The 1125602-nt window shown below is 40.2% G+C and overlaps 11 protein-coding genes, 5 long non-coding RNA genes and 6 pseudogenes across 30 annotated transcripts; 10 read left to right on the plus strand and 12 right to left on the minus strand.

Annotated features, from left to right (window-relative positions):
• Positions 1 to 4778: 4778 nt before the first annotated feature.
• Positions 4779 to 4938, plus strand: LOC148364945 (U2 spliceosomal RNA; annotated as a pseudogene).
• A 309-nt stretch (positions 4939 to 5247) lies between these two features.
• Positions 5248 to 5338, plus strand: LOC148364946 (U2 spliceosomal RNA; annotated as a pseudogene).
• Positions 5339 to 106472: 101134 nt separating this feature from the next.
• Positions 106473 to 106636, plus strand: LOC148364947 (U2 spliceosomal RNA; annotated as a pseudogene).
• A 38148-nt stretch (positions 106637 to 144784) lies between these two features.
• Positions 144785 to 194701, minus strand: LOC148364948 (uncharacterized). 4 transcript variants are annotated; one of them, XR_015850449.1, is made up of 6 exons: positions 193188 to 194701; positions 192866 to 193101; positions 190163 to 190310; positions 149005 to 149085; positions 147450 to 147515; positions 144785 to 147378 (listed from the first exon to the last, which is right to left on the minus strand). It is a non-coding gene; the product is annotated as an uncharacterized LOC148364948 (long non-coding RNA). The 4 variants fall into 4 exon arrangements; XR_015850450.1 differs by having other exon boundaries at positions 192913 to 194701; XR_015850448.1 differs by having other exon boundaries at positions 192866 to 194701.
• A 29495-nt stretch (positions 194702 to 224196) lies between these two features.
• On the minus strand, positions 224197 to 225106 carry LOC148364949 (RNA-splicing ligase RTCB pseudogene; annotated as a pseudogene).
• A 10067-nt stretch (positions 225107 to 235173) lies between these two features.
• On the minus strand, positions 235174 to 274617 carry mn1b (MN1 proto-oncogene, transcriptional regulator b). 2 transcript variants are annotated; one of them, XR_015850447.1, is made up of 3 exons: positions 270260 to 274617; positions 257927 to 258038; positions 237185 to 237331 (listed from the first exon to the last, which is right to left on the minus strand). XR_015850447.1 is itself a non-coding variant. In XM_088335306.1 (2 exons), the coding sequence occupies exons 1-2, from the start codon at positions 273720 to 273722 to the stop codon at positions 237126 to 237128; spliced, it is 3669 nt and encodes a 1222-aa protein (XP_088191432.1). In that variant the 5' UTR covers positions 273723 to 274617; the 3' UTR covers positions 235174 to 237125. The 2 variants fall into 2 exon arrangements, 1 of the variants encoding a protein (XP_088191432.1); XM_088335306.1 differs by lacking the exon at positions 257927 to 258038 and having other exon boundaries at positions 235174 to 237331.
• Positions 258446 to 258591, minus strand: LOC148364951 (5.8S ribosomal RNA; annotated as a pseudogene).
• Positions 274618 to 314065: 39448 nt separating the features above from the next.
• Positions 314066 to 334751, minus strand: LOC148364952 (phosphatidylinositol transfer protein beta isoform-like). The gene is made up of 11 exons (XM_088335307.1): positions 334632 to 334751; positions 331457 to 331487; positions 327007 to 327152; positions 325762 to 325853; positions 325635 to 325642; positions 325457 to 325531; positions 325279 to 325362; positions 320225 to 320302; positions 318555 to 318665; positions 318208 to 318330; positions 314066 to 315952 (listed from the first exon to the last, which is right to left on the minus strand). Exons 1-11 carry the CDS (start codon positions 334724 to 334726, stop codon positions 315905 to 315907), a joined length of 891 nt encoding a protein of 296 aa, XP_088191433.1. The 5' UTR covers positions 334727 to 334751; the 3' UTR covers positions 314066 to 315904.
• A 4219-nt stretch (positions 334752 to 338970) lies between these two features.
• Positions 338971 to 637131, minus strand: LOC148364953 (tetratricopeptide repeat protein 28-like). 6 transcript variants are annotated; one of them, XM_088335313.1, is made up of 24 exons: positions 636430 to 637131; positions 538885 to 539032; positions 523330 to 523602; positions 519056 to 519186; positions 474904 to 475411; positions 438095 to 438891; positions 433641 to 434185; positions 428617 to 429140; positions 404013 to 404122; positions 398661 to 398790; positions 398367 to 398585; positions 388623 to 388782; positions 383710 to 383850; positions 361072 to 361216; positions 360825 to 361007; positions 359987 to 360528; positions 355249 to 355496; positions 355040 to 355164; positions 354730 to 354961; positions 352982 to 353058; positions 352512 to 352535; positions 345532 to 345661; positions 345340 to 345447; positions 338971 to 341238 (listed from the first exon to the last, which is right to left on the minus strand). In XM_088335313.1, the coding sequence occupies exons 1-24, from the start codon at positions 636454 to 636456 to the stop codon at positions 339644 to 339646; spliced, it is 7122 nt and encodes a 2373-aa protein (XP_088191439.1). In that variant the 5' UTR covers positions 636457 to 637131; the 3' UTR covers positions 338971 to 339643. The 6 variants fall into 6 exon arrangements, with proteins under 6 accessions (XP_088191439.1, XP_088191435.1, XP_088191434.1 ...); XM_088335309.1 differs by lacking the exon at positions 636430 to 637131 and adding an exon at positions 562798 to 563071 and having other exon boundaries at positions 360825 to 361004; XM_088335308.1 differs by lacking the exon at positions 636430 to 637131 and adding an exon at positions 562798 to 563071.
• A 3821-nt stretch (positions 637132 to 640952) lies between these two features.
• On the minus strand, positions 640953 to 849992 carry LOC148364954 (tetratricopeptide repeat protein 28-like). Of its 4 annotated transcripts, none has more exons than XM_088335318.1 (3): positions 849560 to 849992; positions 841338 to 841640; positions 640953 to 641342 (listed from the first exon to the last, which is right to left on the minus strand). In XM_088335318.1, exons 1-3 carry the CDS (start codon positions 849587 to 849589, stop codon positions 641337 to 641339), a joined length of 339 nt encoding a protein of 112 aa, XP_088191444.1. In that variant the 5' UTR covers positions 849590 to 849992; the 3' UTR covers positions 640953 to 641336. The 4 variants fall into 4 exon arrangements, with proteins under 4 accessions (XP_088191444.1, XP_088191443.1, XP_088191442.1 ...); XM_088335317.1 differs by having other exon boundaries at positions 640953 to 641345; XM_088335316.1 differs by lacking the exon at positions 640953 to 641342 and adding an exon at positions 839405 to 839559 and having other exon boundaries at positions 841338 to 841637.
• LOC148364955 (U2 spliceosomal RNA) lies at positions 676794 to 676932 on the plus strand (annotated as a pseudogene).
• LOC148364956 (uncharacterized) lies at positions 835571 to 837009 on the plus strand. Its single transcript, XR_015850401.1, has 2 exons — positions 835571 to 835809; positions 836542 to 837009. It is a non-coding gene; the product is annotated as an uncharacterized LOC148364956 (long non-coding RNA).
• On the minus strand, positions 837093 to 838380 carry LOC148364957 (uncharacterized). The gene is made up of 2 exons (XR_015850400.1): positions 837887 to 838380; positions 837093 to 837468 (listed from the first exon to the last, which is right to left on the minus strand). It is a non-coding gene; the product is annotated as an uncharacterized LOC148364957 (long non-coding RNA).
• A 15353-nt stretch (positions 849993 to 865345) lies between the features above and the next one.
• LOC148364958 (L-serine dehydratase/L-threonine deaminase-like) lies at positions 865346 to 875709 on the plus strand. The gene is made up of 7 exons (XM_088335319.1): positions 865346 to 865544; positions 865612 to 865651; positions 867861 to 868000; positions 869087 to 869178; positions 870256 to 870483; positions 870555 to 870679; positions 875281 to 875709. The coding sequence occupies exons 1-7, from the start codon at positions 865392 to 865394 to the stop codon at positions 875472 to 875474; spliced, it is 972 nt and encodes a 323-aa protein (XP_088191445.1). The 5' UTR covers positions 865346 to 865391; the 3' UTR covers positions 875475 to 875709.
• Positions 875710 to 882704: 6995 nt separating this feature from the next.
• On the minus strand, positions 882705 to 926485 carry hectd4 (HECT domain containing E3 ubiquitin protein ligase 4). Its single transcript, XM_088335320.1, has 76 exons — positions 925823 to 926485; positions 921211 to 921764; positions 918591 to 918680; positions 918383 to 918510; positions 916106 to 916214; positions 914800 to 914938; positions 914541 to 914711; positions 914261 to 914453; positions 914001 to 914162; positions 913796 to 913909; positions 913581 to 913721; positions 913237 to 913472; positions 912980 to 913122; positions 912812 to 912882; positions 912631 to 912736; positions 912316 to 912436; positions 912103 to 912231; positions 911749 to 911873; positions 911332 to 911485; positions 911155 to 911255; positions 910841 to 911039; positions 910381 to 910500; positions 910197 to 910301; positions 909801 to 909964; positions 909388 to 909633; positions 908901 to 909093; positions 908496 to 908600; positions 908326 to 908414; positions 908066 to 908238; positions 907831 to 907966; positions 907611 to 907755; positions 907279 to 907445; positions 907051 to 907197; positions 906773 to 906957; positions 906528 to 906681; positions 906168 to 906448; positions 905907 to 906093; positions 905707 to 905788; positions 905440 to 905642; positions 905203 to 905338; positions 904356 to 904538; positions 904101 to 904265; positions 903838 to 904007; positions 903592 to 903707; positions 903422 to 903525; positions 903163 to 903324; positions 902945 to 903093; positions 902335 to 902414; positions 902048 to 902211; positions 901733 to 901970; positions 901475 to 901611; positions 901270 to 901396; positions 901042 to 901179; positions 900796 to 900932; positions 900542 to 900702; positions 900287 to 900468; positions 899997 to 900202; positions 899791 to 899921; positions 899499 to 899704; positions 899242 to 899421; positions 897664 to 899018; positions 897377 to 897584; positions 897075 to 897298; positions 896799 to 896944; positions 896611 to 896714; positions 896361 to 896478; positions 895909 to 896099; positions 895661 to 895807; positions 895446 to 895565; positions 895215 to 895370; positions 895035 to 895138; positions 892169 to 892390; positions 891905 to 892071; positions 891611 to 891806; positions 889805 to 890027; positions 882705 to 888073 (listed from the first exon to the last, which is right to left on the minus strand). Exons 1-76 carry the CDS (start codon positions 925967 to 925969, stop codon positions 887937 to 887939), a joined length of 13305 nt encoding a protein of 4434 aa, XP_088191446.1. The 5' UTR covers positions 925970 to 926485; the 3' UTR covers positions 882705 to 887936.
• A 1470-nt stretch (positions 926486 to 927955) lies between these two features.
• LOC148364960 (uncharacterized) lies at positions 927956 to 1007063 on the minus strand. Its single transcript, XR_015850452.1, has 3 exons — positions 1006886 to 1007063; positions 1004570 to 1004664; positions 927956 to 928103 (listed from the first exon to the last, which is right to left on the minus strand). It is a non-coding gene; the product is annotated as an uncharacterized LOC148364960 (long non-coding RNA).
• Positions 934205 to 988028, minus strand: LOC148364961 (rabphilin-3A-like). 3 transcript variants are annotated; one of them, XM_088335323.1, is made up of 18 exons: positions 987829 to 988028; positions 959654 to 959747; positions 956942 to 957073; positions 956709 to 956838; positions 952670 to 952753; positions 952452 to 952599; positions 951109 to 951147; positions 947926 to 948105; positions 946635 to 946775; positions 945125 to 945204; positions 944988 to 945062; positions 942289 to 942398; positions 940681 to 940807; positions 940541 to 940597; positions 939294 to 939448; positions 938269 to 938350; positions 938057 to 938153; positions 934205 to 937306 (listed from the first exon to the last, which is right to left on the minus strand). In XM_088335323.1, exons 2-18 carry the CDS (start codon positions 959662 to 959664, stop codon positions 937176 to 937178), a joined length of 1779 nt encoding a protein of 592 aa, XP_088191449.1. In that variant the 5' UTR covers positions 959665 to 959747; positions 987829 to 988028; the 3' UTR covers positions 934205 to 937175. The 3 variants fall into 3 exon arrangements, with proteins under 3 accessions (XP_088191449.1, XP_088191447.1, XP_088191448.1); XM_088335321.1 differs by having other exon boundaries at positions 946635 to 946817; XM_088335322.1 differs by lacking the exons at positions 959654 to 959747; positions 987829 to 988028 and adding an exon at positions 959535 to 959553 and having other exon boundaries at positions 946635 to 946817.
• A 4658-nt stretch (positions 1007064 to 1011721) lies between the features above and the next one.
• On the plus strand, positions 1011722 to 1038481 carry vps33a (VPS33A core subunit of CORVET and HOPS complexes). The gene is made up of 13 exons (XM_088335325.1): positions 1011722 to 1011865; positions 1012036 to 1012101; positions 1012975 to 1013102; positions 1013221 to 1013407; positions 1016611 to 1016727; positions 1016815 to 1016989; positions 1017073 to 1017266; positions 1017845 to 1017971; positions 1018050 to 1018117; positions 1018182 to 1018319; positions 1023795 to 1023932; positions 1024023 to 1024191; positions 1037142 to 1038481. Exons 1-13 carry the CDS (start codon positions 1011764 to 1011766, stop codon positions 1037333 to 1037335), a joined length of 1803 nt encoding a protein of 600 aa, XP_088191451.1. The 5' UTR covers positions 1011722 to 1011763; the 3' UTR covers positions 1037336 to 1038481.
• A 1358-nt stretch (positions 1038482 to 1039839) lies between these two features.
• Positions 1039840 to 1043482, plus strand: LOC148364963 (uncharacterized). The gene is made up of 2 exons (XR_015850453.1): positions 1039840 to 1040730; positions 1042002 to 1043482. It is a non-coding gene; the product is annotated as an uncharacterized LOC148364963 (long non-coding RNA).
• Positions 1043483 to 1044615: 1133 nt separating this feature from the next.
• On the plus strand, positions 1044616 to 1057127 carry LOC148364964 (serine/threonine-protein phosphatase 2A 55 kDa regulatory subunit B alpha isoform-like). The gene is made up of 10 exons (XM_088335326.1): positions 1044616 to 1045050; positions 1045258 to 1045335; positions 1051142 to 1051239; positions 1051354 to 1051519; positions 1051687 to 1051799; positions 1052135 to 1052312; positions 1054316 to 1054480; positions 1054662 to 1054831; positions 1054923 to 1055014; positions 1056690 to 1057127. The coding sequence occupies exons 1-10, from the start codon at positions 1045044 to 1045046 to the stop codon at positions 1056967 to 1056969; spliced, it is 1347 nt and encodes a 448-aa protein (XP_088191452.1). The 5' UTR covers positions 1044616 to 1045043; the 3' UTR covers positions 1056970 to 1057127.
• A 22548-nt stretch (positions 1057128 to 1079675) lies between these two features.
• bnip3la (BCL2 interacting protein 3 like a) lies at positions 1079676 to 1093246 on the plus strand. The gene is made up of 6 exons (XM_088335327.1): positions 1079676 to 1079834; positions 1081719 to 1081980; positions 1082056 to 1082137; positions 1086890 to 1086999; positions 1087107 to 1087256; positions 1091715 to 1093246. Exons 1-6 carry the CDS (start codon positions 1079768 to 1079770, stop codon positions 1091761 to 1091763), a joined length of 720 nt encoding a protein of 239 aa, XP_088191453.1. The 5' UTR covers positions 1079676 to 1079767; the 3' UTR covers positions 1091764 to 1093246.
• Positions 1093247 to 1099893: 6647 nt separating this feature from the next.
• Positions 1099894 to 1112874, minus strand: LOC148364966 (dihydropyrimidinase-related protein 2-like). The gene is made up of 14 exons (XM_088335328.1): positions 1112542 to 1112874; positions 1109586 to 1109674; positions 1108559 to 1108743; positions 1108255 to 1108419; positions 1107949 to 1108010; positions 1107740 to 1107820; positions 1107592 to 1107660; positions 1107384 to 1107504; positions 1107147 to 1107303; positions 1105623 to 1105764; positions 1105374 to 1105544; positions 1105074 to 1105253; positions 1104182 to 1104365; positions 1099894 to 1102129 (listed from the first exon to the last, which is right to left on the minus strand). Exons 1-14 carry the CDS (start codon positions 1112581 to 1112583, stop codon positions 1102038 to 1102040), a joined length of 1740 nt encoding a protein of 579 aa, XP_088191454.1. The 5' UTR covers positions 1112584 to 1112874; the 3' UTR covers positions 1099894 to 1102037.
• Positions 1112875 to 1125602: the final 12728 nt, after the last annotated feature.

Below are 1125602 nucleotides of genomic sequence, written 5' to 3' on the forward strand. Positions count from 1 at the left end.
TTTTTTCTTTGGTAACAGCTTCCGGCTGCATCTTTTTCCAAGATGCATTAAGGCTATGTCTGGTCACTTCCAGCCAGGCAATGTTGATCAACTTTAAGCTCCTTCTAAAACTCACAAAGGGTAAGTTGGGTTCTTCCTCTTTTCTCCTTGTCCACTTTCGTGCATGTCCACTGTGAATGTTAACTCTTTGGAGCGGTACCATACTGTAGTTTGTTTACAAAGCGGGAAGGGGATAAGAAGAACATGCCGTCACGTATACGCACTAAGGTTACCAGGTGTTTATAGATTGGTAAAGGAAAAAAAAGAGCATGCCGGGATTCAAGCAATAGGCATCGGTTGCCAGGTAGAACTCTGGGAGCGGCAAAAGTCAGTACTGAACTGTATTTTTGACTTTGTATCCTGAAACGCCTTCATAACTAGAGGCAATATTTTCCCGTTCGGGTATTTTGTAACCTGAAACTTTGGCATGTAGAGACATTCATAAGTAGAAGTACCGCTGTACTCCTAAAACTGCCAACAAATCAGTCAATACAAGAGCAGAGAGGCGTCAGGGTCAGGAACTTTACGAAAATCTTCCAGGCACGGGCACATTGATAGTACCTGCTCCTTTATCATGGGTGTAAACAACATGACAAAGCACAAGATTCTGAGGCAGTGTTTTTTTACGCAAGTGCCCTCAGGCTGTTTTCACTTCCCGTTGGAGTAAACCGTATCATTATTTATATTACCAATGCCGATGAGGGCATGAGTGCACACAGAATACACTACCAGTGACCATATTTGATACACAGATTACAAACGAAAACTCATTCATACACAAACGGCCTTCACATCGGGGATGTCAACGATCTGCTCACGGTTTGGTAGAGCCAATATTTAGAAGGGGCTCATATTCTTTAAATAGAGGGGGGGTTGATGTTGTAAACAGAATGAATATTTAATCCGGCCCAATATTCTGAGCCGGTAATGAATGCTTCTTGGCAGCCAATATCTCCAATGAAGGAGGCCCCTGGCTTCTGTTGCTAAGTTTCACCAATAAATGTTGTGCAGGAATCTGCCAGTTTAAACCCACCAGGTTGGCTGGCACACATACAAAAAGGCACAGTATACTCTTACAGTGGCATGTTTTCTCATGCAAAGTATAAACAATTTTATTTTAATATTTTTACACTGTTTTAGTAATTATCATGCTGTGATTTAATGTGTTTACTAGTAAAATAATAATAATAATACTAAGGATTATTGGTGCATGATACATTTTATTCCTAAATGATACCAATACTCTATTCTTAAGTAAGTATTGATATAATCTCAAATGGCTATTCCCCAGTACATATAGTAGCAGTAGTAGTAGTAATCCCCAAATAGTAGAAGGAAAAAAATACATAAATCATCACATAATAATTTTGTTAAGGTGGAATATCCTGCCATTTGTTCCTATAATCTTAGGTCCAGTTAAGAAATTAAGGGCAAAATGTAGTTGAATGTAGTAAAATAATCCTTATTCGATGTTTCACTGTCAAACAAACCCGCCTGTTATAGGTGTGCTTTTATTTTTTTCGATTTGGATTTTTAAAAAAAGATGATTATTTTACCTGTTTTTACTAAATAAAAAATTATAGCGAAATGAGATAATTTTGTTAATTACCTTTACTATTTTTGTTGCAATAAAACACTACCTCTACCACTGCTTTATTATAGGAGGTGAAAAATAAGTTAAATAAAGAAGGCACATTTTAAATTAGATATTTTCCCTTTTTCTACTAAATTTTTACTACATTTACTACGATAAAGTAATATCAATGTATTTATTTTAAGTACATTATTCTTATTTTACTAAAATACATTTTGAATTAGAATACAAAAAAACATTTTAAATTCAACAAAACTATAATCAATTTTCTATATCACATAATTTTGCTCGTCTTAAGTAATTTATTTTCTAATTCTCATCTCATCTCATCTCATTAGCCGTACCGCTCATCCTCATTAGGGTCGCGGGGGGGCTGGAGCCCATCCCAGCCATCTCTGGGCAGTGGGCAGGGGACACCCTGAACTGGTTGCCAGCCAATCGCAGGGCACACGGGGACAGACAACTCACTCGCTCATTCACACCTAGGGACAATTTGGACCGGCCAATTCACCTGAAATGCATGTTTTTGGAACGTGGGAGGAAACCGGAGTGCCCGGAGGAAACCCACGCAAGCACGGGGAGAACATACAAACTCCGCACAGGAAGTCCACATTTATTTTCTAATTCAACCGGACATTTTTTAATTATTATAAAAAGTTAAAAATATGATGAGCGAAAAACTAGAATGCATCGTCTTTAGCTATCTATAGCCGTGAGTGGGGGCCTCAAACTATCATCCCAGTGGTTGTGATTGGCTTCCAAGCCACAAGCTTGAGACATTCGCTATAGAACATTAAATTAACTGTTGTTGTTGTGAGCAACAAGAGTATGAGTATGGATGTTAAGAGAGGACTGTATGAGAGTGTGATTGTGCCGACTGTGTTGTATGAAACTTGGAGCCTGAACGCAGATTTGAGAAGGAAATTAAATGTTTTTGAGATGAAGTGTTGAGGAGTATGTTAGGAGTGACAAGATTGGATAGATTGAGAAATGAAATTGTGAGAGACAGATCTGGAGTAGTAATGGAACTGAGCATATGGATAAGAGAGTACTTGGTTGGTTTGGACACATGGATAGGATGGATGAGGAGCGAATGATGAAGAGAATCTACAGAGCAGAAGTAAACGGACAGAGACCAAGAGGAAGGCCGCAATTGACGTGGATGGATGGGGTTATGAGTGCACTGCAGGAAAGAGGTCTAAATATAGTGGAAGCTAGAGCTCTTGTTGGTGATAGGAATGAGTGGAGACATGTTGTAAAAGGATAGTGGGATGTTTAGAGGTGTTCTAAGGGATTGGCAGGGCACCCATATGATGCGGCAGGGGTAAACCAGTGAAAGCTGTCGGTCCCTGCTGTTGAACAGAAGAGTGTGTTGTGTCACCCTGACCCGAGTGACATGGCCACTTTCTTGTGTGCCGTTTCATCTGAAGGGACGAAAGCATGACCAACTTGGGTGCTGAGGTGCCTTGGGTGCTTGGGCATTTGAGTGGGCCATGTTCCAAAACATTTTGTCTGTGTTTTTTGCTAATTTTTCCTTTTTTGTATTTTCTTTGTTTTTGTATGTGCTTTGTCTTTCTGTCGGTCACCCCTCTCAAGGAATATGACCAGGGTAGATTGATAGATAGATAGCTGGTGCTGATACATATGTGCAGTATTGTGTTTTTTGGCTTATGTTCTTCAATGCTATGTTTTACATTTTCTGTAAAGATAAACGGTGTAAAATTAGATGTTAGTCAAGTGAAATAAATATGTGACTAGTCCTCAGAGAAACATTCTGCCACTCCTTAAAATTAAGGCCCTTCAGTGTAAATGGAGCCAGAGAGAGTGTGTAAAATAAACATGTATGATCTTCAGACTGAAAATACATCTCCTCCCACGGGAGTATTTCCCATCATATGGAAATTCTTCAATAGAATGGAAAAATAGTATTTAACTATGGGTCAAATTGTCAAATCTAAGCGCTTAATTTATTTAAGTAAAATAAAAATTAAAAAGCTAGAGTTTTCTGCCTTTTATGGGACTCTCTCCAGAAGTGATTAAATTACTGATTGATTTTAGCTCAATTCTTTAGCCCTCACTCCCCCGTCTCTTGTTATTGATCCTCACAGGGCTGCTGACTATGAAGTCAGCAGACCCATCCTGTTTGGCCCCCAGAAATGAACTTGGATGGACTTTGCAATTTATTGCCAGTGCGCTGGAGGTGTTTGAGTAATACTGCTTCCGCAAGGATGCAAATATATCACACGTTTCCCTTTATCTGTATGTACGCGCAAATCTGCAATGTATTTACCGTAAATTCCGGACTATAAGCCGCTACTTTTTTCCCAATTGTTCAGCCCTGCGGCTTATTCAGAGAAGCGGCCAATCTATGGAATTTTTCCAACGGCCACCAGCGGCGCTGGAGTATAAAAGGTAAGATTAAGACCAGTAGAATATGTGCGCCAAGAAAGACTGCAACCTCTAAGCATACATTGTCTGTAAAGTTAAGGTACGTTCCGATAATGAGGAAGACGCCCTTGATGGCGATAATTATGAGGAGGGAGTTGAGGACGATCAACCGTGAATTTCACAATTTCGGGATGCCCTCTTTTTAACAGGCACGTCTGATACATCGCGAGTGTGATCCTACTAGCGTGTTGGTACCTTTCAAAGGCACGGTTTGGGATGAAAGTTATATTATTATTAAAGCTTTGAAAACTCTCTCGGTGTACCGTCTTTCTTTGTAAATATGTGTAACCATGTATAATATGTATTTGCAACTGTATATTTTTGTAATGTATTTATTTTAGAGATTTATTCTGTTATGTGTTCTACGGACGAATCAAAAAGAAGGAGCGGAGCAAAAGTGGGCTGATGGGAAATGGGCTAAAGCTGAGTTACCGGTAGATCTGTCTGTTGTCGCAGCGGACAATAGTGGATATATATTTTTCCCACCCTTAACTTTGGAAATATACATTTTGTTTCCTTGGATTACTTTCAACGGGACCCGGACTTTACAAGTCTGCATGATACGCTTATCATGGGTATCATTTTCGATATATGTCAACTGTGGTTCTGGGGTTGTGTACTTTCGGGTCAATCTATTGTCTAGTGCAATAGTTGGGGCCGCTTTGATGCCAAGTCCTTAGCCTGGCCTTGATGCTAGGTCCTTAGCTTGGCCTTCTTGGCCTTGCTTGGCCTTTTGATGCTAGGTCCTTAGCTTGGCCTCTTTGTTTTTTGCATTTTGGAGATGGAATATGAGCTTGCTCTGTCCACTCCACGCATCGGCCCGGTATTGCAGTACCTCCGGGAACGGTGCATTCGCAATGATCGCAGCAAGGCTTTAGGGCTAGGACCTTAGCTTGGCCTTTTGGCTGAGAGTAAGTGTCCCGGCTCCTAGGCTTTGTAGCGTATTATGAACTGACCGATAACGGATAATGGATAATGAATAACGAAGATAGATCAATAACCCTTAAAAACCCCAAAACCCCAATAAATTTGTTCAAACCGGTGACACATTGGTTAGCCAATGAAACGCTGGTAAATAAATCCCAGCAAAATAAATCCCTGTCAGTGAGGTACATCCTTACCTGTTACTCAGCATAATTGCCGACTGTGGGTATCGGACTGTGCTGATATGATTTTTGCAATCCAGAGATGGAATAAGAGCTTGCTCTGTCCACTCCACGCATCGGCCCGGTATTGCAGTACCTCCGGGAACGGTGCGTTCGCATTGATCGCTGCATGGCTCTGTGGCTAGGACCTTGACTCGGCCTTTTGGCTGAGAGCAAGCCAAAAGGCCGACTCGGCCCCTTGGCTTTGTAGCGTTTTATGATTTGACCGATAACGGATAATGGATAATTGATAAAGAACATAGAACAATAAACCTTACAAAATCCTTCCCCCGTTGTTTCAATCATGGACATTGCAGCCTGTTCTGGATTAAAGTTGTGATTGTGTGTTTTAGCGCGGGCGCACGCGGCTAATACATGGTTGCAGCTAGTGTAAGTACAAAAGTGGCAAATCACCCAAAAAGCGGTAGGTGCGGCTTATAATCAGGTGCCCTCTATACTCCGGAATTTACGGTAATTTGCATGTGCGTGTGTATTTATGTACTATCTATAGCAGACATCTCAAACTAGCCAGTCTAGTCACATTTATTAGTATAGCCCTTGATCACAGTCTTAAAGGGCTGCTTAAACAACCATTGCAACATCACCTCTGAAACCTCCATGTAAAACCCACATATATAAACTGTATCATAGAGAAAAACCACAGTATGAGAGTTATTTCTTTGAAAACGTTGATACGTTATTGTTTGTGTGTTAATTAGTAACTCCAGGATTGACCGCCAGAGGTGGGGTATGGATGTTGTTGAGCCAAATCAGATTTTTCCACAATAAAACCTTTTCTATCTCTCTCTCTCCCTCTCTCTCTCACTCATATATATATATATATATATATATATATATATATATATATATATATATATATATATATATACACATACACAAACACATATCGGACTGCCCAGAGGATTCTCACTCAGGCATGGGGAGAACGGGCAAACTCCGCAGAAGAAAGCTGGCAAGTGGATTAGAGCCCATGACCTCAGAACCTTATCTACTGTCTCTCTCTCTCTCTCTCTCTCTCTCTCTCTCTCTCTCTCTCTCTCTCTCTCTCTCTCTCTCTCTCTCTCTCTCTCTCTCTCTCTCTCTTTCTATGTAAAAGTGTACACATCAGTGATAATTTGCAGGGGCTGCACCTATTACATTAAAGGGGCTATTATGACCAAAACGCAGCATTTGTCTTCTCAATTTAAGTACTTTAAAGCAAGCACGTTTATATCATAGTAAATTTATTTATTTTTTTGTTTATCTTAAAAACATTTTTGTTTAAATAAATAACTTTTTTACCACCAGGAGGCACTTAATAATAAACAGTCCCTTTAAACATTGATATAAAAGCGGCCCTGTGGTGAGAGGCCCTCTCCCCCTGGGAGGTGTGAGAATTCTCCCACCGTGGCCCGCTGCGTGTCGTAAGAGGAGACTAAAGTGGAGGGAGTGGGAATAAATTGATTGAGTTACGTGTGGAAAATTAGTTGTTGATTGCAAATACATTGTTTAAAAAGAGGGACGTGAATAAGTATACCTTTGTCAGAGTGGATGGTGGTGAGATGGTGAACAGAGCACTGATGGATTATATAGTGGTTAGGAAAGGGATGTTAAGTAGATTGTTGGATGTTCATGTTTACAGAGGTGAAATGAGTGGAATGTCAGATGATTTTTATGTGAAAGGAAAACTGAGAATAGATAGATTGTGGAGGGCTAGTTATAAAAAGAGTGTGAGGCAAAATGTGAAAATGTCAGAGTTGAATAAGGCAGAAAAGGAGAGAGTTTAAAGAGAGAATAGGGGTAGAGTATAAACAGATCAGTAGAAGAGAAGTGGAGAGTGTGGAAAAGTAATGGAAGTGGTTTAAAGAGGCAGTATTGAGGAGTGCAAAAGTAGTGTGTGCAATGAGAAAAGTTGGTTGAGGTATTAGGAAAGGAAGTGAATGGTGGAATGATGAAGTCTTAGAGGCTTGAGTCAAGAAAAGAGACGTGCCTTCGAGGAGTGGCTGGAAGATAAAAGTGGTGATGCGTATGAAAGGTATAAAGTGAAGAAAAGGTTGGTAAGAGTGGTAGTGGAAGCAGCGAAAAGGAAAGCAAATGAAGAATGGTGTCGAAAGATAGGAATGATCTTTGAGAAAAGGTGAAAAGTGTTCTGGAAAGAAGTGAAAAAGAGTCAGGAGAGGAAGAGAAAGTGAAAGATAAGGACGGTAGATTGCTAGTTAGCGGTAGTGCAGTCAGGATGAGATGGGCAGAGTATTTTGAGGAGTTGCTAAATGTGGAGGATGGGAGAGAAGTGAGAGTCTTGTTTGGGTGTTTGGGCGTTTGTTTTGGCCATGGTCAAAACAAACGCCCAAGTTTTTATCTGTGTTTTTTTCAACTTGTTTTTAATTTTAATTTTTTTTGTATGTGTTTGTCTTGCTGTCGGTTACCCCTTTCGAGGGATATGACCAGGGTAGATAGATAGATAAAAGCGGGGGCCGCAAACTGTCCTTTCGCAAGCTGCAATTAGCCCCCAGGCTGTGCGTTTGTGACCCCTGGATGTTGATAGTGTAAGATTTGTATTTGCATGTTACTTATTTGTATTTATTTATTTTTTAACTTTTTATTTCTCACACCAATTTTGACAGAGGTTTGATTCCACCATCATACATCAACACAAAATATATACACTTGACACACTCATAAATAACAGAAGGAACAACAGAGAAGAAAAAATACTATTACCGTAATTTCCGCACTATAAGGCGCACCGGGTTATAGGGCGCACCCGAAAAAATAGTTTTTGGTCCTATTTTTGACATACATAAGACGCACCGGATTATAAGGCGCTACAATGGGAACGTGGACATAACAGTCAGATAGTTCAGTCCAACTTATTACCCCCTTAACATTCCGAAAGCTTGCAAAGACGCAAATACGTGTCGAGAACACGTGCGGATGCGGTGTCCGTAAGATGTCACTCAAATGCATCGTTCCATCATTCGGAAGGTTAAAGTCTTGGGATTCAAGAAATGATAACCATTCCTTAGTATCTATTTTCTTTTTCGCTCGCAACTTTACTGTGCATATGACAATAAACACTTGGAATTGAGTTTAATTTAAAAATAGACACTCAATTCCATCCATTATCTGCACCGCTTATCACAGAAACATCGAGTTCAGTCTGAAACAAGATACAGGGACAATATAAAACCCGGAATAGCTCACCGAAGTTGTTGTGTTCATAATAATGTGCAGGCAATGTCCTCTTATATCCGTGAGGGTAGTAAATCCAGGAGAATACAATATTTACAAATACAGAATAGAAAAAAATGCTTTCTCTATGCCGTCAGCCACATGCTATACGCATTCATCTTTTTCGGCCAATTGCAGGCTTTGTTTCGCCGTTTAAGCCGATGGCAGCCTGTAAATGATAAAAAGGATCCGCCCCTTGACCTCCGAATAACTTTAGCCAATAGTGATTGATTCAACTGATGATTGACACATCTTTTTCGGCCAATTGCAGGCTTTGTTTGCCGTTTCAGCCAATGGCAGCCTGTAAATGATAAAAAGGATCCGCCCCTTGACCTCCGAACAACTTTAGCCAATAGTGATCGATTCAAATGATGATTGACACATTGGTTAGCCAATGAAACGCCGGTAAATAAATCCCAGCATACACCGCGTACTACTTGGCGTTCGGGGGAAAATCTAGTCGGCGGCTGCAAGTTAGTTGGGAAACTTTGCAACTTTAAAATTGATCCATAAATAAGGCGCACCGTATTATAAGGCGCATGGTCAGCTTTTGAAAAAAATAAAGGCTTTTAGGTGCGCCTTATAGTGCGGAAAATACGGTAATAGAAAAGAAGAATAAATGTTCATACAATACATCCATACAAAAAGAAATATATATATACATACATATATATATATACATATATATATATATGGGCAGCACGGCGGCGCAGTGGTTAGCGCTTGTGCGGCACAGTTAATGTCTCGGGAACCTGTCGTGGGTTCAAATCCAGCTCCAGACTTCCTGTGCGGAGTTTGTATGTTCTCCCCGTGCTTGCGTGGGTTTCCTCCGGGCACTCCGGTTTCCTCCCACATTCCAAAAACATGCATTTCAGGTGAATTGGCCGGTCCAAATTGTCCCTAGGTGTGAATGAGCGAATGAGCTGTCTGTCCCTGTGTGCCCTGCGACTGGCTGGCAACCAGTTCAGGGTGTCCCCTGCCCACTGCCCGGAGATGGCTGGGATGGGCTCCAGCCCCACCCGCGACCCTAATGAGGAGAAGCGGTACGGCTAATGAGATGAGATGATATATATATATATATATATATATATATATATATATATATATATATATATATATATATATATAAAAATAAATAAAAATATACACAAAAAAAAAAAAAAAAAACATCATAAATAGGGGGAGGTGTTTAGACATCAAGTAAAATTTGTGTGATAGGCTTCCATCTTTTCTCGAATTAGTCAAGTTTCAGTTGAAGTCTTGCAGTGATTTTTTCCATAATGTACATTTGCTTTAATTTGTCTCTCCATTGTTTTATGTCAGGAGGTTGTGGTTTCAGCCAGGACACTGAGATCATTTTCTTTGCTACCAGAAGCATTACCCTTAGTATATATTTCTGTTGACCAGATAGTAATTCTTCTGGCAAAATTCCTACTACGTAAGCCTTTGGGTCCAACCGCAACTCCCAGCCAGTAATTAATTTTATTTCTCTCTGGATACTTCTCCAAAAATTTAATATTACAGGGCAATTCCAGAAAATATGCGTAAAGTCTCCGACCCCCCCACAGTTACGCCAACATAGATTTGAGGTATTTTTATATTTTGAAGTGATAGAGGGTGTATAGAAGAATCGCATTTTTACTTTCCATTCAAACTCCCTCCAAGTCGGGCTGTTGGTTATTTTGTGTCCCTCTTTCAATGCTTTTTCCCATTCGTTGTCTTTTATCGCTACATTAGTTTCTTGTTCCCATTTTTCCTTAACTGCCATGTCCTCATTACTGAGATTCATTCTCAGGGCTTTATATAGTTTTGATATAACCCCCTTTATTGATTGTCCTTTTGTATATGATATTAATAATTCCTCAACCTTAGTTGGCTACTTACATATTTTCCCCCATTCCTCGTGTTTTTGGAGGTAATGCCTTAGTTGCAAATATTTGTAAAAATCATTTCTAGGTAGGTCAAATTCTTGTTGGAGTTGTTCGAATGATTTCATTGCCTGTGCTTCCAATACTTGGGTAATCAACATCAGTCCTTTTTGGGCCCATTTTTGAAACCCTACCTCCATAACCCCAGGTTTAAAGTCTGGGTTTTTCGCTATTTTGGTAGCCCTATTCACAGATCTTGATATTTTTAATTCTTTTTGTATTGTTGACCAAGTTGTAATAGTTCCCTTAATCCATTCATTCTGGATTTTTTATTTCTTCCACCTCGTGACTGATATGTATGGTAACGATTCCACAGGCATATTTGGGCAAGATCGCTGCTCCATGTCCACCCATATCGTATCTTTGTCTGTAGTAATCCACAAGATGAGTGCTTTAATTTGAGCTGCCCAATAGTAATATTTAATATTGGGTAGGTCTAGGCCCCCTTTTTCTTTAGGAGATAACAGGGTTTTGTATTTTATTCTAGGTTTCTTGTTTTGCCAAAGGAATTTTGTTATCAATTTATTTAACATTTTAAATGTGGATGCCGGGATCAGAATTGGAAGGGATTGAAACAGAAATAATAGTCTTGGTAATATGTTCATTCTAATTGTTTCTATCCTTCCGATAAGACTTAGGGGCAAAATTTCCCATTTTTCCAAAATCTTTCCTTATTTCTTTGATCAACATTCCATAATTTGCATCAAACAGCTGTGTGGAATGTGGTGTAATGGTCACCCCCAAATATTTAAACCCTTTATTTGTCCATTTAAAATCAAATCTTTCAATCACATCTGTTGGACATTTTCCTGATATCATCATTGCTATTGATTTGCTCTCATTATTTGAATACCCAGCTACTTCTCCATATATTTTAAGGCTCTCCAACAGTGGTGGTATTGATAACGAAGGTTCCTTCAGCATTACCAACAGGTCGTCTGCAAACAATGATATTTTATGTTCCTCCTTCATCAAATATCCCCCTTATTTGCTCATTTTGTCTAATTGATTCTGCGAGTGGTTCTATGCTTATTGCAAACAAGAGTGGGCTTAAACAATCCCCTTGCCGGACTCCTCTTTTGATATCAAAGAAATCTGAACAGTGACCATTTACTCTAAGACGAGATTTAGGATTTTTATAGATTATTTTCACCCATTCAACAAATTTTTGAGGGAAGCCAAAAGCTATAAGTGATTGATGTAAGAAGCTCCATTTCACCCTATCGAAAGCTTTTTGTGCATCCAAGCTCAGTAACATCGAGGGTTGGGTCTTAGATTTTGTGCTCGTAATTATGTTTAGTATCCTCCTAATATTGTTTGCACCCTGCCTTCCCGGAATAAACCCTGTTTGATCATTTCTAATTAATTCCGCTATAAATTTCTGCATTCTTTTTGCCAGTATGCTCTTAAGAATGTTTAGATCATTACAAAGTAAACTAACTGGTCTATAGCTTTCACACAATATTGGGTCTTTTCCTTCTTTGTGCAAGACTGTTATGATGGCTTCCGACCATGATTTGGGGGGGATCTCCTTTTGTTAGAGCATAGTTAAATACTTTATGCAGTACTGGTGTTAATTCTTCCTTAAAGCTTTTGTAGAACACCCCCGGGAATCCATCCGTTCCTGGTGATTTATTTATTTTTAAGTCATTTATTGTATCTTGTATTTCCTGTTTTGTAATGGGGCGAATAATTTCTAATGTATCCTCCCCTGTTAGTGTTGGTAAATGTAGTTTTTCTAAAAAGTTTTGTGCCGTGTAGTTATGTAAATCATTTTCTGAGTCCTTGTATAATTCTTTATAATAATCTGCAAATGCTTCTGCTATACCTTTGGGTTTTACTAAACATTGTTTAGGGATAGGATGTTTTATTTGTGATATAATTCTATCTGTTTGGGCCTTTTTAAGTTGGAAGGCTAGCAGTCGACTGGCTCTATTGCCCATTTCAGAGTATCTCTGGTTCACAAAGCGCAGAGCCCCTTCTGCTTTATTTGTCAAAAGTTGATCTAATTTGCTTCTGGTTGTTTTTAATACCTGTAATCTGGATTCATTTGGTGTTTTTTTATGTTCTTCTTCTAGTTCCTTAATCTTATCCTCCAATTCCTTCTGATTCTTTAAGCGTGTTCGTTTCAGTCGGGACGATATTTCAATTAATTTCCCCCTTATTACAGCTTTCCCTCCTTCCCATAATATTGATGGAGAAACCTCATTGTTGTCATTGATTTGGAAATATTCTTTTATACACCGTTTTATTTCCTGTACTACGTTTTTATCTGAGAGGAGAGATACATTCATCCTCCAATACCTAAAATGGGGTTCATTGTCTGAACTTAGTTTCAAAGTAATTGGAGAATGGTCACTTATAGTAATATTCTCTATACCACACTCTACTACTGTATGCATATGTTGTCTTGAAATGTAAAAGTAATCAATTCTCGAATAGCTGCCATTTGGGTTTGAATAGAAAGTATAGTCTTTAGTTTGGGGATTCTTCTCTCTCCATGGATCTATCAATCCCAATTCTTTAGTTATGTTATTCAACATCCTTGACCTCTTTGTATTTGTTCCATGTACTGAAGGATACTTGTCCACTTTGCCATTCTGTACAGTGTTAAAGTAACCTCCTATAAGTAACATTCCCTTCGCACAGTTGGTTATTACTTTAGCTAATACTTGAAAAAATGTCCCCTTTTCCTCAATTGGTGCATAAACATTCATTATTGATATTTCCCAACCGGCCATTGACCCTATAATCATTATATATCGCCCCAGATTGTCTTTCACTTCTTTTTCGACTTTAAACGCCACCCCTTTTCCAAGTAAAATTGCTACTCCCCTTCTTTTACCATAGGATGCGTAGAACACCTGGTTCACCCATTCTCTTTTTAGCTTCTTATGTTCAATCTCTGTCAAATGTGTCTCTTGTAATAAGGCTATTGAGCTCTGCAATGTCTTGAGTTGATTAAATATCTTCTTTCTCTTGATGGGGTGGTTTAGCCCATGTACATTATATGAAACAATATTTAGATTGCTCATGATTTGTATTGAGTCTCACTGATTTTTGAAGCATACAAAAACACTACATTAATTACTAACACCTCCATTGACAAAACAAACCAAATAACTAACAAACATATTGACAAGCACACATAATTCCCCACCCAAAAAAAAAAAACACACCCAAAAAACAAAAACCCATGTCTTCCAAGAGTCCAATCGGAGAGGCTACCCTCCTGGAAATATGCACTCAGTGCGTGAACAACTTTTGTACCGTCGTCCATAGTTATAACTAACAAAATATTTTAGCGTAGCTCTATGCCTATATATATATATATATATATATATATATACCAGCTCAGTAGCCTAGATGGTAAGGCGCCCGCTTTGAGACTGGGAGGTTCGGGTTCGCGCCCCGGCCGAGTCATTCCTAAGACTTAAAAAGTGGTCGGCGGCGCCCTCTCTTGGCTGCGGCTGCATCGGGTCAGATGCAATCGACATTTCGTTCTGTGTACATTGTTACACAGAATGACAATACAAGGAAATTATTATTATTATTATTATTATTATATATATATATATATATATATATATATATATATATATATATATATATATATATATATATATATATATATATATATATATATATATATATATATATATATATATATATATATATATATACATACATATTGTTTTAATTGAAAGATAACAATTTTACTTGGTATTTTACTTTCTTCTAACTTATTGAATTTTTGATAGAAAGGGCTGATATGGTCCTTACTCTTTCACCCCAAATCCGAATTTGGCTTTGTTTTGCTCCATGAGAGCTTGTAAGTCACCTTCTATAATGGGGGTGTTCCTTTGTCTTCCTCTCAATTCCGGTCACTGTGGTCCACATGTTCTGCCTGCTGCCTCCATCAGTGTAGAGAATGTTCTTATTCCTGAGTCCAAAAACATCTTCAGCTGGGCGGGATATGGGGATTGTGCTTTTACGTTCTTTTCCTTTAACTTTTTGATAACGTCCCTTACTTGTTTCCTCTTTTTTTGGATTTCTGTGGTGTAATCTTGGTTGAAGTAAACGGTCTTGCCTTCGTACGTTGTCTTCCGCTTCCATGCTTCTTTCATTACGGATTCTTTCACTATGTAGTCGGTGAAACGTACGATAATTGCCTGTGGCAGTGCTTTACCTTGAGACTTGTTCACCAGTGAGCGGTGTGCCCTCTCAATGCGCAATTCCATATGTCCTGTTGTCGGAATGTTCGATTTAATAAAGTTTGTTATGAAGCCGATTGTGTCGTTCCTCTCGGCGTTCCTCCGGAATGCCATGTATTCTAATGTTGTTCCGTCGTGATCTCGACTCCAAGTCCTCACACTTTGTTGCTAGTTTGGCGGTTTGTTGGAGCAAGGAGACTGTAAGTTGTTCTAATCTTGACGTTCGCTCTTCCGTGTTAGCATGAAGCTCCTCCATGCTTTCCACCCTCCGCTCCAGCAACAACGTGCGCTCCAGAAGCTCTTCAATGTTTTTTTCCAGTCTTGCCATAGCAATCTTGTTCTCACTGGCTGCTTCAGTGTGTTCTTGCCGTAATTTACGGATTTCATGGAGGATGGCCGAGTCACGTCCCTCGTCGACCGATGACATTCCTTCTGCTCCCTCGATCTTTTTCTCCTTAGCGCCCTTTTCCTCAACAAGTTTCCCCTTCTTGACCATGAATTTCTCTTTAATATGAGTCACAATTTGTACCCTTTCTGTCTTTCTCCAAGTATGTATTACATTGCTCTTTAGTGATTTTTGTCAGAGCTACTTTCCTTGCTGCCGTCTACCTCATTGCGCCACCGGAAGTGTCATTTGTATTTATTTTTGCAGTTGATTAGAAACTTATTGTGGTAGGAGTGGGCCATAGAGCTGCAATTACCAAGTATTTTATTATTGTAGCGAAGACAGGTGGTTTTCTGACTAACAATTTGTTGACCAAGTGAATTAAAGAGCCGAGTGTATTCTTTTCAAAACTCGATTTGCCTTTTTGGAGCACCACTTATGTTTTTAGATCATTATGTCAGGAAAAAAGATGAAAAAAATTGCTTAGTTATTCTGAAGAGTGGCTGCACACACCTTATTTGAATTCTTTTTACCATTTTTGATAGTTCAATATAGTTTAATCTAGACACACACACTCTTGAATTTATGGACTTTTCTTTTACTAATTATCTACTGAAGAAGCTTGAATAGAACACAAAACAGTAATAATTAAATAAAATAAAGACGACTAGAAGTTGAGAACTTAAACTGGCACCATTTGGATAGACAACAACATTGGCTTCATTGTTATGTAATAGTATTTTGATAGAGTCCCCCCTTTTACGTCACACCAATACCTAGCAACGATTTGTACTGCGAAGTTCTGTGTCGATGAAAATGACCGTCAAGTCTGTATGGCCTCGGCTGTAGAGCGAGGAGGAATACCAGTAGGCTTGAGACCCCGTTGGAAAAAGGACCATAGGATGAAGGGTTTTGCAGAGGTTGACTGCTGGTGGCTTGAGGCTTCTCTGAGGTTGCTGGCTTTCTCCCAATGGTTTGGCCGCTAGCTTGCTCAAGCTTGGCTGCTAACTTGGCAAGGTTTTCTGGCTGCTTGTTGAGCTGAAACTTGGTCCGGAACAGCCAGGATTTGGTCCAGTTGTTCTTGTTAGGATATGCTCTGTTGCCCTCTGGCTGGCTAAATTCAGACTGCCCTTGCGAGGTGAGATGTGTACTAGCTCTTGGTTCCGGTCTCCTGGAAGGGGCCAACCCCCTGTAGTGGAGTTGTCATGGCAACATTTGATGTGCAAATACAAGCTAACGCCCCCCTCCTCAACCTCACATTCCACCAGTATCAGTCAGATAACATACTGTATCTTTGTGATTGACTTAAAACACAGATTTCACTTCAAACGTGTTGACATTGTTTGATCATTTTCTGACATTACAAAAAGGAAATTCTGACTAAGCTTTTAATAATTGATTTTAATCAATATCATCAATTCTTTGTTGAAGCCCTAGTTGTGTTACTGGGAATTTTGTTATCAATTTGATTCAAGTAAATACATAGTAGTATTGCTCAATACTGATCTGGTATATATACTTTTTGCTTGGAAACGTCATGGTCATTGAATAATTAGCCCCATCCTCTCTTGAATTGACCTAAAATTACAATAAACACAAGCACAGACTTATGTCACTAAATGTTTTCTTTTTTTTAATTAAATACCTACAATTAGAAGAAACATGGTGAATTTTGGTCACTTTGAGTATATGTAGTTGTGACATCTATTGGTCAAATAATACACATTCTCCCTTTAACAGTATTATAAATTAATAAAAATAGTAAATCAGCAATAGAAAAAAAATACAAATACTGTATAAAAATCTCAACAAGACAATTAAAGTATCTTCCATTGCGCAGTCAGCGGTGCAAAAAAAAAAGTGTAAAGATTATTGATACAATTGCAAAGTTCTAATCTATGCACACTTTTCCATTTCTTTAACAGCATTTTCATTGTGCTAGTTAGGACTATTGATCCCAGGAGAATAGCATTGATCCATTCAAATATTAAGCTCAGTATCAATAATATTGACATTTGGATCGATTCGCCCACCCTTCAATAATAAAACATTGTGCAGTCCTTTTGGTTTTAAAATAACAAGTGGTTAAATAGTCCCACAACACCTGTGCTTTTATAATCTCTTCCTAACAAAAAAATCCTTAAGTCCTTTTACAGTGACTTTCCCAAGGTCATGTTTCTGCTCTTAAAGCAGCTTTGAAGATAGACTGACAAAGAAAATGTATAAAACCCTACTTAGGAGTCATAAAAACAAGGCTGATAGTGTTTTTTTTTTATACCTTGAATGCAATTTTGAGTTCCCCACTTGCTGACCAGCAAAAACAAAACAAGCTTTCCTTTCAAGGTCTTCTTTTCATCCTAGCTTCTCTTTATAGCGTCACTGTGTATGTGGGCTCAACTATAGAGCCTAATTCAGAAAACAAAAAAGCAATGTGTCTGTTTGCTGCTGTGTTTTTACTGGCAGTGTATCATTCACCATACAGTGAAGTGTTTTTTGAGAGTTCCTCCTTGTGCATGCCGGTGAGCCTCCTGCAGATCTGCTCATGTAAAAAGGCGCCAAGACAGAAGCTTGTCCTCTACTGCAGCCTCCCCTGACATATTGATTGGGTTCTGTTTAAAAGCCCTGTTCTCTCACTGTTATTTACTTCAATAGTAAATCTTTACAATGTTGTAAAAGACTGTTTTACACACTTGGTTTATACAATCTCCCTGCTGCAGCATCCAGACAGGCATGTGCCAGGGAACACAAGGAGAAGAGACCTTAAAACTAGGATTTGTATTTATGTTCAACACTAGAATCTGATAGCAAAAAAAGGATGTCAGATGACAAAGAGTAGGATAGATTTGAAACAAACACACATGGCTTTAAATGTAAATTTTACTTAGCAAAAAAAAGATCTAAGTACTATTGCAAAGTAAAGTAAATTTTCAAGGGAAAACTAGGCTTGATTCATATAATATTGAGCAGAATGGAATAACCTAATAAAGCAAACATTTAGGTTTTCTTGCATATAGCCATTGTCAAAACGATTGCTCAAAGCTGCAAAAATGAACGAAAACATTGCAATTTTAAGAGTTTTTTATTTATGTATAGAAATAAACCCTCCCTGTGTTTGAACTGAAAATAATAATCGCATTTTAGAGATTACAGTGGTACCTTCACTTTTAAATGTCCCTATATACAAAAGTTTCAATTTAAAAAGTACCTGATCGGGAAAATTTTCTCTCTAGTTACAAAGGCGTTTCAGAGTACAAAGTCAAATATAATTACAGTACGCGCGGCATATGCGTGAATCCCAGCATGCTCTTTATGTCCCCTTCCTGGTATGCCTTCCAAGTCCCCTTCTCGCTCTATAAAAGGTCGACTGTATGGTACTGCTTTGAAGATATAGCTTTCTTTCACAATGGACCCCAGTAAAACGCATTCAAAAAAAAATTGAGCTTTTTCAAGAAAGGCAAGGCAAAAAACACTGCTGAAACAAATAGGACAAATTAAAGTTAAATGCATATTTTCATTATCTCCTTTTTTATTATTATTTTTTGACATGATGTGCCTCATGTTTTATGTTTATTGCTCAGTAAACTTATTTTACAATGTATTTGTTTCATATTCTGATGCTCCTTTATTATTTATTAAAAAAATATGTGTCATATTTTAGCGACCTTGGAACGGATGAGCAAATGTTCATTCAAGAGGCGTTTCTTCCTACCAATTTTTCAGGTTACAAAGCTACTCTCAGGACAAAATAACTTCGTGAGTCAAGTCAAGGCATGCTTATTTGTATAGCCCTTATTCACAAGGAGTTTCAAAGGGCAGTGCAGACCACAGATTATTGCAGACTACAGACTAATATTACACCATCCCCTGAGCTAAAACCTACATGAGGGCAAGGAAAAGTTCAAAAACCTCAACTTGAGGGAAAAGAAGAAACCTTGAGAAGGGACCGCACACGAGGTTATCCCCCCTCCAGGATGACCAGGCTGCAACAAGATTTTGCGATCACAAATAATACACAGACATTGTCAATGTGAAAGATACAGTTAGCTATATAATAGATGAGTGTTTAAGCCCAGATTTAAACAGTTACACTGAGACTGCAGGTCGGATTTCAGTGGGCAAAGCATTCCACAGCAAATCAACATAAAATTGTTTATTTTGCCTTTTTTTAAATTTGGTAAATTATTTTTAATGTAACTATAAAAAACACTTAAAACTGTGGTGACAGAACAAAAAAGGGTAATATAGAGAACAATATGAAAAATAAAGTCATGCTCACTCACCAAACCCCACCTGTGTGGAGGCCCCCCCACAAGAGGAAACACCGAAATTTAGAAAAATTATCTAGATGATTGAAACATATAAGTGTGAAATAGAGGGCAAAATGTATCAAAGTAAATTGTATCAAAGTAAAAATTATTTATTAAAAGCCATACTAAAAAAGGCTTGAGCCTCCTCTTGAAAATATTATGGGTCCCTGCAGACCTGATGTCATCCGACAAAATGTTCCATAACCGAGGACTAAAGTAGTCGAATGTTGCCTCACCATTGGTTAGGAACAGGTTAGCAACAAACAACTGCAAGAGGACCTAACAGACCTGGAGGGCTAATATAATAATGTGATATTCAGACAGATAAGACGGCCCTAGACCTTTACGACACCTACAACAAGCAAAAGCACCTTAAAATTGATCCTGAAATGCATGGGGAGCCAATGCAGTCATCCCACCTTTCAGTCCTCAAATTCATATGCTGAATTCTACAATAGCTGTAGGCTTGAAATTTTATTTTTAGGGATAGCGGAGGGAAGGGAGTTATAACTAAGCCTGCATTTGCTCAGGCTTGAGCGACAATAGTCTCCAGCTCACTCAAGATCCTTTACTGAGGATAAGCAGTACAGAAAACGTATGGATGAACGGATGGATGGACGGATGGATGGATCCACAAGTGCTCACCAATGAATTCTCTGAGGTCACTGAACATCAATGTAAGTCATTCAGCTTAGACACACTCAAGGTCTTGACTTCATTAGAGAACATATGGTCCACTTGCTCCGATTGCCTTGCTTATTGCTGACCTCAGCGCCGCAACCCTACCCAGGGTAGGTGTTGCCATAATGCACTTGAGTAAGCCACATCATAGGTAATAATTACTTAATTTAGGAGCATGAAGGTGGACCCGCTATTGGTGTTTATTGGTGGTGACGCCCGGTGACTTCAAAAAGCTGGAAGGACTGTGATTTATCTATCTTATTGGACATGCTGTGTCACTTAGGCAATATTTAGAGGTAGGTAAACTAAGAGATGTCTATAAGTTGCTGCTTATTACTGCCTAGCTATTAACAACGTTTTTATTTTTTTTTATGTCAGTAACATGATCATTAAGGATGTCCCCTACTCACTCCCTCTTCTCGCTCATGAAAGCATCCTCGTTGGCTATTTCAAAATCAAACGCTACTGCTTTTATTCACGAGAGATGCCCAACTGAAAATGTAAACTCATAAAAAAGATCATTTGGAATAAACAATAAATAATTCATCAGACTAGTTAAATTAGTAATAGTGTGATATATTTTTTTCTTGCCATGCTTCATTTATTAATGGCCATAATAACTCCTCAGAGGTTTGCTTAAAGGGAATCCTTTTGGGGAACTTCTACTTCAAGCTCTGTTTTGTCCGTCTCTTAGGGCCCGGTCACACAGCCGTTTGCGTCTGTATCGAGGCTGAATCACGGCCAGAAATGTCTGCCTGTGAAGCGGGCGCTATTGAACGCTTTGAGATCGCCATACAGACGAGATACAGCAGTGCTTTACACGCGGTCGGAAATTCACACGCGGTTGGCAGCGCGAAAAAGTTTTGCGCTGCTCAAAACTTTAGGGCCCAGTCACACAGCCTTTCACGGGCGTATCGAGGCTGAATCACGGCCAGAAATTTCTGCTCGTGAAGCAGACGCTGTTGGACGCTTTGAGATCGCCATATAGACGAGATACAGCAGTGCTGTACTCGCGGTCGAAAATTCACAGGCGGTTGGCCGCGCGAAAAAGTTTTGCGCTGCTCAAAGCTTTAGACCACGTGTTAACCGCGGGCGGCACACGTGGTACACACGAGGTTATGACGCGGAACGACGTGCTATGGCCGCGGCCAGGGCGTGGTTACACGTGGGTAGGACACGAAATTTGAGCGGGTAATCGTGGGTGGAGCACGGTCATAGCATGTTCTGCGCCTGTATCGCGGTGTTATTACGTGAAATTAGCGTGTTACGCGTGTGACGGTCAAACGCCTTTCTCCGCGTATATACAGCGCGATTTGCCGAGCACACGTCAGTTGTGCTCGAGACGTCAAGAGGTGAACATGGATCCCCGTCACCGTAGTGACCTCGTCTTAATCCATTTTTATATCTTGACATTTCTTTTCATTTTATAACAAGAGCTCATCTCATCTCATTAGCTGTACCGCTTATCCTTATTAGGGTCGCGGGGGGGCTGGAGCCCATCCCAGCCATCTCCAGGCAGTGGGCAGGGAACACCCTGAACTGGATGTTCTTTTCATTTCATAACAAGATAATAAAATAAAAATGAAAAACTATTACAATAATAACATATTGGCTTCTTCGGTGCCATAGCTTGAAATCTTGATCTTCACGGGACTGTGTCTTGAGCGGTTATGATTTCTACAGCCCGGTGTTATGCCAAGAAATGCATCCCTGCCGAGATTTGCATCCCCTCGCTACTACAACCACTTTTACCTCGTTTTATCTCACTTTCATATCACTTTTAGGGAATGTAATGGCCAACATATAACCAAATCCACTTCGTCTTGCATTTGTTGGGAATGTAATACAACTTAAACCATTCCGTCTTTGTTTTTGTTGTGAACGTAATCGAACGGTAATGCACACCGTATATAAATCACTTTTGAGAACTGTTATGCACTCTACCGTAAAGCTCATTATGCAGAAATAAGCTCTATGGTAGAGTGCATAACAGTTTCAATAGGAGCGATTTGAATAGAAAAAGGCAAAATAAACATGTTACCTGCTCAAAAGTGATTTGTATACGGCGTGCATTACCGTTCGATTACATTCACAACAAATACAAAGACGGAATGGTTTAAGTTGTATTTCATTCCCAACAAATGCAAGACGAAGTGGTTTTGGTTATATGTTCGCCATTAAATTCCCTAAAAGTGATATAAAAGTGAGATAAAACGAGGTAAAAGTGGTTGTAGTAGCGAGGGGATGCAAAACCTCGGCAAGGATGCATTTCTCGGCATAACACCGGCTCGTTTGCTTTTATACCCGTGGTCCACACGAGAAAATGACGCGGAAATGACGCGATGAGGAAACGGAACAGTCGCCGGCGTCTGTTTTGCGGGCATACCACCGATGAACAGCGGGTTGGCCAATTTTGCGCATTTTCCATCGCGGGCAACCGCGCGCAAAAAAAAAACCCGCAAAATTTAACCCGCGATACAGACGCAAACGGCTGTGTGACCGGGCCCTTAGATGAAGGGACACAGAGTTCAGTAGACGTTTTTTTTTTTTGTTTTTTTTTGAGGGATAGAAAGGTGGGCGAAGGGTCATTGAGTGACATGAAGCAGCTGTGGAATCCTGATCATAAAGATTCCCCCAACTCTTTTTAACATCACACCGGCAGAAAAATATCCCCATCCTCCCGTAATGGTCATCCCAACAATCTTTCTCATCATCATCCACAAGAGAATATGCGGCTTCCCACAAGCGATAGAATGTCTCCACCGAGCGTTACTACAAATTAGGTGAAGGTGTCTGTGAAATCTCCTCAACTTAATTCCTCAACCAGGAAAGCACCAGCATGAGAGTGAATACGTAAAGATCAAGTCACAATTATGAGCTCAACTGCAATAAACAGCTTCAACGCGTATTTTAAGATACTCAGCTTTGACACAGCAATTTGGGATAAGAACCGTGAGATTTATTACATTTACACCACTTCCTTCGGTGTGGTGTTGTGTGAATGTAATAAATCATGAAGCGCTTTAATGAGATTGTGATTTAAATAAAATGTAAACTTTATTGGATTGTCTATTCGGCCCATTCTATTCCTTTTTGCAAGTCCCCAGTTAGGATACAGTTCATGGGTTCATCACTTAGGGAGCTGGCGTATGTTTTGCAGGTGGTGTCGTCAACATACCTGCTAATCACTGCACGACACATGGCTGCTTATCGTAGGGTCGTGATAATTGGAGGTAGCATCATACAAAAGGTGGTGCAAATATGCTTACAAACCAGGCGTACTCAAATTTACTTATAAAAACATTTATCATCTCATAATTTGCCAATTTGATGTATTTTTTACCCTTTCAAAGTATTCCATTTTGGTGCTAGATTTTGATGTTTTGTGCCCTCAATTAAACATGAACATAGTTCACCTTGATTTGGTGTGTTCAATCCCGTGATACATGGATTTTGCTCTTGTCCATATGCTTCCTAAAATATGGGGATGGTGTAATTGTAACCTGTGCATTCCTTTGAGACATATTCTGTTTAAGGGCTACACAAATAAATGTGACTTGACTTGACTGTTGCCCACTTCTCACAGGAACACACCTCCAACTAACACCCGAACGAGTATACTGGTTATAAGGACTAATAGAAAAGTGTTGCAGATAATGGATGGATGGATGGATGGACATGATTTATCATTGTGTCAAGCTATTCCTAAGGAAACATAGGTCTAAGATAATTTTGTAGAACTCAGTAATCTGACACTTCTAACTGATAATTTGTATCTCCATTCTGCACGTTGGTGCACAAGAATGCAAGCATCTAAAGAGTTTTCAAGAATAGAGGGGAGATGACAAAACCATCGCTGACCTGTCTTCTCCGGCCTGTGGCTGTCAGGAGGAGAGAACTTCTTTCACCTCCCATTTCCAAGTCCACAGGAGGCCCATCTCCACACAACCACTGACCCATCTGTCCTGCACAGCTAACTGGGCTCCTGTGTATTCATCCAGGCTGAGGAACACTGTGGCGGAAGGCGGGGTTGAGAAGGGTCCACAACATCTGGGAACAATCAAGCCGAAAGAGCCTTAGATCCTGAGATTCCAGTCTCCGACCTCTCTACTCTCCTTACCTCCCCCATTGCCTCTACACAACCCCTCCACCACCTCTTCCCCATCTGTCTCCCTCTTTCTATTTAATTTCTTCCCCCACCAAGTCCTCTTCTCCCTTCGTCTTGGCTGCCCATCATTTCCATGTGTCTTCGGAAATGGGCCTAATCTAAACAGGTTTTAACTGTTTCAAAAACATACTCTCCTTCTTCGCCCCTACCTCTCCCTGTCACCGTCCGGCCTTCATTGCAGGAAACAGATAATCTCTTTCATAGCGGAGGAGGTACTGGTGTCAGCCAGGTCTCGGTTAACAGGTTAGAGCCAGACAGAACCGTTATAGTAATAATGAGCGGGTCAGGCCCCAAAGTAATCTGGCAGATGCCTATTCAAGACTCAGACATCACACATAACACACCATCTACCCTGTTCCTCTTGCTACATTCCCATGAGGTCTGCAGCAGCTGGTCACATACTGTTCTGTGAAGACCATTGTTCCACCCATATCGTCCAGCTACCTAATACAGCAAGTACTGTGTTAGAGAGAGCTTTTTGGGAAAGTGCCCCAATAGGGGTTTCGGGGGCTTGGAGTTATCACGGGAGACCACCAGGATTCCTACTGGAAGGCATACTTGCATCAGAGGCCCCTCAACTCATTGATACTTGCTACAGTAATCTAGATTTTGTTTAGATAAATGTGCTGTCCTTGTTTTAACATAATTTAATTAAATTGCTATCATTTTTTGAGTGTGCGAAGCTTTTGTGTCCCCCATTAAAAATTTTCACATAATGAAACGTGTGGCTGCTTTTAAAAAAAAATAAATAAATAAAAAGTTTTGGTCGATGCAAATACTCAAAATAACCAGATTTAGGTAAAAAATGAAACGATCTATTATTTGGATCATTTTAAATAGAGCATATGAGAGAGAACAGGGTGTGTAGTGTTACCCAAAAAGAAAGTGCAATTTTTGTTGGTTTAACCGAAATTTGGTTAATTTATGCCATCAATATGCAAATATATACAGTATATTTCACAGTAGATACAAAATGTATTTTCATTCATGAGTGTCGTTTCAGGCGTGTTTGGTGCGCTTTTTTTTGTTGCACTACACAATGCAGTGACATTTACTGGTCAATTAATACACAGCAAAAAAAATAATTTGCAATTCTTAAAAAGCTTACTTAGAAAGTTTCAACCTAAGATGGTCGCTGAGAAGAGAATTGGTCATAAATATAGCAGGCACAGATCTCGATCCAAAGTTCTGTTTAATTGTGTAGCACTGAAATCTTTTTACTTGGGGTTTTCGGATATATGAAACCTGACAAATAAAACATGCACACTAATAGGGTTGCAAATTGTTACAAAACAACAAAATCACACTTAAGAAAACATGAATGTTTAGTGTGAAAGCCAAATAACCTGGTAAGATAAGGATACATGATGTGTGTTGATTTTAACCCAGTGCTGCTGTCTCTTTTTGGATTGTGATTGAGGGTCAGAGAGTAGTGGCCCGCAGATCAGAGGGTGGATTAATTGTTGACACTCTCCCAATCCAAACACAACCCTCACTAACCCTTCCACCACCCCCACTCCCCACACAAACACACACAGACACAACTACCCCCTTCAACTACATTGAAGTACTGACAGACACTTTGATTTATGTCCAGCCACCAACACAAAAAGAGACCAAAATCAATTGGCTGTTACCGCACTTAGCACTAGGCTGTCACCAATAGGGAGTAGGGTGTTGAAAATAAAAGACAGAGTCCATACATTTCCATAGCACCCCATATAACTCATCCAACTGGGGAAAAACAGATCAGAACTCAATCCACATATTCACAGTGAGTCTGTGAACTGAGTGGCTGTAACAATTGTAGTCAGAAGCAGTGGCAGAGGCTTGTGAGAGAAGTGTCAATTGGTACATTTCCCAGAAAGGTTCAAAATTGTGGGTGGAAAAAGCAGCGAATGCTGGCACTTCTAGTAATCAACAAGGCTATGTATTATGGAGGGTCAGATGCCTTTGCAAGTACAATGCAGTTGTTGCAAGTAAAACCATGTATCAATGAATATAGCAGTGTTGCAAAATTGCAAAGTACATTTTGTTCCAAGGTACCACAATTTGTGTTAAGAAGTGTTTTGACTCATCTTTCATTTTTTTATTGGTTTTCTGCTAAATGTTCAGCTCAGTGTTGCTAGAAATAGAGCAATCGGATAAGGGAAGATTCATAGCTATTTCAAAAAAGGTCCGGTAGTCCAAAAGCATGTGTTTATTTAGAAATCTCAATGAGCCGTAGGTATGAATGTGAATATGAACACGCATGCAAGCGATAAAACCATCTTTTTGTCTTCATCCTGCCAAGACTCCTCTGCGGAAATGCAAACCCAATTTGAGTTTGGTCCAAACAGTACTTTGCTAAACTAAATTCAAGTGTACCCCTCAGGGTAAATGCAGTCCTAAACGATATCATGTGAAGATAGCCTGTAAAGAAAAAAAGAAAAAATATCACATACAGTCCTATTTTCTCATCTCCATATACGGCAGTTGACTGTGGTAAAATGGAGCACATCTGCCGCCACACACACACACAATCGGCCCCTCACTCTTCCACCCCTTGCATATCGCCTTGTCCTGTGCCATAGAGAAACCATGTCTGACCCAACAACTGCGTGTCTGCCAACTGGAATTCAAGCCAGTGTAAGTGGCCTCTTAGGGACTATTCTGAGGGCAGAGGCTCATCTCTCTTCTAACCTTATACTGGCGTTGTGTGACTGTGTTTAAAAATGTTCTGATGTGCTCATGCCCCTAAAACACGATCACTCTCCCAGACATGTGCACTCACACACAAACCAGGCATAACTGGGAAGTTGTAAACTGTAAATCAAAGGATCTGTAACCTCATAATAGACCACATATTTCAAAAGGTAAACTTAGTTAGCGATTTTGCACTGGTATTCATATTTCAATGAGCATCATCAGAAATGAGCAAAGTGGTATTTAGAAATTGCTTTGTAGGTAGGAAATGTTATAAACATGCCCCGTTGGAAGACAGCGGTTAGCCCAGCAATGTACATGATACATGTGGATACACCCACATGTTCCAGTACATAAGTCCCAAAAACAAATCATACTCATTATATAGTACAGTTAAGGGCAAATTCTAGCAAATCATCTCTGTGCTGTTCCAAGTTCCAACCTACTGACCATACACTGTAAACACTGTGTACTTAGCGTTATCTTTAGAGAGCTGGTCTGCGTGAGTCCTTTTACGACATTGTAAACTTTTACTGCCTGGTTCTAAGTGTTCAAACTCCAGTCCAGCCACCCGAGGGACCCAGGGAGCTTACAGCGAGCGTTTATGGGATTGAAAGTGAGAGAACCGCTGTTGTCTGTCAGAGCAGAACCAGCGGCAGCAGCCCACTGACAGCTGTTGTAGGATTGCTATCTAGTCATTATGATGAGTAACTTGGCAAGCTGCCCTAATCAATTACATTCGATATTATTTTCTATGCTATGTTTAGTGTGTATACAATGGTCTTGCCAACATAAGGGGCCAAGGCAATGGCAATGCATTGATATTGTCTCTTCTTAAGACCCAAATTATTTATTTGTGTGGATGCTTTACTTGTTTTGTGTTTTCTTATTTCTTTTTTTCTTAGTCACCTTATTCTACAATATTTCACCAATTCAAACAATTCTAAATTCTAAATGTTACCTACCATGTTTTCCATTTAAATAATTTACAATTTGTCTATAACCCCACAAATCTGCAACAGCCAATCATATCTCTCATAATTATCGAAATCCCAAAAATAAGTGAAACACTCAAAATTCCATATTTAAATTTTCACTAATCTCATTTCACATAATTCCTTATAATTACTCATTTTAATGAGTGGACTTATGCAAATGCATTTTCTTCTTTTAGTTACCATTCGAAGTGTCAAGAACCCACTCGGAGCACTGTGGTAGAACAGTGCAGAAACACAAATTGGTACAGTAAGCAGTGTTATTTTTATCTGGGTAGATAGAGTTTGGTACGCGGAAAGTCAGGTATAGTGGCAACACTATCTAGTACACCAGAGGCAACAATCGTGATCCAAGAGGCATGCGAGGGATGGGTGTTCCAATAAACTCAAGCAAAGGCGACAGTTTAAGAGTTCATCAGGGCACTGGTGAATAAATGACAGGAATTCTGCACACTGGAAAAAAAATGAGTTCAGACAAAGGTGCTTTGGACATGACGAGGAAAACAATAGAGCAAGGAACCAATGGACGGAGTACCAGTAAGGAGAACAGGATGAGTTATGCTGGGTGGAGAAACCGAAGGGAAATCATGACAAGTAACCATAAATGTAAGAAGTAAACTTGAACCAGCAAGTGAGTGGCAAAATAAGGTAAGCTCAAAAGAAATAGAAGCAAGAGAAAACCATTCAAAGAAACAGTAACCATGGATTAATATATTTATGTGAGGCTACAGCTATATATAATGTGCATACAGTCCACGGTAACAGATCCCTTAACCACCAGGGCATTTAGCAATACTAACATTTAATCCTAAATCACTTGTGAGAAAATATTTTGTTCCGAAATGTTGAGTATCACATCGTACCACACGCGTTGCATTAGTTGTGGCTGTCATGTTTGTTGAAATACAACTTTTGTGGCAATGACATTACGTCCTTTTCCTTTTGTGACATATTATAGGCTCTTCATTTATATATATATATATATATATATATATATATATATATATATATATATATATATATATATATATATATATATATATATATATATATATATATATATATATATATATATATATATATATATATATATATATATATATTCTCAATACACAACTATATATGATCAGAAATAACTTTAGTACACCGTCACATTTGAGGTGCTGGCTAAATGTTATTTTAAATAAACTTAAGGATTTAGCAGCTGCAATATTTGCAATTGTATAGTTTCTGAGCTCTCTGATCTTCTTTCTGGAGTAGTTGCGTCATTTCCTTTACAGGGATCAGAATTTTCCGCGGATCCGCGGATTTCCGCTGTTTTTGAACCCCAAAGGTCATTCCCGTAAATCGTCTAAATTCGATGAGAAAATATTTTGGGGGGGTGAGGTATGATACGTGACTGTTTCATCACCCCAAGTTAGCAGTTAGAGATCGCGAGAAAAATCGGCAAAAAGAAGCGCAGCGCATTAGATCTATAACACACAACAAATGGATCGACTCCTACCATTGGTCGATAGGTTCGCTGATAACCAATCAGCGGAGCTTTTGTTCAGAGCATTGGCTTTCTCAAACATGGCGCTCCTTCCGGTCTTTTCAAACGGTGAAATGAGTGTTTGAAAAAGTAAATATGAAAATACTAAGAAAAGAAGACAAGGCTTTGGTCTCCGAGATTGATAAAGGAATCAAGAATAAATTTAAGTGGTCATGGCTGGAGAAGACTGTCACAGACTGACATGTATTTTCTTTAAGCATGTTCAGTTTGTGCATTCTATTTTCAAATTAATGAGGAATGGTTATTAATGTATATATTTTCATATATATTGTTGATTAGTAGCTAAATACAAGGTCCATCTTCATCATCAAAACACAACAACAATGGTGATGGTTGTAACATTGTAATCCCCCATTTGTTTTAAACATCTTAAAACTGAAAAAAATACATGGTTTCTGTTTTGTTGGATTCTAGTGCAATTTTCACATAGCAAATAAGATAAATGCTGTTGGCTTCAGGGGGGCTCCGCCCTGGACCTGGCCGGGGCCTGCGGCCCCTGGACCCTGGCTATTTCGGCTGAAAATGAAAATCTCCATTCTGATCCCTGCCTTTATATAAAGGCTCTATAGACTCACTCATGAATGAGTTTCATGCTACTCTGGCGAGTGTCCTGGATTCCGTGGCACCCCTAAGCTTAAATCACAACCTAAAAGACGCACTTGGTTTACTGATTAAACTAGATCGCTTAAGCGAGACTTCAGAAAATCTGAACGAAAATGGCGCGCTACCAAGCTTGAGGTTTTCCATCAAACCTGGTGTGACAGCTTGTTAAAGTATAAAGCAGCTCTTGGTTCTGCAAAAACAGCCTATTTTCCGAAGGTAATTGCGGCACAAAAGAATAACCCCAAAATCGTTTTCGACACAGTAGCATTGCGAACGAGGCAACAGCCTATTCCAGATGGTTCTACCCATTCAGCCCATGACTTTATGGTCTTACGGGGGAGGTTTCTAAAGACTGTGTAAATTTGTCACATATCAAAGGTTTTGCTATTCTAGATGCGCGACATTGTGGCTTTCCAGCGATTTTTTTTCCCAATTTAGTGATCTGTCACTTGATAATCTTAAACAGGTAGTGAATCGGGCCAAACCAACTACTTGCCTGTTTGACCCGCTTCTGGGTTTGCTGATTAAAGGTCTTTTTGGGGTCCTTGAACCTTCAGTTCTAAATATTATAAACATATCACTCTCCTCAGGTTTAGGTCCAGAGGCTTTTAAGTCAGCTGTTATTAAACCTACACTGAAACGACCCAACCTTAATCCAGAAAGTGTATGCAATTATAGACCTGTGTCAAACCAAAAGTTTCTTTCTCAAGTGCTTGAAAAAGTTGTGGCACAGCAGCTGAATGATTTTATATCCGAGAACAATCTTTTTGAGTCAGGATTTAGGGCTAACCACTCTACTGAGACAGCCCTGGTTACTGTAACCAATAATCTTCTACTGGCAATGGACTCCGGCGCTTCATCGCTCTTGCTGCTTCTGGACTTTAGTGCTGCTTGACACTCACGAGCTGCACCGCTTATCCTCAGCAGGGTCGCGGGGGTGCTGGAGCCCATCCCAGAAATCATCGGGCAGTGGGCAGGGGACACCCTGAACTGGTTGCCAGCAAATCGCAGGGCACACAGGGACAGACTACTCGCTCGCTCATTCACACCTAGGGACAATTTGGACTGGCCAATCCACCTGAAATGCATGTCTTTGGATTTGAACCCTCACAGGAGGTTCCCAAGACCTTAGAACTGTGCAGCACACGCGCTAACCACTGCGCCGCTGTGCTGACCCTGCTTGACACTGTGGACCATAATATCTACCTAGATCGGTTGGAAAAAATGGATTGGTCACTCAGGAACCGTCCTCTTATTGTTCAGATCCTACCTCTCATATAGGACACACTATTTTAAATATGGTGAAATGACATCTGATCCCTTTATTGTTACCTGTGGTGTTGTGCAGGGTTCAGTACTTGCCCCCGTTCTTTTCAACATTTACATGCTTCCATTTGGTGAGAGTTTTTCACAGGTATAATATCAGTTTCCATTGCTACGCAGATAACTCTCAACTATATCTTCCGATGGAGGAAGCAGCCATACTAAACTGTGAAAATTTGGAGGCCTGCCTCACAGAGATAAAAGAATGGATGTCACTAAACTTCTTGCGCCTTATTTATCTCTGAAAAAACATAAATGTTAGTTATTGGTTCATCTGTATGACATGACTTGTTCTCAAAAATTACTCTGAACATTGACAAATGTAATATCACCCAGAGTGACTTAGTCACAAATTGTGGTGTCACATTTCACCCCAATCTGTCCTTTCAAACACACGTTAGGAATATTACTAGAACAGCCTTTTTCCCTCTTCACAACATTGCTAAAGTTCGCCCTATGCTGACTCAGTCCGATGCAGAGATTATTATTCATGCTTTTGTTACCTTCCGTATCAATGACTGTAATGCTCTGCTCTCCGGTCTCCCAGTGTCCAATATCAAGAGCCTGCAACAGGTACAGGAAGTTTTATCACATTACCCCGATTTTAGCTAACCTGCATTTGCTCTCTGTTGGCTTAAGATATGATTTTAAGGTTCTTTTAATATTTTACAAAATCATGCATGGACCTGCTCCCTCATATCTTTCAGGTTTAATTTCCCCTTATGTTCCGGTCCGGAGGCTTTGCTCTGGAAATGCTGGTCTACTCGTGATCCCTAGGGCCAAGAAGAGAACCGCAGGTTCGAGAGCGTTCTCCAATGCTCTTCTCCCTGAGATTCGTTCTGCAACCTCAGTGGAACTGTTTAAATCTAGGCTTAAAACCCACTTCTATTCTATAGCTTATAAATGACCTATATTTCCTGTTGACAATATCTGTGTATTATTTGTTGTTGCACATGCATTGCAGCCTGGTCATCCTGGAAGAGGGTTTACCTCATGTGCGGTCCCTCTCAAGGTTTTTTCAATTTCCTCATGCTGAGGTTTTTGAGTTTTGCCCTCTTATAGGTTTTAGATCAGGGGATGGTGTAACCTGAAACATTTGTTGGAAGAAAAGCCTCTTGAATGCAAATTTGCTAATCCGTTCCAAAGGAGCATCAGAACTCGAAAAAAAAATCAATTTTAAAATTACATTACTGAGCAATAAACATACAACTTGAGGCACGTCATGTAAAAAAAATAATAATAATAATAACAAAGGAGATAACAAATATGCATTTATGTTTCAACTAGCCTCTTTATTTACCTCAGCAGTGTTTTTTGCCTTGCGTTTCTTGAAAAACTTCAAATTTTTTGAATGCCTTCCGTGGGGTCCATTGTGAAAGAAATATAGCTCTTCAAAGCGGTACCATACAGTAGACCTTTTACAGAGAGGGAAGGGGACTTGAAATGCATGCCAGGAAGGGGACACAAAGAGCTAGCTGGAATTCAAGCATATGCAGTGCGTACTTTAGTTATTTTTGACTTTGTATTCTGAAACGCCTTTGTACCTCGAGACAATATTTTTACGATCAGGTACTTTGTGAACTGAAACTTTTGTATATAGGGACATTTAAAAGTAGAGGCACCACTGTGGTGCAACTCTGGCAGACACACTAAACCGACAGGTAAACAGCACGGCGGCGGTGTCTGTCTATATGTAAACCCCCGCTGGTGTAACACAATTGTTGACAGGGAACAGCTGTGCAACACGGACATAGAATTTTTGGCTGTCGCCCTGCGTCCTTTTTACCTTCCCAGGGAATTCCTGCAACTATTCATCATCCTGGTCTGTATCCATCCCAAAGCAAGTGCATCTGTAGCCACAGAGCACAATCAAAGCCCACTGCACAAACTTGCCCTGGCATCCCCAGTCACCCCCAATTCATTGTGGGTGATTTCAACCACTGCTCAGTAGATGGATCATTTAAAGGATCCCATCAGTATGTCGACTGCTCAACTTGTCAGGGTAAAACGCTGGACAAATGCTGTGGTTCAGTCCCTGCCTATAGAGCTGTTCCTCTCCCTCCTTTCGACTCTGATGACCACCACAGCATACTTCTTGCCCCTGCATATTCACCTGCAAACAGTTAAGGTTGTCCAGAACATCAAACAGCGGACACCTGACAGCATTGACAGGCTGCAGGGGTGTTTCAAAACCACCGACTGGAATAACCTTGTGTCTTGTTCTATTAACATCTGTGGGCAGGTGGAAACAGTGTCAGCGTGGATAATGTTATTCCAGTCAAAAAGGTGACAATTTATCTGAACAAAAAACCCTGGGTATCTAAGGAGATTAAATAAATATCAAATAAGAAAAAGAGGATATTTTTCACAAGCTCTTACTGAGAAAAATGAGGTTAACAAAGAGGTCAATCGTGCCATTAAAATTACCAAGTTGAGATATAAAAACAAGGTGGAGAAGTCTTTCTCATAGAGGAACTTCCGCTCAGCCTGGCAGGGCCTTAAGAACATAGCAGCAGTGAACTATGAGTACACCAGCAGCAACCTGACATCACTCGCCAATTATGTCAACTCTTTCTTCACCAGATTTGAAAAAGACAAAACTGCCCAACTCAAGTCAGCCATCTCCAAACTCAGATCTGACCATCTTCAACCTGCCCTCCCCATCAGCACAGAACAGGTTGTGAGAGCCCCCAAGAGAACCAAAATTACCTCAGTCCGGGTCCAGACAACATCTGTGGGCAGACCCTAAGGTTCTGTTCAGAGCAGCTGAGAGGTGTGTTCCAGCATATTTTCCAGAGCTCGTTGACTAGCAGCACCGTCCCCGGGTCATGGAAACACTCCACAGTGATCCTGATCCAGAAGAAAGGCACCACCAAGGTCCTCAACGACTTAAGACCTGTGGCTCTCACCTCCGTGGTAATGAAAGCCATGGAGAGGATCATAAAAGGTCACATCACCAAAGCAACTGACCTGTTGATGGATCCTCTTTAGTTCGCATATCGGGCTGGAAGAGTGGTCGATCACTAACCACTCTACTGAGACAGCTCTGATCAAGGTAACAAGATTCTCTCCCTTGATACCATCCACAGGCATTTTGATTCCCCCTAACACCACAGCCATACTCCTGTATGCAGACCTCTCATCAGCATTCAACACCATGCAGCCTCACCTCCTAGCTGAGAAACTCCTCACTCCCAGCCTCATTGCCACACGGTTAAATTTTCTGACGACACTCCTATCTCTGCTGTCAGGTCAAACACACAGCCACAGTTCAGCTCTACTAGAGTTTTTAGAATGGTGTGAGAGCTCCTCTCTAGAGCTGAATGTTGACAAAACCAAGGAGATGATAAAAACCTTCTCCCCCAAGCAGAGGAAGTTTGCTGAGGCAGTCACCACCAACATCCAAGGGAAAGTGGTGGAGATTGTGGATATGTAATTCCTACTACTTTTGACAGCGTGCTGTGATTCTCTTCAAAAGTTGAAGAAATCCTCAAGAAATGCCAAGAAAGACTATCTGCTCAGGAAACTGAAATATTTTGGGTCAGTAGTAACATCCTCACCACCTTCTACTACTCCTTCACATCTCCTTAATTTCCTGGTTCCACTCCATCAGTATACAGAATAGAAACTGCTCCTTGAGCACTCCAAAAGTCTGCTCCAAAATAATAGGCCAGCCTCCAAGAGCTCTAACAACCCTGTGTGAGCAACAAACCACTAAATAATCTGCAGGACTACCTGCAGAATCCTTCAGGACCCTACTCACATCCTGTTCCCGGAGTTTGTTTGGCTACCGTCAAGATGCAGACTTCCCTGCCCCAGCAGCTGGACTCAAAGGTATAAGACTGGCTTCATCCCCAGGGCTGTTTCCCTGAATTCGCAGCCCCCTGCCCCCTAGTGTTCTGCCCCTGCATCATTCATCACAGTGCAATAACTTATTTATAAATAAACAATAATAAATAATTTATATTGGTACTTTTAATACATTTTATTCACTTATAGACATTTAGTCTTATTTATCGTATGGACTTCAGCACTTCATGGTTGAACATTGGATTATTCTATGTAATTGGGTGGGTGTTGTATGGTACTCAGTGTGCCTTTTAGTTGCCCCTTGGGGACAAATAATGTGTTGATTGATTGATTGAAATATAATGAGTTTATTGCGATACATGCAAACATCAGCAACGCCGCAGCGCTGAGAAGGGGGAGTCAGATATAGGCACAACACCAGCGGCCGCAATAGAGGGCGCGTGCTCCCTATGGGCTGGTGTGCCCTGTGTATGCATTAAATACAAGTCAAGTCATTTTTATTTGTATAGCCCTAAATCACGAAGAGTCTCAAAGGGCTTCACAGATCATTACACTATATTACACAGACTATTTTTCAGAATATTATCATACATTCCCCTGCTCTGGAGCCGACGAAAAGAGTAGGTTATACATATGCTATAGAGTAGAAGTGAGTTTTAAGCTTAGATTTAAACATTTCCACTGAGGTTGCAGATCGGATCTCAGGGGGAAGAGCATTCCACAGCACCGGTGCCCGGATGGAGAACGCTCTCGAACCAGCAGAACACTTCTTTGCTCTTGGGATCACCAGGAAACCAGCACTCTCTGAACGTAAGCTTCGGACCGGGACATAGGGGGAAATCAGATCTGAAAGCTAAGAGGGAGCAAGTCCATGTATGGTTTTCTATAATACTAAAAGAACCTTGAAATCACATCTTAGGCTAACTGGGAGCCAATGCAGGTTAGCCAAAATCGGTGTGATGTGATCGGACTTTTTTGTCCTAGTTAAAAGCCTCGCTGCGGCATTTTGTACCAGCTGAAGAGACTTGATTCTAGACTTCGGGAGACCAGAGAGTTTGCGCCTCAAAAAAACAATCCCAAAGTCCTCTTTGACACTGTAGCATCGCTTACAAGGCAACAGACTATCGCAGATAGTTCGACCCACTCTGCTCATGACTTAATGGTCTTCTTTACTAAGAAGATTCAATGCATACAGGAAGAAATTGCTAAAGACATTATTAATACCACACACATTAAAGAGCTGAAATCTACAGATGCACGACAGGGTGGCTGTTCAGGGAATTTGTCCAGTTTTAGTGAACTGTTACTTGATGATTTCAAACAGGTGGTGAATGCGGCCAAACCGACAACTTGCCAGTTCGACCCGCCCCCAGGTTCACTTATTAAAAGTCTATTTGGCGTCCTTGGACCTTTAGTTCTAAATATTAAAATTTCCACTCCACTACTTTCCCTTGGATGTTGGTGCATTTTCCCGTTTTTTTTTTCTAAACAATAAACATTTATTTTGCCCTCCCACATTCAGGGCAGCACGGTGGCGCAGTGGTTAGCGCATGTGCGGCACAGTTCATGTCTTGGGAACCTCCTGCGTGGGTTCAAATCCAGCTCCAGACTTCCTGTGCGGAGTTTGTATGTTCTCCCCATGCTTGTGTGGGTTTTTTCCGGGCACTCCGGTTTCCTCCCACATTCCAAAAACATGCATTTCTGGTGAATTGGCCAGTCCAAATTGTCCCTAGGTGTGAATGAGCGAGTGAGTTGTCTGTCCCCGTGTGCCCTGCGATTGGCTGGCAACCAGTTCAGGGTGTCCCCTGCCCACTGCCTGATGATTGCTGGGATGGGCTCCAGCAACCCCGACCCTACTAAGGATAAGCGGTGTAGCTAATGCGATGAGATCACTCTCCTCAGGTGTAGTTCCAGCAGCTTTTAAGTCTGCCGTTATTAAACCCACACTGAAACGACCCAACCTTGATCCAGAAATCTTATGTAATTATAGACCTGTGTCAAACCTACTTTTCCTTTCTAAAGTACTTGAAAAAGTAGTGGCACAACAGCTAAATGATTTCATAACCTAGAATAACCTTTTTGAATTTATGCAATCAGGATTCAGGGCTAACCACTCTACTGAGACAGCTCTGATCAAGGTAACAAATGATCTCCTACTGGCAATGGATTCTGGCGCTTCATCACTTTTGCTGCTGCTGGACCTCAGTGCTGCTTTTGACACAGTGCACCACAATTTCCTACTAGAACGGTTGCAAAAATGGATTGGTCTCTCAGTAACCGTCCTCTCATGGTTCAGATCCTACCTCTCAGATAGGACGCACTGTGTTAAGTATGGCGAAATGACATCTGAGCCCTTTAATGTTACCTGTGGTGTTCCGCAGGGTTCAGTGCTTAGCCCGCTTCTTTTCAGCATTTACATGCTTCCATTAGGTGATATTATTCGCAAGTACAATATCAGTTTCCACTGCTACGCAGACGACACTCAACTATATTTTCCGTTGAAGGAATCTGCCACACTAAACTGTGGAAATTTGGAGGCCTGCCTCATTGAGATAAAAGAGTGGATGTCACTCAATTTCTTGCGTCTTAACTCTGCAAAGACCGAAATGTTAGTCATTGGTCCATCTAAATGCCGTGACTTATTCTCAAAAACTGCTGTGAACATTGACAAATGTCACATCACACAGAGTGACTCAGTTAAAAATTTAGGTGTCTTATTTGACCCTGATCTATCCTTTGAAACGCACGTAAAGAAAATTACTGGAACCGTTTTCTTCCATCTTCGTAACATTGCTAAAATTCGTTCTATACTGTCTCAGTCGGATGCGGAAATTATAATTCATGCGTTTGTTACCTCCCGTCTCGATTACTGTAATGCACTACTCTCTGGTCTCCCGAAGTCTAGAATCAGAAATATAACAAGCTACTGAGACTGCGCCTTTTAACACAGTGCGTCCTATGCTCGTGATAATACTGTAGATGCAAAGACAAAGAACGGAAATTTGATTTGATAAAGAGTGGATTGAAAACTGTGGTAATAAGTGCAAAAGTTTGCACCTTAAAAATGGTGAAACCAGACTCAGTCAGGAGAGAGAAGTGCCATTTCAAGACTCAGTCATCCTTGACAGTGCTGTCATGAAGAGCCTTAATTAGCCAGGATTACTTCCTCACCTAATGAAGCATCCGCTTCTTCGTCTCAGCCCATATAGCACACTACTACCCCTTCCCCTTGTCTAATTTCCCCCCTCAGGTTTTTATCTTTCTCAATTTACATTGCTCTTTCTTAGGGGCGCCTTTCCAACTTGTTTATTTTCCTCTCTCCAGACATGCTGCACTTGGAGACTTTTCACATCCCCCATCAAAGCTCCTTTGTCACTTGCATTATCCAATGGGGAGTTGGCTCTCTCCACCCACGTTCCCTTGTTTTCTCTTTTGTGCCATCAGTGAGTATACGGCTATTTTTTATTATTAGAAAAAGCAATATTTAAGCACCATCCCCAGACAATATGTCTGCTGGTGTGGTTGTTTGATGGTAAAATCACAATATAATTTGGTGTGTCTCTCATGTCTTATACCAATTGTGACAGGCATTGTGTATTGTTAGCTTATTCTTGAGAAATATATTATCTATATATATTATCTGGATGCCTTTCTCCAAGGAATGTGTTCACAGTTTTTTACCCTGTAGCAAAAGTAGTTAATCAACCCCAAACATTTTTTTTGAAGGAATAAGATAGCTGTCCAAAATGTCAATGTAAACTTGAGCATTTACAGTATTGCAGATTTGCAGCCCTATACCATTAGGGACTGGGAATTATGATATTTTTTTAAGCAGTGCTCTTTGTTAATCTCGCAAAACGTTCCATCATCACCTTGTCCAATGCAGATCTGTGACTCATCACTGATGACAACCTTTATCCAGTCGTCCACAGTCCATGATTGCCTCTTCTTAGCCCATTGCAGTCTTGTTCTTTTTTGTTTAAGCGTCAACAATGGTTTTCTTTTAGGCGATTTGGCACAGTTCTGTCATATTCATTGACTCAACTTCCACCCATTTCCTCTTCATTTCTCTTTTTGTGCATTTTCTTTTTTCAAGACATATTAACTGTAGTTGTTTGTCTTAACGCCTACATGTCTTCCTTGGCCTACCAGTATGCTTGACTTTATTTATTTTGCAATTTGTGACAAAGCCCACATCAATGGCAACCATACGAGAAGAGCTACCTTATTTAAGATAATCAAGAAGCTTGACAATCCTGTTTTTGGTCTCAAGAGACACCTCTCTTGTTGGAGCCATGATTCTTGTCAATCCACTTAGTCCAGCAGCCCTCCAGGGTGTGATAACTGCACTGTTTTTTACTGCTGATTAATGAGGACCCTTAATTTAAGGTTCCCTATTAAGGAAAATACAATTATTTGGTGTGTCCTTATTTTCTGGTCCAGGTCACTTTGCACTGTAACATGTTTGCCCACCTTCCCCATGACTTCTGCTTCCGTAGTCAGACTGGCCTCCTCACCTGCTCTTCCTCCACATCTGCTCTCTCCTTTCTTGAGCCTGGCTCACATTGGATTTTGGAAAGAAGCCCAGACCTGCTCTCCCCAATGCCAGGACCCCAACCAGTGTCTTCTGCCTCAGGCAGGACTCTGCCACTACCACTTCTTTCTCAGTTCTCCACTTCCTTCCGGTCTCACTTCAACCCCAGTTGATGACACCTTGCTGTCCTTAGAATCCATATACTAAAGAGCCTCTCTAGTACGGGCCAGGTTGAACTCCTCAGTGAGCCCACTGAAGGGTAGCTGGAAGGTGTTGCTTGTCCCATACAGGGCAGCGCTCGAGAGGCTGCGGGGAAGTTCCAGCCGCTTGTGAAGCAAGCCACCGATCTTCCCTTGAGAAACTCCACAGTTGATAGCCGGACTGCAAACACCAAGAAAGGCCACAAGAATCTGGGTGTTGGTAGATCCAGGCTCTAAATGTACCAGGCAGGCTGGACTTGTTACACCTTGGTGAGCCACATTTCCGCTTCTTCACCAAACTCCTAGATGGCAGCAGAGTCTCTCAGAGTTGAGTCAAATAATTTCACCAGGCTCTTAACTGGTTGTTGTGAAATGGTTGGGATCTCAGTTCCAGAGATCAAACACCTGAACTTATCCACCACGTTCCCCCTCTTCAGAATCTTGACTTTGAGGGGTTGAACCACATCCTTGCCCACATGATGAGTCCCTTCAAACCGTTCGGGATCCATCTGCTCACAGGGACAGATGTTGTGGTGATGGTAAGGTCATCCATATGTGCTTTTACGAGAGGCTGGCAAAACCCTGATATGGATAGTGGCCCTCTACATTCCACCTCTGCATCTTTGACTACCATGTTCATTGCCAATGCAAAAAGGGTCATGGAGATGGTACTACCTGTTATTTAGCCTTTACCAAGTGAAGCCAGAAAATGGCATCATAATCCTGGATCGGGTGCTTGATCTTGTTCGGAATGTTGTGGAAGTGTAGCGCAAGCTCAACTAATTTGTGTGGAATGGACCCTGTGAAAAACAAGGTCTCCTGTTTTTGTGAGCTTATTTAAGATGTGTGACTACACCAGTGTGATGACTTTAACCTCCTTCTGGCTCGGCTTCGACACCTAGTCCACTATCGGTGGGGCAGCGTGGGTGAGTGCTTTGTTGGCACCTAGCTCTTCTTCCCTCATTGGGTCGGTCAATGTGTTCTTAAGGGAGAGGTTCAACTCCTCTTTTGAGCACACAAGCCAGCCACTTCACTTGTCCCCAACCAACTGCTTAGTAAAACAGAAGGGATTGGCCCGCTTCCTCGCCCTTTCCCTTCCTCGTCGCCTGTGCCTTTCTGCTCTTCGTAGAATTGTCAGCTGCTTACGCAGGATGTTACGCAGTTCTGCCAATGGTTTATTCTCCTCCTCAACGGGTCTTTTGAACTGTTTCTTGAGGCTTCAGAGCTCCTGGTGCAGTTGATGTATCTTTGGTTCATGGTGTAAGAGGTGCTCTTGGTGTTGCCCTCTGCCGTACAGCTTAATCTCTCTGACCCATATGGTCATCGCTTGGAGTCTGCTGTCAACGTGTCATTTGAGTGTGGCTTGGATGATTTTGGACATGTCCTCGTCATATTGCTGCCACTCGCTCCCTCTGTTTTGCTGGAGGCCATTTTATCCGCTTCTGTGGAACTCCTCTGCTGGGGTTGGGAGACGCTGGCACGTGGAGGGACTGGGATCTGTGGCTTGCATCCTGCCCAGGCACCTCCTGCGTCTTACCAGGTCCAGACCACAGGCCACTACTTTTTTTTGCTACATGTTAAAACCTTTGGCCCTAAAATTTTAGTTCTGCTTATTTTATTTTTTTGTAGTAGCATCGAGGAACACAGTGAGCTGATCTTTTCCACAATATTTGCGCTCTAAAAACAAAACGCTGCAGTTACATCTGGAAACATGTATGAAGCATTTATATCTCATCTCATTAGCTGCACCGCTTATCCTCAGAAGGGTCGCGGGGGTGCTGGAGCCCATCCCAGCAATCAGTGTTCAGGGGACACCCTGAACTGGTCGCCAGCCAATCGCAGGGCACACAGGGACAGACAACTCGCTTGTTCATTCACATCTAGGGACAATTTGAACTGGCCAATCCACCTGAAATGAATGTCTTTGGAATGTGGGAGGAAACCAGAGTGCCCGAAAGAAACCCGCGCAAGCACAGGGAGAACATACAAACTCCCCACAGGAAGTCTGGTAGCTGGATTTGAACCCATACAGGAGGTTCCCAAGACCTTAGAACTGTGCCGCATACGCGCTAACCACTGAGCATTTATATTAACATTTATAATATACATTACAGAAGCTAAATAGGAGGTTCAAGGTCATGTGTTCAATATTTAAATGGTAATTTATTATTGGACTGCATTTATATAGCACTTTAACCAGTAAATGAGGTCCCCCAAAGTGCTTTACAACACACTTCACACTTTTACCCATTCACACACACACTTCCACACACCGATAGCAGAGTCAGCCATGCAAGCCTGTTTATGTTACAGGACCCAGATTACCCCAGGTACCACACAACAATACATTTAAAGTCGCCTAGGCCTCACGCACATGGTTTTCTGTAAATGGAATACTGTACATTGTGTGTTGAAGCTTTGTGTACCACTTTTCTTTAATCCATTCACTGATATCATTTGATTTATGAAAAAGCAAAATAGTCTCCCTAGACAAGTTAAAACAAAACAAAAATGTGAACAGCAAAGCGTAGGAAATACTCAAATGCCTTGAAATGATTCAGTCCATTTCCTTCCAAGTATTGCTCTAAGCCTCCTCCCAGCGGCTCTTTCGCTCGGCTAGTGTCACCTGCAGCATGGCGGCAGAGTCTTAATTTTAAAGTGTAGTGTGGGATTGTTGAATAGAATGCAACATTGTCTAATACAGGGGTCTCCAACGTGGTGATCATGGGCAACACGGTGCACCCTGAGGACAGTTCCCCGTCAGTACCGGGTCATTGTGATTTTTTAATACATTTATTTTTTTATTGGTTGACTGAGTCTATTTTATTGACCCGAACTTTAAAAATTAACCCTGCAATAACATAAAAATAACATGATGAATAGTCATTTTAGAAATACAAATTCCAGTTAATGGGATTCATGGAAAAAAGGTATCTATTTAAGTATTGATCATTATTTTTTAAACAAATTATTAATCTAATAGAATGAGAATTTATTCATGTATCAAATTCATATATTTACTCACAATTGTATTTATCTATTTTAATGGAAATACAAAAAACCTAATTTCCACTATATAAGTCTTATAATGAGGATGAGCAAAAAATGTGATTTTTTTCCGCTAGCTGTCTGGCTACCTTTTTAGCTTTGTAGAGAATTATCTTTCTACATTTTTTGCTATTTGGTAAGCTATTAGCCAGCTTTTTACTTTTTTGCATGCAATCAAGCTATTATTTTATCTTTTATTGTTGCTGAGTATCAATCTACATTTGGCCTCCTTTCTAGTGAAATGAAAAAAAAAATGTTTAACCACCCTGACACTGGGTGCTTAGCACCCTCAAAATCTCTGTACCTAAAATTAAAATGTTAAAACATTAAAATGCTGCATTTCTCTTTCTGTATCATCAGTATTATTTGCAGGTCGTTGAAATTTTCTTTAATCCTTGAGGAACGATGACAACAAATGGAATTTAGTCCATTACCAGGGCAACCACTAATGACAAAAACACAGAAAAACACTTTGTCACGTCTGTGTTGTAATCTTGCACTATTCTCCACAGTATAGTTGTGCTGGCGCTGTCTTCTAGAAATATAGGGTTCACATTTTTCGCTACACAGCCCTTATTAAGATTTTCTTTCGGTGCAGTCGCAAATATGTGCTCGTCTTTGTAATGGTCATATTGAATGATCACCTGATCCAAAAACTTGTGGCATAAAAAACTAGAAGCCGAAAGGAAACCTGCACTGATGAAAACTGTAGGCAGAGGGGGCGGTGCTGTTGGCGTTTTGCAGCCAAAAGCATAAACAGAAGATTTCCAACGCGGTTGGCGCCTGTTGTGCATCAGGCTTAAAATGTAAGGAACGGACGTAAATCACTTAATTTATATGGCTTTTTAAGCTTGCAGCTTTAACACTACAAGTCCCAGGAATTTTCTTACCTCTCCAGAGTGACCAGCGGACACCATTGTTATGGAAATGCGCCATGGTAGGGTTGTTTAAATGGAATCTGGTGGGTGTGGTGTTGATAGATACCTAAAGATCTTGTGCACAGGACCCTTGCTCAAAAACTCACACAACTAAGAACTGAAGACTGTATTTATTATATGTTTATGTTTTTGTCAGGGACAGTGCAATAAACATAGAAATAAATCTGATGTGTTGCATAAGGAGTATTAAGCATTCTCCTAATTCGCAACCCTTGTCCCTGGGTGGGCTTTTCAGATAGAAAGCAGTGTTGAAAACATAACATAGCAACAGTTTAAAAGAACAGAAATCATATACATTACAATATAGATACACATTCACTTGTCTCCCACCGAACATTTTCTTTACATTAGCATAGTGAAGGATTTTTTATTTTATTTAATTGACTATAAGGGATTTATTATAATACAAATTAAATTTTGTTGAATGCAGTGGGGATTTTTCACAGAAGGCTGAAGGTCGCGCCGTTCAAAGTGTAAAGTGTTTTGGCTGGGGAATTTTGATAGCGGGGCGCTGATGTGGGAATTAGGCCTTGTTTTTGGCATTGCTTTGAGCTGATACGTTTTCTTGTTGTGAGCCCTCTAGACGTGGCGGCGTCATTCGGCGAGGAGGCGGCAGCGCGCCCATGGGGGGGGGAGTTCCTGGCCCGCCCAGGAGGAGGTGACGTTGGCACCTGGCCCGCCCCAGGGGAGGAGTCGGCGCGCCTCATGGGAGGGGCCGATGCCCCGACGTATCAAAAGGACGAAACACGGAACAGAGAGACAGACAGGATCGGAGAACGAGAGATGAGAGGCTCTACAAGACTAACTAGACTAATTTGATAATAATTAGGCAAAATTCGATGGAATTCACTTAAGAAATAAATTAAGAAAATAAATCTGCCACCATGTGGAAAAGCCTGTCTCTTGTCAATATGTTTCCCAAAAATCAAGAAAAAAAGCACGCAGTGTTAGGAGAATAAAGTTTGTGTTTGGTTAATGGAGTCAGATAACTAATTCGACAATTTGGTAAACGCTAAATTTTTAATATAGTTTTTTTTCCCCTAACAATTGGAAGGGCTTTACTGAGTGGTTCACACCAGAGTTTGCCTCATCTACAAATCAACGGTAAAACTAACCCAGTGAGTTGGCAAAAATACTACAAAACTAAATTTAAAATTTAGTGCTTCAAAAGAGGGAACGCTTATATTATTTTGTCCCATTCTGATGCAGATAATATAATTCATGTGTCCAAAGTCCAAAATCCTGCAGCTCGTACAAAATGTTGCAGCTAGCCTTTTAACTAAGACAAGAAAGTTTAATCACATTACCCCGATTTTAGCTAACCCATATTGTCTCCCTGTCAGCTTAAGATGTGATTCTAAGGTTTACTTGGTATCATACAAAATCATGCATGGACTTGCTCCCTCATATCTTTTAGATTCAATTTCCACATATGTTCCTGTCCTGAAGCTTCGCTCTAAAAATGCTGATCTTTTAGTGATCCCAAGAGCCAAGAAGAGATGCGCAGTTTCGAGAGCGTTCTTCATTCAGGAATGTTCTGCCCCTTGATATTCGATCTGCAACCTCAGTGGGACTGTTTAAATCTAGGCTTAAAACACACTTATATTCTATGTCTTATAAATTATATATATTTTATGTTGACAAAACCCGTGTATTGTTTGTTATTGCAACTTCAGTTCCAGCCTGGTCATCCTGGAAGCGGGATTACCTTCTGTGCAGTCCCATCAGAAGTTTTTTTTTCATTCCTCATGTTGAGATTTTTGAGTTTTTCTTTGCCCTCATGTAGGTTTTAGATAAAGGGATTGTGTAATAATAGTCTGTAGTTTGCAATAGTCTGTGGTCTGTGCAGCCCATTGAGACTCCTTGTGATAAAGGGCTATACAAGTAAACATGACTTGACTTCATTCTGATAAGAACAAATACCAAAGAAATACCACAAAAACAATGCTACAGTACTACTATGATACAAAAAAACTATTACAGAAATATTGCAACAACATTATTACCAAACATATCAAATACATTAATAGTAAAAATAATAATGAAATACTACAAAGATACTGGTATGGAAATACTTAAAAATAATTCTGCAGAAATGCTACAAAAATACCACCACAGTATTACTTCTTTCTTCTTCTTTAGTGCTCCAGCGAAGGTCGGGGGTCCCGTCGCTGTGCGTTGAGCCGACCAGATGAACCAGGTTTTTCCAATGCTGGCGGTCTTGTGCCAGCTGTTCTACATCCTCTACAGCAACTCCGTGTTGTTGGAGGTCGCCCGCAACGACGTCGAGCCATCGAGTGCGGGGTTTCCCTCGTGGTCGTCTCCAGCCTGCGGCCTTTGGGTCAAACTGGAGAATGGCTCGTGTCGAATGGTCTGGTGCTAGACGAAGGACATGGCCAAACCAGCGGGTGCGTCGTCGTGCGACCAAGGAAAATGCTCAGGGATGGCACGTGCGGGCTCTGAGCTCTTCATTGGAGACTCGCTGGGGCCACCTGATGTTCTCGAAGGTTCTGAGAGCCCTGCTATCAAAACCGTCGATTCTTGTGGCCAGGATGTTGTTCAGGGGCCATGTTTCTGAGCCATGAAGCAGGATAGAGAGTACAGCGAGGTTGTATATGCGGAGCTTCGTCTTGCGTGCGATGGTCTGGTGCCGCCAGAGTGGTTTCCAGAGAAACTGCTGAGCAGATGCTGCCAGGGCTCTTCTGCGGAGAATCTCTGGTTTTAGGTCCCCATTGTCTGTTACCATGGACCCCAGATACACAAAGCTCTTTACAGGCTCTACGATGTCGCTACCAATTTTGATAAGAGGTGGATCTGGTCCATCACCGACATACATGAACTTGGTTTTCGTCCAGCTCACTTGGATGCCAAGCAGCACTGCCTCTTCGCTGTAAATGCCCAGAGCGTCTCTCTGCTGGCTATAGGAAGTGCTGAGAATGATGGTGTCGTCAGCATGCTCCAGGTCAGCCAGGTGGTAGTTGCCAAGAGACACTCCGGGGATGCGCTCACTAACCCTGAACAGATGGTCGATGATGCAATTAAAAAGGAGCCACGCAGCCTTGACGAACGCCGCTGGAGATAGTAAACCAGTCGGAATCAATGCCATTGATACGGACACAGCTCTCTGCGTTGCTGTAGAGCAGCTTGAACAGGGCTATGATCTTGGGTGGTGCTCCGAGAGCTTGGAGGATGTTCCACAGTGAAGAGTGGCAGACGGTGTCAAAGGCGGCCTTCAGATCAATGAATCCGATATATAGATGGCGATCTTTACGGAATTCACGGGTCTTCTCTATCAGCAAACGGACGGCAGAGATGTGGTCCGTTGTGGAGCGGTTGGGCATAAAGCCAGCCTGCTGGGGACGGCGGCAGCTTCTGATTGCTGGAAGGGCACGGCTGAGCAAGATCCTGGTAAAGACCTTGCCTGGGATGGAGAGTAAGGTTATACCTCTGTGGTTTCCACAGACAAGCCTGTCACCCTTGCATTTCCAGAAGGGCATGATGACTCCTCTGGTCCAGTCGGTGGGCAGCTGCTCCGATTCCCACACCTGGTTGAATAGGCAGGTTAGCCACTCCACCATGCCATGAGCATCTCGCCGGTAATGGCACAGATGCCGGGGGCTTTCTTGGTGTTCAGCTTCTTCAGAGCAGCTCTCACTTCCTCGGGTGTTACAGGGTCTGTGCAGCAGGCGTCGCTAGGAGGTGCTGTGTTTGCAGCCACTAGGAGGGTGGGATCAGCCGGGATGGTGCTGTGCTGCAAGAGGAGGCTAAAGTGCTCCTTCCAGCGCGCGAGGCAGTTGGCTTCTGTCATGATAAGGTTGCCGTCTGAGTCTTTTACCAGGGCTGTCTTTATGTGTGGGCCGCTACGGGCTTTGCGTAGTAGACTGAATACGCGGCTCATGTTGTTGTTGTTGGCCGCGGACTCAAGCTGTTGGGCTTCTGCCTGCCAAAACATCTCCCTATCTTCAGCAATGGCCACATTGCGCAGGCGGTTCAGTATATATATATATATATATATATACCCCGCGACCCTAATAAGGATAAGCGGTACAGCTAATGAGATGATATATATATATATATATATATATATATATATATATATATATATATATATATACATACATACAATTATTGTATTATAAACAATACCAAAGTATTATTTTTTTTTTTTACGCGGCTCATGTTGTTGTTGTTGGCCGCGGACTCAAGCTGTTGGGCTTCTGCATGCAAAACCTCTCCCTATCTTCAGCGATGGCCACATTGCGCAGGCGGTTCAGTCTCCGATACTCCGTGAGGTCGCCTTGGAGCCGGGCCTCACGCCGCTGGTCTATGATGTTTAGTGTCCCCTCAAATATCCAGGGCTTTCTCGGGGAGGATCGTGAGCGTCCGAGGACATTCTGAGCAGACTGGAGGACACTTTCCTTGAAGGCCGCCCAGTCTGTCAGCTTGTCAGGAGCCAGGGCATCGAGAGTGCGGCGGATGGAGCAACTGAAGTCTGTGGCGATGTTGGTGTCGCTGAGTCGGGAGGAGTCGGGGCGAGGCAGAGTCTTGTGCTGGTTGGCATGGAGCTTTAGCTTGAGCTGGGCCACCAGCAGACGATGGTCTGTGTTGCCAAGCTGTGCTCCTCTGAACACATCAAATTTGGTAGCAAACGACTTCCAGCGTCGTGATATCAGGATGTGGTCCAATACCTTCCTGGTTCTGCCATCCGGGCTGTACCACATCCAGTGATGGATGCGTTTCCGGGGAAACCAGGTGTCAGCAACACAGAGGTTGTTTTGGTGGCAGAGGAGGAGGAGGCGGTTGCCATTGTCGTTTGTTGTACTGTCAAAGAAGGTGGTACTGACAGGTGAGCCATTGCTGGATATAGTGGCGTTGGCATCAGTGAGGATGATGATGACGTCGTGTGGTGGGGCTTGGCCGACAGCCTGGTGGAGTTGGTCAAAGAACGCGTCTTTCACATCCCCATCAGCAACATCTTTGGGGGCGTAGGCGACAATCACTGTCATCTTGCCGTGATGGTGGAGGAAGCGAGCAGACAGTAGTCTGTCGCTTATGGGTGTCCAGCTGATGAGGGACCTCCGGAGGGCTTTTGGAATGGCAAGAGCCACACCGTAAAGGCCGGTCTGACTCTCGGGGCCACTCCAGATGTAGCAATAGTTGCCAGCTGTTGTTTCACAACGTTTCACCATTGCCTTGCCATCGTACTTCACAGAGCCCTGCCAGGGTGATGTTATAGCGACAGAGCTCTCGGGACAGCAGGGTGGCAGCTCCAGGGCGAAGGAGTGTCTGGACATTCCAGGTGGCGACACGGGTCTTACGACGAAGGTTGATCCGTACTCGTTGGTCCGGGGCAGGCTGGGGTCCGCTACCGTGTTGACCAGTCCGGCTTCTTTCTCTGGTCAGTTTCGTAACAAAGGGGGTTTCTCCTGGGTGAGTTGTTAGCCCTCCGCAGGATAGTCGGTTGGTGGGGCTGCCACCTCACAGCGTACCGACACACTGGGGTCTTTGTCTGGAACCTACCCCGGAGACCGGCCCGCCATGGGTGACCCTACCAGGAGCAAGCTCCCGACAGTATCGCTCTGCAGCAAGCCCCCTCGCCGCATCAAGGCCAGTCCCATCCGAGGGGGACAGTATTACTATACTACGGAAATGTTGCTGCTTAAGAATTATTACAGAAATACTAAAAAAAAATACTGCCACAGAAATATTACAGAAATACTCCCAAAGTGCAATTACAATTTTATTTTGAAAATACTTCAGATACATTACAAAAAATATCCTATGGAAACATTACAAAACAAATTAAAGTAAAGTAATACTATAATAATACTATAGAAAAACAAAATACAAAAATCGGACTGCTGAAATACTTAAGAATTACCACAAAAATAGAACTGGAATAGTATGACAGAAATGTGGGCTGGTTATTAAACATTATTTTCTTCACATTAGCATGTGAAGGGTCATTATTGAAATGTGTTGTTCACACCAGAGATTGCCTCATTTGCTGATCAATGGTGTAACTAATCCAGTCAGTTGGCTGTTCTTTGGGTCTTCTGTGTAAGAAAGCCAAATGGCTTTGCTGTGGTACTGTACTTCTAGTGTTAAATCCCGGATGGCTTGTAAGAAAAAAAAAAAAAGTTTCATTCATAAATTTGATAATGCGTCTTTTAATCAGGTGCGTGCTGTAGTTTGTAATTAACGGTAATAGAGCAGAAGTTGGACCCACAAAAGGAGATGGTGATGTGGTGGAATAAATTTAGGGGAATGATAAAGAGACAGACTAATAAAGTGGTGGGAATATAGGCAGTGGTATGACAAGAGGAGAAGGTGGAGAGAGGAGAAGTGAAGGAGAGGTACAGGCACGCAAAGGCAAGAAGAGCAATTTGCCGCCACAGCGCACACAATGTCCCCTCCATGCCTGTGGGCCATGTGAAGACTGCTCCTTCAATTACACTTCACACAAGACACAGAAAAAGGAACAAAACAGACGAGCCGGAGATGCAAGAAGAGATCGACAGTAATATAGCTGCACAGAGCTAACATTCACGCGAAATTTAAAATACAGTAAATTGTTCTCTTTTTTAGTAGGTTTTACATCTCTATTTATTGACTAATCATGTATGTTAACTATTGTCATCACTGGCCTTTAAACATTTAGTTTTTTTTAGAATACAGTTATACTCCGATTATCGCTGGTAATAGGGTCCAGAACCCACCGCGAAAAGTGCAAATCTGCTAAGTTGCGTCGCATTTTCGTAAAAGACCATAAGGGGCAAACTTCATCCTTACCGACTGAGAGCATATGACTCTTCTTTTTTTCCTCACCTTATTTCCGACAGGCCCAAAGTACCGCCTGAGGGTCAAATACAGCCTATGATTAAATTTTTACTGGTCTGCTGCCTCTGTCAGAAAATTAACGATACAGTAATTACTTGGTTATAGCGGTTAATGGGGACCAAAACCACCCGCAAAAAGTGAAAATCCGCGAAGTAACGACGCCCGTTCAAAAATGCTTTAAAAAAATATTCATATTTTATTAATTATTTATTATGTTATTATTATTATTATTTAGACCTGCAAAACTCTGAACCCGCGAACGTGGAACCACGAAGTAGCGACGCCCCTTCAAAAATGCTTAAAAAAAAGACACTTTAAAAAAAAAATTATTTTATTTTATTATTATTTTTTTTTTAGACCTGCGAAGCTCTGAACGCGCGAACGTGCAACCACGAAGTAGCGACGCCCCTTCAAAAATGCTTTAAAAAAAGAATAAATTAAAAAAAATAGTATGTTTTTTAAAAATTATTTTAATTTATTATTATTATTTTTTAGACCTGCGAAGCTCTGAACCTGCAAACGTGGATCCACGAAGTAGCGACGCCCCTTCAAAAATGCTTAAAAAAAATATATATATAGCACAGCGGCGCAGTGGTTAGCGCGTGTGCGACACAGTTCTAAGGTCTTGGGAACCTCCTGTGTGGATTCAAATCCAGCTACCGGACTTACTGTGCGGAGTTTGTATGTTCTCCCGTGCTTGCGTGGGTTTCCTCCGAGCACTCTGGTTTCCTCCCACATTCCAAAGACATGCATTTCAGGTGGATTGGCCGGTCCAAATTGTCCCTAAGTGTGAATGAGCAAGCAAGTTGTCTGTCCCTGTCTGCCCTGTGATTGGCTGGCAACCAGTTCAGGGTGTCCCCTGCCCACTGTCCGATGATTGCTGGGATGGGCTGCAGCACCCCCGCGACCCTACTGAAGATAAGCGGTGCAGCTAATGAGATGAGATGAGATGAGATTTTATTTTTATTTTTTTTTAGATCCGCAAAGCTCTGAACCCGTGAACGTGAAACCGCGGAGTAGCGAGGTCCCACTGTATGTGGCCCACCAGTAATGATGACAGTAGTATTAAACAACATGTCCTAATAAGGGTATGACAGCATCTTCCTTGTTGTTACGTGAGATCTCGGCCGCCTCTTGGGTTGTACTCAAATTGAAGCTATAAAAGCGTTGTTATGTCTGGAGTTCTCTGAGTTCTTTGGGATGACGCAATAAAGAACTCCCCCTCATGGCAAGGCCTCCGTGCACTTGATTGAATCACGTAAGAGAAGACTTAAACGATTATCGAACCTGCATTTTCTCCTACATTTCAGTGGCGCCCAACGTGGGGCCAGTGAGCCTTTCATGATATGCGCCCTAACGTGTTATTTGGCTCATATTGACTTCTCGTCGTCAACGCTGCCCCGACGAGCGGTTGAGGTAAGGACAAGTTTTTTCTTTCCTTATTTCGGTTTGCTTGTCGGGGTAAGTTGAAGTGCATTTGGGGCCTGTGGCGTGAGGGCTAAATTTGGAAAGTCGTGCACGTGGATAATTCGTCTGTAGTCGGGCAACAGTTGGACGGATTGTATGAATTGAGTTGAGATTTATGTCCGGCAACAATCTTGTGCCAGGGATTGTTGTGATGTTTTTTGGACGGGCTCCGAAAGTATGGATAAGAGACAGCAGCCAAAGTGTCGGTATTTATACATTTAGAGATGGTTAATTCCGGTCCGTATAATTGTCTTGAGATCTGTGTAAATAGCGGTAGTGAGACGTCATCATTTACTGAAGTGACAGTTCGAGAGTAGACGATCTATATATAGTTCATACGGGGAATGTTTTTTTATGTGTTTCCCTAGTCGATTGAGGATTGGGAGACTGACATGCGAGTTACATTTAAAGAAAAGTGTGGTGCACCTCGCCATTTTCTGCAACCTGAAAGGTTATACCGGCAGTAGGAAAATGAGCAGATAATCAGATGTTGTATTATTGAGATAAGTTCGCGTATAAGAAGCGACTAAAAGACTGTATGTGTGAATTGCTGGCATATTTCCGCTCTGAGCGATGTCTTGAAAGGGAATTTTTGGGCTGTTAGTGTGTGTGAGTGAGGCTTGCGCTAATGGTGATGTGCTCTTTTGCCTTTTACGGTCTTGTATGTGTCTTTCGCGTGTCTTAAAGTGTGTTAGAGACGGGAGTATGTTTGAAACATGTGTAATCAGAGCGTGGAGTGGGCAAGTTAATTTAGCTATTGCTTTTCTCCCCCTTCTCCGTTTGACCCGTTATCCTCTCCACCCCCCATCTGCCTTCTTATCTCCCTAGACACTGGTTTCAAAACAAGGTGCGAACAAATTTTGTAAGAATTTCACAGAATACTCACGACAAGGGTACCTTTTTTGCCTTGGGTACAGACGGCAAAGGGGTATTTGGGACGAATGGTCGTGCTGTGTCTTTTGATGAATGTTTTTTTTCTCCTCGGCTACGCGTGTGAGTATTAACTGTTTGTGTGCTGAACAGGTTTGTGTGAGAGACGCGCAGGCAAATTAAATTATTTCCTTTTTTTCGGCTGCAAGCGGGGATTTGTAAAGGAAAAAAGGAAAACAAAAAAGGGCAAAATAATAAATAAAGGGTGGAGTGACTATTTTTATTACTATGCAAATCTCGCCCGCTTCGTCTGCGTGTGGCCTCTTGATTTGTGAGATCTTGTTCCGTTAAAGATGATATGATAGATAGATAGATAGATAGATAGATAGATAGATAGATAGATAGATAGATAGATAGATAGATAGATAGATAGATAGATAGATAGATAGATACTTTGTTCATCCCCGAAGGGAAATTCACATTTCCAGCAGCATAGTTTGGGTAAATTAAGAAAACGATTTGTCAATGGAGAGCATTTTCAAAAGACAATGAGGAGCAGATTAATCGATCTTGAGGAAGACCATGGAAAATTTAAGAATATAATTGCTAAGATAATGTCTGCATGGTCATTTAACATAGAGTAAACATCCGAGTTTGTAAACATGACCGATTTAACAGGATTCTGAAGTCAAACGGACTGTTGAAAAGGACTGAAGATGGACAATATACTGGTGGCTGTGAGGGGATTACAGCAGGAAACAGAAAAACAAACAAAAAACAAACAAAGACGTTCACTCATCCATTGTCTGCGCCGCTTGTCAACAGCAGGGTCGTGGGGACACTGGAGCACAGGGGGCAATCTGAACTGATTGCAGCCGGTTTCGAGAAGAAAGAGAAACACAACCGACGACGACCAAGGTCAGTGTTGCACTGATAAGGCTCATGGACACATTCCAGCAGCGGATTGCGAGTGAACGTCACAATGGACTGAGCCAGACGTCCAAGGCCGTCAACGAGGCGGGGGAAAACGAACAACACGAGTCTGCATTAAGTCACGTTGGAATCTTGTTGATTGACGAAGTGTTTACAAATCATCAAGGTGTTTCGACGAAAGTGGAACCAAGCGAGGCTTGAGGTACCGTACACCGTCATGAGGGCAACGCCGACCGCAGTCCAGGTCGAGGGCAGCTCAACCTGGTACCATCTGAACCACTGTACCAAGGCTCACGCTACCACCGTCAATGGGACCAACCAAGATCAACAGGGAAGTAATGTTAAATTAGGAAAACAAGATGTGTATGATAAAGTTGTGTGTGGTAATAAGTTGTTTGATATGGTTGTTACTAGGAGCAGAGCTCGAGAAATCGCGACGGCGGATGGAAATCGTGGGTCCGGAAGTGCAGCCGGAGATCCGAACAGCGGCGCTGCAGTTGCAGACCTTGACGCATCTAAGAGACAGCAGCCCGGTTAAGTGTGACACTACTGTACAACATGCCAAAACGGTTGAGAATTTGGAAAGTACAAGTACATTTTACCTCATGAAAGGCTCACTGGCCCTAAGGTATGGAAGCTCAAAAGTACCAAAATTAAATTATTACGGGAAAAAAAAAGTGAGATAAGACGAAAACGTGCAAAATGTAATTTCTAAAATATGGTGTCATAAGAAACATGCACTCCAAATCTTTTAAAGGGACAGTGTGTATAAATTGACCCCAAGATGTCTCTGTGTAGTGCAACCGAAATAAGAGTGCTTAACAGGAAAAATACAATGCAAAAAATAAATACATAAATAAAGAGAGTCAAAGTGCCCAAAGAAGCACTGTTTTCTTCTAATTATTGTGTCATATCCACTGCCTCTGGGTGATGCTCATGTTATGGAAAACTCCAGTAACTCCAGTTTACAGTCACGCTGTCACACCAGCAGTCCCCGTTTTGGATGTAAATTGCTAAAAATACTTTATAAGGAAGCTGATTAAACAATTTAGGTTCACTATCGAGACATTGTTTTAATAGAAACTCACAGGAAAAAAACTTTAACTCAAAACAAACGTTTTATCCAGAAGCTGTAGCAAAGCAACTCAAACGATTTGATTGGGTAAGTGTTAGGAACTATAAACAGGACATGCGCACTTTTACTCCATTGCTCAGCGCCTGTGCTAAAAGTAAATACGTAAGTATCTTCAGTTTTAGGAATTTTTGACATTTTCACAAAATAACTTTGCTTGCACCAGGTTTTATATCAATAATTTAAGACAAAATGACAGACAAAATGAGCCTCAGCACTCATAAGTGACGGCGGGAGGGAGTCGAATTTTAAGTCCTACACCTCTATTGATATGGAACCCTCAAACGTCACACAGTGAAATTAAATTCGCGGAAGGGAAAATACCGTAGAAATTTTACAAAAATACTACGACAGTAATACGGTAATAGAAAAATGCCACTAGAGATATACTAAAACATTATCACAAAACTAACGATTCAATATAGTGCTTTAAAACAGGGACATAGTATATGGTGTTGCTATAATTCTAAAAAGACCAACTACAGAAATTCTGCAAGAATACTGCTACAACACTACTACAGCATTAATACTAGCACTACTAAAGAAATCCTTCAAACATAAAGCACAGGTGTACTACAACCTACTTCGAAAATATTACAGAATCTTATTTTGTAAATATTATAAGATACTACTGCAGAAATTGTTAAATTAAGTGCAGACCGGACCAGAACTCAATCGCGTAATGACCAGTTACTTTTATTTAGCAAGATTGTCCAACACCCAGCTAGTGGACCAATTGGTGGGTCACTCCAGCACCTAAAGCGACGATACAGAAGAGAGTGGTAACGACACACCAAAAGATCAGAAAAACCTACACCCACGGCGACCATGCTGGACATGACAGAAATACTACATACATGCACTACAGTAACACAGTTGTACCTCTACTACTACGTTTAATTGGTTCTAGGAGTAAATATAAAATAATGATACCGTTGTAAATCGAAACACGTTATCCAATTGAAATGGATTGAAACGGGATTAATCCGTTATAGTCATGTTATAGTCAGCATGGTTCCATTCCACTCCATTTAGTTATTAATATATCGATACGACAAAACACGCACACGCACACACACATACTGCTTTCGTCTTAATAAAACTGAATCGTCTCCAAGTCTCTGCACCACACAACACAGTCGGCACAATCACACTCTCATACAGTCCACTCTTAGCATCCATACTCATTCTCTTGTTGTTCATCACTCTCCTCAGAGCACCCAAAACCTTGCTTCCTTGATTATGTAGAAAGACGTGTGTAATGGTGCAATTCGCAATAGAAGACAAATTTGAACTACTGAAATCCCGAGTATTATGGGATGAGTCAGACAAAAGAGAGACGTGCAACCAGTCGGAGTGCCGACTGAATACCAGAAACCAAATATGTTAACGACAGTACAGACTAAAGTAACGGATAATAAGCAAAACGCTAACAGCTAGTGGACCAATTGGTGGGTCACTCCAGCACCTAAAGCGACGATACAGACGAGAGTGGTAACGACACACCAAAAGATCAGAAAAACCTACACCCACAGCGACCATGCTGGACATGACAGAAATACTACATACATGCACTACAGTAACACAGTTGTACCTCTACTTATACGTTTAATTGGTTCTAGGCGTAAATATAAAATAATGATACTGTTGTAAATCGAAACATGTTATCCAATTGAAATGGATTGAAACGGTATTAATCCGTTCCAAATGTTATAGTCATGTTATAGTCAGCATGGTTCCATTCCACTCCATTTAGTTATTAATATATCGATACGACAAAACACGCACACACACATACTGCTTTCGTCTTAATAAAACTGAATCGTCTCCAAGTCTCTGCACCACACAACACAGTCGGCACAATCACACTCTCATACAGTCCACTCTTAGCATCCATACTCATTCTCTTGTTGTTCATCACTCTCCTCAGAGCACCCAAAACCTTGCTTCCTTGATTATGTAGAAAGACGTGTGTAATGGTGCAATTCGCAATAGAAGACAAATTTGAACTACTGAAATCCCGAGTATTATGGGATGAGTCAGACAAAAGAGAGACGTGCAACCAGTCGGAGTGCCGACTGAATACCAGAAACCAAATATGTTAACGACAGTACAGACTAAAGTAACGGATAATAAGCAAAACGCTAACAGCTAGTGGACCAATTGGTGGGTCACTCCAGCACCTAAAGCGACGATACAGACGAGAGTGGTAACGACACACCAAAGATCAGAGAAACTTACACCCACGGCAACAACACTGAAGAGTGAGGTTACAACGCTAACGGCCAAAAATGAGTACAATGCCAGTACGTAAAATTCAGGAAAATTGTGTAGAAAAGGAAAAAATAACCGAAACTCGGTAATTGTGTAAACGCATGGCTTCAATGTGCACTGACTTAATTAAACTAATTTGTGGGCCCTCTGTCTTGTCAAATGTTTTATGTTTGTTCAATGTTGTAAGTGGTTGTATTCTTTCCTGTATTCTTATCTTTCTTGTCTTATATGTTTGTCCAGCGCTGGCGTTTAATCGGCCCACGTAACTGAAAGAAAATAGAAAAAGATGGGAAAAAAACCGTCGCAGACGGAAGTGCTCATTGAAACGAGGAAAACGTTTTTTAAAGAGTATGACAGTTTAAAATGTATTGTTTTAGATGGAACCGATAGCACATCTCGTAAGGTATTGAAAACGTTCGTTTTTTGGGAAATCGGCGTTTGACGCTAAGGGTGTGCAACATAACGTCCGAGGGCCTATGGAGTTCCCAGAAAATATTTTTTCCCGGTCCAAAATGTTTTTTGTTTTTCAATTAGAAAACGATAAATTTTGGGGTGAAAAGTTTAGAAAAATTATGTTTGAGTTATTTTAGATGCATTAAATTAAGTTAATGCCAGGATGACACCAAGGAAAGATAAAACAGTAACAGAAAATAAATGAAAATATTTCGGTTTACAGTTCAAAATTGGAAAATTAAGGAATGTAAAGAGGAAGAAATCCAATTGAGTGAATTGGGATGGAGTAATGTGAGATGAAAGCATTGTTATACGACAGTAGTGAGTGAGTAAGATAACCCGTTGTAGATCAATGCACGTCATTTTCACATTGAGTAGGCGAAGCTAAAATAGTAGATTTAGCTGGTTTGGAAAAGGAATTAAATAAAAATAAGATAAAATTAGGTGTGATGGTTATATGTCAATTTCCCATTGAACTGGTGGGCTAAAAAGCTTTAGATTCCGGATTGGATTAATTACATTTATTGATTTATTACAACCAACAACGTTTTATTGATTACACTAACGAGGCCTTTAGTACAATAGGAGAACATCATGATTTTTATCTGGCAACATCAACAGTCGGGAAAACCTACACTAGATAATGGAGCATCTGCGGCAATTGACACATACGATGATCTGGACTAATTGAAATATCTAATAGTACTTTCGGTTGACACACAACACACTTTAGCGCTAGGAATAATAGCTACAACTATGTTGTTTTCTAATTGTGATTCTCTTGTTGGTATGTCACACTGCCGGGGAGTAAGCTGCTGTCTAGGATGGTCAGGATGCATCGTCGCTTCCACGTTTTGGGCTGCATGGAAACTGCGCGTGATGCCTGCTGGGATGATCTCTCACTCCAACATCTGACTTTACGACACCCGATGACGAATACGGCAAAGCTTGGTCTTCAAAATGTTCACGGAGGTCAGGCCAAAGGCCGACGCGTATACTGTATCACTATCCGACCATGCACTCATATTGAAATGTATCAACGACTATTACCAAAATAGTAATAGTCGTTGATACATTGCATTTGTAGAATAGATTTGCGTACATTTAGAAATGTATCAGTTCATTTATTCATTTACCTTTATCACGTACCGATCAACCGTCGACGGTCTACGTGTATAATCCAGTATGTACGGATAAAGATAAATGAAGGGGGGGTTAGTGCATGGGTCAGGTGTTTGGAGTGTTGGAGGTTTTTGTAATCAAAACATGAATAACAAGAGTTGGAATAATCACAGCAGGCTGACCGCCAGGATTTTATTTTTATTTTCGATTCGGGTAATTCTGTCCGTGTAGCTATGATTTAAGATATTTTACCACTACCCTGTATTGATTTTTCGATTTTAATTTCCATTCAATGTGGGAGATAAAAAAAAACTCCCAAAGGGGGGATATGTTGTGGAAAATAGACTTGCATTTGTAGAATAGATTTGCATACATTTAGAAATGTAGAGAGAATTGCTTACAGTTGTGAGAGAATGTTGACATCATTTCGGGAAGATCCTTGGCAGCCTTAAAAGGGCATGGGACCTGCAAGGACTCTCTGAGCAAACTGAGGCGAACAACATGTCCTAATAAGGGTACGACAGCATCTTCCTTGTTGTTACGTGAGATCTCGGCCGCCTCCTGGGTTGTACTCAAATTGAAGCTATAAAAGCATTGTTATGTCTGGAGTTCTCTGAGTTCTTTGGGATGACGCAATAAAGAACTCCCCATCATGGCAAGGCCTCCGTGCACTTGTTTGAATGACGTAAGAGAAGACTTAAACGATTATCGAACCTGCATTTTCTCCTACACTCTCGAGCCTGCAGACTTTTTGGCTCTCGGAGTCACAAGTAGACCGGCATTTTCAGAGCGGAGGCTCCGTGCAGGGACATAGGGGGAGATAAAATCAGAAAGATAAGAGGGTGCAAGTCCATGCAAACATTTGTGTGATAGTAAGAGAACCTTAAAGTCACATTTTAAGGGGACTGTGAGCCAGTGCAGGTAAGCTAATATTGGAGTGATATGCTCAAACTTTTAATCGAGGTGCAAACTTGACCCAAAAAGAGACCTGAAAGAAATACATTACAGTAATCACGCCAAGAAGTAATAAACACGTGAATTATAACCTCTGTATCTGATAGAGACAGCATCGGATGAAATTTCATATGTTACAGAGGTGGAAGAAAGCTATTCTAGTAATGTTTTTCACATGTAACTGATTAGGTTCAAATATAACACCTAGATTTTTGACTGAGTCACTACTGTTAGGTAAGGACCGTGTTGGCGGTTGTTCAGAAACATTCTCCAGTTTCAATGATTTGTCCCTTGATAGTCTAACACAAATTGTCAGTAGGGCCAAACAAACTACTTGCCTGCTTGATCAGTTTCCAGCTTCACTGGTTAAGGATCTGTTTGGTATCTTAGGACCATCAGTTTTAAATATTATTAATATATCGCTATCCTCGGGTATTGTTCCTGTAGCCTTCAAGTCTCCCGTCATTAAACTCACGATTAAGCAACCTAACCTTGACCAAGAAAGCCTAGGTAATTATAGTCAAAGGTATGTGTCAAAAATGTTTTTGCAAAGTTACTTGAAAAGGTCGCTGCACAGCAGTTAAATGACTTCATGTCAGAAAATAACCTCTTTGAAACTCTCCAGTCAGCATTTAGGGCAAATCACTCTCCTGAGACAGCCCTGGCTAAAGTAACCAATGATCTCATTTTAGCAATAGATTCTGGTCTCACCAATGTTACTGCTGCTGGATCTCAGTGCTGCTTTTGATACTGTCGACCACAACATATTACTTGTTAGTCTGGAATGCAATAGTATCTCAGGAACTGTACTCTCATGGTTTAGGTCCTACCTGTCAGACAGGATGCAATGTGTTAACTATGGCAATCTGACCTCTAAACAATCTAATGTCCCCTGTGGTGTTCCACAGGGCTCTGTACTTGGCCCCCTTCTTTTTAGTATTTATATGATCCCGCTTGGTGACATTATCCGCAAGTATAATATTAGTTTCCATTTCTATCAGATGACACTCAACTGTATGTGCCACTGGAGAGTACTGGACAGTTAAGTTGTAGAAATCTAGAGGCTTGCCTTACTGAGATTCAAAGATGGATGTCACTTAATTTTTTGCGCCTTAACCCAGAAAAAACTGTAATGTTGATTATTGGTCCAGCTCACTGTCGTGAGTTGTTTTACAACACTACCCTGTACAAATGTAATATCACCCATAATGACTCGGTCAAAAATCTAGGTGTTATATTTGATCCTAATCCGTCGTTTCAGTCACACGTGAAAAATATTACTAGAATAGCTTTCTACCACCTCCGTAAGATTGCGAAAATCCGTTCGATGCTGTCCCAATCAGATGCAGAGGATTCAATTCATGCGTTTATTACTTCTCGGCTTGATTACTGTAATGTATTGCTTTCTGGTCTCCCGATGTCTAGCATCAAAAGTTTGCAGCTGGTTCAGAATGCAGCAGCTAGACTTTTGACTAAGACCAAAAGGTTTGAGCATATTACTCCTGTATTGGCCAACTTGCACTGGCTCCCAGTCCACTTAAGATGTGTCTTTAAGGTTCTCTTATTAACATATACATATTTGCATGGACTTGCACCCTCTTATCCCTCTGATTTGATTTTGCCCTATGTTCCTGCACACATTTTTAACATGTTACCTCGTGTTTACTATGTTTGTGTACTGTAATGCTAAATGTAATTCACCCTGGTCATCCTGAAAGGGGGATACCACTTGTGAGGTCCCTTCTCAAGGTTTCTCCTTTTCCTCACGCTGAGGTTTTGAGTTGTTCCTTGCCCACATGTCGGTTTAAGATCAGGTAATTGTGTCACTGTAATCCTGTGCAGTCCTTTGAGACATTTTTGTGATTAAGGGCTCTAAAATAAATTTCACTTGACTTGACTTGACTATGAGTGATATTACATTTGTTCACGGTTCAGGGCAGTGTTTGAGAACAATTTATGACAATGAGCTGGACCAGCAATCAACATTTCGTTTTTTTCTGGGTTAAGTCGCAAAAAATTAAGTGACATCCATCTTTGTATCTCACAAATGCATGTCTCCAAATTTCTACAACTTACCTTACCAGTTGTCTCCAGTGGCATATACAGTTCAGTGTCATCTACACCAAGTGGAAGCTTATAAATACTAAAAAGCAGGGGGCCAAGTGCAGAGCGCTGTGGAATGCCACGGAAGATATCAGCATGTTTAGAGGTCAGATTGCCGTAGTTAACACATTGCGTCCTATCTGACAGGTAGGACCTAGACCATGAGAGTGCTGTTCCTGAGATACAGATGCATTTTACCATACTAACAAGTGATATGTTGTGGTCCACAGTTTCAAAAGCAGCACTAAGATCCAGCAGCAATAGCATTAACAAGGCACCGGAATCTATTGCTAAGAGGAGATCATTGGGTACTTTAGACAGGGCTGGCTCAATAGAGTAATTTGCTTTAAATGCTGACCAGACATTTTCAAAAAGATTATGTTCTGACATAAAGCCGTCCAACTGCTGTGCAACAAAGTAATTTTTCAAAAACATGGTAGGTTTGACCCTGGCCTATAATTGCACAGGCTTTCCATGTAAAGGTAAGGTCATTTATGCATGGTATTAATAACAGCAGACTCGGACTTCCGGTGGCGCAATGAGGTAGACGGCAGCAAGGAAAGTAGCTCTGACAAAAATCACTAAAGAGTAATGTAATACTTACTTGGAGAAAGACAGAAAGGGTACGAATTGTGACTCATATTAAAGAGAAATTCTTCAACAAAACATGGTCAAGAAGGGGAAACTTGTTGAGGAAAAGGGCGCTAAGGAGAAAAAGATCGAGGGAGCAGAAGGATTGTCATCGGTCGACGAGGGACGTGACTCGGCCATCCTCCATGAAATCCGTAAATTACGGCAAGAACACACTGAAGCAGCCAGTGAGAACAAGATTTCTATGGCAAGACTGGAAAAAAGCATCGAAGAACTTCTGGAGCGCACTGTGTTGCTGGAGCGGAGGGTGGAATGCATGGAGGAGCTACATGCTAACACGGAAGAGCGAACGTCAAGACTAGAACAATTAACAGTCTCCTTGCTCCAACAAACCGCCAAACTAGCAACAAAGTGTGAGGACTTGGAGTCGAGATCACGACGGAACAACATTAGAATACATGGCATTCCGGAGGGTGCCGAGAGGAACGACACAATCGGCTTCATAACAAACTTTATTAAATCGAACATTCCGACAACAGGACATAAGGATTTGCGCATTGAGAGGGCACACCGCTCACTGGTGAACAAGTCTCAATGTAAAGCACTGCCACGGGCAATTATCATACGTTTCACCGACTACATAGTGAAAGAATCCGTAATGAAAGAAGCATGGAAGCGGAAGACAACGTACGAAGGCAAGACCGTTTACTTCAACCAAGATTACACCACAGACATCCAAAAAAAGAGGAAACAAGTAAGGGACGTTATCAAAAAGTTAAAGGAAAAGAACGTAAAGGCACAATCCCCATATCCCGCCCAGCTGAAGATGTTTTTGGACTCAGGAATAAGAACATTCTCTACACTGAAGGAGGCAGCAACATTGTTAAAAGAAATGGGGATCGAAGTGGAAGAGGACAACACGGAGACACTGCAAAAGATGTTGTCAAACAACATTTGGACCACAGTGACCGGAATTGAGAGGAAGACAAAGGAACACCCCCATCATAGAAGGTGACTTACAAGCTCTCATGGAGCAAAACGAAGCCAAATTCGGATTTGGGGTGAAAGAGTAAGGACCATATCTGCCCTTTCTATTATAAATTTAATAAGTTAGAAGTAAGTAAAATACCAAGTAAAATTGTTATCCTTAAATTAAAACAACACATATATATATATATATATATATATATATATATATATATATATATATATATATATATATGTACATATATAAATATATATATATTGGCATAGAGCTACGCTAAAATATTTAGTTAGTTATAACTATGGACGACGGTACAAAAGTTGTTCACGCACTGAGTGCATATTTCCAGGAGGGTAGCCACAACTCTCCGATTGGACTCTTGGAAGACATGGGTTTTTGTTTTTTGGGTGTGTTTTTTTTCTTTTTGGTGGGGAATTATGTGTCCTTGTCAATATGTTTGTTAGTAATTTGGTTTGTTTTGTCAATGGAGGTGTTAGTAATTAATGTAGTGTTTTTGTATGCTTCAAAAATCAGTGAGACTCAATACAAATCATGAGCAATCTAAATATTGTTTCATATAATGTACATGGGCTAAACCACCCCATCAAGAGAAAGAAGATATTGAATCAACTCAAGACATTGCAGAGCTCAATAGCCTTATTACAAGAGACACATTTGACAGAGATTGAACATAAGAAGCTAAAAAGAGAATGGGTGAACCAGGTGTTCTACGCATCCTATGGTAAAAGGAGGGGAGTAGCAATTTTACTTGGAAAAAGGGTGGCGTTTAAAGTCGAAAAAGAAGTGAAAGACAATCTGGGGCGATATATAATGATTATAGGGTCAATGGCCGGTTGGGAAATATCAATAATGAATGTTTATGCACCAATTGAGGAAAAGGGGACATTTTTTCAAGTATTAGCTAAAGTAATAACCAACTGTGCGTAGGGAATGTTACTTATAGGAGGTTACTTTAACACTGTACAGAATGGCAAAGTGGACAAGTATCCTTCAGTACATGGAACAAATACAAAGAGGTCAAGGATGTTGAATAACATAACTAAAGAATTGGGATTGATAGATCCATGGAGAGAGAAGAATCCCCAAACTAAAGACTATACTTTCTATTCAAACCCAGATGGCAGCTATTCGAGAATTGATTACTTTTACATTTCAGGACAACATATGCATACAGTAGTAGAGTGTGGTATAGAGAATATTATGATAAGTGACCATTCTCCAATTACTTTGAAACTAAGTTTAGACAATGAACCCCATTTTAGGTATTGGAGGATGAATGTATCTCTCCTCTCAGATAAAAACGTAGTACAGGAAATAAAACGGTGTATAAAAGAATATTTCCAAATCAATGACAACAATGAGGTTTCTCCATCAATATTATGAGAAGGAGGAAAAGCTGTAATGAGGGGGAAATTAATTGAAATATCGTCCCGACTGAAACGAATACGCTTAAAGAATCAGAAGGAATTGGAGGATAAGATTAAGGAACTAGAAGAAGAACATAAAAAACACCAAATGAATCCAGATTACAGGTATTAAAAACAACCAGAAGCAAATTAGATGAACTTTTGACAAATAAAGCAGAAGGGGCTCTGCGCTTTGTGAACCAGAGATACTATGAAATGGGCAATAGAGCCAGTCGACTGCTAGCCTTCCAACTTAAAAAGGCCCAAACAGATAGAATTATATCACAAATAAAACATCCTATCTCTAAACAATGTTTAGTAAAACCCAAAGGTATAGCAGAAGCATTTGCAGATTATTATAAAGAATTATACAAGGACTCAGAAAATGACTTAGATAACTACACGGCACAAAACTTTTTAGGAAAACTACATTTACCAACACTAACAGGGGGGATACATTAGAAATTATTCGCCCCATTACAAAACAGGAAATACAAGATACAATAAATAACTTAAAAATAAATAAATCACCAGGAACGGATGGATTCCCGGGGGTGTTCTACAAAAGCTTTAAGGAAGTATTAACACCAGTACTGCATAAAGTATTTAACTATGCTCTAACAAAAGGAGATCCCCCCCAAATCATGGTCGGAAGCCATCATAACAGTCTTGCACAAAGAAGGAAAAGACCCAATATTGTGTGAAAGCTATAGACCAGTTAGTTTACTTTGTAATGATCTAAACATTCTTACAAGCATACTGGCAAAAAGAATGCAGAAATTTATAGCGGAATTAATTAGAAATGATCAAACAGGGTTTATTCCGGGAAGGCAGGGTGCAAACAATATTAGGAGGATACTAAACATAATTACGAGCACAAAATCTAAGACCCAACCCTCGATGTTACTGAGCTTGGATGCACAAAAAGCTTTCGATAGGGTGAAATGGAGCTTCTTACATCAATCACTTATAGCTTTTGGCTTCCCTCAAAAATTTGTTGAATGGGTGAAAATAATCTATAAAAATCCTAAATCTCGTTTTAGAGTAAATGGTCACTGTTCAGATTTCTTTGATATCAAAAGAGGAGTCCGGCAAGGGGATTGTTTAAGCCCACTCTTGTTTGCAATAAGCATAGAACCACTCGCAGAATCAATTAGACAAAATGAGCAAATAAGGGGGATATTTGATGAAGGAGGAACATAAAATATCTTTGTTTGCAGACGACCTGTTGGTAATGCTGAAGGAACCTTCGTTATCAATACCACCACTGTTGGAGAGCCTTAAAATATATGGAGAAGTAGCTGGTTATTCAAATAATGAGAGCAAATCAATAGCAATGATGATTTTAGGAAAATGTCCAACAGATGTGATTGAAAGATTTGATTTTAAATGGACAAATAAAGGGTTTAAATATTTGGGGGTGACCATTACACCACATTCCACACAGCTGTTTGATGCAAATTATGGAATGTTGATAAAAGAAATAAGGAAAGATTTGGAAAAATGGGAAATTTTGCCCTTAAGTCTTATCGGAAGGATAGAAACAATTAGAATGAACATATTACCAAGACTATTATTTCTGTTTCAATCCCTTCCAATTCTGATCCTGGCATCCACATTTAAAATGTTAAATAAATTGATAACAAAATTCCTTTGGCAAAACAAGAAACCTAGAATAAAATACAAAACCCTGTTAGCTCCTAAAGAAAAAGGGGGCCTAGACCTACCCAATATTAAATATTACTATTGGGCAGCTCAAATTAAAGCACTCATCTTGTGGATTACTACAGACAAAGATACGATATGGGTGGACATGGAGCTTGTCCAAATATGCCTGTGGAATCGTTACCATACATATCAGTCACGAGGTGGAAGAAATTAAAAATCCAGAATGAATGGATTAAGGGAACTATTAAAACTTGGTCAACAATACAAAAGAAATTAAAAATATCAAGATCTGTGAATAGGGCTACCAAAATAGCGAAAAACCCAGACTTTAAACCTGGGGTTATGGAGGTAGGGTTTCAAAAATGGGCCCAAAAAGGACTGATGTTGATTACCTAACAACAGCCTAACAACAGTAGCTGAGAGACAGGCACTGAAAAAGCTGAGGTCAATCATGGACAATCCATCGCATCCGCTTCACAGCATTATCTCCGGACAGAAGAGCAGTTTGTGACTGCTGTCACTGTCTTGTACTACGGACAGACTGAAGAGATCTTTTCTTCCTCATGCCATGAGGCTCTTTAACTCCACCCGGCAGAGTAAAGGCCCACATTAAACCACACCACCTACATTGGATATTACTGAATCTTACTGCATTATGTGTTCTGTGTAGCACTATTTGGTTACTCTATATAACATGCTAAAGTGGGCATTTGCACGTCACACTGGGTATTTGTATATTGTATTCTTTTGGCTTTATTATTGTACTGTTCTCAGCTCAGGGATGCTGCTGGAAATGTGAATTTCCCTTAGGGGATGAATAAAGTATCTATCTATCTATCTATCTATCTATCTATCTATCTATCTATCTATCTATCTATCTATCTATCTATCTATCTATCTATCTATCTATCTATCTATCTATCTATCTATCTATCTATCTATCTATCTATCTATCTATCTATCTATCTATCTATCTATCTATCTATCTATCTATCTATCTACCCAAGTATTGGAAGCACAGGCAATGAAATCATTCGAACAACTCCAACAAGAATTTGACCTACCCAGAAATGATTTTTACAAATATTTGCAACTAAGGCATTACCTCCAGAAACACGAGGAATGGGGGAAAATATGTAAGGAGCCAACAAAGGTAGAGGAATTATTAATATACAAAAGGACAATCAATAAAGGGGGTTATATCAAAACTATATAAAGCCCTGAGAATGGATCTCAGTAATGAGGACATGGCAGTTAAGGAAAAATGGGAACAAGAAACTAATGTAGCGATAAAAGACAACGAATGGGAAAAAACATTGAAAGAGGGACACAAAATAACCAACAGCCCGACATGGAGGGAGTTTGAATGGAAAGTAAAAATGCGATTCTTCTATACACCCTCTATCACTTCAAAATATAAAAATACCTCAAATCTATGTTGGCGTAACTGTGGGGGGGTCGGAGACTTTACGCATATTTTCTGGAATTGCCCTGTAATATTAAATCTTTGGAGAAGTATCCAGAGAGAAATAAAATTAATTAATGGCTGGGAGTTGCGGTTGGACCCAAAGGCTTACATAATAGGAATTTTGCCAGAAGAATTACTATCTGGTCAACAGAAATATATACTAAGGGTAATGCTTCTGGTAGCAAAGAAAATGATCACAGTGTCCTGGCTGAAACCACAACCTCCTGACATAAAACAATGGAGAGACAAATTAAAGCAAATGTACATTATGGAAAAAATCACTGCAAGACTTCAACTGAAACTTGACCAATTCGAGAAAAGATGGAAGCCTATCACACAAATTTTACTTGATGTTTAAACACCTCCCCCTATTTATTATGTTTTTTTTGTTTTTTTTTTGGGTGTATATTTTTATTTATTATTTATATATATATATATATATATATATATATATATATATATATATATATATATATATATATATATATATATATATATATATATATATATATATATATATATATATATATATATATATATATATTCTTTTTGTATGGATGTATTGTGTGAACATTTATTCTTCTTTTCTATTAATAGTATTTTTTCTTCTTAGTTGTTCCTTCTGTTATTTATGAGTGTGTCAAGTGTATATATTTTGTGTTGATGTAAGATGGTGGAATCAAACCTCTGTCAAAATTGGTGTGAGAAATAAAAAGTAAAAAAAAAATAAATAAATAACAGCAGACTTGTAGGCTATCAGAACTATACCCGAAAATGGCGATATATTAATAATATATAGAACTGAAGGTCCTTTCACCCGTAAAGCCGGAAACAGGTCAAGCAGGCAAGTAGTTCATTTGGCCCTACTGACCATCTGTGTAAGACTTTAAAGGGACAAATCACTAAAACTGGAAATTGTTTCTGAACAGCTGCAGACACACGGTCCTGACCCAAAACTTCTGCATCTTTAAGGTAGGACGGGGTTGCAGAATGTTCATCTACACTTTCATTCCAGATGAGTTAAATATTTTTATTAAAAAATACCACATTAGCAGCATAAGTAGAACTATTTGGGTTAAGTTGCTGTCTAGTAAGTTTCGCCATTGTGTAGAACAAAAGTTTCGTATGATTTTTATGTACAGCAATAATTTTAGAGAAAAACGTTGCTTTAGCTGAGGCAAGAGCTACTTTATATTTCAGCAAGCTGTCACACCAGGCCAGTCGGAAAACCTCAAGCTTTGTAGTGCACCATTTTTGTTTAAGTTTCCTGGAACCTTGTCTGAGTGAACTGGTTTCTTCAGTAAACCAAGGTGTTGGGTCAGAATTGAACAGGCAGTGCACATATGCATGAATACATGTTGGGAATTTCATTGGCTAAGCAGTTTTTTAATCATCATTTGAATCAGTCACTATTGGCTGAAGATACTTGTTTGCAAAAGTAGGTCATTTCCGTTTCTTCAATACAGACTATATAGAGCTGTGGACCGTGAAAAGAGCTTGCAATTTGTCGAGAGTGGTGTCAATCAAAAGGTCAGAAGCTAACAGCTATATTGGAAATCATCTTTCAAGTTTGTTTAATTTAAAAAGGGATTTATGGGGCAAATTGAAAGGTTTATAAATAGGATCACTATATGATGCAGAAATGTTTTAGGCAGATTTTTTTATCTGTTCGCACTATCGTGTGTTTTGGAGTAAATATCTTACATCGTTGGATTCACTGGACTGTCGTGAATGTAAAGAGACCATGTTTGCGTAAAATCGTGTCATCAGCTGACAACCAGAACATGTTATTGGTGATCTATACTGGCTTTATAGTTTTCGGGTATCTTGTTTCAGACTGATCGTAATGTGTCTGTGATAAGGCCATTTGAAATTGTCATCATATCTTGAATTCCAAGAGTTTAAGCTTTCCAAAGATATGTGGCATAATGCTTTTCAGTGACATATGAAAATACTACCATGGGAATACTTCAAAGTTAAGTCTACAGTAACACTACTTCACTAACACTCCCTTATAAGTCCCAGAGATGGAGATAACAATGAGATGTGGCTCTTGTCTCATGACCAGACCAAGTGTTCATTTTGCCCCTGAGGGGTGGTGGGTCCCAGGGACTCGCATGCTCGGGGATCTATGGGTCCCGGCAGAGATATATTGGCCCCCAGGATTTAGTGTTATCAAGGTTGAGGTTGTAAATCGGTGACAAATACATAGTAGAAATCTATATATTCATTCAGTTTTAACTGGTTAAGAGGGCACAGCAGCATATATTTCTTTTTGTATGGATGTATTGTGTGAACATTTATTCTTCTTTTCTATTAATAGTATTTTTTCTTCTTAGTTGTTCCTTCTGTTATTTATGAGTGTGTCAAGTGTATATATTTTGTGTTGATGTAAGATGGTGGAATCAAACCTCTGTCAAATTGGCCAATGTAACCGTGGTGTACGTGTCCCACCAAAGATCCACATTCACGCTGGACTGGATGATGAGGTTTTTATTATTACAGTTTCTGCAAATGGATGAGTCACAACATTAGCTTTTTCTGCTGGGTTTGATCTCTTTGATCTCTTTGTAGTTCTCTCTAGTAAGACAAACAACAAAGCATATCAAAGAGCTTTCTTTTCACTTTACAGAAAATACATTTTAGAATATCACAATACATTTTTACATCTTTACATTTTAAGAAGATACTTTTAACAAGAGATCGTATAGTGGATTTTTAATGTTTACAATGAATTCAACATGTTTTTCTTTAGTCTGAATTTTAACCAACATCATCCTTTTTTAATGTATATGAGAAAATAGGAATAAAAACAATAATGAGTATAAAAATGGGTACAATTTACCTGCAAATGGATGAGTCACAACATTAGCTTTTTCTGCTGGGTTTGATCTCTTTGATCTCTACAAGGGGAATTAATATTTAGTAAAACAGAAACAAAACAAAAATAAACCCAAACAGCTTGACAATATCAATCACATTACTATGCATGGTGAGAGATTTGTCAGCTGGGGTTATAATGTTTAAAATTAACTTCTTTTGTGGAGCACCAAAAGATATGTCTTACCTTTGTAGGTCTCTCTAGTAAGACTACCAACAAACCCCGCCTCCTGGTCACATGTTAGAAGCCAAAACCAAACCCCACCCCATACCAGCAGATGGCACTGTTGGACTCAGCATTGCAGGACATTTACCAAAAACTATACACATATTTCAGCAGGAATTTCAATAAAACAAAAGTTATTATTACACCCGTTACATACACCCCCCTGAAATTCTGCTAAATATGGGAGTGCTACACTAAATAGAAAAAAAAATCACATGCCAAAAAGGCAAATACTGATGAAAAAGAGGACACGAAAACTGGTACAGTATTACAAGGAACAAACTGAAGTGCATGTCAGTTCTAAAACTCTCCCAAAAAGGAGTGTGAAAAGAAAGGCGGCGATCAAACTCCTAACTAAGCACAGACTCAAAGATGCCTGTTACATCTCTGAAATATCAAACATTGTTCCTGTAGTTGTAAGTGCTCACATAGGCACAATTCTTGTTTCTTACTCAAGCTTTGTTACTCAAACTGAAAGTGCATCTCTACTGAACTTAAACTAGGAACTAGCAGATATTGCGGACAGAGAATTGTCACCTACCAACTGGTCATTCATCTGACAAATAAGACGACTAGGAGGCCTGATGGACTGGCGGACCCTAAGACCATAACGGTTAGGTTGAGCACAAATAACCTGAGCTTGAAGGTCTGGAAATCTATATATTCATTCAGTTTTAACTGGTTAAGAGGGCACAGCACCGCCTGTACTTCCTGCGGAGGATGAGGAGAGCCCACCTGCCCCCACCCTCCCTCATCACATTCTACAGGGGCACCATAGAGAGTATCCTGACCAGCTGTATCTCTGTGTGGTGTGGAGGCTGCAGCGCTACCGACTGGGGTAGTGTGAGGAGGGTAACGAGGACAGCAGAGAAAATAATCGGGACTACACTTCCCTCCATTCAGGACATTGGCCAGAAGCGCTGCCTATCCCATGCTAAGAACATTACCGGGGACCCCTCTCACCCCCATCATGGACTGTTCACTCTGCTAGCCTCTGGGAAGAGGTACTGCAGTGTGCGGTGCAGGACCACCAGGCTCCGCAATAGTCTAGTCCCCCTGGCCATTAGACTGTTAAATGGTCAATCTAACATATAGTTAACTTAAATTTAAACGGCTGCTAATCTGACTTTTTGCACTACTGGCAGTTTTTTTATAGCTTGCCACTCCTTGCACATTGCTCTCTGCACTATTGTAATTACAGCGTTATTGTTACAGTGTTAATGTTACTGTGTACCTGACTTGTTAAGCTGACTGCCCATTTTGCACATCTGGTTAGCTACTCTTCTTGCACTATCGGCACTATGGTAAAATACTATACGTAGCCAAAATACAATACAACTTTATTTATATCTGTACATTCAAGGAAACTGTGGGGGTCAGATGCATCGACATTTCGTTCTGTATACACGTGTACTAGAATGACAATAAAGTAGATCTGAATCTCTGAATCTGAATCTCTGAATCATCAAATTATTCATTCATTTTCAGCACCGAATTGTTGTTGGTAATGTACCGATCAGGGGGGTGGCCACAGGCCTGTCTTTTTTCATTTTCTCCTTTTATACCTCCTTTTTTCCTTAACTTTATACAACATAATTTGTAATATCAATCATCAAAGCAAGTGAGCCGTTTGAGAGCCGGCTCCCTTTAATGAGTTGAACCAAAAAAAGCCGGTTCTCTAAATAAAAGACGGACTCAACCTTTGCTCAACGGCAAGCACCACAACAATGACGTAATCTCAAAGTGATGAGATCTCGTTGGCCGAGATCGGCGTGCAGACGAAAACTCAAACCGCGAGACCAAAACAACGATGAAAAGTTTGGAGTGCAGTAAATCTTTGTTAAAGAGTAATTAGGTAATAATGACAATTTTGTGGCAAAAAAGTTGCGTCCCGGGGAAACACGTTGATTTGAGACGATGCGTCCCCAGCAAAAATGATGCGTCTAGCACGCAGGGACGTGGGCAAACGAAAACACTGAGTGTATAATACAAGGTAATTATACAAAATAGTTTAGAAAGAAAAAATATGTAAATAACAAGACTACCGTAAATTCCGGACTATAGAGCGCACCTGATTATAAGCCGCACCCACCACATTTTAAGAGGAAAACCAATTTTGTACTTACACAAGCCGCACCTGTCATACAGGACGAAAGGAAGACTGAGATCACTTGCGCTCGTTTCTTGGTTTTATTGAAAGGAAGGAAATGACAAGGTGGGATTCTTCGATCCGTTGGTTGGCGGATTGACGGAACTTGACAGGCGGGTGAAGGCTGTCAAGGAATGGTCGTGGACAGGTGTAATCGTAGTGTTGTTGGCCGGGGCTGGAGAAGAAGGGCGTCGTAGTATTCAGAAAAGAGTTCAGGAGTCAGACGGGCAGGGCAGGTCGTAGGCAATTACAGAAACGGGTCGGCAACTGAGATCAATCAGAAGAAAACAGGGAGCAGGCAAAGAGTCAGAGGTACGGGCTTACTGAGCTTAAGGCAACAGGTAGCGTGAGTACAGTCAGACAACTTGATTCCGGAAGCTGAGGAGTTAAATGGACAGGGTGCGCCAATCAGCTGTACTGGCTGTTGGCGCCAAAACCTGAGCACAGGTGTTCCCCATCCAGGTGATTGTGACAGCACCTGTATATAAGCCGCATGCACCCACATTAAAAAAATGTAACATAAAATTAACCGAGTACCGTGATTGTAACAGAATATCCTTCATTAAAGTACACAGTCCAAAAATCACAGCCGGCAAAATGAACGGAAAATGATACCGGTACTCAAGGTTTGATGCAGATCAGCAGAGTCCAGGTCCTGTTGAAAGCAATCCAAAGAAAAAAATGTATATTTCCACCTTTATCCGTCCCCACTTCCCGTCAGCCCGCGTTTGTTACGCACCTTCTTTTTAATTCGCCCTTCCAAAACATATCAGAATAAGTCTCTAAAATAGATACATTACAAAAATATACAGTTGCAAATACATATTATAAATGTTACACATATTCACAGAGAAAGACGGTACACCGAGAGAGTTTTCAAAGCTTTAATAATAAAAATATAACTTTCATACGGGCAGTTAATGGTAGCAACACGCTAGCAACACGCTTGCAACACAGTAAACGGGTCTGTTAAAAAAACGTACCGTACTTGTAAAAATCATGGTAAACCGTCCTCAATCTTTTTGAGATTTTTGATGTTTACGCAGAGTGAGAGTTTGGAATTTTGATGAGTTTAACCCAAAGGACAAGATCCCTTAGGAGGACAACTGATTCCACACTTAATTTTTTTAAGTATGAGCGTGTTACAATTGACAAATGATTAATAAATATGTAACAATTGCTGACTTGTAGTTTGGTTAAATTAAAAAGAAGCAATTTCTATGGAAAGAACATTTTCAGAAGACAATGAGAAACAGATTGATCCTTCCTGGAAAAGATTGTAGGAATTTGAAAATAACGGATTAATTGATTTCTAGACAGATCATGATAATTAAAAATATAACTGCACCGGGAAAAAAATGGATATAAATTAATTAAACTAAGATAATGTCTACATGGAAATTTATTTTAGAGAAAAATTTAGGCCATTGAATACTCCAGCTATTTTACCAAGACATCCCAGTACGTAAGCACGATGGACTTAACAAGAGTGCCACTGAGTTCCACTAAAGAGAAAAAACATTGTTTGAAAATCAATGAACTCTCCAAAGGACATATCAAACTGTCAAAAGGGGGGCACATCAGAATGAAGATGGACCAAATGTTATTTGCTGTGATGGGGAACACAGTTTCAGATTCAGATTCAGATCTACTTTATTGTCCTTCTAGTACACGTGTATACAGAACGAAATGTCGATACATCTGACCCGCAAAGTTTCCTTGAATGTACAGATATAAATAAAATGTTGTATTGAGTTGGAGTATTGAGTACTAATAATATACTTAATAATTATGGCTATGTATAGTATTTTACAGTAGTGCAATAGTGCAAGAGGAGCAGCTAACCAGATGTGCAAAATGGGCAGTCAGGTAAACAAGTCAGGTAAACAGTAACAATAACACTGTAACAATAACACTGTAAGTACAATAGTGCAGAGAAACAGATGTGCAAGGAGTGGCTAGCTATAAAGAACTGCCAGTAGTGCAAAAAGTCAAAAAAAAAAAACAACAGATGTACAGATTAGCAGCAGTTTAGATTTACTATGTGTTTGATTGACCATTTAACAGTCTAATGGCCTGGGGGACAAGACTATTGTGGAACCTGGTGGTCCTGCACCGCACACTGCAGTACCTCTTCCCAGAGGCTAGCAGAGTGAACAGTCCATGATGGGGGTTAGAGGGGTCCCTGATAATGTTCTTAGCTTGGGATAGGCAGCGCTTCTGGCCAATGTCCTGAATGGAGGGCAGAGAAGTCCCGATGATTTTCTCTGCTGTCCTCGTCACCCTCCTAACACTACAAAGACATCCATTGTCTGCGCCGCTTGTCAACAGCGAGGTCACGGGGGTGATGGAGCACACCCCAGCTGCTTTTTGGACAGCTAACAGGAGATACGTGAACTGTTAGCCAGTTGCAGTGTAACTGACAAAAGACAATGGAGTCATTTTATTTAGTTTTTGAGATGGACACATTTTGGAAAAAGATTTTTGATGGGCCAAGAGCAACATTCAAACGGTGAATGTAATGTGGAATACGCAATTCAAGGCCTGGAACACAAGAACATTCAAGAGTACGTCTGGTTGAAGTTACATAGAGTCTTGTAAATAAAAAGTGTATATATACATGAGGAAGATTGATAAATTTATCTTGCAAAATTGTATACGCTGCTTTATATCACTTATTTTCATAAAAGTTTAACTGAGTTTTGAACTCAGTTGGGGGGAAGTTTTTAAGAGGCTGGTAAATTCTAACTTCAGAATGAGACACATGAAATGTTATTGGTCAGACTTCAGTATAATAAGAGTTAAAATCTTGCACTAGTTTTGTCCGCAATTAATGAAAAATTGTCTTCTGAATAAGCTCTCCATATGATTGTTTTTTGAAATTCTAGCTATGACGTTTAGGACAGATAAAAAAATATTACACAAAAAGAATATGCTATAATATAAAACAAAAAAACAATCTAAATGTTTGTTAAATAGCTTAACAATAATCAATTACAATGACCATACACCGTATCGTATTAGAGTATCGCCCACATTGAAAACATTTTTGGGTGGCGTTTTTCATTTTGGCAGAGTCATTCACTTTGAGCGTGAATTACCTGCCTTATTTGTAAAATATTCTTATCTTAAACAAACTTACTTACTGAGAAGATAATGCATCGGTTATGATTTTTACAAAAAGCTAAACAAAGAGTGAATCATAACAGCAAAAGCGTTTTATTTGGCTACGTTGATAATTGAACTATCTACCCTGGTCATATACCTCGAGAGGGATGGCCAACAGCAAGATAACACATATAAAAATCAAGAGAAGAAAATAAAAATAAGAAGGGAAAATAGAAAAATACACACACAGAATTTTTGGACAATGACCAATCCACAAACAAAAAAACACCATGTCACTCAAATCAGGGTGAGTGATTCTGATGATGATAATAGTTAAACAAATTCAGTGACTGAAATGAGTAAAAAGCCAAATTTGAATGAATGAATGAATGAATGAATGAATGAATGAAAGAATGAAAATTTTATTTCGAACATAAAAATAAAAACAGGACAAAAACAATGAGTCAACAACGAAATAATGTCCCACAAAATGTTCGAAAAGGGGTAGTCAGAAGCAGATGCTTATTTTTCCTACCCCTTTATCTTCCCTATTAAATACATTTTATAGATAGCTCCCTCTTGTGTACAATACAACAAAATCTCATGGATATACTTATTACATAGGTCAGATATCAATAATTATAAGTTACAATAATCACATATTTTATACACTAATCTTCGCAATACCCATCCCTCAACGTCATAATGCGCATAATGTCACTGCGGCACCAGTGATAATATCAATAAAAATAAACACAATATTTATAACAGTTCTGATGTGATAATAGCACAATAACAACAAGTTAGCCATGGTTTGAAGTGCAGTATTTCCAGTCTCCCTCATATCCCATTTTCTTCATCTCTGTATTTCGCCAGTAATGCTTTTTTGTATTTAAATTTGAACACATGGATATTTGGACATTGTTTGATTTCATTTTGCAAATTATTCCAAAGTCTGACTCCACACACAGACACACACATACTTCTCCTGGTGGTTCTCACCTTTGGGATTTTGAATTCACCACAGCCCCTCAAGTTATAATTTCCCTCTTTCCGAGTGAATAATCTTTGTATGTTTTCTGGCACTATGTTTTTGTTGACTTTAAATAACAGTTGTGAAGTGAAAAATTTTATTAAATCATCCAGTTTCAATAAATTGGACTGCATGAATAAAATATTGGTATGATCCCGATATCCTACCCTGTGTATGGTTCTTATTGCACGTTTTTGAAGGATAAAAAGGGGCTGTAGTGAACTTTTGTAATTATTTCCCCAGACTTCTGCACCATATGTTAAATTTGAGATTTAGAGCTAACAATTTTGAAAAATAAATTGTTTATTTTTTATTTAAAGTCTTAGGATAAAGTGCTAAGAATGGATATTGCAACTTAAAGCGGGGATTTTGCCTTCACTAATAACAAATATAAAGATAGTTTAAAAAAATATCTCATCTCATCTCATTAGCCGTACCGCTTATCCTCAGTAGGGTCGCGGGGGGGCTGGAGCCCATCCCAGCCATCTCCGGGCAGTGGGCAGGGGACACCCTGAACTGGTTGCCAGTCAATCGCAGGGCACACGGGGACAGACAACTCACTCGCTCATTCACACCTAGGGACAATTTGGACCGGCCAATTCACCTGAAATGCATTTTTTTTTGGAACGTGGGAGGAAACCGGAGTGCCCGGAGGAAACCCACGCAAGCACGGGGAGAACATACAAACTCCGCACAGGAAGTCTGGAGCTGGATTTGAACCCACGACAGGTTCCCATGACATGAACTGTGCCGCACAAGCGCTAACCACTGCGCCGCCGTGCTGCCCTTAAAAAAAATATACGAATATATAAATAAATGAATTAGTTGATTTTCAGGTTAAATTGAGCCATAAGGAAATGTCTCAACAAGGGGGATAAACATCTAATTAGGATAACATAATTAAAAAAAAATGTTTAGGTCTCTCCATCCCTCTCTCTCTATCTCTATTTCTCTCTATTTATCTGTTTCTCTCATCCACACAGGAGACAGTGACCCCTGGTGATCTGATGCTGGTGGAGCGAGGGGCCTGGTCCAGTTCACGCTGGGACGGCCCTTGCAGGGTTCTGCTCGTCGCCCCCCACGGTTGTCGTGGTGCCTGGATTCACCAGGGCCACTGCAGGGGGATGGAAATGAGACAATCATCGATGCCCTAGCCACTATGAAGAACATCAGGAACACAATGGCCAAAGAAAAAGACATTCAACAGGGACGGCTCGATTGGCTCTACTCTGGCAACTGGTCTCAGGCGCTGATGAAGATCCTGTCGCCATTTTGCCGGAGTTTTGGTTTGGTAATTCCTTCTCCTGTGTGGCGTATGTTCCTGCTGTGTCGTGCCCGCAACTAAAAGGATGATGTCAAGAATGTTTGTTGCTCATATGTACCATTACAAATGTATTCCCGACCCACAAAACTCTGATGACGATACTGACCCAGACAGCGTTGTCTAAAGGACTTATCCCTACAAGCTAAAGGGAAACCCCCTCACTGTACAAACCACTGACACAAGTTCCTTTTTGTAGTTTTGTTTTGTTTTTTTGTTTGTTGTAATTCTCGTGGTCTTTATCAATGACCCTTATAGTTAACGATGGCTTACTACTTTGTGTTCGAAGAGATTTGTTTTTATTTTTGAGAGGAATGAAATACGCTGAAAAATAAGCGTTTTTTTGGTGACATTCCTGGGAGGAGAGATTTTTTTTCCTTTTTGAGGGTTTTCGCCTCTCCATGAACTTAACAATCTGATGTTTTTTTAATGATGTTTTAATTTGAAACCGCTGGTATTGTTTTTATTGATGTTCTTTGAAATTCACAACAGGGGGGAAATATAAAGTAAGCTACTTTTAGTAGTGTATTTCTCAGATTCATATGCTATGAAATTAACTTGTTTAACCTGTCTTTCTATTTTTAACATACAAGTATTCATCACACACACACACATATAGTCACGTTTCAAAGATCCATGTTTTCAGTCTAATTTCATTGTTTGTAATACGTTTTCAATGTTTTTCCATTGCATGTAATGTAATACGCATGCGCGACTCCATTGTATTCACTGCGCATGCGTGACCTTTCAATAAATACGTCTGCTGAACCGGATGTGGTCAGAACGGCCTGGGCAGCCAAGCAAGATGCCTGGCGGGCCGGGCTCACTGCATGCGCAGTAGTTAAACTCTATTTAAATGCTTTTATCTGAATACTATGGTCAGCAATGGGTTTATATCTTTATAAACTCCGACAGAAGACACGTCTTTGAATCTTAACATTCTGTCAGCCCACCGGGGGTCAGCGAAACAATAAGGTTTTAAAAAGCTTCAGAAACATTGGCGCAGATGCGGCATCTTGAAAAAGTTGTGGCAGAAGTCCTCAAAGTGTGCTTGAAACTGTTTACGGCCACACCAACCTAAAACCACCCAATCTCTGGAAGCTAAGCAGGGTCGGGCCTGGTCAGTACCTGGATTGGAGACTTCCTGGGAATTCTAAATCAGTCATTGGCACAGCCTGTGCTGCAACAGCATCGACAATTTTGGTCAGCGACACTTATCGACTGATCAATCATTGCATTCATTTTTTCCATTTGATAATAATCCGTCCAAAGAAGGTAATATAATTTATTATGTGATGGGTTTGACACCACACACGATTCCAAATACCCTAACATCCCAATCACAGAGTTAGTGAGGTAAGTCCGCAGTGAGCCAGACAGCCGGCATAGACTGACCTCCAGCTGACTGCTGGCAGCACGCCAGATGAAGAGACGGCTCACATGTAGTTTTGTAAAAACCAACGCGGCCAACTCGTATGAAAGCAGCATAGTGGCTGAGTGAGGGTGACAGGAGGACAGGCTACAGTCAGATGGAGGCCGGCTCCCTATTTCCACCCCTTCTTAATACATCTCCTCTCAAACATGCCCACCAGGCATGGGCCAGCTGCAGGAGCGGGGGGAGGAGCACAGAACGGGGTAGGAGCATGTGGGGATGGAGGCGTGGGGTGTCAGTATCAATCCATCATGTGCTGACAGAAAACTCCTGCGCCTGCCGTGGCCACAGGCTACTGACGGGAACCAGGCCAGCTTTGACCAGCACTACACTGTACGAGTATGCGCATATCATCTTTGTAACAATGGAACACATACGAACAGGGTTGTGTGCAATATCCCCTCTAAGTTGCGTGCTTGTACACCGCTCGGACTTTCTCAGCGCACAAGAAGATCTATCCAGCGCTTAAAAATTGCAAAAATAATTCCCTAGAAACTTCAACCAGAATTACAGTGCATTTGGGTAAAAACAAAATGGGTTTCCTCCGTGTGTTTAAAACATAGTATTTTGAAGTCAACATGAACATGAGATTAAATAAACAAAATTAGTGCGCCTGTAAGCTGGAGCTGGACAGAGGAGTGTGTGGTTTTATTGGAGAGGCGGGGGTAATAGAGGAGATCGTCCCAGCATTTGAATTGGTCAATGCACCTTGTATGTAGTTTTAAACTAGGTCTCTGCCATTGTGCAGTGTGTTAGACATCTTACTTTCTGCATGACCATGGTTATAAAACAACCTTACATTTTTTGCATATGTTCAGATAAGATAAGATAAGATTCATCACACAATGGGAGAATTTATTTTGCTACAGCAGGTAGACATTGAATGATGAAAAATGAATAACAGCTAGAATATGAACAACATAAACAAGTATTTAGAAATATAAAAAGTAAAAGAAACAAAACTGAATATTTTCAATGGCAGTTGTGCAAAATAGTTCAAGTAAAGTGGCCAGTACAGTAGTGTACAAATATGCAAATCATGGAGGGTGTGTAGTCTATTAGGAGCACTGCTTATAATACAGTCTGACGGCTGCAGGGATGAAGGACCTGCGGAAATGCTCCTTCACACACTTGGGGTAAAGCAGCCTGTCACTGAAGGAGGTCTCCAGAGCAGATACGTTGTCCTGCAGGGGATGGGAGATCTTCCTAGTCATGGATGACAGCTTAGCCATCATCCTCCCCTAACACCTCCACTAGTCGAGGGTATATACCAGGACAGAACTGGTGTTCCTGATCAGACTGTCCAGTTCTTTACTGTCAGTCGTTGAAATTGCTGCTTCCCCAAGCATACCACTGCCACAAGGGTGTCATAAAAGTTCTAAAGTGTGCCCCCTGAACTCCAAAAGACCTCAGCCTCATAAGCAGATTTTTTTCTCTGCCCTTTTTTCTACAGAGCAGTTGTGTTATGGGTCCAGTCCAGTTTATCATTCGGGTAAACGCCCAGGCACTTTAAGGATGTCACCCTTTCGATATCCGTTCCCTGAATATTCTCCATTGTTGGGGAGTGTAGTCTTTGTTTGCGGAGGTCCACCACCAGTTATTTAGTTTTTCCCTCATTTGATATGGAGGCAGTTCTGCTGGCACCAGTCCACAAATCCCTGTGTCAGTTCTCTGTACTCACTTTTGTCCCCATCTGTGATGAGTTATCAAAGAACTTCTGAAGGTGACAGGTTGGTGTGTAGTATAAAAAGTCCACAGTGTAGAGGGGGAAGAGGAACGGAGTCAGCACCGTTCCCTGCGGGGCCCCGAACTTCAGACCACTGTGTCAGACACACAGTCCCGGGTCCTTACATACTGTGGACGGTTGTGAGGACCCGTGACTGTGATGTCTAACGTCACAGGAGTCTGACTGTTCACATTTACATGAAAAATATTCTCTATCTTGGCTTTTAGGTTGCTGACAAATCTGGTTTCACATTTAAATCATTTGCAAATATATCAAGTCAATATTTTTCCCAACACACTGTCACTAAAAATGTGCAACCAACTAAATAAATCTACAAAAGGTTGGTATTAAGTAACAAAAGATCCTTGTTTTAAATGGAAATCTTATGTAAATGTTGTTGTCACAAAATGTGGGCAATGCAATCTATCCAGTAGTGTAATCACTAAGATTTGTACAGTTAGTAACATTTTAGTAGGTGTAAGGATTCCAATGTATAATAGGTGCTATTTACTTATACCAAAGGTGTAGACTACTAACCGGTTCATCAAGATTATTCACCATTAATGTATTAATTTGGGTAACTTAAGTCTGTCAATTATTTCCATTTATGTGGGTCATCAAGCAAGACACTTAATTACCAGCAGAACTATTGTTTAACAAAACACTGTAAATATTTTTCATTAGTAGTAGGTGTAGCAGTATCAGCAGATAAGCTAGCTAACTAAATTTAACTCGAGCTGATATTAACATTCTCTTCACTAAAATTTTCTTCAAATCAGATGTGAAAACAGCATTTGACATCCGCAAGGCAAAACTTGCATTGCAGTGTTGTTGTAAATTTAAGCGAAAATGGCGCTAAGTTTGTGGTTTTCTGTCCGCTTGCTGAAGTAGAAGGCCGCCCTTGCCTCTACTGAAACAGCTTAATTCTCTAAGGTAATAGTTGCAAAAAAAATTACCAAAAATCCTCTACGACACTGTAGCATCACTAACAAGGCAACAGATTTTTCCAGATGGTTCTACCCATTCAGCTCATGACTTTATGGTCTTCTTTAAAAAGAAGATTCTCTGCCCTTTTTTTCTACAGAGCAGTTCTGTTATGGGTCCAGTCCAGTTTATCATTCGGGTAAACGCCCAGGCACTTTTAGGATGTCACCCTTTCGATATCCTTTCCCTGAATGTTCACCATTGTTGGGGAGTGTAGTCTTTGTTTGCGGCGGTCCACCACCAGTTATTTAGTTTTTCCCCCATTTGATATGGAGGCAGTTCTGCTGGCACCAGTCCACAAATCCCTGTGTCAGTTCTCTGTACTCACTTTTGTCCCCATCTGTGATGAGTTATCAGAGAACTTCTGAAGGTGACAGATTGGTGTGTAGTATGAAAAGTCCACAGTGTAGAGGGTGAAGAAGAACGGAGCCAGCACTGTTCCCTGCGGGGCCCCGAACTTCAGACCACTGTGTCAGACACACAGTCCCGGGTCCTCACATACTGTGGACGGTTGTGAGGTTGTCAGCTCATGACTTTATGGTTTTCTTTAAAAAGAAGATTCAACGCATCAGGTAAGGAATTTAAAATGACTATGTATATACTGTATGTCTCATGTCAAAAGAACAGCTTTTTCCGTATCCAAAACATTGCAAATATTCGCCCTATGCTGTACCAGTTTGTTGCTGAGATTATAATTCTTGCGTTTGTTACTTCCCGTCTCCATTATTGTAGTGTACTGCTCACCAGTATCCCGATGTTAAGCATCAAGAGCCTACAGCTGGTAGAAAACCCTGCAGAAAAGAAAGTTTCATCAAATTTTCCCAACTTAAGCTGGCCTGCATTTGTTCTCTGTCATCTTAAAATATGATTTTAGGATTCGGTTGGTATCATACAAAATTATGCATGGACTTTGCCCCTCATATCTTCCAGATTTAATTCCCCCCTATGGTTTTGCTCAGAACTTTCACTGGAAAAATGCTTTTCTAGTAGTGATCCCAAGAGCCAAGAAGAGAATCGCAGGTTCGAGAGCGTTCTCCATTCGGGCCCCGGTGCCGAGGAATGCTATGCCCCTTGAGATTCAATCTGCAATCTCAGTGGAACAGTTTAAATCTAGGTTTACAACATACTGTTTCATTTTGACGATGTCTGTGTATTGTTTGTTGATTCTCTTGCAACATACAATGCAGCCTGGTCATCCTGGAAGGGGGATTACCCCATGTGTGGTCCCTTCTCAAAGTTTGTTCATGTTCCTCATGTTGAGGTTTTTGAGTTTTTCCTTGCCCTCATGTAGGTTTTAGATCAGGGGATGGTGTAATAGTCTGTTGTTTGCAATAAATTGTGGTCTGTGCAGCCTTTTGAGACTCATTGTGATTAAGGGCTATACAAATAAGAATGACTTGACTTGATTCATGAATTTAATTCGTTCTGGGAGTAGCTTTGTAACCTGAAACATTTGTTGGAAGAAACGCCTCATTTTCTAATGCTGAAGTTCTGAGTTCTCTCTTGTCCCCATGAATCGTTTATATCAGGGGATGGTGTAATAATAGTCTGTAGTTTGTAATAAATAATCTGTTATCTGTACATCCCTTTGAGGCTTCTTGTGAATTAGGGTTATACAAATAAACATGACTTGACTTGTCTTGAATTGGAGGCCTTATAGCAACTACACTAGGTGTTGTTTTGGTCTATGGATTTTGTGTGTAAGCCTCACCTTTTTCTGTTTGACAGTGGATTAAATTATGATAGAGACCATTCGTCTTTTGGCGCATTATGTGTATGTAAATATGCTTTTAAATAGAATTGTATTCCTACAAAGTAATCCTCTGTCATGTCCAGCATGGTCGCCGTGGTGACTGGCTGGCCCAGCCCCCTGGGCACCGGCTGTAGCAGATCGCCTAATTTGCGTGTGTGCTTCTTAAGGGGGGTTTTGGGTATTGCCGGTGGCTGGTTCATTGCGTTTTCTGTTCGGCATTAATCTGTTCTGTTTGACCTGAAGAAACCTGTGTTTGCCCGTTCTGAGTAAAAGCCTGTTTTGTGAGTAGTTCCTGTTTGCCTGTAAGCCTTTTTTTGTTTTGTTTTGTCCCTGAGTGTTGGACAACTTTTATTTTGGTAAATAAAAGTAACTGGTCGTTACGCGATTGAGTTCATCCTTCCTGCCTCCTGCCTCCGATCTGGTCCGGCCCCGAGACATCCTCATTTTCACTAAGAATACATTTGTCCCTAACGTTATCCTACTTGTAATTTGATACACAGTTTTCCCTTAACTCTGTCAATCACATTTTCTTTGGATCCTAATTACGTAACGCCATGTATTATCCCCCCCACCCCCACAAGCCTGTATACAGAAGATGCATATAAGTGTGTTGCCCCTTCCCTGTCCTAGAGTAGCTACCTTCTTTTCCATTGTTTTATTTGGCCTCCTTACCTTCCTGCCTGTCTATGACATCTTGCAAGTCAATCAATCAGTTGCAGCTTGCTGGCAGTGGAGCAGCATGTTTATCCAGAGCACAACCTGCCTGTCATACTTGCTGATGTATTTGTATTTAGACTGACCTTCAAACCAATGCTTTTTTTTTTTTTTTTTTTATCCCTCTATAGCGCCCGAGTGCAAGAACTGATAGGGGCTTCAGAGAGAATATGGTGGAAAAGAGGAGGCCCAGAACAACATCTGGTGTCTTTCAGTTACACCCTGGGCAGCTTTTACCTGGCCTCTTGGTATTTGAAAGGCTTCTTTGTATGCATCCAGAAAATGACAGCATTGTTTTCTCTGTATCTATTTGTATGTGTGGCAGCTGCTTTGTGTCCACCGGGGAACAGCTCACACATAGAACGCATAAATGAGTACGATTTTTGGCAGAGTACTCATGAAGCATTTATACAATATCAAAATGTCATTACGCAAGAAGCATGCATTAATCGTCGCTTTGCATGGTAAAAAATGGAAAAGTCCACCTTGTGGCAAACCACAAGAGTGCAAAATTTGTAGGAGCTTGTATTAATGAAATTCAAATTTACTCTGTTGGGTTTTAACCTCTTAACATTCCTGTAAAATTTGCTTAAAATCTTAGGTTATTGAATGCAGTTCTTGAACCAATTGGAGAATGTGGACAGTTTGGAAAGTTTTGACCCAATCTGAAATAATCACTGCAAATGTTACTGACATTAAGTTGGAACACACAGGAATAAAAGGTTTTCATTCTTGCCTGATTTTTTTTCCAATCAAATGCCTGCAGATGAGTCTAGCATGGGCATGTTACCTGGAAACCAGGCAAGACAATAGCTTAAAACCTTACTGGTACCTTGCCAAAATTGATTAGAATCTTAAGAAACAAACATTGTATTTTACATTTTTCTAAGGGTAGGTTTAGGCGTTACCAGAAGTGGCCATTTTGAGGCGACCATAAAACCTTCGCAAATGTGTATTTTACGCTGGCCATTTTTTTTTTTAGAGTTTTTGAAGTTGTAAATGTTTGACTTCTATGTCCAGAGGTCAAGAAATGAATTGCGGTTGCCGTTGCATATGTTAACTTAAGAATTGTATTACCTAACCAATGTGTCAATCATCATTTCATTCGGTTACAGCCGCCTAAAGATATTTGAAGCAAAAAAAAGGTGATCTTCCTTTTATCGATACAGGCGCTTATAGGCTAATGTGGGCTATGGAGATTAAAAGCCTGATTCATGTTTTTATCTGTCGGCATTGTCGTGCGTTTTGAAATAAACATATTACATGGTTGGATTCTCTGACTGGTTCTATATGTGACAAAGCCATTGCAAGGGGGACGTTTAAAAACCACACATAGTCGGGTAATTTTTATTTCTTCAGCCATTGTCATCCTGATTTTCATTTCAGTTTTCTCCATACACTCTCACCATCAATGTGACCAAGGTAGAAGAGGTAGGGTGCCATAATCTTGCCTATGGCTGGCCTTGAAGGTGTACTGAAGGATTTTGTAGGTGATTCTTTGGTTGATCGTGAGACAGTGGATATGTTGATGGACAGGAGTGATGTGATTGCAAGAGGGAGGTTTTCATTCTCCAGTACACAGTCCAAGGGCACAGAAAGAAAGGCAGACAAAAAGGAGCCAGGCCAACAACATCAAAAAATGGATTCGTGCTAGTTGTCCAGAGTTGCGTCCTCAGCAGTGCCCCGACGAACAAGGCGGGTTAAAGATCCTTGAACTATGGAATAATGTGGCAAAACATGTCAACTTCTACAAAGGGTTCCATTCAGGTGATAATCCATTAGTTTTCTTGCTGAATTAGTAGTTTTTTGATACATGAAGAGGTCGCTACGTAATACACGCCATGGTTTTAACAAATCCCTCCGAAACCTTTCCTCATCATTCCTTCTCCCCACCCACCCTTCTCTTCTGCACCACCACCCCCTCCGGCTCCTGAAAGAACCTCAGCGGGAAAGTGCAGCACTGATGGATGCCACAGATGGGCTTTCAGAGCTCCGAGCCTCCATGCGGTGTATGATCGGCGGGGTCAGAAGCTGGGCCTCTCTGTGAAATGTGTATCAGAGCAGGAAAGAAAAGACAGGCTTCATTTTCCGCTGAAACTCTCTTTATCCTCTTAAGTCTGCCCTCTCAACAGAAACAGGGGTGATTCTTGGAGCTAGCCGGGGAGGAGGAGCAAGACTTTAATGTGGTAGAGGGTTAATGCCTAAATGTCCCGACGGCCTGCCGGCGGGCCTTCGGGTTTTTGGCAAATGAAGAAATTTCTAAATATAATCATCACAGAAACATCACGATCCGTCTGAAACAAGATACTCGAAAACTATAAAGCTGGTATAACTCATCCAAAAGTCTTGTATTGATTCACTCGTGAAACGATTCCCCACAGACATGGTCTGGTTATATTTATGAGGGTCCAGTGATTCCAACCGTGCCAAATATTTTCTTCAAAACACTAAATAACGCCTACAAATTCATTTGACAATCATTTTTGTAATCCATCGGTGGTTTTAAAACAACAGACTCTTCAGATGACTTCTTGTACATCTCTTATTGTTCGACCTTTTCACTGACACCACTCTTGGCCAATTGCAAGTTGTTTTTTTTGTTTGTTTTTTTTATTTTATTTTTTTTGTAACAGCTTGTGACAACCTATGAAGGCCTGTATTGAAAAAAAATCGGATATGACCTTTTTGGCTTCAAAAATCTTTGGGCAATAGTGACCGATTCAAATGTGGTTTGATACAATGGTTGGCCAATGTAATTACCAACGAAATTTTATGCAACTTTACGATCTGTATTGAAAACAAAGCTGAAAATAAATATGGGCAATTGCAACCGAGGATATATTTTTAAGCATCATTGATTGACTTCTGGAAAGAGAAACATTTACAATGGTTTCAAATTTGTAAAAATTAGCCACTGTAAAATCCACAAATTCAAAGTTTTTGGGGCTGTCAACTGGTGGTCTCCAAATGGCCACTTTTAGAAACGGTTAGACCTACCATTAGAAAAAAGTGTAGAATACAATGTTTAGTTTTTCAGATTGTGTGTCAAATTTGACAAGGTACAAGGTAAGACTTTAAGCTATTCTCCTAGCTCTTTTCCATATAAGATCCCCATGCTACACTCATCTGCAGGCATTTGATTGCAAAAAAAAGAAATCAGGCAAAAATAAAAACCTTTTATTTCTGTGTGTTCCATTTCAGATTAGTAAATGTCGGTAGCACTTGCAGTGATTTAAGGTTGGGACCAAAACTTCAGAGCGTAACTTTTAAAAAGGACCAAAACTGTCTGTGTTCTCAAAAATGTTTAAGAACTGCATTTAATTTACTTTAGGTAAGTCTTGGATAGGGATTTTCGGTTAATTTTTTCAGGAACGGTGAGGGGTTAAAAGCTGCAAATGTGAGTTTGTGTGTGCCAGGTTTTATAAATGAAGGAGAGTTCTCTATTTTTTCCTCTTTGTTCCACCTAAACGTGTCCCAGTGTCTGTGTTGGTGTGTAGCATTCTCGCTGACACTCATTGTTGAGCTTTTATAATTGTGAGGCTCACGCATTCTGCTGCTTGTTGCGGGGGCGTGCAGTTGTTGCTGTGTTGAACATCCACCCACACCGTCCTCACATCCAATGCATGTCGCATGTTGTCAAGAAATCTTGACTGACAGAGGAAAAACAAAAATTTGAATAATTCTTACTTGTTATTAACAGGCATTGCAGTTGAATGAAAAAACAAGAGTAATCAACACAGCCCAAAAATAATTGGCTGTCCAGTCTGAATAACGTTGACACAGCAAAGCCATCGACATTTTAAAGAACTATTCTCACCCTGGCCACCACCTCTTTTACCTGTTCACCTCTCATAGGCATTCCTCTTTAAACAGGACAAATAGGCTTTGACACAGTTTCATCCCAAGGGTGCAAAACCGAACAATATATATGTTAACTTCATGCAAAAATGGCATTCATGATACTAACTTTCGAGAAAAAGGCCAAAAACTGTTACGTTCTCGAAAACAATATCAATTAATTAATATTGGTGCCCCCTTATAAGTTTGTAAAAACAATTGCTAGTGGATAATTACTTAAAACATTATCAAATGTGATACTTGGATTACCGTTTACAGTTTTTTAATGAAATGGTGGCCTTACCAATAAATGATTAATTTGCAGGAAAAATTGACGGAAAAAGTAGTATGCGTTATGGGCCATACAGTTATGTCAGTACCATAATAGTTGAATAGTTAGTCAAGGCCGTGCCAGCAATCCAATAATGGAATGTTAAATATTAATAATGTGACCCTATAACATACAGGGCACCTGTATGATGCGGCAGGGGTAAACCAGTGATAGCTGTCGGGCCCTGCTGTTGAACAGAAGAGTGTGTTGTGTCACCCTGACCCGAGTGCAATGGCCGCTTTCTTGTGTCCCGTTTATTCTGGAGGGACGAAAGCATGACCAACTTGGGTGCCGTGGTGCTTAACTTGTTTGGGTGTTTGGGCATTTTGTTTGGCCATGTTCCAAAAATATTTGTGTGTGTTTTTTGCTACTTTTTCCCTTTTTTTCCCCTCTGTTTTTGTATGTGTTTGTTTTGCTGTCGGTCACCCCTCTCGAGGGATATGACGAGGGTAGATAGATAGATATAAATATTAATAATTTCAAAGTCAAAGAGAGTATATAAATATGAACAGCTGAGACGATCTTCCCATTGCCCATGCATAAAACAAAACACAAAGAAATAATTAAGTGGTGCCATCATTGCATGAGGTTAAGATACTGTCTTGCCAGTTGCATCCAAAAATTTGGACCATTTTTAATTGAACCATTTTCAAGGTCCACTATTTTTTACTGCACTATTATTACAACTTAGTCTTCAAGCACAAGCCTTGTGAACAAATTGCATATTTATCCTGATTTTTTTTTATATCTTATTTTTCTCTTTTGAGCCTTAATTACTTTTTTACCTTTGAGTATCAATTCAAGTCATGTTTTTCAAGTCATGTTTATTTGTATAGCCCTTAATCACAAAGAGTCTCAAAGGGCTGCACAGACCACAGATTATTGCAAACCACAGACTTTTATTACACACCTGATCTAAAACCTACATGGGGGCGAGGAAAAACTCAAAAACCTTAACATGAGGAAAATAAAGAAACCTTGAGAAGGGACCAGACATTAGGTAATCCCCCTACCAGGATGACCAGGCTGCAATGGATGTTGCAATAGCAAATAATAAATAGATTGTCAACATAAAATATAGGTTATTCTTATGCTATAGAAACTAAGTGTGTTTTAAGCTTAGATTTAAACATTTCCCCTGAGGTTGCAGATCGAATCTCAGGGGAAAGAGCATTTCACAGCACCGGAGCACGAATGGAGAACGCTCTCGAACCTGCGGATCTCTTCTTGGCTCTTGGGAGTAGACCAGCATTTTTAGAGCGAAGGCACCGGACCGGAACATAGGGGGAAATCAATTCTGAAAGATATGAGGGAGCAAGTCCATGCATGATTTTGTATACTACCAACAGAACCTTAAGCTAACAGGGAGAAAATGTGGGTTAGCTAAAATTGGGGTAATGTGATCAAACTTTCTTCTCATCTCATCTCATCTCATTAGCCGTACAGCTTATCCTCAGTAGGGTCGCGGGGGGCTGGAGCCCATCCCAGCAATCATCGGGCAGTGGGCAGGGGACACCCTGAACTGGTTGCCAGCCAATCGCAGGGAACACAGGGACAGACAACTCATTCGCTCATTCACACCTAGGGACAATTTGGACCGGCCAATTCACCTGAAATGCATGTCTTTGGAATGTGGGAGGAAACCGGAGTGCCCGGAGGAAACCCACGCAAGCACGGGGAGAACATACAAACTCCGCACAGAAAGTCTGGAGCTGGATTTGAACCCACGACAGGTTCCCATGACATGAACTGTGCCGCACAAGCGGAGAGCAGTGCATTACATTTACCGAGAGGGGAGGTAACAAACGCATGAATTATAATCTCCGCATCCGACTGAGACAGCATAGGGCGAAATTTAGCAATGTTGCGAAGATGGAAAATAGCTGTTCCAGTAATATTATTGATGTGTGTTTGAAAGGACAGATTTGTGTCAAATACGACACCTACCTTTTTGACTGAGTCACTCTGGGTGATATTCCATCTGTCAATGTTCAGAGCAGTTGTTGAGAACAAGTCGCGGCATTTAGATGGACCAATGACTAACATTTCGGTCTTTTCAGAGTTAAGGTGCAAGAAGTTGAGTGACATCCATGTTTTCATCTCAGTGAGGCAGGCCGCAATTTTCCACAGTTTAGTGTGGCACATTCCCCCGTTGGAAGATATAGTTGAGTGCCATCTGCGTACCAATGGAAATTGATATTATACTTGCGAATAATATCACCTAATGGAATCATGTAAATGCTGAAAAGAAGGGGGCCAAGTACTGAACCCTGCGGAACACCACAGGTAACACTAAAGGGCTCAGATGTCATTCCACTATATTTAACACCGTGCGTCCTATCTGAGAGGTAGGATCTGAACCATAAGAGGACGGTTCCTGAGAGACCAATCCATTTTTCCAACCGTTCTAGTAAGATATTATGGTCCACAGTGTCAAAGGCAGCACTAAGGTCCATCAGCAGCAAGCGTAATGAAACGCCGTAGTCCATCGCCAGTCGAAGATCATTGGTTACCTTAATCAGGGCTGTCTCAGTAGAGTGGTTAGTGGATATAAAATCATTCAGCTGCTGTGCCACAACTTTTACAAGTACTTTTTTTCAAGAAAGAATTGTTAGGTTTGACACAAGTCTATAGTTACATAAGCTTTCTAGATCAAGGTTGGGTCGTTTTAGTTTAGGTTTAATAATAGCGGACTGAAAACCCGCTGGAACTACACCTGAGGAGAGTGATATGTTTATAATTTTCAGATCTGAAGGTCCAAGGACCCCAAAAGGACCTTTAATTAGTGAACCCGATAGAGGATCAAATAGGCAAGTAGTCGGTTTGGCCGTATTCACCACCTGTTTAAGATTATCAAGTGACAGATTACTAAATCGGGAAAAAATTTATGTGGTCTTTAGAAATCTCTTCCCGTATGCGTTGAATCTTCTTATTAAAAAGAATATGAAATAATTGTCTAAAGTGGTAGAACTATCAGGAATAATCTGTTGCCTTATTAGCGATGCTACTGTGTCGCAAAGGATTTTGGGGTTATTCTTCTGTGCCGCAATCACCTTCAAAAATTAGGCTGATTTTGCAGAGGCAAGGGGGGCTGCTTCATACTTTAACAAGCTGTCACACCAGGTTTGACTGAAAACCTGAAGCTTGGTAGCGCGCCATTTTCTTTCAGATTTCCTGCAATCTTGTTTTTAGCGTTCTAGTTTCATCAGTGAATCAAGGCGTGTGTCTTTTAGGTCGTGATTTAGGCCGCAGGGGCGCTACGGAATCCAGGACACTAGCCAGTGTAGCATTAAACTCATTCAAGAGTGAGTCAAGAGAGCCTTTATATAAAGGAAACGACGCAACTACTCCTGAAAAAAGATCAGAGAGCTCAGAAACTATGCCAGAGCAAATATTGCACCCGCTAAATCTTCTAGTTTCTTTAATATTTAACCAGCACCTCAAATGTAACTAAATAATGACCAGAAATAACAGTAGTACTGTTGTGGTTTAAAGACTGCTTACATTACGGGAAATTTTTGGCAAGCAAATATTATTAATGATCGCCTTGGACGAAGGACTGGTGTTTGTCCTGCCAAGAGATTCTGGCAGTGAGCAAGGTGACCCAAATCTTTTCAGAGAAAACTGAGAGATAAACATTTCCAAAGAAGTGATTGTTACAAATCCCCTTTCATGTGGCATGTACACGTGAAAGGGGACGGGCTATACTGTTTACTCATGCTGTGTTAAAACTATGAAGAGCCACTCATATCTGGAGAGACTTTGAGATTTTTGCTTTTTGCTTTTGAGATTGTTGCTTCAATAAATGAAATCTCCCTCTGACGTCATCGATTCTTGCATTCTCTTTGAATGCGTATGAGACTGTCCCGGCGGTCTCTCCGCGTTAGTACACGGTAACACCGTCACATCTGTGGTTGAAACTCCTCAAGTCAGAACCAAGTCCAGTGTGTTTCCATCTTTATGAGTTGGCAAATCAATTAGTTGATTAAAACCAAATGTGTCAATTAGAGACCGAAACACAACAGTAAGTGAACTGAGTGGGCAGTCCATATGAATGTTAAATTCCCCCATAATTATTAGTTTGTCTGCATAGGTTACTAGGTCAGACAACAGTTCAGAGCATTCATCCAAGAAAACTGAGTATGGTCCTGGTGCAGGATAGTTACTACATAAATTAAAATCAAAGAAGACCGCATGACAAGAAGCTCAAATGCCTTATAAGTAATAGCGGTATGGGGAGTAAGTTTGAGTATTTTTGTTTTTTTTTTCCCCCAGAAATAAGCGCTACACCGCCACCCTTCTTCAAAGAGTGTGCTACATGACAGCTCTTGAGGAGAAGCCTCATTTAACTCATCTGGTCTCAACCAAGTTTCACACAGAACAATCAGGTTAAGTTTGTGATCACATATAAGATCAACAAGTCGAGCTTTAGGAGCAAGCTATCTAATATTTAAAAGACCAAATTTTAGCTTTGCTGAATCTTTTAACTTGGCCGAAGTTTTTGTAGAAATCGCGACAAAATGTCGCCGTTCAGGCGTGTTGAGTCTGAGGTGTCGGTTGACAGGCAAGAACGATGAAGAAATCTCGGTGGAATTAGACACAAATCCATCATCATCATGTCCTTCTCTGCCGTCTCGCAGATGTAGAGATCCTGCAACCCTTTGTATTTCTTACAGGATATCAAAGGTGATATAAAAAGTGCCCAAAAAGTTCCTCCCGACTATATGTATTATTGGCCACGCATGTGTCAAGAAAATAAAGCAAAATAGACAGCAGAAGTCAAGTCAAGTCAAGTCATTTTTATTTGTATAGCCCTTAGTCACAAAGAGTCTCAAAGGGCTTCACAGGTTATTACACATAAGAAGTTTAGGTTATTCATATGCTATAGAGTAGAAGTGAGTTTTAAGCTTAGATTTAAACATTTCCACTGAGGTTGCAGATCCGATCTCAGGGGGAAGAGCATTCCACAACACCGGTGCCTGGATGGAGAACGCTCTTGAACCTGCGGAAGACTTCTTGGCTCTTGGGATCACCAGAGGACCGGCGCTCTCAGAACAAAGGCTTCGGGCCGGAACATAGGGGGAAATCAGATCTGAAAGATATGAGGGGCAAAGTCCATGTATGATTTTGTATAATAATTAGACAACCTTGAAATCACATCTTAGGCTAACAGGGAGCCAAGGCAGGTTAGCCAAAATTGGGGTGATGTGATCAGACTTTTTGTCCTAGTTAAAAGCCTCGCTGCAGCATTTTGTACCATCTGAAGACTCTTGAGTCTGGTCATCGGAAGACCGGAGAGTAGTGCATTACAGTAATCGAGACGGGAGGTAACAAACGCGTGAATTATAATCTCCGCATCCGACTGAGACAGTATAGGACGAATTTTAGCAATGTTACGAAGATGGAAGAAAGCGGTTCTAGTAATTTTCTTCACATGTGTTTTAAAGGACAGATCGGGGTCAAATGTGACACCTACATTTTTAAGTGAGTCACTCTGTGTGATGTGACATTTGTCAATGTTCACAGCAGTTTTAGAGAATAAGTCGCGGCATTTAGATGGACCAATAACTAACATTTCGGTCTTTTCAGAGTTAAGACGCAAGAAATTGAGTGACATCCTTTCTTTTATCTCAGTAAGGCAGGCCTCCAATTTTGCACAGTTTAGTGTGGCAGATTCCTCCATAGGGAGATATAGTTGAGTGTCATCTGCGTATTAATGGAAACTGTTATTATACTTGCGAATAATATCACCTAATCGAAGCATGTAAATGCTGAAAAGAAGGGGGCCAAGCACTGAACCCTGCGGAACAGCACAGGTAACACTAAAGGGCTCAGATGTCATTTCGCCATATTTAACACAGTGCGTCCTATTCAAGAGGTAGGATCTGAACCATAAGAGGACGTTTCCTGAGAGACCAATCCATTTTTCCAACCGTTCTAGTAAAATATTATGGTCCACTGTGTCAAAAGCAGCACTAAGGTCCAGCAGCAGCAAAAGTGATGAAGCGCCAGAGTCCATTGCCCGTAGGAGATCATTGGTTACCTCAATCAGAGCTGTCTCAGTAGAGTCGTTAGCCCTGAATCCCAATTGCATTGATTCAAAAAGATTGTTCTCGGATATGAAATCATTCAGCTGCTGTGCCACTACTTTTTCAAGTACTTTAGAAAGAAACGGTAGGTTTGACACTGGTCTATAATTACATAAGCTTTCTGGATCAACGTTGGGTCGTTTCAGTGTGGGTTTGATAACGGCGGACTTAAAGCCGCTGGAACTACACCTGAGGAGAGTGATATGTTTATAATATTTAGAACTGAAGGTGCAAGGAAGCCAAAAAGACCTTTATTAAGTGAACCTGGAAGCGGGTCAAACTGGCAAGTCGTCGGTTTGGCCGTATTCGCCATCTGTTTAAGATTATCGAGTGACAGTTCACTAAAACGGGACAAATTCCCTGGACAGCCACCATGTCGTGCATCTATAGATTTCAGCGCTTTAGTATGTGTTGTATTAATACTGTCTTAAGCAATTTCTTCCTGTATGCATTGAATCTTCTTAGTAAAGAAGACCATTAAGTCATGGGCTGAATGGGTGGAACTATCTAGGATAGTCTGTTGCCTTGTAAGCGATGATACAGTATCAAAAAGGACTTTGGGATTGTTCTTTTGTGACGCAATCACCTTCGAAAGGTAGGCTGATTTTGCAGAGGCAAGGGCCGTTTTATACTTCAACAGACTGTCACACCGGTTTGGTGGAAAACCCCAAAGTTGGTAGCGCGTCATTTTCTTTCAGATTTCCTGCATTCTTGTTTAAAGGATCTAGTTTCTTCATTAAACCAAGGCGTGCGTCTTTTAGGTCGTGATTTAAGCCGTATGGGTGCTACTGAATCAAGGACACTAGCCAGGGTAGCATTAAACTCATTCATGAGTGAGTCGATAGAGCCTTTGTATGAAGGAAAGGACGCAACTGCTCCTGGAAGACGATCGGAGAGCTCAGAAAGTATGCAAGTGCTTGTATTGCGTCCACTAAACCCTTCAGCTTTTTTAGTAATACATTTAGCTAGTACCTCGAATGTAACTAAATAATGATCGGAGATAACTGTAGTACACGGTAACACCGTCATGTTTGAGGTTGAATCTCCTCGAGTCAGAACCAAATCTAGCGAGTTTACATCTTTAGGAGTTGGCAAATCAACGACTTGGTTAAAACCAAATGTATCAATTAGAGACCGAAACGCAACAGTGAGTGAACTGAGTGGGGAGTTACTAGTTCAGAAAAAGTTCAGCAAATTCGTCCAAGAAAGCTGTATATGGCCCTGGTGCGCGATAAATAGTTACTACATAATTTGACAATAGAGAGGATAACAAGAGCCTCGAACGCCCTGTAATTATTAGAGGTACGAGGAGTAAATTTGAGCGTTTTTTCAGAAATTAGCGCGTTACTGCCACCCTTCTTCAACGTGCGTGCTACATAGCTACTCACGTAGTCTTGAGGAGAAGCGTGATTAGCGTTAAAAACTCGTCCGGGCGTAACCAAGTTTCACAGAGATCAATACAGTTAAGTTTATAATCGCGAATAATATTATCAAGTAAAGCTTTAGGAGCAAGCGATCTAACATTTAAAAGACCAAATTTTAGCTTTGCTAAATCATTTAACTTAGCTATAGTCTTTGGAGAGATCGTCACAAGACGGCGCCATGGGCTTCAGGCGTCGTTTGGCCCACAAGATCGATGAAGAAATAATGGTTGGATTAGAGACATCTTCATGTCCTTCTTGCTCCTTCGACTTCACACGCTTCCCTGCACGACAGCCCCGCTTCTGCTTTCTGTCTTTGCGCCGTCTTCGTCTTTTCTTAGGTAGAGTGGGTAGCCACGGAGAACCCGAGTCCCTTTGAAGCTCATTCGGGCTATCATGGGTGGTATAAAAAGTGCCCGAAAAGTCGAAATTTAGACGCCCACCCAATTGAATAAATTCCTCCCGACTATAAGTCTTATTGGCCATGCATGTGTCCAAAAAAGAAAGCAGGAGAACAATAGTAAATAGCAGGATAGCCAGATAGCAACTAGCCGCAACGTAAACACGTGCCGGCATGTTGGAACCGTAGCCGGAAGAACGGTAATAAATAGAAAATTAGGTAAAGAGCTGTGAGACGCTGCGTCCATGCGCGCCGCCATCATCGAACATTCATGTATCATGTTTAATTTTGTTGTCAATGACAATGAAGGCAATGTAGTTTAAAACAAACAGTATGAGGTCATTCCCCAATTCTTAGTGGCTATTTATGACTAATAACAAAATACACTTTAGTACTTACCAAATTCTGAAAGCTAAGCTTTGTAATTTAAGTTCCAATGAAGAAATAAACAAAATTAATATGTATGCAACATCCGTTGTTGCTAGTTAGTTATAATTTGTAATATTTACGTAATACATTAGTGCAGTCATTTATTGTGCAATTTTGCTGACCAAAATCACAAATTATTGCATATAACAGGAAACAAACACGTGTCACAGCAAGGTGACATACATAAAGGCATTCAATTTTGGCTCATGATCGCGCCATTTTTCCTGCGCCAGAAAAAAATGTAAGAGAATGCATACCATGTTTAGCGATTTTGGACAGCTATGTTTTAAGTTTGATTAATCATTGCACAAATTTGGTAGTATACTCAATAAATAGCGTAAGTATTTTCAAGTACAATGGGTTATAAGGTGCACTTTAAAATTGGGAAAAAAAAAGATTTTTTTTTTTTCGCCTTTTAGTCCAGGTATTAAAAAACGTTTACAGACTGACACCTTATTTTCAGAATGAAAAACCTTTTGGGGAATAACTAATAAAGTAAATCAATACCTTCAGACTACGGCGACATTCACTGAAGAAATGCATTATTTCACTTGATTAAGATTGCCACTCTGAATGAGAGGGCCAACTGTCCGGGTTATTTATTTGAGCCCTCAGCATAAGTAGCGGATGAATTGTCATAATAGCCCCATAGGCTGCTGAGATTTCACGCGGCGTTGCCGAGAGCAAACGGCCGTAGCTTTCGCGGGCAGTCAGATGAATTGGCAATATGCCTTGTGCACGTGGTTAGTTCAAAAGCAGCATGAAAGAAAGTAAATGCTACACTGCTTCTGGAACATATGCCCTGAAGAACTGATTCATCGTAAATAACTTTTACAAAAAAGGTTGACTTCTCCTGCGGTGCTCCGCTCTGAAGAGCTAGTTGTTTCGTGAACGAGGAAAACCAAGTAGCAAATCAGGGCCATAGCCAGACATTAGTCTAAGGGGTGGCATATCAAACACACGAAGGGGCCACGACTAATTTCACCCCCTAAAAAAAATTCTGTTTCTAGTGCCTTTCGGGGATGTCTTTCACATGTAGCGTTTTTGGAAATGTAGAGGTGTTTTGTAATTTATTTTTTGTCGCACTAAAAAGTCTATATTTTTAATAGACATTTTGTTATGTTACCCAGGGATAACATTTTAAAGTTGCCTGGTATAAAAAAGATGAAGTTATTGCGTTAGAGTGAAAAATATGAATATTATTTTAATTTAGTGGAATAATAGATTTTTCAAAAATGCATTAATTTATTTTGTGCAGAATGTTTTGCTGCTTTTAATCTTCATTTTTATTTAATATCCACATTTCTTTTCTTTTTTCTTCTTTTGTTTCTTATAATCCCTAGCTTTTTTTCTTATTTAGTACTCCATTTTCTTATTTATATTATTTGTTTCTTCTTTCTTTTGTTTTTTTTTCCTAGCTTTTTAAGTCATTTTTTCTTGTTTTCCCATTGTTTCTATTTTTCCTGCTTGTTTCATTCTTTTTTTTCTTCCTTTATTTTTTGGTTTCTTTTTCCCAACCTTTTTACTTTTTTCCTGCTTTATTATCATTTCTTCTTCATGGTCATCTTTTATTTTTTATGTCTTTACCCTAACTTTGACTTTTTCTCTTTTTTGAAAACAGACATTATTGGACACGAATGCAGACACAATCAAACGGAAAAACATGAAAATTAATAACCAAACGAGAAGAACAAAACAGGAAGCAAGCTGACCCCTAATCAGCGCCCCTGGTGTACTTAAATGCTATAAAAATGACTCAAAGAAAAAGAAAGGTCAATCGTTGGTGGCCCACTTTTTTCTTCCTTTCTAGCCTTTTTGTCATTTCTTTTTTTTCCAAATTAGAATATTTTTTGGTGGCGCATATAAATTTCAAGATCTTCTCTGCTGGCCTGTTAAATATATGAATCATGTGATGTTAATTATATGTCGTCCATGAGTACTGGTTAAGTAATTCAAATGTGTCTGTCAGTTTCCTTTCATTGCCTTACCCCTAGTTGAGCTGCTTAATGCTGTGTGCTTTCATATTTAAGTATTTAACCAATCACATTGCTAGCATCAACAATTTGCCCTGGGGGCTTGCACAAGCAGTACTGCTGGCCATTAAATAAGTGACAATAAGGCTGTTGGTTTTGCCAATCAGATTGCGAATTAGCGTGCCAGCGCAGTCTAGATGGCGTAACAACGCTCGCTTTTGCAAACTATAATTACCTACAGGGTGGTAACGAAAATATTAATACAAGTGACGAATTAAATTCCCTTTGTCCACTGTTTCTGTCGAACTGACTTTCTCAGCCCTAAATCAAAAATTATGCCAGAAATACAACGGAACAGGCTCAACTTTCAGTATTAGCTTCAATGGCAATAGAAAATAACTTCCTAATAGAACTGAAAGGCCTGAATAATCTGTATGACAGAGTAATTAAATTCTTTTTGGGGAAAAAAAGGCTGGAGGATTTTTTTAGCATGGATAAAGGATATTTTTTTTGTGAGTAAAATGTAGCCTAAATATTATTGCAATTTTAGGAGGTTAATATTGTTGTTTTTGATATGTGTCGCAGCTGTAACTGCAGTAAATGTTTTATAGCTCTAAAATGGTTATTGAGGGTTGGATTGATTCAGACGCACTATTGCACTATTGAAGACTAGGTGTGAAATGCACAGCCCTCCACTGCCTTGTACGATACTTTTTAAAATACTAAACTGAAAGTGGTGGTGACGACATGCTAAAACTAATGAACATTTGCTTTTCGATTGCATATATATATATATATATATATATATATATATAGAAAAGCAATTATTGCACACTTTCTGTAAATTCTATAAACTTCATTTCACTTCTCACTTCTGTTGATCCGAACAACAAATAATTTATAAAGGAAAATCTTGAAAATGATCAGGGGTGCCCAACTTTTTGCATACCATATATATATATATATATATATATATATATATATATATATATATATATATATATATATATATATATATATATATATATATATATATATATATATATATGAAAATGGCTTTGTTACATCCAAAACAATCCAGGAAATCCATCCATGTAAAATATCTACTCCAAAAGACATGATAATGCCGACAGAAAATAAAATATGCCTAAAAGAATGTCTGCTTTGTTCGACAGTCCTTCTTGTATTTTGTTTGTTTTGCTCCATAACTTCTCTTTAGAAATTAACAAACTCATAAAGTATCCCCAATATGGTAGTTATCCCCTGACCTTTTGATTGACACCATTCTCGGCCAATAGCAGGCTTTTTTTCACAGCCTGCAGCCCACATTATCCTATATGGGCCTATTTGATAAAACAGACATTGCCTCCTGTAGGACCGAATACCTTCAGCCAATAGTAACCGATTTTAATGTTGATTGAAACTTTGATTAGCCAATGAAATTCCCAACAAAATGATATGCTGTTTTCTGGTGGTGTATTCAAATCAGAGCCGAAAATGAACCTGCGTCAATGAACCCTGGGATCTATTTTTACCCGTGCGCACAATCATTGATTGGCTTTGGAAAGAGGAGTCAAACATTCGAAACTCTTTCACAATGTTTAAAAGAATGGCCAAAGTAAATCACACATATGCAATGGTTTTAGTGTTGTTAAACAGTTGTCTACAAATGGCCACTTTTGGAAACGCCTAAACCTACACTTAGAAAAATGTGTAAAATACATTGTTTAGTTTTTCAGATTGAGATCAAATTTGAAGAGATACCAGTTAAGGCTTCAAAGTATAGTCATACCTGTTTTCCAGGTGAGATGCCCATGCTGTACTCATTTGCAGGCATTTGATTGCAAAACAAATTCAGGCAAGAATAAAAACCTTCTATTTCTGTGTGTTAGAACTCAGATTACTCAATATAAGTAGCACTAGCAGTGATTATTTCAGTATTAGGACGAAACTTCAGGATGTTATCTTTCAAAAGAGAATAAAACCGTCCATATTCTCTAAACGGTTCAAGAACCGCATTCAATTTACCATGGGTGTGTCTAGGAATAGGATTTTAAGCAAATTTCACAGGAACGTTTAGAGGATTAATCTTGAGAATTGCAATCATTAAATTGGCTGAGGATTAGATGTATGTATTTGGATTGTGTTTTTGTGACCACACATGGCACTTCTGAGGTTAAATGATTGCAGAATATTCAATGCTTAATTGAACACGATACCTAGCTTTTTATGCTTTTTCACCCCCATGTTCTCACTCCAATAAATTAGTTTCCTTCTAATTGTCACGCCCCGTTTTGTTTCTCACCTCACCAATATATTGTAGACGTGAGAGAAAAGCTGCATAGCTTCCTGAAACACTTCCACAAATGGGAGCTCGTGCTTTCATAGTGTATTTGTTCATGCTGTTATATGAATGAATCCAGAGGGATTAGAAGGTGAGGCAGCTGTCTGTTTTTCACCACTCAACATGACGGTCCCTGCAGAGGACTGAGCAGACTTAACCCACTAACCTTGAAAGAGGTACATTTCTAAAAATAAGCCAGACCAATTAAAGCTGTTTTTCTGTGTCCCCTCCGCTGAGCCGGGCACCTTAAGTCCCTGACGACTTATCTGTGGAACTCCCGCGCTCGGGAGCCGACACCCTCTTAATTAGACTTGCTAACATTCATCTATCTCCCTGCTTGGACCTACAACCGAAAACCCAGCGCTGCAAATGCATGCCTGTGGCTCATATGTGCACAAGACTCACAAAAAGGTGATAAATAGTTTAACCTGTCATATGGAGATGACTGGCCATTTGTGGATGTTTTCTAAGGTGTCAAATGTAATTGATTCTGATACAACTAACTGATCATATAAATAACAAACAACTGTTTTAATAACCAGTGCTTAAAGGTATCCCCAAATTCTTCAACATGCCAAACGAGAGGAAATGATAAATGTTTTATATATATATATATATATATATATATATATATATATATATATATATATATATATATATATATATATATATATATATATATATATATATATATATATATATATATATATATATATATACACATATATATACATATAATGTGTGTGTATATATTTTGTTGGGAATTAAATATCAAAACGTACCGTTTACCAAATTGTTTGAATTAGTTATCTGACTCCATAAACTAAACACAACCTACATTCACCCAACAATTTATGCGCGCTCGTTTCTTGATGGAAAAGATCTGCCGTAATATATTCCAATTCACTCAATTTGATTTTTCCTACTCTTCCCAGTCCTTAATGTACAGTAAAAAAAAAATAATATTTGATCTTTTTTTGTATTAACCCGGCATTATCTTGAATTAAGTCAAGTCATTTTTATTTGTATAGCCCTTAATCACAAAGAGGCTCAAAGGGCTTCACAGGTTATTACACAGACTATTTTTTCAGACTATTATTACTCCATCCCTGATCTGGAACCAACATGAGAGCAAGGAAAAACTCAAAAACCTAGACATGAGGAAAATGAACAAACCTTGAGAAGGGACCGCACATGTGGCATCCCCCTTTCAGGATTACCAGACAGCAAAGGATGTTGCAAACACAAATAATACAGAGATATTGTCCAAGAAAAGTACAGGTTTTCATATGCTGTAGAGTAGAAGTGTGTTTTAAGCTTGGATTTAAACATTTCCACTGAGGTTGCAGAACGGATCTCAGGGGGAAGAGCATTCCACAGCACCGGTGCCCGGATGGAGAATGCTCTCGAACCAGCGGAACACTTCTTGGCTTTTGGGATCACCAGAAGACCGGCGCTCTCAGAACGAAGGCTTCGGACCGGAACGTAGGGGGAAATCAGATCTGAAAGATATGAGGGAGCAAGTCCATGAATGATTTTGTATTATACTAAGAGAACCTTGAAATCACATTTTAGGCTAACAGGGAGCCAATGCAGGTTAGCCAAAATCGGCGTAATGTGATCGGACTTTTTTGTCCTAGTTAATAGCCTCGCTGCAGCATTTTGTACCAGCTGAAGACTTATGATTCTGGACTTCGGGAGACCAGAGAGTAGTGCATTACAGTAATCGAGACGGGAGGTAACAAACGCGTGAATTATAATCTCCGCATCCGTCTGAGACAGTATAGGACGAATTTTAGCAATGTTGCGACAATGGAAGAAAGCGGTTCTAGTAATTTTTTCACATGTGTTTGAAAGGACAGATCGTGGTCAAATATGACACCTAAATTTTGAACTGAGTCACTCTGTGTGATGTGACATTTTTCAATGTTCACAGAAATTTTTGAGAGTAAGTCACAGCATTTAGATGGACCAATAACTAACATTTTGGTCGCAAGAAATTGAGTGACATCCACTCTTTTATCTCAGTGAGGCAGGCCTCCAAATCTCCACAATTTAGTGTGGCAGATTTCTCCAACGGAAGATATAGTTGAGTGTCATCTGCGTAGCAGTGGAAATTGATATTATACTTGCGAATAATATCACCTAATGGAAGTATGTAGATGCTGAAAAGAAGGGGGCCAAGCAATGAACCCTGCGGAACACAACAGGTAAAACTAACATGCTCAGATGTCATTTCGCCATATTTAACCTAGTGCGTCCTATCTGAGAGGTAGGAGCTGAACCATGAGAGGACGGTTCCTGAGAGACCAATCCATTTTTCCAGCCGTTCTAGTAGGATATTATGGTCCACTGTGTCAAAAGCAGCACTAAGGTTAGCCCTGAATCCTGATTGCATTGATTCAAAAAGATTGTTCTCAGATATGAAATTATTCAGCTGCTGTGCCACTACTTTTTCAAGTACAGTGGAACCACGGTTTTCAGTTCGAACAAATCATTTCTCGACCAAAAAATTTGAGAAATTCTTGCTTCGCTTTTCGTTCAAAAAATCGGAGTTTGAACACCGGTACGCTAGGGTGCGATGCTGAGCGGCGTACGGGTGTAGATTGCCCCCACCCCTCTTTCCGCTTTCACCTTAAATATCGGTGAACGGAGTGTTTTAGCCCCTAATTATGCCTCCGAAGAAGGTTGGTGCAAGCAGCAAAGTTGCTACAGGTGAAAAAAGAAGGGTAGTGCGTACAACTATTGCATTTAGGCACCTGATTATAAGCCGCACCCACCACTTTTTAAGTGATTTTCCACTTTTGTTCTTACACAAGCCGCACCTGTGCATAAGCCGCGTGCGCCCGCATTGAAACTTACAACACAATCACAAATTTAACCCAGGCCAGGGTGTGGGCTCCACGATTGTAAGTTTGTGGAGATGAATTGTTCAATATTCTTTATCAATTGTCCATTATTCTTCTAATCATAATTCACTACATGACCAACAGACCGAGACACTTGCTCTTTGCCAAGAGGCTGAGTCAAGGTCCTAGCCTCCTATCGACACAATCTAAGAGTCGATATCGCACAATCCTAGAACTGCAGTCGGCATCACATATGGAAAATGATACCCGTAATTATAGTATGATGCAGACTTGTAAAGTCCGGGTCCCGTTGAAAGTAATCCAAGGAAACAAAATGTTTATTTCCAAAGTTAAGGGTGGGAAAAATATATATCCTCTATTGTCCGCTGCGACAACAGACAGATCTACTCAGCTTTACCCCAATTCCCATCAGCCCGCGTTTGCTCCACCCCTTCTTTTTGATTGGCCCGTAGAACACATAACAGAATCAATCTCTAAAATAGATACATAATAAAAATATACAGTTGCAAATACATATTATACATGGTTACACATATTTACGAAGAAAGACGGTACACTGAGAGTTTTCAAAGCTTTAATAATAATAATATAACTTTCATCCCAAACCGTGCTTTTGAAAGGTACCAACACGCTAGTAGGATCACGCTCGCCATGCATCAAATGTGCCTGTCAAAAAACGAGCATCCCGTAATTGTGAAATTCACGGTTGATCGTCATCAACTTCCTCCTCATAACTATCGCCATCAATGGCGTCTTCCTCATTATCGGAACGTACCTCTACTTAAGAGACAATGTATGCATGAACTTAGAGGTTGCAGTCTTACTTGGCACACATATTCTACTGGTCTTAATCTTACCTTTTATACTCCAGCGCCGCTGGTGGCCGTTATAAAATTTCCATATACTGGCCGCTTCACTGAATAAGCCGCAGGGCTGAACATTTGGGAAAAAAGAAGCGGCTTATAGTCCGGAATTTACGGTAGGTTTAATAACGGCGGACTTAAAAACCGCTGGAACTACACCTGAGGAGAGTGATATTTTTATAATATTTAGAACTGAAGGTCCAAGGACCCCAAAAAGACCTTTAATAAGTGAATCTGGAAGCGGGACGAACAGGCAAGTCGTCGGTTTGGCCGTAGTGACCAACTGTTTAAGATTATCGAGTGACAGTTCACTAAAACGGGACAAATTCCCAGGACAGCCACCATGTCGTGCATCTATAGATTTCAGCCCTTTAGTATGTGTAGTATTAATCCTGTCTTTAGCGATTTCTTCCTGTATGCATTGAATCTTCTTATTAAAGAAGACCATTAAGTCATGGGCTGAATAATGCTAGGACCTTAGCTTGGCCTTTGATGCTAGGTCCTTAGCTTGGCCTTAGATACTAGGTCCTTAGCTTGGCCTTTTGATTTTTGCATTCTGGAGATGGAATAAGAGCTTGCTCTGTCCACTCCACGCATCGGCCCGGTATTGCAGTACCTCCGGGAACGGTGCATTCGCAATGATCGCAACAAGGCTTTAGGGCTAGGACCTTAGCTTAGCCTTTTGGCTGAGAGTAAGTGTCCCGGCTCCTAGGCTTTGTAGCATATAATGAACTGACCGATAACGGATAATGGATAATGAATAACGAAGATAGATCAATAACCCTTAAAAACCCCAAAACCCCCGAATGGATGGAACCATCTGGGATAATCTGTTGCCTTGAAAGCGATGCTACAGCGTCGAAAAGGATTTTGGGATTGTTCTTTTGTGACGCAATCACCTTTGAAAGGTAGGCTGATTTTGCAGAGGCAAGGGCCGCTTTATACTTTAACAAGCTGTCACACCAGGTTTTATGGAAAACCTCAAATTTGGTAGCGCGCCATTTTCTTTCAGAAAGAAAAAAGAAATAACTTTTTTTACAGAGCAGGCAAAATGTTTTTCACCAGTATGGATTCTTGTGTGTCTTTTTAACTTGACTCTTTTTGTGAATTTTTTACCACAAATTGAGCAGGTAAAGGGTTTTTCACCAGTGTGGGTTCTTGAGTGGCTTTTCAAATGTCCATTTTGGGTGAATTTCTGACCACAACGTATCCAAAATCATTCACTCATGTCTTCCTAACCTTCTCACTCATTAATTTATCGATTTCCGACTAAAAAAAACTTTAAAAAAAGATTCTGACCGCAAAAAAAAATATCTTTGGGACCACTTGTGGCCTGCGCTCCCTATGTTGAACACCCCTAGGTTGAAAACCAATTCCTCAAAAATTCATTTTTTTCCGACTCCTTACCATATGTTCTTTCAATTCTTCTTAAATATTGCTTTTTAATCAATATCAGCTCTTTTGAAAGTGTTTTTTTTTAAGTTTAAAAGCACAATTTTCTGAGCCTCTTTTTCTTTCTTTTTGACTAGTAGGGCACACACAAACATGTGAAATAAAAGTCAAGGTAAGTCAAATTTATTTATATAGCCCTTAATCTCTAAAATGTCTCAAAGGACTGCACAGGATTACAGTTACAAAATTACACAATTACCTGATCTTAAACCAGCATGCGGGCAAGGAAAAAACTCAAAAACCTCAGTGTGAAGAGAAAAGAGAAACCTTGAGAAAGGACCTCACATGTGGTAATCCCCCTTCCAGGATTGACCAGGGTGAATTACAATTAGCATTACTGTACACATAATAGTAAACATAAGGTAAGATGTTGAAAATGTCTGGAAAGTGCATGACATCAACGACGCCCCCAGCCTGCAAACCAGTCCAGAAAGTCTATGACGGCCACGACGCTGCCTCCCGTCTCTGCCTGCTGGTAAATGCAGGGGTTGACATGCTGCAGGTCAGACGCCGGTCCGCTGACCCATCCCAAATCATCCTTCTCCTTCGTATCAGCCAGGCAGGCGTCGGAAAAATACAGGACAAAACAGAATATGAGGTGGGCATCAATCATATGCTTTGGAATAGAAGTGTGTCTTAAGCCTCGATTTAAAAACTTCCGTTGAGGTTGCAGATCTTATCTCCAGGGGCAGGGCGTTCCATAACACCGGGGCCCGGATGGAGAACGCTCTCGAGCCCGCAGACTTCTTGGCTCTCGGAGTCACAAGTAGACCGGCATTTTCCGAGCGCAGACTCCGTGCAGGAACATAGGGGGAAATCAAATCGGAGAGATAAGAGGGTGCAAGCCCATGCAAACATTTATATGTTAATAAGAGAACCTTAAAGTCACATCTTAAGTGGACTGGGAGCCAGTGCAAGTTGGCCAATACAGGAGTAATATGCTCAAACTTTTTGGTCTTAGTCAAAAGTCTAGCTGCCGCATTCTGAACCAGCTGCAAACTTTTAATGCTAGACATCGGGAGACCAGAAAGCAATACATTACAGTAATCAAGCCAAGAAGTAATAAACGCATGAATTAAAATCTCTGCATCTGATTGGGACAGCATCGAACGAATCTTCGCAATATTACGGAGGTGGTAGAAAGCTATTCTAGTAATATTTTTCACGTGTAACTGAAACGACAGATTAGGATCAAATATAACACCTAGATTTTTGACCGAGTCACTATGGGTGATATTACATTTGTCTAGGTTCAGGATAGTGTTTGAAAACAACTGACGACAGTGAGCTGGACCAATAATCAACATTTCAGTTTTTTCTAGGTTAAGGCGTAAAAAATTATTTGACATCCATCTTTGAATCTCAGTAAGGCAAGCCTCCAGATTTCTAAAACTTAAATGTCCAGTTTTTTCCAGTGGCACATACAGTTGAGTGTCATCCGCATAGCAATGGAAACTAATATTATACTTGCGGATAATGTCACCAAGCGGGATCATATAAATACTAAAAAGAAGGGGGCCAAGTACAGAGCCTTGAGGAACACCACAAGGGACATTAGATTGTTTAGAGGTCAGATTGCCATAGTTAACACATTGCATCCTGTCTGACAGGTAGGACCTAAACCACGAGAGTACAGGTCCTGAGATACCAATGCGTTCTAGACGAACCAATAATATGTTGTGGTCGACCGTATCAAAAGCAGCGCTGAGATCCAGCAGCAGTAACATTGATGAGGCACCAGAATCTATTGTTAAAAGGAGATCATTGGTTACTTTAGCAAGGGCTGTCTCAGTAGAATGATTTGCCCTAAATGCTGACTGGACAGTTTCAAATAGGTTATTTTCTGACATGAAGTCATTTAGCTGCTGTGCAACGACCTTTTCAAGTAATTTCGCAAAAAATGGCAGATTTGACACTGGCCTATAATTACCTAGGCTTTCTGGGTCAAGGTTAGGTCGCTTAAGCGTGGGTTTAATGACGGCAGACTTGAAGGCTACAGGAACAATACCCGAGGATAGCGATAAATTAATAATATTTAAAACTGATGGTCCTAAGATCCCAAACAGATCCTTCACCAGTGAAGCTGGAAACGGATCAAGCAGGCACGTAGTTTGTTTGGCCCTACTGACCATCTGTGTTAGATTATCAAGGGACAAATCATTGAAACTGGAGAATGTTTCTGAACAACCGCTGACACAGTCCATACCTAACACCTCCACATCTTTGATATAGGAGGAGGAAACAGAGCGTTCTTTTAAAATTTCATTCCTGATTAGTTGAATCTTTTTATTAAAAAATTCCATAATGTCATTAGCAGAATAAGTGCAACCATTTGGGTTAAGTTGTTGTCTGGTAAGTTTCGCCACTGTGTCAAACAAAAATTTCGGATTATTCTTATGTTCAACAATAATCTTAGAGAAATACGAAGCTTTAGCTGAGGCAAGAGCTACTTTATATTTCAGCAAACTGTCACACCAGGCCAGTCGAAAAACCTCCAGCTTAGTAGTGCGCCATTTTCGTTCAATTTTTCTGCAACTTTGTTTGAGTAACCTAGTTTCTTCAGTAAACCAAGGTGTATTCTTCTTGGGTCGGAATTTATACTTTAGGGGCGCCACAGAACCAAGAACATTAACCAAAGCAGTATTGAAGTTGTTTGTTAGTGAGTCAACAGACCCAGTGTACGAAGGGAAGGCAGCAGTTACCGTAGGTAATAATTCTTTTAAGGCTAACACCGTTTTAGGGCGGATATTGCGACTGCTAAAGCCTAAATTTTCCTTATCACAGTAAACATTAAACAGCACCTCACATTTAACAAAATAGTGATCAGAGATGGCATTAGGATACGGTAACACTGTAACATTTGAGGCTACTACGCCACGGGTCAGGACGAGATCTAGAGTGTTCCCATCATTATGAGTGGGCACATCAACTATTTGATTGAAACCAAATGTATCAATCAGTGACTTAAATGCAATTGCAAGTGAATTTGATGGGGAGTTTATGTGAACATTAAAATCACCAATAATTACAACATTGTCCGCATAAGTTACTAAGTCTGTTAACAGTTCCGAAAATTCTTCCAAAAAATTTGAGTATGGTCCAGGTGGGCGATACACAACAACTAAATAAATTGGTGTTGACATTGAGGACCTCATAACAAGCGCTTCAAACGTTTTAAAACTAGTAGGGGTATTAGTAGTACATTTCAACCTATCTTCCGATATAAGAGCAACACCTCCACCTTTTTTGCATGGTCGTGCCAAGTGCGAACTCACAAAGTTAGGGGAAGAAGCCTCATTTAACACTACAAACTCATTTGGTTTTAACCAGGTCTCACAAAGGCCAATAAGGTTAAGATTGTGTTCATTAATAAGGTCATTGACAAGTAAAGCTTTGGAGGCTAGTGATCTAATATTAAGAAGGCCAAGCTTCAGCACTGTGGACTGAGCTGAAACCTTTCGCGAGTTTTGAACCTTAATGGCAGCCTTAGCGGTAACCACCACAGGATTAGACTGCCTGTCCCGAATTATTACCTACGGTAACTGCAGGTCTTGTGCCTTGCATGACGGCAGATGCGGCCCGAATTCCATACCACAGGAATATTGTTGACAGGTGGAGTAGCAGGATGACTATTGGTAGAAAATAATGTTATTTCTTCTCCCTCCTCACCTAACAAGGGAGAAACAGAGGTAAGAAGCACAGAAGAAGATGCTATAGAAGAGTATAAATCAGGGTGTATGGTGCAGTCAGTAGAACGCTCTAAACTACAAAAACTATGTGAATTGCATGAATTTAGCATAGCGCTAGTTAGCTCTAGCGTTACAGACTCCACACCCATGGTTACAGGTTCACTAATCACCTGTGACCTGGCCTGCACTAGTGTACCCTGTCATGGAAGGCTTAAACAGTAATCTATATTTTTAGAAAGAGTGAGAGCACCTTCCCAGTTAGGGTGAAGGCCGTCTCTCCTCAGCAGGTCAGGTCGGCCCCAGAAAGCAGGCCAGTTATCCACAAACCTAAATCCCTTCTGATTGCAAAAACTTGCCAGCCACCGGTTTAACGAGACTAGTCTGCTAAACCTCTCATCATTGCCTCTCGCAGGCAAGGGGCCAGAGACTATTACTCGATGCCGACTCATCTTTCTGGCGAGATTACAGGTCCTAGCAATATTTTTCTTTGTAATCTCAGATTGTCTCATTCTAGTATCATTAGAGCCGACGTGAATGACTATATCGGTGTAGCTAGCCCTGTCCTGGTGTCTAGGTTTGCTCGTCAGCTCCCTCAAATTAGCCTCAATGTCGGGTGCTCTGGCCCCAGAAATACACATAACCGTGGCTGGGGTGCTAAGCTTTATGTTACGGGTGATGGAGTCACCTATAACTAGGGTGCGGGAGCCAGTAGACCAGGGTGGAGTGGGACTAGCTAGGGGGCTGAACTTGTTATGCGTCTGAATTGGCTCACCGCGATTAGCATGCCGTTTAGGGGTAGTGCTAACCGGACTAGCAGGTTCGCTACAACCCACGCTAGCTCTAGCTCACGGACACGTCCCTCTAGAAGGGCTACTTGCCTACGGACACGGGAGCAACCTTTACAGCAACCCATACTCACTTGTAAGCGTCGGATGCCAAAGAGCGTCTTAGCAGCCGTGGGAGGGGATGCCCTTCAACAACGATCGGCAGCAGCTTCCGACTGTAAAACAATTGTGCGCGGCACTTACCTTGCGCCAATCGTCCGAGATGCTTACCCGAAACTTTTCAACTGTTCAAGATAAAAAGTCTCAATCCAGAATTCTGCTAATTCCTATTTCTCTTTTACCATTCCTTACTTTGTTTTACTTAAATGAAATAAAATTTGGTGCTTAAGGTTTCTGTTAAATTTTAAATTTGTGTTTAAATTGAAACGTGTACCCTGGCTCAATTTCCCTTCTGAATATGCAACTTGGTTTATTTTGATCACCGTTATTTTTATATTTCACTTTTTTTTCCACTTTATTTTTATTTTTTCACTTAGTCTGAGATTCGATCCTAGTCGAGGCTTCTTCTCCGAAACAATCTACCAATCTGCCGATATGCCCCTGTGTCTCCTGGCCAAATACCCAACAAGACAGTCCAAATTGTATTGTAACACTGCTTCCACTTTCACACTCTAAGTTACAGAATACAACTTCGTGATACGTAAATACCAAATTTTACACCGTATCAGAACCACGAATAGTACCAAACTATTCACGTAGGAAGTATACCAAATTTTACACTTTCCTACACACCACGAAACAGTACCAACACCTTCCTATTTCAGTAGCAAGTGAATACCAGATTTTACACCTTACTACCATCCACACATTTCTTACAATATCTAAACAAATTACCGCCGTTTTCCTCCGTTCAATTTAGTAGTCTCAAATTGTGCAGAATGTATACTTTAAATGACAAATATTGTGCTTACCTTAAAGAGCGTGGCCACCAAAAGAAAAACAGGTTGCAATTTGCGATGTCTAATTTACCAGGTCATCACTTGGGTGGATGGGGACAAACTCTGTGATTCTTTTCCTGAGGTCTCTCTTTTTCCCCCCATATCAAAATGTACCGTTTACCAAATTGTTCGAATTAGTTATCTGACTCCATTAACCAAACGCAACCTACATTCACCCAACAATTTATGGGCGTTCGTTTCTTGATGGAAAAGATGAACAGGAAAGCACATTTCCACATGGGGGCAGATTTAATTTCGTCAAACAATTTAACCAAGTCTACTCCTTAGAAAAACGGCCGAATTAGTGTCGTTTTAGTCCGTGTGAAGCCTTTTTTCTGAAGACCTTTAGCTCTCTCCTTATAGGCCCACGTCTCCCCGCAAGATGGTGTGCTGGCTCCTCGCATGGGCGTGCCAAGGAGCCCAACGTGGGCTCCACCACCTCGCCGCGATGTCTGGATGTGTTGATTATCTCATCAGCCCTTCGTCCCGTTCCCGCCGTTCCTGTAAACAATATTTCCTACCATGGTGCCCTGAACTTTCACTGCTCATTGAAAAAAGGCACAGTCATTAAATAAATACAGCATTTTATATATATATATATATATATATATATATAACCAGCTCAGTGGCCTAGATGGTAAGGCGCCCGCTTTGAGACTGGGAGGTTCGCGCCCCGGCCGAGTCATTCCTGAGACTTAAAAAGTGGTCGGCGGCGCCCTCTGTTGGCTGCGGCTGCATCGGCTCGCTACAACGGGTCAGGTGCAATCGACATTTCGTTCTGTGTACATTGTTACACAGAATGACAATACAAGGAAATTATTATTATTATTATTATTATATATATATATATATATATATATGTATATATATATATATATATATATATATATATATATATATATATATATATATATATATATATATATATATATATATATATATATATATATATATATATATATATATATATATTGAAGGATTTTGTGATTTTTTAGACATGGCAGCGATAGAATTCACTTAGTTAAATACTTTAATCTGCCCCCCGTGAGAAAATGCCGGCTATCTTTGTTCATTTTGCCATTAAGAAACGAGCATGCATTGTTAGGAGAATGAAGTTTGTGTTTAGTTAATGGAGTCAGATAACTAATTCGAACAATTTGGTGAACGACATATTAGTCATATAGTTTTTTCCCATATATATATATATATATATATATATATATATATATATATATATATATATATATATATATATATATATATATATATATATATATATATATATATATATATATATATATATATATAATTACAAATTTTTGTGCAGGTTTGGGGAGTAATGGAATACATGGAACGGCAAAAATTATGTTGGCAAGCTGTTTGGATTTATTTTAATTTTGTTTCTGTCGCATTTTATGTTAGTTTTGCCGGAGATCAAAGCCAAGAGAGAAAGCTTACCACGTGTGAGTCATAATTTTATTCGTATTTAGTTTATTTTGTCTTTTATTAGCATATTTGGTATTGGAGTAATCCAAAAGTAATTGAAAGTAATCAAGTTAAAGTAACCCTACCCAACCCTGTATCAATATATATATATATATATATATATATATATATATATATATATATATATATATATATATATATATATATATATACATCATCTCATTAGCTGCACCGCTTATCCTCAGTAGGGTCACGGGGGTGCTGGAGCCCGTCCCAGCAATCATCCGGCAGTGAACACCCTGAACTGGTTGCCAGCTGAACGCTGGGCACATAGGGACAGACAACTTGCTCGCTCATTCACACCTAGGGACAATTTGGACCAGCCAATCCACCTGAAATGCATGTCTTTGGAATGTAGGAGGAAACCGGAGTGCTTGGAGGAAACCCACGCAAGCACGGGGAGAACATAAAAACTCGGCACTGGAAGTCCGGTAGCTGGATTTGAACCCACACAGGAGGTTCCCAAGACCTTAGAGCTGTGCCGCACACGCGCTAACCACTGCGCCGCCGTGCTGCCCATAGATAGATAGATAGATAGATAGATAGATAGATAGATAGATAGATAGATAGATAGATAGATGGATAGATAGATAGATAGATAGATAGATAGATAGATAGATAGATAGATAGATAGATAGATAGATAGATAGATAGATAGATAGATAGATAGATTGATATAGAAAGAAATGAAATGTTTATTGAAGGTATTGTTGGATACATTAATCAAAACATGACACAAAAAGAAAAACTAATGCTGAGAGTGAGCATGGCCAAATATGGTCACCTTACGCCCCCTCCCCTAAGGAAATTTGACAGATCTGTTTCTGCCAACCTTTGCTTAAAGGTTTGCACCGTATTTGCACGAATAACCAGGTCAGGCAAAAAATTCCAAATTTTTGGTATCCTGAAAGAAATAAAGTTTCCATGCAAGTTGCTGGTAGGTCTAGGCACCTGTAACTTATATCTGTGACCACGTAAACCATCAACACGACAGAACTCAAAAAATTGATCAAAAGGCACATCGATCATTCCATGCAGTACTTTGAACACAAAAATTAAATCAAATCGAATTCTACGGAGCTCCAAAAAGTCCAAGTTCAGTCTTTGTAGTCTTTCCGGATATGACAAGCTGTGCATCCCAGGTATCCGCTTCGTATACCGTCGTTGAACTCCTTCCAGTAGGTTAATGTCCTTGAGTAAGTAAGGGTTCCACACAACGCTGTTATATTCTAACCCGGGTCTAACATAAACGCAAAACATTCGAACTAAGAATGCTGGGTTCTTGTTGTAAAAGTTACTGTAAATGTTTGATGCTATGTTATTGGCTTTGTTGGTAATTTTGGCGATATGCGTGATAAACTTTAAGTTTGAAGTAAGAGTGACACCCAGATCCTTACGTTCAGTAACAACATGCAAATCATGATCATTAATGTTATACAGCGGAACAGAACCATGTAAAAACGACTGTGCTAAGCATTTATGAGATGACAATTGCAGTTGCCACTTTTCGGACCAAAGAAAAACTGATTTAATGTCATTTTGGAGAGAATCAATTGTTCCTGTCACCTGGGTTTTTGGTAAGAAAGCCGACAGTTTAGCATCATCGGCAAAAATTGAGATGTCACTACTTTGAATGGCCTCAGGTAGGTCGTTCACAAAAAACAGAAATATTAATGGTCCTAGTACTGAGCCCTGCGGTACCCCACTACAAACTTCCGACCACGCTGAAAGAACATCATCAATTTTTACGCATTGTTTACGTTATTCAAGCAGTTTTCCCCTAATACCATAGCATTTCAGTTTTTGTAAAAGCTTGTTATGAGACACTTTATCAAAAGCCTTGCAAAAGTCTAAGTAAACAACATGACCAGCCATATTGTGAACAAAAAACATACTGGTAATATTATTCAAATGAGCTATTAAGTTAGTCATGGTAGAATGTCCGGACCTAAACCCATGTTGTTTAAACGTAAAAAGATTGTGCTCCTGTATAAATTTCCATATGGCATCTGAGATAATTTTCTCAAACACTTTACAGACGCAGCTAGTCAAGCTAACTGGTCTATAGTTGGCTGCACTTATTGTGCTCCCCCCTTTAAAAATCGGTATGACAATAGCACTAAGCCAGTCCTCAGGCAGCTGTGAATCCTCAAAAGATCTAGAGAACAGTTAAAATAATGGTTCACATAAAAAGTCAGCTAGCTTTTTAAGCAAGAAATTTGGAATTTTGTCAGGGCCGGCTGAAAATTTGCTGGGAAGTTTTATCAAGTATCTATGAATTAACTCCTTTGAAAGTTCCACAGAATTTAGAACAGCTGAAGTTCTGCTGGGAAAGTCGGGTGAAACCCCATTGTCACGACCAAAAACACTGGCATACTGATCATTTAATATACGGACATTGTCAGCATTATCTGTAGCAACGGTACCGTCAGATGCCTTTAGGTTGGGAATAGATGCCCTAGAAATTAGTTTACGGTTGATGTACGAAAAGAATTTACGAGTATTATTAGCCTCTAAAACTTTATTTTCCTCAGCCACCCTTTCCCGCCTGATGGCCCTCCGCAGTTCCCTTGAAGCATCTTGATAACTTTCCAAGTATGCCAACTGATCACGTTTATAAAGCTTGTGAATAAACTGCTTTCGCCTATGCAATTCAGCTATATCACGGTTGACGTGAGGTGTAACAGCAACTGAGGGTACGTATACAGATATCAAAGTGTAAACAACAGATTTAAATATTGCCCACATTTCTTCAATATTCCCACAATTATCAAATAAGAGGTACCAGTTGACACTAGACAGAAAGTATCTCATGCCATGTAGATCACAGTCTTTAAAATGTATGTAGTTCTGAGCAGCGGTATCTTTTTTAAGAGCCAGGTTAAGTTGGAAAGTAACAGAATCGTGATCACTGGTAGAGAAACTTGGCCCAACGTCAATGTTTTTAATCAGATATCTGTCAGTGGAAAACACAAGGTCTAATACGTTGGACCCCCTGGTTGGTTTATCGACATGCTGAAAGAAACCTGCATTTGAAACCAAGTTTTTGAACATTGAAGTTAGATTAGTATCAGAATTTTGAAGAAAACTGTGGTGAAGGTCAGGAAAGTTAAAATCACCCATAAGTAGAATTTGCAATTTAGTATCAAAAATAGAATTCAGATGTTCGAACATAGCGACGTTGGCCTGAAAAGAGCTCAGACCAGAGCGATATACAAGCACTATTCTCAGCTTCACCCCAGAAATAAGAAAATCACATCTCAATAACTCAATTCTATCGAATTGATAATTAGCGACAGAAAACACAGTTATACCATGAAAAACCATGAGCAAAACTCCTCCATGTTGGGCATTTTTACGGTCAGTTCTAATGGACTGATATTTCTCTATAGTTGGCCCTGTGTCACCAGCGGAGTACCAAGTTTCTGTAATTGCCAAAATATCAGGGGTGTAGAAATTGATGTACGAGACCAAGTCATCTGCCTTAGAAGTCAAACATTGGGCATTAATGAGATGAATCAAGGGGCTGTTCAATAAAGGCGAAGGCGACCTTAGGCATTTCCCGGCTTGACAATAATTTTCCCGTCCCGTATAATGTTTACTTCACTTTCGTCCCGACGGCGCTTAAGTTCGTCCTGTAGTTCCCTGTCGCGTTCCCTTTCTTTTGGTGTCATATCTGGACGAACAAATCCAGAAGACAACGTCGGGAAGGTACTTTACACCCGATTGAATCCACGGAGAAACGCCAGCCTTGATCTTGTATTCCGGAATCGGATCTTCACAATCCTGGGTTTACCATCATTCCTCAGCCTTCCATCACAAAAAACTTCCAGAATGTCCTGTTTCTCTGCTCCCGGGACTGCTTCGGCGACTTCCTGAAAGAGCTGGGAATCCTGGACAGCTTCCCCATTTTCTCGATGTGTCTTTGCTCCAACCACCACGAGATTATGCTTCCTAGCCTCCTTTGCTAGCATTTCCTCCATTAGGCTAGTCGACATTCTGGCAACTTCTGGCATCATCTGCGTCATGATCTCTCGGACCAAAGTTGGTACCATGGCCTTCACGGTTTCACGGACAGTGGAGACCAAATCAGCAGAGTTCAGGGCACCGCACGGCCCAGACGACCCGGATAGAGGCACCGGAGTGCTATCCACGTAGGTGAACACCGTTCCAGAGCTACTCAGAGAGGCGTAAGAATCCTTATCATCAGCGGATAAGCCGGGGACGCAGGACTTGCAGATGTAAGTAGCTTGCTTATCCTGTATCGCGAGGCTTAGGTCCGGAACTGACAGTCCAGAGCACTCATAGTGTATATAGTGTTTGCAGTGACTGCACTGGATCATTACTCCATGGTCCACGGCACCGCAAAAACATGGTTTAGAAACTGCCTTTCTAGGCGCCATATCAAATAAATCAAAAACTCAGTTCAATTATTGAGTAAAACAAAACAAAAACTTCGACTCGACTTCAAAATACGGCATTTCGGACCCGCCGCATTTTCGCGCTAGATAGATAGATAGATAGATAGATAGATAGATAGATAGATAGATAGATAGATAGATAGATAGATAGATAGATAGATAGATAGATAGATAGATAGATAGATAGATAGATAGATAGATAGATAGATAGATAGATAGATAGATAGATAGATAGATAGATAGATAGATAGATAGATAGATAGATAGATAGATAGATAGATAGATAGATAGATAGATAGATAGATAGATAGATAGATAGATAGATAGATAGATAGATAGATAGATAGATAGATAGATAGATAGATGCAGTCTGGGGTTAAATTGCCGGATGATCACAGAAGATTCCACATGACCAAAACACACCTTAATAGAAAAAAAGAAGAAAACAAAAACAATAAACAAATATCAAAAAGAAAACAAAAACGGACATACAAAAAAAGAGTATAGAAATAAAACAAAAAATAAAACTTAGCAAAAGAAAAAAATGAAAAGAAAAAGAAAGAAGAAAAAGGAGAAAAAGAAAAAAACGAGAAGAAGAAAAGAGAGAATTGTTTTTTTTAATTTTTGGTCGATTATCTCTTTAATTCCCTTCTTTTCTGTATTTTTTTCTTTTTTTATGTGGAAGTAGACAAATATTAATATATATATATATAACAAAACTAAATATACTGTATATACTGTATATACTAATAAGAAATATTACAACAGAAATACTACAAAACACTACCACAGTCATATTAATTAATACTAAAAAAATACAAGGATGGAAATACTTCATCAGAAAAGCTACAAAAACACCACTACTGTCACACTATAATACAAAAATACTGCTACATAAATATTATGACAGCAATACTACAGATATTGTACAAAATTGTACTTTGAAAATACTGCAAACATATTACTATAGAAACAAAACAACAAAATACTTCAAAATGAAAGTACAGTACAACTTCAAAGATACTACAGAAATACTCCAAAAATAACACAAATACACAACTCAAGTAATACGACAAAAATACAACTCAAGCAACACTACAAAAATACTGCGGATATACCACAAAGACTACTATGGGAATACCACAAAATACAACTGCAAAAAAAAAATACTACAACCATAGTAATACAGCAATACTACAAAATTATGACAACAGACATACTACAAATGTACAAATGCGGAAATATTGCAGAAATATTACGATGCTAGGAATCAAATGGACTGATCCATTTTAAGGCAGAGGAGTGTTTCTAATGCTCTGTAGTTCACATTTTTTCCAGATTATTGTTTTTTTTTGGTGTGTGTGTTTTCACTAAATTTAAGCCTATCCTGCCGTATGTTTAGAAAATGGGAGTTCTATAATTGTTTCGGGGTTGCTGGGGTTAAATTTAGGCTGGATACGCCCATGGTTTTGGCCCAAGTGTTTTTAAAGTGCATGTTTATGACATTAAAAAAATCTCATCGTAAGTAAATTGCCTGTGGTGGTTTTCATTCTCTTTGTGTATGTCTTTGTCCTGATTGTGAAATCGAGCAGTCAGATCTTGATGAAAAAAAGTGGCTGAAATGTAATAAATTCTATCTTGACTGTTAGTATTTGACCTGGGCTTGATCACAGGTTAACACCATTTCTCCCCAAAGACAGGTCCCATTAGCAATTATATTGTGCAGTAAAACTCACCGCAAGAGGTTATTGGTACAGTTTGTACATAGCTTTTATGTTGTTGTTTTCATAAGTGTTGACAGAGCCCACGCATAAAGAGTCGCAATGTATCTCACCAACAGGACACCGCCTGAGTCCGTCACTCAAACTCGATCTGTTGATCTAAGAAGCCTGCAGTGGGATATGTTGTGCTAAATGACATTTTAACACATTAGTGCATTTGAATACGCTAAGGGATGCAAACAGGATAACTACCCCAACAACAATGCACCTCTGCACTGACCACACGCTCACAAACGTGGACCAACAACCCAGGCTTTGACATTTGAAGTAACATTATTAACACTAAAGTACCACAGCCATGCCATTTGGCTCTCCTACATAGGACGCCCAAAGGACAGCCAACTGACTGGAGTAGTTTCACCATTGTTCTGCAAATGAGGCAGACTATGGTGTGAATAACACAACTTAGTATCGACACTTCGCATGCAAATGTGAACAAACTAATGTTTGCTGGTCGCGTAACCAGCCTGTATTTTTGTAGTACTATTCAAGTTGTACTTTTGTGGGGTTTTTTGTAGTATTTCTGCAGTCTGATTTTTAAGTAGTTCTGTGTACTTTTATAGTATTACTGTATTTTTTATTCTGTACTGTATCTGTAGTATTTTGGAGACTTAAAGTAGTTATACATTTGTAGTATTTCTGTCCCAAATTTTCTGTAGCAGTATTTTTGTACTGTTTCTGTCATAACATTATGCAGCAGTATTTTTTGTATAGTATTACTGTAGTGGTATTTTTGTAGTATTTCTGTAGGAGTATTGGATTGCATATTGCTGGAAATGTGAATTTCCTAACGGGGATGAATAAAGTATCCATCCATCTATCGATCGATCGATCGATCGGTCTCTCTCTCTCTCTCTCTCTCTCTCTCTCTCTCTCTCTCTCTCTCTCTCTCTCTCTCTCTCTCTCTCTCTCTCTCTCTCTCTCTCTCTATATATATATATATATATATATATTTATATATATATATATATATATATATATATATATATCTAATTACATAGCACTATGTTTGTCACATTTCTTTAATATCTTACTGTAGTTGAATTGTTGTCGGATTTCTGTTGTAATATTGTCGCAATAGTCATTTTGTGTCATAGTGTTACTGCAGTACTATTTTCGAAGTATTTCTATGTATTTTTGATTTCTTATAAAAACAAAGACACTGTTTTGAAGCACTAAATTATATATTTGGTTTTGTTGAAATTTTCTAGTAAATTTGTTGTATTTTGTAGTATTTTGCATGTATCAACACCGCACCCAACACATTCCATTTGAACAACCCTGCCTTGCTGCATTTACATAAGAATGGTGACAAGATGGGCCATTGAGTTGTCTGTTTTAAAACACACAGCCATTCAAGGGGTAGGGAAATTTCTGGGGCTTTTAGTGTAAAGGGGCTTATTTTGAAGAAAAAAAAGCCCCAGGTTGGAGGTTTTTTTTCATCAGGTAGCGCAGGATTGCCTGAGGGTAGATAGTCAAGTAGGACATTAGGGGAAGGGGGATATTCAGCATGGTGAGGTGAAAAGACGACTTGCGTCCATCCCTGTGGGTTTAACATTCACTATGCAGCAGACAACAGGGATGGATGCTGGCTCGCTTTCCATATTTGCGCGCATGTCAGCGCGTTTCCTTGCGCAAATGCACATCATTATATTTGACCTTTTAAGAAAGCACAGGTTAATACAAAATGGTACTTTTACATTAGCGTTACAGTGCTAAATCTAACCGTGAAAACGTACTACACTCTCGAAAGAGCAAGGTGAAAAATAATCAAATTTGGCTCAAGAGTAAAACAATCCAATACTTTGAACTTTTGCACTAGCAATGGTTAATGTGGGTAGTTTGGTTTATAACAGACGTCGGATTTGAGTTGTTTAGCAATAAACAGTAATAATGTTTTTTTTATCTTCCGATTTTCACCCTGTTTTTTTTTTTTGTTTTTTTTTCTGGAGCTCAGTGTATCTCATGGGGCTCCAACGTGCTCAGGTGCCCTTGGACCTGTTCTTAAAATACCTCACCAGTGCTGGATGATAGTGATTTTCTTTTAAAATGTTTTAGTGGTGTACTGAGTCTATTTAACTCTACTTCCAATAATTAAACTGGTAAACACATAGCAACAACAAAGTAATAAGATGATAAGTTATTTTGGAAATGCTCATAAAAACTCAATGTCCTTTGCGCTAATTAGTAGAAAAAAGTGTCCCTCAGCCTAAAAAAAAGTTAGAGACCCCTGGTGTATCCAAATTGAGAAGATTTATCGTTGAATCATAGCTTGATTATCTTTATGTCATAATTGCCCTATTTGGAACACCCGTGGCAGCTTGATTGGCGCCAACAGCTTGGACAAGCTGATTGGTGGCCACACCCTTCTTAAGCCCCCAACTTCAGTTGAAACTTTGTCAGATCGTTGCGAGCTGTTGTGTTTCACTCAGTAAGCGTTCCCGTCCGACTTTGTCCCTGTTAAAACCTGTTTCCTGCCTGATTCCCGTTTTTCGACACGTTTCCAAACCTGACTTCGCCTGTTTTGCCCGCCGCCTGCCGACGACTACTATTACGAACTCGACATCGCCTCTGATCTCCAGCCCTGGTCAAACGACGTGCCATTCCCGCCTGCCTTCTTCTGACACAGAAGTGTCACCCAATCAAGCAAGCCTTACTCTCACTCTCTTTCAATAAAATCTGATAAACACAAGCAATTGAGTCCTGTGTCCGTTCTCGTCTGTGACACTTCATTGGCGGGTGCATGTATTTATACCAAATCGCTTAATTTTAAATGTGCAAATAAATGCTTTTTAACTCATGAAAACTAAGGTTATGTTGTAAAAAAAAATCCGACAATGAAACTAACGTATTGTAAACAACCGAAAAATAGACTATTCCATTTGAAAGACATAATATGGCTTTACTTAAAACAAAAATATTTTGTAAAAGGCTGCATTTCAATTCAAAAAGTGGTCCTTTGTGAAGAACAACACTCCAAAAGTGGGACATAATGTTAAAACAATATTGCCTAGTTTTGTGCAAAACAACACACAATCAAATTAATCGAAATGGGACAATATTTTCCTAAATTTGGGTTTTTGTTCTTTTTACCAAATTTTTTTTTTTAATTCATAGCGTGTTGAATCTTTTTTTGTTGTTTTAATTCAAGAAAAACAAACTTGAACAATAGATAACTTTTTTGTATAACAACTGTATAGATAAAATAATATATAAAAAAAGATTAGCATTTTTATAATTCATCATGTGTCCTCTTGCTGACTTGAGCTTGTGCATTTGTGTACAAGGATGTGTGTGTATCATATAAACATACATTTTGTGTTCGGTTGTGTACAAATGTTTGTGTGGGAAAAGGAGTAGTGTAGGTGTGCGTGCAGGATAGATGGGGCTCACAGGGTCAAAAGATGCTGCAGGGCTCTGCTGACGGCCGCAAGAAACCAATCAACCTTGTCTGTGTATTCCCCGACCTGTCGTTTTCTTAATGACCTGCTATGACGGGCCCGCTGCAGCGCTGGCCAAACCTCCCTGTACCGCTCAATGGAGGACCGACCCCCATCAGCAACATGCTAATGACCCAGGAAGAAAGAACGGGGGAGTGACAGAAGGAAAGAAAGGTAGACAGTATATCTGGGGAAAAAAGGTAGAAAATTACTGCTGCAGTTAGCAATATGAAGACCCCTGCATCTGGTTACAGAAAAAAAATCCATTAGCGGCATAAATCTTGAAATTTCCAATATTTTGTGTACTGGAACTAATTTAATGTTATTAAGTTTGTAGTTTGGTAGACACTCAAAATAGGGAAAAAATACAACATACGACAACCAAAGTCAAAGAAAAGCTAAAGTGTATTACATTGTAGGGCTGATGCAAATAAAACTGACTTCACTCGGTTTCCGGTCGTGTACAACTTAAGGAATTGAATCATTCCTAAATGTTAGATATTGAAACGCGTGCCCCCTGCTTGTTTACAGTTGCATTTAACCCATTCAATGCCAGACCTTTCTCTCAAATAGGAAGTGCGAGTACCAGCCCAATTTTTTACGTTGCTTGCAAAATATAATTTTATTGCACGAACTTATGCATAATGGTGCATTAACTCTTTAGTGCCCGATGTTTCTGATGACTTGATCGCGCAATTTAGGTCACCATGGCAATCACGTTCCTGCAGTAATACACGAAACTTCATCCCTCTTCGTTATCTGCCCCGCCGATGACGAAGGGACTTGTCATCTTTTGAGAAAAAAAAAACAAAAAACATAACCGTTTGTACTTGTCCCTATCTTCGCTAGTCTAACCACACTGCTTCACTGCGCCTAAACTTGCCTTAGAGGGCTGCCGAAACACTTCAAATACAGGAAGCAAGACTAGGAATTGGGGTCCTCCATTGTGTGGATAATGATCTGTTTACAGCCACTCCTGCCATCTAATGGTGATTTATCATACTGAAGTCATTCCTAGTACTTACTGATGAGCTGCACCCTTTATAATAGTTTTAAAAATGTTTTTTTTTTTTTTTTTTTTACGTTTTTGGCACTTACGCTTCTGAAAACATTTGATAAATTAAAGGCGGGGTGCATCATGGGAAACCTTAAGACTTCAATCATGACTTTAAGCCAGGAGATAGCAACTAAGTAACATATGGTTTTGAATTGAATTGAATTTATAAACAACTAAATAAAAAGAGACTTAATTGTTTCAAAAAATTGCATTTTTCAATAAATTATTTTTCATATACAGCTACTTTTGCTCACAACTTCCTTTTTCATTTCGTCAAAATGTCGGGAACTTCATTGTGTCACTGCTCCAGGGCTTGACATGCTCTCTTCAGTGTAAATGTTAATTTACAATGCAATACAAATATACAATTGCTGTGCTACGGTGCCAGTCACAAATTCTAGCTGAGAATACATCCCTCTGTTACGTAGTTATTATTCACTAGGCAGACAATAGAGATGGTAAACAAACGATTTTTAGTTTGTTGTTGCACGATTAACCAATGTGTCAACACAATGACATGAGGTAAGGTTTACCTATGTTGACGGAACCCACAGGAACATCTTTCCAGCTTAACTTTGAATTACATGTATGAATAATTATAATAAAGGAATGAAAGGAGTGAATAACTGTTGATCCATCCATTTCGGAACATCTAGATCAGGTGTCTTAAACTCGCAGCCGCAAGGGCTAATTGTGAGCCTCAGGATGATAGTTTGACGCACCTGCCTTAATATGAAAGTTTAAACACATAGAACGAATAGAATATGATTTTAAGTAATATATAATTTAAAAGTGGTTCAATTACCAATATATATATATATATATATATATATATATATATATATATATATATATATATATATATATATAAATATATATATATATATATATATATATATATATATATATATGGGCAGCACAGTGATTAGCGCGTGTGCGGCACAGTTCTGAGGTCATGAGATCGAACCTCCTGTGTTAAGTTTGCATGTTCTCCCTGTGCTTGCGTGGTTTCCCCCGGGCACTCCGGTTTCCTAACACATTCCATGCATTTCAGGTGAATTGGCTGGTCCAAATTGTCCCTAGGTGTGAATGAGCGAGTGAGTTGTCTGTCCCCGTGTGCCCTGCGATTGGCTGGCAACCAGTTCAGGGTGTCCTCTGCCCACTGCCCGATATATATATATAATATAATATATATATATATATATATATATATATATATATATATATATATATATATATATATATATATATATATATATATATATATATATATATATATATATATATATGTATAGCGGGTGTAATAGCAATTTTTGTTTTATTGAAATTCCTGCTGAAATATGTTGTATAGTTTCTGTATAGGTGTCCTGCAATGATGAGTCCAACAGTGCCACCTGCTGGTATGTGGTAAGGTTTGGTTTAGCTTTAGACTTTGTGACAGGAAGGGGAGGGTTTTTGGCAGTCTACAAAGAGCTGCCAACGGTAAGACACGATCTTTTGGTGCTCCGCAAAAAGTTAATTTTAAACATTAAAACCACAGCTGACAAATCTCTCAACATGCACAGTAATGTGATTGATGTTGTCAAGCTGTTTGGATTTATTTTTGTTTTGTTTCTGTCGCCTTTTATGTTGCATGTTGTGCTAAAATACTAATGCCCCTTATAGAGATCAAAGCCTGCAGAGAAGCTTACCAAGTGTTGTGTTGTGACTCATTCATTTGCAGGTACATTGTACCCGTTTTTATACTCATTATTGTTATTATTTCTATTTTCTCATATATATAAAAAGGATGATGTTGGTTGAAATTCAGACTAAAGAAAGATATGTTGAATTCATTGTAAACGTTAAAAAAAAACACTATACGATCTCTTGTTAAAAGTATCTTGTTAAAATGGATGTAAAAATTTAATGCGATGGTTGATATTCTAAAATGTATTTTATGTAAACTGAAAAGAAAGCTCTTTGTTATGTTTGTTGGGCAGTCTACAAAGAGCTGCCGACGAGATCAAAGCCAGCAGAGGAGCTTACCAAGTGTTGTGTTGTGACTCATTCATTTGCAGCAACTATAATAAAAACCTCATCATCCAGTTCAGTGTGAATGTGGATCTTTGGTGGGACAGATACACCGCGGTTACATATATGTATGTATATAAATAAACACCCCCAAGCCTCGATCTCTGGACCCCGAGCGTTTCCACGTCATCAGGGCCGTCTGCGTCGAGAAGCGCTGATTATCTTATCAGCCCTTTGTCCCAGTTCCCCGCTGTTCTTGTAAACATCATTCGTCACATGGTTGCATTGACCTCGCCCCACCTCTCAGCCAGTGAATATCTTTTGCATTTAAATGTAATTTGTATTTGATCATACAAAATCCCTTATAGTCAAATGTATAATATCCTTCAATATATATATATATATATATATATATATATATATATATATATATATATATATATATATATATATATATATATATATATATATATATATATATATATATATATCGTAACGTACCGGTCAGACGAGGTGGGTAGTTCCTGGCCCGCCCAAGGGCGAGGGGCCGATGCCCCGACGTGTCAAAAAGACGGAAGACGGAGAGAGACAGAAAGGGAGCAGAACGTTACGAAGACTAATTAGACTAATTCGACAATAATTCGGAAAAATTCGATGGAATTCACTTAGCTAGAAAATTTAAGAAAATAAATCTGCCCCCATGTTGAAAAGCCTGTCTCTTGTCAATATGTTTCCCTAAAATTAAGAAACGAGCACGCATTGTTAGGACAATAAAGTTTTTGTATGGAGTCACATAACTAATTCGAACAATTTGGTAAACGCTACATTTAAAATACAGTTTAATTCCTAAATATATATATATATATATATATATATATATATATATATATATATATATATATATATATATATATATATATATATATATATATATATATATACATCCATCCATTATCTGCACTGCTTATCCTCAGTAGGGTCGCGGGGGTGCTGGATCCCATCCCAGCTATCCTCGGGCAGTGGGCAGGGGACACCCTGAACTGGTTGCCAGCCAGTCGCAGGGCACACAGGGAGAGACAATTAGCTCGCTCATTCACACCCTCTGACAATTTGGACTGGCCAATTAACTTAACATGCATGTTTTTGGAATGTGGGAGAAAACCGGAGTGCCTGGGGGAAACCCACGCAAGCACGGGGAGAACTTGCAAACTTCCCACAGGAGGTTCGATCTCGTCAAATGTATAATATCCTTCAATATATATATATATATATATATATATATATATATATATATATATATATATATATATATATATATATATAATCTCATCCCATTAGCTGCACCGCTTATCCTCAGTAGGGTCACGGGAGTGCTGGAGCCCATCCCAGCATTCATCGGGCAGTGGGCAGGGGACACCCTGAACTGGTTGCCAGCCAATCGCAGGGCACACGGGGACAGACAACTCACTCGCTCATTCACACCTAGGGACAATTTGGACCAGCCAATTCACCTGAAATGCATGTTTTTTGGAATGTGGGAGGAAACCGGAGACTGCCCATATACAGGGAGTGCAGAATTATTAGGCAAGTTGTATTTTTGAGGATTAATTTTATTATTGAACAACAACCATGTTCTTAATGAACCCAAAAGTCTCATTAATATCAAAGCTGAATATTTTGGAAGTTGGAGTGGGGCTTTTTTAGTTTTAGCTATTTTAGGAGGATATCTGTGTGTGAAGGTGACTATTACTGTGCATAATTATTAGGCAACTTAACAAAAAACAAATGTATACCCATTTCAATTATTTATTTTCATCAGGGAAACCAATATAACAGCTCAACATTCACAAATATACATTTCTGACATTCAAAAACAAAAAAACAAATCAGTGACCAATATAGCCACCTTTCTTTGCAAGGACACTCAAAAGCCTGCCATCCATGGATTCTGTCAGTGCTTTGATCTGTTCACGATCAACATTGCGTGCAGCAGCAACCACAGCCTCCCAGACACTGTTCAGAGAGGTGTACTGTTTTCCCTCCTTGTAAATCTCACATTTGATGAGGGACCACAGGTTCTCTATGGGGTTCAGATCAGGTGAACAAGGAGGCCATGTCATTAGTTTTTCTTCTTTTAGACCCTTTCTTGCCAGCCACGCTGTGGAGTACTTGGATGCGTGTGATGGAGCGTTGTCCTGCATGAAAATCATGTTTTTCTTGAAGGATGCAGACTTCTTCCTGTACCACTGCTTGAAGAAGGTGTCTTCCAGAAACTGGCAGTAGGACTGGGAGTTGAGCTTGAGTCCATCCTCAACCCGAAAAGGCCCCACAAGCTCATCTTTGATGATACCAGCCCATACCAGTACCCCACCTCCACCTTGCTGGCGTCTGAGGCGGACTGGAGCTCTCTGCCCTTTACCGATCCAGCCACTGGCCCATCCATCTGGCCCATCAAGACTCACTCTCATTTCATCAGTCCATAAAACCTTAGAAAAATCCGTCTTGAGATTTTTCTTGGCCCAGTCTTGACGTTTCAGCTTGTGTGTCTTGTTCAGTGGTGGTCGTTTTTCAGCCTTTCTTTCCTTGGCCATGTCTCTGAGTGTTGCACACCTTGTGCTTTTGGGCACTCCAGTGATGTTGCAGCTCTGAAATATGGCAAAACTGGTGGCATCTTGGCAGCTGTACGCTAGACTTTTCTCAGTTCACGGGCAGTTATTTTGCGCCTTGGTTTTTCTACACGCTTCTTGCGACCCTGTTGACTATTTTGAATGTAACGCTTGATTGTTCGATGATCACGCTTCAGAAGCTTGGCAATTTTAAGAGTGCTGCATCCCTCTGCAAGATATCTCACTATTTTTGACTTTTCAGAGCCTGTCAAGTCCCTCTTCTGACCCATTTTGCCAAAGGAAAGGAAGTTGCCTAATAATTATGCACACCTGATATAGGGTGTTGATGTCATTAGACCACACCCCTTCTCATTAGAGATGCACATCACCTGATATGCTTAATTGCTAGTAGGCTTTCGAGCCTATACAGCTTGGAGTAAGACAACATGCAAAAAGAGGATGATTTGGTCAAAATACTCATTTGCCTAATAATTCTGCACTCCCTGTATATATATATATATATATATATATATATATATATATATATTACAGTCAAATGAAAAAGTTTGGTTACCCCTGATCATTTTCCTTTTTAAATCATTGGTTGTTCGGATCCGCAATTTCAGTTAAATATATCATATAGCACACATACACAGTGATATCTTTGGTTAAATAAGGTTTATAGTATTTACAGAAAATATGCAATAATTGCTTTAACAAAAGTAGGCAGGTTCATAAATTTGAGCACCTCAACAGAAAAATTACATCAATATTTAGATGCTCCTTTTTCAGAAATAACAGCCTTTAAATGCTTCCTATAGCTTCCAAAGAGGGTCTGGATTCTGGTTGAAGGTATTTTTGATCATATTTCTTGACAAAACATCTCCACTTCAGTCAAGTTTGATGGTTTCTGAGCATGGACAGCCCGCTTGAAATAGCACCACAGATTTTCAAAAATATTCAAGTCGGGGGACTGAGATGGTCATTCCAGAACAATGTACTTGTTCCTCTGCATGAATGCCTTAGCAAAATTTGAGCAGTGTTTGGAGTCGTTGTCTTGTTGAAGTATCCAGCCCGGCACAACTTCAGCTTTGTCACTGATTCTAGGACATTGTTCGCAAGAATCTGCTGATACTGACTGGAATCCATGCGACCTTCAACTCTAACAAGATTTCCAGTACCTGCACTGGCCACACAGCACCACAGCATGATGGAACCACCACCAAATCTAACTGTGCATTGCAAGTGTTTGTCTTGGAATGCTGTGTTCTTCTTCCGCCATGCATACCGCCCCTTGTTATGTCCAAATTACAAAACTACATTTTAGTTTCATCAGTCCACAGCAACTTATTCAAAAATGAAGCTGGCTTGTCCAAATGTGCTTTAGCATACCTCAAGCGACTCTGTTTGTGGCATGTGCGCAGAAAAGGCTTCTGTCACATTACTCTCCCATACTGCATCTCCTTGTGCAAAGTACACTGAATATTTGAACGATGCGCAGGGACACCATCAGCAGCAAGATCATGTTGTAGGTCTTTGGAGCTGGTCTGTTGGTTGAGTTTGACTGTTCTCACCATCCTTCGTCTCTGCTTATCTGAGATTTTACTTGGCCTGCCACTCTGGGCCTTAGCTAGAGCTGTCTCTGTGGCTTCCATTTCCTCACTATGTTCCTCACAGTGGAAATTGACAGCTGAAATCTCTGAGCTATCTTTTTGTATCCTTCCCCTAAGCCATGATGTTGAACAATCTTTGTTTTCAGGTCATTTAACAGTTGTTCTGAGGCTCCCATGTTGCCGCTCTTTAGAGAAGATGCAAAGAAGAGAACAACTTGCAACTGGCTTCCTCAAATATGAAATGAAATGATCTGCATTTATATAGCGCTTTTCAAGTCAATGACTTCCCAAAGCTCTTTACAATGTGCTCCACATTTCCCAATAGCGGCCTTGTATTGCAGCCATGTAAGACGCTAACCTGCTTATTGGGGGTATTAGGGGTTCAGTGTCTTACCCAAGGACACTTCGACATGTAACACGGACGAGCCGGGATTCGAACTGTGATCCCTTGATCACAAGACGAGCGCTCTACCGCCTGAGCTACTGCCGCCCGAAATACCCTTTCTGATGATTGGTTTCACCTGTGTATGTAGGTCATGGGTCAGTGAGCTTACCAAACAAATTCTGTGTTCCAATAATTTGTGCTAAAGGTATTCAAATCCATAAAACAACAAGGGTGCCTAAATTTATGCACCTGCCTACTGTTTAAGTAATTATTGCATACTTTCTGTAAATCCTATGCACTTCATTTCACTTCTCAGATATCACTGTGTTGGTCTGCTATATGATATATTTAACTGAAATTGCGGGTACGAACAACCAATGATTTATAAAGGAAAATCTTGAAAATGATCAGGGGTGCCCAAACTTTTGCATACGACTGTATATATGAGTGAAACCCGCCTTCAGAAGCCTTCAATATGTCCTTCCATCTGTCCGTTATTTTGTCCAGGCGTCCTAGCGGGGAGCCAATGGACAAATTGTGCCGTTGTTGGCTTCTCCTGCATGCTCATTCCTGCTATTTGCTGCTGTCACTGGGGTCATTGACCTGAAATGTGATAGTAGCATGTGAGCTCACCATAAGAGCCACCTATATAAAATCAGGCTACAAGCACAGACACGAGATAGGTATATAGGAGGATTTCGCGAATAGATGGATGGAGAGGGGCATTCTATTTCAAGAAAATGAAAACAAAAACGTATCATTTAATATATTATTTCATCAATTTCAGAGATGTACCTATGTGTGAAAGTCATCATATTTTATTTCAAAGGTGTAGAGAGATTCATAAAGCCAAGTATGATTAAATATGTCTCTTGAATAACAACTATGTTTCAGTTCTTGTTTATTATGCTGCCAGTTAGCTTAGTGGGGCATGTTTGTATATAGGAGGGAGGGAGGATAAACCTAAATGCGGGTAGGTTTTCTTTCTATGCGTTTAGGAGCATCATGCTTTTTAGGGTTTAATGGAGGATTACCTTCTCAACCCTCTACAGCACTCAAAACAACTCCCCTGCAAGACCACATTCCTTCCACTTTACTGACTGCTTTATGGCCAAGAGTGATAACAAAGGAATGGGCAGAAGTTAAATAGCAGCCAGCAGAGCGGATTCTTAAATGTTTTTCTTTCTTATTGTAAAGTAGATACCACTTTATAGAATTTTGAGAAAGTCTGACTAAGGTGTTCCACCAGTACAACAAAACGGGCAACGAAGCGGGCTCAGCTTTGAAAGCGGCTGAACATCATCCGAGTGTCTTGTGTCTTTCACCCAAGTCCGAGTCGTTATTCAGGCTCGCCCTTCCACTCTCCCCTGGGATGTGGTTTTCTCTTTCTCTCTGGTTCACGTTGCAGGCTCGGGTGTCTGGATTCGACTCATATTACACTTCCTTTAATGTCCCTGCTTCTCATTTACCTACTAAGGTCATGAATACTATCCTCCGCTTGAGTCTTCATCAAGAAAACGATGATTAACTTCAAATAGACGTGGTCTCATAGTGACCTGCATGGTTTGGTCAACTGATGAACAATCAAAATGAAATGATAGTGCTTGAACAAGAGTAAGAAGATTGATATTCAACAGCTGTTCTTTACATTGTAAGGTGAGAGCTTCACAGTCAGGTGATGTTCTACTTAAAGTCTTTCAAAAGCTCTGCTGGATGCTGGCGGCAAGATACAACTGACAGCCTCTCAACAAGACTGGCAGGTAGATATATACATTCTGACTTAAGAATCACGACTCCCCCCCAAACTGTCTCTCATTCACACTTCATGCTCCCACTGCTTTTGAACCTGCCTGGTCATGAATCTATGCGCCCTAATATTTTTTTTAAAAATGTTTTCTGGACACAGACTACCGTATTTTCAAGACAATAAGGCTTATAAATAAAAGTCTCAGTTTTTCTTCAAATTGTGCAGCACGCTCTATCATGCATGTGTGTGATGTAATATAGCGGAAATAAACCCGCTCGGCGGCCTTAGGGTTGAGCGCCCGCCGCGAGATTGGGATGTCACAGGCTTTGGCTGAGTCATAGACTTATAAGATTCGTTCGGTGAAATCCAATGTTTTTGTGAGATATTTTGCACTTCCAACTAAATGCGACATGTAGGCAATCCTGTGTCTTCTATACATACAAAATGTGTTTAGCACCAGCTCTTTTTATTAAATTGTGTTCCATCAGTGTGTTTTACTTTGTAATTGATACTTAAATAAACCACAACGTAACTCAGGTTTGCTCCTGTTGTATTTTTAAATATGCAAACTTGTATGCTTGTCCTTGTTGTTGTACGGCGGCTGCAGAATGGGGAACTCACGCCCTATTGTGCTGTCTGCCCTCTGTAGTTTTAAATACAGAAATAGAAAAAGCTATGGAGACTGCGCCTTTTACCACGGTGTGACCTATGGTAGCATATATAAATCCTGCCCTGCTTATGACAATCTTTCCTAAGTTGAATTTGTTCTTAAGTTGCTTCAGAGGTATATATTGTTTAGAATGTGTGTTTAAGGTTTGTATAAGTATGTTTAAGGTTTATATAAGTATGGTTAAGGCTTGTATAAGTAATGTATTGTTTTGTACTGAAAAATAAACAATAAAATAATATGTCTATAAAAACAAAATAAAGGAAGTTTAACTTACTTTTGGAAGATGGGCTTTAAGAGTAAGGCTTCTTCCTGCTCCGTGTTAGAAAGTGGCCCAAAAAAAAGTGATCCTAACATTTTCTCAATCACATTAAGCTTCCTTATTCCACTTTCATTTCAAAAGAAACGGCTCGCCTCTTCTTTACATTTGAAACCAAACATATTGAATGGATGCACGAGATATCAAACAATAAAAATGTCAAAGTTCTTAGCATGCTGGAGATACAGTACAGTATGCTTACACACGAACTAGGACTCACTGGGCATGCTTAGCTTGAGAAATTGTCATCCCAGCATCCATAGCAGGAAAAATGCAAATAATCAACCTTTTTTTATTGCAGTGTAATACCATGTCATATATTTTCCAAATTATAATTTAGAAGAAAAAAATGCAAATTGTTGTGATAATAAAGTATTTATGTTTTCTCTCAGTTTTTAAATTATTATTTATTTTAATATGAAGTATTTGTTATCCACAGACCACTATATAATACTCAAATTGGTTGTAAAATTTAGAGAAAAGCTATGTCAGGTTAGTGTGTGCTATTTTTGGATATCCAATTAAAAACTCGATATAAAGAATTTTAAATAATAGCTTTGAAAAAAGATGACTGTTTTTTTAAGTGTTGTTGTGATGTGTTTTATTTGTGCTTGTCAACTGCCAATTCCCCAAAGGTATTCAAAGAATCGGATAATACGAGATGACGGACAGAGAGAAGGAGTCACTCCGATTTGGGTGAATTTGAGAGGGGTGTGAAACATTTGGGAGGGGCATTGTGGCTCATGTTTGGGGAATGGGAATGGATGTGTGAACTCAGCAGGGGGTTGAGTATCGCACAGGACAAGTCTTAGAGCAATGAACAACCCGAGGGCAAGACTGAGACAATAACCCGCGCGAATCTAACGTGATGGTAACACTGCACGGCATCAGCATTGTCTTTTCTCATTGCTTTGCCCTTGTTCGAATGCCACATTCTGGTCAATGTATTTATTTTTTTATTTTTTTTTAAGCAAAATTATGGGTAGTAAAGTTTAATCTAGTGTAATCCTGCATGGTAAAGACAAACAAAAGCCTAAGTTGTTTTTGTATGTGTGTGTGTGTGTGTGTGTGTGTGTGTGTGTGTGTGTGTGTGTGTGTGTGTGTGTGTGTGTGTGTGTGTGTGTGTGTGTGTGTGTGTGTGTGTGTGTGTGTGTGTGTGTGTGTGTGCGTGTGTGTGTGTGTGTTTTTTTGTTTTTGTTTTGTTTTTTGGGAGCAGCGGTAGCTCTGTGTCATTGCTTGCTAGGGTTGATGTGTCAGATGGGTGTTTCCCCAAATAAACCCAATCCTACACTAGGGCAGCCTTCAACCGCAGTGCACTGCTCAAGATGACATCTGCTGGGGGCAGGGACAGTCTCCCTCTATATTTGTATATGTATAATTTGTGTCTTCATTTCAAAATAGCCAAGAATACACACCCGCATGCCTTCTTATTTCCAATGTGCATACTTTTGTATTCACTGCGAGTGGCTCTGCGTCAGGCTGCCGGCTTGTTTGGCACGTCTGAGCATTCACACTGTACATGTATGAATGGATTTGGTTGTGTATGTATCCAGTCTGATTATAGTATGACACTGGTCCTATTGAGGCGAATGCAGTCGAGGCCCCTTAATTTAAAACTGATGTGGGGAAAAGTAGACTTCCGGCCCTCAATTTGGCATTGTAGTTTAAACTGCCGTGGGAAGGCAAGTATTGTTTTTTGCAGAAATATCATAAAAGTTGAGTATTTTTGAGTCCTTTTGATTTGAAAAAATTCAAAGAAACTGAGGTTGAAAGTTACAAGTAGTAAAATCCATTCATCTATTATCTGTACGGCTCATCTTTCTGACTCGGACGATAGTACCTAAACCAAGGGCCAGTGTCTTGAAAGCTGTATTACGGTATATGGATGGGAGAGGGGGGGTGTTTCTCAACACCGTTTTTGATATGACAGTACCAAGACTTCAGAGGGTCGGAGCTTAGAATTTTTCTTTTTATTTGAAGATTTCATGATCTTGTATGCCTGCACTCAGTTACTTCAACCATTAAGGTATCCAGGGAGAGAAAGAAAGTAAGAGAGACCGAAAAATGGAGAAAGAGTAAGAAATATAAAGAGCACGATAGAGTGATAAAGGGAGGAAAAATGAGAGAGAAAAAGAAAGAAATGTAGAAAATAGAGGGAAAGAGACAAAGAAAGAAAGAGAGGAAGAACTCTATGAAGTAGTCAAATTCAATTTTTTTTAAAATAAAGATCACTTGTAAAACCGCAGAAACCAATGTCATACCAATCTAAGAAAAAATAAAAAAGAACGATAAAGGCAAGGTTTAAAAAGACCGGAGAAAATAAATAAGTGATTCGATAGAAAAGTGAATCTTGGTGTGTCCTTTAAAAGTTTTAGATTTCTTTCTAGTCCTTGACAAAACAAAAAAAACAGTTAACAAGGAGAATATTGTGGTAGATAAAATCAAATAAAACCAACACAGAGGGGCCAAATTATGAAGTCTTTAATATTAGCTTTATATTGGGATGAAATACAGTGGGACCTCACTACTTCGCGGTTCGACGTTCGTGGGTTCAGAGCTTCGCGGGCCCCCCCCCCAAAAATAATATTTTATTTTTTATTTTTTTTTAAGCATTTTTGAAGGGGCGTCGCTACTTTGTGGTTCCACGTTCGCGGGTTCAGAGCTTCGCAGGTCTAAAAACTAATAATCTCATCTCATCTCATTAGCTGCACCGCTTATCCTCAGTAGGGTCGCGGGGAAAAATAATGATATCCATCCATCCATCCATTGTCTTCCGCTTATCCGAGGTCGGGTCGCGGGGGCAGCAGCGTTAAAAGGGAAGCCCAGACGTCCCTATCCCCAGCCACTTCCTCCAGCTCATCCGACGGGACCCCGAGGCGTTCCCAAGCCAGCCGAGAGACATAGTCTCTCCAACGTGTCCTGGGCCGCCCCCGGGGCCTCCTGCCGGTGGGACATGCCCGGAACACCTCCCGAGGGAGGCGTCCAGGAGGCATCCTTATTAGATGCCCGAGCCACCTCAACTGGCTCCTCTCAACGCGGAGGAGCAGTGGCTCTACTCCGAGTCCCTCCCGGATGACTGAGCTTCTCACCCTATCTCTAAGGGAAAAACCCAGCCACCCTGCGGAGGAAACTCATTTCGGCCGCTTGTATCCGGGATCGAGTTCTTTCGGTCATGACCCAAAGTTCATGACCATAGGTGAGGGTAGGAACGTAGATCGACCGGTAGATCGAGAGCTTTGCCTTTCGGCTCAGCTCCCTCTTCACCACAACAGACCGGTACAGGGTCCGAATGACGGCAGACGCTGCACCGACCCGTCTGTCGATCTCCCGTTCCATCCTACCCTCACTCGTGAACAAGACCCCAAGATACTTGAACTCCTCCACTTGGGGCAAGACCTCCTCCCCGACACGGAGGGAGCATACCACCCTTTTCCGACTGAGAACCATGGCCTCGGACTTGGAGGTGCTGATCCCCATCCCGGCCGCTTCACACTCGGTTGCGAATCGCTCCAGCGAGAGCTGAAGATCACGGGCTGAGGAAGCCAACAGCACCAAGTCATCTGCAAAAAGCAGTGACGCAATGCTGAGGCCCCCAAACCGGACTCCATCCCCGCCAAGGCTGCGCCTAGAAATTCTGTCCATAAAAGTTATGAACAGAATCGGTGACAAAGGGCAGCCCTGGCGGAGCCCAACCCTCACCGGTAACGAATCCGACTTATTGCCGGCAATGCGGACCAGACTCTGGCACCGGGCATACAGGGACCGCACAGCCCGGATAAGACTGTGCGGTACCCCATACTCCCGAAGCACCCCCCACAGGGCCTCCCGAGGAACACGGTCGAATGCCTTCTCCAAGTCCACAAAACACATGTAGACCGGACAGGCAAACTCCCATGCACCCTCAAAGACCCTGAAGAGTGTATAGAGCTGGTCCAGTGTTCCACGGCCAGGACGAAAACCCGAGATTCGACTTCCTGGCGGACCCTCCTCTCCAGTACCCCTGAATAGACCTTACCAGGGAGGCTGAGAAGTGTGATTCCCCTGTAGTTGGAACACACTCTCCGGTCCCCCTTCTTAAAGACGGGAACCACCACCCCAGTCTGCCAGTCCAGAGGCACTGTCCCCGATGTCCACACGATGTTGCAGAGGCGCGTCAACCATGACACGCCCACAACATCCAGAGCCTTAATGAAGTCTGGGCGGATCTCATCGACCCCCGGGGCCCTGCCACCGAGGAGTTTTTTGACAACCTCGGTGACTTCAACCCCAGTGATACGAGAGCCCAACCCAGAGTCCTCAGGCTCTGCTTCCCCAGAGGAAGACGTGCCGGTGGAATTGAGGAGGTCTTCGAAGTACTCCGCCCACCGATTCACAACGTCCCGGGTCGAGGTCAGCAGCGCCCCATCGGCACTATACACAGTGTCGATGGCACACCGCTTCCCCCCCTAAGACGTCGGATGGTGGACCAGAATTTCCTCGAAGCCATTCGGAAGTCGGCTTCCATGGCCTCGCCAAACTCCTCCCATGCCCGAGTTTTTGCCTCGGCAACCGCCAAAGCCGCATTCCGCTTGGCCAGCCGATACCTGCCAGCTGCTTCCAGAGTCCCACAGGCCAGGAAGGCCCGATAAGACTCCTTCTTCAGCTTGACGGCATCCCTCACCGCCGGTGACCACCAACGGGTCTGAGGGTTGCCACCGCGGCAGGCACCGACTACCTTGCGGCCACAGCTCCGATCAGCCGCCTCGACAATGGAGGCGCGGAACATGGTCCACTCGGACTCAATGTCCCCCGCCTCCCTCGGGACATGGGCGAAGTTCTGCCGGAGGTGTGAATTGAAACTTCTTCTGACAGGAGATTCTGCCAGCCGTTCCCAACAGACCCTCACAACACGCTTGGGTCTGCCGGGCCGGGCCGGCATCTTCCCCCACCATCGAAGCCAACTCACCACCAGGTGGTGATCAGTTGACAGCTCCGCCCCTCTCTTCACCCGAGTGTCCAGAACATGCGGCCGCAGGTCCGACGAAACGATGACAAAGTCGATCATCGAACTACGGCCTAGGGTGTCCTGGTGCCAAGTGCACATATGGACACCCTTATGTCTGAAAATGGTGTTCATTATGGACAGACCATGACGAGCACAGAAGTCCAATAACAAAACACCACTCGGGTTCAGGTCAGGGGGGCCGTTCTTCCCCATCACGCCCCTCCAGGTCTCACTGTCATTGCCCACGTGAGCGTTGAAGTCTCCCAGCAGTACGAGGGAGTCCCCAGGGGGCGCGCTCTCAAGCACACCCTCTAAGGACCCCAAGAAGGGTGGGTACTCCGAACTGCTATTTGGTGCATAAGCACAAATAACAGTCAGGACCCGTCCCCCCACCCGAAGGCGGAGGGAGGCTACCCTCTCGTCTACCAGGGTGAACCCCAACGTACAGGCGCCGAGCCGTGGAGCAATTAATATGCCCACACCGGCTCTGCGCCTCTCACCACGGGCAACTCCAGAGTGGAAGAGAGTCCAACCCCTCTCGAGAGGACTGGTACCAGAGCCCAAGCCGTGCGTAGAGGTGAGTCCGACTATATCTAGTCGGAATTTCTCAACCTCACGCACCAACTCGGGCTCCTTCACTGCCAGAGAGGTAACGTTCCATGTCCCAAAAGCCAGTTTCTGTAGCCGGGGATCGTCGCGCCAAGGACCCCTCCCTTGGCTGCTACCCAGCTCTCTGCGCACCCGACCCCTTTGGCCCCTCCTACAGGTGGTGAGCCCATGGGAAGAGGGTCCCACGTCGTCCCTTCGGGCTGTGCCCGGCCGGCCCCCGTGGGTAAGGGTCCGGCCACCAGGCGCTCGCCAGCGGACCCCACCTCCAGGCCTGGCTCCAGAAGGGGGCCCCGGTAACCCGTGTCCGGGCGAGGGAAATCGAGGACCAAAGTTTTCTCTCATCATTAGGGGTCTGTAATAATAATAAAATAAAATAATTTTAAAAATATATATTTTTTTAAGCATTTTTGAAGGGACGTCACTACTTCGTGGTTCTACGTTCGCGGGTTCAGAGCTCCGCAGGTCTAAAAAATAATAATAATAGAATAAATTTTTTTTATATTTTTTTTAAAGCATTTTTGAAGGGCCGTCGCTACTTCGCAGATTTTCACTTTTCGTGGGTGGTTTTGGTTCCCATTAACTAGGTCTAAAAAATAATAATAATAAAAAAAATGTTTGTTTTTTTTTCTTTTTTTGAAGGGGTGCCGCTACTTTGCGGATTTTCACTTTTCGCGGGTGGTTTTGGTCCGCATTAACCGCGATAACCGGGGTCCCACTGTAGTTTAATTTGTCCAAGTGAAAAAATCGTAAGGTCTACACAACCGCACTGCACCCAGATACAGTGATCACTCGCCATAACGCGGTTTACTTTTCACTGTTTTCAGACTTCACAGATTTGCATTGTGCATTATGATCTGCATTCTGATAGACCTAACAGTTCTGAAAATAGTAGTTATTGGTCAATGATAAATGTTTACACTGTACAGTCCTTTTTAAAATGAATGCTTGGTCCTTTAAAGGGGTATTGATCTTTGATTTCAATGCTTTGCAGAAAAATTTATTGTAGAGTAATAGCAAAAAATACCTTGTAAAATCAATTTTATGTTAAGAAGGTACGATTGTTGCAGCTAACAGTCTCCCCAGCAGAAGTATCTCACACCCCTTAACATGAGCGCGTATTTGCTTCTTCCTATGCTTCCTAACGCTAAATGAGTGTCACGATCATAATCGATATAATGTGTTTATTAAAGAATATTGATTGGCGTCATTAAAACCAAAAAATGAGTGCACATTCAAATGAAGAGGGGTTAGATTCTGCAGGGAATCAGATATTGGCCACAATGAGTTACGTCAAATACACTCAATGTATCCACTGTAGCTAAAATAAAAACGATAAACATCTTTGGTTTACAGTCGATTTGAGATTTGATGGTACCCTGATTAAAACATATAAGCACAAAAAAAAGAGGTGCCTCCCCGCATCAGTGAGTAACACATACCGGTAACCCAAATAGCTATGAAGAGCTGGTAGGCATTTAGACATTTAGAAGCTTTTAGATGAGCATCGGTGTGTGGGGATACTCCATTATGGCATATAGTGGTACAGATTGTGTGAACTGAAGTCAGGCAGAATGGACGATTTGTTTAGATTTGTGAACTTATCTGCAGGAAGACTGTAAAGGTCAGTACTTTGCATTGCTAATGGTATCCTCCGTTTCTCTAAATAGCGCTTTTTGTTTTTTCCAACAAGGTGAGCCACCTATTCCGACAGCTTCACAATATAGGTCTGACTAGTCATTGCCAATGGTGTTCAATTGTATAGCTTTTTTGTTGTTGTGTACTATTTACTGGCCTCGTCCACTGTTTACTACCGTCCATCACATCATGGTGTCGTCACGTGGTTAAGTCACGTGTGCAAAACCTCAATTGGGATTGTAGGTTGTTGACCATCCAGATTAATGCATGCCTAATGTGTGAAGGGAGGAAGCTGTTATTAGTGCAAAAAGAAGGCAAACACAATCTATCCATCCATTAGCAGCACCGCCTATCCTCAGTAGGGTCGCGGGGGTGGTGGAGCCCATCCCAGCTATCTTCGGGCAGTGGGCGGGGAACACCCTGAATCGGTTGCGAGCCAGTCGCAGAGCACACAAAGACAACTCACTCACTCATTCACAATTTGACAATTTGGACCGGCCAATTAACCTGACACTCATGTTTTTGGTATGTGGTAGCAAATAAAAGTGCCCGGGGGAAACGATCGCAAGCACAGGGAGAACATGCAAACTCCGCACAGGAAGGCTGGTGGGCAGATTTGAACTTATGACCCCTGAACTGTCCTGCGGACGCACTAACCACTCAGCAGCCGTGCCGCAGGCAGACACTCATACCTTCAATATTAATTTCCTTTAGCTGTGTCAGTCATACAATAATGCATGGGAAGGAGCTTTAGCGATATGTTTAACCCAGAATATACCTAAGTATGGATCAGTGGAACACCAAACTGTGTAACACATCCTCTCTTTGCAGGCTTGCTCTTCTTTTGACAGAAATACCGAGGATCAGGACGCCTCGGGCCTGTTGTGGCTGGATGCTGCTGTCCAAGACAGCATGTCAGTGCAAGACAGGCTCTCCCTGACCTCTCTTGTGCAGGGGGGGAGAACAATGGAGGGGAGGGCAATTGAGAGGAGGCAGCTCCACATCCCTACCAATTACTGACATCCTGCCGCCTTTGAACACACAGGAACCATAGTGAAGAATAGCAGAGGTCAAACTGCAGATGGAAAAGGATGGAAACGGAGTTAAGTAAGGAGGGAAAGAAAGAAATGACTGGAAAGCCATTTGTGTCATTGATTCTTCCTCCGCCAACCCTCTGTCCTTTTTTGAAGGCTCCTTTCTGAACTCTAATCAGAAGCAACAGTTTTAAAAACAAAGGCTTTGAAGGAATTTAGAGCTCAAATGGCACCGGTAACCAGCAATTGGAGCAGTATTATTCTGCCCCCTAATTAGAATTACAATTTGAATTGTTTTAATTGTCTCAAGTTCACATTGTGAAACATTGTATGCAACAAAATTACACATGGCAGATAAGGGTAAAACATGTAATACATAGACTTAAAAGACAAAAAATATAAAAGAGTATTAGGATGATTAGGTAAACCCCCCAAAAATACAACACAGTGCTTAGTAAAGCTGGCCTAACTTGTATAATAATGCAATGAAGAATAGAGCATTGTAACAACAGTGCAATGATGATAACTACAATAACATTTAGCAACAGCTGACATAGCTTCCGTGTTCTTCTAAATGGGTAATAAAGGTAATCCTAAACCTTTTTTTTTCCAATTAGACACCGAATGTGTAGTGTCCCTCCCCACAATTATGCAACTATGTCGCAAAGTATTCCACGCTTTTTGACCCATTTACTTTCTTTACTTCGTAGCTGTGACGTCATTAAAAGAGCACAACATATTCAAAACACAACATATGAGGCCAGCCGAGAAACAGAGAGCGATAGTAGTGAACAGTAATTGAATATTGCTCATTTCTGAATGGAGATAGGTGATTTTGGCTTTTCACATGTGCTTGTCCTTGCGTGTGTCGCTGTTAGAATTAATTTTTTGGGGGCTAGCTCCCCTAAAGCGTCGCGGCAGCCGAGGGCCTGCCTTCCTGTTTTTCTTTGTTCCTGGTTGGCGCTCGTTGGATACCCACCGTGTGTTGTTTGGCCGGCTAGCTTGGTGTTAGCGTTGATTTTGCCGTGTCCTGGCAGGCTTCACGTTTTTTTTGCCGTAGCCGCATTTGTTAGCCTAGCTGCTCTTTTCTTGTTTTTAATCAGCTGGCCTTGAAGTTTTCCTTGGTTTGCTTATTCTCGTTTGTCGTTGAAGCCGCTGCCGCTTTTTGTTGTCTGTTCCCAGTTAGCCTGGCTGCTACCTTTTTTTTTTGGGGTTGACCTTTCTTGCTTTTCCTCACTTTCCTTGTTCCCGTCAGGTTAGCCCCAGTTGACGGCTCTTTGTGTGTTTTTTTTAGCCATTTAGCCTCTTTTTGGCTGCTGGTCCTTTGTTTTACCAGGACTGCATCCACCCACGACACAAAACCTAGACATTTTCCACAAAACCTACCAAAACTACAATTAACTCTCTTTTTGTGTTAGTTTTTAGGAAGGATGCCCCATGTTAGAGGTTAGGTGGGGACCCATAACTTAAATCAGCTGTAAAATATGCTAAAAAATAGTATATCACCCATTGTTCCCCTAATCTCTTGGTTACCATGTTCGGTTTCCTTAATTAACTGCTGTTAAAAGTGTCGATATAAATTGTTCAAACCTCATATTGTTAGATTATGATATAATGAAATTGTGAATGTATTTAATTGCTGTTAAAAGTGTGGACAAAAGTTGTTCAAACCTCATATTGTTAGAATATGATATAATGAAATTGTGAATTTGTTTAATTGCTGTTCAAAGTGACAATAAAAAATGTTCAAACCTCCTCCATGAAAATAAATGTTCTTTCTTTTTTTTTGTGTGGGTCTCTGGTCCTTTTTTCTGCTAGTAAGTATCCCTTTAATTTTGACTCATTTAGTGCCAGTGACGATAACGATTAGCTAAATAATTAAAATTAAAAAAACATGCTAACACTGCACTTGATCACTTATGCTTAATCCTGCAAAAGACAGCATTTATCAGAAACAAATAAAACTTGTATTTTGAATCAGTAGCGTCTGAACCAACACTAGCAATTTGTTAAAAAATAAAACCAACATGCTGACAGCATGCACATTCCTTATCCTCAGCAAACAACACCAAGTATTGGAAATAAGCTCGCATTTTGGATCACAGTAATTACACATAAACTTACAAACGATTAAAAAGGATTATAAGATAATGATATGACTAAATAGAAGGGTTTTCTGTAACCTGACTGTTACTGAGGGGTATTACAACACATGTGCTAGATTTTTTTTAATATATATTAACTATATTTATATCAATTTTGGGGGTAGTTCGTGTTTTTAATCTTGTTTTAATATCCGTGTAAAAACCGAACCTAACAATACAAATGTAACAATTTAATTTGGAGCACTATAAATTTACAAATGTGTTTATCATTTGTCTTTATTTTGTTGAAATAGACATTACTTACAAAGTAAATGAAGCTTTAATGCAGTCAACAAATGTATGTGGTCGTTGATGACTCTAAAACAAGAGAGGGTTAAAACACCTTTTTGACTAATTGACACGTATGGCGACTGGCTTGCTAGGGTGCTGGTGTTCCTCCAATAATGGCATGCCTCAGGTAGAGAAAGGCAACACATGCTGCAAATGTATGATCTCAGAAAATATTTGGAATCTATTGTTAATATATATGTTGATTTAATGCAAAAAACATGTGCTTTTTCCTCACATTTTGGATGTTTAAGAGTTTGGGATTACCTTTGAAAGGCATCAGCATAATTAATCCAAAACTTGGCAGTTGTCAAAAAAGAAGAAAAAGACTCAGCATTTTTATATAACAAACGCATACCAAGCAAAGGTGAATCACTAATAAAGTATAAGTGGCAACAAGCCACTGTAAAATGATTGGAAAGTGTTTTCCGAGATAAAAGGATGCAAGTGCCGAAGAAAAAAATGGCAGCGGTGCTAGTTTCATATCAGTGCAAGTGTTGATGCAGACGGTGGCATATGAGTCGGGTTAGTGCGCCTGACCAGCGCCCAGTGCCCTTAAACCCAAATTAGCCTTTCACAACCCTAATCCTTACGGCACAATAAAAAAACAACACACACACAGAGCCCACAGACTTGCAACGACACACAGGCACATAAGCACTCATAATGTACTTAATAAAGAAAACCATTCCGATCACCTCACTTTTCCACACTGGCCTGAATACTGTCCTGCCAGAAATCCCTTTAAGGGGACAGTATGTAATATTTAATACCCCCTAGTGGTATAGTTGGCACTGTGTTGTCTGGTGCAAGCGAGGGGCTGTGCCGGCACTACGGAAACTCCAGGTGGACAAACAGCACCATGCTTTCCTCAAATGTACCTTGCCATTGTTGTGAGCTTTCCAGCACACGAGCATGAAGTCCTCACGAACAACTTCTAACATTCCCTCAAGTGATGATGTAAGTCCGTTACACCTTTTTAATAATTTGGTTGTCATTTTTCTCATAGAAAGTGCATCTGATATACTTTCAGACTTGTTTATGGTTATTTTAATTCATAGCGTAACAACCCATTGCAGAGCCACCATCAATGCGACAGGTGCTAATGTTAATAGCTACGTTCACATTTATACATGCAACTTAACTACGCTAAAGAAAATAACCCCCTACATCATTTTGTGTAGACTTTTGATACACCGAGGCAAAAAGAGCGGGGAAGAGGCAGGGAAAGATGTAGGGAGAGAACGCGATACTTGGGCATTAGAGCGGCGATAGTGGAGCCTTCGTCATGAAGATCTATCTATCTATCCATCTATCTATCTTTCTATCTATCTATCTATCTATCTATCTATCTATCTATCTATCTATCTATCTATCTATCTATCTATCTATCTATCTATCTATCTATCTATCTATCTATCTATCTATCTATCTATCTATCTATCTGTCAAATAAACATGACTTGGCCCTAAGGCTTGGGAAGGTTGGTCAGTCAAGTCACATAGATCACAAAATATCTCAAAAGACTGCACAGGTTACAATTACACCACAATTAAACCAACTTGCGGGCAAAGAAAAACTCAAAAGCTCAATGTGAGGAAAATGAGAAAATTTTGAGAAGGGGCCTCACAAGTGGTAATCCCCCTTCCATGGTGCAATAGATTTTGGATTGGGTAACAATATACAAAACATAGTAAGCAATAATAAGAAAAAAATAGGTAATATGTAAAAAATTGTCCGGAAAATGTGTGGCAGCAACGACTCCTCAAGTCTGTAAAATTGTCCAAAAAGTCCATGACAGCAACAATGCAGCTCCCCATCTCTGCCGATTGGTCGATGCAGATGATGACAGACCCCAGGTTGAGGCGCTGGTTTGCTAACTCATCTCAATTTGTCCTTCCTCATTTCACCACCAACCAGGCAGCTGTAAAGGATAAAGAAAGAAAAGTATGAGATGTGCATCAATCATAAGCTTTTCAATAGAAGTGAGTCTTAAGTCTAGATTTAAAAACTTTTATTGAGGTTGCACCTCCCATTCTGTGTAGCAGATGGATTAACTAAATTTTACACCGTTATACAAACATGCACAGTAGTTTTTAAATATTAATATACTGCAAAAAGATCAATGGCTTATTGTCTTCATTTGAGCTGCCTTGTCCTCATGTTCAGTTGAATATGTTGCAGAACAATCCCCTGCCCAGTCGATCCTGAAAGACACAATATTTTAACGAATAATATTTAGGAGAATAGTTTGTACCCATAACACACCATTACTTACATACTGTTTCTGAGGTCATTATATGTCTCTTCGTCATAATCTTCAGCAATGCTCATCTCACTCAGGCTGATGAATGAAATAGTAGTGTTTTTAATTGTCCATACAAATACAAGCCTCTTTGGTGTGCTCAAGGACTTCAATGTAAGGATTTACTACTCCCTGACGGACATCTCTGAAAGAGAAGACATGTATAAATATATATATATATATATATATATATATATATATATATATATATATATATATATATATATATATATATATATATATATATATATATATATATATATATTTGTGTGTGTGTGTGTGTGTGTGTAGTGGCTTGCGAAACTATTTGGCCGCCTTGAACTTTGTGATAGCAAACTCTGTCCATAAGTTTAGTGAGGATCTCTGAATGAGGATCTCTGAATGATTCCATGTTGATCTAAAAGACTAACGATGATAAATGGAATCCACCTGTGTGTAATCAAGTCTCTGTATAAATGCACCTGCACTATGATAGTCTCAGAGGTCTGTTTAAAGTGCAGAGAGCAACATGAAGTACGAGGAACACAACAGGCAGGTCTGAGCTACTGTTGTGGGGAAGTGTAAAGTTTGATTTTGATACAAAAATATTTCCCAAGCTTTAAACATTCCAAGGAGCACTTTGAAAGCAATAATAGTGAAATGGAAGGAGTATCAGACCACTGCAAATCTACCAAGATCGGGCCGTCCCCCTAAACTTTCAGCTCATACAAGGAGAAAACTGATCAGCATTTTTTGTTGCTTTGGGCACCTGTAGTAGTGCGACCTCAGACTAACATGGCGTCATTCCCCATGGGATTCAAATTTTTTGAAGAAACTAAAATTTATCGACCTGTGATTTTCTTTTAAGAAAATTAACATTGGTATGATAGTTCATGTATTTTTGCCTCGTATTCAAATCAGTGTTTTCCTTTTTACTGAAAGAACGTTTTTATCCGACCACTAGGAGGCACAAAATATTACATACTGTCACTTTAAGGCCACCCTTTCAGCCTATGAGTGCTGCTAACTCGTCAAATGAAGAGTGATTAAAGGGTCACAGTGAGCTGACATTACCCTATTTTCACGCCCATAAGGCGCACATAAAAACCATTATATTTTCTTAAAATTGTACGGCGCTCCCTATCATGCAGTGTGCTCTCTGTCTCATGTTGTGCGTCAGTCAAAGACAAGCTCAGTGGAGGGCAAGCAGACAGACAGATGGACAGACTGCGGATTGGGTAGGCGGAGAGAGAGAGAGAGAGAGAGAGAGAGTCTCTCATCTCATCCCCAGACCACTTTCAATAGGATATTTTTTAGAGCACCTTCACTCATCAGTTTCTGACTTTCAAATTCCCCTGTTCCAAAGAGCCATCGCCTTTAGGGAAAGAGTAAATAGGAGTCTGAACCGATGGTTTTCGACAGCAAGGCCTCGGCTGCACGTAACATCCCTGCAGCACCAGTTGACAAGGGTGGGGGCAAAAGGGAAGGCGTAGTAGTGGGTGTTGGGAATTATCGCGGGGTAGAGGGGTCTCTCAAACACACATCCCACCTGAATGTAACCTCACTCCAACTGGAAGAAATCACGAGTCCAGACAGAAAGGTAACAGCCGGCCGCAGGCACGGGGAGTTGCTAGGATACAAGAGAGCAGTGTACAGTGTGTTAGATGATGAAAATGGAGCTCACTGAAATGCCTGGGCACCATGACAACATGACCAAGGCACATACATGTTCTTCACTGTAAAAAAAAAATCCAGTCATCACATTTGAATTTACTGAAACTATGTATTTTTAGACTAAATTAAACAAAACTGGCAAAACCGCTCTCCAAACAAAAGCTATTATTTCTGCGCATTTTATTTCACTGTGTGACATTTGATGATTTGATATTATCCCCCCAAGGCTAGTTGAGGTGCCCGCGGACCTGTTCTAAAAACAGCTTGCTAGTGCTGGGTCATTGCGATTTGCTAAAAAAACAAACATTTTTTTATTGGTTTTATTTTATTTTTTAATAATTAAGCTGGTAATAACTTGACAAAAAAAGTATGTTCTAGTATTGAGAATTTATTTGTGCATTAAACAAAGGAATTTATTAATATTTGTAATGATTTGTTTTACAGGAAATATAACAAACTAAATTTATGGGTTTTATAAAGCAAATGAAAAACTGGTGGGGTGGAAAGAGAGATCTTCGAGATTGATGTGGGTACGAATAAAGAGGGGTGTAGAAGTATAGATGTTTATAAGTGCATATGGACCTGGTTCAGAAAGAAGAGCAGAGGAGAGAAAGGAGTTTTGGAAGGATTTGTCCGAATGTGTGGCAAGTGCGAAAGAAGGGTGGAAAGTGGTAATACTAGGTTACCTGAATGCTAGAGTGGGTGATGGGATGTTTGGAAATGGAAACGGAGTACCAGTAAGAAATGAGAGTGGGAAGAAATTGATTGAGTTATGTGTGGAAAACGAGTTGGTGATTGCAAATACATAGTTGAAATAAAATGATGTGTATTAGTATACTTTTGTCAGAGTGCATGGTGGTTATATGGTGGAAAGAGCACTGATGGATTATGTAGTAATTAGGAAACAAATTGTTGGATGTGCATGTTTACAGAGGTGAAATGAGTGGTATGTCTCATAATTTTTATGGGGAAGAAAAACTGAAAATAGATGGATCGTGGATGGCTAGTTATAGGAAGAGTGTAAGGGAAGAGGTTACAATGTCAGAGTTGAGCAAGGCAGAAAAGGAGAGAGTTCAAAGAGAGGATACGGGAAGAGTATGAACGGATTAGTTGAAAAAAGTAGAGAATGTGGGAATGGAATGGAACTGGTTTAAAGAGGCAGAGTTGAGTGCGAAAGAATTGTGTGGAATGAGAAATGTTCGTCGAGGTATTAGGAAAGGAAGTGAATGGTGGAATGATGAGGTCTCTTCTCACACAGAATGTGGTTTGAAACCACGCTCGAATAATACCATTGTTCACTACCACAGATGCTAGCATAGGCATACCGGTGTTTAATGGTGTGAACTACTTTCTGGCCAATGTTGTACTTCTACGTGGTGGACCACAAGGCGGCTTGTCATTCTCCTTGCCTTGTTGAAAGGACGTGAAAGGGAAGTGGTCGGGAACCTTTTAGACCCAAAAAAGATGGACAGACAGAGACAAATGACAGGAGAAAGGAGACAGACAGGCAGGCGGGCAGTAGGTAGGTAGATAGCCCCAGACCACGTAAAAGCAAAAATATGCATTAATATTTAATTAATTTTTTGAGAAAGCCACCCCATATTTTTAAGGCAAAAGTAAATAAAACCGCCAAACCCGCTCCCTAGACAAAAGCCAAATCTTCAGCGCATTTGATTTCACTGTGTGACGATGTTTTGATCAAATCTATGAAATAATAATTATGCTAGAGTCTGCGACCCATATCAATATAAATATACCACTTGAAATGTGTCTCCCTCCCACAGTTACTTTGTCATAAGTAATGGTTTCAAAAAATGGTTCAAGCCAAGTTCTTTTATAAAAACGTCACAAAATACTGCACTGAGGATACCAATGTATTTTCCTTCAGTGCAGCTGGGCAAAGGGTGAAGAGTGTGTGCACCCTGTGTATAGCTCCCCCCGCTCACCCAATCAAATGGTCTAGGTGGTTTTGGATGAACGTTTGTTTTGGGTAAAGTTTGTCCTGTGTCTTTTCATCATAAAGTGTCTCCACAATGAACATAGATTGTTTAATGAGCTTCCATATAAACCATTATTTAGCGATTCAAAGCCTATGTATACTGTCCTGAATTATTGGAACATTATTGTGTTTGCTTTAAATGTCCTCCAATCGGCCTTACATGAAACAATATCTTAAAAAATCGGAGCCATATGAATAAAAAGAGCCATAGATTACCGACCTCTGCTATACAATATACATGTGTCAGATGACCGTCTTCGAGGGCGGAAACTCTGCATGTTTTAGAGAAGGGACATTATTCATGCTGACAGTAGTTAATAACTGTGGAGGAGTACAAGCTAATTATCAAGCTGACATTTAATCGGACTGATGAAATGAAATGACCTGGGAGGTCGGTGGTTCGCGCCCCGGCCGAGTCATTCCTAAGACTTAAAAAGTGGTCGGCGGCGCCCTCTGTTGGCTGCGGCTGCATCGGCTCGCTACAACGGGTCAGGTGCAATCGACATTTCGTTCTGTGTACATTGTTACACAGAATGACAATACAAGGAAATTATTATTATTATTATTATTATTATATAGCGCTTTTCAAGTCAATGACTTCCCAAAGCGCTTTACAATGTGCTCCACATTTCCCAATAGCGGCCTTGCAGCCATGTAAGGCGCTAACCTGCTTATTGGGGGTATTAGGGGTTCAGTGTCTTACCCAAGGACACTTCGACATGTAATACGGACAAGCCGGGATTCGAACTGGGATCCCTTGATACCAAGACGAGCGCTCTCAATATGACGTCACCTCTTTTGGCCCAAAAAATATACCCAATGATTAGTCACCTGCTGTCACACTACAATATCCAATCAGCCGACACTGCTTGTGAGAAAGATTCCAAGCATTTAGTTTTTTTTTTTTTTTTTACAGAGTAGTGGCAGAATTTGGCCTCCTTTCGAGTGTTGTTTCATGTGTGCAAGGGGTGGGAGTATGTCGTGTGACTCAGCAAATACAGGCTGATGTGATTGTAAAGGCTTCTGAATTTTAGTCAATACAGTACATTGAGTTTTGTTTTGAGAATGTTTTTGTTGCACTCCTGTGTGTATGTTAATATCCATTTAACATTAGAAGTACCACAGCAACCGTATTTGGCTTTCCTACATAGAATGTCCAATGGACAGCCAACTGACTAGATTAGTTTCAATGTTGATCTGCATATGAGGCAAACTCTGGTGTGAACAACACAACTCAGTAATGACCCTTCACATGGCAATGTGAAGAAAAGAATGCCGAGTGGGGTGTAACCATCCTGTATTTTTGTAATAATCCTCTTGTATTTTTGTGACATTTTTTTAGAACTTCTTCAGTCTAATTTGTGTAGTATTTCTGTAGTATTTTTATAATAGAACTACTTTTATTGTGTGGTATTTTTAATTTTTTTTCTACAGTGTTTTGTGTCAAAACCCGAACAGACGAAGCGTTTTCACACAAGCTTTATTTTACGGGAACGGGGCAGTCATGCGTGGGAACACAAACGTCAGCGATTCAGCGATCGCTGGGCAGAAAAGATCGCAACCGGACAGTACAGACAGGATCGACACCAGATACAGGATACACGAGCAGATAACGGACAGGAAGGGACAGACGGGATCGATACTGTATACTGGAGACTGGAGCAAGATACCGGACAGGACGAGGCAGGCGGGATCGATACTGGATACACGATTAGGATATTGGACAGAGTCAAAATACAAGTCTTGCAAGTGCAGAGGTTTGCTGACGGACTGACAAGGAGTGAATGAGAGCACTGAATTTAAATAGGAGGCAAGCCAATCAGGCAACGAGCAGCAGCTGGCGCCAAACGGGCGGGCCCAAGTGAGGGCAATGGGCAACTGAGACAGTTTTGTAGTAATTCTATAAATTACTTTTTGGTTCATCTGCGGATTTTTTTCAATCAATTTTTAGTTAGCTGATAGCTTACTCATATGTTCATTTCAACCAGTGTATTCTAAAACAATTTTGATTAATGTATCATTTTACAAAAGAAACTAATGGTGATTAGGTTGATAATTTGGCCCTTAAAACTGATAAAATATTAATCGATACATAAAAAAATGGCTGCGTGAAAATATAGACTTTTAAAGGGACGCCAAAAATGTAAATATTATAATAATTAGAATTATATTATCTGTCATTAATTTAGTATTATATGGATTATTTGTTAATTATCAATAAGTTGTTGCATGTGTTCACTCTTTATCAGACTAAATTGATTGTTAGACATTCAATTAGAGGTCTTAAACTCAATTGAGTTGGGGGCCACTGAAGCTAGGATCTGGATGAGGTTGGGCCAATAGGGGTTTTCCACAAAAATACAGATGATAAAAACATTCCGTTTCTTAATGAGACAGTATTTTATATGTGTCCGCTAGATGTGGCTCTAATCAGTAGTGCCACCAAAAATGAATCCAAGAAAGACTGCAAATTACGGAGGCTGAAGTGAGCAAAGATCACCCTATTCTTCCAATCTTTACCCAGCATTTCTCAGAGAAAGACAAAAAGAGGGGATTTTTTTCAAGGAACAAAAAATAGGGAAGAAGAAATAAGAAAAACAAGTAAACAAAGGAAAACGAAAATTTAAAAAAAGTACAGAGAAACAAAGCAAATAAGGAAAATAGAGAAAAAGAAAGAAAAGGCAAAAAGAGAAATGAAAGGAATAAAGAGAATAAAGAAAAAACATTTTTTTCTGTGTTTTACTTTAAATTAATATGGTGTGTTTTGGTCTGAATCTCCATGTTTTGTCTTCTTCCGTTGTACTGTTAGCACTTTTTTTCGGTGGCATGACAGAATATGGCGACATCTAGTTAAAAAACAACACACACTGTCCCTTTAAGATTCATATCAAGGCTTGCGGCCTCGAACTATCATTCTGGGGGCTGCAATTGGCCCCCTGGCCACAAATTTGTTACCTCTGGTCTATTTTATTCAGGAGTAGTTTGCATTTTAATGTTGCCAGAAATTGGATGGTGTGCAGCCAGTTACTGGCGTGCACAGCATTGCTCAGCACTGACCTAATAGATGCATGGATGCACACAAGCAGTCGGCCCATTCCTTCAGGAAGTGTTTTATGATCGCGGATGATAAGATGGCTACTGGCCTCTCTCCTTGACCCACTGTTGAACCTGCCATAGATGACAAGACTGCACAAGCAGGTTGGGAAAGGGAGAACCAAATGCCAACCTTACTGTGCTCAGTCAACAAGAACGCTTTGGATTTGCTCATCTTTTCATTTTAGCGGCTCCCAGAATTCTTCACCCTTCAAGCACCATAGACACTACACGTTCTGGGGATTAGGTGTGGTATGATGCCTTTCCAATGATTTAGCACCATTACAATGTGGTGAGGGATTCAGTATGGTATGACCTAGCCTGCCCCACAGATAGGAGTTTGGATAGAGCGAAGGGGAGTCGAACTTAGCTTATCTAAATTATTTGTTAGGGAGGACATATGTCTTCCCTTCCATTATCTCAATATATAAACTAGCCGGCTCAGACACGGGGTGGAAGGCTGTAATTCATAAATCGGCAGCGGACAAAACATCTTGATCAAGGCGTGTTTACATCATTGGGTGGAATCAATCTGTTTAATTAGATTACTTTTGTCAAATGGATTAACGTAAATGGTGAATAGGTATATTTCAAAAGGGGGAGTGCAGGTGAACGTACTTACAGCTGACACTTTTGATTTAATGCTTTTTTGATTCAATCAGTCGGTTGCCCGCTTTGAGCGCCCAACGTGCCTGCCCGCCTGCCTAGTCATTTTAAAGATGGTAGTTTTTTGTTTTTGTTTTTTGTACCTGTAGCAGTAAGCATACATGAAAAGTACTGCACAGTGGCTTGTGAAACTTTTTCATTTTTTATTTGAAGATTAAAAATATCCAATAAAGTGTGTTCCACTTCATGATTGTGTCCCACTTATTGTTGATGCTTCACAAGAAATTATAGTTTTATATATTGATGTCTGAAGTCTGAAATGTGGGATACCATATAATTTTAAACAAAAATCAACAAAACCACCCAACTCGCTCTCTAGAAAAAAAGCAAATTTTTCAGCACATTTTATTATACTGTGTGACATTTGAGAAAAGACATAATAACAATAATGCCAGAGCCTGTGCCCCATATCAATGTAAAAATACCACTTGAAATCCATTTCCCTCCCACTGTTACTTAAGAATGAAGAAACGAGATAATTCTAAAAATGCTCATTTTGACTGTCTTTTCTGTCATAGATGAGCGTTTCAAAACAAGGTGCAAGCAGTTATTTTGTAAAAATGTCCCAACATACTGCAAACGAGAATACCAATGTATTTACCTTTAGTACAGATGGGGCCTGGCAAAGGAGATAGCGCCGCCCATTCCTACCACTCACCAAATCAAATTGTTTTAGGTGCCTTGCTAGAGCTTCTGGCTTAAACGTTTGTTTGTTTCATCGTAACTTGTCTCAACAATGAACATAAGTTGTTAATTGAGTTGCCATAGAAAGGATTATTTAGCGATATACATCCACAACTGGGTATGTTGCTGTGACACCTTGACTGTAAACTGGAGTTAATACTAGACCAAACCCATCATTAGTGTCTTGGCCTTGAACATGTGACAATCGGTTCTACATGATATGCTACATTAAATAATTGCACATGTGGTGTTTTATCTTTGTGACATATGTACTCATGAAAAGAGCCATACATGGCTCAGGAGCCATTGCTTTACGACCGAATGCATTATTATGATTATTATCATCATTACTTCACATACTTCAGAAATCATCAGTTGTCACACAGTGAAATAAAATGCCCTGAGGAATTTGCTTTTATCTGGGGATCAGGATTGAAAGCTTTGTTTAGTTTTGTTTTAAAATATCAGGTGGAAATTAATCTAAATATTTTGCTCTCGTAGCATTTTGAATCAAAGAGGTTCCCGACCCCTCATATATACAAATAATCTAGCTTGTGTATGATTCTCTCTTCTCCTAACACACGCGCACATGAAAAAAATAAGCCTAAATTATATCCAATTCATAAATTTCAACAAGGCACAATAATAAGTGGTCCATTCAAATTAAATCAGTAATGGCGTTGTCCATATTGCCAACACGTCATGTATTTTTATTTATCCAAAGATTTTCGACTGGTTGGTTCCGCTCACAATTATCTCTTTCATTAAAGAATGAATGTGCATGTCACGGCACCTTTTAGTATTTTCCTTTCTATTTGAAGCGGCCCCATCTCGCCTCCATTGCTGCTGCCCTCGCCATCACTGAGCGACAGTAAAGGTCGTTAGTGGAAGAGGGATGAGGCCAAACTTGACTGAGTCGAGCCTTATCTCTATTCTTTACACTCTCGCTTTTGTTTGAAGGGCTTTGTTTACACACGCCACATTAATCACCTTCTGCCTCACCACAATCCCCCAGCATTTAAAGGGGTTGCTCAGTCTCTTTGCAATGAGTGACATGGTGTAAATTACGTTGTTATACCCTCAAAGGAGGGAAATGAAAACATTTGCAAGATTCTGGTCAGAGTTTCTTGACACATTTCATCTCTTATTCGTATGGCCTTGATCATAATCCAGACCAAACCTGTCCCAGAGGGTTTTGATTATGCCAGGGTTTCAGGGGGGCATATTAAACTCATGGTGGGGCACAAATAATATTACCCCTATTATTGTTTATTATCTATTTGTGTTGCTTATTTTACCTATTAATTTATTTTGTGCAGAATATTGAATTATTAGTAGTTATGAATTAAACAAATGTGTTCCCCCAAACCTGATGTTTCCAGTTTTTTTTCCTCTTTATTATTTTTTTCTTTTATTTATCTCTTTTGTTTCATTTTTCCTAGCTTTTTTCTTCTTGCTTTTTTCTCTTTTTCTTATTTTTGTCCTACTTGTTTTTTTTTCTTTCCTCTTTATTTTCTTTTCTCTTTTGTTCTTTTGTTTCATTTTTTCCTTAGCTTTTTACTTGCTTTATTATTTTATTTTTTTATGTTTTATTTTTTTTTCTTTTTAGCTATTTTTCCTCTTTTCCTTATTTTTTCTTGTTCTTCTCAATTTTTTTTTATTCTTTTTTTTATTTTTCCCCAGATTATACTTCTGTTTTTTATTGCTTCATTATTTTTTTCTCCTTTTTTCCTTTAATATTCTTTTTTTCCTTCTTTTTGTGCTCTTTTTTATGTCATGATTACTGATTCGGGGCACCTGCGGCTGCCCCGTTGGCGCCAACAGCCCTGGTCGCTGATTGGCTCCTTGCCACTTTTTAATGCCCCCGGCTCCTTGTTACGGGCGTCAGACCGTCCTGCGAACCTACGCTTTTGCTAGGCAAGCACCGTACCCTCCGACAATCTCCTGCTCTGTTTTCTCCTGCCTGATTACCTGTTGCCGACCTGTTTCTGGACCTGTTTCTGCCATGCTCTTCCGTCCCGGCCATCAACCTGTTTTGCCCTGTTTCCTGCCTGATACTTATTGCCGAACTTTTTTCTGGACTCGATAACCGCCCTTGCTCCCCTGTCCCCGACCAGCTTTCCTCCCACCCACGACTATCCTCACTTGACGCGGAAGTGCCACTTCCGCGTTCCTGCCATCAGCCACCTGTGTCCAAATATCATCGGATCGTAAAAGCAAGCACTGCTCTCTATTTCAATAAGACTGAGTTTAACGAACGCTATTGGGTCCTGTCTCCGTTTCTGGCTTGTGTCATTTTATTTCATTCAGACCCTCGCTGCTACATCCAGTTTTTTTAGGTAGGCAGAGCATGTACACAGGTGGGCACTGCAACCCCCCTGGTAATTTCCCTAATTAAATACTGCCAAAAAACCTGAAAAGACAATGAAAATGAGTGACTGACAATACAAGGTCACCGCTGTGTGCATTACTGTAGAACCAGAACAAACACTTTGTCACCTTCCCTATTATAATATCCAATGTACATTTGTTTTCCCCTTGTAATTGAGAGCCTTTATTGCAGGGACCTTAAACTCAATTAGGTTGGTGGGTGCTGAAGCTTGGGTCCGGAAGAGGTTTGACCAAATGGGGTTTTCCACAAAAATAGCGCTGATAAAAACATTTTGCAATTCTTAAAGGGATAGTATTTTGTATTTGTCAATTACATGTCACTGTAATGCGTAGTGCACGACTCAGAACTTTTGGCACCAATCAAAACTTTTGTTCACAAAGGTATCATATGCACTTTATGACTTATGTGTTGTGTGTCCTAGCATAATGTTCTTTTATCTTGTAGACACTGAGGGTTGCAAGTAACACAATTTCAATTCTCTGTTTATGCTGCATAATTAACAATAAAGCTGACTCGTGCAACCAAAAGGAAGATTACAAAAAACGGAGACTAAAAGTGAGCAAAAAGCACCCTTTTCCTCCAATTTTTATCCAACATTTCTCAAAGAGTGGAAGCCCGAGGAACGCCATGGTGACTTAAATCGTGTGAAGGTTCTTGCAAAGATTATGCATTGTCTATGTATAGTTCAGCCATCAGTTCAGTTTTCTGACTAGCTTTGTAGCTTTGTAGCTAGCTATCTCCTTACCTTTTTAGCTGTTTACCAAGCTATCTAACTATATCTTAACATTGTTTGCATGCTAACTATATAACCTTTGATCTTTTTTGCTAGTTATCAAGTTACATTTTGGCTCCCTTTCTAGCTGGCTATTAAGCTACCTTCATAGCTATTTAGCAAGCCATCGAGATAATTGTAAAAATTTATATCAAAGTGGGTTTCTTTTTGAGCTAGCAAGTAACAAAAAGTAGCTTGAAGCTTCAAAAAGGTTAGAGGCCCCTGTCCTATGCCTATATAGCGACAGAACTACAATTTCTGTAGGCCATTAAAATGAGTCAAAATGGCACAAATTGGCTGGCAACAGCTCTTCCCATTTGAGAGAAACATCTGACGTTAAAAAAAGGGGTGAAATTGGGTGCACAGGATGAATGCTATTCCATATACATACTCCAAGCTCTCTATTCAGAATGGCGGTAAAATTCTATTTAGTTAAATATCCAACTAATCAACGGCTGCAGTTTATTCTTGCACTCCTGAAAAAAAAGATTAGTTCATATAGATAGTATTTGAACTAATATTTGCCCTTTGTAGAGCCAATAAATTAATACATCAGAAGTATTCAATATCTTAACTAATTTCCGCACATATATTTTGTTGCGCAGGCATACAAAGTATTTTTGTTCTGCTAGTGCACACCATTGTACTACATATGCGCAATGGCTGACCAGAAAACTCACCAAAATCGAGAACAACATTTGTTTTGTCAGCAAAGCCAAAATGCTCTGTAATACAGTTTCCCCCTTTACTGTCAAAAAATGTATTTTCAGTGATTGGTACTTTTTAAAGTTTGTATGTAATAGTCTCAACTGGTACTATAGGTGGATCATTGAGAACCCTCACCCAAGAAGAAAGAAAATAAATCGTTTAGAATGCAGTGGTAGATTGTGTGTGTTTTTTTCTCTCCAAATATCAAACGTTAATATTGGTGATTATCTTGTCATTACAATGTCCAACTCCCAGTGTACTCACTATACTCTATTAATTTGTTCTGTTATTGCAAGGTTGGGAGTTTGTGTTATCACTGACAGAAACAACTATACAGTTACTTATTGAGTATACTTTATTATATGTATTTAAAGTACATTTTGACTAAAGTACGAGCAACATGTTCGAAAATATATAATTTCCATATTTGTTTATATTAAATTAGAACAAAACGTTTTTTTTAGCCTAAGCACAATTAATTTTTAACATGCAATCCAGAATTTAATTTATCAATAAATAATTCGGCCCCTTTTTAGCTGTCTTTTTTTTAAAATAAAATAAAAAATCCTAGGATTTAATTTTTGACCTTTGAATCGGGCCGACAGCAGCGGATAGGACCAATTTTATTGTGTATAATTCTAGTAACATTTAATAAATACTTTTTGTTTATCTTGGACCTTTTCTGTATATTCCTTTAGTAATAGCCAAGTATAGCGCAGTATACATGTGTGAAGTTTATCAGATGTAGTATTTAAAAAGTATACTTCCTGCTTCTGCTCCAGATATCAATATGAATACTTAAGGTGTTCTTGAACCAAAACTTTTTTCTAAAGGATTAATTTTGAATTCCTCTAAACTACTACATTGTGGTTAGCCTCAAACTCCAACTGTTACCAGAGACAAAACGTCGTGACTTGTATTAATCGTTTTTTTCTAAGAATGTGCAATCGAAATTCTCAAAAAATAGCTTATCTTGCTAAGATTGGAAGAACAGTATTGTTTGATTAAAATTAGTGTAATGTAACTGTATTCAAATGTGTACACAAAATACAGTTATTATCACATCTAAGTAGTACGTGTAGCCACCCGGAGCTACCCGGAGCAATCCGGCTTCAACGCCGCTAAACAGAGACACGAAAGCTGGGGGAATCGGAGAGGAGGCGGACTTGCTAACACGAGGTGGTGTATCCCTGGATTTTCACAAAGATAAGTTTTCCATCTGCCGCAGGGATGTCGAATTTTTGGACTGGCGTGACGTCATCCACTTCGATACAAGCACCCCTAGGGCATCATGTTCATCTGTTAATAAACAACGGGGTAGACTGCTGGAAGTGTAAATTTCCCTACGGGGATGAATAAAGTATCTATCTATCTATCTATCTAGTAAAACAAGTTGTTGTTTTTGCCTTTGCAGAAACAATGTAGGCGAAGTGCATGCATTGGAGTTTGCTGAGAGTGCTTTAATGCATCGCTTTGTTAGATTGTATTTATGATTCAGAATGCAGCGCTTGGCTTAAATAAATGCAATTATCTGGTGAGGAGAACAACAAGATGTACAATGAATTTGTCTGTAATTTATTGTTTTGCACCGTGAAACAAGCGAGAGTGGCTGGAAGAATTAAAGCCAGGAGGAGAAAAAAAGAGTTGTAGAAGGTCGGAAAGAGGAAAAAGGAGAAGTGGGATTGGAGGAATAAGAGGCAAACACAAGGAGGGAGGGAGAAAATTAAGTGGTTTATGGGAGGACAAAATGGATGCAGGGAACGAATGGTTGAGAGAATTGAGTAAAGGACAGAAAATACAGGGAGGCCAAGGGAGTCTTGGAAGAGGAAAGTGAGGCAGCCAGGGAAATTGAGAAGAGATAATGCTGAAAATGCGAGATGAAGAATAGTAGTTGCACGGAAAGCGATGGAAGTCCATGCAAGGAGCTTTAGAAGAGCAGTGGCAGGCTAATATCTTTGTCTGAATTAGTGAAGGATCATACGATAAATGTGTGCGTATGTGTGTGTCAGTGCTCACATCCATTTATTTGAACACGGATTAGATTTTTAAAAGCAAGGCAAAAAAAGATTTCCACGAAACATATTTCTAAAGGTGAACACATGGAGGCATGGACAATTGAAAACCACTTAAAATGAATCATACACCTTCACATACATTCACATTTTCTCTTTCTCCTTTGACTTTATAGTATGACTAAGTATTGAAGAGAAAGCTTGCAGAGGACGTAGGGAGGAAGGAGGACAGTGTCTTAGGAAAATCTATTTCCCAATACTATCTAACTGCAGATTTCCTCCAATGGACTTTCATTCTTGGTACTGAATGTTTGGCATTGATTCTTTCTCAACATTATCTGAAAATCTATGAGCATAAAGGGCAGCTACGGAAAGTGCAACATGCATAAGTGCACATGATGTTATATATTGCCATCATAGGGGGTAAAATATTATTGTCTTTACTTAATTCTTTGGTCCATGACTATTTGTTGTCTTTGGTATACCCTTTCAATTTTTAGATCCAGGCCTCAACCACTAGGATGGAGAGATACAGTCAAAAAGGGGTGCTATGTAAATTAGGGGGTGGGAAATTGGCTGCGAAATCTCCTGGCAGAGTTTTTGCGCATGAAAGTAGTACATTGTAGGTCCACAATTTCTTTCCTTTTCACTTAGATCAGGGGTCTCCAACTCAATTGTATATATATTTCGGCCCAATGTGAGTTTGTTTTTCTGAAAGTAAACTATTATTTAACCCAGAGTGATTTGTAGTTGTTTTCTGTCCAACAGTCACATAGTTCACACACAGTATCTCACATTATGAAATAAACCACCAAGGTGTTACTCAAAATAAAGACGTTTATTGAATACTAATGCAGAAAAGCACAGGATGCAAATGTGGGTCCGACTTCCAGAGCCTGAAACATGGCTTTTGGGCAATTTATTCCATATTAACTGTGGACAATTCTGTGTACGGTGGACCTGGGAACACTGAAGACCCGTGACACCAAACGGTAGGACAGACCGTGGGCCAGCCAGTACACGTAGATCCGGACCTCCAGCCATGGTCCTGTTCCCTCTTCAGGAGCTCCTGCAGGGCCCACATGACCTTCATGCTCAACCTTAAGTCCTGAATGAGTTCTGACTCCACATCGAACCATAAGCACAGGATGGGAACATTCCAACCTGTCCATGCTTATGAGATGGCCACTCTGGAACACAACAGATAAGATAAACAATTTGGACATAAATGTGGGCATAGAAAAGAAAAAGACAGCTTTTACTGTGAGGTATGCATCATGAAAAAAATGAAATGAAATGATCTGCATTTATATAGCATGTAGAAATTATCTTTTTTTTATATCCAATGACAACTCTTTTGAATTAAATTCCTTATGAACTAAGGTGTTTGGGTCCTACAGGGAAGTTTGGTGACGATCATCTCAGCTTAAGGGTCAGGTGGACTGTTCTTGTGTTTGTTTACTTTTCATTGTGTCACACATTAAAGACCCCTACTATATGTCATAAAATGGCATTAAGATACTAATAAGTAGGTTGTCATTTATGTCTACACAAACATAGGGTGTTATGTGAACGTGCGTTGTACGTTAACCCTTACTGTATTTGACCGAACGGGTCATTTTTTTTAATGAGTGGACGTACCTTGTAAAGATGAATCAGTGCTACATAGCGCCGAAGCAGTCTTCGATATCGCGCATTTCTCCTCCGTTGATTGGAGACATTGAAAAGGTGATGAGCTTCCAGGCAATCGGTAATAACACAGCTGTAGCGGGCATTTTTAACATTGAACAGACTCTCCAACTGCCACACCACAGGTTGAGACTCAAGTTGTTTACATGTGACGTAGGCCAATACGTCATTGAGGTCTACAGCCAATTCGTATTACGGCCATCTACTGGACTGGCGTGGAACCTTGCAAGTCCCGTCCACTTTCTTAGGGGACAATCTTCACTTTGCACTCCACTCACCGAAAGGACTCCCCTATGGAGGGACCTCACTGGAGGGTTCTCAGGGCCAAGTGAGAGGAATGGGATTGGGCCTTAGAGTACGATCTTGTATTTAGTTCTCCACAAGTACGTTTCTTAAGGCAAATGGTTGTTCTGTCCTTTTTCACTTATGTCTAGACAAAAAGCCCTTAGAGAATGTGTGATTGTGGCACGGGTACAACATTCCTTGAACTCATCCATTTCGTCCCACAAACATTAAAATAGAGTCTGTGCCAAAGAAGCTCAATGTTTGGATTGTCGTAGTACAATAAATGTTTGCCAGAGATTTACTTTCTGACTTTGAAACCCAATACTTAACTCTGTAGGGTTGCTTAACATGTGTGTAACAACAATGTCATAAGATGCAGAGAAGAAGGACAAGTGTCACAGATTGTGCAAAATATTTCTGAAAAATTATCTGTCCTTGGGAAAGTGTTTAATTTGTCTGAAAAACAAGTGGCATGCTAGTAAACTTGCAGTTGTCGATCATTAGGTAATCACTATTATTTTTTCATTACAGACTCCCTTTGAGGCAAAAAGGGGGAATACATTTGCAGTTTTTGTACTTATAAACTGCGTTAATATGAATGGGGTGTGAACTAAGGTTTTAATTATTTTAACTTACCATATTTTCACGACTATAGAGCGCACATATGAGTCTCAGATTTTCTTCAAATTGTGCGACACACTCTATCGTGCAGCGCGCCCTGTGTGTGATGTCAATCAATGAGTTAGTTGAAGACACCGTGAGGCTGCCGTTCACACTGCATATCTTAATGCTCATTCCAATTTCTGGGATGAAATCCGATGTTTTTGTGAGATCATTAAAACTTCAGACTAAATTCCATGCATCTCCGTGTCCAACACCACCATATCCCGCTTGCATTGAAGAGGACGGGTGACGTCACATGCAATGCATTGTTTATGGAAGTGCTCATGGATGCTAATGCTGTTGCGCATCTAGCAATTTGATTTATTGTGCTACCAGAGACTAAACAGAGTTGTCCCCACAACTTCAAAGAATGGACTCTCTCTACACATTGCTGGTGCCAGGTTCCTGCTTTTCAATAGGAGGTTGTTTTTCCAACACCACGTTGTCAGTGACTCCACCTCATCTCTGTACGCCGCCTCGTCCCCTTCAGAGATGAGGCAGACCATGGTAGTATTGTCAGCAGACTTAACAAATGTGTTTGTGAGGTGAACAGTTGGAGGTGTAGAGGGTGAAGAGCTGGGGGCTCTGTACACATCCTTGTGGGGAGCCGATGCTCAGTGTAAGGGTGGGAGAGACGTGGTTGCAGTTTCACGGACTGTGGGCGGTTTGAAAGAAAGTCCATTATCCAGTAGCAGATGGAGGAAGAGAGTCCTAGGTGAGAGAGTTTCTCCACCAGGATCTCCGGGATAATGGTATTGAAGGCTGAGCTGAAGTCCAGAAAGAGCATTCTGATGTACTCCCCCGGTGCTCCAGGTGGCTCATGCAGTGTGAAGTGGGGTGTTCATGGCGTCATCAGTGGCGGTCCAGTGTGGGTGGTAGGGAGTCCCTGATGTGCTGGGACACCAACCTTTCAAAGCACTTCATGACTACAGGCGTAAGTGCGACAGGCCTGTAGTCGTTGAGGTTTTCCACTGCTGACCTCTTGGGAATGATGGTGGAGGTTTTGAAGCAGGGTGAGACGATAGCCTGTGACAGGGACTGGTTAAACATGGTGGTGAAGACCCCAGCCACCGGTTCGGCACAGTCCCTGAGGACCCTCCCTGGTACTCCATCTGGGCCAGCTGCCTTCCTGGGGCTTACAGTTCTAAGCACACGCCTTACTTCATGCTCCTGAAGTGTCAGTGTGTTGCTGCTGGTTGTTGGTGTGACTGTTGGTGGCCTTCTAGCTTCAAAGCGGGCAAATAACTGGTTAGGATCTGCAGCTAGTGAAGCATCAGCCCCAACAGTTGCCAGGTTGTTGCCTCTGTAGTTTGTGATGTGTTGTATACCCTCCCAAATCTTCCTTGAGTCATTTCTAGCGAAGAGGTGCTCGATCCTCCTCATGTAGGCTGCCTTTGCATCCTTAATGCCTCTCTTCAGGTCAGCCCTGGTCGTGCTGTAAAGATCCTTGTTTGCAGACCTGAAGGCGGTGTTTGAGGAGGGTGCGTACCCCACTGTACATCCAGGGTTTTGGTTTGGGTAGACCCTGGTTTTTTTAATTTAATGTGACGTTGTCCATACAGTGTCTAATATAAGATCAGTATCAGTGTAATCCTGGAAGTCATGATGTTCAAATACCTCACAGCAAGTCGGGTGAAAACAGTCCTGCAGCTCTGGGAGAGCTCCCTCGGGCCATGTTTGTATTGTCCTTGTTACAGGCTTTGTTCTTCTCCGTAGGGGGTTGTGTGAGGGGGTGAGGAAGAAACAGAGATGGTCGGATCCAGCTAGGTGGGGGAGGGAGGGGGAAGCTCTGTACGCATGTTTGATGTTACTGTATACATAGTCCAGTGTTGTTTCCCCCCTGCTTGCACAGTCCACGTATTGAAGTAATTTGGGAAGTACAGTCCTTAAGCATGCCTGATTAAAGTCGTCAGCGACGATAAAAGCTCCGTCAAGGTGTGCAAGCTGCTGTTTATTGATAGCAGCGAGCAGGAGATTTAGCGCTATGCATCCGGTGGAACGTAAACAGCAATCACAATGAGGCCCAGCAGCAACTCCATTTCCTGAGAGTGCTCAGGAAAAATTATCTGGAACAGAAGCTGCTGGTGTCCTTCTACAGAGCCACAGTGGAGAGCATTCTGGCATACTGCATCACGGTGGGGTATGCTGGGTGCACGGCAGCAGACAGGAAAACACTCTAGGGGGTCATCAACACAGCCCAGAGAATTGTTGGTTGCTCTCTGCCCAGTTTGGAGGACATTGCTTGCTCTCGCTACCTCAGCAGAGCAGAAAACATCATCGATGACTCTTCCACCACCTCTTTGACCTGATGCCGGCAGACGCTACAGGTCACACAAAAGAAAAACAAACAGACTCAGAGATAGTTTCTTCCCCAGAGCTATCAACACGCTAAATATACACTGCACAAAAAAATCCGAAACTCTCCACAAATGCTCTTTAAGGAGGAATACCAATGCAAACACACTAAAAATGCAAAATTGTATTCATGCCTATTCTTACTTTGCTCAATGTTGCCCATTTGCACTACTGCATATTGCACTACTACGATGCCCTGTAAGTAAACACTCAATGTAAATATCTTTTGCTTTTACATGCCCACACTTTGTTGTGTAAATATTTTGTGTTCATATATATCTAAATTATTTTTATCTTCTTTATCTATTGGGTTGTGATGTGGCTGCAGTTGGTGGAATGGAGTGTGAGGTATTGCACAGAGTGAATAGAAGTAGAATAGAATAAAATTATGACTCATAACACGTGGTAAACTTTCTCTCCTGGCTTTGATCTCTTCGATCTCCGGCAAAACTAACATTAAATGCGACAGAAACAAAATGAAAATAAATCCAAACAGCTTGCCAACTTCATTTTTGCTGTTCCATGTATTCCGTTACTCCCCAAGCATGCACAAAATTTAGTAATTTTATTTATATTTAGTTTCTTTTGTCTTTTATGAGAATATTTGGTATTGGAGAAATCCAAAAGTAATTGAAAGTAATCAAGTTAAAGTAACCCTACCAACCCTGGACCTCGGCATCTCTAAGAATTTTGAGGAAAACTGTTGTGCAGCAAATACTCTATGTGGCTACAGGATTTTGTGAGGTTTTACCAAGTGTATTATGTTTTCCTGAGATGTAAACCACACCACAAATACATGCAATTCACAGCCTCATTCCTTTATATTGTGGCACATCTACCTATGGATTTAATTCGTTCTGGGAGTACCTTTGTAACCTGAAAACTTCTTAGGTAGAGACACATTTTCTATGTACCGTAAATTCCGGACTATAAGGCGCACCTGATTATAAGCCGCACCCCCACATTTCGGGAGGAAAACGGATTTAATACACACATAAGCCGCACGCATCCACATAGAGAAAATAAGTCCTTTTTAACTGAACAATTTCAATGGGGAGAACCTGTATAAATTTGTTGCTTTTGCTTGCTAATTGTCAGACGTATTATACTATACCTCTAGCCACTAGGTTGAAATGCTAATTTCCAGCGAAAGGGCTGAATCAAGGTCCTGACCTGACCTACTCATGTTGACACTCCTAGAATCTCATGGTCGGCTGATTAAATGGAAAATGTTACCAGTGGTTATCATTTGATGCAGAATATATTTTGAGACAAAATTCAACAAAACTGCTGAACCCACTCTCCAGACAAAAGCTCATACTTGAGCACATTTTATTTCACTGTGTGACATCTGATAAGATTTATGAAAAAAATAAAGCCAAAAGCCGGTGTCCCAAAAATCCCACTCTAAACTTGTCTCCCTCTCGCAATTATCGTATTTTCACGACTATAAGGCTCACCTAAAAGCCTTTATTTTTTTTCAAAAGCTGACCATGCGCCTTATAATACAGTGCGCCTTATATATGGTTTAATCTTGAGTCGCAAGGTCTAAGGCAAGCAGCCGCCGACTAGATTTTGCCCCGTAGGCGAAGTAGTCCGCAATGTATGCTGGGATATATATATATATACCAGCGTTTCATTTCCTTAACCAATGTGTCAATCATCATTTGAATCGGTCTCTATTGGCTAAAGTTATTCTGAGGTAAAGGAGGCGGGTCCTTTTTAGCATTTACAGGCTCGCATAGGCTAAAGCGGGGCAATTTACCTGCCAAATCTGACTCCCCTGTTATATGGACCCTGTTTGAGATATAGACTTGTGACTTGTAGGGTACCCTGCTGTGACATAAATATGTAAGCACAATGATTTTGAAGAGCTTCAGAACGTTTCTCATAAGATTACTATTATTATTAATAATAATAGTAGTAATAAAACGAACTAGATTTGTTGAACACCTATTCAGTCACATCACAAAATAGAGGTATTTCTCTGTAGTTGGATCCCAAAGCCAAAAAAACATAATAGTTTTAAAGTGTGTCTTACTTTGCAAACAGTATAGGCAGGTAAATCCAATTTTAAATGAAAAAAAAGAGTTGTTTACACCACGGGATCCAATGCAACCAGGGTTTCATTCTCAATAAAATACATTACATATGGCTATTATAGTACATCAAATAAAGGCTATTTGTGTACAATTAGTTGTGATCATGGATATCATAGCGTACATTGATTCGTCTCTGGTGTTGGTGACTTTTTCTTCCGTGTTAACAAACGCATTTTGTAGAATACGATCGCGCTTTATTGTTTTAATAAACGCGTTATATAGACTACGTTCGCTTAATTGTTTTAATTAACTCGCTTTATTTTTTTAATAAACTTATTATATAGAATGCGATCGCTTTTGTCGGAGCGCAGCAGAATGCGCGATCACGCGAGGGGGGAGGATTTTGCAGGGGAAGGTTGGACGCCGCGTGTTTTAATGTATCCGCCTTTTTAGACTCGTCCTTGAATTCATGTTCATATTTTGTCTCGTAATGACGTTTAACACTTGACATGCGAGGTACAACACTCTCGGGGTATAATGCACAAACAGCACGGTCATTTTTTTTGCACAAAGCCCCATTCGTCTGTCCACGCTGGCTGGAAAGAACGAGATTTTTCCGCTCGAGGAGCCATCATGATTCGGCTGTCGTGATTAGTTCACTTATCACACGCCAGTGTTTCTGTGGGAGGGTTAAAACAGATCTCTCCTCCTCTGCGAGGCACCGCGCAGACACACACTCACCGTAAACCCGCTAATCAATGAAAGCACGCAATGAAAGCACGCAGTGAAAATGTCTGAATTTCAGGTAAAAATGCGCATTTAAAAAAAAAAATCACTGGTTAACCCTACGCGTGCCACTGCTGGGACGCGTGCCATAGGTTGCCGACCCCGGATGCTTCTCGGCAGATTTTTTTTTAAATTTGTCAGTATTATTGCGGTCACTTTTCGTCACTTTTGGCTAAAGTTACTCTGAGGTAAAGAAGGCATGTGCATTTTAGTATTTCCAGGCTCGCATAGCCTAAAGCGGGGCAAAACAAAACCGGCAATTGGCCAAGAAAGATTAATGTGAAACACACGTTAGGTTGCTTTACGGCATGGAGGAAACACTTTTTACTAGTCTGTATTTGTAAACAGGAATTATGGGGCTAAACAGACAGCTAGCAACAAGCAACGTCCATCGATGCAGATGCTTCTAGGCGGATTTTTCGTTTATTTGTCGGCAGTATTGCGTGTTTTGGAGTGTGTAAATATTTTACACGGTTCGATTAACTACACTCTCGGATGTAAGAGGAACATGGTTGCGTATTATTATTGAACGTGACAACTTTGGTGAGCTACCCCCGCTTTATATTTTCCCAGTATCTTGTTTCAGACTGATCTATATGTTTCTGTGATGAGTCTATTTTTAAATTCAATTCAATTCAAGTGTTTATTGTCATATGCACAGTTAAGAATCAGGTTTCCCTGCACAATGAAATTCGTACTTTGCTGTCGGCACAGTTGCATGCAAGAAAGAAAATAGAAACTAAGAAATGGTTGGCTTTTCTTGAATCCCAAGAGTTCAACCTTCCTAATGATATGTGGAATGACGCATTTGAGTGATTGATGACATCGTACAGACACCGTGTCCGTATGTGTGTGTCCGTACGCGTCTGAGACACGTAATTGCTTATTTGCGAGCCGTAGGAATAAGTTTGACTGAACTATCTGACTGTTTTGTTGACGTTCACACTGTAGCGCCTAATAATCCGGTGCGCCTTATGTATGGAAAATATAGGGGCGGGGGGGGGGATTATTTTTGGTGTGTGTGCCTTATAACCGAGTGCGCCTTATAGTCGGGAAAATACCGTACTTAAGATATTTGAGGCTCAAATTTCCCTCCTTTTCTCATAAATAATTGGTTTCAAAGCAAAGTGCAAGCAGAGTTATTTTGTAAAAACATCACAAAATTTCTGCAAACAAGGATCCCAACGTATTTAACTTCAGTGCAGACGGCGCGGGGGGTGCTTGCGCTCTTTGCAGAGATCTATTCATCCCCTACCGCTCACCCAACCCAATAGCTCTCCTCTGTGCTCCCCTGGCGTTTTGGCGTATTTTTTTTTTCTGTGGATATTCATCATAAAATCAATTATTTGTGACGTTACATATAAAAGATTCCTTAACTGTAATCTGTAGTTAAAAATGTGCCCTGCATATACCGGACTGTACCGTCATCAATCTCAGCGTTGGCTCAATAGGCTTCACTCACGCAAATTTTGAACGATATGAATAAAATTTGCATTGTATCAATTTTGGCTCCGGGGCACACGGCACTCACAAAAAGAGCCATATATGGCTCATGAGCCATAGATTCCCCGACCCTTGGTCTAAGCCGTGTCTGCATGGAAGACCAAACTGCATTAGGTCAAACCACAGGACATGTATCTTCTGCTGTCTACTGATTATTTCATTGACCTCTGCTTGTTAAGGTTAGCCCTGATTTGGAAATATTCTAAATGCACTGGATGCCCTTACCCATTTGTTGGTACAGCAATGAGTTTTGACTTACCGGGCTGTGAAATTCCTTCCTTCTAAACAGGAGAAATCCCACCTCATCACAGGAGGAAACAATGAATTCCACAAACCGAACCACAGGCAATAGGTCATTCTATCAACAGAAAGATTGGGCAACATGAGATCAACACTGCACCTCTGCCTGAATTCATCTACCACACAGGTGTCAATGAGTCAATGTGGGCAGCATTCAAGTAAGGTCACATTCTTCTGGACCAAAGAATCTTTCCCACCCCCAACCCTGAGGCAGCCAGCACCAACGAAACAAATCTTGCAGTGAGTGCATATCATCACATGCCGATCTAAGCGTGCAGTTGTTGCACCCTGCATTTTCGGAATATGGCTTGTTTGTACCGAAGCTCACCACTTGTCTGACTGGTCTAACCTTTCATCTCAGAAGCACTCCCAGGAGACATGTAACTACATAACACAGGATGTTCTTGCACCTTGTTGATTCGAGTTCAAACACCACAGAGACTACTTCTGAAATTTGATATGCCATATAAAAACAGTGACGTAATTTTATCTGACAAATCCAACCTGCCTGCAAAATAACTCTCATGTCTGATGGAGTTGTTCATAGCTCAGCATCTAAAACGGGCTATAGACAAACAGTTTGTGACACAACAAACTGCCCTGTGGTGAGCAAGTGGGCACGGAGCCACAGCTGTGTCTCTCGAAGACATGTCCACTAGAGGCCTGAAAGACAACAACTTCACTCTGGGAGGCCTTTTTTTCAACCCTCTGACACAAAGACACTTTTTCATGACTCCCACCTCATTTTGTTCAGATATTAGGAACAGAGAGGTATCTGTGTCCTAATGTGTCAATCCCACTATCCAGGAGCTTTGAGAAAAGTCCATCTTCTGCATTGAATGCAATCACACCACAATTAAAATGTCAATGATACAAAGGCCCTGCTTCATTATAATTAACAATTATGTGCATTTTGAGAAAGCAACCAGTCAATTGTTATATCAACTGTCTCGTGTCTCAAAGCATGGCACTCAAACAAAAGTAGTAACCAATTTCCACATGACTTTAACCACACAGTTTTATTTCTGGGTGAGACACTTCCGGCCAAGTTAAAACAAATTGAAATGTACTCCGTTACTACCCACTACTGCTCGCAAGTAGACCATAACAAATAACTAACCTTTAGGGGACACATCGTGCATGCTCAGTAACAATGTGTCATTATGGTTGTAGTGGTTCTTAAATTATTAAGCCCATAACATTATGTAAAGAGAGGAATTGGATAGTCACTTTATATTGTTTTAATGTTGACTTTTGTTGTTAACAAAATATTTAAAGGGCATTTGCCGATTTACAGTTGACCAGTGTTTCATGTTGTATTTGATTTTTTAATTTCACACTGTTGTGTTAACACACTTTATATTGTTGAGCTGTTTACTTTTGTTCTGTGAAATTCCTTCAAGTACATGAGCATAAGTCTACTTGCGCAGTTATCTGACAAGAGATTCTGTGATAAACCCTACAGAATGAAACTCAATTTATATTGTTTAACAGTTGACTATTGTTGTAAACAAAATATTTAAAGAGCAGTTGCCGACTGACGCTTGACCAGTGTTTCATGTTGTGTTTGATTTTTTATTTTACACTGCAGTGTTAACACACTTTATATTGTTGAGCTGTTTACTTTATTTCTGTGAAATTCCTTCTGTTTTACAGTTGACTAAAGTGAAAAGAATAAGATTTAATTTATTAAACTCATTTAATGTTTTCTGCTGATTGTTATATTATTGTATTGTTTACTGTTTATTTTTGTTACACTTTAAGTGTGGGATAAATCTGTTGCTGGTGAGTTGCAATAAATATTGCAAGGTCCTGACCACTAACCACTATGACTGACAACCACTAACCACTCTACTGAGACAGCATTGATTAAGGTATCCAATGATCTTCTACTGGCAATGGACTGCGGCGCTTCATCACTCTTGCTGCTGCTGGACCTTAGTGCTACCTTTGACACTGTGGACCATAATATCTTACTAGAACGGTTGAAAAAATGGATTGGTATCCCAGGAACCGTACCCATATGGTTCAGATCCTTCCTCTCAGATAGGACGCACTGTGTTAAATATGGTGACATCTGAGCCCTTTAGTGTTACCTGTGGTGTTTCGCAGGGTTCAGTACTTGGCCCCCTTCTTTTCAGCATTTACATGCTTCCATTAGTTTATATCATTCGCAAGTATAATATCAGTTTTCATTGCTACGCAGATGACACTCAACTATATCTTCCGATGGAGGAATCTGCCACACTCAACTGTGGAAATTTATGGAAATTTGGAGGCCTCCCTCACTGAGATAAGAGAATGGATGTCACTCAACTTATTGCACCTGTCAGGGACGACCAGAACAGAGCAGGAGACCCCAGAGCGTTCGTACAATTCTTTATTTGGGGAAGCGTAAGGGTTAGCGGGAGACGTGATCAATCGTAGCGTGGGACGAAGGCAGGTCGAGTTTACCAGGACTGAAGAGAAGATCGTAGCGTGGACGGAAGCAGGTCGGATCGAAGGCAGACGGGCAGAATCAAGTAAACAACAAGGCAGGTAATCGGGAGTGTCTTACGAATACAGGAGTAAATCCTCCGACCAGGAGTTCTCCGCGTAACGCGTTTAAAAGGGGAGCATTGACCAATCAGGAAGCACATTCCAGCGCGCCACATGATTACCCCAGGTGACTCCACTTGGGTAATCATGACAGAACCCCCCCCTCAAGGGACGGCTCCAGAAGTCCCCCAGAAAAAATAATAAAAATAAATTTAACCCAAGACACGTCACAGGGAAACACAGGCAGAATCAGAAGAGTCCAGACTCAGGGGGGTCGGATTCAGAAGAGTCCAGACTCAGGGGGGGTCAGATTCAGAAGAGTCCAGACTCAGGGGGGGTCAGATTCAGAAGAGTCCAGACTCAGGGGGGGTCGGATTCAGAAGAGTCCAGACTCAGGGGGGGTCAGATTCAGAAGAGTCCAGACTCAGGGGGGGTCAGATTCAGAAGAGTCCAGACTCAGGGGGGGTCAGATTCAGAAGAGTCGGACTCCGGGGAGCGGAAAGGGAACAGACAAGACAGGAGAGGAAAGACGGGACAAAATCAGGGCAGGCATGGGAGTCGAACAGGCAGGCATGGGAGTCGAACAGGCAGGCATGGGAGTCGAACAGGCAGGCATGGGAGTCGAACAGGCAGGCTTGGGAGTCGAACAGGCAGGCATGGGAGTCGAACAGGCAGACTTGGGAGTCGAACAGGCAGGCTTGGGAGTCGAACAGGCAGGCTTGGGAGTCGAACAGGCAGGCTTGGGAGTCGAACAGGCAGGCTTGGGAGTCGAACAGGCAGGCATGGGAGTCGAACAGGCAGGCATGGGAGTCGAACAGGCAGGCATGGGAGTCATTGCGCAGTCATACGGCCGGAGGTGCCTTAGCCAATTTCGCCACGTCGGAAATGACTTGCCGAACTGCACAACAGGAATCGCGCTGCTGATTCAGACTTTCATAGCGGTCAGGGGGCAGATGTACGAACGCGGGGTCCATTCTGGTCGGAGGATTCTGTCAGGGACGACCAGAACAGAGCAGGAGACCCCAGAGCGTTCGTACAATTCTTTATTTGGGGAAGCGTAAGGGTTAGCGGGAGACGTGATCAATCGTAGCGTGGGACGAAGGCAGGTCGAGTTTACCAGGACTGAAGAGAAGATCGTAGCGTGGACGGAAGCAGGTCGGATCGAAGGCAGACGGGCAGAATCAAGTAAACAACAAGGCAGGTAATCGGGAGTGTCTTACGAATACAGGAGTAAATCCTCCGACCAGGAGTTCTCCGCGTAACGCGTTTAAAAGGGGAGCATTGACCAATCAGGAAGCACATTCCAGCGCGCCACATGATTACCCCAGGTGACTCCACTTGGGTAATCATGACAGCACCCTAACTCTGAAAAGACCGAAATGCTAGTTATTGGTCCATCTGACTTGTTCTCAAAAACGCCTCTGAATATGACAAATGTAAAATCACCCAGAGTGACTCAGTCAAAAATTTAGGTGTCATATTTGACCCCGATCTGTCCTTTTAAACACACGTTAAGAATATTCCGAGAACAGCAACATTGCTAAAATTCGCCCTATGCTGTCTCAGTCGGATGCGGAGATTATAATTCATGCGTTTGTGACTTCCCGTCTCCAATACTGTAATGCATTACTTTCCGGTCTCCCGAAGTCCAAATCAAGAGCCTTCAGCTGTTACAAAATGCTGAAGTGAGGCTTTTAACTAAGGGCCCGGTCACACAGCCTTTCACGGGCGTATCGAGGCTGAATCACGGCCAGAAATTTCTGCCCGTGAAGCAGACGCTGTTGGACGCTTTGAGATCGCGATACAGACGAGATACAGCCGTGCTTTACACGCGGCAAGAAATTCACACGCGGTTGGCCGCGCGAAAAAGTTTTGCGCTGCTCAAAACTTTAGACCACAGGTAACTGCGGGCGGCACACGTGGTACACACGAGGTAATGACGCGGTACAGACGCGGAACGACGTGCTACGGCCGCGGCCAGGGCGTGGTTACACTCAGGTAGGACGCGAAATTTTAGCGGGTAATCGCGGGTGGAGCACGGTCATAGCACGTTTGTTCTGCGCCTGTATCGTGGTGTTATCACGTGAATTAGCGTGTGTAACGCGTGTGACGGTCAAACGCCTTTCTCCGCGTATATACAGCGCGATTTGCCGAGCACACGTCAGTTGTGCTTGAGACGTCAAGGGGTGAACATGGATCCCCGTCACCGTAGTGACCTCGTCTTAATCCATTTTTATACCTTGACATTTCTTTTCATTTTATAAAAAGATCTCATCTCATCTCATTAGCTGTACCGCTTATCCTTATTAAGGTCGCGGGGGGGCTGGAGCCCATCCCAGCCATCTCCAGGCAGTGGGCAGGGGACACCCTGAACTGGTTGCCAGCCAATCGCAGGGCACACGGGGACAGACAACTCACTCGCTCAGTCACACCTAGGGACAATTTGGACCGGCCGATTTACCTGAAATGCATGTCTTTGGAATGTGGGAGGAAACCGCATTGTCTACCGCGGGCAACCACGGGCAAAAAAAAATTGCAAAATTTTACCCGCGATACAGACGCAAAAAGGCTGTGTGACCGGGCCCTAAGACAAGAAAGTTTGATCACATTACCCCGATTTTAGCTAACCTGCATTGGCTCAAGCTTAAGATGTGATTTCAAGGTTCTGTTGGTAGTATACAAAATCATGCATGAACTTGCTCCCTCATATCTTTCAGATTTAATTTCCCCCCATGTTCCGGTCCAGAGCCTTCGTTCTGAAAATGCTGGTCTACTAGTGATCCAAGAGCCAAGAAGAGATCGGCAGGTTCGAGAGCATTCTCCATTCGGGCCCCGGTGCTGTGGAATTCTCTTCCCCCTGAGATTCGATCTGCAACCTCAGTGGAAATGTTTAAATCTAAGCTTAAAACACACTTTTATTCTATAGAATATGAATAACCTATATTTTATGTTGACAATATCTGTGTATTATTTGCCCTAATGTAAGTTTTAGATAAGGTGATGGTGTCGTAATAATCTATGGTTTGCAATAATCTGTGGTCTGTGCAGCCCTTTGAGATTATTATTGATTAAGGGCTATACAAATAAATAAACATGACTATGACACAACTACTTGTCTGTTCTCCTCCCTATTCAATTGACTAGAATACTGCTTAAATTCTATGACATAAAACTTCTTTCTAAAGTAACGGAAATAGTTGCTTTGCCTGGTAACTAGTTGTTTTTACTGTATAATAATTCAGTTACTAACTCAGTTACATTAAGGAAGAAGTAGTTGGTAACTATAACTAGCACTACTAATTTTCTTATTGGGCAAGGCCGTGAGAATTTTGTCAGAAATTGAACCGGTCCATGGTACAGAAAAGGGTTGGCGACCACTGCTCTAAATTAATTAATGAACAATCTAGTCGATCTCTCACCCTGATGATTAAATGGCCAATCTGTATTCAATTGTTCGATCTGTTTTCTCCACTTTATTGAGGATTAAATCTTCCATTTACGTGTTACAATAAATGCCACCCTAAACTTATCTTCTGCTTTCTCTGCGTCACTGTTCAAACGTTGCCATAGAAATTGTAGATTTCCACGTGTTTTTTTCATGACTTTGGCATCAAATGTCACAAAGGTTGTCTGTAGACTTTGATGGATCAATCTCTCTCACACCAGCCGTCCCTTAGGCTTTCATGTGCTTATCGCTGACCACTGTCTGTCTGGCTGACCGCCTCACTGCTCATTCGCACTTAGAGGCATCACACAGACCTTCAGCTCCCTCAAAAAAACTGCACTTACAAAACTCAGTTACCAAAACCATGAATGTTAGCCAGGTTCGCAGCACAAAAAATCCACTCCCCTGCCTCTTTTGTCTTTCGGTGGCAAAATTATTCAGTCTGATGACGTCAATGAATTGTCTCACCCATCTCTAGCTTTGCATTTATTTCAGGCACGCCAAAGTCCAGCCCGTAATTGATTTTTTACTTACCCACGGCCACTGTCATGAAATTGATTATATGTGGCCCTGTCAGCATTGTAGACCACAGTATAAAATACAGTTGTACAAAAACATCACAATCTGCAGGACCTGGTATTCCCAGGCGCTGTCCCATCCAAGCACTAATCAGGCCCGACCCTGCTTAGCTTCCGAGATCGGCATGTTCGGGGTAGTATGGCCGTAAGCCTCCATGATCTGGTACCTTATCGTGGTGGAGGAGTTTGTGTGTCCCAATGATCCTAGGAGCTATGTTGTCTGGGGCTTTAAGCACCTGGTAGGGTCACCCATGACAAACAGGTTCTAGGTGATCAAAAGACCTCTCATGATGACATGAAACTTTGGTCCACGATTTCCCACGCCCGTACACGTGTTACCGGGCCCCCACCTCTGGAGATAGGCCTGGAGGTGGGTCCCACGGGGTCCGGCCGGGCACAGCCTGAAGTGATGACGTGGGACCCTCTTCCCATGGGCTCACCACCTGTGGGAGGGGCCAAACGAGTCGGGTGCGTAGGGAGCTGGGTAGAAGCCAAAGGAAGGTCCTTGGGCAGCCGATCCCCGGCTACAGAAACTGACGTTTGAGACATGGAATGTTACCTCTATGGTGGGAAGGAACCCGAGTTGGTGTGTGAGGTTGAGATGTTCCCACTAGATATAGTCGGACTCAACTTCACACACAGCTTGGGCTCTGGTACCAGTCCTCTCCAGAGGGGTTGAGTCGGAGTGGACCATGTTCTGTGCCTCCATTGTCGAGGCGGCTGATTGGAGCTGTGGCCGTAAGGTAGTCGGTGCCTGCCGTGGAGGCAACCCTCAGACCCGTTGGCGGTCACCGGCAGTGAGGGATGCGGTCAAGCTAAAGAAGGAGTCTGTGGGACTCTGGAAGCAGCTGGCAGTTGCGGAATGAAACTTCGGCAGTTGCAAAGGTAAAATTTTGAGCATGGGAGGAGTTTGGCGAAGCCAAGGAAGGCGACTTCTGAACGGATTCGAGAAAATTCTGGTCCTAGAGGGGGAAGTGGTGAAAGGAAATGATCTGCATTTATATAGCGCTTTTCAAGTCAAGACTTCCCAAAGCGCTTTACAGTGTGCTTCACATTTCCCAACAGCGGCCGTGCAGCCATGTAAGGCGCTAACCTGCTTATTGGGGGCCTTAGGGGTTCAGTGTCTTACCCAAGGAGACTTCAACGTGTAACATAGAGGATTCAAACTGCGATCTCTTGATCCCAAGACGAGTGCTTTACCTCCTGCTACTGACCTCGACCCGGGACGTTGTGAATCGGTAGGCAGAGTACTTCGAAGACTTCCTAAATCCTCCTTTGAGGAAACAGAGCCAGGGGACTCCAAAGTGGGCTCTCATATCTCTGAGGTTAAAGTCACTGAGGGGGTCAAAAAGCTCCTCAGTGGCAGGGCCCCAGGGACTGATGAGATCCGCCCAAATTTCATCAAGGCTCTGGATGTTCTTGTGGTCCAGGCTCTGCAACATCGCGTGGACATCGTGGAGAGAGCCTTTGGATTGGCAGACTAGGGTAATGGTTTCCCTTTTCAAGAAGAGGGCCGAGGAGTGTGTTCGAAGTCCAGGCCTCCCTGGCAGGGTCTATTCGGGGGTTCTGGAGAGGAGGGTCCAGCAGGAAGTCAAATCTTGGATTCAAGAGGTGCAGTGTGGTATTAGTCCCGGCCGTGGAACAGTGGACCAGCTCTACACACTCTGCAGGGTCCTTGAGGGTGCATGGGTGTTTGCCTATGCGGTCTACATGTGTTTTGTGGACTTGGAGAAGGCAATTGACTGTGTTGCTTGGGAAGCCCTGTGAGGGGTGCTTTGGGGTGCTATTATTGAGAGATAAAATGTTGAACATAACAGGCAGTGGTACAAGGTTTTTATTTCTGCCCATTCCAAATAATAGATGGATAATAAAAACTTGTGATATTCAATATTTGCAATTATACGCTATACTCAATCTTCATAACAAAGCAAATTCCCCAAACATACAAGCATCTGAAATACCAAAACATAAGAAACAAAAAAATGCAATTTTTTAGCCTATAAAGGAACTCAAAGTATGGGTAAGCATTTTTGTTTGTGATGGAATTTTTAATGATGATGAGAGCGCCTAACCCTTACCACAGGTTTACCAAAGACATAGATGACAAAATGAATGAATAGGCATTGGGTTTTACCTTATCACTCTATGTTTAGTCCGCACTAGAGACAAATGTTAATTCCGTTTTGAATTTCACATGCTACAATTACAATAATTTTGTCACTCAAAATGCTTACAATGGAAGAACATAATATAACTTATTGTCATTGTAACACGTGAAACGCACAACAAAATTAACATTTGTCTCTGGTACCATAACTTCAACTAATGTGATAACGAGATCGAATTTACTGCCTCTTCACAAGTCATCTACACTGCTAATGGTCCAGTGCTCTGACAAGTAAGATATTCTTGGACCGGTTAAGACACGGCATGGCACAAAATACTTTTTTCTTTTTTTCTATGAACAACCCACAGAGTGATTTTTGGAATTATTTTTTTCACAAATAGTGTTATGTTTTTTCTGACATAGTCTGTGAAGAATCCAAAAGGGTTATTAGATTGTGGCTTTCTCCAAAATAATTTATTTTTATATTTATTTACTCCTGAAATAGTCACACTTTTCCTGTAACAAACTGACTCCAGGCCCTCATCAGAGAAGGAAAAAATGTATGTGGATCTCAAATAAAAAAGTTTGGGGCCCCTGTTTTAAACCAAGTTTCATAAAGACTCACTCTTAAACACTCATCTTTGTCTTTGTTCTTTCACTTTTTTTTTCATGGACATTTCCACATTCATGTATTTGCAAATGCTACGGAGGCATATAATAAAGGTGACTGCTGGGGGGTTTCTCTCCAGAGGGCCTTTTCAGCCTCAGGCCGTGGCCATGATGGGATTAAGAAAAGGCCGGGAGCGTGTCCACGTTTGGTGCCGAGAAGGACCATTCTGTGACGACTCACCAACTGCAGTACTATTGTTTCTCTTTTTAGAAGACCCACTCCAGGTGCCAGGCAATGGAGAAGATGCTCCAAACTTTCCCAGGAATGAGAACGACTGCCCAAAATAGTTCCATTTAACACCCCAACGTACGCCACTCAGGAACCTAAAGGCCGAAGGCTTGTCTTTCTTACTTTTTCTCTTCTCTTGTGCACTCACTCTTTTAAATCTAAATTTCCTCTTTTTTTGGGAAGCATTTGGGGCCCAGTGGGAGGACAGTTGTTTTGTCCCCGTCCTTTAGCTGATTTACATTTCCACAGCTTCCCTATCAAAGTGGCCATTGTCAGTTCTGACCTATGAAAATTACAGAGGACACTGGGGGGCTTTCTCCTTTGACAGGCTAGCTACTCCACAGATGAGGGTGCACACACTAAAATATACATAAACAGTATAAACACACACCCACAGGATACACCCTCCGCTTTTTGTTTATTCAGATTTTACGCAGATTCCGAGCCAATAGCCCTCTGCTCCGCTGTGCCGTTCTTTCTAAATAGATTTAAGAAGGAGGGAATGAGAGGGAGGAGCGAGTCAACCAGGAATAAGAAGAGGCGTCCATTTGCACACCAATTGTTTCTCCTTCTCTCTGGGCCAGGGAAAAGAGAAAGACTACCTCTCTCCCTCTGAAACCACCGTCCCTCTTCCACCTCCTGCTGCTCCTCCGCCTGCTTGACCCCCCTCGATTGTGAAAGCAGCGTGAATGGAGAGCTACATTCATTGGGGATGAATGGGATGGGATGGAAGTGGGGGGGGGGTCAATTCTGACCACCTCAGCCCTCCCATACCCCAACCACATGTGCAGCATATTAACATATGAAGCCCTGTCACTGCTATGCCATCCCTCCCAAATGACCCCATTCTCTTGCACACAGTACGGCTTTAAGTCAGGTGCAAAAACATTTTATCACCGGAAATCTCTGGGCATTGAAGGGCATGCGAATTGCGATCATTTTCAGGTAACACGAGTCGGCTGCAGCCCGTACATCGTCAACATATTTTCTTATCTCTTGGTTACCTTTCTTTTTTGTTGTAGGTCTTTGGGACTTTTCTATGGTGTTCAAATGGCTTTACTAAACCTGACTACTGTCACAATCACATGTATTGGGAACACCTGTGCTCAGGTTTTGGCGCCAACAGCCAGGACAGCTGATTGGCGCACCCTGTACATTTAAATCCCCAGCTTCCGGTAACACTTGGTCTGATTGTACTCACGCTACCTGTTGCCTTCAGCTCAGTAAGCCCGTACCTCTGACTCTTTGCCTGCTCGCTGTTTTCTTCTGATTGATCTCCGTTGCCGACCCGTTTCTGTAATTGCCTACGACCTGCCCTGCCCGTCTGACTCCTTAACTCTTTTCCGAATACTACGACGCCCTTCTTCTCCAGCCCCGGCCAACAAAACTACGATTACGCCTGTCCGCGACCATTCCCGCCATGCCTTCACCTGCCTGTCAAGTTCTGTCAATCCGCCAACCAACAGATCGAAGAATCCCACCTTGTCATTTCCTTCCTTTCAATAAAACCAAGAAACGAGCGCAAGTGATCTGTGTTCCTTTCGTCCTGTCTGACAACTATAGCCAAAACCTTTCTTTTTTGTTGTAGGCCTTTGGGACTTTTCTATGGTGTTTAAATGGCTTTACTAAACCTGACTATAGCCAATACTCTGATCATTTTAATTTTGAAATATGTTCAAATGAACCTAAAAAGTATTAACCATCCATCCATTATCTGCTCCTCTTATCCTCAGTAGGGCCACGGGGTTGCTGGAATCTATCCCAGCTATCTTTGGGCAGTGGGCAGGGGACACCCTAAACCGGTTGCCAGCCAGTCGCAGGGCACGCAGAGGCATACAACTCACTTGCTCATTCACAGCTAGGGACAATTTGGACCGGCCAATAAACATGTCATGCATGGTTTTTTGGGGGGAATGTGGGAGGAAACCGGAGTGCCCGGAGGAAACTGCTGCAAGCACGGGGAGAACATGCCAAATCCACTGGTAGCTGGATTTTATCCTATAACCTCAGAGAGAGTGTTCCAACTACAGGGGAATCACACTTCTCAGCCTCCCTGGTAAGGTCTATTCAGGGGTACTGTAGAGGAGGGTCCGCCAGGAAGTCAAATCTCGGATTCAGGAGGAACAGTGTTGTTTTCGTCCTGGCCGTGGAACACTGGACCAGCTCTACACACTCTGCAGGGTCTTTGAGGGTGCATGGGAGTTTGCCTGTCCAGTCTACATGTGTTTTGTGGACTTGGAGAAGGCATTCGACCATGTTCCTCGGGAGGCCCTGTAGGGGGTGCTTCGGGATTATGGGGTACCGCACAGTCTTATCCGGGCTGTGCGGTCCCTGTATGCCCGGTGCCAGAGTATGGTCCGCATTGCAGGCAGTAAGTCGGATTCGTTCCTGGTGAGGGTTGGATTCCGCCAGGGCTGCCCTTTGTCACCGATTCTGTTCATAACTTTTATGGACAGAATTTCTAGGAGCAGCCTTGGTGGGGATGGAGTCCGGTTTGGGGGCCTCAGCATTGCGTCACTGCTTTTTGCAGATGACGTGGCGCTGTTGGCTTCCTCAGGCCGTGATCTTCAGCTCCGCTGGAGCGATTCGCAGCCGAGTGTGAAGCGGCCGGGATGAGGATCAGCACCTCCAAGTCCGAGACCATGGTAGTCAGTCGGAAAAGGGTGGCATGCTCCCTCCGGGTTGGGGAGGAGATATTTCCCCAAGTGGAGGAGTTTAAGTATCTTGGGGTCTTGTTCACGAGTGAGGGTAGGATGGAAAGGGAGATCGACAGACGGGTGCAGCGTCTGCCGTCATTCGGACCCTGCACCGGTCCGTCGTGGTGAAGAGGGAGCTGAGCCGAAAGGCAAAGCTCTCGATCTACCGGTTGATCTACGTTCCTACCCTCACCTATGGTCATGAACTTTGGGTCATGACCGAAAGAACACAATCCCGGATATTAGTGGCCGAAATGAGTTTACTCCGCAGGGTGTCTGGGTTCTCCCTTAGGGCCCGGTCACACAGCCGTTTGTGTCTGAATCACGGCCAGAAATTTCTGCCTGTGAGGCGGACGCTGTTGGACGCTTTGAGATCGCCATACAGACGAGATACAGCAGTGCTTTACACGCGGTCGGAAATTCACACGCGGTTCGCAGCGCGAAAAAGTTTTGCGCTGCTCAAAACTTTAGACCACGTGTTAACCGCGGGCGGCACACGAGGTAATGACGCGGAAATGACGCGGAACAACGTGCTCTGGCTGCGGCCAGGGCGTGGTTACACATGGGTAGGACGCGAAATTTCAGCGGGTAATCGTGGGTGGAACACGGTCATAGCATGTTCTGCGCCTGTATCGTGGTGTTCTTACGTGAAATTAGCGTGTTACACGTGTGACGGTCAAACGCCTTTCTCCGCGTATATACAGCGCGATTTGCCGAGCACACGTCAGTTGTGCTCGAGACGTCAAGGGGTGGACATGGATCCCCGTCACTGTAGTGACCTCGTCTTAATTCATTTTTATTTCTTGACATTTCTTTTCATTTCATAACAAGATAATAAAATAAAAATGAAAAACTATTACAATAATAACATATTGGCTTCTTCGGTGCCATAGCTTGAAATCTTGATCTTCACGGGACTGTGTCTTGAGCGGTTATGGTTTCTACAGCCCGGTGTTATGCCGAGAAATGCATCCCTGCCGAGATTTGCATCCCCTCGCTACTACAACCACTTTTACCTCGTTTTATCTCACTTTTAGGGAATGTAATGGCGAACATATAACCAAATCCACTTCGTCTTGCATTTGTTGGGAATGTAATACAACATAAACCATTCCGTCTTTGTTTATGTTGTGAACGTAATCGAACGGTAATGCACACCGTATATAAATCACTTTTGAGAACTGTTATGCACTCTCCCGTAAAACTTGCAGAAATAAGCTTTATGGTAGAGTGCATAACAGTTTCAATACCAGCGATTTGAATAGAAAAAGGCAAAATAAACATGTTACCTGCTCAAAAGTGATTTGTATACGGCGTGCATTACCGTTCGATTACATTCACAACAAATACAAAGACGGAATGGTTTAAGTTGTATTACATTCCCAACAAATGCAAGACGAAGTGGCTTTGGTTATATGTACGCCATTAAATTCCCTAAAAGTGATATAAAAGTTTGATAAAACGAGGTAAAAGTGGTTGTAGTAGCGAGGGGATGCAAATCCCGGCAAGGATGCATTTCTCGGCATAACGCCGGCTCGGCAGCTTTTATACCCGTGGTCCACACGAGAAAATGACGCGGAAATGACGCGATGAGGAAGCGGAACAGTCGCCGGCGTCTGTTTTGCGGGCATACCACCGATGAACAGCGGGTTCGCCAATTTTGCGCATTTTCCATCGCGGGCAACCACGGGCAAAAAAAAATACGCAAAATTTTACCCGCGATACAGACGCAAACGGCTGTGTGACCGGGCCCTTAGAGATAAGGTGAGGAGCTCAGTCATCCGGGAGGGACTCTGTTTAGAGCCACTGCTCCTCCGCGTTCAGAGGAGCCAGTTGAGGTGGCTCGGCATCTGATAAGTAAGACTCCTGGACGCCTCCCTCGGGAGGTGTTCCGGGCATGTCCCACCGGCAGGAGGCCCCGGGGGCGACCCAGGACACGCTGGAGAGACTATGTCTCTCGGCTGGCTTGGGAACGCCTCGGGATCCCGTCGGATGAGCTGGAGGAGGTGGCTGGGGAGAGGGACGTGTGGGCTTCCCTTTTAAGGCTGCTGCCCCCGCGACCCGACCTCGGATAAGCGGAAGATAATGGATGGATGGATGGATGAAATAAAAAGCACAACAGGTCTAAACATAAAATATAAAGACCAAACAAACAACAGCCAAGAAGGACCAAAATCGATTACTTGTTGCAAAACAAATAACCAAATTAGAGTACAGGTCTGTGCACAATAACTTGCATGTGTATTCAAGGAAGTGCTAAGATGCATTTGTGTCAAAAGATTTTAACTTGAGTTATTGTTTTTGGGTTGTTTTTTTTTGCACAGATATTACTTGCACTATGTCTAGTCCACTTATGATTTCAGTTTTGGCTCTAGCTAGTGTTCAATAATTTTGTTGTTAAAGCTGGGTCGAAACCAACCCTAACATAACAAATTTCAATTAAACAATTTTATAATGTAGTGATTTTTCAAAATTGATTTTGTTAAAATATCCATTTATGACAAAGTCAAAGAGCCTTGATACACATTTCTGTGGTTTTTGAAAGCATATTACAACCCAAAACGGGTCTGTGACGACTTTAACACAAGAGGATGGTTAACAGCTGGGAGAACTATTGGAAAACAAGAACATCTTAGTGGCAAAAGGACTTGTCTCAAAAATGTTTTGAAAAAAAAAGAGTGAGAAAAGAGCAAGCTTCAGAACCGGAATTGAAAGCGGAACCGTTGAGCAATAAGCAAATCTAAAAACCATTGAGCTGTTAAGAAAACTGGAAAAACTTTCAAAATATGTGAGTAGAGGGCCAAAGAAAACGTACCTTGGGCCCTTGCTGCACAGTGACCTTTTTAGCCTGCCTTTCCTGTTAGACTTTCCCTAATCGAGACAGTGCGTCACACGCAGCAAGTCTCCAAATTCAACACGTTAACCCCTTGAAGGCTAAACAGCAGCCATCCACAGGGACTTTTAATGCACAATATTTGGCAGGAGCCAGGAACCACTCCACAGTACTTCCTCCAGGCTCTATTTGTTTTACAGCGCTGAGAATTTCATGACAATATTACATTTTTTTCTCTTGGATGTGGCTGACAATTGTTTGAAATAAAAATATTTGATTTAGATTCAAAATTCCAATTTCTTTAACATTTGGGGTAAGACATTAACTTGTGTAAGCAGACAGAGTGACATCTGTATTCATACCCTGAACAACGCAGAGATGGTGCTTTCACCGTACATATGGTAAATGGGGTATCAATGTATTCAAGTCAGGATTACGTGGAGATTGCCAACATAATAAAATTGCCACCACTTTTCAATGAATCAGTCCTGAAGATGCTGATTTCTGGACAAAGGAGGATGCGATTTATTAACACAAATTGGAAACACCAAACAAAAACAAACCAGGTATTAAAACAACTAGCAAAGTGTAAAAAACAAAAACATGACATGATAACCGAAGACAGGGTGTAGGTGGCATGGAAACAGACACGAAGATGACAATGACCCGGCCACCAAAGGGCCCATCAGAACCTTCCAATACCCTGTTCTGCATAATGTCTCAGTGTCAAGGGTAAGGTCCCTTGGCTGTTTCGCGAGGGAAAGGTTGCTCAGCCGTATCCTGTCCCGGCAGCGAGGGAAAGGTCCCTCGGGCACTTCTGAATCCTGTCCCAGCGGCGAGGGGGCGGTCCCTTGGCCGTCTCTTGTTACTGTCCTGTTGGCGAGAAGGTTCCTGTCCTGGCGATGAGAAGGTGACTCAGTTGGTTCTGGCCCGGTTTTGGCGGGACAGACAAGTACATTTAGACGTTCCCAGTCTGCTACAGCCTATGTTCTGGCAATCCTTCATTTTGGTCCACCTACATAACGTGACATAAACCAAATTGATTTATTCGAACAAAATTCTGCTCATGAGAGGACTAACTCAACCCTCTCAATAGGACAGCCAGCAGTCCGAATAAGAGCATCAGAATTCTATGGTGTCAAATGGCTTTACTAAACATGACTATAGCCAATACTCAAATTGTTGCCTGAGTTAGGGTGGACGCACCCTTAGAGCACATAGTTATTAATCACTGCCTGAGCACTGACATCAGGCAGCCAGTAAACATTAATTAGGACCACCCAATGGCCAGGTTGATGTCATTAGCTAAATGAGTTCGTTTATGTGTCTGTGTTTGCAGGGCCACAATAATGAAAAGGAGAGTGGGCAATGGGAAGTGAAAGGAATAGATTTTGGGGGAAGAAAAAACGAGATGTGGGATTATCTTATCCAATGCCCTGTTATGGTGACATGCCCTTCAGGAGATTCCACAGGGAGAAAGAGAGACATAGAGTAATGGAGCAGTGGTGTAGTTACACAAGCACATACACCACAAACTCTTTCCACAGGCAAACCATGGAAAGAAAGGCATCAAATTGGAACTCCTCCACAATCATTGAGTTGAGCCCCTCACAAACCATCAGCCACCCATAGTTTTACAATCCAGGAATCTCTTGGGTATTAGGTCAGAAAGCATGGGTTTTCTATGTTCAGTAGGACAGAGAGCAGCATTGTGTTGCATTCAATGTGGAAGCTTTAATGTTAACACCCCTGTGGTTGGAGGATGTGTAATGTGGCCTAGATTATTTTGGAACTCCACTCCACCCATGTGGGTTGACATCATTTGAAACCTCAGCAATATTGCGCAAGACAACACAGTACATCACCCTGACTTTTACTTAACTTTGCATTGAATTGCAAATTAAGTCTAAACACGTTATGATTTTAAGTGTCAGTAATGTTTAGGCCATGAATAGGGAACCAATTTGAGCTGGATGTCCATAATAGCAAAATGTTTTTCATTCATTAATTTTTTGAGGGAGAGAGACACACCTTATATTTTAAGAAATAATTCAGCACAACTGCCCAACCCACTCTCCAGACTAAATCTTTTTTATTTTTTTTATTTTACTTTGCACATTAGATGATTTGATACAATTTATGAAACAAGAATAACAACAATGCCTGTGACCCATATCAACAAATGTAACACTTTAAACTTGTTTCCCATCAGCAATTACTGAAGATCATTGAGGCTTCGGGGGGGTTTTTTTGTTCTGTTTTGTTTTTTATGGGAAAAAATACGTGCAACGGAGTTCTTTTGTAAAAATGTCACAAAATATTCCAAATAGTATATTGACATATTTACCTTCAGTGCAGTGCTGGGCAGAGAGAAGTGTGCTGAGTGGATAGCTTTGACAACTGATACCATTCACCCAATCAAACTTGGCTGGCGTTTATGGCTGTTAGCAGTTTTTTTGTGGGTTTTCTTCATAAAGTTTCTCAAAAGTGAACCTAAATTATTTAATGAGCTTCTGTTTAAAGTATTACTTAGGGAGGCAACAGCCTTGACTGAGTCATAGACTTGCAACATTTTGGGTGAAATTCGTTGTTTTTGTGATATCGTTCACATATCTCTATCTATATCTGTGACTTCTGTGCATCTCCTGTGTGAACGCGACAAGTGTCTCGCTTGTGCAGAGGAGGATAATTGACGTCCCACGCAATGCGTCCATTGTTTGCAGAAATGCGCATGGATGATAACTGCGTAGAAATTTAAATGTTATTGTTATTTTCTCAGTGCTTAATTTCATGAAACAGTGTAATTTTCCCATCCGGACCAGGACTGACTATATCTTAAAAGTATTACAACACATCTGCTATGTATGTTTTTTGTTAGGTGGCGCAGAAACTTATGGCTGATTAGAATGAAAATAAAGGATTGTTGACGCCAGGCTAACGTGTCTGTCAGGACTGTTGCTCGAGCTTTCACAAAAGACGGCATAATTTCTGATGAGCCGCACTGCATTGAAAGGGAACCTTTTGATGTTGATTTAATGAAGCTGTTCTGGTCAGAAATAGAGGATGAGGATTTGGCCAGTTTTGTTTGATATGCATGACCGGTATCAAACTCTGTTTTTCTCCAGCTCTGCAGACGGGCCCATGTGGAAGAGGCAGGAACTGCACGCACAGGTTGTCAAAATGAGTACGGTATTTATTGACAAAATCAGAACCAATGGACCAAACTGTTTGTTTCGTAGGCTCTAAACAACCAACAAAATGTCCAAACAAGAAACTACTAACAAAACCAAATTTGACAAAGTTCAAAACTAGAAACAACAACCAAAACAAAGTAACAAAAGAACCAGTAAACGAACCTGGCGTGGTGGTGAAAATGAAACTGAGGATGACAAAAATGCCCCGTATAGAGTTTGCTGGAAAAAAATGTCCTTTTAAAGGGTTCATGATGACTGGGCACAGGTGTGTGATAATTGGACACACCTGTGCCCAGTTCAAAACGCCTGTTGGGGCCTTCTGGTGGTGCGAGGTATGTCAGACCCTAACTAGCTTTTTTTGTATCCATGCCTTTTACTTTTTAATCAATACTTAAATAAACCACAACAAAACTTCCGTTGTATTTGAAATATGCAAACGGGTATGCTTGTCTATTTATAAAGCTGCACCTCCACCCTATCGTGCGGTGAGCCCTGTGTATTATTGAATACAGAAAACGGACCAGCTACGGAGACTGCGCCTTTTAACACGGTGTACCCTGTGGTTGTGAATATACGGTACTTGGTTAGTATCAATAATATCGCTAATTGGATCGATCTGCCCACTCTTAATGAACAGTAAATTCCAAAACATGTGGTATAATGCAGCGGTCCAAAGTATATTTCCATATTTGGTAGCAGTGAAATATGCTGCATACACTTATCGTAAGATTAAATGTCAATGCATGCATCAAGTACACACTTGTGTCTTCAGTCCTGCTCTGGTTTGTGTTTTACCTCAGCAGCTTCCCTGAGGTGTTTGGGAGGCAGACACTGTGTTGAAACGGTCTCCATGCATGGTTTCAGATGGCCTGGTGTGGCTGGTTGTGGTCACGCCTGTTGAGTCTGCCTCACCACCGCATGATGAATCACATCCCCGCTCCATCTTAAATCACATACACAAACACACAGTCAGAGTCAGTGCCGCCATTTTCTCGCATGTCTCGCAGTGGCAAAAACAAAAGAAACAAATGTTCATCTCCCCTCCGCTTGCATGTAGAATAATGTTAACAAGCGCAGTCAGAGCTTTCAGCAGCAGTGCACAGCCGAAAAGGCAGGAAAGCTACCGAGCAGCAAAAGAGAGAAAAGAGAATGCGGAAATTTGAACCTCAGACCTCTGCTGTCAGGGTCTTTTTCCTCTGATTTGTGCCCATGGCCTAGTCCGATCCATGCACCACAGATAGCGCCACTCATGCCCCAGTAGGCTTATTGGAGCAGTTGAATGAATACCGAGGTCTTTGCCTAAAAGCTAAAAGTGAGAAAATCAGGATGGACGGACAAAAAGTTATGTCGTCCAGTTTGCTTTGTAATTTTGTGCTCGTCCTTTCAAAATGCAACACAGCACATCAATCAATGGGATCAGATTGAGATTGAGATATACTTTAGTGTCATTCTTGTACACGTGTATACAGAACAAAATGTCGATACATCTGACGCGCACAGTTTCCTTGAATGTACAAATATAAATAAAATGTTGTATTGAGTTGGAGTATTGAAGTACTAATAATATACAAAATAATTATAGCTATGTATAGTATTTGCAGTAGTGCAAGGAGTGCAAGAGGAGCAGCTAACCAGATGTGCAAAATGGGCAGTCAGGTAAACAAGTCACTATACAATAACAATAACACTGGAGTACGAGAGGAGAACAGATGTGCAAAGGAGTAGCTAGGTATTGCCAGTAGAGCAAAAAAAAAAAAAAACAGATGTACAGATTACCAGCTGTGTAGGCTTACTATTATTGGTTAATGCTGGCAAAGGCCTTCCAGATTCACATCCAGTTGGTCAAAAAAATAAAAAGATCAGTGGTAACAGAAAGGAAGTAAATTCAAGGAAAGTATAAATCTGCTCTTTCCATTTGTTTCTGAGTAAATTGGCCTTTCTGTGCAAGTTAATACCAAAACCCTGATTCGTGGTCTGTTGCTCTGTTTTTTTCAGACACATTTAAATGTAAGGTTATCATCCCCCCAAAAAAGTTAAATGTTTTCTCTATTATGTATGGGTTGAAAATGCCTAATTGAGTTCAAAGAGCCTTTATGCTATTTTTTCACCACCACATGCTTTTGTTTACTTTTAGGAAAGCAATTCAGAGCGGAACACATTCGGTAGGAGGACTTGGAGGCCCAGGTTAGTGGTGGAGAGTCATGTCAAACTTGTCCCCAGGTTTTTTTGATGATTAATCGTTTGCTCAACATGTGCTGTAAACGGTAAGGTATTTTGAAATATTACACACTACAAAAAATACAAAAAGTACAACACTAAGCTGTTAGTTATCGAGGTAACATTGGCAGTTATGTAGTTTAGCACAGGGGTTGGGAACCTTTAATCCCTAATGCCCCCAATAAGCAGGTAGGTGCCTTGCATGGCTGACTCCCTATTGGTGTGTGAGTGTGTGTGCAAAGCACATTGTAAAGCGCTTTGGGAGGTCTTAAAAAGCGCTATATAAATGCAGACCATTTACATCTATTGTGATACGAATCCCTTGTAAGGCTTAATTTTTGGGCTGTAACATTCCTGTCCAGTGTCTGAATTTTGTTTTTTGTCTTTGAACATACTTATTTGCACGCACAACATGAAAGTGTTTCACAGAGGCTGCAGTAACGACAGAAGTCAGAGTTGGCGGCCGCGTGTAAAAACTTCTAAAGTCTGTACAGCGCCATTATACCAGAAGAGAGGGTGTAAATCAAAACTTCAAGGAATTTTGTATCATAAAAATATCCTTAAGGCTAACGGTGAATATGCATTTTATGTTTCCGCTAATAAGAGTAAATGCTTAGTGCAGGGGTCTCAGACTTGCGGCCCAGGAGCCAATTGTGGCCTCCGGGATGATAGTTTGACGCCCCTGACTTAATATGAAAGTTAAAAGAACAGTGTGTATTATTTACCCACTAGGTGTCGTTGTATTTTGTCGGGCCACTGAAAATGAGTGCAAAAAGCACAACGGAAGAAAAAAAATAGAGAGAGTCAAAGTGACAAAAACTCAGTTCATTACTATTGAAAGAAATATAAATAAGAAAAAAAAAGAAAAAGAAAAAAGGTGAAAAGAGAAATAAAGGAAAGAAAAAGAAAAGAGAAAAAAGAAAAAAAAAGAAATAAGACTAAAAGTAAAACAAAAGACATATATAAAACACTTTCCTTTTAAGAACTGTGGAATGTTTTAATCTTTGCTGTTTTTGTGGAAAACCCCTTTTGGCCCAACCTTCAAGTTTCAGTGGCCACCAACTCAGTTGAGTTTGAGATACTTGTTTCAGTGAATTCGGTATGTTTGTGCCATTGTTTCAGCTCTTTTGAGAGACAGCTGCCTCAAACAATATTCATCACATTTTTGGTGTCCAACTGCTAAGTGCCAGCTTGGTACTGTGTTTTTCCAATTCGCTCACTTGCTCAGTGTCAGGAACATCGTCCTCCATCTTGTACAGTAAAACAAAAGAACAAACGCACCTCTGAATGAAAATCATCCATCAGTGAGAATCCTGTTACCATGGCACCTGTGAAGCACAGTCCGCATCTTTTTGTCAGGCCCCAGAGGGGTGTAGGATCCCTGCGTGGGGGGTGCATCCATGAGAGACGTTTTTTTAGCAAGGCAGGTGTGTAGAGACACTTCCAGCTGGATGCTGGTATTCGGGGCAAAATCACTAAAATCAGCCTCAGCGTGTTGTATGGTTGTTGGAGCAAGTCTGAAAGAAGAGCAGAGTACAAGTGGGAACTCTTGGAGGTGAGCGAAGTGACAGACAGCTACTGAGATGCCTCCGTGCACACTCACCAGGCTGAAGCAAATTAAATGCCTGAATGTCATCCACACACGCGTATACATACTGCGTTTCTACAAATCCAAGTGCTTTCAACACACATGTGCCTCAGTTGAACAAAGACCTGGAAATTCTGAAGTTGGTCAGAGTAGGTGCGGCAAATAAGAAAAAGATGGATTAGATGTAATTTTCCCCATATGTTCATGCACGGAAAATGCTAGTCTACTTGTGATCCTAAGAGCCAAGAAGAAATCGGAAAGTTTGAGAGCGTTCTCCACTCGGTGCGGTGGAATCCTTTGTCCTCTGAGATTTGATCTGCAACCTCAGTGGAATTGTTTAAAAGTAAGCTCAAAACACACTTATATTCTATTGCTTATAAAGGACCTATATATCATAATGATTCAATTTGGCCACCTGTACCTCTGCTATAGTGCTATTTCGTAATATTGTGTATTTTATGTACAGTATGTTTTTTTTCTGTAAAAGCCCTTCTGGGGACAGACATTAAGAATTTGCCTTGGCTAAAATGCTATAGTATGTGGCATGAGTTTATGGAAGATATTGTACCTTTTCAAATAAACGAAGCTTGAAACTTGTAATTAAGGGCTATACAGATAAACATGACTTGACTTCACTTGACCTGGATCAAATGGGGATTTGTTTCAGTGGTAGTTCTCTCCAAATGTTCTGTATTCTATTCTTCCGATGTGTTTATTGATTTTTTTGCTATGTGGTAATTCTGAAAAGGAAATCAAAATGCAAACAATAAGGCGAAGTAAGCACTTATATTATAGATCCTACCACAATATATTACTTGTTCACGTAGAAAAATGCAAACAAACTCTCGTGGTTTCGGTCCTACCTGTCAAACAGGGCGCAATGTGTTAACTACGGCAATCTGACCTCTAAACATTCTGATGCCCCCTGTGGCATTCCCCAGGGCTCTGACGTGGCCCCCTTCTTTTTAGTATGTATAAACCTCGACAAATGTGATATCACCCATAGTGACTCGGTCTAACATTTAGGTGTTATATTTGATCCTAATCTGTCGTTTCAGTTACATGTGAAAAATATTATTAGAATAGCTTTCTTCCACCTTCGTAATATTGCGCAGATTTGTCCGATGCATTCTCAATCAGATGCAGAGGTTATAATTTATGCGTTAATTACTTCTCGGCTTGATGACTCTAATGTATTGCTTTCTGGTCTCCCGATGTCTAGAATCAAATGTTTGCAGCTAGTTCAAAATGCGGCAGCGAGAGTTTTGACTAAGACAAAAATGTTTGAGCATATTACTCCTATATTGGCCAACTTGCACAGGCTCCCAGTCAGCTTAAGATGTGACTTTAAGGTTCTCTTACTAACATACAAATGATTGCATGGACTTGTGCCCTCTTATGGCTCAGATTTGGTTTCCCCTTATGTTACTGCACAGAGCCTCCATTTGGAAAATGCCAGTCTACTTGTGACTCCAAGAAGAAGTCTGCAGACTCGATAGCTTTCTCCATCTGGGCCCTTGTGCTGTGGATTGCTCTGCCTCCAGAGGGAGATAAGATCTGCAAAGTAAAAAACTGCACGTTTTTAAATCCAGACTTAAGACCCACTTCTATTCAATAGCTTATGATTTATTCCCACCTCATACTTTTCTTTTCTTGTCTTTTTCCGACTGCCTAGCTGGTGGTGATACGAGGAAGGGATTTGAGATGAGTCAGCGGACCAACATCTGGACCTGAAGCATGTACGTCGCCTGCATCAACCAGCGGGCGAGATGGTGTTATGCTGTTATTTACTTTTCGGAATGTTTTACAGGTTTGAGGGGTCATAGCTGTCATGAACTTTCTGGACAAATTTCAACATATTACCTATAGTTTTCTTTTATTGATGTTCACTGTTTTTTGTACTGTTACCCAATGCTAAATCTATTGCACCCTGGCCATACTGTAAGAGGGATTACCACTTGTGAGGCCCCTTCTCAAGTTTTCTTTTCTCCTCATGCTGAGGTTTTGAGCTTTTCTTTGCTCGCATGTTGATTTAAGATCAGGCGATGGAGTAATTGTATTCATGTGCAGTTCATGGCGATTCAACATGGCGGCGCGCATGGATGCTGCGACTAGTTGCTCTCCAGCTAATCTTCTATTTATTGCCGTTCTCTTGTCTTTTTTGCTTTCACTTTTGGACACATGTGTGGCCAAAAATACTTACAGTAGGGACAAACTTATTCGGTTGGGTGGGCGTCTAAATTTCGACTTTTCGGGCACTTTTTATACCGCCTATGATATACCGAGCGAACTTCAAAGAGATCCGGCATCCTTATGGACAGCTATTCCTCCTAATAAACGACGACAACGGCGCCGTAAAGACAGAAAACAGAAGCGTGGTTGCCGTGCAGGTAGATGTGTGAAGAGTGCGAAGTCTAAGGAGCAAGAAGGACGCGAGGATGTAACTAATTCCACCATTCATTCCTCGCCGGACAACCGACGCTTTACACTCAGCGCTCACGAACGGCCCCAACGGCGGCATCTTTTGAAGATCTCTACAAAGACTACAAAGACTTCAGCTAAGTCAAATGATTCAGCAAAGCTAAAATTTGGTCTTTTAAATATTAGATCGCTTGCTCCTAAAGCTTTACTTGTTGATAACATTATTCGTGATTATAAACTGAACTGTATGGGTCTTTGTGAAACTTGGTTACGCCCGGATGAGTATTTAGCGCTAAATAATGCTTCACTACCTCACTACGCGAGTAGCCATGTAGCACGCACATTGAAAAAGGGTGGCGGTGTCGCGCTCATTTCTGAAAAATCGCTCAAATTTAATCCTCGTACCTCTAATAATTACAAGGCGTTTGAGGCTCTTGTGATGCAGTCCTCTCTATTGTCAATTTATGTAATAACACTATCGCGCACCTGGGCCATACACAACTTTCTTAGACGAATTTGCTGAACTTTTGTCTGAACTAGTAACTTATGCAGACAAAATTATAATTATGGGGGACTTTAACATTCATATGAACTCCCCACTCAGTTCACTTACTATTGCGTTTAGGTCTCTAATTGATGCATTTGGTTTTAATCAACTGGTTGATTTGCCAACCCATAAAAATGGAAACACGCTAGACTTGATTATGACTCGAGGTGTTTTAACCTCAAACATTATGGTGTTACCGTGTACTACCATTACCTCGGATCATTATTTAGTTACATTTGAGGTGCTAGCTAAAAGTAGTGTTAAAAAAGCTAAAGGATTTAGCGGACGCAATATAAGCACTGGCACAGTTTCTGAGCTCTTTGAACTCCTTCCTGGAGCAGTTGCGTCCTTTCCTTCATACAATGGCTTGATTGACTCACTCATGAATGAGTTCAATACCACCCTGACTAGTGTCCTGGATTCAATAGCGCCCATAAAGCTAAAATCACGTCCTAAAAGACGCACGCCTTGGTTTACTGATGAAACTAGAACCCTTAAACAAGAATGCAGGAAATTGGAAAGAAAATGGCGCGCTACCAAGCTTGAGGTTTTCCATCAAACCTGGTGTGACAGCTTTCCGGGCACCGGTGCTGTGGAATGCTCTTCTCCCTGAGATCCGATCTGCAACCTCAGTGGAAATGTTTAAATCTAAACTTAAAACTCACTTCTACTCCATAGCATATGAATAACCTACTCTTCTCGTCGGCTGAAAAATAGTCTGTGTAATATAGTGTAATAATCTGTGAAGCCCTTTGAGACTCTTCGTGATTTAGGGCTATACAAATAAAAATGACTTGACTTGACTCCTTTGAGACTTCTTGTGATTAAGGGCTATACAAATAAATGTGTCTTGACCTGACTATATGTTACGTTGGGCTTCATTTTAAAACTTAATGTTAAAATGGTGCATTTGGCATTAAAATTACTAAAGAATTCAAAAGATGTATATGAACAGCCTCTATATACTCTACAACTTACCTTCGGCAAAGACTACAATTTTGTAACACAAAAAGTATACAAATATCAAAACAAAATATAGAAATATTCCCAATGAAAATAGATTTTTTTAAGCAATGAATTTGAAATATTTAAAATATGTGGCAACAATGTCTCTGCAGATTTTAATTTGAAAACGGCGAGGTGTAATACCGTATGGGTATCAGTGTCAATAACTGCTTTTTGAAGTCATGGTTTTTTTGTGTATGGGCGGCACAGCGGCTGAATGGTTAGTGCGTCCGCGGCACAGATCTGAGGTCATGGGATAAAATCCAGCTCTGAGCCTTCCTGTGCGGAGTATGTAGGTTCTTCCCGTTTTGCGTGGGTTTCCTCTCACATTCACATTCTAAAAACATGCATGTTAGGTCAATTGGCCGGTCTAAATTGTCCCCAGGTGTGAATGAGAGAGTGAGTCTTCTGTCTCTGTGTTCCCTGCAAATGGCTGGCAACCATTTCAGTGTGTCCCCCTTCTCACTTGCCGAAGTTGGCTGGGATGGCCTGCAGCACCCCTGCAACACTACTGAGGATAAGCGGTAAATGGATGGGTTTTTGCATCAGTGGAAATATTTCACATAAACTTACAAATATAAACAGAATTTGTTCCATTAGTAAATTACCTTTTGGGGGGCAAGTCCAACCTAAACTTTTTTGGAAAAATGAGTCCAATATGACAAAGATGTAGGTTTAAAAAGTATCATTGTTGTTAATACAAAATGGCAAAAAGGTGAGGGTGTGTTTGTGCTTTAAAGAAACCCTCTGGTAGGAAGCTTTATGTGATAGTGGTATTATTGAAATTAGTAATGTTTTGGCCACTGTGGCAGTTATCACTCTTATTAATCAGTCAGATATGCAAAGATTTTTGACATTCTATCATAATGCATGACTCTGTACACGCATTGCCAAAATTTGCTTGCTGAACCCCAGAGATTATAATGCCTTAGGCTCTTATGTCAGTTTAAAATGGCACATTACATGGCCAAGTATATATATTGTTGCCCATACTGTTCTGTTGTCTATGAAGACAAAACAGCAAGCTGTTCCATTTCAACAACTTATTTGCAATATCTTAAAGATTATCAAGACTTCATAATCGCAATAATAAACTTAACATGACATTTTTATAGCGTTAGATTTCTACTATATGAGATCCTTGGTAACAAAGGGGCCTGAGCTCAATAAACCGACCTGTGTCATCGGGCATCTGTGGCCCCATTCCCCAATTAGTCCCCTGCTTAGGAGACCGGCCCGTTCTTCAGTATTAGGGAGCAAAGGGGAGATGGATAGAGTCGGATTATAGAGGAGTCTGGCCTCTTTAACAGGTAGACCCATGTGCTCCAGGCTCGGGGCCAGCACAGAAAGAGTGTTTCTTGTTGGCATTAGGACCTAAACGGCTTAATTTTTAGCAGAGGGTCGAGGACAAGGTTTTGACTTGATTCGGAGATCCAATGTGATTCAAGGATGGTTGATTAAGCCCAAGGCTTAATCAACCATCGAGGGAAGAGGGAAGTGAGATAAACTCAAGGGGTGCAGATGTTTGTCAAATTAATTATTTAGTTAGCTGGAAGAAAACACCTACTATTTGCCGCATTATTACACCTTCAAAAAGATATAAAAAGATTCATCCATGCAGAGCAAGTGACGCAAGGATCATTTAGAGCAGGGGTCTCGAACTCAATTTACCTGGGGGGCGCAGAAGGATAGGGTATGGTTTGAATTGGGACAAAACTGGTTTTCCATAAAAAAGGTTTTTAAAAGAATTAAAGTATTTAGAAATATACAAAATATAAAACTATATAAAAATATAAAGAATGAATATGAAAATAAATCAAGTAATCAGTTAGGAATTATTCCATAATCCGCTAAACTCAAAGGCACGGTGTGTATTGTTCAGTGCCTTCTCGGGGGGGGGGGCTTTAAACGTATACCTGTATACGTTTTTTTAAGCATTTTTGAAGGGGCGCCGCTATTTCGCGGATTTTCAGTTTTCGCGGGTGGTCTCGGCCCCCATTAACCGCGATAACCGAGGGAATACTGTAGCAAAATTAGACAATATATTTCCTTACCATGGTTTCTTATGATTATTTGCACATCACAGTGTTGTGCTTGTAAAGTAAGAGATGAAGATAAAGCTGACAAATTGTGTTATTCTTGGGGATTTTGCTACAGTTAAGTGCCATGGTGAACATATGTACACAAATTAAAACGGTAAACTCCACTTAGATTAAGTTAAAGTGATTCTGACAGACCGTGTCAACTGTGTGCGGAGCACCAGATGAAAAGGGCTACAATAATCCCTTCTAGCTCGTCGATTTCCCTAATCTCCGGCTTTTATTATCCACGGAGCCTTGAGGAGGGTGTGACAGGGTCAGGGGGAAATATATGAGCCTTTAAGGATAGCAGTGGGTAGAGAAGAGGTTTCATGCACCCATTAAGCTTTATACAGTACATACTAATACACTTTTATTGAAAAGGTGAACATCATCTTCATTTTGATTATTATTTGAACCATACATACGCAACCATTTAACCTTTTAACGCTGGACTTTTGAGTCTGTCCGATGTCATCATTTCTAAATGTGCTCATCACAGAAACATCACAATCAGTCTGAAACAAGATACCCAAAAACGATAAAACCGGCACAACTCACCATAAAAATTAGTTGAAAGTCCACAAAATTGGCCTTGTTTCATCCGGGACTATCCAGAGAATCTAAGTGTGTGAAATATTTTCTTCAAAACCCATGATTAATGCTGATAAATGGAAAAAAAATCACCTAAAAGCATTTCTGCTTTGTAGGACGTACCTTATAGTAATCAGTTAGTTTCGCTCCAGACTCGCTTTTAAGATAAACCGACTTCTACAATAATTCCCAATATGGTAGTCGCACTTTTTGATTGACATGATTTCTTGCCATTTCACCGTCCACAGCCCGCATTAGCCGATAAAACAGAGACTGCCTCCTGTAGTCTGAATATCTTCAGCCAGTAGTAACCAAATCGAATGATGATTAACACATTGCTCAGTCAATAAAATTCCCAACATAATTTTTTTTGCCACTTTCTGGCGGTGTATTTAAATCAGAGCCAAAAATGAACTTGCGCAATGTAATTCGGGATTTATTTTTACAGAACATTATTACACCATACCCGTCAACCTCCACAGCTCCATGCCCTTACAAACTGTCGTATTTTCCCTTACAAAATAATCTTACACCATATTTTTTTTTTCAAACGTGTTTACTGATTAACATGTTATATTGTACATGTTTTTTGTTGTATCATGTATATTGTTAATTAAAATTTTGTTGTGAGATACTGAGTTGCTTGACATGAATGAGGTTTATTATAAAAAGTTCAAAAATGAAGTAGCTTGGATGTTCACTGTAGAAGGAAAAAATACATGAAAATATAATTAAGTAGAATAATACATTTTCTTATTCAAATTATTAATTCATTTTCTGCATTAAATTATTGTTGTTAATATACCGATTAAAGAGATAACCACAAACCTGTCTTTTTTCATTTTCTCCTTTTATACATCCTTTTTTTCCTTAACTCCTTTATACAACATAATAATTCGTAATATAATGCATCAAAGCAAGTGAGCCGTTCAATGAGTTGAGCCGAAAAGGCCGGTTCTCTAAAAAGAGACGGACTTCCTTTCACTACACAACCCGAACTCGTTTGACTTGATTTGCCGTTTCGTGATAGTCGGTGTATACCGGATGGTACCCATAATTGACAAATTTGTGTTTTTCCGTACAGATTTTCTTGTACGTCGTACACGTCTTAAATGCATAATAAACGTACTTTGTATGGTAAAAACATACAGGTTGACAGGTATGTGACACAGTGTGTACAAAAATGTATTGTGCTCTGGAAAGAAAAGTCTAAAACTCTTTCACAATGTCTAAAAAAATGTCCAAAGTAAAATACACGATTGCAACGGATTTAGTGTTATAAACTGGACATCTGCAAATGGCCACTTCTGGAAACAGCTAGATCTACCCTTAAAAAAATGTGTAAAATACAATGTCTATTTTTCAAGATTATGATCAAATGTGACAAGGTACCAGGTAAGGCTTCAAGCTATTGTCTCACCGGTTTTCCAGCTAAAATGCCAAATGTTACACTCATCTGCAGATTTAATTGCAAAACACAAATTTAAAAAAATTTAAAAAAATCAAGCAAGAATAAAACCTTCTATTTATGTGTGTTCCATCTCAAAGAACGCAGTGTTAGTAGCTCTCGCAGTGATTCTTTCAGTTTGGGACAAAACTTCAGAATCTTGCCTTTCTAAAGAGACCACAACCGTCCATTTTCTTCAAACAGTTGAAGAACAGCATTCAACTTACTTTGGGTATGTCTTGGATTAGGATTTTAGGGGAATTTTATAAGAACAGTAATAGGTTGCACAAAACAAGTCTATACAGAGCAGATGTGAAAATTGCTCGCCTATATTGACTGCGATTTATTTTGTTGGTCGTTTTCCCTCCTGTTATAGGAGCACTTTTTTACCCCTTAATCAGAAAATGCCTGAAACAACAGAAGTAAACAGAGCCATGTCACCTAAGAAACAAAGGATATGTCAGAAGGACCAGAACAGAACAGGAAACCCCAGAGCGTTCGTTACAGTTCTTTATTTAGGGAAGCGTACAGGGCTAGTGGGAGACGCGATGGCTTTCGGACGTCGGCAGCGGAGCCGGGAAGGTAGCTTCGGAACACGTAGCCAAATGGAGTGCGGAAGTCTAGCAGGTCAAGTTTACCGGGACTGGAGAGAAGATCGTAGCGTGGGACGGAAGCTGGTCGGATCGGATGCAGGCAGAATCAGGTAAACAGATCAAGACGGAACAGGTAATCAGGAGAGTCATACAGGGTACAAACGTAATCCTCAGACGAAGAGGTCTGGGCGTAGCGTGCTTAAGAAGGGAAAATTAGCCAATCAGAGGGCGTCCATGTGATTGCTCCAGGTGACTCGAGTTAGCAATCACGACAGGATATGAAGTTAGAATCTGAGTCAGTTGATTTACCATACTAAGTTAGGTCCAAAAATGTGACCATGTGAATATTGTACATTTCTTAGCACAGTTGCATAAATGATGGGTAGAAAAAAGCAGATGGCAATCCTGCTCATGGGAAATGGAGTCTAAAATTAACTTTGAGCTTGACTATCTGTTTGCATGCACTTAGTTTGAGTTTGTGCTCCCTGCAAATTTCCGATAAGGGATAACGAGGCAACCTCTTTTGGAAACACAAACAAGACTTGCAACAGTTGAAGGGTTAACTTTGGTGAGTGAACACCTATCTCATTTATATATCTCATTTCACAAAATATACATACAGGGGCAATTTTAGGTTCAGAGTTTTGGTGTTGGTGAGCACCCACAATGTCTGGCTGGTTAAATGTTTTCGTTACAGTAATCCCTCGGTTGTCGCGGTTAATGGGGACCAAAACCACCCGCGAAAAGTGAAAATCCGTGAAGTAGCGACGCCCCTTCCAAAATGCTCGATTTAAAAAATATATATATTTTTTTTAATGTATTTTCTTTTATTATTATTTTTATTTAGACCTGCAAAGCTCTGAACCCGCGAAAGTGGAACCACGAAGTAGCGACGCCCCTTCCAAAATGTTTTTAAAAATGTATTTATTTATTTATTTTTAATTTATTTTATTTTATTATTATATTTTTTAGACCTGCAAAGCTCTGAACCCGCGAAAGTGGAACCACAAAGTAGCGACGCCCCTTCAAAAATGCTTAAAAAAAATAAATTTTATATATATATATGTATATATATATTTCTTTTTTTTTTAAGCATTTAATTTTTGTATTATTCTTTTTTTAGACCTGCGAAGCTCTGAACCCGCAAACATGGAACCACGAAGTAGCTACGCCCCTTCAAAAATGCTTAAAAAAATATATCTATATATATATTTTTTTTTTAATTCTTTTTTAAATTTTATTATTATTTTTTTAGACCTGCGAAGCTCTGAACCCGTGAAAGTGGAACCACGAATGTATATTTAAAGTCATTTAGGATCATTCAACACTGTTCAGGAGTGTCACTTCCCATTTATGAACAACACATTACACTTTGTGGTTAGCAAAAACACTATTACTAGGCTGATCATTGTTGCATTCGATTTAATGCAGGTAAAATGAGGAATGATATACGTTGATGATGACAAAGTCATTGTGTGGTAAAATAGTTGTTCAACATAACCACTGTATAACATACTCCCACCATACACAGGAGCCTCCATAGAGTCTGCCGCTAGCCAAGTGAAAGAGGAGCAGGGAGGAGGGAGAGAGTGGTGAAAGGAATCAAATGGACTAAACCATTTCAAGCCAGTAAAGTATTTCCGACACTGCATTGTTCACATTTTTTTTTCTTTTTTTTTTTTTTTTTTAATCCAGCATTTTTCATCATATTTAAACCTATTCTAGGATTTTTTTAAATGTCTGAATTTTGGGGCGTGCTTGGGCAGGTTACGCCCAAGTGTACATGGATATATAAAAAAATCATATTTGCAAGTTAAATACATTTCATTTTCTACTTTGACTTATAGAAAGGCTATGAAATTGTTGACGGAATTCTCCTGAATGCAGATCAACAAGTTTCAACAGCAAAAAAGTGACTAAGAGAATGACATCATCTTGCCTCACAAATCCAACTCACACTCTTTTTACGATTTTGAAAAAGGTGTGAAGCTCCCTGCCAGCAGCAAAATACCTGTGGGGTTATTACCAAACAGCCCAAAGCACCGGTAGACACAGGAACCGCCCGCCATCTGGTTTAAAACAACATCTGAGTCAAGGCACTAGAGAAATCCCCAGCCTTATGTATGAGAGGCGACTGAAGGAGATGAGGTTGCACGAGTATGTCTTCTCCCCTCTCAGCCCAGGGGGTGATAAGTTTAGAACAGTGGCTCGCATTGTTTTGCCCCATTGGACCCCCCTTCTTCTCCGCCACCCGGCCTCTTCTTCACCCTTGCACCCCGCCCAGCTGAATATCGGGTTAACTCTTGCCTGCAGTCAGTGCACCTCACAGGAATCCAATCCCCTCTCTCTTTCTCTTTGACGTCAGCCAGCAAAAAGTTAAAGCTTGAGTCCCTTTCTAATTCATTGCCACCAGGGTTTGACTGAGTAGAAGGGAAGCGGACAACATGAACTGCTGCACTGCTGTGAGCAGACAGCAGTCACAGAGTTGAGTGTTTTGATAAGGGCTTCTTTCAAGATACAATTTACATATTAAATGGAAATTCTGTATGAGCCTTTAAGGCAGTTCATCAAGTTGAAGACCCTCAAAATTACATAAATAATACACAAATAAATTAATGCAGGTTCTGTAAATAGAAAGTTTAAAACACAAATAAGATTCAATATCATTATTACATAGCTACATCATACCCTATACCAGGGGATACAAACTCACGGATCGGGAAGATGCCAAAATAAGGAGCTTCAAAGTGACCAAAACTCACTGTATTCCTTTTGAAAAGAACATAAATAAAGATAAATTTAAAAAAATTAGACAAAAAGTAGAACTCAAGAAAAAAAGGAAAAGAAAAATGAAAAAAAGAGAATCAGTTTTCTTTTCATTTTTGTCGTTTTTCTCTTTCATTCCTTTCTTTTACACTTTTTTTTTAATTTATGTTCTATTTTTTGGCCTCTTTTTCTTGTTCCCTCTTTATTCCTTTAAGAAAAAAATCATTTTCCTTTTGGTCTTTCTTTAAGAAAGACTGTGTAAAAGTTGAAAGAAGAAGTGTGTTTTTGCCCATTTTCAGACTCCATAGTTTTTAGTCTTCCTTGGACTCATTTTTGGTTACACTACACATTTAGTGGACAAATGTAAAACACTGTCCCTTTAAGAGCAGCGGAATGTTTTTATCAGCGCTGTTTTTGTGGAAAACCCTATTTGGCGACCCGTTGTAAATTGAGTTTGAGACCGCTGAATTTTTTTAAATTAATTATATATTATTTCAAACCCGAAGGGACAGTCTGTATTATTTGATCACTTGTTACTAAGTTGGAAGGTGTTCCAAAATAATGATCCACCCTTTTTCCCCGTGTCAAGGCAGAGCAAGCGTGCCAGTGCTAGGCCATTGTCTCATAAATCACAGCTGAGGAAAGGGAGGAACAGCTTAAACTAAGATAAAGACCCTTTAATTATCAGCTAAACAGCATAGTATCCTCTCTCTCCCAGTTCTATCTGTCACCCTTTAAGCACACCCACTGAGCACGGGCTGGGACTTTACTGCCCCTGCACACATACTGTCACTCTTATCAGAATGTGAACATGGCATATCATTTTGCACCGTTTTCTCTTATGGACTAAACTAACCCTTGTCAAAAGTATTTCAATCTGTCAAGTAGGGCTTCAACTAGCGATTATTTTAATAGTCGACTATTTACTGACTATTAAAACGATTAGTCTAATACACGGATAATTGTTCATTTTTTCTTAAATTTAGAATTAAATTGATTTAATTATGTGGAGGATGATAATAAATGCAAGGAAAATGGGAAGGGTAAAATCATAGATAAATATTGAATAGAGCTTGTATTGAACATACAGCAGATTCGTATTAAAATTACATAAAAATGTAAAATCAATTAGAACCAGTGATGGGTCAGTAGAGACATAAATGTGGAATGCTCGGCCCTCTGAGATCTAGCATAGCATCAGCCCGTCCCAGCTAATTATTGGGGTGGCTATGCCAGCCTAACTCCTCGCCGACAGTGTTTGCAGGTAGCTTGAGCTAATTAGCCCAACACTACCACTGTGCTTACAGCATTGATTGCAATGAGTTAGCATAGCATCAGTCTGTCCCAGCTAATATTTGGGCTGGCTACGCCACTGTGTTTACAGCAAAGACTGTTACAAAAGAACTTAAGGATTCTCAACAGTATGAAAAAAAACTGTTTCAACAACTGACATTTGTTGTTTTAGAGTTTTAACAGCTAAAATGCTCTCAAACTTTAGAAGTTTTAGTATGCGTAGTTGATGTCGATGCCACATTTCTCTGTTTATCTTAGCGCTCGATACAGAGACAAATGCAACGGACGACTCTCAGGACAGATCATATTCATGCAGAGATGTTTCAGTCTTTTGGATAAACGTGTCTGGTGTCAATAATCATCAATGGAATTCATCGTCGGCTATTTCCATTATTGATTTTGGTCGTCAGCGTCGACTAATTGTTGCAGCCCTAGTGTCAACTCAACAACCCTCACTCCCATCACCTTTTGACATGTGGCTGCCAATCAAATTACCCTGTAATGTATCGCCTCTTTGCATCTGTTAAATAGTCTCCCCCCTCAGACCTCCTCCCTTCATTTGCTCACTGTGCTTATTCACAACGCCAATTATCATTAGCCTTCTCAATAGCCCTTAGTAATCTCCTTCTTTAAAGGATATCTCTTACCTCACCGTTAGCCACCCCCCCCCCCTCAATTTGTGTCCCAATGAGACGTGCTGACATCTGTGCATGCTCGCTGTGCATGACACGATGTGAAGAAGAGCAAGCGTTCTCTGAAGTGGTAGAGAAAAGTTGAAAACACACACAGGGCTAGTGTGTAGTGTGTGTGCTATCTGCGGAGTAAGAGGATTTAGAATGGGTGTGAAAGAAGAAGAAACCCCAAAGCTCGATTTTGGCATTTGCAATATTTGAATGTTTTCTCACAAAATGTACTGTTATTTTTTCCTTCCTCACTTGTCTCTGAGGTAGACTATTGATTTTACAATTGGCCTAAGCTAGTATATGGCTGCTTTTCAGTCATTTGTTAATCCATTGCAGAAAAAAGGGGTAGAGAGCAAGCAAGTTAGATATAATACCACTCCATCAGATACATCCATTTCTGCATCGCTTATCCCCAGTAGGGTCGCGGGGGTGCTGGAGCCAATCCCAGCTATCTTCGGTCAGTGGACAGGGGACACCCTGAACTGGTTGCCAGCCAGTCTCAGGGCACACAGAGACAGACAATTCATCATTTCTCCAGATGATGGCAGTAGCCCTTTTAGCCACTTTACTCTTGGCTTTTTCTTAGAATTTTAGCCCACCCCATTTTCAACATGGCAACTGAAAATAAAAAAATAATAGTTGGATGTGATGGCCGCCTCTTCCAGGACTGAAATCCGAAAGAACTGTGTCTGCCTAATTTATAATAGCTAATTGCTAGCTAAAACTAAAAAGCATGCAAAAAATGTGAAAAACTAGCAAGATAGCTTGCTAAATAGCCAAAAATGTAGGAATATAGCTTGTCACAAAGCTAAAAAGGTAGCCGTATAACTAGGGAAAAAAATGTAAATTTTTTTGCTCATTCACTTCATGAAACCAATTAATACCTGTAGAGATTATTTTTTTTTGAACATGGAGACCATGAACGGGTGTTTATTTATTTGTATTTCTAAAAAATATTTTATGATCTTATTAAAATTTTGTTACCAGGTTAATTATTACAAATAGGGTTAAATAGATTCAGTCAAACAATTAAAAAAAAAAATACCCAAAAAATCACAATCATCCAGCACTGGTAAGCTATTTTCTGAACAGGTCCAGTGTGCCCCCTAAAGGGCAGTCAAAGTGCCCGCAGGCACCATGTTGGAGACCCCTGCACCATCTTGTTCAGCTAAGCTAACAGGAATATTTTTTTTTTTGGTAATAACTCACGAACATAATTTGATTATAAAACAACATAAATAGTATTCTGCTGGAGAGTATTACCCAAGATATGCTGGTCTGGCTGTAGTTGGATTACCGAATTGACATATGCTGTGTCTCAAGCGGTGCACATTTTGAAAATGTGTGAAATCTTCCTCATGCTTTTGAATTTCGTATTCAGATTTGGAAGAATAAATCTTGTGATCTTAAACGTGAATACTTTTTAACTTAATTTGCCTTAATTGTGTACCTTTAATGATATTTACATCTCAAAGATTATGACAATTTTTGAAACACCTTGTATTTTATAGGAAAGTAAGAAAAAAACATTAAGAAAAAATTAACATTTTTAAGAAAACCTTTTTCCATATTTTAATGTTTTTATTTTAGAAAAAAAACAGACAAAAAAAAACAGACAAAAGGCTCATTGTATTGTCATTTCAAAGCCACGACCTCTTGGCAAACCAAACCACCATCCCCCACCCGCTCCCCGCTTTCCAAGTCCCCCATCATTTGCCTCAGTCTTCATCTATAAAACTAAATGCCCCCCGGAGAGAAACGCCTCTGCCCCTTGTGATCCATTATCCATTCCATCATCTGCACCGCTTATCCTCAGTAGGGTTGCTGGAGCCCATCTCAGCTATCTTCGAGCAGTGGGCAAAGGACACCCTGAACTGGTAGCCAGCCAGTCTTAGGGCCCCATGTGTTCCAAAAAACAGAATTAGTTTCGTGGTGTCTTTCTTATTGCTGGCTAATAAACAGAATACACAAGCTTGCAGTTCCATCTCATTCTGGCCTATCATTCATTGATTTGTTTGTTTGTTGTGCAATTGTCTGTTGACAAATATTTAATATCCTGCCACAGTATTGATCACGTCTCTCTTAATGGGACACTAAATGGGGGTACATTTTCCCACAGAAGGTAATGTTCATATTTGCCCTTTCTGTGCTCTTAATTTACAAAATCAAGTAATGGGGCAGCAGTAAATGGTTTAAGACGGGCGTCTCAAACTCACCGGCCCATGTGACGATAGTTTGGGGCCCCTGCCTTATAAAAGTTTATATTAGTGTGGCCCGTACAAGTTGATGTGGATGCTGCCTACGTATCAATTAGCTAGACAGGGCTCGAATTTGGGGAAAAAAATCACTCAAATACACAGCCAATAATTACATTAAAATATCCTCATCTGCATTGACCAGCTGGCTGAGATGGGAAGCTGAGTGGTCGCTGTCTTTGACTTCTTGAACAATTTTACATATCACCTGTTTATTGTTGATGTTGACTAAGTTTTGTGTGTTGTTCATCTATTGCAGCCTGGTCCTGAAGGGTGTTCACTTCTTGTTTGGCCCCTTTTCAAGGCTTCCTATTTTCTTCATGCTGAATTTTTATTTGCCCGCATGCAGGTTTCATATCAGGACATGTTGTTGTTATGATCTGTGGAGTCCTTTGAGATTTTTTTGTGAACAAGGGCTTTACAAATAAATGGGACTTCACTTGACTGGGAAAATAAAAACATTAGATTGCAAAGTGCATCTTCCAGCTTAGATTGCAAAATGCATCTTGTACTTGGCTGGCCGTTACCATTGAAAGCATAAGGTGGAAAATAGAGAGACAGATGGCCGGACAGACAGAGAGTGTGCACATGTACTTTTGACCAATACGATTTTTCCATTCAAGTCTTATGTTTCCCTATTATTCCCTATAATATTATTTACATAATGCTGATTTATTTTCTAATCGACACTTTTACTTTTTTAAGTTGTATGTTCCCTATTATTATCATTTACCTATTGCTGATTTGTTAAATTTCTAATTAATATTTTTTAAAATATATATATATGTATATATAATCCACAAGAGCAATCACATGTCACAGACCAGAACGGACGTTTATCAGGTTTTATTGAAAGAGAGTGACATTTAGGCTTGCTTGATTGCTTGATCCGAGGACTGGCGAAGAGCGTAATCAAGCCAGGCGGGGGTGACACTTCCGTGTCGGAAGAAGGCAGAAGGGAATGGAAGCAGGAAGGATGGACGCCGGCCCCCGGGATTGGTTCTCCTTTTGAAACTGACGAGAGAGAGCATCAGGCTTAACGTTACGAGAACCAGGGCGATAGGAGAGGGTGAAATTAAACCTGGCGAAGAAGAGGGACCAGCGGGACTGTCTTGGTTTTAAACGTATTGCAGAGCGGATGTACTCCAAATTTTTATGGTCGGTCCACACCAAGAATAAATCGCCACCCCCTCCAGCCAGTGACGCCATTCCTCTAGTGCCAGTTTGATGGCTAACAGTTCGCAATCCCCCACATCATAATTACGCTCAGCGGGGGATAGACGTCGCAAGAAGAAGCTGCAGTGGTGCATCTTGTTATCATCAGCCGACCTCTGGGAAAGCACCACCCCCACTCCCATGTCGGAGGCATCCACCTCAACCACAAGTTGACGTTCCGAATCAGGCACTTGAAGGATAGGAGCCGTCGAGAAGCGGTTCTTGAGGCTGGCAAAAGCATTGTCGGCCGCTGCAGACATTCGGAACGCACCATTTGGACTTGTGAGCACTGTGAGGGGCACTGCTACCGTGCTGTATCCCAAAATGAAGCGACGGTAGAAGTTGGGGAAACCCAGAAACTGCTGACACCTTCGTGGGATCCATCTGTAGCTTCCCCTCCGCCACGATATATCCCAGAAAGGATACGGTCTGAGCATGGAAGTCACACTTCTCCGCCTTCACAAAGAGGGAGTTCTCAAGCAGTCGGCGAAGGACGAGTTGGACGTGCTGCGCGTGTTCTTCCTGGGACTTGGAAAAAATTAATATATCATCCAGGTAAACGAAAACGAACCTGTTGAGCACATCACGCAACACGTCAATAATGAGGGACTGGAAGACAGCGGGGGCGTTGGTTAATCCAAAAGGCATGACCAGGTACTGATAGTGTCCCGGACACGAACCAGATCCAACTTCGTGAAGACCGTGGCCCCTTGAAAAAGCTCGAAGGCGGAGGAGAGCAATGGTAAGGGTACCGATTCTTCACTGTAATGTCGTTGAGCCCCCGGTAGTCGATGCACGGCCATAAGGACCCATCCTTCTTTCCCACGAAGAAGAACCCGGCGCCTGCCGGCGAGGAGGATGGTCGTGTAATGCCGGCCGCCAGCGCATCGGATATGTACTCCTCCATCGCTTGTATCTCGGGTGCTGAGAGAGAAAAGAGTCGACCCCTAGGAGCAGGAGGTCGATAGCACAGTCGTAGGAGCGATGTGGAGGTAGTGAAGAAGCCTTGGCTTTGCTAAATACCTCTCGTAGATGGTGGTAGAAGGCAGGAACCTTGGACAGATCAGGGGGAGGCTTGGAAGCAACTGGTCGGTCGGGGTGAGATGAGGCGCGCAGACAGGTTCGATGGCACTCGACGCCCCATTCCATCACGGTTCCAGAACGCCAATCGAAGTGGGGGTTGTGCCGTACAAGCCAAGGATGACCCAAAATGAGTGGCTGACCGAGGATGGGAGCAGGTGGAACCAAATCCGCTCTTGGTGGTTGCCTGATAATTTCATCTCCACCGGTTCGGTAACTTGCGTGACTTTACCCAACAGGCGCAGGTCTAACGCTTGGGCAGTGATAGGGGACGAGAGCGGAACCAAGGGTATTCGTAATTTGCGTGCGAGAGTGATGTCTAAAATATTCGCTTCTGCCCCAGATTCGACCAACGCAGGTAGACTGGGGAATACCGGAAATCAAGAGACGGGCCTCAAGGACAGTTCTTGGGGTTCTGGAAGTTGGGATAATGGCTGAGCTCAATCGGATCCCTCCGCCGTCCGACGAGCTCTTTAACGATGAGATTCGATGTCCCTCGCCGCCACAGTATAGGCAAAGCCCGTCAGAAATCCCACGCCGGCGTTCCTCCGCTGACAGGTTCAGAAATGTGTCAAAAACAGGGATCGGGCAGAAAACAGGTTTAACAGGGACGGAGTCGGATGGCAACGCTCACTGAGTGTAAACACAACAGCTCTGACAAAGTTTGAACTGGAGACACGGGCTTAAGAAGGGTGTGGCCACCAATCAGCTTGTCCGGGCTGTTGGCGCCAATCAAGCTGCCACAGCTGTTCCAAATAGGACAATCATGACATCACATGTTTTTATCTTGTGTAATATTCTATCGCTTATGAATTACCCATATTTCATGTTGACAAAATCGGTGTATTGTTTGTTATTGCAACTTCCGTTGCAGCCTGGTCATCCTGGAAGGGGGATTACCTCATGTACGGTCCCTTCATTTTCCTCATGTTGATGTTTTTGAGTTTTGATTAAGGGCTATACAAATAAACATGACTTGACTTGACTTGGAATACACTTTACCTGGACCCAAACTCCCTGGGCCACCAACTGAATGAGTTTAAGAGACCTGGTTTGAAAAAAACGAGTTACCTAATCTGCTTGGTGGCTGGAATCAAGGTGCCCTGTAGCAAGGTGCATCCCTGTCTTGACATGCCTCTCTCTCTCTCTCTGAATTTTTTCTTGCATGGAGCATGTGTTTCATCTAGGGCTCCGCGTGGTGTGCAATACTAAATATACAGCACTGCTGTACAAGTGTGAGGCGAGGAATTATAATGAGGTCATTAAATAATGAAGATAATATAAAAAAAAAAAAAAAAAAAAAAAAAAAATAACATTTAATGTGTGATGTGGGGTTGCCACATAATTTGACACAACCTGCAACAGATTGCCTATTTTGGCCAATTTGCAGCAATGAAATTTGACACAATAGTGTGCAGTCCATATGTAATGATGAAATTCAACACATTTTGTTAGATTTCTCTCAACAAACAAAATCATTTTGCATCAGTTACACACACACACACATACACTAAAGCATCCATTAATGATATTGAGCAGAACATGATGAATATGTATGGATGACACCAGCAGGGGATTATGAACATTATTGGCTTGTTGCATCCAAACACATGTTAAAATGCCCCCTAACAATAATTCCAAAATAAAGTCAATATAATGAAAGCATAGCATGTGCTTCCAGTCTATAAATATTTTTATTGTACAAATACAATCTAACAGGGTTTTACAATAGAGTTCAGCTGCAGGAATGTTCCCTCTGATCTTCCATCAGGTCTGGGCTTTCAGACAAAGTCTGCGAACAACGGTGAGAAACATCAATCCCAAGTGTGGCAGCCAAAGTATTAGCAAACGTGTCCAAAACCTGACATATACCGTATTTTCCGCACTATAGGGCGCACCGGGTTATAGGGCGCATCCCCCAAAAATAGTTTTTGGTCCTATATCTTCCATAGATAAGGCGCTACAATGGGAACGTCGACAAAACAGTCAGATGATTCAGTCAAACTGATTACCCCCTTAACATTCCCAAAGCTTGCAAAGAAGCAAATATGTGTCGTAGACACGTGCGGATGCGGTGTCCGTACGATGTCACTCAAATGCATCATTTCAAATATCATTCGGAAGGTTAAAGTCTTGGGATTCAAGAAATGCCAACCATTCCTTAGTTTCTATTTTCTTTTTCGCTCGCAACTTTACTGTGCATATGACAATAAACACTTGGAATTGAGTTTAATTCACTCAACTCATCAAGTTCGTTTTAAAACAAGATACCTTGAAAATATAAAGCCGCATTACTCACCTAAGTTCTCACGTTCAATAATGATACGCAATCATGGTCTTCTTACAACCGTGAGTGTAGTAAATCCAGGAGAGTAAAATATTTACAAATACAGACTAATGAAACATGTTTCTTTATGGCGTAGTTTAGCAAGCTTGCTATTCAGTCATCTTTTTCGGCCAATTGCAGGGTTTGTTTTGGCCCTCTAGCCTATCTGAGGCTCCGAATAACTTCGGCCAATAGCGATCGATTCAACTGATGATTGACACATCTTTTTCGGCCAATTGCAGGGTTTGTTTCGGCCCTCTAGCCTATCCGAGGCTCCGAATAACTTTAGCCAATAGCGATCGATTCAAATGATGATTGACACATTGGTTAGGGGCCGGTCACACAGCCGTTTGCGGCTGAATCACGGCTAAAATTTTGCGTTTTTTTTTGCCCGTGGTTGCCCGCGATGAAAAATGCGCAAAATTGGCCAACCCGCTGTTCATCGGTGGTATGCCCGCAAAACAGAGGCCGGCGACTGTTCCGCTTCCTCATCGCGTCATTTCCGCATCATTTTCTCGTGTGGACCACGGGTATAAAAGCTCCCGAGCCGGTGTTGTGCCCAAATCCGACTCCTACGCAACCCCCTCCACCGCCCCCCTCGCGTGAACGCGCATTCTGCTGCGATCGCTTTGCATTGACGTTGGTGACTTTTTCATCCGCGTTAACAAACGCATTTTGTAGAATACGATCGCACTTTATTGTTTAAATAAACGCGTTATATAGACTAGGATCTCCCAATTGTTATAATTAGCTCGCTTTATTGTTTTAATAAGCGTTTTATATAGAATACGATCGCTTTTGTTGGAAGCGCAGCAGAATGCGCGTTCACGCGAGGGGGGGGGGATTTTATATACGGTGTGCATTACCGTTCGATTACGTTCACAACAAAAACAAAGACGGAATAATTTAAGTTGTATTACATTCCCAACAAATGCAAGACGAAGTGGTTTTGGTTATATGTTTGCCATTACATTCCCTAAAAGTGATATAAAAGTGAGATAAAACGAGGTAAAAGTGGTCGTAGTAGCGAGGGGATGCAAATCTCGGCAGGGATGTATTTCTCGGCATAACTCCGGGCTGTAGAAATCATAACCGCTCAAGACACAGTCCCGTGAAGATCAAGATTTCAAGCTATGGCACCGAAGAAGCCAATATGTTATTATTGTAATAGTTTTTCATTTTTATTTTATTATCTTGTTATGAAATGAAAAGAAATGTCAAGAAATAAAAATGGATTAAGACGAGGTCACTACAGTGACGGGGATCCATGTCCACCGCTTGACGGCAAATCACGCTGTATATACGCGGAGAAAGGCGTTTGACCGTCACACGCGTAACACGCTAATTTCACGTAATAACACCGCGATACAGGCGCAGAACATGCTATTACCATGCTCCACCCACGATTACCCGCTGAAATTTCCTGTCCTACCCATGTGTAACCACGCCCTGGCCGCGGCCAGAGCACATCGTTCCGCGTCATTTCCGCGTCATTACCTCGTGTGCCCCCCGCGGTTAACACGTGCTCAAAGTTTTGAGCAGCTCAAAACTTTTTCGCGCGGCCAACCGCGTGTGAATTTCCGACCGCGAGTAAAGCACTGCTGTATCTCGTCTTGTCTCAAAGCGTCCAACAGCGCCCAACAGCGTCAGCTTCACGGAAATTTCTGGCCGTGGTTCAGCCTCGATACGCCCGTGAAAGGCTGTGTACCCGCGCTCCAAAGAATTGAGCAGCGCAAAACTTTTTCGCGCTGCCACCCGCGCGCAAATTTCCGACCGCGTGTTAAGCACTGCTGTATCTCGTCTGTATGGCGATCTCAAAGCGTCCAATAGCGTCCGCCTCACAGACAGAAATTTCTGGCCGTGATTCAGCCGCAAGCGGCTGTGTGACCGGCCCCTTAGCCAATAAAACGCCGGTATATAAATCCCAGCATACACCGCGGACTACTCCACGTTTGGGGGAAAATCGAGTCGGCGGCTGTTGTGTAAGTTGCGAGACCTTGCGATTTAATATTGAGCCATATATAAGGCGCACTGTATTATAAGGCGCATGGTCAGCTTTTGAAAAAAATTAAGACTTTTAGGTGCGCCTTATAGTGCGGAAAGTACGGTAATCAAGTTACATTTTGCAGTTTTGGGCAATGGTAAATTTCCTTTTCACATTTTATTGAATTAGCTAATGTACTATTGGAAAGGTTGCAAACGTCAACTTTTTACTTCATTTTTCCTTGTTTTTTTCTTCTTCTGTTTTCTATTTTATTTTTCTCCTGTTTCTTCCTTTCTTCTTTTTTCCGTGCTTCTTAATTATTTTCTTGCTATTTTTCCCTCTTTTTCTTATTTTTTCCTGTTTTTTCTTTTCTCTATTACTTTTTATTTCTTTTTCTGTGCTCTTTTTTTCTAGCTTTTCACTTCTTTGTAACTTTTTTCTGTTTTGCTTTATCCCCGCTACACACCCCTTTTGTGCGTAACGTGACATGATAATTGTGAAAAGATAAATCAAATATCTGAATATATGAATATATGAATTAAAGTGGCGGCACGGCGGCTGGATGGTTAGCACGCAGCCCCACAGTGCAGAGGTCAGGGTTCAAGTCCAGCTACCGCAGCCTCCCCGTGTGGAGTTTGGATGTCCTCCCCGTGCCTGCGTGGGTTTCCTCCAAAAACGTGCATGACAGGTTAATTGGCCGGTCCAAATGGTCCTAAGGTGTGGATGAGCAAGTGAATCGTCTCTCTCTGTGTGCCCTGCGACTGTCTGGCAACCAGTTCAGGGTGTCCCCTGCCCACTGCCCGAAGATAACTGGGATGGCTCCAGCAGCCCCGCGACACTACTGAAGATAAGCGGCACAGATAATGGATGGATGTATGGATGACTGAATTAATGCATCAAAAGCAATCTGAAGAGCCATTTGGGAAACAAGCAGAAAGAGCCCCTTCTTTAAAAATTTTACTCGACTTGACATTAACTTCCCATTACTGCATTTAAATACTGCTTTTAAAACACACCGCTTTGGCAGTAAATCTGCAACCAAGTCAATTTACTCTGCTCCTTCAGCCATTGTGGGTTGACAAAACCGCTATTGAATCAACACAACAACATATTTGCTTGTGCAGCTCGGTACAGAACCAGTTTGCTAGCTTTGGCTAATACAATCTATCACAAGTCAAACAATCTTTTTCGTTCTGTCGAGTTTAATGGCGGTTGGCACCATCACTTTGGTGCATTACCGCTCCCTAGCCAATCATAGTTTACAAAACATTGACATTTCCCTACGCCAGCTACAGGGCCTTGGTGTCACCAACTCAAAATCTGATTTGTTTACATTTATGGACACTCTTTTGATGCCTGCCAAACTGAGCTGTTAACAAGTAATAGCTGAAATATGATTGGTTAAATGAGGCATGTCAGAAGTCCATCTGGGTCCAGTTACAGCCCATGATCAAAATTTCACTGGCCTATGGCTTCTGTCATAATAACAATCTTATGTGGACCGTCAGTAATGTTGTCTGCAGTATAAAATACATTTGTACAAAAAAAGCAAATTCACCATTTCATCAGATGATGGAAGTAGCCCTTTGGATTTCCGTGAAAAATTTAGCCCACCCCATTTCTGACATGGTGACTGTAAAAAAAAAGAAAGAAAAAAAAGGAAGTTGACTCTTAGGGCTGCCGCTTCCAGGACGAGTGTAAATTGGAGTATTTTTTCACTGAAATCACCCAAAACTGTGTCTGCCTAATTTGCCAGGCGAAAAAAAAATTATATCAAAAGGCACTGCCAGACCGCACATGCTGACTCAAAAAATCTTACTGGTAACTAACACTGTGAAAAGGTGAAGCAACTGCAAGCTGTGTGAAGGCACAACAGTGCTTTTTCACAAGACCCCGCGAGTCCAATAAAAATGCTACAAAAATGAGCTGCGGGGTCACAACACTGATCACCAAGGACTGCAAACCTTACATGAAGTGTGTATGTATTAAATACTGTGCAATAAAAGGAAGCTGACAGACAATTTGTCATTGGTTAATCAGTATTCATGGATAAAATATCATTCACATCAAATTATTCAGATACTTTTAGGCCAAACAAGAATGCCTTGCAGGCCCAGATGGCCAACCACAGATATAATCTTGTGGCTGGAGAGGTGAAAACAGAGACAGGAAAGTCTTAAGCCCAAAAAATGACCTCATTGGACTCTTAAGTTATTATGGAGCAGATTTTAAGGCCCAGACTGTGTTCTAGGACGGTTCATGCGCAAGATGGCGGCGCACATGGATGCTGCGGCTCATTGCTCTCCAACTAATCTTCTATTTATCACCGTTCTCCTGTCTTTTTTGCTTTCTTTTCTGGACACATGCGTGGCCAATAACACTTATAGTCAGGAGGAACTTATTAAATTGGGTGTGAGTCTGAATTTCGACTCTACGGGCACTTTTTATTCCTCCTATGATATCCCGAACGAGATACGAAGAGACCCAGGATCTCCGTGGTCGGCCACCCCACCTACGAAGCAACGAAGGAGCCGTAAAGACAGGAAGCAGAAGTGGGGCTGTCGTGCGGGGAAGTGTGTGAAGTGTGCGAACCCAAAGGAGCAAGAAGGAAACGAAGATGTGTCTAATTGCACCATTATTTCTTCATCGATTTTGCCCGTCAACCGACACCTGAAACTCAACGCACCCGAACGGCGACATCTTGTGACGATCTCTATACAAAGACTTCAGCGAAGTTAAACGATTCAGCAAAGCTAAAATTTGGTCTTTTAAATATTAGATCGCTTGCTCCTAAAGCTTTACTTGTTGATAATATTATTTGTGATTACAAACTTAACTTGATTTGTCTATGTGAAACTTGGTTGAGACCGGATGAGTTTTTACCGTTAAATGAGGATTCTCCTCAAGACTACGTGAGCAGCCATGTAGCATGCTTCTCTGATATTCGAGGTGCTAGCTAAATGTAGTACTAAAAAGCTGAAGGATTTAGCGGACGCAATATAAGCACTGGCACAGTTTCTGAGCTCTCTGATCTTTTAGGAGCACTTGCGTCCTTACCTTCATACAAAGGCTCTATTGAATCACTCATGAATTAGTTTAATACTACCCTGGCTAGTGTCCTGGATTCAGTAGTCCCCATACGGCTTAAATCACGACCTAAAAGACGCACGCCTTGGTTTACTGATGAAACTAGATCCCTTAAACAAGAATGCAGGAAATCTGAAAGAAAATGGCGCGCAACCAATTTTGAGGTTTTCCATCAAACCTGGTGTGACAGCTTGTTAAAGTATAAAGCGGCCCTTGCCTCTGCAAAATCAGCCTCCCTTTCAAAGGTGATTGCGTCACAAAAGAACAACCCCAAAATCCTTTTCGACACTGTAGCATCGCTTACAAGGCAACAGATTATCCCAGATAGTTCTAACCATTCAGCCCATGACTTTATGGTCTTCTTTATTAAGAAGATTCAATGCATACAAGAAGAAATTTCTAAAGACAGTATTAATTCAACACATGCTAAAGGGCTGAAATCTATAGATGCACGACATGGTGGCTGTCCAGGGAATTTGTCTCGATTTAGTGAACTGTCACTCGATAATCTTAAACAGGTGGTGAATACGGCCAAACCGACGACTTGCCTGTTTGACCCGCCTCCAGGTTCGCTCATTAAATCAGTTCTAAATTTTATAAACATATCACTCTCCTCAGGTGTAGTTCCAGCGGCTTTTAAGTCTGCTGTTGTTAAACCTACACTGAAACGACCCAACCTTGATCCAGAAAGCTTATGTAATTATAGACCTGTGTCATCGTTTCTTTCTAAAGTACTTGAAAAAGTAGTGGCACAGCAGCTGAATGATTTTATATTGGAGAACAATCTTTTTGAATCAATGCAATCAGGATTCAGGGCTAACCACTCTACTGAGACAGCTCTGATTAAGGTAACCAATGATCTCCTTCTGGCAATGGACTCCAGCGCTTCATCACTTTTGCTGCTGCTGGACCTTAGTGCTGCTTTTGACACAGTGGACCATAATATCTTACTAGAACGGTTGGAAAAATGGATTGGTCTCTCAGGAACCGTCCTCTCATGGTTCAGATCCTACCTCTCAGATAGGACGCACTGTGTTAAATATGGCGAAATGACATTTGAGCCCTTTAGTGTTACCTGTGGTGTTCCGCAGGGTTCAGTGCTTGGCCCCTTTTTCAGCATTTACATGCTTCCATTAGGTGATATTATTCGCAAGTATAATATCAGTTTCCACTGCTACGCAGATGACACTCAACTATATCTTCCCTTGGAGGAATCTACCACGCTAAATTGTGGAAATTTGGAGGCCTGCCTCACTGAGATAAAAGAGTGGATGTCACTCAATTTCTTGCGTCTTAACTCTGATAAGACCAAAATGTTAGTTATTGGTCCATCTAAATGCCGTGACTTATTCTCAAAAATGGCTGTGAAGATTGACAAATGTCACATCACACAGAGTGACTCGGTCAAAAATTTAAGTATACAGTAAGACCTCGGTTATCGCGGTCAATGGGGACCAAAACCACCCGCGATAAGTGAAAATCCGCGAAGTAGCGGAGCACCTTAAAAAAAATATATATACATATATATATATTTATTTATTTTTAATTATTATTTTTTTAGACCCGTTTAATGGGGAGCAAAACGACCCGCAAAAAGTGAAAATCTGCAAAGTAGCAACGCCAGTTCAAAAAGAAAAAAAAAAAATCTCGAGCGAGCCCCTAACCCTAAGAGCGCGGGTACTTTCGGGCGCGATACGCACGACACCGCGACAACCGAGTGGGTCGGGCGCTCCGCGCGGAGGCCGGCCTGCCGGGAGTGCAAAATCCTTCCCCCCCCCCGCGTGAGGGGGGGAGGATTTTGTACGGGAGTCGGATTTGGGCACAACACCGGCGCGCGGTTTTGGTGCGGCTTCCGCTTCACCGCCCCCTAACCCCACAGGTCCCCCCTACCCCTTTCCCCCGCGGCCCTGTCCGTCGCCCGGAGCCATCGAGGGCCGTGTAGCGCCATGTAGAGCCATCGCGGCCCGAGCCATCGCGGCCCAAGCCATTCTACAAACGCATTTTGTAGAATACGATCGCGCTTTATTGTTTAAATAAACGCGATATATAGACTACGATCGCCCAATTATTTTAATTAGCTCGCTTTATGGTCAATAAGCGTATTATATAGATTACGATCGCTTTTGTCGGAAGCGCAGCAGAATGCGCGTTCACGCGAGGGGGGGAGGATTCTGTACGGGAGTCGGATTTGGGCACAACACCGGGAAACGAGAACGGGTCCGGACCAGTGTGTGAAGTGCCTCCATTTTAAAGACTAGGGTCGTCGGCCGAGGGGGATTCACGCAAAAAGTGAAAATCTGCAAAGTAGCGACGCCCTTTCCAAAAAAAAATAAAAAATAAAATAAAATTTAAAAAAATACCATTACAGACCGCGAAGCTCTGAATCCGCGAACGTCGAACCGCGAAGTAGCGAGGTCCCACTGTATTCATATTTAACCCCAATCTGTCCTTTCAAACACATGTGAAGAAAATTACTAGAACCGCTTTCTTCCATCTTCGCAACATTGCTAAAATTCGTCCTATACTGTCTCAGACGGATGCGGAGATTATAATTCACGCGTTTGTTACTTCCCGTCTCTATTACTGTAATGCACTACTCCAGAATCAAGAGTCTTCAGCTGGTACAAAATGCTGCAGCGAGGCTTTAACTAGGACAAAAAAGTCTGATCACATCACGACGATTTTGGCTAACCTGCATTGGCTCCCTGTTAGCCTAAGATGTGATTTCAAGGTTCTTTTCGTATTATACAAAATCATACATGGACTTGCTCCCTCATATCTTTCAGATCTGATTTCCCCCCATGTTCCGGTCCGGAGCCTTCGTTTTGAGAGCGCCGGTCTTTTGGTGATCCCAAGAGCCAAGAAGTGTTCCGCTGGTTCGAGAGCATTCTCCAACCGGGCACCGGTGCTGTGGAATGCACTTCCCCCTGAGATCCGATCTGCAACCTCAGTGGAAATGTTTAAATCCAAGCTTAAAACACACTTCTACTCTATAGCAAATGAATGACCTATACTTTTCGTGGACAATATCTCTGTATTATTTGTGATTGCAACATCCTTTGCTGTCTGGTAATCCTGAAAGGGGGATGCCACATGTGCGGTCCCTTTTCAAGGTTTCTTCATTTTCCTCATGTTGAGGTTTTTGAGTTTTTCCTTGCTCTCATTTTGGTTCCAGATCAGGGGATGGTGTAATAATAGTCTGAAAAATAGTCTGTGTAATAACCTGTGCAGCACTTTGAGACTCTTTGTGATTAAGGGCTACACAAATAAAAATGACTTGACTTGACTTCATGATTAATGATCGGGGACGCGCCCCACTAATTGTTGCTCCTGACACAGGCACACGTCTGCACACAAAGCAGGACAGGGTCGAAGAGGGGGACCACACTCAATCACGTTCCAACAGAAAAGCCTCATTAAGGTCTCCATAAAGGGTTCGCAAAATATTAAGTGACGGCAACAACGTTCAGACACAAAAAAATCGAAGGTTGCAAGCTAGCGGACTATACGGTGGGAAGAGGGATTTACACCAAGGGAACACATACGCACAGTAAGCAAACCAATGGTAGACATGGAGAGTGAGAAAGTTACTAGACCTTACTTATCCTCAAAGAAATGTCCTTACTGGTTCGTATAACCTCTGCACCTGGTGCTGCTGAATCTGTGAGGACATTTTTATCAATAAAAACGTCATGCTTTATATTACTTAATATTAATATTAATTCTAATACTTCTCAAATGGGGCAGCACGGCGGAGCAGTGGTTAACGCGTTGCGGCACAGTTCTAAGGTCTTGGGGACCTCCTGTGTGGGTTCAAATCCAGCTACCGGACTTACTGTGCGGAGTTTGTGTGTTCTCCTTGTGCTTGCGTGGGTTTCCTTCCACATTCCAAAGACATGCATTTCATTTGGATTGGCCGGTCCAAATTGTCCCTAGGTATGAATGAGCAAGCGAGTTGTCTGTCCCTGTGCCCTGCAATTGGCTGGCAACCAGTTCAGGGTGTCGCCTGCCCACTGCCCGATGATTGCTGGGATGGGCTCCAGCACCCCCGCGACCCTACTGAGGATATGCGGTGCCACTAATGAGATGAGATGAGACTTCTCGAATGTGTTATGTAACAACCACTGTTTAATATTGATACATAAAAAAGCTCAAATAAAACAAGCAATTAATGTATCTACCCCACAAGGTTTTTCACACCCAACTCACTAAAAGACGTGCCTACCAAATTGCAAGCATGTAATTGCCAAATGCTCGTCTTAGTACATGCTAGTAACAGATAACAGGGTTATTAAAATTAGCTTGCACAAAAATTACATAGAATTTTCTTTGTCAGGAAAGTGCTTATTTAAATTGCTCTGTGCACAGTATGTAAAGAAATGTACAAAAATGAGCTATCCTCACTACTTCCGAAAATTTGGGTTGTACAAGGCAGCATTGGGGTTGTTTTCTTGGTTTAGTAGTGTGATGTTCACCAGCTGAGTTCTATTGCTACATTCATGCAAGATAGAAAGTGGGATTTATCATACGCGTACCGGTCAACCTGTACGTCTTTGCCGTACAAAGTACGTTCATTATGCATTTTAAGACGTGTAGGACGTACAAGAAAGTCTGTCCTGAAAAACGCAAATTTGTCAATTATGGGTACGATCCGGTATACACCGACTATCACGAAACGGCAAATCAATCAAGTCAAACGAGTGCGCCGCGGTAGTCTCTATCTCGGTATTGTTTTTTTTCGTTGCAAACAAAGCGAGCGATTTGATGATACTGTGCGCATGCGTCTGCCGCCTGGGGATTTCCCATCTTGCATCATTCCGATCACACGTGAACAAAGCGAAAGCAGAGCAGTAGGCCTACATTACAACATAGTTTTGAATTTTCTTTGGATACAATCATCAAGTCGCAATGGCTGAACCTGAATTAAAACGCCGTAAGTCATTCTGATCTGAAAACAACAGGCGGGGTTGATGGAGTAAATTTGAAATACATGTGGTCTTAAAAAACATCGAATTTCATGTGGTAGATATGTAGTAAAAGGAAGTCTGTCTCTTTTTAGAGAACCGGCTTTTTCGGCTCAACTCATTAAAGAGAGCCGGCTCTCAAACGACTCACTTGCCTTGATGCATTATATTACAAATTATTATGTTGTATAAAGAAGGAAAAAAAAGGAAGTATAAAAGGAGAAAATGTAAAAAGAAAGGTTTGTGGTTATCCCTTTAATCAGTATATTACCAACAATAATTTAATACAGAAAATGAATTAATAATTTGAACAGGAAAATGTATTATTCTACTAAATTATATTTGCGTGTATTTTTTTCCTTCTACAGTGAACGTCCAAGCTACTTAATTTTTGAACTTTTTTTATAATAAACCTCGTTCATGTTGAGCAACTCAGTATCTGACAACAAAATGATAATTAACAATAAATATGATATAACGAAACACATGTACAATATAACATGTTAAACTACATAAATAAACACGTTTGGAAAAAAAATGTGGTGTAAGATTATTTGGTATTTTGTAAGGGAAAATACGACAGTTTGTAAGGGCATGGAGCCGTGGACGTTGACAGGTATGCATACGGGCAAAGATTCTGATCGCTGCGGTTGCTGTCCTCCTTCATACAGTTATTAGAAAGTACATCATGCTGTGGTGATCTTGTCCCGCTTCATGGCCTTCTCCATGGCCACCAGAGCGTCCGTGGCCACCTGATGCCCGAGCCCTCTGCTGCCGCTGTGGATCATAACGCACACTTGGCCCTTGTGATCCACGCCCATCTTCTTGGCGGCGTACTCGTTGTAGATCTCATCCACCACTTGGATCTCGGCGTAGTGGTTCCCCGCTCCCAGCGTTCCCAGCTGGGGGAGGCCCCTCTTCTTGGCCTTGGACGAGACCTTGTTGGGGTCGGCCTGCAGCATCCTGCCGTACTCCTCGCAGTGCTCCTTGTCCTCGGCCCAGGCGTAGCCTTCTCGCAGAGACCAGTCCACGCCCATCTCCAGCGCCTCCTCCAGGTCCTTGGCCCCCATAGGGATGACGCCTTTGGAGCCCACGCCGACGGGGATGTGGTCGAAAAGCGACTGGGCCAGTTGCTCCTTGACGGGCTGAACATCTCGCTCGTCCAGGTTGATCCTCAGCAGACGGACGCTGCCCGGGGGACACCACGGCCTCCGGGTCCTTCATGTCGAAGGCCGCCATGTTTCCTATGGCGAAGCCGTAACCCGAGTGGACGTCCGGCAAGCCGATGGATCTATGGACGATGCCGGGGAGCGCCGCCACGTTTCCGATCTGTTTCATGGCAGGAAGGAAACCGCCCACACCTCCTCATCGGGACGCATTTCGCAGTTCCTCAAACATCAGTTTTTCCAGAGGCTCGTTCACATAAAACAGTCCTTCCACCTTCATGTTGGGAACAAAGCCCTTCTTTATTCTCCAGCAATTCGTGTCAATCTTGTCCAAATATTGTAACTCGTCATTGTAGTTTCTACTCATAATTGCGGGTTCTTACTTGAACAAACACGTTTGTTTTAAAACGTGCGTATTTTAACTCCGTGTTGTACCGTGTAGAATTTGTCCAGACCTACAAATACCTGGGTGTGCAGCTGGACAACAAACTGGACTGGACTGCCAACACAGAAGCTCTATGTAGGAAAGGGCAAAGCCGACTTTACTTCCTCAGAAGGCTGGCCTCCTTCAACATCTGCAAAAAGCTCCTGAAAATATTCTATGAGACAGTAGTGGCAAGCGCCCTCTTCTATGCGGCAGCGTGTTGGGGAGGCAGCGTCAAGAAGAAGGATGCCTCTCGTCTCAATAAACTGGCTAGGAAAGCGAGCTCTGTTGTGGGCAAAGAGCTGGACAGCCTAACAACAGTAGCTGAGAGACAGGCACTGAAAAAGCTGAGGTCAATCATGGACAATCCATCGCATCCGCTTCACAGCATTATCTCCGGACAGAAGAGCAGTTTCAGTGACAGACTGCTGTCACTGTCTTGTACTACGGACAGACTGAAGAGATCTTTTCTTCCTCATGCCATGAGGCTCTTTAACTCCACCCGGCAGAGTAAAGGCCCACATTAAACCACACCACCTACATTGGATATTACCGAATCTTACTGCATTATGTGTTCTGTGTAGCACTATTTAGTTACTCTATATAACATGCTAAAGTGGGCATTTGCACGTCACACTGGGTATTTGTATATTGTATTCTTTTGGCTTTATTATTGTATTGTTCTCAGCTCAGGGATGCTGCTGGAAATGTGAATTTCCCTTAGGGGATGAATAAAGTATCTATCTATCTATCTATCTATCTATGCTTTCCTCCTAATTATGCTGCTTTCAGATGTGCTCTTTCATAATTAAGGAATTACATTTCAGCCATTACTTGTTGCCAGATTAAGAAATTCGTCCGGACGCTTTCACAAGTAGATTACAGGCCCTCCTGAGACATAACAAGTGACGATGAAACAGTTGTTGCGAATCAGATTTCGAGTTGGTGACATCAAGGCCTACTTGCAGACGTAAGGAAAACGTCAGCTAGATGGCTGTAATGTACCAAACACTAAAATCCATTTTTCTACTAAAGTATAATAGCATTTTTTTACTCTACTGTGTACTTTTAACTCATTAAAAAGGAACTGCAAATGAGTGTACTAACAACAAAAGATAAAAAATATGTTGATAATTATGTAAATTTGCCTTGCCATACATAGTCTAACTCTCCATGGCCGTCACTATTACAAACACGAGTTTTATTTATTTGTTTGTTTTTTAACCTCTGAACCTCATTGTTTTAGTACAAATTTCTATACTGGAGATCAGAAAAGTCATTCGTCCTACCTTCTTCGAACCCAATGTGACATTATGATGTCATTTTCACTCAACATTAGGAGGCAAAATGGCCAACTCTCGAGGTGAATAAAGACAACTAGATAATGTGGCTTCACTTATATTTCAAAAATGCATAATCAATAGGAATGCTCACTCTTCAGTAGGGGATCGTGCACATAGAACATTATATAGTGAAAATTGGATTTCCCCTATAAGGGTCTCAATGTGTTAATGTCATAAGACTGATTTCAACAGTGGAAAATTTTGTATCAGACAAAACATTTGTGACATTGTGTTTATTTTCATTGTTACTATTGGAATTGAGAAAAAATAGTAAAAAATACTTGTCACCTCCAAGGAAAAATAATGAAGCTTAGAGGGCAACCATGGCCTGCATAATGTAAATGTTCCCAACATGCAAATGGGTTGCACTTCTTTTGCACCTGCCAGCTTTCCCGCCAGAAAAAAACAGGAGCGAAGAGAAGACGTATGGAAGTCATGAATTAGCTACAGGAAAACACTCCAGACTTTCAGATCAGTCAAGAAATCCCTTTATAAAGTGTCCGGCTGTTTTCATATTGTTCTACTAGCTAAGAGTGCCCAAAATGGGACAATCATTTGTGGGACAAGTCCCACAACCCTTTCTATCTCAATTGGCCTTAACTTTATTAACCAAATTGAGCACTCTCAAATATTCCCTTGCGCATATGTGATTGTGAACTCGGAAACTCAAATCTAAACGGATATTCCTGTTTTCTGTCCACCGGTTTAGGATTCGGGTTGGGGCTAGGGCTAGGGTTAGGGTTAGAGTAAGGCTTGGGGTTAGGTGTTAGAGGTCAGGGTCGTAGGGTTAGGGTGTTACAGTTAGGGGTAAGGGTTTAGGATTAGGACAAGGGTTAGAGGTTAGGGTTAAGTGTTAGGGTAAGAGGGTTAGGAGGTTCAGGTCAGGGTTATGGTTAGGGGTTCAGGGTGTCAGGGTTTAGGGTGAAGGTCTCGTGGAATTGCTATTGTAAGGCTGCAGATCCTTAATGGTACCTTTTCCTTGCTCCAAATGTTTCAAAACTAGGCCCCCTCAGTCCTGCTTTGGCTCCGCGGCCCCATGTGAGCTGCTGACAAAAAGTCCACAATGCTCCTCAGACAACGAGCCAAGTGACAAAGAGCACATTTACACAAGTGAGCTTTCTGTGAAAGCAAAAAAGCAGTTTTGGAAGATATCCAAACCTCCTCCTCCCCCCCAAAAAATGGAGGCCCTTTTGCCCTTCTGCACGACACCCCACATAGTTGATTAAAAAAAAAAAATCACCATTCCAGTGATGGAGACGTGGGAGACAAATATACTGCACAACCCGCCAGTCCACGAGCACCCCAATTTAGCCAAGCCCCTCTTTACAGAACAAAAGCCTTTTAGATGCTGAGTGTATGTGAAGGCTCCAGTGGATACCATAGTGGCTTAAAGACCGTGGAGGCCTCTAAAAGACACTTATTTTACTCCCAATCTCCTTCCATTTCGCTGTCCTTACCCTCCTTTCAGCGTTCTCATCTAAAAAGTTCAACAACCGCAAGAAAGTGTCAGAAGGAGAAAGCGGGTGTGGGGAAGGGGGAGGGGGTCAGGTTGTGTGTGGAGGGTCAACATTGTGAAAATTTCCCAAAGATGCTTACCTCCTCTATACAATTAGAAGTTATATTTAGAGGAGTGCAAGGAAAGATCCATGAGAGGAAAGTGTTTTGGCCCGGCTCTCTGATCACGACCCAGTTCAGCACCGTGGATGGTCTTGGTGGCCAGTCAAATTTTTATTCTTTGGATGTGCGTTGGCTGGGAAACACACAAGTTCTCAAGCGACCACACGGTGTCCACCAATACCCCGCCACCCGACCCCCTCCCAAAAAACACACACACTCCCCCAAGCCCCTCTTGGAATAGCCACCATGCAGAGGGAGCCCATTGAGGGGAAACAGCTCCAGAAGCATACATTTTGACTGGAGCCAATGCTCCAAGGACTCTTTGTCACAGTGTCCCGCATGTCTGAGGCTAATCTGCATGCATGTTCACAAAAACAGAAGGCCACTTCTCCCAGTAAACACTTTTGAAAATTGTACGTTAGATTATGAGAAGGGAAGTAAGAACCCGGTCTGATCTGTTGATGACTTGATTTAGTAAAAATAAAAATAAAATATGTATTTAACTCATTCCGTGCTATAATGTATAAATATGTTTAAATATGAGTGCCAAAACGCAAAAATATATTTTTTTTCTGGTTAAAAAAAAAATAAAAACATTCTAAAGCATGGGAGTCAAACTCATTTCGCATTGTGGGCCTTCCCCTCATCAGTAGATATTTAGTGGGCCGGGCCACTAAAATGGTTCTATACTCTGCTATAAATGTGTTTGTCCTTTGTTTTGGTGTAAAGAAGCACAAAAAAATTTGAAACATGAAATTCAATAAACATTCCTTTCACAAAATATTTGATGAAATGCATCTAGTCTCAACTAGTATTAAAACATTTCTGAAAAGTACTGAAAAGTATTAAAAATAATGCCAAATGTAAAAAAGTAGCGAACAGTATAGATAAAAACTGAAGTGCAAAAAACTGTAATATGTACTGAGAAGTAACGAAAAATTCAGAATGTATTCAAATGTATTGAAAAGTACTGTGAAAGTATGAAAAAGTTGTAGTAGTAAAAAATGAAATGTGAAAAAAGTAAAAAATTTACTGAAAATTCTGAAAAGGTTCTAATAGCATGTATCGAAAAGTGTAGGTGTTTTCTTTTTTACATCTGCACCTCTGTTTTTTGTGCTCCTCTCAATATTTGATCGTGGGCCGAATTCAATCCACGGGCGGTATTTTTGATACCTCTCTTCGAAGGGCTTTGGTGCTGCTGATCATTAAGTATAAAGCCTTTGGAATGATTTTAGTATGGTAAATCACCACTAAATGGCAGAAATAGTGTTGATCAGATCTTTGTCCACTCATTGAGGAGACCCCATTTCTTCATTTTGCTTTGCTTCCTCTATCAATCAGCGATTGAGAGTGTTTTGGCGACCCCTGAGTGACCGAAATCGTGCGATCAGGTTACTGAAAGGTTCTCGCAAAGTTCATGCATCGTTCATGCATTAGTTTAGTATTCTTGCAATAAAATTTTATTTTTGGAAGCAAAGTGCCCTAGTTTTTATGGAAAGCAATTTTAGATATTGGAGGTATCACAAATGGAGAAAAAAAGCACAAATGTGAAAGTTCTACTTTCAAGATACTTGGCTATATTAAACTGTTGTTTACTAAAAATTGTAAAACCTAGAAACTTACTATTTTTGTAAAGCCTACATATTAGCTACAGTAATAATTTTTCTGTAAGGGCCGTTAAAAAGGAGTCGGTAAGCAACCTAGAGCAATATATTTGTCTTGCATCTTTCGGTTTGAATACTGCTTTGAGTGACTATAGCAGGGGTGGCTAACCCGGTCCTGTAGAGCCGCATGTCCTGCATGTTTTGGAGGTTTCTCTGCTCCAACACAGGTGATTCCAATCACCTGGATCGTTATCAAACTCTCACAAAACCTGCTAACAAGCTGAAAATTGGTGTCACCTGTGTTGGAGCAGAGAAACCTCCAAAACATGCAGCACGTGCGGGTCTCCAGGACCAGGTTAGCGGCCTCTGGACTATAGAAATTATTTTTACAGTAGTTGTACTATAACTGCTCTGTTCAACACTAGTCATTTTGACAACTGTCTTTAAAAAGAAAAAACGAGTCTCAATCTGTGTTAAAGTGTGCAAGCTTCTGGACACACAACAAAACAGCAACCTAAAAATCGAAACCTGCGAGCACATGCTCGAGCTTCCAGGAAGGAACTTGGTCAAACCAGACAGACGGGTCCTGTGTCACTTTTAGGGATGCACAGGAATCCAAAACAGAGTAACCGTTCAAGCAAATATAACACCTTTTGTTTGCACAAGATGTTAATCAAAATTTGTAGCTTGTCTAGCCCTTTCTAACCCCTTACTGTTCCTGTAAAATTTGCCTATAAACCCAATCCGAGACATACCCAAAGTAAATTGAAATCTGGTCTTGAAACGTTTAGAGAGTATGGACATTTTTGGTCTTTTTTGAAACTTAACACTCTAAAGTTTTGTACCAAACTAAACTAACCACTGCAAGTGCCACTAACATTGTGTAATCCCAGAGGAAGGAAACACATTTAACCTCTGAACATTCCTGTAAAATGAGTAATGAGCACAATGTCACAAATGTTGAGAGTTGTAACACACAGAAATAGAACGTTTTTATTCTAGCTTCGCAATCATGTGCCTGCAGATGAGTGTAGCATGGGCATCTTATCTGAAAAACAGGTAAGATGGTAGCTTGATGCCCTAACAGTTAGGGCCTAACTGGTGCCTTGTCAAATTTGATCTCAATCTGGAAAACTAAAAATAGTATTTTAAACATTTTTCTAATGGTAGGTCTAGTCGTAAATGTTTGACTTCTCTTTCTAGAAGTCATGAATGTGCACACTTGCACAAAATAATGTTGCGTAAAAATGAATCACCATTGGCTTTGCGCACATTTACTTTTGACTTTGATCTGAATTCCCACCGTAAATGTGGACATATTTATGTCGGGAATTTCCCATTTGAATCCGTCACTATTAATTAAATATTTTTGAAGCCGAATTATACATGATTATTATTATTATTATTTTTTTTTTATTATTATTATTATTATTAGTATTTTATTTTTATTTTATTTTTTCAAAACAGGCCCACCTAGGTTGTCACAGCTAAGGGCCATAAAAAAGTTTACAATTGGCCAAGATTAGTGTCAACCAAAAGATAAGAGGCTAACATAAGTATTGAAAATAATCTTACGAGTGTGTTCATTTTTAAATAGGAGTAATGGAGCCAATCGGACAGATACAACAGAGATTATCAAAAAAGGCAGGAACGCTTTCAAGCGGATTTTTTTTTTTTTTTTTATCTATTGGCATTATCATGTGTTTTAGAGTAAATACTTTGCATGGTTGGATACACTGGACTCTCGTGAATGTCCCTACACCATATTTGCGGGGAATCGTGTCATGAGTAGAAGTTCCCAACACTTTTGGGAGAGTTATGCCAGCTTTATGGTTTTTAAGGTATATTGTTTCAGACTGATTGTGATGTGTCTGTGACGTGTATACATTAAAATGTCTTTTATCTTGCCTACCATGTTTTGAATCTCCAGTTAATGCTGACATCGTTAGGAGGTAGGGGCGGCGGCAAGGGGGCGGTAGGGGGGGCGACAGTCCGAAGTCAGAAGTTTGAATGTTTGTTTAAAGCTTTGTACACAACATGTTAAGGGCTGCACGATTAACCGAAATCAAATCGACATTGCAACATGACGTAGTGCGGTTGTGAAACCGCAAAGCACTGTGGGTTTTTTCAAGGTTTGTAGTGAGCGATGGTGTTTTGGCCAACCTCAATTGTTACTGTTTGATTTTTCAATGAGCCGACCAATCAGAGGCAAGTTTTAAAAAAGGCACAAACCAATACACGCGATTCAAAGTTTGCAAGCACCACACTATGCCACACCCACCGTGTGAGCTCACTCAGTGTAATGGCGGACTCCGTAAACATAGTCCCAGAGACAACAAACGAGTAGGAAACACAGCTTGGACCTATTTTGGTTTGACGAGGTGGACTTGGAACAGAAGAAAACGCTCGTTGCAGAATTTGCTTTCGCGTAGTCGCTAGGTCCAGAAAAAAAGGAATTTGTATCAGCACCTTAAAAATTCCCATATCAAAAGACACGGCATGCCAACAAGTAAAAGACAAAGAAGGTGCATCTACAAGTGGACTGGGAGGTGAACACACCTCCATCAAAGCGGCATGTACGACCTTCACACTGTACGAAAAAAGTTCGCAAAGGCACAACGAAATAACCTATGCGGTGACTGGCTAAAAATGTCTAATAGTGTCCAACCCCAAAACTGCATTCTAGATAAACAATTTATAAAATAACAATGAATTTCAAAGTCACAGTTATTGAATATGAAGTCCAGCTTGACTCAAAAGATCTGCTTCATTTTGTTCTAAAACCATGTAATCAGAATAAAGTCAGCTTCTTCCAAGCGTGTCTTTCTGGTCCGGGAGGTTCTTGTCATGCTGGAACAGAAAATGGCCATGCTACACTTTAGATTTTTATATATACTTTTTTCAGTAAAACCTCAATCAAGCAATCAGATTTGTTTATACCAAGTTGATCAAGACAAAAAAATATCATAATCAAGAGCTTGTTTACTTGTATTTAAGAGTTTTGATACATTGCAAAGGTACCACCAGAATGGTAAATCTGCAAAAGACTTTTTAATAAATATGAAAATGAAATGACTTGGCAATTTTATCATCCTAGAGATCAAATTAACAGTGGCAATCAACTATTTATTAAGACAGTGAAAGTTCATTTCACCATTTATCTGCTATTGCAAGTCACTTTCTGTTGTTTGTCAGCTTCCTAAGTCATGCCTGAAAAAAAGGTGGAATAGCACACAAAATTATGTTGAAAAATGTTACAAGTATTTCTCGTATTTCCCCCCCAATTTTTGTTTTTAGTCACATGGTCACTTTCAGTTGATTTTACCCCACACTGGCGCTCCCTGGGCATGACATCAACAACATGCCGTGCAATTCTGTGCAGCCAGGCACCTGCTTATGCGTCAAACGCACACACCAAAAACAGAACCCTGAATGAATTGCGGTTATGCGCGTGAGGTTGTGGAACCAAGGTAGCGGTTGTTCAAGCAGGCAATGCCATCTCCATCTCAGAGATTTTTTGTGGGTGTCAATTAACTCCTTAAAGTTCCTGCAAAAATTGCTTGCTTAAACTGTTTTGAGAATATGGACGGTTTTGGTCTCTTTTGACTGGTAAGACTCTGAAGTTTTGTCCGAACTTGAAAAAAAATCTCTGCAAGTGCTTCTAATATTGAGTAATTTAAATTGGAACACACAGAAATAGAAGGCTTTTATTCTTGCTTGCCTGCATAGCTTGAAGCCTTACCTGTTACCTTGTCAAATTTGTTCACAATCTGAAAAACTGAAACATGTATTTTACACATTTCTAAGGGGTAAGTCTACCTGTTTCCAAAAGTGGAAATTTAGAAATAGAAGGCTTTTATTCTTGCTTGCCTGCATAGCTTGAAGCCTTACCTGTTACCTTGTCAAATTTGTTCACAATCTGAAAAAATGAAACATGTATTTTACACATTTCTAAGGGGTAAGTCTACCTGTTTCCAAAAGTGGAAATTCGGAGACAAGTATTTTACTTTGGCCATTTTTTTAGGCATTGTAAAGGAGCATTAAATGTTAGTTGTCCTTCTATTTTCAGAAGTCAAACAATTGTGCTCACCTGCACGTTAAATGGTGCGTAAAAATGAATCATGAGCGGCATAACGGACTTTGATTTTGCGGTCTAATTTGAATACACAGTGAATATCTGCGCAATGTTCTGTTCAGAATTTTATCGGCAAACCAAGTGTTAATAATCATTTAAATCGGTTACTATTGGCTAAAGATATTCGGAGCTAAAGGAGGCAATCTCCCTTTTATCAAACAAGCCCTTACTGGCTAATGCAGGCTGTGGATTGTAAAAAAAAAAGCCTGCTATTGGCTGAGAGTCGTGTCAATCAAAATGCCAGGGGCTAACAGCCTCATTAAAAATAATTTTATGAGTCTGTTTTTTGTGAATGGAAATGATGTGGCAAAATGAACGGATTACAACAGGGAATGTCCAACGATGCAGAAATGCTTTTAGGCGGATAATTTTTATCTGTCGACATTATCGTGTGTTTTCGAGGAACTATTTTCTACGGTTGGATTCACTTGATGGATCGGCATGTAATGCCTCAATTTTTTCAGAATATGAACTCATCAGCTGACTTCTTTGGGACTTTTAGGTGAGCTATCATGGCTTGATAGTTTGTCAGGTTAATTTGCCACCACCATCTTGTCATTCTGGATCTGAAACTCCCATCGGATCTTGGGCTGTTTGTTGGACTTCCATTCAATATACAGACGTTCTTTGCATGCCAGAATCTTGTACCCTGCTACGACGTGTTGGAGTGTTTTGGGGCCTTCTCCATACCGGCTGCACCGAGGGTCTTTTTTGATGTGGTAGTAGACCCAAAAGTGGACACCCTTCTTGAATCAGCACTTAATTCAAAGAGCGACTGCTAATATATATATATATATATATATATATATATATATATATATATTTATTATTTTTTTTATATATAATATGTGTGTACGTAGGGCAGCACAGCTGCGCAGTTCTGAGGTCATGAGATCGAACCTCCCTGTGTGGAGTTTGCATGTTCTCCCCGTGCTCGTGTGGGTTTCCTCCGGGCACTCCGATTTTCTCCCACATTCCAAAGACATGTCAGGTTAATTGGACGGTCCAAATTGTCGCTTGGTGTAAACGAGCGAGTGAGTTGTCTAACTCTATGTGCCCTGTGACTGGCTGGCAACCAGTTCAGAGTGCCCCCTGCCCACTGCTCGAGGATGGCTGGGATGGGCTCCAGCAACCCCGCGACCCTACTCAGGATAAGATGTGCAGATTATGTATGTATGTATGTATGTATATAAAGACAATTTGGACCACCCAATTAACCTGACATGCATGACTTTGGAATCTGAGAGGAAACCGAAGTGCCTGGTGGAAAACCACGCAAGCATGGGGAGAACATGCAAACTACGGACAGGATGGCTGAACCGTTCGTGTGTGTGTGTGTGTTGGTATATTCCTCAAAAATATTACAAAACAAACTTCCACCTTAAACGTCATATTTATTGTTATTTAGTTACTCAATAAAACATATACAGATATATACAATATGCAGGAAAACAGACGACTGCATTTTACTTATCTTTTAAAAAGTAAACAAAAAAAATCAGTTCATAAATTGCTGTCGCAGTCCTCCAACTATTGTTTCAGAAATTCAAATTCGATTGAAGCTTTATTTAAAGATAACAAGTTTGCTCAACACACAGCATTTTTTTCTAATCTTATTATACATGTGCAATACCAATAACCTTTTTTTCAATTCCCTTATTAAAAGAATGCAATTCCCAATGGCTGAATTGTATACACGGTTGAGCTCATGGATACAAAAAGAGAGAAATTTCCTATAATACAAGTAAACAGCAGCAATGATACAGGTAACACGTTGCTTAGACATGGAGGCATATTGTTGCATATGAAAAAAACAAACATACATTCATGTATATATGTCATTTGTTATGTATTTAATTCAATTTCAAAAGTGGGTTCATTTGAAGCGGACAAACGAGTAAAATGAGCCAAAGTCAGATTGAAGATTTGGGAGGAACAGTTGCTATAACAATGGGTTCATATATATTTACATTAGAGCTGAATGCGTAAGTGAGATGATCAGAAAGGCCATATTGACTAACAGTATTACCAAAACAAATATTACTTCATCACATGTCAACTGTAACACAGGGGTTGGGAACCTATGGATCACAAGCCATATATAGCTCTTTTCATGCGTACATATGGCTCAGAGATCAAATTTGACATTATTCGGTGGCATTCCTAAGTCGGATGGTTAAAACCAGATCTCAGTATACAGTATGTGAAACTGAAACAACACTGAGTTTACATTTTCTTCAGTCCAGTTTATGTAGGGCAGATTTACAGTAAGAGTGTCCCACCAACATACCCTGTATTGTCATAGGTCGCTAAGAAACCTTTTAAATGGAAGCTAATTAAACTATGTATGTTTACTGTTGAGATACTTTATGATGAGGACTCACAGAACAAACTGCAAATACTTGACAAACGCCAGCAAACCGCTTAGCGCAATTTGATTGGGTGACCGGTAGAGGTGGGCTGATCCCTGCACACAGCGCAAAGCACTCCATTCGCTCGCTCTCTCGCTCAGTGCGGTCAGCGTCGAAGGTAAATACAAAGATATCCTTGTTGTTTGTAGCATTCTGTGACATTTTTACAGAATACATTTTCCTGCACCTTGTTTTGAAACCATTATTTAGGACAAAAAACGTTGGTCAAATAAGCCTCAACATTCTGGTGCCGAATTTTAGGTGGTATATTTTTATTGAAATGGGACACAGGCTCTTGTACTTTTATTATATCATTGATTTACTCAAATCATCAAATGACACACAGTGAAATCAAGTTTACTGAAGAATTAGCCTTTGTCTGAAGAGCGGGTTTGGCGGTTTTGTTAAATTTTGTAATGAAATAGATGGTGTGGATCCCCCCCAAAAAACCTAAATACTAATGCTTTTATGGCTCTTTTATGGCTACAATGAGTTAACGCTTAGCTCTCAAACAGCCAGTGGCCACTGAATTGATCTGCTTTTGCTAGCTCATAATCGTTATTGAACAAGTTATACTTTTTCTTCAAAACAAAATATAAAACAAAAGAAACCAACAAAAAAAGCAAAGAAAAAAAACTACATGTGGGTTTGAGGTTTTTTTCAAACCGGGCATCGTCGAGTCAAGCCACACTGTGCCGTCCTGCAGTCAGAGTGAGTGACTGCATGTGTTCGACAAGAAAATGGTACTCCCGTGCGCTTTATTGTGTATTTTTAAAGTATGTTTGCATGAATGTGTTACGGCCATTCAATCCCTGAACAAGCAAAAACAATGCCTGCACTTTCCACATTTCATCACGATCATTCATCGTCGTTTGTCTCCGATCTGAGTCTGTTCTCTTGGGTGGCCATTTCTATTCAAGTCAGTGCCGCCACAAAAGACCCAAATCGGTTAGAAATATCTGAATGCAGGGAGCGCCAAGACGAAACGGGGCCTCCTCGGCCCTTGCTGTCCCCCAACTCATTCGTGCAATGGACGGACAGGCACTGAAGGTGGTTCCCTTCTCCACCGCTGCTGACCCCGGGGGTTCCGACTCCAGCCTTGCTCTGGGATAGCTCAGATTCTGCAGGCAGGCAAAGGTCAGAAAATATGCCAAATTAGCAAAATTACACAACTGATGGATGGCGCATTTATTCCAAATTACACTATTTTTCATTGTTTTATTTTCAGGACGAACTCAAAACTCCAAGCACTATTTTGTTAACATTGTTTCCTACTTATCCTATTCTTTCATTTGTTTTATTTTTCTCTTTTAAGTCTTTGTGTTTATCATGTCTAATCTAGTTGCAAACAATGTTCACGCTATTGTTATCAATCACAATAAAGACAATTCTAATTGTAATTCTAAATACAATTTAATGCAGTGCTCTGTCGATAATTATTTTTTTCCAGTATCCAATGTTTAGAAAATATCTATATATTCAAATATTATTTTTTAAATAAAAAATGTATTGTTTAAATAAATGTAAAGGAAAATAAGAATTCAAATGAGACATGTAATAAGTAAAATATACATTTTTTTAAATAAGAGTAAGATGATCAAAATGTATAGCTTTTTGCTTTTTTTTATTTTCCCTCTTTTTGTCTTTCGTTGGGAAAGGCTGGGTAATACTTTGAAGAAAAAAAGTGCTTTTTGCTCATTTTTAGTCTCTGTAAATTGTACTTCCTTGGACTCAATTTTGATTGCACTACAGATTATAGCAACATCTAGTGGAAAAATATAAAACACTGTCCCATTAAAACACGGAATGTTTTTGTTTTTTTATCAGCGCTGTTTTTGTGGAAAACCCCAATTGGCCCAACCTCACCCGGATCCTAGGTTCAGCGGTCGCCAACACAATCGAGTTTGAGACCCCTGATCAAGTTGTATTTCTTCCCTGCATTTTCCTTCTCTCTTAGGTGCAAATCTGCACTGAGGCCTCTTTTGGGGGTCAATAGGGACAGTGACAAATCTGCCCTTTAACCCTGCTTGACCCGATTTATTAGTATAATGGCCGCACTGCCGCATCGACCTGGAGTCACAGAGATGCGGACGCACATATTAAACAGCTCCCTGGAAAATCTATATGCGGTTCGATTATACATCATATTAAAAAATCTGCTGTGCCGGGGAGTTAATGCTGACGCCCGCGGTGCACACATAGAGGAAAATCACTCGGAGTGGTGTAATGAAAAACTTAGTCAAGGGGAAGATTGACGAGGACAGGAAGGGCTTTCTAAACGATATTTCATCTGCCAATATGGCGCCGATCGCGGGGCAGGGAGGAAGAGAAGATCGGAGGGAGGGGGGGAGGGTTTACATGCATTGGATTTCTTGTTTCTTTCAGCCAAAAGCAAATAGGAAGTGTGTAAAGACATTAAATCTGTTTACTCTCCCATCTTCTTTGCACAAACACGCGCAAACACTCAAGGTTTGCAAGTTCAAACATTTTCTTCTGAGGGAAAGATAAAGAAAAATTAAAAGATATATCGGCTGGTTTGATTTATTTTAACGCTAAAATATATATTTTGAAAATTCATACATTAAAGGAAGAGTGTAAGTCAGGAGTCTACAACTCAATTGAGTTGGGGCCACCGAAACTAGGATGCGGATGAGGTTGGGCCAAATGGGGTTTTCCACAAATACAGTGCTGTTAAAAAAATTCTGCTTTTCTTAAAAGGACAGGAAGACTACAAACTACTGAGACTAAAAGTGAGAAAAAAGCACCCTTTTCTGCCCATTTTTACCCGGCTTTTCTCAAAAAAAGACAAAAACAAGAGACAACGTTAATTTTTGAAAAGAAATAAAGAAGGGAAGAAAAAATAAGAAAATATGGCAAAGAAGGAAAATAGGATTAAAAACAAAATTAGGCAAAAAGAAAGCAAAACAAGGACAATGGAGAAAAAGAAAACAAAGGAAGGAAAGAAAGAAAAGAAAGGAGTTCAAAGTGAAAAAAAGACAACAAAGTCAAGTTATGTTTATTTGTGTAGCCCTTAATCACAGAGTCTCAAGGGGCTGCACAGATCAGAGTATTGCAAACTACAGACTATTACGACAACATCCCCTCATCTAAAACCTACATGAGGGCAAATAATACACATATTATTAACATAAAATATAGGTTAGTCATATGCAATAGAGTAGAAGTGTGTTTTAAGCGTATATTTAAACATTTCCACTGATGTTGCAGCGGAAATATAAGTAAAAAGCTAGGAAAAAAGAAACAAAAGAGAAGATAAAGGGAAAACATAAATTACAAAGACGAAAAAAGGAAGAAAAAAGAAAAAGAACAAAAAACTGATTTTTCAGAGTCCCCTGATCAGTAAATTGTCAATTAAAATGTATTATTGTGTTAAAAATGTATATTGTGCACAAAATGAAAAACTTTTTTTTTGTTCATGGAAATTATGACTCCAATAAATTATAATAGCATTTATTTTTTCACTCTTCAGTGAAATTTTAACTCATTTAAGCTTCAAACCTTTTTTATACTAAGCAACTTTTAAGTCAAGCAACTTGACTGTGTGAAATAACAAAATGGCAATACATATTGAATTTTCAGTGCAACAACAAATAAACTACAAAATACGAGAATAAACCAAAAATTTTCGTTTTGTTTTGTTTTTTTCAAAAAGCTAATCGGAACACACATCCCAAAAAAACACAGGAAACATACTGTAAATATATTTACAAATGTAAAAAAAAACAACATAAAATACAAAACTATTTTAACCTTTTATATACTCAACTAATTAAAAGTCAACAACACAGAATCCATTGAAAAAAATCCATGTAGACCAATCACAAGGGGGAAAAACGATCTTGAAAGGATCTGGCTTTCTATTGTTTTAAATAACGAAACCTGATGTAACCTGCTGCTGGATGTGCTGTTATGTTTAATGTGCATTAGTGTTGTGTAAATATTTTAGGGGTAATAATAGTTGTACTGTGAATTCACAAATCCTGTCCTGTCCTGGCCATGCAGCAAGGGCATCCAAGGGAGGGAGACACATGCTTGTCCCCCAGCCTGTCTGGACTGTGACCAACGGAATGGAAAAGTGGAGGATTTGGTAAAAGGTCAGGCAGCCGAGCCTCCCCGTTGTTTCGTTTGAATCTGTGAGGATTTGGGAAAATACTTTTTACTGGGGAGGCGAGACGTTAAGAATGCGGACAGAACCGGGAGGTGCGGCTGACGAGATCTAACATTTGCCAGCGTGTTCAGTGATACACCTCAGTGTGGTAGAGCTTCAGCCCTGCAGCTCTTATCACCTCCTACCGCCCGCTCCCTCGTCTCAGCAGCCGGCGGCGGATCATGCTAGCTGGGCACAGTGGGGTCCGCACCGGCCTGAATGGGCAGCCAAGCGTTCCCCCGGCTCACTACTGTCACACAGCAAACTGACGCACGCAGGCACGGTCAGCTAATTTTTAATAATTTTTAAACAAGTTACAAAACATGTTCTAAAATGGGTAACAATAATTGATAAGGAAAACCAGTGCCACAGAGCCTACCAGAAAGTTCACAGACAAGCAAAACAAAACATTATCTGTGCCGCTTTTCCTCAGTGGGGTTGTAGGGTTGCTGGAGCCCATCCCAGCTATCAGGCAGTGGGCAGGGCACACAGAGACAGACAACTCACTCGCTCATTCACAGAGTACCCAGAGAAAACCCACACAAGCACGTGGGAACATGCAAACTGCCAAGAGGATGGATGATAGCTGGATTTGAACCCACGACCTCAGAACTCACCACTCAGCTGCCGAGCCACCCGTGTCAGATATTTACTTTGTTTTAAATTTTACTTTTTTAATTTTAGTTAAAATTGTTGAGATTCTCGTTTGTTGTATTATTTTACAATTATCAATTTTACATCCAACCAAAAAAGCCTTCTCAAATATCAATTTGAAATGAGAAAAATTGTGTATGTGGCGAAATATGTTTCAATACTTGTTAATACCCACCCGCACATTTAACAGGTCATGATTTTTTGCTAATTACTTAAATCATTTTATATATATATATATATATATATATATATATATATATATATATATAGAGAGAGAGAGAGAGAGAGAGAGAGAGAGAGAGATTTTTTTTATGAATGAAGGGGTTTTTTTTTTTTACCGCTTGGATGTGTTAAATAATACACACTGTCCCTTTAACGCAGGGCTCTTAAACTCACTGGAGCTAGGGTCCAGGTGAGGTTGGGCCAACTAGGTTTTTCCACCCAAAAAGTGCTGATAAAAACATTCTGCAGTTCATAAAGGGACATTGAGTAATTCATTGCCCACTAGGTATCGTTGTATTATGTCGCGCAACCAAAAATCTTACCAAGTACAAGAAAGAATACAAAGTGACCAAAAACTACCCTTTTTCATTTCATTTTTCACCCTGCCTTTCACAAAGAAAGAGAAAAAGAAGCAAAATAGTTAAAAAAAAATGAAAACGAGAAAGAAACAGGAAAAAAGAAAGAAAAAAAGAAAAGAAAAACAGCATCAAAAGCGAAAAGGAAATTAGGAATATAGAGAAAAATAGGGGAAAATAAAGAAAAAAAGAAGAAAAGAAAAAAGCAACAAAGCATAAATTGAAACCGGGGAAAAAATAAAGAAAGATATAAAAAAAGGTTTAAAAAAAGACGAAAAAATAACAACAAAAAATACCTGCTTTTTTTTGCTCTTTGTCCTTTCTTATATTTTTTTTCTTCACCCCTCTTTTCATTTGATCAGTTCCACATTCCTTGCTCTTTTCATTATTTTCTTATTTCTCTTCTTTTTCTTTCTCCTTGTCTTCCTTTTTTTCTTTTTCACCGTTTTTCTTTTCTATTTTTCTGCTTTTTTTCTTTTCATCTTCTTATTCTTCAGTTTTTTTTTAACGCAATAAGGTGCCGTTCATTCACTTTGAGTCGCCGTAGTTTTTGTTTTTGTAGTTTATGGTTGCATGACACAATACCACAACAGGTGGTCACGTCCAGTCAAGTCAATTCATGTTTATTTGTATAGCCCTTAATCACAAGGAGTCTTAAAGGGCTGCACACACCACAGATTATTGCAAACTATAGACTATTATTACACCATCCCCTAATTTAAAACCTACATGAGAGCAAGGAAAAACTCAAAAACCTCAGCATGAGAAATATAAAGAAACCTTGAGAAGGGACTGCACATGAGATGAGGTAATCCCCCTTCCAATGACCAGGCTGCAATTGATATTGCATTAACAAAAAAATAAAATTTAAAAACAAAATATAAAAAAAATTAAAGTTTAATATAAAATAAAAAATAAAACATAAAGGATTACCAGGTTGCAATGCATGCAGCATTTTAACAAACAATACACACATTCTCAACAGGAAATATTTTAAGCTTCGATTTAAACCGTTACACTGAGGTTGCAGATCTAATCTCAAAGGGCAGAGCATTCCACAGCACGAGGGCCTGAATGGATGCATTATTTTAAATGCTCGTAGGTCGACAAATTCACATTTATTTTACATGAGCCTTATCTAGAGGGAGCTGTCACAATTGTCTGCCATCTTGCTGCTACGGGTAACCAAAAATTTCCCAAAAATGAGAAGTATAATTAGTGCATTTTGGTCAAATTATTACACATTAACTTTCACATTAAGGCGGGGGCCTTAAACTGTCCTCCCAAGGGCCACAATTGGCCCCCAGGCCGCGAGTTTGAGACCCCTACTTTAATGGTTAAAACAAAAAAGTAATTACAATTTGACACCATGATCAAATTTCATGTATGTTTTAAATACTACAGATTGAAGAGCATCCCTTCAACTGAAGACATTCTCCGTGTCAAAACCAAAAATGCTTGTGTGCAATCCGACACTGCGTGAGCTTAAATCCCGAGTCACCGCAACGGTTTACACTTAAGGAATTCTGAACACCCATTAAGATGTGCGCGCCAGTGGCCGCTCGCCAACTAACACAGATTTCATTTTCACGATATTATCAATAGAGAACTATTCATCTCTGGGCGGCGAGAAGCAATAAGTAAGAGGTGGGAGCGTTATACCCGAGGAAGAAAACATAGTTAACCCCTTAAAGTAGAGGTGTGTAGTGACAGAGTACATTTACTTTGTACTCCGTTACATTTACTTAAGTAAATTTTGGGACATTTTGTACTTCTAAGATTATTTACATTCTATACTTTTACTTTTACTTGAGTAAATTTGTAAAGGAAAAACGAGTACTTGTACTCCGCTACATTAGGCAACATGAAAGTCATTACTTTGTTACTTAATAAATTACCTCACGTAAGTATAGCACATTTAGTATGACACATAACTCTGCCAGGCTTTACAATGTTTAACTGAACAAACATAGCAGCCTCATCACGTGACCATATTCAACTTCAGCAGGGGAAATTTTGTTTATGGATGAAACAGATCGAAAATGTTGCCTAGCAATACCGAATATGAAAACAAAGAAGAGGAGGAGAACCCCTGGCCTCACATCAAAAGCATGTTCCCTTTAAAAAGAGGGGCAAACACCAGCTACAATATGCAATTTCTCCTTTGTTCAAGTTCATGGGCCAGCTTCTTCTGCTTGCAGAACCTCATCTCATCTCATCTCATTAGCTGCACCGCTTATCCTTAGTAGGGTCGCGGGGGTGCTGGAGCCCATCCCAGCAATCATCGGGCAGTGGGCAGGGGACACCCTGAACTGGTTGCCAGCCAATCGCAGGGCACACAGGGACAGACAACTCGCTCGCTCATTCACACCTAGGGACAATTTGGACCGGCCAATCCACCTGAAATGCATGTCTTTGGAATGTGGGAGTAAACCGGAGTGCCCGGAGGAAACCCATGCAAGCACGGGGAGAACATACAAACATACAAATTCCGCACAGGAAGTCCGGTAGCTGGATTTGAACCCACGCAGGAGGTTCCCAAGGCCTTAGAACTGTGCCGCACACGCGCTAACCGCTGCGCCGCCGATGTCTCTCAAATGCATCATTTCAAATATCATTCGGATGGTTAAAGTCTTGGTATTCAAGAAATGCCAAACATTTCTTAGTTTCTATTTTCTTTTTCGCTCGCAACTTAACTGTGCATATGACAATAAACACTTGGAATTGAGTTTAATTAACTCAACTCATCACAGCAACATCAAGATTGTTCTAAAACAAGATACCGGGAAAATATAAAGCCGCATAGCTCACCTAAGTTCTCACGTTCAATAATGATACGCAATCATGGTCTTCTTACAACCGTAAGTGAAGTAAATCCAGGAGAGTAAATTATTTGCAAATACAGACTAATAAAACATGTTTCTTTATGGTGTACTTTAGCAAGCTTGCTAAGCCATTGATAAACTCGGCCAATTGCAGGGTTTGTTTTGGCCATCTAGCCAATCGGAGGCTCCGAATAACTTCAGCCAATAGCGATCGATTTAACGGATGATTGACACATCTTTTTCGGCCAATTGCAGGGTTCGTTTGGCCCTCTAGCCAATCCGAGGCTCTGAATAACTTCAGCCAATAGCGATCGATTCAATGGATGATTGATACATCTTTTTCGGCCAATTGCAGGGTTTGTTTTGGCGCTCTAGCCAATCCGAGGCTCCGAATAACTTCAGCCAATAGTGATCGATTCAAATGATGATTGACACATTGGTTAGCCAATGAAACGCCGGTAAATAAATCCCAGCATACACCGCGGACTACTTGGCGTTCGGGGGAAAATCTAGTCGGCGGCGGCAAGTTAGTTGCAAGACTTTGCGAATTAATTTCGTTCCATAAATAAGGCGCACTGTATTATAAGGCGCATGGTCAGCTTTTGAAAAAAATTAAGACTTTTAGGTGCGCCTTATAGTGCGGAAAATACGGTATTTTTCTGTTGATGGACTTTGATAATTTGATGATCTGATTGGTTGTTTAAAAAAAATCAATACATATGACGTTGCTACAGTTACTCGGTACTTGAGTAATTTGAGTCCTTTTTAAATTTTACTCAAGTAAGTATTTGGATGACTACTTTTACTTTTTCTTGATTAAAATATTTGGCTACTCTACACACCTCTGAAAAGAAGTACTCTGAGTTGTAGAACGTTTTTATTCCTTGCCTGAATTTTTTTCGCAATCAAATGCCAGCTGATGTGTGTGAGAAGGGCATCTAAAGTGTAAAAGAGGTGAGACAATAGTTTGAAGCCCTACCTAGTAATTTGTCAAATTTCATCACAATCTGAAAAACTTAACATTGTATTTTACTCGTTTTTCTAAAGGTAAGTTTAGGCGTTCCCAAAAGTGGCCATTCGGAGATGACCAGTTTACAACACTCAATACTTTGTCAAATGTGTATTTCATTCTGAGGAGTTTTTTAGATATTTTGAAAGAGTTCCAAATGTTTGACTTCTTTTTCCGGAGTCAATTCATGATTGTGCACACTTGAGCGTAATATTAGTGCGCAAAAGTGGATCCCGAGTAGCATTTGTGCACATTTGCGCTGTGATTTAAATAAATAACAAAAGGCGATCTGTTTTATCAAACAGGCCTGTATAGGCTATTGCAGGCTGTGGACCATGAAAAAAGCCTGCTATTGGCCGATACTAGTGTCAATCAAGAGGTCAGAGGCTAAGGACCATATTTGAAATATTTGTGAGTAAGTTTATATTTAAAGTGGAGTTTTGGAGGGAAAGGACCAGATTCCAATAAAGAACGTTCAATGAAGCGGAAATGCTTTTAGGCGGATTTTTTTTTTTTAATCTGCCAACATTATCCAGTGGACTTTATGGTGAGTTACCCTGGCTTTGTACTTTTTAGGTAACTCATTTGGGACTAATTGTGATGTTTTTAAGTTGAGTACATTTTGAAATATGATAAGTGGCATGATGTATTTCATTGATTGGTGACATCTCACAGACACATATTAGATTAACGTTAAGTGGTTTATGAATTTTTGAACGCATCACCTGATTACTACAGCGATCGGCTGAACGAATACTACAATCAGGCGTGATTCGTTTGTATCAAATTCACATAAAGTGTGAAACTGTGTTATCTAGTGCTTGGTGCTGAAGCTCTCTCTCAAACACAAATACACATGTAGTAAGGAGTAGTGTTGTGTCTTTTGCAAACGTATTGGCCCTATGAGCCAGCTCTTTGAAGTGACCTACAGGAGCCAGCTCCCCAGCAATCATGTGTCATTTTAATCATCGAAATAGTCATGTGTCGTTTCCGAACAAATTGGCTCTATGAAGTGAACAACTGAAGCCGGCTCCCCACCAATCCAGAGCTGGCTTCCTTAAAGATTGTGTTGTGTGGATCACAAACGTCATGGCTCTCTGAGTTGAAAAATGGGAGCCCGCTCCCCGCTAATCCAGAGCCGGCTTATTTTGAGACAGTATGTGTCATTTACAAACGTAACATCCCTATGAGTCTTTGAAGTGAATGATGGTGAATGAGAGTCGTCTCCTTTTGAGATAGTCATGTGTTGTTTTTGACAATAAAAAACGATTCAAAGTAGTGAACTATCTCAACAGAAGCTGGGTCTCGATTAGCGGGGAGCGGCTCCCTTTGAGATAGAGAGTTATGTCTTTCACAAACATAAGGGCTTTATGAACCTGCTCTTTTGGAGTGCGTACACATTACAGACTCAAAGTTTAAATAAATTATCTGATTCAATTACTAATTTTTTGCTAACTAATTGCAAAATATTTTATTCAAATGGGAAATACAGAAAGAGAAGCTGTCTGAATATAGAAGGAGAGGGTTAGGGTTTGAACAGAAGCTCAAACAACATGGATGCGTTTTGCATGTAACTTTTGGTGAGTTTCTACCTTAGAAAACCGAATGCAGCCCTACCTCACACAGACCCTAGTTTCGGCGGCCCTCGGGTATTTGAGTTTGAGACCCCTGCTTTACACAAAAAAAAAAAGCGACCACACGATGAAGGTGTTAAATCTGAGTCAGATCAGGAAGCTTCTCCTGATTGTTGTGGCCAGTGCTATCTGCTTTACGTTAGTGAGCAAACCCCTATCAATAAAAACCTCCAGTAAAGGGATGCGTGATGCTAGGCTGTACTTACCTAAGACACACTACAGGAAGTGGACCCCTACAACTCAGGTGGTTGTGGGATCTGCTGACTGTGATATTATTTGACTGATCAATTTGGTTCTTACACCTTTTTCAAGCTAAAAGCTACACTTTGTTCCTAATTAGCGCAAAGGGCACACAGTTTGATTTGAATTTCGAAAAAAGCAACTTAGCTAGATTTCTTGCTCAATAGCTAAAATGTAGCTTGATAGTTGGCTAGAAAAGTAAAAAGGTAAAAAAAAAACTAAGAGGGAGCTAGATATTTAAGTAGAAAACTAAATAGGCAAAAAACTAAAGAGGAGCTTGATAGATAGCTAAAAGAGTAAAAAGCCAACAAAATAGCCAAATAGAAAGCTAAAAAAAGCTATGTAGTTAACTACAAAAGAGGCCAAAATTTAGGGTGATAACTAGCAAAAAAAAAGATCAAATGTTAGCTAGGTAGCATGAACATTTTTAAAAGACGAGCTATATAGCTTGCTAAGTAGCCAAAAATGTAAGGAGATAGTTAGCTATGAATCTAAAAAGGTAGCCAGATTGCTAGCTAAAACAAATGCACAATTTTTGCTCATTCGCTTTATAAAACCAATAAATTGGAATTAAGTTTGTTGCATTTCCTGTAAAATAAATCTATAAAAAGATGAATTAATAAATGTATTTAATACATAAATACATTCTCATTCTATTCTCTTAATTAATCACTTAAAAATAATTAGTAATACTTAAATAAATTTTGTTCATGAAGCCCATGAACTGGAATTTATTTATTTAAATTTCTATAATAACAATTATGTTATTCGTATATTACTACCAGGTCTATTTTTAAAAATAGGGTTGAATAACAAATCATTTTACGAAAAAAATCACAATTATCCAGCACTGGTGAGCTATTTTCAGAACAAGTCCGCGGGCACCTTAGAGGGCACCATGGTGTCAACGGGCACTATGTTGCAAGTGCATAAAACACGCAATGGTTATACACGAATAAAGACAATAGCTCTTACTGTACTTTTAATTAAATGCACCTTCTAAACCAGTGTGCCTTAAATGAATAAATATGAAAACAATAACAATTTGGGGCGGAGCGCCTTATAAGCCGGTGCACATTATAGTGCAGAAAACGCAATACATGACATGATGGCCTGATGCAGCTTTGCATGTCACTACACAATCAGCAATGAGGAAACAGACGATAATTTCCTCTTTTTTGCCATTTAGAAATCACCGCAGGAGCCTTTGAAGTCAAGACATGAATCACGACTGTCAGTAAGGAACTGTAACTACATGTAATGAATTGTTGCTTTGGAATCACCCAAAAAAAAAAGAGAATTCTCGTTCACAAACTAGGGGGGTGCGTTACACACAGGTAAATATGGTAATATAAAAAATAATCTACTCAATTGTAATGGCATTTATTTTTTCACCATAATTTAATCGTAGATTTTGTCATAAATCATCCAAGCGACTGTTTTAGTGTACGGGAATGATTTGTTCATCACTTCAAAATAAAATCTGCCTTAGTTCTAAAAAAAATTGGCGGTTAATACCATTTCGTGTTTAATTTCATATATAAAAGTATTGCTATTTGAGGAAATGATAAAACTTAACTAATTTAAACTTGTAAAATTTTCATACTAAGCAACCAACCCAGAACACCTGAAAAACACTCGACATTAAACACGCACATGTCAAGGCCTGTCCTGTAGTCTTTCACCAAGCTGCAGGAGGGATCTTTGCCCACTCCTCCAGACAGATCTGCTCTAGATCAGTCAGGTTGCTGGGCTGGAAGACCCAGCCACGACCCAATGCTCTGATTGAGGGAAGGAGGTTGTTTCCCAAAACCCACTACAGTATTACGGTTGCGTCACAAAAAATACGGTTTTCCGATGAAAAAAAAATAAGAAAAAGAAAATCGTAAATAATCGACGGGTGAGAACATTTTTAAGATTAATGAAAAAGAAATGAACCCGCGTTGCCTTCGATCGGCGCCAGGAAAGCGTGACGTGACATCACTACGCGACACCGATAGATAGGAGTCCGTCAGTCCATTCTAGTCAATTTTTATCGTGCTATCATTGAATCCGTTTTAACTAGGTCAATCGCAGTCTGGTTTGGTCGCGTCAATCAGAAAGAATTGTCAAAGATGGAATCAGTAGTGAGGACGGCAGAGGAAATAATAGGTACTGGCCTCCCGTCCCTGCAATGTATCTACATTGATCGAACTAGAAAACGGACACCAAAATTATAGACGATCCAAGTCACCCTGCTCGCAGGTAATTTGATTACCTGCCGTCAGGTCACCGTCTTCACTCCATTGTGAGCAAGACTACACGTCCTAAAGAGTTATTACCCTTCCGCTATTCGTATGTTCAACGAGAATTGATTTAGGTTATTATGTATAGTATTATTATGCCAACGGCGTTCCTCTGACCTATTCTACTCTAGTCTTGTTTTTTACTCTTTACTCTTGTTTTTTATATATTCTTTCTTTTTAAACTTGTTATTGTATTAAATATTGAAAAGAAAACTATGAGGGTTTTCTATGACTTTGTTATATTAAATAAATTATTGAACTTTTAAAGAACTTTCTTTTAAATATATCCATCAGTACAGTTAAGGTAAATTGACAATAAACAGGAGGTTGTGAAAAAAAAAGGAAATTATATTACTTCTTTAGCTGCATTTTAAGGCACGGAATTACAAGTGCCAAAATTAGTGCCATAACATATAAATATGTTTTCGGAAGACAAAGTGCGCCGGTTCCTTAATGGTAAGTTCCCAGGCTTAAAATCTCAAGCAACACGGCTCCCCTTTTCCATCCAAAGCTCTAATTCCATGACGACACTTCACCTTTGACCTCCTACTCCCGGGTGCACGACCCCTATCTTTTTCCGAACGCGGCATTGTCCAATCAGATTCTGTCACTCGCTGACAAAAAAAACCCCAAAGGCCTCGGCTCCGATGACACTGTCACATTAGGTCAGATTCCGTTAGCATAATAACTAGCGCCACCGAAGGCCTGGTAGTGAAGATTCCGTTTTTGTCAGCAAAAATAATCGATTGCTATCCGCAGTAAATAAGATTGGAGACTTGAAAAATAAGTCTTAGTTTTTATGATAGGCGACCAGTTGTCTTTTCCCATTCCTTATGTTGAACATTTTGCTGGAAGTTAACTCATTATAGCAGTGGTCAGAAAACTTTTTACCCAAAAAAACATAAAAGCAAATATATACAAAAATATTTGGAGAGAGCCACACCATATATTTTAAGACAAAATTCAACAAAACTGCCAAACCTGCTCCCCAGACAAAAGCTTATTGTTAAGCACATTTTATTTCACTGTGTGTCATTTGATGATTTGAATAAATCTATGAAATAATAATAATGCCATAGCCTGAGTCCTATATCAATATAAATACACAACTTAGATTGTTTCTCCCTCCCTCAGTTACGTTTGAGTGTTGAGGTTCATTTTGTCTGTCACACAAAATGCAAGCAAAGTCCTTTAGTAAAATACTCCAAACAATAACAATCTGGATGTACTTACCTTCAATGCAGATTGCACTAAGTGAGAGAGGGAAGGGAGTGCCTTGCACTTTGTAGATATCCGCCCACCGATTACCCAATAAAATTGCTCTGAGATGTTTGCTGGCGTTTTGGTTTATTTACGGTTGGATCAGTGGGTTCTCATCATATATATAGTATCTCAATCGTGAACATACATAGTCTAATGAGCTTACATTTTAAGGGTTTCTTAGCACCTACTGCTAAAACGGGGTATGTTTTTGTGCTACCCTGACGCAAACTGTTGTTCAGATTCAGATTCAGATTCAGATCTACTTTATTGTCATTCTAGTACACGTGTATACAGAACGAAATGTCGATACATCTGACCCGCACAGTTTCCTCGAATGTACAGATATAAGTAAAAGTTGTATTGTATTATGGCTACGTATAGTATTTTACCATAGTGCCGATAGTGCAAGAGGAGTAGCTAACCAGATGTGCAAAATGGGCATTCAGGTTAACAAGTCAGGTAAACAGTAACATTAACACTGTAACAATAACGCTGTTAGTACAATAGTGCAGAGAGCAAATGTGCAAGGAGTGGCAAGCTATAAAGAACTGCCAGTAGTGCAAAAAGTCAGATTAGCAGCCGTTTAGATTTAGGTTAACTATATGTTAGATTGACCATTTAACAGTCTAATGCCCAGGGGGACTAGACTAGACTTGAGAGTTTGCCTTATATATACACGAGACCAAACCAGGATTTTTAGTGCCCCTTTGGCTCCCATGTACCTACAATGGATTTTGACCACCCGACTTTGTAACGCCACAAGGAAATGCACTATATTAATATTCTATCTCCAAACTACCAAGTGAAGAAAATAAATATTTGAACATCCTGCTATTTTGCCATTTCTCTCTGAAATTTTCATCGTAGGTGCTTGTCCACTGTGAGAGAGATAAACTAAAAAGAAAAATTTAGAAATCACAATGAATGAATTTTGAAACAATTCATATGTGTGCAGGGTGGGTAGGGTTGCTTTAACTTGATTATTTTCAATTACTTTTGGATTACTCCAATCCCAAATATGCTTATGAAAGACAAAATAAACTACATATGAATAAAATGATGACTCACAACACGTGGTAAGCTTTCTCTCCTGGCTTTCATCTCTTTGATCGCCGGCAAAACTAGCATAAAATGCGACAGAAACAAAATGAAAATAAATCCAAACAGCTTGCCAACATCATTTTTGCCGTTCCATGTATTCTGTTACTCCCTAAGCCTGCACAAAATTTAGTCATCTTATTCATATTTAGTTTTTTTTGTCTTTTATTAGCATATTTGGTATTGGAGTGATACAAAAGTAATTGAAAGTAATCAAGTTAAAGTAACCCTACCCAACCCTGTATGTGTGATATAGCTGCAAATGAGTATTTGTACACCTGAGAAAATGAATGTTAATATTTGGTACAGTAGCCTTTGTTTGCTATTACAGAGGTCAAACATTTCCTGTAGTCTTTCACCAAGCTGCAGGGGGGATCTTTGCCCACTCCTCCACACAGATCTGCTATAGATCAGTCAGGTTGCTGGGCTGGAAGACCCAGCCACGACCCAATGCTCTGATTAGGGGAAGGAGGTTGTTCCCCAAAATCTCACAATACACGGCCCAGTCATCAACTCTTTAATGCAGTGCACTCATCCTGTTTTATATGCAAAAAAACACCCTCAAAGCATGATGCTACCACCCCCATGCTTAACTGTAAGGGGGGTGTTCTTCGGATTGTACTCTTCATTCTTCTTCTTCCAAACGCGCTCAGTGGAATTATGGCCAAAAAGTTCTATTTTGACCACAAAACTTTCTCCCATGACTCCTCTGTATCCTTCAAACGATCATATGCAGACTTAAAACGGGCCTTAACATGTGCATGTTTAAGCAGGGGAACCTTTCGTGCCATGCATGGTTTGAAATCATGACTTGTATTCCCTACAGTAACCATGGAAAGGGTGGTCCCAGCTCATTTCAGGTCATTGACCAACTCCTGTCATGTAGTTCCGGACTGATTCCTCACCTTGATTAGAATCATGAAGATGCCACGAGGGGATATCTTGCATGTGGCTCCACTTCGATTAAGATTGACCATCATGTTTAGCTTCTTCCATTTTCTAATGATTGCTTCAACAGTGGACCCTTTTTCATTAAGCTGTTTAGCAATTTCTCCGTAGCCCTTTCCAGCCTTGTGGAAGTGTACAATTTAGACTCTGGTGTCTTTGGACAGCTCTTTGGTCTTTGCCATGTTACAAGTCTTATTGATTGTATGGGGTGGACAGGTGTCTTTATGCAGCTAACAACCTCAAACAGGTGCATCTGATTCAGGATGATACAGGGAGTGGAGGTGGGCTTATAATGGACGGACTAACAGGTCTTTCAGGGTCAGAATTCTAGAAGATACGCAGGTCTTCAAATACTTATTGCAGCTGTATCACACAAATAAATTGTTAAAAAATCATGCATTTTGATTTCTGGATTTTTCTTTTTGGTTTGATCTCTCTCACAGTGGACATGCACCTACAATGAAAATTTCAGACCCCTCCATGATTTCTAAGTGGGAGAAATAGCAAAATAGCAAGGTGTTGAAATACTTATTTTCTTCACTGTATGTACTCATAAAAAGATCCATATATGGCTCGCGAGTCATAGGTTCGCGACCCCTGCGTAAGTGCCATAACATATAAATATGTTTTCGGAAGCACTCTCAGTGAGTGCGAAAAAGTAAAAATATTTATGTTTTTTATTTATTTTTTACTTTAGAAAACTAATAAAAAGGGTCCGGCACAACTCATCAGTAAGTAACAATTCTCTGCAAATTATCTCAATATCATAAATCACAATTAGAGGCACGGCGGCGCAGTGGTTAGCGCATGTGCGGCACAGTTCATGTCTTGGGAACCTCCTGCGTGGGTTCAAATCCAGCTCCAGACTTCTTGTGCGGAGGTTGTATGTTCTCCCCGTGCTTGCGTGGGTTTCCTCCGGGCACTCCGGTTTCCTCCCACATTCCAAAAACATGCATTTCAGGTGAATTGGCCGGTCCAAATAGGTGTGAATGAGCGAGTGAGTTGTCTGTCCCCGAGTGCCCTGGGATTGGCCGGCAACCAGTTCAGGGTGTCCCCTGCCCACTGCCCAATGACTGCTGGGATGGGCTCCAGCACCCACGCGATCCTACTGAGGATAAGCGGTGTAATAAGATGAGATGAGACAATTAGAGGGCAGTAGTGGCTTTGATCAGATTTTCTTTTTAGTGTCGACTCCTGTATCCAGCAATTGAAATGTGTAAGCGGTATGATCGGGCCTAAAAAAAAATCTAGCCCTACCTAAACCGACCCGCCGGTACAAAAGCCCGAACCAGCCTGAGCCCGATTGATTAACTTGCTTTAGGGGCCAAAGTAAAGCCAAAGCTGCACTTGTGCTCCGAGGGCAGCTCCGAAGTGTGCACTTCAGCGCAAAGTGTGTTACTCAAGTGAAAGTACTGTTACTTTAGAATATTACTCAAGTAGAAGTAAAAGTAGTCATCCAAGCAATGACTTCAGTAAAAGTATGGGCATGCTGTCCGGATCCTCCTTCCTTTTCATTATTATGGCCTATGCCAGGGATAACAAACTCATTTGAGCTCAGGGGCCACATAGTTGAAAAATTATTCTCACAGGGGCCAGCCTTGTAGATTAAATAGAAAGATATGGTGAGAGAGAGAGAGAACTGGAGAGAGAGGAAAAGAGAGAGAGAGTAAGAGAGAGCACGTGGGAGAGAAAGATAAAGCCAGATAGAATAACAGAGAGAGAATAAAAGAGAGAAAGAGACTAATAAAGAGTGACAATGAGAGAGAAAGAGAGAATTAGAGAGGGAAAGGAAACAAGAAAAAGAGAATGAGTGAAAGACAGAGAGAGAAATAGAACACGTGAAAGACAGAGAGACAAGTGGAAAAAGGTAAAGAGTAAAAGAAAGAGATAGAGAGAAAGAAAAAAAAAGAAAAGTATTTGTCGCCACCAAGCGGACAGATTTCAAACCACAGCCCTTTTTTTTCTCCTAAGCTTCTCTCAGCTTTTTGTCGGGCTGGATTAAAATAATTGATTTAAGTAATAAATCACAAATCAATTTTTTGTCGTTTTTAAAATTCTTTAGGTTCTATTTTCAGTTTGATAGTTTTCATCGAGTATCTGCAGACACACCGTAAAAAAATAATCTAGTTATAATATTGAAAATAAAATAGAGTAAAAATAAATAAGAATAAAACTAATATTCTCCCCAAAAATATTCTACCCACTGGCAGATAATATTTATGATTATTTAATATTTTTTGTATTATTTAATTCAAAATTAGGTCTTTTTATAATGTTCGTCTGTATTTATGTATTTACCCGAGCCAGATCCTCCTAGTTGGAGATAGCTAGAGTCAAGAATGCACTCGCATCTCTCTGGGAGATCAATACAGAGAAGTGGATTCACAGCCCCCTTGCTCAACCCAACTGATGAATTTCATAATAAAAAAAAACAAAATAATATTTGAATTGAGCAAAGTTCAGATCATTTTAGGGTTTTTTCCTTATTCTACAATTTAAAAAAAAAAAAATAAGGGGGAGGATTAATATAAATTGAAAAACAAGGTTGAATAGTAAAAAAAAAGAAGAAAAAATAACAAAAGTTTCAGTGTCAATAGTAAAATATGAAAAATAATCATCTTTGGGAAAATAGTATACTGATTATAAATATAAATACTTAAATATAAATAAATATTTTATTCTAAATTACAAATTATGAATGACACTTTTCCTATTTTAATTTTTTAGGGTTTTTCTCGTTTTTTTTCATTTATCGTGGATAAGCAAACATTCCGAAAATCCATTTAATTAATAAAATAAAGTTAATTGTTGAAATTAAATTATTTAAGAAAATTGAAAACAAAATACAGTGAAACTATTTATTTTTTGCAATACATAGTTCTTTCAACGGCAGATCCTTTTTAAAAAATATTTAAAAACGTTTGTAGTATGTTGTACTTTATCAAGTAGTTTTGTAATAAAACACAAGAATTTATCTATCATGCCATTTAAAGCATTATTTTTTATCTTACCATTGTTTTATTTTGCTTTTTTCCCACATTTAGTTAAAAAATTGAAAAGAAAATGCAGTAAAATAAGACAAGCCATACAATGGGAAAAAAACTTTCATTTACATAAGATTATTTAATCATTTTAGTGTTTTTATCCATCCATCTATCCATCCATTATCTGCACCGCTTAACCTCATTAGGGTCGCGGTGATGATGGAGCCTGCCCCAGCTAACTTTGGGCAGTGTACAGGTGACACCCTGAACTGGTTGCCAGCCAGCTGGGCACTCGCTCATTCACACCTAGTAACAATTTGGACTGGCCAATTAACCTGACATGCATGTTTTTGGAATGTGGGAGAAAACCAGAGTGCCCGGAGGAAACCCACGCAAGCATGAGGAGAACATGCAAACTCCGCACAGACCTCAGAACTGTGCCGCAGACGCGCTAACCACTCAGCCGCCATGCATTGTGTTTTTATATTATATATAAAGTGATATGAAAATAAAACACAAAATTATATTATAAATAAGCAAATGTATCTATTATAAATGTATCATTTATCCAATTGACCATCTCAAGCATGATTTTTCATTATGTTTTAACAATATGTACAAAGTGGTAAATAATAGTCTAGTCAAGTCAAATAATGTTTATTTGTACAGCCCTTAACCACAAGGTGTCTCAACAGCAATGGTAACATATGAAAGAAATTAACTAAAATTAAAAAATAGGCATAAATATTTGGCTTAAAAACTAGATATAACATGCCAAACGCAAAAGGAAATATTAACAAAAACAAAATATAACTCCTAAAAGATTTATTTTTTTTCTTGTTTTCACAATTCTTTTTTAATTTCCAGGGTGCTTGGTTATTGAAAAAAAAATCCTGCTGAATAATTATTGCAGGGGTCTCCAACCTGGTGCACTCAGGAAGCCCCTAAGGACAGCTGAGGTGCTCACTGACCTGTTCTGAAAATACCTCACCAGTTCTGGGTCAATGTGATTTTCTAAAAAAATTGTTTTTTTTGACTGAGTCAAATTAACCCCAACTTCTTTCTTTCTTTCTCACTCCTTCTCTATCTTTATCCCCCTCCCTCGCTCTCTCTCGCACTCCTTCCTTTTCTGTATCTTTCTTTCTTTCTTTCTTTTTTTTATCTACCTCTCTTCCCCTCACTTCTCTCTACTTTTTTTCTCTTTCTCTCTGGTCTCCTAAAGTCCAAAATCAAGAATCTGCAGCTGGTACAAAATGCTGCAGCGAGGCTTTTAACTAAGACAAGAAAGTTTGATCACATTACACTGATTTTAGCTAACCCGCATTGTCTCCCTGTTAGCTTAAGATGTGATTTTAAGGTTCTGTAGGTAGTAAACAAACTCATAAATGGACTTTCAGATTTAATTTGCCTCTATGTTCCAGTCCGGAACCTTCGCTCTGAAAATGCTGGTCTACTAGTGATCCCAAGAGCCAAGAAGAGAACCACAGGTTCGAGAGAGTTCTCCATTCGGGCCCTGATGTTCTGGAATTTTTTGCCCCCTGAGATTCGATCTGCAACCTTAGTGGAACTGTTTAAATCTAGGCTTAAAACACACTTCTATTATATTGCTTATGAATGACCTATATTTCATGTTGACAGTATCTGTGTAATATTTGTTATTGCAACATCAATTGCAGCCTACTCATCCTGGAAGGGGGATTACTTCATGTGCATTCCCTTCTCCAGGTTTCTTCATTTTCCTCATGTTGAGGTTTTTGAGTTTTTCCTTGCCCTCATGTAGGTTTTAGTTTGGGGGATGGTGTAATAATAGTCTGTGGTTTGCAATCATATGTGGTCTGTGCAGCCCTTTGAGACTCCTTGTGATTAAGGGCTATACAAATAAACATGACTTAACTTGACTTATTCAGTAAAAGCCAACCCAAAGTGTACTTAGATTAAAATTTCGAAGTGGAACCTTAAGCCTTAAGGTTGTCAAAGAAGGGTAAACCCCACGCAAAAAAGGGGGAAAAAACCTCCACCCGACTGCTGACCTTTGCTTGAGAAGAAAGAGGATCTCTGCATAGAGTGAAGGGGCGGGCAGCCCATTTCTCCCACAAGGGCAGAGAGGTTATTTTGCTTTGAATTTCCTTTCTGCTCTCCGGCCTGGGGAGCACAAAAAAATTGGAAAAAAAGAAAAGCTTGTCCAGACAGGCACTGCTTCAGCGTTTGTTACCTTCTACCTCATACCCGCACAGCGCAAATAAGCCCAACAGCAAATTAGTAAAGCGAACAAAAAGCAAAAAGCAGAACATGGGAAGTAATTTAGTGATGCTTCATAACTTATTCGTGTGACTGTGACCATGTGTCATTTCTGCCAGTGACATACGTGATTGACTTCTGTCATTATTTTGGATCAGCATTGCTGTTTCTAATCCTAACGTTGCTGTAAAATTTGCCTTAACCCTAGTTATAGGGTCATTAAATAGATTATATATATATATATTTTTTTTTTAATTATTATTTTTTTAGACCCAGTTAATGGGGACCAAAACCACTCGTTAAAAGTGGCCGGAGCCCATCCCAGCCATCTCCGGGCAGTGGGCAGGGGACACCCTGAACTGGTTGCCAGCCAATCGCAGCTGCAAATCACATTAGTTCTCGCAGCTAGCTGCGTTCTTCATCGACGCACGAGCCGAGTGATCCACCGCTAAGAGTCGTACAGCTGGGCGATCACGACAGGGTTTTTACTCGCGCCGCACCCTGGGTGCCGTTCGGTCGCTCTCGAGAGCGAGCCCCTAACCAGTGGTGCGGGTACTTTCGGGCGCGGACGGCGCTACGGGGGTCGTCGGATCGATCACGCCCGCCGCCTTTTCTCGTGTGACGCCGCGTCCGCCGAACTCGCTCCGTCGTGCGGCCCGGGAGTGACCCCCGCCGCGCCCCCCCGTCCCGTCCCATCCATCCAGCCAGCCACCTTATCCCGCGTCTGCTGACGTTCCGCCGGAAAAACCCGCAAAAAGTGAAAATCTGCGAAGTAGCGACGCCCCTTCAAAAGAAAAACATTACAGACCGCAAGGCTCTGAAGCCGCGAACGTCGAACCGCGAAGTAGCGAGGTCTCACTGTATATATGTGAGTGTATATAAATATATATATATATATATATATATATATATATATATATATATATATATATATATATATATCCTTATATGTGTTATATATATATATATATATATATATATATATATATATATATATATATATATATATATATATATATATATATATATAAGTTTTTTAATGCATATGATCAGATCTAGTGCTTAAAAGAAGGGCATTTAAACCAGCTTGGTAGCTCAGAGACCGAGAAGTTGCTGGTTCAAGCATCGGCCGAGTCTTACAACATTGGTACTCATTGCCTCCCTGCTTGGCGCTCGGCATTAAGGGTTGGAATTAGGCGGTTTGGTCACCTAATGACTCCCAACACAGCAGTTGGGTCTAAAATGGCGGCGCCCTGTTTGGCTGCGACTGCATCGGCTCGCTACAGTTTTATTGTACGGGTCAGGTGCAATGTTCCCTCTAATTTTCCGCGGGTCTGAGTGTTCACACAAAGTTGGTGAGCAGCGCTTGAAATAACAGTGAGCAACCATAATCCCAAGTGTGGCAAGATAATTAATTATCAAACATGTCCAAAACTTGACATAAAGTTACATTTTTCTGAGTTTACGGCAATGCAAAATATATCCATTTATTTTTATTTCCTGATATATTTTGTCGCATAATATTAACATTTTTGGGGGCTTATTTAGTCGGTTGTAAGATACAGAACTGTACTTAATCACATTTTTTAGTGGAAGTACAATGTTGGCAACAAGATTCACTTGATATAATGGGAAATTATTTGAACGCAACTTTTTCGTCTTTATTCCGTGTTTTTTTTCTACTTTTTTTAAAATCCCTTTTAAAAAAAAATCTCATTGTGTTTATTTTTTCCAAGCTGTTACTTTTTTCTTTTTGTTCTCTATTTACTTTTTTCCTACATTTCTTTCTTTTCTTTTTTTCTGGCTTTTTTTCTAAAATTTTCCTTCTTTTTTCTCTTTTGTTTCTTTTTTCTCAGCTTTTCACTTCTTTTTCATTTTGGTATTTTTTTCTTTTTTGTTCTATTCCCCCCTTCCTTTAAGTCATTTTGTGCACAATTTTACATAATATTTGGTCATATTGGGATTAAAGAAGCAAAAACAACCCGAAGAGCCGTTTAGGACCCGAAAGAGCCGGTTCCTTTTAATGAGCCCAGCCGAAGAAGCCGGTTCCCCGACAAACTCTACTAACTTTACTCAACTTCGTTGTCCTTCGACTCGACTTCAAAATACCGCATTTAGGACACAACGTCAGGGGAACACGTGTATTTTTAAGTCGCTTCTTAATTAGTAATTTTGAGCCCTCGTTTTTGTGCGCTGGCTAGATTTTCTTGTGCGCTGAGAATGTGCGAGCAGTGCGCAATTGCGCACGCGCGCAGCTTAGAGGGAACACTGGTCAGGTGTAGCGACATTTCGTTCTGTGTGCATGGTTACAAAGAATGACAATAAAAGTAAATTCTATTCTAATTCTATAATATAACACTGTTCTTTCATTTGGGGTGTTTCAAAAACAATTACCTGGATAGATTTATAAACAATATAAAATGAAATATAACTGTAGATTTCTGCATGTAAATGTATTCATCAATGCCTATGAGAAAAATTGGAAAAGACTACATGATCTTTTTTCAACATTTATCGGATTTCAGACTATATTGGCAGATTTTAAAAAATCGTACCACTCAATATTTTTTTCTTCCTGGCCCGGCACCTCTGCCATATTTTTTTAAACCATTGCGGCCTGCCACTCAAAAGGTTTGCCCACCCCTATTTTAAAGGGACATTGTGTATATTATTTAGCGCTTCCCTGTATTAATTCATTAAAACAAAGAAAATATTGATTTAAATGTAAAGTCAAAATACATGGACTGGCATAAAACATTTTTATAAATACTTGGAGGTGGAGAAATTGGTATTTATTTTACATAACATGAGCCTCACCTAGAGGGATCTGACATGATTGACGGACATCTTTCTGCTAAGGGTACCAAATAACCTTAAAAAGACTGACTGAAGAAAATTAGAAGAAAAGTGGCACATTTTGGTCACTTGGAGTCTCTGTAGTTAGTATAATTTCTTTGTAGCACTTGTTTTAGTTACTTAAGACAATACAGTAACATATAATGGTCAATAATACACACTGTCCCTTTTAACCTTCAAAAACATATTTTAGAAAAAAATAATATGATTTGACAGATGACTGTTAACTGTGCCAATTTAGGTTCAAATGTTCTAATATTAATATTTAAATTGATAATAACAACAAATTAAACACACACACACACATATATGTATATTATATATACACACATACATATCATTGCATATAATATTATAAAACGTATAAAAAGATGATAAACTTTCCAAATGTAAAATAAAAGACGATTCAATTAAACTGAAGAAATAAAACTACACAGCAAAATGGCAAGGCATATAGATTAAAGAATAATGAGAATAATTAAATAAAGAAATAAGAAATAAATACAAAGATAAAACAAAATTGTTATTCTGCCCACTGCCCGAAAACAGCTGGGATGGGCTCCACCACTTCCGCGACCCTACTGAGGATAAGTGGTGCAGATACTGGATAGATGGACGGGTGTTATTCTGAATTGAATTGGAGGATTTAGTATATACGTTTAAATTGTTTCCATTAAAATCCCTCATGTATTTCATAACACCCCCCCCCACACACACATATACAGATATATATATATATATATATATATATATATATAAATGTATATATGTATATATCCATCCATCCATCCATTATCTGCACCGCTTATCCTCAGTAGGGATGCTGCCCAGCCATCTACGGGCAGTGGGCAGGGGGACACCCTGAACTGGTTGCCAGCCAGTCGCAGGACACACAGGGACAGACAATTTGCTTGCTCATCCACACCGAGGGACAATTTGAAGTGGCCAATTAACCTGACATGCATGTTTTTGGAATGTGGGAGGAAACCGGAATGCCCGGAGGAAACCCACGCAAGCACGGGGAGAACATGCAAACTGCGCACAGAAAGGTTGGTAGCTGGATTTGAACCCATGACCTCAGAACTGTGCCGCACATGCGCGAACCACTGCGCCGCCATGCTATGTGTGTGTATATATAAATATATGGCATATTATATCAGAAAATGTATAAAAAGAAGATAAACTTCCCAAATATAAAACAAACGTCGTTATCCTTCAAGTCAAAAGCAGGTACAATATTGTTTGGCCGTGAAGGAATCCAAAACACTTTTTAACAATGTACTTTGTTTGTAATTTTATTTGTTGTTCTCAATGTAATTTCTTAAGATACCCATCAGATTAATTTGACATTTCTCTTTAAATATAAAAAGTGTTGCTGTTTTTAATTAAATGTGTGAGTTAATACACACACTGGCGGAATGTTCTTCTTGAATTTTTACCTGTCAACTTTTACATTTTCCTCGTATTGTATACGTTTTTTGATCATTCAAATTGTGTACGCTGTGTAACAATTTTTGTGCTGGATTTTTTTGTAAATAAATCCACACACACACACACACACACACACACACACATTATATATATATATATATATATATATATATATATATATATATATATATATATATATATATATATATATATATATATATATATATAATGTGTGTGTGTGTGTGTGTGTGTAAAGGAAGGTGGCTTGGCAGCTGAGTGGCTAGCACGTTCGTGGCACAGTTCTGAGGTCATGGATTTAAATCTACCTACCAGCATTGCATGTTCTCCCTGTGCTTGCTTTGATTTCCTCCGGGCATGCCGGTTTCCTCCCACATTCCAAAGACATACATGTCAGGGTAATTGGTTGCTCCAAATTATTCCTAGGAGTGAATGAGCGAGTGAGTTGTCTGTATCAAATCAGAGTGTTCCCTGCCCACTGCCCAAAGGTTGCTGGGATGGGCTCCAGCACCCCCGCGACCCTACTGAGAATAAGTAGTGCAGATAATGGACAGATAGATATACCAGCAGAACAAGAAAAAACGTGTAGTGAGCAAACCTATCAAATAATTTTTTGATTATCTATGTCTTTGAATATATTAAAATTTCTGAATTTTTGGGGGATGAAATAAAAAAATAAATATAGAAATATATAACTAAGAACGTTAAGAATATTTTGGGGGGAAAAAAAAGTATTCAAAAACACAAAAAATATTTTCAGGATTATTTTGTAAACAAGACAAATAATATTTAAATGAGTAAAAGTACCAGCAAGTCGTAGAACACATTATTTTTCTTTAAAATGATTATTTCACTTGTATAACTACAACTTTCCAACTGGCAAATTTTACAGTGTCTCTTTAAGAAAGGAAGCCAAAATGTGTGTGAGAAATAAAGTTATAAAAAAAAAGGAAAAGAAGCCAAACACACAACCTATTATTTTGTCAATTCTATTCCTCCAAATGCATTTGTTTTTTGGCATTCTTGCTTTTATGATTTGTTTCTATTTTTTATCGCCATCAGCTTATTGTCCACTTATTGTCTCTTGGGGAAAAAAAGCTCTCGTGTCAAAAGTTTTTTGTTAATTCCTCAATACAAATTAAAGATACCTGACAGCAACCTACATGCCAAATAACATAACCACTCACAACACTGGCACTTTAACAGAGCTAAAAACACACCTTAAAAATAAATAAATAGAAACAGGCAGACACCAAACCCCAAAATACTTACTGGGTGTGTAGCAAACCGTTTTTGCCCTGTCTCAGTCGTATGGCCAGCAGTCAACAATTGGATGAATGTCACACACAATAACGATCATTGATTTCAAACTTTTCAATACATGAATCCCTTTCTGTATCATGGTTTATTTTTCACGGCTTTGGTACATTGCTGATTTTCATTGTGTATTGTTTTCTGCATTCCATCTAGTTGAAACATAGAAAAGTGCTCCAGTTCAAAATAAAAGCTAACAAAACAACAATTTACACAAACAGCAATTGCAGAAATATGCAACAACAGCAAAATGCCGGCGGTTGTTCTTCCTAATGAACTCGTCAATAACCAGGTCAAAATTGCAGTAGTTGCCTGCGGATGAATTATTTCTTTTGGAAACAACACCAGCAAAGCTAATTGCAATGATTATAATAATGATTATCCAGGAGAAGGTGCGCTTTGTGTTGTTGAAAAAGTCAATATGAAAGACGGCATCATGACAGGTAAAGCACATAGCGCTCCTACGAGCTGTTTTTTTCCCCCACATGCAAGTAACTGCCAATCACTTGATTACATGCACTTTGCATATTTTGCTCGTTTCAAAACAGGAAGCACCGACTACCGTCCCAGTTTGTTGAGGTGTTGTTGTAGTGAAATGTCAAAAGCAGAAAGTCTCACAGGAGTATTCTCCATGCTGGAATATCAATACGACTTTTTTTTGTGTATTTTTGTGTGCGGTATTGCAACACGCAAAAGTTCTTTCATTGTCAAATGTGTCAACGCGTGAGCGACAGAGATTTGATCACCATCGGAGTTCTTTAAAAGACTTATTTCTCGGAGTGAAGACCACAAGTGTTGACTGAGGTCAGCTGTGAAGTCTTTTTTTTTATTTGGATGAGAAAAATAGTGCGTGCAGTAGAACAAGCGAAAAGGGAAAGCAAAAATAGCTCAGTCCCTTTTGCTGTCATTTTTTTTCTTGCAAATATTCCTAGAAAAAAGGCTACCAGGAGACTAAATAGGGTAAATACGTCAGTTCAGCAGAAAATGTTTTCCAAGTTGATTCAGACAGACAGTTGAAATCGTTTTGGTTATTGATAGGGTTATTGTAAATTTATAATGCATTTACATAAATATTGAGCATTACAGTTGAGTAAAGTATTTCCTTACTTCCAATAGTCTAATTCTCTTGTGATCTACTCAACCCAATCAACCATTGGCCTGTGGAGTAAACTGCATCCTTCTTTTTAAGGTTTCCCTGTGAACATTGGAGTGTCACTTACTTTCACAAACTTCCTCCCCCCAACAATTCTTTGACTGTGCTGTAGTAGAAAAAGGGAAGTTGTTGAAGTTTTGGTCAGATGAGAATTAGTCCTGGAACTGATTGCATCTCATCATGAGCTGAAATTGATGTTTCTTATTGTGTGTTTTATTCAGAGATGTAAGGAGAAAAAAAGATAAATGCAGAGAGCAAAAAAAAAATCTAAGACTTTTCAATTGTTTTTTAAGTGACGTGAGAATAACAATAAATTATGTTCTGCAATAGTAAAAAAAAAAAAAACACCAAAGGGTTTATATTAACAAGTTGGATGTTTGAAGTTGGCAAACCTTTTTTACAAACACTAGGGAGTGAATATAAGTTGGACGTTTGAATGGATGTTTTTACTATCTCATATTTTTTTCTTACTATTTGAATAAATATATTGTTTCTCTTTTTTTTACATTTTGAGGTTGCTAACATTGCAGCAAATATTCTTTACCTACTTTAATTATTCTACTGTTTCCTCATTGCTTGTAGCTACACAATACAGAAAGTCCAATTAGAAATAATTCCAACCTTACCAAAGATTATTATACATTTTTCTTATTTTTTTCTAAATTTTGCATAAATATTTTTATGTAGTCAACTGTGTGAAAAACACTCACCAAAAAAGTCCAGAAATGCAAAAAGAGACAAAAACAGAACATAAGTATTTTTCACATGACAGCAATGATATATTTTAGTTTAACTGCACTCCGCTGTGTGCTTGCAAGCATTGATAAAAAATATATGGAGATAAAACTAAAAACAGGAGTACATGAAAACATGAAGAAAAAATATATCCCAGCAGGACAAATACATTTTACTAAGAAAGCAGTTTGTTTTACTTAAAATAATAAAAAATCTTATTGGACTATTTCAAGATGTAAAAAATTCTGTATTGACCTGCAAAAATTGAGGAAATTTCAATTTTTTGGGGCTGCTGAAAGTTATTGCATGAAACTGTGAAAATATCCTTATACCTTGTGACTTATTTTGAGGGCTTTGTTGCTGCTAAAATGTTATTGCACTTCCTTTCATTGCACTACTGTTACGATGCATTGCCAATTTTTATTATACTGTTATTATAACTTAGGCCAGTCTATAAGCACTATGTTTTAAAAATGTATTTTTTCTGCCTTTTATCCCGATTGTCCTCTTTCTTTTTTTATCTTCGAAGTCTTTAGTTCACTATTGCTATGATGCACTATTCTTTTCATTCACAAACATCCATCCATCCATTATCTGCACCGCTTATACTCAGTCGGGTCTCGGGGGTGCTGGAGCCCATACCAGCAATCTTCGGGCAGTGGGCAGGGGACACCCTGAACTGGTTGCCAGTCAGTCGCAGGGCACACAGGGACGGACAACTCACTCGCTCATTCACACCTAGAGACAATTTGGACCCTCCAATCAACCTAACATGCATGTTTTTGGAATGTGGGAGTTCGATCTCATGACCTCACAACTGTGCCGCACACGCGCTTACCACTGCACCGCCGTGCTGCCCTATATATATCATGTCATATCATATTGGTAATTGCACCACTTTTAAGTTCAATGTTACTTTTGAAATTCTATGTACCTTTAAATTATATGTTTATATTTGCACTATGTGGGACTGCTTTAAATTTGATTGACACTTTGTGTAATGACAATAAAGGCATTTTATCCTATTATGTTCTATTACGTTACAAAATCACATTCAGTTAATGGTAAAGTCTGAGTAAAGTTTTTTTTTTTGCAACAAAACCGCGGTGTGACGACAAAGGTGTTATATATCGCTCCTTCCGACCTGAAAGCCGAGCTTCAGATCCATCTTCAAATCGGTCGTTCGCTCCCAAATGCGTGCCGCCATTTTTCCCCCACATCTTTGCTGTCTGAGGCACTCAAATGAAAAACTGTCAGGAGCCGTGATTTGTGCTAACTAGCTATCGATCGCTCCCGAGCTGCATGCCTCTTGTCCGATCGGGGAGGGCAACGGAGAAAAGAGGTGCAGGGGGGGAGATATAATTGCCATTCTTCTAATGATTTGTGTGCAGTGTTGGGCATGTTAATTTAAAACAGTAATTAGTTATAGTTGCTCACTACTTATTTGAAAGTGACTGAGTTAGTAAATGAGTTACTCTGAAGTAAAAATTTACCAAGGAAAGTAAATATTTCCATTACTTTAAAATTTAGTTGTTGTATGTCAAAGAATTTAAAATGTTCAGAGCAGTATTCCAGCTAGTTTAATAGAGAAGAACAGACAGGTACTTGTGTTATAGTGTAGTGTGACAAAAATAAACAGTAAACAATAGGATAATGTTACAATCAGCAGTAAACAATAAAAAGTTGGTTAAATAAATTAAATCCAACTCAAATGGTCCATTGTTGAGATAAAAATTCCGATCCTTTTTAGGGAACCGGCTTTTTGGCTTGGGTTACGACACAAAAGCAGTCTTCTTTGGCTCCCAAATGGCTTTGGCTCCCAAATGGCTTGGTTGTTTTTGTATTTTAATTCATATATTATCATTTCTTATGTATTATTTTGAATGACTTAAAAATGGAAAAAAATTAAGCAAAATTAACACTCAAAAGTTAGCCCTGAAAAACACAAAAAAACATTAACAAATTTTTTTATAAATCTACACATAAAAGATAAAATACAAAACGAATTGGGTAGATAGCTCCCACTTCCAAGAGCTCATAGAGTGGTCACCAATTTGCCTTTTCTTTCGGCGAATCAGTAGATAAGGTATTCATAATCGCTATTTAACTTTATGGTAGTCGCTATTTTGAATGCTGACATGATCCCAAAAGACGTGACGAAATGAGCTTTGAGGAGAGCGAAAAAACGCTTGATTCAAAGTAATGAATGGCTTTTGATCATTAATAACAGATGAAAAGCAATTAGTTAGATTACCCCGTTACTGGAAACAAGATACCCCGTTACGTAACAGCGATATATATAACGGCGTCATTAACAACCCTGTGCGGGAGTGCAACAGGGTGACGGAACTGGCCTGACAAATAAGTAACGGCTGACCCCATCAAAGGCAAATCAATTCCTACGTGTAAAAACACACAACCGTGTGCCGCGGATATTGCAGACGCGTTGTATGCATACTTACACACAAATTTCTCTTGTTTTTCACTAGGGTTTGCATAAATTAGCAGAGCTTGTGCACCTCTTAAGACCACATCAATAAATCAGGAGAATTAAAAGGCTGCAGTCGCTGTTCATTAAGCTGAGTGCAAGATAGACAACTAGTTGCAAGTTGCAAGCAAAACAAACGGCACAAAAGGGCTCGTGCGATAACAGCCGATATTGTTTTTCTCTTCTTTTTAAGCGATATTAGGCCTCTGGTTACGAGTTATTGAGTGAGTGTTGCCTGCCCCCGACACATAAATACACACAAACGGATCACCACCTCTCGCTACGCCTGCAGTGAACAGAACAAAGAGATGCTGCATATACGCTAGATAGCACCTAATACAATTATATGTATTTATATTCCCAGCTAATAGTGATAAATACAATAATGATATAAATATCTTGTAACTAATTTGGGGCTTTTTCTTTTTTTATTTTTGTTTCTGCTAACGTTATGGCCCGAAACTGCAAAAATAAATACCTTGTGACTTACTTTGAGAATTTTGTTGCTGCTTTTTTGCATTATTTTTACAATGTGTTAATATTTTTCATTGAATATTATTATAAATTAGGCCAGTTTCTAAGGACTGTTCAAAACTTCTTTTTCTTCTGACTTTTATCCTAATAGCCCTTTATTACATTTACCCTGGAGTGAAAGGGCTTATCTCGTTGCATAAAGACAATTCAATTCTATTCAATGACCGGCAAGTTTTGACTTTATTTGGGAGTTATATAGTATATAGTATATATATATATATATATATATATATATATATATATATATATATATATATATATATATATATATATATATATATATATATAATATATACTGCATATATGAAATTTATGCGTGTAACAAAATACATGAGGGATTTCAATGAAAACAATTCAAAAAATTATACTACAAAAATCATCTTATGACAGGAAAAATAAATATACAAATACATGTTCTATTTGTATAAATTGTACACAATTAAAAATGATGTTGTTACTTATGCATATTGTTTGATTATTGCAAAATAAAGACAAGCGTAAATAAAGCAAATCAATATAACTAATGGTAGTCTATAGATTTAATATAACCTCCTTAAAACAATCAACTTCAATATAAAAATAAATAACGTAAGTGCACTTTTACAAACGTATTACAATTTTGTGATTTATTTTTTATTGCTGCTAAATGTTATTGCACTACTTTTTGTTGCACTTTCAATGCAGTATTATCAGAACTTAGGCCAGTCTCTTAGCACTACATCTTAAATATTTATGCCTATTTATCCTGACATTTTTTTAATCTCTATTACATGGTTTGCCTTGGAATGCCATGTCTAATCACGTTACATGCAATGTTTCACAACATTTATATCAATGACAATGAAGACAATTTAATTCAATTCTGTATTGATGACAACATTTTAGTGAGTACTGAAAAAAATACTTTTAATAATTTTTTGACATAGATATAAGAAAACACTATACCTTAGAATTATGTAACTTATAATATTAATGTTAATCTGAATTCAATAAGTATTTTACACTTATATGAAAAATGAATTCATGGAGAAACAAAACGTAAAATAGAAATGAATTCCGTGTATCCAATTTAAAGCTGGTTCTCTTCCGGCCGACGTGAATATTTCCATGCTTATAATATAAACAAACATGCTATAAGACAAGGAAAACCCCACTGCGGAGACTCGCGTCCCCTCAAAGCTATTAATCTTCAGAACCTAGTTGTTCACCCTAAAAACTGAGATAAAGAACCCGGGAAATGTCTACTTTTTTAGGTGTTCATTTCAACAATCGGACAACAAGGACGTTTACACAAAAAATAATAATAGGGGTAGGAAAAGAATGGTATGAGTGTTGTGATATTTTTATATTCTATTAAATATTATTTTCAATTAGCACATTACTATTTTTATTCGAAGTGAAAGTTCCCACTAAGACAAAACATTTAAAATGTATGGAGCAGTTTTTAAACAAAGAATGCGTTCTGTTCTCAGCTGCAAATACAAAAAAATATTTTGTATTCTGCGCCGCAGTTAAAATCATTCTTATTATTGGGAAACGCACAATCAGTGCATGAGGTTTGCGAAACAAAAAGAATTCATTCAAAATGTGTCCTACCTTCTTTGTTGTTGTTTTGACTCCTGTTTTTATCCCATAGTCCCATGGACTTATTATCTTCAGAGACGTCCATCATGGCCTTGTCGCTGGGCACGTACCAAGTGGCGTGCTGCTCTGCCATCAGCGTGTCGAGGTCAATGGCCCCCACCGAACCCTTCCTGGTGTCGGGGCTGCAGTTCTCTAGCTCGCTGTCTACACCAGAGGCAGGACAATCGCTGTTTTTTTTGCCATTCTTGATGGCAAGTGGCTGGTCCTCAGAGATGCTGAACTGCTGCCTTTGTAGCTGGATCTGGGCCTGCAGGATCTCCAAGGGGTGGATGTTGTCCTGGCCTGAGGTGCTGGATGGGGTGCGTACCTGCTCTACACACGGCGTACCTGGGTGGCTTACCCCGCCATAGACGTCTGGCGTGGAGGTAGTGTGATTGTTTATGCCAATGCTCAAAGGTTTCTGCCCATTCATCTGCATTTTAGGAGAGCCACCAATCACCGGGCTGCGGTTCGACTTGGCTGAGGACCCTCCGGCGTCCGAGCTGGAGGACACCTCGTCCTCGTTGCCAAAGTGAGCGCCGATATCATCTGGGAAGTCCACGTGGGGTGAGCTGCCGTCAGACTTTGCCACACTCTGAATGCCACTGTCCAGAGAAGACATAAGTTCGGCCTGGTCCCTCAACATCAGGTCGCCCCCTTTCCCCCAAGAGGGTGACTGCAGGCTTTTGTCGTGGGGTGTGCCCCCTCCCCTTTCCCCAACACCAGCTGAAGGGGTCTGCTGGCCTGGGCTTACAACAGGGTTTCCGTTTTCAGAGGGAAAAAAATTCCCAGGACTCACATGTCCACTGTCTTGTTTCCTCCTCCCTCTCCCTCTCCCACTCCCTGTTGTTGTCTTCCCCTCACAGCATGGGGTAGCGTCCATGTTGTAATTTGGGGAGAGGGCATTGGCTTCCCCCTGCACCGGCTGGTTTTGGCTTGCAGGCTTCGAGTTGCTATTCCCGGTGCCAGGCAGCTGGTTGTTCTGAGAAGTGCCGCTCTGAAAATACTCAGGCCCTACACTGCCAGTCCCGTTGGCTGCGCTGCTATTATTGTCCTGCTCCGTCTGACTCAGTTTTCGCTTGCCTTCGTTTTGGTTCTTCTTGTTAAACGTCACGTTGAGGTTGGGGGCCCCCAGACTGGCGATCATGTTCTGGCATGCCGTGGAAAGGGCCGCCAGACAGCTCTGGCCGAATACGCTGTCTTTAGCACTGGTTTTGTTGAAATTCCCGAGTGACAGAGCACCAAGCTTGCTAACGGACGGCCGCTGGCTCGAGGGGAACTCGGACGGGGGAGGAGGGTAGCTTCCTGGCGAGGTGCTCACCGCCTGGGGAAGGCTGTGAGCTGGCCCAGCACGGTTGGCCCCGCCGTAGGGAAAAGAAGGCTGTGCTCCTATCGGAGGTGCTGGGAATTCGGGGGCTCTCCTATCTGCGGGTGCGGTCTGGTGACCCGCCACCCCTCCTGATCCTGGGGAGTGCATTTGCGAGAGGTTGCCCATGGTGCTGGTGAACTGCGAGTGCAAGCCTGGAGAATGGAGAGCCTGGACATGCCCGTTCGGAGGTATCCTCATGGGATCCTGCATGGCTATACCTGGCCTGAACATTATCCCAGGCCCGTTCTGCTGAAGACCCATATCATGGTGTCCCGAGTCATTACCCACTCCTCCCATGCGCCGTGACATCATTTCCCCTGGAGGGTGGGAACCCGGAAACCAGGAGTTCTCCTGGTTCACATGTGGATTCTGCCCATCCACATTGGCCATGCGACCTCCGTTATCCCTCTCAAAGTTGTGCTGAGTCATCCCGCTCACCGGGCCGGTCAGACCCAGCGAGCCCGGAGGAACGTCGCCGTGGTGGCCAAGTTGCTGCAGACTGGGCTGCCTCATTCTCTGCTGCTGGTTACGAGAGGCCATCTGTTTTATCATCATGGCCGCGTTCTGTCGCTGCTGCAGCGACTGCTGCTCAGGCCCACTTTGCTGCAGCGGTCCCTGTGGAAAGCCCTCGTTCACGGGTGGGGTGAACTCACCCGGGATTGCTGGGTAGGAAGAAGGAGAAAGGTGATTTTCCATACCGCTGCACCAGCCTTCTCCTGTGTGTGAGTTGGGAAAGTCAAATCGTGGCCTCTTGGCCACGTTTATGTAAGGAGCGTCAAAGTGTTGTAGTCTCTGATTTGGAGGCTGTTGGGAGGGAAGGGTACCTTGCTGTTGCATATTAAACATGGGGTCCCCGTAGGGATGCAGGCCCCTATTTTCCAGTCTGTGAATGGGATACTCAAACTGATTGTGTTGGCCACTCAACATGACCCCGCCATCCAGAATGTTAGGGTTACTGGAACCAGACTCAGCCTGAGGGGGCCGGGGGAGCCCAGGGGGGCAGGAGCTCTGTCTCGCTATCAAACCGGCCTGTTGTTGCTGCTGCATGAGAGGATGTCTCGCGTTTACCCCTGGGTCCATGCCCACGGGCACCTTCCGGCCGTTTCCAAACTGCTCAAAAAAGATTCCGTGTTGTGGCTGCTGGGGTGGTGGAGCTTGGTGTCCTTTGGATATGGCCTGCATGCCAGGCGCTCGTGGCATGCCAGGGTTTCCCGGAAAACTCCCACCCGGGACCGGCCTTCCGGAGCCAAAATGCGGCAACTGTGATTCTGACTCGGATGGCGAAAAAACAGGTACGTCAAAATGTCCAGAAGGGGGATCACCAGGGAAGTTGTATTCTAATCCATCCACAGCTCCCTGGTTGGGCATTCGGCGACTCTCCAGGCTGTGAGAGTCGGAGGAAGAAGATGAAGATGAAGGCAGGCCATGGAAAGAGGCTGCCCTGTTGGGTGACTGGTCTAGAGGAAGGCAGGGGGCAGGAACAGCGTGGTTGCCGCTGGGAGGACCATGATGTTGGAAGTCTTGCATGTGAGCAGCCCGCTGCTGCGGCGGAAAGCTGTCCCCCGCCTGTCCCTCAGAGAGGGGATCAAATCCCTCTCCGAAGCCCTGCTGTGGTCCCATGGCATTGTTATTGTAGCCCATTAGCCTGGCACCATGCAAACATGATGACCCTGGCTCGCTGCTTCCAAAACTCCCACCAAAGTGAGGGTGATGTTGGTGGGCATGGGGTTGATGGGCATGAGGATGTCCTTGGTGAGGTTGCTGGCTGTTAAAAAATCCATGCATGGGTCCTTGCTGCTGCTGAAGTCCGACGCTTGCGTTAATGTCTGAATGAGCCCGCGAGTGAAAACCGCCGTACTGTTCCCCGTTCATGTTTATGTTGAGTCCAAGCATCTGTGGGTCACTCATGGGGCCAATGCTCTCCCCAGCTCCGGACGGACCTCCAGCGTGAAAACTAGGGCTTTTATAATGAGAGCCCATGTTCAGTCTTGTTTGGGTTTTCTGTCTCTCTGACTGGCAAGGTTTTTTTCTATTAATCTGAGAACCAAACTTGTCCAGTCCAAACATAATAATCTGACTTTAATCCCACATGATTATAAAATTGCAAACAGTTGGATGGACTGGTTAACAGTCTGTACCCAAAAGCAACAAAATTACAAGACCTCTTTATTTAAAAGGCTGAACTAATTGATTTATTTTTTGTAACTATGAGGTAATCTGTGTTTAATTAATACACAGCACCCTTGTTGTCTTTTCACTTGGACTATTATATATATTTAATTGGACAAAAACCATTTATAACATTGTTTTACCTTGCTACCCGGCTCTCTCTACCGACACGGCAAAGTTTCTTGTGCGTGCTTGTGTGTCGTAGTCGCGCCACTAAAACATATTGAGAGGATCCCAACTGAGAAGTGCACAAAAGAAATAAAGAATCTCAATTTGAGAAATTAAATTACTAATCCAATCAAGTGGCAAATAAACCGCAGCTCCTTTAAACTGTAATGCCCCATAATAGTATGAAGAAAATCTCCAATGTCGGACGTGTTGACAAAAATATATTAAATAGCTCGATGAAAAAAAAAAGTCCATCAATTGGTTAGTAATTGGCGATTTGATGTTAAGTCCAGCCTGGATTGTTTCTCCTGCCAAATGCACAGCAGCGTTATCGGTCCCGGGGGGCTGCAAGCCACGCACTAGCCGCACCCGGCGAGCCCTGAGCGGCGTGACGTCCTCCACATCTCCGGTGGAGCACCGGGGCTTTGCTCAGCGATGGAAGAAGCGGCGCGCCTTTCAAGCTCCTCGTTCGGCCCGCCCCTCACCCAAAAAGAAGTAAGCGTTCCTTGGCAAGACTGGTTGGCGTTTACCCGCGATGGAAGCACATAAAAAGGGAGACAAACACTCGTCTCGGTCGCTTTTTGGCTTGTGCAAGAGCGACGAGTCCGCAGGAGCCAGCAACAAGTTTTGCATTTCCAGCAGCACTTGAACGCATGGCATCTCAGCCAATCAGAGCGTCCGAAGTAGACATAGGGGCGGGACATAAGCTTTTAAGGTGGTCCTCCGCACATGTCATTTGTAAACCTTTATGTGTAAATCAGCATTCGCAATATGACTTTCCCGATTTATTTCTTGTTTGAACGTATCGTGTTTTTCTTTTCTCCAAACTTATGTTTTATTCTCACATCATAAAATGTTAGTAGGCAGGCACAGGCTTTAATGTATAATTCTTTACACATTTGAGACTAAAACTAATTTGCATACTTGTCTACCTCGGCCTTCCCCTATTAAATGGCGTTAACAAACATAACGGGGCATGTATTTTCTCACAGCAAGTCAGACTATGCAGAAAAGAGATGTCAAACTTTTTAATAGATGAAAGAGAATGAAAGAAAGGGAGAGAGAACGAGAGGAAAACAAGAGAGAGTAAGGGAGAAAGAGAAATAAAAATATGGATACATGAAAAAGAACAAAAGATAAAAAGGATAGAAAAAAGAGCAAAACAGTGACAGAAAGAAATAAAATAAGATAGAGAGAAAAAAAGAAATAAAGTAACATGAACAGAGAGAGAGAGAGAGAGAGAGAGAGAGAGGAATGATACAGCTCCAGTTGCTTTGGGAGACATCAAGTGGACATAAATAAAACTGATATTTTTCTTTTGTTTTTCTCTCTTGGTTGTCTCGTGGGAAAGATTAAAACCCCTAGGCAGGTCTCATGTTTTGTAACCCTGGTGTAGAATTAAAAACAAAAAAAATAAGTGTAAAACAAGGTAATTTTATTTTCCAAAAAAACAGTGCAAACAATTCTTTCGCCACTTTTCTTAGTTCTTTCCCTAGTAAAAGTACATTTAGAGTTTATATGAATTAGTATATTTGAAAAACAAAAATCCAGCACAAAAATTGTAATACAGCGTACACAATGGGAAATGATCAAGAATGTATTAAAATACAAGGAAAAAGTGGACAGGTATAAATTCAAGAACATTCCGGCTGTGTTTGTATTAACTCACAAATTTATTTAAAAAAAAAAACACTCTTTCTATTAAAGAGAAATGTCAAATTAATCTGATGGGTATTTTTAGAAGTTATATGGAGAAAAAAATGTACAAACAAAGTACATTATTAAAAAGTGTTTCGAGATCTGTGAATAGGGCTACCAAAATAGCGAAAAACCCAGACTTTAAACCTGGGGTTATGGAGGTAGGGTTTCAAAAATGGGCCCAAAAAGGACTGATGTTGATTACCCAAGTATTGGAAGCACAGGCAATGAAATCATTCGAACAACTCCAACAAGAATTTGACCTACCCAGAAATGATTTTTACAAATATTTGCAACTAAGGCATTACCTCCAGAAACACGATGAATGTGGGAAAATATGTAAGGAGCCAACTAAGGTAGAGGAATTATTAATATTATATACAAAAGGACAATCAATAAAGGGGGTTATATCAAAACTATATAAAGCCCTGAGAATGGATCTCAGTAATGAGGACATGGCAGTTAAGGAAAAATGGGAACAAGAAACTAATGTAGCGATAAAAGACAACGAATGGGAAAAAACATTGAAAGAGGGACACAAAATAACCAACAGCCCGACATGGAGGGAGTTTGAATGGAAAGTAAAAATGCGATTCTTCTATACACCCTCTATCACTTCAAAATATAAAAATACCTCAAATCTATGTTGGCGTAACTGTGGGGGGGTCGGAGACTTTACGCATATTTTCTGGAATTGCCCTGTAATATTAAATTTTTGGAGAAGTATCCAGAGAGAAATAAAATTAATTACTGGCTGGGAGTTGCGGTTGGACCCAAAGGCTTACATAATAGGAATTTTGCCAGAAGAATTACTATCTGGTCAACCGAAATATATACTAAGGGTAATGCTTCTGGTAGCAAAGAAAATGATCACAGTGTCCTGGCTGAAACCACAACCTCCTGACATAAAACAATGGAGAGACAAATTAAAGAAAATGTACATTATGGAAAAAATCACTGCAAGACTTCAACTGAAACTTGACCAATTCGAGAAAAGATGAAAGCCTATCACACAAATTTTACTTGATGTCTAATCACCTCCCCCTATTTATTATGTTTTTTTTTTTTGGTGTATATTTTTATTTATTTATTTATATATATATGTATATATATATATATATATATATATATATATATATATATATATATATATATATATATATATATATATATATATATATATATATATATATATATATATTTATTTATTTATTTTTGTATGGATGTATTGTATGAACATTTATTCTTCTTTTCTATTAATAGTATTTTTTCTTCTTTATTGTTCCTTCTGTTATTTATGAGTGTGTCAAGTGTATATATTTTGTGTTGATGTAAGATGGTGGAATCAAACCTCTGTCAAAATTGGTGTGAGAAATAAAAAGTTAAAAAAAAAAAAAAAAAAAAAAAAAAAAAAAAAGTGTTTTGAATTCCTTAACGGCCAAACTAAATTGACTTGAAGGATAACCACGTTTATTTGAGTCATGTTTTATATTTGGTAAGTTTATATTTGCTTTATACGTTTTCTGATATAATATGCAATTATATATATATATATATATATATATATATATATATATATATATATATATATATATATATATATCTCATCTCATTATCCGTACCGCTTGTCCTCATTAGGGTCGCGGGGGGGCTGGAGCCCATCCCAGCCATCTCCGGGCAGTGGGCAGGGGACACCCTGAACTGGTTGCCAGCCAATCGCAGGGCACACAGGACAGACAACTCATTCGCTCATTCACACCTAGGGACAATTTGGACCGGCCAATCCACCTGAAATGCATGTTTTTGGAACGTGGGAGGAAACCGGAGTGCCCGGAGGAAACCCACGCAAGCACGGGGAGAACATACAAACTCCGCACAGGAAGTCTGGAGCTGGATTTGAACCCACGACAGGTTCCCATGACATGAACTGTGCCGCACAAGTGCTAACCACTGTGCCGCCGTGCTGCCCCTATATATATATATATATATATATATATGTGGGGGGGGGGTGCATTGAAATACATGAGGGATTATAATGGACACAATTTAAATGTATATACTACACCAATCCTCCAATTACAGGCAGAATAACATCCGTCCATCCATCTGCACCACTTATCCTCAGTAGGGTCGCGGAGGTGGTGGAGCCCATCCCAGCTGTTTTCGGGCAGTGGGTAGAATAACAATTTTTTTTCATCTATGTATTTATTTATTTACTTACTTATTCTTATTATTCTTAAATATATATATATATATATGCCTTGCCATTTTGTTGTGTCGTCTTATTTTTTTTAGTTTAATTGAATCATGTTGTATATAAAATTTGGAAAGTATATAATCTTTTTATCTGTTTTATAATACTATATGCAATATAATACTATATGCAATGATATATATATATATATATATATATATATATATATATATATATATATATATATATATATATATAATATATATAATATATGTACCGTATTTTCCGCACTATAAGGCGCACCTAAAAGTCTTGTTTTTTTTTTCAAAAGTTGACCATGCGCCTTATAACACAGTGCGCCTTATATATGGCTCAATATTAAATTCGCAAGGTCTCGCAACTACGAGAAACAGCCGCCGACTCCATTTTTCGCGCTGTGCATACTGGGAAATATTAAACGATTGGTAGTTGCCGGGGCTCGTGTTGTATTTGTTTACTAAGTGGCAAAATGGCTACCCCATTAAACTGCTTAATTCATATTCAACAATTACAGTATTTGTCTGAATCCAGGGTTATGACTGGTGAAGATGTAAAGCACAATTTACCTTAAACAAACGCAGAATTATTCAGAATGTCACGTTTGAGAGAGAGAGAGAGCGAGAGCGAGAGAGAGAGAGCGAGATTCTCTTTCATACGTGCATTTGTATAAGAAAATGGCTCCTGTTAAGAGACACGCGTACAACGCCGAGTTTAAACTCAAAGCGATCAGTCACGCAGCACAACACGGCAATAGAGCGGCAGCGAGAGAGTTAAACTTAAATGAATCGATGGTACGGAAGTGGAGAAAGGATGAAGATAAGCTCCGCCAAGTAAGGAAAACTCAACAAAGTTTCCGTGGCAATAAAGCAAGATGGCCAGAGTTAGAGGAGACACTTGAACAGTGGGTTGTTCAACAAAGAGCGGCAAGCAGAAGTGTCAGTACGATAACTATACGTATGAAGGCAACAGCGCTGGCACAAAAACACCGGACGTGTTGGATGGCCCATTCACTGAGATATGGTCAATTCGAACACAGCAGAAGAAGAATTCGAGGGATTCGTCGATGAGGAGCTTATAGAGTGATCTTTGTTTTTCTTTTGTGTGTTTACGTTTTACATTTTACAGTTATTATGTTATTGCTTTGCACTCGTTGTTTTTGCACATTACGAGTGTCACTTTATTGCGATTGCACTAACGTTTCATTTAAAATAACAGTATCAGACGTTTTTTTCTTTGCGTGTTGACTAAATGGACAAAAAATAAAATGATATGTCGATGTTGTTCAAAGATGTCAAAGATGTGTCACGAAAATGCTTTACCTCAGAGAAAATAATAAAACGGCTGTTTATTTATTTTGGGAGTGAATGGAGTTGTGGAAAGCTTGTTTGTTAATAAAGTTTGACCTTTTTGAATATTTTGTTGACATTCCCTTGAGCGTGGCAACAGCTAGAGGTTGCATAAAGTAACTACATTCTCTACTGTAGTCAAGTCGTCACATTTATTTACCGTAAATAGCCCTTAATCCCAAAAATGTCTCGAAGGACTGCACAGGATTACAATTACAAAATTGCACAATTACCTGATCTTAAACCAGCATGCACTTATAGCGCCTTATAATGGGGTGCGTCTTATGTATGGCATAAGTTTTAAAATATATCATTCATTGAAGGTGCGCCTTATAACATGGTGCGCCATATAGTGCGGAAAATACGGTAATATATATAATATATGTAATATATATTAATATATATTAATATATATAATATATATAATAAATGTTTGTGTGTGTGTGTGTGTGTGTGTGTGTGTGTGTGTGTGTGTGTGTGTGTGTGTGTGTGTGTAATGAAAAACACATTCGGGATTCAAATAGTTCGAACGTATATACTACAAAATCCTCTGATTACAGGCAGAATAACCATTTTATTTTATTTATTCATTTTTGTTCTTTTTTTAAACCTTTTTTTACGGTTGAATTATAGCTTCTTTGCGACTTATTTGGACATTTTGTTGCTGCTAAATGTTATTACATTAATTTTTATAACATTATTCTGGTCTACATCATTATTATGTTTGCCTATAAATCCATAAAGACCTTTATTTTCTCTTTAAAGTATGTATAATGCGTACCATGTCCAATCTCGTTGCATACATTCTTTCACTACGCTCTCAATGACAATAAAGACTGTAAAAAAAAATTTTTTTTTTAAGGCTTTAAATAAACTTTGAGACACAAAATGTGCTTTAATTTACCAGCATGTGTATCGAGCTTTTTTGAGCACGCTAAGGTTATTTTTCCCCCCGTTGTGGTCAACAATTTCAGAGGGGGGAGAATTGAAAAGACTTTACCAAAGGACCACAGCGCCACACAGCGGCAGTTTTCCAGAAGCTTTCAGCAAGACCAACACATACACTAAAAGAAATAATAATAACAATAATAATTTCCTTTGTATTGTCATTCTTTGTAACAATGTACACAGAACGAAATGTCGATACACCTGACCCGTTGTAGCGAGCCGATGCAGCCGCAGCAAGAAAAGAAATAAGGAAAAAGTAACAAAAAAAAAACACAAAAATTGACTATGGCCAAAAGAGATGTGTGTGTGTATATGTATATATATATATATGTATATATATATATATATATATATATATATATATATATATATATATATATAGATAGATAGATAGATAGATAGATAGATAGATAGATAGATAGATAGATAGATAGATAGATAGATATATACATATATATATATATATATATATTTATAGATGGATAGATAGATATGTAGATAGATATAGATATATATGAAACATCTCATCTCATCAGCTGCACCGCTTATCCTCAGTAGGGTCGCGGGGGTGCTGGAGCCCATCTCAGCAATCATCGGGCAGTGGGCAGGGGACACCCTGAACTGGTTGCCAGCCAATCGCAGGGCACACGGGGACAGACAACTCACTCGCTCATTCACACCTAGGGACAATTGGACCAGCCAATTCACCTGAAATGCATGTTTTTGGAATGTGGGAGGAAACCGGAGTGCCCGGAGGAAACCCACGCAAGCACGGGGAGAGCATACAAACTCCACACAGGAAGTCTGGAGCTGGATTTGAACCCACGCAGGAGGTTCCCATGACTTGAACTGTGCCGCACATGCGCTAACCACTGCGCCGCCGTGCTGCCCTATATGAAACATATAATATATAAATATTATATAAATATTTTATATACATATATATAGTGGTTAGCAGTTAGCAGTGGTTAGCGCATGTGCGGCTCAGTTCTGAGGTCATCAAACCTCCTGTGTGGAGTTTGCATGTTCTCTCCGTGCTTGTGTGGGTTTCCTCCGGGGACTCCGGTTTCCTCCAACATTCCCCAAAACATGTGTGTCAGGTTAATTGGCCGGTCCAAATTGTCCCTAGGTTTGAATGAGCGAGCGAATTGTCTGTCCCTGTGTGGCCTGCGACTGGTTAGCAACCAGTTCAGGGTGTCCCCTGCCCTAGGATAGCTGGGATGGGCTCCAACACCCCCGCGACCCTACTGAGGATAAGAGGTGCGGATAATGGATGGAGATGTATATATATATATATATATATATAGATATATATATAGTATATATGTTATCCCTCCGGATGGGTTGGTCAAGGACTGCTGTGGTTTGAACTATCTGGGCCATAATTTCTTTCCTGACCCTTCTTTTGATATGACAGCTCCAAGATATTTAAATTTGGAGACGGGTTCTAGCTCTCCGTGGTAATGTTTGTGGTGATACCTTAGGGATTGTTGGTCTTTCTTTTTTTCTGCGCTGATTTCCGTCCCATTCTGAATTTATGCTCTGACCAGACGCTTGACCAGATCTCTGAGTTCCTGTTCGTCTCTTGCCAATCCGATAATACGGTATCACCAGCAAAACGGAGGTTAGTGATGGTATGTCTCCCAATACTGAATGCACCTTCATGTTGCTCCAGAGCTCGGACATTATCATCTTCAGGAAGATGTTGAATAAAGTTGGAAAGAGAATGCAGCCTTGTCTCACCCAGAGTATGGTTCGAAACCACGCTCCAATGGTATCATTGATCAGAACCGCACTGTTGGCACTGAAATACAGCTGTTAGCTCTTTTGAACTAGTTTCTGGTCCATGTTGTACTTCAGCATGGTGGCCCATAGAGCAGATTGCCATACTCAAAACGCCAATCAGCCCAAGTTAATGACATTTTGGCAAAACTCCAGAAAGTCTCAGAATTTGTGGAAAGAAATCGACCAGAAAAAGTGTTGACAGCTCGGGCTATTGCTCATCATGATGACATCGGCCATTGTCAAAAGCCAGCAAAAGCAGACTCATTGGATCAGATTATCAAGAAACGCGAGGCAAAAACAGTGCTGAGGACCAGTAAAAAAAGAGGCTAGTTAAAATATAGATTACCGTATTTTCCGCACTATAAGGCGCACCTAAAAGCCTTTATTTTTTTCAAAAGCTGACCATGCGCCTTATAATACAATGCGCCTTATTTATGGATCAACATTAAGTTTTCCAACTAACTTGCAGCCGCCGACTCGATTTTCCCCCGAACGCCAAGTAGTACGCGGTGGATGGTGGGATTTATTTACCGGCGTTTCATTGGCTAACCAATGTGTCAATCATCAGTTGAATCGATCACTATTGGCTAAAGTTATTCGGAGGTCAAGAGGCGGATCCTTCTTATCATTTACAGACTGCCATTGGCTCAAACGGCAAACAAAGCCTGCAATTGGCCGAAAAAGATGTGTCAATCATCAGTTGAATCGATCACTATTGGCTAAAGTTATTCGGAGGTCAAGAGGCGGATCCTTTTTATCATTTACAGACTGCCATTGGCTCAAACGGCAAACAAAGCCTGCAATTGGCCGAAAAAGATGTGTCAATCATCAGTTGAATCGATCACTATTGGCTAAAGTTATTCGGAGGTCAAGAGGCGGATCCTTTTTATAATGTACAGGCTGCCATTGGCTTAAACAGCGAAACAAAGCCTGCAATTGGCCGAAAAAGATGAATGCGTATAGCATGTGGCCGATGGCATAGAGAAAGCATTTTTTTCTATTCTGTATTTGTAAATATTGTATTCTCCTGGATTTACTACCCTCACGCAGACATGGGGACTTGAGACTTAGTGACTTGGACTCGAGTCGACTCGAGTCGCTGTTTTTATGACTTGTGACTTGACTTGGACTTGGCAATCTAAGACTCGGGACTTGACTTGTGACTTGACTTGCCCAAGAAAAAAATACTTGGGACTTACTTGGGACTTGAAGGTGAAGACTTGAGACTTACTTGAGACTTGCACATGTGTGACTTGGTCCCATGTCTGCCCTCACGGATATAAGAGGACATTGCCTGCACATTATTATGAACACAATGACTTCGGTGAGCTATTCCCGGTTTTATATTGTCTTGTTTCAGACTGAACTCGATGTTTCTGTGATAAGCGGTGCAGATAATGGATGGAATGGAGTGTCTATTTTTAAATTAAACTCAATTCCAAGTGTTTATTGTCATATGCACAGTAAAGTTGCGAGCGAAAAAGAAAATAGATACGTAGGAATGGTTATCATTTCTTGAATCCCAAGACTTTAACCTTCCGAATGATGGAACGATGCATTTGAGTGACATCTTACGGACACCGCATTCGCACGTGTTCTCGACACGTATTTGCGTCTTTGCAAGCTTTCGGAATGTTAAGGGAGTAATAAGTTGGACTGAACTATCTGACTGTTTTGTCCACGTTCCCATTGTAGCGCCTTATAATCCGGTGCGTCTTATATATGTCAAAAATAGGACCAAAAACTATTTTTTCGGGGTGCGCCCTATAACCCGGTGCGCCTTATAGTGCGGAAAATACGGTAATATCTTTATTATTTCCTTTATTCTTTGTTATTTTGCATTATGTGCCTCTCGTTTTATGTTTATTGTGCGGTAATCTAATTTTAATGTGTATTTGCTTCATGTTATGATGCTCTCTTATTATTTATTTTAAATATATATTTTTGCGGGGCTTGGAACATATCATTCAAAAGGCGTCTCTGCATACAAAAGTTTCAGGTTACAAAGCTCCTCCCAGAACGAATTAATACCACTGTATCACATGAAATGTTTGTTTTAAAAAAACAAAACAATCTTTTCTTACAAAATAGATAGATAGATAGATAGATAGATAGATAGATAGATACTTTGTTCATCCCCGAAGGGAAATTCACATTTCCAGCAGCATCCCTGAGCTGAGAACAATCGAGAACAATCGAAAATAACACGGGAGCTGCTGGAGTGGCTGCCATTCGTGACGGCGCCGGAAGAAAAGATTCAATTTGAATCATGTACAAACAAACAAACAATTGAATCATGTATAAACAAACAAAATATTCATGTTTCAATAAGTGGAGTGTTAATGACTTGACCTGACTATTAAGGTGGGGGCTCCAAACTATCATCCCACGGGCTGCAATTGGCCACGGGCTGCAAGTTTGAGAACACTGCACAAAGTATTACACTCTATCCTTTTAAAACAGGTTAATTTTTTCACTTGATTTATGTTCAAATTACACATTATTAGCCAGACTGCTGCGTTTGGACTAGTGTAGTGTTTACTGAATGAGTACTTGGAGGCAGTAAATATTACACACTGGCCATTTAATACTAAAGTTTTCAGGATTATTTGAGTTGGTTCCCCAATACAGAGCTATATTTAATCCCTCTTTTTGGCAAAAATACTGTCTGTTACATAAAAAAAATCCAAATGTTTTGAATGTAACACACAAGCATTAAAGAGTCCCCAATAAACGTGTAATTTTTCCTGATTATCTTCTTCTTTATTTTTCACCCTATTGTCTTTAATAGTTTTTTTTGTATTTCAGGCACCTGTAGCAGCAAGATGGTAGACTAAGATGTCAGCTATCTCTAGGTGAGGCTCATGTTATGCCAATTAAATCCAAATTTATTGACCTACAAGTACTTGAAAAAATGTAATTTTCTGTGATAGTTCATAAATCTTGCCTATATTCTAAATCTATCTATCTATCTATCTATCTATCTATCTATCTATCTATCTATCTATCTATCTATCTATCTATCTATCTATCTATCTATCTATCTATCTATCTATTTATCTATCTATCTATCTATCTATCTATCCACCCACCTACCCACCTACCTACCTACCTACCTACCTAAAAATAGCAAAAAAACACACACAAAAATTTTTGGACTATGGCCAACCCAATTGCCCAAACACCCAAACAAGTTAGGCACCTCGGCACCTAAGTTGGTCATGCTTTCGTCCCTCCAGATGAAATTGAATTTATATTTTAATTAAAGTTTTATTACGACTAGGGTGCACTAAATATTACACATTATCCCCTTAAATAGAACAAAATTCTATGCAATTAACAGTGCCTTGTGAAAGTATTGGCCCACCAAGAACATTTTGTTATATTGCTATATTTCAGGCTTCAAACTTCAAGCTAACTAAAAATAATTTACAAGAATCAACAACATGTGAGACACAATCGTGAAATGGAACAACATTTTGTCAACATTGTTTTTAATTTACAATGTAAAGAATGAAAATTAGGTGTTGCAAAGATATGGGCCTCCTGTTCACTCGGTTCAGCCAACTGACAACAGAAGTTGACTACAAATGACAAACAGAGTGAACCAGGGTGTCATAAGTCTCAGTTTAAATACACCCAAACAGGCAGCTTTGTGAGAGTATTATGAAGAACAAAAAACACCAGGCAGGGCTACAAGAAGATTTTACAACATTTAATCATCCGCTGAAGCATTGTGTGAGCAATAATAACAAAAAGGATTAAACCACTGCAAACTTCCTAAGATCTGGCCATCCCTCTAAACTTTTGGCTCAAACAAGGAGAAAGCTAATCAGAGAAGCGACCGAGATGACAATGATTACATTGGATGACTTGCAGACATACACAGCTGAGGTTGGACAATATGCGCATAAGACAAAGTGGCAAGAAAAAGAGCGGTTTTGAGTGAATACCATTAAAAATAATAATAATAATAATGCATTTTATTTAAAAGCGCCTTTCAGGCCACCCAAGGACACTGTACAGACAATGAAAACATACAATGTAAAAAATTGTAAGCAAGGGGGCCAGGTTGTGAATGGCCATATATGTATATAGGATCAGTTTGTAGCTGATGCGATGTTGAACAGGAAGCCAGTGTAGCTGTTGGAGAACGGGGGTGATGTGCTGCTGGGAAGATGTTTTTGTAATGATGCGAGCAGAGGCGTTTTGAACCAGCTGAATTTTATGGAGGGACTTTTGAGGAAGGCCGAAGAGGAGAGCATTGCAGTAGTCAAGGCGGGATGTGACAAGAGTGTGGACAAGAATAGCAGTGGTGCGGGGGGTGAGGAAAGGGCGGAGTCTGGTAATATTGCGGAGGTGGAAATAAGCAGTGCGGGTGATGGTGTTGATATGTGAGTGGAAGGTAAGCATGCTATCCAGGATGACACCCAGACTCTTGACCTGGGGGGAGGGGGACACTAAGGAGCTGTCGATGCTGAGAGAGAAATTGTTTACTTTGGATGAAGTGGATTTGGCCTAAAAAAGGCCTGTCTCGGTATTTGCAAGAAGCCACATTGAAGAAACATATACAGTAACATGTGGAAGAATCTGCTATGGTCAGATGAGAACGAAATGAAATAATTTGGGCTGAATGCAAAGCGTAATGTTTGGTAAAGAATAACATCGTACATAACCCTGAAAACACCACCCTCACTGTCTAACATGCGGTGTCCGCAACATCCTCTTGGTTGAATTGCTGAAAGATCCAAAAACTGTTTACCTTAAGAAACTTGAGCTGTTTTGTAAGGAAGAATGTGTGAATATTTTTGTTTAAAGATGTGGAAAACTAGAGAAATACCCAAAAAGACTTGTGGCAACAAAAGGAGGTTGTACTAAGTACCTTTGAAAGCCCACAATTTTTATTTGTTGCCTCACCTACATATTATAATAATGGTTCACAGGGTTGGGTAGGGTTACTTTAACTTGATTACTTTCAATTACTTTTGGATTACTCCAATACCAAATATGCTAATAAAAGACAAAATAAACTAAATATGAATAAAATTATGACTCACAACACGTGGTAAGGTTTCTCTCCTGGCTTTGATCTCCGGCAAAACTAACATAAAATGCAACAGAAAAAAAAAAAAAAATCCAAACAGCTTGCCAACATCATTTTTGCCGTTCCATGTATTCCGTTATTCCCCAAGCCTGCACAAAATTTAGTAATTTCATTCATATTTAGTTTATTTTGTCTTTTATTAGCATATTTGGTATTGGAGTAATCCAAAAGTAATTGAAAGTAATCAAGTTAAAGTAACCCTACCCAACCCTGATGGTTCACAAGGGACTTTTATGGTATAAACAAATGTACTCACAAACAATAGGGAAAAATGATTTTCATGTTTGGCATCGAATGGGTTAAGTGATTTATTCTAACGGTTGAGTGAATGTAGTCTTACACCTGAACCAACTCACCATGGTATGGAAACTCAATTTGGAGCTATGAAAGAATTGTTGGCCTTGTTTGTACTGGTTAAAAACAAAATTGAAGTACTAAATACAACTTTCAGCAGCACCTGGGCAATACGATTAGACTACATCAGCTCAAACTACTAGGCTTTGGCTATGAAAGCTAAAAGTATATGCTTTTCTGCTATCTGGTAGCCAGATATGGTTTGCATTAATTAAAAATAGCCACTTAATTTTTTTGACATGTTTAGAAATTAATGACAGGCCAGATTAAATCATCCAACAGCCCTATGTTTGACATTTCTGCACTAGACAATAGACGTCATTTTAAGCTCTTTCAACATTGGACCCTCATCTTGTAGCTTATTTTTTATTAGGCCCTTCCATTGAGTTTGACATCCCTGGGTTAGAGGAACTAAATCCGATATTTTATTGTGAGATCATTCACATTTTAAACTAAATGTATGTGATCTTCTGTGACTTTTAACAAAAGTCTTTTATGCTATCTCTCATGTCAACACCCCTTTGTCCCGTTTTAGCAGGACACGTGACGTCACACGCAATGCATTGTTTGCGGAAGAATTAATGTATGTTAACGCCGTAACGTATGTAGCAATTTGATTGATTGTGCTACCGGAGGATGACCAGAGTTGCCCTCCTAAATATTAATTACATCCAAAACTTTTCCACGACAGCTCTCCATGTTTTTGTCCGTGATGGTGTGTTGATTTCTTCACTGCGCGAAAGAACATGGAAAACGAGCAGCCGCAGGAAAATTGAAGATTAATAAAATGAAAGTGAACGAGTGGAGGAAGCTGAAAAGAGAACTCAACTTTTTATCTGTGTATTTTACTTTGTAGTCAATACCCAAATAAATCACATTCAAACTCAGTTTTGCTAGTGCTGTATTATTAAATATGCTGTATATTAGGTACGCACACTTGGTTGCTTGTCAGTAAATGTCTGAAATGTCCCCCATTCCCATTGCCCAATTCTCGTGCCGGCGTGATGAGGGGGCCCTATTGTGGCTGCAGAGCAGGAGCTAAGGTGAAGGCTGAGCGGCTAGCGGCGATAGAAGCCATCGGTACCGTCCGTAATCATGGAAAATGTGAACTCTCTACCAAATATGACCGACAAACTGGCTGTGCTGGTGAAAAACATCAAAGCGTACAGGGAGTGCAGTTTGCTTTGTTTCACGGAAACGTGGCTCACATCTAGCATGCCGGACGCTAACGTTGGTAGAATGTGTACGCTTCAGCGCTGTTAGTGCAGACAGAGACACAAAACCTGTGGGAAGTGAACACGAGGTGGTGTAACCCTGGGCACAAAGATTTCCATCTGCTGCAGGGACGTCAAACTTTTGGCCTAGCGTGTGACGTCATCCACTCCCCTGTGCTAAACTACAAACACAGCACCCCGAGGCCATCCTGTTAATCTCTTAATAATCAACACAAGGATACTGCAGGAAGTGTGAATTTCCCTACGGGGATGAATAAAGTATCTATCTATCTATCTATCTATCTATCTATCTATCTATCTATCTATCTATCTATCTATCTATCTATCTCTCTCTCTCTCTCTCTCTCTCTCTCTCTCTCTCTCTCTCTCTCTCTCTCTCTATCTATCTATATGGCACATTTTATTTCACTGTATGATGTTTGATGATTTGATAAAAACTATTAAACTAACTATTAAATAATAATAGTTCCACAGCCTGTGTTCCATATATGTATAAATATACCACTTAAAAACCAGCAGTTACTTAATAGTGTTGAGGCTCATTTTGACTCATTTTTGTTCTAAATAATGGTTTTGAAACAAGGTGCAAGCAAAGTTCTTTATTTTGAATGTCACAAAATACTGTAAATGAAAATCCCCTCGTATTTATTTATCTTGGAGACGGCACTAGGCAAAGGCAAAGAGTGTGCGTGTACTATGTATTGCTCCGCCCACTCCCACCACTTACCCATCAAATTGGTCTACATTCTTTGCTAGAGCGTCTGGGTGAAACGTTTTTTGCGGGTTAAAGCTTTTTCTGTGACTTTTTTTCTATAAATTGTCTCAACAGTGAATACTCAATGACCTTCCATGTAAAGAATTACTTAGCGATTTATAGCCAAAACAGAGTCTGTTGGTGTAACACCTTTATTTTAAACTGTAATACAGTTGTGTCCTATATACTAGACCAAACCCTACAATTATTGGCAGTGCTGGGTGACCTCTCACTGTGCCACGAGGCGGAAAAAAGCACTGCAGCACCGTCCTCTACTCGGATAAAGGTACACACAATACAAAATCTAACTTACAGTAATGTCCGGATATTTTTCGACATCCCGAAAAAAATGTCCATATGTACCGTTGTTCGTAACTCGACTGTTCGTAAGTCGGGGAGCGTCTGTACAGCCTGACGGCGCCCATTCCTCTCCAGGCTGTTTTTTTCTGGTAGGGGTTTGCTCCCTCACATGAAACAGATAGTACTGGTTTAAATGTTTACCAGTAGCTGCAGAAGCCTCCTTATCTGACTCATATACAGCACCTTCATGATCTGGTCGCCGTTGTTTTACAGTGTTTATCATCCCACTTTTTAGAGATTAGCCGGACCTCTGACGTGCAGCGACATGTAACAATACTAATGTTTTGATCCCATAACCACTAGGGTCGTAAGGGCACCATTTCCTCTAGTATGGATTGGGCAAGTACAGCTTGGTGGCGCCCATCCCTCTCCAGGCACACGTTATCACCCGGTCTAGAACCTTCCGTGTGTTAGGTGAATGTGCTAACCCCTGCACTACGTAAACTGAATCCTAAATCACTGGGGAAAAACCTTTGAGTGTCAAAACTTTCAATATGCATTGTATGACTTGTGGCTTTCATATTATTGTTGAAAAAACAACTTTGTGGCGATAATGTTACATTGTTTTAGTTAAACATCCATCCATCCATTATCTGCACCGCTTATTCTCGGTAGGGTCGTGGGGGTGCTGGAGCCCCAAAAATCAAAATTGATTGCCCTCATATTTTTATGCTAGCTAAAAAATTCCATGGAATTGATAATATCCATTCATTCACTTTCCAACCACTTTTCCTCACAAGGCTTGCGGGAGCTCATCTTACTCCGGCCACTGAGCAAGGGACAGCCCGAACATGTTACTAGCTAATCGCAAGGAACACAGAAATACCACCATTCCCATACACACTCACTCCTAGGGACAATTTCCTCGTATCCACACCTGATTTTTATAATGTGGGGAGGAACCAGTAAAAATCCAAATTCCACAGGGATTGATAGCTGGACTTAAAGGGAAAACCATTTAACTTCAAGGTGGACATGCTGACCTGTCAAACATTCTGCCACCATATAACATAAATAGCTTCCTAACCAGACAAAACGGCAACTGAGTGGTTAGCACGCACCCGCTGAGTGCAGAGGTCCAGATATCAATTCCAGCTGCAGCAGTCTCCCCTTTGTGGAGTTTGCATGTTCTTCTCTTGCCTGCGTGTGTTTCTTCAGAGCACTCTGGTTTTCTCCCACATTCCAAAATAAGCATGCATGACAGGTTAATTGTGTGTCTCCGTTTTCCCTACAACTGACTGGCAACCAGTTCAGGCTGTCCCCTCACCACTGCCCGAAGATAGCTGGAACGGGCCCTAGCACCCCCCTGATCCTAGTGTGCATAAGTGGTGCAGAAAATGGATGGAACCTTATAGCCACCTTTCCAAGCTCCCTATAGCCTAACCTTAACAATTGAAGCTAACAAAGTTTTCATGAGCATATGGCCCACGATGTTAAAAGGCGCTGTCCCGGTAGCTGGTTCTATTTCTGTATTTAACACAACACAGAGCGCACCGCACTATAGTAGGCAGGTGCCCTCTACTGTGCTTAAAAATGACAACCACGTGCATGAATTGTCCCACCACGCACATACAAGGTGCAAGTGCTTAACTGTTCAATTGCATTCCCCTAAAATTAGACACAAAGATGTTTTAGTAATAGATAGACGGACGGACGGACGGACGGACAGACAGACAGACAGATACTTTATTCATCCCCGTAGGGAAATTCACACTTCCAGCAGTATCCTTGTGTTGAAAAATAAAATAATAAAATAAAGGAAATAGAATACAGAAATACCCAATATAGTGTGTTGATATAGAGTATTTAAGTAGTGCTACACAAAATACAAACTGTAATAAAAATAGGGTAATATGAAAATGTGGGGGTGGGGTTTAATGTGGGCTTTTACTCCCCCGGGTGGAGTTAAAGAGCCTCATGGCATGAGGAAGAAATTATCTCCTCAGTCTCTATGGGAACAAGACTGACAGCAGTCTGTCGTTAAAGCTGCTCTTCTGTTTAGCTTTTGTCTGGAGAGCAGGTTTGTCGGTTGTTAAATTTTGTCCTAAACTTTATGGTGTGGCTCTCACAAAAAAACATAAAAACAATCAAACTATGTTTTGATTTCATGGCTCTTTGGGTCAAAAGGTTTTGACCCAGGGCTCGCACAGTTTAAACTACCGTATTTTCCGCACTATATGGCGCACCATGTTATAAGGCGCACCTTCAATGAATGATATATTTTAAAACTTATGCCATACATAAGACGCACCCCATTATAAGGCGCTATAAGTGCATGCTGGTTTAAGATCAGGTAATTGTGCAATTTTGTAATTGTAATCCTGTGCAGTCCTTCGAGACATTTTTGGGATTAAGGGCTATTTACGGTAAATAAATGTGACGACTTGACTACAGTAGAGAATGTAGTTACTTTATGCAACCTCTAGCTGTTGCCACGCTCAAGGGAATGTCAACAAAATATTCAAAAAGGTCAAACTTTATTAACAAACAAGCTTTCCACAACTCCATTCACTCCCAAAATAAATAAACAGCCGTTTTATTATTTTCTCTGAGGTAAAGCATTTTCGTGACACATCTTTGACATCTTTGAACAACATCGACATATCATTTTATTTTTTGTCCATTTAGTCAACACGCAAAGAAAAAAACGTCTGATACTGTTGTTTTAAATGAAACGTTAGTGCAATCGCAATAAAGTGACACTCGTAATGTGCAAAAACAACGAGTGCAAAGCAATAACATAATAACTGTAAAATGTAAAACGTAAACACACAAAAGAAAAACAAAGATCACTCTATAAGCTCCTCATCGACGAATCCCTCGAATTCTTCTTCTGCTGTGTTCGAATTGACCATATCTCAGTGAATGGGCCATCCAACACGTCCGGTGTTTTTGTGCCAGCGCTGTTGCCTTCATACGTATAGTTATCGTACTGACACTTCTGCTTGCCGCTCTTTGTTGAACAACCCACTGTTCAAGTGTCTCCTCTAACTCTGGCCATCTTGCTTTATTGCCACGGAAACTTTGTTGAGTTTTCCTTACTTGGCGGAGCTTATCTTCATCCTTTCTCCACTTCCGTACCATCGATTCATTTAAGTTTAACTCTCTCGCTGCCGCTCTATTGCCGTGTTGTGCTGCGTGACTGATCGCTTTGAGTTTAAACTCGGCGTTGTACGCGTGTCTCTTAACAGGAGCCATTTTCTTATACAAATGCACGTATGAAAGAGAATCTCGCTCTCTCTCTCTCGCTCTCTCTCTCTCTCAAACGTGACATTCTGAATAATTCTGCGTTTGTTTAAGGTAAATTGTGCTTTACATCTTCACCAGTCATAACCCTGGATTCAGACAAATACTGTATTTGTTGAATATGAATTAAGCAGTTTAATGGGGTAGCCATTTTGCCACTTAGTAAACAAATACAACACGAGCCCCGGCAACTACCAATCGTTTAATATTTCCCAGTATGCACAGCGCGAAAAATGGAGTCGGCGGCTGTTTCTCGTAGTTGCGAGACCTTGCGAATTTAATATTGAGCCATATATAAGGCGCACTGTGTTATAAGGCGCATGGTCAACTTTTGAAAAAAAACAAGACTTTTAGGTGCGCCTTATAGTGCGGAAAATACGGTAAGTTAAATTCAAGACTTTTTAAGACTTTTTAATGTGTTTTGAAACCAAATTAAAGACCAAGTCGGCAAAAAACACAATTGAAACAAACAAAAACAAAAAAACACAACTATTTGTTGCACTCACATTGTGCCTCATACACGTTGCCTTGTACAGCTTTTAGTCATGGCGAAACACGTTCATTGGTCAGCCACTAGCTAAAAAGTGTCACCAAATTGACTCTTTCACATGGTCCCAAGTAAATGTCTCTGTCCGAAGTTGCTATGTGTATTAACCTAAATCCATGCGACTGAAACCACTTAACTGTTTTGATAGTTCCGTTACTATGGTCACACCGTGTTGCCACCAAAGTAAATCGATGGATTATTCAAGACAATTGATAAATGTTACTGAAGCTTTTCAGTTAAATCTAATTTATGTGTTCACATTTTTAAGTCTTTCAAAAGTTGGATTTGAGAAATGTCAATGCCAATCAAGGCTTTTTCTTAGGAATAGTATATTCGATGCCTTTTAAGACTTTTCAGGGATCCACGGACACCCTGCCGACCCCAGCTTTAGACTTTCATATTAAGGCTGGGGCCTTAAACTATCACCCCGTGAGTTTGAGACCCCTGATGCACACAGTACATCCTTGCAGTACATCCTTGACATTTTTGCAGAGATTTCATTATAATGTTTTATAGAACATTATTGAAAACATTTTTTTTATTTCACACAATGAAAAGAAGTGTGTCAACAAAGGCTATGGCTTACTGAAAAGATATGCTCTGGTGTGATGAGACAAAGATGAATCTATTTGGCTCAGATGGTGTGAAGCATGTGTTGCAGAAACCAGGTAAGGAGTACTATCATGTTTGTGTCGTGCCTCAAGTCAAGCAGTTAGAAATGTCATTGTTTGGGGTTGTACGAAACAAACTAGAATTGGGGAATTGCATTTCATTAAAAACACTACTGTGAAAAACTGGAGCAGAGAATGGTCCACTCCCTCCAGAAACTGAATCGCAGGGCAATGTTCCGGCCTGACAATGACCACAAAAACAATTCTAAGATGACTAAGACTTTTCTAAAGCGGCTGAGGGTAAAGGGGATAGACTGGCCAAGCATGTCTCCGGATCTAAATCCAATAGAACATATCTGGGGCATCCTAAAGTGGAAGGCGGGAGGAGCACAAGATCTTGAATATCCCCCAGCTCAGTCATGTTCTCGTGGAGGAGTGGAAGCGCATTCCAGTGGCAGTTTGTGAGGCTTTGGTGAAATCCATGGCCAGTGGTTCTGCAAAATCATAGTGATCACACAAAATATTTAACTTCAGGAACTTTTACTTAGGTGTACTCACTTTTGTTACCAGGGGTTAAGCTACTGAAGGCTATATTTTGAGTTTTGTAAGAGGAAAAAATAAATTTACACTGCTGTATAAGCTTCACACAGACTACCTTTCATTGAGTCAAAGCGATGTTTCTTCGTGGTTGTTCAGTTAAACATTATGATGCGGGGTTGTACTCACTTGTGTGACATACTGTATTATCACGAAAGGGGAGCACTCCGGGCCTAGTGTGAAGTGGGTCCTGTCATTCAGCCGCAACATCACAGCTCAGCGGGTCAGAGCAGGTTAAGGAGCATCTGTCATCAGAGCGGCTATTGTATTGTACAGAGGGGAGCTATGCCATGCCCAACTGTCCCCCACTGCCAGAATGATCTTGGCCATCGTCGCAATAACAGGAAAGGCTGGTGAAAATCGCTGAGGCTAAACTTGAACTCAGCGGAGAAAGTACTTTTCAAAAAACAAAACACATTTCCTTGTAAAGGAAAACCGGCAAAGGCCCGGCAAAAGCGACCCTGAATGACGCTGACATGCAAAATTGTGGGAAAAGGCACGAATGGAATCTTTGTTGCGACGTTTTGGCACACCCTCGTGTGACAGGATATGCGGTCACGTGGTGCAACAAACCATGGCAGTCAGTAGTGTACCAGAGGGAGGCAGCTGTGGGCTATGCCCAGCCACAGATACAAGCATACAAGCGTGTGCATTTAATACACACGCTTGTATGCTTATCTGTGTTGTAAGGCAGTGTTGTGCCGAAAAATGCCTCCTACCCCCCCTGCATGAAAAGTCCCCCCTCGTGCAGAGTTTTTGGGGTAATGTAGTAGAACAGTAAGCTGAGTGTTTTCACCGTGTATGCACGAGGGGGAAGGTTTCATGCAAGCAAAGGGCAACCGCGCCCTTACGTGCGGTTCCGCCCAATATAGTGTTAAGTACAGAAATAGAAAGAGCTGGGCCTTTTAACTCGGTGCACCCTATGGTTGTGTATTATGCACTGTTTACATCATTGTCACAATCAACCTTATTGTTGCCGGTCTATGACCCCCCCTTTAGGCGTATCTGCTTTATGTATTTTCCAAGATTTATTAAAAAGGGCTCCGTGCGGGGTTTTAGAACAGGTTGGGTCTTCTCCTGTTCTCCTTGCAAGTTTAAAATCCATTGATATCTTCTCTCCTATTCACTTATCAGACACCCATTGCGCAGATATAGTTTGCTTAGGCACACTTAAAATTATATGCCGGTTCATTATTATCGCTCATTGTTTGTATTTGTTTTGACAAATATGCAGTCATTTTTACTATCAGCCAATTATGGTGCTGTATTGTTTGATTTCCACATACTATAGGGCAGACCTGCTTTTGTTACCTAGATTTAATACAAAGACAAGGCTCAGGAGAGGGCCTTTGGAACAGGATGGACGTTTTTCCTGCAATGGTAACCATGTTAACCAATACTGTTTTATGTGGAGAGCAAACCCCCAACCCCAAAAAATATCCGGAAGAGTGTTTGTTGCAACCTGGCTGTACCATCGGAAGTGGTACTCCAATGAAGACCTCCCAAAGTGCTTTACAATGTGCTTTACACTTTTCCCTTTTACACACCAACTAACCAAAAGCAGTTTCAGCCATGCAAGGCAACTACCTGCTATCGGGGGCATTAGGGATTCAGTGTCTTGCCTAAGGACACTTTGACACATAACACGAAGGGGCCGGGAATCGAACTGCGACCTCTTGATCCTTAGACGAGCACTCTTCCTCCTAAGCTAATGCCACCCATATGGATTACCTGACATGAATCCCGAAATATAACATGTTAACCAGCAACCCCTGTTCATACCTGTCAACCTGTACGTTTTTGCCGTACAAAGTACAGTGGAACCTCGGTTTTCGAACGCCTCTCAGTTCGAACAAATCGGTTCTCGACCAAAAATTTCGAGAAATTCTTGCTTCGCTTTTCGTTCAAAAAATCGGAGTTCGAACACCGGTACGCTAGGGGCGATGCTGAGCGGCGTACGGGTGTAGATTGCCCCACCCCTCGTGAAGAACTGTCATGACGTGCGCGCGCACTTCTTTTTGCTTTCGCTTTAGATATCGGTGAACGGAGTGTTTTAGCCCCTAATTATGCCTCCGAAAAAGGTCGGTGCAAGCAGCAAAGTTGCTACAGGTGAAAAAAGAAGGGTAGTGCGTACAACTATTGCATTTAAGAAAGAAATAATAGCAAAATATGAAGAAGGTGTGCGAGTTTCCGATCTTGCTATACATACAGCATGGCTTCTGCTGAGCACCACAAAGGTAAGAAATCCTATTAATAATTCTTTTCTTTATCCTTTAACCACTCACCACTTTTTGTGGAGACCCGGGTGCTAAATGACGTGTAAACGACCTGATTTTTTTAGTTGTACACGTTCATGTTAGAGTAATCTTTCGTACGGAAGATTACGCTAACGCTGTTGTGTATGTAGTAGGGTTGTAGTAGGATTCAAGACAGGCACAGACGGTACATTCATAGAGTGTTTACTTCACTTCTTCCTCGGTAGTTCTCAAGCACAAGTACAAGGCTGCACATTAGTATAAGGCGACACCGCAGGAAGGGGAGTGTATTACACGACACCACAATATTCATTACCAGATTAGAGGTAAATATTTATCAAAGGTAAGCAATATTGTAAGGAACTATACTGTCAATATCGGTAAGCAAAAGTGTGTAAACCTTGTAAACGTAAGCAGACTGTATGAGGATCACATCATAAACAAACATGACAATTTTTAAACGATGAACATTTATCATGTCTTTTTTTTTTTTTTTTGAACATCACCACATCTTTTCTGAATATTTTTTTTTTAAGTCATGTAATCTCGAAGCTATGCTGGAGCATGTCGTATTCTCGGTGCACTCGGAGAGGGATGTGGTGAGGGCACAGTTTCAGTTTCAGGTTCAGGTGGCTCAGCACCTTGGTTGCTTGGCAGGAGGCAAGCATCAGCATTAGCAGGCTGTGGCGCTGAAGCAGCAGCACAGGTGGAAGAATGGGCAAGGTGGACCCTTTTGGGCTACCATTGTCAGTGGCTTGGTGAACTTTGAGTGTCCTTTGGCAATGATTCCAGGTTTGCGGATGCGAGTATGTGCACTCTGGTTGCAGTATGTAGCAGTAAATTGAAGACAGCCCAACACTGGAATTGGCTTCTTCATGTAGGTCACCAGGCGTACAGTAGGCTTTGAGAGAGGCACGTGCATGAATGAATGTCTGTAAATTCTCTCTGACAGAATTGAGACTGCTGAACCAGTGTAGACAAGCAGGTCAGTAGTAATTGACTGTTCATCATTCGCATGGAGAGCAACTGTACATGTAAGGCGATTTGGGACTGCAGCTGTAGGGGCTACATGACACACAGTAAGGTCTGGGACAGTGACTTCTCTCACTGATCGAGTAGGAATTGCGCTGCGGCACACTTTACCAAAATGTCAAATTTTTTCACATTGGTTACATTTTGCATTTTTAGCAGGGCATTTGGGGTCATTTGCTAGATGAGAGTTGGAGCCACAACAGTAGCAGGTTTTGTGTTGATTCCTTTTATCTCTCGAGCGCTGTGTATGCGTGCTGCTCCGATTCCTTTTATCTCTTTGTTGCACGAGCTTCACAGGAGCGTCGGGCACGTGCACAGGAGCAATAGCCTTAGCTTCTGTCATAGCGGATTCGATTTGTGTAGCAATAGCGATCGCTTTGTCAAGTTTTAAGTCCGTTTCCAACAGCAAGCGTTCTCTGATCCTCGAAGAGGACATCTTCTTAATGATTTGATCCCTAATCATATCATCAGCAAATGTGCCAAAGTCACAGTTAGTAATTAATTCCCTCAATGCGGCAATGAACTGAGCAGTGGTCTTGCCCGGTCTCTGAGCACGCTGACGGAACTTACTACGCTCAGCCACGACATTCATCTTCGGTACAAAGAAAGTTTTTAGCGCATCACAGGCGGATTTGTAAGAAGTGCCTGTGTCGGGAAGGGAAAGAAAAATTCTCTGCCCTTCTGTGCCTAAACAGTGCAGCAGTAGTGCACATTTTCGTTTGTCCGGCATGTCGTTTGCAGTCAATGCTAGCAGGTTATTTTCGAACATCTGAATCCACGTGGTGTACAACATCGTAGGCTCACCCGGGGTTTCAAGCAAAGCAGGGGGTTGTGAGATTCCGGTACAAGTCATCCTCGTCACCAATATGTTGTGTATGTAGTAGGGTTGTAGTAGGATTCAAGACAGGTACGGACGGTACATTCATAGAGTGTTTACTTCACTTCTTCCTCGGTAGTTCTCAAGCACAAGTACAAGGCTGCACATTAGTATACAGCGACACAGCAGAAAGGGGAGTGTATTACATGACACCACAAACGCGAACGTACGATTAGCCTGGGTTAGCTTTATGTTTACGTGCATGGTAAGCGTTCAGGGTGTTGGAACGGATGAAAATGATTTTACATTACTTTTAGTGGCAAAAACGATTTTCGGTGATCGACCAAATCGGTTTTCGAACAGGGTTCTGGAACGGATTATGGTCGAGAACCGAGGTTCCACTGTACGTTTATTGTGCATTTTAAGACGTGTACGACGTACAAGAAAATCTGTACAGAAAAACGCAAAATTGTCAACTATGGGTACCATCCGGTATACACCGACTATCACAAAACGGCAAATCAATCAAGTCAAACGAGTTTGCTGCAGTAGCCTCTATCTCGGTATCGTAATTTTCGTTGCAAACGAAGCGAGCGGTTTGATGCTTTTGTGCGCATGCGTCTGCCGCCTGGGGATTTCCCATTGCATCCATGTGGTAGTTGTGTAGTGAAAGGAAGTCTCTTTATAGAGAACCGACTTTTTCGGCTCAACTCATTAAAGAGAGCAGGCTCTCAAACGGCTCACTTGCTTTGATGCATTATATTACGAATTATTATGTTGTATAAATAAGTTTAAAAAAAGGAAGTATAAAAGGAGAAAGTGAAAAAAGACAGGTTTGTGGTTATCCCTTTAAACAGTATATTACCAATAATAATTTAATGCAGAAAATGAATTAATAATTTGAATAAGACAATGTATTATTCTACTTAATTATATTTGCATGATTTTTTTCCTTCTACAGTGAATGTCCAAGCTACTTAATTTTTGAACTTTTTTTTATAATAAACCTCATTCATGTCAGGCAACTCAGTATCTCACAACAAAATGTTAATTAACAATACACATGATATAACAAAACACATGTACAATACAACATGTTAAACTACATAAATAAAGACGTTTAAAAAAAATATGGTGTAAGATTATTTTGCATTTTGTAAGGGGAAATACGACAGTTTGTAAGGGCATGGAGCTGTGGAGGTTGATAGGAATGTTTGTTGCGCCACAAATGCATTTTGTAAAATAATTTTGTTATCTGTATCCAATACAAAAAACATTTCAATACAGTACTTTGAACATTACTCAGTTAGTTTTGATTGTAAAGGGGCAATGAATTTGGGCTCTAGTGAGTCATGCATTATTCCTGTCATCAGGAATCGCTTCTCCATCTACCACATAGGCCTATAGAACGCCTGGTCATGGTGAGATCTAGCTGACAGTATATGGACAACTGAAAGCAAAACTCAAAACAAAAAATTAGATACATTTAACAGTTCATCTTTCCATTTTATGTTACAGTCCCGCTCTCTACTTCATTGCAATCCTGAAAAATCCAAGTTTGTTTTTGTTTTGTTTTTCATATTAGACTGTTCTAACATTGTCTTAATATATATTTATTGTAGCTATTCCAAGATATTAAAAAGTGTGGGTTGTTCTGAAAGCAAAAAAGGCCAAAAGCAATCGTTCATAACATGATTTTTGACTCTTTCATGGCCAAATTAACCAAAAAATGCTAAGCGGACTCTATACTTGGTCAATAAGGAAAAACACATGATTTGGAATTATCTATACCAAGCGGGACACTATTATTTGTTCTGTGTGATTTTTCTTATTGTTTTGCTGACTTGTGTTGTACTGATGACCTTTTTTGAGGAAATATTTGTTTGACAAAATATGTAAAACTAGAATAAGAAGTTCGCTAAAAATATATAACATCAATTAAATGCTTTTGGGGCTCTAACATAAAGACTGCCATGTGGTTTTCAATTTAGTGCAGCGTGGCTGATTTAAAATGTGAAACAAGCCCTTCTGGCAACCAAGTATTCTCCCTTAGTTGTTGACACGTTTAATTAAACGTGGGTTTACTCGAGCCTCATTCCAACATGTGTTTCAAAAGGAAGACGCAGGCGGATGGACAAGCATCTACAGAGGAACATTGCGAGCGCTTCGTAGCAGGTGCTGCGTGGGTAAGTGTGCCCATATCCGCTTTTAGAAACAGCACTATTAGCTTGTTCTGGGTCAGCAAGAACTGGTTTCCTTCCACAAGAACAACACTGTTCTTCCAAACAATGACAAAGGGCACAAACAGAGCTGGCAGACAAGCACTCTTTCCTGCTCTTTAAAAAAATACCTTAGAATGCTGCCACTTACCCTACTCAGAAGCTAACTTTGTACACCCCAATCCTCACCAAACATGTTTAAAAATTCATAGCTTGCAAAATTGCAAAAAACAGAATATAAATACTTTGTGACTTATCTTGGGTATTATGTTTTTGCTAAATGTGATGGCACTTTTCATTGCACCAATATTATGTTGCACTATTTTTAGTCACAAAAATTGGATTATTATAACTTGGACCAGTCTCTAAGCACCTGTGACCAAAACCTAGACATTCTCCACATAAACTACCAAAACTTTGCATGAAACACTAAAAACCTTTATTAATTAATATGTCCACCAATACGGTGACAGGCTTGCTAGGGTGCTATTCATATGACTTCAGAGCTCAGATGTCAAAAACGAGAGTCTGTCTTTAAAATTAATTATATCTGAAAATATTAGGAGTATACAAATGATAAATATACAGTGCTGTTCAATCCAAAAGCAGTGCAATGTGACTAACCAGAATATCCCTGGTTTTTCATTTTTATTTTTACATTTTTGCATGACCGAGCATTCATAGTCGGCACGCTCCGAAGGCAAATTGGGCAAATAGTTCAATGGGGTGTGTTAAAAAAAATGGTAGTGTGGCAACCAATCAGTGAGTTCATCAATTTTGGATAAGAAAAAAAAAACCCAAACTGGTGTGGAATGGGTTGCGCCTTTTAAGGATGATGAAGCGAGCGCAGAATAAACATGCATTTGAGGAAAATGAGTCGTTCAAGAGACTGCTTCAAAGGTAGGTGTTTGATTAAAAAATTGATTGGAGAGGGAAGAACCAATAGACCAGGGGTGGCAAACACGTGGCTCTAGAGCCGCATGCGGCTCTTGGCCAATAACAATGCGGCTCTTTGCCTCATCATATTTTCTATATACCGTGGCTCTTTGCCTTTTTTAATGTCTAGTTTTTTTTTTTGTGTGTATTGAGGGTGGACACTTTCCTTGAAATCAATACAAGAACAATACTTGTTGAATTGTAAGGAGAGGAGTGTGTTATGGGAAATAATATGTTTTTAATTGTGTGTGTTTGTGTGTGTCTGTCTGTCACGAGGTCAGTGCGTGGTGTGGCTCTTTGACTCTCACGGTTAAAAATTTCGGCTCTTTGTGTCAAACTTGTTCGCCACCCCTGCTTATAGACCTACACAAATTGTTGGCTGTTCAGCTAAAATAATCTCTGATGCCTTAAAATAGGTAGAAAAACAAGAGCCACGTGGAAGTAAACGGAAGACAACTTGTAAAATGGAACGGCAAATAACCAAAACGGAAAAAGTCTCAGCCAATGATCAGCTTCAGTATGATCAAACACAGTCAGCAGTTACCTTTAAGTTCTGAGACAGTTAAAAGACATCTGTGTGAAGCAAATTTATTTTTAAGAATAGCACGCATCCCTAGGTTAATAAAGAAACCATGTACAGAAGATGTTCCAATTCACCAAAGAATGAATGAATGAATGAATTATGAAACTATTTCCAACACGAGAAAACAAAATTAAAACAAAACAACTAGTCAAAAGACAAAAACAATATAAAGGTAACAGGTCCAGAAAGGAACAGGAAGAAGCACACAGTGCATCCGGAAAGTATTGACAGCGCTTCACTTTTTCCACATTTTGTTATGTTACAGCCTCATTCCAATTTGTATTAATTTAATCTCTTATCTCAAAATTCTACACAAAATACTCCATAATGACAATGTGAAAAGGTTTTTTTTTTTTAACTTTTTTTGAATTTATTAAAAATAGAAAACTAAGAAATCCCATTTACATAAAAATTCACAGCCTTTGCTTAATACTTTGTTGATCCACCTTTGGCAGCAAATACAGCCTCAAGTCTTTTGGAATATGATCCCACAAGTTTAGCACACCTATCTTTAGGCAGTTTTGCCCATTCTTCTTTGCAATAAGTCTCAAGCTCAATCAGGTTTGATGGGAGACGTTTGTGCACAGCCATTTTCAGATGGACAATTTGGACTGGCCAATCCACCTGAAATGCACGTCTTTGGAATGTGGGAGGAAACCGGAGTGCCTGGAGGAAACCCACGCAAGCACGGGGAGAACATACAAACTCCGCACAGGAAGTCCGATAGCTGGAAGTTTTCAAGACCTTAGAACTGTGCCTGCACACGCGCTAACCACTGCGCCGCCGTGCTGCCCCTCTATGTTATTGTATCTCCATTTATTTAGTTTTTGTTTAGATTTCACCACCAACATATTTATTCACCTCGTTGGTTTGTATATAAATATAGATCTAGATTTGAATGGTTTTGAATAATTTAATGGTGACAGAAAAATAATAACAATGACAATGAGAAAAGTCATATAGTTGATGACAATAATAACGTAACAACAACAAAAAATAATAGTCTCGATAATAGTTATAATAATAAAAAAGCTTAATTATTAGCATTTATTGACTGTATAAGGCTGCTCACTATTACTACTGATAATAATATTAACAATAATAGTCACATATGTTATAATAATAATCATCATCATCACAATAGTTATTATGATAACAGATCCATTATTGGTTTTTCCTATCTATTAACTCTTTAATGCAGCATATCACCAGTAATAATGACAATAATAACAATAATGATAATACCAGTTAAAAATGGTTGCGATCACAATAATTATAATAATTTAATAATAATAATGATAACAAGGTTGATTTATGACTTAAACCACCCATTTGCTTTATAATAGTTGTAATCATTAACTTTTATTCAGACCCAATTTTCTTCCTCTCTGTACTTTGACAATATGGATTCTTTGTATCGGAATATGAACAGGTGAATTTTTGGACATTGTTTGAGCTTCTTCTGTTTATTTGTTCCATAGTTTGTCTCCACATACAGGCACACACTTACTTTTCTTGGTGGTTCTCACTGGTTGAATCTGGAAATTACTACATCCCCTCAATTAATAGCTTCCTTCTTTACAAATATAAAATTTTTGGATGTTTTCTTGCAGTACCTCTTTGTTCACTTTAAATAGAAGCTGTGAAGTAGGAAACTCCACAAGACCATAGAGTATTAATCATTAGACTGCAGAAATAAAATATTAGTGTGTCACTGTGTCCTGTGTCCTGCCTTGTGTATATTTCTTATTGCACAGTTTTGGAGTGTGGATGGAGGGGATGGAGTGAACATTTGTAATTATTGCACCAGACTTCAGCACAGTATGTTGAATATGGCATAACTAGAGAACAATATAAAAATACAATGCGTTATAGTTTAGAAAAAAATTGCCTTGGTTGATAATTGAAATGCTTTTAGATACCTTAGTTTGTATGTGTCTTATGTGTGTTTTCTAGTTTCATTTACTGTCTAGTGTAAAGCCTAAATATTTCATTTCTGATACATTATCTATGGCAACACCATCCATTTTCATAGCCAGGTCTAGATTTTTCTTGTGATTACCAAATGATATCACTTTAGTTTTGTTAAAATTTAAAGATAATTTACTAATATCCATCCTCTTTTTAGTTGACACATTTTCTATTAGTATTTGTTACTAGATTAATATCATTTTCAATGTCAAGTCAAGTCATTTTTATTTGTATAGCCCTTAATCACAAATAGTCTCAAAGGGCTTCACAAGTTATTACATATAAGAAGTTTAGGTTATTCGTATGCTATAGAGTAGAAGTGAGTTTTAAGCTTAGATTTAAACATTTCCACTGAGGTTGCAGATCGGGGGGAAGAGCATTCCACGACACCGGTGCCCGGATGGAGAATGCTCTCGAACCAGCGGAACACTTATTGGCTCTTGGGATCACCAGGAGACCGGCGCTCTCGGAACGAAGGCTTCGGGCCGGGACATAGGGGGAAATCAGATCTCAAAGATATGAGGGGGAAAGTCCATGTATGATTTTGTATAGTAATAGGAGAACCTTAAAATCACATCTTAGGCTAACAGGGAGCCGATGCAGGTTAGCCAAAATTGGGGTGATGTGATCGTACTTTTTTGTCCTAGGTAAAAGCCTCGCTGCAGCATTTTGTACCAGCTGAAGATTCTTGAGTCTGGTCATCGGAAGACCGGAAAGTAGTGCATTACAGTAATCGAGACGGGAGGTAACAAACGCGTGAATTATGATTTCCGCATCCGACTGAGAAAGTATAGGACGAATTTTAGCAACGTTACGGAGATGGAAGAAAGCGGTTCTAGTAATTTTCTTCACATGTGTTTGAAAGGACAGATCGGGGTCGAAAATGACACCTAAATTTTTAAGTGAGTTGCTCTGTGTGATGTGGCAATTGTCGATGTTCACAGCGGTTTTAGAGAATAAGTCACGTGACTTAGATGGACCAATAACTAACATTTCAGTCTTTTCAGAGTTAAGACGCAGGAAATTGAGTGACATCCACTCTTTTATCTCAGTGAGGCAGGCCTCCAAATTTCCACAGTTTAGTGTGGCAGATTCCTCCATCGGGAGATAGAGTTGAGTGTCATCTGCGTTGCAATGGAAACTGATATTATACTTGCGAATAATATCACCTAGTGGCAGCATATAAATGCTGAAGAGAAGGGGGCCAAGCACTGAACCCTGCGGAACACCACAGATAACACTAAATGGCTCAGATGTCAATTCACCATATTTAACGCAGTGTGTCCTATCTGAGAGGTAGGATCTGAACCATAAGAGGACGTTTCCTGAGAGACCATGGAATAGAAAATGTTAGTGTCATCTGTAAATATAACTAATTTTAATAGTTTTGAAACATTAAAAAAATCCGTTAATATATAAATTGAAAAGCTTTGGACACAGGACCAAACCCTGTGGTACCCAGCAATAGATGTCCAATTATCCAGATGTTAACTCTCCCATTTTCACATATTGTTGCCTCCCAGTCAAATAACTTTGAAACCGTTCCGAAAGCCACTCCTCTGATGCCATGTCATTCTAGTTTTTTGAATAGTATATTAAGATTAATGGTATCAAAAGTTTTTTTTAAGTCAATAAATATCCCAGCTGTGTATCTCTTATTTTCTATGCTATTGGTAATCTCTTCTACTGCATCAATAATGGCCATTAAAGTTGATCTTTTTTCCCTAAATGCATATTGACTTTCATTAATCAATGTATGCTTTGTCTATAACTTTTTCTATCCTATTCTTATAGAGTTTCTCGAATATTTTTTGCAAACTTAGGAAGCAGAGATACCGGTCTGTAGTTTATGAAAATGTGTTTGTTTCCATTTTTGTATATTGGTATAACTTGTGCTTTTTTCATTTTACTTGGAAATATCCCTGTTTGTAATGACGGATCACATATATAGGTTAATGGTTTCACAATGCTATGTATGATCTGCTTAGCTAATACCTTATCTATTTCAAAGCAGTCAGTAGACGTTTTATTTTTACAGCTGTTTACCATGTCTAATAACTCGGTTACGCCACACAAAAACATTGTCTTTGGGTTTATTTTGATCAGTGACTCGAATTGTTTGCTACTGCACAAGGGTATATTTACAGCGAGTTCCAGTCCTACATTTACAAAAAAAACTATTAAAAGCCTCCACAATTTGGTTTAAATTATAATTGTCACTGTTGTTTTCATTGAAATAGTTTGGATATGCATTATTTACATGGCCGTTTACCTTTTATCCTGGGATTTATTATTCCCCAAATACCTTTAATATTGCTTATTTCTTTGCAATAAATTGGTATATTATGACGCGTTACTAGCTCTTAATATGCCTGTTAATTTGTTTTTATATGTTTTACATCGGGATTCAGCTTCCTTAGTTCTTACTTTAATACATTTTCCATATAAAGTGTTTTTCTTCTTGGAAGCATTGTATAAACCCTTAGTTATCCACGGGTGCTTTACTGAATTATTGTTAGTATAAAATTGTCTCATTGGACAATTTTTATTATACTCTGTATTGAATGGGGGTTTTGGGGTTTTTAAGGGTTATTGATCTATCTTCGTTATTCATTATCCATTATCCGTTATCGGTCAGTTCATAATACGCTACAAAGCCTAGGAACCGGGACACTTACTCTCAGCCAAAAGGCCAAGCTAAGGTCCTAGCCCTAAAGCCTTGCTGCGATCATTGCGAATACACCGTTCCCGGAGGTACTGCAATACCGGGCCGATGCGTGGAGTGGACAGAGCAAGCTCTTATTCCAAAAAATGTATCAAACGGCAGCACGGCGGCTGAGTGGTTAGCGCGTGTGCGCACAGTTCTAAGATCATAGGATTAAATCCAGCTACGGGCACTCCGGTTTCCTCCCACATTCCAAAAACATGCATGTCAGGTTAATTGGCCGGTACAAATTGTCCATTGGTGTGAATGAGCGAGTGAGTTGTCGGTCTCTGTGTGCCCTGCGACTGGCTGGCAACCAGTTTAGGGTGTCCCCTGCCCACTGCCTGAGGATAGCTGGGATGGGCTCCAGCACCCCCGCGACCTTACTGAGGATAAGTGGTGCAGATAATGGATGGATTGATGCATCAAACACACTATCTACATCATCTGTACCATATATTGTATTCCAGTTTTGTTTAATCAAGTTTTCATTAAATGATTTGAAAGTCTCTTCAGTTCTTTCTCGTTTGCAAATATATTCTATAGTTGATTTTTGACTCGTAACCTTATCATCATATACTACAAATACTAGCAGGTGGTCAGAAATCTCACAGACCAATAATTCACTAACGTGAGCAAATTCAGTATTATTTGTAAAGATATAGTCAACAAGTGTTGCACAGTGTGAAGTAATTCTAATACGTTTTAATAGTCAGGTCAAGTCATGTTTATTTGTATAGCCCGTAAACACAAAGAGTCTCAAAGGGATGCACAGACTATAGATTATTGCAAACCACAGACTATTATTACACCATCCCCTGATCTAAAACCTACATGAGGGTAAGGGAAAACTCAAAAACCACAACAAAAGGAAACTTTGAGAAGGGGACGCACATGAGGTAATCCCCTTCCAGGATTACCAGGCTGCAATGGATGTAGCAATAAGAAATAATACACAGATATTGTCAACATAAAACATAGGTCATTCATATGCTATAGATTATTTTCTTGGCTCTGGGGATCACTATTAGGCCAGCAGTTTCAGAGCGAAGGTTCCGGACCTGAATATAGGGGAAAATTAAATCTGAAAGACATGAGGGAGCAGGTCCATGCATGATTTTGTATCACACCAACAGAACCTTAAAATCACATCTTAAGCGAACTGGGAGCCAATGCAGGTAAGCTAAAATCGGGGTAATGTGATCAAACTTTCTTGTCTTAGTTAAAAGCCTGGCTGCAGCATTTTGTACCAGCTGAAGGCTCTTGATTTTGGACTCCGAGAGACTGGAGAAGGGTGCATTACAGTAATTGAGAAAGGAGGTAACAAACGCATGAATTATAACATTTGCATCCGACTGAGACAGCATAGGGCGCATTTTAGCAATGTTGCGAGGATGGAAAAAAGCTGTTCTAGAAAAATTCTTAACCTGTATTTGAGAGGACAGATTGGGGTCAAATATGACACCTACATTTTTGACGGAGTCACTCTGGGTGATAATACATTGGTCAATGTTCAGAGCAGTTTTTGAGAACAAGTCATGGCATTTAGATGGACCAAGAACTAACATTTCGGTCTTTTCAGAGTTAAGGCGCAAGAAGTTGAGTGACATCCATTCTCTTATCTCAGTGAGGCAGGCCTCCAAATTCTCTCATTTCATTGTGGCAGATCCCGCCATCGCAAGATATACAGTGCATCCGGAAAGTATTCACAGCGCTTCACTCCTGAGTTGTCTGCCCGGGTGTCCGGTAACTTTTTGTCACGAGTTTCACACACTGGTATAATATCAGTTTCCATTGCTATGCAGATGACACTCAACTATGTCTTCCGATGGAGGGATCTACCACAATAAAATGAGGAGATTTGGAGGCCTGCCTCACTGAGATAAAAGAATCGATATCACTCAACTTCTTGCGCCTTAACTCCAAACCTTATGGTTCATGTCCTACCTCTCAGATAGGACGCACTGTGTTAAATATGGTGAAATTACATCTGAGCCCTTAAGTGTTACCTGTGATGTTCCGCAGGGTTCAGTCCTTGGCCCCCTTCTTTTCAGCATTCACATTCTTCCATTAGGTTATATTATTCGCTAGTATAGTCTCAGTTTCCATTGCTACGCAGATGACCCTCAACTACAGTGCATCCGGAAAGTATTCACAGCGCTTCACTTTTTCCACATTTTGTTATATTACAGCCTCAATCCAAATTGTATCAATTTAATCTCTTATCTCAAAATTTTACACAAAATACTCCATTATGACAATGTGAAAAAGTTTTTTTTTTTAACTTTTTTTGAATTGATTAAAAATAGAAAACTAAGAAATCACATTTACATAAGTATTCACAGCCTTTGCTTAATACTTTGTTGATCCACCTTTGGCAGCAAATACAGCCTTGAATATGATCCCACAAGTTTAGCACACCTATCTTTAGGCAGTTTTGTCCATTCTTCTTTGCAATAAGTCTCAAGCTCAATCAGGTTGGATGGGAGACGTTTGTGCACAGCCATTTTCAGATCTCTCCAGAGATGTTCGATTGGATTCAAGTCTGGACTTTTGCTGGGCCACTCCTGGACATTCACGGAGTGGTTCTGAAGCGAATCTTTTGAGATCTTGGCTGTGTGCTTTGGGTCTGTGGCTTCCATGTTCCTTTTACTAAGGAGTGGCTTTCGTCTGGCCATATAGTCTCAGTTTCCATTGCTACGCAGATGACACTCAACTACAGTGCATCCGGAAAGTATTAACAGCGCTTCACTTTTTCCACATTTTGTTATATTACAGCCTCATTCCAAATTGTATCAATTTAATCTCTTATCTCAAAATTCTACACAAAACACTCCATTATGACAATGTGAATTTTTTTTTTTTTTTTACTTTTTTTGAATTGATTAAAAATAGAAAACTAAGAAATCACATTTACCGTATTTTCCGCACTATAAGGCGCACCTTAAAGCTTTTATTTTTTTCAAAAGCTGAGATAAGGGATTAAATTGATACAATTTGGATTGAGGCTGTAATATAACAAAATGTGGAAAAAGTGAAGCGCTGTGAATACTTTCCGGATGCACTGTAGTTGAGTGTCATCTGCATAGCAATGGAAACTGTGACTATACTAGCGAATAATATAACCTAATGGAAGAATGTGAATGCTGAAAAGAAGGGGGCCAAGGACTGAACCCTGCGGAACATCACAGGTAACACTTAAGGGCTCAGATGTAATTTCACCATATTTAACACAGTGCGTCCTATCTGAGAGGTAGGATATGAACCATAAGGTTTGGAGTTAAGGCGCAAGAAGTTGAGTGATATTGATTCTTTTATCTCAGTGAGGCAGGCCTCCAAATCTCCTCATTTTATTGTGGTAGATCCCTCCATCGGAAGACATAGTTGAGTGTCATCTGCATAGCAATGGAAACTGATATTATACCAGTGTGTGAAACTCGTGACAAAAAGTTACCGGACACCCGAGCAGACAACTCAGGAAAGGTGCCTGCCCAGCCATTAAGTTGCCTGCCCCATTTTTCACAACTTGAAACACAATAAGACGACTAATAAAAAAAAAACATTGTTGCAAAGTATTAACGATTGATAATCAGAATATATAATAGAACAACACTTTAAAATTAAGTTTATTATACATCTACTTATAACATCGCTGTTTTCAGTCTGCCATCAGTATGTACCTTTATTTACTCATCTTCATTCATGCAATGTTTGCGTTGCGTCGTCTGCTACAAGCCACGTGAACTCCGCTTTCCATGATGCTTTTAATGTACGTTTACATTTTGTGGCGTCATAAATTTTGTTAGCTTCTTTTGAATCTTCTAGGGCTGAGGTTTTGGCTTTTTTGGCTTGATTCCTAACAACCTCTCAATTTTTCTTGTGTTCTCTGTGCGTCTACTTTTTATATGCAAATGCACGGCATTATAACGCTCGGGAAAGTCTGGAAGCACTTAGTTATGGGCAATATGCACTACTTCCACATTCGAGAAGGATGGTTAGTCATTTACGGTCTCTTTTAAACAGCATAAACAAAGCGCGAAATAACATCATGGCGGAGTTAACTTATACACGCTGTTTGTTGGAGTTGCCGAAGATCACGGTAAATGATGTCCGGAGAATTGTCCAGCGCAGCACCACAGACCAAACTTGAAAAAGCAAGAGTAACTGCGTCACATTTCAGGGAGGTCAGTCGTGTTGCTTCAAGCAAAGCAGAAAACCTGGCAGAAAGACTCATCCGGGGAACACGATAAACTGAACACATGAAGAGGGGTCTGCAAATAAAGCTGAACCCTGCGGAACACCACAGGTAACACTTAAGGGCTCAGAAAAAAAAGTGACTCCTCCTCCTGTTTGGCTTGATCTATTTACGTAGTTTAAATTATAGTCCTTTAACTGAAAATCAACTCCCATTTCCTCATTAAACCAGGTTTCAGAGACTGCAATAATACTGAATGGGTCTCAAACTGCTGCAAGTATTCTGTAATGGCGCCAACATTTGCATACATACTTCTACTGTTAAGGTGAATAATTGAGAATTTCCCTTTGGGTTTAACCGTACAATTATAGTTATTTTCAGTAAAATACTTGCAGTTTTTTTTGCACTAGTTGATAAATGGTTATCTGGATATATCTGATCTTCCAGCTCCAAAGGATTATAGTCCGTGTGTTATTATTTGTCATGAAGTAGTTTTGAATAGATATTCATTACATTAGTTTATCCTCACTTCCTGGTTACTGTACACTCAGGCTCACTTACACTATTATTCATATTTATTCAGTTATTCTATGTCCCGAATTAATAATACTTTAGCTAGTTCAGGGGGAATCCATTCAGTTTTGTACACGTTTTACAGTTCCTAACCCACGTGTTCAGTATTTTATTTTGTTTCCTTAAGAATCTTGCTTTTTCTTATTAGCAGTAAGCATTTCTTTTGATTAAGTGATCATTAGGATAAACATTAGTACCTTTGGTAAATGGTCTGTATTTATATAACGCTTATCAAGTCAATGAAGACCTGCCAAAGCGCTTTACAATGTGCTTCACACTTACCCATTCACACACACTCATACACCAATAGGGAGTCAGCCATGCAAGGCGCTTACGTGATTATTTGGGGCATTAGGGATTTAGTGTCTTGCCCAAGGACACTTCGACATATAACACGGAGAAGCCGGAAATCAAACCTGCGACCTCTTGATCCGAAAACGAGCGCTCTACCTCCTGAGCTAATGTAGCCCCATATGGATTACCTAACATGAATCCCGAAATATAAAATTTTAACCAGTCAGCAACCCCTGTTGCGCCACAAATGCATTTTGCAAAACAATTTTGTTATATGTTTTCTTCCCTGCTTCATCAATTCGATTGTGTTCTTCCTGTTAGAAAATCTTAAGATAACAGCTGAGATACTGTTCTGTTTTGTTGGTAGAGTTTGGCAAGCTTCGATGCTGTCCATGTTCAGGTGTATGGTTTTCGATGCGAGGAACGCCACCACCTGTTGATCTGCTCCTGGAGCAGCCTCTTTTCTGGGCTCCACTCAGTTGTTAGTACCGGTCTTTTTTTCGTATCCTCCGTCTTGTCTGAGGCATGATTTCTTTTAGGCCCCACTATTACCTCCAATCAACACCCTCTCAAGTCGCCCTGCTCGTGTCAGCTCGCCAGTCAGTTGACCACGCTAGTTAGCCTAGCTTCCCTCCATGCCACGACTTAAAACATATCGCAGCAAAAAACACCTTGCACGCGGAAAAAGCCACAGCCAAAAGTAGCCAGGAAAAAAAAAAAAAAAAAAAAAGTCGTCAAATTAGTCAACACTTGGTTAAAAAAAAAAAAGTTTCACGAGTTTTTCCACAAACTGGAACCAGAACGGAAAGAACACATCATCTGGCCTAAAGAAAAATGGAGGAAAGTTTTGTGGACTGATGAAAGTAAAATTGTCCTTTTTGTGTCCTGGGGCCAGACTGCGTGTGAGACGACCCCCAAACTCTGAATTCAAACCTCAGTACACATTGAAGGCAATGAAGCAAAGTGGTGCAAGTATAATGGGATCTGGGCATGTTTCTCCTACTCCGGTCTTGGGGCCATTTATCGCATACCAGGGATCATCAATCAGTTTGTGTATGTCAAGATACTTGAAGAGGTTATGTTGCCCTATGCTGAAGATGACATGCCCTTGAAATGAGTGTTTAAAGAAGACATTGACTCCATAGTAGACAAGCAAAGTCTTGGTTCCAAATCAATAAAATTAAAGTTATGAAGTCACCAGGCCAATCCACAGATCTACTGTATCTACTGGTAACTTCCTTGGCATGTAACAATAAAAATATACTAAAACCTGAGATACTTTGGTTAGTCAAATTGCACTGTTATTGTTTTGAACAGCACTAATTGTATACATATATATAAATAATGTTATAATTAGATAATAAACGAACATTTTTACTAATTTCTCACATCCCGCATGTTTTAGAATTTAGATATACCTAATAAGTCTTAATTACATGTTTACGCTGGAGTTCATGCTCAATCAGTCTCACATGATAACATACCTTGTTGCATACAGTTTATAAAGTTATCAGTGACGAAGACAATTCAATTCAATAAGAAATAAATTGTTACAAGACCAGAGGAAAACATCTTGCTCAAAATGTTAACAATCCCCAAGAATTGTGAGAATGGCGAGAGACTGTGAATACATTATTCAATGGTAGGCAGCACAAGAGAATAAGAGTTTACTCATGTTTCTCCTCAAACAATTTAATAATCAGATCACATACATTCAAATGACACACTTGAAGATTAAAAGGCTGAGATGACACAACATCAACATTCAATTATGAAAATTTGATTTGAAACATTTAAAAATCAAGCAATTTTGATTGTACAGTTGTTGATATAATTTAGGACAAGACAGGACATATGTTCAAGAAACACACTTGCTGGCTTTTTTAATCAGACCTGCAATTGGAGTTCAAAGAGACCAAACACATTTGGGGCGTCTACAAAACATTTGTTAAACAGTGCATTATTTTGCACGGTCCTGAAACCTTAATACATAATGTCCTTTGAGCGCTCAATAACAAGAAAGTGATTCATTAAACATAATATCGAATAATTTGTGGTGAATGTCATTTTTTCAGTTTGTGTTATATTTAGCAGATAGAAATGCGGTACGTATGTAAACAAATACAGTGAGATTCTTTGGCTATGAAATGATATGGATAAACACATAGCGAGAGAAAACAAAGCAACTTCTTGAACGCAAACGGTACATATGACTAATAATTCATGCCATTACACCTCCACAAATTTGTGTGCTATGCCCATGTTTCCTGATGACAACACTCAATGAGCACATGATTAACATCATCTTCAAAGTGCACTGTGGAGTTGAAACTCAAGACACAAAATGGCACGTCCATTAAAACAGTGACAGTTTTAACAAGTAACACAGCAGAGATTGAATAAATCAAATGGTATTGGACAAATGAGAAAATAGAAAACAAAGACCTGTGGTCACTGAAACCAAACAGTGCATCGGATGCTAGCGCAATAACAGGTGGTGAGGTTTTGGTGTCAGTCAATTGGTCCGCCAAAATTGAGGGAGGTAGCTAAAGCGGGCAGCTCGAGCAGCTGATTGCACAGGTACAGCAGGTCGATTAGGTCCAAAAGCTTCAGAGGTTAAGGTAAGCAGCGGGTTGCAACTAGGCACTGGTAAACAAAGGCTGGCACAGTTGGTTCTACCGGCCGAACAAGGCAGGGCTGAGCTCCTGGGATGGACAGGTAAAAAAGGGCCAAGCGGCACCGGGCTTGAAAAGACTAGCACCATCAGGGTTGTTTTTTTCCCCAGTGCGTTTTGGGAATGCAGTGTGATTCACTTAAGTCTTTAGATAATAACAGTACCAGCCAGGAAAAACACATCGGCTAAATTAACATCACCTGGCTAATGGAGCTGGCATGAATCTGCTCAACTTCTGTGAGAGGATCAGTCACTACAAAGGCATTTGCACCTGAAGGTGAACGTGTCTGTGTGAGAGAGAGAGCGTGAAGACCTGCGCAGACATGACTGTCGCTCCTAATAAAATGCGGTGCTCAGGGTTAGGTGGGCTATTGATGGGAGGATTACAACAGCCAGAGGTGCAAAGGGCGAAAATAATCTCTTAATGGCGGTGGTCTTGGTGCACAAGAAAAAAAAAGTGTGACGCACGCATATTTATACTGAGGAATGCAAATTGCTGAGCCAGAGTGTGCAGTACAGTTAAATCCGCATCATCTTGGGAGGAATGATAAATGAGTTAAAAAACTCGAATGAATCGATCCCGGAAAGGGGAAGAATTTTCTTATTTGAAAGGTAACAATTATTTTGACTACAAAATCAAAGATTGGTTTCTAGAAATCAATTCCTTATAGGATAGAGGCCTTGTGAATGGTACACGCTGTGGATCCGCTCTATTGATCGCAAGAGCACTCTCAACCTTGTCCGCGGCCTGAATGTTTGATAGGAAGAATGTCAAAAATGGCATAAAAGTTGCCCTGCGAGTAGTCACCACTGTTGCTGCAACAGCAGGAATGGGGAATCCTTAGTTGTCTGCAGCACTTGTTCCTCTTAATTCGCCTTTTTTGCGGAGCTGTTGGAAAAGAGAAAAATCACTTGTTGGGGTGGACAGGACTCGTGAATATGCGCAAATTTAACTTACTGATGCATGGCTTTTATGTGGAACTTTTGCTTTTAATTTTGTCATTTTAAACTACCGAAAATACGGAACTACAGATCTTACCGGTTTAAAAGCCGAATGCATAAATTGAAGGCGAAACAGTTTTGTACATGCCTCACCGGATTTTAAGCCACAGGCTTAATTGTGGGGCGCATCATTAGAAGTGTCCTTAAAAAAGTTTAAAGTTAAGTATCTTTTCTAATAAATGTGTGTTGACAATGCCCAAGTGAGTACAAAGCGCTCTTATGTTTTTTTTTTACCACCGTGCCTATATGCTTTTATCTTACATTTTTGAGAGACGTCCGGGGACAGCTCATTAGGTATGGGAAATGGGTGATGGGGGTTGGTTATGGTGGAGAAACATTTTCATCTGCACCATTTTTACTCTCCCCATCAATTTGCGTACGTCACGTGTTTTCGGATCATGGCGATGAAGACGAAATGAGTCACACAGTGTTTGCTATGCGCAGTTCTATGATTTCCGTTATTTTGAGTATTGCTCTACTATTTACACATAAGATATTGCAGTGAAGATAAAAAAAAAAGATGCAGTCCTGAAAATGTACGAAAATATAAGTGGCTAGTGGTCCGAAATTTACAGTTTATAATGAAGGTCAGTTTAAAAAGAATTAAAAATTTACGATATAGATGATCTTGTCAAAGAAAATAAAACCCACACATCTATTTTAGATCGTACCACCCTGAGGCTGATTGCTTTAGAAAGCCAATTAGTGTCAGAATGAGATACCCAAAGAAATAAATAGAAGAGGTCAAACCAACTGTGGCTCTAAACAGAACACTGGACAGATGTGATGAAACGGCATCAGGATTACCATCCTTGCTGCTGCTCCTCCCCTCAATCACCTTAGAGACTCCTTCTCTAAGGCAGAATTCCATTTGTATGCTAATGAAGGGATGGGAGCCATCTTCAAGGTAGGCGCTACTTTGGCCTTTCCGTCCTCTTCTACGGTGACAGAACAAAATTTCTAGTCTACACAAAATGAGTGTTTTTTTCAGGAGGCGCCACACGCCCAGGCCTCAAGTTTCCCTCCATTGCAGTGGAGACATGTCATGAAGACTTGAAGACTATGGGCTCATGTCACACGCAAATATAATCCTGCTCAGGAACCTGAACCTAATCCTTACTACGTTTCTCTTTAATGCTAACAGATGTTTACTTACTCAGAGAAAAATGGGAAACACATGCTGGTACGATGCTGGTAGACAGCAGGGAATGTTTGATCTGGCCCAGTTTAGGCCAGAGAAGTAGAACTTCCAATTTTCCCCCTTATATTCCAAAAAACTAATGTTCAAAGAGATATTTCGCAATTATATTGCGCCTTTTAACACAGTTGTGCCCTATGGTTGTGAAACTGTGGTAATTGCGCAAGTCAAAACAAATGCCTTTTAATAAAAGCTGGCCTACGTTAAGTTAGGTAAACATTGTTTATTAGATAGATAGATAGATAGATAGATAGATACTTTGTTCATCCCCGAAGGGAAATTCACATTTCCAGCAGCATCCCTGAGCTGAGAACAATCGAGAACAATCGAAAATAACACGGGAGCTGCTGGAGTGGCTGCCATTCGTGACGGCGCCGGAAGAAAAGATTCAATTTGAATCATGTACAAACAAACAAACAATTGAATCATGTACAAACAAACAAACAAACAAAATATTCATGTTTCAATAAGTGGAGTGTTAATAAAATGGGGGGAAAATATTGAGAGAATTAATAATGAAATGAAATGATCTGCATTTATATAGCGCTTTTCAAGTCAATGACTTCCCAAAGCGCTTTACAGTGTGCTTCACATTTCCCAATAGCGGCCGTGCAGCCATGAAAGGCGCTAACCTGCTTATTGGGGGTATTAGGGGTTCAGTGTCTTATAAAATATAAAAACTACATGTAAATACATACATTTGTATTTTATATTCAGGAATACAAATGCTACTGGTTTAGATAAACAGCATTGTCTTGGGAGAAATAAAATACAGAAATATTAGTAATTAATTGATGGTTATACGTTTTCATTGCATGCTTTCCACTCAGCATTCTTTCACATAATGCCCAAGAAACGATGTACAACCGAATATCATTAGCAGCCAACAAATATACAATTACGTCAATCCCCATTTACAAGTTCATCATATTCTGTGTACTCACCTCATCCAACTCCTTCTGAGTTTCTGCCTCCATCCGTCGGATATCATCCATTGTTAGCTCCACCCACTTGTCAATCCAACAGAAAAGCTGGCGGTGAAAGTTGGTGAAGATCCTCTTTTCTTGCTAGGGGAATGAAGCGAGTGTCAGAAAGGTTTTGAATTGGTAGATGTTTACATTTACAGAAAGAAAATATTTAAAATCTTTGAAAGTCATAACACATTTTCTAGTGTTCTTTCAATACATTTAATTTCATATCATGTCAATCAGCAGATCAATTAACATAATTTATATTACAAAAATAAAGACTGGTGGGATTGAAAACTATAAATCACGACGGTCCCACTAACCTCATGGATGAAATTCTCGACTTTTGTCTGGAGGCCAAACCATTTAAATTTGACTGTGACTAGCTTGTAGGCGCACATTCTAGGGCAGTCAGTCTTGCTACACAATTCTCTCTGATGAAAGTTGGGGGAAAAAAAATAATAAATTAAATGTCTCCACTTTGAAAGTCAACAGGATACATAATGAAGAAAATGAAGAAAAGTTATATATGAGAAAATAGTCAAAGAGAGCAAAGAGAGTAAATCTTTACACCAATCTTGTCAGTATTTGAAGCTATAAAAATATAATTAATACATACATGGAGCATAGTGAAATATTAATCAATATAAAGATGTGCTGTGCAAAGATAAAAGCTCCCTAATCTATAACACTATTTCCAAATCCATCCTGCGCCTGGTGCAAAAGGTGGAGGAGGTGGCAGAGCAAAGTGGATAAACTCCAGATGAAGGGACCAGTTCTCTGCCTCTGCCCCGACAGTGACACCGTTCCCGACAGACAAGCCTTTGTGGCCACGGATGGCAGATAAAACAGAACCGCAGATGTGATAACGGCGGCGCTAAGATGGTTACATTATTAACTCAGAGGACTTGCTCGCACCCAGAACAATCCCGGGGAAGACTCAGAACACCTGTTTAATTAATCACTGAATTCTGGCTCAGTATTCCAGGAAAAAATGCAACAGACCTGCCTCGTTCACCCCCATCCCGCCACCCTTTGAAGCAGCCATCATGGAGAAAAAGCCGGGAGAGGGGAAATGAGAAACGTTTCTAAATTTGCAGTGGGTTTAGAAAAGTTGGCGTGGCAAATGAAGAACTTGACATGAAACGCATTGCACATCAAAACAGTTACGGTGACATTTCTTCTCCCCCTCTCTGTGCCCCGCTCAAAGGAGCAGAAGTTTTGAGAAATACAAAGGGAAGAGATTTGCAAGCATATGTGCATGCAGAGATAAACTTCAGTTTTATTGCTGCGTGAGCCTGGCAGAAAATTGTCCCTCTTTTGTTAACTAATTCCCCCGGCCCCCTACTTCTTCAGTGTCCACTGTGGACGAGAAAATTATCTAATTATGAAGGGATGAAAAGTTATGCCTCTTTTTAAGCAGTTTGGCGGCTGTTTTGTTCTGGAGAATTTCTCACTGGCAAGGAAAGTTTTAAATCTGGCCTGCGCCAAAGTTTAAAGAAAAAAAGATGCAAGATACAACACCATTTAATCATCTATATGGGAACAACAATCCCCCAGTCAATTTTTTTTCTTGCACACATGTCTTCATCATGCATGATGAGCCCTCTCTTTAGAAATTGAGATTGATCTGTATTGCAGAGCTTATCTGCCTTGGCGATGGTACATTTCCATTTGCGCCAATTAAAGAACAGGTGAATTATGTTGATGAAACAGCAGCCTTGCAAACTTGGGAGTTCAACAACACGCACAATTTTGTCCAATAAATACAGACGAGACACTCGGGTTCAAAGCAAGTTATCACGTGAATGATGCATTCGATAAATCAAGTAAGATTGTAACTTATTTTTTCCAGAATTTAACAGTTTGAGATGAAGGTAAGTCTAAAAAACTACACTACATTTGTTGAGTAAGAATATCCCAAAACTCAAACAGCCTTAAATGCTATCTAAAGAAAAGTAGGAAGCCAGGCAGATTGATCCAGTGAAATTACCTTCCAGAAAGGTCCAAGCGGTCCTCTTCCGGTTTTAACAGATTTGAAAATTGTGGGATCCTCGTCCTGCTTGTAGTCCTAAGGTGACAAAAAGTGATGAATTTTAATGATTTGATACATGCTGTAAGTACATTTATCACATGAAAGGTGATAAATGTTTCCAAAGATACAAACACAATAGTACCTTTCCTCCCAGAACGTTAGTATATTAATCTTAAATTCAAGAGACCGAAACCTTAAATTCATTTGCTTGAACGCCTCAGGACATTAGTAAGTAGGGCAGCGTCTGTATTACTAATATTTATCTGTACAACCGTTTGACTTACGCAAAACGCTAGATACGAAAAAAAAAATTCGGGATGTTGAAAAATATCTGGGCATTGCTGTAAATTACATTTGATATTGTGTGCACCTTTTTCCGAGTAAAAAAAAAGATGCAAGTTTTTGCATGCCAGATATTTTCCCCGAAGAAGATATCTGGCTTCTACTTCCTAGTTCATGTGTAAACACATTGCACTGTATCTCTAGTGCGCTAAGAACTTCTACATTTTAATTGTTTAATATCTCATGCATCCATTTACAAGGAGTCTCAAATGGCTCCACAGACCACAGAATGTCAATGCCTAATGTGTAGCTTTGTTTTTCAGTACTATGCTTTAATCATTCAGCCTGCTTTGTAACGTTATAGAGCATATTATTGTATTAAATGTTTATATTTCAGTTTCCAAACAATACAGGTTACTTATACAAGCATTAAAAAAACATTCCATACAAAATATAGCACTGAGGCAACTTACCAACAGATTCAACTTACAAATGATCGTCCGGAACCTACAGTGCATCCGGAAAGTATTCACAGCGATTCACTTTTTCCACATTTTGTTCTCAAAATTCTACACAAAATACTCCATTATGACAATGTGAAAAAAATTAAAAATAGAAAACTAAAAAATCACATTTACATAAGTATTCACAGCCTTTGCCATGAATTTCAAAATTGAGCTCAGGTGCATCTTTTTTCCACTGATCATCCTTGAGATATTTCTACAGCTTAATTGGAGTCCACCTGCAGTAAATTCAGTTGATTGGACATGATTTGGAAAGGCACACACCTGTCTATATAAGGTCCCACAGTTGAGTGTGCATGTCAGAGCACAAACTTCGTGTTTGCATGAAGTCAAAAGAACTGTCTGTAGACCTGCGAGACAGGATTGTCTTGAGGCACAAATCTGGGGAAGGATACAGAAAAATTTCTGCTGCTTTGAAGGTCCCAATGAGCACAGTGGCCTCCATTATTCGTAAATGGAAGACATTTGGAACCACCAGGACTCTTCCTAGAGCTGGCCGGCCTTCTAAACTGAGCGATCGGAGAAGAAGGGCCTTAGTCAGGGAGGTGACCAAGAACCCGATGGTCACTGGGTCAGAGCTCCAGCGTTCCTCTGTGGAGAGAGGAGAGCCTTCCAGAAGGACAACCATCTCTGCAGCAATCCACTAATCAGGCCTGTATGGTAGAGTGGCCAGACGAAAGCCACTCCTTAGTAAAAGGAACATGGAAGCCCGTCTGGAATTTGCCAAAAAGCACCTGAATGACTCTCAGACCATGAGAAACCAAATTCTCTGGTCTGATGAGACAAAGATTGAACTCTTTGGTGTGAATGCCAGGCGCCACGTTTGGAGGAAACCAGGCACCGCTCATCACCAGGCCAATACCATCCCTACAGTGAAGCATGGTGGTGGCAGCATCATGCTGTGGGGATTTTTTTCAGCAGCAGGAACTGGCAGACTAGTCAGGGTAGAAGGAAAAATAAATGCAGCAAAATATAGATATATCCTGGAAGAAAACCTGCTCCAGAGCGCTCTTGACCTCAGGCTGGGGCAAAGGTTCATTTTTCAGCAGGACAACGACCCAAAGCACACAGCTAAGATCTCAAAAGATTGGCTTCAGAACCATTCCGTGAATGTCCTGGAGTGCCCCAGCCAGAGTCCAGACTTGAATCCAATCGAACATCTCTGGAGAGATCTGAAAATGGCTGTGCACAAACGTCTCCCATCCAACCTGATTGAGCTTGAGACTCATTGCAAAGAAGAATGGGCAGAACTGCCTAAAGATAGGTGTGCTAAACTTGTGGGATCATATTCAAAAAGACTATAGGCTGTATTTTCTGCCAAAGGTGTATCAACAAAGTATTAAGCAAAGGCTGTGAATACTTATGTAAATGTGATTTCTTACTTTTCCATTTTTAATAAATTGAAAAAAAGTAAAAAAAAACAAAACAAAACTTTTTCACATTGTCATAATGGAGTATTTTGTGTAGAATTTTGAGATAAGAGATTCAATTAATACAATTTGGAATGAGGCTGTAACATAACAAAATGTGGAAAAAGTGAAGCGCTGTGAATACTTTCCGGATGCACTGTATCTTGTTTGTAAGTAGGGCAGCGTCTGTATTACTAATATTTAAACCTGCAAGGCCCAGATATAGAAAATTGCTAGCATTTTTTGACCTTTCAGATATTCTTGTTTTTATTTTACGTTTTTCTTCCCCAACAAAAAAAGGGTTTTATTACTTTTTAAATGTTGACATATGGCATCATTGGGCTTTTTAGGTGAGCAGGATTTATGTACCTTTAGTTCAAGAGACTGAAACCGGAAAAGACATTCCTGCACGTTTTAGACACTATTCTCTCCGCTTCCATAATGTTCCAGCCAATCTTCTTGCATTTTCATTCTGTTGCATTGACCGTCTTAAAAAAAAAAAAAAAGCATCTTCACACCTACACATTCAAACAATGAAACTAATTTTAATGTTTTGCATGGGTTGCTTAGGACATCCAAGGTTAACTGATATATAAAATCATTGACATCGTCATACCTGGTGATGCATTTATTTCATCTGTAATACCGCACTTCCCCCCCCAATTTTTTATTTCTCACACACAATTCAATAGAGGGTTGTGTCATCATACAGCAACACGAACAAAAAATATATACAATTGACGTTGCCATAATTAACAGAACAACAACAAAAATGACAATAAAATAAAATAAAAGGTGAGGTGTTTATATATATATTAAGTAAAAATTGTGTGATAGGCTTCCATCTTTTCTCGATTTGATCGAATTTCAGTTGACGACTTGCAGTGATTTTTTACCTTAATGTAAATTTGCTTTAATCTGTCTCTCCATTTCAATCTCTTATTACATAATTGGCATGCATAGAAGTTCGGTTTAATTAAAAAGATGAGCAAAAGGAAAAAAAGCCAAAGGTAACGAAAGGAGTTTCAATTTACCTCGTGCTGGAAGGTTTAGCAATTGTGAATAAATCATGATGTGCCAGCAGCTAAAAGCTATTTTTCAGGGCAATCAGCCAACAGGAGGGTGCAAAACTGTGTGGAAAATATACAAACATGAACTAGACTGTTTTAACATTGAGAGCTCAATCCCTATAACAATGCAGTGTGCAGCACTAATGAGGTCTGTGAATCAATGCACCGTGGCAGACAAAGGGGAGACACTCCTCCAGTAAAGCAGAGTGTGTTGCAGCCCTCTGCTTATCGTGTGCGGCTGTCAAATACTGCCATACGAACAACTGTGAGCTGTAATTACACTAACAAACTCATCGGTGCAGGCAGTACGTCCCAGGGCCTGCAGCCATGCCCGAGGCTAAGGGCTGATAGGGCCCTTAGACACAACACAGAAAGGCAAACATGTCCACCTCGTTAACTTCCCAGGGCAAATAAACATGAATGTGTACACGTACACACACACACAAATACACACATTCAGCGAGTGAGGCAATGGGATGTTAAATAAGAGCAATTATACGCAACTACGTAAAATCTTCAGATTTTTGTTTTAAGTGAGGCAATCATAGCATGATATTGTCAAATAAAAGATATTCACATTCATCCATTTTTTCTTTATTGGTTTAAATTTAGGCTATGCAAGGTCCAACAATCATTAATTGACAAACAATCACAGGGGCCATGCTTTAAAAATATGAGACATCCCTGGAGAACACCCAATCAAGTATCAAGATGAAACTGCATAAGCAAATAATTCAAACCTGAACCTTTAGTATGAGGCATAAATGACAACCCTTGAGTTGTCCCAAATTAAAATTCTCTTTAGAGTGTTTTAAGCCACCAAACATTTCACAGGGATGGAAAACTAACATGCACATGTGTCTAAATGATACAGGAATCCCTTTACATTAAAACGCCGCAAACTACCATATCTGGAATAGTTTTACAGGTATGTTCATTTTTAACGGAAATAATGTGGAGAAAGGAATGGATAACAAGAGGCAACATCCAACAAAGCAGAAATGTTTTAGGTGGATTCATATTTTTTTCGTCAGCATTATCATGTATTTTGGAGTAAATATTTTATAGTTGGATTCTATGGATTTTCCTTGATATAACAATTCCATTTTCATGGACATTCAAAGAAGTTGAAGATGACCAGGGGACATATTGGTGAGTTACCTCGGCTTTATAGTTTCCGGGTATCTCGTTTCAGACGGATTGCGATGTTCTGAAATGGTCATCATATCTTGAATGCCAGTAGTTTAAGCTTTCCAAATGATATGTGACATGTAATTTCAGTGACTGGTGACATCGTACAGACACACATTTGTTTCATAAGTCTGTTAAGGGGTTAAGGTACCACATATTGTTAAAACTCTGTGTGTAACGTCTTTCTTTGTAAATTTCATGTTTCATTGAGGGCACATGTGGCTTACAATTCAAATTTTACGGTAATCACAATTTAGTCCCACTGTTATTTTATAATGTGAAATATTTGATTGATCAGATTCTAAAAAGCAATGTACTTTGCGTGTCTTTTTTCTGTGTAAGTAAAAATATAAATACCAAAAATGAACCTATTGTTAACAATAGTTTACCATAGGTATATTCCTGGACTGTGATTGCCGTGTTAAATGGCTGCTAACTTAACCAAGTTGAAAAACAAAACAATGTGAAAAAAGATTTTCTTGACATTACAAACAGTTCTCTTGTTTACACAAAGGTGCTAAACATTTGTAACTTACAGAGGTTGAAATTTGACTTCGGTCAGCAATGTCAATCGGCACAACCGCAACTTTCTGCCAGATTGAACGATCTAGTTTGTGCACCTGAAACAAAAACATGTGTATGTAGTTTTTTTATGTAAGCGCATACAATAAACAGAATCGTCATCTATTCCCCGAGTGTCATATTGTTTCTCACATTTTCTTGCGTTCCAAGGTCTGGTTTGTGCCATGTCTCAATTTTGATCAAGAAATTATCTTCCATAAACTCATTCTAAGAGAGAAAAGAAATAAAATTGTACACAGCAGAGTATCTTCAAGTACAATTGCAATAATAAATGAAAAGAGCAACCACACAGCCACCAATGCATACCCACCGTCACTTCTGAACCACAAAAAGGTACAAAGAGAAAAAAAAGATACATTAGTTACAGAAAAACATTGACCACAATAGAGGAAAAAAAGATCAAATAAAACAGAAACCATATCTGAAAGATGACTCACCAGTTCTGCAGTAGGGGTACGCGTTCCAAGCTTTTTCATGAAACACGAAGGCGCTTTCAGGTGCCAAAAGCTGAATAAACGTCGGAACTTTACTGTGAAAGGAGGAAACGGAAATTGAATTTGTGTGATAAAATTTATTCTTGACTCATTCACTACCATCATGTATAAAGGAGCTTTCATTTGCATGGTCCCCGAATGCCAAAATGTAAAATTAAGTATTTGTTTTATTTTTGAAAACCATTATAAAGGGTTTGGCGATGGTCATTTGTATCAAGCCTTTGGGAATGATTTCAGGATAATAAATCACCATTAGATGGCAGAAATGGCTTTAACTAGATCTTTGTCCACACATCAGGGAAGCCCCAACTTCGTAGCGTTGCTTCGTTTTTCTGACATATGAGTATGTGTTAGCAGCCCCATAAGGCAAGTAGGAATAGTGAAACACTGTGGTGAAACGCAAGATCTGGACAAATATTAATAGGCAGACAACTCCTCAAAAGAGATTATATATACAAAAAAATGAACAAGTCTCATCAATATCATCTGGCCAGATATGGATGACTGTTCATACACGTTTGCAGGAACGCGGTTGCCCGAGGGAATGCTATCGCTGGGTGACCAAGAGTTTCTGAATTATTTCAGTGTTTTGGGAATAAAATGTTATATTGCAAGCAAAGTGCCCTTGTGTTTATGGTAATCTTTGTTTAGATGTTGGAGGTACCAACATTATTTTCTTTCTTAAAATACACCAAAGTGAAAGTTCTGGTTGAAATGCATACTTCTACAAAAATCAAATGTTCTCAATTTTGTTTTACTTGGCAATGTTCAACTGTTGCTTACTAAACAAGGATAAAAGCTAGAAACACTTTTTCTAATGAAAGATGAGGATTCAAGCTTTATTTTAATATGTCCTATGATTATATAGCTACCAAATTAAATTTTCAATATGCCTTAAAAAAATAGTCAAAATGCCCCCAAAAAATGTCTGTTAACAGCGCTTCCCATTTGAGGGAAGCGTCAAGCATAAATGCAATAAGATCAATTATTAACAATTGCATTGCATACTAGCAAATTACTGAACATTTGTTTCTCATTTGCATCACAAACTTTTGACTACCAGTGGATGTATATGAGAGAAACATTAGACGTGAAAAACAAAACAAATGATACAATACTGCCACCAGGTGTCCACATGCTGCAAGTACAGTAAAATGAGACAGGGAAGTCTAGTGACATTCCACATACCTCTTAAGGCGGTAAATTTTGTGTGTAAACTGTCCTTTCTCTCCGTCCTCGACATACGGCTCGTTTTTGAGAACTTCAATTCCCTCACCACCGCCGGTTTCATTTTTACTTGCTTCAGCCACAGAATACAACTGTCCGACTTGATACTGCAATGCAAAACGCCAAAAAATGTTTATACAAGAGCACATCAACACATTTTTTTGGCGGGGTGGGGGGTAAGGTTACGGCCAGGGGGGGGGGGGGGGGGGGCGGGGGGTGCAGAATGACAAACATTCCCAGTGTGCAAGTTTTATAAAATATGATTAAGACTCTATCCCTTGTGTTGAGTTAAACAGTTCATTAATATTATTGTTCTTTTTACTTTTTTTTTTACTATTTGTTTTCTGTGTATTTCTGCAGCACTTTCTGTCCCCTTGGAAATTGTTAAGTTAAACAGTTCATTAATATTATTTTTCTTTTTACTATTTGTTTTCTGTTTTTTTCCTGTGTATTTCTGCAGCACTTTCTGTCCCCTTGGAAATTGTTAAGTCTGTAGTTTTTCATGCCAACTTCTTCGTAGTGATGCAATGTTCAATAAAAGGATTTAAATAAATCTAGTTTTTTTTTAAATAATGATGTCTCAGGCGCACTCTGGCAGACTGAAGTGGTACTACAACCCCCAATGTCACAAAGCTAATGCACTGTTATTTGCATTGATTTAACATGCCTAGTGGCTCATAAATCATGTGACACAATGCTTTTAAAATGAAATTAGTCGCAAACACATGAAAAAAAGATTGAGTATATGGATTCATTGTTGCAGCTCGATTATCAACACAACTTTAAAATAAACACATATGCATCGTCATGGCGCATTGCTCAGTGCAGTCAGCTCTAGGTAAATACGACAATCCTTTGCAGTATTTTGTGATTTTTTGTTTTACAAAAGAAATGTTTTGAAGCCATTATATCGGACAAAATAATGGCCAAAATAAGCTTGAACACTCTTAAATAACTGCGAGAAGGAGTCGAATTTTTGAGTGGCATATTATTGATACCAGCACAGCGGGTAGGTGGTTAGCACGCAGCCTCACAGTGCAAAGGTCCAAGGTTCAATTCAAACTAATGCAGCCCCCCCATGCCTGCGTAGGTTTCTTTCGGGCACTCCGGTTTGTTCCCACATTCCCAAAAACACACATGTCAGGTTAAGTGGCCGGTCCAAATTGTCACTAGGTGTGACCGAGCGAGTGGGTTGTCTGGTTGTGTGCCCTGCGAGTGGCTGGCAACCAGTTCGGAGGGTCCCCTGCTGACTGCCTGGAGTAGGCTGGGATAGGCTCCAGCACCCCCAGCGACCCTGGTGAGGATAAGCGGTGCGGAAAAGTGGATGGATGGATATTATGATATGGGACACAGGTTCTGGCATTAATATAGTTATTTCAAGTTTAATCAAATCATCTAAAAAGACAAAATGTGAAGAATTAGCCTTTGTCTGGAGAGAGGGTTTGACAGTTTTGTTGAATTTGGTCTTAAAATCTAAGTTGTGGCTCTCTTTTAAAAAATTTATTTTTGCTTTTATGGTTCTTTGGGTCAAAAGGTTCGAGACCACTGTAGACTATTAACTAAATGTATATTTTAATGTATTTTCCCTTAATGTTTGCCAAATGGAGTTGATCATAGGTGCATTAACATCTATTTTCATGTAGAACAGGTAAAATAAGACAAGTCTTGTTTTGTGTTTTTTAGTTAATTCTCCAGTTAAAAGTAAAGCACACATTAACAGACTAGCACTTACAAAATGCCAATCAAGTCATACCTTTTGCAATGGTGAGTGAACAAGTACATTATTTGTTGATAAAAGGGGAGTCAGAGTTTGGATTTTTCACATTCCTTTCTTTCTTTTCATGCATGTGGCAACTAATATCACAAACTTAAACCTTACATTTCTTTTGTGATTAAAAGTTTATGTGCAGTCAAGAAAGGGGGTAAGTTGTATCTGACTATAATGACCTCAACTTCCATTACTGGTCCAACAAAATCAACAAATAGATGAAACAGTATCTAGAACCACCACAACTTCATTTTCAATATCAAGCTTCTAGAAGAGTGCTTCTCAACAGGTGAGTCAGGACCCAAAAGTGGCTCGCGGGCATTTGCCCTTGCAAAATAATGCTAAGAAAAAAGACAGAAGGTCTATTACACAGTAGATGGCGACAATGCCCTGCTGGGTCTCTTCATATTGTTCAGTCAATCAGGACAGTCCTACCGTATTTTCCGCACTATAAGGCGCACCTAAAAGTCTTAATTTTTTTCAAAAGCTGACCATGCGCCTTATAACACAGTGCGCCTTATATATGGCTCAATATTAAATTCGCAAGGTCTCGCAACTTACTCAACGGCCGCCGACTCGATTTTACCCCGAACGTGGAGTAGTCCGCGGTGTATGCTGGGATTTATATACCGGCGTTTCATTGGCTAACCAATGTGTCAATCATCATTTGAATTGATCACTATTGGTTGAAGTTATTCGGAGCCTCGGATTGGCTAGATGGCCAAAACAAACCCTGCAATCGGCCGAGTTTACCAATGGCGTAGCAAGTCCGCGGTGTATGCTGGGATTTATATACCGGCGTTTCATTGGCTAACCAATGTGTCAATCATCATTTGAATCGATCACTATTGGCTGAAGTTATTCGGAGCCTCGGATTGGCTAGATGGCCAAAACAAACCCTGCAATCGGCCGAGTTTAGTAATGGCGTAGCAAGTCCGCGGTGTATGCTGGGATTTATATACCGGCGTTTCGTTGGCTAACCAATGTGTCAATCATCATTTGAATCGATCACTATTGGCTGAAGTTATTCGGAGCCTCGGATTGGCTAGATGCCCAAAACAAACCCTGCAATCGGCAGAGTTTAGCAATAGCGTAGCAAGTCCGCGGTGTATGCTGGGATTTATATACCGGCGTTTCATTGGCTAACCGATGTGTCAATCATCATTTGAATCGATCACTATTGGCTGAAGTTATTCGGAGCCTCGGATTGGCTAGATGGCCAAAACAAACCCTGCAATCGGCCGAGTTTAGCAATGACGTAGCAAGTCCGCGGTGTATGCTGGGATTTATATACCGGCGTTTCATTGGCTAACCAATGTGTCAATCATCATTTGAATCGATCACTATTAGCTGAAGTTATTCGGAGCCTCGGATTGGCTAGATGCCCAAAACAAACCCTTCAATCGGCCGAGTTTAGCAATGGCGTAGCAAGCTTGCTACAGTACGCCATAAAGAAACATGTTTCTTAGTCTGTATTTGTAAATATTCTACTCTCCTGGATTTACTTCACTCACGGTTGTAAGAAGACAATGATTGCGTATCATTATTGAACGTGAGAACTTAGGTGAGTTATGCGGCTTTATATTTTCCCGGTATCTTGTTTTAGAACGATCTTGATGTTGCTGTGATGAGTTGAGTGAACTAAACTCAATTCCAAGTGTTTATTGTCATATGCACAGTAAAGTTGTGAGCGAAAAAGAAAATAGAAACACAGAAATGTTTGGCATTTCTTGAATCCCAAGACTTCAACCGTCCGAATGATATTTGAAATGACGCATTCAAGTGACATCGTACGGACACCGCATCCGCACGTGTCTACGACACGTATTTGCTTCTTTGCAAGCTTTGGGAATGTTAAGGGGGTAATCAGTTTGACTGAATCATCTGACTGTTTTGTCGACGTTCCCATTGTAGCGCCTTAATATCCGGTGCGCCTTATCTATGGAAGATATAGGACCAAAAACTATTTTTTGGGGGTGCGCCCTATAACCCGGTGCGCCCTATAGTGCGGAAAATACGGTAATTGGGTTTGAGAGAGACCACAACTCATTTTACTGTGATTGTTTGTTTTAATTCCTTTCCGTGCCAATAATAATGGGTCATTTATAAGGGGAAGGAAAAGTGAAACTGTGACAAAGGAAATGATTACAAAATATGAAAATATTCTCCTAGTGTCTGCTGTTGACGCACGACTTGAAGGTTCAGTAAATGGTTTTAAAAATGTTATATTTCCATTTTATTTTTTTACCCGTGTATTGATCTTTATCTTTATCAAATAAGTCATAATTGTAGTTTAGGTAAACAGTATTTTGGGTACAAACTTCTTTAGTAAGTGGCTATTTAAAAGCAGTTTTATGGGGGCACTAGTAAGGGTTGTAGGCATATAAGAACACAAATATGGTAATTGAGGTCGTCTTGGTTTTACTGGTCAAATGAAGTTAACACATATAAATTGAAAAAATATATTTTGGTTTTAAATTCTAAAATCTGCTGCACTTATTCAAAAAGGTCTATGCATACATTTGTCAAAATTCTACCTTTTGGTGCAGTTAATGTGTCCCACTATCACCAAAAATCAGTCTATCCCTAGAACACAAAAATGTTTGCGCCACAAATTGACATTCAGAATTCATTGGGACTCACCTCCTCAACACTACAGGGTAAAACCACACGGCTAGGAAAAAACACAAAGAGACAAACATTTTTAACAAAAAGAAATTCTTTAACAAATCACACTATACAATCAATTCCAAAATGTAAAAAGTATTAGACAAAACAGATCCTGGATTCCACACAAAAAAAGAAAAAAAAAACATTGAAATTGACTAAATTTGACAGCTCAGTTTAGGTCTGCTACTAAGAGAATTTTGTTTTATGTTGTTTCATTTGCACAGAAAACATCAATCATGAGTAATACATCTTGAGCATTTTGATGTTTGCAAATAAATAACGACTGAACAGGTCTGGAACTGTACTTCACTAAACAAAAATATATTGAAATAAATAGGCAACATAGCAGGCATGTTTAGTACCTCATTTTAAGACCAATACCGATAAACTCTTGACTACTCAACGATATCTCTAGGAGATAATACTTAGTTATCACTCTCTCTTCCAAATTCGAAAGAAACACAACCTATTTTTCTTTAACATTGCAGTCAAGTCAAGAAATTATTAATCTAACTCCAATACTGGGGTTGTTAAATAGCTGCAAGATCAATACTGGTATTGGCCACTATCCCAAATAATTGTCTTTTATTGTCAACTACAACAATGTAGTGAATCATTATTTACAAAGAATTTAGTCACAGCACTACAGGATAAACACTTAATAAAAACTTGAAGTGACAGTATAGATGTCACTGTATCATGTAGTAAAACAAAAAAGAGCACTAAAAATTGCAAAGAAAAGCAAAAAATATGGAGATGTAAGGAGAACAAACTGCACAGTTTCTGCATTTTTATTTTCATTCCCAGCCTTTTGTGACTAAAAAAAGAAAAGATAAAAGGGGGAAAAAATAGAATATGAAAGAGGAAAAACAGAAAAGAAGAGGAAAGGTAGAAAGGAGAGAAAAATGTAAACGGGAGAAATTCAAGAACAAAAAGAAAAAAAGAACATCGAAAATGATAGGAAAAAGAATCAACAGATAAAATACATACTAAAGCAAAAATGGAAAATCAAACAAGAGAAAAATAACAGAAAAGACAAAAGAGAAAAGCAAGGGCAGAAAGAATAGAAAAGATGATAAATGGAAAAATAATCAGGGAAAAAAAAGCGAAACGGAAGAAAATAGAAAAACTTTAGGTTTCATTGCCTTTTTCTTCCTATAATAGCGGGTCTAAAGAGTTAGTAATAGGGGAAAGGAAAAGTGAAAAACAGTGACGACAACAACAGAGTCAAAGAACATATTTTACGCTTTTTACCTGTTTATTCATCTTTGTTCACTAAATTATTATTGTTGTTGTTTAAGTACACATATTAATATTTTGAATTTCTTTAGGTATGTTAGCCTGAAGAGGGATGTACTTGCCCAAGGCACACAACAGGAAATTGTGCCCCTTCAACCCTAGTGGTTAAGGGATACAGACACCCACCAACATATGGAACATTTGAAGCAGTTGTATGGGGTCACTTTTATGCTATTATATACAGTACATAAGTGAAGCCATTTTGGGTTTGCTGGTAATTACATACCTGTCAACCTCCACCGCTTCATGCCCTTACAAACTGTTGTATTTTTCCTTACAAAATACAAAATAATCGTGTTTATTTATGTAGTTTAACATGTCATATTGTACATGTGTTTCGTTATATCATATATATATATTTTTAATTAACATTTTGTCATGAGATACTGAGTTGCTCGACATGAATGAGGTTTATTATAAAAAAAAAGTTCAAAAATTAAGTAGCTTGGACGTTCACTGTAGAAGGAAAAAATACATGCAAATATAATTAAGTAAAATAATACATGTTCTTATTCAAATTATTAATTCATTTTCTGCATTAAATCATTGTTGGCAATATACTGATTAAAGGGATAACCACATAACCTGTCTTTTTAATTTTCTCCTTTTATACTTCCTTTTTTTCTCAACTTCTTTATTCAACATAATAATTCGTAATTGCATCAAATGCTTCAAAGCAAGTTAGCCGTTTAATGAGTTGAGCTGAAAAAGCCAGTTCTCTAAAAAGAGACGGACTTTCTTTCACTACACAACTACCACATGAAACCCGATGTTTTTTAAGACTACATGTATTTCAAATTTACTCAATCAACTTGCGAACTCATTTGACTTGATGGATTTGCCGTTTCGTGATAGTCGGTGTAAACCGGATGGTACCCATAATTGACAAATGAGCGTTTTTCCGTACAAGATATTATTATACGTCGTACACGTCTTAAAATGCATAATAAACGCACCTTGTGCGGCAAAAAACGAACAGGTTGACAGGTATGTAATTACAATTAAGTAAAAATGAAAAGAAAACGTGAATATATTCTATATGCGCTTTTATCTTTAATCCTTTGAATGGATGCATTTGAGAAGTGGTTTTTTTCAGTACTTGACTTAGATTAAAGCTTGTCATCAGGGTGGAATGGTGGGTCCTGAAGTCAAACCAGTTGAAAACAGTGCACTTAATAAAACACACTATGCCTTTAAGCAGCGGAAGTCCTCCCTCTAATGCATCGAGAAAACTATATCGAATGAAGTGCTGGAAATAATTTATTAACTGGAACACAATATTTAGTACTTTATAGCAGAGTGATTGATAATATTATATTAGTGCTGGCGTGGTTTGTTCTAACTTTAACACAGAAGCTAATTGCTAAAGAGCAGAGCCCACTGAGAGTACAGCTAGCAAACTAGCTAACAAAGTAGCGCAATCTGAATGAATTTAGATACGAAAAGCTATAAGTGGGGGGGAAATCCAGCACAATCAAGTGTACCATTTAAATCAAAATGATTGTAATAGCCGTAGTTAGGTTAATATAACAACGGTTAACATTAGTTATGAGCGAGCTAATTACACGTTTACGTCAAGCGAAGTTTAACACCTTAACGGAAGAGAGGCAACCAACACAAACAGCCCTGTTAATAATTAAATGACTTTATATGGGAAAAGTAGCTCTCGGCACCGGTAGGCCACAAAAGTTTTTGGACAACGCCACCACCCTTCTTCGCTCGTCAAAATGTCAGCAGCACATAATCTAAAAAGTTTCCTCGTAGCCGTAATTCCACCACCACACCTTTCATAAACGTAACGTTCTAGTGAAAGAGGCATTAAAGATAAAAAAAAACAGAAACAACTCACTACTCCTTGATCAGGACCATCGTTTTGAAGCAATGGCTCCGACTCGATCGCACGTCGTCCCAACAGTAGCGGCAGATGATTGCGGCTGACGTCATCAGCTGTGAAGAACTGTAACTAGCCGCGCCCTTTGAGGTCGGGGATTGGCCGTACGTTCATACTGTCATGTAAGGGTAGCCAATAGGAACGATCTTGCGTTCCAGAAAAGACCACTTATTTATGGGATTTCATTTTAAGGGAATGACTGGTGATGAAGGGAACCCTCCCATGGTTGTATGTAAACAAAACTACAGTAACATGGAGCTTCAAGAACAGACACAATAATAATTAAGAAAGACTGTTAACAAAAAGGTAGCAACTTTTTGGGTACAATTTTACATTTTGGGGATTTACAAAAATCACTGTAGGTAAACTTGAATTCACCTTCTCTGAACATTTAGAAAAAAAACCTTAAATGACGTTAACCATTGAAGCTTTGAGTGGAATTTAGGTACATCCTAAAATTGCATTGAAAAGGGCAATATCCTTAATCTTTTTTAGTTTTGACTTTTGCCGTTTCAAATCATCATTTTTCAGGTTGCACAGCTCGTGATACAGTACTACTCTTATGGGATAACAATATACATGATTTGAAAGAATGAATACAATTGGTAATCACGGTTAAATGTGTTCAAATGGCCTCCACAGTCACCAGATCTCAATCCAATAGAGCATCTTTGGGATGTAGTGGAACGGCAGATTCGCATCATTGACGTGCAGCTGACAAACATGTGCCAACTGTGTGTGCCATCATGTCAATATGGACCAAACTCTCTGAGAAATGCTTCCAGCACCTTGTTGAATCTATGCCACGAAGAATTAAGGCAGTTAACTCGTTACTAGCATGGTGTACCAAATAAAGTGACCAGTGATTGTGTACCGTGTTAATTGTTTTGGGGATTTTGTTGCTACTAAATGTTATTGCACCTATTTTAATTGCACTATTGTTATGATGCATGGTTATTTTTCATTCACAATCATGGCAGTATTATTTCAACTTGGGCAAGTCTCTAAACACTACTTGGTGATTTTTTTTCTACTTTTTATCCTGGTAATCTTATATCCTTTTTTTCTATTCAAAGTATGTATTACATGCTTACACTGGAGTGCCACATCTAATCTCGTTGCATGCAATCAGAGGTGGGTAGAGTAACCAAAAACTTTTTACTCAAGTAAAAGTATTGTTACTTCAGAATATTACTGAAATAGAATGAAAAATTACTCATCCAAATAATTACTTAAGAATTAAAAAAAGTACTTGGTAAAAAAAACTATTCAAGTACTGAGTAACTGTAGCGACGCCTTATTTATTTTTATTTCTAAACAACTTTTTAACCAGATCATCAACTCATCAAAATCCATCTAATCAAAAATAAATTACTTTTGATTTAACGATAGCTTAAAATAATCAAGGTCAATTCAAGTACTTAAATAATTAATAAAATCATAATTATCATTTCTATTCATGTTTATTTGTAAAGCCCTTAATTACAAAAAGTCTCATAGGCTGCACATACCACCGTCTATTACATACTACAGACTATTGTTACAACACCCCCTGATCTAATCAAATCAAATTAAGCACAAGTAGCACATTTAGAGCACCTTAAGCCCAGGAATCAGCACCCCAACATTTTTGAAGAGCCATTTTGGTTGGTTGGATCACTTAACTACCAGGGTCGTTCGGGCACCATTTCCTGTGGTGTGTCTTGGGCTAGTAGAGCCTGGTGGCGCCATATTGGACCCCAAAAAATTTTCAGGAGCCGCAAAAAAGTAAAAGCTTCATATAAGTCTTAAAATTAATGGACTTACATGCTGTATGTATCTACATTAGCCTACTATCAAAATGACTAAGTTGGATGCAGCACATCCGGTTGAGAATGACGTGACTTCTTTGTTGTATGATACCGCTTTAAGTTTTTTAATGAATGAGGGAATGTTTAATTGTTTCGATAAAATTAAAGTAATACTATTAAGAAATCCAATTTTTAATGTCATTTTTATTTTGAGGATTGGGAAAAAAACAGCAAAGGTACATAATGTGCCCCTTATCTGGGTAGAAAAAGACTGCAATGGATTTAAGCATGCATTTATAAGGAATAATATAGCAAGCTTTTGAAAACGTAAAGTAAATAAAACAACTTGAATACAGTCTGAGCTTGATTTCTGTGGAGTTCTTTTTTAATTTTTATCTTTAAGCTTCATGGCTGATCACACTCTCGCCAGTTTGATTTAAAACAGCTACCTGCCTGGAACAATATGTGACGCTGCCCCTTTAAAATGGAGGGTTTGGGCAACACAGTGACACTTACCGGAGGGAAAAAAGCAAACAAAGGACTCGTAGAAATGTGCGTACTTACATGAAGGAGATTTTAGTTACTACGACCCAGTGGTGTCCAGGAAAGATCATTGGAGATTAGAGGACCCAGGAACCTGAAAAGTGTGGACCCTTTCCACACACTTACTATTGATCTATTGAGCTCTTCACTCTTTTAATACCGTAGAGGAACTACACTGCCACAAATGCATTTCTCCTAAACTTTTCCAACCACTGATTCTACCAAAACCTTGAAAGACCCACCATTTATTCACAGGAAGTGACCAGATTCCCAGCTGTATGATAAAGATTTGAAACCCCAAAGGTTTTTTTGTAATCAAAATATGAATGATTTGCACATGTATCATGTTTTATCCCATAGGATTTATTCCATTGTGTGTCCAAATGAAATTTTGCCTATTATCAAGTCAAGTCACATTTATTCGTGTAGCCCTTAATCACAAAATGTCTCAAAGGACTGCCCAGGTTCCAATTATACCATCCCCTGATCTTAAACCAACACGCGGGCAAGGAAAACCTCAAAACCTCAGCAGCAGGAAAATAATAAACCTTGAGAAGGGGCCTCAAAAGTGGTAATCCCCTTTCCAGGATGACCAGGGTGCAAAATATTTAGCATTAGGTAACAGTACACACAACATAGAAAACATCAATAAAACAAGGTTATGTGTGGAAGTTTTTCCAAAAAGGGCATGACAGGATCAACGCCTCAAGCCTGTAATATAGTCTAAAAAGTCCATAACAGCAATGCCGCAGTTTCCCATCTCTGCCGGCTGGTCCATGTAAGCGTTGACATGCTTCTGGTCCAGATGCTGGTCCGCTGACTCCTCTCAAATCGTCCTCCCTCGTATCACCGCCAGCAAGGCACTCTGATAAAGACAGGACAAGAAAAGTATGAGGTGGGCATCAATCAAAAGCTATTGAATAGAAGTGGGTCTTAAGTCTAGATTTAAAAACTTCCATTGATGTGTCAGATCCTTTATCTGGAGGCAGAGCATTCCACAGCACCGGGGCCTGGATGGAGAACGCTTACGTGCCCGCAGACTTCTTTTTGGCTCTTGGAGTCACAAGTAGACTGGGTTTTTGCAAGCAGAGGCTCCGTGCAGGGACATAGGGGGAAATCAAATCGGAGAGATAAGAGGGCGCAATCCATGCAAACATTTGTATATAGTAAGAGAACCTTAAAGCCACATCTTAAGCGGACTTGGAGCCCGTGCAAGTTAGCTAATATATATATATATATATATATATATATATATATATATATATAAATATATATATATATATATATATATATATATATACACACACACAAATGATTATCTTTTTATATTCATTTAATAGGCAGCACAGCGGCGCAGTGGTTAGCGCGTGTGCGGCACAGTTCTGAGGTCATGAGATCGAACCTCCTGTGTGGACTTTGCATGTTCTCCCCGTGCTTGCATGGGTTTCCTCCGGGCACTCCGGTTTCCTCCCACATTCCAAAAACATGCATGTCAGGTTAATCGGCCAGTCCAAATTGTCCCTCGGTGTGAATGAGCGAGCGAATTGTCTGTCCCTGTGTGCCCTGCGACTGGTTGGCAACCAGTTCAGGGTGTCCCCTGCCCATTGCCCGAAGATAGCTGGGATGGGCTCCAGCACCCCCGCGACCCTTCTGAGGATAAGCGGTGCAGATAATGGATAGATTGATCGATATTCTATTAATCTTTTCTCTCATAGTCTATATGTGTAACTGGAGTGCCACTTCCAATTTTGTTGTAACAATAATATTCTCATCTCATCTCATCTCATTAGCTGCACCGCTTAACCTCAGTAGGGTCGAGGGGGTGCTGGAGCCCATCCCAGCAATCATCGGGCAGTGGGCAGGGGACACCCTGAACTGGTTGCCAGCCAATCACAGGGCACACAGGGACAGACAACTATTCCATTCTATTCTAATCTATTATGGGTGGATTAAAGAATCCAAAAGAGCATTTTCTTTTTCTTTTTATTGAAACATTTTACTGATAAATGACAGGTGGCCGTCATGAAACTGTGATGTTAACGCTAAAAAAACAAAACAAAAAACAAAACAAAAAAAGAGCTAAAATTCTTATATCATACTTAACATTGAATAGCAAGAAAATCCATGCTTCGGAGTAGACACTCAATTCACAAACAAATCAGGCAAAATACCTTGTTAACTTCATTAAAAAATATTACATATTTCCTCCACTGTATCCATCTTTATGCGATATGTTTGTTTGTTTTTTAACAGTAAAAATGCTTTATACTGATTGTAAAACACTTGAATTAATTTAAAAACATAACAATATTTATAATATTAATAACAATAACAACCAATAACATTTTTTTTTTTTATAAACAAAAATAAAATGGAAGAAGTCAGTTATCATTTATTGCATCTTGGCCCACATACACGATGTTTAGTGGGAAAAGAGCAAATAGCATTTACCTGACACACATTTACACACAGACACAGTATCAGGTCATATTCTCGTTGCCGTATACAAAACTGCAGGCATGGGCCTCATATGGACCAATCCAAGCAATCAAAAATAGTTCTATACACTTTCTGAGAGCTTGCCTGGACAATCCTGGCCCTCAAAATTGACGTACATCCTCATTACAGTCATGTGTCTCAGCATTTAGAAGAAGGGAAAAATCTTCCTGGCGATAAAAACTTGTATCCGTTCCCAGCAGGTAGTCTGATGGAACGAGCACCAGGACTGCTGCTTGTAGAGATGGTCGGCGATGGCGCCCCTTTTTTGGGACTGGAGCAGTGATGTCCATTGGAGTTCTTGCCCCGCCTCACTACCGACTGTAGTCCCAGCTCCCGCAGCTCCACGCTGTCTTGGGCTTCATTGGGGGAGCAATGTCGTGGAGACAGATTTAGGAGGCTCAATACGTCCCGGCTGGCGGATTCCATAGCACTGGGAGAACTATGAACAGCTCTGACCGGGCCTAGATGTTGCTGGGCTGCAGCGTTCACCCAAAAAGTCTTCAAGTTGTGGATGGCTTGGACTTTTTCATCAATGACCCCTCTTCGCAAACGGTCAAGATCAGGCGCATCGGCTGACGTGGCAGAACCGGTAGAAGAGTAGGACAGGGCTGGAGATGGTGCACTCACTGGTGACTGGTGACCAGAACTGGGGGACACGTTACTAGGAGAGCGTGATATGTGCCCACTGTATGGAGAACTTGGGTATTTTAGCTTAAACTGCAAATGACTGTCCAAAATAGGCGAGGGCTGGCTGCCATCCTTTTGTGAAGACTCCGAAACAGCCGGACTGTTATAGCCAGAACTTATTTTCTGTAGGGAAGAAGAACGGGAAGGAGGTTTGGGTTTGGGCGAAGGCTGAGCTCTGCTGCTGGCGCTGCTGTTAGGACGGCTAAACGCGCTTGTTTCAGCCGACCGAAAGGCGCTGCCCCGTGGCGAATTTCCCCCCGAAGACCCGACCTCTGCCCTGGCACGCTGTAGACTCCCAACAGCCCGTAGATGGCTGTGAGTCTCTTCCAGGATTTTTTGCGCCAGCTCCTGAGGATCAAGCGGGGGGCTTTTGTCCTCCTGAGACTTCACAGTACTGTCCGTCTCAGTGCTGGATTGATCCGATTCGCCTGTGTCAGAGGTGTTGGCTTTGCTGACTCTCTGGAATGGGGAGTTTGGACTTGGGATCAGGCAGGCTTTAACAGGGGAGGTTGGGGTGCTGACACTGCCTCGTGATGACACAGATACTGAATAGCCTCTTCCTGGCCCGCTACTTGACCTAGCCACGACACCTCTCCCTCCTCTTTGATGGCGCTGGCTGTGGCCTGGTGGCAAAGGCAAGGAGTCACAATGGTTCCCAAGTGGTTCACTACTGATAATAGAGAAGCCCTCATATTCCTCGTCCTCCCCTCGAGCCACCGACATGGCTGTTGCGGCTCCGTGAGGGGATGAGCGGCTACGAGGGACGTGAGGATGCTTGTAGGCGGCGTAATGTGCTGCGGTCCCGCTTCGTTGGCGATGACTGAGGAAATCACAGTCCGATTTGGAAGCGAAGCTCATCGAAGAAGCCACCGAGCTAAGGCTGTAGACTGAGATGGCATCCGACGCCTGATTGTCGAGGCAATGAGGAGAGAAAGAAAGGCTGGAGTAGCCTGTCAGCAGGGGGTTAGAAACGGACTGCGCTGAGGCCAAAGACTCAAGGGAAGAAGAGCTATCCAGACTTAAACGCTTTGGCAGTTCGGTGGAGTCTATAAGATATGACAAAGAAAACATATGAATCAAAACAGGTAAAAATTACAAAGTTGGCTCGGTAGATATGCTAATAAACGCATACCTGTCAACTAATACATTTGTCCTGTATTTTATACAATTCTTTATCACTTCAAATTGTCTATGATGGATGGTTTTTGTCAAAAGCACATTAATCAATATTTCCAGTACCTTCCAAGAAAGCATGTTTTTTGTTGTTGTTGTTGACTTTGAGGACTAAAATAAAGTCGCTATCTTATTGCTAGCACATACCTTGTGTATTATGAGTGGTTCCTATCGATGTGCCAATGGGCTGCTATAAATTTACATGAATTCTGCCTCAACAATGCTTGTGCAGCTTGGTTACAGCACGGAAAGAGTTATTTAGGTGTTGGGTGGTAATGAAGTTCAACATGGAAGACATAAAAGGTACTGTATGTATAAAAAGCAGAAAAAATTGCCAAATTTTGACTCATTTTAATTATATCGATTGCTCCGAAGCAGAGTGCATTCAATCTTTCATTTTAGAAACTGCGGATATATTGCTTTTTGTTTAACTTATTATAATTTATATTTTTGTGTGTTTTTGGAGGACCTGTGTCTAAGTTGGTAAAAAATGAATTATAAATCATTTTTTTGCCTTTAGTCATTTATTTATAGCACTGAAGAGTTAATCTTTTTAATATTAATATTTTGAATATTTTAAAAGAGAACTGTTTTTTTTAAATACACCTGTAGAGCAGGCGTGTCAACTTTATTTTCACACACTTTTTTGAATGTTTCTTTCATCTATTGTGTGGTCTATATAGCCGAGCCGCCAAGGAACATGGCAATGGCAACAGTTTTAAGCATTTTCAAGCACTTCACCCAAAATGTTTACATTTTTCTGAGCTTGAAAACTCATTATTAAAATTCAAGCATATTTAAGGATTTCAAGCACCTGTAATATTGTTGAGGTATTCCAATTCTGTTTTGCTGTGGGTAAATATGTGCCGCATCGTGTTTGTAAGGTTTATTTTTCACCTAATAGGGGAATTGCAACCATTAAAAAGGGGAACAATTGTCTGAGGTTAACAGGTACGAGAAAGAGAGACTCTTGATGACACGTAAATACTTTACACCAAAAATTAAAGTTACTGCGACTTGAAATCATAGTACACATAAAAATCAGTTTTACAGCATATTTTTTTGCTTATAGTTGTTTGCATGCGCAAAATTTAAATGCTGGTGTTGGCAGTGAGCTTTCATGAGCATTCTCTGTTATTGCTCGCTACCTGGATGTTGCTTAGTATAGAAGCAACATTTTTCTTCCCCCAAAAAGTGTATTTTGAAATTCTCGTGTTTAAAAGTACCCATATGAGAGATAGTTTGTACTGGCATGGCTGCTAGTCAAAAAAAAAAAAAAAAAAAAAGAAAACACTTAAATTTTGGGGGCAACAATCTCAGTCAGGGGTCAGGAACCTTTTGACCAAAAGTGCAATAAAGCAATATATATATATATATATATATATATATATATATATATATATATATATATATATATATATATATATATATATATATATATATATATATATATATATATATATATATATATATATATATATATATATATACTGGACTGTCTCAGAAAATTAGAATATTGTGATAAAGTTCTTTATTTTCTGTAATGCAATTAAAAAAACAAAAATGTCATACATTCTGGATTCATTACACATCAACTGAACTATTTCAAGCCTTTTATGATTTGAATATTGCTGATTTTGGCTTACAGCTGAAAAAAACTCAAAAATCCTATCTCAAAATATTAGAATACTTCCTCAGACCAAGTAAAAAAAATAATTTTATAACAGCAAAACTAAATCAGACATTTGAAAATGTCCATTGATGCACTCAGTACTTGGTTGGGAATCCTTTGCACGGATTACTGCATCAATCCGGCGTGGCATGGAGGCAATCAGCCTGTGGCATTGCTGAGGTGTTATTGATGCTCAGGATGCTTTGATAGCGGCCTTCAGCTCATTTGCATTTGTAGGTCTGGTGTCTTTCATCTTCTTCTTAACTATACCCCACAAATTCTCGATGGGGTTCAGGTCAGGGGAATTAGCAGGCCAATCAAGGACAGTGATGCCATGGTCAGTGCACCAGTTACTGGTGGTTTTGGCACTGTGGGCAGGTGCCAGATCATGCTGGAAAATGAAATCCTCATCTCCATAGAGCTTTTCAGCAGATGGAAGCATGTAGTGCTCTAAAATCTCTTGGTACACAGTTGCATTTACTCTGGACTTGATGAAACACAGTGGACCAACACCAGCAGCTGACATGGCTCCCCAAACCATTGCTGACTGTGGGAACTTCACACTGGATTTCAAGCAACTTGGATTTTGCTCTTCTCCAGCCTTTCTCCAGACTCTGGCGCCTTGACTTCCAAATGAAATGCAAAACTTGCTTTCGTCTGAAAAGAGGACTTTGGACCACTCTGCAACTGTCCAGTGCTTCTTCTCCATAGCCCAAGTCAGACGCTTCTTCCGTTGTCTTGAGTTCAGAAGTGGCTTGACCATGGGAATACGGCTATTGTAGCCCATTTCCCGGACACGTCTGTGAACTGTGGCTTTTGATACCTGGACTCCAGCTTCAGCCCACTGTCTTTGAAGCTCCCTCAAATTCTGGAAGCGGCTCTTCTTCACAATTTTGTTAAGGCTGCGGTCATCTCTCTTGGTTGTGCAGAGTTTCCGGCCACATTTTTCCCTTCCAACAGACTTTTTGTGGATATGCTTTGAAACTGCACTCTGTGAACAGCCTGCTCTTTGAGAAATTTCTTTTTGTGTCTTACCCTCCTGATGGAGGGTATCAATGATGGTCCTCTGGACAGCAGACAGATCAGCAGTCTTCCCCATACTTGTGATTTAGTTTACTGAACCAAGCTGAGTGTTTTTAAGGCTCAGGAACCCTCGCAAGGTGTTTCGAGTTAATTAGATGATTCAGGTGATTAGTTGAATAGCCTACTTGTATACTTTTTCATGATATTCTAATATTTTGAGATAGGATTTTTGAGTTTTCTTAAGCTGTAAGCCAAATTCAGCAATATTCAAATAATAAAAGGCTTGAAATAGTTCAGTTGATGTGTAATGAATCCAGAATGTATGACATTTTTGTTTTTTTAATTGCATTACAGAAAATAAAGAACTTTATCACAATATTCTAATTTTCTGAGACAGTCCAGTATATATATATATATATATATATATATATATATATATATATATATATATACTTAAAAAAATCTACAAAACCACCAAATCTTCTTCCCAGATAAAAAAAATAAAATCTTTAGCGCATTTTATTTCACTGTGTGACGTTTTTTGTGGATTTAGAAAATCTATGAAAAAATAATAATGCCAGAACCTGTTTTCCAAATCAATGTAAAAAATACCACATAAAATTCAACTCCCTCGAGTGTTGAGGATGATTTTGTCTGTAATTTTGTCCTAAATAATGGTTTCAATACAAGGTGCAAGCAGTTATTTTATATATTTATATTAAAAATACTGCAAACGAGGAAACCAAAGTAATTAACTTCAGTGCACGTGTTGTTCTGTTCTGTTGCGTGTATAATTCCGCCCATTCCTACCCCTTACCCAATCAAATTGCTCAAGGTGCTTTCTAGAGCTTGTGGGTAAAATGTTTTTTTTTGGGTTTAGGTTTGTTGTCTGAGTTTTCATCATTAAGCGTCTCAACAGTAAACTTAAATTATCTAATGAGCTTCCATATAAAGGATTATTTAGCAATTAACAGCCAAAAGGGGGACTGTTGGTGACACCCTAACTGTAGACTGTAGTTAGAAATGTGTCCTATGTATACTGGACCAAATCCTTAAAGAACTTGTTTCAGCATCGTGTGATCAGATTCATTATTGCTGTTGAGATTGTCATGATTGTTTTCTGTTTTTAGTGTCAATAAATTTGTTCAAACCAAAAACATTAGCAATATTATATTGAATATTTAGATTGATCATGTTATCTGCGAGCCATATGTGGCTCATGGTCCCAAACTCCAGATCCCTAATCTAAACCCGAACAAAAATATGAATTTATACAAACCAAACAGTGCCACCAGAGACTGCAGAGCAAAGTGCAGTGTGCGGCGGTTGCCGAGTTTGCTGGTTTTTAGCACCACTTCTTCTTGGCCTACTTCACACAAGTCAAACCCTGCAATGTCACAGAAAAAAAACATATTTGTATGATGATTGATGCAGAAGCTTGGGAAGCTTGAAATTGAAACAGCTGACCCACCGAGTGCTGCCAAAAACTCATGGCAGCCTGGAAGTCTCCAAAGTTGCACACCAATGGAGACCTGAATGGGCAGCAGAGAGAAGTCCTGTTCCTTCTCACCATTTTGGAGCTGGACTAGCACCTGGTGGAGCTGGCGTACGAAAACAAAAAGAGCGAGAACAGAAATGATCAGGCTATTTTGACTGGTTTGATCATGGATTCATGATATTTGTAAACGGAGATTGACCCAAGTTAAAATGCAAGTTAAAAAAAATAAGAATAAAAGGAAGATTCAACATTTAAATAAGATATGAGTAAGTATGAAAGGAAACTCATTGTAGTAAATATTTGATCGAATGACAGATTAAATGAATTATTTTAAGTAAATTATTTTAATTAAACCTAATCTTTCAGATTTAATTTCCCCTTATGTTCCGGTCTGGGGCCTTAGCTCTGAAAATGCTGGTCTACTAGTGATCCCAAGAGCCAAGAAGAGATCCGCAGGTTCGAGAGCGTTCTCCATTCGGCCCCAGGTGCTGTGGAATTCTCTTCCCCCTGAGATTCCTTATGCAAACTCAGTGGAAAGGTTTAAAGCTAAGCTTAAAACACACTACTATTCTATAGCATATGAATAACCTATATTATACTGTATTCTGAGAATATCTGTGTATTATCCATTGCAGCCTGGTCATCCTAGAAGGGGTATTACCTGATGTGCAGTCCTTTCTCAAGGTTTCTTCATTTTCCTCATGTTGAGGTTTTTGAGTTTTTCCCTGCCCTCATGTAGGTTTTAGATCGGGGATGGTGTAAAAATTGTCCGTGGTTTGCAATAATCTGTGCTCTGTGCAGCCCTTTGAGATTCTTTGTGATCATGGCTATACAAATAAAAATGACTTGACTTGACTGACCCCTAACCCTAATTATTTTAATTAGGGAACAATGATTTTTTTTCCCTGTTTTAATAAGGTTGTGTTACTAATACATCAGAGACATCAAAGCGAGAGCTGTTAGCACGTCTTTGGTCATTGCTCACTGCGGGCAGAGCACACACACCAGCGTAAACAAAGGATTGCACAGAGAATATGATAGCAATCTTTAGCAAGACATTGCTTGGAAAACTTTTTCAAACAGAACCTTTGTTTTGACACCAGGTGACAGTGTGTTTTACAAAAGACACAAAACCCAATTTAGACCAGTCTTTGTCATGTTTTTTTATTCCTCCTGGGAAAATTCCTCAACTCATTGGACAACTGGAATTCTCAGACATCAAAGTGGCGGGGTGAGCTACCAAGACCACAAATCCAACAAGCATCTGATTCATCACACACTGGAGCTCCACACCAAGGTCGCGGTAGGGATTTGGATTATCCTTTTGGTCTGTAGTTTGCAATAATCCGTGGTCTGTGCAGCCCTTTGAGACTCTTTGTGATTAAAGGCCATACAAATAAACATGACTTGACTTGACTTAATGTGGATTGCTGAACTTGAGCTCATGCCAAAATTGTATTTTTTTTCTTATCTGATGATGCCTCCCGTCACTCATTTAAATTGTCATTGGGATTTGAAGTGTATTATTATGTGACTTTAAACTCTGACATAAAAACAGATTTAGGTGGCTTTTGGTGTCCAAACTTTTCAGAAAGCGGACAGATTTGGTTAGCTGAAAATGGATATTCGGCCTGGCATTCTTTTAACAGTCTTTCATAAATTCACCCTCTGGAAAGGGTTTGCAGCCCTTGACGATTTGTAGCATTTTCATTTGACTCGCAGGGTCTCATGAAAACACGCAGCTGTGTCGTTTAAACGGCTTCCAATTGCTTCTCCTTTTCACTGCGTTCGTTTACAGTTAGCTTTTTGTAGTCGACATATTTCGCCCTGATATTATATAGAATAGAATTTACTTTGATTGTCATTCTTTGAAACCATGCACACAGAACGAAATGTCGATACACCTAACCCGTACAGTTAAACTGGCGCGAGCCGATGCAGCCGCAGCCAAACAGGGCGCAGCTATTTTAGTCATTAGGTGACCAAACCCCCCGATTCCAACCCTTAATGCCAAGCAGGGAGGCAATGAGTACCAAGGGTGTAAGTCTTAGGTATGACTCGGCCGAGGCTTGAACCAGGGACCTCCCAGTCTCGGAGCGGGCACCCTACCATCTAGGCTACCGACCTGGTATATTTATATCATATTTTATATTGTTTAAAAACAGCCAAAGTCTCTTGGCAAATTACAAAGGCCGGATCAACTGTCCTTTTTTATTTACAGTCGCTATGTTGGAAATGGGGGCAGCACGGCGGCGCAGTGGTTAGCGCTTGTGCGGCACAGTTCATGTCATGGGAACCTCCTGCTGTTGTTCAAATCCAGCTCCAGACTTCCTGTGCGGAGTTTGTATGTTCTCCCCGTGCTTGCGTGGGTTTCCTCCGGTTTCCTCCCACATTCCAAAAACATGCATTTCAGGTGAATTGGCCGGTCCAGATTGTCCCTAGGTGTGAATGAGCGAATGAGTTGTCTGTCCCTGTGTGCCCTGCGATTGGCTGGCAACCAGTTCAGGGTGTCCCCTGCCCACTGCCCGGAGATGGCTGGGATGGGCTCCCGCCCGTGACCCTAATGAGGATAAGCGGTATGGCTAATGAGATGAGATGAGAGATGTTGGAAATGGACTGGGCTAAAATTCTCACAGAAAGCCAAGGGGGGCAAGGTGGCCAAAGGGTAACAGCCATCATCTGGTGAAATGGCGATATGTTTTTTTTTTTTACAACAAATTTATTTTATACTGCGGTCAGTCAACATTGCTGGCAGGCCACATATTATTAAATTGATGACAGAGGCCGCAGGCCAGTAAAAATGTGTTCACAGGCTGTAGTTGGCCCCGGCATTGGTGCTAAAATCTTCTGGAAACAGATACCATCTATTTTTCGAAATAATATGCAACTCTGTTTTCAATCACTTCAATTTGTAAACTGCACAAACATGTACTGTGTTAAAAGTCCAGTACAAATCTGTTTCTATTAGCAATGAATAGGCTTTGAAGACAAAAGTCCTTAAGAGTGCTGCACATGTCCCTTCGCGTGTTTTGTTTGGGGATTAGTTGGGAACAGAGACACCTTTGTCAACCTAAAATGAAACCGATTAAAAATTAACACGCACACACATATTTGGCCTCACTTATCCGCTCCGACCACTTCACTGACCGGCAATGACGCCACAATATACAGTGTCAAGCAAAATCACTTCTGACATATTGCCATATTTCAGGCTTCAAACTTATAGATAAAAACTCGATATTTTCTTAGAATCGACATGTAAGACAAAATTGTGAAAATAAACCAAATTTATTAAACATTTTATTGTGTGCTAACAAACAAAAAAAATGAAAAAAAATTGCCACCCTTACAATAACAGTATTTTCCGCACTATAAGGCGCACCGGGTTATAGGGCGCACCCCGAAAAAATAGTTTTTGGTCCTATTTTTGACATACATGAGACGCACCGGATTATAAGGCGCTACAATGGGAACGTCGACAAAACAGTCAGATAGTTCAGTCAAACTTATTACCCCCTTAACATTCCCAAAGCTTGCAAAGACCCAAATACGTGTCGAGAACACGTGCGGATGCGGTGTCCGTACGACGTCACTCAAATGCATCGTTCCATCATTCAGAAGGTTAAAGTCTTGGGATTCAAGAAATGCCAAACAGTCCTTAGTTTCTATTTTCTTTTTCGCTCGCAACTTTACTGTGCATATGACAATAAACACTTGGAATTGAGTTTAATTTAAAAATAGAAACTCCATTCCATCCATTATCTGCACCGCTTATCACAGAAACATCGAGTTCAGTCTGAAACAAGATACAGGGATAATATAAAACCCAGAGTAGCTCACCGAAGTCGTTGTGTTCATAATAATGTGCAGCCAATGTTCTCTTATATCCGTGAGTGTAGTAAATTCAGGAGAATAAAATATGTACGAATACAGAATAGTAAAAAAGGCTCTCTATGCCGTCAACCCAACGTGCTATACACATTCATCTTTTTCGGCCAATTGCAGGCTTTGTTTTGCCGTTCAAGCCAATGCCAGCCTGTAAATGATAAAAAGGATCCGCCTCTTGACCTCCGAATAACTTTAGCCAATAGTGATCGATTCAACTGATGATTGACACGTCTTTTTAGGCCAATTGCAGGCTTTGTTTTGCCGTTCAAGCCAATGCCAGCCTGTAAATGATAAAAAGGATCCTCCCCTTGACCTCCGAATAACTTTAGCCAATAGTGATCCATTCAAATGATGATTGACACATTGGTTAGCCAATGAAACGCCAGTAAATAAATCCCAGCATACACCGCGGACTACTTGGTGTTCGGGGGAAAATCTAGTCGGCGGCGGCAAGTTAGTTGCAAGACTTTGCGAATTAATATTGATCCATTAACAAGGAACAATGTATTATAAGGCGCATGGTCAGAAAGGCATTTAGGTGCGCCTTATAGTGCGGAAAATACGGTAATCATTTTTACAACCTTATTTGCCGCGATTACATCCACAACTGTTTTGGGTACGTCTTAAAGTTTTGCACATGCGTTTGGCGAATCCACAACGGTTTGGAGCAACGTCAATCATCCTGCCCTCCCAAACAGACTACGAGACTTGTCATGGATGGTGGCTCATGAAGTTCTCCCAGTCAGAGCTGTAATGCACCACCGAGGAATGTCAGCGACTTCGACGTGCCCTCGACCTGGCTGTGGCGCCCAGGAATCGGTGAGGCACCTTTTTTGTGAGTGCAGCGCTGCCCAGGTCTTGTGGACAATGGCCGAACAACTAGGAAAGTTCCCGGACTTGCCAGCAGGAGAGGTCCCTGATGCACAGTACGTGCTTTACGGGGTGAGTCGGTCGAGGAGGCCTCGGAACGACTTTGCCAGGGACTGGCTCACTCTCGCCACCATCAAGGACGCCATCTGGACCTCCAGAAACCTGCTGGTATGGAGGTGCAGGCAGATCCCCCCCGTGGCTGTGCTCCAAATGGCTGCAGATACCATACAATCTGCGAGCGGCGGGCCTAGGACGCAGCCATAAAGAAGACTCGTCTGCACCCACCCGGAGGGGGGAGCCGGAGCTACACTGTGGGAGTCCCGGCAGCAACGCCCTGGGTTGTGGAACCCAGAAGGGAGAGGACCCACGCAGAAGGGAAAGGACCCACACAGAGGACTGGAAGAATGCTGCTTGGGAGGGTGGGATGGCAGAGCTATGCCCTTGCACAATAGTATTGCCTTTTACACGCTGGTTAACTACTGTTAAAAGAAAATAACTCTGAAATTGTTTAATTGATGTTGAAAATGTCAGGAAAAAAATGTTAAAACGTCATATCGTCAAATATAAAAAAATTGTGAATATGCTTGATGGCTGTGTTTTGCTGCTGTTGGAGTCAGTGGATTTGTTCAGACCGAGGACAATCGACTTTGGCCTGGACGGATCTATTGACACTAACAAAGATGTTATATAATGAAATTGTGAATATGTTTGATTTTTGAGAAGGTTTGTTCAAACCTCACTTTGTGTTTGCTGTTAAAAACGTAATATTGGAATATAATATTGTGAATGTGCTTAATTGCTGTTGAGATTGTCATGATTGTTTTCTGTTTTTAGTGTCAATAAATTTGTTCAAACCAAAAAAAAATCTTGAAACAGAAAAATTTGAACATTCTTCCTTACAAACCAACTCAAGGTCCTTAAGGTTTAATGGTGATCGTCTGTGCACAGTATTTTTCAGATCTTTCAACACTACTCTGTAGAGTTGAGGTCTGGACTTTGGCATGGGCACTCTTAACACCTTTATATTGTTAGTTTTAAACCATTTCATGGTAGATTTTGCTCTATGTAACCTGCACCCCATTCTCAGGTCTCTTGCAGACTGCAATAGAGTTTCTGTTGGAATCGCCCTGTATTGGGTCCACTTATTCCCTCATCAACTTTAACAATTTTCCCAGTCTCTGTTGAAGAAAAGCAAACCCAGAGCACGATGCTGCCACCACCATGGTTGACAGTAGGGGGTGGTGTTTTTAGGGTGATGTGCAATGTTACTCTTTTGCCAAACGTTACGCTTTGCAATCAGCCAAAACAGTTCAATTTTGGTCTCATCTGACTAGAAAACCTTGTTACACATGTTATTTGTGTCTCCAATGTGGCTTCCAGCAAACGCCAAACGAGCCTTTTTATGGTATTCTTTCAAAAAGGCATTTCGTCTCGCCATTCTTCCATCAAGTGCAGATTTATGCAGAGTACGAATAATAGTTGTCATGTGCACATATTATCCCAACTAAACTGTGTATGCTTGCAGGTCTCTTGGTTGCCTCTCTGATTAGTTTTCTCCCAGTTTGTGCGTGAATGTTTAGAAGGATAGTCAGGTAGGTTTGCAGTGGTTTTATGCTCTTCTTTTTTATATAACTGCTCCGGGAGATGCGTTACGAAATCTTCTTGTAGCCCATTCCTGCTTTGAACTGTTCTGAACTTTATCTCAGGCCTGCATGGTGTAGTCTTTGGTCTTCATAATGCTGTCTGTTCATAAGTGTCTGTTTTCACAAACCAATCATGGAGAAGGTGTATTTAAACTCAAACTCAAAGACACAGTTTGTCATTATTAATATTTTAGATCAACACTGTATCATTCAAATCATTAGGTAACTTACAACTGTAGTGAGTTAGCTGAGCTGAGAGAACAGGATGCCAATTTTTTGCAGGATGTTTATTTTTATTGTAAATACAGTATGTTAAAATAATTTGCTTCCACTTCACGATTGTGTCTTGTTGATTCTTTTTTGGGGGGGATTGGCGAATTTGGGGCGGTTCAATACTTTCGCTAGGAACTGAATCAGCCAAAACAAATGCATAAATATATGAATAAAAAGTTAGAAATCACGCATAGTTAACCAAATATAAATGATCCCTTAAAATGGTTGTGTAAGAAAAGGTTAAGCAGCAAGGACTGAGGTTGGTGAAGGCACACTTACCATGGCCACCATATTTTTAACAGCCTTCAGATGGCACAGCGGGGGAGGGGGAGAGAGAAAAGCATTTTTATTGCATGCAAAAAGTCGACCGTGCAAAGGTTCAGGTCAGTACAAAACAATAAACTAGTGTGTAAAACAGTCTTTAGGGGAAACAATATTTGGAAAGTTGATAAATTAACATATAATGTTATGTTTTTTACCTTTTTGAAACATGCTCACCTCTCGTTCAACAAAAAAAGCGGATAAAGATTATTCTCTGGCGTCACATTTTCGGTAGTAAAACAAGCAGACTTTAGATTTAAACCAGTGCTTAAAAGAAAGCTAGTTAGGCTTTACTAGTGCATTCCGAGAGATTAAAGGGAAACTTGAGGTTCCTGTGCAATGCTGTATATGCTGACATAACGTGGTTGTGTAAGAACAAGGATAAACACAATACAGTTTGCATGAGAACAATGTTGCTGGGTCCGTACCCGATTGATGAGCTGCTCCCCTGCCTCGGAAGCTGTGATGAGTTTGCACAAAGCCTGGAGTGCCTGTGGCGGCAGACCTGAGGGACAGGTTCATACTGGATTTTAGTTCGCATAAAAACGTCATTGATTAAGGGAAGGGTGCCTAGAATTCAAAGTACAGAGACCCTTCGCTCACCCAGTAAGTACAACATATCAAGGTTGAGTTTGACCCTTGGAGGGTTTAATGAAGGTGAAATGCAACTTCGTAAATTTTCCCTTTTTGCAGCAGTTTCTGTTCCCTATTTATGCGACTATCGAGGGATTACTGTTTATCAGGGGTTGAGAGCCTTCTTTGTACGAGTACGTATGGTCCAGAGACAAAATTGATTCCATGCAATTTTCTTCATGTAGTTCCAAAATATGCATGAGTGAGGCCTATTGTAGTGCAGAAGAAGTGGAACAAATTCTGGTAATGGTACTGTCAGATGCTGCCCTACTTACCAAAGAACGTTCGTAAGTTAAATATGTTCGTAAGTTGCTCCAGTGCTATATTATGAATGGAATGTATGTTTAAGGCTTGTATAGGTAACCTGTATTGTTTTGAAACTGAAAAATAAACGTTTGACAAAATAATATACTCTATAGTTTTATAACGTTACAAAGCAGGCTGAATAATAAAGCATAGTACTGAAAAACAAAGCTACACATTAGACGTTCACATTCTGTGGTCTGTGAAGCCCTTTGAGACTCCTTGTGATTAAGGGCAATAGAAAAAAACATGACTTGACTATAAAGATAAAGTTAAGTTTAACTTACTTTTGGAAGATTTAGGCGACTTCCTCCTCTGTGGTAAAATGTGGACGAAAAAAAAGCGATCCAACCATTTTCTCAACTGCATCAAGCTTCCATATTCCACTTTAATTTCAAAAGAAACGGCTCGCCTCTTCTTCAAGCTAAGTAGGGGAGCGTCTGTATATACTGTATAGGGTATGTTTTAACTATAGTCAAAGTGTCATCCCCCCAAAAATTGTTTTTGGTGTACATCAGTAAATAATCCCTTATATGGAAGCGCATTAAACAATCTATTTTCATTATTGATAACAAGCCAAATAACTACTTTTACCCAGAAGCTCTAGCAAAGCACCTAAAATAATTTGATGCAAAGAGCGCAAGCACTACCTCCTGTCTCTCGGGTCCACATTTGCAGGATTCTGTGACATTTTTACAAAATAACTTTACTCGAACCTTAAACCATTGTTTATAATAAAAATCACGGTGAAAATGAGCCTCAAGACTCTCAAGTTACTACGGGAAGCAGACACATTTTAAGTAGTGTATTATATTAAAATAGGGTAACTTGATGTTTAGTCATTAACCATAACCCAATTTGAACTTTTTCAACATAAGGTTTTTCAGACACTGACTTTGTGCAAGGCAAAGGGTGTGCTTAATGGATTGTTTAAATGTAGTGATTTGCGAATGGATGCAAAGCAGGGATTGTATGAAGGTAGTGTGTGCTCGGATAGACGTAATTGGCAATGGATAGTTAAGAATGAATGATATTGACGCCAGTTAACCAGTGTATGCTGTCGGGCCTCTTTGCTGATGTAGGATTGCATGCGCTGTGGGCTTAATGTTCGATGTCAGGTTGGGAAGAGCGAAGGGGAATTAATATTAGTGTTCTCTTGACTCTAGCCACCTCCCACTAGGGGTATTTGGCTTCAGAATAGAGATAGATGGAAAGATCGATAGACTTTGTGATCCCTTACCAAGAAGTGACTGTAAAGTCGTACTGCACTGTTGGAGTCTGTCCCCTGGGTCTGCGGTGGGAAAGAAAACTGCTGCAGGGATGCCAGTCCCTGCAGAGTCAAGGCGGAAACCGACGGCAGTTAACAAAGCCTGCCACCCGGCCACTCCCCCAACTTTATTCTCCACGCTTTGCTGCGATGTGTACATGGAGTTACGTTGACCGTTTTGGATCCTTTGAAGAGACTTTTCCACCTGAAAGCAGCACAGCAGTAGTTTTAGTGAAACAGCTTTCCTTTTTCAATCATGGACTTGTATAAGTTCATGTCTAACCAGGTGAAGTAAAACCCTCAGAGCATCACGCGCTCGCTCTGGGTTTTGCAGAATCTCTGCTAAAGCTTGTCCGATTAAGGAAGAAGGGCTGTTAAGTTTCACATCACTGCCGATCAGCATGTGTCCTGGAAATAAATAAAATTCAGTTATATTCTTTTTTTTTCAATGTTTAGAGTCATGTTCCATGTTTTTGAAGATCAGTTTAATACCTGCCCAGTTGGAGGGGTGTGAGTACTGCTTGCTGCTCTGTACAGTTTTCATGGCATCTGCTAGCGCAGCACTTGCCTTGGTCCCGTTCAAAAGAGCCGTATAGAAAGCTCGGACGAAAACCTTGGAGGCTGCTATAGGGACGGGCCACAAGGACACCAGAACACACTGTGCACCTGCAGCCAGGAATGACCTGGTCAAGCCTACAACACCGTCCGCCGTCACCTTGCTGCTGGACTCTAAATAGGAGCTGATGAACCCCCCCCCCAAAAAAGAAAGAGTTGAGGTGAGGGTGTACTGTAAACAAACTACAATGACACAAATCCATTTCACCTGACCCTTTTCCTGCCACAGAATTCAACCAACATCTCAAAATACCCACAATTCATTCACCAGAATTGACCAGACACTCAAGCTGTATAATAACGATTTAGCTAACCTGCATTGGCTCCCTGTTAGCTTAAGATGTGATTTTAAGGTTCTGTTGGTAGTATACAAAATTATGCATGGACTTGCTCCCTCATATCTTTCAGATTTAATATTGCCCTATGTTACGGTCCGGAGCCTTCGCTCTGAAAATGCTGGTCTACTAGTGATGCCAAGAGCCAAGAAGAGATCCGCAGGTTCGAGAGCGTTCTCCATTCGGGTCCCAGTGCTGTGGAATGCTCTTCCCCCTGAGATTCGATCTGCAACCTCAGTGGAACTGCTTAAATCTAAGCTTAAAACACACTTCTATTCTATAGCATATGAATAACCTACATTTTATGTTGACAATAACTGTGTATTATTTGTTATTGCAACATCCATTGCAGCGTGGTCATCCTGGAAGGGGGATTACCTCATGTGCAGTCCCTTCTCAAGGTTTCTTCGTTTTCCTCATGTTGAGGTTTTTGAGTTTTTCCTTGCCCTACTTTAGTAGCCTATCCTAAATGATATAATCATGGCTAACAATGGATTACATAACACATTTATTCAAATAGGGGAAAATATTTTTGATGTTTGCTTTGCAATAATTGTATTTTTTTTTTATCATATTACCTATTTTTTATTTTATTGTATCCATTGTCTTTGTCTGTTTATTCAGCTTTCTGGGTTGTAGAGTGGGGATAAAGCAGATTTCTTTGTATTATTGAACACTGAATGTTTTTATACAGGACTCTGAGTTGCAATTCATTGCCAGTGTCATGGTTTGTTGGCGCCTGCTGACGCTCCCCTTCTCCAAGAGATGGAATCATCTCAACCCCCTCGGACTGGGGTAGTGTGAGGAGGGTGATGAGGACAGCAGAGAAAATCATTGGGACTTCTCTCCCCTCCATTCAGGACATTGGCCAGAAGCGCTGCCTATCCCGAGCCAAGAACATCATTAGGGACCTCTCTCACCACCATCATGGACTGTTCACTCTGCTAGCCTCTGGGGAAAGGTACTGCAGTGTGCGGTGCAGGACCACCAGGTTCTGCAATAGTTTTGTCCCCCTGGCCATTAGACTGTTAAATGGTCAATCACACACATAGTAAGTCTACACTGCTGCTAATCTGTTTGTCTGGTTTTTTTTTTGCACTACTAGGAGTTTTTTATACCTAGCCACTCCTTTGCACATCTGTTCTCCTATCGTACTACAGTGTAATTACTGTACAGTGACTTGTTTACCTGACTGCCCATTTTGCGAATCTGGGTTACTGCTACTCTTGCACTCTTTGCACTATTGTATAATACTATACATAGCCATAATTATTTAGTATATTATTAGTACTCCAATTTATTTATATCTGTACATTCAAAGAAACTGCGGGTCAGATGTATCGACATTTGGTTCTGTATACACGTGTACTAGAATGACAATAAAGTATATCTGAATCTGAATTGTCCCATTTTCCAGTCTCCCTCTCAACTTCCAAGTCCATATACTCTTATATCATCACTACAACCTGCAGCTTTAAATATTTTATTCCATGTAGCTGGACCCTCATTGTACTCATCTCAAGTAATTCCCTCTCCAAAATGACAAGCTCTTCATTCCACGACATTCTTCTCCAGGTATTTCCCTCAAGATATTCCTAAAATATTTTTTTCAAGATTTCCCCCTCGAGTTTCTCTTCCAAGAATTCCTAGTGCTGGTCCTGCTCTTCTCTGTCAGTAGTGATCAATGTTTCCTCTAAGCTTCCACGGGTCTGAGCAATCACACAAAGTCTGTGAGCGTCACTTGGAACAACAGTGAGCAACATTAGTCCTGCGTGGGGCAACTAAATCAATATCAAACATGTCCAAAACCTGACATTAAATCAAGTTACATTCTGCTGCCTTTCTGGCAACACTAGTTAGTTTTTCAAATTGTAATGAATTGGCAAATGTAATATTGGAAAGGTTGCACAGCCCACACATGTCATCTGTTTTTACAACATGAGAGGGCGGCACTGTTCTGAGGTCATGTGCTTGCAGGCACTCCAGTTTTTCCTCCCACATTCCAAAAACATGAATGTCAGGTTAATTGGCTAGTCCAAATTGTCCCTAGGTGTGAATGAGCAAGCAAGTTGTCTGTCTCTATGTGCCCTGTGATTGGCTGGCAACCAGTTCAGGGTGTCCAATGCTTACTGCCCGAAGATAGCTGGGATGGGCTCTCGCACCCCTGCGACTCCACTGAGGATAACCAGTGCAGATAACTTTCATAGTTGCCATGGTGCCCAATTGGCCGCGCCCGTGTGTGTCACGGTTGCTATGGTGCCCAATTGGCCCCGCCCATGGGGCCAAAGCTGTGGCTCGTTGAGAGATTGGATTCTGACTCGGTCCTGTTTTCCTGTTGATATCTTCAGTCCGGTATTGTTCCCGTTTATTTTTGTCGTGTTTAATTTCGGGTTCCAGTTTTGTTTCCGTCTATTTTGGTCCTGTTTATTATTTTCTGCGGTTTTCGTTCCAGTCTTGTTTCTCCTGTTAGTTATCTATATCCTGATTTGTTGTCAATCTTGTCTGTCCCTTCCTGTCCAGTATTGACCCCATCTGTTCGATATCAACTCGGGCAATTTGAATCGGTCTTGTCGGTCTCTGGCTTCCTGTCCTTTCACGCAAGACCGGCTTCTGACGTGCATGACTCCCCATTACCCGTAAAATAAAAAGCTTGTGTGAGAACGTCACGCGATTGCGTCCTGATCCTGTTCTGGTTCTGACAATAACGGATGGAAGGATACTACACGAGATTCATTTTTTTTTTTTAAGTATCTTTTGTTACATAATGCTAACATTTTTTAAATTTATTTAGTTGGTTGACCAATACAGAGCTGTATTTAATCACACTTTTTAGTTGAAGTACAATGCTGGCGAAATAATTGACTGTTACATTGAAATAATTTACAAATTATTTCAATGTAACATACAAGCTCACATGTGCACATGCGTTCAAAATACCGCACTTAAAACACCACAGAGGGAACCCGTGTTGTTTTGCCTGCAAGCACTGTAAATCTGGCAGATCCATCCATCCATTATCTGCACCGCTTATCCTCAGTAGGGTTGCGGGGGTGCTGAAGCCCATCCCAGCCACCTTCCGGCAGTGGGCAGGGGACACTCTGAACTGGTTGCCAGCTAGTTGCTAGTATATAATTTCGAGCCTTTATTTTTAAGCGCAGGATAGCTTTTCTTGTGCACAGAGAAGGTTTGGGCTGGGCGCAATTGCGCAAGCCTGCGGCTTCAAGGAATGATTGGTAGTAAATCTCAATTTATTACTAAACAAACCCCCACTGTTGGGTTTTGATTGCATCCCTGTTTTTTGACACCTTTTGTCCTGCATTTAGGTCACGTCAAGTCATGTTTATTAGTAAAGTCCTTAATCACAGTTGGTCTCAAAGTGCTGTAAAGACTACAGACTATTATGACACCATTCCCTGATCTAAAACCTACATGAGGCCAAGGAAAAACTCCAAACCTCAGCATGAGGAAATTAAGAAACCTTGAGAAGGATCTGTCTGACTTCACAGAGTCTTGGCTTCCCCGACCCCCCAGTCCAACTAGCAGGACACACGCTACACCGGCACGACCGAGACGGAGACTCCGGTAAAAACAGGGGTGGTGGACTATGCGCTGCAATAACAGCCGAATCATTGACACACACTGCTCACTCGATATAGAGTTTCTAGCAGTATCGTGTAGACCCTACTATCTACCGAAAGAGCTAACTGTGGTCATTGTGGTTGCTGTTTACGTTCCACCGGATGCTAATGTTAGCATAGCGCTAAATCTCCTGCCCGCTGTTATCAATAAACAGCAGTTTGCACACCCCAACGGAGCTTTTATCGTCGCCGGCGACTTTAATCAGGCATGCTTAAGGACTGTATTTTCCAAATTCATTCAACACGTGGACTGAGCAACCAGGGTACAGTAATATCAAACATCTAGTTGGATCCGGCAATCTCTGTCTGTCCCTCATCCCCTCATACACCCCGTTCCGGAGGAAAACAAAGCCTGCAACAAGGACAGTACAAACATCTTCTTTGTTCCTTTATCTTCTTTGTTTTCTTTATCCTCACTGTAAAATGTGGACTGGAGTGCCACGTCCAATTTCGTTGCCACAATATATTCAACCCATGTTGTAACAATGACAATAAAGGTATATTCTATTCTATTCTATTTTATTCTTAAAAAGTGCTTTATAAATACTGTTGGATTTGAAGAACACAATTTCATTTGGAAAGATTATTCATTCACGTATTCTCATTATTTTCCTCCAGGAAGTTTGGGAGTGCTGCACCTACCCGAGCACTACTAGCTTGACAGGCAGCCTCAGGTCCAAAATATCTGCAGCGGTCAAGAGAAATTCTTGCAAAGGCGGACTGTCGCAGATGCTGTCCATGTCACTGTCGTCTTGCACATACTGAGCCCCCGGGTATGTGAAACCACTTCCCACCGATCCCTTCCGGCTTTGGCCGCTGCTTCCTCTCCTCATCCCTGTACCTCTGCCCAATGTGCCCCCGCCCACGTTGGAACCGGCTGCACCGGGCGTGCTTTCTAGGTTGGGGGTGAGCACCAGAGCGGCCAACTTCCAGGAAATGTGAGTGGCAAAGTGGGCACACTCGGCCTGTGTGAGCGCACTCATGACTCGCTCTTTTGTGGCCGCAGGGCCTGACAGTGCTTGGCATCCTAAAAGTTCTGCCACCGTGAGAGCCTCTTCTTCTGCTGAGGGCATCGGGCCCCACAGCCAGCGGTCCATTACTGGCGAAGGCAGCCTGGGGTTTCCCACCACTGCTGCCATAGACACGCCGCCACAAGATGCTGGGCCGGGACGCCGAGAGTGAACCTGAAATTACATCCAAGTAAAGATGAAAATAACACACTGAGGGCTGTTGTGATTAAAGTGGTACCTCTTTATACAAGCACCTCAAATCATGAGAATTTTTTTAAAGAGTTATCACTCGCTCTATCCCAGTTTACTGTTCACAGTTTCTATAATTTGTGCATTTTCATTGTGGATTGTCTTCTGCAGCAGACAACACACAGCAAATGATATCACGGGGGCAGGTTGCCATGGAGTATCCTGGAACGAATTAAGCTTGTATGAAGAGGTACCACTGATCTGAATGCATCAATTATAACCTTTGCAGAAGATCCAAGGCCCAGAATGGAAGGAACAGCAATAAGGCTAAAACGCTCATACAGATACTCATTGGATGAACTTCCTTTAAGCAGAGCAAACGGAATGAGATAAAGTTCTCCCTCCAAAACCATGACCAGCTGTCTGTGCCTTCCCACAGGACCACTGGAGTGCATCAAACCCTGCTGGACAGAAAACAATGAAATCAATTCGTGTGTTGTGTCCAAAACTCGGAACAGTAGCACTCACCCCTTCCATTGGTGCAATGAGCAAATCATAAAGTGCTCTGAGAGGAGGCTTGCCGAGGTTGCTGGAGGGATGAGGCAGGGAAGAACAAGTGCCTTTGGCAGGTGACATGCTGTTACTAAACAGACTAGTCATGCTTTGGCAGCTCCTACAGAAGCAAAACATTGCAAACTGAACATTTGGACATTCCTGCTGTGAACAAAATTATGTTCCAAAAATTAACTCATTCGATGCTAGAATTTCTCTAAAATGGGAATCGTCAGTGTCAGCCAATTTTTGCCATTTGGACCCACTTTGAAGGCCTACAAAAAATTAAGTTCTGTAGCTATAAACCAGGGGTCGGCAATCTTTTTGACTCAAAGAGCCATAATAGCGAAGTATATATACTGGACTGTCTCAGAAAATTAGAATATTGTGATAAAGTTCTTTATTTTCTGTAATGCAATTAAAAAAACAAAAATGTCATACATTCTGGATTCATTACACATCAACTGAACTATTTCAAGCCTTTTATTATTTGAATATTGCTGATTTTGGCTTACAGCTGAAAAAAACTCAAAAATCCTATCTCAAAATATTAGAATACTTCCTCAGACCAAATAAAATAAATAATTTTATAACAGCAAAACTAAATCAAACATTTGAAAATGTCCATTGATGCACTCAGTACTTGGTTGGGAATCCTTTTGCACGGATTACTGCATCAATCCGGCGTGGCATGGAGGCAATCAGCCCGTGGCATTGCTGAGGTGTTATTGATGCCCAGGATGCTTTGATAGCGGCCTTCAGCTCATTTGCATTTGTAGGTCTGGTGTCTTTCATCTTCTTCTTAACCATACCCCACAAATTCTCCATGGGGTTCAGGTCAGGGGAATTAGCAGGCCAATCAAGGACAGTGATGCCATGGTCAGTGCACCAGTTACTGGTGGTTTTGGCACTGTGGGCAGGTGCCAGATCATGCTGGAAAATGAAATCCTCATCTCCATAGAGCTTTTCAGCAGATGGAAGCATGTAGTGCTCTAAAATCTCTTGGTACACAGTTGCATTTACTTTGGACTTGATGAAACACAGTGGACCAACACCAGCAGCTGACATGGCTCCCCAAACCATTGCTGACTGTGGGAACTTCACACTGGATTTCAAGCAACTTGGATTTTGCTCTTCTCCAGCCTTTCTCCAGACTCTGGCGCCTTGACTTCCAAATGAAATGCAAAACTTGCTTTCGTCTGAAAAGAGGACTTTGGACCACTCTGAAACTGTCCAGTGCTTCTTCTCCAAAGCCCAAGTCAGACGCTTCTTCCGTTGTCTTGAGTTCAGAAGTGGCTTGACCGTGGGAATACGGCTATTGTAGTCCATTTCCCGGACACGTCTGTGAACTGTGGCTTTTGATACCTGGACTCCAGCTTCAGCCCACTGTCTTTGAAGCTCCCTCAAATTCTGGAAGCGGCTCTTCTTCACAATTTTGTTAAGGCTGCGGTCATCTCTCTTGGTTGTGCAGCGTTTCCGGCCACATTTTTCCCTTCCGACAGACTTTTTGTGGATATGCTTTGAAACTGCACTCTGTGAACAGCCTGCTCTTTGAGAAATTTCTTTTTGTGTCTTACCCTCCTGATGGAGGGTATCAATGATGGTCCTCTGGACAGCAGTCAGATCAGCAGTCTTCCCCATACTTGTGATTTAGTTTACTGAACCAAGCTGAGTGTTTTTAAGGCTCAGAAAACCCTCGCAAGGTGTTTCGAGTTAATTAGATGATTCAGGTGATTAGTTGAATAGCCTACTTGTATACTTTTTCATGATATTCTAATACTTTGAGATAGGATTTTTGAGTTTTCTTAAGCTGCAAGCCAAATTCAGCAATATTAAAATAATAAAAGGCTTGAAATAGTTCAGTTGATGTGTAATGAATCCAGAATGTATGACATTTTTGTTTTGTTAATTGCATTACAGAAAATAAAGAACTTTATCACAATATTCTAATTTTCTGAGACAGTCCAGTACATTTTTTTTTTGGAGAGAGACCCATACCATATTTTAAGAACAACCCAGACAAAAACACATTTTTCAGGGCATTTTATGTCACTTTGGGATGTTAGATTACAGGTTGGGAACCTTTATAGCTAATTAATGGTTTAAAAACAAGGTGCAAGCAGCGATTTTGTAAAAACGTCCCAAAATTGCTGCAAAAGAGGATCCCCTCGTATTTACTTTTGGCGCAGACGGAGTAAGGCGAGAGGCATGAGGGAGTGCTCTCGCTCATTTGCATAGCCACACTCATCCTTACCGCTCACCCGAACAAATTGCTCTGGGTGCTCTTTTGGTGATTTCACAGTTTGTTACATGGAATTTCTTTATATGGTATTTAAACAGTGAACGCAGATTATTTAATGAGCTTCCATATAAAGGATTTCCTAGCAATGTACAGCCAAAATGAGGTTTTAAGTGTGACCCCCTTGACTGTAAAATGTTGTTAAAAATGTACCGTATATATACACTTGACAGCACCTCCTTCAGTGTTGGTCCGGCTTCGTATACACCACAGTACACTTCTCTCATTCATAATTGGACAGCATGGAGAACATATACTTAGCCTCATATACTTAGTACTCATGAAAAGAGATATATATTGTTCGAGGATACTGACGTATTTACCTTTGGCCCAGAGGGCGCTGGTCAGACAGTAGTGTGCTGTATGCATAGCTCGCCCAATTGCTTTGTGTGCATGGCTGGCGTTTCTGTCTGTTAACATTTTGTCTGTGGGTTTTTATCATTAAGTGTCTCTAAAGTGAACCATAATTGTTTAATGAGTTTCCATATAAATTATTCCTTAACGACGTACAGCCAAGACGGGGTCTGTTGGGTTGACACCTTGACTGTAAACTGATGTGGGGACTATGCTTTTTATATACTGGAACTAGAGGTAATATCGGGCCCAAAAAAAGCACCCGAGCCCGACGCAGGCCCGAGGGGTATTAAACCCGACCCGGACCGAGCCCGACTAATTAACTGGATTTGCTGGCCCGGCCCGAGGGGGCCCAAAATTACATATTTTATTTATAAGGAGGGGTGATTTATGATAACAAATTAAACTCTGCCTTTTGTTACAACATCTAGGCCTAAGTTAAATAAAACTGTATAAACATTTACATCTTTTATATTTCTGTGTCTGCACTGCAGATGTTACATTAAGCGACAATCTGTCATTGACGTTTTTTTTTTTTTGAGGTAGCGAAAACATTTAAGGGCGTCCGTCATTTTGACGACTTGATCATTGGGCCATAATCCACAGCAGCAGTAGTAGTACGTCCTTAAGATTTTAGCGCGGCACTATCATTGAGGGGGTGTTGACGTGTTGTGCCCTTTTCCGACTCCTATGCAAATCCCCCCCCCCTGATCGTATTCTATATAAAACGCTTATTAAAACAATAAAGCGAGCTAATTATAATAATTGGGAGATCCTAGTCTATATAACGCGTTTATTTAAACAATAAAGCGTGATTTTATTCTGCAAATTGCGTTTTTTAACGCGGATGAAAATGTCACCAACGTCAATGTACGCTTCCGACAAAAGCGATCGTATTCTATATAAAACGCTTATTAAAACTCTTACCAGAGTGCGTTTTCCTCGTCAGTTCTCCTCTCTTGAGTTTATCCTTAACTTCTTGTTGGTCCGACTCCATATCGGGGATACCAGGCCAAAATCACGCGAATTTGCGGAGGGGAAGATTATTAAGAGGACAGCATTCACGTCACGTCACGTGCACAGAGCATGCTCTGGCTCCGTTAAAAGCAATTACAGCTCCTTCTCCGTTTTATCCAAATTATTTATTTTATAACAAGTATTCCTTGGTCTAGTATCCATACATAGTTTAAGTATATATTTTTAATGAACATATATTTATAATTATTAATTAATTAAAAAAAAAAAAAAAAAAAAAAAAAAAAAAAAAAGCAGGACCGAACCCGACCCGACCCGACCGTATGACTGACATTTCAGGCCCGACCCGGCCCGAAATTGCCTCGGGTTCGGGTTCGGGTTCGGGCCATGAATCTTAGCTCTAACTGGAACTAACCAATTAAATTAAACGCGCCACAACAGTTAAGTGCCCTAGACTTAACTTTGCACTTGTTGGAATTGGAATGCTTAAGATGAGATTTGCAAGATTAATATTTTATCTCCGAGCCATACGTACTCGTTATACATATATAAGCTAGAAACCCAGATGAGGGTTCAAGCTTTCTTTTGATAGGCCATATCAAAAGAAAGCTTGAACCCTCATCTGGGTTTCTAGCTTTTACCATTTTTAGTAGACAACAGTTGAACATTGCTCAGTTTCATGAAAACACTTGCTTCCAAGAACATTTCCGTCAAAAACTGCTTTTTTGTGAAAGAGTGCATTTTAAGCAGAAATTTCACATCAGTGCTGTTTTTTTGCATTTGTGATACTTCTAATACATAAACAATAACAAATGGAATTTGTCATCTTTTTTTAGAATGAAAAAAGCTTTGAAGCATTAACGTGGAGAACCCTACTGTTCTCACCACATCCCTTCACTGCGCCTACTCGCCATATGAGCCACCTACACACTCTCATTTGCTGAAACAGGAAGCAACACAGGGAAGTTGAAGCTTCCTCGTGAGTTGCCAGTCAACCCAATAAAGACACTCCTGCCATCTAATGGTGATTTTTCTTTACTGAAATTGTTCCCAGAGGCTCGATACTTACTGATGTGTGGCACAAAAAGCCTTTATAATAGTTTTTAAAAATCAAAATAAAAGAACAAAACTTTTTGCCTGTGTCCCTCCTCTTCTCCAAGAGATGGCATCATTGCACCTTTTACCAGTCTCCCCAGGCCATGTGCAATCATCATTACCACCTTCTGCTATAAACACTTTGGTCTCTCATATTATATGTTCAATTTCATTTTTATTTGTATAACCCATAATAACAATAAGTCCCAAGGGGTGTGCAGACTACAGACTATTACAGACAATACACTTTTATTACACCATAAATTAACATAAAATAATTATAACATTTTTATAAACAGAGAAAATAGTATATTTTGCTTTTCATTTTCATTATTGTCTTTCCTGCTGCTGAGGTTTTGAGTTTTCCCCTTGCCCTCATGTAGGTTTCAGATCAGGGGATGTAGTAATGATAGTCTGTAGTCTGTAATAGTCTGTACAGCCTTTTGAGACTTCTTGTGATTAAGGGCTATTCAAATAAACATGAACTGACTTATGAATTTAATAATAAATATTTTTTATGTTTTGGCACTCAGGGACAAGCCTTCATAAAATGTATTGATACTGTATGTGATGGCACTGAAATAGTTAATAATTGCATTCATGTCACATTATTCTTTTACTTATATATATATATACTGTAACCCCTTGAAGTATTGTGATTTACTGATGGCGGTTTTGCTGCTTTGCGAATTTTCATCTTGCATTGTGTTTTGCATCCTGAAATATTAAACAGAAGTCTCGCCCCTTTTCTGCTTTTCTTTTTCTTGGTCTGAGTTGTACAAAAACGTAAAACAGTCTGATGAATCTACATTATGTACAGTATGTGCAAGACCTTTGCATTTTATTTTCAAGGGTCTCGTAAAGCCATACATACACTAAACGCTCTTGACCCACAAAAGCACCAAAAGGCAGAGGAAGATGCTTTCTATGGCCAACTAAGGTAGACTTTTTGACCCACTAAACTTGCTGTAGAGCTACATTCAGGTCATTGGCGCTCCCTAGTGTCTCTCTGGTACTTAAAAAAATGATAACGGATAAATATTTGGTTTCTGTAAGACAAAACAGGACACATTATTATCTTCTTCCAATGTATATAGATCAGGGGTCTCAAACTCGAGGCCCGGGAGGCAATTGCGGCCCAAGGGGAGATAGTTTGAGACCCAAGCCTTAATATAAAAGCGATTGTGGGATGTATCAGAAGTGGGCAGGAGGAGGAGTACAGGAAACTGAATCAGGACTTTGTCCAATGGAGTACTTTTATTGCAGTGTGTATTTTATGTAACACTATTTAAATACTCTATAAAACACGCTAGAGTGGGTATTAGGCACAGAAGGGCAAGGGCACGTCACATTGGGTATTTGTATATTGTATTCCTTTTGCCTTATTATTGTATTGTTCTCAGTGAAGGGATGCTGCTGGAAATGTGAATTTCCCTCCGGGGATGAATAAAGTATCTATCTATCTGTCCGTCCGTCCGTCCATCTATCTATCTATCTATCTAAAGGGACAATGTGTGTTATTAAGGTTGGAAAAATATAATTCATTAAAATTAAAAAATAAAAAAAATCTTTTATCTTTTGCTTTTCCCCCTTGTTTAACCCTACCCTTTTTCTACTTTTTTCCGAATTTTCTTATCTTTTTCTTGGCTTTTTTTGTGTTATTTTGTGTAGCATTCTTTGAGATATTTGAGAAAATTGGATTTATTAAATCAGAAGTTTTCTTGAGACAACAAAATTGCGCCCAACCTCAGCAACCTCGGCGGTCTTCAAGTCAATTGAGTTTAAAGTGAAATATTGGAAGGAATAAAAATATGGGTCTTTGATTAGATAGACCCCCTAGGCATTAGGGTCACAGGGGCACCATTTCTTGAGGTATGTCTTGGGCAAGTACAACCTGGTGACACGCATCTTTCTCCAGGCTGACATTTGTTTCCACCCGGTTTTGAACCAGAGACCTTTTGAATTTCAGGCGAATGTGCTCAACACTGCACTACAGAAGCATACACAAAGCGTTTTTTGGGTCCAATATTTTAAGGGTTTCCAACCGGAAGGTGATAGCAGTTCACATGATGGCGTCAAAGTATCATGAAAAGTAAAGTGGACCATGTCCTTTATACAATTGTGCATTAAAACAGCAAAATTCATCTCATCTCATTAGCTGCACCGCTTATCCTCAGTAGGGTCGTGGGGGTGCTGGAGCCCATCCCAGCAATCATCATTGTTCTGGAGTATTTCACAAATAAATACATAAACAAAGGTTTTAACGTGGGCAGCACGGCGGCGCAGTTGTTAGCGCATGTGCGGCACAGTTCATGTCTTGGGAACCTCCTGCGTGGGTTCAAATCCTGCTCCAGACTTCCTGTGCTGAGTTTGTATGTTCTCCCCGTGCTTGCGTGGGTTTCCTCCAGGCACTCCGGTTTCCTCCCACATTCCAAAAACATGCATTTCAGGTGAATTGGCCGGTCCAAATTGTTCCTAGGTGTGAATGAGCGAGTGAGTTGTCTGTCCCTGTGTGCCCTGCGATTGGCTGGCAACCAGTTCAGGGTGTCCCCTGCCCACTGCCCGATGATTGCTGGGATGGGCTCCAGCACCCCTGCGACCCTACTGAGGATAAGCGGTGCAGCTAATGAGGTTTTAACGTGGCGGATTTTCACTATCATTGGATGCTTTTGAAAAGCAACTCCAGCAAAGAACGAGAAATAACCGTAATGCTTTTCAGTCACTGATTAAGGGATCTCAAACTCATGGGCCTGTGCATTTCTATCCCTCATGATGATAGTTTGAGGTTCCCACGTCAACAAGAAAGGACAATGCGTATTATATGACCAATAGATTTTGTGGTATTCTGTCGTGCAACTGGAAACGAGTGCTAAAATGAACACAAAGCAACATTTTTCTTTTTTAGATCTTTTATTATTAGATTTAGGTGAGGCTCATCTTGTAGCAAATTAATAGAAATTTCTCCACCAACGAGTATTCAAAAACACGGCACATCAATGCATGTTCATATAATATTTCATGTATTTTTGCTAATTATTGTAATTAATATTCTTTTTTTTAATGAATAAAGTTATTGTTACCAGAAGGAGGCACTGAATAATACACACTGTCTTTTCAAGGGCAGCCCTAGCCAATTATGGGTTAATAAACAACTGATTGATTGATTCATTTTGACATTATTTCTTAATGATCTATCATTTTTAGATCTTTTTTTGTGTTGGGAATGAAAAAAATACATTTGAATACAGCGGAATGTTTTTATTCAAACATATTGTGGAAAAAAATATTCTGCCCAACCTCACCTAGGACCTAGCGCCGGCGACCCCCAGGTAAATTTAGTTTGAGACTATTTTGGGTCAAAATATTGTGAGACAAAATGTTGAATGTTGTAGCCAAAATCTGTGAGGAAACATTTTTCCCCCCACACAATTACCGTATTTTCCGCACTATAAGGCGCACCTAAAAGTCTTAATTTTTTTCAAAAGCTGACCATGTGCCTTATAATACAGTGCGTCTTATTTATGGATCAACATTAAATCACAAGGTCTCGCAACTTACGCAACAGCCGCCAACTCGATTTTCCCCCAAACGTGGAGTAGTCCGCGGTGTATGCTGGGATTTATATACCGGCGTTTCATTGGCTAACCAATGTGTCAATCATCATTTGAATCGATCACTATTGGCTGAAGTTATTCGGAGCCTCGGATTGGCTAGAGCGCCAAAAAAAACCCTGCAATTGGCCGAAAAAGATGTATCAATCATCCGTTGAATCGATCGCTATTGGCTGAAGTTATTCAGAGCCTCAGATTGGCTAGAGGGCCAAAACAAACCCTGCAATTGGCCGAAAAAGATGTTAAGGGGGTAATCAGTTGGACTGAATCATCTGACTGTTTTGTCGACGTTCCCATTGTAGCGCCTTATAATCCGGTGCGCCTTATCTATGGAAGATATAGGATCAAAAACTATTTTTTTGGGGGTGCGCCCTATAACCCGGTGCGCCCTATAGTGCGGAAAATACGGTACTATGAAAATAAATACTCTAATACATACCAAAACCAAAGAACATCCCAGGTTTATAGGCTCAAGCATTTGCTTTACAAATAAAAGTACTGTACAAATGTTCGTTTTTTAAAACAAATAACTACTGTGCCATCAAATATTAACAGGGAGACTGTTTAGCCAGTAGAATACAGAACACAATGCACAATACAAATCGGTAAGAAAGCAAAACTGTACTGTAAAAAAACAATAATAAAATACAGTAAGAAAATTTTACTTGAATGAGACCAAATCATCTACTAGTTGACCATGCTAAACCTGCTTTATGAACATTATTTTTTTAATTTATTATATTTTTTATTATTTTTTTGTTAGTAAGAAAATTAAAATGAGTAAAATAAGGCATATAGTTTTGCTGACCTGGAAGAAACGGTTGCTCTTTTGAATAAACAGCTTTTCTTATTTTACAATTGGTAATGTAATTAAAATAATACTATCAATACATATTCTGTGAAAGTATAATTTTAAGATTTTTTTTTAACTTTCATTAGAAAAAAAATAAAAATGAAAAATGAATAAAATGTTTTGTCAACTAGATATACTTTACTGTATTTATATTTTTTGTGGTATGAATCGATTTGGTCATTTTGGATATTTGTTTTCCAATATTGATTAAAACTATTTCTTTAATCCTTAATGAGCAACATTAATGGTGGGGTGAAGGATTTGAAAATTTAAGGCATCAATCATAACTTTAAACCAGAAGATGGCGCAGAGTACCATTTCACTTAATACTATATATAAATAACATTAAGTTGTCTATTTTATTGATAATGTTTCGTACTGTTTTTAGTAAAGTAAAAAAACCAAAAACTGTTTTTCTCATTTCTTTTTTATAGTATTGCATTTGTTCAGCTACACAAATATTTCTTTACTCTTCAGAAGCATGATTATATTTTTTTGACTACATTTTAAAATTGGAATTTCTGCAGTGAGTCACAATAAGTTATTTAAGCTTAACTGTGCATTTAAATTGAAAAGTCAACCTCCTAATCAGATCATTTCATATCCAAATGTGTATATGTGACACATTCAAACTTTAAACTTTTTTATGCCAAACAACTTTAAGGTCAGGCATGTGCAATTCTTTGCGCGACACAACTAAATGCTAATTACAAATATTGACTTTTCAGTGCAACAACCGGTAAACTACAGAGTAAATGAAAAAAACTATCCAATTAAAAAAAAAAGCTACTGTAAACATTTTTTTCTGAAAAACACATGAAAATCTATTTAAATATCTACAGATCTAAAAAATTTGAACCATCTAAATTCTTAACAAATTTACAGTATTCAAATACAGAATCCTTGGAAAAATGCTTACTGACCAATCGCAAGAGGAAAAAAAGTGTCTGGAAGGGAACAGGCTGTCTATGGTTTTAAATATTAAATATTGAAGGCTGATGTAAGCTGTTGCTGGATGTGCTGTTGATTATGTTTAATGTGCAATTGCGCCATGCGACTTTTTGGGGGGTAATGGTACTTGTGCCCGCTCGTGCATTTGATGTGTCCCCCGAGGACTGGTGTCTTGACACTGCACTTTCTTGACGAGGACAGAGCTGCACAAAACCTATATCTCACAGCAAATTTGTCCACAAGGTGGCAAGATTGCGCTATGGCAGACTGCAAATGAAGCTGTAATTTTGCATTCTAACAAAAGCGATTTTTCAATCCTTAGATTGCTCCATTTAAAATATGGTCCCAAACAAAAAGATTATGATTATAGGATTAATTTGACAAAACGCATGTTTTGATTGTGACTCAGCTTCACATCAAGCAGATTCAACAAGCAACAAAAACTTGCTAATAATGGCCATTGGATGAAAAACCTTTGATTCCAGCAGGAGCATTGGGCCAAGTTTTATTGACACACTGTTCCTAGGCCTCCATCTGTTCTTTCTTTCCGAGGTCAAAAGAAAAAGCATCTATCTAGTCAGCTCTTCTGGTAGCCTGTGGGGAATACCATATTTTCCAGACTATGAGGTGCACCGAAACATGGTTGGGAGCAACGTTCCCTCTAATTTTTCTGTGAGCATCACTACGAATAATGGTGAGCAACATCAATCCTATGGATTGCAAACCATTACATTATCAAACATGTCCAAAACCCAAATCAGCTTACAATTTGCTAAGTTTACGACATTGCTAAATTAACTAAAAAAACTAACCCATGTACTATTGGAAAAGTTGTACAGCCCATAAACCATGAGATTTCCATTTTTAAAAAAGCCTTTTTAAAAATATAATACTAACATTTTGAGGGATTTATCTAGTTGGTTGCACAATACAGAACTGCATCTAATCTCACTTTCACTTTTAGTGAAAGTAGTGTTGGCTTCATTTTCCGTCTGCTTTTTTCTACTTTTTAAAACCTGTTTTTTTCCCGTTTTTATTCTTCTTTTTACTTTTATTTTACGTTTTTTCTTACCCCGCTTTCTTTTTACTTGTTTTTCTTTGCGTTTATGCTTATTTTGTTCTCCATTTTCCTCTTTAATTCATTGTTCTTCTTTTGTTTCTTTTTTTTACAAGCTTTTTAAAATCTTTTTCTCCTATTTTCTGATTTTGTTCTCCATTTTCCTTTTTAAAATTTTCTTCTTCTTTTGTTTCATTTTTTCCTACCTTTTTAATTATTTTTTTCTTTGGTACTTCTCTTTTTCTTATATTTTCCTGCTTTTTTTATTTTCTTTTTTCTTTCTTTTCCTCCACACATTTTACTTCTTTTTGGATGTTTTGTTGCTGTATTCGTTATCTGCAGCGCTTATCCTCAGTAGGGTCGCAGGGGTGCTTGAGCCCATCCCAGCAATCATCGAGCAGTGGGCAAAGGACACCTTGGCCTGGTTGCCGGCCAATCGCAGGGTACACAGGGACAGACAACTCGCTCGCTCATTCACACCCAGGGATAATTCTGACTGGCCAATTAACCTGACAAGCATGGTTTTGGAATGTGGGAGGAAACCGCAGTGCCCGGAGGAAACCCATGCAAGCACGGGGAGAACATGCAAACTCCACACAGGGGGTTTGATCTCACGACCTCAGAACTGTGCCGCGCACGTGCTAACCACTGCCCTGCCGTGCTGCCCTGTTGCTGTATTATTTTCTCTTATTTTTTCTTCCTTTTTGCATTTTTTTCTTATTTCTTTTTTTTCTAGCCTTTTCCCCTTTTCTTCTTTATTCTCCGCTTTTTGATTCTCTTGTTTTCCTTTCTTTTATTCTTTTGTTTCCTTTTCCAAGCTTTTCACTTCTTCTTGCCACAAAAACAGACTGGTAAATCTATTCCAATATGGCCATAAGCCTCTTTTGATTGTCACGACTCTCGGCTAACAGCAGTTTTTTTTTATCATGGTCCACAGTCGCCATTAGCCTATAAGGGCCTGTAAAGATAAAACAAGATCGCCTTTTTAGCTTCAAATTTCTTTTCACAGTAGTGACCGAATAAAATGGAGATTGACACATTGGACACAATGGTTATCAAATACAAATTCCCAATATAAACGTATACACTTTTTCGATGTGTATTAAAATCAGAGCTAAAAATAAACGTGTGCAAATGCAACTCAGGATCCACTTTTACACACCACTATATGCGCAAATGAGCACAATCATTGATTGTGCACACATTTACAACTCTTTCACAGTGTCCCAAAAATTCGCCAAAGTAAAATACTCATTTGCAAAGGTTTTAGTGTCTAAAACTGGTCGCCTCCAAATGGCCACTTTTAAAAACGCATAAACCTACCATTAGAAAAATGTATAAAATACAATGTTTCGTTTTTCAAATTGTGATCAAATTTGGAAAAGGCTTTAAGGTACTGTATCACTGGTTTCCCAGCTAAGATGCGGATGCTACATCTTGCAGATATTTTGAAAAAAAAAAAAAAAAAAAAAAATCAGGCGAGAATAAAACCGTTTGCGGCACGGCTGGGTGGTTAGCACGGAGCCCCACGGTGCAGATATCCAGGGTACAATTCCAGCTACCGTAGGCTCCCTGTATGGTGTTTGCATGTTCTCCCCGTGCCTGTGTGGGTTTCATCTGGGCACTCTGGTTTCCTACCATATTACAAAAACATGCATGTTAATTTGCGACTCAAATTGTCCCTAGGTGTGAATGAGAGAGATGTCTGTCTCTGGGTGACAGGCGGCTAGCTGGCAACCGGTTCAGGGTGTCCCCTGCCTACAGCCTGACAATAGCTGGGATGGACTCCAGCACGCCCGCAACCCTAGTTACAATAAGCGGCACAGGAATAAATAAAACCCTTCTATTTCTGCGTCTTCCAACTCAGATTACTCAATGTTAGTAGCACTTGCAGTACAAATTTCAGTTTAGGACAAAACTTCAGAGAGTTACCTTTCAAAAGAAAGCAAAAACGTCCAAACTCTTCAAGAACAGCATTCAATTTACTTTGGGTACTGACTGACTGACTGACGCCGGTGAAGGAATAACTCCTCCCCGGTTGCTAAGACGCTAAGGCGCTCCTCTTAGCAATAGATTCCGGTGCCTCGTCAATGCTACTGCTGCTGGATCTCAGTTCTGCTTTTGATATCGTGGACCACAATATATTACTGGAAAAATTGATCGGTATCTCAGGAACCATACTCTCGTGTTTTAGGTCATACCTGTCGGACAGGACGCAATGTGTTAACTACATCATTCTGACCTCTGAACATTCTGATGTCCCCTGTGGCGTTCCATAGGGCTCTGTACTTGGCCCCCTTCTTTTTAGTATTTATATCCTTCCACTTGGTGATATTATCCGCAAGTATAATATTAGTTTCCATTGCTATGCTGATGACACTCAACTGTATCTGCCACTGGAGACAACTGGTCAGTTAAGTTGTACAAATCTGGAGGCCTGCCTTACTGAGCTTCAAGATGAATGCCGCTTAATTTGTTGCGCCTTAACCCAGAAAATACTGAAATGTTGACAGTTGGTCGAGCTCGAGAGTGTTCTCCATTTGGGGCCTGGTGCTGTGGAATGCTCTGCCTTTCGAGATAAGATCTGCAACCTCAGTGGAAGTTTTTCAGTCTAGACTTCAGACCCTCTTTTATTCAATAGCTTACGGTTGATGCCCAACTCAAATTTTTCCGACTTCCAGGCTGGCTGGTGGTGAAATGAGGGAAAAGGACGGTTTCGAGAGGAGTCAGCAGACCAGCGTCTGGACCTGAAGCATGTCAACGCCTGCATCAACCAGCCGGCAGAGATGGGAAGCTGCATCGTTGCTGTTATGGACTTTTTGGACTATGTTACAGGCTTGAGGCGTCGTTTCTGTCATGCACTTTCCGGAATCATTTCAACATGTTAGCTCTAGCTCTCTTGTATTGATGATGTTAACTATGTTTGTGTACTGTTACCCAATGCTAAATCTATTCCACCATGGTCATCTTGGATGGCGGATTACCACTTGTGAGGCCCCTTCTCAAGGTTTATTTTTTCCTCACGCTGAGGTTTTGAGTTTTTCCTTGCCGGCATGTTGGTCTAAGATTAGGCGATGGTGTAATTTTAATCCTGTGCAGTCCTTTGAGACATCTTGTGATAAAAGGCAATACAAATAAATGGGACTTGATTTGACTAGACTTGACTGACTGACTAATTGAATGATGAACTAAATACATATTGGATGGGTAAAATGGGGTTGGCACGATCATGAGGTGTTTTTGAATGATGGAAAATCCATTCTCGAGGTGATCTGCTGTCATCCCTCTCAGTGTAAAAAAGCATTTCTCAGGTCCCTTTCTTCACATGGTTTGTCTGTGCCTTACAATAAATTATATTTCATTTCTAGCATTATTTCTTTTCATTTATATTTCAACAATTGTGTGTGTCTGTGTATTAGGTGATCCGTTTTGTTGACTGGGGAAAAAGGAGGGAGGTTTATTGTCGTATTGTACACTGAATGCTTTTATACAGAACTTTGAGTGTCAAGTTAAGTCAAGTCAAATTTATTTATATAGCCCTTAATCACAGAAATGTCTCAAAGGACTGCACAGGATTACAATGACACAATTACCTGATCTTAAACCAACATGCGGGCAAGGAACAACTCAAAACCTCAGCATGAGGAAAAAGAGAAACCTTGAGAAGGGACCTCACAAGTGGTATCCCCCTTTCAGGATGAGTGAATTACATATAGCATTACAGTACACAAACATAGTAATCACTAGGTAACATGTTGAAAGTTTGTCTGGAAAGTGCATGACAGCAGCGACGCCCCCAGCCTGTAAACTAGTCCAGAAAGTCTATGACGGCCACGACAAAGACTAGAGAAAAGGGACAAAATATATATAATCTCCGCCAGCTGGTCCATGCAGGCGTTCACATGCTTCAGGTCAAACGCTGGTCCGCTGACTCATCTCAAATCGTCCTTCTCCTTCGTATCACCAACAGGCAGGCAGTCGGAAAAAGAAGGACAATACAGAATATGAGGTGGGCATAAATCATAAGCTTTGGAATAGAAGTGTGTCTTAAGCCTTGATTTAAAAACTTCCATTGAGGTTGCAGATCTTATCTCCGGAGGCAGGGCATTCCATAGCACCGGAGCCCGGATGGAGAACGCTCTCAAGCCTGCAGACTTCTTGGCTCTCGGAGTCACATTTTCTGAGCGCAGACTCCGTGCAGGAACATAGGGTAAAATCAAATCAGAAAGATAAGATGGTTAACATTTATATGTTAATAAGAGAATCTTAAAGTCACATCTTAAGTGGACTGGGAGCCAGTGCAAGTTGGCCAATACAGGAGTAATATGCTCAAACGTTTTGGTCTTAGTCAAAAGTCTCGCTACTGCATTCTGAACCAGCAGCAAACTTTTGATGCTAGACATCGGGAGACCAGAAAGCAATACATTACAGTAAACAAGCCGAGAAATAATAAACGCATGAATTAAAACCTCTGCATCTGATTGGGACAGCATCGAACGAATCAATATTACGGAGGTGGTAGAAAGCTATTCTAATAATATTTTTCAGGTGTGACTGAAACGACAGATTAGGATCAGATATAACAACTACATTTATGACCAAGTCACTATGGGTGATATAACATTTGTCTAGGTTCAGGGTAGTGTTTGAAAACAACTCACGACAGTGAGCTGGACCAATAATTAACATTTTAGTTTTTTCTGGGTTAAGGCGCAAAAAATTAAGTGACATCCATCTTTGAATCTCAGTAAGGCAAGCCTCCAGATTTCTACAACTTAACTGTCCAGTTGTCTCCAGTGGCACATACAGTTTAGTGTCATCTGCATAGCAATGGAAACTAATATTATACTTGCGGACAATGTCACCAAGCGGGATCACAAAAATACTAAAAAGAAGGGGGCCAAGTACAGAGCCTTGTGGAACACCAAAGGGGACATTAGATTGTTTAGAGGTCAGATTGTCATAGTTAACACATTGCATCCTGTCTGACAGGTAGGACAGGTAGGTATTCCTGAGATACCAATGCATTCCAGACAAACAAGTAATATGTTGTGGTCGACAGTATCAAAAGCAGCACTGAGATCCAGCAGCAGCAACATTGATGAGGCACCGGAATCTATTGCTAAAAGGAGATCAATGGTTACTTTAGCCAGGGCTGTCTCAGTTGAGTGATTTGCTCTGGATGCTGACTGGAAGGATTCAAAGAGATTATTTTCAGACATAAAGTCATTCCGTTGCTGTGCAACAACCTTTTTAAGTACTTTTGCAAAAAATGGTGGATCTGACACTGGTCTATAATTACATAGGCCTTCCGGGTCAAGGTTAGGTCGCTTAAACATGGGTTTAATAACAGCAAACTTGAAGGCTACCAGAACAAAACCATTATAGCGACTTCGCGGTTCGACGTTCGCGGCTTCAGACCTTCGCGGTCTGGTCTGTAATGGTTTATTATTATTATTATTATTATTATTATTATTACTTTTTTTTTGAAGGGCCGTCGCTACTTTGCAGATTTTCACTTTTTGCGGGAATCCCCCTGGGCCGACGACCCTAGCACGGCGCGCCGTTCTCGTTTCCCGGCGCGCGGTTTCGGTGCGGCTTCCACTACACCACCCCCCTAACCCCACAGGTCCCCCCAGCTACCGCTTCCTCCCGCGGCCGCCCGTCCGTCGGCCGGAGCCATCAAGGGCCGTGTAGCGCCATGTAGAGCCATCGCGGCCCGGGCGGGAGACGCCGGGCGCCGGCCTCCGCGCCGAGCGCCCGACCCGCTCAGCTTGTCGCGGTGTCGTGCGTATCGCGCCCGAAAGTACCCGCGCCACGGGTTAGGGGCTCACTCGCGGGAGCGACCAAACGGCACCCGCGGTGCGGCGCAAGTATAAACCCATTCGTGAATTTGTCTCCGATCGTCCCGGGCGGACGTAAAATCGCCCAGCTGTACGACTCTTAGCGGTGGATCACTCGGCTCGTGCGTCAATGAAGAACGCAGCTAGCTGCGAGAACTAATGTAATTTGCAGCTGCGATTGGCTGGCAACCAGTTCAGGGTGTCCCCTGCCCACTGCCCGGAGATGGTGGGGATGGGCTCGAGACCCCCCCGCGACCCTAATAAGGATAAGCAGTGCAGATAATGAGATGAGAGGGCAGCACGGCGGCGCAGTGGTTAGCGCATGTGCGGCACAGTTCATGTCTTGGGAACCTCCTGCGTGGGTTCAAATCCAGCTCAAGACTTCCTGTGCCGAGTTTGCATGTTCTCCCCGTGCTTGCGTGGGTTTCCTCCGGGCACTCCGGTTTCCTCCCACATTCCAAAAACATGCATTTCAGGTGAATTGGCCGGTCCAAATTGTCCCTAGGTGTGAATGAGCGAGTTATTTGTCTGTCCCTGTGTGATTGGCTGGCAACCAGTTCAGGGTGTCCCCTGCCCACTGCCTGATGATTGCTGGGATGGGCTCCAGCACCCCCGCGACCCTACTGAGGATAAGCGGTGTAGCTTATCATATACCAGCTCAGTAGCCTAGATGGTAAGGCGCCCGCTTTGAGACTGGGAGGTCGGCGGTTCGCGCCCCGGCCGAGTCATTCCTAAGACTTAAAAAGTGGTCGGCGGCGCCCTCTGTTGGCTGCGGCTGCATCGGCTCGCTACAACGGGTCAGGTGCAATCGACATTTCGTTCTGTGTACATTGTTACACAGAATGACAATACAAGGAAATTATTATTATTATTATTATAGCTTATGAGATGAGATTTTTTTTTTTTTTGAAGGGGCGTCGCTACTTCGCAGATTTTCACTTATCGCGGGTGGTTTTGGTCCCCATTAACCGCGATAACCAAGGTCCCGCTGTAATATTTAAAACTGAAGTTCCTAAGATCCCAAACAGATTTTTCACCAGTGAAGCCTGAAACTGGTCAAGCAGGCAAGTAGTTTGTTTGGCCCTCCTGACCATCTGTAATGTAAGTAATTTTCCAAAAAAACGGCAGATTTGACACTGGCCTATAATTACCTAGGCTTTCTGGGTCAAGGTTAGGTCGCTTAAGCGTGGGTTTAATGACGGCAGACTTGAAGGCTACAGGAACAATACCCAAGGATAGCGATATATTAATAATATTTAAAACTGATGGTCCTAAGATCCCATCCAGATCCTTCACCAGTGAAGCTGGAAACGGATCAAGCAGGCAAGTAGTTTATTTGGCCCTACTGACCATCTGTGTTAGACTATCAAGGGACAAATCATTGAAACTGGAGAATGTTTCTGGACAACCGCCGACATGGTCCTTACCTAACACCTCCACATCTTTGAGATAGGAGGAGGTTAAAGAGCGTTCTTTTAAAATTTCATTCCTGATTAGTTGAAACTTTTTTATTAAAAGATTCCATAATGTCATAAGTAGACTTATTTGGGTTAAGTTGTTGCCTGGTAAGTTTCGCCATTGTGTCAAACAAAAATTTCGGATTATTCTTATGTTTAACAATAATCTTAGAGAAAAACGATGCTTTAGCTGAGGCAAGAGATACTTTATATCTCAGCAAGCTGTCACACCAGGCCAGTCAGAAGACCCCCAGCTATGTAGTGCGCCATTTTCGTTCAAGTTTTCTGCAACCTTGTTTGAGTGACCTGGTTTCTTCAGTAAACCAAGGTGTATGCTTCTTAGGTCGAAATGTATGCCTTAGGGGCGCCACAGAATCAAGAACATTATCCAAAGCAGTATTAAAGTTGTTTGTAAGTGAGTCAACAGACCCAGTGTACAAAGGGAAGGCTGCAGTTACCATAGGTAATAGTTCTTTTAAAGCTAATGCTGTTGTAGGGAGGATATTGTGACTGCTAATGCCTAAATTTTCCTTATCACAGTAAATATTAAACAGCACCTCACACTTAACAAGATAGTGATCAGAGATGGCATTAGGATACGGTAACACTGTAACATTTGAGGCTACTACGCCACGGGTCAGAACAAGATCTAGAGTGTTCCCATCTTTATGAGTGGGCACATCAACTATTTGATTGAAACCAAATGTATCAATCAGTGAATTAAAAGCAATCGCAAGTGGATTTGATGGGGAGTTTATGTGAACATTAAAATCACTAATAATTACAACATAAGTTACTAAGTCTGTCAACAGTTCCGAAAATTCATCCAAAAAATTTGAGTATGGTCTAGGTGGGCGATACACAACAACTACATAAATTGGTGTTGACATTAAGGACCTCATAACAAGTGCTTCAAACGTTTTAAAAACAGTAGGGGTACCAGGAGTAAATTTCAACTTACCTTCCGATATAAGAGCAACGCCTCCACCTTTTTTGCATGGTCGTGCCAAGTGCGAACTCACAAAATTAGGGGGAGAAGCCTCATTTAACACTACAAACTCATTTGGTTTTAACCAGGTCTCACAAAGGCCAATAAGGTTAAGATTGTGTTCATTAATAAGGTCATTGACAAGTAAAGCTTTGGAGGCTAGTGATCTAATATTCAGAAGGCCAAGCTTCAGCACTGTGGACTGAGCTGAATCCTTTTCCGAGTTTTGAACCTTAATGGCAACCTTAGTGGTAACCTCCACAGGATTATATTGCCTTGCATGACGGCAGATGAGGCCCGAATTTCATACCACAGGAATATTGTTGACAGGTGGAGTAGCAGGATGACTAGTGGTAGAAAATAATGTTATTTCTTCTCCCTCCTCACCTAACAAGGGATAGTCAGAGGTAAGAAGCACAGAAGACGATGCTATAGAAGAGTACAAATCAGGGTATGTGGTGCAGGCAATGGAACACTCTAAACTACAAAAACTATGTGAATTGCATGAATCTAGCATAGCGCTAGTTAGCTCTAGCATTACAAACTACACACCCGAGGTTACAAGTGGCTGAAAAGTGCTTTCCAATTAAGTTACAAATACAAAAAAAATACAAGGATGCTTTTCTCTTTCAATGTATTAAAGAATGTATGCAATTAGATTGAACTATTTACATAATTCTAAAACGAGACAGCCTTCATTCCCTGTAGATTAAAACAATAAGTGTAGTGAAAAAGCAATTCAACAAAATGACCGTGAGAAGTATCCTATGTCTTCTATTGCTGCAATATTGAGGTCAAAGTCAGCACCATCAGTAGCTTTGCATTACATGTCTATATTTTTTATTTTTATCAACACTAAAAGTATCACAATCAAGCTTTACTACATAGAATACCCAAAGAACGGCCAACTGACTGGATCAAATTCACGATTGATCTGCAAATGAGTCAAACTCTGGTGTGAACAACACAACTCAGTAATGACCCTTCACATGCTAATGTAAAAAAAGAATGTTTGGTGGGGGCGTAACTGTTGGGATTATATACGTATATTTATCCTACAGTTGACACAAATATGTTATAAGTGTTCTCAGCCCTTTTTGTATAGTTTTCAGCCTAAGCTGTTTCTCAAGGCCATGAGTTTTTGTTTCTGTCTCTTTCACATTCCAGTGGGTGCACCCTGACCTGTGCATGCCATAACTCAAGTTGTTTTTCTCCAAGAACCTGAATATTAGAAGGGAGAGTTCGGAGACGTCTTCAGAGCGAGCGAGCGAGCGAGGAGGAGATTCTAACAGCTTGGTCTCCGCGGCTCTCATAATGATGATTAATAAAATAACCAATTCTAAAGAACCGATTCTCTTTGTCTTTTATTTCAGAGCGTTTTACTATAAATGTTGGAGACTTGAACCTAACAGTAACCTGCCCGTATTTTTGTAGTATTTCTGCAGTCTGATTTTTGTAGTATTGCTATAGTATTTAATAGAATTATTAACGTTTAGTTTTGTAGTATTTCTACATTATTTTTTTAGAAGTATTCCCATAGGATATGTTTTGTAGTATATCTGTAGTATTTTTGTAGTATTGCTGTAGTTGTACTTTTTGTAGTATTCTTGTTGTCATATTTTTCTAGCAGTATTATTATAGTATTTCTGTCATAATATTGTAACAGTGTATGTAACAGTATTTTTGTATGATAATATAACTGTAGTGGTATTTTTGTACTATTTCTGTAAAAGTATTTTTAAGTATTTACCTAAGAGTGTCTTTGTAGTATTTCTTTAATATTTTTTACTATTACTGTATTTTTTGGTAGTATTCCTATTGTAATATTTCTGTAATAGTATTTTTGTATCATAGTATTGCTGTAGTAGTATTTTTGTTGCATTTATATAGTATTTTTTCTTATGAGAATGAAGACAAAATCATATTTTGGTCCTTTTTGGAAGCACTTTATTTGTGATTTAGTTTTGAAGTAATTTTGTAGTATTTTTGAAGTATGTTTGAAGTATTTGTGCCAACAAAACATTATTTCCTTTACATTAGCATGCAAATATTCATTACTGAGTTATTCACACAAAGAGTGTGCCTCATTTGCAGATCAATGGTAAAACTAATCCTGTCAGTTTGCTGTCCTTTGGGCATTTTATGTAGGTAAGCCAAATGGATGGCTGTGGTACTTATAGCATTAGTACACAAAATTGTAGTGCATAAGCATTTCAGCAAAATGACCCTGAGAAGTATCCTTTGGGATTAATGTCAGGGGTCTGCAGCACCGGGAGCTTTACATTCCATGTCTTTTTTTCCTTTTTTTAACCCACAAGAATTAGTGGATTATTACTTGAAGCCCATTAAAAGGACTTAATGAACACCAAGACTCAATTACAGATGGAATTATCCCCTCATCAAAGATACACTCAATAGAGGACAAGGACAGGGAAATATGACCCAGTCAAGCACACTTCGGTCTATACTGGTGTAAACTGCCAAGAAACAACCCGACGCAGTCTGGAATTTGCATCAAAAACAGAATGCAGGTAGAAGCTGAACACACAGTTTTTCTTCCAATGCTCGGTCGGCATTTAAACGCAAACCAACCCACCAAGACAGGCAAATGATAGAGGCTTTAGAGCAGGGGTCTAAACTTAAGAGAGTTGAGGGCCGTTGAAACTAGGATCCGGCTGACGTGGTGTTTTTCCACAAAAACAGCGTTGATAAAAACATTCCACTGTTCTTAAAAGGACAGGTTATTATTCCTATATCTATACACTAAATGTTGCTGTCATGTGCAACCCAAAATGATTCTGCACTCGTTTTTGGTGGCACGACAGAATAAAGCAACATATAGTGGGAAAACAATACACTCTGTCCCTTTTAACGTTCATATTAAGGCGGGGGCCTTAAACTATCATCCTGGGAGCCACTAGTTGGAGACCCCTGCTTTAGAGGCTTGGATCAACGCCGTCTATTTAATAAAGGGGTTCATGTACAGCCTGTGCATGGACTGAACTTTAGGTAATGACTCCTTTCACAGATGTACCAATAAATCCCCAACTAATGCAGCTTTTCTTTTTCCTTCAGTCGGTTGAAGTCTAACAACTTCCAATCTCTGTGAGCAAGAAATTTTTGCAACGTACCTGTTGAAAAGGTTGTTTCTGGACACCATGCGCAAGAAGCCCGTGGGGTCAGTGACAGAGTTGAGCTTGCTGTTTAACTCCTCGAATTGTTGGTCCAACAAATCTCCCGCCTCGCTCTCTGTCTCGCTGCTTGAAAGCCCTCTTAAAAAAGAAAATAGAGAAAAAGAAATTAGACAGTTGTCAATAATGCTGTCACATTGGAACAAAACTGACTGACACTTAGAAGGCATGCTTACTTTCCTTGTGGAAGAATGTAAAAAAAAATTCTTATACGCCCAAAATATTGAGCATCAACTCACAAATAGATGACCTTATTTCACTTGGCCCTGGCAGAGTGAAATTCTATCATTACAATGCTGATGTTGATCCGACCGATGAGTCACCCTCCTACATTGCTATCTTTCCCTTCATTATAGACATCTGAAAAAAAATCAAAATCCTACACACCTTACTCCAAACTGTCAGTTAAGTACTATCCACCCATTCATCCATCCATTATATGCACCGCTTATCCTCAGTAGGGTTGCGGGGGTGCTTGGTGGTTTTTTATTTCAAAATGGGTTATTTGCTTGAAATGAACTAGGTCAAATTCAACCCCTTAACGTTCCCGTTAAATTAGCCTAAAATACAAATCCAAGATGTACCCAAAGTGAAAAGAATGTATTTCTGGAGAATATGGATGGTTTTGGTCTCTTTCAAACTAACATTGAGTAATTTGAGTTGGAACACACAGAAATGTATTTTCTTTATTACTTTGGCCATTTTTTAATATTGTGAAAGAGTTTTAAATGTTTGACTTTTCTTTCCAGAAGTCAACCAATGATTGTGCACACTTGCGCGCAACAATCGTGTGTCAAAATGAATCACAAATTGCTTTGCGCATATTACATTTTGGCTCAGGTTTGAATACATACCGTAAATGTGTACATATTTATGTTGGGAATTTCATTGGCTAACCAATGTGTCAATCCACATTTAAATTGCTCAATATTGGCTAAAGTTTTTTGAAGCCGAATTGGTCATGATGTTTTTGTTTGTTTTTTTTCAATACAGTCCCTCATAGGATGTCACAGGCTAAAAAAGTGACAAAAGCTTGCTATTGGCCAAGACTGAAGTCAATCAAAAGGACTGAGGCTCATGGAAGTATTGAAAATCTGATGAGTCTGTTTATTTTTAAAGAAGAGTGATGGAGCCAAACAGACAGATTACAAGGAAGCTTTTCAGACAAAGTAGGAATAATTTTAGGCTGATTTTTTTTTTTTTTTCAATTTGTTGGCGTTATCTTGTGTTTCCCAAGCACCTTTCGGTGAGCTATACAGTTTTCATAGTTTTCAGGTACCCTGTTTCAAACTGATTGTGATATTTATGTGATGAGTATATTTTCTAAACCTGTCTTGATTCCCAAGAGTTTAAGCTTTCTAATGCTTTGTGGCATGTTTTAATTCATTGACTCTTCCGTCTGCCTGCCCAGCTCGTCCGCCCGCCCACCTGACCCGACGCCCGTCTGCACGCCTGACCTGACGCCCGTCGGCCCGCCTGACCAGACGCCCGGTCCAGCCTCTTTCTGTTCCTACTTTTGCTACGCCTTCGGAGGCTGAAGTGGGGCCACCCTCCTCGGGGGCATCAGCCCATTCTGGAGAGCACTGTATTTATTTTCAATTTGTTTTTTTCGGGGGGGACTTCTGGAGCCGTCCCTTGAGGTGGGGGGGGGGGGGGGGGGGGGGTTCTGTCACAGTTGCCATGGCACCCAATTGGCCCCGCCTGTGTGGTGTCAGCTGCAGCTTGTTGACAGATTGGCTCCCTGTCAGTATTTAAACTCGGTCCTGTCAGTCCCCTTTTGTTGGTCCGTCTGCGAATCTCTGTTTCAACACGGCAAGCCCTTTTTCGCCTGTCCTGTTTTTTTTGCTCCTGTTAGTCTCCCGTTACGATCTGTTTTGAGCTAGACCACGTCTGCTCTCCCGTCCCGGATTACGACCTGTTTTGATCACGACCTCTTCTGTTCTCCCCCTCCCGAATAATGATCCATTTTTTGATCTTGACCACGTCTACTCTCCTCTCCTGGCTTTCGACTTGTTTTCGATCCCGATCACGTTTTTGCTCTTCTATCCCGGCTAAAGACCCGTTTTTTCCGTTCCCAACACCGTCATTGCTCGCCACGGAAGTCCCACTTCCGCGTCTTAGCAACCTATTCCTCGCGACCAACGATCTCCGGACCGTGTGTGCGCTCCTTTCCCTTCTTCCCCCAAAAAACGTGACAAACGTTACGCGAGTGGGTCCTGTCTCCTTTCGCGTCCTGACATTGGGACGGCTAATTTCAAACTCACATTTATGTGAATTGTATTTAACTTGATTTTATATGCTAATACTTTATAAATCTCTTGGAAGGTACTTTTATTTACCTTTAATAGATACTTACAGGCCTAAGAAATCCCTGTACTTTTTGTTTTAAGTTAATTTAAGTTACATTGGTTGTATTAGTATTTTCAAAAATTTATTCTAAAGGCTAAAAAAAAATCTGGAAACTATCTAAGTTTTTGGTTTCTTTATTACGAGTTGCTACCGAGCCTAATTTTTTTTCCTGCACTCTTAGTTTTTGTTTTAAGTGAGAGATAAGTCATATTAGTTGAGTTGACATTCAAATTTATTTACTGTAAAAGGTTTTAGGGCACTATTAAACTCTTATTTAAATTTATAACAAATATACTTTGTTTTTTTTTTTTGCTATATTAAACATTTCTCACGCCAACTTTTAAGCTTTAACAGCAAATTAATACCGGCTCAAAAAATTGGTTATCAGCCTTCTCTTAAAGGGACCGTGTGCAATATTTAGTGCTTCTTAGTGGTACAAAAACTTTTATTCAGTAAAAAAACATTGATTTGAATACTAGGCAAAAACACTTTTTTACATAGTAGAGTCCATATCTAATGTCCCGCCATTTTGTCTGACATGTTGCTGCTTGCTGTGGCACTGGTTTTCGTTCACATTTGACAACAGTACCATGTAGTGGTCAAATATTACACAATGTGTATTTAATACTAATAACTAGTATCGTTTTTCTGCCCTGAAAAAAACATAAATATCTATCCTTAGTATCAAATACCATAAGGATGTTCTGGTGTTTTGGCTTGGGAGTGTACATATTCCAAGATTTCAATACGACGTGTCTAATCAGGAACATAAGCTTTTTACTTTTCAATTCTTTATCTCAATTATAATTTGTTTTTACTGTGATAAGACTCGTGATTATCATTTACTCTCCAATGGAGGCAGGATGGACTCCAAAGTGTTGCCATATTGTGCCTATATATTCAGGTGCAATGTTGCAAATGAAGCTTCCCTTTGGAGGATAAATAGGCTGCTAATGGACCATGTGGCTCCCAGGTTGTTATAGAGTGGAGAGGCAGGTGTCAGGCACACCAAATGGTCAGTGTGGTTCAAACAACCGTTCTGGTAAATTTGACTGACGTGAAAAGAAGAACCGTGGAGCTCAAAACTACGCTCTAAATTTAGTCAACCTCGCCTCCTTTAGCATTCACATCGAGGTTTTGGTCTTATAATAACCATATTGATTTTCGCCACTGTCATTTTTACATGTGTTAGCTTTGCAATTTGGTGTGCTCTGAAGCAAGTCACCAATCAAAGAGTAATCATTCCATATCACCGGAAAGAAGGTTCTGTGCCAAAGCTTGGAGTGGAGACTTGTAATCACAGTGAGCAATGGGGTGGAATAACACTCACTTTCCACACTTCATAACTCACTAGAGGAAATACAATTGTTGAATTTGTAGCACATATCACAACATGTGATAACCAGTGTTGGGTGCATTACTTTAAAAGAGTTTTTGGTTATGCTTACTCGCTACTTCTTCGAAAAAGTAATTGAGTTAGTAACTGAATTGCTCTCCAGTAAAAGTAACCACTTACCAGGAAGTGTAACTATTTTCGTTACTTTAAAAATAAGTTGATCTACGTCAAATAATTTGTAATTTTCTGAGCAAATATGAAACACCTATTAGTAGAGATGAGATTTCCAACTGTTTTCTGAGAACAGACTTTTTGTTTCGGCTCACTAAAAACAACTGTTTTTTCCCGGTCACAAACGGCTCTTCATGTTGATTCTTTAATCCCTACATTACCAATTATTATGCAAGGAATGACTTAAAAGGGCGAAAGTAAAGAAAAAAAGGCAAAAATGGGAAAAATAAACTATAATAACGAAAGGAAAGCAAAAGATAAAAGAAGAAAAAAGGATAAACAGATTTTTTTATGTAAACACATTAACACTGAAAAGACCGGAAATATAATTAGATTATTTATACATCTGAAAAAAAAAATACAAAAACATATGTAACCTTGATATGCTCAACAAATTTAAAGTCAACAACACAAAATCCCCCCAAAAATGCATATTGAAAAAAGGTGTCTCAAAAAGAACCAGCTGTTGATTGGTGGGAAGCCGCATCCCTTCTTTCACTTCCAAGAGCTCTTTAAGACTTTTCGTTTGCCAGTTACAAGAGTCGGGTGCTGTCAAAACTCAGCCCTCATTCACCTTTACTTTTAAAAAAAAAAATTTTTCTAGTAAATATCATATCCGTAATCACTATCTAACTACATAGTAGTCGCTATTTTGAATGGTGACATTTTTCAAAAAGATGACAGCAAACAACTCGGATGAAAGCGGAAAAACGCGCAGCTGAAAACAGGTTTGCGGGGGCATGCCGCCGTTGGCATTCTGCAGCCAAAGTAACGCACAGCTTTTGACTGTCAGTTACGATAACAGCGCTGTAATGGGAGAAAAAAACATTAGTTTGATTTCCCCGTTACTGAAAAAAAATTGTGCCATTACGTAACTGCATTATTTTTAAGAGCGTTATTCCCAACACTGCTGATAACAAACTTAAAAGCGGTTTACCTGCTGTAATAGGATTCAACTCCTAGGGCCTCTCGTGCACTAGTAATGTGCTGCTCCAATGATGAGGCACTGACCATGCCGCCGCTGCCTTCTTTCTGAAAGTCTGATCCAACTTCAGAAATCCCTTCACCCAAGTACACTTCATGGAACTTCAGGATGCCTGTGGAGACAAATAGTCTGCATATGTAGATGGAGTCATTTTCACCGAGCCGACAGTTTTTTCCTTGACGAGTTAACTTGGGAAAGATAGAATTATTAGATTAATTCACTTTTTTTACTACAAGCAATTTACTAATTAATTATTTTGATTGCCTCTCATTTTGCTGTTATGCTCCTCATTGCATTGCTAACATGGGTGCTAGCATTGGAAAATTGTACCCGTAATCAGGGTTGGGAGGGTTACTTTAAAAATGTATTCAGATTCAGTTACTAGTTTGCTGCTGAAAATGTCATCAGTAACGTTATCAGATACTAGAATATTGAAGTAATGTAATTGGATTACTTTGGATTACTCCAATCCCCAATAGGCTATGCGAAAAAAAGACAAAATCAATATAAATAAAATCATTAAATTGTGTTCAACATAAATGATCAATGTGACCTTGAAAACGAATTGGAGGAAACCAAGGTTTGGTAACTTGTAGTCCTACAAAAAGTGCTTACATTTTAACCACATAGTATAGTTTATTAAACAAAAATGAAGTGTTATCTTTCACATGGCAGACAAGATATGCATTACTTTGTTTACTTTAAGATGACATTAAGAACCCAATACAGTTTCAAACACACCAATTGTTCACTTTTTATATTCAACAAACATTTTTACTTGTTTGAAAAGGAGATGACAAACTTCTTGAATTACCTGGCTAAGTTAATTATTCTCACAACATAAGAATACAGCGATTTTGATCGCTGTATACTTATGTTATGAGAATATTTGGCAGAATATTTTACTTAAATAATCAATCAAATGTACTAAATGTCCCCGTATCGCTAGAGAAAAATGTCGCTGCCGAGTACCCAATATGCACAAGTTAGCGGCCTCAGAAAACTGCAGGACAAAGTCACGCAAATACAACAAAATGAGTGTTACATTGAAGGAGAAATAAAATAAAGACATAAAGAAAAGTGATTTTACCTCCAACACACTTTGACAAACATGCATTGGTGGATAAGGTGTACTGTACAATCTGCACAGTAGGTAGGCTCGCACACGCAGTGCCTGCGTGTGTGTCAACCTAATCTCTGTCTCTCTCGTGTCAGTGAATACAATTGTGACACTTTTCGTCTGTTTCGTCTACATGACACATTTTGTATACGAAATAGAATTTTCAATAAAATTGTTATCCTGCAATGTAATACTTTTTTGACTAAATGTACCTGTACCGTATTTCCCGCACTATAAGGCGCACCCCCAAAAAATAGTTTTTGGTCATACATTTTCCATACATAAGGCGCATCGGATTATAAGGCGCTCCAATGGGAACGTCGACAAAACAGTCAGATAGTTCAGTCGAACTTATTACCCCCTTACATTCCGAAAGCTTGAAAAGAAGCAAATACGTGTCGTAGACACGTGCGGATGCGGTGTCCGTACGATGTCACTAAACAAACATTTCTTAGTTTCCATTTTATTTTTTGCTGGCAACTGTGTGGACAGCAAAGTTAGAATTTTATTGTGCAGGGAAACGGGGTTCTTTACTGTGCATATAGATAGATAGATAGATAGATAGATATATACTTTATTCATCCCCGTAGGGAAATTCACACTTCCAGCAGTCTACCCCGTTGTTTATTAACAGATTAACATGATGCCCGAGGGTGCTTGTAGCGGAGTGGATGACGTCACGCCAGTCCAAAAGTTCGACATTCCTGCGGCAGATGGAAATCTTTTCTTTGTGAAAATCCAGGGATACACCACCTCGTGTTAGCAAGTCCGCCTCCTCTCCGATTCCCCCCGGCTTTCATGTCTCTGTTTAGCGACGTTGAAGCCGGATTTCTCCAGGTGGCTCCGGGTGGCTACACGTTAGCGTCCGGAATGCTAAACGTGAGCCACGTTTCCGCAAAACACAGCAACTGCGCTCCCTGTGCGCTTCGATGTTTTCAAAAAGCACTCGATGATCCTATTTGGTCGTGAGTTCGCATTTACCATGATTACGGATGGTACCGAAGACTTATAACGCCGCTAGCCGCTTCGCTAGCTTCGGCTTTTCTTCCACCATGGGCCCCTTCATCACGCCGGCACGAGAATTCCTCAGGGCAAGGAGTTGAAATACACGCATTTCTTGTGCGTTAAAACCCATGTCCATAGGATAGAAGTAATCCATAGTGTAGTTGTCAAAACGGGAAGAAAAAACACCGAAGATAGGAGCAGACAATAAAACAGTTGGGCAGCTGCTGGAAAAGGCAGCCGCTCGTGGCAGCGCCGCTTTGATCTTTTTTTTTTGACAATAATATGACAATAAACACTTTGAATTGAATTTAGTTTAAAATAGACTCATCACAGAAACATCAAGATCGTTCTAAAACAAGATACCGGGAAAATATAAATCCGCATAGCTCGCCTAAGTTCTCTTGCAGCCTTCACGTTCATTAATGATACGTAACCATGGTCTTCTTACAACCGTGAGTGTAGTAAATCCAGGAGAGTAAAATATTTTACAAATACAGAATAGTAAAACATGTTTTCTCTATGCCGTAGTGCAACCCAACATGTGATTCACATTCATCTTTTTCGGCCAATTACAGGCTTTGTTTCGCCCCTTTAGCCAATGCGAGCCTGTAAATGATAAAAAGGATCCGCCCCCTTTACATCCGAATAACTTTAGCCAATAGTGACTGATTCAAATGATGATTGACACATTGGTTAGGAAATGAAACGCCGGTATATAAATCCCAGCATACACCGCGGACTAATTCGCCTTCGGGGAAAATGGTCTTCTTACAACCGTGAGTGTAGTAAATCCAGGAGAGTAAAATATTTACAAATACAGAATAGTAAAACATGTTTTCTCTATGCCGTAGTGCAACCCAACATGTGATTCACATTCATCTTTTTCGGCCAATTGCAGGCTTTGTTTCGCACCTTAAGCCTATGCGAGCCTGTAAATGATAAAAAGGTTCCGCCCCCTTTACCTCCGAATAACTTTAGCCAATAGTGACTGATTCAAATGATGAACGTCCTCTTATGGTTCATATCCTACCTCTCAGATAGGACACACTGCGTTAAATATGGCGAATTGACATCTGAGCCCTTTAGTGTTACCTGTGGTGTTCCGCAGGGTTCAGTGCTTGGCCCCCTTCTCTTCAGCATTTACATGCTTCCACTAGGTGATATTATTCGCAAGTATAATATCAGTTTCCATTGCTACGCAGATGACACTCAACTCTATCTCCCGATGGAGGAATCTGCCACACTAAACTGTGGAAATTTGGAGGCCTGCCTCACTGAGATAAAAGAGTGGATGTCACTCAATTTCCTGCGTCTTAACTCTGAAAAGACTGAAATGTTAGTTATTGGTCCATCTAAGTCCTGTGACTTATTCTCTAAAACCGCTGTGAACATCGACAATTGCCACATCACACAGAGCGACTCACTTAAAAATTTAGGTGTCATTTTTGACCCCGATCTGTCCTTTCAAACACATGTGAAGAAAATTACTAGAACCGCTTTCTTCCATCTCCGTAACATTGCTAAAATTCGTCCTATACTTTCTCAGTCGGATGCGGAAATCATAATTCACGCGTTTGTTACCTCCCGTCTCGATTACTGTAATGCACTGCTTTCCGGTCTTCCGATGACCAGACTCAAGAGTCTTCAGCTGGTACTCAATGCTGCAGCGAGGCTTTTAACTAGGACAAAAAAGTCCGATCACATCACCCCAATTTTGGCTAACCTGCATTGGCTCCCTGTTAGCCTAAGATGCGATTTTAAGGTTCTCCTATTACTATACAAAATCATACATGGACTTTTCCCCTCATATCTTTCAGATCTGATTTCCCCCTATGTCCCGGCCCGAAGCCTTCATTCCGAGAGCGCCGGCCTCCTGGGGATCCCAAGAGCCAAGAAGTGTTCCGCTGGTTCGAGAGCGTTCTCCATCCGGGCACCGGTGTTGTGGAATGCTCTTCCCCCTGAGATCCGATCTGCAACCTCAGTGAAAATGTTTAAATCTAAGCTTAAAACTCACTTCTACTCTATAGCATACGAATAACCTAAACTTCTTATATGTAATAACTTGTGAAGCCCTTTGAGACTATTTGTGATTAAGGGCTATACAAATAAAAATGACTTGACTTGACTTGACATGAATGACACATTGGTTAGGAAATGAAACGCCGGTATATAAATCCCAGCATACACCGTGGACGACTTCACCTTCGGGGGAAAATCTAGTCGGCGGCTGCTTGCTTTGGTTGCAAGACTTTGCGACTTAATATTGATCCATATATAAGGCGCACTGTTTTATAAGGCGCATGGTCAGCTTTTGAATAAAATAAAGGCTTTTAGGTGTGCCTTATAGTGTGGAAAATACGGTAATTTAAATATGTCTTTTTCATGTAACTGTAACAAAATAAAATTATTATTTTTTTAATTTATCATGAATACGTAATGCTGTACTCTCCAACCCTACCGGTATTCAATATGGACCCATAATTCTATGGCAGCAGCATTTAAAAAAACGTCCACGATCAGTACTTAATTCAACTACAATGAACACTTATTTATTTACAATTATTTCAAAGGAAAATATGAAGATTTATGTAAACTTTTTGCCAAAATTCAATCATAATTATTTTTCTTAAAGGGACATTGTGTATTATTTACAACTGTGGAAGTAAGGTGTTACAAAGGAAGGCATTCCCCGGACACACTTACTATTCTCGGTAACTAGTACAGTAACCCTGTATTGATAAAATTTTGTAACTCAACTGCCGTTACAACATGGTGCGTTACTGTGCTAGTTTCAAAAGCAGATCATGAATCACAACGTCTACTGCTATTTGGTAATTCTGGCACCAATACAACGTTTATTACAACAATTAAACAAGCCTGGGATGTTTACAACTACCTACATGATACAAATGAATATAATTACTGTGGTGCTGTCTCAAGCACAAAGAACGAGGGAGAACACATAATTTATCCCTACTGATATTCTTCCTACCTTATATACCCACATCCAAGCCGTATTTACCATGATAAAACAAAATACTGAAATCAGAGTGTCAGTTTAAATGCGCTTATGAATTTGGTTGTGTGTCACCAGTAGCAAATATTAGGCAGCAACAATATCAATGGGGCTAATATGAGCACAGAATTTATGGTAAAAGAGTGCAGAATTTTGGCCTTTAGTAAAATTACTTTTGCAACTCATCGTGCCTGAAAAAAAAAGATAATGTCTTGGACACTATCTAGAAATCGAGAACGAAATAATTGAGTGGTTTGAAGACATAAGACAAAATCGAAGTGGTGTGTCTCAAATGTTAGTTTGCAAACTCTCAACATTATTACTTTATTATGAGGCTATTTTTAATCAGTTATAGGGGGGCGACTTCACTGTAAGTATAGACCAGGGGTCAGCAACCTTTGCCACTTTCAAATTTCCTTGTAAATCAGTGGGCCAGTGTGTTTTTATCCAACAGAGCTGTAATTGTACACCAGTCCAAATATACAACAAATATATACATTGAAACTGTATAACTGACCAATTTATCTTTTTACATAAAACTATTCTTGTTCATCAATCAACTAAAAAAATGAATGTGAAAAACAAGTGGAAAGGCTTGTAGCCATCCGTGACTTTCACTTTTTACCACAAGAATTAACCAGAATCAACCATTCTTCATCAACAATGAACTACAATCAAAAAACAAGTAATATGGACATGGACAGTTAAATGAGCTTCCTTTTAAAAGATTTCTTAGCAACCTTCCATACCATTCATCAATGAAATCTTACTGGAAAATATATCAAAACTTGAAATAACAGCAGCAAATCAGAAGGCACGCGCGCACACACACGCAAACACACACGCAAACACACACGCAAACACACATAGACGCACGCTTCTTAAAAATATTCGCCATCAGTAAATGGTTTTCTGTGCTTCTCTATGCAGTGAGCAATGTGATAACTTGCTTCAGTGGTGGTGTTTGTAGCGGTGACAAAGCCATACCTGGACACTTCGTGTTTTAATGTCTCCGTCTTGTCAGACTCATTCTTGAATTCATGTTTCGTCTCGTAACAACGTTTAACACTAACTGTGCGAGGTACAACGCTTTCGAGGCATAATGCACAAAAAGCACGGTCATTTTTTGCACAAAGCCCCATCCGTCTGTCCACGCTGGCTGGAAAGAATGAGATGTTTTCGCTACAGGAGCCGTCATGATTCGTTCAGTTATCGCGCGCGTGTGTTTCGTTGGCTGGGTTAAAACACGGAGTTCTCCTCTGCGAGGCGCTGCGCAAACACACACTTTGCCATCTTGTATACACCACGGCAGCTCTGTTGACTTTTGAGAAGATGGACGTCGGATTGCAGGGGGTGGAAAGTGCTGTGCAGGCTTTTTTATGTTAATTCAAAGATTTGTTTGCATTGAGCTGTGAGCGCATTCTGTTTTGTGTGACAGTTTTAGCACTCATTCATTCACACGTCCATTCAGGCTATGTAGATGTTCGGAGATTTGCAGCAAACTAATGACACCATTTGTAGCCCCTTTTTGTGAGCACAGCCCCTTCTGACAGTGCTTGTGTACCAGCTGGTTAAGGGGGATGCCAGGAAGTGAACAGACAGGCAATTAACTAGCAAGTAATTCCCACTAAACTCGGGGCAATATAGAAAAGTACGTTGATGATCCCCATTGTCCCTCAAGTGTTGCCGTCACCCGTGTCAATAATGCCCGGGTGTCGAGCTCATCGGGTTGTCCATGAGCCGCATTTAATCAAAAATTATGAGCTTGGCGGAATGGGACACGGGTCGTGGCTTTATATTTTCCATTCTGTGCACAAAGCATCAGGAGAAAAGTATGACAATCGTTTGACATGCTAAAATCACGCTCAAAGAAACCTGGTCCAGATTAAGAAGCTGGAATTTCACGACTCATAAAAGATCAGGCATCTTAGTGCCAATGCCTAAATCCGCAGTCGACAAAAAATGAGAACGAGCCACACAAAGAGGTGTCAAAAACTGTAACAGAAGCAGGGTGAGTGAAAAAAAAAACAGCGAGAAAGACAATAGATTCTATGTGCAAGTGTTTTTTTTTGTGTGTGTTTTTAGCTTTTATCTGGTGGGAAGGCATTGCCAGTGTTGTTTGGCTCTGTCGCTTACAATTAGCATGGTTCACAGGCACAAGCCCCATGGGGCAGGTAGGCCATTCGCAACAGTGAAGTGGCAGGTGGTGCTGCAGCATGGTGTGAAAAGTGGCCTTCGCGAACCCAAAGCTCAAAATAACACGCTTGACAGGGCAGACAACTTTCTTTTTTGATTGTATTTCTTCATTTAGGTAGCGTTTTAAACCGAAAAAGGTAAAGAGTTTACGTTTCTCTTTAACCCCTTACCGTCATTGTAAAAATTGTTTAAAATCCCAAACCAAGACGTACCAAAAGTAAATTGAATGCTGTTCTTGTACTGTTTGGAGAATATGGATGGTTTTGGTCTATTTTGAAAGGTAAAACTCTTGAAATCTTGTCCTAAACTGAAATAATCACTGCAAGTGGTACTAATATAGAATAATCTGAGTTGGAACACAAAGAAATAGAAGGGTTTTATTCTTGGCTGATTTTGTTTTGCAATCAAATGTCTGTAGATGACTGTAACGTGGGTATCTTAGCTGAAAATGTTAGTCATTGGTCCATCTAAATGCCGTGATATATTCTCAAAAACTGCTGTGAACATTGACAAATGTCACATCACACAGAGTGACTCAGTTAAAAATTTAGGTGTCATATTTGACCCTGATCTATCCTTTGAAATGCATGTAAAGAAAATTACTAGAACCGCTTTCTTCCATCTTCGTAACATTGCTAAAATCCGTTCAATACTGTCTCAGTCTGATGCGGAAATTATAATTCATGCGTTTGTTACCTCCCGTCTCGATTACTGTAATGCACTACTCTCTGGTCTCCCGAAGTCTAGAATCAAGTCACTTCAGCTGGTACAAAATGCCGCAGCGAGGCTTTTAACTAGGACAAAAAAGTACGATCACATAACACCGATTTTGGCTAACCTGCATTGGCTCCCAGTTAGCCATAGATGTGATTTCAAGGTTCTCTTAGTATTGTACAAAATCATACATGGACTTGCTCCCTCTTATCTTTCAGATCTGATTTGCCCCTACGTCCCGGTCCGAAGCCTACGATCTGAGAGTGCCGGTCTTCTGGTGATCCCAAGAGCAAAGAAGTGTTCTGCTGGTTCGAGAGCGTTCTCCTTCCGGGCACCGGTGCTGTGGAATGCTCTTTCCCCTGAGATCCGATCTGCAACCTCAGTGGAAATGTTTAAATCTAAACTTAAAACTCACTTCTAGTCCATAGCATATGAATAACCTACTCTTCTCGTCGGCTGAAAAATAGTCTGTGTAATATAGTGTAATAATCTGTGAAGCCCTTTGAGACTCTTCGTGATTTAGGGCTATACAAATAAAAATGACTTGACTTGACTTGACTTGAAAAACAGGCGAGACAAAAGCTTAAAGCCTTACCTGGTACCTTGTCAAATTTGATAAAAATATGAACAACTAAACATTGTATTTTACACATTTTTTTAATGGTAGGTCTAGGTGTTTCCAAAAGTGCCACTCTGGAGAAATCAGTTTATAGCCCTAAAATCTTTGCATTTGTGTATTTTACTTTGGCCATTTTTAAGACATTGTAAACAATTGTAAATGTTTGACTTTTTGCTTTCCAGAAGTCAAATCACTTATTGATCACACTTGTGCAAAATAATTGCACGTAAAAATGGATCCTGCTTGTATTTGCACATGTCTGTTTTCAGCTCTGATTTCAATACTGACATTATTGTGACAATTGAAAAAATTATATTGGTAATTTCATTGGCTAACCAATGTTTTAATCCACATTTGAATCGGTTACAATTGGCCCTAATAGCTTGTCACAGGCTAGGGGCTTTTAAAAAACCCTTGCAATTGGCCAGGAGTGGTGTCAATCAAAAGGTCAGACAGCTTTACTGGAAGTCATCTGTTGAGTCTTTTTTTATTTGTAAAAGCTAGTTATGGAGCCAGACAGACAGATTACAACAATGATCCTCACCGATGCAGGAATGCTTTTAGGCGGATTTTCATTTCAACTGTCGGCATTATTGTGTGTTTTGGAGTAAATATTTTACACGGTTAGATTCACTGGACTCGCCTGTATATAACCAGACCATTCGTTTCATAAGAGGAATATCCCTTTTGGGTGCTTTATAGTTTTTGGGTGTCTTGTTTCAGACATATCGTGATATTTCTGTGATGAGTACATTGGTCACAATAGGCCATCATATCTTGAATCCCAAGAGTTTAAGCTTTCCAATGATGCCTGGCGTGACGTATTTCAGTGACTGGTGAGATCGTTGTTTATCAACAGTCGGGTGGACAATCGGAACGAGGTTAAACTAATCAAAATGTTTTGCCAATGAGACGTGTTATGTAAACTTTAAACAACAATTACATCAAAATACAGTTGTTATCATCTGCTAAATGTGTTCGAAAACAACATTGAGCAAGCATTCTCCAAGCCAAGTTACTTCTTACCTGCTCCTGGAGCTAGTAACCAACTGTACAGGTAACCAGCAGCCATGGAAAAATATAGCACCAATGCCCTCTGGCTGTTGACGGTCTCCAAAATGTGCTCCAATGTTACCGGGGTGTAGGGGTCCGAGTCCTGTTGGCCTGTCTGCCTCTCGACCAAAAGGTCGGCGAAAGCTCGTGTACGTCCTCGCTCGGCCACCGCCAGAGCCTCGTCATGATGTCCTGTTGAGTGAACACATTAGTACTTTCAGAGAAATCAAATCCAAATCAACGCAGTCTTGGTTTACTGACACTTACCGAGGCTCACTAGGACCCTCTGGAGAGCTTGGTAGCAAGACGTCTGCAGGTCGAACAGGGAGAGTTTGTAGTCTGTGCTATGCTGTGCTTCATGTCTGATGGTCTCAAATAGTGCAGATGCCCGGTAAAGCTGCAACAACAGCAAAAACTTATTTTGAGTCACTAGATAAATTTGTTGCATTAGTCAATATTTTGAGACAGGAAGCTTGTAGAGTCTTCTTGACTTTGTGCATGATAAATGTAATGTTGACCTTGACTGTGTATTGTCTGCAATATCTATTGCAACCTGGTCATCCTGGAAGGGGGATTACTTCATGACCGAAACCTTCTCAAGGTTTCTTCATTTTCCTTATGCTGAGTTTTTTTATTTTATTTTTATTTTTTTATTTTTTCCTAGCACTCATGTAAACTACACGATATCAGATCATGGTATGTTGTAATAGTTTTCTGTGCAGACCTTTAAGACTATTTGTGATTAAGAGATACAAAAAAATGTGAAATGACTTGAATAGGAGAATTGTTACATTAATGAGTGTTGGGTTTTCTGTCGCCCATGATCAAAAGAAAATGCCTTCCACTACTAGGTAAAAGCGTCACTCCTGCTCTATCCAGCATATTCTCCATCTGTCTAAACTAGGAAGCCACTTTGAATTGGTTGATGAATTACAATGTAACTCAAAAGAGCATCTCTTCCATTGTCATTGGGTATTGGAAAAGGGCAAACCATTACCTGGACATGTATGTGGGAAGTATCTCAGTAACTCAGTTACAGGGTGTTTTTAATGTTGTATTTAGCAGAGCAGGGGGACAAGGGATAGGGACATTTACAATGACTGTTACACTCCAACCAAACTGGCCTGTAGTGCTGATTCATTCAAGTTGTTATCGATTTCCAATTGCTGCACCAGTGCTCATGCTGTGGGATGACTGAAAGTGCTACATAGACAGTCTCCAAGAGTCCAGGCAAACACAAAGGCTAAAGCACTCTGCGAACACTGCTTGTCACAGTCGCAAAATACAAACAGCTGCAGTAAATAAAATGCTTGCAGCTCAATGTGACATGATTTAAATCAATGTTCAATGTTTTGATATGATAAAGAGGTAGAGAGGACTTGCACAAGAGTGACTATTATTAGCACACATGCATAGGCTATAGCTCATCTTGAATATCCCAAGGTCATGCTGCAAAGCCTGTCAGAGGGAGCCCAGACTAGAGATCAGTGGGAGCTCTGCTGCTTTAAAGCTAGGAGAAGCTGTGGGTCCCTGGGTGATTCTGCTGATAGGGCTGCAGGCTAATTACTGCGGCTCTACTTCCATTTGTAAGATTTTCAAGACCCTTCTAAAAAGCGAAATTCATTTCTCAAACCATCTTGGCTGGGTGACAATTCCAGATGTCTTTCTGTGACCCCGTCAGGCTGCGGTCCAGACAACAGGGATGCGAATTGAAAATGTCACAGACTCCATCATGGCTTTTATCGGCCATGTTAAGTAAATGTCAGTGCCGTGTAGAAGTGGCAATGTGAGTTTAGTGTGTGTGTTTTGCTGGTCATTTTTGTGGAAGAACTCATCCCCAGTGGCGGACGCCTCTCCCGAACAAATTTCATCAACGTTAAACAAAAGGTTTTATCTGCAGAAGAGCACTGCAATTCCAGCAACCATTGATTTATTGATTGATGTCATGATATGGATTAAAAATGGTTGTCGGAAGAGTAGTGTCTTACTGATTCAAATTAGCATATGTCATTCTGAGTGCCATGTCCATAGCATTTTTCCATTGAGAGAGGATGAAGAATGTGAGTTCAAGTGCTTTTATTCTGCTCATTTTGTATGCTCTATTAATATAAATTATTATTGAGGGGCATGGGATTGAATGCATATAAACAACTAAATCATGGAAGTAAAAGTGCTATCATTGCTGATGGTCGTATGGGAAAATTGATTGCATACATTAAGTGCAATCAAAATATTTTGAGTTTAGTAAAAAGTGACTCTGCCGAGATAAACTAGGGTGCTTTTTAAAAAAATTAAATATCTAAAATCAGTGTTCTCGTTTGCCCGCGTCCCTGCGTCCTAGACGCATCATTTTTGCTGGGGACGCATAGTGTCAAATCAACGTGCGTCCCCGGGACGCAACTTTTTACACAAAATTGTCATTATTACCCGATTACTTTTTTTTTTAAAACAAAGATTTACCGCACTCCAAACTTTTCGTCAGGCAGATCCGCCATTGTTGTTTTGATCTCGCGGTTCGAGTTTTCGTTTGCACGCCGATCTCTGCAAACGAGATGTCGTTGCTTCGAGATTACGTCATTGTTGTGGTGGTTGTCGGCGAGGGAAGGTTAAGTATGGATACCTGTCAACCTGTACGTTTTTGCCGTACAAAGTACCTTTATTATGCATTTTAAGACGTGTACGACGTACAAGAAATTTGTCAATCATGGGAACCAGCCGGTAAACACCGACTATCACTAAAGCGGCATATAAATCAAGTCAAACGAATTCGAGTTGTGTAGTGAAAGTCTGTCTCTTTTTAAAGAACCGGCTTTTTCGGCTCAACTCATCAAAGAGAGCCGGTTCTCAAACCGAATTATATTACGAATTATTATGTTGTATAAAGAAGTTAAGAAAAAAAGGAAGTATAAAAGGAGAAAATGAAAAAATACAGGTTTGAGGTTATCCATTTAATCAGTATATTACCAACAATAATTTAATGCAGAAAATGAATAGTTCTCCAGTCCAGTATTTATAGGGCACATACTCCACTGCTGTTTAGATTCAGGGTGTCACACCGACTTACCCCGTTTTTGTGGTAGGTTGCTAAGAAATCCTTGAAAAGGAAGCTCATTTAACTGTATGTTTACTGTTTAGGTACTTTATGATGAAAACTGTAAATAACTTTAGCAAACCACTCAGAGCAATTTGAATGGGGAGCAGTAGAGGTGGGCAGACGTTTTTAAAAAAGATCTATTTTTGCACCTTGTTTTGAAACTATTATTTAGTTTAAAAATGATGTTTAAAATGAGCTTCATCACCTTACTCTTCCCAACATTCACACACAACTTACGCATATCGCACATGCTTCCAAACTCCATTTCCAACCTTCTCAATGTTTCCTCAGAATCAGCCACAAGTGCTGTGTCATCTGCAAACAACTGCTGACTTTCCTGCCACACCGTTCCACTGTTTATCCATCATCTCTGCACCTCTGCCTAATACTCTTGCAATCACCTCTCTCGCCACACCATCCATGTACATATTGAAAAGCCATGGCAACATCACACACCCCTGTCTCACACCAGTCAACACATGGAACCACTCACTTGTCTCACTCCCTACTCTTACACATGCTCTGCTGTTCACATAAAAACTCTTCAATGCTTCCACCAACTTTCCAGGAGGTAGAGCGCTCGTCTTGGGATCAAGAGGTCGCAGGTAAGATTCCCGTGTTATATGTCGAAGTGTTCTTGGGAAAGACACTGAATCCCTAATGCGCCCGAAAGCAGGTAGTTGCTTTGCATGGCTGATGCTGCTATCGGTTAGTTAGTGTGTAAAAGGGAAAAGTGTGACGCACGTTGTAAAGCGCTTTTGGAGGTCTTCATTGACTTGAAAAGCGCTATATGAATTTACATTTACATTTACTTTCCACCCTTCTTTCACACTTGCTACACATTCTGACAGATCCTTCCAGAACTCCTCTCTCTCCTCAGCACTTCTTTATGAACCAGGTCCATATGCACTTATAAACATCCACACTTCTACATCCCACTTTAACCTCAACCACATCAATCTGGAAGATATCTTTTTCCACTCCACCAGTTTTTCCTTTTCTTTTTCACTCACAAGCACAGCCACTCCTTCTCTAACATGTCCACCTGTAACTACCATACATACCTCCAAGCTGTAATTCACCTTTTCCTTTCATCTTTGTTTCACTCAAGGCTAACACATCAACCTTTTTTGACTCAACAAGATATAAAAGTTATTTTGTAACATTGTCACAGAATGCGGCAAACAAGGATACCAACATATTTACCTTCAGTGCAGACAGTGCTAAGCGAGGAAGAGAAGGAGTGTATGGCTTCTGGGTGTTTAGAGTTTGTTATGTGGCTTTTCATCTTAAAGTGTCTCAACAGTGAACATACAGTAGATTGTTTACTGATGTTCCATGTCTCAGCATCCCACGTGTGACGATCAGGTCCATATGTAACAATACATATAGTGATTGTGTATGTTCTATTTCATCTCAGAGCTTAATGTGCTCGCGAGCCATAAGTCCCTGACCCCTAAGGTAGAGTCTGGAGCTTGGTGCTAACATTTCACCAGAAGCTACCAAGTCGCTTACTCTCTCAAATTAAAGACGAGTCGAATCACAAACAGCTAATGTTGCCCTCCCTAATACTGTATGCCAATTATGTCCCAATTTCTGACATGGCGAAAAAAGGATGGTTGGAGGAAAAGCACAGAAATCTAGTTGTATGTTTGTATGCAGGTACATTATATATATATATATATATATATATATATATATATATATATATATATATATATATATATATATATATATATATATATATATATATATATATATATATATATAAATATATATATATATATATATTTATTTATTTGTTTTTTTGTAAAGGGGTGGGAGCTAATAAGCTATGCTTTTGCTCACTCCTTTCTGAATATGTATTTTGTTTTCTCTTCCTTTGTTTTCTGGTTTGTGTAGCTTCCTCATTTGTTTTTCTTGTTTTTCTTTGTTCACATGTTTTTGTTTTGAGAAATTGTTTGATGATAATCAGGAAGCCTTGCAGTACTTGTTATACATATCCAGAACAAATGGCAACAACGATAACAACAACTGTGAGGGCCCCCGCTCCCAGTACAAGTGGAGATTGGAGTCTTTTTTTTTAATCCAATTCCGAAACAACTGCGTCTGCCTAATTTGACAAGAGACTGTGGCTGTTTACAAATAATATAATATCAAGAGGTTCTGCCAGACTAAACACGCTGACTACTAAAAGCTAACTGTAAATGAACACTGTAAAAAGGTAAAGCAACGGGAAGCTGTTTGAACGGCACAGCAGCGCTTTTTTTTACCGAAAATAACACAAAGGCTACAAGGTTGTGACGCTGTTTGCCAAGCAATGCAAACCTTTCACGGTGGGTAAATTTATTAGACTGTTCAAACAATGCCAGGCTGAATAGTAGGCCCTGATACATTTAGAGATTACCAAATCAGGCCCACTTTCTCAAAAGTTTGGACAATCCTTCTGTATGCTTCGCAGAGCATACATTACATGTGCAGCTCAAAATTAGGGTAAGTCAGGGAAAGAGGGCTCTGTAGTTTACCTGATGTTGGGCCTCCTCCAGATTCCCACTGGCCCACAGAGACAGCCCCAGACGATGGCGGATCTTTGCTTCCTCTTCACGCCGAGCTAACTGCTCCGCAAGCCGCAAACCTGCCAAGGGGTGGATGAGTGGAAATGGTTAGATGAGTCAGAGTACAAATTATATAGAACAGGCGGGCTCGTCGAAAGGAACAGATGTAAGCGTGGCGTGCGGCTGATGTTCTGACTCATGAACAGGTTTTAATATTTGGCCTTGGTTCTTAGCTGGAACTAACATTGAGACAAACACTTTGCAAAGCACACATTCGTAGAAATCAATGCTCAGGCTCAACAAACTCAGCAAACACAAACAAACACCAGTGCTCACGCAAAGCACATAATTTAATTGACTCATACACAAATGTTTACAAATAATCAATGTTCATTTATGGACTTTAACCCCTTACCGTTCCAGTAAAATTCACAATCCAAGACATCCATCTATCTATCTACCCTGGTCATATCCCTCAAGAGGGGTGACAGACAGCAAGACAAACACATACACAAAAACAAGGAAAATAAAAAGGGGAAAAAGTAGCAAATAACACACTAACATTTTTTCTTTCTTTTTTGACCATGGCCAACCCAAATACCCAAACACCCAAACAAGTTAAGCACCTCGGCACCCAAGTTGGTCATGCTTTCGTCCCTCTAGATGAAATGGGACACAAGAAAGCAGCCGTGTCACTCGGGTCAGGGTGACACAAACACTCTTCAGTTTAACAGCAGGGCCCGACAGCTTTCACTGGTTTACCCCTGTCGCATCATACAACTTTTTGCAGATCCCTCAAGCTACGCATCCCGTCTTTTATTACAATTTGACACTGATATGGATGCATAAAAAATTGCATTAAATTTAAATCTGTCATGGCAGAAGTAGTGTGTCACATTTTTCTCTACTAATTACCCAGAGGGGTTTTATAAAGCCTTTACTGCTAACAATCATCAATGACTAGAGACACTCCCCGACCTACGAACGAGATATGTTCTGGATGATCTTCTTAAGTGGAATTTTTTCGTAAGTTGCTTCAGTGCTATATTTTGTATGGAATGTATATTTAGGATTTATAAACTGTAAGTATGTTTAAGGTTTGTACAAGTATGTTTAAGGCTTGTACAAATAACCTCGTATTGTTTTGTATGTGAACATTTGATAAAACAATATTTTCTATCAAGATAAATACAGTGGAACCTCGGTTCTCGACCATAATCCGTTCCAGAACCCTGTTCGAAAACCGATTTGGCCGATCACCAAAAAAAATCGTTTTTACCATTAAAAGTAATGTAAAATCGTTTTAATCCGTTCCAACATCCTAAATGTTTATCATGACCGTAAACATGAAGCTAACCCAGGCTAATCGTACGTTCGCGTTAGCGTAATTCGTTTACAAGTCATTAGCACCGGGGTCTCCACAACAAGTGGTGAGCGGTTAAAGGATAAAGAAAAGATTTATGAATAGGATTTCTTACCTTTGTGGTGGTCTGCAGAAGCCATGCTCTATTCCCTCGAAAGAAGGGAAACTCGCACATCTTCTTCATATTTTGCTATTATTTCTTTCTTAAATGCAATAGTTGTACGCACTACTCTTCTTTTTTCACCTGTAGCAACTTTGCTGCTTGCACCGACCTTCTTCCGAGGCATAATTAGGGGTTAAAACACTCAGTTCACCGATATTAAAAACGAAAGCAAAAAGAAGTCCGCGGTCACGTGACAACAGTTCTTCACGAGGTGTGGGGGCAATCTACACCCGTACACCGCTCAGCATCGCACCCTAGCGGCGTTCGAACTCCGATTTTTTGAATGAAAAGCGAAGCAAGAATTTCTCTAAATTTTGGGTCGAGAACCGATTTGTTCAAACTGAGAGCCATTCGAAAACCGAGGTTCCACTGTAAAGTGAAGTTTAACTTTTTTTTTTGAAGATGGGCTTCAAAAGTTTACTTCCTCCTCTGTGTTAGAAAGTGGCCGAAAAAAAACGATCCAAACATTTTCTCAACCGCATAAAGCTTCCTTATTCCACTTTCATTTCAAATAAAATGGCTTTCCTCTTCTTTACATTTTACACCAACCATATTGAATGGATGCATGAGATATTAAACAATAAAAATGTTAAAGTTCTTAGCGCGCTGGAGATACAGCACAGTATGTTTGCACACAAACTGGGACCGTGACAGGAAGAAAAAGCCGGATTTCTTCTTCAGGGTGGATGCTGGATGAGCTTTCACAGCGCCACATGCCGGTAGCAGTGGAAAGAAGCAATAAAGTGGACAATACTGAAACTATAATACTGCAATGTCCGGATATTTTTCAAAAAAAATTTCGTAGGTACCATTGTTCCAACTCGAATGTTTGTAAGTAGGGGAGCATCTGTATGTTTTCTTCATTTATTAGGTCACCTTGCAAATATGTGAAAGCCTGCAAAACCTAAGGCTATCATTGTGCATGCAAAATCTGCAAGGTGACTAGATTGTAATAATTGGCTATGGCAGATCACCTGCGGTTTGCCTTTCACTTCCATTCTCTCAAGCGGCGATGTGTATGTTGTGTCTTAGCGTGTGTCCTTAGCCTGTCTGCCTGGTACTTGGTTATAACCAATCACTGAAGAGTAAAACCAACCTGACAGAAAATGACACACAAGGAGGAAGGCTGGTTGGGAGGAATAACAAGACCATCTGCTGGGCTCCACATCGTCCATTACAAGATAATTACACAACAGTCAGCAGAATGCAATAAGCTATTGCTTATGGGAAGTCACTTAACTCTTGAAGGCATCAGCTATCAGATGGAGCTTGAGCGGTACATGTGTTTGACGCCTATGTGCCTTTTACAATAAGAAAAAGCCGAGCAATGTCTAGGCCACCTCTGCTGTAGCCGGTCTTAATACTCTACAGCAGGGGGCAGGAACCTATTTGACCCAAAGAGCCATTAAAGCAAAACTATTTATTAAAACAATTGAGAGCGCCACAGGATATATTTTAAGACAAAATTCAACAAGACCGCCAAACCCTCTCTGCAGACAAAAGCTAATTCTTCAGCACATTTTATTTTACGTTCGATGAGTTGATTAAATTTATGAAATAAATATAATGCTAGAGCCTTTGTCCTATACCATTAATAATAATAATAACCACTTAACATTAGTCTCCCTCCTTATTTACTCAAAAGTGTTGAAGCTTTTAAGGCTCATTTTTGACCATCAGTTGTGTCCGTAATAATGGTTTCAAAACAAGGTACAAACAAATTTCCTTTGTAAAAATGTCACGGAATACTGCAAACAAGAAAGTTATTGTCGTATTTACCTTCGGCACAGACTGCACTGAGCGAGAGAATAAAGGGAGTGCCTTGCGCTTTGTGCAGGGATCTGCCCACCTCTATTGCTCACCCAATCAAATTTCTCTGAGTGGTTTGCTGGCGTTTTCACCAGTTTACAGTTGTTTTTGTGAATTTTCATCATAAAATATCCCAACAGTGAACATACATGGTTAAATGAACTTCCATTTAAAGGATTTCTTTGTGACCAGCTTCCAAAATGGGGTCAGTTGGTGTGACATCCTGACTTTAAACTGTAGTTGAAAAAGTGCCCTATATATACTGGACTGAACCATCTTTCCTCATTGTTGCCTGAAAATTGCGATCCAATTTACTGACTTTGGAACGCCACAAAAAAATGTGCCGCATGCAAATTTGATCTCCGAGCGGTGTGTACTCTTGAAAAGAGCCATATATGGCTCGCAAGCCATAGGTTCCCGACCCAGTTTACTGCCAAATTTCAACATCTAGTTAACAGTGGTACCTCTCTTTTGGAGAAAATCAATTAAACCTAGGGGCATTACCAGAGAGGGGTATACGCCAACTCATCAATTCTTTACGTGATGACATGCCCTGCTTGTTCACCACTGGCTAAAAATGATCCCGTGACATTGCCTGGCCAAACTCCTGCGTGGGATTTAGCGCACTCAGGAGTGATAAATCGTGAGAAATTCATCGTATTATGTCGTTAGTTGTTGTCCGTGTTTCAATCTATACTTTCCGCTTTAACCAAAACAAGAAAGCGGTTGGATGATTCTCATGTACAGACGCTCCTCTACTTACGACCATTCGACTTCCAAAAAACGGTAGATACAAACATTTTTTTCGGGATGTCAAAAAAATATCCGTACATTGCTGTAAGTTAGATTTTGTATTGAGTGCAACTTTTTCCAAGGACAGGACATTACTGTAGTGCGTCTTTCCGCCGCTACTGGCGTGTGGTGGTGCTGTGCGAGCTCACCGAGTATCCACCCCAAAGATGAAATCCGCTTCCTCTTACTAGTTTGTGGGTAAACATACTGTACTGAATCTCCAGCACGCTAAGAACTTTGACATTTTTGTTGTTTTATATCTCGTGCATGCATTCAACATGGTTGGTGTGAAGTGTCAAGAAGAGGCTTTATTTATGTCCACTCCCTCCCACGGAGGAAGACCTCTTAAAGCACATCTTCCAAAAGTAAGTTAAACTCAACTTTGTTTATCTTTATAGGGCATAGAAATCAAGCGCTCGGAGCTACTGTCACGAGGCGTGGTGGCGTGGAGTGGGGTGACCGGACCAGAACGGAGGCAGGAGGCAGGAAGGGAGAACTCATATGCGTTGACGATCATAAGTTTTATTTAACAAAATAAAAGTCGCCCAATACTCCGGGACCAAAACAGAACAATACAGAGTTCCTCCGGCACGAACTCAACAGGACAAGGCATAACAGACGGAAAATGTTTAAACCTAAAACATGACAAGGCATAACAGACCTGGGATTGTGTAATGAGCCAGCCCCCGCCAAACCCAAAATCCAGCCTTAAATAGCAGACCAGCAATCAGCTGATCTGCTGCAGCTGAGTTCGGGGGCGCGGCAGACTGGTAGCCATGGCGACCGTGACAGAGCCCCCCCCCTTTAAGGGACAGCTCCTGAGGTCCCCAAAAAAGGAAAAAAAAAAAAAAATACTACCTCACGCCCCGGAATGGTTCGACGCTCGGCAGGGTTGGGGGGGGATCGGCAGGCAAACTGGACCGGCAAACACGAGGACAGACAGGGAATCAGAACCGGCGAACACGAGGACAGACAGGGAATCAGAACCGGCAAACACGAGGACAGACAGGGAATCAGAACCGGCAAACACAGAGGACAGGGAATCAGAACCGGCAAACACAGAGGACAGACAGGGAATCAGAACCGGCAAACACAGAGGACAGACAGGGAATCAGAACCGGCAAACACAGAGGACAGACAGGGAATCAGAACCGGCAAACACAGAGGACAGACAGGGAATCAGAACCGGCAAACACAGAGGACAGTCAAAATTGGCAAAAACAGGAGAGAGTCAAAATCAGGACCGGCAAAACAGGAGAGAGTCAAAATCAGAACCGGCAAAACAGGAGAGAGTCAAAATCAGAACCGGCAAAACAGGAGAGAGTCAAAATCAGAACCGGCAAAACAGGAGCAGCGGAGTCGGACTGGCAGGCAGCGGAGTCGGACTGGCAGGCAGCGGAGTCGGACCGGCAGGCAGCGGAGTCGGACCGGCAGGCAGCGGAGTCGGCCCGGCAGGCAGCGGAGTCGGCCCGGCAGGCAGCGGAGTCGGCCCGGCAGGCAGCGGAGTCGGCCCGGCAGGCAGCGGAGTCGGCCCGGCAGGCAGCGGAGTCGGCCCGGCAGGCAGCGGAGTCGGCCCGGCAGGCAGCGTGGTCGGCCCGGCAGGCAGCGTAGTCGGAGTCGGCCCGGCAGGCAGCGTAGTCGGAGTCGGCCCGGCAGGCAGCGGAGTCGGAGTCGGCCCGGCAGGCAGAGGAGTCGGACTGGCACGCAGGGGAGACTGAATAGCAGGCAATCGGCACGGGAGTCGGGCAGGCAGGCATGAGAGTCGAACAGGCAGGCGCCAATTCCTCCCGGGACCCCATTCGAGGCACAGCAATGGCCACGACGGGCGGGGCCGTGGTTCGAACGGGCAGGGAGCCGAAGTCGGACTCAGTGGGTGCTTGCCAAGCTGCGTTCTCCAGGTCTCCCCAAATCGCGCTGGGATCGTTCGCTGAGTTCTTGTCGTGGCTGGCTCATTCTGTCACGAGGCGTGGTGGCGTGGAGTGGGGTGACCGGACCAGAACGGAGGCAGGAGGCAGGAAGGGAGAACTCATATGCGTTGACGATCATAAGTTTTATTTAACAAAATAAAAGTCGCCCAATACTCCGGGACCAAAACAGAACAATACAGAGTTCCTCCGGCACGAACTCAACAGGACAAGGCATAACAGACGGAAAATGTTTAAACCTAAAACATGACAAGGCATAACAGACCTGGGATTGTGTAATGAGCCAGCCCCCGCCAAACCCAAAATCCAGCCTTAAATAGCAGACCAGCAATCAGCTGATCTGCTGCAGCTGAGTTCGGGGGCGCGGCAGACTGGTAGCCATGGCGACCGTGACAGCTACGACCACTCGGGAGTGTTTATTTAGCCACGGACTGCTACGTCAACAAGACCCAGCGGCCTACAAAGCAGCGAAGCAGAGTGGCAAGAGAGCGGTGTGACCGGAGGAGGAAGCGAGGTTGTCGGGCTGGGCTAACCGCTAGGCTAAAGGCTAAACCCTTCAAAACGCCTCTCCCATCCATTTTCCTCTCCAAAGTTCGCTCTCTGGACAATAAACTGGACCATTTACAACTGGAACTAACATCGAACCGCGAGATGACGAACTGCTGCACTAAAATTCTGACGAAGACATGGTTAAACTCATCTATCCCGGCTGACGCTCAAGGAAACTGTGCGAGTCAGATGTATCGACATTTCGTTCTCTATACATGTGTACACGAATGACAATAAAGTATATCTGAATCTGAAAAAAATATATAATTTTTATGATTTTGTTTTTCTACAAAACACTACAGGTTACTTATACAAGCCTTAAACATACTTATATAAACCTAAAACATAACAAATATAGCACTGAAGAAACTTAGAAACCTATCTCGTTCGTATGTAGGGCAGCGTGTGTATCACAGATGAGTGTAAGTGTAATAGTAACTCTAGCCTTGCACCCGCAAAACTAAAGGAACAATTGTTCTGTAATCTTGAGTTCATGTACTTTGTTAGTTTTGTTCTGCATGATTCATTTCTGCACACAAAGAAAAGCTATGTCCTAAATTTGAAAAAACAAAAACAAAAAAAAAAACAGAAAAACAAACAAACCCTATTTTATTGTAAAATAAAGGTTTTGTGAATGCGCATATGGAACTGGTGGGATTCGGTAGCTCCAACAGAGTTAGGAACAACTGATTTAGAGTACCGTATTTTCACGACCATTAGGCGCACGTAAAAGTCTTGAAATTGTGTGGCCCACCCAATCGGAAAGTGCGCCCTGTGTCTCATGCAGAGCGGCAGAAGTACAGTAGACCAGCCTTAGGGTTGAGCACCTGTCCCTAAAACTGGGAAGACTTGGATACAAGCCTTGGCCGAGTAAAGACTTACAACATTTTTGGTTGTTTTAATTAGATAGTTCATTTTTAACTAAATGTGATCTCCTGTGACTTCTATATGTCTTTTACTACCACATCCCGCTTGCACGGAAGAGAACACATGACACGACACACAATGCAATGTTGGCGGAAGTACTCTGGATGCTAACGCCGTAGCGTATCTAGCAAATTAAAGTTATTGTTATCATCTTGGTGCTTTCATTTCATGAAATGGATTCATTTTTTCACCTGGACTAGGACTACAGAAACTTCTAGCCGATTATAATGAAAATCATGGATTGTCGACACTTGGGCTAGCATTTTGGCCGGGAATGTTGTTCAAGCTTTTGGAAAGTGACTCTGAACCAATGAAAGTGAACCTTTTAATGGGAATTAAACAAAGCTGTTCTGGTCAAAAACAGATAATCAGCATTTTGATGTCATTTTATGGATTACCGTTAAAACATGTTAGTGCCAAACTGTTTTGAACTAGCTCTTTTTTAAAAATATTTTTTATCCATATGTTTTACTTTGTAATCAGTACTTAAATAAACCACAACTAAACTCTGTTTTGCTTCCCTTGTATTTTTAAATATTCACTCGTGTATGCCTGTCTGCGTTGTAACGCGGCCGCAAGCAGATGGGCTCCAGCGTCCTATTGTGAGGTGCGCCCTGTGTAATGATAAATACAGAAATAGAACCAGCTACAAAGAATGTGCCTTAACACGGAGCGCCCTATGGTCGTGAAGACACGGTAACCGTTTTATGGCCTGCGGTGTTAACCCCGTTCGCCTAACACACGAAAGGTCCCCGGTTTAAGACCGGGTGGGGACATATGTTCGCTTGGAGAGGATAGTATGGTTTATTCTTCCCCAGGCTATACTTGCCCAAGACACCACAGGAAATGGTGCCCCTAAAACCCTAGTGGTCAAGTGATCCAACCAACCAACCAATTGTCAGACCTGCAACTAATTTTTCCTAATTCTGAAATGTTCGATGGGAAAAATGACATTCTCGCAACCCAACGTTACCACTAATGATTAGGTATCCTTCAAACCATGTTGAGAAAATCCCATAGTCTAATTCAGAAAGCATTTTGACATCAATGAAGATAAATGCTAACATGCAATAAATACTTTAGGTCACAAAAGAGCTTGAAAATGTTGTTCTCCAATGTAGGATTTGCTCAAACTTTTGGCCGATTACTCCATAATTAGATAATTTAGTAATACAACTTGAAAGATGAGGATCCAATCTTTTATTTGGTATTGACTGTTTTTTTTATAGCCCTTAATCACAGTTAAATGTCTCCCTTGAAAGATCAGTCAAATGCTTAAAAACAGCTGGAACTGGTTTTTCCTCTGACTGTCACTCAAAGACTTAAATGCACTTATAAATTGATTACCTCAACTTGCTTGTGTGACAGCAGAGTCTAAACATGCTTTTGGTCTGGGCCAGTACAAAGTGGGCCAAGCCGCTCGTCATGCTAAGTTTTCCCGGTAATACTGAAAAAGGGTCTGTGGCCGGAGAGGATAAGCCAAGCGCATGACCTGTGACTATTCCAACCTCACCAAAATACTGCATAATAGTAGACTTCATGGGTCCTCTACAGCCACGATAGCCGACAGTCTTTGAAGCCCGATTCAGTCCGCGGACGATCATCCCCCTTCTCTCTTTTCTATTATCTTCCTACACAAACCCCCTTTTTCCCGTTGCACAGGCTGTGCTCATCTTCCCTTTTACAGCCTAGGCTCATTTTCTCATATGTGTGCCTCCTTTCTACCTGTTTCATCTCGCCCATGGCAGCAATGCTCAAAGGGCACTGTTTAGGCCTCATTAGGTGCTGGAAGAAGAGAAGGGAAAAAGATCTAAATTATCTTCTCTGACAACCTCACCCCTCATCCCAACTGTAGTGCTGAGCTATTCATGTCGACGCACACACGCTCAAAACCTCTCCAACTCTAAGTTGTTCTGTTATAGTTATTTTATGATCAAACTGGAATGTCAACCAGCTCTCTGTTTCCTTTATTCTCTGGCAGGGAAATAATATATGTGAATTATGACTCATGCGCCTCTCTGCTCAGCTGGCATCTTTCTTTTTGTCTACTTCCAGTCACGCTCAACTTTCCAAACGCTCTTGTTCCTTATGTTCACCTTTCTCTATATTAATCAGTGTCTGTCACTGTCACCACGAACGCCTTCAGCGCACCCTGCAGGCACAAACACGTTGCAGTGGCTGAAACCAAGATGCAGCTATGCCTGGCAACCCCATAGAGCCACCATTGAACATGTTAAAAGCGGGTTGACAGATGAATGAGATAATTTCAGTAACCCTTAAGGACCACACACCTCCACCTGTATTTGCAAATATTGTGAACAAACGTGTAGTTTCCAGTTCTTAACTTTAGTCAAAGTAAAACGTGTAGACCAGCGGTCAGCAACCTTTTGGGCGTGGAGTGCCAATTTCAAATGCCCTTGTAAATCAGTGTGCCACACCAAGAATAATGACTTGCACAACATTTTTTTTGTGTATCCAACAGAGCTGTAATTTTTCACCAGTCTGAATATATAACATGGATATACACTGAAATAATATAACTGACCAATTCATCTTCCACTGTTCTTGTTCATCAATAAACTAAAAACTGAATGTGAGCAACATGTGGAAAGGCCTGTAGACATCCATGACGTAAACTTTTTACCACAAGAATCAACCGTTCTGTCACGGGACCGGACCAGATCGGAGGCAGGAGGCAGGAAGGGTGAACTCATTCGCGTTAACGATCAGTTACTTTTATTAAGGAAATAAAAGTCGTCCAACACTCAGGGACAAAAACAAAAACAGGCTTACAGGCAAACAGGAACTCAGACTAGGAATACTCACAAAACAGGCTTTTACTCAGAACGGGCAAGTCAAACAGAACAGAATAATGCAAAGTAATGCAATGAACCCGCCACCGGCAATCCCCAAAACCTGCCCTTAAGAAGCACACACACAAATTAGAAAATCTGCTACAGCCGGTGCCAAGGGGGCGGGGCCAGCCAGTCGCCACGGCGACCATGCTGGACATGTCCCTTTAAGGGACAGCTCCTGAGGTCCCAAAAAAAAAGAAAATAAATACCTCGCACCCCGTAATGGGTCGACGCTCCCGAAAAGATCAACCCCGCTCCCTCCTCCGAACACGCAGGAACGGGGAGAGGCAGGTGCCGTCGGCGTCGGACGAGTCGGATTTGGTGCTCGGCAGGGGGGGTTGGACAGGCGATCGGCAGCGGAGTCGGACAGGCGATCGGCAGCGGAGTCGGACAGGCAATCATCAGGGGAGTCCGGCGGGCGATCATCAGGGGAGTCCGGCGGGCGATCATCCGGGGAGTCAGGCGGGCGATCATCAGGGGAGTCCGGCGGGCGATCATCAGGGGAGTCCGGCGGGCGATCATCAGGGGAGTCAGGCGGGCGATCATCAGGGGAGTCCGGCATGCGATCATCAGGGGAGTCCGGCGGGCGATCATCAGGGGGAATCAGACAGGCGATCATCAGGGGGAATCAGACAGGCGATCATCAGGGGGAATCAGACAGGCGACCATCAGGGGAGTCAGACAGGCGATCATCAGGAGTCAGACAGGAAGCGAGGGAACCAGACCGACAAGCAGGAGAGTCAAACAGGCAAGCAGCAGAGTCAGACAGGCGAGCAGCAGGGGAAATCAAACAGGCGAACAGCAGGAGAATCGGACAGGCGAACAGCAGGGGAGTCGGACAGGCAGGCAGGGGTGTCGGACTGGCAAGCAAGGGAGTCGGACTGGCTAGCAAGGGAGTCGGACTGGCTAGCAAGGGAGTCGAACTGGCAAGCTAGGGAGTCGGACTGGCTAGCAAGGGAGTCGAACTGGCAAGCTAGGGAGTCGGACTGGCAAGCAAGGGAGTCAAACTGGCAAGCAAGGGAGTCGGACTGGCAAGCAAGGGAGTCGGACAGGCAGGCAGGAGAGTCGAACAGGCAGGCAGGAGAGTCAGACAGGCAGGCAGGAGAGTCGGTCAGGCAGGCAGGAGAGTCGGAAGGGCAGGCAGGAGAGTCGAACAGGCAGGCAGGAGAGTCAGACAGGTCGGCGTCAAAATCCCGGGGACCCCATTCGAGGCACAGCAATGGCCACGACGGGCGGGGCCGTGGTTCGAATGGGCAGGGAAGGTGACCTCACTAAGCGCTTGCCAAACGGCGTCCTCCAGCTCTCCCCAAATTGTGTTGAGATCGTTCGCTGAGTTCACTTCTTAAGGGCGGGTTCATTCTGTCACGGGACCGGACCAGATCGGAGGCAGGAGGCAGGAAGGGTGAACTCATTCGCGCGAACGATAAGTTACTTTTATTAAGGAAATAAAAGTCTTCCAACACTCAGGGACAAAAACAAAAACAGGCTTACAGGCAAACAGGAACTCAGACTAGGAATACTCACAAAACAGGCTTTTACTCAGAACGGGCAAGTACAGGTTTCCTCAAGTCAAACAGAACAGAATAATGCAAAGTAATGCAATGAACTTGCCACCGGCAATCCCCAAAACCCGCCCTTAAGAAGCACACACGCAAATTAGAAAATCTGCTACAGCCTGTGCCAAGGGGGCGGGGCCAGCCGGTCGCCACGGCGACCATGCTGGACATGACACGTTCTTCATTAACAATGCACTACAATCCAATAGCAAGTGATATGGTCATCTACCATACAATTCATCAATTAAATCTTATTGCAGAAAATATCAAAACTTGAAACGCACTCACTTCTTTCATGTATTCACCATCAGTAAATGGTTTTCTGTGCTGAGCGATGCAATGAGCAATGTGATACCTTGCTTTAGTGGTGGTGTGTGTAGCAGTGACAAAGGCTTTGAGGTTCCATGTTTGTTTGCCGTACCTGGATACAGCGTGTTTTAATGTCTCCGCCTTGTCAGACGCATGCTTGAATTCATGTTTATGTTTCGTCTCATAATCATGTTTAACACTTGATGTGCGAGGCACAATGTTCTCAAGGCATAATGCACAAACAGCATGGTCTTTTATTTGCACAAAGCCCCAGTCGTCTGTCCACGCTGGCTGAAAAAAAACGAGATTTTTTCGCTGAAGAAGCTGTCGTGATTCAGTGTTTCGTTGGCTGGGTTAAAACACGGATCTCTCCTCCTCTCCTCTGTGCCGTGCAGACACACGCACACACACAGAGCAGAGGAGGAGCGGCGCTACCGTAAAGCCTGTACCAGCTCAGTAGCCTAGATGGTAGGGCGCCCGCTCTGAGACTGGGAGGTCGCTGATTCAAGCCTCGGCCGAGTCATACCTAAGACTTACAACATTGGTACTCATTGCCTCCCTGCTTGGCGCTCAGCATTAAGGGTTGGAATTGGGGGGTTTGGTCACCTAATGACTAAAATGGCTGCGCCCTGTTTGGCTGCGGCTGCATCGGCTCGCTACAGTTTTCGACAGTCGACATTTCGTTCTGTGTGCATTGTTACAAAGAATGACAATAAAAGTAAATTCTTCTTCTTCTTCTTCTAAACAACACGGTGCACGACTGAAAATGTCTAAGATTCAAGTAAAAATGCGGAATAAAAAAAAAAGAATCACTATTATTTTGCCGTGCTCTCGTGTGCCACTAGTTAACCCCTCGCATGCCACTGCTGACACGCATGTCGTAAGTTGCCGACCCCTGGTGTAGACAAACAATTGTAAAAGAAAGCCTCCTCAATTTACTACAATATCACGCTTAACTGCTTTGGAGATTATAAAAAGGCAAAGGTTGTAGAGTAGCCAAAAATTTTACTCAATAGAAATACTGTTACTTTAGGATAATATGACTCATATTAGAAGTACAAGTAGTTATCCCCAAAATGACTTGTAATAAAGTACTTGTTGAAAAAATGACTCAAGTACTGAGTAAATGTAGGAACGTATTATTTATTGTTTTCTTTATTCCAGCCACCAGTAAGATCATCAAATCATTCAAGTTGATCCAATCAACAATAAATTATAATTCTGTGTAATAGTAAGTCCGGGTAATTAGACAGTTTGTTTGAGTGAACGCTCTGTGGATTAAAAAAGAAAAAAGCCCATAATACTGGATGTGAGGCCACAGATGTATACACATACAGCACATACGGTACAGTAAAAAAACAACAACTTCCAAACCCTGCTCACAACTGCCACTTGGTGACTGGTCAATTCTAAATAAAAAAATTAACGTCGCTGACAAAATAAATACGCCTTAAGGCCCGGTCACACAGCCTTTCGCGTCTGTATCGCGGGTAAAATTTTGCGATTTTTTTTTTTGCCCGTGGTTGCCCGCGGTGGAAAATGTGCAAAATTGGCCGGCGACTGTTCCGCGTCCTTATCGCGGGTAACCGCGGCTGCATCGCTGTGCCGCCCGCGGTTACCCGTGGTCTAAATTTTTGAGCAGCGCAAAACTTTTTCGCGCGGCCAACCGCGTGTGAATTTTTTACCGCGTGTAAAGCACGGCTGTATCGCGTCTGTATCGCGATCTCAAAGCGTCTAACAGCGTCTGCTTCACGGGCAGAAATTTCTGACCGTGATTCAGCCGCGATACGCCCGCGCAAAGCTGTGTGACCGGGCCTTTAGCAAAGACAAAAAAAAAAAAAACAATGGAGAGGATTTAAGTAACGGATTAAATGTAGCCTAAGGTAATGGAGTAAGAGTACAGTTTCTTTTTCATGAATCTACTCAAGGAAAATCTATAGTGATTTAAAAATACTCCTAGAAGTAGAAAATGTCCCAAAACTTACTCAAGTAAATGTAATGGATTAAATTCAGTTTGTTACTGGCCACCTCTATGAAAAGGTAAATAAAAAGTTAAAGCCCCCAATTTTCAAGCAGAGGATCACAAGATACTAGCGTGCTATTTTATGTCCATGAAAAAAAAATACAGTATTCCCTTGTTTTTCTGGATGTTACGCAAAGTAGAACCTTTATCTATCCATCTATTTATCAATTTATGAAATACTATAGTATACCTGTACATTGAAACCAAAGAATAAACTCTATGTACAGGATTAAGCATATGTTTAACAAAAGGATGGAATTTTTTCAGGGCACAATTTATTTTACTTTAGTTAATATTATGTACCCATCATGTGGGTGTTATGGAAAACTGCTTTTGCCTTTTTTTAGTGTATCGAGAAGTCCATATTTTTGGCAATAGAAAGCATCTTGCTCTCCCTTTAGTCGAGGGCGTTTTGTTCTGTAAAGGAAATTGCTTTGACTTATATGTCATTAATTCAGAATCTAATTTGATGGTTACCGATTTGGCCAGCATGTAGTGCTCACGGTTTCCCACCAGAATTTATTCGACATAGCTTCATATTGTCTCTAGTATTTATCCTGACAGAAGAAATACTCTAACCATATTTTAATTTTAGATTTAAATTATCTATTTTTCAGTCCATTGATGTGGTTAATGATTAATCAGTACAAAAGGAAAATAGTAGACACATAAATAAATAATTTACGTGTTCAGTTTGATACTAACAAACTGCATTTATTTACACGACAAAGGAGAGTTGAATCACACAAAAGGATGAAAGGACACTGTTGACACAAGCCGTTGCAGTTTTACAAAACGGGAATGGGAGGTTAAAATTCAATAACAATATTGAAATCCTTGATCCATAAACAGTGTTAAAACACTAAACTTATTTAAATGATGTGGAATTTTTTCCATAGCATGTCTGAAATTAAATATTATTTTCGTTGCCCCAAAACAGTTAGTATTAAAAATCTTTTCTTGTATTACCTAGCACAAACAAAAGGAGTCTCAGCCTTCTGAAGAAACAAAGCCCAGTTCGTGCTCACCAAAGAGGTTTTGAGTTTTTCCTTGCCTGCATGTTGGTTTAAGATCAGGGGATGGTGTCATTGGATTCCTCTGCAGTCCTTTGAGACATCTTGTGATTAGGGCTATACAAATAAATGTGACCAGACCTGACTTGACCAAAGCTCCTCTCACCCCCCAGGAGTTGGTCAGGGAGCTTGTGATGAGTAGTATCGTGGGCCAGCAGCAAGAGAGCGTGTTTGGAGTGTGCATGTTGTTTTATAAGTGGGAGGCAGGGGTGTGACTTCAACATGGTTGGTCGAGCATTTCTCTTACAGTTGACATGACGACTTTTCGAGAAACATGTAATTGAAAAAGGTTTGTTGGTTCATCAAGCTGTTTTATTTGTACAACTTTGCAGCGTTACTGACGCACAGGCAGACCCAGGCAGGAAAATGACGGCTGTTTAGCCAATCAAAATGCAGAACACAATGCGCAATGTAATTCTGCAAAGCAGCAAAACCAAAACCGCGATTCAACGAGGAATTGCTACGCTTAGAGTTATCTAAATTATCTGCCATATTAAACAATGTTTGCTTTTAAGAATTTCTCTATTATGTTGCAGAAATCACTGCTTGGCAAGTAGCACAGAACCTCCCGTACTCACGACCATTCGACTTACGAAAAACGGTAGATATGAACATTTTTTTCGGGATGTCGGAAAATATCAGGACATTGTTGTCAGTTAGATTTTATATTGTGTGCACCTTTTTTCAAGTACAGGACATTACTGTGGTGCTTCTTTCCGCTGCTACTGGCATGTGATGCTGTGAGAGTTCACCTAGCATCCACCTCAAAGAAGAAATTCGGCTTCCTCTTCCTCGTTCATGTGTAAACATTCTAAACTCCAGCATGCTAGGAACTTTTACATTTTTATTGTTTATTATCCCGTGAATGCATTCAACATGATTGGTGTAAAGTGTAAAGAAAGAGGCAAGCCGTTTCGTTTGAAATTAAAGTGGAATAAGAAAGATTCATGCTGTTGAGAAGATGATTGGATCGCTTATTTTTGGCCACGGAGGCGGAAGTCGCCTAACTCTTGAAGCTCATCTTCCAAAAGTAAGTTAAACTTAACTTTATTTATCTTTATAGAGAATATTATTTAATGAAATGGTTATTTTAGTACAAAACAATACAGGTGACTTATACAAGCCTTAAACATACTTTTATAAACCTTAAACATACATTCCATACAAGATATATCACTTAAGCAACTTGCGAACAAATTCAACTAACGAACAATCGCCCGGAACCTAACTCGTTCATAAGTAGGGCAGTGTCTATACAAGTAAATACATTCGGTAATTTTGATGTAATATATATTTTTAATCCAGGCAGCAAAAATAAAGTAAAAAGATAATGTTGTTATTTCTGTGCCAAATGGGATTATTGCCGCAAACATTAGTGGCTGGAATCACAGACAGCATTAGAGGCTATAAACGCTGACTTTAACATTAGCGTTGCAAAGTAAGTGCAAGAGAACAGACTAAACAGGCTTACTCAATTATGTTACTTTGTTGCCAAAATGTTTATAATCCCAAAATAAAGCACAGTTCTTGGTTCATTATCAACTTAAATGTGAGTTTTATCTCTTGTATTAATAATTGATAATTTTAACTTTTCTATAAAGAGAAGAATATTTTATGGCTGAAGGCTAAGATCTTGGCTCTGGCTTCCATTTTATGGGAGCAGCAATTGTGAAATGATCAAAACAGAGTTTTACAAATTTAGTACCATTAAGTGCGAGTAATTATTAATTTGTTATTATCTCAATAAAAGTATTTGAATTAGGGTGGAAACAAATACAATTTACCCTAAAAATAGCCGGACTACACTTCCATACACTTGTGAATTTCCCTGCGGGGATGAATAAAGTATCTATCTATCTATCTATCTATCTATCTATCTATCTATCTATCTATCTATCTATCTATCTATCTATCTATCTATCTATCTATCTATCTATCTATCTATCTATCTATCTATCTATCTATCTATCTATCTATCTATCATAAAAGATAATTCTATGATCATAATTTGTACGTTTTATGCAACCAGTACTGTGCCGTACCTCTGTTATGTTGATATTGTCTCACAGTATGTTGTTACGGATCAGGAGATTGAGGGGAAGTTTTCATCGAGGGTTACTGAACGAATCAAAGACAGTCTGAAATAAAAATCATCTCCTTTTTCATGAAGCTATTGAGTTACATGGCCCATTGAAAAGGCAAAAGATCAGAAGGGAGAACTGAGCCAAAACTGATTCATTAACTGCTTTAGAGATATATCTCAATTTTGTCAATAAGTTAGAGCCCAAGAGAAGATGAGACAATGTGTTTTCCAAGAAGGACCTAATTGTTATCGACAATAAAAAATGTCAGACACTAATGTACGCAAACTGACTTAGGAGGTTACATAGTGCAAACAGAGCTTTCTATAATTCAGGGGTCTTCAACCTTTTTCAAACTGAGAGCTACTTTTTTGTTTTTAATTAGCGCAAAGGGCACCCAGTTATATGCATTTCTAAAACTTAGCTAGATGGCTTGCTCAATAGCTAAAAAGGTAGCTTGATTTTTAGCTTGAGAGGTAAACAAATAAAAAAATTAAAATAAAAGTGAGCAAGATAGCTGGCTAGAAGAGTAAAAAAACACCTAAATAGACAGATACAACGCAAAAAAAGCTAGCTAGCTAGCTAGCTAAAAAGGCGGCCAAAACAATGGATTGTGATTAAACGATGGTAAGCGATTGTTTAATAATTGCTCAATCAGAAGTATAATGTAAAACAGGGGGTCTCTCACCTTTTTCAAGATAAGAGCTACTTTTTTTCATAATTAGTTCATACCCAGAGTAATATGAATTTCTTAAATAGCAAATTAGCTATTTGGCTTGCTAAATAGTCAAAAAGACAGCTTGATAGTCAGCTAGAAAGGAAAACTGAATACAACTGTATATAACTAAAAGGGAGCTAGATAGATATCTAAAAGAGTAAAAAGCCAACTAAAAAGGATATTAGAAATTCAAAAGTTAGATGGATAGCTAGAAAGGAGGCCAAACGTTAGCTTGATAGCTACCAAAAATTGTAAAATGTTAGCTAGATAGCATGCAAGAAATGTAAACAGCTAGCTAGATAGCTTGCCAAATAGTTAGAAACAGGAAGATAGCCAGCCACTAATCTAAAACGGTCGCCAGATAGCTAGCTAAAAAAAACTGCACATTTTTGCTCATTCGCCTTATGTAACCCATAAATTGGAATTGAGTTTGTTGTATTTCCCGTAAAATAAATAATAAATAAATCATAAATACTTGAATTGATTTTTTTTTTGTACATGAAGCCCATTAACTGGAATTTATCATGTTATTACTATGTTGTTACTATGTTACCGGGTTACTTTTTAAAATAGTGTTAAATAAAGTGACTACTTTCTATCTATCTACTAAAAAAATAATAATTTTACTAGAAAATCACAATGACCCAGCACTGGTAAGATATTTCCAGAACAGGTCCTCGGGCATCTCAACTGTCCTTAGGGGGCACAATGTTGCCCGCGGGAACCACGTTGGATAATTTCCTAATTTCCTTCTTCGGATCTGGCACTATTGGGCAGGAATAATTTTATAAGTGAAGCCAAGGCAGGGTTTTCTTAAATTGAGGACGAATATGAGAGAACAACAGGTGGAAAGACCCAATGGGCTGTCACCTTTGATTTTATTAAGATCCTTAAAGTAAGGCCGAAAGAGGGGCTTTGGGGTTTCTAAGACGCAGATAACACAAATAATGTCAATTTTTGTCAGCTAGAGGAGATGGATTCTGGTTTTCTTGTATTCACTTCCCCCAGGGTGAGCCATGACTTACCCCACATAAGAGCTGCAATTTTTTCAGACTCAAACTGGGTTTTGGGTCATAAAACAGTGGGTGCGCCTGCAAAGTTTGTGGATTGGATATTTGGCACACATAAATGGTGGGGGGTTGCAGTGGGGGGTCTAGGGCGAGTTTAAGGAACTATCAAAGGGTTCGGGAATCTTTAAAACCCAAAGAGCCATAAAGGCAAAAATATTTAGATTTTTTTTCTTGAGAGTCACACCTTATACTTTAAGACAAAAATCAATAAAGGCACCAAACCTTCTCTCCAGAAAAAAAGCATAAAGTTTAATGGCTTGATAAAAACTTCTGAAATAATCATAATGCAAGAGCTTATGTCCCATATCAATTTAAAAATACCACTTAACTACCCTGCCGTAATTACCATAAATTCCGGACTATAGAGCGCACCTGATTATAAGCCGCACTCACCACATTTCACGGTCTTTGCTGGATCTGTCCTTACACAAGCCACACCTGTGTATTAACCACATGAGTCCACATTGAAACATGTAAAAGTCATAAGTTACACTCGAATACAATTTTAGGAGCTGCAATTGTGACTACAAATATAGTACACAATCCAGTCACCGCAATCAGCAACATAACCGGAAAATGATACCGGTAGTTACAATTTAATGCAGACCTTTAAAGTCCGGGTCTTGTTAAAAGTAATCCAATGAAAAAAATGTATATTTACAAAGTTAAGGGTGGGAAAAATAAATATCTACTATTGTCCGCTGCAACAACAAACAGATTTAACTGAGCTTTACCCCACTTCCCGTCAGCCCGCGTTTGCTCCGCCCCTTCTTTTTGATTCGACGGTAGAAAACCTATCACAATAAGTCTCTAAAATAAATACATTACAAAAATATACAGTAGCAACTACATATTATACATGGTTACACATATTTACAAAGAAATACGGTACACCGAGAGAGTTTTCAAAGTTTTAATAATAATAATACAACTTTCATCCCAAACCGTGCCTGTGAAAGGTACCACCACGCTACTCCTAACACGCTCGCTACGCATGAAGTGTAGCAGTTATAAAAAGCCGTACCGCAATTGTGAAATTCACGGTAAACCGTCCTCATCCTTCTCCTTTTGACTGTCGCCGTAAAGGGCATCTTCCTCATTAAAGGAAAAAACCTTAGTCATACGTACAATTCGAACGTAAACTTGTTCCATCGGTCTAAACCTTACCTTCCGTACTCGAGCGCCACTGGTGGCTGTTAGAAAAAATTCATAAATTGGCCGCTTCACTGAATAAGCCGTACATTTGGGAAAAAAGTAGCGGCTTATAGTCCGGAATTTACGGTACTTGTGTTAATGCACATTTTGACTGTCATTTTTGTCCAAAATAATGTTCCTTGGTAAAAATATCACAAAATACTGCAAACCTGGATACTCGTTTATTTACCTTCAGTGCAGACGGCTCGGGTAAATGAAAAAGTGCGCGCGTATTGTCCCGTGTATAGCTCTGCCCATTTTTACTGCTCACCCAATCAAATTGCTCTCTGTGCTATGCCTGAGCTTATGGGTAAATAGTTCGTTTTGGGTTAAAGTTTGTTGTGTGGCTTTTCATCACAAAGTGTCTCAAAAATGAACATAGATTGTTTAATGAGCCTCCAAATAAAGGATTTTTTTTAGCAATTTACAGCCACAACCAGGTCTGTTGGTGTGACACCCTGAGTGCAAACTGTAGATAATATTGTGTCCTATGTAGACTGGACCAAATCCTTTGTATGTATGGTCAGTCTTAGCTTTGCATTTACCTTGATTAGTAAAATATATTTAAATATATTAAAAGATTGAGCAAGATGTTTTTTTTTTTAATCTCCGAGCCATATGTACTCATGAAAAGAGCCATTATGGCTCGGGAGCCATAAGTTCCCAACCCCTGACCTATCACATCTGCACGGAGTGAGATAATCGTTTTTTGAGAGGCCAAGCCAAGACTTTTTCTTTTCATTTTAATCTGACACGCGCAATGCCCACTGTGTGAAAAGATCTTTTGGAAACCCGCTGCAAAGAACTCTCTGTGGAAAGTAGATTCAGAGGTGAGAAGAACAGTCGGCAGTAAACAAGGAAGAAGGCTTTGGCTTAGATCCAGATAGATTTGCACGGACAAAAATTGTAGCAAAGGCTTGGCAGCAAGTAATCTGTGGATTTTATATTTATACATTCACAACCTCTAAGACAGTGTTTCTCAACCAGTTTACTCTGGGGTACCCCAGGAAATTGTCTTAATTTATGTAATTACAATTTGACAAAAATGGACAATATCCCTGCAGTCGTACGCAAATACACTTATAGTCATAAGTAGAGTAAATGTAAGGTATTTCACTATTCAGTATGTGGCATCAGATTGCTATTTTTATAATTATCTGATTAGGATGTAGCAGGGGTAAATAATTTTAGTAACTTGGTTTGAAATTACCTCCCCAAAATTTGGATTTTTCCATTCACGAGTAAAATTCGATGTTCTTCGGATGATAAATAATCAAGCATCACTCACGATGTCAGATACAACCTTCGATCCGCCAGCTACCATTATTGAAGGGTGGGCATGTTATATTCACCTACAAAGTACAACTGAATAGTGATATCGGCGCTTTCTCAAGCGTAGAGTATGGGAACTCAGAATTTCTCCTCATGCTGATATTCTTTCTTATGTATGCACTCACACCTCAGCGTTATTGACACATCGGTAAAGAAGCGGAGATAGACTGTTTAACCTATGATAATGCAGTACGCTAATTAGTGTTTCTGGCACTGTGAGGAGAAAGAGTCTGATAATGAGATAAGCTCTGAAGACTTTTAGATAGCTTGCTAAATCACTAAACACCTAGGAAGATAGCGAGTTACAAAGCTAAAAAGGTAGCCACATGGCTAACTAAAAACTGCACCTTTGTTGCCCATTTACTTTATAAAACCAAAACATTAAAATTTAGTTTGTTGAATTTCCTGTAAAATAAATCAATACAAAGATGAATGCATGCATTTGTTTAATACACTAACATATTCTCATTTTAGTTTTTTGATTTATTGCCTAAGAACGTTTGAAATTACTTTCTGTCCATGAAGCCCATGAACTGGAATTTATTTATTTGAATTTCAAAAAACTTATTTTCACCCTGGCGCCCGCGGGCACCAAATTGGAGACCCGTGCCATAAAACCTTGGGTAGTTTCCATCAAAGAAGCGTGATTTGGCTTACAGACAATTGAGAAACAGTTCAGGGAACTGCTCTCTTAGGTGGCTGGGACAAAAAAAATAATTTATGTACTGTATGAATCGTGATTTTATTTTCGCCGATTTTTAAAAACGACGTGTCCCCCCGGAACTGATTTTTGTAACGTCAATTCCGGTACGTAAAAAGGCGGGGAAGAAACACAGAAGTGGCTGCTTTCTTTTAGAGGCAGTTTCTTGCACAAATACTGTATTTTATTACCTTAAAGCAGGGGTCGGGAAACTTTTTGACCCAGAGAGCCATAAAAGCAAAGATATTTAGATTTTATATTGAGAGCCACAACATATATTTCAAGACCAAATTGAACAAAACCGACAGACCCGCTTTCCAGACAAAAGCAAATTATTCAGCACATTTGATTTCACAGTATGACATTTGATAATTTGATAAAATAATATTAAATAATAATAATGCCAGAGCCTGTGTCCCTTATCCCAAGGGTTTAGACATTCTAATCTAACTTCAAAGTCAATTATTCTCTTACAACATTGAAAAGCCATTGTGGCACTTGAAAATGTTTTAATGTGTGGAATGATTTAAATCCCACAGTTTAATTCATTTTTACGCACCATTATTACGTGAAAGTGTGCACAATTATTGAATTACTTCTGAAAAAAATACGTCAAACATTTTACCACTTTTTCAAAAACTTTGCTAAAGTAAAATAAAAATAATTAATTGCTGAAAAACTTGTTGTCTTCAAATAGCCGCTTTTGCAAACGACGAGATCTACCCTCGCGGTAGAGGTGGGAAGAGAAAGCGGCATATCTCCTACCCTGACACCGAGAATTAAAATATCTTTGGATTTAGTGATTTGGAGTTAAACTGATAGTTTGCTAAGCATGCTCTTTATGATGAGTTATTGAGTAATATAACTTTGGCGTCGAAATGCGAACACGAAATGCAGCGTCCAAGTATGCGACTCAAGTAAATACAGTGTTACTTTAGAAAGAAATATTACTCAAGTAGGGGTAAAAGCTATTCATCTAAATAATTATTTGAGTAAACATAAGTACATGCTGTGCAGATCCTCCACAAAGGTAATAAATAAAAAAATAAAGTGAGAGAGAAGCCCGGCCCGGTCTGGCCCAACTTAATGAATGACATTTTAAGCCCGAACAGCCCAAGATCTTACCTCTATTGCACAGTGTACAACATATGTTCTCATTGATCTCAGCTTCCTGACTGACTGGCACAGACTGATGTGAATTGTTTTAACGTCATTCAAGTTTTATTGTCCCATAAGTGTATGATTTATGTTGCTTGTTTTTAAAGAGAGAAAAAATAAATCGGACATTAAGAAAAGTCAGACCAACGATAAGAAAATGCTGATCACCAGTAGGTGCTTTGTATCCCATTATCGGGTTTCATCGCTCCGAACCCTGTATCTCGCTAACGCCAGGCCCATTAGCCATGAAATTGATGACTTGGAGCCATACCCTGTGAGAACCACTACATTCAGGACGGTTTTATTTTAATCATTGCGGAGATCTCTATTTCGAGGACACCTGATGCTAGCGCGCAGCTAGCCGGCCGCTAAGTAAATTGTTTCTTACACTGGAAAGAGAAGCCCATAAACTCCGATTAACTTTTGTACAATGCTACTAAAACCAAGGGTCCAAACGTTTCAATTTCTGTGTGTGTGACAAAGCCTTGACAACACAAGGGTGGACGGCATGTGTGTTGAAGTAATTGGGGGCTCTTCGCTCATACCTGAAGCTGTGTGTACTTTTGTCGAATGTCCTCCAATTTTGTCTTAATTCTATATAATGAAACTAAAACCATTACATATGTGTGTTATTTTTTGTAGATTTATAATTGTTATAGTTGTATAATCTCAGCTGGTAATGACGTCATCTCGAGGTAAGTTTAACCCTTTGGGGGCTTTTAAGAAGGTGCGACGCTACTTTAAGAATTTTGACTTTTCACGAGTGATTCTGGTCCCCATTACCTGCGAAAACCTAGGAATCTTTGTCCTAAATAAATAATAAATAAATAAATAATGATAATAAACTTATATTATATTCCATATTCTACTTGCAGAATCACAATTATTAAGGATCGTGATATGAATTTAATCAGCGCCTTAATATCGTGATACAATTGAATCATGACAAAACATATACTCCCACTCCTACCACTCACCTTCCTGGAGGTACATCACAGCTTGCGAATAGTTCTGCAGTGCGTGGTGCGTTCTTCCCAAACTGCCATAGGCGAGCGTCTTGGCAGCCAAGTCATTGGTCTGCGCCGCCACGCTCAGATGCTGTTCTTGGAACACGACCGCCCTTTCATAGTTCCCCAGAGATTCGTAGGTCAGGCCCAGGTTGCCATAGGCGCGGGCCTGCCGAGCGCTGGTCTCAGCTTCCTCTGCAATCTCCAGGTCGCTCTGGTGGCATCGCAGAGCTGTTTCGTACTCTCCCATTGCTTGGTAAACAGCGCCCAGGCCGCAACTGGCGTCGCCCTCAAGAAGCCGATCTTGGGTGTCGCGAGCGATGACCAGTTGGCGTTCCAGACAAGAAATAGCTTGCTCGTAATTGGCCAACTGGCTATGGAGCGCGCCAAGCTCGCCGTAGGCCTGAGCCTTGATGCCGCACTTGCCCAGCTCGTGGGCCACCACCAGACGCTTCTCAAAGCACACCAGTGACTGTTGGAGATTTCCCATGGCCCTAAGAAAAGAAAAAAGACTCAGAAATGAACAACCAACCAATTAATGCAGGGCACGAGGACCCTTTTTGAGTTAACCCCTTAAAGTTCCTGTAAAATTCACCTGAAATTCTAGTCAAAGAAGTATCAGAAGTAAATTGAATGTTGTTCTTGAATGGTTTTAGTCTATTTTATATGGATAAGTCTCTGAAATTTTTCCCAGACTTAAAATAATCACTGCAAATGGTACTAAAATGGAGTAATCTGAGCAGGCACTCAAAGAAATAGGTTTTTATTATTGAGTGAATTTTTTTTGCAATCAAACGTCTGTAGATGAGTGTAGATGGGCATCTTCGCTGAAAAACAGGTGAGACAATAGCTTGAAGCCCTCTCACAATTCTGAAAAAACGAATATTGTATTTTACACACTAATGGTAGGTCTAGGCGCTCCTAAAAGTGGTAATTTGGAGACGACCAGTTTACAGCCCTAAAAACATTTGTGTGATGGTGCATTTTAATTTGGCCAATTTTGAGACGTTGCAAAGAATTGTACATGACTTCTCTTTCCAGAAGTTAAATCACTGATTGTTCACAGTTGATTGTAATAATTGTGCGTAAAAATTGATCGTCGTTGCATTTGCGCACGCCTATTTTTGTCTCTGATTTTAATACAGCTACTAAAATGTGGAAAATAACGTTGTATTTTACCCTATTTTAGGGGAAAGTCTCGCCGTTTGCAAAAGCGGCTATTTGAAGACAACAAGTTTACAGAAATTAATTATTTTTATTTTACTTTAGAAAAGTTTTTGAAAAAGTGGTAAAATGTTTCAGAAGTAATTCAATAATTGTACACACTTTCACGTAATAATGGTGCGTAAAAATGAATTAAACTGTGGGAAGTTTTCAAGATCATCATTTAAATCATTCCACAAATTAATACATTTTTAAGTGCCACGATGGCTTTTCAATGCTGTAAGAGAATAATTGACTTTGAAGTTAGATTGGAAAGCTTAAACCCTTGGGAACAATTTTGACAAGGTACCAGGGTAAAGCTTCAAACTATTGTCACACATATTTTCCAGCTAAGATGACCATACTACACTCATCTGCAGGGCATTAATTGCAAAAAAAACATCCAGGCAAGCATAAAAACCTATTTCTGTGTGTTCCAACTTAGATTACTCAATGTTAGTGGCTCTAACAGGGATTCCGTTTGTTTGGAGGAACACTTAAGAGTGTTACCTTTCAAAAAAGATGAAAACCGTCCATATATTCAAAACGGTTCAAGATTATCATTCAATTTACTTTGGTTGCGTCTAGGATTGTGATTTTAGGCGAATTTTACGGAAACAGTAAGGGGTTAATTTCCAGGAAAATCCTTATCTTTCATGGAAGTCCCCAAAGTCGCTGTTTGACGCTTAAAACATATTGAACCGGGTGCTTTAAGCTTGCTGTCTTGCTGTGCTGTCTCTTAGGAAGTAGAGACAGAGAGGAGAGGATCCCCAGTCCCCTCGCTCCCTCCACTTACGACACACAGCGGACAATGGTGGGAGAATACTTTTACCTCTCACAAGGAGAGGCCCCCTCACCACAGGACCCCCCCCCCCTTTATTTTCCCTGTTAATGTATGTGTTTGTCTTGCTGTCGGTCACCCCTCTTGAGGGATATGACCAAGGTAGATAGATAGATATAGCTTTAAGCTTAAATGGGTTGATAGGTTTTCAGACCTTTCAAATATTAACTGACACTTTTAGTGTCAGTGATATGTCAGTTCAAAGGGTTACATGTACGTATGAGACATAAACTCTTCAGAGTAATTAATTTGACGTGATAACATAAGTACTTGACTGAGTGAGGGATTTTTTAAGGGTTATTGTTCTATCTTCTTTATTCATTATCCATTATCGGTCAGTTCATAATACGCTACAAAGCCTAGGAGCCGGGACTCTTACTCTCAGCCAAAAGGCCAAGCTAAGGTCCTAGCCTTAAAGCCTTGCAGCGATCATTGCGAATGCACCGTTCCCGGAGGTACTGCAATACCGGGCCGGCGTTGGAAGATGAGAAGGCTTTATAAGAGATAACTTTTAATTCCCTTTGACCGTGCACAATTCTATTACTGCAGTGTGTGATTGCGCTGACAGCGCAAATGAAGAAAATAATTTGCCAGATGAGTACTTCTATTCTTTGCATATATATTTCCTCCACGACTTCATGATTGGAAAGACTTTAGAATTTATGATTGCACTTGTTTCTTTGGCACATTAAGGCAATAAAAATAGATTAGCAGAGTTTTTCTTGAAAGCAGTGATTTTTGGGACGTCAAAACTGCTTACCCGGTAATTGCAGATTTGATAAGGTTCAGTTATGTTCTTTACTCTTCAGGGAGTTGTCTATCAGGATCAGTTTTTGTATCAGTGTTAAGGATAAAAATATAAGAAATATGTGATCAATAATTTCTATAACTCAGTTATAATGTATTCACTAAATACAATTGCAGTATGTTCCATAACAAAATCCCTAATTTTTTCAAAAGTTGCCTATTCCTACAATTTAAAATTCGGAGAAAGTTGTACATAAAAACAGTTTCTGTAATTTTACAAATTCGCATAGAAGACTACACTCTAAGTCAGGTGCCTCAAACTCGCTGGCTCGGGGGGCAGATTGGGGCCTGCCGGGTAATAGTTTGAGGCCCCTGCTTTAATATTAAAGTCTGAAGGACAGTGTGAAATATTTCAATCAATAAAAAACAAATACGTAGTTATTCAATAAGATAAGCAAACATACATGCACTATGAAATGAACGTCAATGTTTTAAAATACTCATTAGGTAGCAAAATCATTTTGCACTTCTTTACATAACATTAGCCTCAATTTCATGAAGCTGACATAATTATCGGCCATCTTACAGCTTTTGTCCTTGTTATGACCCAGATGTACTCTTCTTTCTCTTCTCTCTTTTTTCATCAATTTCTATTTTCCCCTTCTTATTTTCTCTTTGTCTGTTCCACATCGTTTTTCTTTTTCCTCTTTTTGTCTTTTCCTTTTTTTGGGGGCAAACGGCGGGGCAAGAAAAGAAAACTGCTGTAGTTTGTTCACTTAAAGTCTCTGTAGATTGTCTTCTTTCTTTCTAGGACATATTTTTGGTTGCACGATAAAATAAAGCAACTAGTGGTCGAAATAAGACACACTGTCCCTTTAATGTAAGTGAGCCCACGCAAATTATGGATTCATTTATTAGTGATTGATTTATTTTCACATTAATTATTCATTATTATTAATAATTTATGTTTAGTTTCCAATCTTATTTTGTGTAGCATATTGGATTTCTTTTTAATTCAGAAGTTTACTTATTGAAAACCCAATTCGGCCCAGGCTTACTCAGACCCTAGCTCTGGCAGCCCTGAAGTCAATTTGAGTTTGAGACTCTAAAGTTTAGTCTCAAAGTAAAATAATCATTGCAAGTGCTACTAACACAAAGTAATCTGAGGTGGAACACACGTAAATGTAAGGTTGTTATTCTTGCCTGCATTTTGGTTTGAAATCAAATTCCTGCAAGACAGTGTAGGATGGGCATATTAGGTGGAAGACAGGTGAGAAAATAGCCTGCTTTTGGCAGAGAGTGGTGTCATTCAAAAGTTCAGAGGCTAACGGCCATTTTGAAAATACGTTCATGAGTCTTTTTTTTTGGTATATAGAAATTATGTGGGGCAGCACGGCAGCGCAGTGGTTAGCGCGTGTGCAGCACAGTTCTTGGGAACCTCCTGTGTGGGTTCAAATCCAGCTACCGGACCTACTGTGCGGAGTTTGTATGTTCTCCCCGTGCTTGCGTGGGTTTCCTCCGGGCACTCCGGTTTCCTCCCACATTCCAAAGACATGCATTTCAGGTGGATTCGGCCGGTCCAAATTGTCCCTAGGTGTGAATGGGCGAGTGAGTTGTCTGTCCCTGTGTGACCTGCCATTGGCTGGCAACCAGTTCGGGGTGTCCCCTGCCCACTGCCCGATGATTGCTGGGATGGGCTCCAGCACCCCGGCAACCCTACTGAGGATAAGCGGTGTAGCTGATGAGATGAGATGAGAAATTATGTGGCAAAACAAACGGATTACAAGGAATGTCCAACGATGCAGAAATGTTTTTTTTAATCCGTCATCATTATCATGGGGTTTGGAGTAAATATTTTACACGGTTAAATTCATTAGACGGTCCTTGATGTAACAACTCTATGCTTGCAGACATTCAACACATTTTCTGGCTACTATGGGACGTAATTAGATAGCTACGCTGGCTTTATAGTTTTCCAGTATCTTGTTTTCGATTAATCGTGTTTCTGTGATGATTTGATAAGGTCAGCATATCTTGAATCCCAAGAGTTTAAGCTTTCCAATAATATGTAGCATGTAATTTCCTTGACTGGTGACATCGTTCGAACACGTATTTGTTTATCGGAATGTTAAGTGACTGTGACGTATTCCATAACTACGGTCAATGAGATATGTTTAAACCATTTGCATTCACGCAGCCTTACCTGTGTCCATTCCCCAAGCCTCTGTAAGCTTTCTCCTGATCCTGCATACAATTGAGACTCTGAGCTGCGGACAAATATAGGTCATAGTACTTGATAGCTTCCTCAAAGTCGCCAAGAGCCTCGTAACAGTCTCCAAGGTTTCCGTAGGCTCGCCCTCGGTCCATGATGGCTTCATTACCACTCAGTTGCTGGAGAGTAGCAAGCTGTTGCTCCAGATACCCTATTGCTTCCTCCATCACCCCGACGTTCATTTTAGTTATGCCCATGTTCCCGTACACCTGCGCTTCCACCACAGGATCCTTCAAACGTTGCCCCAGTTCCAACTGTTCTTCATAGCTCTTAAAAGCCATGGCGTACTTCCCTAGTGCCATGTAGACTGCTGCCAAGTGACCGTGAGCCTTGCACTCTCCAGACAAGTCCCCAAGCTCTTGGTAGACTTCCAGCTCTTGAGTGTGGTAGCCTAGAGCTTTGTCGTATTTATGCACAAGTCTGTAAGTGGCTCCGAGTGCTGCGTAGGCAGAGGCCTCCATCCTACGTTCCTTTACCTAAAAAGAGAATAATTGAATATCAAAATTAGTGACATACTGGTATCTTTATGTAGCTCAGGGGTCATGAAACCTTTTGACTCAAAAAGCCATGAAAGGAAAATATTTAGATTTTTTTTTTTTTCGGGAAAGAGCCAAATTATCCATCCATTTTCTGTGCCGCTTATTCTCACTAAGGTCACGGGAGTGCTGGAGCTAATCCCAGCCATCTTCTAGCAGTGGGCAGGGGGCACCCTATACTGGTTGCCAGATAGTCGCAGCGCACACAGAGACAGAAAACTCACTCTTTTGCTCATTCACAGCTAGGGACAATTTGGACCCGTCAATAAACCTGACATGCATGTATCTGGAATGTGGGAGAAACAGGAGTGCCCAGAGGAAACCAAAGCAGGCACGGGGAGAACATGCAAACTCTGCACAGGGAGGCTGTGGTAGCTGGAATTGAACCCTGGGCCTCCGCACCATGGTGCTGCGCGCTAACCACCCAGCCTCTGTGCCATTCAATATGGTCATAGACAACATTTGACAAAACCGCTACACGACCTCCAGAAAAAAGCTTATACTTCATTTTATTTCACTGTGTGACACTTGATAATTTTATAAAATCTACTAAACAATCATAATGACAGAGCTTGTGTTCCATATAAATATGCCACTTAAAAATGTTTTTGTCCCGCAGTTACTTAAGCATTTAGGCTCATTTTGACCGTCATTTTTGTTATAAATAATTGATTAAGAGTGCGAGCAAAAGTGTCACAAAATTCTGCAAACAGGGATACCAACTTATTTACCTTTGGCACAGATTGCTGAGAGACAGGAGGGAGTGCTTACACTCTTTGCATTGCTCTACCCGTACCAACAGCTCACCCAATCAAATTGCTCTAGGTAATTTGCTAGAGCCCCTGGGTATTTAAAAATAGTAATGTGGCTTTTCATCATAAAGTGTCTCAAAAATGAACATATACAGTAAAGGATTTCTTAGCCATGTACCAGAGGTAAGATCTTTGGCCCAGGTCCGAACCTGACCCAAACCGGCCCAAAATTCGGACCTGGATCGGGCTCAAAATGTCAATCATTAAGTCGGGCTAGTTAGGCTAATCTCTTGCCTGTTTTTTTATTCTTTTATACGTTTCCCCCCTTCTTGGAGGATCTGCACAGCATGCACTTACTTTTACTCAAGTAATTATTTAGATAATTAAATATTTACCAAACACCAAATCACATTTGTTAAATACATGGATAGATTCTCATTGTCTTCTCTTAATAACTGCCCAAAAATAATACTCAATAATTTGACGAATTTAGTTTTTTGTGCATGAAGCACAATAACTATAATTTATAAAATATCAACTTATCATGTTATTTCTATGTTGTTACTATGTTATTACCTGGGTAATTATCAAAAAATAGGGTTAAATTGACTCATTCAACTAATTAAAAAAAAATAATTTTACAGGTATGCTGTCCTTAGGTTGGAACCCTGGTGCCCGCGGGCACCACGTTGGAGACCCCTGCATTGCACTTTATCTCATTATTACACTATGATTACTTCGTGGGCGGCACGGCAGATGAATGAGAGTTTGCATGTTCTCCCGTGCATGTGTGGGTTTCCTCCCACATTTGAAAAACATGTATGTCAGGTTAATTGGCCAATCCAAATTGTCCCTAGGTGTGAATAAGCGAGTGAGTTGTCTCTGTGTGGCCTGCAACTGTCTGGAAACCAGTTCAGCGTGTTCCCTGCCCACTATCTGAAGAAAGCCGGGATGGGCTCCAGAGCCCCCGCAACCCTACTGAGGATAAGCGGTGCGGATAAGGGACAGTTCAATGGATTACTCCGGGTGTCATTTGTCTCTGGTACCCAATAAAAATAGTCTGATGATGAGATCAAAGCTGATATATTTTAATAAAGCAGCTATATCACTGGTAGGGCAGTGGTCTCAGAAGTGACCTGGAGTTGACTCCTGCTGCAACCTGAGTTTTGTGATTGTGGTCAGCAATATTTCTCAACTGATTATTCATTGTAGAAAAAGGTTTAAACATAGTAGAGAACACAAACCCAAACTGAGTTATTTTTTGGGTATAATGCAAACATGTGACACCTAAGACGATGCACCCCACCTTTAAAACAATCTCAGACAAAAACTACCCAATTGTCATGCACGCAATTGCGGATTATTCTGAGAACCTGCACTGAAAATAGACACGCAATTAAAATAAACTGCTTGGTCTAGAATAGAATAGAATAGAATAGAATAGAATAGAATAGAATATGCCTTTATTGTCATTGTTACAACATGGGATAAATATCAATGTTCCTCGCGTTTATGAATGATATTTAAAAAAAAATCTAAATCCAATTAATCAGAACGTGACTGTTATATGGTGTTACTTTATTGAGTATATGTTTATTTATTTAAAATAGTTACTGCAATGGAATATTGTGTCAAAACGGGCTTAATCGTACAGTATGTTTTCAAAAGAAGTGAAAATTCGGTTTGCATTGTATTATGTTGCCTTATATGAAATGTGTCAAACACATAGCCTGGGGTTCAATTGCGGCCTCCTACACTATTGTTCGTGGCCCGCGAGGGCTTGAAATGTTGGAGCGTATTAAAATAAATGGGTTGAAAGAGAGCATTGACCAGAATACTAGATTTCCAATAATGCCTGACTACGATACAATGAGTGGAATTAAGCGATACATTTTTCCAAAAATATCGAAGAATATTTTATTATATCTGGTTTATAACACTTGATTTTTTGTGTAGTAAGATTTTTTCAATGCCACTGTTTGTGAGTTATACAGTAACTAAGAAATTATTTTACACAAAAGAGTGGTTAAATTTCTAAACATACCATTCAATTAGTTGTTGTTACATTTACAGTAGTGTCGACAACAGTATAAATTCATTCATTCATTCATTCATTATCTGTACCGCTTATCCTCAGTAGGGTCGCGGGGGTGCTGGAGCCCATCCCAGCTATCTTCGGGCAGTGGTCAGGGGACACCCTGAACTGGTTGCCAGTCAGCCGCAGGGCACACAGGGACAGACAATTCACTCACTCATTCACACCTAGGGACAATTTGGACCGGGCCAATTAACCTGACATGCATGTTTTTGGAATGTGGAAGGAAACCGGAGTGCCCGGAGGAAACCCACGCAAGCACGGGGAGAACATGCAAACTCACAGGAGGTTCACTCTCACGACCTCAGAACTGTGCCGCACACGCGCTAACCACTGCTCCGCCGTGTTACCAATATAAATTCAATTTGCACAAAAAAAAATCACCAAGATGGTGGCAGTAGTGGGTAGCCATTTGGCCAATTTGGCCTTGGCATTCTGTGAGAATTTTTTTAGCCTACCCCATTTCTGACATGGTGATTGTAAAAAAAAAGAAAATTTACCTTGAGAGCTGCTGAAATCTGAAACAACTGCGTCTCCCTACTTTGCCAAGAGATTTGTTGCTGTTTACAAAGAATATAATATCCAGAGGCACTGCCAGACGAAACATGCTGACTACAATAAGCAAACTGGAAACAAACGCTGAGACAAGGTGAAGCTACTAGAAGCTGTTTTAACGGCACAGCAGCGCTTTTACACGCGATAGTCAAATAAAAATGCTTCTTAGGCGAGCTACGAGGTCGCGACGCTGATAGCCAACAGCCGCAAACCTTTCATGGAGGGTGTTCAAAGAATACCACTGCACGGTCGGCCCTCACACATTTTTAGCCTATCAAATCTGTCCCGCTTTCTGAAAAGTTTGGACACCCCTGCAGTACACTTATGGCCCTTGGTGAAAATGTGTTGCCCCTGCTTTATATCAAGAAACATATAGATCCTTACATCCCTAACTAAAATAAAATTTCAGATTTATTGGACAATATAAAAGTGTGTTTTATTTAGTACCTGATGAGCTAGGGCCAACTGCTGCTCATAAAACTGAATGGCTCCAGCCACATCTTTTTTACAGACAAAAATGTCCCCCAGGTTGCCAAGCGCTCGGAAGCGAGCCTGTGAATTGTTCAGCGACTGGGCGAGCGACAAGAGATATTTCTGACACTCTTCTGCCTTGGCAAAATCTCCCAGGGCCTTGAAGGCCAAACCCAGATTGCAGTAGGCCTTGGCTTGACTTAGTTTGTCGCGAAGGTCTTTGGCCAAAGCCAGGTCCTGCTCGTAATATTTCACAGCGTCCTGGTAGTCACCCAAGCAGTAGTGGGCATAGCCCAAATTGTGACAAACTTTTCCTTCACTTTCCATGTCTTGAAGGTCAGGGGACAAGCGCAGGTACTGTTCGTAATAAGGAACGGCCTGAGGGAATTCCCCACGAGAGCAGTGGAAGTTGCCGAGGTTACCCAGAGCCCGCGCCTCACTCTGGACATCACGGAGCTCGCGAGCAATGTTCAGATGGTTCTGGTAATGTTGCAGGGCCCGATCGTGGGCCCCCAATGATTGGTAAGCTACTGCCAAGTTGCCGTGGGTAGATGCCTGTGAGGCTCGGTCATTGACTTCCATGGAGATCTGAAGCTCCTGGCGATGGTAGCGAACAGCCTGGTCGAAAACCCTGAGAGCGTTGTAGGCGTTTCCCATGTTTCCAAAAGCCCGACCCTGAGCAGCATAGTCGGTGAGCTCCTGAGCAATGGCTAGATGCGTTTTGTGCAGTTTAAGTGCAGTCTCATAGTCGCCTTTCATCTGGTGAATAATACCTGTGAAGACAGAATATTAAAGGTCATCCCAAATTCTAAAACATGCAAAATTTGAGGAAAACAGTACATTGTTTTTGCACAAAATCTATATACAAACCATTCAAATGTTTGAGGTTACTTAGAAATGTCCTCAAAATTCAATCAAGATAGCAAGAAACTCACAATCAGAAATACATCCCATACTTGTGAAATGTGGTAAATGACTTATCTAGCTGCAAATGTCTGCTTTTTTATTAGTCAAAGAGGTGAAGAGTGTTTCAAGCAAAGTTTTATTAGTTTTTTGTGGAGATTGCCTCGGCGTTGTATGGCAGGTGGATGCAGTAATGGTACAACAAAGGGCAAGCCACCACAAAATGTGATAACTGGCTAATAAACACACGGAGAGTCGCCAACGGGGTCTATCCGAGACCAATTTACAAAAGGCAGCCTTGGCAATGAGGCTAACCGGGGACCAACAACAAAACTGGCTACAGCAATAAATACAAAGCCGGCCGGGAATAATCCAAGGGACACGACAAAATCGGTGCTATAGCCAGGCTAGCCAGCCAGACAACACACGGCCGGCAAGCAACGATTGTCAACCGGTTGCAAACAAAAACAGGAAGGCCAGTGGCAGCCCAGACGCTAAAAAAAATCATACCAACCTCCTTTAATGCGCACCCTCCAATTGGTTACAAATCGATATAAAATTTTGTTTCACTTTTTCTCAGCTCAAACTAAGCATTGGAAGTGACATTGTTGAATACGTGCGGCTATGGTTAAAGGTGGGGTGCGGCATTTTAAAACGTAAGTCTGCAACCTTTACTCTAAGCCAGGAAATGACAGCAGAGTAATACATCATGTGTGTGCATTTCTTAGATGGGCGCAATTTAACTCTTCTTCTTCATCTTTTTGGGGGTTTGTTTAACCCAAACAGGCCTGATAAAAGTACGATTAGAGGAGATAGGTGCAATGGAAACTAAAGCATAAGGGCTCTTTGAACTCAGTTTGGCATTTGTCAAAGATGAGGCAAAGATGAGTTGTTGTTGTCCCACCCCAATTTCACTATTATTGGATTCCGGCTAAAATGTGAAATTGACAAAAGTTGCGTTTTCCCCAAGTTGAACATTTTTCAACTCTCTGAAAACCAGCAAAAAAGGTAATAGTGCCTCGTCGCATTGCCGGGGTTTTCAGCAGAGTGTAAGGCTGAGTCCCATTCTTCGCACTTTCACTCGCTATGTGCCCTAGTCACTCGGTTTGCGCGTTCACGTGAAAATGGGGTGTGTCCCGATACTCTCAAGACCGAGGCAGAAGTGCCCTCAAACCATGTCGTAGCCACTTCAAGACCGAGGGGGCTCTCGACCTCCCTTGGCAGCGAAGTGACTACCCAGAAGGCTTTGCGAATTCTCAATATCAACAAACATGCCCGGAAAGGAACCGCACAAATGTAAGTAGTTTTCCACAACCACGCATGTATTTGCAACAAAATGTATTGAGATATCTTAGTTGGACGTAAATGCAATAGAAAATCGTATTTTCGCGTTAAAACATGAACATTGCAAAATCGCTACTTTACGAAGTGCACAAATCTACCAAGGGAGCTGCCAAAAAATAATCTTCACGCTACAAACTGTAAAGTAGGATAACTGTGCAGAAAATCACGGTTCAGCCCATCCCTGTTTTTATCTTAAACGAGTCGTGCTTTTACATGTAAATGGCCAGTCGCTAAAGGAGCATAGTCAGAATAACGTTCTGGACATACGCGCTTGTTTACTGCACACAATTTCGGGTGTCGTGTTTTATTTACAATATGATTATTTCATGTGAGATCAGAATGCATTAGTTTTCATCATGCATTATGAGTAATGTCTCCGAATTTCACGTGGAAATACAGTTGAAACAAATTACTATCACACAGTCCACTGCCTTCTCTGTAAACACATATTAAGTAAACTAATTACCTTTTCAAAATGTTGTCCAAATGTGGAGACAATTCTAAAGCATATGTGATGCTGGCCAATAGAAGGCTCTTACAGCCATAAGAATAACATGTCAAATTTGTGTATATATTCACTATCAAATAATTATCCAGAACACATCCTATAATTTCTCACATCAACTTGTTGAGCATCCTATACACAGTTGTTTTTGTGCAATACACAAGCATTAAGTAATTCTTGTTTTTTCCACCCAACCTAAAGGCCAATGTAGAACGTCCCGTGGAAGAGCTGGCCACCATCACAGCTACCACGCCATCCACACCGACGGGCACGTCGTTGGCATCTTCTAATCCGGCGCCAAACCCCAAATCACCCAGAAAAAAAAGGAAGCACGATACACTCCTTGACTTTTTGAAAGCGGAGTCTGCCGGAGTGAGGAAAAGGCTCGAGGAAACTGTGGCCAAAACTGAGCGGTTCCCGTCCTTTTTGGGAAGCTCGTGGACAAATTTCCAGAACAGTGACATCCCTGCAATGTTTCCCTTTGTTTTATAAAAGGAAAATATTTTATTTTATTAAGAACTCAATGAAGTTCCAGTTTGTGTTTTCCAGCTTTATGGAAGTATTGGTATATTTTTGTTACAATTTGTGACATATTATTTATTTACTATTATGTATTTCGGCCCAATGTGATTTTGTTTTTCTGAAAGTAAACTATTATTTAAACTGGAGTGATTTGTAGTTGTTTTCTGTCCAACAGTCACATAGTTCACACACAGTATCTCACATCATTATGAAATAAACCACCAAGGTGTTACTCAAAATAAAGATGTTTATTGAATAGTAATGCAGAAAAGCACGGAATGCAAATGTGGGTCTGACTTCCAAAGCCTAAAACATGGCTTTTGGGCAATTTATTCCATATTAACTGTGGACAATTCTGTGTATCGTGGACCTGGGAACCCTGAAGACCCGTGACACCACACGGTAGGACAGACCGTGGGCCAGCCAGTATAGGCCCTCCAGCCATGGCCCTGTTCCCTCTTTAGCAGCTCCTGCAGGGCCCACATGACCTTCTTGCTCAACCTTAAGTCCTGAATGAGTTTTGACTTCACATCGAACCATAAGCACAGGATGGGAACATTCCTGTCCAACCTGTCCACGCTTATGGGACAGCCACTCTGGAACACAATAGATAACAGACAATTTAGACATAAATGTGGGCATAGATGATGTAAGCATCATGAAAACATGTTGAAATGAGCTTTTTTATATCCAATGACAACTCTTTTGAATTAAATTCCTTATGAACCAAGGTTTTTGGGTCGTACAGGGAAGTTTGGTGACGATATTATGTCAGCTTAAGGGTCAGGTGGACTGTTCTTGTGTTTGTTTACTTTTCATCATGTCACACACTAAAGACCCCTACTATATGTCATAAAATGGCATTAAGATACTAATAAGTAGATTGCCATTTATGTCTACACAAACATAAGGTATTATGTGAACGTGCATTGTATGTTAACTTTTACTGTATTTGACCGAACGGGTCATTTTTTTAATGAGTGTACGTACCTTGTAAAGATGAATCAGCACTACATAGCGCCGAAGCTGTCTTCAGTATAGCACATTTCTCCTCCGTTTATTGGAGACACGGAAAAGATGATGAGCTTTCAGGCAATCGGTAATAACACAGCAGTAGCGGGCATTTTTAACATTGCACGAACTCTCCAACTGACACACTACGAGTTGAGACTCGAGTTGTTTACATGTGACGTAGACCAATACGTCACTGAGGTCTACAGCCAATTAATATTACCGCCATCTCCTGGACAGGGGTGGAACCTTGCAAGTCTTGTCCAAACCTTTTCCGCTTTGCACTTCACTCGCGGAGGGCACTCCTCTTCGAGGGACCTCACTGGAGGGTCCTCAGGGCCGAGTGAGAGAAATGGGATTGGGCCTAAAACTGCATTGCTCTGAGTAGAAGAACGCTTCAGTGGATTTGAGCGCTAACTTCAGCCCATAAATTTCGCATAACAACAACCTCCTACAAACCATTGAAGAACTACCATCCTGTCGTATCAGCAATCACAGAAGCAGTGGGAATGATATTCAATACTGTAATTTACCAAATCATGGATATGATTATTAAGTTTAGTTAAATTCAAAACTTATATCTCAAATTGTGTTTGTTTGAAAACTAACACAATACATTGAATAGTACAGTACTGGCATCAGAACAACATTAGTTTTTGTTAGTCTGATTAGATGACGAGCATATGTTTGTTTGCATTAAACTCCGATCGCGTTTACCAGGCTTGGTGGGTGTGACTTGTTTAGTGTATCATTGCATTTTATAACTAGTGTATTTAGTTTTCAATGGTTTACAATGGCACACATTTTCATTTAGCTAGCTTCTTCATTCTGGTCTAAAAATGCACCAGATCGATGTGTTTGGATTTAAAATGTACAAAATTTCCTCCCCGCACCCCCCTGGACCACATCCTCACATACATGTATATCATAATGACGTGTTTTTCTTTTTTTGCTGGAGTTGGCGATGATTCTGAGTAGCTAAGGTTGATGGAAAACTCAGAAAACTATTTTAAGTTTAGATAAGTATGTAAAAACAATAAATAATTTAGAAGCTGGTGCCGGATGTGTTAAAAATAAAGTGTGATCGGATTAAAAAAAAAAAACAGCCATAACCAAATACAGGCACGCATTCTCAAGGGATTGTAAAAACACATTATAGCATATCTAACGAATCTGGGCTCTTGTTGTCTTGTTGTGACTTGCCTTTCACTTTTATCTCGAGTCAGATTTCAGTAGTGAACAGCAAGTAACTGTGACACTGCATAATAAGTCAGGAAACAAGGAAAGTAAAAGTTACAAATCTTTTTGCCCACCACACTATTTGACCATGGTGGCTATGCTGATTTGGAGACAGGCTAAAGCAGCGGTCTCCATCACAATAGAGTTGGGGGCCGCTGACGTATTTCAGTGACTGGTGACATCGTACAGATACGTATTTATGTATCAAACATTACTTCTGGCAGTATGCATTACATATTTCAAGTTTGTTTATCCACTAAAATAGTTCTCTTAGTTTTCAAATCTTGAGTAATTCCTTCCGTCTTTCTAGAGAAGCATGTTAAGATTCACTGCGGAGGCAGCTTGGAGAGGCCCGACAGCTGTCAATGTCACCCCAAGGTTAGGGCTGCCTCAAGGAACTGAGAATGTAATGCCTCCCCATGCATTGCCGGCAAAAATTGCTCCTTGCTGTTAACTTATAACGGATCTTGTAAGCAGCAGAGGAGAGTGTGGATATAGTCCGTCAGGTCATTAGCATAGGGTGCAGCCCCCCTGCATGGTAAAGGGATTGCAGTAAATAAAACCATACACCTACCAGTCAAAACCCCCTTGGTATGCTGCCAAAATCAATACTATGCCTTTAAATTGCTTTTCTAATAAAATAATCCAGACCAGTATGAGTAAAACAGCTTGTATGAAGCACACTGGGTTGTAAAACAAATAAAAATGCTTTTTCCAAATGTCTGCACACTTGGAGTGAAATCTTCATAAACACAATCGGATTCTATATTCCAGGGGTCAGCTACTTACTAGTGCAAAGGGCACTCAGTTTGATATACATTTCTAAAATAAAAACTTATCTTGTTCGACATAATATATTGTTAATCATTGGAAGTAGAAAGAAGAGAGAAAAAAGACAGAAAGAAACAAAGAAAGATAAAGAAAAACAAGAATAGAAAGAAAGAGATAAATGAAATGAAATGATCTGCATTTATATAGCGCTTTTCAAGTCAATGAGCTCCACATTTCCCAATAGCGGCCTTGCAGCCATGTAAGGCGCTAACCTGCTTATTGGGGGTATTAGGGGTTCAGTGTCTTACCCAAGGACACTTCGACATGTAACATTGACGAGCCGGGATTCAAAATGGGATCCCTTGAGCCCAAGACGAGCGCTCTACCTCCTGAGCTACTGCCGCCCAGATAGACATAGAGCAAAAGAAAGAGAAAGAGAGAAATAAAAAGCGAGAGTTGGATAAAAAAGAGAAAGAAAAAGAGAAAGAAAGTGAGAAAGAGTAAAATGATGGGAGAAAGAAAGAGAGTAGGAAAATAAGGAAAGAGATAGAGAGAGAGAGAGAGAGAGAGAGAGAGAGAAAGAATAGAAAAGAATACACCTTTATTGTCATTGTTACAAAATGGGTTAACATATTGTGAAAAGTAAAGGAAACAGGCAGGGTTTATAATTTCCATGGCAATGTTTGAGAAGAGAAGAGAAAAGAACAGAAGAGACGAGAAGAGTCGAGAAGAGAAAGAGAACAGAAGAGAACAGAAGAGAATAGAACAGAAGAGAACGAAGAGAAGAGAACAGAAGAGAAGCGATAAGTAGGATGTAGAGTAAATTTGACTTAGTCAACAACATTCAAAATTTTACCACATAATCACAATGACCGAACACGGGTGAGGAATATTTTCGGAACAGGTCCGCAAGTACCATAACTTTTCCCCAGGTAGGAGACCCCTGCTATATTCCATTGCCATGAAATCCATTTTAAGGGCCATACATTTTTCTTAAAGCAGAGACATGCATGGCAATGTGTTGTCATTTTCTATTACAGAGCCAGCTGTATATTGAGGAAAAGCTGCAGTGACGACTTTGAGGGATACAGCTGGAATTTCCCAGTAAATCACCTTCTTTGCTTCAGAGGCTACAGAGGCCCCTTACACTGTGTTAAGAGGATTTTAAACAATGGTGTTTCCGCTTGGTAAGGAATATATTAGGATGCAATGGGGTAAAAAACCATCTGGGGATCAACAGTGTTCCAAACTGTTTTCAAAACAAAGTGTTTCGAAATCCTTCATGAGAATTTTTTTTTAAATATACATTTAAGACAAGAATTGTGGCGTTGGTGATTCCTTTCTTGTTTGCTTTCGCCAAACAGACCCAATTATTGGGATTTGAACAAAATAACACAATTTTTTGTGGTTGTTGTCATCGAACAAGACAATTGTTGAGGTTTGAATTAAAATGCAGTATGCAAGTATTTAGTTGGTTTTAAATAAATAGCCCGGTATTTGGGTTATTAAAAAAATAGATATATTATTTTGAACACAAATTCATTTCTGTAGAGTTGGTATGTGAAAAGCATGCCACATTCAGGGATTGTTTTACACACAATAACTGGTTTGGTGGGTTCTTTCTTTTAATGACCCAATCTTTTAGGTTCGGAACATCCATCCATTATCTGCACCGCTTATCCTCAGTAGGTTCGCGGGGGTGCTGGAGCTCATCCCAGCCATCCTCGGGCAGTGGGCGGGAGACACCCTGAACTGGTCGCCAGTTGTTGCAGGGCACACAGGGACAGACAATTCGCTCGCTCATTCAGGTTAGGAACAAAGGATTAAATTTTTGTGGGGGTTAAAAACCCTTTTTTTTCTCAAGTTTGGTTTAAACAAAGGTATTTTGTGTAATGCAACTACCTAATGACCGATTGTATTTTGTTAAATTGAACAACGCAAACCACATTTTGTGAGGTTTCTTGTTTGGGAGTTGCTACGAACAAGATTTTGGGGAGTTTAAAACAAAATGCTTTTTTATTTTAAATGGGTGTACAGACTATTAACACCAGCCTTTTTGAAGCTGACAGCTACGTTCTGTTACTTATTGGCGCGGACGACTGCCATTTCAATATACATTTCTAAAATAGCAACTTAATTTCTTACTTTGTTGTTATATTATTACCAGCTCGTAAATATGAAAAGTTAAGACAACCACTAAAACATCAAGTCAGTTAGAAATCAAATATACTAGAAGATCGCACTGAACCATCACTGGGGAGCTATTCTTAGACCATGCCCGCAAGCTACTCAGGTGTTCTTAGGTTGCTTCCTGGTGTCCTCTATATTACAATTATTTAATTTTCTTGATGTAAAAAAAACAAACTCAGACTGCCGGCAAGAACTACATGATACTTTGAAAACACTGTCCTTATTTGCATGAAAGAGAATTGTGAATTTGATGAAGATGAGCATACATGGCCATTCCAAGTTAAACAAATGAAAATAATAAATGCTGTGTCTATTTTCCCTTTTGTAAAAGATCAGGTATAATATTTTCTCCAACTTTGCAGAAAAAAAAAATCCCCATATTTTCCCGACTTACAAAATGTCAGCTATGGGCTCCAGCCTATGATCCTGAATACAAGTTCTAGCAATAAACGGATGTGAAGGTCTTTGTACTCTAAGATCACATCATGTCTCCATGAAAGGAAATGAGAGGTTGCTAATATTTATACAGATCCCAATAAAATGCTAAAGATATCATCAAATCCAGGTAAATGTCTTTTTGTCTGAATTTGCTTAGCTCCTTCTTGCCTTCAATTTATCCTGTCTGAGCCAATAGTCTGGACAAATTCCTTTGTAAAGTCTTCTATTTCTTTCTCCCTTCCCTTAGTCTAACTAATTTTTTTCTACATCCAAAAGGCTTAGGCTCCGAAATGAGTACGGTAATCTCTATACTTCATGCTCAAGGCAAGTCTAGGTTTGTTTGGATTCTAACCCATTCTTCATTGCTGGTCTGAAAATAGTCACATACACTTGCATTTATTCTCTTAAGGCCGTCTGATACCAAGTTTATCATGCAGATTTGAGCACAGAATGATATTTAAAGTCAATTATGACATGGAAAGCATGAAAATGTTGCTCATGCATTTATAAAATTTATCATAATGACATCACGGTCAGGTGACAGTCAACAAATAAGATCCTAAGATAAGAACATTATGCTGCACAATGAGTTGACCGGGTGCTACGGCTGAGGTATTTTTTTCCAAGTGAGGAAATTCAATGTTGAAGTCACTGCAAGTCATGCTTGTTTTTGTTTTTTTCTTCACAAAAATGAGTCAGAGGGTACACAGGAACACAGAGTATCTATCAGTGCGAGTTATTTTTTTCTACATTTTAAAGTGAAAACTCCCTGTTGTTGTTTGCTGCCTTTTGGATGAATTTGAAAAAGAGGGGAAAAAAGTTTATTTAGCAAGGGTTTTGGGGGGCATTTGTTTTTGAACTATGGATTTTATGCATTCTTATAAGGGTCATTTTAGGTCATTAAAGCTGAAGTGTGACTTGCTCGTCTCTGTATTTATTTATTTTTTGTTAGATTTTTTTTAATGTAACATGAAAATGTGAAGACGAGGGTGAGTGAAAGGTGCAAGGCAATGGGTGTTCTGAACAGATTGTTCAAATGGAAAGATCTGCGAATGGACGCATAGCAAGGATTGTATGAAGGTGTGGTCTTACCAACAGTAATGTATGACTCAGTGGCGTGGGGTTTGAGAGTAAATGAGGGTAATAGGTTCAATGTCTTTGAATTTAGATGTTTGCATAGTATGTGTGCAGTGACACAACCTGCTAGGTTTAGGAATGAGGAAGTAAGGAGAAGCGGGTGTGGTGCGGTGAGAAAGTTTGCTGAGAGGGTTAATAAAAATGTTCTGAGGTGGTTTGGACATATGAAAAGAATAGATGAAGGCTGTTTGACTAAGATTATATGTAGTGCAGAAGTGGTGGGAAATAGAATGAGAGGAAGGCCTAAATATGGTTGGATGCATGGGATGAAACATGCTCTGGATATGAGGTTGGTTAATTTAATGGTTGCAAGAGTGTCTGCTAGGAATAGATGTGAATGGTAAAATATAGTTAAGAATGACTGCAATTTACGCATATGATGTGGATGGGGTAAACCAGTGTAAACTGTTGGGTCTCTGTGCTGATAACACAATAATTTCATTATATCATTATATGATATAATGAAATTGTGAATGAGTTTAATTGCTGTTAAAAATGTCGACAAAAATTGTTCAAACCTCATATTGTTAGAACATGATATAATGAAATTGTGAATATGTTTAATTGCTGTTAAAAGTGTCGATAAAAATTGTTCAAACCTCAAATTGTTTATTTGTTGTTAAAAGTGTCAATAAAAATTGTTCAAACTCAAAACTCAAACTCTGTGCTGATAAAGGGTTAGACAGCACACCTCACCCTTTGTTGTGCTGTGGGCTTAATGTTCAATTCCAGGTTGGGAACAGCAATGGGGAATTATTGTTTGGTGAATGTGAGTGTGTTCTTGACTCTAGGCACCTCCCACTAGGAGCTTATACCTTCAGTATTTAGAAATATAAAATAGCATGAGAATTGTGAAAATATGAGAACGCCTGCTTCCAGTCAACACCAAACACTCCCTAAACGCCAGAAAGGATGAATGAAGATGAGTTTATTTGAGCGCATCCAAGAAGTGCGCGTTTTTGCACGTACATCATGACAAGTTGACAGACGCTGCAATGATGACACAAGGCAGGAAATGGCAGCAGTAGTAAAAAGTTAAAAAATGCCATAGAAAATTCTTTAAGCCTAACTGCAGCTTGAGTCTTCTCTAGAAATAACTGTAAAATGTTTAAACCACAAATGAACTGAAAGGAAGATATATGTTTATCAGTGCAGTCAATATTAAAAAGATTGGCACCTTGTTCTTAGGTCTGTAAAGGAAAATGGAAGAATACTATTTTAAAATTGTATCAAAAGTACTCAAACTCATTTAACCTGGGCACCCCAGGAGCTAGGGTCTGAGGGAGTTTGGGCCAAACCAAGTTTTTCACAAACCTTTATAATATCAATTTTTAAAAAAACATTTTCTACACAAAATAAGTGTAAAGATAAAAGAAGAATTTATATGAAAATCCATCAATCAGTAATATATCATATAATGTGCTAGGGTTGCACTTTAAGGGACAGTGTGTATTAGTCAGTGTCTACTAGAGGTAAAAATGTCACTCGTTAAAAAAAGAATATTAATTTAAATAGTTAGCAAAAATACATTAACAATCATTAGGATGTGCATTTTTAAAAATACTGCTAGGTGAAGATATTCATTTTATACACCATGAGCCTCACTTATAGGAGCTGACATAATTGTCCACCATCCTGCTTCAAATGGTACACAAAAAATAAATACTTCTGGTTTTTAACACTCATAATAAGTTGTACAACAGAAAACTACGACATGTAGTGCAGGGGTGACCAACTCGGTCTACAAAAGCAGTATGTCCTGCATGATTTAGGAGTTTCTCTGCTCCAACTCAGGTGATGCAAATTTTGAGCTCGTTAGCAAGCTGTGTGGGAGGGAGCTTGATAATGATCCAGGTGATTGGAATTACCCGTATTGGACATTCCAAAAACATGATACGGCTCTTGACGACCAGGTTGGCCACTTCTGATGTTGTGGTCAAATAATACACAATGTCCCTGTAACTTTCTTTTAACAGTGGGGGCCTCAAACTATCCCCCTGAGAACCACAAATGGCCCCTGGGTCGCAATTCTGAGATCACTGCTTGAAAAGGAAAAACAAGATAAAAACTATTAGGGTAATAGGCAGAAAATAAATATTTACAATGAAGTTCTTAGCGACAGTTATAATAAAAGTGCAATGTTCGTGAATGAAAAATGGTAGTGCATTGTAACCATATTGTAATGAAAAGAAACATTTAGGACCAACAATAAAAGAAAAACGCCCAAATAAATTGCAAGATATGTTTTCACAGTTTTGTACTCTTGTTTAGGGTTGTGATGGCCCTGGAAAAATGCGTCTCTTAGCCTTTTTGTAATTGTTTTAAAGGGACCTGTAGCACCTACCAAAGGGCAACAGGTAGAAGAGGTGGTGGCCGGTGTGGGAAGTGTATTTCATATTGTTGACTGCTCGGCTATGTTATCACAAGCCGGCAATGTCCTCTAGCCAGGGCTTTTTAAATAAGCACACTTGTATGCTTGTCTGTGGATAAGCGGTGCAGATATTGGATGGATGGATGGATGGATGGATGAATAGAACAGTAAAGCACGCAGCATTTGCACCTTGTATGCAAGCAAAAAGCACCCGCACCCTATCGTGCAGTACTCACTCTGTAGTGTTAAATACAGAAATAGAAACAACTACGGCGACTGCTGCTAGCCCTATGGTCGTGAAAATACAGTAGTTGAATATGAGAGAGTGGTGCACACGTTTCTATTTTATATACTAGCATCAACTACATAGCTACATCAGTCCTTTCACAGATATGGGATACCTCTGCCTCGCGGGCAAGTCAGACAATTATTGAATAATATATGAGACTGGAATGCAAAATGTTCTATCTTTAATAGGTCAGAGTCTGCTGAGCTAAGTCCGCTTGTACCGCTGGGCACTGCTGTTTAATATTAAAGAATGGCAATCTCCATACAAGTGTGCCTTCAAACAGAGGCAGCCGCTGCCCAAGACAGACCGCAGCCAACTTCAAAAACAAGCTGAGGCGGCATCTAAAAGTGTCCACTTTGCTGTTTTATCCAAATGTCTCCTTTCTGTTTCTAAAAGTTGTTTTGTTTCGAATGCTGCCCGTTAATTGTATCAGTTTTTTGAGTCTTCCACCCGGGGTTGTGGGCAATGTTCCCTGGGAGCTTCCACGAATCTGCGCAATCACACATGCTCCGTGAATGTCGCTTGGAATAACGGTGAGCAACATCAGTCCTGCGTGCAGCAACCCAATCATTATCAAACATGTCCAAAACCTGAGATCAAATCAGGTTACATTTTGCTGGCTTTCTGGCAATACTAGTTACTTTTTCAAATTTGAATGTAATATTGCAAAGGTTGCATGGCCCACACACGCCAGTTGTTTTATGAACTTAATTTAGTTTATTCTTTTCAACCCAACTGTATTGCATTCCCAATTACAATAAGTAAACTAAACTGGTAAACTGTAAATTGTGTATTTTGCGGAGCCACAAATATATCTGTAATTTACATTTGCAATTGTTAATTTATCATTTATCAAGACATTTGAATTTCATATCTTCAGTAAATCACCCAAATCTACCCATATAAGTGTTTGATGATATGTAGCTTACATTTTCATTTTGTAGAAAGTTCTTCTCCCATTACAATTTACCAATGGGAAACACTACCATAATTTCATTTATGACCCATAATAAATGTCCATAATCGATACATAATCTTTGCACTAATACCCATTTCATAGTGCCCAGTTTAGGCATAGCACGCACTTGTCCTCATGGGCGTAACTTGTCATACAGACAGACTAATACCGACTGCCAATAATCACAAGGGACGAAGAAATCCAAAGGCAAAGCAAATCCACCAGAGAGCAGTGTCGACATCATTTTTATGCAGACATATTGAGAAACATGGCAACAATTTCAAGAAAGTACATGCATTTTACCCAAAATGCAAACACTTTTCAATCATTTTCAATCATTGAAAAGACTACAATAATTTGAGTATTTTCAAGGATTTCAAGCACCTATACATACAAAACCACTTTTGACAATTATGGGACCTTTATGGAATGCAACCCCTACAAAAAACTAAGGATTACTGTACTAAGTAGTAGCAAAAGATTAACCGCACGGTCTTGAGGCTTCCAGGGGTTGGGGGTACGATATGAGCCGGATGCTCTCATCTGTCTCTGTGGAGCAACAAGCTTTGGTGCTAGAAGCTACAGGATGTCACCAGATGGGGATCTTTAACAGAACACTCATTACAACATTATAACTACTCTAATAGCGCAAGCAATCATAAATAAGATGGCTATGGATATCGACACGGGACCCCTATAACACACTAGAATATATCTGCCACCTGACATATCATAAAACTCACATATAGGCTGCATGCTCACTTTAGTCCTTTGAATCATCATCACCCGCCTTTAAAACATTGTCTCTCTCTTTTTACAGTTTAGGGGATGTGCATCATTTAGATGGGTCAAATAACAGCTTCAATTTATCTCAGCTTGATTAGGGGTTTTGGGGTTTTTAAGGGTTATTGATCTATCTTCGTTATTCATTATCCATTATCCGTTATCGGTCAGTTCATAATACGCTACAAAGCCTAGGAGCCGGGACACTTACTCTCAGCCAAAAGGCCAAGCTAAGGTCCTAGTCCTAAAGCCATGCTGCGATCATTGCGAATGCACCGTTCCCGGAGGTACTGCAATACCGGGCCGATGCGTGGAGTGGACAGAGCAAGCTCGTGAATTTCATAATTGCGGCGCAGCTTTTTTTACCTCGACTCTCCACTTGTGCACTTTTATTTCATTGGTTAGGACTAAATCATCTGGAAGAACTATTAAGCCTCTTCGTTGTCCATTAGAATCAAGGTTAGTTTTGTATTGATGCTTTTCATAATTCAGGCAATGTAGACTAAAATATTGCTGTTCAATGCAACAAATTGGCTTTTGTTCTTGTGAGAATTTAAAAGGGAACATTTTTTTTAACATTTATTGCTGTTCTGAAGTAGGGAATTATTACATTGGGACATGTGACAAACAGTAATAGGAGTAATGCGTTACAAAAGAACATAGTCCAGGACCACAATTACTTTTCTCAGTAGCGGGTAGTGTAACCCTTTCTTAACCCCTTCCTAGGGCCTGCCAGTGGGCCTTCTGACTGTTGATGAACAAAGTTGTGTCTTCACAAAGTCACCATTCACTGAAATACACCATGCCAAAAACAAAAGCAAGCTTAATCTCTTTGGATTCAACATGATTACTATTTTAAAATGTACTTATCATAAAAACAACTAGATAAGTCTAAAATACGATACCTGAAAACTATAAGCAGGTATAACTCACCTAAAAGTGCTTACAAAATAATTTAACAGAAACATGGTCTGGTTGCATTCACAAGAGTTGAATGAATCCCACCGTGTAAATATTTACTCCAAAACACACGATAATGCCAACACCTGCAAATAAATTATAAGAAAATAAATTAGCCTAAAAGCATCCCTATATTGTTTGAAGATCCTTGTTTGTTTCGCTCCATAACTCCCCTTTAAAAATAAACAGACTCGTCAGATGATTTTCAAAATGCCCGTTAGCCTCTGAACTATTGATTGACACCAATTTTGGCCAACGCCAAGCTTTTTTTTCTCCACGGTCCTAAGCCTCTGATAACCTATTAAGGCCTGTATTGAAAAATACAAAACAACACCCATGACCGAATTCGGCTTAGAAAAATATTTAGCCAAAAGTGGCTAATAGAAATGTTTATTGACTCATTGGTTAGCCAATTAATATGCAATTTAAAGGCTGTATTCAAATCAGAGCCAAAAATAAATGTGCACAAATGCAACCCTTCATCGATTTTTACGCTCAATTATAACCTGCAAGTGTGCACAATCAGTGATTGACTTCTGGAAGGAGAATTCAGACATTTACAACTCTTTCACAATGTCTAAAAATTGGTCAATTCTTTAGGGCTGTAAACTGGTCATCTCCAATTGGCAACTTTTGTAATCGCTTAGACATACCTTTATAAACTTGTGTAAAATACGTTGAGTTTTTCAGAATATGATCAAATTTAACTTGGGACCAGGTAATGTTTCATGCTTTTGTCCACACTGTTTTCCAGCTAGGTTACCCATGCTACACTCATTTGCAAGCACTTAATTGCAAAAAAAAAAAAAAAAAAAAAAAAAAAAAGGCGAGAATAAAAACCTTCTGTTTCCTAATTACTGAATGTTAGCAGCACTTGCACTGATTACTTATTATTCTCTAAACAGTTAAAGAACAGCATTTACTTTACTTTGGGTACGTCTTGGATTAGCATTTTAGGCAAATTCAAGAACAGTAAGGGGTTAATAAAACTTTGAAATGTTACTGTCGTTACTATACCATGCGTCACTGTGCTATCCCGTTATTCATCAAATCTCTTATTACAATGGCCTCTGAGAGCTGAATGCTCATGAATACACCACGCCTGGAGAAAAACGTCTTGAACAGTACCCAGAAATGGATTTGATGATTTGAAGCCCAGAGATCATCTAAGTGTTCGTTTGCAAGCTATCAAGACTGCACAAGCCAAGAAATATAAAGGCTTCATTGCTTTCACAGTTTGGTATAAATGTTTTCTTTTATTTCTTTTTTTTTCCCAATCATCCATTATCTGCACCGCTTATCTTTAGTAGGGTCCATGGAGCCCATCCCAGCTATTTTCGGGCAGAGGGCAGCGGACACCCTGAACTGGTTGCCAGCCAGTCGCAGGGCATTTTTCTAATTTAATATGGTTAATTAAAGGGCGTCTGCTTCTAAGCGAATACATACGGTAATTTGTAACCAAACAGTTACTTTTTGAGTGAGGCACTACTTTTCAGTGTCAGTAATCTTGGGGATAACTGAGTTACCTTTTAATATGAAGTAACTAGTAACTGTGACCAAGTACTAATTTTTAGGAATGCGTGATGACAAAACCTTGATTTCCACACTGATGACGATCCCGAAACTCGAGGAGTCATCGATACCTAAACCAAATTCTTATAACTTCAGTCACAGATAAAATTCCTTTCTCCACCAGTCAAAAAGAATGAATATCTTGATAACAGGAATTTGAGATATAATCAGCCGAACCAATATTTTGGAGCTTTTTTGCAACTTTAAAATGCTAATTCCTTACTAAAAACATAATCAACGTTGTGTTTTGCTCCAATCACCCATCTGTAAGAAGTATGTAATCAGCATGTACAGTGAAGAAAATAAGTATGGAGGCGTTCATTACATGCATTGTGATTTCTGGACTTTTCTTTTTAGTGTATTGCTCTCACATTGGACACAGACGATGACAATTTCAGACACCTCCATGATTTTAAGTGGGAGAAATAGTAAAATAGCAGGCTGTTCAAATACTTTTTTTATTCACTGTACAAACTGATTAAAATTGTCAGATTTGCGAAGAAGGAAAAGAAAATGTTGAACCCAGTTAAATAAAATGAACAGAAGCACTTGATGCAAATGTCTTTTGGCAGCATCAGCTGTATTGACAACAAACATTCACTCTTTCCAGTTGCATTTGCCGACCTTTATTTGTTTTCCTTCCATGCTTGAGGGGTTTACATAGTGTGCTAAATTTAAAATGTGCGATAGTCAATAATTATCGCCAAAGTGGCGGATCTTCGCTTCTCTCACCAAAATGGAACTGACTGTGATTATTTTTAATCTTGCCTGAATTTTATTTTTGCAATTAAATCCCTGCAGGTGAGTGTAGTGTGGGCATTTTAGCAAAATAACAGGTGAGACAATAGCTTGACGTCTTTCCTGGTACGTAGTCAAATTTGATCACAATTTGTCACAATTTGATCACAATTTTTATTTCACGCATTTTCCAAAGGGTACGTATGGCCATTTTCAAAAGTGGCCACTTGGAGACAAAGAATTTACAGTTATAACAAGTCTGCAACTGTGTATTTTACTGTGGCCATTTCTAGAGATTTTGAAGAGTTGTAATGACTCTTAAGCCCTTATTTTTGTTGTAATACTGTAATTGTATTTTTCTGGTATTTTGTAGTGATTTTGCAGTCTGATTTTTGTAGTATTTCTGTAGTATTTTTTTACTACCACTCACCACATTCCATTTGAACAACAAGTAGATGGGTGACAAGATGGGCCATTGAGTACGCTGTTCTTTCTGGAGGGGTAATACAATTCCTGGGACTTTGAGTGTTAAACCAATATTTTACAGCTAGCGTGCTGGGCAAGCTGGTGTGCTGTGATACCTTGTCTAGTGTGTTGCAGGAAATTTCCCCAATTTATATGTGCGAAAAATTGTGCCATTCTATATTCTTCAATTGATCAGCAAAGTAACTAGGACATTTATCCAAATGGCAGCAGATTTTTTTTCTTTTTATATATTACTCACCCCGCGACCCTACTGAGGATAAGCGGTGCAGCTAATGAGATGAGATGAGATAGACTACTCATCTTCTTGCAAGGTAGTACAGGGAAATAGGTTTAATAACTTAGTTTGTTAAACATAGCTGTTTAAGTTTGCACTACAAACAATAAATAAAATAAAGTAAAAATATTGCACAAACTTTGCTAATTTTAATTATTTTCTTATCTAAAAAAACAACAGCAGAGTTAGAACCTGGTAAAACCTATTTTTAAAATTGCAAATAATTTTTGCCGATTTCAAGTATTACATCTAATTAAAAATATAATCAACTTGAGTAACAGATTCAAAATATTGTAAAAACTCTAATTACATTTGTAAGCGGGAATACTAGGGCTAAGCAGACAGCTAACAAGCAACGTCCATCGATGCAGAGATGCTTTTCGGCGGATTGTTTTTACTGTCTCGACATAATCGCGTGTTTTGGAGTATGTAAATAGTTTACACGATTGGATTTACTACAATCACGGATGTAAGGTGACCATGGTTGCGTATAATCTACGATGGCTGCAAGACGATATATACTTTTCCGGTATCTTGTTTCAGACTGATTTTTAGATGGTCAGCATATAAAATCCCATGTGTTTAAGCGTTCCAATTATATGTGGCATGACGTATTTCAGTGACTCGTGACATCGTACGGTATTTGCTGGAGTCGGAAAATAAAAAGACTGCTACAGGTTCACGGTTCCCAATTTTTTTTCCCAAACTACTTCAATACCCCAATGTATGTGTTTAATAGGCACAAAAACTCCACAGACATGATGCCCAAGGCTAAAGCATGGGTTGGCATAAGCGCTCAATGACATAATGAATGTTTTTAATTTCTTTTCCACATTGGCTTCATGTATGGGAATGTATTGCCATACTTATGCATGTACAGTAGCATATAACCTATGAATACATGAATATATGTTGGACTCATCATTGCAGGACACTTACCAATACACTTACCAATATACTGGACTGTCTCAGAAAATTAGAATATTGTGATAAAGTTCTTTATTTTCTGTAATGCAATTAAAAAAACAAAAATGTCATACATTCTGGATTCATTACACATCAACTGAACTATTTCAAGCCTTTTATTATTTGAATATTGCTGAATTTGGCTTACAGCTTAAGAAAACTCAAAAATCCTATCTCAAAATATTAGAAAATCATGAAAATGTATACAAGTAGGCTATTCAACTAATCACCTGAATCATCTAATTAACTCGAAACACCTTGCGAGGGTTTCCTGAGCCTTAAAAACACTCAGCTTGGTTCAGTAAACTAAATCACTGCTGATCTGACAGCTGTCCAGAGGACCATCATTGATACCCTCCATCAGGAGGGTAAGACACAAAAAGAAATTTCTCAAAGAGCAGGCTGTTCACAGAGTGCAGTTTCAAAGCATATCCACAAAAAGTCTGTTGGAAGGGAAAAATGTGGCCGGAAACGCTGCACAACCAAGAGAGATGACCGCAGCCTTAACAAAATTGTGAAGAAGAGCCGCTTCCAGAATTTGAGGGAGCTTCAAAGACAGTGGGCTGAAGCTGGAGTCCAGGTATCAAAAGCCACAGTTCACAGACGTGTCCGGGAAATGGGCTACAATAGCCGTATTCCCATGGTCAAGCCACTTCTGAACTCAAGACAACGGAAGAAGCGTCTGACTTGGGCTGTGGAGAAGAAGCACTGGACAGTTGCAGAGTGGTCCAAAGTCCTCTTTTCAGACGAAAGCAAGTTTTGCATTTCATTTGGAAGTCAAGGCGCCAGAGTCTGGAGAAAGGCTGGAGAGGAGCAAAATCCAAGTTGCTTGAAATCCAGTGTGAAGTTCCCACAGTCAGCAATGGTTTGGGGAGCCATGTCAGCTGCTGGTGTTGGTCCACTGTGTTTCATCAAGTCCAGAGTAAATGCAACTGTGTACCAAGAGATTTTAGAGCACTACATGCTTCCATCTGCTGAAAAGCTCTATGGAGATGAGGATTTCATTTTCCAGCATGATCTGGCACCTGCCCACAGTGCCAAAACCACCAGTAACTGGTGCACTGACCATGGCATCACTGTCCTTGATTGGCCTGCTAATTCCCCTGACCTGAACCCCATTGAGAATTTGTGGGGTATAGTTAAGAAGAAGATGAAAGACACCAGACCTACAAATGCAAATGAGCTGAAGGCCGCTATCGAAGCATCCTGGGCATCAATAACACCTCAGCAATGCCACAGGCTGATTGCCTCCATGCCACGCCGGATTGATGCAGTAATCCGTGCAAAAGGATTCCCAACCAAGTACTGAGTGCATCAATGGACATTTTCAAATGTTTGATTTAGTTTTGCTGTTATAAAATTATTTTTTTTACTTGGTCTGAGGAAGTATTCTAATATTTTGAGATAGGATTTTTGAGTTTTTTTCAGCTGTAAGCCAAAATCAGCAATATTCAAATAATAAAAGGCTTGAAATAGTTCAGTTGATGTGTAATGAATCCAGAATGTATGACATTTTTGTTTTTTTAATTGCATTACAGAAAATAAAGAACTTTATCACAATATTCTAATTTTCTGAGACAGTCCAGTATATATATATATATATATATATATATATATATATATATACACACACACACATTATATATATTTGAAAACATGGCGGCGCCCTGCTCGGCGGCGGCCGGATTTGCTCCCGACAGTTTCTCACATTTTGGTCAAAAACCCCAATCTTCGACTCAGTCTATGAGGGCGAACAAAGACAAAGACAACTCTAACTGCAGATTAATATACGATCGCAGTTTTTTGCTGGATATGCGAACATCCAGAAATCCAGCGCAAATTTCGACGACCACTCTGGAGTGTTTACTTAGCCTCGGAGTGCTACGTCAACAGAAGCCAGAGGCCTACAAAGCAGCGAGTAAAAGTGGCAAGCGGAAGCGCTGTGACCGGGGAAGGAAACGAGGTTGTCGGGCCGGGCTAACGGCTCGGATGAAGGCTAAACCCTTCAAAACGCCTCTACCATCCATTTTCCTATCCAACGTCCGCTCCCTGGACAACAAACTGGACCATCTACAAGTGGAATTCTCATCGAACCGCGAGTTGACGAACTGTTGTGCTTTGATTCTGACGGAGACATGGCTAAACTCATCTATCCCGAATGACGCGGTTAGCATTGTGGGGCTAACTGCTTTCCGCGCTGATAGAAGCGGCGAGCTCACCGGCAAAAGCAAGGGCGGCGGTCTATGCATTTACACAAACAATAAATGGTGCAGAAATGCGAAGATAATCTCGAATCACTGCTCACGAGACATTGAACTTTTGACGGTGATCTGCAGACCGTTTTACTTACCGAGGGAGTTCAGCGCGACCATCATTACGGCCGTGTACGTGCCCCCCAGCGCTAATACGAAGGAGGCAATGGACATTCTCTACCGAACTGTGAGTGAACTGCAGCATGCTTATACTGAGTGCATTTTTATTGCGGCGGGGGACTTTAACCAGGCCAATATGAAAACAGTTCTCCCGCATTTCCATCAGCATGTAAACTTTGCTACAAGAGGTAGGAACACATTAGACCTGGCCTACACAAACATCAAAGGTGCATATAAAGCAGCCCCCCGCCCCCATCTTGGCTCATCAGATCACCTTTCTGTTATGCTAATTCCTGCATACAAGCCCCTGCTAACAAGAGAAAGACCAACAGTGAAGCAGGTGAGGGTGTGGTCTGAGGGGGCTATGGAGGCACTACAGGACTGCTTTGAGTGCACTGATTGGGACATGTTTAAATCGGCTGCCACTTACAACAACAAAATAAATATAGATGAGTACGCCATTTCTGTGTCAGCCTACATCAGTAAATGCGCAGAAGACGTCAGCAATAACAAAACTATATGCACCCGTGCCAATCAGAAGCCCTGGATGACTGCTGAAATACGCAATCAACTAAAAGTACGTAACCTTGCCTTTAGATCTGGTGACAAGGAGGCGCTGTTATCAGCGAGGGCTAACCTGAACCGTGCCATCAGACTAGCAAAGCGAACGTACAGTCAAAAGATTCAGGAACGTTTCCTCAGCACAACCAACACCAGGGATATGTGGAAAGGCATCCAGGCCATCACCAGTTACAAGCCAAACACCACCCCAGTGCAGAACACTAGCATGGACTTTCTGAATGACCTCAACAATTTCTTTGGTAGGTTCGAGGCACAAAACAGCACCCCTGCAGTGAAAGCGGCTCCAAATCAGGACGAAAGAGCACTCCACCTGGACTCATCTGACGTGAGGAAGACCCTGAGAAGGGTCAACACAAGGAAGGCTCCAGGCCCGGACAACATTCCGGGGCGGGTACTTAGGGAGTGCGCCGATCAGCTGGCTTGTGTACTAACAGACATTTTCAACACCTCGCTAGACCAAGCCAAAGTACCATCATGCTTCAAATTTGCCAACATCATCCCAGTGCCAAAGAAAACCCAGATCTTATCACTCAACGATTACCGGCCCGTTGCACTGACTCCTATCATAATGAAGTGCTTCGAGAGACTGGTTAAAGAGCACATCACCTCCAGTCTCCCCTCTTCATTCGACCCCTTTCAGTTTGCCTACAGGACAAACCGCTCCACCAGGGATGCCATCTCCTCTGCGCTTCACCTGAGCCTGACACACCTAGAGGAGAAGAACACCCATGTGCGGATGCTGTTCCTGGACTTCAGTTCAGCATTCAACACCATCATCCCACAACATCTGGTAGACAAAATGGGGCTTCTGGGTTTCAACACCCCCCTGCGGAACTGGCTGCTGGACTTCCTCTGTGACAGACCCCAATCTGTGCGGATAGGTCAGAACAGTTCAGATGTCATCTACCTCAGCACGGGCTCCCCCCAAGGCTGCGTCCTAAGCCCCTTGCTGTTCACCTTGATGACACACGACTGCGCCCCTAGGTCCGCCACAAACCACATCGTGAAGTATGCTGACGACACAACGGTGGTGGGCCTCATCAGGGATGACAACGACCTGGCCTACAGAGAGGAAGTGGAGCAGATGGTGGGCTGGTGCAAGGACAACAGCCTGGTCCTGAATGTTGACAAGACTAAAGAGATCATTGTCGACTTTAGGAAAAACCAGCCCAACCATGCCCCACTTTGCATCAACAACAAGGCTGTGGAGGTTGTCAGCAGTATCAAGTTCCTAGGGGTGCACATCACAAACAAACTCACCTGGTCCGTGAACACTGCATCTCTGGTTAAGAGGGCACAGCAGCGCCTGTACTTCCTGCGGAGGATGAGGAGAGCCCACCTGCCCCCACCATCCCTCATCACATTCTACAGGGGCACCATAGAGAGTATCCTGACCAGCTGTATCTCTGTGTGGTGTGGAGGCTGCAGCGCTACCGACTGGGGTAGTGTGAGGAGGGTAACGAGGACAGCGGAGAAAATAATCGGGACTACACTTCCCTCCATTCAGGACATTGGCCAGAAGCGCTGCTTATCCCATGCTAAGAACATTACCGGGGACCCCTCTCACCCCCATCATGGACTATTCACTCTGCTAGCCTCTGGGAAGAGGTACTGCAGTGTGCGGTGCAGGACCACCAGGCTCCGCAATAGTCTAGTCCCCCTGGCCATTAGACTGTTAAATGGTCAATCTAACATATAGTTAACTTAAATCTAAACGGCTGCTAATTTGACTTTTGCACTAGTGGCAGTTTTTTTATAGCTTGCCACTCCTTGCACATTTGATCTCTGCACTATTGTTACTTACAGTGTTATTACTTACAGTGTTATTGTTTACAATATAATGGTACTGTGTACCTGACTTGTTAACCTGACTGCCCATCTTGCACATCTGGTTAGCGTCTCTTCTTGCACTATCGGCACTATGGTAAATAACACAATACAGCTTTATTTATATCTGTACACTGAAGGACACTGAGGGAAACTGTGGGAGTCAGATCCATCGACATTTCGTTCTGTATACACGTGTACTAGAATGACAATAAAGTAGATCTGAATCTGAATCTGAATCTGAATATATATATATATATACACACACACATTATATATATATATATATAAATATATATATATATATATCATCTCATCAGCTGCACCGCTTATCCTCAGTAGGGTCGCGGGGGTGCTGGAGCCCATCCCAGCAATCATCGGGCAGTGGGCACGGGACACCCTGAACTGGTTGCCAGCCAATCGCAGGGCACACAGGGACAGACAACGCGCTCGCTCATTCACACTTAGGGACAATTTGGACCGGCCAATCCACCTGAACTGCATGTCTTTGGAATGTGGGAGGAAACCGGAGTGCCCGGAGGAAACCCACGCAAGCACGGGGAGAACATACAAACTCCGCACAGGAAGGCCGGTAGCTGGATTTGAACCCAGACAGTAGGTTCCCAAGACCTAAGAACTATGCTCTACAAAATAAGGAAAGATCCTTGCATGGCCAAGAAAATCTTCCAGTTTGTGGTGCCTGACTCATTGAAACAGAAAGTCCTTCACGGTTTACATGACTCAGCAGGTCACCAAGGCCAGAACCGTACTTTGTCTCTGGTGAGGCAACGATTCTTCTGGAATGGCATGGAACGTGATGTTGTAAACTATGTTAAATCCTGTCAGCGTTGTATATTAGGGAAAACACCGGAACCACACAACCGTGCACCACTCAAGAACATAGTCACCTCTGAGCCTATGAAGTTGGTCTGTATAGACTTTTGGACTGCTGAGCAAGAGAACAAGTTTGTAGATGTCCTGGTCGTAACTGATCATTTCTCTAAGATGACGCACGCCTTCCCTTGCAGGAACCAAACCGCCAAACAAGTTGCTCGCTGTCTGTGGCAGGATTTCTTTCTTGTCTTTGGTTTCCCTCGGCATATCCACTCTGATCAGGGAGCCAATTTTGAGAGCAAACTGATCAAAGAGCTTCGAGAGATGGCTGGGGTGCAGAAATCCCATACGACTCCGTACCACCCCATGAGAAATGGTATCGCAGAACGATTTAACCGAACATTGGGAGATATTATCAGAGCCCTTCCCCCTCAGCCCAAAGCAAAGTGGCCACAAATGCTGCATCAGCTCACCTTCTGCTACAACTGCACAGAGCATGAGACAACAGGGTTTGCACCGTTCTACCTAGTGTTTGGGAGGATCCCTCGTCTCCCTCGCTAGTACCAATGATGCTGTTGTCAGCTACTCTGACTTTGTAACCCATCTGAAGAAGGATCTACAAGAAGCTGCTCAGATTGTACGGAGGAATACTCTCAGAGAACAGACTCGCCATGCCAAGCTGTACAACCGTAGGGCCAAAGGATCACCCCTCGTCATGGGACACAGGATGTTGATCGCCAACAGAGGTGTCCCAAGGAAACGCAAGGTTGCAGATAAGTGGGAGTCGACCCTTTATGAAGTCGTATCAGTCAAGCCTGATCTCAATGTCTATAGAGTCAAGGATTGCCTGACGGGCAAAGAGAAGGTAGTTCACAGGAATTTGCTGCTCTCTGTTAGCTTCTTGCCCTGTGAGGGAGAAATGGCCAGCAAATCTGAACACTCAGGGTGTGACGCTGCTATGCATGGAAGTGATGTATGTCCTGATTTACCTGACGCGGTCGAAGGCAGTGATGTCCGTACAGTAAACTGGGTGATACAGTCAGGTGAAGAGCAAGTTCATTCAGAGGTGGAGGATAACTCACTAGACAGCAGATCTGATGCCCAGTCTGACTCTCTCACAGTCGATACATCCAGTCAAGGAAGTCAGCACATCCCCGAACAAGATGTTGATCATACTGCAAGTGACAATACGGAAAGCCCACCACGGTGCTCTGAAAAGATGATTCCTTTGGGTATGGGCCCACCAGACACTGTCCTCCCAGACGAGACCCCATTGAACACTGACCCCTGGACATTGTTTCCCCTGGTACTGACGCGTATGAGACAGCCACTCCTAATACTGACTGATTAGACTTGACTGTCCCAGACCCTGAAGCTCAGGTTATTTGTGCTCAACCTAGTTATGATCTTAGGGTCCGCCAGTCCAACAGGCCTCCCAGTCGTCTTATTTGTCAGATGAATGACCAGTTGGTAGGTGACAATTCTGTGTCCGCAATATCTGCTAGTTCATTGTTTAAGGTCTTTAGAGATCATTTTCAGTTTGAGTATCAAAGCTTGACCAAAAAACAAGAATTGTGCCTATGTGAGTACTTGAAACTACAGGAACAATGTTTGATATTTCAGATATGTAACAGGCATCTTTGAGTCTGTGCTTAGTTAGGAGTTTGATCGCCTCCTTTCTTTTCACACTCCTTTTTGTGAGAGTTTTAGAACTGACATGCACTTCAGTTTGTTCCTTGTAATACTGTACCAGTTTTTGTGTTTTTTTTTTCATCAGTATTTGCACTTTTGCATGTGATTTTTTTCTGTTTAGTGTAGTACTCCAGTATTTAGCAGAATTTCAGGGGGGTGTATGTAACGGGTGTAATAATAACTTTTGTTTCATTGAAATTCCTGCTGAAATATGTGTATAGTTTTTGGTAAGTGTCCTGCAATGATGAGTCCAACAGTGCCACCTGCTGGTATGGGGTGGGGTTTGGTTTTGGCTTTGGACATTTGACCGGAAGGCGGGATTTGTTGGCACTCTACAGAGAGGGCTGATAACGGTAAGACACATCTTTTGGTGCTCCACAAAAGAAGTTAATTTTAAACATTATAACCCCAGTTGACAAATCTCTCAACATGCACAGTAATGTGATTGATGTTGTCAAGCTGTTTGGATTTATTTTCGTTATGTTTCTGTTTTACTAAAATGTTAACTCCCCTTGTAGGGATCAAAGCCAGCAGAAAAGCTAATGTTGTGACTCATTTCATCTGCAGGTAAATTGTATCTGTTTTTATACTCATTATTGTTCTTATTTCTATTTTCTCATATATATTAAAAAGGATGATGTTGGTTAAAATTCAGACTAAAGAAAAATATGTTGAATTCATTGTAAACGTTAAAAATCCAATATACGATCTCTTGTATCTTGTTAAAATGGATGTAAAAATGTATTGTTATATTCTAAAATGTATTTTATGTAAATTGAAGAGAAAGCTCTTTGATATGCTTTTGGGCAGTCTACAGAGAGAGCTGCTAACGAGATCAAAGAGATCAAAGCCAGCAGAAAAGCTAATGTTGTGACTCATTTCTTCTGCAGTAACTGTAATAAAAACCTCATCACCCAGTCCAGCGTGAATGTGGATCTTTGGTGGGACAAGTACACCGCGGTTACATTGGTGCCGTGACCCGTGACTTCTATCAAACTCTCTGAACCGAGGACTGTCCTACCTGCCACATCGTTTCATGAAGCCATCAGCTCACAGTATTTGAAATTTTGGTTACATGAACGTTATCGTTAAGCTCATTACCGTGCAGTGTCACAGTGATGTAGATAACTAAGTGTGCTATACAGTGACGTGTTACGCAGGCTGCTGATTTATTTTGTGATTTTGACTTATTTACATCTTTGAAACATGTTTAATCAGAGCACGAGTGACATTTCAGAGGGTGTAGCTGATCAGATGACAAATATTATTCAGGAGATAGGACATAAATTGGCTGATAGCATTTTCTTACGTATACAGTCACACAATACAGTAGCTCCTAGCGCTGCTGCCACATAAGATCTAGCAAACAGATTGAATCAGCTTAGTCATGTGTCAGATATATCACAGGTTCAGGTGGTTTTACAGCGAAAGGTTAAGGAACCACCGTCATTTATTGGGCATGGCTCAGACTCAATGAAAGTATATGAGTGGGAAGATCTAATGAAGACATTATATGTGTACCGTATTTTCCGCACTATAAGGCGCACCTAAAAGTCTTAATTTTTTTCAAAAGCTGACCATGCGCCTTATAATACAGTGCGCCTTATATATGGCTAAACATTAAATCGCAAGGTCTTGCAACTTACGCAACAGCCGCCGACTCGATTTTACCCCGAACGTGGAGTAGTCCGCGGTGTATGCTGGGATTTATATACCGGCGTTTCATTGGCTAACCAATGTGTCAATCATCATTTGAATCAATCACTATTGGCTAAAGTTATTCGGAGCCTCGGATAGGCTGGAGGGCCGAAACAAACCCTGCAATTGGCCGAAAAAGATGTGTCAATCATCCGTTAAATCGATCACTATTGGCTGAAGTTATTCGGAGTCTCGGATTGGCTAGAGCGCCAAAACAAACACTGCAATTGGCCGAAAAAGATGTGTCAATCATCCGTTAACTCGATCGCTATTGGATGAAGTTATTCGGAGCCTCGGATTGGCTAGAGGGCCAAAACAAACCCTGCAATTGGCCGAAAAAGATGTGTCAATCATCCGTTAAATCGATCGCTATTGGCTGAAGTTATTCGGAGCCTCGGATTGGCTAGATGGCCAAAACAAACCCTGCAATTGGCTGAGTTTAGCAATGGCGTAGCAAGCTTAGCAAGCTTGCTAAAGTACGCCATAAAGAAACATGTTTCATTAGTCTGTATTTGTAAGTATTTTGCTCTCCTGGATTTACTTTACACGGTTGTAAGAAGACCATGATTGTGTATCATTATTGAACGTGAGAACTTAGGTGAGCTATGCGGCTTTATATTTTCCCGGTATCTTGTTTTAGAACGATCTTGATGTTGCTGCCATGAGTTGTGTGAATTAAACTCAATTCCAAGTGTTTATTGTCATATGCACAGTAAAGTTGCGAGCGAAAAAGAAAATAGAAACTAAGGAATGGTTGGCATTTCTTGAATCCCAAGACTTTAACCTTCCGAATGATATTTGAAATGATGCATTTGAGTGACATCGTACGGACACCACATCCGCACGTGTCTACGACACGTATTTGCTTCTTTGCAAGCTTTGGGAATGTTAAGGGGGTAATAAGTTTGACTGAATCATCTGACTGTTTTGTCGACGTTCCCATTGTAGCGCCTTATAATCCGGTGCGCCTTATCTATGGAAGATATAGGACCAAAAACTATTTTTTGGGGGTGCGCCCTATAACCCGGTGCGCCCTATAGTGCGGAAAATACGGTATATATATATATATATATATATATATATATATATATATATATATATATATATATATATATATATATATATATATAAATTCCGGACTATAAGCCGCTAATTTTTTCCCACATTTATAACCATGCGGCTTATTCAGAGATGCGGCCAATTTATGTAATTTTTCTAACGGGCCGCCAGCGGCTCTCGAGTATGAGAAGAAAGATTTAGGCCGGTGGAATATATGTGCCGAGGAAGATCACAATTTATGAGCGTAAACATACCCTCAACAAGGCTCAAGACGCAGCCACTATGATAAAAGCAAACGGGCATATTACTGGGGTGTGTTGAAGTAAGGAACCGTGGAACGACATCATTGTGGTTAAATTTTTTTTCGACGTTGATAAAGATAACCTAGACGTCTTTTCCAAGAAGGAAAAGCGGATGGTCTGCCATGATCCTTACAATTACGGCTTTAGTTTTCTTAACAGACTAATTTGAAGGTATGCGAGCGTCTTTTTAGTAGCGTGAGGCTACCTACCAAAGGCACGGTTTAGGATGAGAGTTATATTATTATTATTAAAGTTTGGAAACTCTCTCGATGTACTATCTTTCTTTGTAAATATGTGTAATATGTATTTGCAACTGTATATTTCTGTAATGTATTTATTTGAGACACTTATTCTGCACGAGCAAATTAAAAAAGAGGGGCGGAGCAAACGCCAACGCTGATGGGAAAGTGGGGACCGGTAGAGGGGAGTTTTTGTGGACACGGCGGACAATAATGGATCTATATTTTTCCCACCCTTTCCTTTGGAAATATACACTTTTTTTCCTTGGATTACTATCAACGGGCACCCAGAATCTGCAGGTCTGCAACAAATTTTAAGTACCCATATCATTTTGCGTTCATTTTGGCGGCTCTGATTTTTGGACTGTGTGCTTTAATGAAGGGCATTTACCGTATTTTCCGCACTATAAGGCGCACCTAAAAGTCTTAATTTTTTTCAAAAGCTGACCATGCGCCTTATAACACAGTGCGCCTTATATATGGCTCAATATTAAATTCCCAAGGTTTCGCAACTTACTCAACGGCCGCCGACTTGATTTTACCCCGAACAAGGAGTAGTCCGCGGTGTATGCTGGCATTTATATACCGGCGTTTCATTGGCTAACCAATGTGTCAATCATCATTTGAATCGATCACTATTGGCTAAAGTTATTCGGAGCTTCGGATTGGCTAGATGCCCAAAACTAACCCTTCAATCGGACGAGTTTAGCAATGGCGTAGCAAGTCCGCGGTGTATGCTGGGATTTATATACCGGCGTTTCTTGGCTAACCAATGTGTCAATCATCATTTGAATCGATCACTGTTGGCTTAAGTTATTCGGAGCCTCGGATTGGCTAGATGCCCAAAACAAACCCTTCAATCGGACGAGTTTAGCAATGGCGTAGCAAGTCCGCTGTGTATGCTGGGATTTATATACCGGCGTTTCATTGGCTAACCAATGTGTCAATCATCATTTGAATCGATCACTGTTGGCTTAAGTTATTCGGAGCCTCGGATTGGCTAGATGCCCAAAACAAACCCTTCAATCGGACGAGTTTAGCAATGGCGTAGCAAGCTTGCTACAGTACGCCATAAAGAAACATGTTTCATTAGTCTGTATTTGTAAATATTCTACTCTCCTGGATTTACTTCACTCACGGTTGTAAGAAGACCATGATTGCGTATCATTATTGAACGTGAGAACTTGGGTGAGTTATGCGGCTTCATATTTTCCCGGAATCTTGTTTTAGAACTATCTTGATGTTGCTGTGATGAGTTGAGTGAATTCAACTCAATTCCAAGTGTTTATTGTCATATGCACAGTAAAGTTGTGAGCGAAAAAGAAAATAGAAACTAAGGAATGGTTGGCATTTCTTGAATCCCAAGACTTTAACCTTCCGAATGATATTTGAAATGATGGATTTGAGTGACATCGTACGGACACCGCATCCGCACGTGTCTACGACAGGTATTTGCTTCTTTGCAAGCTTTGGGAATGTCAAGGGGGTAATAAGTTTGACTGAATCATCTGACTGTTTTGTCGACGTTCCCATTGTAGCGCCTTATAATCCGGTGCGCCTTATCTATGGAAGATATAGGACCAAAAACTATTTTTTGGGGGTGCGCCCTATAACACGGTGCGCCCTATAGTGCGGAAAATACGGTAGTTTCAATTGCGGGACTTGAAGTTTGGCTTGGATTAATCTCGTATTTGTTTGATGCGGGTGCATGCGGCTTATATACAGGTGCGGCTTGTGTATGGACAAAATCTGTTTTCCCCCTAAAATGTGATGGGTGCGGCTTATAATCAGGTACGCTCTATAGTCCGGAATTTACAGTGTATATATATATATATATATATATATAATGGGACCTCGGTTATCGCGGTTAATGGGGACCAAAACCACCCGCGAAAAGTGAAAATCTGCGAAGTAGCGATGCCCCTTCAAAAATGCTTATTATTTTATTCTATTATTAGTATTTTTTAGACCTGCGAAGCTCTGAACCCGAGAACATGAAAAGCATGAAGTAGCTTTAAAAAAAACAAGAAAACAAGGAAAAAAAATGGAATTATTTTAGTTTATTATTATTATTTTTTTTTTAGGCCCGCGAAGCTCTGAACCCGCGAACGTCGAAGCGCGAAGTAGCGAGGTCCCACTGTGTGTATATATATATATATATATATATATATATATATATATATATATACACACCAGTTCAGAGTGTCCCCTGCCCACTGCCCAAAGATAGCTGGGATGGGCTCCAGCAACCCCGCAACCCTAATGAGTATAAGCGGTGCAGATAATGAATGAATTTTTTTTTTAATTTGAAGTAAATTAGGCCTAATTTTACCAGAACATAAAATGTAGACTACTCTTTGTTATGTTATGAGGCTTTATAAATAGGTTCACTATACTGGACGCATCATTTTATGAATTTTTGATATTGTATCACTCCGGCCCTCGGCTTGCAGTCGTTTTTTTTTAATTTGTCCCTCTGTACATTTGACTTTGAAACCCCTGCCTAACAGGGACACACTATTTATATTTGCTCCAATATGAAATTATGATTTAATCTCATTTAAATTTTGTTTTCTTTATTACTTTTTTATTTGTTTTAAAAAAAAAAGGTACCTGGGTACTTTGCTGAAAAAACATCATTCACAAAAAAGGTTGCGTAACTATTGCCTCATATCACATTTTTGGCATGATAGATAGATAGATAGATAGATAGATAGATAGATAGATAGATAGATAGATAGATAGATAGATAGATAGATAGATAGATAGATAGATAGATAGATAGATAGATAGATAGATAGATAGATACTTTATTCATCCCCTAAGGGAAATTCACATTTCCAGCAGCATCCCTGAGCTGAGAACAATACAATAATAAAGCCAAAAGAATACAATATACAGATACCCAGTGTGACGTGCAAATGCCCACTTTAGCATGTTATATAGAGTAACTAAATAGTGCTACACAGAACACATAATGCAGTAAGATTCGGTAATATCCAATGTAGGTGGTGTGGTTTAATGTGGGCCTTTACTCTGCCGGGTGGAGTTAAAGAGCCTCATGGCATGAGGAAGAAAAGATCTCTTCAGTCTGTCCGTAGTACAAGACAGTGACAGCAGTCTGTCACTGAAACTGCTCTTCTGTCCGGAGATAATGCTGTGAAGCGGATGCGATGGATTGTCCATGATTGACCTCAGCTTTTTCAGTGCCTGTCTCTCAGCTACTGTTGTTAGGCTGTCCAGCTCTTTGCCCACAACAGAGCTCGCTTTCCTAGCCAGTTTATTGAGACGAGAGGCATCCTTCTTCTTGACGCTGCCTCCCCAACACGCTGCCGCATAGAAGAGGGCGCTTGCCACTACTGTCTCATAGAATATTTTCAGGAGCTTTTTGCAGATGTTGAAGGAGGCCAGCCTTCTGAGGAAGTAAAGTCGGCTTTGCCCTTTCCTACATAGAGCTTCTGTGTTGGCAGTCCAGTCCAGTTTGTTGTCCAGCTGCACACCCAGGTATTTGTAGGTCTGGACAAATTCTACACATTCTCCCTTGATGGTTACAGGAACCGGGTGAGTTCTGGTTCTCCTGAAGTCCACCACCATCTCTCTGGTCTTGGTGGTGTTTAGGTGCAGGTGGTTTGCGTCGCTCCATCGGACAAAGTCCTGAATCAATCTCCTGTACTCCTCCTCCTGCCCGTTTCTGATACATCCCACGATCGCAGTGTCATCGGCAAACTTTTGCACATGGCAGGACTCAGAGTTGTACTTAAAGTCCGATGTATATAGAATGAATAGGAACGGAGAGAGAACGGTCCCCTGCGGAGATCCTGTGCTGCTAACCACGGTGTCCGATGTACAGCCCCCCTGTTTCACATACTGCGGTCTGCCTGTCAGGTAGTCAGTAATCCATTCTACAAGGTGTGAGCTAACTCCCATCTCTGTCAATTTCCTACTCAGTAGCAGAGGCTGTATGGTATTGAAGGCACTAGAGAAGTCCAAAAATGTAATCCTCACAGCCCCCTTCGCCCTATCCAGGTGAGAGAGGGATCGGTGTAACATGTATAATATAGCATCCTCCACTCCCACCTTCTCCTGGTAAGCAAATTGCAGTGGGTCGATGGCGTGACGGACCTGTAGCCTCAGGTGGTGCAGCAGCAGCCGCTCCATGGTCTTCATCACATGTGATGTCAGGGCGACTGGCCTGAAGTCGTTGAGTTCCTCTGGTCTTGATTTCTTTGGGACTGGGATGATGCAGGATGTTTTCCACAGCTGAGGGACCCTTCCCTGTTCAAGGCTCAAGTTGAAGATGCGCTGTAGAGGGTCTCCCAGCTCAGACGCACAGGCTTTCAGCAGTCGGGGGGATATTCCATCCGGACCAGCTGCCTTGCTGGTTCGTAGCCTTCTCAGCTCCCCACACACCTGGGCTGAAGTTATTTTTAGTGGGGGGATGTCTTCCATGCTAGTGTCCAGAGGGAGAGGGGGAAGGACAGCTGCACAACTCAGGGGTGAGGATGAGGCGGAGTGGTCAAACCTGTTGAAAAAGTTGTTCAACTGGTTGACTCGCCCCACATCTATATCCACAGCCACACTCTGCTTGGTGCTGCAGCCAGTAATTGTTTTCATCCCTTCCCACACCTCCTTCATGTTGTTGTTCAGCAGCTTTTTCTCCAACTTCCTCCTGTACTGCTCCTTCCCTTTCTGGAGCTGGACTTTGAGCTCCTTCTGTACTCGTTTTAGCTCCTGAGGATCACCATTTTTAAAGGCCCTCTTCTTTTGGTTCAGAAGGCACTTGATGTCTCTCGTGATCCAGGGCTTGTTGTTGGCATAGCAGCGTACAGTCTTTATAGGAACAACATTGTCCATGCAGAACTTAATGTAGTCAGTAGTGCAGTTTGCCATCTCCTCAATGTCCCCACTGCTGGACCCTAGCAGGACATCCCAGTCCGTACATCCAAAGCAGTCTCTCAGAGCCTGCTCTGCCTCGGTGGACCATTTTCTAAATGAGCGTGTGGTTGTTGGTAGCCTCCTCACTCTTGGTTTGTACTGTGGTTTAAGCAGAATGAGGTTGTGGTCTCCTTTTCCAAGGGCAGGCAGTGGTTTAGCGCTGTATGCATTTTTTATATTCGCATACAGAAGGTCAATAGTCCTATTTCCCCTGGTCTTGCAGTTCACATACTGGACGAAAGAGGGCAGTGTCTTATCAAGAGTCACGTGGTTGAAGTCCCCTGAGATTAACATTGCAGCCTCCGGGTGTTGTGTCTGAAGTTTTGCCACCGCGGAGTGGATGACGTCACACGCTACTTCCGCATCAGCGCGCGGTGGGATGTAAACAATGACAGCAATGGTGTGTCCGAACTCTCTGGGCATGTAATAGGGACGGAGACTTACAGCCAAAAGTTCGACATCACGGCAGCAGATAGAAATCTTGGTTTTTACATGCCCGGGGTTACACCACCTCGTGTTCACGTAGATAGCCAGTCCCCCTCCTTTGCGCTTCCCACTGACTTTTGTCCCTCTGTCAGCCCGAACAGCGCAGAAGCCGTTTAGCGCGATGTTAGCGTCCGTGATGCTAGGCGTGAGCCACGTTTCCGTAAAGCAAAGCAAGCTGCACTCCCTGTATGCTTTGATGTCTTTCACAAGCACAGCCAGTTCGTCGATCTTATTCGGTAGGGAGTTGACATTCCCCATGATTATGGACGGTACCGTGGGCTTATATCGCCACTTCGCCGCTAGCCGCTTAGCCTTTACTTTAGCACCGGCTCTGCAACCCCGGTAGGGTCGCCTTACCTCGTTAGGTAAAAAAGGGACCGTGCCGGCTCGAGAGTTCTTCAGGTCGAGGAGTAGGTTTCTTGAATATACGTATTTTTGCGAGTTGAAACCCATATCCATAGGATAGAAAGTAATCCAAGTGTTGCAAGGCACTGATAAAGTAAGCAAAAATAACTAAACAAATAAATAAATCACAAAAGTAGCGAAAATAACACGGGAGCTGCTGGAGTGGCTGCCATTCGTGACGGCGCCGGAAGTAGATGTTGGTTAGCCCTCTTTCAATTGTATGCTGTCTATGAATGGTGTTTTTGTGCAGTAATGCCATTATGTGGTTGAGTTGGGTTAGCAATCCATGTATTGAAAAATTGAAAAATGTATTACCCAAGAATTCTTAACATAACACCATCCATTTTGCACATACTCGTGTATATAAGGAACCCTATTTACAGTATTTGAAAATCCATGGGAAAAAACAAGTGTTCTTAATTCCGGGATAATACCCCTAGCCAACTCCACCCACAGAACTGCCCCTACTGAAAGTGACTGGACTCTCCAGGAGTGTAATAAAAATGTGAAAACGCCCGACTGTTCATTTGTAATCAAAATATTAATGATCTGTATCTGTGAGTCATGTTCATGCCAGGATTTATTTCACTGCGTGTCTAAAGCGAGATTAGCCTATCAACCAAATTAAAAGATTTTGAAGGGCATCAATGTGAACTTGAAAAGCCATCACACTCCTGCTTTACTTTAAAAGAGAGGCGCAAGCACTTCTCGCTCTCTTGCTCTCCACACCAGCTGCCGTCCACACACGCCTCTGCCCAGGAGGCCCCAAAAGAGAGGGGGGAGGGTGCGCGCACGGGCACGGGCTTTAATAACAAACACGGACATAATAAGAATTCAGCCTGTAATTTAAGACACCACTGTTTTTTCTTTTTGCATGTCAGTGTTTCGCATACATACCAAGATTGGATGAGGCCCTCCCTTCCGCAGCTCTGTCCTTCAAATCTTCAGCAATGGACAGCTGCTGTTCATGATATTGCTTTGCCCTTTCCAGGTCCTGCATGCAGCGGGCGGCATGACCCAGGCCCGCATAAGCCCTCATCTCAATGGACTTGACTTCCAGTTCCTGGGCTAGCTCCAGCACGTGTGTGTGGTAGGACATGGCCTTGTCAAAGTTTCGATGGTAGTGATAGGCGCTTCCCAGATTGCTGTAAGCCCGGGCCTCCTCCCTCTTGTTTTCGAGGGCTTTGGCGATGCCCAGGTGCTGCTCGTGACATTGCACAGCATTGTCAAAGTCTCCCATGGCGATGTAGACGGCACCCATGTTTCCTAGCTCGCGTGCTTCGGAGAGTTGATCTTTAGACTGCTTAGCCAGAAGAACACATTGCTTGTGGCTGGCCAGTGCATTGGGGTAGTCCCCTATGGCTGTGTAGACATGGCCCAAGCTGCTCAGGGCCATGGAGGCCGCCTAGGGACAAAGACAGTCAACAAAATAAGGGTCAAAACAGGGAAAAAATGATCTTAGAAAGTTTAGTAACAAAATATTTAATTGTTAACCCATTCCAAACCATTTGGATAATATGACAGTTTTGGTCTCTTTTGAAATGTTTTGGACCAAACTGAAATAATCACTGCAAGTGTTACTAACATTTAGTAACCAGAGTTAGAACACACAGAAACAGAAAGATTTTATTCTTGCCTGATTACCTATGACCTTTCCAAGTGTGTATTTAGCCTTTGCTTAATACTTGGTTGATCCACCTTTGGCAGCAAATACAGCCTCAAGTCTTTTGGAATATGATCCCACAAGTTTAGCACACCTATCTTTAGGCAGTTTTGCCCATTCTTCTTTGCAATAAGTCTCAAGCTCAATCAGGTTGGATGGGAGACGTTTGTGCACAGCAATTTTCAGATCTCTCCAGAGATGTTCGATCGGATTCAAGTCTGGACTCTGGCTGGGCCACTCCAGGACATCCACGGAGTGGTTCTGAAGCCAATCTTTTGAGATCTTGGCTGTGTGCTTTGGGTCGTTGTCCTGCTGAAAAATGAACCTTCGCCCCAGCCTGAGGTCAAGAGCGCTCTGGAGCAGGTTTTCATCCAGGATATCTCTATATATTGCTGCATTCATTTTTCCTTCTATCCTGACTAGTCTGCCAGTTCCTGCTGCTGAAAAACATTCCCACAGCATGATGCTGCCACCACCATGCTTCACCGTAGGGATGGTATTGGCCTGGTGATGAGCGGTGCCTGGTTTCCTCCAAACATGGCGCCTGGCATTCACACCAAAGAGTTCAATCTTTGTCTCATCAGACCAGAGAATTTTGTTTCTCATGGTCAGTTATTCAGGTGCTTTTTGGCAAATTCCAGACGGGCTTCCGTGTTTCTTTTACTAAGGAGTGGCTTTCGTCTGGCCACTCTACCATACAGGCCTGATTGATGGATTGCTGCAGAGATGGTTGTCCTTCTGGAAGGCTCTCCTCTCTCCACAGATGAACGCTGGAGCTCTGACAGAGTGACCATCGGGTTCTTGGTCACCTCCCTGACTAAGGCCCTTCTTCCCCGATTGCTCAGTTTAGAAGGCCGGCCAGCTCTAGAAAGAGTCCTGGTGGTTCCAAATGTCTTCCATTTACAAATAATGGAGGCCACTGTGCTCATTGGGACCTTCAAAGCAGCAGACATTTTTCTGTATCCTTCCCAGATTTGTGCCTCAAGACAATCCTGTCTCGCAGGTCTACAGTTCTTTTGACTTCATGCTTGGTGTTTGTGCTGTGGGACCTTATATAGACAGGTGTGTGCCTTTCCAAATCATGTCCAATCAACTGAATTTACTGCAGGTGGACTCAATTAAGCTGTAGAAAGATCTCAAGGATGATCAGTGGAAAAAAGATGCACCTGAGGTCAATTTTGAGCTTCATGGCAAAGGCTGTGAATACTTATGTAAATTTGATTTCTTAGTTTTCTATTTTTAATAAATTCAAAAAAAGTAAAAAAAAAAAAAAAAAATTCACATTGTCATAATGGAGTATTTTGTGTAGAATTTTAAGATAAGAGATTAAATTAATACAATTTGGAATGAGGCTGTAACATAACAAAATGTGGAAAAAGTAAAGCGCTGTGAAAACTTTCCGGATGCACTGTATGCTTTTCGGTGGATTTTTTTTAATCTTTCATCATTTTGGGTTTTTGGAATAAATGTTTTGCTCAGTTGGATGCTCTGGGATGTTCTCAATATAACAGACATTTTTGCTGACATTTGACTCATTTGTGTGAATGGTTAGTTACGGCCGCTTTATAGTTTTTGGTTATCTTGTTTAAGACTAATTCTGATGTTTCTGTGATGGCTACATTTTGAAATGGGCATCATATCTTGAATCCCAAGAGTTTGTGTTCCAATGATATATAGTATGATGTATTTTAGTGATTAGTGGCATGGTACAGACACATTATTGTTTATTAGGACAGTGGCGGGCCTGCGGAGCGTTAGGGGTTAAGTAATCAAGCAATCCTTGGAAACGCAACTTAAAAACTCGAGCAGTTTCAAGGATTTCAAGACTGAAATCCTGTATGAACCCTGTGTAATTCAATGAGAAAGGCGTACTGTTCTGAGACCAATTGACCAGGAAAACTGTATTTGAATGAAAGAAAGGGGTTAAAGAGCTCAGCAATAGATTTATTTCGAAGACCAAAGTTTTGCAATCCTATATTACCGTTTGCCACCAACAGTTGAACAAAGACAGCGCTAATCAGAGAAGTGAGGAAAAAAGTTATAGCTTCATATAGGACCTATGAAGTGGGGGGGATACAAAAGTGGCTAACCGGCTCCCTCAGTCAGGATAGAAGGAAAAATGAATGCAGTAATATATAGAGATATCCTGGATGAAAACCTGCTCCAGAGCGCTCTTGACCTCAGGCTGGGGCGAAGGTTAATTTTTCAGCAGGACAACGACCCAAAGCACACAGCCAAGATCTCTAAAGATTGGCTTTAGAACCACTCCGTGAATGTCCTGGAGTGGCCCAGCCAGAGTCCAGACTTGAATCCGATCGAACATCTCTGGAGAGATCTGAAAATGGCTGTGCACAAACGTCTCCCATCCAACCTGATTGAGCTTGAGACCTATGCAAAGAAGAATGGGCAAAACTGCCTAAAGATAGGTGTGCTAAACTTGTGGGATCATATTCAAAAAGACTTGAGGCTGTATTTGCTGCCAAAGGTGGATCAACAAAGTGTTAAGCAAAGGCTGTGAATACTTATGTAAATGTGATTTCTTAGTTTTCTATTTTTATCAAATTCAAAAAAAGTAAAAAAAAAAAAACTTTTTCCCATTGTCATAATGGAGTATTTTGTGTAGAATTTTGAGATAAGAGATTCAATTAATACAATTTGGAATGAGGCTGTAACATAACAAAATGTGGATATATATATAAATGTGGAATATATATATATATATATATATATATATATATATATATATATATATATATATATATGCTCTGGGATGTTCTCAATATTTACATAAGTATTCACAGCCTTTGCCATATATATATATATATATATATATATATATATATATATATATATATATATATATATATATATATATATATATATATATATATATATATATATATATATATATATATATAATTACTTTATTTCAATGCTTTTTCCATGTGCATGATCTAACAGTCAAAAGAGCACTACAATCATCACAACATTGAGAGAAAATGCCCACATTAAAGGCAAAGCCCGTCCACATAAAGACAAATATTTTATACTAGATGTCTATGAAAACATCTTCTTTTTCCTTGCTTTTTTGTTCTTTTCATGTCAGAATGTACAATTAACAACTTAGTTAAATAATGTCTCAGTTGATCAAAATTATATTGTAAATCTTTTTAACTGCGCCTTGCACGTGCGTATGGATATACTGCATTTGTACTGAAATTATTAAAAGTATTACAGTAATCCTTCGTTACTCCGCACTTCCGTTATTGTTGGTTCACACTTTAACGGACCTGAAATTAAATTATTAAGACAATTCAATGTAATTTATATTAACATATGATGCAATCTGTTCTCAGCAGACAGCACACAACAAATGCTATGGCGAAGGGACAGGTCTTATGTGTATGTGAGTTTGTTTGTAAATGTGTGTGTCTTGGGGGGGGGGGGGGTGTGACTGTCTGTGTATCTGACTGTGATTGGCTAGTGTATGGTGTCAGTCAAACAGCAGAACAGGCGTACAAGTCAACATGTCCACCAGAACAAACTGCCAGGCACGGCGACAATTAGCTTTTAGCAGCTCGTTACATGGAAAATAAATTTGTCAATTTAATTTGACTCAGAGAAAATTCCTAAAAGCCAGCAGGTGCTCCTTGGATTGATATCGGGTCTGGGAAGGGACTAAAGAAATAGCGAGGATGTAGGTTCAGCCAAGTGGTACAGTTAAGCTACGAAGTAATCCTCACAAGCTACCCCTGCCAAGCCTGTATCTCACAAACACCAGATCCATTACCCATGAAATGGATGACCTGAAGCTACAACTTGTAGGAAAGTGCTACATTTGGACTGGTTGTATTTTAGTCTTTGCAGACACCTGAACTAATTTGAATATACCTGATGTTAGCAGGCAGCTATCCAGCCCTTTTCTAAATCACTTTCTTACACTGAAGGGAGACCTTCAATTTCGTTTTCCTTTTGTATACAGACAATAAAAGAATTTATTCAACTGCAATTCTGTGTTCTTATTTCTTTTTATTTATAGATCTATAGCGGTTATTTTGTTGTCATAAGGATGTTATGTAGGTACCTTGTCTAATAATGCACACCTAGAAATGCAGTAAGCCTTTCCAGTCGCATTCGCTGTATTCTGCTGTATATAAAGCACACGGGGTTTTAGGTGTGTCTGGAAAACATAATACCTGCAATTCAATTTAGTGAACTATTGCCTGCATATGACCAATGTTATTTCTCAGTGTCACTCCATCTACAAAAAACAAACAAACCATTCATTAATGCGAACATCTTCCAGGCAAGGTCTGATGAGATGTTTATATGGAGGGTAAACAGCTGCGACTAGGGTCAGCTGTCTTCGCCTGAGCAGATGTTCAATTAATCTCCCAGAACCCGCTAATAAAGCAATTCCTTCCGTGAGCATCGCCCTCCTTATATCCGCCAGAAAAAGTTTGGACTCTGGCAACCGAAGATGATATTCATTCTGACGACGGAAGTCATTGTTAAAATTATCCATCCATCCATCCATTATCTGCACCGCTTTTCCCCAGTAGGGTCGCGGGGGTGCTGGAGCCCATCCCAGCGATCTCCCGGCAGTGGGCAGGGGACACCCTGAACTGCCAGCCAATCGCAGGGCACACAGGGACAGAAAATGTGTTCGCTCATTCACACCTAGGGACAATTTTGACCGGCCAATTAACCTGACATGCATGTCTTTGGAATCTGAGAGGAACCCGGAGTGCCCGGAGGAAACCCACACAAGGACGGGGAGAACATGCAAACTCCGCACAGGAAAGTTGGTAGCTGGATTTGAACCCATGACCTCAGAACTGTGCCGCACACGCGCTAACCACCGCGCCGCTGTGCTGCCTTGTTAAAACTAAATATAGATAATATGAATGACCTTATCGCTCCTGTAAAATTTGCCTAAAATCTCAATCTAAGACGTACCCTGAGTTCATTGAATGCTGATCTTAAACCGTCAAACCGTTTTTTCTTCCTTATGGGTATTTCTTTTGGGTGTTTTGACTCAAATAGAAGCAGTTATTTTCTCGGTTTCACAATTTTGCTACACTGACAAATAAAAACAAAATTAAAACCTGCAAGAACGAGCATGACGTCACTCTCCAGCACTCCTCCCACCTCCTCAACCTAATGTGTTCCGCTTCAAACAGCTCTGCTAAAAGTAGGATAAAAGCAGATAGGCACAGTGGAAAATAAAGCATAAGAGCTCTTTGAACTTAGTCCGGCATTGTTAACATAATTATTAAAGAAAATATTTAACTTTCAATTGTTTAAATAAACACTCCTCAAACAACACATCATTTCTTCAAAATCCCTTTAGTGGGCCATCGGAACGTTGATAAACAAAGAGTGTCTTACAATGTCACCAGTCACTGAAATACGTCATGCCACATATCATTCGAAAGCTTAAAGAGCATTTCAAAATATCCTCATCACAGGAATTTCACAATTGAAACAATATCCTAGATAACGCAATGTTAGTCGCACTTGCATTGATTATTTAAGTTTGGGACAAAACTTCAGTGTATTAACGTTAAGGGGTTAAGAAAAGATAAAAACACATTAATTTGCCATTCTGTTCTAAATTAAAATCGTCGTGTTTTCTTGACAGATTTCACAATTCTTTCTCAGTTGAAGAACAAAGAAGATGTACACAGCCAAGTGTAATGTGAAAAAAAAGCATATATTTTCCTTTTTCAGCGGAAGGGCTACATAATGAAATTAATAAATGAAAACCAAAGTACAAGCCAAATGGAAAAAATAAATAAATTCAATAACAGTCCTTTGTAAAGGCAAACGCTAACTTTTCTCAGAAAAATAGAGCAAAAGGTATACAAAACGAGTGAGGTTTTGTTTACTTTACTTTACGTCGTTGCTGATGTCTGCAACCAATTACCTGCTGACACAAGGACTCTGAGCGCTTTGCACAAGTCTAAAGAGGCAACCAGGCAATACACTGGCCCAGGGATGCAATTACTCTACGTCACAAACTGTTGCCGTTTTATGTTCCAAGATAGCCTATCTGAGGCCGCTCAATTACATGTAGCTTTTGAAGCTTTCCTTGTTCACTCAGATTCAAACTTTACTTTTGTTAGCAGAAAACAGGATTGCTAATCTGCCTGACTTGCAGTGCAGCAAAAAAAAAAAAGCCACAATATAGTGTGAGCACAGATGAGTCGCTCTTGATGAGTGACCCTCTAAAGTCAGACTGCAACGCTGCATTCTTTCCTCAGATGGGAGCCAAGATAATGAGGCATACACCTTAATATTCACAGAGAATGCACGAATTAAAGGGGCCGCTTCTTAACATTTAGGCCAGCCCGACGGCCAGTTAAAATATAAATAAGTAAATATATATATATATATATATATATATATATATATATATATATATATATATATATATATATATATATTTTTTTTTTTTTTATTAAAAATCCACGGAAATTGACTTTTTACAGGTTTTTTTTAACATACCGAAAGCAAAGAGGAACAATATAATTTCAGCTTAAAAAAATATATACAGTGGAACCTCGGTTTTCAGTCGCCTCTCAGTTCGAACAAATCGGAGTCTGACCAAAAATCTTGAGAAATTCTTGCTCCGCTGTTCGGTCAAAAATTCGGAGTTCGAACGCCGGTAATGCCTGAGTGCGTACGCTAGGATGCGATGCTGAGCTGCGTACGGGTGTAGATCGTGTAGATCGCCCCCCACCCCTCGTGACCAACTGTTATCACGTGCGACGTGCTTTGTTTTGCTTTCGCTTTTAATATAGGTGTACCAAGTGTTTTAGCCCCTAATTATGCCTCCGAAGAAAGTCAGTGCAAGCAGCAAAGTTGCTACAGGTGAAAAAAGAAAAGTAGTGCGTACAACTATTGCATTTAAGAAAAAAATAATAGCAAAATATGAAGGAGGTGTGCAACTTTCTGATCTTGTTAGGGAATACCCCACCGTCCACCTGCGCCTTCTGCTGACCACCACAAAGGTAAGAAATCCTATTCATAATTATTTTCTTTATCGTTTTTTTTATTTTTACACGTTCATGTTAGCGGAATCTTTCGTACGGAAGATTACAATAAAGCTAACGTACGATTAGCCTGGGTTAGCTTTATGATTCGGGGTAAACATTCAGGGTGTTGGAACTGAGCCCAAAATTCAGGGTGTTGGAACGGAGCCCCCTTTCCAATGAACCGCTCACCACTTGTTGTGGAGACCCGGGTGCTAATGACTTGTTAACGACCAGTTTTTCTAATTTTTACACGTTCATGTTAGCGTAATCTTTCTTACTGAAGATTACGATAACGCGAACGTACGATTAGCCTAGGTTAGCTTTATGATTACGTTAAACATTCAAGGTAAACATTCAGGGTGTTGGAGCAGATTAAAACGATTTACATTATTTTTAATGGGAAAAATGATTTCGGGGATCAAACAAATCGGTTTTCGAACGGATTATGGTCGAGAACCGAGGTTCCACTGTATCCGTTATAGCGGGTTCACTCCTTCGCTGATTGTTAATTGTATTGAATCGTCTTTAGATCGGTGATATCAATGTATAGTGCATTGTGTTTCTAATAGACAGCAGACAGCGTGGAATACATTAGGGAAGGCGCTCGGTGTTGGGTGGGTGTGACTGTCTGTGTGTGTGCGACTGTGATAGGCTGCCTAAGGTTGTCAGTCAAACAGTCGGGGCATACGCAGTCAATGTTTCTAAATCAAAACAAACTGGAAAGGATAGCGGCCGCTAGCTTTTAGAGGCTTGTTACATTGGAAATACATTCATTAACGTCCATGACGATGTGGCGAAAGTCCAAGTGTTCTGATTTCCGCGAGGGGTCAGGGGGATTATAAAGCCTAGACCACACAGGGGTAGACCGGGTGTGCGAGTTGAAGTAAGTAGGGGCTGCTTGGCTTTTGACAACTTTCATTCTAATTTTGTATAATAACAATAAAACCTTTGATCCATCCATCCATTTTCTGCACCACTTATCCTCAGTGGGGTCGACTATCCCAGCTATCTTTTGGCAGTAGGCAGAGGACACCCTGAACAGGTTGCTAGCCATTCGCAAGGCACACAAAGACAGACAACGATTCATGCTCACTCATACCTGGGGACAATTTGGAGTCACCAATTCACCTGCCATGAATGCTTTTGGAATTTGGAAGGAAACCGGAGTGCTTGGGGGAACGCCACGCAGGCACGGGGAGAATATGAAAACACAGCACAAGAAGGCTGGTAGCTGGATTTGAACCATGACCTAAGAACTGTGCTGCAGACGTGCTAACCACAAACCGTTCATTCAACTGCAATAGTGTCGTGTGACTTTATTTGTTGATTTATAGTTGTTATTTTCTTACAGTCGTTTAATTCTCAGTCAGTTATAAGGTCATGTTGAGCTTAGTTCGCACTTGGGGGATTTTTATGAGGATGTGACGCTTGTTGGCGGATTTTTTTAACTTTTTGCAGGTGGTTTGGGTCCCTATTGATCGCAAAAAACGAGGGAATTCTGTATAACTAAATATTGCGGCTCTGTAACCAATACAAATCTATAATTTTCAATAGAACTCATAGCTCTACGATTCTTTGCTCTTCCATGTTTCTACTCACTGATGCGTGATGTAATTCAATAAAACGAGATTGGCAATATTCACCTCATAAAAAAAAAAAACCTAAATAAAAATAAATGACTCTTTGAACACGACAGACGACCTTAATCATTATTGTTGGTCCTTTCTCATTGTGTACTAAATGTCTGACTGTCTGCCTAAATGAGATGCGAGTGTGATTTCTGCTAAATGCCCAACTGAATTATGCTTCAGGAAGTGAATTACTGCTTATGCAACGTATCATTGATAAGCCAAGTACCCCCAAAAAATAGTTTTTGGTCCTATATCTTCCATAGATAAGGCGCACCGGGTTATAAGGCGCTACAATGGGAACGTCGACAAAACAGTCAGATGATTCAGTCAAACTTATTACCCCCTTGACATTCCCAAAGCTTGCAAAGAAGCAAATACCTGTCGTAGACACGTGCGGATGCGGTGTCCGTACGATGTCACTCAAATCCATCATTTCAAATATCATTCGGAAGGTTAAAGTCTTGGGATTCAAGAAATGCCAACCATTCCTTAGTTTCTATTTTCTGTTTCGCTCGCAACTTTACTGTGCATATGACAATAAACACTTGGAATTGAGTTTAATTCACACAACTCATGACAGCAACATCAAGATCGTTCTAAAACAAGATACCGGGAAAATATAAAGCCGCATAGCTCACCTAAGTTCTCACGTTCAATAATGATACGCAACAATGGTCTTCTTACAACCGTGAGTGTAGTAAATCCAGAAGAGTAAAATATTTACAAATACAGACTAATGAAACATGTTTCTTTATGGCGTACTTTAGCAAGCTTGCTATCCACAGTCATCTTTTTCGGCCAATTGCAGGGTTTGTTTTGGGCCTCTAGCCTATCCAAGGCTCCGAATAACTTCAGCCAATAGCGATCGATTTAACTGATGATTGACACATCTTTTTCGGCCAAATGCAGGGTTTGTTTTGGCCCTCTAGCCTATCCGAGGCTCCGAATAACTTCAGCCAATAGCGATCGATTTAACTGATGATTGACACATCTTTTTCGGCCAATTGCAGGGTTTGTTTTGGACCTTTAGCCTATCCGAGGCTCCGAATAATTTCAGCCAATAACGATCGATTTAACTGATGATTGACACATCTTTTTCGGCCAATTGCAGGGTTTGTTTTGGCCCTCTAGCCTATCCGAGGCTCCGAATAACTTCAGCCAATAGCGATCGATTCAAATGATGATTGACACATTGGTTAGCCAATGAAACGCCGGTATATAAATCCCAGCATACACCGCGGACTACTCCACGTTCGGGGGAAATTCGAGTCGGCGGCTGTTGCGTAAGTTGCGAGACCTTGCGATTTAATATTGAGCCATATATAAGGCGCACTGTATTATAAGGCGCATGGTCAGCTTTTGAAAAAAATTAAGACTTTTAGGTGCGCCTCATGGTGCGGAAAATACGGTAACTACTGAATAGTAGAAATTTGGAGGCATGCCTTACTGAGATACGAAGATGAATGCCACATCTATTTTTGCGCTGGGGGTCCTGGAGCCCATCCCGGCCATCTTCGGGCAGTGGGCAGGGGACACCCTGAATTGGTTGCCAGCCTTTCGCAGGGCACACAGGGACAGACAACTCACTCGCTCATTCACACCTAGGGACAATTTGGACCGGCCAATTAACCTGACATGCGTGTTTTTAGAATGTGGGAGGAAGCCTAAGTCACCGGAGAAAACCTATGCAAGTACGAGGAGAACATGCAATCCACACAGGTGACCTGAGATCTGTGCCGCGCACGCGCGAACCACCCAGCCGCCGTGCATCCCGGTTCTCCTGCTAACATACAAATATTTGCGTGGACTTTGATTTCCCCCTATGTTGCTGTATGAAGCCTCTGCTAGAGGAAATGCTGGTCTACTTGTGACTCCAAGAGAAAAGAAAAAATCTGCAGGCTTCTCTATCCGGGCCCCAGTGCTGTGGAAAACTCTGCCACCGGACGTAAGATCTGCAAGCTCAGTCGACATTTTTAAATCTAGACTTAAGACACATGTCCGTTCTATAGCCTGTTATTTATTTTACTTTGAAAAAACACATATCTATTGTTTCATCCATTTATCTTCATGGTGGAGAACCAAAGATAATCGACAGTATCACTGCAGTGTGTTGTCATGGGGGTAAGAACCTTTGTGCATTGGTGTGCTTTGGGGCGTGAGTCCCTTCTGCCCAAAACATGTCACTGAATGGATTCAAGAAGAGTGGTTTTCCAACCCACAATATCCTTATTTTACAGGTTAGTCTGTTGTTTATAAACTAAAGAATTACACAATAGGTATTGCCATGTATGTAGTGATATTCCTGGCCGTTTGAACGTTGAGAATGAGTGCTTTTTTGTGTCTTTTAGTGGTTTAAAAGACCTTGGTGGGTTTTTTAAAAAAAGAGAGTTCATTAAGTAGCCGCTTAGTTTGGAGTTGATGGTTAAAAGGTTAATGGATGAGTGTGCATTTTTGGTTATTTTATTGAACACCTGTAATGTGATAAAAATAGCATGATAGAATATGTATGAGAATTTTTTAAATTATTTGACATACAACTTATTTAAAAGTAAATATAACTTAGTTACTTTTTGGAAGAAGTAGTGAGTAACTAAAATGTATTACTTTTTAAAGTAACGTGCCCAACACTGATTATGGGCCATACAAAAAAGAAAATAAAGTAGCGTTTCTTGGTATTAAATTTGAATGGGAATAACGTCGTGCAACCGAAAATGTTGGCTACATACTACTGTCATTTTTACCCAACTTTTATGGGCAGAGATTTGCTTTAAAAATATTTACACAGGCATTGTTCGGATGCACAAATAAATTCGCAATTTACTCAAGATCTAATAATCAATCAATTTTGATTAATCCAAACACAAGTTTAAAAATCGCATATGTAAATCGCAGATAAATGTGTGGATGTGCAAAATACATGGTTCACACCCATTTTTTTTATTTTAATGGTACCGGAGAAATTTAAAAAATGTCTTTAAAGGTCCTTAAGAGGTGCTTTAATTTGCCCATGCAAAAGTTGTACGAACCCTCTAAGTCGAGGCAGTCAAACTCATTTTAGCTGGGTTCTACATGCTTGAAAAAAAATCTAACGAAAGCCAGACTAAATTAAAGAGAAAGAAAGAAAGGGACAGAGAAAAAGAGAGAAGTAAAGAGAGAGATAAAAGAGAGAGAGAGAGAGAGAGAGAGAGAGAGAGAGAGAGAGAGAGAGAGGAGGGAGGGATAAATAAAGAGAGCACAATACAGAGGGACACAGAAGAACACAGGGAGCAAAATATAGAGAAAATTTGAGAAAAAAAGGAGATAAATATAGAAAGAAAGAGAAAAAAGAGAGAAAGAGACAGAAAAATAAAGAAAAAAAGGAAATAAAGAGATAAAGAAATTGCGAAAGATACATACAAAGGGAAAGAAAAAAAGAGAAAATGGCAATGAGAAAAAAGAAAAAGAGAGAGAGACAGAGAGAAGAAGGCAAACAGAGAACGAGTGAGAAAAGGAGTAAGTGTGAGAAAGAGAAAGTGAGACATAAAAAGAGCCAAAGAGAGAGATAAACAGGGAGAGAGAAATGCAAAAGGGGAGCGAAAATGAGAGAGAGAGAGAGAGAGAGAGAGAGAGAGAGAGAGAGAGAGAGACAGAGAGAGAATTGCAAGTGAAGAGAGAAATAAAAAATAGTGAGAAAAAGAAAAGAAAGAAATCAAGAGAGGGAGAGAAAAAAGAGAAAAAGAAAAAAGAGAAAGAGAGAGAAAGGGAGAGAGTGAAGCTTCAGTATCTTTCTGAATGGCGTCTAGCTTTGGCGACATCAGGTGGACACATTCAAAACTGCAATTCATTATTCTTTTGTCCTTCCTCAGCCAATGTCTCACAGGACATATTAAAACCCTAGGCGGGCCTGACCCGGTCCGTGGGCCACATGCTCAAAACTTGGGCTCTTATATGACTAGAAGGGGTTCCATGCAAACTCTACATGTACGTTTTCCCACAAATAGAAGAAGAATAGAAGTGATTCAGTGTTTCCATCAACATAAAGGTCATTACAATGACTGACATTAATTTTCCCTGAGCCTAAACGCAAATCAATCAGAATTTGCAGATTTATGTACTTGTAACACAAGTAGATGCACTCACGCGCAAGCGTAGAAATCCGGCTGGCTAATTAAAAGGCAATGCAGGGGGAAAGTGAGGAGAAACCTCCACCAGTGTTTCTCTTAACAAGCGAGGCTCAAGCAGTAGGAGCAGCTAGCTAGCGGTGAAGGCTAGAGGGTATTAGTTAGGGGTGTGTGTGTGTGTGAATGTGTGTGTGTGTGTGTGTGTTGGGGGGTGGACAAAAGCGATGGTAGAGATTGTGTTTCAAGAATGAGAAGAGAGAATACTGAAGAAATCCCCAGGCTGAGGCCATCCTCCCATCTGAAATACCACTGTATAAATGCTTCTCGACAGTAAAAGGAAACATATCTACATCAACCTAATAAACACACCAGAACAGAAAAGTAACCCAACATTTTGCATGCACATGCATACAGTATCACCAAGATTTAGTGTGCAAACATAGGGGGTAACATGGCTGCTGAAGAAGGCAATCTGGTGTGGAGGTTGGGGGGAGGGGATAGCAATAAAATATTAATTCCTTTTTCATAGGTTTATATTTCATTCTCTTTAATGGTTGGCTGTTTGCACATGGAATGGGATCCCGCAGGAGCTACGGTTAAATTGGCCAAATTAGAGCCACTCGGCCATATCAGAACCTTCTGTTTTTTTTGAGTGGGGGAATTTTTCCAGTACTTCAAAAAAGGAAATCCAGCGCCGATCAAAATAATGTTTTCTGTTTGTTTGACTTTAATGAAAAAAATAAAGTGATATCTTGCTGCTATCACATACTTTTTGCTGATTTAAGCTGTTCCTATCTATGATCTATGATCTTTTTGTCAATGGGCTGCTTCTATAAACTGTCACCAATACTGCCTGTCTGCTTCAATGATGCACGTGCAGCTTGGCAACCTCACACTTGTTTACAAAAAACGAAAAGGGCTTTTTAGGTAACAATTGACTTCAATACGGAAGACAAAAAAAAAAAGAATAAAAGTACTGTATGGATAAAAAGCAGAGAAAATAGCTACATTTTGAAACATTTTAAGCATTCAATCTTTCAATCTTAGAGACTGGTGATCTTTTGCTTTTTGTTTTCCTTATTTTCTTAACATTTTCTGCATGTTTTTAGAGGATCTGTGTCTAAATTGGTTAAAATAGAATCGTAAATAGTTGGTGTTTTTTTGCATTTAATCATTTATTAAATGAATAGTTAATATTTGATTTTTTTAAATTCTTTTTTTTATTTTCAGGGATTTTGTGTTGAATCTGCCAAAGCACTCTTAAATCCAATACCTGAGTAATATCTGGGGGAAAAGGTTCTTGCAGGCATATCCAATATTTCTCATATCACCGTTTCAAAAAGACATATGTACATTTCTTGGTTTATTTGTTTTGGGGCATTTTTGCACTTTTCTTCTTGGAAGCATTCCATTCATGGAAAAAAAAAACAATTATGGAGGGAAGTCCTTAGAGAACAGCAGTGTCGATATGCATTTCTGAATAAACAGACATGCAGTCATCTACATGCACATGTCATATTTCATGTTTTTGTCCAAAAATAGACCATTTAACCAAGCAGATTAACAAATGATGTCCCTCGTTTGAAGCGATAATTTGATGACATAAATTGAAAAGCTTAGACAGCAATATGGCTAGCTCAGAAGTAGTTTTTGTTTTAATTAATTTGATAAATATCTTCATATATAATCAACAAAAAAATAACAAAAAATATGAAGCAAAAACATGCAGCCAACGGTCTGAATGTTGGGGACACCGGAGGCAAGAGTGGCGCCAAATCAAAACATTCTCATGATTACTGATGTGAATCAGCTGTGCCCGCTCTTTTGGCGCCAACTGCCTCAGAGTCTGATTGGCTCCCTGTTCCTATTAAAACCCACTCCTTTCTGTCACCTGTTGTCAGTCCGTCTGTGATCCTCAGTTTACTCTAGGCAAGCTTTTTCGACCCTGACTCCCACCTGTTTTTGCTCCCGTCTGTTTCCCCGGCTTCGACCCGTTTTTTGACCTTGACCACGTCTACTCTCCTCTCCTGGCTTTCGACTCGTTGCTGATCCCGACCATGTATTTGCTCTCCTACCCATGGTAATTGCTTCAGCCTTCACATGACACAGTAACAAAAAGATTGATTGTCACCAAAGGTAGAAATACAGGTGACTTGACGACTGCTTCCACGGTGTTTTCCACAGGTTTTGCACAGTACGATTAGCAACGGGAGGTAGACGCACCAAAAGCCATGCGTAATTGGTGGGGTTAACTAATGATACACACAAGATGCAGCAAAGCTCCGGCTTGTGAAAAAGCCTTTTTTGTCTGAGCTGTGGGTAGTCTGCATTCTGGTGCCAGGCTAAATGGGAGATCATTTGCGGTTTGAATCAAGACCCAGTATACAGTCCCTAAAACGTCTTTACTCCAAAAGTATCTTAAGGCTTGTGGGTTAATGTGTGTTTGTGAGTGTGCGCGTAAACTTTAGTGTATTTTTCCGCCTGTTTGAAGCAATCCGGCATTCACTGGTGGCAAACAGTCGAGAGCAAGGAATCAGAAGAGCCACTCCAACTCAATGCAACAGTCTCCACTAGAGTCTGTGGAAAATTTGAGTGCTCTTTTAAGGAGGTACCGTATTTTCCGCACTATAAGGCGCACCTAAAAGTCTTAATTTTTTTTCAAAAGCTGACCATGCGCCTTATAATACAGTGCGCCTTATATATGGCTCAATATTAAGTGGCAAGGTCTCGCAACTTACGCAACAGCCGCCGACTCGATTTCCCCCCTAACGTGGAGTAGTCCGCGGTGTATGCTGGGATTTATATACCGGCGTTTCATTGGCTAACCAATGTGTCAATCATCATTTGAATCGATCGCTATTGGCTGAAGTTATTCGGAGCCTCGGATAGGCTAGAGGGCCAAAACAAACCCTGCAATTGGCCGAAAAAGATGTGTCAATCATCAGTTAAATCGATCGCTATTGGCTGAAGTTATTCGGAGCCTCGGATAGGCTAGAGGACCAAAACAAACCCTGCAATTGGCCGAAAAAGATGTGTCAATCATCATTTGAATCGATCGCTATTGGCTGAAGTTGTTCGGAGCCTCGGATAGGCTAGAGGGCCAAAACAAACCCTGCAATTGGCCGAAAAAGATGACTGTGAATAGCAAGCTTGCTAAAGTACGCCATAAAGAAACATGTTTCATTAGTCTGTATTTGTAAATATTTTGCTCTCCTGGATTTACTTTACTAACTGTTGTAAGAAGACCATGGTTGCGTATCATTATTGAACGTGAGAACTTAGGTGAGCTATGCGGCTTTATATTTTCCCGGTATCTTGTTTTAGAACGATCTTGATGTTGCTGTGATGAGTTGAGTGAATTAAACTCAATTCCAAGTGTTTATTGTCATATGCACAGTAAAGTTGCGAGCGAAAAAGAAAATAGAAACTAAGGAATGGTTGGCATTTCTTGAACCCCAAGACTTTAACCTTCCGAATGGTATTTGGAACGATGCATTTGAGTGACATCGTACGGACACCGCATCCGCACGTGTCTACGACACGTATTTGCTTCTTTGCAAGCTTTGGGAATGTTAAGGGGGTAATAAGTTTGACTGAATCATCTGACTGTTTTGTCAACGTTCCCATTGTAGCGCCCTATAACCCAGTGCACCCTATAGTGCGAAAAATACGGTAATTGATATTTTCAGTTAACCCCTTAACGTTCCTGTAAAACTCACCTAAAATCCCATTCCAAATCGTACAAGATGCTGTTCTTGAACTGTTTGAAGACTAGGGATGTTTTTTGGTCTCCTCTGAAAGGTAAGAGTCTGAAGTTTTGTCCCAAACTGAAATAATCGCTGCCAGTTCTACTAACATTAAGTAATCTAAGTTGGAACACACAGAAATAGAAGGCCGTGAAAAAGCCTGCTAAGGCCGAGAGTCGTGTCAATTGGAAAAAAATGTATGAGTCTATTTATTCGTAGATGGAAAATATATGGAAAAACAGACGGATTGCAATGAAGAACGTCCAATGGTGGCAATATCATTAGGTTTTTGAAAATATTTTACACAATTGGATTCAATGAAACTCTCGCGGATATATCTAGACCATGTTTGACGACAATCATCTCGTTTGATGACAGCCAGGGGATGTAATTGGTGAGCTATGCCAGCTGTATAGTTTTCAGAAATCTTGTTTCAGACTGATTGTGATGTTTCTGTGATGAGTATATTTTAAAATGGTCATCATATCTTGAATCCTAAGAGATAAAGCTTTCCCATGGCATTTTGGTGACTGGTGACATAGTAAAGACACAAATTATAAGGGTTTAATATTTGAGGAAATGGTCAAATGTTAGGTGAGGAATATAAAGGGCGGCATGATAAGTGAGCACTTTTTGGGAGAAATGTCCTTGGAACGACCCCTTCTCCCACTCCACACTGTCGTCAAAACACTGGACCAGCGTGACAGGATGTCAGCATTGTTCTGACACAGATGCAGACCCTCCTGCCCTCGGGTCTATAAACACATGAATATAAACTGGAGTTGAGGAGAAAATTGAAGTGGTGGTAAGGAGGGGCAAACATAAATTGATCTTAATGTACTCTAAATCAGAGCAAAGCCTCTAAGGGTTACTGCTTATTTCAGACTTCCAGTTAAATATCCACAGGCACACCTAATGTAGAAAGGAATCAATTCTTTAGAGACCTTGTGGTGACAGGAAAGGAAATCACAGTGGTGTTTGAAAGTAATTTCAGGACGGTTTGGAGGAAAACATCAAGGCGTGCCATTCTATGAGAGCCTTTAAGCTTGAAGAGGGGCATAATGCCTGTTTATAGTAGACTTCTTTACACTAATAGCCTTTTAGGAAAGGTTCAATTCACTCCGAATGAGCACAGAACATGAATTGCACTTGTTGTGTTTAGCTAAATGTAGTTGATTCATTTTATTTATTCTATTTGTATAGCCCTTAATCACAAGGAGTCTCAAAAGGCTGCAAAGACCACAGATTATTGCAAACAAAAGACTATTATGACACCATCCCCTGATCTAAAACCTACATGAGGGCAAGGAAAAACTCAAAAACCTCAACATGAGGAAAACCTTGAGAAGGGACCGCATATGAGGTAATCCCCCTTCCAGGATGACCAGGCTGCAATGGATGTTGTAATAATGATTAATACACAGATATCGTCAACAGGAAATATAGGTCATACATAAGCTATAGAAAAAAGTGTGTTTTAAGCCTAGATTTAAACAGTTCCACTTAGGTTGCAGATCGAATCTCAGGGGGCAGAGCTTTCCAAAAAATCGGGGCCGGAATGGAGAACGCTTTCGAACCGATGGTTCTCTTTTTGGCAATTGGGATCACTAGTAGACCAGCATTTTGTTTTTAGTCCAGTTAATAAGAGTGCATTAAAGTTTAAAGTATATTCAGGGGCAGAGCTTCATTAAGGCGACACCCACGCATGGGAAATGTCCATCTTCAAAAAGATGGCACATTATTAGAGCGCTTTACCGCTCTTTAAGCTTTTCATAGTTCTGGCTAGGATCAGCATCAATCAGAGCCATTGCTTCCAAACTATAACTAAGGCTAAAACGATCAAGTCAAGTCAAATCAAGTTTATGTGTACAGCCCTTCACAATGGGTCTCAAAGGGCTGTACAGACTACAGACTATCACAATAAGTTTCAAAGGGCTGTACAGGCTACAGACTACTGTTACACCATCCCCTGATCTGAAACTTACATGAGGGCAAGGACAAACTCATAACCTCAGCATGTAAAAAAATGGAAAATATTGAGAAGGGGCCACACGTGCCCCAAAATTTAACGGATGCAGGTTCTAGATCAGGTGTCTCAAACTCACGGCCAATTACAGACAGTAGGATAATAGTTTGAGTCCCACAAAACTTTAAAGGGACGGAGTGTATTATTTGCAGGCTTCTAGCGGTAGAGATGATTACTGATTGCAAAACGAATATCTATTGGAAAAATAAGAAAAAATACCTGCACTTTTAAAAATGCTTGTCGGTCGAATAATATGCATGTATTTCATAACAGCTGACATGATAGCCCCAAAAACTTAAAAAAGTATTTTTTTCGCCATTTCTTTTCTTAGCTTTCCATCCATCCATCCATTATCTGCAGCGCTTATCCTCAGTGGGGTCACATCTGGAGCCCATCCCAGCTATCTTCAGGCAGTGGGCAGGGGACACCTTGAACTGGTTACCAGCCAACACATTTGCCCATTCACACATAGGGACAATTTGGACCAGCCAATTAACCTGACATGCATGTTTTTGGAATGAGGGAGGAAGCTGGAGTGCCTGGAGGAAATAATGCAAACTCTGCACAGGAAGGCTAGTAGCTGGATTTGAACCCATGACCTCAGAACTGTGCCGTGGACGCGCTAGCCACTCATAAGCCGTGCCGCCCTTTTCCTAGCTTTATTCCTCTTTTTTTTTGTTTCTTAACCTTTTCCTATCTTTGTCCTTCCTTCTTTTCTTTGTCTTATTTTATTATTTCCCCTTTTCTTCCTATTCCTCTTTTTTCTTTGTTTTCTTTTTTTTCACTTTTTTTTACATTTTCTTTTCAATTGAACCTTTTATTCGTTCTTTGTGAAAGGTTGGGAAAAAAAATCAATAAGGATAATTCTTTGGTCACTTTGAGTCTTTGTATCCTTCTTTGAGATTTTTAACACTTGTTTTTGAATGTATTACACAATACAGCGACATCTAGTGGTCAAAAAATACACACTGTCCAAGACTATGGATTCATTTATTCCGGTGTGATATATCTTCCCATGGATTCTTCATGTTTTTTTATTTTTTAGATCTTATTTTGTGTCGCAAATAATAATTAAAAAAAATAATTAGGATCAGTGAAAAAACAATAAGGCCCAAACTAAACCAGATCCTAGCATCGTCGGCCCTCAAGTAAATTCATTTTGAGACCTGTGTTTTAGATGATGGCGTACATCAGGTCTATGTGCCGGTATGATGGTTCAGAATGGATGCACTGTGCAACAAACAGGCAGCATCACTCACTGGCATCTGAATATCTGTGCCTTAGTTGTCAATTTAAATACTTCCACTGAGGTAGCATATCACATCTCAGTGAGCAGAGGGCATTCCACAGCACAGAAGCCTAAATGGAGAACACTCTCGAACCTGCAAATTTCTTCTTGGCTCTTGTAATCACTAGTAGACCTACCTCTTCCGTGTGAATGATCCAAGCAGGAACATAGGGGGCAATTACATCACAACGGTATGAGGGGGTAAGTCCACGAAAGATCGTATATGTATTCAAGAGAAGCGTAAAATCACATCTTAAACAGAAAGGGAGCCAGTTCTGGTCATCCAATGTCGGAGTATTGTGATCAGACTTATTTGGCCTTGTTAAAAGAATCTTCAATTTGGAAAATCACAGAGAAATGTGCTGCAGTCAAATTTTATCTCAGAGCCATATGTCGTCATGAAAAAAGCCATATGTGGCTCACGAGCCATAGGTTCCTGACCTCTGCATTACATGATCATTCAGCGAGGTGTTGAGTTCCAGTGGAAGTGAGGATCTCCCTCTGACAGCACAAACGGCTGGATAAATCAATTCAACGTCATTTTAACATAGAGCAGGGGAGAGGTGAAATTTGTCGAGGAAAGGATAAAGTTACACAGATTAAGGTCTGAGAGCTCCAGATCGTATTGATCTACAGCAGAGCTGTTGCTCCGAGCATGCTGACACAACAAAAAAATGAAGCCAGTGTCAGCGTCTTACTATTATCATGCAGACACTTGAGCTCTTTGATTTGAATCCCTTCAGCAACAGTACAGACGCTGCCTTACTTACGAACTAGAAAGGTTCCGGACGACCATTTGTAAGTGGAAGTTGCTTCAGTGCTATACTTTGTATGAAATCTATGTTTAAGGTTGATATAAGTATGTTTAAGGCTTGTATAAGTAACCTGTATTGTTTTGAAACTGAAAAAAAAAAAACGTTTAATAAAATAATATGCTCTATATATTACCTTTGGATTACTCCAATACCAAATATGCTAATAAAAGACAAAATAAACTAAATATGAATAATATTATGACTCACAACACAGCTTGCCAACATCATTTTTGCCGTTCTATGAAATGAGTGATCAGGAAATAATAGCTTGCTTTTAAAACATGTTTCCTAGGCGATACGCAGCCACCTGCCAGCATTGCCTCCGGCTGTGAGCGCACGCCACCAGACTCTGATTGACAGAGAGGGTAAATACTAGCTGGCAGGGCCCCAGATTATATCTCTTGCCCTTGGCATAATAAAAGGCACAGAGAAAGAGTGATGGTTTTAGTCCCTCGACCACAAATTATGTTCTCAGCCACCTGAGAAGCATCCACGTTGAGTTAACTGTGTCCAAAACAGACAAACACAAAATTGTCCATGCTGTTTTATATCAAGAGTAACCCTTGTTAAAAAGCGACTAAGAGATAAATAAAGAAAATGATAACTCAATATTTAAATAAAATATTAAAATTTGATAAGACACACATTGTAGTAAATATTTGATCATATAACTAAATTAATCTCATCTCATCTCATTAGCTACACCGCTTATCCTCAGTAGGGTCGCGGGTGTGCTGGAGCCCATCCCAGCAATCATCGGGCAGTGGGCAGGGGACACACTGAACTGGTTGCCAGTCAATCGCAGGGCACACGGGGACAGACAACTCACTCGCTCATTCAGACCTAGGGACAATTTGGACCGGCCAATTCACCTAAAATGCATGTTTTTGGAATGTGGGAGGAAACCGGAGTGCCCGGAGGAAACCCACGCAAGCACGGGGAGAACATACAAACTCCGCACAGGAAGTCTGGAGCTGGATTTGAACCCATGCGCTAACCACTGCGCGCCGTGCTGCCCCATATAACTAAATTGTCAAATGAAATAAATTATTTTACCTTTGACTGTACTCTTACTCTGCTAAATTACCATATTTTCCGCACTATAGGGCGCACCGGGTTATAGGGCGCACCCCCAAAAAATAGTTTTTGGTCCTATATCTTCCATAGATAAGGCGCACCGGATTATAAGGCGCTACAATGGGAACGTCGACAAAACAGTCAGATGATTCAGTCAAACTGATTACCCCCTTAACATTCCCAAAGCTTGCAAAGAAGCAAATACGTGTCGTAGACACGTGCAGATGCGGTGTCCGTACGATGTCACTCAAATGCATCGTTCCAAATACCATTCGGAAGGTTAAAGTCTTGGGATTCAAGAAATGCCAACCATTCCTTAGTTTCTATTTTCTTTTTCGCTCACAACTTTACTGTGCATATGACAATAAACACTTGGAATTGAGTTGAATTCACTCAACTCATCACAGCAACATCAAGATCGTTCTAAAACAAGATACCGGGAATATATAAAGCCGCATAACTAACCTAAGTTCTCACGTTCAATAATGATACGCAATCATGGTCTTCTTACAACCGTGAGTGAAGTAAATCCAGGAGAGTAGAATATTTACAAATACAGACTAATGAAACATGTTTCCTTATGGGGTACTTTAGTAAGCTTGCTACGCCATTGCTAAACTCGGCCGATTGCAGGGTTTGTTTTGGCCATCTAGCCAATCCGAGGCTCCGAATAACTTCAGCCAATAGCGATCGATTTAACGGATGATTGACACATCTTTTTCGGCCAATTGCAGGGTTTGTTTTGGCCTTCTAGCCAATCCGAGGCTCCGAATAACTTCAGCCAATAGCGATCGATTTAACGGATGATTGACACATTGGTTAGCCAATGAAACGCCGGTGTATAAATCCCAGCATACACCGCGGACTTGCTTCGCCATTGCTAAACTCGGCCGATTGCAGGGTTTGTTTTGGCCATCTAGCCAATCCGAGGCTCCGAATAACTTCAGCCAATAGTGATCGATTCAAATGATGATTGACACATTGGTTAGCCAATGAAACGCCGGTATATAAATCCCAGCATACACCGCGGACTACTCCACATTCGGGGTAAAATCGAGTCGGCGGCTGTTGAGTAAGTTGCGAAACTTTGCGAATTTAATATTGAGCCATATATAAGGTGCACTGTGTTATAAGGCGCATTGTCAGCTTTTGAAAAAAATTAAGACTTTTAGGTGCGCCTTATAGTGCGGAAAATACGGTATGCTAAATTAAACCTGTTACTTAAATCTCCTCCCGGAGGAGTTTCGCTTGGTCCTAGCGAATGAGTCACATTTCTTTTATTTAGATTTGACCAGTGACTGAAAACAACCACCAGGTAGCACTTGCAAGCAGGGTTAGGAAGGTTTTTTTTCGTTTTTTTACTGTAAGGTATGTTTGGTGTATACCGTATTTTCCGCACTATAAGGCACACCTAAAAGCCTTTATTTTTTTCAAAAGCTGACTGTGCGCCTTATAATACAGTGCGCCTTATTTATGGATCAACATTAAGTCGCAAAGTCTTCCAACTAACTTGCAGCCGCCACCTAGATTTTCCCCCGAACGCCAAGTAGTCCGCGGTGTATGCTGGGATTTATTTAACGGCGTTTCATTAGCTAACCAATGTGTCAATCATCATTTGAATCGATCACTATTGGCTAAAGTTATTCGGAGGTCAATGAGCGGATCCTTTTTATCATTTACAGGCTGGCATAGGCTTAAACGGCAAAACAAAGCCTGCAATTGGCCGAAAAATATGTGTCAATCATCATTTGAATCGATCACTATTGGCTAAAGTTATTCGGAGGTCAAGGGGCGGATCCTTTTTATCATTTGCAGGCTGGCATAGGCTCAAACGGCAAAACAAAGCCTGCAATTGGCCGAAAAAGATGAATGTGTATAGCACGTGGTTGACGGCATACAGAAAGCATTTTTTTACTATTCTGTATTTGTAAATATTTTATTCTCCTGGATTTACTACACTCACGGATATAAGAGGACATTGGCTGCACATTATTATGAACACAACGACTTTGGTGAGCTACTCCGGCTATTTATTATCCCTGTATCTTGTTTCAGACTGAACTCGATGTTTCTGTGATAAGCGGTGCAGATAATGGATGGAATGGAGTGTCTATTTTTAAATTAAACTCAATTCCAAGTGTTTATTGTCATATGCACAGTAAAGTTGCGAGCGAAAAGGAAGATAGAAACTAAGGAATGGTTGGCATTTCTTGAATCCCAAGACTTTAACCTTCCGAACGATGGAACGATGCATTTGAGTGACATCGTACGGACACCGCATCCGCACGTGTTCTCGACATGTATTTGCGTCTTTGCAAGCTTTCGGAATGTTAAGGGGGTAATACGTTTGACTGAACTATCTGACTGTTTTGTCGACGTTCCCATTGTAGCGCCTTATAATCCGGTGCGTCTTATGTATGTCAAAAATAGGACCAAAAACTATTTTTTCGGGGTGCGCCCTATAACCCGGTGCGCCTTATAGTGCGGAAAATACGGTATATTAAATTATAATCCACAATGAGTAGACCGATTAACTAGAGTCCCACTAAAAGCGCAAATCCTCCTCTTCAAGTGATACTCCCGAAAAAAAAAAAAGTACTGGGGCTTTAACGATAGGGTGGGGTATTTTTAAACTTCCAATCATGACTTTAAGTCTGGAGAAAACTATAATATGTGTGCATTTTTTAGACAAGCTCAATCAAACTCGTCTTTTTTATTTCCATCTTTTAGGGGTTAGTTCCACTTCCAATATGCCAAACCCTAACCCTTGTTTATTTAATTATTTAAATTGACTGATAACTTCTCATCTCATCTCATTAGCTGTACCGCTTATCCTCATTAGGGTCGCGGGGGGGCTGGAGCCCAACCCAGCCATCTCCGGGCAGTAGGCAGGGGACACCCTGAACTGGTTGCCAGCCAATCGCAGGGTACACGGGGACAGACAACTCACTCGCCCAATCACACCTAAGGACAATTTGGACCGGCCAATTCACCTGAAATGCATGTTTTGGGAATGTGGGGGGAAACCGCAGTGCCCGGAGGAAACCCACGCAAGGATGGGGAGAACATACAAACTCCACACAGGAAGTCTGGAGCTGGATTTGAACCCACGCAGGAGGTTCCCATGACATGAACTGTGCCGCACATTCAGGATTGTAAACCGCAACTTTTGTCACAAGCTTTCAACCCTGCAGCTAATGCATTGATGCAGCCAATTTATGCATTTTCTTTTTCGGCCACCAGTGGCGCCCGAGCAGTAAAGGTAAGAGTGAGACAGGTAGACTATATGTGTTGAGGAAGAGGCAAGTTTGATGTAACTTCTCACTGCATGAAAAAAATAGAATGAACAGACCCTCATCATGGTAAAGATGTCAACCGAAAGGGGAAGGCAAACTACCATATTGGGAATAGATTTACTTGTCTGTTTATTTGTAAACGGAAATAATGTGTCAAAATGAACGGATTACAAGAAGCAACGTCCAACGAAGCAGACATGTTTAAGGTGGATTCCTATGTATGTTGACATTATCGTGTGTTTTGGAGTAAATATTCTACACGGTTGGATTCCATGGATTGTCCTTGACCATTTTCGTGGACATTCAATGAAGTTGAAGACGGGCCGTCAAGGGGACGTAATGTTAAGTTACGCCAGCTTTATAGTTTTCGGTTATCTTGTTTCAGACTGATCGTGATGTTTCTCTGATGAGCATATTTTTCAGTGACTGGTGACATTGTACAGACACATATTTGTTTATCAAAAGTTCAGCGGTCCACCCACAGACTATTAGAACGTTAAGGGGTTAAGGTAGCGTATAATAATAAAACTATTTCTATATACCGTCTTTCTTTGTAAATATCTCATGTTTTAATGTGGGCACATGCGGCTTATAGTCAGGTGTGGCTTATGCATGCACAAAATGTTTTTCCTTTAAAAAATTACTGGGTGCAGCTTATAATCAGGTGAGTTCTATCATACAAAATTGACAGTAATCTATGTTTAAATTAAATGCAATATACTGTTGATTGGATGGACTTTGATAATTTGGTGATCTAATTCAATGATTGTTTTAAAAAAGTTAAGTACAAATCCATAAATAAAACGTTGCTATAGTTACTCAGTACTTGAGTATATTTTTCACCGATTACTTTTTTTTACTTTTATGAAAGGAATTTTTGGACCATTACTTTTTCACTTATACTTTTTTATTCTGAAGTATTTTTTCTTGAGTAACCTTTTTAGCTACTTTACACACCTCTAGGTACAACACAAGTCTCATATAAGAGCAACAAATCCTGAAGAGAAAGTTAGCAAAAGCAAATATCATGGAGACAGAGGGGAGAGAGGTAAATGTTTACCAAACACTTGTGCAGGGATGTTAGAAATTGCAGGGCCAATTTTTACCGAATGCCAGTTGTCCCTAGGTCACGGAAAGTAAGCTCAGTGATTTAGCGTTGTAGGAGGTACAGTTGGCTCTCATTGACTCTCTCCACTATGGAGAGGCTGGGGGAGACGTTGCATGCTTTTCGAGAGCTGAAAGGAGACAGCTGATTTAAAGCAGCAATACAAGCGGCCAATTGAATTCATATCTGAAAAGCCGGAGGAGGAAGAGGGAACAACACCGGCAACTTCCTGTGTGCTCCGTTGGCATTTGCACATTGGAGAAATACCGCAATAAAGGGTGAAGTTTGCTCTCCTATTATAAGGCAGGATGCAGGCTTCATTGCCATGCTATGTGCCGAAGCCATCAGATTTGAAGGCACTAATCATAGGGAGCCAAAGGAGAAAGGAAAGCAGAGGGCGATACAATACAGCCAACATCAACAATCATTATATGAGACATATACATTTCCTGCCCCGAGCAGATGAGGCCTAATTGTTTGTGAAGCCTCAAACGATTTTTAGAGTCCAAAATTTCACCTGAGCAGCAGTATAGGCAAGTTTTATTTAATTTGTGTACTGCCAATGAAACATAGTTTGTTTTTCTTTTTTTGCCAAGTAACCCCCTCGTCAGTGTGTTATATTTACAGATCATCTTCGATATTCTACATGCACTTTCTGGACAAATTTCAACATATTACCTATTGTTCTCTTTTATTGAAGTTCACTATGTTTTGTGTACTTTTACCCAATGCTAAATCTAATGCACCTTGGTCATCCTGGAAGGGGGGTTACAACTTGTGAGGCCCCTTCTGAAGGTTTATTTTTTCTTCAAGCTGAGGTTTTGAGTTTTTCCTTGCCCGCATGTTGGTTTATGATCAGGCGATTATGTAATTGTAATCCTGCGCAGTCCTTTGAGAAAGCTTGTGATTAAGGGCTATACAAATATTTGTGACTTGCCTTGACTTGACAACAGGGATCGGGAACCTTATGGCTCATTGCATGAGTACATTTGGCTCGGAGATAAAAGTTGACTCAAGCAAATTTCTTCTGTGTTGATCAGCTCTTGATATGTCTATAACGGAAATCGCTTGTGCAAAGGAAATGTATCACTGCTTGTTATTGATTCGGACAAATATAAAGTGAAGAAAACACCCTGCTATTTTGCTATTTTTCCCACTTAGAAATCATGAAGGGTTTCAGAAATTTTTAGTGTAGGCGCATGTCCACTGTGAAAGAGACAAACTAAAAAGAAAAATCCTGAAATCACAATGCACGATTTTTTAAACAATTTATATATAGCTGCAAATAAGTATAATAAGTATTTGAACTGTGTATCATCACCATATAGAATTAAGACCTGTTAGTATATATATATATATATATATATATATATATATTATTCATTGCAACTGATGGCTAGCAATATCAATTAAAGATATGGTATTAATGGTATCAATATTTCTTAAGGAGTAAGTTAAAATAGAAAAGCACATTTAAAATATAGTAAAATGTGTAAAACAATCCACCTGAAGTAGCTAAATTCTGTGAATATTGTTTCCATATTTTAAGGAATATTTTTCTCGTAAAATACATTTCACATATAGTGAAAAGATAAATATAATACTTAAATAAGCAAAACTACATGCTAATGGGACCAGTTTTCTTTTTATTCTACTGTATTTATTCTGGAATATATATTTTTTCAAAAAGTAAAGATTGTTGTGATTTTTATTTAGAAATTGTATTTCCATATAAAAATCCCAAACACACCTTGAAGTTCCTTTCAAAACCACTGATCTAAGCGCGCTGCCTTGTAGATTTTAGAATCGATCGATCATAAAATCTTTCCCCAAGATTGCCCTTTTGTTATTCAAACACGTTCGAAATTACTTTGTCTCTCCAGGGATCAGGTACTGCAAAAAGACAACATCTTTTTACAACAACCCAACCTAGAATCTTATTTGTGCAGACTCCTGTTTATTGTTTGCTGTGTATAGACGGCAGGCAATAAACAAGTGGAGCACACGCTAGAGACAAGCCCCTACAAAACTCATCATCTCTGAGAACGTGAGATTGTGACACAGTCCATATAACCACCATAAAGCTCTTTCTTGCATCTCTTCAGAGCTGCGGGCGTACACAAAGTGTGCACAAATACACAAGACAACAATGCAAAGGTCCCTTTTGTCTGCTCAGCACTGATGAAACACTACCCACAGCGATCTTCAATCACACCGGAAAATGAGTTGGAGATGTGCTGTAACCCCGACAGTGTCATTAAGTCTGTCAGTTGGTCCCCTGGAGTGCAGGGAAGGGAGAAACATCTTTGGCCTCCGCAGCACATCACGTCGCCCTCAACTAAAGCAAATTTTAGCGGCACACTCCAACACACCTCCTTCCTCCCCAGTGCTTGCGCTGTCAGTCTAAAACGAGCACAATGAAGCTGTATAATTATTGTTCATCCATAAACCTTCCGACATCAGGCGCTCAGACAATGGAATCATTTACTCTGATGGTGCATGCAATCGATTGTAAGAAACGCTGCCAAGCTGTAAAGGAGATTTGAAATCCTATCATGTATGTTCTCACATATGTAAACCAGCGCATTGCAAATACAGAGACGCATACAGGCACAATATAGACCAAGATAAGCCTCCAGATGCCATCAGAAAGTGGAGTGTGATTGGCCTCTCTTGAGCGATTGCTTTCTCATCATTAACTCTTCGGAGGATCACGCTACTCTAATCACGCTAAGCTTCTCTGACTGGCGATGAAGTCAAAACCGTGCCCGCGCACACATTCGCAGCCTGAAAAATCGCTCGCCAAATACGCCAAATACAGTAATAGCTCGCTGCATTGCGGTTAACTTCATCATGGTTTCGCTAATTTGTGGATTTACATCGGGTATTATGTTCTGCATTCTGATTTTGACGACCACAGGGTACAATGCGTTAAAGGGCGCAATCCCCGAAACTGGTTCTATTTCCTAATCTAAATCATACACAGGGCGCAACGCACGATTTGGTGCAAGTGCCTTCTGTCGTGGCCACTGCTGTTGTGCCTAAATCCGACCATGGAGAAAGCAATACTCTAAACACATTGTATATTAGCTCTAAATTATCGATTTTGTGGATCATTGATAATTATAGTGATTGATCAGTCCAGAAGGAAAATTATATTGACACACAAACAAATTATGCACGTGGTTTGATTCTGACAAACTGTTTTATTTTCATGGAAAGTAAAATCTAATCAAAAGAAAGAATAAAGAACAATGTTGACTAGGGAAAATCGCATTTATTTTTTACAAAGTAGAAAACATATGGAAAAAAGGGAGTTGGGGTTGAATAGAGGCTTAATAGCGTGTAGTCGTAAGGATGTAGCCGTTAGCATGTACTGGTTAGCATCCACTCATTAGCATGCCTTTTGCTCATAGTTACATGTGTTCTGTTAGCCATGGTGAGCATGCGTCCCATTTAAAATGAATGGGCCTATTTATTCCAGACGGGAAAAATCTGTGCCCATTCTTTCCTGATTGTACAAAAATTTCGTTATTACAGTGACCCTGCCCCCATGGGAATGGCTATCGCTAAAAAAAGACATATGTAACAAAGTTGAAATTTGATTGTTTTGAGTTTTTTTTTAATTTACACATAATCGGTGTTTTGGTTCCATTACTGTTAAAATTCTAGTACCGCATTCATTTGTTAAGCCATGGGCGTGTGCGACTGTCTTTTTCGTTTGGCACTTTATGGGCTTCTGCGCTTGCTGTACCTTCAGCTCGATCACCTCGTGTTGAAGGTAAGCTGTGCCCAATATCAGTTTGGGTAAAAATGCATATTTTTGTATATAAATGTATATAAGTTGTGCTAAATGATGCATAAAACGCACTAATTAAAAGTAAAGTAATGCAGTTTGAAAAGTAGATTACTGTGATGCAACAAATCAACCACGCCACGATGTGCGGCATGTTGAGTGATGTCCCGTTTTTGTATTTTTGTTTCTATTAATGTCTTAGATATATGCAGTAGTGCACAGATGCCCTGACTTATTTGTATTGTTTTGTTTATTGAATGCAGGCAATAAACCGAGTGACTGTGAAACTTGTGTCGCGCATGATTGAGGGTACTTACACATACACGGAATTTTTGATGTTTTTTTAACAAAAATATGAAAACCACAAGTCATGCAATGCATATTGTAAGTTCTGATGCTCAAACGTTTTTCCCCAGTGATTTAGGATCTAGTATTAGTTTTGTCACATGTCGCTGCCCATCAATGCGGAGGTCTGGCTCATCTCTGAGGAGTGGGATGACGGTTTTGCACTGAAGAACAACTCCTGCTACTGGTAAACAAGGAAACCACTACAGTTGGAGCAAACCCATACCCCAAAAAAGAGCCTGGAGAGGGATGAGCTGTACTTGCCTAAAACCCACCAAAGAAAGGTAGTTATGGAATCTGTGAACCATGATATCAGTAGGGTATTCTCAAAGCCCTAGTAGGAGAAGCGAGCCAAAGTTAAGCTGAAGAGGATAGATATAAGAAGAAAATGGAGAATTAAATTGGTTAGGCTGGCTTTGCAAGGCACAACTCTATTAGTCGGGACAAAGAAAGAGAGAAAGAGAACCTGTTATAAAGCAAGCTTGTAAGCTTGTAACAAATTCACTACATTCAATAAATGTATACAATGATTATTGCTCTTTTCTTTCTTTTTTTCCTCATAATTTCCAGCTGCAACTTTTCCCATCCACATCTCTTTCCCTCACTCCCTCTCTTTCACCTTTGTTAAAATGGACTTTCTAAAACCCCCATTTATTTTGATGACAGCTTTCCTATCGATTGGGTCGGAAGGAGGGACACAGCTTTTAATGGCTCTCCGGCCATTCTGGCCAGAGGATAAAGATGAGGAGAAGTCAGAGTTTATTTAAGAAGGGTGTTGATCATATACTTCAGTCATCAGTGAATGATGTTTAAACCCCTGTAAAGCCCAGCATTGCTAAATGGCAACATAACTGTTACAAACCCCCAAACATATCCTAATGCTTTTTTTTACCTGCCCAGATTGTCATCGAACAGTTGGTGTGTTTCTAAGTCAAGCCCCTCTCGCCTTGAAGTCACAAAACCTACAAAACCTCAACTTGCCTTTGAATTATTGGATTAGATTTTTCATATTCAGGTAAGTGAAACACCTTAAATATCTTTTTTGTTATCATTACAATCTCTAGAGCAGGGGTCACCAACCTTTTTGAAACTGAGAGCTACTTCACGGTTACTGAATCATACGAAGGGCTACCAGTTTGATACGCTCTTCTGAAATAACAAATTTGCTCAGTTTGCCTTTAGTTATACATTATTTATAATGATTAGTAATACTCACCTATGTAAAGACACTGATCATGTTAATGATTTCTAACAATGATTATCAAAAATGACAACAAGGTGGGAAACAGATATCAATATTCAACACTTTATCTCTATTAATCACAGTATTTGTTACATTTTCAGATGATCACTTACATCACTACATTTTAGCAAAAAATATCCCATTTGCACAAGCCACTGACATGCCCTGTTAACAAATCATGAACTATGTTGCAACATGTTTCAAAAAGTTAACAATTATGTAATGTTAAACAAAATCAACTTACATATTTTTAAATATGTAATACATTTTTTATTTCACATTTTGAACTAATGGCCAAGTCTGTGTTATGTTTAACAAAATTATAACTTTTAAATGTCATGAACACACTTTTAAATTGAACACAATTCTTCAATATTTTAATTCAACTTTGCCATGGCACTACCATGTTGTCACTGACTACATCTGGTATCCGTCCTTGGTTAGTGGGAAGACTGGCATTGCATGCTGTTCACCAGTGTGTTGTAATCTGGTGTGTAACTTGACACTGCAACTGTGAGTGAGTCTCTCAGATGTGCATCAGTGAGGCGTGTTCTGTGTTTGTTTTTGATGAAGTTCATGTCAGAAAATGCTGATTCACAGAGATAGGTTGAGCCAAACAGGCTGGCAACCTTCATGGCTGCTGTGCATACTCCACTGTACTTCTCTGTGTCAACAAGGCGCCAAAAGTTTGGTGCAGCCTGGTAGGCTTTGAGATGGAGATCATTTTGCAATGTTATAATTTCAATCTCCACCTGTCCAGCATCCAAGTTGAACGTTGCACTTAACTGCTCAGCAAAGCATGTTGTGTCCCCATTCATGAAAGGGTTGGAAATGAAGAACACACATGGTTCAAGCTGATGAAGGTCACAAAACCTATTCTCAAACTCTTGCCCAAGTCTGTTTATTACTTCAATGTACTTTTCTGCCACTTTTTCAAATGTCTCAGATGCAGAAGCATTGTCTTTCAGCACTGACTGCACAGAGGGAAAGTGCAGAACTTTTTTTCTCTGTAAATCTGCAGAGAATGCATTCATTTTGGCTTTAAATGCATTTAAAGCACTTATCATATCGACAACAGTCTTACCTTTGCCTTGCAGCTGGCAGTTCAGGAGGTTTAATTTCCCAGTAATGTCCACCAAAAATGCAAGGTCAAGTGTCCACTCTGTGTCCTCTAGCAGTGAGACATCTTCGCCTTTGGACTGCATGAACTCTTTGATTTCACGCAAAAGAGACAAAAAAACGATGCAAAACTCGTCCTCTGCTGAGCCATCTGATTTCTGTGTGTAGCAGTAGGTCCCCATATTCTGCTGACATCTCCTCTAATAGTACCTTGAAAATCCTGTGCTGCTTTGCTTTGGAGCGGATGTTGTTTATGATTTTCACAACGGGAGTCATCACGTGCCCAAAGCCGATCACTTTCGCACACAACGCCTGCTGGTGAATGATGCAATGGTAATGCAGAAATTTGGGGAAGTCTGGGTCACGTTTACAGTGAGCGATGAAACCTGTCTGTCGGCCGACCATAGCAGGAGCCCCGTCTGTTGTCACCGCTACCAGCTTTTCCAATGGCACCTTTTTCTGCACGAAAAACTCCTTCACCGTGTTATAAATGTCAACTCCTCTCGTAGTTGTCTTTAAGGGCAGTAGTGTCAGGAGTTCTTCTTTTGTGGAGAAATCATTAAACACCATCCGGATAAAAACCAATAACTGCGCTGTACTGCTGCTGTCCACGGACTCATCGCACTGGAGGCTAAACCACTTGCACTTCGCCAGATCCTGCTCCAACTGATCGACCAAGTTACTGGACATAGCTGATACTCGTCTTGCCATCGTAGATGCCCCCAGTTGGACGTCGGAAAGAGTGGAGATTAGGTCGCTTCCATTTTTCTCGTCTTTAAATACAGTGTTAGCAATTAATAACATCGCTTCTTTGACAACTTCTCCATCTGTAAATGCCTTTTTTTTCTTGATCAGAAAATGTGTAGCTCTAAACGAGGCTTCGGTTGCTTTTTGTGAGTTTTTGGCCGGCCTCGTAAAAAAAGACTGTTGCTTACCCAGAGCGGTCTTTAGCTCACGGGCTTTTTCTGCCCGTAGGGCGCTTGCAGGTGGATATTTATCATGGTAGCTTTTGTGACACGTATTGAAATGTCTCTCCACATTGTGCCGTTTTGCTGTCGCCACGGTCGTCCCGCAAATCAGACACACGCAGGTTTCTTTTACAGTCGTAAAAAAGAACTCCTCTTCCCATTCACTGTGAAAGAGATACGTTTTCTTTCTTTTTTCTGCCATGTTTTTGGGGTACGAAAGTGCATACAGCGCCCGCTAGCTTACTCTCCACATCCCACAAGCTCTACTTTACTGCCCATAGGTAAATATTGTGCGCGTTAACCTTAAAGTATTTTTAAGATAGTATTTTTTAAATCTATATACATACAAGTGTGATTAAAAAAATAATAGCAACAGAACAAAATTAATTTTTAGACGCAGCTCTCTATGAGATGTGCTATTTTTGGAACAGGCCCGCGGGCGACTCATGTGGTCCTTGCGGGCGACCGGGTGCCCGCGGGCACCGTGTTGGTGACACCTGCTCTAGAGTATGTACATATTTAGTCTCCATGGAATTCAGTCATCAAATTTTATGTTAAGCTTATTATGCAGGGATCAGAATGGAGATTTTCATTTTCAGCTGAAATAGCCAGGGTCCAGGGGCCGCAGGCCCCGGCCAGGTCCAGGGCGGAGCCAACAGCATTTATCTTATTTGCTATGTGAAAATTGCACTAGAATGAATTAAATCCAACAAAACAGAAACCATGTATTTTTTTCAGTTTTAAGATGTTTAAAACAATTGGGGGATTACAATGTTACAACCATCACCATTGTTGTTGTGTTTTGATGATGAAGATGGACCTTGGATTTAGCTACTAATCAACAATATATATGAAAATATATACATTAATAACCATTCATCATTAATTTGAAAATAGAATGCACAAACTGAACATGCTTAAAGAAAATACATGTCAGTCTGTGACAGTCTTCTCCAGCCATGACCACTTAAATTTATTCTTGATTCCTTTATCAATCTCGGAGACAAAAGCCTCGTCTTCTTTTCTTAGTATTTTCATATTTACTTTTTCAAACACTCATTTCACCGTTTGAAAAGACCGGAAGGAGCACCATGTTTGAGAAAGCCAATGCTCTGAACAAAAGCTCCGCTGATTGGTTATCAGCGAACCTATCGACCAATGGTAGGAGTCGATCTATTTGTTGTGTGTTATAGATCTAATGCGCTGCGCTTCTTTTTGCCGATTTTTCTCGCGATCTCTAACTGCTAACTTGGGGTGATGAAACAGTCACGTATCATACCTCACCCCCCCAAAATATTTTCTCATCGAATTTAGACGATTTACGGGAATGACCTTTGGGGTTCAAAAACAGCGGAAATCCGCGGATCCGCGGAAAATTCTGATCCCTGATTATGGTAATGTTGCCAAATGGCATCATTGAGCTTTTGTGGTAGTCAAAATGTGTGTGATAGCAAATCTCTCAACATACCCAGAAAAGACCCAATCAGACGATCAGAAGACAGTTTCAGATGAAGCTAGCAACTTCTCTCATTCTGCTGATAATGCATTTTTATTAGTGACAGTTCTCTATATGTGTTGGTTTGTAATATTTGAAGTATTTTTATGTATATTAATTGATTCTGTTCTGATTAGGTGAACAGACTACCAAAGAGAGGACGGCCACAATCTGGTGGCGGGAGTGGGACGCCATTCAAAAAGCCATGAGCACGACCCAACAAGTCATGTGGACCCCTTCCATTGGAGGTCCGCAAGAACTTAATTGCACATTTTCATCTGAAAACAAATACAGAACACTTCAGGCATCGAGATAAAGGGTAAACCAGCCTGTAATTTAGAAAATGCAATGTTCGTCTTTGCCTCACAGAGGAAAAGAACTGTTAAATCCATGGTATACATTATACTGTTATAAGGCCAAGTAGGCAAGCAACCCTGCAAATAAGCTCTTAGTTGTTCCTTAGTTGTTCTTTAGTTCATAAGTTGTTCAGACAAAGTGAATACATATACAGAAATCTAATGATGCCATATGGCAACATTTCTTTAAAAACTTACTTAAACACAATTTATTTATAACAACTCTTTCATTTCTAAATTAGAGGTCTCTTACAAAAATATATTAAAGTTAAAAAAATGTCTTAAGTGATTTTCTATATTGGGGCTTAGTTACTGGTTACTGCCCTGAGACCAGGGATAAGAAGGTTCCTGCCCTGAGATCAGGGATACGATTTCACATTGAAATGACTCACTATTTCAAGACTCGGGATTAGGCCGATGACATCGGATAATGAATTTATTAGACACTTTCTGTATAATTCCCTCCATTTCAAAAGCGTCTGGGAATGGGAAGTCTTTGAGACCCGTCCAAAGATTTGTTTCACTTGGCAATGCAGGAATACGTTTTTTTTTTTCAATCAAAATCTCAAAACCCTGTGACCGAGTGCTCAGCTGGATTCCTTCAGTTATTATCACACAAAATCTCTCAAAGAGTAGTGGGCACGTTTTGCATCCTTCCCTCGGAGTGCGCCACATCAAATCCACCTGCCAGGATTAGGGAAAAGACGTTTCGATTTATGTAATGATCAACATTTTTATGACCTCATTGTTTTGTGTTGCTGGCTAAATTTGCAGGAGACTGTCAGGTCCTTGTAACCGGTCGCGTGCGATACCAACTATTTTGTCGGCTCTCATCTCTAATCATACAAAGCTTTACAGTGAAAAGTGAATGGACTGCGGTGACTCTGTCACTCTTTATTTGTCATCTAATCTGTCCCGCTATGTTGCCATTGATTGTAAAAGCACGTGAAGGCTGGTTGTGGTGGGCAGACCGGGTCTGATATTTCAAGATAAATCACTTACTTTCCCAGCAGCGACTGGGTCATCTTACACACTTTACGGTAATGCTTCAGTAATAGAGAAATGGCCATAAAGGGATTACACAAAAATTTTTTTTTTTCAATTAGGCACAGGACGTGTAGTCTTTCTCCCCACAATCATGCAGATATGTTACATAATAATTTTACGCACCATGAACCTCGAGAAATACTCAAAGTAGACGGTTAGACTTAATATCCCTTAAAGCTGTGACCATCACTAGAAGAAAACAAAGAATCAAAATAATGGCTGGTCTGGTAAAACAGACCCAGATTGTACTTAACAGCGAATGCAAAGCGCTCACTTCTGCTTGGAGCTTTGCTTACCATGTCGCTAGGAGACTTCTGTTTTGTCTGAGTTGCGTGCTTTGATCATCGACAGCTGCATAGGATAAGTTTATCTGCCGACGTGTACAGCGTCGGATCCTTTTTTTGACTTTGCTTCCCTTTAGGTATGAGATTGTGACTTTTCTTTTTGCGTTTTTTGCCGCGTGTCCTAAAATAATATAATATTGTCTAGATAGCTCCCTTGTTAGCGTACAGGCTCCCGAAGACTCCCAGGTTAGCCCCGTTAGCAGTCGGCCAGCCTGCTAGCCTGAGGTGCTTTTTTTCCCCCGACTGGGTTCGTGTTGGTTGCTGTAAAAAAAAATTGTGGTTGGCTCCCGATTGTCCTGACATATTTTTCGTCAACCAACCTCCCATTTTTTTCTGCAACCTCAATGGAACCGTTTAAATCTAGTCTTAAAACACTTATATTCTATGGCTTGTGAATGACTTATATCTCATGTTCACAATGTCTGTGTGTTAGTTGTTGATGCCCGTACATCATCTGTTGCAGCCTTGTCATCCTGGAAGGGGGATTACCTCATGTGATGTACATTCTCAAGGTTTATTCATTTTCCCCACGCTGATGTTTTTAGTTTTTTTCCTTACCCTAATGCAGGTTTTAGATCAGAGGATGTGTAATAATAGTCTAGAGTCTGTAATAGTATGTAGTCTTTACCCCTCTTTGAGACTTCTTGTGTCTAAGGGCTATACAAATAAACATGACATGACAATTGTGGCAATGCCTAACAATATCCAAGTACAAGTTCCACATACCTGTGTAGCCGAAACTGAAGAAAAAAAGTCCATGTTGAATTCATACAAAGAAGCATTTAAACACACCAATTATTCCCAGTCGTGTTCACGAGCCATTGGCCGACACAAGCCGTCCATCCCTCATGATTCATGTCTAAGCGGGCTGCTGTATAGGTGTTCTAAACCATTGAGCCGAGCAGACACTTACTCATTAATAATAAACTGCAGGCTTGGAATAATGCATTGTGTATACTTTGGAATTGCAGTCTGGCAGTCTCAGCTTCTTACTGATATTTCTGACTGCCTTATTCGTTGTTCAATTAGCTTAATGTAAAACATGTAAAAGAGGCATTTTAGCCAACAGTAAAATAGACTTGCAAAGCAACAGGACAAACAGATACAGTACGTCATCCTTCATTACACTTGGTGCCCGTCTTGTCCTCTCAAGCCTTGACCCGGAATTTTTGTAACACAGACTCCTTTTCTCATCTTTATATTGTACGTTTGATTTAGTCAAATAGTGGATAATATAGACAAAAAGACAGCAGTTCTCATTCTGCAATAGTGTCATACCTCTGAAAGAATGAAAATGGCACATATCCAAGTCCTAATGACTCTTTAATAATTTTATTCTCTAGAAGCGTACATTTTTATATTTATTTTATTGATTGTATTTGTATTCAGCCAGTATAAACCATAAACATGATATATACAAGAAATCATTTGACACGCGAACTCTCAATAATGGTAATATAATAAATGTAAAAGAATAGAGTAATAAAGATATTGTAGTGTATAATACTAGGTAATTATATAAAATAGTTTTAAAAAAAGAATATGTAAATAACAAGACTAGAGTAGAATAGGTCGGAGGAACGTTGTTGGCATAATAATACTATACATAATAACCTAATCATTTCTCGTTGAACATGCGAATAGCGAAGGGTAAAAACTATCTTTAAAACGTGTAGTCTTGCTCCTAATGGAGCGAAGACGGCGACCTGACGGCAGGTAATCAAAGTACCTGTAAGCAGGGTGACTGGGATCGTCCATAATTTTTTGTGTCCGTTTATATCCACAGGGCGTAGTAACAGTAGTTACCCTCTAGAATATTGCACGATAGAATAGGTTGTAGAGATAAAGAAAAGCGATAAAATGAAGGAAATTATGAGAGCTCATCCAAAGTGTGACCCTGTGAGAAAGAACACAAACTAATAGCCCTATTCTTCATTCTATATTTAGAGGGCTCAGCATTGTCATTTGGAATTCAAACAAATCCATGCCGCCTAAATCTTGCCCTAAAATAAACATCGAACTGTGGTACTTGGCCAGGAGAAACTTTGCTTTCGCGAATAATAGCAGATGGGCCGCGAGCACAGTAAAATAATTCCACAGCTAAAAACAGAATTGCTGGTAACAGGTCACAGACCGAACCAAGAATAAAAAGTTTCAGTCCGGTGTGCTTTTTCCTGATTGTAATTCACATCTTCATTTGGGTTTGGGGGAGACAGACGGTTGGCCTTTTGAACATCACACGAGACATAATTAGAGACTACACCCCTGTCAGGCTGTCTCAGTTTCCTAAATACTCACACTCAAAATTAGGGCTTTACCTCCCTCTTGTTAAACATACTTTTTGTAATAAGACACTGGAACAACGTGAAGTTTACTACATTTACAAATGTAATGTTGAATAATGCTCAATTGCATTTTAATTATTAATAGTATTATTTATTATTATTATTGTACTATTTGTAGTTGTAGTGAGCTTTAGCTTCACATTTGGAACTTTATTTAAATGACGCATTTAAATCAATAAGGTAATGTTAGAGTTTGCAACATTTGCAACATTAGCATTATTAATGATTAGAAATTATTTAAATATAACCAAAAAATGGAAGCTTGCAACTACACTAGATATCTGCAGTTGGATTATGTTACTGCTGGGTCTCTAATGTCCATAATGTGCTTGTTAAATCATCAAGCTGACAATAAGTTTAAGTTCTTCCACAATCCAGACCCACATAAAAAGATAAGACACATATTTATAAGCCAGGCAATGCAAGGCCAGGTAGTCCATTCATCTATTTTCTCAATTTGCAAACAAATTCATTACTTCCTTCAGAATACGCAATTCACCAAATGAAAGAGGGAGCATAGATCATCAAGATAAAGGAGCTAGATTCAAGGTTGGTTGAAAAGAAGGAGTGATTAGACGTAAACTGTGGTAACTAGTAGTGATGTTAATTCCAAATCGAGCTATTTCAGATGTTTTTTTGTTTTTAAAGGGACAGTGTGTAATATTTAGTGCTTCCTAGTGGAACAAAAGATTTGCATTGCCTTGTTGTCCCATAACCTATTTTTTTCAAATTGCTAACAATTTGATTACTTCCTTCAGAGTCCACAATTCACCTAAACATAATATAAAGTAAGTTACAGTACTCCACTACAAATTTACATCAATCCATGCCACTGGTGTCAGACTTTTTGTTCCCCACTGTAAGGTAAATACGTCCTGGAAATTCAGTCAGAATCAACATCCCACCTCCGGCCTCTAGGAAATGACCTCAACATCAAAAAGGGCAGATAAAAAGTCCAAGCCAGAAACAAAAACAGCGAGCAGCTGTAATGAGCTATCCGCCAGGCTCCAGTGTGTACAGAGCAAGGCCAGGTGGTGTGACACACATATGACTGTGATTAGGGGGGCTTTTGGGAGAAGGCTTGTTTTAGGCCAACCAGGACATTTTGATCCAACTGTTTGTGGTAGTCAGGATCCCCGCTCGTCTTTAATATCTCAGCATGGGTTGGAGTGTGCTTATGGCTAAGAAGCATGGGTGTAACTAACATGTTTTGGGGGGTGCTCAAGCGCCCCCAAATTCAACTCCAGCACCCCCAAAATAATAATTTTTTTTAAAAACTCTATTTTTCTTATTAAAAGACAGGATGTACTTAAATATGATGAAAAATGCCAAATGTTTTTCTAAAAAAAGTCAAACAAAAAGAATTAACAACGCTGCATGGGAAATACTTCACTGCCTTGCAATGGTTCAGTCCATTTGATTCCTAGACCGCTGCTTTGTCGTATCTTTGTAGTAATTGAAATTTTGTGATATATGTGTAGTATTTCTCCAGTGTTTTATAATATTACTGTACTTTTATTTTGTAATATTTTGTAGTGTTGATGGTGTCATAATAGTCTGTAATAATAGTTTGCAATAGCCTTTGATTTGTGCAGCCCTTTGAGACTCTGTGATTAAGGGCTATACAAATAAACATGACTTGACTTGACTAGTGTTCCTGCTATTGTAAAATTTCAGTATTGCCATGGTATAAATATGGAGTATATCTGTAGTACCGGTACTTTGTAGTAATACTATAGTTTTATTTTTTTAGTATTACTGTCATTATCATTCTGTAGAAGTATATTTGTAGTATTTCTGTCGTAATATTAATGTACAAGTAGTTTTGTATTAAAGTATTAATGCAGCGGTATTTTTGTAGTATTTCTGTAAAAGTATTTTTGAAGTATTTCCATTCTAGTATCTTTGTAGCAGGCAGCACGGCGGGGCAGTGGTTAGCGCGTGTGCGGCACAGTTCTGAGGTCGTGGGAACCTCCTGAGTGGGTTCAAATCCAGCTCCCGGCCTTACTGTGCGGACTTTGTATGTTCTCCCCATGCTTGCGTGGGTTTCCTCCGGGCACTCCGTTTTTCCTCCCACATTCCAAAAACATGCATTTCAGGTGAATTGGCCGGTCCAAATTGTCCCTAGGTGTGACTGAGCGAGTGAGTTGTCTGTCCCCGTGTGCCCTGCGAGTGGCTGGCAACCAGTCCAGGGTGTCCCCTGCCCACTGCCCGATGATTGCTGGGATGGGCTCCAGCACACCCGCGACCCTACTGAGGATAAGCGGTGCAGCTGATGAGATGAGATCTTTGTAGCAATTTAGTATTTTATTAATATTACTGTAGTTATATTTTTGTAGAATTTCTGTAGTAATAATTTTGTAATAATATTTTTTTATCATAGTATTTTTGTAGATTTTCAATAGTATTTTATTTTTCTTATCAGATTGAGGTCCCTGTTTTTGAACACTAAATTTGATATTTAGTTTTGTATTTTTGTTGGACACGCAAATGGACAATGGAAACAAGGTTGGCATATCTTTTTTTATTAGTAATACTGCCACTATGTATTGACCATTTTTGCTTGGCGGGCCAGGTAAAAAAGAATGATGAGCCGTATGTGGACCGTGAGCTGTAGTTTTCCCACCCCTGCTCTGGGTGCCCAGCACTCCTAAGCTCTCTAAAATTGCCCCAGCTTAGAAGGATCATGTGCATATGGACTATGACACAATTGCAAAAAGATAAAACCAAATCGGAATTTTACTGCTGCAAACGAAAGGCCCTACATTCTTTACTCAAGCACTCACACAGCCCTTAACTAAACACCAAGATCCATAAATCTTATTTTCCTCAGCACATCTCCTTAAAATGTGAAACAGGGAGAATTGTGGAGACCTCTGTTCCTATTTTCTAAACGTTTGGGGCAACAGCTTTGTCTGGACTCTGACTGGACTATTTAAATGCTTCGTGATATCAGCAAGGAGAAAACAAGCAAACTCAGCGGCCTGGTCAAAAGGATAAGGAATGAAGGGGAAACGGAAGCCATTCTTTTCCCCGGCTGATGGTGATTGTATTGGAATACAAGCACCTGTCAGCCTCTAACAATGACCACAGAGGCCGACGGACAGGATGGAGGACGTCACAGGACAGTACTTTGTTTTCTCCCTGGGCCTAGTAAACTTTGCAACTTAGCAAACTTGTTTGTACTACATCCTCAAATAAACATTTATTTAGTGATATAATAAACATAGAAAAAGTGGTCAACATATACGCAGGCGTGTTTTGATAGGTGAAAAGGTTATTCATCATTCCATACTAAAAGAAAATGGGAAAAGGAGATGGATTTAAAAATAACAGCTGACAAGTGGTAGAACAGATGTAACACACAGCGCACATCCACGAGCTCCCGGATTATTAGGGAATTCAACTAGAAGAACCTGGTCATATTTTTTACTACCCCCAAAATTAAGAGATGTTTTCTGGAGGTTCAACAACCATGCTGGAGCATATGCAGAGAGAAAGACGTTGATCATTGGACAAATTATGGTTTAAAGACCTTTGTGGGATACGGGATACCCAAAACATTTAATGTGTTCTATTCAGGAATCTAATAGAAGAAATCTTACAAAGAAAAAGGTAAATACCTGGTAACAACTCTTCTAAAAGCTAGCTAAAAAAGTAATAACAAGATTATGGTAGTGGGTGTACACTGTGGAAAAAATATTTGTAATGGAGAGGATCACATTTTGAGTAAGACTACAGGACAAACAATTCATGGACAAATAGACTGTACTTGAAATAATCACTCGAACATGGAAGATTCTAATCAATACCGCAATGTTTTCTTGTTTTGTTTATTTACCTTATTTTTTTATTATTCTTTCCACCTTTGTTTTTTTGTTTGTATGTTAAAAAAAACGGAATCGAAATTAAGTAAAAAAGAGAATACAAGAAAAGGTTAATTCATTGACCCTGTCATTGAAATGTATCCCTCCTTCAAGGTGAACTTTATTCTACTCAGTAGCTCTTTTTTCATATCGACAAAAAGTCGCGGCATTTGTGCGTCCTTGCAAGTTTTTTTGGAAATGGAGATATCGACTAAAGACCTGCTAGAGTGAAACCTGACAACAAACATCTGATAAAACCCTGAAAAAAACTGCCACCTTATCTTGTAAAGGTTGCCTTTATCAATTTAAAAATGTGCCGCTATTTCTGTGCTTTTTACCTCTCTGTCCTTGAGCTTCATGGCTAGGACCAGCTGATTCCGATGGTTGGTCAAAGCTTCGCGGTAGTTTCCCTTGGAGAAGAATGCTGAGCCTAAATTCCCATGGGCACGACATTCTCCTGCCTGGTCACCTGGAGATAAAAATTTGATTTATCATTCTCAGAACAGCAGGTGATTATAAATCAGACTATATAGCCCAACATTAGCTGTGTTAAAACACTGTATAACACTTAACCCCTTAAGGTTCCTGTAAAATCTGCGTAAAATCCCAATCCAAGACGTACTTGAAATAAAATGAATGCTGTTCTTAAACTGTTTGAAGAATGTGGACTGTTTTTGGTCTGTTTTGAAAGGTAAGACCCTGGAGTTTTGTCCCGGACTGAAATAATCACTGCAAGTGCTAATAGCATTGCGTAATCTGTGTCGTGACCGGAACAGTCAGTGGACCCAAATGCGTAACGTTTCACACAATGCTTTATTGAGGAATTAAGGAAGTCAGGCGAGGAGAAAAAAACAGCGATCCGGTGCTCGCTGGGCAGGAGGAGCAGGAAGCCCTCGCGAACGAAGCGTGGTTGGAGATCGGAAGCAAGTCGGGCCGCCGGGCCGGGAGACGGAGCGTGGTCGGAGATTGGGACAAGTCAGGTAACCAGAGATGATCGGGAAGCCAGGGACACACGAGCAGAAAGCATGAACAGGTCGGGAACAGAACGAGAGCCAGAGTCAAAAATGCTTCCCTTGCCTGTGCGGAAGTTCGCCGACGGACTGACAAGGAGTGAACGAAAATGACGTGTTTAAATAGGAGGACAACTAATTAGGAAACGAGTGGCAGCTGGGGTTGAACGGGTGAGCGCAGGTGAGGGCAAGTGGCAAATCATGACAAATCTGACTTGAAATACACAGAAATAGAAGGTTTTTATATATATATATATATATATATATATATATATATATATATATATATATATATATATATATATATATATATACATATATATATATATATATATATATATATATATATATATATATATACAAAACTCAATTCCAATGAAGTTGGGAAAGTGTGTTAATTGCAAATAAAAATTGATCCAAGTAAATTGCAAATTCTTTTCAACCCATATTTAAATGAATGCACAGCAAAGACAACATATTTATTGTCTTCACTCATAAACTTTATTGTTTTGGGAGAAAATCATCAACTCTGTAATTTGATGACAGCAACACGTGCCAAAATAGTTGGGACAGGTGTCAATAACTACTCAGAAAGTGGATGAATGGAAATCAACCAACTATTTGCAGGTGAACAGATGAATTAGCAACAGGTGAGAGTTGTTACTGGGTATAAAAAAGGGAGACCCGAACAAGCTAAGTCATTCACATGCAAGGATGGGGCGAGGTTCACCTCTTTGTGAACAACTGCGTGAGCAAATTGTTGAACAGTTTAAAAACAACATTCCTCAAAGTACAATTGCAAGGAATTTAGGGATATCATCATCTACAGTCCATAATATTGTGAAAAGGTTCAGGGAATCTGGAGAAATCACTGTGCGTAAACGGCATGGCCGTAAACCATTATTGAATGCCCGTGACCTCCGAGCCCTCAAGCGGTACTGCATTAAGAACCGACATCAATGTGTAAAGGACATCACCACATGGGCTCAGGAACACTTTGGAAAACCACTGTCAGTCAATACAGTTCGACGCTATATCCGTAAGTGTGGGTTAAAACTTTATGTTGCAAAGCGTAAGCCATTCATCAACAACATCCAGAAACGCCGCAGGGTTCTCTGGGCCCGAGCCCATCTAAAATGGACTGATACAAAGTGGAAAAGTGTTCTGTGGTCTGATGAGTCAGTTTTCCAAATTGTGTTTGGAAATTGTGGACGTCGTGTCCTCCGGTCCAAAGAAGAACAGAACCACCCAGACTGTTATGCACGCAAAGTGCAAAAGCCAGCATCTGTGATGGTATGGGGGTGCATGAGTGGCCAAGGAATGGGTAACCTGCACATCTGTGAAGGCACCATTAATGCAGAAAAGTACATTCAGGTTTTGGAACAAAGTATGTTGCCATCCAAACAGAATCTTTACCATGGGCGCCCTTGCTTCTTCCAGCAGGATAATGCCAAGCCACACACTGCACGTCTCACGACAGCGTGGCTTCGTAGTAAGAGGGTGCGGGTGCTTGACTGGCCTGCCTGCAGTCCTGACCTGTCTCCCATTGAAAATGTGTGGCGCATTATAAAGCGCAGAATAAGACAAAGGAGACCCCGGACTGTTGAACAGCTGAAGCTGTACATAAAGCAAGAATGGGAAAGGATTCCACTATCAACGATTCAACAACTAGTCTCCTCACTTCCTAAACGTTTATTGAGTGTTATTAAAAGGAAAGGTGATGTAACACAATGGTGAAGAAGCCCCTTTCCCAACTACTTTGGCACTTGTTGCAATTATAAAATTCTAAGTTTATCATTATTTGCTTATGGAAATAAAGTTTATGAGTTTGAACATGGATAATCTTGTCTTTGTGGTGTATTCATTTAAATATGGGTTAGAAAAGGTTTGCAAGTCATTCTATTCTAATTTTACTGACATTTTAAACTTTTTCCCAACTTCAATGGAATTGACTTTTGTATATACATTTACATATATTATAGATAAATATATAGCGCATGTGCGGGACAGTTCTGAGGTCATGTGATCGAACCTCCTGTGTGGAGTTTGCATGTTCTTGCTTGTGTGGGTTTCCCCCGGGAACTCCACATTCCAAAAACATGCATGTTAGATTAATTGGCCGGTCCAAATTGTCCCTAGGTGTGAATGAGCGAGTGACTCGTCTGTCTCTCTGTGCCCTGCGACTGGCTGGCAACCAGTTCAGTGTGTCGCCCACTGCCCGGAGATGGCTGGCATGGGCTCCAGCCATCCCCGCGACCCTAATGGGGCTAAGCGGTGCAGATAATGGATGGATATATATATATATATATATATATATATATATATATATATATATATATATATATATATATATATATATATATATATATATATATATATATATATATGATCTCATCTCATTAGCTGTACCGCTTATCCTCAGCCAATCACAGGGCACACAGGGACAGACAACTCATTCGCTCATTCACACCTAGGGACAATTTGGATCGGCCAATTCACCTGAAATGCATGTTTTTGGAACGTGGGAGGAAACCGGAGTGCCCGGAGGAAACCCACGCAAGCACGAGGAGAACATACAAACTCCGCACAGGAAGTCTGGAGCTGGATTTGAACCCACGACAGGTTCCCATGAAATGAACTGTGCCGCACAAGCGCTAACCACTGCGCCGCCGTGCTGCCCATATATATATATATATATATATATATATATATATATATATTATTTTTTTGTTTTTTTTATTGAAGGAAGAAAAAGGGTTGCGCTCACGATCCGGCGATTGCTGGAAGTGGAAAGCTGGTCGCTCCGAACGCAGAAGTGGCACTTCCGTTGCGAGCGATAGCGGTGTCGGGAGCCGAAAAAAACAGGTCAGTAGCCGGGACCGGAGAGCAAAATTGTGGTCGCAATCAGCAACGAGTCGAAAGCCAGGAGAGGAGAGTAGACGTGGTCGAGATCAAAACCGATCGTAGCGGGAGACAAACAGGAGCAAAGAACGGGACAGGCGGACCGACAAAAGGGGACTGACAGGACAGAGTTTAAATACTGACAGGGGGCCAAACTGTCAACAAGCTGCAGCTGGCGCCACACGGGCGGGGCCAATTGGGCGCCATGGCAACAGTAACAGAGAGTGGTGTCAATCAAAGGTTAAGAGCCTACCTACCAATCTGGCAATACTTTTAAAAGTCTGTTTATTTTCAAAGCCAAGTTTTGGAGCTAAACAAACGGATTATTACAAGGAACCTCCAACAGATTAGATATGCTTTCAGACTGATTTTTTTTATTTTATTTTCTTACCTGTCGCCATTATTGTGTGTTTTGGAGTAAATATTTTACACAGTTCGATACACTGGATAGTCCTGGATTCAAGTATTCAATTTTTGCAAAATATCAACTAATTTATAGTTCATCATGGATTTATAGTTTTTGGTGTCCCTTGTTGATATGTTTATCAACGGCCGGCAGAATGTTAAAGGGTAAATGAAAAAACACGGTTTCCGTGGCAGCTTTATCAGGCCAATTTAAACTGCATAATTTGACCCACCTATTATAGCAAATAAATCATGCTATCCATTAAATTCAATTCTTCAATCTCCATCCCTCTTACCTAAGGTCTTGGCTACCTCCAGGTCCTGCTGCATGAAGCCAGTGCTCTTCTCGGTATTGCCCAGAGACCAGTGGGCGCTGCTGAGGGCCGAAAAGACAGAGCCACGGAGCTTGAGGCTGCAGGTTCCGATCTTCAAAGCTGCTTCCAGAACTACAACAGAAGCTGTGTGGTGGCCAGCTGTCAGCAGCTCCTGGCCGATCACAGACACCACCACAAAGGGACTCTTATCCAGCTTCATCTTTTGCAGCTGTTGATAAGTTGGCTCTAAAGACTCTGCAGGTAGAGCACAATGCGACCAGAATTAGAAGCAGTACGTGAAAAAATGACATAAGTACAATCTTGTGCTGACATGCTGATTGACAACAATATCTATTTTTGTTACATATTTATAAGGTATTTGTTACACGTTTTCTGAATATTTTTAAGGGATTGCTGTTGATAGATGAAAAGACTAATATTCCACCTATGCATTCGCGTGTGTCATGCTCGGTGTTGGGCACCTTACATCAAATAAGTATTTAGTCATAGTTACTCACTACTTCTTCCAAAACGTAATGGAGTTAGGGACTGAGTTGAAAGTAACTAATTACCAGGGAAAGTAATTATGTTACTTTAAAAATAAGTCGTTGTATGTCAAAGAATTTGACATTTTTTGAACAGTATTTAAGACAGTGAAGTAAAGAAGAACAAGCAGGTGATATAGAACCTTCTAATATGCATTGCACCTCATCAGCAACAGATGTATCTTACGCTTGGAGTGCAACATGAATAAACAGTTCAGAATATAATAAAATAACAATCATCAGTAGACAAAATAAAGAGAGTTTGATAAATAAAATTAAACCCTTACAACCTGAGACACCTGGTTAAGTAGATAAAGCCTACTGTACCTCAATCTGTAATATGTAGAACAAATCACAATCTGAAGTGAGACAACTACACAAGTATTATACCACTCTACTTATATTATTTTCACACAACAAAAGTAAACAGTTCAACAACATAAAGTGCGTTCAACACTGCATTGTAGAATAAATAAATCAGACCCTCACCACCTAAGGCAACTGGTCAAGTAGAAAGCTGCAACTGCACTTCAAATATTTTGTTTACAACTAAAGTCAACAGTTAAACAATATAAAGTGACTATCTAACCCTTTTTTCTATCTTTCTCACTCTTTCTCATCTCTCCATCTGTCTTTATCTTAACTCTCACTCTATCTTCGATAGCTGTCAAGACTTCTCTCAGTGCGGAATGAGCAGCAGTTTTGGAACAATTAGTGATGTAAAACGCAGGAACCACTGAGAAAGAATCCAACACAAGTTTCCCCTAATGATACGTTAAGTCTTGTGAATTAAATAGCGCTCTTACTCGTGATATTACGAAAGGACATTCCCCATTGAGTGATGTCATCAAACACGCATTATTTTGCGTTATTGTAGATGGCTACTGTGTTAGCTTGAATGAAATCCGAGTTCATGTTTGCATGTTTCCAGTGAATAAATATGCCAAAAGGCTGACGGGGGAAGACCCGCTTATCTATGCTGATTTCTACTAGAAAAAGTAACGCATTGCTTTTGGCAGTCTGTAACGGAAACGGCGTTGTTACAGTAAAAAAGTAATTAGACAGATAAAATAAAATAACGCCGTTACGTAACAGTGATATTTATAACGGCATTATTCCCAACACTGTCACCAGGGTTCCTAAAGCTTAAGGCAAATTAAATTCCAGACTTTTAAAGTTTTTAAAGTTAGGAATAATTGTTAATTTAAAGATTAAAGACCAAGACAACAAAAAAACATGTATTTCTTGCAGAAAATACATCATGCCTCTTACACCTGGCACAGCTTTTAGCCATGGCAAAAAATGTACACTTTCCCATGGTCCAAAGTTTTATGTGATATGTGGGTAGACCTTAGACCAATTAAGTCAAGTTAATTGAGAAAATACTGGATGTAGTACACAAGTCACAAAAAATAGTAATGCAGGGCCAACCCATCAAGGTGACCTTTAAAGAGGTTGAAATCACGCACAATGGCATAAATCAATGTTGGGCCACCAGGGATTGGGGATTCACGGCCCCATCAGCTTGCATGCCCTCTGGCAGACATCAGCATCGAACAAGTGGATCAGAGGTTGCTTTGACCAACACAGCTTTTGTTTTAATTGCTTCTGACACATATATAACAATGTGAGTATGGAGAAGAATTGAATATCTTCCCTCCAAGCTGGGCGTGTGCGCAATTGCGCACTTGGCCAGACTTTCTCGGCACACTAAAAAAATCTATTCTGCACGTAAAAAGCAGGGTTCGAATATGCAAAATGTATTCAAGAGCATATTCAGCCAGAATTACAGCACATGCAGGCAAAAACAACACGACCTCTGCTGTGTTTTAAGCTCAGTATTTGGAAGTCAATGTCAGCACTAGATTGAGGGAAAAAAAGCAAGCATGTAAGTGAGCTCAAGTTCTTGCACCAAGTAAGGGAGGAGGGGGACTAAAGAGGCAGTGAGGGAGAATGGAGGAGGTCGCTTTTTTATGATTGTTGTATTTTTTTCATCATTACTACAATGAACTATAAAGGAACAATACTGGTTTACTTGAATTATCACCTGCAGTTAAACTACATACCTAGGTGACTTTTGTTACCTATGTGCCTACAAAAATGTTGCCATGCAAATATCTGTCTTTGAGAGAAGTGGATTTTTCAGATCAGCTTACAAAAAAAAGCACGTTATTTGCTGATGTTGAGCAAAAGGCAATGTAACTGTCTTAAATGTTTTTTTTAATGTGCCTTTGGAGAAAAACATCATAAAACACCAAATTAACGTTGAATCATTTAGGCTCTAAAACGGCTCTTAGGATTGTTTTTGTTTCTTAAATTTATACAAAATGACTAAATAAGGGCAAAATAAAAAATAAAAAATAAAAAAATAAAATAAAAAAGAGACAGAAGAAAAATAATAGGCAAAATGATAAAAGATGAGAAAAAAAGTAAAAAGCAAGGAAAAAAAATTTAAAAAAATCAGGAAGCAAAAACGAAGAAGCTACAAAAATGAGAAAAGAAAGTAAAAATACAAGAAAAAGAAAACTATCCATCCATTATCTGCACTGCTTATCCTCAGTAGGGTCGCGACGGTGCTGGAGCCCATTCCAGCCATCCTCGGGCAGTGGGCAGGGGACACCCTGAACTGGTTGCCAGCCAGTCACAGGGCACACAGGGACAGACAATTCGCTCGCTCATTCACACCTAGGGACAATTTGGACCGGCCAACCTAACATGCATGTTTTTTGAAATGTGGGAGGAAACCGGAGTGCCTGCAGGACTGACGTTGCTTACCGTTATTCCAAGTGACACTCACAGACTTAATGTGATTGCTCAAGCCTGTGGAAGCTTACAGGGAACATTGAAGATTAGCATCAGTTTCTTTAGTATTGAGTTCTACTGCAGGGTTTGGGAACCTGTATGAGTCATGAAAGCAAAATATATTGACTGTTTTTCTGAGAGCCACATATTATATTTTACAACAAAATTCAACAAAACTGCAGAATCATCTCTCAAGACAAAATCCATCATTCAGCACGTTTTATTTTACTATGTAACTGTCAGAACCAGAACAGGATCAGGACCCAATCGCGTAACGTTCTCACACAAGCCTTTATTTTACGGGAAATGGGGAGTCATGCACGTTAGGTAGCCGGTCTGGCGTGGAAAGACCGGAAGCCAGAGAACGACGAGACCGATTCCATTTGCCCGAGTTGATATCAGACAGAATGGGTCGATACCAGACAGGAAGTGACGGACAGTATAGATAACGGATCAGGATATCGAATATACGTTCCGTATAATAAACAGGACAAAAACAGACGGAAACTAAACTGGAACCCGAAATTAAACAGGACAACAATAAACGGGAACAATACTGGACTGGAGATATCACAGGAAAACAGGACCAAGTCAGAACCCATATATACACGTACACATATATATATATATTATATATATATATATATAATATATATATATATATGCTCGTTTGGTCAAAAAGGTTCTTCACCCATGGACTACAGAATGACGGACATTTTGAAATTGAAGACAAAGGTGCTGGTGTAAAATTTAGTTTTGGTTAGGAGTCCAGACTACAATAAATGTTCCATTGTACATAGGTCAACATTACTACCACTAATGCATTTCTGCATCAGTATACATTTGGTAAGAAGAGCCTACTCAGAGTATTGGAAAATGCCCAACCATTCATGAAGCCTTGCGAGGATGCAAATTCACTGACAAACACATACTCTATAACAGGGATGTCAAACTCAATTGCACAAAGGGCCAAAATTCAAAACACACTTAAGGTCACGGGCCAACCAGGATAAACATTTATTGAACACACTTAAACTGAATGTTTTTGGATGTAATTTAGCTTTGGTTTGGCCTGGCGTGTATCTGAACAGGATCAATGGCTCAAGTTTTGAACTAGATGGAGAAAATTTGCATGCAATTAAATTTGTCTCTGAGCCATAGGTACTCATAGAAAGAGCCATATCTGGCTCGCGAGCTATAGGTTCCCGACCCCTGGTATATAGTATAGTATACGTCATATATGAAGGAATAGGTACAGTGACTAAAACGTCAGAGAATGATGCCCAGGGATGAGACGGCGTTGTTCATATTGACGGACAATAATGTAAAATGGTCTTGCGGGCCGGATATGATTACACGGCGGGCCGGATGTGGCCCGCGGGCCAGGAGTTTGACACATGTGCTCTATAAGATGCAACTGAAGAAGGTGAAGAACATCACTGCTGTGGAGGTACTCAGCGTGATGTCATGCTTGCAGTGAGAGGTGGCATATAAAAAACCCATTTGTGGTTTGTAATTGCCTTTAGAAGTGAGACAGAGCCACACTATAAATTAAACATGTAATGAGTCCTTAAGGGAAAAATGGTGTCATGACTGAGGTATTCTTGAACAGGTAGTTATGACTACACCCAAGTGTGTTGTTATGCATGAAGACAGGTGTTAAAACATCCCACACGGGAATGAAAGCAGTCAAGTTCTAAAGCTTTATAGCTTTTACGAAGACAATTCAACACCCATGACATAGTAGTGTCATGGCCAGCATGAAGCAGATCAGCTAATTGCGTGTGTGCTACTTAAGGCTGGGTTGTGGGTTTTGCGGGTGCTGGCTCATTACACATTTTCCGTTCTGTTATGCCCTGTCCTGTTTAGTTTGAGTTGGAGGAAACCTGTACTTGCCCATTCTGAGTGTAAGAATGTTTTTGTTCTGTTTTGTCCCGGAGTTTTGGACGACTTTTATTTTGTTAAATAAAAGTTATGATTGTCAACGCAATTGAGTTCTCCCTTCCTGCCTCCGTTCTGGTCCGGTCCACCTCGTGACAAGTAGTGTGTATAATAGGATTTGGGAACCTATTGCTCTCTTTTCAAGAGTACGTATGGCTCGGAGACAAAATTGTTTCCATGCAGTTCAAAATTGGCGTGAGTGAAGCCTATTGTAGCACGTGAAGGCGAACCAACGCTGGGACTAAAGGTAAAATTAGGCGTAAAAAATCCAGCCCAAACCGACTAGGTCGGCAGGTATTAAAGCCCGAACCAGCCCAACCCAACTGATTAACTTCATTTGAGGGACTGGATCCGAAGTAAACTAGACAATTTGGCACGTACTTCAGAGCCGAAGTGAGCGCTACGGCACAAAAGTGACTTCTCCAGCTGAAGTCTGCGAGGACCAGAAGTGCAGCACCAAAGTACAGTGTTTGGCCTCAAAGAGCGCACTTTAGCGCTGAAGTATGTATGGCACTAAGGTGCAGCGCCAAAGTTTGTTACTAAAGTAAAAGTAGTTACTTCAGAATAATATCACACAGAACTAAACAGAACTTAAAAGTAAAAAAAATAACAAGTGAGATTACAGACCAAGCACAACTTAATGATTGACTTTTACTGCCGGATTTGGCCCTGGTTCAGGTTCGGTTAAGGTATTACCTTTATGGTACCACCCACTATATATATGGGGCACATTTTTAACTACAGTTCACAGTCAAAGTGTCACACCCAAAAATTGTTTTGGCTGTATGTTGCTAAGGAATGCTTTATATGGAAGGTCATCAAATAATCCATGTTCACTGTTGAGACACCTTATAATGAAAATCCGCAGAAAAAACTGAAGATACTCCAAAACGCCAGAAAAGCACCCTGAGCAATTATATTATTAGTGTCATGATTACTGATTCAGGGCACCAGTGGATGCCCCGTTGGCGCCAACAGCCACGTGACCTGATTGGCTGTTGGACTCCCATCTTCCGAAAGACCGTCTGCGCACCTATGATCTCAGCTAAGCAAGCTTTTGTACCCTCTGATATTATCCTGCCCTGTTTTCCTGCCTGATAACTGTTGCTGACCTTTTTCTGGACCCGTTTCTGCTTTTGCTCCTCCGTCCCGGCCATCGACCTGTTTGCCCTGTTTCCTGCCTGATACCTGTTGCCGACCCCTTTCCTGGACCCGTTTCTCTTTTGCTCCTCTGCCCGGGCCATCGACCTGTTTTTATCGCTGTCAACGACTACCCTCGCTGGAGACGGAAGTGCGACTTCCGCGTTCCTGCCATCTGCTACCCGTGACCGACGATCATCGGATCGTGGATGCAAGCACTGCTTTCTTTGTAAGGGCTGGTCACACAGACATTTGCGGCTGAATCACGGCCAGAAGTTTCTGCCTGTGAGGCGGACGCTATTGGACGCTTTGAGATCGCCATACAGACGAGATACAGCGGTGCTTAACACGCAGTCGGAAATTCGCGTGCGGGTGGCAGCGCGAAAGAGTTTTGCGCTGCTCAATTCTTCAGAGCGCGGGTACACAGCCTTTCACGAGCGTATCCAGGCTGAACCACGGCCAGAAATCTCGGCCGTGAAGCAGACACTGTTGGGCGCTGTTGGACGTTTTGAGACCGCCATATATAAGAGATACAGCAGTGCTTTACTCGCGGTCGGAAATTCACACGCGGTTGGCCACGCGCAAAACTTTTGAGCTGCTCAAAAGTTTGAGCACGTGTTAAACCGCGTGCCGCACACGTGGTCAAAACGAGGTAATGACGCGGAAATGACGCGGAACGACGTGCTCTGGCCGCGGCCAGGGCGTGGTTACACATGGGTAGGACGGGAAATTTCAGCGGGTAATCGTGGGTGGAGCATGGTAATAGCATGTTCTGCGCCTGTATCGCGGTGTTATTACGTGAAATTAGCGTGTTACGCGTGTGACGGTCAAACGCCTTTCTCCGCGTATAAACAGCGCGAATGCCGAGCACACGTCAGTTGTGTTTGAGACGTCAAGGGGGTGAATATGGATCCCCGTCAGCGTAGTGACCTCGTCTTAATCCATTTTTATTTCTTGACATTTATTTTCAAGAAAATAAAATAAAAATGATGCCATAGCTTGAAATCTTGATCTTCACGGGACTGTGTCTTGTGCGGTTATGATTTCTACAGCCCGGTGCCGAGATTTGCATCCCCTCGCTACTACAACCACTTTTACCTCGTTTTATCTCACTTTTAGGGAATGTAATGGCGAACATATAACCAAAACCACTTCGTCTTGCATTTGTTGGAAATGTAATACAACTTAAACCATTCCGTCTTTGTTTTTGTTGTGAACGTAATCGAACGGTAAATCCTCCCCCCCTCGCGTGAACGCGCATTCTGCTGCGCTTCCAACAAAAGCGATCGTATTCTATATAAAACGCTTATTAAAACAATAAAGCGAGCTAATTATAACAATTGGGAGATCCTAGTCTATACAACGCGTTTATTTAAACAATAAAGTGCGATCGTATTCTACAAAATGCGTTTGTTAACGCGGATGAAAAAGTCAAAAGCGATCGCAGCAGAGCAGAATGTGCGTTCACGCGAGGGGGTGGGGGGTGGGGGTGTTGCGTAGGAGTCGGATTTGGGCACAACACCGGCTCGGGAGCTTTTATACCCGTGGTCCACACGAGAAAATGACGCAGAAATGACGCGATGAGGAAGCGGAACAGTCGCCGGCGTCTGTTTTGCGGGCATACCACCGATGAACAGCGGGTTGGCCAATTTTGCGCATTTTCCATCGCGGGCAACCACGGGCAAAAAAAAAACGCAACATTTTAGCCGTGATTCAGCCGCAAATGTCTGTGTGACCGGCCCCTAAATAAAAACTGAGTGAAACAAACGCTATTGGGTCCCGTCTCTGTTCCTGGTCTGTGACAATTAGTTGACATTTGGGACCCAAGACTTTTATTCCTTTGCTCACCAAGATACATTTCTATCACCGTTACAAAATTTGTGGTATGGTGCAGGCTCATTTATGACAGTTAGGTTATCACCGAGATATTACATGATCTCAAGGTGATTGTTTTAGGCAAGGGAAAATCCCTGCTTTGAGACAAAAGGATCACTTGAACACCTCTAAGCCAAGATCGTGGCAAAGTCCAGTTAAAAGATCAATAACATCAGCAACATTTAACAAGAATGTTAAACTGAGCTTGTGTCAGAACCAGAACAGATGGTAGACCAAAACGCGTAACCTTTCACAACAAACTTTATTGCGGAAGCTGAGAAGTCAGGTACGGGAAAGCAAGCACCAGCAATGCGGCGATCGCTGGGCAGGAGGAGCAGGGAGCTCACGGGAGCGTGGTCGATGGGCAGAAACGAGTTGAGTAGCCGGGATGGGAGATAAGAGCGTGGTCGGTGGGAAAAACTGAGTTGAGTAGCCAGGGCGGGAGATTGGAGCGTGATCGAAGGAAGGAAAAAGTCAGGGAGCCGGGGACGATCGGAAAGCCAGGGGCAGACGAGCAGGATACAGATAAGGATGGGACAGACGGGAGCCAGAGTCAAATGTTGCTTGCCTTGCATGAGCGGAGGTTCTTTGACGGACTGACAAGGAGTGAATGGAAGCGTTGAGTTTAAATAGGAGGGGAACCAATCAGACAACGAGCAGCAGCTGGTGCCAAACGAGCGGGCACAGGTGAGGTCAATGGGTAATCGTGACAGCTTGATTATGCTGCGTAGAAAAAAGGTGGCAGAAATCATTTCCACGGGGTCTTGCATAAGGATGTAAAAGCAACTTTAAAAAAATCAAATTATAAGTCACCCCCACCTGCTATTGTCTTGTCGGAAACTTAACTCAAATTAAACGAAGGAATATTGAATATTATATATTTATTTTTAATATACTGGAAACCCAAAAGACTGAGCTGTAGAATATCTTCCTCTTATTAAACATGTTTTGAAAGCAATACAGTTTAATTAAAGTGTCTTCACAAAATTGAGATTCACGAGTATTCTCAGCATTCTTGACTAAGATTAAATACAAATTAAAACAACACATGTAACAAAAATAGGTGGACTTTATTGGTGGGTGTGTCATTTCAGGTGTCATTAAAAAGTTGCTAGTAGAATATGTTCTCTATTAAATGTGTTATCTAAGTCCAACTGTGTTCAAAGAGCCCTTATAATTCTTTTCCTGACTATGCCTATCTGCTTTTAAGGCTATCTTACTTTTAGGAAAGCTGTTTAGGCCACGGAATACATTAAATAGAAGGAAGGACTGACAAGGAGTGAATGGCACTAAGGTGCAGCGCCGAAGTTTGTTACTAAATAACTTCCTGCCCCACATTTTTTTTTGTAATTGTTAGTGTAGCAGGAGCAGGGTTGGGTAGGGTTACTTTAACTGGATTACTTTCAATTACCTTTGGATTACTCCAATACCAAATATGCTAATAAAAGACAAAAGAAAATAAATATGAATAAAATTATGACTCACATCACGTCTCTGGGTGTAAGAATAGAATAGAATAGAATAGAAGAATAGAATATACCTTTATTGTCATTGTTACAAAATGGGTTAACATATTGTGACAACGAAATTGGGCATGACACTCCAGTTTTACACATTCACAATGAGGTATGAGCCAAGAAGATAAAGGAACAGAGAAGATAAGGTTATAAAACAATGATATGAGCGATATGAGCGTGTGAGGATTTTGTCCTTAAACACACTTTCCAAATTCATTTTAGGATTGTGCTGCACTGGATGCATTGCTATTTTAAAATCTAGACACAAAAATGGGCAAACTACAGCCAAGGGGCGACATACATTCAGGAATTGTAATCCGGCCCACCAAACGAAAACTGCAAAAGTATAATGCTAACATCCAATAAAAATCTGTCATTCATTGTTGGTGCCTTTATTATCGTCAGTGTCCCTTCATGTGCCCCTATAATTTTATATAATTTTCATTGTGCTTATGGCCAACATTCAAATACATTGCAGTGAAAATGTATTTGCCCCCTTCCTGATCCCTGTAATTTTTGCATATTTATCACTAACAAAGGTTTCAGATCATCAAACCAATTTTAATATCACACAGAGACAACCCAAGGAAATACAAAATGCTGTTTTTAAATGATGATTCCATTTATTAAGGCACTCAAAAAATATGGCCCCTACGTTAAAAGTAATTACCCCATGCATGCGAGTTGGGCCACCTTTGGCAGCGATACTAGAAATCAAATGTTAACCATAACTTGTCTGTCTCAATGTTTTTGAGGATTAGTTGCCCACTCTTCTTTGCAAAATTTTATATTGGAGGGTTTTCGAGCATGAACTACCTGTTTCAGGTCACACCACAGCAGTCTTACATCAAACTAAAAATCAAACAAATGTGATATGTTAAAATACTGGGGAATGATGACAATATGTTATTGCCGACGTTGTTCCATCCCTAGTTGCGAAACTGCAAACAGACTTCTCCCTAGCTTACTGCCTATAGCAAAGATCACGACAATCGGTTAATATTTTCCTTTTCATAACCTTTCTCACATTGTCCTAAAATATATTAGAATTAGTGTTGATTGTGTTGTTGACATCAGTAGATCTTTTGCACCATGTCCAGCCATTGGAAATCAAAAAACACAGTAACAACAGTAAAGTGGAAAAAAAAGATTCCTGCAAAAAATTTAAGAAAGACGTTTTAGGTGATCTCCTTTACTTTCTCCACTTGTGTGAGAGCTTTGTTGAAAATACTGGATAAGTCACATGTTTGCACATCTGCTTGCATCTAGAATAATGAGTTAAATCCTTGATCTACGCGTCAGGCTGTGGAGTCAGAGCAATTGGGCTGACTCTGATTCGACATGCCGCTGTATATTGCTGGGAAACACGTGTGACAGTAAGTGTCAAGCGAGAATGGTTTGATACACTCACGCCATATGGCGTCCTTGAGAAATGCCGCGATAATCATCGCTGAGTCAAGCTGGAAGAGATGCTTGCATTTTGTTTTTATTTCATTTTCGATTGTCTCTGAAAACTTATTGTTGTCTACTTGCACATTTTTGTTAAGGCACAGTATTTGATTACATTAATTGGTTTTCAATTAGACAGAACTGTAAAGGAACTCCCGTAACATTTTTTCCAACCACTGACTCTGCCAACACCTCGAGAGACACAGAATTAATAGATCCGACAGAGAGCTTTAGGCCACGCCAACAATATTCACGTATGTATCACACGCGGAGCAAATTCCTGATAGCATAGCAGTATCATTTCTTCCTTATTACACAAACTTATCTCAAAAAGCAGTAGTAAAAGGTTTTAATTATTATCTAAAAAGTTATGTCCAGGGCATCAAGATGTCAAAAGAAGCTGATAACCGTGTAACATTCGGGATATATGAGGAAGTCGTCAGCCTCGTATCAACTTCACATAAACACTTTGGACCAATTTGTGTGCCCAATCAGTAACCAATGAATCACATTCTAAACCAAATGAATACAATTTAAAGCAATTTTCTCTACATTAGGCACAGCATTTGATTACATGAATGGGTTTTAGATTAAGGAGTCACAAAGTTTTGATCTGTTTTACAATTCAAATACATGCAAAAATGTGTTGGGATTTCCACATAGAACATGATTCAGTTTGATCTTGTCTATCTTTCACACATCAGCAGACGTTGGCCAACTAACGCTGGTTATCCTTCCTGTTTACTGCCTAACATTGATTAGAGTCCCAGCGCACCGGCAGCCTCTCTGAGAGGATCACTGGTCTAATCCTTCACTCTAGCAAACATTTCTTCAACACACCTTGGATGAAGTCCTTAGCTGGAGACACCGAGCTGCGGGGAATATGGTAAACAATTAAGAGATTAAAAGGGTCCGGTCCCCTCCTACAGGGAGGATTCATTTCTGTCCATTATGCTTAAGTCTGGGCTTGCACCCAAGCTGTTTTATTGTTTTAGTTCCAGTTACAAATGCAGGTGCTTGAGTCACTCACATAGAAACTACATTTTTGCTGACATTTTACAGCCATTGATGACTGCAGACATCAAAGATTTATTTTGATTGGACATAGGGAAATATTAGACTGCAATTATCTATGTGAGTATATACATGTATGTGGGTAATGTTTCTGACTATTTTTCTGATTATATTTATTATTAGCGAGAGTTTACCTGAAGCAAAGCTCATAGTAGGCCAGGGGTGGGCAAATATTTTAGTCAGGTGCCACATTGGTTTGAGAAAATTTGAATAGGGGCTGGGAAAGAAAATTGGATAAAATATGTATTTAATTTTTTGGATATGCTGATGTCTTAAATCTGATACCCAATTAATACACAAGTTAGAACAGATAGTCAAGTGAGCTAATTGTTAGCAGCGAACTTGCTAAACACTTGCAGTGACTTATCAACATACTTGTCTTTGCTCCTTTAATTGAGGAAACATGATATCACATATAACGTAATTAAATTAAAATGAATTATGCAGCCATATTTATAATGTCACTATACTTTGATGAAAAAATATTTAGGTTACTGCAATTTTCAAATGATGGGGACGTAGGACTGAACATGTACTACCAAACATAGTGCAGGTCAATACACTGCATCAGTTCGATTAGTTTGGACACACTGAACAATTTCCAATTTTGCCAAATCTTGAAATAAAGGGAGGAAATATAATTGGTTCATTTTATTCACTCAAAATTGGTGCTGATAATAAAAAGTTTTTTTTTTGCAAAATGGTAGAATGCTGAGGCAGCACGGCGGCGCAGTGGTTAGGGCATGTGCAGCACAGTTCTAAGGTCTTGGGAACCTCCTGTGTGGGTTCAAATCCAGCTACCGGACTTCCTGTGTGGAGTTTGTATGTTCTCCCCATGCTTGCGTGAGTTTCCTCCCACATTCCAAAGACATGCATTTCAGGTGGATTGGCCGGTCCAAATTGTCCTTAGGTGTGAATGAGCGAGCGAGTTGTCTGTCCCTGTGTGCCCTGCGATTGGCTGGCAACCAGTTCAGGGTGTCCCCTGCCCACTGCCCAATGATTGCTGGGATGGGCTCCAGCACCCCCGCGACCCTACTGAGGATAAGCGGTGCAGCTAATGAGATGAGATGAGATGGTAGAATGCTGAATGGAGAGTAACAGTAACAAGACATATTTACCGTATTTTCCGCACTATAGGCCGCACCGGGTTATAGGGCGCACCCCCAAAAAATAGTTTTTGGTCCTATATCTTCCATAGATAAGGCGCACCGGATTATAAGGCGCTACAATGGGAACGTCGACAAAACAGTCAGATGATTCAGTCAAACTTATTACCCCCTTAACATTCCCAAAGCTTGCAAAGAAGCAAATACGTGTCGTAGACACGTGCGGATGCGGTGTCCGTACGATGTCACTCAAATGCATCGTTCCAAATACCATTCGGAAGGTTAAAGTCTTGGGATTCAAGAAATGCCAACCATTCCTTAGTTTTATATTTTCTTTTTTGCTTGCAACTTTACTGTGCATATGACAATAAACACTTGGAATTGAGTTTAATTCACTCAACTCATCACAGCAACATCAAGATCAATCTAAAACAAGATACCGGGAAAATATAAAGCCGCATAGCTCACGTTCAATAATGATACGCAACCATGGTCTTCTTACAACCGTGAGTGAAGTAAATCCAGGAGAGTAAAATATTTACAAATACAGACTAATGAAAAATGTTTCTTTATGGCGTACTTTAGCAAGCTTGCTATTCATCTTTTTCGGCCAATTGCAGGGTTTGTTTTGGCCCTCTAGCCTATCCGAGGCTCCGAATAACTTCAGCCAATAGCGAACGATTTATCTGATGATTGACACATCTTTTTCGGCCAATTGCAGGGTTTGTTTTGGCCCTCTAGCCTATCCGAGGCTCCGAATAACTTCAGCCAATAGCGATCGATTCAAATGATGATTGACACATTGGTTAGCCAATGAAACGCCGGTTTATAAATCCTAGCATACACCGCGGACTACTCCACGTTCGGGGGAAAATCGAGTCGGCGGCTGTTACGTAAGTTGCGAGACCTTGCGAGCCATATATAAGGCGCACTGTATTATAAGGCGCATGGTCAGCTTTTGAAAAAAATTAAGACTTTTAGGTGCGCCTTATAGTGCGGAAAATACGGTCCTATATATACTAGAATAACTACTGTACATAATTGTTGTTAGCAAGAAGCCATGGATAGTTGCGGACCAGCTATAAATGTTATGTTTATGTTAAAAGTGGTTTATATATTGTTTGCACAGGAAGCTTTTTGTTGTCAAAATTTGAGTGAATCTATGTTCCATTAAAATTATTATTTTTTTTTCTTTTGAATCAATCAGAAATCCTAATCTACCAGAGTGACAAAGAAAAATTCATATTTAAACTGGGCCATATGGATACGCCATAACAGAACCTGAGGCCGCCAAGAACCCAAGTGCAGCCGGAAGTGATTTTACAGTACTGATAACCCGCTTCTAAATGCCTTTAAAAAAAGGAAATTAGAGCTGGATATTTTATGCTTGCATCTACATTTTTGAATGGCGAAACAAAGTCACAGTCCATTATAGATGCTGTTTGAAATTGGGCATCGGGATGCCAGGGCACTCAGGTTGCGCAGATCTGAAGCATATTTAATTCCACTGTAGTGGTCATCTGAAGCGAAACGATTGCCAGGTTTGTTTAGAGCCTCATTGTGCCTGATTACACATGCACAGTTAAGTCGGTGCAGTTGGATGATAATGATGCATAAAAAGAAAGCATGCATTTTAGTTTCAATCTGGGCTGAAGCAAACTATTTATATATCCACTCAGCTCTGGGAAAACTGCTTTGTCAGGGCCAGGCGCACACAATGGCATTAGCGCTGGATCTTCATTAAGATAACGGGCTATCTGTGAGAAGGATCAAACAGACAATAAAATACGCTGAAGTTGCAGGCATCGGCGCTAAGAGACGGGGGGAAAGTACATGACACCGCCAGTCAGTCCGAAGACTGATAGAGTCGGCCTTCCACTCACAATGGCTAAATAGTGGCAGGTGAAGTCAGTCAGACATGCTTATTGACTGACACGATAGGAGGATAATCGGAGACATTTTGGCACTGGTGGAACCAAATCTATGGAGATGGCGAGAGAGACCGACAGGTTCCTCCAGTGCGTGAGAGACATCGGCTGACACGCTGTATACCTGCATGCATAAACAACATTCTAATGAGTTTCTTACCCCGTAGAGGAGATTTCATGGCAGCTTCCACCATGCCCACGAGTAGTTGAAGGCTCTTGGGGTCCTGAGCCAGCCCGGAGGCAAATGCAGCCAGTGCGTCGGCATGGCGACCAAGGTACTGAAGGGCAACACCCTGTCGGAAGTATGCCTGTCGAGAGAAAACAAACTTGAGTCTTGGGAGTCAGATTTTGTAGTAATTTAAAATTTGTTATACAGACAGTACAAAAAAATGTAGCATTTTAGGCATGTCTTGGGACATGATGTTATGGTTTTGTCTTGGCGTCCCGTTTTTAATTTTCAATTTTTAGTACAATGGTGAGGGGGCCTCTCCTCGTGAGAGGTAAGAGAATTCTCCCACCGTGGTCCGCTGCGTGTCGTAAGAGGTGACTAGAGTGGAGGGAACGAGGGGACTGGGGATCCACTCTATCTCTACTCCCTAAGAGACAGCAAGGCAAAGAAAGGGGGGCGGGGGACGGAAAGGTCTCGCAAACCTTAGTTATAGGGTCACTAAATGTGAGAGGATGTGGAAGTAAAGCGACTGAGTTGAAGAAAGAGGAGATCGGAAGGACGATGACTAAAAGGAAGGTTGATGTGTTAGGCTTGAGTTAAACAAAGATGAAAGGAAAGGGTGGATTACAGCTTGGAGGTATGTATGGTTGAGCAGAAGTCAATGGAATGAGACCAAGAGGAAGGCCGCGATTGACATGGATGGATGGATGGATGGTGTTGTGAGTGCACTGCAGGAAAGAGGTCTAAATCTAGTGAAAGCTAGAGCTATTGTTTGTGATAGGAAGGAGTGGAGAGGTGTTGTAAAAGGATAGTGGGATGTTTGGGCGCGTTCTAAGAGATGGGCAGGGCACCTGTATGATGTGGCAGGGGTAAACCAGTGAAAGCTGTTGGGCCCTGCTGTTGATCAAAGAGTGTGTTGTGTCACCCTGACCCCAGTGACATGGCCGCTTTCTTGTGTCCCGTTTCATCTGGAGGGATGAAAGCATGACCAACTTAGATGCCGAGGTGCCGAACTTGTTTGGGTTTTAGGCATTTGGGTTGGCCATGGTCTCGAAAATGTTATGGGTGTTTTTTGGCTATTTTTTCCCATTTTTTTTTTTTGTTATTGTATGTGTTTGTCTTGTTGTCGGTCACGCCTCTTGAGGGATATGACCAAGGTAGACAGATAGATAGATAGAAAATATAAAATAGTTAAAATAATATATTTATCAAAATAACTAAAATTGAGCAAAACGTTTTGTTTTTTGGTTCATTACCTTTCTTTTTAGCACCTTTGTTTACCTTTACAAGGATCAAAATCCCTCTCTTTTTTGTTCTTGTTTTAATTAGAGATTTTAATACATTAATGTGTTTTTAAGATGGCTGCTTTCTCAGGAACAATCATTAAGCTTTCCTTTTTCTATTTTGGTCTTCTGTAAGGACAGCAAGACACCCAGAGGAGCTACAAAATACCGCAAAATCCGGACTATAGAGCGCACCTGATTATAAGCCGCACCCACCACATTTTAAGATAATCGCTTTTGAACTTACACAAGCCACACCTGTATATAAGCCGCGTGCGCCCACGCTAAAACTTGTAACACAATCACAAAATTAACCCAATCCTTGCTTTGAGTCCCGCGATTTTGACTGAACATAAAGTACTCAGTTCAACAACCAGAGCCGGTAGAATGAACAGAAAATTATACCGGTAGTTAAGATATGATGCAGACCTGCAGAATCCAGGTCCCGTTAAAAGTAATCTAAGGGAAAAAAGTGTATATTTCCAAAGGTAAGGGTGGGAAAAATATATATCCACTTTTGTCTGCAGTGTCCACAAACAATCACCTTTACCGGTCCCCACTTCCTGTCATCCCCCGCGTCTGTTATCCCCCCCTTCTTTTTAATTGGTCAGTGCAAGACTTATCAGAATAAGTGTCCGAAATAAATACAAATAAATACATTACAAAAACATACAGTTGCAAATACATATTATACATGGTTACACATATTTACATAGAAAGACGGTACACCGAGGGAGTTTTCAAAGCTTTAATAATAATATTATGACTTTCATCCCAAACCGTTTCTGTGAAGGGTAGCAAAACGCTACTAAAAACACGCTCGCAATACAGTTAACAGGTCTGTGAAAAAAAAAACATATCGTACATGTAGAATTCTCGGTAAACCGTTCACATCTTCCTCCCAATAACTGTCGTCATCAAAGTTGTCCTTCTTTAATATGGGAAAGAGACTTTGTCATATAGACGTCGTCCTACGCTCCCTTAATCAGAAACAAGCAAGCAACACACTCGTAAGGTAAAGTTTGCGTGCAGTGGCTCCGTTTCCTTCTTTATCGGACTGCTCGATGGTGTTTAGCTTGTAAGCTGCGTCATGTACCTTGAACTCGAGCGCCGCTGGCGGCTGTTAGAAAATTTACATAAATTGGCCGCATTACTGAATAAGCCGCAGGGTTGAACGTTTGGGAAAAAAGTAGCGGCTTGTAGTTCGGAATTTACGGTACTAGGTAAAAGACGAAAAAAATCTAAATGACAGAAAAAAGGAGAAAGGCAAAGGGTTTCAAGAAAGTATTAAACAGTATATAAAAATCCAAAAATTACCTTTTTTCAGAGGTTTGCTGTTGTACAAAATGACAATATACTCTGTATTTTTTCTCCCCCTTTAGTGTATATAAACTAAGATATTTGATTTGTTTTTGGAGTCCAACAGAATTACTTGCATTCGTCATTGAGTCTCAGGGATGGCAGAATAATAATTCAATAGTACATGAACTGTCATGAACTGACAAGCTGCGTCATTATGCAACAAACCAGCTCGGTGTCCTTGGGGGTATGGCGCCCGCCCCGAGACTGGGAGGTTGTGGTTTAAAACTCGGCCGAGTCATACCTAAGACCTAAACAATGGTACCCGTTGCCTCCCTGTTTGGCGTTCAGCATTAGGGGTTGGAATTGGGGGGTTTGGTCACCTAATGACTCCCAACACCTCAGTTGGGTTGAGCGAGGGGGCTGGGAATCCCCTCCTCTGTATCAATCTCCCAAATATAGTCAAAAATGACCCTAGCCACCTCCCACTAGGGGGACATGGCTGCGGTATATATAACACGAACTGCCATGAACTGACAAGCTGCGTCATTATGCAACAAAATAGGCCTATACATGATTCGTGATATCTTGTTTGCATGAAAACTTTACAGGATTTGACCAAAAACTAATGCCATTTAACTTGTTAACTTTATGATGTAATTCATCCAAATAATATCCCCAACTCCACGGAGGATGAGAGGTTAGCATGTCCGCGGCGCAGTTCTGAGGCCGTAGTTTACATGTTCTCCTTATGCTTATCTGTATTTTCTGTCTGTACAGGCTTCCACCCATATTTTATAGACAACTTTACAGCTACAATGTAAAAAAGTGATGGTTTTTGATACATCACAATGCTTCATTAACAGAAAAAAAGTTGTCCATGGCCAATTAAGTCGTTACACAAGATTGTGATCGAGTTTATCAACAGTAGCAGAAAAAAAGTAACAGAAAAACTTAACTTCACCCAGCTCGCTCTTTTTAGGCCAAACCACTAAATCCTTGCAAAGCCAGTAAACTGGAGATGGATGCACACAATTAAAGCTTGAGTAAAATGAGCAACGGGCTGTTCATGAAGCAACGAGAATCCAACAGTTTAACATGTCTAAACTTGTAACTTCCCCCTCTCTGGTATTTGAGCTTGCTCTTGGTGACAATCTGATGGCGGCCGTCAATCCAGAGGCTCCAAAAGTGATACAATGGCTAATTTGGTATTAGCATAAGCAAACACTTTCCATTAGTCTTTACAAGCCTCTCAGTTAGAAAGTTAGAAAGCTAGAAAGCTTCACAATGAAAGGGGCTGAGGGGATTAACGAAAATGAGACATGACATTGAATTTATAGAGACCACTAATGAATTTTGCTTGCGTCCGAGTGTCTCCTCTCTCTTCTGCTGCCCACTGACTACATTTCTTTCCAAAACCGTTTGCTATCCCTTCACTTGTATCACAACTTCATTGAAAACCGCAAGAACATTAATCTTGGTCCTAATGCTGTTATTACATGTGGAGAGCGCCGGACAGGCTGGCCGCTCAATAATAATTGCATCTGGTGGTTTTGGAGTTTGGGAAGGACACACTGGTGAGCAGAGAGGCCAACAAATGTGCTGTCCATTGGGAACAGAAGACATTTAGAAGCACTTCTCTCTTTGATTAGAGTGAGCCTACAAGAGGTCTTTGCCTATGTTCTCTCAAGTGAATGGAGAAAAACAATGTATTATGTAAGGCCTGCTTCAAATATAAACATTCGCTCCTCATCCATCCTCTCCATGTGTCCAAACCAACCGAGTACTCTCTTATCAACACGCTTGCTCAGTTCCACGACTACTCCAGTTCTGTCTCTCACAATTTCATTTCTCAATCTATCCAATCTCGTCACTCCTAACATAGTCCTCATACAATTCATCTCAAAAACATTCAACTTCCTTCTTAAATCTTCGTTTAGGCTCCGAGTCTCTGCACCATACAACCCAGTCGGCACAATCACACTCTCATACAGTCCCCTCTTAACATCCATACTCATACTCTTGTTGTTCATCACTCTCCTCAGAGCACCCAAAACCTTGCTTCCTTGATTCACTCTGTGCAATACCTCGCACTCCATTCCACCAACTGCAGCCACATCACAACCCAAGTACTTAATGCTTTCAACTTCTTCCAGCACCTGTCCATGCAACCTGATTTCTAACGTCATGCCCACTCCATCACGTGAACACTGCATCACTTTACTCTTCCCAACATTGACACATAATTTACGCCTATCACATACTCTTCCAAACTCCGTTACCAACCTTCTTAATGTTTCCTAGTACCGTAAATTCCGAACTTACCTGCCACACTGTTCCACTGTTGTAGATCATCTCTACACCTCTGCCAAATACTCTTGCATTCACCTCTCTCACCACACTATCCATGTACACATTAAACAGCCATGGTGACATCACACACCCCTGTCTCACACCAGTCAACACAGGGAACCACTCACTTGTCTCACTCCCTACTCTTACACATGCTCTGCTGTTCATATAAAAACTCTTCAATGCTTCCAACAACTTTCCACCCCCTCCCCTCCATACATCACCATCACTTGCCACAACGCCTCTCTATCAACTCTGTCATCCGCCTTTTCCAAGTCCATGAAAGCCAAAAAAACATCCTTACCTATTGCAAAATATTTCTCACACACCTGCCGTACTGCAAACACCTGATCCACACATCCTCTTCCTTTCCTGAAACCACTCTGCTCCTCCATCACGAGCTCATTCGTTCTTTCTCTCACTCTCTTAATCAAGACTCTTCCATACAGCTACAACAAACTGATACCTCTCGAATTGCTACATTCATACTTATCACGTTTACCCTTATACAATGGCACCACACATGCACCACACCAATCAACGGGAACCACACCACTTAAAAAGCATACATTCAACAAGCGTACTAACCAATCAATCATAGCTGTGCCACCTTTTTTCAGGCATTCAGCAGTACAACCATCCAACCCAGGTGCCTTCCGCCCTTTCATTTCTTGTACTGCCTCTTGCACCTCCCATGTTTCCACAAGCTTCACATTTAAATCACCCAACACGGGCATTCTCTCCATACCATCGATCACCTCGACTCTCACTTCTCACCCATCCTCCACATTCAGCAACTCCTCAAAATACTCTGCCCATCTCGTCCTGACTGCACTACCACCAACCAGCAATCTACCATCCTTATCTTTCACTTGCTCTTCCTTTCCAGACTCACTGTTTCTTACCCTTTTCACTTCTTTCCAGAACACTTTTCTCCTTTCCTCAAAGTTCACTCCTATCTTTCAACACCATTCATCATTTGCTTTCCTTTTCGCTGCTTCCACTGCCGCATTTACCAGCCTTTTCTTCACTTTATATACAGTGCATCCGGAAAGTATTCACAGCGCTTCACTTTTTACACATTTTGTTATGTTACAGCCTCATTTCAAATTGTATTAATTTAATCTCTTATCTCAAAATTCTACACAAAATACTCCACTATGACAATGTGAAAAAGTTTTTTTTTTTTTTTACTTTTTTTTAATTTATTAAAAATAGAAAACTAAGAAATCACATTAACATAAGTATTCACAGCCTTTGCTTAATACTTTGTTGATCTACCTTTGGCAGCAAATACAGCCTCAAGTCTTTTTGAATATGATCCCACAAAATTAGCACACCTATCTTTAGGTAGTTTTGCCTATTCTTCTTTGCAATAAGTCTCAAGCTCAATCAGGTTGGATGGGAGACGTTTGTGCACAGCCATTTTCAGATCTCTCCAGAGATGTTCGATCGGATTCAAGTCTGGACTCTGGCTGGGCCACTCCAGGACATTCACGGAGTGGTTCTGAAGCCAATCTTTAGAGATCTTGGCTGTGTGCTTTGGGTCGTTGTCCTGCTGAAAAATGAATCTTCGCCCCAGCCTGAGGTCAAGAGCGCTCTGGAGCAGGTTTTCATCCAGGATATCTCTATATATTGCTGCATTCATTTTTCCTTCTATCCTGACTAGTCTGCAAGTTCCTGCTGCTGAAAAACATCCCCACAGCATGATGCTGCCACCACCATGCTTCACTGTAGGGATGGTATTGGCCTGGTGATGAGCGGTGCCTGGTTTCCTCCAAACATGGCGCCTGGCATTCACACCAAAGAGTTCAATCTTTTTCTCATCAGACCAGATAATTTTGTTTCTCATGGTCTGAGAGTCATTCAGGTGCTTTTTGGTAAATTCCAGACGGGCTTCCATGTTCCTTTTACTTAGGAGTGGCTTTCGTCTGGCCACTCTACCATACAGGCCTGATTGGTGGATTGCTGCAGAGATGGTTGTCCTTCTGGAAGGCTCTCCTCTCTCCACACAGGAACGCTGGAGCTCTGACAGAGTGACCATCGGGTTCTTGGTCACCTCCCTGACTAAGGCCCTTCTTCCCCGATCGCTCAGTTTAGAAGGCCGGCCAGCTCTAGGAAGAGTCCTGGTGGTTCCAAATGTCTTCCATTTACAAATAATGGAGTCCACTGTGCTCGTTGGAACCTTCAAAGCAGCAGAAATTTTTCTGTATCCTTCCCCAGATTTGTGCCTCGAGACAATCCTGTCTCGCAGGTCTACAGACAGATCTTTTGACTTCATGCTTGGTGTTTGTGCTCTGACTTGCACACTCAACTGTGGGACCTTATATAGACAGGTGTGTGCCTTTCCAAATCATGTCCAATCAACTGAATTTACTGCAGGTGGACTCCAATTAAGCTGTAGAAAGATCTCAAGGATGATCAGTGGAAAAAAGATGCAACTGAGCTCAATTTTAAGTTTCATGGCAAAGGCTGTGAATACTTATGTAAATGTGATTTCTTAGTTTTCTATTTTTAATAAATTTAAAAAAAGTAAAAAAAAAAAAAACTTTTTTACATTGTCATAATGGAGTATTTTGTGTAGAATTTTGAGATAAGAGATTAAATTAATACAATTTGGAATGAGGCTGTAACATAAAAAAATGTGGAAAAAGTGAAGCGCTGTGAATACTTTCCGGATGCACTGTGTTTCATGCGCATCGCCACTCTTATCTTGCAGCCACTCCTCAAAGGCACGTCTCTTTTCTGTCACAGCCTCTGATAACTCATCATTCCACCATTCACTTCCTTTCCTAATACCGCGACCAACTTTTCTCATTCCACACACTTCTTTTGCACTCCTCAACACTGCCTCTTTAATCAACTTCCATTCAATTTCCACACTCTCCATTTCTCTTCTACTAATCCGTTCATACTCTTCCCTTATCCAATCTTTAAACTCTTTCCTTCTCTGCCTTATTCAACTCTGACATTTTAACCTCTTCCCTCACACTCTTCTTATAACTAGAGCCCTCCACGATCCATCTATTCTCAGTTTTCCTTCCACATAGAAATGATCAGACATACCACTCATTTCACCTCTGTAAACATGCACATCCAACAATCTACTTACAATCGCCTTACATCCTTGAATAAAACACACAACAAGAGACAAGAGAAATTAATTTCCGCTCATAAGAAGACATAATCAGTTCAGGGCCTGATTCTCATCCGACCAAAACTTCAACAACTCCCCTTTTATATTACAGCTCAGTCAGTGGATTGTTGGGGGAAGTAAATTGGGGGAAGGAACAAAGGGACACTCCATTTTGTACAGGTGAACATGGAACAGAATAATGCCGCTTTACTCCACAGGCATATGGTTTATTTTGGTTGAGTAGATCACAAGAAGATTCTTAGACTCTTAGAATTAAGGAAATACTTACCTCAACTGTAAGGACTCTGTAATGCTTAATATTTGTAGTAAATGCATTCTAAATGTACAATAATCCCATAAGACAGGCTCTGAACTTCTGAGCAGCCCCTAAACATTCATAACTAAGAGTATGTTGTTGAAAAAACGCCTAGGAAAGACCAGGTATAGAACGCCCGCCGCTCAGCCAAGATTGCAGTGTGTCGTTTGTGCACTTCACTTTGCTCTTTCTATGCTTCCTCCACATTTATGTTTTGGCATGCTTTGAATTTACCTTGCAAGCAGCCTTACAGTAAATGGTACAACCATCTGCCAACTCCCATGACTTCCTGCAGTGGAAAATCACCTAAATAGTACAAAAGACCAAAAATACTGCACTACCACAAATAGACTTGTTATGTTATCACAATCAAGAATTAGAGGAGGGAGTAAAATATTAGCCCCAACAACCTTCCTTTGAATTTATGCTTAACATAATCTATTCTAAAAACAACCCAGCTTCTAGGCGTTTCGACAGCGATTAGCACAGCATGCTCTTGGCCAGACAGACAAAGCCAGCACAGGAGGAGAGCTGCCCCCTTTGAATGGTAATATTTGGATCCTGCAGGCCAAAAATGATCTCCCAAAACTGCATGCAAATTTAAATAACAATTCTCCGAGGGCCCAATTCTCACGGATTAGAAAGGCTTCCTAAAAATGCATGTGTTGTGATTTTTGCAGCAGAAAATCCACCACACAAGACTCTAGATAATGCAGTAGCTCTACTGTATATGCTAAACCAACCTGCCTCTAAGCCTTGCCTGTTTAACGTATCAATGTGTTTATGCCACAAACGACTTAATCAAGTGCAAGGGTTTGTCACCTGTGGTTAAAAGTCATGCATGTTTGTGCATGTGTGTACTACTGGGGGGATAGAAATAGAAAGAAAGCAAAAAGAGGGAGGGAGAGGGGGAGCGAGCCTCAAGAAGATATACGAATAAGTAAGAGGACAAAAACTGTTCCTGTTTCTCAAGCCTTTTAATATTTTATGAATGCTTGTTTGATGTACTTTTAAATATTCATGTCTTTCTGCTTAGCAAAGAAAGAGAAATTATGCAAAAAGAGAGAAGTAATTCACTATGCTCTAGTAAAAAAAAAATCATCCTGCAATAGTCATATATGCTTGTATTTCATTTTACAATGCACCATCAAACATGGGACCACTTTCTTTGGTGACAAAGCCTCTGTTCAATATGAAGCACACAGCCGGCAATGCAAAAGATTAAAAGTCAGGAAGATTCACGCAAGTGAAGCTGCTGGTAGCGTCTTTTCTATTAACAGATTAATGTGTCTGCGTATGTCTTTACTGACTTTTTAGGCTCATCTTGAGCAGACTGCATATACTGTGGTGTCCTCAGCCTGTAAAGCGTGACTCTTAGAATTTGCACTTCTTAATCCCTCAGTGTCAAACACGTTTAATCTAGTGAACAATGATCAGTGTTTTCGACACAATTGTCCTTTTAGGCTATTTAGTAGGTAGTTTCCAAAAGGTCGGTGACCCCTGACTTAGAATGAATCTCTAAGAAAATTGGTCAATTTATTTAGGAGAACATTTTTATTGACGGAGGTCACGAGATCTGAAAGAAGTTCTTGTTCATATCACATAAAACAATCCCAAATGTGTTCAAATGGGTCGATTTCAGGACTTTAAAGATGTTTTACAATTTCATTACTAACTGTGTTCTGTGCACTGGGGGACACTTAACTTGGTGGTATAACAAAAAAAAATTCCAGGTACTGTAATGCAAATTTCAACTTAATTTATTTTTCTTATCCAACAAAAGATGTGCATTTGACATTATAGGTACAAAATAAGAACGCCACACAATTCGTAACATTCTCACAAGCCTGCATGCTCACACACAAAGTAGAAGATAGAAGAATAGAATATAATTTATATTTATTGTCATTCTTTGTAACCATGCACACAGAACGAAATGTCGATACACCTGACCCGTACAGTTAAACTGTAGCGAGCCGATGCAACTGTAGCCGAACAGGGCGCTGCCATTTTAGACCCAACTGCTGTGTTGGGAGTCATTAGGTGACCAAACCCCCCCCAATTCCAACCCTTAACGCCGAGTGCCAAGCAGGGAGGCAATGAGTACCGATGTTGTAAGTCTTAGGTATGACTCGGCCGAGGCTTGAACCAGCGACCTCCCAGTCTCGGAGCGGGTAGCCTAGATGCTAGTGAAGGTAAAAAAGGATCTGTGGTGGTTCACAGTGAAAATCCGTAAGGAGAGAAATACAGTGGAACCTCACTAGTTTGCGGTTCCACTTTTGCGGATTCAGAGCTTCGCGGGTCTAAAAAATATACCTTACCTTCTCAATAAAAGCATTTATTGACTTGACGCCATTGAGCGCAAGCTTATGTCAACTGAGGACACGGTGTGGACACTCTTATTGTGAAGGGGAGGGGGAGGCCCCAACACAATGCTTAGTCATGGTGAGTTACCGCTTCGCTCACCCCCCCTCCTTTAACTCCTCCCACCTCACCCCCTTCTTATGTGGCGCTCAGTTTATCATGGAGGAACTCTGCGACGCGACGTAAGTATATTCTCTTCTTTCACATTTCATCTCAAGTTTGACTTTATTATACCAAAAGCGAGCCGTTGTTTGTACTACCAAAACACGGCTAATTGTGTGTGGTTTCGTGTATTTGTTGTAAAAGCCGTTCGATGCCGCTAGCTAAAGTATATTGTTATTGTCATAAGGTAGCTCTTTCACTTTCATTAAAATGAACACAGACCATTTTTTTAACTGTTGGTTCCCAAACGCTTCACAAACACTCATCAAATATCAAATTTTCACTGTTTTTATTTTCAATATGTAACCGGTAGTGTTAACAAGCGAAATAAACTGCGATTGTTGCATGTGGTTGAGAGCGGTTAATACAATCATACTGAATGGTTCATAGTGGTTTCGCCGCAGTCCTATTCCGTGTACATACAACATATTTTAGTTGGTTTTTTTTTGTCATAACATGAATTTCACTCTCTCTCTCTCTATCCGTATTCTATATGGTGTACTGTATACAAGGGGGGTATACTGTATACCTGTATATGTTTTTTTAAGCATTTTTGAAGGGGCGCCGCTACTTCGCGGATTTTCAGTTTTCGCGGGTGGTCTTGGTCCCCATTAACCGCGATAACCGAGGGATTACTGTACACCGAAGGGGATGACCTCTTCCACGTTGTAATAAATTCCGATTCAATAGTTAAGGACCCCAGTAGGTGAATGCAGTCTTTTAGAAAGCTGGTGCAAGGGCCACCAACACATTTCAATGCGAATACTTTTGCCATCAGCTTGGCTTACGAAGTACAAATTGTAATAAACAGTAAGAGCTGACATTTGAGTCACAAATTGATTTGCAAACTCAGAAACACAGTCATGTCTTGTCCGCCTAAAGGTACAGCAGAGGCCCCGGTTTGCAATTGGCAGTCCATGAATGAACAGAGTTCCTTCTTTATGCCTTTGTGGCCACCCTGTTTGTGACAACCAGACCAAATGGTTTGACACACTCAAATTAATCAGTTTTTAAACTCAAGACACAACGAACAGGGTATTAAGTTCAGGAAGTAGTTGAACCGTGCAGGCAGCCTACTGTCCATTGGTAAAGTGTGTTCAGCATTCATTTTCATAAGATGATTCTCGACGACAAACACGGTAGGCGGTAGCGGTCGGTAAATTTGAACGGAACCCCTGCCAGCATCATAATGGAACACAAATCAGAACATCAGTTTAAAAATTGTTGGCATGAACACATCTTTACACAAACAAAAGCTGAAAGAATGTCAATAAATTGGCAAAAATCCACTCAACTGCAGCACACGTTTGTTGCAAACAGCTTACCACACAGCCCAAACTCTGGGATAGGATCCACACCAATCATGCGATGGAACTAAGAGAATGCTTTTTTGCCCTCCCCCATTTCTTGGCACTGTGATCAAAAGGTCCACTTGTCAAGTCTCAAAAAGGTTTCACAAATGCAACCAAAAGCCAGAGTTTTGCTTATTACAGAGTTTGAATTGTTACTTTACGCAAACGCAACCATTTATCAAAAAAAGGGAGGAAAATGGAAGTATAAACAAACTCTAGGGACCTAGAGTTAAAAGTGAAAAGACATTGACTGGTTTGAGCCATTCTAAGTTACTGTATAAAGGCCATAATGGAACCAGATCATAATTAAATGTATTTCTCCAGCCAAATCAGTGACTTAATAACCACCTTTCTGCGTGTACTGATCTAATTGCCAAAGGGGTAAATGTTGGTGGTCAATGGTCAGAAGCCTCGTTGTTATTGAGCCAAAACTGAGACTGTCATCTTGGTGCTCTAGTAGTGCATTTGTGAGCCAGCTGATAGATCCCCTGACACCAAAATGATAACTTCCCCAAAGACAATGACCTACATAATTATTTGAAGGAGCTTTTATTGGATCATTAAGGTGATCTGGGCCTTACGATTTAGGCAATTATTTTACCATTCATTTAAAAAATGTCCAATTAAAATAAATTCTGTGAATATCCATGTATGTTTTTATTATTCATATCCATCCATTTTCTTCGCCGCTTATCCTCAGTAGGGTTGTAGGGCTGCTGGAGCCCATCCCAGCCAACTTTGGGCAGTGAGCAGGTGACACCCTGAACTGGTTGCCAGACAGTCACAGACCACACAGAGACATACAATTCACTCGCCTATCCGCACCTAGGGGACTATTTGGTCCAGCCAATTAACCTGCCATGTGTGTTTTTGGAATGTTGGAGAAAAAAACTGAGTGCCTGGAGGAAACCCATTGGGCACGAGGAGAACATGCAAACTGCACACAGGAAGGTTGGTAGCTGCATTTGAACCCATGAGCACAGAACTGTTCCGTATACGTGCTAACCACTGAGTTGCAGTGCCACCTTATATTTAATAAATAGATAATAAAGGATTAGGTCTGAATAATAGCAACTCGGATTTGTTGATTCAGCTGGGGCTTATGATTTGCATAATAACTCATCAGACGAAAATAGGGAAGCTGAGTAAAATATGGTTGTGCTTTACACACTGTCATAAAAGGAGGCCCGTTTGTGACAAAATAAATTTTATGTTGCAACATTACAGGTGCATGTTAACCACTAATGCACATGCAATTGAGGCACCTTACAATCTGTAGGTAGACCCAATAAAATATTTATGATCCATTGATGCATTACTCCCAGAGGGAGTTGTCCAGACCACCGATGGTGGTGCCATTCATGGGTCTTAATGAGCCCATTAGATTTGACAGCTTTAATGAGGGCAAATTAAAACTATCATTCTTTGTGGAGCTAGCAATTAAAGGATAAATGTTTCATTATTCCATTAAGAGGTGACAAAAAATGGCCAGGTAAAGCCAGTATTACTGAGTAGAAATTTGAGTGCGAGACGAAAATAGGTAGTCTCATGGCAACCTGGCATTGATATCGAGCGCTAATCAAACTGGCAGTTAGTACAAGACTTCAGATTGAAAAAGGTCACAGTTACATATAAGGATTCTGAGAGGACCACTCTGTATTCACGGTAGCAAAACTGTGTGGCCCCAGGGATGATCTAGAAAAAAAAATGCCAAATAACAAACATTTGAAAGAGGCTTGTCGTTGTTAAGGTGTTATTTGGTGAGCGAGCATTTCAATAGCCAGAAGGAGACAATCAATATTACTCATTTAACACAATCAGCGGAAACGTTACAATAGCAACAAGGTGTGAGGTATTTTAACAAACTGTCACAATGCTTAGAAGATGCAATTCAACTTTGTTTTGGCCACATGAAAATCTACCAAAACATACTTGATGGTTACACACCGGAAATATAATGGGAAAAAAAAGCAGAAAAAAGGTCGGAGAAATTTTCTTACCCGACCAGAATGACCAGCGCTCAGCCAAAAGGATGTGTTATTTAAAACTAACAACTTAACGGCACATCGTGTCACCATTGTTTTGTAAATGAGGCATGGTGGGGTTGTTCAAATGGAATGTGGTGGGTGGTAATATAAAAATACAGAATACGACAAAAATCACAAACCAGAAGTACTACCAAAATACCACAAAAATGCACTAGAGTAATACCACAAAATACGGGCTGATTATTTATGATTTTCTTCACATTAGCATGCAAAGGGTCAGTACTGAGTTGTTCACAGCAGAGTTTTCCTCATTTGCAGATAATTGGTGAATCGAATACAGGCAGTTTGCTGGCTTTTGGGCATTCTATGAAGAAAAGCCAAATGGCTTGGCTGTGGTACTTATAGTGTTGACATGCAACACATTAATTCTAAAGTTTAAAAATAAAAAAAAACATTCATACCTCAATTTGTCACATGAATTGAGTTCACACGCTTACATTCTTATGAGCATCTTGAGAGTCAAAGGGTACAAGACGAACGAGGTCAAAGAGTTAAACAGATTTATCTGGCCCTGCTCAGTATGAGTATTGCCCACCAACCCTAAAGCTACAGGGGCTGGTTATCAGCTAAAGTGGGCATTCATCAAGCAAAGTAGCCTTAATCAGTCAAGGCCAGCTGGTGAACCTGAAACAGAGCAAATTTATGGCTTCAGAACAGCTTTCAGAACCAGATTAGGGTGAGGCATGAAGACTTTAACAGAAATTTGCTGCCAGACTGACAGGGGAATAATTATCTGAGTAAAGAAAGTAAAGTAATATATGTATATGACACTCATTTCAGCATAGGGGCCCATGATCTATCAGTGAGACAGCAGAAAAGACTGCATGGCCCTGTAACTGAACTCTCTTGGCCTTCGGCAACACACCCTCCATCTTCATTTGTACTTCCTAATTGGCTTTGACGGTCAGATTAAGCATGGCGGAAAAATATTGTCCTCATAGTAAACACTGTGGGGCAACACATGCTCTCAACATGTAAACCACCATCAGCCATTGGGATTAGATAGATAGATAGATAGATAGATACTTTATTCATTCCCCCAGGGAAATTCACATTAGTACTGACTTCTTGGTGCCACGCCCTTTTCCAAGTCTGACACGCCACAATATCTTCAGAAATCATGACATACTCATTGGTATTCAGACTGATGATATGCATTTTGGAGCTCAAATATTTTAAGCTCTGTGAACTACTCTTCTCGTGAATTATTTTATCCTGCAATTAGAATTATAATCACATTTGAAAAAGAGAATTACAATTATTTGCTCTAGTTAACGTATTTATCATTTAAGGAAGGGGCCCCAAATCAAATTGCACGGAGGTGCACACTGATTATTACCCCAAACATTTTTTTTCACATAAATGTTTCCAGTGTTTTTCAAGATTGTGTTTCACGATAAGCTTTTTTTTTTTGAAGGTACAGTTCGTTTTTGTATTTTATTTTTTGTTGCACTGAAAAGTCCCTTTTTAATAGACATTTTGTTGTGTCATCCATGGATTCGAGTTTAAAGTTTCTTAAAATAAAAAGGTTTAAATGAGTTTAAAGTTCACAGCAGAGTAGAATAATATATTTTGGGGAAAAAAACTATTAATTTTTCAAATCTTATCAATAATCTTTATTTTTTATTTTTTCCTTTTTTTCTTCTTTTGTTTCTTTCCATTTTCTTTTTTTTGTTAATTTTCTCCCCTAGCTGTTTACTTCTTTTCCCCTGTTTTTTAATTTGGTTTTCCTTTATTTTATCTTCTTTGTTACTTTTAAACTAGCTTTTTAATTCCTTTTAATGCTTTTTTCTCTTTTTTTTTATTTTTTCTACTTGTTTTCTTCTTACTTTTTAATGTTTTGATTTATTATTTTATTTATTTTTCCTAGCTTTGTTATTGCTTTATTATTTACCTGTTCTTTCTCTGCTTTTTCCTATTTTTTGTTCTTTTTTACTAGCTTTTTCTTATTCTTGCTTTTCCTCTTTTTCTTCTTTTTTCTATTATTTTTTCCTCCTTTTCCTCTTTTAACCTTTTCTATTCCATTCTATTTTAGAAATGCTAATGACTTAATAAGTAACAAAAAGTAGCTCTCAGCTTGAAAAAAGTTGGAGACTCCTGCTCTAATATTATTGTCCTCTTGCTCTGTAGAGCCTCCCAATTCACATTCTACTGCGGTTGGAGCCTGTTTTTGCTTTTTTCTGAAAGTAGTAGTACACATTGCTATAGGTCTTCAGTCTCTTGGCAATTTATCACATGAAAGAGCTTTAATTTCTTAAAACAAGAATAAATTGTCAGGTTTCACACCAAAGTTCTCTTTTTTTTCAGCAATTATGAAAGTTTCATCACAGCCACAAATGTGATGCTACATATATTCGACGTAAAGCTTAAAGAAGGTACCTTTTATAATCCTTTGAACCAGATGAACGGTTTTCAGTTGTGCTAATATCATAGCACAAGGATTTTCTAATCTTGTGTTAGCCCTTTAACACAATTGGCAAACACAATGAACTATTTGGACACTGGAGGTCTGGTTGCAGGCAGCACGGCAGCGTGGTGGTTAGCACATGTGCGGCACAGTTCTGAGGTCATGGGTTTAAATCCAGCTACTAGCCTTTCTGTGCAGAGTTTGCATGTTCTCCCCATGCTTGAGTGGGTTTCCTCCGGGCACTCAGTTTTTGTTCTCATTCTAATCTAAACTAAATGTAATTGGTATGTAAAATAAACTACTACTTCATGTAAAGTAATTTTTCAAATTATTTAAAGCATATACATGAGAGTTGCATTTCATTTCACATATATAACATGTTAAAAACAAATACAGTGATACCTCCTTATACGAGCTACTTGATTTACAAAAAATTTGGGTAAGATATGTCTTTCAAGGGAAGCACAGCGGAGCAGTGGTTAGCGTGTGTGTGGCACAGTTCTGAGGTCATGAGGTCGAACCTTCCAGTGTAGAGTTTGCATGTTCTCCCCGTGCTTGCGTGGGTTTCCTAAGGACACTCCGGTTCCCTCCCACATTCCAAAAACATGCATGTCAGGTTAATTGGCCGGTCCAAATTGTCCCTAGGTGTGAATGAACGAGCGAATTGTCTGTCCCTGTGTGCCCTGCGACACTCTGGCGACCAGTTCAGGGTGTCCCCTGCCCACTGCCCGAAGATGGCTGGGATGGGCTCCCCGCGACCTTACTGAGGATAAGCGATGCAGATAATGGATGGATGGATGGATGGATGGAGGTCTGGCTGCTGGAAATGAGGCCTCTCTAGATATTGCATTAAAAAACAAGACATTCTGAGGTAAAATAGTAATTTAACATGTTAATCATGTAAAGGGTGTATTTCTGATCCAGTATATATAGGGCATATTATTAACTAGAATAGAATAGAATAGAATAGAAACAAAAGTGAGCAATGTGGATGACCTGACTGAGTGGCTTCTACCCTATAACACTTAAAAAGACTTACTGTTATGAGTAGTGCTAATGAAAAACCTGGCATGATCCACTCCGGTTACTATTTTGCTGCTATGGAGTCATGGTTTGATGAATGCAAACTGAACCCTCACGGAAAAAAAACTCGAGAGAGATAAGTGGATTGTGTGGAAGTGTCTGCCTAGGCAGTACACAGGTCGAATGAAAAGATGAGAGCAAGAGGAAAAAGGTGAGCATAAGTAGGGCTGTCATGATTAGAAATTTCTGGAGACGATTAATTGTCATGCAAGTCATCACGATTGATGGATATATTGTTATTTTTCCTCTGCATTATATGCTACTGTGATAATCTGAGTTTAATATTGTCATGGTCGCCTTGGTGACCAGTCTGCCCCGCCCTCTGGGCAACAGCTGAAGCAGTTCAACTAATTGTGTCTGCTATTTAAGGCTGGATTCTGGGCTTTGCGGGTGCTGGCTCATTATACATATCTACACAATCCCAGGTCTGTTATGCCTTGTCCTGTTTTAGGTTTAAACATTTTCTGTCTGTTATGCCTTGTCTTGTTTAGTTGAGTTGGAAGAAATTTGTTTGTTTTGTCATGTCCCAGAGTTATGGACAACTTTTATTTTGTTAAATAAAACCTATGGATCGTCAACGCATTTGAGTTCTCCCTTCCTGCCTCCTGCTTCCGTTCGGGTCCGGTCCCCCACGCCACCACGCCTCGTGACAGCCTCCTTCCCCCCCACTCCGTTTCGTGACAGAATGAGCCAGCCACGACAAGAACTCAGCGAACGATCCCAGCGCGATTCGGGGAGACCTGGAGAACGCAGCTTGGCAAGCGCCCACTGAGTCCGACTTCGACTCCCTGCCCGTTCGAACCACGGCCCCGCCCGTCGTGGCCATTGCTGTGCCTCGAATGGGGTCCCGGGAGGAATTGACGCCTGCCTGTTCGACTCCCGTGCCGATTGACTGCTATTCAATCTCCCCTGCCTGCCAGTCCGACTCCGCTGCCTGCCAGTCCGACTCCGCTGCCTGCCAGTCCGACTCCGCTGCCTGCCAGTTCGACTCCGCTGCCTGCCAGTTCGACTCCGCTGCCTGCCAGTCCGACTCCGCTGCCTGCCAGTCCGACTCCGCTGCTTGCCAGTCCGACTCCGCTGCCTGCCAGTCCGACTCCGCTGCCTGCCAGTCCGACTCCGCTGCCTGCCAGTCCGACTCCGCTGCCTGCCAGTCCGACTCCGCTGCCTGCCAGTCCGACTCCGCTGCCTGCCATCCCGACTCCGCTGCTCCTGTTTTGCCGGTTCTGATTTTGACTCTCGCCTGTTTTTGCCAATTTTGACTCTCTCATGTTTTGCCGGTTCTGATTTTGTCTCTCTCATGTTTTGCCGGTTCTGATTTTGTCTCTCTCATGTCTTGTCTGTTCTGATTCCGCCTGCCCTGCCTTGCCTGTTCTGATTCCTCCTGCCCTGCCTTGCCTGTTCTGATTCCTCCTGTCCTGTCTGAATCGCCACTTCTGAATCGGCCTGTCCTGAGTGCGACTCTTCTGAATCGGCCTGTCCTGAGGGCGACTCTTCTGATTTTGCCTGTCCTGTTTATCTGTCCTGTTCTCGTCGGTTCTGCCTGTCTGTTATCCCCTGTCCAGTTTGCCCGCCGGACCCCCCCCCCTGCCGAGCGCCGATTCCGATCCGCCTGACGCAGATGGCGCCTGCCTCTCCCCGTTCCTGCGTGTTCGGAGGAGGGAGCGGGGTTGCCCCAATCGTGAGCGTCGAACCATTCCGGGGCGCGAGGTAGTAATTCTTTCTTTTTGGGACCTCGGGAGCTGTCCCTTAAAGGGGGGGCTCTGTCATGGTCGCCTTGGTGACCAGTCTGCCCCGCCCTCTGGGCAACAGCTGAAGCAGTTCAACTAATTGTGTCTGCTATTTAAGGCTGGATTCTGGGCTTTGCGGGTGCTGGCTCATTATACATATCTACACAATCCCAGGTCTGTTATGCCTTGTCCTGTTTTAGGTTTAAACATTTTCCGTCTGTTATGCCTTGTCTTGTTTAGTTGAGTTGGAAGAAACTTGTTTGTTTTGTCATGTCCCAGAGTTATGGACAACTTTTATTTTGTTAAATAAAACCTATGGATCGTCAACGCATTTGAGTTCTCCCTTCCTGCCTCCTGCTTCCGTTCTGGTCCGGTCACCTCCTTCCCCCCACTCCGTTTCGTGACAAATATAACATGAACTGTACAACAACAAAAAGAAGAGCAATTTAATGGTCAATAATTCAAGCCAAGAAATATTCAAGAAATCCTTATTAATTTAACGTTATATTTCCTTTGTTAAATCAACTGCAACAATGGAGGATTTCAGCCTGTTAGGTTAAAACCTTTTAAGGAACAATACACAGATGAGGTAACAGTAGGTAAGGTCTTTGACTCAACTTTTCAGTAATTGAGTGCAAAATTGATTAAAGTTAAAAAAACGATGTGAACAGACAAGAAAGAATGCTCTAATTTCAACACACACACTTAAAGTGAATACAGCTGCAGAGCAAATGGATGCCTCTTATAAGTTTCAAGATTTCAACACTTTTAAAGTGACTGCAGCTAACAGAAGCAGACAAATGTCTCGTTTCTTTGCTTTAAGTTCTTAGGCTTTAAAAACAAAGACTACATTAAAAGGGGGTAAAAAAGACGGTAATCATAAATGCAAAAATATTCGCGATACTGAAAAATATTCGTAATTAGAAGAATATGTCAGATTTGTGACAACTCCTAAGCACACTATAGAGGTTCATCAAATATGAAGGTGACGGAATGCCCGCGCTTGTTATTCCACCCTCATCTGATGAACATGTTTTCTGCCATCCAGGCAATCTTAGCTCTTTATTGAGAATGACCTGTTTCCTGTTTCTCATCCTTGCCTCCCAGTTCACATGGAGCATCCTTTCACCGGGGTTGCTGTGCCACGGCTTAGAAACGCTTGTGAATACCGACATTTCCCAAGACAGGCAAAGATAAATGCACTTTAATTCACAACACACTCGATGGGGGTTCATATTTCACTAATTCCCTCTCCGCCTGGCTGCTATATGAAGTCAATGCTGCACCAATTTAAGTGCGCAATGAATCTGATGTGTCACCAGGCACCTCTACTTATCATATATATGACACACTCTGGTACTTTAGCCCACAAGGGACATATTTCAACCAGAAGCAAAAAGTACGATTATTGTAGACTAGTGTTGGATCTCCTCATTAAGGGTGCAAGTAGCAAAGCTCCTCGAACCCTGCTGAGAATTATTGGTCGCTTGGGCTCCAACAGTGCTGGGATTTATGAGAATGAGATGTCACAACTAAGAAAGAAGAAAAAGCAAATCAGATACTTTCCACAGTAGCATTAAGTCAAGTCAAGTCAAGTCAAGTCATTTTTATTTGTATAGCCCTTAATCACAAAGAGTCTCAAAGGGCTGCACAGGTTATTACACAGACTATTTTTCAGACTATTATTACACCATCCCCTGATCTGGACCCAACACAAGGACGAGGAAAAACTCAAAAACCCAACATGAGGAAAATGAAGAAACCTTGAAAAGGGACCGCACATGTGGCAACAAGCACCGTTTGACTGTACTAAGCTTCATCATCAAGTTCCATAATTCAACTAATTGTCAGAAATAGCCATGAGGGAGATGCTTGCCTTTGAAACATTGCTTGCTTGTGACACACATCTGCTCAGGCTCTGTGTTAGTCCATTAACCAGCAGATTACCTCAGAATTCTATGGCCATCACCGTGCATCATTAACTGTATCCATCTTCTAATCAAGTTAACTCTAGTTTTCTGGCACTTTCTCATACATGCAGTTGGCTTCAATGGCCTGTTGAATCATAATATGGAGTGAGTATGTCTACTTCTCCTTGTCAAAGTTGCATGTGTATACAGGGATCAGAATGGAGATTTTCATTTTCAGCTGAAATAGCCAGGGCGAAGCCCCCCTGAAGTCAACAGCATTTATCTTATTTGCTATGTGAAAATTGCACTAGAATGAATTAAATCCAACAAAACAGAAACCATGTATTATATATATATATATATATATATATATATATATATATATATATATATATATGTAAATTAAAAAAATAATAATATATTGACATTAAAAGCATTTGTAATATTGAACATGATCATGATGATACAAAATAATTTATTTTAATCATGTTTATAACAAATTTTAAATTTTGTTTATCCTGTTCTAAATATTGTATAAACACAAAAGATAAAATCATTTCATAAATATATAGATTTATAAATACCTCAGATTGGGATTTTCTGTCACACAGGGGAACCAGTGGTTGACTGCTGCTAGTATTTGAAGTGGAAGGATTTGAAACGGCCAATAATGTTGAACCGGTGGTGTTACTGTTAGTTTCACTGCCGATTTTAAATGCGGATCCGAGTGCATAATTTGATCGCCGGCAAGCTATTTTTGCTTTGTGCTTGTTCATTTTAGCATGATCGATCAGTGCCACACAACCTCGCGTACCATAATTGATCAGATCGACACAGTATAGACACTTTGCTTTCCCTGGAACATCACACTTTGCGATGAACTGGCTCAAAGTTTCTGTAACTTCCTCGATCTTTGCGCCGATTTTAACGTTTACTGTGACAGTCTTCTCCAGCCATGACCACTTAAATTTATTCTTGATTCCTTTATCAATCTCGGAGACAAAAGCCTCGTCTTCTTTTCTTAGTATTTTAATATTTACTTTTTCAAACGCTCATTTCACCGTTTGAAAAGACCGGAAGGAGCGCCATGTTTGAGAAAGCCAATGCTCTGAACAAAAGCTCCGCTGATTGGTTATCAGCGAACCTATCGACCAATGGTCTAAATGCTAACTTGGGGTGATGAAACAGTCACGTATCATACCTCACCCCCCCAAAATATTTTCTCATCGAATTTAGACGATTTACGGGAATGACCTTTGGGGTTCAAAAACAGCGGAAATCCGCGGATCCGCGGAAAATTCTGATCCCTGATAATAAAACCAGGGTTTCTGCATGGGTCAGAAAATCTAATAATTTGTTTCAAATGTCACAAATACTTATTTCATAATGCATTTAAATATACGTTAAATATACGTGCTCAAACACACACACACACACACACACACACACACACACACACACACACACACACACACACATTCTGTTTGTGTGCTAGGGCTGTAAATTGATTACGATTGTATTATTATATTTAATTAGATTTCTGTAGTTATCTAGCAACTAACTGCAAATCATTACTACATTGCTGTTGTTTTATGTATAAATTATAATACAGATGCTCCCCTATTTACGGACATTAGACTTTTGCAAAACGGTAGACAGTATAATTTTTTTCCGGACATTGCTGTAAGTTAAATTTTGTATTGTGTGCACCTTTTTCAGAGTAGAGGACAGTACTGAAGTGCTTCTTTCTGCCTCGTGACGCTGTGAGAGGACACCATGCATCCACACCCAAGAAGAATCCCGGCGTCTACTTCCTGGTTTGCGTGTAATCATAATACTGTATTGCTAGCACGCTAAGAACTTTGACATTTTTATTGTTTAATATCTCTATTCAATACAGTTGTTGTAAAGTGTAAGGAAGAGGCGAGCCGTTTCTTTTCAAATGAAAGTGGAATAAGAAAGCTTGACGCGTTCGAGAAAATAGTCGGGATGCTTTTTTTCGGCCACTTTTTACCACGGGGGAAAAGTAAGTATAAAGTAAAGTAAAATCTCACTTTATTTATCTTTACAGCGCATATTATTTTATTGAATGTTTATTTTTTTTTAGTACAAAAAAAATACAGATTACTTATACAAGCATTAAACATACTTACAGTGGAACCTCGGTTCTCGACCATAATCCGTTCCATTTCTTTGTACGAAAACCGATTTGTACGATCACCGAAGTCGTTTTTTCCTCATTAAAAGTAATGTAAAATCGTTTTAATCCGTTCCAACACCCTGAATTTTCACAACGAACGTAAACATGAAGCTAACCCAGGCTAATCGTACGTTCGCGTTAGCTAACATGAACGGGTAAAAATAAAAAAATCAGGTCGTTTACACGTCATTTAGCACCCGGGTCTCCACAACAAGTGGTGAGCGGTTAAAGGATAAAGAAAAAAATTATGAATAGGATTTCTTACCAGTTGGCAGAAGCCATGCTCTATTCCTGAAAGAAGGGAAACTCGCACACCTTCTTCATATTTTGCTATTATTTCTTTCTTAAATGCAATAGTTGTACCTACTACTCCTCTTTTTTCACCTGTAGCAACTTTGCTGCTTGCACCAACCTTCTTCCGAGGCATAATTAGGGGTTAAAACACTCTCTTCACCGCTTTTTGAAACGAAAGCAGAAAAGGAGTGCGCGTTGCCGTGACAACAGTTCTTCACGAGGGGTGGGGGCAATCTACACTCGTACGCCGCTCAGCATCGCCCCTAGTGTACCGCCGTTCGAACTCCGATTTTTTGAATGAAAAGCGAAGCATGAATTTCTCGAAAATTTTGGTCAAGAACCGATTTGTTCGAACTGAGAGGCGTTCGAAAACCGAGGTTCCACTGTATATAAACCGAAAAGATACAAAATAGCACTGAAGCAACTTACTAACAAATTCAACTTACAAACATAACTCGTTCGTAGGTCGGGCAGCATCTGTATGTCATTCAAGTCATAATATTCCTTTTGAATAACATAAAATTAGACGAACACCTTATTTTCAAAAATGTCTAGGATTTTTTTCAATTTGTAGGGCGTGCGTCATCGGTAAGTCCGCCCTGTTTCTCATGCAGAGTTGCGGACGTAGACCAGCTCGGTGACCCTAGGGTTGGGCGCCCGCTCCTGGGAATGAGAGGTCACACGTTGGAGCCTTGGCCGAGTCAAGACTTACAACACTTTTGGGTGAAATCTGATGTTTTTGTGAGATTGTTCACATTTCCAAATGAATGTGACATCTATGCGTCCCCTGTGACTTTCAAGGGTGTCTTGTTTGATGCCATCATATACCGCTTGCGCGAAAGAGGACATTTGACGTCACACGCAATGCATTGTTAGCGGAAGTGCCCATGGATGCTAACGCTGTAGCGTATCCAGCAATTTGAAAGTTATTGTGCTACCGGAGGCTTTAAGAGGTTTTTTCCCCCGTATATGAATTAAATCTAAAACATTGCTTTCCTTCCATTGAATGATTTCAGTGTTTTCGTCCACCGTGGTGTGTTGATTACTACGCTGCGCGGAAGAAGATGGAAACCGAGCAGCCGTCGTTAGAGAATTGGAGATTGATGAAACGAAGGTTTGCAAGTTGGAGGAAGCACAAATCGAACTCCGACAAGTTTTTATCCGTGTGTTTTACTTTGTAATCAATACTTAGATAAACCACAAACAAACTCAGTTTTGCTATTGCTGTATTTTTAAATACCCACACTTATATGCTTGTCTGTGTTGTGCCGAAAAATGCCCCCCGCCCTCGCGGCGCAAACGTTATTAAAACGTCTTATAAGCCAACTTTTGGGGGAATGTAATAGAACAGTAGGGCACGGAGCATCTGCACCTGGTATGCGCAAATATTTCATGTAAGGCGAGGGCACCCACGCCTTATCGGGCAGGTCCGCCTTCAGTCGTGTAAATTCTGAAAACAGAGCAACTATGGAGAGACTGCACACTTATTCTGCCCTTATGGGCGTGAAAATACGGTATATTATGAACAGAAATAAGTTTGTATATTTTGGTTAACATCGTAAGGAATTCTACAGCTGGCATTTGCTTAAAAGTAAACAATTAAGGAAGGTTTAAGACATTTTTTTTAAGATCATTTTTCTGCTACTGGGTTGCATTTGTATTTTATACGGGGGTTGTTAGTGAGTGTCGGTTTTGAAGCTGATTAGCGTTGTCTTTTTTAGCTGATTAATGACAGTGTGTGTGCTTGTGTGTGTGCATATGCGTGTGTGTGTGTGTTTGTATTTTAGGTAAATTCAAGTCAAGTCAAGTCAAATTTATTTATATAGCCCTTAATCACAAAAATGTCTCGAAGGACTGCACAGGATTACAATGACACAATCTCCTGATCTTAAACCAACATGCTGGCAAGGAACAACTCAAAACCTCAGCGTGAGGAAAAAGAGAAACCCTGAGAAGGGACCCCACAAGTGGTATCCCCCTTTCAGGATGACCAGGGTGAATTACATTCAGCATTACAGTACACAAACATAGTAAACACTAGGTAACATGTTGAAAATTTGTCCGGAAAGTGCATGACAGCAGCCTGTAAACTAGTCCAGAAAGTCTATGACGGCCACGACGCAGCTTCCCATCTCTGCCAGCTGGTCCATGCAGGCGTTGACATGCTTCAGGTCAAAAGCTGGTCTGCTGACTCATCTCAAATCATCCTTCTCCTTCGTATCACCACCAGGCAGGCAGTCGGAAAAAGAGGACAATACAGAATATGAGGTGGGCATCAATCATAAGCTTTGGAATAGAAGTGTGTCTTAAGCCTTGATTTAAAAACTTGAGGTTGCAGATCTTATCTCCGGAGGCAGGGCAGTCCATAGCACCGGGGCCCGGATGGAGAACGCTCTCAAGCCTGCAGACTTAGGCAGTGTTTAATTGTGCTTCATATAAAAACAATCAACTTTCACACAATGATGGTATGATTAGGCATCAAGTTTTCATTTTCTGGCAAAGTCCAAGTGATTAAGTGAGGAAACCTAACTGGTCGCTCACTTGATTTGCTACGTTTGCTTGATAGCTTAATAGTGATTGTGTGAGTGTGTGACTGAGATATTTTTTATTTCAGTTAAATGAAATAATGTAGTTTATTTGGGCACAGCACAAAAAACAGTACCAACCACTAATTAGCAAAAGGGAACAACAAACTATTTGTACCAAATGCACAAAAAAAACAGCTGAACAATACAATATTATCATAAACATGTGCCCAAAGGGAGTAGGCTTAAGGCATGGTCACACAGCCTATCACGGGCGTATCGCAGCTGAATCACGGCCAGAAGTTTCTGCCTGTGAAGCAGACACGGTGGAAAATGTGCAAAATTGGCTAAACCCGCTGTTTACCCGTGGTATGCCCGCGAAACAGCCGCCGGCGACTGTTCCGCGTCCTTATCACGGGTAACCGCGGCTGCATCGCGTTTGACCGTGCTTACACGCGTTACACACGCTAATGCACGTGATAACACCGCGATACAGGCGCAGAACAAACGTGCTATGACCGTGCTCCACCCGCGATTACCCGCTAAAATTTCGCGTCCTACCCGAGTGTAACCACGTCTTGGCCGCGGCCGTAGCACGTCGTTCCGCGTCTGTACCGCGTCATTACTTCGTGTGTACCACGTGTGCCGCCCGCGGTTACCCGTGGTCTAAAGTTTTGAGCAGCGCAAAACTTTTTCGCGCGGCCAACCGCGTGTGAATTTCTTACCGCGTGTAAAGCACTGCTGTATCTTGTCTGTATCGCGATCTCAAAGCGTCCAACAGCGTCTGCTTCACGGGCAGAAATTTCTGGCCGTGATTCAGCCTCGATACGCCCGTGAAAGGCTGTGTGACCATGCCTTTAAGCAGTGTTTAATTGTGTTTTATAAAAAAACTCAACTTGCACACAATGGTGTTAATAGGTTTAAGATTAAGCATCAAGTTTTACTTTTTTGCAAAGTCTGCGTGATTATTCTGTCTTTGTAAATTGTGACATACTAATATCCGTACTATATGTTCTTATCTTAATAGAAAACCTCATTGACATGCTTACATTTTTGCATTGCAATTCAAAGTTCTCAAAGAAGGAAGAGTAAGTGAGTTAGTGAGCAAAGGTGATAGTGGTTATTTTTTGCTTATTAATGTTGAAAATCATATTACCGGGTTTTCACATTTTGATTTTTTTCTTGTTCCAAAAACTCATGTCCCTTTAAACAACAATAATATCTATTTTGGGGCACTTTTTAAAAGACTATAGTTTGCAGGTGTATTCATTTGATTTGTATGTATTTTTGTTTATTGTTACGGCATTTGACAAACACTTGGAATGTTAATGCTCATACGTATCACTGGATTTCAAAAGCTCATGTCCCTTGAACACAGAAATGCATTTTTCTGCAGTTGAAAAACATACATTTGTATGTATTTTGTTTGTTAATTGACAAACACAGATTTGTCAACATAATTTCTATATTTGAATAAAAAAGAAGAAATTGTTGTTTTTTTGTTTGATTCATCGATGAATCCCCCCCAAAAATCCTCAGATTAATCGATTATTAAAATAATCGATAGTTGCAACCCTAGTATTTATTTACTTATGTAAATATAATATTAAATGTCTTATTATCTAAATGATAAATATTTTTTAGAATATAATATTATTGTGTTTATTGTCATTGATATCAATGCTGTGAAATAGTGTATGTGACAAATTTAGACCTGAGACTCCAGTGTAAAAATGGTAATGAAGACTTTAAAGAGAAAAAAATAGAAATTACTACTAAGATAAATAGGCCAAAATTGTTTAATTTTAATGAATTTATCTATTGAAACCCTTGTCGTCAACAGCTGTGGGTGATACTGTTAGCAGTAGCAATTGGAAGGAAGGAAGGAAGGAAGGGAGGGAGGAAGGAAGGAAGGAGGGAAGGAAGGATTTATTTTTTCATTTAAAAGTAAAATATGTCTAAAAGTAAACATTTTTAAAAATACTTTTTTTTCATCATATCAGAGCTCAGCGATAAACTGTTTCTACAGTTCTATCCATATCTGGTGGCAAATTTAAAAAAAAAACAGTTCAACTTTGCCTTGATTCCAACTACTCGGCAGTCTGTTGATAAACAAATAAATGTCTGTACAATGTTCCAATTTTAGTATATGCGAAGCCGAAGCATTGTCACTAGTCACTGAAAATATGTCATGCCACATAACACTTGAAAGCTTAAACACTTAGGATGAAATATACGATGACCATTTTGAAATGCACTTATCAAAGAAACGTCACAAAAAAAGATAACCAAACATTATAAAGAAGGCGAAACTCACCATTAACCTCCCCTGGACTTCATCAAATTAGTTGAATGTCCGCAAAAATGGCTTTGTTACATCCAGGAAAATCCAGAGTATCAAACTGTGTAAAATATTTACTCCAAAACACATGATAATGACGACGGATGAAAAAAAATGCCTAAAACATTTCTGCTTTGTTGGACGTTCCTTGTTGCGTGCCGTCTGTTTCGCTCCAAAACTACCCTTTTAAAATAAACAGATTCCTAAAATTATTCCTGATATGTAGTCTCTGACCTTTTGATTGACACCACTCTTGGGCAATAGCAACAGCCGAGACAAATGATCAATAACAGCATACACAGACACACAAGCACAATCACTGGGAGTTCCAGTGAGCCCACAGAAGCTTAGAGTCTATGGGGGATGGGCGTCACTGGGCAATGGGCAAATTAGATGTGAAACTATGGGTGTGGTAAAGAAGCCTAGAATATCGGGGTGGGTGGGGCAAGAAAATACTATGGATGCTCTGTCGTGTCGCATATATCTCCCTCAGGAAGAGTTAGCAAAACGGTAGCTGCAGCAGAGAGATGGTCATGCTTAGACAAAGCTCTCATTGAAGTGATGACTGAGCAGCCGGAGGCCATAGACGCTAATAGCAGCAGAATCCAAGGACCACTCCAAAACTAGGCTTGCACAAAAAAAGAAAAACCCTTATTTGGTGTTAATGATAACTCTGGACAGAGGGTGGGAAATTGTTTTGAAAAGTGGCATGCGAAAATGCCTCTATAATCATACTTAAAGTGCTAAAAAGCACAAAGCCTCATCTTAAAAAAAGAATCACCATGTCGAAGTTAGCTACTTTTTTTCCAGTATAATCCTAAACTTTTGAACCAATATACAAGTAATACTCATTATATTTGTTCTACTAGTACCCGATAAACTAAAGTAGCAATTGAGCTACTGTTATTAAAAGCACATAAATTATGTGTCCCAACGACCATCACCAAAAACCAGGATTATACAAATGTTTTTACCCTTTTTGCACACCATGTACAGCAGTTTGAGATAGGTAAGAATGGTCTCATTATTTACTATACATTGTAAAACTTCATTAATTCATTCATTCATTAAAACTTTCATTGTAACATTGCCTTTTATCATGAGTATGTAGATATGTTATGGTGCAAATTCAGATTATAGACCCTTCATTCATCCATCCATTATCGACACCGGTTATCCTCTGTAGGTTTGCGGAGTGTTGGAGCCCATCCCAGCTATCTTTGGGCAGTGAGCAGGGGACACCCTGAACTGGTTGCTAGCCAGTCCCAAACCCTTCAATTATAACAAAGCAAATATTGATTTTTACAAGCAATGTTGGCGAGTTGAGAATTGAGATTTGAATTATTTAAACCACAACCATTTTTTGGAAGAATAAGTGAAAAGATTTGAATATGTTAATCTCTTAAATGTTGCCCTGCCGGCAGGCCATCGCAGACGTGTCTGTACGAAGTTCACGAGTCACTGAAATATGTCATGCCACATTGCATGGGCAACCTTAAACTTTTGAGATTCAAGATATGCAGACCATGTACTTAGCACAGGATCATTACCCGCAAACTACAGAGCTGGTATAACTTACCAATAACATGCCCTTGTAGCCAGCTAATGAAATGATTCTCCACAAACATGGTCTTTTTACATTCAGAACAATCCAGTGAATCCAACCATGCAAAAGATTTACTCCGAAACACATGATTATGTGGACAAATAAATACATCCGCCTAAAAGCTTTTGTGCATCGTTTGACAATTGCCCCATAATTCCCTTTAACAAGTAAACACACTCGTAAGATGATTTCCAAAATAGCCATAGCCTCTGAACTTATGAATGACACCACTCTCGACCAATTGCAATCTTTTTATTCAGGGTCCACAGCCTGCAATAGCCTAAAAGAGCATGTATTGAAAAAAAAAGGACAAAAATTTAAAAAAAAATCAGTCAGTGACTGATTCGAATGATGATTGACACATTGGTTAGCCAATAAAACTCACCAAATAAAGATATGCTCATGGATTAAAATCAGAGCTGAAAATAAGGCCAATCGTCCTCCACTTTTACGCATGATTATCACGCGCAAGTGTAACAATCAGCGATAGAAACGTGGAAAGAGAAATCAAAACATTTATAACTTTTACGAACTTTATTTTGTAATGTCTAAAATAATGTATCCAAAGTCAAATACACTGTTAAAAAGTTTTAGAGTTGATCTATTAAAGGGTTCTCTTGGGTCTCCAAATGACCACTCATGGACAAGCCTAGAATATACCCTTAGAAAAATGTGTAAAATACAATGTTTAGTTTTTCAGATTGTGATCATATTTGACCTTGGACCAAGTCGGGCTTCATGCTATTGTCCCAGCTGTTTTCCAGCTAAGATGCCCATACACTCATGTACAGGCATGTGATTGAAAAAAAGATTTTAAAATATTCTATTTCTGTATGTTCCATCTTTGATTACTCAATGTTAGTAGCACTTGCAGAGATTATTTCAGTTGGGGACAAAACTTCAGGGTGTTACCTTTAAGAAGAGACAAAAAAGCTGATTAATAAATAGCTTGTTCACTTTGTTTAGCTTCACTATTGCATTCCTCCAAACGACTATACAGTAAGACCTCGGTTATCGCGGTTAATGGGGAACAAAACCACCCGCTAAAAGTGAAAATCTGCGAAGTAGCGACGCCCCTTCAAAAAATAAATAAATAAATAAATAAATCTCATTATCTGCACCGCTTATCCTTATTAGGGTCGCGGGGGGGTTGGAGCCCATCTCAGCCATCTCCGGGCAGTGGGCAGGGGACACCCTGAACTGGTTGCCAGCCAATCGTAGCTGCAAATCACATTAGTTCTCGCAGCTTGCTGCATTCTTCATCGACGCACGAGCCGAGTGATCCACCGCTAAGAGTCGTACAGCTGGGCGATTTTACGTCCGCCCAGGACGATCAGAGACAAATTCACGACAGGGTTTATACTTGCGCCGCACCGCGGGTGCCGTTCGGTCGCTCCTGCGAGCGAACCCCTAACTACTTTCGGGCACGATACGCACGACACCGACACAGTTACGTCCGCCGCCTTTTGCTCGCCGCACGCAGCGACGGCCACCTGTCTCGCGCCGTGCTACTGAGGTCGTCGGACGAGCGGGCTCCCCCCAGTTACGGGGGTAGCCCGATCACGACTGCCGTCTTTTCTCGCGTCGCGCCGTGTGACGCCGCATCCGCCGAACTCGCTCCGTCGCGCGGCCCGGGAGTGACCTCCCCGGACACCAGCCACCGGACATGCAGTGCCATACGACTCACCTATCATGCTCTCTTTGGAGTGATGAGCTATTGCATTATCTTTGCCTACGTGTAGCCTCATGGAGAATCTGATTTGTCTTAGGTCAAACTTGTATATATTTATTTACTTGCACCAGTTCTCCCTGCTATGCTAAATATTTCCTAACATCGTTTGGCTTTGTGCATCATTAATCACATCGTAGCATTATAATAGAATGCTGCACTCTGCTTAAACTTCCAAAGCTGTTTTATGCATAAACTTTTGAATATCATCCAGTGATGGTTCATTACGCTGGCTTCTCTTCAAGGGTTCTCTCCAGGGTTCGGGGTAGGAGAAAAAAAAAGTCTTCACACATTAATATCATTTATTCGGTGCTGCTGGATTAAGAATCCTATTTTAAAAAATCTCAAATCTGCCTGACAGTTTTGTTAGAGCATATATTGGCAAGTAAGTGGTGTGTGATATGTGCATGGGGGCAACATATGGCATCACCTTCTCTTCTTAAGCTTGTTGCCTGGGGAAACCACAATAATTTCAGCTTCTCATAACACCTTTTGGACTTTGGGCACTATTCAATAGATTGCTCTAAATGCCAATAACCTTAAATAGCAATTAAACACCCATTAATCTACAGTAACGGGCTTCTATTTATAAAAGTGAGAAGCAGAAAGGTACTGTGACAATACAGTTACGTTCTGTAACCATAGAGAGGACTTGTGTTTAAAGGAGTACAGTTACAATATGCAACCAAAAAGAGGACTCATATTTAAAGGAGTGGTGTGTCGTTTGAGGTGTTGTCCTTAAACAGTTGAAAGTAGTATATTTCGTCCAATAAGATTATTTTAACAATGCCCAATTGAGTTCAACGAGCCATTATGTGTTTTTTTCCCCAATCGTGTTTATCTCGTTTCATCTTATTTTCAGGGTGGACAGAGGCCGCAATAATGACACAGGCAAGGCTGTTTTTATAAGAGTTCCAAATTCGGTACAGCTCTTAAATACCGTTATGCATTCATGCAATAGTATATGAATAAGAGTGAAACCAGTTCCTGAAAGGCATCAGATTTTATTTCGTTTTTCTTACCTGGACAGCATATAGCAGCTGTTCTCGAATGAGGTTACTAGTACTCTTGGGGGCACCGGAAGACACACAACCGAGTAGGCTAATGTGGAAATGGTTGATTGGTTGGTTGGATCCCTTAACCACTAGGGTTTTAGGGGCACCATTGGCTGTGGTGTGTCTTGGGCGAGTACAGCCTGGTGGCATCTATCCATCTCGAACCAGGGACTTTTCTTTTTTGTTAGGCGAATACACTAACCACTGCGCTACAAGACATAATGTGAAAATATATCTTTGAAAAGAAACCAGTAATCAGGAAATTACAGTCTTTGCTTCCCTGCTACTTACTACTGCGAAAAATAGAATCCACTCCTAAAGGCAGGAATATATTTTCATTTCAATTTTTTTTCTAGACAAGTATGAGAATAGACTCTTCAAATTGCAACTTTAACAAAATTTAAAAAAAACTCTTGAAAAAAAACAATTACTAAAAAAAAATTATAATCCATGAAATCAGTGTTTTGTTTTACCCGAAAAACTGTATAGTAAAAAATAGAAAATCAATAGCAAACGGTTGAAAATAAAGAATGGCATTGAGCAGTCTGCCGCAGTTCCCAATTTAATGTCACGTTGAGTCCTGCTTCCAGTGATCAGCTGAGAAACTGTAACATTCTACCATAGTGGCAGCAGATTCTTATATTGGCTTTTTATATACTAATAATCTGGTCCTGAGGTACTGCAGGGAATTATTCAATAAGATGTTTAAAATTGCATTGCATATATAATAATTTATAATCCAATAAAACAAAAATTAGAATATAGCACATATTTTGGCATATTTTACTATTTCCTCATTTTACAAAAAAAAATGTTCAATTAGCAGGATATGTTAGCTAATTGTAAGAACAGTGGGACCTCGCTACTTCGTGGTTCCACGTTCGCGGGTTCAGAGCTTCGCGGATCTAAAAAATAATAATAATAAAATAAAATAATAATTAAATGTTTTTTTTTTAAAGCATTTTTGAAAGGGCGTCGCTACTTCGCGGATTTTCACTTTTCGCAGGTGGTTTTGGTCCCCATTAACCTCGATAACCGAGGGATTACTGTATTGTTAATATAAAAAATATTGTTATGGTAAAGATACAGTAAAATATGAAAAATCGGTTAAAAATATTAAGTAAAACTTAAAATTACAGCAAAAGGGTGACCACAAATGAAAATAAAAAAATGTATACAGTCAATTTAGGCAACATAAAAATTCAAGCATTAAAAAAACTTGAAACTGGTGCAGGCGGTTTAATTTCAAATATTTTTACTGATTTTTGTTTAATAAAAGAAAGGGTCTTGGCAAAAAAAAAAAAAAAAAAAGTTGCGAATGACTGACATATAGTACCAGACTTAAGATCCTGTACTTCAGTTGAGCATCCAGATGTTTGCTGTGACAGCCATCAACAAAAGCATTAGCTCACACAAGCTATCACCATCAACAGCAAGGTTACCACGGATCTCTTATTAAGGGCAAAGTCTATTAATTGAATTTAGGTCACATTTTACAATGACAACTGTTCCCCTTTGCAAAGCCCAATTAATAGCGCACAATCTATGTAGGTGTGACACAATGGCAGCTGCCATGTGTCCTCTGAACAGCCCCGATGCCCTTCTCCTTCCATCCAGAAACAAATACAACGGGTGCTCAGTGTTTATGTCACCTCTTAATTGCATTTCTTTCCACATGGTAGAGGTATGCCTTTGCAAAGATACCTCCAGGAAGAAAAAGAAGGTCAGGCTGCCAATTTGGAGCTGACAGTTTGAAATTTTGCAGCAGCATTTAGTTTTGCTTGAGAAGAGAATGGAGAGCTATTTCTCACCTATGAAATCAGGGAAAAACAAAAGAGATAAGAATAGAGAGGAACCAGGGACCGCGAGGGCTGATATATTAAAAGCAAATCAGACAGCTAGGATGGCCCAAGACTGTTTAGACTTAAAAACTAGTAGTTGGCAGCCTTTGAAGTATTGGTGTAGACTCTTGTGTCATTTCTGAACCGCAAAATAAGAAGTATTCCAACAATAGCTCAGCTTCTGAGATCTAAGTATTAAAAAAGTAAGACTTTTCCCCTATTCCTGGACATATAAAAATATGATGTAACAAATACACATTCGCTCATGATTAAATATGGTAATTGTACGGACTGTTATGACAACTTTGTGATTGACATAAACATATTCAAGACAATTGGCTTGCAAACCGAGGCAGTCATAGTTATACCGGGACATACGTTCACCCAAGGTAACCTCCCCTGATTGTCATTATATAAGTCAATAAGTAAATTGGATTGTCCTAAAAACATAAACTTTAGATAAACTACACACTAGTGGTGAGCAAGAAGAAAAAATAAAACAGATAAAAACGAAATTGCCTTTTATATGGCTTCTACAACAAAGTCAACAAAATTAAGAAATACGTGCCCAAATTGTTACTGTGACTTGGCGAAATAGTTTGAAATAAAGCTGATGAACTCCAGACTTTTCATCCCTTTCCATTTATAAATAATTTCCATGAGGCCATGTTAGAGCGAGGAGGTGAGGCTGAGGGGAGGACGAAAACAGAATTAAAAGGATAAGGAGGCGATGCACGGCTAAAAAGAAGCAGCCGGCTCGGGAAAGCTTGCAAGATGGCGGGATGACATCGGGCTGATCTTTCACCGATGCACTCTGCATGAGTCCTGCTCTAAAATACTGTAGCTCATAAAACGAAGATAAATGAAACGTGAATAAACAGATCCAAAGAAACGGCATTTAGAGAAAGAATACCAAAATCTTTGACCTCTCATGGGGGTGTCACTTGGACAAGGAGCAAGGTTATTTTCTTCTTATTTACATTCCACTGTGTCTGGGTCAAACTTGGTGTGTCTCTCTCCGGCTGCCCGTCGGTCAAAATCCTGAGCGTCACCGCACCCGGTTGCGAGGGCTTGGCAGCTTTGGTCAAGAGTTTTTCGCGGGTCACCAACCAGCTTACACGCAAGGTGACGGACGCTACTGTTTTGGAAAAACTTTCTGACAGCAGTTGACCATGTGGAGCTTGTTGGACTAATGAATTATATAAGCAATGTATAAAAGTGCAACACAAGGACAGGATGGCAAGTTAATTATACATTGATATGATCTTGTTTTGTGAGGCAAAGGGTAAGTGGTGGTGAGACCTGGGGGTTCCGTCAACAATATAGGGGTCTCAAACAGATGAAGGCCCTGATAACGCAGAGTTATACGTAGTAGCACTTGCCCTCCAATCTAACAACCCACATCCCTCCATGTATAAAATTCAAAGCAAACGGTTTCTGACACCGAGGACAATTACAGATGTAAATTCGGAACAACTTCAAGGAAAGACCTTTTTGGTGGTACTGGAACATATAATCTACCACCCATAAAACCTAAGTGGTTATATCTTTTTTTATAACAATTGTTTGTAAAACTAATTTTACTTACAGAAAGCCACACTGTAAAACAACTGGGGCAAAATATGTTAATCAATCTGGTTCAAGAGCAGTTGCTTAGTTTGTCGACAAAATAGTTTCATACAAAACAACATTGCCACCAAACGGAAAAGATAAAAAAACAAATGAATAATTGTTAATATAGCAAGAAAATATAGTAATTTCGGTTCATACATAAATATTGGGCAGTTTATCTTAAGGATTGACCAGTACGGGTTGTTCAGGGCTGATACCGATGCCGATTATTAGTGTGGAGGCAGATTACCGATATTTGCAGCCAATATACATTTGCTTTAAAAGCTTAAAAATTAGCACATGAACATTTTAACGATGCAAAAAGAAACAAAGAATTTTGTTGTAAATTCAAATAAAACATTACTAGCGCAAAGGAAATCTTGACAGGTAATAAATTAGAATTTCAACACAAGTAACAGGACTAAGCTTAACCTTTCACATGACTAAAAAGTGAGGTGATTTACACTGGGAAATCCAATAAAACCAGTGTCTCAGTCACAATCGTGCCCTGATTATTGCAATCAGTGAACAACTACAAACAAACATGTGTTGCAATGAGGTTATCACAACACATGGCTAAATAGTACGAAATATAAAACCTACTTGTGCACTTCTAGTCGTTGTTATGAACATAAGTGTAACCAGCCCGTTTTTGGGGGGCTCAAGCACCCCTAAAATTACAGCATTTTTAACGAAAGACAGGAGAAGGGAAAAAAAGGGTCGGGCTTGCTGCTCGGTATTGTGCTTAATATCGGCTATATGGGCTTTATAATATCGCAATACCGATATCCATCAAATTCCCAAATATTGGTGCCAATAATCGGCCTGCCCGATAATCGGTCAACGTGTAGTTTATTTATTTCAAGCCTAAAAATTTGTGTCCCCAGATTTCTGGGTTAATTGCTTAAACAACCTCAAACCCCACTCAAAATATATTTGTGTATTGTACAAAATACTCCCTTATATGTTAAGTCATTTGTTAAAAACAACACTCCAACAAATGTGTTGTTTTCTAGTTTTGTTTTTACGACAAATTGTGTTGTTTGTTTTCAGCAACCTGAACATATTTAGTCTTTTTTTTAAAAAAAAACACATGAATAATTTAAGCAATATATTTAAGGAATGAACCAATCTGTGTTTTAACCACTTTGGGGATTTTATATCTCGAATGTTCTCTTTGATGGTCTGGCCAACTAAGTATTTCACATCCCTAAAAAGGGGGGGGGGGGGGGGACCCTCAGGTCTACAACAATAAGGGACTCGTTGAATCATAAACGATTAAAAGTGAAGGTAAAATTAGTCTGGCCCTTTGACAGTCTCTGGATGGGTCCTTGGAGACTGTTCCAGTTGTCCACAATTGAAGAAAAAGGAACATTGATTTTGATGAGAGAGTCTAATAAGAGGAAGATGTACAAAACGTCGAGGAGACATGAGAGTATAAAGTCTCAAAAGACCAAAAGAAGATTGTTGACAAATCTAAAAATTAGTAGAATCAAACGAATGAACATCTTTCTAGCTTTGCTGCTCCCATGCGGCAACTCTCTTCTTCCTAACGCACAGCAAGCTAAAAAAAAAGGCTTTGTTTTGATGATGCTGACAGTCTCCATGGAGCAATTATAGCTGCCCTGTCAAATACCAAAAGGCTCCAAAGAACCGGTTCACTGCCTGAGGGGCCCTCTCGTACCCCATGAAATCCTCATTTCCAGTTGGCCCACACCAGCCTTTGAACTGTAATGAAGAATGCCAAAGAAACAAACAGGGGGTTCAGAAAATAGCATCCGAGTCAATAGCGGGCACACCTCGACCCAACCTCCATATCCGGCAGTACCTTCGGGCACACCTTTTATCCGCAGGCTTCTTATTAGTTAAGGGCATCCCATCTACATTTTGATGATGTCTTTTGTGTCCCTGTTGGGTAAACCGTAGTGATGAAGTTGTATTCTGTGTGTGTAAGTCTGTGCTTGGTGGTGTGCTCATCATATGGCCTTCAGCATTCATTAATTTACCCAGAAGTAAGACTGGAGCAAATGGCAGGCTTGAAGCCTCCGTTTTCTGGAGGTAAATGCGAGGGGTTGGACAAAAAATGTATTCGTTTATATAGTGTGATTTTATTATTAGCGATTTAAAATATCGATCTTTCTCCCCAGAATCAATTTACGTGACGTCATATCTGGTACGTTGTGGAAAATGGAGAAAAAAGGCAAGCAATGAGAACTAAGGGACGCGCCTTTAAATTTTAAGTCTAAAGTAGTGGCACATTGTTGTTTCTTAGCTTACACTTGATTCTTTTCACTTGTTTACACTGAGTTTTTTTTAATTTGGAAGCGCTATTTTATTTTTTCATCTTAGTGACTGTAAATCGCATCATTAAAGGACCACATTTGTCCAATTGATGACATTTTGTGGCTGTAAACCTGTTGCACAGTGTACATTGTCTCTGTTGAAATAGATGTCAGCTTCCAGGACTGACTGACAGAGACTGATGTGCATTGTTTGGGCATCATTCATGGTTTATTGTCCCAGAAGTGTATATAAGTTGATTGTTTTTTAGGAAAGAAACGTATATTGCATACGTCAATTATTTCGAATCACAAGATTGAAGAATCGCAATTTTTGAGAATTGTGATGTAAATCAAATCGCTGCCTTTGTACCGTGATACGATCAAATCGTGACCAAAGCATATCGTCCCACCCCTAGTAAATGCTGGTAAACACTAAGCAGCAAACCCCTTGCACTCGTCACCAGTCGGCAAACTATCAGACCTCTAATTACATTTAATCATACACAGACACAAATAAGACATGACTATTTAGACCAAGGAATTTTACCAATTGCCAATAGCATTGATTGCCTCGCTTCTCTTCCTTACGTTGTTCACAATCTTTTTGAATTGGAAGCCTCATCATATCGTCCTGTATTGAACTTAATGTTGTTGAATTTGTGGAAGTAGTCTACAATAGTCATTGTGTTGTCATTCTCACTTTCCAAATCTGAATATGCCATTAAATGATCAAGATTGCGTGCCGTGGCACAAAAGAAAACAATGATACAAGCTAACCAACCTGAGAGAATTACAGAGCATTGCATTCAGTCTTCCATACATCCCGACATTAAATCAGCTCACATCTCATAGGCCTATTTTAGAAAGCAGATCTAACCCGACAGAAGCCTGTAATTTGTTTCTTTCCCTTTTTGCTTCTAATTAATACATAGAAGTACTTGTAAATGATAAAGATGCAATCAAAGTTGCCTGAAAACATGTTGGTACCTAACAGTGAGAAGTGTAGAAAGAGAAAGAAAGAGAAGTGTAGTGTTTTTGTTAGATACGTTTTACTGCTGTCCAATTCAGATGTAAAAAATTGAGGACTAAAAGGATGAAAATATTCCGAAAGGTTGTGCTCATATATGCTGTGCACTGTGTATGTACAATATTTTTGAATATAAAACACAAACGGTAACATATGCAGATGACACTCAACTATATCTTCCGATGGAAGAATTTGCCACACTAAACTGTGGAGGCCTGCCTAACTGAGATAAAATAATGGATGTCACTAAACTTATTGCGCCTTAACTCTGAAAAGACAGAAATGTTAGTTATTGGTCCATCTAAATGCCGTGACTTGTTCTCAAAAACTGCTCTGAACATTAACAAATATAATATTACCCAGAGTGACTCAGTCAAAAATTTAGGTGTCACATTTGACCCTGATCCGTCCTTTCAAACACACGTTAACAATATTACTAGAACAGCTTTTTTCCATCTTCGCAATATTGCTAAAATTCACCCTATTCTCTCTCAGTTGGATGCAGGGATTATAATTCACGCGTTTGCTACCTCCCATCTCGATTACTGTAATGCACTACTCTCCGGTCTCCCAAGGTCCAAAATCAAGAGCCTTCAGCTGGTACAAAATGCTGCAGCAAGAATTTTAACTAAGACAAGAAAGTTTGATAACATTACCCCGATTTTAGCTAACCTGCATTGGCTCCCTGTTATCTTAAGATGTGATTTTAAGGTTCTGTTGGTAGTATACAAAATCATGCATGGACTTGCTCCCTCATATATTTCAGATTTAATTTCGACCTATGTTCCGGTCCGGAGCCTTCGCTCTGAAAATGCTGGTCTACTAGTGATCCCAAGAGCCAAGAAGAGATCCGAAGGTTCGAGAGCGTTCTCTATTCGGGCCCCGGTGCTGTGGAATGCTCTTCCCCCTGAGATTCGATCTGCAACCTCAGTGGAACTGTTTAAATCTTAGCTTAAAACAGACTTCTATTCTATAGCATATGAATAAGCTGTATTTATATATATATTTATATATTTATATTTAGGGCGGCGCAGTGGTTAGCGCGTGTGCGGCACAGTTCTGAGGTCGTGGGAACTTCCTGCGTGGGTTCAAATCCAGCTCCCGGCCTTACTGTGCGGAGTTTGTATGTTCTCCCCGTGCTTGCGTGGGTTTCTTCCGGGCACTCCGGTTTCCTCCCACATACATTTCAGGTGAATCGGCCGGTCCAAATTGTCCCTAGGTGTGACTGAGCGAGTGAGTTGTCTGTCCCAATGTCCCCTGCGACTGGCTGGCAACCAGTTCAGGGTGTCCCCTGCCCACTGCCCGATGATTGCTGGGATGGGCTCCAGCACCCCCGCGACCCTACAGAGGATAAGCGGTGCAGCTAATGAGATGAGATGAGATATTTATATTTATATATATATATATATATATATATATATATATATATATATATATATATATATATATATATATATATATGTACTCCCGAAGCACCCCCCACAAGGACTACCGATACAAAACGTATAAAAACAAATTGACAGGAATATTAAGAGCGAGGAAGAAATTATACTATACCAAAGTAATATTAAAAGTATTTGGGATGTATTAAATAGTATAGTCAAGTCAAGTCAAGTCAAATTTATTTATATAGCCCTTAATCACAAAAATGTCTCAAAGGACTGCACAGGATTACAGTTACAAAATTACACTATTACCTGATCGTAAACCAGCATGCGGGCAAGGAAAAACTCAAAAACCTCAGTGTGAGGAGAAAAGAGAAACCTTGAGAAAGGACCTCACATGTGGTAATCCCCCTTCCAGGATTGACCAGGGTGAATTACAATTAGCATTACTGTACACATAATAGTAAACATAAGGTAAGATGTTGAAAATGTCCAGAAAGTGCATGACATCAACGACGCCCCCAGCCTGCAAACCAGTCCAGAAAGTCTATGACGGCCACGACGCTGCCTCCCGTCTCTGCCAGCTGGTAAATGCAGCAATAAAAGGGAAGAATGTAAGTAATGCATATCCAAATTATTTTATTGATAAGAACAGTGAAAATTATAATTTAAATCAAGTTGTGGAGAATTTCAATCGTTATTTTGTAAATGTTGGACCAGAGCTCGCTGCAAATATAAGCACAGTAGTAAGGAATTTGAGTCACTGATAAAAATGAACTCCGAGACCATGTTTTTATCTGGGGTCACGGAATCAGAAATCTTAGACGTGGTTAACAACTGTAAAAACATAACTTCTATGGATTGTTTTGACATCGATATGGTACTAGTAAAGCAAATTATAAATAGCCTTATGAAAACCATGGACCTACATATGTAATCTATCATTTCTAACAGAGAAAGGTACAAATGAGCCTGCAGGAGGTAAAGAAGCTTAAAGGAATATATTTGTTGAAATAGGATACAGGCTCTGAAATTATTCTTATTTCATAAAAGCTATCAACTTCACATATCGAAAATAAATTCGGGGGTAATGCAATTAATTTATATATGGAGTAATCATTAGCTGTAACTATTTTTTTTCAGTAACATGCCCAACACTGGTTAAGTATGAAATATTGTTTGCATTATCAGGCTCCTGCTAGCTATTATCACATTAATACTTATTACTGTGCGACAAAGCGGACTCAAATCTGTGAGCAAACTCCTCTTTTTTTCCAGCCTTTTTTATTTTTTCTTGTTTATTCGTAACTTCTAGATAGATAGATAGATAGATAGATAGATAGATAGATAGATAGATAGATAGATAGATAGATAGATAGATAGATAGATAGATAGATAGATAGATAGATAGATAGATAGATAGATAGATAGATAGATACTTTATTCATCCCAGCAGAGAAATTCACATTTTATCCTCCATCCATCCATCCAGCAGCCTTAAAAAGGGAAGCCCAGACGCTACGATCAGCCGCCCCGACAATGGAGGCGTGTAACATGGTCCACTCGGACTCAATGTCCCCTGCCTCCCTCGGGACATGGGCAGTTTTGCCGGAGGGGTGAATAAGCAACTTCTTCTGACAGGAGATTCTGCTAGTCGTTCCCAACAGGTCCTCACAACACGCTTGGGTTTGCCAGGTCGGACTGGCATCTTCCACCACCATTGGAGCCAACTCACCACCAGGTGGTGATCAGTTGACAGCTCTGCCCCTCTCTTCACCCGAGTGTCCAGAACATGCGGCCGCAGGTCCGACGAAACATCGACAAAGTCGATCTTCGAACTACGGCCTAGGGTGTCCTGGTGCTAAGTGCACATATGGACACCCTGATGTCTGAACATGGTGTTCGTTCTGGACAAACTAATACGGGCACAGAAGTCCAATAACGAAACACCACTCGGGTTCAGGTCAGGGGGGCCCTCCAGGTCTCACTGTCATTGCCCACGTGAGCGTTGAAGTCTCCCAGCCCCAGGGGGCGCGCTCTCAAGCACACCCTCCAAGGACTCCAAGAAAGGTGGGTACTCTGAAATGCTATTTGGTGCATAAGCACAAACAACAGTCAGGACCCGTCCTCCCACCCGAAGGCGGAGGGAGGCTACCCTCTCGTCTACCGGGGTGAACCCCAACAAACAGGCACTGTGCTGTGGAGCAACTAATATGCCCACACCGCGCCTCTCCCCCCGGGCAACTCCAGAGTGGAAGAGAGTCCAACCCCTCTCGAGAGGACTGGTACCGGAGCCCAAGCCGTGCGTGGAGGTGAGTCCGACTATATTAATTCGGAACTTCTCAACCTCACACACCAACTTGGGCTCCGTCCCTGCCAGAGAGGTAACATTCCATGTCCCAAAAGCCAGTTTCTGTAGCCAGGGATCGTCGCACCAAGGACCCCTCCCTTGGTCGCTGCACAGCTCTCTACGCACCCGACCCCTTTGGCCCCTCCTACAGGTGGTGAGCCCATGGAACCCGGCCTTTCGGGCTGTGCCCGGCCGGACCCCGTGGGCAAAGCCCCGGCCACCAGGCGCTCGCCAGCGGAACCCACCTCCAGGCTTGGCTCCAGAAGGGGCCCTGGTAACCCGTGTCCGGATGAGGGAAATGTTATTTCTCTTCATAAAAGGGTCGTCTGATCCGCGTTTTGTCTGGCCCCTCACCTAGAACCTGTTTGCCATGGGTGACCCTACCAGGGGCTTAAGACCCCGACAACATAGCTCCTAGGATCATTGGGACACACAAACTCCTCCATCACGATAAGGTAGCAGAGGTTTATGTTTTATTTTTTTCTTTTGTTTTTTTTTCACATTTATATATTTTCTTTTATTATTTTTTTACTTTTTTACTACTTCTTTCTTGTTCTATTATTAATTTTCTTCCTTTCCTCTCTTTTTTCATATACTTTTTTTTCTTCTTTTGTTAGTCTTTTTTTCCGTTTTTTCTATACTGTTCTAGATTTTCTTTGGATGGGCAGAGTGACTCCATGGCACTGCCCACCGCTGCCACCATGGTAACGCCCCTGATCTGTTGAGACCCCTCTCGAGTCGATGCATGCAAATGTTGGCCTGAACATGGCAGCATGCTAGCATATACACGACCGAGCCTCGTAGAGCGCCCATTATCATGCGCCTGGGTGCTTTGTAGAATTATCAGCGAGAATATACGTTTCGAGGGAAGATTTATAAGCAGTACTTGCGGGGGCGTGGGTAAATGTAGCCGCTGAGTGGTGGGTTTCAATCAGATGGGGTGCGTTGCAGGCACAGCAAATTCTTCAAGTTCTGCATTGCGCCGCACTAGCCAGGCTATGTTCTCCCGCTGTATTAGTGTGATGTATGACCCAAAGGGAGTGCTTTGCCACGCCACCCACCCACCTCTAACCACACTACTGCAAATACCCTCTGCAGCCTTTTCATTCTACCTGTCACACAGTTATTCATCTCTGCCGGTTGGGGCTCCTCCCCCCTCACACTTGTTTTATCTCCCTAGCTACTGCTGCCTTATTCGATCCATCGCTTCACTTTGTCTTCACCAGAATATGTGTTTTCCTAACGCTGGCACAACCAAGACACTGTTGAAATAGTCCCGGTGTAAAATAGTTTATCTGAATCTTGACTATTATTGACTGCAGGTATTCCTGAAGGAATTTCTTTATTTTTCCAATTTGTTCCTTTTCTTATTTCCTTTATCTTTATTTCCTTTTCTCTCCTTTTCCTCATTTTTTCATTGTTTCCCTTTTACATTTTCTTCTTTCCTTCTTTCTTTTCGAAAGGCTGGGAAAATGGTTCTTTTTGTCACTTTTGGTCTCCGTAGTTTGTGTTCTTCCCTGTGCTTTGTATCACTATTTTGGGTCGCATGATACAATACAGACGCTGCCCTACTTACGAGTGAGATAGGTTCCAGATGATCTTTTGTGAGTTGAATTTGTTCGTAAGTTGCTTCAGTGCTATATTTTGTATGTTTCTGGTTTATATAAGTACGTTTAGAGCTGGTATAAGTAACCTGTATTGTATTGTACCAAAAAAGAAACATTTAACCAAATATTATGCTCTATAAAGATAAATAAAGTTGAGTTTAACTTACTTTTGGAAGATGCTCTTCAAGAGGTCTATTTGTCCTGGAAGCAGAAGCCCTCACAGTCAACTCTACCTATTTACAGTCGTTTCGGAAATATGGTGTGCTAAAATTCTCAAAGAAAGCCGGGGGAAAGGTGTCCAAAGGGCTACTGCCATTATTTGGTGAAATGGGTAATTATTGTTTTGTACATACTAACTTTATACTGCAGTCAACATAACAGGCGGGCCACATATTATTAATTTTATGACAAGAGGCCACAGGACGGTAAAAATGTGATCACGGGTCGTAACTGGCCCCCCAGGTCGGACATTGCTGCAGTAGAGTAGAGGCCCCACCCGAAAACACCCCCTCCCTTCCTCCTCCTCACAAAAAGAATGTGAAAATTCAGGTTTTCTCTAGGCTTGGTAAATCAAATCAAGTTAATTTGTCGCGCTTGGGCTGGGCCAGGCATTAATACCCGCGGACCAGGTTGTGTCGGGCTGGATTTGTTAAGGCCTGATATTACCTCTATCTTAAAGTAATACACATTTCAAAGCGCCCTGTTTAGGTGTAGCATGTCCCTGTCCTCTTCGGTGTGAGCCGTAGGAGGCGATGATGCCTTATAGGATAACGCCATACCAACTAACAGCAGTTATTAACAGACTAGTTGTGGAACATTTTCAAGCATTTACAAGCACTTCACACAAATACCAAGCATTTTTAATGCTTTAAAACACATTAAAATTCAAGCATTTTCCAGGATTTTAAGCACCCACTAAAGCCTTATACATAAACGTAAGAAAAAAATGGTATTTTAGAGCATAAAGTCAGTATTGAAAAGTAGTGTCATATTAGTATTTTAAGAAGACCAAGAGGTCTTGCTGGTGCTGTTGAGACAAAGTGTCCAAAAAGGAGAGAATAGAGTGCCATACAAAGACGTCCCTTTTTATGTATGGATGCTGCCTACAGAAATGCTTAATTGGGTAGCCGCTTGTGATACGCCTTTCGATTCCTTCTGCCTTTGTGTTATTTATTTATGCTTCATCTTTGGGGATTCGACGTGATGACTGATTTGACACATAAGAAGATATGTGCATGAAAAGGAATACTGCATATAATAGAGAAGGAGTCACGCAGTTGTATGAATGTTATGGGGTTTTTTTCGTATAAAGAAAGGATGGGTGAGTACTCATACTAGGTATTAGGATTGGTGCCAAAACCAGGCCTTTTTAAAGTCATTTTTATCTTTTGTGGCTATTCTAGTATATATTTACGATCAGGAACCTGAAATTAAAGACATTGCAAACTGCTATTAAATAGGTGCAATATTGGGAAAAAATAAAGTGTTGGCATTGAATCTAAATGTTTCATTTGAAATTTTGTATGCATCTTTTTATACATCTGTATATCCGTATCTACATATGATAACATGCTTCATTTTAATTTTGAAGAATGCAAGGAGCGTTTTTACTCATCTTTGTTTCACCAATAAATTAAAGGTGCTGTGCGATATGGGGAAATGTTTTACTCGATGAAGCTATTTTCTGGCTTAAGTCATCATCGCTGCCTCTATCAAGCTCCTTTTGTGGGGCGTGCAAGTATGTGCATTTCTTAGAACCGCTCAAATAAACTCTTCTTTTTTCATCTTTTTTTGTAGTTGTTTTTTTTTACTGTGGTTAAAACGGGCTTTTTTTATGTTCACTATTTTCATGCTACACTAACAAAATAAACACACAGCAAGGGCATGAAATCAGTCTTCACAGCTCGCCCTCCTTGCCCCCCCTATTCCTGTTTTCCAATGTATTGTGCGTCCTGAATAGAGTAGCTCAAAGTAAGATAAAAGAAGATAGGCGTGGTGGAAAAGAAATTATAATGGCTCTTTGAACTCAGTTGGGCATTGTTAACACATACTTAATGGGGAAAATATCTTATTTCCAACTTTGTAAGGGAACCTCCAACGATTGTTGAAGATAAGACCAATTTGTTGAATCGTCTCATATTCGTTCAAAGAAGATGCGGGAATCAAATGACGTAAGAGGGAGTTCTTTTTTATTGGTACACAATTTCAACAAGAGACTCAGCAAACAACGGAATGCGTGCGTCTTTATAGTTTTCAACATAGCACGTGTACCCGGTTTGGCCCCGTCCCTTTTCACGCCTGAAGGCGTACATGCCCAGGGTTCCGTCCTTATTTGGAAGTGTTTTTAAAATTATGCCAGTTTATGTCACCTTGCCCTTTGCCGTTATCTCTTGACCTCCCTTAAGGAGGATTGTTTATACTAATTCGTCCGCAGAGACCTTCCCGAGATGTAAGCAACATTTCTCCCAACTGTAAGCAAGTCTTTCTACATTTCTTTCTAAATGTATGCAAATCTATTCTACAAATGCAAGTTTATTTTCTACAACACGATGCACCCCACTTTTAAGCTTACTGTTCCCTGGTTCCGACGAACTTGATATGGTAGCCCATGGTATCATATGCAAGTGCTCCACTAGCACCTGGCCAAACAACAATTTCCTTAAGAATGGTCATCACCTACAACTGTCAAAAATGAATTGATATGGTACTAATTTCTATATCCGTTTTTACTGATCCTGAAACAGCAACAGTGTCCTCAGGATGCATACGGCATCACCATATGCTGGGAGCACGGCAGCGGACAGGAAAAACATACAGAGTAACAGCCCAAAGATCATCGGCTGCTCTCTGTCCAGTCTAGAGGGGAGTAGCACAGCCTTCAACATTATCAAAGGCACTTCCTTCCCCGGCCATCACCTCTTTGACACCTCTTTGACTATAGGTCCCTCAAAATAATGACAAACAGGCGAGAAGACAGCTTCTTCCACAGAGCCATCACACCCCTCTGGCAACTTTTTGTTTTTTGTTTTTCTTTTTTGCTGCTGCTAAATGAAACTGTGAAAATATATACTTTTACACAAAACTGCAAAAATATACTGTATTACTAGTGACATATTTGTTTTTGGTTGCTGCCTAATGTCCAATCCTGTTGCATAAATGTTTAATAACATTGATAAAGGACAATAAAGAAGATTAAATTGAATTCAGAAAAATACTGACTACTTCTGATATGAGCCCAATATCAATTGCTGTACCTATTATTCGTAATCACCTATCCTGTTGGAAACAAATGTATTCCATATTGAATTCTAAGCAGTCAGATCTCTCTAGAAACCTCTTTAATTTTGAGGGGCATTTCAGAAGGAAGCATTAAGTGTCAGTGCAGACCCAGAAGTGTCTCCCGGGAATCCGGACTCTTCAGCAACACTGGCGCACCTCGAACACTAGCAGCATTTTTCACAGCATATTTCTGATGGCATTGCCAGGCATTTACTCACACAGCGGAAAATATTGAATCATATGACCCGGGGGTCAACTACAGATGGAACACATCACGCACTTATAAACATAGTGTTGAGGTGTAGCCAAACCCGAGTGTAAATAGAATTAACTCAGCTGAGTGCAGAAGAATGACTGCAGTAATAAGACAAAAGGCTACATTTATTGAATCCATAAACTGATTTACTTCATCTGTTAATTGGATAGCAACGCAGCCACACAAGCTCCGCTTTGATTTAATTAGCTATGGTTCAAAGGTAACAAGTATCAGGTTGAGTATGAAGTATGTTATGATTTGTAAGTGTGTGTAATGTGGGCCTTAAGCACAAGTCCATATACAGCAGGGGTGTCAAAACTTTTCAGAAATCAGGGAAGATTTGGTAAGCTGAAAATGTTTTTTTCCAGTGGTTGGCCATCAGTGTCACGACTTCGTAGCTCGCCTTTGTAGCATTTTCATTTGACCCGCAGGGCCTCGTGAAAATGTGCTGCTGTGCCGCTAAAAAGGCTCTCATTTTTTTCACCTTTTCACAGCGTTCATTTCTAGTAAAATTTTTGTTGTCAGTATGTTTCATCTGGCAGTGCCTCTTGATATTATATTCTTTAAAAACAGGCACAGTCTCAAATGTTACAATTTTTTTTACAAAGGCTGCGGGCCAGTAAACTTTGATCACAGGCCGTAACTGACCCAGGGCAGGTCTTTGGAAATGGCTCATATACGTACTGTGATCCCTTGTTTATCACAGGGGTAATGCTCCAGAAACAACCCGTTATAGACAGAATCGGAGGAGATGAAACAACATACTCTATTTATATTTTACTAAAGAAAACTTTTTACAGGCGTAAGCATTTTTTTTAACCATTAGAAGTACTGTGTAAACATGTTTTTATTTATTTATGTTAGAAAGAAAAAAACTATTCCAAGCAATAATGCCTGTAGTCTTCATTTGTCAAACTCATGGCCCGCAGGCCAAATGCAGCTCGCCCCTGAAAGCTTAAATTGTCTGAGCGTCTGAAAACAAAAATTTAAAAAAATTGCTTTGACCAAAAACTACATTTCCCACAATGCCAATTGACTACAATCTATGCATTTGTACAAACCAGTATTTCCATATCGATGCCAATGTTTTGTAGAATCGCTCGTATCCTGAGCAATTTTTTCTGGGACGAAATAACTCAAAACCAATCAATTTGGTCCCAAAATTCAAAAAAAATCCACGTTTATCCAAAATATCCCATTCTCATAGTATCCATCCAACCATCCATTATCTGCACCGCTAATCCTCAGTAGGGTCGCGGGGGTGATGGAGCCCATCCCAGCTATCTTCGGGCAGGGGACATCCTGAACTGGTTGCCAGCCAATCGCAGTGCAGACATACAACTCACTTGCTTATTCACACCTAGGGACAATTTGGACCGGTCAATTAACCTCACATGCATGTTTTTGGAATGTGGGAGAAACCCAGCGTGCCCTTAGGAAACCCACGCAAGCGCGGGGAGAACATGCAAACTCTACACAGGAAGGTTCGACCTCATGACCTCAGAACTGTGCCACACACACGCTAACCACTGCTCCGCTGTGCTTCCCTTGAAAGACATATCTTACCCACATTTTTTGTAAATCGAGTAGCTCGTATAAGGAGGTATCACTGTATTTGTTTTTAACATGTTATATATGTGAAATAAAATGCAACTCTCATGTTTATGCTTTGAATAATTAAAAAAATTACTTTACATGAAGTAGTAGTTTATTTTACATACCAATTACATTTAGTTAGATTTACAAGTTCCTTCCGGCCCTTTGAGGTCAAGCATTATGCTGATATGGCCCTCAGTGAAAATGAGTTTGACACCTCTGCTGTAGAAAAATAATCATCAGCCCGGAGACTGTTTAGCCAATCAGAATGCATAACAAAATGCATGACGGAATTCTGTGCAGTAGCGAAGCACTGAAAAGTAAACCGCGTTATTAATAGTGTTTACTGTACTTTGAACAGTAATGACTTGGTCTTGACTTGAACCGACAACTGTATTGCTTTCCATCAAGTCAGTAGACAGTTAGCAACAAAATTGAAAATAGTTTTTTTTTGTTAATTAATTTAGTTAGTAAGTTAAGATCAGATCCAGAATATTCTTTTTCATTTTCAGATCAATCAACACTATGCAAAACTGCGTAGATTTGTATTTCTTTCAACTTCCGGCGCCGTCACGAATGGCAGCCACTCCAGCAGCTCCCGTGTTATTTTCGCTACTTTTGTGATTTACTTATTTATTTATTTATTTTTGCTTACTTTATCAGTGCCTTGCAACACTTGGATTACTTTCTATCCTATGGATATGGGTTTCAACTCGCAAAAATACGTATATTCAAGAAACCTACTCCTCGACCTGAAGAACTCTCGAGCCGGCACGGTCCCCCTTTTACCTAACGAGGTGAGGCGACCCTACCGGGGTTGCAGAGCCGGTGCTAAGGTAAAGGCTAAGCGGCTAGCGGCGATATAAGCCCACGGTACCGTCCATAATCATGGGGAATGTCAACTCCCTACCAAATAAGATCGACGAACTGGCTGTGCTTGTGAAAGACATCAAAGCATACAGGGAGTGCAGCTTGCTTTGCTTTACGGAAACGTGGCTTACGCCTAGCATCACGGACGCTAACATCGCGCTAAACGGCTTCTGCGCTGTTCGGGCTGACAGAGGGACAAAAGTCAGTGGGAAGCGCAAAGGAGGGGGACTGGCTATCTACATGAACACGAGGTGGTGTAACCCCGGGCATGTAAAAACAAAGATTTCTATCTGCTGCCGTGATGTCGAACTTTTGGCTGTAAGTCTTCGTCCCTATTACATGCCCAGAGAGTTCGGACACGCCATTGCTGTCATTGTTTACATCCCACCGCGCGCTGATGCGGAAGTAGCGTGTGACGTTATCCACTCCGCGGTGGCAAAACTTCAGACACAACACCCGGAGGCTGCAATGTTAATCTCTGGGGACTTCGACCACGTGACTCTTGATAAGACACTGCCCTCTTTCGTCCAGTATGTGAACTGCAAGACCAGGGGAAATAGGACTATTGACCTTCTGTATGCGAATATAAAAAATGCATACAGCGCTAAACCACTGCCTGCCCTTGGAAAAGGAGACCACAACCTCATTCTGCTTAAACCACAGTACAAACCAAAAGTGAGGAGGCTACCAACAACCACACGCTCATTTAGAAAATGGTCCACCGAGGCAGAGCAGGCTCTGAGAGACTGCTTTGGATGTACGGACTGGGATGTCCTGCTAGGGTCCAGCAGTGGGGACATTGAGGAGATGGCAAACTGCACTACTGACTACATTAAGTTCTGCATGGACAATGTTGTTCCTATAAAGACTGTACGCTGCTATGCCAACAACAAGCCCTGGATCACGAGCGACATCAAGTGCCTTCTGAACCAAAAGAAGAGGGCCTTTAAAAATGGTGATCATCAGGAGCTAAAACGAGTACAGAAGGAGCTCAAAGTCCAGCTCCGGAAAGGAAAGGAGCAGTACAGGAGGAAGTTGGAGAAAAAGCTGCAGAACAACAACATGAAGGAGGTGTGGGAAGGGATGAAAACAATTACTGGCTGCAGCACCAAGCAGGGTGTGGATGTGGATATAGATGTGGGGCGAGTCAACCAGTTGAACAACTTTTTCAACAGGTTTGACCACTCCGCCTCATCCTCACCCCTGAGTAATGCAGCTGTCCTTCCCCCTCCCCCTCTGGACACTAGCATGGAAGACATCCCCCCACTAAAAATAACTTCAGCCCAGGTGTGTGGAGAGCTGAGAAGGCTACGAACCAGCAAGGCAGCTGGTCCGGATGGAGTATCCCCCCGACTGCTGAAAGCCTGTGCGTCTGAGCTGGGAGACCCTCTACAGCGCATCTTCAACCTGAGCCTTGAACAGGGGAGGGTCCCTCAGCTGTGGAAAACATCCTGCATCATCCCAGTCCCAAAGAAATCAAGACCTGAGGAACTCAACGACTTCAGGCCGGTCGCCCTGACATCACATGTGATGAAGACCATGGAGCGGCTGCTGCTGCACCACCTGAGGCTACAGGTCCGTCACGCCATCGACCCACTGCAATTTGCTTACCAGGAGAAGGTGGGCGTGGAGGATGCTATAGTATACATGTTACACCGATCCATCTCTCACCTGGATAGGGCGAAGGGGGCTGTGAGGATTACATTTTTGGACTTCTCCAGTGCCTTCAATACCATACAGCCTCTGCTACTGAGTAGGAAACTGACAGAGATGGGAGTTAGCTCACACCTTGTAGAATGGATTACTGACTACCTGACAGGCAGACCCCAGTATGTGAAACAGGGGGGCTGTACATCGGACACTGTGGTTAGCAGCACAGGATCTCCGCAGGGGACCGTTCTCTCTCCGTTCCTATTCACTCTATATACATCGGACTTTAAGTACAACTCTGAGTCCTGCTATGTGCAAAAGTTTGCCGACGACACTGCGATCGTGGGATGTATCAGAAACGGGCAGGAGGAGGAGTACAGGAGATTGATTCAGGACTTTGTCCGATGGAGCGACGCAAACCACCTGCACCTAAACACCACCAAGACCAGAGAGATGGTGGTGGACTTCAGGAGAACCAGAACTCACCCGGTTCCTGTAACCATCAAGGGAGAATGTGTAGAATTTGTCCAGACCTACAAATACCTGGGTGTGCAGCTGGACAACAAACTGGACTGGACTGCCAACACAGAAGCTCTATGTAGGAAAGGGCAAAGCCGACTTTACTTCCTCAGAAGGCTGGCCTCCTTCAACATCTGCAAAAAGCTCCTGAAAATATTCTATGAGACAGTAGTGGCAAGCGCCCTCTTCTATGCGGCAGCGTGTTGGGGAGGCAGCGTCAAGAAGAAGGATGCCTCTCGTCTCAATAAACTGGCTAGGAAAGCGAGCTCTGTTGTGGGCAAAGAGCTGGACAGCCTAACAACAGTAGCTGAGAGACGAGCACTGAAAAAGCTGAGGTCAATCATGGACAATCCATCGCATCCACTACACAGCATTATCTCCAGACAGAAGAGCAGTTTCAGCGACAGACTGCTGTCACTGTCTTGTACTACGGACAGACTGAAGAGATCTTTTCTTCCTCATGCCATGAGGCTCTTTAACTCCACCCGGCAGAGTAAAGGCCCACATTAAACCACACCACCTACATTGGATATTACCGAATCTTACTGCAATATGTATTCTGTGTAGCACTATTTAGTTACTCTATATAACACGCTACAGTGGGCATTTGCACGTCACACTGGGTATTTGTATATTGTATTCTTTTGGCTTTATTATTGTACTGTTCTCAGCACAGGGATGCTGCTGGAAATGTGAATTTCCCTTAGGGGATGAATAAAGTATCCATCTATCTATCTATCTATCTATCTATCTATCTATCTATTTAGAGAATAAACTAAGAACAGTTCCTTAGTTAACAGCTAAACAAAGTGCCAGATGGTAGATTGAGCTGAAACTTCCAGCTGATCCATATGTTCTAATGCGAAGGAGAACAGGAAGCAACTTCTTGGCTTGTGGGCCAGAGATGGATCACCAGGTTGGTATTTCTGGAATGTATAACCAGAGACTTCTGAAATGACACGCTAAGGCCCAATCTCAGTGCACGTCTGCGAGCCGTTACAGATTGTAATTTATGCATCTGTTTATAAAACACCAGCACTTTGTTCAAAAGCCCAAAAGGGTCAGTTTAAATTCCCCATTATTCCACAAGTGTAGGAGGAGAAGGAGTTTTTCAGACTAATCAAAGGGAGTTTAACAGCTTCCATGTATTCACTGACACAACATCCATGGTTTATGCACAAAAGATGAAATTACAGAACAACACAGGATGACAATGTGGTGCAAAATAGAAACATTTACACACCAGGAGCTAAACATCTCTGAAAAAGCAACAACTTTCATGTTTAACTATACTGTAGAATTATACCACAGTGACAATTCAATAGTGGTAATGTATACTCTGAGTTGTGGGTAGATAAGACTGAAACATGAAAAGTTCTAGAATACATTATTCGAGTAAAGGAAGCAATATCACTTACTTTTCAAAATATCCATCCATCCATCTATTATCTGCACTGCTTATCCTCAGTAGGGTCGCGGGGGTGTTGGAGCCCACCCCAACTATCTTTGGGCAGTGGGTATGTGACACTCTGAATCGGTTGCCAGCCAGTCGCAGGGCACACAAAGACAGACAACTCACTCGCTCATTCACATCTAGGGACAATTTGGACCGGCCAACTAAGCTGCCATGCATGATTTTGGAATGTGGGAGGAAACCGGAGTGCCCCGATGAAACCCCCGCAAGCACAGGAAGAACATGCAAACTCCACACAGGAATGTTCAATCTCATGGCCTTAGAACTGTGCAGCATACACGCTAACCACTGCGTTCCCATCTTTCAAAAGATCAAGTACGATTAATATTCCTTCTCTTGACAGGTCCTCATACAGCTAATCATTTTATATGAGACAGTGCACGAAAGTCGGAAAATTGACAAACCCCTTACCTTTCCAGTACAATTCTTCAAAAATCCCAATCCAAGAATTAGCCAAAGTAAATTGAATGTTGTTCTTGAACTGTTTGGAGTATATGGAGGGTTTTGGTATCTTTTCAAAAGTTGAAGACTCTCAGGTTTTGTCTCAAACTGAAATAATCACTGCAAGTGGTAATAACATTGAGTAATCTGAATTGGAACACACACAAATATAAGGTTTTTATACTCGCCTGTTTTTTTTTTTTTTTTTAGCCAATAGTTATCGATTCAACTGATGATTGACACATCTTTTTAGGCCAATTGCAGGCTTTGTTTTGCAGCTTAAGCCTATGCCAGCCTGTAAATGATAAAAAGGATCCGCCCCTTGACCTCCGAATAACTTTAGCCAATAGTGATCGATTCAAATGATGATTGACACATTGGTTAGCCAATGAAACGCCGGTAAATAAATCCCAGCATACACCGCGGACTACTTGGCGTTCGGGGGAAAATCTAGTCGGCGGCTGCAAGTTAGTTGGGAAACTTTGTAACTTTAAAATTGATCCATAAATAAGGCGCACTGTATTATAAGGCGCATGGTCAGCTTTTGAAAAAAATAAAGGCTTTTAGGTGCGCCTTATAGTGCGGAAAATACGGTAACCCCAATATGTTTCATATTTTTGAACGATTATTAACCAAACCAACAAAAAAGAAGATTTACAATTAGCGTTCAAAAGTTGTCGTCTGAGCTGCCGTCGAACATCTGCGCTGCCGTCGAACATCTGCGCTTCTCTTAGGTTTCCTTTAAGCAACAAGCAATAAACATGTTAACCACAAGAGGGCACTTGATTACCTCTCTATATGTTGCTCAAAGGCAAACATTTTAATGTATGCATGCATCCATCCATCCATTATCTGCACCGCTTATCCTTAGTAGGGTCGCGGGGGTGCTGGAGCCCATGCCAATTATCTTCGGGCAGTAGGCAGGGGACACCCAGAACTGCAGTATAACTTAATTGTAACTGTGTCCTGTCTTAGCCACCATATTTTCCAGTATATAAGGCGCACCAGATTATAAGGGGCACTTTCAATTTCCTGGCTAAATTGGGGTTTTTATGTGCGTCTTATAGTCCCGGAAGATACGGTAAGTCACATATTACAGGTGGTTTATAGTCAGGAAAGTGATGAAAATTTTGTCGTAAACGACAATGCTGATTTTTTTTTAGTTCATAATAAAGACATCCAGTAAACTCACTGAGAAAGTGCCAATGCTTCCAAGAGCTGGTGCAAAACGTGTGCAAGAATGATAAGCTCTGACCAGTGGAAGCCAGTATCGGCTACGAGGTATTTTGAGAACAATCTGACCCAGAGGGTAGGCTTAGGCCGTGGTTGTGCTGTGAAGTAAAGAACAATAAGCCTCAGCGGAGGAGAAACTCATACACAGCTGCTACCCTCAAAATGACTTTAGACACGCTTCACCCCGCAAAACAGATTATTGCTGTTTATCCTCTTTTCGTTTAGAAATTTTACATGTGCGAATTTGAGTCTTTGCCTGATAATGGCGGTCCGCCACACCTCTCCCTTAGCTATTGGCATCACGGGTGCTCCACTGAGTGTTTTTAAAAAATATATAAATCAATTGCTGAAGCCCTCAGATGAGTGCGCAATGCTGAATATTTTTTGTGCTTCCGTCTGTAATCTTTTCCCACAACATATCAAATTGTGCTGCGCTTGCTAAATCATTGCAAAGACATGGTCGCAAGCCTATTACGAATGTCTGGGAATTGATTGACAATGGTGGATAGTGGTAATTATATCTAGAGGTGAATCAAATATATTATATATTATATATATATATATATATATATATATATATATATATATATATATATATATATATATATATATGTATCAGTGAAGAAAATAAGTATTTGAACACCCTGATATTTTGTTATGTCTCCCACTTAGAAATCATGGAGGGGTCTGAAATTTTCATCATAGGTGCATGTCCACTGTAACAGCAATAAACTAAAAAGAAAAATCCAGAAATCACAATGCACGATTTTTTAATTATTTATCTGTGTGATATAGCTGCAAATAAGTATTTGAACCCCTGAGAAAATGAATGTTAATATTTGGTACGTTTGCTATTACAGAGGTCAAACGTTATCTAAAGTTTGTCATCAGGTTTACACACACTGCAGGAGGGATTTTGGCCCACTCCTCCACACAGAACCTCTCTAGATCAGCCAGGTTTCTGGGCTGACGCTGAGAAACACGGAGTTTGAGCTCCCTCCAAAGATTTTCAATTGGGTTCAGGTCTGGAGACTGGCTGGCCATGCTAGAACCTTGATATGCTTCTTACGGAGCCAATCTTTGGTTTTCCTGGCTGTATGCTTCGGGTCATTGTCGTGGTGAAAGACCCAACCACGACCCATCTTCAATGCTCTGACTGAGGGAAGGAAGTTGTTCCCAAAAATCTCGCAATACAGTACACGGCCCCAGTCATCCTCTCTTTAATGCAGCGCACTCATCCTGTCCAATGTGCAGAAAACACCCTCAAAGCATGATGCTACCACCCCCATGCTTCACAGTAGGGATGGTGTTCTTTGGATTGTTCTCCCATGACTCCTCTGTATTATCCAAAAGGGTTATATGCAAACTTAACGGGCCTTAACATGTGCTGGTTTAAGGGGGGAATCTTTCATGCCATTCATGATTTCAAATCATTGACGTCTTAGTGTATTACCTACAGTAACATTGGAAACGGTGGTCCCAGCTCTTTTCAAGTCCTGTCGTGTAGTTCCGGGCTTATTCCTCACCTTTTTAGAATCATTGAGACCCCACGAGGAGATATCTTGCATAGGGCTCCACTCCGATTGAGATTGACCGTCATGTTAAGATTTTTCCATTTTCTTTTTTCACCAAGCTTCTTGGCAATTGCTCCGTAGCCCTTTCCATCCTTGTGGAGGTGTACATTTTTGTCTCTGGTGTCTTTGGATAGCTCTTTGGACTTCACCATGTTACAAGTTAAAGTCTTACTGGTTGTATGGGTTGGGCAGATGTCTTCATGCAGCTAACAACCTCAAACAGGTGCATCTGATTCAGGATGATACATGGAGTGCAGGTGGACTTCTGATGGGCAGACTAACATGTCTTCTAGAGTCAGAATTCTAGATGATACACAGGTGTTCAAATACTTATTTGCAGCTATATCGCACAAATAAATTGATAAAAAATCATGCATTGTGATTTCTGGATTTGTCTTTTTAGTTTATCTCGCTCAGTGGACTTGCACCTACGATGAAAATTATATACACATATATATAGAACACCGCGACCCAACTGAGGATAAACAGTGCAGAAAATGGAAGGATGGATATATGTTAATAGAAAGCATTTTAAGGCCCTCGGTTTTATGGGTTCACTATGCCACTTTCAATCATGTTCCCCATCATCTTGCTTATCTCTCTCACCAATGCCTGTACTTGCCCTTTTCAACAATACTGCAAATGCCCCTACCCCACTCAATATGTTAGCAGCGATTGATCTCACATCATCTTGTGACCACCTGTCATGTGAAGATAGCATTTGTAGAGCAATGAAAACAAGGCAATTACCAGACTGAGGGTTTCAAGTTCACGACAACTTATAACATTTATAAAGACCTTATGACAGTGGAAGCTGATATATGGGTTGAACCAATGTCGTGTGTAAGGCACGTATCTTTGACAGGTGCACTGCAACAAAATGGACATGATCATTTGTGAAGCCTGCTTACGTGTTGTTGTCTTTCTTTTAATGACGGACGATTTCATTGAAATTAACCTATTTTACAAGGAAAAAACAATCAGGAGAACAGCATTTGCTGTCTCAGTAGTTAAGAGTTAATTGGTGCAGAGAGAGAAAATAAGTAAGGAAAAAAAGATGAATAAAAGTGTAAAATAGACTGGACTGCCATCAAGAGGTAACAGTGTGGGGGTGGAAAAGAAGTTGAATATATAAAGAGTGTGACAAAATGTGAGATGGGAAGGGGTGGAATCCATGCTTAGCAGACTTTCTCAGGCTCAATTTCTAGGACAAGATTAGTTTGGACTGGTGGCTTGCAATGAGAACAAAAAAGTGACTTCTACAATTATGGCACTCAAAGAAGCTTATGTTAAAGAAAAAAAACACATACCTAGTTGTAAAGTTAAAGCAGAACTTGAGTACTAAGAAGTCCCACTTGAATTGGAAAGCTCCCTTGGTGCATTCCACAGAGTTGCAGTCTCTTATATTCACCATCCACAGCCTTGTGGTTGCTGTTACACCACCTCAGCAAAAATCAAACGCCTTTCGTTTGCAGTTTTCAGCAAAAAAAAAAAAAGAGGTCGCAGATATTAATTTGTATAGATACTAAAGCACCAAAATGGTCAAATGAGTCCATATGAATGTCTGACCTTACTAAGGCTAATTTGATTAAGACCAGGGGTCAGGAATCTATAGCTTGCCAGGCCAATATGGTTCTGCTCATGGTTACATATAGCTCAGAGTTAAAAAAGAACTTTTACATTTTTTATTATATTACATTTTGCTAAGCCATCTGTCATATACACAAAACCGAGACAATCACAATAACAATAGGGTTCGGACCAGTATACATAGAACACAATTTTAACTAGAGTCAGGGTGTCACACCAGCGGACCTGTTTTGGCTGTAAATTGCTAAATGATCCTTTATATGGAAGCTCATAAAATATAGGGTTACCGTTTATAATGAAAACTCACAGAACAAACTTTATCTCAAAACAAACTTTATCACCCAGAAGCTCTAGCAAAGCACCTAGGGCAATTTGATTGGGTGAGCAGTGTGAATGTGCTGAACTATTCACAGGAAAGGACGCACACTCTTTCTCCTTCGCCCAGTGCTGCCTGCAGTGGAGGTAGATAGATAGAAAGATACTTTATTCATCCCCGTAGGGAAATTCACACTTCCAGCAGTCTACCCCGTTGTTTATTAACAGATGAACATGATGCCCTAGGAGTGCTTGTAGCGAAGTGGATGACGTCACGCCAGTCCAAAAATTCGACATCCCTGCGGCAGATGGAAAACTTTTCTTTGTGAAAATCCAGGGATACACCACCTCGTGTTAGCAAGTCCGCCTCCTCTCCGATTCCCCCCGGCTTTCGTGTCTCTGTTTAGCGGCGTTGAAGCCGGATTGCTCCGGGTAGCTCCGGGTGGCTACACGTTAGCGTCCGGAATGCTAAACGTGAGCCACGTTTCCGCAAAACACAGCAACTGCGCTCCCTGTGCGCTTCGATGTTTTCCACCAGCACTCGATGATCTTATTTGGTCGTGAGTTCGCATTTACAATGATTACGGATGGTACCGAAGACTTATAACGCCGCTAGCCGCTTCGCTAGCTCCGGCTGTTCTTCCACGATAGGCCCCTTCATCACGCCGGCACGAGAATTCTTCAGGGCAAGGAGTTGAAATTCCTTTAATACACGCATTTCTTGTGCGTTAAAACCCATGTCCATAGGATAGAAGTAATCCATAGTGTAGTTGTCAAAACGGGAAGAAAAAACACCGAAGATAGGAGCAGACAATAAAACAATAGGGCAGCTGCTGGAAAAGGCAGCCGCTCGTGGCAGCGCCGCTTTGATATGTAAATTCGTAGGTATCCTGTTTTGCAGTATTTTGTGACTTTTTCACAAAATAACTTTGCTTGCACCCTGTTTTGAAACCATTATTTAAGAAAAAAATGACAGACAAAATGAAGCTCAATACTCTTAAGTGCCTGCGGTAAGGAGACAAATTTGAAGTGGCATTATAATTAATTCATAGATTTTATGAAATTGTCGAGAGTGGGAATGGCGGTTTTATTGAATTTTGTCTTAAGTATATGGTGCGGCTCTCTCTCAAGAAAAATCAAAATATTTTCGCTTTTTTGGCTCATTGGATGAAAAAGGTGCCAAAAACCCTGTTGTAGACAATGACTGCACATGTTATTGCAAAAGATAGTTGATGTCTTGTTATTTGTTTTTTGTGGGGGTGGGGGATTTTAACCCCAAAGATAAGATTTAAACCATGGCAAGTAATCAACTTCAAGATATAATCTAAAGTGTACTCATTCATTAAGCCAAGGTATTCTGATTCTTAAATATTTGGAATGCAGCCTATACGAAAGCAAGACATCTCTTTCAAGGGGATTCCACTACCACTCATGGATTTGAGCTCGGAACGACTACACTGCTGTTGTTTTTGTCAGAGCTACAGCATTCGCTCACACATTAAACTACGACTCCGCATGAGGATATGGGCTCAAGGGAATTTCCTTTTTTGTCCAGAAAGTGTTATTTTGATTAGCAGTAGGCTCCATGATCATTCCCTGTTGACCTCTGTAGCTATAGTCTATTTGCCCCTAAATAGAGTGCGTACAATTATCCTGAAGGGAAGACCTCTAAAAGGTTACTAACAACTTTGAAAAGGTCTTTTCAACTTATACGCAGCTTAGTCAAGGTTGGATAAGGACAATTATACGTATAATGTGCATTGTAGAAAGCGCTCTGAGGGTGGTCTGTTTTTTTGGGGGGGGGTGGGCGATTGTCATGTGTGCGCAACTTTGATAGGCTAGTTCGTGTGTGCTGTCAAACTGCCGTGGACGTGGGCATGCACAGTCTACGTCTCTGGATCAAAACGATGCTAGCGCAAGGCCACAGCTACAGCTTGCTTTTAGTGGCTCGTAACATTGAAAAGAAATTCATTATTTAAATCTGACTCTTAGGAAGTTTAAAACAACGGAAAGAAATGCTCATCACCACCACCACCCGGTAGATGGTTATTGGGTCCAGAAATTGTGTTGCGTTCGATTACGTTCACAACAAAAACAAAGACGGAATGGTTTAAGTTGTATTAAATTCCCAATAAATGCAAGACGAAGTGGTTTTGGTTATATGTTCGCCATTACATTCCCCAAAAGTGAGATAAAACGAGGTAAAAGTGGTTGTAGTAGCGAGGGTATGCAAATCTCGGCAGGGAAGCACCGGGCTGTAGAAATCATTACCGCTCAAGACACAGTCCCATGAAGATCAAGATTTCAAGCTATGGCATCATTTTTATTTTATTATCTTGAAAAGAAATGTCAAGAAATAAAAATGGATTAAGACGAGGTCACTACGCTGACGGGGATCCATGTTCACCCCCTTGACGTCTCCAGCACAACTGACGTGTGCTTGTGCTCGGCAAATCGCGCTGTATATACGCAGAGAAAGGCGAAAGACTGTCACACACGTAACACGCTAATTTCACGTAATAACACCACGATACAGGCGCAGAACATGCTATTACCATGCTCCACCCACTATTACCCGCTGAAATTTCCCGTCCTACCCATGTGTAACCGCGCCCTGGCCGCGACCATAGCACGTCATTTCCGCGTCATTACCTCGTGTTGACCACGTGTGCGGCACGCGGTTTAACACGTGCTCAAACTTTTGAGCAGCTCAAAAGTTTTGAACGCGGCCAACCACGTGAAAATTTCCGACCGCGAGTAAAGCACAGCTCTATCTCGTCTATATGGCGGTCTCAAAACGTCCAACAGCGCCCAACGGCATCTGCTTCACGGACAGAAATTTCTGGCCGTGGTTCAGCCTCAATACGCTCGTGAAAGGCTGTGTACCCGCGTTCTGAAGAATTGAGCAGGGTAAAACTTTTTCGCGCTGCCACCCGCGCGCGAATTTCCGAACTCGTGTTGAGCACCGCTGTATCTCGTCTTAATGGCGAACTCAATGCGTCCAAAACGTCCGCCTCAAAGGCAGAAATTTCTGGCCGTGATTCAGCCGCAAATGTCTGTGTGACAGGCCCCTAAGCTAACAACTATCCTAAGCCACTGCTGAGGACACTATCTTGCCAATGCCAGGTCTGTAAGCCATGAAAAGGAAGACCTAGTGCCAGAATTCATGGGAAACCGCTACATCTGGGACGGTCTTATCTTATTCATTGCTAAGATCCGTTTCCATTCGAGGAAAACCGATGCTAGCGCGCAGCTTGCTGGCTGCGCTCTAATTGCTTTCTCAAACTGAAAGAAACCCTCCAATTTTTTTTTACTTGTGTATAATGTCAATAAAACCATTTATTCAACTGCAATCATGTGGGGTGTTATTATTTCTTGATCCATATTGTTATTTGGTTAAGGTCGTACATTCTGAGTTAGTAAGGACGTCATGTCATTGTAAGTTTAACCCTTTGGGGGATTTTATGAAGGTGCAATGTTACGACGAGGATTTTCACTTTTTGCGGGTGGTTTTCGTCCCCATTACCCGCGAAAACCGAGGGAACTCTGCATACCAAAAAATATACACAATAATTGTGACAAGTCTTGACAGGGTTCTTGAGAGAGTCGTGACAGTGAATACTTGAAAAAGAAGGTAATAGCATCCTCACTTACTTCAAAACTACGAACATGGGGAATAGAATATCTCACAGAGGAGAGAAAACAATTTTTGTAAGCACTGTGATGGTTGGCAGAAACGAAAGTCTAGCCTCAAAAAACTCCGAGACAACCCTTTGGTAGGAGCTTCAGACTGTGCTATCCAGGTAAGACAGTCAAGGGAAGAAAAAAAACAAATAGAATATGCAAGAAAGAAAGTTACTAAGTTATCAAGCGTGTTTAGAGTCGTTAGCAAAAGTATGATTACAGAACAGTGCTTCTCAACCTTATCTGAACCACAAAATACATATTTTCATTAACATGTCTTGAGACACACTTCTTCAAAAACATTTTGGAATATTCCTTCTCATTTAACTAATTTGTTGTAATAATTTAATCCTCAAAACAGTGTAGCCCAAAGTGACAGCATCACAATCTCATCAAAGTGTTTTGACTAGGTATCTTTATTGGTGGCAGAAGCAGCATAGAAATAAATATTAGTAAATACATTTAAACAATCATTTTCTAATCATTTCTTAGTTTACACTGAAAACCAGTTTTGCGATGTGATCTGCTGCGAAAAAGAAAAAAGAATCATTAATACAATCTTGATCGTTCAAGCATGTGTATTCCATTATCAGATGATTAATGGTGATAAAATACATGCAGGCATTTACTTATTCTCTCTACATATTTTTTCACATGGAAAACACACACAACAAACATGTGCTTCGATAACTGTATCCACTGGATTTAAACCGATCGCATCACACACAGGCACCCACACAGAACATAGAAATTTGCATGGAATGCAGATGATATCAATTCATGCTTCCCCTGAGGAGAAACATGGCAAGAGAGAGGTAAGTCTTAATATTAAAGAGTAAGATCTTGAGAATTTACCCCCTTTATAAGGAGATTATCTGTTGTTAAACAGTGCACATCCAAGGATTTAATGTACTGCACAGTTGTCAAAAGAATCACACGCATCTTGAGGATTAGCCCATATGCACTTCTCGGGTTAAGGAAAATTAAGCGAGTCAAAGAAGGAAAAATGTCAGTTGATAGAAATCAACACCTGACAAACCTATAAATTGTTTGCATACATGTATTCATCGAGGTTTGATTTAGATAGAAAAAATGCGAGGAAGCCCTTATGCATTCACTGCCAATGTCATATTCATATATTGTGGTGTGGAATGATTGAGAGTATGCAAAACAGCATAAATGTTTGAGCAGGTGTGAGCGTATATGCGCATGTGGATTGCCAAGCCCCTGACTTTGCACATTGCTAGCACCCTGGATGAACGCTTACCCTATAATCTCATTTAAAGCCCCTTCACGCACCATAATTCAATTCTCTATTCTAGACAATGACCATGTCATCTTAATCTGGCAGGTAGAATATACAGCATCCCACACAAGGCCGCTAATGCTCTGAGGAAACTGCTTGGGCTATTGTTTGTACATTTATGGTGTGGGCTACTATAAATTGCTTTAAAAGACTGATTTTCTATGAATTTATTCCAACATCAAATTCCTGCCTGTAATTTGAGTACCGGTGCTTCTATTAAACACATTTTGCTTGCATTGTGATTAGTGAATTTAAGAAAATTCATTTAATTTCATTTATTTTGTTTTGTCCCCTTACATAGAATAATTTTTACCGACTGTACCAGGGAGGTACAGTCAGTGTTGTCGCAGCAGAGCATGCATCATATGACTGAGTTACAGCACCAGGTATTCCCAGGCAGTCTCCCAACTGAGTACTAACCAGGCCCTGCTTAGCTTCCCGAGATTGGGCGTCCTCAGGGTGGAATGGCCGTAAACAGATCAAAAATTAAATGGTAGAGTGCACAAATCTGTTTCTAAGGTATTTATATGGGAAGTGCATCGTCCAAATATTGAATGGAAGACTACCAGAATGCCAGCTTCTTCTCACCTGACAATATAAAAAAATCACACTGACCAAAAGCTAAGCGTGTCAAGCTCGCACTTGAAGGTGTGTAGGCGGAAGCTTTCTAAGCTATCGAGAGATGAATGTGAGGTGAAGCAAGAAAAAAAAGAAATAAAATATAATAATGTGCAAAAATCCCATATGAGAGAAAATCAGATATAATTAGACATTTTAATTCAGCTTGTAATCAGCTAAAAGACGGAGATGATAAGGAGTGGCAGGTGCGAGAGCACTAGTTGTCTGCCAATTGCCCAACTTTATTTTACCCATCGCATCAGATCGATTGCAAATGTAATGGGATTGAAGCTAAACTACTAAACCATAAAAGCACATACAAGCCTCAGTTGGTACCCTAACTTCTTATTCTGCCTTGAGCCTTTTAGCAAGGTGCCTCACATTTTGGCTAAAGCATGACCACACACAAAAAAACTTGTTCTGAAGAAATATGGTGTTTAAAAAGCAAACTCCAAAAATAGGCATAACTACCCCAGTGTTCATTTTACCTCTGAAAAGTGATGGGACCCATGGATTCACATGCTCAAAAATCTATGGGTCCCAACAGAGATCTATGAGTCCCAAAAAGTGTAATCGAGGTTGAAATTGTAAATCGGTGACAAATATATAACATAAATCTATATATTCATTCAGTTTTAATCATCAAAGTTTATTGGTAATACAAATCAGTTATCACTTCAGATTTTTCAGTTCACAACAATATTTTACATTATGCAAAATAATGTTGCTTAAATAATTATATTAATCTATATTTTCATTCAGTTTTAATCATCACAGTTAATTGGTAATACAAAGCAGTTATCACTTCAGATTTTTCAGTTCACAAAAATATTGTACATTATACAAAATAAAATTGCTGAAATAATTATATTAATCTATATTTTCATTCAGTTTTAATCATCACAGTTAATTGGTAATACAAAGCAGTTATCACTTCAGATTTTTCAGTTCACAATATTGTACATTATACAAAATGATATTGCAGAAATATTAATCTATATTTTCATTCAGTTTTAATAATCACAGTTAATTGGTAATACAAGGCAGTTATCACTTCAGATTTTTCAGTTCATATATTCTTCCTGGTTTGCTGTCCCGCCACAGTTGTAATGCCTTCTCAAGGTCCAATCCCTTATTATCCTCCTCATAGCTTGAAACATGAATATTTTGTTTGTTTGTTTGTACATGATTCAATTGTTTGTTTGTTTGTAAATGATTCAAATTGAATCTTTTCTTCCGGCGCCGTCACGAATGGCAGCCACTCCAGCAGCTCCCGTGTTATTTTCGATTGTTCTCGATTGTTCTCAGCTCAGGGATGCTGCTGGAAATGTGAATTTCCCTTCGGGGATGAACAAAGTATCTATCTATCTATCTATCTATCTATCTATCTATAGCGTCACCAGGAATATAATTTAGTAAATTTTGGCAGAAAAGTCCTTTTCTTGCTCGGAGTATTCTTTTGTTAATTTTCTTTTGTCGAATCGTTCGCTTCAACACATGTGTTTTCCTTGCCTCCGCGATCTTCGGAAAAATTTCTCTGCCGTTTTTTCGTGCCGGAATTATTGCCGTTGTTATCACTTTCTGCATTATGTTTCGACGTATTACTGACACTGAAGAAATTACCAATTTTGTGTTGATTTTCACCTAATACTAACTGTTTTTTGGAGGCATACTCATACCTGTCAACCTCCACGGCTCCATGCCCTTACAAACTGTCGTATTTTCCCTTACAAATTACAAAAAAATCATTTTTTTTTCCAAACGTGTTTATTTATGTAGTTTAACATGTCATATTGTACATGTGTTTCCTTATAGCATATATATTGTTAATGAACATTTTGTTGTGAGACACTGAGTTGCTCGACATGAAAGAGGTTTATTATAAAAAAAGAAGTTCAAAAATTAAGTAGCTTGGAAGTTCACTGTAGAAGGAAAAAATACATGCAAATATAATTGAGTAGAACAATACGTTTTCTTATTCAAATTATTAATTCATTTTCTGCATTAAATTATTGTTGGTAATATACTGATTAAAAAGGGATAAGCACAAAACTGTCTTTTTTCATTTCCTCCCTTTATACTTCCTTTTTTTCTTAACTTCTTTTTACAACATAATAATTCGTAATATAATGCATCAAAGCAAGTGAGCCGTTCGAGAGCCGGCTCTCTGTAATGAGTTGAGCCGAAAAAGACGGTTCTCTAAAAAGAGACGGACTTTCACTACACAACTCGAACTCATTTGAATTGATTGATTTGCCGTTTTCGTGATAGTCGGTGTTTACTGGATGGTAGCCATGATTGACAAATTTGCGTTTTTCCGTACAGATTGCAGATTGTACAGATGCATAATAAACGTTCTTTGTACGGCAAAAACATACAGGTTGACAGGTATGCATACTTAACCTTCACTCAACTACAACCACCACAACAATGATAATAATCTCAAAGCAACGAGATCTCGCTTTCCGAGATCGGCGTGCAGACGAAAACTCGAACCGCGAGACCAAAACAACAATGGCGGATCTGCCAGACGAAAAGTTTGGAGTGCAGTAAATCTTTTTAAAAAAGTAATCAGGTAATAATGAAAATTCTGTGTCAAAAAAGTTGCGTCCCGGGGACGCACGTTGATTTGAAACTATGCGTCCCCAGCAAAAATACTGCGTCTAGGACGCAGGGACGCGAGCAAACGAAGACACTGCTACCCTCTGGCAGAGGAAACATCTAACAGACTTGAGCGTTCCCCTGCTAGTTATATGACATTACTCTTCCTACGTGTGCAAACAACAAGCTTGACTTTACGAAAAATTCCCAGATTTACAGCCAGTGGTATGGTAAATAAATTCTCCATTGTTTTAAGATGTGTTTTGAGCTCTTGGCATAGTCCGGCTAATGAATAGCAGTGACTGAGCACCTTCAACACTACAATGAAAAAACACATAGTGAAAGTACCACACTATAAAAATGGGATAATAGCCCAACCACAAACCTCAGAGAAATTATAAAGAATTCACAGGCAGTCGTGAAAGTATTTTGTCCAAATGTAAATTACTACCATTATATTGGACGGCATGTTATATGTCGAAGTGTCCTTGGGAAAGACACTGAATCCCTAATGCCCCCAATAGGCAGGTAGGCACCTTGCATGGCTGACCCCCTATTGGTGTGTGAGTGTGTGTGAATGGGTAAGTGTGAAGCACATTGTATAACGCTCCAGGAGTTCTTAATTGACTTAAAAAGTGCTATATAAATGCAGACAATTTACCATTATATTTCGTAGCTACACAGGTAAAAAAAAGTAATGACATAAAATAATATTGAATGTTTACAGTTCACAATGCACCTTAAAACCACATTGGTTTTAGCTAACACAAAAATAACATCAACAGACCACAGTTTCCTCCCCTGAGCTTTCTGAAGCAGATTTGACACTGCACTCTAAGGTTTCTTCAAGATGCAGGGGTTTTCCTGTAATAGACTTCTACTCTCTTATCCATGGCATCCTATTGTGGTGGGCCGCCCAAGACACCGGGTAGGCATAAAGTAGAAGGGCTAAGTCTACTTTAGATTTCCTAATACAACCAGAGACATGCTTCCCATCTGTAATTGAGGTGGGTTAATCACATTTTGACTGTATTGGGAACGTGGATGCTAGTGTAGATGTTTCAGCAGGAGACATTATTATAGTTTTTCATCAATAAGAATATTGGATTAATGTGCTGTGAGCTTCAATAGTAATTTAATAAAGGTTAATTGTAAACATTATCTTGAAGACTTATAATGGTTAATGTGAGTCTCGGAAAATATCATTTAGAATGGTTCCTGTTGGCGTATTTAAGGTAAATTTCATAGGCAAGCAAATGCTGATTAGCTTGTTACCATGATTTTAAAAAAAGAGTAAGCCATTCCCAGTTTCTTTTCCACTGTCTTGGAAACTATACTAGCCAAAGATCAGCACTTTTCAAGCTAAGCAGATCTACATCCACACTGTTAAATGCAGGACAGGCATTTTTTTCTCTGCTCTTGTCGCTTCTTAGACAAATTAAAACTTTATTTGCCAAGAACCTCAGCCTCCGTCCGTCCTGGTGGTTATAGTGTCTGCATTGATTCTGCAGTCAGAGTGGGAGGGTGTGGTGACTTGATAATTTTCATATGGCGTTGCTGTGAGGTATTAAGTTTGCTATTTTTTTTTTTTTTTTTTTTTTTTTTTTTTTATCATTCACACAACTGTCTTCTCTGTTGTGGTTTATCCTACGCGTCGTTTGGGAATATGTTCAGTAGTAGCTTTGGTTTTTAGTCACTGATGGCATGCAGTTTTTTTAATCAACTGTCAGGAACATCTTCTCTCTGCATAATTCCAGCCAGCCTGTAAGAGCCAAGTCATCCAAAGTCACTGTACTCTTCTGTAGTGTTTATTTGCTTCCAGAGTTCGTATTGTTAGCTTTTTAAATCTTTGTTGTAAATGTTTTGTCTGATTTCCATGTTTCCACCAAACCTCTACCTTGATCTTATCAACTATTTTCAGAAAAGACCAATTTTGTCTTCAGTACGGCTCATTTATTCATTGCCATTGTTTTAATTTTAACTATAAAATGTTTTTGAATGTTACAGGATGTCCACCTGTATATCATGGGAGTGTTTTTACCTACCATGTGCACCACACAAGTGCATTTCTGGTAAAAATCCGGATTCAAACCAGGCAGCTAGCTACTGTTTTTAATGGTAAGCCATCATGCTGAAGCCTGAATACAGTTCTATATCCCAGTCTTTCTGAAACAGAGCAGGGTAAGTCTGCTCTGTTGCCAATGCCAAAAGTAGCATAAGATTTTTGTAATCCACATGGAAAAAAATATGAAAGCAATTGATGTACAGTACTAGGCAACCCCAGAGCCCAAAATACATTTTTACATTAATTAACTCATCTACTAAACAGTCAGAGCAAGCTATATCACATCTCAAAAATAAAAAAAAATGTGTCCTTTCTGAACTGCAGGTATATGGATTGGGACCTGCTCAGTAATTTTGAATGCCACTTCGATTTTTCAAACATGCATCTAAGCCAGACTTTGATACGATGGCTTGCTGGATTCTCCAGATGGAAATTGAATGACCTTCAATATCGTTTTCCTTTGTAGAGCAACAACTGTAGCTGGAAACACTCTACTTTGCATAGAATAGTGTCACAATTGCCCATTTCCCTCACCTGTGCCCGCTCGTTTGGCGCCAGCTGCTGCTTATTGCCTGATTGGCTCCCCTCCTGTTTAAACTCAGTGCTCTCATTCACTTCTTCTCAGTCCATCAACGAACCTCTACACTTGCAAGGCATGCATTTTGACTCTGTCCGGTATCCTGCTCGTGTATCCAGTATCCGATATCGATCCCATCTGTCCCGTCCTGTCCGGTATCTTGCTGTTGTATACAATATCCTGTACCAATCCCGTCTGTCCCGTCCTGTCCGGTATCTTGCTCGTGCATCCTGTATCCGGTATCGATCCCGTCAGTCCTGTCCTGTCCGGTATTTTGCTTGTGTATCCAGTATCCGGTATTGATTCTGACTGTCCTGTATCCTCCTTGTGTATCCAGTATTCGTTACCAATCCCTCCTGTCCCGTCCTGTCCGGTATCTTGCTTGTGCATCCTGTCTCCGGTATCGATCCCATCAGTCCCGTCCTGTCCGGTATTTTGCTCGTGTATCCAGTGTCCGGGATCGATCCAGTCAGTCCCGTCCTGCCCAGTATCCTGCCCGTGTATCCGGTATCGATCCCATCTGTCCCGTCCTAGCCGGTATCTTGCTCGTGCACCCTGTATCAGGTATCGATCTCGTCTGTCCGATTTCTATCTCGTCTGCCCCTGGCTTCCTGTTTTCCCGCCCCTGACTTCTCTGTCCCACTTATTCTGCCTAGCAATTGCCGAATCGCTGGCGTTTGTGTTCCCGTGCGTGACTGCCCCGTTTCCATAAAATAAAGCTTGGTGTGAAAACTTTACGCATTAGGGTCCACCGTCTGTTCGGGTTCTGACGGAATAGTCCATTTAGCAATGTTCTGAAATTGGCAGCAATTTCTTTATACATCAAGTTCTGTTGACATTTGACTTGAATCTGTTTTAGATGTGTCTGGTGTTCACCATAGGCAAATCAGGTCCTCACAGGCTGGCGTATGCCACAAAGCCAAAAAATAGGGTATTTTGAAGGATATGCCTAAATATAACCCACTCAGCTCACCTCTTAGGCAGGATTCAGATCACCCCACCTTTGTTCTTTGTTTCCATGTAAAGTTACGCATGAGTTCTGAGCAAATAAGACAGCTGCAACAGTTATGTTCGTACAGCAGTGTCCGTGCACATCCGTCAGACGCCACTAAATATTTAATCAGGACAAGTACACGGCAATCTTCTACATCCACCAGCATGAAACATTAAATGCCCGACTCATGTGATAGCTATTCAGCAGAGAATTAGTCTCGAGACAGTGATGACACAGATCTGCAAACACTTGTTGTGAGATTACACAATGAAAAACCCCTTTATATTGTCCACCACAAATAAACAATTTGAAACGTGAAATATCATACCAGTGATATAGTTTCCTAAATATATCAGTCAACATAGACTAGCATAATGAGCAAAAAAAAAAAATCTAATTCTAACAAATCATTCAGTGAGACATTTCCCTAAGACAATGACCTCATTGTTAAGGCTTTAAACTAAGGTTCCAAACAGATAGCAGAGAATTTTCTTTTTTTTCTAATGCTAATCATATGTTTTAACTGTGTGAAATACACAGAGACTACACTATTTCAAAAAGAATAAATTAAAACTACACAATATATGTTCCTGCACTGTTGTTTTGCAAACACGCAAGTAACTTTACTCATATGTCTGAAGAAAATCTAAATACTAAGAATAATCATTAATGTAGTTCTATCTTAGCAAGTTCCCTAAATATTATCACCAAGAAAAATGCTCTTAATATTTACATCATGAGTAAAATAGGATTCATAAAGACTATAACTTGAAGCTTATGATATTTTCTCATCCTGGCGGTAACATGTCACTTCCAAAAGGACATGACTCCACTCTAAATACAATGTATTTTTTTTCTATGTGTGTAGTCCACCTCAAATCTATCAAAGGTCTAGAGCAAACAACAACACAAACAGATACACAAGCAGTGATTGGTGGCAGACCAGAAAAGTGAATTTGTGGAATCAGATTTAATAAGGAATAACAAAATATGTTTTACCTTCATTATACAGTGTTTTAGGTACAGAACAGAGTGTGACCCAGTAACTAGTCAGACATCGGGAAGAGCCAACCGAAAGTCTAAGGGAGTGCACCCGACTACTCAGCTTTTTGAGTAAATGTAAAAACATCTAGAAAAATCTTACAACAAATGTATCTATAAAATATTTTTAATGCTTCGTGTTCTTTCCTTCTCTCCTCGTGAAATCTGAGCATCAATTGTGCAAATAGATATTTACATTTCTTCAATGACTTTTTTTTCTTTGTTCAATTTACTTCACACAAGCAAATAATCTGGGGTTAATGAAACAGGTGTCCACTTTGCAGCACTTCCTGCACCCTATGGTGCTGCAGCCAAGATTCCGGGCTAATATGAATAAAAACATTCTGTAAATATTTGCTGAAACATGCAACACTAATAGGGCAGCATGGCGGCGCAGTGGTTAGCGCTTGTGCGGCACAGTTAATGTCATAGGAACCTCCTGCGTGGGTTCAAATCCAGCTCCAGACTCCCTCTGCGGAGTTTGTATGTTCTCCCCGTGCTTGCGTGGGTTTCCCCCGGGCACGCCGGTTTTCCTCCCACATTCCAAAAAACATACATTTCAGGTGAATTGGCCGGTCCAAATTGTCCCTAGGTGTGAATGAGCGAGTGAGTTGTCTGTCCCCGTGTGCCCTGCGATTGGCTAGCAACCAGTTCAGGGTGTCCCTTGCCCACTGCCCGGAGATGGCTGGGATGGGCTCCAGCCCCCCCGCGACCCTACTGAGGATAAGTGGTACGGCTAATGAGATGAGATGAGATGCAACACTAATATTCCTCCTGCTGTTATTTGACACAGTACAATAGTGCAGAATCATTTCCGCTAACCTCTAAACCTTGTAGTGTCATTATATGGTGCAAAAAAGATTAAATGGGGCAAAGTGGTTGTGGCACTTAATTCAGAATCGCTTTTCCAGAGAAAATATCTTAAGGTGTCACTGATATAAATATTGTCAACAGACACGTCAAGGTTAAGGTAAGAGGTTGAAAAATGATATCACTTTTGAACAAAAAGCAGCAGCGTGTAATGGTGCCTAAAAAGTGCCCATACCGGCCCGACAAAGAAATAATGGTGTGGAAAAGGCAAAAAAATGAAAGACGGTGCCTGTGATGCTACAAAAGTTGTAAAAGTCTAAGACTAACACACACATTACATTAAAATGTATATATTAATCTCAGATGAAATATACATTCAAGTTCTCTCTCATTCTCCATCCGGTTATATCCTGCAGTCAGGCATAGAAAAATAATTGATGGGTATGAGGCATCATAAAGACAGAAAAAAACATGTTCTCGTGATGATGTAGGGCTTACTTTAATGCTGGCAAAAGTTTCCAGTCAATTTCCAGTCTCGTTTAAGCACCACCCACAAGATAAAATCTCTTTCCACGTTCTGAAGGCTTGATGAGGCCTGCATAAAATTAGCTTCTTGATGGGGTAACATGTCCAGAGGCAACACAAAAGACTTAGTTTCCAAAGAGTCTTGACATATTCGGCTCAACTATCCTCGACTAACAACACAAGATCAGATAGTGAGTGGGAGGAAAAAAAGTGCACCCCTAAGACACTCTTGTGAAGATCTGAACTAGCAGTAAAAATACTAAATGCATAACTATCAGCTCTGTGCTGACAGTTTCTCCAAGTGCATTAAAAAAAATGTTCTCCCACCATCTAGTCTGAATTAGGGATTAGGGGTATGCACTGTAACTTTGATTTTTTTGGGTAGAAGGGCAGCTTAGAGCTGGAACGGTGATCTCATATCTTCCATGCATGAAAAACGGGCAGGCCAGAACCTTTAATGCTTCCTTACTTTCTGATTTTCAGAGTGAATTTGCAATTACACCAGCACTGTGAGCCTTTTTTGCGCACTCTTGCGGCTGTCAAATTCTGATATGGAGGGCGTTGTAATATTGACGGTTGGTCAGTCAGTGCACTTAACCTTGATTCCAAGCACTGGGCTCTGATAGAGAGTATTTTCTGGAGGGGGGGCATATATGTAGGGATTCAGGAGGGCCATGACTGAAAACAGATGTAAAGGGTTAATTTAGCCAATAAGAAGAAATGACCAATAATCCAGGTTTGCATAAGAGAGGGATTATTGCAATAAAAATGGCAATACACAAAATTATAAAACCCCTGATTGGTCTGGCTGATTATGTTAGGTTTCAACAGTGCATTTAAGGACAAAGAGCAGAGAACAAAGTTACTACAAAAATAACCAGAAAAACAAAAGAGATTTGTAAGAAAATAAAATAAAAATACAATATTTAAGGACTAGCAAAATGTAGAAGTAACCTTGAAAGAAAAAGAAATATAATTATTAGATAAAGAGGCAAGAGAAGGAAAGAGAAGGCAAGTGAAGGCAAGAGAAGGTGAGACAGCTCAAAAGAGATTAAGGATCATCTGCATTTGTCCTTCATATAATAGTTGATCAGTAGCTCCCCTCTAAGCTTAGAAAACAGCCCCCACAAAAATGAAACCAATTTCAACGAGTGATCTGGTAACAAATTGGGCTGAAGAAGGGGGCTGCCGACAATAAAGAGTCTATGGTAAGAACAAGATAAAATTGCAATTGGCTGAAGCACCTTCTCCTTAAACTAGTTTTCAACCTATAAGAAAAGGGTTGAAAGAAAAATATTTTTACCTAAAAATAAACTGCCACAGCAAAATCCACTGCGACCACTATTTTTTTTTACTTGTCTCAAATGTTTCACACAAGCACCACAACAGCAACATGTTCAAGTCATGATGGGTGTCATGGAACCGAGAGGCTGCGGAACTGGAATCACGTGTGAGAAGCAACAGTAATTCCAGACTTCCTAGTGACTGCTTGAACATTGTACTGTATGTCAAACAAGAAGTGAATGGCTTCCTCTAAAATATCCTTTGACCTGATATAAAGGTCTAAGTAATAATCTTAACAGATATTTAATTTTATGCTTTTATAGACTTACACAAGAGCATAAAAACGGACTTGTCCTGAAATTTTGAATGTTCTCTGTTAACTATGTGTTCCGGTTTCCTTTCAACACCAGAATACAAAGCTTTTTGGAGAGAAACGTTGAGACTTGAAATTAAATACAAATTTTAAAAAAATTCTACCAGGGGAAAACTGTCATTCTTTTTGATCAAGCATGCAGGTGGGCTAATATATTCTGTTCAAGTAATGTGGTGGCGTAGCAGGTTGTCCCTGACTCTTCTCTAACTGCTGCAACTTTTCAAAATGAAATGTGAGAAATGGGTCAATTCACAGCTAAAGGCTGTTCCTTCCTCGGAGACACCAGCATAAAGACGGAGCACAGACGATATGCAGAGGTAGACTAGGGAAGATGATGAACTTGAATTTAGGCGTAAGGGGTTCAAAAGGAAGACATACATCAGATGTGACAGCAAGATGTTATCACTAATGCAGGCGTCTAAACTTGGGAGAAAAGTCCTTAAATTGCATTTTTTGGCCTTTATGTTCTCTTATAGAAGCATCAACTTAAGAATAGCTATTGATCTTCCCAACCAGTTTGCTAAACTAGAGCCACTGAGATGTTCTTAAAGCAAAAAGAAAAGACAGTGTCAGCCCAAAAAGTTTTCACTGCTTGGAAAACTTTGAAAGAAAAGAGAAAGGATTTGGAGGAAGGCATCTGTTCATTATTAAGTCTGAGGTCTACAAGACAGCTGAAATGCTTTTGCAACCCATGGCCAGAGATATGCTGCAATATTTGACAAAGGAAGCCCCTGACATTCTTTATTTGCACAAAAGCGTAATGCAGTTCATGTTCAATTTAGTATGTGGACCGAAGCCTGCTGAAAAAACAGATCAAACAAATAGATGAACGGTCTGCATTCATATATTGCTTTTCATGTCACTAAAGACCAAGTGCTTCACAATGTGCTTCACACTAACCCATTCATACATACACTCATGCAGCGATAGCCGTGTCAGCCATGCAAGGAGACTACTTGAATATCAGAGGCATGAGCGGTTCAGTGTCTTGCACAAGGACACGTTAACATTTAACTCAAATGAGCTGGGTAATGAACATGCAACCCCCTATTCCCAAGACAAGCGCTCCACCACTTGAGCTACCGCCCACCATTGTCCTTTCTGAATTTATTGATGAAAGAACAAGGCCTCTATGAAAGTACACACGATTCATGAAAAATTGCACTATTTTGGACAACAGTGAACTGTATGTTCTTCGTAACAGTCAATATATCTTTTAAAAGGCTTTTTTTTCTGTAGTTCTGTATTACTGTGATATATGTTCGGGATTTATCCAGTTTTTTTTTAATGTACATTGCCTTTGACTGTAGTTTTATTCTGTTTGATTTAGTCTAGTGTTATATTTGAGCAGAGGTGGGTAGTAATGAGTTACATTTATTCCGTTACATTTACTCGAGAAAGTTTTTAGACATTTTGTAATTCTTGAATTTTTTTTAATCACTTTTCTACGTTCATCAAGCCCAGTGACATACAGTGGCATACATAACACATAAATAATGTACTATATGTTACATACCCGTCAGTAAAATAAACATAAGCATCCAATACGAGCATTAACCTTACAAGATACACGAGGACATTCAACTCTCATTGAGATGAGATAATTACTTCCATATTATTTCCAGAAGTGGACATTGCATCATTACTGACGGACTGTCTGATAGACCGTTTGTCAGACTAATGAAAAATAATGACAAATTAAGCACTGAAAACTATGAGTTTTATTCGTGAGTTAATCCTCACAATCCAGGCAGAGTAACTACATTTCATTGGAGTGACGGAATGTCCACCTTAGTCTGTCGGAAATTTATGCTGATAAAGTAGAAACAGAATGATGATTTAAATAAAAAGACCAAGTAACTATGATGGAAAGCTACCCAGTGCTTCAACAAGTGATTGACCACTGATTAGTTTGGTGGATTTTTTTATACAGTGGTACCTCTACTTACAAATGGCTCTACACACGAAAGTTTCAAGTTATGAAGTAGTTGAACAGGAAAATTTAGTTACAAAGGCGTTTCAGGATACGAAATCAAATACACAGTACAGTATGCGCTGTTATTAGCGGCTCCATGAGTTTCCCAAATGTAAACAAACTGACTATTGCTTAAAGTCTGCCCGATGCCCATGCATGTTTCCCAGCATGCTCTTTGTGTTACAGACACAGTACAGATTTCAGAGACAACGAGGAAGAAGGGTTCCGGAAAGATGGCGGGGAGGAGGACGCAGCCATCATTTAACTAGTCCAAAGTTAAGATATTTTAGGAAAATTCCATGAAGTCTCGAAATATGTCATTATGATGTTTGCCTAGTGCATTTCTGACGGATTGTCAAAAGCCGGCAAAAGCAGACAATATTGGATTTGAGGCAAAAAGGTAAATTAATATTTTTTTATTATTTCCTTTATTCTTTATTTTTTTACATAATGTGTCTCTCGTTTTATGCTTATCGTGCGGTAATCAAATTTTAATATGTATTTGTTTCATGTTCTGATGCTCTTTTATGATTTGATAAATAAATATCTTACTGTTCTTTTGTAGCGCCTGGAACGAATTAGTGCATTAACATTTAAAATATGTTCCTCCATACAAAGTGTTTGGGTTACAAAACTACTTCCAAAACAAATTAAATAAGTAAGTAGAGGTACAATGTATATATATATATATATATATATATATATATTTATATATAAAACTGTTCCTTGGAACAAATAGTACATAGTAAACCTCTCTCACTTCAGCATGCTTGAAACCCAGCCTACCTAGGGAATGGAAATATGACCTTGTGGTACATCAAGGAAGAAGTCAGTTGCAAGTAGAGCCAAGGTGACCTGTGTAGTTATGGTGTAACTGTAAAAGGTTCTTTAAAAAAAAATGCTGAATAAAAAATGTTTATAACATTTGCATTTGATTCTGACAGATTGGTAAAAAAAAATCCGTAAAGAAAGATACAATCAGCCTTTGTGCATTTGTGTAGACATTACCTTGGCTAACAAAACAGACTGTAGTTCAAGGTCTTTGTTAGACAGTTCAAAATTTTTCCGACAAAGCTTTCTAATTGCTCGGACATCTGTTAACTCTACACGGAAGATGAGAAGGATGGGCGTGGAGGAGGTGGCCATCTGAGAGGAATATAATATCTTCCTACAAACCCCCTCCCTCTCAAGGGACAAGTTACATTTCCCTGTCATTGTAATAGCAAAATCACCATCTATAATTTGATTGAAAATAAATGGATGTAATGGAAGAGCAGGAGGGGAAATCCTAATTAAGATAAACCATATTCTAATCAGGTTTTATCATGCCTCCTCCTCTCTAAAACCAACCAAACCGATTTCCTCAAAAATCCCTCTGGGAAACACCGTCATCTCAGATGGGTACTCAAAAGAGATTATTTGACGCTAATTTCTGCAAACAGGGAAGCACTTTAACCGACAGTCAGATTGAAGCAATGAATCATCAGAAGCTAATACCAAAGAATTCAGTCATTAGATGAAGGTTTAACATTTTCCAAAGCTATCATCGTTAATTTTCTGAGAGGGCACCAAATTGTATCACGATGGTTAAAAAGGCATGTTTTACACCGTAGCACTCAGAAACAGGAAAGAAAAGAGATTGGTCTGTCTTATCGAAATGTGGGCTAGACAAAAAGGTATATGGACTCGATCTCATTACCTGTCAAGACACCAGTCCATGCAATATTTGCAAGGTGGACAAATCAGTATCAAATGTAAAAAAAAATATGCGAATAACGTCCTACAGCTGAAGCAGTTCTACATTATTATGTTAATTATTACGCCTGATGTGGAAGAACAGAGCTTGATGAGGGCAATCACTAAGGAAGCATCACACCAGTTTTTTTACGTCAAGCATGTCTTATCTGATTAGAAAATTCTCAGTTCATTCTTTAGTTCCTGGAGAGTATTGAAAAACCAGGACATGTTTTATGCTTTACAGACTCTGTACAGGTTGTGTCATCTGAAAAGGGAGCTTAGTCAAAAGTCAAAGCTCTCAGATTACAGCTCGATCTATGTTTCATAGGACTGCAACTACCGAAAATGTTTATAATTGATGAATCAGGTGTTGCTACTAAGATTTGCCCTATTGTCAAAACACAATCCAATGCACTCTTATTTGAATTTAAATAAAGTGCTGAGTGGCACGTAAATTGCACGGCAAAACGAATCGATAATAAAATTCGCATTTAATCTCAAATGGATGACATGCACTGCAAAGCAGCCTTTATTTCTTTCTGTCTCTCCCTTTGTCACTCTATTTCTTGCTCCTCCTCATGGTCTCTAGTTCTATCTCTCTTTCCCCAACTCTCTTTTTTCATTCCCTCTCTTTTCTCTTTCTCTCTTTTTTCTCTTACTCAATTTTGTCTCTTTTTCTCTCTTGCTCTTTCTCTTTCAAGCTTTTTCTCTCTTTCTCTCCATTTCTCTTTCTTTTGTCTTTCTCTCTCTCTCTCTTTTTCTGTTTTTCTTTCTTTTATCTCTCTTTCCTTCAATGTCTTTCTTAATTTTCTTCTTTTTTTCTTCGCTCTTCGTATTTCTTTATATCTCTCTTTTTCTCTTCCCCTGTTTCTCCTACTTTTTTGTATTTCTTTCTCTTGATCTCTTTCTCTTCTCTCTGTTTTCTCCCCCCTTTCTCTGTCTCTTTCTTTTTCTCTCTCTCTTCCTCTCTGTCTTTTTTCTATTTTTCTTCTCTCTCTATTGATTTTTCTCTCTCTTGTTTTCTGTGTTTCATTCTTTTTCTCACTATTCCTCTCTTTTCTCATCTCATTAGCTGCACTGCTTATCCTCAGTAGGGTCCTCAGTAATCATCAGGCAGTGGGCAGGGGACACCCTGAACTGGTTGCCAGCCGATCGCAGGGCAGACAGGGACAGACAACTCGCTTGCTCATTCACACCTAGGGACAATTTGGACCGGCCAATCCACCTGAAATGTATGTCTTTGGAATGTGGGAGGAAACCGGAGTGCCCGGAGGAAACCCACGCAAGCACGGGGAGAACATACAAACTCCACACAGGAAGTCTGGTAGCTGGATTTCCACCCACACAGCAGGTTCTCAAGACCTTAGAACTGTGCCGCACAGGCGCTAACCACTGCGCCACCGTGCTGCTCCTCTCCTTTCTTTCTCTCTATTTAACCGACAAGTCCGGTCCCTGTGAGATTTTTTTCTACTATGTGGCCCATGAACTCAAATGAGTTTGACACCCCTGTTTTAGAAGGTATAACCGATAATAAAATAATCTGTACCTGTAAATATAGTGGGTTTACTACAATCATGAATGGATTGCAATAATCCCAAAGAGGAAAGTATCTCACCTTAATTTACCGGGTCATGCCTTGGCCTGTACACACTCTTCTAGAAAAAATGTAGCAGAAATGGACTAATTTGCTTTGATAATAATCCTCTTAACAAATAAAAAAAAATATCATAAAACATTCTTGCCTCTGGTTACAAAGCCATTTTAATTGCAACAGGGACAAACTTATTAAAGGAAAAACAAAGAGGCTCAAATAATGTGTTCTCAAATGTAAAGTGGGATGATAATTTAACACCTGAGACAATAATACAACCAGTGTGTGCGCCTAATGGTTGCCACCCCCCAGATTGAGTATGTGGAGAGGTACTACACTGCCACAAATCCTTTTCCTATAATCTTTTACCAACCACTGAGTCAGCCAACACCTTGAAAGACCCACAATTCATTTACAGAGGGACCAGACTCTTCAGATGTATAATAAAGATTTGAAAAAAGTGTTTATTTGTGATCAAAAGAATATTTTTTTGCATATGTGTCAAGATTAATGCCAGATAATATATTTTATTGTGTGTCCGGATGAAACTTTTCCTATGTCAACAATTATTATAGTAAACAGATTGGATAACTTTATTTTGAAAAGCATAAAAAGGAACTCAACCAGTCACATGGCACGCCTCTGGTGACTGAGATCGCTGACTTTAAAAGAGATGCGCTAACGCCTTTCTGCTCTCTTTCTTCATTCACTCCTTTCTTTGAAGGGAGCCCAGATAGGTGGCCTCCTTGGTCTTTTCCCCGCTGAGAGCATGCAGACAAAGACGGCTGGGATCCAGTGCAGGCCCATCAGCGAGGAAGCCTACTTCACGCGAATCACGAGGCCTGGTTGGCCGGTGGATTGGTCCCTTTATGTCGAGCTGCCGTGAAGTCCGCAAGATTATTCTCCCAAAAGAGGAAAGAATGATCCGGCTTTCCCCATGGACCATGTGGCCACCCTTGCATGGGGAGTTGTGCCCCATGCGACCATCCACATTATTTATCTGTGTGTTCATATTATTTTCCTTTTGGACTGATCAATCATTATCCATACCAATGAACTGCAAAATCAATAGTTTAAAGCTAAAATACAATATGTAAGAGTATTGCTTCCTTCATGATGAATGTAAAACACAATATGAGGCTATTTCGAATTAATTTGTGTGGGAAACCATGACCACTACCCGCTGGCCGGATTGTTAATCAATAATATAAAGCAAATTTCTCTAAAATGCCTTTTTTCATAAACCGCAAAAAGCACCCAGTTTAAAGGCGTTGACAGAGTCAATGGTTGAGTCAGTGGAGAAAATGGACTTGTGGCAGTGTAGTACCTCTCCACATACTCAATCTGGGGGTCAGCAACCATTAAACGTACACACTAGTTGTATTATTGTCTCAGGTGTGAAAAAAAAACATTACAGAAGAAATTCTGTTTTGCACGACTTATATGCTGGTGGCAGAGGCAGCAAAAATGACATGGCAATAAATGTATCTTTCTATTATTCTTTTACGTCACATGTCACCACTAAAATAAGATTAAAAAACTAAAAACACTTCAAAAGTGTTGAGGTTACAGATTTTGCAGTGCTAATTTGAGACCCCCATAATACAACACAATGTGTACTTAAATGTTTTGATGTGATCTCTTACGACAGGCCACAACAATAAGGAAAATAACCCAGCGTAGGGAAACGCCGGACTCTAGGATAGAAGATACAGTATTTCAGCCTCTTAGATGGATGACAACATTGCTGTTGTCATCCATCACATAATATCTGGCACCAAGATATTGCTCACTTGTCAAGGCAACCATTTTCAAAGCAAACACAACAAAAGAACATTTCGCGGTCCACAGGCAAAGCAAAACTATAGCACAGATTCTTAGGACATTGTGATCTTTTACACAATTGTGTACATTATAGTGTGCCCGCTTTGAGACTGGGAGGTCGCTGGTTCGCGCCTCGGCCGAGACATACCTAATTGGTATAATGGCGGCGCCCTCTGGCTGCGGCTGCATCGGCTGCATCGACTCGCTACAACGGGTCAGGTGTATCGACATTTCGTTCTGTGTACATTGTTACAAAGAATGACAATACAAAGGAAATTATTATTATGATTATTATAGCTCAGGGGTCGGGAACCTATGGCTCGCGAGCCATATATGGCTCTTTCTATGAGTACCTGTGGCTCGGAGACAAATTTGATTGCATGCTAATTTTCTCCATCTCGTCCAAAACGTAGGCTACTAATCCTGTTCAGGTACACACAAAGCCATACCAAAGCTGATTTTGAAGCAGTGCTTGGCAGAATATATAGGGCACGTTTGTCACTACAGTTTACAGTCAAGGTGTCACACGAAAAAAAAAAAAAACTCGTTCTGGCTGTACATCGCTAAAGAATCCGTTATATAAAACCTCACTATATTATCTGTCTTCAGTGTTCAGATACCTTATGATGAATCCACAGAACACACTGTAAATACGCCAAAACACCGGAAGAGAAGGCTCCCTTTTTGCAGAATGTTGTGACGTTTTTACAAAATAACTTCTTACATCTGCTTTTGAAACCAATATTTATGAAAAAAAAGGGTCAAAGTGAGTTCAACCGATCTAGAGTAATTGCAAGAAAGACAAGTTTAAATTGGTATGTTTGTTGATTTTGGGACACGGGCTCTGGCATTATTCTCTTTTCATAATTTTTATCAAATCATCAAAAATAAATGTGCTGAAGACTAAGTTTTTGTCTGGGGCGCGTGTTTAGCATTGTAGTAAATTTGTCTCATAATATATGGTGTGGCTCTTTCCCAAAATAAAATTAATATATTTTGCTTTTATGGCTCTTTGAGTGAAAAAGGTTCCCGACCCCTGTTATAGCTGAATGCAAAGTACAGGTTGGAAGGGGCATGTAGGTTCTACGGTTCAAGTCAGATCCCCAAAATGGAGTTCAGAGAAGAAATTAAGATACAATAGAGCAGGGGTCTCCAACCCTTTTCAAGCTGAGAGCTACTTTTTGTTTCCATTTAGCCCAGAGGGAATCCAGTTTTATATGAATTTCTAAATTAGACTCACTGCAAATTATTTGCTTGTTTGCTTTATGAAACCCATAGATTGGAATTTAGTTTGTTGTTTTTTCCTGTAAATTAATCAATAAAAATACATGAATAGGTTCTCATTCTATATTCATAATTAACTGCTTAAAAATAATTGTCAATACTTGAATATTTTTTTTTCTCTATGAAGCCCATGAACTGGAATTTATGAATTTGAATGTCTAAAATATCAATTTTATCATGTTATCAATATCTAATTACCAGGTTAATTATTGAAAATTGGGATAAACAGACTCAGTCAACCAACAAAAAAAAAATGACTAGAAATTTGCAATGGCCCAACACTGGTAAGCCATTTTCAGAACAGGTCTGCGGGCACCTCAACTGTCCTTAGGCACCCCGTTGGAGAGGCCTGCAATAAAGGATAGTATATAAACAGCCAAGTATTTTTATAGAAGTCAAATGGCAAGACTGTTTCCATTTTCAGTGCGCTACAAGCTAAAACGAGACCCTATGAATTGAAAATATTCTATTTCTAAGTTCAACAAAAGAAAAAAGGAAAAGTTTATGTTGCCTGTTGTGATTTGGCATTACATTGGAATTACTGTATATATTCAAATGATACAAAATCTGTTTCAGAATTTGAGATGACATTTTATTCCAAGTTTTCAAAAATGGTGATCAGGTTTAAAGAAGAAAATGACATGAGACATTAAACCAAATTTGGTCCATTGTATGTACTGGTATGTCATACATCCAAGGCTTGAGTACTCACAAAAAACATGACCAAGAAAATGCACTTTCCTTTTAAAATCGCATTAAAATTGCAATACCGGTCTGAAAAATAGCAATTGGGTTATTTTTCAGGACCTGAGTTTGGTTTGTTCTTCAGTCCTCATTATCAAATCCGTCTCAGTATGCCTGTCAGTCAGAGGCTGTCTGTCTGACTTGTTAGGGAGAGTGAAATCAGGAATCTCTCATTGGAGACAAACCAACAGAGAATAAGGAATGGATCCTGGCCCAAGTATTTTATCTTCATAGTCGTAAAGAACAGTCTCATATCACGATTAAGTCTCAAAAGTATGAAATTCAACTTTGACTAAGCAACTGGGGAATAAAATGAGAAAAATCTGAACAACACAGAGAGGACTCTATGGCACCATTTCTTGGGTCAGGTCAAGTCAAGTCATGTTTATTTGTATAGCCCTTAATCGCAAAAAGTTGTACAGACTGTCGACTATTGCAAACAACAGACTGTTATTACACCATCCCCTAATCCAAAACCTACACGAGGGAAAGGAAAAACCTCAGAACCTCAGCGTTAGGAAAATGAATTAACCTTAAGGAGGGGGCGCATATAAAGTAATCCGCCTTCCAAGATAACCAGGCTGAAATGGATGTTCATAGGGCATCAACAAACAATACACGGACATCATCAACATGAAGTATAGGTCATTCATACATACAGTGCATCCGGAAAGTATTCACAGCGCTTTACTTTTTCCACATTTTGTTATGTTACAGCCTCATTCCAAATTGTATTAATTTAATATCTTATCTCAAAATTCAACACAAAATAGTCCATTATGACAATGTGAAAAAGTGTTTTTTTTTTACTTTTTTTGAATTTATTAAAAATAGAAAACTAAGAAATCACATTTACATAAGTATTCACAGCCTTTGCCATGACGCTCAAAATTCAACTCAGGTGCATCTTTTTTCCACTGATCATCCATGAGATCTTTCTACAGCTTAATTGGAGTCCACCTGCAGTAAATTCAGTTGATTGGACATGACACACCTGTCTATATAAGGTCCCACAGTTGAGTGTGCATTTCAGAGCACCATCACCAAGCATGACGTCAAAGGAACTGTCTGTAGACCTGCGAGACAGGATTGTCTTGAGGCACAAATCTGGGGAAGGATACAGAAACATTTCTGCTGCTTTGAAGGTCCCAATGAGCACAGTGGCCTCTATTATTTGTAAATGGAAGACATTTGGAACCACCAGGACTCTTCCTAGAGCTGGCCGGCCTTCTAAACTGAGCAATCGGGGAAGAAAGGCCTTAGTCAGGGAGGTGACCAAGAACCCGATGGTCACTTTGTCAGAGCTCCAGCGTTCCTCTTTGGAGAGAGGAGAGCCTTCCAGAAGGACAACCATCTCTGCAGCAATCCACCAATCAGGCCTGTATGGTAGAGTGGCCAGACGAAAGCCACTCCTTAGTAAAAGGAACATGGAAGCCCGTCTGGAATTTGCCAAAAAGCACCTGAATGACTCTCAGACCATGAGAAACCAAATTCTCTGGTCTGATGAGACAAAGATTGAACTCTTTGGTGTGAATGCCAGGCGCCATGTTTGGAGGAAACCAGGCACCGCTCATCACCAGGCCAATACCATCCCTACAGTGAAGCATGGTGGTGGCAACATCATGCTGTGGGGATGTTTTTCAGCAGCAGGAACTGGCAGACTAGTCAGGATAGAAGGAAAAATGAATGCAGCAATATATAGAGATATCCTGGATGAAAACCTGCTCCAGAGCGCTCTTGACCTCAGGCTGGGGCGAAGCTTAATTTTTCAGCAGGACAATGACCCAAAGCACACAGCCAAGATCTCAAAAGATTGGCTTCAGAACCACTCCGTGAATGTCCTGGAGTGGCCCAGCCAGAGTCCAGACTTGAATCCGATCGAACATCTCTGGAGAGATCTGAAAATGGCTGTGCACAAACGTCTCTTATCCAACCTGATTAAGCTTGAGACTTATTGCAAAGAAGAATGGGCAAAACTGCCTAAAGATAGGTGTGCTAAACTTGTGGGATCATATTCAAAAAGACTTGAGGCTGTATTTGCTGCCAAAGGTGGATCAACAAAGTATTAAGCAAAGGCTGTGAATACTTATGTAAATGTGATTTCTTAGTTTTCTATTTTTAATAAATTCAAAACAAGTTAAAAAAAATTTTTTCACATTGTCATAATGGAGTAATTTGTGTAGAATTTTGAGATGAGATATTAAATGAATACAATTTGGAATGAGGCTGTAACATAACAAAATGTGGAAAAAGTGAAGCGCTGTGAATACTTTCCGGATATATATATATATATATATATATATATATATATATATATATATATATAAAACCAGCAACCTCCCAGTCTCCCATTCATAAGCTATAGAATAGAATAGAATATAAGTGTGTTTAAGCCTGGATTTAAACAGTTCCACTGAGGTTGCAGATCAAATCTCAGAGGACAGAGCATTGCACAGCACCGGGGCCTGAACCTAGAATAGTAGTTGAAAACAATAACAAAACAAAAAACAAACCACGGTAAGCTGATATGACAATAAAGGCATGGCTGCTCAAGATCACGATGGATCCTGGGAAGTAAAATGATCTGCTCTAGAGTCGGTCTTTTCTATGACCCTTGAAGACATGCTTTGTGAGGGAGACCAGAGTTTGTCTCTGCTACACTGTAAGTCAGCAAACAAGTTATTTCATTGGCGTACATTAATTTTTACCTCCATTGTGTACAGACCAAACTGACTTGTCGGTCTATATGTTTATTGTACAATCTAATAAAGCACTTGTTGTTGAACTCCGACGTGCCACCTTCAACAATAAATGTGTGGCTATAGCAATAGCGGTCCTACAAAATTAAGCCATCAAAAGGGCTTAATCCTTTCTCTGACAAACGAAGCAATGGAATTAATGGGCGTCAATTGGAAGCAGGGTAGTATTAGCAGTGCTTTTAATGTCTCAATCCAAACTGAATCATGGGCTCTATAAGAGCATTCTAGCAGTCGCTCACAACATTCAGCACAACATCACTTGGAGACAGCTGCAAGGCGCGAGAACTTAGCTGTTATTCTACCCAGCCAACTGGACCGTGTCCAGCAGGAGTTATACAAGAATGTAGGACTGTGGTTTTGGCAGCACTGCACTGATAATGCTGTGAAACTAAGAAGTATGTGTGTTTTTGAGACGAAGGATGAAGCGATGTCTCAAGTGCCACCGACAGCCCTTTTTTCAAATAAATTTGAGTCCGAAATTCTGGCTCACAACCGTAAACGCGTCGCTGAGTGTACACCACAAGATTCAAGTAGAAGTCAGTTCCACCTCAGAAAACCAGAAAATGCTTTCTCCTCTTGATGTGGTTCCTCAAGTCAGATCATGTTTTTTTCCCCCAATGAGTCCCACAGAGGCAGGAACTTTCTGAGCAGCTGACCACACCCGTGGAACAATGACGTCGATAAACTCGAACTTAGTAGCATTTCTACCAACAGGAGCACTAAAGGATAAAAGAAAACTGTGGTAAATCAGAAATGGGTGCTCTCAGGCTGGGAGCGAGCATACATATAATATCCCTTCACACATTCCCCCTTTACGATCCCTAAAAATCCATCCCTTCACACGTTATGTGAGATACAGTACCAAAAATTTAGGATAAATGGGAGCAGATTGGCACAGTGACAATTGCATCTATTGTTTCTGCTGGAGTGTCTTGTTGCCGGCTTCTTGCGAGATCCTAACCTGGCAAAAACCTGCCTTTTGTGTGTACTGCAAACTAATGTGCCTTGGCCTTGTACACCAGGCACCTCTTTCCACTGTCTTCCATCACTGTCCACTTTTCCCAATGGGAGAAGACGACTTACATTTTGAATGGATTGCTGAGCTGTACTTCTCTTCTGCTTACCAAGTTCCATCCCCACCACGCATTATGACATTTTTATACCTCATTGAGGTCAGGGCCAAGGCCAACAAGGCAAGCAAAACAAAGTCCTTTTCGCATGCTAAGTCATAAATAATGTGATGTGTGAAAAAATGAAAAGGAAAAAAAAATAAAACATAAAAACAAATTACATGACTCATCCTTCCTACTTCAGAACTCCCGGACCATGTAGTATTGTGTATACCTATATTTTCCATAAAATCAAACCTCCTCTACTGTTCTTTCAAAATAGGGATTGCATGTCGCTTTGTAGCGTATTTTGTAATGACCGATAACGGATAATGGATAATGAATAACGAAGATAGAACAATAACCCTTAAAAACCCCCAAAAAAACCCTGCAGCTGTTAACTCAAGCCTTTATATCAAAGCCTCTGCAGCTATATCTACCTCAATTCTTACAGTAACACCCGAATATGTTATGTCTGACACATACATCCAGAATACAATCTGAATACAATTTGAACCTGATAACCTCAAAACTATTGAAATTGATTCCATAAAAGACCCTTCTTTGGAGGCGCAACACTATGTGAGGTTCCTTCTTTCAACATATTTTTCTGGCATTGATGTATTTGCTGCATTTCAGTATGATAATAAATTAATACATACAATATTTTGAAGAACGCGGTGTCACCTCAGCTCCAATGCTGCAAGGGCAAATCATTACACTACACCATTTTCCTAAAATACAATGTTGTGTTAACCTTGAAATTTGACATTTCCAGCTTGGGTGAACTAAACAGCTATAGAAAAGCCAGTCATTCTACCTTGGAGTCTAATTTTGCCTTGGCGTAGACACTAAAGCGAGATGCACTCATATTAAAATCAACTTGTAAGTTTTTGTTGTTGTTTTTTTAATCAAACCTCCCAAAAAAATGTGAAGGTGATGTGAGTGAAGTAACCATTCTATGGGGGGTAGGCAATAAAACAGTCATACATTTCACACCAACGGCAAACTGTCCTCCTGGTCCTTTTTGCAGAACACTATTGTCTCAGCTCTAAATGACATCTGCTGGCATTTTCCCCACTTACAACATTCTCCCAGGCCCTCCTCACACATTTTCTTAACTGCATTGGTAGTATGTATTCCCAAACTGACTCAGTGCCACTGGCACAGAAATCACATCACAGAGATGGACTAAGTGTCACACGGAGAGGCCATCCCCTTTTCTGCTGGCTGCAGAGCTCATAAATAATTAATTAAAAACTTGGTGAGGTTGCAGAAGATCTGACCTCAGAAACATGTGTTTGGCATGATGTCACACGCAGGTGAGAGGGTTTTAATATCTCTTGTGTGGACACAATTTCTTGTCTAGTAACTAAAAAAAAAAGTTCCACTGAGTGTGTTAGATGTCATGTCCATTTTAATTTGAAATATAATGACAGACTTCCATAAATTTGAATGGCCATTGGTCATAGAGGAGGAAAAATCCCATGCAAATAATTGAATATGTTTTAGAGCAGGTCTCTCAATCATGCAGTCCGGGGGCCATACGCAGCCCCCAGGATAATAGTTTGAGGCTCCTGCCTTAATATGAAAGTGTGTATTATGTTCAAACAAGATTTTGCTGTGTTCTGTTGTGCCATCAAAAACGAGGAGGAAGCACAACTGACGAAGACAAAATACGGACTCTCAAAGTGACCAAAACGCAACTTATTACTTTTGAAAAGAAACTGTTTGGTGTATATTTTTAAAATTAATTCAATATGCTTGAGTAACTGTGAAGAACTGCATCACACAGTAAGAAAAGTATAGCTTGAAAATATATGTTTTAGTATATTATATTGAATTGTTATTAATAACAATGAAGTGAACATTTTAACGAGATTAGACATGGCACTCCAGTATAAACCCATAATAAAGATTAAAAGAGAATTATGAGATAAAACATGTCAGGATAAATAGGCAGACATATTTACAAAGTCATGCTTGTACCCATTTTATACCATTTTTCCTGGACAAAGGCAAAGAAACTGCCATCTATGAAAGATCTATGAAAATATCTTAATCACAAATAACCATGGGCATCAATAATAAGGGCTCGACTAGTAACCAAAATCTAAGTGTGATTGTGTAATCGCAAGACAATGCAGCAAAGTTTGCAAGCAGCACACAATGCCACTCACAGCCTCGTGTGAGCCTTTTGTGAGCAGAAAGCAACCCTACTTCCCGTCTTGATTACTGTAATGCACTACTCTCTGGTCTCCCGAAGTCCAAAATCAAGAGCCTTCAGCTGGACAAAATGCTGCAGCGAGGCTTTTAACTAAGAGAAGAAAGTTTGATCACATTACCCCGATTTTAGCTAACCTGCATTGGCTCCCTGTTAGCTTAAGATGTGATTTTAAGGTTCTGTTGGTATTATACAAAATCATGCATGGACTTGCTCCCTCAGATTTAATTCCCCCTATGTTCCGGTCTGGAGCCTTCGCTCTGAAAATGCTGGTCTACTAGTGATCCCAAGAGCCAAGAAGAGATCTGCAGGTTCGAGAGCGTTCTCCATCCAGGCCCCGGTGCTGTGGAATGCTCTTTCCCCTGAGATTCGATCTGCAACCTCAGAGGAAATGTTTAAATATACGCTTAAAACAGATTTCTACTCTATAGCATATGAATAACCTATACTTTATGTTGATAATAGGTGTATCATTTGCCCTCATGTAGGTTTCTAATGAGGGGATGGTGTCATAATAGTCTGTAATAATAGTTTGCCATTGTCTTTGATCTGTGCAGCCCTTTGAGACTCTTTGTGATTAAAGGCTATACAAATAAAGATGACTTTACTTGACTTAAAAGAGCTCTCCAGAAGAGGGCGCTGTTTTCTTGGAGTTATTGCAGTGTTTGAAAGTCAAGACAAAAAGTTAACAGACACCAGGGCAGACAACTCTGTAAAGTTGCCTGCCCAGCCATAAAGTTGCCTGCCCCTTTTTTTACAACTTGAAACACAAGAAGACGACTAATCGCAAAAAAAACAAGTATTAAGAATTGATAATAAGAATATACAACAGAACAACACTTTAAAATTAAGTTTATTGTAAATCTACTTATAACATTCATTGCATGTGTATGACATCGCCGTTTTCCTTCTGCCATCAGTATGTACCTGTATTTACTCATCTTCATTCATGCAATGTTTGTGTTGCGTAGTCTGCTACAAGCCACATGAACTCCTCTTTCCACGATGCTTTTAAAGAACGTTTACGTTTTGTATCGTCATAAATTTTGTTAGTTTCTTTTGAATCTTTCTTCTGGGGCTGAGGTTTTGGCTTGATTCCTAACCACTTATCCATTTTTTGTGTTCTTTGTGCGTCTACTTTGGAAAATGATATGCAAATGCACGACCTTATAACGCTCGGGAAAGTGCGGAAGCACGAAGTTATTCGATGCAGGCTTCTGATTGGCTGCCGAGTGTGCAAATTAACAAACAAACCGAAATTGAAATGGGCGTTTGAGTAAGGATGGTTAGTCATTTCCGGTGTCTCGTAAACAGCACAAACAAAGCGCAAAATAACGTCATGGCGGAGTTAACTTATACACGCTGTTTGTTGGAGTTGACGAAAGTCACGGTAAATGATGTCCGGAGAATTTTCCGAGCGTCCAGCGCAGCACCACAGACCAAACTTAAAAAAGCAAGACTAACTGCGTCAGATTTGAGGGAGGTCAGTCATGTTGATCCAAGCAAAGCAGAAAACCTGGCAGAAAGACTCATCCGAGGAACACGACAAACTGAACACATGAAGAGGGGTCTGCAAATAGAATCAAGTGCCTTAAAGGATTATGCCGTTTTAAAAAATGGGAACTTAACCACGGCTAGTGGTTCACCCAGATGCACCGTGGTTGGGTGCATCACCTGATGGGCTGGTATATGACCCTAAACGAGCGACCATCATTTGGGCTTGTTGAAATTAAATGCCCAAAAATACAAAGTTACATAGATTGCAAGTACCTCAAAATTGATCATGGCGTGCATAAGCTGAAAGAAAGCCATTGCCATTATTGGCAAGTCCAGGGGCAGTTGCTGATTACAGGACTTGAATGGTGTGACTTTGTTATCTTTGCCAATGAAGACATTCTAGTGCAGCGCATTCACAGAGACAATGCTGTGTTGCATTGTATGAAACTAAACGTTGATTTGTTTTTCTTGCACACATATATGTCAAAATACCTTTCAATGTGCAAATAAGTTGACATGGAAAAAATTTCAATGCAATACTTTTATTAAAGAAAAAGTCAACGAGCTGCAACGGTAGCCATGTGTGTAATTTAAAGAAAGCAAAAATATAACACAAAATTCAACACTAAAGCATATTGCAGGTAAGTACACATCTGTGGGCATTAGCTATCAGGTCCGAGGTTTGAAAACATCGGCTACACACTTGAGAGCTACTTTTAAAAATGAAGTCGTCTCTTCGATTTTTGATGACCCACCGTTTTCATAATTGGGAGTTTTGGGGAAATTTATGGAAGCTTAGGACCGAAATACAAGTAGCCGATAGTGTACATTGAAGAACACAGCAGTGGTGGCTGGCCGAACTGTCTACCCGTTTTTGAAAACAAACATTTGTGCGTTTACAAGTCATTCTGACCTTCGGTGGGCATAAAAAGAGTTGAAATTAATTGCAAATAACGTCCCAAAACAAATCTGTATTCGGCTTTGGAGGGTTTGTTGCCAGCATAACATTGAGACCAGCGCTGACCGGACACTTCAAACCATCATGAAATTATTCCAGAAATACGTAATCGTCTCTCGTGCATAGAGCCTATTCCGAAATGTCCAAAACAAACAATGATTTCGAAATCAGAATAAAGCAAACGTTTTATTTGAAAAAATTAACAAAATAAAAATAAATCAAAAGGAAAGACTTTTTTTTTTCTTGAAAAAGTTGTCGGCCACCCGGGGGGAGACGTTTTGTAAGTTGTATGCCAGGCATAAAAGATGCACGCCCCGGGCGTCCAGGCAGACATTATTTCAAACACTGGGTTATTGTATTTTCGATATGATCAACGTAGGTGCAGTCTCTGTAGCTGTATTGGTACAACACCGCCTTACAACACAGATAAGCATACAAGTGTGCATATTTAATAATACAGCATATAAAAAGTGATTGTGGTTCGTTTAAGTATTGATTCAAAGTAAGTTCATTTTTCAGCTTCCTCCACTTGTGGACCATCGATTCATTATTTCTCTCGCGGCTGCTCGGTTTCCATGTTCTTTCACGTAGCATAGAAATCAACACTCCATTGCAGACGAAAACACAGAGAGCATTCAATGGAGGGAAAGTGAGGTTTTGGATTTAATTATTTTTTGGGGGGGAAACTCTGTTCAGCCACTGGTAGCCCAACAAATAAAATTGCTAGATACGCTACAACGTTAGCATCAATGAGTTCTTCCACAAACAATGTGGGTGTGACATGTGACATCATCGATGTGATGTCACATCGCATGTGACATCAAATGTCTTCTTCCGCCCAAGTGGGATACGGGTAATTCACACAAGAGATGGCATAAAACACTTTTGTCAAAAGTCACAGGAGATCGAATGCAAGTTGCATTGAGATGGAAATGCAAACGATATCCCCAAAACATCGTATTTCACGCAAAAATTGGAAATGACCATTAAGCTCTGCAGTGTGAATGGCAGCCTCATCGTATCGTCAGCTACGCCCGCCACTTTACATCAAGCACAGGGCGCACAGCACGATGGGGCGCACGGCACAATAAGGCGCACGGCACATAAGGGCGCAGGGCACGATAAGGCGCACGGCACGAGAGAGCGCACGGCATGATAGGGCGCACAGCATGATAGGGAGTGCCGCACAATTTAAAAAAATCGGAAACTTATGTGCGCCTTGTTATTCTGAAAATACAGTAAGTACTCACAAAAAAACTAGCAGAGAAATGTCTCCTTCCTTTTTGCATTGAAATGGCAGTACTGTTCTGAAAAATGGCAATTCTTTTTTTTTTTTGCCAAAATTGTGCAGCCCAATCATGAATAAAAATAATGCAGATTAAGGACTAAGTCCCAATATAAAACAGTGTAAATGGAGTACAATATCAAAACTACAAAATTTTAATGCATGTATTAACTAGAAATACAGATAAATTAAACAGATTTCAGGTTAACCTGACTAGAGTTCGGCTCATATAAAAACGATTTGAGGGTAACTGCTGATTAATGTCATTATTTTCGTGAACTAACAATTAAAACGGGAGCGCAAACATTGACGACACAAGTGGTTCACTTTCCCTTATGTGATAAAATCAAGATATGTTGAATTCGCAACCTCCATCTCACACTTTTTCCAGTCAAAATGTGACCTGGGGAGATTATATCAGCGCCTGTAATTGATTTGAGGGTCCTTTTAGCCACACCAGCATCAATGCCTGTTTTGTTGAGTTTGAAAGTGGGATATAATCGGACATAAATTTGCCTCTTTTAATAGTTTTTTTGTTTTATTTGTTACACAACATTTAGCCAACATAGAGGGTAAACCTTCACTTAATATATTTCAATCTGATTGATGAGTGAATAAAATAAGTGCTTGATGCAGTAAGTATTCATTAATTCGGGACATATATGGTGTAGCCTTTGTTTAGAACATAAACGTCATGGGATTAAGAATTTTAAAAACTGCAATTTTGTTTATTATGTGGGATGAGCAGGGATGGCTCACCCAGTTTGGACAACATGATGTTGAAAAGATTTGCGATAGAAGATAGAGTTACAAGCATGACTCACACGATGTGAATTTGTTTATGAAGGATGGATATACAGTAGGTCTAGTTTAGCGCGTGACAGACAGATCAACTTCATATTAAGACAGATGCTTTCTATTTTTGTGATTGGTTAAGGGACATTTTGTTCCTGGTTTTAAGGTAATGTAGTGTGACATTTGAAAGGTTCTTGAATGAATAATTTAGACACTATTTGAGAAAATACAGAGCTTGATCTTCCTAAAAGGCATCGTGTGTGTTTCATAACACTGGTTAGAAATGTGCTTAAAGTCGGAAATGGGCTTGTTTTTTATTTTATTTTCCAGTTTATGATGAAATAAAGGTACGGTGGATTTTTACCAATCAATAGGTTATGAGTATAGCATCAGTGTGCGTATATATGCACCCCTTTATCTGCTATAAGCCTTAACTCGCTTCAGAAACTCAGTAAGGGTTTGTGAAAAATCTTTTCTTTTATGATTTGGTCATTTTCCACAACCAGTAGCCCCAACTCGTCCTTAAACATATAATTACACCGTCACAGTAATGTAAAAACAGTTTTTTCCAAGTTTCACTGCTCGGAGCAAACATTAAGAAAGGAAACTATATGTGAAGTGTAGACTGAGAGTTGTAATATTTAATGACGGGGCTTGCATTGTTTACATATTAAACTTCCTTTTATGAGGAAAGGCATATTCCCCATTGATTATTCTGGTAGATATGTTGCATAGCTGTAGACTTCATGAGCACATGTACACACAGCAATGACATTATCTGCTAAGTATTCTACGTTCCACATCCAAACTTGTTTTCGGCTTATTTTCGGGGTGAGATCATCATTAAGGTTTGTTTATTTGAGACCAACAACCATGCTTAATTAAATTGGAGGTTCAATAAATTGAAACAGAGTGAGTTAACAATCATCACCTATAATCCATGACGGTTGAAAGAGTAATACTGTCCATCTGGCTTTAGTCACAAGTTTTCAAAAGAGCATCAACTGCAGCTTGTCACAGTTGTCTGGGCAAAATAAAAAAACATAGGGAAAAATTCAAGTTGAAAGACATGTTCTCAACAAAGCTTGATAGTGTATTAACCACTACCCCTTTATATGTTCATTTGGGTTATTGTTTCCTTTGGTGAGGCTACATTTCCTTAAAAAAAGCATTTTGTTTTAAACGCAATTCCTCTACTGCTTGTAAAACAAGCGCCCCCTTTGGGTAAAAATCTGTATAGGCCAGTTCAATGCCTTCACCTTTTTATTCATTCCAGATGAGTTGAGATAGTTTCACGGGAGATAGAAGGGACACGTGTGAGAGGGGAAAGACTCGCAACCTTTTACTTTACACCATTTTTTTAATGTTTAATGGTTTTAAAGTAAGGTTGCCAACCCATCCTGCCTGTATGATTTACATAGTGCCATCATTTATTTGGTAACAAAGTCATGAAACTATGAAAACAAGTATATTTTCAAGGTTTCAAGATTCTGTATTATGCAACACTTGACCTTTTTAATACAGTACTGTAATGACAATGAAATGCAGACTTAGTGCACATCTGCCGACCGTACTGTATGCCAAACTGCTAACTGGAAATTAAGAATAACCAAATACATGTCTGTATTATTATATAGGTAAAAAGTAAAGTCGAGGTTAAGGTTCAGCACTTTTAAATCTTTCCTATATGCTCATATCGCCAACTTGTGAGTCACAGATATACAGTATGCCCATTTTGGCTAACACAATAATAATATAAAAGAAAACAAACGAGGGAGAAAACTCACCTTCTTCCGGGGCTGCCATTTCATCATATTTGTAAACCAAAATGAGCCAGCATTAAGATATTATTGTAAAATGGGTTGAAGATCGGGGGAAATCCGAGGCGCAAATTCATGCTGCTGCTTCTTCACATGTTTTCCTTTGGGCGACCAACGCCGAGAAGTGACAGCATCAGTTTTCAGCGATTTTCACGCCCGACACGGTTTGGAAAATCCAGTTGTAGTAGGAGAATAAATCTCAACCGATGTCAGTTTGCTGTGCGTAAATCCAAAGATGCAACCCGTCATGGAAGTGCTCGCGCTCCCTTTGGCTGGAATCTATGCCTCCATGTCGTCTCAAAGCCGGAAAATCCGTTAACTTTTTCAGAAGGTCTTTGAGAGTGGGACAACACCTTCAGACGGTCCTCTTCAATCCAAGGAATACGATAATATAAGGAGAGAGTGTCTCATAATGTATACATTTAAGTGTTGGAAACCATTATTCTCCCTGTTGCGACGACGTTTTTTTTTTCCTCCCGGCTGTACACGTTGAAACAGTTACTAAAATGAGTTTGAGCGAGACAAGAAAGAACGGGGGTGAACTATTTTCAAGAAAAGAGGGGAAAGTAGCCCCAAAAATCCGTGGAATTTGTGAAGAGCTGGAAGGATAAACTAATTCGAGCAAGGTGAGCAAACTGGACTCGAGCACTCGAGTGACTTCCCTCCCTTCGCTCTTTCCTTGCGGAGGAGGCAAGAGCCGCAGGGTCATAGCGCCGCCTCCGTGAATTTAAATCTGACTCCCCTTTGCGTGAAAGCGCGCTATGCTTCCGACAGAAATGTGTCCCGGTCGTAGTCTGTACATTATTATAATATAAAGATCTCCAACCTGGTGATCGCTGGCACCCAGGTGCCCCCTGGGGACAGCTGAGGTGCCCGCGGACTGTTCTGAAAATACCCCAGTGATGCTGGGTAATTGTAATTGTTTTGTAGTGGTTGATTTAGTATATTTAGCCCTACTTCTTACTTATCTCTCTTCTCTCTCTTATTTTATTTCTTACGTATTTCTCTTTATTATCTTCCTTCCTCCCTTCTTTCTTTCCTTCCTTCCTCCCTTCCTTCCTTCCTTCCTTCCTTTTTTCCTTCCTTCCTTCCTTCCTTCCTTCCTTCCTTCCTTCCTTCCTTCCGTCCTTCCTTCCTTCCTTCCTTCCTTCCTTCCTTCCTTCCTTCCTTCCTTCCTTCCTTCCTTCAATCCTTGCTTGCTTTCTTACTTTTTTTTCTTCCTTTCTTTCTTTCTTCCTTGCTTTCTTTCTTTCTTTCTTTCTTTCTTTTTTGCTTTCTTTTCTTATCTTTCTTGTTTCTCTTTTCTTTCTCTCTCTCTCCGTCTCTCTCTTTCTTTCACTCTATTTCCCTTTCTTTCACTATTTGTCTTTCTTGTTTTTTTTCTCTCGGCTTCTCTCTCTCACTCACTCTCCCTCATTCTCTATTTCTTTCTATCCCTCTCTCTCTCTCTCTCTCTCTCTCTCTCTCTCTCTCTCTTTCTGTTTTTTCATCCCTCTTCTTACTTGCAAAAATTAACCTGGTAATATTATAGTAATAACATAGTAAGAAGTACAAGATACGCTGTTATTTGAAAAAAAAATGTTAAATTGGGTGCTCTTCGCGCTTATAAGTAACAAAAAGTAGCTTGATGATTGAAAAAGGTTGGAGATCCCCCGCTGTGTAATGTCTTTATTAAGAAATATTTATGAGTGTGATTAAAACAAAAAAGCGATGGTCGTCTTTATAATGACTTCATGCAAACGCCACTAACACCGGAGGCGACCCAATGTGGCTAAAAGCTATAACTGAGTTTGGGAACCTATGGCTCGCAAACCATATATGTCTCTTTTTATGAGTATGTATGACTGGTAGACAAAATTGATTCCATGAAAAATGTCTCCATCTCATCTCATCTCATCAGCCGTACCGCTTATCCTCATTAGGGTCGCTCATTCACACCTAGGGACAATCTGGACCGGCCAATTCACCTGAAATGCATGTTTTTGGAACGTGGGAGGAAACCGGAGTGCCCGGAGGAAACCCACGCAAGCACGGGGAGAACATACAAACTCCGCACAGGAAGTCTGGAGCTGGATTTGAACCCACGACAGGTTCCCATGACATGAACTGTGCCGCACACGCGCTAACCAAATGTCTCCATACCATTCTATATTTCCGCGAGTGAAACCCATCGAAGTGCACGTGAACCTAGTGACGGTACTGTCCAGTACATAAAGGGCACTCGTTTTGGCTGTACATCGCTAAAAAAATCTTTATATGGAAGCTCATTAAATAATCCGTGTTTACTGTTGAAACACCCTGTGATGAAAATCCACAGAAAAATACGTCAAAAGCCAAGAAGAGCACCAAGAGTAATTTGATTGGGTGAGCCGTACGGATGGGTGGAGCTATAAAAAGAACGCAAGCACTTCCTCCTTTGTCTAGACCGGCGCAGTCAGTGGCGAAGGTAAATACTCATTTATCCTTGTTTTGAAAATTTTGTGACGTTTTTACAAAAGAACTTTGCTTGCACCTTGTTATGAAAAATATAAAAGTCAAATATGAGCTTCAACGATCTTAAGTATTTTAAAGTGGTATCTTTGTTGATGTTTGGGAAACATTTTGTCTATTCCTCAAATGTCACACAGTGAATTGAATATGCTTTAGAATAGGCTATTGTCTGGAGATCAGGTTTAGCGGTTTTGTTGAATTTTGTCTCAAATTATATGGAGTGGCTCTTTCCCCCCAAAAAATCAAAATATTTTGCTTTTATGGCTCTTTGAGTGAAAAAGGTTTCCAACCCCTGCGCTATAATAGCTACAATCACGACTACCGTAAATTCCGTACTATAGAGCGCACCTGATTATAAGCCGCACCCACCACATTTTAAGAGGAAAACCGATTTTGTACTTACACAAGCCGCACCTGTATATAAGCCGCATGCGCCCACATTTAATAAATGTAACACAAACACAAAATTAACCCAAACCCGACTTTAAGTCCCGCGATTGAAACTAAATGTCCTTCATTAAAGTACACAGTCCAAAACTCACAGCCGGCAAAATGAACAGAAAATGATACCGATACTTAAGGTTTGATGCAGAACTGCAGAGTCCGGGTCCCGTTGAAAGTAATCCAAGGAAAAAAGTGTATATTTCCAAAGGTAAGAGTGGGAAAAAAATATATATCTACTATAGTCCGCTGCGTCCACAAACAGGTCTCACCTTTACCCCACTTCCCGTCAGCCCCGCGTTTGTTCCGCCCCTTCTTTTTTATTCGCCCGTGCAAAACATATTAGAATAAGTGTCTCAAATAAATACATTACAAAAATATACAGTTGCAAATACATATTATACATGGTTACACATATCTACAAAGAAAGACAGTACACCGAGAGAGTTTTCAAAGCTTTAATAATAATAATATAACTTTCATCCCAAACGGTGCCTGTGACAGGGCAGTTAATGGTAGCAACACGCTAGCAACACGCTCGCAACACAATAAACGGGTCTGTTAAAAAAAACATACCGTAAAAATCATGGTAAACTGTCCTCATCTTCCTCCTTAGAACTGAAGCCATCAAAGTCGTCTTCCTCAGTGTCGGAAAGAAACTTTGTCATATAGACGTCGTCCTACGCTCCCGCAGCCTCACTCGTGCTGTCACTGTCGCTGGAAGTCTCATCCACTCCTGATTCTGTGCCCTTCTCTCCGTCACGCAGCAGACCGGCTTTTCGGAACCCGTTGGTGATGATGGATTTTTTGATGTGCCTTTCTTTTTGCATTTTGCATGATGAGGGTATGTTTACGCTAATTTAATTTATGCACAAGCCAAGAAGTTGCAGTCTTCCTCGGCGCATATATTCCACCGTTCTAAATTTTACCTTTTGTACTCGAGCGCCGCTGGCGGCCGTTAGAGAAATTACATAAATTGGCTGCATCACTGAATAAGCCGCAGGGTTGAATGTTTGGGAAAAAAGTAGCGGCTTATAGTCCGGAATTTACGGTAGTTGTACACAAGTAGACAGCATTTGGTCTACTATAGTAAGTAGCTTTATCATATAATATGTCAACACAGTGATTTTGAAGTATGATTTTGAAGACTTTTCCCTCAGAACTTACACCTCTAGATTTGAAAATCAGATCATGAATTACAATATTTTAAATTCTTTGACGGTTGGTCCATCGCTCACAATGTAATATGCAACCCTTAATCCGACAGCGACATAACGCGGAGTATAAAGCCGTGATGGGTAAATACAGTTATGAGCACTGAGTAGGAGGCTGTGTAATTTCTCCCAATTGATATTCTGATAATCTCCCTACCATACATACATACTCACGTCCAAACTGTATTTACAACTATAAAATAAAATACTAAAATCAGGACGTCAGTTTATATGGGCATATTTGGTAGTGTGTCACCTGCAGCAAATGTTAAGCTGCGTCTGTGGGGGAGGGCGTCGTTGATATCGGAACAACAGAATGAATGGTGAAAACGTGAACACATAATATACGGTAAAAGTGTGCTGAATTTTTATTTCAATTTTATCTGTACAATCATTTTGCAATAGACCATGCCTGGAGAAAAAAAACGCATTGGATATTACCCAGGAATGGAGAAGGAAATCTTTGGGTGTTTTGAAGAAAAAAACAAAGTGGATTTGAAGTGAGTCAGCAGTATTAGTTTGCAGGCAGGCAGGAGAGTCAAACAGGCAGGCAGGAGAGTCGAACAGGCAGGCAGGAGAGTCGGACAGGTCGGCGTCAAATATTCCCGGGGACCCCATTCGAGGCACAGTAATGACCACAACGGACCTCACTGGGCGCTTGCCAAACGGCGTCCTCCAGCTCTCCCCAAATTGTGTTGGGATCGTTCGCTGAGTTCACATCTTGGCGGGTTAATTCTGCTGGACATGACAACAGGACATTACTGTAGTGCTTCTTTCTGCCGCTACCGGTGTGTGGCATTGTTTGAGGTAACCCAGCATCCACCCGGAAGTGAAAAAATCCGCTTCCCCTCCCTAATTCGTATGTAAACATCTCTTCTTCACCTGGTCATAATCCCACCACTGCCACCAATGTAGCGTGTCCTTTTGTGTGGGTAATGGATTGCTCCTCGTTCATGAAAAAAAACTCAGAAACACTTACGGTCTCTTTGTAAACACACTAAACTCTCTCCAACTAAACTTTCGCACTTACCTGCACTCTCGCACAAACTCTCACGACATTTGTCGCCCTACTGACATCATTCATGAGAACTTCACATTCTACGCCAACACTATCTCCAGCGCGCTAAGACATTTTTATTGTTTAATATCTCGTCCATCCATTCAATATGGTTGGTGTAAATTGTAAAGAAGAGGCGAGACGTTTCTTTTGAAATGAAAGTGGAATGAGAAAGCTTGATGCAGTTGGGAAAATGGTCAGAACGCTTTTTTTGGCCACTTTTTACTGCATAGGAGGATCTCTTGAAGTGCATCTCCCAAAATTAAGTTATTGAGCAAATTATTTCATGAAAAGTTTATTTTTTTAAGTACAAAACAATACAGGTTACAACCCTTGAACATACATATACAAACCTTAAACATAAAAAATATAGCACTGAAGCAACTTACAAACAAATTTAGCTTAAGAACGATCGTCCGGACCCTAACTCGTTTGTAAGTCGGGCAGCGTTTAGAATCATTATATTTTTCTAATCGATTATTTATTTTACCATTGCGAGGCTCTCAATAATACACTGTCCCTTCAAACTTTCATATTAAGGCGGGGGCCTCAAACTGTCATGTCCTGCACGGTTGTCATGGCGCCCAGATGGCCCCGTCCTTTGACTGACCTGCATTTCCTGATTACTCCTATGGGTACTTAAACGCGCCTTTTGGAACTGCCCTTGGCCAGATCGTTGAAAACTTGTTAATACCTGTTTATTCTTGTTTTGCTTGTTGGACTTTGTTGCACTCCGGTGTAACATTCTGAGAGATTCCTGCAAGTTCTGTTTGATTCTAAGAAATGCTTGGATTTTAATTTTGCCTGCATTTGAGCCTGCTTTGTTTTGTTCTTGGTCCATTGTGTGTTGGACAACTTTTCTTTCTCAATTAAAGTGACAGATTGTCTACGCAAATGAGTTCCAACTTCCTGCCTCCGACCTGTTTCGTGATACGAAACTGTCTACTTGTGGACCACAATTGGCCCCCAGACATCTGGTAAATGTAGAAAACATATTTTCTATCAAACAAATCAATTCCTGTCCAATTTGTATTCATCAATTGAGTGAAGGCAATAGGACTGACAGTCATGTAAAAACAGTTTAACAGTAGAAATATTATGATGCCAAAAACCTCATACAGAGACACAAACAGCTATGAATTGAAGCCTACTTTCCTGTCCATTGAGGCTGCTGTCCTTGTTTAGTTTTCCTATTTTGAAAGATTGAATTGTTGCCACAAAAAACGGAATCCTCATGAAGGATGCTGAGGCCTTGGAATGTAAAGACCATCGCAGCCCTGTTTATGTCCTTGTTTTTCCTGCTTAGAGCAGCTGCCACAAGTAAAGCACAATGGAATATATTTCCTGCAGCCTTTCTGTGCATACTATTGCCAAAATTGTATTACTGCAAAAGTTGTCAAGAATGAGAAAACACACTTAATAGATAGTGTAAAAAAAAAAATCTACGTTAAGTTGCACTTATTTCATAGGTTGTTTTTTTCCTGCTAGTCATAATTCTCTCAATTATACTGACAAAATTATATTTACATCTATATGTCCATTATCCGCTTATCCTCACTAAGGTTGCGGGAGTGCTGGAGCCCATCCCAGCTGACATCAGACAATGGACAGGGGACACGTTGGACTGGTTGGCAGGCAATCACAGGACATGCAACCATTCACACAAACATTTATTTCTACGGAGAATTTTGAGTCATCAATCAACCTGCCATGCATGTCTTGGGATTTGGGAGGAGTACGGCGTCCACGGACAAAATCCACGCACACACGGGGAGAGCATGCAAACTCTGCATAGGACAGCCAGTACCTGGAATTTAACCCAGGACCTTTATATATACATACACTGTATATTTAAATTACAAACCTCTCAATTCCTCCCACTGTAAGGTCATATTTAAGGCCAATGCATTCTTTATCTGTTCCCAAATAACACAAAAATTATAGCCAAGAAGGCTGAGGAATATTTGAAAATTATGTTCGCACTAAGTCATATTTTCACTTAGTTCCGTGTTCCTAAACCTGAAAAAGACTTTCGAGTATGGTCATTCCATTACCTTATGTAAGTGATTTGTTTATTCTGTTTTAAATACTGGACAAATACAAAGGAAATGTCATAGGATAACAGTTCCTTATTTTGACTCACTGATGTCCGTTGTTTTGACTATTACATCATTGTTGATATCGGCCAATCATGTTGCTGTTCTCTGATATCCACACACATGTAACCTTAAATATTTAATAAAAAGAATGGGCTCAGAGGGGGGCTTTGGGACCGGATAATATACTCTTATCCGAAGCCTCTATCTCTCTTGCCCTTTCTTCTTCCTTTCTTTCTCTTTTTCCTCCCTTCTTTCTCTCGCTCTCCCTCTATCTTTTGCTTTTGTCTTTCTTTCTTTCCCTCTCTCTTACACACTTTCTCTCTTTCAGTATCTTATTCTTTATTCTTCTTTCTTTCTCTTTCTACTTCCAATAATTAACCTAGTCATACCAAAGTAACAACATAGTAAGTAGTAAAAGATGAGGTGTTAGAAATAGATAGATAGATAGATAGATAGATACTTTATTCATCCCCTAAGGGAAATTCACATTTCCAGCAGCATCCCTGAGCTGAGAACAATACAATAATAAAGCCAAAAGAATCCAATATACAAATACCCAGTGTGACGTGCAAATGCCCACTTTAGCATGTTATATAGAGTAACTAAATAGTGCTACACAGAACACATAATGCAGTAAGATTCGGTAATATCCAATGTAGGTGGTGTGGTTTAATGTGGGCCTTTACTCTGCCGGGTGGAGTTAAAGAGCCTCATGGCATGAGGAAGAAAAGATCTCTTCAGTCTGTCCGTAGTACAAGACAGTGACAGCAGTCTGTCACTGAAACTGCTCTTCTGTCCAGAGATAATGTTGTGAAGCGGATGCGATGGATTGTCCATGATTGACCTCAGCTTTTTCAGTGCCTGTCTCTCAGCTACTGTTGTTAGGCTGTCCAGCTCTTTGCCCACAACATATAAAACTGGGTTCCCTTTGCGCTAATAAGTAGCAAAAAGTAGCTCTCAACTTGGAAAAGGTTGGGGATCCTTGGTCTAGAAAATATGTTAATTTAACATAATAATCATAATTTGTTCCAACAAAAACTCAACAGACCCTGTCCCAAAACACAGCATTAACCAAGCAATTATTGATGTGTAACCATGTTCAAATTAATACTGTAACAGGCTTTTGGGTTCATTCATAAAATGTTATCTCAATGTAGCAGAAAGGCAAATGAAAGAAGAGTTTGATGTGGAATGGCAGTGTGGGGAGTTTACACAATAAGTGTTGTGATTTAAATTGGTTTAGGTAATGGACTCAACAGAGCTGTGAGTACGGTCAATATGATGGGTCACATGGATAGAGAGTGCATACCGGGGTCACTCGGATAATAAAAGACTAACCAAATGAGGGCTTGAGCCAACATATGGCCATTTGGGCGAACTCCCGTTGGGTCCACTCGATAATCCATATGGCTGAACACAAACAATAGTTTGGAGGCTACAACAGTTGGACACTGCCTCCCACAGATGGCACCCAAGTAGATCAACGGGGCATCATTGACAACTTCCAATTCCAAATCAAAATCATTTCTACATGGTCAAAAAACATTTTGGGAATGACACCGTTATAAATGACGGCTTTATTATTTCTGTAATGGGGTAATCTAAGTAATTGCTTTTTCCGCGCCGTTACTGTTACTGACGGTCAAAACCGGTGCGTTACTTTTTCTTGTGGAAATCAGCATAGACAAGAAAGGCATCCTCGGTCAGCCTTTTGGCACATTTATTCACCAACAACACACTAACAGAGCAGCTATCAAATAAGGGTTCTCCAAACTGACAAAATAAAACCACCTGCTTACATTGAAAAATAATACAAGAACAATAAACAGTGAAATGCACACTTTTCACTAACTGCCCTACATCTAAAAATGCAGAAACCACTGGGAAAGAATCTTACGCTAGTTTCCCCAAATCATTTGTGAAGTATTGTGAATTTAATAGCGCTCTTAATCATTGTATTATGGTAGGAGGTCATCCGTTATGTGACATCACAATCAAAGTGGGTCCACAAAAGCAGACTTACACAGCCCTTATGGAAGGTCACCCCTCAGCACAAAATCTTTTAGTCGCTAAGGTTCTCGCAGATGTCAGAAAAGGGCGGGCTCCTGTGAGAGTAGTTGATTTGTCCTGTCATCCTATCTGTGAGTCCCTTTACCCACCTAGTCAATGCTTTCTACATGGACAATGTGGTGGAGTTGTTTAAGCAAACAAAGGGAAATTGCAAGGATAAAAAGTGCAAAGACGCGACCCTGAGTCTGAATCAAGTGGTGACCAACTGGTCCTTCTGAAGAAGCTGATGGAAGGAAAGGAAAATGTATTTTCCCAACACCCGTTAGATTATGGTTGCACCAAAACAGTAACCCATGAAATTCCCCTTGTTGACCCCAGACCATTCCATATTCCATATTGCAGGATTCCCCCCTTACAGAATCAGGACGTGAGAGAATTGCTCACAGATATGGAATCAGCAAGAGTCATCAAACCCAGCAAAAGCCCATTTGAATCACTGGTCGTGATCGTAAAAAAAAAAATGGCTATGTTTTGACTATAGGGAGCTGAACTCCTGCAGCACAAGGGATACTTTCCCCCTGCCGAGAATAGAAGAGGCTCTAGAGGCAGTGGGTCAAGCAAAGTACTTTACCACATTTGATTTAACATCTTACTGGCAAATGGAAGTGGCAGAAGAGGACAAGCACAAGATCTCTTTCAGCACACCAATGGGGATGTTTGAGACAAACCGAATGCCATTTGGCTTGCAGAATGGCCTAGCAACCTTTCAGAGACTCAAGACCTGCTCTTTGCGGGATCTGAACTTCACGCATCCTGATGTATTTCAATTGTCTCATAATTGACTCCAAGACAATTGATGAGCATCTACAGAGGCTGCAGCTGGTGTTTGATCAGCTGCAAGAGCATGGCTTATAATTAAAAAAATAAATTTAAAAAAATCTTTTTTTTTTTTTAACCATTACAGACCGCGAAGCTCTCAAGCCGCAAACGTCGAACCGCGAAGTAGCGAGGTCCCACTGTACAAGATGGAGCAAAGAGGGTCATTACATATGCGAGTAGAGGCTTGAGCCCACCTGAGACAAGGTTTGTGGCGCACACTCGAGTTCCTGGCTTTAAAGTGGGCAGTGACGGGTAAGTTCTTTGACCACCTCTATGGCTGAAAATTCTCTGTCCAAACGGATAACAACCCCCTCAAATATGTGATGTCCTCTGCGAAACTGGATCCCACTGGCCAACGATGAGTCTCAATCCTTTCCAGATTTGATTTTGATAACATGTACAAGAGGGGGCATACTTACTCAAATATTGATGCTCTTTCTCGTTCCCCAACCAAGATGTGGCTCAAGCATTGGAGATGTGTCCACAACTCGCTGGTGGTGGACAGACACGAAATGAACAGGAGGTCACACCCGTGTCTTTAAATCTTTAAAGTGAAAGCGCAGCCCCCCTTAGGTTCCAGTCCCATACGCTGAAGTAGGAACCGATTTACTCCCAGCCATGACGAAACAGGAAGTTCATGCAGAGCAAAGGGGAGATCCTGTCATTCATCCTGTATCACACTTCAAAAGTCCGAACCAGAAGCCAACTCGTAGTGGACAGCTGGAGGCAGGAAGAGAGGTGTGCCTTCTTTTAAAAGAGGAAAAGGTTGACGATGAAGGATGTTATCCTGTACCGCCTGGCCCAAGACTTTCAAAGGGCGAGACAATGCGTGTATAAGTAAAAACAGCACTCCATGACGACTCAGGACACTCCGGCTTTGAAAGAACACTGAAAATGATAAGGGAGAGGTTCTACTGGCCAAGAATGTTCCATGGTGTTACAGCATGGTGTGAACAGTGTGAAAGCTGTTGCCTTAGGAACACACCCACGGCAAGCAATAGGGCCCCACTGATCAGCATCCAGAGCGGTGCACCAATGGAGCTTTTATGTGTATACTTCTTGACACTGGAAGTCAAGGGGAGGCATCAAAAATGTCCTTGTTGTCACGGATCATTGCTCTCCTTATGTACAAGCCTACCCCACAAGGAATAAAAAAAAAAAAAAAAACGGTAGCACGAGTGCTGTGGAAGATCTTCTCACAGTTTGGATTCCCGGCAAAATTGCATCCAAACCAAGGCCTCAATTTTGAAACTGCTCATGTGAAAGATTTTTGCAAGTATACTGGCATCCCTATGGGGCCGGTCACACAGACATTTGCGGCTGAATCACGGCCAGAAATTCCTGCCTGTGAGGCGGACGCTATTGGACGCTTTGAAATCGCAATGCAGACGAGATACAGCAGTGCTTAACACGCGGTCGGAAATTCGCGCACGGGTGGCAGCACGAAAAAGTTTTGCACTGCTCAATTCTTCGAGCGCGGGTACACAGCCTTTCACGAGCGTATCAAGGCTGAACCACGGCCAGAAATTTCGGATGCTGTTGGGCGCTGTTGGACGTTTTGAGACCGCCATATAGACGAGATACAGCAGTGCTTTACTCGCGGTCGGAAATTCACACGTGGTTGGCCGCGCGCAAAACTTTTGAGCTGCTCAAAAGTTTGAGCACGTGTTAAACCGCGTGCCGCACACGTGGTCAACACGAGGTAATGACGCGGAAATGACGCGGAACGACGTGCTCTGGCCGCGGCCAGGGCGTGGTTACACATGGGTAGGACGGGAAATTTCAGCGGGTAATCGTGAGTGGAGCATGGTAATAGCATGTTCTGCGCCTGTATCGCGGTGTTATTACGTGAAATTAGCGTGTTACGCGTGTGACAGTCAAACGCCTTTCTCCGCGTATATACAGCGCGATTTGCCGAGCACACGTCAGTTGTGCTCGAGACGTCAAGGGGGTGAACATGGATCCTCGTCAGCGTAGTGACCTCGTCTTAATCCATTTTTATTTCTTGACATTTCTTTTCAAGATAATAAAATAAAAATGATGCCATAGCTTGAAATCTTGATCTTCACGGGACTGTGTCTTGAGTGGTTATGATTTCTACAGCCCGGTGTTATCCGAGAAATGCATCCCTGCCGAGATTTGCATTCCCTCGCTACTGCAACCACTTTTACCTCGTTTTATCTCACTTTTAGGGAATGTAATGGCGAACATATAACCAAAACCACTTCGTCTTGCATTTGTTGGAAATGTAATACAACTTAAACCATTCCGTCTTTGTTTTTGTTGTGAACATAATCGAACGGTAAATCCTCCCCCCCTCGCGTGAACGCGCATTCTGCTGCGCTTCCAACGAAAGCGATCGTATTCTATATAAAACGCTTATTAAAACTATAAAGCGAGCTAATTATAACAATTGGGAGATCGTAGTCTATATAACGCGTTTATTTAAACAATAAAGTGCGATCGTATTCTACAAAATGCGTTTGTTAACGCGGATGAAAAAGTCACCAACGTCAATGCACGCTTACAACAAAAGCGATCGCAGCAGAATGCGCGTTTACGCGAGGGGGTGGGTGGGTGGTGTGTTGCGTAGGAGTCGGATTTGGGCACAACACCGGCTCGGGAGCTTTTATACCCGTGGTCCACACGAGAAAATGACGCAGAAATGACGCGATGAGGAAGCGGAACAGTCGCCGGCGTCTGTTTTGCGGGCATACCACCGATGAACAGCGGGTTGGCCAATTTTGCGCATTTTCCATCGCGGGCAACCACGGGCAAAAAAACCCCGCAAAATTTTAGCCGTGATTCAGCCGCAAACGGCTGTGTGACCGGCCCCTAAGACTCATACAACAGCTTACCACCCTCAGGGTAATGGGACGACTGAAAGGTTCAATCGGACCCTTATGAACATGTTGGGAACCCTTGAGCCCCACTTGAAACCCTGTTGGCAAAAATATTTGGACTCCATGACTCCACTGGTTACACTCCATATTACCTCATGTTCGGCAGACATCCGAGGCTACCCAGGACCAGGGCTCAACTCGACCACCGAGCCCTGTGGATACAGCAACTATGTCCAAACTCTACATAATAGTTTGTCCCAGGCCTATACTTTGGGCAAGCAGATCTCCAAACATGCCAAGGGTCAGCAAATGAAGTACTATGACAGAAAAGCCAAGAACCAAGCCATTGTCCCTGGGGACAGAGTATTTGTCAAAGTATGCTATGTTGAAGGAAAGCAAAAGGTTGGGACAGATGGGAGTCACATCCATGCATTGTGGTGAAGAGGCAACCAAACATACTTTTTTTGCGTCGTATGATCTTAAGAGAATGACACCGAATGAGTTGGGCACCGCAACCTTCTCACCCAATGTATGTTCCTTCCAGTGCAAAAGGAAGTGGGGACAGCAAGCTCAAGCCAGATCAGTTCGAAAGAGGTACTGTGAATTATTCCGACAGTGCAGAAGCTGAATTAATGAAGGATATAGAGGCATGTGATACAGTGGACCAATATGATGGACAAGCAAATATGGTGGAGCTGTACATGAAGATTAGCCAACACGTAATGGAGGAAAATGGCACTTCTGACAGGGCACCTGCCGTTCCCAAAGCTCCACGGAGAAACCCACAAAGGCGCTGGCGCCCCCAGCCCCAATAGATTATCTTTTGAGAGCCAAGTAGTAGGGATGAACGATGACCAGGTGAGGGTGGAAAGGGGAAGGCAGGGTGCCATCACTTAAGATGGGTTGAATGAGGGCAGTTAGTGAAAAGGGGGCGCGCTTTCACTGTTTTATTCTGTCTGTTTGGAGATCCCTTATTTTACCCACATCTGCCAGTGGCGCGATTCTCGTGTCAGTGTTTCTTTTGGATTGATAAAGTGAGGATGTCTTCATTTTGTTTCTTTTTAAAATATTATTTTAACATGCTGTGTATGAGATTTATGTTAATAATTAATGCTGTTAAGATATGTTCACACATCTTGCTTACGTTAAGTTTAGAACGTTAAGTGTTTTATTTTTGCTGATTATTATTTGTCAAAAATGTAAGCAGTGTTTCTTTTGAATTGATAAGGAATAAAAAGTGAACGTCTCAGCGGCATCTCGACCTTTGTGCTTGCAGACTTTCAAGTGTACAGGCGGCCGGTCCAGCGAACAAGGGGTTACATAAACACTAATCGTTACAAAACCAGATAGAGGGTTAGAAAGATGGAAAGGCCTGAGACGAAGGGAGAGAAGGGAATGAGTAAGAGAGGTAGAGAAAGGGATTGGATAGTCACTGTATATTGTTTTACTATTGGCTTTTGTTGAGAACAAAATATTTGAAGTGCAGTTGCAGATTTCTACTTGAGTCTCAGGTTGTGAGAGTTGAATTCATTTATTTTACACTTCAATGTGAAACACACGTTATAGTGGTGATTGTTTACTTTTGTTGATTAAAAATACTGGAAGTACAGTAGTGTATGTCTTGAGCGGTTGTCTAACTAGAGATTGTGATTTATTGTATAGAGTGAAATTCATTTTTATATTGTTTTACAATTGACTTTTGTTGTAGACAATTTACTTGAAGTACAGGAGGCTATATCTTCTTGACCATGTGACTCAGGTTATAAAAAGTAAGATTTATTAACCTCACATTATATTGTTTACTGCTGGTTGTAGTTTTATTATTTTGCTTACAGTTTATCTGTATTGCACTTCAAGTGTAGGAAAAATATGTTGCTTGTGAGGTGCAATCGATAATACAAGGTCCTATAACACAACCTGTCTTTTCTTTATTAAACTGACTCAAATGCTGCTCTGAACATTTTGAATTCTTGGACATACAACAACGTTTTTTTAAGTAACGGAAATAGTTACTTTCCCTGGTAACCAGTTACTTTTTCTATAGAGTAATTCTGTTACTAGCTCAGTTACTGATTGGAAGGAGTAATGACTAACTTTAAGGATTTATTTAAGTAACGTGCCCAACACTGGTCAATGCAGAGGTCATTGCACATTGCTCTCTGCACTATGGTAATTACAGCGTTATTGTTACAGTGTTAATGTTACTGTGTACCTGACTTGTTAACCTGACTGCCCATTTTGCACATCTGGTTAGCTACTCTTCTTGCACTATCGGCACTATGGTAAAATACTATACGTAGCCAATTACAATACAACTTTATTTATATCTGTACATTCAAGGAAACTGTGGGGGTCAGATGCATCGACATTTCGTTCTGTATACACGTGTACTAGAATGACAATAAAGTAGATCTGAATCTGAATCTGAACATTCGATCGGCTCTGCTCTACTGGTGCAAGCTGGCACTGCACTACATGCAGCTCCAAAAGTGAACATTTACGTCCCCTTTCAAACAACAAGACGTCTTAAAACAGGTATGAGAAGCTTTCATAGAAGCGTATGTTTGATGACAATCAAAGGCCACTTCTTTGTGCACCCAGAGTGGAGCTTGTCATCTGGCATCCCATCCAGAAGTGGTTCCCTCTGTATGGCTCTGCTTTTCCAGTCAGAGCCCAAACAGATGTAAGACTCCAGGCTTGAAAAGGAACCAAAACAACTCCACTACCACCTCATCAGCGGGGGTCTACAACCTATGGCCCACGAGCAGTATTTGGCTCTTTTTTTGAATACGATGATGAAATGCTAATTTTGTTTTGTCCCAAATATGATAAGCTCAACTACAGGTATAGTGCATGCATTGATGGTCAAGTATATAAAGTCTTATCTACAGTTTACAGTCGAGGTGTCACACCAACAGACCCAGTTTTTGCTGTAAGTGGCTAAAGAATCCTTTTTTTGGAAGCTGAGACACTTTATGATAGAGACCCACACAACAAACTGTAATTACTCCCAAATGCTAGTCCCGCAGACAAAACAATCTGGTTGGATGAGCGGAAGGGGTGGAAACATAGTACGTTCCCCTCTCAAACACCCACTGCAGTGAAGGGAAATATGTTCATTATTTTTTCGTTTGCAGTTTTTTGTGACATAAAAGGACTCTTGTTTTGAAACCATTATTCATAAATAAGGCTCAAAATGAAATGAGCTTCAATGATCTTACGTAACTGTGGAAGCGATATAGGATATGGGACACAGGCTCTGGCATTATTCTGATTTCATATATTTTATTGAATCCTCTAACGTCAGATAAATAAAATGTGCTGAAAAATTGGCTTTTGTCTGGAGAGCGAATTTGTACTTTAGCTGAATTTTGTCTTGAAATGAAATTATCTGCATTTATATTTGTCTTAAAATATATGGTGTGGCTCTCTAAAAAAAAAAACTATATATTTTGCTATTATGGCTCTTTTGGGATAAATAGGTTCCCGACCAAAAAAAAAAGGTTGGTGCTTCCAAGTCTTGTGCTTGCCAAGCAAACCCTCAAAAAAAGTTTCCACTATGTGCGGTGATGAGTCACAGTGGTCTTTACTTTGAGACGTATCGGTACCATTCGGTTGGAAAACAACTCCCCTCGCATTTTGTTAGGAACTGAACATAATTTTGACTTCTCTTTATTTTATCACTGCCGCTAAACAGTTATGTGGTGAAACGGTTTGAGGAACCGTTCCCAAGTAGGGAATCATTGCCTCAGGGGTGCCCACTACGCTACATTTCTGTCAAGTACCGATCTGAGGAAAGGAGAAGCAATGCTAACTGCAAAGGTAGTTTAAGAGTGACTATTATTAGAAAACTGCAAATATAATTGCCCCCACAAAACAGAATGAAGCCAGCAATCAAATTGCGATATGCTAGGGCAGGCTTGTCATAAGGCATGTCCACAATTTGATCAAATTTTCACTGGCGAGCAGCTTCTGTCATAAAATTAACATAAAATGCAACATAAAATGAATTTGTACCAAACATAAAAATCACCATTTCACCAGATAATGGCAACAGCCCTTTGGCCACCTTGCCCTTGACTGTTTGTGAGAATTTTAGTGCACCCAATTTCAAAGATGGCGACTGTAAATGAAAAAAGGAAAGGTGACTGTGAGTGCCGCCGCTTCCAGAACAAGTGGAAATTAGAGTATTTTTTTAACCATAATCCGAAACAACTGCATCTGAGTAATTTGCCACTGTGGCTGTTTTAAAAATAATAATAATATTAAGAGCTTGCCAGACAAAACATTAAGACAAGAATAAGCTAACTGGAAAAGAAAGCTGGGAAAAGTTGAAGTAACTAGAGGCTAGGTTTTTTTTTTTAAACACCTTTTATCAATTAACTAATAAAACATTGAGATAAAAAGGTATCTTTCACTAAGCACCAATCATTAGTTTAAAATGTTTAGGTTTAAAATTGAAATATTATTTATTAAACATAATAAAACAAAGAATATACAAATTAATAACATATATTTGGTGTTAATGTCACTTATCATACCAAAATTATTTTGTTCCAGACTAGGACTTTTTTTGGGGGTGTGAACTGGAGGGTCTACATCCATATTAATAATGAAGGTTGCTAACACTGTTGGCAAGTGTGAAAGCAAAAGAATGACATTTTATTTTAATCATGGCAGCAATATTAGAAATTATCATAGGATATGTTATTTTTATCAAACTAACAGATTCTACCATTTTTTAAAATCTCATCCACAGTCTGGTTTAAGATCAGGTAATTTTGCAATTGTGTAATTGTAATCCTGTGCAGTCCTTTGAGACATTTTTGTGATTAAGGGCTATATAAATAAATGTGACTTGACTTGACTTTCTTTTGGGTTATGTTGTTGCCTCCACCTCTCCTGCTCACACCAAACAGTATTAGCAGATGGCTCTTCACTGACAGTCAGTTGTTTTTATCCAAGGTTTCCTCACGCTAAGGAGAAATTCGTCCTTTTTTCACAGGAGTTGCTGATGTGGGGTCCCGAGAGTTCTCTTTGATCCATAATCTAAGCACCATTTGTTGCTATATAACTAAGATCAAATGCATTCCATGTGCCTCGAGAAATAATTTCAGTAATTAAGCATTTTATGGTTTAGTGTAAGTCAGTGGGAAACAATACTATTTTACCACACAGTAGTAGGAAATAAATGTGAACATATCCATCAATGTTTGGCAAATTCACTTATGTAAACCTGGAATATTGCTAGGATCAAGTGGAAGAGCATACCAACATACCTGAAGGACTCATTAAGTCAAGTCAAGTCATTTTTATTTGTATACCTTAGTAGTCCTTATAACAATGTTAGGCCTCAGCACACACTAAACAACTAGACTGCGGGCTTTTGCTATTTAATTTGGTCAAAACCATCTATCGGAAAGAGCCTACAAAGGGACAACTTTTAAAGCCATTTTTGATGTTTACTAATGTTTGATGACATGTAGTGGGCTTTTATTCTATTTTAAAAGAAAATGGGAATGGGAGATTGATTAAAATATAACAGACAACGTGAGGTGGAATATCTGTAAAACACAGTACGCATCCAATAGCTCCCAGATTCTGAGGAAATTCAACTGGAAGAACCTGGTCAGATTTTTTACTTCCCCCAAAACTAAAAGAGGTTCAACAACCATGCTGAAGAACATGTGGATTGAAAGACGGCAACAACATGCATGGGACAAATAATGGTTTGTTTTAAAGAAAATTGTTTGATAAGGGATACGCAAAATATTCAAGGTGCTTTATTTAGGGAATCTAACAGAAGAAATATTACAGAAAAAAAACAACCTTGTAAACATTCTTCTTACAGCTAGCAAAAGGGTCATAACAAGATAATGGTATAAATAAGTTTAAATAAATAATTCATGTATTTATTTATTCATTTTAATTTTTTTGTTTAGCTAAACCCCCACCCCCATCCTCTGTGTTTTTGTTTTGTTTGTATGTTAAAAAAATGGAAAAAAACACACACAAAATTAAGTTACAAAAAAACATTTCGGGGACCTCCACTATTTATGTAGTCATGCAAGCCAGAATGCCTTGCATGACTACAGCTGCTTGCATACGATTAGCCGACAAGATGTAAAACATGAAGTATTCAGAGGGTGCAGGGGGGGTTATTAATACATAAAACTCGAAGATGAAGATGAAAAGCGCTCTAAAAAGCTATTGTGATTGTTTGAAGGCTTTTCACTCAGCCTACTCTAGCAAGTTTGAACTCGAGAGTGGCTGTGTGCAATCCAGACACACTTACCTTCCCAGTTTTTTTTTGTTTTTTGTTTTGTTTTTTATATATCATCTAGACTTTATCCCCGGTAGGATCGCGGGGATGCCGGTGCCCATCCCAGGTATATTCAACTATTTGCCAGCCGGTTGCAGGGCACACAGTGACAGATAACTCACCAAGGACAATTTGAACCAGCCAATTAACCAGACATGCATGTTTTTGGAATGTGGGAGGAAACTGGAGTGACTGGAGGAAACCCACCCAGGCAAGGGGAGAACATGCCAACTCCACATGGGCAGGCTGTGGTAGCTGGAATTGAACAATGGACCCCCGCATCGTGGGGCCGCCCTAAAGGGCCATATTGGGCCCCAAAAAAATAACACGTCTGGATCAAATTTCAAGTCAACAACACAGAATCCAAGGAAAAATAATGCATATTGACCAATCACAGGGGGAAAAGAGGGTATTTAAGGGAGATGACTGTCTATTGTTTTAATTAATGAAATCCTGAAGTGAGCTGTTGCTGGATGTGCTGTTGGTTATGTTTAATGTGCATTCGTGCTGTGTAAAAAATCTTTGAGGATAATAATAGTTGTGCCCTCCCATATTTTTATATTCCCTCCCGTAGACTCATGTCTGGTGACGCCACTGATTTACAGTGTTTGACAGATTGCTTCCAATGTGGAAAGGCTTCACAACATGAAAATAATAGGTGTTCCACAGCAATCACACCTGCATTTTCTGTTGCGTCGTTCATCACTAGAACAAATAACGTGCCTTGGCATCAATTCACCTCTTTTAAAGCACTCTAATTTTAGTGAAGTCATGTCAAAAATTGGACAGCGTGTGAGTGTGTTTGAGACAGTGTTGGAGCCGGTGCCTGATTAGGTGTCTGAGGCCCATGGGGGGATAATGAGAGCCTCTAATTAATGACCCTGCGCATATCTCAGAGTCACAGGGTCCCATTCATACATGCATAAACAATCACAGACACACAAAAAAAAAACACACAGACCTCTGTGCACTGTAAGGATATCTCCCGGCACAGTGTTTTTTTTTTGTTTTTTTCCAGCTGAGCACTATTGGTGGCTCTCTCAGATCTATGTCCTCTAATAAGGATGGATGGGGTGAGATGTTTAGAGGGCCCTGCTTAGAGAAGGTCACATGTAGCGACCACCCAACATGCCCCGGGCAAAGGCTGATGAAAGGGAAAGCTGAAAACAATTTGAATTCGTGTTTGTTGGCGAGACTAGTCCACAAGGGAACGACGTTCATCTGGGAACCAGATTTCAGCAGAAAAAAAGAGTGAAAGTGAAACAATTGATCACTGGCGGAGTGGGAAACGTGAGTGAATTGTTCTGAAGGCTTTGTAATAATTTACAAAATTACAATAAACAACTCAGGAATAAGCAACAAAACACTATTATTCTGTGGAAATTTCAACATTGAACTGATGAATTCAAACATACATTAAACCACTGATGATTATATTAACAGAATGTACAACATAACTTTATACCGAACTATATTATTATTATTTTTTCACTGAGCCCCCTGCTTTTCACCCTCTACAGCTCCGACTGCTCACCGACCCACCCCACGAACACTATAATTAAGTTGGCTGACGATACCACCTTGATCGGCCTCATCTCTGAAGGGGACGAGGCGGCATACAGGGATGAGGTGGAGTCACTTTCAACGTGGTGTTCGGAAAACCACCTCATATTGAACACCACAAAAACAAAATAACTGATTCTGGATTTCAGAAGGAATGGCAGGAATCCAGCACCACTCACCATAAAAGGAAACTGTAGAGAGAGTCCACTCTTTCAAATTTCTGGGTGTGCACATCTCCGACGACCTCTCCTGGTCTGCAAACACCAGAGCGGTGGTATGGAAGGCCCAGCAGCGACTGCACTTCCTGAGATTGCTCAGGAAAAATAATCTAAAACAGCAGCTGCAGGTGTCCTTTTACAAAGCCACAGTGGAGAGCATTCTAACATACTGCATCACGGTGTGGTATGCTGGGTGCACAGCAGCAGACAGGAAAAAGCTCCAGAGGATCATCAAAACAGCCCAGAGAATCGTCGGCTGCTCTCTGCCCAGTCTGGAGGACATTGCCTGCTCTCGCTACCTCAGCAGAGCAGAAAACATCATCAAGGACTTTTCTCACCCCGGCCACCACCTCTTCGACCTGCTGCCTTCCGGCAAGCGCTACAGGTCACACAAAGCAAAAACAAACAGACTCAGAGACAGTTTCTTCCCCACAGCCATTACCACCCTAAACAGACACCGCACAAAAAACTGAAAACTGTTGCAAAAAAATACCTCACACGAATGTAAAATGGTACTCACGTACATGCTGTCTGCACTATGTTTGTTCACTGCTCAAAACAGACACCGCACAAAAAAACTGAAAACTCGTGCCAACACTACCTCATACGAATATAATGGTACTCATGTCTATGTTCTTGCACATGTCGACTGCACTACGTTTACTGCTCACCTTGCACAATGTCTGACCATTTCCTTTTTCTGCACTATGATGTCTATGTTTGCACCAATGCATATGCTGACTATTTTTTTGCACTATGATGACTTTGCACCAAATGCAATATTGCACAACCCTTACGATACCAACGGTATCACGATAACACTGTATGTAACATCCCACATGCCGACATTTTCAGATTCAGATTCAGATCTACTTTATTGTCATTCTAGTACACGTGTATACAGAACGAAATGTCGATACATCTGACCCGCACAGTTTCCTTGAATGTACAGATATAAATAAAATGTTGTATTGAGTTGGAGTTTTGAGTACTAATAATATACTAAATAATTATGGCTATGTATAGTATTTTACAGTAGTGCAAATAGTGCAAGAGGAGCAGCTAACCAGATGTGCAAAATGGGCAGTCAGGTAAACAAGTCAGGTAAACAGTAACAATAACACTGTAACAATAACACTGTAAGTACAATAGTGCAGAGAAACAGATGTGCAAGGAGTGGCTAGCTATAAAGAACTGCCAGTAGTGCAAAAAGTCAAACAAATCCAACAGATGTACAGATTAGCAGCAGTTTAGATTTACTATGTGTTTGATTGACCATTTAACAGTCTAATGGCCAGGTGGACAAGACTATTGTGGAACCTGGTGGTCCTGCACCGCACACTGCAGTACCTCTTCCCAGAGGCTAGCAGAGTGAACAGTCCATGATGGGGGTGAGAGGGGTCCCTGATAATGTTCTTATGCCCCTGTAGAATGTGATGAGGGAGTGTAAATACCATGTAAATTATAACTATAGCCTTATCCCCCTTGTTTTATAACCTTATCTTCTCTGTTCCTTTATCTTCTTGGCTCATACCTCACTGTGAATGTGCAAAACTGGAGTGTCATGCTCATTTTCGTTGTCACAATATGTTAACCCATTTTGTAACAATGACAATAAAGGTATATTCTATTCTATTATATTCTATTAATCTGTAGTAGAATAACTTCACACAGTGTAACACTCATTAACAATATTTTTACAAAAAAAATTGAATTTGCTAACTTTAGTGGATTATTGGTCTGTGATATTTCTGACCACCTGCCAGTATTTACAGTATATGAGGTTACTAGTCAGAAATCAACTATAGAATATATTTACAAACGAGTAAGAACTGAAGAGACTATTAAATCTTTTAATGAAAACGTAATTAAACAAAACTGGAATACAATATATGGTACAGATGATGTAGATAAGGCATTTGATATATTTTTGGAAATACAGAGTATAATAAAAATTGTCCAATGAGGCAAAATAATAATAACAATAAATCAGTAAAGCATCCGTGGATAACAAATGGTTTGAACAATGCTTGTAAGAAGACAATGTATTAAACTAAGAACTAAGAAAGCTGAATCCTGATAAAAAAATTGACGGGCATATATAGAGCTAGTAAAAAATCATCCATCCATTATCTGCACCGCTTATCCTTAGTAGGGTCACGGAGGTGCTGGAGCCCATCCCAGCCATCTTTGGGCAGCGGGCAGGGGATGCCCTAAACTGGTTGCCAGCCAGTTGCAGGGCACACAGAGACAGACAATTCACTCGCTCACTCACCCCTAGGGACAATTTGGACCGGCCAATTAACCTGAAATGCAAGCAGGCACGGGGAAAACATACAAACTCCACACAGGGAGGCTGCAATAGCTGGACTTGAATCCTGAACCTCCGCACATGTGGATGCGTGCTAACCACCCAGCCGACGTGCCGCCAGTCAGAAATCATTCATCCATTCATTCGTTCATTATCTGCAACGCTTATCCTCAGTAGGGTGGCGGGGGTGTTGGAGCCCATCCCAGCTGTCTTCAGGCAATGGGCAGGGGATACCCTGAACTGGTTGCCAGCCAGTCGCAGGGCACACAGAGACAGACAACTCACTCGCGCATTGACACCTCGGGACAATTTGGACCGGCCAATTAACCTGACATGCATGTTTTTGGAATGTGGGAGGAAACCGGAGTACCCGGAGGAAACCCAGCAAGCACAGGCAGAACATGCAAACTCCACACTGGAAGGTTCGATCTCATGACCTCAGAACTGTGCTGCACGCGCTCTAACCACTGAGCCGCCGTGCTGCCCTAGTAAGAAATCATATTATACCAATTTATTGCATAAGAATAAAAGCAATATCAAAGGTATTTATGGGATATTAAATACCATGATAAAGGTAATCATGTAAATAAAGCATATCCAAACTATTTCACTGCAAACAACAGTGACAATTATAATCTAAATCAAATTGTAGAGGCTTTTAATAGTTTTCTGTAAATGTTGGACCGGAACTAGCTGCAGAGTTATTAGACGTGGTAAACAACTGTAAAAAAAAAACCTCTACTGACTGTTTTGACATAAATGTGGTATTAGTTAAGCAGATCATACATAGCATTGTGAAATTAACCTATATATGTGATCCGTCATTAAAAACAGGGAAATTTACAGGTAAAATGAAAATAGCAAAAGTTATACCAATATACAAAAATGGAAACAAACACATTTTCACAAACTACAGACTGGTATCTCTGCTTCCACTGTTGTCTAAAATTTTAGCGAAACTCTATAAAAATAGACTAGAAAAAATTGATAGATAAGCATTAATCGATTAACGAAAGTTAATATGAATTTAAGGAAACCAGTTCAACATCAATGGCCGTTATTGATGCAGTAGAAGAAATTATCAATAGCATAGAAAAAAAGAGCACACAGCTGGGATATATTTTTACTTAAAAAAAAAGAAGCTTTTTAAAACAACTATTCATGATATACTATTCAAAAAACTGTTGCTTTGGAATGGATTCAAAGTTATTTGACTGGGAGGCAGCATAATGTGTAAATGGGAGAGTTGACATCTGGATACTTGGACATCTGTGCGGAGTACCACAAGGTTCGGTCCTGGGTCCAAATCTTATCAATTTATATATTAACAAAATTTTAATGTTTCAAAACTATTAAAATTCGTCAAATTTGTAGATGACACTAACATTTTATATTCCAAAGATAATTATATGGATATTAATAAAATATATTTAAATTCAAACAAAAATAAAGTGATATTCTTCGGTAATCACAAGGAAAATCTAGACCTGGCTGTGAAAATGAATGTAGTTGCCATCGACAATGTCTCATCTCATCTCATCAGCCATACCGCTTATCCTCATTGGGGTCGCGGGGGGGCTGGAGCCCATCCCAGCCATCTCCGGGCAGTGGGCAGGGGACACCCTGAACTGGTTGCCAGCCAATCGCAGGGCACACGGGGACAGACAACTCACTCGCTCAGTCACACCTAGGGACAATTTGGACCGGCCAATTCACCTGAAATGCATGTTTTTGGAACGTGGGAGGAAACCGGAGTGCCCGGAGGAAACCCACGCAAGCACGGGGAGAACATACAAACTCCGCACAGGAAGTCTGGAGCTGGATTTGAACCCACGACAGGTTCCCATGACATGAACTGTGCCGCACAAGCGCTAACCACTGCGCCGCCGTGCTGCCCTCATCGACAATGTATCAGAAATAAATTTTTAGGAGTTACAATAGACAGTAAATTAAACTGGAAAACACACATCAGACACATACAAACCAAGGTATCTAAAATCATTTTAATTATAAACCAAGCCAATTTTTTTCTAAACTATAATGCAATTTATTTATTATATTGTTCTCTAGTTATGCCATATTTAACATGCTGTGCTGAAGTCTGGGGCAATTATTATAAAAGTTCACCCATTTTATCCAAAAACCTGCAGTAAGAATGATACACAAGACAGCATACTGTGATCACATCAATATTCTATGTCGGCAGTCCAAATTATTAAAACTGTATGATCTTGTCGAGTTTTCCACTTCATAGCTGGTACTGCCAGAAAACATCTCAGAACTATTTATGCAAAAAGAGGGAAGCTATAAATTGAAGTGATGTAGTAGTTTTAAGATTCAACCAGTCAGAACTACCAGTGTCTGTATGTGGAGTCAAACTTTGGAACAAATTACAGGATGAGCTCAAAACTGCAAATATAATTGCAATTAATGTCCAAATATTCACCTGTTCGGATCCAGATACAAAGAATCAGTCTTGTCAAAGTACAGAGAGGAAGAAAATTGGGTCTGAATGTTAGTTATGGATTAGAACTATTTTAGAGCAAATGGGTGGTTTAAGCCATAAATCAACCTTGTTATCAGCCATCCATCCATCCATCCATCCATTATCTGCACTGCTTATCCCAAGTAGGGTCGTGGGGATGATGGAGCCCATCCCAGCTATCTTCGGGCAATGGACTGAACTGGTTGCCAGCCAGTTGCAGGGCACACAGGGACAGACAATTTGCTCGCTCATTTACACCTAGGGACAATTTGGACCAGCCAATTAACCTGACATGCATGTTTTTGGAATGTAGGAGGAAACTGGAGAGCACGGAGAAAACACACGCAAGCACGGGGAGAACATGCAAACTCCACACAGGAGGTTCGATCTCATGACCTCAGAACTGTGCCGCACACCTGCTAACCACTGCGCCGCCGTGCTGCCCCTTGTTATCATTATTATTAATAATATTATAATTATTGTGATCATAACTGTTTTAAACTGTTATCATGGCCATTGTTTTTATTCTCATTATAACTGGTGTCTGAATGACATTTAGTGAAAAGCAGCATTAAAGAGTTAAAAGATAGGTAAAACTAATAATTAATCTGGTATCATTATAACTATTATGATGATGATGATTATTTTTATTTATCTTACCCAGAATAAAGTAGAATTGCACCTCCACTACACTAGGGCTCAGTAGCTTTACCATTCGCAGAGTCCTTTATTTACATTTAGTCTCTATGTGATCCATTAATCACAAAATATAAGCATCAGAAAATAATAGAGAAGCACTGCCTTAACAACAAACTAAAACATAATGTTCTGAAATTCCCCTATTTACAGCCATTCATTCAGTAAACCCTGAAACCAAAAGCCATGGTGGGAGTTTTTTAATAACCTTTCCACCATATTCACCATATTCATAGGTTTGAATTTTTTAATAACCTTTCCACCATATCCTTGTGTTTTTAATCCTTTTTGTCACATGTTCGTATTGTACACCCACACACGATCGCGTATTCTCATCCAAGTCACACATTCCACAGCCTGGTAATCATAATAAGCACATTAAAAGACTAAACGTTTGACTGATGATGTCTAGGGATGATAATTACTGCACAAATATTTAACTACAGTAAACCTTCTGTGGCTTATGCTTTTGTTAGGATAATTGTTAAACTACAATAGCAAGATAGAGGCAGACATTGATTTTAGAATTTGCCTATACAGAACATTTGTACGTGGAGTTCAGCCAATAATATGTTAAGGTTCTGGCTAATTATGCCAGTGACAGCTCTGGCTGCTCTTACTGATCTAAGTCAGTGCCTGCCTGTCAAATGTAAATGAACCCTTTTGATGTTGAAAGAAGACGACATTATGCGCAAAATGACTCCGTCCTTTTTTGATTACAAATAGCAAAAAGTTCGCTGAATGAGAACAGTAGGCATCATAGCCCCACCAGGTTACAGTAGTTTCTAGTCACTCTTGCGAAAGAATTAGGCCAGTCCACTGAAAATCACTCGTACTTTAGATCAAAGGGGTTAAAGTGGGATTTGGATTAACCGTACTTGGTAAAACAGGTGTTAATCACCTAAATCAGCACAATAGAACAGAAAGGCCCCTCTTTCAACTCACAGACTGACTCATAAAATGACTAGAACAATTAGGGGAAAGACGCACCCAGCAAAATGAGTCTGAAAAGTTTTCGCTCTCACATATTGTCTTCTTGTCCCTGAGGGAGAAGAATGAGCCTGGTCTTTGCAAAGTGCAGGCATTTTGAGCCATTGCACGCCATAATTTAGAACAAGGGACGGAAAACTATGGCTAAAGAGCAATGTATGGTTCTTTTCATGAATATATATGGCTTAGAGATAAAATTCATCTAGTGCACATTTTTCTGTGGCACTCCAAAATAAATTCCGTTTATTATTTTGGGTACATAAAGGCCAAAGCAACACATAGGGTACTCTAGGTTCAGTACAGTATATATAGGGCACATTGTCAACGGCAGGTTACAGTCAAGGTGTCACACTAACATACCCGTCACACTAACATACCCTGTTTTGGCAGTAGGTCACTAAGGAACCCTTTAAATGGACGCTCATTACACTATGTATGTTCACTGTTGAGATACTTTATGATGAAAACCAACAGAAAACACCCAAAACCCCAGCAAAACACTCAGAGAGATTTGATTGGGTGAGCAGTAGAGGTGAGATGTTTTCTGCGCACAGCATAAGGCATTCCTTCCTGTCTGAGCTATATATTAATATAACTCTATTGCTGAAAAAAATATTCAGGCCGAGACATTTATAAAGTTTAAAACTACTTCGCTAATGCAGTAGCCCGGCCCGGCCCGGCCCGGCCATCTTGGTTGGCCGCCCAGGCCGAACTGACCACATCCGGGTCAGTAGGCGTGGTTTATTGGAAGGTCGCACATGCGCAGTGAATGGATGGAGTCGCACATGAGTGCCACGTCACATTACAACGGAAATTAGACTGAAAATATGGATCTTTGAAATGTGACTATGTGTGTGTGTAATGATTACTTGCATATTGAAAATAGAAAAACAGGTTAAACTAGTTGATTTCATAGCATAGGAATCTGAGAAATACACAACTAAAAATAGCTTACTTTACATTTCCCCCCTGTTGTAAATTAAAAATTAAAATTAAATAAAAAGAATATCAATAAAAACAATACCAGCGGTTTCAAATTAAAACATCATAAAAGAAAACATCAGATTGGTAATCTCAGGAATGTCTTTTTCTGAAATAACAGAGGATAAAACAAAAACAAAAAAAATAACAAACAAACAAAAAATGGACAACTAAAACGAACAACAACAACAAAAAAACGCTTATTTTTCAGTGTAGTTCATTCTTCTCAAAAATGAAAACAAATCTCTAGTTAAGCAATCGTTAACTATGAGGGTCATTGATGAGACCGCGAGAATTAAAATAAACAAAGACAAAAAGAAAAGAACCCCAAAATCCTTTTCGAAACTGTAGCATTGCTAACTAAACAACAGATTATCTCAGATAGTTCTACTCATTCAGCCGATGACTTTATGGCCTTCTTAAATAAGAAGATTCAACGCGTACGGGAGGACATTTCTAAAGACATTGTTAATTCATCATGTATTAAAAGGTTGAAATCTATAGATGGCCGTGTGGAGTCTTGTAGGTCTGGTTTTAGTTTGTAATGTTACATATGGGCAACAAACATTCTCACACGCCACCTTTGCCACAACAACTTCCGTGATCTCTTAACAAATCGATAACGACAAGATACTAAAACGGATGAGTTTGTTTGTTAACGAAGAGTAAAAATAAAAACTAGAATCTCGTTCCTGCTATTGCCTAGCAGTTCTTTCACGGTGCTTTTACGACCACAGTGTTCTGGATAATGTTGTCCGGAGTTTTTTGGCGTCGTTCCGTTGGCGTCGTTCCGTTGGCGTCGTTCCGTTGGCGTCGTTCCGTTGGCGTCATTCCGTTGGCGTCGTTCCGTTGGCGTCGTTCCGTTGGCGTCATTCCGTTGGCATCGTTCCGTTGGTGTCGATGTAAGCAAGGGCCCGACTGGCCTTACCCGCTCGGATCTTCATGGTGGCTAGGGGATCGATGATTGTCTCATTTTCATCCCCCTGCAGTGGCCCTGCTGAATCCCTGTAAGGGCCGTCCCAGCGGCCCCCTCGCTCCACCAGCATCAGATCACTAGGGGTCACTGTCTCCTGTGTGGATGAGAGAAACAGAGATAAATAGAGATAAATAGAGATAAAGAAAGAGAGAGAGAAAGAGAGATGAATAGAGAGACCTAAAAAAATTTTTTAAATTAGGTTATCCAAAAAAAGATGTTTATTTCCCCCTGTTGAGATATTTCCTTATGGCTCAATTTAACCTGAAAAACAACTAATTCATTTATTTATATAGATTCGTATATTTTCTTAAATTATCTTTATATTTATTATTAGTGAAGGCAAAGTCCCCGCTATAAGTTGCCGTATCCATTCCGAGCACTTTATCCCAAGACTTAAAATCAAACATAAACAATTCATTTTTCAAAATTGTTAGCTCTAAATCTCAAATTTGGCTTTTCTATAATTTCAGTCACTGAATTTGTTTAACTATTATCATCATCAGAATCACTCACCCTGATTTGAGTGACATTGTGTTTTCTTGTTTGTGGATTGGTCATTGTCCAAAAATTCTGTGTGTATTTTTCTATTTTCCCTTCATATTATTTTCTTTTCTCCCGAGGCATACGACCAGGGTAGATCGCCAAATCACCAACTTAGCCAAATAAAATGCCTTTACGGTTATGATTCACTCTTTGTTTAGCTTTTTGTAAAAATCATAACTGATGCATTATCTTCTCAGTCAGTATATTTTTTTAAAATAACAGTATTTTACAAAGAAGGCAGGTAATTCACGCTCATTTTGAATGACTCCGCCAAAAAGAAAAATGCCATCCAAAAATGTTTTCAATATGGGCAATACTCTAACGGTGTATGGTCATTCTAATTGATTATTGTTAAGCTATTTGACAAACATTTGAATTGTTTTATATTATAGCATATTCTTTTTTGTGTAATATTTTTCTATCCGTCCAAAAACATCATAATTTGAATTTCAAAAAACAATCATATGGAGAGCCTATTCAGAAGACAATTTTTCATCAATTGCGAATAAACTAGTACAAGATTTTAACTCTTATTATACTGAAGTCTGACCAAAAACATTTCACGTGTCTCGTTCTGAAGTTAGAATTTACCAGCCTCTTAAAAACTTCCCCCAACTGAGTTCAAAACTCAGTTCAACTTTTATGAATACACGTAAAATAAAACAGCGTATATAATTTTGCAGGATAAATTAATCAATTTTCCTCATGTACATATACACTTTTTATTAACAAGACTCTATTAACTTCAAGCAGACGTATTCTTGAATGTTCTTGTGTTCCAGGCCTTGAATTGCGTATTCCACAGTACATTCGCCATTTGAATGTTGCAACTTTTTGCCACAAAATTGTCCTTATTTGAATGTTGCAACTTTTTGCCACAAAATTGTCCTTATTACCTAATTACTCTTTAACAAAGATTTACTGCACTCCAAACTTTTCATTGTTGTTTTGGTCTCGCGGGTCGAGTTTTTATTTTTCTGCATGCCAATCTGGGCTAACAAGATCTCGTCGCTTCGAGATTACGTCATTGTTGTGGTACTTGTCGTCGAGCGAAGGTTAAGTCGTTTTTGTTTTTTTAAAGGAACCGGATTTTTTTGCTCAACTCATTAAAGGGAGCCAGCTCTCAAACCGCTCACTTACTGATGATTGATATTACGAATTATGTTGTATAAAGAAGCTGAGGAAAGAAGGAAGTATAAAAGGAGAAAATGAAAAAAGACAGGCCTGTGGCCATCCCCCCAATCGGTACATTACCAACAACAATTCGATGCAGAAAATGAATTAATAATTTGATGATTAAAACTGAATGAATATATAGATTTCTACTATATATTTGTCACCGATTTACAACCTCAACCCCGATAACACAAAATGTTGGGAGCCCATAGATCTCTGCCGGGACCCACAGATGTTTATGGTTCATACCGGCCGAATACAAATACATAAAACATTTTCTTGTTTTTCACCAATAAACACCCTTAGTCATTATCAAGATTGTTATTTTACTCACCTTTATTAACTCATTTAATACCTTCCTCTTCGTTCCATTTCCTGGTTCTTCTATCTTCTGTGATCCTGTTAATAACTTGATTATCTTCAAAATTTATATATACTTACTCACCTCTTATGTTCTGTACCTCTTTGGTCTGGCCATGGGGGGGTCGCCATGTAGAGTCCAAATGAGAAAAGAGCCACATCTCATTGTTATCACCATCTCTAGGACTTATAAGGTAGCGTTAGTGAAGTAGTGTTACTGCAGACTTAATTTTGAATTATTCCCATGGTAGTATTTTCATAGAAGTTCCATAGTAGAATTTCTGTAGTATAGCTAATATTTTCTTATTGTAACAATGAAATAGTGTAGTGTTTGTATAGTATTTCTAAAGTATTTTTGTAGTAGAATTTTTATCATCGTAATACTTTGCCGTTGCATTTCTACTTCCTTTGTGGTTAACTGCAAATGAATGGCTGGATTTAAAGAAATTAAACCCGAGAGGTTTAACCCGGACCTAAGTGTGGAACAACTTTATTTGACTATTTTGCTTACCTCTGTGCTCAGCATCTTTTTTCTAAAATACTATTTGTATATGTATTTTTTGGTATTTCTTTCTTCTTATTCTAAAGCAAGACAACATATTATGTCCATGTTTATTTGCATTCAATTAGATTCTCATCCTTGCAAAAATTGTCTTTTATTTTTGTAGCTTTTCTATAAAAGTAATGTTATAAATGGTAAAATGGTCTATTTATACAGTGCTTTTCAAGTCAATGAAAACTTCCAAAAGCACTATATAATGTGTTGTGTTGTGTTTCATACATACCCATTTATTTTAAATCAGCAAGATTTAAAATAAAATGATCCTCATTTATATAGCGCTTTTTAAATCAAGACTCCCCCAAAACTCTTTATAGTGTGCTTCACATTTCCCAATAGCAGCTGTGCAGCCATGTAAGGCGCTAACCTGCTTATTGGGGGTATTAGGGGTTCAGTATTCTACCCAATTTTCAACAAATTATTTTTTTATTCAATTAACCTTCCCCTTAACATTTCTCTTTCTTTCTTGTATGCTCTTTGTCTCTCTTTTCCTTATTTTTTTCTTTCCTTTCCTTACCTCTAACACTGGCACTTTAGCTCACCAGTATAATGCGAAAATGACGTATAATCATCTCACTTAATTTTAATTTTTCCTTCAAAACAATTAAATCTACTTTTTTAACTTCACCTATTTAATGTGAAAATGACGTATCTTGATCTGCAACAAGTTATCTTACGTATTTGTATTCCAATCGATACATTTTCATTCCATAATTTTTTATACAAAAGTATTTATTAATGATTTTTCAATATTTTTGTATAAAAATGCCTTGATCTCAAATTGTTTATTCCAATTAACTCAATTAGATTTTTCCTCGTCTTTCCATTCCTTAATTTTCCAATTTTGAACTGAAAACAGGAATATTTTATCTTTTTCGGTATTATTCTGGCATTATCTTGATTTAACGCATCTAAAATCACTCACTCATATTTTTCCTAAACTTCTCACTTCTTAATTTATCGATTTTCAATTAAAAAAAAACGAAAAAAATTTGGGCACAAAAAAAAAATCTTCAGGGCCGTCTGTGGCCTCAAAAAAATATTTTTTTTCGACTCCTTACGACATTTTCTATCAGTTCCTCTTAAAACATCACTTTTCTAAACAGACTCCGCTATTTTCAAAGTTATTTTGTATCACTTCAAGAGCACTTTTAGATCGTTTTTCTAAACACAAAAGACATTTAAACAATCAGACAATAGAAGTAAAAGGTTAATAGGAAAGATGACAAAACACTTCACAAGACAACAATTAAGACACACAGGGCCCAGACAAACGGATTGCTAATTAAGAATCGTTTAATTTAAAACGTGCACATTTTCCTTTTTATTGAAGCCATGCGTTTCACTTTGATCGGTTTATTTTTACACAATTTCCACATAGGGGACTCTACTGTTTGCAGGGATTTAAACTTTAAAACGCCACCGTTTTGCGGAGTTTTAAATGTCTTCAACAGAAGATTGACCGTTTGCGTATCTAAACTGTGTCAGACTTACACTATATCGACAGAAGACTTCACCGTTTGCGTATCTTAACTGTTTTAGAAATGTGTATCTTTTGGGCCTGTAAGCGGACTCTCTTTTCGTTATTTACCCGACCCGGACTACCGATCCCGTTTTAAACTACTAACATAGTTTAAAAAAATTAAAATACCCCTAATTCTTTACTTAGTACTTTCTTGGGTGAACAGATATTTTACTTAGCTAAGATTTATACGGGCTCGACAGCCTTGGTGCACCCTGTCTTGCTCACTATCGCCCCTCCAATTGTATCAGTTTATTTCATTATTAAATGGCTTCTTAAAATTATTCACATTTTATATTAATAAATGCACTTCACCTGAATACGTTTGCCAACCTTGTTCGGATAAAAGTTGTCTGAGCTGATTTAAACAAAATCTTTCGCTGTTAGCCTGATGTTGCTATCGCCGCCATTGTTTCTGGCCACGTGAGTCCCAAATTTCAGGCCGCATGTTTGTCTGCAATCTGCGAGAATCCACTCAGAAAAAACAACTTTTCCGGGTTTCGGCACCAAGATGTCGGAGCTATATATTAATATAACTCCATTGCTGGCAAAAATATTCAGGCCGAGACATTTATAAAGTTTAAAACTACTTTGCGAATGCAGCAGGCCATCTTGGTTGGCCGCCCAGGCCGAACTGACAACATCCGGGTCAGTAGGTGTGGTTTATTGAAAGGTCGCACATGCGCAGTGAATGGATGGAGTTGCATATGAGTGCCATGTCACATTACAACGGAAATTAGACTGAAAATATGGATCTTTGAAACGTGACTATGTGTGTGTGTGTAATGATTACTTGCATATTGAAAATAGAAAAACAGGTTAAACAAGTTGATTTCATAGCATAAGAATCTGAGAAATACACAACTAATAATAGCTTACTTTACGCTTCCTCTCTCTCACTCAGTGCAGTCTGCGCCGAAGGTAAATACAACCATATCCTTATTGTTTTCAGTACTTTGTGACATTTTTACAAAAGGACTTTCTTTGCACCTTGTTTTGAAACCATTATTTAAGACAAAAATGGCGGACAAGATAAGCCTCAAAACTCTTAAGTAACTGAGGGTGGGAGAGAACGTTTAAGTGGTATAGTTATATTGATATGGGACAAAGGCTGTGGTATTATGATTATCTCAAAGATTTGATCATAATCATTAAATAACAAACAGTGAAACAAATTTGTGTTAAAGAATTAGCTTTTGCCTGAAGAGCGGGTTTGGGGAATGTGTTCAATTTTGTCGTAAGATATATGGTTTGGCTCTGTCAAATATGTTGTTAAAATATTTTTCTTTTTATGGCTCCCTTGGGTCAAAAAGGTTAACAACACCTGTTCTTGAACCTACTGCATCAGTCAAGAACAGAAACAGGAACAGGAAGCTGTCATTTGCATATTCTGTTTTTACCACTATTTAATGTTAATGATGTCTGTGTATTGTCTGTTGACGCTCTTGCAACATCTATTGCAGCCTGGTCATCTTAGAAGGGCAATTACCTCATGTACGGCCCCTTCTCAAGCTTTTTTCATTTTCCTCATGCTGAGGTTTTTGAGTTTTTCCTTGCCCTCTAGGTTTCAGATAGGGGATGGTGTCATTTGTAGCCTATACAGCCCTTTAGGGCTTCTTGTGACTAAGGGCTATACACATGAACATGACTTGACTATTGGCAGGATGGCTTAATTTAAATGCAGTGAAAGTTTGGAGGGGGCCGAATCAAACATCTTTGCTCCTGCCTCCTTTGAAAAAAGGGTTATGTAAAGCTGCCTTTGTGCTTGCATATCTTGCAGGATATATTTTGGCTACTCATACACATCGTGTAGCTGATGAGGCAGGAGAGGTAAGTGTAAGAGGTACTTGATTCTACTCCCAAGGACAGGGACACTCCAGTCGCTTCGCATACCACTCACAAAGCCTCTCTGCCCTCATCGGTTCTTTGGCGGTTTAACATTTCCTCTTTCATCATCTTCATTCCACTCTTGCTCTGCCTTCTGTCAAAGTTCGTCGCAATAGCCATGGAGTGTATGACGGCATATCTGTGAGCAACAGATTTACTTCTCAAGGTTGTCTGGGGCAACACGGCGGCTCAGTGGTTTGCGCGTATGCGGCACAGTTCTGAGGTCATGAGATCGAACCTCCTGTATGGAGTTTGCATATTCTACCCGTGCTTGCGAGGGTTTCCTTGGGGCACTCCGGTTCTCTCCCACATTCCTAAAACATGCATGTCAGGTTAATTGGCCGGTCCAAATTGTCCTGTCAACCTATTTTTTGTCACCTAGTATTTTTTGTTTGTTTGTTTTTTTACAACTGTATGTCCTATACCAGCGATCAGGAACCTTTTTTACCCAAAGAGCCGTAAAAGCAAAAATATTTTGATTTTTTTTTGAGCGAGCCACACCACATATTTTAAGACAATATCCAACTAAATCCACCAAACCCACTCTCCATACAAAAAAAAAAATCAGCCATTTTTTAACTGTGTGACCTTGGATAATTTAATTAAATCTATGAAATAGTAATGTGCCAGAGCCTGTGTCCCATATCAATATAAATATACCACTTAAAATTGGTCTCCCTCCCACAGTTACTTAAGAGTGTTGAGACACATTTTAACAGTCATTTTTGTCCTAAATAATGGTTTCGAAGCAAGGTGCGAGTTATTTTGTAAAAGTGTCATAAAATACTGCAATGAAGGACACCAAAATATCCCGTTTAACTTTCGTTTTGCACGTATTTTTGACATTTTTCAAATATTTCAAATTGTGTAAGCCATATAACAATATTTTTTGTGAGAGCAATAGCTAATATTTGCGTGGTATTCTCAACTGTCTGTCTTGCTGTGAGCAAATAGGTGCTGCATTTTTTCATCCCTTTTATGGATACAGAAAACGCTGATATTTATCTGCAATTAAAACAAAGGAACTTACTGGCAGCCCTCTTGTATTCCAGAATTTGCAGCAAACAATTTTATGAGTTACGTTTGACGTATTTCCAAGCAATTTTATGTTAAGTAGGTTCGAGTTACGTCAAAGACACTTAATATGATCGGCCAATAAAACAAACAACAACAAGAACATAATAAGTTTGGACTTGCTAACTAGCTACGTTAGTTTTTTACCAGTTTAATGTTTATTATTTAAAAGAGCAGCTTTTATTGCAATTAGCCAGCGATTCAAAACAGCATATCTTCCGGACATCACATGTATTGAAAACTGTTACAGTGCTCTGTAACAGTGTGCTCTAACATAAAGCGTATAACGCTGAAATCAACTGTCGAATTATCAACGGATGAAAACGGAAAACGAATGTTCAGAAGTTAAAATATTTTTAACATACTCAAAAGTGATTTCTATTCAAGGTGCAAATGCCCAGTGCTTTACTGTTCTATTACATTCCCCCCAAAATTAAATACGAAGCTGTTTTAGTAACGCAAGTGGGATATTTCAGGACGGGGGTGCATTTTTCGTACCGTACCGGTTTTGAAGAACTCGTTAGCATCCAGACTTTTAAAAGCTATTAGATCAGTACTGGTGTATGGGATACTCCATTTACAATACAGTGTTACACTCAGGACGATTTGGTTGTATGCGTAAATATGTCAGTAGGAAGAAGGCATGGTTCTCAATTTCTCTAAATAGTGCTTCTGGTGCTTTCCGACAATTCAGGTATCACGGTAGTATATATTAAGCTGCATGGGCACAAAGACCTATTCGGGTTTGACTTTCCCAATATTACCAGTGGTTCTTAGTAGACTTCCAACAGAGCAGCTGTCAGCTCCCCAAATCAGCAGTTTGGCTGACAATCCTGCCCTGGTACAAGTATCCAATCTCTGGTTAACCCCTTGCCATCTGGCAGGGCCAGTAACAGCCTATCTCACTGTTGGACTCCTAAGAACAGGAAGTACATTTGGGCACCACCAGGACAGACAGGCAGAATAATGGTCGGACAGTCGAGCGAAAAGATATGATGGGTGACATCTAGAAATTCCAGGTGAGGTTGGCAGATCTGGACGACTTTTCCTTTCTTTGTTTTAATGTCTGACGGAATACAAATTTCACTTTGTAGCCATAGGGCAGCTGGGAGCAGCCAACATAAGCAATTTTTAAGGCTGGGTTAGTTTCTCCTTGACCCTCATTCTTTCCAGACTATTACTCCATCCATCTCCGCCTTACAGTCACCTTCGTCCTCCCCACACTGGCCACAACTGTCCTTTCTCCTCATTCTATTTCATGCCTCGTCCTTTCCTCGCTCTTTCCTCATCCATCACCACCCACGCCCTGCATGGAACGATCCCACCTCCCTCCTTTCACTATTCTTCCTGGTCAGACACAAATATAGCCTTCATTGAGGATGCTGACACACTCCTCTGTGACTCATCACTTCACCGGACTCTATTTGGCATTCATCACTTGCGGGCGCCATCATCAGCACCCAACCGCGGAACATCAGAGTAACCGTGACTTCAATTAAACCAATTTTTTTCCCCTAACTGTATCATGCCCTTTTGTCATTTTAGTTTATACAAAAAGTAACTAACTCCTAACTAAAAACCAGGCAGTATTATGATGTGTGCGCTGCTACTCAAAGTGACAACTGCTTTGGCGTGAGATGGATTTCACTCTCCTCTTGTGTTAGTTTTCAGGTAACGATCTCTATGTTTGCTGGTTGGTGGCGACCGGTGTCTTGTATTAGCTGTAAAATACACTGGAAAACTATAAAACACATTTTTTTTCCCACCTTGGTAGGATTCCTTATCCATTATTATTTTTTATTTTTTCCATTTTTGTTGTGGGTCTCTCAGTCTTATCTCTTAGAGTACTCCCCTCAATTCCAATTTTTAAAAATGTTAAAATAAACCTCAAAATAATTGTACAAACAAATACAAGGTTATTTTGTAAACTATCACTTACGGGTATTACAAAAAATATTTTATTTTTTATTTTTATCTTAATATCACTAACTATATTAGGATATATAGTGTTATTGTCATGTCCAGCATGGTCGCCGTGGCGACCGGCTGGCCCTGCCCCCTGGGCACCGGCTGTAGCAGATCGTCTAATTTGCGAGTGTGCTTCTTAAAGGCGGGTTTTGGGGATTGCCGGTTGCTGGTTCATTGCGTTTTCTGTTCTGCATTAATCTGTTCTGTTTGATTTGAGGAAAACCTGTGTTTGCCTGTTCTGAGTAAAAGCCTGTTTTGTGAGTATTCCTAGTCTGAGTTCCTTTTTGTCTGTAAGCCTGTTTTTGTTTTGTCCCTGAGTGTTGGACGACTTTTGTTTCCTTAATAAAAGTATCTGATCGTTAACGCGAATGAGTTCTCCCTTCCTGCCTCCTGCCTCCGATCTGGTCCGGTCCCGTGACGGTTATGGTTGGTTTTGACTCATGTTAATTCAATCATGAAGGCTAAACATTATCTTTTCAGCAATAAAAATGCAATACATATGTATAAAAAAAAGAACTACAGGTCAAAACAGAAAATATACATTTGCTGACCAAACAAACAACATCCAAGAAGGACGAAGATTGATTACGAAACAAATAAATAACAAAATTATAATACAATTCTCTTCGTTCAAAAACTTGCATGTGTATGCAATTATCGGTTAAGATTCACGTGTTGCAAAAAAGTGACCCTTTTAGTGTCATTTTTGCATGAATATTGCTTGCAGTCGATGCACTACATGTCCAGTCCATGTACAATTTTAGATTTGATTGTCGTTAGTGTTTAAAATATTGTTCCTATAGCCGGGTTGAAACTGACCCCAACGATACAAATGTTACAATTTTAATTACAGTATTTTATAATTTAGATAATTTTATTTTTTTTATCTGTATTCTTTTCCAACAAAAAACAAGATGTTTTGATGCAATAAACAAATATGAGGTTTTTGTATGCATTTAAAAATTTAATGAAATGAAATAAAATGAAATGAAATGAAAAATGAAATGAAATGAAAGGTAAGTAGCGACCCTAACACAAGAGGAATGTTCATCGCCCCTTCTGACACGGCTAAAAAAAGATCAAGTGCCGCAAAAACAAATGGTGACTAGGGTGGAGCTTATTTTCAAAGTTGCAAAAAGTCACTGTCTTACCCTGTGTTCCATTACACAAATGGACAATTGCTGTGCAGTTTGGTCTAAATAAAAAATCTTTTAGGGGTAGCTCAATTGCTGAGAAGTTTGGCGTTTTCCATCAGTTTTCTTAAATAGGAGTTCTCGAGATGCTGGGATAAGCCACAGATGTTTAAGTTTATATCTCAAACAATTATTACCCACAAGTCATTGCTCAGCAAGATCAGTCTAATTCAACTAGTATATTTTCCCTTGACCTACAAGGCCAGCAGACCTTCTTTGTCCTCCAAGAAGTGATGGATATTCAAGGATCAGCATCAGGTAAATATTCAGTACATTCAAACATTTCTCAGTTACATAATCTTCCTGATCACAGCTCGCACAATTGTCTTTACACCATGATACAGTTTGATATTACATCTGCATGAATAGTCAAGGAACATAATGGCGAGACTTTCTAAGTAATGTTCATCCATATTGCAAGTGGTCTTCTAATCACGTCAAGTGGGTGCGTGACATGGTGTTATACTCTTAGGGATCATTTCTATAGTTTTTGAAAAAGCCATACCGCAATTGCGGCCTGATTTTTGCAATCCGGAGATGGAATAAGAGCTTGCTCTGTCCACTCCACGCATCGGCCCGGTATTGCAGTACCTCCGGGAACGGTGCATTCACAATGATCGCAGCAAGGCTTTAAGGCTAGGACCTTAGCTTGGCCTTTTGACTGAGAGTAAGGGTCCCGGCTCCTAGGCTTTGTAGCGTACTATGAACTGACCGATAACGGATAATGGATAATGAATAAAGAAGATAGAACAATAACCCTTAAAAAAAGACAGCTTTTACTGTGAGGAATGCATCATGAAAAACGTAGAAATGATCTTTTTGATATCCAATAACAACTCTTTTGAATTAAATTCCTTATGAATAACCTATACATTTCGTGGCAAATAAATGTGTATTATTTTTTATTGCAACATCTTTTGCTGTCTGGTAATCCTGGAAGGGGGATACCACATGTGCGGTCCCTTCTCAAGGTTTATTCATTTTCCTCATGTTGAGTTTTTTTTAGTTTTTCCTTGCCCTCATGTTCAGATCAGGGGATGGTGTAATAATAGTTTGAAAAAATAGTCCGTGTAATAACCTGTGAAGCCCTTTGAGACTCTTTGTGATTAAAGGCTATACAAATAAAAATGACTTGACTTGACTTGACTTGACATGAACTAAGGTGTTTGGGTCCTACAGGAAAGTTTGGTGACAATCATGTCAGCTTAAGGGTCAGGTGGACTGTCTTGTGTTTGTTTACTTTTCATCGTGTCACACATTAAAAACCCTTACTATATGTCATAAAATGGTATTACGATACGAATAAGTAGGTTGTCATTTATGTCTACACAAACATAGGGTATTGTGTGAACGTGCGTTGTACGTTACCCCTTACTGTATTTGACCGAACGGGTCATTTTTTTTTAATCAGTGGACGTACCTTGTAAAGATGAATCAGTGCTACATAGCGCCAAAGCAGTCTTCAATATCGCGCATTTCTCCTCCGTTGATTGAAGACACGGAAAAGGTGATGAGCTTCCAGGCAATCGGTAATAACACAGCTGTAGCGGGCATTTTTAACGTTGCACGAACTCTCCAACTGCCACACCACAGGTTGAGACTCAAGTTGTTTACATGTGACGTAGGCCAATACGTCACTGAGGTCTACAGCCAATTCGTATTACGGCCATCTACTGGACTGGGGTGGAACCTTGCAAGTCCCGTCCAATTTCTTAGGGGACAATCTCACTTTGCACTCCACTCACCGAGGGGACTTTCCAATGGAGGGACCTCACTGGACGGTTCTCAGGGCCAAGTGAGAGGAATGGGATTGGGCCTAAGTGTCCTCTAGATCTAGCACTTTCTTCAAAATCATGGACTTTCCTGTTGGCTATCTTGATGTTGAACCACAGGAATAGGAATGACTTCAAACAAGCTTTGGAAACTGTTCAGGCAATCAATGATCTTGCAGAACAAAGTGTGGCTGATTCAGGAACACTGTGGTCATATCACAAAAGATGAAACTGATCTGCAGAATCTGCAGCAAATTGCTGAAAAACACTGGAAAACTTTTCATGACAGACGTAAAGAAACTCTAATAAAGGAATGAGTTTTTCTTTTTGTTTGTATTATGTACCTAAGCCATCATTATTTTGTGTGTGTAACCGGCTTAATGGGCGCCAATGAAATGAAATTATCTGCATTTTATATAGCGCTTTTCAAGTCAATGACTTCCTAAAGCGCTTTACAATGTGCTCCACATTACCCAATAGCGGCCTTGCAGCCATGTAAGGCGCTAACCAGCTTATTGGAGGTATTAGGGGGTTCAGTGTCTTACCCAAGGACACTTCGACATGTAACACGGACGAGCCGGGATTCGAACTGGGATCCCTTGATCCCAAGACAAGCGCTCTACCTCCTGAGCTACTGCCGCCCAGAATACTCATATGTTGCATATATATGACATACACATATATTACATATATTAGTCCAATCCAAATTTATAAAGTGGTTGAGGTACCTGTAAATATCAACTTAAATGACTGAAACTTCTAGTGTGTATTTTTTAGTGGAAGTGGAACATTTTTGTGGGGTAAGATAAAAGAATACATGAAAAAAAAATTATTGGTTGTATAAGCTCCACCCTAATGGTGACCATGAATATTTTCAATGTTATTCGGAATGAAAACACCTCAGTGTCAACACGGGTTTAACCAAAACTTCAAGATGCTTTCACTCTATGTTTGCAGAGTATTCAAGACACACGGGGCTTGTCTAACAAGGCGGATTACCTGAAAAAAGGATCAAAGATTTTTGCAGGGATGTTCAACATTCTTCAGGGAATTTAAAACATATGCATTTGTTTGTAGTCTGAATGTTGCTTTTCCAAAAGTTGGACAGCTGTCAGAAAACTGGAGAAAACCGAAGGTCCCTGAGAGGGACTGAAGCTGCGCTGAGATATAAAAAAAGAAAATCAAGCAAAACTTCAGCGACTTGACACTCAAAAGTTAAAGAACTGCAGATTCTTGATTTATTTTTCATTAACCCCTTAACGTTCCTCGGGCCCGCCTGCGTGTTGTCAGACTGTTGATAAACAATGACGTGCTTTCACGGTGTCACCAATCACTGAAACCATGCTACATATCATTGGAACGCTTAAACTCTTGGAATTTAAAATGTACTCTTCACAGAAACATCACATTCAGTCTGAAACAAGATACCCGAAAACTATAGTTCACCTAAAAGTCTCCTGAGAGTCAGCTCATGATACAATTCCCCGCAAATATGGTGTGGTTACATTCACCAGACTCCAGTGAATCTAACCATATAAAATATTCACTCCAAAACACATGATACTGCGGACAGATGAACAAAAATCTGCATTGTTTGGCGATCCTTGTTGTAATCTGTCTGTTTTGTCCATAACTCACCTTTAAAAATATACAGACTTGTCAGATGATTTCCAATACAGCCGTAAGCTTCTAACTTTTTGATTGACACCACTCTTGGCCAATTGCAAGATTGTTTTTTCACGGTCCTCAGCCTGTGTAGCAGACTCAACGTTGGGCAGAATTCCATTTTGCAATGTTGAAGAAAATTATGAGATAATGTTCATTATCATGTGAACAGAATACTATGCTTTGATTCAATTATTCTCTGGGACTGAGTTATCAGGTGTGATATTTGTTATCTCGCATGTGGGGTGCTGGGGTGATATCTTGCATGTGCGCATCCAAGGTCACCATGACAACCACGCCCAGGGGGCCGGCCAGACCAGGGCTCGGAGCCTGGGTTGCAGAGAAACTGCAATTCAGTTTGAAAGAGGCCAGTAAGCTGACAAAAAGCAAAAAAGAGTTCTCTAGAGTCAGCTAAATAAGCAGCACGGGGCCAAATACTGGCCTGCACGCAATTAAAAAGGTTCTGACCCAGTCCCAGCTTTACTAGCAACCAGAGAACCTTGAGCCAGCGCCCAAGCCCGATCAAGCAGGCAACCGCTAAGAAAACCTACAGCCACCCACAGTCAACGACGGCTTCAACACTCTGCATTTCGTGCTCTTATTTCCTACCGGGTCTCTAGCATTCCGGATTCCTCACCGCTCTACCATCTAGGACCTCAAGACTGGGCCTTCACCTTCATCGAACCAGAACCCAAATCTCATGATGCTAGGTGCTAGTATAGGTGTGAGGATAACAGGGAATGCTATCAAATTAAAATTAGGCCATCATTGTTTTATATCTAAACGGTGCCAGTTAATTTTCCAAATTAAATCTTTCTTTGTTTTATTTCTTACACTTGTTTTGTTTTAGGTTCTATTTAAGTTTTTTCTGTAACTGATCAGTTAAAAACAACTCCATAAATCCAAGAATGTGTGTGTTTTGATTAAAGTACAGCCGCTGCCTTACTTACAAACGTTTGTTCGTAAGTTGAATTTGTTCGTAAGTTGCTTCAGTGCTATATTTTGTATGTTTAAGGTGTAAACTTTTCAAAGGACTCCTTAAACCCCACCAACCAGAAAGATTTATGAATGTCCGATATGATAATCTACTGTGGTTTTGAAAAGTCAACAATTACATTTTTTTTCTTGTGTATATTTACAAAAATGGTGCAAGAGGGTACTAATTAGCCCATGAGTCATTTCTATGAATATCTAAAAGAAATAGGACTCTGACATCCTGAGAAGAATTAAAAAAAAACTGCCCAAAGATAGCTGGTATGGGCTCCAGCACCCCAGCGACCCTACTGGGTATAAGCGGTGCAGATAATGGATGGATGAAAGAAGTTTACAATTACTATATATCCTATAATATTTTATATACAGACAGTGCCTTACTTAGGGGCCGGTCACACAGCCGTTTGCGGCTGAATCACGGCTAAAATTTTGCGTTTTTTTTTTTGCCCGTGGTTGCCCGGGATGGAAAATGCGCAAATTTGGCCAACCCGCTGTTCATCTGTGGTATGGCCGGAAAAAAGACGCCGGCGACTGTTCCGCTTCCTCATCGCGTCATTTCTGCGTCATTTTCTCGTGTGGACCACGGGTATAAAAGCTCCCGAGCCGGTGTTGTGCCCAAATCCGACTCCTACGCAACAGGCTCATCCCCCCACCCCCTCGCGTGAACGCGCATTCTGCTGCGATCGCTTTTGACTTTTTCATCCGCGTTAACAAACGCATTTTGTAGAATACGATCGCACTTTATTGTTTAAATTAACGCGTTATATAGACTAGGATCTCCCACTTGTTATAATTATCTCGCTTTATAGTTTTAATAAGCGTTCTATCTTCTTTATTCATTATCCATTATCGATCAGTTCATAATACGCTACAAAGCTCAGGAGCCGGGACTCTTACTCTCAACCAAAAGGCTAAGCTAAGGTCCCAGAATTAAAGTTTTGCTGCGAATGCACCGAAAGATTTATTCGAAATGAAGAGAAACTACGCTGACGGGGATCCATGTTCACCCCCTTGACGTCACGAGCACAAATGACGTGTGCTCGGCATTCGCGCTGTTTATACGCGGAGAAAGGCGTTTGACTGTCACACGCGTAACACGCTAATTTCACGTAATAACACCGCGATACAGGCGCAGAACATGCTATTACCATGCTCCACCCACGATTACCCGCTGAAATTTCCCGTCCTACCCATGTGTAAGCACGCCCTGGCCGCGGCCAGAGCACGTCGTTCCGCGTCATTTCTGCGTCATTACCTCGTGTTGACCACGTGTGCGGCACGCGGTTTAACACGTGCTCAAACTTTTGAGCAGCTCAAAGGTTTTGAACGTGGCCAACCACGTGAAAATTTCCGACCGCGAGTAAAGCACTGCTCTATCTCGTCTATATGGCGGTCTCAAAACGTCCAACAGCGCTCAACAGCATCTGGCCGTGGTTCAGCCTCAGTACGCTCGTGAAAGGCTGTGTACCCGCGCGAAAAAGATTTGAGCAGCGCAAAACTTTTTCGCGCTGCCACCCGCGCGCGAATTTCCGACTGCGTGTTAAGCACCGCTGTATCTCGTCTGAATGGCGATCTTAATGCGTCCAATGGCGTCCGCCTCAAAGGCAGAAATTTCTGGCCGTGATTCAGCCGCAAATGTCTGTGTGACCGGCCCCTTACGAACGAGATCGTTTGTAAGTTGAATTTTTTTGTAAGTTGCTTCAGTGCTACATTTTGTATGTTTAAGGCTCGTATAAGTAACCGGTATTGTTTTGTACTAAACAATAAACATTTAATAAAATAATATGCTCTATAAAGATAGATAAAGTTAAGTGTAACTTACTTTTGGAAGATGGGCTTCGAGGTCCTCCTCCATGGTAGAGAGTGGACGGAAAAAAGGGATCCAAGTATTTTCTCAACCGTACCAAGCTTTCTTATTCCACCTTCGTTTCAAAAGAAACGGCTCGCATCTTCTTTACACTTTACCCCAACCATATTGAATGAATGCACGAGATATTCAACAATAAAAAGGTCAAAGTTCGTAGCGCGCCGGAGATATAGTATAGAATGTTTACACACGAACTAGGAAGAGGAAGCGATTTTTTTTCTTCTGGGTGGATGCTGGGTGACCTTTCACAGTGCCACTCCGGTAGCGGCAGAAGGAAGCACTACATTGCTGTCCTGTACCTGGAAAAAGGTACACACAATACAAAATATTACAAAAACTTACGGCAATTTTCAGATATTTTTCGACATTCCGATAAAAATGTTCGTATCTTCCGTTTGATGTAAGTCAACTGGTCGTAAGTAGGGTAGTGTCTGTATAACATTGATGTTTCTTGATAAACTGTATATTTCTAAGGAAACTTCTGAGAAAAGCGTCTTTTTGTGAAAAGGATGCATTTCAAGCAGACCTTTTTACTTCAGTGCTTTTTTTACCATTTGTGAAACCTCCAATATTGAAACATTGATTTCCATAAAAACAAGGCATTTTGCTAGCAAAATAACATTTTATTGCAAGAACACTGAACTTTTGCATGAACAATGCATCATCTTTGCAAAAACTTCTAAACGCCTGATGTTTCCAGTAATGTGATCACACTATTTCCTGTCACTTGGAGTTTCCCACACACTCTCAATCACTGGATAGAGCACGAAAGGCAACACGAAGAAGTGGTGTGTAGAAAAAGGTCTGATCAACCCCGTTCCTACCACCAAGCTGTGATGTATCACACTGAAATCATTCGACCGTTTGACTTACGTAAAACTGTAGATACGAACATTTTTTTCGGGATGTCAAAGGCTTGATACTTGCTATAAATAGTATCGGGCCTAAAAAATTCAGCCCGACTCAGCCTGAGCGCTTAACTTGATTTAAGGGACAGAGCCCGAAGTATTTCCAAAGCAGCACTTTGGCGCCGAAATTTAAGCAGAGCTGAAGTGCGCGCCGAAGTGCAGCGACAAAATGTGTTACTCAGATAAAAGTACTGTTACTTTAGATTAATATTACTCAAGTAGAAGTAAAATATCCAAATAATTACTTGAGTAAAAGTAAGAGTGCCAAACAATGTGCAGAATGACGAGTGAGAACCCCGGCCCGGCCGGTCCCGACTTAATGATTAAAATTCAGGCTGGGTTTGGGCCGGGATCGGGCCCAGGCCCAAGATCTTACCTCTAATACTAACTGATGAGCAGCGTCAAAGCCTTTAGAATAGTTTTATTAAACAAAAAATAACCCAAAAATATTTTTGCATTTTGGCACTCAGGGACAATACTTCTGGAAACGTATTTGTACGTTATTGCACTGAATAAGTTAAATGCCCTTGATTAATTCCAACTGGCCATGTAACCCAGTATCAATCCTATTAGCTGGCTGAAATCTCGTACCTGTCAACCTCTAGGTACTTCCATGCGCGCCATGAACAAGCTGACAGAGGCGGCAATGATACAAGCCAGGAGCAGCGACTACAAGTAAAAATGTTCTGAATCTGTCGAAGTCCTTTAAAAAATATATATATTAAGAAAAGGTAGTCTTTTTAAAAAAATTATCATCAGGGAACTTCCTTTACGAAAACATTTAATTAGGGCAGAATTTTGCCACGGTTTTCACCTGATAGAGAAAAAGGTCAAATAAGTTAGGTTGCGACAACATGTGTATACCAGAGATCTCAAGTTGAAGGACTTCAGACTGGATGATGTCCACGCATTTGGGTGGCTTGTTATGTTAATGCTGTCAGGGAGGAGCACCTTTAAGAAGTTGATTCGAAGACACAGCCAGGAACAAAATATTCCCAGGGAATCAATGAGGCAGATTTTTGATCATGGACCCGAAAGTTTTATTCTCCCAAAATTCAAGTTGAGCAGAATCTAACCACTACAGCTCAAACAACATTTCCGGCAGACATGATAGCCCAAGCATCGACAATTGATTATTTTCACTATAATCTTCTGTATGTTTTTGCACCACCTGGTCCGGGTGGAAAAATGACAATAACAATAACCAATTGCTAGATACGGTACGCCGGTAGCATCTATGAGTGCTTCTGCAAATGAAATGAAATGAAATGAAATGATCTGCATTTATATAGCGCTTTTCAAGTCAATGACTTCCCAAAGCGCTTTACAATGTGCTCCACATTTCCCAATAGCGGCCCTGCAGCCATGTAAGGCGCTAACCTGCTTATTGGGGGTATTAGGGGTTCAGTGTCTTACCCAAGGACACTTCGACATGTAACACGGGCGAGACGGGATTCGAACTGGGATCCCTTGATCCAAAGACGAACGCTCTACCACCTGAGCTACTGCCGCCCCCAATGATGCATTGCAGGTGAGGTTGCGAGTCCTCTTCTGCACAAAGTCAATCAATTCTGTTTATCAATTTCTCAAATCTACTTAATATACAAGAAACCAAAATTCTCCAAAACCCAGACAACAATTGACAACAGTAAAGTGCAAATGCACGGGACTGTCCTGACCTGAAATATTACTCAATAAAAGTGGTAGTGTCTTTTCAGCTTATACTGAAGTAAACACAACTGACATATAAAACACGACATACAATAACATGTTTGTGGTGTCGTGTAATACACTCCCCTTCCGGCGGTGTCGCTGTATACTAATGTGCAGCCTTGAACTTGTGCTTGAGAACTGCCGAGGAAGAAGTGAAGTAAACATTCTATGAATGTACCGTCCGTGCCTGTCTTGAATCTACTACAATCCTACTACATACACAATATATTGGCGACGAGGATGACTTGTATCGGAATCTCACAACCCCCTGCTTTGCTTGAAACCCCGGGTGAGCCTACGATGTTGTACACCACGTGGATTCAGATGTTCGAAAATTACCTGCTAGCATTGACTGCAAACGACATGCCGGACAAATGAAAACGCGCACTGCTGCTGCACTGTTTGGGCACAGATGGGCAGAGAATTTTTCTTTCCCTTCCCGACACTGGCACTTCTTACAAATCCGCCTGTTATGCGCTAAAAACTTTCTTTGTACCAAAGATGAATGTCGTGGCTGAGCGGAGCACGTTCTGTCGGCGTGTTCAGAGACCGGGCGAGACCACTGCTCAGTTCATTGCCGCATTGAGGGACTTAGTTACTAACTGTGACTTTGGCACGTTTGCTGATGATATGATTAGGGATCAATTCATTGAGAAGATGTCCTCCTCGAGGATCAGAAAACGCTTGCTGTTGGAAACGGACTTAAAACTTGACAAAGCGATCACTATTGCTACACAAATCGAATCCGCTATGGCAGAAGCGAAGGCTATTGCTCCTGTGCACGTGCCCGACGCCCCTGTGAAGCTCGTGCAACCGAGAGATAAAAGGAATCGGAGCAGCACACATACACAGCGCTCTTCTCAACACAAAACCTGCTACCGTTGTGGCTCCAACTCTCATCTAGCAAATGACCCCAAGTGCCCTGCTAAAAATGCAAAATGCAACCAATGTGGAAAAATGGGACATTTTGCTAAAGTGTGCCGCAGCGCAATTCCTACTCGATCAGTGAGAGAAGTTACTGTCCCAGACCTTACTGTGTGTCATGTAGCCCCTACAGCTGCAGTCTCAAAGCGCCTTACGTGTACAGTTGCTCTCCATGCGAATGATGAACAGTCACTTACTACTGACCTGCTTGTGGACACTGGTTCAGCAGTCTCAATTCTGCCAGAGAGAATTTACAGACATTCATTCATGCACGTGCCTCTCTCAAAGCCTACTGTACGCCTGGTGACCTACATGAAGAAGCCAATTCCAGTGTTGGGCTGTCTTCAACTTACTGCTACATACTGCAACCAGAGTGCACATACTGACTTCTACATAGTTCCTGACGGTACTCCACTACTGGGAATGGACCTGTTCACTGCACTTCGCCTTCACATACAAGATGGGCAGATTGCAACACCTGCGCATCGGAGATGAGTCACACTGTCAACACTACAAATGCTTTAGGCGTTGCTACAGGTTTTATACACAAAGTTAAAGTGCGTGCTGACGTGCCTCCAGTCCAGCAAAAGCTACGCAGACTCCCATATGCCGTGCGTGACAAGGTGTCGGAGGAGCTGACGAAACTGGAAACTGATGGCATCATCGAGAGAGTGGACGTGTCTGCCTGGGTGTCGCCTCTGGTGGTCGTGAGCAAGTAAACAGAGGGCCTTCGCGTGTGTGTGGACTTACGTGAACCAAACAAGGCTGTGGTGATCAACAGTCACCCGCTGCCACACAATGAGGAGGTGTTCACTGAGCTCCGTGGTGCTACAATGTTTTCCACGATTGACCTACAACATGCATACCACCAAGTGCAGCTAAATCCAAGCAGCAGAAATCTTACAGCGTTTATAACGCAAGATGGACTGTTTCGTTTCACACGAGTGCCTTTCGGCCTGGCCTCAGCACCCAGTGCCTTTCAACGCATGATGTCTCAGATCCTGGCTGGTCAAAAGGGTGTGCAGTGCTATTTGGATGACATCATTATCAGTGGGGAGACGCCTGAAATACATGACGCCAGATTGAACGCCGTCCTCAATCGTTTACAGGGGAGTGGGCTGAATCTCAATGCTGCAAAATGCAACTTCAGAAAAACAGAGTTGTCCTTCCTTGGGCATCTCATCTCTGCCTCTGGTCTACATCCAGATCCTGGCCATGTACGGGCTGTGGTTGAAACTCCGCCTCAACACGATGCTCAATCTCTGCGATCTTTCCTAGGCCTGACTGCGTGGTACTCAAAGTTCATCCCCAACTACGCCATGCTTGTGGAACCTCTCCGTGCTCTACTCAGACAGTCTGCTAAATTCCACTGGTCTGAAGAGGCGCAACTAAACTTTTCCAAAGTGAAGGAGATCATCACTCTAGCTCTGCACTCGCCTTGTTCGACCCTTCCCTGCCAACAGTCGTGGCAACAGATGCGTCAGACTATGGCATCGGTGCTGCGTTGACACAAATGAAAGGTGACACAGAACAGACCATTGAATTTGCTTCCAGGACGCTGACTGCATGTGAGCAAAACTACTCAACAGTTGAAAAAGAGGCTTTGGCATGCGTCTGGGCGACTGAAAAGTGGCGTACTTATCTCTGAGGCCGTCACTTCACTTTACGGACTGATCATAGCCCTTTGACTACTCTACTCACAACCAATGGCCATGGACATGCAGGCATGAGAATAGCTCGCTGGTCTGCTCGCCTGCTGTGTTTTAACTACACAATCGAATACAAACCGGGACATGAGAATGTTACTGCAGATTGCTTGTCACGTTTGCCTCTCCCCATCACAGACAACCACGAGTAGATGGAGTTGGAGATGTTGGCTGCTGTGTCTCCTGATTTTGCTGCAGTCACTGCTGATGAGCTCTCCAGTGCGTGTGAGGAATGTCTGGTGCTACAGAAGGTGCGACACTACATGCAGAAGGGATGGCCTCGTACTGCAAAAGGCTTTGACCCCCTCATCGTGCCATACTTCTGTGTGCAAAATGAGCTTGATGTGCAGAACAGTGTCATTGTGCGTGGCACTCATCGTGTTGTGAAACCACAACAGCTACAGGAAAAAATTATACAACTTGCTCACGCTACACACCAAGGGATCGTTCGCACAAAACATAGACTGAGAGACTTGTACTGGTGGCCTGGAATGGATTTTCAGGTTGAGCTCGCCATCAAATCATGCACCACCTGCTTGCAGCATGACAAAACCGCAACCACACGTACTGCTCCGTTACAGCCTGTGCCTACCCCAACTGCTGCCTGGGAAAAGGTTGCTGTGGACATTGTTGGTCCTATTCACTCTGCGCCTGCTGATTGGCGCTTCGCCATCACCCTCATTGACTATTACAGCCGATGGCCCGAGATTGCCTTCTGCTCAAATGTTACTTCTGCCTCTGTTATGACTTTTCTTTCCGCTGTGTTTAGCAGATAAGATAATCCACAGGAAATTGTTACTGACAATGGCCCTCAGTTCGTGTCGACCGAGTTTGAAGCATTCCTTAGTAACAGGAACATCACACACCGTCGCAGCTCTGTGTACTACCCACAGGCCAACGGTGAAATTGAGCGTTTCAACAGTCTTCAAGGACTGTCTAAAAACAGCCAACATCGAAGGTAAACCACTGAAAGCCTTCTTCACTGAGTTTTTCCACACTTACAGAGCCACACCACATGCCGTGACTTCAGTGTCCCCCGCTGAACTGTTGCATGGTAGACCACTGAATACAAAGCTTCACATCACAGGTTTCCATGCGCCCCACTGCTGACAAAGGCAACATGCTACAAAACATACAAAACAAACAACAGAAGTAAAAACAATACACTGACAAACGCCGTGGTGCAAAATAACCCAGCTTCCAGATTGGCTCTGCGGTTCGCATCCGCAAACCTGGAATCATTGCCAAAGGACACTCAAAGTTCACCAAGCCACTGACAGTGGTAGCCCAAAAGGGTCCAGCCACTTATCTGCTGTCTGATGGAAAGGTGTGGAATGCTTTCCACCTTGCCCATTCTTCCACCTGTGCTGCTGCTTCAGCACCACAGCCTGCTGATGCTGATGCTTGTCTCCTGCCAAGAAACCAAGGTGCTGAGCCAACTGAACCTGAAACTGAAACTGTGCCCTCACCACATCCCTCTCCGAGTGCACCGAGAATACGACATGCTCCTGCATGGTTTCAAGATTACGTGACTTAAAAAAAAAAAAAAAAGATACAGAAAAGATGTGGTGATGTTCAAAAAAAAAAAAAGAAATGATGAATGTTCATTCATTGTTTTAAAAATTGTCATGTTTGTTTATGATGTGATCCTCATACAGTCTGCTTACGTTTACAAGGTTTACACACTTTTTGTTTACCGATATTGACAGTATAGTTCCTTACAATATTGCTTACCTTTGATAAATATTTACCTCTAATCTGGTAATGAATATTTAAATGTATGTTTTCTATACACTCATACTTACCAAATAGTTATTGCTTATTTCCGATTAATGCTACTGTTTGTGTCCTATTCTAACAAAAGGGGAATATGTGGTGTCGTGTAATACACTCCCCTTCCTGCAGTGTCGCTGTATACTAATGTGCAGCCTTGAACTTGTGCTTGAGAACTGCCGAGGAAGAAGTGAAGTAAACACTCTATGAATGTACCGTCCGTGCCTGTCTTGAATCTACTACAATCCTACTACAATCCTACTACATACACAACAATGTTCAACACAGCAGCAAATAGTTACAGCAATATTAAAACCTTTTACACCAAAAATGTAAACGGTAAAAAGGTAAAAGATGAAATAGGTTAAAAAAAATACAAAAAGAAAGTGTGCAAGTTGGTGTGCAGTTATGAGTGTTCCATTCTTTTCTTACATGGTGTGGAGAGAGTTCAGTTGTCTCATTGTCTGGTGCCTGATCACTGCAGAAGGCATGAAAGTTACAGAAGATGGCACACATGCAGCATTTAATTCGAAATGTGAACAATCTCACAAAAACATTGGATTTCACCCAAAAATGTTGTAAGTCTTGACTTGAACCTGTGACCTCCCAATGTCAGGGGCGGGCGCCCTACCTTAAAACCACGGAGCTGGTCTTTGTCCACCGATTTACATGAGACACAGGGCGCAACGCACGATAGGGCGCGCTACACAATTTGAAGAAAAATCAAAATGTTACATGTGCACGTAATGGTCATGAAAATACGTGTCAGACAATATTTGTAATGACTTCTTAAACAATGCTCACTTTTCTCATAAGTGTATTTCTGAGGACTGTGCCTGAATGCTCCTGAATGTGATCATTGCAACATTACAGCGAAACACCAGGACCAGCTGTTGTGTTCCTTGGAGCATTATGATGCAAGATTTCATGTGTAGTTGCCACCATGAAAGCCTGTCAACATCTGCATTATGGTTGAGTGACTTTCCAGTTAACTGACCTCATTTGTTTTAGCTGAAAGGTTCATCAACGTTAGTAGCAAAAGTGTTTTCCATCAAAACAGAAAAAGAGTATTTGGGCTTTTTCATTCCGGTTTCCTCCCATGTTCCCAAAACAAGCATGGCAGGTCGATTGGTGACTCAAAATGTCCCCCGGTATGATTGTGCAAGCAAATGGTTGCCCTGCACGTGCCCTGCAACTGGGATGGGCTTCAGCACGTCCAAGACCCTAGCGAGGATAAGTGGTACAGAAAATGAATGGATATATGCGCTCTTTCATGCATTTAAATTATTCATGTAGCCTCAAGTGCATACCCGTATGTATAGTCGGCCATAACGGATGGGTCCAACAAACGAGGTTTGATGTTATCATGGGTCTACACTGTGAAGTCAAGTCATGTTAATTTGTGAAGACCCTTATCACAAAATGCTTCAAAGAGCTGTGTTACACATTTAACGTTGGGTCAGAATTCCTTTTTTCAATGTCAAAGACAAGACTGGGCCTTCAGCTTTATCGAACCAGAACCACAGCCCATGTACCAGGTGTTAGTATTGCTGTGACGTTAAGGGGGGATTCCATCAAATTACACTGACGTAATAATTAAGCAAACGCTGTTCTTCTATCTAAAGGGTGTCAGTTAAGATCCCAACTTCTACCTTTCTTTGTTTTATTTTATTTTTCTTGTTTTGGTTTGTGTTCTATTCAAGTTTCTCCTGTAGATGATTAGTAAAAGAAAACGCCCAAAAAGTGTTTGTGTGTGTATTGATTAAAATATATTGAATAATCAAAAAAGGTTGTGTGTACCCACTTCGGAATAACCAAAAAAAGTTTATCATTGGTTTTCCTGATCTGATGATGGATAAACATATGTTGGGCTCCAAAAAGAAGAGACGAGTTTAAAAAGTATAAACTCGGCTCTTTATCTTAATTGGTCAATAAAATGTTTGTTTAAATATTCACAATAACAAATTTTTCAATGCCCACCCAAATGTCGCTAATCTGCAATGACTCCGATTACAATATCCGCTGATCTGAAACTTGTAATATTGTCTGTTCACATGAATCTACCTGCTATAGTTACCTTTTGGGGTAAGGGAAGTAAAATGACCAGGAAGCAACAAACCTTATCAAGGCTTAGTAGAGCAGACCTAGCACATGGTTGTTGTCTAGTGTTTACCGGCCATACTCACTGTTTACTACGGGTTACTACCGTCCATCATGGTGTTGTCACGTGGTTGGGTTTCTTGTGCTTTGGATAAAAATAAGTTTCCTGGATGGTGTTTGCTGGATAGGCCACAATCTCACACACTGTCCTGACTGCAAGGCCCACACCCCATACCCTCATAGAGGGGCTGGGCTTCTGTCAAAATTTCCCCAGAGGAGCGCCACAGATGTGAAGACGCTATGTGGGAATCAATCATGCATTGTCCTTAATCACGCTTTGTGATGTACTGTGTGTGTGTGAGGTCCATGTGGCGATAAGAAAGACGGTGATGATGATGGTATGCTTTGCAAGCGATATACTAGTCATCAATCAAATTAGATGCACGTCTGGTGTCTAATGAGAACTAATACAAGACACGTATTAGAAATATCGCTCGTGAGACTGTCTGTAATCATTTAATAGTGTGTTGATTACTGTAGTCAGAGCTTGTATTTGGCTTGTTGGAGCCGTTTATTTGGTTTGAAGCGCCTCACCGCGTGACGCAGGGCAGGATTACAAAATCAATGATGAACTAATTGCCACATTTATATCTCGCGGACAGTATCAATGAGAACGAAATACTGGATTGGCTGTGCCTATTGTGGCCAGCAAATAAATGTTGATTATAGTACTGAAAAGGAGGGGGAAGTGTGAAGTATGTGTCTAATTTCAAACTCAGAGTGGTTCATACGTAAGTAAGCTGCATTAGTGAATGATTTTTCACTATTTAACATCACACATTAATTTAATAACAATGAAAGAAAATCGTCGGTAAAGATATCTGCTGCCACTATTTGAATTGTATGTTGCGAGATTTATTTACACCAGGGTTCGGGAACCTTTTTGACCCGAAGAGGCATAAAAGCAAAAAAGTTTAATTTTTTTTTTCTTGAGAGAGCAACACCATATATTTCAAGACAAAATTCAACAAAACAGCCAAACCTGCTCTCCAGACAAAAGCTAATTCTATTTGATAGATAGATAGATAGATAGATAGATAGATAGATAGATAGATAGATAGATAGATAGATAGATAGATAGATAGATAGATAGATAGATAGATAGATAGATAGATAGATAGATAGATAGATAGATAGATAGATAGATAGATAGATAGATAGATAGATAGATAGATAGATAGATAGATAGATAGATAGATAGATAGATAGATAGATACTTTATTCATCCCCGAAGGGAAATTCACATTTCCAGCAGCATCCCTGAGCTGAGAACAATACAATAATAAAGCAAAAAGAATACAATATACAAATACCCAGTGTGACGTGCAAATGCCCACTGTAGCGTGTTATATAGAATAACTAAATAGTGATACACAGAATACATATTGCAGTAAGATTCAGTAATATGCAATGTAGGTGGTGTGGTTTACTGTGGGCTTTTACTCTGCCGGGTAGAGTTAAAGAGCCTCATGGCATGAGGAAGAAAAGATCTCTTCAGTCTGTTCGTAGTACAAGACAGTTACAGCAGTCTGTCGCTGAAACTGCTCTTCTGTCTGGAGATAATGCTGTGTAGTGGATGCGATGGATTGTCCATTATTAACCGCAGCTTTTTCAGTGCCCGTCTCTCAGCTACTGTTGTTAGGCTGTCCAGCCCTTTGCCCACAACAGAGCTCGCTTTCCCAGCTAGTTTATTGAGACGAGAGGCATCCTTCTTCTTGACGCTGCCTCCCCAACACGCTGCCGCATAGAAGAGGGCGCTTGCCACTACTGTCTCATAGAATATTTTCAGGAGCTTTTTGCAGATTTTGAAGGAGGCCAGCCTACTGAGGAAGTAAAGTCGGCTTTGCCCTTTCCTACATAGAGCTTCTGTGTTGGCAGTCCAGTCCAGTTTGTTGTCCAGCTGCACACCCAGGTATTTGTAGGTCTGGACAAATTCTACACATTCTCCTTTGATGGTTACAGGAACCGGGTGAGTTCTGGTTCTCCTGAAGTCCACCACCATCTCTCTGGTCTTGGTGGTGTTTAGGTGGAGGTGGTTTGCGTCGCTCCATCGGACAAAGTCCTGAATCAATTTCCTGTACTCCTCCTCCTGCCCATTTCTGATACATCCCACGATCGCAGTGTCGTCGGCAAACTTTTGCACATGGCAGGACTCGAGTTGTACTTAAAGTCCGATGTATATAATGGATTCAAAAAATCTATAAAATAATACTCTCCAGACAAAAGCTAATTGTTCAGAGCATTTTATTTCACTGTGAGATGTTTGATGGCTTCATACAATCTATCAAATAATGATAATGCCAGAGGCTGTGTCCCTTATTATTACAAATATACCACTAAAACATCGACCCCCTTCCAGAGTTACTTAAGAGTGTTAAGGCTCATTTTGTCTTTCATTTTTGTCCTAAATAATGGTTTTAAAACAAGGTGCAAGCAAAGTCTTTTTGTAAAAATGTCACAGAATACTGCAATCAGAAATACTAACGTATTTACAACGTCCGGAATTGGAGGACGTTTTTTTGCCATCACGGAGTCTTGGCTTTCCCGACGCCGCATTACATCACCGGCTCGAACGAGACGAAGACTCCGGTAAAAACAGGGGTTGGAGACTACGCGCTACAATAGTAGCGGAACCATTGATACACAATGCTCACTCGATATGGAGTTTCTAGCTATGTACCGGGAGAGTTAACTGTGGTCTTTGTGTTTGCTGTATGCTTTCCACCGCTAACAGTTTCGCCAGGTGCTAACGTTAGCATAGCGCTATATCTCCTGCCCGCTGCTGAACGTCAGCTTGCACTGCCCCAACGGAGCTTTATCGTCGACGGCGACTTTAATCGGGCATGTTTATTGACTGTACTCCCAAATCCCTTCAATTGTGGACTCCTAAATCTACTAATTGTGGACTGAGCGATTCGGAGGAACGCTGGACTGTGTAATGTAAGATCAAACATTCGGGAACTCTGTTTGACCCTCACAACAAGAACCCCCCCCTTGTTCAAGCCAAGCATGATACATTGTAAAGTTACGAAACCACTTTAAAGGTTACCATAAGTATTGAAACTTTTAGGATCTGCAAACATGAACTTGAAGCGTTAGCGTTCATTGAAGCCTAAGCCAATACAGTTGGTCACAGGGGCGTTACCAGGGGGTGTTGGGGGTTTGGGGAGTGTTGGATTAAGTGGTGGGCCAGATCATTGTTCTGTCCACCCAAAGAAAACTAGATTCAATGGTAAGAGCAGTCGAGAATGAATGAATGAAAACTTTGTTTCGAACATTAAAATAAAACAGGACAAAAACAATGAGCCAACAACAAAATAATGTCAAATACCATGTTCGAAAAGGGGTAGTCAGAAGCAGAAGCAGGAAAAAAAAGAAGTAGAAAAAAGATAAACAAAAGAAGAAGAGAATTATTAAAAAAGGTTAAAAAAAGAGGAAAAAAGAAGTAAAAACTTGAAGGAAAAGAAAGAAAAGAATAAAATAAAAAAGGAAAAGTGAAAAAGAAGAAGAAAAAGCAGGAAAAATAGGAAAAGGCAAAAAATAAAGAAACGGGAAAAAAGTAAGGGAAATAGGAATAAAACACAACAAGTCTATGATAAATAATAACTTTTTAGTACAACAACAAATAAACTACAAAATACAAGAATAAGCTGTACAAATTTTGAAAAAAGATAATTGTGAAACACACCCCTGAAAAACACTGGAAACAGTGTTGTGAGGGGAAAAAATGGGGTATAATGATAGTTGTGCACACCCTTTGCATTTGATGTGCCCCTCTGAGACTCATGTTTGGTTATGGCCTTGGTTGGTCACAAGATATGCACCAAATCAAGTTAGAAGTCATTGAAAACTGTCACAGCTTTTACGATTTGTAAACTAGAAGCTCAATCTAAGAAATTATTGTTTGCCTATTTAGTTTGCATAGGTGCAAACTGCACACAAATACTCTATGATTTATAAGCTGTAAAATAATACATTGGGTGAGCTGGAGACTCTCGTAGCTTACTAGGTGCAGTTTTGTTTTGTGTTTGTTGTACTTGAGGCAAATGATTAGTTTTACATCAATTTGAGATTTTTATTTGATGATTGATGGTTTAAATTCTTAAGACAATGACAATACCACAATGTGTTTGCCAATCGGATTCCTAGTTGATGAATTCAGTACTTTTATCAAGCTTTTGCAAATGTGCAATACTGTATAGTAAGGGTCAGGAACCTATGGCTCACGACCCATATATGTCTCTTTTCATGGGAACATATTGCTTGGAGATAAAAAATAATTTGTGCAATCTTTTAGTATACTAGTTTATGCAAACCTGATCGGCCCAGTGTTGATACAGTAATGATTCGGTCCAGTATATATCAGACACCATTTTACAGTAATTACAGATCACAGTCAAGGTGTAATACCAACTGACACAGGCTCTGGTATAATTATTATTTCATAGCTTTTATCAAATCATCAATCATCACACAGGGAAATAAAACTCGCTGAAGATGTATCTTTTGTTTAAAGAGCGGGTTTGGTGGTTTTGTTGAATTTCTTTTGAAAAATACTGTGGCTATCTCTCTCATACAAAAAAAGAAATACAAATATTTTTGCTTTTATGGTTCTTTGGGTCAAAACGTTTTTTGACCCTTGCTGTATAGCATATGTATGATATTTTAGTTATGGACCCAAATAAAAATCACACATGGAAAATAATTGCACTGTGAACAACAAAGTTATGGCTGACACTGCTATCGGTTAGTTAGTGTGTAAAAGGGAAAAATGTGAAGCACATTGTAAAGCGCTTTGGGAGATCTTCATTGACTTGAAAAGCGCTATAGAAATGCAGACCATTTACGTTTACATATGTTGAATCAATAAACCCATGGCCTGGCACAAACAACCAATTGTACTCTCATTTACGTATCCAAATCTATGAAATCCATGCAATGAAACTACACAAAAAGGCAAGGACCAAGATTTGAAATCTGAAAAAAGTGAGTCATGAGTCTTAATGTGATATTTTAACGAGAAATAATTGTACATTACTTGCTTTGCATGTGTAACTAATGACGTGACTGATCTTCATATATGCGGCAAGGCACGAATAACGTGATTGGCATGCTATTACTATCCACGTTGCCCATATGCCTGAGGAGAAAATGCACTTGAGGCTCCTTACTATGCAGAGCCACAGTTTCCCAAAGAGGATAACTGGGTTGGTGGCACTATCAGTGCATCCAGATGGTATACAGGGCAGCTTTGACAGTCCAGAATAGGCTCCCCAGCTGCGGTGACCACCCCCTCAAATCTCCATGACCTATATCTGCCTCCTCTAACCAAAGAGGAGAGCTACAGGCGGAAGTGGACACCTTCCTGTTTCACATTTCATACACTGAGAGCAGTTTTTTCGATCTCCGAGGATCAAAATGTTTTGAGACAGCTCAGTATTTGGTTCATGAATCTACATGGCGATGTTCAGTTGGAGCTGGAGTCAACCCTTAAATCTCATTTCACTACTCCTGCTGATTTTAGCAATTTTATTCTGGTTGGGTAATTGCCTTAATTATTTCTGAGGAAAAAAATACTTTTTAATAGCAGTTACAAAAAACATTTTTTTTCCTAAACAGGAAATAGAGGAAGCGTATGTAGTAGGGCAGCAATAACTAATCAATTAAATCGATTATTAAAAGTGTTGGCAACTAATTGGATCAATCATGTGATATATGAGCCACTAAATATATTAAATCAATGCATACAATCCAGTTGTGACTCTGAGAGCTTTAGCACCACTTTATTCTGGCCAAGGCCGTTTTTCTAAAAAGTGATCTTGCATTTTTTGAATCTTTTTTTAATTAAACATCGCATCATTACAAAAGGAATTGGCTTGAATGTTTGAACTTCGTACTGTATGAATGTTTCATTATGAAACAATTTTCAAAGGAACAGAAAGTGCTGCAAAGGTTGGTTGGTTGGTTGGTTAGATCCCTTAACAACTAGGGTTGTAAGGGCACCATTTCCTGTGGTGTGTCTTGGGCAAGTACAGCCTAGTGGCACCCATCCCTTTCCAGAGGAAAAAAAATCAGAATATAAGTAAACAAAATAAACAAATAAAAAAAAAATATATATTAATGTCATTTTTTTCTCTCAACAGAATGGGCATATTCTAAGCATTATACTGTATTTCATTTTCATATTGGGGATGTTAATCATATACAAAGATTTAACCCTAAAAAAAACATTTTTATATTTTTATGGATGAAAGAAAATGCTTCACATAAAATGAAATGTATTTCTACGTTGTTTGTATGATAAGGCCAAATATAATATGATCTTTGATAGGAAAAAATTGCTTGCATACATAGCATATATTTGCATGTGTTTTAGTTTGTACAGTTATTTAACAAACACTTGTAGTTTTTGTTTGTTTTTTTATGCTATAGAATATTCAGTTGTTTAGCAAACTATTTTTCTGTGTTCAAAACGTCAATATTTGAATAATGAGGAGGAAATTAAAAATTTCTTTAAAAAATCTGATTCAGCAGTTAATCGAAAAATAATTGTCAGATTCACCGATTATGAAAGTAAACGTTAGTTGCAACCCTGGTACTGTATGTAGTCTTTGGTTTTACCTAACCTCTCTGGCCCTTCACTCAGTGGTGAGCCCATGATAAAGAAGATCTACTTTGCCAATGGTCTGTAAATGGAAGCTCTGCCGACAGATGCCTGACTTTTAGGGGACTTCTTTTTGTGGCAGATATTGTTTAATGTGTTATTTTTAAACAATGAAAGCTGAAGGAGTCTTTAATGTAAAAATAAATATATGGGAAAAAAAAACCATGAGCAAAAATCAAGCTATTTTTAAAGGATTGTGATTGGTGATTGAACAGAAAATTGCGATTGGTACACCACTTCTAGATTATCAAAATATTTTTAATATTTAAATATTAGTAAAACAAGAATTTATAATCATATTTACAAAGCCTACTAACTCTTAGTTTTGTCATTTAAAAAAGTGAAATTTTAGAAGCTACAATGGTACTCGGTGAAAACAAAAAGACACCTGGCATTGAGCCTAAAGGAAGAGGAAAGGCAACAGCTGCCACCAACAACATGTTAAGAGGGGAGACAGCATTAAAAAAAAACCCCTGTCGCCATTTGCAAAAACAACCTATCACTACATTCCAAACTTTGGGTTAAATCCAAAGCACAGGGTAGCTAGTGCTTGACAGAATATACATGTGTTACTATGTCACACACGCTTCATTGCCTACTGAGCCCAAAGAAGGTTCCTGAGCGCATTATTAAACCATACACAAGAGAACTTCAAAGCTGTAATTTTGGCACAGTTTAGCAGTAGGAGAAATTAGAAATTCAACCGTATGCTCTTGTGCCTGGTTGAAAAGGTAAAATATGTGTTGAAACAACTGGTGTGCAAGGGTTGAGTAACAGAATTTAAAAATTGCTTAAAAAAGAGTCTAAGATATGTTTATGGTAGCAGTGGTGTCAAACTGATTATCTCTTGGGGGCACATGGTGGGGAAACACTCTCACAGGGGTCAGACCAGTAGATTAAACAGAGAGAGAGAGAGAGAGAGAGAGAGAGAGAGAGAGAGAGAGAGAGAGAGAGAGAGAGAGAGAGAGAGAGAGAGAGAGAGAGAGAGAGAGAGAGAGAGAGAGAGAACTAAAGGAACCGGAAAGAGAGAGAACAGAAAAGGAAAGATGGTGGAACCAGAAAAGGCGTGAGAGAACAAGAGAGAAAAAATTTGAGAGAGAGGGAGAATAAGAGAGAAAAGTAGTCATTAGGAGAGAAAGAAATACATAAAGACACAGTCAGAAGGAAAAAGAGAAAAAACAGACAGAGAAAGAAAGAGAGAGGGGAGAATAAAAAGGATAACAATAGAAAGAACAAGAGAGAGAGAGAGCAAAAGAGAGAACAAGATGGAGAACAAGAAAAAGAACAATCGAAGGAACAAGAGAGGAAACGAGAGAACTAGAGTGGGAGAAGAAAAAGCGAGAGACATATAGAAAAAGAGACAGTGATGTAGAAAAAGAGAGAAAATTGAGGTAGAGAGTGAAAGATAGAGAGAAAGAAAGAGAAAAAAAAAGAGAGAAGAGATAGGGAGTGAAAGAGAGAAAATAGAGAGCAAAGGAGAATGAAATATAAAGAAAGTAGAGTGAGAAGTAGAGAGAGTAAGGGGCCGGTCACACAGACATTTGCGGCTGAATCACAGCCAGAAATTTCTGCCTGTGAGGCGAACGCTATTGGACGCTTTGAGATCGCCATACAGACGAGATACAGCAGTGCTTAACACGCGGTCGGAAATTCGCGCGCGGGTGGCAGCGCGAAAAAGTTTTGCGCTGCTCAATTCTTCAGAGCGCGGGTACACAGCCTTTCACGAGCGTATCGAGGCTGAACCACGGCCAGAAATTTCTGGCAGTGAAGCAGACGCTGTTGGGCGCTGTTGGACGTTTTGAGACCGCCATATAGACGAGATACAGCAGTGCTTTACTCGCGATCGGAAATTCACACGCGGTTGGCCGCGCGAAAAAGTTTTGAGCTGCTCAAAAGTTTGAGCACGTGTTAAACCGCGTGCCGCACACGTGGTCAACACGAGGTAATGACGCGGAACGACGTGCTCTGGCCGCGGCCAGGGCGTGGTTACGCATGGGTAGGACGGGAAATTTCAGCGGGTAATTGTGGGTGGAGCATGGTAATAGCATGTTCTGCGCCTGTATCGCGGTGTTATTACGTGAAATTAGCGTGTTACGCGTGTGACAGTCAAACGCCTTTTCTCCGCGTATATACAGTGCAAAAAAAACCCGCAAAATTTTAGCCGTGATTCAGCCGCAAATGTCTGTGTGACCGGCCCCTAAAAGAGAAAGAAAAAGTGCAAGAGAGAAAGAGAAAGAGAGAAAGTCAAAAGGCAAAAGATAGAAAAATAGAGAGAGAAAGAAAGAAGGCGAGAGAAAGAGAGTGACAAAGAGAGGAATGTAAAGAATGAAGGAGGAAGTAATATAGTTTCAGTTGCTTTGTGAATGGTGCCCTCAGGCCGCACATTTGATACAGGTGCATTATAGTATCCATTATTTCACAACATTAAACTGGAGCAATCTGTAGGCTTTCAAAAATGAGTCATAATGGATAAAATTGCCTAGCACCAGCACTACCCATTTGAAAGAGACATCTGCAAATGAAATGAGTTAATATTCAAAGAATAACAATTTTGGCAAAAAAAGGGGGATTTCTCCTCTATAAGGGCGTCATAAATGTTTTCAGACGTCACCATAGTGTCTTGTATTTAGGGGGCATGCGTTTTAGAAAATAGCAGCTTATCGTTTTCCTCAGTGCCGTCACCCAAAAAATATTTATTTATATTTAAAGCTGCGGTATGACTGTAGCAAAAAAGTAGCGGCTTGGATTTCCAACACATGTTTGTTGGTATCATGCACGATTTAAAAAAAAAAACTAATTGCGATTGTTCAGACCAATTTCAATGCAAATTTTAATTTTAAAATGAAAATGCAATTTCTCTGCTTGTTTTTTTTTTTGTGAGTACTTACCCATAATGTGCGCCTCCTTCGCAAGTTGTCTTCATTTTACTCATGCCTAGGTTTTTAAGTTTTTCCTTGCCCTTATGTAGGATTTAGATTTATCCTAAATTTATGGTAGTCTGTAGTCTGTACAGCCCTTTGAGACTTCTTGTGATTTAGCGCATAACAAAAAAAAATAACTTGACTCAACTTTAGCAATGAGCTGAAACATTATGGTCCAATATTAAACATCTGTTCTATGATCTTGTAAGTTTGCTCATACAGGATATAAAGCTGAGTTATTTGTTATTCGAGGGGAAAAAAGCATATCAGAGTCGTAAAGCACAAGGTACATGGAACTCAGAGTTGAATCTAAGAATAATTGATTATTAAAAACGTTGCCAACTAATTGGATCATCAATTTGTTCTATCATGTGATTTATGAGCCACTATGGAAGTAAAAAGAAACAAACGCAAAAAACAAAAGAAGTACTCATTATCGTGCCAAGTTTAATGTAAATATGCCACTCTGAAACCTCTGCCAGTATCCACTCAGACTGACAAATAATATAGACTCGAGCGTGACTTCGAATTATGCTACTTTGGTGAGACATTGACAAAAGTGTTTCTTATGAACAAAAATGTTTGATAGGATTATTGGGATAATCTAGATCAGGGCTTGAGAACATTTGGCTCGTGAGTCATATATGGCCCAGGAACCATGTATGGCTATTTTCGAGAGTGCATGCTAGGCTGATTGTCATACATACGAAGCCCAGACAAAATTTTTGCCCAAAGGGTCCAAATCCAGTATATATAGGACACAATTGTAACTAGAGTTTACAGTCAAGGTGTCACACCAGCAGAAACAGTTTTGACTGAAAATCATTAAAAAACGCTTTATATAAAAACTCATTAAACAATTATATTCACTGCCGTGATGAAAACTCACACTTTAACCCAAGACAAACCTTTCACCCAGAAGTTCTAGCAAAGCACCAAGACTAATTTGATTGGGTGAGCGGTAGGAATGGCTGAGCTATACGGAGGACAGGACACTTGCATTGATTCTCCTCCGCCCAGCGCTGTCTGCACTGAGGGTAAATGCGTTGGTATCTTTGTTTGCAGTATTTTGTGACATTTTTATACAAGACCTTCCCTTGCACCTTGTTTTGAAACCATTATTTATGACAAAAATGGCAGACGAAATCCTCAACCCTCAACACTCTTAAGTTACTGTGGGAGGGAGTCAAATATTAAGTGTGTATTTTTATAATAAATATGACACCATCAAACATCACACAGTCAAATAATATGCGCTGAATAATTGCCTTTTGTCTGGAGAGCGGGTTTGGCGGTTTTGTAAAATTTTGTTTTAAATTATACGGTGTGGCTTGACCCCTGATCTAGATAAATATGGTTGAGCATTTGCACTGTTCATTTTCCCCAAATAATTAAATTAAGGCAAATCTTTTAATTGAGGTAAATAAGGTATTTTAAAGCCTTACTAAAAATCACATAAAGTTTAAGAAAGTCTTTTGGAATATAAGTTAAAAAAAAGTCATGCACATATGTGGCACCCTTATCTAAATGTGAATAGTGGATTAGGTCAGTGTTTTTCAACCTTTTTTGAGGCAGTTTTTACATTGGAAACATTTTGCAGCACACCACTAACCGAAATTGTTATGAAATGACACTGAACAATTAAAGTTTAATTACAATATAACTTATAATAGCCTCAGTTTTGACAGCACAGGCACTTGACAATGACATAATATTTGCAGAAAATGATTCATAAATGTTTTATAAAATTTTAAAAAGTGACATTGGATAATTTCTCACAGCGCACCTGACAATCTCTTACAGCACACTAGTGTGTCGTGGCACAGTGGTTGAAAATCACTGGATTAGGTTACAGAAGTGTTTTTGAGACATACATATACAGTAAGACCTCGGTTATCGCGGTTAATGGGGACCAAAACAACCAGCGATAAGTGAAAATCCGCGAAGTAGCGGCGCACCTAAAAAGAAAAAAAAAAGAAAAAAAAAAAAAAAAATATATATATATATATATATATATATATATATATATATATATATATATATATATATATATATATATATATATATATATATATATATATATATAAATATTATTATATATATATTTTTTTTTTCCCCCTAAAATTATTATTTTTCAGACTCGGTTAATGGGGACCAAAACCACCCGCAAAAAGTGAAAATCTAAGGAGTAGCAACGCCCCTTCAAAAAAAAAAAAAAATCTCATCTCATCTCATTATCTGCATCGCTTATCCTTATTATTCGCGAGCGAGCCCCTAACCCGCGGCGCGGGTACTTTCGGGCGCGATACGCACGACACCGCGACGGCCTGTCGGAAGCGCAGCAGAATGCGCGTTCACGCGAGGGGGGGAGGATTTTGTACGGGAGTCGATTTGGGCACAACACCTTCAAAAAAAAAAAAAAAAAAAAAAAAAAAAAACTTTTTTTTTTTTACCTTTACAGACCGCAAAGCTCAGAATCCGCGAACGTCGAATCGCGAAGTAGCGAGGTCTCACTGTAGATCACTTTTTTTATTTATTGTAAAATGATTTCACCTCCCCTTTGGCAAATTTTTGTTTATTTTGCTCTTATTTACTTATGTTATCTTTCTTGTCTTGCTTAGGTACAAAAAATGTACACTCAAAATAAGTAAAATAGTTTTATATTGCAAATGATAGACAGTTAGGCTAATTTTTATTTCAGTTTTAGGAAAAAACATTTTTTAACGTGATCAAAAAAGTCTACCATCAAACATATAGTGTAATTGTTTTTGTTTTAAAGGTTGTTTTGTAATGATTCCGGGTGGACCCAAATACAGCGAACCAAGAGCTGAGGATAGGGTGCTCAAAAGAAGGGTGACGTTACATAACAAAACACGGGAATAAAGAAAGAGAAAAACAAATGGTCAAAAAAGACAACAAAACCGTTCAAGCTATAAATAAAAAACAAACCCTAGGTACTAGTGGCAACCAGGATGGAACTGGAAAACAACAAAATGGTAATCAAGATTGATCTGAAAAAACGGGTTCCAGTGATAATGGCACAAAAACCAAAGAACCCCGCAGGAGGCACCCACGTCCTCTGTCCTTGGTTGGTGGTGTGCCAGATTCTGACATATGTTTCTTATTTCATTTTAGAATGATGATAAAATAATTAAAATTAAAACAATTATACCTAAAACAAACAAAATATTAAGCCATGGTATTTTTTCTAATTCAGCATAGGAAATATCCCCAATTTGAAGGTGTTTAAAAGTAGCTATGTTCATTAACAGCTTCTAAAGTTTAAGAGCAATATTTACGTGGTCCAACGTCAACTGTGGAAGTTATCTGCAAATAAAAGGATGGATGAAGAAAGCGAGATCTTTTGAAAAAGCCCCATGGGCCAACTTAAAGCAGTAGATGCACATAAGGGGGATAAAAAACGCAGTTAGAGAAACTCTATTGATGTGTTTGACAGTGGCATCTGTGCTGATATTGATTAGGTATTGACTTCAGCATGCTTCCCAAAGCTTTTTTTTCCACAGGCATTCAAACCAATGGAGGACAAAAATACAGGGCGTACTTACTGACAATTCTAAAAGGACGTGCTCTGAAGCACGCCATTACAGATATTGATCCGCAGGCCTTATCCACAAAAGCATCTACGGAGGAAAACAAAATGAGGGTGACTACACGGCAGAAGACTCATCACCAACTCTCACAGCTCCCAAACTATCTCCAGACAGATGGAAATAAAGCAGCAAAAAAGGCTTTATAGGCAAAAGGCTTGAAAGCCAGTGCCTGCTGCTTGGTAGCAGCTGCAATAGCCCCCCCCATCTCTCTCTCTCTCTCACACACACAAACTGGAATTTTGTGCATGCACGTGCATGTGTGAGAAAAAAAGATAGATTAAAATGGAGAGCGATAAGGAGAGAGTGGTAGAGGAACTGTGTATAATGAGAGAGGAATACAGAGAGAGAGAGAGAGAGAGAGAGAGAGATTGAGACAGAGAGAGAGAGACAGAGAGAGAGAGAGGCAGAGAGATGGAGTGAGTCAGAGAGAGAGAAAAAGAGAGAGAATGAGACAAAGAGACAGAGAGAGAGAGAAAGGAAGAGAGAGACAGAAAGAGAGAGAGAGAAAGAGAGAGAGAGAAAGAGAGAAAGTAAGAAAGAAAGAGACAGAGAAAGACAGAAAGACAGACAGAGAGAGAGAGTGGGAGAAAAAAAAGAAAGAGGGAGTGTAGGAAGGAGAGAGAGAGAAGGGAAATAGACTGTATTATGGAGAGAAAAATAAAAACAAATGCGAGAGTGAGAGTGAGATGAAGTGATAAAGGGAAAATGAGGAAATAAAACAGCAGAGAAAATTAAGGGCAAGAAGGTACTTTAAGAGATATACTGGAGAGAAGGAGGAGAGAATAAGAGAGAAGGCAGACTGAATAGAGAGAGAGAGACTGTGTATTGTGAGAAATACTGAGAAAGAAGTGAGAAAAAAAGAAATACAAAAAAGGGAAGAAAAACAGTAATATGGAATGAGAACAAATAAAAAAAGAAAGCCCATAAATAGATAAAATGTAGAACGGAGAGAAAGTAAAAGAAATACAAGGAGATAAGCAGAAATTAAGACAGAACGTAGATATAGAGCGTAAGCAGAGAGCGCGAGAAGGGTGGGCAGATAAATTGTATCATGAAAGAGAAAAATACAGAGAGGTAGAGAGAGAGGGAGAAAGAGAGAGAAAAACAATGTATCTGAAGAGAGAAGGGAGAAAGAGAGAAGAGAGAGAGCAGAGAGAGAAAAGAGAGAGAGAAGAGAGAAATTGTATTATGAGAGAACTATGGAAAGAGTAATACAGAGGGATGAGAGAGAGAGGGAGAGAGGGGGAGGGAAAGAGAGAGTGTATTACAGAAAGAGAGATCAAGGCTCAATTCCATTGCTTGCTTTTTTACCTACCCACTTTGTCCTGTTTATCTTACTCCTCCCTCTTCCACTTGTTCGGTGAGGGCAAGGGAAGGATCGCTCAACTCTCCATCAACCAATCCAACACAATCCCTGCACCAGTCACCAACAGCAGGGGTCAGAAGCTTACCAAATGGCAAGTGAAATCAAATAGCAACACACGCCCTGATGAAAGATAAGAAGACATCAGATTGCATAGATGAGGAACTATATTGTTACCATAGCAACTGGGAAGTAAATTGCCAAGGGGCTGGTACAACCTCAAAAAAAGAGAAATGCTGAATGCAAAAAGAAGCGGCACAGTCCAATACTGAATGCAAGTTACACTCGTCTGGCTCCCGTTTAAAAGTAGGATCCAGATAAGATCGGGCCAAATGGGGTTTTCCACAAAAACAGCGCCGATAAACGCATTCCGCTGTTCTCACACTTGATGTTGTTGTAATGTGTAGTTCAGCTGAAAATGAGCCCAAGGAAGACTACAAACTACGGAGAGTGAAAGTGAGCAGAAAGCACTCTTTATTTTCTAAAAAAGGACAAGTGTTTCTTTAAAAAGGAATAAAATGTAAGAAAGAAGAAATAATAAAAAGAGGATAAAAAGAAAAGGGGAATAAAAAACATAAGGGGAAAGAAAACAAAAAGGAAAGAAAGAAAATAATTTAAAGGAAAAAAGTCCCACAAAACAATTTTCTCCCTTTTATTTAATTTTTTTATTTTTCACTTTTTATTTATTTTATCCTTTTCCTCTCATTTTTTTTAAGGTTTACTTTTCGTCTTATTTATTTTTATTTGTTCCTTCTTTTCTTTTCTGTCCTGTTTTTTTCCTTTTTTATCTTTCTCTGTTTTACTTTTTCACTTTATTGTTATATTTTTCTTGAGTTTTACTTTATGTCTTGTTTTTTTCTATTTTCTCTTTTCTTTTTTCTATTTTTTTATTCATTTTCTTTTTTTCTTACCTTTTTTCTTTTCTTTGTTATTTAATTTTTATTTACTTATTTCTTTACATTGCCGCTTTTCATTGATATCAGGTAGGTCTGAGAAGTGTCTTTTAACGTCACACGGTAATCACGGGCAGTGGAATTAAAGCTTTCAAATGTGTAGAAGGACAAAAAAAATGTAAAAAGCGTTACAATTTGGATCTTCCACAAAATGAGAGAAATCCAGCTGTCGGAAAAGTCAGCGTCAGGACACAAAGCGGACCACAGCATACTAAAATTAGATTCGCACCAAAAAAACTTTCCTATTTGAAAAAACCAGGAAAAAGATGAAAGATGGACAAAAAAAGAATTTAGCAAGAAAACAGAAAGAAAAAGCTAATATAATAGAAAAATAAGTAACAAATAAAATTAAAAAGCCAGAATAAAAGGAAAAAAATGCTAAAAAAAAATAAGGAGAAAACTAGGTAAAAAAGGAACAGAGGAAGAAAAAAATGAAAGAAAATAAGGTAAAAAAAAGAAAAAAACAGGAAAAAGAGACATTTTTGGGAGTCCTCTTTGATTGCTCCTATGTTACAGTAAAATAATTTGCAAATATATCAAGTCAATCGTTTTGCCAACATAGTATTTCTACTAAAGTGTGATTGAATACAGTTCTGTATTGTGCAACCAACTAAATAAACCCACGAAATGTTAGTATTATGTAACAAAAGATACTTTTTAAAAAACGAAAATGTATTAGTTGTTGTAAAAACAACTGAGGTGTGTGGGGCTGTGCGACGTTTCCAATATTACATCACCGATTCATCAAAATTTGAAAAACTAACTAGTTTTGCTGGAAGCTCAGCAAAATGTAACATAAATTTTAATCTCAGGTTTTGTTCATGTTTGATAATGATTTGGTCGCAACACTTGGGATTGATGTTGGTCACTGTTATTCCAAGAGATGCTCGCAGACATGTAAATGACCAGAAGAAATGTTTAAGGAACATTGACTGCGAGGTACTTAAAGTACTCATCCATCCAATACTTTTTATCAAGTTTAATTTAGAAATCCAAAAGTATTTATCAGAATAATATTTATACTGTAGGTGAAAATATGCATGGCTGAGCAGAAATCTCCAGTTTGAAATTCTCCTGTCTCAACATACGTTTGGTCATTTACTATTTGGAAAGATGACTTTGGTTGCCATTTTTTACATTTCTTTGGTTCTGGAAGTTGACCAGTCACGGAAATAAATGTTTGCAGAATTTTGTGACGTTTTGAAAAAACAAACGAAAAAAAACTGTGCTTGCACCTTATTTTGAAACCATTATTTATGAAAAAAATGAAGGTCAAAATGAGAGACAAGTAAAAAGTGGTATATTTTTAAGATATTTGAAACTCTGGCATTATTCTTTTTTCATAAATTTATCAAATAAATCAAATATCACACAGTGAAGTAAAATGTGCTGAAAACGGTTTTGGTGAATTTTGTCTCGAAATATATTGTGTGGCAGAGCCAGAGACCGACGAGACCGATTCAAATTGCCCAAGTTGATATCGGTCAGATGGGGTCGATACTGCACAGAAAGGGACAGACAGGATTGACAAAAAAATCAGGATATCGATAACTAACAGGAGAAACTAGACGGGAACGAAGACTGGAGAAAATAACAAACAGGACCAAGATAGACGGAAACAAATGGCAACCATGGCGACCGTGACACGCACAGGCAGGGCCAATTGGGCACCACGGTGACCGTGACACACACGGGCGTGGCCAATTGGGCGCCATGGCAACCATGACAGAAAGGTTTGATCCCATGAATTCAGTACTGTGCCGAGGACGCTATAACCACTCAGCCGCCGTGCTGCCCTTAGAAAATAAATGTGACAAATACAAATACACTAAGCAGAACAGAAAAGTAGTTTTGCTTCATATCAGATCGGCTAATATCGGTACCGGACAATGCACAGGACTACAATATCAGTATAGTGTTGGAAGTCAAATGTTTGTATCAGGACCAAAGGTAAGATCGGGCTTAAAAAAAATCCGGCCCGAGACCCAGGCTTGCGAGTAATATAGCCCGACCCAGGCCAAACCAGACCGATTAACTTGAATAGCAAGACCAAGCCCAAAGCAAACCCCAAAACTGGTAATAGGAGTAATAGTAATATTAGGAGAGGTAATTAAAGCCTGTCTTTTGTAACAAAATCTAAGTTAAACAAGACTGTATAAACATATACATCTTTTATATTTCCTTGTCTGCAGAGGTTACATTCACCAACAATGTTCCATCATTGACGGGAATCTTTTAAAGCCGTCTATCATTTCGCTGGGTTGAAAATCTGGACGGAAACCACAGCAATAGTACCTCCTTAAGAATCTAGCGCAGCACTTTAGGAGAGAGACACAGAGCTAAATAAGAACAATGAAGGGCGTAAAATATAAAAAAGCAGGGAGAGAGGAGCTTGGGCCAACCCGGAAGTAATGATGGAAATTTTAGGCCAGACCTGGCCCGAAATTAGGGTCAGGTCAATCGGGCTTGGGATTAATAACTTATATCTGATCCAGGCAGACCATAAGCTACAATTGACATGACATTGTTTTTTGTTTGAGAAATTCCAAGTATCGGAATTTCACGACCATAAGGCGCACATAAAAGTCTCTGTGTGTTTTACTTTGTTATCAACACTTAAATAAACCACAACCAAACTCAGTATATCCATCGCTGTATTTTGAAAATGTATCCCCTTGTGTAAACTTCATTAAAATTTTTGAGGAGATGTAATAGAACAGGAAGCACAAAGCATTTGCACCATGTATGCACGAGGGGGGACATTTCATCCAAGCAGAGGGCACCTGCGCCCTATCGTGAAGTGTGCCCTGTGTATTGTTAAATGCAGAAATAGAACCAGCTATGGCGACTGCACCTTTTAACACGGTGCGCCCTATGGTCGTGAAAATAAGCTATTTCTATTTAGTTATCAGACATATATGACATTACTGTTGACAAATAAGCAAGCAGTGACACGGACAGGTTTTACATCAAAGCTAGGTGAGCAAAATTGTATTAAGAAAGCATGTAGAAAGGCTCGATCTGAGATGATGTGAAAAGGCAGCAAATGCGCTCAGCCTCTTCCATTGATGCTGTCACAAAATCATGCACCCGTTCACCATTTCTTCTTGACACTGTCAACGCAAACCGCTAATTAATGCCGAGCATTATTCCACTGTAACCGCTGCAATCCTAAAGCGCGCTCCTGATGAGTGGCAGGATTAATTGGTGTGCTGAGCTCAGATGACCCCCTTCACAGAACTCTCCGGGGACCCCGAGGAGAAACTCAAGCAAATGGCAAAGGAGGACAGAAAAATGACGGATCCTTTTTCCCAGCTTATCAGTGGTTTGGTAATTGTCACTTCTCCGATCCCCAATCTTCGTTACCGACGCTTCACTACTTATCCCACTCAGATGTGTCGAGCCTTAGGCGCTGAGCGGGATTTGCCAAAACTGCAGTGTTGGGTAGTTTTCCCGCACATGGGTCATGAAGAAAACGCAGCGTGAGCGTCTGTGAGATCTCTCAACCTTCCGTAGCAGCTGCAAACTGACTGCGAGACTGCTACGAATGTACGAACGGATTCTCTGGAGCGTGGTCACACCAACTACAACCAAACGGAGAGGCCAAATGGCCGCATAAAAAAGCACAATATTGTATCATCCAAAAAGCAGATAAAAGATGTAGAAGAACTACACTGCCACAAAACCATTTTCCGTTAACCTTTTTCCAACTGCTGACTCTGCCAACACCTCGAAAAACCCTCAATTTATTCATAGGAAGATTCTCCAGCTATGAAATTTTGAAACCCAAAAGAGTTCAGATGTACTCAAAAGATTAATAATTTGCATATGTGTCATCTTTAACTATAGAAGATTTATTTCACTGCATGTCCGCGTGAAATCTAGCATCTTATAAGAAATCAAACAAGATCAAAACATCCAAACATTAACACTACCCGGAAAAGGAGAAGGAGATCTTGGAGTGATTTGTATGCTAGAGACAAACTAGATATGGACTGCCATGAACTATCAGTAGTGTACATTTGCAAGATCTAAAAATTACACAAGTTAAGAAATATTCTTCCACAGGTTGGTGTATAGTTTTCCTCTATTTATTTTAGTATGTGACTATTTTGAATTTGTTTTAGGCTGTTATCTTATACGTGATAAAACCTTATATGCAAGTACAGGATATATGGTCTTTTAGTACATGGTTGTACACATTTTTCATGGCCAAATTCAGGCACTTTTTAAGGACATTCATATCCAATTTTTGAAATTACCATTAAAGAATCCAGTGTGAATCATGTATTTTACACAGCCTCAAATATGTCTGAGATTTAAATATGCAACTTTGAATCTTGCTTGTGCATTTATAAAGGAATATGATTTTTTTCAATCCTTGGAAACACAAAATTAAAATTTCAAGGATTTCAAGCACCTGTCAGAACCCTGTATATAATTTGTGTCAGTTTTGTTGTTGGTAGGTGTGTATGTTGTTCTTTGGATCCCCACAATGGCGAAAAAAAGCCCCTCCTCTCTATCACTTTCACTGCATCTCTCAGCCAGCGTATAGGGAAAAAGGCATTTAGCCTCGTCTCCCTAACCAAGAAACATGGCAAAACCATGCCATTCTTCCAGGCAGCGAAGGCCGGCAGCCCACCCATACCCCCCAGATATACATTACATATGAACACTTTGGGCTTTTAAATCTTTAATATACAGCTGGAGAGTCTGGTCTCTTCCTGAGCATGGCCGTTCGTAGTTGGTGGAGTCAGCTGGGGGTATAGCCTCCACACCTACAATAAACACATCCACGTACTCGCACAAAGCCTGCAATAAAATGCTGAACTGAACAGAATAGAGGAGAAATTGAAGTTTGAATAATTTATCAGTGTTAATTAGCCTAAAGCGGCAAATTATTAAACTGAGGCTATCACAAAATCATGATTACAGAAACAAGTGTCAATTATTCATACATTTTTCCATCTTTAAGTGGCTGACTTGATGAAACATGGCTCAAGGGCAGCGAAACAAGGCAAGGGCGGTACCGTGTGACATAGCAACCGCCGTGAAAGTGATGCCAAATGCCGACGTTTACATCCATTAACTTGACAGACGGCTGCATAACGGCAGCCATGTGGGACAGTCTGCCGGCAGCATTAGCACATATAAGCGTGCTCTCCGGCCATGATGAATATGAGACGCATGGAAATGAAGCAGAAAGGACCGGAGGTTGGCCACAAAAAAGCTTTGGTTTGATTTTAATATGTATGCTAAGAAATGTTTACGTGTTAATAATGAATTTTGAATGACTTCAAAATGGGTTGGAGGGAAAAACGTTAATGGCAAAATGTAGGGGTGGGACAATATGCTCTGGTCACGATTCGATTGTATCACCATGCTAAGGTGCCGATTTGATTTAAATCATGATTCCTGATAATTGCGATTCTACAAGTCAAGTCAAGTCAAGTCATTTTTATTTGTATAGCCCTAAATCACAAAGAGTCTCAAAGGGCTTCACAGATTATTACACTATATTACACAGACTATTTTTCAGTATTGAGATCGATATAATCGATTATTGTGAATCAAGCAACAATGCACATTAGTCTGTGTCAGTCACCTGACAATTATTTCAACTGAGACAATGAAAGCATAACATTTACAGTGTTAACCAGGTTTAACCATGGGCACCCAAGAGAACTATGTTATCATAATAGATACTCTAATTATACAATATGCTAAAAATGTATGGAAATAGCAATAATGATAACGATGAAGGTGAAAAAGTGATGGAAGTAATGATGATGGTGATGTAATGATGATAATGAGGAGACTGTATCCACAGAGCCAATGTAACTATGCATATTCATGAGTTATTTTTTTACATGTAAATACACAGAAGGGCTAACTGTGAGGCACAATTATTAATGAGGTTACAGGGGTAGGATTTAATAAACATATGCTTCTTCTTACTCCCTTTCGAACAGGTACGATAACATTGTTTGTGTGTTTTATTTTATTTTTCCCATTTGTTGTTTTGTTTTTGATTTTGTTATGTTATGTTCGAAATAAAAGTTTCAATTATTCAAGTTACAAAATGTAATCACCTGAAATGTCAATGTCACACAAATGTGGTCCTTTAATAGGCAAGACAAGGCAAGTTTATTTGTATAGCACAATTCATACACAAGGCAATTCAAAGTGCTTTACAGAAATGGCAGACAGATTAAAAACACACAATAAAAGACATTGAAAATTTAAAATGTGGTTTTTAAAATGCATTAAAACGACAGATAAAACAATAAAATCAATGAATTAAAATAAAGTAAAAGTGAAGAGTGCAGATAGAACCCTTTCAGTTGTATGCACAGTTGAACAGAGGGGACTTAAACATTGTCAGAGTAGACGCCTGTCTGACGTCATCAGGAAGACTATTCCAGAGTTTAGCTGCATGGAACTGAGTAATAATCTTATTTACAGTCAACACTGTAAGATGGTCAAATAAAATAGAGCCTCTAAAAGAAAAAAAATCCGCACTAGTCTAAGGTACCAAACTAAAATCAAAATCATTTCAAATTCTACATATTTTTGTCAAAGCCGAATGCTGCAGGTAAACATTGCTGTCAGAGGTGATGCTTTAAGGAAATAAAATGCAAGATTTGTGCAAAGACTGCCTCTAAAAGAAAGTAGCTGAACTCTGACTTTTGAAATCAAGGTGCTTGATATTCAGGTTTTACAGAACCATGGGTTGCCGATAAACAATAAAAAAACATCCAGCACTTTTTGCATTTTAACGTCGTACCGGATATGAAGTTACAAAAATCGATTACTATTCGTATAATATCGTTGACCACATTTTTACAACATTGGATGCAACGGGGATCAAAACAAGATTGCAGCGATGACAACACAAAATCATTACCACTTGTAGATGACATAGGAAAAGGCATTCTTAAATATTATGATTGCAAACTCTCAGTTTTTTTATGTTTTTCCCTTTTAAATTAAATGTCCTAATATTTACGAATGTTGGATATTTCTTGTTTTTATACCAGTAACAGTGCCAATATCGAACTTTTTAGTGGTCACTGATACTAATGCAGATATGAGATATCAATATAACTACTTCTATCCATCCATCCATTATCTGCACCGCTTATCCTCAGGGTCGCGGGGATAACTACTTCTATTGATACGTAATATTAGGGGTAATTATACTTACATTTTTCTGACCGAACCTCCTGTGTAGAGTTTGCATGTTCCCCTCGCGGGTTTCCTCCGGGCACTCCGGTTTCCTCCCTCATTCCAAAAACATGTAAGTTAGGTTAATTGGCCAGTCCAAATTGTCCCCTGCCCACTGCTCGGAGATAGTTGCGATGGGCTCCAGCACCCCCGCGACCCTACTGAGGATGAGCGGTGCAGATAATGGATGGATGGACGTTAAAGTACATGAACTATGATCTAAACATACATTTCTTAAACACACATACGTTGAGAAATGAGCATTTATTTTACATGAGCCTCAATTAAAGGAAGGTGACATAATTGTTACCATGTTACTTCTGTGGGTACCCAAAAAACACAAAAAGAAACAGCAAAAAAATTACAAGTGATATGGTGTGTTTTGGTCACTTTGAATCTCCGTAGTTTGTATTCCTTCTTGTGCTTTTTAGCACTTATTTTTGGTTGTACTGCACCAAACAGCGACATTTAGTGGTAAAATTTACACACTGTCCATTTAAACGTATACCTTTAAATCAAGGGTATCAAACTTAATTGAGTTGGGGGCCGCTGAAGCTAGGATCTGGGTGATGTTGGGCCAAATGTTTTTTTTCATTAAAAGGCAGATAAAAGTGTTCCGCTGTTTTGTATTTCTCGAATAGATGTCACTGTAATGTGTAGTGCAAACAAGAATGAGTCCAAGTAAGACTACAAACTGCTGAGATTGAGTTCCAATTTTCACCCTGCCTTTCTTAAAAGAAAGACAAAAAGGAGAGAAAAATATATTTTTTTAAAGGAACAAAAATAGAGAAGACAAATGAAAGAAAACAGGCAAAAATAGAAAATGGGAATAAAAATACAAGTAGGGGTAAAGAAAGCAGAAAAAGAAAAATGAAAAACGAAAAAAAAGGAAAGAAAGAAAAGGGAAAAAAGACAAAACTGAATAATTTGCAATTTTCTCTTTTATTTTTTTACTTTTTTTCTTGCGTTTTACTTTTTGTCTTCTTTTTTTGTCTTCTTTTTTATTTTATTTTTTCATTTTTATATTTTTTACTATTTTTGTATTTTTTCTCTTCTTTTCAAAAGTAATATGGCGCATATTGGTCACCTTAAGTCTCCGTATATTCTTCTTTTAGCTTTTAGCACTTGTTTTAGGTGGCACGACAGCATGCAGCGACATCTCGTTAGAAAAACATACTCACTGTCGCTTCAACTTTTATATTAAGGCAGGGGCCTAAAACTATCATTGAGACCCCTGCTTTAAATCTTTACACAATAATTGGGCTTCATGCGGCGTTTACTAAATGTCAATTTAGAAATCATTGACTTTCAGGTTCCTGATTTTTAAATGGCCACTAGATGGTAGAATTGACAATACTGATAGGATGGTATAGGCATCGTAACTGTAACTACTATGTAGCTCTTGTTTGTGTCTGAGGTTGACATCGCTGTCTTGTTCTCATTGTTTCATTCATTGTCTTGTTCTCTCTTGCATTGAGTACTTCTAATTTTTTTATGAGATCAAAATCAAACAGCACAAATCATGATGTTACTATTTCACTTTGGTAAGATTGACATTTTTGCAACCACTTTCCTTTTAAGACTCAGTGAGTTCATAAAACCAAGGTTGTAATATGAGCTACTCACTCGACAAGTGCGCTAAGATATAAAGTATATGACATATTGCAAAGTGCAATGTTGTTGCTGAAAAAATGCTTGTGTTGCATCACAGAGTGCACAAAAAAAAACCTTGTTCCAGAGACACAAAATCACGCTCCGTGTTTGCATCAGCTCTTTTGCCCCTGTGCAATTCTACATGCAGTGTTCAAAAGACACTTTATAACATTTAACAGCAAGCGCTTGTAAGCTCCTCTTAACGTTAAGCGTCTTCACATCCAATTACAAGGCTAGTGTAAACCAGACACACTTCAACTGAAGAACTGGATGAAAAGGCCAATTGTTTTTGGAGCGTTTTAAAACTGATATGGCCACTTCACAGGGCTAAAGGGATGCTTTTAAGTAGAGGTGAAACGAGTCCTCCAGGAATATAAGGACCTTGTTTAAAAGATAGACTAAGACTAAGACTAAGATAGAAGACAAAGGTCTCCAGGCTTGGAATCTCGCCACCTTAGAGCCACGAGGCTTGAAGAGCCAGTGGTTCTCTGCATTCTTGTGGTCTGAATCAGAACAGCCTCTAGAACAACCACCAAAAAGGATAAGATCCTGGTTTTCTTCAACCTACTGTAAGGCCATGTGCTGCCTTACACACACGCCTCCCCCAAAAGGGTCCCTTTTGTTCTCAGAGGTACACACACAAAAAAATAACGAAACAACCTGTCTTTAGTGTTTTGGGCAAATATTTCATGCTGAAATGCTATAAAATTAGCGTTTATCCTTAAAATAAGTTGATTACCTTTACAAGCAGGTTTAGTGATCAGTGCTTTTTTTACTGCAACAGAATCCACCACCAAACCCCCTTTTTCTTCCTTAACTTCAGTTCTATTGTCTCCTGCAATGTTTACTTTGTTTAATGATTTGATTTACTTATTTTTGTAAATAAACCTTAGTTGTTTGAATCAGACCTCGTGGCTTATTTAACCGCGTGTCTATATAATTTTCCTTACGGACTGAACTCAATCATCATTGGCAATATCAATAAACTGAAAAATTGATAAAAAACACAATATGTTTAGAGTATTACTTCCTTCATGATAAACGCTAGACACAATACGAGGATATTTTAAACTAATTCGAGTGAGAAACTGTGAGCACCAACTGCTGGCCGAATCGGTAACCACTGAATTTGATTCTGATATAAAAATATTACAAAAATCGTCTTCTTCTTTTTCATGTCTATTTCCTTTGTTACGTTTATCTTTTTCTTCTTTTTGTTTCCTTCTTTTCCCTAGGTTTTTAATTCTACTTTCTTGCTTTTTCCTCTTTGTATTATTTTTCCCTGCCTGCTTTCTTCTTCTGTTTTTTTCTAATTTTGTCTTTCTCCTTTTATGCTTTGGTTTCCTTTTTACCTAGCATTTTCCTTTTTTTCTTGCTTTATTATTTTTCTTCTTCTTTCTCTCGTTTATTTCTTTTTATGCATACTTTTCCCTCTTTTGTTCCTTTTTTCTAGCTTTCTTTTCCTTTTTTGCTTCTTTTTTTCCCATTTTCACTGCTTCTTTCCTATTCTTCTCTTTTTCATTTATCTTTTACTCTTTTGTTTCCTTTTTCCCCATCTTTTTCTCTCCTTTTTCATTTTTTATCTTTTTATTCTTCTTTCGTTTGCATTTTTTATCTTTTTATTCTTCTTTCGTTTGCATTTTTTCCCCTTTTTTCAGACTCCTCTCAAAACTGCATCCAGTTTTCTTTAGATGGGCAAAGCGTGTCAGTAGGTGGGCACTGCCCGCCACTACCGCCCGTGGTAAGGCCCCTGTAGTCACATGTACCAAAACTGGGATGAAATCTCCTGACTTTGGAACGCTATAGAGAAATGTGCAATCGTTAAATTTGATCTCCAAGCCATATGTACTTATGAAAATAGCCATATATGGATTGTGAGCCTTTGGTTCCAGACTCCTGATTTAGGTAATGAATAACTCTCCATTATTATACTTTAAATACCATAAATTAAACGTGGAACTTGCTCTAATGTTAACATCTCAAGTGTAGCGCAGGGGTCCCGAGGGGTCGGCCGTTTTAAAATCAGGCGGGAGACTGACAAATACAGTAGCATTTTTACTGTATAATAAACTCTTCAAATATTAAAGATGTGTGTATTTTGGCAGACAGCATAAAACAGAGCTCCCACCACTCAGCCCACAAACACATAAAATTCAACAGCAGCACTGCAGCTAAACATTGTAAAGAAGCACGACGCAGCACATGGTTTGGATTAGTTACACCAGATAGTTGACCTTTCAAATAGCCTAACTTGTGCTGTGGTCATCCTTCAGTGTGAAACACATTCCTTCTTTTGAAAACATGTTCAGAGTCATTATTTATAATATTTAAAAGCCGCATTATTCACATGTGTGTCACTTTGAGTTAATCATTGCAGTGTAAATTATTTTTACAAAAAGATAAAAATGCTCTCCTGTTAGCAGATCAGTTTCTGCATCTGTATTTTAAGTAATATATACAGTCAGAAGTAAAGGTCAGCAGTTTGAACGTTTGTTTTAGGATTTGTACCCAAACGTTAGGCTGCACAATTAAACAAAATCGAATCTGCATCGCGATGTGACGCAGTGCGGTTGTGAAACCGCAAGGCACTGCGTTTTTTTTCAAGGTTTTGTAGTGAGTGGAGTTCTGGCCAACCACAATTGTTACTGTTCGAGTTTTAAAAGCGCCGACCAATCAGAGGCAAGTCTTTATAATAGCACAAGCCAATAAACAGGATTTAAAGTTTGCAAGCACCACACTATGCCACACCCATCCTGTGAGATAATTGAGTGTCATGATGGACTCCGTAAACATAGTCCCAGAGTCAACAAACGTGAAGGAAACAAAGCTTGCAGAATTTGCTTTCGTGTCGTCGCTAGATCCAGAGGAAACACAAGTAATTTGTACCAGCACCTTAAAAATTATCACGTTACAATACACGGCATGTCAAAAAGGATTATTAGTAAAAGACAAAGAAGGCGCATCTACATTTGGACTGGGAGGTAAACAAACCTCCATCAAAACAGCATTTGCCACCATCACGCCGTACAAAAACAGTTTGCATAGGCACAAAGAAATAACCAATACTGTGATAGCTAAAAATGTCTAATAGTGTCCCAAAACTGCATTATCGATTAGAGCTAACACTTTTTATTTATGCAACTTAATAAGTGAAATGTTATAACAAGACTAATAAATAGTTGTAGCAGTAGTGTTGATAAGTTAGCAGGAATGGTGAATTAATACACGGCGTGATAGCTGGCGCTAGGAATTCACTAGGGATCCAAGGTGGTGCCAGCCTGCAAATGTTTGGGAACCATTGCTCTTATGGTATCAATGGCCACTTAGATTTTGATGTTATTCTGAAAACGTATGTCGAACATCCAAGGAGGACCCCACATATTTTAAGATGTAATTTTACGGTTCTCTTGGTGTTATACAAAGTTATGCATGGACTTCCCCCTCATATATTTCAGATTTAATTTCCCCCCTATGTTGCTGCTCGGAGCCTTCGCTTGGAAAATTCCGGTCAACTAGTGATTCCAAGAGCCAAAAAAAAGGCCGTAGGTTCGAAAAAAAGGCCGTAGGTTCGAAAGCCTTGTCAATTCGGGCCCCAGTGCTGTGGAAAGCGTTGCGCTCTGAGATTCGAACTGCAAACTCAGTGGAACTGTGTAAATCTAGGCTTAAAACACACTTATATTCAATAGCTTATGAATGACCTATGTTTTATGTTGACTATACTGTATTTGTGTATTGATTGTTAATGCCCTTGCAACATCCATTGCAGCCTGGTCATCCTGGAAAAGGGATTACCCCATATGCGGTCCCTTCTCAAGTTTTTTTATTTTCCTCATGCTGAGGTTTTGAGTCTTTTCTTGCACTCATGTAGGTTTTAGATCAGTGGATGGTGTAATAATAGTCTGTAGCGGTTTTCTTCAATGCCAGTACATACGATAATTTGTGATTAGATAGTTACGTTAATAGTAACGCACTACTTTTTGGTGTCAGTAATCTGGGAGGTAACTGAATTACTTTTTAAATGAAGTAACTATTAATTGTAACATTTTTTTTTCTTTTACAGTTAAGTGCCCAGCACTGCTCCTGGGCCAGGGCCAGCACTGTATTCTGTCAATTTAGGCAACGTGTTAATATAACCTTCTAAAAAATTGGAACGAACTTTTAAACATTTTGACGGATGGTTTGCCTCCAGAATTTTTATTGAAAAAAGTGTGCCTTGGCTCAAAAAAGGTTAAAAAAAAACGCTACTGGGAATAAATGTAAATGTTCTGCATTTAAATAGCATTTTCACGTCAATGAAGACCTCCCAAAGCGCTTTACAAAGCTGTTCACACTTTTCCCTTTTACACACTAACTAACCGATAGCAGCGTCAGCCATGCAAGGCAACTACCTGCTTCTGGGGGCATTAGGGATTCAGTGTCAGGAATTGAACCTGCGACCTCTTGATCCCAAGACGAGCGCTCTACCTCCTGAGCCAACGCCGCCAAAACTTGTTTTTTTTCCCCCAATTTTGTGTCTACAATAGACTAAAACTAGATAGAGGGTTCATAACACCTTTTCATGGTCAAATTCAAGCACTTTTTGATGACTTTCAATGACAATTTTCCAATTTCTCCAGTACCAATAAAAGATGAAATAGGGTGTGAATCATGTATTTTGCACAAATATAACTGTGATTTATAAATGCAATGTTTAATCTTGCGTGTGCATTTATAAAGACATATAATTTATGTATCTTGAGTAAATTGCTAATATATTTGGAGATCTGAACAATACATGCGTAGATTTTTTAGAGAAAAATCTTTCTCCATATAGGTGTTGGGTAAAATGATGATAATATGTATCTTACATTTTCAGTTGCAGGAAGTTCTTCCTATTCTAGTTTGCGACTGGGAACAGACCACTTATTTATTAAGAAATGCCCATAACTGATACGAAATCTTTACATTAATTCACATTTTAGAGTGCCCTGTTTAGGTGTTGTTCTGATGCCGTAAGTCCCAACTTTCGCACTGAGCGAAATATGTTTCACAATCGCAATTAGCTTCTTTTTTTTTCCACCCGCTTTTATAACCACCCTTGACTGAAATGTCGAGTAAATGTCGTCAACGTGCAGCAACGCACACACGGAAGCAGGAAACAGCAATGTTGTGCATAATTCCGACCACCCTGCAGAATCCGACTCACTTTCAGGTGGACAAGGACTTGGTTTTTCCTATGCTTCTCAGCACTGCACTTACAATAGAACTAGTGTCGCGATTGAAGTCCGTATAATGTGTTTATTAAGAAACATTGATTGGCGGAATTAAAACAAAAAAAAAACGATCGTTGCCAATATAATGAGTTTATTGAGACATTCATGCTAACATCACTAGCACTTGAGGTGACCCGATGTAGCTAAACGCTATAATATTCACGACCAGGGGGTATTTTAGGTGCAGAGCTTTGGGGGTGCTAAGCACCCATGTCATATCACTTTCCCTTTACACCAACATCCACATACAAACATCTTTCAGTCATAAACATATTAATTTAGTCATTTAAAAAAAGTAATAAATAAATAGATGAATAATCGACCTCGGTGTTCTAAAACACAAGCTGTTTTTTTAACTAGAAGATAAGAATTCAGTATAAAAATCAGTGCCAGTTAATGTTTTTAATAGTGAACGGTTTATAGATAATTCATCAAAATTTGAAGAGAATGTGATCAACTGTCTTGGAGAAAATACATAATTATAGGAATACAACTTAGTGAGGTTCTAGGAATCAAACGGACTGAACATTTTCAAAGCAGGTTAGTGTTTTCGACCCTGCGCTGTTTCATTATTTTTGTTTTTTAATATTTGTTTAGCGTTTGCATTATATTCAAGCTTATCCTGTCCTATATTAAGAAAAATAGTTTTATAAATTGTATAATTTTTGGGGGTGCTTGAGCCCCCCAAAAACAGGCTGGTTACACCAATGTTCACAACCACGACTAGTAGTACACAAGTAGGCTTTATATAGTGTACTATATTAGTCATAAAAGCTATAAAAGCCTTATTGCAAAGCATGTTTATTGTTTGTAGTTGTTCATTGATTGCTGTAACCTGGTCACAATTGTAACTGAGACCCTGGTTTTATTGGAATTCCCTGCGTAAACCACCTCACTTTTTAGTCATGTGAAAGTAAAGGATTCGTCATATTAGTTGTGTTGAAATTCTAATTCATTACCTGTAAAAAAAAACAATAGTTGCGCCAGAAATTTGTCTTAGTTGAATATTTAACAAATATTATGCGTTTCTTTTTGTATTCTTACGACAATGTTTAAGCTTTTACAGCAAATGTATATCGGCTGCAGACATCGGCTATCGGCCTCCTCTTAGTACTAACAATCTATATCGGTATCGGCCCTAAAAAACCCATATCAGTTGATCCTTGGTAAAAACTACTGGTTCAGCCCAGTATACGGGCACATTTTTAACTACAGATTACAGTCAGGGTGTCACACCAACTGACCCCGTTTTGGCTGAACAAACTGTAAGTAAATAAAAATGTCAGTAAACCACTCCCTTCTCTCTTGCGCTTGGTGCAGTCTGCGCCAAAGGTAAATTACAATGATATCGTTCTCGTTTACAGTATTTTGTGACCTTTTTACAGAGGAATTTTGCTTCCACCTTGTTTTGAAACCATTATTTAGGACAAAAATGAGCCTCTAAACTTTTAAGTAACTTGGCGGTTGACAGATTTTCAGTGGTATATTTATATTGATACAGGCTCTGACATTATTTTTATTTTTTAGATTTGATGAAATCATCAAATATCACATAGTGAAATAAAATGTGCAGAATGTGATATGCAGAATGTCTGCTTGCCTGACTCTCCTGTTCGCCAGTCCAACTTATCCTCAGTAGGAGGGGTGCTGGAGCCCATCCCAGTCATCTTCGGGCAGTGGGCAGGGGACACCATGAACTGGTTGCCAGCCAGTCGCAGGGCACACAGGGACAGACAATTCGCTTGCTCATTCAAACCTAGGGACAATTTGGACCGACCAATTAACCTGACACGCATGTTTATGGAATATGGGAGGAAACCGGAGTGCCCGGAGGAAACCCACGCAAGCACGGAGAGAACATGCAAACTCAACACTGGAGGTTTGATCTCACGACCTCAGAATTGTGCCGCACACACGCTAACCACTGCGCCGCCGTGCTGCCCGGTTATGGTAAATATTGTCTTTAAATATATGGTATGGCTCTCTCAATACTTTTTTTTTTTTCTAAATATTTTGCTTTTATCGCTCGTTCCCAACCACTGCTGTAGATAGCAGTTGAAACTATCTTACCCAGGTCTGTCCAAAGTTCAGCCCGGGGGCCAGTTTCAGCCCGTGTCATAAGATTAAAAATGTTTTGGTCAATTAGCTCTTGGCTTTCTCTGATAATTTTAGCCCACCTCATTTCCGACATGACGACTGTAAATGAAATAGGAAAGTTGAGAGTGAGGGCCGCCACTTCAAGGTCAAGTGGAAATCAGAGTATTTTTTCGCCGAAATCCGGAACAACTGCGTCGGCCTTAATTGCGATGAGACTGTGGCTGTTTTCAAAGAATATAATCTCAATAGGCACTGCCAGAAAAAAACATGCTGACTAGAACAAGCTAACTGGAAACAAACGATGTGAAAAGGTGAAGCAACTGGAAGCTGTTTGAAGACACTGCAAGTCAAATGAAAATGCAGAAAGGCGAGCCAAGCAATGCAAAACTTTCAAAAAGGGTGATTTTATTAGAGACTGTTTAAATAATGCAAGGCTGAATCGTCGACCATTTCACATTTTCAGCTCACCACATCTGGCCCGCTTTCAGAAAAGTTTGGACACCCTTAACCAAAAGTCTTTCTGCCATTCAGTTCATGAACAAAAAGATCAGTTTCACCCAGTAGGCCCACAAGCTCCACGCTGTTCACACTAGGCATCAGAATGACAGGCAGTGTGAAATGGAGAGATTTGCCGGGATGACCTTTAAACACGACATAGCACATTATTTGTAAAATGCTTTATAAAACAAAAAATTCAATCTTTTCCTGCTTTATCTCCTCCTACTGAAGAGCGACTGTTGCCGTGCGCTCCTCCACCTGCATCTTCAAACGTGGGCTGCCAGGGCCTTTGCTTGTGTCAGAGCTCTCGGGTCCACATCACGTCATACATCTTGCACGCCATCATGCTTTATGGAGCTCATCATTTCACAGAACATATATCAAGTAATGCTAAATGTGGTCCAGCCCGAGGGCGGAAACAGCTGGGGTGTCCTTGCGGATTCAAACGTAGTATTTTGTCCCCAGCTGCTCCCGGATTCTCTGATTCATCCTTTTTTTCTCTTAAAAGCTTATTTCTTTTCGCTGGCGATCCTTAAGATGTCATTTGAACTGGTGTTTGCAACCCGGGAAATGTAAATAATGAAGCTTATGAATTATTGATGGCCTTGAGGGTCATCTTGATTTTCTTACAGCACAGTTTTGCCGCCCTTGGGCCTCATTCATAATGGTGGCGTGTACATTAAACAATGCCTCAAATTTGTTTGTGCCACTTTTGAAGAGAATAACGGAAGATTAACCCCTTACCAGTCCTGTTAAATTCCCCTTAAATCCCGATCCAAGATGTATCCAAGACGGTTTTGCTTTTGATCTTCTTTGAAAGGTAACACTCTGAAGCTTTGCCCCAAACTGAAATAATCACTTCAAGTGCTACTAACATTGAGTAATCTGAGTTGGAACACACAGAAATAGAAGGTTTATATTCTCCCCTGAATTATTTTTTTCCAATCAAATGCCTGCAGCATCTTAGATGGAAGACAGGTGAGCTTGAACCCTTACCTGGTACCTTGTCAAATGCGATCTCAATCTGAAGTAAATGTGTATTTTACACATTTACCTATTGGTAGGTCTAGGCGATTCCAAAAGTGGCCATTTGGAGAGGACCAGTTCCCAGCCCCAAAAAACTTTGCATTTGTGTATTTTACTTTGGCCAATTTTTAGACATTGTGAAAGACTTGTAAATATTCAGGCTCTTCTTCCACAAGTCAATTGCATGTGATAATCGCGCGTGAAAATGGATCCTGGGTTGCATTCACGCATGATAAATTTTGGCTTTGATTTCAATACAGTTCGTAAAATTACATTGGAAATTTAATTGGCCAACAAGTGTGTCAAAACAAATTTGAATCGGTCTATAGGCTAAAGATTTTTTAAACCAAAGTTGTCAAAACTTTTTTTTTTTAAATACACACCCTCATAGGTTGTCACAGGCTAAGGACAGTGAAAAAAAAGCATCTAGTTAAGCCAAGAGTGGTGTCAATCAAAAGGTTAGAGGCTAATGGCTATATTGGAAATCATCTGACGAGTCTGTTTGTTTTTAAAGAGGAGTGATGGAGCCAAACAGACGGATTACAACAATTAATTATCTGTGGGCATTATCGTGTGTTTTGTAGAAAATATTTTACACAGTTGGAGTCACTGGACTCTCATGAATGTAACCACACCATATTTGTGAGGAATAGTGTCATGAGTAGAACTTCTTAGCACTTTTAGGTGAGTTAGACCAGCTTTATAGTTTTCGGCTATCTTCTTTCAGACTGTTGGTGATGTTATTAATGTTTCTATGATGAGTACATTTGAAACGGTCACCATATCTTGAAACTTCAATCTTAAAGAGATTAAGCTTTCCAATGATATGTCAAATAGCCTATTTTAGTGACTGGTGACATCTTGAAGACATGACTTTGTTTATCAGTAATATTTCTGTAGTACAGTGGTTAGCACATTTGCTTGACACACGGAAAGTTCCCGGTTTGAGACCGGGTGGAAACGTATGTTGGCCTGAAGAGGGATGTGTGCCATTAAGCTGTACTTGCCCAAGACACATCACAGGAAATAGTGCCTCAATAACCTTAGTGGTTAAGGGATCCAACACAACACTGACCTGTTTAAAGGATAAATAAATATAATAATAAACTTAGGTTTTGTCATATTACCAGATGAAGTGCGCATGCAAGTCGGAATTTTGGGGAATATGGGCTTTTTTAGCAGCTCCTAGTTTAATAAATGAAGTCCCGCTGCGTGTTTGTTAGTACTTGCTACAGGACAGTATATTTGCTCTTTTCATGTTTTCGGGGACTTTGCAAACTCCCAGAAGCTGATTGCATCTCATTTGAGTTGCTCTCTTTAAAGTCTGTTGCGCACAGAGTAGTGCACATACAATAAACAATCAAGCATAATTTTTTTTAAAGATCTTTCCATTTTGGTCTGTTTTCAATTCATTATTTAAACGGGATATTGTTGTTGAAAATATTTTCAAATAAGACACTGTTGAAAATCCCCTTCGCCCTTTTACCTAAAATATACCGCAAAGCTTCCAGATGGTATGAGATGTGCCATTGAAAAAATAAGAATTAATGTGATAACCTCATATGGACTTGGGAAAAGGACCTATCTTGCAATTTTGAGAAAACATGGGAGGGGACAAGGGATTATTTAAGAGATGCAAAATTTAAATATATCTAACATAAAATAATCAAAAGATATTAATTCACACCATCAAAACTTTTCATGATGGGACTACACAAAGATGATTTTGTTGGATATATAAAAATGAGAAAGGTACACTGAATGTACTTAAAAATGGTTGAAATACACACACCAAAAATCCCCGAAACTGTGTTTTGGAGACTGAACTATGGTGCCCCACTTGCACTAATCTTCTTTCAAAATTCTCAAGACTGGATTCATGACCAGCGCTCCGATAATTTTGAGACACTAGAAGCTCCCAGATAGCTCACCCATAAACATTTGCAATTTTGTATGAAAAAGATAGGGGAGAGTAAATGGGTTAGATGGGACTAATGTGCGATGGAATGACTTTTTTTATCCACAACCACAATCTGTAACGCCTCATAGTGCATAACACCACACTCGTTAAGTGTACTGTTTATTTGTTTATTATTATTAATTTATTGGGAGGCAATGGCTCAGGAGGTAGAGCGCTCGTCTTCGCAGTTCGAATCCCGGCTCCTCCCTGTTATATGTCGAAGTGTCCTTGGGTAAGACACTGAACCCCTAATGGCCCCAATAAGCAGGTTAGCACCTTCTATGGCTGCAAGGCCGCTATTAGGAAATGTAGAGCACACTGTAAAGCACTTTGGGAAGTCTTAAATTTAAAAGCGCTATATAAATGCAGATCATTTCATTTTCATATCATTTATTTATTTTTCATAAAACGTGTTTTTTTTTGCCTGTCTGTCTTTGAGTTTGTTTGGGGTGAGAGTCTTTTGTATTTTTCTTTATTTTTTGGTATGGAAAAACTGCAAACTCAATACAAATTGTGAATTAAGAGGAAAAAAAAACAAGCTTTTTTTTAAGATCTTCCATTTTTGGGCTGTTTTCAGTTTATTTAAACTGGGAATTATAGTTTCATAGAGCTTTTTATATCAAACAAAGATTTGAAATCCTTAGTGTGGAATTAACAACCCAACACTGTTTTTCTCTGCCATGTCTATTCTGTTGACAAAGTTTCCTGGAATGAAATAAATATGCATGCTTGCAATTATATTATCGAGTGTGAATTGTCATGGTTGCCATGGCGCCCAATTGGCTGCACCCGTGTGTGTCACGGTTGCCATGGTGTCCAATTGGCCCCGCCCGTGTGTGTCACGGTTGCCATGGTGCCCAATTGGCCCCGCCCATTTGGCGCCAGCTGCGGCCTATTGAGAGATTGACTTTCTGTCTAAATAAAGCTCAGCGCTCTCTTGCTTCGGTTGTCAGCCCGTCAAACAAATTTCTGCCCCACAAGACGTGGGTTTTGACCCAGTCCTGTTTTCCTGTTGCTATCTTCAGTCCGGTATTGTTCCTGTTTATTTTTGTCCTGTTTAATTTCGGGTTGCAGTTTTGTTTCCGTCTATTTTGGTCCTGTTTATTATTTTCTCCAGTTAAAGTTTCCGTGTAGTTTCTCCTGTTTATTTTCGTTATCCTGATTCGATATCGATCACGTCGGTCTCTGGCTTCCCTTCTTTCCACGCCAGACCGGCTGCTTAACGTGCATGACTCCCCATTTCCCGTAAAATAAAGGCTTGTGTGAGAATGTCACGCAATTGGGTCCTGATCCTGTTCCGGTTCATGACAGTGAATCATACTTCGGAGTAACTATTAGTCCAGATTCAGGAAAATACTGCAACTTTGAGAGCTGACCTATTGGTCGGACAAAAAAATTCAACACGCTACATTTCCAAATTGTTCCCTTGTATTATCATTAGGGTAGTTTTATGCCACATTTCTTTTAGACCAATACTGGAATCTTGGGTATCACCAATACTGATGCCACATGCAGATACGATTACTACGTAAAATTCCCCTCATCTGCAAAAAAATGAATAATATCTTTAAAGAAAAACCTGTAAATCTCAATCGAACATTATTCCTGAATTTTGCATTCCTTTAATTTCATGTTCATGTTTGTTAAATGGCCACTAAAGTCTGCAGGGACAGATATTGACTGCCAGTGTGAGTACCGAAACCTTAGGAAAGATTTTAAAATGTGTATACAGGTAACAATGCCTGTTTTCCTTTTTTCCGGGGTGTTTGGCCATCTTAAGAGATACATATTACTGGTGTCTTGATCCAATTGCATTGTTTATATCGTGAAGTATGGCTTTTTATGAAGCAGAAGACATGACATGAGAAAGATATTAACTCATGCGTCATTGTGAGAGGTGAACGTTCAAAATCAAATCAAACTGTACGTTTCTTGTATTGGGAGGCTAGCGACAGTAAATGTCTACCTTGCCAGGGAATGCATCCCTGGGCCCACACAAACAAAGAGGCTCTGCCATGAAGTACTTACATTTGCATGAAATAAGTGCAGAATGAATATTCCTGTAGTTTTTTTTAATTTCTAATTACTAATTGTAAATGGCGTCTAGATGGCAATTGATGTTGCTTTTGGCGTACTTCAGAAATAGCAATTATTGTATGGTCCAAAGAATACATTAGCCTATAAGGACCTGTATTTATAAAAACAAGATCACATTTTTTCTAGCTTTGAATATCTTTAGTCAGTAGTAACAGAATAAAATGATAATTGACAATTGACAATGATAATTGATTGGTTAGCCACTTAAATTCCTAACATAAATGTTTCCAATTTTTGACATGTATTCAAATCAGAGCCAAAAATAAACATGCGCAAATGGGATTCATTTCACTATTATTATGCACAAGAGTGCTCAATCATTGATTGACTTCTGGAAAGAGTAGTCAAAGATTTATAACTCTTTCATAATGTCCAAAAAATGACCAAATAAAAATACACATTTGCAGACTTTTTATAGCTGTAAACTTGTCGACTTCAAATAACCACTTTTGGAAACAGCTAGACCTAGCCTTAGAAAAAAGTTTAAAATACATTGTTTAGTTTTTAAGATTGTGATCAAATTTGAAGGTACCAGGTAAGGATACAGGCATGTGATTGCAAAAAAAAAAGAAAATGGGGCAAAATAAAAACCTTCTATTTGTGTCTGTTCCAACTCAGATTACTTTATGTTAGTGGCACTTGCAGCGATTATTTTGGATTGGGACAAATCGTCAGGGTCTTAACTTTCAAAAGAGACCAAAACCGTCCATACACTCCAAATGGTTCAAGAATCAGTTTACTTTGGTACATTTTGGATTTAGACAAGTTTACAGGAATATTAAGGTGTAAACATAAAGGTGTGATATCAATAACATATTAGCACTGATAGATGGTATCGGCATTGTTACCCATATGAATAGGTACCGGTATCGCCCTCACGACAAATAATAAAAAAATTCTCCATCAACAAGTGATATAGAAATAACTGTCCACGGCTTCAATTGCCCAATAAATTTGTGCGTAAGGACAAATAAGGTTAATCATAATTCACTCTTTGACAGACGATTCCATTCATCAGTGCATTAATCTACATTCATGAGACAAATCGAAAGCGCAAACGAGAAGGACAGCTCGTTTTCGCAGTAACGGACCATACATGCCAACAGCCCATTGTGCTTCCACTGCCAAGAACTTCATTATGACAAAAAACAATTAGCGCCAGCAATGTACGCGATGGGCTCTCATTTCGTAGCAGCAGTAGCGCAGTCAATAGCTGGGAAATGAACATTGGGCTCTAATCGCTAATGAGAAAATTGCAGAGGTGCAAGAAAGAGTCTCTTGGGAGTAGGAATAAGACGAGGAAAAAGCATGTCATTGCTGACACAGTGCGCTATGAGATAAGGGTAGTGTAATGTTTTCGATGACATAAGAAATACAGCCCTTTCGTTATTACAGATACTAAGCCTAACGATTCACTCCTTATCAAACATGTAAATACTCGTCATCTTGCGACCAATGTTCCCTCTAAGCTTTCACATTCTCTTTTTCCCTAGCTTTTACTTCTTTTTTGATTTCTTTCCTTATTTTTTCCTGCTTTTTCTTTTTTTCCGTTTTTTCCCCTGTTTTTTTCTTTTAGTTTTTCCTTTTGTTTCTTTTGTTTGTCTTTTGCCATTTTTGTATTATTCCCCCCCCCCCCCCCTTTTAAGTAATTTTGTTCACCAGTTACATAATAATTGGTAATCGATGGATAAAAGCAATAAAAACAATCTGAAGAGCTGTTTGGGTGCCGAAAGAGACAACGCTTTCTAATGAGCCCAGCCGAAAGAGCCGCTTCTCTAAAAAAAGACGTCACTACGTAGTCTAACTGTGCAGGCCATCATTAGAGTAAACCATTCTCTATATTTTTATGTTTTAGTGATAAAAAAAGAATAAAATAATACTGTATTTTTTCAAAGCTAACTCCTCCATAAACAACCTCCCCGCACCCCCTCTCAATAACTTGACTCACATGCATGCTTGCTTTCATTTACTCAACTATGTGAGGATATTGACTTGAAAATACCACGCTTGAAACACTGCAGAGGGAACCTGCCTTTTTTTGTCTTTTCGGCCAAATTTACAAGTTAATTATATTCCTATTTTTGAGCCCTATTTTTTTATGCGCAGGATAGCTTTTCTTGTGCACAGATAAGATCTGGGGAGTGCGTACTTTCGCACCTGTGCAGCTTACAGGGAGCATTGCTAGCGACCATCGCCCAGTGAATAAACGAAACCTCACGGTAATTGACCCGGGTGCGGGGAAGGCCTTGACTGAATGCTCAGCGGCAATCTGAGCGATAATGGATTATCCCCGAAGCCATAACAACCGGATCTCCTTCGCAAACACACACCGGGGAATGAGCCTTCAAGCTAAGTCAGCACCTGCGTGCGTGTCTGTTGTAAGCAACACGAGGAGGCAGGCCCATTCTTCTGCAGCTCTGTTGTAATGATAGCCTCAACCCTATTTGCCTCCTTCCCCATTGTAAAGTAAGCTACTTTTAGTTGCGTATTTCTCAGACTCACATGCTATGAAATTAACTTGTTTAACCTGTTTTTCTATTTTCAATATGCAAGTAACCATCACACACACACACACACACACACACACATATAGTCACGTTTCAAAGATCCATATTTTCAGTCTGATTCCATTGTTTTTCATAAGTTTTCAATGTTTTTCTATTGTATGTAATGTAATGTAATCCATTCACTGCGCATGCGTGAACTCTCAATAAACACGTCTACTGACCCGGATCTGAAATCTGAAATGATCTGCATTTATATAGCGCTTTTCAAGTCAATGACTTCCCAAAGCGCTTAACAATGTGGTCCACATTTCCCAATAGCGGCCTTGTATTGCAGCCAAGTAAGACGCTAACCTGATTATTGGGGGTATTAGGGGTTCAGTGTCTTACCCAAGGACACTTCAACATGTAACACGGACGAGCCAGGATTCGAACTGGGATCCCTTGATCCCAAGACGAGCGCTCTACCTCCTGAGCTACTGCCGCCCCAGGATGTTGTGAGTTCGGCCTGGGCGGCCAACCAAGATGGCGGCCGGGCCGGGTTCCTGCATTCGCGAAGTAGTTTTAAACTTTATAAATGCCTTTACTTGATATGTTTTGCCAGCAATGAGTTTATATCTTTATCAACTCTGACATTTATTGGTGCCGAAAGCCGGGATGGAGGTTTTTCTGAGTAGATTGTCGTGGATTGCATACGAACGCATGGCATGCTTGGAGGAAAAACAAAATGGCGACGATAGCAAGATAGAAAGATTTTGTTGAAGTCAGCTCAGACAACCTCTATTCGAACCAGGTTGGCAAACGTATTCAAGTAAAGGGCATTTATTAATATAAAATTTGAATAATTTTAAGAAGAAACCATTTTATAAAAAAAAAAACGATGACGATAGGGGTGCTGTAAGCGAGACTGGCGCGCCAGGAGGCAATCAGCCCCAAGGAGGCAATCGACCCCAAATAAACCTTAGCTAAGTATACTAGAGTCTGCTTACTATCCCAAAGATACACATTTCTAAAACAGTTAAGATACGCAAACGGTGAAGTCTTCTGTTGAAATTGTGTAAGTCTGACACAGTTAAGATATGCAAAGGGTAAATCTTCTGTTGAAGACAGTTAAAACTCCGCGAACGGGAGCGTTTTGAAGTAAGGTCTCTGCAAACGGCAGAGTCCCCTATTTGAAATTGTGTAAAAATAAATCGATCAAAATCGAACGCGTGGCTTCAGTAAAAAGAAAAATGCGCACGTTTTAAATTAAACCATTTTAATTAGAAATCCGTTTGTCTGGGCCCTGTGTGTCTTAATTGTTTTGTGAATTGTTTGCCAAACTTTCCTGTAAGCCTTTCACTTCCATTGTCTTATTTTTGTCATTTGTGTTTAGAAAAACGTTTCTAAGTGCTCTTAAAGTGATACAAATTACCTTTAAAAATAGCAAAGATCGTTTAATAAAATGATGTTTTAAGTGGGATTAATAGAACATATCGTAAGGAGTCAAAAAAATTGACTTTGAGAAATTGGTGTTCAACGCGGACGGTGCGCAACATAGAGAGCGCGGGCCACAGATGGTCCCGGATTTATTTATTTTTTAATTGAAAAATCGATAAATTAAGGAGTGAGAAGTTTAGGAAAAAAATGAGTGAGTTATTTTAGATGGGTTAAATTGCCAGAATAATACCGAAAAAGATAAAATAATACCGAAAAAGATACAATATTCCTGTTTTCAGTTTAAAATTGGAAAATGAAGGACTGGAAAGACGAGGAAAAATCTAATTGAGTGAATTGGAATAAATTAATTTGAGATAAAGGCATTTTTATACAAAAATAATGAAAAATCGTTAATAAATTATTGAATGAAAATGTATTGACCGGGCCCTAAGGGAGAACCCAGCCACCCTGCGGAGGAAAATCATTTCGGCCATTTGTATCCGGGATCGCATTCTTTCGGTCATGACCCAAAGTTCATGACCTTGGTTGAGGGTAGGAACGTAGATCGACCGGTAGATCGAGAGCTTTGCCTTTCGGCTCAGCTCCCTCTTCACCACGACGAACCGGTACAGGGTCAGAATGACGGCAGACGCTGCACCGACCAGTCTGTCAATCTCCCGTTCCATCCTACCCTCACTCGTGAACAAGACCCCAAGATACTTCAACTCCTCCACTTGGGGCAAGACCTCCTCCCCAACCCGGAGGGAGCATACCACCCTTTTCCGACTGAGTACCATGGCCTCGGACTTGGAGGTGCTTATCCTCATCCCGGCCGCTTCACACTCGGCTGCGAATCGCTCCAGCGAGAGCTGAAGATCACGGCCTGAGGAAGCCAACAGCACCACATCATCTGCAAAAAGCAGGCTCCCAAACCGGACTCCATCCCCGCCAAGGCTGCTCCTAGAAATTCTGTCCATAAAAGTTATGAACAGAATCGGTGACAAAGGGCAGCAATACGGACCAGACTCTTGCACCGGGCATACAGGGACTGCACAGCCCGGATAAGACTGTGCGGTACCCAATACTCCCGAAGCACCCCCCACAGGGCCTCCCGAGGAACACAGTCGAATGCCTTCTCCAAGTCCACAAAACACATGGACAGGCAAACTCCCATGCACCCTGAAAGACCCTGCAGAGTGTATAGAGCTGGTCCAGTGTTCCACGGCCAGGACGAAAACCACACTGTTCCTCCTGAATCCGACATTCGACTTCCTGGCAGACCCTCCTCTCCAGTACCCCTGAATAGACCTTACCAGGGAGGCTGAGAAGTGTGATTCCCCTGCAGTTGGAACACACTCTCCGGTCCCCCTTCTTAAAGACGGGAACCACCACCCCAGTCTGCCAGTCCAGAGACACTGTCCCCAATGTCCACGCGATGTTCCAGATGCGTGTTAACCATGACACGCCCACAACATCCAGAGCCTTAATGAACTCCGGGCGGATCTCATCGACCCCAGGGGCCCTGCCACCGAGGAGTTTTTTGACCACCTCGGTGACTTCAACCCCAGATATATGAGAGCCCAACCCAGAGTTCTCAGGCTCTGCTTCCCCAGAGGAAGACGTACCGGTGGGATTGAGGAGGTCTTCGAAGTACTCCTCCACCGATTCACAACGTCCCGGGTCAAGGTCAGCAGCGCCCCATTGGCACTATACACAGTGTCGATGGCACACCGCTTCCCCCCTCTAAGACGCCGGATGGTGGACCAGAATTTCCTCGAAGCCGTTCGGAAGTCGGCTTCCATGGCCTCGCCAAACTCCTCCTATGCCCGAGTTTTTGCCTCGGCAAAAGCCGAAGCCGCATTCCGCTTGACCAGCCGATACCTGCCAGCTGCTTCCAGAGTCTCACAGGCCAGGAAGGCCCGATGAGACTCCTTCTTCAGCTTGACGGCTCCCTCACCGCCGGCAACCATCAACGGGTCTGAGGGTTGCCGCCGCGGCAGGCACCGACTACCTTACAGCCACAGCTCCGATCAGCCGCTTCGACAATGGAGAGCGGAACATGGTCCACATGGTGCCGAAGTGGTGTTGGACAAGGGGCAACGCCAACGAAACTACGCCAAAAACTCCGGACAACGTTATCCAGAAGACCGTGGTTGTAAAAGCACTGTGAAAGAACTGCTGCCAAAACTCTTCTAGGCAATGGCTGGAACGAGATTATAGTTTTTTATTTTTACTCTTCGTTAACAAACAAACTCATCCGTTTTAGTATCTTGTCGTTATCGATTTGTTAAGAGATCACAGAAGTTGGTGTGGCGAAGGTGGCGTGTGAGAATGTTTGTTGCCCGTATGTAACATTACAAACTAATACCTGACCTACAAGACTCCACACGGCCATCTATAGATTTCAACCTTTTAATATGTGATGAATTAACAATGTCTTTAGAAATTTCTTCCCATACGCGTTGAATCTTCTTATTTAAGAAGGCCATAAAGTCATCGGCTGAATGGGTAGAACTATCTGAGATAATCTGTTGCCTAGTTAGCGAAAGGGATTTTGGGGTTCTTTTCTTTTTCTTTTTGTTTATTTTAATTCTCGCGGTCTCCATCAATGACCCTCATAGGTAAAAATTGCTTAACTAAAGAGTTGTTTTCATTTTTGAGAAGAATGAACTCCACTGAAAAATAAGCGGGTTTTTTGGTTTTTCATTTTAGGTGTCCAATTTTTGTTTTTTTGTTTTTTGTTTTATCCTCTGTTTTTCCAGGAAAAGACATTCCTGGGAGGAGAGAATTTTTTTCCTTTTTGAAGGTCTTTGCTTCCCCATGAAATTACCTATCTGATGTTTTTTTTAACGATGTTTTAATTTGAAACCCCTGGTATTGTTTTTATTGATGTTCTTTGAAATTCACAACAGGGGGGAAATGTAAAGTAAGCTACTTTTAGTTGTGTATTTCTCAGACTCACATGCTATAAAATTAACTTGTTTAACCTGTTTTTCTATTTTCAATATGCAAGTAACCATCACACACACACACACACACACACACACACACACACACACACACACACACACACACACACACACACACACACACACACACACACACACACACACATAGTCACATTTCAAAGATCGATATTTTCAGTCTAATTCCATTGTTTTTATTACGTTTCAATGTTTTTCTATTGTATGTAATGTAATACGTATGCGCGACTCCATCCATTCACTGCACGTGCGTGAACTCTCAATAAATACGCCTACTGACCCGGATGTTGTGAGTTCGGCCTGGGCGGCCAACCAAGATGGCGGCCGGGCCGGGCTCCTGCATTCGCGAAGTAGTTTTAAACTTTATAAATGCCTCTACTTTAATATTTTTGCCAGCAATTAGTTTATATCTTTATCAACTCCGACACCCATCCAAACAGAAATCAATGTTAAAAAAAACAGGTTTCTAAAAAGCAATAGCAATTTCTGCCTGGACGGATATGTGGCAAGGAGCTGCTTTATGGCGAAAAAGCCTTGGCACTCCTGGCTATGATTGGAAACCTGATAGGCAGGCCTGGGAAATAGCTGCGTGCTCGTTTGGGGTTTATATTTTTCAAACCAAGACGACTACTAAATAAGAAAGGGGTTAGATTGTCATAAAAAGATATTAACCAGCTAACGGCAGGCCGTCGGAACGTTGATAAACAGTCTTGTCTTCATAATGTCACCAGTCACTGAAATACATCATGCTGCATATCTTTGGAAAGCTTAAACCTTTGGGATTCAATATATAATGATCAATTCAAAATCTACTTTTCAAGATATATCACGATCAGTCTGAAACAAGATACTCAAAAATAAAAGCCAGTATAACAAACCCAAAACGACTTGTAATATACAACTGGTGAAACGATTTTTCACAAACGTGGAGTGGTTACATTTACGAGAGTCCAGTGAATCCAACCGTGTAAAATATTTCCTCTATGGGGCCGGTCACACAGACATTTGCGGCTGAATCACGGCCAGAAATTTCTGCATTTGAGGCGGACGCTATAGGACGCATTGAGATCGCCAATCAGACGAGATACGGCAGTGCATAACACGAGGTCGGAAATTCGCGCGCGGGTGGCAGCGCGAAATAATTTGGCGCTGTTCAATTCTTGAGAGCGCGGGAACACAGCCTTTCACGAGTTTATCGAGGCTGGAACACGGCTGTAAACTTCTGGCCGTGAAGCAGATGTCGTTGGGCGCTGTTGGACGTTTTGAGACCGCCATATAGACGAGATAGAGCAGTGCTTTACTCGCGGTCGGAAATTTTCACGTGGTTGGCCGCGTTCAAAACTTTTGAGCTGCTCAAAAGTTTGAGCACGTGTTAAACCGCGTGCCGCACACGTGGTCAACACGAGGTAATGACGCGGAAATGACACGGAACGACGTGCTCTGGCCGCGGCCAGGGCGTAGTTACACATGGGTAGGACGGGAAATTTCAGCGGGTAATCGTGGGTGGAGCGTGGTAATAGCATGTTCTGCGCCTGTATCGCGGTGTTATTACGTGAAATTAGCGTGTTACGCGTGTGACAGTCAAACGCCTTTCTCCGCGTATATACAGCGCGATTTGCCGAGCACACAGTTGTGCTCGTGACGTCAAGGGGGTGAACATGGATCACCGTCAGCGTAGTTTCTCTTCATTTCGAATAAATCTTTCGGTGCATTCTCAATGGTTGCAGCAAGGCTTTGATGCTAAGTCCTTAGCTTGGCCTTTTGGCCAGGAGTAAGAGTCCCGGCTCCTAAGCTTTGTAACGTATTATGAACTGATCGTTAATGGATAATGAGTAAAGAAAATAGAACAAATACACTCAACAAACCCCTCCCCCCTCCCCGTCAGTGTAGTGATATCGTCTTGACCCATATCTAATTCTTGGCATTTCTTATCGGGATAATAAAATAAAAATGTTGCCATAGCTTGAATTCTTGATTTTCACGGGACTGTGTCTATAGCGTTTATGATTTCTACAGCCAGAGAAATGCATCCCCGCCGAGATTTGCATCGCCTCGGTTCTCCAACCACTTTTACCTCGTCTTATAGCACTTTTAGGGAATGTAATGGCGAACATATGACCAAAACCACTTCGTCTTGCATTCGTTGGGAATGTAATACAACATAATCCATTCCGTCTTTGTTTTTGTTGTGAACGTAATCGGACGGTAAATCTTCCCCCCCTCGCGTGAACGCGCATTCTGCTGCGCTTCCATCAAAAGCGATCGTATTCGATATGAAACGCTTATTAAAACAGTAAAGCGAGCTAATTATAATAATTGGGAGATCCTAGTCAGTATAACGCATTTATTTAAACAATAAAGTGCGATCGTATTTTACAAGATGCGTTTGTTAACGCGGATGAAAAGGTCAAAAGCGATCGCAGCAGAATGCGCGTTCACGCGAGGGTGTGGGGGGGTGGGTGTGTTGCGTAGGAGTCGGATTTGGGCACAACACCGGCTCGGGAGCTTTTATACCCGTGGTCCACACGAGAAAATGACGCAAAAATGACGCGATGAGGAAGCGGAACAGTCGCCGGCGTCTTTTTTTCCGACCATACCACAGACGAACGGCGGGTTGTCAAATTTTGCGCATTTTCCATCCCGGGCAACCACGGGCAAAAAAAAAAACGCAAAATTTTAGCCGCGATTCAGCCGCAAATGTCTGTGTGACCGGCCCCTATAACACATGATAATGTGGGCAGATAAAAAAAATGCACCTGAGAGCATTATCAGTTTGTTTCGCTCCATTATTCCCCCTTAAAATAAACAGACTCTTCAGATGATTTTCAATATGGCCGTTAGCCTCTGACATTTTGATTGACGCCACTCTCGGCCAATTGCAAGCTTTTTTTCATGGCGTTTAGTCTGCCATAGCCTATTATGGCCCATATTGAAAAAAACAACACATTAATTTGGCTCTTATTATCATCGGCCAGTAGTGACCGATTCAACTTAGTAAGCCAAAGAAATTCCCAATATTATTAATGCAATTTTATTGGGCGTATTTAAATCAGAGCTGAAAATAAATGTGTGATTATCGCGTGCAAGCTTGCACAATCAGAAACTAACTTCTAGAAAGAGAAGTCAACATTTACAACTCTTTCACAATGAGCCAAACTAAAATTCAAGGTTGCAAAGGTTTTAGGGCTCTCTCCAAATGGCCACTTTTAGAAATGCTTTGAAATACTTTTAGAAAATTTGTATTATACAATGTTTAGTTTTTCAGATTGTGATTAAATTTGACCTGAGACCAGGTAAGGCTTTATGCTATTCCTCATCTGCATTTGATTGTTATGTGTATTCCACCCAGGATTTCTCTATGTCCGTAGCATTGGCAGTGGTTAATCCAGTCTGGGACATACTTCTTAACTCACTTTCAAAAGAGACCAAAACCGTTCATAGTCCCCAAACGGTTCAAGAACAACATTCAATTTACTTTGGGGATGTCTTGGATGAACGTTGGGGAACGTTAAGGGGTTAAAAGTGGCTACTTTATTTGCGACCAAGGCTACCTAATTTATTAATCAGCAACTAATCAATGATGTAATTTAACAGTAGTTACTATAATTGATATACTTTTACTGTGTTAATTCGAGTACCGTATTTTCCGCACTATAAGGCGCACCTAAAAGCCTTTATTTTTTTCAAAAGCTGACCATGCGCCTTATAATACAGTGCGCCTTATTTATGGATCAATATTAATTCGCAAAGTCTTGCAACTAACTTGCCGCCGCCGACTAGATTTTCCCCCGAACGCCAAGTAGTCCGTGGTGTATGCTGGGATTTATTTACCGGCGTTTCATTGGCTAACCAATGTGTCAATCATCATTTGAATGGATTACTATTGGCTAAAGTTATTCGGAGGTCAAGGGGAGGATCCTTTTTATCATTTACAGGCTGGCATTGGCTTGAACGGCAAAACAGAGCCTGCAATTGGCCCAAAAAGACGTGTCAATCATCAGTTGAATCGATCACTATTGGCTAAAGTTATTCGGAGGTCAAGAGGCGGATCCTTTTTGTCATTTACAGGCTGGCATTGGCTTGAACGGCAAAACAAAGCCTGCAATTGGCCGAAAAAGATGAATGCGTATAGCACGTGGCTGACGGCATACAGAAAGCATTTTTTACTATTTTGTATTTGTAAGTATTTTATTCTCCTGGATTTACTAAACTCACGGATATAAGAGGACCACGGCTGCACATTATTATGAACACAACGACTTTGGTGAGCTACTCCGGGTTTTATATTGTCCCTGTATCTTGTTTCAGACTGAACTCGATGTTTCTGTGATAACCGGTGCCAATAATGGATGGAATGGAGTGTCTGTTTTTAAATTAAACCCAATTCGAAGTGTTTATTGTCATATGCACAGTAAAGTTGCGAGCAAAAAAGAAAATAGAAACTAAGGAATGGATGGCATTTCTTGAATCCCAAGACTTTAACCTTCCGAATGATGGAACGATGCATTTGAGTGACATCGTACGGACACCGCATCCGCACGTGTTCTCGACACGTATTTGCGACTTTGCAAGCTTTGGGAATGTTAAGGGGGTAAAGTTTGACTGAACTATCTGACTGTTTTGTTGACGTTCCCATTGTAGCGCCTTATAATCCGGTGCGTCTTATGTATGTCAAATATAGGACCAAAAACTATTTTTTTGGGGTGCGCCCTATAACCCGGTGCGCCTTATAGTGCGGAAAATACGGTATAAACTGTTTTTTTTTAACCTAATAAACTCAAAGTTTGGTTGTGCATTATACAGTAGTACAAAACCCTATTTGGGCAATCATTGTCGAAAAATATCGCTGACCACAATCGCAAAACATTTGATGCAGCGGGAATCAAACTCATCAGGACATTAGTGACATAGAAGACATTTGAAAAGGCATTCGATGTTTTCTCATTACCATACTATTTTTATTCATGGTACCAAAGACAAATGCTAGAGAATAGAGTCAACAGTAAGTCATCTTAAAAGATTTTAAATAAATGCAAAAAAAAGCAAAATGGGGGAAACAATTTTGGTGTATTTGATTCTGAATGGGACTTAAAAGGCCATGACAAACAAATCAATTTTAATTCAACAAAAATTGACAACATTTTTCACAATGATTAGTTCAAAGGTATGGTGTATAGTTTGTCCTTAAAAAGTTAAAAGTTAAATATTTTCTTTATTTAGTGTGTGTTAACAATGCCCAACTGAGTTCAAAGAGCCCTTATGCTTTAATTTCCATTGTGCCTAGCTGCTTTTATTTTACATTTATTAGGCATGTTCGGAGCGGAACAAACCCCCCAAAAACATGAAAAAAGAAGAGTTCATTCGAGCGCGTCTTAAAAATAAAGGTCAAACGTGTCATTCTGCTCCCATCTCCTGGCTTAAAGTCATGATTAGAGGCTTACGTTTTAAAATGACGCACCCCAATTTAAGCTAAAAAAAGTTAAACAAATCGCATGCCAATATTTGATAAAAAATTAGGGGTGCGCATAATTGAATAAATACTGTAGATACCTTTTGGATTAGCTCTTCTGCCAATCCACTTAATTTAAGTATCTCAACGGTAAGTTGTTTTTATTGTCCTATATGAGACACTAAAGATTATCTATGAATTTGATATGAATCAATATTAGACAACACTTAAAAATTTTAGTAACATTAAGTTATTTTGGCGGTAGTATTTTTAAACACACAAAAAAAGAAGATGTTCCCTATTTTTCAAAATACGATACGCCAAAAAACACTAACCTGAATTTATGTTCTAAAAACGTTATGTCAAGAAATATGTTCTCGAGTACAGCAGTTGAATTAAATGTTTTTAGCTAACCTATTCCCAATGAATAAATACATATTTTGTTGTAGCTTTATTTAGACTACCACAGTAGTCTTATGAACAACTATTTTTTTTAAATGCTTTAAAAAAAAATACTCAGCCCTGCATGGTTGACGCTGCTATCGGTGAGTTAGTGTGTAAAAGGGAAAAGTGTGAAGCACATTGTAAACCGATTTGGGAGGTCTTCATTGACTTGAAACGCATTATAGAAATGCAGACCATTTACTTTTCATGCATATTTGGTAATTTCTTTCAGGATTGTGACCTTTTGGTTTTGCCAAAGTACATATGTAAATTGTAAATGGTCTGCATTTATATAGCTTTTTAAGTCAATGAAGACCTCCCAAAGCTTTACAATGTGCTTCACACTTTTCCCTTTAACACACTAACTAACCGATAGCAGAGTCAGCCATGCAAGGCAACTACCTGCTTCAGGGGTATTAGGGATTCAGTGTCTTGCCCAAGGACACTTTGGCAAATAACATGGAGGAGCCGGGAAAAGAACCTGCGACCTCTTGATCCCAAGACAAGCGCTCTACCTCCTGAGCTAATGCCGCACCATACAATACCAGAATAATTGTAATCCCAAATTGTCAGTGTAGTCCACAAATACACCTGTCGTGGTTGTGTTTTTCTTAAACAGTTATTAAAATTTGACAGAGAAAAGGTGATACAGTCAATGCCTTTTCTTATTCGTTACACTAAGTAAAGGAAGCATTTGCACTCGTGCAATCTTTAGCGACTTCCCTTTTCTCGTTTTGTAACGACAACAATACAGGTTTGTTAATTTTCATAGTTCTGTTTTGTTTGTATATGAATCTGTTAACCAAGTACCCTATTTTCACGACCATTGGGCCCACACGAAAGTATTTTCTTCAAAGTGTGCTGCGTGCCCCCGTGTGTCATGTAAAGCTGAGGACACAATGAGGGTGCCGTTTACACTGCAGAGCTAAATGCACAATTTTGATTTTTTTTGGGGGGTGGAATCCGATGTTTTTTGTGAGATTATTCACATATCCAAACAAATATGATCTCCTTAGACATCTATGCGTCTCCATACGCACTCGCACGGATGAAGACACGTGACGTTACACGCAATGCAGTGTTTGTGCTCATAGATGCTAATATCGTAGCGTATGTAGCAATTTGATTTATTGTGTTACCGGAGGCAAAGCAGAGTTCTGCCACCAAATATGAATTAAGTCCAAAACCTCACTTTCCCTCCATTGATTGCTTTCTTTGTTGCTGTCCGCCGTTGTCGTGTTGATTTCTACGCTAAGAGCATTTCATGCAAGCAGAGGGCACCCGCACCCTAACAAGGCGTGCACCTTGTGTAGCGTTAAATACAGAAAAAAATACAGCTACGGAGACTGCGCCCTTTCCCACGGTGCACCCTATGGTCGTAAAGATACGGTTATTATCAAATAGTGCAGGGAAAGGTGATACTGAAAAATGAAAACAGGAGATAAACTGGAGCAAGAAACCTGAGGGAAGAAGCTCTCTTGGATGAAAGCAAAGCCAAAGGAACATATTTTGGTTTATAATTTATAAATGTAGAAAATTACACTTCTGTAAAGCACAACTTTTTTCCTGCCCACCAAATTCTCTACTAATTCTAACCACTGAATGAGATTGTGCTTGTGTAAAGTTTGTTAAAAAAAAAAACCACCATTTTTGATCTATCATTCTCGAACATTTACACCGCCGGAAAAATCAGTCTGGCTTTGTTTATGTATACAGTGCTGGAAGGAATGTTTCTCCTATTCTTGTGTACCGTCGCATCCTGTTTCTCTGGTGGTACAGTTGTGAATTATTGATGTCCACCCCCCAGCCTTAGTAGCACCACCCACTATTCCCTTTACGCACCAACCAACCAACGAATCTCCCAGGAATGGTCTTTGCGCACCATCCCAGTGACAATTGTCAATAGAGCTGAGAGGTGGGTTGGGGTAGGCGAAAGAGGGTGTATAGACCTTGACATTTAAATCAATTGCTTTCTTACAACGCTATGATTTTAATTCCATCTTTAGAATTACATTCTCTGTAATACCCACAGCAACATATAGTTTCCTGAAAAGCAGACAGACACAGCAATGGCTTCAAGTAAATCTCTGATTTTAGCCAAGATGTTTAATGGAGGGCGCTAGAAACTGCCCTTTTTATACATATACTGTTGGAATACAGACAGTAAGCCCTTGCTTGGAGTGTCACTTATTTGTTTGTTATTGTTTCATCCCAAGATATCTATATGCAAACAAAGAAAAGGCACAGATGCGAATAAATTCCCAAGGTCTCTCAATGCATGTTTTTTCATTCGAAGCCTCGCTTAGGTTGTGAGCCCATGGCATGTTCTATATTTTCACGACCATAGGGTGTGCCGTGTTAAGAGACGCAGTTTCCACATCTGGTTCTTTTTCTGTATTTCATATTATACAGGGCGCACGGCCAGTTAAGGCGCTGGTGGCCTCTGCTGCGGCCACGTTACAATGACCCAAACAAGCATACAACTATCCGTATTTAAAAATCCAACAGAAGCAAAATAGAGTTTTGTTGTGGTTTATTTAAGTATTGATTACAAAGTAAAACACTGGTGCAGAACAGAGTTTTGTACTCGCATTTCTTTTACCGCTAATCCATACACAAACATTCAAAATCCTTGGTTCCGTTTCTGACCAGAACAGCTTAGCTAAATTTCCATGAAAAGGTTCACTTTTTTCAGTTTTGGAGTCACTTTCCGAAAGCTCGAACGAAAGTCCCGGCAGACACCTTAGCCTAAGCGTCAACAATCCATTCTTTTCATTAATGTATAATCTGCTGGACGTTTCTGTACCACCTTAGTCCTTGGACCAGGTTGAAAAATGACACAGTTTTATAAAAAGAAAGCACCAAGGCGATAACAATAACTTTTAAATTGCTAGATACACTATGGCGATAGCATCCATGAGTAATTCCTTAAAGAATGCATTGCATTTGACCTCACCTGTCCTCTCCTGCTTGTGGGAAACTTGAGGCTAACACAGGAGAAGGCATAAAAGTCACAGGAGAGTCTTAGTATGAGGGGTAGGCGCCCAACCCAACGGCCAGCGAGGTGGTCTCTAACTGCCGCTCTGCATGAGACAGAGGGCGCACTGCCCGATGGGGCGCGCCGCACAATTTGAAAAAAAATAAAAAAAAATAAAAAAACAGAGACTTGTATGCGCGCCTTATGGTTGTGCAAGCATATATACCACACAATTGAAAAGTTAGAGTTTCCTTATTCATTTGGTGTGTAACAATCTGTAAATTTACATACATAGTATAGTAAGATTTAGATAAGAATATTGCCAATTCATTATCTGCACCTCTTATCCTTAGTAGGGTCCCAGCTTTCTTCAGGCATTGGGCAGGGGATACCCTGAACTGGTTGCCAGCCAGCCGCAGGGCACACAGAGACAGACAACTCACTCGCTCATTCACACCACGGGACAATTTGGACCGGCCATTTAACCTTACATGCATGTTTTGGAATGTGGGAGGAAACCGGAGTGCGTGAAGTAAACCCACACAAGCACGGGGAGAACAAGCAAACTCCACACAGGAAGGTGTGATCCCATGACCTCAGAACTGTGCCAGACACGCGCTAACCCTGCGCCGCCGTGGTACCTGAATATTGCCAATATTTGGGTTTTTTAAAGGCATTTTAACACGCACAAAAATTCCCCCAAAAATCTTATATAGACTGTTAACAGTCCGATTAAGAGGGCTGAATTACTCCTTTCATAAATGGATTATTCATACATGTGACCGCATTTACATACCTGTCAAACTCAGCCAATTGCTCCGCTTATGAAAGAGATCAATTTCCCTTAGTCGGTGATAATGAACCTTAAAAACACAAAGATTACTCAGATTATGTCCACTAAAAACAAATATACCGTAAATTCCGGACGTTAAGCCGCTACTTTTTTCCCAAATGTTCAGCCCTGCGGCTTATTCAGTGAAGCGGCTTACTTAAGTAACTTTTCTAACGAACACCAGCGGCACTCGAGTACAAAAGGTAAAATTTAGACCGGTGAAGTTGTGCGCCGAGGTAAACTGCATCCTCTTGGATTATGATCGAATTGACCGTATGACAGTTTCAATTGTGAGGAAGACGGCCTTGAAGACGTCAATAATGACGAGAATGACGAGGTTGGCTTGCCGTGAATTTCATAATTGCGGCATGGCTTTATTCAACAGCTATGCTTTGTGTCCTGCGAGCGTGTTAGGAGTAGTGTGGTGGTACCTTTCACAGGCACGGTTTGGGATGAAAGTTATATTATTATTATTAAAGCTATGAAAACTCTCTCGGTGTACCGTCTTTCTTTGTAAATATGTGTAACCATGTATAATATGTATTTGCAACTGTATATTTTTGTCATGTATTTATTTGTATTTATTTTGGACATTTATTCTAATAAGTCTTGCACTGAACAATAAAAAGAAGGGGCGTAACAGACGCGGGGCATTTCCGGAAGTAGGGACCAGTAAAGGTGAGTGTTTGTGGACACGGCAGACAAAGGTGCATATATATTTTTCCCACCCTTACCTTTGGAAATATACACTTTTTTCCCCTTGGATTACTTTCAACGGGTACCCGGACTTTGCAAGTCTGCATCAAATGATAACCACCGGTATCAATTTTCGTTCAATCAGCCGGATGTGGGATTCCAATTGTTACGGCATGTGCGGGCTAGTGGCGCAATGGATAACGCGTCTGACTACGGATCAGAAGATTCTAGTGTCGGTTAGGTCAAAACCCTGAATCAGCCTCTTCGCTGAAAATAAGTGTCTCAGCCCAGTGGCATAGAGGTGTAATATGATATAACTGATATTGGATAAGTGACAGAGAAACAAAATATCTAAATAGGTTATCCCCATTAAAGTTGATCAGTCAAAAAGATTTTTATTATTAGTGTAGGTGCATGCGGCCAATATACCGGTGCGGATTGTGTATGTAATAAATCGGTTTTACACCCGAAATGTGGGGGGTGCGGCTTATAATCAGGTGCGCCTTATAGTCCGGAATTTACGGTAATTCATGTAAACAAAAACATTTTACTAACCAAATTGACAACGCAAACAATTCTTTCAGCATGTTCCTTAGTTATTTTGCCACATGTAGTAAGTTAAGTGCTGCTTATTATACTCTACATATCTGTGTGTTTTTCTTAATTTCCTGTACAAAAATTGTTACACGGCGTACAAAATTTGAAATGATTGAAAATCCTATTAAATACGGGGGGACAAGTAAGTTGACAGGTGTGTTTTTTGGTTTATTTAATGCTTTCTAAGCATGTTATATATCTTCTCAATTTAATGTAATCGTAGAAAAACTGATTATGCACGCTAACTCTGGAAAGCGCGATAGACATGCCTCACAAGAATGTGTTGATTTTGCCATGACATTTTCATTTGATTTTCTGTCACTATGACTAAAATGCCACCGTTGTATTCATTCATTTTTTAACTGCTTATCTTTACAAGGGTTGGATGGGTGCTAGAATCCATCTCAGAAAATTTTGGCAGTGGGCAGTTAAAAAGAACATTAAGGCATGGGGGTAACATACCTTTGGTTTCAATTGAAGCCACGTCCACTGAACCGTGAGGCATACATGCAAACCAGTAACAACTAAAGCTCGACCCTGGGTAGTCGTGAGGCTCTGTCCATAGGGGCGCAGGTGCGTTTGACCTTAGGAAATTCTTTAGTGTTTTTTTTGTTTTTTTAACTTTCTCGGAATCAAAAGCAATGGCACCTCCACTACACTAGGAAGCAGTGGCATTCTTATTGTCAGATTGTCCTGTGTACACCTAGCCTGCACGCAGTGCATTGAGTACAGAGTATCGGCATTGATTAAGAAGATGACCCTCAAGTGAAACCATGAATATTCAACACTCATGCGGTGACAGGCCAATAGAAATGGGGTAAACAAACAAAAGACTCTTCCCAAAGGAGAAGGCAAGGAAATTTGACACACCGTACGTAGCGCCTCATTGCGACCATGACAGGAGACCAGCAAAGACTGGTGTGCCTTTCATTGATCGGTCTCAGTAAGCCCCCATTCGTGGCCCATGAAACCAAATACAAGACATGCTGTCCTCAAAATGAATTACCTCGGATAACAATAGGATTTTACCTATAAAATATGTATAGATTTTATGCAAAACATGAACTGTTACCTTTTACCGCTCCAGCCCAAACACGATGGAGTGGTGTTTCTTTTCTCGCTCTCTCTCCCTCTCTCTCTCTCTCTCTCTCTCTCTGTTTCTTTCTCTCTCTGTTTCTTTCTCTCTCTCTTTGTCTCTCTCACTCTCTTTCTCTCTCTCTTTCTCACTCACTTTCTCTCTTCTTTCTATGTCATTCTGTCTCTCTCTGTCTCTCTTTCTCTATCTTTATCTCTATATATCTCTCTCTTTGATTCTCTTTCTCTCTGTGGCTCTTTCTTCTCTATTTACCTCACTTTCTTTTGTTCTTTTAGCTGCTGTAGTTTATCCCTGCTAACGACTATTTTTTAGTTTGCTTTAGCCACTCCTGTTGGCTGTTCCTGCTACAACTTGCCAGCAACAATGGTGACAGCTTGCAACTAACGTAGGTGAGGAATATACCACACGTTTCCTTGAAAATAAAAAGCCGTGTGTTACTTTGCAAAAAATGTGATGCAAGTTCACAGTAAAGAGAAAGTCTTAAAGCAAAACATGAAGATGATTTGTGCACCAAATGCACAATAGCACTCATTTTTACAAACGAAAAAAGAAAAGTGAACACGTTTTTCCAGGATTTCCTGCCAGTACGCCTTGAGTGTTTGTATTTCAAGTCTGTTTAAACAACAAATACAGCCAAAGGCCACGTTACACCAAACTTGTAAACACTCACTAGTGAGCAATGGGGAGTCCATCGATATTGCTGTTATCATACATCATTCATGCTTTTTCTCTTTTTATGACGCTATTCATTGTGGCAATGAGCAAAACACAGCTTGCATGTGCACTGAAATAAATCAAGTACACTCGTGAATATTTGAACGGGTTGAGACAAATTATCCTGCATACAGTGTAAAAACAAAGGGGTAACATTTACAAGTTTGTTAAAAAGAAATAGAAAGGAGAGTGCTTTGGGGAGTCTTAGGGAATTGTGACAAACTCTGACATCAGCATAGACAGGATACAAATCCCAAGTGGATCAAGCCAACTAGAAAACAACAAGGCCATTAAAACAAATTGATTAAGTTAATGTCCAACAGTAAATATTGATCACTCATAGAAAGCATTGAGTCATATAACACTCACCAATTAATGAGCTCTAGACTTTTTGGAGCTTTATTACATTTTTCTAAAGCAGGGGTGACAAACTGTAGTTGTATTTCTTTCTCTATGTTCCACTCCTTCACTCTCCCTCTTGTTCTCTCTCTCTCTCTTCATTTCTCTCTTTTGTCCTTCTCCAATGTACTCTCTATCACTCTCACTTTCTGTTTCTCTCTCTCTCTCTCTTTTACTGCTTGTCTCTTTCTTCTCTTTTTCCCTCACTTTGTTTTTCTTCTCTTTATATAAATTTTTCTAAAGCAGGGGATGTAGTTGTATTTCTTATTCTCTCTCTCTTTCTCAGTGTCTCTCTCTCCTCTCTCTCTCTCTATTTCTCAATATCTATATTTCTTTCTTTTTTTATTTTGTTATTTCTTTTTTTATTTCGTTATTTCTTTTTTGTTACTCTCTCTCTCTCTCTCTCTCTCTCTCTCTTTCTCTCTCTCTTTCTCTCTCTCTTTTTTTCTCTCTTTTTTTCTCTCTCTCTGTTTCTTTCTTTCTTTAATTGTGTTGCAGCAACAGCCCATGAAAGTGAGACAAAGAGCGGGAGGCAAAGATAAAAGGGAGAACAGCAAAGCACTAAAATGTCTGCAGCGCATTAATTGTTCATGAGCAGGAGCATACAGGCAAACAAAGCTGTGATGAATGGTCTCATTTGTGCAATGAAAAGGACCCCACCCGCTTCGCCTGCTATCGGGGATGAGTTTCTACCTCCCCCAACGGATTCAGTCTATGCTAACGCAACTCCAGTCCACTGTGTTAAAAGCTAACTGCTTTCAGGTGGCCCAAGCAGTACAGACGCTGCCGTACTTACAAATGAGACTATTGTTCGTAAGTTGAATTTGTTCGTAAGTTGCTTCGGTGCTATACATTGTATGTTTAAGGTTTATATAAGTTTGTTTAAGGCTTGTATAAGTAACCTGTATTGTTTTGTACAAAAAAATAAACATTTCATAAAATAAAATGCTCTATAAAAATGAATAAAGTAATGATTAACTTACTTTTGGAAGATGGGCTTCAAGAGGCCCCCCTCCGTGGTGGAGTGTGGACGAAAAAAAAAAGCCGTATAACCATTTTTTTTCCTATTCCACTTTCATTTCAAAAGAAACGGCTCGCCTCTTCTTTACACTTCACACCAACCTTATTGAATGGATGCACGAGATATTAAACAATAAAAACGTCAAAGTCCTTTGTGCGCTCGAGATACAGTACACGTAACATAGTATGTCTACACATGAACTAGGAAGTAGAAGCCAGATTTCTTCTTGGGGGTGGATGCTGAGTGACCTCTCACAGCGCCACCACATGCTGGTAGCGGTGGAAAGAAGCACTACAGAAATGTCCTGTACTCGTAAAAAGGTGCACACAATACAAAATCTAACTTACAGCAATGTCGGGATATATTTCGACATCCCGAAAAAAATGTTCGAATCGACCGTTTTTTTGTAGATTGAATGGTCGTAAGTAGGGGAGCGTCTGTAGAAAGCGGACAGATCGTCCAAAAGCCCCAATTATGTGTCAATAATTGACCCTTTGGATACTTACACTCCAACACATGAATTCATGTACGATGAAGCCTACTTCTTGGCATAGCCTGCCGCAGACTACATATGGTTAAAATAAATAAACTAAGTAACTGTTATAATGAATTGTGATGAAGTTTAACCCCTTAATGTTCCTGTATAATACCTAAAATCCAAATCCAAGACGTATCAAGAGTAAGTTTAAGCTGTTCTTGAAATGTATGGAGAATATGGGCGGTGTCTGTCTCTTTTGAAAGGTAACATTCTGATTTTTTTTTTTCCAATAAAAATTCCACTTCTCAAATTTGAATGAAAGGATTGCACAGTTTACAGCCCAAAAACATAAGGACCAGCAAAACTAAAACAACTTTAACTACCATATATCAGTGTCTGAAACTCATGACAAAAAGTTACATGACAGCAGGGCAGACAACTCTGAAAAGTTACCTGCCCAGCCACAAAGTTGCCTGCCCCAATTTCCACAACTTGAAACACAATAAGACTAATCGCAAAAAAAAAACATTGTTGCAAAGTATTAAGGATTGATAATCAGAATATATAGCAGAACAACACTTTGAAATCAGGTTTATTATAAATCTACTTATAACATTCATTGCATGTATATGACATTGTGTTGCGTCGTCTGCTACAAGCCACGTGGACTACTCTTTCCACGATGCTTTTAATCTATGTTTACGTTTTGTAGCGTCATAAATTTTGTTAGCTTCTTTTGAATATTTCTGGGGCTGAGGTTTTGGCTTGATTCCTAACCACTTTACCATTTTTCTTGTGTTCTCTGTACGTCTACTTTGGAAAATGATATGTAAATGCACGACCTTATAACGCTCGGGAAAGTCCGAAAGCACAAAGTTATTCGATGCAGGCTTTTGATTGGCTTGCCAAAGGGACCAAAATACCAAAATTTCCAAACCGAACGAAGATTTCGAAATCGGAATGAAGCAAACGGTTGATTTGAAAACAAATCCTTCTGTATTTTTTGTTTTGGTTTTTTTCTTCCTTTCTTTCTTGGTAAGTTGTACGGCAGACGTAAAAGATGCACGCCCCGGGCGTCTGGGCAGACATTATTACAGGCGCTGCATATATACTCAACGGCACTGCAATATAAAGACTGAGCAGCACCAAGTTCCTGGGGCTGCACAGCAGTAAAGACCTCTGCTGGAACACTATTTCACTGACCAAGAAAGCACAATAGTGCCTCTACTTCCTGCGCAAACCCAAGCGTGCAAGTGCTCTACCACCAATCCTTACCACATTCTACAGAGAAACGATCAAGAGGATCTTTTCCGGCTGCATTGCTGTGTGGGGCGGTAGCTGCATCGACTACAAAGCCCTACAATGCATTGTTAGAAAAGCCGAGAGGATAATTGGGGTATCACACCCCTCCCTGCAAGACATTTACAGGATCTGCTTCATCCGTAAAGCCATTTCTATTGCAAACGATTTCACCCCCCTGCACACTATATAGCTCCCGCACTACTAGGCTTACTAACAGCTTCATCCACCAGGCAGTGAGACTACTGAGCTCTCTCCACACCTGGTAAGAAGAAATTAAAAACAAATCTTTTCACCTTTTACCTTCATACATTTTTACATTTATTTATAATATTGCTACTACTGCTGCTGCTTTTAACACTTTACTTTGTCTATATGTCACTTCAGTAAGAATCAAAAGGTCACTAGCAGTTTTATTTAGTATTATCTTAGGTTAAGACTTTACTGTGAGTCTGCACTTTATTGTTATCAATGTCCGCGCATATGGGAGAGTGTGAAAGGAAATTTAGATTCATTATATGTCAAGTACATCTGATAAAAATAACATTGGCTTTGAATTTGTATATGCCATCATTGTATATCAGTGACCACCTAAAACGGCTTTAAAATAGCCACATACTAAAAGAAGTTTATACCCAGGGTATTAAATGAATTGTGTACCTAAACAACAATATGATCAATGTAATGATGAGAAAGCTAGAAATATAACATTTTTAAACCTTATACTGTACTTTCAAGCAGTGCTTCAATGGCAGAAACGTGTAAAATTTTTTCCGATTTCGCAATCATCTTCTTCAACTCGATTGTTGTCACTGTTTACCATTTCTCCTTCACCCTTATCACTAACTTTCTTGGGACCCATTATTATAGTCAGAAAAAGAAAATTAAACAAACAAAGTCACAATGAAACGAGATGTGGTCCCTCTCAAACACAATTGTGATGGTGCCAATTGACAAAACAGGAAGAAGAGATCGAGCAAGGCATTATTACATCTACTGTATAATTGACCCATTGTTTTTCTTCTTCTTAGCATTAGTTTGCTAACGAAAAGGTGTCATGATTTGTCCAATGCCCTCACCTACACTCACTCTTTCAGCCTCAGCTGCCATTTGTTCCCTAATTAGTCATCCTCCTATCTAAGCACATCATTCTTTTTCACTCCTTGTCAGTAAGGCAGTGAACCTCCGCACATGCAAGGCAAGCATGTTTAACTCTGGCTCCCGTTCTGTTACCGACCTGTTCCTGTATCCTGCTAGTCCCGTTTCCTGTATCGATCCCCTGTCCCTGGCTTCCCGATCGTCTCCGATTATCTGACTTGATCTGATCTGTGACCACGCTCCGTTCTCCTGTCCCTGCTGCCCGACTTGCTTCCGATCTTCGACCACGTTCCGTTCTCCCGTCCCGGCTGCCCGACTTGATTCCGATCTCCGACCACGCTTTGTTCGCAAGGGCTTCCTGCTCCTCCTGCCCAGCAAGCACCGGATCGCTGTTGTTTTTCCTCTCGCCCTTACTTCCCCGATCCCTCAATAAAGCATTGTGTTAAACGTTACGCATTTTGGTCCACTGCTAGTACCGGTCGTGACAAAAGGCCTGTAACCCACAAAAAGCTGGTCCACTTTTGAGGAAGAGAAGTTACAATGTAAATGCCACAAAACTACACAGCGGTCCTGATTAGTCCAACGCATTATATTGCGTGTCAGGTCATGTAGACTCTTCCACACAAACAGGATATTGTGGCGTTCAAACAGGAGACGCATAGAAAGCACAGGAGATCACATACAGTTGGTGAAGGCGAAGGACATTCACCAAGGCGAAGCACATTCGGATGAAAATATAGAGCTGGAGAGAAGCAGCAGTTGAGGACATTTATTACAAAGTTTCAAAATAAAACTAAAGATAAAATCAGAGTGCACTAGGAAAAAATTAATTCAATCTTACAATCATAAAAAAATGGTCCCTGTTGTCAAAAATGGAATTTTCACTTGAATAAAAATATATATTGCCACTGAACTTTTTTTTTTTTTTTTACTCAGCGTTACAGCAGCTTTTTGTTGGTGATAGGAATGAGTAGAGAGGCGTTGTAAAAGAATAGTGGGATGTTTGGACGCATTCTAAGGGATGGGCAGGGCACCCGTATGATGCGGCAGGGGTAAACCAGTGAAAGTTGTCGGGCCCTGCTGTTGAAGAGAAGAGTATGTTGTGTGACCCTGACCCAAGTGACAGGGCCGCTTCCTTGAGTTCCGCTTCATCTGGAGGGACGAAAGCATGACCAACTTAGGTACCGAAGTGCCTAACTTGTTTGGGTGTTTGAGCAGAAATTGTTGTGTGTGTTTTTTGCTATTTTTTCCCTTATTTATTTTCTTTTATTTGTTATTGTATGTTTTTGTCTTGCTGTCGGTCACCCCTCTTGAGGGATATGACCAAGGTAGATAGATAGATAGATAGATAGATAGATAGATAGATAGATAGATAGATAGATAGATAGATAGATAGATAGATAGATAGATAGATAGATAGATAGATAGATAGATAGATAGATAGATAGATAGATAGATAGATAGATAGATAGATACATAGATACATAGATACATAGATACATAGTTACAGCAGCTTTACACTCGTTATCGCTAAATCTGATGATCCAATAATTTCAGCAGAGCACGAAGGAAAAATGAGACTATGCGGATGATAAGTCAAAAACTACTACTGAGCATGCAATCTGATAAACATTGCTTTTCTTTTTGTAAACACTTGAGTTAACGTTAATAATGTGTTAGGCAGTGAATTGATATCAGTTTTATATCCGAACAGTGCCGTTGCCACACATCTTGTATTTTTTTTTGTTGCATTGAAAAGTGAAATTTCATAATAAACATTTTGTTGTGCCGTGCAGTGATTCCAGTTTCAAATTGATTTTAAAAAGGTTTTAATGAGTTAAAAGTTCACCGCAGAGTGAAAAAAAACATGTTATTATAATTTAGAAGTATGGTAATTTTTTTAAAACATTAAATTTATTTTGTGCAGAATATTACATTATGGTGGCAATCTACTGAGAAAAGGGACCCACTTTTTCCTGCTTTTTTCCTTCTTTTTACTTCCTTTTTCCTTGTATATTTTTTCTTGGTGTTCTTTTTCCTGGCTTTTCATTGTTTTCCCCTCTTATTCTTTTCTTTTCCTGCTTGCGTTCTTTGTTTTTCTCTGTTTTTACTTTTCCCCCCGTTTATAATTATTTTCCCCTTGCTTTATCATTTTTTTGCCTTTATATCTCTTGTTTTATCCTCTTCCTAGCTTTCTGCTTTTTCCTTGATTTATTTTTCCTGTTTTCATTGCACAATTTTCCTAAAGAGTCGCTTGTATAAGTAAGCCCTTCTCTCTTTCACACAGCACCCTTGGCCACTCTCAAAGTTTAGGCCTGAGTAGTGATTGACCGGCACCCCTCCCTACCTAGCTTGGTGCTGCATTTTACATGCCAGGCAGTAAAGTGAGCCAAATCTAAGTGCCCCTTTTTCAGAAGCTGTTAATGACAGGAGTAAACAGAAAGAGCAGTACAGTGTGGATTCATTTCCAATAGCGGAAAAGGACAATGTCAGGTGTAGTTTGTGTGGTAAAGCCGTCTGCTTTTGTTGCAACACCATGCATCTGCAAAGCTCACCCTGCAAAGAGCAACGAGCAATCAAAAATGTAAGCATGTTACTGTTCTTGAAGAAAAACCTGTAAATCCGTAGGCACAAAGTGACAGTTTGTTTGCATTACTGACTTAAGTTTCGAAATGTTGTGAAATGGAAAGTATTTTAATTGTCTTGTTGTTATACACTATTTGTATTTTATTTACATTCTTGCTTTTTTGGTTTAACTCTTTTGACTTTTTACAGTTGTAATAGAAATATTTGTATTTCTTTTTTTTTTACTGTTTGCAATGAAGTTATTTGATTAAAAATTAAAAATTCTAAGTACCTTAAATCTGCCCGTTGTGTTTATTCTAATTGTAAACTAACTCAAGGGGGGAAGGATACAAATTTTTTATTTTTAACAAGGTGCGTTTTGGTGACTGTGAATCTTTCCGTTGTGTTTTTAGCACTCGTTTTCGGTGCCATGACAGAATACAGAGACATCTAGTGGGCAAATAATACACTGTCCCTTTAACCTTCATATTAAGATGGGGGCCTTCAACTATCATCGTGAGGGCCGCAAATTTGAGACCGTTGACCTATAGTTTACCTTGTGCTTTAAATCTCACTTTTGACCTTGCAAATGCCTCATGAGACTTGTATTAAAAAGGAAAATGCTTTTCAGTGAGTGACAGCAATTTAGCAAAGAGACTGCACAATCCCAGTCCAGTTCTCTCCTCAGGCCCCCAGAGGACCCCTGGAATACGAGGGTGCGATGCGAAAGATTCACCAACGCACACACGCAACCACACTCTGAAAGCAACTCCCCATTTCTGCCCCCTTATCAGTGGGTGTGACCTCACACCTTAACTCCAAAATAGAATGTCTTCACGCAGTAGACAATAAAATTGAGAAGATATACCAGAATTTGGGCAAACTACAACCCGTGGGCCACATGCAGTCTGTCAGCTTTTTTAATCAGGCCCGCTGAACAAAAATGGTAAAAATATAATGCTATCATATCATCGCACTAATAAGTGCTTAATTCACTTTTTTGGGCCAAAGCTACACTCTCCGCATTAGTCTCCAATTGTGCCAACCAATCATATTGCATATAACAAAACAAACAGCAATTCTGCTTAACTCATGATTTTCACCAAGATCAGGCACGCGGGCCAGGCCTGGCTCATTGGATGATTTATATTTGTATTTCCCTTTTATTATTTTCTTTTCAGTCACGTTGAAACATACATGACATCAGAGAATGAACAAACAAATGAATAAAAAAGGGATAACAAGTAGAAGCCAAAGGCTTATACGAGACTTGTCCCCTTTCTTGGTGTTTCTCACACTGACCAATGCCATCTCAGCATCGCTCACACCGACTAATGTTGCTCCGATGAGCATACTGTATTCACAGGTCAAGGTCAACCTGTTCATCAGTATTATGTGTCTTCTTGGAAGGAAAGTTCAAAAGCACTCAAAAAACCCTTTAGACCTGTTGAACTCACATGGTTTTGCATTCCAATACCACCACAAAAATAACAAGTTCTCACAACCTTGTCCTTAATTTTGTTCACCTAATTCTGTACAGCTTTTGTTCGTGTTTATACAGAAACTATCAATAGGCTATTGTTAACATCCCATGAAACAGTTAGGCTCAAGTGAGGTTCATTATGTTTTGAATCTCAATGTTAAAAATATTATTTTCACTTATTTGTTTATTATTCATTTACATGTTCCTCATCACACACAATAGTTGATTATACATTTACATCATGTATTTATTTTATTCATCAAGATATTAATTGAATTTAGGCAAAAATATGAGCTATCCTTTCTTAATGGTCTGGATATTTACAGTTTCCCAATGCATACTATCAAATATATGACTAAGAAAAAAGGTAAATTATATACACTTGTTTCCATTTTTAGCATTTCTAAATCAATTTGTTTAAATTTGCTATTTTAAAACCAGTGTCAAATGAAACATAACATGTACGCGTTTGCAAGTACATCTGATAAAGAAAAATAGATCAGGATTCCACACACTGTGATATCAATCAATCTATCAGTTTCTCAATATATTTAACCCAATGCAGCCCAGAACTCCAAAAGATTGCCCACCCATGCCATAAACCCTTATTGTTTGTTGTTCCTGAAAGCATCACAGCATGTGTTTTGAAAATAAACAGACCATACTTTGAATTGAAGAAGAAACATTAACAAGGTGAGTGTCATAGTTGAGAGTACTTGAAGGGGAGAAGAAACATTTTGAAATGATAGGGCTTATTATGCACTGTTGTCAGGCTCCACTTCATCCACAAATATTTTAATAAGGCTTAAACATACTTTCTGGGCAAACATTACAATCTGCGCCGTGCTTGTGAAGCATAAATTACACATAGACCACAGGAAATCTCCATTCTCTATCATTTTGCATTTATGTCTATTGTGTCCCGACGCGTGCCCCACCTTATCGTGGTGGGGCATGCGTCTCCATGACCCCTAGAGCTATGTCGGCTGGAGTCTCGTACTCCTGGTAGGGTTAGCCAAGCCGAACAGGTCGAAGGGTAGAGTCCAGACTAAGAGTGATCCCAAAAGCTGGTGGCGGCACGCTTTGAGGCGGTTTCCTACAGACCTGGATCCCGGCAGCCGCCTGCAGTTGTAGGAAGATGCCGGTCGTCTAGGGTCTCCCTTGCCACTGGAACCATCTTCTTTACAATCAAGATAGTGGCGTTGGGGAAAGCGCACTCCTTACGCCACTTTAAAAACCATCATTGCGCAGGTATCCTCTTTTACCTGAGTCTCCGACCACAAAAGTCTGGCGGCGATGGAGTATCCAGTGACGGGAGCAGGTTTGAATGAGCTGGAAGCTCTTAGCTGGACCACTGCACGTCAGCGGAACAGGGCAACGGTCGTTAGCAGCTGGGATTGAGTGGCAGCTGTTTCCGGCAGACCCCTGTGCGTCTGAGCAGCACTATTTAGTGGGCGCACTGCTCACCCCAATTAAGGAAAGGCCTAGAAAAGGTGGCCTAAAGATTGCCCACATAGCACAGTACCCGGATAGGAAACCGCGCCTGTCGGGACATTCCACTATGCGGTCGAAACAATAGCATTTAGAATTGCAGCATGGAACATAAGGACACTCCTGGATACCAGTCTGGACAGACCACAGCGTAGAACAGCACTCATTGCCAACGAGCTGAAGCGCTATAATGTGGATGTGGCAGCGCTCAGCGAGACCAGACTCCTTGAGGAAGGCTCACTCAATGAAGAGGGAGAGGGTTATACATTCTTTTGGAAGGCATACCCCATGGGTGGACACCATCTTCACGGAGTTGGTTTTGCAATTAAGAACACCCTACTGCTGAAGCTCACAGAGTCACCAGTGGGTGTCAGTAAAAGACTAATGACTCTTTGCATCCCACTTGCAAAATGTAGACATGTCACGTTAGTTAGTGCCTATGCACCAACACTGCCATCGAATGATGAAGAGAAGGATCGCCTTTACCAGGCACTCGATGACATCCTCAGTCACATCCCGAGGAATGACAAAATCATGCTGCTTGGTGATTTCAATGCAAGAGTCAGAAAAAACTTGCAAAACTGGAATGGTGTGATTGGTGCCCATGGCATTGGAAAAGTTCATTCTAATGGCATGAGACTTCTTAGTCTGTGCGCGGAGCATAACCTTACCATCACAAACACCATCTTCCAACAAAAGAATAAATATAAGGCATCCTGGATGCATCCCAGGTCCAAACACTGGCACCTGATCGACTACGCGATCGTGAGGAGGGCTGACGTGAAGGACGTGCTCATTACAAGAGCTATGCGTGGGGCAGACTGCTGGACCGACCACCGCATGATTCTGAAAGAGGTCAGAATGCATGTCCGGCCCCTAGCACGCCAGGCCAGGGTGGTTCAAAGAGGAAGACACTCAACTGTGCCAAACTCTACAGTAGTGACACCCTTGAAAACTTCCGCTGCTCCCTAGCTGAGAGGCTGGCAGACATTGAGCAGCTGGTCATCTCAGAGGCTGGGATGGATGAGAAGTGGACCTCTCTATCCACCACCCTCTTTGACACTGCAGCCCAAACCGTAGGTTTTAAAACCAAAAAACACCAGGACTGGTGTGACCAGAATGCCGGAGAGATCTCAACCCTCCTGGACAGAATGCACAAGGCGCACAGAGCCACCCTGAACAACCCACAATCTCAATTCCATAAAAAGCTATGGCAAGCCCTTGGTTCCGAGGCCCAGACAACTCTCAGAAAACTGCAAGATGAGTGCTGGATCTCAAAAGCCAATGAAATCCAGTCTCACGCTGATAGAAGCGATATGCACAGTTTCTATGATGCAGTAAAAACCATCTATGGCCCCAGAAACTGCTCCCTGGCACCTGTTAGATCTGCTGATGGAACATCTCTAATCAAGGATCAGGCTATGATAGTGGAGCGGTGGGCTGAGCATTTCAACACCCTGCTCAACCAGCCCACCCCAGTGGACCCAACTGTCCTTGCAGAGCTCCCTGAACATCCTACATTGCCAGACATCGACCTTCCGCCAATTTTCAATGAAATTCTGCATGAAGTCAAAACCCTGAAAAACAATAAATCCCCTGGACCTGACAACATCCAAGCTGAACTTCTCAAGGTAAGAGGCTACCTCTGTACACGGACACTGTTTCACTACATTTCAGAGGTGTGGAGACGAGAGTGTGTCCCGCAACTGTGGAAAGATGCCAACATTGTGACCATCTTCAAGAATAAAGGAGATAACTCCATCTGCTCCAACAGTAGGGGTATCTCTTTGTTGGCCACTGCTGGAAAGGTCCTTGCCAAGGTCATGCTCCGCAGACTCATCTCAACAATATCGGAACGCGTCATCCCAGAGTCACAGTGTGGTTTTCGAAAAGACAGGGTAACAGTCGACATGATCTTTGTGACACGTCAGCTCCAAGAGAAATGCCGGGAGCAGCACAAGGACTTGTTCATCTCCTTTGTAGATCTCTCAAAGGCATTTGACACAGTGAACAGGGACCTACTGTGGCAAGTCCTAAAGAGATTTGGGTGTCCACCCAAGTTTCTCACCATTCTTGCACAGTTCCATTCAGGGATGACGGCCAGACTGGTAGTTGGAAGACACAGCTCAGAGCCCTTTGGCGTTGAAACTGGAGTGAGGCAAGGCTGTGTGCTGGCTCCAGTTCTCTTCAACATCTTCCTTGTCTGTGTTATAACACTGCTACGTAGAAGGATGGAGAAGCAGGCTGGAGTTACCATCAACTTCAGGGTTGATGGTAACTCCAGCTTCAACTTCAGGGTTGATGGTAACCTGTTTAACATCAGGAGGTTACAGGCAACTACCAAGCTGAACTCAGAGACCATCATTGAGCTGCAGTACGCTGATGACTGTGCTCTGGTTGCCCATACACCAGAGGCTCTGCAAAACATTCTCTCGGCAGCTGTTACTGCATACACCAGAATGGGACTGACGATCAACACCCAGAAGACAGAGGTACTCTGTCAGTTCAGTGCTGACCTCCCACCAAACCCAATAATCCTCACAGCAGCAGGGCAACACCTGCTCACGGTGCCCACCTTCAGATATCTGGGGAGCATAGTGTCTGACACGTGCTCATTGGATGATGAGATCCAGAGCCATCTCAAACAAGCATCAGCATCTTTCGGTCGACTAAGGAGAAGGGTCTTTTAAAACAACAACCTTAGACTCCACACCAAAATGCTGGTCTACAGAGCTGTATGCATCACTACATTACTGTATGGATGTGAGGCATGGACTATCTACAGCCGCCATCTGAAGAGCCTGAAGACCTTCCATGTAAGATGTCTTCAGAAGATCCTTGGCATCACATGGAGGGACAGAGTGCTGCACACAGAGGTGTTGAAGAGGGCAAGCAGCTACAGAATGGAGTCCATTATGGCTCAACGCCAACTCAGGTGGCTGGGGCATGTTGTTCGAATGCCCAGCCACAGACTGCCACGCCGTATCCTCTATGGTCAGTTACATCTAGGCCAACGCAGTGCTGGTGGGCAGAAGAAGCGGTTCAAAGACCAAATGAAGAACATCCTAAAGAGATGTTGGATAAACCCCTCCTCACTGGAGGGACTTGCTTCCTGCCGAGACCTCTGGCGCTCCCACTGCTCACAGGGAGTGGATTATATGGAGGAACAGCGCATGCAACACCGTGCAGCAAAGCGTGCAAAGAGACATGCTCGCCAGGCCACCCCTGCTCCCCCCAGTCCCCCCTTCACATGCTCTGTCTGTAACCGCATCTGTGGATCCAGGATCAGACTGTTCAAACATCAGCAGACTCACAAATAAAAGAAGATGGTCATCATCGAATTGATGGACTACCCCCAAGCAAGCATTTATGTAACAATAAAGTATCTTTAAAATAATAGATACAAATATAGCCAACATTTTTTCTCCATTATCCGTCTCTATTATGGAGGAAGTTATAAAGAGTTTGTGCTTATTTTGAACCAATGAAAGGTTTTAAATGCTTGACTCTTTGGGTAGAAGGGGTTGATATCTCTTACATTCATGCATTTCTAACACAATAATTCAAATTTTTGTACTATTACAATTATAAAATAAAATAATATGTTATAATATAATACAATAAAATATAATATAATATAAAATAATAAAATATAATATAATATAATATAATATAATATAATATAATATAATATAATATAATATAATAATAGAATAGAATAGAATATACCTTTATTGTCATTGTTACAAAATGGGTTAACATATTGTGACAGCGAAATTGGGCATGACACTCCAGTTTCACACATTCACAGTGAGGTAAAGAAACCAAGAAGATAAGGAACAGAGAAGATAAGGTTATAAAACAAGGAGGATACGGTTATAGTTATAATTTACACAATATTTACACAAAGAAATGACGGCATGTAAGATGTTACATACAGTTGGTATCGTAAAGGTTTGTGCAATACAGTGCATCCGGAAAGTATTCACAGCGCTTCACTTTTTCCACATTTTGTTATGTTACAGCCTCATTCCAAATTGTATTAATTTAATCTCTTATCTCAAAATTCTACACAAAATGCTCCATTATGACAATGTGAAAAAGTTTTTTTTTTTTTACTTTTTTTGAATTTATTAAAAATAGAAAACTAAGAAATCACATTTACATAAGTATTCACAGCCTTTGCTTAATACTTTGTTGATCCACCTTTGGCAGCAAATACAGCCTCAAGTCTTTTTGAATATGATCCCACAAAATTAGCACACCTATCTTTAGGAAGTTTTGCCCATTCTTCTTTGCAATAAGTCTCAAGCTCAATCAGGTTGGATGGGAGACGTTTGTGCACAGCCATTTTCAGATCTCTCCAGAGATGTTCGATCGGATTCAAGTCTGGACTCTGGCTGGGCCACTCCAGGACATTCACGGAGTGGTTCTGAAGCAAATCTTTAGAGATCTTGGCTGTGTGCTTTGGGTCGTTGTCCTGCTGAAAAATGAACCTTCGCCCCAGCCTGAGGTCAAGAGCGCTCTGGAGCAGGTTTTCATCCAGGATATCTCTATATATTGCTGCATTCATTTTTCCTTCTATCCTGACTAGTCTGCAAGTTCCTGCTGCTGAAAAACATCCCCACAGCATGATGCTGCCACCACCATGCTTCACTGTAGGGATGGTATTGGCCTGGTGATGAGCGGTGCCTGGTTTCCTCCAAACATGGCGCCTGGCATTCACACCAAAGAGTTCAATCTTTTTCTCATCAGACCAGATAATTTTGTTTCTCATGGTCTGAGAGTCATTCAGGTGCTTTTTGGTAAATTCCAGACGGGCTTCCATGTTCCTTTTACTTAGGAGTGGCTTTCGTCTGGCCACTCTACCATACAGGCCTGATTGGTGGATTGCTGCAGAGATGGTTGTCCTTCTGGAAGGCTCTCCTCTCTCCACACAGGAACGCTGGAGCTCTGACAGAGTGACCATCGGGTTCTTGGTCACCTCCCGGACTAAGGCCCTTCTTCCCCGATCGCTCAGTTTAGAAGGCCGGCCAGCTCTAGGAAGAGTCCTGGTGGTTCCAAATGTCTTCCATTTACAAATAATGGAGTCCACTGTGCTCGTTGGAACCTTCAAAGCAGCAGAAATTTTTCTGTATCCTTCCCCAGATTTGTGCCTCGAGACAATCCTGTCTCACAGGTCTACAGACAGTTCTTTTGACTTCATGCTTGGTGTTTGTGCTCTGACTTGCACACTCAACTTTGGGACCTTATATAGACAGGTGTGTGCCTTTCCAAATCATGTCCAATCAACTGAATTTACTGCAGGTGGACTCCAATTAAGCTGTAGAAAGATCTCAAGGATGATCAGTGGAAAAAAGATGCACCTGAGCTCAATTTTTAGCTTCATGGCAAAGGCTGTGAATACTTATGTAAATGTGATTTCTTAGTTTTCTATTTTTAATAAATTCAAAAAAAGTTAAAAAAAACTTTTTCACATTGTCATAATGGAGTATTTTGTGTAGAATTTTGAGATAAGAGATTAAATCAATACAATTTGGAATGAGGCTGTAACATAAAAAAATGTGGAAAAAGTGAAGCGCTGTGAATACTTTCCGGATGCACTGTATGCATTTGGTGCAAAAATAGTCAACATTGTGCAAGGTGAGCAGTAAACATAGTGCAGTCATCATTGTGCAAGAAACATAGACATGATTACCATTTTACGTTCGTATGAGGTAGTGTGTTTGCTAGAGTTTTCAGTTGTTTTAGGGTGGTAATGGCTCTAGGGAAGAAACTGTCTCTGAGTCTGTTTGTTTTTGATTTGTGTGATCTGTAGCGCTTGCCGGAAGGCAGCGGGTCAAAGAGGTGGTGGCCGGGGTGAGAAAAGTCCTTGATGATGTTTTCTGCTCTGCTGAGGTACCGAGAGCAGGCAATGTCCTCCAGACTGGGCAGAAAGCAACCGACGATTTTTGATGACCCTCTGGAGGGTTTTACTATCTGCTTCTGTGCACCCAGCATACCACACCGCAATGCAGTATGTTAGAATGCTCTCCAATGTGGCTTTGTAAAAGGACACCTGCAGCTGCTGTATTAGATGATTTTTCCTGAGCACTCTCAGGAAATGTAATCGCTGCTGGAACTTTCCTACCACCGCTCTGGTGTTTGCAGACTAGGAGAGGTCGTCGGAGATGTGCACACCCAGAAATTTGAAAGAGTGGACTCTGTCTACACAGTCTCCTTTTATGATGAGTGGTGCTGGATTCCTGCCCTTTCTCCTGAAGTCCAGTATCAGTTCTTTTGTTTTTGTGGTGTTCAGTATGAGGTGGTTTTTCGAACACCACGTTGACAGTGACTCCACCTCATCCCTGTACGCAGCCTCGTCCCCTTCAGAGATGAGGCCGATCATGATGGTATTGTCGGCAAACTTAATGATTGTGTTTGTGAGGTGGTTCAGTGAGCAGCGGGAGGTGTAGAGGGTGAAAAGCAGGGGGCTCAGTGCACAACCTTGGGGGGAGCCAGTGCTCAATGTTAGGGTGGGAGGGACGTGGTTACCGAGTTTCACGGACTGTGGGCGGTTTGAGAGGAAGTCTATTATCCAGTGGCAGATGGAGGGAGAGAGTCCTAGGTGTGAGAGTTTCTCCACCAGGATCTCCGGAATAATGGTGTTAAAGGCTGAGCTAAAAGCCAGAAAGAGCATTCTGACGTAGCTCCCCCGGTGGTCCAGGTGTTTCAGCACGGTGTGAAATGCTGTGTTTAAGGCGTCGTCAGTGAAGCAGTTTGCCCTGTAGGCAAACTGGTGGGAGTCCAGTGTGAGTGGCAGGGAGTTTTTGATGTACTGGGACACTAACCTCTCGAAGCACTTCATGACCACAGGCGTAAGAGCGACTGGTCTGTAGTCGTTGAGGCTTTCCACTGCTGACTTTTTGGGGATGGGAATGATGGTGGAGGTTTTGAGGCAGGGTGGGACGGTAGTGATGTGTTGAAGACCCTGCCACATCCTCCTTGGGTCATTTCCAGCGAAAAGGTGCTCGATCCTCCTCGTGTAGGCTGCCTTTGCTTTCTTAATTTCTCTCTTCAGGTCAGCCCTGGCCACACTGAAAAGAGCCTTGTCTCCAGACCTTAAGGTGGTGTTGCGGTGTTTGAGGAGGGTGCGCACCTCGCTGGACATCCAGGGTTTTTGGTTTAGGTGGACCTTGATTTTTTTATTTACTGTGACTTTATCCGTGCAGTATCGAATGTAGGATAAAAAGGTGTCAGTGAATTCCTGGAGGTCATGGTGTTCAAATACCTCCCAGCAAGTTTGATGAAAACAGTCCTGCAGCTGAGAGAGGGTTCCCTCAGGCCATGTTTGTGTTGTCCTTGTTACAGGCTTTGTTTTTCTCCGGAAGGGGGTGTATGAGGGGGTGAGGGACAGACATAGGTGATCGGAATTGACTAGGTGGGGGAGGGGGGAAGCTTTATATGCGTTTTTGATGTTGCTGTATACGCGGTCCAAAGTTTTTTCCCCCTTGTTGCACAGTTCACATGTTGAAAGAATTTTGGAGGTACAGTCCTTAAACATGCCTTATTAAAGTCGCCAGCGATAATGAAAGCTCCGTCGGGGTGTGCATGCTGTTGTTTGTTGATGGCAGCGAGCAGGAGGTTTAGCGCTCTGCTAACGTTAGCATCCGGTAGTATGTAAACAGCTATCACAATGACCACAGTTAGCTCTCTCGGTAGATAGAATGGTCTATACGATACTGCTAGAAACTCTATATCGGGCGAGCAGTGTGTATCAATGATTCTGCTGTTATTGCACCACGCGTTATGCACGTCAGCGCACATTCCCCCACCTCTTTTTTTACTTGAGTTTTCGTTGCGGTCGTGTCGGTATAGCATGCGGCCTGCTAGCTGGACTGCAGCGTCGGGGATCCGCGGGTCAAGCCAAGACTCCGTGATCACAAAAATACTGCAATTCTGTATGAAGCTGTTGGCAGCTGCCCGCAGCTCAAGTTCACTAATTTTGTGAACGATGGATCTGGCATTGGTCAGGAAAATACTCTGAAGCGCTTGTTGGTGTGGTCGCCTTCTTAGCTTCTCCACTAGGCCTCCCGAGAGCCTCGTTTTTGCTTACGTTCCCTCCGCCGTCTCCGTCGCCTGTCGGGCGGGCAGATCACCCAGGGAGATCCCGGTGGTCTTCGTATGTCCTTTGGGATGTTGTGGGTGTTGTTGTAGTCGTGAAATGAGTGGAAGTCTAATCTTAGACCCAGGTTAATACGTTCCTGGCGACTGAGGGTGATTGCTGCCGAGCAAGTATTTATCAACCATCACACAAATAGGTGTGTATTGAGTCCACTATAATGTAATTTAATATGATTTAATATAATGTAATATAATATTGTCTTACCCCTCCAGAATGACCTTAGGACAGCCAAAAGGGGTTGCTATTTAAAACTAACCACTTAATGCCCCATCTTGGCACAGTTGTTCTGTAAATGCGTCAAAGTGGGGTTGTTGAATTTAAATGTGGCGGGTGTGGTGTTGGTAGATACATAAAAAAGCTATAAGACTTCAATTGAGTTCAGACTCCAACATTTCTTCTGGTAGGATTTAGAAACATCCTTTTTTCATTTGCAGATTGTGGCAGTAGTGTTTAAGGAAAAGATGATAGGAATCAATTTCTTAACTATAATAGTAACAATAGTTGTTGATGATTATTACAACTTATTATTATTGCTATTATTACTACAACTATTCTAATATTGAAATGATAACAATTAATGTTTTATTTAACAATAATAATATTATTGTATCCATTGGTATTATTATTATTATGGGAAACAATAGTAGAGTAATTCCTCGCTATGACGCACCTTTCAATGCATTGCTGCTTCACAGATTTCCATCCGAAAGGATCAGGGTATTCCGGAATCAGAAATCCTGGATAAACAGAGAAAGTACAATCCTATCCCCAAAACTGAAACACTGCCTTCAAGATGAGAAACAGGGACTGGTACGCACGCTTACAGCACGTCCGTGTCAGCCCTCATTAGTGGCTTCAGGGATGCCAAGTTGGCCTACAAGAGAAAGAATGAGGACTTCTTTACTGAAAATGACTCCAGCAAGATGTGGTAGGGAATGAACCACATAACAAACTACAGCAGCAGAAACCAGGTGGCTGCCAGGACTAAAATATCACTAGCAAAGGAACTAAACCTGTTCTTTGCCCATTTTGAGGCAGACAGCCCCCCCATAGTTGCATCTACATCACCACCCTCTAGCACGGGTCCCCGACACTTCAGGAGCATGAGGTGAGATAGGTGCTACAGAATGTAAACCACAGGAAGACGACAGACACTTATGAAATACCCAGTATGGGGCTTATGATGGATTTAAACTGTAAATATGTTTGGTCCTTCGAGAGCCGGATTCCAAGATACCTGACGATCCCAGCGTGTAAGTAAAGATCCAGGCAAGTCTGTGGCCACAGCATTAAGACCCTTTTCGGGACTGGTCCTTTCCTTACAAGTTGGGATCCGAAGGTTGACGGAAAGTCCAAGGACTCAGAGAATTGTGAGTAAAACTTTTATTTTAAAAAGGAATGCATGTGACTAAAGTAAAAGGGTATGAGTGTGAAGAATTCAAAACAGAGTTAAGAAAATAAATCCTAACAATCCTAGGCACTATTAGGTAAAAGAGAAACGTGGCCAGTGAGCCTTAAGACACAGTGAAGTCTTAAGTAAGAGGGCAAGGGTTCCTCTCCGTTTCAAAAAGAACTCAAGGGAAGTTCTTTAAGACAGTGAAGTCTTAAGTAAGAGGGCAAGGGTTCCTCTAAGTAAAAGGGCAAGGGTTCCTCTCTGTTTAAAAAGAACTCAAGGGAAATTATTTGTTCTTCAAAAAGAGTGAAAGTGAGTGTGAAAGAAAATACTATTACCACTAGGTAATTGTATTTTATACCAAAGCAACAGGGAATAAATGGTGAGCCTTTGTGGATGCATGTATGCAAGAAAATTCCACCTGCATAGGTTGAAGTGAGTTTTACCACAAAAGGTTATTTATCACCATCCTGTTGAAAGAGAAACTCAGTGTTAGAATACACTAGGTATTAAAAACCACTGAGTCCAAATTTAGTTCTAAAAATGGGAAAGGGGCAAAGTAAAGTAAAACAGAAGCTTTTAGAAGATCTTTCGTGCAAAGACTGGAAAGTCATTGAAAAGGAAGATGCCTCAGCGATAGAACCCCTATGTTACTGGATAAAACAATATGACTTTAATGGGAAGTTGTCTACAGCAGGCATTAGATAAGTGCAACAAAAAATAAGAAACCTAAACCACCAAATTTTGTTAAATTTATTAGAAGTTTGACTGTTTGGGCCCTGTGTATGTCTTATGTTATGTGTTTGTGTGTCTTACTCGTCAAAAAGAAAGCTAAACGCTAAAAAGTAAGTACGTTTTCAAAAGAGCTGAGATTGTTCAAAGAGTGATATTTAAGAAGAATTGATAGAACAGATTAAAGGAGTTGGAAAAAGTAAATTTTTTGAGGAATAGGTGTTCACCATAAGGGTGTTTAACACAGATGGTTCTGGAGATTTTCTTGCGGTCCGAATTTTTTAGTTGAAAATCGATAAATTAAAAACTGAGAAATTTAGGGAAAAAATGAGTGAGTTATTTTAGATGCGTTAATTCAAGATAATGACAGAATAATACAGAAAAAGATAAGATATTCCGGTTTTCAGTAAAAAAAATGGTAAAATAAGGACTGTGAAGACTAGGAAAAATCTAATTGAGTGAATTGGAATAAATTAATTTGAGATAAAGGCATTTTTATACAAAAGTATTGAAAAAGCGTTAATAAATAATTTATTTTCAATGAATATGGAGGAAAAATGTATTGAGTGGAATACAAATGAGTAATATAACTTGTTGCACATCAATATATGTGATTTTCACATTAAATAAGTGAAGCTAAAATAGTAGATTTAATTGGTTTGAAGGAAAAAATTAAAATTAAGTGAGATGATTATATGTCATTTTCTCATTAAACTGGTGAGCTAAAAAGCTATTGTGAGAGAGGGCGTGTAAGGAAGGAATGTTATGTTGAGAATGGATTGTTGGCAGAACAGGTAGGGAAGTTACAAATACAGAAAGATAAGAGTAAGTAAAATAAGGTATAAAGGGAAAAGAAAATAAATATTAAAGAAAAGGAGCATACAAAAAAGAAAGAAACATAAAGGGGAAAGTTAATTAAATATCAAAAAAGATAATTGGTTGAAAATTAAGTGAGACTAACCGTAATACCATAGATTGGGACAAATAACTTTACTTTTTCAACATTGAATTGTGTTAAGTCTAGATGACTAAAAGCAAATGGGTGAGAGTGAAGCACATTATAGAGTGCTTTTGGAGGTCTTCGTTGACTTGAAAAGCGCTGTATAAATGCAGACCATTTACCATTTATAACATTACTTTTATAGAAAAGCTACAAATATAAAAGAAAATTATTGCAAGGGGGTGAATATCTAATTAAATGCTAATAAGTATGGACATAATATGTTGTTTTGCTTTAGAAGAAGAAGAAAGAAATACCACAATATTTATACACAAATAATATTACAGAGGAGAAAATGTACGGTATTGGGTAGCAACAGGCGTTAACACATGGTTCAGCGATCCTACTGGACTATCCAGAAAGTCATTATTCTGGACTTTAATAGTAAACTCAGGAGTACATCTGAAAAAAAAGAAGGAATGACATATTTACTTTACTAAGGAACAGCAGGAGCTATTAAAACAAATTCCTGATAAACTATGGTCCCAGGGACCCACAGATGTAAGACTAATACAAGTAGCACCACCTATAATAATAAGGCCCAAAACAGAACATCGGCCCAGAATAAAATAATATCCTTTAAAACCAGATGCAATGGAAGGAATAGAACCAGTAATAGAAGATCTAAAGAAGGCGGGAGTACTTATAGAATGTGCTGAGTCGCCCGTAAACACACCGATATTTCCTGTAAAGAAGGCACCCCCATCTTCAGGGTGGAGAATGGTTCAGGATTTGATAGCGGTAAATAACGCAGTGATCCAGAGGTCCCCGTGTGTGGCAGATCCACACACGCTATTGAACTCACTGAACCCAAAGGCCAAGTATTTCACAGTGGTAGATATAAGCAACGCATTCTTCTCAGTACCAGTGCATAAAGACAGTCAATTCTGGTTTGCATTTACGTTTAAAGGAAAAATATATACCTACACCAGATTACCTCAAGGGTATTGTGAAAGTCCAAGAATTTACTCTCAAGTAAGTTTCGAGCCTCTAAATAAGAGCCAACTACTAACTTATGTAGATGACATATTAGTAGAATCAGGAAAAGAAAAAGAATATTGCATACTAAGGAGCAGGAAATCTGAGTCATTTCAAATAATCAAAATTTTGAAATGAGTTTGAAAATAACGACGTATTAACACAGAAAAAGAAATAATAAGATTGGAAATTAAATTTTCTGTTTTAATCTCTAAATGAAATGTGCTTTGTTTTTAAAAGGAAAAAAAAGGACACACAAGTATTAATTCAGATAAGGTCATGTTTATTTGTATAGCTCTTAATCTCTAAGGATATTAAATGATTAATAAATACGTAACAAATGCTGACTTATAGTTAAAAAGAAACAATTTCTATGGAAGGAGTGTTTTCAGAAGATAACGAGAAACTGATTGAGCCTGAGTAGGTAGGATCATAGGAATTTAAAAATAGCAGATTAATTATCTTGAGACAGATTATGAGAATTTAAAAAATATCTGCATGGATAAAAAATAATGTTTACATGGTCATTTAACTTTAAAAAAAAGGAAACAAAACGTGAACAAAAGAAAAAGAGGCTAAAATAACAGAGAAAGTATTGTTTCGTAGGAAAGAAAGATGAAACGGGAAAAAGGAGGACAGGCTATGCTGTAGTAACACATGATAAAGTATTAAAGGCAGAAGCATTAACTCAACATTGTTCAGCTCAAGCTGCAGAATTAGTGATCCTAACAGAAGCCTGCAAACTTATGAAAGATAAGATAGCAACAATATACACAGATAGCCAGTATGCCTATGCAACAACTCACACGTTTGCACAACACTGGAAAAATAGAGGTATGATAACATCAACAGGAAAACCAGTGACACATGCAAAATTGCTAACAGAACTATTACAAGCAGTGCAGCTGCCAAAACAGTTAGCTATATGTAAATGTGTGGCCCACACACCAGAAACAAACCCAGTTTCAAAGGGCAATGCATTTGCAGATAAAATAGCAAAACAAGCTGCACAACGAGAAATAACAGTTCTAAGTCTAACAGAAAATGCCTTAAAAAACAAAATACTACAAGAAATGCAACAACAATCGCCTAAACCAGAGCAAGAACTCTGGAAAAGAAAAGGAGCACACCTAAAAGATGGAATCTGTAAATGACAAGAAGATAAACCAATCCTACCAAAAAATCTATACAAATGGGCAGAAATATTGAGACATGGGAAGACATGTCTCAACAGGAGCGATGATAGATATTTATAACCTATGGTTTTAACTCCTATTAAAAAAAAAAAAAAAATAATAATAATAATAATAAAATAAAAAATTGTAGAACATGTTTGATATGTGCAAAGCACAATGCTCAGGGTAATCTAAGACCAAAGAGAGGACAGTTTCCAAAGATAGAGAACTGTAATTAATCACCTTTTATGGACTTTATAGAACTTAACAATAGTGAAGGGAAAAAGTTATGTTTAATGATAATAGGTTAATTCTCATAATGGATAGAACTTTTTCCTACAAAACACCCAGATGCGCTAACAGTAGCTAAAGCATTATGCCAAGACATAATTCCATGTTATGGGATTCCAGAAAAGATCTATAGTGATAATGGTTCACATTTTGCAAATCAAATAATAACTAAAATAGGCCAAGCATTTCATATAGACCTAAAAGATCACTGTGCTTATCACCCACAAAGTGCAGGGTTGGTGGAAAAGATTAATGGAACTATAAAAAAAAAACAGACATAGGAAGTGTATGGAAGAAACCAAAAGACCATGGACTAAATGTCTAGAATTAGTAAAACTGTATATTAACATCACCAGTACAAATGTGCTAACACCATATGAAGTAATTATAATTATAATTATTATTATTATTAAGCAACAGACAGGGAAGCCCAACACAGGATTATAAACATTCTGAAAGACTTATTACACCCCAGCAACCACCTTTTCGAGCTGTTACAATCGGGCCGACGGGATCAGATTCCACAGAGGCCCGAACTAATAGATACAGTATGTCACAAAAGTGAGTACACCCTTCACATTTCTGCAGATTTGATTATAATGTTTACTATAACAACACTGAAGAAACATTGATTGGACAATGAAAAGAAGCTTGTGCAAAGCTTGTACAGCAGAGTAAATTTATTTTTCCCCTTAAAAAAAAAATCAAAATATAAACATCAATAACCAAACCCCTGGCAAAAAAGTGAGTAAACCCCAAAGGCACTACACCCGCATATGTACAAACAAAGCACTGCCGCTCAATTTTACCTCCAAAATAACATGTAACGTATTTCTCTTACATGGTCTCAAGTACGAATACGGAGCCGGTGTGTTAAATTTGAAGTACACTCTGTCATACTGGTCACTGAAACTCCCAATGGCAATGAACTCTCTGGGGATTTTTCAAAATAATTTGTGACACTACATAAGGCACAGGTGTCAAACAGGCGGCCCGCGGGCCAGATCAGGCCCGCTAAGGGATTGAATCCGGCCCGCGAGACAACACTCAGAGAAGCGCAGGAGAAAAACAAGCTGCAGGTTGAAATATGTCAACTTGATGTTGCCAAAGAAAGGTGCCTCAAACAAAGACACTGTACTCTCTCTCTCTTTTTTCACATTCTCTCTCTCTCTCTGTCTCTCTACACCTCTCTCTCTCTCTCTCTTTTTCACATTCTCTCTCTCTCTCTCTCTCTCTCTTTTTTTTTCACATTCTCTCTCTCTCTCCCTCTTTTTTCACATTCTCTCTCTCCCCCCCTCCCTCTCCCTCTTTTCCACCCCTTTTCTCCCACTCTGTATTTGTCTCTTTCACTCTGTGTCCCTCTTTTTCTCTTCCTTTGTTGCTCGTTGTCTCTTTCTCCCTCTGTGACTTTTAACCTCTTTTGCTCTAACTTCCTTTTCTCTCTTTTCTTCCTCTCTTCCTACCCTTCCTGCTTTCCTTTCTCTTTTCTCTCCTTCTGTCTTTCTATTTCTCTTTGGATTTCTTTCTTCCTCTCCCTTCCTTTCCCCCTCTCTCACGACTTCTCTTTTTATCTCTTTTGTTTCTCACACTCTCTCCCTCTCTCTTTCGCTTTTTTGTCCCGCCCTCTCTCCTTTTCCCTCCCTCTTTCTCTTATTTCTTGATCTCTCTTTTTCCTTCTCTTGAATCTACTAGTCCGGCCCCCGACAGAATGTTTGTTCTATCGTGTGGCCCCCGAGTTCAAATGTGTTTGACACCCCTGACATAAGGCTTCCCAAGGCTACAAAATGATTGCCAACACCCTGAAGTCGAGCTGCAGAACAGAATGCACTCAAAACAGGGCTTGTGTTGGATGTCCAAACAAGCTGAGTGAACGTGCACAGTGTCACATCCAAATGGTATCTAAGAAAGATAGGGACAGGAGTGCTGTCAGCATTGCTGCAGAGAATGGTGGGGGGTTTGTTGTGGTAAATACACTTGCATTTGTAGAATAGATTTGCTTACATGTAGAAATTTAGAAAGACTTGCTTACAGTTGTGGGAAAAGGTCGGGTTGACATCGTTTGAAGATACTCTTGGCAGACGATTAAGTTTCCTTGAAGATACTCTTGGCGACGATTAAGTTTCCTTGAAGATAGCGTGCAAGGAACGGGACGCTCTGAACTTGATACGTGATACAGGACCGCCTTTTGGGGTGTAATCGAAGCTTAATCGTCGCTACCAGCTTTAAAAACATTGTCATGTTCCCAGCTCTCTGAGAAACTTCATTGATGCATCAATAAAAGTTGTATCTCCCTCCCACGAGGCTGGCTCCTGTCCATTTTCCTTATCCACATATGAGAAGACTTTTCTCTCGATTATCGAACCTGCAATTTCCCCAACATTCAATGGCGCCCCAACGTGGATTTGGCACTTAAATAAAAAGAAAAGGGAAAAGACTTCTCAGTGGAACTGTCTCGAATGAGCGGTTGAGGTAAGGAAAGTTTTTTTTCTCTCCTTGTTTCAATTTGCTTGTCGAGATTCGTGGGAGGACGGGAGCCTGTGACGTCGGAGCTAAATTATGAAAATGCGTGCACGTGGATTTTCCGTCTATAGTCAGGCCCAAGTTCGGACGGATGAGATATATAGACTGAGTTGAGATTTTTTTGTCTGACGGGAATTTTTGTGCTCAGAGAATCCTGTTTGTTGTGGGACATGGCTGCTTGAAAAAGAAAAAAGGATAATTTACCTGGATAAAAGGTGCAGCGGCGTCGGTATTTGTATATTTATTATTGTCTTGAGTTCTGTGTAGAAGCGGTGATAAGACGTCGTCATTTGCTGAAGTGACAGTTCGAGAGTGGACGATCTATATATGGTTAATACGGGGCATGTTTTATGTGTTTCCCTAGTCGATTGATGATTTGGGAGGGACATGTAACCTTGCACTTAAGAAAAAGTGTGGTGCATGGAACCTCGCCATTTTCTACAATCTGAAAGGTTATACCGACGTTAGAAAAATGAGCAGTAATCAGATGTTGTATTATTAAGATATATTCGCATAGAACAAGCGATACGAAGAATGTGTGTGTGACATGAGTCAGGCTGGCGCTGACAGGTGTATTCTTTTACATTTTACGGTTTTGTATGTGCGTTAAAGTGTCTTGCTTTTTTGTGGGTTATTCTCGCCCCCACCGCTAACCCGCTTACCCCCACCACTCTCCGTCTTTCCCTGTGTGAGTTGAGCTCAACCGTGTGTATTCCCGCTCCGATCACCCCCACCCCACCCCCGTCTTTCCCCCGTCTTTCTCTCCTTTACTTTATGTAACGTTATGTTTGAGTCGTTTACGTTACGGAGGGGGTCATGGAAAATAAATAAAAGTGGAGGGATTACTTAATTCGTCCAGTGCTCCGTTTGCGTGTGGCCTTTTGATTTGTGAGATCTTGTTCCGATAAACGTGATAAGTATAGTTTGGGTAAATTGAGGAAACAATTTGGCAAGCATTTTCAAAAGACAATGAGGAGCAGATTACTCGATCTTGAGGAAGACCATGAAAAATTTAAGAATTTAATTGCTAAGGTGATGTCTTCATGGTCATTTAACCTAGACTAAACATCCGAGTTTGTAAACATGACCGATTTAACAGGATTCAGAAGTCAGACGGACTGTTGAAAAGGGCTGAAGATGGACAGAAAAACAAGCAAAGAACAAACAAAGACGTTCACTCATCCGTTGTCTGCGCCGCTTGTCTACAGCAGGGTCGTGGGGACACTGGAGCACATCCAGGCTGTCCTCAAACAGTGAGCAGGGGGCAATCTGAACTGATTGCAGCCAGTTTCGAGGAGAAAGAGGTAGACAACTGGGCACCAAGGTCAGTGTGGCACTGATAAAGCTCATGGACACATTCCAGCGGCAGATTGCGAGTGAACGTCACAATGGATTGAGCCAGACGTCCAAGGCCGTCGACGGGGCGGTGATAACGAACAACACGAGTCTGCATTGAATCACGCTAGAATCTTGTTGATTGACGTAGTGTTTACAAATCTGAGGAATATTGATACGTTTGGATTGTGAATTATTTTATTTTTAACACAGAAATACTGCTAAAATTGTATTTTGAATCTGCTTTCCAGGAAATCAGTGATGTGTCTCCAGATGCAGGAGCATCAGGAGGATTATTAAGGAGAATAGGTAACAGGGGAATACCTTTGACTTTATATCAGATACAATTGCACAATTTAAAAATATTATGCAAGGGGGAGGTGTGAAATAGCTGGAGAAATAAGAGTTAGTAAAAGAAGGTAAAAAGGGGAAAAGAAAGTAGGCGTTGAGGAAAAGAGAAGAGAGGGACATACAAGTGAGAAAAGGAAGAAATGAAAAGGGGAAAAAGTAATTAAATGAAATATTTTTTGTTGACAATTGGCCGGAGTAAAGAAAGCATATGTTCCGGGTGGACGTGTATAGCTAGATACCATCGGACAACCGAGAGGAATTCCAGAGGAATTTAAAGCTAGGAATGAAATTAAGTCTGGATTAGAATCGATATTTATCTGGATAACGCCGAATAAGAACGCAGAATGGATTAATTACATTTATTACTTGACTTCCGGGGTGAGAGGACGCTGGCGTGTATGTCGCCGCTTCTCACTCCAAACACTTTTCCAAACTTTTTCGAAGCTCAGATACTTTTTCTGATTTTTCTTTTGCCCTTCTGTTTTGGACTGTGGGTACTTTGGTTGATGTAACCTGAACCAACATTTCACTTTATCAATCAAACCCTCGTAACTTAGCCCTCGGGCTAACTTAAACATACCAGCTGTCACAGCACCGGCCTCTCTCCCTCGTCATGGCGTGCCAAAACCTCGCCGCTTTTGGATTATTCCTGATACTCCTGACGTTCTGCCACCATCCAGCGACAGGATTGCTCCAGTATTCTATCGCGGATCTTCTCCGGATCCGGTGGATTGTGCGGGGGCCTCCGCCACCGGAGCTGCTCCACCATCCTGACATAACTCGCCTGCCTCGACGCCGCTACATTCACCGCGGATCGCGCAGGCACGTCGAGTATAAAAACCCTGGTTCAATCACCTCGACCTGGTCCACATCTCGACGCCCTCCCATAAACTGCGGCCGTAGGGCTAACTGCCATACATTAGCCCGCCTAGCTAGGTCGGCTAACAGCACTGCCGCCGTCAAACAAGACACCTCCGCCGTCAACTTTGGATTGCTGAACGTCCGCTCACTCAGGAACAAGGGCCACCTCATCCAAGACGTCCTCGCTGAACGAAAACTCGACTTCCTCGTTTTAACAGAAACTTGGCAACAAACAAACGACTTCGCTGCTCTGAATGACTCCACTCCTCCCGGCTTTGTTCACATCTGCCGTCCCCGTGGCAACGGCCGTGGAGGAGGTCTCGCGGTAATTCACCGCGAGAAGTGGAAAGTCTTGCCTGTCTCCGTCATTTCATCGACTTCCTTTGAATGTCTGGTGTTTAAGCTCCCCGGACCCACGCCAACCATTATTGCTTCAATTTATCGCCCCCCAAAGCCACATAGTGATTTTATCAATGAATTCTCCAGCTTAATTACACATTTATCCACTCTCTCGCCAAATTTAATTTTATTAGGAGATTTCAATATTCACATGGACAACCCCAACCCTATGCTTGCACCAATGTATATGCTGACTATTTTTGCACCATGATGACTTTGCACCAAATGCAATATTGCACAACCGTTACGATACAACGTTATCACGACAACCCTGTATGTAACATCCCTCATGCTGACATTGTTGTGTAAATACCATGTAAATTATAACTATAGCCTTATTCCCCTTGTTTTATAACATTATCTTCTCTGTTCCTTTATCTTCTTGCCCATACCCTCACTATGTGTAAAACTGGAGTGTCATGCCCAATTTCGTTGTCACAATATGTTAGCCCATTTGTAACAATGACAATAAAGGTATATTCTATTCTATTCTATTCTATTCTATAACCTGCCACTCACCAGAGACTTCACATCCTGCCTGGAGAGTCTCGGGATACACAGCCTTATTGACTTCCCCACCCACATTAAAGGCCACACATTGGACTTGGTTTGCTGCTCTGGCCTCTCTACTTCCAAGCCCACTTCCAACGTTTTTCCTGAATCTGATCATGTCCTCCTCACTTTTAACACCGTACTCTGTCTCTCTACTGTCAAAACCTCCCGTCTCATTTCTTTTCGTAATACCAAAAATATCAACATTGACACCCTCTGCTCCATTATTGACCGTTCCCCACCCCCAGAAGCTCTTTCAAGCCCGGATGAGCTTACCACTCACTACAATACCTGCCTCACAAATATTCTAAATTCTCTTGCCCCCCTGAAAACCAGGACTGCCTCATTCTCCACATCTGCCCCCTGGTTTACACCCGCTCTTCGGTCAATGAAATCAAAGAACCGCCAACTTGAGCGACTCTATAAGAAAACCGGCCTCACCATCCATAAGGACATGTACACTACCCATACTGCTAAATACAAGGACCAAATTGCACAAACCAAATCCAGCTACTACTCCGGCCTCATCCTTTCCAACGAAGGAAATTCAAGAACTCTCTTCTCTGTCATGAACAAAATCCTCCAGCCACCAAATTCTCTCCCCCTCCACCTGTACTCCACAGCAACCTGCAACTCCATAATGGAGTACTTCAATCACAAAATCCTTAAGATTCATCACCAACTCCATCAAAACCTGTCTGCTCCCTCCCCATCTGAATTTCCTTCTCCTTGTCACTTCTTCTCCAGTTTTGCTCCACCCACGACTGCTGAATTATCCAACCTCATACTCAAATCCAAGCCCACCACTTGCCAGCTCGATCCCCTCCCTTCATCCCTTGTTAAATCCTGCCTCCCTTCCCTGCTTCCTCTCATATCTGCCATTATTCACTCCTCACTCTCTTCTGGTATTGTCCCATCACTTTTCAAAACCGCTGCTGTTACTCCTACACTTAAAAAACATGGTGCTGACCCCAACAACTTCGACAACCTCCGCCCCATCTCCAACCTTCCATTTATTTCAAAAATCCTTGAAAAAACTGTTGCTGCTCAACTCCACTCGCACCTGTCCCTCCACTCTCTCTATGAGCCCTTTCAGTCTGGTTTCCGCCCCCGCCACAGCACAGAGACTGCCCTAATCCGTATTGTAAATGATCTCCTCATAGCATCCGACTCCGGTTTAGTCTCCATCCTCATCCTCCTAGACTTGAGCGCCGCCTTCGACACAATCTCTCACCCTATCCTCCTCAATAGACTCTCCTCCATTGGTCTCACCCATACTCCCCTCAGTTGGTTCCATTCCTATCTCACTGGCCGCACTCAGTTTGTCCAGCTGAAATCCTTCACCTCAAAGCCCTCCCTAGTCACCACAGGTGTACCCCAGGGATCTGTCTTAGGTCCTCTTCTCTTCATCGTCTACCTCTTGCCTCTTGGTCATATCCTCCGCAAATTTAATATCCACTTTCACTGCTTTGCTGATGACACCCAACTCTACCTCTCCTGCAAACCAAACTCCATACTCCCACCTCCCTCCCTCACCTCTTGCCTTTCCGAACTCAAAACATGGTTCACAACAAACTTTCTTAAATTAAATGCCAATAAAACAGAATTCCTCCTTCTTGGCACCAAATCCACTTTATCCAAAGTAAACAACTTCTCTCTCAACATCGACAGCTCCTTAGTGTCTCCCTCCCCCCAGGTCAAGAGTCTGGGTGTCATCCTGGATAGCATGCTTACCTTCCACTCACATATCAACACCATCACCCGCACTGCTTATTTCCACCTCCGCAATATTACCAGACTCCGCCCTTCCCTCACCCCCCGCACTACTGCTATTCTCGTCCACAGTCTTGTCACATCCCGCCTTGACTACTGCAATGCTCTCCTCTTCGGCCTTCCCCAAAAGTCCCTCCATAAAATTCAGCTGGTTCAAAACGCCTCTGCTCGCATCATCACAAAAACATCTTCCCAGCAGCACATCACCCCCGTTCTCCAACAGCTACACTGGCTTCCTGTTCAGCATCGCATCAGCTACAAACTCATCTTATATACATATATGGCCATTCACAACCTGGCTCCTCCTTACCTGTCCGACCTTCTCCAGGTGCACGTCCCCACTCGCTCCCTCAGATCCTCGTCCTCCCTCCGACTGTCAGTGCCCCCTGCCCATCTGAGCACCATGGGAGCCAGAGCCTTCAGTCGCGCTGCTCCCAAGCTTTGGAACAATCTACCTCCGGACCTCCAAAACTGCACACCTCTCTCCACTTTTAAGTCCCGTCTAAAAACACACCTGTTCAGGACTGCCTACAACACATAGCTTCTCCATTTCTTATGTTTTTATGATTTTATGTCTTGTTTTTATTTATTATTTCGTTTACAACTTTTTAAATTGTATTTTTTTCTTTCATTGTTTGTACAGTGTCCTTGGGTGGCCTGAAAGGCGCTTTTAAATAAAATGCATTATTATTATTATTATTATTATTATTATTACAACCAACAACGTTTTATTAATTACATTAACGAGGCCTTTAGTGCAGTAGGAGAGCAATTACATGAGACATCTAGGATGGCCTGGCAGGATCGTCAGGCCCTCGATTTTCTCTTAGTCAGTAAAGGAGGCGTGTGTCATATGATAAAGGAGGAAGGCTGTACGTATATACCTTTAAATACATCCGAAGCAGGAAGCTTCACAAAAGCACTGTCAAAGATTCGTGAGTTGAGCAATGAAGTGACAGTAAATACTGAAAAGAACAGTATCTCTTTTGATTGGTTCTCGTCTACATTTGGGTACTGGGGTGGTATGTTAGCGAAAGGGGAAATTTTTGTACTAACTGTCGTAATAATTATGTGTTTGTTGTGTTTCTGTGCCATACCTATTCTTAAAAGAGGAATTCTTAAGACTTTTGGAGAACAAATGACAGTAGTGGCTAATACTAGGGTGGCAGGAGCTCAATGAGCACAGTTAGTGATTAAATATCCAAGCCTATTCCTTAGTGAGGAAGAACAGATGACTCAACTAAATTCAACGCCTTGAATTTTATCTGGCAACGTTAATAGTCAGTCTACACTACATTAAAGAATGGAGCATCTGCGGAAAGAGACACATATGATGATCTGGACTGAATACGATATCAATTAGCACTATTGTTAAACACGCAACACACTATATAGCACTAGGAATAACAGCCACAAATATATTGGTTTCTGATTGTGATTCTTTTGTTGGTATGTCACACTGCCGGGGAGCAGGCTGCTGTCTAGGATGGTCAGGATGCATCGTCGCTTCCGGGTTTTTGGCTGCATGGAAACTGAGCGTGATGCCTGCTGGGATGAACACTCACTCCAACATCTGACTTTACGACACCCGTTGACGAATACGACAGTGCATGGTCTTCAAATTGTTCACGGGGGTCAGGCCAAAGGCCAATGTGTACACTGTATCACTATCCAGTCATGCACTCATCTTGAAATGTATCAACGACTGTTACCAAAATTTGTTATCACTCACTTATCAGTTCATTTATTCATTTACCTTTATCACGTACCTATCAACCGTCGACGGTCTACGTGTATAATCCAGTATGTACGGAGAAAGATAAATGAAGGGGGGGTTAGTGCATGGGTCAGATGTTTGGAGTGTTGGGGGTTTTTGTAAATGAAACATGAACAATGAAAGTTAGAATGATCACAGCAGGCTGACCGCCAAAATTTTATTTTATTTTCGATTCGCGTAAACTCTGTCCGTGTATTGATGTCTATGATTTGTAATACTTTACCACTACCCTGTATTCATTTTCGATTTTAATTTCTGTTCAGAATGGGAGTATAAACTCCCAAAGGGGGGATATGTTGTGGTAAATACACTTGCATTTGTAGAATAGATTTGCATACATGTAGAAATTTAGAAAGACTTGCTTACAGTTGTGGGAAAAGGTCGGGATGACATCGTTTGAAGATACTCTTGGCAGACGATTAAGTTTCCTTGAAGATACTCTTGGCGACGATTAAGTTACCTTGAAGATAGCGTGCAAGGGACGGGACGCTCTGAACTTGATACGTGATACAGGACCGCCTTTTGGGGTGTAATCGAAGCTTAATCGTCGCTACCAGCTTTAAAAACATTGTCATGTTCCCAGCTCTCTGAGAAACTTCATTGATGCATCAATAAAAGTTGTATCTCCCTCCCACGAGGCTGGCTCCTGTCCATTTTCCTTATCCACATATGAGAAGACTTTTCTCTCGATTATCGAACCTGCAATTTCCCCAACAGGTTTTCTTGAAAGTACTCAGACCATACACTTCAGGAACTTTCACTTTAGGGTATACTCACCTTTGTTGCAAAGGGGTTTAGTTATTGACGACTATATTTTGAGGGTTAAGATAAATTCACACTGCTATACTATCTTTACAAAGACTATTTTTCATTGTGTAAAAGCTATGTTTTTTTCAGTGTTGTTCTATTAAACATAAAAATAAGTATATAATAAGTATATATACTAATAATAATGTATAAGTGTCTGCAGAAATGTGAGTGGTTTATTCACTTTAGTGACATACTGTGTACTACTAAACATACAAAGCCAGTTTTGAAACACAATATTGGATATGAAGTGCAATATCCCGGTTTAAAGTGTGTATAAATTAATATTTTAGATGTGAATACTTTATATTAAAGGTGAATACTGTATATATTTCTATTTATTATGCTTTTCCAACTGGAGTACAACCATAATTCTGTTGTACCAACGCAATGATAATAGAGGTTATTCTGATTCTGATTCTCTGATTCATTGTGTTCTGCATTCTTATTGGCTTAAGATAGTAGGCATTGGTAAAAAATAAATAAACAGATGTTTACAGGTACGGTATACGGCATTTTTATTTGCCAAACAAATATTTGGGCCTGAAAAATTTTGGGGTTTCATTATATGATCAAGTATTTCATGTATTATAATTGTAAATAAAAACGGGTGTCTACCTTATTTTGCTTATCTCTGGCTCTTTTTGGAACGTAACCCCAGCGATAAATATGTGTTCACTGTGTTTTCTTCTATTCATTATCGTTTAAAAATTGCTGATATTGTAACAGGATAATCATCAGACTCATTTAATTAAAAATAGGCAAAAATAGACCCAATGATTTGTGACGCTACAACATTCAATCAGCCAAGACTACTCACTAGACATATTTCAAGACCTTTTATTCGCCGATATAATATTTAGATTTCCTAACGTAGTACAGAATAGCTCAACGTGGTTTTATCTCCTCTCTACCTTGTCGTAATAATGACAAACAAAGTAAGTATTGCTCAATTAATAAAATCAAGTTCTGGTCTCTCCAACACTAATCTTTGGACACATGCTTATCTGATATTTATAAAGTTTTAATTCTAACCAAAATAAACACATTAAAATTATTTTTGAAACAACATAATCAAAAATAACATAAGCGAAAAATACTAATACAAAATTATTGGGATTTGTATGTGATTTATTTTTACTCCAAATATATCGAGCAGTTAAATGAAAAGTCATCGGTTATCGGTATCGGTAGAAAAACACTGTTATCGTGCCTCCCTAGTTAATATTATTATTGTTAATAGTAATACTAGAATTGTTTGTATATATTATTATGCATAAAGAATATGTGTATTTAATCTTTTAGGCTAAATTATTCTTATTCAGGGGTCTCAAACTCATTTTACTTGGGTCACAGTGAGGTTGAGCAGTATCGGGTTTCCACAATAAAAGCTCTAATACAAAATTTCTACTGTTTCCAATCGCTTTGTTTCACGTTTCAACACAAAATAAGGCAGACTTTTGTTTTTCATTCACTTGGATTCATGCTTTTAATGGGAGCTGTCAGCCAAGTACACTGATTTCCAAATGCAGTTCCTGTTGACGGTTCATGGATTCCTTAACCGCCTGGGTCAGCCATGTCCGGCCCGGGGCCCAATTATGGCCCATGATTAAATTTTACCTATCTGTCGCCCCTGTCACAAAACTAATAATTTGTGTCCCGCCAGTAATGTTGACTGCTGTATAAAATACAATTGTACAAAAATAAATAATTCACCATTTCACCAGATGATGGCAGTAGCCATTTGGCCACCTAGCCCTTGTCTTTCTGTGGAATTTTAACCCACCCCATTTCCAACATGTCGATGTTAACAAAAAAATGAAAGTTGATTGAGAGGGCTGGAAATGTAAAAAATTTTTTCATCGAAATCCAAAACAATTTTGTCTGCCTAATTTGACAACACTGACACTGTGGCTGCTTTACATGGCAAAAATAGGATTAAGCATTCTTATCACGCATCAAACCAGAGGTCAGGAACCTATGACTGGTGAGCTCTTTTCATTGGTAGGTATGGAATAGAATAGAAATGGTGCATGTTTCTAAATATACAAGTATTTTTTTCCTGCACATGTATATATATATATATATATATATATATATATATATACCGTATTTTCCACACTATAAGGCGCACCTAAAAGTCTTAATTTTTTCCAAAACCTGACCATGCGCCTTATAATACAGTACGCCTTATATATGGATCAATATTAAGTCGCAAAGTCTTGCAACTAATGCAAACAGCCGCCGACTAGATTTTCCCCCAAAGGCGAAGTAGTCCGCGGTGTAGGCTGGGATTTATATACCGGCGTTTCATTGGCTAACCAATGTGTCAATCATCATTTGAATCGATCACTATTGGCTAAAGTTATTCGGGGGTAAAGGGGGCGGATCCTTTTTATCATTTACAGGCTCGCATAGGCTAAAGGGGCAAAACAAAGCCTGCAATTGGCCGAAAAAGATGTGTCAATCATCAGTTGATTCGATCACTATTGGCTAAAGTTATTCGGAGGTAAAGGGGGCGGATCCTTTTTATCATTTACAGGCTTGCAATTGGCCGAAAAAGATGAATGTGAATAGCATGTTCAGTAGAACTACGGTATAGAGTAAACAGTATTTTACTATTCTGTACTGTATTTGTAAAAATTTTACTCTCCTGGATTTACTACACTCACGGATATAAGAGGACCATGGTTGCACATTATTATTGAACGCAAAGACTTCGGTGAGCTACTCCGGCTATATATTTTCCCAGTATCTTGTTTCAGAGTGATATCGATGTTTCTGTGATGGGTCTTTTTTTAAATTAAACTCAATTCCAAGTGTTTATTGTCATATGCACAGTAAAGTTGCGAGCGAAAAAGAAAATAGAAACTAAGGAATGGTTGGCATTTCTTGAATCCCAAGACTTTAACCTTCCGAATGATATTTGGAACGATATATTTGAGTGACATCGTACTGACACCGCATCCGCACGTGTCTACGACACGTATTCGCTTCTTTGCAAGCTTTCAGAATGTTAAGGGGGTAATAAGTTGGACTGAACTATCTGACTGTTTTGTCCACATTCCCATTGTAGCGCCTTATAATCCGGTGCGCCTTATGTATGGAAGATATAGGAACAAAAGCTATTTTTTGGGGGTGCGCTCTATAACCCGGTGCGCCCTATAGTGCGGAAAATACGGTATATATATATATATATATATATATATATATATATATATATATATTTATATATATATATATATATATATATATATATATATATATATATATATATATATATATATATATGTATGTATGTATGTATGTATGTATGTATGTATGTATGTATTTTCAAATACAGTGCGCCTTATTTATGGAACGAAATTAATTCGCAAAGTCTTGCAACTAACTTGCAGCCGCCGACTAGATTTTCCCCCGAACGCCAAGTAGTCCGCGGTGTATGCTGGGATTTATTTACCGGCGTTTCATTGGCTAACCAATTTGTCAATCATCATTTGAATGGATCACTATTGGCTAAAGTTATTCGGAGGTCAAGGGGAGGATCCTTTTTATCATTTACAGGCTGGCATTGGCTTGAGCGGCAAAACAAAGCCTGCAATTGGCCAAAAAAGACGTGTCAATCATCAGTTGAATCGATCACTATTGGCTAAAGTTATTCGGAGGTCAAGGGGCGGATCCTTTTTATCATTTACAGGCTGGCATTCGCTTAAACGGCAAAACAAAGCCTGCAATTGGCTGAAAAAGATGAATGCGTATAGCACGTAGCTGACGGCATACAGAAAGCATTTTTTTACTATTTTGTATTTGTAAATTTTTTATTCTCCTGGATTTACTAAACTCACGGATATAAGAGGACCACGGCTGCACATTATTATGAACACAACAACTTCGGTGAGCTACTCTGGCTATATATATTATCCCTGTATCTTGTTTCAGACTGAACTCGATGTTTCTGTGATAAGCGGTGCAGATAATGGATGAAATGGAGTGTCTATTTTTAAATTAAACTCAATTCCAAGTGTTTATTGTCATATATACAGTAAAGTTGCGAGCGAAAAAGAAAATAGAAACTAAGGAATGGTTGGCATTTCTTGAATCCCAAGACTTTAACCTTCCAAATGATGGAACGATGCATTTGAGTGACATCGTACGGACACCGCATCCGCACGTGTTCTCGACACGTGTTTGCAACTTTGCAAGCTTTCGGAATGTTAAGGGGGTAATAAGTTTGACTGAACTATCCGACTGTTTTGTCGACGTTCCCATTGTAGCGCCTTATAATCCGGTGCGTCTTATGTATGTCAAAAATAGGACCAAAAACTATTTTTTCGGGGTGCGCCCTATAACCCGGTGCGCCTTATAGTGTGGAAAATACGGTATATATATATATATATATATATATATATATATATATATATATATATATATATATATATATATATATGTGTGTGTGTAACGGGTGTAACAATAACTTTTGTTTTATTGAAATTCCTGCTGAAATATGTGTATAGTTTTTGGTAAGTGTCCTGCAATGATGAGTCCAACAGTGCCACCTGCTGGTATGGGGTGGGGTTTGGTTTTGGCTTTGGACATGTGACCGGAAGGCGGGTTTTTTTTGGCAGTCTATAGAGAGAGCTGCTAACGGTAAGACACATCTTTTGGTGCTCCACAAAAGAAGTTAATTTTAAAGATTATAACCCCAGTTGACAAATCTCTCAACATGCACAGTAATGTGATTGATGTTGTCAAGCTGTTTGGATTTATTTTCGTTTTGTTTCTGTTTTACTAAAATGTTAATTCCCCTTGTAGAGATCAAAGAGATCAAAGCCAGCAGAAAAGCTACCTGCTACATCGTTTCATGAAGCCATCAGCTAACAGTATTTAAAATTTTGGTTACATGAACGTTATCGTTAAGCTCATTACCGTGCAGTGTCACAGTGATGCAGATACCTAAGTGTGCTATACAGTGACATGTTACGCAGGCTGCTGATTTATTTTGTGATTTTGACTTATTTACATCTTTGAAACATGTTTAATCAGAGCACGAGTGACATTTCTGAGGGTGTAGCTGATCAGATGACAAATATTATTCAGGAGATAGGACATAAATTGGCTGATAGCATTTTCTCACGTATACAGTCACACAATACAGTAGCTCCAAGCGCTGCTCCCACACAAGATGGAGCAAACAGATTGAATCAGCCTAGTCATGTGTCAGATGTATCACAGGTTCAGGTGGTTTTACAGCGAAAGGTTAAGGAACCACCATCATTTATTGGGGATGGCTCAGACTCAATAAAAGTACATGAGTGGGAAGATCTAATGAAGACATTTATTAAGAAGTGTAATGTGAGGCTTGAAGAGCAGGCCGAGGAAATCATTATGCATTTGAGAGGAAAAGCTAAAGGTCTAGTTAGGTTGGGCATTAGAAACAGTAATATAAACGTCTATAGCCGCCCTGACATGATTTATGATCTTCACAGGAAACACTTTAGCTGTACCAAGAACTCTGCTGTCCCTTTAGCTGACTTTTATTCAACCTTGCCGAAAGACCAGGAAGACCCCTATGACTACTGGCTGAGACTAAACAGAGCAGCTGACCTTGCCTCTGACTGCTTGAGAGAGCAGGGAAAAACATTGGACTACCCTGAAATTGAGGTAACTCGCATGTTTATTAGGAACTGCTCCTGCAAACCAACTGGCACTCACTTTCAGATCCAAAACTATCAATAAGTGGTCAGCATGTGAAGTATTAGAGGTGCTGAATGAATACCACGCTGAGAAGCGCTACAAAGCAGCTTCCCTACAACAACCAGCGAATAGGGCGGAAATTGCAGTACACAAAGCTGAGGTGAGCCATAGTCCAACCCTCATGCACGAGCCACCTCAGACTTCGAGCCCACAGTATGTCCCTCTAACGGACGTTATTAGTATGTTGGAGAAAGTTCTGCTACGTGGTGTCTCTAACCAGTTTAAAGAGAGAAGGCAAACTCCAACCAGGCGACCTGGAGACAGAATTAATGGTTTCACTAACAAGCCATGTATTATTTGCAAAGATGACGAACACAGTGCTCTCTCTCATTGCCGAGAAAAAAAGCTTTGTTTTCACTGCCATGCCCCAGGGCATTCTCGACGTGACTGTCCAGTGAAGAAAGCTGTCCCACTGCTTCAGGGAAACTGACTGATCTGCGCATAGGGGAGAACAGTGCAGATCAACTAAGTATGCCTCCCACCACTAATGTGATGCCTGACATGCAAGATAATCAATCCATCTATGAGTTAAACAGCAACATGATACCTCCATCGAAGAAGCTTATTTTTCAGGGGTTTCAGAGAATAGCGGAGACAGACGAACTGTTTTACACACCTGAACTTGTGCAAGATGGCCCCACTTTCAGAGCGATGTTAGACAGCGGGTCAATGGCTTGTAAAGTAAGTGAGGCAACTGCCAAGTCCCTGCTGCAGCAATTCCCTGACATGATGAGTTACACGGCCGATAACTATGTGATTGTAGGCTGCGGTGGACACCAAGTTTCTCCCAGAGATATGTATGACATTCACGTCACCGTTTACGGATGCAAAATGATAATGCCAGTAATGGTTGTGCCAGGCCAGACAGAACAGATGATCCTTGGCAGCAATGCCATCAAACATATTTTGACTCAATTGAAGAGCACTGACGGCTATTGGAGATTAGTTTCCACTCCTGATAATGGTCTGTCCGATAACCACAGTCAATTCCTGTCAATGCTTTCTAACACAGAGAGATGGAGAGGTGATTGCATTCCAGATAGGGTAGGGACAGTGAAAATCAAGAGTTGCGTGAGGCTGAATCCACAGACCAAGTACCTTATTTGGGGCAAGTTACCCGAGTCGGCCGGGATGTCAGCGAGCAGCACAGTGGTCGTTGAGCCAACCCAATCTAAGGCTGGGCCCAGACAAGTCCTTGTCGGACGAGTTGTTACTCCACTCTGGGGAGATGGATGGGTGCCTGTTAAAATCTTTAATCCTACGGACAGAGTTGTGGTGCTGAGAAGAAAACGAAAACTTGCAGATGTGTCTCCTTGTATCGCAGCGGAAGACCTGCCCAGTGCAGAGGAGGTCAAGTGCAACATGCAGAGTGTACAGAGCAAAGAGGTCCAACCCAGGTCAGAAGAGGACATGATGCGTACATTGGAAGCTGTGGGACTGCAAGACACTGACCTGAAGTCATGCGAGGTTTCGCTGCAGTGTAAAGACAAGCTCCTTCATATCATCGAACAATTTGAGTCAATCTTTTCTCGCCATAAGATGGACTGTGGAGAGGCCAAAGAGTTTGTACACCGTATCCACCTTGTTGATGATAAGCCGTTCCGTCTACCCTACAGTCGTATACCACCAAGTCAGTATGAAAAACTGAGGACGACTCTGAACGAGATGGAAGAGAAAGGAATTATTCAGAAGTCGACTCGCGACTATGCATCTGCGCTTGTTCTCGTATGGAAGCAGAATGGAGAACTCAGGGTATGTACTGATTTCAGAAGGCTTAATGCGAGAACCATAAAGGATGCCTACCCACTACTGCATCAAGCTGATTACTTGTGGGAAATGCCTTTTTCTCCACGATGGACCTGACGTCAGGCTACTACAATGTCCCCTTGCACCCTAATGACAAAAAGTACACGGCATTCTCATCACCCTTTGGGCTTCACGAATTACAACCGGCTCCCTCAGGGACTTTGCAACAGCCCAGCAACATTTATGAGGATGATGATGTCGATATTCGGTGATCAGAATTTCATGAGCCTATTATGTTACCTCGACGATCTGATGGTGTTTGCCCCTACAGAGGAAGTTGCACTCCAACGCCTGCAGATGGTGATTGCTCGCCTCAAGGAACAGAACCTCAAGCTCGCACTCAAAATGTGTTTTTTCCTCAGACGGACTGTGAAATTTCTTGGGCATGTCATCAGTGAGGATGGAATTCGGACTGACCTTGAGAAGGTGAGAGCGATAAATGACCTACAAGTCGCTGACCTAATGGAGTCTGACGGTCAAACACCGAGCCCTAGTAAAATCAGATCTTTTCTAGGCATGGTGATGTATTACCAAAGCTTCATTGAAGCATGTTCTGCGAAGGCAAAACCTCAGTTCAGGCTCACATCTGAATCTGGTGCCCAGCATAAGCGCAAGAGAGGCCGCAAACTAGTGAGGAAAGGTCAAGTGAAGCTGACGCCTGCTGATTGGTCCGATGCATGCCAGAACGCATTTGAAACACTGAAACACGACCTCGTGACAGGTGTCACTTTGGCCCACCCAGATTTTGATGCGCCGTTTATTCTAGCTGTCGACGCATCCTTCGATGGGATTGGAGCATTCTGTCACAGCTGCCACCTGGTGGAAAAGTAGCCAGACCAGTCGCCTTTGCAAGTAAAACGCTCTCTCGCTCCCAGGTCAACTACCCTGCACACCGGCTCGAATTTCTTGCCTTGAAATGGGCGGTATGTGATAAATTCAGCCATTGGTTGAAAGGAAGACACTTCACCACTTGGACCGACAATAACCCGCTGACATACATTTTGACCAAACTAAAACTTGATGCGTGTGAACAGCGGTGGGTAGCGAAGCTAGCTGCATACAATTTTGACCTAAAGTACATTCCCGGCCCAAAGAACATCGTAGCCGACGCTCTGAGCCGTGAGCCATTTGTACGGTCATGTGTGGGTCATCGCCTTGTTACCGAGCCCTATACCTCGCTGTTGGACCAGGTCAATGGGGTGAACAACGGTACTGTGCAAGAGGTGTTCAGAGTATCCAACAATTGTCACGCTGTTGTAGACGAGAGTGCTGAGACATCAGATGAGTCAGTGAAAAGGACAGTTCCACCAGGCACGAATGGTTTTGTGACATCGGAAGAAGTTGGTGCTATCCTCACTGCTCAGGCTACTGGCGGCGTAAGTCAAGTGATCGGAACGGAAGCTAACTTCAATCTTCTGCAGAAGGAAGATCAGTCAACGGCACTCCCACAAAGTCAGCTTGTTGGTTTACAAGAACAGGACAACACAATAAGCAGAACCATGTACTTTGTGCATAGACACAAGAGACCTACCAGGCGTGAGAGAGCTGTCGAGTCGCCTAGTGTGATGAAACTACTGAAGCATTGGAGCAGACTCACCATACAGAATGGCATGCTCTACAAAATAAGGAAAGATCCTCAGATGGCCAAGAAAATCTTCCAGTTGTGGTGCCTGACTCATTGAAACAGAAAGTCCTTCACGGTTTATATGACTCAGCAGATCACCAAGGCCAGAACCGTACTTTGTCTCTGGTGAGGCAACGATTCTTCTGGAATGGCATGGAACGTGATGTTGTGAACTATGTTAAATCCTGTCAGCGTTGTATATTAGGGAAAACACCGGAACCACACAACCGTGCACCACTCAAGAACATAGTCACCTCTGAGCCTATGGAGTTGGTCTGTAGAGACTTTTGGACTGCTGAACAAGAGAACAAGTCTGTAGATGTTCTGGTCGTAACTGATCATTACTCCAAGAAGGCGCATGCCTTCCCTTGCAGGAATCAAACCGCCAAACAAGTTGCTCGCCGTCTGTGGCAGGATTTCTTTCTTGTCTATGGTTTCCCTCGGCATATCCACTCTGAGCAGGGAGCCAATTTTGAGAGCAAACTGATCAAAGAGCTTCTAGAGATGGCTGGGGTGCAGAAATCCCATACGACTCCGTACCACCCCATGGAAAATGGTATCGCAGAATGATTTAACAGAACATTGGGAGATATGATCAGAACCCTTACCCCTCAGCCCAAAGCAAAGTGGCCACAAATGCTGCAGCAGCTCACCGACTGCTACAACTGCACATTACCTAGTGATTGGGAGGATCCCTTGTCTCCCTGTCGATGTCATGTTTCAACATGTTAGTACCAATGATGCTGTTGTCAGCTACTCTGACTTTGTCACCTATCTGAAGAAGGATCTACATGAAGCTGCTCAGATTATACGGAGGAATACTCACAGAGAACAGACTCGCCATGCCAAGCTTCACAACCGTAGGGCCAAAGGATCACCCCTCGTTGTGGGAGACCGGGTGTTGATCGCCAACAGAGGTGTCCCAGGGAAACGCAAGGTTGCAGATAAGTGGGAGTCGACCCCGTATGAAGTCATATCAGTCAAGCCTGATTTCACTGTCTATAGAGTCAAGGACTGCCTGACGGGCAAAGAGAAGGTAGTTCACAGGAATTTGCTGCTCTCTGTTAGCTTCTTGCCCTGTGAGGGCCAGCGAATCTGAACACTCAGGGTGTGACGCTGCTATGCATGGAAGTGATGTATGTCCTGATTTACCTGACGCGGTCGAAGGCAGTGATGTCCGTACAGTAAACTGGGTGATACAGTCAGGTGAAGAGCAAGTTCATTCAGAGGTGGAGGATAACTCACTAGACAGCAGATCTGATGCCCAGTCTGACTCTCTCACAGTCGATACATCCAGTCAAGGAAGTCAGCACATCCCCGAACAAGATGTTGATCATACTGCAAGTGACAATATGGAAAGCCCACAACGGTGCTCTGAAAACATCCCTTTGGGTATGGGCCCACCAGACACTGTCCTCCCAGACGAGACCCCATTGAACACTGACCCCCCGGACATTGTTTCCCCTGGTACTGACGCGTATGAGACAGCCACTCCTAATACTGACTGTTTAGACTTGACTGTCCCAGACCCTCAAGCTCAGGTTATTTGTGCTCAACCTAGCCATTATGATCTTAGGGTCCCCCAGTCCATCAGGCCTCCCAGTCGTCTTATTTGTCAGATGAATGACCAGTTGGTAGGTGACAATTCTGTGTCCGCAATATCTGCTAGTTCCTTGTTTAAGTTCTTTAGAGATGCACTTTCAGTTTGAGTAACAAAGCTTGACCAAGAAACAAGAATTGTACCTATGTGAGTACTTTAAACTACAGGAACAATGTTTGATATTTCAGAGATGTAACAGGCATCTTTGAGTCTGTGCTTAGGAGTTTGATCGCCTCCTTTCTTTTCACACTCCTTTTTGGGAGTTTTAGAGCTGACATGCACTTCAGTTTGTTCCTTGTAATACTGTACCAGTTTTTGTGTCCTTTTTTTCCATCAATATTTGCACTTTTGCATGTGTTTTTTTTCTGTTTAGTGTAGCACTCCCATATTAAGCAGAATTTCAGGGGGGTGTATGTAACGGGTGTAACAATAACTTTTGTTTTATTAAAATTCCTGCTGAAATATGTGTATAGTTTTTGGTAAGTGTCCTGCAATGATGAGTCCAACAGTGGCACCTGCTGGTATGGGGAGGGGTTTGGTTTTGGCTTTGGACATGTGACCGGAAGGAGGGGTTTGTTGGCAGTCTACAGAGAGAGCTGCTAACGGTAAGACAGATCTTTTGGTGCTCCACAAAATAAGTCCACGATACGATCTCTTGTTAAAAGTATCTTCTTGAAATGGATGTAAAAATGCATTGTGATATTCTAAAATATATTTTATGTAAATTGAAAAGAAAGCTCTTTGATATGCTTTTGGGCAGTCTACAGAGAGAGCTGCTAACGAGATCAAAGAGATCAAAGCCAGCAGAAAAGCTAATGTTGTGACTCATTTTATCATCCAGTCCAGCGTGAATGTGGATCTTTGGTGGGACAAGTACACCGCAGTTACACTTATATACATTATATGTATATATATATATATATATATATATATATATATATATATATATATATATATATATATATATATATATATATACATATATATATATATAAAACAAAGTTTTCACTACAATTTACAGTCGAGGTGTCACACCAACAAACTCCGTTGTGACTGTTAAGCACAAAATAATCCCTTACATGGGAGATCCTTAAAACACGTTCATTGTAGAGACCTTTTAGGATAAAAAGCCAGAGAACAAACTATAACCCCCCCAAAAAAAAACGTTTTACCCAGAAGCTCTAGCAAAGCGCCGGGAACAATTTGATTGGGTGTGCAGTGGAATTGGGCGGAGCTGTACACAAGGCATGCACACTCTTTCTCTTTTGCCTGCTGTAGTCTGCACTAAAGGTAAATACGTTTGTACCCTAGGTTGCAGTATTTTGTGACATTTTTACAAAATAGCTTTGCTTGCACTTTGTTTTGAAACCATTATTTAGGACAAAAATGAATCAACACCCTTAAGAAACTGCTGGAGGGAGACCAATTCTAAATGGTACATTTATATTGATAAGGGACACAGGCTCTGGCATAATTATTATTTCATAGGTTTTATCAAACCATCTAACAACACACAGTGTCATATATGTCTTAAATATATTGTGGGCCTCTCTCAAAAAAATCGAAATATTTTTGCTTTTATGGCTCTTTGGGTCAAAAAAGTTTCCAACACCTGCATTGATCCATCAAACTCGTGGTCTGCTAGTTTTAGACCCATACTTTAAACAGTGTCTAGCTAATATTTCAAAGCAACTATAGGTTATTTTTCAGATGTTTTGATCATTTCAAAAGCTGATATGAACAAAACCTCCACGCATCGGCCCGGTATTGCAGTACCTCCGGGAACGGTGCATTCGCAATGATCGCAGCAAGGCTTTAGGGCTAGGACCTTAGCTTGGCCTTTTGGCTGAGAGTAAGTGTCCCGGCTCCTAGGCTTTGTAGCGTATTATGAACTGACCGATAACGGATAATGGATAATGAATAACGAAGATAGATCAATAACCCTTAAAAACCCCAAAACCCCATAATATTTCTATATCTTTCTAAAATATATGTGCTTTGCTCAGCATTGACAGTCTACCACTATGGTCGATGCACAAACGCACGCACACGCGCACACACACACACACACACACACACACACACACACACACACACACACGTTCACACACAGATTACATTTCTCTGATCATAATAGAAGCGACTCTGTAAAATGGCTCCAAATGATCTAAGATAAAGAAGAGCGGCTATAAATGAGGAGAAAGGGCAGCTCAATCGAGCGTTGAGTTATAATTCATCAAAGCAAAACAATAATTGTTCTAGTAAGGCCGCATGCACCATCCACCGCTGCAAACGAGAGCCCTGTGCAAAGCTTTTCCATTAAATTAGGACCAAAATCACTTTGCAAAATCAAAGCGCTGTAACAGCAATGGCCTTTAACCACGCTACCTTTGTAACAGTGCCAAATACTTCAAAAGAAAAAAACATTTGGTGGCCGGAGCTGCTGTTTATCATTCCTCATGTTTAAGCTCTTTATTGCTGGCTTTGTGTAAGAATTAGGCCATACAACTCCAAACCCCTTGGGAAATTTACAAAGTATGCAAAAATGCATGACTAACTTTAGTGTGAGCCTTTTATTAGGGTTCCTTGTGATCTTTTCATTGCAGCAGGACCCTTTGCAACAATATCCAGATGCACACTGTTAGGAAATAGCAATCAAGTACTAATTCCATTTAAAAAATGATCTGAAAGATGTACCTTGTTGTGCTGTAGAAAATTGAGGACCTACGGCCACAATAATAAATAATATTGTGAGTTGGCACTTTACCGAAGTCCGGCCTAGAGGCCAGTCCAAGTCAAGTCATCTCATCTCATCAGCCGTACCGCTTATCCTCATCAGGGTCGCGGGGGGGCTGGAGCCCATCCCAGCCATCTCCGGGCAGTGGGCAGGGGACACCCTGAACTGGTTGCCAGCCAATTGCAGGGCACACAGGGACAGACAAATCATTTGCTCATTCACAAGTCATTTTTATTTGTATAGCCCTTAATCACAAAGAGTCTCAAAGGGGCAGTTACGGCCTGTGATCAAAATTTTACTGGCCCTCTGTCATAAAATTAAAAATGAGTGGCCCGCTATTAATGTTGACCGCAGTATAAATTACATTTGGACCATTTCACCAGATGATGACGTTGCCCTTTGTGCACCTTGTCCTTGACTTTCTGTGAGAGTTTTAACCAACACAATTTCCGACATGGCGACTGTAAACTAAAAAAGGAAAGTTGAGTGTGAGAGCCGCTGCTTCCTGGAAAAGCGAAAATTGGAGTATTTTTTATATTTGTGTGAACAATCAGTGATTGACTTCTGTAAAGAGAAGTCAAAAAAATAAAACGGGTAAGAATGAAAACCTTCCATTTCTGTATATTTCAACTCGCATTACTCAACGTTGGTAGCACTTGCAGTGATTATTTTATTTTGGGACAAAACTTCTAAGAGTTACCTTTCAAAAGAGACCAAAATCACCCATATTCTCCAAATGGTTCACCAACAGCATTTAATTTACTTTGGTCATGATTGAGATTTTACGCAATTTTTACAGGGAGGGTAAGTGGTTAAAACTGACTCCCAATGTATTTTGTGATTGGATCAGCCCAAGCGTGCTATTGTTGTAATTGCAGCTATTGCAGCGGTAAGGTTGAATTGACCTCTGCAGCCTGTCCTCTATCCTGTGCCATTTTTTGAACACCCTTATTTATTCAGTCAAACGGGTCAGACAAAAAGGCTTTTTTTGTCCCCTTGAGAATCCTGCACAGTTTCATATGCATCTTCTTTAATCATTCCTTGGCATATATGCTAAGTATGCAAACTATACTATTTGCTAAGTATGCCAAGGACTAAGTAAGGAATGACTGTCCTTTTTCATCAGCTTGCCAGCAACATGGTGCACCCAGCCAAAGGAAAAGACAAAGCATAAAGGTTCATCTTTCCGATTCTCGCTGTCACTTAAAAACATAACAAATGCCCTGGGGAACAAGGGATGCGGCGCAGTGGATGGGAATGTGCAATTACACCAAGCTCAGACAGAGATCAAATCGAAATGAGACCGCATCATAAATAAACACACTGACTCTAAGGCTAAATGTGTAATTTATTCGTTTTACGGCGCGATGAGAAGTGTGGAAGTAATTAGAGAGATTCTGATCCCCCATACATTTTTCATTATGATGCACTGTGCCGCCATATTGGTAAACATAGTTTGTAGAGCTGGAGATAGAGAAGTATGATGATAAGGAATAAAGTTTTACATCTCACTATGCTCGATAGATATTAACTGCAATCAAAAACACGCTAGCTAAAGGTGTGGAACTTGGAAAAACGCCATATGTGTTTTAGCACGTACAATTTCGGCTTTGGCTGTAAATCTGTTTTCATTACGTGTTTCTCTTAACCCCTTACCATTCATGTACTATTCGCCTAAAATCCCAATCCAAGACATACCCAATGTAAAATTGAATGCTGTTCTCAAACTGTTTCGAAAATATGGACGGTTTTGGTCTCTTTTGAAAGATAACACTGAAACTGAGATAATCACTGAAAATGCGACTAACATTGAATAATCTGAGTCGGAACACACAGAGTTTTTGTTCTCGCCTGAACTTAGTTTCGCAGTTAAATGCAGATGAGCGTAGCATGGGCATCATACATGGAAAACAGGAGAGACAATAGCTTGAAGCATTACCTTGTACCTTGTAAAATGTGATCACAATCTGAAAAACTAAACATTGCATTTTAACAAGTTTTTTAATGGTAGGTCTGGGTGTTTCTAATAGGGGCCGTTTGGACACAACCTATTTACAGCCCTAAAAACTTTGTGCTCGTGTATATTACCTTGGCCAATTTTTAGACATTCCTAGGATCCTTTGACCGTTCGGGGTTAAACCAATGGTTCCCAAACTTTTGCAGGCTCTTGGCTGCCCAGTGTATTATCTCTTTTTTTCTTTCTCTCTTTCTCTCTCCCTCCCATTTTATTCTTTTTCTTTGTCTTTTTCACTCTGTATTTTTCTCTCTTTCTCTATCTCTTTTTTTCTAGCTCTCTGTTTCCCCTTTTTATCTTCTGTTCTCTTTCACTCCCTCCCCTCTCTTTCTCTCTCCTTCCCTCTCTCACTCTCACTTTCTCTCCAGCTCTCTCTCTTTCTTTCTCTCTCTTTTCTCTCTCATTTTTTATCTCTCTTTTCTACTTTTTACCCATTTTTCTTTACATGGTTTTCTCTCTCACACACTCTTTCTCGTTCTCCCTCTCTCTTTGACTCTATTTTGTAATATCTGTCTCTTGTTCTTTCTCTTTCTCTGTCTATTCTTTCTTTTCTTTTCTTTTCTTTTTCTCGGTTCTTTCTATCTCTCCTTCTCACTCTTGCTCTTTCTTGTTCTTTCTCTTTCTCTTTCTGTTCTCTATATATTTCTTTGTTATTTCACTCTCTCTTTCTCTATTCTCCCTTTCTGATTTTATTTTCTTTGTCTCTCCTTTTCTCTCTCCCCCCTCTTTCTCATCTCATCTCTCTTTCTTTCAGCACACCCACCCCCTCTAAATTTCTCCCTTGAATTGATTAGTACGGCACCTGTGAGGATATTTTTCCGTACCACGTGGCCCCAAGGCTAAAATGAAATTGACACTAAGTAGTTTTCTTATTTACTGTTGAATGGGAGGCCTTAAGTTAGCCTAGTCTTTTCAGACCATCTGCAGGATTTAGTCTAGACAAGAGACTGGTGCGAAGATTGGATTATTTACATTTTCCACTGAATTATGATATGTTTCGTTTATAGACCCCCGTTATCCACCCCAATGGTATAGTCCTGTTTAAAATTATAGCAGTGCAATGTGACTAACCAGGATATCCCTGTTTTTTTGTAAAAAATGGAATTATTGATACATACCAGCCAAGTTACCAGTACATGCAATAGACTGAAAACAAACACGACACAGCATTCATAATAGGCACGCCCCGAAGGCTGTGCAATTGGGCAAATAGTTCTAAGGGGTGTGTTGAAAAAATAGCAGTGTGGCAACCAATTTCTTAGTTCATCAATCAGATATGTTCCAAAAATGTATTCTCATATTAGACAGTTTGACCTCATTGTGAAGGAAAAAAAGAAAAAAAACAAAAACAGGTGTAAATCGGGTGGCGCCTATTTAAGTATGATGAAGCCAGCACAGGTTGAACATGCATTTGAGGAAAATGGGTCAGTGAAGACTCTGCTCCGGAGAACGGTGTTCTTACATTAAAAAGTTGATTGGAGAGGAAATAACCTGTAAAGAGGTGAATAAATTGTTGGCTGTTCAGCTAAAATGATCTTTAATGGCTTTAAATGGGTAGAAAAACCAAAGACACATGGAAGAAAACGGAAGACAACTATTAAAATGGACCGGAGAATAAGCAGAATGGCAAACGCTCAGCCAATGATCAGCTCCAGGACGACCAGACACAGTCTGCAGTTACATGAAAGTGATGTGACAGTTAGAAGAAGTCTGTGTGAAGCACATTTATTTTCAAGAATCCCACGTAAAATCCCTCTGTAAAAAAAGGCACAGGCAGAAGAGGTTACAATTCTCCAAAGAACACATCAACTGGCCTAAAGAAAAATGATGGAACACTTTGTGGACTGATGAAAGTAAAATTGCCCTTTTTGGGGCCAGAGGCCACAGACCATGTGTTAAACGACCCCAAAACCTCAGTGCACATCGAAGACAGTGAACCATTGTAGTCAGATTTTTGTAGTACTTCTGTAGTATTTTCATAACGTTACTTCACTTTAGTTTCATAGTATTTTGTAGTATTTCTACAGTAGTATTTTTAAAGTAAATGTACAGTATTTATGTAGTGTGTGGAAAGCTGAGGAGGCTGCGAACCAGCAAGGCAGCTGGTCCAGATGCTGAAGGCCTGTGCGTTGGAGCTGGGAGACCCTCTACAGCGCATCTTCAACCTGAGCCTTGAACAGGGGAGGGTCCCTCAGCTGTGGGAAAAATCCTGCATCATCCCAGTCCCAAAGAAATCAAGACCTGAGGAACTCAACGACTTCAGGCCGGTCGCCCTGACATCACATGTAATGAAAACCATAGGGCGATTGCTGCTGCACCGTCTGAGGCTACAGGTCCGTCACGCCATCGACCCTCTGCAATTTGCTTACCAGGAGAAGGTGGGAGTGGAGGATGCTATAGTCTACATGCTACACGATCCCTGTCTCACCTGGATAGCGCTAAGGGGGCCGTGAGGATTACATTTTTGGACTTCTCCAGTGCCTTCAATACTATACAGCCTCTGCTACTGAGTAGGAAACTGACAGAGATGGGAGTTAGCTCACACCTTGTAGAATGGATTACGGACTACCTGACAGGCAGACCCCAGTATGTGAAACAGGGGGGCTGTACATCAGACTCTGTGGTTAGCAGCACAGGATCTCCGCAGGGGACCGTGCTCTCTCCGTTCCTATTCACTCTGTATACATCGGACTTTCAGTACAACTCTGAGTCCTGCCACGTGCAAAAGTTTGCTGATGACACTGCGATCGTGCAGGGATGTGATTGACGTGAGGAGAAAAAGTCTGAAACCTAGCTGGGTGTTTGGGGGCGACAAATGCAGTTCAGTCCCTGCAGCTTGTGCAACAATGCGGCCAATTTTTCTAACGGCCGCCAGGGTGCGCCAGAGCAATAAAGGTAAGATTGAGACAGTCAGATTTTGAATTTGTTTGCTACGCAAGTGAAAAAGTGAAAGTGAAAAAGTCAGAATTCCGACTATAGTCGGAAAAATCACATCCCTGGATCGTGGGATGTATCAGAAGTGGGCAGGAGGAGGAGTACAGGAAATTGATTCAGGACTTTGTCCAATGGAGCGACGCAAACCACCTGCACCTGAACACCACCAAGACCAGGGAGATGGTGGTGGACTTCAGGAGAACTAAAACTCACCCGGTTCCTGTAACCATCAAAGGAGAAGGTGTAGAATTTGTCCAGACCTACAAATACCTGGGTGTGCAGCTGGACAACAAACTGGACTGGACTGCCAACACAGAAGCTCTATGTAGGAAAGGTCAAAGCCGACTTTACTTCCTCAGAAGGCTGGCCTCCTTCAACATCTGCAAAAAGCTCCTGAAAATATTCTACGAGACAGTTGTGGCAAGCGCCCTCTTAGATAGATAGATAAATAGATGTGCGAGTTTCCCTTCTTTCGAGGGAATAAAGCATGGCTTCTGCAGACCACCACAAAGGTAAGAAATCCTATTCATAAATCCTTTCTTTATCCTTTAACCGCTCACCACTTGTTGTGGAGACCCCGGTGCTAAATGACGTGTAAACGACCTGATCTTTTTGTTTTTACACGTTCATGTTAGCGTAATCTTTCATACGGAAGATTACGCTAACGCGAATGTACGATTAGCCTGGGTTAGCTTCATGTTTACGTTCATGGTAAGCCTTCAAGGATTTGGAACGGATTAAAATGATTTTACATTACTTTTAATGGCAAAAATGATTTTCGGTTTTCGAACAGGGTTCTGGAACGGATTATGGTCGAGAACCGAGGTTCCACTGTATATATATATATATATATATATATATATATATATATATATATATATATATATATATATATATATATATATATATATATACATATATATATATATCTTCTTGGGCGCGACCTGTTGGGGGAAATGACTTTTAATGGAACAATGCCTTACAAACTAATGCCAGCTACTAATATCTTATGGGAAGAATGAATGCAAGGGCAGAGCAAAACCACCAGAGAGCAGTGTTGGCTTCATTTTTAAGTAGACTTGTTGATAAACATGTTAACATTGTTTAAAAGCAATTAACCCAACATTCAAGCACTTTTCAGTCTTCAAAAAAGTCTTTAAAATTTTGTAGGAATTTAAACACCTGTACGAACCCTGAATTTTATTAGTATTCAACATGTCTATTTGATTAGAAAAAAAACCTTCTTGGTTGTGAGCGGATATGACAAAGGGGCCAGTCACAATGTGGTCAGGTTGCCCATGCCTAATGTATAATCATAAAATAAATGTACAAACCACATTGGCCAGCAAATAAGTTCATGTTCCCTATACTATGAGAAGGTATAGCCCCTCTGTCTAAGAAATAACCAAGAAAAACAAAACAAAACACAAGGTTCAATTTATCACAGCTAACTTCAACCCAGAAAACTAAGGTCACTTCCGAGCTTTGTTGACAAACTTCCCAACTGCTTTCCTGTTTCTCAGCACAATGTAAGATTTGAATTTCCCATGGCTCTGACATTGGTCATGGCCTGAATTTGACATTTGCTTGTTCTCACATGCTAAAGGACACAAAAGGAAAGAAGCTCACCCTGGTTAAAAGTATTCCCAAATATATATATGTAACCGCGGTGTACGTGTCCCACCAAAGATCCACATTCACGCTGGACTGGATGATGAGGTTTTTATTATTACAGTTTCTGCAAATGGATGAGTCACAACATTAGCTTTTTCTGCTGGGTCTGATCTCTTTGATCTCTTTGTAGTTCTCTCTGATAAGACTAACAACAAAGCATATCAAAGAGCTTTCTTTTCACTTTACAGAAAATACATTTTAGAATATCACAATACATTTTTACATCTTTACATTTTAACAAGATACTTTTAACAAGAGATCGTATAGTGGATTTTTAACGTTTACAATGAATTCAACATGTTTTTCTTTAGTCTGAATTGTAACCAACATCATCCTTTTTTAATGTATATGAGAAAATAGGAATAAAAACAATAATGAGTATAACAATGGGTACAATTTACCTGCAAATGGATGAGTCACAACATTAGCTTTTTCTGCTGGGTCTGATCTCTTTGATCTCTACAAGGGAAATTAATATTTAGTAAAACAGAAACAAAACGAAAATAAACGTAAACAGCTTGACAATATCAATCACATTACTATGCATGGTGAGAGATTTGTCAGCTGGGGTTATAATGTTTAAAATTAACTTCTTTAGTGGAGCACCAAAAGATAGGTCTTACCTTTGTAGTTCTCTCTGATAAGACTAACAACAAACCCCGCCTCCTGGTCACATGTTAGAAGCCAAAACCAAACCCCACCCCATACCAGCAGATGGCACTGTTGGACTCAGCATTGCAGGACATTTACCAAAAACTATACACATATTTCAGCAGGAATTTCAATAAAACAATAGTTATTATTACACCCGTTACATATATATATAAATATATATATATATATATATATATATATATATATATGATTGGCTGGCAACCAGTTCAGGGTGTCCCCTGCCCACTGCCCGGAGATGGCTGGGATGGGCTCCAGCCCCCCCGCGACCCTGATGAGGATAAGCGGTACGGCTGATGAGATGAGATGAGATGAGATGAGATATATATATTTATATATTAGATTATATATTAGATTACATATTATTAACCAGAGCCATGTCCCCCTGGTGGGAGGTGGCTAGAGTCTTTTTCTGACTCTTTCTGGGAAATCGATACAGAGGTGGGGATTTGCAGCCCCCTCGCCCAACCCAACTGAAGTGTTGGGAGTTATCCGGTGACCAAACCCCCCAATTCCAACCCCTAATGCCGAGCGCCAAACAGGGAGGCAATGAGTACCAATGTTATATATTAATAAGGATACGAGTGTTGTTAACCAAGTTTTGGCAGTTTTTGTGGAGAACGCCTAGATGTTGCGTCACAGGTGGATCGAGTAATGGTACAACAAATGGCGATCAGCCTAAATTGGGTGACATGGCAAAAATAACACACAGAGAGCTAGCAGGGGCTAAACCAGTCGAGACACAGTAGGCTAACCGAGTCTGATCTGCAACAAACATTACCCAGCCATAAATATACCAAATAATCACAGCAGGCTAGCCGGATGCTCTTGAGGACATAACGGGAGAGATCGGTAGAAACTATGGGAGCTTGGCTGACCAAAAACATGCAGTTAGCAGCCAGGATAACCGGGAGCCAGCAACAAAAAAAAAGCCCAAGGCAATAAACATGAACCCAAACGGGGGAAAGAAATGAGCTCAGTCGGCCTGCCACCTAGCTGACTGCTATTGGGGCAAACCTGAACCTAACAAATTTGGAAGATTTCGTGAGCCAGGGTCTAACAGGGGAGCTATTTTGACAATTTTACATAAATTACAAGAAATGTGGCGGAAAACACAAAAGGAAAAGTCACAATCACATACCTCAAAGCAAGTGAAGGTGAAAAAGGAACGTACACTGTACGCAACGGCAGGTAAACTTACCGCATTCAGCTTTTGATGATCAAATTGCAACCCGGACAAAACAGTCAGAAGTCCCTCAGCGACACGATAAGCAAACTTCCAATAACTCTATGCAGAAGTGAGCACTATGCATTCGCTGATTACGACAATCGTGGTCTGTTATATGACTGGACCCGCCATCGTTTTGAGTCCCTGTTATCATCCGGTGACATCACAGCTCTAGGGGATATGAGGTCAAACTGTCTACTATGAGAATTATTTTTTGGAACATATCGGCATGATTGTAGGGAGGAACACTACGCCTTCTGTGCCTAAGTGAAAGATATATGTGTTGGGTTTGGCCGTTGAACCCAAACAGGGACACACGAGCCGCATTGACGGTTTCATTTGGGGAAAAGAAGGAATTAAACTAAAAGGGCTCCACGCAGGGAGGAAGATAAAATATGTTCAAAACAGAAAACACAGACCGGGTCAACTCACGGCTGGAGAAATAAAGGCAGTCTTGTGGAGCATGGCGCAGGCAACAAGGATTGGAAACTTGGGCAGACAGGGAGGGTTGAAGTGTAACGGTCTGATAACTGTGGTCGTCAGCCTAGTTCACAGGTGGTAATAATTCTGCCCACGGGCCATATCAGGCCCACCAAAGTTTTTATTTTGGCCCGCGATATAATGCACAAGAGAAAAATCAGCTGCACTTTTAGATATGTCCACTTGATGTTGACACAGCTAAGTGCCACTCGCAAAGACCATGGAGCTATATTACTTTCTCTCTCTTTCTTTTCCCTCTCTCCTTTTTACTCTTTTATCAATCTCTTTTCCTCTCCCTTTCTGACTCTCTTTCTCTTTTTATCTAGTTCTCTATTTCTCCTCTCTCTCTTTTTCTTTCTTTCTTTCTTTTTTTTATTTTCTTCTCACTCTTTCTTTCTCTCTTTCATTCTCACTTCTCTCTCTCTCTCTCTCTCTCTTTCATTCTCACTTCTCTATTTTTGTCTCTCTCAACCTCTCTGTCCCTCTTATTCTTGTTCTTTTCTCTCTCTTTCACTATCTCTCTTCTGTTTTTTCACTTTCTCTTAGTTCTGCCCCATTTTCTCCTTTTTTTCCTTCACTCTCCCTTCTTTCTCTCTTTTACTATGTCTATGTCATTCTGTCTTTTCTCTCTCTTTTGCTTTCCATTTTTCATCTATCTTGTTTCTCTCTTGCTCACTCGCTATCTCTCTCTCTCGCTCTCTCTTTATCTCTTTCTCTTATTCTCCCATTGTTATCCCCCTCTCATACGCTTGTTCACTTTTTTTCTTATTTTTGTCTGTTTTTATTATTTTCCCTCTCTCTTTCTCTCTCTCCCTCTCTCTCTCTCTCTCTCGCTACCTTTGAAGGGATTACAAAAGATAAGGCACAGAACATGTAGTGTTCTTCCGCACAATCATGCAGATATGTACAAAATATTCCCTACGCCATAGATCTAAAAAAATTAAATCACAAAGTTGACAGTTTGACCTCACCGGAAGGCAACAAGGAATTAAAATAATGGCGGGTCCCATTGAAAAACAGACGGCGATTGTAGTTTATAATTCGAGCTTTGCTTACCGTGTCGCTGGGGGACTCCTAAATGTTTTGTCCGAATTGCCTGCTTTAATCATCAAAAACTGCATGAGATAAGTTTACCTGCCGTCGCATACAGCGTGAGTTTCTTTTTTGCCTTCGGCTCCTTTTAGGTATGTGATTGTGACTTTTCCTTTTGTGTTTTTGGCGCATGTCATGCAATAAATCTAATATTATCTAGATAGCTCCCTGTTATCATGTAGGCTTCCGAAGGCTTCCTGTTTTGTCCAGTCCAGGTTATCCCCATTAGCAGTTGGCTAGCTGTCTAGCCTGTCGTGCTCATTATCTTTTACCCAGATGGGTTTGTGTTTGTTGCTGTGGTCATTTTTTGTTCTTGGCTCCCGGTTATCCTGCTAACTGCATTATTTCTGACAGCCAGCCTCCTGGTATTTTTCACCGATCTCTCCTGGTTTTTTGTTGGCTCCCAGGTATCCTGGCTGCCTACTGCATGCTTTTGGTCAGCCAGCCTCCCGTTTTTTCGACGATCAGTCCCGGGTAGTCCATGTTAGCTTTCTGTAATTTTACCTGTTTGGCATATTTTGGCTGCTAGCCATCTGTTGTACCATTGCTGCGCCCACTTGTGACACAGCTCATTGGCATTCTCCGCAAAAATTTCCAAAACATAGCTTAAAACACTCCTTTTCAACTAACTAACATGTAATATGGTGACTGGCTTGCTAGGGTGCTGGTGTTCTTAACATGACGTAACAGCTCGGGAAGTCAAAGAAGAGACAGACTGTCTTTAAATGCATTATCTTGGAAAATGATTGAAATATACCAACAACATATACACAGGTAACATTTACAATTCTCTTACATTTTGTAAGTTTTAGAACTTGGGTATCCTTTAAGGCCGTCATTATAAAAAGTATCTCTTCAAAATGGAATAATGTTCAGTCACTTTTGACATTCACTAAAAACAAGACCTGTGAAAAAGTCTCGATCCTTGATAGGTTTTTGTTTTTTACACAACATGTTTGTTGTGACAAATGACGAATGGATTTGTGGGATCATTTGATGAGAGGAGTGCCACAGCTGCTGTTCCAATGAAAGTTATTGATTAGAAACAAAGTGCTTCCAACTGGTATCCTCCTGTGAGCGAGAAGCTAGATTTGTTGTGAGTGCCCGTGTGAGCGCTTTTTGTTTTAAAACCTTGTTAAAGTGCCTCACCCTTTCCGAATGGTCGGTCCACGTGAGGTCTGCTCCGATCGTATTGTGGTGCCATCAGATCACAGCAGAATTCTTCTTCCTTAAGTGGGTTCTCTCCTCCCTCTCACACTTTTTTACTACTTCGCTTGATGCAGACGTTAACAAAAAAAACCATCCATCAAATCAATAGCTAAATTCACTCTTAATGAATGCAATACTCTCTATTCCTAATTGCAGACATGAATTCTGGCAGTCTTCTAGAGATGAGGATCAAGTACGAACACCCGTAACCCCTTAACGTTCTGATGACAAAATGTCCTCATCACAGAAACGTCACAATCTAAAACAGGTGTCACGAGGCGTGGTGGGGTCGAAGGAGTGATCGGACCAGAACGGAGGCAGGAGGCAGGAAGGGAGAACTCAATTGCGTGACGATCCATAAGTTTTATTTAACAAAATAAAAGTTGTCCAAAAGTCAGGGATAAGACAAACAAACAGTTGATTCTTCCAACTCAACTAAACAGGACAAGGCATAACAGAACGGACAATGTTTTAAACTAAAACAGGACAAGGCATAACAGACCGGGAGTGTGTATATGTAATGAGCCCGCACCCGCAAACCCACAATCCAGCCTTAAATAGCAGACACTCGATTAGTTGAACTGCTTCAGCTGGGTCCAGGGGGCGGGGCAGACCGGTCGCCAAGGCGACCATGACAACAGGATACCAGAAAACTAAAAAGATCAACAATAACGTCCCTTTGCAGTCATCAAATGAATTCAATGTATGCAAACATGGAGTTGTTACTTCCAGGACCATCCAGTGTCTGAACTCCAAAACACATGATAAAGCAGACAAACAAAAAGAAAAGCATTTCTGCTTCGTTGGACATTTCTTGTCTTGATTTGTTCGTTTTTTCACAAAATTTCCGTTTACAAATAAACAGACTCGTAAAATATTTCCCAATATGGGTTTTTGCCTCTGTCCTTTTGATTGACAACACCCTCGTCCAATAGCAGGATTTTCTTCATGGTCCAAAGCCTACATTAGCCTATAAGGGCCTGATTAAAACAAGATTGCTTCTTTTTTTTTTTTTTTTAGCTTTTAATACCTTTAGCTAGTACTAACCGAATGAAGAGATGAATGATACATTGGTTAGCCAATGAAATCCCCCACATAATTGTGTACAACTTTTCGATGTGTATTCAAATCATAAACAAAAATAAACACGCTCAAATGCAACTCCAGATTCATTTTTACGCACCATTATTACACGAAAATGTGCACAATAATCAATTGACTTCTGAAAAGAGAAGTCAAACATATACAACTCTTTCAAAATGTCTAAAAAGTTGGCCAAATAAAAAAGTAAAGATTTTAGTGCTGTAAATGGGCTTCTTCAAATGACCACTATCGGAAGCGCCTAACCATATCCTTAAAGAAATACGTACAATACAATGTTTGGTTTTTCAGATTGTTATAAAATTTGACAAGGTACCATGTTAGGCTCCAAGCTATTGTCTCACCTGTTTTCCAGCGAAAATTCTCATGTTACACTCATCTGCAGGCATTTGGTTGAAAAAAAAAAAAAAAAATCAGGTAAGAATAAAAACCTTCTAATTCTGTGTATTTCAACTCAGATTACTCAATTTTATTAGCACTTGCAGTTACTATTTCAGTTTTGGACAAAAGTCTTACCTCTCAAAAGAGACGAAAACCATCTATATTCTCCAAACGGTTCATTTTACTTTGGGTTTGGCTTGGATAGGGACCTTAGGCGAATTTTATAAGACCGTTAAAGGGTTAATTCTACCGGTCTACTAATAGTGAGTGCCAAGTACGAACACCCCAAAATATCTTGAATTGATCTTGTCCGATAAAAGAGACAACTTAAGAACCATAAAATGTTGTTTCCGAAAGAAATGCAATACATCCCTAAGAACAAAAGACAAAACTATCTCAAAGCAATATATCATGAACTTGTGCTGCATTCGAAGAAAGTGGGAAATCAGATTGATATGACTTGGATTAGCCCAACTTGAAAGCATCTGAGGCAAATTGTGGTAAAAAAATGGCGACACTGGGTATTTTGTTATTGATCCGATCCAAGTAAATACAGGGTAGTATCGTTTGAAATCAATAACCCTCCCCACCACCCTTAGGGTTTATAAGTACAATAAACGCATGACAAATAATTTACACAATATTGACGTGTCATTCTTCGTATGGAACTAAAATGCGAACATCAACAGGATAAACTTATAAATATTTCTATCAAAATGTTTTCTGTACAAAAGCAAAGAGAATCAAGGAAAAAAGAAAACATCCAAATATAACAAGAACACAAATACTTTATAACATTGTCAACAACACTAAATTACCCTCCATTGCACAATATTTGTAAAATAAAGTCAGAAATTCAAATAAAGAGACAACTGTCTCTTCTTGGCTCTCTTGCCATACTGACAACTGATTTAAAGGTTTTTGTTCAGTAACACTCTGCGATCCTATTGGGGATAAGCCACGCAGATAATGGATGAATGGGTGGATGTTCAGGAACAGTAACATGTTTGTGATGTTTACATTGTAGTAAACCACTTTAGTACAGAAATTTTACTTTTAAGTGTGAAGCACATTGTAAAGCGCTTTGGAACGTCTTCAGTGACTTGAAAAGCACTAAATACAGACCATTTATCATTTACCTTGCATTGTCTTTTTCTGTAGATCAGGGGTCTCAAACTCATGGCCCAGGATTTTGCGCCCTATACAGTGGGACCTCGCTACGTCGCGCTTCGACGTTCGCGGATTCAGAGCTTTGCGGGCCTAAAAAATAATAATGATAAAATCAAATATATTTTTTTTAAAAAAACTTTTTTTTTTTTAAAGCATTTTTGAAGGGGCGTCGCTACTTCGTGGTTTCATGTTCGCGGGTTCAGAGCTTCGCAGGTCTAAAAAATAATAATAATAAAATAAAATAATTTCCCCCCAAAAAATTAAGCATATTTGAAGAGGTATATATATATATATATATATATATATATATATATATATATATATATATATATATATATATATATATATATATATATACCTATATATATATATAATTTTTTTTTAAAGATTTTTGAATGGGCGTCGCTACTTCGTAGTTCCACGTTCGCAGTTCCACGTTCGCGGGTTCAGAGCTTCGCAGGTCTAAAAAATAATAATAATAAAATAAAATAATTAAAAAATAATAATAATAATTTTATTTTTATTTTTTTTAAGCATTTTTGAATGGGCGTCGCTACTTTGTAGTTTCTACGTTCGCGGGTTCAGAGCTTTGCAGGTCTAAAAAATAATAATAATAGAATAAAATAATTTTAAAAAAAAAAAATTTTTTTTTTAAGCATTTTTGAAGGGGCGTCGCTACTTTGCAGATTTTCACTTTTCGCTGGTGGTTTTGGTCCCCAATACCCGGGTCTAAAAAATAATAATAAAAAGAAAATAGAAATTTAAAAAAAAAAAAATATATATATATATATATATATATATATATATATATATATATATATATATATATATACATATATATTTTTTTTTTTTTTAAAGGTGCGCCGCTACTTCGCGGATTTTCACTTATCGCAGGTGGTTCTGGTCCCCATTAACCGCGATAACCAAGGTCCCACTGTAATATGAATAAAATACTGTATATTGCTCTTTTTTCGTATTTGTTTTGTATAAATCCAAATGTAATATGATCTTTGGATAAGGTAGCAGGAAAAGAATATCTCACAAACAGACGCTGCCCCACTTACGAATCGATCGTAAGTTGAATTTGTTTGTAAGTTGCTTCAGTACCTATATTTTGTATTTTTATGGTTTATATAAGTATGTTTAAGGCTTGTATAAGTGGCCTGTATTGTTTCGTACAAAAACGGAAATTTCATAAAATAATATGCTCTATAAAGATAAATAAAGTTCCTGTTAACTTACTTTTGGAAGATGGGCTTTAAGAGATCCTCCTCCGTGGTAGAGTGTAGACGAAAAAAAAGCGATCCAACCATTTTTTCGTATTCCACTTCCTTTCAAAAGAAACGGCTCGCCTCTTCTTTACACTTTACAGCAACCATATTGAATGGATGCTCGAGATGTTAAACAAAAAATATGTCAAAGTGTCAAAGCGCGGTGGAGATACAGTATAGAATGTTTATACACGAACTAGGAAAAGGAACCGGATTTCATCTTCGGTTTGGGTGACCTCTCACAGCGCCACGCGGCGTAAAGAAGCACTACAGTATTGTCCTCTAATCGGAAAAAGGTGCACACAATACAAAATCTAACTTACAGCAATATCCAGATATTTTTCGACATCCCGGAAAAAATGTTCGTATCTACCATCTTTTTTAAGTCGAATGGTCATAAGTAGGGGAGCGTCTGTATTTGCAGGTGTATAGCATACATTTTTATTGGTTTATATTATAGAATACTCTGTTGTTTTATGAGATATTTTTCTATCTGTCCGAAAAAAGGTGTTTTTTAAAAAAACGATTAATTATCAAAATAATCGTTAGTTGCAGCACTCGACTGCGCAATCTGCAGAGGGAAGCGCTACCTTGAGGAAATTGGTGACGAGCCAAGTATCGATCCAAAGACAATAGTATCAATCCGATCCAAGTAATTGCTTACAATCAATACTATCGCTATATAATTTTGTTATGTCCTATGTTTTTTTGGTTACAAATGTTATACACGTTATACATGTTATATGTTACGTATTAAATAGGATCTGAACAGAGTACGGCCGATTGGCTGTGGCGCTTGAAAAGCTAACCAAACAAATATTGCTATGAGCGGCCGTCAATAGTAAAAAAAAAAGGCAGATGCAGATATCTAGCAAAAATGTTTAATATCCGCACATATCTCTATTTTCAATATTGTAACTGATGCTCACTTCAACGGATTAAGACAAAAAATGTAGTCAAGTCAAGTCACATTTATTTGTATGGACTTTAATCACAAAAATGTCTTGAAGAACTAATTACTTAAACCAACATGCGGGCAAGGAAAAACTCAAAACCTCACCGTGAGGAAAAAAGAAACCTTAAGAAGGGGCCTTACAAGTGGTAATCCCCCTACCAGGATGACCAAGGTGGAATAGATTTAGCATTGGGTAACTGTACACAAACATAGTACACATCAATAAAAGAGAACGATAGGTAACTTGTTAAAATGTATCCAGAAATGTACCACTGATGTACCACTTTCCTTGAAAGTGGCATGGCAATGACAGTCGCAGTAATTATGCAAGTCAAGTCAAGTCAAGTCATGTTTATTTGTGATGCCCTTATCAGAACAAGTCTCAAAGGGCTGTACAGACTATCATTACACCACCCTCTGATCTAAAAGCTACATGCCGTGATGATAGCAACTAAAGCGAAGAAGCTAGCCACTAAAGTGATGCTACTTGTTAATCCGGCTAGCTGCTTCATTTGCATCCACCATTCTAGCATTAGTATTTAGATCTGTGCATTACGTTCAAAATTGCCTAGCATTAACTACAACTAAGAATTTAGTGGGTAAAGCAAAACAATGCTTTTTGCTATTTGAATTTTTCTTTGCTTTTATTTTGAACGCATGAATACCATCTCTTTGCTAATAAGGCTATTGGCAAGAATTAGATGTTTAAGTCAAGGACACAAGTATTTACTACTATCATATGTCTCCATTTTCTATATTTTATTAATTTTTTTTGCTGAAAGTACTATTTTTAGTATGTTTTGTATACACTAATGGAATCTATTCAATCATTAAGGTTAAAATAGTATATGAAAGAAAATAAGTTGAGTTTTACTTTAATTTATTGTTGATAATTCAGACATCAAGGAGCAGGAATGTCTAAAGTCCAGCCCAAGGGCCAGTCATGGCCCCTTATCAATTTTTACATAAATTAATGATATGCGGCCCGCCAGTAATGAAGACAGCAGTATAAAAAGTGTGTACCAAAAAAATATATATATATACATACAGTGCATCCGGAAAGTATTCACAGCGCTTCACTTTTTCCACATTTTGTTATGTTACAGCCTCATTCCAAATTGTATTAATTTAATCCCTTATCTCAAAATTCTACACAAAATACTCCATTATGACAATGTGAAAATGATTTTTTTTTTTAACTTTTTTTGAATTTATTAAAAATAGAAAACTAAGGAATCACATTTAAATAAGTATTCACAGCCTTTGCCATGAAGCTCAAAATTGAGCTCGGGTGCATCTTTTTTCCACTGATCATCCTTGAGATCTTTCTACAGCTTAATTGGAGTCCACCTGCAGTAAATTCAGTTGATTGGACATCATTTGGAAAGGCACACACCTGTCTATATAAGGTCCCACAGTTGAGTGTGCATGTCAGAGCACAAACACCAAGCATGAAGTCAAAAGACCTGTCTGTAGACCTGCGAGACAGGATTGTCTTGAGGCACAAATCTGGGGAAGGATACAGAAAGATTTCTGCTGCTTTGAAGGTCTCAATGAGCACAGTGGCCTCCATTGTTCATAAATGGAAAACATTTGGAACCACCAGGACTCTTCCTAGAGCTGGCCGGCCTTTTAAACTGAGCGATCGGGGAAGAAGGGCCTTAGTCAGGGATGTGACCAAGAACCCGATGGTCATTCTGTCAGAGCTCCAGCATTCCTCTGTGGAGAGAGGAGAGCCTTCCAGAAGGACAACCATCTCTGCAGCAATCCACCAATCAGGCCTGTACGGTAGAGTGGCCAGACGAAAGCAACTCCTTAGTAAAAGGAACATGGAAGCCCGTCTGGAATATGCCAAAAAGCACCTGAATGACTCTCAGACCATGAGAAACAAAATTCTCTGGTCTGATGAGACAAAGATTGAACTCTTTGGTGTGAATGCCAGGCGCCATGTTTGGAGGAAACCAGGCACCGCTCATCACCAGGCCAATACCATCCCTACAGTGAAGCATCGTGGTGGCAGCATCATGCTGTGGGGATGTTTTTCAGCTGCAGGAACTGGCAGACTGGTCAGGATAGAAGGAAAAAATGAATGCAGCAATATATAGAGATATCCTGGATGAAAACCTGCTCCAGAGCGCTCTTGACCTCAGGCTGGGGCGAAGGTTCATTTTTCAGCAGGACAACGACCCAAAGCACACAGCCAAGATCTCAAAAGATTGGCTTCAGAACCACTCCGTGAATGTCCTGGAGTGGCCCAGCCAGAGTCCAGACTTGAATCCGATCGAACATATCTGGAGAGATCTGAAAATGGCTCTGCACAAACGTCTCCCATCCAACCTGATTGAGCTTGAGACTTATTGCAAAGAAGAATGCCTAAAGATAGGTGTGCTAAACTTGTGGGATCATATTCCAAAAGACTTGAGGCTGTATTTGCTGCCAAAGGTGGATCAACAAAGTATTAAGCAAAGGCTGTGAATACTTATGTAAATGTGATTTCTTAGTTTTCTATTTTTAATAAATTCAAAAAAAGTAAAAAAAAAATACTTTTTCACATTGTCATAATGGAGTATTTTGTGTATAATTTTGAGATAAGGGATTAAATTAATACAATTTGGAATGAGGGTGTAACATAACAAAATGTGGAAAAAGTGAAGCGCTGTGAAAACTTTCCGGATGCACTGTATATCACAATTTAACCAGAGGATGGCAGTTGCCCTTTGGCCACCTTGCCCTTGGCTTTCTGTGAGAATTTTAGCCCACCCCATTTCCGTTATAACGACTGTAAATAAAAAAAAAAGGAATGCTGATTGTGAGGACCGCCGTTTCCAGGATAAGTGGGAAATTCGAGTATTTTTTCACCAAAATCCGAAACAACTGCGTCTGCCTAATTTGCTGAGAAACTGTGGGTGTTTTTCAAAGAATATAATATCAAAAGGCACTGCCAGACCAAACATGCTGACTACAAACAGCTAACTGGAAATGAACGCCGTGAAAAAAGAGTCAACTGGAAGCTGTTTTAACGGCACAGCAGCCCTTTTTCACGAAACCTGCGAGATCAACCTTTTTCAAGAAGAGCTAATTACAACAGTAAAGGTGTGACCAATTCAATTTAGAATGACTTTGTTTTCCTCGCTAACTTTAAGCCCTAATGAATTTTAGATATCCCAACAGACTAAACTACAGTGGGACCTCGCTACTTCGCGGTTCGACGTCCGCGGATTCAGAGCTTCGCGGTCTGTAATTGTAAAAAAAAAAAAAAAAAAAAGAATATATATATATATTTTTTTTTGAAGGGGCGTCGCTACTTTGCAGATTTTCACTTTTTGCGGGAATCCCCCTCGGCCGACGACCATAGTCTTAAAAATGGAGGCACTTCACACACTGGTCCGGACCCGTTCTCATTCTGTGCGCTTCCGACAAAAGCGATCGTATTCTATATAATACGCTTATTGAAACCATAAAGCGAGCTAATTAAAATAATTGGGCGATCGTAGTCTATATAACGCGTTTATTTAAACAATAAAGCACGATCGTATTCTACAAAATGCGTTTGTTAACGCGGATGAAAAAGTCACCAACGTCACGTCTCCCGCTCGGGCCGCAATGGCTCTACATGGCGCTACACGGCCCTCGATGGCTCCGGCCGACGGACAGGGCCGCGGGGGAAAGGGGTAGGGGGGACCTGTGGGGTTAGGGGGCGGTGAAGCGGAAGCCGCACCAAAACCGCGCGCCGGTGTTGTGCCCAAATCCGACTCCCGAACAAAATCCTCCCCCCCTCACGCGGGGGGAGGATTCTGCGCTTCCGACAGGCCGGCCTCCGCGTGGAGCGCCGGACCCGCTCCGCTTGTCGCGGTGTCGTGCGTATTGCGCCCGAAAGTACCCGCGCCGCGGGTTAGGGGATCGCTTGCGAATAATAAGGATAAGCGGTGCAAATAATGAGATGAGATGAGATTTATTTATTTATTTATTTTGAAGATTCGCAGATTTTCACTTTTTGCGGGTGGTTTTGGTCCCCATTAACCGCGATAACAGAGGTCTTACTGTATAGCTGCAAAATGTGTTTTAAAATGTCAATACTGCCTTGCGGTGGGTTTCTTTTTCAGTATCAAGCTTTTGTGATCTATTCCACCACAAGGAAATATTCACCGCTAAAAAATTAGCATACAGATTGTTTTCGACACGTCAAGTGAAAAAATAGAGGCAACTGGCAGTAAAGAAGGCAATTGGCAATTGTTAACCATCAACTTGCGTAAAACATCTGCACACATAAAACAACCCAAAACACCATTAGGTTGTTCAGTGAAATGTGTCAAGAGAACAAACAAGTTTTTTACTTACTTTTCAGGTATATATATATATATATATATATATATATATATATATATATAGAGAGAGAGAGAGAGAGAGAGAGAGAGAGAGAGAGATTTATAAGAGAGAGAGAGAGAGAGAGATTTATAAAGCACCAAAGTGAAAGTTCTGCTTGATTTACATGGTGAAATGTCATGTCCAGCATGGTCGCCGTGGCGACCGGCTGGCCCCGCCTCCTGGGCACCGGCTGTAGTAGATCATCTAATCTGCGTGTGTGCTTCTTAAGGGTGGGTGGTGGCTATTGCGGGTTGCTGGTTCATTGCATTTTCTGTTCTGCATTTTCTGTTCTGTTTTGCTCTGTCCTGTTTTGTTTGATTCGGAGGAAACCTGTGTTTGCAAGTTTTGAGTAAAAGCCTGTTTTGTGAGTATCCCTAGTCTTAGTTCCTGTTTGCCTGTAAGCCTGTTTTTGTTTGTTTTGTCCCTGAGTGTTGGACAACTTTTATTTTGCTAAATAAAAGTAATTGGTCGTTACCCGATTGAGTTCATCCTTCCTGCCTCCTGCCTCCGATCTGGTCCGGTTTCCCGTGATATGAAAGTAAGAAAATGATTGTTTCAAAATAAAGTACCAATAACAAACCAAACCCCCAAAACCGATTTAGAAATAGAAGAGTTTATTGGAGTGCGTCTAAAAGAGACACGTACATTCACGAGCCACACAGGCAACTTGACAGAGGCTGCAATCATTATTTAAGCTAAAAGATGGCGTCAGCAAGTCAAATATTTTAACAATACTGACACCACTTATAAAAACTGCATTCCTTAAAAAAACAAATCAAATTAAATGAAAATATTGCCAAAAATGATTTTAAGTGTTTCTTCTTTTACAAAAAAAGAACTAAAAAAACCTAGTAAAACATTGTTTTGTTCCACTGGCAAATGTGTTTTGCTCATTTTATTTTATTTTTTTCGAGAAAAAAAAACAACAACATGAAAATATAATAAAACTTGAAAAACAGGCTAAATATGTCATCAAATCCCAAATTACAGCAAAAGTATTAACTGAAACGAATAACTTGTATTACCTCCTAGGCTACTGTGATTATAAAAACCGTATACTGTCAGTGATCACAAAAAAATGGAGGCTAAATGATAATTTAAGCCTTTTTTTTTTTTTAATGAAAGTGGTGACAGGATTTTTTTCTTTAAAATATTTTCATTGGACGTAGTGTTTTGAGATTGTTTTGATGAAACAGTCTGCCTTGGTTTAGAGAAAGGTTGGGAAACACTTTAACTGATGTTTGCTAGCAGGGAGTCTCAGAAACTTGCCTCGTCCTGAGTTGAAGTTAATAAAAATGTATAATTGAACATAAAAGTGAAATTTAGATGTACCTGTAACAACAGCATCATACCTTATATTAGAGGTCTCAAAGTAAATTGAGTTGGGGGCCGCTAAAGCTAGAATCTGGCTGAAGTTGGGCAATATGGGCTTTTCCAGAAAAACAGCGCTGATAAAATCATTCTGCTGTTCTAAAATAGACAGTGTTTTATATTTGTCTAAAAGAAAGGAATTTCCTTTTTAATTTTCATTTTTCTCTTTGTTTTCTTTCATTTTTCTTTTCCTTTTTTTCTTGAGTTTTACTTTTTGTCCTTTTCCCCTATTTCATTTCCCCTTTTCTTTTTTGTCCTTTTTTCTTTTATTTTTTGATTTATTTTTTCATTTTTATTTTTCTCTTCTTTTCAAAAGTAATAAAAAGCATTTTGTCACTTTTGCCTCTGTATTTTGTCTTCTTATGTTGTGCATTTCTTATGTTGTGCTTTCTTTCCATCACCAGGCAAAATGTGTAGCTATCACAGAAACAGGCTAGTATGATCTCGTGTATCTTTGTTCCACTTTGCCTCCCAAGCATCCATTATTTAGTATTGAATCGGCTATCATTATTCATATACGACACGCTTGTTAGTTGAGTAATTACACAAACATTGTGGCCAAGCAGCTTACACTTAAGAGATAAAATCATGTCATGCTTAAACCAAAGCCTTATTGCACTCCATGTTTTCGTGCAGGTTCCACATGAGCAAACAGCGACAAATAAGACACATTTTTCTTCATGTATCAATTGATTGTCTCTGACTGAAACAATGATGGATTTTAGTCGCCTAGTAAATAAATGTGTTCCATTAATGTGCAGTGACATTTTAGATTACCGCATTTTTCCATTTGCAGCATTTCCCCCCGTTTCTTTAAACTAAGGAATAACGTATTTATTATTATTATTGCACTAATTCATAATACGCTAGTACTCCAGGGGTCTCAAACTGGTTTGTGGGGGAGGTTGTGCAAGATTATGTTTTCCACAATAAAGTTCTGATGAAAACATTCCTCTAATCTCAAATATTTTTTTATTTTAATGTGTTTGTTTTGTTTTTGTTTTTCAAATTCCCTAAACAAATGAAGATCTAAAAATAAAAAAACGATATTTAGAGTAAAGATGAAAATAAATCAGTTAGAAATTAATCCCTAATCTTGTGAATTCATTGAAAAAAAGGATATTAATTCAAAAGAATTACCCAAAATACATTATCATATTAATGTTCTTTTTTTTTTATTTTGCGTAACATGAACCTCACCTAGAGGGAGATGACAAAATTGTCCGCCATCTTCCTGCTATGGGTACCCCCAAAAACCTGTCTTTTTTTCTCCCTTTTTTCTTTTTTTTTTTTACTTTTCTTTTCCTGTTCTATTCCTTTTTCTTTTGTTCTCATTTGATTTATTTTCCTTTCATCATTCTTTTCATTCATTCCTTAATTCCTTTTTTGTTTGCTATATCCTATTTTTGCTTTCTTCTTTCTTCTACTTGTTTCCTCTTTCTTTTGTTTTCCTCTTTTTCCTTCTCCTTTTCATTTTTTTCTTGCTTTTTTCTTTTTTTTCATTTTTCATCTCTTTAACCCTTTTCCTCATTTTATTTTCTCCATTCGTTCCTTAATTTCTCCTTTGTTGCTGTTTGATTTTTTGTTTCTTCCTTTTTGTTTTTCTATTCTTCCTTTCCTTTTCCCCTATCCCATTCTTTCCTTTTATCTTCCTTTTTGTTTTGCTTTTGTTTTTTTCTTTTTTCAATAATTCCTTCCAGTCTTGTTTTCTTTATTGTCTTGTTCTTTTCTTTTTCTTCTTTTTTTCTTCCTTTTCCTTTTTCCTTTCATTTTCTTTCCTTCTTTGCTTGCTTTTTTATTTTTTCCTTCTTCACGAAAAAGAAGAAAAATGCTGCTACATAGTTAAAAAGTTTACATAGTTGGTATTCTTACTAGTGATTTTTTTTGGCCCCGTTTGCGGTTGCACAACGCAATTCAGCAACATTCAGTATTCAAATAATAATCACTGTCCCTTTAACTATTATCCTGAGGGCTCCCTGGGCAACAAGTTATATGAGGTCATTTTTTTTCATTTTCCCAATGCTGAGGTTTTGAAGTTTTCCTTGCCCTCATGTAGGTTTAAGATCAGGGGATTGTGTAATAACAGTCTGTGTAGTCTGTTCATTCCTTTGAGAATTTTAGTCATTAAGGACTATAAAAGTAAACATGACTTGACCCCCTAATGCACGATATTTATAAAAAAGCCTTTTCTGAAGGCAATAAACTGGACATCAAAAATCGAGACGGATTGGAAGTAGGTTATGCCGCATGGGCGAGACGTCGCAATATTTTTTATGAGAGACCATTCCCTGCGCTACATCACTCTTTGAGGAGCGGAAGTAGCGCACAAGTGTGCCAAAAACAAATAAATGAAAGGCGGAAATGTTGCTAGTTGGTTTGCAGTGACCTCAATCAGCCAATGTCGGAAACCAGGCCAGATGACGCATTTGAGGGAAGGAGGTTACGTCATGTGAAGGTATCGTTTGAAACATGTCAAAAAACGATCCCGGACCTTATTAAGTCATGATACATGCATCTGGGATCCAAAATTGTCAGCAGAATCTAATAACCGCCTTGCGGGTGGTTTTTCCATCTCTCAGATGGGAATTTTTCTTTTGTCCAAATTCTGCTAGAATTCAGGTCCTAGGCCTGTGTATTTACAAGGAGAGTGCAGATACTGACCAATACTGAGCAAGTACTTGGATGGGATCCACACTATTGTCCTGGGATTTATACTTCAGTCCTCTACCAATTACCTAAATGTGCCGCTTATCTATGGAGATAGCGCAGGCTTTCTCTTACCCAGAATGCTTGTCCACTCTTTAAGTTTATGCAGGAGTTGTGACTGACAGCCAGACTTTTAGCACCTCTTCCTACCTGGCCTGCTGATCCCTCCTGCCTGCCAGGCAGAAGAGAGGGACAAAGCTTTGCACAAACCCCTACCATTAGCTAAAAATTACAAAAAGGCAAATATATGGCAGGATTTTTCAAAACCTGTTAAATAATCTTGAGCAGAACATTACATGATTATTAGTAATATATTGAACAAAGGGATTTGCAAAACCTTTTCCCTGCTGTTTTCCCTTCTTTTTTATTTCTTTCCCCCTAGCTTTTTAATTCTTTCTTTTCTTTCTGTTTCCTCTTTTTTATTATTTCTTTCCTGCTTGCTTGCTTTTCTCTTAGGTTTGTCTTTTGTTCTGCTTTTTCCCCTTTTTCTTATTTTTCCCTGTTTTTTTCTTCTTCTTTTTCTCTTTTTTCTTTTTCTTTTATTATTTGTTTCTTTTTTTTAAACTTCGTACTTATTTTTTCTTGCTTTATTTTTTTCTTCTTTTTTTCTCTTTTTTCTTTTTTCACACTGCTCTCACCACTCCATCCAGTGTTATTTGGGTGGGCAGAGCGTGTTCTTAGGTGGGCTCTGGTAATGTCCCTGTATATAATACAGCGCGGTGTGGACTTTGTATTTACAACTACAGAAAAGGACAATGCCAGGGGTAATTTGTGTGGTACAGTCCACCTCTATTGTGCCAAATACGGCTGCATGAATAAACAAAATATAATCGATATTGCGATGTGACGTAATGTGATTGTGTAATCGCACAATGTTCTCACACTTTTTCAAGGATTTATAGTTCAATGTTTGTTGGGGTTTTTCCCCTTAGTTTGAGTGATGAAGTGTTTGGCCAATCAGAATTGTCACAGTTCGAGTTTTTAACGACACCGGCCAATCAGAGGCAAGTTTTAAGGGCACTACCCATTAGGCGCGGCAAAGTTTGCAAGCAGCACGCTATGTATGCCTCACACAGCCTCATGTGAGCCTCGCATAAATAGCAACCCTAACATAGCTCCCGAGAAGAGGGCACTGTTTTTCTTAAGATTAATGCATGTCACGAGGATTAAGTACTCACAAAAAACACCACAGAAATTGTCCTTTTCTTTTAAACCCCAAAAAACACCTCAAAATTGCAATTCAGGTCTGAAAAATTGCAATTAGGTTTTTTTTCCATATCATGCAGCCCGAGTGCCAACACCGCACCAGCAGAGAGCAAAGAACTGTAACAAAAATATAAAATAACTGTTCCTGAACAAAATATTGTAAATTTGATGTCACTCAAGCAATATAGCCAATGAAAGATTATATACACATGATTTGGATTACTGACTTTATTCTCAAATTATTGTAAACGTTTGCAATGTAGTTATTTAGCAAAAAAGAAAGAATTCTAGTGCCTGAAATATTTGTGCTGTCACAAGCCAGGAACAGAGACAGGACCCAATAGCGTTCGTTTTACTCAGTTTTTATTAAGAAAGAGCAGTGGTGTCATCCACGATCCGATGATTGTCGGTCAAGGGTAGCAGATCGCAGGAACGCGGAAGTGGCACTTCCGTGTCGAGCGAGGGTAGTCATTGACAGCGAGAAAACAGGTCGATGAGGGACGGAGGAGCGAAAGCAGAAACGTGTCCAGAAAAGGGTTGCCAACAGGTATCAGGCAGGAAAACAAGGCAGGATAATGTCTCATGAGTACAAAAGCTTGGGTAGCTGAGAGCATAGGTTCGCAGACGGTCTGACGGGTTCCTTTCGGAAGACAGAAGTTTAAAAAGAGTCCAACAGCCAATCAGGTCCCGCGGCTGTTGGCGCCAACGCGGCAGCCCCAGGTGCCCCGAATCAGTAATCATGACATGTGCAGTCTTGATCATAATAATAAACTAAAACAAGTGGGTGGGGTGTCTATTTTTCAACAGTGACATCTCCTAACAAAAATGATCTTTATCAGATCTTTATCGATCTATAGCAGCATGAAATTACTTGGATTTGATCGATACCAAAATTCCCAGTATTGCCCACACCTAGTATTGACTAGCTCTGTTGTGGATAGGGGCGCCCCGGGATGAGAAACGATGTTAGAAAATAAAGAGGATGTGTGCAACCTAAGGGGTTGGGCTCTGAGAACATTGTGCGATTGTTTAGCTCATCTTCTTCGGGTTTTAAAGCCTGACCCCAACATCATGAGAGAGACGCTAGCATTGCAATAAGGTCTGATTTGTTGTCCCTTTTGGCATTCTCTGCCATGCAATAGCAAAAAGCTATAAAGCTGATACTCGTTTGAAAAGGAAACATTCAAGAGTGTGGATGTTGTTTAACAAAATTGAGGGGTCACTAAGATAATTATTTTAAATCTAAAATTGCGTGGAATTCCCTGTGGAATTAGGAAACCTCAAGAGTTTAATTTAGTCATTATTTATCTGCAAAATTAAAAAGGGATATAATGATAACAGAAAGTTGATGAGATTATATATATTTTAAAGACTATTTTGCAATAGCCAGAAAAACAATCTGAATACTCATATTGAGTTCATTTAAAATCAATAAAACAATTTACTTTCTCGAACTGAGAAATTAGTTTTGGGAACAGATGAATGCAACAGGGTAACATTTGATAATAATGTATGAACGTATTCAATATGCAGATGGATCTTAACACTGGAGAACCCAAGGGTCAATATTTTCTTCATAATGACCCTTAGGTTGTTTAGGGTTAAATATCCTCAGATATTATTTACATTGAAATAGTTGAAAACCTTCTTTCGTGGTTTAAATGTATTTGTATGTATATTGTATGTAATCATTCTCCAAAATACGTGTCAAATTAAAGAAAAAATACAAAATACAAAAAGTGTGGTGGTTGCAGAATTCTTCTGTAAAGTAAATACAGATGGACACAAAACTGTAAGAGTCAAATGTCCAACTTGTACATTTTTTCCACAATAAGAAGCTACACTAAATACACTGTCCCTTAATTGGGACTACAGAAGACATTCCACTTGTTGTTGTCTTTTTTTTAATAATCCGACCGAGTGCCGTAAATTATTTACTGAATTTTATTTTGACAAACACTAAAACAGGATTCTAAATATACATCAATAGGGTCGCAAAACTACAAATTGGTGGATGCCATTTTAAGGTAAAAACAATTCATCATGTATTCAATTTCTATACGTAACTAGGAAATCGATCAATCCCTATCCTGTGTCCAAGTTACAAGGAAAATTACAAACTACAGAAACTCAAAGTCGCCAAACTACACAAGGTTTTTGGTTTATGGGGTTACACTTAGCAGCAAGATGGCAGACAATTATGTAAACTCCGTATAAGTGAGGCTGGTGCTATGTAAAATAATTGCAAATTTCTGGACCAACGAATATTTAAGAAAATGCATACTTATGTCATAGTTTATGTTTTTTTTTGCTTATTATTTAAAACGTAAAATTGTTTTTTTCCTTAATGGATGAGGTTTTTCACAACTAGCAGGTCTTAAATAGTTCACACTGGTGCAAAATGCTGCAGCGAGGCTTTTTGCTAGGACAAGAAAGTTTGATCACATTACCCCGATTTTAGCTGAACAGCACAGGCTCCCAGTCCATTGAATATGTGTCTGTTGGTATTATACAAAATTGTTATGGTTTTGCCCCAGCATATCTTTCTGATTTGATTTCACCCTACATTCCTGCTCGGGGCTTTGCTCAGAAAATGCTGGTCTTCTAGAGGTAAGAAGAAATCTGCAGGTTTGAGATCAGGAGTTGGTGTAATAGTAGTCTGTGCAGGCCTTTAGGATGTTTTGTGATTAAGGGCTATACAAATAAGCATGACTTGACCTGTCCTTAATGACTCCTCACGATTAGGTTGCAGTTATGCTTTGGGCCAGAAGGTGGCAATTGCGAGTGAAAAAACTTCTGCAATCTACCGTTTTCCTTTTTTAGTGTGGTGTCAAAAGTTTGATTGATTTCATGTCATATTTACCTTTTTAGTTCCAACATTGGGGCCACCCAACTTTTTAACGTGTAAATGCTGTTTATATGTGATCATGCCTAAGGAAAAATTAAACTGTTCCTATTTTGATTTTTGGTGGGAGAATACCCTTGCCTTTCATGTAAATGAATTCCATTTTGTAAGACTCTACAATTTGGTGGAGTGGCTGGGTGGTGGAGAGGAAAACAACTTGGCAACCAACACAGGGATATTGTTGGAAATGGAATATGAAGTAGTATGACTCAACTAAAGTCAAGGGCAAGAAAGAAAAAAAGGATACAATGAGAAATAATTGCTTATGAATTTTATATTCCAAACCTATTTTGTATTTTGTTGCTGTTGAACATTAGAAGGAGACAATTCATCAGACATGAAGTAAAGTCACTTTGAGAAAATGTCAACTAGATAAGGAAATTGTGTTTGTGTGATAAAAGATTGAAACCAAGTGCAAATTGCATCTATCCAGCTCATGTAAATGCCATCGTCGTATCGTCTGCTCTTGTATTGTCTGTGTGCCTTTCCATCCTGCAGAGATCCGAACTTGTAATAGTCCCACGGAATGTATAATTAGAAGCGCCTTGGCTAAATATGACAAGCCGAGCTCGGCTTCTTCTCATGTGTGTTTGAAGCCAACCAGCTTTGCCAGCGTTCAAATCAAAACAACAGACATGTGTGTGGTCACTTTTGCGTCCGAGCGCTCAAATGGAGTGCTGCCAGGCCACAAGACCTTCCAAAAAGGGAAAAAAACCCGACTTAAACAGCTGCCGCTCATGTCACAATTTTCCAGACAAATAATTTCAGGTTTGTGCCCGCGAGCGCCAACCTTCCGTCGATCCTGCTCAATCCGGCCTGTAATCAAAGGCCATTCATTTAATTTGTTCATTAGTTCAAGCTACGGCTGGGTGGAAGCAAAATGGAACCCTCTTATTAGTGGTTCATGACTCGAGACTCAGCGTGGTGAGCTACAGTGGAAAACGACATTGCAGCAGGCCTGCAAAAAAACAAGCCGAGACCTCGTAACGACCCAACTGAAGGGATATGGGTAGTTGTTATTAGAAATTGTATGGGAAAGTTTTGAGATTTCAAATTGTGAATCCTGCTTCAGAATTTAAAATAAGTGACGGTATTCCGGTTCCTTCAAACAAGGATGAACAAACGCAGAGACAGTTTCTTCTCCTAGGCCATCCCCACCCTAAATGAGCTCACGAGCTATATACAGTACAGAGTTCGTACACCTTTTTCATAGGCAAATTCAAGCACTTTTCAATTTCTCCAGTATTGTTAACCCCTTAACATTCCGACAGCCAGACGGCGGATTGCCGGACTCTTGATAAACATATACGTGTTAGTCACTGAAATATGTTTATGCCACATATTATTGGGAATCTTAAACTCTTGTAATTCAAGATATGATGACCATTTCAAAATGTACTCATCACAGAAACATCATGATCAGTCTGAAACAAGATACTCAAAAATTATAAAGCATAGCTCACAAATTATGTACCCTGGCGGTCATCAAATGAGTTGAATGTCCCCAAACATGACTTTGTTTCATTCAGTACTGCCCAGAGAATCCAAACGTGTAAAATATTTACTTCGAAACACTGGGACACAACATAATTTAGAGATTTTAAACCTGAAAAATGCACTTATCACTGAAATTGACATTAGGTGGGTAATATTACCATTAAGGGGACAGTGTGTAATATGTAGTGTCTCCCATTGGTACGAAAAACTTTCATTGAGTAAAGAAAAAAAATGATTTGGATACTGGGCAAAAATACATGAACTATAATAATTTTAAATCATAGGTTAAGACATTTGTATTTATTTTACACAGTGGAATCCTCACTTAGGTTTCCGCCATGCTGCGCACTGTGGCACTGGCCTTCGCTCGTATATAGCCGCATAGTGCCATCTAATGGTCAAATATTACATACTGTGGCTTTAAGGGATTCAGAGGTGTAAAGAGAATTGCTTTAAATTATATTTATTTGGTTCAGAATCTAATTTGGTGGTTAACTATTCAGCCAGCAGGTAAGTGCTCATGGTTTCCCACAAGAATTAATTTAAAATAGCCACACATTGTGTTTAACATTTTTAGAGTAAATTACTTTATATCCAGGGTTGGGTAGGGTTACTTTAACTGCATTACTTTCAATTACTTTTGGATTACTCCAATACCAAATATGCTAATAAAAGACTAAATAAACTGAATATGAATGAAATTATGACTCACAACACGTGGTAAGCTTTCTCTCCTGGCTTTGATCTCCGGCAAAACTAACATAAAATGCGACAGAAACAAAATGAAAATAAATCCAAACAGCTTGCCAACATCATTTTTGCCGTTCCATGTATTCCGTTACTCCCCAAGCCTACATAAAATTTAGTAATTTTATTCATATTTAGTTTCTTTTGTCTTTTATTAGCATATTTGGTATTGGAGTAATCCAAAAGTAATCCAGTTAAAGTAACCCTACCCAACCCTGTTTTATCATACTTATTTATTGGTTACTGATTTGGCCATCAAGTTGTGCTCACGGATTCCCACCCAAATTAATTCGACATAGCCTCATATTATGTCTAGCATTTATCATGAAGGAAGTAATACTCTAAACATATTCTAATTTTAACTTTTAATCATCAGCTTTTCATGGGCGACATGGCTGAGCCCACCCTCATCCGGCGTCCCCAGGAAACAGAGAGTGAGGGATAAGTGCATCCACCTTTTATAGTTAGCCTTCTGCTAGGCACGCCTGTCCGTAAATTTCTCAAGCTACACTTGTATTTCATGATCAGGAATCATCCAACATCGGCCTATCATGACATGAGAGCACAGCCAAATATGTTTAATATAATGGAAAGCATTGTCAGTCTGCTCCTGTAATATAATCATCTGATAAACAAAATAGTTTTATTGTGGGGGTAGACGGAATGTGCGTCTGTCGGAGAGGGGTTTGCTGTATTCAGTCAGAGAACATCACAACTGAAATTATGCAAAACCATGGATTTATATTTGTAACAGAAGTCAATCAAACATGGCATTTTAGTGTACTTATACTACAATCAGAGTATCCAACCGTCCATTATCTGCACCGCTTATCCTCAAAAGGGTTGAAGGAGTGCTGGAGCCGATCTCAGCTATCTTCGGGCAGTGGGCAGGGGATACCCTGAACTGGTTGCCAACCAGTTGCAGGGCACACATCTCACTCACCATTAAAGTGCAGGGATTGAACAGGGTTGCGACTGAATTCAGGGAAATATAACAGTAATGTACACAAGTAATTAAAAAGTCTCAAGTAGTTGAATCCCTCGCTGGAAAGATTTGTGGCCTTTGCTCCTGCCAGTCATACCTATGCCCCTAATCATCACATTCATGCCATCTAAACTGGCAATTAGCCTTGCTCAGTTACACAAGGTTGACATTGCAAAATTGCATCATTTGAGCAGGGGAAAATGCATTTTTTTTCAATCTTTGATGTACCCCACACTTATATATTTTATTGAGCCAAGTGTGTGTGTGTGTGTGTGTGTGTGTGTATATTTTCTTTTTCACATGAAAAAAACCCGATACATTTAATTCTGCAGATTCAAAAAACAATTCCTCTTCAATTCGTTCTTAAACCATTGAGGGGACATTTGGGTAAGGCGAATAAAGATTGTTTGTCCCCAAGGATTATCTTAAGCTCGCTACTATTTCAACTATAAAAAATAACTGACAATGCAGATGACAATGTTTAACAATGTTTTACCAAGTTAAAAAGTTACAATTTCATTCTACCTACTCAGTGATAGGGTGGTGTAACGACCCTCAATCAAGCGCGAAACAAGGGTTCACAGTCACTCGGTTTATTGCCTGCATTCAGTAAACAAAACAATACAAGAAGTCAGGGTGTCTGTGCACGACTGCATACGTCTAATACATTAATAGAAACAAAAATACAAAAACGGGACATTACCCAACATGCCGCACATCGTGGCGTGGTTGATTTGAAACATGTTGCATCACAGTAATCATCGTTTCAAGCTGCATTATTTTACTTTTAATTAGTGCTTTCTTTATGCATCATTTAGTACAACTTATATCAATTTATATACAAAAAAAAGTTCGTGAATGCAGCTCCTATATTTAGCAAAATATGAACTTTTACCCGAACTGATATTGGACCAGCTTACCTTCAGCACAAGGTTATTGAGCTGAAGGTACGGCAAGCGCAGAAGCCCATAAAGTGCCAAACGAAAAGGACAGTCGCACACGCCCATGGCTTAACAAATAAATGGGGTACCAGAATTTTAACAGTAATGCAACAAAAACACGAATTTTGTGAGAATTCAAAAAAAAACAATCAAATTTCAACTCTGTTACAGTGGCACACTGGATTTGTGGTTGGCACGCAACCTCACAGATAGATAGATAGATAGATAGATAGATAGATAGATAGATAGATAGATAGATAGATAGATAGATAGATAGATAGATAGATAGATAGATAGATAGATAGATAGATAGATAGATAGATAGATAGATAGATAGATAGATAGATAGATAGATAGATAGATAGATACTTTGTTCATCCCCGAAGGGAAATTCACATTTCCAGCAGCATCCCTGAGCTGAGAACAATCGAGAACAATCGAAAATAACACGGGAGCTGCTGTGCGAACGTTAATGGTTCAAGTTTTGTTGCCGTGAATTTGTATGTTCTCCCCCGTGACAATGAACCCCTAATGCCCTAAATAAGCAGGTGGGCACCTTGCATGGCTGTGTTTGAGTTCGAGTGTGAATGGGTAAGTGTAAAGCACATTGATAAGCACTCTGGGAAGTCTTTTGTGACATAAAATGTGCTAAGTAAATGCAAACCACTTACTTTCAACTTTTTAACTACACCTCAAATCCCTCCTTTAATGTAAATAGAATTTTAATAAATATAATTTTATCATATTTTTAACTTAAAATATATATATTTTTAAATTCATGAATAACAGCGGCACGGTCACTGTGTGGTTAGCGCGTCTGCGGCAGTTTTGAGGTCATGGGTTCAAATTCAGCTACCAGCCCTTCTGTGCAGTTTGCATGTTCTCCCCGTGTTTGCTTGGGTTTCCTCCGGGCACTCCGGTTTCCTCCAATTTCCAAAAACATACATGTCAGGTTAATTGGCCAGCGCGGGTGAGTTGTCTGACTCTGTCTGGCAACCAATTAAGGGTGTCCACTGCCCACTACCCGAAGATAGCTGGGATTGGCACCAGCACCCCTGCTATCCTGGTGAGGATGAGCAGCATAGAAAATGGATGAATGGATGGATGTTTGATAATAACAAGAAACTAATCAGAAATACAGCTCCTACATTGTTAATGGGGTAAATTACTCTTTTGGCTGCATCCAAACTACAGTGTATTTACAGTAAGTCGTGTTGGAGGTATTGTATTATTTAAAAAAAAAACACGTGCAAGGATGTTAGTATAGCTGAAACAGTTTAGCATGTTAGAGAAGTTGTAAAACTGACTTTCCTATGAGCTAGTCAAGTATCTGGCACATCACATTTATGCCAGGTATTTATTTGAAAAAACTGAAGATCCACTGCAACTCCCTCCAGAAAACAGCACAAACAGGCTCTAACAAGCATAAAAAGAGAAGTGGGAGTCCCTGCTGCACAACCAAGCAAAAAAAATACACAAGTCTCTAGCTCAGGGGTCGGGAACCTATGGCTCGCGAGCCATATATGGCTCTTTCTATGAGTATCTGTGGCTCAGAGACCAATTTGATTGCATGCAAAATTTCTCCATCTTGTTCAAAACCGGAGTTGTCTATCCTATCCAAGTACAAGTAAAGCCAAACCAAAGCTAAACACGAGAATAACACTTCGCAGTATATATAGGGCACGTTTTTCACTACAATTTACAGTCAAGGTGTCACACAAAAAAAGGGGGAAAAAAAACTTGTTTTGGCTGTACAACGCTAAAGAATCCTTTATATAAAAGTTCACTATATAATCTGTGTTCAGTGTTCAGATACTTTATGATGAATCCACAGAACTGTAAATACGCCAAAACACCGGAAGAGAACTTAGTCATTTGATTGGGTGAGTGGGAGGGATGGGTGGAGCTATGCAAAAAGTACAAGCATTCCCTCCCATCTCTCGCCAAAGGTAAGCACATAAGGCTCCCTATTCTCAGAATGTTGTGACGTTTTTACAAAATAAATGCTTGCATCTGGTTTTGAAACCAATATGTATGAAAAAAAGGGTCAAAAGGAGTTTAACGGATCTTGAGTAATTGCAAGAAAGAGACAAGTTTAAAGTGGTATGTTTGTTGAATTTGGGACAGGGGCTCTGGCATTATTCTCTTTTCATAATTTTCATCAAATCATCAAAAATAAATGTGCTGAAGACTAAGCTTTTGTCTGGGGCGCCAGTTTAGAAATTTAGTAAATTTGTCTCATAATATATGGTGTGGCTCTTTCCCAAAATAAAATTAATATTTTTTGCTTTTATGGCTCTTTGAGTCAGAAAGGTTCCCGACCCCTGCTCTAGCTAGAGAAATAGACACCTTGCAGATTCTCAACTAGTAGCTTCATTAAATAGTGCCTGCAAAACATTACTGTCAACATCCAGCGTGAAGAGGTGACCCCTATAGGCTGGACTTCAAGACAAGAGTGGCTAAGAAAAAGTGATATATGAAACTGGTCGACAAAAGGAAGAGATTTATATTAACAAAATAATAAATAGTCTCATCTCATCTCATCTCATTAGCCGTACCGCTTATCCTCATTAGGGTCGCGGGGGGGCTGGAGCCCATCCCAGCCATCTCCGGGCAGTGGGCAGGGGACACCCTGAACTGGTTGCCAGCCAATCGCAGGGCACACAGGGACAGACAACTCGCAGAAATCCCTCAGAAGGTTCACCAAAATCACGGTTTAACAAAGTTTAACAAACGCTCAGGCAAAGCACAGCTCAAAGGAACGCATTTGAGTACTCCAAAAAGCAATCAGTCAATGCGTCTCAGCCTTTTCCATGGGCGGGGCCAATTGGGCGCCGTGGCAATCGCGCCAGAATCCGGCGCCACCTAGCTTGGACCAACTGGGCGCCATGGCAACCGCGCCAGACGTGACAGAATCCCCCCCTCAAGGGATGGCTCCTGAAGTCCCAACAAAAACCAAATACATCGCCCCCCAGAATGGGCTGATGCTCCCGAAGAGGGTGGCCCCACTTCAGCCTCTGAAAAAGCAGGAACAGGGAGAGGCAGGGCCGGAAGGTGGACGAATCGGAGTGGCGGGCGGACGTGGGTCGGATGGGCAGGAAAGGTGACGGCGCGGCCGGAGAAGGGACCCCGGGAGGCGGGGCCGTTGCTGATAGGCGCTCATTCAGCTGACACACTATGAACTTAGTCCGCTGAGCTAATTGCTCCATCCGGCGCCGTATGCTTCATTGAGTTCACTCGACCTGCAGTTGAAGGGCGGTGACATCACTGGGCGATCGCCAGATGGCGCCCTCCGTCCGATCCAACTGCTGGAGAGCATAGGGGGTCTTTAGCTTTCCCCAATCCCAGCTTGTGTGAGCGTCCGCTGGGTCCATGTCTGGCCTGAGTGTTCAGTCACAAAGCGGAGCAGGAAACAGGAAAAAAGGACCCATTAGAATAGACGTACTCACAATTTTTTGGGGAAAGAAAAGTTGTCCAAAAAACAAACGGATCAGACCAAAAACACGGTCTGATTAAGCTAACTGTACCATGGGAAGAAGGATGCAGCGAAGCCCATGAAAGGAAAAACGCCAAAGATCAAGAAATGGTCCAACAGTGCAGGGACAAGGGATGGCAGACCTGGCTATTCCCAGTGGAGGTCGGGTGCAGGGACTTCCCAGCACAGTCTGTATGGGACACATTAACAGCTCTGGGAATAGGTGGAAGGGAGAGGAAGGCAGCTGCCCATAGGGTGGGGGAAGCCGCGGAGAGAGCCTCTTGCTGGCTCTGGAGTAGGAGAGAGGAGTTTAGCTGGGGACCAGGAGAAGATGGGCAGTGACTGGCCATCACTGCTGGCCCGCCAACTCGAGGGCGTTGTGGTTAAAGGTCGAAACGCCCAGTGATGGGTTGGACACCACCTGACGACTTCTTCTCCTGGTTGAATGCTATAGTCACTGTTTGAGTGACTGCAAAAGTTGCACTGATTAGAAGTGTATGTAATAGTACATATATATATATATATATATATATATATATATATATATATATATATATATATATATATATATATATATATATATATATAAATATATATATATATATATATATATATATATATATATATGTGTGTGTGATTAATTCATTAAATCCAGATTTTACAAATGGCAGTAAATATGAAAAATGTACATAGAAAAATAAGATTACATTTTTTATGCCAAATGGTACAGGCCTATAGCAAGTACAGTAAACGTGCATACAGACTGTACTGCCAAAGATAGCTTTCATAACAAAGATATTCAAGTACTTTATGTCAACACTGTTGAACTGTCAATTTGCTGTAAAGATGTCGTAAATATTTTAACAAAAATTGCATACCAAGTAGAGGAAAAGTGCATGAAGCTTGTGGTGTCAAAGACAAATCTTCCATAAACAAAATAGTCAAGTTCCTTATGTAAACATTGTAGAACACCCATCTCTTGCACCACACTGATCTAAGGTCGTTTGACGAGGTCCGCTGGTTGACTGTACCAATGCACCGGGTGCTTGGCTTTCAGGTGATTCATGAAGGAAGAAGTTATCTGATGCTGATTAAATTCAGCTTTACAAAGCAAACATATCACTTTCGCCTTGTCAATGTTCCCATCGGGCAATGCTTTAAAGCGAAACTGTCTGTTTCGTTTCTCTTTTCCATCGCTACCATTCTACGCCACGATAGCTTCAAGAAACGGAAATGACTATCGCGGCTTGACAACAGGGGGAGTGCCCAGGACTGAATTTTAATCGATACGTTAAAATATTTTCACTCGTTAAATTGAGAATTATAACGCAAACCATTGATGGTACTTTTTTTTAAATTAACCCCTGGAATGCCTTTAGGTACCCCCTGAGTTGCACGGAACCCCATTTTGGAACGTCTGCCATTTTAGACCAGAAAAAGACTTTAAAAAAAGTAAGAGTCAGATTTAAAATAACGGACAAGATCCTTCAGCATTCGTGCTCCAGGAACTTTAAGGTCTTATCAGTGTTTTAGCATCCTCACACGATTGCTGGATGTGGCGCAGCTGTAATTACATCCCCTTTCTGTATTGCACGCTCAGTTACCTCTTACGCACAATTGTTTCAGTCTTTTCATAAAAAGTGATGGTATACAGATGAGGAGATTTTACACTGCCACCAATCCATTTACCCAAACCCTTTTTCAAACCACTGACCCTGCCAACACCTTGAAAGACCCTACAATTCAGTATTAGGTAGTGACCAGATTCTCCAAAATAATAAGGATTTGAAACCCCAAAGTGTTTATTTGTAATAAAAAAAATAACGTTTTACATATGTGAAATGTTTAATGCCAGGGAATTTATTTCAATGTGAGTCCATTCAAAATTTTGCCTATTATCAACAATTCTTATGATCAACCGGAGAACGTTATTGTGAAAAGCATCAAAGGAACTCAACTGGTCAGGGGACACTCCTCCGGGGACAAAGAAGACTCGGATCCAGGGCAGGACCCCCGGCAGGAAACCCCTCTGCACGCCAATCACGGATCAGTCCCTTCCTGTCGAGCCGCCTTAATGTCGGCAAGATCAGTCTTCCAAAAGAGGGAAGAAATATCCGGCTTTCTCCATGGATCATGCGGCCTTCCCTGCGGAAGGGGTTGTGCGCCATGTGGCCACTCCTCCCCCACCCCTTTTCCTCCATGATGCTTTATCTGACTCAAAAGTACGCGAGAAAAGATTTCATAACAAACCGCTTTTAGTGCCTCGTTTGATTCAATTTTCCTTATTATGTAAATACATTTTAGTTTGTTAGAATCAAACTTATTTTTGTTTAATTTTATCTTGGACTGATCAATCATTATCTATTTCAATGAACTGCAAAATCGATCGTATTGAAGTAATTACAATATGTTTAGAGTATTGCTTCTTTCGTGAAAAAGGCTAAACACAATATGAAGCTATTTCGAATTAGTTGGTGTGGGAAACTGTGAGGACCACCTGCTGGTAGAATCGTCACCAACCGATTAGATTCTGTACCAAATAAATATAATGTCAAGCAATTTTCTCTCAATATAATATAAAATAAATGGCATCATTTGGGAAATGTGCAGGACTTCAACTTTCACTTTGAGTAGGCGATCCCAAACCCTCGCCAGGGGGCATCATCATCGACTATAATCAGGAAATATGCAAATGCAAGCTTCACTTGGTGCTGCTGTGCCGACCCTCTTTTTGGCTCCCAGGGAACTCTGTCGTCAACTCTCAGGCTGGAGCTGAGGAGTGATAGCAGAGAGCTTTATTTATTTAATGTGCTGCTGAAAGAGCAGCAGTGAGCAGGGTAAAGGGACCACCTGGACGAGCCGAGCAGGGACGGCATCAAGTGGAAAATTAGGCTGAGTCCCATTCTTCGCACTTTCACTCGCTATGTGCCCTAGTCACTCGGTTTGCGCGTTCACGTGAAAATGGGGTGTGTCCCGATACTCTCAAGACCGAGGCAGAAGTGCCCTCAAACCATGTCGTAACCACTTCAAGACCGAGGGGGCTCTCGACCTCACTTGGCAGCGAAGTGACTACCCAGAAGGCTTTGCGAATTCTCAATATCAACAAACATGCCCGAAAAGGAACCGCACAAATGTAAGTAGTTTTCCACAACCACGCATGTATTTGCAACAAAATGTATTGAGATATCTTAGTTAGACGTAAATGCAATAGAAAATCGTATTTTCGCGTTAAAACACGAACATTGCAAAATCGCTAATTTACGAAGTGCACTAATCTACCGAGGGAGCTGCCAAAAAAAATCTTCACGCTACAAACTGTAAAGTAGGATAACTGTGCAGAAAATCACGGTTCAGCCCATCCCTGTTTTTATCTTAAACGAGTCATGCTTTTACATCTACAAGGCCAGTCGCTAAAGGAGCATAGTCAGAATAACGTTCTGGACATAAGCGCTTGTTTACTGCACACAATTTCGGGTGTCGTGTTTTATTTGCAATATGATTCAGAATGCATTAGTTTTCATCATGCATTATGAGTAATTTCTCCGAATTTCACGTGGAAATACAGTTGAAACAAACTACTATCACATAGTCCACTGCCTTCTCTGTAAACACATATTAAGTAAACTAATTACCTTCTCAAATGTGGAGAAAATTCTAAAGCATATGTGATGCTGGCCAATAGAAGGCTCATACAGCCATAAGAATAACATGTCAATTTTGTGTATCTATTCACTATCAAATAATTATCCAGAACACATTCTATAATATCCTGTCTCACATCAACTTGTTGAGCATCCTATACACAGTTGTTTTTGTACAATACATCAGCATTAAGTAATTCTTGTTTTTTCCACCCAACCTAAAGGCCACTGTAGAACGTCCCGTGGAAGAGCTGGTCACCATCACAGCTACCACGCCATCCACACCACCGGGCACGTCGTTGGCACCTTCTAATCCGGCGCCAAACCCCAAATCACCCAGAAAAAAAAAGAAGCACGATACACTCCTTGACTTTTTGAAAGTGGAGTCTGCCGGAGTGAGGAAAAGGCTCGAAGAAACTGTGGCCAAAACTGAGCGGTTCCTGTCCTTTTTGGGAAGCTCGTGGACAAATTTCCAGAACAGTGACATCTCTGCAATGTTTCCCTTTGTTTTATAAAAGGAAAATATTTTTTTTTTATTAAGAACTCAATGAAGTTCCAGTTTGTGTTTTCCAGCTTCATGGAAGTATTGGTATATTTTTGTTAAAATTTGTGACACATTATTTATTTACTATGATGTATTTTGGCCCAATGTGAGTTTGTTTTTCTGAAAGTAAACTATTATTTAAGCTGGAGTGATTTGTAGTTGTTTTCTGTCCAACAGTCACATCGTTCACACACAGTATCTCACATCATTATGAAATAAACCACCAAGGTGTTACTCAAAATGAAGATGTTTATTGAATAGTAATGCAGAAAAGCACATAATGCAAATGTGGGTCTGACTTAAAGAGCCTAAAATATGGCTTTTGGGCAATTTATTCCATATTAACTGTGGACAATTCTTTGTACGGTGGACCTGGGAACCCTGAAGACCCGTGACACCACACGGTAGGACAGAGCGTGGGCCAGCCAGTACACGTAGATCAGGACCTCCAGCCACGGCCCTGTTCCCTCTTTAGCAGCTCCTGCAGGGCCCACATAACCTTCTTGCTCAACCTTAAGTCCTGAATGAGTTCTGACTCCACATCCAACCATAAGCACAGGATGGGAACATTCCTGTCCAACCTGTCCACGCTTATGGGACAGCCACTCTGGAACACAATAGATAACAAACAATTTAGACATAAATGTGGGCATAGAAAAGAAAAAGACCGCTTTAACTGTGATGTAAGCATCATGAAAAAATGTTGAAATGACCTTTTTTATATCCAATGACAACTCTTTTGAATTAAATTCCTTATGAACTAAGGTTTTTGGGTCGTACAGGGAAGTTTGGTGACGATATTATGTCAGCTTAAGGGTCAGGTGGACTGTTCTTGTGTTTGTTTACTTTTCGTCATGTCACACATTCAAGACCCCTACTATATGTCATAAAATGGCATTAAGATACTAATAAGTAGATTGCCATTTATGTCTACACAAACATAGGGTATTATGTGAACGTGCATTGTATGTTAACTCTTACTGTATTTGACCGAACGGGTCATTTTTTTTAATGAGTGTACGTACCTTGTAAAGATGAATCAGCACTACATAGCGCCGAAGCTGTCTTCAGTATAGCACATTTCTCCTCCGTTGATTGGAGACACGGAAAAGATGATGAGCTTTCAGGCAATCGGTAATAACACAGCTGTAGCGGGCATTTTTAACGTTGCACGAACTCTCCAACTGACACACTACAGGTTGAGACTCGAGTTGTTTACATGTGACGTAGACCTTTACGTCACTAAGGTCTACAGCCAATTAATATTACCGCCATCTCCTGGACAGGGGTGGAACCTTGCAAGTCTTGTCCAAACTATCTCCACTTTGCACTCCATTCGCGGAGGGCACTCCTCTATCGAGGGACCTCACTGCAGGGTTCTCAGGGCCGAGTGAGAGAAATGGGATTGGGCCTTAATGTCCTCCAAGTCACTTGCTTAAAGAAAAAACTTTCTCAAATTGTGGGCCCACAAACATTCACTGAATATTGAGGACAATAAGAGCAGAAAAACATTCGTCAGAATCTCACGTTTACGTGTTATGTCCCATGTTGGGAATAACACGACATCATTTCAATAATGGGGTCTTTGCCATTACAACACCGTTACCGTTACTAGTGGTCAAAAACGGTGGGTTACTTCGTCTAGTAGAAATTAGCATCGATAAGCATGATATCCTCCATCAGCCTTTTGGCATTTTCCTTCACCAACAACATGCAAACGTGAACACAGATCTCAATCAACCAAACACGGTAGCCATCTACAACAGCCCAAGACAATGCATGCGTGATCACAACACACAACATCCTTCTGTAAAGTCATGAGTAAGAACGCTATTGGATTCACAATACTTAGTACTAGACAGATTTTGGTGAAAAAATACTCTGAATTCCACCTGGAAGCGGCAGCCCTTACAGTCAAATTTCTTTTTTTTTTATTTACAGTCACCATGTTGCAAGGGGGTAGGCTAAAATTCTCACATGGAGCCGAAGGCAAGGTGGTCAAAGGGTTATACTATCATCTGGTGAAATGGTGAGTATTATTTTGGGTACAAATTCATTTTATACTGAAGGTTAACATTTCTTGCAGACCAAATATTTTTAATTTTATGACAGACGCCGCTGGATTGGATAGACTTTGGACATGGCTGAACTTATCCAAAGAACCTAATACACTGTAGTTTGCGGTGATAAAAAGTGTGACCATGCAAAGGTATACTTTTGACAAAGACCTAGTTCGGTATGGCACCATTACCAACGACTGACCAGATATGCAAGCGTTTTCAATCATCAGTGTTTCCTGCCTCATACAGTTTGAAAAAAAAAAAAAAAAACAGTCACAAAAGGAATAACAATCTACTTAGTGTCGGTAATAAATCGAACATGGGCAAAAAAAAGCACACATAAATAGATTTTCTCCCCCCACACATGACTCAGTAAGACAAAAAGCAAACAGGCATACCCCTTTCTTGAGAAATGACATAACATTCTGCTCTCATTTAAGCATTTTATATTCAGAACCAGGCTGAGGTACAAAAGCCCCTGAAGCTGTCTTGGGCCATTAAACGCCACATTTTCCTTTTTCTTTCAGAATGTGTTTGTTGGCACTCGCAGCCGCGAGAACTGACACATTGGACTGGGAAGGAGGGGGTTCCTTCACGCCTCTCGGCCTTCTCCGGGAGGGTGGGCTGCTCACTGGGGCCTGGGGCAGAGAAAACCATGCCTGTCAACACTTGACAGCCCAATCCAGGAACCCAGTCATAGGAAGGGATGATTGATGATATTATGCCGGTACGCTTTAATCCCTGCTTTTATGTCCAACAAACCTCAGAATCAAATGAATGGTAGCGCAACCAAGCTTGGAGGTGGATGGACATCAAAGCAACACTCTGAAGCATTTCTCCACATCCACAAAAAATATTCAAACCTCTTTCTTGCATTCAGGGGAATTGGAATTCTTCAATTGAAGGGAATGTGTCAGCTCCAGTGATACAATGTCTTCATTTATGCCCCAAAATAAACGTATGTAGAGACTGCACACATCAAAACGTTGAAGTGTTTGCCAACGCTGCCCCCTGGTGCATGAGTTTTCAACTGGTCCGAATTCGGGGTCTTCTATTCCACCCTATTTGCAAGCCGCGACCCACATCAAAGATATGGTCCACTTCTCAAATGTATTGAATGAAAAGGGTTGTGCAGTTTAAACCAGAGTAGAATACAGTATATTCAAGTTTTCAAAAGACAAAAACAAAACGAGTTCAAGTCATTATATTCCTTATAACCCGACAAGTGCCTCGGGGGGCAGAATTATTATCGCCTTGCTTCATCATATTTTTTCTTTATTCTTTGATTTTTATCTTTTATCTTTTTAATTTTTTCCTAGCTTTATCTCTTTTTGCTTTTTCGCAGCTTTTAACTTCTGATGTCTTGCTTTATTATAACTTTTGTTATTTTTGTCTCCTCTTTTTCCTTTTGTTGCCACTTTTTTGCCACTTTTTTGCCCTTACCACTTTATCCAGTTTTCTTTGGGCTGGGGAGAGTGTGTCCATTGGTGGGCACTGCACTACATGATATATCAGTAATTACAAAATGTCTGGCTGACAGTTTCTTAACGTCAACACCATTCTTGAGCTATTGAAAAGCCTAGATTTACACTGAGGTTACGGATCAATTCCTCGGAGAGCAGAGCATTTCACAGCAACGAGCGCTGAATAGAAAACTCTCTTGAATCTGCTGATTTCTTCTTGGCTGTTGGGATCGCTAGTAGGCCAGCATTTTCCGAACGAAGGCTCTGAGCAGGAACGTAAAGGGAAATTAAATTTTGCTGTGTGAAAAAGAAATAAACCCTGAAATCTCAGTTTTTGAAGCCTCAGGTAGAAATCTGTTCTCCTTGTAGACAAAATGAAAACACAAAGCCAGGGTCACACTTGACAGCAGCAAACTTGACCGAGTTCAGTAATAGACAGAGAGGATAATAGTTCTCTAGATTCATTCAAACCTACCCACTGAGTTAAAACACAAAGACAGCTTCTACCTGGCCAGCATACAAATGAGATCAAAAAGGCTGGAGAAGCAAAATTCAATTTTACTTCAGCGTGACGGGGATAGAATAGGTAGTGAGACATCACCCAAGTGAATAGAATGTCTTTCAAGCCAGCTGGAAAAAAAGGGAAGACTGTGCTCACAAATGTCAGAGAATGATGAAGCCAGTCACCCGAAAAAAGTATTTGGTTCAAAATACAAGGTGACAATTCAACTGCTTTTCCATTAGGACAAAACCTAACTGAACACCAAACGAGACGATGCCTCAAACCTTAGAGGAGACATGATACACGGCCCCAGAGACAGATTAGCGTCTATATCACTGAGCCACCTTACCATCAATCTGCCACGGAAAAACAAAAGCTTCTCTCTGTGCTACATCATGAAATCGATGAAATTGCATTCGCTGTGAAGAAGTGGGCTGCATGGTGCTCTTACCTTTGGCCATTTGGGGTTGAGCCGACAAGCTTTTTCTGCATGGTCCAGAGCTTCCTGGTGCCGGCCCAGTTTGAGCAGCGCCGCCGAGCGGTTAATATGAAGGATGCAGTTCTGCGGGTCGGCCTGCAAAGCTTGGCTGTACAATTCCACGCCGGCATGGAAGTCACCATTCTGACACGCTTCGTTACCGAGTCGCACTTTCTCCATGAACTCTGCTTTTCCGGGAACTCGTTGGGTCCCATTGTCTTTGTTGGCGCGGCGAAGGGGACGCTCCGAATTCTGGCAGCCTGAGGTTGAACCCTGCTGAAATAGAATGAATAGACAATAATAATAATAATGATAATAATAATAATAACAATAATAACATATTCTTCTTCTATGTGCCTTTCAGGACACCCAAGGTCACTGTAAACAGAATACAGTGGGACCTCGCTACCTCGCGGTTCCACGTTCGCGGGTTCAGAGCTTAGCGGGTCTAAAAAATAATAATAATAAAATAAAATAATAAATAATAATGATAAAAAAAATAAAAAAAATATATATATATTTATATATATATACAGTATATATATATGTATATATATATATATATATATATATATATATATATATATATATATATATATATATATATATATATATATATATACACACACATTTATTTTTTGGGGAGCATTTTTGAAGGAGCGTCGCTACTTCGCAGATTTTCACTTTTCGCGGGTGGTTTTGATCCCCATTAACCGCGATAACCGAGGGATTACTGTATCAAAAAATAATAAAACAATCTTTAAACAAACAACTACCCATCCTTCCATTAACTGCACTGCTTATCCTCAGTAGGTTCGCGGGGGTGCTGTAGCCCTTTTCCACCTCTCTTCGGGCAGTGGACAGGGACAGGCTGAACTCGTTGCCAGCCAGTTGCAGGGCACACAGGGACAACTCACTCACTCATTCACACCTAGGGACAATTTGGACCGACCAATTAACCTTACATGCATGTCTTTGGAATGTGGGAGGAAACCAGAGTGCCCGGAGGAAACCCACAAGCAAGTAATAAATACCAAATAAAAAGAAAGTAAGGTTAAAAAGCAGATGACTATGAATAAGCAAGTATGAAAAGCTGGGTTGTAAGACCGGATATAAAGGTGGACTGGGTGACAGAATTCCAGAGATCAGGTTGTAATGACTTCCAGAGGTGGAGGGCAGAGCGTCTGAATGCTCTGCTCCCCAAGGAGCTGAGACAGGCAGCGGGTACGGTCGGATGGAGGAAGAAAGGAAGATATGAGGGCGCAGGATGGCGTGGCTATGTGAAGGAGGTTGGAGAGGAAGGGAGGGGCAAGGTTATGTATGGCCTTGTAGGTATGCAGAAGGATTTTTTTTAGGTTATTCTATGGTTGGGATCAACGTCTCATCTAAAAAGCAGCTGTTTTATTTTGCGCAGGACCTGCAAGCCAACTGGCAATACATGAGTGAGAAGTGAAGTAATTTGATCATTTTAGACAATTTGTGAGGAAAATAACATTTCCATTAATTTAAATATATTATTCATAAATTTAATAAATAATATTTATTTAAATGAAAATTAGAACAAAATGACTTTCGATTGGGGCAGCATGGCGGCACAGTGGTTAGCGCGTGTGCAGCACAGTTCTGAGGTCATGAGATCAAACTTCCTGTGTGGAGTTTGCATGTTCCCCCCGTGCTTGCGTAAGTTTCCTCCGGGCACTCCGGTTTCCTCCCACATTCCATAAACATGCATGTCAGGTTAATTGGCCGGTCCAAATTGTCCCTAGATGTAAATGGGCGAGTGTCTTGTCTGTCTCTCTGTGCCCTGCGACTGGCTGCCAACCAGTTCAGGGTGTCCCCTGCCCACTGCCCAAATATAGCTTGAATGGGCACCAGCAACCCCGCGACCCTACTGAGGATAAGCGGTGCAGATAATGGATGGATGGACTTTAAATTGATTAAAATTCTAATCAAATTAAAGGTTGGGTATGTGGTGTACTTTAAAAGTTGAAAGTAACTGGTTTGCATTTATATAGCACATTTCGAGTGACTGAAAACCTCCTAGAGCAATTTACAATGTGCTCTACACTAACCACTTCCACACACTCATACCCCACTCACACACAGCCATGCAAGGCGCCTACCTGCCTATCAGGAGGATTAGGGGTTCAGTGTCTCGCCCAAGGACACTTCAATATTTAACTTGGAGGAGCCAGGAGTCAAACCTGCATTCTCACGGTCCCAAGCAAGCGTTCTATCTCCTGAGCTACTGCCGCCCGAGTAGATGGAAAATTGTATAATAAAAGTAAAAAGTTAAACATTTTCTTTATAAAAGGTGGTGTATTTAATATTCCACTGCCTGCTTGATCCGTTTCCAGCTTCACTGGTGAAGGATCTGTTTGGGATCTTAGGACCATCAGTTTTAAATATATCGCTATCCTCGGGTATTGTTCCTGTAGCCTTCAAGTCTGCCGTCATTAAACCCACGCTTAAGCGACCTAACCTTGACCCAGAAAGCCTAGGTAATTATAGGCCAGTGTCAAATCTGCCATTTTTTGCGAAAGTACTTGAAAAGGTCGTTGCACAGCAGCTAAATGACTTCATGTCAGAAAATAACCTTTTTGAAACTGTCCAGTCAGCATTTAGGGCAAATCATTCTACTGAGACAGCCCTTGCTAAAGTAACCAATGATCTCCTTTTAACAATAGATTCTGGTGCCTCATCAATGTTACTGCTGCTGGATCTCAGCGCTGCTTTTGATACGGTCGACCACAACATATTATTGGTTCGTCTAGAACGCATTGGTATCTCAGGAACTGTACTCTCGTGGTTTAGGTCCTACCTGTCAGACAGGATGCAATGTGTTAACTATGGCAATCTGACCTCTAAACAATCTAATGTCCCTTGTGGTGTTCCTCAAGGCTCTGTACTTGGCCCCCTTCTTTTTAGTATTTATATGATCCCGCTTGGTGACATTATCCGCAAGTATAATATTAGTTTCCATTGCTATGCAGATGACACTCAACTGTATGTGCCATTGGAAAAAACTGGACAAATAAGTTTTAGAAATCTGGAGGCTTGCCTTACTGAGATTCAAAGATGGATGTCAAATAATTTTTTACGCCTTAACCCAGAAAAAACTGAAATGTTGATTATTGGTCCAGCTCACTGTCGTCAGTTGTTTTCAAACACTACCCTGAACCTAGACAAATGTAATATCACCCATAGTGACTCGGTCAAAAATCTAGGTGTTATATTTGATCCTAATCTGTCGTTTCAGTTACACGTGAAAAATATTACTAGAATAGCTTTCTACCACCTCCGTAATATTGCGAAGATTCGTTCGATGCTGTCCCAATCAGATGCAGAGATTTTAATTCATGCGTTTATTACTTCTCGGCTTGATTACTGTAATGTACTGCTTTCTGGTCTCCCGATGTCTAGCATTAAAAGTTTGCAGCTGGTTCAGAATGCGGCAGCTAGACTTTTGACTAAGACCAAAAAGTTTGAGCATATTACTCCTGTATTGGCCAACTTGCACTGGCTCCCAGTCCACTTAAGATGTGACTTTAAGGTTCTCTTATTAGCATATAAATGTTTGCATGGGCTTGCACCCTCTTATCTCTCCGATTTGATTTCCCCCTATGTTCCTGCGCTCGGAAAATGCCGGTCTACTTGTGACTCCGAGGGCCAAGAAGTCTGCGGGCTCGAGAGCGTTCTCCATCCGGGCCCCGGTGTTATGGAACGCCCTGCCCCTGGAGATAAGATCTGCAACCTCAACGGAAGTTTTTAAATCGAGGCTTAAGACACACTTCTATTCCAAAGCATATGATTGATGCCCACCTCATATTCTGTTTTGTCCTGTCTTTTTCCGACGCCTGCCTGGCTGATACGAAGGAGAAGGATGATTTGGGATGGGTCAGCGGACCGGCGTCTGACCTGCAGCATGTCAACCCCTGCATTTACCAGCTGGCAGAGACGGGAGGCAGCGTCGTGGCCGTCATAGACTTTCTGGACTGGTTTGCAGGCTGGGGGCGTCGTTGATGTCATGCACTTTCCGGACATTTTCAACATCTTACCTTATGTTTACTATTATGTGTACAGTAATGCTAATTGTAATTCACCCTGGTCAATCCTGGAAGGGGGATTACCACATGTGAGGTCCTTTCTCAAGGTTTCTCTTTTCTCCTCACACTGAGGTTTTTGAGTTTTCCTTGCCCGCATGCTGGTTTAAGATCAGGTAATTGTGTAATTTTGTAACTGTAATCCTGTGCAGTCCTTTAAGACATTTTTGTGATTAAGGGCTATATAAATAAATTTGACTTGACTTGACTTGACACTTGATGACCCCCTCTTCTGACTGAAATCATCATTGCAGCTCCTTTTTGCATGTGCAAGTCAGTGAAATTCTTAGAAGCGTGAATAAACTCATACTTTTTATCTTTTTGGGGGTTCGGTTTGACATTTTGGGCTATATTTGAAATAGTCATTTTCTTACTTTTACTATTTTCATCCTGGTACAAAAGAAAACCGTATGAACCTATCCCCTATTGCGCTTATAATGTATTATTATTATTACTTAAAGGGTATAGAGTACCATTTGAACAGTAAATGTTTCTGTCTCGGGTAGTGCAACTGAAAGTAAGAGCTAAAAAGCACTAGAAAAAAAATAACTACTGAGGCTCAATTCTACCAAAATGCACCTGCAGCAGCAAGGTGGCAGACAGTTCCATACTTTTAAGTGAGCCTCATGTTATGTAAAATGCAAATTTATCCAACAGTATTTAAAAAAGATAGAGAGAGAGAGAGAGAGAGAGAGAGAGAGAGAGAGAGAGAGAGAGAGAGAGAGAGAGAGAGAGAGAGAGAGAGAGAGAGAGAGAGAGAGAGAGAGAGAGAGAGAGAGAGAGAGAGATACTTTATTCATCCCCGTAGGGGAATTCACAAAAAGGCATGTTTATATGACAGTTCATGTATTTTCGCTTATTATTTAAATTAATACTATTTTGTTTTGTTTTTAAATCGTGAATGTTTTTTTAACCACTAAGAGGTGCTAAAAAATATACTCCGTCCCTTTAACTATTTGTTTTTATGACATCAAAATTAGCATTTTAACAAGACTTTTCTCTCGTTTTAAGAGGAAACAAGTCTAAAAATATAGTACAATGAAAAGAATACCAGATTGTTATATTTTGCCAAAGAAATAATTTAAATTTGCATAATCAGGTCACCTTTTTCCTGTTGTTTTGTTGGATTAATATATTGATAAACTTTTAAAATCGTGTTTTGGTAAAATTTGGAAAATAATACTTAAAATGATTTAGTTTGTTCTTGCCCGCATGTTGGTTTAAGATCAGGAGATCGTGTAATTGTAACCTGTACAGTCCTTTGAGACATCTTGTGATTAAGGACTATACAAATAAATGTGACTTGACTTGACCTAACGAGTAGATCAATTAAAAAACTGCAGAAAAAAAATAAAAATACACTTAACATAAGCATAGTAAAGTAATTGCGCTTCGTTGCTTGAAAAAATCATAGTAAAACAAAATGAAAAATAGAGTGAAATAAGAAAATTAGTTTGGAAAATATCTACCAATTGCTGGCAACCAGTTCAGGGTGTCCCCTGCCCACTGCCCGAAGATAGCTGGAATGGGCTTCAGCACCCCCACGACCCAACTGAGGATAATGGATGGATGGTTATCTACCAATTGGACATTTTTTTTTTTCATTTCTCCCCTGTGTAAGTGGAAGATAAGCAAGTGCTGTGACTGCATTCATGGTCATTTTTCTAAAAGATATACATCTCTAAAAGCTCAAGAAAATTGTGCTTTTTGGTCACTTTAAGTCTCCGTAGTTTGTTTTCTTCCTTGTGCTTTAGCTTTACTATAGAATACCGCGACATCTTTTGGTCAGATAATACACACTGCCCGATTAATCCCAGAAATTTTCTCACCCCTCCAGAATGACTAGCGGAGAGCCAAAAGGCTGTTTGTTTGTTTTTTTCAAACTTACAACTCAACAAAGCTTTGTAAAAGCGGCCAGGTGGGGTTGTTCAATTGGGATGTGGTGGATGGTAGTATAAAAATACTAGAGAAATACTATGAAAATCAGACTGCAGAAGTACTACAAAAATACCACAAAAATACAACTAGAGTATTACTAGGAAAATACGGGCTAATAACGCCCCCACCAAACATTCTTTGCTTCACATTAGCATACAAAGGGTCATCACTGAATTGTGTTGTTCACACCATAGTTTGCCTTATTTGCAGATCAATGGTGAAACTAATCCAGTCTGTGGTACTTCTAGTGTTAATGATTTATTGACTTACATATTAATTTTGAATGAGTTTATTTGGTTTTTAGATCTCATATTGTTTAGCAATATTTTCTAAAAGTGCAATTGTGCAACATTTTATATTAGAGCAGGGGTGGCGAACTCGTGGCTCTAGAGCCGCATGCGGCTCTTGGCCAAAAAGAATGCAGCTGTTTGCCTCATCACATTTTCTATATACTGTGGCTCTTTGACTTGTTTCATGTTTAGGGTTTTTTTTTGTGTGTATTGAGGGTGGACACTTTCCTTGAAATCAACACAAGAACAATACTTGTTGTATTGTAAGGAGAGGAGTGTGTTATGGGAAATAATATGTTTTAAATTGTGTGTGTGTCTGTCTGTCATGGCAGGTCAGTGCGTGGCTCTTTGACTCTCACAGTCAAAAATTTCAGCTCTTTGTGTCAAACTTGTTCGCCACCCCTGTATTAGAGATTTTCTGGTAGAAAACCCAAATCGGCCTGAACCTCATCCGGACCCTTCAACAGCCCCCAAGTAAATCGAGTTTGAGACACCTGGTGTATGTATTCTTGACTTAAAAGTGATATCCAGTTGCATTTTAGCCAGCCCGCCCCCCTTCCTCCTCCTCCAAGAGAATTCTAGGATATGGGCTGGCTTGGTAATTACTTCCAGAGGCTGAGAGAGAATAGAACACAAGCAGGCAGCTGCACAGACTTTGGGTTCGTGAGGAAATGTGAAGAAATAATGAAGTGGATCATTTTCCTGTGATTTTGGGCCAATGTTTACATTTATGCGGCTCAAAATTACTTTCCTGGCAAAATGATTTTGTGCATCATTTGATATGTAAAATAAATTAACAACATAGTATACACAATCATTTCCACACTACAGCTAACAGGACCTTCTGATATTTAAAGCTTGTTAGCGCATAAAGATAATACCAAAAAGAAACACAATAAAGAAAACTGTCAACTGGGTTTGCTGATAAAGGTTATCAGAGTGATAAGGATGACTGTCAAATTTTGGGGCTTGAATGCTTGCGGATTCATAATACTTGCAAACATTTGAAACTTCATTTCGATCTCTGGACGACACAAAAATAAAATGAAGTAACAAGTAAAAAAACAAAAATTATGTGAAAGTAACATGTCCAAAAAGGACTTCGATCTGCAACCTCAGTGGAAATGTTTAAATCTAAGCTTAAAACACACTTTTATTCTATAGCATATGGATAACCTATATTCCATGTTGATAATATGTGTATTTTTTGCCCTCATGTAGGTTTACCATGACATAAATATTACAAGAGAAACTCTACAAAAATACTACAGATATACTAGAAAATTATATTGTGGGAAAAAATGATATAAATAATACTGCAGAAATTCTACAAAATAAAAGTACAGTAAAACTATAACATTACCACCAAACACAATAAGAGAAACACATAAAAAATAGAATATATTATGGAAATACAAGTCAAGTGGTGTCATAGTAGTCTGTGGTCTGTGTAGCCCTTTGAGACACTTTGTGGTTAAGGGCCAATAATAGTTGTATTCGATAGGTCCCCCACCTAAGACTCATGTTTGGCAACGGCCCTGTTGCAGTGTACATTTAGAAGTGTTGCCCCGAACTTCTGGAATGAGCTCAGTGCAATTTGTATTCAGGGGAACCAATTGAAACTAAAATGATCGGCATATAAACATGCAGTTCTGTGTTCACAACACTCAGAACACACGCGTGTGCAACGTGCGCGTTGTTGCAAGGACAACTGGAAAATCAATAAATACATTTAAGCAGCGGCTGGAGAAAAAAAGGTCATTTCCGGTGCTGGGCGCGAGAAGGGAACAAAGTGGTTCACGAACAATGACGCAACCCAAGACGCACAATCACGTCTTTGTCGAGTTGTTTTCTTGTACGTTACCTTTTCTTTCAAAGTTGCTTGTTTCTCCATCCTGCCTTTGGTTCTTTGCTCTCATCCCATCACACGTTCAACGCTGATCTTCGAGTTTGTATATATACTGTATGTATATATTTCTTTCAGAAATCGACTTTTCTTGCAGAGGGAAGAAGTTCTGCAATTCTACCAGGTCCACTTCAGCAGTCGATATTAGGCAAAATAGAAGCGCGAGTGGCTTTGCGCAGAAACGTTTTTCTCAGGCATAGTGCGCCATGTTGTCAACTGTTTTCCTTTTTTTCCTTTTTCCCCTGCTCTTGCCATCGAGGACAGGACGACTTGTGAAGGCGATTCGAGCTGCTGCAGGCACCACACCAAGCACACCCAAATGCTTTTAACAAATCTGATATTATACTTTTGTTTATTGTACTGTCATCGCAGGGCTGTTGCCAGACAAAAGTCTGGGAGTAGGCAAATGAAATGCATGGACGGGCACAAATATTTTCACCCCCATTTTTTCCCCCCCACTTTTTTTCCCTTTTACGATTGGTCAATATGCATTCAATGGATTGTGGTGATGGCGTTAAGTTTGTTGAGTACATAAATACATTAAAAAATGCGTGCGTTATATTTTATTTGGATTTGTAAATATTTAGATTTTTGTTTTCATTTTTTACTGTACAGTGAAGAAAAGAAGTACTTGAACACTCTGATATTTAGCTATTTCTCCCACTTAGAAATCATGGAGGTGTCTGAAATTGTCATTATAGGTGAATGTCCACTGTGATAGAGATAAACTAAAAAGAAAAATCCAGAAATTACAATGCATGATTTTTTTAAAACAATTTATTTGTGTGATATACAGTGAAGAAAATAAGTATTTGGATGCCCTGCTATTTTTCTGTTTATCCCACTTAGATATTATGGAGGGTCTGAAATTTTCATCATAGGTGCATGCAGTGTTCCCTCTAAGCTGCGCTCGTGCGCAATTGCGCACTGTTTGCACATTCTCAGCGCAGAAGAAAATCTAGCCAGTGCACAAAAATGAGGGCTCAAAATTACCAATTAAGAAGCGACTCAAGTCAAAGTTACAGTGCATGAAGGTAAAAATACACGAGTTCCCCTGACGTTGTGTCCTAAATGCGGTATTTTTAAGTCGAGTTGAAGTAGAACGAAGTTGAGTAAAGTCAGTAGAGTTTGTCGAGAACCGGCTTCTTCGGCTCGGTTCACTAAAGGGAACCGGCTCTTTCAGGTCCTAAACGGCTCTTCAGGTTGTTTTTGCTTTTTTAATCCCAACATGACCAATTATTCTGTAACATTATGCACAAAATGACTTAAAGGAAGGGGGAATAGAACAAAAAATAAACAAATACCAAAATGAAAAAGTAGTGAAAAGCTGAGAAAAAAAGAAACAAAAGGAAGAAAAAAAAAAGGAAAAATTTAGAAAAAAAGCCAGAAAAAAAGAAAAGAAAGAAATGTAAGAAAAAAGTAAATAGACAACAAAAAAAAGTAACAGCTCGGAAAAAATAAACACAATGAGATTTTTTTTAAAGGAATTAAAAAAAATAGAAAAAAAAACACGGAAAAAAGAAGAAAAAGTTTGTGTTGCATTCAAATAATTTCCAATTATATCAAGTGAATCTTGTTGCCAACATTGTTGCCTAAATGTGATTAAGTACAGTTCTGTATCTTACAACCGACTAAATAAGCCCCCAAATAATGTTAATGTTATGCGACAAAATATATCAGGAAATAAAAGAAATGGATATTTTGTGAAAGAATTGTAAGAACAAACGACGTTTGCAATAGTACACGAGTCACTTCATTAAAAAGAGAAAAATAATTTTGCATTGCCAGAAACTCAGCAAAATGTAACTTGATGTCAAGTTTTGGACATGTTTGATAATTAATTATTATGGGATTATGGTTGCTCACTGTTGTTTCAAGCGTTGCTCACCGACTGTGTGAACGCTCAGACCCGTGGAAAATTAGAGGGAACATTGGGTGCATGTCCACTGTGAGAGAGATGAAACTAAAAAGAAAAATCCATAAATCACAATGTTTGATTTTTCAACAATTTATATGTGTGATACACCTGCAGTATTTGAACACCTGTGTATCATCCAGGGATCAGAATGGAGATTTTCATTTTCAGCTGAAATAGCCAGGGTCCAGGGCGGAGCCCGGTGGGGGGCGAAGCCCCCCTGAAGTCTCATCTCATCAGCCGTACCGCTTATCCTCATTAGGGTCGCGGGGGGGCTGGAGCCTATCCCAACCATCTCCGGGCAGTGGCCAGGGGACACCCCGAACTGGTTGCCAGCCAATCGCAGGGCACACAGGGACAGACAACTCATTCGCTCATTCACACCTGTGGACAATTTTGACCGGCCAATTCACCTGAAATGCATGTTTTTGGAACGTGGGAGGAAACCGGAGTGCCCGGAGGAAACCCACGCAAGCACAGGGAGAACATACAAACTCCGCACAGGAAGTCTGGAGCTGGATTTGAACCCACGACAGGTTCCCATGACAGCATTTATCTTATTTGCTATGTGAAAATTGCACTAGAATGAATTAAATCCAACAAAACAGAAACCATGTATTATATATATATATATATATATATATATATATATATATATATATATATAAATTTAAAAAATAATAATATATCGACATTAAAAGCATTTGTAATATTGAACATGATCATGATGATACAAAATAATCTATTTTAATCATGTTTATAACAAATTTTAAATTTTGTTTATCCTGTTCTAAATATTGTATAAACACAAAAGATAAAATCATTTCATAAATAAATAGATTTATAAATACCTCAGATTGGGATTTTCTGTCACACAGGGGAACCAGTGGTTGACTGCTGCTAGTATTTGAAGTGGAAGGATTTGAAACGGCCAATAATGTTGAACCGGTGGTGTTACTGTTAGTTTCACTGCCGATTTTAAATGCGGATCCGAGTGCATAATTTGATCGCCGGCAAGCTATTTTTGCTTTGTGCTTGTACATTTTAGCATGATCGATCAGTGCCACACAACCTCGCGTACCATAATTGATCAGATCGACACAGTATAGACACTTTGCTTTCCCTGGAACATCACACTTTGCGATGAACTGGCTCAAAGTTTCTGTAACTTTCTCGATCTTTGCGCCGATTTTAACGTTTACTGTGACAGTCTTCTCCAGCCATGACCACTTAAATTTATTCTTGATTCCTTTATCAATCTCGGAGACAAAAGCCTCGTCTTCTTTTCTTAGTATTTTCATATTTACTTTTTCAAACACTCATTTCACCGTTTGAAAAGACCGGAAGGAGCGCCATGTTTGAGAAAGCCAATGCTCTGAACAAAAGCTCCGCTGATTGGTTATCAGCGAACCTATCTACCAATGGTCTAAATGCTAACTTGGGGTGATGAAACAGTCACGTATCATACCTCACCCCCCCCCAAAATATTTTCTCATCGAATTTAGACGATTTACGGGAATGACCTTTGGGGTTCAAAAACAGCGGAAATCCGCGGATCCGCGGAAAATTCTGATCCCTGATCATCTACGATTCTGACCCTGAAAGACGTGTTAGTCCGCCCATTAGAAGTCCACCTGCACTCCATCTATCATCCTGAATCAGATACACATGTTTGAGGTCATTAGCTGCATGAAGACACCTGTCCACCCCATACAATCAGTAAGACTTTAACTTGTAACACGGTGAAGACCAAAGAGCCGTCCAAAGACACCAGAGACAAAATTGTACACCTCCACAGGGCTGTTAAGGGTGAAATAAAGTCCACTGTTGGACACACTTGTTAAGTCTGAGACTATCGCTTTGCCTACGATTCTCCCGCCTACCGATCTAAGGGCAACATCTACCGATTTCTAAAAATTTCTTTTTTTTTTTTTTGGTCGCCGAAATTTTTATGTGAACAAAGTTTTGCCGATTAAAATGTAGCTGAATTATCCATACTCTTTATCATGGTCTTTTTCGCCGTTCTGCACCGGAAAAAGCTTTGATCGAGACTCGGCAATCATAATCTCGAACTCCACGTGATCTCATTCATTCGAGAGCAGCAGACGAATAAGAGCGCTACATATGACTATGTTAAAACACCAGAAAATTTGGAATAATTAAACATTGTAATAATCACATGTAAACATAAAATAACAATAAAGTAGATGGAAAAACGAATTTTATTGTTGTCTTTTCAAATGATAATAATAATAATCGCGTCGAAAAAAAATCTCCCGACAATTTGGACCGGCCAATTCAACTGAAATGCATGTTTTTGGAATGTGGGAGGAAACCGGAGTGCCCGGAGGAAACCCACGCAAGCACGGGGAAAACATACAAACTCCGCACTTGAAGTCTGGAGCTGGATTTGAATCCACGCAGGAGGTTCCCAAGACATGAACTGTGCCGCACATGCGCTAACCACTGCGCCGCCGTGCTGCCCTATTGTCATAATATATTCTATATTTAAGTATTACTCTTATTGTGTTTTATGGCGATGTTATAGTTTTACTGTACTTTTATTTTGTAATATTTCTACAGTAGTAATTATATCGTTTTTATTCCATAATATAATTTGTCTAGTATATCTGTAGTATTTTTGTAGAGTTTCTGTTGTAATATTTATGTAATGGTATGCTTGTATTATAGTTACTGTAATGTTTTTGCTGTGTTTCTCTAGAGGTACTTTTTAAGTATTTCCATACTAATATATTTGTAGTATTTCTTTAATATATTTTATATTACTGTGGTTGTGTTTCTGTTGTAATATTTATGTAATAGTATTTTTGTATCGTTTTATTACTGTAGTATTTTTTAGAATGTGTATAGTATTTTTTCTAATCAGAATGAAGACAAAATAATATATTAGGCCCCTGTTTTCAAGCAATAATGTTATGGTTTTGTAGTAATCTTGTAGTGTTTTTGTAGTATTTCTGAAGTCGTATTTTTCACATTCCAGACACACAAAGGGACAATGAGGAACAAAGTTGGCACCAAAAAACAGCATTTTTTGTTATCAGTGCTATATTTACTATGATATATTTTGATTTGGCGGGCCGGATAAAAAAGCCTGCCACATGTGCCCACTACTGCTCTGGGTGCTGAACACCCCCAAAATGTTAAACCTAAAATCGCTTCTGGTGTGTTACTTTTCAACCTCTGCAAATAATGCCATTATTTGTCCATAAGATTGTGTCGTGCAACTCAAAAATAGTGCTAAAAAGCACCACAAAGAAAGACAAACTTTGGAGTTACAGTGACGCTCCAAATTGCGACCATGCGCGATTGCACACTGCCCAGACCTCCGCGCACAGGAAGATCTATCTAGCCAAGCGCATAAAAACCAGGGCTTATAGATAGCTAGATAGATAGATAGATACTTTATTCATCCCCGCAGGATAATTCACATTTGCAGCAGCATCCCTTCGCTGAGAACAATACAATAATAAAGCAAAAGGAATACAATATATAGCCAATGTGACGTGCAAATAACCACTGTAGCGTGTTGTATAGAGTATTTAAATAGTGCTACATAAAATACACACTGCAATAAAAGTACGGTAATATGCAATAGGGGGTGTGGTTTGATGTGGGCCTTTACTCCGCCGGGTGGAGTTAAAGAGACTCATGGCAAGAGAAAGAAAAGATCTCTTCAGTCTGTCCGTGGTAAAAGACAGTGACAGAAGTCTGTCGCTGAAACTGCTCTTCTGTCTGGATATAATGCTGTGTAGTGGATGTAATGAATTGTCCATGATTGACCGCAGCTTTTTCAGTGCCCGTCTCTCAGCTACTGTTGTCAGGCTGTCCAGCTCTGTGCCCACAACTGAGCTCGCTTTCCTCGTCAGTTTATTGAGACGAGAGGCATCCTTCTTCATGACGCTGCCTCCCCAACACACTGCCGCATAGAAGAGGGCGCTTGCCACAACTGTCTCAAAGAATATTTTCAGGAGCTTTTTGCAGATGTTGAAGGAGGCCAGCCTTCTGAGGAAGTAAAGTCGGCTTTGACTTTTCCTACATAGAGCTTCTGTGTTGGCAGTCCAGTCCAGTTTGTTGTCCAGCTGCACACCCAGGTATTTGTAGGTCTGGACAAATTCTACATCTTCTCCTTTGATGGTTACAGGAACCGGGTGAGTTTTAGTTCTCCTGAAGTCCACCACCATTTCCCTGGTCTTGGTGGTGTTTAGGTGCAGGTGGTTTGCGTCGCTCCATTGGACAAAGTCCTGAATCAATTTCCTGTACTCCCCCTCCTGCCCACTTCTGATACATCCCACGATCGCAGTGTCATCAGCAAACTTTTGCACGTGGCAGGACTCAGAGTTGTACTGAAAGTCCGATGTATACAGAGTGAATAGGAACGGAGAGAGCACGGTCCCCTGCGGAGATCCTGTGCTGCTAACCACAGTGTCCGATGTACAGCCCCCCTGTTTCACATACTGGGGTCTGTCTGTCAGGTAGTCCGTAATCCATTCTACAAGGTGTGCGCTAACTCCCATCTCTGTCAGTTTCCTACTCAGTAGCAGAGGCTGTATGGTATTGAAGGCACTGGAGAAGTCCAAAAATGTAATTCCCACAGCCCCCTTAGCCCTAATCAGGTGAGAGAGGTATCGGTGTAGCATGTAGATTATAGCATCCTCCACTCCCACCTTCTCCTGGTAAGCAAATTGCAAAGGATCGATGGCGTGACGGACCTGTAGCCTCAGGTGGTGCAGCAGCAACCGCTCCATGTGATGTCAGGGCGACCGGCCTGAAGTCGTTGAGTTCCTCAGGTCTTGATTTCTTCGGGACTGGGATGATGCAGGATGTTTTCCACAGCTGAGGGACCCTCCCCTGTTCAAGGCTCAGGTTGAAGATGCGCTGTAGAGGGTCTCCCAGCTCCAACGCACAGGCCTTCAGCAGTCGGGGGGATGCTCAATCTGGACCAGCTGCCTTGCTGGTTTGCAGCCTCCACAGCTCTCCACACACCTGGGCTGCAGTTATCTTGAGTGGGGGGATGTCCTCTGTGCTAGTGTCCAAAGGGGGAGGGACAGCTGCAGTACTCTGGGGTGAGGATGAGTTGGGGTGGTCAAACCTGTTAAAAAAGTTGTTCAACTCCTTGACCCTCCCCACATCTACATACACAGCCACACCCTGCTTGGTGCTGCAGCCAGTAATGGTTTTCATCCCTTCCCACACCTCCTTCATGCTGTTGTTCTGCAGCGTTTTCTCCAACTTCCTCCTGTACTGCTCCTTCCCTTCCCGCTGGTCTCTGAGCTCCCTCTGTACTCGTTTTAAAGGCCCTCCTTTTTTGGTTCAGAAGGCACTTGATGTCGCTCGTGATCCAGGGCTTAATTTATTGTAGTCAGTGGTGCAGTTTGCCACCTCTTCAATGTCCTCACTGCTGGACCCCTAGCAGGACATCCCAGTCCGTACGTCCAAAGCAGTCTCTCAGAGCCTGCTCAATTGTGAATTTGGTGGCAAATTCAGCCATAATGCCTGCATGCAGATAAAAACAACACAGTTTCCTTTAGCAGTGTGTTTAAAATGTGGTATTTTGAAGTCAATGTTGAAGAAAAAAAATAAACAAAAGAAGGAGAAGAACCGAATAGAGAGAAAAAAAAGTAGGTAAAATGAGAAAAACGAAAAAGAAAAAAAAAGAAAAAAGTGAATAGCTTGGAAAAGATGAAAGAAGAAAAATAAAAATTTAAAAAGAGCGGACAAATGAAGACAAAACGCAAGAAAAAAGAAAATAAAAGGTAAGAAAAATAAACAAAATGGGGAAAAAAATAAAGAAAAGGGGGATTTTTTAAAAAGTAGAAAAAAGCAGGAAAAAGGAAAAACATTTCAGAAGAGAGAGGAAAAACCTCTTTGAACAGTCTTGTGTTGCATTTGTCATGTCCTGCACGGTTGTCATGGCGCCCAGTTGGCCCCGCCCCTTGACACCGGCTGAGACGCATTGGACTGTTTGCTTTTGGAGTACTTAAACACTCCTTTTGGGACTGCCCGTGGCCAGACCATTGCTTTACCTTGTTGAATAATTGTACATGCCTGTTTGATCTGAGTAATGCCTAGTTTGTAATTTTGATTGCCTTTGAACCTGTTTTGTTTTGTCTTTGGTCAGTTTGTGTGTTGGCCAACTTTTATTTCCTATTTAAAGTGACAGATCGTCTACGCATATGAGTTCCGACTTCCTGCTTCCCGGTCCGTTTCCTGACAGAATGGTCTGGCCATACAATGTGAACTTAGCGAACGATGCCAACACAATTTGGGGAAAGCTGGAGGACGCCGTTTTGCAATTGCCCGCCCTTCAGCTGCAGGCCGAGCAAGCTCAACGCATGCAACGTCAGATGGAGCAATTAGCTCAGCGGACTGAGTCCGTCTCGTCTGCTGATTGAGCTCCTATCGGCAACGGCCCCGCCTTCCGCGGCTCCTTCTCTGGCCGCGACGTCACCTTCCCTTCCCACTCAAACCACGGCCCCGCCCGTCGTGGCCATTGCTGTGCCTCGAATGGGGTTCCCGGGAGGATTTGGTGCCGAGTTGTCCATGGTTCCTGTCGGCCTCAACGCCGCGCCTGTCGGCCGACCTTCCATTCCCGTCTGTCGGTCTGACTCCCCTGCTTGCCTGTCTGACTCCCCTGCTTGCCTGTCTGACTCACCTGCTTGCCTGTCTGACTCCCCTGCTTGCCTTTCTGACTCCCCTGCTTGCCTGTCTGACTCACCTGCTTGCCTGTCCGACTCCCCTGCTTGCCTGTCCGACTCTCCTTCTTGCCAGTCCAACTCCCCTGCTTGCCAGTCCGACTCCCCTGCTTGCCAGGCCGACTCCCCTGCTTGCCAGTCCGACTCCGACGATCGCCAGTCCGACTCCGACGATCGCCAGTTCGACGATCGCCAGTCCGACTCGTCAGCTCACCGCTCAGATTCGTCCGCCTTCCACCCCTGCCTCTCCCCGTTCCTGTGTTTTCGGAAGAGGGAGTACGGTTGCCCTCATCGGGAGCGTCGACCCATTCTGGGGGGGGCGAGGTATTTGTTTCCTTTTGGGACCTCAGGAGGTGTCCCTTGAAGGGGGGGTTCTGTCATGTCCTGCAAGGTTGTCATGGCGCCCAGCTGGCCCCACCCCTTGACACCGGCTGAGACACATTGGACTGTTTGCTTTTGAAGTACTTAAACGCTCCTTTTGGGACTGCCAGTGGCCAGACCATTGCTTTACCTTGTTGAAGACCTGTTCATGCCTGTTTGATCTGAGTAATGCCTAGTTTGTAATTTTGATTGCCTTTGAACCTGTTTTGTTTTGTCTTTGGTCCGTTTCTGTGTTGGACAACTTTTATTTCCTAATTAAAGTGACAGATCATCTACGCATATGAGTTTCGACTTCCTGCTTCCCGGTCCGTTTCCTGACAGCATTCAAATCATTTCCAAATATATCAAGACAATCTTGTGGCCAACATTGTACTTCCACTAAAATTGTGATTAAATTCAGTTCTGTATTGTGCAACCAACTAAATAGATCCACAAGATGTTATTATTATGTAAAAAAAAGATACTTTGAAAAAAAGAAATCCCATGTAATCGTTGATGTTGACACAACTGACGTGTGTGGGCCGTAAACATTTTCAATAGTACATTAGTCAATTCCTTAAAATGTGAAAAATAATTTAGCATTGCCAGAAACTCAGCTAAATGTAACTGGATTTATTCTCAGGTTTTGGACATGTTCGATAAAATGGGCGATTTTAGGTTTAAAAGATTGGAGGTGCTGAGAGTGTCTGGCTGGTTAAACCTTTTTTCATTTCACTTAAAGTGATTTAGGATCGGTCAATACTGTTTAGGGGTGTAACTTTCCATTTTGAACCTTAAGGCTATGTCAGAGTGTGCAGACTTGCGTGAGGAAGATAAGCAGGAGATTGTGGGTCAGCCTTCAAGCATATTCATTCCTCAACAGTAAGCGAACAAGAACACGGCTCCATTCGACATATTACGTAATCTAAAATATGCATAATGACATTACGCAGAGGAAAACACCCTACTGTAATGCCACGAGTAAGAGAGCAATTAAATTGACAAATTTTAACAGTGAACATGATATTACACTTTGTAGTTAGCAGAAACATTATTGCTACGCCATGCCAAGTTTCTACTCATATATTTCGATTCGAGTACACTCACACATACACGACATAGGAGCGGAGAGGAGGCGGGAGCGGTGCTAGGAATCAAATGGACTGAACCATCTAAAGTCATTGGAACATTTCCAATGGCCCGCTGTTCGCAATTTTGTCAAGACCAAGACAGGAAGAGGACCCAGATGCGAAACGTTTACTCACAAGTTTATTGAGATATAGAGGAGGAACAAACACTGGACGAGGGAAGCAAGCCGCTCACGGGATTGGAGCGTGTTCAGAATGCGGAAGTGGAGATAGTAGCGTGGTCAAACGTGAAAAAGGTGTCGATAGCCGGAGCAAAGGATCAGAGCATAGTCGGTGGTCAAAAACGGGTCGTTAGCCGGGACGGGAGAACAGAACGTGGTCGGTAGTCAAAAACGGGTCGTTAGCTGGGACGGGAGTCCAGAACGTGGTAGCCGGAGACAAACGGGGAATCAGGAACAGACGAATGGTATACGGAGGAAAAAACGGGACCGACGTGAGCCAGAGTCAAAGTGCTTGCCTTGCGTAAGCAGAGGTTCGCTGACGGACTGAAAAAGGGCGAGTTAGAGTCTTGAGCTTAAATAGGAGGGGGAACTAATCAGGAAACCAGCACCAGCTGGCGCCAAACGAGCGGGCACAGGGGAGTGCAATGAGTAATCATGACAGTTTTACTTTGTTTTTGTCTTGTGTTGTAGCATTCCCAGCTGAACGATGTTCATTCTTTCAAACTGATGCTTTACAGAGTTTTATTTTAAGAACCGTTTTCATCACATGTACCATGCAGCAACGTAAAATCTGTGACAAAGAAAATTAAAATAAATAAAGAGCCTTCTGTATGTTAATTCCTTATTTACCAGCTTGGTAGCATAGATGGTAGGGCGCCCGCTCTGAGACTGGGAGGTCGCTGGTTCAAGCCTTAGCCAAGTCATACCTAAGACTTACAACATTGGTACTCATTGCCTCCCTGCTTGGCGCTCAGCATTAAGGGTTGGAATTGGGGGGTTTGGTCACCTAATGACTAAAAATGGCTGCGGCTGCATCGGCTCGCTACAGTTTAACTGTTCGTGTCAGTTGTATCAACATTTTGTTCTGTGTGCATTGTTACACAGAATGATAATAAAAGTAAATTCTATTCTATTTACAAGATTACAAGTTTTACACAATTAAATGAGATGCTATATTTACTGTCACTACAAACGACTGATCTAACTATCACAAATCTCATCTCATCTCATCAGCCGTACCGCTTATCCTCATTAGGGTCGCGGGGGGGCTGGAGCCCATCCCAGCCATCTCCGGGCAGTGGGCAGGGGACACCCTCAACTGGTTGCCAGCCAATCGCAGGGCACACAGGGACAGACAACTCATTCGCTCATTCACACCTAGGGACAATTTGGACCGGCCAATTCACCTGAAATGCATGTTTTTGGAACGCGGGAGGAAACCGGAGTGCCCGGAGGAAACCCACGCAAGCACGGGGAGAACATACAAACTCAGCACAGGAAGTCTGGAGCTGGATTTGAACCCACGACAGGTTCCCATGATATGAACTGTGCCGCACAAGCGCTAACCACTGCGCCGCCGTGCTCTATCACAAATCAAATAAGCACAATGACTGAATGGAAAAACTAAGTATAATATCAACAGAAAATAAACATTGTAATTGTTCATCTTAAATCACACGTTGCCTTTTACTGCATAAAGTGGTACAACCTATGCATAACACCTTTGGTTACATTAGTACAACAAATAAAATTTAAAAAATGGAGGTCCGATTGGTGGCGGAAACGCATGACTTTGGCGAGACGTTTCAAAATAAAAGCATTCTTTGCGTACGCTCTCTATACAAAGAATCACGCCTGGCTTTAATTAATCTGATTAAATAACCATGGAAACAATTTACACCAATAATATAAATAATGTTGAAGGTCGTTTAAACGTGTTTTTCATCATATTCAGGCCGATTTTGACCTTTTTTTTATGGAAAATGCTTTTCGGGGGTGCTGGGGTTGGGTTTGTGGGTCATTGAGCACGCCCAAGAACGGGCTGATAACGCCCATGTTCGATAATGATTTTGTTGCCACACTTGTTGGTGCCCAAGCCATGCTCACAGACTTTGTGTGAACGCTCAGACCCGTGGAACATCCGAGGGAACATTGACAGTGACTAAACTACACATTTTTTCTCCTCTTTTTCGAGCAAACCTCTTACAGGGTTTTTGAAATTGAACTAGCTGCGGATTAAATAAGTTTCGCCTTTTAGCTAGGAACCACCACTCGTATGCTGTTCCAGATTTGCACCATCTGAGGGCACCACAAAACAAATGATGGCGTTCTCGCTGGAGGGTTGGAGGGCGCATCGAATATTACTCCCCAAAATGTTTTTCTTTATTTTTGTTTATTATTTATTATTGTTGCTTATTTTACTTGGTGATTTGTTTTGTGCCGAAAATCACATTATTAGTAGTAATTTACAGAACAAAGGGACCTACAACATCTTGTCTTTTTCCTGCTTTTCCATTTCTTTATTCCTTTTTTCTTTTGTTTTTCTTCTTTTGTTTCTTATCCTCCCTAGCTTTTTCATTTTTCCTGTTTTTCTTTTTTTTGTTCTCTGTTTTAATTTTTTAATTTTCTCCTTTTGTTTTTTTTCCTAGCTGTTTGGTCATTCTTTATCTTGCTTCCCCCTTTTTTTCTTATTTTTACGTGGTTGCTTCCTTTGTCTTAGCTCTTTACTCATTTTTTTCTTGCTTTATTATTTTTTCTTTCTTATTATCTTCTATTTATTCTTTGTTAAGACCGAAATGTTAGTTATTGGTCCATCTAAATGCCATGTCTTGTTCTCAAAAACTGCTCTAAACATTGACAAATGTAAGATAACCCAGAGTGACTCAGATAGAAAATGTAGGTGTTATATTTGACCCCGATCTGTCCTTTCAAACACACTTGAAGAATATTACTAGAACAGCTTTCTTCCATCTTCGCAACATTGCTAAAATTCGTCCTATGCTGTCTCAGTCAGATGCGGAGATTATGATTCACGCATTTGTTATTTCCCGTCTCGATTACTGTAATGCACTACTCTCCGGTCTCCCAAAGTCCACTATCGAGAGCCTTCCGCTGGTACAAAATGCTGCAGCGAGACTTTTAACTAAGACAAGAAAGTTTGACCACATTACCCCGATTTTAGCTAACCTGCATTGGCTCCCTGTTACCTTAAGATGTGATTTTAAGGTTCTCTTGGTATCATACAAAATCATGCATTGACTTGTTCCCTCATATCTTTCAGATTTGATTACCCCCTATGTTCCGGTCCGGAGCCTTCATTCTGAAAGCGCTGATCTACTGGTGATTCCAAGAACCAAGAAGATTTCCGCAGGTTCGAGAGCTGTGGAATGCTCTTCCCCCTGAGATTTGATCTGCAACCTCAGTGGAAATCTAGGCTTAAAACACACTTCTACTCTATAGCATACAAATAACCTATATTTTTTGTTGACAATATATGTGTATTATTTGTTATTGCAACATCCATTGCAGCCTGGTCATCCTGGAAGGGGGATTACCACATGTGCGGTCCCTTCTCAAGGTTTCTTCATTTTCCTCATGTTGAGGTTTTTGAGTTTTTCCTTGCCCTCATGTAGGTTTTAGACTAGTGGATGGTGTAATAATAGTCTGTAATGATAGTCTGTGGTTTCCAATAACCTGTGCAGCCCTTTGAGACTCTTTGTGATTAAGGGCTATACCATTAAAAATGACTTGACTTGACAATGACTTGTTTTCTTTTTTCTTTCGTCTTTTTTCCAAGCTTTTTCCTTTTTCGTGTTTCCTTCTCTTTTTCTCAAGCTTTTTTTTCTTTTGTTTCTTGTATTTATAGCTTCTTGCCTTATATTACCTTTTCTTCTTTTTTCTCCCTATTTTCCTTTTTTATTTTCATTGTTTCTCTCGTTTGTCTTTATTTTATTTATTCATTTATTCATTTTCATTTTTCAGACTGCCCTCACCACTACATCCAGTTTTCTTTGGGTAGGCAGAACGTGTCCATGGTTGGGCACTTCCCACCCTTTCACTTCTGGTAACACCCCTGGTATGTATTAGTTAAGGTAGTAGTCATAGTCTCTAGTCTCGGTAGTGGATCCTGTAATAGACGCGGTGGAGTAAGGAAGCTCATCCAAGCTCGCGGGAAGTTTCAGTTTTGAGGCTGTTCTTTGATACGCCTGCACTTCTTTTGCTAGTTGAGATTTCTGAGCTAAAATAGTCTGCACTCTTTAGGTAATGAAGGTGAGTGTTGACACGCACTCCTCCGGGTGGGGGCATTACGATAGGACTCGGTGGCGGTGGGTTCAAGGGCGTACTTAACACCAAGTTTTACGTAACAGACATTCCAATTGTCAAGTCAAGTCATGTTTATTTGTACAGCCCTTAATCAGAAAGAGGAATACTTTCCGATCATGAAGTATGTTTTTCTCAAAATTGCATACTTCCAAGTCAGTAGACAAGCAATTTTTGGCCTATGCCAGGTTTTTTTATTTTTTTTAATCTATTTATTTATTATTTTTTTATTTACATTACCTCTTTTGTATTTTCAGTTTGTACATTACAGTAATCCCTCCGTTATCGCGGTTAATGGGGACCAAAACCACCCGCGAAAAGTGAAAACCAGCGAGGTAGCGACGCCCTTCAAAAATGCTTAAAAAAATATATATATAATTTTTTTTAAATGATTTGATTTTATTATTTTTTTTTTTTTAGACCCGCGAAGCTCTGAACCCGCGAACGTGGAACCGCAAAGTAGCGAGGTCCCACTGTAGTAATGTTTTTTTGTAGCATTAAATCAAGGAACAGCATAAAACCATCAACCACTAGTGATCCCAAGAGCCAAGAAGAGATCCGCAGGTTCGAGAGTGTTCTCCATTCGGGCCCCGGTGCTGTGGAATGCTCTTCCCCCTGAGATTCGTTCGCAACCTCAGTGGAAATGTTTAAATATAAGCTTAAAACACACTTCTGTTCTATGGCATATGAATAACCTATATTTTATGTTGACAACATCTGTGTATTATTTGCCCTCATGTAGGTTTTAGATCAGGGGATGATGTCATAATAGTCTGTACTTTGCAATAGTCTTTGATCCGTGCAGCCCTTTGAGACTCTTTGTGATTATACTCATAAATATGACTTGACTTGACTAATTAAAAGAGGAAACAACAAAATATTTGCACAAAACTGCTGTACAATACAAGGTCCCTTCTCAAGGTTTCTTCATTTTCCTCATGGTTTTGAGTTGTTCCTCTCCCCTCATGTAGATTTTAGATCGAGGGTTGGTGTAATAATAGTCTATATTCACAAATAAACATGACCTGACATCATGTGACATAAGAGTTGTTTTTATTAGGAGCTTTCAACTGCCAGCCCCTATTCCATTGTTGAATCTGAAGAATCAATTGAAGTCAATTCCAGATGGAGTGATTAATTGAATAAGATAAAACAACAAAAAAAAAAAGAGTTCAGGAGTGGTAAATTCACCTTCAGTTTGACAGGCTTGACATCAACACCTCCAAGGGCTTGGTAGGTTCAGGCTAAGCTGATTGGTTCCCAAGTTGGGCCTCCTTTGCCACACCCATAGCAATGGTAGGTATATATGGATCTGAGCTTTCGCAGCTAAAGGACAGTTAGATGATCATTCTTCAAAGTTTCAATTCCTAAATTGAGACATTTCCTAGAGACATGAAGACCCAACATCCACTCCACATGGTCACCCCGGTCAGAGAGAGCCTCGCCTTGTCAAAGTTGGCTCGAACCCCAGTTTACCTCAAACTGGACTCATCCCAGCCTACGGGGTCCTTTAAGATCAGAGGCATCGGGCACCTTTGCAAAACTGTAAGTCATCATGCTGTCACTTGTGCAAATATTATGGTAATGATTGTTTTTTTTTTTTTTTTCTTAGTGGGCAGAACGAGGCTGCGAGAGATTTGTCTGCTGCTCAGGTGAGTGCTGCTCCAAAACGATCGTTGATCTTTTCAAATGTGTGTGAGGTTCACCTAAACCACAGCCTGGTTCTTTTTATCTTAAATCAGGGATGTAAAACTCAGTTTGGCTAACTTATTTTTCTTTCTGTGGAAACAACCCATTTTGGGGCCCATTGGATGGTGTCTACTGTTTGAGACACCAAAGCAAGGAACCAGTCACAGCAAACTAGCAGTTCAGCTCAAGTCTTCTATCCGTAGAGAAAATAGTTTTACATTATATTTAGAATCTAATTGGTGATTACCAATTTGGCCAGCAGGTGGTGCTCACGGTTTCCCACAAGAATTAATTTGAAATAGCCTGACATTGTGTCTAGCATCTTAGAGTAAATTGCTTTATATCATATGTATTTATTGGTTACTTATTTGGCCAGCAAGTTGTGCTCACGGATTCCCACCCAAATTTATTTGACATAGACTCATATTGTCTGTAGCATTTATCATGAAGGAAGCAATATTCTAAACGCATTTTAATTTGATTTTTAAATTATTGATTTTTCAGTTCGTTGATATGTTTAATGATTGATCAGTCCAGAAGGAAAGTAGTATCGACCTACAAATAAATAATGCACTGGTTTGATACTATCAACCTACATTTATTTACCTGACAAGGAAAAAATGAAACACACATAAGAAAAAAAGAAGACATTGTTGACACAAGCCCTCGCAGTCTTCGAAATGGAACGATGAAACAAATTTAACAGCAATAATGAAACGATTGATCCATAAACCGTGTTAACTCTCAAATGATTTAAATGATCAGGAATTATTTTCATAACATATCCAAAATAACATGTTAGTTGCCCCTTCACCAAAATAGTCCATTGTGAAATAATTTCTTGATTTACCTTATGGGAACCCGAAGGTGTGTTGTTGGAAGTGTTGGTTGAGAATGATGGCGGACCAGAAGACGCCGACCTTGTGCTTTTAGGTCTGGTCGGCATAGAGTCTCGGCCTTCTGAAGAACCAAAGGCCAGGCCGTGCTCGTGCAATTTTGCAGTTCATTAATATGGATGATGAAATAACATAGACACACAAATAAATAATGCATGTGGTTCGATTCTAACAAGCTACATTTTATTTACATGACAAGGAAAATCGAATGAAACGAAAGAATAAAGCACAATGTTGACACAAACACTCATGGTGTTAGCAAGGGGGAGGGGGGAGGAATTCTGTAACAGGTTAACAGTACTGATCAATAAACCTGTTTTTAAGATAATCAACTCATTTAAATGATCAGAAATTATTTTCATAGTGTGCCAAAAGGAATATTATCCTAAAACACCAAAGGCAAGTGTAGTCTTATCTTTTGTTGTGTACCTCTGAAAACAAAGAGGGCCCCTCAGGGGAGGGTTGTGTTAGGGGTAGCACATGGCCTCAAAGAGAGATTTAAAAAAAGCCAGGTTCCCATCCCTTTCAGCGATGGACTTTACGCTGGTGGTTCTCATCCAGACAACAGGGAAAGAGAACCACAGGCTCTTAAAGGCTCGTGGCTCTGGAGACGCCTAGCCCCTAGCCTGGGGACCTCGGTCGGCCTGCATGACTCCCTCCATGAGGGGAGCTTCCAGACATTTGGAGCGCATGTAAAACAGAGAAAGAGAGACAATTGCGCTTTTCCTTTTAAAGTGATGATATGATCACTAGAGGCGGGCCCTGTGACCAGTGTTTTCCTGTTGATGATTTTCAAAATAAATTTCTTCAAGTGGTTTATCATACAACAAGTTCAGGGTGTCCCCTGCCCACTGCCCGAAGATACAGTAGCTGGGATGGGCTCCAGCCCCCACGCGACCCTACCAAGGATAATAATGATAACTGATGGATGGTTAATTATAATTATTATAAAAATATAATTGTTGATAATAGGCAAAATATTATGCGGAAACACAATGAAATAAATCATCTATCATGAAACATGACACACATAAAAATCATTAACCTTTTGATTATATATATAAACACTTAAGGGTTTCAAATCTTTATTACACAGCTGGAGAGTCTGGTCACTTCCTATGAGTGAATATGGGTCTTTTGAGGTGTTGGTGGAGTCAGTGGTTGGAAAAAGGTTAGGGGAAAATGGTTTTGTGGCAGTGTAGTTCCTCTACATATCTAATATCTGAGAGGCCTAATATAACTTGTGCCAAGATCTACGTCTGGTTTATTCCCACAGGAGGAAACGCGGGCATGGCCGCGGCATATTCTGCCCGCAAATTGGGCATGCCTGCCACCATCGTGGTACCCAGCGTCACGCCAAACCTCACAGTGGAGCGTCTGCAGGACGAGGGGGCCACAGTGGTCATCCACGGCAAGGTCACAAATGCACAAACCATTTCTTATTTTGACATGCAATGCATGAAATCCAATGGCGTTACAAGGGGGCGCGTCAGTGTCAACCCATGTACACGTTCTGCCCACCCAAAAAAAACTGGATGAAGTGGCGAGGACAGTCTGAACAAAAAAATTAAAAAGAGATACAAAAGAAGAAGAAAAAATAAATAAATAAAAGGAAAAAAAAGGTGGGGAAAAAGACACTAAAGAATAAAGTAAAAAAGGAAAAAGAGATTTAAAAAATCGTTTTTTTTTTAAAAAAACACAAAAGAAGAGAAAAACAAAATAAAGGAAAATGGACAACAAAATATAAAAAGAAGTAAAAAGCTGGTGAAGTTGCCGCAAAATTTTAACTAATTTGAAATAAATTATACTAAGTAACTTTAACACTGTCCTAGGAATTTTGTTACCCCTCCAGAATGACTAGCGGACAGCCCAAAAGCTGTGTTATTTAAAACTAACAACTCAACAGCCCATCTTTTCATCATTGTTCTGTAAATGTGGAAAGTTTAGTTGAAATGTGGTGGGTGGTAATATAAAAATACCACAGAAATATTACAAAAATATCACAAATACAACTAGAGTAATAATCTACAAAAATACTGGCTTGTTAAGCCGCCACCAAACATTATCTTCTTCACTTTGGATGCAAATGGTAATTACTGTGTTGTTTACACCAGAGTTTTGCCTCATTTGCACATCAACTGAACAAATCCAGTCATTTGGCTGTGCTTGGGGCATTCTATGTAGGAAGGTTGATTGGCTTGGTTGTGGTACTTCTAATGTTAAACTGGAATCCCAGCATTACAGAAGAAAATCTCTATTACAAATATTCACTTTTCAGTGCGACAACAAATAAACTACAAAATACAAGAATTAAATGTACATTTCCAATAACGCAAATCAGAAACTGCTGTGCAAAAATATTATTTTGGGTATGATAATAGTTGTGACACCCCCCCCCACCTCCCACACACACACACACACACACAGCTCATTGATATGCCCCCACCGAGTCTCATGTCTGGCTACGGCCCTGGTGAAAACTAAAATCTTGTTTTTCTTCAGACTCTTAATGAAAGCATTGAGTACGGAGAGCAACTTGTGGCTAACAACCAGGGCTGGATCTTCATCTCTCCCTTTGATGATCCCCTCATCTGGTAAAAGAAATACATCATCCGTTGAAGTAAATTACATGAAAAATGTAACATTTATTTTGCACTAATCTGCTTTAAAGTAATAATATCAAACAATACTGTAAATAAAAAACTGGCATATTATTAAGTGAGAGCAATTTGACTGAGTGTTAGGAATGGGCGAAGTTATAAACAGGATACGCACACTCCTTCTCCTTGCCAAGCGCAGTCGACACTGAAGATAGAAACGTTGGTATCCCTGTTTGCAGGATTTTGTGACATTTCTACAATAGAACTTTGCTTGCACTTTGTTTTAAAACCATTATTTGGGACAGAATGAGCCTCAACACCATTCAGTAACTTGGGGAGGGAGACAAATTTTAAATGGTGTATTTGTACGGGACACAGGCTCTGGCATTATTGTTATTTCATAGATTTTATCAAATCATCAAATTTCACACAGTAAAATATACTGTGCTGAAGAAGAATCATTTCTCTGGAGTGTGTGATTAACTGTTTTGTTGAATTTGATCTTAAAATATATGTTGTGGCATTTACTTTAAAAAAAAAAAATCAAAATATTTGGCTTTTATGGCTCTTTCGATCAAAAAAGTTCCCAAGCCCCACTACAGATATACTTTAGGTAGGTTTAAAGACGTATTGTGATCAATGAATGAAAGTAGCTTTCTATATGTAATTTGAAAGTTAAAGCTTTAACTAGAGTTGACTAGTTAAAGCTTTAACTCAAGTCAAAAGGGTCGCCTCAAACAACTTGAGGTGTCCTTAAAAAGTTGAAAGTACAATATTTTTTCTATTAAGTACAGTATATTTACCCAACAAATTCAAAGAGCCCTTAAGCTTTATTTTGGGTTTCAAATTCGAGACAGCACCTTTAATGAAATGAAAATGAAATGTAATATTTAACAACTTAAATTGGGGAAAATTATGAGAATTATGAAGATATTATGGTATTTCAATGTTGTGCTTTTGAATATGATTTCAATTAATGTATTATATGTTGTATAGCGTGGCATCAACACTGGTTAGCTGTTAGCTGTTAAGCACATTTTTTGCTAATGTTAATGTTGTTCTGCAATGTAGGGAGGGTCACACATCTCTGGTGCAGGAACTGGAACAAGACATGACAGAGAAACCGGGCGCTATTGTGCTGTCAGTGGGGGGCGGCGGGCTTCTCAACGGTGTGGTGGAGGGCCTGCGGCGTGCTGGCTGGGATGATGTACCCATTGTCGCTATGGAGACCGTTGGAGCTCATAGCCTCAATGCAGCTGTCAAAGCAGGGGAGCTTGTCACGTTACCTGCTATCACCAGGTGACATGTCACAGCTAACAGCAAATGGGTGTGGACATTTGTCACCAATGCTCAGCTATTTTTTTGTGTAGCATTGCCACCACATTAGGCCTGACCAGAGTCTCAGCACAAACTCTCAAATTGGTGCAGGAGCATCCGGTCTTCTCCGAAATAGTCACAGACCAGGAGGCAGTGAAGGCTGTGGAGCGCTTTGTAGGTAAGTGCAGCAACATGCTCGACAAAAATAAGAAAATAGATGTATATGCATGAAAACTGCATCATGTTCCACCTAAAACAACGTCCCCTTACAGCTGCCGCGTGCACAATTGCACACTGACCAGAGCCTTTCAGCGCACGAGAAAATCAGGGCTCGTCATTGCGAAATTAATTTACGAGCAAATTTGGCAATAATTACAGTGCATTGAGGCAAAAACAACGCAGGTCCCCTCTGCGGTGTTTTAAGTGCAGTATTTTGAAGTCAATTTCAACACGAGATTGAATAAATGAAAGCATATGAATTGAGTTATTGAGAGAGAGCGAGTGAACGGGGGTCAGTAAAGTAGTATTTAAAAAATATATATTTGTATTGTATTTTTTAATTTTATAACTAAGACATTGAAATCTAGAGACAAGTGTGGTTTACTTTAATTATTGCCTGCACCATTAGACTACGCAGCCTTCTTTACCTTTGTGACTACATCAATGTTGCCACACAAGGTTCCGTTCCATCCATCCATCCATCCATTGTCTTCCGCTTATCCGAGGTCGGGTCGCGGGGGCAGCAGCGTTAAAAGGGAAGCCCAGACGTCCCTATCCCCAGCCACCTCCTCCAGCTCATCCGACGGGACACCGAGGCGTTCCCAAGCCAGCCGAGAGACATAGTCTCTCCAACGTGTCCTGGGCCGGCCCCGGGGCCTCCTGCCGGTGGGACATGCCCGGAACACCTCCCGAGGGAGGCGTCCAGGAGGCATCCTTATTAGATGCCCGAGCCATCTCAACTGGCTCCTCTCAACGCGGAGGAGCAGTGGCTCTACACCGAGTTCCTCCCGGATGACTGAGCTTCTCACCCTATCTCTAAGGGAGAACCCAGCCACCCTGCGGAGGAAACTCATTTCAGCCACTTGTATCCGGGATCGAGTTCTTTCGGTCATGACCCAAAGTTCATGACCATAGGTGAGGGTAGGAACGTAGATCGACTGGTAGATCGAGAGCTTTGCCTTTCGGCTCAGCTCCCTCTTCACCACGACAGACCGGTACAGGGTCCGAATGACGGCAGACGCTGCACCGACCCGTCTGTCGATCTCCCGTTCCATCCTACCCTCACTCGTGAACAAGACCCCAAGATACTTGAACTCCTCCACTTGGGGCAAGACCTCCTCCCCGACCCGGAGGGAGCATACCACCCTTTTCCGACCGAGAACCATGGCCTCGGACTTGGAGGTGATGATCCCCATCCCGGCCGCTTCACACTCGGCTGCGAATCGCTCCAGCGAGAGCTGAAGATCACGGCCTGAGGAAGCCAACAGCACCACGTCATCTGCAAAAAGCAGTGACGCAATGCTGAGGCCCCCAAACCGGACTCCATCCCCGCCAAGGCTGCGCCTAGAAATTCTGTCCATAAAAGTTATGAACAGAATCGGTGACAAAGGGCAGCCCTGGCGGAGCCCAACCCTCACCGGGAACGAATCCGACTTAGTGCCGGCAATGCGGACCAGACTCTGGCACCAGGCATACAGGGACCGCACAGCCCGGATAAGACTGTGCGGTACCCCATACTCCCGAAGCACCCCCCACAGGGCCTCCCGAGGAACACGGTCGAATGCCTTCTCCAAGTCCACAAAACACATGTAGACCGGACAGGCAAACTCCCATGCACCCTCAAAGACCCTGAAGAGTGTATAGAGCTGGTCCAGTGTTCCACGGCCAGGACGAAAACCACACTGTTCCTCCTGAATCCGAGATTCGACTTCCTGGCGGACCCTCCTCTCCAGTACCCCTGAATAGACCTTACCAGGGAGGCTGAGAAGTGTGCCTGCACCATTAGACTACGCAGCCTTCTTTACCTTTGTGACTACATCAATGTTGCCACACAAGGTTCCGTTCCGTTCTTTATAAAGAATGAGCTCTTTCAGCTCGGCTCAGTAAGGATCACAAATGGCTCTTCAGATTGATTTCCTTGCTTTCATCCATGTAACATAAGGGGCCGGTCACACAGCCGTTTGCGGCTGAATCACGGCTAAAATTTTGCGGTGTTTTTTTGCCCGTGGTTGCCCGGGATGGAAAATGCGCAAAATTGGCTAACCCGCTGTTCATCGGTGGTATGCCCGCAAAACACGCCGGCGACTGTTCCGCTTCCTCAACGCGTCATTTCTGCGCCATTTTCTCGTGTGGACCACGGGTATAAAAGCTCCCGAGCCGGTGTTGTGCCCAAATCCGACTCCTACGCAACACCCACGCCGCCCCACCCCCTCGCGTGACTTTTTCATCCACGTTAACAAACGCATTTTGTAGAATACGATCGCACTTTATTGTTTAAATAAACGCGTTATATAGACTAGGATCTCCCAATTGTTATAATTAGCTCGCTTTATAGTTTTAATAAGCGTTTTATATAGAATACGATCGCTTTCGTTGGAAGCGCAGCAGAATGCGCGTTCACGCGAGGGGGGGGATTTTAAATACGGTGTGCATTACTGTTCGAACACGTTCACAACAAAAACAAAAAAAAAACAAAAGTAAATAAGGTAAAAATTAAGAATAAGAAAAAAAGAGGAAAAATAACACATTTTGGGGGTCTCTTTGATCACTCTTGTATTACATTCAAATAATTTGCAAATATATCAAGTAAAAAATATTTCCAATGTTGTACTCCCCTATAAAATTGTGATTAAATACAGTTCTGCGTTGTGCAAACAACTACACAAATCCACAATCTGTTAGTATCAGGTAATAAAAGCTACTTTTTTAAAAGCAGACATCTCATGTAATATTTGTTGTAAAAACTAGTGACGTATGTTGACCATGCAACCTTTACAATAATACTTTAGCCAATTCATTAATATGTGAAAAAATAATTTACCATTGCCGGAAAATCAGCAAAATGTTACTTGATTGGATGTCAGGTTTAGGACATGTTGGATAAATATTTGGTTTCCATACTTAAGATTCATGTTGCTCACTGTTGTTCCAAGCAAAGCTTAAAGACTTTATGTGATTACTCGGACCCCTGGAAGCTTACAGGCAACATTGATAAAGAAGATCCAGGGATCTTATTTGCACGTGAATATAATAACTACAACCTGCTCTAATAAAAAAGACAGCACATAATGTAGGGACAACTAACTACCTTAAACTGAACAAAAATGACAAGAAAACAACAAGAAATCTGCTGAAATACTAACACAGCACTTGTAATAGTATGGTATACACGTGAAATGTGAATAGAACTACAACAGGCTCTAACAGTTGCTGAGTGGGGACAAAGAGAGAATTTTATTTTCCTTACTGTACATTGAATGTTTTCATGTTGGATTTTGTGTAGCAATTTGTTGCCTGAAAAGTCCTTTATAGTATGTCACCAAAGTGAGTACACCCCTCACATTTCTGCAGATTTCGTCATAATGTTTAACTTGAACAACACTGAAGAAGCATCGCTTTGACTCAATGAAAGTTAGTCTGTGTAAAGTTTATATAGCAGTGTAAATTTCTTTTCCCCCTACAGTTTACCCTTTTTCAAGCATCAACCATTTCTTTGTTACTAATTAGCGCAAAGGCCACCCACTTTGATATAAATTTCTAAAATAGAAACCTAGCTCAATAGCATGCTAAATAGATTAAAAATTAGCTTGATAGTTAGCTAGAGAAGTACAAAGGTAAAAACCAAGAGAGCTAGATAGCTAGCTAAAAGAGTATTAAGCCAACTAAATAGCATATAGAAAGCTTGGAAAATGTGAGATGGCTAGCTTAAGAGGAGCCCAAAATTTTGCATGATAATTAGCAAAGAAATTAATAAAATGTTAGCTAGATGGCATGCAAAAAAATGTAAAAAGCTTGCTAGATAGCTTACTAAATAGCTAAAAAGTAGCTTGGTAGTTAGCTATAAAAGTAAACAGGTAACAAAAAAAAGTGTGCAAGATATCTGGCTCAAACAGTAAAAAAAAGCCAACTAAATAGCCCCTTGAAGCGAAGGAAAAGACAGTTGGGTCGCTAGAAAGTGGGACAAAATTTATATTTCATGTTATAATATTAAATGTTAGCTTGATATGATCCTGAAAAAAATGTAAACAGCTAGTAAACAGCTTGCTCGATAACTAAAAAAAAAACAAGGAAAATAGTTAGCCAGAAAGCTAAAAGATAGCTACATAGCTAGCTAAAATTACTGCACAATCCTTGCTTATTTGCTTTATAAAACCCAAGCCCTTAAATTGAGTTTGTTGTATTTCTTGTAAAATAAATCAATAAAAAGATGAATAAAAAAATTACATGAATAGATTCTCATTCTTTTCTCTTAATTGCTTAAAATTACTATCAATACTTTTAGTCGATTATCAATTTTTTTGGTCTTTCAAACCCATGAACTGGAATTTATTTGAATTTCTAAAATAACAATTTATCATGTTATTACTATGTTATTACCAGGTTAAGTATTAAAAGCACAAAGAAAATCACAATGACCCAGCACTGGTGAGCTATTTTCAGAATAGATCCGCGGGTCCTCAACTGTCCTTAGGGGGTCACCCACGTTGGAGACCCCTGTCTTATACAAATCCATTTTGGTTTGCTTTATAATAATGCCTGTTGGGTCTATGTTACCTGTAGATGATGAGAAGATTCTGGTTGAGCCCGCCTGTGGCGCTGCCCTGGCCGCTGTCTACAGTGACGTCATCAAAAAGCTGCAGGATGAAGGCAAGCTGGGACGCCAGTTGGGCCCCGTGGTCCTTGTCGTATGTGGCGGCAACAACATTAGCATGGAGCAGCTTCTCGGGTTTAAAAAACGACTCGGCATTCTCTAGATCGACCTTAACGTTTTCATTCGTTTCCTTCCTGCCCAGCTATCATCTGCTCCCATACATGTTCCATTTTTCATATGCTCCATAAGATGAAATCATTCCAAACAGTGAAACACTTTCAGAGAACACAGACTCACAGATGTAAAAAAGATTTTGTATTTAAATATAATTGTATTCTTTGTCCAATCGCTTATTTTTGTACTACCAATGTAATAAATGAATACATTCAATTTTTGAATGTTGTGTCCTCCTTTTCTTGATGAATTTAAAAAGAGAAACATGGAACATTTTGTGACATTTTGGGCACGCTAATTGAATGCACTGAACCAAAAATCTTATCTTGTTCCACTGGTAGATCAATTTGATAACATTAAGTATTATTTTCGTGTTACTCGTCTTGGGATCAAGACGTCACAGGTTCGATTCCCGACTCCTCCGTGTTATATGTCGAAGTGTCTTTGGGCAAGAAACTGAATCCCTAATGCCCCCTATAAGCAGGTAGTTGCCTTGCATGGCTGACGCTGCTATCGGTTAGTTAGTGTGTAAAAGGGAAAAGTGTGGAGCACATTGTAAAGCCCTTTGGGAGGTCTTCATTAACTTGATGTAAATGCAGACCATTTACATTTTACTGTATTTTACCTTTCTTTAAAAGATGGAGCAAAATTTGGGTGGTCAATCCATTAAGATATCATCTGACCTTTTTGGAGGACAACATACACTTTTAGATCATTATATCTGGAAAATGGATTAAAAACCTTTAGTTATTTTGAAGGGTGACTACATGCAACATTAAGTGAATTCTTTTTATCGTTTATGATAGTTCAATATACTTTAATGAAGACACGCACACACTCGGATCTATGGAGTTTTTTTTAGACTAATCATCGTCAGAAGAAACTTTGACAGAACAGAAGAATAAAAAAAAAAGGAAAAGGTAGAAGATGGGATCTTGACTGGCACCATTTAGATAGAAGAACAACGTTGTTAATAATTCCGTTATTGTCATTTGACAGAATTCACTTTTCAAATCCACCATCACCAATACCTAGCACCATGAGATGGACTGAGGTTCTGGTTCAATGAAGGTGAAGGCCCAGTCTTGATGTCCTCGGCAGTAGACCAGTGAGGAATTCTCAAGGCTGGAGACTCGGTCGGGAAGAGGACCGCGGATACAGTGCGGTGGAGCCGTTGTTGGCTGTGCGTGGCCGGAGGCTTTCTTTGAGGTCGCTGGTCATTTCCCACCAATAAGGCCGCTTGCCCGATCAGGCTCTCAGATTCCTGAGACTCGAACAGAACCTTTTTGATTGCTTATGGGCCCAGATTTGGTCTTGTGCTGCTTGTATGGCTGAAACCCGGCTCGCTGGCTTCAGAGACTCTTTTGGCCTCTTACAAGACAGACTTCTTGTCCTCTCACTGGCTTCTTTCAAACTGAATTGCGAGGTGTCAGGCGCTCTCTGGCTCACGTCTCTGGCCTCTGAGGGCCTCCCACCCCTCCGTCTTGTGTGTACAGCACAGGTGTCAAACAGGCGGCCCGCGGGCCAGATCAGGCCCGTTAAGGTATTGAATCCGGCCCGCGAGACAACACGCAGAGAAGCGCAAGAGAAAAACAAGGTTGAAGTATGTCTAGTTGATGTTGCCAAAGCCAGGTTCCTCTCACAAAGACACTGTACTTGTATTTGTTTCTCTCTCTCTTTGCCACCCCTTTTCTCTCACTCTGTCTCTGTCTCTTTCACTCTCTGTGTCTCTATTTTTCTCTTCCTTTGTTGCTCTTTGTCTCTTTCTCTGTGTCTTTTTAACTTCATTTGCTCTAACTTCCTTTTTTCCTTTTCTCTCTTTTCTCTTTCTCTCTTCCTACCCTTTGCGCTTTCTCTTCTCTTTTCTCTCCTTTTGTCTTTCTATTTCTCTTTGGATTTTTTTCTTCCTCTCCCTTTACTTCCCCCCTCTCTCACGCCTTCTCTTTTTATCTCTTTTGTTTCTCACGCTCTCTCCTTCTCTCTTTTTCTTTCTTTGTCCTGCCCTCTCTCCTTTTCCCTCCCTCTTTCTCTTATTTCGTTATCTCTCTTTTTCTTTCTCTTTGATCTACTAGTCCGGCCCCCGACAGAATGTTTGTTCTATCGTGTGGCCCCCGAGTTCAAATGAGTTTGACATCCCTGGTGTACAGTATGTCACAAAAGTGAGTGCACCCCTCACATTCCAGCAGAGATTTGATTAATTAATGGAACATCGCTAAAGAAACATCGCCTTGACAAAAAAGTAAACTAGTATGTAAACAAGGCCTTTGCTTACTGGAAAGATATAATCTGGTCTGATGAGACAAAGATTAATTTATTTGGCTCCGATAGTTTGAAGAATGTGTGGCGGCAACCGAGTGAGGAGTATAAACATGTCTGTGTCGTTCCTAAAGTCAAGCATGGTGTTCAGAATGTCATGGTTTGGGGCTGCATGTGTGCAACTGGAGCTGGGGAGTTGCATTTCATTGAGGAAAACATTGCCTCAAGCATGTACTGTGACATACTGGAGTAGAAAATGATCCCCTCAATCCAGAAACTGGGCCGCAGGGCAATGTTCCAGTCTGACAACGCCCGGGGGTAAAATAACAAAGTGGCGTGCATCTTTTACGTCGGGCGTACAACATCTCCGCCTGGGTGGCCGACAACTTTTTCAAGGAAAAAAAAAATTGTAAAATAATAGATTTTTTTCAAATCAAACGTTTGCTTTATTCCGATTTCGAAATCTTCGTTTGGTTTGGAAATTTCTGAATTTCGGTTCATTTAGCAATTTGCATTCTCGGCAGCCGGTCAGAAGACTGCATCGAATAACTTCGTGCTTCTGGAATTTCCAGAGCGTTATAAGGTCGCGCATTTGCATATAATTTTCCAAAGTAGACGTACAGAGAACACAAGAAAAATTGTAAAGTGGTTAGGAATCAAGCCAAAACGTCAGCCCCAGAATATTCAAAAGAAGCTAACAAAATTTATGACGCTACAAAACATAAACATACATTAAAAGCATCGTGAAAAGAAGAGTTCACGTGGCTTGTAGCAGACGATGCAACGCAAACATTGCATGAATGAAGATGATTAAATACAGGTACTGATGGCAGATGGAAAACAGCGATGTTATATACATGCAATGAATGTTATAAGTAGATTTATAATAAACTTAATTTTAAAGTGTTGTTCTGTTATATATTCTAATTATCAATCCTTAATACTTTGCAACAATGTTTTTTTGGGGAGATTAGTTGTCTTATTGTGTTTCAAGTTGTGAAAAATGGGGCAGGCAACTTTGTGGCTGGGCAGGCAACTTTTCAGAGTTGTCTGCCCTGGTGTTCGGTAACTTTTTGTCACGAGTTTCAGACACTGATATAATCTTTGGCTTCTTTAAGGTACTTTTGAAGATAAAATCATACAAAGGCACATTGAAAGTATAATCAAACTATAAATTTCTTACACCGTTATCTTGTTTTGATTTTGAATACGTTTTCCCTGCAAGGAAAAGAAAATGAATACTGGTAGACACTTAAAAGTTTCAGGAAAGTAGCTTCAAATTAGCACAACATGAACATTGAAAGAAGAATGACTTAAGGCCGCAGCCATTGCATTCCTCAGTGTCATGATAGAGTTTCATGATGGTGTGCAACAGAAGTTCTATACGGGGGTCAGCACTTCTCAGGCCACGCTACAATTTTACATCTGAAGGAGGATTGGCTGATGCACCGGGGGTGTGCTCTATTTCTTGACTTGTTATTGGTCGGCAATTTTCATAATGCAACATGAGCTCTTAATCAACTGAAACACTATAGGTCAGCAATGTCCGACACACAGGAAGCATGCAGAATTCATAAGAATGATTTAAAGCAGTGGTGTCAAAGTCATTTGAGCCGGGGGCCATATGCTAGAAAAAAAATCTCACAAGGGCCGGACTAGTAGGTTTAAGAGAGAGAGGGGGGGGGGGAGATAGAAAGAGAGAAGGAAAGAGAGAGATAAAAAGAGCAAAAACAAGCGAGACCGAAAAGGGGAAAAAGAGTGAAATAGAGAGAGCACAATTGAGAGGGATAAAGAGAAAGAGAGAGAGCATAATAGAAAGTAAATAAATGTAGAGACAGATAAAGAGAAGAGAAGAAATAGAGAAATAAATGGAAAAAAGAGAGAAAGATGAAAAGAATGAGAGAGAGAAAAATAGTGGGAAAGAATGAAAGAGAGATAAGGAGGGAGAGAGAACAATGGGGACTGAGGGAGAAAAAGAGTGAGAAAAAGAGAGAGAAAAACACAGGAAAAGGGAGAGAAAAATGTGAGAAAGAGACGGAAAGAGAAAGAAAGTAGGTGAAAAAGATCACAATGAGAACAGTGAGAAAAAGAGTGAGGGTGAGAGAGAAAGTGAGGAAAAAGGAGTGACAGAGAAAGAAAAAAAAAGAGAAAGAGCAAGATAAAATAGGGAAAAGGGAAAGGGTGAGACATAAAAAGAGAAAGAACAAAATAGAACGAAAGAGAACTAGATACATTGATTGGAATAATGAGAGGGACAAAGAAAACAGAAAGAGAAGGAGAGAAAAAAGGAAAGGGAGAGCGAAAGAGAGAGAAGAGGAGGAAAAAAAGAAAAAAAAGAGGGAGAAAGAGAAAGAAATACTGCTACAGTTGCTTTGCGAGAGGTTCCTGGCTTGCAATGGATATGGATTAAAGCAACTAAAAAACAATCTGAAGAGCCACTTGGAAGCCAAAAGAGCTAGCTCTTTTTAGTCAGCAGAGTTCAAACTCCGACAAAGGGAAATGCTGAGAGAGGCTGCTTCCTCCGTGGGGACCAACTCCCACACTGTGTTCAGTAGGGGGCAGGAGAGTCAATGATAGTGTCAGCTGACATACACAATATTCTAAGAATGGGATAGCATATGCGCTGCCCAAAATGCACTCATTACTACATCCACTTTCGTTGGGTGGTCAGAGCTTGTCCATGGGTGGGCAATGCCCCTGGGTTCTATCCTTGTTTGTGACTACTTATCTTTTTAACCAGGTCTTCTCTGTGATGAACACAATATGTTTGCACGGATCATTAAAAATGAGATTTTTCTGCTTTCATGTTAAGACGATAGAGTGCTGTATTTTCTCAGCTTCAGTAGGCCCAGCTTGATAGCTGTATCTGATATTGTTATTCAATGCCAAAACTCTTATTTTGTGTTTCTTTTTTATTTTCAAAAATACTATTATTTATTGCTCCAACTTGAGTTTTGGCGAGTTGGTTCAGTTGTAAAGCTGAATGGTCTGCATTTATGTAGCGCTTTTCAAGTAACTGAAGAGTTCTCAAAGCGCTTTACAACAAAATAATCCTTTATATCAGGGGTCTCATGGGCTATTTGAGGCCGCCGACTCAGAGGACAAAGGCGTTCCTTTTTCTTGCCCAGCACCATCTTCACTGAAGGGAAATACGATTGCACTATCTTGTGACATTTTACAAAAAAACCCCAGCTTGGCGTGGCACGGCGGATGAGTGGTTAGCGCGTCCGCGGCTCAGTTCTGAGGTCATAGGTTCAAATCCAGCTACCTGCCTTCCTGTGCAGTTTGCGTGTTCTCCCCGTGCCTGCGTGGGTTTACTCTCGTTCAATGTTCCCTCTAAGCTGCGTGTATGCGCAATTGCGCACTGCCCAGAGCTTTTCCCGCGCACAAGAAAATCTAGCCAGCTCCCAAAAATGAGGGCTCGAAATTGCCAATTAAGAAGCCAATTAAGTCAAAGTTACAGTGCATCTAAATGTGGTATTTTGAGGTCAAGGTCGAAGTAGAACGAAGTTGAGTAAAGTCAGTAGAATTTTTTGAGAACTGGCTTCTTCGGCTCGGCTCACTAAAAAGAACCGTCTCTTTCGGGTCCCAAACGGCTTTTCAGATTGTTTTTGCTTCTTAATCACTACACGACCAAATATTATGTGAAATTATGCACAAAATGACTTAAAGGAAGAGGGGGAAATAGAACAAAAGAGAAATGAAAAATGAAAAAGTAGTAGGAAGCTGAGAAAAAAAACAAAAAGAAGAGAAAAAAAGAAGGAAAAATTCAAAAAAAAGACAGAAAAAAGAAAAGAAACAAAAAGGATAAAAGTAAATAGATAACAAAAAAGCAAGAAAAAAGTAACAGCTAGGAAAAAATAAACACAATAAGATATTTTTTAAAGGAATTTTTAAAAAGTAAAAAAAGCAGGGACAAAGAAGAAAAAGTTTGTGTTCCATTCAAAAAATTTCCAATTATATCAAGTCAATCTTGTTGCCAACATTGTACTTCCCACTAAAAAATGTGATTAAATACAATTCTGTATCATGCAACCAACTAAATAAGCCTCCAAAAATGTTAATATTATGAGACCAAAGGTACCAGGAAAAAAAATGGAAATCTTGTGAAAGAATTGTAAAAACAAATGATGTTTGTAGGCCCTGCAATCGTACATTAGTTAATTCAATCAAAAGTGAAAAATTTGCATTGCCGGAAACTCAGCAAAATGTACGGTAACTTGATGTCAAGTTTTGGACATGTTTGATATTGATTTCGTTGCCACACTTGGGATTGCAGTTGCTCACTGTTATTTTAAGCGTTGCTCACCAACTTTGTGTGAACACGCAAACCTGTGAAAAATTAGAGGGAACATTGGTTGTCGATCTCTTTGTTCCCTGCGACTGGCTGGCAACCAGTTCAGGGTGTCCACTGCCCACTGCCCGGATATAACTGGGATAGGCTCCAGCATCCACGTGACTCTACTGAGAATAGACGGTGCAGATAATGGATGGATAGAACACTGCTTGCACCTCGTTTGGAATTGATTATTTAAGACAAATTTGGCTGTCAAAATGAGCAAGAGGGAGACACATTTTAGGTGGTATATTTATAGTGATATTGGAATGCTATGTTTTTTCTGGAGACAAAGTTTATTGAATTTGTTGAAAAATATATTGTGTGGCTTTCACGAAAAAAAAAAGTTTTTCTTTTGTGGCTTTTTGGGCCAAAAGGTTTCCTGACGCCTGGGTTGACTGAGAACCAGCACCAACTGGTGTTCTCAGCTAGCCACTTGATAAAGGTGTCTGGTTTACAAGGGTTGGTGATGTAACAGGAGCCAGTAAGGGAGCTTACATAAAAAGCAAGGCATATAGGGGACAAAACACGCTTACCAAACATTGGCCACCATTCTCTTAAGAACAGAAAACAAAACGCACAAAGAGCTTGACTATGCCGTTAAAATTCAAAGTCAACTGGACTAAGTCAAGTTTTTGTTCATGAAGACTTTTTTATTATGACACGCAAATCTCAAATGCCATCTGTTTGTTTTTTTTTACATCAGTACATACAGTCCATATTAGATGTTACGTTTTCGATGTGCAGAGGTAAGACAAAAAAAAAGTGAATGCAACCATAAATAAATGTAATAAATATCAAGTAAATGTACAGCAATTTTTCATTCTTAATGCCTTCTCCCATATGTCAGGCATTCAATTCCCCCGTGGGAGGAAGTAGAAGAAAATGTTTTCCTAATAGCAGCGGTATAGTCGACTTTTCGTACAACAGAATCCAAACTAGAAGTCTCTGGAATGGTCAACAATGCAATGTGTCACAAATATAGTAAATGCAAGTAAATTGCAAGTCACTGAAGACCTCCCAAAGCGCTTTACAATGTGCTTCACATTTAAACCCGATCAGGTCAAATGGTTTTACTCACACAGGAAAACATGTTGCACCATAAATTGTAGAAAAATAATCCAAAAAGGAAGACCCCATTGCCACAATAAGAATCACAAAAATCAAGAATAATAACATTTACTGCAACAAACTTGATATCCATTAGACATCAGTTTGTTCTTTTTTTAAATTTTACTGCAAGATAGTGCAAACCAAAAGGTGAAATACTACACAAAAAAAATTGCACACTAAGGTGAGTCTATTTACATTTGTTCTTCTAGAACAGGGGTCTCAAATGCAGTGCTCGTGGGCACCAGGGTGTCCCATAAGGACAGTTGGGGTACAGAGTTGTTCTGAAAATAGCTCACCAGTGCTTGGTCATTGGGATTTTCAAGTACATTTTTTTCATTGGTTGACTGAGTTTATTTACCCTATATATATATATATATATATATATATATATATATTTACCCTATTTAATAATAAAACCTATTATGACATAATAATAACATAGGTTATTATTCTAGAAAAAAAAAATCCTGTTCGTGGGCTTCATTGACAAAAAATATATATATTCAAGTATTGATAGTTGTCGTTAAACAATTCATGTCTTAAACAAAGGTATTTATTCATCTTTTTTTAAATTTAAATTTGTTTTACAGTAAAAACAACAAACTCCAATTTATGGGATTTATAACGTGAATAATAGAAAATTTGCATTTTTTTAGCTAGCTATCAGACCTTTTAACATTTTTGGCCAGTTATTTAGTTATTTTTTTTAACCTATTTTAGCTAAGTTGCTATTTTAAATATTCATATCAAGCTGGGTTCCCTTTGCGCTAATTAGTAATAAAAAGTACTTTGACGCCTGAAAAAGGTTGGAGACCCCTTTTTTAGAATATTTTTACACAGACAAAAAATTTAAGTTTATACATATAAAAAAAAAGCAAAAATATTCTTTTACCAAACACCATAACAAGGCAGAACTGAAAAGAACCTTAATCGCACCTTCTAACCCAAACCACCAGCAAGTTTATTAGAGCGGAGAGGGAAGAAGTCTTGTTTCACATTCAGTAGCTCAAGCACAAAAATGAGTGAGGCTGCTCATGATAGCGCCACCTATCACTGGTCGTCCAATGGATAAGATTCTGTACGATTGCCAACTGTGATAATCTAGATGTGTCGGCACGTGTTAAGACCTCTCGGCTTTGTTATAATCTAGATGTGTCGGCACGTGTTAAGACCTCTCGGCCTTTTGGCTAAGATCAAGTGTAGTATTCGCAATGATTGCAGCAAGGCTTTAAGGCTAGGACCTTAGCTTGGCCTTTTGGCTGAGAGTAAGAGTCCCGGCTCCAAGGCTTTGTAGCGTATTATGAACTGACCGATAATGGATAATGAATAACGAAGATAGATCAATAACCCTTAAAAATCCCTCCCCCCCTAGCTCCTGTCTCACAACACATGTCGTACCGTACTTCAGCAAAAGCAACTTGCAGGGCTTTATCTGGTGGAGCGCTTATAGCAGGGGTAGAGTACCTATGGCTAACGAGCCATATATGGCTCGGAGATAAAAAAATTACGTATCTGCAAATCTCATCGATGGCATTCCAATTCTGCTAAGTGTGGGTTTGATTATAGTGCGCACATAGATGACGTAGTGCTAATAGTATAAATGGCTCCGTCCAGTATATAAAGAGCATACTACGCACGACGGTCAAGATGTCACACCAACAGAACCCGTTTTGGCTGTAAGTCGCTAAGCAAACCCTTATGGAAGCTCATTAAAGAATTTAGGTTTACCGTTGAGACTTCATGATGAAAAAGCACAGAACAAACTTAACAGACAGAAACGCCAGCCAAGCACACGGAGCAATTTGATTGGGTGAGCGGTATGGGTGGGCGGTGCTCTGCTTACAGCACCCTTTTTTCTACTCAGCGCTCTCTGGACCAAAGCTAAATATATAAGCATCCTCGTTTGCAATATTGTGTGACGATTTTACACAATAACACTGCTTGCAATTGGTTTTGAGACCATAATTTATGAAGGAATTGGCCTAAACAATCTTAATTGCGGGAGTGTGACAAGTTTAAAGTGGTATATTTGTTGATGAGGGCCACAGGCTCTGGCATTATTCTTCTTCATAAACTATCAAATCATCTAACGTACACATGAAATGAAACGTGCTGAAGAATAACATTTTGTCTGATAAGCTGATTTGGCAGTTTTGCTGAAATTTCTCTTTTGAAAAATATGGTATAATTAGCTAATATGGCTCTTTGGTCAAATAGGTTCCCGACCCTTTGTCTATAGGACCACCATGATGCCAAAGCTACTAGCACATTGAAGAGAAATGATTTATTAGAGTGATAGTTGACCTAGATATTGTATCAGTATGACGGATTCTGGTGTTTTTCCTTTATTTTATTTACATAACTACCGTAATTACCAAACAATAAGGCGCATCAAAAACCCGAACAGGTGTACAACCCAGTGCGCACTTTATACCGCAGACTTCAGTGGATAAAATTGAAAATGCATTCAGATATTAAAGTTGTGCATTACTACATTATGTTTTACAATATACTTCTGTATTTTAGCAGAGATTACTCAGGCGATACCCAACGCATGTCCAAATCGCAATACATTGTATCGACGGGATTTAAACACGGTTCGTGGCGATGCGGATGCCAACAAGTAGTACAGATGACACACAAAAAGGCATTCTCATTATCACACTGTTTTTACTCACAGTGCCAGAAACACTGATTTGCATGGTGCTGATAACTAACAGGTTAAAAGTCGTCCCTCCACTTCTTCACCTGTGCGTCAATAACGTTGCAAAAGACAGAAACAGAAAAGTGTCTCTCAACAAAATACTATGCAAGCTCTATTACCTATAAAAATATTATTAATAATATTAATACATTTGAATTCAAAGCGCCTTTCAGGACACCAAAGGTCGCTGTACATGGAATATCAAACAACAATAAAACAAGGATAAAACAGGCAATTAGTAAATACCAAGTAAAAAAATTGTTTAAAAAAGGGGGTGGCATGTGAAGCAGATAATTTTGAATGTACAAGTCTAAAGAGGTTGTTGTGAGACCAGATTTTAAGGGTGGACAGAGTGGCGGAATTCCTGAGGTCATGTGGTAATGAGTTGGAGGTCTGGGGGACAGTGTAGCTGAAAGCTGTGCTCCCCATGGATTCGAGACAGGCAGCGGGTACAGTGAGATGGAGGAAGATCAGAGGGAGCGGGATGGCGTTGCAATGCTATTCATCCACATTAAATCGAAAGGTTACACACAGGGGGAAGAAGTGGAGAAACTGTTTAACCCAGGGGTCAGAGACCTGTGGTTCTACCGCATGGGGCTTTTTTGAGCTGCCCTCGTGACTCCCAAGAGATTTTTCACAGATGTTTGAAAATGAAAAAAAAGATGAAAGAGGGGAATATCTAATGATTTTTTTTGGTGTGTGATGGTTCTCTTTAAATAACGGTGTGTAGTTTGAGGTGTCCTTAAAAAGTTGAAATTGAAATACTTTCCCTATTAAGTATGTGTTGGGAATTGCCAACTGAGTTCAAAGAGCCCTTGTGCTTTATTTTCCATTGCGCCTATTTGCTTTTATTTTATGTTTAGCAGGCCTGTCTGGGGCCAAACAAACGCCCAAAAGAATGCAAGACTAATCACAAAACATTAGTTACTCTGCTGCTATCTCCTGGCTCAAAGTCATGATTGCAGGCTTGGGTTTTCAAATGACGTACCCCACCTTGAGTATTACATATTGATTAACTTTTCTGTATTAATCAGATTTTTGAATACAAAAATATTTTTTATGAGGCTTTTAATTTAGACATATTTGTTGAAGGTTTTTTTTTTTAGTCCATTAAGACTTACAAAATTTTGGGTTGACAACTTCTGGTTTAACCTGTCCGAAAGTTCTAGACAAATATTTTTCTTGCGCCGTGAGTAAAAGTAGTGTGATATTAAGACAAACGTTAACGCCTTTTCATATGTCATCTGTAGCACTGTTGGTCTGGTGAGAAAAAATCCGCAGGGCTGCGATCCATGATGTATTCCCTTTTAAACAGTATTGTGCAATTTTAAACAGCGATACTTATCGGATTAATCATTTCACGACTATATGCCGTAGATGTATAAAGGTAGCTGGAGTTTCAATTTCATGCGCCTTTTAGTCTGGTGACCCGAATATATAAAAATATATGATAAAAGATTATTTTCTGCTGGTGCGCCATATAATCAAGTGCACCTTATAGTGGGGAAAATATGGTAACAATATCACAGCCCACACTCATTAAACCTCTTTCATACCTCAATGCTGCAGTATCTGCAAAAGGCCCTCAACTCCATGTAAAGACATGTTTCCCATCTGATGGACCTCAGGAGTAGCCAGCTGTGTAAGACATTAGCTGTTTGGAACAAAACCTTTGCACTGATTCACATTTCAGCGCTACACTCCAGACCTGTATCAGACTTTTAACACAATAAATAATTGTAAGCTTCTCTACCCATCCAAAAGCTGGGGGGAAGTGATAAATAACCAGTGTAATAGATGTTCCACTCCTCAGTGCAACAAGAACAGGAACACTCACCAGATGCGGTTTGTGATGAGCGTTTGTAATATCCTTAACAACGGAGTAAAGAATAAATATTGAGGAAACCGTCACGAGCAAAGTTAAAGATTCACATGCAAAGCGTTGAAATCTTCTAAAATCAAACCTGACTAAAATAGAGCGGATCTTATGAAAGTCAGCAAGCTCAAGTACTTTGAGAAAAATAGGGGGCAGTTGTCAAGTCTCAGCCACTGAGTGGGTCCTCGCGGTAGTGAATGGCGTAGCGTAGTTTTTCCAGCATCACGTCCAGAGAAGTGTACTGAGGCAGTTTGACCATGAACAGGCACGTCTCCACGCGGATGTAGCGAGCGTCGGGCTGACCTGCCAAGAATGGAAAAGACATGTTGCACAGTTTTACCAATTCATGTAAACATTATTTTGTAGCGATATTTGATTGGCTTCACCTGTGTATGTAAGTCAAGGGTCAATGAGCTTACCGAACAAATTTTGTGTTCCAAAAATTTGTGCTAAGGGTATTCAAATCAATAAAACAACAAGGGTGCACAAACGTATGCACCTGCCTACTTTTTTAAAGTAACTATTGCACACTTTCAGTAAATCCTATAAACTTCATTTCACTTCTCTGATATCATTGTGTTTGTCTGCTATTTGATATATTTAACTGAAATTGCTGATCCGAACAACCAATGATTTATAAAGGAAAATCTTGAAAATGATCAAGGGTGCCCCAACTTTTGCATATGACTGTACATACATACATATATATATATATATACATACATATATTATATATATAGTAATCCCTCGGTTATCGCGGTTAATGGGGACCAAAACCACCCGCGAAGAGTGAAAATCCGCGAAGTAGCGACACCCCTTCAAAAATGCTTAAAAAATATATATATATATTTTTTAAATGTTATTTTATTATTATTATTTTTTTAGACCCGGTTTATGGGGACCAAAACTTTCCGCGAAAAGTGAAAATCTGCGAAGTAGCGACGCCCCTTCAAAAATGCTTACAAAAAATATATATATATTTTTTTAAATGTTATTTTGTTATTATTATTTTTTAGTCCCGGTTAATGGGGACCAAAACCACCCGCGAAAAGTGAAAATCTGCGAAGTATCGACGCCCCTTCAAAAATGCTTTAAAAAAATAAAAATAAAATAAAAATATATTATTTTTGTATTGTTTTATTTCATAATTATTATTTTTTACACCCGCAAAGCTCTGTACCCGCAAACGTGGAACCGTGAAGTAGCGAGGTCCCACTGCATATTATGTAGACACTCACACACACACACACACACGAACACACACACACATTTAAATTCCGACATAATTATTTTTACTTTCTAATGACAAAGTTGTAATATTTTACATACAGACGCTGCCCTACTTACAAACGGTTCCGATAGTTCGCAAGTTGAATTTGTTCATAAGTTGCTTCAGTGCTATTATTTTGTATGTTTAAGGTTTATACAAGTATGTTTAAGGCTTGTATAAGTAACCTGTACTGTTTTGTACTAAAAAAAATAAACATTTATTAAAATAATATGCTCTATAAAGATTAAAAAATAAAGCTGAGTTTAACTTACTTTTGGAAGATGGGCTTCAAGAGGTCCTCCTCCGTGGTTTGAGAGTGGACGGAATAAAAGCGATCCAACTGTTTTTTTCAACCGCGTCAAGCTTTCTTATTCCACTTTCATTTCAAAAGAAACGGCTTGCTTCTTCCCTACACTTTACACCAACCATATTGAATGGATACAAAGAATAAGAACATCATAGTTCTTAGCGTGCCAGAGATACAGTACAGATAGTATGTTTACACATAAAGTAGAAGCCAAATTTCTTCCCCAGGTTGGATGCTGGGTGACTTCTCACAGGGCCACACGGCGGAAAGAAGCACTACAGTAATGTCCTGTACTCGGGGAAAAAAGTGCACACAATACAAAATCTAACTTACAGCAATGTACGGATATTTTTCGAAATCCCAAAACTTTTTCGTGTATACCGTTTTTCCTAAGTCGAAATAAGTAGGGGAGCGTCTGTATATCGCAAGGACAGTCCCCAATGCTAATTACCATTACCTGCTGCTCCATCAGGGGGCGCTATCTTCATGGGGTACGGCGGAACATGGGCAGTATCGGGTCCTCCGTCTTTGCAGGGACACGTGAAAGGGATGCGTTCCTGGTTGCAGGCAAATTTGATGAACTTGCAGAGCTCCTCCTGAGTGAACATCTCCAGAGCCGTCCAGAAGAACTCAATGTGCTGGTCTGTCTCCATCAGCCCAACCTGATACATTGTGTGAGCCTAACAAAAAAAGGATGTGGTCATGACTACATCATGAGTGACACAAAGATTATAAGGCAGGGGTCAGGAACCTTTTTGACCCAAAGAGCCATAAAAGCAAAAATATTAAGAATTTTTTTTTTGAGAGTCGCGCCTTATAGTTTAAGACAATATTCAATAAAACTGCCATTGCACTCTCCAGACAAAAGCTAATTCTTTAGCTGTTTTTTTCACCGTGCAATGTTTGATGAAATAATAACACGGGCATTACCAGGGGGGTGGCAGGGGTCGTCACTGCCTTCCCATGGACATGCTCTGCCCACCCAAAGAAAATTGGATGTAATGGGAAATGAAAATAGGCCAACAAATGACCGAAAAAATTTAAAGCTGGGAAAAAAATGACGCGTTAACGATTCGTGTTATAATCTTCAATTGAACGCGTGAAAATATATAAACGTAACTATTACAATTTTGCCCAGCGCACGCCCCTGAGTGTCAAGCCGCATGGTTCCAACAAACGAAGAAGAGTCACTTGAGTCTTTCCTGAGGCTAACGTGACGTAGCATGCGAGTGATGAAAAAGAGAACGAGTACAAGTTTAGGCGGACAGTTTCGCTTTAAAACATTGCCTGATGGGAATCTCGACAAGGCAAAGCTGAATTTAATTAACATCCGAGCATTTCTTCCCCGATGTATCACTTGAAAGCTAAGCACCCCGATGGGGTGGTGCAGTCTGGCAGCGGACCTTGTCAAACAACTTTGGATCCGTTTGGTGCAAGAGATGGGTGTTCTACAATGTTTACATAAGGAACTTGACTATTTTGTTTATAGAAGATTTGTCAAACTTTTTGCACTTTTCCTTTACTTGGTATGCATTTTTTTGTTAAAATATTTACGACAGCTTTACAGCACATTTCCAGTTCAACAATGTTGACATAAAGTACTTGAATATCTTTGTTATTAAAGATTTGGCATTACAGTCTATAGGCACATCTACTGTACTTGGTATAGGTCTATACCATTTGGGATCATAAATGTAATCTTATTTTTCTATGCATATTTTTTCATATTCACTGCCATTTGTAAAATCTAGATTTAATAAATTAATCACGATTAATTTCACCTTGAGTGCAGACGGCGCTGGGCGAGAAGGAGTGCGCGCGTCCTGTCCTGTGTATACGTCCGACATTCACTACTGCTCACCAAATCAAATTGCTTTAGGGACTTTTCTAGTGCATTTGGACAAAAAGTTTGTCCTGGGTTAAAGTTTGTTTGGTGGATTGTCATCATAAAGTGTCCCAACGACGAACATAGATTGTTCAATAAGCTTCCATATGTAGGATTATTTAGTGATTTACAGCCAAAACTGAGTATGTTGTGTGACACCTTGATTGTAAACTGTGGTTAAAATTAAATACTGGACCAAACTATGAAAATTTTTAAAGAGTCTGTTTCGCATGCGTGACAGTCGGTTGCTGATTTAGTCAATATATTAAATGATTGGGCAAGTTTTATTTCATCTTTGAGCCATATGTACTCATGAAAGGAGCCATTTATGGCTCGCGAGCGATATGTTCCCGACCCCTGTTATAAGGTGTGGTATACCTTAAGGAATTCCAGGTTAATGTAGGGCAAGCCGCAGGTCCGTAGCTCCATCTCCAGTGGGCTGAGCACGGTCAGGAGCTGCAGTGGAATTATGGAGGCCAACCCGGCACGCACTGCTGTCATACATTCAACATTCTGCAGCTCCCTCAGACGAAGGCTCCGGACTGCCCGTGCATACAAATCTCTATTCTCCCAGCTTAAAATACAACAAGTCAGGATATAGAAGCTAAATACAGCATAGTCTTCATGAAATTGTTTATAATCACAAACAAAAATAAATCCGTTAACTATCACCTAACAGTGACGTTCCGCCCTCCCTGACAAAGCTCCACCTCCTCGCCCGTCATTGTGATGTAGGTGAAGGTACAGGAAGGCTTGCTGGGCGAATCAGGGCTCTCGCCTGAATGGTGTTGGGAGGAAATCTCAGCACACAGTCCCTCCAGTTCCGCATAGTCATTAACCTACAAAGTACAAACAGTTGCGATATAAGACAGAATGGCAGCCAACATTTAATTATTATCAATAACACCTTCGCCATAATTAACTCCAATGGCTTACATGTTCAAACTTCTTCAAAAAGCTGTATGTGAGCATATCAGCTTCCTGGAGGTCCTGTTCTGGATCTAGAGGCTCCCCCACCAGACCTTTCCAAAAAGAGCTCAGAAAGTCCAATGGAAGCGGCACATCAGCACGGATAGCAATGCCCAGTAGTTGACCAAAAAATTGTAACAACTGCTCTTCCGCATAGCTGATAGGACATGGTGTCAGTATGTACTTCCCCTGAAAAAAAAAAATATATTGAAAACAACATATATATGTCAAAGTCAAGTCTAACTGCTAGTTAAAGCCTGCATACAGTACAAACCGACAGTCTCTCTGAACTGGATCAACCAAACTTTGTCAATATATGGAACTGAAATTATAGTCTGTAATTTGTAATAATTTGTGGTCTGTGCACCCCTTTGAGACTCCTTGTGATTAAGGGCTATACAAATGAACATTACTTGACTTAAAATTAATTTATTTAGAAATGTCATAACAATAAAAGCTTAGCCTTGAGTTGAGTCTGCTGCGGCATGAATAGCAGAAATCGCATTATTTCAGTAATTTTACCTAATACACATTTTTTGGACAATTGAATACATAATCTTCCTAATTAATCAAGGCACAGTAATGAGAGAGGGCACTCTAACAATTTAGAATAGAATAGAAAATACCTTTATTGCCATCGTTACAAAATGGGTTGAACATATTGTGACAACGAAATTGGGCGTGGCACTCCAGGATCACATTTAACAGTGAGGATAAAAGAAAACAAAGATGTGGGCATGTAGGATGTTACATACAGTTTTGGGATCGTGTTAGTGCAATATGCGTTAAGTGCAAAAATAGTCAACATTGTGCAAAGTGAGCATAGGCATGAATACAATTTTACATCTTTATGAGGTAGTGTGTTTGCAAGAGTTTCAGTTTGTTTTGCGGTGTGTTAAGGGTGGTAATGGCTCTGGGGAAGAAACTGTCTGAGTCTGTTTGTTTTTGTTTTGTGTGACCTGTAGCGCTTGCCACAAGTCCTTGATGATGTTTTCTGCTCTGATGAGGTAGCGAGAGCAGGCAATGTCCTCCAGACTGGGTAGAGAGCAGCAAACGATTCTTTGGGCTGTGTTGATGACCCTCTGAAGCGTTTTCCTGTCTGCTGCCGTGCACCCAGCATGCCAGACCGTAATGCAGTATGTTAGACTGCTCTCCACAGTGGCTTTGTAAAAGGACACCAGCAGCTGCCGTTTCAGATGATTTTTCCTGAGCAGTCTCAGGAAAATGAGTTGCTGCTGGGCCTTCCCTACCACCGCTCTGGTGTTTGCAGACCAGGAGAGGTCTTTGGATATGTGCACACTCAGGAATTTGAAAGAGTGGACTCTCTCTACACAGTCTCCTTTTAAAATGAGTGGTGCTGGGTTCCTGCCTTGACTCCTGAAGTCCAGTATGATTTCTTTTGTTTTTGTGGTGTTCAGTATGAGGTGGTTTTTCAAACACCACGTTGTCAGTGACTCCACCTCATCCCTGTACGCCGCCTCGTCCCTTCAGAGATTAGTCCGACCAATTTAACAAGGGATTTTAGTTATAAATCCAGTTCATAACTCATAACTGTTCATGTCTGCATAAACACAGATGATGACATACACCATTTATAATTTCATGTTTAGCCAGCTCGGTGGCCTTGTGGGTAGGGCGCCAGCTCGGTGGCCTTGTGGGTAGGGCGCCCGCTCCGAGACTGGGAGGTCTCAGCAGAGTCATACAACATTGGTACTCATTGCCTCCATGCTTGGCGCTCGGCATTAAGGGTTGGAATCGGGGGGTTTGGTCACCTAATGACTCCCAACACAGTTGGGTCTAAAATGGCTGGGCCCTGTTCGGCTGCATCGGCTCACTACAGTTTAACTGTGCGGGTCAGATGTATAGACATTTTGTTCTGTGTGCCTGGGCACAAGAATGACAATAAAAGTAAATTCTTCTTCTTCATGTCTTACACACTGCATGCTATTTAATTATCATACTAGATAGATGAATACTTTATTCATCCCCGTAGGGAAATTCACATTTCCAGCAGTGTTAAAAAATAAAATAAGAGATACAGAATACAAAAATACCAAATATAACGTGCGGAATAAAAGGCATTTAAATAGTGTTCCGAAAAAAAAAGTCACTGTAATAAAAATAGGGTAATATGCAAATGTAGGAATGGGGTTTAGTGCTGGCTTTTACTCCCCGGGTAGAGTAAAGGGCCTCATGGCATGAGGGGGAAATTATCTCAGTCGGCCTGTGGAACAAGACTCTGACAGCAGTCTGTCCCTGAAGCTGCTCTTCTGTCTGGAGATGATGCTATGTAGTGGATGTAGTGAATTGTCCATGATTGACGGCAGCTTGTTCAGTGTCTGTCTCTCAGCTCCATGCTGGTGTCCAGAGGAGAAGGGACCTGTTAAAAAAGTTTTCAACTGGTTAACCCTCCCCACATCTCCTTCCACAGCCGCACCCCGCTTAGTGCTGCAGCCGGTGATGGTCTTCATCCCTTCCCACACCTCCTTTATGCTGTTGTTCTGCAGCTTTTTCTCCAACTTCCTCCTATACTGCTCCTTCGCTTCCCGGAGCTGGACTCTGAGCTCCCTCTGCACTCGCTTGAGCTCCTGCTGATCGCCGTCTTTAAAGGCCCTCTTATCCTGGTTCAGAAGGCACTTGATGACGCTCGTAATCCAGGGCTTGTTGTTGGCAAAGCAGCGTACAGTTCTTACAGGAACAACACATGCATTTCTGCTTATTCGCATTTCATTGCTTGTGATTTTTATTGACAATGTTAAAGCGATTCTAACATGGATGTATCTTCCTGAACAGCCAGTAAATACTCCAAGAGTAAATAGTGGGAAGTGAATACCTTGTTACGGTTGGCTGCAGCACCGGGACAAGGTAAAAGCAGCGAAAGAGCTGAGCTCTGTAACTCCTTGCAGACTTGCCAAAGGAAGTGTCTGAAGGAACCACCTAGTCAAGACACAAACAAAAGTGCTATATTCTGCTGTATTGTTCCAAAAAATATGTAAAGAGTAGAGATTCCCACTTGTGCCATGAACTTCTTCCCCAGTAAAACGGATGTTGAAAGCATATGTTGGGTCCCCTCCGCTTGCTAGTTTTACACAAAGCTGGGACGACGGTAAGTATGCAAGCTGACGTGCTGCCTGGCAGAAGTACGTGTTTTCTGATGATCGAATCTCACCTGCGGGACATCAAGACCATAAAGGTATATGCAGTTACAGTGGACACAATATGATCAAACTTAAAATCTCCGTACCTCCAACAATTTCAAGAGGGTCCAAAATAATCTCCGGAGCTGCATGGTCTGCTGTTCGTTGTACTGTGGCATTCAGTACTCTGTTCATAATAGTTACTTTGGTATCATAGAAAACGAGTCCTGAGAGTATAAATGAAAAATAAGAATGTGAAACATTGCTAGCACATAGTATTGAAGCAAAGAAACTCCTCCACCATCTCCAGAGTCCAACTCACCCTTTGCCTCGCACAACAAGGCTGCAATGCTGTTCCGATACGTAAAAGTCTGCCTTAGCTCCACAAGCGGTAGGAAGAAACTCTCCAGAGTGTTGTTAAGCGACTGCAGCAGAGCAAACCGCAAGCGCAAGCTCTCTACGGACAAATCTTCAATACACATACAGGGGGGTGGTTAGAAGCAGTTTTATAGTTGATTCACTTACAGGGTAAACAACAGGGGAAATAATATGTTGAAGTCTGTTACTAACTTAGCAGGCAGGCAACTCGTGGATCGACAAAATCGCTAGGTTCAAGGTAGACTTCGTGAGGATGGAGTCTGGCTGGTGTGATGGCAAGGTGACGACATAACCTATTGATGTATTGGACCAATGCAACATCCATTTCCAAAGTCCACTTCCTACATATCTTCTGGGCATGTCGTGCGTCTATACAGGTGCACCTGATAGAGATCGAATTTTACTGGTAACTAGTAAAATGTCGGTAATGTTATCACATCATAAACCCTGACAGATAAACATATTTTAACAAAATAGAGGGCACTTAAATGCATATTTGCATTAACTTCCAAGAAACTGCTTAAACAACTGTAGTGTGTAATTATAGAATATATACAGTAAGTTCTAGGTGGTGAACATGTGACAGTGTCAGCATTACATCAGACTGAATGGTGTGAAGAGTAGTCAGGAATTCGCTGTCTCACCTTTCAAAGTGGAGGTCGTAGCCACATGCCAAAATTGCCCTCCAGACGCTGCGGATGTCCTGCTTCGCTCTGTCAACCGCAAACCTATGGAAACCCTCCAATGTCAGGTACTTCTCCTCTGTGAATAGAGAGAGAAAATGCAAAGACATATGTCACATACAAAGTAATCTGACGGTTTACAATTTTGCATGATTGCTATGCCAGATTATGCAGAATTTGTGGAGCTTTATTGTTTTGATTATTGACAAACCATCAGGTTTTTTCGCAGAAGACTTCTCCATATCTTTTTCATCGGGCCTGGATTTCTCAGGAGACTTTGGTTTAAGGACCGTCTTTTTCTCACTGAGCGCAGTCCTAGCAGATACATGGATACAAAATTCCAGTTGAATTCATGAGCAAAAGTATGAATGCACCAAGAGTTAATACACTGAATCTTACCTTACACTATTGAGAACAGACTTTTCCTTAGATAGAGGTTTGGTGATAGGCCTTTTGGTACTTACTACCTTCCCTTGATTTTGTTCTTTCCCTGCCTTGCTGTACTTGTTTTTGTTGGGTTTAGGGATGCCATACTTTCTAAGAATCTGTATTAAAAGCAAGTATTTGAAATGTCAGAAAATTCCGTTTTTATTGACATTTTGGGTAAAGGTTTACCCTTTTAGAGGTGTTTTCAGTGGCAGGTCATTATCAACATTTCTTACATCTACAATTTACCTGAATAAGTTGATCTTCAAGTACTTTCTTAGGAGGCCGGACATTGTTAAAGAAAGTATGCAATAGGTTGCCAGGGGTCTGGGAGTTGATTTGCTCTTTGCTGAGGTAAATATCCGACACTTTCACAGGCTTGGCTGGTGTGAGGCAGAGCATCTGCTCAGTATGTATACAACTCTTAAAAATATCTATGAGAACATCTCGTGCTCCAGGAACAAGCTTGTCACCTTGGGAAAGGGATATGTTTACATTAAGTAATGAGAAATAATGAAGCAGAGAATGAGTATCCCAGACTAAAAACAAACCTCTAATGGACTTGTCCAAAAAATAGTCTTCAAGAGCAGAGCTGCCCTGAGTGTCAAACAGACTTTGATTAACACTTGAGGCCGTGAGGATTTCTTCATTGGTCAGCTCCATCAGCTCCTCTTCACCTTCCAAGCTGGACAAACCAATTAGATCACTGCTGTTAAACAGACTGGCACGAATCTTTTCCACTTTGGCTCGAGACCGCACCTGAAATGAACAACAAAGGAATAGGTGAAATCGGGTAAAATGACTCAGGGAGCCCGGGCGGCAACCAGGAAATACTCACTTCAATAACAGCATAACCTTTGATAGGCCTGGCCAGAAACGCGTTGGTTTCTTGTGAGGTGACTGTGTTCACGGAACCATCTGACACTGATGGTGCCTCTCCAGTGTCCACAGGCTCCCCTAAGCTGCCAAGACTCCCCAGGCTTCCTGTGCTACATTGAGATGTATCTAAACTCTCCTGACTCGAAACAGTTTGAGGTTCATTGGAACTTGGCTGGGCATAGTTTCCAACAGATCCTGCTGTGGCAGAGAGTTCACTGGCAGTGTGAGAGGCTCCCTGAGAGGACGTGCAGACGGAGGTCTGGCTGGTTGAGGCTGATGCGCTTATGCTCCGAGCTGGAGTAACGCTGCTGGAGCTGTCGGGACTTTCATGACCACCACTGTGTGGGAAAGGGCGCTCAGAATCAGTTATAAGTTTGCCAGAGTGAGGACTTGTGACCTTAGCCACTGGTTTTGTTTTTTTAGGGTCCTCTTCTTGCAGGGGTATGTAGACTTCATCTTTGAAAAGCCCTCCATGCGCATTGCAAGCCCGGCGGATGGCAATACGAACCACGGCCTCTTCCAAGTGGGTTGGGATACCAGAAAGCACCAGCAGTCGGCTATGAGCAGTGGGACCCACCAATGCCTGGCAGGCATCTGTCACTGCATCACTTGTCACACTCAAACCCTGGGGATCCTTATTCGAAAGATGACGGAGAATCATCAGTAGAGTTAGGCAGCGATGAAACCACAGCATATCTTCAGGTTTACTTCCTGCCATGTTCAGCAAGGCACTGTCACTCTCAGAAATACGGGCACCTCCGTTTCTCTTTTTGCCAGAGACCACAGCAGCCACAACAGCTGCTGCTCTCTCACGCTTCATCTTCACCTTCTTGCGCTTGGAAATAAGGCTGGGACTCTGCGGTGTCTGACCAGGAGATGAGGATGACGATGATGATGAATCACTTAGGTTAGGGGCACTGGTGGAGCCCAATGTTCCAATTGTGGAACCTCCAACATTGAGTGGCAAAGTCACCTCTGCCACGGCTAGACAAACTTCCATCAGAGCATGGAAATAGGTAGAGAACCTGCTCTGCTCTGCTGCCAGAGCCAAAGCAACACCTCCAGAAGGTGCTCCAGCCCCGGCTCCTCCAATTGTCAAGCCCTGAGTTTCCCGGTCATAGAGCTTACGGAGTTCCGTCTGCAGCGCCATAAGAACTGCCAAGCAGGGGTTGAGTAGCAAGGCAATTGAGCTGGACAAGCCAGAGGGGCTTTTACTCTGCTCCAAGTTGTGAATTTTTCGCAAGAGTTCAGCCAGTAAGTGAAAGATGAGTTCCTTGATGGAGGGTGCAAGATCTGTGGTCCAAAGTAAGCCACCTAATATGGAAAATACAAGGCAAGAAGGAAAACATTGAAATTTGGTATATGAATGATAATACAAGATGAACTGATATAGTGATAGAGGCGCTGTCATTTCTGTATGAGTTTCTGCAACATTTTGTAGTTTAAGGATATTTTTTAAAGATGTTATGGTGTGTGGTAGATGAGCAAACACAAATTAATTTTGGCTCTGCATTAATGTTTAAAATGTGGCACATACCGATCAGTTCTACCACTTGCAGCAGTACTGATGAAGGTACTGTGTCCAGCTCATCTTCTGACCGCTCACTACTCTCACCCAATTTCCATGTCAACAGCTGCTCGGCAAAAGCCAAAGCCAAAGGAAACTCCAAAGGCAATGAATGCAACACCAATACAGCACCAGGAGGGGGTGATACACCTAAAATTAAGCCAATTTCATATCCAATAAAAACCAAAACCAACATGCTATAAAGGTACAGTTTAGTAAGTACATACCCAACTTGATGTGCACTTTATCAGTAGGGATGATAACAGACGGATATTGGTTGGTAGTGGGAGGGGGAGTAAGGCCTGTGTTAGCAGGTGAGGCATCCAAAGGATAGCACACTGCCTCCATTAGATTCAGCTGCCCGTTTCTACGAACTTTGTGCCCGAGACCGTACAGCATAACCCGTGCCCAGGGAGCCTTGTACAGGCTTGAGCTAGTGGGCGGAAAAAAAGATGCATAGAATTCAAGCAAATGATTTTAAACAACGGATTTGTGAAATAAAATCAACAGGTATCTTACTCTTTGCGGCAGCCAAGTTGGCTTTCTTTGCAAGATACAATTACAAATGCAGCTCCTGGAAAGCTAACGTCCATGATCACTTTTGATTCAGACACAGGAAACTCCTCAGATGTAAACTGCTCTGGTACATGCTGTTAAAAACAAATCTTGAATTTAACATAATTCCCAATTTTTAATAATTATCTGGATTGTTGCAAACCACAAACCTGAAGGAAACAACAGATCTGTTTTGTTAGGTCAAGTAAGCTTTCCTCTCCTTGATGCAAAGCACGGGTGATGGCCACAGTCAACCACTCCCGGATAGGTTGGGCATTGCCCTGATAAAACAGGTCAGTGGGAGAGCAGCTTTGGTCCTGAAGGTTGTGAAGCACTGACTGGGCCAACAGGATTGAACCAGAACTAATAGTTCCATCTGCAGCAAGATACATTTATAAGTTGATAAAAAGAGGAGCTCACAGAAAAAGATCTTTTGTTTTTAATAAATGTTAACCCTCACCTGGAAGGGGGGGAGCGAGAAGCTGATTGGATAAAAGTTGCAAGTGTTCCAAAGTAATGTCTCGGATAGCAGGTATGTGGAACAGCCGAGTGAAAGTGTGGGGATTTTTGGGAGCATAAATGTTCAACAGCGCCATTCGGCAATACAAACGAGCCAGTGCGCTCTCACATCGAAGTAGCTCCCTAGGACATATGAAGGAAAAAAAGATTAAGAAAAGATAAAGATGCATATATGTGCTATTAAGATCATACCTACCTGTGAATCTGAATGTTGCTACTGTCAAGTGAAACCAAGCCATTGGCTGCAGTACGTCGAGATCCAGGAGGAGGGCGCTCCAGAATTTCAATTGGGTACCAGTACCTCACGAGGACGCCCTCACTGCGGAGATAGGTTTCCACCTGTACTAGCTCATTCAACTGAATGAAAGGACCAAACATGCATGCAATCAGATAAAATCTTGTAAAAACTGTATTGGCAAAAAGCATTCAAACATTTGTAATTATACTTACAGAGTCAACATCCAACACAACCCCATGCAAACCAAAGGTTTTCAACATTCCTCGGATAGCAAATTTGGGCAGTGCGGTTCCACCTGTGGTGGCGTTTGTATTGTTGCTATCTGTACAGCTGATGACCACAGTTAGGCCTGTGGAAAAATGAAGAGACAAATTAATTTAAAAAATAGTACATATAAGCAGTATTTGAAAAAAAATGCAATGCCCTCTATTATTATTCATACCATAAGGTAATACTACCTTTGCGAACTTTATCAATAGTAAATTTGTTGGCCTCATCCTTAATATCTTCTATGGTGGGGAGGTAAAGGTCTCGAGGAATGCCGCCATTCTCCTCATAGAGGAACTCCACTGTCTGTCTTGCAATGTCAACCATGCCTGTTTCATTAGGACACATCATGAGCTGATTACTCTCAAATTAGTCCTAAAAAAACATAAAATTTGTCTGAATGTAAGCATCTTTTTTACCTAATTGCAGGGCTCCTTTAATTTGGTCAAGGCCAGATTTCCTTTCCGCTTCGTTACGAAACCTCCTTCGAATTGTAGGGAAAACTTTGGTTTCCCACGCCTTCACCAGCAAAGCATAGTGGTCCTCCTGAGTTTTAAATTTAATCGTGATTAAAAAAAAGCAAAATTGGTGACACTTTCACGAGATGATGATGAAGCCACATACCCTTGGGACATCATCATCATCCTCATCATCACTCTCATCATCTGCAATAGGTGGGGGGTGAGGATCAGGTCCTGAGGTGACTAGGTTCTCATAGCTCAGCTCCATCTTGTAATAGCAGGATAGGTCGATATTGTATTCTAAATGACAGAGAGAAACGTACACAAGACCATATTAATGCAACCATTCCCATTTCAGCATGATTTCATTTTTAAAGAAGTAAAGCTATTTTAAAGTTAGTGTAGAATTTTAAATGTATACGTTGCTGAGGGACCGCCACTGCAGCAATCCGACAAGGGGGTCCATGAGAGCCAGAGTCAGATGTAACGCTTGCACCAGCATCGTTGTCACTGTCTGAGGCCATGGCAAAGGGAAGCGCTTCAAAATTTGCACTTATTTCTTCCGCAAGGTCAATGCATAAGTCTGCAGCATTCCTGTGTGCTTGGCCTTCGGCATATGCAAATGGATGGTTTCCAAAATTGGCTCGAATCTTTGAGTTCTACAATAAAATGTATTTTTTTATGATAAAAAGAAAAACTGCGCTCTTTAATTACATTTTACTATAAATCAGTATACCTTTTTTTGAATGTGAACCAAGGGCCACATTCCACCCGCAACCTCCTCAAGAATTGGACTTAGCCTTTGGCCACAATATGTGAAGTAGACCCGTCCTTTTGGGGCCTGGCCAGGCGGCGGTGGTGTACCTTCTGAACGTTCCCAACCAATTCCAGCCACATCACCTGTAAATGCAGTGTGTCAAATGGAATGTCCACTACTTACTTATGTTAAATGTTATAGTTTTGTGTGACTATAGAAAATGACAATTATATGGAATGCAAGAACATCGAAAAAATCTTCCTCACCAGGAAGAAGAGACACGTCTAGTCTAACGCTCTTCCACTGCAGCAGACTGGAGCCGTTGTAATGCACTGCCCTTCCATTACTGGCACAAATAGAATGAAAAAACAAACAGGTTAACGTTGCAATAACAAAAACAAATATCATTAAGAATCATTTCTGGAGACAAAGAATAGCAATAAAAATTGCACAAAGTTAAGAAAAGTATTCCATGTCTGAAGCCTTATTAAATTGCAATGTTTAGCCCGTCTAGATTAAGATTGGATTTTTTTGTAGTCTGAGTCTTATCTGCGTTGTAACTTCATATAAAAGTAACATGGGTTAGATATTTTAATATGCAACTGTAAACAGTAAATTGTTGTTGACTGGCGATAATGATAACCTTTATAGGATGTTAAAAATAATAATAAAAAAAGAGTACTACAAAGTACAAATGCATAATTTTACAGAACTGACAGTTGCAAGACACTGCTAGGACAAATATTGTGGCCAATATGAACGGGACCAGATACAATTTGGACAAGTGCTGATAACACAGTGGGCAACCAGTATGAAAAATTGGCTTTAAAGAGAAAGCCAAAGGGAAACAGAAACCATGTGAAAAGGTCAGCTTACTTGTGAAAAAGACATGTGCCAACAGGGTTTGTCCATGCTCCATCTCTCTTTTCAGCATCAGTGGCAAAACCGAAGGACACAATGGGGCCACTATCTTCCTCAGAGTCTCCGTAGGAGACAATTTCGATCTCCCAGTAAAACGAAGGTGCCTGATAAAAAAATGGCAAGGCGCAGTGGGTCAAAAGATATTTTTAACAAGGATTTAACAAATAGCAAACCTGTATTGGCACAGGGGCAGTGGCATAAATGAAAGTTCCCCTTGGGAGCCCTCCTCCAGCACTGGGATCAGCTAAAAAAGTGACAGAAGTAAGACGGGAAGAGAACATGCAAGCCCGGACTGGAGGGAACACTCGAGAAGGAGACCAGGTTATTTCCTTGGGCTGCAGGGGCAGAGTGAAGAGAAGGAGTTTCTTTAACATTTTGGATATAACATGTTTTGAATTTTGATTTGCACATTGACAAGCATGATAACTCTACCTGCCGTCGGTCAGTCTGGAGTGGTGGCGGTGGTGGACGAGCACAGTCTCGGTATAGCATTCGCACTCTTTCGCATTGAACTTCAACAATACCAAGACGCTCTCCTGCAAACAGGAGACAAAACTGAGAAGAAATTTCTTTGGGATGTAGGCTGTAAAATGCTTTCTGACCAGGACTACATTCTTGCGCAACCAGGTTAAGCACTTCAACTGCTGCTGGACACTGCTGGATAAACTCTTCACAGAATGAGCTATCTTCCAAGAGCTGGGCCATTACCAGACATGCCCTGAAAATACAAACATAGAACATATAGAACATGGCTGTATAGAACATCCATTTTATGATAAAGCTCTTACGTCTAGACCCACTTGAATTAGACTACTGTTCATATTAATAGGACAGTTTATTTGACAGACCTGGTTCTGATTTCAGCAAGCAGGCGAACTGCAGCCATTACTGGGCTAGATCCATCTCCAGAAGCTGGGAGAGAGGTGTGAATGGAAAGACTGCCTTCCTGTGGCAGAAGCATGGATTGCACGGCTTGTACCACCTTCTCTGTGATCGATAGCTTGTACAAGGGTAATGCCTGAGTATTCGGAAGAAAGGATATGATTAAGATAAGAATATTGTTTTCCATTAGAGGATGAAGGGTAATTATTCAAGTAGGATGCCGTTTTACCTCAGATCTGGGAGTACACAACCGTGATATCGGTACTGTCAGCACATCTGAGGCTTTACAAGTTCTCCTGTAGTCACAGGAGGGGAATTTGACCTTTGCAATGCCGTCTTGCTCATTGATTGACATCACAATTCCAGCACTTCCCAGTATTCCTTTACCTATCACCTGTAGACATCAAATAAATACTAATGAGTTGCAAGCCATTAATTATTATAGTTAAAAATAGAATGACAGGTATTCATTTATATCCATTACCTGGACCTCAGACCCTATTTTAATGGTTTCTTTAAAGCCTCCCAAAGCACAGAGTGCAGCAACTGCCTGCCTGCCAATGGCCTGGAGCTTAGCAAGCTTCCTACCACTGCTGCTCCCATTCTCCAAAATACTCTCCGCATACTTGCCCAGTTGAGGGATGAACAGTAGTGCCCTAGAAAGCACCTATGATTGACAGAGAGTAAACGTTTAACATTGTGGGCCTGTTAAGAAAATATTATTGGCACCAGCACAAGGCATTTTAACCCAGTAGCACATGTTTTGTGCCGTTACGCAAAACAGTAATAAGGGTCTAATTAAGATCTATAATATTGGACACTAAAAAGCATGTTAACCAAGTTCGATTTGGTAGATACAATACATAATTCACCCAATTATAAGATTAGCTTTAATGTTTGCCTTCATGAGCAATCAAGTTTGCAACAGCATATCTTCTGTCAATCAGGCCTTTGAAAAGTCAAAAGTTATTTTTAAATGACATGTTATATGCACCCTTTGAAGTCCAAAGATGCCATTTGCCTACGTGTAATAGTCAATATGCTGAAATTGCCAGTTATCAGTCTCAGAAAATTACCATTCTGTCACTGATGTCACCTGACAATTTATTGACAACGCAGCTCAAATGTCCAGGTAACAACTATCAGTCTGTTATGGCTCAAAAGTATTCCAGGTTGAGTCGCTTAATGTAACATTTTGTGGATGAATACACTTTCACAAATAAAATATTAATCAGACTTGAGGTTTGCATTTGAGGGGGCACGTTTAAAGAAGTATTGCCAATATATTTTTAAATTGACCCAAGAAGAAAGGAACAAATAATAAATGGTACTTTTTCAGCAGTGCTGGTCCAGATTTGTGCCGTGTTTGACTCGGGGGCAGTAAGCAGACTATGCAACAGAGCAATAACCTCAGCAGCCATACTGTTGGCAACATGCCCACTGATGAATGGCCGAACAGGGTCCGACCTGCGGAATACATGATTGAAATAACCAAATTGAAGTTACGCATTTCGTAGAGAATATTAAACACAATGTTTTTATTATGGCACCATAGATTCTCAAATCACCTGGCCAGCTCAGTATTTCTGTCCCTACAAGCAGAAGTTTGGGCATTTTTTTTCTTGTCACCCGTCGTAATGCCTCCAGTTGGTTCTTGGGTCAGAATCTCTACAGGCGGACCAACACTCACTATCAAACCAGACTGAGCCCATTTAGTGGCCTTCCTGAGGGCACTGGACGCATCTTCTGTGATTACCTCACAGTGTCCGCTCTTAAAAAAAAAAAAAAAAATTAGAAAGGGAAATATAGATTTAAAAACATATGTTAGGGCTTACTTTAGTCATATCTCTGTCCATTTTGACAACCTTTTCCATGTTTGCACCAGTGCCAAGCCGAAACGGGCGTCCCTCTGAACTGCTACATTGTAGAGACAATACACACGGTACAAAAATCTCAAAGTAGGCAAAAATTGTGTAGCTAGAAAGCCAAGCACATCTCACTAAGGTAAAATAAAGTTAGTCAAATAATTTTGTACCTTAGAAGTGGTTGAAGAACCTCGTGAGATGACTGATCCTCCCTTTTGTGGATACATATTGACAGTTTCCCATCAACTGCTTCCCCTTCTTCCCCAATATCTTTACTCTTCTGGGTTCCTTTGGAACTAGCTTGAGACAGACTTGTTTCCGGCTCAGAAGAGCTCGGGGACAGTAACGTCTGGCAACCTGTTGAGTATTTGATAAAGTAGTGGAAAGAATACCCAGCCAGGGGTTGTTTCTCAAGGAAAATCATGACAAACCTGGTACAACATAATCCGCAAGCTTAGCCAGCAACAAGGCTGCGATGCGGGAGGCAGGGTCATTAGCGTCTTGTTGGTCTGCGTCAAACGTATTCATAGAAAAGCTCCATGATGGTAGCGCCACGTTACCACAGTCCTCTACACTCATAAGAGGCAAGGCAGCTCGACAAAGCTGCAGGATGATGAGCACCAGTTTTGGGGAAGGTCTCTGGTCAAGCAGCAAAGACAAAAGCTTCGAAACACAAGCTGGTTGGCTCAGGATTGCTTTTCCTATGTGGCTCCTTGAATGAAATATTAAGTGTTAATATTCACTATACAAACACGCTCAACTGAGAAAGTATCTCCAAAACAAAGCCCTACCTAGAAAGGTCATTGAGAAGGCTGAGCACATCTTGCAGGGCATCATTTCCAGCTGCTTGATTTCCACAACATTCAGTAGCTCTGGCCAGATGATTTGTTAACAAACTGGACACCTGGCGAGCCAAACCGGAATGTACTCCATCTGTAGAACCGCCTTCAAGATGGGAAAACAGAAACTTTAACAGTTCAAGGTAAATCCATATTAAAAGATTGTAACCATGCTCGTGTATATCATTTAACTTTACCTTCCTCTTTCTCCCATTCTATGCAGCGATTAGCAAGCACTTGGAAAGCAGCCCAAGCCATGGTGGCTACTTTCTGCTTTTTGGTCTGTGTCTCATTTGAGCTGCACTCCCTCTGACCACTCAAGCTACATAAGCTGTCCATGAGCTGAACTAACCCACTCCGAACTAGGCACTGCTCCTCACTCCTAAAGTAAAACATGTGAGAACTAAGTTAAGAACAGTAGATATGCTATGACAAGGGTATGAGCGGATAACAGGGGGTATGTAGAGTCTCCTGCCTTGTGTAGGGTATTGTGCAAAGTAACCCGATACTGTTGGCACAGGCAATGGGGTAGCGAGCACAAAGCGACACAACAGAAGTCATAGTCTCCCCAAATGCTTCCTGCACTTGCTCTACCATTCCTCCACAGGTCAGCTCTTCAATCCTATGCATGAACATATACATGGAAAGACTTTAGAAATGGAGGCATCTGTGTGCATTATGAGTTGTAGTGTCCTATTATTACCTAGGGCCACCTTGTAATACCATAGTAACAGGACCAACCAAGTGGGTGACCCCTCCCACTCTAACGGCAGCAGTGAGTAGCTCTCTCATATGGACAAGTGCCTGCTTTCGTGTGGTACCACGGCGCCACCGTGTCTGTGCAGCAGACAGGAAACTGCTGCTTGATACCTACACAAATAATGGATGATAATTAGAGTTGTTGCCGGAAATAAATAGCGAGCAGTTATTTCATTAGTGTAATTACTTCATGTACATCATGTCTATCTTGCTTACTGAATATCCATAATCAATTTAGAGCATGACATTTAAAATATTTTTAAGCAATACACTTACAGCTTGATCAGGGGTCGTGCCAATAAATGCAAATAGCTGACCCAGCAGAACACTATATGTTGGCTTGTCTCCACTGTCTTCAACAACCAGAGATTGCAACAGTGTGAAGGAGCTACTGCGATGACTGGTAGGGTGATGTCGTCTCCTGTAGATGGAAAAAGAAAGCCCAAAGGTAATTTTAATTTGAAGGGTTATTCTATCATAGAAAAATAAGAAGTACCTCTGAGCTGCATGTGTAAACTCCAGATCTTGGTTCGCAATCATTTCTAAGTCAGAGGGTGCTGACATGCTGCGCAAAAAGACAGGCTGCTTCACAATGGAGATCGCAGTTTTGGCATCTGATACGGACTTAGAAGCTGTCACAAAGTAGAGCAAAAAAGAAAAACACTGTTCAAACTGAAAAATGTAAACATAGATTTGCAATTTAAGTACTCAAATTTAAAGAAGACTTCTACCTGGGCCTGGTGTTCCTGCAGGTGTATTGGTTAAGCTTCTGCATTGTTGTGCAATAGTAACATGTAGTAGTAATTCTGTTCGGTTCATCAGACTCTTCACAAGTGCCTTAGTTTTCATTAGTGGGGTGCTACCACTAAGGTGCGCGGTGTTTACTTCATGAAAGAACCTCTCCCTGTTGGCACAAATACAAAATATTACAGAAAATATTCTAATGTCCTGACTAAGGTTTTTGATTTAATACTTTGTGTAGAGGACTTGCCTTAATCCAAGTACAACATTTTCCATATCACTAAAATCGAGAGCAACATCTTTCAAGGAGCAAAGTAGTTCAAGTTCTTTAATCTTATTCTGACAAAAATTGCAAATCACAAGAAAACAATGAATATCAAATTATAAGATGCCTACAGCGTCAAATGTTTGACAGGATACCTCATAAAAGTGGTAGTCATGAAAGAAAGGCGTATTGTTCTCCAGCTTTCCCTGCTGGGCCTCGTCTACCTCATTTTGCCATTTCTGCTCCAGTTCTGCTACGCTCTGCACCCAGCATGTATTGCATGACATGAGGGTTAGCAAATTTTATAGCAATGATTCGCTATAATACAAAACAATAACAAAGTATGGCAATTCATTATATAGTTAGAAACGATATTTTAAGGAAAGAAATGCCAACTTTCATCCCACATACAAATATAGAACAACACACTGACACTCAGAAATTTGGTGTGAAAGCACTGCCTTTATATTTCAGACTGGATATTCTAATTTACTGTTGGTATAGCAAACCTAAAGTTATCTGATATCCAAACGCCTTTCTCTTTAAAAAAGAATATTTACCTGCAGTTGACGCTCTAATGCATTTATCTTCTTGAAGGTCTCTGCCATGATCTTACAGACCAAGTCAAATTCTTCAACGTGCTCTTCACGGTACTGGTAGTTGACAAGTGACTGCAGGCTATCCACTAAGCTGAGATGCTTTATAACACATGACACGATAACTTCTTCCATAACCTCTGGTCGGATCACCTCTCTTTCAGAAAACAAAATCATTTCTTATTAAGTATTATTTGCAAGAATACAAGGTTGTAAATAAGTGCAATCGTCTGGAGTTTATTGTCAGTGATTACAATGTCGTGAACATTGTTAACACAGAGATTGGACGTGGGACTCCAGGATAAACATGTAATTAAAGACTTAAAAGAACAGATAGGATAAAAAGAAGGCTGGTCGAATGCAGTAAAAACAGACTAATAATAAAGCCCGAATTGGTAGCCAAAAAAGGTATTATTTGCATACATACTTTTCATTCTTTATTGTTCCTTACCTGATGCTGGGCCGAAACTGTGGGCGAGCTCTTCCAGACACCTCGCGCAATCTTCCCATGATACCTGGAGGAAGGCGTATGCGTGGAAGGTCAAAGTAGGTGCCAGATGTAAAACCCGGAGGCGGAATAAGCACATCTGCAGGGTAGGTGAATTCACGGTCCTCCTCAATTGTCAGTGGTAAAGGTGAAGGACTCGGAGTGAGAGCAGGAGAGAGTGCGCCGTTTGCTTCCACCTGCCATTGGCATCTAAGAAAAAAGTAATTTGTCAACATTCTGCATCGCATCGATCCACCCACATTTGCTTTGCAGTAAAAAAAAAGCAAAGTTGCACCTTTGTAAAATACACAAAACGTATTCAGTCAATAAAGATAATAAAATAAAAAAAAAGTGTCTGCTTTAAGTTCATGCCTCACCTTTGCAGCAGCTTTGAGCACAGCAAATCATGGCAGGCGTCCTCCTCTCTTGTCACCTCTGGTCCATTGTAAAGAATGCGCAGCATTGAGCAAGCAAGCACTGACAGACCAAGGGCAAGATCTGCTAAAAAAGGGAGGCCTCCAGAGATATCCTCAGATGACTCCTGAAAATAAATAATGTAATAGTTATGAGAAGGTGGTAGCTATATAAAGACTTTGGCTTTGGAGCACATATCACTGTATACAGACATAGAAATAACAACGATATGTTTAAAAGAGGCTAGTCTGCTTCCTGCCCACCAAGTGTTGTGGAGCAAGGTGACACCTGCATATTAACTAATGCAAAATAAATAAGGCTAGAGAGTCTAACCACATACCAAAGTTAGTGTGTTTTACCTGAGCTCTGACAGTGCAAGAAAACCCCCACATGGCTTTATCAGGGGTGTTGTGCTCTCGTCCGCTTCTCATTTCAAAGGAAAACGTCACTGTGTCACCTTCCACCTAAAATTATGAATTTGAGAAGCCATGACCAAGACTATGAATAGTTAACAGTGTATTTTTCTCTAAAAGCTTACGTTACCTTGACAAGATCTTTGGGCCATCCTGTTCCCAAAACACTGCGACTGCCATATCCCAGAGTGTTTCCTCCATACTCTGTTACTTTACGACTATTAGTGTTGGGACCCGCATAAATGACCAACTATGAAAATACATAATAAATAATTAATTGCAAATAGTAACACATAAGTAAATATATTTTAAAGCGTTAAGTAGTTTTTGGTTAATGTCTGATTCTGCTGTCTTCTACGAATTGAGCTGAGAATTAAGGCACATGACTTCTTTTTCACACAATATATTGTATGTTTATATATTTAATTATTGTAATTTTTAAATGTAACAATCAATTTCATGGCTACAAATTAGAATTAGTTGATTTCCCAATAAATGTCATTCAGTATTACTTCTTAGATCTGGAATTGTTTAGGATAACTCACTAAAATAATTAAATTAGGGGGTTGCTAAGTTTTTATAATAAATACCTTGTCATAGTCATATTGCGAAGAACAGCGGGAATCAAAGCGAAGGTACAAACAGCGAGCTCCTGGAATGTGGACAGTCTCCTTGAACTTATAGTTATCACGCACAGGATGCACAGTCTCCACTGTCTTGCCAGCAGCCCAAGGAGCAGGGATCTTCAATCCTGTTAGGAATCCTGGTTCCTCTCGTTCATCAAGAATTCTAGTACAGGAGAAAGCTTTTCTAAAACACCATTACCTAAATAGTTGACTCTTACTAAAATCAAGGCTATTGTTCAAGCAGTGTTGTTTGAATGAAGGGCCTCCATTGAACATACTTGTCAGCAGTAGATGAAGTCTTCATCCCCTGCCCTACAGAACCAGCAACTAGTGGCTCTTCTGAGAAAAGTGGAGACTGAGTCTTTAGTAATAAAGCGGTCTGAAAAGAAAACACAAAAAATAATCATGTGTCCTTTGGCTACAGGTTGGATTTTTGAATACAAACATTAACAAACCTGACTGGTGTATAACACCAACTGCACTAACTGAGGCATAAGGGCATCAGCTAACGTGAGTGTCTGCAGGTTGGGGTGCATCAGCGAAGTGAGCAACACTGGCAACAAGTGCCCTAGCATAGTGGCCTTTGTGACTTGCTCCAGGCCCTTCAACCTTTGGAAACACACATTGGATAACTCTGGATGCTAACCAGTGAGTTAAGAACAACAAACAGAAATACATCACAACAAATTCCCATTTTTGCACCCACTCATTTTCTGATCTACACATGAAACCATTTTGAAAAAATAATAAAGATCCAGCATTCGGCTATTGTAAATTCATATGCTACTGTACCTTATCAAAAGGGCAATTCCTGACACTAAATGATATACTTTGAATTTATGTGAATACTTTGAAGTTAAAAAAAAAATCACCTGGTTTCCTTGTCAGGGATTTCACTGCTAATGAGAGTTGTTGTCACCCGCTGCAGTATCTCCAGTGCCTCATCACATCCCACCAGGATCTTGGTTGCTAAGGAGAGAATGCTGCCTTGAAACTCCTAGGACGTCACAGAAAAAAAGGCCCACACTTCGGTAACTCTGCTTCCAGACTCTCAACTGCCCCAAAATACAAAAAAAAATACTACATTTTGTAACCACAGTTGAATAAATGTATTTTTGTAATTAACGGCAGTCTAATAATGGCATACTGTTTACTTCAATGGATGCTGCAGTGAGTGAAAAGATTCAGCCATGAAAGTAAAGGGTATTTAAAAAGGGGATGTTTACCTGTACCTTCATTGTTTCCCCTTGTAGGGAGCTGTCACTTTCATCGCTATCATCTGGACGAATAAGAATGGTGTTACTGAGAAGATGGTTCTGAACAGCCATGAGGTAGCGTAGACATGGAGAGACAACCTACAGGAAAGTAGTGACATCTCAGACTGGTATCAGCACAGATTAGCAAGCTTGCATTCCTTATACAGACTGTGATAGGCATACTGGCACTGTGGAGAGCAGCCTCTGGAAGTCATCTCGAGCGACTGTCTGACATTTGGTAATGAGAAGGCAGGATTCTCGAACCACCGTCTTAAGGATACATTGCAGTAGGTCATCGCTCAGCCTGTAAAAAACATTTTTTTTCCCCAAATTCTTAAGATTAACTGCGTTTCAATTAAAACAAACTATTATCAGATACAGTGGAATAATAACTTTTAGATAACAGCATACAAAACTCACCTATGCTGATTAAAAAAAACGTGGTATTGTCACACCTAAAAACATGGGCTACCACATGCAAGCAATGTTGTCACCCACCTATAATGGTCATCTTCTTCACTTCCAAACCTATTTTTCTGCAGTTGGTCGGCCATATTGGTAAGGATGACATCACGAAGTTGAGACAGTCCATTGTTCCTTTCACCTGAGAATCAATGTTATGTTTGAGTTATAATGCGTAGTGGCTTCATTGCTTATATCAATCATCTTATATATGTACCTTCACATAGAACAAGTTTTAGCAGTTTGATGAGTTCAGCCTCCCCTTGGTATAAAGTATTCAGGCCCGAGCTGCAAAAAAATATAAAATTATAATAATAAGAGCAAAAAATTAAATATATATCGTTTTAAGCTGGTACTTCTTTCCATTATCTATGAAATACTTTACCTGATGGCCAGGCACACCTCTTTCTGAATCTCAGAGCCTATTTGATCTACTGGAGCCATAAGTAGTTGCCACAAGAGCAAGCCTGCCCTACGTACACTTTCTCTGTTCTGCTCTGACTGAGGATTGAAGAACTTAAACACAACCTGAAAACAAAACACATGTAGAACAAGATGTATAAGTTTAAAAAATGAATGGAAAAAAAAAAAACAAAAAACAGGCAAAATACATCTTGTTGAAGGGTGTGGGGAGAAACCAACCTGGAACACAACCAAAATACAGCGGATGATGCTAGTGTCTCCACTGACCATGGCCTTCTCCATTATATCGCAGATAATGCTAAAGTGACTGGCCTCGATAGGATGTCTTTTGCCCAATAGGGCACCCAATGACAGGTTGTTGCTACTAGCTCCAAGAAGGTTAAGCTGGTGGACACACATTGCACCTACATGATGAAGTAGCTGGTTGATCACCTCACTTGTGTCCACCATTTCTTCTGTGAAAAAAAGGCAACAAACATTGTAAAAATAAATAAATCCAGGATATCTATGATTTACTAAAGCATACAACAGCGACACAGAATTACACAGTGCTAAATTCAAACCTTTGGGTTCTTTGATGACATGACTCACACCCAACCTATAGCACACATGATGAAAGGCCTGATTCCCTGGGTTACACCACTGGTCTATGTAATCACTAGAGCAAGTCCAGATCAAGTTGTTCAGTGCATCATAGCAAGCACCTGAAGGTCAGAGAAGAAAATGTCCGTTAGTTTAATATGTTTCAGCACTTATTTGGTGCAAAAGAAGCACTAACCTAGTCCAGCGACCTGAGCTCCTCTGCCTAGGGAACTTCCCGGAGCATCAATAAGATCAGCGCGGCTGCTGAACTGGCCATCAGCAAGGTTGAAGACTAAACTCGAAGCCAATACTGAAATACCAAGGCAACACTTCAGTGGAAACCACCAAATCTTGCTTATTTTTAGGAAAATATTGCAATGACGTTGTCAATGTTTTCATACTTTTTAGAGAGGAAAGGCTGCTTGTCCCTCCAAATAGCGAGCGTGTCGCAGAGCTACCAGATACACCAGGAGGGGGGACTAGCATCACTAAGTATGTTCCACACACATACATTGGTGTCTTCCTCAGATATTTCAGAGGGAGTCCACAACTTGTGTTGACAGCTAGGTGGAAGAAAAACCCAAGAGTAGTATAATACAAGGAACAACAAAGATTGTGTTATAAAAGTTAGCTGGCTTTTGGAGTTAAACGGATTGATTACCAGACTGCTCTTCTTTGACAGTGTTTGTGATGGTAGATCCTGTGAGAGCAGCCAACGTGGCAGAATGTGAGGCCCGGAAGCGAGACATTCGACTCAAAAGAAGTTCATTCAAGCACTTGGAAGACTCGCCTTCTTTGCGAGACAGAATAACTCTCTCCTGCAAGATGTCCGCAACACATAGCCCTGTCTGTGTCTGCATCGTAAAAAAACAGGAAACCCATCAAATAGTGAACACATCCAAACAAACTGTTGAGATAAATAGTGCAGAGAAACTACTTACATAAAGGTGAAAGACATCCATAAAGACGGAGTGGCCCTTCTGGGTCTTTTCAGCGAGACCGGCTGGGGACCACACCCAATATACGTATGATCCATCCGAGCACACATGTAGCGTAGTCATGCTGTTTCCCACTGGAAAGTGATGGGCTGGCATGGGAACAAGCTGACAAACCTAAAATCAGGAGTATGAACATGAGATACAGTAATGGTAACGGTATTCATTCATGTACAGTAGCTACAGGGGGTAAAATAACTTTTACCTGTAACGTGAAGGGGTCAATGACCTGGCACAGTTGATGAAATTTGCCATCAAAGGCAGAAGGGCGGTGGAGAAGACGACCACTGCTGTACACCAACCAACCCGGCTCCAACTCCTCATTTCGACAGTAAACAAATCCCCTGCACAAACACATGCAGAGCTTTCCTTCATTACACTTTATGCAACTTATAAACACATATTTATGACCCGCCAGTATCATAGCGAATAATTGCACACCATCGTCTCATTGCTGATTAAGCTTAAAATATGAAATGTGTTTTTGAAACGAGGGAATAATAAACAGAAACTAATCAGTTTCCTTAAAGGTGGGGTGCTGCATCTTAAAATGTAGGCTGCAGTCATGACTTTAAGACAGGAGATGGAGGCAAAGTGACACGCTCAAATAAACTTCTTTTTGGGGGTTTGTTGCGCCCCAAACAGGCCTGATAAAAGTAAGACGAAGGCAAATAGGCGCAATGGAGAATAAAGAATACGGGATTTTTTAAATCAGTTTGGCATTAATATCATACTTGATGGAGAAAATATTTAACTTTCAACGTTTTAAGAACACCTCAAACTACGAACCCCACCTTTAAAAAACAAAAACAACACAATAGAAGGCTTGTATCACTGGTGTGACAATGTTTTTTATTAGATGGACCAGATTTAGTCCAGGCCTTTGTGGCAAGGAGCAAGAAACAGCAAGGAAGAAAGCCACTTTCAAGTATTAGGTATAAAACAAACTTCAGCTGGAAATTAATACACTTGCGTTGCGCGACATGATAGTTTGTTTATCCAAACACACACACACACACTAAATTTGGCAGCAATCACGGTGTAATTGGTCTAGCACTGCAATATCTCAGAAACAGGAAATCACAGAGTTTTTATGTTCTGTAATGACCTAGTATTTCATCTTTGTTGATATGTGGAGTTTCTTACTCTAAATCGGAACATGAATTCAGATATCAAAAAAGGGCCTTTTTATGTTCACTCACTGGTCACGTTGTTTCACTTACTATTTCATATGGCTCAATCAATCAAAAATGACAAGTTAAGCGTTATAAGAACAAACAGTCTTTGAAAGGTGTGTTATGTCTTTTAAATTTGATCCGACTACATTATGTATTAACTAACGGAGCAGGTGACTGCTTTGTTTACTGAACATTCAAAATAATTCAGGTAGGACATGATTCCAAGTTGCCGGCTACAGGATAGAATTCATACATTATTAGTGCGATGAGACAACTGACATATTTAACATTTATTTTTGGGGGATAATGCTGTAGTAGAAAGTATTGCATTACCTCAGCGTGCCATGTAAGCCAGAGCCAAGCTTACTGAGTCCTCTCCCAGAAGAGTTAGTGGTATACAGATACAGCCCGTCTGTGGCAAGGCAGCGCCCCAGGTCTGTATCTGTGAGAAATGGGAAATGAAGAAATAAGAAAGTGAGGATAAAATGCATTTAGTTTTAACGTAACACGGGAGCAATAGAAGAGGGGGATTAAGATGCTAGCTGCTAATTGCTTTAAGCCGATTTCACATTATTTTGCCAGCAAAAAAGTAGCGAAAGAAGACTTTTATATTTATCTCTTTGGAATTCTAGTAGTGTTATCTTTTCAAATAGCACAAAAATATTACTCTGGATATATGAATAAACTTTTTTTTCTCTATTTTTGCCTCTGCTGTATCGTTTATTGATTTCTATGCGAGTCATCCCTGCCTTGTCTGTATTTCACCTTCAACACCCTTCTGAACATATACTGGACTGTCTCAGAAAATTAGAATATTGTGATAAAGTTCTTTATTTTCTGTAATGCAATTAAAAAAACAAAAATGTCATACATTCTGGATTCATTACACATCAACTGAACTATTTCAAGCCTTTTATTATTTTAATATTGCTGAATTTGGCTTACAGCTTAAGAAAACTCAAAAATCCTATCTCAAAATATTAGAATATCATGAAAAAGTATACAAGTAGGCTATTCAACTAATCACCTGAATCATCTAATTAACTCGAAACACCTTGCGAGGGTTTCCTGAGCCTTAAAAACACTCAGCTTGGTTCAGTAAATTAAATCACTACTGATCTGACTGCTGTCCAGAGGACCATCATTGATACCCTCCATCAGGAGGGTAAGACACAAAAAGAAATTTCTCAAAGAGCAGGCTGTTCACAGAGTGCAGTTTCAAAGCATATCCACAAAAAGTCTGTTGGAAGGGAAAAATGTGGCCGGAAACGCTGCACAACCAAGAGAGATGACCGCAGCCTTAACAAAATTGTGAAGAAGAGCCGCTTCCAGAATTTGGGGGAGCTTCAAAGACAGTGGGCTGAAGCTGGAGTCCAGGTATCAAAAGCCACAGTTCACAGACGTGTCCGGGAAATGGGCTACAATAGCCGTATTCCCATGGTCAAGCCACTTCTGAACTCAAGACAACGGAAGAAGCGTCTGACTTGGGCTATGGAGAAGAAGCACTGGACAGTTGCAGAGTGGTCCAAAGTCCTCTTTTCAGACGAAAACAAGTTTTGCATTTCATTTGGAAGTCAAGGCGCCAGAGTCTAGAGAAAGGCTGGAGAAGAGCAAAATCCAAGTTGCTTGAAATCCAGTGTGAAGTTCCCACAGTCAGCAATGGTTTGGGGAGCCATGTCAGCTGCTGGTGTTGGTCCACTGTGTTTCATCAAGTCCAGAGTAAATGCAACTGTGTACCAAGAGATTTTAGAGCACTACATGCTTCCATCTGCTGAAAAGCTCTATGGAGATGAGGATTTCATTTTCCAGCATGATCTGGCACCTGCCCACAGTGCCAAAACCACCAGTAACTGGTGCACTGACCATGGCATCACTGTCCTTGATTGGCCTGCTAATTCCCCTGACCTGAACCCCATTGAGAATTTGTGGGGTATAGTTAAGAAGAAGATGAAAGACACCAGACCTACAAATGCAAATGAGCTGAAGGCCGCTATCGAAGCATCCTGGGCATCAATAACACCTCAGCAATGCCACAGGCTGATTGCCTCCATGCCACGCCGGATTGATGCAGTAATCCGTGCAAAAGGATTCCCAACCAAGTACTGAGTGCATCAATGGACATTTTCAAATGTTTGATTTAGTTTTGCTGTTATAAAATTATTTTTTTTACTTGGTCTGAGGAAGTATTCTAATATTTTGAGATAGGATTTTTGAATTTTTTACAGCTGTAAGCCAAAGTCAGCAATATTCAAATAATAAAAGGCTTGAAATAGTTCAGTTGATGTGTAATGAATCCAGAATGTACGACATTTTTGTTTTTTTAATTGCATTACAGAAAATAAAGAACTTTATCACAATATTCTAATTTTCTGAGACAGTCCAGTACAGTGTTTCTTTTATTTGAGAAACGCACCAAACCCTTTCTAGCTATGTGCATTGGGAAAAATCAGCTTAAAGAAGCCCGAGCACTGAATTTGTGAGGAAAATAAATGATCATTATAACATACAAAATAATCAATACAATTAATGATTTCTTTTTTTACTTATGGTAATATAAATCAGCGTCTGAATATGGTAATTATTTAATGATTAATTCAATAAAGTCTTTACCTTTGTTTTCAGCTCCTCCAGCAGAGTTATCAGGTGAAGGGAGCATATCCTCGAAACCCCAGGACACACTGTGTTTCCCCCCAAGCAGGCATGATGAAGAGCCAGGGCCCCCTTCCAAAAGTAAAAGCCTAAAAAGGTAGAAAAAATCGTATGTCCATGTAGGGTAAAGTCAGTGGCAGTGATTATAACTCAAACCAAAACACGTCACCTGTACAAAACATCTGACACAGGGAGCTGGCCCAGATCCAATTGTTTTTGCAGCAGGTGCACTGTGTGGATGAAGGTCTTGAGAGATCCTCTGGAAAGGTTTAGTACATTTAGTCAAAGGAATCTCTGCAATACAATATTATCAAACGAAAAAAAAAAGACTGTCACCCAAATAATTTTATTTATCTTTTTTTTTGAAGAAGAAAGGTATCAAAAGAGCAGATTTTTTTACAGCTGTAAATTAGCTGTGGCGCAAATGAAGTGTTATATTAAAGAAAGCAATTTTTAAAAACTCGTAATAGTAAGTGATATAATGTAGTATGTATGTAACGCGACGATACTAAAAGACACATCACAAGATGCAATGGGACAGAGTGATGGGCACATGGAACCCTGGGTTTTACAAAATTATCAAAGTGAACCAAACTTGTGTACTGTGTAGGGAGTTTTCTATCTAACTTTAAAATTCGTTACGATTGAAAAAAATATTCTTTAATGCAATCATTTAACGAATTTGCCTCTAGGTGTTGCTTGTGTTCCACCATAAATCTTTTTTTTCTCTGAAGGATGCTAAAATTTCTTACAAAAAAAAATTCAATTACGTTATTCTTTGAGCTCTTTGCGATTAAATATGAATTACTAATCCCAAGAAAATGAAATCAATGAATTAGGTCAATGGAAATAACACACACAATTTATTAACACAGAGAATTATTGATAAGGGGAAAAAAGGGAGGGGAAGGCACCGGAGATTATGGGAGTTTTTGACCGCTGATAGTAGCACAAAAGAAAGTTTCCGCTATAATCTTATAAGGCCGCAGTGCGAGGTAGTAGAAAGGGGTAACAATCAGCTCCGCTTTTTAGAAGGACCAGGGACGCTTGATCAGATGATGCCTCTATGGGTGTGGTCTTAGATATCTGATACTCGCAGTATTGGGTAACGGTCTCTGAAGTTGTTAGTGATATAATGTAGTTTGTAATGTAACGCGACAATACTAAAAGACTTGAGAATTCCCCTCCAAAAGACATAATTACATACGGTGAGAACATAATTTTATCAATACATAGCCTTGGATGATTTAATTACATTCAAAGCTTCATGTTATCAGATTTCCTTATGATACATGGTGAATTGGTACGCTTAGGAACTGTTCAAAAGTCGGACGCAGTCGTTCCATCCATTCCAAAGTTCTGTGTTACTTGGAAGTCAATTTTGTGCGGGCTTATTTGCTCTATGACTGAGTAAAAGACAAATCAACTTATAATGACATCAATTATAATGTTATAGTGGTCAAAAAACAAGAATTACTGCCACTTTTGATGTTGTTTCCAAATGATAAACTTACCAAAAGGGCTGTATCCTCACAACAAATAGCTGTCGGTCCCAAAAAACATGGAACAAAAAGTAGAGGGTTCTGGATTTGACAAGTCAAGATCAGTTGTCACAAGCAGAAGCTAAATGAACCAGGGGTTCGACAGACACACGCCCAAACACTGTCGACGCAGAACGTGATGTAAAGGGCCTTGCACAAAACCTTTACACGATGTAGGCCAACAGGGCCTCAGATCTCACTCGTGTTGATAAGTAACCTGCTAAATGACACGGGGGCCGCTGGAACTAGGGTGTAGATGAGGTTGGGCCAAGAAAAACTTTGTTTAAAACATTCCAATGTTTTAAAATATATTTAAATTTTTCCACTAAAAATATTCACATAAAAAACATTAACAATTGATATTTAAAGCAATCAGTCAGTAATAAATGAATCTAGGTCAAGTTAAGATGGGGAGCCTCAAACTATCATCTCGGAGGCCACAATTGGTCCCCAGGTTGTGTTTGCAGCATTCCTACAGCTTAAGCCAAGTTAAATCTGAGACATTTTTAGACTTTTTAAATACATTTTTAAATCAAATTTAAGAAAGCTGACAAAAAATTTAAACAAACGAGAAAAAAAACACCACAAGAATAAAGGCAATTTTAAACTTTTGTTTTTTTAAATAAATTACATGGGTCCAGTTGAAAACTTTCCATCTGAAAAACAGCACTCCAAAGTTTTAGTTATGGAAAACAACAAATAAAAAGGATGTTTATAGTTCATCGTGGATCCTCAATCAAAAACTACTGATTCCAAAGAGCTCTTCTGCTTCGTTCACGAAGCATTTTTATCATGATGCATGAAAAATGACTTTGTTGCTAAATCTTTAAGCTCAAACAAATATAAATCTACTTAGTGTATTCACATTCTAAAGACTTTGGATAGTTGAATTTAGGACATATTAATGCCAATTAAGGTCTCATTTTTGGAATACAGAATTCAATGCCTTTTAATACTTTTTAAAGATCCGTGGGCACCTTGATCTAAGACCCCTGAAATCAAAATACTGTATTAAACATCACTGTACAGTAAGTACAGCTTAACAATTCAACAAAATTCTGAAAAATTAAAACAAGTGCCATGATTGATTATGCATGGCTCAAAGGGGCGAATAACCAGTGGTGTTATATGTTTATCCTGTTACACAACAACTTTGTTTAATTTCTCGCAAGAAAAGAAAACAGATGAGACCCCTCCCCCACCCTAGTAACGCTCGTGGTACAAGGTAATGCATCTTTCTGGACTCACCTGGCACAGGCAAGGGCAACCAATGCTGCAGCAGCGTTTTCTCGATGCCTAGGTGTGCGAGTAATCTGCATGTGTGTCACATTTTGCTTTTGGACAGACTCCTGAGCACCATCTTCCAACCAGGAGCAGAGGAGCCCCTCGAGGCCATTCAGGCAATCAGCAGGCTCTTTGCTCAGGCTTAGTGGCTGGCAGTCCCGGAGGCAGGATAACAAAACTTCTGCTGTGACACCGCAGAGCGTTGGGTCACTGCGGGTCTGTGACTGGAGAAGAGGGAACACCAGCAGCAGTCCAACACGAGAGGTAAACGGAGCCTGCTCAGGTTGCTGGAGCAAACCTTGTCTTTTGAGCAAGGCTAAGGTCTCCTCATCAGCACCCCCAGTCCCTTCTCGTTCTTGTTGCTCCTCCAGGGCCAGCTGCCGCTGTGCCCCCCATAGGCCACGCAGAGCATTCAGACGGTATTCCAGGAGGCGGGCATAAGCATTGCTCTGATTTCCACAGACTGCACGTAGACATTCGGCAAGTTCGACTGGGTTTTTGGTCTCAAAACTCACAATCTGGAATCGTGGAGAATAGTGAAGGGTGAGAACATTCAAACTAAAATCATTTTCACACCAACCAAAACAGAAGTGGCAAAAATGGGGGGAACAACAAAATAACTTTTTTAGCTTTGTACATTTCTAGAAAAAAAGACCTTTACACAGCAAAATAGAAAAGAGCAGCATCATCTCTATAGTTCTTGGCTGTAGGAAATAATGTTCAGACATTGCACAGTAGAACAATGTGCTTCAAGTGCACTCAGGCCACATTTCATTTATCGATTAGAAAGTGAAGGCAATGAGAAAGGCCTTTGGAATAAAAAAGATTTGCATTGATTCTATTTCATTGATCACCAGTGTTTTCGGTGGCCCCAAGAATGGGAGGTTGCCGGTTTGAGTCTCGGTCGAGTCATACCTAAGACTTACAACATTGGCATACGTTGCTCCGATGCTTGGCGCTCTGGGTTAGAATTGGGGGGTTTGGTCACCCAATGACAGGTGTTGTGACACATTGTTTGGGTTAAGCGAGGGGGCTAGAAATCCCCTCCTCTGTATCAATCTCCCAAAAAGTTAGTGTTAGTGTGTTCTTCACTCTACCTACCTCCCACTGGTGGGGTATGACTCCGGTACATACATACATACATACATACATACATACATACATACATACATTTTACTAACTCTACTGATGTTAGAGTCAAACCCTTTAAAGGGACTCCCAAATTCAAAAACATACAAAATGTGAGAAAATATTACACGTTTTTTTGCATTATATCAATATATAGAACACCTCAAACTACACATGCATACAATACGTAAACACAGAATATTTGTATGTATACAGTTGTATGGAAAAGTTTGGGCACACCTGATCATTTAAGATTTTCCTTTATAAATCTTTGGTTTTTCAGATCAGCAATTTCAGTTAAGTATATCATATAGCAGACAAAAACAGTGATATCTGAGAAGTGGAATGAAGTTTATAGGGTTTACAGAAAATGTGCAATAATTGCTTCAACTAAAGTAGGCAGGTGCATACATTTAGGCACCCCAACAGAAAAAAAATACAAAAATATTTAGTAGATCCTCCTTTTGCAGAAATAACAGCCTCTAAACGCTTCCTATAGCTGCCAATGAGGGTCTGGATTCTGGTTGAAGGTATTTTTGACCGTTCTTATTTACAAAACAACTCCACTTCAGTCAGGTTTGATGGTTTCAGAGCATGGATAGCCCGCTTTAAATCACACTACAGATTTTCAGTAATATTCAGGTCTGGGGACTGAGATGTCCAATCCAGAACTTTGCACTTGTGCCTCTGCATGAATGCCTTAGTAGAATTTGAGCAGTGTTTGGGGTAGTTGTCTTGTTGAATTATCGAGCCCCAGCGCAACTTCAGCTTTGTCACTGATTCTAGAACATTGTTTGCAAGAATCTGCTGATACTGACTGGAATCCATGCGACCTTCAACTTTAACAAGATTGCCAGTACCTCCATTGGCCACACAGCCCCACAGCATGATGGAACCTCCACCAAATTTTACTGTGGGTAGCAATGTTTGTCTTGGAATGCTGTGTTCTTCTTCCACCATGCATACCGCCCCTTGTTATGTCCAAATAACTCATCTTTAGTTTCTTCAGTCCACAGAACCTTATTCCAAAATGAAGTTGGCTTGTCCAAATATGCTTTAGCATACCTCAAGCGACTGCGGCAGGTGCGCAGAAAAGGCTTCTGCCGCATTACTCTCCCATACAGAATATCCCTGTGCAAAGTGCGCTGAATTGTTGAACGATGCGCTCCATCTGCAGCAAGATCATGTTATAGGTCTTTGAAGCTGGTCTGTGGGTTGAGTTTGACTGTTTTCACCATCCTTCACCTCTGCTTATCTGAGATTTTTCTCAGGCTGCCACTCTGGGCCTTAACTAGAACTGTGCCTGTGACCTTTCATTTCCTCACTATGTTCCTCACAATAGAAACTGACAGCTGAAATCTCTGAGCAAGCTTTTTGTATTCTTCCCCTAAACCATGATGTTGAACAATCTTTATTTTCGGGTCATTTGACAGCTGTTCTGAGGCTCCCATGTTGCCACTGTTCCGAGAAGATGCAAAGAGGAGAACAACTTGCCACTGGCCGCCTTAAATACCATTTCTCATGATTGGCTTCACCTGTGTATGTAGGTCAAGGGTCAATGAGCTTACCAAACAAATTTTGTGTTCCAATAATTAGTGCTAAAGGTATTCAAATCAATAGAACAGCAGGGGTGCCCAAATTTATGGACTTCATTTGTTTAAGTAATTATTGCACACTTTCTGTAAATCCTATGAACTTCATTTCACTTCCCCGATATCTCTGTGCTTGTCTGCTTTATGAAATATTTAACTGAAATTGCTGATCCAAACAACCATTGATTAATAAAAGAAAATCTTGAAAATGATCAGGGGTGCCCAAACTTTTGCATACAACCGCATATGTAGTATAGTATATACATATAGTATAGTGTCTATAGTATATATAATAGTATAGTTGTATATATAATAGTATATATATATAATAGTATCATAGTATATATAATAGAATATATAATCGCATAGTATAGCATAGCATAAATACATACCATAGATGAATAGATATAATGTCATTGGTATATTCCAGTTAATTTCTGAGATAATGCATTTTAAAGACAGTCTGTCTTGTCTTTGACTTCCTGAGCTCTGACATCATGTGAAGCACACCAGCACCCTAGCAAGCCAGTCCCCCTTTTGGTTTACATGTTAACTAGCCAAAAATGTTTTGACTGTTTTCAGCAAATTTTTGGTAGTTTAAGTGAAAATGGCTAGGTGTTGGGTCACAGGTGGGTGCAGTAATGGTACAACAAATGGCAAGGAGCCAAAATGGGGTGAACGGACAAATATAACACACACAGAGCTAACATGGGCTAAACCAATGGTTCCCAAACTTTTGCAGGCTGGCCCCCTCTAGGCTCCTCAGTAAATTAGCACGGCAGCTGACTGGTTTGCGCGTCCGCGGCACAGTTCTGAGGTCATGGGATCAAATCAAGCTCCCAGCCTTCCTGTGGGGAGTTTGCATGTTCTCCCCGTGCTTGCATCGGTTTCCTCCGGGCACTACAGTTTCCTCCCAGATTCCAAAAACATATGCAGTTCAGGTTATTGGCCGGTCCAAATTGTCCCTATGTATGAATGAGCGAGTGAGCTGTCTGTCTCTTTGTGCCCTGCGACTGGCTGGCAACCACTTCTGGGTGTCCCCTTCCCACTTCCCAAAGTTGGCTGGGATGGGCTGCAACGCCCCCGCGACCCTTCGGAGGATAAGCGTGCAGATAATGGATAGAAGGGTGAAAAATATATTTAATAATTTTGTTAAATAGATATAAGCCTACTGAAGGGGTAGAGCGCTCTTCTTGGGACCAGGAGGTCGCGGGTTTTATTCAGAGCTCTTCCAGGTATAAGCAGGTAGGTGCCTTGCATGGTTGCCTCTGGCTATCAGTGTCTGTGGGTTTGTGAGTGTAGCGAATTGTAAAGCGCTTTGGGAGGTCTTCAGTGATGAAAAGCACTTTATAAAACCAGACAATTTACTATTTACAATTGCCACTGTGAATATGCAAATATTATTGAGGAGAGGTTTTTTTCTAATCATTTGTATCTATTTTACTTGCACTGAATGAAGAAGCCCTCAGTTTTTGTTATCCTTGAGTCAGGGCCAATCATTCAATATCAAATGCCATGCCGAAAGTTGGAGACTACACCTGCTTGTTGTTACTACAGAAACGATGCAAAAAATAATTAATCGTAGAAAAATTGTTTCATACTTTTAATCTGATTGAAACATCAAGACACATGATCAACTAGCAGTTTGACAAGGGTCTTATAGCAAGCAGGTTAAGGGAAAGTTGCAAACGTTAGCACCGCTATACTTATCAAGGGTGTGTGACCACATTCAAAACACAGTCAACATAGAAAGAAAAACAAAAGCACACCACTGTCACGCGTGCAAATTTCCTTAGAAAACACCTACAAAAACAAAAAATACATAAAAAGCGTCATGGGAGTTTGTCTCGACTCACCTCCTGTTCGGCGTCCCCCTGCTCCGACACTCCAATTTCACTCGGGAGTTCGGCCAGATCTGTGACCCGAATGAGTCCATCGTGGAGAAAAATAGTTTCCTCTTTGACAGAAAGCCACTGGGATGAGTCCACAGTACCGGAGCCCATCGCTCTCTCCTCCGACAGGGATGCTACGGCAGTTGAACATTAAAAATTCAGTGTCAGATAGACAGAAAACGCCCTGGCCGCAGCTGACATGCAACAACAATATTATGTTGCTAGAAGTCGCTGGGTGTGACAATGGCGTTTTTGATGAGACAACAACGTGTTGGGCTGCAAGCTAGCGGACTGCAGACACACGGTGAAAAGACAGCGATGACAGGTTGTGTTCACATCGCATGTCTGCTCCCTTGCAGTGTCTGCTGCTATTGCTAGCTTGTCTGCCTTGATGCCGAAGGGAGCTAGCTAGCCGTGCAGCGAGCTGGTTAACGTTACCGAATAGAGTGGGCGTGACACTCGCGCTAATTCCGTTCGGGCGCCACGCCTTTAGCGCGCTAGTCTGGTCACGGCAAAAAACTACGGTGATCTTTGGTAATATCCGGGGGGCGGGGTCTTCTTTAGTGACCCGGTGTTAACCAGCCCGGTGTCTGAGTGAAGACGATAACGAGAAACCTAACTGTCAGTGCGACGCCATGTTTCCAAGGAAGGCGAGTTTCTCCCAGCATGCACTGCGGGCGATAGGGTCAAGTGTTCAAAGTCTATCCTTTGAGGGTGGGCGATATGGGCGTAACCAGACTGTTTTCGTGGGTGCTCATGAACTCTCAAATTCAACTCGAACCCCCTTAAAATGATAGCATTTTAAAAACTTGATATTGTCTAATAAAGGACACGATAGGCTTAACTATGATGAAAATCGCTAGTAATTGTTTAAGTCAAACAAGACAAAAAATATGAACAATGCTGTGTCGAAAATAATCGCCAAAACGTATGGCTCGCGAGCCACATATGGCTCTGTCATGTGTACTTAAGGCTCAGAGATAGAATAATGCTCCAGCATTTTTCATCCAGAATATTTCATTTCTGACAAGCACAGAATTATTTTTGATGCACGCATAGTCAACATAATTTTACTGTTGGTTCGGTCCAGTATTTAAAGCGCACACTACAGATTACAGTCGATGTATCAACCCAACAGACCCCGTTTTGGCTTTACGACGCAAAAAAATCCTTTATATGAGAGCTCTTTAAAGCACTTAGGTTTACTGTTGAGACAATTTATGAGAAAAACCCATAGAACATATTGAAACACTCAGAAATGCTGGCCAAGCACACAGGACAATGTGATCGGGTGAAAAGTAAGGGTGGGCAGAGCTACGCACGCAGCTAACTTCTCTTTGCCCAGCATCGCCTGCACAGAAGATAAATACATCAGTATCCTCGTTTGCAGCATTTTGTGACATTTTTACAAAAAAACTCAGCTTGTACCTTGTTTTGAAAGTACTGCTTATGGGAAAAAATGAAGGCCAAAATTAGCCTCAACAATCTTAAGTAAATGCAGGAGGGAGACAAGTTTAACGTGGTATATTAGTTGATATGATACACAGGTTTTGGCAATATTCTTATTTTATAAATATATATTAAATCATTTAACGCCACTCAGTGAAATAAAATGCGCTTGAAAGATTTTGTCTGGAGAGTGGGTTTTTCTGGCATTTGTCATAAAATATATGGCATGGTTCTCTCTCAAAAACTTTTTAAATAAAATATTTTGCCTTTATGGCTCTTTAGGTCAAAAAGGTTCCGGCCCCTGGCTTAGACACTGGCCTAGATTATAATAAAAGTGCAATGTTTGTGAATGAAAAAGCATTGTAAAATTGTTTTGCAATGAAAAGAAGTGCAATAACATTTAGCTGGAACAAAATAAAGGAAAAAAACCCAAAACAAGTTATAAGATATCTTTTCACAGTTGCGCTCGTTTAGGGGCATGATGGCCCTGGGGAAGAAGCTGTCTTTGAGCCGGTTTGTCCTTGTTTTCAGGGACCTGTGGCGGCTACCAGAGCTTTAAAGAGCTGGTGGCCGGGGTGAGAAGTGTCTTTTATAATGTTGATGGCTCTGCTGCGGTATGGCAAGCCGCAAAAGTCCTCGTTTGATTTTCGAGAAGGTTTGTTCAAACCTCACTTTGTGTTTGCTGTTAAAAACGTAATATTGGAATATAATATTGTGAATGTGCTTAATTGCTGTTGAGATTGTCATGATTGTTTTCTGTTTTTAGTGTCAATAAATTTGTTCAAACCAAAAAAGACTGGGCTCAGTTGATTACTGTCCGTAGGTTTTTTTTCCTGTCCGCTGCCGTGCTCCCAAGTTAAGTCATGCTTATTTGTGATGCCCTTAACCCCAAAACATCTCAAAGGGCTGCACAGACCACCATTACAACATCCCCTGATCTGAAACCTACATGAAGCCAAGAAATAACTGGGGAAAAAAAAATCAATTAATCAATAGTAGTAATAATCATTGCTGGCCCATATCGCAAAACATTGTACGTAATAAATCTCACACCCTGGTTGTGGCAGTGAGGATGCACTCCACCACTGCACCAAGGAAGTGGTACAGATGACTTTCAAAAAGGCATTGGAGCTCATCTCATCATCACCCCATGTCCACAAACACAAACCCGCACGATAAACTTCGATAGGTCGAACGCTCTCTCCGGCCAAATTTGATTTATTTATTTGTACCCTATTTTCACAGAGTAGTCTTTATTGGCATTTATACCAACATTGTGAAACATTGCATGCAACGAGATTAGACATGGCACTTCAGGGTCAGGCCTATTCCTTTTAAATGGGAAAATTTGGTCACCATAGCAACCAGGGAAGTTTTTAGGGGTAGCCCAAGTGGGTCACTGACCCACACTAAGCGTAACCATAATAAAAAAAGACATGCGAATAAGTGGAAGCTAATGAGTGGATGCTACTAGACATGCTAACTCGCCGATGCTAAGAAGTCATACTAACCACAACATGCTTATGAGTCAGGCTAACAGCTACATGCTAACAACTACATGCTTACAACTACATGCTATTTAACAAGTCATGCTAATGTCTACATGCTAACAAGTAGATGCTAACTTGCTGTGCTTACGGCTACATGCAAAAGAGTAGATGCTAACAAATCCAGCTAATGGCTACATGCTGACAACTACATGCTAATAAGTCTTGCTACCACCTGCACGCTAAAAAGTCATGCTAATAAATACATCCAAAAAGTCATGCTAATTTCTGCATGCTAATGACTACATGCTAACGACTACATGCCAGAGCCCAGCCCCAACTGTCACAATTTCCGCAGGAATTATCTAGTTCTGTTTGTTTTTGCCTCGATGCAAGTGTAGCGCATTCCCGAAGGCAGCAGGTCAAACAGCTGGGCACCTGCATGTAATCTGTCCATGACGACGTTTTGGTCTCTGCTGAGACACTGAGTGGAGTAGATGTCAATCAGGGAGAGCAGAGGGCAGGCGATGATGCGCTGTGCTGCTTTCACTGTTCTCTTTATCCGATCCACGTAAATACATGGTAGTATTGATCAAAACCAATCCGATACTGATACGTTTTGCTTGGAAATATCATGGTTATTAAATAATTAAACCATCCCCCCTTGAGTGATTTTAAAATTACGAAAAAAACTGCAAAAAGATTTAAGTCATAAAATGTTTTATTCTAAATAACTACATTGCAAATGTTAACAGTCTAAAAAAAATGGAAATATTTGTGTGACAACTGGTGCAGAAGAAAAGCCAAGAGAGTCAAAACAATAAATAGTCTATGTAATTAATTTACAAATACTGTCCAAAAATGTCAACTAGAGAACTAATATACCTTCCATTGCACAGTGTTTCGGAAATGAAGTCAGTAATGCTAATCAAGTGTCACTCATCTCTTATTGGCTCTGTTGCTTAAGTGGCAACGAATTTCCAGGTTTTTGTTCAAGATCAGCAACATTTTTACATTTTTGGTTGCAACTGGTTGCTCTCTGCAGGGTAAGCATTTTTGTGTTTATGTGAATGTCTGTTGCTGCCTCAGTAGAAGGCCACTTTACCACGCAAGACCACTGGCATTCTCTTTTTCTGTAGTTGGAAAAGAGACCATTGCATTATCTGTTTGCCTCTGTAATTTTTAGCTTCTGGTAGGTGTAGAGAAAATTGCTTTAATTTATATTAATTTGGTTCAGAATCTAATTTGGTGGGTACTAATTCGGCCAGCAGGTGGTGCTCACGGTTTCCCACACGAATTAGGTCAAAATAGCCTCATATTGTGTCTAGCATTTATCATGAAGGAAGCAATTACCTAACCATATTTTAGTATTTTTAGCTTCAAAATCAGCAATTTTCTATCCATCCATTATCTGCCCCGCTTATCCTCAGTAGGGTCGCCGAGGGTCCTGGAGGCCATTTCAGCTATCTTCAGGCAGTGGGCAGGGAACACCCTGAACAAGTCACTCGCTCATTCACACCTAGGGACAATTTGGACCGGCCAATTAACCTGACATGCATGTTTTTGGAATGTGGGAGTGCCAGGAAAAAAAACCCTGGAAGCACGTGGAAACATGCAAACTCCGCAGAGGAAGGCTGGTAGCTGTATTTGATCCCATGACTGCGGACCCACTAACCACTCAGCCCCCGTGCCGCCCAGCGCTTTTCAAGTTATTTGAAATTTTTATTTTTTATAACATGAGCTTCAACTAGAGGGAGCTGAAATAATGTACTTGTCTGCCATCTTTCTGCTTAGGTAAAAATTGTACAGTTTGAGTCTACGTAGTTTGTATTCCCCCTTGAAGCACTCGTTTTCAGTTGCACGAAACAATACAGCGACATCTTGTGGTCAAATAACACACATGGTCCTGGCAAATTGGTTTTCTTTAATATTGCATTAATTTAATGAGAAATCTCCATTAATTTTGTTTAAGGTTTGTGAATTTGCTTCTCAAAGACAACAATATCAGTACACGGTTATCAGCCCTCATGGTAAATAAATGTAAATGGGTCTGTGTATATATAGCAGTTTTCAAGTCAATGAAGACCTCCCAAAGCACTTTGCAATGTGCTTCACACTTACCCATTCACTCACCAATAGCAGTGTCAGCCATGCAAGGCAACAACTGCTTATCGGGACACTTTGACATATAACACGGAGGAACTGGGAATCGAAGCTGTGACCTCTTGATCCCAAGACAAGCGCTTTACCTCCTGAGCTACTGCCGCCCTACCTGGTGATTATTGATACCTTTAGTTCTAAATGTTATAAACATTTCACTCTCCTCAGGTGTAGTTGTAGCGGCTTTTAATTACGCTGTTATTAAACCTACACTGAAACGACCCAACTTTGATCCAGAAAACTTATGTAATTATAGACCTGTGTCACACCGACCGTTTCTTTCTAAAGTGCTTGAAAAAGTAGTGGCACAGGAGCTGAATGATTTCATATCCGAGAACAATCTTTTTGAATCAACGCAATCAGGATCCAGGGCTAACCACTCTACCGAGACATCTCTGATTAAGGTAACCAATGATCTCCTACTGGCAATGAACTCTGGCACTTCATCACTTTTGTTGCTGCTGGACCTTAGTGCTGCTTTTGACACAGTGGACCATAATATCTTACTAGAACGGTTGGAAAAATGGATTGGTCTCTCAGGAACCGTCCTCTCATGGTTCAGATCCTACCTCTCAGATAGGACGCACTGTGTTAAATATGGCGAAATGGCATCTGAGCCTCTTAGTGTTACGTGTGGTGTTCCGCAGGGTTCAGTGCTTGGCCCCCTTCTTTTCAGCATTTACATGCTTCCACTATATTAGTTTCCACTGCTACGCAGATGACACTCAACTATATCTTCTGTTGGAGGAATCTGCCACACTAAATTGTGGAAATTTGGAGGCCTGCCTCACTGAGATAAAAGAGTGGATGTCACTCAATTTCTTGCGTCTTAACTCTGAAAAGACCGAAATGTTAGTTATTGGTCCATCCAAATGCCGACTTATTCTCAAAAACTGCTGTGAACATTGACAAATGTCACATCACACAGAGTGACTCAGTTAAAAATGTAGGTGTCATATTTGACCGCGATCTGTCCTTTCAAATACATGTGAAGAAAATTACTAGAACCGCTATCTTACATCTTCGTAACATTGCTAAAATTCATCCTATACTGTCTCAGTCGGATGGGGAGATTATAATTCACGCTTTTGTTACCTCCAGTCCCGATTACTGTAATGCACTACTCTCCGGTCTCCCGAAGTCCAGAATCAAGAGTCTTCAGCTGGTACAAAATGCTGCAGCGAGGCTTTTAACTAGGCCAAAAAAGTCCGATCACATCACGCCGATTTTGGCTAACCTGCATTGGCTCCCTGTTAGCCTAAGATGTGATTTCAAGGTTTTAGTATTATACAAAATCATACATGGACTTGCTCCCTCATATCTTTCAGATCTGATTTCCCCCTGTGTTCCGGTCCGAAGCCTTCGTTCTGAGAGCGCCGGTCTTCTGGTGATTCCAAGAGCCAAGAAGTGTTCCGCTTGTTCGAGAGCGTTCTCCATCCGGGCACCAATGCTGTGGAATGCTCTTCCCCCTGAGATCCGATCTGCAACCTTAGTGGAAATGTTAAATCTAAGCTTAAAACACACTTCTACTCTATAGCATATGAATAACCTATACTTTTCGTGGACAAATCTCTGTATTATTTGTGATTGCAACATCCTTTGCTGTCTGGTAATCCTGAAAGGGGATGCCACATTTGCGGTCCCTTCTCAAGGTTTCTTCATTTTCCTCATGTTGAGGTTTTTGAGTTTATCCTTGCCCTCATGTTGGTTCCAGATCAGGGGATGGTGTAATAATAGTCTGACAAATAGTCTGTGTAATTGCCTGTGCAGCCCTTTGAGACTCTTTGTGATTAAGGGTTATACAAATAAAAATTACTTGACTTGACTTGACTTAAACGGCCAGTATTTACGCAAATATATAGATATTTTTTCCTACTTTTCATTATTTCAAGTTTTCACAATGTATTAAAATATTATTATTTCAACATTCACTTCACACCAAATGTTTAATGGTCTTTGTTTCCATGTCAGGTTAAAGGTGGAGTGCATCATTTCAAAACTTAAGATTGCAATCATGACTTTAGGCCAGCAGAGTTACACATGCTTTGTGTATATTTCTTAGACACATTTGAATAAACTCTTCTTTTTTCACCCTTTTGACCGTTTGTTCCGCCCGAACAGGCCAGATAAGAGTAACATAAAAGAAGATAAGCGCATTGAAAAATCATGGATAAGGGCTCTTTGGACTCAGTTGGGAATTGTTAACAAATCCTTAATAGAAAAAATATTTAACTTTCAACTTTTTAAGGATACCTAAAACTACACACCCAACATTTAAGTGTTACCTGAGTGTGACGTTCCCTCACCAGCCGTATAGGTACGCCTTCTACTTTGTTGCATTTGAATGCATTATTGCATTTTTTTACTCCGAATTGCAAATTTGCAGAATCACATGACAGATCTCTTTTGGTTGAAGTTCTGTCTTGGCTGGTAGTTTCTTCAGTATGCTCTTGTGCTGAGTATGCAGAACCATCTTATGATTCATTGATTTTTTTGACTGAAAAAAACGTAGCTTTAACACTATAATAGCATGTAACTGTATCTGATGATTTGCATGTCATTTGAACAGGTAGGGGGGGGGGTTGGCGGTGTTAAGGGGGCACCTGAAATAATCGCGTGCTGTAATTCTGAAATTAGTTCTGTTGAAATATATTCAAATCACACTTATTTGTTTGACCCTAAATCGCATAAGATCCTCTAAGGCCTGCACAAGGCCTCAGTAGACATATATCATACACTGATATTACTCTTAAATAAATAAGATACCATAATGGGAAGATGGGCTTGTAAAATATTCAATTTTTGCTCTATTCAAATAAAACCAACAGTCCAATACGCTAAATGTAAATTTTCTGAAGGAAAAAGACATGCTTGAAACTTGTATCTTATCACATTAGTTATTTGTTGCGAGTTGGGTCTATAATTGCTGAGATGGGCTCCAGCACCCCCGCGACCCTACTGAGGATAAGCGGTGCAGCTAATGAGATGAGTCTATAATTAGGTGTCTTTGTGTTAGTTTACAGCCTTGAGCATTCCACACATAAAAGGAGGCAAGAATCCCTCTTTTCCTTGTTGCCTGAATTTTGCACTCAAGCTGTGTCTTTTCGTCTCTTAGCAATAGCTTCAAGTAGGTCAAAAGCTTTGCGACAGAAGAACTAAAAGGAAAAATAAATTAACCTTATTTGTAATAGGAGCAGTTCAGTTAGTATTGCAGAATTGGTGTAGCTGTGACCATTGCTTGTCTATGGCCAATGTCAAGATCGCATTTTTCTGACTCATTTTCTCTCTCCTGGTAAAGCCATTCAATTCACAATTAATGAGGAGGGAAACTAATATTGCAGCTGGAAATGTTCAATCTTACAAACCAAGCTGCAAGGGTAATTGTATATAGAATTTAACGAGTACCATACGTGATGAGAGTGACAGAGCAAAAATCCCTTGTAAAAAAGGATGTTCAGAGCTGAACAATAATACTCTTGCTGTTGCATTGAATTTCTATGGTGTACAACAATCCCCACCTCAAAAAAAAAAAACAAATACATTGATTTTAATAACATTTTATTCACCTGCAAAATCTTGACATGCGACATAGTGTGCAACATACATGTTCCCAGTGCATGCACTATGTATTTACAACAGACTCAAGATTGAGAGGATTCTATATTAAAGCAAACAATCCATCATTATTTGGGTTGATCCCATGTCATGTCAAAACCACGACGGCCAAAGCAGCACAAAAGAGATTCATATACAAGATGCTACTGGCAGGTGCTTTACACACTGCCAATGGGGGGCAAAAATGTTGTGCAGGGACAACATGACAGTGATGAAAGACATGACTCCCTTCAGTCTGCTACGGCTACCTGTTAAGAGACATGTGATTACAATATATGCGTATCAAAACAGCTTAGCAGTTTATTCAAATGATGCCATTGCCATGCAGAACATGGTCTCTTCTTATATATGACGTATAAGAGATGTAAACATTTATAGATTTACTGTATCCTTATTAGTGTGTGTGTGTACACAGTATACATCCCTCTCTGGATAGATCTGTATATTCTGTATTTCTTGTACCACAATTAACTTCATGCATAGAATTTCTCATTTCTGTACTTTGAATAACTTGCAACAGCTGTAAAAATTGAGGTCATTCCCCTTTACAAGGTGTGCTTTGCTTGGTTTGCTGCGCTTCTTGAACAAATGCCAAAAGCCATGGGAGGGAGTGGCAGAATATCACTGCATTGTGCAAATGGTGTCTTGGGAGGCTGGGCGAAGAGTGGGCCACTACTGCTGCAGGCACATGAGAGTCACAAGCGCAGTGCATGCAGGTAAAGCTGCACACACTTAAGGAGAAAAACAAGAAAGACAGAAGGTGTAAAACTCATTTGAACTTGGGGCCCACGTGGTGGAAAAAAAACTCTCATGGGGCCTGGACTAGTATATTAAAGGAAAAGAAAGAGTGGGAGTGAGAGAGAGGAATATATATATATATATATATATATATATATACCAACATATATATATATATATATATATATATATATATATATATATATATATATAGAGAGAGAGAGAGAGAGAGATAGATAGAGAGAAGAAGAGAGGATGAGAAAGGGAGAAGAAAAAAAAGAGAGACAGAGTGAGAGAGATAAAGGGAGCAAGAGAGAATAATTAGAAAAAAGACAGGAGAAAAAGATTAACTGAGAGACAGATAAGAGAAGGATAGGAAAAGGTAGAGAAAGAAAGAGAAAAAAAAGAAAGTATGAGAAAAAGAGGGAGAAAAGAGAGAGATGAGTCAGAAAAAAAGAGAGACAGAAACAGGAAGAGAGAAAATAAGAAACTGACAGATAAAGAAACACAGTTAGAGTTTCTTTGTGAGTTGCGCCTATTTTTGGCAACATCAATTGGACATATTTCAAAATGCAGTTCATTTGTCTCTTGCGCTTCTCAGTGTTGTCTTGCGGGCCAGACTAAATTCTTTGGCGGGCCTGATCCGGCACCGCGGGCGGCATGGTAGACAACTGTGTTCTATAAGAATGCTCACCATGTGCATCCAGTGTAAAACTTGCCATAAAAAAACAATCCCAGTTAGTTATCACCACAAACTGAAATTTCACAAATAAAGTAACCGCAGGCAGATACACCTAACATTGACCTCAGTGTCTCATCTCATCTCATTAGCTGCATCGCTTATCCTCAGTAGGGTTGCGGGGTGACCTCAGTGTGCTCTATTCAAATCACAAATTAACATGAGTTGATGAAGCCAAAACTCACAAGTCATCTATGTCATTTTTCTATCCTAACCTGAGCAATGTATCAATAAGTATGTAAACATTTCTTAATGATTATATACATCCAGTGTTGTGTTACACTTCAGTGGTTTGGCATGCTTGTATAATTCAAGTGTTATAACCGTGTGCGACGTTTATCACGCAAGAAGTCAAACACTAGACATCGAGGTGAATGTTTAGATGTCAGCTCTCCGTTTTTTAAGTTCCTTGGTAATGATTGTGACTTTTGATGCTCCAACATATTGCTTTTTCTTTTTCGACAGCTAGGAAACAATCAATGTCTCAGCCTCGACATGCCACTGTGCAATTGTGCAACGGAGTGTTTTAAATACAGAAATGAAATGTCTGGCTAAACCCACAGAAAGTTTTTTCTAAAATGAAGACTTCCTTCTTTTATCCACGTTGTACACAAGGTCATTTAGAGTTGTCGTTTGTAATCTCAGTTGAAGATTTCAATGCACATAAAATATCTCATGTTCTTTTTTGGATATTTAGAAAAAAGTTGTTTTTTTTAGCATGACACAAGCAAATGTATTTCCTTTGTAGGGGTGCAAAGGCAACCAAGTGTGGACTGAGATTTCCCTTTATATTTTTACCCTGGAATTTGTTTTGGATAAATTAATTAACTTAATGTTAAAGGTGGCCCTCGTAGTTTAATATTAATTTAATGACAGAGGCCGCAGGCCAGTAAAAATTTTATCACGGGCCAGACTTTGGACATGCCTGGTGTATTCAGTGCACATAACAGTGGATTAAGTCAGCGAGGGGAGATAAAAAAAAATAAATCAGGAGGCAAAATTGTGGCGCCTCTGTCAGACGGTAAAATCATACGTAACAAAGCAATCTATAAAAAATGGACAGTGAGATAAATGCAGACCAAGAGGCCAGAGGAGGTGTTCTAGCTCATGCGATGTTTGTAACGGCTAGTTAATCGCTAGCGGTGTGATTCTCATTCAACAAGGTGTGCCAGCGCTCAATCCTTTTGTCCTTGTTCTTCAGACACTCGTACCAGTGTTTTAGCCTTTCTCCTTTGGCAGTGATGCCCAGCTGACAACCACCTGGGGGATGCATTCAAAGTGTTAGCACTTTAGTAACAATGTGATCACTCAATTTCTTAGTTTTAAAGCAGGGGTCGGGAACCTCTGGCTCTTTTCATGAGTCCACATGACTCAGAAATAAAATAAGACTTGTGCGATCACTGAATATATAGAAAAGTGCAGCGCCGACTGAAACACATTTAAACTAATGAACAGGTGTAGGGTTTGGTCCAGTATATATAGGAAGCAACTTTACAGTTTACAGTCAAGGTGTCACACCAACAGACCCCATTGTGGCTGTAAATCGCCAAATAACCCTTTATATGGGAGCTGATTAAATAATCTATGTTCATTGTTCAGATTCAGATTCAGATTTACTTTATTGTTATTCGTGTACACGTGTATACAGTACAGAACGAAATGTCGATACAATGTTAAAACACTTTATGATGAAAAGCCACACAAAAAACTTTACCGAAAACAAACGTTTTACCCTGGAGCTTTAGCAAAGCACTAAGAGCAATTTGTTTGGGTGAGCAGTTGGGCTGAGCATTACACAGGACAATGCCTGCACTCCTTTTTCTCACACAGCGCCCTCAGCACTTAAGTTAAATATTTTGGTATGCTCATTTGCAGTATTGTGTGACAATTCTACTTAACTTTGTCTTAAAATATATGGTGTGGCTCTCTCAAGAATGAAATGTTTTTTTCCTTTTGTAGTTTTTAGGGTCAAAAAGGTTCCCCACCCCTGTTTTAGAGTAATCCATTTACCAATGTAGTCATTGGATTTTCCGATATCATAATCCCACACAGAGACATCCAAAGTCTTCTTAGCCAGTTCAGCATGTTTGATATCAAAGCTGAATTCCTGAAATAAAATGTTTTACAACATCAGCAATGTTTTTCCATATCTAAATACATCTGATGAACTACTTTTTTACATAATGTCGATATATATTTCTACCTGAAATTCTCTTACATACCTCATTAAACTCTGGATTTAAAGTCCTTTTCTTGATTTGAGTTTTGCACTTGCCCTTCTTGCCCATGTCTGGTTTCAGAACTCTGTCAATTATAAAAGCAGTTTTGAAACACCTTGACCAACAGGGGTTTTACCAGTATTCTACTGATTTATAACAGCATTTATTTTTTCACTATCCAGTGAATTTAAAACTAATATAAACTTTTCATTTAAAATATGCATTGAAAATTCAGTGCAGCAACAAATTAACTACAAAATACAAGAATAAAATATTTTTTTTAAATTAAAAAAAACAAAAAAAAAACACTGGAAACAAAAGTTGAGAATATTTATAAATCCCCCCAAAAAAACAATAAAATACAAAACAATTTTAACTACTTATGTGGTCAACAAATGTAAAGTCAAGAGAACAGAATCCATGGAAAATATTAATATTGACCACTAATAACAGAAAAGAGGCGTCTGGGAGGGACTGTCTATTGTTTAAAATAATGGAACTTGATGTAAGATGTTGTTGTAGGTGCTGTTGGTTCAACGTGTGTTAGTGCTGTGTAAAACATTTTGGGGGGTAATAATAGTTGACATCTCAGGGGAATTAAGCTGCTTAAATGATATTCTGGTACCACAAATGGAATATTAATCAGAATACTGTGTGAGAGGCATATTTAACATAATGTAATTCAAATTTGTATCAATTTCTGTCCCACTTATTGTTATCAAATTTGCCATTGTGCTAGAGACGACCCTAAAAAACATCAGGTGACAGGTAGAGTACACTCGACTGAGCCCTAATGACCCGAGAGGCAGGTAGGCGCCTTGCATTGCTGCCTCAGGCTATTGGTGTGTGAGTGTGTGTGTGAATTGTGTGAATGGATGAGTGAATCACATTGTAAAGCGCTTTGAGGGGTCTTCAGTGACTTGACAAGTGCTATATAAATGCAGACCATTTATCATCACCGGTAAATAGCAGATGAATCCAATGGGACCCACTTAAAAATTGTTTAAAATAATTAGTTTTCTACTTACATTTTGACATAAGGGTCAGAATATCCATTAGCGTCCATTGCAGCTAGGTGAACACAACGCACCACACCCACAAGGAGGCGGTTCAGCTGGGTGCTGTACATGAGAGAGATAAGAATGCGACCACGCTCCTCTACCTCTCCACCATCTTTTGCAGACTGGAAAACACAGCAAGAAATTATATATACATACATATATATATATATATATATATATATATATATATATATATATATATATATATATATATATATATATATATATATATTATATATATATATATATTATATATATATATTCCTTTAATATACTAGTCCAGGCCCTATGAGTTTGATGTGGAGACTAGAATTTACGCACCATGAGAGGCTTACCCCATAAAAATAGTCTTTTGTCATATCTTTGTTATACATAAGGTCCAACAGGCGATGGGGCACAAGAAAATGAGAAAATAGCAAGAGCTTCCATATGCATGGGTGTATATTAATGTTATGTGTTTGTATATGCCACTGTCTCAATCATTAGGTATTGTGTACAATGGGAATTGAACCTGAGTAGTGGCAGTGTGAATATAGTTGCATTAGACCACCAATAGTACAGATAACCTTTAAAAGGTTATTCGAGCTTTTACTCATGGTGCCACACCACTGACTAGCATAGTGCATTCTGATAGGTTAAACAGTCTTGCTGTGAGTCAATAATCTCTCAGTTTAATATGTATGAGTCGGTAAAAGAGCTAGTATAGTATTTGTTGAAAGTCATTCTGTTTTCTCCATTCTCTAACATGCATTGGTGAAGAAGTGTAGAGAATGTTTAACCTATAAGAATACACTATACAAATCAGTGTTCCCGGTGAGTAGAAATAGTGTAATAATGATATATGGTCTAATGCCTTGACGTATTTGTACCACCCAAGGTCCTTGGTAAAGTGTCAGCAGTTTCAACATCATCATCACCACATTACATACAACATTTTGCAATTAGTTTCCATGATGTTTATGGATTTGATCAATCCTTGCACAATTACTGCTCAAACATTTAATTAGATTCTGAATCAAAAACATATTATTTAAAGCAATTTTGTCTACAATGGAAACGCATACCAATAATTACTGTGTGCATTTAAAAACTTATTCTGCAGTATATAGCTGCACCAGGTTTGTAGGCGCACTTTCAAATTTTTAGCCAATTTGGTGTTTTTAGGTGCGGCCTTATAGTCTGGAGAATACATTAGTTATGCTCTTAAAACACACCTCATCTTCATAGAGAGAAATGCCTCGAGAACCACCGGCCGTTGCTGTCCTCTTTGTCTGTGAGGAAGACAACACATCATGAGTTCAGTTCTGGACTGATAAGGGGAGAGAAACCCGGCTTGAAAATAATCGTCTCTCACCGGAACGACTCTCTCCAGACACACGTTAAAATTCTTCTTCTGGTTCATCTTCAGTTTCTTCAGCGCAACTCTGGTCTCCCCGATAAACTCGTTGTGGCCAAACTTGTCTTCGTCACAGACTGATAACCTGTGCCAAGGCGTCATACGAGGAGATTGTTGGGAAAAAAAATCTGTGGTTTAGCAGCCCTTTGAGACTCTTTGTGATTAAGGGCTATACATATAAACATGACTTGACTTGACTTGACTGTCAAAAAGTGGTAAATCGGAGCGTGATTACATCATACGTGGATAGAGTAGCCAAAAGTTTTAAGTAAAAGTACTGTTACTCCAAAAAAATAATACTTTTGTTTCTAATTTATAGATTTTTTTAAAACAACTATTCAATCAGATCATCAATTCAAAGTCCATCCAATCAACAATAAATTACATTTTATTAGGAAAAAAAATTATCAAGGTAAATTCAAGTACTTTAATAAAATATAAAATAACAGTAAATATCAATGAAATAAATTATAGGTGGCACAATTAAAGCCCCAGTACTTTTTTTCACAAGCTCTGCACACAGAACAACAAGCTAGCCCAGGGGTCGGCAACCTGAAATGTTGAAAGAGCCGTATTAATAAAAATAAGCAAAAAAACAAATTTGTCGGGAGACGCAAAAAACTAAAAGCCTTTTAAAATCCTTATAATGAACGCAACACATGCTTTATGTAACAATATTAGCCTTTCGTCAAAATGAATAAGTTGAATACAGCACATCCTGTGGAGAATGACTTCACCACTCTGTTGTATGATACCGCTTCAAGTTTAACTTTGTTACAATACTAACGAAAAACAAAATGTTTAATTGTTTTGATAAAATTAAAGAAGTGCATATAATGAATCACATTTTTGATGTAAATGCTTTGGATGAATCGAAAAAACAACAACAAAGGTGCATAATGTGTCCCTTATCTAGGCAACAAAAACAGTGCAATGAAGCGCAGCATGCATTTATGAAAATAAAACAGCAACCTTTTAAAAAAGTAAAATAAATGAAATAACGTTAATGCAGGTTAAGTTTGATTCTATGTGCAGTTGTTTATCTGGGGTCCTTGGCACGTCACACACACACACGCGTGCACACGCACACATGCACGCTTGTTTGAGACCTTTAAAAAGGGCATGGCTTAGGCCGCAAAGCTGGCTCTGACACAGGGGACACAGAAGAAAACAGACCAAAGGGGAATGCACCTGAAGCATAATGTAGCGGAGTAAGAGTACTGTTCCTTCTTCAAAAATCTACTCAAGTAAAAGTAAAAGTATTTGTTTATTTTCTGATGCTCTTTTATGTTTTATAAAAAAAAAAAATCATAGTTTTGTTGTGTTTTTTTTTCCCGGGCTTGGAAAGGATTAGCGAATTTCCCTTCAAAGGGTGTCTCTACTCGCAAATGTTTCTGGTTACAAAACTACTCCCAGAATGAATTAAATCCATAAGTAGAGATACCACTGTATAGTGATTTAAAAATACAACCAGGAGTAAGAAATATCCCAAAACTAACTCAATAAAATGTACCAGAATATATGTAATTAGTTACTACCCACCCCTGGATTACATGCAGTATGTACCTGAGCGTCTTACGCTGCATGTCATCATCCGTCAGGCCGTGGTAGGTTAGTGTCTCGTTCCATGCGGGGTTGCGAGTGTTCCTCAAGGTTTTCGTGCGCAGCTTTGTTGACTGTGATCGAAATAGAAATCAGAGGAAGACACAAAGTCGCTCCTGGAACTTATTTCCACTAACCTACACACACACTAGACTTATTCACAGTGGGTTGCAAATATCGGGGGTCTCAAACTTGCGGCCCCCATTATGCTAGTTTGAGGCCCCGCGTTCATACGAAAGTTACGTATTATTTTCTCACTGGATGTTGCTATATTCGGACGGCCACCGAAAATGCGTGCTAAAAGCACAGCAGAAAAAGACTCAAAGTAATCAAAACTTTTGGAATGAAGAGATATAACAAAATGAAAAAGAAAAGGAAAAAAATGGCAAAAAAAGAAAAAAAGAAATAAGACAGAAAGTAAAACTTGAGAAAAAAAGAAAAGAAATGAAAAAAGAGAAAAAGGAGAAAGGAAAAAAGGAAAATATATATATTTTTTTCATTTCCACTTATTTTCTTGTATTCCTTTCTTTTCCTTTTTATTTCTTTTACTCTATTTTCTTAAATTGCCTTCTTTTCCACAACTTTCATTTTTCTTCCTGTCTTCTTATTTTGCCTCTTTTTCTCATTTCTTATTCTCCGTTTATTCCTTATTAAAAAAAAGTTTTTCCCTTCTTTTTGTCTTTCTTTGAGAAAGACTGGGTAAAAATTGAAAGAAAAAGATTGAATTTCCTCATCCATGTAATTGAGTTTTTCCTTGCCCTCGTGTAGGTTTCAGATCAGGGGATGTTGTAATTGTGGTCTTTGCAGCCCTTTGCATTCTTATGATTGGGGGCTATACAAATAAACATGACTTCACTTGACTTGACCTTTTTGCTAACTTTCAGTCTCCGTAGTTTGTAGTCTGCCTTGGACTAATTTTGGGTGGCACTATACATTACAGCGACATCTCGTGGACGAATATAAAATAGTGTCCCTTTAAGAACGTTTTTATCAGCGCTGTTTTAGTGGAAAACCCCATGTGGCCTAACTTAGCCTCGGATCATAGTTTTAGTGGCCCTGAACTCAATTGAGTTTGAGACTCCTGACAAAGGTAGACACTAGGTAGTGCATGAGCATTGGGCATTGTTAACTCATACTTAATAGAGAAAATATTCAACTTTTTAAAACCACCTTAAACTGTGCACCTTACCTTTAAAGGTGGGGTCAGGCATTGTAAAACTTGGGCCTGAAATAATGACTTTTAGCTAGGAGATGGCAGCAGAGTCACATATAATATGTATGCAGTTGAAGGTTTGTTCAAACCTCACTTTGTGTTTGCTGTTAAAAACGTAATATTGGAATATAATATTGTGAATGTGCTTAATTGCTGTTGAGATTGTCATGATTGTTTTCTGTTTTTAGTGTCAATAAATTTGTTCAAACCAAAAAAAAAAAAAAAAAAAAAAAAAAAAATGCAGTTCTTAGACACGCTCAAATAAACTCTTCTTTTTCCACATTTTAGGGGTTTGTTCCGCTCCTAACAGGCCTGACAAAATTAAAATGAAAACAAATAGGCACAATTGAAAATAAAGCATAAGGGCTCTTTGAAATCAGTTTGGCATTGATAACACATCAATTGCTGTCATGCACTTTCCGGACAAATTTCAACATGTTACCTAGTGTTTAATATGTTTGTGTACTGTAACCCAATGCTAAATCTATTCCACCCCGGTCATCCTGGAAGGGGGATTACCACTTGTGAGGCCCATTCTCAAGGTTTCTTTTTTCCTCACGCTGAGGTTTTGAATTTTTACTTGCCCGCATGTTGGTTTAAGATCAGGTAATGGTGTTATAGTAATCCTGTGCAGTCCTTTGAGACATTTTTGTGATTAAGGGCTGTAAAAATGTGACTTGACTTGACATCCTTAATGAAGAAAATATTTACCTTTTAATTTTTTGAGAACACCTCTAACTACGCTACCCACCTTTAACAAGTACTTAATACAGAAAATATTCTACATTTAACTTTTTAAGGACACTTCAAAAATAGTTTTCCACCTTTACCACTTTACTGAGGTCAATAATGACAGATAAAGTTTAAAAAGTGCAAAGTAACACTGGATTTACAATGTTCTTTACAATAAAAGAAAGAAAATGAAAAAACAAACAAACTACAACTAAATTAACCAGGGTTTTTTAAAAAGCCGACGCAACATGCCAAACCTACATTGTAATGATTTATTTATTCATTGTAAACATGACGTACATAATGTTGAAAACGTGTACAGAGTTTTAATTATTATCAAATAGCAATTGACATGTGCACATATTAAAATGGTTTATTAATATATTACATTTATGTTCATAAAGATGTGTATGAGCATATTTCTCTTTGAGTGTCTACTTTACGAAATGTCTGTGCACGCCACTGCATATTCATATTGACTTAATATTGTTCTTGTCCCCCGTGACCCTACTGAGGATAAGGTGCACAGAAAATGGATGGATGGATTATTCTTGTCTTTTTCTGAACACCGAACCCTTTTTTCTCCATAACCACAACGTGTCAGGCTTGAGCCAACCCAAAACTTCTCCTGAATCCCAAAATTATTTCCTTTTTTTTGTTTTGGTTTTTAATACACATTATTAAATAAAATGTGTTTCTGATGTTCAATTATATCTACCTTACTAGCCCCTGGTAGCAGATGAAGCTTTACATAAGGGTCAGCCAGTCCATTTGAATCCATAGGTTTTAAGCCCTGAGGGAAAAGCAAGTTTGATTAATGAATTATTACCACAACAACCCTAAATGTGATCGTACCTTTGCTTTGAGGATGCTGCAGTGAAGGCTGTTGCTTTCCTGGTCATACATAAGACTGAACTCCAGAGAGCCCAAAGTAGCTGAAAGACGCCAAGAGGAGTCACTTGTTATGTGTTTGCAAACATAACACAGCCCATGTTTTTTTCTTCCTAATAAAATAGTTTATGTGCTTTGTTTCAGCACAAATAGCCCTTCTGTGATAGATAATATGATATGTTTATCTGAGTATATAATGAAAGAATATATAGATAGGGAGTGTTTTTTAAAAAAAGAAAGAGAAACATTTCCTTTTCAGTCCAATTTCATCAAGAAGCTATAGAGTTGAGTTTTTTACAATACCTTTCAAATTTGTTCATAACATTCGGCTGCTTCGAGACCTCGTGATTATTGCTATTATTACCATGGTAAAGTGAAAAAGTTCCCAAATGAGGACTGTAAATCAATTCATCCATTATCTGAACCGCTTATCCTTAGTAGGGTCATGGGGATGCTGGAGCCCATCCCAGCTATCTTCGGGCAGTGGGCAGGGGACACCCTGAACTGGTTGCCAGCCAGTCGCAGGGCACACAGGGACAGACAATTCACTCGCTCATTCACACCCAGGGACAATTTGGACCGGTCAATTAACCTGACATGCATGTTTTTGGAATGTGGGAGGAAACTGGAGTGCCTGGAGGAAACCCACACAAGCACGGGGAGAACATGCAAACTCCGCACAGGGGGGTTTGATATCATGACCTCAGAAATGTGCCACACACGCGCTAACCACTGCGGCGCTGTGCCTTGGACTGAAAAATCAAATAAAAATAATCATGACACTTTTTAAAAACTCAGGGTCTCCAATGTGATGTCCTGAGGGTGCACCTCAGGACAGTTGAGGTGCACACAGACCTGTTCTGAAAATAACTCACCAGTGTTTGGTCATTGTGATTTTCTAAAAAACTACCTTTTCAGCTTTGTAGCTAGCTGGCCACCTACCTTTTAGCTATTTAGCAAGCTACCTAGCAACATTCATGTATTAAACAAATTAACTTATTGATCTTTTCATTTATTTATTTTAGAGGAAAATCCAATATATGAGTTTTAGGAAGGGAATGAGCAAAAAATGTGCAGGTTATTTTTAGCCTGCTATCTGACTACCATTTTAGCTTTGTAGCTGTCATCCTACCGTTTTAGCTTTGTAGATAACTAGCTTTCTACCTTTGAGCTATTTAGCAAACTTCTGGCTAACATTTGAGCTTTTTTGCTAGTCACCAAGCTAAATTTTGGCCTCTCCAGCAAGCTATCCAGCTATTCACTCTTTGCTAGCTATCTACCTAGTTTATTACCAGTTTACTTTTCTAGCTAACTATCAGAGTACCTTTAACTATCTAGCTTAGTAGCTATTTTAGAAAGTAATATAAAACTGGATGCCTTTTGCAGTAACTCAACACTTGGAGACCCCTGATCTAAATTAGACAACATCAGCATTTTCCAAGGAATAAGAGGTACGTGTGACAAACTATCTCACTGGCTTCATCAGAGTCGTAGTCGTTGACGTCTTCGTCCTCCGCTGCTGGGGGAGGTTGATTTCGAGCAGAAGGAGCAGCGTAAGCAGTGGGTTGCCTTCTGTCCTCTCGTGCAGCAGGAGGTACTCTGGGTTCTGAATGGGCTACACCAGAAGAGTAAGTGCTGCCTTCTCGTCCTACCTGACCTACAAACGCATACAGGCTGTAGTCAATGTGGACCATGACAAAAAACCTGACATTGGCCAAGACTGGTGTCAATCTGTTTATGTGTAAAAAGAAATTATGTAGCGAAGCCAACAAATTGAAACAAGGAACATCCAATGATGCAGAAATGATTGTAGGCAGATTTTTCCAATCTGTCCGCATTATAATGTGTTTTGGAGTAAATATTTTACAAGGTTGGATTTATTGGACGGTCCTGAATGTAACGAGTCCATGTTTGCGGGGAATCCTATAATCACATGACGATAGGGAACTTATTGGTGAGTTACCCCGGCTTTATAGTTTTTGGGTATCTTGTTTCAGACTTGTTTTTGTGATGAGTACATTTTGAAATGAATGAAAGCATATTTTGATGCTCAAGAGTTTAAGCTTTCCAAAGATATGTGGCATGACTATTTTCAGTGATTGGTGACATCGAACAGACACGTATTTGCTTCTCAACAATTTTCCGGCCTGCTGACAAACGTTAACGTCAAGGGGTTAACATGTGAAACAATATGGTGACCGGCTTGCTTGGGTGCTGGTGTCCCTCCAACGATACCACAGCTCAGGATGACAGAAAGAAGAAATACTGTCTTCAAAATTCATTTTTTTAGGAAAAGAAATGCAATATACTGATGAAATATATATAAATTTTATGCCAAAACCATGTACTATTTCCTCACATATTGCTTGTTTAAGAATCTGTGAAATCCTTTACCCCAAAATACAGTGGAACCTCGGTTTTCGAACGGCTCTCAGTTCGAACAAATCGGTTCTCGACCAAAAATTTCGAGAAATTCTTGCTTCGCTAACGACCTGATTTTTTTAGTTGTACACGTTCATGTTAGCGTAATCTTTCGTACGATTAGCCTCGGTTAGCTTCATGTTTACGTTCATGGTAAGCATTTAGGGTGTTGGAATGGATTAAAATGATTTTACATTACTTTTAATGGGAAAAACGATTTTCGGTGATCGAACAAATCGGTTTTCGAACAGGGTTCTGGAACGGATTATGGTCGAAAACCGAGGTTCCACTGTATGTTCATCTCTTGTATTCATGTAGGTATTGGTGCTCTATGCAACTCTTACCCTGTGGAGCCAAAGAGGGCGTAAGATTGGGTTGCGGTTTAGAGCTTTGAACAGGCACCATCCTCTTCATGGCCACCTGGCTCCCTTGCTCCACCTCTTGAGGGCCAGCACTGCCTGTAGCCATGCGAGCAACTGACGGCTTGGGGCCCACAGGTGGATAACCAGCACGGCTCTTGGGCTCTGTTCCCAAAAATAAGCATACCAAAGTAAACACAAACTATTCATGAGACGTATATTCACACTTCAGGCTCACACTGCAGCAGAATATGTAACAACTCCCTGGTGTCTCTGGATACATTTGATGTTGCAGCTTTTTGTTCAGATTCAGATATACTTTATTGTCATTCTTGTACACGTGTATACAGAACAAAAAGTCAATACATCTGACCCGCACAGTTTCCTTGATTGTACAGATATAAATAAATGTTGTACTGAGTTAGAGTATTGAAGTACTAAAAATATGCTAAATAATTATAGCTATGTATAGTATTATACAGTAGTGCAAAGAGTGCAAGAGGAGCAGCTAACCAGATGTGCAAAATGGGCAGTCAGGTAAACAAGTCAATATACAATAACAATAACACTGGAGTACGATAGTGCAGAGGAGAACAGATGTGCAAAAGAGTGGCTAGGTATAAGAGAAAGGCATTGACCTACATTCATGACAACAAGCAATAGCAGTCAACTGGAGTGCATACATGGAAGTGCTGTTCAGTTCATTGCCTTTCTATCATCTGGAGGTCATGTGACAAAGTGTCCCATGCGTGAGCTCTGCAAAGCACTCAGGAAAGAAAATGCATTGAGGCTAGTGGATGATGTCAAACTTGTTGAAGCTGATGAATAGCAAACTGTAACCCAAATAAGCAGTCAATTTATGTGAAGAACTGCATTTCGGGGAGTTTGTTATGTTTGTTATGTGTTATGTTTGTTCTGGATGAGTCTATCACATAAATAACCACTTATATGTCAGCGACAATTTTTTTTTTTTTAAATCATGCTACATTTTGAAAAAATATGATATCACAAAAAAATCCAACCTAAACAGTGACTGCATATCTGACAAAGAATATGGATACACAACCAGTGTTCCCTTTAAGCTGCGCACGAACGCAATTAAGCACTACCTAGACCCTCTCAACACACAAGAATAACTATCCATGGCATAAAAATCAGGGCAAGAATTACAATGCATGCGGGTGACCAAAGGTTGCCTCTGTGTGTTTTAAATGTCGTACTGTATTTTGGAGTCAAAATCAAGTAGAAATTGAGTCAACAAATGTTTGCTGGAGAGAGGGGAGTTTGGGTGGGGTAACAAGAGAGGCGGGTCGGGGGTAATGGGGGATATTGGTGGATGCACTTGGTATATAACTTCAGCAAGTTTCTGCCCTTGCGCAGTGTGGTAAACAAGTTTGTTTCTGCTTGACCATCGTTATAAAATAACTTGACATTTTTTGCTTCTTTTGTGTTGTATAACATCACAGGAGTCTGACGGTTCACATTTATTTCAAAAATATTCTTTTAGGTTGCTGAAAAATCTGATGTTACATAAATCTGATGTAAATAATTTGCAAATAAATCAAGTAAAAATCTTTACCAACATTGTACTTCTATTGAAAAATTGTGATTCAGTACAGTTCTGTATTTTGCAACCAACTAAATAAATCAACAAAGCATTAGTATTATGTAAAAAATATCATATTTTAATCTAAAATTTGTCTTAAAACTACTGACGTCTGTGGGCCGTGCAACCTTTCCAATAGTACATTAGCCAATTCATTTATATGTGAATTTGTGAAAGTGCCAGAAAATCAGCAAAATGTAACTTGATTTGATTGGACATGTTTGATAGTGATATGGTTGCCACACTCAGGATTGATGTTGCTCACCATTTTTTCAAGCGATGCTTACAAAATTTTTAGGTTAACGCTCAGCCCTGTGGAAGTTTAGAGTTATCAGTGTACACAACTCAGATTCACACCTATGAAAATGCATATATTTGCAATGCAGGAGGAAACCGGATTGCACTGAGAAAACCCGCACATGTAAAACATGAAATGTCCATACATAGAGGCCAGAGCCTTTATTTGAATCAATGACTTCCAAACTGTGAACCAGATTATTTTTTAATTTTGTGCTATGTGATTTAAATAAATCTGCATTTCTTGATGGGATTTTCTTTAAATGTTCAAACATTGCCTCAAACAAAATAAAAGGTCAACTGAATCAGAATTTCACAAATGTGTATCAAGCCAGTAGAACTTTTTACTATTCATTTAATAAGAAAACTGGCCCTTATTTTAGGAAAGGTTCCCGGCTTCAAACTCCAGAATTATAGTCAATTCAAGTCAAGTCATATTTATTTGTAACGCCCTTAATCACAAGAAGTCTCAAAGGGCAGCACAGACTACAGACTATTGTTGTATACACACAAAGAAAGGAGGGAGGAAACGAAGGTATCTTAAAAATTAAATACAGAAAAATAATACAATGTAAAAAAAACATACATGGATAAAAAAATGGTTAAAAGAAAATTGTTTAAATTAAGAAATTACCTTGAGGTGCTATCACTATGGAGGACCAACAATGACAAAATACAAAAATAAATACAAAAACAAAGAAAGAAAGTAGAAAACAAGTGTATTTTTAAAATGAAATATATAAAGGTAACATAAAAAATATACATGAACAAATACACAATAAATATACTATAAAGACAATATTGATCAAAATCTCTGAGCAGTGGGCAGTAAACCAAGGCTTTATAATACATTTCTAAATAAACTCTCACTTGCTTTCCTTTATGGCTCATAATGTTTTACATTTGAAAGACGGAATTCTTGCGTGTTAAGTGATGTGATCAGATTAATTTTTGGGAGTGAATCAGAACAATCACAGATATTGTATTTATCATAAAATCTGACAAATCGCTGCTTCAAGAAGAGCCAGGCTTCAGATGTATTTCATTGTAAAAATAAATGCATAATAAACCAGGTAAAAGTGTGGAAAATAATTGTCTTTTCAGGTGTCAAATATGGTCCTTGCATACCTCAGCCAGGTTGGTGTATAAAGTCAGCCAGCCCAAACACAGTCCTTAGTATTTTTTGCATTTACAACAACAAATTCACTGAAAATGAACAAATAGCGCATAAAACTTTGACAGATGATGAGCATATGAAAACTTGCCTGAAACTTGGTTGTCACTTGCAAGAGGCTGACCCAGATCTGAAAGCGAGAAATGTGCTGTAGGATTAACAAGCACCCAAGATGAATGATGAATAATGAACTAACAAAAATGTGTCCAAACCCTAGCCTACAGCCAACTGCCAGACAATATTTGTATGACCTGTAACGTCAGTCATAAAATTAAGAACATTTAGTCCTGGAGCCTCATTTAGCAGTGCAACAAACATAGACACTAAATGCAATTTCAGATTGAGTCGTTAGCGAGCAGAACCATTTTCTGAAGCAATTATGAATACTATACAAATAAATTGATGTAATTTTATCATCCTCAAAAACATCAATAAATACTATATTAGGGGGATTATTGCTAGTGTTTGAACTCTACCTCCTTCTTACTTGAACACTAAAAAGTTCAAAGAACTTTTCATTTTTGGAAGACAAAAGACAAAATATATATGGAGTGTATCGGTTGTTTTAGGTTGCAAGCTCTCAAGAATGCACTAGCCAAGATTGTCTTGGTTTGGCTCTTGCAAAAGATGGCAGCATTACCCCACTTTCCAGTCTCCCTCACTTTTCCTGTTTCGAGGTGTTTCCAATTAGACAATTAACCCCCCCCGTATTAATACCCTGGGCTCCCAGGTCACATTGCAGATTCGTTTTGATTCCTGGAGACTTTCACTCACCAAAACAACAAGCTTCTCTTCCCACAAACCCATTCTTTATTTCCCCCCTCGTTCCAAGTTAACCCACTCCAAGACCTGCCACTTCAACCGCCTTCTTCAGTTTGCTCTTCGTCCCATGAACTTCCACTCAAGCCATCTTTATCAAAGTTGCTGCCAATTGAAATGAAAATGAAATGCACAATTCTCCCATTCAAGATTTGTCTTCATCCCAGGACCCCTCTCTAGTTTCACTCGTAAGCCTCCCTCTCAAGATCTCCTCCTTAGCAGTTCTGGTCCCAAAGCCCCTTCCCGCCAGTAAAGTTTTTTTGGTGCCGATAAATAAATGTCCTCCTAATGGAGTAAAGTCACATCCCTTGTATCCGGTCTCCTTGTGTTCTGCATTTGGGTCTGACGGACGCCCCGTGACAAAGCAAATATGAAGGGTTCAAAGTAGTTTTAGGGGTTGATTTCAATGTGAGAATATGCTGTAATTTTTAACTTGGTAATTACTTTCAAAATAATTTGCTACTTTTGAGTGTCAGTAATCGTTGGGGTTATACAGTTACCTTTTAAATAAAGTAACTAGTAACTGTAATCACTTTTTTGATAGTAACGTGCCCAACACTGACCAAATCTAGCTTTGTTTAGACACCCCTGACCTGATAGACTAAAAAATCCCACCAAGTTGCTGAGGCTGAGTTGTCTTCTCCCTGGGTTTTGGGGCTGCTTCTTGGGCACGTTGGTCTTTCGTGTTGGATAAAGGCATGGGTGCAGGAAGGAACTGTTTGGGAAATCCTTTAAAGAACCAGGCACCAGACCTCTTCCACACCTGGGAAAAAAACATTGTGTGATTGATTTTCCCACAAGAACTTTTCTATTTTTGTGCAAAAAGCACTCACCTCTCTCTGTTCTCTGCAGATTTTACAGAGCCACACAGCACGGGGCTTGCTGCTGCACTGAGTACCACACTTAGTACACATGTTCTATGCAGCAGGGAAACAGAGACATACAAAAAGCTTGACATTTATACTGTGTAGAGAAACTACAATACCACATATCCATTTACCCTAACTTTCCAACCACTGGTTCTGCCAACACTTCGAAAGACCCACAATTCATTAACAGGAAGTGACCAGAATCTCTAGCTATATAGGATAGATTTGACACCCTAAAGCAGGGGTAGGGAACCTCTGGCTCGGGAGCCATATATGGCTCTTATCATGAGTACATATGGCTCCGAAATAAAATGAAACTATTGCACATCTCTCTGTGGCGTTCCAAAGTCAAGTGATTTCATCCCGATTTTGGTCCATGTAAAGCCGAATCAACTTAATACAGAAGTACGATATGAAACCATTTAAACTGCTAAATAAAAACGCTGGCAAACGACTTTGGTTGGGTGAGCAGTACAGGTGGGCGGATCCCTGCACACAGCGCAAGGCACTTCCTTCTCTCTCTCTCGCTCAGTGCAGTCTACACTGAAAGTGAATATGACGATATGCTTATCGTTTGCAGTAATTTGTGACATTTTTACAAAAGAACTTTGCATGCAAGTTGTTTTGAAACCGTTATTAAGGACAAATTTCATGGAAAAAAATTGCCTCAACACTCTTAACTGAAGGTGGAAAACAAATTGTAAATGGCATATTTACATTGATTTGGGACACAGGATTTGGCATTATTATCATTTCATACATTTGATTAAATCATCAAATGACACACAGTGAAATAAAAATAATTAGCTTTTGTCTAGAGAGCGTGTCTGGCAGTTTTTTCAATTTTGTTTGAAAATATATGATGTGGTTCTCTCAATTTATTTTTAAAACATTTTTTTGCTTTTATGGCTCTTTGGGTCAAAAGGTTCCTGACCCCTGCCCTAAAGTCAAGTCAAGTCATTTTTATTTGTATAACCCTTAATCACAAGGAGTCTTTTAAGTTTATAAAGGATATAAAAGATTAAGTGTGGGATAAAGTGTTTATTTGTAATCAAAACCACAATGATTTGCATATGTATCATATTCAATGTCAGAGGATTTATTTCATTGTGTCTCTGAATGAAAATTTCCTTGTTATATACCATTATTATAATTAACCAATTGAAGAGCTTTATTTTCAAAAGCATCAACAGGAATTTATCCAGTCACAGGACAAGCCTCCAATGACTGACATCACTCGCCTTTAAAAGAGAGGCGCAAACACCCTTCTGCCTCTTTTTCTTCACACGCACTCAAAAGGGAGGCTACGCCAGCCTGTGCCCACTTGGGACAATGGTGACCAAGAAGGGCGAGATCCATTGCCTTGTCTCCTCAGGCAGGAAACATGGCGAACCCAGTTATGTTTCTCCCTTTCCCTATCCATCGGCTGAAAAAGGCACAATGGCTTCAACAAAAGGTTTGGAGAAACTTTCCTGAGGAGGATGGGGGTTCACCATGCCCCCCGCCACCCTTTTTCTTCCCCACGTGATGCTTTGTCTGACCCATGAGTAGGCGAGATAGGATTTCAAAACTAACTGTTCTGGTGATGGGTATAAATATCATTTTGACAAGCTATGGAATAATCCCTGATCATTTAAGAGTTAATAATCTTAAAATCGGTTTTATTGTTAGGTTCTGTTCACTTGCTACAAAATGTCTTCCTCCTGCTCCCTTGCAAACACCGCAAGTGCTTCTGTCAACAATGTTCTTTATTGTTTTGTTTGATTACATTTTCTTGGTCATGTAAATATACCATGGTTTGTTGGAATCAACCCACGTGCATTTTTTATTTGTGTGTCTACATTACTTTCCTTTAGGACTGACCAATCATTATCCATGAACTGCGAAATCGATAATTTAAAGCTAAAAATGCAATATGTTTGGAGTATTGCGTCCTTTGTAACAATGCAAGACAGAATATGAGGCAATTTTGAACCAGTTCCTGTGGGAAACCGTAAGCGTAGACCTTCTGGCCAAATCGGTAACCATCAAATTAGATTACAAACCAAATATATATAATTTAAAGCGATTTACTGTACAACCGTTGGGTATAAAGTCACATATTCACATTTGTGTGGTGAGAGAGATAAAAAATTGTGCATGATCATTTGTGGCATAATGCACTCACTCTGGTGTTATTCCTCTCTGGTCCCCCTAGGGTGCAAATTGTATCTAGGGATATCTCTGATGTGTTATGTGTTAAGCAAAAGTATGCCTCGAGCACATAACCGCGTTTTTACCTCTTGTGCAGGGGCGCACTGTCGTGCTATTCTTTTCAAGTCGGAAAGGCACGTACGTCTTTTTTAAAGGGGTTGTATGTATTTTTTGACCACTAGATGTCTATTTGTGTGTAGTGAAACAGAAAAAAAGCATATGGAATAATATAAACAACAGAGACTAAAAATGACTAAATCGCACCATTTTTGTTTTCTTCTCTTTTTTTTTTTTGCCCAGCCTATCGAGCAATGTTTTGGGTACCCAAAAGCTGTGACATGGCAGAAAACTATGTCAGCTTCCCTTAGTTGAAGCTCCTGTTATGTAAAATACATGCACATTTTTCTCGACCTACAAGTATTTTAAAAAATGCATTTTTATCTGATAATTTGGGATTGCACACCTTTTCATGGCCAAATTCAAGCACATTCAAGCAAATAAATGTCATGATTACTGATTCGGAGCACCTGCGGCTGCCCCGGTGGCGCCAACAGCCCTGGTCGCTAATTGGCTCCTAGCCACTGTTAAACCCCCCGACTCCCTGTTACCGGCGTCCGATCGTTGTGAACCCTCAGCTCCCACAAGCCTTCAGGAACCTGACTCCCTGTTATTGACTCCCGTACGATTCCCGTTTTTCGACCCGTTTCCGAACCTGACTACGCCTGTTCTGCCCGCCGCCTGCCTACGACCTCTATTACGAACTAGACATCGCCTCTGATCTCCAGCCCTGGTCAAACGATATTTTTGTATTGTCTCTTTTTCGGCCAATTGCTGCCTTCTTCCGACACGGAAGTGTCATCCCCGCCTTGCTTGCTCCCGCTCTCCGCCAGTCCTCGGATCAAGCTTTCAACCAAGCCTTACTCTCACTCTCTTTCAATAAAACTAAGAAACTAGCGCAGTTGGGTTCCCGTCTCCGTTCCTGGTCCCTGACAATAAATGCATATTTCTCAATGAGTATTTTTATCATGGACGTTTATTTCATAGCTCATTTATCTCATCTCATCTCATTAGCTGTACCGCTGATCCTTATTAGGGTCGCGGGGGGGCTGTATCCCATCCCAGCCAACTCCGGGCAGTGGGCAGGGGACACCACTGGTTGCCAGCCAATCACAGGGCACACGGGGACAGACAACTCACTCGCTCAGTCACACCTAGGGACAATTTGGACCGGCCAATTCACCTGAAATGCATGTCTTTGGAATGTGGGAGGTAACCGGAGTGCCCGGAGGAAACCCACGCAAGCACGGGGAGAACATACAAACTCCGCACAGTAGGGCCGGTAGCTGGATTTGAACCCACGGAGGAGGTTCCCATGACCTCAGAACTGTGCCGCACACGCGCTAACCACTGCGCCACCGTGCTGCCCTAGCTTATTTATTTTTGATTATATTTTTAAATCAGCATATATTTCTTTAATGAATTATATTTGACCGCCAGGAGGCGGTTAATAATACACACTCTCCCTTCGGACTTTCATTTTAAGGCTGCGGCCTTAAATTACTATCCCAAATCTAACTTTAAGTGGGCCCGGGGCTTGTGAGACTGTTACTTTAGTACTTTGTGGTGGTTTTGAAACACCCTGTATGTCAATAAATCAACTTTTTTTGCTAAAGGGGAAATATTTTTTCTATTTTTATGTGCAATAAGTTGATAGAGTACAAAACATATTTTCTGACAACATATAGATTTGACCTTTTTTCATGGGAAACTGCCATTTATTTAAGTACTGTATTGTTATTTTATCTCTCACCTTTTTGCAGTCCTCACACACCACTGAACTGACCCCAGGTGTTCCCAGCTGCTCCCCGCACAGCACACAGCGAGACAGGCCATCCCCACACACAGTCTTCTTCATGTCATCCAGGCGGTTTATTAAACGCCTGCAGAAGCACACCTGACTTCAACCATATTGCTTAAAACCACTTCCAGTTCAATCATGGCAGCGGATTGAGTGGATTTCCATGCGCCGGCTTGGCGACTCACCCGATTCGCTCCTGCTCCATGGCCTCCATTTTCTCAGCTCGGGCAATCACACCGTTTATAATTTCTTTTTCTTCATCTGTCAACTCTGGAGCCAAACCAGGCCCAGGGCCTGGTTGCATGGTCCAATTGCCCCTGACAGGGAAAAAAAAGTACATTTTAGACACAGGATTTAAAGAATCAATTAAATGTGTATATATATACATATACCGTATTTTCCGCACTATAAGGCACACCGGGTTATAGGGCGCACCCCGAAAAACTAGTTTTTGGTCCTATTTTTGACATATATAAGACGCACCGGATTATAAGGCGCTACAATGGGAACGTGGACAAAACAGTCAGATAGTTCAGTCCAACTTATTACCCCCTTAACATTCCCAAAGCTTGCAAAGACGCAAATACGTGTCGAGAACACGTGCGGATGCGGTGTCCGTAAGATGTCACTCAAATGCATCGTTCCATCATTCGGAAGGTTAAAGTCTTGGGATTCAATAAATGATAACCATTCCTTCGTATCTATTTTCTTTTTCGCTCGCAACTTTACTGTGCGTATGACAATAAACACTTGGAATTGAGTTGAATTTAAAAATAGACACTGCATTCCATCCATTATCTGCACCGCTTATCACAGAAACATCGAGTTCAGTCTGAAACAAGATACAGGGATAATATAGAAAGCCGGAGTAGCTCACCGAAGTCGTTGTGTTCATAATAATGTGCAGGCAATGTCCTCTTATATCCGTGAGGGTAGTAAATCCAGGAGAATACAATATTTACAAATACAGAATAGAAAAAAATGCTTTCTCTATGCCGTCAGCCACATGCTATACGCATACGTATTTTCGGCCAATTGCAGGCTTTGTTTCGCTGTTTAAGCCAATGGCAGCCTGTAAATTATAAAAAGGATCCGCCTCTTGACCTCCGAATAACTTTAGCCAATAGTGATCGTTTCAACTGATGATTGACACGTCTTTTTCGGCCAATTGCAGGCTTTGTTTGCCGTCTGAGCCAATGGCAGTCTGTAAATGATAAAAAGGATCCGCCTCTTGACCTCTGAATAACTTTAGCCAATAGTGATCGATTCAACTGATGATTGACACGTCTTTTTCGGCCAATTGCAGGCTTTGTTTGCCGTTTGAGCCAATGGCAGTCTGTAAATGATAAAAAGTATCCGCCTCTTGACCTCCGAATAACTTTAGCCAATAGTGATCGATTCAAATGATGATTGACACGTCTTTTTCGGCCAATTGCAGGCTTTGTTTGCCGTTTGAGCCAATGGCAGTCTGTAAATGATAAAAAGGATCCGTTTCTTGACCTCCGAATAACTTTAGCCAATAAAGATCAATTCAAATGATGATTGACATATTGGTTAGCCAATGAAACGCCGGTAAAAAAATCCCAGCATCCACCGCGTACTACTTGGCGTTCGGGGGAAAATCGAGTCGGCGGCTGCAAGTTAGTTGGAAAACTTAATGTTGATCCATAAATAAGGCGCACTGTATTATAAGGCGCATGGTCATCTTTTGAAAAAAATAAAGGCTTTTAGGTGCGCCTTATAGTGCGGAAAATACGGTAGTTTTGTTTTATACTATTTTGTAGTATCTATGAAGTAATTTTTATGTAGTATTTCCATGGTAGTATTTTTTTTTTGTATTTTTGTAGTATTTTTGTATTATTGCAGTATATTGCATTATAGTGTTTTTGTAGTAATACTATAGTATTCTTTTTTTAGTATTTTTGTATTGTCTCTGTTTTATTTTGTAGTATTTTCATATAAGAATGTTCGTTGTATATCCGTAGAATTTTTGTAATACTTTTGTAGTACAGTGTCACTGTAGTTTTATTTTTCTAGTATTTTGGTGATATTTCCATAGGAGAATTTTTGTAGTATCGCTATAGGTGTAATTTGCAGTATTTCTGTTGCAAAACTCTTGTAGTAGTATTTTTGTAGTAATATTTTTCCGGTAGTTGCTTATATTATAGTATTATGTAGTGGTATTTTTTTAGCATTTCAGGAGAAGTATAATTGATGTTTTTCCAAAGCAGTATTTAGTAGAATTTTTGTAGTATTCCCATAGTTGTATTTTTGTCATATTTCTTTCGTATTTTTGTAATATTACTGTAGTTGTCTTTTTGTAGTATTTTTGGAGTAGATAATTCTGTAGTAGTATTCTGTAATATAGTATTACTGTAGAAGTATTTTTGTAGTAATTCCATGCTATTTTTTATTTTCAGAATGAAAGCAAAACAATATATGAGGTCCCTGTTTTATATATTTGCTATTTAATTTTGGAGTTATCGTGTAGTATTTTTCTTGTATTTCTGTAGAAGTATTTTTGGGTGAACACACAAAGTGTCAATGGGGACAATGTTGGCACCAAAAATGGGCCCCCTAGTGGTTGTGGGGCTCTAGGCAACAGCTGAGCTCACTTATGCCTTTAAACACTCATGCTGCAAGTACACAATTCCTGATGCAGTCCTCATTATATTCTACAAACTTCCGGCTCTATGTATTTGCTTGTTTATTGCTACAGGGCTGAAAACTACACTGAAAGGGTGGATGAGACAGATAGTAGAGGCGTTATCTACTTACTTTTCTTTATCACTGTGTCACAGAGCACACAATAGAGGGCACAGGTGGAAACAAAGGATTAGTTTTCAGTGATTCCAAAGCCAAATGAAAACAGCTTGTAACTGATAAATGGCGCTCACCTAGCGTACATGGTCGTCTGCCTTTCGTTGGCCGCTCAATAATCCGAGCATCTGCTTCTTATCACCGTGTCAGTCATGGTAGCCCTAATGCATCCTAAGAGATGGATAAACACAACAGTAAAGTCTCAGAACATGAAAAGTAATTACTCTGTTGTGCCTCATTAGTGGAAATCAGAGTTAAGATCAAGCCTCAGAAATACGGTCCCACTCGAAGCAAGCTTGTGGGTATCAAAGCCCGACCCAGTCTGAGCCTAACCAATTCACTTGATTTGTAGGACCGAGCCCAAAATAAACCTAAAATGTCACACTTTCACTTTTCAATTCACTTATGAGGACTCAGGTGATTAAGCCAGTCTTGTAATCAATTTTAACTTAAAAAAGACTGTATAAACATGTAAATCTTTTATATTTCTGTGTCTGTTGAAAGGTAACACTTTGAAGTTTGGTGTCGAACAAATAATCACTGCAAGTTCTAATATTATGAATTGATTATTATGATTATGAATAATCTAAGCTGGAACACACAGTAATGGAAGGTTTTTTATTCTTGCCTGAATTTGTTTTGCTATCACATGCCTGAGAAAGAGTGTGGCATAGTCATCTTAGCTAGAAACAACTGGGTCAACAAAATGAAGTCTTACCTGGTCCAAAGTCAAATGTAATCACAATTTGAAAAACTATTTTAGACATTTTTCTACAGGCATGACAAAGCATGAATGAATGAAAACGTTTATTTCGAACATAAAAATAAAAACAGGACAAAAACAATGAGTCAACAACAGAATAATGTCACATAACATGTTCGAAAAGGGGTAGTCAGAAGCAGATGCTTATTTTTCCTAACCCTTTATCTTCCTTATTAAATACATTTTATAGATAGCTCCTCTTGTGTCCAATACAACAAAATCTCGTGGATATACTTATTACATGGGTCAGATATCAATAATTATAATAGTTACAATAATCACATATTTTATACATTAATCTTCACAATACCATTCCTCAACGTCATAATGCGCACAATCCATAGACGTTTTGTTTTGACAGTTGTTAACCACGTCTAAGATTTCTGATTCCGTAACCCCAGATAAAAACATGGTCTTGGAGTTCATTTTTATCAGTGACTCAAATTGTTTACCACTGCACTGTGGGATATTTGCAGCGAGCTCTGGTCCAACATTTACAAAATAACTATTGAAATTCTCCAAAACTTGATTTAAATTATAATTTTCACTGTTCTTATCAATAAAATATTTTGGATATGCATTGCTTACATTCTTTCCTTTTATTATACTATTTAATATATCCCAAATACCTTTGATATTACTTTTGTTATAGGTGTAATAAATTGGTATAGTATAATTTCTTGCTTGCTCTTAATATTCCTGTCAATTTGTTTGTATACGTTTTATATCGGGATTCGGCTTCCTCAGTTCTTAGTTTAATAAATTTTCTACATAAGGTGTTTTTTTTCTTACAAGCATTATGTAATCCCTTAGTTATCCATGGATGGTTTACAGATTTATTCTTAAAAGCATTTCCGAAAGTAGCCATTTGGAGAGGACAAGTTTACAGCCTGAAGCATTTTATACATTTGACTATTAAGGATTTTATACGATTGAATACAAATTACATTTAATACAAAAGATATTCACTGACTAGGCTGTAGTACAGGTCAGGGCAAGCTGGTGGAAGAGGTTGTTTACAGGAACGGCAGGAACGGGATGAATTGCTGATAAGATAATCAGAACACCCAGACGCTGAAGACGCAGGAAGGCTCAGTGTTGTTTTGAGGATCCCAGACATCAGGGCGCTCGTCTATGAGATGGTGAAGCCCAGGGGGCTTCCTTGGCACACCCATAGGAGTAGCCGGCACACCATTATTTGGGGAGAAGATGGCCAATGGGAAAAAAGCTAAAGGACTTCAAGAAGAAGGCTTCCCACAGATGCCAACGTCACTTCGGCCGTCTGCGATGGAGTTCACTTAGTTCTTTTGTTAGGGAAAACAAATCTGCCCCCGTGTGGAAATATCGGTTTCCTGATGATTTTTCCCTCAAGAAACGAGCGCGCATAAATTGTTGGATGAAAGTAGGTTGTGTTTGGTTAATGGAGTCAGATAACTAATTTGAACAACTTGGTAAACAGTACATTTTGATAATTAATATACAACAAGCCCTAAAAACTTTGCAACCGCATATTTTTTTTTTTTACCTATTTTTAGAAATCGTGAAAGACTTGTAAATGTTTGACTTCTCTTTCGGAAATCAATCCACGATTGTGCACACTTGCACGTGATAATGGCGCATGAAAATTGATCCAAGGTTGCATTTACGCATGTTTATTTTCGGTTCTGATTATAATACAGCCGCTAAAATTCCATAAAATGACGTTGGGATTTTGATTGGCTAACAAATGTGTCTAAAGGGGTTAAGAGGTGATGGGAAATTCTGAAGGCAGCCCGTCATTCTGACATGTTGAAAATAGGGCCATCAACCACAGCAGCAGTGCGTCATTAAGAATCTAGTGCGGCACTTTAAGAGAGGGAGGGAAAGAGACAGAGAGACAAAGGAGAACAATGATAGATGGATAATAGACATAGATGGGAAGGATTTCTTTAAACTAACATTGCAAAAGTTCAGTAAAGTGCACATTGTAATGAGGGGACTTAGTTTTTTTGTGGACCACAGACTTTCAACGGCCTCAAAACACACTGCACACTTTTAGTATACATTTTTATAAACATATGAAAGCGGTGTTGGCCACGTTACTTTAAGAAAGTAATCGGAGTTGCTCACTACTTCTTAGAAGAATAACTGAGTGAGTAAATGAATTACTCTATAGTAAAAGTCACGAGTTGCCGGGGAAAGTAACTCTTTCCTTTACTTCAAAAAAGTTGAATATGAAAGAATTTGACATTTTCTCGGCAAATACAAAACACAGCGTTTACAGTAGGGATGGGAATTCTGACTATTTTTTGAGACCCGTCTTTTTAAGCTCAGCTCACTAAAAAGAGACCGTCTCTTTCTGGTTACAAACGGCTCTTCGGGTTATGTCATGGACCAGGAACGGAGAAGGGACCCAATTGTGTTCGTTTTACTCAGCTTTATTAATTGGGAAAGGGCTTGCACCCACGATCCGGTGATCGTCGGTCACGGGTAGCAGATCACTGCGAACGCGGGAGTGGCACTTCCGTGTCGAGCGAAGGCAAAGGCGAGAGCTAGGAAAAAAAGGTCGATGGCCGGGACGGAGGAGCAAAAACATAAACGGGTCCAGAAAAGAGGTCGGCAACGGGAATCAGACGTAAAACAGGGCAGTATAGAAACCTTGCCTAGCGTGTAGCGTAGGTTCGCGGACGATCCGACAAATGATGACAGGAAGGTGGAGGTTTAAAAAGAGGCAGGGAGCCAATCAGCGCCCAGGGTTGTTGGCGCCAAGCAACGGGCACAGGTGCCTTGCATCAGTAATCATGACAGGTTATTTTTGTTGCTTTAATTCCTACATCACAAATTATTGTGCAACATTATGCACAGAATGACTTATAACGGGGTCAAATAAAGTAAAAGGGGAACAAAGAGAAGGAAAACGAGAGATGAAAGAAGAAAAAAAAAAATACATTTTATATATACACATTTCCACAGATAAACACAGGAAGTATAATTAAAATATCTATAAAGATAAAACAATAAACATTTTTTTATGCTCAACAAATATAAAGTCAACAACACAGAATCCCCATAAAATGCATATTGACCCATCACAAGGGGAAAAGGCGTCTCAGAGAGAACCAGCTGTTGATTTTTGGCGAGCCGGCTCATTGAGACATTTCGTTTACGAACGACACGAGTCGGGTAAATATGTATAGAGAATACTGTATTCGTAATCGTTATTTAAATGATATGGTACTCGCTATTTTGAATGGTGGTTACTGAAAAAATAGCGCTGTTACATTATTTATAACAGTGTTATCGATTTTTAAAAATGTCAGTGAAAGAGAAACCTACCCCAACCCGGATATAATAATTGACATTTTAGGCGGAACCGAGGATGGAATTCGAGTTGGGTCGGGTCTGCTCGGACTTAAGATATTGCATTTGGTGGAAATTGGCTGGCTATGAGAGAAGGCTGGACGGCTAAGTTAATCATAAATATGGTCATGAAGAGGGCTATTGCCAGACATGAGTCTCAGGGGGGCCGACTCAAATGCACGGAGGGGCACAGCTATGGTTAAGGTCCAGCTACCAGCGTTCCTGTGCGGAGTTTGCACGTTCTCTCCGTGCTTGTGTGCGGGCACTCTGGTTTCCTCCCATAATTCCAAAGACATGCATATCTGGTTAATTGGTTGGTCCAAATTGTCCCTAGGTGTGAATGAGTGAGCGAATTGTCTGTCTCTGTTTGCCATGCAACTGGCTGGCAACCAGTTCAGGGAGTCCCCTGCCCACTGCCTGAAGATGACTGGGATGGCCACCGGCACCCCCCGCGACTCTACTGAGGCTAAACGATGCAGTTTATGGATTGATGGATAGATAATTTAGTAAAATAATAGATTGTTCTTTAAAAATATTTTTTTTTGTTGTTGCAGAATATTAGCTTATTAGTAGTAATATTCTGAACAAAGGGACCCCCCAAAACCTGTCTTTTTAATTTATTTTTTCTTTTCCTCACTTTTATTTTTTCTTCTTCTATTCCCCCATAGCCTTTTCTCTTTTCCTGCTCCTTACATTCTGTAATTTCATTTTTTATTCTCTGGTTTTCTTCTTTCGGTTCTTTTTTCTTGCTTTTTCCTGTTTTCTCATTTTTCCCTGATTATTTTCTTCTTCCTTTTCTCATTTTCATGTTTGCCTTCTTTTCTTGTGTTTCATTTTCCCATGGCTTTTTACTTCATTTTTTTTTCTTCTTCCTTTTCTCTCAATTTTCCCTTTTGTTTTCTCTAGACAAAAGCTAATTCTTCAGCACATTTTATTTCACTGTGTGTCATTTGATGATTTAATCAAATGTATAAAATGATAATAACGCCTAATCCTGTGTCCCAAATCAATGTAAATATGCCATTTACAATTTGTCTTCCACCTTCAGTTAAGAGTGTTGAGGCAATTTTTTTCCATGAAATTTGTCCTTAATAACGGTTTCAAAACAATGTGCATGCAAAGTTCTTTTATAAAAATGTCACAAATTACTGCAAACGATAAGCATATCGTCATATTCACTCTCGGTGTAGACTGCACTGAGCGAGAGAGAGAGAAGGAAGTGCCTTGCGCTGTGTGCAGGGATCCGCCCACCTGTACTGCTCACCCAATCAAAGTCGTTTGCCAGCGTTTTTATTTATCAGTTTAAATGGTTTCTTATCGAACTTCTGCATTAAGTTGCCTCGGCTTTATATGAAATTACTTGACTTTGGAACGCCACAGAGCAATGTGCAATAGTTTCATTTTATTTCGGAGCCATACATACTCATGAAAAGGCTCTCGAACCATAGGTTCCCTACCCCTGGTCTAGTCCAATTGAATTTCCTCTTATTAAATCAACTGCACAGCAGAATTCAAAGTTGCACTAGGGGGCCATTAGCTGTCCACATACTTTGTGTTTTTTTTTGGCACAATCTAGGAATAACAATCAAAACACAATCCATGTCAGGATTGTTAAAAAATATCAAGTCAAGTCATTTTTATTTGTATAGCCCTAAATCACGAAGAGTCTTAAAGGGCTTCACAGATTATTACACTATATTACACAGACTATTTACAATAAACTGTTGTGACCTAAAACAACAACAAAACATGAACATATTTGAGAAACAAGATAAACCCCAAATTTAAATGAAGTTTTCATGTTGTCATGACACAAATTTAAACAAAACACAATACCAAAATGAATTGCCAGTAATACATCAAAAAAACAAAGCTTGATTTGACACTTTTTTCTGTTTATGTTTGTTGTGTTGTTGTTTTTTTACATTGAACATCTAAGTGTTGAATAAAAAAAAATGAATACTTGGTTGTGTAGGCACAAAAACCTCCCAGTGTTAATTCATGACTAGCAATTTTGCATATGAATTTAGACCTGTATTCAGTTGAATACAATAATAGGATGATGTTTGAAGCCTGGCCACTCAAGAGCCACGAGGCTTGGAGAGCCCGTGGGTCTCTCCGTCCCGGTCGTCTGGATGAGGACACCCTCAAAATCAACCGCCAAATAGGATAAGATCCTGGTTTTCTTTAGCTTTTTGTGAGGCCTTGTGCTGCCTTACACACACTCCTCCGAGGGCCCTCCTTTGTTCTCAGTGATGCGCAAGAAAAGATAACGCAACAACCTGTCTTTGGTGTTTTGGCCACCAATGTTTATGTTGTCTATTGATTTAAATTTCTGGTCATTAATAAACCTTAATAAATAAATAAACCTTAGATGTTAGAATCAAACCATGTGCATAATATTTTTGCGCATCTATATTACAGTGGAACCTCGCTAGTTCGCGGTTCCACTTTTGCGGGTTCAGAGCTTTGCGGGTCTAAAAAATATACCTTACCTTCTCAATAAAAGCATTTATTGACTTGAGCAAGCGCGAGCTTATGTCAACTGAGGACACGGTGTGGACACTCTTATTGTGAAGGGGAGGGGGAGGCCCTGACACAATGCTTAGGGCCCGGTCACACAGACATTTGCGGCTGAATGACGGCTAAAATTTTGGGATTTTTTTTCGCCCGTGTTTACCCGCAATGGAAAATGCGCAAAAATGGCCAACCCGCTTTTGACCTGTGGTGTGGCCGGAAAAAAGACGCCGGCGACTGTTCCCCTTCCTCTCATCGCGTCATTTGCGGGTCCTTTCCGTGTTTAGACCAACAACAACCAACCAAACCGCCCTACACCCTCACGTGACTTTTCCTTCCATGTTAACAAACGCATTTTGTAAAATAAGATCGCAATTTTTGGTTTAAATAAACGCGTTATATAGACTAGGATCTCCCAATTATTATAATTAGCTCGCTTTATAGTAATAAGTGTTTTATATAGAATACGTTCGCATTCGTTGGGAGCGCAGGAGAATGCGCGTTCACGCGAGGGGGGTGGGTATCTACCGTCAATTTACGTTCACAATAATAACAATGACGGAACGGTTTAATCTGTACTACATTTCCAACAAATGATTAATGAAGAGGTATTGATTGTATATTCGTCATTGCATTCTTTACTTCATTGTGAGATAGGATGATGTAAACATGGTTGATGTAGCGGGGGAACGCTAATTTTGGAACCGGGCTGTAGAAGAACATGATTGTACAAATCGCAGTCTCGTGAGGAAAATGTTTACAAGCTATAGCATCATTCTTATTTCACTATCGAGTTAAGAAATGTCAAAATATTAAAATGGATTAAGACCAAGTTGTTATGAGGATGGAGAGGGGGTGGGGCTGAAGGGTTTAGTGAGGTTTACCTCATTATTCAATATCTATCAGAATCCAAATGCGTATTAAGGCATAATAGCTGGGATTCTTAATCTCAGCCAATAAGCAAAGTTAAGGTCCTAGCTTCACAGCCTTACTGCAACCATAACAGATGCACCAAATAATTTATTCGAAATGAAGAGAAACTACGCTGACGGGGATGTTCACCCCTTTGACGTCACGAGCACGCTCGGCATTTGCGCTGTTTATACGCAGAGAAAGGTGTTTGACTGTCACACGCGTAACACGCTAATTTCACGTAATAACACCGCGATACAGGCACAGAACATGCTATTACCATGCTCCACCCACGATTACCCGCTGAAATTCCCCGTCCTACCCAAGTGTAACTGCGCCCTGGCCGCGACCATAGCACGTCATTTCTGCGTCATTAACTCGTGTTGACCACGTGTGCGGCACGCGTTTTAAACACGTGCTCAAACTTTTGAGCTGCTCAAAAGTTTTGAACGCGCCCAACCACGTGAAAATTTGCGACCGCGAGTAAAGCACTGCTCTATCTTGTGTATATTGCGGGCTCAAAACGTTAAATAACGTCCTGGCGGCATCTGCTTCACGACTGTATAATTCTGGTCGCGTTCGAGCCTCTCTACGCTCGTTAAAGTGATTGTACCCGCGCTCTGAAGAATTAACCAGGGCAAAAGTAAATCACGTTGCTACCCGCTCGCCTATTCCCGAACTCGAGTCAAGCACAGCTTCATAACGATTCAACGGCGAGCTCAATACGTCCAATTGCGTCCGCCTCTAGGGCAGAAATTTCTGGCCGTCATTCAGCCGCAAATGTCTGTGTGACCGGGCCCTTAGTCTTTGCCGCTTCGCTCAGGCCTACCCCCCCCCCGCCACCTTCAACTCCTCCTACCTCACCTCCTTCTTATGTGGCGCTCAGTTTATCAAGGGGGGGACTCGGCGACGCGATGTAAGTATATTCTCTTCTGTCACATTTCATCTCAAATTTGACTTTATTATACCAAAAGCGAGCGGTTGTTTGTACTACCTAAACATGGCTAATTGTGTGTGGTTTCGTGTATTTGTTGTAAAAGCCGTTCGATGCCGCTAGCTGAAGTATGTTGTTATTGTCAGAAGGTAGCTCTTTCACTTTCGTTCAAATGAACACAGACCATTTTTTTAACTGTTGTTTCCCAAAACGCTTCACAAACACTCATCAAATATCACATTTTCACAGTTTTTATTTTTAATATGTAACCGGTAGTGTTAACAAGCGAAATAAGCTGCGATGGCTGCATGTGGTTGAGAGCGGTTAAATACAATCATACTGAATGGTTCGTAGTGTTTTCGCCGCAGTCCTATTCCGTGAAAATTGATTATGTAAGACATGGCTACACTAGTGGGTCATGTTTTGGTATGTTCAGTTCCAGTGTGAAGAGTTCTGGATGAGTCACCCAATAACTCCTTGCCATCATGCCAGCAATCACTTCGGTTTAATGGCAGGGGGTATACTGTTTACCTTTAAACGTTTTTTTAAGCATTTTTTAAGGGGCGCCGCTACTTCGCGGATTTTCAGTTTTCGCGGGTGGTCTCGGTCCCCATTAACCGCGATAACCGAGGGATTACTGTATTTTTCTTTTGGACTGCTCAATCATTGTGCGAATCAATGAACTGCAAGATCAATAATTTAAAGCTAAAAATATAATGTTTAGAGTATTGCTTCCTTCATAATAAATGCTAGACACAATATGAGGCTATTTTAAACTAATTCGGTTGGGAAACCCTGAGCCCCACTTAATGATCGAATCGGTAACCAAATAAATTTAAGTTAAAGCATCTTTTCCACAGCCATTTCAGCGGTTCAACTGTTGTATTTTGCACATCTTATTGTGTCACTCATTTCCAATCGTCATGTTGTTGTATTCTTGGGAGATTATCACATTTGTACTCTTTTACAATAAATCCACTGTTCTATTTTGAAACATTTAGCAATTTGATATCACAATTTGTTCTTGTAACCTTTTCTTCACTCAGTTGTTTTGCAAATGGCAAAACATGGACCTTTTCAGACTTGCATTTTAAATTTGGGGATATTAATATACTAAATATAGCCCAATTAACTTATTCTGCCTTTGTGTGAAACTGTGAGGGAAACAAAGTTTGGGCATAGGATTAAAAAAAGGAAGTATTAGCAATACGTTTGTGATGCACAGAAGCTTTAAGGGGTATTCTAAGCTGTGCACCATAGACATTCAGCTTTGACTTATATGGATTTAAAAGCGAAGTATGATAAAGTAAATTCATTTGTAGAGAAGTGTTATCTGCATTTTTAAGACCTGTGATAAATAGACTTATGGTTGTGTCAGTGGGTGTTTAGTATACTGTACTATCAGGGGTGTCAAACTCATTGGAACCCTGGGGCCACATGGTACAAAAAAAAAACTCTCAGTGGCGCCGCCGGACTAGTAGATTAGAGAGAAAAGGGTAGACAGAGTAATAGAGAGAGAAAGAAAGAGATAGGGAGAAGTAAAAAGATATACATATAAAAAGAAAAACATATATCTTTATACGTATATAGAGAGAGAAAGAGAGAGAGACAAGGAGAGAAATAAAGAGAAAGAAATAAGGAGAGAAAGAGAGAAAAGAAAGAGAGAGAGAAAAAAAGACCTATATTAAAGAAAAGAAAGAAAGAATTAGAAAAGGAGATAAGAAAATGATTGAAAGCGAGAGAAGAGAAAGTGAAAGAGAAAGTGAGAGAGAGAGAGAGAGAGAGTGAGAGAGAAAAAGACAAAAAAAAGACCTAAAGAAAAAGAGAGAAATATTTAGAAAAAGAGAAAGAAAGACAATGAAGGAAAGAATGAGAGAATGAGTGAAAGAAAGAGGGGAAGAAAGAGAGAAAGAATGACAAAGAGAGAGAAAAAGAAATAGAGCGAGCGAGAGAAAGTGAGATAGAGAGACAAAGAAATGAAAAGGAGAGAGAAACAGAGAAGAAAGAGAGACAGAGAAAATAAATAGAAACAGAGAGAGAAAGAGGGAGAGAAAAAAGAGGGAGGGAGAAATAAAGGGAGAAAGGTAAAAAGTGCGTAAGAGAGACAAAGAAAGAATCAGAAAATGAGAGAGAAAGAGAGAGAGAGAGAGAGAGAAATAAAGGGAAAAAGAAAGACAGGGATGGAAAAAAGACAACGTCAAAAGAGAAAGAAACAGAGAAGGAAGGAGAGAGGGAGTGAAATAAAGAGAGAAAGTCAACGAGAGCGTAAGAAAAAGAGAGACAAAGAGAGAGACAAAGAGAGAAAAAGAAATAAATGAAATGGGGAGAGAAAAAGAAGAGAGTGAAAGAGAGAAAGAGTGAAAGAGAAAAGGGGAAAAAGAGAGGAATAGAAAAAGAGAGAAAGAGAAAGGAACAGCTCCAGTCATTTTGCGAGTTGCGTCTGGCTTCTGCGACATCAAGTGGACATGTTTAAACTGCAAATCGTTTTTCTTGTGCGTTTTTCTTGGTATTAATAATATGAAAGGTAAAGGGACAATGTGTATAATTTGTCAGTCAATGTCGCTGTATTCTGTCCTGCCACTGAAAACGAGTGCTAAAAGCACAATGGGAGAAGACAAAATACGAAGACTCAAAGTGACCAAAACGCACCTTGTTACTTTTGAAAAGAAGAGAAATAAGAGAATAAAAGGAAATGAATAAAAAACAAAAAAGAAAATTAAAAGGACAAAAAAGAATAAGGAAAAAGAAGGGAAAATAACTAAATAAGACAAAAAGAAAACGCAAGTAAAAGGCAAAACAATAATTAAAAGAGAGAAAAATTAAAAAATGAAAAGAAAAAAAGAGAAGATTGAATTTTTAAAAATGTTTTGCTTTCTTTTCCACTTCTCTTCTTTTTGTTTCCATTTTTCTTTTTTTGCCCTTTTTTATTTATTCTTCCCTATTTTTATTTATTTGAAAAAAAGAATTTTCCCTTAAATTACGACCTAAAAACACACGCCTTGGTTTACTGACGAAACTAGATCCCTTAAACAAGAATGCAGGAAATCTGAAAGGAAATGGCGTGCTACCAAGCTTGAGGTTTTCCATCAAACCTGGTGTGACAGCTTGTTTAGAGTATAAAGCGGCCCTTGCCTCTGCAAAAGAAGCCTACCTTTCGAAGGTGATTGCGTCACAAAAGAACAATCCCAAAATCCTTTTCGACACTGTAGCATCGCTTACAAGGCAACAGATTATAGTTCCACCCATTTAACCCATGACTTAATGGTCTTCTTTAATAAGAATATTCAATGCATACAGGAAGAAATTGCAAAAGACAGTATTAATGCATCACATACTAAAGGATTGAAATCTATAGATGCACGACATGGTGGCTGTCCAGGGAATTTGTCCCGTTTTAGTGAACTGTCACTCGATAATCTTGAACAGGTGGTGAATACGGCCAAACCGACGACTTGCCTGTTCGACCCGCTTCCAGGTTCACTTATTAAAGGTCTTTTTGGGGTCCTTGGACCTTCATTTCTAAATATTATAAACATATCACTCTCCTCAGGTGTAGTTCCAGCGGCTTTTAAGTCCGCTGTTATTAAACCTACACTGAAACGACCCAACCTTGATCCAGAAAGCTTATGTAATTGTAGACCTGTGTCAAACCTACCGTTTCATTCCAAAGTACTTGAAAAAGTAGTGGCAAAGCACCTGAATGATTTCATATCCGAGAACAATCTTTTTGAATCAATGCAATCAGGATTCAGGGCTAACCACTCTACCGAGACAGCTCTGATTAAGGTAACCAATGATCTCCTACTGGCAATGGACTCTGGCGCTTCATCACTTTTGCTGCTGCTGGACCTTAGTGCTGCTTTTGACACAGTGGACCATAATATCTTACTAGAACGGTTGGAAAAATGGATTGGTCTCTCAGGAACCGTCCTCTCATGGTTCAGATCCTACCGCTCAGATAGGACGCACTGTGTTAAATATGGCGAAATGACATCTGAGCCCTATAGTGTTACCTGTGGTGTTCCGCAGGGTTCAGTGCCTGGCCCCCTTCTTTTCAGCATTTACATGCTTCCATTAGGTGATATTATTCGCAAGTGTGATATCAGTTTCCACTGCTATGCAGATGACACTAGACTGAATATATCTTCCGTTGGAGGAATCTGCCACACTAACTTGTGGAAATTTCGAGGCCTGCCTCACTGAGATAAAAGAGTGGATGTCACTCAATTTCTTGTATATTAACTCTGAAAAGACCGAAGTGTTAGTTATTGGTCCATCTAAATGCCGTGACTTATTCTCAAAAACTGCTGTGAACATTGTCAAATGTCACATCACACAGAGTGACTGAGTTAAAAATTTCGGTGTCGCATTTGAACCCGATCTGTCCTTTCAAACACATTTGAAGAAAATTACTAGAACCGCTTTCTTCCATTTTCGCAACATTGCTAAAATTCGTCTCAGTCGGATGCAGAGATTATAATTCACGCGTTTGTTACCTCCCGTCTCGATTGCTGTTGTACACTACTCTCCGGTCTCCCGAAGTCCAGAATCAAGAGTCTTCAGCTGGTACAAAATGCTGCAGCGAGGACAAAAAAGTCCGATCACATCACGCCGATTTTGGCTAACCTGCATTGGCTCCCTGTTAGCCTAAGCTGTGATTTCAAGGTTCTTTATACAAAATCATACATGGACTTGCTCCCTCATATCTTTTAGATCTGATTTCCCCCTATGTTCCGGTCCGAAGCCTTCGTTCTGAGAGCGCTGGTCTTCTGGTGATCCCAAGAGCCAAGAAGTGTTCCGCTGGTTCAAGAGCGTTCTCCATCCGGGCACCGGTGCTGTGGAATGCTCTTCCCCCTGAGATCAGATCTGCAACCTCAGTGGAAATGTTTAAATCTGAGCTTAAAACACACTTCTACTCTATAGCATATGAATAAACTATACTTTTCGTGGACAATATCTCTGTATTATTTGTGATTGCAACATCCTTTGCTGTCTGGTAATCCTGAAAGGGGGATGCCACATGGGTGGTCCCTTCTCAAGGTTTCTTCATTTCCCTCATGTTGAGGTTTTTGAGTTTTTCCTTGCCCTTATGTTGGTTCCAGATCAGGGGATGGTGTACTAATAGTCTGAAAAATAGTCTGAGTAATAACCTGTGCAGCCCTTTGAGACTCTTTGTGATTAAGGGCTATACAAATAAAAATGACTTGACTTGACTTTGTCTTTCTCTGAAAAGGTTTTGTAAAAATTACAGTGTCATCTAGCGGTCAATTATATAACACTCTCCTTTTAAGAACAGCAGAATGTTTTTATCAGCACTGTTTTGGAGGAAAGCCCAATTTGGCCAAATCTCACCCGGATCCTAGCTTCAGTGGCCCCCAACTCAATTGAGTTTGAGAAACCTGATTTAGGACAAGTTATACAAGCAAGTGTGCAACATTATTATGTTGCGGGAGCAAGAAGCACCACAGAATGAAGCCCTGAAGAAGCATTGTACCTGAAGAATCGTGATGGTGTTTGATGGCCAGAGGAAGGCCTCTTAGTAGCAATAAAGGGATGAACCGTGAAAAGGTGAAAAAGAAAAATCAATACCTTTCTCCTGCCCACAGTTTCCCATGCAATCTTCCCACCGTTTTTAAATCTCTCTCTCTCTCTCTCTCTCTCTCTCTCTCTCTCTCTCTCTCTCTCTCTCTCTCTCTCTCTCTCTCTCTCTCTCTCTCTCTCTCTCTCTCTCTCTCTCTCTCTCTCTCTCTCTCTCTCTCTCTCTCTCTCTCTCTCTCTCTCTCTCTCTCTCTCTCTCTCTCTCTCTCTCTCTCTCTCTCTCTCTCTCTCTCTCTCTCTCTCTCTCTCTCTCTCAAGAAAAAAGATTTCTAGAAAAACATTTTTTTTAAATCCAGTAACAAGGATTAGATTCTTATTATACTGTATATCATTTCCATATTGGCAATGCTTATCATTTTCAAAGATTTAACCCCCCCAAAAAAATAATTCTTGACAGCATTTTGAAAAGTTGGTTAACATTTTTTTTAATATTTTTTTCTCTTTGCTACACGTAAAATTAAATACAGTTTAATGCTATTTATCTTTTGTTTTGATAAGTCCAAATATTGTACAATCTTTGGATAAGGTGGTAAGAAAAGAGTATCTTAGTTTTTGCAGGTGTATAGCATATATTTGTACGCGTTTTTGTTTATTGTCAAGTTAATCAATACACACTTGGATTTCTTTTATCATATTATGTTATAGAATATTCTGTTGTTTTGTGCACTATTTTTCTATCTGTTCAAAACTTGAGTATTTGAATAAAGTGGAGGCAATTAAAGATGTCTTTAAGAAATGTGATTCATCGATTAATCGAAGAAATAGTCAACAGATTAATCGATAATGAAAATGATTGATTCTATCCCTGATGTTTGCGATATAATACACAGGTGACATTCCTGCAACAAAAACACAAAAAATAACAAGAACAGTTGCTGACAAAAACAAAATGCAATTAAACATTTATAGCCAAGTAAAAAAAAAAAGTCCTTCGGACCACAACATCCCCTATAGAATTGCAATTAGAGGAAGAAAGGGCCACATTTGAAAAGTCTTTACAAGTCTCGGGGAATGATAAATAAGGAATCTACATCTGCACTTCGTTAGGACATTTTATGCACAAAGCATTTTTCTGACATTTTTAGAATCATGGTGAGATACTTCTTGGTCGCTTGAGTTGAATGCAAAGACAATAACATGTAGCATCCAAAAGGCAAGAGTATGACTCATTACTGCAGAATAAGTGAGGGTGAAACCGTAGCGTTCAGCCAGCATCTTTCCTCTCCAAGATGTTTGCATTTACGTGCGGTTTGAAAGCGGGCAGGGTGACGTTGAGACAAGCAGGACAATGATCGATTGATCCATAAAGATCATTGAAGGTCTCGCTGCTGCATACAAGGCAGGCAAAGGAAAAGAAACAGCTCCAGATCATGCAGGACAGAAATAATGTGTGGAGCTGATGGGTTTTGGTTGAAAAACGCAGTGAAGTTTGAAGGGGATTTGATCCACTGTCAGCACACAAACTATAATCTATAACTCATGTATTCATTGAGAAAAAATACCTGAGAGAAGTTTTACAAAGTTTACCATGTACAGTGCCAAGCGAAAGTATTGTCCTCCTGAGAACTTTGTGTCATATTGGCACATTTTAGTCTTCAAACTTGAAGCTAAAATCAGAAAATATTTTCTAAAGAGTGCCAAATATCTGGACCTCTTGCATGACCGCATGGAGAAAGGATAGTAGGCTTAGTTGTTCCCAGTCAAGGTGGGTTGTAGAGGATTCCCCGCCTGGTCAGTGTGGAAGATGCTCACAGCAATGGGAGTGACAGGGAGCAAGAAGAAAATAGCAGCTCGCAGGATTGGGGGGGCAGCAGAAAGAGCCTCCTGCTGGTTATGTAGCAGAAGGGAAGAGCTGGCCAACGGGAGGGTGTCGTGGTACAGGGTCAAAACACCAGATGATCTTGGTAACCACCTGATGACAGCAAAGGGTGTCATGATTGCCCTATTTGGAACACCTGTGGCAGCTTGATTGGCGCCAACAGCCGGACAAGCTGATTGGTTGGCCACACCCCTCTTAAGCCCCTGTCTTCTGTACAAACTTTGTCAGATCTTGGTCAAACGACGTGCCATTCCCGCCTGCCTTCTTCCGACACGGAAGTGTCATCCCCGCCTTGCTCAATTCCGCTCTCCGCCAGTCCTCGTATCAAGCAATCAAGCAAGCCTAAAATCTCACTCTCTTTCAATAACATCTGAGAAACCCTTGCAATTGAGTCCTGTTTCCGTTCTGGTCTGTGACAAAGGGATCCTTGCATATATCGACCAACTTTAATTTTTGGGAAACAAGTGACTTCCGAGTGGACAGGACAGACACAACAGTAACGGCCAGAATAACGGACTGAGGATTAACTAAAAGCCTCACCCAGACAACTCTAACTGGGAAGGCCTTGGAACCTGCAAGAAAACTAGAGGCCTCAAAATACACCATGCCAGGACCAAATGTGGAAAGGAGGGGTCAAAGGTGCAACGCACAGTGGTAGCACCTGGTGAAACGCAGGTGAGTTTTAGGCAGGAAGCACCCCACAGTACTGGTCACCTCAAGACCTCAGGAGGGAACCACCTAATGCCTCCCCAGAGATCCAAATCCACCCTGCCAGGGAACAATTTAAGTGGCCCAAGCTAAGAGATACCAAGAAATGGCAACAGCTAGCCTGGGATCTTGACCAAATGGTAGACGCCACACTAGCAGGGACAACTGAGCAGAAAGTCAGTACTTTTACAACAATAACATACAATCTAGCAAGGGAGAGTTTTGAAACAGAGGAAATGAAGGTTACAAACAAGACTGTATGCCAACCAAGCAAAAGAGAGAGGGAAATCCATCACCTGAGGGGAGAAATCAAAACGCTCAATGAACAGCTAGAAAGTGCCCCAGCTGATGAAAGAGACAGCATCAAGGATCTGACTAATCAACTTCAGGAGCATCTCTGTCGAGTAGAAAAGAAGAGTAGAAAGCATTCAAAAGAGAAGGAAGGACAGCAAGAACAAAACAGCTAAGTTTGCCAAATACCCTTTGCAATTCAACATAACACTGCTGGGTGAAACAAAACCTGGACAACAAACCAGCCCTGGAGAAGTTGTGGGAGACCCACAATGACACCTACAGAAATCCGGCCCTGGAAGCCTACAGCAACACTGACAGAATCGCTACACCCGTAAAGAAATTCAATATCAGCAAACCCTCCTGGAAGGATGTCCAAGAGGTGGTGAAAGAGACAGAACAGGATCTGCCCCTGGTCGAGATAATATACCCTATAAGGCAGGGATCAGCAAACTTTTCGGTGTGGAGTGCCACTTTCAAATTTCCTTGTAAATCAGTGTGCCGCACCAAGATTAATGACTCGCACATTTTTTTTATATCCAACTGAGCTGTCATTCTACACTAGTCCAAATATACAACAACATGGATAGACATTGAAATCATATAAATGACCTATTTATCTAGCACTATTACTGTTCATCAATAAACTAAAAAATGAATGTTAGCAATGCGTGGAAAGGCATGTTGTAAAGTAAGCTACTTTTAGTTGTGTATTTCTCAGATTCCTATGCTGTGAAATTAACTTGCTTAACCTGTTTTTCTATTTTTAATATACAAGTAATCATCACACACACACACACACACACACACACATTGTCACGTTTCAAAGATCCATGTTTTCAGTCTAATTCCATTGTTTGTAATACGTTTTCAATGTTTTTCTATTGTATGTAATGTAATACGCATGCGCGACTCCATTGTAGTCACTGCGAATGCGTGACCTTAATAAATACGTCTGCTGAACCGGATGTAGTCAGAACGGCCTGGGCGGCCAAGCAAGATGGCTGCCGGGCCGGGCTCACTACATGTGCAGTAGTTTTAACCCTATTTAAATGCCTTTACTTGAATATTTTTGTCAGCAATGAGTTTAAATCGTTATAAACTCCGACACATGTAGACAGCCAATATTTGACCACAAGAATCAACCATTCTTCATTAACAATTAACTACAATCAAAAAACAAGCGATATGGACAGCTACCAAACTATTTACCAATGAAATCTTATTGCAGAAAATATCAAAACTTGAAATAACAGCAGCAAGACAGAAGGCTACTTGAAAATATGTGCAACAGAAATAACAGCTGATTTGGTTGCATATGCGAATGGTTTTCCGTGCTTTGCCATGCAGTGAACAATGTGATAACTTGCTTCAGTGGTGGTGTTTTTAGCAGTAAAAAAGGTTTTCAGGGTCTGTGTTTGTTGGCCGTACCTGGACACAGCGCGCTTTAATGTCTCCGCCTTGTCAGGCTCGTCCTTGAATTCAATGTTCATAATTCGTTACGTATTGACTTTTAACACTTGATGTGCGAAGTACAACCCTCTCAAAGCATAATGCACAAACAGCACGGTCATTTGCCCACGCCCCAGTCATTTGCCCACGCTGGCTGAAAAAAAGGCATTTTTTTCGCCGGAGGAGTCGTCATGATTCATTCATTTATTGCGTGCCTGTGTTTCTTTGGCTGGGTTAAAACACTGATCTCTCCTCCTCTCCTCGGCGCCGCGCAGACACATGCTCACAAACGTAGCAGAGGAGAGGGGCGCGACCGTAAAGCCTCTAAACAACCCAGCGTGCAACTGAAAATGCCTAAATTTCGGGTAAACGCGCTTACAAAAAAAAACATTACTATTTTCCTGTGCGATCGCGTGCCGCTGGCATGTCATAGGTTGCCGAACCTCTGCTATAAGGTATACAAACAATGCCCAAAGTTTCTTCAGAGACTGTGAGTGTTGTTCCATGAGATCTGGAAGAAGGGCATTATTCCATTATATTGGAAAAAGGCACAGGGCTGTTTTGCGCAAAGGAAGATAATTCCTCAACTATAGAAAAGATTGGAACAATCTCAATCTTTTCTGTACTGGCCAAGGGGATAACCTCATACATGACAGAAAACGGTTTCCCCGACACCACTATCTATAATGGCCGGATCCCAGGCTTCTCCGGATGTCTGGAACATACAGGAGTTCTGAGTCAGCTGATCCAGTAGATCAAATCCACCAAAGGCAGGTTGACTGTTGTTTGGCTGGATTTGGCCAATGCCTATGGATCAATCCCTCACACCCCCACCCATACAGCACTAGATCATTACCTCAGCACATCAAGGGAATGACCACGAGTTACTTTGCCGGAATCCAGCTACGATTTAAAACGGCCCATTTACAACAGAGTGGCAATCCCAGGAAAGAGAATCATAACTGGATGTACAATATCTCCCATTCTCTTAATCATGGGCATGAACTTCTTAATAACAGCTGCTGGGAAGGAAGCTTGAGGCCCGAAAATGGAATCGGGCATACGACAACCCCCAATATGAGGTTACATGGACGACCAAAACCCATGTGAAGGCGAAGTGGCTGCTGACAGTTCTGGACCAAATGGCGAGAGAGGCCAGAATTAAGTTTAAGCCAAAGAAATACAGGGCAAAGTGGAATCTGGTAATCTGTAAACAAAAATGTTAAAGCTGGAGATACAATGAGAAGTTATTTCATCAGTAGAGGACAATCCTCTTGCCGGTTATGGAGCAGGAGGGAAGAGCTTAGCTGGAAGCCAAGAGGGGTAGATGGGCAGAGATTTGGCCACTAATGCTGCAATAGGAGGTTCTCATGGTTCAAGGTCAAAAAACCTGATGATCTTGGTAACCACCTGATGACATCCAATCCTCCTGGCCAAAGCTACAGTCACCGAAAGTGAATGAAAGCATCTTCAGACGTATCGACCAACTGAGAATCCACAACATGTAAGATGTAATCGTGAAGTGGAACCAAATTATTTCAACATTTTACATCATATTGACAAAATAAAACACCGAAAAGTGGTTACAAAAATATTGCCCCGTTGTTCTCTCAGCTCAGCCAACTGACGACAGAACTTCCCTGAAGACTTCTGAATGATCCAATGTCGACCTAAATGACTAACAGTGACAGAGTACACCCATGTGTCATTAAGTCTCAGTTTTAATGCACATGCTCTGTGATGGGCTTGGAGGTCAGTGAAAGGCGGCACTGGAAAACAGACAGCTTCTCCCTGTCTTTGTTTTTATTTCTCTCTCTCTCTTGCTCTTCCTCTATGTCTTTTTCCTCTCTCTCTCTTTGTCTTCTTTCTCTTTCGGTCACTTTGTCTTCTCACTCTTTCTTTGTCTCTTTTTCTTTCTCTCTTTTTCTCTGGTTCCTCTGTCTTTCTCTTTTTTCTGTATGTCTCTTTCTTTCTCTCTCCCTTTCTCTTGTCTCTCTCCTTCTCTATTTCTCTTTGTCTCTCTGCCTCTCTCTTTGTCTCTTCATCTTTCTCACTTTCTCTCTCTTTTCAATCTATTTGTCCGCCCCGTGTGAGAGTTTTTTTTCTACCATGTGGCCTACAAGTTAAAATGAGTTTGACACCCCTGATCTATAAGTTGGAGACCTGTAATATGGCAATATGTCAAGAGTTATTGGAGCGCAATACTTTGGCAAGGCACTGAAGCTCCAGGTTTTCCTGATACTGCAGATGAATATTCAACCTAATAAGATTAGAAGCCAAGATGACTAATTGCCTACCAACCAGTAACATACTTTATAGTTTGGAAATGAGAATGTTGACTATTTAAGTCATCTCCCCCCCAAAAATTGATTCAGTGATCTCAATATGTGGCCCCTTCACAATAGTTAGACGATAATGGCACTGAAATACAGTTTATATTCTAGGGCAACAATCCCCTGGTGAGGCTGATTGAAGGACATTTCTAAAATGGGTTAATGAGAAAGAGATCAAAGTTTAAAAAAAGGAATATTAGTTACATTACCTAAACTTCAATTGGGTCGATACCCTTATTGTTCGGCAGTGGGCTATTTTTATTATATCAGCAAAACAGCATACCAGTGAAATCAGTCTGGGGATTAAAGCTGCGCTTAACGCCCAACACAAATTCTCGAAACATCACAGAAGTGCATTTAACTATTTTAAGACATGATGACTGGAGATGTCTTATTCATACGCTCATATTTTTAACAAAAATTCGATCGTTTTGTTCCAACTGTCAGAGCAAAAATCAATGAAAATCCAAGTTTAGAGTTATGTCCCAAACTCTCCTCATAATTAAAATATAGATTCCTGTATGGAAATTTGTTGCACAAACAACAAAACAAAATCTAAATTCTGGAGTACCTCATTCACATAAATCAGAAATTAATTTAAACAAAGCCAAAGCCGAAATCAAAAGTCAGTAAAATAGCTTGGGCTACTGCCAAGTCCTGCTTAAAGAAAATAGCTTGACAAAATTCACTAGAAAAGGGTTTTTTTCAAGCTGAGATCTACTCTTTACTATAAAGTAGCGCAGAAGACACCCACTTTGATCTAATTTTCTAAAATACAAACTTAGCAAGATGGCTTGCTAAATCGCTGAAATGGTAGCTTGATAGTTAACTAGAAAGGTTAACAAGTAAGAAACAAAAAGAAGTTAGATAGCTTGCCAAAAGAGTAAAAAATATTGCCAAAAAGTACAGAAAAGATTAAAAAGGATTTAGAAAAAATGTTAAGAATCACTGTTTTAAAATGAATACTCTATTTCAGGGGTAGGGAACCTATGGCTCGGGAGCCATATATGGCTCTTTTCATGAATACGTATGGCTCTGAAATAAAATGTAACTATTGCACATCTCGCTGTGGCGTTCCAAAGTCAAGTGATTTCATCCCGATTTTAGTCCATATAAAGCCAAAGCAACTTAATGCAGAAGTTCGATAAGAAACCATTTAAACTGATAAATAAAAATGCTGGCAAACGACTTTGATTGGGTGAGCAGTACAGTGGGCGGATCCCGCACACAGTGCAAGGCACTTCCTTCTCTATCCCTCTCGCTCAGTGCAGTCTACACCGAGAGTGAATATGACGATATGCTTATCGTTTGCAGTAATTTGTGACATTTTTACAAAAGAACTTTGCATGCACATTGTTTTGAAACCCTTATTAAGGACAAATTTCATGGAAAAAAATTGCCTCAACACTCTTAACTGAAGGTAGAAGACAGATTGTAAATGGTATATTTACATTTATTTGGGACACAGGATTTGGCATTATTATCATTTCATACATTTGATTAAATCATCAAATGACATACAGTGAAATAAAATGTGCTGAAGAATTAGCTTTTGTCTAGAGAGCGTGTTTGGCAGTTTTTTCAATTTTGTCTGAAAATATATGATGTGGCTCTCTCAATTTCTTTTTAAAACATGTTTTGCTCTTATGGCTCTTTGGGTCAAAAAGGTTCCTGACCCCTGCTCTATTTGAAGGGATGCTGAAGGAATGACTCGGCACGTATATGCTCCATCCCCATGGAGTACAGCGGACTTAAACTAAAGTGCATTGCACCACGCAGCGCCGCACTTCACTGCTCGAGGAAAACATCACTCAGCATTTCTTAATTATTTACAACTTCATCCCTCAGTGCTGTTCTTTTTGTGCACGCCCCCTCTCCAAAGGCATTTGAGTAAGGTTTCCGATCCTCAGATCGTAATCAAACGTCCGCAGTGGGTTCTACGGGTGAAAAAGCCCTGCTTGAGAAGAGTGTGCTGTAAATGTTTCGCTCAAACAGTTATGATAGTGAACACCATCTGTGAAGACCATCTGCGAGGGCTCTTCACCTCTCAAATGGACAAGTGTTGCACTGATGCAACCAAAATGTCTGCGTGGGCAAATCTCCAAGTCCTGCATGGTTGGAGCACAAACAGGAAAGACCATCCAATGTCCAACAAGCCAGCCCACGGCCAATTATGCTCTGCCCTTCGCCCTGGCCAAAAGACATGCAGAGTCATTCGCGCTGGCTTCATTTCACCCTCAAAACAGCACAACGTATGCTGAATTAAAATGACCCTAGAGAAAAGACCTCTGCCAAGGCCAAACAATCTCGATGTGTGTCAGCACCAAATTGCAGACACCTAAAAACACATATCCATTTGCTATCCTAGACATGCATCTGCTTCAAAATTAAGTGAAAGTGCACCCATTGATCAGCATTTATCCTCAGTAGGGTCGCGGGGGTGCTGGAGCCAATTCCAGCCATCTTCGGCAGTGGGCAGGGGGACACCCTGAACTGGTTGCCAGCCAGTCGCAGGGCACACAGAGACAGACATCTCACTTGGTCATTTACCCCTAGGGACAATTTGAACCAGCCAATTAACCTGACATTCTTGTGTTTTTTAGAATGTGGGAGGAAACCAGAGTGCCCGGAGGAAACCCACGCAAGCATGGGGAGAACATGCAAACTCCAGGAACGTTTGATCTCATGACCTCAGAACTGTGCGCAGACAAGCTAACAACTCATCCACCGTGCTGCCCAGTAAAAATGCGTCTTAGTTAAAATATAGACCTCAAAAAATTGAACATGAAAACTCCTCATTTTAATTAACCCCTTACTGTTCAGGTAAAATTCACCTAAAATCCCAATCCGTAAATTCAATGTTTATCTTGAACTGTTTGGAAAATCTAGACGGCCTGCTATTGGCCGAGAGAGAGTGGCGTCAATAAAAAGCTCAGAGGCTAACGGCCATATTGAAAAAAATTGAGAAAGTTGTTCAAGAAAATACGAATGAAATAGTTTCTGTTGAACTTTGTTCCGCTGAATAATTAGTAAAACGAACATCCAGATGACGATGAAAGTCAATTCCTGGACGTTTCCTATACTTGCTCGAATACTCTTTTGGGAGGTCTCGGTCGTTAATTACTCTGGTCGCTTCCGATATGCTTGAGTGTTCCACAGGATCTAATCACTATTTTCACAGAAGCATTGATTCTCAACCACTGCACTGGAGAGTGTTTCAAGATGAAGACACTCCCCTTTGCAGACTCACCACAATTGCAGACAAAGGTTGCTTGGGAAATTAATTTAAATATCTGTATATAACAGACAGCTCCTGTTATTGGCTTGAAACTGTAAATACAAATAAATACAAAATCTTGTGAGTGGCAACATGCACCTTTTGCCAACTGTGACCATGGTAACAGCAGGGTGCAAAATGAGTAGGAGTTTGCTTTTTTTTAATACTATTGTATAATTTTTTTTTTCAATCACTGAAATGTTAAAATAAAGAGAGACAAGTGTGGTTTCTTTTAATTATCGCCAGCGCAGTTAGACAACGTAGCTTCATGACCTTTCTTACCTATGTTACTACCTCAATGTTGCTGTGCAAGTTTCCATCTTTTTTAGAGGAGCGCCTTTTTCGTAAGCGGAGACGAAAAAGGCGCTGGCTCTTTCGGCACCAAAACAGCTCTTTAAATTGTTTTTGTTGCCTTCATCCATATACTACCAATTATTATGTAACATTATTCGCAAATAGACTTAAAAGAGGAAAAAATAAAGTAAAAGAAGACAAAAATGAAAAAGAAATACAATTTCAAAAAGAGAAAGAGTGAAAAAAAGAAAGAAAAACAGGAACAAAAAACAGTGGAAAAAAGGAGAAATAAAGAAAAATGAAATAAGAAGCTAGTAAAAAAATTCAAAGAATTGATGAATAAAAGAAAAAAGGAAACTAAAGGACAAAAGAAGACAAAAGGCAAGACAAAAGGAGCAAAAAGCTAGAAACAGAGGAACAAAAATCTCGGGGAAAAAAAATAAATAAAGATGATTAAAGAAAATAGGGTTAAAAATAGTGGGTGGCACAGCGGCTGGGTGTTTAGCACGCAGGCCTAACAGTGCAGAGGATCAGGTTTACTGCAGCGTCCCCATGTGGAGTTTGCATGTTCTCCCCAGGCACTGTAATATTTAACCGCTACATGGCTCTGTGTTGTTTTAGAATAATAAAATGTGTCTGTATGCTGTCGCGATAATAATATATTATTGAATCATTTCATTTTTCCTTTGATAATCATACGATTCATTTAGTCGTTATGAATGCACATCATATTTATCCACATCTTTTAATGAAATATTTACTTAATGAATTATAATAATTATATTCTGGAGGGGGCAGCACGGCGGCGCAGTGGTTAGCGCTTGTGCGGCACAGTTCATGTCATGTTCTGTCGTGGGTTCAAATCCAGCTCCAGACTTCCTGTGCGGAGTTTGTATGTTCTCCCCGTGCTTGCGTGGGTTTCCTCCGGGCACTCCGGTTTCCTCCCACGTTCCAAAAACATGCATTTCAGGTGAATTGGCCGGTCCAAATTGTCCCTAGGTGTGAATGAGCGAATGAGTTGTCTGTCCCTGTGTGCCCTGCGATTGGCTGGCAACCAGTTCAGGGTGTCCCCTGCCCACTGCCCGGAGATGGCTGGGATGGGCTCCAGCCCCCCCGCGACCCTAATGAGGATAAGCGGTACGGCTGATGAGATGAGATGAGATATTCTGGAGGCACAGCGGCAGGGTGGTTAGCACGCAGCCGCACGGTGCAGAGGTTCAGCGTTTAAGTCCAGCTACTGCCATACCCCCTTGTGGAGTTTGCATGTTTCCTCCAGCACTCCGATTTCCTCCCACATTGCAAAAACATGACCATCAGGTTAATTGGCCGGTTCACATTGTCCCTATGTGTGAATGAGAGAGTGACCTGTCTGTCTGTGTGTGCCATGCGACTGACTGGCAACCAGTTCAGGGTGTCCCCTTGCCCACTGCCCAAAGATAGCTCCAGAACCCCCGGCGATCTTACTGATGATGAGTGGCACAGATCATGGATGAATGGAGAGGTTAAAAATAAATTTTAAAAAAGCAGACACGTTTTTGGGGTCTCTTTGATCTCTCTTGTGGTCTCATCTCATCTCATCTCATCTCATCAAGAGCTCATGTAATAATTGTAAAAACAGCTGCCATATGCAACTTTTGCAATATTTTATTTGTCAATTCTATATAAATGCATATCATTCAAATTTGAGAAACTAACTTGTGTTGCTGGAAAGCCAGCAGCATGTAACTTGATTTAATCTCAGGTTTTGGACATGTTTGAACATGTTTGAACATTGATCACATCACATGTACGATCACAGAAGTTGATATACCTGCTCACTGCTGCTTGGGACCCTTATTTTTGAAAATGTGACAGCAGTTTTTAGAGGATGGAGCTTGCTAAGATGTGTCTGTGACATTGTAAAGGAGGAAGGGAAGTCAAAGAAATTGGAATCTGCTCACAAAACCTTAATTTCTTCAGTCCTAAATAATGCAGTTAACATGTCGAGCGCTTACTTCACCCCTCCTAAATAAACACCACTACACATTCACATGATGTTCATTCTTGTCTTTTGCTTGCAGTGCACCACAGGGGCGTTGCCATACATGAGTGTCTGTGGGGCATGTCAAATGCATTGTGGTGGCACAACTTCTATTACCTCAAAAAATTGTCTATTATTGTTGCTTATTCACTTGTTAATTTATTTTGTGCAGAATATGACAATAGTAGTACTGATTGAACAAAGAGAGTCCCCAAAACCAGTTTGTTTTCCTTCTTGTCGTCTTTAGCATTCCTTTTTGGTGTCTTTTCACCCTAGCGTTTTATTTCTTTTTCCTACTTTTTTTTAGTTTGTTCTTCACTTCAATATTATATTTTATTTTATCTGCGTCTTTTTTCATATATTTTTAATTGTTTTGCATTGCTTTTTACTCTCTTTCATTCTTTTATGCTTGTTTTCTTCTTCTTTTGTTCTCTATTCTTCCTTTTTTTCCTTTTATTCTTTTTTCGTGTTTTCCCTGGTGTTTTACTTTTTTTCTTGATTTTTTTCTCTTATTTTCTCTTCTTTGTTTTTTTTCTTCTTCTGTTTTTTAATGGCTTTTTTTCTTCCTCTTTTTTGCTCCATTTTCCTCTTGTTTCCTTTTTCCTAGCCTTTTAATTATTCTTATTTGCTTATTACTCTTTTTGTTATTTTTTGCTTGTTTTCTTTTCTCTTTTTCATTTTTCCCCCTAGCATTTCACCAATTATTTTCTTCTTTTGAGATTTTTTTCTCTTTTCCTAGCTATTTCCCTTTTCTTACTTTTTTCTGCTTATTTTTTTCTTATTCTGTTTTTCCTTTATTCCTTTGTTTCACCCCTACCCCCAGCTTTTTACTTGTTTTTCTTGCTTCGTTATTTTTTTCTGTCTTTTTTCCTTTTTTTCTTCTTTTGTTTGTCTTTTTTTTTCTTTTTCAGACACCCCTCACCACTACAACCATTTGTCTTTGGGTTAGCAGAGTGTGTCCATGGGTTGGCACTGACCACCCCTGCCGCCTCTTTCTGGTAACGCCCCTGGTACACCATTTTGTCCGTGCTGACAACCCAGTATATGTGAAATAGGCCCAAGCACACACATTATTGTCCTATCGTGTATTGAATTGTAGGGGTACATATGTAAGAAAGCAGCTGCAAAATATTCTTTTTTTTCCCTCCTGCCCTTCCCCCATTATATCCCCATGCTTCAGGTCTGTAGGAGTACTCGAAGCTGGTGGAACCAACTGCTTCAGCCATCCTCCAGCCACACTTGAGAAAAGGTAGTAACTTGTGGGTGCCGAGAGAGAAACAACAACATAACAATGGGGTGACATAGGCACTTGCTCAGATGACCCACTGGAGTCCACATAAAAAATGGAAGGGATCGGTTGTGATTTCCCTCCAAGCCCCCTAAAGAAAATCCTGCAGCTACGCCCAAGGCACGCAATAACTATCATGTCCTACATGGCTTGCCAGGGTCTGTGGTCTTTCTTGAGATCTTAATGCTACTGGGAAGCAAGCTCTGCATGAGGGCACCCGATTTGTCCTGTCCACTATATGCATTTGAAAGGGTTTGAAAAGCCAGCTCAGTACTGTACAGTATACCCAAACTGAAATCACAATAAGCACCTATGTATTTTGAGTTTGCTAAATTAAAACATATTTTGTTGGGAATAATGCAAGATGATGTTTTCTTTGAAACAAAGAAATCAAATGATGATGCATACAATTGGTCCTTTTGTATAGGTTAATTGCCAGGAGCATCCTGCACAATGATCTTCACGGCTTTATTTTTTTTCATTCACATGACTCAGTGTCTAAGTGGCTATCTGGCCCATCATATTAACAAGAACACAATGAAATATGCTCCTCGTTAAAGATAATCATCCGCCCTCATCGCTTGTGAATGAAAGGTTGATCCCATTCAAGCAATTGGCCGGACATGCGAACCTCTCAAAAGCTTCAGTTTGAAAATGCGAAATGGAGATCTATATTTTGTCATGCTCCAGGCGACGCAAAGACACACCTGAGAATCCGAAGCAACGTATCCTTCTTTGGTCACTTGTAAATGCAATGAAGATGACGGTGTTGAGTGGGCAGGTCTCGAATCCAGCAGGCGAGTCTGTCAATTTCTACGCATGCTTCGTGTGTCAAGCCAGAGGAGGTCGTGTTCCGTGACTGGAGGTACAGTAAATGTCATCGGTGTGCGCAGAAACGCACCTTTTATTCTGCGTGGAAGACGGAAAGCCCTTGATTCCGCGGGAAGGAAACCCCTGGATGTGAAGTGATAACGCTAAAGCGTAAGTGGACAGTTACCGCCTGATCAATTTGAGTTTAGAACAGCGTAATTTCTAAATATTTTCGTTTTTCCATCTAGATAAACACAACATTTGGCAGTGGCCACCCAAATAAAGGTGGATGTAGGAAAAAGAAAACGATAAAAAAAGAAAAAAAAGTGGAAAAAAGAATAAAATTAGACAAATAAGTAAAAGCTAGGAAAATAGAAACAAAAAAGAAAAAGTAGGGGAAAAAAAGAAAACGCTGGAAGAAAAAAGAAAAAGGATTGACAGTAACCATACCTGTCAACCTGTACGGTTTTGCCGTGCAAAGTACGTTTATTATGCATTTTAAGACGTGTACGGCGTACGAGAAAATCTGTACGGAAAAACGCAAATCTGTCAGTGATGGGTACCATCCTGTATACACCGACGATCACGAAACGGCAAATCAATTAAGTCAAACGAGTTCGCTGCGGTAGCCTCTATCTCGGTATCGTTTATTTTTCCCGTTGCAAACGAAGCGAGCGGTTTGATGTAGTGAACGGAAGTCCGTCTCTTTTTAGAGAACCGGCTTTTTCGGCTCAACTCATTAAAGAGAGCCGGCTCTCAAACAGCTCACTTGCTTTGATGCATTATATTAAGATTTATAATCTTTTATAAAGAAGTTAAGAAAAAAAAAGGATAAAAACGAGAAAATTAAAAAAGACAGGTTTGTGGTCATCCCTTTAATCAGTATATTACCAACAATAATTTAATGCAGAAAATGAATTCATAATTTGAATAAGAAAATTCAACTTAATTCTTTTTGCATGCATTTTTCCTCCCACAGTGAACGTCCAAGCTACTTAATTTTTGATTTTTTTTTTATAATAAACCTCATTCATGTCGAGCAACTCAGTGTCTCACAACAAAATGTTAATTAACAAAATATATGGTATAACGAAACACATGTACAATATAACATGTTAAACTACATAAATAAACACATTTGGAAAAAAAAATATGGTGTAAGATTTTTTTGTATTTTGTAAGGGAAAATATGACAGTTTGTAAGGGCATGGAGCCGTGGAGGTTGACAGGTATGTATTCTCGTTTTTCAACCTAGATAAACACAACGTTTGGCAGTGGCCACCCAAAGAAAGGTGGCTGTAGGAAAAATAAAACAATAAAAAAAAGAAAAAAAGTGGAAAAAAGAATAAAATAAGGCAAATAAGTAAAATCTAGGAAAATATAAACAAAAAAGAAAAAGCAGGAAAAAAAAGAAAACGCAGGAAGAAAAAAGAAAAAAGATTGACATTGGGGATCCTTTTGATGAGTATGTTGCCAATAACATTGTAACTACATGCAGAAAATGTAAAACCTAGCATTTGATTAAATTATAATAACTTTTTTTTATTTTCAAGTGAATCTTCTACTTGTTCGAACTTCAAAATGTATTTTACTAAGCATACATATTGACTTTTCAGTTCAGAAACAATTCAACAACTACAAACTGCAAGAATAGACTACAATGTTTTTTTTTTTGTTTTTTTTTAAACTCATCTTAAAACACTTGTAACATAAAATAAAATATTTACGGTAGTAATGTTGACCACAAGATAAAATAAATTTGTACAAAAAAAAAACCCAACAAAAAATCATTTCACAATTTCAGCAGATGATGGCAATAGCCCTTTGGCAACCTTGCCCTTGGCTTTCTGTGATAATGTCAGCCAACCCCATTTCCGACATGGCAATCATAAACAAAAAAAGGAAAGTCTACTGTGAGGACTGCCGGGACAAGTGGAAATTGGAGTATTTTTTTACCGAAATCATAAACAACTCCGTCTGCCTAATTTGCCAAGAGATTGTGGCTGTTTTTAAAGAACATCATATCAAGAAGCACTGCCAGAGGAAACATGCTGACAACAAAAAGCTAGATGGAAATGAACGCTGTGAAAAAGTGAAGCTACCTTTAAGCTGTTTTAACGGCACAGCAGCGCCTTTTCACAAGACCCTGCGAGTGAAATTAAAATGCTACAAAGGCAAGCTACGGGGTCAAAGAATTGTTCAATGAATGCCAGGCTGAATAGTTGGCCCTCACACATTTTCAGCTTACCAAATAAAGACCGCATTTCTTCAAAAGTCTGGAAACTCCGGCTTAAGAGAGAGAAAAAAAGGCTGTCAGGATAAAAGGCAGATTTTTTTTAACAACGTAGTGCTAAGAGACTGGCCCAAGTTATAATAATGGTGTAATGTTCATGAATGAAAAAGAACAATGCACCATAACAATAGTGCGAAATGAACTGCAAGAGCATTTAGTAACAAGAATAAAAAAAAGTAAGTCACAAGGTATATTCAGTATTCTATAACATTTAGCAGCAACCAAAAAGAAAAAACAATATATGTTTTCACAGTTTTGTGCGCTCGTTTAGGGTTGTGACGGCCCTGGGGAAGAAGCTGTCTCCTTGCGTGTTTGCCTTTGTCATGATTATTCATTGCCCTCACCTGTGCCCGTTCGTTTGGTGCCAGCTGTTGCTCGTTGCCTGATTGGTTCCCCTCCTATTTAAATACAGTACTCCATTCTCTCCTTGTCAGTCCGTCAGCAAACCTCCGCATATGCAAGGCAAGCACTATTTGACTCCGTCCCGTCCTCACCTGTTTCCTGCTCGTCTAACCCTGACTTCCCGATCGTCTCCGGCTCGATTCCGCAATAAAGCTTTGTGTGAGACGTTACGTGTTTGGGTCAACCATCTGTTCTGGTTCTGACAGCCATTGTTTTCAAGGGACGCGTAGCGCCTAACAAAGGGCAACAGGACAAAATATGGAGACTGAAAGCTACCTAAATGCATCTTTTTCCTTTTGAAGAGAAATAAGAAAAGAAATGAAAGAAGAAAAGGACAAAAAAGTAAAATAAGAAAAATGAAAACAAAGGAATAATTACTAAGACATATATAAGAATATTTTTCCCCTATTTTGTCCTTTCTTCTTCTCCATTTCCCTTTCCCCTACTACTTTTCTTCTTTTTTTACCTCTTTCTTATTTATTCTCCGCTATTTTTTATTCCTTTTTTAAAATTTATATTTCCCCCCCTTTTTATCTTTCTACTGAAAGGCTGAGTAAAAATCGGAAGAAAAAGGATGTTTTTTGCTCACTTTCATTCTCTGTAGTTTGTATTCTTCCTTAGACTCGTTTTTGGTTGCACTACACATTACATCGACATCTAGTGGACAAATAGAAAACTCTGTCCGTTTAAAAACAGCAGAATGTTTTTATGGTAAACCTCATTAGGCCCAACCTCACCCCGACCCTGGCTTCAGCATCCCCAAATCATTTGAGTTTGAGACCCCAAGTGGATAAGTGCCAGAGAAATGCTAAGTATTTGCCAACAATGCCTACTATAGACTAACTTTGCTACTACTGGTGCTAGCAAGTAGATTTTTTCAAAATAATATTTATGATAATAATATTACTTCCACCAAGACTAACAATATATTTAGGGTGTCTTCAAGCCAAGGAAAGTTATATTATTTTTATCTTATGTGTGAGCTAAGCGACTGAGACATTATTTTCGTAAATTTAACTTGCTGACATAAAAGGTGTTTTGCTGGTATACTTTCCCAATATGGACCAACGTCAGGGGCGTTGCCAGACAAAGGTCTCAGGGGGGTGCATATCAAATGGATGCAGGGGCTCAACCATTATTATTATTACGCCCCAAAAGAATTTTTGCACAGCACGGTGGCTGTCCAGGGATTTTTTCCCGATTAAGTAATCTGTCACTTGATAATCTTAAACAGGTGGTGAATACGGCCAAACCGACTACTTGTCTGTTTGACCCGCTTCCGGGTTCGCCGCTGATTGAAGGTCTTTTTGGGGTCCTTGTACCTTCAGTTCTAAATATTATAAACATATCACTCTCCTTAGGTGTAGTTCCAGCGGCTTTTAAATCCGCTGTTATTAAACCTACCGTACACTGAAATGACCCAACCTTGATCCAGAAAGCTTATGTAATCATACACCTGTACTTGAAAAAGTTGAGGCACAGCAGCTGAATGATTTTACATCCAAGAACAAACTTTTTGAATCTATGCAATCAGGATTCAGGGCTAACCACTCTACTGAGACAGCCCTGATTAAGGTAACCAATGATCTTCTATTGGCAATAGACTCCGGCGCTTCATCACTCTTGCTGCTGCTGGACCTTAGTGCTGCCTTTGACACTCTGGACCATAATATCTTGCTAGAACGGTTGGAAAAATGGATTGGTCTCTCAGGAACCGTCCTCTTATGGTTCAGATTCTACCTCTCAGATAGGCACTGTGTTAAATATGGTGAAATGACATTTGAGCCCTTTAGTGTTACCTGTGGTGTTCCGCAGGGTTCAGTGCTTGGCCCCCTTCTTTTCAGCATTTACATGCTTCCATTAGGTGGTATTATTCGCATGTATAATATCAGTTTCCACTGCTACGCAGATGACACTAAACTATATCTTCCGTTGGAGGAATCTCCCAGACTAAATTGTGGAAATTTGGAGGCCTGCCTCACTGAGATAAAAGAATTGATGTCACTCAACTTCTTGCACCTTAACTCTAAAAAGACCGAAATGTTAGTTATTGGTCCATCTAAATGCCGTGACTTGTTCTCAAAAACTACTCTGAACATTGACAAATGTGATATCACCCACAATGACTCAGTCAAAAATGTGTGTGTTGTATTTGACCCCGATCTGTTCTTTCAAACACACGTTAAGAATATTACTAGAACTGCTTTTTTCCATCTTCGCAACATAGCTAAAATTTGCCCTATGCGGTCTCAGTTGGATGCAGAGATTATAATTCATGTGTTTTTTAGCTCCTGTCTCGATTACTGCAATGCACTACTCTCCAGTCCAAAATCGAGAGCCTTCAGCTGATAGAAAATGCTGCAGCGAGGCTTTTAACTAAAACAAGAAAGTTTGATCTCATTTCCCCGATTTTAGCTAACCTGCATTGGCTCCCTGTTAGCTTGAGATGTGATTTTAAGATTCCATTGGTAGTATACAAAATCATGCATAGACTTGCTCCTTCATATCTTTCAGGTTTCATTTCCCCCCTATGTTCTGGTGCAGAGCCTTCCCAAGAGCCAAGAAGAGATCCGCAGGTTCGAGAGCGTTCTCCATTCGGGCCCCGGCGCTGTAGAATGCTCTTCCCCCTGAGATTCGATTTGCAACCTCAGTGGAAATTTTTAAATCTAAGCTCAAGGCACACTTCTACTCAATGGGATATGAATAACCTATATTTTATGTTGACAATATCTGTGTATTATTTGCCCTCATGTAGGTTTTAGAACAGGAAATGGTGTCATAATAGTCTGTGGTTTGCAATAATCTGTGGTCTGTGCAGAACTTTGAGATGCTCTGTGATTAAGGGCTGTACAAATAAACATGACTTGACTTTACACTGTTTCTGTCAGGTTCTACACCGCCCCTTGACACAGGCTGACTCGCATTTGCTGATTACTTCTGTGGGTACTTAAACGTGCTCTTTTGAACTGCGCTTTGCCAGATCGTTGTTGAAAACTTGTTTATGTTTGGTTATACTTGTTGTGCTTGTGGGACTTTGTTGCACTTCGGTGTAACATTCTGAGAGATTCCTGCAAGTTCTGTTTAATTCTGGAAATGCCTACCGTAAATTCCGGACTATAAGCCGCTACTTTTTTCCCCAAACGTTCAACCCTGCGGCTTATTCAGTGATGCGGCCAATTTATGTAATTTTTCTAACGGCCGCCAGCGGCGCTCGAGTACAAAAGGTAAGATTTAGACCGGTGGAATATATGCGCAGAGGAAGACTGCAACTTATTTGGCTTGTGCATAAATTAAATTAGCGTAAACATACCCTCATCATGCAAAATGCAAAAAAAAAGGCACATAAAAAAATCCACCATCCGAACGGGTTCCGAAAAGCCGGTCTGCTGCGTGACGGAGAGGAGAGCACAGAATCAGGAGTGGATGAGACTTCCAGCGACAGTGACAGAGCGAGTGAGGCTGCGGGAGCGTGGGACGACGTCTATATGACAAAGTTTCTTTCCGACACTGAGGAAGACGACTTTGATGGCTTCGGTTCTAAGGAGGAAGATGAGGACGGTTTACCGTGATTTTTACAAGTACGGTATGTTTTTTTAACAGACCCGTTTGATAGCGTGTTGCTACCATTAACTGCCCTGTCACAGGCACCGTTTGGGATGAAAGTTATATTATTATTATTATTATTAAAGCTTTGAAAACTCTCTCGGTGTACCGTCTTTCTTTGTAAATATGTGTAACCATGTATAATATGTATTTGCAACTGTATATTTTTGTAATGCATTTATTTTAGATACTTATTCTGATATGTTTTGCATGGGCGAAAAAAAAAGAAGGGGCGGAACAAACGCGTGGTGACGGGAAGCGGGGTAAAGGTGAGACCTGTTTGTGGACGCGGCGGACAATAGTGGATATATATTTTTCCCACCCTTACCTTTGGAAATATACACTTTTTTCCTTGGATTACTTTCAACGGGACCCGGACTTTGCAGGTCTGCATCAAACCTTAAGTATCGGTATCATTTTCTGTTCATTTGCCGGCTGTGATTTTTGGACTGTGTACTTTAATGAAGGACATTCCGTTACAATCGCGGGACTTAAAGTCGGGTTTGGGTTAATTTTGCATTTGTGTTACATTTTATTAAAGTGGGCGCATGCGACTTATATACAGGTGCAGCTTGTGTAAGTACAAAATTGGTTTTCCTCTTAAAATGTGATGGGTGCGGCTTATAATCAGGTGCGGTCTATAGTCCGGAATGGACTATAGAGTCCATGCATATGGACCTGGTTCAGAAAGAAGTGCTGAGGAGAGAGAGGAGTTCTGGAAGGATTTGTCCGACTGTGTGGCAAGTGCGAAAGAAGGGTGGAAAGTGGTAAACTAGGTGACCTGAATGCTAGAGTGGGTGATGGAATGGTTGAAAATGTGATTGGTAGATATGGAGTACCAGTACCAGTACCTTTTCAAGTCAAGACTTCCCAAAGCGCTTTACAGTGTGCTTCACATTTCCCATTAGCGGCCGTGCAGCCATGTAAGGCGCTGACCTGCTTATTGGGGGTATTAGGGGTTCAGTGTCTTACCCAAGGACACTTCGACATGTAACACGGAGGAGCCGGGAATCGAACGAGCACTCTCCCTCCCTCCTGAGCTAATACCGCCCATGGATTATGTAGTGGTTAGGAAAAGGATGTTAAGCAGATTGTTGGATGTGAATGTTTGCAGAAGTGAAATGAGTCGTATGTCTGATCATTTTTATATGGAAGGAAAACTGAGAATAGATGGATCGTGGAGGGCTAGTTATAAGAAGAATGTGAGGGAAGAGGTGAAAATGTCAGTTGAATAAGGCAGAAAAGGAAAGAGATTTTAAAGAAAGGATAGGGGAAGAATACGAACAGATTACTAGAAGCGAAGTGTAGAGTGTGGAAATGGAATGGAAGTGGTTTAAAGAGGCAGTGTTGAGGAGTGCAAAAGAAGTGTGTGGACTGAGAAAAGTTGGTATTAGGAAAGGAAGTGAATGGTGGCATGATGAGATATCAGTGGCTGTGACAGAAAAGAAACGTGCCGTTGAGGAGTAGCTGCAAGATAAGAGTGGTGATACGTATGTAAGGTATAAAGTGAAGAAAAGGTTGGTAAAAGCGTCAGTGGAAGCAGCAAAAAGGAAAGCAAATGATGAATGGTGTCAAAAGATAGGAGTGAACTTTGAGGAAAGGAGAAAAGTGTTCTGGAAAGAAATGAAAAGAGTAAGAAAGAGCGAGTCTGGAAAGGAAGAGAAAGTGAAAGATAAGGATGGTAGATTAATGGTTAGCGGTAGTGCAGTCAGGACGAGATGGGCAGAGTATTTTGAGGAGTTGCTAGATGTGGAGGATGGGCGAGAAGTGAGAGTCGAGGCGATCGATGATATGGAGAGAATGCCAGTGTTGGGTGATTTAAATGTGAAGCCTGCGGAAACATGGAAGGTGCAACAGGCAGTGAAATAAATGAAAGGGGGGAAGGCAACTGGATTGGATGGTTGTACTGCTGAATGTTTGAAAAAAGGTGGCACTGATCTGTTTGACTGGTTAGTACGCTTGTTGAATGTATGCTTTTTAAGTGTTGTGGTTCCTGTCGATTGGTGTTGTGCATGTGTGGTGCCATTGTCTAAGGGTAAAGGTGATAAGTATGAATGTAGCAATTCGAGAAGTATCAGTTTGATGTGTGTGCCGGGTAAGCTGTATGGAAGAGTCTTGATTAAGAGATTGAGAGGAAGAAGAAATGAGGTGGTGATGTAGGAGCAGAGTGGTTTCAGGAAAGGAAGAGGATGTGTGGATCAGGTGTTTTCAGTACGACAGGTGTGTGAGAAATATTTTGCGAAAGGTAAGGATGTTTATTTGGCTTTCATGGACTTAGAAAAGGCGTATGACAGAGTTGATAGAGAGGCGTTGTGGCAAGTGATGGTAATGTATGGAGTGGGTGGAAAGTTGTTGGAAGCATTGATTCAGATTCAGATTCAGATATACTTTATTGTCATTTTTGTACACGTGTATACAGAACGAAATGTCGATACATCTGACCCGCACAGTTTTCTTTAATGCAAATATATAAATAAATGTTGTACTGAGTCAGAGTATTGAAGTACTGATAATATGCTAAATAATTTATAGTTATGTATAGTATTATACAGTAGTGCAAAGAGTGCAAGAGGAGCAGCTAACCAGATGTGCAAAATGGGCAGTCAGGTAAACAAGTCATTATACAATAACAATAACACTGGAGTACGATAGTGCAGAGGAGAACAGATGTGCAAAGGAGTGGCTTGGTATAAGAGAACTGCCAGTAGTGCAAAAAACAAAACAAACAGATGTACAGATTAGCAGCTGTGTAGGCTTACTGTGTGTGTGATTGACCATTTAACAGTCTAATGGCCAGGGGGACAAAGCTGTTGCAGAACCTGGTGGTCCTGCACCGCACACTGCAGTACCTCTTCCCAGAGGCTAGCAGAGTGAACAGTCCATGATGGGGGTGAGAGGGGTCCCTAATGATGTTCTTGGCTCGGGATAGGCAGCACTTCTGATCAATGACCTGAATGGAGGGGAGGGAAGTCCAGATGATTTTCTCTGCTGTCCTCATCACCCTCCTCACACTACCCCAGTCGGAGGCACTGCAGCCTCCACACCACACAGAGATACAGCTGGTCAGGATGCTCTCTATGGTGCCCCTGTAGAATGTGATAAGGGTGGGTGGGGCAGGTGGGCTCTCCTCATCCTCCGCAGGAAGTACAGGCGCTGCTGTGCCCTCTTCACCAGTGATGCAATGTTCACGGACCAGGTGAGTTTGTCTGTGATGTGCACCCCTAGGAACTTGGTGCTGCTGACAACCCCCACAGCCTTGTTGTTGATGAGAAGTGGGGCATGGTTGGGCTGGTTCTTCCTAAAGTCGATAATGATCTCTTTAGTTTTGTCAACATTCAGGACCAGGCTGTTGACTCTGCACCAGTCTACCAACTGCTCCACCTCCTCTCTTTAGGCCAGGTCGTTGTCGTCCCTGATGAGGCCCACCACTGTTGTGTCGTCCGCAAACTTCACGATGTGGTTTGTGGCTGACCTAGGGACGCAGTCGTGTATCATCAGGGTGAACAGCAGAGGGCTCAGGACACAGCCTTGGGGGGAGCCCGTGCTGAGGGTGATGACATTGGAGATGTTCTGATCAAGCCGCACTGACTGGGGTCTGTCAGTGAGGAAGTCCAGCAGCCAGTTCCGCAGGGGGTGTTAAAGCCCAGGAGTCTCAGTTTGTCTACCAGGTGTTGTGGGATGATGGTGTTGAATGCTGAACTGAAGTCCAGGAACAGCATCCGCACATGGGTGTTCTTCTCCTCTAGGTGTGTCAGGCTCAGGTGAAGAGCAGAGGAGATGGCATCCCCGGTGGAGCGGTTTGTCCAGTAGGCAAACTGAAAGGGGTCGAGTGAGGAGGAGAGACTGGAGGTGATGTGCTCTTTAACCAGTCTCTCAAAGTACTTCATTATGATGGGAGTCAGTGCGACGGGCCGGTAGTCGTTCAATGATGAGATCTGGGGATTCTTTGGCACTGGGATGATGGTGGCAATCGTGAAACAAGATGGTACCGTGGCTTGGTCTAGCGAGGTGTTGAAAATGTCTGTTAGGACACAAGCCAGCTGATAGGACGGACGCTATTGGACGCTTTGAGATCGCCGTACAGACGAGATACAGCAGTGCTTAACACGCGGTCGGAAATTCGCGCGCGGGTGGCAGCGCGAAAATGTTTTGCGCTGCTCAATTCTTCAGAGCGCGGGTACACAGCCTTTCACGAGCGTATCGAGGCTGAACCACGCTGTTGGGCGCTGTTGGACGTTTTGAGACCGCCATATAGACGAGATACAGCAGTGCTTTACTCGCGGTCGGAAATTCACACGCGGTTGGCCGCGCGAAAAAGTTTTGAGCTGCTCAAAAGTTTGAGCACGTGTTAAACCGCGTGCCGCACACGTGGTCAACACGAGGTAATGACGCGGAAATGACGCGGAACGACGTGCTCTGGCCGCGGCCAGGGCGTGGTTACACATGGGTAGGACGGGAAATTTCAGCGGGTAATCGTGGGTGGAGCATGGTAATAGCATGTTCTGCGCCTGTATCACGGTGTTATTACGTGAAATTAGCGTGGTACGCGTGTGACAGTCAAACGCCTTTCTCCGCGTATATACAGCGCGATTTGCCGAGCACACGTCAGTTGTGCTCGAGACGTCAAGGGGGTGAACATGGATCCCCGTCAGCGTAGTGACCTCGTCTTAATCCATTTTTATTTCTTGACATTTCTTTTCAAGATAATAAAATAAAAATGATGCCATAGCTTGAAATCTTGATCTTCACGGGACTGTGTCTTGAGCGGTTATGATTTCTACAGCCCGGTGTTATCCGAGAAATGCATCCCTGCCGAGATTTGCATCCCCTCGCTACTACAACCACTTTTACCTCGTTTTATCTCACTTTTAGGGAATGTAATGGCGAACATATAACTAAAACCACTTCGTCTTGCATTTGTTGGGAATGTAATACAACTTAAACCATTCCGTCTTTGTTTTTGTTGTGAACGTAATCGAACGGTAAATCCTCCCCCCCTCGCGTGAACGCGCATTCTGCTGCGCTTCCAACAAAAGCGATCGTAGTCCAAATAAAACGCTTATTAAAACAATAAAGCGAGCTAATTATAACAATTGGGAGATCCTAGTCTATATAACGCGTTTATTTAAACAATAAAGTGCGATCGTATTCTACAAAATGCGTTTGTTAACGCGGATGAAAAAGTCACCAACGTCAATGCACGCTTCCAACAAAAGCGATCGCAGCAGAATGCACGTTCACGCGAGGGGGTGGGGGGGTGGGGGGGGTGTTTTGTGTTGCGTAGGAGTCGGATTTGGGCACAACACCGGCTCGGGAGCTTTTATACCTGTGGTCCACACGAGAAAATGACACAGAAATGACGCGATGAGGAAGCGGAACAGTCGCCGGCGTCTGTTTTGCGGGCATACCACCGATGAACAGCGGGTTGGCCAATTTTGCGCATTTTCCATCGCGGGCAACCACAGGCAAAAAAAAAACGCAAAATTTTAGCCGTGATTCAGCCGCAAACGGCTGTGTGACCGGCCCCTCAGGGTTTTCTCTGGTCAGCAGGGGCTTGTATGCAGGAATTAGCATAACAGAAAGATGATCTGATGAGTCAAGGTGGGGGCGGGGGGCTGCTCTGTATAGATTGATATTTGTGTAGGCCAAGTCCAATGTGTTCTTACCTCTTGTAGCAAAGTTGATATGCTGGTGGAAATGCGGGAGAACTGTTTTCATGTTGGCCTGGTTAAAGTCCCCAGCAGCAATAAAAATGCATTCGGTGTAAGCATGCTGCAGTTCACTCACAGTTCGGTAGAGAACGTCCATTGCCTCCTTTGTATTAGCGCTGGGGAGCACGTACACGGCAGTAATGATAGTAGCGCTATCCCTACCCCTAATTAAAATGCTTTTACATGCATGGAATTGTGAAGCATCAAATGTGAAGACAGAAACACCAAAAATGTTGGCAGACATTTTAAAGGGAAGGCTGAAAGATGATCTGTCAAAATTAGAGATGACCAGTGTAATGACACTGGCAACACTGCTGGATCGACGTTTTAAAGTACTGGGATTCCACAGTGAATCAAAGGCCAATGAGGCTGTAAAAAGGCTGAAAATGGAGTGCGCAAACATCATTTCTCTGCCAGCAATTGCTCCACAAAGGCCTCAAGTGAGTTTGGAAAATCCGGCGGCACCATCGGCATCTGGCTCAGGTATGATTTTATATTTTCATACATTTATATACTTATTATTATTATACTATCATTAACTTTTTAAAAAAAAAAATTAAAGTGGTGGAAACCTGTAGAGCATATTTGACACGTCAGTGAATGAGAGATGGGGCATGTCCAGTACAAAAGCAGAGGCTATTGTTAAAGTATGACGGTACCTCACCCAAAAATATATTTCAAGAAATGAGGACCCACTGCTGTTTGTGAAGGAACACTAAAGTACTTATCCACATCTGTACCAGTTGGCACTTCAGTTTCTTTGTACGTCAGTTTCCTCTGTCCCTTGCAAGGGGTTTTTCTCAAAGGCAGGGGAAATCATATCCAATAAAAGTTATCGACTGAGCCCCAACACAGTCAAAATGATTCAATTATTTAATAAAACTCAATAAAATGCACCATTCCCTCTATCCAATGTGTGTCCCAGTTACACAAGCACATCAAGTTACTGAACATACAACTGACTAATATACGGCAATATTTAATGGTCATACCTTCCATGATTTTTTGCACATATTCACGTTTTTTTTGGTGCCTGTAACAACATAACATCTGCATTACAAATCAAATGACCAGCAGATGTCAGCACGACTAAAGGAGCTATTAAATGAGGCTTCGACTGATAAGGCTTTCGACAGAGCACTTGGCCCCAGTGACTCAATACATTCACGGGGCTTCATCCCGCCATCACTACCTAAAAGCCAGGGTTCTGATTTGTTCTCGGCCCAGACAAAAGGAAGTTCCTCTTCTTTCATCAAGAAGGATTCAGCCTCTGGCATCTTACCCCAGAGGTGTGGAGAGTTTGACACCCTTGCTTTATCAACCTGGTCTTCCTTTACTTTCCAGGAAGCGGCGCTTAATGCTGCTCCTTGTAATCCAATAGCGGCTGTGCAGCCATGTAAGGCGCTAACCTGCATTATGGGGTATTAGGGGTTCAGTGTCTTACCCAAGGACACTTCGACATGTAACACGGATAAGCCGGGATTCGAACTGCGATCTCTTGATCCCAAGACAAGCGCTCTACCTCCTGAGCCACTGCCGCCCCGGCAGTTATTGATTAAATAATACATTAACATAGTGACAGCATACTCAGTGACACATTTTATTAATCTAAAACAACACAGTGCCATCTAGCAGTTAAATACGGTAGTTTTGAAAAGACGGAAAGGAGTCTGTGTAAACACCACATAAGAAAACGTATTCAGATTCAGATTTACTTTATTGTCATTCGTGTACACGTGTATGCAGAACGAAATGTCGATACATCTGACCCGCACAGTTTCCTTGAGCGTCAGCCAGGATAGATAAGATTAACCATGTCTTGGTTAGAATTTTAGCGCAGCAGTTCGTCATCTCGCGGTTCGATGTTAGTTCCAGTTGTAAATTGTCCAGTTTATTGTCCAGAGAGCGAACGTTGGAGAGGAAAATGGATGGGAGAGGCGTTTTGAAGGGTTTAGCCTTTAGCCTAGCGGTTAGCCCGGCCCGACAACCTCGGTTCTTCCTCCGGTCACACCGCTCCCTTGCCACTCTGCTTCGCTGCTTTGTAGGTCGCTGTGTCTTGTTGACGTAGCAGTCCGTGGCTAAATAAACACTCCCGAGTGGTCGTAGCACCGAGCGCTTGATGTCTGGATGATCGCATATCCAGCAAAAAAAACTGCGATCGTATATTAATCTGCAGTTTGAGTTGACTTTGTGCGCCGTCAAAACTGAGTCGAAGACTGGGTTTTATGGCCGAAGTGTAAAAATCTGTAGCGAGCCGATGTAGCCGCAGCCGAACAGGGGCGCCGCCATCTTGAATATTAACTCTACACAAACACGTGTTTTAATTTATTTTATTTGAACTGAAAAGTATGAAAACGTTCAAAAAGTATTCAAGCATTAAAATGATGGAAGAGCATGAAAAAGTCTTGAATAGTATGAAAAAACTACTAAAGAGTAACAACAGAAAGTGAGCCATGTACTGAGAAGCATTTTCACGTATTAGAAGTACTGGAAGGTATCAAAAAGTGCTTAGTTTTATGAACATGGATTATCAGGTCAAATATGTAGCCATTGTTATGAACGATAAATCTCGTTGACAACATTCTGTAAGGAATTGAATGCAAAACGTTCAGTCAAATCTACATTAAACAACTCCTTTTCTTATCAAAACGTTTAGTTTTCGTTCATTCAAATGGAAACATGATTTTAATGTGAATCCTTTAAGTTGCGTACAAAATATCTAATACATTTTTGTGAACATTATACAATAAAAACATTCACATATCTCTTAAAATATCCAGTTTACCCATTAACTGTGACGAGTAGTCAATTTTATGTAATGAAGAAATATCTTGTATTTAAAATATATTTGTTAAAAGTCAACACATAAAATAATAAACATGATAATTTAATTTGATTTAATTCCTAAAATTATATTAGAAATATTTGGATTTTTTTGTTCATGTGATTTGTTGAAAATCACATATGTATTATTAATCATGAAAAAATAATTAGTTTGTGCATCATATTGTTAGATATTTCTTTAAGAACACAATGTTTTTAATGGAACAATTAAAATTTGCAGGTAACTGTTGACTGGGGTGATTGTGTGTAAATGGATATGTGAGGAATACATAAGTGCTATACAAATGTAGAAAATCTATCATTTGATTTGAATATGTCTTTATTGTCATTGATATCAACTCTGAGAAGCATTGTATGCAACAAGACTAAACATGGCACTCTAGGGTAAAACATGTAATATAAAGACTTTAAAGAGAAAATTGATAAAAGACTATCAGAATGAAAAGGCAAAAAAGTTGTTTGTTTTGCTGTGCTTGTTTTGTGTTCATGTATATATTTGTACATATTTTTGTACATATTTATTTTGTATGTCAAGTCAAGTCATTTTTATTTGTATAGCCCTAAATCACAAAGAGTCTCAAAGGGCTTCACAGATTATTACACTATATCACACAGACTATTTTTCAGCCGACGAGAAGAGTAGGTTATTCATATGCTATGAAGTAGAAGTGAGTTTTAAGCTTAGATTTAAACATTTCCACTGAGGTTGCACAACGGATCTCAGGTGGAAGAGCATTCCACAGCACCGGTGCCCAGATGGAGAACGCTCTCGAACCAGCAGAACACTTCTTTGCTCTTGGGATCACCAGAAGACCGGCACTCTCAGATCGTAGGCTTCGGAACGGGACATAGGGGGAAATCAGATCTGAAAGATAAGAGGGAGCAAGTCCGTGTGTGATTTTGTATAATACTAAGAGAACCTTGAAATCACATCTAAGGCTAACTGGGAGCCAATGCAGGTTAGCCAAAATCGGTGTGATGTGATCGTACTTATTTGTCCTAGTTAAAAGCCTCGCTGCGGCATTTTGTACCAGCTGAAGAGACTTGATTTTAGACTTCGGGAGACCAGAGAGTAGTGCATTACAGTAATCGAGACGGGAGGTAACAAACGCACGAATTATAATATCCGAAGAAGAAAAGGCTCGAGGAAACTGTGGCCAAAACTGAGCGGTTCCCGTCCTTTTTGGGAAGCTCGTGGACAAATTTCCAAAACAGTGACATCTCTGCAATGTTTCCCTTTGTTTTATAAAAGGAAAATATTTTATTTTATTAAGAACTCAATGAAGTTCCAGTTTGTGTTTTCCAGCTTTATGGAAGTATTGGTATATATTTGTTACAATTTGTGACACATTATTTATTATTATGTATTTCGGCCCAATGTGAGTTTGTTTTTCTGAAAGTAAACTATTATTTAAACTGTAGTGATTTGTAGTTGTTTTCTGTCCAACAGTCACATAGTTCACACACAGTATCTCACATCATTATGAAATAAACCACCAAGGTGTTACTCAAAATAAAGATGTTTATTGAATAGTAATGCAGAAAAGCACAGGATGCAAATGTGGGTCTGGCTTCCAGAGCCAAAAACATGGCTTTTGAGCAATTTATTCCATATTAACTGTGGACAATTCTGTGTACGGTGGACCTGGGAACCCTGAAGACCCGTGACACCACACGGTAGGACAGACCGTGGGCCAGCCAGTACACGTAGATCAGGACCTCCAGCCATGGCCCTGTTCCCTCTTTAGCAGCTCCTGCAGGGCCCACATGACCTACTTGCTCAACCTTAAGTCCTGAATGAGTTCTGACTCCACATCCAGTCATAAGCACAGGATGGGAACATTCCTGTCCAACCTGTCCACGCTTATGGGACGGCCACTCTGGAACACAATAGATAACATAAACAATTTAGACATAAATGTGGGCATAGAAAAGAAAAAGACAGCTTTTACTGTGATGTAAGCATCATGAAAAAATGTTGAAATGACCTTTTTTTTATATCCAATGACAACTCTTTTGAATTAAATTCCTTATGAACTAAGGTTTTTGGGTTATACAGGGAAGTTTGGTGACTGTCACGAGGCGTGGTGGGGGGAAGGGGTGATCGGACCAGAACGGAGGCAGGAGGCAGGAAGGGAGAACTCAATTGCGTGACGATCCATAAGTTTTATTTAACAAAATAAAAGTTGTCCAAAAGTCAGGGACAAGACAAACAAAAACATTCTTACAATCAGAACAGAACGGTACAGAGTTCCTCCGGCACGAACTCAATAGGACAAGGCATAACAGACGGAAAATGTTTAAACCTAAAACAGGACAAGGCATAACAGACCTGGGATTGTGTAATGAGCCAGCGCCCGCCAAACCCAAAATCCAGCCTTAAATAGCAGACCAGCAATCAGCTGATCTGCTGCAGCTGAGTTCGGGGGCGCGGCAGACTGGTAGCCATGGCGACCGTGACAGAGCCCCCCCTTTAAGGGACAGCTCCTGAGGTCCCCAAAAAAGGAAAAAAAGAAATAAAAAAAAATACTACCTCACGCCCCGGAATGGTTCGACGCTCGGCAGGGTTGTGGGGGGCCGGCAGGCAAACTGGACCGGCAAACACGAGGACAGACAGGGAATCAGAACCGGCAAACACAGAGGACAGACAGGGAATCAGAACCGGCAAACACAGAGGACAGACAGGGAATCAGAACCGGCAAACACAGAGGACAGACAGGGATTCAGAACCGGCAAACACAGAGGACAGACAGGGATTCAGAACCGGCAAACACAGAGGACAGACAGGGAATCAGAACCGTCAAACACAGAGGACAGACAGGGAATCAGAACCGGCAAACACAGAGGACAGACAGGGAATCAGAACCGGCAAACACAGAGGACAGACAGGGAATCAGAACCGGCAAACACAGAGGACAGACAGGGAATCAGAACCGGCAAACACAGAGGACAGACAGGGAATCAGAACCGGCAAACACAGAGGACAGACAAAATTGGCAAAAACAGGCGAGAGTCAAAATCAGGACCGGCAAAACAGGAGAGAGTCAAAATCAGAACCGGCAAAACAGGAGAGAGTCAAAACCAGAACCGGCAAAACAGGAGCAGCAGAGTCGGACTGGCAGGCAGCGGAGTCGGACTGGCAGGCAGCGGAGTCGGACTGGCAGGCAGCGGAGTCGGACTGGCAGGCAGCGGAGTCGGACTGGCAGGCAGCGGAGTCGGACTGGCACGCAGGGGAGACTGAATAGCAGGCAATCGGCACGGGAGTCGGGCAGGCAGGCATGAGAGTCGAACAGGCAGGCGTCAATTCCTCCCGGGACCCCATTCGAGGCACAGCGATGGCCACGACGGGCGGGGCCGTGGTTCGAACGGGCAGGGAGTCGAAGTCGGACTCAGTGGGCACTTGCCAAGCTGCGTTCTCCAGGTCTCCCCAAATCGCGCTGGGATCGTTCGCTGAGTTCTTGTCGTGGCTGGCTCATTCTGTCACGAGGCGTGGTGGGGGGAAGGGGTGATCGGACCAGAACGGAGGCAGGAGGCAGGAAGGGAGAACTCAATTGCGTGACGATCCATAAGTTTTATTTAACAAAATAAAAGTTGTCCAAAAGTCAGGGACAAGACAAACAAAAACATTCTTACAATCAGAACAGAACGGTACAGAGTTCCTCCGGCACGAACTCAATAGGACAAGGCATAACAGACGGAAAATGTTTAAACCTAAAACAGGACAAGGCATAACAGACCTGGGATTTTGTAATGAGCCAGCGCCCGCCAAACCCAAAATCCAGCCTTAAATAGCAGACCAGCAATCAGCTGATCTGCTGCAGCTGAGTTCGGGGGCGCGGCAGACTGGTAGCCATGGCGACCGTGACAGGTGACGATATTATGTCAGCTTAAGGGTCAGGTGGACTGTTCTTGTGTTTGTTTACTTTTCGTCATGTCACACATTAAAGACCCCTACTATATGTCATAAAATGGCATTAAGATAATAATAGGTAGATTGCCATTTATGTCTACACAAACATAGGGTATTATGTGAACGTGCGTTGTATGTTAACCCTTACTGTATTTGACCAAACGGGTCATTTTTTTAATGAGTGTACGTACCTTGTAAAGATGAATCAGCGCTACATAGCGCCGAAGCTGTCTTCAGTATAGCACATTTCTCCTCAGTTGATTGGAGACACGGAAAAGATGATGAGCTTTCAGGCAATCGGCAATAACACAGCTGTAGCGGGCATTTTTAACGTTGCACGAACTCTCCAACTGCCACACCACAGGTTGAGACTCGAGTTGTTTACATGTGACGTAGACCAATACGTCACAGAGGTCTACAGCCAATTCGTATTACGGCCATCTACTGGACTGGGGTGGAACCTTGCAAGTGTCGTCCAATTTCCTAGGGGACAATCTCCACTTTGCACTCCACTCACCAAGGGCACTTGCCTGTAGAGGGACCTCACTGGAGGGTTCTCACGGCCAAGTGAGAGGAATGGGATTGGGCCTAAACTCATTCATGAGTGAGTCAATCGAGCCATTGTATGAAGGAAAGGACGCAACTGCTCCAGGAAGGAGTTCAAAGAGCTTAGAAACTGTGCCAGTGCTTATATTGCGTCCGCTAAATCCTTCAGCTTTTTAGCACTACATTTAGCTAGCACCTCAAATGTAACTAATATTGATCCGAGATAACGGTAGTACACGGTAACACCATAATGTTTGAGGTTAAAACTCCTCGAGTCAGAACCAAGTCTAGCGTGTTTCCATCTTTATGGGTTGGCAAATCAACCAGTTGATTAAAACCAAATGCATCAATTAGAGACCGAAACGCAACAGTGAATGAGCTGAGTGGGGAGTTCATATGAATGTTAAAGTCCCCCATAATTATAATTTTGTCTGCATAGGTTACTAGTTCAGACAAAAGTTCAGCAAATTCGTCTAAGAAAGTTGTGTATGGCCCAGGTGCTCGATAGATAGTTATTACATAAATTGACAATAGAGAGGACCGCATCACAAGAGCCTCAAACGCCTTGTAATTATTAGAGGTACGAGGATTATGTATCATTGACATATTGTGTTTTATCGTTCGTATCCTTTTTCACATGTTTACATTTTGTGTTTGTTTTACTTGTACTGAAAGTAGAACCCCTCTAATTTTGTTATACTTGTATAATGACCATGAAGGCCATTGATTCATTCATCTTTTAGGAAGACTTTCTGTGTCTTCCATTCTCTAACATTCATCTCTGGTGGTGTGAATAAAAATGTGATAATGAAATAAAGTCTGATGCCTATTCAGAGGTAGAGGGCTCATCTTAGGACAAAAAGGTCACAGTTTGGATTCGTCCGAGTTAAATGTCGACTTGTCTTTGGGCAAGACTCTAGACCCCTAATGCACCTGATAACCAGGTCCTCGCCTTGCATGGCTGACTTTGCTATCAGTGTGTGTGCATGAAAGGGTAAGTGTGAAATGCATTGTATAGCGCTTTGTGATGTCTTCAATGACTTGAAAAGCGTTATATAAATGCAGTCCATTCATCAATATAGATTCTGTCTTTTAATCTAATAGTTCTAGGCATCATCGTCTACCTGAGAGTTTAGCACAGTACATTCGAACTGAATTCCTAATAAGCACCAGAGTAGTTTGTGATTGCTCGATTAAAACCTATTTATTTTAGAATAATGCAAGATACAGTTTCTTTGAAAACAAAGAAATCAAATGATAATGCGCAAAATTGGTCCTTCAGCAGGTTAATTATAAGAGCATTCTACCAATGATCTTCCAATTGTTTTCATTGACATTACTAAGTAGGTGGCTAGCTGACCCATTAAATCAGGGATGTCAAACTCAAATTCACAGTGGGCCAAAATTAAGCAGAGAAGTAAATCACGGGCCAAAGTCAATATTTATTGAAAAATTAACTGCAACTGAGATGTAATGTTTAACCTTTTCATATGGAAACAAACTTTAGTTTTGCTTAAACACAGAATTTGGAACAACCAAAGCTTGATATTACAAAAACATCCATTATCTGCACCGCTTAGCCTCACTAGTGTCGCAGGAGTACTGGAGCCCATCCCAGCTATCTTCGGGCAGTGGGCAGAGGACACCCTGAACTGGTTGACAGCCAGTTGCAGGGCACACAGAGACAGACAACTCACTCGCTCATTCACACCTAGGGACAATTTGGACCGGCCAATTAACCCGACATGCATGTTTTTGGAATGTGGGGGGAAACTGAAATGCCCGGAGGAAACCCATGCAAGCACGGGGAGAACATGCAAACTCCACACAGGAAGGTTCACTCTCATGACCTCAGAACTGTGCCGCAAACGTGCTAACCACTGTGCCGTTGTTCTGCTCGTACAAAAACATAAGAAATTAAATTTGAAATAAAAGAGACAGTGGTTATTTAAAAAAATAAAGTAGTATGTCTCTCCCCTTATCCTTTCAGTTCCTTTTTCAAAACCAACAACAGAAACACAAATAATAATGCCATTCAATAAAAATCCAACATTTCAGTTATTAACCATGCCTTGCAGAAGAAATGTTGCAGAAGAAACAGATACAGTACAGTGGAACCTCGGTTTTCGAACGCCTCTCAGTTCGGACAAATCGGTGTTCGACCCAAAATTTAGAGAAATTCTTGCTTCGCTGTTCGGTCAAAAAAATCGGAGTTCGAACGCCGGTACGCTAGGGTGCGATGCTGAGCGGCGTACAGGTGTTTTAGCCCCTAATTATGCCTCAGAAGGTCGGTGCAAGCAGGACAGGTGAAAAAAGACAAGTTGTTTGTCCAACTATTGCCTTTAAGAAAGACATAATAGCTAAATATGAAAGAGGTGTACGAAGTCCATCTCTTTATAGAAAACGGGCTTTTTCGGCTCAACTCATTAAATAGAGCCGGCTCTCAAACGGCTCACTTGCTTTGATGCATTGTATTACAAATTATTATGTTGTATATAGAAGTTAAGAAAAAAAGGAAGTATGAAATGAGAAAATGAAAAAAGACAGGTTTGTGGTTATCCCTTTAATCAGTATATTACCAACAATAATTGAATGCAGAAAATGAATTAATAATTTGAATAAGAAAATGTATTATTCTACTTAATTATATTTGCATGTATTTTCCCCTTCTACAGTGAACGTCCAAACTACTTAATTTTTGAACTTTTTTTTTATAATAAACCTCATTCGTGTAGAGCAACTCAGGATCTCACAACAAAATGTTAATTAACAATATATATATATGATATAACGAAACACTTGTACAATATAACATGTTAAACTACATAAATAAACACGATAAAAATATGGTGTAAGAGTATTTTGTAAGGGAAAATACGACAGTTTGTAAGGGCATGGGGCCGTGCAGGTTGACAGATATGGAAAAGTGTCAGGACGGAGTGAAGGTGCTCATCAGTGAGTCCATTTCGGCGAAGTGTTTTGTTCACCTTCATCATAGAGAACAGTTGCTCACATATGTGCTGCCGAACATTGAGGGCATCTGAACAGCTTGGGTGCGTAATTGAGGCATTGTGTCGGGGAGAAAACATAGAAACTGCACAGCACCAACAGAATCATATTTAGACTTGAGCATGTCATTACATTGAAGTTCAATTAGCTCCATTTGAGGGCTGATTGGTGCGCTTTCCACATCGATCCAGGTCTTTGTTCTTTTCAATGTTTCGTTACATAGTGTCTTCTTCAGCCACGCCAGCTCCACACACGAGATAAACAGGTTTGTCCTTTATAGTCGTGAACAAATCATTTGCCTCCCACCTGTCTTGGAAGGTCCTGTTGTCTATCTTTCGTTTGACCATTTTTGTGGAAGGTGAAATTATTAATTTGTCCGATGCATGGCTCGACGAGGTGAGCGGAGAAGATGAGGTAAAATTTTGGACTATTTGATAAAGTTTCAGGAGCGAGCAGAGAGAGTGGGAAAGGTGAGATGGCACAACATTCATTTGGACAGGTAACTTAAAATTAGTTTTACCTGGTTATATCAGTATCAGAAATTATTTTCCCCCCATTTTATTAACACTCCACTTATTGAAACATAAATATTTTGTTTGTTTGTTGTACATGATTCAATTGTTTGTTTGTTTGTACATGATTCAGATTGAATCGTTTCTTGTACATGATTCAATTGTTTGTTTGTTTGTACATGATTCAAATTGAATCGTTTCTCCGGCGCCGTCACGAATGGCAGCCACTCCAGCAGCTCCCGTGTTATTTTTCGATTGTTCTCAGTTATTTTCGATTTTTCTCAGCTTAGGGATGCTGCTGGAAAAGTGAATTTCCCTTCGGGGATGAATAAAGTATCTATCTATCTATCTATCTATCTAATTGACTGTGATCGAAAGTAAGGAGCACTTGCCGTGTTTTACTGCGCGCCAAAATATTAGCAAAGCATTGTGGGATTTGTAGTATTACCGGCACAGTAATACCGTGGGCCAGCTCTAATGCACATTTGATATGATCTTGCAGGCCATTCATAATCACACTGTGGACAAAATTTGGCCCGTGGGCCTGAGTTTGACACATATGCATTAAATCAATGACTCGATTTTTGAAAACTTAACAAACATCCAAGTTAATTTTAGCCAGTGCTCAATGTATTTGTTTCTAAAAATAATAATAATAGTGATAATAATAAATAAATAAATAAATCGCGAAAACACAATACATATTTTACCGTCACATTTTTGTTGTCAACAGTGCTTGTCATTGTATACCCAATGCGCATGCGCGTGTTTGAAACCCTTTCGCTTCTAAAAATAAATGTTTTTTTTTTGTTTTTTTTTAAATAATGGAATGTATGTTTTCTTAACCAAGAGTCATCAAATGGAATTTTTATTCGGGTTAAGCCATATTTTGTTCATTCTTTTTGCCAAAAATTATAAACAAGTCGTACGTGTCTTTAGCCATTAGAGTGTCAGGTGACGAAACTGCGAGTCACATGATTCGTCCTGCCACTGCTAGGGAAAATGGCAGCACACTTATCATACGGGAGGGTCAATTTAAACAATTTGCGAGAAGCAGCCAGAAAAGAGTTAAGGGAGTTTTTGGACAAGTGTGCAGGGAGCAAGGTAATATTAAACACAATGCTCAGAACGTGATCTCCATGTGTTGATATGGAGCGGTCTCCACTGCCTGCTAAAGAGTGCTTGTCGTTGAAGCTTTTCTCTATGATAATGCGACATTATGCCTCGACAATAAGGAACACTGTGAATGTTGTGTCATGTGCTTTTTCCTGCAGGCCATAGTTTGGGATGAATATCTGACGGGACCATTTGGATTAATAGCGCAATATTCTCTTCTTAAGGTGACCACACTTTTCATTTGCTTATATAATCGTTTTGATTAACTTTACTAGTGTTATTAACAGGAATCTGCCACATCTTCGTCATAACACTGATGCTGAGTTTTGATTGGTACTTGTTGTTTTTTCTATACACAACATTAAGAGGCGATCGTCTCTGCCGGTTCAGAATGTTGGGTGTTAATTTAACGAAATAATTAGTTACAATTGCTCACTACTTCTTCCAAAAAGTAATTGAGTTAGTAACTGAATTACTCAAGTATTTATACACAACAAAAGTAAGATGAAGTATGTTTAACTCTGCAGTGTAACATGAAAAAATCATACTCTCAGAACCTGAAACACTGATCAAGTAGAAATCTGCATCTGCACTTCAAATATTTTGTTCACAACAAAAGAGTAAATCAATATAAAGTGCTCATGTAGGTTTAAGATCAGGTGATAGTGTAATAATAGTCCTTAGTTTGCAATCATCTGTGGTCTGTGCAGCCTTTTGAGACTTCTTGTGATAAAGGGCTATACAAATAAATATGATTTGACTTGACTATCCAATCCCTCTCTCTATGGGATGTTATGTGCCTAATAACATAAGAACTCCGTTACCGATAATGCAAAATTCTTACTCAGCATGTCCCCTAACGTTTACAGTTGTATGTTATGGGTTACTTGCGAGCGACAAGAAAGTGAACACCTGTCCACGCCAAGACGCATCGTCTCAACTTATTCAAAGTAACAGACCGCTTTTGACCTTCAGTAATGCTAACGGAAGAAAAAAATAATTAGATGATCCTGTTAATGCTGTTATTCCCAACACTGTTCATATCGGAAGTTGATTGAGTATTTTGACCTCATTTTACGCATCGTTTTTTACTGCAGGAACATGAAGTGGAAAAGATGTTCACCCTCAAGAGTGGTCGGCTCCCATCCGCTGATGTTAAAAACATCATCTTTTTTGTCCGCCCGAGGCTTGAGCTCATGGATATTATTGCTGACAATGTATTAAGGTAGCTTTTTGTTTTTCACTGTCAAACAAATATTTGATTTTCACATTTCAAAATAGATTTCATGTCCTAAAACGTCACACTATTCACCATGTACGTGCCATGTATCATGTGTTGGCAGTGAAGATAAACTTCATTCGACACGTGACTTCCACATCCTGTTTGTACCGCGGCGTAGCATGCTGTGTGAACAACGACTCAAGGAGCAGGGTGTCCTGGGCTCCTTTATTAACATTGATGAGTATATCCTGGATCTGATTCCCTACGATGGTGACCTGCTTTCTATGGAATATGAAAGTTCCTTCAGGGTGTGTTTTTATGCTTTGCATTAAAAGAAAGAAAGAAAATTAGATATGTTCTCTCTAATTGAAACATGTTCTCTCAAATAGGCAGACTAGACCAGGGATCGGGAACCTATGGCGCAAGCCATATATAGTTCTTTTCATGATTTAAGACTGCTTTGCAGAATGGGTTTTAACCATGCGAAGCAGAAGATAATGCTGGTTCAAGAGCGTTTCGGTCCATTATACAGACGCTCCCCTACTTGCGACCATTCGACTTACGAAAAACGATAAATACGAACAGTTTTTCAGGATGTTGAAAAATATCCGGACATTGCTGTAAGTTAGATTTTGTATTGTGTGCACCTTTATCCGGGGACAGGACAGTACTGTCGTGCTTCTTTCCGCCGCTACCGACGTCTGGTGGCTCTGTGAGAAGTCACCCAGCATCCACCCTGAATATGAAATCCGGCTTCTACTTCCTAGTTAGTGTATAAACATACTATGTGTACTGTATATCTAGCACGCTAAGAACTTTGACGTCTTCATTGTTTAATATCTCGTGCATCCATTTAATTTGGTTGTTGTCAAGTGTAAATGAGAGGCGAGGCGTTTCTTTTGAATCAAAAGTGGAATAAGAAAGCTTGATGTGGTTGAGAAAATGGTAGGAACATTTTTTTTCGGCCACTTAACCACACGGAGGAGGACCTCTTGAAGCCCATCTTCCAAAAGTAAGTTAAACTAAACCTTATTCGTCTTTTTAGAGGATATCATATAATGAAATGTTATTTTTGAGTAAAAAACAATACAGGTTACTTATACAAGCCTTTAACTTACTTATATAAATCTCAAACATTCAAAGTAAAGGACTGAATCAATTTACGAAGAAATTCAACTTTTAAATGATAGTCCGGAACCTATACCGTTTGCTAGTAGGGCAGCGTCTGTATATTAAACACAATTTTAACTGTGTTTTACAGTCAAGGTGTCACAACAACACACCCTGTTTTGGCTGTAAATGGCTGAACAAACCTATATATGGAGGCTTATTAAACAATCTAGGTTCATTGTTGAGACACTTTTTAATGAAGAACTGTAGAACAAACTAACTGAAAACAGGCACCTAAAGCAATTTAATTGGGTGAGTGGTAGGAATGGGTGGAGCTTTACACAGGGCGCTATTGTTTGCCCAGCACCGTCTGCACTGAAAGTATATACGCTGATATCCTCGTTTCCAGTACTTTCTGGCATTTTTACAAAATAACTTTGCTTGCACCTTGTTTTTAAACCCTTATTTAGGACAGAAATGACAGACAAAATGAGCCTCAACACTCCTAAGTAACTGCGGGAGAGGGACAAACTTTAGGTGGTATATTTATATTGAAATGGGACACATGCTCTGGCATAATTATTATTTCATCTTAAGTCAGACAGTGAAATAAAATGTGCTGAAGATTTAGCTTTTGTCTGGAGAGCGGTTTTGGCAGTTTGGTTGTATTTTGTCTTCAAATATATGGTGTGGCTCTCTCAGAGAAAAAAATCAAAACATTTTTGCTTTTATGGCTCTTTGGCTCATAAAGGTTCCGGACCCCTGGACTAGACTATGTCAAATTGTAAATGCATTGATATTCAAAATTTAAAAGTCGTTATAAAAGACAAATAAGCACATTTATGAACAAAGCATGTTAATGTTTTTTTTTTTTAAAATATGATAAAGAACAAATTGTAAGAAGTGATTTTTAATAATCATTTTTTTCTACATAACATTTACCAATTTGGCTCTGCATTTACTTCATGGTGGGTTTAATAACACCCACTCGTCAATTAAGGATTACAATTAACAGTGGAAATAAATAATCTCAAGCAGGGGTCTCAAACTCAATTTAGTTGTGAACCACTGAAGCTAGGGCCCAGGTGAGGTTGGGCCAAATGCGGTTTTCGACAAAAAACGCTGATATAAATATTCCGCTGATCTTAAAGGGACATTGTTTTATATTTGTCCACTAGTTGTCACTGTACCCTGTGTAGTTCAACCGCAAATGAGTCCAAGAAAGATTACAAATTATGGAGACTGAAGGTAAGCAAAACTCACCCATTTTCTTCAATTTATCTCCCAGCCTCTCAAAAAAAGACAGAAAGAAGCGAAGAAGATCCGTTTTCGAAAAATGAAAACAAATTAGAGAATAAGACATTTTAAAAAAGGGGCCAAAAAGGAAAACTGGAATCAAAAGAAAATTAGGTGGAAAGAAAGCAAAAGGGAAAACGAGGAAAAGAAAGAAGAAAATAATGGAATTAAAGACAAAAACGAAATTAAAGGATTTTTTTATCGTTTTACTTATTTTCTTTTTTTTCTTGAGTTTATTATTTGTCTTATTTTTTTCTTTTCCCTTGTTTTTTTTGTTTTTCCCATTTTCTTTTCAAAAGTATTAAGGTGCGTTTTGGTCCCATAGTCTCCGTAGTTTGTCTCTTTCCGTTGTGCTTTTGGCACTCGTTTTTGGTGGCACGACAGAATACAGCGACATCTAGTGGGAAAATAATATACACTGTCCCTTTAACTTTTATTTTGAGGTAAGAGCCTCAAACTATCAACCTGGGCGGCGCAATTGGCCCTAGGCTGCGAGCTTAAGGCAAGGCAACGTTATTTGTATAGCACAATTCATACACAAGGCAATTCAAAGTGCTTTACAGAAATGGCAGACAGGTCAAAAACACACAATAAAAGACATAGAAAATTTTAAATGTGGTTTTTAAAATGCATTAAAACCACAAATAAAACATAATAAAATCAACAAATTAAAATAAGGTAAAAGTGAAGAGTGCAGATAGAACCCTTTTAGTTGTATGCACAGTTGAACAGAGCTGTTTTCAGCCTGGACTTAAACATTGTCAGAGTAGACGCCTGTCTGACGTGTTCAGGAAGACTATTCCAGAGTTAACTGAAACGCAGCTTCACCCTGTTTAGTCCTGGCTCCGAGCACCAGCAGAAGGCCTGTCCCTGAGGTTCTCAGGGTCCGAGATGGTTCATTTGGGACCAACATGTCACAGATGTACTTTGGTGCTAGACCATGAAGAGACTTATACACCAGCAGAGCTGTTTTAAAGTCTATTCTCTGAGCGACAGGAATCCAGTGCAGAGACCTGAGCACTCCTGCTCTAACATCAAATAGTTATAAATAGTTGTGATGATTTGTCCCCTCAGTATGACATAAATGTTTTGCATTCTGTTACAGGACTGTTACTTGGAAAATGACCAAACAAGCCTTTACCACACAGCCAAGGGTCTTATGACGCTCCAAGCGTTGTATGGCACTATTCCACAGATTTATGGTAAAGGAGAGTGTGCACGAGTGAGTCATATGGAAGACCAAATAAATATAGAGAAACATGTCAATGCACATTGACTGATATTTTCTTTCTTTCTTTGTTGCTATTAGCATGTTGCCAACATGATGCTGAGGATGAAGAGGGAGTTTGCAGGTATACAGAATCAGATCCTCCCCGTGTTTGACACACTGCTCCTCCTGGACCGAAATGTAGACCTGCTAACTCCTCTGGCCACACAACTCACATATGAAGGTCTCATTGATGAGCTATACGGAATCAATAATGGTTAGACCTAAAACAATGGTATTGTCTGTATGTCTTTTTCAATTGCATTGAATGTGGATATTCCACTTTGACTTATTTAATAGGCAATGTCAAGTTGCCACCTGAGAAGTTTGCCCAGAAAAAACAAGGCGAAGCAAGCAAAGATTTGCCTTCAGAGCCCAAGAAGTTACAACTCAACTCAGCAGAGGAACTCTATGCAGAAATCCGTGACAAAAACTTTAATGCTGTTGGAGCAGCCCTCAGTAAAAAGGCTAAAATTATTTCAGCCGCATTTGAGGTTTGTACTACTTTAGCTTAAAATCACCTTAGGATGTTTAGCTCTTTTAAAGGTGGGATGCATCATTTAAAGTTTAAGCCTGCAATCTTGACTTTAAGCCAGGAGATAGCAGCAGAGTACTACATGTTTTGCCTTTACACTCTGTAATATACGCTTCTTTTTTCATCTTTTGGGGGTTTGTCCTGTCCCAAACAAGCCTGATAAAAGCAATAAAAGCAGAGAGGTGCAATGGAAAATATAGCATGAGGGCTCTTTGAACTCAATTGGGCATTGTTAACACATACTTAATAAAGGAAGAAAAATATTTAACGCTTAATCTTTTGTGGACCCCTTAAACTATGCACCCCACCTTTCATGCTGTGCTGTAATGCCATTCTGAAATCTACTAAAGTGTTGTTATCTCTTTCTGACAACGTAATTACCAGATAAGATGGTAATCTTGCTTATCAAAAAGGTCTAGAAAGAAAAAAAATCGATTATTGTTAGCAAGCTGATGACATTTGCAAATAGTCAATATGGAGCACTTTCTTCCGGTCCGTTAACTATAGATTTGCTGTATTTGTTGTCTTATTTGACAGGAGCGTCACAATGCTAAAACAGTGGGCGAAATCAAGCAGTTTGTGTCCCAGTTGCCACACATGCAGGCAGCTCGAATCTCCCTGGCCAATCACACATCCATAGCAGAACTCATCAAGGACATCACAAGTCTGTAAACAATAGGCCTTTTACTCCCTTTTACACATTTTTACAGTTTTTTTTTCCTCTGGGTTGTGTGTGTTTTAGCATCGGAAACCTTCTTTGATAACCTAACAGTGGAGCAGGAGTTCATGACTGGTGTTGACACAGACAAGGTAGCTCGTCTTTGAACATGGGTACGATGATTTATAATTGTAATATTGGGCACATATAATGCAGGTGAACACTTACATCGAAGACTGCATCGCCCAAAAAGATCCCATCATCAAGATTTTACGGCTTGTATGCATGCAATCCATCTGTAATAATGGCCTCAAACAGAAGGTCCTTGACTACTACAAGCGAGAAATACTCCAGGTAGAGTAAGAATAATAATTAAATACTACACACCATGAATAAATTAGACCGGTGGTCTCAAACTTTCAGCCGGGGTGCTAATTGCAGCCTGTGGGGTGATAGTTCAAGGTTCTCGCCTTAATATGAAAGTTAAAGGGACAGTGTGTATTATTCCCCCACTGGATGCCGCTGTATTCTGTCATGCCTCTAAAAACAAGTGCTAAAAGCACAACGGAGGAAGACAAAATATGGGGACTTAAAGTGACCAAAACACACCTTTATTACCTTTGTAAAGAAGAGAAATAAGAAAACAAAAAGAAATATATAAGAGAAGAAAATAAGGACAAAAAAATAAAATCGAAAAAAAGAATTGAGACAAAAAGTAAAACTCGAGAAAAAATGAAAAAAAATTCAAAAGAAAAAAAGGGAAGATTGCATTTTTTTCCCCTCTTTGTGCTATTTCTTTATTAATCATTTTCTTTTTCTCAATTTTCATTATTTGCTTTCTTTTCCCTACTTTTTATTCCCGTTTTCCTTTTTTGTCTCTTATTTCTTCATCCCTATTTTTAATTCCTTTTTTAAAAGAAAGTATGTTCCTTTTTTTATCTTTCTTTGTGAAAGGCTGAGTAAAAATTGGAAGAAAAATGGTGCTTTTTGCTCACTTTCAGTGTCCGTAATTTGTAGTCTTCCTTGTACTCAAATTTGGTTGTACTACACATTACAGCAACATCTACTGGACACAGTCACTTTAACAGCGAAATGTTTTTATCAACTCTGTTTTTGTTTAAAACCATATTTGGCCCAACCTCACCTGGACTCAAGCTTCAGCGTCCCCCAACTCAATTGAGTTTGAGAACCTAAATTTGACAGAACGCATTTTGGAGGGGACACATGGCCATCACTCAAGGAAGTTAAAATGCATGGTAAAAACAAAGAATTGGATAAATATACAATTGTCAAGAATGTTTTCATATATTGAATCCATAATTTAATGGAAAAGAATGTATATGTATGTGCGTCCTTGTTTATCTTTAGTGCAGTGTTCTTGTTTGCCCGCGTCCCTGCGTCCTAGACGCATCATTTCTGCTGGGGACGCATCGTCTCAAATCAACGTGCGTCCCAGGGACGCAACTTTTTTGACACAAAATTGTCATTATTACCCGATTACCTTTTTTTTTAACAAAGATTTACCACACTCCAAACTTCGTCAGGCAGATCCGCCATTGGTGTTTTGGTCTCGCGCTTTGAGTTTTCGTCTGCACGCCGATCTCGGCAAACGAGATCTTGTTGATTCGAGATTACGTCATTGTTGTGGTGCTTGTTGTTGAGTGAAGGTTAAGTATGCATACCTGTCAACCTGTACGTTTTTGCCGTACAATGTACGTTTATTATGCATTGACATGTACCACGTACAAGAAAATCTGTACGGAAAAAAGCAAAATTGTCAAGTATGGGTACCATCCGGAATACATCGACTATCACGAAACGGCAAATCAATCAAGTCAAACGAGATCGAGTTGTGTAGTGAAAGTCCGTCTCTTTATAGAGAACCGGCTTATTCGGCTCAACTCATTGAAGCTCTCAAACGGCTCACTTGCTTTGATGCATTATGTTACGAATTATTTTGTTGTATAGAGAAGTTAAGAAAAAAATATAAAAGGAGAAAATTAAAAAAGACAGGTTTGTGGTTGTCCCTTTAATCAGTATATTACCAAAAATAATTTAATGCAGAAAATGAATTAATAATTTGAATGAGAAAATGTATTATTCTACTTAATTATATTTGCATGTATTTTTTCCTTCTACCGTGAACATCAAAGCTACTTAATTTTTGAACTTTTTTTTTATAATAAACCTCATTCATGTCGAGCAAGACTGTTAGTATTAGGTGAAAATCAACACAAAATTGGTCATTTCTTCAGTGTCGGTAATGAGTTGAAACATATTGCAGAAAGTGATAACAACAGCAATAATTCCAGCACAAAAAAACGGCGGGAAAATTCTTAGGAAGATCGCGGAGGCAGGGAAAACACGTGTGTTGAAGCGAACGATTCGACGACAGATTATTAACAAAAGAATACTCCTAGCAAGAAAAGGTCTTTTCTGCCAAAATGGACTAAATTATATTCCTGGTGACGCTATGAGGAGGATGATAATGGATTGGACCTTGAGAAGGCATTACAACTGTGGCGGGACAGCAAACCACGAAGAATATATGAACTGAAAAATCTGAAGATATAACTGCTTTGTATTACCAATTAACTGTGATGATTAAAACTAAATGAAAATATAGATTAATATAATTATTTCAGCAATATTATTTTGTATAATGTACACTATTGTTGTGAACTGAAAAATCTTGAAGTGATAACTGATTTGTATTACCAATAAACTGTGATGATTAAAACTGAATTAATATATACATTTATATTATCTCTGTGTGGTGTGGAGGCTGCAGCGCTACCGACTGGGGTAGTGTGAGGAGGGTAACGAGGACAGCGGAGAAAATAATCGGGACTACACTTCCCTCCATTCAGGACATTGGCCAGAAGCGCTGCTTATCCCATGCTAAGAACATTACCGGGGACCCCTCTCACCCCCATCATGGACTATTCACTCTGCTAGCCTCTGGGAAGAGGTACTGCAGTGTGCGGTGCAGGACCACCAGGCTCCGCAATAGTCTAGTCCCCCTGGCCATTAGACTGTTAAATGGTCAATCTAACATATAGTTAACTTAAATCTAAACGGCCGCTAATTTGACTTTTGCACTAGTGGCAGTTTTTTTATAGCTTGCCACTCCTTGCACATTTGATCTCTGCACTATTGTTACTTACAGTGTTATTACTTACAGTGTTATTGTTTACAATATAATGGTACTGTGTACCTGACTTGTTAACCTGACTGCCCATCTTGCACATCTGGTTAGCGTCTCTTCTTGCACTATCGGCACTATGGTAAATAACACAATACAGCTTTATTTATATAATCTGAATCTGAATATATTTGTCGCCGATTTACAATTTCAACCTCGATAACACTAAATTTTGGGGACCCATAGATCTCTGTTGGGACCCATAGATTTTTGAGCATGCGAGTCCCCGGGACCCATCACTTTTCAGAGGTAAAATGAACACTGTTAGTGTCTCGTAATAGGATTGAGTATCCAACACACAATGCCTTTTATTTTGCTTTTATCTGTTGATTAGCTTATAAATTATTTGCATTTACTGAAACATTTATAAGTTACTTTTGATCAAAATTGTGAAAAACATTTTATGTAGTCTTTTAGGTTCTTGTTTGGTCTACAATATGGCTTAAAACTGCACCAAAAAAACTTCTTACCTCCTTTTCAATGTGATCAATATTTTGTAGAATGATTAGTAGTCTACATTTTTACAGCGCTTTTTAAGTCACTGAAGACACACACCGATAGCGGCGACTGCCATGCAAAGCGCCTACCTGCTTATCTGGGGCAATGAGGGTTCAGTGTCTGGCCCAAGGACGAATAAATAAATAAATACACCCGTATGAATGGACAGACAAATATTAAAGATTTTTTTCATTTTTATTAAATATGGGTTCGATCTACTCCCGCAACCGTCGCCAGGAAAATGTTTAAATGTGGTGAATGATTATGAAATGTAACAACTTCTTAAATAAGATTAGATATTTAATTTATGTTCAACACAAAGGTCTTCTGTCTGGAAAATCAAAAATAACAAATATCTACTATTGAGAAGCAGTGTTCATTTTACCTCTGAAAAGTGATGGGTTCCGGGGACTCGCATGCTCAAAAATCTATGGGTCCCAACAGAGATCTATGGGTCCCCAAAATTTCGTGTGCTCCATGCCCTTACAAACTCGTATTTTCCCTTACAAAATACAAAAAAATCTCTTTTGTTTTCTAAACATGTTTATTTATGTAGTTTAACATGTTATATTGTACATGTGTTTTGTTTATATCATATGTATTGTTAATGAACATTTTGTTGTGAGACACTGAGTTGCTCGACATGAATGAGGTTTATTATAAAAAAAGTTCAAAAATGAAGTCGCTTCGACGTTCTGTAGAAGGAAAAACTACATGCAAATATAATTAAGTAGAATAATACATTTTCTTATTCACATTATTAATTCATTTTCTGCATTAAATTATTGTTGGTAATATAGTAATTAGGGGCAGCACTGCGGCGCAGTGGTTAGCGCATGTGCGGCACAGTTCATGTCATGGGAACCTCCTGCGTGGGTTCAAATCCAGCTCCAGACTTCCTGTGCGGAGTTTGTATGTTCTCCCCGTGCTTGCGTGGGTTTCCTCCGGGCACTCCGGTTTCCTCCCACATTCCAAAAAAAACATGCATTTCAGGTGAATTGGCCGGTCCAAATTGTCCCTAGGTGTGAATGAGCGAATGAGTTGTCTGTCCCTGTGTGCCCTGCGATTGGCTGGCAACCAGTCCAGGGTGTCCCCTGCCCACTGCCCGATGATTGCTGGGATGGGCTCCAGCATCCCCGCGACCCTACTGAGGATAAGCGGTGCAGCTGATGAGATGAGAATATAGTAATTAAAGGGATCACCACAAACCTGTCATTTTTTCATTTTCTCCTTTTATACTTCTTTTTTTCTTAACTTCTTTATACAACATAATCATTCGTAATATAATGCATCAAAGCAAGTGAGCCGTTTGAGAGCCGGCTCTTTAATGAGTTGAGCCGAAAAAGCCGGTTCTCTAAAAAGAAACGGACTTTCACTACACAACTCGAACTCTAGATCGGCGTGCAGACGAAAACTCGAACCGCGAGACCAAAACAACAATGGCGGATCTGCCTGACGAAAAGTTTGGAGTGCGGTAAATCTTTGTTAAAAAATGATTATGACAATTTTGTGTCAAAAAAGTTGCGTCCCGGGGACGCACGTTGATTTGACACGATGTGTCCCCAGCAAAAATAATGCGCCTACGACGCAGAAACGCAGGCAAACGAGAACACTGGAGAAGCTGAAATTCTTGATTTTTTTTTTTTTTTTTACCATCATTCCCTTTCTGATTTTTTTTCATGTTTAAAGGTGGGGTGCGTGATTTAAGGCTGCAAACATGACTATGCCAGGAGATGTAACAAATAATGTGTGTGTATTTCTTAGATATGCCTGAATAAACTTTTCTTTTTTCATCTTTGTGGGTGTTTGTTCTAACCCGTACAGGCCTGATAAAAGTAAGATAAAAGCACATAGGTGCAATGGAAAATAAAAAAAGGGCTCTTTGAACTAGGTTTGGCATCATTAAGACATACTTAATAGAGAAAATATTAAACCATCAAGTTTTTAAGAACACCTCTTACTTCGCACTCCATCTTTATCAATGAAAACGAAAAAAAGACAATTTGATAATCAAGTCTTAATAATTACTTGAACAGATGTTGCACTTACACATACAATTGCTTCTGTTAAGAAAGTCTCGTGATCTCTATTTATTTGTATCAACATGTATCTTTTTCTTTTGTAAGACTTATGGCTATGAGCACATCCTGACATTGAACAATCTTGAGAAAGGAGGTCTTCTGAAGCCGCAGACCAGCTCCCGGAATAATTACCCCACCATTAGAAAAACCCTCAAACTGTGGATGGAAGATGCAAATGAACAAGTATGACGCCGTGAGCTAAGATGCTTTCAATTTTTCATCCTTAACAAGAGCACAGCTTTATTTGATGCTTTGATTCCAACTTTCTCACAGAACCCCAATGACATCTCATACGTGTACAGTGGCTACGCGCCGTTAAGCATACGACTCACGCAGTTGTTGGCCAGGCCGGGCTGGCGGAGTATTGAGGAGGTGCTGAAGATGCTCCCTGGCCCACATTTTGAGGAGCGCCAGCAGCTGCCGACTGGACTCCACAAAAAGCGTAAGGCCAAATGCAAATGTGTTTTTTTTCCAGCAGCCTTTTGCCTCTGCAAGATAAAGATAAGAGGATGGCTTTGTTTTTGCAAAGGCAACACCTGACTGACTAGATGCATTGTTATGCTTCATGTGTCAGTTTACACTTGTCTTTGTTTGTGTGCACGTGTTAGCCCTCTAACAATCCTGTAAAATTTGCCAAAAATCACAAACCAAGACGTTCTTGAACTAATTGGAGAATATAGACGGTTTTAGTCTTTTTTTGAAAGTTCTAAAGTTTGCCCCAAACTGAAAAAAATCACTGCATGGGCTCCTAACCAATGTTCCCTCTAATTTTCCATGGGTCTGAGCGTTCACACCAAGTCGGTGAGCAACGCTCGATACAACAGTGAGCCACCATAATCCCAAGTGTGGCAAGATAATTTAATTATCAAACATGTCCAAAACTTGACATCAAGTTACATTTTGCTGAGTTTCCGGCAATGCAAAATTATTTTTCTTTTTTGAAGTAATTGACTCATGTACTATTGCAAAGGTTGTACGGCCTACAAACGTCATTTGTTCTTGCAATTTTTTCACAAGATATCCATTTCTTTTTATTTCCTCATATTATTTGTCGCATAATATTAACATTTTTGGGGGCTTATTTAGTCTGTTGTAAGATACAGAACTGTACTTAATCACATTTTTTTGTGGAAGTACAATGTTGGCAACAAGATTCACTTGATATAATTGGAAATTATTTGAATGCAACACAAACTTTTTATTCTTTTTTCGGTGTTTTTTTTCTACTTTTTTTTTCAATTCCTTTAAAAAAAATCTAATTGTTTTTATTTTTTCCGAGCTGTTACTTTTTTCTTTTTGTTCTCTATTTACTTTTTTCCTACATTTCTTTCTTTTCTTTTTTTCTGGCTTTTTTCTAAATTTTTCCTTCTTTTTTTCTCTTCCTTTTGTTTCTTTTTTTTCTCAGCTTTTCACTACTTTTTCATTTTGGTATTTTTTTCTTTTTTGTTCTATTCCCCCCTTCCTTTAAGTCATTTTGTGCATAATTTTACTTTTAAAGAACCAAAAACAACCTGAAGAGCCGTTTAGGACCCGAAAGAGCTGGTTCCTTTTTAGTGAGCCGAGCCGAAGAAGCCGGTTCTTGACATACTCTACTAACTTTACTTAACTTCGTTCGACTTCAAAATACCGCATTCAGGATACAACGTCAGGGGAACCCGTGTATTTTTACCTTCATGCACTGTAACTCTGACTTAAGTCGCTTCTTAATAAGTAATTTTGAGCCCTCATTTTTGTGCGCTGGCTAGATTTTCTTGTGCGCTGAGAATGTGCGAGCAGTGCGCAATTGCGCACGCGCGCAGCTTAGAGGGAACACTGCTCCTAACATTGAGCATTCTCAGTTGGCACACACAGAAATAGTTTTTTTTATACTGGCCATAATTTTTGGGGGAAATATAATGCCTGCAGATGAATGTAACATAGGCATCTTAGCTGGAAAACAGCTGAGACAATAATATGAAGCCGAGATTTACCTGTGATATCTGTGTCCCGATATTAGTTTAAATCTGATCACAATTTGAAAAGCTAAACATTGTGTCTAAAGGTATAATAAAGCATTTCCGAAAATTGCCATTTATAGACGACCAGTTTACAGCTCTAAAACCTCTGCAACCGTGTATTTTACTTGGGCCAATTTTTTAGACATTGTGAAAGAGTTGTAAATGTTTGACCTTCCTTTCCAGAAGTCAGTCATTATTTGAATTGGGCACACCTGGCTGAAGATGTTTGAAGCCAAATTAGGTCATTTTTTTCAATACAGGCATTCATAGGTTATGCCAGGCTAAGGACTGTGGGGGGGAAAAAAAGCTTGCAATTGGTCAGACGTGTTGTCAATCAAAAGGTCAGAGGCTAACGGACACACTGGAAGCGAGCTCACGACTTAGTTTACTTTTAAAAGGGAATTATGAGGCGAAATAGTCAGATTACAACAAGTAACGTCAAACAATGCAGAAATGCTCTTAGGTGGGTTTTTTTGTTTTATATCTTTCAGCATTATAGTGTGTTTTGGAGAAAATACTTTACACAGTTGAAATGTAACACATTTAAAAGTCCTGAATGTAACAAGACCATGTATGCAAATAATAGTTTCATCAGATGACTATCAGAGCACGTTATGGGTGAGTTACGCCTGCTTAATGGTTTTCGAGTATCTTGTTGTAGTGATTAGTACATTTTGGGTCATCAGAAAGCTTGGGTATCAAAGGGTAAGATCGATAGCAGCACAGAATTTTTCAAGACACCATTGGTGCCACCATATTGGCAGTTGGAAGTGTCATCACTGGGAATGACACTTGCTTTGAAATATGTTAATTAGAACTGTGAGATTAGATTCAGAAGCCTGCTTCTGCTTGCCCGTGTTTCAAAGGTGATAATCTCATCAAAACTGAATGATAATTGGATGCTGTAATGCAAATAATTTTTCCTTTAGTGTATTTTGTTTTAAACTTGTGCTGCAATGATTAGTCGTCATTTTCAACAAAAATCAATGATATAAGAAGTCGGCAATGAATTTATTTGTCAACTATTGTCGCTGGACACGTTTTTTTTCAACAGACTGAGGTATCTTTACATTAATATTATCTCAGCTGTGAGTCGTGCAATGCTCATTAGCTAAAAGAGTTGGGAACCTTTGGCTCGCGAGCCATATATAGCTTTTTTCACGAGTACCGTAAATTCTGGACTATAAGCCGCTACTTTTTTCCCAAATGTTCAGCCCTGCGGCTTATTCAGTGAAGCGGCCAATTTATGGAATTATTCTAACGGCCACCAGCACCGCTGGAGTTTCAAAGGTAAGATTAAGACCAGTAGAATATGTGCGCCAAGAAAGACTGCAACCTCTAAGTTAAAGCATACATTGTCTGTAAAGTTATGGTACATTCCGATAATGAGGAAGACGCCCTTGATGGCGATAGGTACGAGGAGAACGTAGAGGACGACCTACCGTGAATTTCACTATTACGGGATGCATTTTTTTAACAAGCACGTTTGATACATTGCGAGCGTGACCCTACTAGCGTGTTGGTACCTTTCAAAGGCACGGTTTAGGATGAAAGTTATATTATTATTAAAGCTTTGAAAACTCTTTCGGTGTACCGTCTTTCTTCCTAAATATGTGTAACCATGTATAATATGTATTTGCAACTGTATATTTTTGTAATGTATTTATTTTAGAGATTTATTCTGATATGTGTTCTACGGACGAATCTAAAAAAAGGGGCGGAGCAAACGCGGGCTGATGGGAATTGGGGTAAAGCTGAGTTACCGGTAGATCTGTCTGTTGTCGCAGCGAACAATAGTGGATATATATTTTTCCCACCCTTAACTTTGGAAATATACATTTTGTTTCCTTGGATTACTTTTAACGGGACCCGGACTTTACAAGTCTGCATTATACGTTAATTACGGGTATCATTTTCCATTTGTGATGCCAACTGTGGTTCTAGAATTGTGTGCTATCTGTGTGGTTACAATCGTGGAACTTACAGCCAGATCTGAGTAAATTTTTTGATTGTGTCACAAGAGGTAGGAACACATTAGACTTGGCCTACACAAATATCAGAGGAGCATACAGAGCAGCCTCCCGCCCCCACCTTGGCTCATCAGATCACCTTTCTGTTATGCTAATTCCTGCATACAAGCCTCTGCTGACCAGAGAAAAACCCACAGTGAAGCGGGTGAGGGTGTGGACTGAGGGGGCAATGGAGGCATTACAGGACTGCTTTGAATGCACAGATTGGGACATGTTTAAATCGGCTGCCACTTACAACAACAAAATAAATATAGATGAGTACGCCATGTCTGTGTCAGCCTACATCAGTAAATGCGCAGAAGACGTCAGCAATACCAAAACCATCTGCACCCGTGCCAATCAGAAGCCCTGGATGACTGCTGAGATACGCAAATTGCTAAAGGTACGGAACCTTGCCTTTAAATCTGGTGACGAGGAGGCGCTGAGATCAGCGAGGGCTAACCTGAACCATGCTATCAGACTAGCAAAGCGATCGCACAGTCAAAAAATCCAGGACCGTTTCCTCAGCACAACCAACACCAGGGATATGTGGAAAGGAATTCAGGCCATCACCAGATACAAGCCAACCACCGCCCCAGTGCAGGACACTAGCACGGACTTTCTGAATGACCTCAACAACTTATTTGGGAGGTTCGAGGCACAAAATGGCACCCCTGCAGCGAAAGCGGTTCCACATCAGGATGAAAGAGCACTCCTCCTGGACTCAACTGACGTGCGGAAGACCCTGAGTAGGGTCAACACCATCATCCCACAACACCTGGTAGACAAAATGAGACTCCTGGGTTTCAACACCCCCCTGCGGAACTGGCTGCTGGACTTCCTCACTGACAGACCCCAGTCAGTGCGGATTGGTCAGAACATCTCCGATGTCATCACCCTCAGCACGGGCTCCCCCCAAGGCTGTGTCCTGAGCCCCTTGCTGTTCACCCTGATGACACACGACTGCGTCCCCAGGTCAGCCACAAACCAAATCGTGAAGTTTGCGGACAACACAACAGTGGTGGGCCTCATCAGGGACGACAACGACCTGGCCTATAGAGAGGAGGTGGAGCAGTTGGTGGGCTGGTGCAGGGACAACAGCCTGGTCCTGAATGTTGACAAAACTAAAGACATCATTATCGACTTCAGGAAAAACCAGCCCAACCATGCCCCACTTCTCATCAACAACAAGGCTGTGGAGGTTGTCAGCAGTATCAAGTTCCTAGGGGTGCACATTACAAACAAACTCACCTGGTCCGTGAACACTGCATCACTGGTGAAGAGGGCACAGCAGCGCCTGTACTTCCTGCGGAGGATGAGGAGAGCCCACCTGCCCCCACCCTCCCTCATCACATTCTACAGGGGCACCATAGAGAGTATCCTGACCAGCTGTATCTCTGTGTGGTGTGGAGGCTGCAGCGCTTCCGACTGGGGTAGTGTGAGGAGGGTGACGAGGACAGCAGAGAAAATCATCGGGACTTCTCTCCCCTCCATTCAGGACATTGGCCAGAAGCGCTGCCCATCCCAAGCTAAGAACATTATCAGGGACCCCTCTCACCCCCATCATGGTCTGTTCACTCTGCTAGCCTCTGGGAAGAGGTACTGCAGTGTGCGGTGCAGGACCACCAGGTTCCACAATAGTCTTGTCCCCCTGGCCATTAAACTGTTAAATGGTCAATCAAACACATAGTAAATCTAAACTGCTGCTAATCTGTACATCTGTTGGTTTTGTTTGACTTTTTTGCACTACTGGCAGTTCTTTATAGCTAGCCACTCCTTGCACATCTGTTTCTCTGCACTATTATACTTACAGTGTTATTGTTACAGTGTTATTGTTACTGTTTACCTGACTGCCCATTTTGCACATCTGGTTAGCTGCTCCTCTTGCACTATTTGCACTACTGTAAAATACTATACATAGCCATAATTATTTAGTATATTATTAGTACTCAATACTCCAACTCAATACAACATTTTATTTATATCTGTACATTCAAGGAAACTGCAGGTCAGATGTATCGACATTTCGTTCTGTATACACGTGTACTAGAATGACAATAAAGTAGATCTGAATCTGAAGTGTTGGTGCGGGCGCACGCCGCTTATACATGGGTGCGGCTTGTGTAAGTACAAAAGTGGCAAATCACCTAAAAGGTGGTGGGTGCGGCTTATAATCAGATGCGCTCTATAGTCCGGATTTTACGGTATATACTATTTTACAGGCTTGACGCGTAGTTGCTGTCATGGACTTTATTGACAAATTTCAACATATTACCTATTGTTATCTTTTATTGATGTTCACTATGTTTGGTGTACTGTTACTCAATGCTGAATCTATTGCACCCTGGTCATCCTGGAAGAGGGATTACCATTTACCCAAGTCCCTTCTCAAGGTTTCTTATTCCGCTCGTGCTGAGGTTTAGAGTTTTTCCTTGCCCGCATGTTGGTTTAGGATCAGGGGATGGTGTAATTGAATTGTATTGTATTGTATTTATTGATTCTGCCAGTATAAACCATAAACATGATATATACAAGAAATCATTTGACACGCGAACACTCAATAATGATAAAATGATAAATTTAAAAAAATAAAAAGAATAGAGTAAAAAATATATTGTAGTGTATAATAGAAGGTAATTATTTAGAATAGTTTGAAAAGGAAGAATATGTAAATGACAAGACTAGAGTAGAATAGGTCGGAGGAACGCCGTTGGCATAATAATACTATACATAATAACCTAAATCAATTCCCGTTGAACATACGGATAGCAGAAGGGTAAAAACTCTCTTTAAGACGTGAAGTCTTGCTCGCAATGGAGCGAAGACGGCGACCTGACGGCAGGTAATTAAAGTACCTGCAAGCAGGGTGACTGAGATCGTCAATAATTTTTAGTGTCCGTTTTCTAGTTCGATCGATGTACAGTGCATCCAGAAAGTATTCACAGCGCTTCACTTTTTCCACATTTTGTTATGTTACAGCCTCATTCCAAATTGTATTAATTTAATCTCTTATCTCAAAATTTTACACAAAATACTCCATTATGATAATGTGAAAAAGTTTTTTTTTTACTTTTTTTGAATTTATTAAAAATAGAAAACTAAGAAATCACATTTACATAAGTATTCACAACCTTTGTTTGATACTTTGTTGATCAACCTTTGGCAGCAAATACAGCCTCAAGTCTTTTTGAACATGATCCCACAAGTTTAGCACACCTATCTTTAGGCAGTTTTGCCCATTCTTCTTTGCAATAAGTCTCAAGCTAAATCAGGATGGATGGGAGACGTTTGTGCACAGCCATTTTCAGATCTCTCCAGAGATGTTCGATCAGATTCAAGTCTGGACTCTGGCTGGGCCACTCCAGGACATTCACGGAGTGGTTCTGAAGCCAATCTTTTGAGATCTTGGCTGTGTGCTTTGGGTCGTTGTCCTGCTGAAAACTGAACCTTCGCCCCAGCCTGAGGTCAAGAGCGCTCTGGAGCAGGTTTTCATCCAGGAGATCTCTATATATTGCTGCATTCATGTTTCCTTCTATCCTGACTAGTCTGCCAGTTCCTGCTGCTGAAAAACATCCCCACAGCATGATGCTGCCACCACCATGCTTCACTGTAGGGATGGTATTGGCCTGGTGATGAGCGGTGCCTGGTTTCCTCCAAACATGGCGCCTGGCATTCACACCAAAGAGTTCAATCTTTGTTTCATCAGACCAGAGAATTTTGTTTCTCATGGTCTGAGAGTCATTCAGGTGCTTTTTGGCAAATTCCAGATGGGCTTCCATATTCCCTTTACTAAGGAGTGGCTTCGTCTGGCCACTCTACCATACAGGCCTTATTGGTGGATTGCTGCAGAGATGGTTGTCCTTCTGGAAGGCTCTCCTCTCTCCACAGAGGAACGCTGGAGCTCTGACAGATTGACCATCGGGTTCTTGGTCACCTCCCTGACTAAGGCCCTTCTTCCCCGATCGCTCAGTTTAGAAGGCCGGCCAGCTCTAGGAAGAGTCGTGGTGGTTCCAAATGTCTTCCGTTTACGAATAATGGAGGCCACTGTGCTCATTGGGACCTTCAAAGCAGCAGAATTTTTTCTGTATCCTTCCCCAGATTTGTGCCTCAAGACAATCCTGTCTTGCAGGTCTACAGACAGTTCTTTTGACTTCATGCTTGGTGTTTGTGCTCTGACATGCACACTCAACTGTGAGACCTTGTATAGACAGGAGTGTGCCTTTCCAAATCATGTCCAATCAACTGAATTTACTGCAGGTGGACCACAATTAAGCTGTAGAAAGATCTCAAGGATGATCAGTGGAAAAAAGATGCACCTGAGCTCAATTTTGGGCTTCATGGCAAAGGCTTTGAATACTTATGTAAATGTGATTTCTTAGTTTTCTATTTTTAATAAATTCAAAAAAAGTAAAAAAAAAACAAACAAAAAAAAACTTTTTCACATTGTCATAATGGAGTATTTTGTGTAGAATTTTGAGATAAGAGATTAAATTAACACAATTTGGAATGAGGCTGTAACATAACAAAGTGTGGAAAAAGTGAAGCGCTGTGAATACTTACCGGATGCACTGTAGATACTTTGCAGGGACGGGAGGCCAGTACCTATTATTTCCTCTGCCGTCCTCACTACTGATTCCATCTTTGACAATTCTTTCTGAATGACGCGACCAAACCAAACTGTGATTGACCTAGTTAAAACTGATTCAATGATAGCACGATAAAAATTGACGAAAATGGATTGATGGACTCCGAATGATTTGAGTTGACAAAGGAGTAGAGCCTTTGTCTGGCCGACTTTAGAATATCGGTAGCATTGACAGTCCATGTGAGGTCAGCTAACAAGTAAGTACCCAGAAACTTTAATGAATGGACCAGTTCCACCTCACTACCATTAATTGACAGTGGCACATGCGGGGGAGGCTTAGTACGGAAATCTATTATCATCTCCTTAGTTTTACCTACTTTCAATAACAGATTACTCTCATGACACCAGGTGGAAAGTGAATCAATTTCTGCTCTGTATTCAGTTTTGTCTCCATTTGAAATAAAGCCTGTAACCGTGGTGTCGTCTGCATATTTAGCGAATAGTGAATGGTCAGAATTGGATTGACAATCATGTGTGAATAGGGAAAACAAAGTTGGAGACAATGGACAGCCCTGAGGCGGTCCAGTGTTGAGGACAGTAGAACATGAATCTTTCTCACCAATGTGAACGGACTGTTCTCTATTGAGAAGGAAATTTAAAATCCAATTTGATAGTAAAACGGGAAAATTGAGGTCATGAAGAAGTTTAAAATGCAGTTTAGAAGGAATGATAGTGTTGAAAGCCAAACAAAATCTATGAATAAAACCCTAACGTATGAATTCCTATGCTCAAGATAATAATAATAATAATAATTTCCTTTGTATTGTCATTCTTTGTAACAATGTACACAGAACGAAATGTCGATACACCTGACCCGTTGTAGCGAGTCGATGCAGCCGCAGCCAACAGAGGGCGCCGCCATTATACCTATTAGGTATGTCTCGGCCGAGGCGCGAACCAGCGACCTCCCAGTCTCAAAGCGGGCACACTACCATCTAGGCTACTGAGCTGGTATGACTTAGAATCTCATGAATACGAATTGGAATGGCATCATCAACACTTCTATTAGCACGATACGCGAATTGGTACGGATTTAGATTTGATGGTAGAAAGGACTTCATAAATTTCAAGACAATCTTCTCGAAAGTTTTCATGATCACGGACGAGAGTGCTATGGGTCTATCGTTCAAACATGAAACATTGTTCTTCTTCGGGACCGGTACAATTGTAGCTCGCTTCCAACACGAGGGTACAGTAGCAGAACTCAAAGACCAATTGAAAATACCAGTAAAGACAGGGGAAAGTTGAGAAGCACACACTTTGAGAAGGCCTGGTGATTTCCTCTTTCAACCTCCCGAAATCACGTCTTGCCTCCTCTTCACTGATGATCAAAGGATTGTCGTCCTCGGTCATCGGGGCTGGCACTGGAGTGCTACTATTGTCCTTGTCAAATCGGGCATAAAAGTCATTGAGCTGATCGGGTAGGGTAGCGTCCACATTACCAATAGTCTCCTTTGGTCCTTTGTACTGAGTTACGAGCTTCAAGTTTGACCATAGAGCTCTGGAGTCCTCAGTGTCGAATTGTACTTTTACCTTATCGCAGAATGAACGTTTGGCAGCCTTAACACCCTTTGTCAACGCTGATTTCGCTTGGCGGTAAGCGTCGGGGTCCGAGTCCTTGTGTCTACAGGCGGCGTCCTTGGCAACGATCAATTTCCGGATGGACTTGAACCATGGTTTTGAATTGGAGTACTGAGTTTTGGACGTAGTAGGTAGACAGAGCTCCTGGCAGAAACGTACGTAATCCGACACCGTGTCCGTGTGCTCGTTGATGTCATTCCCGTGTTTGAGTACTTCCCAGTCCGTGCACTCCAAACATCCACGCAGTTTATACACATCAGCTGGTAACCTGGTCGGATGGGTACGTTTGGTAGGTGGAACTTGCTTGAGCTGTTGTTTGTAGACTGGTATGAGTAGTACTGTGGAGTGATCGGAATTCCCCAGACAGATTTGTACGCCCGCTTCACTGGACTATAACAGTGGTCGAGGATCTTGTCACCATGGGTTGGGCGCGTGACTTGTTGTTTATAGTTTGGTAGTACGGAACGAAGATTGGCCTGGTTGAAATCACCTAATACTGTGGATAGGGTGTTGGGATCCTTGTTTTCGTACTTGGATATAGCGCTTGCTAATCCTTTTAGTGCAACATCGACGTCGGCCTGGGGTGGATATATACTGCGGTGAGGGTCACTGATGAGAAATCACGAGGAAGGTAGAAAGGCCTGCATTTAATGGTCACGTATTCCAAATCAGCAGAACATCCACTGCATATAATCCGAGCATCCGTACACCAGCTGTCGTTCACCAAAAAACACACTCCGCCTCCTGTGATATCTGTGTCCCGATCCTGACGGAAAATCGTAAATCCCGGCGGCTGGACTAAGGAATCAGGTTGTGATGGTTTTAGCGAAGTTTCCGAAAAACAAAGAACGTTACAATCACGGAAATCTTTCTGTGTATGTATCCTCATAAACAACTCGTCAGTTTTGTTATAAAGCCTCTGAACGTTAGCAAGCACTATACTAGAGTACTAATAGGAGTACGTCCATCTTAACCTGTGCAGTCCTTTGAGACATCTTGTGATTAAGGGCTATACAAATAAATGCGTGACATGACTTGACTTGACATGTAGGCTCGCATTTAATATACGGCTCTTTACATTAGTTTGTATGACTCGCGAGCCATATATGGCTCTTTACATGAGAATGTGTGGCTTGGAGACAAAATTGATTGCATGCAAATTTTCTCCATGTCGTTCTAAAATTTTTGTGGGCAAAGCGTATTGTAGTGCAGGCTAAGCCAAACCAATACTTAGATTGATGATGGTATTGTCTACTGTATATAGGGCACATTTTAACTACAGTTTACAGTCAAGGTGTCACACACCAAAAAAAACAATTTGGCTGTACATCGCTAAGGAATCCTTTTAAGTGGTAAATTTTTATTGGCATAGAACACTGGCTTTGGTATTATTATTATTTCGTAGATTTGATCAAATGTCACACAGTGAAATAAAATGTGCTGAAGAATTAGTTTTTGCCTGGAGAGTGGGTTTAGCGGTTTGATTGAATTTTGTCTTAAAATACATGATGTGGCTTTTTCCCCATCCAAAAAAATCCAAATATTTTGTTGGGTCTCTGTCTGGAGTGAGAACATATAAAAATGGCGACGTCAACATCCAGTATGGGTACCAAAACTTCAAAAGTTTTGGAGCATTTTACCCTGGATAGGGCCAATAAAAAGACCACTTTTAATGTTTGCAAAGCAGACCTTGCGTATCATAGTGTTAGCTCAGTGACGCACAAACATTTAAAGAGCACGAAGTACAGTTGAACTAAACTGAGTCTCACTCTCCTCAGTAAGATTCAAGTAATGTGCAAGCATATACGGTTCTGATGACACATGTACATTTTTTTACACGGACAATTTGCAAAAAAAAGAGAGAGCTTGAGCGTTAAGCCAGACTGTGCCTGACAGATGTATTTCAAATGAAATCCATGTAGTCCAAAAACAAACATTGCTTGTTAAAACTGTTTCATTTCAAACTGTTGAGAAGTGTTAAGTACTTTTGTTACAGACTTTGTGGTTGACCACTGACTGTACTTGACAAAATGGACATCATATTTGTTTTGTTTACTGTTCTACTGCCGCTAATGTTCCTCTTCTTGGTTTACAGGGATCAAAATGTTTACTTGACTTTAATTACTTTTTGTTTGCCTGTCCCCATTTTTGGATTTACGTCTCTACCCACCGAAAACACTGCCTTATTTCTTTTGATAGCATTTTTGTTTAATATTTGTACGAATCCTGAGTATGTTCAAGGAAATGTGTATTTTTCATTGTACTCTTTTTTTCATTTGTTTATTATCATTTCCTACATAATTAAATTAACTCTATGCTAAAATTAAGAAAAAATAATTATTACCCGATTATTCGACGAGTCATAATATGGTCCAGGCATGCCCAAAGCCTGGCCCGGGGACCACTTACAGCCAATGATTAAATTCTTACGGGCCCGTGGCTTCATAAAATTAATAATATGTGGCCCGCTAGTAATGTTGACCGCAGTATAAAATAAATCTGTACCCAAAAAACATTTCACCATTTTAGCAGATGATGGCAGTATCCCTTTGGCCACCTTACCCTTTTATCCCACCCCATTTCCAATGTGGGAACTATAAATTTAAAAAAAAAGAGTAAAGCTTCCAGGACGAGTGGAAATTGGAGTATTTTTTTCATCAAAATCGGAAAAAACTTTGTCTGCCTGTTTTCAATTAATATAAATAAAAGAGGCACTGCCAGACGAAACATGTTGACTTCAAAAACCTAACTGGAAACGAACGCTGTGAAAAGGTGAAGCAATTGGAAGCTGTTTTAATGGCATGGCCGCGCTATTTCACAACACCCTGCTAGTCAAATGAAAATGCTACTAAGGCGAGCTTTGAGGTCACAATGCTGATACCCACGCACTGCAATCTTTTCATGGAGGGTGGATTTATTAAAGAATACCAGGCTGAATAGTTGGCCCTCACAGATGACCAAATCCGGCCCTGTTTCGGAAAAGTTTCGACACTCCTGTGTTTTCAGTGACTAGTCGACTATTAGAATAGTTGTTAGATCAGTCGTATTTTCTTCTATTTGTGGGCAAAACATTGTGATGGAGTGATTAATTCTCAAACAGCAATAATCTTATTGCCATGCTTTGAATTTGTAAGCAGAAATCCTTTTCTCTAACTTGCAGGCACTCAGGGGGAGAATCGAACAACACTGGTGTTTTTCCTGGGAGGCGTGACATTCGCAGAAATTGCAGCACTCCGGTTCCTTTCGCAGATGGAGGACAGTGGGATGGAATACGTTATTGCTACAACCAAACTCATCAATGGTGCCTCTTGGATAAAATCTCTGATGGACCATCCTGAAGCTCAAATGCACTGAGTCGACCGTATCACACTTCAAACCAGGGACGTTATCAGAGGGGGGCAGGGGTGGGGCAGAACCAAACTACAGATCTACTTTCCATCCCAAGAAAACGAGGATGTAAGAACAAAATAGGAAGAAACAAAGCGAAAAAATTTGTAAATAGCTAGGGGGAAAAATTATCTAAAGAGAAGAAAAAAGAAATCAAAAAGAACTAAGAAGAAATAAAAAAAAAAAGAAACCGGACAAAAGAAGAAAAAAAAATAGATGTTCCTTTTGATCAGTATATTGCTGTTAATAATGTAATATGCACAAAAGGATTTATTTATTTTTCATTTTAAAAAAAATCTACTATTAAACTAAATTATAACATTTCACTCTTCAGTGATCTTTTACCGTATTTAAACGTTGACCCTTTCTCCCATTGACTTGAAAAGCGCTATATAAATGCAGACCATTCACATTTACATTTTTATACTTAGCAACTTTAAAGTCATGCAACTAAATGTCAATCAAAATATGTATGCCTTTTTTTAAACTATGAAATACATTAGTTAAGTGAACCATTTTTAGAAAAAGCCAATCGTAAAACACATCCCTGAAATAAAGACAAGATACAAAAATATTTACAAATCTAAAAAATAAAGATAAAATACAAAACAAATTTAGCCATTTATATACTTGACAATTTTACAGTCAATAACATAGAATCCATGGAAAAATATATATATTGACCTATTGCAAGGGAAAAAGTGTCTAAAAGGGTGCTGTCTATTGTTTTAAATTATGAAACCTGATTTAAGCTACTGCTGGACGTGCTTTTGCTTATGTTTAACGTGCATTAGTGCTGAGTAAAAATTTTTGAGGGGTAATAACAGTTGTGCCCACCCCAACAACCCCCCCCCCCCCCAAGCGACTGATGAATGGTGACGCCATTGTTTCAAACGGTCTTTTGATCGAAGTTATCTGCATGGTGCAGGTCTCATGGACGTCCATTTCATGTAAATAGTCTGGGTGTCTTTTGTGTTTGGATTGTACTAAGGCAATGAAAAACTGTCCGATTGAAACTGTTACTGTCAGAGAGTAGGTTCTGATTATGGAGCTGTATACAATGTATGTCTTGAAAAAGTTTTTGTCACAAAACAAATAAATTTTTCTTGTGAATGTCCAGGGGCGTTAACAAGGAGGGGACAGGGGTGGTCAGTGCCTACCCAGGTACACACATTGCCCACCCAAATAAAACTGGATGTAGTGGTGAGAGAAGTCTGGAAAAAAAGAAAAAAGGGAAGAGAAAAAAAACTTAAGAAAAAGGCTAAAAGGGTTAGGCTGTGAAAAGAAAAGAATAAAAGGAAAAAGTGGAAAAGAAGAAAAAAGCTGGAAAATTTAGAAAGAAAGCTAGAGGAAAAAACTAAAGAAGACATAAAATGAGGTATATATTATAGTAGAGAGGGAAATAAAGCAGGTAAAAAACTAGGGGGAAAAAATAAGAAAAATAAAAAAAGAATGCAAGCAGAATAAAATGAAAGGGAAAAAGCAAAAAAAAAACAGCCAAGAAAAAAGGAAACAAAAAACAAAATTAAAGGAAAGAAAGCTGGGATAATATGGGTTTTGGGGGTCAGTTTGTTTAGCATATTACTTGTAATGTAATATTCTGCACAAAATAATGTTTTTTTAAAACATGTTTTTTTACTATATAAATTTACTTTTTTACTGCCATAAACTTGACTAATTTCAATTTCTTTATGTGAAGCAACTTTAAACTGGAATCCCTGCATGACAGAACAAAATATTTATTTAAAGATTGAATTTTCAGTGCAACAAAATACAAGAATAAACTAAAAAACAAATCATGAAACACATTCCTGAAAAACACTGGAAACAGTGCTTGCAAACATTTTTTGGGGGGGATAATAGTTGTGCCCTCCATTGCATTTGATATGCGCCCCATCTTCTCTTCCCCCCAGGAGGTCGTTACCCAAAATCTCAATACACGGCCGCAGTCATCCTCTCCCTAAAGCAATGCACTCGTCCGATCCGATGTGCAGAACCCCCCCCCCCCCCCCCAAAGCATGATGCTACCACCCCCATACTTTAGAGTAGGGAGGGTGTTCTTCGGATTGTACTCTTATTTCTTTTTCCTCCAAACACGGGGTGATATCTTGCATGGGGATCCACTCCGACTGAGATTGACCATCATGTTTAGCTTCTTTCATTTTCTAATGATTGTTCCAGCAGTGAACCTTTTTTCACCAAGCTGCTTGGCAAATGCTCCGTAGCCCTTTCCAGCCTTGTGGAGGTTACAATTTTGTCTCTGGTGTCTTTGGACAGCTCTTTGGTCTTTGCCATGTTACAAGTCTTATTGATTGTATGGGGTGGACAGGTGTCTTTATGCAGCTAACAACCTCAAACAGGTGCATCTGATTCAGGATGATACAGGGAGTGGAGGTGGGCTTATAATGAACGGAGTAACTGGTCGTTCACAGGGTCAGAATTCTATATGATACGCAGGTGTTCAAACTTATTTGCAGCTGTATCACACCAATAAATTGTTAAAAAAATCATGCATTGTGATTTCTAGATTTTTCCTTTTAATTTATCACTCTCACAGTGGACATGCACCTACCATGTCAATTTCTGACACCTCCATGATTTTTAAGTTGGAGATATAGCAAAATAGCGTGTTCAAATACGTATTTTCACCACTAAATATGCTTTTAAAATCCAATATCAAATGTATGACCTATATAATAAGGTTAAAGGTCTCCCTACTGTATTGTCAGCAACACCAGTATTGCTAACACGAATGCATCTTCCTGTGAAGAGGAGGGTTTTTTATGGGGCGAGGGAGTGATCCACTGTCATCACTGGTCCAGCCCTCGGAAGGAGCAATTAGTGCAGTAACAGGCCTCCCAATCAGCCGATAATGTTCTTGCCGTCTGGAGAGCTCAGGCCTCAGCATCCTATCATTTGACAGCACAGGGCACTGATTGAATTAGGAGGCCATTTGCTCAATGTTCCGGCAGAGAATAACTACACCGCAGCAGGCTTTTCAGTCTTCAGTCAATAGATTCTCCTTGACTTTACAGTATGATCAGGGCTACCTGCTGACAGGATATACTCAGCATATTATGCATTGATATATGTGTTTTTGTATTTTTAATTTAATTTTGGAGTAACATTTGCTTAATGGGTTTTATATTATAATAGGGTGTGTCTGTTTGAGTAGCAGGTGCAACAGGGACATCACTGCCATTAAGGATTTATCCCAGGAGAATAAGATCCTTGTGATCCGTTCTTGTCTTTGGCTCCTCCTCGACTGGGAGTTGAGAGGCTGGAGGTTGCAACTGGCAACTTCACGAGCAGAAGTGCCTCAGCCCGCCTTGTGAACAGCTCCCATACTCTACAACATCAAGGTATGAATACTTCAGTGGTTGTATTTTTTTATTCTAGGCCACAATAAGAAATATTGCGTATCAATGTTTTCATGTTGTGAATTTTAAATATGTCATCCTGGATATTCACTTATGGGTCGGCTACAATTCCCACAAATGATTTTTTTACCCATTATTTTATGAATATATTTTAAAACTCATTGTGCCTACTTTTGGTTATGCTATTTTAAGTGTGGAGATGTTTAGAACATAATTTATTTTCCTCCTGAAAAAACTGTTGTTAGTGCAATCAAGATCAATACTTACCCCTCTAAGTAGAAGTTGTAAATGTATTATTTAACAGTTCTCAACATCAGTGTGTTTGTCCTCCAGTACAATAGAATCACGTTCCTTGCATTATTTATTTGCTTGATTATACTGCTAGGCTGTTACCAAAAATGAGTCTCTGGGCGGAAATATCAAATGATGAAGCACAAATATAACACCCCCACCCCTTGACTTTAAATTTGTTGAGTGTATATATAAGATTAAGATTGTTTTGTATGTTATCTTTTTTTAGATTTGTAAAATGTTTTGATTTATGTTTCCAATGTTTTTCGGGGATGTGTTTCACGATTTGCTTTTTTGAACTGTATTGTTTATTCTTGTATTTCGTAGTTTTTTCGTTGTTCCACTGAAAAGTCAATAGTTTTTAAAATATTTTCTCATGCAGGGATTGCAATTTGAAATTGCTCAGTATAAACATGTTTAAATGGGTTAAAAGTTTACTGCACAGTGAAGAAAAATACTTGTTACTGTAATTTAGAAGAATAATAGATTTTTTAAGATATTAATTCATTTTTGCAGAATATTAAATTATTATTATTGGTAATATACTAAACAAAGGAAAACCCCCAACTCTTTGGCTTCTTTTGTTTCTTTCCCCTGTAGGTTTCTACTTTTTCTCACTTATTTCTTTTGTTTTCTATTTTCCTTTTTTCCTTGTATTTTATTTCTTATTTTGTTTATTTCTTCCTTGTTCTTTACTTTCTATAATGTGTCCTGCTTGTTTACTTAATTTTCTTTTTTTCTTTAATTCTTTTACTTGTTTCCCAGTAACTTTTTACTTAGTTTTTCTTATTCTATCGTTATTTTATTTGTTTTTATATATTTTTTTTCTTTTGTTCTTTTTTTCATTAATTTATTCAGCCTCTCACTACTACATCCCATTTTCTTTAAGTGGGCAGAGTATGTCTGTGGGTGGGTACCCCCCTGTTATACTGTATTGTGACAAGCGTGTTTGCACTTTGCAGAATGGGACGAGGTGGAAACATGGGGCACCTAACTCTTGCTGCTCCCCGCCACAAGACACAGCAAGTGCATCTGGATTCCGAACCTTTGTTCATCCGCTTCCTGCGGACCTTCAGGGAAATTCTAAAATTTGTTCTCTTCAGCTACACTGTGCTTTTTGGTGCCTTGCTTCTCGCCCGATGGACCACTTACTACATGGTTGGAAAGTAAAAAAAAAAAACCACAGATCAGACCTGCACTTTGACATGAAGCTCGTGATTGGTTTGGACACAGACACAATGTTACTCCCTGCTTTACACAATATAAACTATCAAAAAATGCAAAAAGGGTAAGAATGCTTTTTGCAAACTGTCTGCAGGTAAAAAGTGAATAAAACAAAAACGCTTGGTTTGATGTATAGGTGTGTGCCTTCTTGAATTCAGAATACAAGGGCAACAGGGCTGTTTACCAGACAGCCCACCCCCAGAGACTTCTATTAAATGCATGGGTGCAAAAGTACTGTTCCCCCCCGTTTTTGTTTGCACTTTTTTCCCTCTTGTGATTGGTCAATATGCATTTTTTTCAATGGATTATTTGTTGTTGACTTTAAATTTCTTAAGTATGTAAAAGGTTAAACAATTTTTGCATGCCCCGCGACCCTACTGAGGATAAGCGGTGCAGCTAATGAGTTGAGATTTTTTGCATGTCATCTTTTTTCTTAGATCTGTAAATATTTTAAATTATGTCTCCATTGTTGTTAGGGATGCTTTTTCTTTCAAAAAAAAAATGTATGTTTTTTTCTTTTGCACTAAAAAGTGTTTTAATTAACATTTTGTTGTCATGCAGGGATTCCAGTTTAAAGGTGCTTAATATAAAAACGTTTAAATGAGTTAAAAGTTATGTGAGAGTAAAAAAATAAGTGTTATAATAATATATTGGAATAATATATATTGTGTTAAGATATTCATTTTATTCAGAATATTAAATTGTTATTATTAAACAAAGGGTCAATAATAATAAACAGTTAACATTTATTTTCTGATTTATTTTCCTTTTTCTTCAACCTGCTTTTATTTTATTTTGTTTCTTTTTCCCTAGCATTTTACTTCCTTTTTCTTTCCCTTTCCTCTCAAGTTTATTCGCTTGTTTTTTTTTTCTTTCCTTGCTAGCTTTCTACCTCTTTTTTCTTTTCTTTTTTTCTTCTTTTCTCTTTATTTTTTTGTTCATTTTTTTCAGACTGTCCTAACTATTTCATGCAGTATTCTTTGGGTGGACAGTGTTTCTATGGATGGGCACTTCCCACACCTGACCCCCCTGGTGACGCCCTTGTATTGCAATGTGATCATTGTGATCATATAATTGGCCGAATAGTAAAAACAATGATTTTGTAGACGTGTTTCACTGCTTGTCTGCTTTGATGCCTCTCCAAAGACAGAAACCAGGCGCCGATTTATGTGCAAGCAGCTATTGGATGTGAAATAAAATGAACCCTACATGATACCGAGTTAATGTGAAGTCGTGGAGTCCTACTTTTTGAATTTTTTTCTTTACTCATAGATGAGATTTTACATCTAATAACAATTACAGTGGGACCTCGCTACTTCGCGGTTCCACGTTGGCGGGTTCAGATACATATATTTTTTAAAGCATTTTTTTAAGGGGCGTCGCTACTTCACGGATTTTCACTTTTGGCGGGTGGTTTTGGACCCCATTAACCGGGTCTAAAAACTAATAATAATAAAATGAATTAAAAGAAAAAAAAGAATATATATATATATATATATATATATATATATATATATATATATATATATATATATATAAAATGCTTAATTTTTTTATATATATATATTTATACATATATATATATTTATATATCTATATATATATAAATTTAAGCATTTTTAAAGGGGCGTCGCTACTTTGCGGATTTTCACTTTTGGCCGGTGGTTTTGGTCCCCATTAACCGGGTCTCAAAAATAATAATAAATAAAATCATTTTTTTTAAAAAGTAAGCATTTTTGAAGGGGCGTCGCTACTTCGCGGATTTTCACTTTTCGCGGGTGTTTTTGGTCCCCATTACTGTGAAGCCACACTGTGTAATATTTGACCACCTAAGGGCACTACACGTATTGTCTAATGGAACGAAAATCAGTGCCAAATGATCACAGCGTAGCGGCTAAATGCCAGGCGGCGACTACACTGTATGGATTTCATTCTGTAAAAGAAATACAAATGTCTCAGCCTATGTTTTTGTTTGTAAAAATTAACAATGGTATGACAATTTCTGTATTTTTTACCTGGTACTGGAATCACCGTTTATTTCTTTACCAAATGAAAGGTTTTTTGTTACCACTAGGAGGCACTAAACATTACACACTGTCCGTTTAAGGACATAATTAATGTAATACACTAACAGTATTTTTTTCATTTGGTTGAAGTTTTGTATGGTGTGAGATTAAATTTGTTGTTTATTACAAAATCTCAAACGTCAAACTACTGTATTTGACAAAACTGTGTGCATTGTTGCGTTTGATTTTGATTCCAAAACGAGTCCGCACGGGTGGGGCTTCCCGTTTATTTCCAAAATAAATTGATCAACTTGCTAAAGTCGATATATTATAGTTTCTTTGGAGTATAACTATAATTAAAACACGACCTCTATGTTTAAATGGACGATGAATAATATATACATTTTTTCTTGTGTCATTCTTGCCGCTCCCCCGGTGTTATTGATGTTAGTCAACGCCAACCGCGTTGCGCCATTTTGAAAATGCTGGGGAGAGGCAGGGAAGAGGGAATTCTGAAAGTAAAGTACGAAACGCCGGTGTTGTAAAAAAATATAATGCCCTTTTTAATTCTAAATTAATAACATTTTCCTCAAAAGTTGGAATAATGCCCTATACGCCCTTTTTGAGAAAACCACACTCCGACTCGCTCCCCATTCCTTCCACATCTCATCGTCAGTCTGAAGAAGCAGGTTCAGTAGTTGGCGTAGGAAAACTGTCCCCAGTCCAAGGCTTGAACCGGCTTTAAATATTACCCGGTCTTCCTGGACCACTGTCATGGCTGGTAAGATACTACAAAGCATTATTCACTAGCGAGAATAAAACGAATTAAGAGCAACTAAACATAGTATAATGGTGGATACAAGCAGATGCTAGCTAGCATGCTGGCCAGATGCTAGCCCGAGTAGTGACCGTTTGGCATTCGACAAAGTTCCCCTCGCAATGGCGGGATCTCTTCAAACCGGATTTCTGTTGTTGTTGCTTCCTGCAGGGTTCGGTGATGAAAGCGATGAGGTGCAATGGTATTTTTCTCAAGTTAAAGGAGCAATAGATGATGACGTCGCGGAAGGTGAGTCCACTTGAGTTTTGCAAGCATTGACACTTGGTGTGAGAATGGAAACCGTTTGAATATTTCCTTTTGATATGAACGTAGCTTCGGGTTCATGTAAAATTATTACCTTTGTGCTTACTAGTGCTACAAAAGGCACTCGTAAAATGGTTTCTAATTTGTAAGCATAAATGCAGGGTCAGAAAATTCTAAATGTAATCTGTTACAGTTACTAGTTACCTGTTTAAAATGTACCGGTAATCAGTTGTGATGGCAAAGTGAAGCTACATAAAGCAGTGAAGCCTTGCAGGGAAATCCGCACACGCGCACACCTAACGCACACTAAACACACGGGGGCTTCAAAATGATAAATTTTCTCGACAACGCCGTCACGTGGACCGAAAAATGTACAACATTCTTTGGTGCATGCAACGAAACTAGGGTGTAAAGCATGCTCTGAATACAAAGAAAATCTATTTGAAGAGCATATTAAGACAGTAACAGAGTAAGAGTGTTATCAGTAACTGTTCTGTCTTAATTGGTGTTTATGCAACAAGTAAAACAAGAGGTAAAGAAAAGTGCATTTTTTTCTACTGCTTTTTGGACCCAGGTTGTTTCTTTTTTGCAGAGAATTTTACCTGGTTTTGAAAAAAACGGGACAGATGAAGCAAGAGTGCATAGATGTGTTATAGCAAGTTTGTATGAAACCGGAAGTGCATATTTATACCAGCTCAGTAGCCTAGATGGTAAGGCGCCCGCTTTGAGACTGGGAGGTCAGTGGTTCGCGCCCCGGCCGAGTCATTCCTAAGACTTAAAAAGTGGTCGGCGGCGCCCTCCGTTGGCTGCGGCTGCATCGGCTCGCTACAACGGGTCAGGTGCAATCAACATTTCGTTCTGTGTACATTGTTACACAGAATGACAATACAAGGAAATTATTATTATTATTATTATATTTCTGTGACTTCTAGTCAGGAAGAGAACTTTAAACTCTGGGGGCGTTTCTCTGCCTCGTTCATTTCAAACCTCACTCAAAGCCATCGAATTATTTCCTGAATCAGCGGTATATTCACTTTTGGGGACTTAAAACATCACTGCTTTCGTCATCAACGCACACCTCGGCTCGCAGTTCATCAACCTCTCATTTTAGACACTCAGCACACACTTCAGGGATTCGAGCCGAGGAGCACATCACTAGTATTCAGTAACGTACTCCGAATACCATAAAATTGCAGTGATGTAACTTGACAGCTTTAAGTTACTGTACTTTTAATCACTCCAATACCAACTATGCTGATATAATACAGAATAAACACAATATGAATCAGGGGTCTCAAACTCGATATACATTGGGCCACTGGAGCTAGGGTCTGGGTGAGGTTGACCCAAATCGGGTTATCCACAACAAAACTTTTTATAACAAAAACTCAACTGCTCTCATTAATATCTCATTAGTATTTTGAAAGGTGCAAGTTTATATTTTGGTTCATTTTTGCTCAAGATTTATATCGATATCATTTTTATTTTTTTAATTAAACTTTTTTTCACCACTAGATTGTTCTAGATAATACATAGTTTTTTTGAAGGTAGAGTAATCCTGTTTTATTTTATTATTTTTGCAAAGGAATGGGAATTTTGTGTACTGGTATTCATACCTGGTATCTGTATTGATGACTATTTAAGCGTTACATTCTCATATTAAGGCCAGGGCCCCAAACTGTCATCTGTGGGCCGCAAGTTTAAAACCCCTGACATAAATAAAATGACTTCATTTTGTTTAAGATAAATGAAAAATGTAACCTTGAGAAAATAATTGGAACAAACCAAGGTCAGGTAGTTGCTTGGGGTTCTACTTTTTTATTTTTAAATTTTAACCACCCAGTATAGTTTATGAAGCAAAACCTTTCCAATACAATTGTAATCCAGCAGAGAAATCCTTTTTTTTACTGAATATACCTGTAATTTGATGACTTCTTTTTTTCCTCTAACTTAATACAATTACATTTTCTTTGTTTCCTAATTACATTTACATGTTCAATGTTCTCGTTTGCCCGCGTCCCTGCGTCCTAGACGCATAATTTTTGCTGGGGACGCATAGTGTCGAATCAACATGCATCCCTGGGACGCAACTTTTTCGACACCAAATTGTCATTATTACCCAATTACTTTTATTTTTAACAAAGATTTACCGCACTCCAAACTTTTCGTCTGGCAGATCCGCCATCGTTCTTTTGGTCTCGCGGTTCGAGTTTTCGTCTGCACGCCCATCTCGGCAAACGAGATCTCGTTTATTCGAGATGACGTCATTGTTGTGGTGGTTGTCGTCCAGGGAAGGTGCAAATCAACACAAAATTGGTCATTTCTTCAGTGTCAGTAATAAGTCGAAGCATAATGCAGAAAGTGATAGCAACGGCAATAATTCCGGCATGAAAAAACGGCGGAGAAATTCTTCGGAAGATCGCAAAGGCAAGGAAAACACGCATGTTGAAGCGAACGACTCGACGAAAGAAAATGAACAAAAGAATACTCCTAGCAAGAAAAGGACTTTTCTACCAAAATGGACTAAATTATATTCCTGGTTACGCTATGAGGAGGATGATAATGGAGGCTACATGTTCTGTGATGCTCCCATTGTGACCAAAAAAACTGGATTGCATAAATCATTTCACAATACGAACTTTCAGAAAAACACATTGGATTGGCACAACGACAATGAAAACCACAAATTAGCTATGGAAATTCCGTTGCTGCAGGAAGAGAGGCAAGTATGAATGGATACGACATCAAAAAGAAGACTTGGCCATGCTTTCACTGCAAAAAATATTTAAGTGAATAGCAGTATTTTCAATATTTTGTATAATATACAATATTTTTGTGAACTGAAAAATCTGAAGATATAACTGCTTTGTATTACCAATAACCTGTGATGATTAAAACTGAATGAAAATATAGATTCATATTATTATATTATTATCATTATTATTTCAGCAATATTATTTGGTATAATGACCAATATTGTTGTGAACTGAAAAATCTTGAAGTGATAACTGATTAGTGTTACCAATAAACTGTGATGATTAAAACTGAATGAATATATAGATTTATATTATATATTTGTATCCGATTTAAAATTTCAACCTCGATAACCCTAAATTTTGGGGACCCATAGATCTCTGTTGGGACCCATAGATTTTTGAGCATGCAAGTCCCCGAACCCATCACTTTTCAGAGGTAAAATGAACACTTCATGTTACACGTATTCCATTACTCTCCAAGCCTGCATAAACGACACTCCTCTAAATCCATATTTCTTTGGGTGCAACAATTTGGGTACAGGACGGTGCTAGCGCAGGACACATTCCCTGTCTAATTGTGTATTGATAAATTATCAATACAAAAGTGTTTTACATACTGAAAATTTAAGATAGTAAAAAATATTTCGACGTAGTGCTCAAAGTTAAGTTATATGTGCAATAAGAAATCTGTATGTCTTTAAAATATTGCAATATTTGTTTTATTGATATAACAGTATTTAAAAGCATTTCTGTTGCAAAATCTGACTTTGTTAAAATGTCTGGCCATATATTTAGTGAAATTGTTTTTCAAGTTGTTTTCTGCTGGATGATTAAATAAAAGCTATAAATTGTTTTTTGATTATTTTGTTTTTGTGTTTGTTTGTTTCTAGAGTGTAGTACGAGGAGACAAGACTTAGTTTTTTGTTTGTCCCATTTATTTAATTTTGTATCTGGTAAGCCCACACTGGCTGTGCAAACGTTTGTACAATGATGCTCACAAAGCCTATGCTTGCAGTGTAAACAATGAAGTGTCTTCACCACTAGGGAGTCCTACAGTTTAATAGTTTTGGCTATTCCTAGGCTACATAAACTTGTGTGCTCAGATGTTTGCATGTCATAAAACTAAAAACGATAATATGAATAACTATATATTTTATCTAAAATATCTTGTTAAACAGTGCATACTTACCATATAGGATAACCTAAAGGCGGGGTGCGTAGTTTGAGCTGTCCTTGAAAAGTTGAAAGTAAAACATTTTCTCTATTAAGGATGCGTTAACAATGCCTTGCTGAGTTTAAATAACTCCTGTGCTGTGTTTTTATTGCACCTATCTGCTTTTATTGTACTTTTATCAGGCCTGTTTGGAGCAGAAAACAATCTGCAAAAAAATGGAAAAGGAGTGTATTCGAGCGTGTCTAAGAAATAAAGGCAAAACATGTTACTCTGCTACCATCTCCTGTTTTAAAGTCATGATTGCAGGTTTAAGTATTTAAATGACTCTCCCCCACCTTTAATTAGATGGAAACTTTTTTTTGTAATCAATATTTGTACATTGCTTTCCTGTTATGTAAGCAAATCTACATTTACTGACAGTTTTTTGCCCAGCATTTTGCAACAAAAGGGAAAAAAAAGAGGGGGGGGGGGTGAAACAAATGTGAAGAAAGGACAAAAGAAAGGGATGAAGAAAAAAAAACATTTTTAGGGGTACCTGTAGTAGCAAGATGCCCAACAATAATGTCAGCTCCATCTATGTGAGGCTAATGTTATGTAAAATAAATGCACATTTCTCTGCCCAAGAGTATTTTAAACATAAACGGGGGGTTTTCAGTTTATGTATTTTTGCATATCTTTTAAAATCAGTATATAATATATATATATTATATTTAATGAACTATACTTTTCCCACCAAGAGTTGCCTAATAATACACACTGTCCCTTTATTATTTCATATTAAGGCTGGGGGCCTGTATGTATGTGAATGCCATTCTGGTGGCCAATTGTGAATTTTCTTACCCCGTTGATTTTTTTTTTTTATACTACTTGATACTACCCACAAGGTGGTGCTCGACATGCTCACACACAATTATACATTCCTGCTGCCGTGCTGTGCTACTGTAAGTGCCGCCAGGTCCAAATCATGGGCGTAACCAGCCTGTTTTGGTGGGGTGCTCAAGCACCCCTATATTCAACCCAAGCACCCCCAAAAAGGATAGCATTTTTAAAACTCAATTTTTCTTCAATAAAGGACTGGATAGGCTTAAATATTATGAAGAACACAAGATTTAAAAAAGTAAAACAAAATAAAAATGTGAACAACGCAGCGTCGGAAATACTCCACTGCCTTGAAATGGTTCAGTCCATTTGATTCCTATCAGTATTATTTTCTATATTATATATTTTTAGGATATCTGTAGTAATAACTGAAGTTGTATTTTTGTAGTATTTCTGTTGTCACAAATTTGTAGCATTGGTGTAGTATCACTGTAGTTTTATTTCTGTAGTATTGTAGTATTTCCATAGTTGTGTTTTTGTAGTATTTTCATTGTAGAATTATTGTAGTATAACTAGTATTTCTATAGTATTACTTTAGTGGTATTTTTGTGGTGTTTTTGTAGTATTCTTTAATATTACTGCAGGTGTAACTTTGTCATACTTCTGTAGTAATATTTGTGTAACAGTATTTTCCATTATAGTATCTTCATCATATTTTGATCATTTTTGTTTGGCAGGCTGTAGTTTGTCCACCCCTGATCTGCACCCCCAAATCGCTGAACCTAAAATTGCCCCTGGTCCAAATGGTGGCAAATTCGAGTGTGACGTGCTGAGGCTTTGATCATAAATGAAAATGTCCTAATCCAGTCCTTTTTTTTTTTTTTTTTTTTTCCCCCCCGGTTAATTGATGAACAAAAACAAGTGATTTAAGTTATGTGGTAGCAGAAAAGTAATGACGTTGTTTGAATTTTATAATTTATAAAGCTGAAATGTGAGAAAAAAATAAATGTTAAAATAACATTCTTTTGAATTTTGTTCATAGCTGACATCATCTCCACTGTTGAGTTTAACCACTCTGGGGAGTTGCTTGCCACTGGAGACAAGGGAGGTCGGGTTGTCATCTTTCAACAGGAACCAGAGGTACTTTTTCTGCAGAGTATGGACACGTCTGTCCTTGATTGTTTGAATCTCTGCTTCCCGCATTATTGGCCTTCTTGTGTTGTTGAACATGATTTCTGCTTGAACTTATTTTAGAGTAAGAATCAGCCTCAGTGCCGCGGTGTATACAACGTTTATAGCACCTTTCAGAGCCATGAACCTGAGTTTGATTACCTGAAGAGCCTTGAGATTGAGGAAAAGATAAACAAAATTCGATGGCTGCCCCAAAACAATGCTGCTCACTTCCTTTTGTCCACAAATGGCAAGTTAACTTAATTTCAAAGATGATATCCGTGGTCTTTTCCCAAAATTTTTACTGGGACATGTGAAAGTTTTTTTCTTGCTAAAATATATTGTAATAACATTAAAACAAATATCACTAAAAGCTATATTTTAGTAAAATGTTTTTTTTTTCTCCTCTTTTTGCAGATAAAACCATAAAGCTGTGGAAAATTAGCGAACGAGACAAGCGACCAGAAGGATATAATTTGAAAGAAGAAGATGGTCGATATATTGATCCAAATACTGTCACAACACTACGGGTGTGGATCATGCATGTTCTATTTTATTTATGTATTTGTTTTTATATCGTCATCGTTTAAATAGGGGTTTGCAACTTTAGTTTAATTCCCCATCTTTTAAAAAGTCAGCCTTGTTGATCCAAATTTTTGAAAATTAGATAACATGTAACAAACACTTTCACTTTTCCAATCTTGTATTTTCATAAATCATTGATTAATAGATGCATAGCAACTATTATATTTAAGAAGGAATTGGCCTTTTGCCATTGTGCAAGATTCCGAAACTGGGTGCACCCGCAAATGTAACAGTTTATCTTTTTTATAAAAAAGACTGTTCTAAGTCCACCTTTTCCTAGGTGCCGATATTCATGCCGATGGACCTGATGGTGGAAGCCAGCCCCCGAAGAGTCTTTGCGAACGCTCACACTTACCACATCAATTCCATCTCCGTCAACAGTGATTGTGAAACCTACTTATCCTCAGATGATCTTCGTATCAACCTGTGGCACTTGGAGATCACTGATCGCAGCTTTAGTATCCTTTCTCTTCAAACCTCTCACAGACAAGTGCTCAGCTGGACACGGCTAATATTTTCTAAGCCAGTAATTGAGCACATCTTTTCCACTGTGGGAGTGAGTTGCTGTTAGAAAACTGTGAAGCAGGGGTCTCAAACTTAATTAAGTTGAGGGCCGCTGAATCTATGATCTGGGTGAGGTTGGGCCAAATGGTGATTTCCACAAAAATATTCCGCTGTTCTAAAATGGACAATGTTTTATATTGGTCCACTATATGTCGCTGTAATGTGTAGTGCAACCAAAAAAGGGGGGATGTAGGGATAAAGAAAGCAAAAAAATGAAAAAAAAATAGTATTTTCTCTCATATTTCCTTTTGTTTTTTATTTTTCTCTTCCTTTTTTTTCTTTAATTTCACTTTCTTATTTATTTTTTCATTTTTCCATCTGTTTCTCTTTTTGGTCCTTTTTTTCTTTTTCTGGTTATCTTTTTCTCATTTATTATTTCATTTTTATCTTGAGTTTCACTACATGTCTTATTTCTTTATTTTATTTGTTTTCTATATTTGTCCATTTTTTTCTTTTCTTTTTTCTTTTGAAATTGTTCTTTTTGAAAGTAATAAGCTGTGCTTTGGTCACTTTGAGTCTCCATATTTTCTCTTCTTCTGTTGTTTCTGGTGGCACAACATAATGCAGCAACATCTAGAGCAGGGGTCAGGAACCGTTTTTACCCAAAGAGCCATAAAAGCAAAACATGTTTTAAAAAGAAATTGAGAGAGCCACGTCATATATTTTCAGACAAAATTGAAAAAACTGCCATATAATGCTCTCTAGACAAAAGCTAATTCTTCAGCACATTTTATTTCACTGTGTGTCATTTGATGATTTAATCAAATGTATGAAATTATAATAATGCCAAATCCTGTGTCCCAAATCAATGTAGATATGCCATTTACAATTTGTCTTCCACCTTAAGTTAAGAGTCTTGAGGCAATGTTTTTCCATGAAAATTGTCCTTGGTAACGGTTTCAAAACAACTTGCATGCAAAGTTCTTTTGTAAAAATGTCACAAATTACTGCAAAGGATAAGCATATCGTCATATGCACTTTCGGTGTAGACTGCACCGAGCGAGAGAGCGAGAAGGAAGTGCCTTGCGCTGTGTGCGTGGATCCGCCCACCTGTACTGCTCACCCAATCAAAGTCGTTTGCCAGTGTTTTTATTTATCAGTTTAAATGGTTTCTTATCAAACTTCTGCATTAAGTTGCTTCAGCTTTATATGGACCAAAATCAGGATGAAATCACTTGACTTTGGAACGCCACAGAGAGATGTGCGATAGTTACATTTTATTTTGGAGCCATATGTACTCATGAAAAGAGCCATATATGGCTCCCGACCCATAGGTTCCCTACCCCTGATCTAGAGCAATGGTTCCCAAACTTTTGCAGGCTGGCGTCCCCTTGGCTCCCCAGTGAATTCCTAGCTTGCAAACTTTGAATCGCGTTCATTGGCTTTTGCTATTATTAAAACTTGCCTCTGATTGATCGGCGCTGTTAAAACTTGAACAACAATTGTGGTTGGCCAAAACTCCATAACTCACTACAAAACCTTGAAAAAAACGCACACTACGTCACATGGCGATGTCAACTTCGATTTCCCTAACGTGTTGTGTACAAATCGTCAAACATGTTCAAACTTCTGACTACGACTTCGGACTGCCCAACCATACCAACCACCCCACCGTCCCGTTCTTCCTCACCGTCCCCCCAGATCTTTCCACTTTCCCCACTTTGGGAACCACTGATCGAGAGGAAGGATAATACACTTGGTCCCTTTACATTTCATATTAAGGGGGCGGTCTCAAACTATCATTCTGGGGACCGCAGGTTTAAGAGCCCTGCTGTAAAGGAAAATACAGTCTGGAAAAAAGCACTGATTGGAATTTAACCGTTGTTGTTTTCCAAATCACTAATGGGGTTGTAATTGTAAGTTTTCTCTTATGTTTCCTGAATTTTTCCCCACTCAGATATTGTTGACATAAAGCCAACTAACATGGAGGACTTGACGGAGGTGATCACAGCATCAGAGTTTCATCCTAACCAGTGCAATACACTAGTATATAGTAGCAGTAAAGGAGCCATTCGCTTGTGCGACATGAGGGCATCAGCACTGTGTGACAACCATGCCAAATGTAAGCAGAAGTCACTCCGGATGTGACTCAGCCCAAATAAAAATCAGAATTTTGTTTTTACAATCTTAAAATGATTCATGTCAATGCAGAAGTCTAAAATTTTACAAATGGTCAATGGTTTTGAATTTGCTCAAGGGTCACTAGATAGAAAGGTCTTAAGATACGTCGTGTCCCCTGACAGTTTTTGAAGAGCCAGAAGATCCAAGCAATCGTTCATTCTTCTCTGAAATCACTTCATCCATCTCTGACGTTAAGTTCTGCCACAGTGGGCGCTACATGATGACAAGGGACTACCTGACTATTAAAATCTGGGACGTCAATATGGAAACTCGTCCAGTGGAGACTTATCAGGTAGGTTCGGCTGACCAAGCTGAACTACATGTGTGCTTTTGCAGAGCTTGTTCAGATTGTAGATCTTTAAAAAAATGTTACCTTCCATCAGGTGCACGAGTATCTGAGGAGCAAGTTGTGTTCACTTTACGAAAACGATTGTATATTTGACAAGTTTGAGTGCTGTTGGAATGGGAATGACAGGTGAGTAGTAATCTGCACTGATTCAATGATTCCTTAGTTGGTGAAAATCACAATAGTGAGAACGGCTTGATGGGGAACGTTCTCTCGTGACCAAACCCTTATTGTTCATGTAAAATCCGCCTAAAATCCCAATCCAAGACATACCCAAAATCAATGAAATGTAGTTGTTAAACCGTTTGGAAACTATGGACAGTTTTGGTCTCTTTGAAAGGTAACACTCTGAGGTTTTGTCCCAAACTGAAATAATCTGGAAGTGCCAATAACATTGAGTAATATAAGTTAGAACAAACAGTTTTTTGTCTCTTCTGAATCTGATGATGAGTGTAGCTGGAAAGAAAGGTGAGACTAGGGCTGCAACTAACGATTATTTTTATCATCGATTCATCTGACGATTAATTTTTCGATAACCGATAAATCGGATTTTAAAAAACACATTAATTCCCCCTTTTTCCAAATATTGAAATTACGTAGACAAATTGGAAACTATTACACAAAACTGAATATTCTACAATACTAAACACTTTAAAAAAATATTGTTTGTCAAAAAACTAAGAAAATGGGACCTGCAAGTATATACTTTTTTTTAATAAAGTGTCTTTATTGTTTAATGAGCATAAGCTTTCGGGAACAGAAATAAATGCAAATGTGAAAAACCCAGTAACTTGATTTTCAACATTAACAAGCAAAATGTAACCACAGTCAACGTTGATCACCAACTCACTAACTCATTCTTTGAGAACTTTGCATTGCAATGCAAAAATGTGAGCATGTCAATGAGGATCACGTTGAGGATGCTCTCAGTGTTAACAGCTGCTTGCTGTGGCATGCATAATGTATCTTTCTCATCAAGAAGCTTGTCATTGTTTGCTGTTTTCTAATGACATAAGAAAGTGTAGTATGAGTATTTTTTATGGCAAAATTTACAAGGACACAATAACTCAGACTTTGCCACAAAGTAAAATTTGATGCTAAATCTTATTTTTTTAATTTTTATTTTTTAACACCATTGAGTGCAAGTTGAGCATTTTTTAATAAAGCACAATTAAAGCCTTCTTAAGATTATAAGTGTAGTAAGGGTGGGCACTTAAAAGCCTCGGCTTCAGCCTACTCCCTTTTGCACATGTTTATAATAATATTTTACTGTTCATCTGTTTTAATGTTTTGTGTTTGGTGCAAATAATTTGCTGTTCCCTTTTGTTGATTAGGGTTTGATACTGTTTTTTTTGTGCTGTGCCTTAATGATCTTCATTCTTTCATTTATAACTGAAAAATAAAAATATCTCGCTCCCACACGCAAACATTTATAAGAAAGCAAACAAACTGCAGCGACCACAGACTAACGTTCTGTTTCCTCACTTATTTACTCTAACGTTCTGTTTCCTCACTTAATTACTCGGACTTTCCCAGAAAACGAATCTATCTTGCTTCACTGATTGTGTTGTTTCTGTGATGAGTACATTTGAGTACATTTTCGAAATGATCAGATCTTGAAGTCTAAGAGTTTAATTTTTCCAATTATATGTGTCAAGACGTATTTCTGTGACTAGTGACATCATACAGACATGTCTTTGTTTATCAACGTTCCGCCAGCGGGTCGTCAGAACGTTTAAGGGGCTAACTTTTCTATTTGTTCTGATTCTCATTATCTAACTATCACTCTCTGCCCTATTTGCAGCGTGGTCATGACAGGCTCCTACAATAACTTCTTCAGGATGTTTGACCGCGGCTGCAGGCAAGATGTGACCCTAGAGGCGTCAAGAGAGAACAGCAAACCGCATTCTGTCCTTAAACTCCGTAAAGTAAGCTCGGGTGGCAAGCGCAAAAAAGATGAGATTAGTGTCGACAGTTTGGACTTTAACAAAAAGATCCTCCATACTGCCTGGCATCCCATGGACAATGTTATTGCTGTGGCCACGACCAATAATCTGTATATATTCCAGGATAACCTTAACTAGCGTTTGTTGATCAATTTCTGTTCATGACTTAGACCATCCTCTGGACAAGTCTGGGTGTCGGACCTTAGGTATTACGATTGTCTCTAGCAAACCTTTAATGTTTAATACGCTGTGAACACACGGGCTGTGCTAATAAGTTAAATACTGTACAGACTGTGGATTTTTTTTATTTATTTCCACTGCAGCAGCTGGTTACAACACTACTGTACATACCAGACCAAAGGAAACGTGTGTGCACTCTTTGCTCCTGCAGCTCTTTCTTTCTTTTTTTCACTATACAATGTTTGATGCATGATCACTTACAGCCCTCTGAGATGGTTAATAGATATTGGTATATTTTTTCCCCTAAATAATGTGTCATTAATTTTCCACAAATTCAATATTACATTTCAAATAAGGCCAAAATTTTATCAAACTGTTTTACTTCTCTGTCTACCAGTCAAAGCTCGACAAATATGCTGCATCCAATAACATTTCGGCTCTAAAAACCAAAAGAAAATGCATCTGACCAATAATTGGTTCTTACATAGGTTACAAAATGTCAGAGCCCAGTGAAGAATTAAAAACAGTCTATATTCCACTAAGGCATTCCCATTAAGAGTCTAATGAAGATGAATACAACATATTATTGCAGAATCTTGGACTTGGCTTCCATGTTTCAGTTTTCTAATTGCAAACTTGGCACTACTAATATAAGTTCAAGGGCACATTATTTGCACCCCACTATGTTTTTCAACTTGCCAAATGTACTCACCACTTGATCACGACTTCTTATATGGTTTAAGAACCACTCTTGAATTTTTGCGATTTGTTTTTTTATTTGAACGGTGTCTTACAAATGTTACTGTCTCCATTTTTTTCTGCTGCGTTATGTTGTATAACATTTTAAATGTCGAGACAATAAGATTGACTAATGTTTACATTTTCTTTGTGGGTATGTCAAGTTTTAGTTGTGAGGCACTGATCATCTAAATAGAAATACATTGGCTTGATATGCGCTTGCAAAACAGGAGGTGTAGTTTATATATATATATATTTTTTTTGTCATCAGCAGTATTCACCCTGGAGATACAAATTAGAGAACAACGTATACAAAATTGAATAACCGTAAACTACCTTATATTGTGTCTATAAATCGGGCATTGGGAAAAGAATCTGAGGGTTACAACAGTCAGCAATTTGTAAGAAGAGTATACGCCTCTCCTGTGAATGACTTCAGCACATCTGCGGCCACAGGATCGCACTTGTCTCTCACACTTCTTTGGTGTGATTTTTGGTCCATTCTTCCAGCCTCCTCCATAGTTCGGTGATTGTAGTTGGTTTCTAGACCATAACTTTGTCACCAGGGATTTTTCAGACGTTCTCTATTGGGTTGAGATCAGGACTCTTGGCAGGTCATGCTTTTAATTCAATGTTTTTACCTTCAAAAAAAAATCTTAACCTTCTTTCTTCGTGACATTGAGCATTTCCTGTATGACAACTTCAGGCTGATTGGGCAATGAGCACTAGTGAGGAACCATGTGTCTTTGAAGAAGGTTCTGATACACGATCACTCTACCATGTAGCTGTACAGGAGGCCCAACTCCTGCAGAAAACATTCACCAAACCATGACACTTCCTCCTCCTCCACCTTTCACTTACTTTTTTTACACACTTCTGGTTTAGCCTTTCTCCAATGTGCCATCAAACATAAAGCTTTCCATCAGACTCAAATAAATTCAATCTGCTTTCATCACTAAAGTGAACTCCGGACCAGTGTTCCTATCTATGTCCACAGAACCGGCTCCTCAGCTAACTCAATACACCTCTTCAATTTATCATATTGTCGTTATGCTAATGAGAGGTTCGGTCACTGCAGTGTGGGCCTTCAGTCCAAATGCTCTTAAATTTCAAGCCAATGTATGGCGAGAGTGATCCTTGCTATGTTCAGCACTGAACTGGCGAGCAATTCCAGCTGCAGAGTGGAAATTATTACCTATTGACATCATCTGCAGTGACCTGTCCTTTGCATTTGTCTTCCTTGGACGACCAGCCTTCTTGGGCTACTTGAATGAGTTTGTAGTTTTTTAAAGATTCAATGTTCTTGAAATCACAGATTTCGAACAATTAGTGTCATCCTTTAGCTTTCATCTGGATAACCTGCAGCTGGAGTCACCATCTTGCAAAGTCAGTGAAATTGGCAGTGAGAAACCCAGCTAAATAGGGCTTAACTGATGATCAAGTGGGAGGAGGCACTTGAAAGTGTTTTCTAATTTTGATCTCCTGTGTATTTTCCACACTGCTGTTGTTGGTATGTTTTAAATCAGATCTTATAAACATTTGGTTTTCATTGATAGCATAACCTTACATTTGAATGTCTAAAACGATGGGAAATGTTTAACACTTAATCAGGTAATATGTATTTGAATGAAACACATCAATAACGCGAGTTGGCTTTTCAAAGTCATGGGAATATCATGCACTTAGTTTGTGGAAATCGCTGTACCATTGTAAACTACTTGGTAAATTATAATTCTCACTATGGTTAAAACTTGGCTTGGTGCATACCAATAACAAAATGCTACCCAAAGCTGTTGGGAATTTGGCCAGGAGTATCTTGTGATGTCAAAGTTGCCTCCCTCAATAAGAAAAACATGGTGTTGCAGATGACTTTACCCCTTGGTTATCGTTTTATTTTTTCTAGCATTTGAATTGTATTTTCTCATCAAGTCGGTATGGTGGATCTATTTTTGTATGTATTATGACGGGCTATAGTCTGATCACTGACATTTAAATGAAGCTGTCTGGTGGTTGGTTGGTTTGGAGGACATAGGTTGCATGATAAGATATAGTCATCAGGGCATATTTTTGAAAGGTGTGTGATATCGAAAAGAAAATATTTGGGAGGGGGGGTGATATTGTCTATTCAACAGGTGGAATTTTTTTGTGTGTTTCAGTTTTCGTTGTTAATATTTTTGCATGCAAGAGCACAGGCAGTGTTTAGTCTAAATTTGGTGAAGGGTATTGTTTACATTTTTCTAAAGCCAGTTAAATGATTTGCTTGCGATTCTTGAAAGGGTATCTTTATTTAGTTCATGAAGCACTTGGTTTGCAGTTGTTTTTTTTTTTTTTTAATTTTTTTATGAGAGCAAATAAATTGTCCGCTTCTTTTCATTAGGCAAGTTTGCAAAATTTGTGAGGCAAACAGATGGGAGTTTTTTTCTCACCTAAAATTGCAGGGGTTTTCCCCCCCTGTTAATTCTAAATAACATTTTTGCAATGTTTGGTGAACCTCTCCAAAATGCGCAATGATATCACATTGTCATTGTTTCTTTTTCTAAAATGTTCTTTTGCTTTATTCAGGATTTGTGGATTTATATTTGCAGTCTTAATGTTGTTTAATACATCATCACTCTATCATTGGAATTTAGTTGTGGTCTTGTCCAAAAATATTTGCCACAAAATATTGATTTTATTGTTCACTGTTATTACACTGGATATATTTTGAAAACCACAACCCAATGCCCTCATTTGCCTTTTTAGCAAGTGTTATGAGTTGAGATTATTTCACAAAATGCATTTTGTATAGCATGCCAGACATGTGCCACTCAGGGGAACTTGACACAGTTTTTTTTCTTAATGTTCAAAACATAGTTACTTCAAAGATAATAGTCCCTCAAATACAAATAAAAAAAAACGCCTTTTAAACTTGTGGATTAATTTGTCTTTGTAACAGATAATTAAAGCTATGGACATTTACAAGACTGAAATCACTATAAACCCGTAACGGGCTATGAATTTCACACATAGATCTTCACCTCAGTCTGAATTAGTGATGTGTCGTTCACAAACATACCGTCTCCATGAGCCAGTACTTCAGTGTAAAAGGAATGGTGATTTGATCCCAGTCCGCTCGGGGAGCCGGCAACACGGTGTAGAGTAAATTGTTACGATTTTTTTTTTTTCAGTTCCGAATGTTAATTCAGCGATTACCAATTTGGCCATCTGGTGGTTCTCACGGTGTCCCACACAAACTGGTTCAAAATAGCCTCATATTCTGTAAAACATTCAATATGAAGGAAGCAATGCTCCAAATGTGTAATTTTTAGGTTTAAATTCTAGATCTTGCAGTTCATTGATATGCTTAATGATTGATCAGTCCTAAAAGTCAAGTCATGTTTATTTGTATAGCCCTTAATCACAGAGAGTCTCAAAGGGCTGCACAGACCACAAATTATTGCAACCCACAGACTATTATGACACCATCCCCTGATCCAAAATTCTAAATGAGGGCAAATAATATACAAATATTGTTAACAAGTCAAGTCATTTTTATTTGTATAGCCCTTAATCACAAATAGTCTCAAAGGGCTTCACAAGTTATTACATATAAGAAGTTTAGGTTATTCGTATGCTATAGAGTAGAAGTGAGTTTTAAGCTTAGATTTAAACATTTCCACTGAGGTTGCAGATCGGATCTCAGGGGGAAGAGCATTCCACAACACCGGTGCCCGGATGGAGAACGCTCTCGAACCAGCGGAACACTTCTTGGCTCTTGGGATCACCAGGAGACCGGCGCTCTCGGAACGATGGATTCGGGCCGGGACATAGGGGGAAATCAGATCTGAAAGCTATGAGGGGGAAAGTCCTTGTATGATTTTGTATAGAACCTTAAAATCGCATCTTAGGCTAACAGGGAACCAATGCAGGTTAGCCAAAATTGGGGTGATGTGATCGTACTTTTTTGTCCTAGTTAAAAGCCTCGCTGCAGCGTTTTGTACCAGCTGAAGACTCTTGAGTCTGGTCATCGGAAGACCGGAAAGTAGTGCATTACAGTAATCGAGACGGGAGGTAACAAACGCGTGAATTATGATTTCCGCATCCGACTGAGAAGGTATAGGACGAATTTTAGCAATGTTACTGAGATGGAAGAAAGCGGTTCTAGTAATTTTCTTCACATGTGTTTGAAAGGACAGATCGGGGTCGAAAATGACACATACATTTTTAAGTGAGTCGCTCTGTGTGATGTGGCAATTGTCTATGTTCACAGCGGTTTTAGAGAATACGTCACGGGACTTAGATGGACCAATAACTAACATTTCAGTCTTTTCAGAGTTAAGACGCAGGAAATTGAGTGACATCCACTCTTTTATCTCAGTGAGGCAGGCCTCCAAATTTCCACAGTTTAGTGTGACAGATTCCTCCATCGGGAGATAGAGTTGAGTGTCATCCGCGTAGCAATGGAAACTGATATTATACTTGCGAATAATATCACCTAGTGGAAGCATATAAATGCTGAAGAGAAGGGGGCCAAGCACTGAACCCTGCGGAACACCACAGGTAACACTAAATGGCTCAGATGTCAATTCGCCATATTTAACGCAGTGTGTCCTATCTGAGAGGTAGGATCTGAACCATAAGAGGACGTTTCCTGAGAGACCAATCCATTTTTCCAACCGTTCTAGCAAGATATTATGGTCCACCTCGTCAAATGCAGCACCAAGGTCCAGCAGCAGCAAAAGTGATGATGCGCCCGAGTCCATTGCCCGTAGGAGATCATTGGTTACCTTAATCAGAGCTGTCTCAGTAGAGTGGTTAGCCCTGAATCCTGATTGCATTGATTCAAAGAGATTGTTCTCGGACATGAAATCATTCAGCTGCTGTGCCACTACTTTTTCAAGTATTTTAGAAAGAAACTGTAGGTTTGACACAGGTCTATAATTACATAAGTTTTCTGGATCAAGGTTGGGTCGTTTCAGTGTGGGTTTAATGACGGCGGACTTAAAAGCCGCTGGAACTACACCTGAGGAGAGTGATATGTTTAAAATATTTAGAACTTAAGGTGCAAGAACGCCAAATAGACCTTTAATAAGTGAACCTGGAAGCGGGTCGAACTGGCAAGTCATCGGTTTGGCCGTATTCACCATCTGTTTAAGATTATCGAGTGACAGTTCACTAAAACGGTACAAAATCCCTGGACAGCCACCATGTCGTGCATCTATAGATTTGAGTGCTTTAGTATGTGTTGAATTAATACTGTCTTTAGCGATTTCTTCCTGTATGCTTTGGATATTCTTAGTAAAGAAGACCATTATGTCGTGGGCAGAATGAGTAGAGCTATCTGGGATAGTCTGTTGCCTTGTAAGCGATGCTACAGTGTCGAAAAAGACCTTGGGATTGTTCTTTTGTGACGCAATCACCTTCGAAAGGTAGGCTGATTTTGCAGAGGCCAGGGCCGCTTTATACTTCAACAAACTATCACACCAGATTTGATGGAAAACTTCAAGCTTGGTAGCGCGCCATTTTCTTTTAGATTTCCTGCATTCTCGTTTAAGGGATCTAGTTTCACCATTAAACCAAGGTGTGTGTCTTTTAGGTCGTGATTTAAGCCCGATGGGCGCTACTGAATCCAGGGCACTAGCCAGGGTAGCATTGAATTCATTTATGAGTGATTCAATAGAGCCTATGTAGGAAGGAAAGGACGCAACTGCTCCTGGAAGAATATCGGAGAGCTCAGAAACTGCCCGTGCTTATATTGCGTCCAGTGAATCTTTCAGTTTTTTTTGGTACTACATTTAGCTAGCACCTCAAATGTAACATAAAATATAGGTTATTCATATGCTATAGATTAGAAGCTTAGATTTAAACATTTCCTCTGAGGTCTCTTCTTGGCTCTTGGGATCACTAGTAGACCAGCATTTTCGGAGCGAAGGCTCCGGACCGGAACATAGGGGGGAATTAAATCTGAAAGATTAGAGGGAGCAATATAGACACACAAATAAATAATCCATGTGGTTTGATTCTAATAAACTGTTTTATTGACATGACTAGAAAAAATGAATCAAACAAAAGAATAAAGAACATTGTTGACAAAAGCATTTCCGGTGTTAGCAAGGGAAAGGGAGAATGAAATTCAGTAACAGGTTAACTGTACTTATCAATAAACCCGGTTTTCAGATAATCAACTCATTTTAGTGATTAGGAATTATTTTTATAGTGTGTCAAGATGGAATATTTGCCCAAAACACAAAAACAGGTGGTGTTATCTTTTCTTGCGTACCTCTGAGATCGACGGCTTGGGTGAGAGGTGGCACATGGCCTCAAAGGAAGATGAAGAAGGCCAGGTTCTCCCTTTTGGCGGAGTTCTTCAGATGACAGGGATGGATAGAACCACAAGGTCTCCAAGGCTCGTGGCTCAGGGGTGGCCAGACCCCCAAGCTTTGGGATCTCGGTCAGTCATCTTACTCCCGGCCCCACTTTATTACCCTGAGAGGGGAGCTTTTAGGCAGTTAGTGCGAAGGTAGAAGAGAGAAAGAAAGCTGTTTGCGCTTCTCCTTCTAAAGTGATGACGTCATTGTCACTGGAGGTGTGTCCTGTGACCAATGATTTTCTGTTGATGCTTTTCAAAATAAAATTCTCCCTTTGGTTGATTAAAAAATTATTGTAAATAATGGGCAAAATTTATGCGGACCTACAATGAAACAAATCCTTAATCATCTAATATGACACATGCAAATCATTAATATTTTGATTACATATAGACACTTTGGGGTTTTCCATCTTTATAACACAGCTGGAGAGTCTGGCCACTTCTTGTGAATGAATGTGGTTCTTATGAGGTTTTGGCAGAGTCGGCGGTTGGAAAAATGTTTGGGGACATGGTTTTGTGGCAGTATAGTTCCTCTATTACGGATTGTGCGATTGGCCACTTTCGCACAGTCAGTAGTAGATGTGAAGGGCTCTGCGAATGTGAGACACGTAAAACCTAACATCTAAGTTAAACAAAACTATAAACGGACAAAGAAGATCAAAAACAGGTGAACAGAAAGAAAGTAAAAAAATAAGGTCAGTGAGAGGTGCTTGGCCTAATCTGAACGTAATGATCGAAATTGAAGCTTGTCGCAGCTCAGAATCAGGTCGGGCTTGGACTCGGGCTTTAGATCTTGACTCTAGGCTAAAAATGGTGGACAAAACTTTTTCCCGCTTGCAGAAGGCTTGCTTGCTTCAGAGTGGTCTAACCTTTGGCTAATAAGTCAACGATAAATTTCCTTATGCAGTTCGTTTTTTTCAAGTTCAAAGGCTATCGGTGCGATCTCTTTGGACGTTTTGTGAAGGCCTCTCTCCAGGTACATTTCGGAGGCCTAGCATCAACTAATGGCTGAAATGTGATTGGCTAAAGGGGACCCAAACTCAATTGAGTTGGGGGCTGCTGAAGCTAGGAACTGGGTGAGGTTGGGCCAAATGGGGTTTTCCACAAAAACAGCGCTGACAAAAACATTCCACTGTCCTTATAGAGACTGTTTTATATTTGTCCACTAGATGTCGCTGTAATGTGTAGTGCAACCAAAACTGAGTCCAAGGAAGACCACGAACTAATGAGACTAAAGTGAGCAAAAAGCACCCTTTTCTTCCAATTTTCACCCAGCTTTTCTCAAAGACCGACAAAAAGTTTTTTTTAAAGTAACAATAAAGAGGGAAGGAAAATAGGCGGAAAAGGGAATAAAGAATTAATAAGTGGAAAATAACGCAAAAAAAGAAAATTGAGAAAAACAAGATTTTTTTTTTGAAAAAGACAAAAACAGGAAAAATGCAATTGTCTCTTTTCTTGAGTTTTACTTTGTCCTTTTTTCCTTTCACTTCTTTTTAAAAATAATTAGGTGCGTTTTTTAGGAAGCACATGTGCGGCACAGTTCTGAGATCAAACCTTCCTGTGTGGAGTTTGCATGTTCTCCCTGTGCTTGCGTGGGTTTCCTCCGGGCACTCTGGTTTCCTCCCAAATTCCAAAAACATGCATATCAGGTGAATTGGCCGGTCCAAATTGCCCCTAAGTGTGAATAAGCGGGTGAGTTGTCTGTCTCTGTGTGCCCTGCGACTGGCTGGCAACCAGTTTAGGGTGTCCACTGCCCACTGCCTGAAGATAGCTGGGATGGGTGCAGTTAATGGATGATGGATAGATTGGTGCGTTTTAGTCGATTTGAGTCACTGTATTTTGCCTGTTGTGGAAAATACACTTGCAAATGTAGAATGGATTTGCATACATGTAGAAATTTAGAAAGACTTGCTTACGTTTGTGGGAAACGGTCGGGTAGACATCCTTGAAGATACTCTTGGCAGACATTAAGTTTCCTTGAAGATAGCGTGCAAGGGACGGGACGCTCTGTACTTGATACGTAATACAGGACCGCCTTTTGGGGTGTACTCAATCGAAGCCTAATCGTCACTACCAGCTTTAAATACATTGTCATGTTCCTAGCTCTGTGAGATCTTTATTGACGCATCAATAAAGTGACATCTCCCTCCATAACGAAGCGGGCTCCTGTCTATTTCTTTTATCCACTTATGAGAAGACTTTCTCTCGATTATCGGACCTCCAATTTCTACAACATTTGGCGCCGCAACGTGGATTGGCACTAATTAAATAAACAGAAAAGGGAAAAGACTTCTCAGTGGAACGGTCTCGAATGAGCGGTTGAGGTAAGGATAGTTTTTTTCTCTCCTTGTTTCAATTTGCTTGTCGAGATTCGTGGGGGGACGGGAGCCTGTGGCGTCGGAGCTAAATTATGAAAATGCGTGCACGTGGAATTTTCCGTCTATAATCTGGCCCAAGTTCGGACGGATGAGATATGTAAACTGAGTTGAGATTTATTTATTTTTTTTTTGTCCCGGGAGTTCGGTGCTCAAAGAATCCTGTTTGTTTTGGGACGTAGGCTGCTTGAAAAAGGAAAAAAGGCTAATTTTACCTGGATAAAATGGTGCAGCGGCGTCGGTATTTGTATATTTATGATTGTCTTGAGATCTGTGTAAAGCTGTGATAAGACGTCGTCATTTGCTAAAGTGACAGTTCGAGAATAGACGATCTATGTATGGTTAATACGGGGCATGTTTTATGTGTCTCCCTAGTCGATTGATAGTTTGGGAGGGATATGTAACCTTGCACTTAGGAAAAAGTGTGGTGCATGGAACCTCGCCATTTTCTACAATCTAAAAGGTTATACCGGCGTTAGAAAAATGAGCAGTAATCAGATGTTGTATTATTAAGATATATTCGCATAGAAACAAGCGATACAAAGAATGTGTGAGAATTGCTGACATGTTTTCAGTCTGGGAATTGTCTCATTCGGAAATGTTGGTGTGTGTGCCAGCTGGCGTTAATTGTGCGTGTGTCTCTGTCTGTGGATGTGTGTTCTGTTCGGTTCGGTTTCTCCCCCGCCCGCCTGAGTGAGTGTGCGCGGGTGATTTATACTTAACTGTTTTTTGTTTTTTTTGTGTTGTTTGGCGTTGGGAGAGGAGTTAAGGAAGCATGGATGATTGATGGAGTGACTGCTTATTCTACATGTTACGGTCTTGTGTGTGCGTTAAAGTGTCTTGCTTTTTGTGGGTTGTTCTCGCACCCAAAGCTCACCCCCACCCCACCCCCGTCTTTCCTCTGTCTTTCGCTCTGTGTGAGTTGAGCTCAACCGTGTATATTCCCGCCCCACCCCCGTCTTTCGCTCCTTTACTGTATGGAAAAAAAAAAAAAAAGTGGAGGGATTACTTAATTCGTCAAGTGCTCCGTTTGCGTGTGGCCTTTTGATTTGTGAGATCTTGTTCCGATAAACGTGATAAGTATAGTTTGGGTAAATTGAGGAAACAATTTGGCAAGCATTTTCAAAAGACAATGAGGGGCAGATTACTCGATCTTGAGGAAGACCATGAAAAATTTAAGAATTTAATTGCTAAGGTGATGTCATGGTCATTTAACCTAGATTAAACATCCGAGTTTGTAAACATGACCGATTTAACAGGATTCAGAAGTCAGACGCACTGTTGAAAAGGGCTGAAAACAAGCAAAGAACAAACAAAGACGTTCACTCATCCGTTGTCTGCGCCGCTTGTCTACAGCAGGGTCGTGGGGACACTGGAGCACATCCAGGCTGTCCTCAAACAGTGAGCAGGTGGCAATCTGAACTGATTGCAGCCAGTTTCGAGGAGAAAGAGGTAGACAACTGGGCGCCAAGGTCAGTGTGGCACTGATAAAGCTCATGGCACATTCCTGCAGCGGATTGCGAGTGGAACGTCACGATGGACTGAGCCAGACGGCCAAGGCCGTCGACGAGGCGGTGATAACGAACAACACGAGTCTGCATTGAATCACGCTAGAATCTTGTTGATTGACGTAGTGTTTACAAATCTGAGGAATATTGATACGTTTGGATTGTGAATTATTTTATTTTTAACACAGAAATACTGCTAAAATTGTATTTTGAATCTGCTTTCCAGGAAAACGGTGATGTGTCTCCAGATGCAGGAGCATCAGGAGGATTATTAAGGAGAATAGGTAACAGGGGAATACCTTTGACTTTATATCAGATACAGGCCACGGTAGACGGAGAGAATAATAATAATAGGAGTAATAGGAATAATAGGAGCAGTGCCATCAAAAGATCTAGGTGCGGGAACAGTAATTAGGTTTTTGATTAGAGAAGTTATTCCGCGATTTGGCATACCGTCAGAAATAAGCTCGGATAACATTTGTTCAAAAGGTCGTGAAGGGCATCTTACAAAAACTACACATTAAACAACGGTTCGGTGAGGTTTATCAACAAAGTCAAGGGATGGTGGAAAAGAGTAAATGGAATATTAAAATCAACGATGAACAAGATCTTTGTGAGTACTAGGCTCAACTGAGGGGATGCGCTACAGTTAGCGCTGATGAGTTATCGCATGCAAACTCATTGGATCACGCATTTAACACCGCATGAAATGCTAACAGGCAGACCAGCGCCGCATCTGGGAGGTCCCTATAAGGGGCCGCCACTTGAGCAACTACAAACTGAACTGAGAGACTGTATGAGACAATTGACGGCTGTCATCTACCGGCTGGTTAAGAGACAAGGGTCCAGGGTCGAACAACCATTTGAAAAGACGTCCCAGGGGATCTCGTCTACATCAAGGTTTCAACGAAAGTGGAACCATCCGAGGCGTGAGGGACCGTACACCGTCGTGAGGGCAACGCTGGCCGCAGTCCAGGTCGAGGGCAGCTCAAAAGGGTACCATCTGAACCGCGGTACCACGGCTCACGCTGCCACCGTCAACGAGACCAAGCAAGATCAACAGGGCAGTAACGTTAAAGTTAGGAAAACAAGATGTGGATGACAAAGCTGTGTGTGATGATAAATTGTCTGATATGATTGTTACTAGGAGCAGAGCTCGAGAAATCGCAGCGGCGAATGGAAATTGCGGGTCCGAAAGTGCAACCGGAGATCCAAAGAGCGACGCTGCAGTTGCAGACCATGACGCATCCTAGAGACAGCGGCCCGGTTAAGTGTGACACTACTGTATAACATGCCAAAACGGTTGAGGATTTGGGAAGTACAAGTACATTTTACCTCATGAAGGGCTCACTGGCCCTGAGGTATGGAAGCTCGAAAGTACCAAAATTGAAAATATTACAGGAAAAAAGAAAAAATGTGAGATATGACGAAAATGTGTAAAATATAATGTTTAAAATATGGTGCCATAAGAAACATGCACTCGAAATCTTTTAAAGGGACAGTGTGTATACATTGACCCCAAGATGTCTTTGCACTGTGGAGTGCAACCGAAGTAAAAGTGCTGAACAGGATAAATAAGGAGAGTCAAAGTGCCCAAAGAAGCACTATTTTCTTCTAATTATTACTCTAGTTTACAGTCACGTAGTCACACCAGCAGTCCCTGTTTTGGATGTAAATTGCTAAAAATACTTTATAAGAAAGCTAATTAAACGATTTAGGTTCACTATCAAGACATTTCTAATAAAAACTCGCAGGAAAAAACCTTAACCGAGAACGAACGTTTTATTCAGGAGCTGTAGCAAAGAAACTCAAACGTTTTGATTGGGTGAGTGTTAGGAACTATAAACAGGACATGCGCACTTTTACTAAAAGTAAATACGTAAGTATCTTCAGTTGTAGGAATTTTTGACATTTTCACAAAATAACTTGGCTTGCATCAGGTTTTGAATCAATAATTTGAGACAAGATGACAGACAAAATGAGCCTCAGCACTCATAAGTGACGGCGGGAGGGAGTCGAATTTTAAGTCGCTCGACACTCAAAACGTCACACAGTGAAAATTAAAATCGCTGAATGAAAGTACCGTAGAAATACTACGACAGTAATACGGTAATAGAGAAATGCCCCTAGAGCAAGGGTGTCAAAGTCATTTGAACTCGGGGGCCACACGATAGAACAAACATTCTGTCGGGGGCCTGACTGATAGATTCAAGAGAAAGAAAATGAGAGAGAAATAAAAGAAAAAGAGGGAAGGAAAAGGAGAGGCGGAGAGAGCATGAGAAACAAAAGAGATAAAAAGTCATGAGAGAGGGGGAAAAGAAAGGGGGAGAAAGAAAAAAATCCAAAGAGAAATAGAAAGACAGAAGGAGAGAAAAGAAAGCGTGAAGGGTAGGAAGAAAGAGAAAAGAGAGGAAAGGAAAAAATGAAGTTAGAGCAAAAGAAGTTCAAAAGAGAGAGAGAGAGAAAGAGACAAAATAACAAAGAAAGAGAAAAAGAGAGACACAGAGAGTGAAAGAGACAGAGACAGAGTGGGAGAAAAGGGGTGGAAATGAGAGAGAGAAAGCGAAAGAAATACAGAACAGTGTCTTTGTTCAAGGCACCTGGGTTTCATATTTCAACCTGCAGCCTCTTTGACACCTGTGCCCTAGAGGTATACTAAACAGTATCACAAAACTAACGATTCAATATAGTACTTTGAAATAGAGACATAGTACACTACATCAATTAAAAATAAATAACTACAGAACTAAATACCAAGTTAAGTGCAAGAAGGGCATTTATGAGCTGGCTCTCTTCAATAAATTGAGAAAAAAGCAGTTTTGTCCAATGAAAAAGACTGACTTAACCAATTACCAACAGCAATGACGTAATCTCGAAGCGACGAGATCTCATTAGCTAAGGTCGGCGTGCAGAAAAATAAAATCTCATACAGCAAGACCAAAGTAACGATGATGTAATGCGTTGAATCTTTGTTATAGAGGAATTAAATGATAATGACAATTTAAAGGAAAAGTTTGCGTCCCCAGCATGGATGATGCATCTGGGACACAGGAACATGGTGAAATGAAAACACTGAGTGTATAATACAAGATAATTATACAGAATAGTTTAAAAAGAAAGAATGTTTAAATAACAAAACTAATCATCTCTCGTTGAATATGCGAATGGCAAAAGGGTAAGAATTTTTAAGACGTGTAGTTATGCTCCTAATAAAGCAAGGGCGAGTAAAACAAAGACGACGACTGGAGACCGTCCATAATTTCAGTGTCCATCTTTTCGTTGGTTATAAATGGACAAATTCAAAAGAGGCGTAATACATAAAAAGATTGTTTCCTTAGTTTTTCTCATATTCAATAATAGATTACTAGTGGTATGAATGATTTCGAATTATCAAAAAATTGAAAGAAGTTTGAAAATGACGACATATTATCACAGGGAAGAAAATTCGAGACTAGAAATCATTAATAACGTAGCTGAAGCTATTTTAGTCACTGAATGGTATATTTCTTTTAAAAAGGAAAGAAAAAGAAAAACAAAGGGGACTAAGACAATTGCATAAAAACGAAGATTGTTGCGCGGAATAAAAGATTATGATAATAATATAAAATAAATACGAGTCAAAAAGATAATTCATGAGTGACGAGTATGTATTGCTTTATATCGAATCAACAATAAGAGATTATGATTACAGAGGGATGAAAAGACAATTAGAAATTTTTGACATTGAGTTCGAGTTGGCAGTTTTTTAGGACAATTGATTCCACACTGAATTTTTTAGAATGAGTGTTACGTTTGACAAATGATTAATAAATGTGAAACAATAGCTGACTTATGGTTTGGTTAAGTTAAAATGAAACATTGTCTATGGAAAAGAGCATTTTTTTTTGGAAGACAATGAGAAAAAGATTGATCAACCCTGGAAAGGATTAAAAGAATTAAAAATAACGGATTAGTGGATTTCGAGACATATCATGGTGATTTAAAAATATAACTGCATGGGAAATGAATGGAAATTAATTAAACTAAGATAATTAATGTCTACTAGTACTTAAATTTAGAGAAAAATTTAGAAATTGAATAAACTGGCTAATTTACTAAAACATCTCAGTACGTAAGCACGATGAGACTTAACGAGACTCTAAGTGCCCCTGAATTACACAAAAAAGTTTACCTAGTATATTGTTTTGCTTTATTTCTGAAAGAAAAGGAAAAGGAAACACTAAGACAAACATACAACATAAATTATTTAAATAAGGATAATTTGCTGAAAATTGGGTATGGAAAACTTGAGACAAAAGTATGAAAAACAACACATTAGGTAGTGTTTTTGGAGTTCCCCAGGGTCTTGAAAAGTACTATATAAATCCAGACCATTTATGATGGAATGGAATATACCTTTACGGATATAGTTACAAAACGGGTTCACATATTGTAACTGACAATTAAATTTGGCATGACACTCCATCTTCAGAGTTAGGTAAAGGTTCGGAAAAGATAAGGTTATAGTTATAATTAATACAATATTTACACAAGAATGTGCATTTAAAATGTTACATACAGTTGAGGTTTGTGTAAATATGCATTTGGTGAAAAATAGTCATGTAGTGCAAAAAAAAAAAAAAAAAAAAAAAAAAATGTCAGCATTGTGCAAAACATATAACAGTATTTTATAGATAAGCTATGAAAATAAAAGGAAATTATTAAAAGGATCAATATCTAATTGAAGGCAAATAAACATAGACATAACATGTTGTTTTGCTTTAGAATAAGAAGATACGTACCACGCAATACATAAAATTTTGTTATAGAAAAAGATGCTGAGCACAGGGGTGAACGAATTAATCAGATAGATAGATTGATAGATACTTTACTCATCCCCTGAGGGAAATTCACATTTCCAGCAGCATCCCTGAGCTGAGAACAATACAATAGTAAAGCCAAAAGAATACAATATACAAATACCCAGTGTGACGTGCAAATGCCCACTTTAGCATGTTATATAGAGTAACTAAATAGTGCTACACAGAATACATATTGCAGTAAGATTCGGTAATGTCCAATGTAGGTGGTGTTGTTTAATGTACGTATTTTTGCGAGATGAAACCCATATCCATAGGATAGAAAGTAATCCAAGTGTTGCAGGGCACTGATAAAGTAAGAAAAAATAAATAAACAATTAAATAAATCACAAAAGTAGCGAAAATAACACGGGAGCTGCTGGAGTGGCTGTAACATTATCAAATACATTTTTCCACAATTGGGTCAGAATTAAACCTCTAGGGTTTAATCCAGCCATTCATGTGCAGTAAACCAAAGGAGAACAAGAAATGGGATGGTAAAGTATTACAATAATGTAAATCCTACTACAGAAATTCTATGAAATTACTAGAAAACGGAATATAGAGCTTGAAAACCGGGACATGGTATATGGTACGGCTATAATTCTAAAAAGACCAACTACAGAAATTCTGCAAGAATACTGCTACAAAACTACAACGGCATTAATACTAGCGCTACTAAAAAAAAAAAAAAAAAAAAAAATCCTTCAAAAATACTACAACAGACTTCGAAAATATTACAGAATCTTATTTAATCTTATTTTGTAAATATTATAAGATACTACTGCAGAAATGGTTGAATTAAGTGCAGAGCGGACCAGAACTCAATCGCTTAACGACCGGTTACTTCTATTCAGCAAAATTGTCCAACGCTCAGGGAATAAACAAAACAGCAACTGGCTTACAGGCAAACAGGAACTCAGACTAGGAATACTCATAAAACAGGCTTTTACTCAGAACAGGCAAGCCCTTAAGAAGGACACACGCAAATTAGACGGTCGTCACGGCGACCATGCTAGACATGACAGAAATACTACATACGTGCACAGCTACAATGACACAGTTGTACCTCTACTTATAAGTTTAATTGGTTCTAGCAGTAAATATGGAATGATGAAACTATTGTAAATCGAAACACATTATCAATTTGAATCAATTGGATTGAAACGGGATTAGTCCGTTCCGAAAGCAAACGAACCTTGTTGAATCAACTGCAATTGCCCTGAAGGTATGCTGGTGTTCAGTAGGGGTTCATACATATACACAAAATAGATAAACATGAAATAAATGTAATGAAATATAACATCATAACTGTAAATGAGAAAAACTGGATGTGTCCCCAGGCTCGTGACGCCAAAAGTTTGCCCACCCTTGACTTAGAACCATTGTTTTTGGGACGATGGACTGGTGGTTAATTGCGCTTTTAATGACGGATTTCTTTTTAGGTTCTTTTTAAGAAGCAGAATGTTGGAAAAACTTTTTGAGCTGATTGTAGGCGATGATGAAATAGGTCGATAAATTCTCTATAGAGCGTGACGTCTCGTTTGGTTTCATGTTATAGTCATCATAGTTCCATTCCACTCCATTTAGTTATTAGTATCGATACGACGACACACACACACGCACACTGCTGTCGTCTTAATAAAACTGAATCGTCTCTGCACCGCACAACACAGTGGCCAGGATCACACTCTCAGTCCACTCTTGGCGCCCATACTCAGTCATCCCTCTCCTCAGAGCGCCCTAAACCTTGCTTCCTTGATTGAGTAGAAGGACGTGTATAAATAGTGCAATTGCGATAGAAGACAAGTTTTGAATTAATGAAATTCCGAGTATTATGGGATGAGTCAAACGAAAGAGAGACATAGATTGTGAACTTAGGTTTTAACTCAGGGGGGAAGTTGAGACATTCCGTAAAAATAAGTTAAAACCTATTTTTTTCCGAAATTGATGAAAAATTGTCTTCTGAATAAGCTCTCCATATAACTGTTTTTTGAGATTCAAATTACGAAATTTGGACGGATAGAAAAATATTACACAGAAGAAATGTTGTAATATTACAAAATTTACAATGTTTGTCAAATTGATTAACAAAAATCAATTAAGATAACCATTCACCATTAGCAAATCGCCCACATTGAGAACATTTTGGGATGGTATTTTTCATTTTTGGCAAAATCATTCACTTTGAGCGTGAAATACCTGCTTTCTTTGCAAAATACTGTTATTTTGAACAAGTTTACTTACTGAAGAGATCATATATAGGTTATGATTTTTATAAAAGGCAAAACAAAGAGTGAATCATAACAATAAAAACGTCTTTTCTTGGGTTAAATTGACAATTTAACAATCTATCCTGGTCATCTGCCTCGAGGGGAATGGCCAACAGCGAGATAACACGTTGAAAATCAAAAGAAAATGCAAATAAAAAGTGCATACAATTTTTTCTCGGATGTGATCAATCTACAAAAGAGAACACTCAAACACTCAAATCAGGGTAAATGATTCTGACAAGGATAATGGTTAAACTGATCCAGTGACTGTATTTAGTGAAAAAGCAAAATTTGAAATTTAGAACTGACAATTTAAAAAATAAATTGTTTATCTTCTAGTTGGAATTTTGGGATAGAATGCTCAAAATGGATAGGGCATCTTATAGTAGGGATTTTGATTTTCACTTAAAATAAATATAAAAACGTGCAACCAGTCGGAGTGCCGATGGACTACCGAAAACCAAATGTGTTAACGACAGTACAGACTAAAGTGACGGATAATATGCTAAACCTTAATGTGACGATACAGGCGAGAAGGGTACCAACGCACCAAAGTCCAGAGAAACCTACACCCACGGCGACAGCACTGAAGAGTGAGGTTACAACGCCGACAGCCAAGAATGAGTGCACGGCCAGTACGTAAAATTCGGGAAATTGTGTAGAAGAGGAAAACCATAACCCTAACTCGGTAGTTGTGTAGGCACATGGCCTCAATGTGCACTGACTTAATTAGACTAATTAACTTAAATTTTTGTGGGCCCTCTGTCTTGTCATATGTTTTATGTTTGTTCAATGTTGTAAGTGTTTGTATTCTTTCCTGTATTCTTATCTTTCTTGTCTATATGGTTGTCCAGCGTTTAATCGGCCCACGTAACTGAAAGGATTAACAGAAAAATATCGAAGGAAAAGGAAAAAGGGAACAATACAGTGCTCATTGAGACGAGAAAAACGTTTTTAAAGAGGAAGACGGTTTAAAATGTATTGTTTTAGATAGAACCGATAGCACGTCTCGTTAGGAATCGAAAACGTTCGTTTTTTTTTAGAAATCGTTTTGACGCTAAGGGTGTGCAACATAACGTCCGAGAGCCTATGGAGTTCCCAGAAAAATAAATGTTTTTTCAGTTGGAAAACGATGAATTTAGAAGTGAAAAGTCTAGAAAATTATGTTTGGTTATTTTAGGTGCTTTAGATTATGTTAATGCCAGAATAACACCAAGAAAGGATAGAATAATAACAAAAAGAAAAAAGTTAACCTATTCCAGTTTTCAGTTCAAAATTGGAAAATTAAGGAATGTGAAGGCGAGGAAAAATCCAATTGAGTGAATTGGGATGGAGTAATTTGAGATGGAAGCATTGTTGTACGAGAATAGTGGAAAAGCGTGAGTAAATACTTTCTTTTCATTGAATATGGAGGAAAAATTCATTGAGTCGAATAAAAATGAGTAAGATGGAACATTGTAGATCAATGCACGTCATTTTCACATTAAATAGGTGAGGCTAAGATAGTAGATTGAATTGGTTTGGAAAGAAAAATAAAAGATAAATAAATAAATAAATAAATAAATAAATAAGTGAGATGGTTATATGTCCATTTCCCATTAAACTAGTGGGCTAAAAAGCATGTGTTAGAGGGCGTAAGAGAAGGGAAAGGTATGTAGAAAATGGATTGTTGGCAGAGCAAGTAAGGAAGTTACAAATACAGAAAGATAAAAGTTAGTAAAAGAAGGTAAAAAGGGGAAAAGAAAGTAGGCGTTGAGGAAAAGAGAAGAGGGGGACATGCAAGTGACAAAAGGAAGAAATGAAAAGGGGAAAAGGTAATTGAATGAAATATTTTTGTTGACAATTGGCCGCAGTAAAGAGAACATATGTTCCGGGTGGACGTGTATAGCTAGATACCATCGGACAACCGAGAGGAATTCCAGAAGAATTTAAAGTTAGGAATGAAATTAAGTCTGGATTAGAATCGATATTTATCTGGATAACTCCGAATAAGAACGCAGAATGGCTTAATTACATTTATTGATTTATTACAACCAACGACGTTTTATTAATTACATTAATTACATTAACGAGGCCTTTAGTGCAGTAGGAGAGCAAAGCGATTTTCTCTTAGCCAGTAAAGGAGGCGTGTGTCATATGATAAAGGAGGAATGCTGTACTTATATACCTTTATACACAGCCGAAGCAGGAAGCTTCACAAAAGCACTGTCAAAGATTCGTGAGTTGAGCAATGAAGTGACAGTAAATACTGAAAAGAACAGTATCTTTTTTTTTGGTTCTCGTCTACATTTGGGTACTGAGGTGGTATGTTAGCGAAGGGGGAGATTCTTGTGCTGACTGTCGTAATAATTATGTGTTTGTTGTGTTTCTGTGCCATACCTATTCTTAAAAAAAAAAAAAAAAAAAAAAAAAAAAAAAAAAAAAAAAAAAAAAAGGAATTCTTAAGACTTTTGGAGAACGAATGACAGTAGTGGCTAATACTAGGGTGGCAGAAGCTCAATGAGCACAGTTAGTGATTGAATATCCGAGCTTATTCCTTAGTGAGGAAGAACAGATGACTCAACTAAATTCAACGCCTTGAATTTTATCTGGCAACGTTAATAGTCAGTCTACATTATAATAGAAAATGGAGCATCTGCGGAAAGAGACACATATGATGATCTGGACTAATAACAATATCAATTAGCACTACTGTTAAACACGTAACACACTATATAGCACTAGGAATAACAGCAACAAATATATTGGTTTCTGATTGTGATTCTTTTGTTGGTATGTCACACTGCCGGGGAGCAAGCTGCTGTCTGGGATGGTCAGGATGCATCGTCGCTTCCGGGTTTTTGGCTGCATGGAAGCTGAGCGTGATGCCTGCTGGGATGAACACTCACTCCAACATCTGACTTCACGACACCCGTTGACGAATACGACAATGCATGGTCTTCAAATTGTTCACGGGGGTCAGGCCAAAGGCCAATGTGGATATCACTATCCAGTCATGCACTCATCTTGGAATGTATCGACGACTGTTACCGAAATTTGTTATCACTCACTTATCAGTTCATTTATTCATTTACCTTTATCACGTACCGATCAACCGTCGACGGTCCGCGTGTATAATCCAGTGTGTACGGATAAAGATAAATGAAGGGGGGGTTAGTGCATGGGTCAGATGTTTGGAGTGTTGGGGGTTTTTGTAAATGAAACATGAACAATGAAAGTTAGAATGATCACAGCAGGCTGACCGCCAGAATTTTATTTTATTTTCGATTCGCGTAAACTCTGTCCGTGTATTGATGTCTATGATTTGTAATACTTTACCACTACCCTGTATTCATTTTCAATTTTAATTTCCATTTAAAGTGGGAGTATAAACTCCCAAAAGGGGGGATAAGCCAAACAGAAGAAAAAAAAAAAAAAAAAGGGGGGATATGTTGTGGAAAATACACTTGCAAATGTAGAATGGATTTGCATACATGTAGAAATTTAGAAAGACTTGCTTACGTTTGTGGGAAACGGTCGGGTAGACATCCTTGAAGATACTCTTGGCAGACATTAAGTTTCCTTGAAGATAGCGTGCAAGGGACGGGACGCTCTGTACTTGATACGTAATACAGGACCGCCTTTTGGGGTGTACTCAATCGAAGCCTAATCGTCACTACCAGCTTTAAATACATTGTCATGTTCCTAGCTCTGTGAGATCTTTATTGACGCATCAATAAAGTGACATCTCCCTCCATAACGAAGCGGGCTCCTGTCTATTTCTTTTATCCACTTATGAGAAGACTTTCTCTCGATTATCGGACCTCCAATTTCTACAACATGCCTTCTTCCATTGTGCATTAAGCACTAGTTTTCAGTTGCATAACAAAGTACAACGAAAACTAGTGGGAAAATACACACTGTCCCTTTAACTTTTTTTTTTGAAGGTGGGGGGCCTCAAACTATCATTCTGTTGGCTGTGAGCCAGAGACCTCTGGGTTAAATATGAAAAGCACAACTCTAGAAGCAGTGCGACCAGGGAGAAGTTATGAAAGAAAGTTGACAATATCAAATCATTTAATAGATATTGATAGACAGAACAATTAACATCCCATAGCCCAGTTGTTTTTCAGGCCAGCAGGCCCCTGACAGCTATAAAAAGCATTTGGGTTGTTTTTTATAGTAACATTTTTTGGTTTGAACAAATTTATTGACACTAATAACAGAAAAACAATCATGACAATCTCAACAGCAATTAAGCACATTCACAATACATACTGCACTTCTTTTTTGGAAATTGTGGAAAACACTGTCAAAAAACTGCTTCCACGTATATATTTTTCTAATTGAGCAAATGTCATCACTATAATGACAATGTTGAGTTTTTTGGTTTGAACAAATTTATTGACACTAAAAACAGAAAACAATCATGACAATCTCAACAGCAATTAAGCACATTCACAATATTATATTTGTCCAACAACTCAATCGTCAAATTAAAGCTTTGTGCTTTAATCGGGACTTGTTTGGCTATTCACATCACAATGCCGTTCCAGGGCACGTATTCTAACGTGAAAGAATGCACGTCCGTCCATGAATGGATGAACAAAAGCACGTCCATTACGTAGCCATTGCTCTATCTTGTCTGGACGCTGGACCTTCAATGCGCATGCGCACAGTCTGGTAATGTTGACGAATGCTAAAACAAGTCAACATGTCCACCGCTGCTCCCCAAAACAATAATGAAGAGCCCGGACTTCACGGTAGGAAGATAGTTTGTATGAATATGTTTCACTCAACCGGAAGCTATTCTGGAGTTTCAGCGATAGGTGTAATGTATTTTGAAAGTGAGAAGGATAATTCGGTGGCATTGTGGTTGAAGTTAGAAAAATAGCGTTTCCTCGTCTTCTCGGTGGGGTGAAGCAGGTTGACGTCGCTGGGAGATTGCCAATAGAAGTCCATGGTATCTTGAGTGACTGTAATTGTAGCCAATCATTTAGCGCCCTGTGTTTTGGGCGGACTCAAATCTAAATGAAAACAACTCGGAGACAAAACAATTACACTGTATTACTTGTTATGTAAGATTTTTCTTTTCATTAAATGATATTTCGAAGATTTCCAAATGCTAGGCCGCTTTTTCAACAAGCATTGTACATTTAAGTCAATGTTTGAAAGATAATAAAATGGTTGTGGTGGAACTGTGTTCTGCAATTCCTTCCTACCCTATGAGATGTCCTACCAACGCTTAGTGCGCATGCGTACAAGGCTGGTCGCAATTTCATATGGAGAGTACTGTACTAACAATTTTCGTTTTGATTTGGTTTTATATGACTATCACTGCTCTGTCATACTTTTATCTGACGTAGCTGTTCAGCCTGGCGTGTTTTTCCGGTGGTAGTATTTAAGCATGCTATTTTTATTTACTGTATGTATGTATGCATGCATGCCAATTCTCGTAATATGTCATGAGTAAAAGTTCTGTTTGGAATATTTCTGAGTTTCAGTGTTGCTAGTTTTACTTGTTAAAAAAGATGACTAAATTCACTGTCAGATTAGCATACGGTAGGACGTCTCCGCACGGTAGGGCGTTTCGGCAGATCAACAATCGTAACGGCATTAGTTTCTTCTCACTGCTCACGAATAATGATACTAATAAACCAAAACTGACCCAGTGATTGTTGCCGACTTCTTTATTTATTTATTTTTATCAAGATTTATCTGCAGACAATAACCTATTTGCAACAGTGACACGTCCGAGCAGTCTGTCTGTTACGCAACAGAGACCCGCATCGTTGACACGGCTGAAAAAAAAATAAAAAATCGGTCATTCTTGGGCACGTTGTTTAATCGATTCGCGGCCATTTGTGTTTTATATCTTGTCACGGGTAGAACTGGTAAAAGTATTAAGTCGTTTGTTTGCATCCTGTTGTCCAATCAAGCGGGCACCAATGGATTGCATAACACCCTCCTAACTGGGGTGTGAGACAAGCAGTCGCCGTTAGTAGGGCAGTGGCACAACGACGATTTAAATCTTTGAGGATAACAAATAATAAACATCTAATGAAATAAGGTTTTAACTTGTTTCAATTTCATAAAGTGGAATATCTTTTTATTAGTAAAAACTGCGGGTGTCAAACATGCACCGGTACGCGTCAGATCAGGTCTTCCAATGGTTTTAACCCTGCCTGCGAGACATTGACAAAAGAACGAAGGAGAAATGAGCTGCAGTTTTAAATATTTACACTTCATGTCGCCAAAGCCTGGCGCCACTTGCAAAGCTACTGGGGCTGTATTTCTCCCTCTCTCTCCTTTTTGTCTCGTTTTTCTCTCCACATCTCCTTTCCTCTTCTTTTTTTTTCTTTTGCTCTCTTTCTCTTTTCTTTGTTTTGTTCTTTCTGTCTCTTTTCTCTTCTTTAGTTTTTTTCTCTTTACCTTTTTTCTCTGTCATTTTCTTTCTCTATTTTTTTTCTTTCTCTTTTCTTTGTATGTCTCTATTTCTCTTTCTTTCTCTGTTTTTCACCCTCTCTTTCTATCTATCCTTCTCTTTAATCTTGTAGTCTGGCCCCCATGAGATTTTCTTTCTTAATTGGGGCCCCCAGCTAAAATAAGTTTGGAAACCCCTGGTATAAACCTTCTGTATTTCCAAGGGTCTTGGGTGGAATTGGAGATGAATGGAAACAGAGGAGCTGAGGGAGTGCACACAAGCTTGCAAATATCAGCGGCTGCAGACCAAATGAATGCAAACCCTGGATTGAGTCGAACCTTGGAAGCGGTGCCTGAGATGGACGATACCTTTATTGGAGGACTAGAACATGTGCCATCCTCCTCTTCTATTCACAATGGGGACATGGAGAGGATCCTCCTGGATGCACAGCATGAATCCAGCCCGAGTAATTCTTCATGTGACAGGTAGTGCTTAAGTTATGTATGTGGTGGTGTAAATAGTGACAAAACATCATTAATGACTACAATGTGTCAATGCAGTCCCCACAGGCCACAGAGTCCCAACCAGGATGATGGTCAGATAACTTTTGATGTGGAAATGTCCAGTCCAAGGGGTAGTCAGGTAAAAGTCAATGGTTTTTCAAATACAAACCCAACTCTTGCCAACTCTGGGATGGGGTGCAGGTGAACTGCCCACTTTGGCTATTTGCTGATTACTGCATCTTTATCAAGGGTCGGGAACCTATTGCTCGCCAGCAATACATGACTATTTTCATGAGTACATATCGATTCGAGATAAAGTTTAACTACTTCATATTTCTTTGTAGTGTTACAAAGACAAGGTGTTTCACTCTGATTTTAGTACATGCGAAGTAGAAACAACACTGGCAACGATCAAGGTTCAGTCCATACTATATAGGGCACATTCTCAACTACAGTTTACGGTGTTGTACTGTATGTCACAAAAGTGAGTACACTCCTCACATTTCTGCAGAGGTTTCCTCATAATGTTTACTTGGAAAAACACTGCATCGCTTTGACGCAATTAAAGGTCGTCTGTGTAAAGCTTATATAGCAAAGTAAATTAACTTTTCCTCCCCAAAAACTAAAAATATAGCTATTAGTAGCTAAACCTGTGGTAAAAAAAGTGAGTAAACCTTAAAGTAAACGTTTCTGAAGTTCAATGTTTTCTGTGGCTATTATGATTTTGCAGAACCACCTTAATCCTTCTGGCCATGGGTTTCACCAGAGTCTCTCAAATTGCTACTAGAATGCTCTTTAACTCCTCCATAACAGAGCCCGGGGATTTTCAAGATCTAGTGCTTCTCCACTTTTAGTTTGAGGATGTCCCAAAGATGTTCTATTGAGTTTAGATCTGAAGACATGCTTGGCCAGTCCATTCCCTTTCCCCTTAGCACTTTTAGAAAAGTCTTGTTCATCTTAGAAGTGTATTTGGGGTCATTTGTCAGGCAGGAATATTGCCCTGCGACCCAGTTTCTTAAGGGAGTGGGCCAATTCTTGCTCCAGTATTTCACCGTACAGTGAACAAAATAAGTATTTGAACACCCTGCAATTTTGCTATTTCCCCCACTTAGAAATCATGGAGAGGTTTGAAATTTTCATCGTAGGTGAATGTCCTCTATGAGAGAGATGAACTAAAAAGAAAAAATCCAGAAATCACACCTCCACAAGGCTGGAAAGGGCTACAGAGCAATTGCCTAGCAGCTTGGTAAAAAAGGTCCTAAGAGCAACCATTGGAAAATGGAAGAAGCTAATCATGACGGTCAATCTCAATCGGAGTGGAACCCCATGCAAAATGTCACCTCTTGGGGTCTCAATGATTCTAAGAAGGGTGAAGAATCAGCCACGGAACTACATGTCAGGAGTTGGTCAATGACCTGAAAAGAGCTGGGACTATCGTTTTCAAGGTTACTGTAGGTAGTAATACACTAAGACGTCATGATTTTAAATCATGCATGGCACGAAAGGTTCCCTTGCCTAAACCAGCACATGTCAAGGCATGTCTTAAGTTTGCATATGACCATTTGGATGATACAGAGGAGTCATGGGAGAAAGAAATAGAACGTTTTGGTCATAATTCCACTAAGCGTGTTTGGAAGAAGAAGAATGAAGAGCATCATGCTTTAGGGGTGTTTTTCTGCACATGGAAAACAACCTCCTTCCCTCAGTCAGAGCATTGAAGATGGGTCATGGCTGGGTCCTCCAGCACAATAATGCCCCAAAGCACACAGCCAGGGAAACCAAGGAGTGGCTCCGTAAGAAGCATATCAAGGTTCTAGCATCGCTCAGCCAGTTTCCATACCTGAACCCAATCGAAAATCTTTGGAGGTAGCTCAAACTCTGTTTCTCGGCGACAGCCCAGAAATCAGATTCTAGAGAAGATATGTGTGGAGGAGTGGGCCAAGATCCATTCTGCAGTGTGTGCAAACCTGGTGAAAGACTACAGAAAACGTTTGACCTCTGTAATAACAAACAAAGGTTACTGTACCATTCATTTTCTCAGGTGTTCAAAATACTTATTTGCAGCTATAGCACACAAATAAATCGTTAAAAAAATCATGCATTGTGATTTATTTCTGTTTTCAGTTTATCTCTCTCACAGTGGACATGCACCCACAATGAAAATTTCAGATCCCTCCATGAATTTTAAGTGGGAGAAATAGCAAAATAGCAGGGTGTTTAAATACTTATTTTCTTCACTGTACATGCTTGAGTTTGTTTTCTCCAATTAAGTGCAACTCCCTAACTCCAGTTGCACTCCTGCAGCCCCAAACCATGACATTCCCAACACCATGCTTGACTCTAGGCACGACACAAACTTGTTTGTACTCCTCACCTGGTTGCCGCCACACATGCCTCACACAATCTTAGCCAAATAATTTCATCTTTGTTGCATCAGACCAGAGGATATCTTTCCAGTAAGCCATTACCTTTGTTTACATATTTCTTTTCGTTGTGTCAAAAAAAATATTTTTTCAGAGCTGTTTCTTATAAACATTATCATAAAATCTCTGCAGAAATGTGAGGAGTGTACTCACTTTTGTGACATACCTTACCAACATACCCTGTTTTGGCATTAGGTCGCTAAGAAACCATCTGAACAGAAGCTCATCAAACTATGTATGTTTACTGTTGAGATACTTAATGATGAAAACACACCGATCAAACTGTAGATGAATAAAAACGCAAGCAAACAACTCAGAGCAATTTGATGGGGTAAGGGGTAGAGATGGGCGGATCTTTGCCCTCAGCACAAGGCACTCCCTTCCCTCTCTCGCTCAGTGCAGTCTGCGCCGAAGATAAATACGACCATATCCTTATCGTTTGCAGTATTTTGTGACATTTCTACTAAAGCGTTTCACTTCTTTTTTAAAAACCATTATTTAGGACAAAAATGATGGTCTGAGCCTTTACACTCTTAAGTATCTGTGGGCGGGAGAAACATTTTAAGTGGTATATTTGTTTGAATGGGACACAGGATTTGGCATTATTATAATTTCATACATTTTATCAAATCATCAAATGACCCAAAGTGAAATTAAATGTGCGGAAGAATTAGCTTTTGTCTGGTGGAACAGGGTTTGCGGTTTTGTTAAATTTTGTCAGAATTTTAAAAAATATTTTTTGCTTTTATGGCTCTTTGGGTCAAAAAGGTTCCGACCCGTGATCCATATGTAATAAGTGTACATTAAAAGTTACATACGGAAAGTGTGAATTTTCCTTTAAAATATCTTGCAAAACAGTCTATTTACTTTTTAAATTGGTTTGTACAACACAGTCACTTTATTTTTTCTTATTTTTAAGAGCAGCGTTCCCTCGTTACTTCGCAGTTTGTTTTTTGTACGTTGACTGTCGTAGAGGTACATGTGTCAAGTCTGTGTGGTCGTGGAGGTTTTCTATTTTAGAGAGTTTACTGTTAATTGCTATTTTTCCAATAAGATCTTATAGTAAAATTATGTGTTTATGACGGAACTTGATAAAAAAATTAATCTTGCACATTGCAAAAAATAAATGGAAAAATTGATCAATAAAAGGTCAAGTCATGTTTACTTCTATAGCCCTTAATCACAAGTCTCAAAGGGCTGTGTTAATAATGGTGTTCCATTTTTCTTAATTTAAAAAATGAAGTTACAATTATTTATTTTTCTATGTAATGAAAATTTAGAGCAAGTTAAAAATAGTAAAATAATACAATTCACTATGTTAACAAATTACTTAAGTAAAATTGTGACTGTCAGACACAATTGCTCATTTTAAAGATGTTTTTTTATATTTGTTTGAAAACAAAAACATTTTAAAATCCATCCTGTGTTAAATTCCTGTACCAGGAAGATCATTTTGCAAAAATTCTTGTAAATGTTAGAAACAATCTTTAAATGACGTAGCTACGTAGTCTAATGGTGCAGGCAATAATTTAAGTAAATCACACTTGTCTCTCTTTATTTTAATGTCTTAGTGATTAAAAAAAGAATACAATAATTATTTTTTTTTAACTTCTACACCAGCCGTAGTCACTCATAATCACTAACAAGACGTCAAGAGGCCATGCTATGAAGCTCATTTCACTGACACAACTATCTACGTCACCAAAATTGCTAATTTGTGTTGCTGTATGTACAGTGCATCCGGAAAGTATTCACAGCGCTTCACTTTTTCCACATTTTGTTATGTTACAGCCTCATTCCAAATTGTATTAATTTAATCTCTTATCTCAAAATTCTACACAAAATACTCCATTATGACAATGTGAAAAACCATGGTAACCAGGAAGGTTTTTAGTGGTGGCCTAAGCAGGTCACTGACCCACATGAAGTGTAACTGTGAACAAAAGGCGTTCAAACGACTACATTTTTACGAGTAAATGCTAACCAGACATGCTAATAGCTACATCCTTATGGCTACATGCTAACGAGTGGGTGCTAACAAGTAGATGCTAACAAGTCATGCTAACGGCTACATGCTAATGACTAAATGCAAACGAGTCACTCTAACGGATACACGCTAATGAGTAGATGCTAACAAGTCATGCTGATGGCTACATGCTAACGAGTCATGCTTACGGCTAAATACTAATGAGTAGATGCTATTGTTTCATGCTAACGGATACATCTAACGAGTCATGCTAAGGTCTGCATTCTATCAATTACAAGCTAACGACTACATGCCAGAGCCCAGTCCCAACTGTCACAATTGCCTCGGCAATTGTCTTTTTATAATTGTTGTTGTTCTCGTTATGTTTACTATTGACATTCTTTGCCCGGGCCCCGAAAATATAGTCTGACATTGAACCGGTTAGTGATACAGTAAAGGTTGTCGACCACTGTTTTATGCCATTTTCTTTTTACATTTATAGTCTGAAGAAGAAGAATCTCCAGACAAAGACAGAGACGATGATATTCTCATGAACAAAGAAGTCGATTGGGTTGCTGATTGGTCTAGCAGACCAGAAAACATTCCACCCAAGTGAGATGGCCGTTTGTTCTTGTTTTTCATCTGATCATGCCTTTCGTCTATTTAGAAGTTTAACCTGAAGTTTATTATTCTGATTGTTTGTATTCTTTTTGTCCCAGGGAATTTCACTTCAGACATCCTCGGCATGCGGTATCGCTTAGCATGAGAAAGAGTGGCGTTATGAAAAAAGGCGGAGTATTTTCTGCTGAATTCCTGAAAGTTTTTATCCCATCACTACTACTTTCACACATCCTTGCTCTTGGAATCGGGTAAGAGGTCAAATCCAGATAGTTGTTTTGTACTGTATATCATTGATTTTTATTGCACATTTTTTGTACCCAAAAAATAACTCAAAATCTGTGTGCATGTGGTGTGATACACAAGGTTTTTACAATTGTACTTAACCATGTTAAAGCAATAGTTGTTGAGTCCAAAACTAACGATCGTTTGTCCAACATTGGATGCAATGGGATTCAAATCTAGATCTCGGAGGTGAAAGCACCAAATTCTATCCACTAAACCATGGACCTCCTAATTTTGGCCCAGGCGCCATTTACGGCCCGGGATCAAGTTTTTACTGGCCCGTGGCCTCTGTCATTCAATGAATAATATGTGGCCGGTCAGGATTGTTGACTGCCGTATAATATAAATGTGTACCAAAATAAATAAATAAATCTTTAGCCCACCCCATTTCCAACATCCATCCATCCGTTATCTGCCAGCTTATCCTGTTTAGGGTCACGGGGTGCTGGAGCCCATCCATCCATCTTTGGGCAGTACACAGAGACAGACAACTCCCCCATTCACACCAATGGACAATTTGGTCCGGCCAATTAACCTGACATGCAAGTTTTTGGAATGTAGGAGGAAACCGGAGTGCCCGGAGGAAACCCACGAAAGCCTGGGAGAACATGCAAACTCCGCACATGAAGGCTGTTAGCTAGATTTGATCCCATGACCTCAGAACTGTGCCGCGGATGCGCTAACCACTCAGCCGCTCTGCCGCCCTTCTTTTCAACATGGCCACTGTAAATGAAAAAAGGAAAGTTGACTGTGATGGCAGCTACTTCCAGGAAAAGCGGAAATTGGAGTATTTTTTTCACCAGAACCCTGACACATTTTCAGCTTAGCAAATCTGGCCCGCTTTCAAAGAAGTCTGGACACCCCTGTGCTAAACCACTAGTGTTGTAGATGACATAAGAAAAGGCTTTGGATTTTATCACACCATTTTGACAATGCCATGTTGTAATAGAGCATTATGTGAAAGATTCACCTCCAAATCAACGTTTCACATTATGGTAGCAGCGTGACTGAAAGAAGGGTGATGATGAGAGCAAATCTAATGCCTTTTCCTGCATGATCTAGAACCCTGTTGTCAAGTCGTTAAAATCTGACGCCTACACTGTTGTGGTTTGGATTTGAATCCCCTTGCATCCAATGTCATGTGAATGTGGTCTGCTATAGTGTTCTACTGGTCAGTCATTGTTCAAAAATCGTAACGTACTATTCGGGTTCAGAATCGCCCTGCGATAAAAATCAACACCACGTTTGTGACCTAGAGTGCTTCATTTGAGCTTTAAAGTGAAACCAAATTGTATCAAAAAATAGGGGTTGTGCGTTATACATGAATAAATAGGGTAGTTGTCTCCAACTTTTTGAGTATATTGGACTATATTTTGTTAAGCTGTATTTTGAGTAATTGGAATGCATACGAAATAAGATGATGATTAGAAACACAATTCTCAAATATAATGAATATTTTTATCATTCATGATAGTCTTGTGTAAAAGACCAATCTTGCCATAGCCTGCCATAGACTATGTGCAAATTAATGTATGACATTAATTCAATGTTTTCATATATTATGCATTTTGCCATTTCTTATTTTCTGTATTAATTTCGTCATGTATTTAATCTTGTATTTTGTCATGCATTTTGTTGTATATTTTGTCTTTTTTGTCGTGTATTTTGTCACAACAATATATTATCCAAATAAGGGGGCGGGTCAAACTGGCTTAGCTTTTCACGTTTTGGTTTATCGGTGTAGTAGCCGATCCGTTCATCACTGACCAACCAATAGGTGAAAGGCTTAAAACAACTGGGACGCCTTCTCATTAGAATAATACTGTATTTTGATGTGCCAAAATACACAAAATAAATAACATATTTAATAAATGATAAAATAAATTACAAAATGCATAAATGAATTGCATACTTGTCAAATATTTATGTACGTAATTTATTTATGTGTTCATTTATTTATATAGCATATATTTTTAGGAATTTATTTCTATATCTATTTCTACCTATGGCAGGATCGGTCCTCCATTGCCTTGTCCATTTCCCCACCTTAAAATAATGGCAGACAGACATTTGTTTATAGGATATTGCTTTACCCAATGACTGTTGCTTTGTCAGGTGCAAAGGCAAAAGTATCTTCACATAATTTCCCAAATGAAATCACCTATTTAAACTTTCACGATCAATCGAATATACAAGAAAGCAAAAAGCATTAAATAAAATATTTTTATTCTATTTGTCTTTTTGGATTTTTCAAATTCATTCAATTTTTTCATTAATTTCTCTAACATTATGGGACTATAAATGTCTGATTGAATCTAACCCCTTAACGTTACTGTTACATTTTTAGACATTGTGAAAGAGTTGTAAATGTTTGACTTCTCTTTCTAGAAGTCAATCCATGATTGTGCACCCTTGCGCTTGATAATTGTGTGTAAAAATGGATATGTTTATATTCGGCTCTGATTTTAATACAGTAAGACCTCGGTTATCGCGGTAAATGGGGACCAAAACCACCCGCGATAAGTGAAAATCCGCGAAGTAGCGGCGCACCTTCAAAAAAAAATAAAAGTATTTTATTTATTTATTTATTTATTTTTAATTATTATTTTTTAGACCCGGTTAATGGGGAACAAAACCACCCGCAAAAAGTGAAAATCTGCGAAGTAGCGACGACCATTCAAAAAGAAGAAAAAAAATCTCATCTCTTCTCATTATCTGTACCGCTTCACGACAGTGTTTTTATTTGCGCCGCACCATGGGTGCCGTTTGGTCGCTCCCGCGAACGAACCCCTAACCCGCGACGCGTGTACTTTCGGGCGCGATACGCATGACACCGCGACAAGCCGAGCGGGTCGGGCGCTTGGCGCGGAGGCCGCTGTAGGCGGCCCACGCGCGCGCTACACGGCCCTCGATGGCTAGGGTCGTCGACCGAGGGGGATTCCCCAATTACGGAGGTCCCGCGCACGTCCGCTGCGCTACTAGTGTCGTCGGACGATCACCCTCGCCGCCTTTTCTCGCGTCGCGCCGTGTGACGCCGTGTCCGCCGAACTCGCTCCGTCGCGCGGCCCGGGAGTGACCCCCGCTGCATTTTGTAGAATATGATCGCGCTTTATTGTTTAAATAAACGCGTTATATAGACTACAATCGCTTAATTGTTTTAATTAGCTCGCTTTATTGTTTCAATATGCGTTTTATATAGAATGCGATCGCTTTTGTTGGAAGCGCAGCAGAATGCGCGTTCACGCGAGGGGGGGAGGATTTTGCACAGGAGTCGGATTTGGGCACAACACCGGCCGCCTTATTCTGCGTCCGCTGACGTTCCGCCGAATAAACCCGCAAAAAGTTAAAATCTGTGAAGTAGCGAAGCCCCTTAAAAAAAAAAATTAAAAATGTATTTATTTATTTATTTATATATTTTTAACCATTACAGACCGCGAAGCTCTGAAGCAGCGAACGTCGAACCGTAGCCAGGTCCCATTGTACAGCCCTTAAAATTACAATGGAAAGTTCATTGGCTAACCAATGTGTCAATCCACATTTAAATCTGTCACTATTGGCTAAAGCTTTCTGAAGCTGAAGTAGTAGGTCATGACGTTTTTTTCAATACAGGCCCTCAAAGATTGTCACAAGCTAAAGACTATGAAAAAAATGCGTGCAATTGGCCAAGAGTGGTGTCAATTAAAAGGTCAGAGTTTGAGGCCTGTACTGGAAGTCAACAACAAGTCTGTTTTATTTTAAAGGGGAGCAAAACAGAAGGATTACAACGAAGCTTGACAAAACAATGCAGGAATGCTTTTATGCGGATTTTTTATCTGTCTGTGTTATCGTGTGTTTTGGAGTAAATATTTTACGCGGTTCGATTCATTAGACCCTTGTGAATGTAAAACCACACCATAATTGCGGGGAATCGTGTCATGAGTAGAAGTTACCAGCAATTTTGGGTGAGTTAAGCTCTTTATAGTTTTTGGGTATCTTGTGTTAGACCGACCGTGGTGTTTCTGTGATGAGCATATTTTGAAATGGTCATCATATCTTGAAGAGTTTAAGCTTTTGAATGATATGGGGGTGGCAGTAGCTCAGGAGGTAGAGCGCTCGTCTTGGGATCAAGGGATCCCAGTTCGAATCCCGGCTTGTCCGTGTTACATGTCGAAGTGTCCTTGGTTAAGACACTGAACCCCTAATACTCCCAATAAGCAGGTTAGCGTCTTACATGCAATACAAGGCCGCTATTGGGAAATGTGGAGCACATTGTAAAGCGCTTTGGGGAGTCATTGACTTGAAAAGCGCTATATAAATGCAGGTCATTTCATTTCATATGTGCCTAGGCATGTTAAGGCCCTGACTGGTTCTAGAAGACCTTTTAAAAATATGAAATGTCTTTAAATCTATTTTCATGTGAATTTGTCTTTGTTTTCTGTTTGAAGGGTGTACATCGGTAAAAGAATCGCGACAGCCTCTGCCAACTCTTACTGAGCAGAAAATGAGCAGTGCCTGGATGTCTGCGCGTCTTTCAAGCAGCCCTCTTACGATGTGTTTCTCTGCAGGCCTTGTACATCCACATTGACCCTACCTGAAATCCATGTTTGCCTGTGTCACTTTCTTAGTATATGCTCACATGTTGTAATGTGGTTATTCTTCCCCAGCTTGACTCAAGTCATCCCATTGGACTTGTATCCACACAATAACAACCGCTGTCGTAGATGAAAACTCATAGCCGTATTCCAATACGAGTACAAATCAGAGTGTTTTTCCGCAGTGAGTTTTAGGGAGAAGGGTCATCAAAATTTCACTCCTTATTTTTTTGTGCTTTTGTCACGAGACAATCTGGCCTTTGAGATTAGCCCAAATGTTTTTATCACTCACCAGGTTTATGAACCAAAAAGAAGTGCCATATCTGAACTACAGATAGGAAGGAAGGAACTTTGACGCCTCAACTTTTCGAGCTGGACTTTAAAGGTGCCGTTGTCAAAGGAAAGATAGCTGCACAGCACAGTTATTTTCAAAATAGAAACTTGATCATTTTTTTACCCTCTTTTTTATTTTAGCTTCATATATCGAAGCTTGAACTTTATAACTTTGATCCACCATGTAGCACGTGAAATTTGCATTTTGTGGTATTTGACTACGTTATAAAAGTGGGGTGCGTCGTTTGAGGAGTCCACTACAAGTTGAAACTTAAATATTTCCTCTATTAAGTATGTGTTAACAATGCCCAACTGAGTTCAGAGCCCTTATGTTTTATTTTCCATTGCGCCTATCTGCTCTAAATTTTATCAGGCCTGTTTGAAGCGGAACCAAACTGGAAAAAGATGAAAAAAAAAAGAATTATTAGAACATGTCTAAGGCATAAAGGCAAAACGTGTTACTCTGCTGCCATCTCCTGGTTCATAGTCATGACTGCAAGCTTAAGTTTTGAAATTGCGCACCCCACCTTTAAAATATTGGAACATGGGCCAGATGGCAATGTACCAGGCCTTATTCCTTTCTGCACTTTGAGTTTGTGCATTGCTTTTTATTTCACAGAATAGCAATGAAGTTTCAAAGTCATGTACTGGTACCTTTGCACATTTATTTTATTTTTTTATTTTCCCTGACATGTCTTGCTATTGAAATGCTGATGTGAAGATACTTAAATCTGTGATCTGCTTTAACGAGTAGAAATTCCCTGGTATTGTGTCAAACTGATTGCATTAGAATGTCAGTGATTGATTTTGCTGTTATATTTTTTCACTAAGCTGAACAGTTTCCAAGAGCCTATTCACACCTAGATGTCACTATTTACATCATTTCCACTGTGATCTAATACAGACAATGCTTGTAAAGTTACAGAAAATAATAGTAAGGCAAGAATTTACTAATTTAGGTGCATGTGACTTCTGTATATTGATCCCTTTGATCATAATGAAGATAATGACAGTGTTTTAAAAAGGATTAAAGGTAATTTATTTGAAACAAATCTATTGTTTTGGTTCGTGTAGTAGATTTGTATTATAAAATACAGTGGCTTGCGAAACTATTTGGGCCCCTGGAACTTAATGACTTTTTGCCACATTTCAGACTTCAAACATCAAGATATAAAACTAATTTCTTGTGAAGAATCAACAATAAGTGGAACACAATCATGAAGTGGAACACACTTTGATATTTCAAAGTTTTGTAACAAATTAAAAACAAAAAAGTGGGTGTGCAAAATTATTCAACCCCAGTCGAGTTAATACTTTGTAGTGCCACCTTTTGCTGCGATTACAGCTGCAAGTAACTTGGGGTATGTCTCTATCAGGTTTGCACATCGAGAAACTGATATTTTTGCCCATTCCTCCTTGCAAAACAGCTCGAGCTCAGTGAGGTTGGATGAAAGTGTTTGTTAACAGCAGTTTTCAGTTCTTTCCACAGTCTTGGATTGAGTTCTGGACTTTGACTTGGCTATTCTAACACCTTGATATGTTTGGTGAACCATTCGATTGTAGCTTTTGCTTTATGTTTTGGATCGTTGTCTTGTTGGAAGACAAATCTCCGTCTCTGCTCAGGTCTCCAGCGGACTCCATCAGGTTTTCTTCAAGAATGGTCCTGTATTTGGCTCCATCCATCTTCCCATCAATTTTAACTATCTTCCCTGTCCCCACTGAAGAAAAGCAGGCCCAAACCATGATGCTGCCACTACCATGATTGTGGGGATGGTATGTTGAGGGTGATGAGCTGTGCTGCTTTTACGCCAATCATAACGTCTTGCATTGTTGCCAAAAAGTTCGATTTTGGTCTCATCCGACCAGAGCACCTTCTTCCACATGTTTGGTGTGTCTCCCAGGTGGCTTGTGGCAAACTTTAAACAACACTTTTTATGGATATCTTTGAGAAATGGCTTCCTTCCTGCCGCTCTTCCATAAAGGCCAGATTTGTGCAGTACACGACTGATTGTTGTCCAATGGAAAGATTCTCCCACCTCAGCTGTAAATCTCTAGTTCATCCAGAGTGATCATAGGCCTCTTGGCTGCATATCTGATCAGTTTTCTCCTTGTATGAGCTGAAAGTTTAGAGGGACGGCCCGATCTTGGTAGATTTGCAGTGGTCTGATACTCCTCCCATTTCAATATTATTGCTTGCACGGTGCTCCTTGGGATGTTTAGAGCTTGGGAAATCTTTGTATCCAAATCCAGGTTTAAACATCTCCACAACAGTATCTTGGACCTGACTTGTGTGTTCCTCGTTCTTTATGTTGCTCTCTGCGCTTTAAACAGACCTCTGACACTATCACAGTGCAGGTGCATTCATACAGAGACTTGATTACACACAGGTGGATTCCATTTATCATCGTTAGTCATTTAGATCAACATTGAATCATTCAGAGATCCTCACTGAACTTCTGGACAGTTTGCTGCACAAAGTAAAGGGGCTGAATAATTTTGCACACCCACTTTTTCGTTTTTTATTTGTTTAACAAGTTTAAGTGTTTTCCACTTCATGATAGTGTCCCACTTATTGTTGATGCTTCAAAAAAAATTACAATTTTATAACTTGATGTTTGTCTGAAATGTGGCAAAAGGTCACAAAGTTCAAGGGGGGCAAATACTTTCGCAAGCCATTGTATTTTAAAACAGCCAATAATAATGTTAAGTTTCCATTGTGGAAATAAATGATTACATTGATTATTGGCAGGCTTCTTCACAGGGGTTGAGCAAATAGAAGAAAATCGTCAGTGTAAACCTGTCCTGTCCAAAGTCTGGCCCAGGGGCCAGTTTTGGACTGATAATTTTTTTTTTCTGGCCTGTGGCATTTGTCATAAAAGTAAAGTGTGGTCAGCCAGTAATGTAATATAAAATCAATTTGTACAAAAACGAAAATAATTCACCATTTCACCACATGATGACAGTAGCCCATTGGCCACTTTGTCCTTAGCTCTGAGATATTTGCCCACCCCATTTTCAACACGGTGATGTAAATGAGGAAGAAAGTTGACTGTCAAGGTAACTGCTTCCATGTTTTTCATCGAAATCTGAAACAACTGTGCCTTAATTTGCCGAAAGACTGATAGTGGCTGTTTTCAAAGATTTCAATATCAAGAGCCACTGCTAGACAAAACACGCTCACGAAAAAAAGGCACAGCAGCGCTTTTTCACAGGAGTCGAATGAAAATGCTACAAAGGCAAACTACGAGGTTGCGACGCTGATGGCCAAGCACTCCAAACCTTTGACGGAGGTTAAATTTATTCATGATTGTTCAAGGAATGCAAGGCCCTCACACATTTTCCGCTTACCAAATCTGGCCAGCCATTACGTTTTCCTTATCTTTTTTGGTCACTGTGGCTACGGTGTTAATTCAGGTTATTCGTTTTGGTGAACAAATCTTTCTGTATTTTAAATCATACAATAGTTTGAAACCTGTTTTTAATGGTTAATTTTATTTTTATCATTTTTTAGAAATATAACAAAATATTTAAAATGAAAAAAAAGTATCTGCAGAATAATTTACCAGATCCCAACTAATCATGTGTGCAATATCTTTACGTCATATTTTTTAAAAGAGTAATCTTAAACCAAAAATATGTTCTTAAATATATTTCCCCGCACTGCCTCATCAGCAAGTAAATAAAAGGAAAAAAATATAGTAATGTGCTGCCACCTACTGATATAGACGAATGTTACAATTACTCGCCTGATCAATGGAAGAAAGCAAAGATATTGAATAATAGCATGCTAGGCAAGGTTTCACGGCACACTATTGGGCCCTCACACACTGGTTATAAAATCATTGCTGTAATCTACACATTATTATTATTATTATTATGGTCAGGGGACATCAAAAGAAAATTGATTTAAAAAAATTATAAGATTTGTGAGACGAACTAACTTACTGTAAGAGGCCTAATGTACTTTACTATTATGTGTAATTCAATTTTTTCTTTTAAAAGTTACATACCTGTCACCTTATAAGGTTTCTTTGTATTTTATTCGATTTCTGATCATTTCAAGTTGTATAACAATTTTTAAATGAAGACTTTTGAAACGTACTGCAATATAAGCCACACTCAATTTAGTGCAGGTGGGGAGAAACAAGATCGATGCCGAAAGAATTGTTCAGTTTATTTGGTAAATCCACTTGTTTACACAATGTATCTTTGTTTTTGTTTATACATAGTCTGTCTTGCTGTGAGTTAATAGGTTCCACGTTGTGTTTGTAAGGTTTATTCAGGGTTTGTACAGGTGCTTGAAATCCTTGAAAATGCTATAATTTTAATGATGTTTTCAAGGATTAAAAATGCATGAATTTGGGTTAAGTGTTGTAAATGCTTGAAATTGTTGCCATGTTTCTCAACATGTCTGCTTAAAAATGACACAGACACTGCTTTTGGTATCTTTGCTTTGCCATTGCATTCCTTCTTCCCTCGTGAATAACTGCTGCTGGCATTAGTTAATATGGTATTTGCCTATGAAGTGTCGCACCCAAGAGGACAGGTGCATGCTACTTTTAATCAGGGCACTATGAAATGTGTATCAATGCAAGGATTCCCATAAATCATGGCCATGCAAAAAATTAAAGTAGCCTTTCCCCGTGGTAAATCGTAATGCGAAGAACTCTCAGCAACTGAAAATGTAAGCTACACATTGCAGAGTGGGGCAGGGGTGGGCAGTGCCCACCGACAGATACACCATCCGCTGCGATTACAGCATTCTCTGTTTTCCTGGGTTTTACAAGGAAGTCGGTCAGTTTAGCAGAAGAGTTCTCACCACACACAGCTTTTTTGTGTTTTTCTGTGTCCGTGTGAGCTGTCAGGTCTCCGCCACCCTTGTTAGACACCGTAACATGTGTGCCAGCTTTGCACACGGTACACTCTGCCTCCCATGTAGCAAATTGGTCTCGTGAAAAATAATTAAAACCGGACATTTTCATGAATTTGTAAAACCCCGCCGGACACCGCAGATGGGATGTAAAAGGGGACATGTCCAGACAAAAGAGGACGTTTGGTCACCCTAATGTAGTATCAATATTGTCACATGCCGCTGCCCGTCAATGGTCTGGGTTATCTCTGAAGAGCGGGTTGACATTTTACACGGAAAAACAACGGCAACCGGATGATAAAGGTGAGGTATCTGAACAAGATCAGGAAGCTCCTCCTGCTACTGTTAACCATGGAAACCTGTACCATCTATTTCATGTGGTGGAGCAAACCCCTGCCTCCAGGCTGTACATGGTCAAGACATACAACAGCAAGTGGTGTCCTGCCGACCCTGGTGATAAAGGGATCCGTGAAATCCTGTCAATAAACTTCAACTATACTTAAAGGGACAGTGTGTAATATATAGTGCCTCCTACAGTGTTCTCGTTTGCCCGCGTCCCTGCAATCATCGTGCATCCCCGGGACGCAACTTTTTTGACACAAAATTGTCATTACTACCCGAATACATTTTTTTTAACAAAGATTTACCTCACTCCAAACTTTTTGTCAGGCAGATCCGCCGTTGTTGTTTTGGTCTCGCGGTTCGAGTTTTTGTCTGCACGCCGATCTCGGCAAACGAGATCTCGTTGCTTCGAGATTACGTCATTGTTGTGGTGGTTGTCAAGGGAAGGTGAAGGCTAAGTATGCCTCCGAAAAAAACTGAGTATTAGGTGTAAATCAACACAAAATTGGTAATTTCTTCAGTGTCAATAATACGTCGAAACATAATGCAGAAAGTGATAACAACGGCAATAATTCCGGCACGAAAAAACGGCGGCGAAATTCCTCAGAAGATCGCGGAGGCAAGGATAACACGTGTGTTGAAGCGAACGATTCGACGAAAGAAAATAAACAAAAGAATACTCCTAGGAAGAAAAAGATTTTTCTGCCAAAACGGACTAAATTATATTCCTGGTTACGCTATGAGGATGATAATGGAGGCTACATGTTCTGTGATACGTGCACCCAGCGTGATATATGAACTGAAAAATCTGAAGTGATAACTTCTTTGTATTACCAATTAACTGTGATGATTAAAACTTCATGAATATATAGACCAATATTTCAGCAATATTATTTTGTATAATGTACAATATTGTTGTGAACTGAAAAATCTTGGTGATAACTGATTTGTATTACCAATAAACTGTGATGATTAAAACTGAATGAATATATAGATTTATATTATATATTTGTTGCCGATTTACAATTTCAACCCCGATAACACTAAATTTTGGGGACCCATAGATGTTTGTTGGTACCCAAAGATATTTGAGCATGCGAGTCCCCGGGACCCATCACTTTTCAGAGGTAAAATGAACACTGCTCCTCGTGGTACAAAAAAAACCTTAAGTCAGTAATAAAAAAAAAAAACATAAATTTGTATACCAGCGAAAAACATAAACACTATCATACCAACATTCATTTCGTTTGGTAGATTATATTGCTTAACCACTAGGGTCAAAGAGGAACCTTTTCCTGGGTGTGTCTTGGGCAAGTAAAGCCTAGTGGCACCCATCCCTTTCCAGGCCAACATATGTTTCCACTCCAGTCTCAAACCGAGACCTTTTGCATGTCATACGAATGGGCTAACCACTACACTACAGAACCAATTAACTCAGTGGAATCCCAATTTAGATCTGGCAGGATGCGGCCACGCTGTGCTCTGACACTGGTCCTCGCACCTGACAACACAGTGCCATCTAGAGGTCAAATATTACACTGTGGCTTTAATGTAATGAAGCAAACATTCAACAGTTATAGTCAAACTAAGTTAATATTCCTTTTTTGACAATTATTATTGATGAGTTATACGTGAACGTAACGGCTCTACGAACCGTTTCCCGTCAAGACAATCTTTATCTCTCTTGCTTTTTCCCTGATTGGTCAATATGCATTCCTTTCACTACATCAAACCGCTCGCTTCGTTTTGATACCGAGATGGAAGCTTCCGCGGCGAACTCGTTTGACTTGATTGATTTGCCGTTTCGCGATAGTCGGTGTATACCGGATGGTACCCATAATTGACAAATTTGCGTTTGTCCTTACAGATTTTTTCGTACGTCGTACACGTCTTAAAATGCATAATAAACGTACTTTGTACGGCAAAATTGTACAGGTTGACAGGTATGCTATTTGTTTTCATTTTACTTTTATCAGGCCTGTTGGGGCAGAACAAACCCCCTAAATAGATTAAAAACGAAGAGTTTATTCGGCGAGTTTGAGGAATAAAGGCTAAACGTGGGTCAAGCTTCTGCTATCTTCTGGCTTAAGTCATGATTGCAGAATTAAGTCTTCAAATAAAGCACCCCACCTTTAAAGATTTTTAAGGGGGGGTCGGTACAATCAGTTAAGTCACAGAAGAGCGTGCGTCAAATGACTTTCCTTCAGCACCTGGTATTCCCAAGCAGGCTCCTATTCGAGTACTAACCGGCCCTACCATGCTTATCTTCCTGAAATCGAAGGTTCTTACGGTGGTATGGTGTCATAATAGTCTGTGGTTTGCATTAATCCGTGGTTTGTACAGCCCTTAGAGACTCTTTGTGGTTAAGGGCTATACAAATAAACATGACTTGACTATGGCCATGAACGGGTCAGCCCATAACTAACAGATATGGCTTACATCCTAGTAGATTTTTTTGGACACAAAAAAAAAAACCAAATACATGGGTAAGGGGAAAAAGTCAATAACAAATTGTTTTATTTAAGTTTACTATACTTAATTCAACACAAATCAGATGCAGGAAATACTGTTGCTTTGTGTACCATCAAACCATACTTTATATCACACAAGACCAACGGTACACATCACAGCTCAATCACCACAATTGAGAACCTTGCAAAAAATTGTAATATCTACTTCATTTAACAGCCGTGTATTAGAGGTGCACACATGACAAGGCGATCGAGACAACATTCAATATCTACAAGTTGCTGACCATGTGCTGTAGTTTTGATTCAAATTGGAGGCAATAAATAAAAGGTTAGACAAACTAAAACTGTAATTCTGCTACTTATTTCACTACACAAACACAGAGAAAGGTTGACACTTCAACAACACATTGAGAGGATTCTCCGAAATATAGACAATCCATGATGCAATGTTCCATCAGGTCTGCAAGATTACGTATTTCAAGAGCCTTCATAGATACAGTGTGCTAGCAATATTCTAAACAACAAGCTAGGCATTATTATTGAATTCAACATGTATCCTCAAACGCTTCAAAGTTGCAAGTTCACATAAACGTGTATTTTTTGGATTGGTACAGTGCGTGTGCAAAATAGTGGAGTGGTAGCTACCGGAACAAGTTAACATCATCTGCACTTTTAGCACCAGAGAAAAGCCCTGCAAATCTCCCCCTCAACAAAATTTCATTATGACACGGTTGGGGAGGCTAGCAAATAACACAAAGATGAGGTGACGAAGTCACAAACCTTGAATTTCAAATTCCTTCAAGCCCTTAAGGTTCCTGTAAATTTGCCTAAAATCCCAATCCACAACATACCCGAAGTAAATTGAATGCTGTTCTTGAACCATTTGGAGAATATGGATGGTTTTGGTCTCTTTTGAAAGGTAGCACTCTGAAGTTTTGTCCCGAACTGAAATAATTCCTGAAAATGCTACCGACATTCAGGAATCTGAGTTGGAACACACAGAAATGGAAGGTTTTTATTCTTGTCCCATTTTCTTTTATTGCAATCAAATGCCTGCAGAGGAGTGTTGCATAGGCATCTTATCTGGAAAACAGGTCTGAAAAACCAAATATTGTATTTTACAAATTTTTCTAATGGTAGGTCTAACAGTTTCCAAAAGTGGCCATATGGAGCGGACCAGTTTACAACTGTGCGTTTTACTTTGGCCAATTTTTTTTCGAAATTTTGAAAAGGTTGTAAATAATTGCCGGGCCTTTCAGAAGTCAGTCAATGAATTTGCACACATGTGCATTATAATGGTGCGTAAAAATGAATGACGAATAGCATTATGCACATTTATTTTGGAGTGAAATTTGAATACACAGTGTACATCTGCGCAATGTTCTTTACAGAATTTCATTGGCTTACTAATGAGTCAATCATATTTTGAATCGATCATTGTCGGTTTTATCAATACAGACCCCCTCAGGCTTTATGCGGGCTGTGGACCATGAAAAGAAGTCTGAAATTGGACGAGAGTGGTGTCAATCCAAAGGTCAGAGGGTAACAACCATATTGGAAATACTTTTAAGAGTCTGTTATTTTGTAAACAGGATTCCAATGATGCAGAGTTATTGGTGAAGTTTTGATACTGGTCAGGATTATTGTGTTTTGGAGTAAAAATTGTACACGATGGGATTGACTGGGCAGTCCTGGATCCAACAAGTCCATATTTGCGGGGAATACTATAATCAGCGGACTAACAGGGGACATAATTGGTTAGCTGTGCGGGCTTTATAGTTTCCGGGCATCTTGTTTCAGACTGGTCGAGAGGTCTCTGTGATGAATATATTTTGAAATGGTCATCCTCTGTTTATCAACGTTCTGATGGTAAACTTTTAACGCATTACCAAATGACTATTGTGATTGAAGGAAAACCACCCAAATAATTTTAAAATGGAAAGTGCAACTATAAAACTATATCAGCAAAATTAAATGGCAGGACTTTCTGCAGCCTAAAATACTTTTAATTATCCTCTTCGATAATATTAAAAGAAAATGTACAAGTAGTGCTTTCCCTTATGTTGAATTCGTGATAAAAGTGAGTGTGGATAGTAAAGTGTAGCAATTAAGGAGTGACAAGCTGCCTCTTCTCTGCCTCCCTGAACCTTCCAACACAGCTTAACCAAGGCTGGTGATGTTTGCTTTTCCTCCAGGTGGCGCCACGATGCGCTGGGTGTTACGGCGTGGAACATTATCATCAATTTGGGCCCCTAACAAAAAATAAAAACATTAACCATACATGAAAATTGGTCGGGTGGATACTGCCGCAGCAGCAAATTTTGCACAGAAATGGTGCAATACGGAGGGAACAAAGGAAAGGACATTTTTACAAATGAGTAAAAGCAGGAAAATGATGATCCCATATTTGGACTCATGTTTATTATAATAATGGCTCCAAAACATTGTGCGTTGTCTATCACAGACAGAGAAGAATGTGAATCAGTCCCCCAAAGCTGAGCACTTTGGGTTTCCTAAATGGCAATATTCATTAGAGACTAATCATATCAGGGCGGGGAGCCGTTAGGAGAACATGGACGGTTTTGTTCTCTTTTTACAAGGTTAGACTCTAGTTTTGTCCCAAACAGAAATAGTTGCTGCAAGTGCTACTAACATTGAGTAATCAGAGTTGGAACACACAGAAATAGAAGGTTATTATTCTCGCCAGTATTTTTTTTTTTGTAATCAAATGCCTTCAGATGAGTGTAGCAAAAGCATCTTGGCTGAAAAACAGGTGAGACAATAGCTTAAAACCTTACGTGGTACTTTGTCAAATTTGATCACAATCTGAAAAACTAAACATTGTATTTTACACATTTTTCTAAAGGTAGGTTTAGGCGTTTCCAAAAGCGGCCATTTGGAGACTACCAGTTTACAACACTACAACATTTGCAAATATCTATTTTACTTTAGCCAATTTTTAGACATTTTGAAAGAGTTGCAAACGTTTGACTTCTCTTTCCGGAAGACAATCAATGATTGTGCACACTTGCGCGTAATAACAGTCCGTAAAAAAGGACCCCGAATTTGCTCATGTTCATTTACGGCTCCAATTTTGAATAAAATCGAAAATCTATGTTGTGAATTTCATTGGCTAACCAATGTGTCAATCATCATTTGATTCAGTTAATACTGGCTGAAGATATTTGGAACTACAGGAGGCGATCTTCGTTTTACAATACAGGCCCGCATAGGCTAATGCAGGCTGCAGACTGTGAAAACAGCCTGCTATTAGCCAATACTGGTGTCAATCAAAAGGTCAAAGGCTAAGCTGTAATACATGTGCAAAGAAACTAAAAATACAAACTCACCAAATTAAAAAAACGATAAAGTGTTAAGACACCCGTTTCAGATAGAAAACCTTTCTGTCCTATGTTAAAAAGTAATTTGTCCCCTGAACCTAATAGCTTTGTTGGGCCACTTTTGCCAGTTATAACAAAATGCAAACGTTTATGATAATTGGTAGTCTGTGGAAGAATTTGTCACACTCGTCTTTGGAATATTTGATCAAATCTGCCATATTTGAGGATTTTCTGGCATGAACTTCCTGCTTAATGTCACACCACAGCATCTCAACTGGACTTAAATTCGGACTTTGACTAGGCCACTCCAGAGCCTTCATTTTGTTTTGTTTTTAGCCATTCGAAGGTCAAAGTGCTGGTGTGTTTCAGATCATTGACCTGCTGCATTATCCAAGAGCATTTGAGTTCGAGGGAACGAATCTGGTCCCGATGCAGCAAAATAGCCCCAGACATCACACTCCCACCACTCTGCTTTACTGTTGGCATCCTGTTATTTTTGTTAAATGCAGTGTCACTTTTACGCCAGATGTAACGGGCTGAACACCTTTAAATAGTTGCATTTTTGACTCATCAGTCCACTAAATGTTTTTTCCAATAGTCTTGAGGACAATCAAGATGCATGTTGACAAATGGAGACGACTGTGTTATTGTTTGATAGCAGTGGTTTTGGCCTGGGAACTCTCCCATGGATGTCATTTTTGTGCAGTGTCGTTCCATTGGAGTGTAGTCATAAACACTGACCCTATGCTGCAATGTGCGCTCACTCTTTATCTCCTGTTAAAACTCCTGATAAGAAACCTAAAAAATATTTTCTCCTCGGATATTTACACGAATCATATAGGTGGCTAATTCTGACATCAAAATAGCAAATTTTGCTGAAAGAAGAGAAAGTTTCATGCTGGATCACAACTACATGGTCTGGCTGCGTTGATAGGGAGGAACAACGCAGATGGTATGGCTCACCTGACAGGCTGAAGCCAGACTGGTGAAGGTTGCGCACCGGCTGCTGAACTAATGGTTGCTGCTGTTGCTGCTTGGTGGGAGATGTCTTCACAGTAGAATTGGAGGATAGGACCTTAGGAGTGAGGATCATCTCACACACTGGCCCATCATATTGACCCCGGGGTACTCCACGCAACTCTGTCAGCTGAACATTCATATGACTCCATCAGTGAGATTGTACTTAACTGTAAGTACAATTTTAATGTAGGAAGATAGTCAATTATCATCCTATAATTACAACAAATTGAGACAGTCAGCCGACTCAATTAATTTAATTGTTGCTACATGTATTCTTTATTTCAGTCCTTAAATTCAAAGTTTGGCATTTACAAATTCGTGTCCTCCTTAATTACTGAAAATGTATTATTTATGCACTACTTTTGAGCCAAAGGAATACACTGAGTGTTTCACATACCATAGGGCAATTGTGGCGGGTCACCAGGGTTCATTTGGTCCGGCCAGAGTCTCGAACTTGTATCATTAAAAAAAAAAGATTGTAATATTTCTAAAATGTATTTTATGATATGTATCCATATATTACATACATATATGCAAAGTTAATCAGAATAACTTTCAGATAAGTGATCATGTGCATTTGTTTGTCGAATCTCTTCAGTCAGCTCAATTTTCTAATTGGATATTTGTGGCATTTTTAGAAAACTGCAGCTGAATGGACGCTGGAATTTAATTAGCCCATTAAACAACTTAAGTTCAGGAGTTTTAATTCCACAAAAGCTGGTCTTTGCGGCCTATCAATGGCACGAGAAGCCTTTAAAGTGGCGGTAGAAAATGTGTCATAGCATTATGAAAGTTGGTAAAAACAATATTAGATCGTTCTCTCAAACTGACACACCCTGCTTCGAGCCTTTATCTTCTTGTACACGTGGTCAGGGAAAGCTTTGCGGCTGATGTAGCGCCCGCAGCCTTCTGTCGTGTGAAGGCTGCCCTCCTCCAGCACGACTTTACCTTGGCTGATGACCACCAAAGGACCTCCACGCACCTCTGTGCCTTCAAAGACGTTATACTCCACAGCCTGGCATGAGGGAAAGAAGACAGACAGCAGTCCATCAAAGACCACATGTTCATCCACTGTGGATTACATCGCCTTGCCGCCCCCTTTTTTTGCACGGGTGCTAAACCCCTCTTTAAATACCGAGTTGTGGTTTTTGGCGGTAATGATCTTGGTGACATCCGGGTCCCATAGAACAAGGTCCGCATCGGAGCCCACAGCAATGCGACCCTTGCGGGGGAAGAGGTTGAAGATCTTGGCCGCGTTTGTGCTGGTGACTGCCACAAACTGATTCTCATCCATTTTCCCTGCCACCTGGTTTGACGATTTAGGAGAAAAGCTTTTAAAACACATGTAGCAATATGTTTGTCCTAGTAGAATACGGGTACTCACCACACATTTGTCCCAGATTATAGACATCCTCTCCTCAGTGCCATTGGTGCCCTCAGGGATGAGGGTAAAGTTATCTTTGCCTACTGCACGCTGGGATGTTTGGAAAGTGCAGTGAGCGCTACCGGTCACCTGTAGATCACCACTAGGTTTGACAGAAGGCAAAAGAGGCACTTTCAGGTGGGGATTCAAAATGAAGTGGTGAAAGTCCAGCCACAGAAAGACGCAACATAATTTGATGTATAATCGCTTATTACGAAGATGTAGCACAATACGTCAGAACCGTAAAAACTCATGCTTCCCAAAATAAATGTTTTATCCTTTACATGTGAGCTTGATATATCTTTGAAAATACCATGAGCTACAAACACAATTTGAAAAGTCATACGTTACACAGGGTTATTCATTTATTAGGGTAAAGTTTTACATTATGGTTTTTAAAATTTCTGGGGTCGTGAACCTATGGCTTGTGAGCCATATATGACTCTTTTCATTACTACATAAGGCTCGGAAGAAAAATGGAAAATGCTCGAACTAATTTTTCTTATTATAAATGAAGAGAATTGTCTCAAGTGCAAAGTCAATCTTGACTCATTAGGGTTCAGTCCAGTATATTTAGAACACTTTTTTACTATAGTTCACAGTCAGGGTGTCACAACAAGAGACTCCGGTTTTGCTGTAAAATGCTTTATATGCAATCTCATTAAACAATCTGTTCATTGTTGAGACATTTTATGATGAAAAGCCACAGAATTAACTCTAGTAAAAAAAAAAAGAGTTTTTACCCAGAAGCTCTAGCAAAGAGGCGTCACACCAGCTGTACATGGCTAAAGAATCCTTTAGATGGAAGTTCATTAAATAGTGTATGTTAACCGTTAAGACATTTTATGATAAAAAATTCACAGAACAAACTGTAAATACCCCAAAACGCCATCCACGCACTCAGAGCACTTTGATTGGTTGAACAGAGCTATCCACACACAGCACACTCCCCTTTCTCACAGGCGCCCACTAAGCTAAAGGGAAAAACATCCATAAACTTTGTTAGCAGTATTTTGTGACATTTTTACAAATGAACTCTGCTTGCACCTAGTTTTGAAACCATTACTAAAAAAATGAAGGTCAAAATGAGTTTCAATTATTTTAAGTAACTGTGGGAGGGAGACTAGTTTAAATTGGTGGATTTTTTGATAAAGGAAACAAGCGCTGGCATTGTTATTTCATACATTTTTTTCAAACCATCTAATGTCATACAGAGAAATAAAAAATAGCTTTTATCTGGAGAGCAAGTTTGGCGGTTTTGCTGAATTTTGTCTTCAAATATACAAATATATATAATATAAATTTTCTTCCGCTTCGCAATTGTGTCCCACGTTTGGTCCATTCTTGACAAAAAAGAATTAATTTGTCAACACTTTGTCTGAAGCTTGAAATGTAGAAAAGGGTTGAAAGGTTCAAGGGGGGTAAATACGGTCGCAAGGCTCTGCGTCTAAAAAGTTGGTACCATAGTTGATTCCAAACACTAACCAAGACAACAGAGAGCTGAGGTAATCGGGGGTGGTAGGATCGGGACTGAGTGGTGGGGAGGTGACATAGGTTGCAGCCTTGGCCCAATTCTTGCTCCAATAATGGGTGCCATCAGTGCCCAAGCTGGCTGTAATGGGCTCACCAAAAACCACAGAACCTAAAAGAACAGGCAGGACCAGACATTGATACATTTTGGTATTATGTTATGGATTAAGAAATATATATATTTCTTCATACCCTTTTTCCTGGCGAGAGCGATGACATCAGCAGCACTCTTACTCATCACCTTAGTGATGTAGACTGGACAGTTTGTCTGATTAGCAATGGTGATAGAGCGATTGACTGCTTCTGCCTCCACCTGCCGAGCACACGCAAAAATGCAGCAGGCTCTTCGTTTTTTCGGTCAGCCTCTTGTGAGCACTCTGCTGTGTTCGAGCATCCTCACCTCTTCTGGGCGACTTAGCACATGACCTTCGGGCCCAGTTATACCCAGCTCCAGTATACGTCTCTGCTCCTAATCAATCCAAACAACTGCATCACATTACAAATTCCATTGAAGTTATTGCTGATACAGTACAGATATTTTGTTTTACCTCAGCAATTATGTCACCATTCTCAGCATGCACTTGAGCAATGGCACCAAGATCCCTGATGACGCTGAAAACTTCATAAATCTGAAACAATTAAATGTAGTTCATTAACAGGGTGTGCAAGCATGTATGAATTACACATAATAATTCTAAAAAAAAATAAAAAAAATAAAAAATAGACCTCAGTAATGATGTGCAATAGCAAAGCGCACCTGGCAATCAGAAAGTTGGAAAACACCCTTATAGGCCAGATAGACCAGGAAAGAGTTGACACCTGAAAATAGAAAACTTATAGAGCTAAAAGTGGAAAAAAAGGAGCGCAAAAGAGCAATAGAGGAAGAGTAAAAAAACAAAAGCAATTTACAAGAGAGGAGAGAAGAAGGACTCTTATGAATACATTGAAACATTTTAAACCATGCAAAGACTGGATGGAAAAAAAAGTCGAGGTCCGTGAAACCAAATCACTCTGCTTGACAGTAATAAACAAGCACTTGCATTTAGGAATGTTGAATTCATACCATGTTCTTTCACCAAGGTCTCCATCTCCTCCTGAGTGCCCTTTTCCCAATCAGTGAGGTCCACATGAAGAGAGTAGTCACAACAAGATTTGCTGTCGGCCAATTCTCTCCACTGCTTAAAAGCTTCAACTAAGCCTATGCCAGGCTCCGGAACCACGTGGTCAACTAGAAAATGCGTCCAAAAAACTGATTTAATGCATGGGGGCTAACTATAACAAAGCCAAGTGCAATCTTATAACGGCTGGAATGGGATTTTTCAACTTCCATTGACGACACATGGACATCTGGCTAAAGGAATACGTACTGATCATAGTGGTGCCCCCCGCTAACGCCGCCCTAGTGCCCTGGTAAAAATCATCAGCTGCCACCATGCCTCGATCACACATCTGGAATCGGGTGTGCACGTCAATGCCTCCAGGCATTACCATTCTCCCTTGAGCTTCTATAATCTTGACTCCCCCAGGTACAATAAGGTTGTCACCGATTTGCCTGCAAAAACAGAAATAAATATAAGCAATTGAAATACAAACACTTGGAGTCAATTTCAAAAGGATTTGAACAAGTTAATTCAAGTCAGTGTAGTTTGAACATGCTCACTGGCGCTCAATAAAGACAACATTAATGGGGCGCAGATTCGACGAGTCACGACTTTTAGTGCAATTGCACAATATAGCTTGAGTGGCAACTACCTTGCTCACTCATTCAAAATCCTCATTCCCCCAGTACAGTGCATGAAATTTAAACAAAATTCAAAATAGAAAATATATTTGTATAATTTCCTAAGGCCACTCAAGGCCTTCAGACATGTGAACATTCCACATTTCCTCTTTGTTTTGAGGAAAAGAAAAGATTGAGCATGTTTTATTTGCTCCTATCACTCCAAAATGTTCGAAAACAGTCAAAGGAGCTCCTTCCCTACCTGGTGAGGGCAGGGAGCAATGAGAGAAAAAGGTCATTTGAGAGAAAACTGCTATTCAGCAGGTTAGATTCAAATACATTGTTACTAACAGGTAACAGTTCACGATCTCAGGATAACTCCCTTTGTGAAACTGAAAGTCAAACAGCTTTCACTGGTTTGTTTAATTCTGTGATGTCAGTCACGTTAAGTTTGACAAACATCAGTCCGGATGAGCTGCTTTCAGCTCTGTCTTCTAGCAAAAGTTACATTGTTTTTAAGCTGTCCTGACCTAGAGAAAGCTATACATTCCTTAATTATATCAAGGTTAGATTATTGCAATGCAAAGTTTTCAAATTTAAAAAAAGCTTTGTTTTTAGTTGGCTTTGGCACAATAAAAATACTATCAGCGAGCTAAAAATAAAAAGTAACTTACTTGATCACTCCATCTTCCATGTAGATATCCGCCATAAAGGACTGATCATCGTTTACAATTTTTGCTCCTTTTACTAGGAGACGGTCACTCTGCAAGTTAAAGATAATCATCATTTGATAATCCCTTCATCAGCAATTCATCAAGGTAAGCTTTCAGTCATTAGTCCGAGCCGAGCCAAAGCAAGCGTCGGTCTCCAAATACGGCATACAATTTTATTTTTCTTCAGCCAACCGGCAGATGTAAAACCATGTTCCAATCTTGGGCTTATTTAGAAGCCTTAGTTGACCAAAAAACAGCCTGTCTCAAGAAAACATTATAATTCTTTATAAGCTCCAGTGTTACAAATTAAAAAAAAAAAAAAAAATCAATGCGCGAACTGATAATCTAGGTTTCTTTTGTTTTCCTGACACCTCTCCCAAAGACTGGGGGCAAGCTGAAAAAAACATTCCTGCAAGTGTCAAACTCATAGTATGTAATGTCCAAACAGACAAAAGCCGGGGTGTTAAATAAGAAAATGGACATGATAAATATAACACTTTTTTCACTTTGTAATACAGTGGTCTTATAAAGTATTTCCACACAATGACTGCAAATCACTCCAACTGACCATTTTATTTTATTGTTTGCACCATTACAAAAAGCATGATAAAGGACTCTATTGTACTCATTAATTTGTGCCAAAAATCTACTGGGTTCATTCTCTGAGTGCATAAAAGTCTCAGTGTAAAGCAGTCTATAATACACTACTGACACAGTGCAGTAGTAATAACGCTGTAAAATACCAACTCAAACACATCATGAATGAAAAGTTTTCAGTTTTGTTGAGATGCACAAAAGAAGTAAAAAACTACAAAAGGAAAGAACCAATTGCTAAATCAAATCTCAATTTATGTGTTAAATTGGAAATACAAAAAGAACAAGAAAGAAAAGGAAATATTTTTTGTGTCATTTATTGGGTAAACAGAAAAAACAAATTATCTTGTTTTTTTTATTCTACATAGTCTTCCGGTAGGTAAACATGTGCCACATTGTGTTTGTAAGGTATATTATTGCTATATAGGGGGAATAGACTGAGGTTGACTGTCAAGTGGAAGTAGATGGACTTGGTCATCCACAACCCCTTTGGGATTCTTAATTTTCCTAATGCTGAGGTTTTAGGTGTTTGCTGTGTTTCTCTATGTAGATTTCAGATCTGGGGTTGTTGTAATGCTAGCCTGTGCATCCCTTTGAGACATTTTGTGAGTAAGGGCTATACCAGCCATGTCCAAGGCCTGGCCCAGGGACCAGTTATGGCCTGTGATGGTAAATGGTCTGCATTTATATAGCGCTTTTCAAGTCAATGAAGACCTCCCAAAGCGCTTTACAATGTGCTTCACACACACACACACACACACACAAACACCAATAGCGGCCATGCAGCCATGCAAGGCGCGGACCTGCTTATTGGGGGCATTAGGATTCAATGTCTTGCCCAAGGACACTTTGACATATAACACGGAGGAGCCGGGAATCGAACCTGCAATCTCTTGATCCCAAGACGAGCGCTCTGCCTCCTGTGATCAAATCTTTACTGGCCCGCAGCCTCAGTCATAAAATTATTAATATTTGGTCCACCCCTAGGTGATGGAAGTAGCCCTTTGGCTTTTTGTGTCAATTTTAGCAAATCCCATTTCAAACAGGGCAACTGTAAGTTAGGAAAGGAAAAGATGATTGTAGGCCATCACTTCCAGGACAAGTGGATATCGGAGTATTTTTTCACCGAAATCTGAAACAACTGCTTCAGCCTAATTTGCCAAAAGACTGAGGCTTTTTTCTGAGAATGTAGTATCAAGAGACGCTGCCAGACCAAACATGCCGACTACAAAAAGTAACCTGGAAACAAACACTGTGAAAAGGTGAAGCACCTGGAAGCGGTTTTAACGAGACATCAGGGCTGTTTCACAAGAGACAAATGAAAATACTACAAAGGTCTGATGGCCAAGCACTGAAAACCTTTGGCAGGAGGGTGACTTTATTAAAAACTGTTCCATACCTGTCAACCTGTACGGTTTTGCCGTACAAAGTACGTTTTTTATGCATTTTAAAACGAATACGACTTACAAAGAAATCTGTAAGGAAAAACGCAAATTTGTCAATGATGGGTACCTTACGGTATACACCGAATATCACGAAACAGCAAATCAATCAAGTCAAAGGAGTTCGTCGCGGAAGCCTCTATCTCTGTATCATTTTTTCCGTTGCAAACGAAGCGAGCAGTTTGATGCTACTGTGCGCATGCGGCTGACGCCCATTAGGAAAAAAAAATATGGTGTACGATTATTTTTAATTTTGTACGGGAAAATACGACAGTTTGTGCGGGCACGTAGCAGTGGAGGTTGACAGCTATGCTGTTCAAGGAATATCAGGTTGAATAGTTGGCCCTCACATATTTTCAGCTTACAAAATCTGTCCCGCATCCTCAAAAGTTTGAACACCTCTGGGCTGTACAAATACATGTGACTTGACTTGCTGCAAAAAAAGTGATGGCTACCTGGTGTCAAAAAACTAATTGCACTGCATCTTTGTCCCCTTTATTAAAAAAATGTACAATTCAAAGCATTACAAATCACTTATCATGGCTACTCTTTGCCAATTTTGGCAACAGCTACACGATGAGATTTTAGGAAGGGTGCTGTCCATTGACCTACTTTAAAAGGGATTTCAATTCAATCGACGATCACGACATCCACGCTGCATATTTCCAAAACTGCCCAGGAAACTTCAATATCTCAACAAAAAAATCGAGGGTAAAACAAAGAGGGGTATAGTACTTTCACTATTACAAAGACATATAATGGACCATTGGATAGTGATGAATCAGGACGGTTGATGTTTGCTAGCGTACAGTAGCAGGTGGGCGGCGGGGATCCCACCTTTGAGTTTTGAGATGGTGGCACAAACACAACAATGTACTCACGGTGATTCGAGGGATGTTCTTTTTTCCTTGGTAACCCGACATTTTGGGTATCCCAGCAGAGATCCTATTCCTTGGCTAATGCTAGCTAGCAAGACTGGAACCGCTCAGCAGCCGGTAAAAGGATGAATGGATGCTCAGTGGACAGTCGACGCCCAGAGCAAATAGTACCTGTCTGACAAGTAATATCGTCGTTTATAGACCTCTATTTTAATTGACTAACTCATAAAATCGTGACACTATTTGAGGCGACCAATCAAATGAGTTAATATTGTGTAAGAAACGCTCCCTGAAGACAGGTCTTAAGAAAGGGGCTGAAATGTACTGCGCATGCGCAGTACCCCACCCTTGTCATCCACGGATAACGTGTTGGCTGGGCTTAAAATAACATACCTGTCAACCAGGGGCGATCTAGGGTTGCTAAACACGCTGTTTCTGACTGACTTTTTTTCTTTCCATTTTACTTTATTTCCGTGTGGAGTTTCCATGTTCTCTCTGAGCTTGCGTGGGTTTCCTCCGGGCACTCCGGTATCCTCCAAAACATGCATGGCATGTTAATTACCTGGTCCGAATTGTCCCTAAGTGTGAATGAGCAGGTGCGTTGTCTGTCTCTGTGCACCCTGCAACGAACTGGCAACCAGTTGAGGGCGTCCCCTGCCCACTACCCGAAGATGGCAGAAATGGTCTCCGGTACCCCTGCTACCCCACTCCAGCACCCCTGCTACCCCACTGATGATAAGTGGTACAGAAAATGGATGCATGGATTTTGTTTGTAGCTTCTTAGCTTCCTTATGCTTATGCACGATCACATTACTTTTTGTGGTTATCAGAAACACTGATCATTTATTTCTAAGTGTTCTGCCTTGTGATCAAAAATGTAGCGTGGTATTTAGCGCTCTCCAGAGTTCAACAAGTTTATTGTTTTGAAAGAGAAAGTGTAAGCGACAGAAACACCAATACTGAAGCATGTTGGACAATTATTGTCTGTAAGCATTGAACAAATTATAATGACTTTCTGGATATTGTTAGATTATTAAAGTAGGTCACATAGTTTGTTGTCACTATCGCATGAGTTTTCTAGGTATACTGAGTTAATTATTTAGTATTCACAACATTACTTTGATAGTAACGTTATTCATTTTAGTTGTTGTAAATGCACACATCATATTTATCCACATATTTTAGCAAAGTATTTACTTGACGAATGTACTATTTCATATCAGTGTAGTTTCATAGCAATGGTCCTATTATTCAACCTTGAAAACAGAGCAATGTGGAGTACCGATCTTGTAGAGGAGTGGCTCCTGTTTTTTGCTTTGTAATGTGAGGTCTGAATTCATAGTGTCTGTAATGCTGCATGTACAACATTTTCACTTTAAGAGAGGGGCTGAAACATTCTTGCATGCCTTTTAGTAGGAGAACATGTCTCCATCGTTTGTTCCTAAGTGCACTCTAATTGTATCTTAATTTTTTAAACTTTGGAATAAATGTGTTCAATTGCATTGCTTCTATCCAGCTCTATGTGTCCTTCGCCTTCAGTATACTGTGTTTGTTTATTGTAGGATTTTGTACACATTTACATACTTTTGTGTGACTCGACATTAGCATGTGTTAGCTTAGCACACAATATTTCTGTATAGTTACGGCAATTTTTTTGTACTTTTGTTTGAGTTTTACAACGACCTTATGAGGGTACTGGTCGATGCCATTACCTGAATGAACAGCAGTGAAAAGCCAAGAAGTCTGGTTATTCGAGACGTCGTTCACTAGCTGTCTAGTTTGGCCAAATCAGAAGCTTGGGAGCGAGGGCAGCACAAAGCGTACACTAAAACATAATACATATGTAGAAGCATGGAACTTATTAGACAACGATGCATTCCTTGCAACACTTTATGAGACTGCCCTATAGTTTACGGATTAAGCTGTGTTGCCTGACCTTGAGGGTGGAAAACCTGTCAATAACCTTTTGGCGTTGCACTTTGTCAAGCACATTTTTTTCAATATAGCTAGATGCTTAGATGCTGGAGTCTGTTTTGACCAGTAGTCCTTCTGACCTGGTAATGTGCTGAAAATATCTTTTAATAATAATAATAATAATAATTTCCTTGTATTGTCATTCTGTGTAACAATGTACACAGAACGAAATGTCGATTGCACCTGACCCGTTGTAGCGAGCCGATGCAGCCGCAGCCAACAGAGGGCGCCGCCGACCACTTTTTAAGTCTTAGGAATGACTCGGCCGGGGCGCGAACCACCGACCTCCTAGTCTCAAAGCGGGCGCCTTACCATCTAGGCTGCTGAGCTGGTTAAAATGACGATTGCACCTGACCCGTTGTAGCGAGCCGATGCAGCCGCAGCCAACAGAGGGCGCCGCCGACCACTTTTTAAGTCTTAGGAATGACTCGGCCGGGGCGCGAACCACCGACCTCCCAGTCTCAAAGCGGGCGCCTTACCATCTAGGCTACTGAGCTGGTTTGCATCTACACCTGCTTTTTGGAATTGTTAGGCAAATCTAAATAACTGCCTTAAGAGTTGAAAACATTGCAATATCCAGAAGATTGTACACTTATAGTTTGTCTTCAATGGCACCAGACTCCCTCTCACTCTACAGATTTTTTCGTGTAAACACTACTTCTGCTGACTCAAATTCAATGCCATAATGCCAGTGTTGACAACTGAGACACAGACACAAAAAAATCGGAAGTAGGACTGCATATATGAATCCCATTAAGCAAGTCGCGATTCACTCCAGAAAACCGCCTCTGTGCTCTCAAACACCGGGTAGCTAGGAATCAAATGTACGAAACCATTTCAAGGCAGTTGAGTATTTCCAAGGCTGTATAGTTCCTTTTTTTTTTTTGTCCTCTGGTTTTCATATTCAAGCCTATCCAGTCCTTTATTAACACATTTTTAAAAATGCTACATTAAAGCGGGCGAGTTCCGCCCGTGGTGTCAACCTCAGCCGATTGCTCCCCTATTAATTATGTAAATTCCCCTTATCAAGTGATGATAATAATAAGGGTTCGTACACATTTTTATGGCCAAATTCAAGCACTTCTTAAGAACTTTCAAGACCAACTTTCACATTTCTCCAGTACCATTAAGAAATCCAATGTGAGTTATGTATTTTGTAGAACCACAATTAAATCTTCAATTTTCATATGGCATTTTTAACCATGTGTGTGCATTTATCAAGACTTGGTTTTTATATGTTAAGTATATTGCAAACATTTTTGTTTTTCAGATAAATTGCTCCCCATATATTTGTGAGGTTAAAATTGATGGTAATGCAGTGGCGTCACCAGATATGAGTCTCAGGGGGGAAGGCATATCAAAAATATGGAGGGGCACAACTATTATAACCGCCCCAAAATTTTTTACGCAGCACTAATGCATGTTCAACATAACCAACAGCTCATGCAGCAGCTTACAAAAGGTATCATTCAAAACAATAGACGGACAGCTTCCTTCTGGACCAGGGGTCTCAGACTCATATGAGTTGGGGGTCGCCGAAGCTAGGTTCCGGGTGAGGCTGGGCAAAATGGGGGTTTCCACAACATTCTGCTGTTCTTAAAAAAAACAGTATTTTATATTTGTCTACTAGGTGTCGCTGTAATGTGTAGTCCAACCAAAAATGAGTCCAAGGAAGACTACAAACTTCAGAGACTGAAAGTGAGATAAAAGCAGCATTTTTATTCCAATTTTTACCAAGCCTTTCTTAAAGACAATAAGACAAGAGAAACATTTTTTTAATTCAAAAATAAATTTTAAAAAGAAATAAGAAACATGAAGGGTCAAAAAAGGAAAACGGGAATACAAATATAAGTAGGGGAAACAAAAGAAAAAAATGAAAATCAAGAAAAGGAGAGAAAAAGAGGACATGCGAAACGAAAAGTATTTTTCTCTACTACTTAATATAAAATTGCACGGAAATTCATCAAACGTACGTTGTAAAAGTTCTCTGAGAATCCTGGCGTACTTGAGTGCGGCCAGCCTGCCAGTGTTGAGCCTCGGCTTAACACCAGTCCCTTTGTCTGACTGCAGATAACCATGTTAAAAAGTGGTGGTTATATTCTTTTGTCGTGGTATTTGTTTCCAAGTCAACTGCTGAGTTGATTGCCTTTCGCACAAGTGCTTCTTGCGTCATGCTGTTATGGCTCTCATTCTGCCAGAGAACGCAATGTGACGTTTCATACAAAGGGTCAATAGTCTCTTCAGTAGACTTTAAAACTAGATGAATAACTTTAATTTTTTGTTTTTTATTTTTGGCAATTGAGAGACAGAACTGGAGTAGTAGTGGAACTGAGCAAGCGTGTGGATAAGAGAGTACTCGGTTGGTTTGGACACATGGAGAGGATGGATGAGGAGCGAATGTTGAGGAGCTACAGAGCAGAAGTAAATGGAAGGCGACCAAGAGGAAGGCCGCGATTGACGTGGATGGATGGTGCAGGAAAGAGGTCTAAATATAGTGGAAGCTGGAGCTCTTGTTGGTGATAGGAATGAGTGGAGAGGTGTTCTGAAAGGATAGTGGGATGTTTGGATTGGTTCTAAGAGATGGGCAGGGCACCCGTATGATGCGGAAGGGGTAAACCAGTGAAAGCTGTCGGGCCCTGCTGTTGAACAGAAGAGTGTGTTGTGTCACCCTGACCCGAGTGACATGGCCGCTTTCTTGTGTCCCGTTTCATCTGGAGGGACGAAAGCATGATCAACTTGGGTGCCGAGGTGCTTAACTTGTTTTCGTGTTTGGGCATTTGGGTTGGCCATGGTCCAAATGTTTTTTGTGTGTTGTTTGCTACTTTTTCTCTTTTTGTAATTTTCTTTATTTTTGTATGTGTTTGTTTTGCTGTCGGTCACCCCTCTCCAGGGATATGACCAGGGTTTATAGATAGCTATATGGTATATATATATATATATATATATATATATATATATATATATATATATTTATATAATTTTTTATATATCCATCCGTCCATCCATTATCTGCACCGCTTATCCTCTGTAGGGTCGCGGGAATATGTATGTATATGTATATACAGTGAAGAAAAGAAGTATTTGAACACACTGCTATTTTGATATTTCTCCCACTTATAAATCATAGAGGGGTCTGACATTTTCATCATAGGTGCATTTCCACTGTGAGAGAGATAAACTAAAATGAAAAATCCAGAAATCTCAATGCACGATTTTTTAACAATTTATTTGTGTGATACAGCTGCAAATAAGTATTTGAACACCTGTGTATCATGTAGAATTCTGACCCTGAAAGACCTGTTAGTCCACCCATTAGAAGTCCACCTGCACTCCATGTATCATCCTGAATCAGTTGCACCTGCTTGAGGTCGTTAGCTGCTTAAAGACACCTGTCCACCCCATACAATCAGTAACACTTTGACTTATAACATGGTGAAGACCAAAGACACCAGAGACAAAATTGTACACTTCCACAGAGCTGGAAAGGGCTACGGAGCAATTGTCGAGCACTTGGTAAAAAAGGTTCACTGTTGGAACAATTGAGAAAATGGAAAAAGCTAAACGTGACGGTCAATCTCAAACAGAGTGGAGCCCCATACAGGATATCACCTCGTGGGGTCTCAGTGATTCTAAGAAAGGTGAGGAATCAGCCTGGAACTACACGCCAGGAGTTGGTCAATGACCTGAAAAGAGCTGGGACCACTGTCTCCAAGGTTACTCTACGTAATGCACTAAGACGTCATGATTTGAAATTATGCGTGGCACAAAAAGCTCCCCTGCTTAAACCAGCACATGTCAATGCCTGTCCTAAATTTGCATATGACCATTTGGATGATACATAGGAGTCATGGGAGAAGGCTTTGTGGTCAGATTAGACCAAAATAGAACTTTTTGGCCATAATTACACGATGCGTGTCTGGAAGAAAAGAATGAAGAATACATTTCGAATAGCACCATCCCTACTCTGAAGCATGGTGGTGGTAGCATAATGCTTTGGGGGTGTCTTTCTGCACATGGGACAGGACAATTGCACTGCTTTAAAGAGGGGATGACTGGGGCCGTGTAATCTAAGATTTTTGGAAACAACCTCTTTCCCTCTGTCAGAGCATTGAAGATGGGTCGTGGCTCAGTCTCCTAACACAATAACGACCCAAAGCACTCAGACAGGAAAACCAAGGAGTTGCTCCATAAGAAGCACATCAAGGTTCTAGCATGGCCCAGCCAGTCCCCAGACCTGAACCCAATCGAAAATCTTTGGAGGGAGCTCAAACTCCCTGTTTCTCAGCAATAGCCCAGAAACCTGTCTGATCTAGAGAAGATTAGTGTGGAGGAGTGGGCCAAGATCGCACCTGCAGTGTGTGCAAACGCAGTGAAAGACTACAGGAAACGTTTGACCTCTGTAATAGCAAACAAAGGTTACTCTACCAAATATTATCATTTGTTTTCTCATGTGTTCAAATACTTATTTTACTTCACTTGACATTATATATATATATATATATATATATATATATATAAAATACATTTTTAAATTAAAAAGTCTTTAGGTATCCTCTTAACACTGATTTTGAACTGTAAATAGTTTTTTCAATGGGTTTCATATACAGTGTTAACATTTCAAAGCAGTTGTTTGTAACTTATAAAATTGTTCATAAATTGTTTTGATAAATGTTTATTAAAAAAAAAAACAATTTTCTATTTTTATATTTTAAAATTAACTTTCCGTAATGACAGCACGTGTTACGTTTGCAAAAAAGTTACGTGCATGAAAATAGGCTGTGAAAATGAGCAAGATATGATTTGTTTTCAAAGTACATACATAAACTTAACAAGGACATTGACCTACTCTTCTGTAAATATCTCTGCCTCAACCTGCTCTCTACTGAACAAGAAGTTCTTCGAAAGTCAGGTAGCGAATTCATTAAGCCAGGGATCAGTACATGTAACAAACATGGACATTTAGAGAGAACGAGTGTCTGCTGGAAAAATGCCCAGTCTAGACGAGTATAAATGTAATTACATTGGAAAGGTGGCTCCAAATGTCAACATCCCCACCCACGGACGATAGCTTTGTACGAGAAATTGCCTGAGGAAGGCGCCACAAAACTGATCCCTCTTGGGGAGCTTGCCTGCATGAGTCATAAGGTTTCTCGAATATGAATGCAAATGTCTTGCAACACAATCACATTTTATCATTTGTAAAAAAAAATGTAATTTCACTTCTATTCTTTGGACAGTATTATGTTTTTCTCCTAAAACATTTAACTTGGCAGTGTATTTATCGTTCATTACTGAAAAAAGTCATTAGTTACTGTTACTGGTCAATTTAAAACAGGGGTCTCAAAACTTGCTGGATGATAGTTTGAGATCCTGGCCCTAATATAAAACCTTAACTCTTGAATAGACATGCATGCATTACCGATACCATGCATGAATTTTAGTACACAAAACTTTCATGCCTTTGCAAAGATAAAAAAAATAGGATACTCTACCCTCAGAAGGGCAGTATGTATTACTAAGTAAAAAAGTTTCATTCATTAAAAAAAATTATATTGATTTAAAGGTGGGTTGCGTAGTGTGAGGTGTTCTTAACAAGTTCAAAGTGTCACGATTACTGACTCGGGGCACCTGCGGCCGCCCCGGTGGCGCCAACAGCCCTGGTCTCTGATTGGCTCCTTGCCACTTTTTAAACCCCCCGGCTCCCTGTTACCGGCGCCCCATCATTGCAAACATTCAGCTCCCGCGAAGGCTAGCCTTCCGACCCTAACTCCCTCCTGTTTTTGGCTCTTGTACGTTTCCCGGCTTCGACCTGTTTCTGTTTGACCACGTCTCTGCTCCTCCACCCCGACAACCTGACCTGTTTTCCCGTCTTCGACACCGCTATCGCTCACCACAGAAGTGCCACTTCCGCGTCCCGAGCCACCTGCTCCCCGCAACCAACGATCACTGGATCATGGGTGCTAGCCTTCGCCTTCTTCTCAATAATACTAAGAAACGAACGCAATTGGGTTCTGTCTACGTTTCTGGTGTCTGACAGAACGATTGGACCAGAAAAGAATCCAGCGGACGTTTTTCACTCGCGCCGATCGGAGAAAAGGAGACATGCGGCGTTCGCGTCGGGCTGAGCAGGAGGTCCGACGGATGGCGGGTGACGTGTCCGCCATCCTTCGAATTGTCCAGATGCAACAAGAGTGGCTTCAGCGCAAGCAAGAAAGATTGGATGCCCTCCCGGAAATTCTTGCTCGTCAGCTGCACACATCGGCCACGCCCCCCTGTAATTCCCCGTCTGCCATGCCGTCGCACACCCCGTCCTGTTCACGAACTCTCCCGCCATTTAAACGGCGGAGCTGTGTGTGGGTGCCCCGGAGAAATTTTGTGGCGATCCTGCTCAGGTATGCGCATTCATTGTGAACTGCCGACTCATTTTTGACCTGCAACCCGGAAACTTTGTGTCCGAAGCAGCCAAAGTGGCCTTTACTATTAACCATTTGTCGGGGAACGGCTGAATTTGAGAGAGGTTCAGCGGCGTGTTCTTCATTTGATCTCCTCGCCCAGGAAATCCTCAAGGTATTCTACACGGGATCCTCATCAGTCGACGCGTCGAGATCTCTGATGAAGATACGGCAGGGAAAGCGATCGATCACCGATTATTCGATCGCTTTTCGGACACTCGCAAGCCTGAGTAATTGGAACGCTGAGGCGTTAGTGGACGCCTACCTCCACAGCTTGGCAGGTTATATGAAGGACGAGTTACTATCCCACGCTCCGCCGGCCAGTCTCGACGAGGCCTTTGCGCCAACGGCTCAGATCCGTCGTCGAGTCCAGGCGCGACGCCATGAGAGAATCCGCCAGAGCCACCCCTTCTCCTGCTCGCCCAAGGGGACTGGCGCCACTTCGGAGTTCCACCAGCCACCCGCAACCCTACTAGAACCACCAGAGGCAATGGAGGTGGATCGCGCGTCGCTGTCCGTCGAGGAGCATCGGCGTCGTCTCTCCGAGGGCCTCTGCCTGTATTGTGGTGGGCAAGGACACCACGTATCATCCTGCCCGTCAAAAGGGGAAGCTCACCGGACGGTTGGAGTCGTCCGGTTGAGTTCCGTCCGCACACCGATCTCCCCGACCGGAAGGCCAATGCTACAGGTGCACCTTCGGAGTCCCCGGTCAACCCAGTCCTTGTCCGCCCTTGTGGACTCGGGTGCGGAGGTCAACATACTGGACGCGTCCTTAGCCCTGAGAATGGGGTTGAAGTGTGTTCCCCTTCTATTTTATGCCTATCTGCCTTTATTTTACTTTTATGAGGCCTGTTCGGGGCGGAACAAACTCCCAAAAAGATGAAAAAAAGAGAGTCTTATTTGGCCGTGTCTGAGAAATACACACTGTTAAAGTTAAACATTATATAAACTCTTTGGTGGCAGTATTACCCAAGTAAAAAGCAAATATTAAGTTTTAAAATCACCCTCGAGTCAGAGCCAGCCCTGTCGGGATGGCATGTTGCCAAAAACGTGTCTCCGACAGAACTGGGGACTTCCGGTCAGGTGTGGTTTTATTCACACAAACAGGAAAAGGAACACACATGAGCGCAACTTCACAATAAAAGAATATAAGATTGATAAACGTTTAAAAGATATAATTAGACTGATGTTTGAAACGTGCCTTTATGTGTGTGTGTGTGAGAAAGATTGTTTTTATATTTTGGAATATAAAAACAAGTTATTTTCATTGCATTGAATTCTGAGAAATGCACATATCCAAAATGGCCAACTTTACACACACACATGATGCTATCTCCTGGCTTAAAGTCATGTTTGCTGCCTTAGGTTTTAAAATGCCGTACCCCACATAAAACTCGCAAAAGGCTGGCCAAAAAAGAAAAAGGGAAAATGGGGCAGTTTGGCCACTTTGAGTATTTTGAATTCTTCCTCGCGCCTTTGAGTCCTTGTTTTCTTTTGTACTAGACAATGCAGCGAGATTTAATGGTGAAAAAATACAAGCTGTTTCTTTAATGTTAGTGCAGCCTGCGTAAATCATGGATTTATTAATTACAGAATCATTTCTTTTCACAATAATTTTTGATTCTTTTTGTGATCTTATTTTGAATTGCATTGAAAAAAAGGTATATTTGAGAACAGTTAAGGGTTATTGTCAAAGATTTTCTTGTGGAAAACCCAATTAGGCCCTAGCTCCGGTGGCCCCCGTGTTAATCGAGTTTGAGACCCTTGATCTAAAAAGTAATTTATTTACCCATCCACCTCACCCCCCATTAACTGACAGCCAAAAGCGAAAAGTGAATATAACTATCTAGTTAAAAATGACTGTTTATACTTGCATTGAAGCCGACCACCTAAAACTGCTTCAGAACGACATCATAACAAAGGAAATAGAAGAAAACGTGTACACCGACCGGAGGAAGTGATGAAGTCTTCATACATCGCCATGAAAAAAATATTTGCCCCCTTCCTGATTACTGTGTTTTTTGCATTTTTCTAATTCACAAACGTTTCAGATGACTAAACAAATTTTAATAGCACACTGAGACACCCCAAGGAAACAGAAAATGCAGTTTTGAAATGTTTATTTCATTTATTAAGAACCAAAAAAAATCTAAATCTCTCCTATCTAAAATGGTAACTCCCCCTGCAGCTAACAGCTTAGTTGGGCCACATTTGGTAGTGATAACAGAAAAAAATAATTAGTAATGAGTATTTCACAACGCTTTGAAGGATTTTTTTCCCCCACTCTTCTTTGCAAAATTCTTTCAAATCTGCCATATCAGAGGGTTTTCTAGCATCAACTGCGCGTTTAAATCTCAATTGGATTTAAATCCAGAATTTCACTTAACCACTCTAGGACCTTCATTTTGGAGGTTTTGAGCCATTCAAAGGACCTACTGGTGTCTTTTGGCTTGTTGTCTTGCTGCATGATCCAAGAGCACTTTCTATTCCGTCAACCACAGCAATTTGTCCTGGTCCTGAAGCAGCTAAGCAGTCCAGACCATCACATTGCCACCACCGTGCTCTACTGTTGGCATCATGTTACTTTTTTTAAACGGTGTGTCATATTTACGTCAGATGTAATAGGCTGAACATCTTCCAGAAAGTTTACTTTTTGACCTAACAGTCCACAGAATGTTTCTCCAAAAGCCTTAAGGATAATCAAGATGCTTTTTGGGCATAGCACGGGAGTTGGGTGGTTAGTGCATCTGCGGCACAGTTCTAACATTATAGGTTCGAATCCCGCTGCCAGCCTTCCTGTGCAATGTTTGCATCTTCTACCCGTGCTTGCGTGGGTACTCTGGTTTCCTCCCACATTCCAAAACCATGGATGACAGGTTAATCAGCCGGTCCAAATTGACCCATGGTTTAAATGGGGGATTTGTCTGTCTCTGTGTGCCCTGCGACTGGTTCACAACCAGTTCAGAGCGTCTCTTGCCCACTGCCCGAAGATAGATGGGATGGACTCAGCACACCCGTGACCTTACTGAGGACAAGCAGTGCAGATAATGAATGAATGGAAGATGCTTTTTGGCAAATGTGAGACGACCCTTTGTGTTCTTTTGTGATAGCAGTGATTTTTGCCTGAAGCAGCCTGAAGGGGCGTAGCGCAGTAACGCACCATGTTCTAGTGACATTTGAGTTGCAATTTTTTTATTAATAATGTGTTACAGTTGTCATTACAGAAAAAAGTAATTGCGTTCCAGGAATGTGTTACTTTATAACGCGTTATTTCCTGCACTGCAAGTCGTTACTGTCTTGTTTGTGTAAGCAGACGTCTGATATATTTGCCCACTTTATGGATTGTTTGAGCAGCCTGGCATGCAGTAAAGCATCCAATCTTCCACTCCTGATCGCATTGGATCCCATAACGAATTTGTGTTCAATCATAACCTGACCAGCAGAGCTAAAAACTAAATCAAAGTGTTCATTTTCGTCTGCTCTGTATAAAAAACGATACACTACGACAATAAGGGTATTTGATGGGTCATAATCCCTCCTAGAGGACAATAAAGAGAGGTGAGAAATAGGTCAGCGGTGCCATCTCCAGTTTTATTGCTGCTGTTAGTGGCTCCCTTAATGGCATCCATGCAGAGATGGCGTCATTCACAGGTTCACAGACGTGCCAGCCAATGACAGGCACCCCTGGAAGCTCCCTTGTGTGAAAAAGCGTCAATGTACCAGCCGAGGTGAGAGTGGCGTAATGATGCTGATGCCGTTGTCTTTATCAAAAAAGCACCCCTAAGGACATATAATGCCGTTCCAAAGTTTTGCTTAGAAATGTCTGATTTTAGAAGACAACCCTGTTTTTTGTCAATGAAGATAACTTTAAACTAATGACAGTGTGTGATAATTAGCGCCTCTAAGTGGTAAAAAAGAACTTTGGAATAAATCAATATTGATTAAAATCATAACCGGTGTTGGCGTAGAAATTCCGTGTCTCGCCGCGTAACCTAATGAAATAAAAAAGAGTGCACTCAGAACCAATTGATCAGGAGAGTGTTCTCCCGCCAAAGGGCATGGAAGAAATGTCCCGCCCCTTTTCTATTGGAAAAGGCGTGGATTTGACAAAATGGAAACTGAAACTTAAACGGCAAAGAAAGGTAGTCATATACTGTATTTACAAACAGACGTTTGTGAGGACTGGATCAAACTGGCTTTTGCAGGTCTTCTGATAACATACCAACTCCAGGACACTTGCAATCATGACTGTGAAAGTTCCCAATTGCAGGGGCCTCAAACTCAATTGAGTCAGGGGCCGCTGAAGCTAGGATACGGCCGGGTAAGGTTGGGCCAAATAGGCTTTTCCACAAAAACAGCGCTAATCAAAACTTCCGCTGTTCTCAAAGGGACAGTGTTTTATATTTGTCCACTAGCTGTCACTGTGATTTGTAGTGCAACCAAAAATGAGTCCAAGAAACTACAAACTACAGAGACTAAAAGTGAGCAAAAAAAGCAGCCTTTTTTTATATTTTTACCCAGCCTTTCTCAAAGAAAGACAAAAGAAAGGGAAAAGGGTTTGTTTTTAAAAAAGAAATTACGAATAAATAAGACTAAATCGGAAAAAGAAGCAAGAAAGGAAAACGGGAACAAAAAGAT

Source organism: Urocampus carinirostris, chromosome 5, assembly GCF_059441175.1.
Source record: "Urocampus carinirostris isolate Australia breed hairy pipefish chromosome 5, RoL_Ucar_1.0, whole genome shotgun sequence".
NCBI classification, from domain to species: domain Eukaryota; kingdom Metazoa; phylum Chordata; class Actinopteri; order Syngnathiformes; family Syngnathidae; genus Urocampus; species Urocampus carinirostris.

What these genes read in the sequence shown, in the direction of transcription:
- bnip3la (XM_088335327.1), top strand. Translation starts at nt 1,079,768, where the DNA reads ATGCTAAAACAAGTCAACATGTCCACCGCTGCTCCCCAAAACAATAAT. An exon ending in TGAAGAGCCCGGACTTCACG is followed by an intron (nt 1,079,835 to 1,081,718) that starts GTAGGAAGATAG and finishes TGTATTTCCAAG; the next exon opens with GGTCTTGGGTGGAATTGGAG. An exon ending in ATCCTTGCTCTTGGAATCGG is followed by an intron (nt 1,087,257 to 1,091,714) that starts GTAAGAGGTCAA and finishes TTCTGTTTGAAG; the next exon opens with GGTGTACATCGGTAAAAGAA.
- LOC148364954 (XM_088335315.1), bottom strand. Translation starts at nt 849,589, where the DNA reads ATGGAGAAACAAGCAACTTTGAAAGAAAAG. An exon ending in AAGCAACTTTGAAAGAAAAG is followed by an intron (nt 841,641 to 849,559) that starts GTAACGTACAAG and finishes ATTCTATTTCAG; the next exon opens with CAGGGTTCAACCTCAGGCTG. An exon ending in TCAACCCCAAATGGCCAAAG is followed by an intron (nt 839,560 to 841,337) that starts GTAAGAGCACCA and finishes TCTCTGCCCCAG; the next exon opens with GCCCCAGTGAGCAGCCCACC.
- LOC148364958 (XM_088335319.1), top strand. Translation starts at nt 865,392, where the DNA reads ATGAAGACCCAACATCCACTCCACATGGTCACCCCGGTCAGAGAGAGC. An exon ending in TCGGGCACCTTTGCAAAACT is followed by an intron (nt 865,545 to 865,611) that starts GTAAGTCATCAT and finishes TTTTTTTCTTAG; the next exon opens with TGGGCAGAACGAGGCTGCGA. An exon ending in ACGTTACCTGCTATCACCAG is followed by an intron (nt 870,484 to 870,554) that starts GTGACATGTCAC and finishes TTTTTTGTGTAG; the next exon opens with CATTGCCACCACATTAGGCC.
- LOC148364952 (XM_088335307.1), bottom strand. Translation starts at nt 334,726, where the DNA reads ATGACGTCAGCCGCAATCATCTGCCGCTACTGTTGGGACGACGTGCGA. An exon ending in CGCTTGGACCTTTCTGGAAG is followed by an intron (nt 318,666 to 320,224) that starts GTAATTTCACTG and finishes AACTTTCATCAG; the next exon opens with AGAGAATTGTGTAGCAAGAC. An exon ending in CTCAGAAGGAGTTGGATGAG is followed by an intron (nt 315,953 to 318,207) that starts GTGAGTACACAG and finishes CTTTTCCAACAG; the next exon opens with CTCCGCAAAAAAGGCGAATT.
- LOC148364961 (XM_088335321.1), bottom strand. An exon ending in TGTGTGAGGACTGCAAAAAG is followed by an intron (nt 952,754 to 956,708) that starts GTGAGAGATAAA and finishes CCTGCTGCATAG; the next exon opens with AACATGTGTACTAAGTGTGG. An exon ending in TCTGCAGAGAACAGAGAGAG is followed by an intron (nt 952,600 to 952,669) that starts GTGAGTGCTTTT and finishes TTTTTTTCCCAG; the next exon opens with GTGTGGAAGAGGTCTGGTGC.
- vps33a (XM_088335325.1), top strand. Translation starts at nt 1,011,764, where the DNA reads ATGGCAGCACACTTATCATACGGGAGGGTCAATTTAAACAATTTGCGA. An exon ending in GTAAAGGAGAGTGTGCACGA is followed by an intron (nt 1,016,728 to 1,016,814) that starts GTGAGTCATATG and finishes TGTTGCTATTAG; the next exon opens with CATGTTGCCAACATGATGCT. An exon ending in ACAAGCGAGAAATACTCCAG is followed by an intron (nt 1,018,320 to 1,023,794) that starts GTAGAGTAAGAA and finishes TTCTTTTGTAAG; the next exon opens with ACTTATGGCTATGAGCACAT.
- LOC148364964 (XM_088335326.1), top strand. An exon ending in AGATGATGACGTCGCGGAAG is followed by an intron (nt 1,045,336 to 1,051,141) that starts GTGAGTCCACTT and finishes TTTTGTTCATAG; the next exon opens with CTGACATCATCTCCACTGTT. An exon ending in GTGTGACAACCATGCCAAAT is followed by an intron (nt 1,054,481 to 1,054,661) that starts GTAAGCAGAAGT and finishes GTCCCCTGACAG; the next exon opens with TTTTTGAAGAGCCAGAAGAT.
- LOC148364966 (XM_088335328.1), bottom strand. Translation starts at nt 1,112,583, where the DNA reads ATGTCGGGTTACCAAGGAAAAAAGAACATCCCTCGAATCACC. An exon ending in CTCAGCTCTCTGTTGTCTTG is followed by an intron (nt 1,105,765 to 1,107,146) that starts GTTAGTGTTTGG and finishes TGTCAAACCTAG; the next exon opens with TGGTGATCTACAGGTGACCG. An exon ending in TAATCTGGGACAAATGTGTG is followed by an intron (nt 1,105,545 to 1,105,622) that starts GTGAGTACCCGT and finishes TCGTCAAACCAG; the next exon opens with GTGGCAGGGAAAATGGATGA.
- LOC148364953 (XM_088335308.1), bottom strand. Translation starts at nt 562,959, where the DNA reads ATGCCTCGGAAGAAGGTTGGTGCAAGCAGCAAAGTTGCTACAGGTGAA. An exon ending in ACACCCCTCCAACTGGGCAG is followed by an intron (nt 355,165 to 355,248) that starts GTATTAAACTGA and finishes ATTTATTTCCAG; the next exon opens with GACACATGCTGATCGGCAGT. An exon ending in GACTTTACAGTCACTTCTTG is followed by an intron (nt 353,059 to 354,729) that starts GTAAGGGATCAC and finishes CCTGTCCCTCAG; the next exon opens with GTCTGCCGCCACAGGCACTC.
- mn1b (XM_088335306.1), bottom strand. Translation starts at nt 273,722, where the DNA reads ATGTTTGGACTGGACAAGTTTGGTTCTCAGATTAATAGAAAAAAACCT. An exon ending in TCAAAACAACAACAAAGAAG is followed by an intron (nt 237,332 to 270,259) that starts GTAGGACACATT and finishes GCCTGCCTGCAG; the next exon opens with AATCTGAGCTATCCCAGAGC.
- hectd4 (XM_088335320.1), bottom strand. Translation starts at nt 925,969, where the DNA reads ATGGGCTCCGGTACTGTGGACTCATCCCAGTGGCTTTCTGTCAAAGAG. An exon ending in AGAATGGGAGAAAGAGGAAG is followed by an intron (nt 906,682 to 906,772) that starts GTAAAGTTAAAT and finishes CCCATCTTGAAG; the next exon opens with GCGGTTCTACAGATGGAGTA. An exon ending in AGATCTGTTGTTTCCTTCAG is followed by an intron (nt 899,922 to 899,996) that starts GTTTGTGGTTTG and finishes TGTTTTTAACAG; the next exon opens with CATGTACCAGAGCAGTTTAC.